General features: G+C 49.9%; 10 protein-coding genes and 1 long non-coding RNA gene across 43 annotated transcripts; 6 read left to right on the top strand and 5 right to left on the bottom strand.

The window, feature by feature from the left end:
* The first annotated feature begins 149,001 nt into the window (after positions 1 to 149,001).
* B3GAT1 (beta-1,3-glucuronyltransferase 1) lies at positions 149,002 to 182,690 on the top strand. Of its 6 annotated transcripts, none has more exons than XM_033081869.2 (7): positions 149,002 to 149,510; positions 167,464 to 167,598; positions 167,732 to 167,878; positions 170,528 to 171,000; positions 174,012 to 174,308; positions 180,384 to 180,491; positions 182,181 to 182,690. In XM_033081869.2, exons 3-6 carry the CDS (start codon positions 167,767 to 167,769, stop codon positions 180,468 to 180,470), a joined length of 969 nt encoding a protein of 322 aa, XP_032937760.1. In that variant the 5' UTR covers positions 149,002 to 149,510; positions 167,464 to 167,598; positions 167,732 to 167,766; the 3' UTR covers positions 180,471 to 180,491; positions 182,181 to 182,690. The 6 variants fall into 6 exon arrangements, with proteins under 6 accessions (XP_032937760.1, XP_032937759.1, XP_032937758.1 ...); XM_033081868.1 differs by having other exon boundaries at positions 149,003 to 149,510; positions 170,492 to 171,000; XM_033081867.1 differs by lacking the exon at positions 149,002 to 149,510 and having other exon boundaries at positions 167,496 to 167,581.
* A 2,259-nt stretch (positions 182,691 to 184,949) lies between these two features.
* Positions 184,950 to 209,603, bottom strand: LOC117008196 (beta-galactosidase-1-like protein 2). 4 transcript variants are annotated; one of them, XM_033081860.2, is made up of 20 exons: positions 209,505 to 209,603; positions 206,558 to 206,617; positions 205,215 to 205,412; positions 205,006 to 205,074; positions 204,635 to 204,730; positions 203,128 to 203,236; positions 202,786 to 202,878; positions 200,219 to 200,300; positions 197,217 to 197,281; positions 195,381 to 195,465; positions 194,764 to 194,901; positions 194,087 to 194,167; positions 193,802 to 193,908; positions 193,294 to 193,440; positions 191,953 to 192,024; positions 191,102 to 191,183; positions 189,894 to 189,981; positions 188,011 to 188,125; positions 187,026 to 187,142; positions 184,950 to 185,684 (listed from the first exon to the last, which is right to left on the bottom strand). In XM_033081860.2, the coding sequence occupies exons 1-20, from the start codon at positions 209,585 to 209,587 to the stop codon at positions 185,598 to 185,600; spliced, it is 1,974 nt and encodes a 657-aa protein (XP_032937751.1). In that variant the 5' UTR covers positions 209,588 to 209,603; the 3' UTR covers positions 184,950 to 185,597. The 4 variants fall into 4 exon arrangements, with proteins under 4 accessions (XP_032937751.1, XP_032937752.1, XP_032937753.1 ...); XM_033081861.2 differs by having other exon boundaries at positions 191,102 to 191,180; XM_033081862.2 differs by lacking the exon at positions 206,558 to 206,617.
* Positions 209,604 to 211,446: 1,843 nt separating this feature from the next.
* ACAD8 (acyl-CoA dehydrogenase family member 8) lies at positions 211,447 to 239,063 on the bottom strand. Of its 2 annotated transcripts, XM_033081810.1 has the most exons (13): positions 239,057 to 239,063; positions 228,987 to 228,992; positions 219,333 to 219,621; positions 217,596 to 217,696; positions 217,063 to 217,232; positions 216,332 to 216,441; positions 216,025 to 216,101; positions 215,623 to 215,760; positions 214,876 to 215,011; positions 214,677 to 214,774; positions 214,411 to 214,563; positions 213,277 to 213,379; positions 211,447 to 212,224 (listed from the first exon to the last, which is right to left on the bottom strand). In XM_033081810.1, exons 3-13 carry the CDS (start codon positions 219,409 to 219,411, stop codon positions 212,172 to 212,174), a joined length of 1,218 nt encoding a protein of 405 aa, XP_032937701.1. In that variant the 5' UTR covers positions 219,412 to 219,621; positions 228,987 to 228,992; positions 239,057 to 239,063; the 3' UTR covers positions 211,447 to 212,171. The 2 variants fall into 2 exon arrangements, with proteins under 2 accessions (XP_032937701.1, XP_032937700.1); XM_033081809.1 differs by lacking the exons at positions 228,987 to 228,992; positions 239,057 to 239,063 and having other exon boundaries at positions 219,333 to 219,689.
* Positions 213,355 to 225,356, top strand: THYN1 (thymocyte nuclear protein 1). Of its 2 annotated transcripts, none has more exons than XM_033081815.1 (8): positions 213,355 to 213,439; positions 221,238 to 221,321; positions 222,271 to 222,491; positions 222,918 to 222,986; positions 223,634 to 223,726; positions 224,306 to 224,401; positions 224,898 to 225,048; positions 225,128 to 225,356. In XM_033081815.1, the coding sequence occupies exons 2-8, from the start codon at positions 221,279 to 221,281 to the stop codon at positions 225,172 to 225,174; spliced, it is 720 nt and encodes a 239-aa protein (XP_032937706.1). In that variant the 5' UTR covers positions 213,355 to 213,439; positions 221,238 to 221,278; the 3' UTR covers positions 225,175 to 225,356. The 2 variants fall into 2 exon arrangements, with proteins under 2 accessions (XP_032937706.1, XP_032937705.1); XM_033081814.1 differs by lacking the exon at positions 213,355 to 213,439 and adding an exon at positions 219,604 to 219,690.
* On the bottom strand, positions 226,111 to 236,376 carry VPS26B (VPS26, retromer complex component B). Its single transcript, XM_033081812.2, has 6 exons — positions 236,033 to 236,376; positions 232,280 to 232,436; positions 231,033 to 231,197; positions 230,119 to 230,294; positions 229,364 to 229,506; positions 226,111 to 228,941 (listed from the first exon to the last, which is right to left on the bottom strand). The coding sequence occupies exons 1-6, from the start codon at positions 236,253 to 236,255 to the stop codon at positions 228,795 to 228,797; spliced, it is 1,011 nt and encodes a 336-aa protein (XP_032937703.1). The 5' UTR covers positions 236,256 to 236,376; the 3' UTR covers positions 226,111 to 228,794.
* On the top strand, positions 236,608 to 268,056 carry NCAPD3 (non-SMC condensin II complex subunit D3). Its single transcript, XM_033081816.2, has 35 exons — positions 236,608 to 236,668; positions 238,012 to 238,166; positions 238,916 to 239,078; positions 240,169 to 240,344; positions 240,432 to 240,605; positions 241,104 to 241,165; positions 241,407 to 241,494; positions 243,172 to 243,305; positions 243,961 to 244,033; positions 244,311 to 244,433; positions 244,584 to 244,839; positions 245,364 to 245,426; positions 245,601 to 245,675; positions 248,420 to 248,493; positions 249,407 to 249,541; positions 251,201 to 251,421; positions 252,803 to 252,994; positions 253,262 to 253,359; positions 253,446 to 253,561; positions 254,908 to 255,024; positions 255,537 to 255,651; positions 255,743 to 255,850; positions 258,192 to 258,430; positions 260,146 to 260,225; positions 261,439 to 261,576; positions 261,886 to 262,019; positions 262,143 to 262,315; positions 262,760 to 262,870; positions 263,257 to 263,415; positions 264,124 to 264,257; positions 264,699 to 264,832; positions 264,930 to 265,007; positions 267,431 to 267,505; positions 267,605 to 267,665; positions 267,758 to 268,056. Exons 1-35 carry the CDS (start codon positions 236,608 to 236,610, stop codon positions 267,864 to 267,866), a joined length of 4,404 nt encoding a protein of 1,467 aa, XP_032937707.1. The 3' UTR covers positions 267,867 to 268,056.
* A 1,959-nt stretch (positions 268,057 to 270,015) lies between these two features.
* JAM3 (junctional adhesion molecule 3) lies at positions 270,016 to 301,947 on the bottom strand. Its single transcript, XM_033081813.2, has 9 exons — positions 301,854 to 301,947; positions 277,479 to 277,544; positions 276,582 to 276,695; positions 275,676 to 275,828; positions 275,305 to 275,504; positions 274,937 to 275,036; positions 274,481 to 274,610; positions 273,143 to 273,197; positions 270,016 to 272,531 (listed from the first exon to the last, which is right to left on the bottom strand). The coding sequence occupies exons 1-9, from the start codon at positions 301,903 to 301,905 to the stop codon at positions 272,496 to 272,498; spliced, it is 906 nt and encodes a 301-aa protein (XP_032937704.1). The 5' UTR covers positions 301,906 to 301,947; the 3' UTR covers positions 270,016 to 272,495.
* Positions 301,948 to 337,150: 35,203 nt separating this feature from the next.
* Positions 337,151 to 379,767, top strand: IGSF9B (immunoglobulin superfamily member 9B). 14 transcript variants are annotated; one of them, XR_004420278.2, is made up of 22 exons: positions 339,282 to 339,507; positions 344,783 to 344,980; positions 346,490 to 346,636; positions 348,044 to 348,195; positions 349,264 to 349,381; positions 350,389 to 350,530; positions 350,660 to 350,805; positions 353,083 to 353,225; positions 353,987 to 354,127; positions 355,303 to 355,419; positions 357,034 to 357,126; positions 357,230 to 357,380; positions 357,869 to 357,992; positions 360,647 to 360,822; positions 361,393 to 361,619; positions 362,424 to 362,508; positions 363,767 to 363,928; positions 364,643 to 364,688; positions 365,995 to 367,626; positions 375,773 to 375,894; positions 376,297 to 376,590; positions 377,326 to 379,767. XR_004420278.2 is itself a non-coding variant. In XM_033081822.2 (21 exons), the coding sequence occupies exons 1-21, from the start codon at positions 337,211 to 337,213 to the stop codon at positions 376,518 to 376,520; spliced, it is 4,410 nt and encodes a 1,469-aa protein (XP_032937713.1). In that variant the 5' UTR covers positions 337,151 to 337,210; the 3' UTR covers positions 376,521 to 379,767. The 14 variants fall into 14 exon arrangements, 7 of the variants coding, with proteins under 7 accessions (XP_032937713.1, XP_032937715.1, XP_032937714.1 ...); XR_004420276.2 differs by having other exon boundaries at positions 377,044 to 379,767; XR_004420277.2 differs by having other exon boundaries at positions 376,297 to 377,155.
* A 79,327-nt stretch (positions 379,768 to 459,094) lies between these two features.
* On the top strand, positions 459,095 to 750,997 carry LOC117007990 (opioid-binding protein/cell adhesion molecule homolog). Of its 5 annotated transcripts, none has more exons than XM_033081488.1 (8): positions 459,095 to 459,418; positions 645,761 to 645,845; positions 728,122 to 728,354; positions 737,475 to 737,600; positions 737,864 to 738,010; positions 738,086 to 738,206; positions 738,552 to 738,703; positions 748,150 to 750,997. In XM_033081488.1, exons 1-8 carry the CDS (start codon positions 459,358 to 459,360, stop codon positions 748,248 to 748,250), a joined length of 1,026 nt encoding a protein of 341 aa, XP_032937379.1. In that variant the 5' UTR covers positions 459,095 to 459,357; the 3' UTR covers positions 748,251 to 750,997. The 5 variants fall into 5 exon arrangements, with proteins under 5 accessions (XP_032937379.1, XP_032937380.1, XP_032937378.1 ...); XM_033081489.2 differs by having other exon boundaries at positions 459,096 to 459,418; positions 737,876 to 738,010; XM_033081490.2 differs by lacking the exon at positions 459,095 to 459,418 and adding an exon at positions 645,405 to 645,576.
* Positions 750,998 to 751,279: 282 nt separating this feature from the next.
* Positions 751,280 to 752,511, top strand: LOC117007991. The gene is made up of 2 exons (XR_004420238.1): positions 751,280 to 751,904; positions 752,161 to 752,511. It is a non-coding gene; the product is annotated as an uncharacterized LOC117007991 (long non-coding RNA).
* A 1,508-nt stretch (positions 752,512 to 754,019) lies between these two features.
* Positions 754,020 to 1,104,635, bottom strand: LOC117007989 (protein CEPU-1). Of its 6 annotated transcripts, none has more exons than XM_033081482.2 (9): positions 1,104,428 to 1,104,635; positions 891,619 to 891,703; positions 802,848 to 803,080; positions 781,235 to 781,360; positions 762,425 to 762,559; positions 761,667 to 761,787; positions 759,964 to 760,115; positions 757,082 to 757,114; positions 754,020 to 755,541 (listed from the first exon to the last, which is right to left on the bottom strand). In XM_033081482.2, exons 1-9 carry the CDS (start codon positions 1,104,501 to 1,104,503, stop codon positions 755,441 to 755,443), a joined length of 1,062 nt encoding a protein of 353 aa, XP_032937373.1. In that variant the 5' UTR covers positions 1,104,504 to 1,104,635; the 3' UTR covers positions 754,020 to 755,440. The 6 variants fall into 6 exon arrangements, with proteins under 6 accessions (XP_032937373.1, XP_032937375.1, XP_032937376.1 ...); XM_033081484.1 differs by lacking the exon at positions 1,104,428 to 1,104,635 and adding an exon at positions 953,674 to 953,695; XM_033081485.2 differs by lacking the exon at positions 1,104,428 to 1,104,635 and adding an exon at positions 892,669 to 892,684.
* Between the last annotated feature and the right edge of the window lie 37,516 nt (positions 1,104,636 to 1,142,151).

The following is a 1,142,151-nucleotide window of genomic DNA, read 5'->3' as shown; positions in this document are numbered from 1 at the left end:
GCCTGAGAGCTTTTTTTACCTGGCTGAGCCTGGATTTCCATCAGATTTGACCCAAATTAATCATATTTACAGGTGACAAAGTCTTGAGGAAATTCATGAAAGTAGACTAAGGACTGACTCACAGACTGTGAGAACTGTGGAAAAAGCCAGAAGCTGTCAAAAGCAAAAAAAAAATTAAAAGTCTTACCAAAAATACTTTATCTCACCTCATATTTCTTCCTCCTTAGAAAAGATCATACCCCTCCCCTGTCAGTCAAGACTGAGAGTGAACTATAAATAAAAAGGCAACTTTTAGATCTATTATTTTAAGAATTATTAATGTTAATGGAATTTCTTTTTGTAGTTTTAGTATTAAAATATGGCAACGGGTTCACTCCCACTGCTGGATTTGGCCTGGATCACATCTGACCCTTCAGAAAAAAAAGGAAAATAGCCCCTGCTGAGGAGTGGCAGAATTTCTGCCCACCCAAAGGAACCCAAGGCAGTTTAAGAAAATTTCCAAAGCCAGAGGCACACAGAGAGGCATTAGCCTCGAGGTCTTGAGTATAATGAGGGCTGCTGTTATTGTGTCTGAATTAATTAATTGGCTCTTCCTTTCCATTGTACTGATATTCCAAAGGTGGGAGAGCAGGGTGAGTGTCCAAAAAACCTCTGCAGAAAATCCAGCAACACCTGGAAATTCTGTCCCTCTGGAGATGGCAAACAGAGCCAAGGGAAATCCCAAAGTGCCCATGGGAAATCCCAAATCCACATCCTGCTCCTGGAATATTCCCCTGCTTTATGCACTGTGTTATTCCAGGATCTCTCTGGTGCTCACTCCTTGGCCATAAACAGAAGCTGCCTTTTTAATTTGACTTTCCCCCCTGATAAAAAGCAGCCCAGAAGGAGCAGTGAAACACTCCCAGCTGTGAGATAAAGGAGGGGGCCAGAACAGCTGCTCCCAATGGGAAGGAACTAAAATTTCAGGGCATTGGTGCCCCAGGAGCTGGGGGAACTGATTTTGTGTGGCCCCTTGGTGTATTTAAGTTGAGTTTGAGGCCCAAAAGGGACCTGGGAGGTTTTTTCTTGTGGTTTCTTTTGTCCTAAGCTGGTAAGTGATTACTTTTACCCATGAGTTTGAACCCAGCTCTCTAGTTTTCATTTGCTGAATTATGGTGTTGGGAAAATGTGTAGATTATGGGATGCTGGAATTATTCTGTGTGGTTTTTTAGCTCACTTTGGGCACTTAAATAATAGTTTGTAGGTTTCCCTTTTAGTTTTACTTCAAATGATGAAACTGTCATTCAAAAACTGAGGTTCCTTCTAATGAAAAAAATGTTTAATTTTCCTTTAAGCGTTCAGAGGACAGCATAACATTATTTCTCTTAGAGTTTTTTGTCTTTTTATTAAAGGAAATACAAATATAAACACAGGAATTTGGAATACACCATCTGGCTGCTGGGAATTCTGGTTCTTGAGCTGAATGCTTAAGACAATGAGCTTGGGCTTCCACAATATTTTGATGATTAAGGGCCCAAATTTTAAATGGATGCCTTCATATGTTAATATTTCTAACAGCTCTTGTAAATATGATATTGGGGTAGAGGCTGAGGGGCTGTTCTGAAGCTGGAAAATGTAGTGCTCTAAAACATTTGGGCCTGGGTCCACAACATAATTAATGAATTATGCTGTGGGGTGGTGTTGATTAGCCCACAGACTGAAACTGCTTTTTCTGTCCCAGCCCTGATGGCTTCAATCAGAAGAAAATAATTTTCCCTGTGGGCAGCTCATGTTTGTTATCCTAATTAACGAGGAGTGTTTGCTTGGGTGGGTTAGTTGTTGTTTTGTGGGGTTGTGAATCTATTTTCCAGTTGCAAGTCTAAACTCGGTTTTCCCTTCAAATGGAAGGAGTTGCCCTTGAAGAAAAAACAAAAACAAAACAAAAAAAACCAGCTGCACCTGAGCTGTTACCTGACAGAGTTAACAGCAGCTGCTCCTGGTGCTGATTGCCACCCTGCTAATTCATAAACCTGCCTGGGTGACTGGGGGGAATCCTGGATGGAGTTCTGGGGTTTGAAATTCTCCTGCTGTTTGGCAGGTTGGTGCTTTCCTCCCTCCTGCCTCAGTGGCACCTGCCCAGGTGTGCTGGGAAAACATTTCCAGGTGTGGGAAGCTCAGTTTGGTCCTGGTGGAGGGAGAAAAGACCAGACCTAGGCTGTGCTTTGGGGCAGGATTTTGCCTCCATGTGGGAGCTAAGCCAACACACCTCTGTTTAATGGCAAGAAGGGCTGAAATGGTGTTTCCCTGCAGGTGCTGTGGTGGCAGCATGGGCAGCAGCCTCAGCCAGCTGCTGTGCTGGCTGCTGTGCCAGAGGTGCCGGGAGCAGCAGGCAGCAGACGCAGAGCCCAGCGAGACCAAGCCTGTCCTGCAGAGCCCTGGGGACACACAGAGCTTCCCTGACACACAGCCCCCCACCCCAGCCCTGAAAATCCCCAAGCAGGGCTCCAAGGACCTGAGCCAGGACCACCAGCCCTCTCCTGCTGCCCTGGAGGAGAGTGGAGAGCCCTGCCCTGCTGCAGAGGGGTGGGAGGCAGCCTGGAACCCCATGGACTTCTTTGTGGCCCCCACTGATGAGGAGGCTGAGGGAGAAGTTGAAGACTTAACCCAGCAGGAGCCAGTGGGTAAAGCAGAAGAGGAAATGAAAGCTGCTCCTGCTGATCCTGGCACAGCTGTGGGTGCTGAGCCCCTGGCACAGGAGGGGCAGCCTGGCACAGAGGGAGCTCCAGGGGCTGGGATGACCCTGCAGGAGGAAAACAGCCTCAGCCTCATCGAGCTGGGCAGTGAGGATGAACCAGAGCCTGCTGCAGGCACCAGGGGGGTTCTGGTGGGCTGGGACCTGTCCCTGTGTGACCTGTCCCTGTGTGCTGTGCAGCTGCCAGGGCAGCCAGAGTCCCCTCTGTGTGCCACTGACAGCACCAGAGCTGCTCAGATGAGCCCTCTGCCTTCCATCTCCTTCCTGGTGGAAGCAATGTCTCACCTGAGCCTGCAGAGCCCTACAGAGGTCACAGCAGGGGCAGGGGCTGAGCTCTGCTCCACCTCTGCCGTGTTCTGGAAGCCTCTGTGCCCGCAGTGGGGATCCCTGGAGCCACCACAGCAGCTGCTGCAGCTCTTGCAGCAGGGCAGCCTGGCACCTGCGCAGGGCCTGGGGAGTGCAGGGCTTGCAGGACTGAGTGAGACCTTGCAGCAGCTCCAGGATGGAGCCCTGGGTGAGCTGGGGCAGGAGGGGAGCAGGGGATGCACCCCAGCACCTGAGGCAGAGCGTGGGGTCATGCAGCCGGCAGTGGAGCTTCCAGAACCAGCAACTCCTGTTCCTGCACCTGTACAGCAAGAAGCTGAGCTCCCCTCGCTGCCTGGAGTGCTTGGGAGCAGTGGGGAGATAGAGGCTGAGAATGCTGAAGCCTGAGATGTTTGCCTGCCCTCAGGGAGGGATCAACCCCAGCTGCTGCACTCAGGATTTCACAGAATGTGTCCTGCACTTCAGAAACCCTTGCCAGACAGATCTGTGAAGGTTTTACAGAGCTTTCCAGATGTTCTCCTGAGTTCTTCTTCAGTCACAGATCTGTTTCTTGCTTTTCCCAGTAGCTGTTTTTCAGATCGTGCCTTGCTGGGAGGGAGCTGATTCAGTCCAGCCAGGATTTCACTGAGCTGATGTTGCTGCTGCACTCCCTCAGTGAGGTTTGGTGATGGGAGGTTTCCTCCCTTGGCCTGAGGAGTCTGGAAACAGAATAGAAAACTGCTCCTCTAATTGTGTGCAGTCAGATGTTTTCTGTGAGGCCAACAGCCACTTCTCCTGCTGCCTCAGGATAATGAAATATTTGAATTACCTCCCTGAATGGTTCTCTTGTACAATTGATGTTTCCTGCTTTTTTTGTCCATGTTAAAATGTTTTCACAGGAAGATGATAAAATCCTAATTCTGGCTTGTTCTTTGTATCTCTTGTAGTGTGAAGTGTTTGTGTAACCTGTGCAGTTTCTGCAGAAGTGAAAATGTAGTCTTGATCAGAATGCAGCAGTCAGTGTATTGCAGCTGAAATCTACTGACTTTTAATGTTCCTCACTTTGTGCTACCAATAAAATTCACTTTTAAAGATCATGGCAAAACCCCAAACTGAGTGTGTTTTAATTGCTGGGAATAAATGAGAGCAGAGAATATGGCTCAAACTGCTGAGTGCTTTTCTTTACACTTCAAAGGAGAAAGAGGGACTGACTCCTTTTTAAAGGAGCCTTTTGAGCAATGTCTGACCACACACAGTGCCCAGATCTGTACAGGGGGGAGGGAGAGTGATGGGTTGGAGATGTTTTAGGCAGAGTGCTTGAGGAATGGGATACTGATGGGAAAAGCACAAGACAAAACCTCCTGTAGGTTCCTCTTTGTCTTGCACAGAGATGAAGGCTGAGGAGGAAGAGCTGAGTGTGGCCAGTGATGTTTGGGCTTAATTTTAACTCTTTGGGAAAAGGATGGGCTTTTTAACACCCTGACTTCTGTCCTTCCACCTGACCTTAGGCTGCCAAAGCTCTAAGGGCTCCCTTAGTGTCCCAAAACCTCTGTTTTTATCTTGGTAAGAAATGTTGGGCTCTTCCCCCTGGCTGGAGCAACTCCCAATGGGATGCAGTAATTTTATCAGTCCCACAGTGGGACTCAATGGCCATGAGCAGAAAATGACTGGCTGGAGGAAGGATGGGTTGTGAAAAGATAAAGAACACTGCCCCAGCTGGTTTATAAACCATGGCCATGAACAGGAGATATCCCATGGAGATAAAGAACACTGCCCCAGCTGGTTTCAATGGATGCCCATTAGCAGAATATCTTCCACAGAGATCAGGATCACTGCCCCACCCTCAACAGATGGAATAGAAAACCTTTGCTCACAGCCTGTATTGTAACCCCAGACAGTTCCTTGAGGAGAAGATTTTTGTGATGGCAGCTCTGTGCTGAATGAGGCAGATCAGCCCTGGGTTTGATGCCACACCAAACATACAAGAGGCCATGTGGAAGGACGAGACAGCTCTATTAAGAGGAAACAGCTTGAAATCTGCAATAAAAACCCCAAACATGAAGAGTGATGCCCTGAGCTGCCTGCAGCCTGCTCCCTGGCAGCAATGCTGCCACAGCACAGCTCTGTGATGTGCACAGCATTCCATCCTGCAGCACAACCCTGGGCTGGCAGCTGAGCCCAGCTCTGCAGAGGAGCTGTGATTATTTCCTTTTATTTGTCAAAAAAAGAAGTGTATGTTTTTTTTAGAACAGCCCTTTTAAATATATCAAAGTAGCAGAGATTGGAAAAGGCTTTTGGAACAAAGACTGAGCCTGGTAAAGGAGGGAGAAGTGATTGCTCTGACAGGAGGATTTTCCTCTCTCCACTTTTGTTATGTTGCCATTTCCAGTGGTGTCTCACATGCAGGAGATCTTCTGGATGGTTTCAAATGGATCAAAGTTGGACTTTTTAAAGTAGAATATTTCATATATTTATTTCATATCTGTGTTTCATATGTTTCCATATTCCACCACGATTCAAGGTTAAGAAATTCAATTTGTCAAATTTAAATTTTTAAAATCTGTACTGTAAATCTCAGAAATATTCCAACTTCCTCATGATGAGCTGATGACTGAGCATCTTCACACTGCACAGAACACTGAAATAAATCCCTGCAACTTCTGCAGGATTTGGAAATCCACTTTCCAAGCTCCCTGTGCTGCAGTGCCTGACATTCCCCCACACAGGGGATTCACTTTCCTTCCAGTTGTGATGTTTTGCAAATCATCAACGTCCCCAAAGCCCCCCAAAGTTTCCAGCCACTGCCTGTGACACTCTGCACGTGCTTTGTCACATGTGAAAACCACAGATTAGTTCAGAGAAGTTTAAAATAGTCAAAGAAATCCTGACCTGCCTCTGAATTTCAGTTCCAAAGAAATCCTGACCTGCCTCTGAATTTCAGTTCCACTGAAGCCTAAAACGAAGCATTTAAAAAAAAAAAAAAAACAAAAAAAAAAAAACAAAACAAAAACAAACAAAAAAAAAGGTTTTGAAAAGCTGTAAAACCACAGACACAGAGTGAGGCCCCAGGCATGGCAATGACACTGCAGTGCCACCAGGACACAGAGCCCTGCCTGTTATCGTGCAGAGCAGATGCTGGAGCACATCAGAGGGCAGCAGGGGGACATTGTCCTGCTCTGCACACAGCATTTACCTCGCCAAATGCTCCTCCTTTGTGCTCTGCTCTCAGGGAGCCACTGCAGCTCGGCAAAGTTCAGGATGCTGAACCAGATCTGGCGTCCAAAATTGCAGATTTGAGGGGGTTTTATGTAAATAAAAGCAGCCTGGAATCCATCCATTTCGATTTTTTCTCACTCCACAGCGCTGGTGCTGCAGGCAGCGGATATTTAGGCTGTGCCTTCACGCTCCTGGCTGGGATTAGTTTGTTTTTAATGGATATTTGCTTTTGTGTTTTGCCCGTGTGGCCAATTCCACGTTGGAGCTCCCTCCCAGGCAGCAAGCACAGACAGGGCTGGGCAATGTCAGAGCCAGCAGAGGGTGATCAGCTGTGCCTGGGATCCTTCAAATCATCTGCAGCCACTGTAAAACTGCTAATTGCACCTCTCAGCCAGCACACAAGTGGGAAAGGGGGTAATTTTTCACCCCTAACTGCTCAATATGAAATAAAATGGGAGATTGCAGCGTCAGTATTGTCATTTGTGAGTTATACACAAACCCAGGCTGCCTTTTCTGCCACTTGGCATCAACACTTCCAAGCAGAGGTCGGTTTGTCTTGTCTACAGCTGCTCTGTGTAAATCTTGAGCTTGGTTTTAAACCTTCAATGGCAATTATCAAAATGAAGTTAATCACCCATCAGCTGCACACAGGAGCACATGTTCCCAATGGCTTGGAAATGCCTGAGAAAGCAGCAAATAGAATAAAGGAACTTCAGAACCTGGGGGAACTGAGGTTGGGAGTCAAGGGCAGAAGGGATTGAGTGTGACCCCCCCTTGCTATTTAACCCCAGGTGAGGTTTGTGCCTCCCAGGTGAGGGATCCTCAGTGGGGCTGAGGAGCTGTGCTGGTGAGCAGGGCTCTGGGACTCTCTTGCTGTTTGGTTTTTATGAGATGGGTTCCTTGCTTTAATTCATGCACATTTTTACAGTCTGGACCTCTGTGAGCACAAGTAATTTTGTTGGTTTTAGCTCATTTCAATGTTTAAGGCAGACCTTGCTTCTCAGTTCTTGGATTGTGCTGGGAGATGTTATTTTATCTCTTAGTTTGCTTGTGTCTCTTCCACTCCTCTCCTAATGTTATTATTCAGGGATAAACCTTGCTGTGTCCTGTGAATTTTAAATTTATCTGCATTTTTTTTTCCCTGCCTGCCTTGCTTCTCTTCCCTCCTGCCCCCATCTATTGCTGGAAGTCTAAACATTTCCTTGACTGGAGTGAAGAGTGGCTCCTGAGACCTGTCACTGTTTTCCAGAGTGCTCTGCTTTGACTGACAAATGCTTTCTTCTTTTCTCTCTCTTCAGACTCTTATTTCTTAGAAGGTCTCTGTATCTCTTTTTTTTTTCCTTCTTTTCATACTCTTATTTCTTAGAAGGTCTCTGTGTCTCCCCTGACCCCACCAGGTGCAATCCCACCTGTTCAGCTCATTCCTGTGACCCCTGAGCTACTGCTGGGTGAGAACTGGGTCATTAACTCACCCTAATGAGTGTGGGCTAATAAATCTCCATTTTTTTCAGGTGTGGAGCCCCTTCCTCTTCAAGAGCCAGAGCTCCCTGTTCATCCCTTGCAGAGAAGCTGTTGGAGTTTGTGTCCCCCCAGCCATGGGAGGTGTTTTTGGGAAGAGCAAGAGGCCCTGTCTGTTCCCCAGGGTTGTTTACAGGGGCAGGAGAGGTGCCCGGGGCTGTTGTGACGCTGCCACCTGGACTGGGGACAGCCTTTGTTCCTCTGCACGGATCGGGAGGGCTCCGAGGGGCTGCGAGTCCCCTGCACACACCATGGTGCTGGAAGCGTCTGGGAGCGAGCTCAGAGAGGAGGAAGGACACTCATCCCCCTGTCCAAGGGCACAGCACAGTGACACCTCCATCCCTGCAGGCACCCCAGGGGCTGAGCTGGCCCAGCCTGCAGCCAAACCTCACCCAGAGCAGCTCCCTGGAGAGCCACGGGCACCCCAAACCCCTGAGCACAGCAGAGAGCCTGGCGCTGTTCTGCACCCCCCTGGCAGCTCCTCGTCCCCTGAGCTCTGCTGTGGGGACCAGGGGGTGACACCTCTCACTCACATCACGGTGGAGGTCGATGTCCACGTGTCTGCAGGTGACCATGGGGAACCTGGCCAGGGCCTGGCTGCTGCAAAATCTGAGCTGTTGAGGGGGACAGAGCAGGAGGATGGTGACACTTGGGGGACAGAGCAGGAGGCTGGGGATGGGGATGGATGGGGAGCAGAGAAGGGGGCTGGGGATGGATGGAGGGCAGAGGAGGAGGAGGCTGGTGATACTTGGGGGGCAGAGCAAGGGGATGGGGATGGATGGGGGACTGGGGATGGCTGGGATGCAGAGAAGGGGGCTGGCGAATTCTGGGGGGCTGGGGATGTCTGGGATGCAGAGCAGGAGGCTGATGGTGCCTGGGGGGCAGAGGATGCCTGTGTTGGGAAGGCTCTTTGGGAAGTGCCCCTGCAGAAGGCAGGTGACACCACAGCTGCCTCGTGTCCCCTGGAGGAGCCAGAGCTGCCCCTGAAGGCTGCAGAGGCAGCAGAGAGCATCACAAACGGGCAGGGAGCTGCACCAGAGCACTGGGGAGAAGAAACTGAAGGCACAGCTGATGTCCAGCTGGGACAGACTGCTGCTCCTGAAGGTGTGGAGGGAGCTGCTGGTGGAACAGAGCAAGCTGAGCCCTGTGGTGATGAGCAGACATCAGAGGAGAGCCCAGCCTGCCTGCCAGAAAGCCAGGAGGAGAAAACCAAAGTCAGCAGAGAGGGAAAAGCAGAGGAGCACTGAGGGTTTGTCTGCAGCCAGAGCTGGATCTGCTGCCCCATCCTGCCAGGGAGGGAGCCCAAAAGCTGCTGGTGCCCTGAAGGACTCAGAAATCAGGGAGGTGGTGGCACAACCTGCCTTGAGAAACTCTGAGATGTTCAACTTAAAATTTGTGTGTTGCCTTTACAAGTGGCACTTCCCTCCTTCCCTCTCTGCTGGGAGAGGGAGTGTGGCCATGAGCTGAGTGTTCCTTGGTACAAAAACTGTATTTATGTATTTATTTATGTATTTATACCCTGGCTAGGGCTGTGCTCTTCATGGTTATCTCCCTGTGTGTGGCTGCACAGGGTTAAGGGATGTCTAATTTATTAATTACACTTGTCCTCACCCCACTGACTTGTCACCACTATTGGAAATGGATTTTGTGATGAGTGTTGCAATTGGAATCAATGGGTGCGTTTTTGCACTGACTGCTGTGAAATGTTGGGTTATTAACATTCTGATAATTAATTTTTGATATTTGAATTGACTCCAGTACCAGAATTGGTGTTTTTGCCCTTTTCAGCTTGTAAAGTGTTTGGTAAAATGCTGAATGTTGATATCAGTGGCCTCAGAATGAAAGCTGCTCCTCTCCTGGTGATTTCCTTGGAACACCAACTGGGCTCACTGTGCTCAGACCCTGATAAAATTAAAGATGAAAGGCTAAACTTCTAAATGTGACTCATCTAAGAGCATTTGCTTTATAGAACTGGGCTTTACAGAACTTGGCATTTGCTTTATGGTTTGTGCTGGCTGGGTGGAGGTCAAGGAGCTCAGACTGAAGGCCTGAAGGAGCTGAAAACAACAGAAAAAGCTTCTTGTGGTCATTTTGCTTCAAATAATCAATAAATTTCTGGCAACTGCATATCTGATGTTAATCTCTAATTACACAGTGCTAAGTAGGGAAGAGTTTTCCCATCAAACCTGACTGGTGGCACAGCTCTCACTGAATTTAGAAATGATGTGGTGCTGAAGGGAATCAGGAAAATAACACAGCTTCATTTCTGTCAAGCCAAAAGGGTTTTACACTTTTACATTTCTGCTAGAACTCATGGGGCTTTAAAAAGAAAATTAAAAGGGAAATAATTATTTGTATTAGCTGGAGAACTCCAGTGTGAAGGAGAACAAGATCCTCCCTGAGGAAAGCATTTCCAGCTCTGGTGTTTCTGTGTGCAGCCTCACTAACAGCATTCACAGGAGGCAAGAAATGATGGTTCAAGGCCAGACCAGGAGCTGAGGGGGGTGAGAGCAATGCTTCTATTTAAGGGATGATTGGTTTTACTGTCCTTAAGTGCTTATTCACATCAGGAGTTTGGTGTACCCTTAAAAACATGTTCCCCATTCCAAACCTCTCCACTTAAACCAGATTTGCTTTATTTTTATTTTTTATTTTCCTTATGGCCCAATCTGAGTGAGACCCTGCCTTAAATAACTCAGAGGATGTTCCTTGCTCCCCACAATCCCCAAGGCCCCTCCATCAGCTGATTCTGGGTTTGGCTGCCTCTGGCAAAGCTCTGCTGTTAAGCTGGAGATTATGTCCTGCTTGCAGAGAATTCAGATTTACAAACCACTGGGTTGGCAGCTCCTGCTTGCCAGGAGAGGGCTGAGGAAATCATGGGAAAAGATTCAGAGAGTAACAAAAACCTCTGAGCACTGCTGTGCCTCTCTCTCAGATGTTCTGATCAACCACTGTACCTGTGATTTAGTAAAAACATCTCAGAATTGATGGAATCCTGTTAAAATTGCACAGCAGCTCCTTCCCCCTGTGGCTGAAGGTGTGGGGTTAACCACAGTGACAATAAACACAGAATTACTGAAAGGGGTGACAGGAACCAATTCCCAGCCCAAGAGGAATCATGCAGAATAACTCTGCAGGCTGGAGTCTGATAAACATCAGCACAAAACACCTGCCAGGTGATCACCAACTTACAGGAACAAAAGTGCCACTGTGCAACTCTTCAAGTTTGCTGGAATTTTGGTGTTTAAATCCAATTAACAAAGATGCAGTCTGAATCAGGAACATTCTCTCATGCTTTGGAAAATGAGTGGTTTTTAAATTCCTTTCTCAGAAAAATCATAGAATAATCTTCCACCACATGCAATGCTGCAGGAATTTTGGGAAATAAATTTTTGCAGTGCCCTGACTTCAACTGCACCAATCTGAGTGTTTGCAATGTAAAAAGTTCCTTGGTAAATAAGGAAAAAGAATCAGCTGAAATTCCTCTTATAATATTCCAGTTCTGCTGGTTTTTTGTCATCACATTCACCTGTGGTTTTCAGATGTGCCCCAAGTTTTGTAAAGCCCAGGTTCTGTAAAGCTGAGCTTTACCCTCAATGTTTCCTTGTCTGACCTACCCAAAATTACACCAGGGTGAGGTTTGGCTTTGGCAATTTTAATGGCTTTAAATGCCTTTGTCAGAGGAGGCTCTGCCTCATTTCTGAATCTTGCATTGACTCCAGTGCCAGAAGTGATGGTTTTGCCCTTTTCAACCTTGTAAAGTGTTTGGTAAAATGCTGAGTATTGATACCAGAGGCCTCAGAATGAAAGCTGCTCCTCTCCTGGTGATTTCCTGGCAAATCTGGGAACACAAATGGGGCTTGCTGTGCTTAGCCCCTGATAAAATCAAAAATGAAATGCTAAACTTCCAAATGTGACTCAATTAGAGCAGAGCTTGGGTCTGAAATCACCTCAATGCTTTTAAACTCCAATTCCTGCCCTGAGAGCAGGGAAAGCCCATCCTGCAGCAGCAGAACTCCTGCACCATCCCTGACTCCTCCAAACTCTGATGAGTGAAGGCAAACTCCGCTTTTCACTGTCTCATCTTTTCAGCAAGCCCTAATGGGAGAGAGGATTTATTAACGATGCCGTGGTGTGGCTCCATCCCAGCGCTGTTCCCAGGCTCCAGGCTGCCCTCTTAAGATGATAAGCAGCAAATTCCTTGCTAAAATCCACGATGAATCCCTGCAAATGGGTCTGAAGCAGCTTTAGGAGCCACACCATTGCTTTGGAGTTCAAGCTAATTTTTTGGTGCTGTTGCTAAGAGTCCTTGTATTGAACTTTTATAATTAAACTCCCTGTCATTCAGCAGGAAATCTTAAAAAAAAAATTGGTTACACTTGAGGAACTAAAACCCCAGGAGTGTTTAGGAGCTGTTCAGAACTCCAATGTTTCTCTTCCTTTTGAAGCACCTTTATAAATAATCACCCTCCTCATCACAGTAAATCTCTTTCTCCTGAACTCTTACACAACTAAATAAAAAGTTCTAAAAGCAGCTGGTCAAAAACCAAGCACTTCCCTTACCCAGAGCAGCAACTGCTGGTCAATATTCTTGTTCAATACAAACCAATTTTGCATTGCTTTGGTTGTTGGATCCCTGCCTGGCTTTCAGGAGCACAATAATTCCCTTCTTTCCTCACACTCTCCTCTCTCCACAACATCCAAGGAGCCCAGATGAAAAAAATCACAAAATCTGCAGTGATCCAAGCATGATGTGAAAGTTAGAAAAGTTCTGAAACAAAAGCCACTCAAAACATCCTTCCTGAGAGAGAGAGAGAAAACATGATCACAGATCTCCCCCAGCTCTGCCTCCTCTGCTGCCAAGTGCCTGCAGCAGCTCACAGGAGATGAAAAGCACCCAGAGCTGTTCCTGGGGGTAGGGAGGATGTTCTGTGCCTGCAACACCTCAGCTTCTCTAAATTCCATCCTGTAGTCACAGAATCCCAGGGTGGTTTGGGCTGGAAAGGACCTTAAAAATCTCGTTAAAAATATCATCTCATTTCACCCCTTCCACTGCCCCAGGCTGCCCCAAGCCCTGTCCAAGCTGGCCTTGGACATTTCCAGGGATGGGGCAGCCACAGCTGCTCTGAGCCAGGGCCTCACCATCCTCACAGGGAAGGATTTCTTCCTAAACCCCCCTCTAAAGTCTTCTCTGTCAGTTTGGAGCCATCCCCCTTGTCCCCTTCTTGTCACAAGTCTCTCCAACCTGTCACTGTGCAGAGAGAGAAATCCCACAACAAATCCCTCCAATTCTGTGTAAATACCTAAAGAGAGACCCCACAAAAATTCCTTTCCATTTTGTGTAAATACCTAAAGAGAGACCTCACAACCATTCCCCCCAATTCTGTGTAAATATCTAAAGAGAGACCCCACAACATTTCAGTTGTCAATACTTCAGGCACAAAAAGGAAAATGATATTGAGATATCCAGAAGCCTCTGATGTGAAACTTCTATGATGTTTCATAAATGTGGATCAAGAACAGTTCCCAACCTTTCAGGCAGCTGTAAGGGGTCAGTAATTAATTAAAACATTAGGTTTGGGTGGAAGCAATTCAGAGTTGCTGCCCTGCCCTATTTAAGGTCCAGGTGCTCCGTCCCAAGCTGTGCTGGGAACTTCTTGGAGTCATTTCCTTTGCAGGTAAGTGTGGGCATTGTATGACACAAATTTGGGTTTTTTGAGGTAGGAGGGATTTTTGCACTTTGTTTTTGAAAGTTTTGTTTGAATTCTCTGTGAGGGAGCCTTGAGGGTTTCAGCAGAAATGTAATTATGTTTTCTTGTGTCTTGGACTTTGAACAAAATTCTGCTGGTGGCAAGGTGGGACTAAAAATGAAACTTTCACAGCATGAAGTGGCCAAATGAGGAAGGGAAATAATTTTCCTACATATAGAAAGTAACTGGCAACTTAAGGTAATAAATATCTATGTCACTGTAAAGAAGCCCTCTTTGGAGACAGCAGCAGTAGAATCTGTTTTTTTTGTCATATTTTGAGCTGTTTTTGCAGTGATGATAAATAGATAGAATTGTAACAGAAAATAAGTTGTTATTATTATTATTTCCCTTTCCTCTCCTGGTATTTTACTGCCCTACCAAAATGCCACAGAACATTTCCTGGCTACATTTATTCACAAAATCCTTGGTGCTGATGCAGCAATTGCTTACAAAACATTCATTTATTTGCTACCTGTTCTCTTTGCAGCTTTGATATCAAAGAACATTTCTCTCTCTTATTTTATTTTGTTTTTTTTCCCCCACTAGAAGTGGATGGGTTCATTTTTCTTGATTTTCCCTTTCTTGCAGCTCTGTAGTTTTAAGTGATTAAGTTCATGTAGTCATACAAGTGAGTGCCTAACCACCATGGAATCACACATTTTTACAGATTCTACCCATAAAAGCAGCTCAAACAGTGCAGCAAAACTGCTCTGGATCCATTAGCTCCACTTTAAAAGCCTGTAATTCCTAAATTATGGATCTGATTTTCTGCTGTTCCTCTCACTCTGTGCTCTCTGTGATCAGATCATGTTGTGTGGCATTTGTGTCCCACTTGAAATTGAAACGCTGATCTTAAAGAAATGAGGATTTCAGTTAGAAGGAACTGGGCTTGAGATAGTTACCTGGAACTTAAATAATTGATTCTTGTCAATTTATGTTTGCTGAGCTGTGCTTGCAATGGGAAAGGATGAAACTGGTAGGTAGGTCCAAAGAACACAAACAATTGCAACCAGAAACTCATTCTTTGCAAAACTGGAGCTGCCCCAAAAGCCATTTGTATTGTCATTGATAGAAAAGGTCAGGGCGAGGAAGACTCACCTTACTTCCTCCTTTTGAGACCCCTCCCCACAAAAACGAGCCCAGACTTAATTCAAGAAGCCAACCACGCTGCTTAATTGCCATTCCAGCTAATTACCATGGGAAGCAGGGATGGGAGGGGCTGGTGTTATGAATATGAATTTGTTTGAACCTTTTGTCAATAAACAGACTCTGTGACCACCTGGAATTTCACAGTGTGTATTGGGGGTTACCCCACACTGCTGCCCAGTGCTGAATAAACATTCACTTTGTAACTTTAAATTGTTAGAGAGTCTTTTGTCCTCACATCTGAGTATGGGTATTAGACCAATATTCATATCTTGGTAAATCAAAATATTTAGTGATAAAAAATGGCCCAGGATTTGGAGTGGAGCAGGCTGGGAGAGCTGAGCTTGTGGGACTGGTGGGGAATTGGTTGCAGCTGCTGGCTGCCTTGTTCTAGAGCAGAACTTCACCACCCTGAGCCGGGAGTAAAGGCTGAGGTGCTGCAAATAAATGCTTTAAGTCCTGTTTGCTTTGTGCTTTCCCTGCCAGAAGCAGGGCGTTTTTATCCTGTTTAATGATGAGTTTTTAACTTGTGTTTGCCTCTCTCTGGTGCTCTGCATGGCAGATTCCCGGGGGATTCGTGGGGCTCTGTGCTGGTCCCTCTTTCCCTGCAAATGCTGCTCTGTTTTCTGGCCATGCTGCAGTTGAAAAAAGCTTCTTTACCAACATAACCTGAGGGAAATGTTTCTCTGCATTCAGAATGAGCTGCCCCTTTTTAATGTTTGAGTTTCGAGCTGTGGTTTCTAAGAGTGAGTTAATGACTGGTAAAACAATGACCCAAGGGCCTGAAATCCCCAAGGTGTTTCTCACCTCTCCATGCAGAGATGTTTTTCTTTCCTTTCTCCTCCCTTCCATATCTTACCAGGCCTATGAATGGCATCTGTGGCTAAATGTGCACATTCTGTAGAATTAATGAATGGTTTAGGAAACAAGAGGAGACCAAAACAACGTTTACTTTGGGAATATAAACTAATAACTGAAGTGCAGTGTGGGCTGAGAGTCCTGGGGAAGGAGTGATTTCCTAAATGCTCTCAGACATCCAAATATTGTTCCTTTTGCTAAGACTTCAAAAACAAAACCTGCAACTCTGAAATGAAGTGGGAATTTGGTTTTGATTTTAGAGGGGGCACTTTCTGCTCTGACACAGGGCTAAGAAATTCAATGGGAGTGTGCTGTTTGTTTTAAAGGGGCATTTTCTGCTCTGACAGAGCTGAGTGGGCTCTGATGGGTTTTTCCTCTCTTGCAGGTGGCACAGCAGTGTTCTGGCAGCTCAAGGCTGGAGTGAGGATCTGTGCCCAGAGCCCCAGGATTCCCTGCAGAAGGCTTTGCTGAACAAATTTGAGCAGGATTTGCTCTGCACCCCTTGGCCATGGGCAATGAGATTAGCCACGGGAGGTGCAGGAGGTTTGAAAGGCTGCCAGCTGAGGAGAGAACAGATGTGCCTGATGTCCCTGCTGTCCCCAGGGCCCAGCCAGCCCAGGCTGGGGAGCTTTGGGACAGTGAGAGCCACCCTGAGAATGAGAGAGCCCCGAGTGATGCTGCAGGGATGGACAGCAAAGAGCAAGAGAGACAAAGGGAAATGGCCTCGTGTTCCCCACCCGGGCTCCTGGCAGTGGTGAGCAGCTCAGAGCTGCTTGGGGGAACAAATCCAGGTGGGAAAACCCAGGGAACAGCTGGAGGGGACACAGAGGTGCCAAGAAGGGACATCCCTGTGCAGCCTGCAGTGGAGATGGGAACTGGAGTGCTGCAGACCAAGCAGGGGATGGTGAAAAGCAGCTCAGGGCTGCACAGGAGAGCCAGCAGCAGGGTGTGCAGGGCCAGCCCTCTCTGCAGGTGGCTGAAGAAACTCAAAACCCCAGCAGAAAAACCTCAAGGCAAGCCTGGTGCAGGCAGCAGCCAAGAGTGAGGCTCCTGTGGACTGGAAAAATAAAATGAAGGGCCCACTGTGGTACCTGCAAAAAAGAGAAAAAGGACTGATAAAAGAAGTGTTCCTGGTGTACAAGAAGAGGTTATTTTTGTCATCATTTAAACTGCTTTTCTGGATGTTCCTGGCTGTCTTTCACCCTGTGTGGAGCACAGGAGGCATTCCCTGTGGAAGGGGGGATGCTCTGTTCCCTTTGCAAGCAGTGAGGATTGCTTGGCTCTGCTCTGGAAAAACTCCTTTTTGAAACCCTGCAGAGGTGCAGCTTTGTCTCTTCCTGGTGCTTCCCATCATTATTTGATCTCCTTTCCCCTGCTTGTAATAACTTGCTCTGCTTAATGGTCCAGGAGAAGCATGAGGAGCATCAGTATTATCAGCCTAAATTAATGGATTATAAAACCAGTGGATGCTTTCAAATGTGTGGTGATGGGTGCTGGGGGGGAGGCTTGGTGAACAAGGGGCTCCAGTTTTGCTGCTGGAAGTGTTTGCTATGTGTGTTTTTGGATCTGTAAGTCAATAAAAGCCACTTTCACTGCCTGCAGTGAGGCCTTGGCTGCTCAGTGGGATCAGGGAGGGAAGGAGGGGATGGGCTGGCACTGCCTGCCCACAGATGTGGGGACTGAGAGGGCTCCCTGTGCTGCCAAGGAGCCAGCAGTGCTGACCTGGGGCTGCTCCTGAGCACACTGGGGTCTGTAAGCTCAGGAGAAATCTTTAATTTGGTTGCTGTAGCTCTGTGCTGTCCATGTGGCTCCTCCAGGTGTCTCAGACTGACCTAAGCACACCCCAGGATGCTGAGCCTTGCTCTGCTGGAGATTCCAGCTGAGGCAGAAATCCCTCTGGGAGAGGGGAGAGGTGAACAGAGGAGCTGGCAGAGCCAAGGAGGGGCTGCAGGGCTGAGCTGGGGATGCCAGCCTGGAATGGAGGAGGGAAATGCCAAGGGATGGGAATGAGCAGCTCCTGCACCTCCCCAGGGTACCTGAGCAGCTCCTGCCCTGGCTGCTCCTCAGTCCCTGCTCTGGGGCACTGATGGCAGCTTGGATCCTATTCCTGCAAACTCCTCATTCTTGTCCTCCTTCAGCCCTTCTCAGAATCCCAGTTTAACTATTTCTTCCATGTTCCCTTTGTAGTGGTGCTTTAGGGTTTCAGCTTTTCTATTTTCCATCCATTTGTAACCCTGCAGTTCTTCAGTGTAGAACTCTAAACTCCAGATCCAGTGTCACTGCTGCTCTCCCATTTTGGGCACACACAACAATTCCTCTCCAGGCCTGGCAATCAAGGACACCTCACTGCCTCAGGCCTGAGAGATGGAAACAAAAGTGAGCTGGGGGAGCAAACTTGGGGTCAGTGACTTCATTAGCTGGAGCTGGAATTGGAAGATGAACCCCCAATGTGCAAATGGCCCAGACTTATCAAAGTGTGCAAACCTGTGACCCATTGTCCATTTTGGGGGCTTTGTCTGCCCTAAATGCACCTGAATAATTCAATAAATAGAACTGCTTTTTATTCTCTTTATTTTTCCTGCTCTCTGTTTTTAGGTAGCCCCTAAAGGCATCAGTAGGTGCCTCCCCAGCTCTCCTTAGAGAACATCTTGGATCTCTTCTTGAACAGAATTAGAACCAAAAAACCTTCAGCACCTCCCTTTCCACACCTCTACCTCAATCCAAAGCTCTTGGCTGTGCCAACCAAGAAATAAATAAGCAGGGGAGCAGCTGTTTTCCACCTTGTGCTCAGATGTTCCATCTGCTGTGCTGCCTCTTCCTGTGCAAAAAGAATTCCTTGGGTGCCAATGACCTCTGAGGATGACATTTGCCTTGTGTAATCTCAAATAAAAGTCACAGGAAGTTTTTAAAAGCAGAGATACACCCCCAAAAGACTGGAATGTTCACTTTTACAGGTAGCAAAACTTATTTTTGTTTTTCCTAAAGTCAGTGAAGTGTGGAAGTGCAGCCCTTTATTAACTCAGTCTTTTTTTTTTTTTTTTAAGGCAGAAATGTTGTTGTTTGTTTGAAATATTGATTATTTGGATTTATTTGTTTATGCTTTGTGTTTGGGTTTTCTTGTTTGTTTTGGTTTGTTTTATTTAGTTTTTTGTTTGTTTATGTTTTCAAAGCAGAGATGCTCTGTGGTGTGTTTATTTTAAACCATTTTTCATATTGTGATGGAGTGGAGGCCCTGAAGAATAGAGCTCTGAATCATCAGAAGTTTGAAAGTTGGGGAAATAAAGCAGCTCAGGCTCTATCAGGTTTCTTGAGTGTGGAAAAGGGATGGGCTGAGGTGCTGAGCATTCCTGAGCTGGATTCTCTGCTTGGAGATCAGCTCAGCTGATTCCTTTCATTCCTCTCATTTCCTTTTGTCCCCAGAGCAGTGACAACACTTTGTCCATCCATTACAGATCATTCAACATTCAGGATGAATCCTGCTTTTCATTGTGCAGCCTCCAAATTCACCACACACCTGAGAAAAAGTGATCACAGAGCTGTGATTTCCTCACTTCTCACGTAAGGAACTTGCTGCAAATTTGCTTTTTTATTGTTGTTGCTTGGGTTTGTTTTTGTGGGGGTTTTTGTTGTTGTTTTGATTTTTTTTAAAAATTTTTTTAGTTTTGTTTTTTGAGACAAAAACCTCAAGAGATTTTTGCTTTCCTGAAGTGTGGTGTTTTATTCCACTGTCACAATTTGCTCTGAATTGAGCAGGCAGGAGAAAATAAAATAAATAAAGCCACACTTGCAGTGGGACAGTGCTTGATCAGCCTGTGACATTTCCCTGCACTTTTGGAGACCTGAATTTTAACAGAAAGTTTAAAAACCCCACATTTTTTCCCCCAAAATTGCACAATTCCAGCTGTGAAAATATCCCCCCATGGTAACATCCCCCAGATTTTTTTCCCAGAAGTTATAAAGATTTTTACACACAATTTAGGTGGATCACCTTTCCCTGTTTGCTGCTAGAAAATGTTGTTGCTTTTTTCCTTTTCTTCCTCTGTTGAGCAGGGAATTTCCTGCAGTTATTTGTTCCTTGGTCAATTCCTCAAATAGAGGTTGATATTTTTATTTTTAAGGGAAGAGGGGTATTTGCTGCAGTGCTTCCTGCAGAGATCCATTGGAACTGTGGGTTTATGAATAGGGGCACTCTGCTTTACAGTGGCTGGAAATCATTTTTGTCAGTGCTGGGGATGGAATATCACAGCCACAGCTTCACTGCAGGGAAAAAAAAAAAACCAAACAAAAAAAAACAACAAAACTTTGAGTTGAGAACATCAGGGAAACCTAAAACTTGAGGTTTTGGTGATCTGGATTGAAATCTTTTATCTGGTACCTGGTTCAGGTGATGCAAAAATAATTTTATTGCTTCTTTCCTGGGAAAATCCCAGCAAATCAGCTGTGGTCAATTAATTAAGGGCTAACCTGGATCAAATTCAGGTCTGAGGTAAATGTTTCAGGGAAAATAATCTAACACAGATTTGTTCTGTGTGGTTTTACCCCTCAAGTGACCCGAGGTCAATGATGTGAATATTCTTAGATTTGAACCTTTTGCATTCACCCCATCTTCATGTGGACAACAAAAAAAAAACATTTAACACTCTTAGCTACAGTTCACATAAAATACACCCAAAATTACTGTTGTTTTTTTTTTAACTAGTGTTTATTTTCAGTGTTTAAAAACCAAAAGAACAGAAAATCTGGGGCACATTAATCCCACACCATTGGAAATTGAGCTGTTCCCTGGAGGGCTCACTCCTGTGAACAGGCACCACCCCTCACATTTATATTCATATTGATTTATTAATACATTATATTAATTAATAAATCATAAATTTCCAGCTATCTCAGGAGCTGCACACTTTTGTCCTGCCTACCTGCTGAAGCAAGATATTAAACTTTTTTTTAATCAAATTCTTTTGCCTAAGTGCATGAAAATATTCCAATAGAGGAAAAACCCAGCACGGTGCCTTTCTTCTGTGGGAGCTTTTAGCCCCAGATCCTCATCTTGTTGTTTTGTGAACACAATCCCTGAGGAAAAAAAATTATAAAAATATAAATTTTAAAAAAAACAATTATTGATGCTTCCTGCTTAAGCCAGGACTGATTTAGAAATGCAGAAATCAGTGTGGTGCTGACTGTGAAAAGCCAATGTATGTGGACATCTTACACCTCTTTAGCAGAGTTCTGCTGCAGTGCAGTTGCAAAGCTTTGGGTGATTTTATTTTTTCTCTCCCCTTTCAATTAACCAGCACATGGGAACACTTCAAGGAATAAGCACCAGGCTTTCCCTGGATTTCTTGCATCCCCTTTGGAGAGAGCCCCGGAGTGGGAGAAAATATCAACAAGGTGAGAGGAATTAATGCTGTGAGGAGCTGAAAGAGCCCCCAGACTGTGCTAGAGTTTTGGTTACAATACAGGCTGTGATCAAAGGTGTCTGTTCCATCACCATCTGCTGAGGGTGGGGCAGTGATCCTGATCTCTGTGGGAGATATTCTGCTAATGGGCATCCATTGAAACCAGCTGGGGCAGTGTTCTTTATCTCATGGGATATCTCCTGTTCATGGCCATGGTTTATAAACCAGCTGGGGCAGTGTTCTTTATCTCCATGGGATATCTCCTGTTCATGGCCATGGTTTATAAACCAGCTGGGGCAGTGTTCTTTATCTCCATGGGATATCTCCTGTTCATGGCCATGGTTTATAAACCAGCTGGGGCAGTGTTCTTTATCTCCATGGGATATCTCCTGTTCATGGCCATGGTTTATAAACCAGCTGGGGCAGTGTTCTTTATCTCCATGGGATATCTCCTGTTCATGGCCATGTTTTATAAACCTGCTGGGGCAGTGTTCTTTATCTTTTCACAACCCATCCTTCCTCCAGCCAGTCATTTTCTGCTCATGGCCATTGAGTCCCACTGTGGCACTGATAAAATTACTGCATCCCATTGGGAGTTGCTCCAGCCAGGGGGAAGAGCCCAACATTTCTTACCAAGATAAAAACAGAGGTTTTGGGACACTAAGGGAGCCCCTTTCTCCACTGGACTCCAGAGGAAAACCGGATTTCTCCACATCCCCACTGGAGCTCCGGAGGGAAACTGCACCTTGTACAGGAGCACTGCTCCAACTGAGCCACATCTGTCACTGCAGGAGGATGCAGCCACCATGGGATGGGACTGCTGCCAACACCCTGCCTGACTGATGGGTGTCAGGCTGTACTCTGACTGTGTCAGGGGTTGGGGTTTGTTCTTTGTAGTGCTGTATTTCTATTTTAATTTCCCTAGTAAAGAACTGTTATTCCTAATTCCCATATCTTTGCCTGAGAGCCCCTTGATTTCAAAATGATAATAATTTGGAGGGAGGAGGTTTACATTCTCCATTTCAAAGAGAGGCTCCTGCCTTTCTCAGCAGACACCTGTCCTCCAAACTAGGACAGCAGGGTAAAACAGGGAACAAACTGGAGAGGGCACAGCAGCAGGAATGTGAGGAGTGATGGGACAAAGAGGGGAAAAGCCGAGGAAATTCTGGAATTCTGGTGTGCTGAGCACAGCAGCAGCTGCCAGACAGGTTTGGCACAGGATGCTGCTCAAACCCAGAGTTCCAGGGCAAAGTCTCATCATTAAGCCTCCTAAAAGCCAGCTGCTAGGCAAAAGAGAGATTTTATCCCACAAAAAAGCAGAGGAGTTTATCCCAGAGCACAGCTAACGTGGAGTTTCTGAGGCACTGAGCACATTTCCAGCAGATTTCCACAGTTATCCCAGCCAGCTCCACACAGGACCTTGCTGTGTAGGGCTGTGAATTGGCAAGGAGAAAAACTGCAGGGAAATACAAAATGTCATTTATTTCTCCTGCCTTCCATCTCCTGGTCCAGCAGAGCCCTCTGCCACATTGTTCTGTGGCAATAAGTGGAGAGAACCTTCCATTGAGAGGGACAAGCAGCTTTTCCTTCTGAGGCTGGCTCAGCTTCCAGAATTAGTCTGTGGAAGGGAAGAAAGGGGTTTGAAGTCTCACATTCAGCCAGTAGCATAACTAAGGCAGCACCTGGGCGTTCTCAGCCCAACCTTTGGGCAGAAGAAGCAGAGAGGAGAAATAAAACAAAATGCAAGAATGAAACTTCTTTTAAGGCTGCTGGTTTGCTGTGTAAGAGCATCCCAAAAGCATCAGGTTGAGTATTTTAAATTGCTGCTCTGAGTGATTTCAGATGTTTTTTGAGGAAAATGTGCTTATTCTGTGATCATTTTGCACTGAGCTGGCTCTGTGCCCTCTCCCTGCTCACACCTCAAGGCCAGGGCTTTGCAAACCAGAAGAAGATGAAGAACCCACCCCAATTCTTTGCCTGCTCCCACTTACCAAGGAGTCAGAGCTGCTCATGCCCCAGAGCTGGCAGCAGCAGGAGCTCCAGGAGCTGTGCAGCACCCAGCACAAGCAGGCAGGGCAGCAGGAGCTGGGCTGAGCTCAGCTGTTGCTGCAGCAGCTCCCCATGGATCCAGGGTGAGCTGGAGATAAAAACCTGCTTGGCCTGGCTCAGATCCCCCCATTTATTGTGTGATCCCCCTGTCCTGGCCAGCCTGGCTGCCCTGGGAGCTGTGGCAGGGTGAGATAAGGCAGGCTGAGTGCTCCTGCTCTGTTCTGTGGCACTGACAGGTCCCCCTGTCTGCAGCAGCACTCCCTGCCCGTGTTCAGCAGCGTGCTGAAGGGGTTAGCAGTCATCCTGCATCCCTCTACATGTGTCCTCTAATTGCTTTTTGCCTCCAGCTCTGCATCAGGAGGTGCTGCAGGGACACCCAGGGGCATTTCGAGCAAGGCTTCCTCTAGATGAGACACCTGAGCAGCTCCAGGCTTCACTCTCCTCTCCCAAATTCCAGGAGAAAGGAGAGTTTCCCATAGAGGCATCTATTAAAATTTGTGGTTTACTTCTTTACTCTGCTTCTTCTGTCCTAAGGTTGGGCTGACAACACCCAGGGGAAAAGCAGAGCAGGTTCTGGAGGGCCACAGCACCTCAGGGACATCAGTGACTCCCTAAATTCCACAAAAAAGCAGGATTTCCCACAGAGGTATGGGGAATCAAGAAATCCTCCATGGCCTTTCCTTTAATTGAATAAAGTCTCCTTTTTGGACACAAACCTGTGCTGTTTGAGGATTGATTTTCCTGTCACCTGGTGCTCCTCAGACATTTCATGGCATCCTACTCCCATGCTGGGTTTCAGGGAGTGGGGAGGAACATTCTCCCACTGTCCTTTGCATCCTGGAGTCACCAGTTTCACCTTTCACAGCAGACAGGACACTGGACAAGTGAGGGAAGCAGTGTCTGGCACCTCAGTACAAAAATCTTCTGGCACTTACTCATCTCCATTACTCATTTCACTTTTCCTGCCTTAGTTATGCTGCTGGCTGAATGTGAGACTTCAAACTCCTTTCTTCCCTTCCCACAGACTAATTCTGGAAGCTGAGCCAGCCTCAGAAGGAAAAGCTGCTTGTCCCTCTCAATGGAAGGGTCTCTCCACTTATTGCCACAGAAGAATGTCTGCTGAAAAGTTTTGGGGAATGAAAAGGCAAAAATCTTGGTTTTGTGCACTCCTTCCTCCCCACTCCCTGCAATCCAGCACCTGTGGAGGATGCCATGAAATGTCTGAGGAGCACCAGGTCAGGAAAATTAATCCTCAAACAGCACAGGTTTGTGTCCAAAAAGGAGACAGAGCACCCCTGGGACTTTATTTGAATAAAAGGAGAGGCCATGGGGTGTTTCTCCTGGGGTATCTCAGGTTTTTAGAGGATGCAGCCTCCTTTTTATCCCATTTCCCTGCCACATTTCCCTCTCTCTGTCCCACTGGCTGAGATGCCCAAATCACACAATACAGACCCCTGCTAATGTGTACCTCCCCTTTTTCCTTTCCCTGTATCAATCAATGAAATTCCTCTGGAATTTCTGTTTTTCTCATTCTTTCTTTCACTTGTCAGTATCCAGTTTTATTTACCAGCAGACCCACAGTTTGTAAAGACAAATCTCTCATTCCATTCACCAATCAGTGGGATCCTTCCCATTGTTTCTTCCCCTTGTCAGTTTGTTTGGGAAGACAAATCCCTGTCATTGATTCCACAGGGGACCTTGTGGCTGCTGGAATCTCTGTGCCCAGGGGGAGCAGCTCTGTGCAGGGGCAGGGATTTCAGTCCCTGATTGCCCTGGGCTCCCTCCAGAACCTTCTCTGCTTCTCCTCTGCACAGCCCCTGGGTGTTCTCAGCCCAACCTTTGGGCAGAAAGGAGAAATAAAACACAAAATGCAGAATGAAACTTCTTTTAGGGCTGCTGGTTTGCTGTGTAAGCTGCTCCAGGGGTGTCCCAAAAGCATCAGGTTGAGTCTCTTAAATTGCTCCTAAAAGGTACCTTTAAGTGCTTTAATTTAATTTAAGTAATTTAAGATTTTTTTTTGAGGAAAATGTGCTTATTCTGTGATTAATTTGCACCGAGCTGGCTCTGTGCCCTCTCCCTGCTGCACCTGCTCACACCTCAAAGCCAGGACTTTGCAAGCCAAGCCCAAATCAGCACAGTTAAACTCCAAACAAATCCCAGGCTTTCTCCTGCCCAGCCCCCAGAAGCATTGCCAGGTGCTCAGCGCTCCCTTTCAAACCGTGCCACCCATTTTAAATGAAGCTTCTGTCTCCTGCAAGACACATGGCCCAGATTTCAGCTGCCTCTCTTTTCCTTCCCTGCCGTGATCTCTCCTCTAATGGCATTTAATGCTCCCAGCACCTCCCCAGCCCAGAATGCCACAGCTTCCCCTGACTAAACTAAAAATCTCTGACCGTATCAGAGAAGCCAACAAAGACATAAACAAAGGTCATAAACTGAATTTATATGACTTCTGATAAAACTCCTCCTGACAGGTTTGTGGGGGGATTTTTTAGCTGACAATTTTCTTTCCAGCGCTGCGAGTGCTGCAGGCTTGTTGCCTGTTTACTGTGCCTGTGGTGCACACCTCTTACAAATACATCACTTGCTGGCATCAGAACAGAAGGGTGAGCAGTAATTAACGATATCTTCCATAAATCCCACCCTTTTCTCCTCCTTTCTGCTGCTAAATATGCAGAAGATGACTGGAGATGTGCCCTGACAACACTAAGAGCAAAGAGGGTGCCCATTACTCACCCCAGTAAAAACCTTACCTCAGTAAAAAGGAACCTGGAAATGAAATCACTGTTTTCTGTCACCTCATAGGTTTAGTTTACTCTTCTCCCCACGGGGAAAAGTTTCCTGTTTTCTTCACATTAATCAAGTGCTTTGTGCTGCTGAGTTTGAGCTGATCCTTCTGCAGCCCAGTGAGTGCTGAAGGAACAAAACCATCTCACATTGCTCTCACTCCCAGCCCTTCCCTGCTCTGCCTTTGTTTTTAAAATTAACTTTCACGTTTTCTTGGAGCTGAGAAAGCCATTACAGAAAAGACCAAACCAATTTTTCTTTCCAGCATGTGTGATTGTTTTCTACTTCCCTAAAAGGTTAATGCTTAAAATGAATAATGGGTGGTGGGGAAGAGGAGAAAAAAGCTTTTTTTTTTTGTTTTTCCTGCTTGCCTTTCCTTCAGCTCACACAGCACAGAGGTGTTGCTGTCTCCTTGCACCAGGAATATTTTGGCAGCTTTCAGAGCTGTTTTCCCCTGGGTGATGACCTCCAAAACCTTCTCCAGGCCCTGCTGATGGGGCTGCTCCCAAAGGGAATCACTGTGTTCTGTTTTCTTCCCCAAATCCTCCTGCTGGGTCTGTTCCTAAAGGGAATAACTGTGTTCTGTTCTCCTTCCTGAACTCCTATTGATGGGTCTATTCCTAAAGGGAATCACTTTGCCCTCCTGTTTTCCTCCCCAAATCCTCCTGGTGGGTCTGTTCCCAAAGGGAATCACTGTGTTCTGTTTTCCTCCCCAAATCCTGGTGGTCTGCTCCCAAAGGGAATCACTGTGTCCTGTTCTCCTTCCTGAACTTCTATTGATGGGTCTGCTCCCAAAGGGAATCACTTTGCCCTCCTGTTTTCCTCCCTGAACTCCTATTGATGGGTCTGTTCCTAAAGGGAATCACTTTTCCTTCCTGTTTTCCTCCCCAAATCCTGGTGGTCTGCTCCCAAAGGGAATCACTTTGCCCTCCCATTTTCCTCCCCAAATCCTCCTGCTGGGCAGTTCTGTGCTGCTGCTCCTCCAAGGTTGCTCTTTCCTGCCAGCAGAGGATTTATCAACGCCCCCCCAGGCCAGCCCAGCCCCAGGAACCCACAGCAGCTTCACCCCTTAGAAATCTGGGGGAGATCCCTCCCTGTTCCCAGCTGATGGAATGAAGAGAATTAGAGCCACCTGCAAGAGCAGCTAACAGTGCCCCTGAGGGTGGAAAAGCTGGCACAGATTTCAGAAGAGCACCACAAAATCACCCCTCAGGTGACACTGTGCCAACAGCAGGAAGGGAATTCAGTTTTTGCTCCCCAAAACCCCTCTGAGCTGGCAAAAGCCCGAGCTCACAGTGAGCATCCCAGCCCCCTGGAAATGCTGTGCTCCCATTTGGAAAAGCTGCTGGATAATCCTGGAATAAATCCATGCTGGAAAAACGCTGTTACCCCTTATTAAATCAAAACCTGCTGGCTTGGAGGAACAAAATTAGTAATGCTGTGAACTCTCCCGTGGGTTGGAAATGTAAAGGAGCTTGGCATTACAGAGTTGCAGCAGAACATAATTCCTTGCAGGAGGGAAGAAAGTGAGGAGATCTATGAAGTCATTGACTAGTGCAGTTCAAAAATACACGGCTCAAAATCTCAATATAATTATCCCAGTGCCCGCAGTTCCTGTTGGAGATGTTATACTGCTGGGTCAGTTATTTTTTCTTTTTGAGCTAACACATACATCATGCTTCAGGATGCTGCTGAATGCACTGAATTTAATGTAACAGCTAAAGTTAGGCAGTCAGCTTGGGGTGATCCCTGAAGTTCATGCCAGAAGTGAGGATTTGGAAGCCAGCAGAGCTCCCAGGTGCCTGTGATGTCCCTCTGGGTTACCCAGCAAAGCCCCAGATTTCTGTTTGGTTGCAGGCTGTGCTGAAGCCCATCCTGGTTTTGCACAGCTCTGCCATCTCAGCACTGAACTTTGTGCCCCTCTCCCTTTCCCTCTGTGTGCCCTCCCCAGAGGGGTGCAGGAATTCCTGGGATGGGTGGCTTTGGGAATTAATTGCCATGCTGGCTGCTAATTGCAGGCAAACCTGTAAATAAAGATATTCAGGCTTCTGCAAATGACCCCTGTCAGAAATCTAAACTGGAAGAAAACATTTTCTTTGTAATCCAATCTTTTATTTCCCTCACCTATTCTGCTGTTAAACTTTTACTTCTCTGCACTCTCTCTTAATTTAATACAAAGAAAAACCTGGATAAATTATGATCTGTTGGTGGCAGAACACCCAGATAATAAAATATTTAGACTTAATTTTGTTAATCTATTTTTGTTGTGTATAATAACTTCATTTTTGCATTCTTGTTTAAATCCCCACCTCCTTGAGGCAAGGGCTGCCCTCCCTGTGTGTTTGATATTGTAAAAAGAACCCTGGATTAAGGAGAAGCACAGAGAGGTTTTCTGTAAAAAAAACTATAAATGACATCGGATGTCATGGAGGAAAGAATCCCTGACTGCACTCCATCCTGTGTCACCCAGGCTGTGACAAAGGTGACAAAGGGAGGGGACCCAAATCCAGAGCTGGTGTCACAGCCAGAGAGGGACAACACTGCCAAGGCTACATGGAACTTTTCTGCTCATGCATGATCCATGTGCCAGGCAGCAAAGCTGCCCTGGTGCTGATTTTCCAAAGGAATCAGTTAATGGCAGAGCAGCACGTGCTGGAACAAATCATTGCTGCGTTTTTTTTTTTCTTCTTTCTTTTTGTCTTTTTTTCCTGTTCTTCATTGGTTTATTAATACACAAAATCCCCGTGGCTCTGCACAATTCCATGCTCCACAGGGCATTTGGGGGGCAGATTGATGGAGATGCACTTTGCCCCTCATTTTCTTCAATCCCCTGAGACCTCAGATCCTCAGGAAAACCCCACAAATGATGCATGAGGCACAATTTTACAGGAGGCTGTGCTCCTTGAAAGGCCACAGGTGTCCAGGCACCACACTGGCTACCAGCAGAAAACAGCCTCAGAAACAGCCTGGCAGCACAGAAACCAGCTGATATTTCTGTCCTGCTCTTCTTTGAAGCACAACTCCAGCTGATTACACAGTTGGAATTTTAAGAACAAAAAAAAAAAAAAAAAAAAAAAAAAAAAAAAAAGATGGTTTAAGGTTTGTCCTGAATGGAGAATTAAGGCTGAGGAGAAAGGAATGGAAAATCTCAGAGAAATTCCAGATTTTTATCCTCTTCAGAGAAGAATCTTAGACAAGGCAGCTCTGCTCTGACACAATCTCAGTGGTTCATGTGACACCTGAGCAGCAGGAGAGGAAAAGAACCTCGAGAACTTCAGTCCCACACCAGCAGGGAAAAGGCATCACCTGCCTCTGCCTTTTCCTGAAAAACCCCCACACCTCAGCAAACTTTCCAGGCTCTGAGGGAAATTGCTTCTGCAGCAAATAAAGGAATGATTTATTACCTTCCCTACCCAAAATCTGCAGGTCTCAAAGATAATGGACACTAACATGCTCTGAGCATTTTTTTTCATCTGGAAGCAGGCATTTCTGAGGTTTGGAAAGCATGTTAAGCACTGAAATGGTCCCATGAGGGGATGGAAATGTCCTGGCAGAGGACAACAGGAGTGACAGAAAAGTGCTGTCACACAGTTCTTGTTCTCTTTTTGCCCAGTTACTGGCACAGTGCTAAATTTCCCTTAAATATTGCCATAAAAAGTAATAAAAACAGCAGAAAGAGCAATGGGGAGCTCCAGCTGAATTCCTGAGAATTATCCCAGGTTAGAACCCAGCAGGGAGAATTATCCCAGGTTGGAACCCAGCAGGATTCTGCTCCCCTGAGGATTATCCCAGGTTGGAACCCTGCAGGGAGAATTATCCCAGGTTAGAACTCAGCAGGATTCTGCTCCCCTGAGAATTATCCCAGGTTAGAACCCTGCAGGATTCTGCTCCCCTGAGAATTATCCCAGGTTAGAACCCTGCAGGATTCTGCTCCCCTGAGAATTATCCCAGGTTAGAACCCTGCAGGATTCTGCTCCCCTGAGAATTATCCCAGGTTAGAACTCAGCAGGATTCTGCTCCCCTGAGAATTATCCCAGGTTAGAACCCTGAGAATTATCCCAGGTTAGAGCCCTGCAGGATTCTGCTCCCCTGAGAATTATCCCAGGTTAGAGCCCTGCAGGATTCTGCTCCCCTGAGAATTATCCCAGGTTAGAACTCTGCAGGATTCTGCTCCCATGAGAATTATCCCAGGTTAGAACCCTGCAGGATTCTGCTCCCATGAGAATTATCCCAGGTTAGAACCCTGCAGGATTCTGCTCCCCTGAGAATTATCCCAGGTTGGAACCCTGCAGGATTCTGCTCCCCACCACCCAGCAGGAGCACCCTGTGATTTGTTCCAGGCTCTGTTCAGCCCAAAAAACTTTCCATACTCTTGCACTGGGAGTGCAGCACCCTGAATTTGGGTGATGCTGAACTCTCTGTGTGTTTCTGAACCTCAACCCTGATTTTGTGCTGGCTGTGGGATGAATTTCTGCTGGAAAAGATGAATTATTCTCACTGCAGGGTCTGGTTTATTCACCAACACCACTTTAGCCCTTACAGACCTTTCCCTGATTTTTTGTTATTCCACTTCCACAGCTCCCTGGGTCCTTTTATTAAATCCTGAGCTGGTTTATTTGGAGAATCCCCTTGCACAAAGGAGGGAGCACAAGGCAGGGGGCTGCTCCCTATCTCAGTGTCACACAAGCACCACGAGCTTTTGCAGAATTGAAACCCCACCAACAATGTCAGAACATAAAGAACAAACCCTGGGATTGCCTGTGCTTTACAGACACTTCCTGAAAGCAGCTTATCTCAGCCTCTACAATGTGTTGTTCCAGTAAACACCCTGTGCTGGTTTATTATTTAATGAAATGCAGCCCTAACAACCCATAAGATACAGAAGGACTGCTCAGGTTTCTTGCAGGGGCTGGGTAATTCAATGTGCTGTGGTTAACAGGAGAAAAATGGGGGGAAGATAAGATTATTAGTGTGAGAAAAGCAAACTGGAGGGAACTTCATGACCACAGGGAACTTTTTTATGACTTTCTGGCATTCAGGTCTCAATTATCAGAGCCATGGCTCAGATCATAAACAGAATTTATCTCTGGCAGAAGTAGGCTGCTTTATTACAGCTTTCAGAGCAGGGAATGTTTTGATAATGAAGTTAAAGGGAAAAAAAAGTTCCCAATTTGAGAGGAGCCTGTGCTGCTCACGACACTGGTGCTGGGTCAGGAATAAATCAATAATTCTGCCCTCAGGAAGGTTCTGTTCATGAAAAATCCCCCAAATTGATGCTGATGTGCCACTGACAAAGAATAATTTTATTTTTTTTTCAGGGGGCCTAAATCTCTGGAGATCTGGAGTGTTTGTATGGAAGTCAAGGAATATTTATCCACCCTCTGAATAAATAAGCACACTGGGGCTGATTTGATGGAATTTAAACCATTTAAATTAAATTTAAACCTGTAGAGGCAGGGGAGGCAGCCTGGATGGAAATATCTGATTCCTTAGGGGGCAGAACCCCACCCTGTGTGTGAGTGACCTGTGGGGAAAGCTCTGATCATGGTGCAGCTCCCACAGAACCTGAGCACAGATCTGCAGGAAGGGATTTCAGAAAATTCCCTACCTTAGAAGGGCAAATCCATCAGGCAGGTGTCAGGAAAACCAACCCTCAAACACCACAGGGTTATGTCCAAAAAGGAGACAGTCCTGTGAGTTTATTCAATTAAAGGAGAGGCCATGGGGTGTTTCTCCTGGGGGATCTCAGGTTTTTAGAGGACACAGCCTCCTTTTTATCCCATTTCCCTGCCACATTTCCCTCTTTCTGTCCCACTGGCTGAAGTACACAAATCACCCAATACAGACCCCTGCTAATGTGTACCCTCCTTTTTCTTTTCCTTGTGTCAATCAATGGAAATCCTCTGGAATTTCTGGTTCTTCCCATTGTTTTTTCATCTCTCAGTATCCAATTTTATTTACCAGCAGTCCCACAGTTTGTAAAGACAAATCTCTCATTCCATTCACCAATCAGTGGGATCCTTCCCATTGTTTCTTTTATCTCTCAGTGCTGGTTTTATCTACCAGCAAACCCACAGTTAAAGCCAAACCCCTCATTCCTTTCAGAGGGATGGAGAGCAGCTGGATCCCCATATCTGTTCTGCAGAGCTGGTCCAGCTTGTGTGCTGAAAGCTTTTTGGGGAGACAATTCCACTGGAGCAGCTGATTTATTCATGGCACAAAAGCTGAGGTAGCTCTGCTGGCTCCTGTGAGGCCAAGGAAATCAAGAATGCTCTAAGGACTCATTGAGAGATGTCCTTCAGTGGGGTCAAAATGTGTGTGCACATCTCTGGGAGGGTTTTTTGTTGCTGCTGATTCAGGGGCTGAAGGGGAATTCCAAACACCCAAGGCAAGGCCAGCAGCACTCAGCTCTCCCAGGCGTGCACTCCAAACTGCAAACAGCTGCCCTGTGCCTTTGAAATCCCTGTGATACTCAGGGACAAGCAGGGGATGGCAGCTCTGTCCCTGGGGGTGACACTGGCCACTCATCCTCATCCTCCCATTCCCTTCCTTGGGATCTGCATTGCAGCCACTTGCCTTTCCCAAAATGATTAATATATATATTTTTTAATCTGTTATTTTATAGGTGTTGCCTGGCATTTCTCATTCCCCAGTTTCAGCAGCTCCCTGAGGTGGCCACATTTTCATCTTTATTGCCCCAACCAAAGCAGGGACTTCAGAGGGGATGAGTTGTGTACTCTTGTGGTGCTCAGTTTTTGGAGCAGAAAATAAAACAGGTCCAGACTTCTCTCTCCCTGGCACGAGGAGATTTTCAGCTGCTGTTCAAGCCAGCAAGGCTCTTGTTTGAGAGCTTTACTGGGGTAGGAAATAAAGTTCCTAAATCAGGGTTTTTCTCCTCCAACAGCAGCCTGGGAATGTGTCCTGTGTGCTCCTGCTGCCTGGGGGGACAGAAGAAACATCCCAGTGAGTGAAACAAGAGCTGAACAAAGCTGGAGCAGCAGTGCTTTCCAAAACCATCCTGTGAATCACAGCCCTGTGCAGATATCCAGGATGTGTTCCAGGAGCAGCAGCACGAGTTAACACCCTGAACTATCAGCTTGCTCTGTTAGGTCTCTTCTAATAGCTCAGACTCAACAACCTCTTGCTTTTCATGCCTGGCTGCTTCCAAAATAGTCTATTTTTATTTTTTTTTCCCCCTGTATGTGCAGAATTAGAACATCAAAGCTTGGACTGACAGCCCTCTGAAAATGTGACTGTGGTTATTCTTGGCTAGGTCTGGGGAGAAGAAATGATTCCATTAGCCAGCCCTGTGATTAAACAGAGAATGAATCAGCCAGAGCACGGAGATGTTGAGGTCTCCTCTTTGTGGCCACAGGGATCTTTATTGGACCATCTCAATCCTCACACCCTCCAAGGATGGGATTTCAGGATAAATGGAGCCCTGTCCATTTATTTTGGGCATCTGGGGGGCACCCAGGGAGTTCTTTCCACAGCACAGCCTGAAGATGCCCAGAAATAGTTTTGCAGCAGGCTCTGAACACCACAGGGCACAGAAAAGGGAACATTCTGTCCAGAGATGAGGAGGAGGGGAAGGGAGGGCTGTTCAAAGAGGCATTGTGGAGGCTTGATCTCTTTTAAGGAATAAATGGAATAAATGGGGAAGACAAAGTGTTTGCTGCTGAAATTCCAGCAAGCAGCTGCAGATCCCAGTTTAAGGGAAGGGAATGACAATTTACCTGGGAAGGTGTCCCTGAGCCCATGGAACAGAGCAAATATTGTCACTTAATTACCAATTCCATTATCCTAATTACTATAGAGTCAGGCTAGAACTCTTTTTTTTTTTTTTTTCCCTGAAGTTGCATTAAAATAAAGTTTTAGAACAGGCAGTAAAAGTCTGTGTAAATGGACTCTTCTGCCTACAGCTTTATTGGAAATGTGCAGATTTTCAACCCAGATTTTCTTCATGAAAACAACTCAGGCTTTCACAGCGGTTTTATGTCTTAATCTCCATCTTCTGCTCTCCAAATAAATTCCAGACAACTTGCTCAAACATGACAGAGGGGCAGGAGACAAACATGACAAAATCCCCAGGGAATTCCCTTGAAAAGGTAAATTTAAGTCAAGACATGCAGCGAGTGTCCTGACAGAAGGATGACAGCTTTTCATTAGGAAATCAAAGCCACCAAAGCCTGGGGCTTTTCTGAGGACAAATTTCATCAGCTCTGTGATCTCTTGGGTGCTGAAGCCAATTAACCATGAGGATTAATCCAGAGAAGTCATGATTCAACTCTCCTGATGTTTTCTGTCTCAAAGGTCAAAGAAAGGGGCATGAAACCTGTCCAGGAACCTCGGGGGGGCAGTAAATAATTTTTAAAAATGGACTGAAAAGAGAAAAAAGTTCTGCTGGAACAACATTCATCACCGTGCAAGCACACTGTAATTACCCAACAATTACAGTACACAATGCATTTGTTTGAGCCTATTTGAAACCAGCACAATTTATGGAGCTGGAAATGCACCAAGCAAGTAGGAATAATTACACCATAAATATGATGTAGTTAAATATCTGGAGTTTAGAAGTGTTTCATTAAGAAAAATATCCAAGGCTGTTATGCTGTCATGAAATTAACCTTCTAGTCATAAGGATAAGTGGTATTTACGTTTTTGAAAACAAAATGGGATGTAATTCCACTGCCACTGCATGCAGGAAACTGGGGAGCTATGACAGCCTCTATTGTAAAAAGTGACTTTACACCCTGCTTTAATCATTCCCATCATCAAACCTGTGGGAGCTGAAAAGAAAAGAATTTTTACCTTCTTAGTTCCAGGGAGTTTTGCCATTTTTCAGTCAGCTCAAGTTTCCATTTCTCCTGGGATTTTCTACTTAAGGTTTCAACTGAGACCTCAATAATCTGAGAGAATTTCTGGAGCTTCCTTTGCATGTTCTGGGCACAGAGATTATCCAAAATAAACTTTTCCATGGGAAACATCTTGGTCCTTGCATCAAGCACAGCCCAAGAGTGAAATACTCAGGGATGCACTTCAGTGAAACACCACGAGCTACCAGGTAAAATAAATGCAACTCCAAAATTCCCAGGTTTTCATAGAAATTGAATTACACCTGCTGCTTCAGCAGAGCAAAATCCTTCAGCTGGTGCAGCTGGGGTGAACTCTGAGGTCTGGAAATCGACCCAAATTTATCCAAGTTCCAGTTAATTGCACTGACAAACAGAAATCACATTATTTCCTTCTATTTATGACAGGAGGAGACTCCTTTGTCAGATTAAGACAGCCAAACCCACCACATTTAAATTTTATCTGCCAAATTTTACCATTTTTAAGACAAAAAAGGCTATTTCAGTCCAACTCACTCTCCTAACACACACAAGTCTATCTGCACAGGATTGAAGTGTTCAGTTGCCACCTGTTTTTTCTGAGATGCTAAAGATTTTACCAATCAAATTTCCACTCCAGCTCCCCCAAATTCTCCAATTCTCCCTGCCCCTTTTGAAGGCAGAGCCACCAAGACATCACCTGGAGATAAGAAACTTGTCAAGGCACCAAAAAAAAAAAAAAAAAAAAAGAAAAGAAAAAAGATGGGGGGAAGTTGAGTTCAGAAAAATAGAGAGGCAGGACCTGATAATCACAACTTTGCTCTTTGGCTCGATACAAAGGTTGTAATTCAATTTCAGAGTTCTGCTCCAGTGCCTCTCTTAGGGTGTTTGCAGAGAATCCCTGAGCTGAGCTGAAGGATTGCATCAATCAGCAGGGCCTGTTTCATGGAGAGAGAGAAAGACACTTCCTCCATGGCACCGTGTTCCAATTTAATTACTCACCATTTTAAGGTAGTGGGATGTGAAACGCTAATTGAAAACTTTGGGTGCCTCCATCTCCAAGCTGGAGAAGAATTTGTGTGCCCATCTGGATAATGGGAAAGGGATTTTATTTTCTAGATCATTGATTTATCATCATTAAGGACTCAAATTCAGCTTCAGGAATGTGCTTCCTCCGTTATGTTTGTGCTGCCTCAAATTTCCTCTGGTGCTGGGGATGTTAAAATTGGCTGGGCTCAGTTTATGAGAGCTCCTTCTTCCTCTCTCAGGGTTATTTATCTCATTCAGCTCTTGCAATCCAAGTTTTTTTGGGGTTGGTTGAGAGGGTTTTTTGGTTTTGGGGTTTTTTTGGGGGGTTGGGGATTTGGGAGGGTTGTTTGATTTTGTTTTGTTTTGTTTTTTGGGGTAGGTTTTTGGTTTTTTGGGTTGGTTTTTTGTTTGGGTTTTTTATGTTTGGTTGGTTTGGGGTTTTTGTTGTTTTTTGTTATTTTGGTTTATATATCTATATATATATATATTTTAAAATTATTACTCCTCAATCCAATCCCCAAACCACACTGATTTTCTGATTTTGAATAGCAGCAAAGCCTTGATGGCCCCATTTATACAAACCCTCCCCTCCTGCCAAGCAGAACCTCAGCAATCACAAACTCTCCCATTGCTTCATTCCAAGTCCCATTTAGCAACTTGGAATTCCTTCTCCACCCACTGCAAGCTCCATGGGCTACTTCTGAAATGTGAATTAAGAACCAAATTTTCCACATTTGTATCAGCTTTACCTTCCATGCAGGCCTGGGACAGTTTGGAGAAGAGTGACTGCTGTGAAAGAGGAGGGACAGTGCTCTGGAGGATCAAAATTTAGAAAAAAAACCAGGAATAACATTATTGCTGATTTTTTTTTTTTTTTTTTTTTTTTTTTTTTTTTTTTTTTTTGTGCAGATGGAGGAATTCAAACTCTCATAGCAGCTCATTCCAAGATCTTATTTCCTCATTCATCCTTGCAAAGAAGACCTTGATGAGAGGAACTCTTTGGAGTTATCCCAGCAGATTCCAAAGCTGCTGCAGCTGGACCAACATCACCTGAAGTGGCCAAAGAATTCCAGTTCCATTTATTAATAACCAAAATACGGATGACATTGGAATACCAGGATATTTTAGCACATGATGAGGTTTTTTTTTTTCAGCTTTCAGTTCCACAAGAGCCAGCTGAGGATGTTCTTTTGGTGTTAATTGATATGTGAGAAAACAGGGAGCAGCAGAGGAGGGAAAACAACTGGGCTGAGTTACAGGCTGACACAAAAAGAGATGAATAATTCAACAATAACATCCACTATTGCCATAAAACCACAGAAAGAGCGTGGTCTTCTAGGGGAGCATCTGCCCCAGTCCCAGCACAGATGGGGAAAACGTTGTATTTTCATGTCAGAGTGCAAAAAGAGGCATCATGTTTAATTTTCCAGGGCCTTGAACCCACAGCTGCCACACACTGTGTGTGCTGCTTATTGCAACACATTGGTCAGTGAGAATTATGGGTGTGAATATATAATAATGGTGTTAGCAATGAGCAAATAATTATATAAATATATATAATATATATATTTATAAATGTAAAATAAATGGCTGTTTATCAAGTGAGAGGTGCTTATTGCAACACATTGGTCAGTGAGAATTATTCTATATAAATATATATGTGTGTATAGATATAATTATGATGTTAGAAATACAGAAATACATAACTATATATTTTATATAATTTATATATAATACATATTTTATATATAATACATATAATACAATATATATTTTATATATAATATATATTATATATTATATATTTGTAAATATAGAAATAAATGCCTATCAAGTGAGAGATGCTTATTGCAACACATTGGTCAGTGAGAATTATGGGTGTGAATATATAATAATGGTGTTGGCAACGATCAGAGAATTATACAAATATAGATATTATATATATATTTATAAATGTAAAAATAAATGGCTGCCTATCAAGTGAGAGGTGATTATTGCAACACATCAGACATCAAGAACTATTTTATATAAATATATATGTGTATATATTATAGTGGTGTTAGTAGTAGAGAAAAATACATATTTATACACTATATATAATAAATTTATTTTAATATATATTATATGTTTATAAATACAGAAATAAATGAGTGCCTATCAAGTGAGATGTGCTTATTGTAAAACATTGGTCAGTAAGAATTATTTTATATAAATATATATGTGTATATAGATAATAATGGTGTTACTAACAATCAGAGAAATATAGAAATACATGAAAAAATATACATATTTTATATAATATATATTTTATATACATTATCTATTATATATATTATATATTTATAAATATAGAAATAAATGACTGCCTATCAAGTGAGAGGAGCTTATTGCAACACATCAGTCAGTGAGAAGTATTTTATATCAATAAATATGTGTATAGATAATAATGGTGTTAGTAATAGAGAAATATATAAATATATATAATATATGGTAAATATTATATATTTATAAATATATAAGTAAATGCCTGTCAAGTGAGAGGAGCTTATTGCAACACATCCATTAAAATACTTCCTTTTTTTCCATTTATTTTCTTTTTCTTCTCTTTGTTTCCCTTGGCTGAACTCCCTTTACCTGATAAGAAGCTTTTGATGGAATTTTTTTTCAGGGTTGCAATCTCAGGATAAAGAGAATAAAGATTTGAAGTCAAAACATTCATTTGCACTAAAATGCAAGTCTCACCTGCTCCAAGCAGGCTTCTTTCTCCTCCTACAAGATACTGAGTTTTCCTTTCCTTTTATATGAGAGGATTTGGAGAAAATAATAATTCTGCTGGACCACTGGGCATCTTTCCCTTGAAAAATTAATCTCAGGTAAAAAGAACTGAGACTAAAAAGACCAACTGCAGAGATTACTTTTTAGTCTTGCACTAAGGATGCTTCCCTCAGGCGTGGCTTGGAAACTTCCACTTCAGCAGCTCTCCAAAATCAGCTGGCAGCCCTTGCACAGATCCATAATTAAATATTTTCCTGGGGCCATAGCAGGGCTGCTGGGAGAGAATTCCCTGCAGGTAGACTCAAAAAATCAGGATTTTCCTGGGAGTCAGCACGGGGTGGGAATTCCCTGTGCACAGCAATGGATGTGTTCTGCTCTTCCAAACCACCCCAAAAACCCAAGCTGGGATTTCCATCCTCCTGCCTACCCAAGACCCCTGTGGGTTTGATTTAAGTCCCTGAGGAAAATTACCATCCTTATATGAAGAATTACAAGTCACAAAAAAAATAAGTAGAGCATAAATTAGAATGTTGGAAGGTAGAAAAGTGAATTTATAAAATTGTTTATATTAAGGGTCTGAACACAAGATGGGGGAATTTGGGTGTGGTATGTCTTTCTTTCTCCTTCATGGCATCCATCTTTTTGGATTAGGATGGAATTTTAGGATTGGTTTGGGAGAAAGCTGGACAGTGCAATGTAGGTGTCATGGATTGGAAAGTAATTGTAAACATGATGTATGTAATTTATAGTTTAAAAGATAACTCCTGCCCCGAGGGTGGGCAGTGTGCCTCCAACTGACCTGCAGGACAGACCTCTGCAAATCAGAGAAATATTCCTTAGATAAGAAAGAATAAACAACCTTGGGAACCTCAGAAAACGGCTTCTGACCCTTTGGTGCTCAAGCTGGAAAATAAGAACTCTAAAGCACCACTAGTGTGTGGTGAGTGATCTCAGACTCAAAAAGAGACAGCACCATTCACACCCAGGCAGCAGAAATTCCCCTCTGGTTTGCACGGGGAGCTCAGAGCATTCTCCAGGCACCAACAGCAGCTTGTTCCTCCTGCCCTTCCTCATCTCTCATCTCCCTCCTCCAGGAGCAGCATCCTCACCTGCCCTTCAGCCCCCAGCAGCCCTGCAGGGGTGGGCTGCTTGATTTCTTCCAGCAGGAGCCCCTGAAAGCTCAGATTGGCTTCCTGGAGAGGGGAGAACACCAGTCTATAAACACCAGGCTGGTGGAAATCAAATTTTCTCTTATGGTTCTTAAAAGAGAGATTTTATTTTTTTCCTGTAGCATTAGCTCCTGTTCAGGTTTATCTTCCCAGCTGGGCTTGCAGCACTGGGATGTGATTGCTGCACACCTCCCAGTGAGCACAGATCAGAATTCAGACATTTCCAGGCCTCCAAACCAATCTGTGCAAAGGCAGGGACAAGATGCTCTCACATTTACAACCCAGCTATTAAATCCTGCTCCTTGCTGTCTGCAGCTCACATTCCTGCACTGCCAGGGCTACAAGGGAGAAAACAAGCTCAAAAATGAGGCTGGAATGTCCTTATTTATTTTTACTCCCCAGCTCTACAGCTCTACTCAAGGTTTCACAGGGGTTTCACGGTTATTCTGATATTTATTTGTAACTTCTGAAAATAATCGTGGTTGCAAACCACCCTGGAAAATGCTAGAATAAAAAAAAATGAAATAAAAGAAACAAACCCCAACAATCAGGTATCATAACATACAGAACAAAACATAACCAGCTCATGATCCTCCATCTGGAATCTCAGACCCTACACCCACCCCCCCAAAAAAAAATTGGTGCAAATGTTCACCTTCAAATCTCAGCCTGCTATTAAATCACTGAGCTCAGACTACAAGAAATTCTGTTCCTAGTTGTGCTCATGACCTCGAGCAAGTCATTTCATTTTCCTCTGCCTTAAAAAAAGGAGTAACAGCTGCTTTTAACAGGAGGGATTGTGAGGGGGAACAAAAGCCAAGCTAAATCAGTTGCTGCTTAGGCTGAGCTCAAATGTGCTGTTGGAATTGACAGTGGCACAACTGGATCCATCCCCAAATGCCTCAGGGGGAAAAATGCCACACATTTAAATCAGGAAATTCTCACCAGAGCACTTGTTGAACAGCACAGAAGTTCCTGCTTGCAGGAAACCACTTCAATTTTAATTATTTGCATGTATAGATAGTGAATACAGAGATATGGGTGGGGGGAGAATACCCAAACAATGAGAGAAGGACAATTCTCCCAAGAAATTTTCCAGCTTTAACTATAAAAATAGGAAATCCTCATAAGCATCACCCCAAAATTTCCAAGTTTTGCAGTCTCTGAGGCTGCTGCCCTGAGCCCTGTGGTGATGTGGAATGATAAAGCAATCACCAGGGCAGAGGCAGAGCTTGGTGATGATTGCACCTCTCTCCATCCAATTCCCTCTGATACCTCCTTTTCTTCCACTACAGAATTAGCTGTGCCTGGAGAGCTCCTTGACACGGCTCCAAATCCATCTGTACCGTGCTCACATCCCAGGATGGCAGGCTGGGAAAGGCTGCAGGGTGAGGATCTTTATTCAGGAAAGCTCCAGGCATTAATGAGAGAGGCTTGATTAAAAAACAAACAGTCCCCACCCAGCCAGCCCCTGGGAAGTGCTTGTGTGCTGGGTCAGGATGATTTTGGGTACAGATGATTTTGTGATTCCTTCAACACCACAAATGTGGTTTTAACTCAAAGCCTGGTATTAAATGCTAGAAATGCAAAATCCACAGGCTCAACTAGAGTTTGAAAACCGCACAGGAGTTTAAGAGAATAAATTCCCAATCCACATCTCATTCGTGCTCTATGTTGTCCCTAGGAGTGGGCAGGACATTCCCTATTCCTTCCCACTACAATTTGCATGCAGATTCTGGGAAATAAATACCCACTGTTGTATTTCCAGAGATGTTTTTAAAAGATGCCTGGAAAAATCTGGCTTTTGTAAAGGAGCCAGGTAACGGGTGGATAATACACAAACCCATTTGCTAAACACCACTTGAAAAATCACAGGCAGCATAATTGACTTTTACTGCTTGGATAATGTAGGTCACTGCATTAGTGCAACAAGAAAATGAATGTATGTTGGAGTGAAAGACAGAAGGGAAGTAATTACAAAATATAGATTAAATAACCATCAGATAACAGGCATAATAATAAGAACAACCAGGGTGAAGATAGAGGAGAAACAATTTGTTAAATGGATTGTAGCAGGGTTTTAAGGAGCTGCTGGGTTCACATGCAAAGCTTTTCTTTTTTTTCTATTGAGTTTGCAGTGAAGGAGAAAAGTGTTTGTCCCCCTTTTGGAGCTGATATCCTGCTCCTCGTGCTATCAGCTCACAGCTCGCTCAGCCCAGAGGGCTCTTTAGTCAGAACCTGATTATTTTAGCACACAGTTCTTAACTCTTGCAGGACCAGGAAGCTGTAAAGTCCCCAAGTAGGAGGGATCACAGTTCAGTCCTGCACAGCTCGGAATTCTGGCGAGGACTTACTCACAGCTTGACATTCTCAGTGCTTCTGCAGTTTACCACAAAGAAATTTAGAAGAAACAAAACCAAAAATCCTGCTCTCCCCCTAAATGAACCCAAAATGAAGTTAAAAAAATGGAAGGTGGGACTATACAAAGATGATTTTTTTTTCCCTTTACAATATCAGTTGTAGCCCAGCCTTGCTTGGTGGTGCTCTGAGCTCCCCAGTGAGAGCTCCCTGCTCAGTGAGCCCTAAAGAAGCATTTGCAGGTCTGTGTCTGGCAGCAGCTCAGGGCCATCACATCCCATCAGTGTCACAGGCAGCCCTCCCCTGGGCAGCCACCAGCCCAGGGCTGTGCTGGGACAGGGGCAGAGCAGTGAGTGACACCTGGGGTGATCCCTGCTGAAGGGGACAAGGCAGCAGGGATCCAACAGCTCTGCTGCTCCTTCTCCATCAGTGCCTCGTGTTGGGAGTGACACTGCCCTGCTGTCCAGCAGAAAAATGCTTTTGTTTATCCCAGCTGCTGCACATCCAACTCTGATGTGCAGCTGACACTCGTTGGCATTGGCATTGTAATAAGGACAAAATGAAAAGGTTGAGAGTGACCAAAAAATGCAAAATTTTCCTACTGAAAAGGAACAAAATGCATCAGCTCAGCATCCCTTGCCTGGCTCTGAACCTAACTTTGGAAAATCAAAGAAAGCTGCACCACAGCCACGTGTAAACCAAAAAGTGGGAATGTAGAATGAATTCCACACAGAGACCTGCAGAGCACAGCTCATCCTGACACGAGGAGCCAGCAGCTCCTCTTTGTCCCAGACCTGTGGAAAAAGGCAAAAGGAACACTAAAAGGACTCAGAGAAGAAACCTTGGGTGCTTTTGAAAAAGCTCCACCTTTCCCATTCATTGCTGCACTGCACAAGACACAGAATGTCCTTGGCCAGCCAGAATTGTGCATTTTCATTGTTTTTCCCTAAGAAAGGAGGATTTGCACTCCAGGGCTTGCTATCCCTCTCCCAAGGCATCGCTGCCTCATCAGCTGCTGCCTGTGGCTGCCCTGGCTCACCCCTGTCCTCTGCTGCTCTGCTCATTAATCAATGGCTCCTCTGAATGCCAATGAGTCCTGAAAGGAGCCAGGTGAAAGCAATGGCAATTTGCTCACAGCTTGATAATTACACATTCTTCAAAATAAATTAAAGCCAGAGCTAACAGCAGCACACTGTTTTCAGGAGTCCTGCTCATACAGAGGAATTAATTGGGATGGCCTTGATTGGATGGGGCTGCAGGATTCCAGCAGGGAATTTATTCCCCTATTGTTCCACAGCAGCTCTCTTCAGACAGAACCCCTCACCTCTGCTCAAACTGGAGGCAGAAATAACCTCTGCTCATCCCAAAGCATCTTTGGAGAGAGCTGCTTCCCAGAATTTGGGAGGGAAAGGGATCACAGGCTTTGATGGATCTTTGTTTTCTGGGCTGCCCAAAGCTCTGGGATCAATTAAAGGAGCAGTTCTACAATGGAGACATTTCAAAGGAGTTCTTTCATGTCCAGACACACAAAGCAGGGTTGAACAAGCACCATGTGCACAAATTCTCTGTCTTCTTTACATCTTCACAGAGAAATTGCAAACAAGCAGAGGAGAAACTCCAGAATCACAAACTCTTGGATATTTGCTGTAGAAAAGGATCTAAATTCCATCCAAACATTTTGGCACTTCCCACTCAACCTGAGGTGTGGACTGAGGGGATTTCAGACACCACAAGGACCCCAATTTACAGGAGAATCCTTTTTCCTCTACATGCCAAATGTCAGCAAGGTCAGGGAAGCCTTCCAAGCTCCCACACCAATAGATTACAGAAAGTGGTTGTTTTTTTTCATGCAATAAATTTGTGTTGTTGATTTGTTCTGTTGATTCTTCCCTTTGCACAGCCCTGCTTTGCCTCAGCAGCTCACACGTGCTGCAAAGGGCAGCCCTGCATAATAAATTGAGTTTGTGTAATGAAATATTTCAGGAGATGAGATTAGTTTTAATTTGTTGTTCTCACAATGCCTCCCCCACTCTTCACAAAATTGCACCCAGCACAGCAGGAGTTTATCTAAGCCAGGGCCTTGCAGATAAATTCTGGCTTGCTCAGGCAATTATTGCAAATAAGTTAAAGATGGAATCCACAAGAGAATTACACCTACTTGGATCCACTCCATAACAGTTGTTTCACTACACAAAAAAGAAGGTGGCAAGGAGGTAATTGCTGCTTTCTTCCTAAAAACCAGGCACTGGAGAGCTCAGAAAAAAACCCCAAGGAAATGCTCCCATTCCAGTTTGCTCAAATAGATCCATCCACAGCAATCCCCACTGCTGCCAGCAGCAGGAGCAGAGGTTTGTGGAGAACTGAACCCAAAATTAAACCCTGCTCTCGTTCTTATATTCACCCAAATTTGCTTTTCTGGAGCCTGGTTTGCCCCATGAGGAAGTGAGGGCTGTGAGCAGTTTCCATGGAGCCTGTGTGTGACTACACCTGAGCTTTGTGATTTATCCCCTTTATTTCTATCTTTAGATTCCATCTTTCCACACATCATCGCAGTGTCTGAGTATTTGCAAAAAACATATAAAAATCAGAGTAATAGCAGGCACCCTTCCCTTTCTTCTCTGCCAGGGAAAAATGGATTGTACACTGTTCCAGCTGAAATTGCTTCTCCTGGCTAAGCTGGGAGACATTTGTATGAATTATTCCTGAGCTCAGGAATCAGCTCTCATTCCTGACACTTTGTGATCCATGCTCAGAGACGAGGGGCCTGGATTGGCAAGAGAGGAGCAGCTGCAGCCCATTCTCATTGCTGGGGCAAGACATCTTCATCTAAAACTTCAAATAAAGCAAGCCCAGCCATCAGCCAGAAGGAAAAGCCACCTTCTGAAGCACCACCTGCATTAACTCTTCCTAGAATATGTTATTATAAAGCTTAAAATAAAACAAACCCAGCTATCAGCCAGAACAAAGAGCCACATCCTCAAGCATCACCTGGATTTACCCTTCATAGAATATCTTCATTTAAAACTCCAAATAAAACAAGCCAAATCATCAGGCAAAAGTAGAATCCAATCCTGGAGCACCACCTGGATTAACCCTTCCTAAAATATCTTCATATAAAATTCAAAATAAAACAAGCCCAGTCATCAAGCAAAAGTAGAACCCAATCCTGAAGCACCACCTGGATTAACCCTTCTTAAAAAAGTTTTCTATATTAATAAGAATGAGTTGTTTTTACACTGAAGTGTTTTACCCAGTGCTGTCAGGCCAGGCTGATTTTTTGGCCAGTTCTGCACCTTTTTTCTCAGCTGTGTGTTCTGCAGGGAACATGGCAGGAATAATAAAAGGGGGGTTCAGGGAGCTTTTGTGACCCCCACACTTCAGGAAAAGCACATTTATATCCACACACCTCACCCGTGTTTGTTATCACCACACACTCCACCCACATCAGTGATTGATGGCAAGGCTGAGCCCAGCTCAGGAGTCAGACACTGCTGAACCCCCTGTCACAGTGCTGATTAGTGCTGTGGAGCTGCAGCTCTGAGCTGCCTCCCTGCTGCACACAGCCCCTGAATTCCTGAATTCCTGACAGCCCCTGAATCCCTGAATTCCTGACAGCCCCTGAATCCCTGAATTCCTGACAGCACAGCCCCTGAATTCCTGACAGCCCCTGAATCCCTGAATTCCTGACAGCACAGTCCCTGAATCACTGAATTCCTGAATTCCTGACAGCCCCTGTATTCCTGATAGCACAGTCCCTGAATCACTGAATTCCTGGATTCCTGACAGCCCCTGAATTCTTGATAGCACAGTCCCTGAATTCCTGAATTTCTGGTAGCACAGTCCCTGAATTCCTGAATCCCTGAATCACTGATAGAACAGCCCCTGAATCCCTGATAGCACAGTCACTGAATTCCTGATAGCACAGCCCCTGAATCCCTGAATTCCTGATAGCCCCTGAATCCCTGATAGCACAGTCCCTGAATCCCTGAATCCCTGATAGCACAGTCCCTGAATTCCTGAATTCCTGACAGCACAGTCCCTGAATTCCTGACAGCACAGCCCCTGAATTCCTGACAGCACAGTCTCTGAATTCCTGAATCACTGATAGAACAGTCCCTGAATTTTTGAATCCCTGATAGCACAGTCCCTGAATCCCTGAATTCCTGACAGCCCCTGAATCCCTGACAGCACAGTCACTGAATTCCTGACAGCACAGCCCCTGAATCCCTGAATTCCTGACAGTATAATCACTGAATTCCTGAATTCCTGATTGCACACTCCCTGAATCCCTGATAGCACAGTCCCTGAATTTCTGATAGCACAGCCCCTGAATTCCTGGAAGAACAGTCCCTGAATTTCTGAATCCCTGACAGCACAATCCCTGAATTCCTGACAGCTTTTGTATCACTGAATTCCTGATAGCACAGCCCCTGAATTCCTGAATCCCTGAATTCCTGATAGCACAGCCCCTGAATCCCTGACAGCACAGTCACTGAATCCCTGAATCACTGATAGCACAGCCCCTGAATTCCTGAAAGCACAGACACTGAATCCCTGAAAGCACAGACACTGAATTCCTGGTAGAACAGTCCCTGAATCCATGAATTCCTGACAGCACAGCCCCTGAATCCCTGAATTCCTGACAGCACAGCCCCTGAATTTCTGATAGCACAGCCCCTGAATTCCTGACAGCCCCTGAATTCCTGATAGCACAGCCCTGAATCCCTGAATTCCTGATAACACAGTCCCTGAATTCCTGACAGCTCCTGAATTCCTGATAGCACAGCCCTGAATCCCTGATAGCACAGCCCTTGAATCCCTGAATTCCTGAATGCCCCTGAATCCTGATAGCACAGTCCCTGATTCCTGATAGCACAGCCCCTGAATCCCTGACAGCACAATCCCTGAATTCCTGACAGCCCCTGAATTCCTGAATCTCTGACAGCACAGCCCCTGGATTCCTGCACAACCCCTGAATTCCTGACAGCTTCTGTGTCCCTGAATTCCTGACAGCACAACCCCTGAATCCCTGACAGCCCCATAATTCCTGAATTCCTGCACAGATCCTGTATCCCTGAATTCCTGACATCTCCTGTATCCCTGAATCCCTGACAGCCCAGTGCCTCGTGGGCAGCAGGCTGTAAATCCCCTCCAGACCCCCAGCAGCAGTTCCCTGACACAGAGTCATTAATTCCTGATCAATTCACCAGTTCATCAATTCTGTGTTAGCAATAAAGCCTCTCCTCAGTGTCACAGCGCCCTGTACAGTGACAGCTCCAGGGGATCACAGCAATCCCACAGAAATTACATTTAAGGGGGATAATTCCAGAATTCAAGGGGGATAAAACCCAAACAAGAAACCTCCAGCACAGTGCAGGTTGCATTTTAGCAGGGAATAAATCAGCCTGCAGGACTTTCTGTCCATTCCTTACTTAACTAATTTCCATTGTGACATCTTGGGTTTTGCTGTTGAAATTCTGGGAAAGGCCAGGGTGTTTCAGAAGGGAAAGGCAGAAACCTTCCAAAAATACAAACACCTAAGTAGCACTTGCCTGTAACTTCAGGATATACTACCTTTTTATTTATGGGTCTGAGGCACAAGTCATATATCCAAAATATAGCTCCATTTTTGAAGCGGCTGAATCCTTTTCAAGGCAATTTATGAGATTTACACTTGCTATATTTAATAGGGCCATTAAATACCTGGACAGAGTGGACCTGGTGATTGGCAGGAGCAGACTTTTCTCCATCCCTCAGCCCTTTGGGTTCCCTGGAGTGGGTTGAAGTTATTCCCTTGGAGTTGGGCTGATCTGTGGTGATTTTGGAAATGGAAAAATGCAGAAATGCAGGCAGAGCATGGAGCAGCATCCATGGACAGTGTATCCATCTCTGCCTCAGTGGAACAGGCTAAAAAAAACCTCAAAACCCCCCCCCCCCACCACCACCCCCCTCCTGTGGCACTGCTCCTTTTGGAAATCATGGTGGGTTTATTTTTTAACACTTCCAGTGGGCATTGCTACCAACAGCTAATTAGTATTATTGTGGAAAGCTCCAGAATCCAGTGGTTTAACCCCTCCCCAGGAAGGGCCAGGCCCCTCTCCCAGAAGTAATGCCCGAGGTGATAATTATCTGCAATTACTCTTCCTAACTAAGCAATAGTTATTTACATTATTAATATCTGCCCCTACTCAAGGATTCACACCCACCCACACATTTAAATCTGTTTGTGAGGAATGGAACAGCCCCAGGGGAAGGGACCTGGGATCTACTAAAAAAGACAGAGGTGAAAGATATTTCCAGATACATAAATATATGTAAGAAATAGAGAACTGGAGGCAAGGGAGGAAGGATGATGTGCAAAGCAAATAAATCCTCAGTGCAGGTGTCAGCCAAAGGGATGGAAAGGCACCTTTGTTTTGGGAAGAGCTGCTCTGGGGTTCCCTTCAAAAATGGGAACAAAGGGATGGAGGTGACACCTGCACACCCCACAGAAAATGGGAACAGAGGGATGGAGGTGACACCTGCACATCCACAGAAAACAGGAACACAGGGATGGAGGTGACACCTGCACATCCCATGGAAAATGGGAATACAGGGATGGAGGTGACACCTGCACATCCCACAGAAAATGGGAGCACAGGGATGGAGGTGACACCTGCACACCTCATAGAAAATGGGAGCACAGGGATGGAGGTGACACCTGCACATCCACAGAAAATGGGAGCACAGGGATGGAGGTGACACCTGCACATCCCACAGAAACAGGAACACAGGGATGGAGGTGACACCTGCACATCCCACAGAAAATGGGAACAGAGGGATGGAGGTGACACCTGCACACCCCACAGAAAATGGGAGCACAGGGATGGAGGTGACACCTGCACATCCCACAGAAAATGGGAGCACAGGGATGGAGGTGACACCTGCACATCCCTCAGAAAATGGGAATGCAGGGATGGAGGTGACACCTGCACATTCCATAGAAAATGGGAGCACAGGGATGGAGGTGACACCTGCACATCCCACAGAAAATGGGAATGCAGGGATGGAGGTGACACCTGCACATCCCATGGAAAATGGGAATGCAGGGGTGGAGGTGACACCTGCACATCCACAGAAAATGGGAACACAGGGATGGAGGTGACACCTGCACATCCACAGAAAATGGGAGCACAGGGATGGAGGTGACACCTGCACACCTCATAGAAAATGGGAATACAGGGATGGAGGTGACACCTGCACATCCCACAGAATCAGGAACACAGGGATGGAGGTGACACTTGAACATCTCACAGAAAATGGGAATACAGGGATGGAGGTGACACCTGCACATCCCTCAGCTCCTGCTCCAGCTCCCTGCACTGCAGAGATGGGCAGACAGCAGAGATCCCTACCTGGGAAATTCATTTACCCAGCAAAGCTGGGTGGGACTGGGGAGGCAGCAGCCAATTAAGGAATCATCAAACTTCTCTTAAAAACCTCCCTCCACAAGACTCCCCCTTCCTGCCTCCAGCCAACGTGGTAATTGTGTCTAATTTCTAAATTTTCATGCCGTTGCTGCATGTGCCTCCTCTTAATGAGATGTAAATGTGTTGCCAGTTTGTGGATTTGTTTAATTGCAGGGTAGCTAAACTGTGATTGGCCAGGAGGTTCATTTTTAAATTTATTTATTTAGCACACATGCAAGGCATTTTAAAGATCCTTTTCTCCAGCTCAAAGAGGGAGGGGAGCATATTCTATTTTCCTGTTCTGTTCAGGGTTCTGTCACAAAGAAACCATCTGGTTTTCCATGTGTTTGCTACTGAACTTAAAAGACTTCTGCCTTATTCCAAGTGTTTGAAATAACTCTGAATGCCTCCTGTTTGATTCAGCTTCCTGAGCTGGACTCTGATGCTCAGGAATCTTTGGTTCTTAGTGGACACAAGAAACACCCTCCGAGTATTTTTAAATGGCTTTTCAACACAATAACCCCCATTCACTGAGCTTTTTCTCACTCACCTCCCACAAAGGCTTTTAAAAGAAAGGAAGAAAGATTTGAGCACTAAACTGGGTAAGAACAGAGCCATCATTACCTAGTCTACCTCCAAATAAAATCCACTAAAGCTTGAAGGAAATACTGACTGATTTTAGTGCCTTTAACTCACTGCCACTTCAGAGTTTGCTCAAATATTGGAGAGCAGTAAGGAGTCTCCTAAATCTCAGCAAAACCTTGCAAGTGCAGATAAAAGCCAATTTTGCCCTGCAGTACCTCTGCTACCAAGGATGATGACACAGAAAAGGCCTGGCTTGATTTGCAGATCTCGAGACATCTGGAAGGGAGAAAATCAAACAGAACCACGGGGCCATTTCCACAAGGGCACATTTCAACCCAGAGCCAGGCAGTAAAAGCAGAAAGTTCTGGTTGTGCAGAACCCAGAGATAAATTCTCCCCCTCTGCTCCTCCTTAACAACAATTAGCCTGTGGAGAAAGTGCAGCTCTTTCAGTGCTAAGACCACTGTATAAATAATACATTCATTTTCAGAATTTCCTTAACATCCTGGTTTCCATCAGTTTTATGGCACCTGACGCTGCTTTTACCGCCTGCCTCCGTGTAATGACTCACCCAGATAATTCATGGAGGCTGGCACTCATAAATCTCCCCCCAGCATCTCAGTGAGGATCTACAGCAGCAGCATTTACCTTGGCACCAGACAGATCCATCCAGCTGCTGGCACCACAGATTCCAGCCCCCAGCCCCAGCCTCAGGAAATCAAGGATACCTTTCCCATCCTGATGTCCTGGAGGAATATTTGAGGGTATTTCTTGCCCCCAAAAGACTCCTGTAGGAACAGCAGAACTGTATTTACACCTCAATGTGTCTCTTTGTGTTAGAAGGCCCAAATGATGAATCTGGACCACAAACAGCTCAGGCAAGGTTCATTTCCTGCTAAATTTATCTGGGAGACACCCCCAGCATCTGATTGCTGGTGAAAGCCAGCTCATGGGAGGAGAGAATCTCTGGCTGCACAAGTCACTTGTTTGCATCCCAAAAAAAAAAAAAAGAATGGAAGTTGATTTCAGCTCCAGCTGAATCCAGCTGTGCCTGTTGCTCCTCCACAAACAGAATCAGCATGTCCCAGGGCCAAGGGCATCCCTCCTCTCAGCCACTGTCAGAAACACGAGAGCAGAGTAAAGGGAAGTGACAGCAGGGAAATAATTCAGCCTTTAACTGACACGTTATCCTGTTAAAAGCCATTTACCTTCTGCTGCTCGCTGTGTCATTGCCCATTTGGGTTGGGAAGTGACATCTCCCCGAGTGCCATTAAGGTGCCAGTGGTGAGAGGGGATTTATGGGGGGTGCACCCTGGGGAGCTGCAGCCCTTGGTGGGCTCAGTTTGACCTCTCAGCTCCCACCCCACCCACCTCAGAGCATCCAGGAGGGATCAGGCAGCTCCACAATTGTCCCCTTTCCCTGCAGCACAGCCTGGCCTGATAATTCTGGTGCCTTTGGATTTTAGCTTTTCTATTTTCCATCCATTTGTAACCCTGCAGTTCTTCAGTGCAGAACTCTAAACTCCACATCCAGTGTCACTGCTGCTCTCCCATTTTGGGCACACACAACAATTCCTCTCCAGGCCTGGCAATCAAGGACACCTCACTGCCTCAGGCCTGAGAGATGGAAACAAAAGTGAGCTGGGGGAGCAAACTTGGGCTCAGTGACTTCATTAGCTGGAGCTGGAATTGGAAGATGAACCCCCAATGTGCAAATGGCCCAAACTTATCAAAGTGTGCAAACCTGTGACCCATTGTCCATTTTGGGGGCTTTGTCTGCCCTAAATGTACCTGAATAATTCAATAAATAGAATTGCTTTTTATTCTCTTGATTTTGTCTGACCTCTGATTTCAGCAGCAAATATTGTCTGGGAGGATCCCAGCATTGCACAGTACAATGCTTGAATTCTCCTTTCTGGCGGGAAAAAAAAAAAAAAAAAGGTTATTCTACAGCACTGGGAGAACCAGAACAACAACCTACCAGCAAATGGGGCAGTCCTGTACAAAGCAAAAAGAGTTATGGTGTAAATTGAGGGAGTTTTGTGCTATAATTATGTTTTTCCAGAACAGATTCCTGCATGTTGCATGTCCACATATCCAGACACAGTTTGTGACAGGAAGGGCTCAGCTCTCTGCTTCTTTCCTTATCTTAGATGTTGACCTGGAACTACTCTCTTCCCTTCTCATAATCCAAAATGGCCTTAAACAGCCCTGGATTTCAAATAACAGACAAACCACGATCTTAAAATGATGGAGTCGTGGTAAGGATAAAATACACTATTTACCATAAATCAAGGAGTCTTGGTAAAAGCCCAAGTTACCTTGGAAGCCAGAATTACTCATCCTGTCATCTTGACTCCTACAAGTTCAGATTTGATGGAAAAACAGGGAATTGTGCTTCCACTGCAGAAGATCAGGCAGGATTCAAACCAAGCTCCCATGGAAAGCTGCTCCCTAATTTACTGCTCCCATGGAAGGTGGGCAGGGGGCTGGAATCCCTTCCAACCCAAACCAGCGTGGGATAAGGAGGAGAGGGGCAAATTATAGAATTCAGAGCTGCCCTTTGCTGAGCTGTATCCCGATGACAGATGAATTTCCATGAGTTTAATGTGAATCACCAGGGATAATGGAAAACAATAGTTATGCTAATGAGGGAGCTGAGCGAAAGCTTTGCAAATGAGGTGCCATTCTCCCAGCAGCCGGGGTGCAGCTGATTAGAAACAGCCCTGATTGATGCCTCCATCCTCCCCAGCCCCTGTGGGGCTCCCCTGTGCTGAGCCAGGAGAGGGAATTCTGGGGAAAAACATGTGGAATTTGGGCTGAAAACAGGAAAGGGAGCGTGGGTGAGGAGGATGAGGGGAAATTGTTTGGGGTCTGCTGCTTGTCCAGAGGGGCAGCTCCAATCTTTGCTCGCTGTGAGCTGTGCCAGGGGAGGATCAGGCTGGATTTTAGGAGGTTTTTTTCTCCCAGAGGATGGTCAGACACCGACCAGGCTGGCCAGGAAATGGGCACAGCCCTGAGGTTGCCAAAACTCCAGGAATTTTGGGACACTGCTCCCAGGGATGCTCAGGGTGGGATTTGGGATGTGTGTGAATGATCCTGGTGGGTCCCAGAGCTCCAGGAATTTTGGGACACCGCTCCCAGGGATGATCAGGATAGAATTTGGGGTGTGTGGATGATCCTGGTGGGTCCCAGAGCTCCAGGAGCATTTGGACACCACACCCAGGGATGCTCAGGAAGGGATTGTTGGGGTGTCTGTGGATGATCCTGGTGGATCCCTCCCAGCTCAGGATAATCTGAGGCAAAATGTGGAGGAGGATTGTCTGCAGAGAAGAACTGCAGGGTGGGCAAGGTGAGCTTGTGTGTGGTGAGGACTGTCCTGCTGGGCAGGGGTCAGGGTGGGGGGTTTGAGGAGTATATGGTGGAAGGAAAGCCTTCAAAACCTTCCTTAGCTCATGGTGTTTAAGGACACTATAAGAAGGAAAGCCTCACAAATTCACCTGGATCCACCCCAAGAAAATCTTGGACAACACTGCTTGACATTCATTTTAATTTATTTTTTTAATGTTTTGTGCTAGAATAGACCTGACACCCCAAACCCATAGGGAGCCAGGAAAGAGGCACAGAGAGCAAGGTGAGAGGGAATGGGGCCACAAAGCCAGGCCAGGTGTGACTGCACCTGTGAGCAGGCAGAGCTCTGGGAGTGCCTCAGAGCCAGCAGATAAATCCAGAGGACGTGGGCAAAGCTTTGTGGAATAACCAGGCTGTGGCAGGAGGTGATTCAGAGCTGCACAGGGATTTACAACATTTCATTCTGCTGCACTAGAGCCGTGCTGAATTTCTGAGAGGAGCTGTGCCCGTGCACGAGCTCTGGCAATGTGTTGGCTCCTTCATTTTCACACCCACTAAGGAAGATTTAAACCACTTGTGGTTTTAGGAAAGGGGATAAGGAAGCAGGTTGATAATGGCTTGGCTGGCTGTACCCAGCACTGTGCTTTCATCATTTCTTGCAGTTATTACCTTTGGTTTTTAATATCATATTATATAAATATTTGTCAAATGCAGAAGCACGGCAACTCAGAACAATATAAAGCAGCATCTCCTGCAGGCCCAGAGGTAGGGTGCCACATTACTCAGGATTTTCTTGAATATTTCCATTAAATTCCTGGAATTTCTAAATAGCTCCAGACACAGTGTGCTACAGGAGCAGAGTCTGTTCCTCTGCTGGTTGTTTTTCCAGCAGGGCAAAGTCGTGGATAAATGAGCACTTGAGAAATGTCTGAATTAAGGAGAATTTCCCCACTGAGAGGTGCTGATCCAGGCTTTTCAGTGATGTAGCTGCACGTTTCTGAGGGCAGAGGGGAGGGTCAGCAAGGGAGGGAGATGCTGCTGGGAAGGTTTGTCCTTTCCTCTTTCCCTTTTTCCTTTTTTTTCCTTTTCCCCTTTTTCTCCTTTTTCCCCTTTTCCCCTTTCCTTTCCTCCTGTGATCCATCACACGGGGTCAGGCACATCAGGAACCTTCATGCCAGACACTGGAGCAGCTTTTCTGGCTCCTGCTTGGTGTGACACGTCCTGTGACAGCAGTGACCCCAGCAGGGTTGGGCACAGCTCCTGCTGCTGATGCTCTGTGGTTAAATCCCCCTCCCAGCAGTGTTTTGGCAGGGGCAGCAGTTTTAGGGGAGTGCAGTGGGGCTTGTGAGAGTGGCGTGGAGAAAAAGATGAGGACTTGCAAAGCCCCTTCTGATGCCCTGGAGTGGCTTTCCTCCAGACTAAGACACTGCTCCAGAGCCTCACTCCCAAGTTCCTTCCTGGAACATCCCCTCAACAGCTGGACCCTTTTACCCCTTCATCCTCCAAGGAAAAGTTACACCAGTATGGGATTTGCATTAATCTGAACAGGCAGTGCTGGGACTCTCCTGGCACCTTGCTCTCTGCTGAACCCGTTTTTATTCATCCATCAAAAAGTATTAATTCTCCTTTTTGCATTGCTCTCTGCCTGGGTTTTTCATTTTTTCATTATCTTTTAAAGCACTGAGGAACCCCATCCCCTTCTGCTCGAGCCACAAGATGATAAAGTTGTTTTTCCCTGCAGCTCTTTTCAATGCATCATTTAGCAGCCCTCCTCTAACATGTTCTGAAAAGCCTCTCTTATCCCAGGTGGAGGGCAGGGAAGGAGGATCTGGTGGGACTATGGAATTGAAATCCATCTAGGTTTAAATAGCTCAAGGTCAGTTCGGGATGGGAATACAACAGCAGATTTCTGGAGACTTCATTCACTGAATTGTTGATTGGAAAAGCTCTTTCAGATCCCCGTGGAGCAGAATCTGGAAGGAATGTGTTTTCCAAAAAGAGGACAGCGGGTTAGTTGTTAATGATTTCAATAAAGCAGGAGAAGGCACGTTAGGAGGTGGTCATGAGGGTAAAAAAGGAGGCTGGGGTATTGCTCATTAGTGGTTTGCCAAAATTAACTCCATTACTGTGTTTGCTTTCACTGCAAAGTTTCTGGTTAATTGTAATTAACTGAATGTCCTAGTTTGGAGGACAGGTGTCTGCTAAGAAATGCAGGAGCCTCACTTTGAAATGGAGAATGTAAACCCCCTCCCTCCAAATTATTATCATTTTGAAATCAAGGGGCTCTCAGGCAAAGATATGGGAATTAGGAATAACAGTTCTTTACTAGGGAAATTAAAATAGAAATACAGCACTACAAAGAACAAACCCCAAACCCTGACACAGTCAGAGTACAACCTGACACCCGTCAGGCAGGCAGGGTGTTGGCAGCAGTCCCATCCCATGGTGGCTGCATCCTCCTGCAGTGACAGATGTGGCTCAGCTGGAGCAGTGCTCCTGTACAAGGTGCAGTTTCCCTCCGGAGCTCCAGTGGTGATGTGGAGAAATCCGGTTTTCCTCTGGAGTCCAGTGGAGAAAGGGGCTCCCTTAGTGTCCCAAAACCTCTGTTTTTATCTTGGTAAGAAATGTTGGGCTCTTCCCCCTGGCTGGAGCAACTCCCAATGGGATGCAGTAATTTTATCAGTGCCACAGTGGGACTCAATGGCCATGAGCAGAAAATGACTGGCTGGAGGAAGGATGGGCTGTGAAAAGATAAAGAACACTGCCCCAGCTGGTTTATAAACCATGGCCATGAACAGGAGATATCCCATGGAGATAAAGAACACTGCCCCAGCTGGTTTCAATGGATGCCCATTAGCAGAATATCTCCCACAGAGATCAGGATCACTGCCCCACCCTCAGCAGATGGTGATAGAACAGATACCTTTGATCACAGCCTGTGTTGGAACCCAAGACACTGAACAGGGGAGAGGGGCCCTGCTCAGTCCTGTGAGGGTCAGGAGAGAACCAGGGCTGGCTTTGGGGCTGAGCTGAGCCTGCCGAGCCCAGCTTTGGGAGGAAATGTGGGGATTATCTCTCCAGAGGTATCCCGGGGATTATGACACAAGGATGGGCAGAAAATCAGAGCAGAACAGAGAAACTGATGCAGGAGGTGGAGAAATCACTGACAGTTGTGCTCTGACTTCCTCTCAGCCTTGGGTTGAGTCCAAACCCCTACAAACTCAGTTTCTCAGAGAGGTTTTTTTACCTTTTCCCCCTCTCTGTATTCTCCCATTTCCTTTGCTGTTCCTTTCCTCCTTCACAAGCTATTGATTCTCATCTTGTCCTTTATTTACTGCCAGCTCTCTCATTATGTCAGGAACGCTATCCTGAAATGCCATTCTGCTTTCTGCATCCCCAGCCTTTAAATCAAGGAGAGCTTTTGCAGCTCCCTGCCAAGGTGCCTGCCAGCTGCTGGCCACTGCTGGGGATTTTCCTGCAGGATGAAAAGAGGGAATGGCTGAAGTGCTCAGCTTTCATCACACACACATCCAGCCTGCTCAGAAATCAGTGACAGGGACGGTTTGGGCTGAAATCCCAAATATATCAGCATTTCAGGGGTTTACCCCTGGTGGGAAAGCAGGGGGAGGGAGAATCTCCTTGTCCTTAAGGTCTGAAATCCTCAAGGAATTCTGCTGCTCCTCTTGGCCCTGAGGAGGTAAATAGGGTCCTGGAAAGATAAATGGGGGTCTTGAGGAGGTAAATAGGGTCCTGGAAGGACAAATGGGGTCCTGAAGTGTAAATAGGGTTCTGGAAGGGTAAATGTGGCCACTGTTAGGGATCTTCCTGCAGGATGAAAAGAGGGAATGGCTGAAATGTTCAACTTTCATCACACACACATCCAGCCTGCTCAGAAATCGGTGACAGGGATGGTTGGGGCTGAAATCCCAAATTTATCAGCTTTTCAGGAGTCTACCCCTGGTGGGAAAGCAGGGGGAGGGAGACTCTCCCTGTTCTTAAGGACTTAAATCCCCAAGGAATTCTGCTGCTCCTCTTGGCCCTGAAGAGGTAAATAGGGTCCTGGAAGGGTAAATGGAGTGCTGGAAGGACAAATGGGGTCCTGAAGTCTAAATAGGGTTCTGGAAGGGTAAATGTAGCCACTGTTAGGAATCTTCCTGCAGAATGAAAAGAGGGAATGGCTGAAATGTTCAACTTTCATCACACACACATCCAGCCCGATCAGAAATCGGTGACAGGGATGGTTGGGGCTGAAATCCCAAATATATCAGCATTTCAGGAGTCTACCCCTGGTGGGAAAGCAGGGGGAGGGAGAATCTCCTTGTCCTTAAGGTCTGAAATCCTGAAGGAATTCTGCTGCTCCTCTTGGCCCTGAGGAAGTAAATAGAGTCCTGGAAGAATAAATGGGGTCCTGAAGTGTAAATAGGGTCCTGGAAGGGTAAATGTAGCCACTGCTGGGGATCTTCCTGCAGGATGAAAAGAGGGAATGGCTGAAATGTTCAACTTTCATCACACACACATCCAGCCCGCTCAGAAATCGGTGACAGGGACGGTTTGGGCTGAAATCCCAAATATATCAGGCACATCAGATGATTTCTGGGGTCTACCCCCAGTCTGAAGGCAAGGGGAGGGAGAATCTCCCTGTCCATAAGGACTGAAATCCCCAATGAATTCTGCTGCTCCTTTTGGCCCTGAGGAGGTAAATAGGGTCCTGGAAGGGTAGATGGGATCCTGAGGGGTAAATGTGGCCCCTAAAAGGGTAAATGGGGTCCCAAAATGGTAAATGGTGTCCTGATGGGTAAATGGGGCCATGAAATGTAAGTGAGTTCATGAAATGTAAATGGGGTGCTGGAGTAAGGGGGTTCAAGGAATAAATTGGGTCCTGGAAGGGTAAAGAGGCTTTTTGGGGAATATCAACAGTCTTGGAAAGGACAAATGTGGCCCTGAGGGGGTACATGGGGTCCTGGAAGAGAAAGAGGATCCTCAGGGAAGAGCTGAGATGTTGTGGGGTCACGGTGGGAAATCCTGCAGAGCCAGAACTGCCCCCAGCTCATCCTCTCTCACCAGGCAGAGGCAGGTGCAGGTCCCTGGGGAAAACATTTTGGGAAGGGGGGGGGGGGGGCAGGAAGAGAGGAGGTGAATGGAAGGAGAGGAAAGGACAAGAAGGTGAAAACATTTTGCAAACACTTTGATTCTGCTGCTCCTCTTGGCCCTGAGGAGGTAAGTAGGGTCCTGGAAGGGTAAATGGGGGTCCTGAGGAGGTAAATTGGGTCCTGGAAGGGTAAACTGAGACCTGGAAGGGTACATGGCGTCCTGAGGGGTAAATGGGGTATGATTTGGTAAATGGAAGAGTAAACAGGGTTCAAGGAATAAATGGTAAAGGGAGGCAGGAAGGGAGGAGGTGAATGGAAGGAGAGGAAAGGACAGGGAGGTGAAAACACTTGGATGGAGGCAGGTCAGGCTTTTTTAGCAGGGCCTGTCTCCCTGGGCTCAGCTTTAGCTCAGCCTGGGCTGGGGATGCACCCAGGGCTGCAGCAGATGCTCCCTGCAGGCAATAAAACCCTGAGTGCCTGCGAGCTGCACTAACTCACTCATCTGCTTTTTATTTCTGTGCTTTGGTCACTGACCCCACAACAGCACTGAAAAATGGGACTGGATTGTGTTCAGGCAGAAAATGGAGGGTGGCTGTCAAAAAATAAATAAAACAAAGTGGCTGAGGCTGTTTTAATTAAAGCTCAGGATGAAGTGGGTGGCTCATTCCTGTAGATGGTTCCTGGGCTCTGCTTCTCACTCCCATGCCTTTGTTTTGTGGGTCTGATGCAGATGAAGTTAATTCCTGGAAAGATTTGTGTGATCAGCAGGAGCTGTGCAGCCTCTCCCTGCAGGCAGTGCCCAGCTCTGGGGTGGGCATCAATACAACACAAAGTGGAATTTGGATTAAATTGGGATTACCTGGCTGCACAGGGGGGCACTCAGGGAGAGAGGAGAGCATGGGAAGAAATTTTCCAGAGCTCAGGAGAGGCACTGATCGATAGGTGAAGAAAAATTGAGGAATGAAGCAGAAGGGAAGGACCATAAGTGAGTCTCTGCTCAGGCAGAGGTGGAAAAATCAGAGTAAAATGCTGTTTTGGCTCAAACCTGCTCAAACCAAACACCAATTTTTGATGGTGGAAGCTCAGCTTAGGATGTACCCCAAAAATGCTGAGCATTTTCTCCTTTTGTCCTGCAAATGAGCGCCAAAACTCAATATTTTATTTGTTGTTGTTGAGGTTTTTTGGGGGTTTTGGGGTTTTTTGTTTGGTTTTTTTTGTGGGAGAGGCACAGGCAAGAATCTGCAGCTGCCACTACAGCCGAGCTCTGCAGCTCCTTCCCCACCACACAACAGGTCTTGCACTGATTTCCCTCGCAAAAATAAATAGAAGATGTAATAAATGGAGCTGTATGAATAACCAGCGTTTACAGGCAGCAACGTGCTGAAAAGCAGAAAGCACACTTTGGGGGTAAAGAAGCATTTTTTACCTTCCCAGGAGTGGAGGGAAAACAAAGGAGGAAATATGAGTTTCAGGTTGAATGAAACATTGATTTGTTTTGGAGGAGGCAGGGGAGAGGGTGATCCATTCTCTTACAATTTGGCATATTTAGAAAATAAAAGATCTCAGTGATGGAAAAGAGAAGGGATTAGCGTGAAAAAAAAAGAAAAATGTTGGGAATATGGGCCATTTTTTTTCTAATATGTTTTCTTTGGTTAGAAGAATTCAGAAATTTGTCGCATCTCCGAGTCCCTCTGCTCGTGTCTGTCAATAAAATCTTTTCTAGCACCGCCTCCCCTTGGCTATTAAGACCATTTTCTCCCAGGAGCAGCAGTTAATTCGTGCCAGAAGAGGTTATTTTGTTAATTCCTCTGTGCATGCACAGGAGAGAGGCTCAGGCTCAGGCAGAACCTGAAGATATCAACAATTTGTGTCCCCACCACGAGGATCCCTGGTGGCTGCAGGGGCTGGCAATGGATCATTGTTCATGCTCAGGGGGTCTCTGCTCTCTTGTCATGCAGCTCCAGGTACCACTTCATTTTTTGTGTTTTCTGCATGCTGCTCTTGAAGGACAAGCAGCTTTTGAAGCAGATCAAGGTTAGATCTGGTGATATTTACTGGTATTTTTTCTTTTCTTTTTTTTTTTTTAATTTTTTCTTCTCCTCCTTTATTAATTTCGTTTTTCTTTTTCACAATGAATGGAGGAAATTTCTGGATAATCAAAATGTTCCCACGTGTCAGGAGCATGAGATTGGCTGTGAGACATCATTGATTAGCTGAGACATTCAGAATTGTTTCCAGCAGCGCTCAGAGAGCAGGGGGAAAAAAATAAAAATCACACCCTGGGTTGAAGTGAGGATCCCTTGCAGATAATAAACCTCCAGGGAGCTGTGTCTGAGGCAGCTAAAGGAGCTCAGTGCTGGGGTCAGGGAGGTTTTAAAATCAGCTGCTGTGGGAACCCAGCACATCCCTCTGGGTGCCCTGGATGGTTCCAGACCCTGGCAGGGGCTCAAGAACATTGGCACAGTGCCAAAAACCCCTGTGCCTTTGATTTTAACCCCTGGGAAAAATGGGAAAAAAGAATTACAAGCCACAAAAAATAAGTAGAGTGTAAGTTAAGTTATTATAAGGTGAAAAAGTAAATTTTTAAGATTGTTTATAATGAGGGTCTGGGGTCAAGCTTGAGGAACCTGGGTGTGCTCTGTCCTTCTTTCTCCTTCTTCCTGCACCCATCTTTTGGGTGATGTTGGCACTTTTAGATTGGTTTAGAGCAGAACCAGACTGTACAATATAAGTGATAGGTAGGAAGATAATTGTAAATAATGTTTATGTAGTTTATAGTATAAAAAGATAATCCCACCCCAGGGTGGGCAGTGTGCCTGGGGCTGAGCTGCTGAACAGACCTGGGCAGGGAAAGAACTTTGAGATCAGATAAAATAAACAACTCTGGGAACTACAGAAGAGTCTCCTGACTCTTTCTCCAGTGCTGGGCTGGGACACAGAGACTCTAAAACACACCCAGGTGTCAGCTCAGGTCACAGAGACACCACTGACCCCAAACTGCATCGCTGTCATTGCCATGGTGGTGCTGGCAGCAGGATGGGTGCACACAGAGCAGGCTGGCACAAGGTCTGCTCACACTGGCACACAGGGAAATTCCAATTTTTGGCAAAACTGGAAGAGGAATCCCAGAATCCCAGCCTGGTTTGGGTTGGAAGGGGCTTTAAAGCTCATCTTGTTCCATGATCCAGGCAATGCTGGTGTTAAACTTTGGGCCAGCTGGGGGAAAGGAGTCAGGGCCAAATTTGTGATTTGGAGAGTGAATATATGACTGTGGTGTAAAAGGAGGGGTTGGACTCTTTAATGAGACCTGAATATCTGGGGCTGAGCCTGAATCCTTCAGGTCTGCAGCCAAAATAAAAGTTGCCCCAGATTGGAAGGAGTCAGGAGGTGGTGAAGATGAGTTTATTACTCAAAAATCACCCCAAAAGATGAGTTCTGCCAGCTGTGGTGCTTTCCAGGGTTAATTTATCCTGTCTCAGTCTGTGCCACTCTGTGACAGCAGCACTGGGTTGGGAAGGTTCTGAAAAGCCAGGAGATGTTCTGACAGGTCTTGGAATTAAAAAAAAAAAAAAAAAAAAAAAAAAAAATAAAGAAGGCTCTGAGAATGAATCCTGGCATTTCCCAATTTTAAATAAACTCATTGTGTGGGGGTGAGCCTATAGCCAGCAGGACAAAGGTGAGGAGGGAGGAGAGGACATCTGAGCAGAATTAACCCAACCCCTCTGGTCCCAAGCAGCTTTGATGTGCTCCTGGAACCAGGCAGGCATTGCTTCAGCCCTGCAAACTGCTGCTCCCTGCAGAAAATGAATGAGGAGGCCTCAGATTCCGCCCTGCATGTGACCTGAGCAGCTAAATAGGTTACACTGAGTTTTAAGGATCGCCCCAGTTTTCCCTCTAATAGGCAATTTTTCTGCTTAATTTGCAGAACAAGCAAAAAGCTATTATGTAAAATTTATCAGCAGCAATTGACTCTCATTAGAGACTGGGAGCAGGAGAATATTTTGGAAGGGGGGGAAGGAGCCTCCAAATTTTCATTTAGCAATGTTTGTGCTGACCCCTGCCCTGAGCAAATTCAGCCCCTGAGCCATCAACATTTCTCTGCTGTTGTCACAAGAGCAGCTCAGAGCCAGGCTGGGCAGTCCTTGAGCAGATTCCAGAATTCTGCTGGATGCTGACCTGGGCTGCAGGAAGTGCCTGCAAATCGCAGTGCTGTTATTGCAGTGCCTGAACACTGAATTCTGCCAGTTCAGAGAGCTCAGCTCCAGTGGAAATGTTGTGTTCAAGGGTGCTGGAGAGCAGCTTTGTGCTGGGAAAACGAGCTGGATTGTGCTCGTGGAATAGAGGCAAGTTTGGGCTTTGAAGGCCACAGGATAGAGGCAAATTTGGATTTTAAACCCCATGGGATCAAGGCAAATTTGGATTTTAAACACCGTGGAATAGAGGAAAGTTTGTTTTTTAAAGCCCATGGGACAGAAGAAAATTTTGGCTTTAAAGCCTGTGGGATAGAAGCAAATTTTGACTTTAAAGCCCATGGGTTAGAGGCAAATTTGGACTTTAAGCACCACAGGATAGAGGTAAATTTGGATTTTAAACCCCATGGGATCAAGGCAAATTTGGATTTTAAACCCCACGGGGATCAAGGCAAATTTGGATTTTAAACCCCATGGGATAGAGGCAAATTTGGTTTTTAAAGCCCATGGGACAGAGGAAAATTTTGGCTTTAAAGCCCATGGGATAGAGGAAAATTTGGACTTTAAACACCACAGGATAGAGGTAAATTTGGATTTTAAACCCCATGGCATCAAGGCAAATTTGGATTTTAAACCCCATGGGATAGAGACAAGTTTGTTTTTCAAAGCCCATGGGACAGAGGAAAATTTTGGCTTTAAAGCCTGTGGGATAGAAGCAAATTTTGACTTTAAAGTCCATGGGATAGAGGCAAATTTGGACTTTAAGCACCATAGGATAGAGGTAAATTTGGATTTTAAACCCCATGAGATTTAGACAAATTTGGATTTTTAACCCTATGAGATAGAAACAAATTTGAACTTTAAAGCCCCATGGGATCAAGGCAAATTTGGATTTTAAAGCCCACGGGACAGAAGCAAATTTGGTTTTTAAAGCCCATGGGACAGAGGAAAATTTGGACTTTAAACACCACAGGATAGAGGTAAATTTGGATTTTAAGCCCCATGAGATTGAGGCAAATTTGCATTTTTAACCTTATGGGATCAAAGCAAATTTGGACTTTAAAGCCCCATGGATGTCCCATGGCTCTGGACATCCCTACCTGAATTTAACCCCTTTAATCAGTACTGTGTTTATTTATTTATTTATTTGATACCCTCAAATCTGCCTCTTCTCACCACTCTCCTCTCCCAGCTCTGGCAAAGAGCTGCTGGCCATCACTCCATAACAGTGTGCTCATGTTTCCTCCCTGCTGCAGCATCCTTTGGCTCCAGCTGGAGCAGCTGTGCCTTGCCCTGCGTAGGGGGACAGGTAAACCATAATATTCCTTCCTGTGAGAGACACTAGGGATGTGGAAATTATTACTGAAATGCTCAGATGGGGATTTCTCCTTCCCTTTCCCCCTCACAATAAATGTTAATTATACATGAAGGTTCGCTGCAGCAGAAGGGATTATAATTAATTTATATTTGAACTATTATAGGTTTGACTACAAAATGCATTTCATTGCAACAAAGTGTATTATGAGTGGTGTTTGCTGCCAGCAATTCACAGAAACTGGCCAGAAAGCTTTGCATCCATTAATCCAGCACTAAGGACAGCAGCAGGCAGATAAAACTGGGGGGAAAAAATGTAAAATAAATCTCTTTAACTCGTGAGCAGAAACCTGGGACTTGTTGCAGAACTCAACCTAAGATGAGAAATGTAGAGAGGCCCACATGAATTGGGAGGGGAAAATTTGGATCCAAATCTGTCTGAACATGCCTGGAAATGAGGATTTATCTGTCTCTTCTGTCTCTGCTTTAAACTTCCAAAAAGTTAAAATCCTCCTGGAGGCAGGATAATTTTTTATTGTTCTTGGTGCCCAGAGCAGAATGAAGGCAGTGGTGACCACAGGGGCAGGCAGGAAGGTTTTATTCCTGACCTGAGGAAAATCCTTCCTTTCCTGAGCCCCTCTCCTTCTCCAGCATCACCCACACAGTTTTCTGGGACGAGAGGTTCTCCAGGACAGGAATTATGTTTATCTAGGTAGGCTGGGAACTCCCAAACTCCCTGTCACAGGAGAAGTGTCAAACCAGACACACCAGGCAGGATATTAAAAGCATAAATGGCAAGTTGATAATTTGAACTGGCATTTCCTAATTTCTACATGAACCTCTCACATCTTGCCATAAGTAGAGTATAAGTTAGATTATTACAAGGTGAAAAAGTAGGTTTTTAAGATTGTTTATAATAAGGGTCTGGGGTCAAGCTGGAGGAATCTGGGTGTGTTCTGTCCTTCTTTCTCCTTCTTCCTGCATCCATCTTCTGGGTGATGTTGGCACTTTTAGATTGGTTTAGAGCAGAACCAGACTGTGCAATGTAAGTGATAGGCATTGGAAGATAATTGTAAATAATGTTTATGCAGTTTATAGCATAAAAAGATAATGCCAGCCCAGGGTGGGCAGTGTGCCTGGGGCTGAGCTGCTGAATGGATCACAGCAGACAGGGAAAGAACTTTGAGATGAGATAAAATAAACAACTCTGGGAACTACAGAAGAGTCTCCTGACTCTCTCTCCAGTGCTGGGCTGGGACACAGAGACTCTAAAACACACACAGGTGTCAGCTCAGGCTCCAGAGACAGCACTGACCTCACCAAGGTGTGCCCAGGCAAAGCTGAGCTGCAGCAAAGCCAGGGACAAGCAACACCAGTGATGACAGCTTGCCCAAGGAAGGAGAGGATTTGGGTTTGGATTTGGTTTGGGGCTGTGTCTCTGAGCAATGCAAACCTTCCAGAGAAAGGATCCAGGTAACAGCCAGGTCACTGATTGTCACTTTGTTGTTTATTTGCACGACTGCCTTGGGATTCTTGGGGTTGTTAAAACCAGGATTCCCACTTTTTCCTGCTTCTTTTGGAGGCATCACAGAAGAGCTTTGCCTGGAGAGCGCAGGGCTTGTCCCATCCCCTTAGGCCAGGCCCTCCACCCTTTTTGGAAGGGCTGGAAATCAGGTTCCCACTGCAAGGCACTGCTGTGCCAGGCCTGAGCAGGGTGGGGGTGACTAAAACCAGTTCTTGGTCCATCCTGGGAGCCTGCCAGGAACCAGCAGCAGGCTCAGGAGATGGCAGCTCCCCTCACCTCGAGGGGCTCAGCTGACTGAGGGAGTTTGATGTCAGCACTTCCTCGCAGGGCTATTAAAAGCCGTGCTGATGCTGCAGCTGGGGCTGGCTGCGGCACATCTGGATGTACTCGAGCTATCTTTGTGCTGCAGAGCTGGGGCACCAAAAACCAGCAGAGCTGCAGCAGCACAGCCCTCAGAGCTGTCAGAGCCCCTGGAAAATGAGCTGCCAGCTCAGGTGTGCAGCCCTCAGCTCCTGTCCACTTCAGCCTGCCCAGATGAAGTGTCCCTGTCACCCTGTGGCAGTGCAGCAGTGATCTCTGCTGCAGCATTCCCTGCTCCATCTGCCTGTTCTTGGCTTCCTGGCTGTCTCAAGACCGTGCTGAAGGCACTCATGGCCACTTCAGTGAACCCTGGTTTGCTTCCAAGAGCTTTCTTGCACAGTTCATACTCACACTCGAGCTGTAAAATTAACAGACTGTTTTATGACACAGGCTGCATCACCCAGGAGGACCCATCCAAAGGATGGGACAGCTTTAATCCAAACAAAATGGCACCTTGGCAGTAAAACCCCTTTGCTAGGATGGTGCTGGAGGGGTTTATTGAGAAATAGAAGCCCTGAGCAGGCTGTCCCAGCTCTGCTTGACACGAGATGAGGGATGGGACACCCTGATTGGGAGCATCAACAACGAGGCCCCTTCCCAGGGGATGCTGTGGGAAATGGGGCTCTAGGGGCAGCACTGCAGTGCTGCTAAATTGAGGAGATGTCATTTAGGGAGTGTGGTGACACTGCATTGATTAGAGCCTGGCACTGCTTCCCCCCGCACGCCCCACGGTGTGACTCAGCTGTGACAAATACCCCCAGGAACCACTTTTGCTGTGCTGCCTGAGCCCCTGCATCCTCACAGAATGCCAGCTGGGAGGTGGGGGTCAGAATTGGCTCCCAGAAATCCCTCCTGTGAGCCAGAACCAAGAGCCCCCCAGGATCAGGCTGAGTGGGGGCGAGGCACCTGCCCCCTCTGACTCAGCTCGGAGATAAAAGACTTTTCCAGAAAGCACTGGGGTGAAAATATTTCAGTTTGCTGCAGCTTTGCCGTTGCCAGCCTCACTAATTTCTGCTCTGATGTCACCAGCAGTGGCCCCATTACTGTTATTTATAGTGTTTGTGCCGTGGGCTCTGGTTGTGCTCAAGGCTCTGTGCTGGTCTGAAGGAAGGGAAGAGCAGCTCCAGCATTCCCAGGGATCTGCAGAGTATTCCAGGTTCTTCACATCACACCTGGGCTGTCTGCATCTCCCCCACGCTCCTGTCTGTGCTCCAGCACGCTGAGCCTTCCTGAGGCTTATTTGGGTTATTTAGAACTTGGTCTAACAAAGGCAGTAAGTCATGAGACCAAGCAAATCCGATCAGGGCGCTGCGGGCGAGGCAGCCTGCAAAGCCAGATGCAAATGCAGCCAACCAGAAACCAAAAATATATTAGTACTGAGAGAGCAGGCAATTATTCTCCCATCAGAGTGGCAGAATTTTCAGTGTGTGCGACTTCAGTGCTGCTTCAGGACAGCCAGGCTCTGTTTTTGGGTGGAAATGAGGAGAGCCAAGGTTGTTTCAAAGCCCAAATCTTGCTCTTCATGGGCTGGAATTTAATGGATGCATTTAACAAGCACGTGGCCAAATGTGAGGACTTTGCATCTATGAACCTGAAGTGTTGAAAAATCGTGAGTCAGGCTTTTCATCTGATCAAATTCATGCTAAAATTAACCCAAAAAAAAAAAAGGTGATGAAGAGGCAGCCATGGTTTCAGTGTTCTCCTGCAGAGCTTTAAATCTCTGGAGGCTGTGTCTGCAAGCCCTGCTGCCTGAAAGGTGATCTAATGACTCTGGGAACGAGGGCTGTTTAGAAAAAGCACCAAATATCGCCAGAGACAGTACATCTGTAAGCACTGGGAACTGCAGCCCAAAATCTGTCCCAGAAGAGCCATTTCAGCACAGCCTGGAGCTGTCAGTGACAGGATTGAAGCTGGGGCAGGTAAGGTGTCTTCAAGGTGTCCCACAAAACACATGGCCTGGAATCAGTCCCTGGGTGAAATATTCTTTGCTGTGACCTTGTGCCCTGTTCCTTACACATTTTTCTGCAGTATTTCAGAAAAAATGAAGGCAGAAATGAAGCAGCCCCTCAATGTGTTAATGATCAGGAATAACCCTTCCTCTCCTTGCCATCGATGCCCTCTGTGAGTTTAAAGGCAGCATTTTCTCCCAAAGCAAGAAAATCCCGTTTCACCATTAAAAAATCCCATTTTGAGGGACCCTTTTGAGGGTTTGTTGTGACATCTGATTCATCTCTAGTTCTTCAAGAGACCAGCACTGCAGAAGCACAGCCCTGGGCTGGATCTGGGAATCTCAGACTGGAGTTTTGGTGAGTGGAGTGGACAGAGTGGCCCCCTGAGGCATTAATTAACATTGAACACAGGACCCTGGGCTGTTTCTGCAGCTCTATATCCAAGAGCTGAGTCCTTGGGCCACTGTTGTCTTCTCCCTGTGGCCCAAGGAGTCCCCCAGCTGAATAAAACATTTAATAATGCTGAAGTGCCTCTAAAGATGAGGTGGTTGATGAATGAGTTCTTACTGCTGATTTTTTTTCCCTTTTGAGATGTGTTTGGATGCCAACTGCAATTTTAGTGCAGAGTGGTATCGATCACCACCCTGCATGTGTAATACAGTCAGTTGTTATTCATTTCCTTATTGTTTCTCTCCTCTGAGATGATCCTTGTTGGGTACCTCGGGGGGCAGGTTAATAAAACTCTGCCTATTTATATTAAATACTGAGGGAAGCATTATCCTTGTACAGCCCCACTCCCTCTGGCACAGAGCTCTGAGGCACGGTTCCAGCGCTTCTCCTGATGTCAGCCTGGCATTCTGCAGTGAAATATGCTCCTTTTCTTTTTATTTCTGCTGAGTTTTGTGACCTGGCATTGCTACCTGTCACCGAGGCTGCTTTTTCCCTGAGTAATGTCAAAGCACTTATTTTTATGGGTGTGCTGGAGACAATGATCCCCCTTGGGAATGGCAGATAAGGCTGAGACAAAGACAGAGCTGCTGCCTTTTAAGTGACATGAGAGGCTGCAGATCCTCCTGTGATGAGCCCCCTCGGTGAGGACACAGACTGATAAGAGAAGGAGCAGCCTGGCAGCGCTGATAGGAGCAGTGAGCTCCTCAGAACGGAGAACATTGCAGGGGAAAGGCCCCAGACCCCCAGAGCAGTGCTGAACTCAGCATTTGAGCCTTGAAATACTTCTGTAGGGATGGGCAAAAATGCCTTCCTTAACTGGGATTAACATGAGAGAGACAGTGAAGTGCTAGAACAGCTTTGGCTGTGGCTGTGCTTCCCCCTTCCCCTGGATGATGCTTTAGGGTTTTAGTTTTTCTATTTTCCATCCATTTGTTACCCTGCAGTTCTTCAGTGTAGAACTCTAAACTCCAGATCCAGTGTCACTGCTGCTCTCCCATTTTGGGCACACACAACAATTCCTCTCCAGGCCTGGCAATCAAGGACACCTCACTGCCTCAGGCCTGAGAGATGGAAACAAAAGTGAGCTGGGGGAGCAAACTTGGGCTCAATGACTTCATTAGCTGGAGCTGGAATTGGAAGATGAACCCCCAATGTGCAAATGGCTCAAACTTATCAAAGTGTGCAAACCTGTGAGCCATTGTCCATTTTTGGGGGCTTTGTCTGCCCTAAATGTACCTGAATAATTCAATAAATAGAACTGCTTTATATTCTGTAAATTTTGCCTGCTCTCTGTTTTTAGGTAGTCCCAAAAGGCACCATGGAAATGCCATTTTCCATCATGGGCTGCACACATTGCCCCAGGGAAGGTCCCTGGACGTGCTGGGCTCCAGGGAGGTGTCCTGGGCAGATAAAACCATCCCAGCTGTGGCTGGGACAGCCAGCAGCAGCTCTGCAGCACAGGGATGCAGGTGGAGTGATAACAGGGCTGGAGTGTTTCAGTCACTGCTCAGCCCCACATGTGGAAAAAGGCTGAGCGCAGCAGGGAAACCAAAATTTATCCAGGGCAGTGCAGGAGAGTGGGCACAGGGGACACTGCCAAGTGCCCATGAAGCCCAGGGTGCTCAGAGGGACCATTCATACAGACTTTCAGAGAGGTTTTAGCCTCTTTCCTTTTGTTTCCAGAATTTCCTGGTTCTTTTTTGCTGTAAGAACAAAGTTGGCAGAGCCAGGAAACGCCTCCCCTGCTCACTGCCCCTCTGGGTAGGCTGTGCCTGAATTCTGGGGTGAAGAACCACCAGAAAAATTCCACCAGAACAATTCCACCAGAACAATTCCACCAAAATAATTCCACCAGAACAATTGCACTAGAACAATTCCACCAGAACAATTCCACCAGAATAATTCCATCAGAACAATTCCATCAGAACAATTCCACCAGAACAATTCCACCAGCCCTTCACCCAGCTTAGGCCATTTGATTTGGACTTGTTTTGTGACTTTGCTGTCCTTTCCCCTCACGAGAGGGAGAACAATTCTCATTTAATATTAATCTCCCCTCCGTGGATTCAGGCTGTTTCTGACAGTGTATCAATTATTTAAACTTATTTAAAAAAAAAATCCAGGATTAAAGAGATTACTTTCTTGTTGATTTTGGTAATTCCTCCTGCTTTGGCAGCTCTGAGGCTGAGTGAAATAAATCTTCTGAGGTGCTGTTTGCTCAGAGCTCACCCTGACCAGGGGCAGGACTAAAATTCTGTTTCCATTTCTAATTGCCAGGTTCCTGTCTGAGTTCAAACTGGGTGCTGGCAGAGCAATCAAATCCCTTTTAAGTGCCACTCTTGGGTGGGGAATCCCTTGTACCACTGCACAGGGAACCCTGATTGCATGGTCTGTGTGCAGAATTTCAGCTTATAAAAGTGTATTTCAAACAAATATTGATGCTTTGCATATGTGATGCTTTGCATTCCTCAGCTCCATAATTTCCCAGTCCCTCCCACACTTGAAGTGGCTTCAGGGACAGATCAGAGACCCTCAGGTGCTGCTGTCACTGATTTAAACCATGGCTAAAGCTGCCCTGGTGTCCCCTGGTGTCCCCTGGTGTCCCTGGTGACAGCTCACCTGCCCCACAACCCCACACCAGAGCTGCAGCTGACACTGAGGAACGTCCAGAAAAAGGATTAAAAAGAATAATCAAAGAGCTCTGAACATCAAAAGCAGCCAGGTCTATGCAATATGTATGAAAACACGCTGAAGCTCAGTCCCAGCATTTTGTGCCTCCCATCCAAGCACTAATTCCATTGTGCAGCCAGGGATGGAACTCCTCTCACAGGGTCTTGGGCTGGGTGTTCCCTGTGCTGAGGCTGCCTGAGAGTGCAGCTCATCCCTCCAGCAGCAGGGAATGCTTCTGAGCCACCCCATAAAGGCACCTTTGCCTTAATTAACTGCTCAGACATCCTTCCTTAACGAACACTTTATGGCATTCACACCTAAAATCAAGCTTCTATAATTACAAATTAATCAGGGAAAATCCTCTGCAAGCTTTTCTTACTAAATATTCGCTGCTGGAAGGAATCAGAGGGCCCATTATTCTCCTGCCCAGCTGTTTCATGCTGCATGAGAGACTTTATCCATCAGCCCCAGAAACCAATCTTCCCCCAGACCCCATCAATCACCAGCACCAGAAATGGTGCCAGAGCCTCATCACAGCCTTCCCTGTGCTGGGGAGAGCTGGGAATGCACATTCCAGGTTCTGAATGGGCACATTCCAGGCACTGAATGGGCACATTCCAGGTATTTGCCCTCCCCTGTGCAGGGAAAGGAAGGGTGGTGGGAGGGGAGGGCAGAGTGTGTGCTGAAATGTTTTATTTTTTTTGTCACAGTCTGGCTGGAAACTGAGAAGCTGCAGGAGCTGAGAGAGCCTGGCATCAAAGGAGGGTGGGAAGAAAACAGAATTGTACCTTGGTTTGGGTACCTTTATTTGATCACAGCACCCAGATCAAGCTTTGGGCTGCACGTCCTGTCCTGCTGTGAGCACCTCTGGAAAGGTCAGGATCATTATCCTCCTTTTCCAGATGGAAAACCTGAGCAAGGTTCAGCTCACACAAGCCCAGCAGAGCCAGGCAGAAGTGAGGAAAGAGCTCAGTTTTCTCCAAGATATAAAACTGCTCTGTGCCCCCCAGGCTGGGTTCTCTTCCTACAGGAGAGGGAGGATGTGGGGTCAGAGCCACCCTGGGCAGGAGCAGAACAAGGAACTCTGGAATAAAACAGATTTCCCACAGGCCCCAGCGTGTTTTCCATTTGCTGAGCTCTGTCTGTTGTTGTAGCTCCTGGGTTGTCTTGTGCTTTTCCATCTCAAAGCTTTAATTTGTGCTTTGTACACACAGACTCAACAAACGTGTGCCAGCTGCCCTTCATTGCAGAGGGAAGCACTGGGAACCCCAGGGAAGAGAGGTGCTTCTCCAAATGTATTTCCCTTCATAAGAGGAAGGGAGGAAGAAAGGAAAGAATACAGAAATGCTGATTTATTTTGTGTGTTTCACACTTCATTGATTTCACTTGAATTGTTCCTAACCTTCCCCTTCCAGAATTGAGGGAATTTATTCACTTGAGGTTTCTTTAAACATTTTTGTGGGTGGTGAGAGTTTAATCTCGAGTTCTGTGCATTAACTATGTGCAGAAATCAGGCTGAGGCTGCACAGGCAGCTGCTCCTTGCCAGGTTTGAGGAGGCTGAGACCTGTGGAACACCTTTCACCTTTCACCATCTGCACCCAGCTCTGCTCTGAGCCTGCCCCCGCCACCTGCTCGTTGTGCCCCTGGATCTTGTGCTGGGATTTGAGCTCTGCTTTGGGAACTTTCTGGAGAATGGAAGAAGCTGAGCAGCTGCTGGGATTTGCAGAGCATAAATGAGAGACATCTCAGGGCTTTGGATGGAGCTGTGGGCTTCTCTCTTTGTCCCTCTAAACTACCTTGGGTCAAAAGAAAAGGTTTACCTGTTTTAAACCGTGCCCATCTTGCATGGCTTGAGTGGGAAATCCACCCAAATCAGATCTGTCAGTCTGTTCCAAGCTTGTGCTTTGAGCAGGACTATGTCCATAGTAAAAGCAAGATATTTCATTAGGAAATCCTTATTTCATAAGGGTGAGATTTGCTCTGGTCAAATATTTGGCACTTCTTGTCCAGCTGTTTTTTACTGCTGATCTCAATTCCACAAAAGCACAGCAGAACCCACCTCTCCTGGCATCAGGATCCTTTAAACACAGAGAATGTATTTTGTCCAAAATCAGCTGGAATTAGTAGCTAAAGGCTCCCAGTCCCTGTGAATCTCATCCCATCCTGCATCATGTAAGCAGAATAAACTTTTGTGAGAACATTAGAGTGCCCAGGAAGGGGCTACAACAGTAATTAAGAGGCAAGGGAAGTTCTGTGGACCCCAATCACCTCACTCTTGCATCATTTCTTTCCCTTGCACACATAATCACCCTGGCTGCTGTTTTACCCTAATTGGCTCCTCACTCAGCCTGGCAAGGCAGAGATCAGCTGCTCCTTCCCTGCCTTTGTGTCCCTGCTCCCCGTCCTCACCCGGGCCACTCTTGTGTGAAATTGTTTTCTCTGCAGAGCCTCGGCTCCTGTAATTCCACTGGAATAACCCTGGGCTCTGTGCTGGGCAGCTCAGCCAGCGAGGGGAGAAAAGGCATCGGCACACAGAGACACAAATGTACAAACACACAGAAACACAGAAACACACACACACATACAAATACACACAGAAACACACAGAGAAACCACACAAACACAGAAACACACAGAGAAACCACACAAACATACAAACACACACAGAAACACAGAAACACAAACACACAGAAACATACAGCCGCACAAACATACAAATACATACAGAAACACACAAACACATATAGAAACACACACACAAACGTAGAAACACACACGAACACAGAAACACACAGAGAAACCACACAAACATACAAATACACACAGACACACACATATACAAATACACACAGAAACACACACAAACATACAAACGCACAGAAACACACAAACACACAGAAACACACAGAGAAACACACACAAACACAGAAACACACAGAGAAACCACACAAACATACAAATACACACAGAAACACACACACAAACATACAAACACACACAGAAACACACAAACACAGAAACATACAGCCACACAAACATACAAATACATACAGAAACACACGCACAAACATACAAACACACAAACATACAAACACACACAGAAACACACAAACACACAGAAACATACAGCCACACAAACATACAAATACATACAGAAACACACAAACAATATAGAAACACACACACACGAACATAGAAACACACAGAAACACACACACAAACATACAAATACACAGAGAAACACACACACACACAGAGAAACACACAAACATACAAATACACACACAAACACACATACAAATATACACACACAAACACAGAAACACACAGAAACACACACACACAGACAAATACACACAGAAACACACACACAGAGAAACACACACACAAACATACAAACACACACAAACACAGAAACAAACACACATACAGAAACACACACACAAACACACTCAAACACAGATACACACAGAAACACACACAAACATACAAATACAGAAACACACACAAACATACAAATAGACACACAAACATACAAATACATACAGAAACACACACACACAAACACACAAACACAGACAACACACACACACAAACACAAACACATACAGAAACATACACACAAACACACACACATACAAATGCACACAAACACATAAACACACAAAGACAAACACACAAATACACACACAGACACAGAAACACACACACAAACATACACAACAAATACACAAACACAAACACACAGAAACATGCATAAACACTCATAAACACACACACAGACACACACACACACACACTCCCCTCAGTGCTGGGGGAGCTCAGCCAGCTCACAAACACAGATTTGCAAGCCTGCCTTTCTTCCCTTCAGTGCTTGCTCTGTAAAGGCTCAGGGAGCAGCCAGCCAGGAACAGAGGGGCAGGGAAACACCTGGGAGCAGCTTGGTGTGCAGGCAGGGCACACAGAGACCTGCCACTGGGTCAGGGAAATACAGGAAATTAGGATAAAGTTTTTTATGGAAAGAGTGATAAAGCACTGGAATGGTCTGACAAAGGAGGTGATGGAGTCACCATCCCTGGATGTGTTTAATAAAAGATTGGATGTGGCACTCAGGGCCATGGTTTAGTTGAGGTGTTAGTGCATGGACTGGACTCAATCTTGAAGGTCTCTTCCAACCTGGTGATTCTGTGGTTCTGTGGTTCTGTGATTCCAGCTTTGTGATTCTGTGCTTCTGTCACCCTGTGATTCTGTGGTTCTGTGGCTCTGTGGCTCTGTGGTTCTGTGATTCTGTGATTCTGTGGTTCTATGATTCCAGCTTTGTGATTCTGTGGTTCTGTGGTTCTGTGGTTCTGTGGTTCTGTTGTTCTGATTCCAGTCTTGTGATTCTGTGGTTCTGTGGTTCTGGTTCCAGTCTTGTGGTTCTGTGGTTCAGAGCCTCAGCATGGAGCCCCCACTGAGGGAAATCAGCACCACAGACCTGTCCCATGTGTTGAAATATTAACCTGAGTCTGTGTCACTCTGTGCTGAGAGAGAAAGGTTTAATCCTAATTATTTCACTAAGTAAAGGATCCTCATCCATGGCCAGGATAAGCTTTGGCCTCGTGTTGACAGGGAAATGCAGAGGTGAGGCACAGCTCCTGGAGCAGATCTCATCTGAAACCACCCAGAGGAGCCCAGCTGAGCTCTGAGTGATCCCAAACTGTGGTGGAATCACATAAACAATTCCTTTCCCTTGCTGGATAAACGATACCAATAACAGAGATTAACAATTCCCAGTTCCACCTGGAGCGTCTCCTTCTGAGAGGTCACCAATTTCCAGATGTTATCACCAATTTCCGGATATTATCGCCAATTTCCAGATGTTATCACCAATTTCCAGATGTTATCACCAATTTCCGGATATTATCGCCAATTTCCAGATGTTATCACCAATTTCCGGATATTATCGCCAATTTCCAGATGTTATCACCAATTTCCAGATGTTATCACCACATCCCACAGCTCCAGAGCCCTGGAGCACAGTTCATGCTCCCAGGAGCTCCTTCCCCAGTTTATTGTCACCTTATCAGTGTTTGCCTCAGGTTATCAGCCTGACCCAAACGTGGGGGAGATGTTTATCCTCTGGTCTGATATTCAGTCATTTCCTGTGCTTTTTCTCCTGTGTTTTCCCTGTCTCCTGAGCAGTGCCACAGGAAGATGTGGGCTGGTAGCCGTGCTCCAGAGCGCCCAGTTCCTGACCTGGCTGTGACCTGGGATGTGCTGACCTCCAATGAAATCTGGAAATGTTCTGTGCCTGCAGCAGGCAGGGCAGATCTGAACCTGAAATCAATTTGCAGGCATTCCTTTGACACGGTTCCAGACAGGAGGGACCCGGGAGCAGGGAGAGAGCAATTGCTGTGTAATTATGGGCTCTGTCACTTAACATTTGTGTGTGATGGGTGTCCTAAAGCCGAGCTTTGCATCATGGATATGCTAATTTGTCATGCTGACAGACAACAGAGACCCGGCTCATACAGCCATGGGAGCTAATTGAACAGACAAACCAATCAACAGATGTGGCAGATGAGGAATTTTAATGGGAAGAATTAAATATATAGAGTGACCTTGCGGTGGTGCTTAGGATAATTTTATTTAATACTAGAGTCTGAGCAGGAAATTACTTAAAAAGCACATAAAGCATGACAAGTAATGACAATTTTGCTATGGTTCTATGGCAGATTTTTTTTTTTCCCAGAGCATTTCATCAGCTCTCTAGATTCACTCCAAGAAAATGGGAATGTAGTAAAATTTAACCAGGGTGCATGACCAGTCCTCTGCTTGGGTCAGTCCAGGCACTGAAAATTAACTCCTTCTTTGTCCATCTCTCTACTTGGTCTTGGTCTTGTTCATCAGAGTTGTGCTGGGATTAAAACAAGACAAGGAAATCTTTTGTACCGCCCTCAACTGTAATTTTTGGTTTACTGCTTTGCTTCCCCAAGGTGCATCTCCTGCTCAGCAATCAGAGCCCAACAGCACCAGGATTTACAAATCTCAGCTTTGTATCTTTAAATGTGGTGGCCTGGGCAATCCATCCCCTGTCCCTCTCCTTCCCAGAGCCATCTGGGCACATCAGCTGTGATGGATCATTTCAATATTGCGCCTTCTGTCCTGCCAGTGGAGCTTCCCCTCCCCTTTTTCAGATAAAAGCTGCTAATATTTGCCTTCCCATCCCAGTCGAGCAGGCCATCAGGCAGAATGCTGCCATGTGACATTGCTCCTTGCTTCACTGGCCCAGACAATAAATATTGTGGAGCCAGGGCAGGGGGATTTACAGCCCGTGGCATCATCTGGCTCCTGGGCTGGGTTCATCCCTGGGTTACTGCTCTGCAGTCCCCAGGAATTAGCCCAAGCAGTGAATCTGCTCCAATGGCAGGCAAGGCTGGAATTTCAGCTCTGTTTTAACTCACTCTTGTCCAAAATCCACCTGAAGTGGATTAGCACGGTGCTGGAGTGCTTGGGTGATCCGGAGGATGGGGGATTGTGAGGCAGGGATTGGGTCCTGAGGATGGAGGAATTGTGAGGCAGGGATTGGGTTTCAGCTCTGCTCCTGTTGAGCTGCTAAATCTTCTTCAGGTAACAGAGCATGGGAACATGGCCAAGGCTGACAGGAAAATCATTTACAGAGGGAAAGGCTGAGGGAAGCTCAGGAAAGGTCCCCAGCAAAGCTTGGCAAGTGGCAGGTTATTTTTTATGTTGAGAAATTCAAGGTAAGTTACTATAAAAAGTTACTCTGCTTGCAAAACTCTTTGAAATTTAACTTTTTAAACTCAGTCTGTTATTAGGTCACTCTACAGAATTCTCTTGGAGCAGTCAGGCAGCCAATATTCCCATTTCTTACGGCACAGAATAGGAATTGGTTTTGGCAATCCTGCAATTCATTGCATCCCTCAGCTCTGAACCTCTTCTGGCTGAGGAGTAATGAAGGGGTTAAATGTTCAAATTTCCAATCAGGGCAAATAGTTTGATGTGTGATTCACTCTCCTTTTGTTTCAGTCCTTAAAACCTTGTGTGCACATAAAAAAGCAGTGAGAGCACTGAAGAACTGTGAGTGTTTCTGTCCAGGATGGGAGGTGAGCTCCCAGTGGAGTCCCTGCATGGGATTCACCCATCAGGCTCCATTTGGAGGAGCCCCCATTCACAGGAAAATCACTGGAATTTTTCAGGCTGCCAGTTTTGCTTATTTAGAGGAAAATTAAGCCTTATTGTGTTTGCAGTGCCTGAAAATTTGGGCATTTGCTCCCTTTTAGCAGCAAGCACAGCTCTAAAATGAAAAAGCTCTAAAAATGAAAAATGACCTGAGATCAGAATTGCAGTTGCCAGTGGAGGTGTGTGGAGCAGGGAGTGAGCAGGGAGTGACAGCTCTCAGATCTGCCTGAACACCTCCGAGCACCTGAGCTTTTCCAAATCACCAATTCTGGCTGCACAACCTGCCCAGGGTGGAAGCATCACTTCAAATTTCTTCTTCCTATGGAGAGTTAAACAGAGAGGAGGGCAGGGAGAGAGGTGTGGAGAGGCTGAATAAATCAGAACCATTTACAAAAAGGGCTGAAAATTAAAAGAGAGGGAGGGGAAAGAGGCGAGTGCCAACAGTAAAACGAAAAATGAAGAAGTGCCATGATAAAAATGATGCAGTGTCCAGGCAGCTCAGTCCTCAGCCTTGAAAACCTCATGAGGAAAACATCACTCAGAGAAGATGAATTCCTTCAGTTAACCTTGTTCACAGCAACATCTTTGCAGGTCAGAAAATTATTACTGTCTCACTTTCCAGCTCTCCAGTGGGCTCCTGAATATCTTTGCATATGGATGGGTAGATTGGATTGGCTTAGGCTGAGCTGAATTGGCAGAGAGATTCCCTAAATCTGGGAATATTGCACAGCATCATTCTTTTTTGATAAGAATGTAACAAGGAAAAAATCCTCCCTGAAGCAAACCAAGGGCCCACAGTGTGCTGCCACCAGGCTGTTTTCAGCTGGTGACCAGGCTGCAATCTCTGCACTGCAGCACAAGTGTCTGGAAAAATTATCAGGATTTCAGCAAAACTGTGAAAGCCACAGGAGCAAAGTTGCTCGTGAGCTCCTGCTCCATTCCCATCTGTGAGGATCCAGGAACTTCAGGAGATTCTTTGAATCCCTTCCAGCTGCACACTGCAGCTGTGGAAATGTTCCTTCCCTTGGCCACTTTTCCTTGGCCATTGAGATATTTTAACTCTGAGGTTGATACTTTTGGGAAGGGTCCTCCAGGGCAGCTTTTGCACCCTAAAATTCAGAGATTTATTCCTTTTGCTGTCACTGATGTCACCAAAATCTGTCCTACACCCCCCATGAGCTGAGGCTGCTCCATCAGCAACCAAACCCAGCTGAGGGTCTGCAAGGACACTGCTCAAAGGACAGAACATTCCAGCTGCTTCCAGAGGGCCAAACAGCAAAATCCTGCCAATCCTCACATCTCCAGGCAGAGCAGATATGGGAGACAAAGTGTCCTGTCTGTCTGGTTGGTTTATTCCTGCTCACCAAGGCAATTCCATCAGCAAAATAGACAAAATTGATAAAGAGAGAGCAAACCAAGCCCTGCAGCTTGGTGTTTATTGATAAGCCTTGCCCACGGGATGCTTTTCATCCCAAGGCAAACATGAGAGCCAGAATATCCTCAGGCAATGCCTTTTAGGCAGATCCACAGCAATAGACTGGGGAAAAAAAGGATTCTTATCTGCTCTGAACTCTGAGCCTTCATTTGGGATCATAAATTCAAATTGCAGACCTTGCAGATCGCAGATCCTCACATTCCACTGAACTGGCTCTGAAAGGGAATCAGGTGTTCAGGTCCATGGGAATTTGGTGGTTCCTTGCCACAGGAAAACAAAAGAATACAAGTAAAAATCTGCTCTGCCACCAGCATCCAGGGCAAAAAATGACAAGCAAAGCCCGTGTGAAGGTGACAAAAAGCACAAGAAATTCTCTCTGATCCTTCCAGGATCAGATTTTGTGGCTGATGAACATGGTAATAGATTGCAGAACTGTATCAGACCTCTGAAAAAAAAAAAATAAAAGAAAGAAAGAAAGAAAAGCTAGATAGAGAAGCAGAAACATATGGTAATGAAAAAGGCAGCCTTGAGAAATGGAAAATAGAACTATTCTGGCTTTAATGATGTGTCAGCCTTTGTATGAACTGGCCCAGAGCCCAAAGAAATGGACTGTTGCTTCCATTTACAATAAGACCAGGTCTGGCCTTCTGATGGCTCTATAAATAAATGCTCCATTATCTCTTACAAGTGTATTTGTAATATGTTATCTGACCCTAGGTTTATTCATTCACAAATTTGGTCATCTTTCATAGCAGAAGCAAGTCTCTCCCTTTCATCCAGGAATTTCAAAGTCCTGCTCAGATCCCAGCGATTCCAGCTTGTTAAATGTTACTGAAAGGAAGCTGAGGCATGGGGGAAATGGAACAAATTTATCCAAATTCATGCCAGGAGGTGGGAACAGAGCCAGGAATAGGCTGGCAGTGAATACACCAGGAATGATGAAAGGTCAGGATAAAAGGCAGCACTCCCTGGTTGCTTGGAGGTGTTTCTTTCCAAGGTAACCCCTCAGCAGAGCGAGGATTCTCTGTGTGCATGAAGAAAAGCTGATCAAATGCACATTCTTGTGTAACTTACACTCTTCTTTGCTTACCTTTTCTTTATTCTTATATTGTATTATTATTTTTCTATATTCTATATTCTATATTCTATATTATTTATTCTGTATTCTATATTCTATATTATTTATTCTATATTCTATATTCTATATTCTATATTCTATATTCTATATTCTATATTCTATATTATTTATTCTGCATTCTATATTCTATATTCTATATTCTATATTCTGTATTCTATATTCTATATTCTATATTATTTATTCTATATTCTATATTCTATGTTCTATATTCTATATTCTGTATTCTATATTATTTATTTTATATTCTATATTCTATATTCTATATTCTATATTCTATATTCTGTATTCTGTATTATTTATTCTGTATTCTATATTCTATATTCTATATTATTTATTCTATATTCTATATTCTATGTTCTATATTCTATAGTCTGTATTCTATATTCTGTATTCTATATTATTTATTCTATATTCTATATTCTATATTCTATATTCTATATTCTATATTCTATATTATTTATTCTGCATTCTATATTCTATATTCTATATTCTATATTCTGTATTCTATATTCTATATTCTATATTATTTATTCTATATTCTATATTCTATGTTCTATATTCTATATTCTGTATTCTATATTATTTATTCTATATTCTATATTCTATATTCTATATTCTATATTCTGTATTCTGTATTATTTATTCTGTATTCTATATTCTATATTCTATATTATTTATTCTATATTCTATATTCTATGTTCTATATTCTATAGTCTGTATTCTATATTCTGTATTCTATATTATTTATTCTATATTCTGTATTCTATATTCTATATTCTATATTCCATATTTTATATTCTATATTCTATATCTTTCCCTGATTTCCTACTCTATGTTGTCTCTCTCCAGAAGAAGGTGTAGCCCTCACACCAAGAATTTCCCTGGTAGCTCTGAGACTCTGTGTGGATTTTCCCCTTCCCAGACCTGCCATGCAGTGAAGGATGGGGATGCCTCAGGTCCTTTTGGTTTTATTTTTCTTGCTGAGCTTTGTCTCATGGGGAAGCATCTCACATAAAAGACTCGCTGCTTGATGCAATTTGTGTTAGTTCATTAAGCACAAGATATGATTAACGTGAACACTTCTTTAATCAAGAAAGAACCAAAGAAGCTGCTGCAGACACTTGAAAGCTCCATCACTTTGAGCTCTTCTCTTCTCTCTGTTGCTGCTCTGCCCAGGTTTGTGGGAGGGCAAACAGTTCACAGCCTCTGCACAGAATAATTCTGAGCTGTTTCAGCACTGGATCAGAGAAACTGGAAAAGAATTTGCTTTTTTTTCCTGGATGTAATTCCCTAACTTTTGCACTTACAGCACAGCTGGGATGTTGTGCACCATGAAGGAATTATTCCATGAGCTGAGGAATGAAGAGGTCAGATTGGCAAAACCCCGTTTCACCCAGCAAACCTCTACAGAAATCAGATTAACCCAGTAAAACAACAATTTTCATCACAGAATCACAAACTGGATTATCATCTTCTTTCACGGCTCCTTCAGCTTTCAAGTCAGCTTGCACAACAGTTGCTGTCTCCATCATTAGTTCCAGAGATAAGAAAGATGTTCTTTTCTTGCATATTAATTCTATTTTAGTACCTGTCTTGTTATCTAAACAAAGAGTGGCCATCCATTCTCTGTTTCATTCTTATTTTCCTGGTCTTAAAGTGAGGGCAGCCTCATCCACCCCTGGCTGCAGTGGCTCTGGGAGATTTTTGGCTTCTCTGTGCCCATTTTGGTGACAAAAACAAAGAGTCCCAGCCCTGCTTGGGATTCACTCTGGCCGCTGTCTGCAGTCAGTGCCTCTCCCTCCCAGCCCTGCTCATTAGCAGTGCAGATAACAGGCTATCAGCAGCTCAGTAGCCTTATCCCAGAGAGATAAAACTAATCTGTGTGCTCAGATCGGCAGCCTTCCTCCTCCCTAATCTCACCTTGGAACGCTCAATAATTGCAGAAATTCCAGGAGGAGGGAGGTGAGGATCCAGGAGATAGATCCTTCTGAATCCTCCCTTATTTCATCCTGATTCCATCCTGATTCCACCCTGATTCCTTCTCTGATTCCATCGTGATTCCACCTTGATTCTACCCTGATTTCATCCTGATTCTTTCTCTGATTCCATCCTGATTCCTTCCCTGAATCCATCGTGATTCCATCCCCTGATTCCATCCCCTGATTCCACCCTGATTCCATCCCCTGATTCCATCATGATTCCACCCTGATTCCATCCCTTGTTTTCACCTTGATTCTACCCTGATTTCACCCTGTGATTCTGTCCTGATTCCTTCTCTGATTCCATTCTGATTCCACCCTGATTCCATCCCTTGATTTCACCTTGATTCTACCCTGATTCCATCCCCTGATTCCATCCCTTGATTCCATCCCTTGATTTCACCTTGATTCTTCCCTGATTCCACCCTGTGATTCCATCCCCTGATTCCATCCTCTAATTCCATCCTGATTCCATCCTGATTCCATCCTGATCCCACTCTAATCCCACCCTCTGTGCCCCTGGGCTCACTCTGCTTCCTGGCACATCTTTTCTGAGCCTTCTTCATTTAAATCAGAAGCAAATGGAGTTTTAGAGGAATTCCTTTGTTCAAACAAACCTGTCTTCACTGTGTCAAAAATAACCAGGCTGGGTGAAGGAGCCCCTTGTACTCACAGCTTCCCTTTCATATGGATTTGCTCTGCTTTCCATATTTTGGCTTTATTTTGTGTTTGTTTGGGGTGCTTTCCTCACAAAAGGAACATCCACCTGCTCTGAGGGCCTTGGTGCTGGTGATTCTCTTTTGACCCTGCTCTGGTGCAAAGAATAAAGCAATAAAAATAAAGTTGTTCAAGGTGGAGTTCAAGCAGGAGCAGCATCCTGCCCATGCCCCTTGAACCTTTCAAGGACACCCAGAATAAAGTTTTTAATCTTAATTTGAGCTTGATTTTGAAGAGAAATCCAACACAACCCCCAGATTTCCTTTTTGTAGTGGTTTGCTCATCCTTAAACCCAGTCCCAAAACTGTCTCTGCTTTTGGTGGGAATTTAGACCAAAGCTTTTGAGAGTTTTCTCCTTTCAGCCGTTTCAGAATGTGAGCTGAGACTGCAGATTTATAAATGGAGAAACAAAAAGGCATCCAGTTTGTAAAATCTATGAGTTAATATTGATTTTGGCCATCCCATGAATTGAAACAAGCCTCCTGTGCAGAAATCCCCCGAAGATGCCATGTTCTCCCCTGCTCCTGACACAACACTTTATCGATCCCCGTGTTTGTGCCACATGAATGATGGATTATCTCATATCAAACCTTGCAGTATTCATTTAATGCCTTTGAATAAAACATTTCTCACAGATTAACAGAGCAGTTTTAAGTGAACAACCATTTTCATCTGTTTTAAATTTTCATGGGTACTTTTCTGGAGAACAAGTACATTGTTAATAATTGAAGGGAATGAGACCTTGCTAATCTCTTTGTATTTTAATAAAGTCCTGTTGCACCCCATTCATTTATTTTTAAAATGCCAGCATTTATAAAAATTCGATACATTTGCTGCCCTCCCTTTGAAAGGAATAATCCTGAGATTACATGAAAAGGGATTATTTATGTAGCAGGGAACTGGAATTTCATCGTGTCCAGCGAGCTCCAAATGTGGTTTGTGATGGATGAGGGGAGGGAGGAACTGGAGGCAGAGAGGCACTGGGAGAGCAAGGTTAGAAAGAGGAGGGTGGAGAAAGGAAGAAGCAGGAGTTCAGAGGAGAAAGAACAGGGAAGTGGTTTGGTCACAGAGACAGATGGGGATAGAAAAGACAAAGTGTGGGTAGGTAAATATACAGATTTTTGCACATAGAGTGCAGGCAGCTCTGTAAATGTATAGATTTTGCACATAGATGAGTGCAGTCAACTCTGTAATATTTATTTTCTTTTGTTCTCTGCTTCCATCCCTCCACCTGCCTGGCTTTTCCACGAGTGCCTCTTTCTCCACTTCACCTTTTGTCTGCTGTCTCTCCCTGCCAATCCCTTTCCCTGCTGCAGACTCCAACCCAAATCTGCCCTTGCCCAGAGCTGCTCAAAGCTTGCTCTGACACGGTCCCATTTCTCTTTTTCAAACACAATTGCTCCTTTACACACAGCCCTGGGATTACATTTCAAAGCAGAACAGAAAACCCAATATGGACATGATTGCTTTTATCATTAGCAGGGCAGCCGCAGCCCCTAGAATTCTTGTCTCAAAAATGTTTTGTTCCAGTGAGTTTTCATTAAATTCTGTGGTCAGATAGACAGTGTTTGCTGCAGGGATCTGTCCTGGAGCTCCCACACCTCTGTACATTAGTCATACATGGTCAGAACAGCAAGGGAGTGAAGAGGCTTTGGCAGAATAGTGAAAAAAAAAACCAAACAAACCCAAATAAAAGCATTAGGTGCCCTCCTTGGAGGATGTTTGTGCACACAGAGACAGGGATTAGTTCTCTGTGTTTCCAACAGCATTTGAGCTATTCCACTTTCAGTTCTGCATCTGCTAATTATCTTTTTTTCTCTTTTGAAAGCTCAGTATTGCAATCAAATCCTTATAAACAGAGATCTCTGCCTCCTCCAAGGATCCCTTTGGAAACGCTGCTTCTAAATTGCTTGTTGATATTTGACCATGAGTCACCTCTGCATAAATCTTTGCCAGGTATTAAAATCATGGGAAAGATGCTGGAATGCTGAGATAAATTGATGTGTTAGTGGGAGGAACAGAAATTGGACTGGGCAGCACAGCTTGTGTTTGGATAGACAGCATTCTGTGCGAGCGATTTCAACCAACAAGTTGTGAAAACCTGTTGTGGGAAGGAGCTTAAAACAGCTCTGCACGAAATCTTTAGAGGAGAAAATCTCTTTTCACGTTTTTAATCAAGTTGCTGCTTAGCTGTTTACTGATGAGCTCGTGGCAGGGGATGGAGAGAGGCAAAATTGGTGCCTGAGAGAGATTTTTAATGGAGCTGCTGTTATCAGGCTGAGCAGGTGGAGTTTGATCTCAGCATTTAGGGCAGGACTTCTCACACCAAACACTTCTGTACTGCTGGGAAGGGGAACAGTGGATGAAGTGCCTCTGATCAGGAACTTGGAGCAAGGGGATGGTGACAGGGGTGGGGTCAGTCCCTGGTGGTGACAGGGTCAGTCCCAGACACAGGGGATGATGACACAGGGTCAGTCCCTGGCACAAGGGATGGTGACAGGGTCAGTCCCTGGCACAGGGGATGGTGACAGGGGCTGGGGTCAGTCCCTGGCATAGGGGGTGGTGACACAGGGTGGGATCAGTCCATGATACAGGGAATGGTCACAGGGTCAGTCCTTGGCACAGGGGATGGTGACAGGGTCAGTCCCTGGCACAGGGGATGGTCACACAGGGTCAGTCCCTGGCACAGAGAATGGTGACAGGGTCAGTGTCTGACACGGGGGATGGTCACAGGGGTGGGATCAGTCCCTGGCACAGGGGGATGTTGACAGGGTCAGTCCCTGGAATAGGGAATGGTGACAGGGTCAGTCCCTGGCACAGGAGATGGTCACACAGGGTGGGATCAGTCCATGATACAGGGAATGGTGACACAGGGTCAGTCCCTGGCACAGGGAATGATCACAGAGGCTCAGCCCCTGACACAGGAGATGGTGAAACAGAGTCAGCCCCTGATATAGGGGGATGGGATCAGTCCCAGGCACAGGGGATGGTGACAGGGTCAGTCCCTGACACAGAGGGATGGTGACAGGGTTGGGATCAGTCCCTGGCACAGGGGATGGTGACAGGGTTGGGATCAGTCCCTGGCACAGGAGATGGTCACACAGGGTCAGTCCCTGGCACAGGGGATGGTCACAGGGGTGGGATCAGTCCCAGACACAGGGAATGGTGACAGGGTCAGTCCCTGGCACAGGAGATGGTCACACAGGGTCAGTCCCTAGCACAGGGGATGGTCACAGGGGTGGGATCAGTCCCAGACACAGGGGATGGTGGCAGGGTCAGTCCCTGGCACAGGGGATGGTCACAGGGGTGGGATCAGTCCCAGACACAGGGGATGGTGGCAGGGTCAGTCCCTGGCACAGGGGATGGTCACAGGGGTGGGATCAGTCCCAGACGCAGGGAATGGTGACAGGGTCAGTCCCTGACACAGGGGATGGTCACACAGGGTCAGTCCCTGGCACAGGGGATGGTGACAGGGGTGGGATCAGTCCCAGACACAGGGGATGGTGGCAGGGTCAGTCCCTGACACAGGGGATGGTCACACAGGGTCTGTCCCTGACACAGAGGATGGTGAAACAGAGTCAGTCCCTGATATAGGGGGATGGGATCAGTCACTGGCACAGGGGATGGTGACACAGGATCAGTCCCTGGCACAGGAGATGATCACAGAGGGTGGGATCAGTCCATGATACAGGGAATGGTCACACAGGGTCAGTCCCAGGCACAGGGGATGCTCACACAGGGTCAGTCCCTGACACAGGGAATGGTCACACAGGGTCAGTCCCTGGCCCAGGGGATGGTGACAGGAGTTGAATCAGTCCCTGGCACTCCTCACTCAAAACTGGCTGTATGGGTCCCAGCCAGCCAGCAGAATTCCCCCTTGCAGGCTGATCTGTGCTCCCCGTGGGTTGCTGCAGTTCCAGCTCCTTTCATTCCCCTCTCAGCCCATGGAGCAGCATCCTTGGAGAGCTGTCACATTCCACCCAAGCTGGAATTCGCAGTGGTGAGTTCAGGGATTTCAGTTTTTGTGCAGCAGACAGAGATCACATGGAGGCTGGGCTCATCTCTGGGCCATCCCCCAGGAATTCCTGCTGCCTCTGTGGCACAGAGCTGTTGGAAAATGGATTATCCCTTTGGAGCTGGAGCAGGGGCATGTCCTTGAAATTCCTCCTGGAAGCATTGCTGACTCCTGGAATGCTGCTGGCTCATTCTCCTTTATTCCCAGTGGCACCAGTGACAATGGGGCTCCCACATCAGCTGCAATTTTGTCCTCACCCCTCAGATTAAATGCACAGGACCAGTTTTGTCTGGGGTGTGAAATTCTAACAGCCAGGGAAGGCGGACACAAGAGGAATTAATTAATGGGATGGTTCATGGTTCACACATGTTCCGTGTTCATCCAGTTCAGTTGCAGTAAAAATTTGTTCCAAACAGAGCCAGGCAGCTCTGGATGCTTGGGAAAATGCCACCTAATTGGCATTTATTATTCCTGCTGTAGCTCCAATTATGGTCTCTGGCTCAGGTCTCTGCAGCCAGTGAAGGATGTTCTCTCCTAGGGCAGTGAGTATCTGGCTGGATCTCTCCTTGGAAGTGAGATAGGGGCCAGTTCCCACCATCCCATTTAGCATTTTTTGGGGGAATTGCCGTTCTCCCAGCTCAGCCCTGCTCATCCCTGGCTGCCCACTGGAACCTTGGTTGGTGCTGGGTCTGAGGCACAGACACAGCACTCTGTGATCCCTGTGATGAAAGTGTTTTATCCTTGTAAACCCTCCTTCAATTGAGAGTTTGGGGTTCCCAGGCAAACACAGGTGATTAGTTGGGAGTTTGGATTGCTCAGCTCTCTGACTTCTGCAGCTTAGGATGGGACTCATTAGGTGAAATCCCTGTTTAGGTTTGAATCTATCCCATCATTATTCACCTAGGGGCCTGTTTATCAAACCAGGCTACTTGAGCTGAATCTTTTATTTATGGCTGAATTAATTGCCCAGGTATGAGCCAGCTTGTGCAGTGACAGCCCACCCACCTCTCAAAGGTGGCACTGCTCCCCAGCTGTGACCTGTGGCTCTGCTCACACCTTGGGAACTTTGTGCTGAACTCACTGGGAACGAGGATTGAGGCTTTTTAGCAAACAAGCAGCTTGTGTGGCAGTGGGCTGTGTCTCTGGAGTGCAGCACAGTCAGTGCTCACACAGCTGCTGCCCTCCCTGTGGCCACAGGCTGAGGGGATGTGAGTTCAGCTCCAGCCCTTGGTGCCCTGTGCCACAGGATGTTGGGGCTGCAGCTGAAGTGGTGTCAGGGCTCTGTCTCCTGAAGAGCCCATTTTTGAGTCTGCCTTGTCCCACACTGACCTCCTTTAGCTCCACAAATGCCCAGTCACACCTCAGCCTGCAGTCACACAATCCCAAACTCACACCAGCCACTTTGTTCTTTCTTGTCCTGTCTTGTTGCACTCACATTATTTTTTGCAACTTTACAAAATGAATTTTGCAGGTTAAATCTTTCCTTTCCTTTCCTTTCCTTTCCTTTCCTTTCCTTTCCTTTCCTTTCCTTTCCTTTCCTTTCCTTTCCTTTCCTTTCCTTTCCTTTCCTTTCCTTTCCTTTCCTTTCCTTTCCTTTCCTTTCCTTTCCTTTCCTTTCCTTTCCTTTCCTTTCCTTTCCTTTCCTTTCCTTTCCTTTCCTTTCCTTTCCTTTCCTTTCCTTTCCTTTCCTTTCCTTTCCTTTCCTTTCCTTTCCTTTCCTTTCCTTTCCTTTCCTTTCCTTTCCTTTCCTTTCCCCCCACAGATCCTCCAGATGTGATATTTCCACAATCAGCCTTGCACAAGCAGATTCCCTCAGAATCATCAAATTTGTGTGATTTTTAGTGTATAATTCACTCCAGACAGGTGAGATTACCCAGGCCATCCCCTCTGGTTCCCACACCCTCTGCCAGTGCAGAAATCACAAAAAACACATTTTTATTTTAAGTTAACTTGAGGTGCTCTAAATTAACGAGCTGAACTTCACTGCAGGATCAGCCAAGCTGCTGTGGGAATGTTTGGAAATGGTGTTACACTGAAGGTCTGTTATTTTTTAATATCCCCCTACCCCCAGGTGTATTTTCAAATATGATCTCTGGGTGAGAGCCGAGGCAGCTGTAACCCTGACAACAGTGACCCAGATGGCAATCAGCAAAATGGGCTAATTGAATAATGCTGAGCTGGAAGCAGTGCTCTGCACAGCTCTGCTACACCCGCCAGCAACTCCATTTCACTTCAAAATGCTGAATTTCACAGTGACCACCGTGATCCCACACCTGGAGATGCTGGAAGAGACTTGCATGGGGACAGAAAAAGAGAAACAGCTCAGTGTGGCACTGTGTGAATGGGGGATCTTCCTGGGATTAGAGGAATTGGATTTATTTATCCATATAAAACTCTTTGAGGGCCTTGATTAACTTAGGGACATGACTGTTCATTACCAGCCTCTCTCAGCAGAGTTGGAACACATGGCTGGGTATTTTTAGGGTTTTCCCTTTGGTTGTGAGGCTCCCTGAGCAGGGGCAGGTTTGTCCTGATGAAACCATCCTCCCTTGTCCTGTAGCACTCGTGTAAAAAGTCCCTGCCCACCTCTCCTGCCTTTCAGGGCACCTGGAGCATCCCTGCCCCCAGGGGCAGGACACCAGGATGGGATCCCCATGGAGCTGAGCTGGTCTGCACTGGGGGGACACCACACCTGACAGGACCAGCAGGACAGGTTTGAATGGGTCAGTACCTCCCTGACAGGACCCAGCAGGAGATATTTGAATGGACCAGTATACCTGACAGAACCCCAACATGAGAAGTTTGAATGGACCACCACATCCCTGACAGGACCCAGCAGGAGAGGTTTGAATGGGTCAGTACCTCCCTGACAGGACCCAGCAGGACAGGTTTGAATGGGTCAGTACCTCCCTGACAGGACCCAGCAGGAGATATTTGAATGGACCAGCACACACAGAGAAATTGGGCAATTACCTGAAGGGAGACAGGAATTAAAATTTTGTTAAAAAGGGGCTGAGGAGCCTTCCCAGCACCCAGAGCTCTGCTCCCAGTGCTGGCAGCTCAGGGTCTGGGCACTGGGGGAGGGTGGGATTCAGCCCCCACAAGGGCTGGGATTCCTGCAGGCTCTGACTCAGTTCAGCTGCAGCGAGGGGGAGCAGGAAAAAATCATCTGTGAATGGGAAGGGACATGGACATTCTGTCACCAACCTTCAAATCCCTCTTTGGCACCCCCAGCAAGGGCAGGAATAAGGAGCTCTGGCCAGGGGCTGTTCAGACACCCCCTCATCCTCCTGCTTTAGGGAGCAATTCAATAATTCAGCTGCTCCTGCAATCCTGGATTGACGCTTGCTCTCACCAGGGCAAGGAAATCACCAGGCCTGGAGCATCCAGCAGTTTATCCCCAGAAATTCCAGCAGACACAGCCCTGTCCCTGTTTGAGAGCAGGGACCAAGGGAACCTCGCAGCTGAGATTTTGTCCTGCACACAATTTCAGCTGTGGTGGATGTTTGTGTGCTGCTGATCCCTCAGGTGTAGCAGCTCCAGGAATGCTCTGGGTCTAATCATGGTGATGGTGACCATTACCCCTGGGAATTTCAGTGCCCCGTGTGGAAAATGTTTTGAGATTCCATTCCAAGGTCCATCAGTGGAAAGAGTTTTGGGGTGAAAAGTCAGGATGAGGATGAAGACACCCAGGTGGATGTGGGGTGAGGTTGATGATGTGATTTTGGCCAGGCACTCTGGGTGATGTGTGACATTTCAGAGAGCTGGAAAAAGGCAGGAAGCAAACAAGGCTCATTAATCCCAACAAAGGGCAATGTATACAGCTGCCAGCTCCTGCTCTTTCCTTCAGCTTATTGTCTGAGGGCTTCTGTACCATAAACAGCTCCACAAATTGCATAACAGATAGAGCTCTCAAATATTAAACAGCTGAACAGTGGGTAACAAAGTGTGGGAGCAAAGCTCTGTGACACAGACACTTCCATTCCTGCTCCTGGAGGTGCAGAGCTGTACCCAAGGCTGTGGCTAAGCTCAGCTCAAGCTAAGCCCAGCCCAGAGTAAAACCTGCCAGAGGAGCAGCTTGAGGAAGCAGCTGACATGGAAGAGCACGGGCAGCAGTGATGGGCAGGACTTGCAGAGGTGCCAAATCATCTCTCCAGGCTGTTTCAGTTCAGGCACTGGGGATCAAAACCAGGCTGGCTCACACAATCCTGGATATGGATGATAATTCATCCAGGGGAACTCTCCCTCTCTCTTCTCATGGCCAGGCTGTTGGCCCACACAGAATATTAAAATAAGAATATTCAGGCATGAATTTATTTTTAAAAGCAGAACAGTCTGTTCCTGTTTGTGGGAAGGTCCTTTTTTGAATGCCCTGAACAAAAAAGATCCAAAATCACCTGTGGATCCTGGAGACAGCTCTCCCACTCTGGTTCCTTTCTCACTGTGTAATCCAAACTGGGCAAACACTAATGATGCTCAGCCAAGGATGATTTAATATTTAACAAGCTTCTCAAAGTGAAGAGCAGCTGGGGAGCTCCCAGTTAATCTCCTGGCCCAGGCCTGTGGCTCGCTGTGCCTCCAGGTGTGGCTGGGATGCTGGATGCTCTTTGGGTGCTCCACACCCCTGGGGTCACAGTCCCTGCTGGGATGGTCAGGGGTGATGTGACAGCCTGACCTGGGCACAGAGGAAGGGTGGCAGCCCAGCTGCTCTGGTTTTGAGCTGATTCAGAGCAGGTCTGTGAATCAGGAGTGTGAGCACAGGAGCCCTGGTGCCTCCCCAGCAGCTCAGCAATGCTCCCCTGTGTGTGTGTGTGTGTGCCTGCTCATGTCCTGCCAGCACGGACACACTCCTGCTCTGCTCCAAGGAGCAGCCTCCAAACCATCCCCAACCTTCCTCAGGAGTTTCCTGCTACATGAGCCTGGAATTCATCCCCTGCTGGTGCTCAACAGCTCTACTGGCTCCAGCACCACCGGGATCTTCCCTGAGGCTGGAGAATCTCCATGGAGACCCCTGACACGCCTGTGCACCCCTGGCCCTGGCATTAATCCTGTTGCAATGTACCACAAAGTCAGCTTTAGCTGGGAGGAGAGATCAAATAAATATGAAAACTGCTCCCAGAGGAGGTAAATATTCGCTAGACAAGCAGAAAGAAAAGCAATAATATAGCGTGTAAGCTAGTGCCTTTTATTAGCTCAGCTCCCTTCTCTCCCCTTGTAAAGCAGGCTTGTGTTGTTATATTAATCTTTACTGTGAAGCAAATTAAAGCAGGGACAGTTGTCAGAGCATTATTAAGAACATCTGTTTAATTAGGGCTGCCTTTGCATCCATTTGAGGGGGAAGTGGAAGAGCCCTGCTCATCCCCTCCTGCCTCACTCCCCCTGCCCCAGCAGGGTGTGGGGGATCCAGGAGCACCTGGAGCCTTCATCACCTCCTCTTCCTCTGCTCACAGCTCTCCCGGCTCCTCCTGGGGAGGAAGGAGGAGCAGGCAGCAAGGTATGGCTGTCCTGGGGTTTTTTAGTGATCTCTGCCTTGAGAGCCTCCATGCCTACTTCCTTCCCCTCAGAAAATAATTTGAAATTCTGCAAAGAGACCATGAACAACTATTAATTATCATTAGCAATTTGCCATTCCAGGCCAGGCTTTCATCTGGGAATCTCAGAGCAGTTTTACAAATGCTAATTAATTGAGACTACTTCATGAAGAAGTCTGTTAAACTCATTTTCCTGGGGTAAATCAAGGCTGAGAGATAGGCAGCCACTTGCTGGAGTCGAGGGTGGTGCTGCCAGTGCAGCCAAGGCCGTCCCAGACACAAATTGTGTGTTTTAACCACATTGTCCCACTTCCCCTTCATCCCCTGACACTTGCACAAGGCCACACCAGGAGGTGACAAAAACAGCAGCCAAAGCTTTGGCCTTGCCCATCTCTTTGTGTTCACGAGGTCAGGCTCACTAACAATGATAAAACACAGGATTTAGCTGCACTCCCATTGCCAGGGTTGGAAGGGAGTTACAGGGCTGCTCTGAGCATCTTTTATTCTCTTTTAAACACTCACTGCTGGTCCCTGTCAGCACTTTTGCTCCATCAGAACAGCCCTGACAATCTCATGCCTCCTTTCTGCAGGTATCTCAGTGTTTCCCTGTCTCCCCAGACTGCAGAGTCTGATTGTCTTGTCGAGGCACCATTTCTCCTGTATTTATGTGCCCATTTACCCAGGCAGCCAGCAGTGAATTAATCATCATGTCTCCAGTCTCTGCTGGGAGAGGCATTGCCTCACATTCCAGAGCTTGTTTGTTACCTGATAAAAACCAAACTTCATTTGGGGCTGCCTGGGATGTCAGGGGTGCTTTAATGAATGAGCTCCAGGAGTGATGGAGGTCAGGGCTCAGCTCTGCTCCAGCACACAGGAAACAAATTTCCTGTTTGAGGCTGGGTTCTGTGCAGTTCTTACACAACCCCAGCCTGGTTTGGGGGGGGAGGGAGCCTAAAGATCAATTCCACAGGCAGGGATACCTTTCCATAGTCCAGGATGCTCAGAGCTCCATCCAACCCAGCCTTGACACTGCCAGGGCTGGGCATCCTGCAGGGAAGTGCCACAGCAAGAATAAATCCACAAGGGCTGAGAGAAACAGAAATTAATCCTCCCCAGCAACCATTTCTCTTCTCCATGCCCTGTCCCACATGTGCTGTTGAAAATTAGGAATTTCATTGGAGTCAAGCCTTGCTCTCCATTTAGCAGAGACCATTTTCCCCTGGGAGTTCATTCCCTGAAAGGTCTGCTGTTCAGTCACATAAATTATCCCCAGGCTCAGGCTATCTGGCGAGTTAATCAGGTTTAGAGCTATGTCAGGTCACTCAGGAGTTCAGAGCTGTCCAAGCCTACCTGTGAATCCAAATTCCAGTGAGCAGTGGGAGATGTTGTAGCAGAAGCTGTTTTACATGCTAGAAATATTTTTTTAAAAAGTCAAAAAATCATAAATCCTCAACTTACAAGTGCTTTGAAATGTAAGGAGTTCTGAGATAGCCTAAAAATCTGGACTCTGAATATTTGAGGCTTTCCCATCATTATGAGCATTAACCATATAATTAGGTATTATCTGAGAATTATCCATAAATGCTCATCACAACATGATATTTGCTAAGTAATAATTAGACCATGAAAGGAGCTCAAACAATACCTTTGTGTAGAAAATTAAAAGCCCTGCCTTGGGTCTATACAGCACCATGCTGAGGGGGTAATAGGGTTTAAAATTGCAGTAAATTGCAGTTAGACCAAATCTGAGCCCCTTCAAGTGTAAGGAAGCTACAGAGGGAGAGAGAATCAGGGATGTGTTCCTTAAAAAAGGCAGGACAGGAACACCAGGTCCATTCTCAGGAGCTGCTAAAACTCCTTCCACATTTTCCTTTCAATTGAAACACCCATTTCCCAAACTCAGGCTCTCCTCAAGGACAGGATTTTTCTAATTTGGGTTGGGTGGAATGAGAGGCTGGTACTGATTTCTGGGGGATAGAGTTAATTTTGCTTTGGTTTGCAGCGTTTCAGAACTCCCCTGATGAGCACAGCAGAATCTTCTGTATTAATTTATCATCATTAGAGATTTTTGGGCTGGCCCTAAGGAAGACAAACATGCAAATTGCTTTGAGTTCTTTATTTCTGTTAGTCCAGAATCACAGGGCACAAGGACATTTGGGACAAACTTTTGCTGCACAGGATTAAATACTGAGTGTCTCTAGCAGAAAACTCAAATTCTGGCATCCTGTCTAAAACCCAGGCTGTACTAAAAGCTTCCTGTGTCCTAGTGGCTGGCACTTTATGGCATTTTCGAAAATAAAAGCACATTTGACCTCTGGAAATAGAAAAGAACAAGAGTGTGCTGCTGATGGGAGGCTTCCTTACTTATCTCCTCACCTTTCAATATTTCCATTTTGCTTTTATTTCTATTTCCTCCTGTGCAGCCAAAGCATGATGCAGCAGCTGGGATGTCCTGGGAGCCTCCTGCAGAGCATTCCTGGTCACTGATTTGAGCTGTGATTTTCCATGGATGAGACCCAACTCTCATCTTGTTTGATGGTTCCTTCCCAGGGGGGAAGGAAAAGACATTTTCCAGCAGAGATGTCCATGGAAATCCAGGCTTTGTGAGCTTTAAATACTTCCATCAACACATCAGAGCTGATGAAAAGCAGTGGTGTGGCAGCTGAAACCTCTGCAGGAGGGGAACAAATGCTCACTCCACACCTTGGAGCACCAGGATGCCTCAAACTTCCCAGTCTGGGCTCTGCAGCTGAGAAATTGTTCCCATTTCCAGCAAAAACAATGGAGTGGAGTGGGAATTTCTGGCTTTAGAGACCTCTCTGTTCACACTGGGATTGATCCTCAGCAAACTCAGTTCATGGAATTGCCCCACTGCTACCAGCCAATGCCAATCTGGATTTATTCAGGGTTGGGAACTGTTTTTCTCCAGCTTGGAGAAGGTGACATTTGGGAGTCTGGCATCTGGGAGGCTGAGAAATTTCCATGCCATTAGGAAATAACAGAGCTGAGGGAAGAAGACAATTTGTCTGAAAGAAAAAAAAAAAAAAAAAGTGTTTGAGAGCATCAGTGGTGCTTAAATCTCTGCAGAAATTGCAATGTAAAGATCTCAAACAAATGTAAAAAATGTTTTTAATCAAGTTGCCCTCCCAGCCTCTTTATTGTAGGTTTTAAGTGCTAATGTGCAGAGAGGACAAAGGAGGTGACTTAAACCTGCCACTGCCTGGTGAACTCGGGGTTTTTATATCAGGAGTCCTCTGCCCAGAAGGGATTGTAAAGAAAATGTGTTTCTGTGCTGTGATCCATGAAGGATCTGTGCTGTGCTTGTTCACTTCACAGAGGTAAACATCTCCATGCTGAGGGCATGGGATTTAAGGACAGTGCCGTGCTGATATGGCATTAGGTTAAAAAACACTAAAATTGGGTTAAAAGTCTTGCTCTGAGAACACTCAGAAAGCCCAGTTCTTGTTCAGTCATGCAGCCAGACAGGCCCAGGCTGCTCAGATCTTCATCCTGCCCAAGATTTGGAGAGGAGACTGCCAGTGAAATCCTATTTAATAAAGGCAGCTGTGAGCTGTTCCCCAGATGTGTGATGCACAGCCCTTGCCCTGGTGGGCACTTGGTAGGTTTGAGTGCTCCAGCCCTGCAGCTGTGCCTGTCCCAGACTCGTGCCTGGGGGAGGAATGTCCCAATATCCCAATGTCCCAATGTCCCAATGTCCCAATGTCTCAGTATCTCAATGTCCCAATGTCCCAATGTCCCAATGTCTCACTGTCTCAATGTCCCAATGTCTCACTGTCTCACTGTCTCAATGTCCCAAAGTCTCAATGTCCCAATGTCTCACTGTCTCAATGTCCCAATGTCCTTGTCTCACTGTCTCAATGTCCCAATGTCCTTGTCTCACTGTCTCAATGTCCCAATTATCCCAATGTCCCAATGTCCCAAAGTCTCAATATCCCAATGTCTCACTGTCTCAATGTCCCAAAGTCTCAATGTCCCAATGTCCTTGTCTCAATGTCTCAATATCCCAATGTCCCAATGTCTCACTGTCTCACTGTCCCAATGTCTCAATGTCTCAATGTCTCAATGTCTCACTGTCCCAATGTCCCAAAGTCTCAATGTCCCAATGTCTCAATGTCCCAATGTCTCAATGTCCCAATGTCTCACTGTCCCACCATCCCAATATCTCAATGTCTCAATGTCCCAATGTCTCAATGTCCCAAAGTCTCAATATCCCAATATCCCAATGTCCCAAGTCTCACTGTCTCAATGTCCCAATGTCTCAATGTCCCAATGTCCCAACATCCCAATATCTCAATGTCCCAGTGTCCCAGTGTCCCACTGTCCCACTGTCTCACTGTCTCACTGTCTCACTGTCTCACTGTCCCAATGTCCCAATGTCCCAGTGTCCCACAGAGTGCTCTGGGCACAGCCAACACATGGTTTGTGCCATCTGAGCCAGGCTGGCCCATCAGGAGTGAAGAGCACCAGGGATTATCTGTCTGCTGAGAGCCACAGCAGGGCCAGGGCAGTGCTCTGAGGGACACTGAGCACCCTGAACCTGCCCAGCTGCTCTGCAGGAGGGTCCCCTCTGGAAAAGTCATTCTGGAGGGATGCCAGCCTGTCCATGCCAATCCCTCCCAGCCTGGCATCACTGTAAACCTCACAGTCACCTTTGCAGCTCTTGCTTTGTGTCTCACTGCCATCTCAGCCAGGTTTCTCCAGTGAATCCAGGTTTTTCCACTTGCTACCCAGAACCTTCCATGTCCCAGCCCTCCAGCCCCTAGGGAAGGGATTCCATGGCTCTGCAGGGGCACAGCACCCTCAGCCTCCAGCCTCCCTCCCTCTGCAGCTTCTCTCAGTCCCCGTGTTGGGATTTGGGGTGATGCTCTCAGCTGGGCCATCAGGCAGCTCTGAATGAGTGACTGCAGACAGAAATCCCACCCAGGAGCAATGGGGACCCCCTGTGCCTGTGGAATTCTCTGGAACTGGGAGAAATTTCCCCCCAGTGCCACCTGTGTGCTGTGTCCCCTCCCTGATATCTTGGTTTCCAAGTGGAAGACAGAGATGAAGGCATTCCTGCTCTGCCTGCCTTTCAAGAGCTCTAAATCTGCCAAGCAAGATTTGGGATGGTTTCACCTTGGTTCCTGATTTCCACTGGGCAAAAGTACAAGAATCCCCTCACAGGTCACACTGGGGTCAGTGAATAAAGCATGACCTTCACTCTTCACTCAGATCAAGCCCCATTATCACTTTCCATTTCTTGGAATCTCCACCCTCACCCTATCTCTGTTTTCTTTTTTTAAACTTTACAAAACCAGGCCGTGGCACTTTGGAGTCAGAGTCCTTGGTGGATTATTAACACCAATAACGGAGAGCACAACTCTGTGAGGACGAGGAGATTGCTAAACTCATTAATTTTATTCATAATAGGAAATTAATGTGCAGAAAGGCAATGCCAGCCCGGCAGTAATTGCTTTTTGGTTTTAAAACATTAAGTGGAAAAGTTAAAAGTCATTTCCAGCTGCTGCTTCCTTTCTCCTCTCCCTCTCTCCCCCCTTCCTCCTCACACTCTTCCTGTCTCTTATTTGTGTTTCACAAGAATTGAGCTTATTTTTTCTCCCACCTCTGCTTCATTACGAGTCATTATATTTCATCATTACAAGACTTTGGTCATATTTCATTGCTTTCCCATTATGTTTTCATCATTCTTCCTCCTGATATTGCTGTGCAGGGCAGAGCCAGGCAGAGGATTCAGGCAGCTCAGCTCTGCTGGGATAATGAGCAGCCACATCTCTGCCCACTTTGGTGCAATTTGTTGTCCCTGTTTCCTCTCACTGACCACACCACCTCTGTCAGGCAATGGGATGTTCCTTCCTTCCACCTCCATGCCCTGGGAAAACAGAAATGCCATCTCATGCCCTCTTTAGGGCTGAAATAGCTCCTTCTCTTGTAGGCTTTGGAATGTGGGAGGAGGAGAGGTTGTTGAATAAAATAATTGGAGTTCTGAGCAGCCTGAAGTGTGCTGGACATTGCCTGGCACTGAGAGCTCTGTGCTCCTGGGGGATATTCAATATTTACACTGCAAAGGGAGATCCTGCCACATCAGGCTTGTAAAACTCTGATCCTGGACTAACCCCAGACATTCCTGATCCTGGACCAACCCCAGATGTTCTTTTGGGGTCAGTAACGCTGTCACAAGTCCAGGACTGAGCCCAGCTGAAGGCCTTTGTGGCCTGACTCATTTAAGTTTTATGCAGAAGAATTGTGTGGGTTGGTTGTTAACGTTCCCCAGTCCCCAAATCAGTGCCACCAACTTCAGCTTGGCCTTGAGGGGAAAGGTGTGGGAAGCTCAAAAAGAGGAAAAAAGGAAAAGGGAAAGGGAAAGGGAAAGGGAAAGGAAAAGGAAAAGGAAAAGGAAAAGGAAAAGGAAAAGGAAAAGGAAAAGGAAAAGGAAAAGGAAAAGGAAAAGGAAAAGGGAAAGGGAAAGGGAAAGGAAAAGGGAAAGGGAAAGGGAAAGGGAAAGGGAAAGGGAAAGGGAAAGGGAAAGGGAGGGAGGGAGGGAGGGAGGGAGGGAGGAAGGAAGGAAGGAAGGAAGGAAGGAAGGAAGGAAGGAAGGAAGGAAGGAAGGAAGGAAGGAAGGAAGGAAGGAAGGAAGGAAGGAAGGAAGGAAGGAAGGAAGGAAGGAAGGAAGGAAGGAAGGAAGGAAGGAAGGAAGGAAGGAAGGAAGGAAGGAAGGAAGGAAGGAAGGAAGGAAGGAAGGAAGGAAGGAAGGGAGGAAGGAAGGAAGGAAGGAAGGAAGGAAGGAAGGAGTTCAGTCTTTAGTGCAGGCAGGTTGTGAACAACTCTGAAGTTCCTCACAGAACTGGGAGCAGGCAAGGCCTTTCTTCAGGGTCTGAGGAGTCTCTAAGGAGCCTCAGATTGGGCTCATTTTTAATTGTCTAGACCAGAACATTAAGTCTGAAAAACTCCTGTGACCCAGTTCCAGATGCAGACCTTGTGACTCATCTCAACTGCACCAAAGTATATAAAAAATCCATTATCATCCCTTTTTTTCCCCTTTCGCTCATCCCCTTTGTTATATTTTCAGTATGTGTACAGCTTAATTTTAGGTCTGATAAAAGCAAATGACATTTTAATTTTTATAGCATGATTTATTGTCATTTGGCTTTAATTTATGAAGAAATAATTGAAAAGAAAGAGAGATTTAACCCTGACCAGTATTCTTGATATCCATGAGCCATAGCTGTGAGACTGCAGCTATTTCAGGGCATATTTTATTCACCCAAGCAGGACAGGGATGTATCATTTTCTCTTACTGATTCTGTGCAAAGGTCTAATTATTTGCTTGCTGGCTGAAAAAAGATCTGAAAAGAAAAATAATCTGATGATCACAGCGGACAATTTTTTCTTACTGGTTTTCTGCAATCAAAATGAAATATCAGGGAACCGTGGCTGTTGTTTATTCTGCTCCTTTGCCCCAGAACTTTGTGTTGGTTTGTGCCATGACCGTTCTGTTGGATAACTGAGGGAATGGCTGGAGCTGTGTCAGGTTGGATATCAGGGAAAGGTTCTTCCCTGTGAAAATTTCAGATTTTACTCAGTTTTTTGTATATTTGTAGCTTTGTAGACTATTAACCCATGGTTATACAGCTCCTGGTATTTTCTCTACCCCTTCTCTTGGATTTTAGAGTAATAAACCAAGCTTCTAACACATTCCTGAAATACTGTTAGGTTTTAGAAGAACATTTTGTTTTCCAATCAGAATCTGAGAAGACACAACAAGAAACGGGGCAAAGAAGCCCTGGACCAACTCCAGTGGGGCAGTACCCAGGGGAAAAATTATCAAATTAACTGCTCTTCTAATTGGCCAAGGTTTGTTAGAGATGCTAATTTGTTAAACCTCTAAAACTTGCAGAAATCCAGTACCAGGGTGCCCAGAGCCCAGAACTATGGACACAGCTGGGAGCTTCTGCTGAAGAGTTGCCTTTTTGTCTGCCCATGTTCATGCTCTTGCAAGGACTTCTGACTTCTGATATCAGGGAATGAGCACAGCCCTGAGGCTGCCAGAGCTCCAGGATGGCTTGGACACCATTCCCAGTCTAGTTTAGAGGACAGGTGTCTGCTGAGAAAGGCAGGAGCCTCTCTTTGAAATGGAGAATGTAAACCCCCTCCCTCCAAATTATTATCATTTTGAAATCAAGGGGCTCTCAGGCAAAGATATGGGAATTAGGAATAACAGTTCTTTACTAGGGAAATTAAAATAGAAATACAGCACTACAAAGAACAAACCCCAAACCCTGACACAGTCAGAGTACAACCTGACACCCGTCAGGCAGGGTGTTGGCAGCAGTCCCATCCCATGGTGGCTGCATCCTCCTGCAGTGACAGATGTGGCTCAGTTGGAGCAGTGCTCCTGTACAAGGTGCAGTTTCCCTCCGGAGCTCCAGTGGGGATGTGGAGAAATCCGGTTTTCCTCTGGAGTCCAGTGGAGAAAGGGGCTCCCTTAGTGTCCCAAAACCTCTGTTTTTATCTTGGTAAGAAATGTTGGGCTCTTCCCCCTGGCTGGAGCAACTCCCAATGGGATGCAGTAATTTTATCAGTGCCACAGTGGGACTCAATGGCCATGAGCAGAAAATGACTGGCTGGAGGAAGGATGGGTTGTGAAAAGATAAAGAACACTGCCCCAGCTGGTTTATAAACCATGGCCATGAACAGGAGATATCCCATGGAGATAAAGAACACTGCCCCAGCTGGTTTCAATGGATGCCCATTAGCAGAATATCTCCCACAGAGATCAGGATCACTGCCCCCACCCTCAACAGATGGTGATAGAACAGAAACCTTTGATCACATCCTGTATTGTAACCCAAGACACCCAGGGAGGGATTTTGGGTCCCATTTGGGTGGGAGTTTTTGGTCTGTGCAGGGCCAGGAGCTGGATCAATGATCCTGATGGGTCCCTCCCAGCTCAGGACATTCCCTGATTCTTCTTCTCTGTGATCCTGGAGGGATCCAGCCCCACCCTGTGTGTCCCCAGCCCTCCTGCTCCCTGCTGCCCTGTGGTGGGAGGTGACACTGGCAGAGGTGACACAGGTTCAGGTGACACAGGCTGTGCCCCATGGCAGGGGCAGGAGGCTCTGGGCAGCCAGAGGAGCAGCAGGAGCTCTTGGACCCAGACCAGGTCCTAACTGGCACAACTGGTCTTTGAATGTGAACTGGGTTCCTCATTAGCACCTCCCAGGGGAAGGAGTGGACACAGGAGCAGCAGAAGGAGCAGTGCCCAAATCCATTGGAAGGGTCTCAGTCCTACCCAAATGTCTGGAAAGAAGGATCAGGGATCTTCCCTCTAATTCTCTAGCTTTGACAGTAGCTCTGGACCTCTGTTTTGCCTAGTAGTGAACCCTACAGTAAATGATGCATTTTTAAAAAAAGCAATTATTTACCTGTGTCCATCATAAACCTGTATCCATCATAAAGGTGCTGCTCTGTCCTCACTCCCTTCCCCCACTATTTTATTTTAGCACTGACAAGTTCTCACACCCTCACCGTGAGGTGCTGGTGCCAGCTGGGTGAGGAGGGGTCTCTTTGGAACTGTTGTGTTCAGTGAACACACACCCCAGAGAAAGATGAGCGTGCCCAGGGCTCCAGCTGCCTTTTGTCCTCCCAGCCAATGTGTCTCTGTGCACTTGGCCACGGGGGAATTTTGTATTTCTGTAAACATTTCCAAATGTGAAAAATGCAATACAAAAAGAGCCTGGCTCCTCTTTCATCTGCAGAGGGAGCTCCGAGGGCCAGGGAGATGCTGGCTGTGCCTTTTCTCCACAGTCCTGCAGGTCTGTCACATCTCACACCCTGCTCTGTTAGTCAGAGGCCTAAAACTATCTACAATAAAATTTAAAAAAAAATTAAAAATCCCACTAGAATAATTCCTAAGCAAGCTTTTCTGTGTTTTAAACATCTTCCAGTGACTGCTGCCAGCAGCCTTGCCTTTCCTCTTTCCTTTTTCCTTTTCCTTTTTTCTTTTTTCCTTTCCCTTTTCCTTTCTCCCCTCTGTCCCTGGGATCTGTGAGCAGGAGCAGCCAGCAGATGTTTGGATTTCCCACTCCCCTCTCTCCCTCCTCTGTCACTGATCAGAGCCCTGGGGGTTCTCAATGAACAATTTCTGCTCAGGCACAAAAATCATCCTGCCAACGCCAGGGGCAGCTGGTGCTGAGGGCAGGATGCTGAGGCATTTCTTGCTCAGGATAATTCTGAGCTCTTCCAGCCTTGTCTTTAGCAGAGGGAGAAATTCCAGGAGTGCTGGCCCAAGCTTTGCCACTTCTGCAGTGCTGAAGGACTGACAGTGGGAACCTCTCCTGGTTACCTGTGCTCTTCTTCTAACTGAGACACCAAAAGGAAGAAGCTTTTGGTGTCCTTCCTGAAATGCCCATGTCCTCCTGGACCAGGAATTAAAATCCTGCTCCTGATAGCATGACACCTGCTGTATGGAAATGAATTTATTTGTGCAGGGAGGGAGGGAAGGAAGTGAAATCCCAACCCACAGCAGCAGGAGGCTGCTAAAGTGCAGCTCCAGCAATACAATGCAACATTCCAGCAAGAGATAACATCACCCTACTTTGCATTTATTGGGCATATGGTGATAAGGCAGGCATTTAGATAGCCTGGAATTCTCAGTGGGTTAGGGCAGGAAATGCAGCTAAAATGGGATCTGGAAATGGAGTGCACGTTCCCAGCACACAGCACAGCCCTGGGATGATGCAGAACCACGCTTCCTTGTCAGTCTGGGCATGTGTCTCCTGCAGAAAGACTCTTCCCCTTTGGAAATATTTTCTCTGATTGTGATTCCTCTCAGCAGTTTCTCACTGACCTTTGAGTTTAGAAAGCCCTTAAGTACCACGGAGAAGGAAAGCAAAATATTTGTAGTGATAAATTTCCACCCTTGCTGGCAACTCAGTGTTAGTCCTATTTTTGTGGCATTTTCAGGCTCTAATGGATTAAAATTGACCTTGTTTCTGATACCTTTGACTCCCCTGTGCTTTGGAGAGCCTGGCTGCAGGTCTAGCTTGAGTGGCTGGTGGTGGAGAGAGAGATTGTCCCAACAGCTCCCAGTGAGGCAGCTGCACAAAGGGACAGGGGACAGCCAGGGGACAACCAGGGGACAGCGAGGGGACAGCCAGGGGACAGCCAGGGGACAGCCATAGGACAGCGAGGGGGACAGCCAGGGGACAGCCAGGGGACAACCAGGGGACAGCCAGGGACAACCAGGGGAAAGCCAGGGGACAGCCAAGGGACAATCAGGGACTCAGAACATCCTGGGCAGCCCCGTGGTTTTCCACAGGCAGTGCTGGATTCCTGGGGATTAAAGGCTGGGCTTGGACAGCCAGCACAGAGCCCAGCTGGGACAAGGCTCACCTGGGTGGTTGCTGTGCTCTGCCTGCTTCTTCCCCCCCATTTTAAACCATCCCCACAGTCCCTGCCAGATGTGCAATATTTTCCCCTGCTGGACTGGCAGAGTGCTGCTCTGGGGCCTGGCTGGATTGCAGTGACAGATGACATTTTCCCAGAGTGTGCAGGGTTTATAAGCAGCTTTATGAAAGCTTTCTCCTTGAGCAGAAGGGCATCCATTAGAGCAGGCACTGGCCACCGAGCTGGGATGCTTTGACACCATCCCAGTGATTGACAAAGAACGTTCCAGGTCCTGCTCCACAGAGCACAGCAGGAGCCAAGCCATGCAAAACATCTCTGCTTGCATCTTCAGCTCTGTCTCAGCCAGCACTTGGCCCAAATATTCTCCCTTTGCTGTCATTCAGAGCTGTTTCTGCCTCTGGTTAGCTCCTCTCTTGGCTTCCTTCTCTCTGCTCTTTAACAAACACACAAACCACCACAAAAATAGCCAGCTCCCTGCCTCCTGCTGGGAGCACCTTGCATGGGCGTTCGTTTTTGGCAGTAATTTTGCTGGTTTATCGATGAAGCACTTGTGTTTTGATTCCCTGAATCCTTCTATGTCTGCATGCTGGGGAGCAAAGGAGGAGTGGCACAGGGACACGTGCAGCACCTGGACTGTGAACATCCATTATTTTTGTATGCATGCACACATCTCTAGATGCTCCTCAATCTGTGCCAGGAGAATGATATGACAATACAATGATTTTCTGTTACATATTTGATGCTTTTCTGTGCAATGTTTTTTTTTCCTTCAGGTGAATTCCTGTGCCCAACCATCTCCCTTCCCTCCAGCCAGCTGATTGCTCTAAGCTCTGCCACTCCACACACCATGAAGGAGAGGTAAATAGGCAGCCAGAGAATCGAGGGAGGCAGCTGGGACATTATTAATGCTGCAAATATCAGCAAGCATCAGCCCTTTGATCACCAGGCGTGTTTACAAAGGGACCTTTCCTGGGCACGCACCCGCCGAGCTCGTTGGCATTCAGTGCATGCCACAGCAGCTGCTCCTGTCTCCTGCTCCTGCCTGTCCAGAGAGGCTGCAAAAGGAGTCAGCAGGTGGATAAATAAAGAGAGAAACCCAGGCTATTGTCACAGAGAAATGCAGGTTTATGGAGCTGTCTTGGGTTACAATACAGGCTGTGATCAAAGGTATCTGTTCTATCACCATCTGCTGAGGGTGGGGCAGTGATCCTGATCTCTGTGGGAGATATTCTGCTAATGGGCATCCATTGAAACCAGTTGGGGCAGTGTTCTTTATCTCCGTGGGATATCTCCTGTTCATGGCCATGTTTTATAAACCAGGCAGGGCAGTGTTCTTTATCTTTTCACAACCCATCCTTCCTCCAGCCAGTCATTTTCTGCTCATGGCCATTGAGTCCCACTGTGGCACTGATAAAATTACTGCATCCCATTGGGAGTTGCTCCAGCCAGGGGGAAGAGCCCAACATTTCTTACCAAGATAAAAACAGAGGTTTTGGGACACTAAGGGAGCCCTTTCTCCACTGGACTCCAGAGGAAAACCGGATTTCTCCACATCCCCACTGGAGCTCCGGAGGGAAACTGCACCTTGTACAGGAGCACTGCTCCAACTGAGCCACATCTGTCACTGCAGGAGGATGCAGCCACCATGGAATGGGACTGCTGCCAACACCCTGCCTGACGGGTGTCAGGTTGTACTCTGACTGTGTCAGGGTTTGGGGTTTGTTCTTTGTAGTATTGTATTTCTATTTTAATTTCCCTAGTAAAGAACTGTTATTCCTAATTCCCATATCTTTGCACTCTCTCAGTGGCATCCACGCTGACTCTGGGCTGCACCCTCACCTGGGTCCTCATCTGAACCCCTTTCCAAACAATTCTCCTTGGCACAGAGTTTCAGACAAAGATTGTCCCAATCTCATCACCCCCCGCCTGGCCTGAATTTATTGATATCATGTTTGGGTTTTACTTCTCCATTTTTTTTAAACCACTGTATGACTCTGACATTTTTTTCTCATTTTAAAGCAGGAAGCAACCTCACCCAGCAGAGCAGTGGCCCAGGGGAAGCTGTTCCCTGGCCGAGCCTGCTGGATGTTGATCCCAGAGTAAATAGTAATAATAATAATAATAATAATAATAATAATAATAATAATAATTAGTGATTCTGGCTGAGTGGCTGTGTGCAGCTCTGCCCAGGGCTGGCAGCAGTGCCAGGGCATGGCTCAGTGTTGCCCAAACAGCATTTGCAGCCTTTTGTTCTGCCTGAGTGCAGCTGTTGGGAGCAGCCCTGGGTGAGCCCCTCGGCTTCCTCTGAGCACTTCAGGAGGGACAAAAATCCACAAAATAAAAATTGTGGTCCACAAAATAAAAATTGCAGGAGCAGGAAGCAAGGAGAAGGAACAAGTCACCTGCCCCAGGAGCTGCAATCCTCTGACATGGTGGGGCTGTGTTTTTCTCTGTCCCTCTTTTATTTGCAGAAGGCATTTTTAAAGCTTTTATCCCCTTTTTCTTTGCCTTTTTTCTCACACACAGACGCAGTTTTATAGGTTTGGGGTCTCCATCTCATGCATGGGAACACCTGTGCACAGAAATGCACACACAAGCTGGTTTTGTGGATTTTTATCACTTCTCTGTGTGTCTGCCTTGAGGCTGAGAAGGCCCCTGTGGCTTTAATTATATTCATTGTTATATTGCATATATTGTTATTATTAAATATTGTATACTATATATGATTACATTGAATATAAAACATAATATAATATAGTATATTTAGTATAGTATATTTATTGTAGTATATTTTTATTGTATATTTTTATTGTATATTTTTATTGTATTTATTGTATTATTTTAATAGTCTCTCCCATACACGTTCATTCTTCTTTTTCTTCCATTCTGTCATTCAGAAGCAGATCCTGCTCATTTTGAAAAGTAAAAATGGTGGAGTTTTCCTACTAAAATCAAATTTAAATATCTCTTTCTTGTGTTTAGTCCTAGGGGATCGAAATTATTTAATTTAAATGAAATTGCTGGACTCAGCAGAGAGAAGTGGATGGATATCATGGTAAATGTAACATTTTTTATATACGAGGGATCACCTAAATGATCAGCTCCTACCTGCAAAGAAAGGTTTTGTTCTCTCTTGTAGTTTGCTTGTGGAAGAAATAAAATGTCAGAGCAACAGGAGAATTTGTGGTCATATCATTTGGTTTTTTGCTTTTCCAAAAGGCACTGGAAGCTGAAAATGTGAGTAAACACAAAGAAAAGCTCTTTTTTTTTTGTATATCAGATAACGTTTTGCTTTGCAGCAACTTTGTTTTCTTCAGGTTTTTCAATTTTATTTAGACCCAGACAAACAAAGCAATAAGAAAACAAATTCTAAAATTATTCAAAGGAAATTGGGGAAGGGAGGGAAACATTTTCCCCTTAAGATTTTGAAAAGAGTAATAACCACTTTTTTAAACCATGGAATCTTCATCCTATCCTACATTTTTTTTTCTTTTTTTTTTTTAACCCCTAGCACTCACCTGCTGTAGAATGAATGAAAAAAGTTTTTAATGTTAAACCTCACAAACAATTTCAGGGCATTCTTCATAAACCATCACCCAGAGAAAAGGAGCTTTTAGTGGGAGCTGCTTCCTTTGGGAAGGAGGAAAACTGCAGTGGAGAGGCTGGCCAGGAATTAACCACCATGCCCAGGGGTCAATGTTGCTCCAGCAGAATTTTTAGCCTGGGAGAGGACAGGGAGATGAACAAGTGGCAATACCCTGATGTCATTTCAAATGTTCTCAGGGCTCTCTCTTGAAGCCCTGGGTTGAAGTTTAAGGTTTGAGATGCAGCAGTTGCTGTTATCCCAAGATAAGACACAAAGAAATGCTGGCTGTAGCCAGCGAGGGTTATTTCTGTAAATCAAATTATTTCATGCTGCTAGGTTTCCAAATGGACTCTAATTAAATTAAACAGCTTTTTTTATTTTTTTTTTCATTATCACCAGAGGCAGATCGAGATTGTGTTGCAATTATGGGGGAAGATCTATATTTATAGCGTGGAAAGAATTTGTGCAGCAGCCACTGTTGCCTCTGTGTGCCTGACAGGACATTTCCATTCTGCTCTAATGTCCTGTGAGCTTGGGATAAGAGAAGCAGGCACAAATATGACCAGCACTGGCAAGACAAAGCTGCAGGTTTTCCTTCTTTTGTGCTTAAAACATCAGAGCAGATGCTGAACCCCTCTCTTGGGAATCTGTTGGTGGTTGGAGGTTGAAAGCTGAATTCCCACTCACTGACATGAAGGCAAGGAAGAAATATCAGAAATGCTGGGTGGCAGGAGAAAAATACACAAGAAATCCAATATCTGCTGAGGAATTCCAGTTCTGCTTTGGCTTTCATTTGCTATCTCCCAGGGCTGTGTCTGAGCAGCTGGAAATCCTTCATGTCCCTGTCCCCAGAACATCCCTTGAAAAATTGCCAGCTCCTCCCAGGAGCCATGAGGGACATTGGCAAAGGGAGTTCATCTCTTTTCCAACATCAGTCCCTCATCAATCCACAGCTGGCAAAGGTTACCCTGCAAAATTGGCTCCCCCAGCAGGAAAACAAAGCTTTGGAGGCATTTCAGTACTGCTGGGAGGAGCTGTGTGTCACAGGGAGCTGTGGAGCCCCAGCCTGGTGGAAAAGCCGGGCTCAGGTCTGGCTCTGGCACAGAATCACAGAATGACCAGGTTGGAAGAGACCTTCAAGATCATCGAGTCCAACCCATGCCCTAACACTTCAACTAAACCATGGCACCAAGTGCCACATCCAGTCTTTTCTTAAAAACATTTAGGGATGGTGATTCCACCATCTCCCCAGCCAGACCACTCTAGTGCTTTATCACTCTTTCTGTGAAAAACTTTTTCCTACTATCCCACCTGTATCTCCCTTGGTGCAGTTTGAGGCTGTGTCCTCTGGTTCTGTCAGTGCTGCCTGGAGCAGGAGACCAACCCCAGCTGAGCACAGGCACCTTTCAGGGGGTTACAGAGTGATCAGGTCACCCCTGAATCTCCTTTTCTCCAGGATAACAACCCCAGCTCCCTTAGCCCTTCCTCACAGGGCTTGTATTCCAGACCCTCACAGGGTTTCTGTCCCAGACCCCTCACAGATTTGTGTCCCAGCCCCTCCCCAGCCTTGTTCCTCCTCTGGACACACTCCAGCGTCTCCACGTCCTCCCTGAACTGAGGGCCCAGAACTGGACACAGCACTCAAGGTGTGACCTCACCAGTGCTGAGCCCAGGGGCACAATGACCTCCCTGCTCCTGCTGGCCACACTCTTCCTGATCCAGGCCAGGGGCCATTGGCTTTCTTGGCCACCAGGGCACACTGCTGGTCATGTCCAGCTGCTGTCCATCAGTGCCCCCAGGTCCCTTCATGCCTGGGCCCTGTCCAGCCACTCTGTCCCCAGCCTGTAACACTGCAGGGGGTTATTGTGGCCAAAATGCAAAACTCAGCACTTGGACTTATTAAACCTCATCTTATTGGACTCTGCCCATCCATCCAACCCTTCCAGAGCCCTCCTACCTTCCAGCAGATTGACACATGCTCCCAGCTTAGTGTCATCTGAAAATTTGCTAATGAAAGACTCAATACCCTCATCCATGTCATCAATGACAATATTGAACAAACAGGCCCCAGCACAGACCCCTGAGGGACCCCACTGGTGACTGATCCACAGCACAGACCCTGAGGACACTGGTGACTGATCCACAGCACAGACCCCAGGGGGACACCACAGGTGACAGATCCCAGCACAGACCCCAGGGGGACACCACAGGTGACAGATCCCCAGCACAGACCCTGAGAACACCACAGGTGACAGATCCCAGCACAGACCCCTGGGGGACAGCACTGGTGACAGATCCCAGCACAGACCCCTGGGGGACACCAATGGTGACAGATCCCAGCACAGACCCCAGGGGAACAGCACTGGTGACAGATCCCCAGCACAGACCCTGGGGACACCACTGGTGACAGATCCCCAGCACAGACCCTGGGGACACCACTGGTGACAGATCCCCAGCACAGACCCTGGGGACACCACTGGTGACAGATCCCCAGCACAGACCCTGAGGACACTGGTGACTTGTTCACAGCACAGACCCCTGGGGAACAGCACTGGTGACAATCCCCAGCTGGATGCAGCACCATTCACCACTCTCTGGTCTGTCCATCCAGCCAGTTCCTAACCCAGCAGAGAGCTCCTGTCCAAACCATGAGCAGCCAGCTTTTCCAGGAGTATTTTGGGAGGCAGTGTCAGAGGCACAGAGCTCCTCAGTGCCTGTCCTTGGGCAGAGCAGCTCTGCCTCTCCATCCACGTGTGAAAATGAAAATCTCAGCCTGCTCTGATTGAGGACCTCGTTAGTGCTCCAGATGTGCTGGGATGCTCAGTGCACAGTTCCTGATGCTGTAAATTCCAGCAGTGCTTTGCAGGCACCATTCAGACATTTCCCTGCTGTCCCTGGGCTTGTCACCTCGTCATTACCATAATCAATGCAGTTTTACACCCAAAATAATCAATGAGTAGCTATCAGGAGCACTGGGAGCTGTGCATCCAATCTTCTGCTCCAATTCTCACTTTTATCCTTCACTCCAGCTTGCATTGCTATAAAAATATCTACAAGTTGAGCATAATAAGATTAAAAAAGAAAAAAAAAGAAAAAAGATTCAAAGTTCAGGGTGTAGCATCATTTAAGGTTCTTAGAACAGCTCAGTTTATGCAGGCACTTGGAGTCAGCTTCTGTGTTGTTATTACAAAAATATTTTTAATACATTTTTAATAGCTAAAAAAAAAAAAGATTCTTCTTGGCTTCCTGGTGCTAGGAATGAAGGAGATGTGGAAATTGGCCAGCAGATCAGTTGTACGAAATTATACCAAATTTAAATGTGCCCTTTTTCCACATTGTTGGTTTTCCTTTACCAAGCAGTGGCGATTTTGCCCTTTGCCAAGGCTCCATCACCCCAATCAACTCTGCAAGCCTTCATCCTGTTCTCTGGCTGGATTCAGGGAGCATTTTGCAGGAAAAAAAAAATAAAAAAATAAAAAAAAATATCAAAAAAGCAGCAGCTGGGGGTGGCTGCTGTGATTTGCTCCTCTAAACAAACACAGGAGGGGAGGCTGTGGCTCACCAGGACACTTCGTTTACCTGACACCTGAGGGACCATTTGGGAGCAGGGACATCAGGAGCAGGCTTTGTGCCCAGAAGGTTTTTTGTGCCCAGAACATTCTCTGTCTGTGATCTGTGGCTGCATTTACAGGTGCAGCAGCGCTGCCTCGGGGGGAACAGATTCCTTTGAAGAAGGAAAGAGCTGAGTTTAAAATCATGTTCTTCCTGGCCCACGAACAGGCACAGCTGATCCTCAGGCAACTGCTCTGGGGGAGCCCTGGTTTAGCGGCCCAAATTCTCACAGAGACTTAAATTCTGCCCTGGGAGCAGGAGCCCTGTCCTTGGCAGATGCTGTAGAGCTGGGAAAAAATCAGGATTTTATCCCAGGTTCTGCCCAGACACAGGCTGGGGGAGAAGCTGGAGGCACTGGCTCTCCTTTTCCCAAGGAAACTTCCAGATGGCTGTAGGAGCTTTCCAACCAAAGATCCACAGCCACGATCCAGGGAATATTTGCAGCCAGAGAGGTCTGGGCCATCTTTCAAACGCTGCCTAGATAAGCAGTAAATTAAAAACCAATTAAGAGGGAGAAGACAGAGGGAGAGGATGCCAGGTGTGGGAGCAGTGGCCCAGGCTCTGTTTAAACTTGCTGCTCTCCCTGTCACACTTGGTGGCACTGCCAGCTGTCACAGCAGGCTGCCTGTGCCCAGGGCCTCGAGGTGACAGCACTGGTGCATGTCTGAAGCAAGTGGGCATCTTCTGCAAAAGCATCTCTGCTGCCTCATGCCATCCATCCCAGAGCCAGCTCTGTCCTCCTCTTCAGCATCCCCCAGGAGCTCTGCTGGCTCAGGGCTCCCTAAACTAGCCAAGCATTACAAATCCAGTCTCAGGATGATTATTCAATCATTTTGATCATTGAGAAGCCACTCCCAAGTTCCTGGATTTGTTCTGAATACCCAGCAACTAAGAGCACCATTTAAAAAAAACCAAAAACCCCCAAAGGTTACAGGTAACCCAGATGAAGCAGGTGCCCACTGCAGCATTTCCCATCCTGTAATTCACTCTGACTTCTCATGTCCAACCCCATTGAAATCAGCAGCAAATCTGACAAGGATTCCATCCCTCATGGCCTGAGTGTCACCTGGGGCAGGTAATGACACTCAGGGCTCACCTTCATTCAGAAAGGCTGAATTTATTTAAGTATGGGTTTATTTATTTGAGGTTTTGCTAATGAAAAGAGATTCCTGACTCCTCTGCCATGAATCCACGCTGCAGATTTTGCTAAGCAGAATTTACCAAGCTTTTGGAATAAAAATTCCTTAAGATGTCCAAGAGCCTGTGCTGCTGAAATGCCTCATATGATCTGTGTTTCAGGGCTGGATTATAATTCCAAACACGGCGCTACTTATTCCACTCTGTGGAGTCTAATTAACTGTCAGAAATGCATTGTTGAAGGGATGATGGATTATACCAAGGAAAACATTAATGAAGCTCATTGCAGACAGCCCATGTGAAGACCAGAGCTGATGTCACTGGCTGCATGGGAAGTCCATTCCTTTTGGTTTCCAAAGCCTGGAGCAGGATCTGAGTGCCAATCTCACTTAATTAAGAGCTCATTAGCTGCACCCTTTTCTCTCACTGTCGTGATCAAGGTGATTTTTGCCTTTGTGAGTAGCAGAGACTGTGGAAGTGAGCACTGACTGGGGGAGTTCCTCACTCTGAGCTGTCAGTGCTCCCTGAGAGCAGAGCCAGGGTGAGGGAATTACTCTGCCTGGCCATCCCCACGTCCTGGAGACTCGGGATCTGCCTCCTCCTGTGGAGCTGGGAGCAGATAAAAGCTCTATAGAAGTGTAGAGCATCCATCCTTTCCCACTGCCATCACACCCTGCCAGCTCAGGTGGCATCCAGCTCTGGAATTGTCCTGCTCAGCTCCTGAGCTTCGTGGGCACAGCCTGGAGGGTGACACTGATCCCTTTTTATGTGCAAAAATCCTGCAGGATCAGCTTTTCCCCCTCCCTTCCTGTGCACCATCCCCAGCAGAAACAGCCCAGCCAAGGCTGTGCTTCCCCACACAAACTGGGGAGCTTTTTGGCTTTATGCCTTTTTGGGCTACCTAAAAACAGAGGCCAGACAAAATTAACACAATAAAAATCATTTCTATTTATTGAATTATTCAGGTACATTTAGGGCAGACAAAGCCCCCCAAAATGGACAATGGGTCACAGGTTTGCACACTTTGATAAGTTTGGGCCATTTGCACATTGGGGGTTCATCTTCCAATTCCAGCTCCAGCTAATGAAGTCATTGAGCCCAAGTTTGCTCCCCCAGCTCACTTTTGTTTCCATCTCTCAGGCCTGAGGCAGTGAGGTGTCCTTGATTGCCAGGCCTGGAGAGGAATTGTTGTGTGTGCCCAAAAAACAATGAGAGAACAGTAGCTAACACTTTATATGGAGTTGGAGTTACAGACTAAAGAACTGCAGGATTACAAATAGATAAAAAACACACAAGCTGAAATTCTGAGGCACCAAACTCAGGGGAAGAGCCTCGGCTCAGTCACCCTCAAGGCCCTGCCCCACAGACCTGCGGCTGCACCCAAAATGGACAATGGGTCACAAGATTTTACACTTTGATAAGTTTGGGCCATTTGCACATTGGGGTTCATCTTCCAATTCCAGCTCCAGCTAATGAAGTCATTGAGCCCAAGTTTGCTCCCCCAGCTCACTTTTGTTTCCATCTCTCAGGCCTGAGGCAGTGAGGTGTCCTTGATTGCCAGGCCTGGAGAGGAATTGTTGTGTGTGCCCAAAATGGGAGAGCAGCAGTGACACTGGATATGGAGTTTAGAGTTCTACACTGAAGAACTGCAGGGTTACAAATGGATGGAAAATAGAAAAGCTGAAATCCTAAGGCATCAGTTTGGACATCCACTTTCCCAGTGGTGACAGGAGCAGGAGCTGCTGGGATCAGGGCAGGGATCATCCCTTCAGCACTTGCCACCCCTGGGCTCCTGCTGGCCATGGCCAGGCCATCTGCTGAGGGCAGCAGAGCCTCTCTCAGCCTCTCTGCAGCCTCTGGTCCTGCTCTGAGGCAGCAGCAGCCAAGGTGACAGTGTGACATTAACTGGGATGGATCCCCACCTGAACCCAGCAGACAGGGCTGAACATAAAAGCCTGGCAGAATTTTTCTCACCAGATGGCACCGGATTTGTCCTCTCTCCATTTTGTTTTTAACCTTTTTAAATAATGAAGCAGCAACCTGGCTGAAATGGCCCCATGTGGATCATATAAACCTAATCTTCCTCGGAGGTTAAGTGCAGGTTATGTCACCAGGAGCTGAGGTGACAGCGTGGGCAGTGGCACACAAACAGGGACTTCATTTCCACCCTGGTAAAGCTGGCAGAGGGAATGATCCCTTCTGACTGCAGACCTCAACCAGAATCCTAAATTAGTGGATATTCCACTGCTGCATTTTTTCCCCCATTAGCTCCCCACCCCACTCATTTAAAATGCAACAGGTTGGAAGAACAAGCAGAGCCTTGCTCTAAATTCAGCTGAAATCCCGACCCTGGAGCTGCCCTGAGGCTTGTCAGGGGTCAGGGCAGGGTGTAGGTTGTGCTCTATCCTCTGTTTCTACTCCAATTTCTCAGCCAACTATTTCATTTAATGTAGCCCTGGGGATTAAATCCAAAGACTTGACTTGAATTCCCTCCTTCCAGAATCTGCAGGAAAAGTCTGTCAGAGGTTGTGAGCAGCAGGATAGGAAAGGGTTTAAGGGTGACACAGAAAAATCTGGAAAAAAACAAAACAAACTAGCGGGATTAAATAAAGCACTGAGAGTTTGACAAAATCAGGAATTATATCCTATTAGACTACAGGATAATCCCAAGAGAGGTGGCAGAATGCAGCAGGCAGTTTAAACCAAATTGCTTATACCAGCCTGTGAACACTGAAAGATAAAAGGCAGCAGATAAATTAATTAAAAATCCATAGTTCAGACAGGCCTTGCTTTGCCTCTCAGTGTCCCTGGAATTCATGAGGAGATTGAGAACACCACAAAGCCAATGGCAGGAGGGCAGGGCTGAGCCTGGCATCCGATTATGTCAGTTAATTTAAGGCAAAGACGCTGCAACAACAAAAAAAAATACATTCCAACAAACAAAAGTCGTGTCCCAACGAGCCATTTTTCACTTTTTTTATGACTGCATTTAAAAGGCAATCTCTGAAACAAAGTTCACCCTGCTTACATCTCATCACGAAGACCTGGTGGCTGCTGCAATGAAAGCAATTAATTGAGGTCTTTTACATCACTTTCTCTCATGCATCATTGAGTTAATTATTTAATGACATATAAATCCTAAGGGTTCAAAAGGTCTGGGGCTGTGCTGCAGCTACACTGCAAAGCTGTCTTTCATCTCCCTCTTCTCACACACGAGCAGCTTCCCTTCCCTGTGAAGAAGGAGCTCTCTCTTTGAGATATTGTTGTGGCAGCCATCAAAAGGTGTGATATGCAATGTTTATTCACACACAGATAGCAGATATTAAATGAAATGAGACATATGTGGTTGCCTGTTTGTTTGGTGCTCCCCTGCTACACCCTCGAGATGCTTCCCTGTCACTCTCCCTGCTTGGATTGGCTGTGGGATGGGGAATGTCTGCTTGATCTGGTGCTTCCACTTCCATTAGACAGTGCTTGCCATCAAGGAGACACCACCAATTAATTAATTTGTTAAAAAGACTGAGCGTTTTCTCAACAATGCCTCGCGTTTGTTTGGAGCCTCTTATGCAAGGCTCTTGGAAAGCTCTGCAGAACTGAATTAATTAGTGGTGAGGTGGCATTTTCTGTCGTGAGTGTGAGCTTGGTGCTTTTGGGGCTCCAGCTTTTTGTTTGTGCTCTAAATGGTGATTTTGGGCCGAGCCTGGCAGTGCCTCCATCCCTGGGTGATGCAGGGACACTCTGCCCCTCTCCCAGCCTGGGGCACGTTTCCATCCCAGGGAATTGTGCTGACCCTCGTCTGGCAGAATCCTTCTAGAGGCGCTTTCTGAGCCAATTTTCTGTTTTTTTCACCGCCTGTAAATGTTTTATTTTAGTGAGCAGCCAGCCCAGGGAGGGGATGGCTGCTGCTGACATCCCTCCTGCTCAGGTGAGGGAGTGGAGTGGGAGGAGTTGGAGTCTGCTCCAAAATAACAAAAAAAGTGCTCAGAACTGCCACATCCCCTCTGTGGCAGCACTTTCCCCTTCTGTCCTGGCTAGGGGAGGATTTTGGGAAGCACTTTGGGCTGAACACTCAGCCTGGTTTGTGTTTGAGCTCTGCAGACAGCAGCCTGGGGTTAGGGCTGGGGCTGGGGTTAGGTCTGGCTTTGCAGGAGATGCTCTGAGCTGAGTTTGGAACAGCTGGGGCTGCACATCTGGCTCTGTTCTGCCGGGCTTTGCTGAGCCTGGGAGCAAGATCTGCACACAAACCGAGCCTACAGCATTAGGCTTGACTTTGATTCCAGTGGTAGGGAGATGCTCCAAGCAGTGTCTCATATCCTGCTACCAAAAACAACAAACAAAATAAGTGGAAAAACACACATGGCCAGTCTGAATTTCCTCCCCTAGATTATTTTCTTTCGGCTCATGTTGCCTTCTTCTTGTTTGTAGCCATTTTGTGAATGGCTTTGAACGCCTGAGCTCCACAAAAAAGAAATGGCTGTTTTTCAAATCCTTCCTTATCAGCCTGAAAAAACAATCATTCTTCATTGTAACCCAATCTTTATAACGTGTGAATTATCTCGTGTCCATCACAATCAGCTAAAAACCTGGCATGGCTGCATCCTCTGTGGCTGGGGGCATTCAAACACATTTGCAAACATCCCTTGTGTGCAGAGGGAACAATGGGCTGGGCACAGCTGCCTGGAAACTGCTCAGCACCAGCTGCAGCCTGGGCCTGCTGCTCTGGGAGGTGACAGCTGGGGAGGGACAGGGATGGGCAGGGAAAGGACAGGGATGGACAGTTTGTCAGGTGATGGACAGGTGTCAGGAAAATGAATCCACAAACACCAGAGTTTTATGTCCAAAAAGGAGACAGAGGAGTCCCTTTTGCTTTATTCCAATAAAGGGAGAGGCCATGGGGCATCCCCTGGGGTCTCTCAGATTTTTGGAGGACTCAGCCTCCTTTTTATCCCAATTTCCCTCTCTCTGTCCCCATTGCTGAGGTACTTGAGAGGCTCAGACTTCCCAAACACTGATACCTGAGATTCCCCTCTGATGTAGAACCCTCCCTTTTAATTTTTAATTCTTACAGAATTCATAGTTTTTTCCCAATTGTTTCTTTCATCTTCCAATACCCAATTTCATTTATCAGCAAACCTACAGCTTGTTTGTAAAGGCAGATATCTTTTTTCCATTCATCAATGAGTGGAATCCATCCCATTGTTTCTTTTATCTCTCACTGCTGCTTTTATCTACCAGCAGACCCACAGCTGGTTTGTAAAGACAAATCCAACATTCCCCTCACAGGGATGGACAGTTTAGGACAGGGATGGACAGTTTAGGACAGGGATGGGCACTTAGTGACAGGAGACCACCCTGAACTCTGACACGACAGTGGGACACCTTGGAGAGACCTCCACCAAAGAGCTAAATGTGTTTTGTTGGGGTCAAACCGTTGTGATCTCGCCTTGGAGGTGCAGAAGGGCTTCCATGCACAGGTGGTGTGCAGTGGGAATTGCAGGTGAGGTGGGATTTGGCAAAATTTAATAAGAGAAGGACACAGAGTTTCAGATGCCCACCAGAGCAGGGGATTTTCAAGAGCTAAAATAATGAGCCAAGCACAGGTCACTCAGTGCTGTGGTGTGGGGAAGGAGGTGGTCAGGATCACCTTGGAGGTGTATTCCAGCCTGAATGGGAATGGGGAATGGGAATGGGAATGGGGAATGGGAATGGGGAATGGGAATGGGAATGGGAATGAGGAATGGGAATGGAAATGGGGAATGGGGAATGGGAATGGGGAATGGGAATGGGGAATGGGGAGTGGGGAATGGGAATGGGAATGGGAATGGGGAATGGGGAATGGGAATGGGGAATGGGAATGGGAATGGGAATGGGGAATGGGAATGGGGAATGGGAATGGGGAATGGGAATGGGGAATGAGGAGTGAGAATGGGGAATGGGAATGGGAATGGGGAATGGGGAGTGAGAATGGGGAATGGGGAATGGGAATGGGAATGGGGAATGGGGAATGGGGAATGGGAATGGGAATGGGAATGGGGATGGGGAATGGGAATGGGGAGTGGGGAATGGGAATGGGAATGGGGAATGGGGAATGGGGAATGGGAATGGGAATGGGGAATGGGGAATGGGAATGGGGAGTGGGGAATGGGAATGGGAAATGGGAATGGGGAATGGGAATGGGGAATGGGAATGGGAATGGGGAATGGGAATGGGGAGTGGGGAATGGGAATGGGGAATGGGAATGGGGAATGGGAATGGGGAATGGGGAGTGAGAATGGGGAATGGGAATGGGGAATGGGAATGGGGATGGGGAATGGGAATGGGGAATGGGGAATGGGAATGGGAATGGGGAGTGAGAATGGGGAATGGGGAATGGGAATGGGAATGGGGAATGGGGAATGGGGAATGGGGAATGGGAATGGGAATGGGGAATGGGAATGGGGAATGGGGAATGGGAATAGGAATGGGAAATGGGAATGGGGAATGGGAATGGGGAATGGGGAATGGGAATGGGGAATGAGGAGTGAGAATGGGGAATGGGAATGGGGAGTGGGGAATGGGAATGGGAATGGGGAATGGGGAATGGGGAATGGGGAATGGGGAATGGGAATGGGAATGGGGAATGGAAGAGGCTGATTGCCCTCAGCCCAGCTCCAGCCCCTTGCTGTGGCATCTGTGCAGTGCAGGGACCCCTCAGTTCAGCACCATTTTTTTTAGGAAAAAGCTGTTTCAGCCCAGAGGGGAGCTCTGTAAATCTTCTATTTCAGGACTGAGCTGCAGCCACGTCAGCTGGAATTTCTGTTCCCTGGGCTAACCCTGCTCCATGGAGAAAGAGGAGCTGTGGGGCTTCAGTGCTCATCATTTCTGCTACATCTGCTCCTCCCCAGATGGAAGGAGGGGTTTCCACAGCAGTGGGAATCACTAAATTCTGGAGAATGGTCTGAGTGTCTCACTCAGGTCAGAAGGTGGAAGAGACAGTGAGAATCAGGAAGAAATGTGATTTTTCTATGTGAGAATGAGAAATCACAGAGTGATGCTTGTACAAATTAATATGGGGAAAAAAGGGAAAATCCATTGTGGCTTGAGAAATACAAAGAGGCCACAGGTGAGTGGAGGAATCTCTGAAATGCCCGTGCCTGGAGGCTGTGGAATCACGTTGGGAGAGGAATCCTTTCCCCTCTGATTGTACTTTCCCCTCCATGTTTGGTTTTACTTTGAAATCTCTGGCAGGGTGGGTGAGTTTTGAGTGGGATTTGTTGAGATTCTCCAGACAAACCAAACCCTTCTCCCTCCTCCACTGAAAAGTCTCAAATCCTCACTGAAAATTCCAGCAAATCTCTCCTGCTCTGCAGCATTCTTGAACCCTCACTCAGCAAATTGCCACACCAGGACTGGTTTTGCAACAGAACATTTTCCAGGGCATGTTTTTTAATAAAAACACATTCCCAAGGACCCCTGCTAATAAAGAGATCAAAGGCAAAGCCTGGCTGTACAAAGGCAGCTGTACTAAAATTGTCCAAATGAATATGAACAGAGATGAGCAAGGAGAGCGAGGATTACTCTGAAAATAATTTGTTTGATAGAACAAGAGCTGTGCAGTGTCAGTAATTACTCCTACAGCACTTTTTGGGAAATACCCTCTTGCTTTTCTGCTTGTTCCAGCCTCAGCTCCCAGGTTCTGTTTCCTCAGGGAAGGGGCTGTAATTGAGAGCATGAGGAGGGTGAATTAAAAAAAACCACTTGGAAAGTGAATTGCAGCTTCTCAGGTTGCCCAAACCCAGGCAGACAAGCTGCCCTTGAGATAAAGCTCCTGCATCAGTGGGAGGGAAACAACTGGCCAGGAGAAGCATTTGCAATGCGTTTCAGCAACACTTTCTAAATTAAGTGCCTTAAAGATTCCATTTAGATTCTGTCAGGGAGTTTCTGGGTGTTAATTAAATGCTGACTGATTATGGAAAACTTATTTATGGGAATCCTAGACCTGCTGATGCCTCTAGGAGCATTTTATAACACATCTTACTTAGAAATAATTTTTTGTATTGGTTTTTCTACTTTTTTTTTTTCACTTATTTTGAAGAATGTTATCAGGAAAAGAAAGAGATTTCTTTCATAAAAGCTTTCCTGCCATAATTCTAAATTCTCTGGTTCTTACTGGATGAGTAGGAGACTGCAGGTGATAAATTAGAACTATTTAGACTGTGGAAATGCAGCCACTGGAATTAAAAATGAGACATAGAATCCTTTTATTCTCTTTATTTGGGGGCACCCATTTTTACTGTGAACAACCCATTCTGATTGTGTCAGCACCAGGTTAACCATGACAACCATAGTTAAAACCTGACAGAATTAGAATTTCAGGGGCTCAAAATACTCACAAAAGCAGGAAAAACTTCATGTAAATGCAACAAGTGGGTGTGGAACTCTGGAAATTTGTTTTAGGAACAGAACTGCTGGGATTTGTAGTGGTTTTAGTTTGTAAATTTGAAATTTTTTTTGTTGTGAGGATTAGGAGGAAGGTAAAGCAGGTTTAACTTTAAATGGCACAAAGAAAAGTTTATTACTAGAAATTATAAGAAAAAAATAATAAAATCAGAATACAACTTTTGTAATACTTTTTCTCTCTTCACAAACTTCTTTTTTTTTTTAATGTGACAATGTACAAAAAAATAATCAGTCAGTTTATTCTAAAATGTTGAGAAAAGACTGCCCAAGTGTCAGCAAGTAAAAATTTCAAAAATGGCCATGTAACCTTTTGCTTTATTGTTTGTCTCTTATTGTCTTTTACTAAACCTTTTAAAATTTACCAGAAAGTGAACCTTGTTTTTCACAAACACAGCCCTTCCAGGCTGGCCCTGAGAGCCAGAGGAGCATCCTGAGTTTGCAAAAAGCACCAGAGGTTGTGAGACCCGGGTTTAATGCTGCACCCAGGGAAGTGGGAGCTGTTCCCTGATCCAGGAGCTGTTCCCTGATCCAGGAGCTGTTCCCTGATCCAGGAGCTGCTCCCTGATCCAGGACTATTCCCTGAGCTGTTCCCTGATCCAGGAGCTGTTCCCTGATCCAGGAGCTGTTCTCTGATCCAGAAGCTGTTCCCTGATCCAGGAGCTGTTCCCTGATCCAGGAGCGGATCCCTAATCCAGGAGCTGGTCCCTGATCCAGGACTATTCCCTGTTCCAGGAGCTGTTCCCTGATCCAGGAGCTGTTCCCTGACCCAGGAGCTGTTCCCTGATCCAGGAGCTGTTCCCTGATCCAGGAGCTGTTCCCTGATCCAGGAGCTGTTCCCTGACCCAGGAGCTGTTCCCTGATCCAGGAGCTGTTCCCTGATCCAGGAGCTGTTCCCTGATCCAGGAGCTGTTCCCTGAGCTGTTCCCTGATCCAGGAGCTGTTCCCTGACCCAGGAGCTGTTCCCTCATCCAGGAGCTGTTCCCTGACCCAGGAGCTGTTCTCTGATCCAGGACTGTTCCCTGACCCAGGAGCTGTTCCCTGATTGAGGAGCTGTTCCCTGAGCTGTTCCCTGATCCAGGAGCTGTTCCCTGATCCAGGACTATTCCCTGATCCAGGAGCTGTTCCCTGATCCGGGATCTCCCGAGGCTCAGGCTGGACCCAGATGAGCAATGCCCTGCCTGAGTCACACACACAGCCTGATCCATCATCATTGCCTTTTATTTAATGCACAATAACCCTGCCTCTAAGCCTAAATTAATTGCACGGGCGTACATATGAGTCACTTAATTGTAATTGTTATTACCTTAATTTCTACAATTCCAGGGGGTAAACAACAGGGCTGCATTCCCCAAGGCTCACGTTTGGAGCACGTTTGCTTCCTCTAGAAAACATCATGTACATCCTCCCAAGCAGGCAAATATTTGAAAATATTCTCGTGGCAATAAGTTCTTGTGGTAATCAGAACTTCTCCTGCAGCTCTGGGTGGGTCCTGGTGGCTGAGTGACACAACCTGCCCTGCAAAGGGACAACTTCATCCAGAGCTTGCACTTCTTGCCTCCCTTCTGTGGCTGCACCCCACAGAATGGTTTGTAAATCCAGATTTACAGATTTTACAGATTTTACAGACACTGACCTTTTCTTAATTTGAATTTTAGGTAAATATTTTGTAGCTCTAACCCTGTTGCAGTGGCTGGTTGGTGTCTCCTGCTGATGGAATGGGGCAGTGCCTTTCCAGCTCCAAAGGCCACACATCTAAAAGAGCAGAGTTCACCAATAACTTTAATTCCTTTTCTCTCCCTTCAAGCTACAACCCCTTTAATTACAGGCCTGTAACATTTTTCAGTCGTTCCCACTTCCCAGCAAATAGTTTGGCTAATAGTGGTTGTATTGATGGACCCATCCAGCAGAGCAGAGAAAGAACCAAAGCTCCTGGATTTAAAATGAATGGAGTGTTTACCTGTACATCATTTTAATGGATGGTGAAATTCATTCTCATGATAGACCCATAAATGTCACTTTCTGTCTGCCACAGCAAAATACTCGTGTAACAAATGGCATGCTGCATTAATACCCAACAAGAGGATGTTCAAAGCAGCTTGACTTGCATTACACACGCTAATAAAGGCTCAACCTGGGATTTTTATTCATTCTGTTGGCTCAGGGAGCAGCAGAAACACATGGGTGGAGGTACAGCAAGAGGGAAGATGAATGATATGAAATTAAATACAAACTAGTCTGGTTCCCAGAAATGAGATCCCTTTGTTGAGCTTGGGTTTATTCCAGGTGCTCTGGTAGAAACTATTTTTATTTGTTTGTTTGTTTTTTTACCACAATCCTCTGTGAGTTTGCTCAGCTTTGAGAAAACCTGGGGACTGACATCAGCTTCTTCCATCCCCCAGTGGAAATGCAATCACATCCCTGAAATCCCAGTGTCCAGGGAGATGAAAGCCCTCCAGGAGTGCACAAAAGAACAATCAGGGCCCTTTTTCACATCCTGCTCTGCCCCACTCTTCCAGGACAGCAGCAGGCAAAGAGGAATCAGCAAAACATCTCCAGCCTTTTGTTTCCCATTTTCTCTGCAGGAAAACCTTTTCTCAGGATGCTTTTCCTGAATTCTCCTGGGTTGGGAAGCACAGATATCATCCTCTCCTGGGCCCAGGGATGGAGTGGAGCAAAGAGCAGGGAACAAACCCAGCACTGTGCCAGGACCCAGCTCTGTGCCTTCCCCTCTGCCTTTAAAGAGCTGCTGCCTCACAAATCCATCCTGGGGGATTTCAGAGGGGTGAAACCAAAGGAGATTTTAGAATTAAAAAATTATTCAGCAAAAAGTCAAACCCTCTGTATTCCTACAGAAAATCAAGAACTTTCTTCACCTCTAATTCACCCCCTAGGCTTTAACAGAGAATAATGTCTCACATAAAAGATGGTAAAAATAGGTACAAAATATAGAGACAAGGAGGATTTCTCTCTTTCCCTTAAGTTCTCCATAAGCAGCTTTGATGCTGGTATTTGGGATGTTCTTATCTCCCCATGGGTGTTTCAGGAGCTGCAAACAGTCTCACCAGCACTTGGGGGCTCTGGGGACACAAATCCTGTGGGAGCTTTCCTGGATCTGCCCTTTGTCCCCCCTGACTAAAGCTGCCTGTCCTGTGAGCCACCCCACCTTTCCCTGCTGATAAACTGGGGATGGGGCTGGATGAGAAACCCCTAATTGTGTGTGCTCAAACAAAGGTCAGGGGTTTTTCTGTTCCTCAGCAGAGGATTAGAGCCTGGGGGAAGTTTAGCAAGGCCCAAATTGAATAATTTAATTCACAGAAAACTCCCCCCTCCCATCCACTGCCAATTTTCTGCTACACCTTTGGTTTCATCTTTATTCCCTTTGGTTTAGCTCCAGCTCCCCTGTCCCTAAACTCTCAGAGTGGAGCCCTCCTGCTTTTTGTAAAAAATGCTGCAGCTCAGTTTCCAAGCCCTGCTCAGCTCTGTCAGATCATTTAAATATTTAACTGGGCCTGGATGGACTATTTGTTAATTAGAGCTTTCTGTGTTAGAGAAATGCTCCTTAATTTGCATCTCCCAATATAAATATCCCCTGGATGCCAGAGCTTAAAGCTGCAAACCCCTCCCCAGGAACAGGCTGTCAGGGACAAAGCAGAATGGGATTCCCCAATTCCCAGGATCAGTGTTCCTCAGCCTGGGTCAGACTGGAAACACCCCAAAAGGAGAGCTTGGATGGAGCTCAGTGTTTGGATTATCTCAGGTCAGCGTGCCAGATGTGCTGAGCTTCCAGATGTGCTGAGTTCTCAGATGTGCTGAGCTCCCAGATGTGCTGAACTCCCATGTGTGCTGGGCTCCCAGATGTGCTGGGCTCCCAGATGTGCTGAGCTCCCAGATGTGCTGGGCTCCCAGATGTGCTGAACTCCCAGGTGTGCTGGGCTCCCAAATGTGCTGAGCTCCCAGATGTGCTGGGCTCCCAGATGTGCTGAGCTCCTACATGTGCTGAGCTCCCATGTGTGCTGAGCTCCCAGATGTACTGAACTCCCAGATGTGCTGAGCTCCCAGATATGCTGAGAGCTCCCAGATGTGCTGAGCTCCCAGAAGTGCAGAACTCCCAGATGTGCTGAGCTTCCAGATGTGCTGAGCTCTCAGATGTGCTGAACTCCCAGGTGTGCTGAACTCCCAGATGTGCTGAGTTCCCAGATGTGCTGAGCTCCCAGATGTGCTGAACTCCCAGATGTGCTGAGCTCCCAGATGTGCTGAGCTCCCAGATGTGCTGAGCTCCCAGGTGTGCTGAGCTCCCAGATGTGCTGAGCCCCCAGATGTGTTGAGCTCTCAGATGTGCTGAACTCCTAGATGTGCTGAGCTCCCAGGTGTGCTGAGCTCCCAGATGTGCTGGGCTCCCAGATGTGCTGAGAGCTCCCAGGTGTGCTGAGCTCCCAGGTGTGCTGAGAGCTCTCAGATGTGCTGAGCTCCCAGGTGTGCTGAGCTCCCAGATGTGCTGAGCTCCCAGATGTGCTGAGCTCCCAGGTGTGCTGAGCTCCCAGATGTGCTGAGCCCCCAGAAGTGCAGAACTCCCAGATGTGCTGAGCCCCCAGATGTGCTGAGCTCTCAGATGTGCTGGGCTCCCAGATGTGCTGAGCCCCCAGATGTGTTGAGCTCTCAGATGTGCTGAACTCCTAGATGTGCTGAGCTCCCAGGTGTGCTGAGCTCCCAGATGTGCTGGGCTCCCAGATGTGCTGAGAGCTCCCAGGTGTGCTGAGCTCCCAGATGTGCTGAGAGCTCCCAGGTGTGCTGAGCTCCCAGATGTGCTGAACTCCTAGATATGCTGGGCTCCCAGATGTGCTGAGCTCCCAGGTGTGCTGAGCTCCCAGATGTGCTGAGCTCCCAGATGTGCTGAGCTCCCACATGTGCTGAGCTCCCAGATGTGCTGAGCTCCCAGGTGTGCTGAGCTCCCAGGTGTGCTGAGCTCTCAGATGTGCTGAGTTCCCAGATGTGCTGAGCTCCCAGATGTGCTGAGCTCCCAGGTGTGCTGAGCTCCCAGATGTGCTGGGGCTGCCCCTGCACCAGGCCCTGCTGAGATGGGATCTGAGGTGCTCCCCTGCTCCTGTTCTCCCTCTCTGAGCTGTTGTAGGAACATATTTGAGGTTTGCTCTGCTCTGATGGCCTCTGCAGCTCTCTGTGCGAGGAGAGTGGTAATTCCACGGTGATATTTCAAGAAATATCGCTGGCTCTCTGTATTTAAGGGCTTTGAATCGTGAAGAGAAAGGGGAAGTGTAATCTTCTTACATTATCATTAAAGGCATCAACTAATCCTGCTGCAGAAGGTGTGATTTGCTGATGGAAAGGGGAGCATTGCTGCTGCCTGGGAATGCATCTTGCCAGCTAATGAACACTTCTCCCCCAGTTCCTCAAAAGCTTATCTGTGCCTGATAAATCCCACATCCCTGCCTCGTTAAAGCACAATCCCCACCTGGCCCTTTCTATAAATATTTGCTTTTCCACTGCTAGTAAAAACAACAAAGGGCTGGTGCTGGCATGTGCTGCAGATCAGGCAGGAGGTGGCACAGTCAGGTGGGCAATCATCAAACCAGCCAGGGTCACACTCAGGTTTTTCATTTTGATCTGCAGCCTCAGGCAAAGCACTTCACTGCTTTCTGCTTCCAGTTCCACCCACCGGGAAAATAAATATCAGTACATCCAGCTTTGTCCCAGCACTTTGGAAAACAAAGGAGCTGGGATCTGGGAAGAAGCATTCAGGCATTTAGGTGTGTGGCAGAGATCTGCCTCTCCTCCAGGCAGGATGAAGGAAAATTTAACTCTTCCTTCTTCTGTTTGCAGATGTGGGACTGCTGTGCCAACCTCACAGAGGGGAAGAGGAAGGCGAGCAAGGTTTGGGAACCTCTGGGCACAGGGATTTATGCAGGAGAAAGGAGCAAGTTTGCTGACAGAATATTTTTTTCCTCCCTTGATAAGTTTTTTACCACTGCAAGTGCAAATTGGTCAGATTTACCTTGCTCCTGTGTGTTCCCAGTGTTCCATCTACAGCCACACAGCTGAAAACTTCCCTTTCCTTGTGTCCCTGCTCACATCCACCATTCTCTCCAACACTCAGTGGCTTCCAAAAAGTGGTCCCTGGCTTGGAGACACTTGGCACGAGGCAAAAATCCAGGCCAGAATGCTGAGGGATGGCTAAAATGGTGTTAATTAAAACTGGTTTGGGGTTTGGTGCAGGGTGAGAATCCTGTAGAGCTGAGCTGGGGACAACAACAGGGTTTGGTTCCAGGGAACGGAGGTTTCACAGGTAGGTTTGTGCAAGATGAACCCAAAGAGGGTGTTTTACACCAGCAGGGAGGAGCTGAAGCATCTGAAACATGATAAGAAATGTCAGAAGAAAGCCCAGGCTGATGGGGAGCTGCAGCTGTGACAAGAGCAAGGATTGTCCTGGGGCACGTGGCTTCCCCAAAACCAAAAACAACCCCAGCACCAGGAGCTCTGCAGCCAGCTGGCAGCAGAGGGGAACTCTCTTATTTCCACATTTATTTAGTGCCAGAGTTTCTCAGTACATCTGACTGCAGCACTATTGGAAAACCAACACAATTATTTTGGATTTCCCATTTCTTATCTCTATTTTTAATTTTTTTTTTTTTCTCCTTAATGACTTGCTTTTAGTTAATGAAAGCTCCTGCTGCTTAGGAAAGGAAAGGATATCCATGATTTCCAGCCAAATGTGTGTGTGTGTGCCAGTGCCTGTCAGCACAACACCCTGCTCAAATTTGGGTGCAGGAGGTTGATTGCAGGAGCAGGGCACGAAATTCCACTTGCCTGGCTTTTTCTGTGTGATCTGGTGTGGATGATCCAATTCCTCTAAAGCCATCTTCCCCTGGAACTTGCTATAATAGATAAGGTTTCCTAGATACCAAGGCTGAGCCAAATTCCTTAAGAATTTGGTCACTCTCTAACACCTTGGAAGACAATTGGTTAGAAATTAGTTTGTGTAATTGGTCAGTTCACCTTTAGAACTTCTCACTTAGATTGGATGCTGTTCTTTGTATAAACTTTTATTGGCTGTAGTTTGAATCCTCCCTGAACCCATAAATGTGACTGTCTGCCCTTTGTTCTGAGAGAATCCTGCTTGACCACCTGTGGCTTTCCTTTTTGGTCCCTGGTGGTATTTACCAGGACCAGAGAGTGCTAATATCATTTAGCTATCTCTCACAAAGCTCATATTTAGCCAGCAAAGACCAGAGACCTTGCTTGTGTTCCACAAGAATCTTTATTTCATGGGAAGGGTGGTCAGGCAGGATTCTCTCAGAATCATATTTATAGGTTCAAGGGGGATTCAAACTACAGCCAATAAAAGTTTATACAAAGAACAGCATCCAATCTAAGTGAGAAGTTCTAAAGATGAACTGACCAATTACACAGACTAATTTCTAACCAATTATCTTCCAAAGTGTTAGGAGAGTGACCAAATTCTTAAGGAATTTGGCTCAACTTTGGTATCTGGGGTACCTTATCTATTATTGCAAGTTCCAGGGGACAGGGGAAGATGGCTTTGGAGGAATTGTATCATCCACAACCACCCTTCCCATGAAATAAAGATTCCTGTGGAACACAAACAAGGCTCAGGTCTTTCTCTGCTGGCTGATGTGAGCTCCTGAGAGATGGCTGATCCATATTAGCACTCTCAGCTCCTGGTAAAACAACTACCAGGGACAAAAAAAGAAAGCTTACAATCTAGAATTCAGATTTAGGATTCACTGTGGATTTTAGACCTGCAAGTGCCCATTGCCATCACTGATTTGGGTGGGCACACCAGGAACTGCACTCTGGGGAGGAAATCAAACTTCCCGAGCTTGGACTCCACCTGTTGGGCTGGACACTGAGGGTTTGTAGAATCCTGCTTGAAAAATGGGCAACAGTTGTGATTAAAAAGGAAAACCCTTTGTCAGCTTTCTTAGAAGCTATTTTATCCCCCATGTGGGGAGAAAAAGGGGAAGGATGTTTTTGAATAGCTCCTGTGCCTTGGAAACATTTTTAATATCCCTTTAAGTATAAGCTCCAGCATATTTCTAGCTGATATGAATTGCTCTTATATTAAAAATGTAGCAGTGGTGTTTTATGAAGGAGAAACATTGTTAATGCCAAAATAGTGCTATTTTAAAATGAGTTGCTTTTATGAAATGGATGAGGTGGTTTTATTTAAAAAAGACCATTTGGGAGGGAAAACTGTGGCTGTATTTCTGTCTCACAGTATAAGACAAAGCTGTATTTTTCCCCCCACCTCTTTTTTGAAAAGAAGGGGCTAGACTTCAATTTTTTGAGGTTTCCATGGAGTCTGTTTAGGCTCTGCCTGCACATGAAAATTCAGTTTTGCATGAAGGGTGTGGTGTTAGAAATACTCAAAGGTGTTTCTTTGGCCCAAATACAAAGTGACCTTGTGGAAAACCACTTTGGATTAAAATTTGCATTTATAATTATAAATAATAATTATAAATCCATTTCCTCTGGCTGTGTAGAGATTGCTGTGATAGCAAATACAGAGTTTTAACCACAGCCTCATCCTTCCTGCCAAAGGTGTGCCTGAGGAGAGGGCAGCACCAGCCTTGATTTGCCTCCAGTTTTGGGCACCTCCAGGAGAGGACTGGCAACCCAAATTAATAATAATAATAATAATAATAATAATAATAATAATAATAATAATAATAATAATAATAATAATAATAATACCTGGATAATTTACTTAAGAGGGAAGGGAAGGGAAGGGAAGGGAAGGGAAGGGAAGGGAAGGGAAGGGAAGGGAAGGGAAGGGAAGGGAAGGGAAGGGAAGGGAAGGGAAGGGAAGGGAAGGGAAGGGAAGGGAAGGGAAGGGAAGGGAAGGGAAGGGAAGGGAAGGGAAGGGAAGGGAAGGGAAGGGAAGGGAAGGGAAGGGAAGGGAAGGGAAGGGAAGGGAAGGGAAGGGAAGGGAAGGGAAGGGAAGGGAAGGGAAGGGAAGGGAAGGGAAGCTCGTCAAAACAGCTCTGAATAACAAATCCCAAACCCAACAAACACCCTGAAAACAATAAATCACAGCAGCTTTTTTCACAGGAGCATCCAGGGCCAATTCTCCCTGGAGAGCAGGGATGTTTGTTCAGGGATATTTCTCAAGGGATGTTTCTCCAGGGGTGCTGCAGCTCTCCCAGCACAGCTCCCACCGAGTTTCCAGGACTGTGTGGGAGGTTGTGTCTGCACAATCAAAGTGGTGCAGGATCCTCCCCTTTGTTTCCTCATTAAAAGCTCTGGTTCTGGTCCATCACCCTGGTTTATCCCCTTTGTTTCCTCATTAAAAGCTCTGGTTCTGGTCCATCATCCTGGTTTATCCCCTTTGTTTCCTCATTAAAAGCTCTAGTTCCTGGAATTACGTTGTTTTCATTCTCTGATTCATCTCTCACTTCTTCGTGCTTGTGGGCAGAGGGAAAAGCCTTGGGAATGCACCTTCCAAGGGTTAATAAATAAATAAATAAATTAATTAAAAAAGAGTTAAAAGCCAGGAAAACACTTCTTTTGAGTGTGCTTGTTTGCACAAATCTGAGAGTGGCCATGGCTGCTGTGAGGAAGATGAGGCTGAGCTGTGCTCACACAGAATGATTTTGAGAACAGACTGTGGGTGGCACAGGACCAAAGGCAAATTCAAACACTTCAGAGGTGAAATTCCCCCTTTCCTAAATGACTGTCTTGGCTCACTTCAGAGTCTGAGTGGCTTGGTGTGTGTGCTGGACAGAGGCTGCCAGAGTGCTGTAATGCCTTGGCAGCCCTGACTGACCTCAGGTGCTGCTTCCAGGGCTCTGCCACTCCTCCCAGGAAATCTTGGGATGCTCTTGAGTGGAGGGAGAACTCATGGGTGCTGTCCCCCAGCACCCCATTCCATGCAGGAACCTGTCCCTGGCCATGGGGGCTGGAAATGAGGAGCTCACACAGCCCTGCAGATGCACTGGGTGCACACAGAGAGGGCTCAGGTTAAATTTCTGTAATTGCTGGTGCTGAAAGGCAAAGGGGGGAGAACTCAGCACTGTTTGTTTTGTCTTTAATCATTCCTGTACAAAGGCAGGTCTCTGGCTCCCTGGGGTCTGGCTGGGTGGTTTTGCATATCTGAGAGATGCAGTGCTGGCTTCCCCCTTCCCTCTCCATTATTTATCTATTCCTTTGTGTCTGGTCCAGCTGAAGTTGTGAGCGTTCTCTGGGCTGTGGTGATAATTATATTTATTCCTCTGAGATGGTTTTCCTTGGGTTTTCAAACAGGACAGGGGCCTTTAAGATCTCCTTGGCTCTCTGATAGCTTTTGAACCATTTGTGATTTTCCAACAGATTTCTGCAGCGTGTGTCAGTCTCACAGAGAACCTGGTGAGGATGTTATTTTTATTACCCAAAGGGACTGCTAAAATCCTGTATTTCTATAAGTTTCATAAGCACAGGTGGGAGAGAAAGGGCTGTTAATTCTCTATTTCCACAGGCTTTGTAAACCCAGGTGGGAGAGAACAGGGTGTGAATCCCTCTGCTGGGAGCTGAGGGTCAGGTCACCCTTCCAGAAACCCAGGACCCATGTGGGAGACATCCCAAATATCCCAGGAACAGGAAAAGCTGCTTCATGCCTAAACTCCCATCCATTTCCACAGGAAATTCAGGATTTTGTGGTTCCACCACCCACAGAGCGACCTGAGCGTTAAGCCTTATATATTTAGAATTTATTTTGTCATGCTGCTCCTTCGGCTGTTCCAGCAATCTGGCTGACATCTAGCTCAGCATTTGCTCACCCCTTCCCTGAGGAAGGAGCGTGTGAGGGATGGAGCAGAATGAGGAATCCGTGTTTGGGATGGGGAAGGTGAGGTGTGAGGAGCACACACCTCGTGTCTGGCATTTGGGGAAGCGCAGAACGCCCCGATCCCTTCCCTTGCTGCACACAGAGACGCTCTTTGGGTGCATGACTCAAGTGAACTCGGTGATTTTGTCTCCCTGCCATCCTCAGGGGCTGGCACAGATGACCTCATGTCTGGGAGAGCACAGGGCACCCTGTCCTCTGCTTCCTGCACCTGCAAATCCACTCCCTGCGTGTTCTGAGACCTGATTTTCAGTGCTGCTCCCCACTGAGCTTCTCCATTAAAGAAAAAAGTGTGCACAGCCTTCTATGCCCAGTTTTCAAGGGAAATCCTGCATGAAAAAGGTATATTCTGGGTATAGAATGATTACATTTAAATACTTTATTCGTTTTTAAAAGAACAGATTGTTCCTTTCCTCCCTTAAAAGCTCCTTGAGTGATCTATCTCCTCCGCCAGCCATCAGTAAATTCTGAGGGACAAAAAAGCTCTGGTGTGAGCTGGGAGGGGACCTGCAGCCTTCCTGCCTTGTGACACAAGGACAGCCATTGCTCTTCTCTGTCAAAAGCTCTAATTCCTAATTTAGGAGGCAATTCTAGTGCAAATTAGTGCGCCTTGCAGATAGAATTAGAGTCTGTGTGATGATTTGGAAAATACAATCAATTTACTCCAATTGTTTGTACATGTCAGATCTCTCTCCAATAATGAAGAATTTACTCCTCGTGCATGAATACAAACAATGAGCCATTAGCCACGGAGTGGGAGACAGAAACAGCAATTTTGGGGGTGTGATGGGCTCCTTTGGAACCTCAGGGAGGATATTTCCAGGTCAGGGAGGGTGTTCCCAGGTTGAAATCCCAAACCCTGCCCTATGGAAGGCTGCAGGTGGAGGAGGTGACTGCTCCTAGTCCCTCCCCTGTCCAAAATTGTGTGGGAGGAGGATGAGGGACAGCCAGTGCTGCTGCAGCCCACCCAGAGCTGGGGTGGCTCTGTCCCTGCAGGGGACACCAGGTCCTTGTCCTGTCCCCAAGCTCAGCTCTCCAGGCTGGCTGGAGGGGCCCTGCTCCCAGCCAGGAGCTTTTCCACCATTCCTGGGCTCCCCAAAGACCTGCTCAGCCTCTGGAGCTCCTAAAAAGTGCATTTATTGAGACATCCCACTGGGGACTCTGCTGTGACCATCACTAACAGTGCAGGTGGGATTTCTGTGCTGCAGTCATTCATCCTTTGGGACTGTGCCCTGTGAGGAAGCCAGGCTGGACCTACAGCTGGTTCCCAGAGCTCTGGACCATTTCTCACCAGCAGCAGAGTGTGTCCAGAGCATCCCTTGCAGCTCCTCCAGACTATCCCTTTGTTCCACATCCACCAGAGCTCATTAGAGGCTACTTGGGGAGTGATTGTTGCTCTAATTCTCAATTTCTGGTCTTTTCACGGCCTGATCTAAACAGCTTTTTAGAAAGCAAACAATATGCATATTTCATGAAATTCAGCTCAATATCTGTTTAATTGTGAACGCCCTCGGTGAGTTTCCAGGAGCTGCTTCAGTAAATCACTTGAGCTGACAAACAGGGAAACTGGGAATGAATTTCTGAGGAGCAAGCCTTCATCAGCCTCCTGCTCCTCTCCGTCTTCCCTCAGAAATCAGCTCCTTTCCCTCTGTCTGCCAGCCTGATTTTTTTTCCCAGCAAAGTTTCACGTCTGGTTGTCTTGGGTTACAATACAGGATGTGATCAAAGGTGTCTGTTCTATCACCATCTGTTGAGGGTGGGACAGTGATCCTGATCTCCCTGGGAGATATTCTGCTAATGGGCCATCCATTGAAACCAGCTGGGGCAGTGTTCTTTATCTCCATGGGATATCTCCTGTTCATGACCATGTTTTATAAACCAGGCAGGGCATTGTTCTTTATCTTTTCACAACCCATCCTTCCTCCAGCCAGTCATTTTCTGCTCATGGCCATTGAGTCCCACTGTGGCACTGATAAAATTACTGCATCCCATTGGGAGTTGCTCCAGCCAGGGGGAAGAGCTCAACATTTCTTACCAAGATAAAAACAGAGGTTTTGGGACACTAAGGGAGCCCCTTTCTCCACTGGACTCCAGAGGGAAACCGATTTCTCCACATCACCACTGGAGCTCCGGAGGGAAACTGCACCTTGTACAGGAGCACTGCTCCAGCTGAGCCACATCTGTCACTGCAGGAGGATGCAGCCACCATGGGATGGGACTGCTGCCAACACCCTGCCTGACGGGTGTCAGGCTGTACTCTGACTGTGTCAGGGTTTGGGGTTTGTTCTTTGTAGTGCTGTATTTCTATTTTAATTTCCCTAGTAAAGAACTGTTATTCCTAATTCCCATATCTTTGCCTGAAAGCCCCTTGACTTCAAAATTATAATAATTTGGAGGGAGGGGGTTTACATTCTCCACTTCAAAGAGAAGCTCCTGCCTTTCTCAGCAGACACCTGTCCTCCAAACTAGGACACTGGTTTTGGACTTAGAGCAGGTCCTAGGGAAAGGCCATTCCCAGGAAAAGTTCCCTTTAATCCCCAGGATGGCTGGAAAAGGCTGCTTCATCAGGGGCCTGCTGGGGCTGGAGCCAGGATGGCTTGTACTGGATCCAGGTAGGAGAATCCTGTGGCTGTAAATTCCTGGGGCATGCAGATGTTCCAGCATATGTATCCTATCTCTGGGGCCAGCCTTAATGCTGGGGGAAAAGCACGAGATGGTAAAACCTACATTATCTGGGATTTAGGATGTTTGCTTGGCAGAACAAGGGATTAGAGAATAGAAAGCTGAAATGACCATCTGTCTGCAGAAAAAGGATCCTGTGAATTCAAATTTCCACGCTCGTTTTCCCTAATCTGCTTGACTTCATTTGATATCTTCTATCAGAGCTGATGTCCTCGTGCCCCAAACACTGACAGAGTTCATTTCCCATTTCCTCTTTCTACAAACCACTCTAGAAACCACTCTTGAGTTTCTCAGTGTTTGCAGCCCATAATTTTAAGGCTTCCAGCACCTTCCATCCCCAAAGAATAGACAGCTGGGTTTGTATTTTTTCTACATTTCATCTACATTCCCCCTGGGGTGGGATGACTCACACTGTTGGACCCTCTCACTGCTCAAGAGTTTAGTCACCAATTCCAGCTCTTTATACACCAGTGCTGTCAATTTTTGCCACGTGCTTGTGAATCTGATGGTATTTGATGTTTCCCTGTAGAGCCCCTGCTCCTGGAAATGTGGGAACCTTCAAGTTTCAAGCTTAAAAAAGCTTCAAGGCCTTGTGGCTGTTGAGGAGAGATCTGGAAGTGTGTTAATCTGTGGATTCACAACCCAGAGAGCTTAAAGCCTCAGGTTTATTAATTTTAAATCTCATTATCTTTAAGAGCAAATTATATTTGCCTTAAAATAGCAGAGACATAACACCTGCAAAGAGGCAGCAGATCCTTGGTTCTGTGCACTGGGAGGTGCAGAAGCCTCTCCAAACTGATGAGACACTCAGAGCCTGAAGGAAATAAAGTTGTTTGCTAGCTGTTTCTAAACCTTGCCTGGTTCCCATTCTTTAGGATTTAGTTCTGAAGGCAGAGAGCCTGCCTGGGAGACCTTGATTGGGGTATCTTCAGCAAGACAAAGAGGTTGCTGGGCACTAATCAGCTCTGCTGGAATGGTTTGTAGCTGTGCTGGCATTAGCTGTGCTCCCCAGGGGCTCCCAAGTGCCTTTGGAGTGAAACTCCAAATAGATTGGGGTCCTCACCCCTGTGCAGGCTGCCTTGAAGCATAGAAGCCTGAGATTTATTTTATTTTTTCCTGTACTCTGCGTTCTGCCTTTGCTGCTTTCCTTCTCTTTTAGCATTTCCTTGTTTACAGCAAGGTGAGTGGTATTTACAGCGCCGGGGAATTTGTCAGGAGCTGCATTCTGCTCCTCATCTGTTCCTTGCCCATTTCAGAAAGCAATTAGCAGGCGGAGCATGTGAATAACAAACTGTGCTGGAAGGGGCTGCTCACCCAAGTGTGCTGAGCAGAACTGCTCCTGTCAGAGCTGGGAGCTGCCAGCTCCAGCACCGGCCACAGCCAGGGCCAGCAGGCTGAGCTGCAGGGGGAGGACACAGATCCACAGCCCTGGGGACACTGGGGACACTGCTTTGGGGTGGGAGAGGACAGGGATCCACAGCCGTGGGGACACTGGGGACACTGCTTTGGGGTGGGAGAGGACACAGATCCACAGCCATGGGGACACTGGGGACATTGCTTTGGGATGGGAAAGGACACAGATCCACAGCCATGGGGACACTGGGGACATTGCTTTGGGGTGGGAGAGGACACAGATCCACAGCCCTGGGGACACTGGGGACACTGCCTTGGGGTGGGAGAGGACAGAGATCCACAGCCTTGGGGACACTGGGGACATTGCTTTGGGATGGGAGAGGACACAGATCCACAGCCCTGGGGACACTGGGGACACTGCCTTGGGGTGGGAGAGGACAGAGATCCACAGCCCTGGGGACACTGGGGACACTGCTTTGGGGTGGGAGAGGACAGAGATCCACAGCCCTGGGGACACTGGGGACACTGGGGACACTGATTTGGGGTGGGAGAGGACAGAGATCCACAGCTTTGGGGACACTGGGGACACTGCCTTGGGCTGGGAGGGAACAGAGATCCACAGCCTTGGGGACACTGGGGACATTGCTTTGGGATGGGAGAGGACAGGGATCCACAGCCGTGGGCACACTGGGGACACTGCTTTGGGGTGGGAGAGGACACAGATCCACAGCTTTGGGGTTTTGGGGTCCTTGGGGACACTGCTTTGGGGTGGAAGAGGACAGAGAGCCACAGCTTTGGGGTTTTGGGGTCATAGCTTTGGTGTCCTTGGGGACACTGCCTTGGTGTCCTTGGATACATGGCTTTGTGAGAGATTGGGCAGAGATCCATAGCTTTAGGGTTTGGGGGTCCACTGCTTTGGGGTGGGAGAGGAAATTAGGGGCAGGTATCAGCTGTAGGGAGAGGACAAAAATCCACAGCTTTGGGGTCCCTGGGGACACTGATTTGGAGTGGAACAGGACAGAAATCCACAGCTTTGGGGTTTTGGGGTCCTTGGGGACACTGCTTTGTGAGGGAGAGGACAGAGAGCCAGAGCTTTGGGGTTTTGGGGACATTGCCTTGGTGTGGGAGAGGACAGAGATGCACAGCTTTGGGGTCCTTGGGGACATTGTCTTGGGGTGGAAGAGGACACAGACCCACAGCCTTGGGGTTTTGGGGACACTGCCTTGGGGCAGGGAGTGGTAATTAGGGGCAGGTATCACTTACTTGGTCTTTTCTTTCTCAGTGGAAGATGATGAAGTTGTGCATCCAACTCTGAGCTGTTTTAGTCTTAGAATCAAAGAAATAAAACTTCTGTGCTCAGTTCTGCTGCTTGAGACGCAGCCTGGGCTCAGATGGAGTGTGTGACTGGGGGTTTGGCCAGGGGACAGCTAAAAGATGTGTGGGCAGTATTCAGAGTATTTTATAGACACTTTAAAAAGCCATCTACAAACATTAGTTAATATTTCACTTTGTTTGCATGGGGTGTTTCCCTGCCCTCAGTGCTGCCCTGAGTTTGGATGCTGGGGACAATCAGGAAAGGCTGAAGCAGAGGGATCTGAGCCTGCTTCAAGTGCAAATGTCTGTGCAAACTCAAACGTGGAGCTGCTACAGACTTTTCCATTATTCATCTATTGGGTGCCTTGCTCTAAGGATGAAATTGGAATCTCCAAACTCAGCCTTGCCTTCACCCCTGCTCTGAACCAGAAGATGTTTTCTGACCCCATGGTGAGGGACCAGGAGATGAGGAAACACCTTCCTCTATCCCAAGCTTCTGGATACTTCCCAGCATTTCCCTTCCCTCCAAGAGAGCAGTTTGCCTGAAAAGCAGCCCCACTTCACCCAGCCTGCCCTCCAGCTGCCTTCCCATGAAATAATAATGCCAGCATTTAGGAAATGAAGCCCTGAGTGCTGCCCGAGGGCAGGCAGGCCCTGCAAAGGGAGAGAGGAGGGAGGATGGAGGGTGTTTGTTGGAGCTGGGAAGCAGCAGCAGGATGGAGCTGAGGGCAGGATGAGCAGGAGAAGCCCCTGAGGCTGAGGTTCCTGATGGGCTCTGGCTGTTCTCTCCATCAGCTGTGCCCGAGGGAATCCATGGGCTGGGCACAGAGCAGCCCCTGTGCGTGGGGATGCAGAGCTGGGGCTCAGGGAGGATTCCCAGCAGTGGCTGTGGGCACACAGCCCCAGATGAGTTTCTGGAAGAGGTTTGCCAGGTGGGAATGATGCTGTGCTTCACACAAATGAGAAATGATTTCTTTTCAGGGCTGTTCTTTGCACTTGGTCCTTTTCATTGTCCTGCTTCTTTGTTCCTCAGCTGCTGGCAGGGGATGCTGGTGTGTATCACAGCTAATCAGGGCAATATTTAATTTACCTGAACAGACACAAGCTGCTGGACTGTCACAAAACCAGATCCGTGTCCTGGTGCTGCAGTCGGAGCCTGAAGGGAAGCACCGAGCCCAGCCAGGCTCTGGGTGATTTGATGATTTGATTCCCTGAGCAGCTGCATTTCTTGGAGCAGAGAGGGGAGGAGAAACTGCGTCAGCATCCAACACCACGTTAAACTGGGCGTTTGCAAGTTTATTTAGCACACTTTGGGCCAGTTTGAGAATGTCCCTGTGGCCCAATCAAGAGCTCAGCCCTGTTTCTATAAAGAGGGCTTAGACACCCAGCAGCAAAGGGGGAATTCAGGAGTTTGTGTTTTTATAACAGTGTGGTGCTTTGAAATGCTGGGCTGGGCTCCCTGGGAGTGCCCCCAACCCTCAGGTCCCGGCACAGAAATGTTCTGTGAGCTCAGGGCTGTCCTGCAGGGACACTGTGTCACCTTGGCGTGTCCCTGGCCAAGCACTGAGCCCTTCCCTGCCTGTCCCTGTGCTGATCCCTTAGGGTTTCAGCTTTTCTATTTCCCATCCATTTGTAACCCTGCAGTTCTTCAGTGTAGAACTCTAAACTCCATATCCAGTGTCACTGCTGCTCTCCCATTTTGGGCACACACAACAATTCCTCTCCAGGCCTGGCAATCAAGGACACCTCGCTGCCTCAGGCCTGAGAGATGGAAACAAAAGTGAGCTGGGGGAGCAAACTTGGGCTCAATGACTTCATTAGCTGGAGCTGGAATTGGAAGATGAACCCCCAATGTGCAAATGGCCCAAACTTATCAAAGTGTGAAACCTGTGACCCATTGTCCATTTTTGGGAGCTTTGTCTGCCCTGAATGTACCTGAATAATTCAATAAATAGAACTGCTTTTTATTCTCTTAATTTTGTCTGGCCTGTGTTTTTAGGTAGCCCCAAAAGGCATCAGTGCCATCAGTGAGGATGGGGATGAGTTTGCTGTCCCTGTTCTTGCAGCCAGGCTTTGGGTTTTTCTTCCTGCAAGGACCTGGGCAGTCCCTCCCCTGGAGTGTGCTCTGTTCTCAGAGGGAGCATGACATTATCTCACTTTTGGCTGGAGGTTTGTCTCTCTCTTTCTAGACAGGAAGAAAGAGGAAAGTTTTGCCCATAATTAGAAATTCAGCCAATTATAGAATGGTTGGGGTTGGAAGGCACCTTACAGATCATCTGGTTGTACTCCCTGCCATGGCCAGGGACACCTTCCACTATTCCAGATTTCTGGAACACTTCCAGGGATGGGGCAGCCACAACAGCCTAACAAATGTTACATTTCTGTTTATGAAAAGGCTCTTTGGTGAGCTGGTAGCCATTTAAACAGCTCCCTTAATATAGTGCAGTCTGTCAGAAAGGCCAGCAGTGGATTTGCAGCACCTGAGATGGATGAGATGGCTCCTCTGCTTTCACCAGGATCCATTTATTTACAGGGTGAGGCTGTCAGCCCTGCCTGAGCGCTGCCAAAGCTGGCAGCTCTGCAGGATGAGCTTTTGTTGGGTTCATATCTCCAGTTTCTTCGGCCAAAGCAGCCCTGCTTGGGCCATGGCTTTGTTCTGAGAAGAATGAGGTGGTCAAAAGCCAGTCCCTGCTCCCTCTGCAGCTCCTGCTGCCTGGTGCCTCTGTGTTTGGCACTGTGCTGGGTGGGATGGCTCAGAGCAGAAATGAGAACTGCAAAGGTGTTGTTGCTCGTACCTGCATGGAGAATCAAAGCCTGATTTTTCTCTTTAGCTGGGAATTAGCTGGGGGAGTGACTCACTCTGCTGCTGAAGCAGCTAATGCTGCCTGCAGAATTATCCTGGCCACTGCAGCTCGGGCTCCCTGCTCACTCTGTTCCAGTTGCTCTTGGCCATATTTAAGATTTGTAATTCTGGTTGCTTTTGCTTTGCTGCTTGCTAAGCTGAGGAGAGGATCAACAAGAGAGGTGGGAGGAACTGTTGGGAAAAATCAGGGATTTCATGGCATTGCCAGCATGCCAGAGCTCAACCTGGCGTAGCCAGGAGAGATCAAACACCACGAGCTTTGGTTCTGCTGTCTGTAGCAGATTAATGTTTCTGTTCTGCTGGAGCCTATGGCTCAGAAATAATGACCTGGTGAGAGGCACATCAAAATAGTCCATAGAAAGGTCATGATAACAATTACAGGAGTGTAATAAAAGCAATTAAGTATTCACAGCACCTTATTCCTTGGTAAGGGTGGAGATATCCCATTTTGGAGAGGGGCAGAGGTCAGGCAGCAGAAAGGTGAGGAGCATATTTGATGTGGCAGGTAATGAATTCCCTGACTTGAGCAGGGTGAGTGTCCTTCTCATCTGTGCTCAGGGCTGGGCAGGAGCAGGGATCAGCACAGATTAAGGAGAATCCTTCTTTCACACCTGCTCTGAAGGCTGTGAGGCAAAAATCTGCAGGACTTCAGCTGGAGAGGCAGCGAGAATGGTGCCAGTCCTTGGGGACAGGGAGCAGCAGCAGGATGCTGGACACTCCTGCAAGGAGGGGAAGGTGCAGAGCCCACATGGCTTCAGCATCTCATTGCTGGGTGGAGGGATTGGGATGGGATGGGATGGGATGGGATGGGATGGGATGGGATGGGATGGGATGGGATGGGATGGGATGGGATGGGATGGGATGGGATGGGAGCACTCCTGGGCTGAGTGGAACAGGATGAGAGCACTCCTGGACCAGATGGATTGGGATGGGAGCATTTCTGGGCTGAAGGGAGAAGGATGGGAGCACTCCTGGGATGAATGGAGCAGGATGGGAGCATTCCTGGGCTGGATGGATTGGGATGGGAGCATTCCTGGGCTGGATGGATTGGGATGGGAGCATTCCTGGGCTGGATGGATTGGGATAAAAGCATTCCTGGGCTGGATGGATTGGGATGGGACCACTCCTGGGCTGGATGGATTGGGATGGGACCACTCCTGGGCTGGATGGATTGGGATGGGAGCACTCCTGGGCTGATTGAAGCAGGATGGGAGCATTCCTGGCTGAGGGGATTGGGATGGGAGCACTCCTGGCTGAGGGGATTGGGATGGGAGCACTCCTGGCTGAATGGAGCAGCATGAGAGCATTCCTCACACCACAGGCTTTCTCTGCTGCACAGCAAGCCTGTTCCTTTAGCTCTGCCAAAGGGTTTGTGGCCTGCATCCTCTGCTGTGCAAAGGTACCATTTTGCTGCCAAGGTGATGGTGTAACTGAGATTGAAGGCCTGTGTGTGTGCAAAACCCTGCAGTGTTTGAAATGGAAGTAGGAGCAGTCGTCCTCAATCTGCTCCTTTTTTGTTGCTGTATGGTTCACAAGGGGGGATTGAGAAGAAAATGCCAAGGTTTCCCGTGCCAAAGGTGAGTGTTGTGACACTTCTGGGGGCAGGGATGTGTTTGCAGGGCAGGATTGGGCCCTCAGGGCTGGGTGAATGGGTGTGTGCACAGCTCTTCAATGCCAAGGCTGAGGGGCTGAGGGAGCAGGCTCGGATTTAAGTGCCTGGGGTTTGGATTTGCAGCAGATAGGAAATAGGACCCCGAGCCTGGGTGCTCAATCTTTGCAAATCACAGAGCCGAGGTGAACAAAGCCTGTCTCCAATCTTCTGGTGGTGCCCAGGGCTGGCAGGCACAGCTTGGGGTGGAGATGGGGAAGGAGAGGAGTCAGGGCTGTCTGGGGCTGGTGAATCTCCTGCTGCTGCTCTGGGATGTTGTAGGATGGTGTGGGATGTTCTGAGATGCTGTGAGATGCCATGGGATGCTGTGGGATGCTCTGGGAAGCTCTGGGATGCTGTGGGGTGCTGTGGGATGCTCTGGGATGCTGTGAGATGCTGTGGGAAGCCCTGGGTAGCTCTGGGGTGCTCTGGGATGCTCTGGGATGCTGTGGGACACTGTGGGATGTTCTGGGATGCTCTGGGATGGTGTGAGATCCTCTGGGATGTTGTGGGACACTGTGGGATGTTCTGGGACGCTCTGGGATGCTGTGGGATGCTGTGGGAAGCTGTGGGATGCTGTGGGAAGCTCTGGGAAGTTCTGGGGAGCTCTGGGATGCTCTGGGAAGCTCTGGGATGGTGTGAGATCCTCTGGGATGTTGTGGGATACTGTGGGTTGCTGTGGGATGCTGTGGGTTGCTGTGGGATGCTGTGGGAAGCTCTGGGAAGTTCTGGGGAGCTCTGGGATGCTCTGGGAAGCTCTGGGAAGCTCTGGGAAGCTCTGGGAAGCTCTGGGATGCTGTGGGATGCTGTGGGATGCTGTGGAAGCTCTGGGAAGCTGTGGGATGCTGTGGGATGCTGTGGGATGCTCTGGAAGCTCTGGGATGCTCTAGGAAGCTCTGGGAAGCTCTGGGATGCTCTGGGATGCTCTGGGATGCTGCAGGAAGCTCTGGGATGCTGTGGGAAGCTCTGGAAAGCTCTGAGATGCTCTGGGAAGCTCTGGGATGCTCTGGAAGCTCTGGGAAGCTCTGGGAAGCTCTGGGATCCTGTAGGAAGCTCTGGGATGCTCTGGGAAGCTCTGGGAAGCTCTGGGATGCTGCAGGAAGCTTTGGGAAGCTCTGGGATGCTCTGGGAAGCTCTGGGATGCCGGAGCTGGAGGGACTGGAGTTACACTCCCTGCTATTAACCCCGGCTGCTCCTCTCCTCAAGCACCCTGCTGGCTCCCTGCTCGTGCTCACTGCTGCTGGGAGTTCTGTCGAGCAGCAATTTCACCTTTGTTGCCGAGCCTGGAGCGGGGCTGGGCGAGAGGCAGTGTAATTAAAGTTTGTTCAGACAAAGGCGCTCGGTGACGAGATGCTGTGTTGCTGAATCCACAAGGGGCACAATTAACTGATAAGAGTAAACTAATTGTTATTCATATTAAATTAGGGCACAGGTGATTTGGAAAATCTATAGACACTCCCATATGCTTTGCAATTTTGCATTGCAGATTATGGTTTTATAAGGCCCTTCTGGGATTCGGATTAGAGAGGCAAAATGTGGAGCTGTATCTAAACTGAACATACTCCTTCCTGATTAACTACATGACAAAAACATAAATGCGACCATCAGAGGATTTATCACTGTTTGCATACTAATTTCTCTTTTCCAGGCATGAACACAACAGGTTTTTTTTTAATATATCCCAGTGATTTTCTTTAGTGGCAGCTTGGTAAACCCAGACAGGGTGACGTGATTCCCGTGCTGTCACACAATAGTTTGGGGTTAATAGCAGGGAATGTGCTGTGCCCTCGTGGTCTGTGGATATTTGCAGGGCTGTTCTCACCCTGACAGGATGAGGGGAGGCTGCAAAGAGCTGTAGTCTCTCCACACTGCCTGGGAACGCCAGGCTGGAGCTTTTGGAGCAATTCTGTATCAGGCTCTGTTGGTTTAAGACATCTCTGAAATGAATATTTATAAACGGGACACGAAAAAAGAATCTAAATTGCTTGTGTGATCTTGGGACGTGAGATATTATGATTATTTATGCGCTTCTATGTCTCGCTTTATCAGTTCATTGTGTTGCAATCCCAGAGTGTCACAAGCTGCTCTTGAAGAAGGTTCTCTCTCAGTAAGAGCCAAAACTGCCTGGAGAAGCAGTGCTGGGAAATGTGGGGACAGCAGAGCAGGGAATGGGGCAGAGCTGGAGTGTTGAGGAAGAGAGAAATGCAGGCTTGGACTGGCTGCTGAGCTTCCTGACCCCTAAAAACAAAGGATCTGTGACTTTTGTCATCCTGAAGTCCCCATGTGGAGCTGTCTCAGCACACCCAGAGACCCAGCAATAATTCCAGCAGTGTTGGCTTCCTCCCCTCCCTTCTCAAGCTGTGCCATCCAGCAAAGACAAGAGTTCCTGACCCGTGTGAGGGGTGTGAGGAGGGTTTGGAATTGGAGCTTAATCACAGAGCAGCGTGGAGAGAGCTGCTGGTGTTTGTTTGCTCGGAGGGGGCTTCCCAATAAATTAAAACCCCTCAGAGAACACTTTGGTGGATGATTTAGCACCGCCTGTGCCATTCTGGTCCCTGAGCAATCTCTGCCCTGGATCCCGGCCAGGATAATGATCAGGGAAAGGCTGGAGCTGGACAAGGAATCTGGGGGTTACTGAAGCACTCCTGGCAGCTCCCAGCAGTGTGTTAAAGCATTTCCTCTTGGATGTTCCCCTGAGCTCAGCTCACCTGTGGTGGGTCTTCAGCCCACCAAGAGTTTCCCCAGAGGTTAAGGAGCTCCACCCATGGAGGGCTCCTTGCAGAGCTCTCCTCTCCCGGGCTCTGAGCTGCTGCAGGCTCAGTCTCAGCAGGGCAGAGAAGGGAAGGCTTGTGCTAGGCTGAGGTGTCTTTGCTGGAGGAAATCCCGGTGGAAAAACGCCAGGCTGGGGTTTAATTGAAGGGGAGAGCACCACCTGCTGATCCAGCACCAGGGCTCCTCTGGTCTCCTCTGACCTGCTCCTGAACGTGCTGTGCACTGGCTGAGAGGCATCCTGAGAGCTGCACCCACACACCAGGGGATGGAATCCTCCTCCATCCACTGCCTGAGCCTTGAAGGGGTGGAGAGCTCCTCCCTGCTGCCAGCGAACAAAGGACTCCCTGTGTTCCAGCAGGGAAGGAAAACCTGTTTGTCTCTGGCCCCTGGTGACAGCCAGGACAGCAGGGGCTTGTTGGAGGATTTTTTTTTGCCCAGTGTGCAAATGACAACCGAAGCAGGAGCAAGGATCTGTTCAGAGAGTGGGAGGGACTGGGGTGGCTGAAGGGAGCACCATCAGCAGTGGGCTGGGGTTTGGTTGGATGGAGGATGAACACAATTTGTTAATTTGGTTTCTGGGTATGAGCAGCTGTGGGAAGAAGGGGAATGGTGTTAGTTTGACAAAGTGACCAGACTTTGGCACTTTTTTCCTCCACAGCCTCTCCCACAACCTCTGGTCCCTCCCACCTGCGTGCCAAGGTGAGTGGGACCATCAAGTGACACAGACACACACTGAGGCATTGCTCCATGGCTCTGGATGAGAGCTGAGTGTGATGCACCCAGAGCTGCTTTTGGTGAGCACAGCAGCAGAACAGCCATGCATAGACACTGCCCTGACATTTCCAAGGTGTCCCTTTGAGCCTTCAGGGTTCAGCCCTGAACCAAGGCCAGGGTTGGGTCTAAGGAGCTCAGGTCTGGCATTTCAGGATCTGGCCCATCCCTGCCTCTGTTGGCAGTCCTGTCTCCAGTCTGGCAGCACAAGGTGATGATAACCTGGGGAAACTCTCTGAGGGGAGGTAACTCCTTTGTTGAAGCAGGAAAAGGAGGCAATGCTGCTGGAGGTGGGGGCTGACAGGTTATTCACAAACAGGGATCCCTCCAGCTGCTCCCAGCACCCAGCACTGTGTCTGTGTGCCCTGCTGAAACACACCCTGCTATTCACTGAGGATTTGCCCTCCCTGTGCCCCTCCCAGCCTGGGCTAGCAGCTGGGTGCTCACCCTGAGAGGCACCGCTGGTGTTGGTGCCTGGCTGCGGATGCTCCCGGCACTGCCAGATGGCAAACACGGGGGACAGGACAAAAGGAGCTGCAGCTCACTGGAAAAAAGCCTGGTGGGAGCATGCCTGCCCCAGCTCTGCTGCTGCCTGGCTGTGAGTTGGGAAGGGCAAGACAGAGCAGGGTCAAGGACGGAGCCCCAGGGTGTCTGGGGCAGCACAGTGTGGGGCTGGGAGCATCTCCTGTGGGTTGCCTCCAGCCCTGTGGTAACAAACCTTACATAAACCTAGCCGGGAGCAGAGCATTAATATTTAAAAAATGACATTTAAGGTATTGTATCTATGCTGTATTCTCCAGCTGAGTGTCTCTGTGCTTGCGTGCGCGCGCTCACGCTCCGGGCTTTGTTTTCCTTTTCTAGTGGGTTGTTGTGTGTATGTGTTTTACTCGGGGTGTTTTGTGCTATAATAAGAAGGGGGAGGGAGCAGGGAAATGCTGCTCTGTTTATACACACTGCTGTCAACAGCGATGCTGCCTCTTCCAGACTCACATGCTCTGTGAGGCTCCCTGGATCCAGGCACAGAGCACATTTCACCTTTATCCCAGGCCTGGCTCAGCCTCTCCTCCCAGTCTCCTCTTGGAATTTGGCCCTGGGGAACGTGGCACAGCCCCATCCAGACAAGTGGATATGTGAAGGTTCAAGGGACAACCTTGGGAAATGTCAGGGCAGTGTCTTTGCACGGTTGTTCTGCTGCTCTGATCACCAAAAGCAGATCTGGGGGCATCACGCTGTAATTTTTGTCCACAGGGATGAAGCAATGCCTCTCTATGTCCCTCCTGAGCTCCCCTGAAACTTTCCCAATGCTTTCCACCTTTGTGAGTCATCTGAGGCACTGGTGCAGGGCTCAGCCTGAACTGTTACTGCTCACCCACAATTTTTATAAATCTCAGGTGCAGCACATCCCCTTCCCCTCCCCCCTGAATTTTTATGTGTTTAGGTTTTGTGGCAGGAGCATTTTTATGCCTCTTCTCATTTTTTTTGTCCCTGAAATATTCAGTGAATGTGCCCTTTTCTCATTCTCATATGGGCCTCAAGGGACAAATCCTTCCTATCCATCTCCAGCATGCCATAACAGCCTGGGACACGCTGGAACAGCACTGGGTCTGAATCCACCCTTTTGATATAAGTGGACATTATGCATTTTTAATAGACATGGAGCTCAGTGAAACCCTTAGTACTAGCTGAGCTGGCACAAAATTCCCAGGCAAGGAGTCTTTGGAGCTGATCTCTCCCTTGGTACCTTGCAGAAAATGAGACCAAGGACAAAAAAAGGCCAGGTTCCCTTTGATTGCAGGAGGTGCTGTGGTTTGCAGAGGAGCTGGCTGAGCAGGAGCTGCCTGGCTGTGCATGAAGGGCTCTGGGCTGGCAGTCCTTGCTCATCCTGCTCTTCCACAGAGGAGGTGCAGCTTGCAGGGAGAGGCTGTTTAAAGCTCCTTCCTTCCAGCATCACCCTGGACAGTGTTTTAGCATGGCCTGGAGGCATCACCTCCCTGCTTTGTCCAGCACAGCCTCAGCAAAGCTCATTTCTACCTGAGGCAGTGGTGTGGAGTCCTCCAGCTCGCTGCACTTCAGGAATAAGGAGTATGGGAACCCCTGTGCCTCTGATGATTTGGGATTTGTCAGTGGGCCCTGATGGCTGATCATTTCTGGGTAATGCTTGGATTTCCAAGCTTCTCAGCAGAAATCTCTGCATCCCCTGGAGATGGACAGGTTAAAACTGGAGTCTGAATGCTGTAGGTTCAAAACCAAAAAGTCCAGTGAAAATGGTGGGAATCCCTGGTGGAGATCACTGAGGTTGCTCCATGCTGTGGATCTCAGATCCCTGTGTACTCCAGCTTTACCCAGAGTGTTGATTTTTTCACTTTGTTCTTCCTTTTTTGGTAAAGCAGAAGTAAATCTGTCTATACCTACAGGTTTCCATGGCACTGTAACCTCATGGAGAGGGAAGAGCAGGGGAGTATCTGTGGCTCTCTCTTGGAGAGAGGATTGATGTGGTTGGAAGCAGCTCAGGACAGGTGAAAGGTGCCCCAAGCTCAGCAGTGACTTTTGGCTCAGGTTAAACTGCCCAGCTGTGGCATTTGGAGACACAGTCACTGTGGTGTTCAGCCAGCTGGGAGAGATGTGCTGCTGAGCGTGAGTCAGCCCTGCTGGCAGCTCCTGAAGGGCAGGAGCACAGATAAGACCTTTGCTCTCCTGCCCCCTCAAGCCCTGGCTCCTCCTAAGGAGGAAGGAAGCATCCCTCTGGTTCTGTGCATGGATGGAGGTCACACACAGCTCCTGTGTGCCTGCTGGCCTGGGTGCAGATGTCACAGCTTAGGGGCAGCCCCAGTCACATCCAGAGCCTCCTTCCCATGGGAAATCCTCTCAGCAGAGGCTGAGAGGAGCCAAGCGTGCTCCTCTGAAGGGCTGGAAGTGGAGCCAAGCCTCGAACCCAGCAAACAGTCACCTTCTGAGCTTCCTCCGAGCAATGCTGAGCCCCGTCCCCAGCCCCATCCCATCCCATCCCTGTATCCCATCCCATCCCATCCCATCAATTCCCATCCCATCCCCATCTCATCTCCACCCCAATCTCATCCCATCTCAACCTCGCACCAGTATCAGTCCTCATTCCTACCTGTCCTCATCCCCATCCCATCACAGTCCCTACTACATCCCTCTTCCTATCCCATCCCATCCCCATTTCCCATCCCATCCCCATTTCCCATCCCATCCCCATTTCCCATCCCATCCCCATTTCCCATCCCATCCCATCCCATCCCATCCCATCCCATCCCATCCCATCCCATCCCATCCCATCCCATCCCCATTTCCCATCCCATCCCATCCCATCCCATCCCATCCCCATTTCCCATCCCATCCCATCCCATCCCATCCCATCCCATCCCATCCCATCCCATCCCATCCCATCCCATCCCATCTCATCCCATCCCATCCCATCCCCATTTCCCATCCCATCCCATCCCATCCCATCCCATCCCATCCCATCCCATCCCATCCCATCCCATCCCTCCCGTGAGCTGGGTTAGCGGCTCCCCAAGCCCTGGGTGGTTGATGAGAGTGAGGAGAGCAGGAACCAATTCCCCCAGGATCTGGGAGCCTTCCCTGGCTTTTCCCCTGCGTGTGGCAGGAGCGGTGCCCCCGGCGGAGCGGGATAAATCGGCACAGACCATCAGCAGCGCAGGTCCTCCCGTGGCAGGGAGAGGCTGTCGGCGCTGCTCTGGATACAAAGCAGCCACGCTCTGCCTCCTTCCTCCTGCATCCCGCTGGCCTCCTCCTCCTCTTCCTCCTCCTCCTCCTCCTCCTCCCTCTCGCTCCCTCCCTCCTTTCTCTCCCAGCGCCACGCTGCAGAAGGCAGAGCCGGAGCCGGGGCTCGGAGGCACAGCAGGAGCCAGCAGCTCTCCCCGGCTGTTTCTTGCCGAGTGAAACACAGGCAGGGATGCGATGAAGCAGCGTCGCGGTTGCTGCCTGGATTGAGAAACAAAGCATTAAAATAATAATAATAAAAAATTTAAAAAGAGAACAAAACCGCAACAAACGAGGAGAAAAGGGAGGAGAGAAGGAGGCGGAGGTTGCCGGGGGAGCCCGCTCGGATGGGCGAAGAGCCGCTTTGAACCGTGCTGTGTTCCCGGGGATTAAAGCATGAATGGGAGCAGCTTCCCGGCCACGATGGACACGGAGGGCGGCTCGGGCTGTGGCCATCAGGTAACTCTGCCCGCTGTGGCTGCATGGCTGAGCCCGGCAGGACACGGCTGCTCCGTGCCGGGTGTGTGGATGCGTGCATGCAGGCAATGGCAGGAGCTGGAGCGGTTTTTCCCTACCCCTCCCAGCGCTCTGAAAGGACGCAGAGCAGGTCCTGGGGGCTGCAGTGTGCAGATCACTTTGCCCCCCCTTTGCCTGAGCTGCTTTCTCTGGGAATTCTGCCTGGATTAGGGGAGATGCTCCCAGCATCGCCCTCCCAGCCCTGCTCCTACCCCGGGCTCCCCTCGGGTCCTGCACCCTCCTGTGCACCCCGCAGGATTCGGGGAGGGAGGTGAGAGGCCACCCCCCCTTCCCTTGGTCATCCTCTGCCTTTCCCTCACACCACAAGGGGATGGGATGCAGGAGGAGGGGGAGCTGAAATCGCTTTCATTCGTGCCAGCAGTGCCGAGAGCCAACTTTGAGGCTGCTTAAAGGGAAAAGCTTCCCAAGTGTTGTCTTTTGGGGGTACAGGAGATGGCTGAGCGAGGCTTTGCCGTCTGAGGAGGGATCTGTGTTTGTTATGGAGTGGGAGGGGAGGAACAACAGTGGTTGTGAGGGAGAAAGTCAGCGCTGATCAATGAAGCTGCCCACAAATGATGCTCTCCTCTCCCTGCTGGGCCTCTCTCTCACTCAGTCCCTGGGTCTCTGACCATGAAACTCCCAATTTCTCCTGGTCAGAGCAGAAAGCACAACTTCAACCAGTGCTGGGAGGTGTCTTAGCCCAGATGTTTGGGAGAACCAGAGGAGAGCCAGATGTTTGCAGCTGTGAGCCCTGCCCGGTTATTCAGCGAGCAGAGCTCTTGCCTGGCCATCCCTCAGCACCTTGGGCAGGATCTGCTGCTGGAACATCCATTTGCTCCGAGCTCTCTGCCACATCCCCTCCTCCCCCTGCCTTCGGGGGCCTCCTGATGGCTCTTGGCATGGGGCTAGGAAGCGTTTGCTTTGATTGCTGAAATAATGACGTGTCCCAGGAGTCCCCACCGGTGCAAACACATCCTGCACCTCGGAGTGCCATCAGTCACTGTAAGAGCCTGTAGGAACATTTAGGGAGTTTGTGGCCCAACGTGAGGCACTGGCAGAGACTCTGGAGTCTCTTGCACTGGTCTGCACACACTTGGATTGTTGAACATCCACCCCAGTGAATGGATTCACCAGGATTTAGCTGGGATTTCTTGGCTTACCTGGCAGAGATGGGACTGAAAGGGTGTGGAAAGGAAAATGGAGGCACTGGGGGAAAAATGAGGAAAATATCTTCTTTCTGTGTGAAACTCCAAACTCTGCTTTCTGTGCCAGCCTTGAGGAATGTAGAAGATGTTCTGGTGAAGTAATTCAACAATTAGGAAAAACATTTCTCCCAGGAAGGTTAATTCTGTGGTAGTGGCTTTGGAAATGGCCAGAGCCAGCAGGACAGTGGGTGTTGCTATAATGGGAAGGCAGCTGATCAATAATTTTATTTTCCTGTTAGAATATTTATGGGTGTGGGGAAGGCAGAGGAAGGAGCATGCAATCAGTGCTGTTGGCTCTGAGCATGTTCCCACTCCAGCTGGATTACAAATCCCTTCCTGCACCTTTCCATAGGCATTCCTAGAGAAATGCTGTGGGATTCCCAGCACTGACAGCTTCAGTGGGAGCTGGCTGACCCAGCAGGGACCCCAGCCTCAGGGTTTGGTTCTCTGGGACAGAAAAGCCAGAGGGTCTCATAAGGGTCTCCCTCAGTGTCCACAAGAGAAGGGGAGAGCTTTCCCACCAGCTTCCTAAAGTTTCCTGACCCATTGGGGTGGCTCAGAGAGAACACAAAGTGCCCCAACCCTGGCAGGAGCTGTCACCCTGTCTGTGTCACAGCTGGCACAGTGCCACCAGGGCCAGCCACTCTTTGCCTTTGTCCTCATCAGGGCACAGTGCCTCCAGAGCCAGCCAAGCCCAGGGATGCTGGATTTCCTCTTCCCTCCCTGTTGTTGTGCATCTCTCTGGGGTTTCTCAGTGCAGGGCTGGTTGGGTTTCAGCATCCCCAGCCCTGCTGCATCCTCCTGGCAACCCCCTGGGAGATCTGGCCTGAGCGCACCAAGAAACCTTCCAGGACCCAAGTGTGAGCACACGCTCTCCCCTTGGCCACAGCTGGCTGATCTCTGCCAAAATGATGTTTTCTAAACCCAAAACAGGGCATTGCCCTTTCAGTCTCCTCCAGCCCCTCCTGTGGCCACAGTAGAAACCTTGGGAAATGACAAGAACTGTCTCAAAAGGGACACCGGGGAAAATGTTGCATTTCATTTTCCAGTGGTTTTTGCAGATTTGCCTTTTGACATGATTTTGCTCTCTTTTGCCCTTGTTCTATTTCTACTAGCTCAAAAAAAAAAGTTGTGCAAAAAAAGCAGTTTTTAGTTCATCCAACAAAACCCAGTGGGCAGATCTGAATCCAGAGGACAGGACGTGGTCCTTTCTTGCATTCCTGTGCATTTTCTCTGGCAGGGATGAGCAGTGCCAGAGGCTGCTCAGATTCCAGGACTGCTTTTCAGCAAGATCCCTGACTTCTGGGGATGCAGCAAGCCTTGGTCAGCACCTTCCTCTGTGGCCATGCCCTCCTCACCCTCCACTTTTCCTGCAGGCCTTCATTTCCTGCCGTGAAAAGTTGAGTGGGCTGCAGCTGGAAGTTGTGCTCAGCTGGAGGAGCATCTGGTGTAGCTTCAAGGCAAAGCTTCTTCTGGAATCAATGTCCTTGGAAGGTGCCTCTGCAGTGGCTGCTCTGTGGGTCCTTTTCCTCTGTGATGTGTTTCTGCTCATGTTTTGCCTGTGGAGATCCTGGATCAGTCACCTGCCCGTGTTTTGCTGCTGTGGTGGCAGGAGAAGTGACCCAGCACGAGGATGAGCCCTCCCTTTCCCTCCTGCATTCTTGACTTTTTTGTGTTTGGGTTGGCAAGTTGAGATCAGGGCTGGATGAGGGATATGCTGAGCAGAGATCATGGGGTGGGGCCCATAATTAATTAATTAATTAGTCCCCATCTCCTGATGGAGACACAAGGACCACCCCCAAGTCACTACAGAATACATCCTGCTCCACCTGGAATGGGAACTCCACATCCCCAGGGAATGAGAGAGTGGGCAAAGGTTTCACAGTGTTGGGGAGCAGATCCTGCTCTCTCAGAGCTCTGTCCCAAAAATTAAACCCTTCTCCTACCCTTATCCCACTCCCTCTATGGGTTTTTTGGTTGTATCAAAGGACACTTCCCAAAGGACATTGTCCACAGGCTCAGAAAATGATTTCTGGGCAGTCAAACAGCTTGGAGCACATTTCCACACTCAATTTTTTCCATCCTGGAAGTGAATTCCTTCCCTCTGCACAGTTCTGGGCAGTCAAACAGCTTGGAGCACATTTCCACACCCATTTTTTCCCATCCTGGAAGTGAGTTCCTTTCCCCTGCACATCCCTGAGCAGTTCTCACTCAGCTCCTGCCCTGCCTGGGTACCACAGAGCCTTGAAGCAATTTCCCAGCTGCTGTGGTGCCTCTGAAATCCCTCCAGCTCTGCTCTCCCTGTGAGCCATGGGCAACACAACACAATATGCCTGGCTGTGACAGCAGAATAAATAGGAAATGCTCGAGATCCCCCTCCTGCCTGGATCTGAGCTGTTTTCCTAAAGCCAGGACAAGAGCTAAGCTTCTGTATAGGGATTTTTGTGCTGTTCTTGAAGAGCAGTGGAGAGGGAATTGAAAGCTGTGGCTCAGAGGGAGAAGCCTGCTCACCCCCAAAAGGTGGGGAACCCTTTGGTTTAATGTTCTGAAGATTGGGGTGTTCAGCTGTAAAGAAAAACACAAATTTCCAGGGTGAAGCTCATCTGATCTAAAGGAATTCCCCTAAAACAGACCAAATGAATTCTCCCTGTTGTTTGGAAGAAGAATAAAGACAGCCAGCTCTGCTGAGGGGACCTCCCTGTTCCTATGGCCCTGCAGGGAGCAGGAGAATGAGACACACTTCACTCTCTGCCTGCAGAAAGAGCCATGGGATTTGTCTCAGTTACCTTGCTGGACATAATTCCTAAATGTCCTAAATGCCCTGCAGGCTCTTCTGCAGAAAGAAAAAAAAAAATAAACAACAAAAAGAAAGAAAGAAAGAAAGGCTATTCCAGGAGAAATACCCCGAGCCTGCCTCACCTTCCATTCAGCTGGAAAGAACCCTGGAGCAGAAGGATGGATGCTGAGGCTCTGCTCTGGATTTCATGAATGGATGAATGTAGAGACGCAAGAGGGGATTTGGAGGGGATTTGGAAGCCTGCTCCAGGATTTGTCTGGCACACAGAGCATTTATAATACTTCCAGCATTATCATAACATAATGCCAGCGTGATTTGGGGCCCACTTGGGCTCTCAGTGAATAAAAAGCAGCACTCCTGTCACCATCAGGGGGACAGGGACCTCACTTGGGATAAGTTGGAGTTTGCATAGTCCAGACTCTTGTCAGCAAGGGCTGAGATGCTCCTGTGACAGTGGGGTGGGTGCCTGGGTCACATCTCGGACCTGGCTATAAAATTCCACCTTGGAGTTCTTGGATTTCACCCTTTGTGTTTTCCATCTGCTCAGCAGCTCCTACAGCTGCAGGAGAAATGTGTCCCAAGGGATTTCTGTTCCCAGAGGTGGCTCTGTGAGGCCAGCACTGATCTCACTGGGAAATGTCCTTGGGGCAGCCCTGCTTTTTGGGGAAAAGCAGAGGCTGGGGTTGGCACTGCCCTGCCCCTCTCATGGCTCTTCCATCTGAATTCCAGAGACTGAAGAGAAAGTGGGGCTGTGCTGGGGCCAGTGTATTCCAGTGAGCTTTTTCCAGCTTCAGCTCCTGTCATGCTCATCCATCCATTAAAAAAACCAAACAAACAAACAGGCAAAAGCCACCCTACAGTCTTTTGGTAGGAATTAGTCCTGTTTAATCATTTCCCCAAGGCTTTCCTTGCTGCAGCATTTCTGAGTGCTCCAGTGCAGGATTTAGGGAGTTTTTGTGGTCTGCACTGGAGAGTTTTGCTCTTTTTAGGAGGGCTGGGAGTGCTCACAGTGCATGGAGCTTGCATGTTCCATCCTGCACCAGCAGCACTCCTGGAGGATTCCCTGTGGGTGTGCATGAGGAGCTGTGCTGAGAGAAATCACCCCAGTGTTTCAGTGGGTGCAGGAGCTGTGCAGGGATGAGCTGGGTTAAACCCTCAGCAGCACATCTGGATCAGGCTGGAGGGAAGGAGGGAGGCAGGAGCTGTAGAGCTGTGGCTGGATGTGCTCCTGGTGTGGGATTGCAGTCCCTGCCCTGGCAGCCCCTGTCCCCCTGCCCAAGGGAAGGCTGTGGGGTGTGCAGGAGGTGAGGGGCTTGGGCTGTGCCCATCAGTGAGGGGCATGAGGGAGAGGCAGGGCTGCTCCTCCTGTCCCTCACAGCAAACAGAAATCCCTGGGGAGGATCCAAGCCAGAGCAGATCCGCTCTCCCCTCCCTGAGTTCAGGCTGGGAACGGAGCCACGAACAGAAGGGATTTTGTCAGGCTGGGTGCAGTACCTGGAGCCTATTTTGGCTCATGAATAACTTGATATTTCTCCTGAATAATAGATGCACGTGATGGCTGCTGAGAGGCAGAGCTGTGAGGGGGCTGGGTGTCTGAAGGAGGGAGGGAGGCACAGCGAGTGAGAGCAACTGGGAGCTGGCTGGGGGCTGGAAAATCAGCAGAGGTGATGTCTGGGTGGAAATGTGTGTGGCTGAGGCAGAGAGGGGGCCTGGCTGATCCTTTTGTGTCTCCATGGTCAGCAGGAGTATATAAATATATGTATCTATAAATGAACATAAACATAAATTAAATATAAATATAAATATAAATATAAATATAAATATAAATATAAATATAAATATAAATATATATATATATATATATAAATATATATATAAATATAAATATATGATTTTTTTAAAATTAGTGCAATACAGCACCATCATCCAGCTTGGGCTCTAGGGCTGGGGAAGGTGAATATTTGTAATGATGCCATTTCCCTGCCTCCAAGAGGGGCTTCCTGTGGCTGTGCCCATGGCAGGAGAACCATGTTTAAATTCCAGGTGCTGTGAACAAACCCCAGCCCAGTTTATGCTGTGGGTCAGCAAGCCAGGGCAGGTTTGGGACAGCGCAGAGGCTGGACCTGAGAGCTGTGGGGATTTTTGGGAGGCACTGGCTGTGCTCAGAGCTTTGAGAGGCAGCTTCTCCCTTCCTTGAGAGACAGCTTTCACCTGACTTTCTAGTGGCACGTTCTGCTTCTAATTTGGGAGAGAGAGGAGGATAATCTGGCACAAGCCTGCCACCTTGGAAAGGCTGCCAGCCAGTTTGTGGCACTGTGTCTGCCTGCTCCCCACAGCCTTGGGGATGCAGGAACATTCCCTGTGCCACCCCTGGCTCCCAGGGAGGCTGCAGGGATGCAGGAGAGGCTGCTGTGCCTGTGTGATGTGGGCTTGTAGGGACAGCCAAGGTGGGCTCTGATCCACCTGGAGAGCAGCAGCTGCTTGTGGAGATGGAGCCACAGCAGTCACTGCTGATGAATAATTCTTCCAGCATCTTTCTTATAATAGTGTCACATTCACCAGGCATGACTCGGACATATTCATCTTCCCAGAGCGTGCAGCTCCTGGAATGACCTTCTGCAAGGCTTTGGAAGTGTTTCCTTCTCTGTGTCAGGTCAAGGAGCATCGTTCCTGACATGATTTTTAGCAGGGACAAAAAAAATCTGCAAGTGCTAAAGGGGGAGTATAGAAAAGATGGGATGGAATCTGAGACTGGGAAGCAGCGTGGTGAGAGCTCAGCTCACTCTTGGCCCAGTTTGAAGCCTCATCTCCCTTGAGTTAGTTACTCTGAGTTATCAGTTCCTTTAACTCTGCAATTCTCCCAAGAGTTCAGAGAGGAGCGCTGAGAAGGGGCCTGGCAGGCACAACTGAATAAATCCACTCTGAGGTGAATCCCTGGCTGCATCCTGCAGGTGTGGATTCTGTCTCTGCCTCCAGCCTGGCAGGCTGGCCTCAGGAAAGAGGAAAAATTGCAATAAAAGGTGCTTTTCTATAAATAAAGCCCAAAGGAGGGGAGGAGGGAGAGCTGCCAATTTGTGCCCTTCATGGAGGAGCGAGTGGCTGTGGCATTGGGAGGCTGCAGGAATTCCTGAGCTGGGCTCAGGGCAGGGCTGCACACATCCATCTGCTGCTGCTGAACGTTCTGGGGCTCTGCACTGGCAGGACACGTGTGGAAGGGGAGCAGGGGGACCTGAGCTCTGTCCCTGCCACCATCCCTTGGCTTTGGGCAGTCTGACAGCTGTGAAGCTGCTGGTGGCAGAGGATTTGTGGCAGTCCCCTGAAGCTGTCACCCCACACATATACCTCCTTCCTTCCACCTGTTTGTCTTCTGAAAATGCAGCCAGCACTGTTCCTGCCCTGCCTGGCAGCCCTTTCTGTCTCATTCCACAAGGCTCAGGGTTAATAACTCACCTGGAGTTTGGTACAGAGCAGAGTGGGAGCTCTGCAGGGCTGGGGAGGAAAGAATCCACATTTGGGGTGGGACCAGCACCTGCCCCCCTGCTGCTCATGCTGTGGGGCACTCTCAGCTTGTAAAGCTTGGGATGCTTCCCAAAGCTGTGCTCACTGGGTGGGAATGGGAAAAGAGGATCAAGGAGTCCAGGGAGGCAGAGGGAAGCATTGGCTTCACTCTGTGCTGAGAACCAGCACACTCAGAGAGGCTGAGACAGAAAATCCTCTTTTTTGTCAGCATGACAGCAGCTGGGAGGACCAGGAGTGCCCAGATGTCCTCACTGATGCCACATCCCTGTTTCCATAGCCTGCATCTGGCATTTCCCAGGAAGCCCCATCCCTGAAGCTGCAGAGTGGTCCCATGCAGCACCTCCAGAGCCCATGCAGCTCTGGTTCCTCCCTCTCTGTCTCAACCATCATTTCTGCTCTGGCTCGTTATCAACTGAGTCCATGAGTTTAGTAACTCATGTTTTTAAAGATTAGTCATCTATAAGGATGACATTTGAAAGACTGACAGTTCCAATCAAATCACAAGGGCTGCTCTTGTGCTTGAAGATAGTTGTTTAAATTATATTAAAAAAAAAAAAAAAAAGGTAAAATCAACCTGACTAATTAAGTGTGGTGCCTTGAGATGCAGCTGAGGGAAATACAGATGTGGTCCAAGGAAGGAAGAAGCTGCCAGGCTGGTGGGGTGTGGGTGGGCAGGGCTGAAGGGAGTGTGGTGGAGCTGTGTGGATGTTCCTGGGGCAGGGCAGGGCTGCTCTGTGCCAGGCACGGCGGTGACAGCCGCAATAACAGCGCTGTGATTTGCCTGCCTGATTTGAGATGCACCATAATTACTGCGTGATTACAATATTCTTAGAGCAGCCCTTACAAACCCCTCCAGCTCCTCAGAGCTCCCCAAGGGCTCAGCTGGCACCTCACCTTGCAAGTTAAACCTGCAGGGGAGTCTGGGTGTCCCTCAGGCACGTCTGCAGCTCTGGCTGTGTCACAGGGGTAGATCAGAGTTCCCTGTTGCTGGGACACTCTGTGGACCACAGGGACAATCTGATGGCAGGATGGGGCTTGGCCAAGCAGGACAAGCTTTTCCAAGGATGCTCCTGGGGTGGGGCAGGGGCTGGGGAGTGATGCTGGCAGGGGCACAGCACTTGGGGATGCCTTTGTTCTTGTGCTCACTGAGTTGGGAGTTGTGGAGCTGTCAGCATCATCCTGTCTCCAGCTTCTGTTTTGATGCCTTTTTGGGACTACCTAAAAACAGAGGCCAGACAAAATTTACAGAATAAAAAGCAGTTCTATTTATTGAATTATTCGGGTACATTTAGGGCAGACAAAGCCCCCCAAATGGACAATGGGTCACAGGTTTGCACACTTTGATAAGTTTGGGCCATTTGCACATTGGGGGTTCATCTTCCAATTCCAGCTCCAGCTAATGAAGTCATTGAGCCCAAGTTTGCTCCCCCAGCTCACTTTTGTTTCCATCTCTCAGGCCTGAGGCAGTGAGGTGTCCTTGATTGCCAGGCCTGGAGAGGAATTGTTGTGTGTGCCCAAAATGGGAGAGCAGCAGTGACACTGGATATGGAGTTTAGAGTTCTACACTGAAGAACTGCAGGGTTACAAATGGATGGAAAATAGAAAAGCTGAAATCCTAAGGCACCAGTTTGGCTCCTCCATTTCTCATTCATATCTGGATGGGCTTGGAGCTTAAGTGATCCTGAAATTAGGAGAAATGACCTTCTCCTGGCCATGGGGTTGGTGAGAGCTGGGCTCTGCCAGCACCTCAGGTGTCGGTGCCATCGCTGTGTTCAGCTCCCTGAGCCCTGTGATCCCTGGCCAAAAACAGGCAGCTATTTCCATCTCACCTCCAGAGCAGGCTGAGGTGAGCTGAGCCAAAATAACTCAGCCACAGGAAGGCAGAGTCAGGAGCAGGCTGGGGTTGGAAGCTGGACAAAGCAGAACATTCATCCTGTGCCTTCCCCTCCGAGAGCCAAATCCCATTTCCTCAGGCAGTGCTGGAAGAGCTCCGGGTTTATTGGATTGGCAGGCCAGGTTTTGTGCTGGTGGAAGGAAAGGAATGGTTCCCTGCCAAATACCTCTCTGCTGAAAAATGGGCCAGGTTAGCCTGACATGGCAAAGGTTCCCAGGCAGGCAGAAGTTCATGTTCCCTGGGAGGAAAGGGTGAGGAGAGCACCTCTGTGTGCTCCTTTGAGCAAACCCAGCAGGGCCAGAATTTGGGCAGGGAGCAGAAATGCACAAGGGGGACAATTTAAAAATGCCCTTCCAAGCTGGGTGTGTAGGTTTGTGGCTGTACTAATGCACTGCAGGGCTGTGAGCACCAATTGACTCTGCTGCAAGCTGCTGAATTATAGTTGGGCAGCTGCTAAATCATGGCAAATTCCTCCCCCCTTCATCCCTTTCCACGCTATGGCATCAAAGAATCAATGCTAATTCCTCAGTCCCATTAGTGACTCCTGCAGGGGTCACAGGCTGGCTCTGTGCCCTGTTTGGGCACCCAGCCCTGAGCAGGGATCAGGATTTGAGCCTCATCCCTTTAAAGGAGCCATCTAACAGGATGGGAGCTGGGAATTTTCTCTCTAGGCTGATGTAGTGGCTGATTTCTTGTCCAGCTGCTAAGCAGGGAGCTCTGAGTGCCAGGCTGAGCTTTGCTGGAGCTGTCCTGAAAGGTCCCAGCAGTGGAAACCTGCTGGGAATACAATGTTGATGCATTATCAGAGCTACTAAAACACAGGCCAGACAAAATTAAGAGAATAAAAAGTAGTTTTATTTATTGAATTATTCAGGTACATTTAGGGCAGACAAATCCCCCAAAATGGACAATGGGTCACAGGTTTGCACACTTTGATAAGTTTGGGCCATTTGCACATTGGGGGTTCATCTTCCAATTCCAGCTCCAGCTAATGAAGTCATTGAGCCCGGGTTTGCTCCCCACAACTCACTTTTGTTTGCATTTGGTGTTTGCTCTTGAAAAGAGAATAATAATGCTTTTAAAAACTAAATCCCTTTTGAAGGTGTTTAGAGAGCCCAGTGGTGGCTTTCTGCAGTGGGAGAGGGTGAACTTGCTCACAGCTCTGTGAACTTCTTTCCCCCCTTTTCTTTTATACATTAGAAACAGGTTATTAATAACTCTTTTAAAATAGAGCAGGATTTATTTTCTTCCAGGGATAGGGAAGAACTCTTTAATTAAAAGTGAGTGCTGATGGCTGTGGGGCTGCTGAGCTGCTGCCAGGTGATGCCAAAGGTGTGTCCCACCCTCTGTGGGAGGAGAGCACTCTCATTGCAGCTCTGCAGTCGAGAACTTTGGGAACTGGGAGATAAAAAAAGGTTTTGTGGCTCACACCTGGGCACAGCTCTCCCTGTGTGAGGGGAACTTTCCCAGTGTGAGGGGAGCAGCTCCCATCGTGTCCCACCAGCTCCAGGTGCACCCACAGAACCCTCCACCCTTAATTCACACAGGGTATAAAAGCCTGGGGCTTCTCTCAGCCACCACCAGGATGGAATCCTTGCTCCAGCACCAGTCTGTCTCCTTTTATTGCTCTGTTGTCTTGTACTGGTTTGGCTCATTGCTTCCTTGGGTAGAGGGAGAAAGGAAAGTCCAGAGGAAGCCTTGACACATTTGGCTCAATGATTCAGCCTCGCACATCCTGGAAAAAGGCAGTTTGCTGGCCTGCAGGTTGGAAAGGTGAGGCTTTTCCTCTGAAAGGTGAGGTTTGCTCATTCTGACCTCCCACCTGTCCCCACGAGGTGCCACATGGCAGCTCCAACCCTTGGACAAAGCACATGCAAAGCTGTGGAATTGAGCCCCATCACGTTGAAATTGGGTCATCCTTTACTAATGTCCCTTTTTCAGATCCATGGGAGTCAGCAGTGCACAACATACTCAGTGCAGTGCAGCCCACAGAGGTGGAAATAGAGAGGCTGGGAGTGTGTCTGGTGCTGCTGTGCCTGAGCTGAGCAGAGGGGACAGCTCCAGGTGTGTCGTGTCACCAGGTGAGGAGATGTGGCTGGAGAAACCCTTGAATGAGATAATTCACCCACAAGCAGCCTTGAGGAAAATCCACCAAAGAAAAAACAGCTCCCAGTTTTCTTTCTGTTTTGGAGGTGGGCTGTAAGTCAAGCAGCTTTTCATCTGGGAGAGATGCTTTTTAAAAACTGTGTGTGGCGTGCAGAATTTATCAGGGGGAATTGGGTGCTGGAGAGGTTTCCTCACCCCAGACCCGAGTCAAGCCTCAGCTTTCCTGGCTGGAGAGAGAGTTGCCAGCCCTGGCAGAGCAGAGCATCCTCTGGAAGCAGAAAGAGTCCCTAAAATTGGTGCCTTTCCCTGGTGAGGCTGTCCCAGCACCCAGGTCCCTCAGCAGCCTCACTGCTGCTGGTGCCAGTGTGTGACACGTTTTGGTTTGGTTTTTTTTTTTTTTTTTTTCTCCTGCTTTGCTTATCTCAAGAAGGTTGCAGAACCTGGGTTCAGCCCTTTCCAAAATATCACTTAAAAAAAGGATTCCTGCCTTTCCTAGCCTTGGAAAAGATCCCTTTGAAGCATCAAGGAGAGGAAGTGCAGTGCCTGCAGTCAGGGAGAAATCTGGACAGCACTTGGGCACTGTAGTGATGACAGCAGTGAGAGCCCATACAGGAAAACAAACACATTTAGGACAATAAATCCAATATTTTCAAGCTTTCCCAGGAGATGGGCCTTGCTGTTGGAAGCAGTGGAACCTTGGGACTGTGTCACAGTGTAAGGGTCACCACACCCCTGTCCTGATTCTACCATGGAGGGAGGATTAATGTGGAGAAGAGAAAGTTTCTGATGCTTGTTAAAATTTGGCTGAAGCTCTGAAACTGAAGGGGTTTTATGTTTTCCAAACTGGGTGGGTGGTTCATTCTAATTCTGGATATGCAGTTTATTCACATACACAACTAATCCTGTTTTGAATCCTGTTAAGTTCTTGTTCTTCTCAGTATCCTGTGGCAATAAGTTCCAGCAGCTAATTGTGCTTGTGTTGAGCTCCCTTGATCCACTTTACTCATGCTTGCTTTAAAATTTAAGTGTTGTTCTCAGAAGCTTGGTGATTTTTTTTTTTTTTTTTTCCTGGGAGATAATCTGTGTCCTTGATCCCATTTGTGGTAAGCTGGAAGGGAAGGGTGGGTTGGGTTGCAAGGTCAGGGAGATTTTGTGCCTCAGTTTCTGTGGCAACTTGGAAAACACAAAGAATGGCTCTGCAGTGACAAGTGCAGTGACTGTGGTTTGTAGGTGAGGCTGGAGAAAACATTGAGTGAAAAAACAGCCTCTAGAAAATGAATTATTTCTGTATTTCTGGCCACAGGAATTATTTTAATTTTTAAAAGAAGGAAACAAATGCTGGGTGAAGAGATGATGCAAACCCTCACCCTCCAAAATTTGGATTCTCATGGACGAACCCAGGTCTCCTCCAGCTGGGAGGATTCTCCTGGAGACCTGAAACATTCCTGATCATTCTCCCTCTCTTTGTTGACTTGCAGCCCAGGGTTTGTGCTGCACAGCTCAGCTCAGGGATGGCCATTCCCAATCACAGCTGTCTGGGAGGGCTGGCCTGAAAATCCTCTGTCCTTTTGTCCCCTGCATCGGGAGAATCTGAGCTTGAAAACACCTCCCCTGATTAAATCCTCCAAGAAGCAGCAATTCTGTCTGCTCATTACTCAGTTCTGGCTATGTTCTGCTTAATAACTAAACACTAATTAGCTGCACAGTTTTGCTACTATACTTATAATAGCCCCCATTAAAGTTATGGGGTTTTTAGGCAGTAATGGCTTACAGAGTAATTAACGAGCAAGAGGCTTTTATTACTACCTTTATTTTTAGCTGTGCTTTACAAGCCTGCTCTGCCAAATACCAAAAAAATCTTAGACAGAGGCTGGGAGTGTCCATCCCCTGCCAAGCAGAGTGGAAAGGAGCAGGGATGATTGTGGAGCACCTGGGGCTCAGAACTGCTCCAGAATCCCAAAATTCCAGACGGGTTTGGGTTGAAGGGAACTTAAATCTCGTGCATTCCAGCCCCTTCCATGGACAGAGACAAATCCCACAATCCCAGGTTGTTCCCAACCCATCCAGCCTTGTCCCTAGGGTCTGCTGTGCTGTGACCCCTCTGTGCCTCAGTTTCCCTCTCTGGGAAGTGGGCAGGACATCCCCACTCCCATCCCTGGGCTGATTTCTGTGCCTGATGCCTGCCTGAATTCTGGCTGTGAATTCAGAAGGGTTTTTGGGGTCACAGGGGTTGTGTTTTGAGGTGGGCAGAGCAGAGGGATCTCCAGAATAATTTTTCAGCAGGGATCAGACCCAGCTGCTGCTGCAAAAGTGAGAGGAGCTCTGTGTGTTTAGATTTTGGGAGGGAAAAGCTTTTGGTGAGAATATCCTGAAGTGTGAGTGTTTATTTATTTATTTTTTTGCAAAGCTTTTGTTGCAGGTTTTGGCAGCGTTTGTTTGTTATTTCCTGGCTTGTTTGGAGCACAACAAAGTGTTTGCTATGCTTGTTTGGGGATTTTTTTTGGGTGTGTTTTTTTCACATCTAGACAATGTTTTTACTCCAGTAAGATGTATAGGTACAAATTCAAATCAAGCCATTCTTTAGTTTAATATTTTCTGAATCACTTCTCTTCAGTGTGGGCAAACCAAGGATTAATGACACTGGGGCTGAGCAGCCCCAGAGGAGGAATGAAGGTAAAACTGACTATAAAGGTTGCAGATCAAATCACTCCTTCCTATGGCAAGTGTCAGAGCTGATGCCAATTAACTTGATTTAAAAAAAGAACCTTCAGTGTTTAATAATCCAGCATGTTACTAGCACGTGGCTCCAGGATTTATTAAAGCTTTTTTATTAGATCAGTGCCCTTTCCATATTGTCATTCCTCGACACCATTGCCCTCTGCCGGAGGATGGGGATCTCTTTCATCATGTGGCACCTGATTCTTCCCCAAACCGTGCAAAACTCCTTTGTTTTGGGAGTATTTAACCCCAAAACTGCTTGCATTTGAGCCAGTGATTTGTGGCTTTCACCTCACTTTTCAAAAGAAAAAAAAGAAAAAAGTTCAGGATACTTTCTGTAGTGGAAAAGAGAGTTTGATTGTTTTAATTGATCTTTAAATTTGTTCCTCCTCCTTCATTTCCCTGGGGAAGAGGAGATAGGAGAAGTTTAAAAGTGACAATCTGAACAAAGCAGGTTTTGTTTCTAACCTTGGGAAAGGGAGAGTGGTGTTATGATGGGGAAGGGCTACAGTGAATGCCTTGAAGAGGAACATCATTTTTCCCAGGCTGATTTTTGTCTCGTGCCACCAACTGCAACAAAAATCAACAAGGGAATTTTGGGATGTAGGACAAGCCCTCTGCGAAGCTGTGACTCCTCTCACCAGCAGTGTAAAATCACAGGCTGCCATGTAATTCCTGATGCTGATGTTGTTCACAGGAGGAAATGGATTTCACCTTTGGCAGTGCTGAGAGGGGAGCGTGGCTCTGTGACACTGAGAGCTGGAATCACCCTGCACCGAGCCCTTGGTGGCATCAGGATGTTGAGAGGGAAGCTTGGAAAGCTCTGGGTGGAGATTTCTTACCATGTTTTTCATCCAGGATCATCAATAAAAGCAAATCCCTTCAGGAATTAGCAGTGAGGAGATGCTGCAGGGCAGAGCCCATGGTGCTCCCTGGATGCTGCTGGGCAGTTTGGGGTGCAGAGCGTGGCCAGAACTGGGGTCAGGCTCTGGCTCTGTGTCCCTGCCAGCCCCCCATCTCCATCTGGGAGCCACCCTGGGCTGGGGTCCCTCTGGGGACATTCACTGCAGCCAGGAGCGCTGATGGTGCAAAGGGAGCTCTGGGGGCACAGGGAAGGGAGCACTGGAACATTCCCTGAGCCTGGCAGCTCTCCCTGCTGAGCTGTGCTGGCCCTGGGCAGCTGGAACTGCACAGTGACAGCTGAGGGACCAGGGAGCTGCTGGATGCTTTGGGGCAAAGGGAAGGGAATGGGTGCTGGGGACAGAGTAAGGCACAAACCCTGGAGCCTGCCCCTGCTCCTCAGTTTGTCACCATGGCAAGCTCAGCCTGTGCCATGGGACGAGCTGGGTTGAGCCTGGGTGGGCAGCAGCCAGGAAAAGGCAGATTTAAGGTGGGGGCACTGTGTGTGGAGGAAGCTGCCCATGACAAACAGCATTTGGTGATGCCAGCCCACTGTGGCAGCGTGCCAGGGGCTGTGAATGGGCTCTGAGTGGCTTTTTTAGCTGTTGTTTCCTCCCACCCTGTCTCCAGCAGCAGAGTCCTTTCCTTGGTGCATTTCTGGGGAAGGCACTTCGTGGGTAAGGGGTTCAGCCTTTCCAGCTGCCCTGCAGGGAAGCTCAAGGGACCTGTTCCAGCTTTATCAGAGGATTCTGAGGATGCCAACACTCCTTGTCCTCTGTTCAGGCAGCCACAGAACAGCAGGATGAGGCCAGGTGCTCTTTCCTCAGGGCACTGTGCTTTGGCAGATCAAGGCCAGTGGGAATTCTCTGCTCCAAGAGCTGGACAGGGATGCAGCAGTAGGCTGATGCTTGCTGGAATAATTCCTCCTCTTCCTCCCTGGTTTATTTTGTCTGAATGAGGCTGCTTTCACCAATTCTGAAAGCAGATGAGAGAGCTCTGACTGGGGAACTGGCTGTTTGCTAGAGTTGGCTGGAAATTTTTCTATGAGTTTGGCTTTTGTATGCATGGAAAAAAAATATATTCACTAAAATTTTAGTTGAGGAACATTTACATGACACTTTTAAGGACAATCTATGACCTCCTTCCCTCTTGTTTTCCCTGGTAAATTAGTACCTTTGTTATTGAAGTGCTAATTTGGAAGAATTGGGTTCTATCCAGCCACTTGAATATTGCTTGATTCCTTTAGAGGAAAAACCTGTCAGTTCTTGGAGCCATTTCACTCCAAGTGGGCTCAGTGCTGGGGGCTGGCTCTACAGCCCAGTGGCCAAGGCAAACTCAGATCAATCCAATTTGGGCTAATCAAGGATCTCAACCTGGATTTCTCCACAGCCCCATGCAACCAAGACAAAGCCAACTCTGGGAAAATATTTGCACAAATAGCACGACACCAAGAGCCCATCCAGGAGGGGATGTGATAACTCCCAAATCACTGTCAGTGCAGAGCAGTGCTTTTCCCAGAGCATCCTGCTCCCTCTGCAGCATCCCTGGGCTCTGCCTGCCTGCACTGCAGCCCTTTTAGCAGCCTCTAATGCGTTGTCCCACCTGGGAGCAGCAGCACTAAACTCTCCCCGTGTTTGCAAACTGCGCGCCGTGCGTGGCAGCCGCGCTAAGTGCTGCGCTCACCACGGCGCCGGGATAAAATACAGCCTGCTTAAATCTTGTATGTGCATCAAACTAAGCCATGGTGGCATTTTAATATACTCCAGGCACGGCACCTCAGAGAGGGAATCAGCCTGAGCAGGCTGCTGGAAGCCTGAGCTAAAATTGGCTGTGTTGGAGCTGCCCACAGGATGGGCTGAGCTGAGGGAGCACTGATGGCAATGATGCCTTTTTCTGGGACTGCCTATAAACAGAGGCCAGACAAAAATTACAGAAGAAAAAGCAGTTCTATTTATTGAATTATTCAGGTACATTTAGGGCAGACAAAGCCCCCCAAGGGCTGCACCCAAAATGGACAATGGGTCACAGGTTTGCACACTTTGATAAGTTTGGGCCATTTGCACATTGGGGGTTCATCTTCCAATTCCAGCTCCAGCTAATGAAGTCATTGAGCCCAAGTTTGCTCCCCCAACTCACTTTTGTTTCCATCTCTCAGGCCTGAGGCAGTGAGGTGTCCTTGATTGCCAGGCCTGGAGAGGAATTGTTGTGTGTGCCCAGAATGGGAGAGCAGCAGTGACACTGGGTGTGGAGTTTAGAGTTCTACACTAAAGAACTGAAGGGTTACAAATGGATGGAAAATAGAAAAGCTGAAACCCTAAGGCATCAATCAGGAAAAATATGGGATCACATTTCCCAGGAGCAGAGGTTCAGCCACCCCAAGAGCTCTGCCTGGCCAAGGGGGAGGATCTGGGGGGTCCCAGAATGTGCAGATGTGTCAGACAGGGCTGTGGCTGTGGCAGGGCAGGGATGTGGTTGTGATTGTGGCAGGGCTGTGGCTGTGGCAGTCTCTGCTCCTTCCTTGGCTGCTTGAGGGGAAGGTTCTGTTCCCTGGGATGGCTCTGACACTGAGCAGCTTACACTCAGCTGACAAGAGGGACTGGCTTGACAAGGGCATGCCAAGGGACAGCAAGGCCCTGGGTGCCCAGGAGGGATCTCCCTGGAGGGGTGGCACTCTGCTCTCTGCCTCCCTGGGGCTTGTTCTTTGCCAGGAGAGCTCTGCTGCCTTCTCTGCCTACTGGCCTTTGCTCTGTGTTGCAGGTTTGCTTCCACGTGAGTCCCTGAGGTTCCTGCTGGCAGCTCCAGCAGTGCTCTGCAGAAGTGCCCTCCTGCTCCTGGGCTCAGCACCAAGGCCCCTCCAAACCTGCTTCTGCAATGGGTGGGTTGTAAGCACTGGTAAGACCCACGAGTCGTGTCGCCTTGGCTGCTCTTCCCTCTCGCGTTCTCTCTCTGTCCTTGCTCCTTCCTGCCCATTTATTTCTGTTCTCCATGTGCTCTGCTGTTCTGTCTCTGGGGTTTTCACTGTCAGGTAATGAGGAGCTGTGGGCCCAGTCAGTCTTGGAGATGCCGAAGAGACGAGACATCCTGGCTATCGTGCTGATAGTTCTGCCCTGGACTCTCCTAATCACCGTCTGGCACCAGAGCACCATTGCTCCACTGCTTGCAGTGCACAAGGGTGAGAGAAACCAAACCAAACCAAACCAGCCCATGCCAAGCCCGTGCATCCCCCCTTCATCTCCTCTCTCATTTCACCCCTCCATGGCAGCCATGCTCATCTCAGCTCCCAGCCCATGCCCATGCAGCAGCCAACCCACCTCTGCTGTAGGAACAGCCCAGTGCTCCCAGGGGTTCTTCAGAGGCATCCAGCTCCACGCCATGGGAAGTGCTTGCTGCACCTGGAGAGCTCTAAATCCAGAGTGCTGCTCCTCTTTGTTCCCCGAGAGAGGATTCCCTCCCTGCTGGCCTTTGCACACAGAGTTATTCCAGCGGGAAGGCTGCAAAAGAGAGAGCACAGGAAACAAAGCTGCCACTCGAGGCAGCTGCTCTGCGAGACGGGAGGCTGAGAGCACTTTTTAAGGAAAGCAGAAAAGCAGTGCTCTCGCACTTGAAGGAGAAGGCAAGAGCCAGATCTCACCTGCCTGGGGGAGTTAAAGTGCTCTGAGAAGTTGAGTCCACACTGCCTGTCACACTCTGCAGTAAATACAGCCCTGGCACAAACCAGGGGGCTCCAGGACCCTTCTGGCCAGAAGCATCCCGGGTTGGCCCTGTTCTTGGCACAGCAGCAATATCTAAGGGGCTCTTAGAGGTTGGAAGAAGCCACACTGCCTTCTGCCACCTTCCTTCTTGGTTCTGCCCTTCTGCTGTGGGCAGGCTGCTCTGGGGGAAGAAGGCCAGATCATTTTCAGCACCTCTTCATCCTCTCTGGTCCCTATCTCTGAGGGATTCTCTCTCCTCTCAGTGTTTGACCCCATCCTCCATAGCTGCTTATCTTTTTGCTGGATATTTTGATGTGCAGTTTGAGTTGCAGGAAGTTCAGTCTGTCCTGAGCAGTTTTCCCTTTCTCCTGACAGCCACCTCTGAGTTTTGGGCAGGGAAAAATGACTCTGATCCCGTCTGGAAGGTGGGCAATGTTTCAGAGGATGAGGGGTCTATTGGGCTGTAAAAGAGGACTTTAGAGATGACTGAAAACACTCTGCCTGTCTGTACAGCAGTTTGATCACTGCCCTAAAAGCTGTTTTCTGTCAATGGCCTCTGCAGTTACAGCACAGAGACTGCTCCAATGGCTGGCTCAAGAACTCACCAATGACCCTGATGAGACCCTTCTGTGCTTCTCAGAGCCCCCAGTGGAGAGTGAGTGGTGGTAGAGACCGACCTGAAAGCTCTTGAGAGGAATCATTTCGTTCCTGTGAAGCGTTTCTGAGATGCTCTGCTCACAGGTGCTGAGAGAGATGTGCACCTGGAGATGCCCAGAACAGCAGCACTCCCCCTGCCAGGGCTCACAGCTGAGGCTCTGACCTGCAGGCTTTGCAAACTGTCCTGGCTAATTACATTTCTGTCTGTGTCCAATGCATTTTGCAGGTTTATTTCTGAATTGATTCCAGCGTTCCCTGCTCTCAGAGAGCTCTGCTGTGTGATGCTGAGGTGCTCTGCAGCACATAGGGCCTGATAGCAACATGTACCCTGTTCCCTCCCCCAAAATCCACTCCCCCTCTGTCAATACCATGGAGTACAAAGCCTTCATTTGGTTCAGGTATCAAAGTCTGTGCTGCTGGAAGAATAGCATGCTATGAAAAAGCCATGGGTGGTCCCCTGCTGGGTCAGATCTAATGGCTCTCTGTTCCTGTTCTTTCTCATCTCAAGTTCCTGGCAGTTACCTAATTCTGAACAATCTGTGGCTCAGAGTGTTCTGTGCCCACTGGAGAGTCAGCCTTACATCCTGAGTGGGGGTCCCCTTCATGTGTGCAGAGCGTGGCATTCCTGCTGCTCTGCAATGCAAAACGTGGAAGCTGCACCCTGGAAAAGCGGCAGGAGCGTCAACACTGGTTTTCCTTGAGCAGATTGTGAACAATTTGCAGGGATTTTATATGTTTGGATCAGAGTACCCGATCTTTAGGCTGTTCATTGCTCACATCTGCACCCCTGAGGGGGCTGTTCTGTTCAGAGGCTGGAGGGGCTTTTTTGAGGCAGGGTAGTTAGAGGCAGGGGAAAGTCTCTGCAGGAAAAAACCTACAATTACAGGCTTTACTTTCCACTCTCCATTTCTGGATTTGAAGTGTCTTTTCCCACTTCTGTGTGCCTGTCAGAGAGCAGTGGGGCACTGCAGTGTCCTGCCCTGACCGTGCTGCTGGGGATCTTCACTGCCCTGGTGTTTTCCACCCAGTTTTTCCCTGCCTCCCAGCCCAGGTGCTCCAGCTGTGAGTCTTGCCCCAGTGGAGCTCTTCAGGGATGATGGATCATCAGTCCACGTGGCTATTTTCCTTATCTAGATCTACTTGCTCTACAATCCTGTCTCTTCTGGGTGCTTTGCGAAGCTGCTTGTTGTGACCACTCAGCCCAGTTGCTCTCAGACCTTTTTTTTTTTTTTTTTATGGTGCTGATTTTCTAGCAGCAGAATCTTCTTTTCTCACGTGTGTTTGTCCCTGATTCCTTGATTTCTCTATGAAAGAGATAAGCCTGTTTGCTCTCCTGGCACCCACCAGGGTGACCCGCTGGTGGCCACAGCTGGCTCAGCCGGGGGGTGCCGGACACCCGAGTCCATGTGGCTCTCTCTTCTCTCCACGATGCCCAGATGATGGTGGTGACTCCCAGCGTGATCTCGCTGCAGGCTTGGACTCCAAGGAATACTGCCTGTCGGACCGGGACATAGTGGAGGTGGTGAGGACAGAGTACGTTTACACGCGCCCACCCCCGTGGTCAGACACGCTGCCCACCATCCACGTGGTCACCCCCACCTACAGCCGGCCGGTGCAGAAGGCAGAGCTGACCAGGCTGGCCAACACGCTGCTGCACGTGCCCAACCTGCACTGGATCCTGGTGGAGGACTCGCAGCGCCGCACGCCGCTCATCACGCGCCTGCTGCGCGACACCGGCCTCAACTACACGCACCTCAACGTGGAGACCCCGCGCAACTACAAACTGCGCGGGGACATGAGGGACCCCCGCATCCCCCGTGGCACCATGCAGAGGAACCTGGCCCTCAGGTGGCTCAGAGAGACCTTCAACAAGAACAACAGCCAGCCTGGGATTGTTTATTTTGCTGATGATGATAATACCTACAGCCTGGAGCTCTTCGAGGAGGTAAGGGTGTTGTGGGGGTTTTGGTTCTGTGATGTGAGATGGGATTGGGAGGAAGGCGAAACAGGCTGAATTTAAATGGTCCAAACCTTTGCAAGCCACCACATTGGGCTTGCTGGGGGGATGATGAGCCTGGGGAGGAGTGAGAGATGCTGGGCATGTCCTCTCCTGAGTTCTGGATTAGTCCTGGCTGTACTCACTCTGGTTTTCTCTGGAGCTCCGTTACCCTGTGTGTGTTCCCAGAGTCAAAGCATCCCGTGGGAAGCAATGGGAATCCCGGTTTGTCTGTGGTGTGTGATCAGCAGGCAGCTTCCATGCAAGGGGAGCTAATGAGGAGCTGCCTTCCCTGTGGGGAGCCTTGTTAGGGCTGGAACATCCCCTGCTGTCCGACATGCAAAGAAACCTCAGCCATCCTCCTTCCTCGCTCATCCCAGACTTCCAGCTGATCTGATGCTATCCACCTTCCTCCTCCACCACCTGGCTGTCTGTTAATTCCTGTCTGCTGTTATTTGAGGGATGCCTTTTGTTCCCTGCAGCTTGCCTTTGCCTGCTCCCATGCCAGGGTTAAATTCCGTGGCTGCCCCGAGCCCAGCTGAGGCAGCAGAGCCCTGTCAGAGCCACCTCTGAGCTGTGTCAGCACAGCCACAGCCCTGCCAGGACATCTCGTTCAGAGATGTTCTCTGTGTGTGTCTCTGCCTTGCTGCACACACAGGAGCAGGAGTTTGTCAGAGATTTTGCTTTCCCTCCTGGAAAAGCAGAGCCCTCCGTGCACTGCCTGGGTGAGGGATGTCTCTGTGCCAGGAGACATGTGCAGCTTTTCCCCTGGAGCAATTCCTATTCCAGCACTCAGCATGGGTGTCCCCCAGGCTGCTATCAGCAGGCAGAGGGGCTGAGATCTCCCCCTGGAAGTTTGCAGCTCCAGGGTTGAATTTCAGCATGTCCTGACAATCTGGTTGGGCTTGAGCAGGGGAAGCTTTCCCACCTTTGCTCTTTGTTCCAGTCCAGCTGGGGCTCTAAATGAGCAGGTTTAAATGGTCTTACAGTGCCAGGTACCTCACCTGGCTTCCAGCTCAGAAATCACTTGTTCCCTCACTCTCTTGAGGCCAAACTCTTGCAGCAAGGGACAAGAAAGGAGGATTGCTTCCTTCCCCACCAGCTGCCAGTTTTCATACCAGGCATCTCCTATTTATTTCCTCATACATGCCTCTTTCCCTTCCCCAATGGCTCTCACTTTAGCTTGCACAGCCACAGGAATACACTCGCTTTGAAAGCTGAAAGTGAATTCAGACTGAATTTCTTTCTTCCCCCGTCCCCTTTGAGGCTGGCTCTGGCAGCATCTTGAGAGAGACTCCTCACATGAATAAAGCAGAAAGGGTTCCTTCATTCACTCGTGTGCTGTGCTCGTAGAGGCTTCTCCTCTCAGATATGTCTGTGCAGTTAAGGTCACTGAGCCAAGGAAATGTGCTGTGAAATGCAGGAGACACACATTATTGTTCCCTGTGGACAGGGGCTGCCGTTCGCAGCTGTATAATGCAGAAGGGCAAGTGCCAGAGCTCTTCTGCTCTCGTTTGCAGTAATTAGCAGTGATGAGATTAGCTCTGGGAGATCCCTGATCTAAGAGAGCGAGCTGAGCACGGAGCAGGAGGCTGAGCCTGCCAGGGAGCAGGGCAGGGTGCTGGGGGTGAGCGGCACTCAAAGCATCCCTGGTGCCCGGGGGCCTCAGTGTGTCCCTGTGCTCAGAGGGGCTCAGGGGGCTCAGAGTGTCCCTGTGCCCTGGGTGTCCCTGTGCCCTGGGGGTGCTCAGCGTGTCCCTGTGCCCCGGGATGCTTAGGGGGTCTCAGCGTGTCCCTGTGCCCCGGGTGTCCCTGTGTGCAGGGGGGCTCAGAGGGGCTCAGTGTGTCCCTGTGCCCCAGGGGTCTCAGCGTGTCCCTGTGCCCTGGGGTGCTCAGGAGCCTGTCCCTGTACCCTGGGTGTCCCTGTGCCCCGGGATCTCACCGTGTCCCTGTGCCCTGGGTGTCATTGTACCCCGGGTTCTCACCGTGTCCCTGGGGTCTCAGCCTGTCCCTGTACCCTGGGTGTCCCTGTGCCCGGGGTCTCACTGTGTCCCTGTGCCCCAGGGGTCTCAGCCTGTCCCTGTGCCCCAGGTTCTCACCGTGTCCCTGTGCCCGGGGTCTCACCGTGTCCCTGTGCCCTGGGTGTCATTGTACCCCGGGTTCTCACCGTGTCCCTGTGCCCCAGGGGTCTCAGCCTGTCCTTGTGCCCCGGGGGGCTCAGGGGGGTTCAGCCTGTCCCTGTGCCCCAGGGTCTCACCGTGTCCCTGTGCCCCAGGGTCTCACCGTGTCCCTGTGCCCCAGGGTCTCACCGTGTCCCTGTGCCCCACGGTCTCACAGTGTCCCTGTGCCCCAGGATCTCACCATGTCCCTGTGCCCGAGGGTCTCAGCCTGTCCCTGTACCCCAGGGATCTCAGTGTGTCCCTGTGCCCGGGGTCTCACCGTGTCCCTGTGCCCTGGGTGTCATTGTGCCCCAGGGTCTCACCATGTCCCTGTGCCCCAGGGTCTCACCATGTCCCTGTGCCCAGGGTCTCACCATGTCCATGTGCCCTGGGTGTCATTGTACCCCAGGATCTCACCATGTCCCTGTGCCCGAGGGTCTCACTGTGTCCCTGTGCCCTGGGTGTCATTGTACCCCAGGTTCTCACCATGCCCCTGTGCTCCAGGATCTCACCGTGTCCCTGTGCCCGAGGGTCTCACCGTGTCCCTGTGCCCTGGGTGTCATTGTACCCCGGGTTCTCACCGTGTCCCTGTGCCCCAGGTTCTCACCGTGTCCCTGTGCCCCAGGGGTCTCAGCCTGTCCCTGTGCCCCGGGGGGCTCAGGGGGGTTCAGCCTGTCCCTGTGCCCCAGGTTCTCACCGTGTCCCTGTGCCCTGGGTGTCATTGTACCCCGGGGTCTCACCGTGTCCCTGTGCCCTGGGTGTCATTGTACCCCAGGTTCTCACCGTGTCCCTGTCCCCCCAGATGCGCAGCACCAGGAAGGTGTCGGTGTGGCCCGTGGCCTTCGTGGGCGGCCTGCGCTACGAGTCTCCCAAGGTGAACGCGGCGGGGAAGGTGTACGGCTGGAAAACCGTGTTCGACCCGCACCGGCCCTTCGCCATCGACATGGCCGGCTTCGCCGTCAACCTGCGCCTCATCCTGCAGCGCTCCCAGGCCTACTTCAAACTGCGCGGCGTCAAGGGCGGCTACCAGGAGAGCAGCCTGCTCCGCGAGCTCGTCACCCTCAGCGACCTCGAGCCCAAGGCCGCCAACTGCACCAAGGTACGCGCCCGTCCGGCTGGGTGTGCTCAGGGGGCAGAGGGGCAGGAAAGTCTGGTGTTCCCCATCGTTCTGTCACCTCACAGAGCCACAGAATGTCCTGAGTGAAAAGGGACCCACGAGGATCATCCAGGTCCTGCCCCAACAATCCCAAACCGAGCAACCCTGGGAGCAGTGTCCAACCCCTCCTGGAGCTCTGAGACCCACAAGGATCATCCAGTCCAACTCCTGCCCCAACAATCCCACACTGAGTATCCCTGGGAGCAGTGTCCAACCCCTCCTGGAGCTCTGGGATCCACAAGGATCATCCACAGACACCTCAAATCCCACCCTGAACATCCCTGGGAGCGGTGTCCAACCCCTCCTGGAGCTCTGGGATCCACAAGGATCACCCAGTCCAACTCCTGGCCCAACACTCCCACACTGGGTGTCCCTGGCAATGCTGTCCAAACACTCCTGGAGCTCTGGGACCCACAAGAATCATCCAGTCCAACTCCTGCCCCTACAATTCCACCCTGAGCATCCCTGGGAGCGGTGTCCAACCCTTCCTGGAGCTCTGGGATCCACAAGGATCATCCAGTCCAACTCCTGCTCCTACAATTCCACCCTGAGCATCTCTGGGAGCGGTGTCCAACCCTTCCTGGAGCTCTGGGATCCACAAGGATCATCCAGTCCAACTCCTGGCCCAACAATCCCACCCTGTGCGTCCCTGGCAATGCTGTCCAAGCAATCCTGGAGCTCTGGGATCCACAAGGATCATCCAGCTCCTGCCCCAACAATCCCAAACTGAGCAACCCTGGGAGCAGTGTCCAACCCCTCCTGGAGCTCTGGGACCCACAAGGATCATCCAGTCCAACTCCTGGCCCAACAATCCCACCCTGACTATCCTTGGGAGTGGTGTCTAACCCCTCCTGGAGCTCTGGGATCCACAGGGATCATCCAGCTCCTGCCCCAACAATCCCACCCTGGGCATCCCTGGCAATGCTGTCCAACCCCTCTTGGAGCTGTGGCAGCCTCAGGGCTGTGCCCATTCCCTGGGCAGCCTGGGCAGTGCCCAGCACCCTCTGGGGGAAGAACCTTTCCCTGATACCCAACCTGACCCTGCCCTGACACAGCTCCAGCCATTCCCTGGGTTCTCAACAGAAAGAAGAGGGATCAGTGCCTGTCCATCCACTGCCCCTCATGAAGAAATTGCAGATTGCTCTGAGCCTCCCCTCAGCCTCCTCCAGGCTGCTCCTCTGTGTTTGGAGGGAGCACATCCCCATTTCATTGGAGCTGGGAATGGGGGATTATGCACTAAAATGTGTTGGGGCCACCTCATCTCTTGGTTGCAGGCTGGTGCTTGCATAAGCCTTGAAGTACATTCTTCCCTCCCCTGAAATGGTTCTTTCTTACATTACCCCTAAAAACTATTACTTTCAAGGTGGGTTTTGCTGTGGCCTTGCTGGACCAGGGAATTGCATGGGTGAAATGTCAATTATTGAATGTGAATTCCCAGGTGGGGGTTTGAGTGCTGTGCCACGCTGGGGTTTGGCTCTGTGTGAGCTGGAATCCAGGAGGAACAGCCACAGCCTGTCCTGGCTGCAGGCAAGGGCTGCTCACACATTCTCTGCCTTGCTGCCAAGCTGTCTTCTCCCTCCTGACATCTGTGCAGTATCTGTGCTGTAGGTGCCCACAAAAACCTGGATCAGAGATAATCCAGAGATGTTTTAGTGCCTGGGATATTGCTCTGAGCTCCAGGAGGCTTCCAGGGAGCTCCATTTGGGAGGGATTTTCCTGCTGTCAGCTGGCTGATCAATGCTGCCTGTACACATTGCTGGGTCAGGGGGCAGGACCCCGTGTGCTAAAAGAGCACAGAAACCACTGATGGTTCTTCTGCTGAAGACTTCCCAGCCTGAGAGGAGAGATGAATCTGTCTGGGCTGACAGGGAGCGTGGGAGACACCATGAGACAAAGCTGGTTAGAGTGACAGGCATCAATCACAGCCCATCAGCCACAGAGGTGCTGTCAAGGGCTTTGAAGCTTTCTGAGAGGATTCCCTAAATACTGGAGGTGTGCTGGGGTCTCTCTGAGATCAGAGACCACTGTGTGGCTCTCTCACACCTTTGTTATAAACATCAGCCAGTCTGATTTACAGAGTCTTTATTGCTTAATTACCCCAACAGAATTGTTCTTTTATTGCAAAGTTGTTATTGCCAACAGCCCCAGTGTTGGATCCAGGTCTCCATCCTTTTCAGGATAGGAAAGAAAATGTGACTGCTACCCTTTGCCTGATTTCCATGTGCACTGCTCTAAAGCCATGGAAAAAACCCAGGAATGTGAATGTTCAGCAGTGCTCTCACAAGGAATCCAGGAATAAGGAGGAGGAGCCAAGGGGAAGGAGCAAGTCTGGTTTTTATCTGATACCTGCTGTGCCTTTCTGAATCCACATTTCTGTGCTTACAGCTATTGCTGGACAAATAATCCAACCAGCCTCCCAAGACTGGGAAGGGAGATTGGATTAAAATGAGATCCTTGTTCCTGGGCAGTGTGTGGAAATAAATGTGTTTCCAACAGGCAGGAGAGATGGACAGGATGCTTTTACACTGTGTACAGAGGATTAGGGGTGTTTACTCCATGGCCAGTTATTCAGTCTTTGGTCCATTGTCCCTGCTGTAAATAAATACCTGTTGGAAAGCTGTGCTGAAGGGCTGGGGTGGGAAATGACAGCCCTGGAGGAAGGAGAGGAAGGAAAATGTTGTTTCCAGGCAGGAGGAAACAGGCAGGGCTGTGACACAGGCCAGGGAAGGGGGGAAGCAGGGATTGCTGCCCAGCATCAGAAGCAGACTGAGTTCCTTTTCTTGGCTGGGCTGGGGAGAGCTCACAAGGGTCCTTGTTGTGAGCTGAATGCTGCCTGCTCCTGGCAGGCTCTGAGTGCAGCTTTGCAGGTTGGGCTCTGCCTTTCTGCTTCAGCCAGCACCAGCAGCCTCCATTTCCCTGGAAATCTCCATTTCTGTTTTTTACTCACCCATTTCACCAGGAGAAGAGTCTGGGCCAGCAGCAGAGAAGACCAAAGCCAGCTGTGGTCTGGGGTCCTGTGACCCTGAGATCAAAGCACAGGCTCCTCTCTCCCCTGTGCTCCCAGCACTTGTCATGCTTTGCTTCTGTTAAACATAACCACACACCTGCTTTGCAGGGAGATTTACATTAAAAATTATGATGTGCTTAGACAGAGTCATTAAGGAGGGATCAGAGGAATGTGTAAGATAAGCACAGACATCTGTTCTCCAAAAATGCTGCCTTCCCTGTGAGCACTGCTGGTAATATTGATCAGGATTCAGCCCACAAACACACACTCCTGCAAAAAGCTGAAGTTTAGGCCAAAGATCACATATCCTGCTTGTTTTCTTGGATTTGGGAACTGCCCAAAATGAAGGAGAAAGTAAAGAAAGTTGGTATTAGCTGCTGAAGGGAAAGTTATCCCTCCTTATGAGGAGGGAAGGGTTGGTTTATCCTGGAGCTGTAATGAGACAGGGCTTTACCAGGGTTCCATTCCCTGTATTTGGAATTCTGCTGTTTGTGCATTTCCCCACATCCCCAAACCAAACCATCCTCTCTCCAATCCCTTGGCACAGGAGGGAGCTCTGAGATTTGGCATTCCTGTGATGGAAGGGGGGATATTCTGCTCCCCATTTTCTATGAGCACCCAGGGGAACAATCTGCACTGATCTCTGTCAGGGAGGAGTAAAGCAGAGACATTAATGTCACAGCTGGGGGAACATTTTATTGTCAGAACAGGGAGCAGAGCTGCCCTTTCAGCCTGGTGTCTCTTCTTTTCCCATTCCAAACAATTCCTGAATCCCTCCTGGGAGGTTCTGTGTGCTGGAAACCTGGTGATTCCCTCCCACTGTGGGTCAATCTCTTCTGTTTGCTTTTTAAATCTCCTGTTGGGAGACAGTGAATTGTTCTGCTGTGGGGATGAAGCCTTGTGATCTCCTAGATCTGTTTTGAGTCCTGTGACTCCAAGTGGCAGGCTGTAAATGAGTGGAAGGGTTTTGCAGTGGTATTTTTAAAGGGGAGTCCCTCGGGTGATCTGTATGAAACCACTGCTTAGGAAAAGTCAGATATTTGGTCTCCTTCACTGTTTGGTCTCTTGTGAGAGAGCCAAAGCTTCTCTGAGGCATAAAACACGCTGCTTGTTGAAAAAAACAAGCACTGGCTGAAAGAAAAAGCAAATGTTTCTGTACTAAATGGTGATCTACCTCCCACGTTAAAGAGCACAGCATGAAAAATGGAAAAAGCTGCTGTATCGAGCTGCAAACTCTGCAAATGGGTCCATTTTAGCTCGTTTAATCTGCCTTTTTTGGCACTTGGCTTTAACAGGGCAGAAGTGGCACCCAGTTGAGGGAGAGCACTGCTGATGTGGAGTTGTGGGGTTGGGGTGTGGGGTTGGAGCTGTTCAGTGTGAGCGAGTCCCTGGGCACCAGCAGGGCTGGGTGTGCAGTGCCAGGAGCGCAAAGGGCTCTCCCTGAAGAGGAGAACTGGCTGCAGGATTTCTCCAGCACCTGGTTTATCCTCTCCCCATCCTTGCAGAGCCCTGAGAGCCGCTCCTGAGCCCTGCTGGGTTTTGCCTTTTCCCAGGCAAGCGGCGCAGTAATTGCAGCCGTGGGGAGAGCAGGGCTGGAATCGAGGGTGACTTTGATGAGCAGGCTCTGAAGTGCTTCTGGGGGATGATGAAATGGAATTCTGGACCCACTCCAGCCAGCAGTTGGTCTCTACTGGTTCAGAATTAGCAGAGATTTAAGCTCCATGCAGGGGGTGACTGCTCACATCAGAGATGGATTTGGTCAAACAAGCTCCTTGGGAAGGTGGGGGAAGGTGCTCTGCTTGAACCAGGAGGGTTTGAAAGGTGCTTTGTTCATCCCTTAGAAGCAGAACGTGGCCTGGTTTTTCAGGAAGGCAGGATTTGGTGTGCAGGGGATTGTCATGGCAACCAGAGGGAAACCCCACGAGGTGGCAAACAGCCAGGCACAGGTGAGGGGGAGCAGAAACCTGCTTGGAGAGGATAAAGCTACAGCAACCCCATTCTGGGGGGAAGCAGTGAGTGTAATTGAGTCTTTTAAGCAGCTTCCAGAACTGTCTGAGCACAGCAAGCAGAAACAATTTCCTAGAACAGCCCCCCTGAAATACTCAAGCACCTCAGATTTTGCCAGCTCTCCTCCACAGATGTTGATCTCTGTGCAGCTTCGCTGCCAACACCAGGGGAAGCTTTTGGGAGAAGCTTTTGGGAGAAGCTCCAGCTCTGTTTCAAGCAGAATGAAGAGGGGTTTCAATACCTGGGACAGAACAGGGGGTGGCTCTATGGGGCCAGCATTCCAAAGGGATTGGGGAGGGGGTTCTGGGGGATCCCCAGGGTAATGCTGGGCTCTGAGAGGGTGTGTGCAGCCCAGAGCTCATGGGAAGAAGGGAGGATTCTGGAAGCAGCTCTGAGGCAGCAACAGCACTGCAGCAGCAGTGAGTCCTTCCCGGCTCAGTGACACTCTCGTGGTTTTCAGGGTCTGGAAAGGATTTAAAAGTGAAAAGAGAAGTGATGCCTGCTCCCCAGTAATGGATTTTCAGGGCTGTGCTGAAGAATTCAGGTTTTCTTTCCCCCAGCCAAAGGCTGGGATGGTGATGGGAAGAGCTGGTGGTGCCCTAAATGTCAGGAATTTGCATTTCCCCTCTGAGTGACTCCACAGGCTGAGGTGGAAGGTGCTAAGCAAGAAGCAGAGTGAGGAATGTGATTCCTGGCTGGGAGGGAGCTGCCTTAGCCCATTGGAAGGCTGATGAGCCTTTGGAGGGAGCCGCTCGATAACTACATGGAAGGAGCAGGTTAATGTCCCACGACAGCACACTGTAAAATGGGTAATTTCTGTGCACTGTGCATTCTGCAGAGCAGCAGCTCTGCCTAAATGAAGGTTTATGCAAAGCCCCTCTCAGCGGTGGATGCACCATTAGGCTCCAGGGTGGCTGGTTAAATTGCACTATTGATTTAATGTGCAGGAATATTTGTTAGTGCACTGGAGAGGTGCAGCTAATGACTTCTGCTGGCTTCTTCAGATTTTAGTCTGGCACACAAGGACAGAGAAGCCTGTGCTGGTGAATGAGGGCAAGAAAGGATTCACAGATCCCAATGTGGAAATCTGACTGTGCAGAGACCAACTCCAGGTAAGAGCACGTGTTTCTAACAGCACTGAGAAGCTACACAAGGGCAGGAGAAAGATAAAAACTTCTAAATGTGCTGTTTCATTTCCATTTTTCACAACCCTGACCTTCCCTTAATGCTAAATTTCTCAAGACCATTCATTAATCTCCCTTTTTTAAGACAAAAATATCTGCTGAGAGGTTGAGGGGAAGAAAAATGCAAGGAGAAAAGAAGTTGCACCATTAAGAAAAATCCTTGTCTAAATCAGGTTGCCTTATTAACTTTTATATAGGTAAAGCACAGGTGTGGATTCATCCACCTGCAAACACCTGAGGAAAGCTAAAGCAGTACCAGCAAAAATATTTTTGGTCAGGCAGAAGCTTTCCTGAGGGAAATATTTAATTTAGACCCACACTGAAGCCACAGAGAGTGTGGGAAGGTGTGGATGAAACCCCAGCTGAGGTGTTTGTTCACCTGAGGAGAGCATGGGGCATCTTTTCCAGTGGAAAGAAGGAAAGGACACACACACTGATGGCTGGTCTGTATTTGTTCATGCCCTGGCTGTTTCTGCAGTTGGCTTGCAGCAAGGACGAGCTATTCACATGGATCTGCACCCAGCCTGTGGAGCTGTCCTTCATTATTATGGGAAATATAAATGCACAACTCCCTTTCAGTGGAATGCAGAACCAGGCCTGGAGGGAGAGGAGGCTGCTGAGAAGCAGGAGCAGGAAGGGGGAAGGTTTGCTCAGCAGTGATGAACTTTCACCTGCACTGAGCTCCCTTCTGTCCCCTTCCCTGGGGGAGGCAGGGTGGAGCCCTTGGCAGGGCAGCAGGAGAGCCTGCAGCAGGTTCTGTGTGCCAGGGAGAGGCTTTGCAGAGGGGCTGTGATGCCTGGAAAGGCTGAGCTGGAACAGAGGCTAGGCAGAGCAAAAGGAATGAAATAGATATTTATTGAAAGGATCCACCTTGGGCAGTGCAAGAGCCTGGCTGGGGCTACACCCAAATCAAATCCAAGATGGATCCTGGTCTTGAGTCTTTACACTTTTATAAGTTTTGGTTCATCTACATCTTGGGGTCAATTATCCAAGCACAGCCCCAGGCTATGAAGTCTCAGCCCCCTTTCCCTCGCTGGTGTTTCTGATTTTTGGGTACCAGTTGTCCTTGACTCTCTGGCTAGAAGGGAATTGTTTTGTCACTACCCTGAGAAGAGAACTTACTGACACCTCACATGAAGTTTCAGTTAGACAGTAAGCAACAGAGATTGTGGAAAAATATAAAAGCTAAACCCAAGGCATCAACTGGAGCTCTGCAGCACTGCTCCCCCAGCCTCATTTCCCAGGCAGGACAACTCTGGGATCTGCAGTGGGGCAGGGCTGTGGGATGGCTCTGCAGTGACACAGGGCTGTGCGATGGCATCTGCAGTGGGGCAGGGCTGTGGGATGCTCTGCAGTGGGGACAGGGCTTTGGGATGGCTCTGCAGTGGGACAGGGCTTTGGGATGGCATCTGCAGTGACACAGGGCTTTGGGATGCTCTGCAGTGGGATTGCTCTGCAGTGGGATGCTCTGCAGTGGGACAGGGCATTGGGATGCTCTGCAGTGGGATTCTCTGCAGTGGGACAGGGCTTTGGGATGCTCTGCAGTGGGACAGGGCTGTAGGATTGCTCTGCAGTGGGGCACAGGGGTGATACCCACGCTGCTCGTGTCTCTTGCAGAAGATTTCTTCATGCACAGCCTGGACGTTCCTCACATCCAGCCAGGCGGGAGCCAGGACCTCTGCCAGCTCCCACGAGTTTTTAGCCTTCTGAAAAACCAAGCAACTCTGCATACACGAACTGCCCGGCCCCCCTGCCCTTCCTCCCGGACTCGGAGCACGAGCAGACGCTCCGGAGGTGGAGAATAAAGCACAGCAAGCCAGGACTGCCAGCTCCCGGCGCCGGGCTCCGAGTGGGATGTGGCTGCACCGAGCAGGGGCTGTGTGCCAGCCCTGGGAGAGGCTGAGAGCCACGGGGGACTGGTTTTGCTGAGAAACACGGACCTTGTGGCCATGTGTGTGACAGCCTGAGCAGCTCTCTGGCCGTGGAGGGGACGGCTGCCTTCCGAGATGGCACCTTAGCCCTTAATTTTAAACCTACTTTAATCAGTGTTTGTTACGCTGCACAAGACAGGAAGGGTTTGGAGAGGGGGAAAAGCAAGGCAGGTTAGAACAAACCCTTTAAGCATCACTGTTGTCTGATTTCCCTCTCCTTTTCCTTCCTCAGTTTGGGGGGCACCCTGACATTCCTCTGGGGTGGAAGGGACTTTAAAGTCCTCTGGTCCAACCCCTGCCAGGGGCAGGGACACCTTCAGCTGGCCTGGAACATTCCCAGGGATGGAGTATCCCCCACCTCTCTGGGCAACCTGTGCCAGTGTGACACCACCCTCCTTGGAAAAAAAAAAGTCTTTATATCTCATATATCCTCTTTGAGTTTAAAACCATCAACCCTTGTCCTAGCCCTGCTAAAAGGTTTGTGCCCATCTTTCTTTTAAGGGCCCAGAGTGGGATGGAGGGACAGGAGCAGCTCACCTCTGATCCTGGATGGGCATATGGTTCTCTAAAAATGCTAAAATATTTGGAACCGGGGTTTAATGAGATTGCTGGGGCCAAACACCATAACAGGCATCCAGATCTTGGGCCTGTTTAGCCCTAATTTGGTTCCTGTGAGCATTAGATGTAAAATTCTCTAAAGGGTGCTCCTATATAAAGGCAAATTTCCACTCTCAAAAAATAAAACTGCTTCAAACTAGGGAGTGGATGCTAAGAGGTGATTTTAGTGCATTTCCCATTTGACTGGAGTGTATCCTTCAGCCCCAGCCCTTTTCTGCTACTGCAGAGCTGGTGTGAAAAGCCACCCTGGAGCAGTTCCCAGTCCCCTTCAATGGAGAGAGCAGCACCCTTGGGAACAGGATCTGGGCTCAGGGCTCTGTTTATTCAAATTATTATTTATTATTTGGTGGTGCTGCCACCGTGGGTGACTCTGTTTGAGACTGCCAAACTTGCTGAGATAAAAACTGAGGTACAACAGGCCCCTTCTCCCCAGCCAAAACCCCTAAATTCCCTCCCCCTTCATAACTGTTGTCAAATCTTTGAACACCACCCCCCACCACTGTCCCAATTCCTTCAAAAATTTTGAAGCACAATTTTACCTTTGAACTGAGGGGAAAAATATAATCCTGCAATAGACTTGGTTATTTTTAGCCCTAACACACAGAACTATTAAAATGCTCTGGGTTTGATTGTTGGCTTCACGGTGCAGAAGTCTCCCCTTGGACTAATGACATTGTGTATTTCCTGATATTTCAAAGGAAAATATTTTTTGTAAGTTATTTTCTCCCACTGTACATCAGAACCATTGGGGAAAAGTCACATTCTTGAGTTCCCAGCCACAGAAGCCTTTACAAAAATGTTCCTTTTAGATGCAATGGCTGAAGCACTACTTGGAAAGGAAGTGTTGGATGCTGCTGGCTGCTCTATGGGAACAGGTATTGTTACCTTGGATTAAAACTCTGCACTCAACTAGATTTATTCTGTTACTGTACTGGCCTTCCAAGTTCCCTTCAGTCTGCAAACCCTACAGTGGAAAGAGACATTTTTCAAGGACTACCAAGTTTTCTTAGCACTGAAATAGTTTCCAACTGATGTCCTCTCCGAGCTGCATGTTTTGGTTCACTAATCTGAATTCCAGCCCCTGCTGGGTTCCAACCTTCCCTCCTTGGAAGGAAATAACTTTTAGAAAAATGCAAAGGATGGAATCCTGAACACAGCCCTGCACATTTGCTCTGGCCACAGGAGCCTGGGCACTTTCAGCTGTCCCAGAGCTGCCGTGGCCCTGGGGAGCAGAGATAGGTGTGACCAGACCTGGCCAGGATGGAGTGTGCTCCAGCTGCACTGTCTGTTCTCAGTTTTAAACAAACTGTATTTAAATTTGTTAAATAAAACGATGGTTTCTAAGAGCCAGAATAGCCTGCACCTCCGTTACAGACACAGTCTGGTGTTTCTCCCACAGTCTGAATCCTGCTGGTGGCACAGAAAGCAGCGACTCCTTGGAGGTTCTGAAGGATTCACAGCTCAGGTTTGATCTCTCCCTCTCCCTAAGGAGGCTGCAGCTCCTCTGTGCCTGGAGCTGGTGAGTTAAAAGAACGTTGTGTTTACCTAAATCCCGAGATTCTCTTTAGAGGGACAAAAAGAAAAAGGAAACCAGGCCCCAAGATCCCAGAGCAGCTTTAAGGAGAAAGCAGGGATGGGTTTTTCCACTTGCAGTCCTTTTGCTTCTACCCCAGACAAAATCTGATCCCTGCTCACTTTCCAAGGGGGAATTTCATCTTTAGGTGCTTCACTGGTGGAGAGGGAACTGCAGGACTCACTTGTTCTTTTCTCCTCCTTGGAAATCCTCATTTCTGCCTGGCCCAAAACATGATACATTTGATAGAATACAAAACACATCTCACTTTTTAAATTCTTTTTTTTTTTCCTTTTGAGAGAGAGATGACCTCCACAGTAAAACTTAGTGGGGAAAAAAAAAAAGCTGAAATTAAAAATCATTTGGACAACCACCTTGCCTTCCAACAAGGGAACACATAATGGCCTTTTTGCAGAGACTTGCTAAAATCTGCCTCAAAGCACACCAAAATGGTTTTCCACACCTGATTACTCACATGTTCACCAACTGTTTTCTCCCTACCTAATTATAAAATCAAGGAGGCCAGCAATAGCACATTGTGAAAGTCCCTGGAAAGCTGAGCTCAGCTTTCAGTTCAGATGGCTTCAGTTCTTCCTCTCTCTCCCTCTCACCTGCCTCCAGCACCTTTTTACTCCCCCACATCCACCAGATGGTCCAGAGCATGCGCAGCCACCCGGGCTGGGGGCTCCTAGTCCAGGGAGAGGAGCTGCTGCATCCATCCATCCATCCATCCATCCATCCATGGAACAAGGGCCCTGCTCCTCTGGCTGTCCTCTCCTCTGAACTCGCTGCCAGAGGGCAAATCCTTCCCCTGGCTCTAGTGGAGATTAGCATGCCCAAGTGCTGAGCCCTCAGGTCCCCAGACATGCAAGCAGGAATGCTCAGGATGAGCCAACCATGGGAGAGCAGCTCTCAATCCACGTACTGGGTCCGTCCTAAGTAAGGGATGTCCACGGACTGGATGATGCGGCCGGCCGTGCGCTCCTCAAAGATGACAATCTGCACAGGGACAGAGAAAAGCCCTTCTTACAAAGCCTGGGGGGGCTCAAAGTATTTTATGAGGAGGGGAAGGAAGCACCATGTAAAGAGATCAGTGTGGGTACGAACACAGCACGTGGTGCAGGGATGAAGCAGCAGCGCATCAGGTTTGTCTTGGTTCCTAACTGAGGCAGAGCTGTGAGGTTCAGCTGCCATCCTTGGCACCATCCTTGGTGCCATCCTTGGCATCCCTCCATGGCTGTCAGAGCCAGAGCCAGCTTTAGAGCAGCACCTTCCCTAATTTTCACAGATCTTAGGAGATAGCACTGGCTTTCAGCTAAAGGATACAGTAATTTCATGATTACAAGCCGCACCTGATTATAAGCCACATGTTACAATACAGGCTGTGATCAAAGGTATCTATGCTATCACCATCTGTTGAGGGTGGGGCAGTGATCCTGATCTCTGTGGGAGATATTCTGCTAATGGGCATCCATTGAAACCAGCTGGGGCAGTGTTCTTTATCTCATGGGATATCTCCTGTTCATGGCCATGGTTTATAAACCAGGCAGGGCATAGTTCTTTATCTTTTCACAGCCCATCCTTCCTCCAGCCAGTCATTTTCTGCTCATGGCCATTGAGTCCCACTGTGGCACTGATAAAATTACTGCATCCCATTGGGAGTTGCTCCAGCCAGGGGGAAGAGCCCAACATTTCTTACCAAGATAAAAACAGAGGTTTTGGGACACTAAGGGAGCCCCTTTCTCCACTGGACTCCAGAGGAAAACCGGATTTCTCCACATCACCACTGGAGCTCCGGAGGGAAACTGCACCTTGTACAGGAGCACTGCTCCAGCTGAGCCACATCTGTCACTGCAGGAGGATGCAGCCACCATGGAATGGGACTGCTGCCAACACCCTGCCTGACGGGTGTCAGGTTGTACTCTGACTGTGTCAGGGTTTGGGGTTTGTTCTTTGTAGTGCTGTATTTCTATTTTAATTTCCCTAGTAAAGAACTGTTATTCCTAATTCCCATACCTTTGCCTGAGAGCCCCTTGATTTCAAAATGATAATAATTTGGAGGGAGGGGGTTTCCATTCTCCATTTCAAAGAGAGGCTCCTGCCTTTCTCAGCAGACACCTGTCCTCGAAACTAGAACAGCAACTTTTCGTTCTTTGTCCATATATAAGCCGCACCTGATTATAAGCCGCACTTCGGGTTTGGACCAAAACGTCAGTCAAAATGGTGTGGCTTATAATCATGAAATTACTGTAATAGATATCCTGAGCATGCCTGGCTCTTTGGGACAAGGATCTTGAACAACCCCAACAGGCAAAGAGCAATCCCAGCAGAGCCTCTCACCTCGTTGCCCCCTCTCCTCAGCCAGGGCCCAGGAAGGTAAAGTGTTTCCTGAGGTCCAATTTTCCAGTATCTTCCCAGGTTCTGCCCATTGACAAACACCACTCCTTTCTCCCAGCCCTGGAATCAAGGCAGAACACAGAATCACTGATGAGCTCTGCTGCCTCATTAGCATCCCCACAAGAAACCAAATCTGCTTTCACACTTGCATCCTTTCCAGCCACTTTCTGCAGGTTTTCTGCTTGTTTTCCCTGTGCAAATCCCTGCAGCCAGGAACATTTAAACAAGCCCTGTTGAACAGGAGTTATCCTTAATGTGCTCATTAAAAGGATAAAACCTGAAAAAATGTGCAATTTGTGATTTGTGCTTGGACAGGAGATTTCTTCCCTTTGAACAGACAGGCCTTTATTCCTTCTCAAGTATGGAATATCTGCCCTCACCTCTTCCCAAGTGACAGAAAAACTGAATTGCTGCTGGCTGACCTGATTTACAACAAATATAATTTTCCCAATGAATGGGAAAGTGAGCAGGACTGTAAGGCAGGGCACAAGGTTGGCTGTAAAGGAGGGAAATCAGAGGAGGAAGTTTAATAATATTTAAAATCTCATCTGAAGTTCTATGCAGTCTCCCACAGAAGGATGACAGGAATGCTACAGCCACAAAGAAGTGACTCTTTCCATGTCACACTGACGAGGCAGGAATAAAACAAGGCCCTCCTTTATTTTCTGTGCCCATTACTCCTCTGCAACTAGAAGACAGCATTTGTATGCCAATAAAAAAAGACTGAAGTGAGCACTGGTAGCTCTGCAGGGTCAGTTTTCTCACAGGACCTCTCCAGGTTGAACAGAATTACCTGGAGGAGACTGTCAGACCCTCAGAATCATTCTCTAAGAGAGAGGGGGAGGCTACAGACACAGAAATCAGCCAGACCTGTTGCACAATTCTCTCTAACTAGCTTTTTAAACCTTGATTAAGAACCAGGACTTGCCTGCAGCTTCAGGAAGGTGTCCTGTGGCTGCTGCTCTATCCACAGCCTCCCGCGGAAAAACGCCGGCCCCACGAAATAATCCGGGACCGTGCTCCAGCCAGACACGTGCTGCAAGCTGCAAGAGAGGGACACAGGGACACTCACACAGGGCACAGGGGCCACCTGCCTCTGTCCCCACCACCCACAGCCCTGGCAGGCCAAGCTGGGCTACAAGAAGAGGGTACCTGGGGCTGTCACCTCAATGGGAAATGGTTTTCACAAGAGTGTGTGGTGACAGGACAAGGGGAAAAGGATTCAGACTGGAACAGAGCAAGTTTAGATTGGATATTAGGAAAAGATTATTTCCTGTGAGGGTGGTGAGGCTTTAGCAGAGGGTATCCAGAGAAGCTGTGGCTGCCCCATCCCTGGAAGTGCCCAAGGCCAGGTTGGAGTAACCTGGGATAGTGGAAGGTGTCCCTGCCCATGGAGGGGTGGGATGAGAGGATCTTTAAGGTTCCTTCCACCCAAATCATTCTGGGACAAAAGCTCTGCTTCATGTTGGTTGCTGAGGATCCTGCAGATCTGCCAGGGTGCTTTAAATGTCTGTAGCTTGATAAAGGAGACTGCAGAACTGACAGGACTCAAAGCAAACATCCCTGCCACAGCTGCTGTCGAGGAACACAAACACACCCTCCAAGTGTGCAGTAATTAGGGGAAATCTGCCATTATTTCTTACCTGTGGCAGCAATTTGGGAGCAGGGCACAAGCAGAGGAGGAAATAAGGAGAGCAGAATCGCACAGAAGCCTTGAGCTTCTGTCAGAACATGTTCCCTCCAGCCCTTACAAACTGCATCTCTTGGACTCAGGGAAGTTATTGATCCAGTGCAGCCTGGCTGCTACTGAATTATTCAACTAAAAGCCTGTGACAGCTCCTTTCACAACACTCCTCTCCCTCCTCCCCGAGGGGACTGTGAGCTGATTGTGTTTCAGTGCTGCTGGTCAGCAGCCAGGAGCTCAGCCTGGTGGTGACTAATCTTGCTTTTGTTTGGCCATGGCAGCTCACTTGCTTTAATGCTCCTCACTGGAAATATTCCTCTAACACCCTGCAGTCCAAAAGGCTGTGAGTTACCCCATCAATAAGAATCCTTCAGGTAGCCCCTCAGCACGTGGTAAAACTGTCCTCAGGCATTTCAGAATGTGGACTTTTTTCCTTTTAAAAGCCATTTTGGTTTAATGTGGCCTCTCTCTCTCTCTCCCCTACACAAAATGGGGCAGCTGTGATATCATGGGGGATGCACATAAGTTGCTTTCTGGTATTAAAAACATCACTGAAAAGAGTGTCTCTGGATTGTGGCCAGAGTCCATAGGGCATCTGCCGCCTGAAACATTTGCTGAGGTTTTCTGTATGTGCTGACAGAGGCTCTTCAACATCCCCCTGCTAAATTTCCTTCCTTGAATTTAAGCAAAACAACATAAAAGAGAGGGAGCCATCTGGATTGTTAATGCACTATCAGTAGCTTTCTAGAATTAATCCATCCCTTGCCAGGCTGAATTACTAAATATATCAGCCAGATTGGTAATTTCCAGAAAGACCCAAAATTTCCACCATGTGGGTGTGAGGGGATCCTTGCCTTTGGGTAAGCCTGGCTTTACCCTACCTGATCCAACCCTGCTGCAAGGAAACCTCTAAATCCTGCACAGTGGGATTAGATTTCTCCCTAGATGATGGTATGGATCAGCTGGCACCAGTTCCTGCACTATTTCAGGCAAAATATCAGCAAGGAACTTATCAGTGCAAAAATCCACCTCCCCACTGTTACCTCAGGTTGCCTCATTTAGCTGCTCCCTCTTAGACCCTGAACTGCTGAAAAACAGGTGGTCTCAAAAGTCAAAATCCCACAAACCTCTTCATGAAGGCAGGTTTCATCTCCAAACTGTAAATCTTGAAGTTCCTCAAGGGGGTTTTATTCAAGAAGACATCACCAATTAAGCCTGCAAGAGCAATGGGGGCAATGAAGAGCTGAGGAACAGCTAAAGCTGATGGATTTTGCTATTTGAATCTGAGGAGCAGCAGGAGATGGAAAGCAGCCACGTTCTGCAATGGAATTAAGAGTCCATATGGTCCCACTGTTCATGCAGATTGAGTGAGGAGCAGCACTCAACTCTGGCCTCTCCTTTCCCTCAGCTCACCCTCCCAGCAGAACACACTGGGATGTGCTGGCACAGCCAGCACCTGGGGCTGCTGGGGTTTAGGGAGCTGACCATGCACAGATTTTTTTGAAGCAGTCAATCCCTTCCCCACCAGCACAACATAACTGAGCCAGCATCAATGCCCAGGGCTGCTCCAGGGTTTTCATCCCAGGATTTTAAGGCACTTCAGTAAGTCATTCACCTTTAGCACCCTTTGGTTCACGTTGCTCTCCCTGAAGCAGGTAAAGCCTGGGTGCTAATTCAGCCTCCTAATCACAGAACTGCGGCTGCCTAGGCAGCACTGAGCTTTATGCAACTTTTCTGCACTAAATAAAATCAATACAGTCACATGCCTAACTCCATTAATCTATTTTATAGAGCTTTTGCACATAGTTCCCCACTAAAATAGAATCAACCCCTTCCAGCTCCACCACTGTGTGTGACAGGCTTGAGCATTTCAGTCAATTCTGCTCAAGGGGATGCAGTTCCCTCCTCCTGACACTGTGTGAGCTTTTAAATGCTGTGATCCTCCAATATCAACCCCTCAAGGGAAAAACACAGATTAAAAAAGGTATTTTCCTTCCCTCCCTGTGAGGTAATATGCTCACAGAGCAAGAGAAAGGGAGCTGAGCATCACCTAGGAAACCTAGAGCAGAGCAAGATTCATTGATAGCCCTGGGTTTAGCTAAAATAAACCTTGGTGCAGGGCACTGAGCAGCCACTGCACTTCCTCTCAGCACTCCACACAGGGGCTGAGGATGTTTTTAACACATTCCCTCCCTCACCCATTCCCCACCAACTCCCAGTGCTGAGAGCTGTGCAGTGCCCTCAGCTGGTTCTGTCCAAAGCACACAGGCAGTTGTGCAGCATTTGCACTCTGAGAAGTCTCTGGGAGAGTTTGGGAGCTCAGAACCAAACCCACCTTTCCTCTGCTCGTTCAGTGCCAGCCCGTAATTCACTCGCCCACGGTTCTCTACCAGGAGCCTCAGCTGCCTGAAGCCCTGCTAAAAACAAACCAGGAGAAGCATCAGCTGCACCAGCAGAGGTGCTCAAGGGGGGAAGTGGCACTGCAACCTCTGGCAGCTGCAATTTATAAATTTCCTTTCGAGTTGTCTACTGCAAACAGTGAGGAACTCGCAGTCTTTGCACAGATTTTTTTGTTGATTTTTTTTTCACTCTTGAATTTTTAATTCCCATTTTGTTAGCAACCACAGAGCCAGAAATGGGAGTTTGACACAGGACAGGCTTGTGCCATAAACTCCCAAAAGCCTTAAGAACAACCAGTGCATCCAGCCCTGACCTGCTCCTACAGCCACCACAGCTCTGCTGAAATGTGCTCAATCAATACTGGGTGTTCTTAGTGCCAGCTCTGCCAGGGTAAAACTGCTCTCAGACCTAAAGAGAGACATTCCCCCTCATTTAATTTGAGACCCAAAAGCCTCCAAAGCCCCTTAACACCTGCTTTGTGCTAAGGAAGGTGAAGCCTGCATGGATTTATTCTGCAATAACAGGGTGCAGGTACTCAGTGTTGTGGCTGTGGTAACAAGGCTGGAAAGTTTTGTGCAGCAAGGGCTACAATAACTTGAATTTTCTCCATGGGAAAGAATTCAGGCCCCACTTTTCAATCACAAATGGTAATTTGGTAGTGAAATCCCACTATTTGTGTCTGATTAGGGTACCAAGCTGGCCTGGGTTAGGAGGAGGTGCCTTTCTGAGACTTCTCCCTCTTTGGTGATCTTGTTATCCACACCCTGAGCAATCCCCTGGAGTTACCTGTCCCTCAGGAATGGAGAGCTCCACTGTGTTGTAGTCCAGCTCCCCCACATACATGGTGTTAACAAACACCTGCAGAACAGAGCACAGGAGACCAGAGCAACTGCTCATCAATTGTCATAATCACATCACTCCAGCTGGATTTGGGGAGGAAACTCCACTTGAACCTACAACTCAAGTGTCCATAACTGTGCCACTGTCAGCACAGGTGGGAATAAAATAATCAAAATATTCTCAGAACATTCAACATTCTGATGTTTAAAGATGCTGTAAGTTTTAGCAGACTGGAACCGGAGATTTACAGTAATTTTACAATTATAAGCCACACATTACAATACAGGATGTGATCAAAGGTATCTGTTCTATCACCATCTGTTGAGGGTGGGGACAGTGATCCTGATCTCTGTGGGAGATATTCTGCTAATGGGCATCCATTGAAACCAGGTGGGGCAGTGTTCTTTATCTCCATGGGATATCTCCTGTTCATGGCCATGTTTTATAAACCAGGCAGGGCATTGTTCTTTATCTTTTCACAACCCATCCTTCCTCCAGCCAGTCATTTTCTGCTCATGGCCATTGAGTCCCACTGTGGGACTGATAAAATTACTGCATCCCATTGGGAGTTGCTCCAGCCAGGGGGAAGAGCCCAACATTTCTTACCAGGATAAAAACAGAGGTTTTGGGACACTAAGGGAGCCCCTTTCTCCACTGGACTCCAGAGGAAAACCGGATTTCTCCACATCCCCACTGGAGCTCCGGAGGGAAACTGCACCTTGTACAGGAGCACTGCTCCAGCTGAGCCACATCTGTCACTGCAGGAGGATGCAGCCACCATGGAATGGGACTGCTGCCAACACCCTGCCTGACGGGTGTCAGGTTGTACTCTGACTGTGTCAGGGTTTGGGGTTTGTTCTTTGTAGTGCTGTATTTCTATTTTAATTTCCCTAGTAAAGAACTGTTATTCCTAATTCCCATATCTTTGTCTGAGAGCCCCTTGATTTCAAAATGATAATAATTTGGAGGGAGGGGGTTTACATTCTCCATTTCAAAGAGAAGCTCCTGCCTTTCTCAGCAGACACCTGTCCTCCAAACTAAAACAGCTACTTTTCATTCTTTGTCCATATATAAGCCGCACCTGACTATAAGCCGCACTTCGGGTTTGGACCAAAATTTTAGTCAAAATGATGCGGCTTATAATCGTGAAATTACTGTAATTAGAAGTGATAAGGGTTTGGGGCTTAGCTGAGAAGTGGAAAGATCTAAAATTTCATGATTCCCTCCCCTTTCCCTGCCTCTCTGCCCAGACCAAAGCATTTCCAGGGAAGCTGAGTGAGCCCCTACCTGTGCCCGGTCCCGGACGTGGTCCCTGGTGTGCAGGTGGCCCCCCCCAAAAATGACAGTCTCATAGAGCACATATCCATAGGGCTGCCCAATGCTGTCGTTCAGCTGCAGATTCTCCATGTTCACAGGCAGCTCTGACTTTATGGGCTGCAGGGGAGAAGCAAAGGGAACATCAGCAGTGGTGTCTCACACTGACACACCCTGTAGAGGCAGCTCAAGGCAGGTGTTCCAGGCTGCCACAGGTGAGAGCCCCTCAAGCTCTGGTCCAACCCAAAATCCCTCCAAAAAAGTACCAAAACTGGAGCCAAGGACTTGCAAAAGTGCAATTCCAAGAGAACAGAAGTAGCAGTGAAAAAGGTGAGATAAAAGATTTTCTGCTTTGCATATCCTTGGCAAAAAAATCCCCAATCTCATCCTTGTGGGATGACAAGGCAGAGCACAAATTGCCTTCTGCATGTAAAAGTTGATGTCTTTTAGGTCTGGGATGCATTAGAAGAGGTGTCACTACCTGTAAAAGTGCTGGCAACACATCCCAGAGAGAGATGTACTGGTGCAGCAGGATGGCACCATAGGAGGCCTTGCTTTCAATCATGGGGGGCAGAGGAAGGGGCTGGCCTGGGATGCAAAAAAAAAAAAGATGGATCAATTATTTCAGACAACACAAATTCAAGATCCCTCCAGATCTCCTTTGGTCCTCCCATCCTTAATTCCCAATCAAGCAGAGCCCCAGGGCTGCAGCAGAAGGGTCAGTTTAAATAATTCCCTAATTCCACAGTGCTGGGTTTGGAATTACCAATGACCATGCTGAAGAGTTGTCTCAGCTTGAAGAATTTGGATGTGTAGTCCCCAGCCTCTGTCAGCACAGCATCATAATCTGGAAAAGCAGAAAAGCAGCATGTGTTTTAAAACATAAAGCAGCTCTGGGATGGCTTTGTGCAAGAAATAAAAGCTCCAGGCACAATTTTCATGGCATTGTCTATAGTATGGAAATCTCTACACTTTAATCTGAGTGAACATCACTAAACAGCTACAAAATTCCTTAATTTAGAGAAGAGCCATTCACACTTTCAGAGATCTAATTTGCACATATCCAGAATTTCACACAGGATAAAGTCAACAATTAACCATTTTAACCACGGGCTATTGGGATGAAAAGAGATTTATGGTACAATTTGACTTGGTAAAATTAAAAAATGGTGTTGTGGATCACCACCTCTCCCTGGAAAAAAGAAATATCAATTCATCATCTGTAACACCTCTATTTACAATTCAGAATAAGGGAATCCCCCACTTCCTGGAATGGGTTGGGAATTGGAAATTTTCTTAGGCAGGAATTTACTTGTGAGCTTTGTCCTACCTCATCTCTCCAGGACAATGTGGTTGTGCTGATCACTCCTCAGTGCTGCTGGTGACTGCCACCAGCCCAGGGCAGTCACAGCTGCACAGGCAAGGCAGTGACAATAAACTCACCATAACTGGTGACATCTGACTTGTACTCATCAGCTTCCAGAGCCCCGTTCATGAAGCCAAAGTTGGTGCCTCCATGGAACATGTAGAGGTTGATGGATGCTCCTGTTTTGAGGATGCTTGCTACAGTATTCACCATCTCTGCAAAAAAAGGGCAGTGCCAGGGAGGCCACAGAGCACAAATCTGGGCCAGGAATTCCAGTCAGACGTGTTCTCTCATTCCTGTGCAATCACAGTGATTTGTGCTGTGATTTGCATCAGGAAGAGGCAGCGCTGATATCACAGTGATGCATTAACACATTCAAATAATCCTCTCCTCCAGGTGAAAAAGGGTAAAGCTCATGGCCTCCAGCAGGAATTTTGCTTTTAAGAAGAAGAGTTGCAAGGAGTCCTCAGTCAGACTCCTAAAGGAACACACTAATGACCCAATTACAAAGACAATTGCAGGAGGATGAGAGTCGTTAAAACAGTCTCATACAGCTCTGTTTTCACTGCTCTGTAGGTGCCCTGGGGGTTTGTTATTTTAGTGGTAGCCTTCCAAATGAGCTTTTAAACCAGGGAGAAGGTGCTGCACTCCAAAAGGGCTGAGATTCACCACAAGAACAGAGTTTGGTGCTCACCATCTGCATCAAAGACATAGTGAGGGCCTCCCCAGTTATCAAACCACCCAGTCCAGTACTCCATCACCATCTTTGGCTGGTCTTTCTGTCAAGAAAAAACAGAGTTAAAAATGGATTCAGGGCAGTCCTGCAGTCACCCCTTTTTTCTAGAGAATTGTGGTGAGTGGCTTTACAGGAGTGTTTTCTTTTCTAGGCACAGACAAAAAGGCACCTAAGGAGCTCTGGGCATGTGAGGAACAAGAAACTGTGGGCCAGCAATGCCCAGAACAGGCAAGCAAAGCTTTGTGCCTCTGCTAGTAACAAAGCACAAACCACAGAGCACACAATCAGGTGCCATCAAACATTTCAGGATGCTGCTGTTTGGGAGAGCTGTAGCAGAGGGCCAAACCAACTGTCAGTGTTTAGTTCCTGCTAGAAACACACATTTATAAATGTCTGCTTATCTGCCACGCCACTGCCAGCTGAGAGCTTGCAGGTGCAGGGCAGCCAGTGCTTGCCAAGGTACAGCAGCAGACCTGAGCTGCTTTAATGCCTTTTTAATGCTGCATATGGTGCTGGCAGGGAAGATTTTGCAGGAATTAGGTCTTCATTAAAGGCTCTGCAATTGCTTCCCATTTGTCAGTGCCTGCCAGCTCCCTGAGCTCCTGCAGGATCCCTCCTGTCCCCATGGAATGGGCAGGGCAGTGTGTGTGCTCAGCCTGGCTGCCCCTCCAGCCTCCTGGGATTTATTTCCAGGCAGTTTTGCCCTTTGTGTGACAGGGGTTTTGTCTGATGCCACAGGAATTGGCTGAGGTAAGTGGCATTAAAGAAAATCGTGTTTCATTAGAAAAAAAACAACTGCCTGCAATCATCTCAACATTCCAGCCCTTGCAAACACATTTAATCAATCTATCCCCAGTGAACTGGTCACAGAAGGGATTTTATCACCTCCTGGAACAAAACCCCACAATAAGGAAAAGATAAAACAGCTTTATAACCCCTACAAACACTTCCTGTCTCAAAATGAGAGTGGCAAAGGAGGAGCTGCTGCTTTGGAGGGAAGGTGCCACCTTCTGTTCATTTGCAGGGTTAGGGGAATTTTGGAAGACATAAAGGAGGTGAAAGCACTTCCAGCAGAGCCTCTTTTGCCAGTAGAGGAAAAGAAAACAAACGAAAGCTGGAGGATTGAACATCCAGCATGCCAGCAGGGCTTCCCTCCACAGCCAAGGGAAGAGGTGAGGAGAGAATTGATCAGGGCTGGGGCAGATCCAAGCAGAGCACAGGAAAAGAGGACACAGGGTGTAAAGAGACAGATAACCTGGCATTAACCCCAAACTTGCCATGCCCTCATCACAATCAGGACACTGTTCACACCAAGTGTTCATTAAGCCTTAATTAATTAATTAATTCCCTCCCTGATGCACACCTCTGGCACACAAAGGGGTTAAAAATGCTCAAGTGACACACTAAAACTTCAGCAATCTAGCCTGAATCTACCATCACAGACACACCATCAGCAGTTTGCAAAGGGCATCCACAGCACCAGGGTGAGAGAGTTTGGGAAAAAGAGGATGGAACTTGAAGAGAGAGGTCTGACAGTTGTGCACTGGGATGCTCTGGGCACCAACACTCAAAGAAGTCTAACTCCTATCAGCTAAACACAGGGCACAGCTGGATTAAAAGGCTTTCAGAAGGTGCTGGATAACAGGATACTTAAATCCTCCTTCCCTGATTCCAGAAGGATTTGGCCTAGTGAGAAGGAAAGCCCCAAACCAACACACAAATCCCAAACAGAAAATCAGTGCTTCACTTCTAGTGCTGGAAAATATGAATGAACAAAGTGTTTCTGCACTTTACCTGTACTGTGTCCAGGTATTTCAGCAGCCCAGGCTCCAGTTTCTGGAAGTTAACAGTGGCCAGTGCTAGTGGGAAAAGAAAAATTTGTTAATTTGGGCTCATCCAAAACGTCTTGGGGAGCTGCAACACCTTCTGAACCCCCAAAATAACCTCCCCAGAAATTCCCCATCAAAACGTTCACTTGGTATGCAGAATCCAAGTGAACCACAGCACACAGTGGAATCCTCCCAGGCCATCTTTCAGCTCTAATGTGCAGAGATATTAGAGACAGAGAGCATCAGAGCAGCTCCTGGGGTGTCACCAGCTCTAATTAGAGCCTGTAAAGCACTTGGAGATCCTCACTTAAAAGGCACCACATAAAGGCAATCTTATTAGAAAGTCCTGTCTGGATGGCACACTGCTCTCCCAGGCTTCAGCTGCAGGAATTCCTTCCCAGGCAATATCCTAGAGCTTGTCAGGTCTGTGGGGGTGAGCAAGAGCAACCACAGGACAGGAGAACCACAGAGAACTGCAATTGGAAAAGCTCTTTATGCCCATCTTCATGCTCTGCAATGGGAACACCTGCCTGCAGGACAGCAGACACTCATCTAGGATCAGTGTCCCAGCCCCTGGCATGCATTTCAATAATTTCTGTATCTCCCAGCTGATATTTCTCTCTGCAAACACAGCAGCGATGATGTGATTCGGAATTAAAATTTGACTTCCAACAAGAGAGCTGGTATCAAACCCAGCCCCAGTTGTGTCAGGCAGAGCACTTCAAACAGAATATTTACAGAAGAAAAAGTTCATTTCTCACTATTTATACCTTGATTTTAATAGGCTGACCTATGTAGTGCGCTGAGCTGAAGAATTCAGCTCAGAAAACACAAAAGGAGAACAAAACAAAAGGTGGATTTAGCACTGATGGAACACCTTAGCTGGCAATTCTGAAGGAGGAGATGCCCAGCTCTGCTTTTCATGCAGATTAACAGCACACCATGGAAAGAGAACCAGTCCCCAGAGCCTTATTTCTCCTTCTCATGGATGTTCTTCTCACACACACACAAACACACACACAAAGCATCCCACCATGGTCCTTCAGCCCAGCCTGGAGGGACAGCAGCTTTGTCAACCAGAAGGGCTTCAGCAGATCAGCCTGGGATTCTTGGAATCAGATTGGTTTGGTGTGGATGATACAATTCCTCCAAAGCCATCTTCCCCTGGCCCCTGGAACTTGCTATAATAGATAAGGTCTCCTAGATACCAAGGCTGAGCCAAATTCCTTCAGAATTTGGTCACTCTCCTAGCACTTCGGAAGATAATTGGTTAGAAATTAGTTTGTGTAATTGGTCAGTTCATCTTTAGAACTTCTCACTTAGATTGGATGCTGTTCTTTGTATAAACTTTTATTGATTGTAGTTTGAATCCTCCCTGAACCTATAAATATGATTCTGAGAGAATCCTGCCTGACCACCCTTCACATGAAATAAAGATTCTTGTGGAAATCATCAAGTAAGGCCTCTGGTCTTTCTCTGCTGGCTAAATCTGAGCTTTCTGAGAGATAGCTACATGTTAGCACTCTCTGGTCCTGGCAAATACCACCAGGGACCGAAAAAGAAAACCACAGTTTGGGATGGAAGGGACTTTCAAGCTCATCCCATCCCACCCCCTGGAAGGGTAGGGACACTTTCCACCATGCCAGGCTGACCCAAACCCTGTCCATGGACACTGCCAGGGATGGGGAGGGGTTCCTGCCTCTCCTTTAGCCCCTTCCTCTGCTCTCCCACTTGGAGCCCTGGTTACCCCACACATCACATCAGTGACAAACAGATTGTTGTGACATCCAAGAGGCAAACTGGGATCCAAGAGCTCCCAGCAGAACATGCTGGAAAAGATGACTCTGAACAAAAAGGAGCTCAGAGGCTGCAAACATTCCCTGAGGAGATGAGGGATTTCCACACCAGTCCTTCTGCTGGCAGCTCTGTGGCAGGCAGAGAGTGACTCTGTGTGGTCACAACTGAAAACTGCTGCACACCCAAAAAAAAAAAAAAAAAATCCAAAATACAAGATCACCGTGCTGGTGAAAGTCTGTGACTTCAGTTCATGAATTTATCCCTCTCATACTGACATGGAAAAGCTAAAGGAGGGAAAAGTCTTGCCCTTTAATCATCTCCATGCCTGAGACTGGAAATTTAACATTATTTGTGACTGAGTGATAACAGGAGCACTCAAAGACTGTACCCTGTAAACACTTAAAATTTGGAGGAGCAGTTACACCTCAGGCAATGGGCAGGGACAGGGGACAGAGCAGAGGCCAAGGACAGAGTAAATCCCAGCTGAAATGACTGAAATTCTGAGAATCAGTGCCCTAAACAGTCAGATTTAGGGCTCAGTGAAACTCAAGCAGCTGCACCTCCATTTCTTCACAGGAAAAAATGAGGAGGGTGCTAAGCAGCATTTTAAAAACTTATTAGAATCATACTTTATAAAAGAGAAATTAATATCCTTCATCTGACACCCTCCTTTACCCACCTCAGGTTTTACACCCCAAAATAAACTTGCTGAGAAGATAATGCTGCTCCACAAACTATTGCTAAATTTACTGCTTAAATGTAAAATTCAAAATCAAGGTTTTAATGGTCCTTTTTTCTTCTCTTTTTAATTACAAAGCATCCACCTTAGGAATGAGTTATTACTGTTAGTAATTGCTGAGGAACTTGTTTAATAGATCCTGAAATGAAGCAATAAATAGCATTTTCAGCCTTGTAGTCTGGTGGAACATTTAGAAATGCTGGCTGCTGCCATCTCTTGACTCAGGGGGAAGTACAGATGCCCAACCCTTCACACAGTGTTACACTTTATGTGAAAAATAAACCACTCTAAACCTTTCTGGGTTTGTCCTGGCTGCACCATCCAGCCAAGGGGTCCCTCCTAGCACAAACAGAACCCTTAGAGGGTGAATTAAAGTCCTGTTTTCCTTCCAAAGCCACATCCCCAGAGCCCACAGCCCTCCAAGCACTCACCTCCCTCCACCAAGCCAAAGGACAGCCCATTCTTATTGTCTGAGGTCATCAGCAGCTCCACAATCCCTCTGTTTAACAGGGCCTAGGTTAAAAACAGCAAAAACCACTCTGTGTTAACAGGGTTTAGCATTTCCCAGGATATTAAAGCACTAAAGCATAAAGTAACATCTTCTGTGGGGACAGCCTGCAACTGGCAGTGCCTGGTAATGAGAAATTGTCCTTGTGACACCTCCCATTCCTCCTCTCTGCCTGCTCTTCCTAGCTTAAAGACAACTGGAAAATCTTATTTTGTTTTAGAAAGCTGGATTGGTTTCTTACTGATGCATCCAACTTCAGGATTTTAGCTTCTGAGATCAATGTAGTAAATAGCTTCATTGCTTTCATCAAAAGAGGGATTCAGGTGGAAGGAGGAAAGGAAAAGCACTGAGTGCCTGACAGTGGAAGCTGAAAAGAGGAAAGAGCTGATTTTCCAAGGAATGCCATCACAGCACAGCTAAGGTATGAATGTTATTCAATAATCAATGATTTTAGTGATTCCTCAATATCACAGCAGTACAGGAAACAGCACTCCAAGGTTTCAAAATCCACCTGCACACACAAGGTTCCTCCCAGCAGGATTGTTCTCTTGCAGCTGGTTCTTAACAGAACAGTGGCTGACGTTTGGAGGAGACATCAGGAAACCTCAGTTGGTAATTACCCACTCATTTCACTGTACCTGCACTGGAAGTCACTCCTGCAGCTCCCAGGAGCTCTGAGAGCAGGGTTCAATCCCTTCATCTAAATTACTAACTGTGAAATGTGATAAAGCCCTTTGCTGATTGTCCCTGCCTGCACAAAGAGCACACCTGGCCATGGCACAGTGTCAGCAACACAGAGCCAACAGACAAACCCAACCCAGAGCCAGGACAAACTGGTGACTTTCTCAACCCATCACCACCAAATTTATACCTGAGCACATGCTGGATTCAGATAAAATTCAGCTGCTGAGGGAACTGGAATTTCTAACCAATTTTATTAAGCTAATTCTTTGAGCTTTGCATTAATGCTAAGTTTTTTCCCCTCTTTTTGAGTGTAAATGCAGAATGGAAGAATAGCAGAGCTGGCACACATTAAATGCCTCCCAGAGTGCAGCAGAGGAGCAGGAATAGAAGCTCAGTTCTGTGTGGGAAGGGTCATGTCAATACATCCTTCCACTTTTAGAAAGGCACCCAAGAAGTGAGGGAAGAACAGGGATTTGAGGTTCTGTGTGAGTTGTGGGTGTTTCTTAAGGAGTTTATTAATTCCAGGAAGATGCAGCTTGGTCACAGATGCTAGATGTGAATGAATCACCTTGTCACAAAGCAGAACAAAGACTCAGAGCCCCACCTCACACCAGATCCCACTCCAAACAAACCCTGCTTTCCCACATTGTCACTATTCTATACTGCCTCAGATGCAAACTGCACACAACCCCAGAATATGATGAAACAGCACTGTAAAAATACACCCACAGGCCTGGCAGGGGAATCTGTCCTGACAAGTCTGCAACAGCACAAGTTTTTTCCTCACTGAGCCATGAAAAGCCAGGCCAAGCTGCAGGCTGCTCAGACCCCAGAGTCCCTGTGTCCCCTTCATTTAGGGCTCTGAAAAGCACTTGCTTGGCATTATTCTGATTTGTTTGTATACACACTTCATATTTAACCTTGTAAGCAGAGTTCAATCACAGCATGAGATGGAGCTGGTGCAGGAGCTGGCACAGCCCTAAGGAGATTAACACTCCTGCCATGGGTTTATTTGTTTGTAGAGCCTCTGGACACCTTGAGTAATGGGACAACCTGAGTTTCAGGGTGCAGCTGGGGTACCCAAAAGATTTCAGAAGGATCCCATAATCCTGTAGCAGAACAGCAAGACTGGACAGGTGACTGCCCTGACATGCAGCAATACCTTTAAGCACTCTGAAAAGAAATCAAACAACAAACCCTGTGAGACACACTGCAGATCTCATTATCTGCCTGCCCTGCACTAGTGCTGGGGGCAAACAAACAGGTCAGACTGTTGTGAGATCCAGCAGGATAATCCAGCCTCCCTGGGCACAGGCCAGCTCCTCATCCCTGACTCAGGGCAGCCAGGGCACAGTTTAATCTCTTTTTGACAGGGGTAAAGGAGGCATTAGGCAAATTAACCTGCCAGGTGCTGAGCCCCAGATTACACAAGTTGAGTATTGTGCTGGTGATTTGTTCACATCAACTGTTCCCCAGCAAAGTCAACAAAGGGAAACCTTTATCAAATATCATCTAGATAAGGCAAAACAGGAGCCCCAGGTGAGAGCTCCTTCAATACAGGGCAGCTCTGCAATACAGACATTCCCCAGCTCCCTGTCACCCTCTTCCCTGGAAGACACAAGAACACAGATTTATCAACACTGAGAGGGGCATTGCCAACTCTTCCACACCTCGAGGGAACATCCAAGGAAACATCAAGAGTCTCTCAAACCACACTCAAAAGTAACACAGAAAAAAGAAAACACTGCAGGGAAGGTGATTTATGGGAGAAGTTGACACAGGAACAAGTAAAAGTGCCACCATTACCATTTTGACATAGGCCATGTAGTTTGGGTCTTTGGCATAGGAACCATATTCATTCTCCACCTGCACTGCAATGATGGGACCTCCTTTCTTGTACTGTGGGGGACAAAAAGGGACAAAGAAGGTGTTCACCATGATTTCCAACTAGCTGGCAGGAAGGATCCAGCATCAGATGGACTCAGCACCACCCTCCCATGCTCCCAAATTTACAGAAAACTACAGCCTGTGCTGATTCCTGGAGCAGAACTGGTACATTTGGTAGTCTCACCCTGCTGCTGTCACACACAGCCCACACTGCCTGGGCAGCCAGTGCCACCCCTGGGGAGGGACAAGGATGGTGCTTGCCTGGAGAGGGACAACAATGCTCATCAGGCGATCAAAATAAGCGTCCACAGCTTCTGTGAAGCCCTTGTAGGTTGTCCTCAGCTGCATCTCAGGGTCCTGCAGCAGCCAGCTGGGAGAAAGCAGGACAGGGAATGTGTTAGAGACTCCTGGCCAGTCAAGCAGAGGTGTTTCACCCACTGGCATCAAGTCCCACCTGGGCAGGGAGCACTGGTGTCACCCAGCAGAGCTCCCAGCACAGCTGTGACACCCTGAGTTGTGAAGGACACCACGTGTCCATCACTCACTCGTAAATAAATCCAGGCTCCAATTCCCAATCTCTTCTTTTTGTTCTGCATTTCAGGCCTAAATTCATTTCATCACCTCTACCAATAATATTTCAAGGATTAATCTTAGCACTCTGAAGTGAATTCCCTGCATTCCCAAGGGCACTCTATAACCAAGTGCTCCTTCAAAAAAATCCCAATCCTTTCTCAAAACAAAGATTTCTGTAATTGTTCCCATTGTTTCTGCTGCTGATTTACAAGGGTGGGTTCTGTCTGGAGTTAACAGAAAAAAGGGCAATTTGCTGAAGAGCAGAACAATATAATGCTGCAACCATTTAAGGGGAATGAGCCTGTATCTTCCTTTTCTCTGCAAAATGAGGCCTTAACTAATACCCTGAAAGACTCAACTCTTTGCTAAATGTAGCTCCGTGGACTTTAAAAAAAAAAATCATCTCCTCTTTAGAAGAAAAATGAGAATAGTACTGTTGCTCTTTATTAGAATTTTTTATCTGTCTGATAATAAAACCTCACATGGGTGATGTGACAACAGCTGACAACAGATGCACTTCTCATAATCTAATGTAGAGGTGGCTTCTGCCTCTGGTCATGAGGAGCTCTGCTCTCAGGAGTGAGTCCCTGACACCTCAACTCTGATGCCAAAGGCAAGAGAAAAGTTAAAAACAAATCCCCAAGTATCTCCAGTGAGGTTTGTGCTCTGTGCAGGTGAGGAAAACAAGTGGTAACCTGGCACTGGCTGCACTGGGGAGCCAGGCAAGTCCCAGTGCTCCCAGAGCCTCCTCCAGCTGTGTTCTTCAGGGGAAAACACAACAGGAGGCTGGAAAAGTGGTGGGGTTTCATTACTGCCAGCTGTATAATGCAGATTTCCAGTAGGACTTTTAAAATGGAGCTGAGATGAAGCCAATTCTTACATCAAGCTGCAAATTCTGTTCATGTTATGCAGAGTCAAGGTGCAACAGCAAGATGGGCTCCCCCAATTCTATTTTTTTTGCTGTAACCATTACACCATAAAAAAATTGTTTTAAACACTCAAAGACAAAAACAATAGAAGTCTTCCATAAGATAATGAGTATTCACCTGCTTTGGGGACACATAAAATAAATATCCCCATCAAGCAGCCAGACAATGCAAAGCAATGCCTTTGAAGGAGCCTTGGCTGTGTGATCAGGAGCTGGGGATTTGTTTGTCCCTAATGCTTGCCTGAACAGAACAATTTGCACACTCACCTGGGCAGACCCCCGAGGTCCCACTCTGAGCAGATGTAAGGTCCAGGGCGCAGAATCACCCACAGTCCATTTTTAGCTGCCAGGGAAAGGAAGGCCCTGGGGATCCAGACAGAAGAATGATTGCCTGCAGAACCCCCACTCCTAACACCCCAATCACCACTGAGTTTAGGTACCAAAGTAGAAGGCAATTGCTTGATGAAGCACTATAAGGGATTGATTAAGTTCAATCAATCAAGCAGAAGGCAGGGGAAGGAACGAGACCCCACTGCCTGACCAAGGCACATCTAGAAATAACATCTTCACTCAAACAGCACACACCCCCTCCCCTCCAAACAGGAGTATTTCATAACAGAGCTGGCTGTGCCACACACCTTAGATCCAGGTTTTTACTGAAGTCAAACTTGCCCCTCTCCTTTTCGTGCAGGTTCCACGGCACGTACCTGAAAGGCAGAGCGAGGGCAGTGGGGTGAAGGAGGAGGTCAGAGAAAACCTGTGTCTTTTCCCACAATAAGAAGGATGGAAACACACTGTCATGGCCCACTGGAATGAATGGCAGAGTGTCTCTGGTGAGCACACTTACGTGGTGAGGGTGTTGAGGCCACAGGCTCTCATTTTCAGCATGCGATCCTCCCAGTACTCGCGGGGCACTCGGAAGTAGTGCATGGAACCCCCGAAGATACGGAAGGGCATCCCCTCCAGCAGGAACTGGGACTTCTCTGTCTGCAAGCCCAGGGTCCTCCCCCACAGCCCCAGAGGGGTCAGCTCGCTCCAGTTAAACCTGGAAGGGAAAAGGAGATGTGTGAGCAGCCAGTCCTGGGGAAGGAATGTGTTCTCTTCGTTGTGCCTCACCCAGCAGGGCCAGCCACAAGCCACACTCCTGGCCATACAGAGCACAGAGATTGTTCACAAGGCTCTGAGCCATTGGGAAATCTTCCCAAATGTAGATTTAAATCCATTTCACTGGCTGTTTCCCCTCTGAACCCCCAAGCCACTGTGCCACACTCTACAACTGACACTGCTCAGGCACAGAGCATGAAACCCCCTTGCTGGAATCATGGATGGGCAAGTTTTCACTCACAATACTCACAAACACTTCCCTAACTTACAGCATTCAACATCTCCCTGCCTTGCATAGGATTTCCATGCTGATATTTTTGCACGGCTGATTTCCAGATCCATGTTCCAAAAGCAGCTGCATCTCAACATTGCCACCCCAAATCTCTTGGGGACTCTGGTATCTTCCAGCTCAAAGCATGGAGAAAGTAAAAGCCCCTCACTTGTTCCCTTCTCCTCAATTTAATGATCCCCCTGGATTATATTCATCACCCAGGAGAGGCTAAATCACCTGTCACCACAAACTTACCTCTGCCCACATCTCTGTTTATATTAATCCTGAAAATGTTATTTGCCAAAAGAGCCAGAGCCACAGGGCCAGCAGCTCCTCAGCTCTTACCAGGGTGAGCACTCCTGCTGCCACAGCTCCTCTTGGCTCAGCTCCTGCACTGCTCATGGCCCTGCAAGCTCCCAGCTCACTTTGGCTGAACCAAAACCCAACAAGACACAGAGCAGTGTCACTGCCTGCCTCAGCCCACCCCAGTGACACAGCTCTGAACACACACACAGTCAGACAATGGCAGCTTGTTCCAGATGTGAGCAATGAATTCCCAGCTCCAGAAAGCAAGAAGGACCCACACATTTGGGAGGAATGTCACAGTGAGAGGAGAGAGGAACCTAAGCCTGCAGCTGCTGCCTAGGCTATGGGTGAAGCAGTTGTTAGCAGAGGGTGAGGATGCTCAGAGCTTGTGGTTTACAGGGATCACTAACCAGCAGCCTGCCCGTCCTCTGACAGGACAGGGGGATAAAAGGAGCTAAATCTAAGCTTGCAGGGTACTGCACGGGCTGGCTGACAAGCTCAGAGGGTACCTGAGTAGCACAGCATTCTCACAGGGCTCTGAAACAACCGGCAGCAGGCAGGGGTAATACCTGGAAAAGGAAGCCAGATTAGATATTCACTGCCTCACACTGATTGTCCAGCCAGTCACAGAAACAGAGCTGAGCAGGGAGATTGGTGTATCAGAAGGTGGGGAGATAACAACAGTCCATGATAGTGCAGCTCAGGTAGGAGCAATGAGTACAGAACACCAGTCTGCCACATGTAAAGCATGAGTAAGAACAGGACTGAAAATGCTCATCTGCAGAGAAACACAGCCAGAGAATGATGACATGAGGCTGGGAAATGGCAGCACTGCTCCCAAGGAACTGTTACAAATTTCAGCAGCAGAGGAAAGAGTTCTCAGACCTCAAACAGAACATTCCATGGCCTCTATGCTGCTAAATTACAGATTGTAACTTTGGCAAAACAAACCAGCAGTTACAGCTACTTCTATTTTAGGTGGAAAGCTCAATGGGTCTGGAGATGCAGAACTCCAGTTTTTGAAGATTAGGTTGGAAAAGAGTTTCCAAGTTGTTTCTGAGCTGGGTAGAGCCCTAAGTTACCCCTGCACACAGAAGTGCTGCTGACTGGTGCCAGAATGAAGGCTGTGCTCAGGAAGCACACACAGCCAGATAAAAATAAACTAATCACTTAAGATCATCTTCTTAATCCTGGGCATAACTCACCTGGCACATTCCATCAAGTTTCCTACTTTAAAACTCCTCAGCTCCAGTGTTTTTTCTCCCCAAGAAGGGCTGGTAAAGCTCCCAGGCTCCCAATATTTTCAACACATTATCCTAAATACCCTGAAATCTACACTTCTCATTAGGATCTGTTTAAGTAACTTCAGGAAGAAACATTTCTGTGACTCAGCAGAGTTCATCCTGTTATCCTGAGCTGGATTGCCAGAGTTTAAAGTGCACTTGGGCTCTGTACTTCCTCCTGAGAGCAATTTATAGCTCCCAGGAGATTTTTTTTTCTCACGTCTTTAATGACAGAACAGGTTGCAAATAATGTAATATTTTTTTACTTTGTTAAAGGTTCTTTGTCAACCTCAGTGGCCATCCCTGGGAGTGTTCCAAGTCAGGCTGGATGGGGCTTGGAGCAGCCTGGAATAGTGGAAGATGTCTCTAGCCATGGTGGGTGGGACTGGGTCATCTTTAATATCCTTTCCAACCCAAATTCTAGGATTCTGTGATTCTGTGATTTCATCTCTGCTTCAGGGAAGTCTCTTTTGAAAAAAAACAAAAAAACAACCAAAACAACTATTCCATTACCAACTAACCCCAGAGCAGAGGCTATGAAGTTGGATTGGGTGAGTTAGTCCAATAAAATGGAATAAGCCTTTGTAAGATGGAATTTGAAGTGCAAAATACAACACATGGAAAGTCTGAATTAACTTCTGAACCAACCAGCCACGCTGTTCATGCCTGTGAAACACAAATGTGGCTCAAGTCCTCTCTGCAAGAGAGATTTACCTTTGGTGTTCAATCAGCCCATATCCAGCCCAGCTGGGAGAAAAAGCTGGTGGAAAAGAAAACAGCCAAAGCAGGGGGAAAAGCCATTAAGTTCTTTGCTGATGCTGGAGGATGTGCTTCAGAGGACAAGAGACTTTGCTGTTAATCCCTAAGCTCCACTGAGACCTCCAAGGGCTTTGCTGTTTATTCTGGGCCTCCTCTGGCCAGGGAAAAGTGAAAGCTCTGAGCTGCCCCAGCTCGCTGCCCTGCACAGCCCCCGTGCTCACAGACTGCGGCTGAGGAAACGCTGCAACTTTGTAGAACAGTTTATACAGGGAGTTATTCTGCATACAGAACAGGGCGTTGTGGATACATACTTACAGGAGACAGATTCTGTGCCTCCATCAGATATCAGTTTGCAATAATCCAAAGAACTCAGGTGGCACAAACCCAAGGCCAGCTGTGCAAGAATTTTGCTTCTAATTATGCAAAGATTTATTAAAGCTTTTTTTCCATAGCTCTGAGGATCAGATTTGCTTCCGGCTATGATTTTAAGAGCCTGCTATAAAACATCCAGCTGGCAAAAAATAACTATTACATCTCCATACATATCCATGTGTATTCCTGTGTATTCTCCAGCATGTCATGGGAAAGAGCATCTCCCCCAAAATGAACGTGATCTAAACCACGTGGGATTCAACCTAGAAGCTTAAAAACTTCTTGCTGCTGCTGGTGGGCTACAGAGGAGCAGCTGCTGGTCTGGAGTGTGAAACAGGACCGGCAGAAGGAAAAGAGGGAGAGGTGGGCACGGGCCATGGGTACCACACTGCTCCGGGGACACAGAACAGGGAGAGCCAGCCCCAGACCAGGCTGGGAGAGGGAACTGGGAGCCCGGAGCTGGGTTCCATCTGCCGGGGCGATTGATCGCCAAGCGCATCACCCATCAGCGCCGGATGATGTAAAGCCTCCGCGAGCCAAGGTCGGCAGGAGAGCGTGAGCCGAAGGCAGAGCCTGATTTATGGCTGGCAGGGGGCTCTGCATATCGGGTGCCACGTTTATTTAAAGCCCCGGACGATGCGGGCACGGCGCTGCGTTACCCCGCGCTCCTTCCCACGCTCCCGTTCCGCTGCAGGAATGATGGGAGCGGAGATCTCCGATGGGAAAGGACGGGATTTACCGAGCCTGCTCGCCCGTTCACTCCCCGGCAGCGCGCGGGAGGCACGGCATTAATAATTACATTAATAATTTCACTAATAATTACATTAATAATTACATTCATTCCGTTAATAAACCTTTCTCCCCTCCACCGGCGCCGCCGATTCCATCCATGCGCAGTTCTCCCGCAGCCAGCCCCGCTCCCCCGGCGGGGCCTGCGCCCGGTGGGGCAGCGACCCGCGACCCCCGCCCCACGCCCACCCCCGCCCGGCCCCGCAGCCCCGGGACGCGACCCCCGCGCCCCCCGCCTCGAGCCGGGTCTCACCTGCGCAGCAGCAGCCACAGCACGACGAGGAGCAGCGCCACGGCGCCGAGGCGGCGCTGCCGCCGCCCCCCGCACGGCCACATGGCGGAGGGACCGCGGCCCCCCGAGCCCCCCGAGACCCCCGGGCCCCCCGGGCCCCGAGCCCCCGACCCGCCCGGCGCGCCCCCAGCGCGCGCCCGCCCCGCCCCGGCCCCGCCCGCGCGCCATTGGCCGCGCCCCGCCCCGCGGTCACGCCCACCCTGATGCCCCGCCCACCCTGAGGCCCCGCCCACCCCGCCTCCCATTGGCTGCCGGAGGGGCGCGCGCGCCCGCGGGGGCGGGAACGGCCCTGGGAGGGTCCGGAGCGACGGGGTGAGGGGATGGACAGAGGGAATGGACAGAGGGAATGGACAGACAGCATGGACAGAGGGAATGGACAGAGGGAATGGACAGACAGCATGGACAGAGGGCATGGACAGAGGGAATGGACAGGGGGCATGGACAGAGAGCATGGACAGGGGGCATGGACAGAGTGCATGGACTGGGGGAATGGACAGAGGGCATGGACAGAGAGCATGGACAGAGGGCATGGACAGAGGGCATGGACAGAGGGAATGGACAGACAGCATGGACAGAGGGCATGGACAGACAGCATGGACAGACAGCATGGACTGGGGGCATGGACAGAGAGCATGGACAGAGAGCATGGACTGGGGGCATGGACAGAGGGCATGGACAGAGGGAATGGACAGACGGCATGGACAGGGAGCATGGACAGGGGGCATGGACAGGGGGAATGGACAGAGGGCATGGACAGAGGGCATGGACAGACAGCATGGACTGGGGGCATGGACAGAGGGCATGGACTGGGAGAGAGCCCGGACAGAGGGCATGGACAGAGGGCATGGACAGAGGGCATGGACAGGGAGAGAGCATGGACAGAGGGCATGGACAGGGAGAGAGCATGGACAGAGGGCATGGACAGAGGGCATGGACAGGGAGAGAGCATGGACAGAGGGCATGGACAGGGGGAATGGACAGAGGGCATGGACAGACAGCATGGACTGGGGGCATGGACAGAGAGCATGGACCGGGAGAGAGCCCGGACACAGGGCACGGACAGAGAGCATGGACAGAGGGCATGGACACAGAACATGGGCAGAGGGCATGGACACAGACCATGGACAGGGGGCATGGACTGGGAGAGAGCCCCGGGAAGGAGCTCGAACAGGAGCACCGGGAGAGGGCCAGAGGGAGCACGGACAGGGAGCACGGACAGAGAGCTTGGATTGAGACCCACGGGACAGAGTTCGGACAAAGAGAGCCCAGGCTGAGACCCCAGAGAGAGAACCCCAACAGAGAAACCCTAGGAAAGGATCCCACGAGAGAGCCCCCCAGAAGAGAACCTGCACTGAGACCCCAGGCAGGGACCCGCGATAGAGACCCCGGGGAGAGACCCCAGACAGAGACCTCGGGCCAGAAACTCCCAGAGAGATCCTGGAGAGAGACCTTGGACAGAGAGCCTGGCTAGAGACCCCTCCCTGCCAGCCAGAGACCCTTCCCCCTGCCCAGAGACCCCTTCCCACTGCCCAGAGACCCTTCCCAGCCCCAGCACATCCCCTAGGCTCTCTCTTTGAGGTGTTTATCTTGCCCTCACTGCCCTGTGGGGGAAGTTCAATGTTCAATAAAGCAATGGAGGGGATGTTCAGGGCCTGCTAGCAACAGTAAAAACTGAGATCAAACACGTGGAAGGTGTGGAATGAGGTGGGTTTAAGTCCCTCCCAACCTAACCCATTCCATGACTCTGCTGCTAAGAGCAGCTGGCTGATCTGAAGGGGTTAACAAAAGACATTACCTAAAAAGCCCTCAAGCAGAACTATTTTGCAACACCTACTTCAAAAATTCCCTGTTACTTCTGTTTAAACACCTGAAATACCATAGAAGGAAATAATTTCCACTCCAGTAACATTTCCATCATTTCTTTATTGATTCCAAACCCAAGAGAAAAAAATAGTTTAATTTACGAATATTTCTACTCCCCTTACATTTTTCACATCCGTGATTTCACTGATTAGAGGCCACAGAGTTCAGTTATTTCTGTACATAACCTTAGTTTTTCATTTGCACTTTTGTGCTGCAAAGGCTTCTTTGAGATCAAGCACCAAGATGTGGTGGGAATACAGAAAACAAGCAGTGGCTGGGACATCAGGAAAAGTTTGCTGGGAAAAGAGGGAGTGGTTCTAGCTAAAGGAGAGGCATCCTGGGATAAAAACACTCTGGTGAACATCTGTTCCTAGGGGTGCTGTGAGAAGTTAATTCCTTCAACATAAAGATTTCAGTGATCCCATGGGCTCAGGCCACACCTCTGCCAGAGGTTCCCATTTCAGTCCTGATTTAACAGAGGTGAGCAGCAGCTCTGGTGTTTCTTTTTCCAAGGCAAGCAGGCCAGGAGAGGGATTTGGAGACAGAGTTTGCATTCACAGCTGTGATTTGTGGCTGCACAATGCCAGCCTGGTGACAGCAGCTCTGCCAGGCACGGTGTGCAGCTGTGCCACCCAGCTGTGCATAAGGCAGGAAGGCTGATTCCACTGGGGATCCCCCTCTCCAGTCCCAGGGAGAAAGCTGGCCAGCAGGGCAGGGAAACAGGCCCAGCTGTAACAGATGGAGGGATTTTTAAGGCTCCTGGCTTCAGCCCTGTAGCAGATTCCTGGCCACAATCATCCTCATGACCTCGTTGGTACCTGCACCAGGATGGGGATGCAAAGGAGACACAGTTCAGGCATGGTCCAATGTGATAACTGAGACTGACAGCACTAGATTTAATCAGCATATACAGTTTGATAACCAAGGTGCCTTGGCAAGAGCAAACAGAGCTTTGGAGATTACAAGATTGGACCAAGTCTGGCTGACAGGAAAGAAGACTGAACTAAGTAGAAATGTAAAGTTTGTCTGTGTGATGTTTAACTAAATGAATGTAGTAAAAAATTACCAGCCTTCCTGAAAATGGTGTATAAACATATGTAGCTCACAGTAAAATTCAGATTCTGATCACAAATGAGTACTCCCTGTCTCTCTCAATTGTCCATAATCCAATATTTTCCCCCTCAAAAGGCCAAGAGAACTCTTCCCTGGTGTGCAGTCACAGCACAGAGAAGCTCTTCCCACCAGCTGAAGTGGCATTTAGGAGGGGCTGGGCTGAAATCCAACTGCCAAGTGCCAGCATTCTGCTTGGGAGAGCTGGTGCTGCTTTTTATCTGGGTGCTGGGAGAATGCAGGACCAGGCATTGAGCAGAACTGGACTTACACCAACATCTGAGCTCTCTGCTTCACATCTAACACACACACAACACAGCCTGCAAACCCATAAGAAAGAGCATGTCCTTACCAGGTACCCTGGGTGCAGGTGAGAGGATTTCAAAGCAGGGAAAACAAAATATTTAGGAGGCCAAACCGAGATTAGAAAAGGCCAGACAGTGTTAGAGACACAATGTCAAGGGGTGCAAACAGACCAGAGTCACAGGAAAGGAATTGTTGGGGATAATCATCACATGATCAGGAGTAATGGGATGAAACTGGACAGAGGCACTGCTAACATGACAACTAAATATCTTCCTCTGCTGTAAGACTCTTAAAATAGCCCAAACTGCTGCCATGCTCGGAGCTCCCAGCCAGGGCACTCACACTCAGAGCACAGCAGGGCTCTGAAACACAACAATCAGCATGTGGGAAGGTGGGGAGGAGTTTTTCTCCTAACCCCACTGCCACCTTCACGTGTAATAGGAGTGTTTTTTACCTTCCAGGATCTGGTGGACTCTGATGTCCCGCACGAACTGCTGCACCGCGTAATCCTTCAGGTAGCCGTAACCGCCGTGCATCTGCAGAGCCTGGTTACAGATCTAAGGGGATAACACTGCTGTGAGGTGACTTGTGGAGGACACGTCAGTGGCAGAAGCTCGGTAAGGACCCAGGAACCTGGGGTCTTTTTTTTTTTAATTTTTTTTTTTTTCTTGGTCACCTAATCGAATTTCTTAAAAACATGGTGTGACCTCTCAAGTAACGTGCTATCACATTACCTGTTTCACATGGACGGTGTTTTTATGTGAACAGCAATGCAGAAATACCCGGGAATGCAGACAGAGATACCCAGGGATGGGAGTTTTTAGGGAATAAATCGATTTTTGCTGCTTTTCTGAGGTTTCTGATGCAAACCCGAACCGCCCGATCGCCACCTGGTGGCCACTCAGGGGAGGGGCTGGCAAGCCGCTGGTTTCCATGGAAACACGACTCTGTGTGTCCTATCCCTCAGTTTGGGATAGAAAACATAAAAACAGCAAAAGTGCAGAGTGCTGAGCACATAAAATAGCTTCTAAACGGCATTGGGCTAGGAAGTGTCAAGTTTTCTTTTTCCCTCTTCTTGCTTTCTCTTTATGGAGACATTTTGATAAGGTAACAAAGTAAGATATTTTTCAAAATGGCAACATCCTTTTCAAAGCAATAATGTAATTTTTCTGCTGTCTATGAAAAACCACTTGCTACCTAGGAACGATCACCCCGAAAAATGCAAATTTACATTAGAAAATAAAAACACTCTGCTCCCTGTGTTGTCTCCCTTTTGCCCCCAACTAGGAAGTGGTTTAGGAAGAACCGCGGAAAGATGTTTTAATTCTCACAGATTAATCCTGCATCCTCCATGTTGTCTTGTAAAACATCCTGTCCTCAAATGAGGCTCATGTTGTGTTATAAAACAGCCTGTCCTCAAATGAGGCTCATGTTGTGTTATAAAACATCCTGTCCTCAAACGATGCTCCTGGCTCTGGGCTTGCCTTTGGGTCGCCACAGCATGAAACTTCTCCCTGATTTCCTGAGCATTAAGGGGGGGGTCTCCAAGCCTCTAATTAGGATGCCAAGTGTTGTTTGAGTGACCTACCCCAAAGCACTCGTCGGTGGCAAAGAGCTTGGCCATGGAGCAGAGCACGGGCGCGTCCTCCCGGCCGTCCTGCAGTGCCTGCGCCGCGTTGCGCACCATGAGCCGCGCTGCCACCAGCCGCGTGGCCATCTCTGCCAGCCGGAACTGCAGGTACTGCCAGAGCCAAGCAAGGGCTGGTCAGCACCCTCACAGGGCTCTCAGCCTGCAGGTAGGGCTCAGGCTGACACTCGGGAAAAGTGTGGGGGCAGAGCTGCTGCAGGGGTTACCTGGTTGTTGGCGAGGGGTTCCCCAAACTGTTTGCGGACACTGAGGTGCTCCTGAGCCAGGAGAACTGAGGCATGAGCGGCTCCTAACGAGCACGAAGCTGGTGGGAGAAGCCAAGGACACAGAATGAATGTGAAGCTGCTTCAGACAGGCAACCAGAAGATCCTGCCCTCCTCCCCTGGCTCTGTTTGCCTTTCTCACCAATGTTTATCCTGCCTCCGTTGAGCCCCTGCATGGCGATGCTGAATCCCTGCCCTTCAGCTCCCAGCCGGTTCCCAACAGGAACAACGCAGTCCTCAAAGATCACAGCCCGAGTTGGCTGGGAATTCCAGCCTACCTGGGAAAAAACAGAGCTCCTTCCAGGGCAGCACAACTCCAACACAGAACCACCAGCCTGCTCCCAGTCCCTTGGTCTCACTGCCACGCTGCCACAAAGCACCTGGGGTCTGCATGGTTTGGCCTCAGTGTGCAAACTGGAATGGGTGTTTTTGAGAAGAGGCACAAATCCCAGGATCTTGATGTTCTTGAGACTAAAATCCTTCACTTACCAAAGGCATGGGTCTTGGGCAAACTTCACCATGCCAGGCTGGGACTCCAATCCCATCCATGAGGAGAGCCCTAATACTTTGCACAGACAAGCTCACTGGGACCACAGGACACAGCCTCAAGCTGTGCAGGGCAGGCTCAGGTTGGACATCAGGAAGAATTTCTCCATGGAAAAGGCTGTCAGACATTGGAATGGGCTGTGCAGGGAGGTATTTGTGTCACCACCCCTGCAGGTGCTGAAGGAATGCCTGGATGTGGCACTCAGTGCTCTGGCTGACAAGTCAGGATCATTCATAGGTTGGACTCAATGGTCTTGGAGATCTTTCCAATCTTAATGATTCTGTGGTTCTGTGATTCTGCACTTCACTCAAGCACACAGGAAGCACAAACCAAGCCTCTTACCTTCTTCTCCTTCTTGCCAAAGCTGAGCCCTGGCATTCCCTTCTCCAGCACGAGGCAGGAGATGCCCTTGGGGCCTGGGCCCCCGGTGCGACACATGACCACGTACACGTCGGTGTCACCTCCCCCGCTGATGAAGGCCTGCAGGAGGGCACAGAGAGAAAAGTGGGGCTTTGGGGTGGTTTTACAAACTAACCCTGAGCCCACAGCAGCAGCTGGCAGGGTACAGAAATGGAGAGGCAAAGACCCCACAGCTGGAAGCGTTTAGGGACCCAGCTGGTGAAAGCTCTGCAGGGCATGTCCTGCCTTGGGAGAATGCACAGAGGTGAGGAGACAGCAGGGATGGGAAGGACAGTGAGACCCAGGCCCCAGTGTGCAGCAGCTTTAGGAGGAGCAAAGAAGTACCTTGGAGCCATTCAGGACGTAGTTGTCCCCTTTCCTCTGAGCTGAGGTCAGCAGGGAAGCTGCATCACTGCCACTCCCTGTTTGAGAGGTATGGAAGCAGCCAGTGAAGCAGAAGATCCAGAGCCTACAAATTCTCCCTGGGATCATACCCTGAGTTTGTACCATGAAATCTCAGCAATCATCATCTGCCCCTCCCCAAATCCACAAACGAATATGGAAAGAAACTTTTCACCTCCAGAGCTTTACAATGTTCATGTCCAGTTAAAGAGAAAGGAGAAGATGTCCTGGTTGAGTTGAGGATGCTCACCTGGCTCAGTCAGGCAGTAAGAGGCAAACTTTTCCATGCTGCAGAGGGAGGGGCAGAACCTGCGCCGCTGCTCCTCGTTGCCAAAGGTGTCGATCATCCAAACACACATGCTGGGGTGGGGGAGAAGGAGCAGCATTCAGGATTGAACACAGGTTGTACAAGAACATCCCTGGCTGAACAGAGGAAAGCTCCAGGGAGCTGAGGCCTGAAAATGTATTGTTACACCTTCCATTCACCACAGACTCACTGCCCTGTGGAACAGCAGGCTCCTGTTTAAGAGCATCAGTCTCCCCTCCATGCTCAGCCCTGCTCCCTCTCCAGAAAACTGCACCTGAGGACAGAGGCAGCATCATTACAGCTCTCTGTGCCCAATGACCTGTCACTGGACATGTCTGTACAAGCAGGACAGCCCTGGGGTCAGGTGGTGCCTCTGGGCTCTGTCACAGCACAGCTGAGGCACAAAGGCTTTTTCCAGGCAGGTTACTATCTATGGACAGCTTAAGTGGCAGAGCAGGGAACAAAATCCAGAACTTAATCCCATCTTGCATACCACAAAGCTAAAATTACTTCTTGGTGGCATCTCAGTATTTGTTTACTGCCATCCAGGGATCCTCCCAGGGATGTGTGTACTCGAGGTCACAATTTAAATATTTAAATAATGAGCAGCAGCGAGGGAGCTGCCTCCAGCTGGATTTAGATGACACCATCCACCCCTGCCCAGACACACTCACTTGTGGATGCTCATGTAAGCTGTGGTGCTGGTACATCCTGTTGACAGAGCTTCAAAGATTATGGAGGTGTCAAGTCGTGACAATCCAGAGCCACCAACGTCTGGTTTCACATAGATGCCACCAAACCCTAGCTGGGCTGCCTTCCTCATCGTTTCCACAGGGAATATTTCCTATTGGGGCAGGCAGAGATATCCCAATGAATATTCAGGGTCAGTTCAATCTCTTTTGGTATCCCTGGGCTACCAGTTCCAGTCTCACCACCCTGCAGAGTTGAAGTCAACTGGGTGGATCAAAGAGGTGGTACCTACACAGACACACTCCATCTTCAGCAGTGAGTACAAGACTCAGGTGACTGCAATAACCTGGCTAGGAAAGCTTCAAGGTATTTCTGATCATTTCCCCCTCCTTCCTACAGCAGCAGCTTCAACAACAACCTCCAGAGCTATTGCAGGAACCCCACAGTGAGACCTAGGGGTGATAACATCCTAAGGGAGGAAAAAGGGAGCAGCACAAGCCTTGTGAGGCTGTCCTACCTTCTCATCCCACTCAGCCATGTAAGGAGCCATCTCCTTGGCAGCAAAATCAAGGGCAACTTTTTGGAATTCCTTCTGGTCCTCAGTCAGTCCAGTGGATGCTAGAAAAGCAGGAAGAGATCAGAACAAGTCTGTTGAGGGAAAGCAGCACAACCAGCTCGTCTACACCCCAAACAATTTCAAGGTGCCCCTTAGCTCACACAAACAGTTCAGGGTCTCTGCTGCAGAGACCATTTCTCTGTTCCTTGGGAATATATTGAACTGTGCTGAGAGTAGGGGCTTTGGGAGGGGCTTCCTTGGGACAAAACAAATCCAAGATCCCAGCTGTCTCTGTCTGCTCCATGGAAAGCCAGGACAGGGGAGCACAGTCCATGGCAGCTGTCACTCCATCTCACTAAGTGTGCTAAAGAAATGTGAGGGAGCAGTGCTGGGACTTCAAAGAAAGGAGGCTTGAAAGCAAATAAAGAATAAAGCAGCCCTTTGGAAACAGCATCTAAAGCTTTAGTTAGACTCTGCATTTGAAACCTGCTGCTTCACCAGCACATCGATCCAAGATTGTTTTGTTTGTTCCTCTCCTGAGATTCACAGGTTTGCTGCTGCCTCAATTTTAAATGTTGTTACATTTAGACATGGAAGCAATTAATCTACAAAGTGTTCTGGAACCACAATGGTTTGGGTTGGAAGGAACCCTAAAGACCATCTTGTTCCAACCACCTGACACCTTCTACAAGACCAAACCTTGTCCAGCTTGGCCTGGAGCACTGCCAGGGATGGGGCATCCACAAATTCTGGGCAACCTGTGCCAGCTGTCAGAGGAATTTCTTCCTAATATCTAACCTAAATCTCTCCTCTTTTAGTTTAAATCCATTCCCCCTTGCCCTGTCAGTCTCTCTATGTAAAAAGCTTTCCTTCATTTTTATAATCCCTGTTCTTTGAGAGATATTCTCTGATTCACTAGCAAATCTGAAAAACCGTGAAACCCTAACAAAGGTAAGGGAGAGACAGGGAGAGGGAGAGGGAAGGACCTTTTTTTGTAGGCTCTGTCCCAGTGCTGAGCAGAGTCTCACAAAGGCAAAGGAGGGACAGGGAAAGACCTTTATTTGTGGACTCTTTAAAGGTGAAAGAGGGACAGGAAGAGGGAAAGAGCTTTTTTGCGGGCTCTGTCCCACTGCTGAGCAGAGTCTTAAAATGCTAAAAGGAGGGACAGGGAGAAGGAAAGACCTTTCTTGTGGGCTTTTCCCATGGCTGAGCACGGTGCAACGAGGAAAAGGGAGGACAGGGAGAGGGAAGGACCTTTTTTGTGGGCTCTTTGCCATGGCTGAGCACGGTGCAACGAGGAAAAAGGGAAGAACAGGGAGAGGGAAGGACCTTTCTTGTGGATTCTTTAAAGGTAAAAGAGGGACAGGAAGAGGGAAAGAGCTTTTTTGCGGGCTTTTCCCATGGCTGAGCACGGTGCAATGAGGAAAAAGGAGGGACAGGGAGACAGAATGACCTTTTTTTGCGGGTTCTGTCCCACTGCCAGCACCCACCCACCGCCGTGACCGGGAGCAGGGCACAGAGAGGAGGGACAGGGGGAGCAGTGACACGGGGGGCAGCGACACGGGGAGCAGCGACACGGGGGGCAGCGACATCAGCTGCTGCGACAGCCAGCTGGGGACATCCCTGCGGGCGGGGACAGGAGGTTGGGAGCCACCGTGTCGCTGTGGGTGTCCGCAGCCCGCCTCCCCGGCCCCTTACGGTCGATGCAGGAGGCGATCCCCCGGCGCCCCAGCAGCAGCCGCGCCGCCCGCGGGGCCGCTCTCCAGGCCATGGCCATGGCCGTGCGGGGCCGCTCCGCTCCCGGCCCGATCCCGGCTCCCGGCTCCGGCTCCGGCGGGGCAGCCTGGGAGCTGTAGTCCTGCCCCCGGCACCGCCCGCCTCCCCCGGGCTGGGAGGGAGCGAGGGGAGCCGGCCCTGCCCCGGCCTTTGCATAGCGGGCACCGCTTCCGAGCGCCGCTTCCTCCTCCTCCTCCTCCTCCTGCTGCTGCTGGTCCCCGCCCGGCACCGCCAGCATCCCCAGCGCCCCGAGCAGCACAGGCGGCAGCGGCCCGGGCCGGTGAGCGGAGCTCGGAGGGCTGGGAAGGAGGGAGGGAGGAAGGGAAAGCTTGGCACGCAAGGTGGAAAAGTTGATGCCAGCCGGCCCTGGCAGGAGGCGGCCGGCTGGGGGCCGTGCAAGAGGGGCAGGGATGGATGGGCCGGCCTGCCCGCGGAGCCGCGGGGGCCGTGGGGCTGGGAGGGGGCTTGGGGAGCGGCCGGCACAGTCCCCCGGCCGGCACAGCCCCCCGGGCCGGCACAGCCCCTCAGCCGTGCACAGCCCCCCGGCCCGGCACAGCCCCTCAGCCGTGCACAGCCCCCCGGCCCGGCACAGCCCCTCAGCCGGGCACAGCCCCCCGGCCCGGCACAGCCCCCCCGGCCCGGCACAGCCCCTCAGCCGGGCACAGCCCCCCGGGCCGGCACAGCCCCCCCGGCCGGCACAGCCCCCCGGCCGGAACAGCCCCTCAGCCGGGCACAGCCCCCCCGGCCGGGCACAGCCCCCCGGCCGGCACAGCCCCCCGGGCCGGCACAGCCCCCCGGCCGGAACAGCCCCCCGGCCGGGCACAGCCCCCCGGCCGGCACAGCCCTCGGCCGGCACAGCCCCCTCAGCCGGGCACGGGCACGGGCACCTGCGGGAGCGCGCCCGGGGGGGCTCGGGCTGGGCGGAGAAGGGGCCGGTCCCGAGGGGCCGTGATGGGCACAGACAGGGACAGAACCGGGGACAGGCAGAGACAGAGCCGGGCTGGGCACAGGCAGAGTCAGAGCCGGGACCAGGCTGGGCACAGGCAGAGACAGAACCAGGACCGGGGACAGGCAGAGACAGAACCGGGACCAGGGTGGGCACAGGCAGGGACAGAACTGGGACCGGGGACAGGCAGGGACAGAACCGGGCTGAGCACAGGCAGAGACAGAGCTGGAACCAGGGTGGGCACAGGCAGGGACAGAACCGGGCTGGGCACAGGCAGAGACAGAACCGGGACCAGGGTGGGCACAGGCAGGGACAGAACCGGGACTGGGCTGGGCACAGGCAGGGACAGAACCGGGACCGGGGACAGGCACAGACAGAACTAGAGCCAGGCTGGGCACAGGACAGCCAGAATGGGGACCAGGCACAGGCAGATCCAGAGCCAGGACCAGGCTGGGCACAGGTAGAACCGGGGCCAGGCTGGGCACAACCAGAGCCAGAATCAGGCTGGGCACAGGCAGAGCCAGAACCAGAATCAGGCTGGGCACAGACAGAGCCAGACCCAGGCCCGGGCTGAGCTCTGGACACAAGCTCAGCTCCCCCTGGCACGCAGAGGGGCTGCTCTCAGCCCACACTCCTCAGGACAGCTCGCAGCCGCTGCCCCGCCAGGCCAGCCCTGCTGCTCGTGTCCATCAGGGCTCCAGGGTGCGGTCCCCAAGCCCTGCCAGTATTCACACTGATAGAGGAAGTGGCTGAGCTCAAGGAAAGATTTATTTGCTCTCCACTCGCCCTACAGTGCTTGCAGCTCTCTGCCTCAGCCATCTCTAGTTTCTTTTTCAGCTGCCTGAAGGAGCAGTAATTCCTCCTCTTCTCTCGTCCATCAGGTGCTTCTCAGTGAGGAGAAGATAATTCAGAGAGACCAGAGATGCCTTGGCCGAGCAGAAAGAGAGACAAAGGAGCAGTAGCAGGTCTGTGCTGACATCCTGACTGATTTAGCATCTCTCATTTGGGGTTGCAGGCTATAGTGAAACTACAGACAGCCGTATTAACCGTCTGTCTGTCACAGGCCGTGTCTTACAGACAGCATTTCCTGTGCCAAATGGGCTGAGCAGCCAAGCGTGACTGAGACAAGCCTGCTAGGTGTGTGATAAGGACAGTGATGGATTCCCAGCACAAGGTGGTTAGGAAATGGATTTCAGGCCCATTTATGCAGAGCTTTCAGGTCCTGCACAGCAGAGTCGGTCAGTCAGAGTACACCCAGTGCAGTGCCAGGAAGCTGATGTGGTACCAGCTGCAAAAATAAAAAGCAAGAACATTGCATTGGAGACATCATGATGAGGTGTTTAAAGTGCAAGATGAAAAAAATGCATACTTGGCTCATCTGTGCCACTTATCTGCTTGATCCATTCTAGCAAACAACCATCCTTTTACCATTTAATCACTTCTTAATAATTAGGGTTTTTTTTGTCTGTGTCCTGAAGAAACAACCGATATGGATTCCTTCTGGACAGGTAACTCAATAGAGGCTGAGATTTCCAGCTCCTGCAGGAATTGAAATAGTTTGGTTTGCTTGGTGAATGTTCCTCTTACTCACCAGATTCACCTTCATCTGCTTTGTTGCCTGCAGCTGATTTCTCAGCAATTAGTTTAAAAAATTCAACTACACTTCATGTGGGCAAACATGGTCTATCCTGAGGTTATTTAATTACTAACTGGGAGTATTAAACTGCATTTTTGCACACACAGAAATGTCCTTATTTCAGATGCAAATTAGAAACACTCGGAATCAGTGGTGCATAATGCTGTTACCTTATCCTGAGCACCTGGGTGCCCCAAACTCCTGCTGCAGTCAAATGTATGAAACCAGCTTGGACAACTAAAAATATTTTTTGAAAAAAAATGTGTATGTCTTTTAAGATAAAAAAGAGCCTGGTGCTAAAATTGCCAAAACTGAGGAGACTTCAGATAAGGAGGAAGAAGAGAAGTCTTCAAAACCTCCAGCTGGGAGCTCCAAGTCAGGATGGAAGAACTGGAAGAAAAAAGAATCTGAGTCTGGGGAAGAAAGCAAGATCACATATTGTCACTGGCTGCTGAAATCAGAGCCTGAGAGCAGGCTGGAGAAGGGGGTGGATGTGAAGGTAAGCACTGGCACCCCCTCACTCAGCAAAGGGACAGCAGCAGGGTCACTCCTGCCCAGCTTTAGGGACAGCAGCTCAGATTGGTTTTTCTTCTCAAAACCCATCTGTCTTCCTGGAAATAGCAAAACAAAATGTTCTTGTCCAAGGTGACAACCTTGGGGTTTCATACATGTAGTACAAGAGGAAATCAGCTCCTCAGGATGCTTGGCTGTTGGTCACAGGAGCAGCATCTAATTTCAGACTCTGCCTTTACACTGCTGCTTTGTAAAGGTTCTCTGTAGGCCCTGTGGGAGACAAAACTGTGTCAAGTTTGTGCTATAATTGAAGGAGCTGCTAGCAACAAATGCTTAGGCTCAGTGCAGACAATGAGACTGTAAAGATCAGAAACCTCCTGAATGAAATCTTCATTTTCATTTCATTTGGCAGTTCAGTGTTGACGACTTGAAAGCTCAGCCTAATCAGACAACCTGCTGGGATGGAGTAAGGAACTACCAGGTAGGAGCACATGGGGGCACTGAAATAGCAGCAGGAGGAAGGTGGCTCTGCCCACAGCTTGTTCCTGTGCCTGAAGCATTTCCTTTTGGGGCACTCTCCCTGTTCATACAGGTTCATTTTGGCAGGGATCTGAAGTTAACTCCTGCTTAGTGGCCTCTAGGTTGGAGGTAGATTCAAGCTGGGGAATATTCTAGTAAATCATCCAGTTTTTCTTTCACTTAGACCAACCTTTGACACCTTACAGCAACTCTGTACTTCCCCTAATCCTGCCAGTTTCACTTTCTGTTCCAAAACAATTCCATCTTTGTTTCCCTGCTGTGTATGATCCCTGTACTATATAGGATTCCCTATTCCCCTACACATGTTCTACTCTGAGTTGTTTGCTGACAACTCTCCTGGGCAAGGGTGGCTGAGCTCCTGAATTCCCACACACTTTCCTGACCAACTGCATCTTGCTCTTTAGCCTTGTTTTTGCTTAATTTCATTCCAACACAAAAACATCTCTATGACAACTGTAGGAAACATTATCTGAGTAATTCTGAAACTCATCTACCTCTCCTCTTGCTGATTCCTATTCTTGGCTGCTTATAATAAAGCCCTGAGAGCTTGATGGAAAGAGCTGAAAGTCTCTTGTTTACTCCTGCCAGGCAAGGAATTTCCTGAGATCCATGAAACTCGGGCAGCAGGCCTTCTTCTACCACAGTAACTGCAAAGAGCCTGGCATTGTGGCCCTTGTCAAGGTGAGTGTTTTGGGCAGAGAAGTGATAAAGAATGGGCTATCAAACAGCTCATTGCTTGTGTCTCAGCACCAAAGAGTGCAGGAGTTGTCCAGTGAGAGCAGGGAATGAGGCCAGGACACCTCAGCTCAGCACTACAGGGCTGACTCAGCCATGTGTCCCCAGAGATGGAACCAAGCTGTGCTGTTTTCCTGCTGACATTTCAGGGCACTCCCAGCCAAGCTAAGTGCTGTTCCACACTGATTCCAACCTGACTCACTCCATTCTAGTCAGCAGAGCCCACAAGGCAGTGGAATAAACCCAGGGCACAGAACAGCTTCTTCTTTAAGAGGAGAACTCATCACAAAGACCATCATCAGCTCCCCAGTTTTCCTCTGTTCCATGTCCTTCCACACTGATCTCCAGCAGGTGATGCTGCACTGACTGTTCTGCACTTCTTCCACCCAAGAAATGTAAAGGAAGCTGTCAGAATGGAGTTCAGGGAAAGCAAGGCTGAATTTTGCCCCAGGATTATTCCTAGTCACACCTTTGCTGACAGGTGTTTTGAACTGGTGGAAACTTTCTTCTCCTTTTGTGCTTCAGATCGTCAAGGAGGCATACCCTGATCACACACAGTTTGATCAGAAGGATCCTCACTATGACTCCACCAGCAGAAAAGAGAACCCCAAATGGTCCATGGTAATGTACTGTATTAAATATAACTGTTCAAGCTCTGTGTGCAGGCCAAGAGAGGGGAGAAGGCTCTTTGCATCATACTGAAAATCTTAAGCTTCTGTCCTGGCTTAGCTGTCTTTTCCTCTCTCTCAAGAGAAAATTCAATCCTGTTTTCTCTGCTTTTTTCCCCTACCCCTTCCAGAAGGCTGCCAAAATGTATCTCCCCAATTTTCAGATCTTGGCTGCAGAGCTGGCCACACATGGCAGAGCCCTGAGTTAGGAAAATGCAATCAAATCTGTAGTTTTGAGGCACATTAAATTGTAAGGAAGGGAGTGTTCATGGGCTGGCTACATCCCACATCTGAATTCTGTATTGTCTGTGACATGAATGCACCTTGCTGGTGCACAGTGCCAACAAATCACCTGCCAGAAATACTGGGAAGTTTCAAATCTTTACCCCTCCAAGATTTTATGGGATGTCTGGAGGCTGTTGTCCCACGTGCTGCCCCTCCCTTGCCAGGTGGATGTGCAGTTTGTGAGGATGACCAAGCGCTTCATCCCCCTGTCTGAGATCAAGGCTCACCACCTGGCACACAAAGCAGATGGGGGCCCCCTCAAGGACATGATGCTCTTCAGCAGGCAACGTCTGTCCATCCAGCCCCTGACACAAGGTGAGAACTTCAGGGACTCTTTGATTCCCTGTCAGACAAGCTGGAAGTTTCACTTACAATTTTTCCTTCCTTACTGCAGAGGAATTTGATTTTGTCTTGAGCCTGGAAGAGGAAAAGCCACATTAAAGCAGCCCAGCTCCCACCCAGCCTGCTGATGCCTCCTCCTCCACCAGCACAACTCTCAAGTTCACCTGCTCAAGCACAGCACCACAAACGTGCCCACACAAGACCTGCAGCCACACGTCCCTTCCCCTGACACACTGTTATTTTTGCTTATTTTTTCAATAAATAAAGCCTTTTGGAATCAACTGTGGCTACTTGAGTTTTAATAGTGGAAAAATCTGTAATTTATCTCTTGAGGAAGGAACAGGTCCATCCTCTTAGTTTAGGTTGGGGTCTAGTGCAGCTCTGTGTACTGCAGAGGGACATTTTTCTGCAGGAGGGAATTCCTGAGTTCTGTCTAGAACCAGAAAATTAAGAATCATTGAATAGCCTGGGTTGGAAGAGACCTTAAAATCATCTCATCCCACCTCCTGCCATGGGCAGGGACACCTTCCACTATCCCAGCTTGCTCCAAGCCCTGTCCAACTTGGCTTTGGACACTTCCAGGGATGGGGCAACCACAGCTGTGCCAGGGCCTTACCACTCTCAGGGAAGAATTTCTTCCCAAAATCCCATCTAAACTGTGTCAGTGTGAAGCTGTCCCCCCTCATCCTGTCACTGCATGCTGTTGTGAACAGTCTCTCTGGAGACAGATACACAAAGCAGATCACAGCCAACTTCCTGCAGGTACAAAAGTTCCCACCTTATTTTAGTTCTGACATCAGGGAAATGGAAGAAAATAAAGCCAGCCTGCTAATTTTTAAGCCACATGGGTCTTCCACCAGCACAGCTGCCAAGCAGTGACACAGCTTAAAGAAAGAGCAAGGATTTATAAAGATAACAAAGGACAAATTCCTCCAGCGTGTTTGGAGAGCTGCACACTGGAACTTTCAAAGAAAAATCTCTTCATACCACAGGAAAAAACCCAACCCAATATAAAACATCACACAAACTCATGCACAGCATTTGACAGCCAGGGCTGGCTCTTTTTAATTGGAGAGACAAAAAAACCCAAGTTTTAAAATACAGCCATTGAAAAGACGACGAATTAAGAAACATGTAAACACAGCAGAGGCTTAATTACAAGTTGTACTGCTTGGTTTGGTACTTGCCCACTCCCCTCTGCCTGGGAGAGAGGGAATGACCCAAGTACAGCACAGAACCACCAGCTCAGGGGGACACGACTGCTCGAGCAGCATCTGCCCCTTCACATGCTCACAAAACACTGTTCTAGAGTACCTTGGCCTGGAGTGACCCCAGCTTCTCTCTAAGGATGCTCAGCACATCTGCTCCACCCCAGACAAACAGAGTGGCTAATGAATGGTCCATCAGGTTCAGTAAAAATGGGAATCATTTCTGAATTCTGGTTCCACACCCAGGGACACGTAGGAAAAATCCCCCAATCAATGTACACACTCATGCACCTTTTCCAGGGGAACCCTCCAGGAATGATGAACAGATGTTGAACAGCCATCCCCTTACAGCCAGGCAATGATCTCACATCCAGTCAGGCAGGAAAGAAAACACTCCTGGAATGCAGAGACATCTCCATCCAGGGGGTTTCTTTCCCACCACATGGCCCACAATCCAGGGGAATAAAGGGAAAAAAGGAATAAAGGCAAGGAGGGAGCTGAAGAAAAGCTTAAGAAGATTCTAAGGGCGCTGCTGTGCTCAGCTCAGCCACAGAAGGATAATTTGTTATCCCCAAGGCTCCCAAAGGAGCTTCACTTGTCCCTAAAGGATTGTGCCTGGCTGCAGCACAGCCAGCTCCCCTGAGGGAGAGAGGGAGGAGTGTCCAAAGTGACATCCAGGGTTCTTTGCCATGGCAGAGGTCCCCAGCCCTGGCACAGCAAGGGGATTGCTGTCTGTAGTGAACTTTTGAGCCTTGGGAAGACACAGCCCCAGCCCATGGCACAGACTCCCCCTGGGGGACAAGCCAGGTCCTCAGGGGTGCACAGCAGAACCATGGGGTGACACAGGCATTCAGCAGAGATGAGAGCATTAGTGTCCTCTACAGAGCCAGACTGGCCAGCTCTACTAAAAACCACAACCTTACACGTGGTCAGGAAAAGATAACTTACTTTGGCAAGCAGAAACACACATTTATCACTGAAATACAGTAGCTGTCATTACATAAAAAGCTCCCCTTCCCACCCCAGCCCCACTCCCTCCACTGAACAAAGCAGAAACTTCCATCTCCCAGCTGCAAGACACCTGCTCTACATTCAGCTGTAGGACAGAGGAACTTGATTCCAGAGCCAGAAAGAAGCTGGACAAATTAGAGAGCCACAAACTCAGGGAAATCCAGACAAACCCTACTAGACAGAGCTCATGTCCCAGCACTTAGTGCAGGCTTTTCTCTCCCTTGGGTAGGAGGTGTCAGCACCTGCTTGTTGGAGGGCAGCTGAACAGCATGGACATTCTCCAAACTCAGTCCATCAAGCCTACAAAGCCACATCTGGTTTTTAATGGAGGAGTGACTTCCTTCTGGGAATGTGCTCATGAGTCTACTTAGCTGAAGGCTAAAAGCAGCTTATTTAAAAAAAAAAGAAAACCCACATTCAGGTTCTCAGTTCATTGCATGCTCTCAGACCTCGCTGGTGACTTCAGCTCAGGCCTCAGGAATGTGTGTCTGGAATCAGAGCTCTGCCACCCTCCCAGGTGCTGCTTGGCTCCTTCCAGCAGCCCACACAGGCCTGTTTGAGCCTCCCACAACAACTGCACCAACGTTCTGTCCCCACTAATGCTCGTCCTGCAGGCAGAGGCAGCAAACCAGACCCCACACACGTGTCCCCACGCTGCTGTCCGTCCCAAGGACACAGACACGGGCAGGGCAGCACAAACCCACCCACAGGAGAGTCCCAGGAACTCCAGAACTGCTCTCTGAAGCAGCACCTGGGAGCTGCACAACAGCAGCTTGGGAGAACTCAGCTGCCAGGACAGGACTAGGAAGGCACAGCTCATGGCCAGGAGCCTTCCTGCCCCCTCTTGTTGCCCACCCAGCAGCACTGGGACCGTCACCGCTCTGCCCACACATCTCAGTCCCTCCTACCAGCCACAGCTCCTGCTGGGACACAGCCCGTGCTCCCCGTGCTGGGTGGCAGTCCCAGGGCTGAGCCACCTCCACCATCCAACTGCTTGTGGCAAGGAATCCAACGCCAGCACGAAGAGGAAGAAGGGGAAGCAGCGAGGGGACGACACCACAAGATTTCCAGCAGGCCACGCCAGTCTCTGATCCCTCCTCCAGCATCCAGCTAATCACGGGCAGCTCTCCCCAGGGAAGATTTCGGAAAGGCAAGAAAAAACATCCATCCTACAGAGCCCCAAAGCAGCCTCCCCATGGGGGGAGAAGCACAGGCTGGGCCTCCAGGTGCTCTGTCCTTCCCTGCTGCCAGGCCGAGGCTCTGGGGGCACAGGGGAGATGGGGCAGCTCCGGACACGGCCTCGGAGCAGCTCCAGCCCGGCTCCAGAGGAGCGCACGGATTGGGAAGCGCCGCCAGCGCTCCAGCTCGCCGAGCCCTCCCGCCCCATCCCGCCCCGGCCGTCCTTCGCAGAAAGGAATGAAGTCAAATCGGGAATTGGTTTCTGTGCAGTCTCTGGGCGTTTCCCCCGCGGTGCCGCAGTGCTGGGGCTGTGCCCTGGGCTCACTGGCGCCCGTTGTTCTCCGCGGGCTGCGCGGGCGCCTTGGCCTCGCCGTGCGAGGACGAGCCCTCGAAGCGCTGCGACGCGATGGCAGCCTGGTGGGACATGCTCTTCCTCACGATGTCCCCTTTCCTCCACAGCACCACCTCCTGCAGGGACACGGCCAAGCCTTGTCAGGGCTCTGCTGCTGGGACCTGCTGCTGCCCCACCCAGCCCCGCAGGCTGAACCAGGCTCGCTGCTCCACCCTCAGCAGGACACACCTGGCAGTGCAGCTGCCCAAAATCTGGGTAGAGAGCTCCTGCCTGGGGTCAGGGCACACAGGGGACATCCACAGCAACTCTGTCCTAGTGCCACTGATAAGGTGAAGCACAGAAGCTCCACCACTGAGCAAAGAAGAAATCCCAGACAGGCACATTCCAGACTCCTCCCCACCACCACACACATCTGACCTGCATGGACATTCTTCTACATCACCCTTCCACCTGATGAATCCCAAATTCCCAGTAAGTCCTTGTAAAAGCATCCCAATCACCCACTCACAGGCCCAAGAACAGCAGCTCTGTTTCTCACCTGCTGTTTGAAGTAGCGTCTCTCCTCCTCATCAATCAGCACCAGATTGAGGTAATAACGCACAGAGAACTTCTTGTTGATGTCCCTCATTGTTGGAGTCAGCTCATAGCCAGCCAGGAAGAGCCTGATGGGAATGGACTCCCCTGGAAAGGGCACAGAGCTGTCAGCACAGACAGGATGCAGACAGAAACCAGGAGAGCAGCAGTGAAACACAAACTCACACGGCCACAACCTTTGTCATCACTTCCACAAGTGGACTAACATGAGCTAGAAGACCTCAACTCCCTTCAGAGAGCAGCAGGTCCACAGCCAGATCCTGCCCTTGCTGACAGCTATCCCAGCTCCACTCTAACAGCACAGGACTCTTTTGGGACCTGCATCAACACAGCACTGGAGGAAAAAATGAGTAAGGTGACATTTTCTCTGGCAGGTGACTCTGCTGGGCAGAGGAACAGTGGCACAGGAGATGGGCACAGAGCAAGAACTCCCTCTCTGCTCTGAGCTGCAGCAATGCCAGCTGGTGGCCCATGCCAACTGTGAATTTACAGCTGGTTCTGCCACTGCTTCATCAAAAGAATCAAGTCATTGCTACTCATTCTGCCTCAGTTTCCCCTTCAAGAAAGGGGATCAGATCAATGCCCTGCTCTGATCCCACCAGAACAGGATGCTGAGCACAAAGAAGATTCTGCAAGAGTCATTTTCCCACCCCAAAAGCCTCCAGAAGAGGAACCCTGGGGGCTCCTGTTCCCTCTCACCTCTCACAGGTGCCCCATCCATGATCTCGTACTTGGCTATGGTGTCGTTCTCGTGGTACACGTTGGGCCCTGTCCCCGTCGTCTCCCTCTTGATGATGTCTATCTCCATGTGCTTGATCTTGATCCTCACCAGCAGGAAGTAGATCTTCCCCACAATCACATCTTTTAAGTGGTACCTGACATGAGAGGGGAGAAAACACCAGGATCAAACCCTGTGCAGCAGAGCTGACGTGCAGGAACTTGCTGGGCAGGCACTTTGCTCTCATCCACAGCAGATGGCAAATCAACCACCCCCACCAGCAACCAGCCCTTCATTCCCATCCTCTGCTCTTTTGGAAACCCACAAGAACATTTAGCATGAGCAGATAAATTAAAAACATCACTTCAGGCTGAATATCGGCAAGAAACCCCTGTAAGAGCAAAGGCTACAAACTCAATATTCTAGATCAATTAAAACCCACCCAAATCACAGAATCATTTAGGTTGGAAAAGACCTCTGAGATCATTGAGTCCAACCTTTGGCCAACCACCACTTGCAGGGAGATCTGCCAGCACCAGCTGGGAAAGATGCTCTAAGAGTAGTTTAAAGAGTTCTTCCCAACTTCTTTGCTGGAGTTAACTCCTACTTCAGCTGTATTGCCTGGTAAGGAGCAAACACTGAATTCTGGAGACACCTGGAGGTACTGAGGATACAGGGAGTGGGAAGTTACAGCACGAATTTCATGCTGTGCTCCAGGCTCAGTGAACCACAGCCATTGCTTCCCACCTTGATCCAGACATAGGGGAAGGAGAGGAGCCTATGGATCAGGGAGGATCTGAGCTCTCTCCCAGCCTCTCTCCAGCACATGATGAAATTCCTCTGAGGAAACCTCTAGCAGGTCCCCACAGCCCCCAGCTGCTCCTGAGACACTCACTTGGACTTGTTGTACTCGAACTCGATGTGCAGGCAGTCCTCAATGCCCACCTCCATCTTGATGGAGGAGTTGAGCTCGGGGTAGGTGCTCAGGGTGTGCACCACGATGTCCATCTCCTTGACCACGTCGTTCAGCCTGCGGCTCACGGTGGCACGGAGGAAATACCTGCAGGGACAGTGCCCTCCCATCAGGGTCACACAGGGGGCAGCAGGGACAGCCTGGCTTGGGCTGCACTGTCCAAGCAGCCTTACTACACAGATCCATGTAAAGAGCTGAAAGGTGTTTGGTTGCAAATCTAAATAAAACATGATCAACTCAACAGATCCACTGAGAAAGTTCCTTTTTCCCAGTGAAGTTTGGAAACTTCTCCTTGGCAAAGATGAGCTGCTCAGTTCAGCTCATGCACAGCTGAGACAAGGCTAAGAGGATTTCAAGAGCAGGGGAATGTCCAAAGGGACAAAATAAACAGGAAACCAAAGAATTGCCACAGGCAAGCAGAACAGCAAGGAAGCTCCTCTTCCCATGTCATTTACTTTCTTTTAGTCCAGGTCTGAACAAAATAAACCCAGAGCAAAAGAGCCCCCAGCTCTTTACATGTACCTGCCCCCGGAGCTGCCAGCACCCCACACTGGAAAAGACAGAAGGGAATTTCCAGATGGAAAAGCAGGCTCCTCTCAGCTTCCACACATTTGTGAGCCCAAGTTACCTAAGCCCCATTTTGAGGATCTGAGGAACAGCCTGCACATGTTAAAACCACTGCCCTTTTGCAAGATTACATCAGGCTGCACAGCCACACCTCCCAGTGAAGATCTCAGACCTTTCCAATCCCCACTTTGAAGCCAGTGAAAGCATTTTGAGTCAATTGAGAGGCTCAATATGAAATATCATTTTTAACATATGAACAAGGCACAAGCGAAGCATCTGTTTGCATACAGAGCACAATTAAAGTTGACAAGACTGATTACAGCAAATAAAAATCCCCACTGGAGACTAAACCAAACAGTTTATTTTGATTTTTTGAATTATCAAATAAATTAGCAAGTATTAGATTCAGAAGGGGCTGATTTCTCTTGTCACTCAAAAGGGGAAAAACAAACTCCATAAAGAGCCTGATGCACGCTTGTAAAATAAAGTCTTCAAAGCAGCCTTTTACAATTCAGCCCCAAAATTAATTTGGAGTTCTGCATCATCAGATGTATCAGCACTCAGAGAGAGCAGAACTGGGGCCAGCCAGGGCAGGGACTCACCGTAGCTTCACGTTCTGCCCCGTGTAGGACTCGTAAGGTTTCTCCACGTGCGTGAACTCAAAGTCAAATGTCTGTGACTGGGTGAATTCCCCAGGCCGGGCCAGGTCCTTCACCAGGGACACGAACTCGTGGTGGTTCCCTCGGTCATAGTAGAGCTCTAGGGAAATGGAAATCCAGGTTAAGCTTAACCCCATGTGACACAGGAGATTTTCAGCAATTGTCCAGGTCACTCCTTCCCTGAATACCATTCACAGAACCAGGGAAGCCTCTCCATCAGAGCCACGTGCAGGCCACAACTTTTCTGCCTTAATCAGGAAGGAAAAGGTCCACACACCATCCTTTACTACAATAAATGAAGAACTTCTTTGGGGAGACATGGTAGCCTATAATCAATATTAAATACGGTTTGCAGCTCGTATAAACCCTCTCAATAATTTTCTGCGCTGTATTCCAGGCCAAAGGCATTGCCACTGTGAGGAAAAACCATCACTGCTTGTGTGGAACAGAGTGACAGAGCAAAACCAAAGGGACAGGAGGATTCCAACTGCTCTTGCAACAGCAAAGAGCTTGAGTGGCCTTGAGCAGCAGCAGGGAATAAATGACAACGCTGATCCTGCTGCACAGCCACCCTGAGTGTGGGGAGGCAGCTGAATCCACAGCTCCTCCAGCCCATGGACAACACATCAGTGGCCATGTGAGCACGGTGAGGGAAGAGCTCTCACTCCTGGGAGCACTGCTCAAACCAGCTCAAGTGACCAGCATTGCCTCATTCTTCCCCACAACCTTCCCACAGCAGCAGGAAACTGAAGGTTTCCTCATTTAATGAAAGCAATCCTCCACACCTCCACCGAGTTTTCTGCCTCAAGACAAAGCAGCGTAACCCTTAAAACTCTGCAATTTGCATGAACAGCTTGGGATTACCCAAAACCATCAATGAAACCTGCCCTTCCCAGCCCTGTGTGTGAGCCTGTGCCTACAGGACACCCACACAGCCCTTCTGCAGAGGCAAACCCTTTCTGCTTAGATGAGGCAACAAAAACCTAAGTCATCACACAATCACACACACACAAGCTCAGTGTCAGCACTAAACAGTGCAGAGGAGGCTTCTGAGAGGTATTAGAGGTGCTCAGGAGCTGCAGTTCTGCCCTCCTTGAGATGCACGATGAGATTTCAGCTTTTAAGTGATGCCTGTTTGTCACAGCCCTTTGCTCACCTTATCTCTCTAATGGAAATTTTGGCACTGGAGCTTTCCTCACTTACGCACAACAGCAAATGTCACCAAGCCCTTTAGGCTGGGCAGGTGACATAAATAACCAAGCCTCTCTCTGTGCACTGGATTTGTGTGTCCACTGAGAGGAAAGTGCTGGCTGATGTGACAGGGAGAAGCCACGTGCCTGCAGAAAAAGAGGAATCAGCCCAGACCATCGTGACACAAGATACAGAAGGCACAAATCAAACTTAAAGCAAAGGGGAGGAAAATGGCAGTGCACTGAGTTCTCTGCTACCTCAGAAGGTCATGCTTGGCACCCTGCAGCCTTAAGCAGAGTGATGTTTCCCACACTCCAGCCTGTCAAACAGGTATAAGCTGTAATTTCAGCTTTTCAGAGCTATAAGGTTTCCAGACTGAGAAAATAACCTGCCAACATTTTGATGGCTTGCTCAGGCCACAGCCACCAGAGGTGAAACCATCTGGAATGGGTTCTGTGCTCACCTGAGAGCAGGCAGGACCCAGCACTCACAGTCTGGCCTCTGGCACCTGCTCTGGAGCAGCCTCCCTGTAAAACATCCCTTCTTCACATCCCAGCCCTCTCTGTAAACTGTCTCACCTCCACGCTGACCTTGTGGCAGCAAGAAGTCAGAATACAAGAGATAGAAAGCACTGAGAAGTGCAATTAGTGGTACAAACTTCACTGATTTATCTAAGAGGCCTGAGGGGAATAATGACAAATGTGCAGCCACAGCAGCTCTAACACACCCTGCTTGGGCAATAACGTGCATACAAAGCAGTTATTCCACACAGGCATGGCTCAGAAATCTTCCAAAAAGGGGAATGAGGAGCAAGCAGAGACAGCAGAGCAGGAAACAAAGTTCATGCTTAATTTTTGCTGGCAAGCATATCAATAAGAGCTCATAACCTGGCTCCTGGTGAACAGCCTCATGGACACTCCATCATTTACACACTCCCTTCCTTTCCAAAAACCAGAACCAGGCACAAGCAAACCGAACAAAACTCCCAAACAGCAGCATCAGGGTTGGGTGGGAACCCTCCTGCTCACCACACGATTTGCAATGCAAAGGCTGCAGGCCCCTGGCTCCAGCAGTGATTTTGGGGTTCAGAGCCAAGCACAGAGAGCCGCAGATGCGAGGCCTCGCACGCAGCCACATCACTGGGAAGGAACATCCTGAACTTATTTTGGCTTGTGGGACTCGAGGCATGTCCGTGGAGCACGGACAGCTCCGCTCCGATGGACGAGTGGGCGTGGCAGCTGCCGTTCCTCCACGAAAGCAGGAAATATTAAACCTGAATTGGTTACACGCACAGATAACCACAAGTTTTGAACAACTTGAAGTCAACCGTGCAGGGATGCGTGGAGCTGAAGGTGCGATCAGCCAGGCTGAGCCTGCGGGCCTGAGGAAAGGGGATGCACCCAGGTAAAAGGGACATAAGGATGAAAAGCAGCCCATCAGCACCCTCAGCATCCCCAGGAGGATGGAGCAGGGAGCAGGCAGCCTGGGGAGCAGGGCTGGCAGCAGGACGGAACCAAAGCGTGCCCGGCTCGGAGCCGAAATCCGCGACCGAGCAGAAGCGAGAAACTAGGACAGGAGAACAATGACCTGGAAAAGGACTGGAATGCCCTTCCTTCTGCCAGGGCTCAAGCCTGGAGAACAGGCCAGGCTGCCCAGCTCGGAGGGCAGAATAATGTGAGGCAGCCGTGGGAACGCAGCGTGCAGCCGAGCATTGCTTGGGAGCGAGAGGAACCAGCTCAGCACCAGTGGGATCCCAGTGCCATGGGGCACAGCAATGCCACCAAATCCCCAGTATCAGTGGGATCCCAGTGCCATGGGACACAGCAATGCCACCAAACCCCAGTGGGATCCCAGTGCTATGGGGCACAGCAATGCCACCAAACCCCCAGTACCAGCGGGATCCCAGCGCCATGGGACACAGCAATGCCGCCAGAGCCCCAGTACCAGTGGGATCCCAGTGCCACGGGGCACAGCAATGTCACCAAACCCCCAGTACCAGTGGGATCCCAGTGCCATGGGACACACCAATGCCACCAAACCCCCAGTATACCAGTGGGATCCCAGTGCCATGGGACACAGCAATGCCACCAAACCCCCAGTACCAGTGGGATCCCAGTGCCATGGGACACAGCAATGCCACCAGACCAACAGTACCAGTGGGATCCCAGTGCCATGGGACACAGCAATGCCACCAAATCCCCAGGACCAGTGGGGTCCCAGCACTGTAGGGCACAGCAATGCCCCCAGAGCCCCAGTACCAGGGGGGTTACCATGGGCTGCAGTGATGCTCCCTGGCCTCTCAACCCCAGCAATGCTCTCTGAACCCCTGGCACCCATGGATCTCAGCACCATGGGGTCCAGCAGTGCTCCCCAGACCCTCGGCCCCCGTGGGTACCCCGATGCTGTGGGATGCAGTGATGCTCCCTGGACCCCCGGCCCCAGCGATGCTCCCGGCACCCACGAGGGGCACCAGGGCCAGCCGGGCCCGCAGGCCGCCCCGCTCACCGATCTGCCCGATGAACTCCACTTTGATGCCCTGGTGCTCCAGCCGCTTGTTGGGGTTCTTGAGGGTGAGGACCACCCGCCCCGACACGGTCTCGCCGTCGTAGAAGAGGAAGTATTTCTCCTTCTTGCCCTCCTCCGTCTTGTGCTCCACCCGCCGCCGGCTCTCGGCGTCGCTCAGCACCAGCTCCAGCTCCGGGCTCTGCCCGAACCCGAAGAAGCTCATGGCCCCGCGATGCGGGCGGACCCCGCGGCCCCGCTGGCGGATCGCAGCCGGGGCGGGGCTGCGCGGGGCGGCGGCGGCGACGCCGGGGAAGGGACCGGGAAAGGGACCGGGGAAGGCACCGGGGCGGCGGCGGCAGCGCGGGGGGGCCGCAATGCGGCAGCGCTGCCGGGGCGGCGGCGGCCGGACCCGCGCACCGCGCACCGCGCACCGCGCACCGCGCACCGCGCACCGCGCACCGCGCACCGCGCACCGGCAGCCCCGCCCGGCCCGGCCCGGCCCGCCCCGCTCCTTCCGGGGCAGCGGCGATTGGCCCGGCCCGGCCATTGGCGCGTTCGAAGCGGGCGCTGGCGGGATGGCTGCGAAGCGGCTGCGGAGCGCGCTCGGCGAGTGGCGGCTGCCGGACGTGGATACAGGTGCGAGCTGGGGTCGGGATGGGGGTCAGGGTCGGGATTGGGATAAGGACCGGTGTCCCGAGCTCTGTCCCGGTCCTGGTCTCGGTTCTGGTCTCTGTTTTGGTCCCCGTCTGGGTCTCTGTTCCGGTCCCGCTCTCTGTCATGGTCTGTGTTCCGGTGTCTCTGTCTCTTTCCCGTTCTCTTTCTCTCTGTCCTGGTGTCGGTTCCGGTCCTGGTCCAGGTCTCTGATAAAGTCCCGCTTTCTGTCTCTGTCCCGGCCTTGGTGTCAGTCTGTGTCCCGGTCTCTCTCTCTCTGTCCCGGTATTGGTGTCAGTCCCGCTCCTGGTGTCGGTTCCGGTCCTGGTCCGGGTTTCTGTCCCGGTCCCAGCCTTAGTGTCAGTCTATGTCCTGGTCTCTGTCCCTCTCCTGTACTCTCTCTTTGTCCCGGTATCGGTTTCCGTCCTGCTCCCGATCTCGGTTCCGGTCCTGGTCCGGGTTTCTGTCCCGGTCCCAGCCTTGGTATCAGTCTATGGCCCGGTCTCTGTCCCGGTATCGGTGTCAGTCCCGGTTCCTCTGTCTCGGTTCCGGTCCCAGCCTTGGTGTCAGTCTGTATCCTGGTCTCTGTCCCTCTCCCGTGCTCTCTCTCTGTCCCGGTAACGGTGTCAATCCCGGTCCCTGTGTCTCTGTCCCGGTCCCGGGGCTGGCTCCTGGCACTGACAGCGGCTGCCCTTGGTGTGCCCGTGTCCCGCTGGATTTGGGTATTCCATGTTCCGTATTTGGGATGAAATGTTTTGGAGAAATCTCGCCCCTGGTGCTTATAAACCGTAGAAGGGTTACCTGCACCGCTAATCAGTGGCTTGTCTTTATTTTCTTCTCTCTTCACTCAGAGTCAGGATTAAAAACACGAAAGAGACAAAATTTCTCGTGTTTGGACTTGGTTGTTTATTAAGTCTTACCTAAAGCGTAGAGAGTTCTGCAACACTTCTAGTTACCAGCTAAAAGTGAGCAAAAAGAGGACCTGAATCTAGCTCGTTACAAGATCTTTTACAGTTAAACAGTCCAATAAATAACTAACATCTTGATTATTTATACTTTTGACCCAATAACCAAACTCCTGTAACTCGTAATTTACCTATTACTATATTCTAAAACCTTCAAATTCCAAACCCTTCACCATGTGAAATCACACACTTCTATTTAACTGCATACCCATGATTTTAACTCCATCACTCGAATTTGGAAGCCTTCTCCAAGGCCTGAGGACAAAAGCAGTGTTCTCCTGGGGGTCAGTGCCAGAAAGCTCAAAACTCCCAGGTTTCTGGGTTCCAGCAATAAACACTCTTTTTTTTTTTTTTTCCTCTCAGTATGGGTGGACGCAGTGTGGGATCTGGATTTCATGGACACCGAGCCTCTGGATGCCCGGATAGCAGAGGAGATCCCAGCCAATGGGCTCAGCACCTTCACCTGCCTGTACCAAGCTCTGGAGCCCTTTGCTGCTGGGGACCAGGACAGCAGAGAGGTGACATTACCTGAACACAGTGCCAGCCACTCTCACTTTCTCTTTGTCACATCTGCCTTGCCTTTAAATTCACAAAATATTAAAAAACCATTTGAGCAATTCTTGCTCTGTGTGCTGGAATGCTTCAGAAGGAAGCTATTCCCAAATTTTAATGATATAACTTACCATAATATTAAGTATCTATATTGTTATGTATTACAATTGTTAAAACACTTTTTAAAGCATAGAATACATGTGGAGTTGGCCATGGTGGTGTTGCCTGGAAAGGCTGACCTGGAACAGAAACTAGACAGAGCAAAAGGAATAAAATAGATATTTATTGAATGGATTCACCTTGGGCTGTGCAAGAGCCTTGCTGGGGTTACACCCAAATCAAATCCCAGATGGATCCTGGTCTTGAGTCTACACTTTTATAAGTTTTGGTTCATCTGCATCTTGGGGTCAATTATCCAAGCACAGCCCCAGGCTATGAAGTCTCAGCCCCCTTTCCCTCGCTGGTGTTTCTGATTTTTGGGTACCAGTTGTCCTTGATTCTCTACCTGGAAAGGAATTTTTTGTCACTCCCCTGTGAAGAGAATTCACTGAGACCTCACATGAAGTTTCAGAGTTACACACTAAGCAACAGAGATTCTGAAAAATATAAAAGCTAAACCCCAAGGCATCAATGGCACGTGTTAAAATCTGAATTCTGGCTAGTTTTGGACATCCATGCTATTATGGGATTCCTCACTGTTCCTCTTTTGTCTCAGAATGTCTGGACCTTGTTTGCTGAGAACAACCTGTCCCACCAGGCCCTGGTGGCTGTGCTGCATCACTTTGTGCACGTGGGCCAGCAAAAAAGAGCGAGTGCACAGCAGAGGGTGTTTGGTGTGCACTCAGCTGGGCTGTACCTGCTGCTGCTGGAGATCCCAGGTGAGCCTCAGGACGTGCCTCTTCCTGCCTGGGCACAGCACAGGTCGGGCAGGATGGGCTTTGCAGCAGTTCCAGGTGGAACAAGTGTTGTGTTGATGTCCCTGAAATCCTCAGGGCTGAGTGGTGTGAGTGCTGAGCAGTGCTGGGGGCAGCCTGGCCTCCTGTCCCAGAGGGGTTTAGTGGCCTCAGTGCAGGTCTGTGTCCTGTGACAAGGTGACAGAATGTGCACAGTGCACACAGCTGGAGCCACACAGCTGCTCTGCTCTGACAGGCAGGGCAGGAGCTCATTGCTGGTCCTGCTCTGTGAGCAGGGAGCTTTTCACTGTGCAGCACACTTGGATGGGTTTGTTTGTGAAAACAAAAATGTCAGTCTAAAATAACCAGCAGCTGAGTGTTTCCAGCAGGTTAGTTCACAGCAGGGTCCCTTTATATTCCAGCACACCCTGAAGTTTTGCTGATCTCTGTGGTGCAGCTGGAAGGGGTCTGTCAGCCTGTGATCCTGCTGGAATGTGTCACTGCTGATGATGCACCAGCCTGGTGCAGTTCAAGCAGCTCTTTATTCTTCTCTTCAACTTTCTTAGGCTCTGGGACACCTGTGGAGAGCTCACAAACTGATTTGGATTGGGAGGGACCTAAGGCTCATCTCATTCCAAGGGCAGGGACACTTTCTACTAGAATGTTGCCTGGAAAGGCTGAGCTGGAACAGAGACTAGGCAGGGCAGAAGGGATAAAATAGATATTTATTGAAAGGATCCACCTTGGGCAGTGCAAGAGCCTGGCTGGGGCTACACCCAAGTCAAATCCAAGCTGGATCCAAATTGCCTTGCTGTTGTTTGTGCTTTCTGGGTACCAGTTCTCCTTGATTCTCTAGCTAGGGAGGGATTGTGAAGAGAACTTACTGACACCTAATATGAAGTTTCAGGGTTACACACCAAGCAGCAGAGATTCTGAAAAATATTAAAGCTAAAACCCAAGGCTTCAGACCAGGTAGCTCCAGCCTGGCCTTGAACACCTCCAGGGTTGAGACATGATGGTTTGATGTTCTCTATATTTTGTTTGGGAGAGGACTGATGTTGTCTTTTCTGGGCAGGCAGCATAGCCAACCAGCTGTTCCACCAGGTGATGTTTGACAAGTGTCTTTACACCATGACAAAGTGCTTGCCTCGAGAGCTGAGGAAGAGGAAGAAGGCCCATGCTCAAAGCTCTCAGCCCAGTGCCAGAAGGACCAGAAAGAAAGGGAAATCCTGCAGGAATGACAAGTCCAGTGTAAGATGTTTGTGCACTCTCTTCAGATACAAATCCCTATTAATAAGCAAATAGTTGGCAAGCTGTTTCTCTTTTCTGCCAATATAGATGGAAGAGATTTTGGAAGAGGAGGAGGAAGAGGATGGTGAGGATGTTTACCTGTCAAAAGAAGATCTTCTCCAAATCCGCAACGCCGTCTTCCTTCTTTTGAAAAACTTCCTAAGGCTTCTGCCCAAGTTCTCCCTAAAAGAAAAGCCTCAGTGCATGCAGAGCTGCCTGCAGGTAAGAAACATCCAGCTTGAGGAGCTTTATGTCCCCTAACAATCCTTTTGAGGATGCTGAGCATGCCACTGGGAGGGGTGGCAGCCCTGCCTTGCACCAGCTGGCCCCTGATGGGAATTGATGGAGCTGTGGGAGCAGGATGTCTGCTCTGTGTCTGCCTCCCATGCTGAGCACTTGCATGTGTTTTGTTCATGGAATCAGAAGGGTTTGGGTTGGAAGGGACCTTAAATATCATCTCCACACCCCCTACCATGGGCAGGGACACCTTCCACTGTCCTAGGTTGCTCCAAGCCCTGTCCAGCCTGGCCTTGGGCACTTCCAGGGAGATCCAGGGGCAGCCACCACTTTTTCCTAGGGAGAGCTTCTGGGTTTGGCCTTTTCTTCTGCCTCAAGAGAAGTGTTTGAAAGTTCAAGCCAATGGTGTGGCCCCAGGCACCCCAGAGCCCTGCACACCCCCCCTCAGGGGACTGAGCTCAGCTTGGCTCTCTTCTCTTGCAGGTCTTTGTGGAGATGACCAGCGTTGAGCCAGTGGTCCACGAGTTCAAGTTTTCAGCAGCAATGTGAGCAAATAATTCTTAATGTTTATATGATGCTTTGAATAATTAAAGCCCTCTGTGCTTGTGTTGTCCTTTTTATATAAAAATGGAAGTTACAAATTCTCTTATAAAGATAATTGGAATATGTTCCATGTGCTGACAGCAAACAGCATCTTGTGAATATTGAATGTTTCACAATCAGTGAGCTCTTTTAATAGTCATAGTTATTCTGATGTGAAGACACCTCTTTGCCTTCTTTTCTTAGGGATGTCAACAAAGCCAAGTCCATTCCTGAGCTGGCCTACTATGGACTTTACTTACTGTGTTCCCCTCTCCATGGCACAGAAGATAAGGTACAAGTTAAACAGAATTTTCAACACCCTCACAGCAGCATGGCAAAGGAGTGGTTGCTTCTTTCCTTCTCTGCATGTCATTTTTGCATGTGTGGTTTTTATTTTCCAGTTTCTCTCTCTGCTGGGTCAGAGCAAAGATGTTTTTTTCCACCCCAGTCCTTATTCCCTTTTGTTGTAGTTATGTCAAGACAGACTGGACTGGCATCACCACCAGTCCTTTCTCAGAAAACTCTTCATGCCTTCTTTCAGTGACTTCTTTCTGACTCCTTTGCTTATAGACAGCTCCACACAGCACTGACTCCTTCTCTAAACCCCAGCCTGTCCCTTTCCCTGCTGCCTAACCCTGTCTGTCCCTCACAGAGCATCTTCTTACCTTGTCTGTCCTGTGCACAACCACATCTCCCTTACCTGCCCACAGCACAGCCAACTCCATCCCAGACTGCAGCAAATTCTCAAGCTCTGAATCAAACTGCAACTAGTAGCCAGCTAGCCCACTTTTTTATAACACCCAACCTCTTTGGGCAGGCAAGGCTATTTCCACTCCTCTTTAATCAGTCCAGCTGTAATTCCTTGGGAAATATTCCCTCCTTACAAACTATCATCCCACAGCCTTTGGCTTTTTTGCTGCTGCACTTGTGTGCAGTGAATTCCTTGCTCTGCTGGCTCGTATTGCAAATGAATTGAAAACAAAGGAGAGCTGCAGTGGCATTTGGCTCTCTGAATTTCAAAGTAGAGGATTGCAGGTGGCTGGCTTTGCCTGGAATGTTGTGATTCCCTGCTAGATGGAGCTGCAGCACTTCCTGGCAGTGTGTGAGGACCTGGGCTCTGTGCACCCAGTGAGGCTGAGCAGGGCTGGTTCTTGTTCAGAGAACACTCTGTGATCATGGAGCAGCCAGTTCTGCCAGAAACTTTGCATCTTTATTTGTTTAAATTGGCCAGCAGAGCAGAGCATTTCCCACTTACCTGGGTGCTGCTGAAGGCTGGGTGTGCCTGAGATGTGTCTGTGAGTCTGTGACCCCCCCAGGCTGGTTCTGAGCCTGCAGGCTGGGAATCAGCAGCTGTCTGGCCAGGAAAGCCTGGAGCACACATAACCTGGTTATTCCTGAGTGCCAGCCCAGCCCCAGCAGCCCTAGCCCTGTGTGATTCTGCCTCCTTGGTTTCTCAGTGCAGCATGAGCTTTTTGGAGCTGGTGACATTTGTGCTGACAGCAAGGTGCAATCACCCTTCCCAGACCTGCCTCACCTTCCCTGGCTCTCCTGCTTGCTCAGGGAATGTCAGGATCATGAGGCAAAGCGTGGCAAGGGAGGCAACTCCAAAAGTTCAAGTGCACATGGTACAAAACACGTTTAGCTTAAGACATCTCCTGTGCAAAACCCAGTGAGTTTCCTCAAATTCCAGATGTTTCTGGTAAAAAAAAAAAAAAAAAGTCCACAGGGGACTTTAGAGGGAGGGCTTTGCCCTCTTTGGTTGATGCTTTCAGAAATCTCTTCTGAGACCTTGCTGAACTGGCATGAGAACGCCAGGGACAGTTGATGTGTGCATTTAGAAAGTGTCCTCTTGGAATGTCTCTGCTAGGAGCCTGGCTTTAACATGTGCTGTTGTTTGAGTCAGAATTATTTCATGACCCTGGACTGCCTGTCCATGGAAAAGATCCTGCCAATAACCTGTTGTTTGCAGACCCTTCGGTGTATGTTCCAGCAGCTCCTCAGCGTCGTTCTGATGGTGCAGAGCACTGGGGGCTCCAGGCACGAGGCCCTTCCCATCACATCAGCTGTGACCAGTGCCAGGGACCAGGCTGTGCAATTCATCAGGTGACATTCAGAGCTCTGAGCATGGCTGCTCCTTTCTTCTGGCATGCCTTTGCTTTGCTGTTGAGGTGATAAAGGGATGAGACAAACTGGCACTGGCTTTGAAGTTGTTTGTGCAAATGAGGCTTAATTAAAATGTCTGGAATGGGAATTTACTGAGCTTGCTGGCAGAGGGGGAAGAAGGTGCTGTGGAAGGGACCCATTTTCTGTATTTTGTTCTGTGTCAGTTTTTCAGGTCTTGTGTTTTACTGCAGAGAATTGTGAAGGAAATGGAAGATTAACTTGGAGCTCATTCCTCCATAGTTCTTTGCTCTCTTCTGCTTAATGATGTGTTTTCCTTTGTTTACTCCCCCTGTTGGGGATCCATGTTGTTGGAAATGTAGTTTGTGCAGAGATCCCCAGACAACGTATAAAAGCTTTTTGTGTTACCCTTCTACTTGTTTAAAAGTATGGGGAGGAATTGTTTTGTGCCTGCAAAGCCAGTTTAATGTGGAAAGTTGGGATAGTTCTCTGAGCATATCCTGCTGCACTCATGATTCCAGAATCATGGCCACTTTTCCTGACTCTTCAAATGCATTCCAAAAGGAATACCCTTGATTTTTCCTTTGTTATAAGCCAGCTTTTTTAAAATGTGCTTCTCTCTCCCTCTCCTGTGCAGTTCTCTGGTAGATGAGCTGAAAGAAGCTGTTTATCCTGTCCTGAGAATATTGCTCCAACATATCTGTGCCAAGGTATGCCAAGCTCTGCTGCTTCTGGAGCTGGAGAACTCGTGTGGCTACACTGGAGTATCATTAATAATTTAGGAAATCTGTTTTCACAATCTTTTTGTAAGAAATGAAAACATGTGATGACAAAGTAGTGACTGAGGAAGCTGTGATGATTCTCCCAGCTATTGTTGGATGTGAACATATCAGCTTATTAAATAAATAAAAAAAAAAAAACTTAAGGCCTGAAATGCCTTTCTAGCATCCAGAAGTATGACAGGGTGCCCTTGCCCTTGTCTTTCAGGTGCCAGACAAGGCTGAGTATCGCAGCTCTGCTGCCCAGGCCCTGGTGACCCTGCTGGACAAATTCCCCTGTGCAGAGTTCGCTGACTTCATCGCCTGGCTTTATAAATTCTCACTCAACCTAGTAAGTGCATTTCCTTGATGTTCTGGAGATGAAGGGCTCAATCTCAGCACTGAATAACTGTGTCACTGCTGGTACCCAGAGGCAAGAAAACTGAGCATATCCTGCTGTTCACTTCCATTAACAGAGCACCTCGTGTGCTTTTTCTTCCAGCAAGTTTCCTACAGAGTGTTTGCTCTTGATGTAGCCTTGGCTTTGTTGGAGCTACCAGAGAGGAGCCCAGACACCTCCTTGTCCCAGGACCGTCAGAAGTTCCTAAAGCACAAGTTTTTAGTGCAGGTCATGGTGTTTGGCCGCTGCTCAGACGTAGCTCCCGTGGTTCGGACCAAAGCTCTCAGCAGCTTTGTCCATTGTCTGGAAATGAAAGCTGCTGCTACCTTGGAGAGCATTCAGGACTTACTACAGAGCTGTGAGTATTATGGGCACATGAGGTAATGAAAGTCATTCTTGAACTTTCAAGGGAATAATTGCTGGGAGGTAGGAGTTGTCAGGAACTTAAAAACTGGCACACAGAGTCCTGACGTAGTGTGTCATAATGAGCAGTAATTCATGAGCCTTGCTGCTTATGAAGCCTTATATTTGGAAGGGATTTATTCTTGTGTATCAGTTCTAAAGAGATTCCTCCGTGAGGTCCCTTTGAAGGATGTTTACAGACAACCAAAATTGCTCACTGGGAGGAAAAAAAAAAAAGCAGTTCATTCTTGCCTGACAGCTGATTAAATCTTGAGTTGCCTTTTGCTTCTGCTAAGTTGTTCTGTTCGTGACTGGCATTCCGAGCTCCCTCAGGTGTGCTGAAGGCCAGATGGCACAACTCAGAGCCTGCACACAGCACCCCGTGGTTAGATTGCTTGCCTGAAAAAAGCTTGGAATGACAGAATATCCAGAATTAAAATACTTCATGTGACTTCCTTTTTTGTTTCTCTTTTTTGGCAGCCTCTGTCCGCACGGTGTTGGAAGCAAACACAAACACTGTGAGCACGACAGGCACTGCAGAAGGTACAGAATCATTCTTCTCCAGTAAGTCTCAGGCTTTTCTTGGCATGCATCCTTAAAATACACATATCTGTGCAACCTAGGGCATGCATGAGGCTCTCTGTTTAGCACTGAAGCATTTTCTTGCTGGCTGAATATATTCCTTTATTATTCTGCAGCTTTTATCTTCTCTTTCAGCTGTGTCCAACCAACCACTGAAGACCTTCCAAACTGTCGAGCTGACAGACAGCAGTGACACTGCTGGGCCTGATGGTATGTCAGAATTAAAGCAGCTTTTTCAGATAACCATTCAAAGCCTTAATTGAAATCAGACTTTCTGAGGTGTAGTCATTGTCCATTTCTCAAAGGAAGTGGAGAAAGCTGTTACAAAACACTTAGGGGTGATGAAGGGGGTGGAATTGCCAGCCATAAAGAAATACTATTTCCACTCAAGTCTGAAAAATGCATTTAATCCTGAAATGCTGATGTCTGTTGGTACTAATGTGGGGCAACACTTGTTGAAAAGCAGGTAATTCATTCTTTCCAAAAAAGGATGGTAATTGATGTGGGATATAACACTTGTAGCTCCATGAATTCCAGGGTAATTAAATCTCTTGCTCCAGTGCACAAAAAACTGATCTATTTTGCTATGTAAAGCAGAGAACCTTTGAGTAGCACTGTTTGGAGGCAAGGATCTGTTTCTCTGCAGCATCAGGCTGAAAGCTGAAAGCAGAGTGTGACATGAAATGTCCTGATGCAGCATGGCAAGCTGCCTCTAATTTGTTGATAGCATGAAATCACCATGCAAGTTGGCTTTTGTGGCTGAGATGTTGTTTAAACCTCTCCCTTTTTTTTATCTCTTGTGTGGAAAAAGCTTTTCTTCCTAACCTTTCCTGGCCCCCACTCTCAGTTGTTGCTGTTCACCTCCCTTGAACTGCTGACAGTCCAATTCTCTGCTTGCTTCACATCCTGCAGTGGTGCCTTTGTTCCAGGCTGCTCCTCACAGGGAATCTCCCTCCCTATCTCCAGGAGCCAGGCTCCAATCTCCCCCCAGTGAGAGCTCCCTTTTGCAAACACACTCTGCTGATAAATTCCCCTAATCTGCTCCCTCAGATAGAAAAGTCCTCCAGGCCACTCGAGGTATTGTGTATTCCTTGTTTAGTTGCAGGCTCCTGTGCCAGAGGATGCCTGGGTTTGTCTCTGATACCCAGCTGAGCACACACTTGGCACTTGGCAAAACAAATTAAGAAAAGGCTGGAATGAGGAAAGACTGTCTGGAGCTCCAGAGGATGCTGGAATCCAGGGCTCTCCAAGGCAGTCAAGGTGCATTAGCAAAGCTGTCTGGCACATGCCTATGCTTGGCTTATGCCTGTGCTAATTTTGCACTCCTCTGAAGACAAAACAGCTCTTTTTTTGTTTTTAGGAAAGGAATAAATCTCGGCCAGGGATAGTCAGAACATGCTCAGCGCTCAAGGGCAGAGATAAGAGGGGTGGGGATGATCTGCAGGGTGAGGTGTGCACTGCAGAATTCCCTCTGCCCACCAGCATCAAACATTCCCTTCCCCTGGCACTTCTCAGCCCTTTGGAACTTGGGATTTTTGGTTGTTTCTCTGTTTGGTTTCTCCCCCCACCCTCTTTTCTACATCAGAAAAATCAATGTCAAAGTGTGATAATTGATCACCTTCACAAGACTGGGCTATTTTAGTGGCAAAATCTTGCAGTGGAAAGGTTCTGTGCTTTTCCTGGGCAGCTGCTCTTGGGAGGAGGATGGGACTGCACTTAGCTGCCCATTAAGAAAGCCCAGATCAAAGTCCCTTTGCTTCCTTTTGGTAAAAATGTATTTTTAAGCTAGTTTTGCTTAGTTCCCTGTGACTAATCCTATTTTTTAATGGCAACAGGATGGATGTCCATGTGAATCTCTAAGTAACAGATCTCCAAATTTGGCATATCTTTGGGAAATCTGACTTAATGCTGGGAGAAATCTAACAAACAGCAATAAATAGAAACCTTAAAAGCCATGGTAAAATGTTTGAGGTCCTTATGGCCAGTTAATAGCCCAGTGATTCAAAATGTGAGAAATAATTGATCTGTGTATTCAGTTGTGTGTCATTTAATAACTTATGCCTTGATGATGTATTTTTTTCCTGTCAGCATGCAGAAATAAGTATGAATATGGCTGTGCAGAGTAAAATTTGAGCCCTAACTTGACACCCAAGGAAGAGAGATGTGTTCTGGTTTCCTTGTACTCTGAAGTGTTCTTTGTTTGCAGCTGCCATTCTGCAGCCTCCAGGAATTAACAAATGGAGTCATTTCCCCTCTGTACCTCACAGCAGTTCATACATTAATGCTTGATGCTGTGTGCAGCTCTGAGGCAAAACTCCCAGGAGCTTGTGGGTGGTGTGAGCTCTGCAGAGCCTCCCCTGGCTCTGTCTTGGCTCCATTTGTCTGAGCCCTGCCCACAGGTGCCAGGGTTACCTGAGCCACAGGTTTTTGTTCTGCTGTGCCTGATTGATCTGATGAGCTCTGACATCTTTTGTGGAGACAAACAAAGAATTCTGAAATTACAGATTCACCTTTTTTTTTTTTTTTTTTTCTCTGTGTGTCTCAAGTAATTTGTTCCATCATTTCTTTTGGTGGTATATTAAGATGTGTTTTCAAATGAAAGAAGTGGGGAAACTGTTTGGGTTTGTTTTTCCTTGTGGCTTATACCTCATTCTGGGTGATTTTAATTGTGCTGTGTTCAGTCCTTCTGAAAGTTTGGGGAGCTGTTTGAGTTTGTTTGTGCTGCCAGAGCAGCTGTGATGCCCCTGGATCCCTGGAAATGTCCCAGGCCAGGCTGGATGGAGCTGTGAGCTCCCTGGGACAGGGGAAGGTGTCCCTGCCATGGCTGGGTTGGCACTGGATGGGCTTTAAGGTCCCTTCCACCCAAACCATGCTGGGATTGTGTGATTGTAGCTGGTGCTGTGGACAATTCCTTCTTTGTGGGGGTAATTCCTTTTTATCCTCATTTTGGATAGGAGAAGAAGTCATGGCCATGCTAAGAGTGAGAGCTGGAGATCAGAAAACCAGCGTGAGGAAATCTGCTCTGCAGGTAGGGTGGGGTTTGCATCCTTCCCTGCTCTCAGTGATTACCCAAATTGTTAAATAATTAATTAGGCCACGGCTTTGCTGCAAACTCTGTCACTTTGCCCACTTGTAGCTTCCTGCTCACCCTGCAGAGTGCCTTCAAGGCATTAAAGATCTTGTTTACTAGCTGCTGATAAGTAAATAATGCAGGCATAATGATGGAAATTTCTCTAGTACCCTTGCTGGCTGTTATTCCGTCATTTGCAAGGAGAGGCTCTTGTCAAATGTCAATAGGCATTTCAATTAAGAGACTTCCTCATAAACTGAAGCATATTAGCTGCTTAGTTTGTTTTGACCTTGTTAGCAAAGGGATTAGGTTATATCCAGCCTCTTTTTGAGCTCTGTGTTGCTTTCCTTGCTGCTCATTTCTTTAATGAAGTCATTAGCTTTTAAAGAGAGATGCTTCAATGGAAATTTCCTTGTTTTAAAAAAGAGGTGTCTGCTGCTGACTGCCTTCCTCTGTTAGTCCTGTTCACCCCAGCTCTTCCCCCTCAATTCACACTGATTTGAGCTTCCCAGTTAGGGCTTTGCAATTCATGTTTTAATGCTTTCTGATTAAGAATAAAAATAAATCCCTCTCCCTTATTGCCGAGTAGAAGCTGTGGCTCATACAGGAGGCACGTTACTTTCAAGGGGAAATTGTGACATTCTCCCTCTCCAGCTGCAATTCCAGAGCAGGAATGGTTGGGATGATGTTTTCTGTTTCATTTTACACCTCTGGTTGTACCCAGCCCTCGTGAATCGTTAATGTACATTAACGTAATATCGCTCTGGCTGTGATAAATCTGGATTTTTGGATAAATTTGGGTTTTTTGCTTTGCCACCCAGTGCTCCTGGCGTGGATTCCTGACAGAGCTGTGCTGCTGTTTGCCTGGCAGGTGTTTGAGAGCATCCTGAAGCTGGGGCTGATGGCGTGCACGGAGCAGGACGTGGGCGTGCTGCGGGATCGCTGCCGGGACCCTGCGGTGTCGGTGCAGAAACAGGCGCTGCACTCCATCACTGAGCTGCTCCTGGTGAGGCACAGGGCTCTCCAGGGCACAGGCTGGACAAGGTTAAGGGAATGAAAGTGGGGGTTGTCCTAGTTTAGGGCAAATTTAGGGAAAACCTCCAGGAGGAGTCCCCAGAAAAGACTCCTCCCCCACCACCGGGTTTGGGAAGAATTTCCTCAGAGGAAAAGTGGAAAAAACCTGTTTATTAATCAAACACAACACAAGAGAAGAAAATGAACAACCCCAGATGACAAAATAATAACTCTTTCACCGGTGTGAGAGGGTGACAAACTCAGAAGATCTCTCCTGTGGGTGGTGTCAGTCTCTGGTGCTGGGAATGACTGCAGGGCTCAAATTGCAGAGTCCGGTGTTCCAGGTCCGGTCCAAAACGGGTTCAGATGGTATACAGAAAGGGAAAGAAGGAAAAAACCAGTCCAGGGAAGGAGATTGGACTGCCTAACTAAACTAATAAGCAAAAGCCAGCAAAATTAAAGCTAGCAAGCCAAACAAAGCAAGCAGCAAGAGCCAGCCAGAGTGAGCAAACCTGGCCTCCCAAGCACAGACTATGGGGAAGGGAGACAACTGATAAGTAGACAAAACAAACCTTCACTTGAACAGAACACACAGCTGGGGATACAAACCACCATAACATCACCCCAGGACAGGGATTTATTAAAGGTACACCTTGAGCAGTCAGAACCTCCCTGAGGTTATGCCCAGTGTGGACGGCGCTCACGAGTTTTCACACAATTATGAGTTTGGTCACTTTACATGTCAGGGGTTAATCCTCCAGTTACAGCTTCAGGTAATGAAGTCATTTACCACCAGTTTGCTCCCCCCACAACTCACTTTTGTTTGTACTTTTTGGGGCCTGAGGCAGTGAGGTGTCAGGCCTGGAGAGGAATTGTTTTGTCTGAATAAAACGGGAGAGCAGCAGCTGACACTATGGAATTTTAGAGTTCTATACTAAAGCAGTAAAAACACAAAACCTAAAGTCCTCAGGCATCAAAGGGAATGGGAATTCTGCCCCACCACAGAGGGGAGAGCAGGAGGGACCTCACCAATCCGTTATTCACTCTGGGATTTGCATTCTGTGACTCTGCTCTAATTCTTTTCACTCCCGTTTGACTCGGAAGTCATGACTCACTCTGATACCTACTTGTGATTTATGCAGAGTGCTTCCAACTGTTGGGAGCACTGATTTTTCTGGCTGTTGATTTATGTGTCATGAAGAAAATGTTTATGTTGCTGGCCTTCTCAAGTTAAAAAAAACCCTGAATCACTTTCAGATGTAATGTGTGGATGATAGCAATGCTATATTTTTCTTTCTTTTCTATTTATTCACAAAGGGTTTGTAACTCAGGCTTGGAGCACAGGGTTTATATTAAGCAAAGCTCTTTTTTTTAGTGCTAAATCATCTGCTGTACAGCCTTATTGCAAACCTGTTATAATTCTTCATAGAGTCTCAAAACAAAGTGTTGCAGTACTTTAGCAGAAACACCAGGTATTTATCATAGAGATGATTAAAGACCTTGTGATGCTGAGTTTCCCTTTCCCACCTGCTGCCACTCTGCTGGGCTTGATTAAAATTCAACTTTCCAAGTTCATAACTGAACCTGAGGCCTTTGCTGGTCTTACCCATGCATTTGGGATTCTCTAATGATTGAAAAATGTGTTTCTCAGTCTCAGCAGAGCAATGTGCTGGTGCAGAAGGCCTGGTTGAACGGAGTGGTGCCCGTGGTGATGGATGCAGAGAGCTCTGTCCAAGAAAAGGCCCTGGATTGCCTTGATCAGCTCTTGCTGCAGCACATAAAATGTTACAATAAATCCAGGGGTGAGGATGGGAGGCAGAAGCTGGCATGGGATCTGCTCTCCCTGTTGTCTTCAGAGTGCCAGGAGCTGAGGTAAATGCCTTTTTCCCTTCCCTGCGCATGTCAACATTCAGGAATAAAACCCAGAGGCTTTTTTTTTTTTTTCCACTTTTAATCCCATTAGAATACACAACTTTTCCTTTACAGAAGGAAATTACCTATTGACTGGAGGACTAAGATAAGAGTCTGAGTTTGTGTTGTCATTCTCTGTGTGGCCACAGACTGTGAGGTACCTCAGCTCACACACACACCCTGTTAAAATGCACCTGCTGTCTGCTGTGCAGAGACAAGAAACCAAATTTTTTCTCAGGGATTTCTTTAAAGCTGCTTAAATTCCCTCAGTATAATCCTGGGAGATGGAAACCACCACACAGAGGTGCTTGTGTTGCCCTGGCAGCTCCCAGGACAGGGCTGTTGAGCATGGACAAGAAGAGTTCAGCTTTGCTTTGTGCCAGGTGTTTTCACCTGCTGCTCCTGTTGCCTCTCTCCCTGGACTGAAATGCTCATTGTTCCAGTGCTGGATGCACTGTTAGCACATGAATATTTAAGTCAAATGGAGGTGTTCCTCTGACAGAAGTGAGAGAGGATATATAAAGCAAGAACATCACCTTGTATTAATTCTTGTGTACAATATGTTACTTGTCTTGTGACAAATCGAATTACCCTGCCTGCCGCAGAACGCCGTGGGAAGGAGAGGGAGAAATGGGATGACACACAGCATGACAAGGACACAACATTGATTAAAGACAGCTGTATGTTTATTAGTCAACAGGGCATAATGGCTCAGAAATAGCAGATGAGGCACTGGTGGTGCTGCCGTGCCAGGGTGGGGAGCTGTCACTGTTCTAATTTGGCTCATTTTGGAACAGGGTTTGCACATTCCTGGCACCTTCTTCCTCCTGACCCTGCAGGACCTTGCAGCTTGACAAATCTCACAGCTCTACCAACGTGGAGGAGATAATTAGGGTTGTGCAGGAGAATGAGCAGGCTGTGATGCCTGACAGGACTCTGCTGTCCCTTTATCCCTGGGAGGCCTCAGGGCCAGGCTGGATGGGGCTCTGAGCACCCTGGTTTAGTGGAAGGTGTCCTCACCCATGGCAGGGGATGGAATGAGATGATCTTCAAGGTCCCTTCCAATTTTGGCCACTCTGTGACTCTGGGTATTAAATAATAACTGCTAGAAAGAAATTACAATTTCCTGGTGTGTCATGGGAGCAGTTGGACCTTCTGTCTTAGTGCCATCCATGGAGGGATGCCAGGTCTGCAGTGAAAATGTGTGGAAATGTGGAAATTTTCAGTGTGAATTGTGGGAATGCCAGGCAACAGCAGCTTTGTGTTGCCTAGTGAATGTTGGGTTTTCCTGCATTTTACTGCTTTGTTTATTCCTCCCTAAACTTTCCTTTCCTCCCTGCAGCCGTTACCTGAGTAAAGCCTTCCTTGTGCTGTCCAAGCAGAACAAGTTCACCTCCACTTTTATCAGAAATGTCATGTCTCATGTGGAGACAGAGCATTCCAGTGCAGCTTGGATGCTGCTTGCCAAGGTGGCTCGTTCTGCCCCCAAGCTGGATTTTTCCAAGATCATTGAATCCTGGGACAGTGTCAGCAGGTCAGTGTGTGTGCTTTGAGCCCTTAGTGCCCTTCCACAGATTACCTTTTAGCTGCTTAAATCCCAGTTTTTCCTTCAAACTGCGAGCTCTGCAGCTGGAAAATCCAGCAAAGACCTCGAGATCCGTGCGGCAACCACCTCTTTCCTCGAGCACTCTGAGATTTCATTGGCTTTGACAGCTCTGCCTTAATAATGCATGTCCCAGATGAGAGGGCTGCTCAGCTGGGATTTGGAGGAGTGCCTCAGAGCTCCCTGTTGGTTTTGCAGGCAGCAGGACACGAGCAGTGGCACCGTGGGACACATCCTGTGTGTCATCGGGCACGTGGCAAAGCACCTCCCCAAGAGCACCTGTGAGAGGCTGAAGGGTGAGTGGCCCTGGCCACTTCTGTGCCCCCACCAACCCTTGAAAAGCTTTGAAAAATGTTGGTTTTGTGTGTGGTGTTGTCTGCAGAGAGCATCAGGAGCTGGCTGAAGGAGTTCCAGTGTCCCCTGGATGTGATCAGCCCAGCTGTGGAGGCTCTGCAGAGGCTCTGCCACGCCTCTGTGCCTGGACCAAAGAACACACAGGTGGGACACCTCTTAAAATACACCTTTTAAAATAGCCTGTTCCCCACTCAGGGGGTGTCTGTGGGATGATGAGTTCTAAAAAAAGGGGCTCTGACTCCAGCAGCTCGAGCCTGCTCTGCTCAGCTCTTGAGCTGGAGAACATCCTGTGGCTGAGGCTGGGCTTGGAAGAAATCTTCTGCCTTCAAATGTATTCCCCCACACACCTCTGAAATACTTTGCATTTGCCTTCTGTCCAAATTTACAGAATTCCTAAAGGAAATTTCCTAAAGGAAACCTGTTGCTGTGCCTGGTCCAGTTTGAAGCCCCAGATTTATGCTGTAATCAGTGACTGTTCTCCATCAGAGCTGCTGGAAATAACACAAATTTCCTAGCCCTCTTCCTGGAGACCAAACAGGGAGTTAATAACTTGCTCATAACTTTTTTCTGCCTCCATTTGTTTTATGCCATAGCTCTGTTCTGCTCCCATTGTGGGAATTTAGGCCATATTTTGTTGGCAAAATAAAGATTTCAGCCTGGACACAGTTGCAGAGAAGCTAAAATTGATGCAGGTCTCTGTCCCCAACGATTTCTCTTTGTGCCTGGTTTATATTTCTCATTCAGCATAGATGATAGCTATTTTATAATAAGCATCCCAATCAAGTTTAGTAAATAATGGGCAAAACTGAACCCTCTGTGCCTCAGAAGCCAGGGTGGGGTGATGGTTTCTGGGTTTTTAAACTGACAATCAGAAAATTCTCCCCTGTAGGTACAGCCAGCACAGGGTGTTGTCTTAAAATGAAATGCAGATTTTCCTGTGGTTGGTCACTTCATCAAACCTAACAGCTATCATTTATATCTGTATTTGGTTATTAAAATTACCACTTTTAGATGGTGGAAAACCAGAAATGATGCTTTATATTCACCACAGTGTGGTAGATAATCAGTTTTTCCTGTGTTTCCCCTTCACTCTTTGGAATTCACATCATGTTGTCTTTGTTAATGGAGCTGCTTTTTTCAAGCAACATCTAAAAATTCCCACAGACACCTCCAATGTGTTGGGTGCACATGAAACAGTCGCCTAAATCCTTTTTGTTTAAGTCTGTGTGATTTCTATAATGAAGTAAACTCGGGCCTGTGGATCATTAAAAGCCAAATTTTCCAAGGTGTTTTGACACTTGCTCACATCCTTTGATGTGCAGGGAGAATTTTAAAGCTCTGAGGCACTGTCAGATTGATTTTAATGGGATCCAGATTATTAAAAGCACATAAAGACTTTGATATTAGGAATTCATGTGTGGACAGATATTACAGCTACCTTTTGTTTAATTAATAAAGTGTTGAATTAATTTTGTTTAATTATGAAACAGGAGCTCCTCAACCAGCAAAACCAGGTGTTTGGAGTTTTGGTATCCACCTGTGAGAGCTACATCTCCAATATAGTCCTCAAAGAGCATGGAGCAGAGCAGCTGCAGGAAGATCTCTTGGTAAATTTTGGAATTATTATTTTAAACAATCCCCTTCAAGGATTCTTTAAAGGGTGTGCTTGGAGCTGGTGTTCCTCAAAATCCTGGGGAAACAGCAATGTGTGTGGCCTGTGTGTGGGATGAACTCTTGTATTTCAGAGCCCACAGCAGTTTTGCACACCAGGAGTTGCTCTGAGGATATGGCGCCCCATGTATTTTTAATATATGACGTGGTTTTTTTTTCCTTGCTTTTCCACTCAAACTTCTCAGATGAGCTGTTTGGAAGGGAGGTCTGTAAAAGGCATGGAATGCTTTGAGGAGTATTTCAGTCTCATTAGATGTGGGGGGTGTTGGAGCATATTAAACACACCCACCCAGGATTTCTGTTCCAAAGCCTCCCCTTCTGTTCTCCAGCCACTGCCTTGGAAGGACTGAGGGAATTTTGAGTTGTTTTGAAGAAGAACTGACTCCTGCTGGTTTATTTTGCAGCTCAGCCACTGCCTTTTGACTGCAGTGCTGCTTTCTCTCTGCAGGTGAGACACCTCTTCCTGCTGGGTGAGGCTGCCCAGATGTGCCCAGGCATGGTGGATGAAAACATCTTCCTTCTGGTTCAGTCCATCCTGGCCTCTTCTGGCAGCAAGGACCAATGTGAGCCATTCTCCTTCTGCCTTTAGCTTTGCATGAGCAGGCACCACTGTGTGCCAGGCTGTGTTTCCATCTCTGACCTGTTCTTTTCCAGCCTCTGTTTCTACAGACAGTGAGGAAATCCCCAGTTTCCAGCTGCTGTCCCAGTTCAGAGCCCCAGCCATGCCTACCGTGGTCAGGGCTCATGCTCTCATCACTTTAGGTAAGTGCTTCCCTGCCCTAAAAATGGGCTTTTGTGTGTCTCAGCCTTTCTGGTGAAGTTCTGCCCAGAATCCTGGAGAAAAGGAGGCTCAGGGGGACCTTGTCACTCTGCAACTCCCTGACAGGAGGGAGGAACCAGGTAAAAGGGACAGGACAAGAGGAAACAGGCTCCAGCTGTGCCAGGGGAGGGTCAGGTTGGACATGAGGAAGAATTTTTGCATGGAAAGGGTTGTTAAACATGGGCAGGGACTGCTCAGGGAGGCTTGGAGTCCCCATCCCTGGATGTGGGGATCCCAGGTTGGACTCCATGATCCCAGAGGTCTTTTCCAACCTAAATAATGCCATGTAAAGCTCTGGCAGTTGTGGCAGAGAGCCCCAGTGCTCTGTTTGCCTTAGCCCAGCTCAGAGCTTTTAGCAATGCAGATATCCATGGAAACCATGAAAAAGTTGGGCAAACCATCAGAACCCTGCCAGCTCTGCTTCTCCAGGTGGCTAATGCATTAATAGTGATCAGTAATTAGCACTGTCCCCCAGAGCTGTGCTGTTCTTGTGCTCAGAGTTGGGTGCTCAAGGATCATCTCACTTGCAGTAAGATGCTCCACAGAGAGTGAAGAAAACTTGCTGCTTTTGATGTAGCTTAGAGCAGAATGACTGCACTCAAATACTTGTTCTCCTCAATTAAGGAGAAGCCTGGCCAGCTGCATTCCCAGGATTCTGAGGAATACCAAGTGAAAGTTCTGGGTTTTGATGCTTCCATGGTTAGGAACAAGTTTCCTTTGCAGATAGGCAGCATTGTTCTTCCCTTAATTGCTTTGGAAAGTTTAATACTTTTGTGCAGAGCTTGGGAACAGGGAGAAATGATGTTAGAACTATTGCAGGCTATTTTATTTTAGGTTGGTTCAGTGATGCTCTCAGAGGTGGGTGTCTCCCTGCTATGCCTATGACAGCTGGGGCTGTTCTTTTTAGCTGCTTTGAATAATACCCTGTATACAGAAATAGTTTGCTGTGAAGGAGGGAATTTGGCATAGAGACCCACTCTATAGGTCTAAGGGGAGTTTGGAAGAACTTGAAGTACCATCTCCCTGAGAGATCGTGCAGATTGCTCATCAAGTTCCAGCATGAGCTGCTTGTTTGTTCCCTTGTTTACTTCCTGATTCCTTCCCTGGCTCCTCTTGGAGGCAGTGAGCTGGGCTGGGCTGGTGGGGAAGGAGAATTTACTCCCAGCTCTGCAACTCTGGTGATGCCTTGGAGTGACCACCTGGAACAGTGGCTAGGCAGAGTTCAGAGAATAAAGGGGGGATTTATTAAAGGCCTTGAACAGATCCACCTTGGGCAGTCAAAGGCCTTGCAGGGTCTACACCCAAGATGGACTGTGCTCATGAGTTTTTCAGACAATTATAAGTTTAGTCTGTTTAGTGGTATCAGGGGTTAATTGTCCAATTATAGCTTCAGGTAATGCAGCCATATTCCCCCTGTTTGCTCCCCCACAATCCACTTCTTTATACTTTTCAGGGCCTGAGGCTGTGGTTCACAGGCCTAGAGGGATTGTTTTGTCTGACCAAGATGTGAAGAGTTAACTACACTTTACCTGGAGCTTAGAGTTGAACTAACTACACTTTACATGGAGCTTAGAGTTCAACTAACTATACTTTATATGGAGCTTAGAGTTTAACTAACTGCTCTTTATATGGAGCTGAGAGTTGAACTAACTATGCTTTATATGGAGCTTAGAGTTCAACCACACTTTATATGGAGCTTAGAGTTCAACTAACTATACGTTATATGGAGCTCAGAGTTTAGCCAACTACACTTTACATGGAGCTTAGGGTTTAACTAACCACACTTTATATAGAGCTTAGAGTTCAACCACACTTTATATGGAGCTTAGAGTTGAACTAACTACGCTTTACATGGAACTTGGAGTTTACCTACGCTTTATATGGAGCTTAGAGTTCAACCACACTTTATATGGAGCTTGGAGTTGAACTAACTATGCTTTATATGGAGCTTAGAGTTTACCCAACTACACTTTATATGGAGCTTAGAGTTTAACTAACCCCACTTTATATAGAGCTTAGAGTTCAACTAACTACACTTTATATGGAGCTTAGAGTTCAACTAACTATACTTTATATGGAGCTTAGAGTTTCACTAACTACACTTTATATGGAGCTGAGAGTTGAACTAACTGCAGTTTATATGGAGCTTAGAGTTTAACTAACTACACTTTACATGGAGCTGAGAGTTTACCTACACTTCATACAGACCTTAGAGCTATGCACTAGAGCAGTACAGGATTTGAAAACCACAAAAGCTGGGATCTCAAGGCGCTGTTCCCGCAGGGAAGCTGTGCCTGCAGCACGAGGAGCTGGCCAGGAGCTGCATCGCCGCGGTGGTGCGGGAGATGGAGGAGTCTCCGGACATGCCCCTGCGCAACAACGCGGTGATCGTGCTGCGGGACCTGTGCGTGCGCTACACCTCGCTGGGGGAGCCCTACGTGCCCAACATGTCCCTGTGCCTGCGGGACCCGCACCCCTTCATCCGCAAGCAGACCCTGGTCATGCTCACCAACCTCCTGCAGGTGATGCTGCTGCCTCCGTGCTGAATCTGGCCCGGTGTGGAAGGGAAAGCAGGGAAATGGAGAATGTAAATCCTTCCTTCTGGATTAGTGTAGTTTTGAAATTAAGGGGATGTCATGGTTTGAAAGAAAAAACAGTGAGAGACTCCAAGTCAGAAATACAATTTAATAGGAAAAAAGAGAAAAATAAAATACCTGTAATAGTACAAAAGAAAAAAAAGCACTGAGAAGCAGAATGCAACCTGATGCCCCCTGGTTAGGGTGGTGGGAGCAGTCCAGATGAAGTGCTGTTGTTGAAGTAGTCATCCTGTAGAAAGGTCTGGTAGCTCTTGTCCTCTAGAAACCAGTGGGTAAAGGCTGCTTTAGTGTTCCACATATCAGTTTTTATCTAGGTAGGAAATGTTTGCTTCCCCCTCTGGCTGGAGCATCTCCCAATGGGATGATGTAATTTTATCAGTCATGCACTGGGGCTCAATGGCCATTAACAGAAGATATCTCCCTGGAGGAAGGATGGGTCAAAAGATAAAGAACACTGCCCCACCTGGTTTAACAGCTGGCCCATTAGCAGGAGATATCACAACAGAGATAAGGATCACTGCCCCACCTGGTTTTTAACACATGGTCCATTAACAGAGGATATCCCCCACAGAGATAAGGATCACTGCCCCACCTGTTTCCAGCAGATGGTGATAGAATACATACCCCTGGGCATATCTTTACATTGCAACCTAGGACAGGGGCTCTCAGGCAAACATATGGGGATAGGAATAACAGTTCTTTACTGATCTATATAACAGTTATGGAATTAACAGTGAACAGAACAGGAACCAGTAACAGTTCTGTTGGTTGTGGGCACTTTCCCTGTGGTGCAGTTACCATCACCACTGAGCTCTGGCAGGTTCCTGGTGGGCAGGGGCAGATGTGATGATCCCATGTGGCTGCAGGAGCTCTGGAGGTGATGATGACTGTGTCCAGATGGGAAGGATGGAGGAGAGGCTCTGCTCACAAATTTGGAGACATCAAACTGAAGCAGGAGAGCATCCTAGCAGGGGTGTGGGGTCCAGCACCAGAAGAGGCAGCTCCTGGTGTTGGGATGGCCAGGAAAGGTTTTCCAGTGCCATCCTTCTCAGAGCCCAGCCCTGCCCGTGATTCAGAGCATAATTAATGCTAACTGAAGGGTATTTAAATCTGTGTTTAGTTACTGCAGGCACATCAACAGCTTGGATAATGAGGTTATTTTTAGTCAATGGTTGCCCCTTTTCTCATCTTGGTTTCTTTGAACTCCCTCCTTTTTCACTCCTCTATCAATGGCTGCAACAAGCACCACAACACCTTTATTTTCTCCTGCTGTCTCTGCTGATTGTTCTGAAGGTGTGAATGTTGGGAGGCTCAAGATGTTTACCCTCCCAATGTTCATATGAGGACAGGTTTGGAGTGCATTTGGCTCTGAAAACATTGTTGAAGAGCACATCTGCTATGGGGTAGGAGAAGAGATTTTTCATTTTTCTACTTTATTCTTCATACCTGGGGTAAACCTTGATGTGCTGCTGTGGCATTTATGCTGCTTAGAGCATCCCTCAAAATACTTGGGGTTGTTTTGAGGTTTATTTTATGTGCCTCAGGCTGAGGTTTTACAGCTTGTTTGTTTACCTGATTACAATTTGGAGGTTCCCACTGATTTTTCCTGTTTCAAGCTGTGAATTTCTGCTGATTTACAGGAGGAGTATGTGAAATGGAAGGGATGTCTCTTCTTTCGGTTCGTCAGCGTCTTGGTGGATCCCGACCCAGAGATTGCCAGGTAAAAATCTCAGCTGGGAAATGATGGAGGAGTTGAAGGTCAGAGATGTCTCAAAACCTGTCTCAGTCTTGGCACCTTCACATTGTGAAGAGAAATTCCACTGATAAAGCAGATTATCCCAACAACCTCTGTACTTCTTTAGGGTCTGCAGTGGTGGCCAAGAGGTGATGAACCTCTCCAGGTGATTTGGAAATCCCAAAGTGTGTCCTTGGCAGTCCTCAAAATGTGCAGCTCTGCTCTATTTAGGACTCAATTATTGAGATAAAATGAAATTTTTGAGACAGACCCTTATGAAATCTTCCTTGTGGTTTTCTGACAGGCTCTGTCTCAAGTGCTGGGTTTGTTTTAGGACTGGAATTAAATATTTTGTTGGAATTTCCTTTTTCTTATATTGCATGCCTCGCCTTTTCAGCCTGCTGCCACATCTTGTAATTATCAGAGGAATGACCTGTCAAGTGATGTGTCAGAGGAATTACACACTCTCATTTTAAGTGCATGCTCATGAAGTTTTTGGAGGTTTCAAGGTCTCCAGCTGCTCTGTTATGTGAGAAATGAGTGGGGCAGGTTTCTCTCAGACTGGGAGGTCATGTAGAAATTCAGGATACAAAGGAGGATTGGACACCTTGCTGCTTGTTTCTGCCTGGAACAGTCAATCTGAGATGGATATTTCCAGAACCATCAACCTTTTATCAATTACCATTCACATTTCCTTTTCTCTTCAGTGTGTTTTTAATACCTAAAAATGTCTTTCCAGTAGATGGTGACATTGCAGCATTGTGTTCCTCCCATTTCTTTGGGAGCCTTTTCCTTTGCATCTGCATTTAGAGATTGCATCCAGATAAAACCACTTTCTTCAGTCCTGGGGTTGCCTTGCAGCTCTTGCAGGACCTTTGGTGATTAACTTGTTGCTGAGTGCTGTCTCTCAGCCACAGTGGAGCTCAGGTTATTTAAATAATTAAAATGCTGTGCCTGGATTCAAGTTCAGATTCATTTCTGACTCAGTTTGCTCTAATGGCCATAAAAATAAGTAGTGCTGTGGAGCTGGAAATGTCTGTCCCCCTGAGAAAAGGATGGAAGTCAGTGAGCTGGGCAAAAATTAAATGTGGTATTGAGGGAGACTTGGCAGAGGGAAACCATCCTCCTGCCTTGAGAGCTTCAGGGGTGGCTTTTGGAGATTTTGCAGTGATAATTTCTTTCTCCTCCTCCTCCCCAGGTTTGCAGAGTACTGTGTGGTGCATGTCTTGCTGAAGAGGAACCCTGCAATGTTCTCCCAGCACTTCATCGAGTGCATCTTCCATTTCAACAGCTACGAGAAGCATCAGAAGTACAACAGGTTCCCCCAGAGCCTGCGGTCAGTTGAGCACATTCCTGTCTCATTTTTGCTGAATTATGGGCTGTCTGACCATGCAGCTCTCAGTGACAGCACAGCATTTGTGTCACTTGATAATTATCCATGCAGCAGAGGGGAAGCAGTGCTGAGTTGTGTCCTGCCCTCCCTGTGACACTGCTGTGTGTAATTTGCAGGACTGTGTGCTGTCCTAACAGGTTTATGGGTCTTAAAAGTGGCATGCAGATATCCCTGGCTGATTTAAGGTCTCATTATTCCTGGGAGCTGCATAATGTGATTTGGGCCTCTGTAAAATGTCGTGCTCTGCCACAGGGCGAAGCAGCTCTTCTCTCTGAAGGGGAAGGATAAGAAGGAGAAGAGGATGAGGATCTACACCTTCCTGCTGGAGCATTTCACAAATCAGCAGAGGTTCAACATCACCACTGGGATCAGCCACAACATCCTAGGTAAGGGTCTGCCTTGAAAAATCTGGCAAACAAACAACTGGTGTCTGTATAAAAGCTGATGGTCCAGGTGTTTTATCTTCCTGCTTCTGGGAAAATAAATTATTTCTTGCCTGTGTATTCCAGCTTGCTTTGTGGATGAGATCCTTCCTTTGGACCTGGAAGGCAGTGAGCTGCTCTCAGATGCATTTGCAGTCCTCAGCTGCAAAGAAATCAAGCTCACAGGTATGAGGTCCAGGGCAGAGGAAGACAATCAGCCTGATGAAAATGAGCTGTCCATGAAAAACTTAATCTCGCAGGTGAGGGGCACTTGGTCTGCTGTGGGAGGAGGGCTGGGCATCTCTGTGTCTTGTAAAAGCAAAATATGAAGGCAGAATTTGTGGAGGATGCTTGTTCTGGAGCTGGAGGGATCAGCAGTGCATTTCCCCAGGAGCCAGGGGAGCTGTGCTGGGCTGGATTTGTTCCCCACCCCTCTCCTTGGTGAAGCATTTGAGCGGAACAATGATTTTCCTGCACCTCTGGGCAATTTGCCTTCACTGTGAGAACTGAGTGACTTAGTGATGCATCTGAAAAAGCTCCACTTAGGTTAAAAGCCTCTGTGCATGTGTGTGGTGTAAGAGCAGCCTTAATTACAGTGATTCCCTGGCTGTGGAGGGATAACTCCTCTCACTCGGGTGTCCCTGGAGCAGAGCAGCTTCTCCTTCACTGCCTCGCATAACTGTTCATGCCTTGTTCACAAAAAGGTTCAGAAGAAGTATTTCATCGAACACATCATCCCAATAATCACATCACTCAAGTCCATGATGGAGCAGAAGAGGCTCCCAGCTGTCAAGGACCTGATGAACTGCCTGAGGGTAAGGGGAAGTGTTTTTGCTGGTCCTGCCTGGAGTTAATGTGCTGGGTGTGCAAGCACTGCCAGAACCAAGAGCCTTCTTAGGAGGGAAGCATTCAGAAGATTGGGTGTTGTGACACTGCCAGTGTGTTAAATAACGTGGGAGGTGGAGGGATTGGAGATGAGGCTGTGGTGTGGAACGTGGGCAGAGGGAAGCTCAAACGCTGGAAAGCTTTTCTGTGTTCTGCAGAAAAAAATGGGAGTCGAAACTCTTCAGTCTGTTAAAAACACCTCTGCTCTACCAACTGGTGTTTCCTTTTGCTCCCAAGCAGCTGTGATCTGAATGGGGATGTGAATCAGTAGCTGGGGGAGATTTCTGAAAGGTCCAAACATTCCTTGTTGCTGCAGGAAATGATGCAAGATTACCGAAACGAAATCAAAGACGTGTTTGCTGCGGACAAGCAGCTGGCAGCCGAGCTGGAGTATGACATGAGGAAATATGAAGAGCAGCTGGCCAGGGAGAAGGAGTCAGAGCAAGAGCAGCTCTCAGCAGCCCACGAGGAGGTGGTTGGTGCCATTAATTCTGTGCATGTATCCTCTGCTGTAATTTGTGTGCTCACAGCACCCAGGCCCTGCCCAGGGACCCTGTACTTGGAGCAGGGTGGTGATGAGGGGTTTTTCTACCTCTTTGTACTTCCTGAGAGAAGCTTTCAGAGTACTTTAATAGGTTAGAACATCAACAAACAAAGCCAAGAGGAGCAGCAAATGATTAATGGAGAAAGAATGCAATTTAAAGGAAAACCAAAGTCTAATTTGGCATTGGCTGGGCTTAAATGTTGTCTTTTCTCTGTTCCCAGAGTGATAAACTGGTAACAAAGAGAAGAGTTCACTTTGTGTGACTTCAGGTGTCTACAAAGTGACGATTCAAACTCGTCCTCTCATGCAGATACTCTTTTAAATTCATTGTAAAGAAATAAATATGGGCCTGAGTCAATTGTCCTGAACTCTTTTAGATCCCTACCTTAAGATGAGATGACTTCCAGCCTGGAAGTTCATTTCTCTGCAGACTTTAGAAGAGCACTTTATATATAGACCTCTAAACTAGGACATTTGTGTCCCTGTTCACTTCTTGGTAAAATTCTGGCCATTAAATTGTTTCTCCCCAGCCCCCTTTACATCCATCACCCTTCTTAAACACTCAGGTCCAAGCACCTTGCAGGGTTTTCTACTCGTGTATCCATTGTCAGACATGACCTTTTCTCCTGTTTTCCACAGCAACCTCCATCTCTGGAGAGAGCTGCAACTCCTGGTGGCCAAAATAACAACAATGCAGTGCCCACACCTGGGTGCATCACTGCCTCTAGCCCTTCTGCTGCTGATGCCCTGAGGCAGCCAGCAGAGCATCGCAGGTATGGGCTCCTTTTGTTACCTGGTGTTTTATAGATATATTTTAAATGTATTTTTTTATAGTAATTTATGTTTTTTTCCTCATCCATTCTTTTGGGAGTGGTTTGAAAGTCAGGGGTGTTGCAGCAGAATTTTTTTATTTGGTGTTTGGGATGATGGGGGACTGAGAGGGGACAGATCTTCCCTTGTTCATCTCATCAGGGCTTCTCTTTGTTACCTGGTATTTTATATATTTTTTTTTTAATGTATTTATTTATATTAGTTTATATTTCTTTGCTGATCCATTCTTTTGGGAGTGGTTTGAAAGTCATGGGTGTTTCAGCAGAATTTTTTTATTTGGTGTTTGGGATGATGAAGGACTGAGAGGAGACAGATCTTCCCTAGTGCATCTCACCAGGGCTTTCAGAGGGAGATCCCAGTTGCTGTTGTGTTTCTGGCCCTAGGGCAGCATCCCTGACCACGCTGGCCATCCTGAACTCTGCCAAGAAGGCTCTGGAAGGCATGAGCAAGCGCGGCACCAAGAGTGTGGGGGGTTCAGCTTCCTTTGAGGCACCGAGCTCAGCTGGCAGCCAGCAAGGTGGGAACTGCTGCACCTGCTCTGGCTCTGCTTTCCACACATCCAGCCAGAGCCTGGAGTGCATTTCAGATCCTAACTGCTGCCTTGTTGTTTCCAGTGTCCTTCCAAAGCTTGAACCGGCAGTCCAGTGGGGAAAACGTGGCTGTGGCAGGACGAGCAATCAGCACCCCAGAGCGTGAGTAGGAGCTGAGAGCTGGGGATTGTTCCTTTATCTAAGTGTTTGGAGTGAAGAACCCTCCTGAAACCATGGGAAAGCACAGTGCATTGTCTCCCTGTGCATCTCACAGGGTCAGATTTTGGGATGCTGAGTGCCCTTGACCCTGGGGTGCTGCAGAGGAAGGTTGTTGTGGTTCCTTACCAGCCTGCCCTGCCCAAAGGTGCAAGGCTGAGCATTCCTTGGCTCTGCAAGCACAGCTGAGCAGTGTTAGACTGCCCTGCAGAACCCTGCTGCACGGGAAACCCTCAGGGTCAGATCCTTGGTGCTCAGAGTTGTCCAAACAGGGTCTGGGGTGAGCTACCCTGGGCTGTGACAGCTGCAGGAGAGCACAGGGATGTGCTCAGAGGGATTAACAAGCTGCACAGTCACTGAGTCAGTGTGCTCCACACTCAGAAAGAACTGAACTCAGCTCTGGAGAAGGAATGATGTGCTTTGGTTGCTGCTGTGGGAATGCACAGGGAGGAATCTCCAGTGCTCAAACTGGGGCTCTCTGTGCTCGTGCCCACTGCAGCTGAGCAGTTCAGGGGCAGGTTTTGTTGGAATGCTCTCTGACAGCCCTGCAAGCAGGACAGGCAGCTGCAGTAGAACCCAAATGGAGCTGAGTTCCAGCAGGAGATCCTCTTCCTTCCCATCCATTTGCTGCTGAACTCCTTTAGATCTCTGTTGTGCTGTGTTTGGTGAGGTGCAGAGAATTGTCTGAGAGCTCCAGGTGTGAGTGTGTGGCAGCTCAGCTCTCCTTGGGTTTGGGGGCTGCTTTGGGAAGGGAAGGTGTCCCCAGAGAGCTGTGGGAGTGCCCCTCACAGCCCTGCCCTGCTCACACACAGCAAATCCCTGACAGCCCTGAGCAGGCCCTGGTGTGCAGCCTCTGGAAAATCTGATCCTGCCCTTCCCTGTGTGCTGGGCTGCACTTGTCTGCCCCAATGTTTCTCCTTGCCTGAGCAACAAGCAAAAAAAAAGTGGGGTTTCGTGCAAGAAGTGTTTTTAGAGAGCAGGATTCTTTGAAACTTGCACGGCTGTTGCTCTTGAAGCACCATATGGTGAAAAAGGAGGGAAAATGTTAATCTGCAGTGGTACTAGAGCTGAATTCCTGCTTTGCTTCGAGGCAGCATGTGTCCTTCAGCAGGGAGACAAACTGTACAGAGCAGGATCATCACTTCAGTCAGCGTGTGTTGAGCCATCTGTATGGTGGCACAGGCTGATAGACAACCAGAATAAAACATTTTATTCCTCTGGTATATCACTCTGAGACTACTGGAGATGCAATTCTTTGTAAACAGGTTTGTACTTGAGAAGTTGGGAGCAGCTGTCCCCTCTTCCTGCCTTGTTCAGCTGTTCTGGCTGTGTTCTCTCTTCCCTTCTGTCTCTGGGGCTCCTCAGCTCCTGCATGGTGCTTTGGGAACAGCTTCAGTGGATCTGGGTGAGTGGGGATTGCAATAAACACATGTTGGGAGATACCTCCTTCCCATACTGGCTGGGATGCCCTACTTCCCCACTTTTCCCCTATTTCTTTTCCATTTCATCTTTGCCATATCTTCACCATTTCTTTCCCCTTTCTTTTTCCCTTCCTTCCCCATAAATGTCTCCTTACCAAGGTAAATTCTTCAGCACACACTGCACAGTCAGTGGCACAGGTCAGTCCTGAGAGATGCAGGGCAGAGCTGAGGCAGATGGATCAAATTTGATTTCTGCTCTAAGCTTCAGTGATTCCCTTCCAGGACAGGGCAGAAGTTAAAGAGCAAACCCAGTTCAGCTGTGAAGAGAAGTCCTTTTAGCTGAGTTTCCAACTCACCTTGCCTTAATTCCTTGTGAAAGGTTCTGGGAAACATGAGCATAAAACAGAGCGTTGAGTTAAGTAAAATCTGAATATTGTGACATCTCTCCTGAGATAAATGACAGGAAAGAGACAGCTGACAACCAGGGCCTATTCAGGCAAGCTAAATTCTACCTAGCTCCCCTGTCAAGTGATTCCTCTTGTCTGGCTGCAGGCAGCTCCTCACAGAGCAGCTCTTCAGGGTCTGTGGAAGTTTTCAGGAGCCCCAAATTCTGCCTTGAGCAGGCAGCACAACTGCTCTGGGTGGAATGAGAGAGAGCAGAGCTTCAGTGGAAGGGTGGCTGGACAGGGGGCACAGGACAAGGTCCCACAGTGATTCCTGCAGCCAGGGAAGCTGTGAGGCTGGGATTTGGAGGTGATGTGGCCCATCAGACTCAGCACAGGGGATGGGAGACACTGAGGTCTGGGGAAAAGAGACAGATGTGTGTGTTTGCAATTACTGGGTTTACTTGCTCTGTGACACTTGAGTATTGCACAGCAGCATGCCTTGCCCCTCTGGCTGTGTCACAGGCTGCTAATATGTGATTTTTATTTTTTATTTTATTTCCAGAGACCATTAATAACTTGACTTTTAGTGCTGGGGTCAGTTACATCAGCATGAGACACACACCCGACTCAGCTCCAGGCAAGTGATTCTTACTTGAGGGGAGGGAGAAATAAACAACCCCAAATGACCAAATCGATGGCACTTTGTAAAATATGAAAATATATGTGTTGTTTGCAGTGGAGGAAGATGCTGAGGACAAGCCAAGGGATATCATCTGTTTGACACTGCCAGAGATGCCGTAAGTTCAGCAGGGGCTGGGACAGCCACTGCCAGGGGCAAAGGCTGCCCAAGGGTTTGGAAATGCAGGGTTGTTCTCCTTCCTTCCTGCAGCCCACCCCCTCCTCGGGAGTGGAATGTGGAATCCCCAGCCAGGAGGAGCAGCCAGAGAGTGTCACAGCGAAGGGCAAAGCACAGAACCCCCCTGCAGGCAGCCAACTGAGCTTGGGGAGCTGCACAGAACCCCCCAAAAACAGCCAAGAGCCTGGAGAGCTGCACAGAACCCCCCTGAAGGCAGCCAACTGAGCTTGGAGAGCTGCACAGAACCCCCAAAAACAGCCAAGTGAGCATGGAGAGCTGCACAGAACCCCCAGAAACAGCCAAGTGAGCATGGAGAGCTGCACAGAACCACCACAGAACCCCCAAAAACAGCCAGGTGAGCCTGGAGAGCTGCACAGAACCCCCCAAAAACAGCCAGGTGAACCTGGAATGCTTCACAGAACCACCCTGCAAGCCAAGTGAGCATGGAGAGCTGCACAGAACCCCCCCCAAAAACAGCCATGTGAGCCTGAGAGCTGCACAGAACCCCCAAAAACAGCCAAGAGCCTGGAGAGCTGCACAGAACCCCCCAAAAACAGCCAGGTGAGCCTGGAGTGCTGCACAGAACCCCCCAAAAACAGCCAAGAGCCTGGAGTGCTGCACAGAACCACCCCCAGAACCCCACTGCAAGCCAAGTGAGCCTGGAGTGCTTCACAGAACTCTTCCAGAACCCCCCAAAAAGCAGCCAAGGTGAGCCTGGAGAGCTGCACAGAACCACCACAGAACCCTCCAAAAACAGCCAAGTGAGCCTGGAGTGCTGCACAGAACCACCAGGCTGCCTGGAACTGTCCCTGCCCTCTGGAATTCCTCATGGTGTGCATGCACACCCCTCCTTATCTGTTCTGAGCTCTTGTTTCCCCAGAATCGTTCTGGAGGTGAGCAAAGCCTGCATTAGCACAAGGATGGGTGACAAGAGCTGTTCTTCACACAGCTCACTGGAGGGCTCAGAGCTGCAGCAGAAAAGGAGGGTGGCTTTTCACTCTCAGGATGTGTAATTTGTCCATTTGGAAAAGTGAGGGCATAAGGTTGCCACAAGTTCGGCAATAAATGCAGTTTATCACAGTTTGCAGGGCAGTGAGTGGCTGGGTTTATTCACCCAGTCCTTCATTGTCCCTCTTGTTTGTATAATAGTTGCTTTAATTTGTACAAAGGTAAAACAGCTTGTCACTGCCACACCCCTAAATCTGGTAATTGCACGCTACATCACCTCTTATTTGTTGTGCAAACTCCTGTGTGTGTGAACAGCCTTAATGTTTCTTTTTATATGGAATACTTCCATTCTTGAACTGTGTTATTTCCAACCGTTAGCATTTGATGAAAATAAATGGTTGCAGAATTAATTCCACCCACGGCGTCTCCCCTTTTCTTGAGCTGACAGAAAAATGATTTTTTTTTTTTCCCCTGTAGATTTTTACGGCCTCTCAGTCTCTTCTAGCACATCACTGGTATCTTGGGCTTTCATTTCAATTAATGTTGGGCACAGCAGCTTTTAAATAGAGACTTTGACTCGAGTGCAAGCAGGGTATGACTCAGACAAGGTGGGTAAGTGCTCTGGGCAGGTACCTTGTTGATCATAAATATTCTGGGTAAATCTGACCCATCTCCCTGATGGCCACGTGTACCTCACTGAAGTTTCTCTGTTGTTTCTTTTATCTCAGAGCTCATGGCCTAGATTTCATTGAAACTTGGAGCTGGGATCTGTTCTACTCCTGCTGGTTTGTCCAGCTCAGACATGAGCCCCAGGCACAGAACAGGATTTGCTGCAGGAGTGGAAACAGGCACTTGCCTCCTGCACTGGAATCCCATCATTTGCCTCCCCTTTCCTTAATCTCTTTTGAAGATCAGAGAACCCTTCAAGTGAGGTTAAACTTTATTCCCAAAATCAAAGTCGGAGAACAGAGGATGTATGGAATGGCCTTTGCTTCAGAGATGGTCAGCTATGGCCAAACCATTTATTTTTGTGCCTTCTCTCTTGCCCTAAAATATTATTTAACCACTCTGAATGGGATAGCTTATTTCCTACTTTTTGTTCTGTCCTTGAGCAGTATCTGAGATGAGCCCTGTGAGTTTTAACCTGTCTTCTCTAGAGAAGAACAGGAACAAATGTCCAAGAATAAACTGACAGAACAGCCCTAGAACTTTTCACCTTCATCCACTGTGAGTGCTCTGACAGGAGAGACTTCCCCTTATCTCACTGAATTGAAAACAGGGGCTTCCCATAATTTGGCTGTTTGGAAACCACCACCAAGCCCAAACAAAAACCCCTACAAGAATGCTTTAGAGCTTGGTATTTATGTAAAACATTCTTGGCAAAGTTAAACGTAATACATTAGTACAAACCTGAATATTATTCACAATGATACAATGAACTCCATCCCTCAGCTCTCACGAGCTGGGTGGGGGGGGGATCATCTCCCCTTTCTCGTTAGAGATGCCACTGTGCATTTTAGAACTAAAAAAAAAAAAAAAAAAAAAAAAAAAAAGTTTGGATTCTTAGCTCTGCTGGTTTGTCTCACGAAGGGGGACTGCAGATTGTGCTCCCAGTGCCCAGAGCTGGTTCCACCCTTTCCTCTCTCTCCTTTACTGCAGGAACCCTGAAAGCAGCACAGGGGAGGAGCAGGGGGTGCCCAGAGGGTGCAGAGGAATGTCAGAGCAATTAGAGGCAGCAGTCAGCACTGGGTGGCTGGGATGAAGAGCTGGAATTACACAGGTAACCAGGGAGAAGCTGCAGAACAGCAGTGTGAGGTGTGAGTTACACAGAGAACACCTGGTGGGGCTGCCCCAGCCTTTCTTCACCTCCCCTGGCACAGGGACAAGTGGCAATGCTTTGTTGGGGCAAAACAAATGCAGCAATGGCATGTCCAGCGAGGGCTCTAGGAAACAAAGCAGAATAAAGCAGAACACGAAAAAATAACACTGACAGTCCAAATCGTCAAGTATCCAAAATACTGTATACAGGAAAAGTTAAGACAACTCAATTTATATTGGAAATACAAGAACACTAAATTCTGCTACATTAAAAAACTTCCTAAACCACAGCACAGTCCTAGTGTTGCATCCACATCTCGCAGCCTGGTCTCACCCAATGCTGTTCAACACTATTAACAGGGTATCTTGGGAAACATGTGTTCCCCATCATTCTCTCTAAAGCCAAGAGAACCAAATTTGGTTGGTTTTGCTTTTTTTTTTTCCTTTTTTTTTTTCCTTTTTCCTTTACCATCTAGAGAAAAATTTCAGCTGACACTATAAAAGTGCTTTTGTGTTGAGCTTTTGCTTTCCCAACCCCAGAAACAGTGGCCTTGGCCATGTGGTTTAAACCTGCCAAGCTGCTGTAGCTGTCACACTGTGTTAGTGCTTTAGGGAACTTGCAGAGGGGCAGCAAACACTGAAGTCACTCTGTCACCTCTTTGGAACCGAGTCCAAAAGCCATCCCTGGGTATTTCTTGCAACGACAAAAACAAAGTGTTGGTCAGCGGCAAGAAGAGTTGGTTGGTTTTTTTTTATATATATAAAAAAAGTTGATAGCTCCTGCCATAAATTTACAAAAACTATCCCTGAGTGACTCTGTTCTGTGTCTGGTAAGACCTCTTGTGACAAGGAAATGGCTGAAGCTGGCTGAAGAGGAAAGAGATGCTGTTCCACCTGCAGCTTTTTGTTACACTTTGCACTAATACTGATATGCTCTGACAGTGCCACACTATAGCAACGTGTGAGCTCCTCTCTTGTAGCTTCAACAGTAAAAAAATAGCTCCGTTACTCAAACACCGCTGGCATCACGTATTTACACTTTTAAATAGAAATGTTACCTTTTTCTGAAGTAATCAAAATAGATCTTTGCAAAAAATTTAGAAGGTGGGGGTTTTACAAAATAAACGGAGAAGGTAAAAAAAGCTGGAGGATCTCTCAGTACCTTTTATGGCAATCTTAGCCCAGGAAATTATTTGGCTTTAATTTTCCTGAAAGGGATGTCTTAGCACTGGTTCTCTGCCTCCCCTCTAAGCCTCTTTCCCCACGGAAAGACGCAGGAGCCAAGCCTGCTTTGTGCAGATTAGAACCAGGGGTTACCTGCGTGCAGTGAGTCCTGCCAAGCAGGGAGCAGGGGCAGCGCCCTGCCCTGGGGGTCGTGTTAAATCACATTTAACAGCATTTGGGGACGGTTACAGAAGGGCTGGGGGCATTAGTGGTGGGGTCACTGTCACTGGGCACCTGAGCAGCCAGAGCCAGCATGAGACAATCACAGATGTGGAAAAGTCACCAGCCAGGCCTGGGCCATGAGCTGCTGGGAGGAAATCCCCCAAATCTCACTCTTTGAAGTCCATCTACTGCTCTATCAGCACCTTTTTTTGTCTGCTAGTTACACATTACTGGTGACATCTACTACACGTTTACTAATGCTGTGCCCCTGCTTGGTTTGCACATTGTGGCCGTGTCCCTGCAGCACAAAGAGAAGGCAATTCCACAAACTTCCAGAGCCCAGTCTCTTGGGAAGGATTAAAACCTTTCCTTGGTCCAAGGAGAGGTTTGGGTGATCCTGTTGGTATCTCCAGAGGCAGGGGAGACACGAGTTGGGCAGTGAGGAGTTACTTTAAACTTTGGCAAAGAAAAAAAAGATATACAGATAGCTAGCTATCGAGTTCTTGTGTGTTCCAAACTCTTCCAAGCGCACTTAATTAATCTTTTGCTCTTGCTTTGAGTTCCTGGAGGAGGTATTTTCACACTTGCTTCTGCTGGTTTGCAATTTCCTTTTGGCGTCTTAGATGACAAATGAAGACTTGTGTCTGAAGTCACCCTGCAACGAAACAGTTTGGGATGTAGGAAGGATCCAGCAGCTTTCCAGACAGCTCTCTGTTCCTGCTGACCCCAAAGGTGGATCCAGGCTGTGTAGCCAGGAGGATCCTGCCCAGGCAGCTCCCATTTCCCACTGGGAAGGAGAGGGAAGCACCAGTAGTGCCCAGGGTCCTCATCCCATCCTCCTCACACCAAGGCGGGGTGGGGACTTTCTCATTCCCTCCCCAGGATCTCTGCTAATGGGAGAGGCTTTTTCTGGCCTTAAGCTCAGTGATCTACTCAAATCCCAAAATACAAATTCTCTTGTAAAAGCATCATGTCCTGCCCACTTAATCCAATGAAACTCATCCTAAGGGGGTCAGGCCACGAGATAACTCGGAGCAGAGCTGCCTCTGATAGCTCCTGGCATCAGTCACTTCAGGCAACTTCAACTGCTCATCATCCCCAAGGAAATGACTCAGCCTTCACCCTTCTGTTTTCCCTCTGTTCCCCAGCCTTGCTTCAGAGTGGAGCCCACTCTCACAAAGTCTGTGTGCCCCAGAAGTGCCTCGTCCCCTGCCCACCCTCTTCCTCTCCTGACAGAGATGGTAAATGCAAATCATTTGTGGTTACCTCATCATCTGTCCGGATATAGTTAACGCCATCAGGCTTTGCTGGAGTCTTGTAGCTGAAAGAAAAGGAAAATCTCATTTCTGGGACAGGAAGACTGCAGGATTTTTGGAGGGGAGGTGCTGGGAAAGATGGAAATGAGGAGGAGGAGCTGAGTGAGAAGCAAGCAGAGAGAAACCCAGTTTGTTTCTCAAATGAGAGGTCTGTGTTTATTCCATCATTTACCACGACTGGGATTTTGTCTGAATTCCCCTGCTGCACAGGGTGAAAAGATTGCTGTGTGTTTTCCTAAGACTCTGCAAAGAGATAAACTGATTCCTTCCTGGGCTGTCCTGCTCTGGTGCCTGTCACTGCCTTTCTGTGTCTCCTGCTCTGTTTCCTGTGGCAATTATAAAGTTCATTTTAATCCTTCACTGCCAGAAGCCTCCAGCATTTTTCTTAGTTATAAGGAAGCACCACTTGTTTGCAATCCCACAGGAACTCAGGATTTATACACAACTGTCAAGTCCAGTGTATGCCAACCCTCAGCTGCATTTAAATGGGATATTTAGAGCTTTTTCTGAAGAACAAATGAAACCAAAGAGAAAAACAAGACAGAACTTGTGCTGAAAAGCAACATTTAGCACAGAACAAATCTATCTGGTGAGAATCTTGGCTTTGCATATATTATCTCCTCCCCAGACTCTGTGAGGACATCGAGGCTTGTCTCTGATGCTAATGCTGTTGTTTTTAACATTTCCATGTGCGCTCTAGAACGGCTGTTTTTCATCCCAAATTTAGGTCCTCACAACTACTGAGACTTCCTGTTGAGAGCCTGCTCTGCTGCATCCATTCCCTATGCATGTCCTGATGCTGCAGAGTAACTGTGCAGAGAGCTGGGATCATTAAACCATGGCCCTCATTAGACCAACAGGAGCTATTGGACAAACACCTGCAGGCATTTAATAGTGCTGGGCCCCTTTTCCATGCCAAGGATGAGGATTTCAGAGCACAGCTCTCACCCACACCACAATTCCCCCTCAGGAAAAGGCCACCCATTCCTGGAAGTGCCCAGGGTCAGGTTGGATGGAGCTCTGAGCAGCCTGGTCTAGTGACAAATGTCCCTGTCCATGGCAGGGATTGGGGCTGGAACATCTTTAAGGTCCCAATTCACTCTGAGATTCTATGATGATTTCTGGATGCTGCAGGGTTTTACAGCAGAGCCTCAAGGACTGGCTTGGCCTGTGGACTTTGGTGGGGAATTAGGCATTGAAATTCCTTTTAGCCACTAATTTTTGGCATCCTTCAGACTCCTCCACGCTACCTGAGGGTGCAGGCACGTGTCCAAACAGCCCAGCTTACCTTTCCCCACTCTCTTTGCCATTTGCAAAGTATCCCCTTCTGTAGGCACAGCAGATCCCAAGAGTGATGAGCACCAGGACTGCAAGGACCACCAGGACTCCCCCGATTATGCCACCGATATTGAGGTCATCTGGCAAAGAGACACACCAGCACCCAGGGTTTCTTTAGGGCAGCAGCAACATCCCAGCTTCACACACACTAAAATGCCATCTCTCAAGTATTTTAAGCAATAGTTCATAGGGAGCTAGTGAGTCCCTGACATCAAGATTAAATCTGTTCATGATCTGACGTTTGCCCGCATTTTCAGATTATTTTTATCTCCTTATCTTTGGGGCTATGAGAAAGCAGGAAAGACTTAACTGCAGGATGTCCCCCCTCATTCCTGATGGTGATGGCAATTTATTTCTGGTGATAAATCAACCAGCACTGATGAAAACTGTACAGAGAGGCACTCACAGACTTCCATCTCCTGCTCCTCACACTTGGCAAAGCCAGCATCGTTTGTTGCTATGCAGGAGTAACGACCTGTGTCCCCTTTGTGCACTGCATGGAAAACCTGGGGAGGGAAAAGGGACACAGGGAAGGGATGTGACATGAGAAACAAGGCACTGTGAGGGGATAAAAATGTGCATAAAAATGCATCTCTGCTAAGATCTTCTTCCATCAATCTTCCCTCTCCCAGCTCACCCAGACCCTGGCACATCTCACCCTCTTCAAATTATTCCTTCCTTGAAAGCCAGGCAATGTTTTCCTGAATTTACAAGCAACCTTAAAGATAACCTGAGCAGGCAAACAAGTCTTGATCAGCTGTGTCAGGGCATTACCAGAGTGCCTGTGGCAGGGTTCAGGGTGTAGGAGGAGTTGTGGGATTTGCTGGATTTGCTGTCGGGTGGCAGAGGTTCGCTGTTGCGGTACCAGCTGTAGGTGGACTTGGGGAAACCCTCGTTCTCGTGGCAGTGAAGAGAGGCTGACTTGCCAACAGGGACAGCTTTAGGCACAGAGCATCTGGGAGTCATGGGTTTCACTGTGGGAAGACACAAACCAGGTGAGTGCCACCAAATAATTTCTGAATTCTCCGCTTTCTCAGGCAAAACCATCCCAACTTTCCACTATTCCCAGCTGGTTTTAAACCTCCCAGAGTGTTACTGTTTGGACTCTGCAAAGCACAGCCGCTCCTGTTCCTGCTGTTTGGTACCTTGGACAGTGAGCTGGATGTTTATCTCGTCGATGGTTTTGGTGTCCGAGGGCGCGGCCACCTCGCAGCGGTACGTGGCCGTGTCCATCCTCGTGGTGTTCTTGATCACCAGGGATGTCCTGCTCAGGATCTCTGCCCGAGTTGCAAAGTCTCCTGACACGCAGGAAAGAGAGAGGAAAAAAGCATGGCAATGAAGGCTGATGGCTCAAGGCTCGTTTTGGGGGTATAAATTAAGTGGTTGATCTCAGGAAACTCAAAGGAACTCGATGCTTGAAAGCCCCAAGGGAAACCAAAGCTGCCAACCATGGCAGAGGATGAACTGGAAAGCATCACTCCAAACCTCAAAAACTGTGGCAAAATCGAACTTCCAGGACAGCCTGAGGCCTTGCCTCCTTTGGAAGTGGCTCTTGGTGCCATCTGAAGTGCTGGAGTAATTCCAGATGGAGTCAAGCCCTACTGGCACTGGAGTTTTCCTATCAAGACAGAGAGGCTGCTTCTAATGCTCCCAGGATGCTGCAAATGCCTGTGCTGCCTCAGCAGAGAGCACTGGACACACAGATCCCTGCTGAGGTGCAGCTGGAGCCCTCAGATGTTCTATGGAAGGACAGGAGGGGTCAGTGCCTGGTCCTGAGAGCTCAGACACCACTGACCATGCTGGGACCCACACAAGGAAAGCTGCATCATTCCTTTCTTACCCAAAAAAAAATCTCCTGGCCAGGATCTCACTCCAGCTCCCTGTGGCTCCCTACTGTGACCTGTCAATAATGAGGCAGGGAGGAAAAAAACATCCTGCTCCTTTTCCATCCTGCACTTCAACTGCTGAGCTCCGTTTGTTCCCCATTGTCCTGTTTCTTAAATCTGTTTGGAGAACTGTTTTGGAAACCTGAGAACAAGGAATCTTCATACCCTGCATTTTGTTGCCAAAAAAAACGTAAGAGGTTTCTCCATTTCGGATTTTCTTCCACTCAATTCTGGGATCTGGCGTCACCGTGGATTTAATGATGCAGGACAGCTCAACACCTAGCAGGAGAAATGGAGGCAACCCAGATTAATAGGAAGCAGCTGTGTTTTTGCTCTGCTTTGAGCACTCTCCCTCAGTGTTTTATTAGGAGATGCTGCCCACAAAGCAGAGCCTTCTCTTTCATCTGCCTCACAAACAGAAACGCTGCTGGGTTCCAGGAGCTATTGGGAGATGGATTTTGGCCAGCAACAACAATAGCCCAGCAGATATCAGCTATGGAGAGGAATGAACACCCTGTTCTCTGCAGGCTGGGGCTTATGGCAAACAAAACCTTTAGTCAGGGTGAGGCACAGGCCTGTCCTGCTGCTGAGCAGAGCCACACCGTGAGTCAGGGATCAGCATCCCCTGGGGATGGGCTGGGACAGGGACTCCTGGGGACAAACCCACCCAACCCTGTCCCCTTGGCAGCTGGCACTGGATCCATCTCCCCTGCAGAAGCAGGCACCCAGCAGGGCTGAGAGGAGCCTTGCCAGTGTCCCAGGGCACATCTGAGGGCCAAGAGAAAAGATCCATTTCTCTCTGTGTGTATTAATTGCAAAGCAATGCTTTTCCTTCTTTTGGGACCCAGTTCAAAAAAGCACTTAGGCAGAGACTTTGCAATGCCAATGGCTTGCAGAGGATCTTAACAAACATTTAAAACAAGGAGACACAGATATATTTAAACAGGGAGATACAGCCATATTCTTAGGCACTTCTCTAAGTCCCAGGCTCTAAGGAACCAGTGACCAATAAGCCAAATTTTCCTCTCTTGTTTGGCCTGATGCAGCACAGGCAGCACTCACTTTGGAATTCCTGCACCACAGGCTTGGTGTTGCTGGATGTCAGTTCCACAGCCAAGAGTCTGCAGCCTGGAAAAACAAACAGAAGGTAATAAGAAATATCACAGCTCATAAGTCACCCAGCTAGGAACAGGCTGCCTGCTGAGGAATCATCCTGGCCAGCTCCAAGGACTGACTTCCCCAGACAAAACCTCTTCCTGCCTACCAGCAGCACTGAGTTTATTTAGGAGTTGTGGTGTAAATACAGGAAAATATAATTGTTAGAAGTAGCAATTAAAGAGGAGGATTAACATAATGGCACAAAGGCAGTGCCAGCACGAGCCATTTCCTTGTGCCTTGTGCTTATTTAGGTGGGAAAGGAACTGTGCTAATGCAGGAGGGAAAGTTTTGTTTTGGAAAATAACTTGATGGTCAGGAGAAGGCAGGAAGCAGACCAAGCTCCAGAGATCCAGCCAGTTCCTGGGAGATGGAATGGGCCTCTAACAAATGCTGATTACACTGGCAAGTCCTGCAAGTGTGGTAGTGTGAATTGTGAGGCAGTAAATCACAAAAGGACAAAACAGGAGTTCAGATCTGTGGGTAGAGCTCCAGCCAGACCCACACTGGGGACAAAGCTCAGCAACACAAACTTGCTTGTTCCCTTCCTGCTCTGTCACCAAAATGTTCCCAATTAATCCAGTCATCTTCCTTCTTTTGCGCATTACTTTACTTTGAAAAATCTGCCTTCCATGTCCCTTCTGCTTGCACTCCACCAGGGCAGGTATCAACAGCACTCAGGCTCTGCTGGATGCACAATTCACCAACAACTCTGCAGAGGGACAGGGAAACAAGCAGGGAGTTCCAAGCAGACAGGGGTATTCTGAACTGGGTGTTCTGGTTCTCCTCCTCTCATGGTGCTGCCAAACCAGGCTGCTCCATGCTGCAATCAGTGCCAAAACAATCAGCTGCCATGGCCACACGAGCAGCTCTGCTGTGACAAATCCCACCAGAAGTTTGTGGAAATCTAAGGGAGATCCCCACTGAGCTTGCTGGGCATTGATCAAACAGCAGGTTAAAAATTATGGAAAATGTTACCTCAGGGACATGAGATGTAGCTAAAGGTTAGGAGTAAAAAGCACAACAAACATGGATAGAAAGCAGAAAAGGCAGCTGGAGGGAGATGGAGAAAGGAATGCTCTCCAGCATCACGACACAGCTGGAGATTCCTGTGCTGGCTTTCAGAGGGGAAAGCTTTTGGGCAGAGATTGGCAGTGCAGGGACAACATCCCTCTGGGGAGTGGCAAGGCAGCAGCCTGAGAAACACCCAAGAGCTGCAAAGTCACTCCCACTGAGAGCCTGAGGGCCTCCAACACCCCAAACCCTTCCAGCAATGCTGAAATGTTCCCTGCTGGTTCCTATTCCTCGTGGTTTGTTAAATGCTGACACTTTCCTGGTGCTGGCACCCCAAAGACCACATGGGAGAGCTGGAGTTTGGCAAGGTTTAGAAAGCTGCCTTTGTGTCCAAAATCATTGTTTCTCACACAAAAGCCACCACTGATTCTAACTAGGAGCTGGCCCAGCCAAAACTGCTCCTAGCAGGAACTTTTCCACCCTTCCCCCTGCAGCACTGGAGTCATGCAGCATTTGGGAGAAATCCAGTATTGAACTGAGCTGACAGAGCTCTGAACTTTGGTTCTCTCCAGCCAGGAGCTGGTCTAAGCAGTAATTTCTGCACGTTTGTTTGAAAGCAGAGTCCATTTTCATAAGAGTTGCTGCTTCCAGACCTACCCCCTGAAAGCAGGGAATTGTGCCAATGCTTTCCTTTCCCTCTGCTCATCACAGAACCATGGAATGGTTTGGGTTGGAAGGGACCTTCAGGATCCTCCAGTGCCATCATATCCCATGGCAGGGACATCTCTCACTGTCCCAGGTTGTTCCAGCCTGGCCTTGGACACTTCCAGGGATCCAGGGGCAGCCACAGCTGCTCTGGGCACCCTGTGCCAGCCCTGCCCACCCTCACAGGGGGGAATTTGTTCTAATATCCAATCCACTCCTATTCTCTGGCAGTTGGAATCCATTCCCCCTTGTCCTGTCACTTTTTTTGTAAAAAGTCCCTTGATCCTCCAGGTGTTGTGTCTGGAGCTCTGATCCTGGGGAGCATGAACAGATTCCACTGACCCCAGCAAACCCCCAGAGCACAGGAAGCTGCTCATCCCCACAAGACAAGGCACAATTTTGGGAAAATCCTTTTGAAATCTTCAGACATGATTCCAACAGCAGTGAAACAGTGTTTGACTGTCTATGCTGTGAGATTGCTGCTTCTGGAACCAAGAATTTCACTGGGCACTCAGCTGATCTGAGGGGATGCTGGCTGGCCTCCTGCTCTGGACCAGTTTTAGTTTTGTTACAGGTTCTTGCTTGCACAGTATCTTTTTCTGAAAAAATGCTGTCCCATCAAATAGTCATGGCAATAGTCCCACATCTGCTGTAGTTAGAGTATCAGCTCAGCTGAAGGTGGGACAGTAAAACCACAGAGTTGTGTGGCTCTGAGGGAGTTATGGCTCTAGAAATATTCACTCCAGGACAGTGGGACTCTGCCAGACTCCAGCCCCATCTCATTTCTCAGAAACTGCTCACAGCAGGCTTTTTCTCACCCACTAAACACAGGAGATTCAGGTCTATCCCTCAGGCACAAAGCAGGATGACAACAAATTTTAGACAGAAGCTGAGTCCTTGGAGACTGTGTGAGAGGTTCTGACATTATTACGTGTATTGACCGTGGGCAGAGATCAATGTGGCTGCTTAAATCACTGCTGAGGCTGATTTATTCCTGTCTGTGTGGCAGAATACTGCAAGTGGCATGTTCTAAATTAAAAGAAGGTGACAGCAAAGCAAAACAAAAACCTGAACTGACCATACAGACTGTACAGCAAGAGAGGAATGCCTTTCTGGAACCTTGCTCTGCTGGCAAGGGTTGTCTCTTTGTTTTGTTTTGTGTTAAATCATCATTAGTGCTTAGCCACCTTCTAAAAGGTGTTCCTTTAGGCTCCTTCCAACCCAGCACAAATAAGCAGCAAAGGGTTTGTGTTATGTAAATCTCACTTCAAAGGCCTCAGCACCCAGGGTTTGGAGAACAGCTGGAATTGCTTTCCCTCTCCAGAGCAGCATGTGTGCCACAGCACACGCACCCACCACAGCCGTATGTTCCACATCCCTGAATTCCCACCAGATCCTTATGTGCTGCATCTCCCAGTTCCTACCAGGTCTCTATAGGCTGTAAAATCCCAAATTCAACCAGATCTGTATGTTCTACCCCCTTGAATACCTACCAGCTCTGCAGACTCAGCCAGACATATGGCTGAATCCCAAATGTCATCAGTTCTCCAAAATAGAATCCAGGACAAGGCATTGAAGTCTATAGCATATTCTTATGGCACTTTTTAATTTTTTTTTTCAGCTAAAGAGATCCAGCCCATGCTTGTTACTGTGACTCATGGTATCTGAATCATTTTAAAATGCTATACTGAAGAAAAAAAAGCAGCTTTATAGGCGACTCCGTGCATTAAATCTCCTTTTTACTGTTCAAAGCCAAGCCTGACCTTCCATCTCCTTCCCTCCCAATGCCTGTTTGAAAGCTCTAGGCAGAAATCTGAAGAGGAGGTGAGCTATTGTGTTATAGGGAAAGTGAGAGGATGACCAGGAGAGTTTGGGAGAAGTTGCTGGCAGCATCCTGTGCTGCAGCCTCGCTCGATGCCGCGCTCGCAGTTATCTGATACAGTAATTTTAGTTAATGCACTGTCAGGCACAGGCAGTACAAAACCACGCAGCTGTATTTAAACACCTGCCCACCAGAGCAACAAAAATATGCTCGAGGTGTCCATCATCACTAAGCCCTTGTTCAATTTGCAATTCAAAGCATGCCTGAGCCATGTGGCAATGTTGTGATAAACCACAAGTCTTGTTAAGCACCTCTGCTTTCTGGTGCTTACTTGGTACAGCAGGAATGAGTGATTTGTTGTGGGGTGTTAGAACATGTCAGATGAACCCTCTACATGTCAGCACCCTTAGGATTGCCTGTCTGGAGGTGCCCTGGAGCATCCATGCCTCCATCATCCATCCATCCATCCATCCATCCATCCATCCATCCATCCATCCATCCATCCATCCTCCATCATCCATCATCCATCATCCATCCATCCATCCATCCATCTATCCATCCATCCATCCATCATCCATCCATCCATCCATCCATCCATTCATCATCCATCCATCCATCCATCATCCATCATCCATCCATCATCCATCCATCCATCCATCCATCCATCCATCCATCCATCATCCATCCATCATCCATCCATCCATCATCCATCCATCATCCATCATTCATCCATCCATCATCCATCCATTAATCATCCATCATCCATCCATCCATCATCCATCCATCCATCCATCCATCCATCCATCCATCATTCATCCATCCATCCATCATCCATCATCCATCCATCCATCCATCCATCCATCCATCCATCCATCCATCCATCCATCATTCATCCATCCATCCATCCATCCATCCATCATTCATCCATCATCCATCCATCCATCATCCATCCATCCATCATTCATCCATCATCCATCCATCCATCATCCATCCATCCATCCATCCATCCATCCATCCATCCATCCATCATTCATCCATCATCCATCCATCCATCATCCATCCATCCATCCATCCATCCATCCATCCATCCATCCATCCATCATCCATCCATCCATCCATCCATCCATCCATCCATCCATCCACCCATCCATCCATCCATCCATCCATCCATCATCCATCCATCATCCATCATCCATCCATCATCCATCCATCCATCCATCATCCATCCATCCATCCATCATCCATCCATCCATCCATCCATCCCTCCATCCTCGCTGCCAGGAGCAGCAGTGACAAGGCCAGCACAGCCCAGGCACAGAGCAGCACAGGGGAGCTGGGAAGGGCAGCCAGGCTGTCCCCAGGGCTGGCCCTGCCTCTCTAGCAGGGTGTGTGCAGCAGGAGGAAGCTGACTGTGAAATGTGTGGGAAACTTCCAGAGGAAGAGCAGAGGAGGCCATGCAGAGCTGGACTAGGTAAGACAAGGAGAGGGGAGGCTGTGCTCCTGCCCTCAGCTTATTTTGAGGAAATCACCATAAGCCCTTTCAGGAACATCTGACCATCTGCCTGGAAATACCCATCCTTTTGTCTCCCAGGGCTGCAGGTTCTTTATCCCCCTCATCTCTATTCCCAGCACATCTCATTACAATTCCACAATCAGACTCGTGCCAGGTGGTGCAGGACAGACAACACAGCATGGCACAGGAAGGAGAGACCAGAGTGTCTCAGGCACTGTTTGGTCAAGTTTTTTGGGCTTTCTTTGCCCAACCATCTCTGTGTGGAACTTCAGGAACAGCAAACGTACTTGTGACAGATAAGGACTGGAGTTAAAAAGGGTGAATAAATGTTTTGTAGCACTCAGTCTTAACTTGCACTCCTCTCCTCCAGCCCAGGGAGCTGGTGGTGCTCCCTCTGGCCCCTAAGTGTCAGGTTGAAAGCCCTTGGAGCATGATCCCAGCAAGCCACATGCCTTTTTTATTCCATTTTTCCATAGCACCTCCCTGATCTCAGCCTTGACTCCGGGGTGGGCTGCCCTGCTGGAGGAACAATGTAGACGTGCAGCGAGAGATTAGTGAACAAAAGCTTAGGAGTGTCTCCGTTCAAATTAAGTAACAGATGGACCTGGTCTGTGTGGGAGCTGATAACAGTTATAAAAAGGCCATCACCAGACTGTGGCCAGCCCACCCTGGAAAAAACCCACTCAGTCGTAAATCCTCTGTGCTGTTATAGCTGCTTGTGCAAGGAAGGCTTTATTTTTACCAGCTATCATAGACCAGCATGACTTATTTTAAGATACAAGGCTTGTCCTGCTCCTCTAACAGGGTGCCAGCTCTCTGACAGCCACCTCCCAACAGAGATGTGCCCGCCTGGGCAGGGAGCATGAGGCAGAATTAACCCAGAGAAGGCACAGCAGCCTCACAGAGCAGTGTTTGGCATCCACTCAGCTCTGGGCTTTGCTTTCCTCCTCTCCTAGGGAGCTCACTCCTGGCTCTCTCTCGTGAAATGCTGACCATGAGGGGGTCTCTGGTGGTCCCAGCAGGAGCAGGACCCCACAGGATGAAGCTGTGTGAACACTCCCGGGTATTCTCATTCACCTCAAGGTGTAAGAACTTGGGATTTTGCCTTTAATTCACTCTCTTCCTGCTCACCAGTACAGAAAGTGAGGAGATGCCTGACTTCAAACAGGGTACGTGCAGTTCTGGAACAAAATCTTAACCTGTTTAAATCTCCTGATTTAAATCCTCTGACTTAAACTGGGACCTTAAAGACCTGACTGCATTTGCTGCAGAGAGGGCTCATTAGTACCCAGGCCATGCACACAGGCTTTTTCTTTTCTTTTTCTTTTCTAGTTTTTTCTTTCCTCCCCCTTCTTTTCTTCTTTGTTTTTTGTTTTTTTTCCCCTCCCTTTTGGACAGGAGGATTTACTGTTCTAGCACCTAACCAGACAGCAAAGCACACCCACCCTGAGGAGTGGAACAGGTTGCTCTCAAGGAGATATGGAACCCTCTCAGGTCAAAAGCAGCTCCTTCTGCAGCCAAACATCCCTGCTGTCTCCCAGGCAGGCAGGGGAGCGTAGGTGTTGCCTGGGAAGACCACACAGAGCTTTCTGATGGTTTCCCCAAGCCTGGTTTCATCATGCTGGGGTGCAGCTGCAGACAGACTGTCTCAAATCACCATCTGATCAGGGCTTCTGCAGCTCAGAGTTTCACAACCTTTGTCTGCTGTGGCATTGCAGCGTGGGTACAGATGAGATGTTCAGGTCCTGCAGATCTGCACCTTCACAGAAATGACTCCATTTTATTAAAATGGGGTTTCCTCTGTCCCAACAGAGGTGGCTGGAGGTACCAGCCCCACAAAGGGACCCTCACTGCCAGCAAGGAGAAGAATTAATACTTTTATACATTTATACTACATTTAATACCCTGCAGATGTGGCTGTACAAGCCTTGCCCAACATCTTAATCTGAGCCTGATCTGAGCCCAGCTCTCCTGTTTTCCCAAGCTCATCCCCTGGGCTCTGGCTCTGCTCCTGGAGAGGACTGACTGTACGTGCGAGTCGGGAAGGAAGCAATATTTGTGTGCATGACTAATACCCAATACTTAAAAGAGATTAGGATGGAAGCAGCAAGGGCTCCAGAGTTTCCAGCATGTCAGATTGCATCTCTTTCTGGAATATACTTCAGGCCAACTTCAGCTCAGAGAGAAGATGGAAAGAGTTGGAAATTGCCCCTCAAAATCAGGGATGGAGGGTAGTGGAGGGGAACAGAAAGGAAATATGAAGAGGAAAGCTGTTATTACCATTCCCTGCATTCCTGAACTGCTTCTTCCTTCCCAACAAACCTGAGGCTGAACTGGAAGCCTTATTTCTCTTGTGTGAGCAACAGGGAATAGGGCATGGAGCTTCTGCCAGGGGATTAAATCCTGCCCAGACCACTTCTTTGCCTTGCTGCTGGCCTCTGAGGTCAAGCCCCTCACACTGATGCTTTGGGCTTCCACTGTTAGGCTGAGTCTCCAGGAGGGAAAAACAGGGGCAGGTGGCCTTGCTGTGTGGCTCTGAGGCAGGAGAGCTTCTCCTTGGAGCTGTACCAAGGTTTTGGCAAAAAAAAACCTGGAGAAATCCAGATCACTTGGCCAGGAATGCATCAAACCAGCCAGGATGTGCTCAGTGCTGGTCTTGCCATTTTCATTAACAAATGGGCAGCCTAATTACACCTTCAAACTGGGCTGGCTCACAGCCAACACCAGGGAAATCAGTGCAAAAAATGGGTCATGAGGGGATCCCAGGAGAGCAGCTCATCCCCACCTCTGCTTTAGGGTGTGAAAAGCCCAGGGATGCAGCTGGCCTGGCCCCTGAACCCTGAGGAAGATGAGGGTCCCCCGTGCAGTGTTTCCCCCCCATCATTTCCATCTGCCCAGGTGCTGCACCCTTCTCAGCTGAGCCTCAGCCCCTCCACATTCAGCATCCCCTGTAACTCAGCAAGGATGTACAGTTCCAGTTCACTGGAGGAAAAAAACGAGGAATGGAAATCACAGCGAGAGCAAAGGCCCACGCTGTCTCAGGTAGCAGGGGATATGCCACTCTGTGACCTGTTTGCCAGATGAGAATGCCTTGCAGCAGCAAACCAAACCCCAGAACAAAGATGGAGAGCACTGGGGATCAGTGGCAACTTCCACACAGGGCAGATTTGAAACCAACCCTTCCTGCCTATTCCCACTTGCCTTCCATTGTTTCCTCAGCCTAGGAACTGCCATGCAGGCACATCCTACGTTATATCTCACTTCAGCACGTCCCCTTCCTCCCCAAAGTGGCAGATGCTGGTACCAAATTAGTGCAAAGTGGGAGGGAACCAGCAGATAACTATCACAAGAGCCAGGGCAATGGTGTTCCTGCTGTCCTCTCCCTTCCTCCCTGCAGGGCTCTCCTGGCAGCAGGCAGGTGCTGGGGGATGAAATCCAGGACAGAGCGAGGTCAGGAGGAGTGACAGGGATCTATGGCCAGTGTCAGGGAGAGGGAATGAACTGCAGTGGGAAAGGGGGCAAGTTCCTTTATTTTTGGCTCATGTGGGAATTTGACTCAGGGATTGCTGAGAATCTCAGAAGGCACGGTGACGTTTTCCAGGCTGAGCGCCAGCCGAGGCACAGACTTGATCTCAGCAGGTATTTGACTTCCCTGGGAGCTGGGATGCTCGGTACCTGCCTGACCCTGGCTTTTGATGAGGACACACTCATCTCAGAAGCTGCCTGCAATGCAAAGACAGGAAATAAGCGGATATGCTATCAGCACCAGGCTTTGCAGTGCTCCTTAGTGTCTGGCTGTGTCCCAACCATCAATACAGAGACTTGCAGGGGTTTAGCCTATAATCCTCTATTCCTCTGTCTGTGACTCTAATCTCCTGATCCTCCCTTCTCCTCCAGCCTAGAGCTTGACCAGCAAAACAGGGATCCAAGGTTCTGCTTATTGAAGACCAACCATGTCATCTTCCTGTGGAAAATGGGAGTTGGGAAGAGAGCAGCAGTCATCAGAGCCAAGAGCCGGGAGTAGGCTGGAGAAGGGAACAGGAGAGGGCGTGAGCAAGCACACAGAGAAATCATTTATGACAAGACTGAAAGCAGCTCTCGTTTTAAGAACATTTCCTCCAATTTTACAGTGTAATTTTTGCCTTTTTCCTCCGCGTGCGTGTAATTCTAGCCCCGGGTACAAACCGCAATTGTCTCGCTAACGCGCCGCACAGAACACGAACAAATGAACGCTGCAGGAGCCCGGCTGCAGGCACCCAGGGAACATCCCCAGCTGCCTGAGAGCAGACCAAGAGCTCACAGTGATCCCACTGCCGTCATTCCAGCCAGGAGAGGTGGGGCTGGCCTCCGCCAGGCAGCTTTGAAGCTTTGCAGCGGATCCGTCAGAACAAAGAACGCAGCCCCACAACGGGGGAAAGGCACTCAGCGAGACATGTGCAGGCCCAGAGATGGGATTTTAGCCCTGGATCACAGCAGCAGATCTGAAAAGACTTCCCTTGTTAACATCAGCCCCAGCAAGCACAGGCTGCCAACCTGGGTTGGGTTCAGGGGAGATTATTTTCTTAGGAAGCACACCGGGGAATTAAAGGGAGCCCGAGTGAAGTCACAGACAGATAAAGATGAAAAGCATGACACACACAGCTATTAGGAAGATGCCAGTGTAAATGAGCAGGGGGAGAGGGAAGGGAGAAATGCTGTGTCAGAGTAAAGAGGACAAAACCCATGCTGGCTCAGCCCAGCCTGGATTCCTGACCGGGGCAAGTCTGTTTAATAGAGCAGAAACAAGCCTTGGCACGGAGGGGTTAAAAGATTACTTGTCCTGAGGGAGCTGAATTAGCCACATATCTGGGAACAAACTTCTCCCAGACCCTGACTTGTTTTTCTCCTTAAACATCATCTGCTGCTATTTTTAGCAGAGAATTTTCTCAGCCGAGTGCTCCCAGTTGAGTGCTGGTCTGAGGCCCTTTTCCCAGGGAGACATGGCCCAGCAGCACGTGCTGGTCCCTGGATCAGCCCAGCTCTGTGACCCTGTCCTGCCATCTCTGGGCTTCCACTGCCAGCCCTCTCCTGGGGCATGGGGACAGTCCCCAGACCAGCCTGGGGCAGGAAAATTAAATGCCCTCAAAAAGCCAGGGGGGGGATACAAAGTCAGAAGCAGCTAAAAGGGGTAGACTGGACTTGGTATCTTGCCTGGAAGCTTTAGCAGCATGAATGGCAAAAAAGGTGGGAAGGAGATCGAAAGAAATGATTAGGCTGACATAAATACCAGGATCTGCTTCTCAAGACTAAAATCTATTTGGATTCATTCCAGTTCCTCCGAGGGAAACCATGGAAGCCTTTATTGTTCATAAAAGTTGCGACTAAATTCGGACTGCAGAAAGCTTAAGGAAATACCTCTCAGAGGACAACCCTGCTGGAAACAAATGAGGTAACTCCCTTCCTCCTCTCTGCTTTTCTTGGGGCCTTCATTCTTCCTTGGCCAAAACCCCAAGCTGTCCATCAGCCCATCAGTGCCTGGCTCCTGGCTGCTCAGCCTCCAGCACTGCTATCTGCCTGCAATTAGCAATGTGTCACTGGATGTTTCTCAGGGAGGCAACGCCTGGAACTCCTTTTATCTCCAGCTTGATTTAATACCTGCTTGCCAGAGATCAGCATGGAAATCAAAAGGCCAGATCAGGGCACATGGATGGACAAATTGAGCAAACCCCTGCCTTGTCTGTGCTGATGTGCAGCTCAGGCTGGGGGACCCAGGACTGAGCTCTGGATGCTGGGGATGAAGCACAGCACAGCCACAGTCAGGCAGGTCCCTGTAACAATGGCCCCTTCTTGGTCAGTGTATCTGTTCCCTGTGTGTCTTGGAGTCATGTCAGTGAAGCAAACAGATTGGGAGCATATTTGCACTCCCCACAGCAGCACAGAAGCCAGCCCTGACACAGAGGAGCAAGCTGGGCTCTTGGCTGCTCTGTGCCAAGTTTCCAGCTCTGCTCAAAACCTGCGGCCGAGCCTGGCTCTGGCACGGGGAGAGGAGAGGCAGGGTCAGGAAATGCTCAGCTCACAGAACCTGGCAGCTGCCTGCAGGAGAGGGGAGCCAGGCTGAGCTCACCTGTGCTCCTTCCCAGGTGACCCCAAAGCTGGCACAGTGTGGCTCTGCCCTCCTCATAGCCAGGCTGACACAACTGGGGCCAGGGCAGCAGCACAGATGCTGCACAAGGCCTCGTCCCTGTGGCAAGAGCTGCCTGTAAAAAGCTTCCCCCAGCCCTGCAGGAATCCCAGGAGTCCTGGATTTCTCTCCTGACCTTGGCGAATGCATTCCAGCACATGGCACTTAACCTTTGAGGCTCCTTTGAAAATCCCAGCGCCAGCGTTTCACGGATGAGTGTGCTTCCCCTCGCATCTGCCCCTGGATCAGATGCTGCCAGCACCTCTCTCTCTCTCCTGGCTCTGCTCCCAGCTGAAGGACAGACAATAGGCATTTGAATGCAGTCTCCACTTCCCCTCCCAAACAGCCTGGGGAGATGGCATATCAGAGGCAGCGCTCAGAGCAGCGCTTGCCAGCCAGCCACAAGTCCCTCCAGATCCCAGCCTGCCCTCCCCATCCCTCCCACAAGCACAGACCCACTGCTGCAGTGCTCACTGGGCACCCAGGCCAGCTCTGCTGGGCAAGTCCTGCCACACACCAGTTAGCCAGGCCAGGGAAGCCTTCTCTCAGCACTCTGCTGCTGCCAAAATCATCCTGGCTTCCCAACCCCCTGGCCACAGCACTGACCAATGGACCCTCTGCTGTGCCAGCTCACTGGAAACATGCTGGCCACCTCCTGGACCTCTCTTGCTCACTCTTAGCAGCATCTTCCTGTAATTAAGTGATCCAGGTTCCACCTGCAAGAAGTTCAGCCAGGGTTCTGGCAAGAGTTGTTCTGGATTCTCCTGAAGAGCCATCTTCTATCTTTCTAGAAATAGCTCTGCTTGTGGAACCATTCAGCCTGTTTGGCACTATTCCTGCTGCTTCAGAGATAACAACAGAGAGTGAGAAAAACCTGTCTAGACACCATTTACCTTCCATGGACTCACTGCCACATCAAAGCACCTCTTCAAACAAAACTGCAAACTGGCCAGGTAATGCTTCCCAGCCCTTCTGTGCCTGCTCCAGCCAGAGGCAAGGACCCATCCCATCATGCTCCAGCATTTATCTTTAATCCAGGCCCTTCTGACAACAGGAAGAGAGGTAGGATGAAAAATCTCATTACAGGCACATCAACAGAAGTCACCTGGCTTCCCACTACCATGTGGGGGCTGCATCCCTTCTGATCAACACTCAGATACAAGCTGAGCTCTCACCTGTCTCTGGGTAGGCTGCAACCCCCCAGCCCCTCTCAGAAGCTGCCACACACTTGTCACACTTGTCCCCTCTGCTCAGCTGCTGGACCCCTTGCCTTCCCAAAGCCATTTGTGTGAATGCTGGGCAAGCTTGGCTATGAGCTGGGGGTCACAGAATCCCTTCCTGTGACACCCAAGGAAAGGCAGGTCAGCACCCAGCTCGCTCACCAAGCCACTGCCACAGCAGGACAAAGGCACAGGAGCTCAGGTAGATGCTCAGGATACCCTGAAACCAAGGAGAGAATTTCAGGTTTCTTGAGCACAAGTTAGTTGAAGTCCCTGCTGTGGGGAAGCACCTGGCACTCGCATCAAGCACTGACCCCATGCAGCCACCACGAGAGCAACATCTATCTCATTATTTTAATCAGGGTCCTTTGAAATACCTTCTGTGTGAGAGACAGCTACGAAAATCCCGTCTGGCTTTATTCTGTCTCAGGCAGAAACAGCCTTTATTTAGCAAACTGCTGCTAACAGCTCTGTCTCATTAGTCAGTGTTTAGGGAACCAGGCTGCAATTGTTCTGAAGTCTGGCATTGCAGAAAGAGCCTTGATAATGAGGTCTACAGGAGACGATTCCTCCTGACAGCCCCACAATGACCTAGAAATCCTACTTAATTCCCTGTCAGGGAAAAGTGCTGAGTAACAGCGAGGTGCAGAGGCTCTGGGGGCTGATCCCAGAGAGAGCTGCAGCCCCTGCTCACACTTGGGGCTGGGATGCAAGCTCAGGGTGGCAGAGCCAGCCCTGCCCAGCTGCAGCAGCTCCCCAGAGAGAGCCAGAGGGGCACAGACTCAGGCAAGGTTTGCAGCCTCATCTGTCAGAGACTTGGCAGCACACAGAAGTCCCTGATAACACAGCAGGAGGAGGAGGCTTTGGAAAACCAACAGCAGCACCTGGATCTGGGCTTCTCAGGGCACTGCCTCCTCTGGATCGTGCTCGCCTGCAAACTGTGCCAAAACCCTGCCAAGGAACTCCCTGGCTCACACAGCTCCACTTCTGCCTTGTTCCTAGGGAGCTCCCCAGCTCCCAGCAGAGCCTGTGCAGTGTCCTGCAGTGCAGCAGCCCCTGGAGCTGCACAGGTGCCATCCCCAGGCGTGGGATGCAGTGTGTGTGTGCCCTGAGGTGCTGCTCAGGCTCTGCCCCAGCTGCTTTCCCCCATTCCCTCGGAGGAGCAGGCAGCAGGCTGGGGCAGGCCTGGCCCACAGACACCCCACTTTCAAGTGGTTTGTTTTGCACAAGCAGCGCGTGGACGTGGCCACAAAGCTCTGGGGCCAGAAGGTGAGGCAGGGGGATGCAGCAGGAATGTGGGCTGGCTACAGCTGACCCCAAAGACCACCCCCAGCACAGACCCTCACAGGCATGTGCTCGCCACCTGTTCCAGGCAGCAGACGAGGGGCTGAGGCAGGAATTCTGGAGCTGAATGCAGAGTCTGTTCAGGAGGGTGTGCAGACTCCCACCCACACGGTGTGAGGCTCAGGGTGCTGTCTCCAGCCCCTGGCACAGGAATGCACCCAGCCCATCACGTGCAGGGCTGCGAGCGCCGCGCTGTTTAAAGCACAGCTCAGACGTGCAAAGGACTGCTGAAAAAAAAATATTAAAAAAAAGGAGAAATGTGCAAATGAAATCACCAGCCGAAACAGTGTCTAGAGCCAACCCCAGCCAAGTCCCTCGAATGTCAGCAGCAGAAGGAGGGCTCAGGAATGGAGAACCCAGCTCAGTCTGTGCTGGCTCTGCTGGCACACACGGAGGATCTGCCTCAGACACATGAGGCAAAGACATATGCTGAGGAGGGAAGGCCCAGCTTTATTTTACCAGCCTCTGTTCCCACCCGAGATGTGCATTAAAACTGCCTTGCAAAGTAGGAATTAAATCCAAAGGTGCCTATGCATCTTCCTTGCTGTCATCCCCTTATCAGTTATCTCCAGCCTGCTCTGAGCCAAAGATGAAAGGATCCTAACACCACTTATCTTCCCACTTAAGAACATGTTTAAAAGTTTGCTCTTAAAGAGCAGGACTCTCAAGCCTGGGGAAACAGCTGTAAATTCTGCAAATGGGCTTCCTTGCATTTCTTTGAAGGAGCTACTGCTTCTCAATGAGGGACAGAGACACCAAGAGGAAACTCTGGAGGGAGGAAAGAGGGAAGCCTTTATAGCCAAGAGTCTTTGCCTCATGTCCAGGACGTGGAGCTGAGTGACAGATGTGAGACTTACAGCACGTGTGCCTCAGAAGTGACTGAGGACAAGCCAGGAATTGGAAAGCTCTTGGGAAATCTGGAAGCAGCCAGAATTATGCCATATTTGTCACTCCAAAACCACACCGTCCTCGGGACAGCCAGCAAAGGTTAGGGATGTCCTCACACACTGCAGGAGCTGCTGCATCCAACCCTGCTCCAGGACTAAGCCTCGAGGCCAGGACCTCTCCCACACAGCCCCATGTCTGAATTTGACCCTCAGCTCCCCTCTTTGTAGAGCTGCTTGTAACCACGGTGAACCTGGGTCCAGCTTGCCTTTGTCATTTAATAGCTGAGTCAAACTGTCGAAACAGCCAAATAGGATCTGTTCCAAATATTTGCAGAAAGAGGAGGATCAAGGAGGCTGCAGCAGAACACCAGGAGCCTGCCCAGGCAAGGAGAACAATCCCTATTGTGGACCAGCAGCGGGATGCTGGTGGGTGATGATCACGCCCTGGGACGTGGGGAAAGAGCCCTCAAATCCTCCTAGGCTCAGGAATAAACTGGAATCTGGAGTCCCCTCTGCCCCCTGGCAAAGCCCCAGCCCTGCAGGGCCATCAGCCTGATCACAGCTCAGCTGTTGGCTTGGAGAGCCCGAGCAGCAGTTGGCAGAGGGAGAGGGGGGTACCGGGGTGCTGCTGCCAGCCCCAGCACACACTTCAAAGGGCTCATCTCGCCCTGCTGTGTGTGACAGGACAGCTGTGTGTGACAGGACAGCTGTGTGTGACAGCCAGCCCCCCCAGAGCATTGCTGATGGCAGCAGAGAGGGGCTGGTACCTGGGTGAGCTCCCCTCCAGCACTCGCAGGCAGAGCTCTGCACTGCCCTGAGATGGGTGGGATGCTGAAAACTGGCCAGAACGAAGGGAAGACACCAGCTCCAGGAGATGTTTACCAACTCCAACAGCCAGTTCTGCTTGAGGGAGAGCCCACGAGGCTCAGTAGGCGATTACAAGGCACTCTGCCAGTTCAAAGGCAACTCCATCAGCTCTGAAGGAGATAAGGCATCGCCTCCCTGGGAAACCAGCCCCATGCACACACACACTGCATGCAACCTCAGCAGAGCAGCTGAAAGCAAAGAGGGAGGGAAACCAGCACCTCCTGTGCTGTAGGAGCCTCTAGATCAACAAGGAGATCCGTGGTGGGTGAAGCCAACCTGTTCCACGGCTCATGTCTCCAATCCCAACAGCAAAGCGTGGAGCAGTCACACTAACAGGGGTGCAGCACTTTGCTGGTACCTCAACACCCCAACATCCTTCTCCCAAGGGTCCCACAGGCTGGGGAAGCCAGAGATCCAGAGCTCAGAGCTGGGACTTCCCTTTCCAAGATGCTCAGGACCTCCCTAGCACAGAGCGGATGTTTTCCAGGCTCTAAAAATAACCAGCTCCAAACAACGTGGTGCTCATGAAGAAATATTTACCTTCAAGCTTTTGCTGAAGATCAATACGGAAGAGAAAGATTAAAGCAGAGATTCAAGCGTGTATTAAAAATAGCTGTTGGTAAGTTCCCTTTGAGGGGATAAAAGCGATTTTACAGAAGCAGCAAGAGCTGCAGGACTTTGCAACACCTTCCCTGCCGAGTGAGCTGCCGGAAATCATTCAGGAGAGTGTCAGCAGCCAGAGCCTCGGGAGGAAGTCCATTAGCAGGCAGCAATCTCCTTAATGGACCCTGGGGTACATGGAAAAGCTGCTGTGGACACAGGAGCCACGGTTCACACAGCCTCTTATCATCCCACACTCCCAGGAATGCTCCTCACCTTTAGGTAGCCTGATAGCACCATGAATTCATCTTTTGGGGAGCTTCCAGTCAGCAAGACACAAATTGGGAACACGAGTGTTTGCTCTTTCTTTCTGGTTTTTTTTTATTTGTTTTTTTTTTATCAGCCCCCAGTGTGAAAAACACGTTTCACTGTCCTGGTAAAATTTAAAAGAGAATAGGAGACACACATAAAGCAAAGGGTTAAAACAGCCAGGTGTTTTGGGAATGCCCCATTAAATACATTTTACAATACATCAACCTGTTGCATTTTCATAGTCCTTCATGTATAGTCTAACTTTTTTTGAGAACTATTTAGCATGGCCAATTCTTGGGTCTGCCTTTTTAGAGCGTGTGTTTCCTTGGCTTTTAATCCTCTTCTTATCACATTTTAACTTGGGTGGTGGTCCTGGCCTTTAGCAGCCAGTGTTGATAATTGTTGTGTCAGCTGCAGGGCCCCCATCACACATTCACAGGATGTTATTTTAACTAAGTGGGTAGTTTAAGCAGACTATCTCTAAAAATCTTATGTCTAACTTTCACTATTAGAAGGAAAAAAGTCTATATTGATACAGAAAAGCTATTTTAACATTACACATATAGCATTTATCCCAATATTTGCAAAAAGCCAACAATATGCCATGCACTTATAACCCAGCAAACAGCCGTGGGCAGAAGCTGTTCTGTAACACAGGTAACAGCAGCAACATCCATCAAACCTCTGTTTTCCAAGGATAACATCCTGGCAAAACAAAAAAACGCTGTCTCCACAGGTGATTTTGGGGCTGAAAGATCCTGTACATTTACCCACAGACAAAATCATTAAGTTCTCTGCTGTGCAGCCACCTCCACTCGAGGTCTGAGAGAACACACAGCCACCCCAGAGGGATGAAAAGTGGCAGGAACCTTTGTGCTGGGAATAAAAAGCAGGACTGCTGTGCAGAGCTGTGTTTCTCTGCTAAAAGGTAAGCCTGGCTCTCAAAAGAGCTCTCCTCCATGACCTTGCTTGCTTATTCCCCATGTCACTAATGAAACACAACTCCTGATATGTGGGATTTTCATGGGCTCCTCCAGCAACTGAAGGAGTTCATGGCTGTACATCTTGAGATGCACTGAGTGTCAAAAATGGCAATTTAATTAGATGTCTCAAGGGGAGAGAGCAGGGAAGTCAGGTGCTTCCAACAGACCTGAAATTTCAGAAGTATTTTACTGCCACCCTTCAAAACACAGCCTAAAACCATCCTGATTTACATCCTCTCTGCAAAATACTGGCCACTTATATAAGAAATTGCCCAAAGTTTATTAAGGCAGGGATTTTCAGAGGAGGTCATGGGCATTAGAAACCCAGCCTAGTAATAGGAATAAATCCCCTTAGATTTCAGTGGATTTCTCCAGCTCAGCAGAAAATCTTACCTAGGCCACCATAAAAATATATTTTTAATAGCATGATTAAAAATCTCGAAATACTGCTAACATTGTCCACTGCTGCCTTTTAGCCACATGCCAAAGACAGAGTAAGTCCCTGGTATGCTGCAGTTTTAAAGCTCATGCTCTTCAAATGAGCCAGCTGTGCCCAAATGAATTAAAAGGACTCTTAAAAAACCCACTGATCTGACATTTGTGTTGTAAATAATCAGGTACATTGAATGGAGCAGGTCTGAGCGTGTTCTGGCTTTAACTCTGAAATCCCTGGGATTTATGACTTAAAAAAAAAAAAACAACAAATAACAACCTTAAGCATTATCTGAACACAATTTAATTTCATCTACTTCATCTATTGGTGCTCTGAAAAACCTTCATTTCCCCTTGTAACTGAGTCTTAAGCCCTGTGCTGCAGCCCATGAGGGGCACCACAGAGCCCAATACCTGGGATTATTTATACTGACAAGCAATTCTTGCATGACAGAACAATTCCCATTAATTTTTCGAGCTTATCTGAAGGACCTGTGGGCTGTCAGGTTACAACACGTGTGTGGCTTAGTTCTGTTTGATTAGCCAGTGACTGGGCTCTCATCTGACAGTCTCAGCATTTTACAGGTGAGCTCATGGGAATCTGACCCAACTGTGTTCTCAGGAGCTGGAGAAATTTCTGAAATATTTGTTGGTTTTTTGGGTTTTTTTTTGTTTTTGTTTTGTTGGGGGATTTTTTTGTCAACTTGTATTTATAAATGCTCCTTCCTCTGCTGCTCTTTTCCCTGCCTGTTTTCTGGTTTGGAAAATGCACCTAAAGCAATTTCCTCCAATCCCCTACACAGCAGAGAAGCACCTTTGACAAGACACTGAGGAACTGCAGAGGAACCTCCTCTCCAAACCACACTTCTTACATATTATTTTTTTTTTTCTAAGACATTTGAAGGCCTGGCTGAGGATGCTGCTCTGAAGAACAGGACTGCAGCTTTTTGTGCAGCTGTCCTGGTGCTGCCCTCCCTGTGCTGGACAGCTGAACTGCCCAGGAGTCACACAAAGCTTCCTTAGAGTGGCACCAAAGTGAGAGCAGGACCTCAGCTGGCTGTCCCTGAGCAGAAAACATCTTTAAAATACACCTCTCTCAACATTTATCCCCAAGGAAGCTGCCTGATCTCTGAAATGAGAAGCAGGAGTTTGGAGGAGTTGATTATCCCTGAGTCCAGCGTTCTGGTGAAGCCCAAGGAATGGACTCCATGAACTCCTGATTTATTTTGGTAAGTCCTCACAAGAAAGAATTTAAACTCTCTGAACAACACCTCTCCCCTCAGGTTATTCCTGTTGGTGCTCTGAAGGGTCACAAGCAAACAAAGACCTGAGCTTTCCAGCCAAAAAAAAGTCCAGTTTTTCTGTTATTATTTATTCTTCTGAAAAGTGAAACCTCTGGTTTCCAGCAGGGAGTTGGAAATACCAGCAGGTATTTCCTCTGCCCCAAGCACAGCTATTGCCAGAACTGCACCCAGACAGCAATCCAGGCCCCTTGGGGGAAATGTCCAGAACATTCATTAGTGCAATTAAAGCCATTAGCTGGCTCTGAGGCCATGTCCTGACTCAGCCAGGGACTGGGGTTTGCTGCACACGCCCTGAACTCCTCCACTCACAGAGGTGATGCTCGGTGCTTAGCTGGGTTTTGATCCTGTCTCACAAAAACACGATACTCCCCGGGGGCTCTGAGGGAAGGAACAGCCCTTATCCATCAGGAGAAGATGCTGCAGCTCAAATTCCCATCGATAGAGAAGCCAGATTGAGAATGTAATTATCCTAATTAATTTTATATCTGGAACTCATCTCTTTTCACACAAACAGCAGTTTCCAAGCAGGCCACCAGCTTTTTTCTTGCACAGAGCAGTGGTTTTATCTTGTTGAGGGGCATGTTGGCAGCACAAGCTCTTGCTGTGCAGACAAGGACTCTTGAGGACTCAGGATCCTGTTGGCCTGTGGAAATCTTTGCTAACTCCCTCCCACCACTTCAGGCTGGCTCCTAAGGAGTTCACGAACCTTCTCCGGATCATCAGGGCTTGAAGCAATCAACTGTGAAGCATTAGCTCTAAATATACAACTGGGAGGCCTCGACACACAAACACTCATGGCACAGGAGGAGCGAGCAGCCAGCCCAATTTGCAAGAGAAACTTTAATAATCCAAGCAAGCTGCAAGGAAAGCAGGAGCAAACAGGGCTGCTCATTGCTTTGCCCTTTGGAGATGGCTAAAGTTAGGGGCAAACTGGCAGGAGGCCACCCACAGCTTTTGTCCTTGTTCATGGAGCTAAGTGCAGCAGCTCATTCTGCTTTATTTACTTGTTTAGGTGATTTTTTGGCAACTCCAAACGCGTCCCTGGTGCAAATCCTCCGTGTGCGGACAGATAATTGGAAAACAACTGCAGCAGGCCAAGAGACCCAGAATTCAACTTGAACAGGGAAAATAAACACTGAAAGAACCCAAGCTCACAAAGCACAACAACATCTCAGTCCACAGGCTAAAGCAAACACATTTTACTCTTTGGATCTCCTCGTGTTTCAGCAACCCAGAAATTCTCGGAAGTTTTTGGGGCAAGAGGGAATGTGCTGGTGTCACGTTCTTGGTCAACAGCTGTAAAGGAGATGTGCATCCAGCCACTCTTTGGTGGCAATGCCAGACCCTGCTTACCCAAAAAGGAACACCAAGCCCTTCCTAGGAATTTTTTGGAAGATGTTATTAAGCGTCTGATTTTGGCAGGGCTTTCAAAGCCGTTTGTCCCGGTTTTTTACTGCCTGTTGAAAAGAAAGTGATACTACAAATACTTCCCATCAGAAAATACCAACAAGCAACTTATCATCACTGCAAGAGAGCTAACAACATTTCTACTGAGTGGTTTTTGGCACTGACAGCTGACTCAGAACAGTTGTTGGTGGCTGGGACAGATGGACTTCATATATTTAAAAAAAAAAAATAGAAAGGAAATGAGAACTTCTACTCCATAGATTTTAAAAAGCCTTTTGCGAAATCCAACCTATTACCAAGCCCTCAGAATTAAATCAAAAGGAGATTTGAATATAATGAGCTTTAAAACTGAAATGTGCCTGGGACTTGCCTCTATCTCCCCATCAAAGACTACAAGATATCAGCATGTTCTATTTTCAACAGGAAATACTTGAGAGTTTTGGGAGGTTCTCAACAGCTCTGCCCTCAGCCCAGCACGTGAAATCCTCTAAAACCCAAATATTTGTTTCCACAGGGAAGCTGGCAAGGAAAGACCTCGAGGTAGAGCTGATGTAAGCCCCACTCTGGATCAGCACAGCCGAGAGCTTCCGCTGCTTTAATTCTGACCATGGCATTTCCCTGATGTGCAGAATCTTTAGAGGCTTTCAGTGCCTGGAGCTGGGAATGCACTGAACGCTCCATGCTTCACTGGCTCCCGTTCCATGGCACTGCTTTAAGGCCATGATGAAGAACAGGAGTTGTTCTGGCAGTAGCACACAGGAGGAGGCAACCCCAGCTTGGAGCACCTCAGAGCCCAGAGAGGGTCAGGTTTGGGATCTCAGCATCTCGTGAGCTTTGTCTCCTTTTCATGCCTTGTCTTTTTTTCTCCCCCAAGTAATGAGTTGGCACAAACACATCCTTCCAGTCACACTCCCATCCCACTATCCAGCACCAGCCCTGCAGGCTCAGTACATGTCTAATTTTATGTACTGCTGACAGCATAACCCTATTTCAGTGGGGTGCCCCCAGTAACTGAAGTCAGGCATGGTGGAATAAACTTTTTATTCTCAACCTCACTCTGCCCAACCTTTTTGGGCTTCTGACCCCAAATGTAAACATTACTGCAAACCAACACAGGATGAGGCACTTTGAATTTAAAGCAAAGCAAAGCCTGGTACCACTGGTTTCACTCACCAGGTAAATGTTCTCAGGCAGAGGTGTGAAACCAGAGGGGCTTGGCTGCTTTTAGCACCTATTGCCTGTCTGAAGAAACACAGAAAATACCTGAAATTTGTTTCCATTTTTGTTATCTTTTAGGCCATATTCAGCAGGACACTTGGGCTCTGCTCACGTAACAGGAAGGAAATGGGGCACCCTTCTACCCTGCAGCCCCACTGAGGGGGAAAGTCTTGTTAAGTCTGTGGTTTTTCCATTCAAAGAAAGTGTGAAAAATGTATGTGTGATTCGTGTTACAAAAGAAAAGCCATGCAAATGTTGTGTGATAAGTGGAATAAGTGCTTGGGATGATTACAAAAATCAGTTCTAAGAAAGTCAAATAAGGCATGGAACAAAATCATTAAAATGCTTGCTTAAAGAAATGCTTGCTTACGAGAATTTGTGGTTTACTCATGATTTTGTCTGCTTGAATAAAAATAAGGAACTTGTGGCTATAAGTTGCTTGCATAAGAACACAAATAAGCAAATTGTGAACACCATATTAAGCAAATATCTACAGTTACATAAATTGCTGATAACTACACATGCAGAAGGAAAAGGTCAGCAAAGAGACACTGAGGAAGACGATGAGCCTTCATCCAAAAGACTTCCTAGCAATACCCAATGCCTGTGCAGAAGGTAACCATTGATTTGAAATCAAGGAATTCATAAAAAGTGGGGGATAGCAGGAAAACAAAAGTCAGGCTGAATAAAAAGGTGGAACCAATGCTGAGCAGCGTGTGTTGTTGATGGAGTGGTGACTCCCTGGTGCACCCAGTGCTGCTTTTTTCTATTAATAAATAATCATTGGAGAGATCATCATCTTTTGTGAATTTGTAACAGGAGCAGCTGAATCCAGAGCTAGCACCAGGCAGACCGTGTGATGCTCTGGGATCAGGCACTCCTGATTCCTCCCTGTTGCTGAAGCTGCCTCTGCTCCAAACCACAGCAAAGCAGCGAAGAGCAGAGCGTGGAGCGCGTGACAACCCTCTGCTTGTTGGGGATGAGTGTCAGAGTCATCTTCGCACCCCTCCTCTGACTGATTGGGTAAAAAGTGCCCAAATCTCACTTTATTTGAGACCCAAAGCGACTCTGCAAGTCCTCTGCAGTCACTGGATTGTTTTTTGTCCTTAGATAAACTATTTGAAATATTACCATTCACTTGAGCCTTGAGCTGACCCAAAACAGTGGCTGGTGAGTGTGTACACACTCAGCCCCGTGTATTTTGGTACTCAGCTGTAGGCTGGTTGTCAGCCTAACCCCACTCCACCCCATCTTCTCCTGCTGCCATCTGGGCAGAGGGGGGAGGACAAGGCGAGCCCACCGGCTGCTGTCCCCCTCCTCATCCCCCCACCTATTAATAGCCAGACAACAAATGAGCCCAAATTCATTCCTGAGCGGAATTAGCAAATGTTTTTGCAATTAAAACTGCAAACATTCATGCGGGGCCCCCCGAACAATAGGCGCCTGTGCCTGGTCTTGAATAGGCACTAGTGTCCGCCCTGCCTGCCTGCCGAGCCTGCACATTCCTGGCACCCTCAGCCCTGGACCCGCTCCTTGCTGAGCTGGGTTTTGGGATGTTCCGCCCTGTCCTGTGCGTGTCTGTGTGTCCCACACTCCCTGCAGCATCCGCCGGGTCCTTGTCGCCGGTCCTCCATCCCGCCGGCTCCCGGGACAGCGCATCCCTGCCGGGCCAGGGGCTGGGACAGGGGCAGGGACAGGGACAGTTCATCCCTGCCGGGGCAGGGGCTGGGACAGGGACAGGGGGAACTCATCCCTGCCGGGACAGGGGCATCGCATCCCTGCCCTTCCCCGGGATCGCAACCGGGGCAGCGCATCCCCTCCTCCTTCCCTCACTCCAGGATGGGGACGGGGATAGCGCATCCCTCCTCCGTCCCTGCCCCAGGATCCTGACCGGTCAGCGCATCTCTCCCTCTGGGATCGCAACCGGGGCGGCGCATCCCTCCTCTTCCTCTCTCTCCGGGATGGGGACGGGGCAGCGCATCCTTCCTCCCCCCTGACTCCGGGATGGGGACACCGCATCCTTCCGCCCCCCTGACTCCGGGATCAGGACAGGGACACCGCATCCCTCTTCCCCTCCTGACTCCCGGATCGGGACGGAAGCAGCGCATCCCTCCCTCCCTCCCTGACTCTGGGATGGGAACGGGAGCAGCGCATCCCTCCTCCCCGCTGACTCCCGGATCGGGATGGGGACACCGCATCCCTCCTCCCTCCCAGGCTCCCGGATCGGGATGGGGACACCGCATCCCTCCTCCCTCCCAGGCTCCTGGATCGGGATGGGGACGGGAGCAGCGCATCCCTCCTCCCCCTGACTCCCGGATCGGGATGGGGACACTGCATCCCTCCTCCCCCTGACTCCCGGATCGGGATGGGGACACCGCATCCCTCGTCCCCGCTCACTCCCGGATCGGGATGGGGCAGCGCACCCCGCTCCCCGCTCCCCGGGCCCGGCGCTGCGCGGTGCGGGGCGGTGCGGGCGCTGCCGGCCGGTACTCACCGAGCAGGGGCAGGAGCAGGAGCCGGAGCAGCTCCGGCCGCCGCAGCGCCATGATGGGGTGTGCGGAGCCGAGCCGAGCCTGCGCACTGCCCGGGCGGCGCCGGCCCGGGGGCGGGGGTGCTGCCGAGCCCGGTCCCGGCTCCGCGGGGGCACCGGCCGGGGGGCGGGCCCGGCACGGCTCGGCACGGGAGGGGAGGGGAGGGGGCGCGCACCGCACCCACGGGCAGGGCGCGCCCCGGCACCGCCTCGTGGGAGAGGGGGTGGTCCGGGCACTGGGACCCCCGTGAATGGGGAGAGGGGATGATCCCAGCACTGGGGTGCCCACGGGTGGAGAGGGAGGATGATCCCACCAGTGGGATGCTCATGGGTGGGAAAGGGGATGGTCCCGGCAGTGGGACCCCCATGAGTGGGAAGAGGGGATGATCCCGTGAATGGGGAGAGGGGATGATATCAGCAGTGAGACCCTCGTGAATGGGGAAAGGGTATGATCACGGCAGTGGGACCCCCGTGAATGGGGAGAAGGGGTGGTCCCGGCAATGGGATGCCCACGGGTGGGGAGGGAGGATGATCCCAGCAGTGGGATGCTCGTGATTGGGGATGATTTTGGCAGTGGGACCCTCGTGAATGGGGAGAGGGGATGATACCTGCAGGGGGATGCTCGTGGGTGGGAAAGGGGATGGTCCCGGCAGTGAGATGCTCGTGAGTAGGAAGAGAGGATGACCCCGTGAATGGGGAGAGGTAATGATACCAGCAGTGAGACCCTCGTGAATGGGAGAGGGAATGATACCCGCAGGGGGATGCTCATGGGTGGGAAAGGGGATGGTTCTGGCAGTGGGACCCCCATGAATGGGGAGAGGGGATGATATCGGCGCTGAGGTGCCCACGGGTGGGGAGGGGGAATGATCCCAGCAGTGGGATGCTCGTGGGTGGGAAGACAGAATGATCCGGTGAATGGGGAGAGGGCATGATACGAGCAGTGAGACCCCCGTGAATGGGGAGAGGGGATGATCCCGGCAGTGAGACACTCATGAATGGGGAAAGGGGATGGTCCCGGCAGTGAGACCCGGGTGGGGAGAAGGGTTGGCCCCGGGGAGGATCTGGTTCCACCCGTGGTGCAGAGAGGGGCTCGTCCCAAGCGCTGGTTAAGCTCTGTGGAGAGAAGGAAACTCACCCCGAGTAAGGCACTGGGAGGATTTTTTGAGCCAGGATATAAGTGACATTTTGGTTATAAACCTATCCAAGTTTTGCTCCAAAGTAGGTGTTTCTCCCTTGTATTTAACAAGGAAGAGATTTCTCTGAGAATTTGCTCTGAAAAGCCAATTCTCATCCGTCTGTGAATTTCACTATAAACTTTCAACAACTTAAAGTAAGCAAGAAACATAAACAAGCAGCTGTGCAGAGAATGCAGCTCTTGAGGAACTTCCTGAGTCATAGAATCAGACTGGTTTGGGTTGGGAGAGACCTTGAAGATCATTTAATTCCAACCCCCATGGGCAGGGACACTTTCCCCCAGCTCATGCTGGACCAAATCCTTTCTGACACATCCAAATGTTTGATTTAGTGATCTTGCCCTGAAAAATGGCTTTGCACAGACAGCATCCCGAGCTGCTGTGTGGTCCTCAAAAGTGCCCCAGGACCGTTTTTCTTTGATTAACAGAAAGCAATAAAGATTATCAGCATGGGACAGTGGCCCTGAATGGAGTGAGTTCTGTGTTAATGCTGGCTCTTGCGTCACTGCCAGCAGAGTCTGATGAGGATGTAATTAAGAAGCTGTTGAAGATCAAGCAGCTGGAATGAAAGCCAGAGCTCTCCTCTGCTCCATAAACCAGCTCGGCAGAGCTAGCAGAAGTTAAGGGATGTAAAAATGTATTTAACCTGATAATGTAGCAGATCTAACTCAGATGCTAATGAGTAGATTTAAAGGGCTGATCTCAGCCTGGTGAAATTAATGCGGGGAGTCTCATCAATTCTAATGGCCAGATGGAGCATTTCCCTGAGGATGAAGGGGAAGGAATCACCTAATAAGGCTGCATGGCTTAAAACCTGACTCTGGCAATCTTTGGGCTGGGTCCCTGTCGAGTAAGGAATCATTTTAACACAGTCCATTTGGGCTGCTCTGACAGGAGAAGTAAAATGTGATGACAGCGAGTATAATCAGCGATAAAGTGTAATCACTGAAGTGTCAGGATCATCTTTAGCTTCCAGCAGCAGCTTGATCAGGGCAGAGAGGAGATGAGACAGAAGAGACAAAGAAGGATGGGAGGTCTCAAGTTGAACTGCAGGGGAAAAAAAGGAAATTATTTCAGTTTGGATGGTGCTTGGAGCAACCTGGTCTGGTGTAAGGTGTGGAGCTGGATGACTTTTGAGCTCCCTTCCTACCCAAACCATTCTGTGCTGCTCTGACTGGGGATGAGCCGTGCTGGGACAGCCACAGGAGGACTGTGCCGAGGTGTGTTGGCTCCCCCAGGCCATCTGGGCCACTCGAGGGGGAGCTGCCTCTGCTCTGAGGAGCTCTCCTAAGCCTCGATTTCCCTCTCCAGGCTGCTGGAGCTCAGCCTAGGCATGCCCTGGGAGTTTGTGGATAATCAGTGCAGGCAGAGGCCAGGTTTGGAGTGAACTGGCAGAGCAGATCTCACCTTCATGGATAGCACCAGGGTGTGAAACCTTGGGCACCATCTCAGATATCCATCCTGAGGCATGTGCCAATTGCTTGTCTCAGGCTGGTACAACTGGTGCCAGCTCCTCTCTTTGTGCTGCCTCTGTGGCTTCACTGCAGCCAGGTCCTGCCTTTTCAGCTGCCATGCCTCTGAGGAGGGAGCCCTTTGAAATGTGAAACTCAACAAGCTCAAGGAGTCACAATAAATGTTATACAGGAATTGTAGTGCCCATCAGCCTGGGATGGCAAAGCACTGCTGTGTAAAACATTGATTTTCACACACAGATGGAGGTCCCTTTTCTCATTTAATGTTGAAACAAGTGACTAGAATAAAATTCGTGCTGAGGGCAGCCCTGCGTGGCACAGGGATGTATTCAGGAATGAGGAGGGACCTCTTGCTATGATTTCCTTGTTCTCTGCAGGGTTTTCCAATCCAGGCTCCAAACAAGAAGAGAAATCTGCAGGATGATAGGAAGGGAGCACAGACCCTGCCAGGGAGCCTTCCCGAGCTCCAGGACACCCTGTGTGGGGAGTGATGGACAACAAAACATGGGATAAGGTGGTGGAGCCTCACTCCTGGTGCTTGTAAGAACAGAGGGAGGGTGACCAAGGACTAAACTGAAAAAAAAAAAAAAAAACAAAACCAAAAACCCTTAGGGATTTCTGAAGGTTGTACAGAGCGTGTTGTACATCAGGTGTTTGGGATCTGAGGGCGACTCAAAGAAAATGGATCCTTTTGATGCTTGCAGTGCCTGGAGGCCCAAACTGAGTTTCAAGCCCTGCTGGGAAGAAGCTGCTCAAACCTGTAATAACAGGCTGTGCCTGTCACGATGGCTTTTCAATAGCAGTCCACATGGCAGGCAGGAATGTGATTATCTGAGGCACCAGGGCTCTGCCAGTGAGCTGTGCCATACCTTGTGTGAGGAGGAGCAGCCTGTCTGAGCCCTCAGGGCTGTCCATCTGCACCCTTCCCAGCAGCAGATTCACTCCAGACCTCTTTAGCTTTGATGCTGTCATTGTGGCAGGACACTGCTGGTCTGGGAGGAGGGAGGTGCTGGCAGCCAGCCCCAGCAGAGAGAGGGTTTGGCTGCTCTCAGAGGTGGGAGCTGGCTGTGCTGTCCAGGTGGGAGCAGAATCTGTTCTGTTAAAGAAAAAGCTTTACACAAAAGAGGAAGGTTCTGGGCCACTGTGTTTTCTCAGGAGGAAAATACCAGCAGATGTGATTTTGTTGGATGATCTGAAGTGTCTCTAGAGCCACCTTTGCATGTGAAAAGGTCACAGGTGATGTGTGTAACTGGTGACAGAATGGCCACCAGAGAGGAAAAGTCTCCCCAGAGCTGCACTGGAGTGAGCAGGGGCTGTGTCCCCCCTTGGCTGAACAGGCTGGTTCCCCTTGGTGGGACAGGACCTCTCAGCCTGACGGGGTAGGATGTGTGGGAACAAAGTCCTGCCTTGTCCTGGGGGCTTTCTCGGGTCAGTTTAGGCTCTGCAGGTGTGTGTTTATGCACACCACTCCTGATCTCAGGAGCCATTTACCCCAGATCGTTCTCAGCAGCTCTGGGAAGAGATGCAGGTGCCTGGCCCGTGTCCATCCCTCTTTCACACCCCTCCTGCTGCTCGGGCAGCTTTTTACGGACAGCCTCGTGCTACAGTGCCTCTCACTCCTAGCTGAAGACAGCATCTCTTTTTTTGCCTGCTGAAGTCTAGACAAGCTGTTGATTCCCTGGTGTCACAGACCATGACCCCACTCCTACACCAGTCCCATCATTTCCCCCTAGTTCATTGCTCAGGCATATGCTCATCTATTTTGAATCATTTGTATGTGTGAGGCTGAGTGCCTCCTAATCTTGTCTCCCTCCCAGGGCGTCAGTCACACTGGCATGTGCCTTTTCCCTGTCTGCCTCCCTGTCTTTATGGACTGTGGGTATTTTTAACTCTACCCTCTAATTAGAGGCAGTATTCTCGGGATATTTTGTGCACAAGAGCTCTCACGTCTGTGGTCAGCAGGGCAGGCAGTGAGCACTGGGGACTGGCCATGCTTGGAAACCTTCCTGCTGAATAAACACGGTCCAGCAGAGCCCAGGATGTGGGCAGTGCCTGCCTTCCTGGGGTGACAGCTACACAGAGGAGCCATCACCCCCTGAGACAGAGCCACAGCTGCCTGCTCGTCCTGCAGCACAGAGCAGTGCCTGCTCAGAGCTCCCTGCAGCTGCACACTCATCTCTCCTGACCTGGAGCAACCACATCGCTGGGGACTCCCCTGAGCTGAGCTCCCTCACCCTGTGCTGGTCCAGGCATGGAGGAGACAGTGATACTAGTTAGAACCAGGTGTCCCCATCCACGACCTTGTCTTGTCCTTCCAGTGCTGCCTGCCTGGTTTCAGCACCCTCTGGAGCCTCAGCCTTTTGGAAGATGAGGTTCCCCAGCGCAGAGGCATGAGGCAGCCGTGGTGTGTAGATGGTGTGAGCAGCACTTTCCTCTCCCTGCTGAGCAAACAGCATCTGGCTGGCCCAGGGCAGCCCCCGGGCAGCCTGTGGTGTGCTGCACATCTCCTGTTCACAGCCAAGTCCTCACTGCCCTGCCACAGCCCCCAGCAGAGCCAGGCCAGCTGGTCACTGCACGTCACACTGGCTGTGCCCTTGCCAAGGCCAGCTCGGGGGTGGCAGGGTGGATGCTCGGGCTGGTGGCCCAGCTCAGGTCTGGACACATCACTGGTGGCAGCAAGCGCTGCTCCCCAGGCTGGGGCTGCCTGGAGAAGGGGGGTACAGCTCCCTTTCCTCTGCTGGGGTGTGCAGCAAGGCTGCACTGTGTCCTGATCCCATGCAGACTGTGGTGCACAGACACACTAATGAGATAAGGCTCTGTCGAACTTATCTCTGTTCTTGAAAGACAATGAGGAACACAGAGGGAAAAACATTTGCTCCAGGAGAGTGAGGATGTTCTGCAAAGCTCAGGGCTCTCGCAGTCCTGATCTCAGGCTGCTCACGCCCTGGGGCAGAAGGAGCTGCTCTGCTTCCTCAGCACCATGGCAGGAGGGCAGTGGGGTCTGCAAACCCAGCCTGTGCAGGAGAGAGCAGCCTCCTTTCACAGTGCCCTCCCTGCCCCCCATCTATCTCCCTGTGATCCCCCGTGCTCCTTCCCTTCCTGAGTCACTGTTTGCTCTGGCTCTGAGGGCTCCTGCTGCTGTGGTGGAGCAGCCTTGTCTGCGAGCTGCATTTTCCAAGCCCTCCAAGGTTGTTTTGACATGCCTGACTAGCAGTCCAGTGTCAGCCAAGGGTCTCCCACCACCCAAGCAGCACCTTGCTCGCCAAACAACACACGCCCTGGGGCAGGCAGCTGGCCATGCAAACACCCCCCACGCACGCACACACCTCTTGCACTGCTTTATTGTTTAATAAGTGCCTTGGATTTCGCCATCCCAGCTCTTCTCCATGTCAATCCCTGGCTAAAGCTGGTTTTCATGGTTCCTGATGGAAATCAGTTGGGTTCTGCATTGGCAATGTGCTCAAGTGCACCAGTTGCCTGGAAAGGAGTCAAGGATGTAATTCCTGTTGGTCTCTTGAGTCCCTGTTAGTGCTTATTTCCCTGTCCCATCTACCTGATGGCTTATTCAGGTGATGGCATTCCACACCTTTGGATCTGAAGCAGTCACAGGGGAGGGCTTGTCTCATGAAGAGAGTGCTCAGGCTCCCTTGGAGGAATGGGGATTTCTTGCTTTAGGACTTTGGTTTTCTGGAGGTCTGTGAGGCTGGGGGGAACTGCTTTGTGTCCCTGAGAGCCACCCTTGGCCCCCTCCCTGGGCAGCCTGGTGGAAGCAGCGTCCTGCTGCCTTGCAGTGGAGTGCAGTGCTGGGTTTGGAGGAGGAGCAGGGCCTTAATCTCTGCCAGTCGAGTGGTGCTTGCAAAGACGATTAGACATATGCCAGCTAATTCATAGTAAACAGGATGGAGGGAGAATTTGCCACTTATAAATGGCAGATGAGCAAGCCCATCGTTGCTGTCACTCCTGGGTAATATGTGCTGACATAAGCCCAGTTTAGCTGCAAGTTTATCATTGCTAATCCTGCTGGTCCATGCCTCTCTTTTTCATCTTCCTGGCATCTTTCTTCCCCTTTCTATGTTTTGCCTTTTTCTCCCTTGCTCCTGGTATTCCATCTTGAGGGCAGACAAATTCCTCAGCATTCCCCACCCTCTTCTCAGTACATTTGTCTGCCAAGGACTGTTTTCATTTCTCCTGAAAGTGTCCCTGTGCAGATTGAAGCTATGGGGAGATCTCGTTACCCCGAGGTTTTGGATAGACTTCCCAACCCCACTGCACCTCTCATCACCTTCATCTGCCTCTCTGACCCCTCAGTGCTGCTTCTTCACATGATGCAGCATTGCCCAGGTGTGCTTGTCTCCAATGTCATCACCCACGTGTGGGGTTGGGGCTCAGACCCCCCCATGGGTTCTGCTCAGTGCTGGATCCCACCCAGCCTGGAGTTTATCCAATACTTTTCCCCAAACAGACACTCCTGTGGGCTCTGTGTGAGCAGCACCACAGGAAATTTTATCTTGGAACCACCCTGTTGTTTGGAGAGCCACATGGCCAAGTCAAACACCATCCTCTGCTGCTGGGGGGGTTGGAGCCTTCGAGGAGGTGGAGGGGAAGGTGAATGTCCGTGTGGGAGAGCAGTGGCTGCAAAGCCTGGCTGTGGGAATGCAAAGCTGGATGGCACCAGCCAAATGTGGAAACAGTGCTCAGTCTTATCTGTGCCCCACTGAAGGACCCTGGGCTCACTCCAGACCGTGGCAAGTCCAACTGGGATGTAAATCCTGCTCCCTCTGTACCCATGTGCTACAGGACAGCAATGGGAGCCAGACCAGTAACATTATTCCTGGAAGTCCTGTTGGCTTTCCTTCCCAGTGATGACACAAGTGTCCAGGCTGTCCTTGCTTGACCGAGCCACCCACGCAGAATATGTGGCTTTTTTTGTGGTACTCGCAGAAATGTTGCCCTACTGCGCTCTTCATCCAGTTAAACTCCCTCTCCTTTTGTGTGTCGTGTGTCCTGCCTGGCCTTCATCCCTTGGAGTGCATCAGCTGGAGAAAGGAGGTCAGAGACAGGAATACCGTGAGCACAACCCCTCCCCTGGGGCAGGATGACGGGAGCTGCCTGCAGGTGGTTTGGGACAAGCGCAGGGGTCCGAGCCCCTTGTGCTGAGCGGGGACAGAGCATCCTTCCCTGGGGAAAAGCCCTCCTGGGACGGCTGAGGGTGCAGAGCCGTGCAGCACCTCTGGGATGAATTTCTCCAGCCCAGGAGTTCCCCCTTGTGGCAGGAGGCTCGGGCTGGTGCGGGATGTGCCGGAGAAGGCTCTGGATGCGCTGGATGATGTCGGTGGGTGTGCGGTTATCCCCGCCAGGCTGCCGAGAGCCGTTCCTGTGGCCACAGGGGTGCCTGGATGGGCTCAGCAGAGCTCCGAGCTCTGCATCTCCCCCATTTCTCCCCTCACCTCGCAGGGGGTGCTGCTCCAGGATACCCAGCGCTGTGTCTCTGCTCCCCGTCCGTGCGAGCATCCCTCCATCACTGTGTCGGCACAGGGTGTGAGTGAGGAGAGCCCGTTCGTGGTGGGTAACCCTGAACTCACAGCTGTGTGTGTGACACAGCCAGGACCCCTCTGTCCCCATCTCCGAGCTGGGGCACAGCCAGGGCTCCCCTCTCACCCAGGGAGGAGGCAGCGAGACGCTTTACTGCCTGCTGACATTTGTGGCTGCTGCTGCAGCAGCCAGGCTGGAAGGGGAGGCCTCCACAGGCTCCAGATGAGGCTCTGAGCATCCTCTGTGAGCCCCGTGGCCGCCCGGGGAGCCGAGGGGAGCTGCTTCCCGTGATGAATCAGCACCTCTCTGGATGCTGAGCCGGGCTCCTCCGGCGCGGAGGCGACAGCGCCCGGGCGGCATCGATGTTTATTAATGACTGCATTGGGGATGCTGTTTAGTCACTGCTCCCACGGAGCCCGAGAGGCAGCCGCAGGGGGGGAAGCGGCTCCTCTGTCCTCGGGGGACATCTGAGGCACCCAGGCAGCGTTTAGCTCGCTGATAGCCGGGTCCCACGGGACAGCTCCGCGGTGTCACCGCCGCTCTGCCGCTCCGGCTGCACAGGGCTCGCTGCCTCCCCTCCTGGATAGCCACAGAGTGAGCTATGGATGGCACAGGGCTCGCTGCATCCCCTCCTGCATTGCCACAGAGTGAGCTCTGACTGCACAGGGCTCGCTGCTTCCCTTCCTGGATAACCACAGAGCGAGCTCTGACTGCACAGGGCTCGCTGCATCTCCTCCTGGATAGCCACAGAGTGAGCTCTGACTGGCACAAGGCTATCTACCTCCCCTCCTGCACAGCCACAGAGTGAGCTCTGACCGGCACAGGGCTCGCTGCTTCCCTTCCTGGATAACCACAGAGCGAGCTCTGACTGCACAGGGCTCGCTGCATCCCCTCCTGGATAGCCACAGAGTGAGCTCTGACTGGCACAGGGCTCGCTGCCTCCCCTCCTGGATAGCCACAGAGCTCACTCTGGATGGCACAGGGCTCGCTGCATCCCCTCCTGCACAGCCACACAGTGAGCTCTGCTCGGGGGCTGGGGAAACTGAGGCACGGCGATAGCGAGGGGTGACAGCAGGACACTGATCTGCTGATGGGCAGCGGGCTCCTGCCTGCATCTGGCACATCCAGGGGGATTTATTCGTGTGAGAGATTTAACTGGCGACAATGTGAGCAAAGCTATTAGAGGATGAGGGGGGATGGTCCTTAAAATGCCGGGCAGCGTGGGGAGTGCTCTGGGTGCACAGTGGGGACGTTTTGGCACAGCGAGGATCCAGTTTGAGGGCTGGGTGCTGTTATTAAACTCTGTGACGGGCGTTTTCCCACTCCGCCATCTGCAGTGCCATGAAACTTGCATGAGATTTGAGATGAAAAGTCTTTTTCTTTGAATGAAGTTTTAATAAGATCAAATTGGAAAAAGAAAATAGTGCCTCTTCCCCCTCCCCTCCTGTTCCCCTTCCCTGATTGCTGGATTTAGTCTGGTGGAGGCAAAACCCCCAAAACTGGTGGGGGTCTGGACTGGGAGCTGGGTGTGCAGGGGGTCTCTGCAGGGGATGGGGGTGAATTTGAGGGCTGTAAAATTGGGGTTGCAATGGAGGGAGCTCTCTTGGTGCTCAGAGTGGTGGGGGATTCACAGCCCATATCAGGGGCACACACTGAATGAGTTGCAGGGACTAAATGACCTTTAAAGGTCCTTCCCAAGCCAAAAAGGGGGGGCAGCCCCTCCTGATTGGTGTGCCAGATCCCTCGGGATGCTGGGAAGGGCTCAGGTGCGAACCCCTTCATTAACCCTCTCTTTGAAATATAATTTGAATGGGATTAAGCTGAGTCTCGGCTGGGTGAAGATGAGCTGGGGGGAGGGGGATGCTGCCGGGGGGTGTTCTCATCTTGTGCTCGGGGGGACCCGGGGATGCTGCTGGTGTGGGATGCTGTCGGTGCGGGATGCAGCTGATGGGAATGCCGCTGATGGGAATGCTATTGATGGGAATGCCGCTGATGGGAATGCTATTGATGGGAATGCCGCTGATGGAAATACCGTGGATGGGAGATGCCATCCCTGCCCGTCTCCGGGCGGGGCGGGGCCGCCAGGGGGAGCCTGCAGCCGCGGCGGGAGCTTCATCCCTCGGTGAGCATCATCATCATCATCATCGTCATCATCAGCACCATCCTCCGGGGCTGGGACGCGCTCCCGCGGGGTCCCGGAGCTCGGCACGGTGCGAGTCCCACCCTGCCCCAGCCCCCCGAGTGCCCGTGTCCCCACGGCTTTTCCAACGGGGCAGGTCCAGCCCCGGGGCCCCGAGGGATGCAGCTTCAGCCAAGTCGGATGGCGAGGGGAGCTGCGTGGCCCGGTTCGTTCTCCGAGAAGCTCGAGGCTCAGCTGGCATCTCCTCATTTCCTGGGGAATGGCTCACGGCACAGGGCTGTGGCCCAGGTGCTGCCAGCGCCGGGATGGAGCCCAGAGCCGCAGGAGCCTGCTCTGCTCCTTCTGTGATCAGCAATTCCCAGGACTGGCAGGTGGGACAGGCTCCAGGGAGAGGGAGGGCAATGCCCGACAGCAAGGGGAAACTGAGGCACAGCCCGGCAGGAAGGAGAGCAGGTTGCAGCCCAGCATGGCTCACCTGGAGGTGGCAGCCCCGCTGTGCTGTGAGCCCTGAGCTGGGCTCAGCCCCGTGCCAGCCAGGCAGGACAGGAGGCTCTGGTGTTTTGCAGTAGCCCCCAGGCACAAAAGCCCCCTCCCCTGCAGATCTTGGAGGCCACACGTGCCAGGAGCCAGCGTGTCCCTCACATGCCACTGCCCTGCTGCAGCCTCACCACTGTTCAATAAACCATCTCTCTGGTCTTCCTGCCTCTGCCAGCTTCTGTTCCAATGCCAGAGGGCTGGCACTGCCCCAGGTGGGAGAGGAGCACACAGGTACCTCCAGCTTCACCTTTTCCAGCAGCTGAGAGGGCTGAGGGAGAGTTGAGAAGGTACCTGGAGCTCAGAGAGCATGTTAAGTTGAGTGGCATTCCTGGAAAAGCAGGCACAGATTTAATTCACTCGGCAGCGTGGGCTGGATCCTGCTGCTGGATCCTCCACCATGGATCCTGAGTGCCTGAAGTGTCCCTGGAGGTGGTGCTGCATCCAGTGCCAGCTATTTTGGGCAGGTGTCAGTGCCCTGCTCCTCATCCCCCACCACTCCACATGCCCTGGCTGCTCCGTGGCATCATCCCTAAGCAGTGGGTGGCTGGGGACTGGTGCAGTCCCAAGGAGCAGGCTGAGGGTGCCAAGCAGTGGGATGAAAGGCTGGGAGGGACTGGGAAGTGCCCCAGGACTAGCCAAAGGACAGAGCAGGGTGAATGACTAGTCAGTGGCTGTGTGCTGGGCATGGCTGGCCCTGCCTGTCCCTGCCCACTGGGGTGGCCCCGCTGGGTTCCCCCTTTCCATATGGCTGTGGATGTCTGGAGATGCATTTGACACCCTTGGATGGGTAATAAATAGAATCAGGCCCGTTGCCTTTTGTTTTGATTGATTCCATTTGTTCTGCATAAGCAGCTCCTTCCCCTTGCCAAGGCTCAGCTCCTGAGGAAGGAAGATGCTGAGAGATGGAGGGGCCCAGTCTGGCTCTGCTGGGAAGGTCCCCAAGGCTGAACTCTGACACCCAGCAGAGCCAGGTCTGCCTCTGCAGCAGGTTTTGGTTAAGAAGGGAAACTGAGGCTGGCAAAGGCGATGTGCTGTGCCCTGGGGATGCACTGCAAGTCAGGAATGCCTCTCAGGTCTAGAAGCTCCTTCTCTGTTGCTGGGTGGGGATGAAGCTGCCCAGACTGGCAAGCAAAGGGTGATCCAGAGACACTGGCCAACCCGAGGGTGATTGGCACTGCTCTGCACCTTCTGCATGAAGGGAAGATGACTTTATAAATGAGCTTGGGATGAAAATGAGCACAGGAGCCGGGAATCCTGGCTTCCCTCACCGGCTTGGTTGGAAGCGGCAGCCTCGGGCGAGTCTGGTGCCTCCCTGCCTCAGTTTCCCCAAGCAGAAGAGGCTGTTTGTCTGTCAGGAGCTGGGGAACCAGCAGTTTTGGGAGCAGATGGGATGAAGGGTTGGAAGCTCAAAGCCGGGGGGGCTGCTCCATGGGCTCCCTGTGGGGCAGCACAGCAGCGAAATCCCGAGCCGTGGGTGATGGGTGGGGGGCTGGGGGGACCCCAGAGCCATCATCCTGGTGGTTCCCAATGTGCAGCCCCACTTCCCTCTCACCTACTTGCCTGGACAGCCCCATTCCCGGCAGAAGGAGGGATGGGGTTAAAACCATCGCCCCAGCCCGGTGCTGCCGTGCCCCGCGGCTGAGTCAGAGGGCCGGGGGTGCGTGTTCCTGCACCGCAGCTGAGGTGCCACGTCAGGGGGAGCGGGTGTAGGCCCGAAGGACACAGCTGCCTCCTCTCCGCGTCCTCTCACTGCTCCTCTCCTCCTTCTGATCTGCCTCATTATCTCCTGAGTCATCATCGCTCCCACCTCCGCTGCAGCCACCGCCGCCCGCAGCCGGCACCGCGCGGGGCTGGGGCTGCCGGAGGGGAGAGGGGAGCTGCGGGCTCCTGGGTGTCACCTCTGCCTCCCCAAAGGTGTCCCGGTGATTCGGGACGGGAGCATCTCCCCTGCACATCCCGCTGGACGCTCAGATGGACACAGGGCAGTGTGGCTGCTCCTGCCCGGCTCGAAGTGATCCCTGTGCACGGTGCTGGTCTTGCAGAGATTTTGGGGCTGGCAGTCAGGCTCCGGTGTGCCGGGCAAGGCTGCAAGCTGCTTCCCAAGCCTTGCACGTACCAGCAGCCAGGAATAGAGCCGGTCTGCTCGCTGCTGCCCAAATAGCTCCCGGTCCAGCTGCGGGCGTAGCTGAACACACGCTGGCGTGTTGCAGATCCTGGGTTTGGTTTGGCATGAGCAGGCTGTGGTGGATCCAGGACAATGCTGTGCTCCCCAGAGAGCCCGAGGGATGCTCGGAGATTGTGCCTCCGAAGGTGCTGTGATAAAGCAAGGCCAGGGCTGGCTCCATTTTGCTGCTGGGATGAGAGGCACAGCTCCGAGCTGAGCGGAAATCCGAGGAAGTGCCTCTCTCTCCCCGTGGCACTTGGCAGCCTCTTCGCAGCATTAATTCCTCTTGCTGCTACCAATTTGTGGCTTATTAATTCTCGTTGGAGCTCTGCTGGTTTTCTCTCGCAGCCGCCGCTCTGCTGCTGCTGCTGCCTCTCCCCGGCAGCCCCGAGTGCCCACAGTGAAGTGCTCTGGGGGGAATGGCAGCCCCCATGTCTCCTCCTGGCTGCGTGGGTGCAGCAGTTTAGGTCTCTTGTCAGGAGGTGTCTTTTCCCAGATCTGGGAATGTCTCCGTGGCTCGTCACCACTCGATGTGACCGACGGCAGGCTGAGCTGTGGTGGCTCCCAGCCAGGCTCTGTCTCGCAGACTGTTCTGGAAGTGCCCCGGGTTAACCTGTCCATCACCTACAGATTTCTGCAGATCTCAGCCTGGGCTCTTCCCCCATCCTTCTCTGCTTTGTGCTTTGCCTCCATGGCTAATAACTAGGTCAGGAGTCCTGGAGGCCAGGGAGCAGCAGCCAGGTGGGTGAGTGGTCATGGGTGAGTGGTCATCCCCCATCTGCTTCCACTCCCATTCTTCCTTTTCCTCCTGCCTTCTTGGCAGGGAGATGCTCCAGCCCCCTCCTCTTTCTTGGGGCTGCAGAAGGATGAGAGCTGCCATGTCCACGGGCTGATGAAGACCTTTTTTCTGAACAGGAAGGTATTTTCAGGCAGTAACTGGATTAGAGTCCCACAGCCAGGCTGTCAGCTGTAGCCAAAAGCTGTGGAGAGCCTGTCCTGGTGGGAGCACCCTTTGGGCACAGACATCCCTGGAGAGGGCTCCCCATCCTCAGCACTGGTGCTGGGGGATCTGCTGGGGCACCTCTGGGGTGGCAGTGGCCATGGTAAGTGGGGAGGGGCTGGAGCAGCGTGGGAGCCCCTGAGCCGCTGCAGAAGGTAACAAACAGCTGAGTGACAGCTACGAGAGCCCCCCGGAGGGTCGGGAAATCAAAGGCTTGGAACGCTGATGTCTACAGGCTCCGAGGAGAAAGGCTCGGCCGGGGAAGATGCAAAGGCCACCTGCCCCCTGTGCCAGCGAGGACCTGGGTGACATTGAAACAGCTCTGTCCCTTGCAGCACTCGGCTCCTAATGCTTCCTCAGCTTCCCTCCGAGGGGGCAGAACTGCAGCCCCCAGGGGTTGTGGGGGTCCCGCGGCATCATCCCGTGCTGGCCACGCCTGGGACGGCGCCGGCATCCCTGCGGAGCTCGGGCGCCTCCGAACAGAACAGGCGGCCCTTGTGCGGGCGGCTGTGACCCCCCGAGGGGAGCGGGGAACAAGGGCGGCTGTGTGCGCCCATGGCACTGCCTGGCCCTCTGCCCTGACACGCATTCCCGACACGGGCAGCGCTTTCCGGGCTGCCGGCGCTGGGATGCGCAGGGAGGGGTGCTGCCTACTATAAGGGGCTTGTTCTGGGGTTGATTTTTTTTTCCTCCTTTTTCCTTTTTTTTTATTTTATTAGCAGCCTTTGGGTGTCTTTTTGGGCAATTAATCTGGGTCATGACATTCACTGAGCAGATCGGAGAGCCCGGGGCTCATTAGCACCCGGCCGAACGTCGCTGGAGAGATGCTCTCGGCAGCTCCGCGGCTCCGCCTGCTTGTTATTCCGGGCGAGTCGGGGGCTGCGGCAGCTCCGAGTCCCGTCAGCAGAGACCCCACCGCACTGCTGTGGGCAGGGGGGCACAGGGGGGATGCTCGGGGTCCCCCTCCTGCCGTGGCGGTGTGGCCGGAGCAGCCGGTGATGCTGTGCTGGCGCTGGGGTCCCCGGTAATCAGCAGGGCTCAAGGACTTTTGAGGGTCTCAGCCTCCCTGCTTCGGGTTTGGACTGACTTCATTCCCTGTCTTTCAGCTGCTGGAGTCCTCAGAAGTGACCTGCAGCTGCTGCTGCATCGGCACCAGGAGCGGTGTTTGCTCCTGCCAGCCCTTTGTAGGAGCTGGTGCTGCTCCACTCCCCTCTCCTGCCTGGGGAAACTGAGGCAGGAGAACTCACCTGGCCCAAATCCGGCTACCCACACTGCCTGTCCCTGCCAGCAAGGGAGGAACAATTCTCCTTGGTCAAATCCAGGCCAGCTGTCATAGGAATAGGTCTGTGATTCCCCAGCTGGAGTCACCTCCATCTCATGGATCTCTGTGGCTTTGGCCCGATTTTGCTTTGGGTTTCCACAATGCCCCGTGGCCATGAGCTGCACCCAAGCTGCAAGCCCTGGCCTTAGACCTTTCTGGGGTTTTCATCCAAGCCTCAAGCCTTCACCCCATCCTGCTGCTGACCTCCTGCACAGCCCAGCCCCGTTCACAGGCCTGGAGAGCAGGAATGGCAAGGAAGCTCCCTGTGCCTGGCTGGCTGCAGCACAGCATATGTGCTGGGATCTGCTCCCTGCCTGCTGTTTATCCGCTTCCTTCGAGTTAACTTATGTTTCCATCGCTGCCCATCTGTCTCCTTCTCTTCCTCTCTTCTTTCCACTCCTTCCGTGCTGGCAGGCGCCAGCGGAGCGCGGGGTCCCCATCCCCAGCAGCTCTGGGTGACCCTGGGCTGTGCCAGGCATTCTGCTTCCCTCCACTGCTCCTGTATCCCCGCGGGGCAGTTTTTGGGGGATCCCGGTTTGGATGCACCCGAGGCTGAGCTCTGGCAGTCTCCTCCATCCATCATTAGATTCAGTAGGAATTCCGTCTGGAGGATCCCCTTCATCCATTAAACCTGAAGCCGCTGGGGCTGTGTCGGTGCCAGCAGCTCCCTTGCAGCCTTCCATTCCCTCCCTTCCTCCCTCTTCCTCGGCTCTCTTCACTCCCCAGGCTCAGCAACGTCGCTCCCATCCATCCTGTGCAGAATTTGCTCTTCAGATGTCTGTGCCTTCCCAGCTCGCGGGAGGGAAGCCCGGCCCCGCTCCCACCCGAGCCCGGTTATTAGGGATACCCGGGCTTCTTCGGGAATCACAAAGGCATCCAGAGTCGGAGCAAACATGCACCTGCTTTTCTTGCTGCTTCAGAAAGCCCTTGTGGCTGCTGCCTCCCACTTCTCCAGCTTTTATTTATAGTCTGTCTTGCTCGCGCTGGGGATTTTTGCTTTCTTTCTTTCTTTCCCTCTCCCCGGCGCAGCTGAGCTGCTGAACTCGCAGCGCTGTGGAGAGAGGCTTCTCCCTCGGCTCGGCTGCACGGCCGTGGAGAAGGGACTGGCAGAGAAATTGGGTCCCTACAGGAGCATCCCAGAGCCTCATCACCGAGCTCTGTCCATGCTGGTCACCCCTGTGGGTGGCCAGGGGGGCTGTGCACGAGGAGGTCACTGCTGGTGGCCGTGACCCAAATTTGAGGCTTTGCTGGGTGCTGAGGGCATGAGTGGCATCATCCTCGCTGTGGCACCAGGCTCTCAGGGCCCCTGCAAAGGACAGAGCAGGCCCTGAGGAGGGACATCCCTCTGGCTGTCCGTGCTGCTTGTCACATCAGTTTGGTGACACCAGTCTCTTGCCTGCTGGGAGCTGGGCTGAGACACAGCAAACTCGTGCTGCCCACGGCCCTTCAGGGAGATGCTGGGCAGAGATGGGGCTGGTGTTTTTCTCTTGCTGGCATTGTCCCCTCTCCAGGGCATGGCAGGATGTCCCTGTGCCCAGGGATGTGCAGAGGAGCCCTCAGCCAGGGGACACCAGCAAAACTCATCCTGTGATGGGTGTCAGTGGTGTGAGAAGCTTGAAGACTAGCTGGCACCGGTGCCTCAGCCACTGCTGTTCCATGTGGGACACTGCCAGCCTGCCATGTCCCACGGGGAAGCCACCAAGGACTGTAGAGGGTGACTAAAAACTGGGCTCCGTTCCTTTGAGCAAAAACACAATGCTCACCACGTCCGCCCTCTCCGCTTCTCCTGGGGAGGAGGTGGCCAGGGGACACAGCAGGAAGAAGGGAGGGAGAGGGGGCTGAGGACCAAAATAACAGCCAAAAATTACAAAATAAAATCCAATCACAAGGCGAGAGGCTCGCCATCTGCCGTGTGGGTGCCGGAGCAGGAGCCACCCGCCAGCCCGGGTACCGCTGGTGCCAAGTGACTCAGCACCCGGAGGGAAGGATGCTCTGGGGACCCTCGGGATTTGACCCCTGCACCCCAAAATGTGCCCTGGGGGGAAAGCCAGGGGGGAAACCCCTCACCCCAGGGACAGCTGCTGGCAGGAGATTTGGGCAGCCCATGGCTGCTGGGGTCAAACCCTTCACACCTTGGTGTTTCCTCGGGAAGGAGGAAAATCCAGATGGAAGCAGAGACTCCTTTGTTTTACGGGAGCCACGTTTCCATGGCATCCAGTGGGAATGTGCTTCTCCATGGACCTGATGCCTTGTGGGGTCCAGCAGCACGGTGAGGGGAGCCTGGGCTGCCCCTCCACTGTGGCCATGGCAAACCAGGGCAACCAACAGCGGTGCACGGGCAGAGGGTGCTGCCCAGGTATCCCCAGATGGGCACAGACACCCTGGGCAGAGGTGGCATGGCTTGATACATAAACTGCGAGTGCCACCTCCGAGGTGTGACCCCAGGGATGCCGCCAGGGTGACAGGAACTCCGTGTTCATGGTTAACACCACATGCCTGGTTAACACACCCCACATTCCCACTAACACCATGTTCCCACTAACACCGTGCTCCTGGCTAACACATTATTCCTGGCTAACACAATATTCCTGGCTAATGCTGTGCTCCTGGTTAAACACCATGTTCGTGATTAACACAGTTTTCCTGGCTAACCCCATGTTCCCAGCTAACCCTGTGTTCCTGGCTAACACAATATTCCCAGCTAACCCTGTGTTCCCAGCTAACACCGTATTCCTGGCTAATGCCACGTTCCCAGCTAACACCATGTTGTCAGTTAACACAGTTTTCTTGGCTAACACCGTATTCCTGGTTAAAACCATATTCCTGGCTAATGCCATATTCCCAGCTAACACTGTATTCCCACTAACCCTGTGTTCCTGACTAACACCCTATTCCCAGCTAACACCATGTTCTGGCTAACACTGTGTTCCCACCAACGTGTTCCCAGCTAACACCATGTTCTGGCTAACACCATATTCCCAGCTAAAAACCTATTCCTGGCTAATCCCTGGTTCCTGGCTAACACCATATTCCCAGCTAAAAACCTATTCCTGGCTAACCCTGTGTTCCTGACTAACACCCTATTCCCAGCTAACACCATGTTCTGGCTAACACTGTGTTCCCACTAACGTGTTCCCAGCTAACACCATGTTCTGGCTAACCTCGTGTTCCTGGCTAACACCACATTCCCAGCTAAAAACATATTCCTGGCTAACCCTGTGTTCCTGGCTAACACCATATTCCCAGCTAAAAACGTATTCCTGGCTAATCCCGTGTTCCTGGCTAACACCGTGTTCCCAGCTAACACCGTGTTCTGGCTAAAACCCTGTTCCCGGCTAACACCGTGTTCTGGCTAAAACCCTGTTCCCGGCTAACACCGTGTTCCCGGCTAATGTGGTGCCGGCGCAGGAGACAAAAGCGGCATTACTCACTGCCGGGGAGGAGCGGCTCAGAGCATTACTCAGCCCCGCCAGCAACTGGGTCTATTCTTTGTGCATCAGCCTGGGGGACCGGGGAGGAGGAGGAGGGTAGGGGATGGGGGACTCATTTTTCCTACGGAGCAATGACCGCCCACTCCTCTGCAGCCCCCTCCTTCTCCCGGTGTCATTGGAGGGACGTCAGCCGGGGGGGATGCTCGGGCGGGGGCTGTGCCGATGCTGGTGCCTCCGGTTCTCCATGTGCCGCTTTCGGGGCTAATTGGAGATGATCGATCCAAGGGGAAGGTGGAGGAGGCTCATGTGCCTGTGGGTCGTGACCTCTTGCACTCCTCTGCTCCAGGTAACTCCAGGTGGCTCGCAAAAAATGACCCCAAGCCCCCCAGATGTGGAGCACAGCCGGGGCTGGGGGTTTCACTGGAGTCTGGTGGATCCAGGCACAGCTCTGGGCACGAAGGCACCTCCATCATGCTGGAATTTTCTGGTGTGGAATTTTCTGCACACATTGCCCCACTGCTGGGGAGGGCAGCAAACACATTGCCCAACTGCTGGGGGTGTTTACTCCTGGCTTAGAAGATTTTTTAGGGAGCTCTTGGTGAGGTTGATGCTGGGATGGATGGATGGATGGATGGATGGATGGATGGATGGATGGATGGATGGATGGATGGATGGATGGATGGATGGATGGAGGCACTAATGGAAGAACCCTGCAGAGGGGAGGCAGGGGTGAGGGATGAGCCGCTGGCAGATTTGTAGCCACGGATGCTGCTTCTTAATGGAGGAAAATAATCAATGTGGGCTGAAGGGGGGAAGAGGATTTTAAGTGGGGGAGGACATCAGTGCTCTGGGTTGGGAGCATAGGCATTCCCACGGATGAGGGCAATGAAAGGGGACAGTGCTCCCAAAGGCATGGCCACGAGCAGGAGCAGAATGTGGGGTGGGGAATGATGCAGGGGCAACAACTGCCCTGGTAGGAAACACCTGGAGGCTCCCAAGCCTGGGGGAACCCCAGATGCAGAGCCTGAATCTTTAAATAGGGGAGGGAAAGCCCTTCCAGCATTCCAGCTTTTCTGCTCTTGTTCCTGCCCGTTTTAGTGATCTTATGGCTCTACTGGCACCATGACTGGGCTGTGTGGTGGGGGGTTCTGGTTGCAAGAGGGAAACCATCAGGATAGGGTCCTACCCTCAGTAGCACCTGGATTTCTGGTAGGGATTCTGCTTTGAGCTCCAGGGAATGCAGCTTGGAGTGGCTGCTCCTGTCTTCAGAGGAGTCCTGCTCCTCCATGGCTTTGTTATGGGCAGGAAAAGGTGCTGGTGCTGCTCAGTACGCAGGGAAATTGTTTTTTGCTCAGTTCCCCGACACAAAAGGTAATTTTGGGCCGGGCCGGATCTTTTCCGGCTCGTTCAGCGTTGCAGCTCCTGTGTCTGTCCGCAGGGTCCGTGCAGAGCCCTGGCAGCCGTGTGTGTCTCCACGTGGCTTTGCAGGCACTAATGAACATCCCCCGTGCTGTGCTCCCCGCTCCCAGGGAGGAAAACCTCGTTATCCAGGGAGATGGATGCGGTGGCGTGTTCCCAGATACCCCGTGGCACAGCCAGGCTCCAGGTCTGGATGCCTGGGTTACAGAGGTTCCTGGGGAGATGCTTTTGTTCCAAAATCGGCGGTGAATTTAGGGGATTCGAGTTCCACCACCCTGCTGCAGCACCCCTGGGGGTCTCCTTATTCTCTGCATCCCTCATGTTGCTCCTGTAAATGCACCCTCAAGCCTCCACAAAGCAATTAAAACTGCAGCTACCCATAAAAATTAATTGTGCCGTGTAATGCTGCGCTCTGGCCAATGAGCTTGTCCCCACCTGACCCTGGCGGGGGGACCCCACCCCTATTGGAGCCCCTCCGAGGGGGGGACCGGGTACCTCTGCATGTGGTTGCCCCAGCAACTGTCAGTCTGAGGCAGCATCCATCACACCCAACATTCCAGAGCCTTTATCGCGCCTCGGGAGCAGCGCTGATGGAGCGCTGCTGCGGGATAAGCGTCACCCTCCTCACCTCGCTCTTTATCTCGCATTGGTCATAAATATCCCCCTGCTCTAATCCCCTCCCGGTGCTGCTCACGGGAAGAGGTGCCCGAGCAGAGAGAGACCTGTGTCCGTAGGAGACTGGGCAGAAAAGCAATTAGGAGTTTCCGAAGCGCGGTGCTGTTAATTGCCTCTATCCTTGCAAATTAATAAAGCGTCGAGGCCATTGTTTGACTCTGCCTGTGCGTGCGTGGCCTCAGGTGCGGTTTGGGAATGTTGGAGGGAGTCTGAGGGATGGGAAGAGTTGTGGGGTGATGGGGAGAGGGGAGCTGTGGATTGTGGAACCAGGAGAACACCTCTTCTCTTCCTGCTCCTTGCCCAGACTGTCTAATGGGGAAGAAAACCGTCCCAGATCTTTCCTCTTTTCTCCCCTGCCTTTTCCTGCTTTCCCTGTTCTCCAGCATCTAACCTGGCTCACGCTGGGGGATTCCTGCTCCTTTTGTGAGTCTGCACCATCCTTGATCTGTTGCTTTGCATCATTTAAGGACTTAATTTTAAAGGCAAAAATATGCTGTTAAAATAGAGTTGACTTTTTTAGTGCTGCCTAAAACTAAGCAGGTTCTAAGGGTCGGAGCAGCAACTGAGGGGAGCTGCAGGTGTCTGGGGCTGGGCTGGTTTATCCCAGGAATGCTTGGTTCTCCTTAATTAATTCCTAAGGCCTTCTCTCATGTTTTTACACAAGGCACCACGGTTTTGGCTCACAGCATCCCTCCCGAAGGGAAGCCCAGCGTGGGGCTGTGGAAGACACCCGCCCAGCTTGGAGTGCTGTCCTCATCCAAGGTTTTGCAGGGGAAGCCTGGAATAAGCGTGAATCAGCCATTCTCAGAGCATAAAGCAGAGTGAGCACCAGCATCCCCCCCGGGGGCTGCCTGGGATGGCTCCCTGCCTGCTGCAGGCAGCTTTCCTGCAGGGAATGCATAATTTCCTTGGACCCCCTCAGGCAACCAGGCGGGAATCTCCAGATTCCCCGGTTTCGATGACAGTGTGGGGAATTTGGGAGCAGTCTCGCTGCTCTGGTGATAAAAGGCGAGTGACAGTCGTGGATGTTTTGGGGGAGGAAAGCATGTAGGGCAGTGCTGCTGCAGGGAGGGGATTGCTCTGTCTTTTCTGTTCCCAAAGGATGCTCTCCCAGCTGACCAAGGATATGTTGGTCCTTTCCCCTTCATGGCTTGGGTCAGTGGGACTGGCCCCAGGGATCAGGTGTGTCCCTGCAGGTGTTTTCCTGCATCCTCGCCTTTAGGTTGCAGGGCTGTGCCTGGAGCTGCATTTCCTTGCCAGTGCCTCAAAGGATGCTCATATATTCAAATGCTTCGAGGAGCTGGGGCTCTGCACTTGTTCCCAGGAAAATAAATAAATAAAATTCATCTGCTGGGATTTTCTCGCTCCCGTTTCGCTGGTGAGGAGTCAGGCCCGGGTGGGAGAGGGGAAAGCGGGTGGCGGTGGGGGCAGGAGGGTGTGGGGATGGGGTGATCAGAGGAGCGCTCCTGCCGTCCGAGCATCTCCGGTGAGATCGCAGCGCACGGAGCGATGCCCGGGGGCCGGGGCGATGCCCCTGCAGAGGCTGTGCTGCCTCTCAAAGCCTCCTGCAAGGCCACCGTGTCCTTGTCAGCGGGGGTGACGCAGGTACGTGTGCCTGCTGTCCCCGTGCTCCGAGCTCCGTGTCACCTTCCCCGCAGAGCGGTGACCGGAGCGGTGCCGGCGGAGCCGCAGCACAGCAGGGAACCGGCATTTATTTCTGCGACAGCTTTGCAACAGATTCCTTGGCGGAGCTGACTGCAAACTGCAATCCTAAACTGTCGGACGGCTCCTTTTTCCAGCCTGGGAGTGTGAGAAACAAATTTGTTTGGGTTATAAAAACATATTAAAAAGCAACACATTTTGTTTTGCAATATACATAGTTCTTCATGCCAATTTTTTTTTTTTTTAATGACTGCCATTCTAATCCCTTCCAGACAAAGACGTTTCTTAATAACTTTTTGTGGAGGTAATTGCTGGGGAGCCGTTTCAAAGTGGCAGGCAGGGAGCTGTGGGTTGCACAGCTGCAAGGGATGGCTGTGCATTGCTCAGGTACAGAGGGAGGATCATAAAAACCTCTTGGGTGACTCCAGCTTTGAAAAGGTTCCGTACCTGGTGATGTCTGGAGCAACACGGGAAAGCGGGTTCTGCTCATCACATGTGCCCAGATGTTTGGCATCTTGATGTGAATGTGCTCTGGCTGCTTGGCTCTTCTCAGATGCTGGGTTTGGAGTGTCTGGCTCTGAGGAGCATCTTATCAGCACCAGCATCTTCCTCTCCCCCTGGACCAGGGGACAGCAACCTCCTGGCATCCAGATAACACTCAGGAGCTCCAGCAGTGGGTTTCCCACAATGTGTTAGAGATCCCTGGGAGATGCACGTGGGTTTGGATCCCAAACAGCTTGGGGTCCATCAGCTCATCATCCTTGGGCTGATGATTGTGGAGCATCCTGGGGCATCTCCAAATGTCCTTTGCAAACGAGGGGGTCCAGACTTGTTTTTCCAAGTCGGTGTCAGCTGCTCTTCAAATCAAGGCAAATGCCTGTGGGTTATTTTTTTTTAGAAATGGCACTGTTTGATGTGTAATTAAAATGCTCCATTTAATTAGACAAATACCAAAAAACCTTCAGAAACATGACTATTTTCTATATTTACTCCTCTTGTGTTTTTCTTAGTGACTGTAGTTCCAATTAAAACAACCTCCCCTATTAAACAGTTGGCTCTTAAACCCAGGAACTAAAAATACAGCAAGACCATGAAGCTGCCCTCCCTACCCCCACATCTTTACCTTGGACTGCTGCCTCTGCATTGCTTTACTCCCTGAGAGCTTCTCGAGGCACTTGCTGGAGCTGGTGGTACTTGACTTTGGCTTTGCTCCATCATTTCTCCTACCTTGTGCTAAAATCTTGCTGCCTTTGGGCAGAAATATGCCCAGAGCAGCCCGATTCGGATGGAGGGGTGGGTTACTATGGGGATGGGAAGGCATTTGCAGCAGGTTTTCTCCCACCCCATTAATTTGGGGAGCCTTTGGAGGTGGTTTCATCCCGAAAAGCCCTGCTTGGTGTGCCTCCAGCTGGGAGCTGACGCTTGCTGTGGCGGGGCTGGGGGGAACAGCTTGCATCCACTCCAAACATGTCTGTGCCATCCATGCGTTCGCAGTATAGGAACAATAGCCGGCCTGCCAAGCTAAACACGAGCTGTTCCCCATGTTATTGGCATTTTGCTTTTTGCCAAGGGTCTGGAGAGGAGGCGGATAAGCAGCCATCAGCTCTGAGCTGCAGCTCGGAGCCGGGAGAGGGGTTGTGAAGGAAAACCTTTCTGATCATCCAGGCTGAGGCAGCATCAGCAGCTGTGGCTTTGTGGGAAACTGAGGCACAGCCCCTCGGTTTGTGTTCACTGGGCACCCCCAGGGACACCTCCCTGCCCTGCTTTGCCCCAGCTGCTGAGCTCAGCCCCCGGGCGCTGCGCCTGCTCTGCCTCTGTTTAACGGGGAGGTAATTTCCCAGAGGTGCCTGAAGTTGCCTTAATGCGAGCTGTCAAAATGATGTACAGCCGTGCCGGGCTGCCTCGCTCCCCCTGCCTCTCCGGTGACAATTTTGTCAAAGATCCTTTCTGAGATGCTGTTTTGACGGGGTGCTAATGGTTCCTTCCTCATCAGGCACTCGCCACGTCCCCGAACGTGCCGAATGGAAGCTGCTGGTTTCTGCGATAATTAAGAAAAATGATAATAACAGGTTTAAAGGAGAGCAGCTGGGGGTCAGTGCCGCTGGGTTGTTGGCAGCTCAGTGATGCTCACAGCCTGCAAAGGCCAGAGGTAGCATCTCCTCCGTGGGCTGGGATAAACCGGGTTTTTGGGAGCCTTTGGCATCACAGGATGCACCTCTGAGGGTTTGCTGGGATGGGGCAGTCCCCAGGAATAAGGAGCTGGTTCAGCTCCTCTTAGTAACAGGAGAGGTTAAAAATAAAAATCAATAAATACCAGATAATCGAGATGGGATTAATATCAATTTTAAACACCCCCCAACATCAATAAGGACCCAGCATAGTCCAACTAATGAGATTGGGAGCCTCAGCAATCAAGGCAGAGGATTAGAGATGATCAGAATAAATCCCAAATGATGAGGGACGTTGCCAAAGTCTATCCTTGGAAGACCCCACTGCCATGGACCTGATCCTGGGGGATGCTTGGGGCTGACTTTGCTCGACCCCAGGGCTGGGTGGTCTGACCTGGATGTGGATTTGGGCACAGGCTGCAGCCCTTGGTGCCTGCTTGGTGTTGGAGCCCAAAACACTGTGCCACCTCACTTTAGCACACCATGGTCAAATCCCACCTGGCAGCATCCTATGGCTTCCCACCTCCACCACTGATGCCTCAGACTCCAAGCCTAGATCAGGACACTGGGACACTTGGACATTGCCTGAAAACAGTTTTGCCCACAGCCCTTGGATAGCCCCAACCACCTTCTCCCACAGCCACCCATGTTCTCCAGCTGTGCTCCCTTCCCAGTTCCCAGTTAATCCCCATGCGTGTTTTTAATGCCTCTGCATGTCTCTAAGCTCCTCTATACCCAGAAGCCAAATGCTCCTTGTAGGATTCAGATGTCTCCCCTGTGGATTAGATGGGATGGCTGCAAATTCCTTGTAATTTGCTCACACGGGGTCTATTATCTGCTCCTGGGAGGCACGGGAGGAGGGGGCTCAGGGGTGGCCCCCCTCTGTTTCCCATCTGTGTAACGCTGGGCCAGGAGGGATTTTAGCCAGTGATCCCTTGTCCGGGCTGTGATTCAATTATTCCCCACTGCAGCCTTGATGATGGCTACTGGGCAGCACTGGAATTTGTTCCTTGTGTGGTGTGATGGAGGATGGTCCATCCCTGTGCCAGGCAGGGCTGGGTCATGTCATCCCTGTTCTGTGCAGGGCTGGACCAGAGCATCCCCATCCAGGGCTGGACCAGAGCATCCCCATCCAGGGCTGAACCAGAGCATCCCCATCCAGGGCTGGACCAGAGCATCCTCGTTCAGGGCTGGACCAGAGCATCCCCATCCCATTCAGGGTCAGACCAGAGCATCCCCAATCCACACAGGTCCATGGCATCCCCGTCCCATGTAGGGCTGCTCCAATGACTCTCCCCTTTCTCAGGTTAGCTGGTTCATCAGCTGCCTATGCTATTAAATATCACTGCTGCTTAATTCAGGTGACTGGGATGCAGGCTGGACTTGCTGAATCAGCAGGTTAAGGGAAAATCCTTTCTTTTGTTGAAAGAGAGTGGAAGCTGGGCAGAAGCAGGGGAGGTTTAGGGAGGGAAGTCCTTTCCTGCCAGGGATTTCTGGCTGATCAGGGCTGTGTGCTTCAGGAGTTTGATCCCTGCTGTCGGTTGTCTGGTGTCCAGCAGCTGGGGAAGAGCTGAATTGCTGCTCTCAGGTGCTCGGAGGTGTTTGTCCTCTCCTTATGGGCGTGGGCATGGAGAGCAGCAAGCGAGGGCATCCCTGTGCCTCCCGCATCTCGCCACGCGTGGTGGCATCCCCCACCCCGGGGCTGCCGCCGCCTTCGCGGGGCGGGGAGCCCGGATTTGTCTTTCTAATGCCTCAGTCAATGGCATCGATTGGGCTGGAGCAAAAGATCGATGGTAATTTGGTCGGAGGGCCCCGGCGCCGGGTGCGAGAGGAGTAATTAGAGCAGCAGAGGCGGCGCGGTCGGGACGGAGCCCATCGCCTGGGGAGGGACAGAGGGACGGACAGGCAGCAGGGAGGGCCAGGGGCTCCAGCCCTTCCAGCAGCCGGGATGCCCTTCCTGGCACCCAGACCCCCACCCCAGGCTGGCACGAGCAGGGGGTTTGCAGTACCAAGGGGTGGATGCTGAAGATGGGCGTTTCCAAAGGTGCATTCCCTCTCCACTGGAAAGGACAGCAATTTTTCCCAAATTGGGCAGAGGTTGGGTGCTGGAGATGCCTGCAAGGGAGGGAACTCGCTGCACTACACAAGGAAGGAGCGATGGGAGATCCTGGTAGGAGCTGGCAAAAACGGGAGAAATTTCCCTGCAGCCCAAGGGAACGGCAGCAGAGCCCTGAGCAGGGCTGCAATGCAAATTTCCCTGCTCTACCTTGGCCTTCCAGCCTGCATCTCGCTGGCAGATCCCACGCACACGGCTGGAGCCTGCTGCTTTCCCCAGCCCTGCCTTCGCAGGGGGCTGCGGTGGAACAGACTTTCTCCTCTTCCCCAGCAAGAATTATGGACCATCTGGATTTCAAAGGCAGCTGCTTTAATTGGAAGCTGTTCCTTGCAGTGGGAAAAGAGGGGGCTCGTTCCTGACAGACACCCCCAGCTTTGTCCTCCCGTGCTGTCCATGGCCACATCCCAGGCGGACCCTGGGGGATTCTGCACACAGCTGGGCTTGGGAGCATCCCGGGGGTGGTTCTCAGAGTTGGGTGGGTGGAAGGGAAGGGAGAGGAGGACGTAAACTTGGGGAAAAGGTCAGGCATGCTATAAATAAGTGGCATCCGGAGAAAGAAATGTCAGTGTGCGGCAGCAGCGGCACACCAGTGCCCGAGATGGGGAGGGAAATCTTTCTGTCTGGGGGATCGAATCCATGGAAATTGGGGCTGGGATGACAGGGGAGGGGGCTTTTCCTGAATCTGGTGGGACAAAGCGTGGCTGTGGTGCTGCCCAGGTTGGACTGGGGCACACATCAGTCACAAATCTCCCAGGCTCTCAGCACTTGGAAAGTTGTCCTGCTGCTGTCAGACAGGGAAAACAGGCTGGGGCTGAGGCTTTCCAGCTGCTCTGCTCCCAGAACCATCTTCAGGGAAGGCAGATAGATGGGGCAGAGCTTTCCACGGTCCTCCTGCCCGAGCTGGGAGCTTGTGTGTCGGGAGGATGTTGCAGGAGTGGGCGAGCACCCTGGAGAGGGAGTTTATTTTTGGGACGGGGGAGCATCAGCAAAGCGAGATGCTGTGCTAGCCATCCCCACAGCCTCTCAGGGCATTCCCTGGAGCTCTGCCGGCCTTCCAGGGGGGTGAGGCGTGCTCCTGGGGACTGATTGCACGTTTGTCCCCAAAGTGGTCTGACTCGCTGCCGAGTCATCTTCCCGCAGCCCTGTGAATGCAGGGCTGATTGCTGCCTGGCAGGGAGGGAGCCTGGGGAGGGGGAAGCTGACTGGGAGCCAAGCCCAGCTGCGGGAAGCAATGCCGACAGCCGCTGCTCCCGGGCCGGGCTGGCTCGCCGGGCTGGTTTCAGCGGCAGCTGAGCACTGGCCAACTCGTCTCGCTGGTTTGTGCCCGTCTCGATTGAAGGGATGGTGTGGGGAGCTGTGTGTCCCGGTGGTGCAGGACCCCCACGTCCCCGAGGGAACCCTGGGGGCTGTCACCTCTCCCTGTGTCTCCCGGGAGTCAGGGGTGACCTGGGGACCCCTGGACCCGCAGGTTGGTGCCACTGTGTGATTTCTGGTTTGGGATTCCCTCCCCATGGCTGCAGTGTCACTGCTCATTGCACCCTCATCCCCAAGTCTCTCCTGATCCTGTGGTGATGCCCTGAGCTTGGGGGCACAGGGTGCTGAGCTGGGAGCGCCCAGATCCACCTGTCCTGGGCACACACCTGTCTCCTTCAGCCCTTCATCTGGGCCTGGAGGGGACACACGGAAGGGTCAGAGCCTCTTTTCACTGTGCCTGGCCTCCTGTGCAGGAGCAGACAGCTTGGAGGGCTGTGGCCTCGGGCAATCCTGTTACAGCTTGTCAGGCTGTTGTTTGCGGGAGTAGAGGATTTGTCCACCTGCTGCGGGGCAGGGAGCAGGACAGGGACTGGGGCTGGGAGGACACAGCGGGGTGGGTTCCCTGAGAGGTTGGACTCTTCCCCCATCCATGATGTATCCCGGTTTTGGGGTATCCTGGTATGGCTGTGGGAAAAGTGATCCAGTAAGGAATGGGCTCTGGCTGTTGGGTCCTCGGGGGCCACCCTGGACCCCCCACCTAAGATGAGTACTTTGAGGGGGGAGAAAACAGTAACTGGCTCAGCCTGGGCAGGGAGCTGCGAGGCTGCAGACCCTGCAGCCATCATCTTCTCCCCTTGAACAAAGGCGGCTCTGAGGCTCCCCTGCCTCTTGGCACAGCACAACAGATCCCTTCTCTCCGGCAGCAAAAGCCTTTTCCAAGCCCGGCCCCCCTCCTCGGGAGGGCTGCGATGCTCTTCTCTGCCCCTGGCCAGTCCAGCCTGACACCTGCCTGCCTGTCCCCTTCCTGGGGCGCCACGGAGGGGACCCCGACAGGCTTGTCCCGTCCTGCTGCATGGCCAGCACATGTTGGTGGGATTTTGGGGGGGCAAGGCTTGGATTGCAGAGGGTCCCGCATCCCCGTGCTCCCAGCCTGGCACCAGCAAAGCTCCTGGGGGAGCAGGACTAGGGGAGAGGACCAGCCCCCCCAGTTAGGGTGGGACTGGGCTGGGGCGGGCTCTGGACATCGGGGAGCCCCGCACGGCAGCTGCAGAGAGCAGGGGAAGGAGGAGAGCTCCTGCGCCGGTAATTCCGGACGAGGTTGATGCCGCACGATGCGGGGACGTCAGCAGCGTGTCACAGCTGATGACACGCTGCATGTGCAGGGGCTGGAAAGGATGAAAGGATGCCAGGGCGAGAGGTTGGAGCACTGGGACCCGGCGTGTGCCCCGCAGTGCTGAGCCAGACCTTCACTGAGTCACCTCTCCTCCCCAGCCTGCCAGGACACCTCCGGGGGGCCCAGCCCTGTCCCTCTCCCCCCGGGAGCTCAGCAGTGCTGCACGGCAGGACCCCCGTGCCTCAGTTTCCCCCGGAGCAGGGAGCTGAGCAGCTGCCGTGGCTCTGTGCCTCCCGCAGCAAGGAGAGCGGCACGCTCCCGGCTTTTCGGGGATGTTCTCGGGGAAGCCAAGGCAGAGTGTGGTTACTCATGGCGATGACAGTGCCGATGACAAGTGCCGCAGCCCCCAGGAGCACGTGCTGTGCCTGTGCTCCCTCGCAGGGAGGTGTGTTCCCGGTGCCAGAGAGCCCCAGTGAGTAATGGGGTGGGCGGCAGTGCTGGGCGGTTCTGCCGGGCTGGGTACACTCTGTACCCTTCCAGGATGGAGGGGAGACCTCCAGCAGCCTCAAAATTGGTGTGTCACCCCACAGGATGGTGGGGGGGCTACAACACCACTGTGGGGACAGCTTGGTTTGTGTGAAGGGTGAAGAGGGTCCCCGGGGGGACCAGCAGTGCCCTGCTGCCCCTTGCTGGGGGGAGCAAACCCCAGGTCACGGTGGCTGCATCTGCCCCAGGCAGGATCCCACGACCAGGCTTCCCCTGGCTGCTGTTGGGACAGGGATGCTCCAAGCCGTGGAAAGACATATTTAGGCTGGAGAAGCAGGTGATGAGATAAGGATGGGGTATCGCGTTACCACAGCCGGATCTTTCTTTGAGGTTAACAAGACAAGACAGACAATCGCTGCTGCTTGATCCAGGGAGTGCTGTGTGAGTGAGTCTATTAGTGGGCTGATGAGTAATTAGCTCTGTTGGAGACCTGCTAACGGGAGGAGAAAGTTGTTACCGTGACTCAACTGACCCCTCTTCGCACAAGTTTAGAGCGTCTTTTCTGAAATACCGCAGGTGGATCATTCCACGACTTGGATGTGCAGCCAGGAAGGCATGGCAGGATATTCCTTGTTTGCCATCTGGAGTCACGCTCGGTGATGAGCCACCGGCGAGGGGAGAGGGGACGAGCAGGGAATGAGCCTAACCCCAGCTGGGTGCGAGCCGAGCCCATCTGCCTGCTCGTGCTATGAGGGGGCTTGTTTTGGTCTTTCCAAAGAGCAGGCTGGCTGTGCGCGCAGCGACGCTGCTGCTCAGCACTTCCAGGCTCAGCTCCGAGTTTTCAGAGCTCCTGCGGGCCCCTGCCCTGCTGCTCTCCCTCGCTGAGGTGGCAGGGATGGGGTGGGCTCTCCTGGTCCCCGCACGGAGAGGGGAGGAGGTGACAGCTGGGCCATGTGGGATGCTGTGAGACACCAAGTCCCACTTTCGGAATGTGGGCCGTTCCCTCCGAAGTGCAGGAGGCAGCTCTCCCGGGAGATCAGGTGTTGTGAGACTCGTGACTCCACCATGCAAATGCTGGAGGCTGTGAATAATCATGTACTTGTGCAGGGAGACTCAGCCCCGTGTGGGTTGGAGCATCCCTCGGCCAGGTGGGAGCCAGCTGGGTCCAGATTCCTGCTTTCCCGGACTGGTCACCAGCAGTGAGGAATTAGAGAGAGAAAAGCAGTAATCCATACCCTGGCAAGTCCCATTTTCAAGTCAGCCCCTCTCCAGTGTTGAGAATTTTTCTGCCCCACATGAAGTCTGATCCAGAACCTTGCTGCTCCAACTGCTGGAATTCCCCGGGTTTCCAGCCTGAGCTGTAGCTCATTCCCACTTTTCTTGTACCACTTCCCAACCCACAATCTCTGTCCCTGATGCTGAGAGCCGAATTCCACGGAGGTGGCAGCAGGGCTCAGCCAGGGCTGTGTCTCTCCCAGATGAATGTGTGTGATGGGGAGAGCTGCATCCCCCAGGTCTCTGGTGTTAATCCGAGAACTCCTGCCTCATCTGTCAGAGCTGCTTTCTTTGAAAAAGCAACAACATTTTTCTCCCTCTTGTTAGGCAGAGCAGTGAATTTATCACTGGGCAGTTTTCAGGTGACTCAGCTGGACATGGTGGGCTCTGCTGGCAGTGGCTGTGAGGAGGGCAAGGGCATCCCTGGGTCAGTAGCACAGCACACAGGTCAGCAAAGCACTGCTGCAAGAGCAGCTCCAGCTGGGAATGTGGGGCAGGAAGGTGCCAGCTCCAGGGTGACCTGCATCCCATGGGAACTGCAGTGCTGTGCCCTGCAGAGATGGGGACAAGACATTTGTGTGGGTCTGGGGGCTGTGCAGCTGATTTGGTTCCAGCTCATCCCCTTGGCTTGGAAGGTTGCTTTCCTGCCTCCCACGTGCTAGGCAGGAGGTGGCCATTCCAGGGGCTGGGGAGCCATGGCCAGGGGCTGGGGAGCCATGCCAGGGGCTGGGTGCTCCTTGCTGTGCCACTGATTCCTTCACCCGCTCCCAGCTCTGCCACCACAGACTGACGTGCGAGTACAAGGAGTGCCCTGCTCATGTAAATAAACCCAGCTATAAATAGAGAGGGAGAGAAGTGTGAAAACAGTGGGGAATGGATTTCATGAAACCAGCAAATTAGTCTGGAGAAACAAGGGTGTGAACTGACAGCCATGCTCCAAACCAAGCCCATATTTCCAGTTTCTTGAGGGATGTTGGTGGGGCTCCTGTGCTGGGCTCAGCTTGGGGATGTGCACACACACTGGAGCAGGGCTGGCTCTCCCCATCCACCATGGGCTCCTGATGCCTCCTGGGTTGGGCTGTGTTACCATAGGTGCCATCAATGCCCTTAATTATTTTTTCCTCCTCTTTGAAATTGTGGCAAAACCCAGGTGAAGACATGGAGATGATCTGACTGGTGACACGGACTCCAGCTAGACCAGAACAAATCGTCTCTGTCTGGTTGAGCGAGGGCAGATGGAGCTCTGCCAGCCTTGGGCTGGCTGCTTTATAGGTGTGAGTGATGGCTGGGATTTTTTGGGTGCTTTGAAGGTGGCAGGACTGGCGTGGGAAGGGTGCTGGCCAAAGGGTTTTGCCCTCCCAAGCCATTCCAAACCAGACTTTCAGGAAATAGGAGATCAGCTTGGAGAGCAGAACTGCCCCAGCACAAGGGTCAGCCTTGGCTGTGCCAACCCCCTGTGCAGATCTGCAAGCTTTCACTTCAGGCCTCAGCACTAGAAGCTGAGTCAGGCTTTTATGAGATCTTGGAATTTGCTGGGGAAGCAAAGTGCCCGGGAGCTCGCGTGAGCTGGGGCTGGGCTGGGGGATGCTCTTCCCTCCTGCCCAGAGCTGTGCCAACATTGATCCTCTGGGAATGTAATTCCAGCCAGAAGCTGTGGGATGTTTCTCCAACTCCCACATCCTCTGCAAGAGTTGGGGTTTTTATTTTTTGCCTCTTTCCTGAACGTGCATGGGAAGCGGTGGGAAGACCAGCAGCTGCTCAGACCTCTTCCCAGATACTCTGGCAATGGGCAAGGGGAAGAGAGTGAGTGTTGGGGACAAAATGACGTGTCCCCCTGTGTGTGAGCCTGTCCCCTCCCGGGCTGGCTGTCATCTAGGGGAAGTTCAGTGGCCCGTTTTCCATGGCTGGCACGTTCCTGGGGGAGCCAGCCCGGCTGTTTGCCCATCTGGCATCGCCAGGTCCTTGCAGGGAGGATGGATGGGCTGCGATGGGGGAGCACAGGGACACCTCCTGTTTTCTGCCGATTTTCCATTGAAATGAACTCCAATTCTCTCTCGTCAAGTGGGCTGTGCCCAGCAGGGGACAAAGGGGATAAGGTGACAAGGAGCTGTCACAGCGGGCAAAGGGTGTGGAGCAGGAGCAGGGGAAGAAGTGGCACAGGTGATGCAATGACAGGAGGAGGGGGTACAGCTGGTGCTAGAGGTGACAGTGACACTGAGTCGGTGCCAGGTGACTGTGACACCAAGCTGTGGTGGTGGCATTGAGGTGACTGAGCAGTGCAGGGTCCTGGCAGAGGTGACAGCAAGCTGGTGCAGGGGGCAGGTGACATGTCTGCCCCAGGCTGGTGGGGCAATGACCCTGGACCTCTGCCAGGGCACAGATGGTGGCAGCTGTGTCACCCTGAGCTGATGTGTGGTACAAGGCTGCAGTGGCACCAGGCAGCTGGCAGGGAGGTGACCCTGAGGCGGTGCAGGGTGGCAGGGACAGATGGCACAGCTGATGTGGAGCGGGTGCAGGGGGCAGGTGGCTCCGTCTGTGGTAGGGAGGTGACCCTGCCTAGTCACAAACTGTCATTGGCGTGTCAGGGAAGCGGTGTAGGGCAGCAGGGGCGGGTGGCAGCTGGGACCATGGAGGTGACACATCTGGGGACAGGGAGGTGATGCTGAGCTGGTGTAGGGGACACACACAGAGAGAGGGAGGTGACACTAAGGCTAGGCAGGGGCACAGCTGGCAACAGGAAAATAATGCTGTGCTGGCATAGAGAATGTATCAGGGGACAGGGAGTGACACTGAGCTGCAAAGTGATGCTGAGCAGGAGCAGGGGACGCATCTGGAGACAGGAGGGTGATGTTGTACCAAGGCAGGGACACATCTGGAGACAAGGAGGGAACAGTGAGTAGGTTCAGTGACATTTGGGGATAGGGAGGTGATAATGAGTTGGTGGAGGGACACATCTGTGGATAGGGAGGTGGCACTGAGCCAGTGCGGTGACACATCTGGGGATGGGGAGGTGCCACTGAGCTGGTACAGGGGCACATCTGGACTCAGGCAGGTGACATGGTACCAATATAGGGGCTGATCTGGGGATGGGGAGGTGACACTGATCTGGTGTGGTGACACATCTGGGGACAGGGAGGTGGCACTCAAACAATGTGGTGACACATTTGGAGGTGGCACTGAGCTGGTGCAGGGGCACATCTATGGACGAGGAGGTGGCACTGGTGTGGTGCAGTGATGCATTTGGGGACAGGGAGGTGACACTGAGTAGGTGTGGTGACACATCTGGACAGTGGGAGGTGGCACCGAGTCAGTGCAGGGATACACCTGGACTGAGGGAAGTAACACTGTACCGGTGCAGGGGCACATCTAGAGACAGGGAGGTGACACCGATCCGGCTCAGTGGCACATCTCGGAACGGGGAGGTGACACCGAGGTGGTGCGGTGACACATCCGGACAGGGAGAGGTGGCACCGAGCCTGTGCAGGGTAACACCTGGACGGAGGGAGGTGACACTGTACCGATACAGTACATATCTGGGGACAAGGAGGTGACACTGTACCGGCACAGGGCACATCTGGGAACAGGGAGGTGACACCATACCGGTACAGGGGCACACCTAGACACAGGGAAGTGACACCGATCCGGTTCGGCGGCACAGCTGGACACGGGGAGGCGGCAGCGAGGCGGCGCGGGGGCCCAGGCGGGCGCGGGTCCCGGTGGGTGTCCGTGCGGGGAGGTGACCGTCCGGCGGAGGTGACCGCGCCGCTCCCGGCAGTGCGCATGATACTGCGGCGCAGGGGCCCCGTGCGCGCCAACCCACCTTGAACCGGCCCGGGCCGCGGCGGCGGCCAATCACCGCCCACTCCGCCGGGGCGCGGCCAATGGGCGGCGGGCGGGGGCGGTGCCGAGCCGCTAAAGGGCGCAGGCTAGGCTGCACCGCGCGGCGGAGCGCAGGTGCGGCGCGGCGCGGCGATGGGCGCGGGCATGGGCGCAGCGGCGGGCGGCCGGCTCTGAGCCGCCCCTCCGGCCCCGCCAGCCCCGCCGAGCCCTGCCCGGCCACGGCCAGCCCGGCCCGGCCCCGCCCCGCCCCGGCCGGGCCGCCCGGCGGGCGGAAGATGCTGCGCACCGGGGGCCGGTAGTACTATGATTTGGTATGTGGCCGCTTTGGTAGCAAGTGTGCTCGGCGCCCGCGGGCTGCCCGTCCAAGGTGAGTGCGGCCGCGGGGTGTTCTCGGCCGGGATGAGCCCGGGAGGGGCGCGCCGGGGTCTGCGGGGCGGCGGCAGGGCCGCCTCTGCGTGTCCCCCCCCCGCTCTCCCGGTGTACCGGATGCGGCGGAGGGGATGCGCATGGACCGGGAGGGATGCGCGCACCGGGCGGGGGGGCATCGCGTCCCGGGGAGAGGGTACCGAGAAGAGGCAGGGAGGGAGGGTAGGAGGGGGAACTGCGGCTGCCAAGGGGATTCGCGTCTTCCCCGCTGCCGGTGCGGGGACCGAGCGCTTCCCGCTGCGGCGGGGCGCTGGCGATTCCTTCATCCCCCGCTGCCGGGGGGAGCCGGGGGCGCCCGGCGCATCCTCCCTCCGCAGACGCTCGGCGGGGTTGGCCGTGACCTCCCCGAGGGCAGCGGCTGCAGCTGGGGAAGTTCGGGAAGCCGCGCCGCCGGTGCGGCGGAGCCTCTGCCCAGGGGTTGGAAATTCCCTTTGGGAGAAGGGAAGCGGGTGCGCGGCGGGGAGCACGGCTGGCTGAGTGTCCCCCTTGATCAGGGATGGGCAAGCTTTTCCCCGCATTCGGATTTCTCCTCTCATCCTGGGGAAGCGCCTGCGGCAGCTCCGGGGGGTGCGGGCAGCGTTTGCCCTTCCCTGCAAGGGTAGCCCGGCTGGGCAAGGAGAAATGCAGGAGGGATTCGTCGCCTTCCCCTGCAGCGCCCCGGCTGCGGGTTTGGGGGTGACTTTGCTCCCACCCTCCTGCCCGGGAGAGGCTGCCCTCCTTCTCCCCCACTGCAGGCTGGCTGCTGTGCTGTGGTAAACTGAGGCACAGGGTTGTCCAAGGTCAGGACGGAGACGGCAGCAAGGAATAACCCTGATTTTCCTGCTCTGGCTTCTTTCCCTTCAGCTGCCAGCCCCCTCCCACCCCTCCGAACCATCCCTGCAGGTAGAGGGGAGCTGCCTGTCGCTGGTGCAGCACCGTCCCCCATCTCTGCCGCTGATTCCTCACTGGGCTCGTGGTTATCCCTGCGTCCCGGCGGTCCTTACCCGGGATGAGCGCCTGGAGCCGTGCCCTGGGTGTCACCCACCCTGCCCATGGGGATGCGGTGGCTGCCGGCAGCAAGCCATGCCGGGCTGGCAGCCACCACCACTCCCCTCCCCGTGGCGTGGGGGATGCTCGGGGGGCTCGGGTGGGCTGGGAGGGGGCACATGCCGGGGTGCTGCAGCCCCCGCAATTTACAGCGCTCCTCGAGCCCGCTGGGTCCCATCTGTGCCATGCCCCAGTCCCTTGTCCTCCTCGCCTGGCAGGCGGCTCCTGGAGGCAGGGGGGTGTGTGTCCGGACGGGGGGTCAGGATGGGGCTGCCCTCTTTGGGGGTTTGTAGCCCCTCTTACTGAGCCGTGGCCGGCTGCTGCCTGCCTGAACTGCGTGCTGCAGTGTGCTGAGGCAGTGTTTGCAGCAGCGGCTTCTACAGGGATGCTCTGCCGGGGAGAGGAGCAGAACAGCTCGTTCGGCACCTGGGAACTTGGAAATACCCTGGAGCTGCTCGGATGGAGCTCCGGAACTGGTGCCGGGGTGGGTGGGTGCCGGGAAGCCCCGGCACGGGGGTGCTGTGCGTGTGGAGCAGCGTGTACGTGATGAATGAGCGTGCCGTGAGTAATGCGTGGGTGGGTGCCGGGGGAGGGGGTGCCTCGGGCCGGCGTGGCCCCCGCAGGGGCAGGGAACCCAAGGAACTCGCCCCAGCTGCTGCAGCCCTTTGGTCCCAGCACTGTCCCGTCCTCATGGGGAGTTGTCACCCTGCATTGCCTGGGGACAGGGCTTTGGAGGAGAGCTGGGCTCACCGTGTGCCGGTGCCCTCACTGAGGCTTTTCCTCTTGCCATGGCTTTCCTCCCACACCACTTCCTCCTTGCTGAGCTGAGAAGCAGCGGCGCTGGCCCTGAGCAGCCTTTTTGCCTGGCTCTCCAAGGGCTTTCCAGGCATTAATCGGCTCAGAGAGGGAAGGAGGGTGCGTTATCCCCTCTTATGGCATGGGGGAGGAGAGCCAGGACGTGACCGCGCCAGGAGTGGGTGTCAGAGGAGGGATCCGGCCTCCTGGCATTCCCAGCAGTGCCGTCACACCGAGGGGCTTTTCCTCCCTCTCCCACGGGTGTGACGCTGTGGCACCGTGCAGTGAGTGGGGATGCTCGTGGAGTCGGCAGGAGGGTTTGCAGAGGGAGGATTCGGCTGCACCAGCCCTGGGTAAAGGCTCTATTGAAGAGATTCCCTGGACACGGCGGCGGGCAATGCTGTGGCACTGACCTTGGCCGGTTGGAGTGGCTCGGTGTGGCAGTGCCAGCGCTGCATCCCCTGCTCGCTCCCGGCGCAGAGCTCTTGGGTTTTGCCTCTTTGGCCGTGGAGGAGTCTGGACCGGGAGCTGCTGGATTTGACACGTGTGGCTTTGGCCCCGCTCTCTTCTGGCAAGGGAATGGTTTGGCACCAGCAGCAGCCAAGGGCGTTGGCCAGGCTCCCATTTCCATCATTCCCTGGAGGTTTTCTGCTCCTCTGGACCTGTTGGATGGGAGCGCGCGGGGCAGGGAGGGACGTGAGTGTCTCGGTCCATGACTTGGCTTGCCGGAGGGTCCTTGCCATGATGCTTTGCCAGCTCAGTTGACTTGGAAGACACAGCTTTGCTGGTGGCGGGTGAGCCTTGCAAGTTCCTCTCCAGAGCTGTGGCAGGGTGGCACAGCTCCCATTCACCTCTGATCCTGTCTTGAAGGTCGTGCCTTCATGCTGGACGAGAAGCTCTGCAGATGGGCAAGCAGTGGGTCCAACCCCGTGCCGTGCCGATGGAGGAGCCCTTCCCTCTCCCTTTCCCTGCGGTAGGAATCTCCCAAGCTGGGAGCCCTGAGCGACCAGCTGGCCTTTGGAAAAACAACTCCCTTCCTCCCGCTCCTCCACAGAGAGGCTGGCGTTGGTGGGAGGGCTGCCTGAGCCAGGAACAGCGTGATTCAGGAGCTGCTGGCGGACAGCTCGGAGCGCTGCCTGCATCCCAGTTTCCTGTTGGAGGGCTGTGAAGGCATTAGGATGGTCCCTACTGCTCTGCAGGGAGGGTAATGCCAGCCTGCACTGCTGTGATGTGGGGCTGGGCTAGGGGCACAGCACCCTGACAGCACTCTCCAGCTGCAGGAGGGCTCCTCTGGGATGGTTTTGGTGCTCCAGCTCCCATCACAGCTGCTGGTTCAGCTCTGTGGTGTGTGGAGGGAGCTCAGGGGAGTGCACAGGTAGCTGCTGGTCGTTGCTGGGAGATGATGCCTCCCACGAGGCAGCTGCCAACACCGGATGCTCAACACCGAGCTGCTGGCGATTAGAGAGAGGGAGCACAAGGGACCTCCAGGTAGGAGTAAGGTGATATCAGGGAATAATTTTCTTTTCTGCTCCATCTCCGTGCCTCTCAGAGCACCAACCTGTGCTCTCATGTGCTTGCTGAGCCACTGCCTGGCCAGGCACGTTCCCACCTGTGCTATTCCAGGGAGCAAGGACTCGCTGTGGGGCAGCATCCATGCATGCATTCTCCTTGGGATGCCAAGACAGCTGTCTGCCTGCCTGGGGAGTGGGATGGTGATCCCACAGGACACCCCAGGAATGGGGTTCTGAGTCCCCATCTTGCTGTGAACGGGGCACAAGCCACCCCTCAGAGCTGCTAATCCTTCTCCTCCCTGGCCCCGCATGACCTTGAGGCATGTCACTTGACCTGCGCGTCGCCCTCCATCCATCTGGAAAATCGGGTTTAAAACGCAGGAATCGCACTGAAAGCCCAGATGCTGCTTTCCAGCTGGGGGAGGGGGTGAGGGCTGCGCTCCCAGCCCCAGGGCTTCTCCCCACCAGGGGACAGGCAGATGCTTTTGGGGGGCTCTGGATACCCCAGGATAGGCAAAGAGATTGGATTTGTAATGGGGATGCAACCCCCACTGAGATATTTAGGGGGCTGCAGAGATGGGGGACAGGCAATCTCCCGGCACCCACACCCTGCCCTGGCAGCTGGAGTCCCTGCAGCACGTTGTTCCTGTCCCCCACCCTGGGCTGCAGTCACCCCCCTCTTCATTTTGTGGTGATGGCTGCCTGCTCTCCTTCCCTGCTGGCCTCCATATGCCATGCTGGTGGCCTTGTCCTCAGAGATCCCTGCCATATCCCGCCTCCACCGATGGGAGCAGGATGTGTCAGAGCACATCTCGTCTCTGCTCACCAGGGAGGAGAGGTCCACAGGCTCTGGGCTTTGTGCCTTCTCCCTCAGCCATCCCCAAGGGGACGTGTGGCAGGGGATGAGTGCCAGGGGTGTGAGGCAGCATTGGAAATGCATAGTGGTGCCTCTGTCAGCAGGCTGCAAGGCAGTGGTGGGTCAGGACAGGATGCCCTCTCTGCTTCAGGGCATGGGTGTCCATTGTGCCAGGCAGGGAAGCCTTCCAGGCATTAATTCCTTGGGAAACCACACTGCCATGGCCACCTCACAAAGCACCTGCGGGAAGGGTCCTGCTTCAGCGAGTGCAGTGGAGATGCTGGATGCCTTCAGCTTCACCGAGTCCTGTGGCACCTTCTGCCTCTGCCCTGAGCAGCTGGATGCCCAGATGCAGGTGAGGGTCTCCCCATGCTTGGCATCGCCATCCTGGGGAGCCCCGCGGTGGCACCGTCTCAGTGGCGGCAGCCTTCCCTCCTCTCCCTTTGGGATTCTGTTCAACTCCACCTCCGCATCTTGTATTCTTGCCTCCTGGCACGCGGCATGCTTTTATTTTTCCTGGATCTGCTTGGATGACGAAGCCTGTTGATTACTTGTTTTTCTTTACGAGGCATCCCCCAGCTTCACGTGAGCTCCTGCACCGAGGCGGATTTGGGGTTCGCATCCCTGCTGCCGCTCCCTGATGTTGACCCTGTTTCCAAACCGCAGAATCAGCCTTGAAACCTCTCTGAACTTGGCTGGGAAAATCAAGTGGGTTTAAAAATACCCCGTCTATTTGTGCTCTGTTTCTTCTGGCGTCTGCGGGTTGTTTTCAAGCGTTTCCCTACAAATGTGGGGGTGAGAAAACACTTTGAATCGAGAGCTGCAGTCTCCATTGCTCGCTTTCTTCATGGTCTGGACTTGGAAGGAAAACTTGGTCAGGGTTGGGACCGCAGGGTTGGTGGGTTGGGAAGCTGAGGAGACCCAAAGAGAGTTTGTGATGCATCTCCCCATTGCCTTCCCGGCGCTCTGGAAGTGGGGACAGGAGGGCAAGGGGCCGGTAGCGGGGCGGGTGGCAGCTGGGGAGAGCCGGGGGCCGGTTCTCCGCCGTGGCTGCCAGTCGGCCGTGCGCTGGGGAGGTGATGCTCAGCCGTGCGTGCAATTCCCCACCGGCCTTGCGATCAGACACCGGCGCTGCGAGCTGCCGGGGATGACCTATTTTCCTGCGTCCGGGCAGCCCTGGCCAGGCGTGGGTCCGGCGGAGCGGCTGGCTCGTCCCTCCCCGGGGACGTCACCCACGGCTCTGTCAGGGAGCCAGTCAGGGCATCCTGGCGTAGTGTGACTCCCTGGCGCCCATCCCCAGGGTGTCTGAGTGGCCTCTTGCTCCAGCTCGACAAACATTGGCATTCCAGGCTCCAGTTGGTGGAGAGGTGCTGGAAACCAAGATTCTGTCTTGGTAGCCCAGGAGCTGGGACAGGTGCAGGGCTTGGGAAAGGGGTTTGGGTGCTGCCGCTTCCTTCTTCTCCTGCTGGTGGGTAGAGGGTGTCACTTTGAAGGCGACGAGGTGCTGGGGACCTGCTGGCTCGGCAGGGCCGGGGACGCGCGTCCTTGGATGCTCTTGAGCAGCACGTGCCGGCTCTGTCCCCGATCAGCGCAGGACCAGGGGCACGCAGGGGGGTTCCAGCCCCGCAGCACAGCGGGGATGGGCACAGCGGGGTCAGGACGGGTTCTCACAGCTCAGTGCCGGGGTGGCAGGGGAGGGCTGACACCGTCCCTGCTGACAGGGTGCGAACGGGAGCTCATCGGCGATGCAGCGCTAACGAGGGATGGAAAGGTGCAAGAGTGTTGTCGAGGCGGTGCAAAGCGTGTGCGGGGGTGTGCGTGCACACCGCACGTGTGTGCTCAGCGGTTCCCCCGATCCTCCGTGCGGATCCGGGGCCGGGCAGGACCCCCGGAGCGGGGCCGTGCCTGCAGTGGATGTGCAATGCAGCAGCTGCTCCTTGCAGATGGCTCTCAGCTCTGCACCCCGCCATCACCCACCCTCTGCCACCAGACAGCCCTCCCAGTTCAAGAGCCACCCGTGCCCGGTTTGCTGGTGGCCTGGACTCTCGGGTGACCATCAGGCTGTGACCCTCTGCAGGGACAACGCCTTGTGCGTGCCCTGTGGAGCCGCGGCCAGCTCTGCCCGCTGCCCTTCCCGCGGGGACACTGGGCTGGTGGCCCTGTGGGGTGGCACATCACGGGCCTCTCGCCGGTACGCGCTTGTGCCAGAGCCAAAAATAGCCGGTGATGCTCGGTGATGCTCGGCTCCCGCGGCGGGGAAGCGGTGATGTCACTCGCCGCCAATCACCGGCGGCCCCGAGGAGCAGCGCGGAGGAGTGGGAACGTGCTTCCCCGAGCATCCCTCCCCGAGCATCCCCCCCAGAACAGCCAGCGGCCGCGCGCCCCAGGAAAAGGGGGGCCCTTCCTTGATGGGAAGGGCGATGTAGGTCTAAATGTAGTTTTGGGGACCCCCTGTTTGGCTTCCCCCCAGCCCTGGGTTTCCCTCTCTGAACGCCGTGCTGAGGATGCAGCTTTGCAGCTGCTGGCAGAGCGGGATGACGCCAGGCTGCAGCGAGCAGGGCGGCACAGCCGGGGTGGAGCAGCCTCGGAGCTGAGACCAAAGTCCCCTGTAATTACCCAGCTGGGAGGAGCAGGGTGACAGACCCGACGCGCAGGTCGCAGACGGGTTTCAGGTTTGGGGCTCTCGGGGATGCCCGAGGACATGCGGGCTTGGCTGGAGGATGGCGGCTCCGGTGCCCAGCCCAGCCTGGCACCGCAGGGAGAGCTGGCTCCGTGGGCTGGCACAGCACAGCTGGGGACAGGGGTCCCTGCCTGCTCAGTCCTGCTCGCTGGAGGATACAGGGGCACACGCTAAAAGCAGCCTTTTCCCTGCCACAAAGGTACAGGGTAGCCCAGATGGTGCTGCTACGTGGGGAGCAGTGCTAGGCGTGCTCTGTGCCCCTCTACTGAGAGCACAGGTCCCCAAAACCCCTGTGGGGTCACTGGGCATCACCCTTGCCCTGGTGCACAGGTTGGGAAGCTGTCCTAGAGCATTGTGGTGCTGATGGCCGCTGTCCTGACTGCTGTGGCAGCCCAGGGTTGCCTTGGAGCTGTGTGTAAGGGCTTGGGACCCCCTGTTGTTTTTCGGGTGACCCACAGGCTGCCCTTGCTGGACACAGGTGGCTGGGGATGGGCATTGCTGTTGCTCTTTTGGCCATCCTGGTTCGGTGCTGGGGATCAGCAGTGAGATCAGCCACAGATTCTTCCTTCGCCCCCTCGCAGGTGCCCTCGGCTCGAGGGAGGAGCCCGAGTTCGTGACCGCTCGCGCTGGCGAGAGCGTGATCCTGCCATGCGACGTGATCCACCCGCTCACGGGACAGCCCCCTCCCTATGTCGTGGAGTGGTTCAAGTTCGGCGTCCCCATCCCCATCTTCATCAAGTTTGGGTTTTACCCTCCCCATGTGGACCCAGAGTATGCCGGTGAGTCCCGGGGGCGCAGGGGCACGAGGGGAGGGTGCCGGGTCCCGGCTGCGGCACGGCCCGGGATGCGCAGCCCCGCTCCGTCCCTTCCTCCGTCGGAAACCGCGCGGGCTCTGCCTCTCGTTGCTCGCTTTCCACCCAGTTGGTTTTAATTAAGCAGCAGCGTTAGGAAGCCAGCTGGGCTGCGTGGGACGGGAGCAAGCGAGGCAGAGAAACCCAGGGTGACGCGTGGTGGCGGTGGCTGCTGCTGCTGTGCCCCAGAGCAGCTGTGAGCCCAGGGAGGGATGCTGGGGGGACAGTGGGGATGGAGCCAGGGCCACGTGCTGAGTGGAGGTGACAGGTTGGAGCTGCAGAACTCATCTGGCTGCTGGCCAATGTGCTGCCTGTGACACGTGGCTGGTGTTCCTCTGGTGGGATGTGTGAGCTGGAAACCAGCCCTGAGAAGGTTGGTGTGGCAGGACAGACCCATTGTGGTCTCCCTTTCCCTGTGGAATGCTGTCCTGGGAATCTTCCCTGCATCTTATGGGATTCTCTGCCCAAACTGCTCTCTAAGAAATGCTGCAGCAGAGAAGATGCACCAGCTGAGCCCAGCCAAACTCAGCTCAGCAATGATTGATGCCACAGCCCAGTGGCCACTGCACCAGAGTGGAGGTTTAGGCTGCTTTGCTCCTGACCCAGTTTTTGGGGCTGTGCACAAGGGTCAGCTCAGGGCTGCCCTGCTTTCCAGGAGTCTCCAAGGTGGAGAAAAGCTTTTGTGGCACGCCTGTGTGCCGGCTGTGCCGCCGCCAGCCCCTGGCTGGGAGCAGAAGGCCGGTGTCGCTGGGGGCAGACACCGCTCGAGGCACCTTGCCTGGCCCTGGCAGCTTGGCTCTGCCATCCCCAGATGGGCGAGTGTGTCACCGGCCTGGCACCACCGGCTGGAACCACACCATGCAACTTGCCTGCCCCAAACTGGGATAGTGCCCACACAGGGACGGGGTGTCCCTGCAGTGATACTTTGGGGGCTACTCCAGTTTGGGATGGGGCACCCCCTGCATTGATGCTCTGGGGCTGCTCTGGTGTGGGGATGAGGTTTCCCTTGCAGTGATGCTCTGGGAGCTGCTCTAGTTTGGGGTAGGGTGTCCCCTGCAGTGATACTTTGGGGGCTGCTCCAGTTTGGGGTGGGGTGTCCCATGCAGTGGTCTCCAAGAGGCTGCTCAAGCTTGGGATGGGGTGTCCCCTTCAGTGATACTTTGGGGGCTGTTCCAGTTTAGGATGGCGCATCCCCTGCAGTGATGCTCTGGGAGCTGCTCCAGTTTGGGGTGGGGTGTCCCCTTCAGTTATACTTTGAGGGCTGCTCCAGTTTGGGGTGGGGTGTCCCATGCAGTGATATTTTTGGGGCTGCTCTGGTGTGGGGATGGGGTTTCCCTTCAGTGATATTTTTGGGGCTGCTCTGGTGTGGGGATGGGGTGTCCCTGCAGTGATGCTGTGGTGTCAGGGACGTGGTGCCATCGCTGTGCTCTCCCACAGGCCGGGCCAGCCTGCACGACAAAGCCTCCCTGCGCATTGAGCAGGTGCGCTCCGAGGACCAGGGCTGGTACGAGTGCAAAGTGCTCATGCTGGACCAGCAGTACGACACCTTCCACAACGGCAGCTGGGTCCACCTCACGGTCAATGGTGAGCGGGGTGGGGGCTGCAGCACCTGTGTGGTGCCAGAATGGGATTTCTGGTGGATGCTGGGCCTTAATGGCATCTATACCTGGCAGACACGCCAGCCTGAAGCCATCCAAGCTGGCTGCTCCAGCCAGGGTGTGACTTCAAAAGGGACAAAGTTTTATTAGGGATTCCTCAGTTTAATTACGTGGAGCTTGTTTAAAGGAGAGACATCAAGAGCTGGGCCTGGGAATGAATCTCCTCTCAACAAACAGATCAGAAAATCAAATCTTTGTTTTCTTGAAATTCAGATTTACTCAAATTACTTTTTCATTTTATTAAGGCTGTATATTAAACTAATTAGCAAATTGTCATTCTCTGCGTCAGGAAAGAGATCTTTATTTTTAGCCCAGCATCAGGGCTGTGCCTCTCCTGCTGCAGTGGGGTGCAGAGATGTGGCCACTGGCAGCTCCTCGCTGGTCTTGCCTTGACCTTGTGCAATTAATTTAACCTTTGGGGGGATGGCTGTGCTGTGGCATGGAGCAGAGCCACCTAATTGAGCCCAATTAGTGAGTGGGAGCTTTGCAGGCCACCAGCCCCATCCCTGCCTGCTGCCCTGCCTGCTGCTTCCTGCCTTCTCCCAGCCTGCTAATGAGCTCCGAGGGCTTGGGAAGGAGGGCAAGAGGAGGAAGAAGGAGGAGGAGGATGGTGGTGCCTGGCTCACCTCTGCCATGTGCACAGATCCTGCAAACCACCAGCTGGAGGGACTGGGAAATGGCCCCAGATGCCCTGTCCCTCCCTTTGGCAAAATGAGCCAGTTTTGGGGCTTTTTGCAGCACGGGGTGTGCAGGGTCTTAATAACAATATAATAACCATAATCCTCCCAGCCCGAGGAATTGCTTTCAGGGTGAGGGCTGTGGCTTTCCCCCAGCGCATTACAACGCTTAATTTTCTTAGGGGGAAAATAAAAATCATTTGGGGAGAAACAAAATATAATTCCTTTTTTTTTTTTTCTTCCCCAAGCAGATTAAATTGCCAACCTGTCTTCCTCTAAAGTGGGCTTTAACAACCGTGGGTAATTAGGGGCGGGCTGTAATCCTGCCAGCCTCTTTCATCAGGAAGGAGCCTTTCGATCTGCACTGCGGTGTTTTCCCATGTTTTGACAATAGCGAGTTAATGTGCAGCGGGGTGGGGGCATGGTGCTGATGGGGAGGAGAGGGGACAGGGCTGGGGTGCGGTGTGGCACCTCTTGGTCGGTGTCCCCAGGGACACCCCTGTCCCTGCAGCCCCGTCTGCCTTTGGATGGTCCCAGCCCCACCGTGGGGATGTGCAGAGTGTCCCCTGTGTGCAGGCAGCAGCTTCCCCTCTGTCCCCGTGTGCCCCCAGACCCAGAGTGGCCCTGGGGGTCACGGTGGTCTCCTGTGCCCCCAGCTCCCCCCACGTTCACGGAGACCCCGCCGCAGTACGTAGAGGCGAAGGAGGGCAGCAGCGTCACCCTGACCTGCATGGCGTTCGGGAACCCCAAGCCCATCGTCACCTGGCTCAGAGAGGGAGACCTTTTGGGTGCCAATGGCAAGTACCAGGTAGGTGGGGGAGGGCTGGGAGCCCTGGGGACTCCTGGGCTGGGAGCTGGCAGGGACAGCATTGACAGGAGCACGGTGCCTGGAGCCAGCTGTGCTTTCTCAGCACTTCTCCTTGGTGAGGTGCCCATTCCCCCCACCCAGTCCCTGCTGAGCAGCAGCCTGGAACGCTGCCAGCCCTTGGGTGCCGGCTGGAGACCCCCCAGGTGCTTGGGACAGCCCTGCTGCTGCACCTGACCTGGCTCCTGTGGACTCAGCCCAGGGGCCAAGACCCTGGATGGGGTGGGGGCTGCAGCCTGGGGTGGTGTCCCCCCTAGCAGGGACGGATACAGCAGGGCTGAGACAGGAGAGGGTTGAGCAGGGAGGATTTCCCCTCCTCCCCTCCCCTTCAGGACCCTTTTTGCATCCCAGAGGCTCCCAGGCAGAGATTCCCCCCTGAGCTGTAATTGGTAAATCAGGCATTGGAATCAGCGCAGGCACTAATGAGAGTAATTAGGAATCATTTGTTACTAATTGAAATAGAAGGATGAGGCAGAATGAGGTGGGGGGGGAAGGCTGGCTGGGAGGCCTCCCTGTGCATGGGGGTGCTGCTGCCCCAAAGGTGACAGTCCCTTGTCCATCCCTGGGGGAATCCATCCACTCCTCTTCCAGCTGAGAGGTGGCCCCACAGGGAGGACAGTGGCCAAGCTGGGGTCTCCCCCTCATCCCCCAGCGATGGAGAGGTCCTTGGGGGGCAGGGAATGCTGCAGCAAGGCTCCTTGTGAAGCTCCAACAGTGCTGGGGTGCTTGGCAGGAGTGGTTTGGAGCCTGCTGCCTGCCAGTCACTTCTGGGAAATGAATGTGCTGGGATGGTTATTTATTTATTCCATGATTTTTTTTTTCCTTCCCCTTGGCGTCGAGCAGAAACGCGTGTGTTGGGTTATTAATATCCCAAGTCTTGCAGAGCGGGGAAACCCATCTCTCATCCGGCCCTAAAAGCAGCGACAGCTCTGTGCTGTGGGAAGCAGGGAGGGTCTTCCCCATCCCCCTGGGGGTCCCTGCCCACGCTCCAGGGTCTTCCCTTGTTGCCAGGTGAGCGACGGGAGCCTCACGGTGCTCTCGGTCAGCCGGGAGGACAGAGGTGCCTACACCTGCCGGGCCTACAGCATCCAGGGCGAGGCTGTGCACACCACGCGCCTGCTCGTCCAAGGTGAGACTTTCCAGCTCCTCAGCATCCCCTGGCAAGCCGGGATGGGGGGATCTCGTGGGCCACAGGGCTGTGGTGTCACCCTGGAGCAACCCCCAAGGCTTCTGTGCCTGGCATGGTGCTGGCTGCCCTGTGGCTCTGCATCCGGTTTGTAGGATGGAGGAATCCGCTTAATTGGGACACGGTGGTGGCTGTGCTGATGAGCAGCCAGGCCCTGATGGCAGCTCCGTTTTGTTTGGGAAGCGGGGAAAAGATTGAGGCTGTCATGAAGCGCCTCGTCAGACAGCCGTGATGCATGACAGGCCTCCTGCTCCTTGCTCCCTCTCTTATTAAATAAATCTTTAATTAGGTCAGCAGCTACCGGCAGAGAGAGGAGCACGGGGTGTCCTCTGCTCTGCTTTTGTGGCAGTGGTGAGCTGCTGGCCCCTGGCAGTCTGTTCCCCCTGGGTTTTTCCTGTGGGTGATACTGTCCTCGAGAAGTGCTGGGATGAAGGGAGGTGTGTCCTTGTGTGCCCTGGGAGAAGCACCATGGGCATGGATCCCCTCCTGGAAGCTGTAGAGATTAGAGAGAGGGCTGGGAATAACAGGGTCACTGTGGTTCTCAGTGAGCCCAGAGATCAGGGAAAGGGCTGGGAATAACAGGGTCACTGTGGTTCTCAGCCCAGAGATTAGGGAATGGGCTGGGAATAACAGGGTCACTGTGGTTCTCAGTGAGCCCAGAGATTAGGGAAAGGGTTGGGAATAACAGGGTCACTGTGGTTCTCAGTGAGCCCAGAGATTAGGGAAAGGGCTGGGAATAACAGGGTCACTGTGGTTCTCAGTGAGCCCAGAGATTAGGGAAAGGGCTGGGAATAACAGGGTCACTGTGGTTCTCAGAGGATCGGGGCCAGCCCTGCCCCAGAGCCCTCCAGCAGCTCCCAGCCAAAACGCTGGGATGGAGCTGAACCTGAGCAACCTCTGTGGGGACAGCTGTAGTGGTGGGAGTGACCCTTTCTTTTTCCCCTCTCCAGGACCTCCCTTTATCGTTTCCCCTCCGGAGAACATCACAGTGAACATCTCCCAGGATGCGCTGTTCACCTGCCAGGCCGAGGCGTACCCCGGGAACCTCACCTACCTGTGGTACTGGGAGGAGGAGAATGTCTACTTCAAGAAGTGAGTTTATTGCTGCTGGGGCAGCGTGTTCTCCTCCTGCTGCTGCTCCTGGATTGTGCTGGGAGCTGGGATTGTGTTGGGCTTTGCCCCTGGCTCTCCTTGTGATCCTCCTCTCCTCTCCTTTCGCAGCGACTTGAAGCTGAGGGTGCGGATCCTGATCGATGGGACGCTGATTATTTTCCGTGTCAAACCAGAGGATGCTGGAAAATACACCTGTATCCCCAGCAACAGCCTGGGCCGCTCGCCATCAGCCTCTGCCTACCTGACAGTGCAGTGTGAGTGCGGGGATGGGGCTGGCATTGATAACACCTGGCTCCCAGGCAGCCCCAGAGGCTCTCTTGTCCTGGTATGACACTGGGAGAATGTGACAGCAGCCTTTGGATGAACATGGAATCATCCTCAGCAAAAAAGCTTGAGAGCATCCCACGTGGGCGTGGCAGACAAGAAAGCAAATGGTCTGAGCAGCCTGAGTGACGCTGCTCAGCTGGGACTGGTGTCCACCTTTGCTACAAGTGTGTTTTGATGAGGTGAGCATCATCCCATGGCTGCTCCCTCACTGTGCTCACCCTGCTGGGAAGCACAGAGCTCTGAGTGCCAAAGTGTATATTTTGCTGTTCATTCTGGGGGCTCATTCCCGTGGTGTGGCCGTTCCCGAGCTGCAGAGCTCGGTGTGTCACATTTTTCAGTGATCTAAACAAGCAGAGGAGAAAGGGCTGGAGCAGGAGCGCTGCTTCCCACGCTCGTTCTCCCGGAATCCCCAGGCAGGAATGGGTAGTGTGCCACCGGCATCCTGTGGCATTCCACAGTAATGGCCTCAATTGCCGCCGCTCCAATTGCAATATTGCTCTGCTCGGAAAGATTGCAGCGCTTTTATTTCATAATGAAAGACAGGCCTGAGCAAAGTGGGCTCTCAGCGTGGGTTTTCCAAGGCTGCCTTAGAGCTGCTGCTGCCTTTAGACTTGGTGCTGGTTAGTGAGAGAAGGGCTGGCAGGTCCCTGTGGGGATGGGTGAAGCAGCAGAGTGGGCAGGGGATGGTGTGAGTGGTGCTGTGCCCAGTCACAGGCGTACTTTGGGGTTGGATGTGCCCAGCTGGGTGGCTCTTGGGAAAGCCTGTGGCCTCAGGCCATTAAATCTGCCCTGCCGCTAATCCAGGGCTGCTTGTCAGGGCTGATAGCTGTTAAAAATAGCTCTGATGGCAGGGAGAGCAGGCTCGGACAATCTGCCGCTCAGCCGGGCTTCGGTGCAAGGAAGGGTGCTTGGCTTTTGGTGCCACAATCCCTTTTCCCCCTGAGCAAACCCCATCCACAGCGGGGCTGATACCTCCGGAGGGAGCTCCCCATCCTCCGCAGCAGATGGGGACACAGCTCTGGGTCATTAGCGGGGTGGGTTGGCCCCTGGCCAGTGACCTAGTAGTGAAAGGCTCGATCCCATTACCCTCTCCCGCACCGCTGGAGCCCTTGATTACATTTCCTAAGAGGTGGAGTTAAGCAGAGGGGGGTAAAGCCTGCTCCATATGTGGTGCTGGGCAATCTGGGTTACGGTGCCACTGCCCGGGGCACGTGAATTTGAGGTGATGTGCTGGGAGCAGAGCTCCCAAACTCTGCTGGTTTTGCCCCAAGAAAGCAATAAGTAGAGGACACATCTTCCATCCCTTCCTATTAAGAACCTTATATGTTTACCCCCCACTTTGCATCAGCAGTGCAGGGATGCTGCACCCCAAAACCCCCACATTTATCCCTTAATGCAGCATAAACCCCATCAGGATTTTCCCATAACCTCGTGCTACTGGTGTCTAGACGAGATTGTAGAAATACTCACTCTTCTTATTAAAAATAACATTTTTTAAAAAAGCTTCTTATTAAAGAAAGTCTAGATTCTCTTCAACCCACTCGCACTTAATTAAAAAGCTCTTAGAAGTGCTGTTAATGACACATTCTAGACTGGAGGATTGTGAGACACCTCTCTGCGTGGGTGGTGCAGCATGGAGGGGGGGTTAGATTTGTATTTTAAGGTTTTTGCATCTTGGAAAGGGTGAGGTGGCTGCTGTTCAATATGACCCAGCCTCAATGAAGCACGAGTAAAAGCAGATACGGGAGGTCAGGGACTCGTGGCAACCTGGACATGGATCCCTTTTCCCATCTGGGTGTGTTTTAAGGCTTGGCAGGTGAAATGGCTTTGATTGCTGGTATGTAGAACCAGGCTGGGCTGGGTGTTCATCACACCTGGCACGTGTGGTGCTATCATGGAGCAGCACAGGCTTCAGCACGATGCAAGCTGGTGTGGAGCTGGCAGCAGGCATCTCTCACATTTCTTCTTAAATGCAATCTTTAATGAGCCCCAGGTAGGACCACCCTGGACATGAACAAAGCCTCCCACAAATACCAGGTATTCCAGTGGATTTGTGTGCAGCAAGCCTGGCTTAACAGCCTGTGGGAGCCAGGGTGGTGCTGGGTTTGGAATTCATTACAGAAGTGAGGTAGATCCTCTGACACCAGGCTGGGAGGAGGGATGGGCTCTCTCCCCATGCTAACGTGGTGCTGCTGCCCTGGCAGATCCTGCCCGTGTGGTGAACATGCCCCCCATCATCTACGTTCCCATCGGGATCCACGGGTACATCCGCTGCCCGGTCGAGGCGGAGCCCCCGGTCACGCTGGTCAAGTGGAACAAGGACGGGCGTCCCCTGCGAATCGAGAAGGTAACAAAGCCCCAAGGGAGGGGATGTGGGGCCACAGAGGGGTTTGGACCCTCATGTCCTCGGCAAACACCAGTGAGCACCACCAGGGACCCTGTGGGACCCTTTCTGTTGGGAGAGAAGGATCTCATGGATGGGATGATGCTGCTTTTCCTTATCAGCTGTGGGCAGAGTGAATTCCAGTTCTTGTATGGACTATGGACATTCTGTGTCTCCCACACCTGACGCCTTCTTACCCCTAAAGAGGCTTCCTGATGGCTCTGGTTTATTTTCCCAATGGCAACTGGTGGTTAAAAGACCCTTATAACAAATCCACATCTTCCCCTAATCATGGTTTGCTAGTCTGAGCAAGGATATTAGCCATTAAATATTTAAAGAAAGCACTCAATATTTTAAATTTTTTGCTTAAATATTAACGATTTGAAGTTTAAATTCCACTTAAAGCTGTTGCTGCTGTGGCTTCTTGGTTCTTGGTGCCCTCAGCCCTCCAGGTGGAGATGTCTTGCTGACTCCAGAACAAGTTTTATTTAGTGTTAGATTTTGATCTTAAATCTTTTGGTCCACATGAAGGAGCCTGGCTGTGTTTGGATGGGGTGATGTTGACAAATTTCCTCTCTCTACTGTTGAGGAAATGCTTTGGATGTTGTGAGTGGGATTGGGCATCTCCAGGAGATGTGACAGACAGGGGGCTTGGCTGAAGGGGAAATAAGGAGCTGTGGTGGGTGTTGTTGGCTGAGTGAGCTCCCTGCTTCTCCCTGCTGCAGTATTCTGGCTGGAACCTGCTGGAAGACGGGTCGATCCGGATCGAGGAGGCCACTGAAGATGCTCTCGGCACTTACACCTGTGTGCCTTATAACGCCCTGGGTACGATGGGCCAGTCTCCCCCTGCCCGACTGGTACTGAAGGTAACTCTGCCAAAATCCCATGGGTTTGCTGGGGGCAGTGTCCTCCTGTGCCAGGAGCAGCTCCTGGGGCTGTGTGGGGAAGAGCAGAGGCTCCAGGGTGAGGCTGTGTCTGTGCTGTGGTTGGAGATGTGCTTCCCACCAGCCCAGGCAAAGCCCCAGGGCACCCTGTCTGGTGCAGCTGGAAATATCCTGCCAGAGCAGCAGCACGGGTTTTGACACTAGATTGGGGTAATTTGAGGAAACATCTCCCTGGAATGTCCCCTTTGCCAACAAAACACTTAGCCCTGCTGGCCCGGGCTTGGGTTCAGGAGGATTTTAATAAATGGATGAATTGAGCTCCACGTGCTCCGGCTGCGTGCGGCGCCTGGGGTGCTCCCAGTGCAGCTCCCAGTGCAGCTGGGGTGGGAGCTGCTGCCTCTTCCCTCCCTGAACATGGAGTCCTGTGCCTGGGAGGGAGCTGTGGTGATTCATGGTGTCTTGCCGAGGTTCAGATGATAAAGCTCTGTGTACCAGACACACACATCCGCCGGGGCGGCTGCCGGGGCGAGGAAATCAGGTTGATGGTTGATGTGATGTGGGTGGGTTTCTTCCTGTTTCGAGGAGGTAAAAAGCAAGATGCTGCTCAGCCTGGAAAAGAGAATTGTGTGGAGTTGTCACTGCAGCCTTCCTGTGTCTGAGGGGGCCTGCAAGGAGGCTGGAGAGGGATTCTTTGTCAGGAACTGTAGGGATGGGATCAAACTGAAAGAGGCAAAATTTAGGTTAGAAATTAAGAGAAAGCTCTTCTGTGTGAGGGTGCTGAGGCCCTGACACAGGTTGCCCAGAGAAGCTGTGGCTGCCCCATCTATGGAAGTGTCCAAGGCCAGGTAGGAGCAATCTGTGATGGTGGAATGTATCCCTGCCCATGGCAGGGATGTGTTTTAAAGTATTTCCCAACCCAAACCATTCTGGGATTCCATGATTCTATGCTCCAGTGCAATGGCTCTTTGGACAGAATCTCCCTCCAGGTGTGTGCTTTGGTGTGCCATCAAGGCTCCTTAGCACACGTTCTCCACGGAATTTTCCTTGCAATGTGTCAAACTTACCCAGAATGGGGGCTGGGTTGGTTTGGAAAAGGCTTGTTTTTGGTGATGGGAATTTGATCAGGCTGACACTCCTTGTTTTTCCCCTTGGTGCAGGACCCCCCCTATTTCACGGTGCTACCAGGCTGGGAGTACAGACAGGAGGCAGGGAGGGAGCTGTTGATTCCTTGCGCTGCTGCCGGAGACCCCTTTCCCATCATCGCCTGGAGAAAGGTACCCGGCCTGCCAGACAAATCTGCAGTGCCTTTGGCTTTTGGTGAATATTGCAGACAGAGAAGCCACACTCTGTCCCGGTAAGAACAAACTGCAGGTACAGCTGCTTCGCTTTGGGCTGAGCCACTGCCGTCCTGTCCCGCAGGTGGGTGGGGGAAGCCCGGCTTGTGGCCACCGAGTAATCCCGGGAAACCGACACGGCAGCATCTGCAAAGCTGAAACACTGCCCCCGCCCCGGCCCCTCCTCTGCCTCGCCAGCACTGCCCACCGGACACCCTCCTCCTTGCCTGGCTCCCAGGTGTCACCAGCAGGACGTCGCAGTCGTGGCAATGCCGTTCTCGCAGCACACACCTCCTGTGCAGGGAGAGGATGTGTCACCACAGCACATCCAGGGCTCTTGTGGCTCTGGACCAGTCAGCAGCTGCTTTACTGCTCTGTGACTTCAGATATCCTGAGAAGAAGCTGCTTTTGTGATCCTGAACTGGATATAAAGATTTCAAGATGTCCCTTTTCATAGAGCAGGGTGTGGTGGCACAGCCTGGGAGCGGCGAGGGCTTTCCAGTCCTCCTGCAGCCTCCTCCTTGCTTCCCATCTTTACTGCTCCCATAGGAAAGCCACTGCACAGGAAACCTCTCAAACTCTTTGTCCTGCTGTCAGGAACTTCCCTGCAAGCCTTCCATGCCCTTCCTGGGGCTCTTGAGAGTGAGCTGGGTCCCTCTGTCACCCAGTGGGACCATCCCCAATCCTTGTGTCTTGAGCTGCTGGATCTCTGGGTCCCTTTTAGCAGCATGAGGAGGAGCATGACTTGCACACATTGCAAGTGACCTGCCTAAAGCTTGTTGGCTGTTCAGTCTTTTTCTCCATCCTATTTTTCTTTCCATGCCCTCACCAGTCTCAGTTAGGTTTCTTTCCAATCCCACTTATGTCTTGTGGTGGTCCTCCTCATTTTGTCGCTCTGGGCTTATCTCCTCCAGCTCCGGTCAGGGCTGGCTTGGGCTGGGCTCAGTTTGCCAGTGGCAGAAGCCAGCTCCCTCCCTCCCCATCAGCCCACCAGTGCTGACCAGTCTCTTGAAGGACTCCTGGGCTTGCACTGGTAACCCCACATGTCCGTGGGCTCCTCTGCTCCTTCTTCTTTGCATCAACCTGTGGGTCCTGGTGTTCATCAGCAGACCCACATGAAGAATAGCTGAAGAGGACTCAGGACAACGTGGGATTTGCACAACTTTGCAATGAGCATAGATGAGTTGCTACAAGATCCATCTTTCTGCTTGGCTTGAGAGACTCCAGGCACCTCCACGCACGCCATCTTCCCACATCCCCAAGGGGCCCTTTCTGCCCAGACCTCTGATGTGAATGGTCCTGCCTCTCATCTGCTGCTGACTGGGGCTGAGAGGCAGTTTGGGCACCTCCTGGGGCAGCCTGTGCCTTCCCCATCCCGGGAGGGGGTTTGCTGGGATGGCCGGAGCCCCTTCCCACAGCAGTTTCAGCTTTGGATGCTGGAGGTTGAGCCCTGGCGCGGGGCTCGGTGTCCGTGCCAGTGCCGTGGGGTTTCCCGCTTGTGTGTGAGTGCTGAGCAGCAGCCTCCTGACCCTTGCCTCTCGCGTTGCCCCCCAGGTCCTCTCGGAAACGGGGGAACCGTCTGCCTTTCCACGACTGGAGAGACCAGATCCCCTGCCGGTGGCCGGCGGTGTCCCCTGGGCCGCGCAGGTAGCTTAGTGACCCCGCCGCCGCCTCGCCCTGCCCCACAACCCGCTGCTGAGTCGTGTCTTCTCTCTCTCTGCCCTGCTCCCCACCCCGCTCCTTGCCCAAGGTAGGGAAGCCCAGCAGGAGCAAGCACAACACGCTGCCCGGCGGGACCCTGCAGATCCGCTCCCTCGGCAAGGACGACCACGGCGAGTGGGAGTGCGTCGCCACCAACATCGTCGCAAGCATTACTGCCAGCACCCACCTGACTGTCGTAGGTATGGGCAGGGGGAAAGGGACCTGGGGACAGCCCAGGAGATGGGGGTGTGCCCCACAAAGAGAACTGTGGGGCTTTAAACGGAGAGACAGAAGGTTTAGATGGGGTATTGGGAAGGAATTTCTCCGTTTGAGGGTGGTGAGGCACAGAAGCTGTGGTTGCCCCACCTCTGGAAGTGTTCAGGGTCATGTTGGACAGGGCTTGGAACAACCTGCTCTAGTGGAAGGTGTCCCTGCCCATGTCAGGAGGGTTTGAGTAGATGTGCCCTCAAGTTCCTTCCAACCCAAACCACTTTATGATTCTAAAAGCAATGTCTCTTTTAAATGTTATTTCCTGGCGCTGTGCTGTTATTTTGGCCACCTGCTGCCATTTCCAGCAGAAATTGGCCATTGGCTCGGTGCAAGAGGAGTCCCCTCAGACCATGGCTTGGGAGAAGACCCCTTGCAGCCCTGGTGCTGCTCCCCTCTGAGCTGTCCCCTCTCTCTGCAGGGACAAGCCCTCACGCCCCGACCAGCGTGCACGTCGTGGCCGCCATGACCTCAGCCAACGTGTCCTGGGAGCCCGGCTACGACGGTGGATACGAGCAGACTTTCTCAGTTTGGTACGGCCCTCTGTGAGTCATCCTGGCATGCTTTGCTCTCTGCTTCTTTTCCTTCCTAGCCGACCCGAGCTTCGAGCAGCGGGGGGGAGGAGGGTGGGAGGGTGGTGTGCCCAGCTCTGTGCCTGTGGGCCTTACAGGCTGAGCTCCCTCGGGGTTCCTTGGAGAGATGGGTGGTGGTGGGATCATGTAGTTCCCGTATTTCCTCTCCCTTCTGTGCAGCCTCCGTCTGCCCCAACAGGTTTTACTCTGCTTGTGCTACACAGGAGATGCTTTGCCTTCATGTAGCTGTGCCTCTGGCATCTAATTTCAAGATAAACTGTTTATGAGGCTTAACAGCCAGGGAGAGGATGGAAAATGCAACCTTTAGAGAGTGTGTCCTGGAAGAGCTGTGACTAAGCAGAAATGTTGTCTCCTTGCTCTGTGGCTCCCTGGAGGTGGTTAAATCCCAGCTGAGATCATGAGCAGCCACTGTGAGATCCTGGCACTGGGGCTTTTGCTCCCCAGCACTCAAAGCCAGGCTGCCTCCCACCTTCCTGCAGCAGGGCCAGGCTCAGCCCTGTGCTTTTCCCCTGGGGCAGGCCAGGGAGAAATGGAAATGTAGCTGCAGTGAGGCTGGGGTTTACTTTGGGCTCTGCCATTGTCATCTTCTTCTAAAGAATCACCCTTGGAAATGTGGAGGGGGTGATGCCTTCCCTTTTCAGGCTCAGGCTGGCATTCTTCAGCCTTTCCTCTTGCTCTCTCATTCTTTCCTTGCCTTAATTTGCCCTGATGGAGGCTGCTGATAGAGAGGAGAGAGGGAGACGCTGCCTGTAATGATTTCTGCTCTGCTCCAGCCTGGGGCTGGGCTGTCTGTCTGGAGATGGAAAGAAGGAATAGATTGAACAGAGGGGGGAAAATGAGGGAGCAAGCTGAGCAGCACAGACCTTGCTTTGATGAAAATGTCCTTGGGAAGGAGTGGTTAAACTCTGTGCTCTGGCAATGTGGCTGCATCAGCAGCTGCTGCTGCTGCTCTTGCTCTGCAACCTGCTCTCGGATTCCTGCCTCCTCGTGGCTCTTCCAGACTCCACAGGGAGAGAGCAGCCAGCAGGGAAGGGTGTTTGCACCAAGCTTGCATTAGGGAATTCACAGGGACCTGTGGGGACTTTGGATAGGGAGGCAGTGGCCTGACCCTGGGGTGTGATTCCTGTGAGATGTGCTGTTCCCTGGGAGCAGGGATCTGGGACACAGCTGGCTCATGCAGTGCCATCCATGTGCTTTCCTCCCTGCTGTGCCTGTGGGATGCTCAAGCAAAACATGGCTCCATTTTCTCTGGATTTGTGCTCTCTCCCATGCCAGCCCTTGTTGAAATGCCCTCCAGGGGTGGCCAGGGCTCCCACAGCATTCCAGTCCTCCCTCAGCAAGAGGGTTCTCCCAGTCCAGTGCTGCATTTCCCTCTGCTTTTCCCACCCTCAGCCCCTTTCTTATGTGTCCCTGCCTGCAGCAGTGCCAGGAAGGAGGGATGTGAGAGCAGTGGGATTAAACACTGCAGGGAAACCTGCCCAGGAGAGGGGCAGCCCTGCTGCCCTCCTGCCTCTGCCATAGGGGGGTGGATCCTGGGATCTGCAGTCCCAGCTGGAGCTGCCGTGATCCAGAGGCTTTCCCTGGGTTTGGTGGAGGCACAGGGCTCGTGCATGGCTCTCCACCAACCTGCTCCTTTCCATGGCTTGCTGCTGCTTCTCTGCCTCACCTTCTGCTCCCTGGACAGCAGCATTATTTCTCTTTGCTCCATCTTTTCCTGCTGGGAGGATTCACCTGGCTGTGTGCTGGTGGCTGCAAATGTGCCCCTTACCTGTGCAGGACAGACCATCTGCACCAGTCCTTCCCAAATTCTCCGTGAACATCACCAAAACCTGCAGCTGAGGGCTCAGACTCCTTAAAGCATCTTTCTAACAGGAGCACCTATACTTGCAGTATGGAGTAGTGCAGTGGTGCTGCTTTGGGATGTGGGATCCTGGTGGGGTTAATGGCTTGTGGAGGTGGCTGCATGCTGCTGGGTGACACTGGGATGGCTCTGGGAGCATTTTTCACCCTGGGTTTGTGGTTAGACCCCAGCAGAAAGGTTCTGTCCTGCACTCCCTGCCAGTGCCTTTGCTGCTCTGCCAAACCCTGAGTGGTGCCCCAGGCTGTGCTGGCAGCCCCCGACTTGTGCAAATGTGGCAGAGATGGGGATTTAGTTAAATGTCTCTCGTGGGATGACATGTACAGGGCTACAGCTGAGGGAAAACTTGGCTCTGGCTCAGGAGATGTCGAGGTATAAATGGGAACAGGGCCTGTCTCCTGCGTCAGCCGTTCCCTTTGCAGCTCTCACCAAAATGCTCCAGCTCCCACTTCTGCTCATGGGAATCTGGTGGAGATCACGTCAGCAGCACTGCTGTTATCCCTGACCCAGCTCAGGGCAGAGGGGAGAGCTGGTGGCAGTGCCCCTGAGAGCTGGTGGGACACGAGGGGACAGTGTCCTATGCCAGCTCGTGGGTGGCAAGGGGCTGCCCCACGTCCATCCACATCACTGCTGTCAAACCAAACCATCGCTCGGGAAAGCTCCATTTTTGCATAAGAAGTTAATGCTGCCTCTTTGTCCTCCCTGTCAAAGACAACTTCCCTGAGGATGCTCCCTTTTCTCTTGGCAGGATGAAGAGAGCCCAGTTTGGACCCCATGACTGGCTGTCTCTCCCTGTGCCAGCTGGTTCCAGTTGGCTACTGGTGGATACCTTGGAACCAGAGACTGCTTACCAGTTCAGTGTCTTGGCTCAAAACAAGCTGGGCACCAGCTCCTTCAGTGAGGTGGTCACTGTGAACACTCTAGGTAGGTCCTCCTTGGGAACAAGGGGAGGGCCGGGGAGGAATCTGGTCTGTGAGGAGAAGAGGCCCTTTGCCTTGCTCCTTGTGTCCTGTCTGCTATGAACATCATCAGCAAGTTTCCAGCCGTGTAGGAGATAGTTTGTGGAGGCTTCTGGGTGAAGCTTGCAGACTTGGCTGGGTGCATTAGGCTCTGGAAGGCTTGTCCTGAGATGCAGATGGGAGAGCTGTACTGTGCCAGTCACCTTTCAGATCTTCCTTAAGTTCAGCTGGGATCAGGAGGTATTAATAGAGCACGGGATCACTTGTTGCAGCTCAGAGCCTTTGGGCTCTCAGGTGGAGGTGACAGGAAGCAGGAAGACCTGGAGTCATGGCCTCATTAGTCCAGTGCCTTTTGAAAATCCACTTTTCTATTTCTGTGATAAGAGACCAGACTCCCAAGATGTGCCCTAAACTCCTGGAATGTGGGAACAGCCACAGTGGTCCTGCTGCTGCTGGGGGCACGTGTGGAAGAGGATCTCTTGTGCTTGCCCTGCCCCATCTCAGAGTGTCCCTGTCCATTCTGCTCTGTCCCCAGCATTCCCTGTAACAACTCCAGAGCCTCTGGTGTTGGTTACCCCACCGAGGTGCCTAACAGCCAACCGGACACAGCAAGGCGTCCTCCTGTCGTGGCTCCCTCCCGCCAACCACAGCTTCCCCATCGACCGCTACATCATGGAATTCCGCGTGGCAGAGAAGTGGGAGATCCTGGACGATGGCATCCCGGGCTCTGAGAGCGAGTTCTTTGCCAAGGACTTGTCCCAGGTGAGCAGGGGCTGCCCACACCACAGCCAACTCAATGATCTTTTCCAGCCTTCGTGGTTCTGTGATAATATTGCACCATTCTCTGCAGCTTCGGGGAAGTTTGGGAGTGGCTTGATCTCTGTGCTCAATCCCTTGATTGATTGGAAAAGACAGAACATTTTAATAATTTTAGTTAATAGTGTTAAGTAATCATAAGCAAATACATATAAACAGTGTGTTACTCATCAATTACTCTTAGCCAGCATTTGACAAAATTGTTATAAACTACTTTTGTACGAACACAGCTTGACTGAAACTTCATGTTTTGATATGCTCCAATGAACAAAGCCTGGGAGAAAAGGATGTATTGTTGAAATTGGAATGTAGGATTTATGGACCACGAGGACATTTTGCAGAAACTAGAAGCTAAAGAGACTAACAAAGTCTCAGTATACATTAGAAAGTCCCTACAGGAGGAAAAAGATACTAAAAATATGAACTAATTAGCATAAGAAGCGAGAAATCAATAACCAATAGAGAATAGAATACTAATTAATGAAAGAGAATTGTGTCATTTAGAACCAATGAACAATAATTTTTGTCTGATGAAAACGTAGAAATAGATGGAAAAGTTTTGTGTCTGTGTTTGGGTGGAGGCCAGGATTTTACTGGCCACACACACCCTGGGCAAGGATGAAAGCCTGACTTGCTAACATGAAAAAGGTGATGTTAGAGGGTTTTATTTATCCTGGGGATGTTGGAGGGTCTGGTAAGATGAGGCTGGAGGCTGTGTGGGGGCCCTGACGGGTGTGTTTGGCGTTCCAGGACACCTGGTACGAGTTCCGTGTGCTGGCGGTCATGCAGGATCTCATCAGCGAACCCAGCAACGTCGCTGGTGTGTCCAGTACAGGTGAGCAGGGCTGGCTGCTGTTCTCCCCTTGGCTGTGGGGCTGTGAGCTGGGCTGAGGGCGTGCAGGGCTGGGGCTGTGAGCTGGGCTGAGGGCGTGCAGGGCTGTCATGGGTGTGCTGAACACCGCGCTGACCCCAGGCTGCCTCCTGATGGGAGCAGGCGAGGACAAATCCCCGGAGCAGCGCAGAGCCCAGCACGCCCCAGCTCTGCGGTGAGCCTGGAGAACAAAGCTCCGAGCGGGAATGAAAGGTGGAGAGAGGGAAACGTAGCACTGCAGTGCAGAGTCCACAGGGAAAAGAGCTTTGCAAGCAGGAGACTGCAGCATGCTGCAGCTGGAGCGTGTTCCCTGCTCGTGCAGCTCGGAGAATGCTCTGGAGCAGAGGGGCAGGTGGAGGAGGGCTGGGATGGCTCTGGGGAGGGCGAGGGCAGCAGGAAGGGATGGGGATGCAGTGAGCCCGGGTTTTGTGGCTCTCGTGGAACAGCCACAGCTCGGCTGTGCTGCGATGCAGCAGTCTCCCTCTGCCCCCAAGTGGTGCCGGTGTGGTGCGGAGAGCTCGCTGCAGCCTCCCTGCTCGCTGCCTTTGCTCCTCACGCCCAGCTTTTCTGATGGGCTTTGGCAGGTGCCCGGCCCCAGGCAGATGCTCTCCCAGGCTGAAAGCTCCGTGGGGGAATGTGCTGTTCCTGGATATGGCACGCGGCAGGAGCACCGAGGTGTGCAGGGTGCCCATCTGCACGTGCCCACAGCTGAGGTCTGCTGGGGCTTCACATGTGCTCCTCTTTAGCAAAGGGGTGTCATAAGGGTTTGGAGGCCAGTTTTCATTGGAACACTGAAATGAAGCACTGGTGGAGGTTGAGATACCTTGTGCTGCTGCAGTGGGTTATTCAGGAGGAGACTACAGTTATGTGTGTTTGGACATAAGTATGTATTTATTTGGTGTGGAGGTTTCTTCCCTGGGTGTCCACCAGCTAACACAGAAAGGTTTATCAGGTTGCTTTGGGAAATCTGGTCTAATTGAAGATGTCCCTGCTTATTGCAGGGGAGTTGGACAAGATGGCCTTAAACAACCCAACCCATATGATTCCGTGACCTGGTTTGAGATCATCAAATCCCTTGGTGGATCACCCAGCCGTGGGTGGGCTGGCTCAAAGCAGGGTCTTTACAGAGATTTTCATTCCTGGAGATTATCACTGCCTCCACACCGTGGCAGCTCCCTGGGGAAGGCAGCAGGTGTAACCCTGAATTGTGTTTTTTCCCCAGACGTTTTCCCTCAGCCTGACCTGACGGACGAGGGCCTAGCCCGCCCGGTGCTGGCTGGCATCGTTGCCACCATCTGCTTCCTGGCTGCTGCCATCCTCTTCAGCACACTCGCCGCCTGCTTCGTCAACAAGCAACGCAAACGCAAGCTCAAGCGCAAGAAAGGTGAGTCCATTCCCGGTGTGCTTCCTCCCTCCTTCCTGTCTCCTCCTCGTTTCTCCCCTCCTGGTTGTGTTGTGGTCGTAACCTTCTTCCCTGTCTGTCTCTTCTTCGTCCGTGCGCGTCCTCAGGTGAAGCCCTGACTTCCTCCCTCGGCTGTGCCTGACAGCGCCCGCGGTCGGGAGCGGGAGAGGCAGGGTGGGTGAAGAGGCGCCAGAGAAACTAGCCTGGGAATTCCGAGGGAGCTCTCCCACGTGGTGATAACTCCTAGAGCCGGGGGTTTAGGGCTGGGATGCAGACGTGGGGCACCGCTCACCTCCTCCAGGTCCCCCCGGAGCTGGGCTCTCCAGCTGCTCCCAGCCTGGAGCGGGCAGTGCTGGGCTAGAGAAGACCCCAAAGGAGACCCTGCTGCTCTGCTTCCCGAAAGCTGGGACTGCAGCCTCCGTGCAGGAGCAGCTGGTAGGGAAAGGGGCGGCTGGGGAGCTGGAGAGGGCAGGGAAGTGGCTCCGTCTCCTCCAGCCTGCGGGGCTGCGGCAGCAGGACGGGCAGGACCCTGTGACGGGAGCTGTTTGTTGTCAGCAACCATTAAAGCACTGGAGCAATGAAACCTTGGCCTCTTGTTGAGTGTCTTTTGTTGTCTTGATGTTGAGTCTGTCTTGTCTCTGTCGTGTTGCGCCTCCTCAGCGTTCTCTCTTCTTTCCCCTTTTTATTCTCTTCCAGACCCTCCTCTCTCGATAACCCACTGCAGGAAGAGTTTGGAGTCCCCGTAAGTATCTGTCTTAGCTGCAGCACCAGGCTGTGAGGTCTTCAAGGTGCCTCCCTCCTACAGTCATTGCAAAGCTCAAATGGAAATGGCTCATCCTTACTTGGTTGCTCCTGATGAGTTGTTTGTCGGTGTTCCCTGAACTTTTGGGAACACAGCAGTTCACAAGAGACAAATGGGCTTTGGAGCAGAAAGTAGCAGGGACAAATGCAAAGTGAGCTAAGAGATGACCCCGCTGGATCTATGAACATCTTCCAAAGCTGGAATTGGCTGATAGACCTCAATTCCACACCAGTTGGAAGGGACTCCTTAGGACAAGGACTGTCCTGCTGCATATGGAGTCCTTCTGCCAGCTCAGTTCGTTTTTGAGTAATTCTCTGTTTTTTTCCTGGAAATCCATCTTTTCTTCTGAAGAGTGCCCTGCTGAAGCTTCTTTCCACATGTTCCCAAAGGTGGTGGATCATGCTGCTGCAGAAGCCACAGCTCCTTGCAAAGCCCATCAAAACCATGTATAGCTGTAAATCAGCAGGAGCATCTTCCCGGTGGGAGTGCAAGAGTCTGGGATGTGGATACCTCATTCTTTGGCTCCTGGACTATTGCAAAATGTCCTGGTGATGGTGGATTTGAATCTTGTTTTCAGTTCATTCACTGCACTGAAATAACCTGCACAATCTCTGTTGGATCTGCTGTATTTTGCCTCTCAATCCTGTGTGTGCAAGGCTTTCTGGATAGGGATGAGGGAACTATCCTGGTGCTCTCTGCCTTTTGAGGCACTCAGCCTAAAGTCTGAGTGTTGAGAATGGGAGAAAGAGTTGGTGTGAAATGATCTGTCAGCATCTCCAAGTGAGATGCTGAGTTCTGTGGGAGGGAACATTTACCTGATGTCCCTCTTCTCAGGGCCTTTCCTGAGCATGGATATCTCAGGTGGACATAAGAAACCTCAGAAGGAGTTGGAAGCGAGATTTGGATGTGTCTTTTATCCCTGTGGGGTAGTGGAGCTTGTTGCAAGGTGTTGGTGGAGCTTGTTGTGAGGTGTTGGGGTGTTGGTGGAGCTTATTGCAAGGTGTTGGTGTGATCTTTCTGCCCCGAGTGTTCCGAGCTGCCCTCCCAAGGAGCAGGGATGTTGTGCACCGCTGCTGGCGAGACTCTGCCATCCTGGTTAGCCCTGGCCAGTTTCTCCCAGAGGTTCCTCTTTTGGGAGCTGGTAGCACTTTGTTTTCCGGATCCAGAGTTGTTCTTCTGGGCGAGAAGGCCTCCTTTCCACTCCGGGTGACCGTCCCCTCTCTCGGTTTTTCTCCCCTTGGTCCAGGTTGTCTTCCGGCAAGGTGAGTCCCGAGAGCATCCGCACGCTCCGTCCCCCCTCGGAGTCCTCTGACGACCAGGGCCCGCAAGCCAAGCGGATGCTGAGCCCCACCAAGGAGAAGGAGCTCTCCCTTTACAAGAAGACCAAACGAGCCATCAGCAGCAAGAAGTACAGCGTCTCCAAGGCGGAGGCCGAAGCCGAGGCCACCACTCCCATCGAGCTCATCAGCCGCGGGCCGGACGGCCGCTTCGTCATGGACCCAGCGGAGATGGAGCCCTCCCTGAAGACACGGCGGATCGAGGGCTTCCCCTTCGTGGAGGAGACGGACATGTACCCCGAGTTCAGGCAGTCGGACGAGGAGAACGACGACCCTGTCGTGCCCACCTCCGTGGCCGCCCTGAAAGCCCAGCTCACCCCTCTGTCCTCCAGCCAGGAGTCCTACCTTCAGCCACCAGCATACAGCCCCCGGTTCCACCGGGCGCTGGAGGGTCCCGGCACCCTGCAGGCCACTGGCCAGGCCCGCCCGCCGGCCCCCCGGGCTTTCCACCACCAGTTTTACGGTTACCTCAGCAGCAGCAGCCCCGGGGAGGTGGACCCGCCGCCCTTCTACATGCCAGAAGTCAGCCCGCTGAGCTCGGTCATGTCCTCCCCACCGCTGCCCCCCGAGGGGCCCTTCGGACACCCCACCATCCCCGAGGAGAACGGGGAGAACGCCTCCAACAGCACGCTGCCCCTGGCCCAGACCCCCACGGGGGGCCGGTCCCCCGAGCCCTGGGGCAGGGCCGAGTTCCCCTTCGGCAGCCTGGAGCTGGCCCCCGCGCCGTTCCCCCACCAGCTCCAGCCCTGCGAGGCGGCCGAGGGCTCCCAGCCCACGGGTTGCCTTCCTCGGGGGCCGCCCCCCTCCTCCCTCCAGGTGGTCCCCGCATCCTACTCGGGCATCCTGCCCCTGGAGGCACCAAAGAGCTGGACCGGCAAGTCACCGGGCAGGGGTCAATCTTCCGTGCCCACTACCACCAAGTGGCAGGACAAACCTATGCAACCCATGGGATGTCAAGGGCAGCTAAGACATACCAGCCAAGGTATGGGCATACCCGTGTTGCCTTACCACGAACCGTCCGAGCCCGTCGGCCCCAGCGGCACAAGCACATTCAGCCTGGACACCAGGTGGTACGAGCCCCAACCCCGACCTCGGCCCAGCCCTCGGCAGGTCAGGAGGGCTGAGCCCAGTTTACATCAGGTGGTGCTACAACCTTCAAGGCTTTCTCCTCTGACCCAAAGTCCCCTGAGCTCCCGCAACAGCTCCCCGGAGCTGACCGCCCGCGCCCGGCCCCGCCCGGGGCTCATCCAGCAGGCGGAGGTGTCGGAGATCACGCTGCAGCCGCCCGCGGCCGTCAGCTTCTCCCGCAAGTCCACGCCATCCTCCACGGGATCTCCGGCGCCCAGCAGCCGCGGGGACAGCCCCAGCTTCCGACCGACCACCGCCTTCACCCCCGTGGGCACCGGCTTCTCCAACTCCCAGGGCTCCTCCCTGCCCGTGGACACCATGGATGTTTTCGGAGACATCCCTTCTCCAAGGAGGGCTGGCGAGGAGATTCTCCAACCGGAGCCGACATCCACCACCACAGTAGCCGCCACAGGGTAAGTGCGTGAGCCCCATGGTGACCCCCCCAGCCCCTTCCTGGCTTCCCCCACCCTGCCTTACCCACTCCCTCTGATTCCCTCCCTGCCATCACCATCCCAACTGGTAGGGTCTCTCTGGGCACGCTGCAGCATCCCTTTTGGAGACGGCGTCCCGCGGGCTTTGCTAGGCAGAGGCTGGTGCCATGGGCACGGGTTGCATGGCCACCGCCCGAGAGCGCTGGGTTTTAGGCAGGCGACCTTCCCGGTCCCTTGGGAATCTGGGAGCGCCGTGACTCGGGCTACGGGCCGTCTACCAGGTGTACAAAGACCTGGCTCGCTTAGGTAAGTGTCCTGGTGTCACTGGAGGTTGTTTCCTCTTCTAGCTGCTGGCTCTTGGCTTTCTTCGAACGTTAGGGCCGCCGCCGCCGCGCCTCTGTCTTCCTCCTCTTCCTTCCCGCGGAGTCTAGAGAGCTTTAATGCATGACAGAAACAGCTATCACGGTCACCGCCCCACCTGCAAAAGGGATGCTGCAGCCCCAGGACGCGGGCAGGGAGAGATCAAGGACTTAGCCACACCAGCAGCATGTCAGGAGAGGAGGAAAAATAAAAATAAACTAAGCCCAGCGGAGATCGGGAGGCTGCCGGCACGCTCAGATCCTGCCCTAAAGAGGGATGTGGCTGCACTAGACAGTAGCGGCTGGTTTTCCAGGTACCAGGGTTGCTCCAGGCAAAAGCGTCTCTCTCTCTCTCTCTCTTCCTCTCTATTTCTCCTCTTTCCTTCCGTCTTTCACAGCACCTTAGACCCCGTAGCCGTGCTTTCGTCCCATCCTTTCGTCTCGCTTCATTCTGGCTTCTTGTCTGGTGGGGTCGAGCCCCCTCCTCCGGCTTGTGGCGGAGGGGAGTCGGGGGCCGGGGCTCCCAGCCCCGCGGAGCCGGTGCGGTCGGAGGCGTTCGGAGAAGAGGCTGTGTTCTGGGGAGGGGGGAGGCAGCGTTTCACCCCGCAGTGCCCTCCGCATTTCACTCCCGCCCTCTGGTACCTGGAAGCGTTATGGCCTTAGCAAATCCCTCCAGTACTGAACGGAAGGAAGGAGGGCTCATGGGAGAGAGGATGGGGAGGGAGAGCAGCTGGACGAGCCTGAAATGACTTCTGTGTGCCTCTGGAAAACCCAGCTACGGAGCGATGCAGTCAGGGATGTAGCCACAGGTCCACGTCTCTAGCAGGGCATGCCAAGGAGAGCCAGCTCCAGGACAGAGCCGTGTTAGAGCAAGCACTGTTGTCCGTGCTTTTATGCAGTGTATCCATTCGCTTTGTTGATTATCGTTTTTGTTTCTTCTTTTCCTTTCTCTTCTGTTTCTTTCCCCCTTTCTTCTCCAGCCTCGTTTCGTTTGTGTTTCAGTTTGGTTTCTTTCCCTCCTTTTTCCTTTGGAGTTGTTGACGTGCTGATGTGTTGCGGAGCTCGGCTCCTTGCGGGTGTTGATAACTGCTTTGTTTTTGATTAATCTCAGCTATCTGGGCAGTGTTGTCGAGACAAGCTTCTCCTCAGCTCAATAGGTAAGGGTGATCCATGTCCGAAAGGATGGTGTGGGTGCTGTGGAGGGTGGCCGGGAGCGGGGCATGACAGGGGACACGGAAGGGGCTTTTCCAATACCATCTCTTCCTTTAAAGGGGAATAAGGAATGTGAAAACACTAGGAAACACCTCTGGACGCACAGTCTCTGTGGCTTTTGGGTTTCCCCTCCCAGCAGCACACGCTGCTCCCCTGCCTTTGGGGCTGGGGTTTGGGATGAGCCGAGCTGCTGTCTCCCTGGGCCACCCTTCCCTTCTTGGAGGATGGTGACACACCACAGCATGGTGGCACTTTTGGCCCTGGCAGGGTGCACGAGGGTCGTGTGCTGTTAGGGAGGTGTGTGTTGAGGTGGGGTTGTCCCAGATGCTCCAAACCAGGAGAAGCCCACAGCCACTCCCTGAAGCCAGGAAAAACAGCCACCTCTGGAGCTGCCAGCTGCAGACAACATGCTCAGAGTGGGCTCCAAAAATCAGTCTCCAGCTGCAGTCCAGCACATGGAGAGTTTTGTTCCAGCAGTATCTGGATCTGTTTTCTTTTACCCAAATCTCCTCAATCACAGAAAATGGGAGAAGTCTTGTTCCCGAGATGGATTATGTGCTTGGCAGCAGAACTATGGTCCCAGGCTGCCAAAAAGGTGTTTTTTCCTTCCCCATCACAAGTGTAGTTATGGGAAAATCCCTCCATCCCTGAAATTCTCCTTGGAGAAATCTTGGACTTCTGACCCAGCTGTAATTAAACATACCTAAGCAGATCTTGACTCTTCCAAGAAAATTCCTCCTGGGCTACCTTCATGGGGCTGGTTTCCTAGATAGCCATAGGCATTTCTGGAACTGGGATGGAGTAATTTGGAGATGGTTTTCAGACCTTAGAAGCAGAAGAGTATCATTAAAGCGGCCAAATCCAGATGGGATAATAGTAATTTGTGACCCAGAGGATTGGCAACACTGACCTATTTGGCCATCAGCCAGGCTGGTTATGAAAGCAGAGATGGGATTGTAGATGGGCCTGTTTCTATTGGGCCATACCCAAACTTCCTTAGGACTGGTCTTCCAAGTGGTTAAGCTTTGCTGCCTTGATTGGGAAGCATCAAGGTCCTGGCTGATCCTCTCCAACAGCCTGAGGAGCCTTGTTGGGCTGGGAAAGAGCCTCATGAGAGAGATGGGGTGCCTAGAGAAATCAGGGAGGTGTTTCCAGGAGAGGGGAGTTCCTCCAGCTGACCTGGAGGGTTGTCCTGAGGTGGGGAGAGCAGGATTGGTGAGGAGGGGGTGTGGATGTGTGTGCTCCATGGAGGAGCCATCCTCTTGGCATGATAAAACCAATCCTGTTTGAGCCTCCAAATCTCTGGAGCACTTGGCTGCCTTCTCCTTCTGTTTTTCCTTGCTGATCCCAGAGCAGAGCATCCCGTGAGGAGCAAAGCTGGCACCAAGCCCTGGTGAGATCTGGGCTGTGCCAGGCTTTTTGGGAAATGGGGAAGCCCTCAGAGAGGATGTGGCTGTATGTTCTTGCTCTGTGGCACTTCCCTGCTCTGGCAGCATTAGGGACATTAAGAGCAGACATGGCTTTAGCACAGAGAGGTGAGTCCAGGCTCATGTCTGAGAATGGTGTGGCTCTACTCAGATCCTGCCTGGCTTCAGTGCTGGCTGCCATGGGCTGATGGATTTTGAGGAGCAGGGTCACACTGCCCAGCAGAATGGGAGCAGCTGTGTGTCCTACTCCAGGATGCTGCTGGGAGCTGCAGTCACAGGAGCAACTCCAGAGTCATTATCCCCAAAAAGGAGAAGCCAGAAGAATAAATCTTACCTCAATAAGTAGAAAGCCCAGTCAAGTAATTTCTTGGTGATTTGGGGTCATAAAATTGTCAGTGCATGCCGATCACAGGGATTTTATACCAGACCAGCCAGATTTCTCTATTGCAGCATTAAAAGTTGAGAGGAGAAGGAGAGGCAGCATGTGAGCTCTGTGCTGCAGCATGGTGGCTTTTGCTAGGTGAAGCTCAGGTAGTTTTTATGGATGGGCAGGGATAAATGATGCTGTTACTGAGCCAGCATGAGGAGTTCTCCCATCTTCTCTTAGGATGCAGCACGCATCTCGGAACAGGGAAAAGGGGGCTGTCGTCTCCCTGCAGAGGGAAACCCAAAAACCACAGACAAGGCACCAAGCTCCCCTGCCCCTCGGCACGGCAGCCTGCCCTGGGTGGCCTCCCCAGGCCCCCCTTGCCAGGGCAGCACTGCTGGTGCTGGGAGCTGGGGCGCTCGGTCGTGGCGTAGTGTTGAGTGACGAAGGGACGTCGGCGCCAGGCGTGCGGGAGGAGCAGCAGCACTCGCTCCCCACTTGAAAGAAACAGGTTCCCCTTTAAAGACTGTCCATGTGCTGATCCTCTGCATGTGTTCCATGCCTCCTTCCGCTTGGAGAAGTTGTGAGTCCGCTTGTCTGAGTGCGTTTTTCTTTTCTTTCTTAATTATTATTATTATTACTATTATTTTATTTTTCTTTTCAGTCTCTTTGATTTCCTTATATATTTTCTCACTCCTGTTTTTCATTTATCTTCCTCTCTCCCCTCCCCTTCCCTGTGACTGTATCCCCCTCTTCCTGTCCAGCCCAGCCCCGTTTCCCTCGCCTTCTCTCCTCTCCGTCAGCATGGTGGTGAAGTCCGTTGTGTAGATGAGTTGTGGTGTCTGCAGACCTGTAGAAGGGCACTCCTTCTCTGGTGTGCTCCCTGCTGTGACCAGCCCCTTCCTCCTTCCCTCCTGGCCGTGCCTTGGCAGCAGCAGCAGCCCTGGCCTGGGGCTGTCACCGCGGTGTTTCTCTGGCACCTCTTGTGCTGAAGGATCCCAAGCGTTCCGGGATGGAAGCTCGGAGCAGAATGGGAATTCTGACTTGCAGGAACCTCGTGTAGGAAAATTGAGCTCTTCATGTGAGGAGGATGAAGGGTTGAAGGACACAGTGGGCTCCTTTCAAGTGGATACTCTGCTTTATCCCAGTGGATGCTCTGACTTGCCCAAACTATTCCTGGATGTCAATGTCTTGGCTCAAGGAGAGGAGGAGACAGGGGGTGTGTGTTGAGACCTCCATGAGGTTAAATATATATAAATACATCCTTCAATCTCCTGGACCTTTCTTTCATATGGGCTCCCCTTCTGAGTGGAAGGAGGTCAGTGATGATTTCAGGGTCTTCTCCCTTATATCTTTGCTTTGTACATGGAAGGACATTTGAAGAAGAGCATCTCAGATATGTTTTGGGCTGGATACTTCTTCTCCTTTTCTTCCTTTTCCTGTCCTGTGACTCTTGAAGGTCCTTCAGTATCTTTGTGGCCTCTCCAGTACCTCCCAGTCCATGCAGTCCAGACACTTGCTCATGCAGAAGGGTTTTCCTTTGAAGACTGAGGAAAACTGCTGCTCCAGGTGTTGGTGGTGCCTCGCAGAAGATTGGTGCCAGGAGTTCACATGGGCTTCTCAGAACTCCTTTGCTTGGCTCTGCACTGAAGTTTCCAGAAGTTCTGTTGCCTCCCTGAACATCTCATCTGTTGGTATTCAAGATCTCCCTCGTGCGTGGGCAGCTGCCCAAAATGTGAACTCTGGGGGCAGGAAGAGGCTTCTAGCTGAGCTTAAAATGAAAATTAAATTGGAAGAATCAGCACCCTTTGCAGAGATAAAGGGTGGGTAGAGCAGATAAAATTTGGCTGCTGAGTAGCATTGTTCTGTCCTCTGTATCTCTTCCTTGCCAGAGGTCAGACAGTATTTATGGTGGCACATGGGTTCAGTGCACTCACTGTTTATGTTTGTGTGTATAAATACGAGTTCAATTACGGGGAACTAGTGGAAATGAGCTTCAGGCAATTTCCTCGTAATCCCTCATGTAAATCTGTTTAATTTTGTCAACATGCCACAACAGCTTCTTCTTAGAAAGAAAAAAGAATGGAAAGAGCAAGAGATTTTTACAGGCTGAGCTTTAATGATAGTGGCAAAGCTGTCTGGGTGGTGGGAAGAGGTGGGAGAAGGCAGGGGCTGGTGGGCAGGATGGTGGCAGGATCATCAAACTCGGTGGTGTCCAGGGCTTGGCACATGTGAGCTCCATGGGTGATGGAGCTGGAGCAGCTGAAGTCGCCACTAGCCAAGAACCTGCAGGAATGGAACTCATGTGCACCCCACAGAATGGTGGCTCTAAGTGGGAAAAGCCTGTCCTTGGCCATTCAAGCAGGAATTGCTGCAGGGAATGCCATGCTGTGACCTGTGGGTCACTGTGGTCCTGCCTTCAGCCAGCCTGCGTGTGGCTGCCTGTGTTGGTTCAGCTCAGAGAGCTCAGAGGGCAGAGCTGCTGCTGGCAGCATCGCTCACAAGGGGCTGATTGCACTTGGGAAGGTGTTTGAGCTCTGCAAATGTAAACGTCGTTTTCGTGATGAGGAAAAGCTTGGATCCAGCCAGCGGGACTCCCGGCATGTCTAACGAGCTGCTTCATCTTTGGCTGATGTGATGCTCTGCTGGGAGCTGGAACAGAGACTCTGCTGGGAGCTGGAACAGAGGCTCTCCGGGAGCTCTCCGCACCTTGACGTCTCTGTTGCATTGGAAAACGTGAAAAGGAGCTTTTCTGTGCCCAGTGTTTGGGTTTCTCTTGCGTCTGCTGTGCCTCTACTGTGCCTCTGCTGCTTCTTCACCTCATGCTGCACTTCCCTGGGTGCTCTCTAGTGCTGCCAGCACAACTGAGAAGCAATCACACTCATCTTCAAAAAAAAAAAACCCAAAAATCCTTCTGCTCCCCAAGGGGAAAAATCTCCTGGGAGCTCCTTGCCTGTGTGTGCTCCAGCTGAAATTTCAATGCTCTGGAGACGCTTGGGATGTTGGATGGGAAGTGCTGCTGTTGCACTGTGCTCTGCAGTGGTGGCACACGTGGGGACCTGTGGGGGAAAGCCTCCAGAGTGTCTTCGGTGCCAGCCAGGCTCTCTCTGGACCTCAGGGAAGATGAGCAGCTCCAAACTCTGTGGATGGGTGTACTGTGGTACCACAGCCCAGGAGTGTGGGGTCTGTGCTCCAGCCCATGTCCTCACCCCTTCCCTGCTGCTCCTGCCAGCAGCCACGGTGTTTTTACAGTGCTGGATGGGGCACACCTTGCTGACAGACAGGGGACATCATCCTCAGTGGTTCTGTGCCCAAGCAGGAGTCTGAAGGCACTGATGTTGCCTCTTGCAGCCAGTTGAGGTGGCTCCTCCTGCCCTGCTGCTGCCCATGGCTTGTGGGGTTTGCTGATCCCTGCCCCGTCACAGATGGATGCAGGAGCTGCCATCAGCACTGTCCTCTTTGTGGCTGCTGTGACAAGGTTTGGCTACTGACCTCTGGTGACCACTTTGTGAGAGCAGAAGAATCTCCTCCTCTCGAGGGTGGCAGCAGGCTGGTTTAAATCTGCTTTCCTCATTGGAGCCTGGCTTAAAGTGTTGGCTTTATCACAGTGAAAGGTGCTTTGTGGAGGCTTCCTGTCTTCTCTGGACACCTTGTCTGCAAGTGGCTTGGGTTTATCCCAGATAAACTTCTGACTTCTTCTGTGGCATTAGGAGTTGGTGACTCTTGGAGGGTTGTGGAAGGAAAATGGAGAGGGGGAAGGAGATGAGAAAGCAGCAAGAAGGGGGGATGCTGTGATGTGTTATAGATAAGAGCTGGACTGCCTGCTCTCCTAAGGAAAAGGTTTTCCTCTAATGCTCTGCTCTCTACAGCAGTCGTACTTTCCAGGCCTTGGATGGGAAAAACAGGTACAGTGAAGAAAATAAAAAATCTCTTTGCAAAGGGGAGGATACTGCACCTTGAGCTGGTTCCTGTAGAAGAGTTCCTCGGGGGGTACAGCTGATAAACTGTCCCTTGCACCTGCTGGCTCTCCTGCAGGAAGCACCCCTTTGCAAATGCCCTCCTTGTCCTCTCAGTAAAACCTTGTCAGTGTTTCCATTTCCAGCTGCCAGCCTCTCGCTGTTCCAGGAGCAGATGCTCCTGTGGTGTGGCGTTTCTGTTGTCGCTTCTCCCAGGGACCTGGGAACGAGGTGCCTCTCCCAGCTCTGTTGGTGTGTGCCCTTGGTGTCCCTGTCTGTCGTGTGGCCCCTGGTTTTTCTGGCTGTGGGAGCAGGGCCAGCAGGATCCTGCCTCCCTGCTGTTTGTGGCGCCGGTGTTGTCCGCCCTGGGTGGCTCGTGGTGCCCGTCTCGATGCTGCCGTGCCGCTTCTGCCTATCTCTTTCTCTTCTCTCTTCATCCCAAGGGGTTTCCTACCACTTCCTAGAAATGCCTTATCGGACATAGGATCTGCCCCGTCCTGTTTTGTTTAGCAGTGTTGGCATGGCAGGCAGGTGAGCTGGGGGTGCCCATGCTGGACGTGGCCGGTGGCACCGGCCGGGTCGCGGTGCCGCTTGAAAACCTGGAGGAGACGTAGGGAGACAGCCTCACTTCCTCCATCCCGCGCTCTGGCACGCCTGGCTGGCCCTGCTCCCTCAGCCCCGGGTTTCTCACCTCTTCCTTTTCCACGGCAGAGCCGGCTGGGATCGGCCGATCCCCCTGCGGGGACGCCCAGAGGCCCGAGCGTGGCCGGGAGCCGCTGATGGCGCGTGTCTGCTTTTCCTTCCTAGAAAACGTCCATCTCCGCCCGGGGACGCTGCTGCACCTGAGAGGCTCGAAGCTCTGAAATACCAGCGGATAAAGAAGCCCAAAAAGTCATCCAAGGGCTCCTCGAAATCCAGAAAACAACCCAGTGAGTGCGAGGACCCCACGGTGCCCAACAGCATTCCCTGTGTCCTGCTGTGAGCAGAGCTCGGGCAGATCCCTGCCGATCTCCTGGGGGTCTCCAAGCCCGTTCCTGGATGCTGCCCTTGTTCCTTGTTCCCAAAGGGATGCTTCCCCCGGCTGCTTGCCTGCAGGTTGTCCCTCCTTTGCTCCTCCAAACCGAGTCCTTTCCATGCATCTCCCATATTTAGTCATTTGTTTGGATTTTGAATGTTAATCTCATTTTCCCTGATGCCCAGCGTTCTCCCTTCTTACCACGCTGTGGGTTCAGGGCCAGGCTTGCTGTCACCTCCCTTTTTCAGCAAGCAAAGAGCTCTGCTCTGCCTGCTGCTGGCTCCGGTCCCATCTGCCTTCTCTCCCCCCTCCCCAGACGGCTCTGCCTCCCAGGTTCAGCACCCTCCCAGCTCTCAGGTACTGTCACCTGACGAAGCTGTCTGCCTCCGCAAGAAGAAGAGACACCCTCGTCAGGACCCCTTCGCCCGGCTCTCAGCGCTGAAGGACGACCTCTGCCACCGGCAGCTCCCTGAAGACCAGACAGCCATTCTCAACAGCGTAGACCACGACGACACCAGCGGACACGCCACCCTGCTCTAGCCTAGCGCCGTCCCAGGAGGTTGAACAGGAGCAGTGGAGGGAGCTGGTGTCACACCACAGGGGGATGGAGGTGATGGGAAAGAGGGGGGGACACCCCTGTGCTGTCACCTCTCTGAGAGGTTCGGTGGGGACGAGCTGGGGGGACCCGGGGGATGCTTTGGGGAGGATGCTTTGGGCTGGGTGTTCCTCAAATCCACTTCTCCCCCACCCCAAACAGTTTGGGTGGGATGGGAAGGGGGGGGTGTTGCACCTCGGTTTTGGAAAAGATCTCTAGGCTTCAAAGGCATGGATGGAGCTTTTGACATCTGCGTCCGCAGCGCGCGTTTAGGGGGGAAAGTGTGGGATTGAGCAGCTGGCCCTCAATCGCCGGAAGAATTGAATGACACAGGGTGTAATTAAGTGACATGAACCTAACAACCCAGGCGGGAACTGGTAATCCCATGAATCTGATTATGATAAAAACATAACCAAATAATCCCAGGAAAGCTGTAATTGTGAAATCTCCCTGCCTCCCCCTTCCCAGCCTCCTTTGACGTGAAGGTAACAGCAGCAAAACCATCCGTGACATCTTTCCTTACCTATCTCTGAAAGGGAAAAAGCCAGAAAGACCCTGAGCCTTCGAATCGGTGTGAGATGTGAGAAATCACCATTTGTCTGAGCCTCGGTAACGTGCGCTCGGTGCCGTGCGAGCGCGCGGGTGCGGGGCTGATGTGATCTGAGGGTGCTTCCCCCTCCAGGTGCGGCGTGTGCCAGCTTTGATGAGGGTGGGTTTGATTAATTCTGCCCGACACTCTGTGTATCTCAGGCAAATGTTCTTCAGTGCCGTGCGGTGATGTGATTTCTGACTGTGTGATGTTTAATCCCTACCGATAACTGCGAACGGGGAGAGCGAGCGGGGTTTGGCTGCGTGGTCCCCACAGCCTCCTTCGGCAGGTGCTGAGCCCCGGGGAGAGCATCTGGAAGTGCCCAGCTCTGTGGATGGACGTGGATGGCTCCATGCAAAGCTAAGCCCAGCGTTTCGCGCCAGCTTAAAATGTGTTGCTGCTGGTTTCACCGTTTCTCCCTTTTTCCTCCTGCTCCAGCCCGGATGTGTCGGCTGTGACACCCTCCGGGGTTGTATCCCTCCCTTTTCCCCCTGTTCCCCTTGGTAATGCTGTTCTAACTCTTCACCAGAATGTATTTCCTCTTCAGAATAGGGTAGGTTTGGTGGCTGGTGGTTTTCTGGATTGCATAGGCCTTTTTTTCGGTTTGTTTTTAGCAGGCAAGGTGTAACCCAAGAACAGCCGGGCTCACTTTCCTGCTCTGCCTCCACTCTCTGACTGCGTGGCCTTGGGCAAGTCACTTGACCTCTCTGTGCCTCAGTTCTCCCATCTGTAAAATGGGGATAAGTCATATTTGAGCACTTTGGACAAGCACTTGGTGGCCTACAGACTGCAAGTGCTATGTAAATGCTTAGTGCTAATACCAAGCAATCCCTACCTTTAAAATATTTTAGAGTTGGTTCTTTTTCTTTTTTTTTTTCTTAGTTTGAAGTGGTAAAATCAACCACTGCATCCAGGTTTGCACAGTTCTTCCTCTGCGGTAAAGTGCTAAACCCTCCAGCCTGCCTGGGAATAAAACACCAAGTGTTTCATGTAGATATTCTTGCTTTGAGTGGATTCAGGCTGTAGAAAAAGTGTCAGGAGAGCTGGAGAGCCTGCAGGCATGTTTTTAGCCCCAGGCTCTCTATTTGCATATGAAACTTTTGTTTATTCCCAGGTAGAATTGCCAAGAGATTCTCTGCAATCTCGCCTTTAATTCTGCTTTGCCTTGGTTTTTGCTCTTGCTGCTGGTTGAACCTCCAAGGGCTGAGATGTTTGGAGAAAGACGTGAGCTCTCGGTCGTGATCCGGCTCTCTGACCACGCCACACTTTTAGGTCGGAGCCTGTCGATTGCTCTGCCTCAACACACCTGGTTTTAGAGGTTGTGCTTCCTCTCCCAGCAGAATGCTCGGGAACCTGTGACCACCAAAAGCAGAGCACCGTGTCTTTTCCAATCTCCAGGCCCTAAGTAAGGTTTGAACCACTGGACAATGAATCCTCTAAATCGATAACCAGATATTTTCTGAGCTTTAACAACTTTGTGTAGGTGGTCTCAAACCATCAGCAGGTTTGTCTCGGGAAGGAGGGAGGGTCTGTCAGAAATACCCCTCTCTTTCCAGCCTGCACCAGGGCTTTTCATTGACGTGACGAGTGACCTGATGTAAGAACCTCAACTCTCAGAGTGAGAACTCAACCTTGCTAACAGTATGACTGCGAATTTCTTTTCTTTGGGTGTGTTTTTAGGGTTTTTCCCTAGAACCTGCTCGAATCTGAATTGATTTAATGCCATTCTCCCGCTCGGCAGCGGGGAAAACTCTGCCTGGCTTGGCCAACTCCAGCTCGCCGTTCACTCCAGCCGGGCTGCTCCTGACGGACAGGTGACCCTCGGGGCCGGGGGAGGCGTGGAGGCTCTGTGCTGCCTGTGCCATGGCCAACTTGCTCTTCCTTTTGCTCTCATTGCCTCAGCCTCTCGAACAGAGGGTTGCTTTTCCATTTGAGTGCTTTCCAAACGATTTACGACATCTGTTCGGATGGGCCAGGCGCTGTCTTCAGACTCTTGGGGTTCTACCTCAGGACTATGCCCCATCCCATCTTAAGGAGCTCTAGAGGACTTGGAGTGCCGGGCAGGTTGACGGAGCATGCTGGCTTGCTGGGTCAGTCTTTTGAGAGTTGTTTTCCTTTTGCAGGTGTTTTGAGCCACTGGGCTTTTCATGGTCTTCGACCTTTAGAGGCTGGAGCTGCAGCCCTCTCTCTTTCAGCCGTGTACCTGCCACGCTGCTGGAGTGGGAAATCCCGCCCGGGCGCCTCGTGGAAGCAGCTCCTCCCTAAAACCATCCTTAACTCCTTTCCCTGCTAGACCGAGTCACCTTCCGATAGACTCGGGCCGTGCTTTGGCTGACTGGCTCGCCTCTTGCTTTGGCAACCTCCTCGCTTCTCCCAGCCCTCTGGTTTCCATGCCCTTCAGGGTTGCTCCTCTCTCCTTCTGTGGACCTGGAAACATCGAAGCCGTGTCAGACGATGCCAAACACTTCCCCCATTTCACCCCCGTTTGAACTCCGTGTCGCTTTGGTGGTTTGCAAACACAGCTGCTGCTGCTGCTGCTGCTTCTTCATTTTCTTTTTTTTTTTTCCTTTCATGCTGCAAAATATATCTGGATTTTTATCTTCCTGGGCCAAACTCTGTTATTTTCTAAGCTGGTCTGAGGTAGACGGCTCTTTCTATATCAGTGACCATACAATTCCTCCTTTCACCTTCTGAACATGATGTTCCATGAGGTCCCTTGGCAAATCCTGGCCCATGGTGAAAAAATGCCTCTGAATCACAAGGATATTTGTCCCTGGGCTCTGCTGAGGTGTCAGTGCAAGGGTGCTAGCCCAGTTTTAGGGGGTCCTTGCTGGTGCATCTCCCTGTGAGGTGGGGATGCTCCAGCACTGGTTTCATGCTGCTGTGGGGTTTGCAGGATTGGGGCACCCTGAGCTGGGGGAGGTGACCTGGAGAGGTGGGTACAGGATGCCACTGAGATCCTGTGGAAAAAGAGCAGGGAAAGAGCTTTGCCTGCTTTTGCAGCAGGACTTGCTGAGCTCTCATCCACGTGTTTCTAAGGTGACTTTGCCATGCAGCCCCAGCAGTTTTGGTTCTGCGGTGCTGACGTGAAGGAAAATGCAAGTTAGTGTGAGGGGGGCAGAGGGAGCGTTCAGGGCTCATTTGTGGGGCCCTGTTTCTGTGCCTGTCACTAACAGCACCCACAGGCACAGGGAGTGATGGGTTTGTGGGATGGGGGAGCTGGAAGGTCCCAGGGTCTCTTCCCAGTCTGAACCTCGGCATGGTTTGCACTCTGCCCCCTGAGCTGAGAGGTCTCCGTGAGCCCCCAGCGTGTCTGTGTGACCAGGGATGCTTTTCCTGGCAGGATTCTCATTCCTGCTGCCCTGTGCCAGTCACCTGTGACTTGGAGGCTGCTTTGGGGCACTGGTGGACTCCAGGATGTTCATCTGGTGTTTGTCACCTTGTCAGCTGGCTTAGTGCCACCTGCTTTGGAGGAAGGCTGGAGGTGATGCTGTTTGGATATATAAATGTAGAGGGAATATAAAGGCAATAACAACTTGCTGTACCTGCCTCTGGGAGTGTTGAGGACACTGGAATTGGGCTCAGCAGCCCAGGCACGGTCCTGGCAGGGCTTAGTCATGTCTGGTGGCATCTGGACATGACACATATTCCAGACTCATTGCTGCTCCCACCTTGCTGTCTTCATTAGGACAAAATCCGCCTGGCATTTTGGTTTCTCTTCCTGCTTCAGGCAGTGACGTAGATTTGGGAGTTGTTGGAGTTTTGGGTTGGTTTCAGCTGTAGCTCTTGTCTGGAGGTATTTTTCCATAAGGCTGGACCTTCAGGGATTTCCACACGTCCCACATGGGCTCGCTGCAGCCCCAGACTGAAGCCAGGGCTTTTTTGGAAGGAAATCTCAAGGAATCAGAGTAAAACCCACTGTACATATGAGATATAAATAGATAGAGAAGTGTAGGACAAAGGTAGATAGGTTTGCAGAATTCAGTAGATTTGCATGTTGGGGTATGTGTGTCGCTAGGGGAGAGTTTAGAGCCGTGCTGGAGCGGGGGATCAGGATGGGCAAAGCAGGGAAGGGGCTGGGAGCAGCTGCAGCCTGAGCAGAATTTGGGGATGGAGAGGCACCGGCGTGACCTGTGCTGCCACCCACTGCACCCAACAGATCGCTCTGTTTCATTATTTCATCCCAGTTTTTAGCTTGGTTCATGGTCTGTGAGTCACCCCTGGGCTGTGGCATGGAGGAGCAGGAGGGACAGGTGCTGTGCTCTGCGTGTCCGAGGCACACGGGGCGTGACACGGGACACGACACGCGAGGGGGATGTCACGTTGCCTCATCTCTGGTGCCATCGCTTAAAGAAAAAGCTGCACCGTGCAAAAACCCTTCCCTCAAGTCCCTCTAGATGCTGCTCTCTGGTTACTCATGTGAAAGCATTTTGCTTTTCGTCTGTTCTTCCCAGAAAAGCGTGAGTCAGAAGGGATGACAGAGGGATACAGCTAAATTTGTCCCCTGAGCTGAGGAATGCAGCACCGGCTGTGCCAGCCGGCCCCAGCAGTGCCTCCAGGGAGGGACAAGATGTTCTTGACAGTGTCTTTTTATTTTAAACCTCATTAGCAGGACTTTGAGGATCTGAGGCAGAGAGGGGATGTGGTCACCAGTGATGCCAGAGCTGGTACTGACCCCAGGCATGGGGGCAGCTGGATTCAGGCTGGATTCCCACTGCTCTCCCAGAGCCATCCCTGTGCTGTCTGGGCATGGGACAGCCCTTACAAAAAGCAGGATATTTACCCCTGTTTCCCCCCTTCAGCTTAATTTTATTGTGTTGTTTTTCTTCCATTTCTGAGTGTCTTGACTCCTCTCTGCCTGTGTTTGTGGGAAGAGCAGTTGTTCCTAATAGAGGTCTGTTTAGGGAATTAGGGAGTGCTTGATCCAGGAACTGAGGGCTGGGAAGCAGCGACCAGATTGGGCAACACTGGTGCCAGCAAAAGAAGAAACTTCACATTGCACTTAATTCCCGTCAGCTAGCACATCCCCAAGCAGGGAGGACCAGGGTTGTGGGAAGGGACTGGAGATGGGAGCCTGTCCCCCTGCCTGGGTGGCTGGCAGGAGAGGGAGCCATTTGCCCATTTTCCCCATTTTTAGGTGTTTTGCCACAGCTGGCTGAGCTCTTTTCCTCGGCATTGCGTGGCAGCAGGACGAGCATCCCCAATCCTGGGGCTGTGGGTGACTTTTGATACGTGCATGGATGGAGGAAGGACCTGGGGAGGGGGTGGGCACAGAAAGGGAGGGCAGAGGGGCTGGTCCAGGCTCGGGGGTGTTGGATGAAGCAAGCATGCATTGTAGGGATAGCTAAAGATTTTTATACTGGTTGCAGTGGGGTGGGAAATGCAGGATGGAGGGGCTGGCATCCCCCATGGAGGACAGTTTGCCCAGATTTTGGTTATACCATCAAAATGACACTTTCTCTCCCAGGAGGGCTTTAATTCTTGTTCTCCTGAGGTTTTGCAGGGCTGCAAAAGAGGGTGCCCATCTTCCCGGGTCTGAAAGCTCCTCAGATTTCCACCCACTCCCCCCCAGCACTTAGATTAAAATAAAACACACAAAAAGAAAAAAGACTTGAGAAATGAGCCCCAGTATCTCTATCTAAAGAAATGATATTGGTGTATCAAAACCGCATTGTATATAAAATTAAACAAATATATATTTACTCTCTATTTTAGAAGGGGGGGAGAATAAATATTTAAAATAATTCCTTAGTATTAGGTGTCAGAAACTTCTGTGCAGCATGAGAGAAGCTGTCAGAGGTGGGGAGAGTCTCAACAGCGGGAGCAGAGCGAGTATTTTTACATTATATTGCGCTTCAGCTTCTCTGCTTCTCCATCCACCTATAAATAGACAAAAATATATATACAAATATATATATATATATATAAATTATATATATCTAAGTCACATAGCTGTTTTATTTTTGTATCCATGCCTAGTGCTGTTTGAGCAATATGGTGGTGAGGGAGAGGAGGGCTGGGCCAGGCTGGGGGGCTTGTGGTGCTCCAGGGGCTCTGCCTGCTCCGGGCCCAGCATCACTGCTGTTGTTTCAATAGGGAAAAGCTCTAAAAAGGGAAAAATTCCCGGGATGGGGAAGCCTGGGCTTGCTGCCAGCTTGCCCAGGGCCGTGGTGAGGTGCTGTTTCCGCTGAGGGCTGCCTTGGGCTTTTTTTTTTTTTTTGCAGAGAAAAAAAAAGACAAATTTCAGCTCTGAGGGCGCTTGGGGAGGATTAGGGAGTGCAGCCTGGAGGGTGGCACAGGATGGGGACACGCTGTGGGGACAGGGTCCCCATACTGCTCTTCCTAGGTGCTGCTGGTCACCTGTCCTCACAAATCTCGAGGGTTTCTGAAACCCTCCTGCAGTTGGTGGAGCCCCTCAGAGCCACCCAGGTGGCCACAGTGGGATTCTCCAGGTCCCTGGAGCAGGGAACCTTCTCTGTAGGGAATGTCAGAACCTCTCCAGGAGTGTCCCTGCCCAGCAGGGCTTCCTGGTGCCCTGGGAGCTGCTGGTGTCCACTGGGGCAGGATCTGGGGCTCTCCCTGCCTGGGTGGGTGGGATTTGTAGTTCTCCCTGTTTGGATGGGATGTGTGGGGCTCTCTCTGCCTGGATGGATGGGATGTCAGGCTCTCCCTGTCCCTGTGGATGGGATGTGAGGCTCTCCCTGTCCCTGTGGATGGGATGTGAGGCTCTCCCTGTCCCTGTGGATGGGATGTGAGGCTCTCCCTGTCCCTGTGGATGGGATGTGAGGCTCTCCCTGTCCCTGTGGATGGGATGTGGGGCTCTCCCTGTCCCTATGAGTGAGGTGGCATCGAGCCCTGGCACGATGGAGAATGTGCTGGGGATATTTGGGGCTTTTCCTGCAGGGCAGTACAGACCCACCAGATCCCTGCCCCCTTCCCCGTGGGCTGTGGGGGACAAGGAGCCAGTTTGGGACTGAGCAATGCCCCCTCCAGCTGCAAACCACCCCTCTGCCTTCGCTGGGGCACGATTTGGGGATTGTCTTAGGGCAGTGGTGACTCCCCTCGGTCTGTGTCCCACAATCCTGGGCTCTGGGGCATCCAGGTGCTGTTGTTTGGGCTCAGATGTCCCTGAGGGGATGGTGGCACATGGCACAGAGGCAGGCAGAGGTCCCTCAGCGTGGCCATGCCCTGTCCCCTGGCTGAGGCACGAATGTACTCCCGGGAGCTGGCCCCTCGCAGCAGCACCATGCCCTCCCTAGGTGTCACCTGTATTTTCCATATTTCTCTCTTCTTTGTCGGGTCGGGGGGGCTGGGGTGGGGGATGTTTCTAATATCCAGCCGAGATTTGTTCAGCACCAATTCTTGATATCGAAGCAAAGCATGTTTGATGGGACTAACTTGCATTTATTAGCGGTAAATACATAAGTGAGTATTTTATATGTTAAAAACAAACAAACAAAAGAAAAAAAAAAAAAAAAAAGGATGTCAGGAGAAAGAGAAGGGATGAGATTTCTCAGCACTTGGTGTCCGGGCTGGGGGGCTGCCTTGTCCCCCCCCGGTGGGGCTTTGGGTATTGCTGGGGGTGGGCAGGGGGGCGGGCAGCTTTCTCCTTTCCCCATCTCCCCTGGAATCACTTACAGAAAAAAAACAGGCGAAGGAAAGCTGGAAATGTTTACAAAGCACACTTCCCACAGTACCGTTAACCCTCTGGATGCCAAACAGACACATCAGGAGCTGCTCCCTCCCCGTGCTCCGGGGGGCTCAGGGGTGGTGGCTCCGACAGCATCATCCTGCTTCCCCTGGTTTCTTTGGTTTGGTTTTTTTTTTGGACACCATCCCTGCTGCCTCCATCCGTGCACACTGCCCAGAGCTTGCTTTCCAGGGGGGTTTGCTTCCTGCCCCCTCCCAGGCTCTTCCTGCTCGGCTGGGAGCTGTGGGAAGCGCCTGTCTCTGCTCGGGGAGGTTCTGGCTCGGTGGGAGATGCTGGCACTCACTCCTTGCCCTCCCAGATGCACTTTAAGGCCAAACTTCCCTTTTTTTCCTTCTCTGGGGCTGGCAGAGGGCAGGCAGGGGATGCTCCCGTGGCCCCAGGGGGTGCAGGACTTTTCACAGACTCCGGTCCCTTGGCACTTCCCATGTGGGAAAGCCCTTTGGAAATCCTGGAAATGCCCACGTTGCCCTAAGGTTCATCCTTTGGGTATTTGGGGATCACACCTGCACTCCAGCTCCTCGGAGAGCAGCCCTGGATCCCCCTGGGAGCATCTCCAGCTCTCCCATGGGAGCATCCCTGGCTCTCTGGGGGAGCCCAGACTTTTTAATTCCCTTTTAATAGGTTTGTAGACTCTCTGAACCCTCGTAGACCTCCATAGGTAGCTCTTGATTTAATCCCCTCCTAACCCCATAGTGTTTTCCCCTAAGGCAGGATTTTCTTCCAGACCCAACGCGTCTCTGGTTGCGTGGGACAACTTTTTCCTCTTTTTAAGAATTTCTTGCCTCTGGATATAAAGACTAGACCATCCAACCTCGTTTCCATCTCTTGAATGTCGAGTATTACGATGTATAACACACGTTAGGGTGCTCTTTGGTGCTGTTTCAATGGTAACCAGTGGAACTGACTTTTTAAAATAACAATAACAATAAAAGAAACTTTAGGGCCGCTGGTTCCATAACGTTCGTTGTCGTGACTTTTTTTTTTTATTTTATTTTAAGTTTTGTTAGGGTTTTGGTTTGTTTTGTTTTTTTTTAATTCTTTTTTAAGTTTTACTAAACAGTGAGTAGCGATCAGCTGCCGGGTTTCTGTGGTGTTGATTTTAGTGACTGGTGGCTGCTGTGAGCATCACAACTTAGTGGGATTTGGGATCGAGTCTCTTCCTTTTGGAATTGCACACAGCAGAACGAGTGTTTGATGGGAGCCCAGATGGCAACTAGAGGGTTAATTTTTGAACTTTCAGGTATGTTCCTCAGAAGAAAAATAATAATTAAAAAAAAAAAGAATAAAAAAAAAAATAAGAGAAACAAAACACTATTTTTTCAGTAAGCTTTTTTTTTCTGTAAACGATTTACAAATAAATCTGACATGATGGTGCTGTACCAAAGCCTTATACGAAACTTATTCCGCTCTCTCTATAATCTCTCTGTATCTGTATTGTTGCTCTCGGCCTCCGCCAAGGCCAGGAAATGCCAGCAGGAGGGACCGATGGCCACGCTCGGCATCGGCATCCCTGGAATTCCCCGCCATGGGAATGGGCATTCCCCGGAATTCCCGGCCCGCGGGGAGGGAAAGCCAAATTTCAGCATCACTCCCCAGTACCATGAGGGGCACAAGTGGGGGGTCCCTCACCCCAAACTCTCCTTCCCACTGGGTGCTACCCTGCCCTGCGCAGGGATCCGAGACCTCTCCGGGAGCGCTGCCCGCTGCTCCCGGCACCCCCGGCGGGGATCCCGAGCCAGCGAACCCCCTGCTCCGGGGATTCTGCATCTTCCAGCTCAGCCCGACCTCTGCAGCGCTCAGCCAAGGCACACCCTGGCTCTTGCCCTGCGAGCCCTCTCCCAGCCCATCCCCTGGGGCCGGCCGGGAGCTGGGGCTGCTTTGATAGCTCTAAGCAATAATCCCACTCTGCCAAGAAAGTTGGGTCCTTTTGGCTCTTGGACTGTTGTCAGTTAATGAGTAAATGCTAATAAGCCAACAAAACTTGGAAGAAACGAGAGTTTGAAGCCCTGCCTTACTGGGAGTAGCTGGTCCCTCGGTCTCTGCCTGTTGGGATTTTTTAGGCCTGCTGAGTACTTAATTTATCGCCGGTAACATTGCATGTTCATAGATTGACTTCTTGAGTTGATTTTTCTTATTTTAATGTACCCACTATAAGAAATTCTGGCAGTGTTGCAATGTTACGTACAACTAGCCATGCTGTAGGAGAATGATGGGTTTTGGAATTGATTAACTTGCTCCTCATGTAACATTACCCTGCTTCAGAAATGTTTTGTATTTTGATATAAATAAACATTTGCTAAAAAAAAAATATATCTATAAAAAGGCTTGGTTGCTGTCGTTGATTTTGTCAGAGGGGCTGTGGGGAGGGGCTGAGCTGCTCCAGAGGTTTTTGTGGGGGATGCTGGGCTGTTCTTTGCCCTTAGGATCCCAAGCTGTGTTGTCCCCCTGGGGTTTGCAGCATGTCCCAGCTGGTGCTCCAGGCTGACTGGGATGGACACTGATGCTCAGGTCCTGGTTTTGGGCAAGGAGTGGGAGAGGAGACAGCCCCAACCCCATCTGATAGTGAGCCCTGTCCCTTGCTGTCCCCTCCCACAGCTTCCCTTCCTCACCCTCCTCCTCCAGCCAGGCTAACCTGCACTCCCCCCACCTTTCCCTGCTGCCTTTGCAGGTTTTTGCCATTTTTTTGCACTGATCCATCCCGCAGGAGACAGCCCCAACCCCATCTGACAGGGTGATGCTGGACAGTGAGCCTGTCCCTTGCTGTCCCCTCCCACAGCTTTCCTTCCTCACCCCTCTCCTCCAGCCAGGCTAACCCCCACCTTTCCCTGCTGCCTTTGGAGGTTTTTGCCATTTTTTTTGCACTGATCATCCCGCAGGAGCCCCCCCGATGATGAAGTCTCAGCGCAGGCATGGAGCGTGTGCGATGTCCCCGTGTCCCCAGGCTGGCTGGTGGCCGTGCCACGAGGTGGCAGTGCCGGCTCGGCAGCGCTGGTGCTGGGGATGCTCCGGGAGGGAGGAGAGGCTGCCTCGACCACCTCCAGCACCGCTGTCCTCTGTGTGTGTCCCCCACAGGGCCGGGATGGAGGGCATGCCTCTGTCTGTCTGTCTGTCTGTCTGTCTGTCCTGCTTGCCCTTAAGCTATCCCCCAGCGCTGGGGTCCGCACGAAGTTTCCCCCCCAGCCTCTCTCCAAGGTGTTTAGGGGCTGGAATTTGTGCTGCCCTCCCACCCCTCAGCATGCTGGGGGTGGCTCAGCCTTGCAGCATCCTTGGGGTCCATCCAGGGTTAACCCAGCTCCCAGCTGAGCCCCCTCCGTGGGCAGGGGTGCAGCTCAGGGCACCACAGCATCTTCTGGGGCTTCCCAGTTAAATCCCTCTCCAGGGGGCAGCAGGGATGCAGAGAAAGGCTGATCCAACATCCGTCATCAGCTGCTCCCCAAAAATGGGGGCTGAGGCAGCCCTGGATGCTACACACCTCTGCTCTGTGGGTGCAGGGATCAGGGACTGTCCTGCCGTGGGTGGGAAGATGCTGGGGAGCTGTTCAGGTGTTGCCCTGCAGCTTTGTGCCAGGCTTGGGGAAACCCTGCGGGAAGAAGGAGGAATTCTCCCAGCTGGATCTACAGGAGAACTGATTCTGCTGCTGTGGAGGGGAAATGCAGGGTGGTTGGGCTGAGCTGGGCTACCTAAAAACACAGGCCAGACACAATTAAGGGGATAAAAGCAGTTCTATTTATTGAATTATTCAGGTACATTTAGGGCAGACAAAGCCCCCCAAAATGGACAATGGGTCACAGGTTTGCACACTTTGATAAGTTTGGGCCATTTGTATATTGAGGGTTCATCTTCCAATTCCAGCTCCAGCTAATGAAGTCACTGACCCCAAGTTTGCTCCCCCAGCTCACTTTTGTTTCCATCTCTCAGGCCTGAGGCAGTGAGGTGTCCTTGATTGCCAGGCCTGGAGAGGAATTGTTGTGTGTGCCCAAAATGGGAGAGCAGCAGTGACACTGGATATGGAGTTTAGAGTTCTACACTAAAGAACTGCAGGGTTACAAATGGATGGAAAATACAAAAGCTGAAACCCTAAGGGATCAGGATGAGGCTGCTGGAGCCCATCCAGGCTGTGTGGGTCACAGGGATGCTCCCTGGCTGGGGGAGGATGGCATGGTGTGCATGGCACTGTGAGCCCCCAGTATCCCCAGTCCACCCAGTGCAGGTGGCACCCAGCTGTGCTGATGGCCTGGGACACAGTCCCCTGGCAGTGCTTTGAGCCTCACAAGGATGGCTGACATTTCCTGAGGGTGGTTTGGACTCTCCAAGAGTGCAGGGGATGAGGAGAACCCTTGAGCTGCAATCCCCGTGCCGAGATGTTCCCAGCATTTTGAACACCTGTCCCCAGGTCACGAATTTATTTCACCTCCCGGATGCAGGCAGCATTTCCCTCTTGTGGAGCCCTAGATCTGCTCCTGGCTCTCTCCCAGCCCCACTGGGGGCCAGAGCTCTGCTGCCAGCACAGGTGGCACTGGCAGGAGGTGGCAGGGAGGCCAGGGGATGCACCCCCTGCTCCAGGGCAGGCTCCACAGGTAGGTCTGGCTGGAGGCACAGCTTCTGCTACCAGTGAATTATTGATTGGATTTACCGCCACGGCTCTGACAACACCATTACTGGCTTTGACTTCATGTTTAAATCATCACTCCAATAGCTCTGAAAGATGCGATCTTTTATTTAAAGCGCACTCAGCGGCTCTTTTTGATCCCCTGGCAGAGGAGGGGGAGCACAGTCCCTGCACGAGGGGATCTGGGGACACTCAAGGTCACTCTGCGAGGGTGGAAGGGAAGAAACTTTCACCTCATGCTCCAGATGAAAGGCTGCAGGTAAGGGGAGAGCCAAGAGTAGCGGGGGCTGTGCCTTCAGCCCCATCCCTGCTGCATCCACACGAATCTCTGCAAGCAGGGAGCTCCTCCAGGGCTCTGTGCCCCCAGCTCACCCTGCTGTGAGCATCCCCCAGCCACTGCTGTGTCCTGCTCCCCTTCCCCAGTGCTTCCCCAGCTCCCAGGCTGAACCCCAGACGCTGTGCCGGTGTCTCCACAGCTTCTTCCCACCGTGAGCTGGCTCTGGGCTGTGCAGGGCAGCTCTGCTGCTCTGGGGCTGCAGGTTTTGGGGCACAGCAATGGGTGTCGAGGCCCATGAGGCCAAGATTCCCCCATGGCCAGCTGTGGGGCTGCAGGGACGCTCTGTGCCATCCTTCTGGGGAGCTGCACTGCTCATTCCAGCACGATGGCAGGGCTGCCTGCATCCCTGCTCGTCTTTTTATCAGCTTTGCCATCCAATATTCCCAGGCTGCTTTGTCTTTGCTTTACATTTATCAATATTACCCGCTGATCCCACAGTCCCCCTCTGTGGGTTTATTAATATTGCCCTCTGATCTGTGGGAAGCAGCCACGCTTTATATTCCTGCCCCATCCCCAGCTCCTCCTAGCCCCCACGCCATGTTTAATTAGATTTTCTCCTTGGCTCAGGCAAACACAAATTGAGCTCCTGGTATCTCTGTGCTGTGCTGGAGCTGGTGCCTGGCTGAGGTGGACAGCATCTCCACCACATTAATATTCTAGTGCTGGTGCACAATTCAGGATGGTGCAGGCTGGGGGGTTGCCTGGAAAAGGGATTATTTCTAACCCCCACCCTGTTTTCCATGGACAGCAATTAACTTGGCAGGGAAATACCTTTTCTTCTAGGGCAGGGTGGCCAGGTTGAGGGTTGATGGTTAGGAAGGAGCACAGGATCCCTGGATCAGAAATCAGAACTACTGCTTCCCCCTCTCCCATTGCATTTCCCCCATCCTGCTGCTCTGGGCCATTAATGTCATTTTTCAAGGAATCCTTCTGGGCTTGGCTTTCCACAAGTCAGTGGGGACTAGCATTGGCCTCTCCCACTGCTCCATGGCAGTTTTTCCACATCAGAAGGAAAGAAAATTGTTTATGCAAAGTTTGTCAGTCCCTCCAGGCACGAAGGGAATCGCTGATTGTTCTCCAGCTATCTCAAATCTTTTGCCAGTTTCCAAAATTAAAATTTTTCCCTGTGTCTTGCAGACATATTTGGTGTTCGTGCTTGGATTTCCAGACTTCCTGTCCAGCAGATGCCTTATTATTATTATTATTACTATTATTATTACTATTATTATTACTATTATTATTATTGTTATTATTATTACTATTCCTACATTTCATTTATTTTATTTTATTTCATTTTCTTTCATTTCATTTTATTACACACACCCCCCTCCACCAAAAAAAATACATGATTTTATTTATTGGATTTCTCCTCCTGCTATGATCTCACTGTTTGTGTGTTCCTCTTCTCCCAAGGAATACAGGATGGAATTTACTCCAGGGATTTGCTCTTGGGGCTGGATCTGCCTTTCTCAGCTGTGATTCCATGGGGCAAAGATGCAGGATGTGCTCCCCGGGATGCTGCCTCTCCTTTCCCAGCGCTGCCAGAGGAATGTTGAGTCAATAGGAAGCTAATTAAGCCATTTATCTGGGAAAAGCAGCCACTCCTGAGCTCTGCTTGTGGGATGCAGGAGGAAGGAGCAGGGGAAGGCTGTGGGCAGCCCCTGGAAAGGGAGAATCTCAGCAAGGAGGGTCCCATCCACAGCATTCCCTGCCAACCCTTAGGTCAGATCCTGCTCTTCCATGTGCTGCCTGAAACAAGTCCCTGATGATTCTGCAGTGCTAAAACCACCAATAAACTGCTTTTCTAGCTGAGAAGTTGGTGCTGAGCTCTGTAACACCCATCACTCCCACCCACAGTGCTGAACAGTGTTTATTCCAGCTGCCCCTCAGCTCTGTGCTATCCACGCAGGGGACCCAAATTCCATTTTTTCCCCCCAAACTCCCCTCTCACGGCTCTGCACTGAAGCAGGCTGCACTCTAACTTTAAATTGACTTTTTTAGTGGAGCCCTGGGAGGTTTTTCTGAGGAGTGCAGCCTATTCTTCAGGGCTTTTATAAGCCTTTAGTAGCTTAAAACACAACTAAGTTAGCTCTAATCCCTCATAAAAGCACGTAGGTTTTCTTGCCCTTCTGCTGCATCAAGGTCTTAGCCTGGCTCTTTCCTTCTCTGTTGTGTTTGTGTGAAGGATGGGAATGAAATGCCAATGAAATTTTCATTTATAAAGACCTGGATCCTCAGATCAAGCCCAGCCAGGGGGCTGTGGGCAGGAGATGGATTCCATGGGACAGGGGGAATGTCTCATCCCTGATGTGGTGGCACAAATCCTTTTGGTTCCAAGAACACGGGGAAATCTTTGGCTGGATCATCCCCACAGTGATCCAGAGTGAGAGGGACGGTGCAAAAACACAAGAAAAAAGGATTCTTCCAGCAAAACAGCAGTAACCCTGCAGTGAGAGGGGCTGTGCAGCTCTGACCCTGAGACGATGCCCAGCCATGGGTGAGTTGGCTGATGTAGAATTAAACACATGCAGAGGGTTTTACCCTTTGTTTTGGAGAAGTTTCTTGGGCTCTGGCTGGGGTTTACTCTCAGAGACATGGCTTTAGTGAGGATAGATGAAGTGCTGCTTTGAAAGTTTGGAAATGGGTGGATGCAGAGCTGGAGGGATCTGTGCTTGGCCAGAGCTGGGCAGGAATTTACTCCCCAAGAGAATTCTCTTGGCACTTGCAGGCTGAGCTGGGCCTCCTTCTCCAGCCTTCTGCAGAGCTGGGGCTGCCCTGGGGTCACTCTGTGGTGGGGTGTGTGAGTGCCCCAGACCCCAAAAGGAGGATTCCTGCAGCCAGGGGGATGAACCCTGTGCTGGATGTTATCCCTGCATTGTGGCAGGGAGCAAAGCACCTTTGAAAACCCCAACCCCCCAAGGGATGGACACTGGGGGTCACAGCAGGGACAGGCTGAATGCAAACAGGGGGAGGGAACATTTTCTCACCCCACAGCCCAGAATGATGTGAGCTGCAGGGAGGGATGGATCATGCTGAACATGAACACACAACTCTGCACCCCAAAACCACACACAATGGGGGCTTGTCTGCCAGTGGGGGAAAATCCAGGTCCCTGTGGGCCAGCCTGGCAGGAGCTGCCCCATTTGCATATTAGGGGTGAGTTTATGAATTATGCAGCCACCACAGCACGTCCAGAGGAATCGGCTGCAACATGGAAAGCATATTTATCTTCGTGTCTTATTGATTTATTTTTCCTCTCCTGTTTTTTCAAGCTTGAGCAGCTGCAGGGAGGAAGGGAAAGCAGCACAGGCACGGGGGGCTGCTGGGGGACAGTGTCCCCTCCCTGCAGCCATCAGTCCCATGGGGTTTCTCCTCAAAGCTGGGAGCTGTTTTCATAGAGACCAACATGCTCTGAGCACTCTGAATCTTGTTTTGGTGGAGCAGGAGTCTGGGAATATTTCAGAGAGTGAGTGGAATCATGTTTGGTGACAGCAAAGGTGCTGCTGTCATGGGCCATGGGGTGATGAGAGGGACAGTGACCAAGAACTGACCTCTGGGCACCATCACAGGTCCTAGACAGGAGCCAGGCTGTGAGGACACGTTAGAACATTCGTCCTCATCTGGGTAGAAGTGCAACCATCCATTATCACATTGTCTCCATTGTCTCTTTGTCCATCCATCTACCCTTTCCACTCATTAACTCCACCATCTGCTCCTTCATTTATCTCCCATCCTGGCCAGTAAATCATCCCTGTCTTGCCTTTCCATCCATGCATGAGAGAAGAACCTCTTGGTCCCCTCATCATCCCAGACCATGACGCTGGTTTGAGCTTGGAATTCAATTCCCATCCAGGAGGGAAGCTCCCAAATCCCTTGGGGCTTTATTTTATCTCCTGGATGCCTCCAAAACTCTCAGAGACTGCAGAAGGGAACAGGACCTGCTCCATCCCAGGAGCTGGACTGCAGGTACCACTCCCATCCACACTCCACCTGCCTTCTCCTGCATCCATGGAAGCATCCCCAGCTCTCAGCCCTCCGGGCTGTGCCCCTTTCCCCCCAGCAGCAAAGGTTAGCTGAGATCACAGAGCCAGCCGGCTGCCCAGATTCCCGCTCCCTGGGGCTAATTATGGAACAACATTAGATAAAAGTCAACATATGTTGTAAAAGGCACTATGTATCAGCGCCTGACAGCTCCTAACAATGTGCTCATGTAACAGCTGTCAGGCTGCAATGCTTGGAAATGAGGAATATGTTGATTTATGGATATCAGATCTGCCCTCACGTTCGCCGACGGAGCAGCGGCAGCGCCGGGACGGGCTGGTCCCCACGCCTTGGCCTCCTGCTCTTCCAGGGATGGTTCACTTCCAGATGGGCCCATGTTTGTGTCACTGCTCCCACAGAGGAGGAAAAACCCCAAATCCTGGTGTTTCTGAGGTGGGAGGGACTGGCCCCTCTCCATGGGCTCATCCAGCTCAGGGAGGAGCTGGAGCTGCTGGAGAGCCCAGAGGAGGCACCAGGATGGTCAGAGGATGGAGCAGCTCTGCTGGGAGAAAAGGCTGGGAGAGTTGGGGTTGTTCACCTGGAGAAGGAGAGCTGAAGGGTGATGGAATTTCAGCCTCCCTGTACCCGAAAGAGAAAAAGATGGGGAGAGATGAGCCTGGAGCAACAGGAAAAGGGGGAATGGCTTCATCCTGACAGAGCAGGATTAGATCAGATACTGGGAGGGATTTGTTCCCTGTGAGAGTGGTCAGGTCCTGGCTGCCCATCCCTGGGATGGTCCAAGGCCAGGCTAGACAGGGCTTGGAGTAACCTGGGATAGGGGAAGGTGTCCCTGCCCATGGCAGGGAGTGGAACAGGATGATCTTTAAACTGCCTTCCAGTCCAGGCCATTCTCTGATTCTGTGATTCATTTCTGTACAGGACTGAAGTTCATTTCTATGCTAATTGTAATATTTTATTTAAAATGCAATCAATAAATATGTGTTTCTTCCCACCTCATCTCTATCCCTGTTTTGAGGCTCTGGGTGCTCAGACCTCTTTGCTTTGGTTGAACCAAGCACTGTGTGGTTTCAAAGTCTTGGGGTCACAGGGCAGCTTTAGACAGCAGCTCACAGCCCCAAATCCCCCCTGGGAGATGTGATGCTGGGGTGGCCTGGCTGGATGCACCCAGTGCTCCCTACTCTTTGGAGCTGGGAGCAGAGGCTGCACTGGGATCATTTCCAGTTATTGACTCCCTTTCTTCACCTCCTGCTTCTCTGTCCCTTTATGAACCCCCTGGGCAATACCCCAGACCACGTCCCTTCACTTTCTGTGGCCCCTAGGGCTCTGTATTTTGGGGTGAACCAAAATGGGATTGGGGCTTGGGCAGATTTTGGAATGTGGGAGCAAATCCCCAAATCCTTTACCCTGCTCTCCTCCAACTTTTGGGGTAAAACTCGGATTTTTAACTGTCCTATCCCCAACTAGGATCTGTGGGGGCCTGAATCACGACAGCAAAAAGCAGAGGGGCCATCCAGCTGCTGGCAGAGTTCATTAGTGGCTCCCACTAATCAGCTTTGATGGGAACAGGGAAGGAAATTCCTCCTTTTTTTTAGGCATGGCTGGATGCTCCCAGGTACAGCTGTGCTGGAGGGGACCCTGCTCCTGGCTGCAGTGATTCTGTGGGGCTTGGGCTCCTGTTTGGCAAGGAAAGAGCTTTTGGGAAGTGTTTTTTTTGGCAGAGCATAACTCAGGTGGGGTTGTTGGAGAGGCAGGAGGGGATAAACCAGCCCCAAATTCATGTAATTTAAAATACAGGAGTGCACTCCCTTTCCCTCCTTGATTCCAGCAGCCCTTGAGGCTTCAGGAGTTGGGTAGTGGAGATAATTCTCCCTGGAAATGGGGTGGGACAGGTTTGCTCCCCCATGGGAGGTGGCAGCCTGGACAAGGATTCCTTTTGGGAAGGCAGTGCATCCAAAATTAATTTGAGGTGGGGATGTTTTTTCAGCTCTTAATGTCAAGAGATATCATTTTTCGTTTCCTTTTCCAAATGCTGATCCCTAGCAGGATTTGCATTGCTCCTTAATTTATTCCAGCCATGTTTTCCTGTATGTGCTGGCTTCCCAACATCTTGTGGGGATGTTTTTCTGATTTTTTGGATAAATATGAATAAAGATGTGATCTGCTATCGCTCTAACTCTTATGTTTTTGGGTGCTGGGGTCTCATCCCCTGTAACAACCCTGCCAAGCTTCCCCTGCTGCAGGGGGAATGTGTAAATCCCACTAAAAGTGCTCCTTCCATTGAAATTTGAAAATACAATAAAGCTGGTTATATCACTTTATAAAATGCAATAAAAAAGAAGGTTAATGTCCTTCCTCAACTTGCAGCCCGTGTGTTTTAATCTGCAAAACAATAATGGAAAACTCCATTTATGGAGCTGCAGAGTGGGTTGGACTGAGCCTTTACAAAACCTCACATAAGCCTAAATAAACTCCGGCTCCATTGCAATTTGCTCTTTATAGGCTGATATTTACCAGCCTAGCAACTCCTCTACTTCCTAACTTGAATATATTTCATTTTTTTTAATACATATTCATTATTTACAAACTTGTTTCCACTCTCCAATTTCTGCTGCTTTGTGTGATTACTCGTGGGAATTCTTTTAATATGCAGATTTCATAGGAAATATTTTTATATATAGGTATTTTGGCTATGTAATTATCTCAGGTCTATTGTGTTTAATTCCAAATATAACTTTGCAATTCCCCAAAGGATGATTCTATTTTGGGTTTTCCCCTCCTGGAGGAGTTTTTGTTAACCAGAGGTGTGTGTGAGTTTTGGGGGACAAGGAGGATGGGGGAATTATCCCAAATTCCACATGCAGGGCAAATCTATGAGGGTAAAGCAGCTTCAGGATGTTTTATTTTGTCCTAATGGTAGGAAATAAATTCTGGGCATCTTTGCCTTTTCCCTCTTTGATGCTGAAATAGAAAACAGGAACTGGGGGCTACTGAAGCTCCCACAAACCATATCAAAAGCAAGTGCACATTAATGGGCTTTTTCTTTTTTTTTTTTTTTTTTAATGGGGTTTGGACTCTGAGCCTGGGATTCATCCAGACTGGACCAAGAGCCCTGTGGCATTTGGAATGCAAATCACCCAGCCATGCCTTAATCATTACCACCGGGAGACAATTAGGGTTAAAATATAGATTTTTCCACAACAAGGCCAAACTGTAGAGACATAAAAAGAAGAAAGTCTGGCTATGATTCATTTATATCAGCCTGTTGCTTTGAGGAGGTTGTTAGAGGCTGGGAAAGAGCCTAAATCCAGAGATCTGCCCCAAAATAGGGGAGAAAAGTGGGGTTTAGGTATGTTCCCCCTTTGTGCAATTCAGGGCTGGCTGATCCCACAGAATTCCCCCGCTGGCATGAGAACCCAGCAGCAAAAAGGGCTGGAAACAGGGAAATGAGTCAGCTGTGCTGGAGTCTGATCGAAAGTGCAAAGCAGAGGATGAGGGAGGTGAGCAGAAAGGGCCTTTTTTGCATTTTCATAATCTTGTGGGGTTTATGAGCGAGGAAAAGTTAATAACGTGGGACAAGAGCCTTGCTGGGCACTGCCGGGGATTATGCAGGGAGGGGGTGAGGAAAGGGCTGGGAGAGCACATGGGAGGAACTGGGGGGCACTGGGAGGGCACTGGGGGGACACTGGGGGCACTGGGGGGATACTGGGGGCACCCCCAGGAGCTGGGGGTGAGCAACTGGTGCCAAACTTTGCCCCCTTGGCTTTTCTCCAGGCATTTACCCAACACTGATCCCACTGACTGCAGGAAACGTGTTTTCATGATTTCTGGCCTTGGAAGGAGGAGGAGGAGGGGGAAAAAAAATTAAAAAGTTTTGATTTTACAGGTTATTCCAATCCCAGCTCCCTGTGGTGTCTCCTTGCCCACCTGTCCTGCCTCAGCATCCCCACTGGGGTCAGTGGTTGGAGCCAGGCTCCCCATGGACCCACACAACAATTTTCCCTGCCTTTCTCCTTCCTCCCTCTCTCTGCTGTCCCAAAATCACCACCGAGGGTGAGGAATGGGAAGCAGCACATCCTGCCCCTCCTCTGCACCTTGGAATGCCCTTTCCAAACCCAAACCCCGTGGCTGCAGCCAGCACACAGCTTTGGATAATCCTTGCCCAGATTGTGGTAGTGTCCCTGTGGGGAAACCCAACAACAACCGCGTGCTAATCTTTAATTAGAGAGTTAATTACCCTTGGAGCCTTGTGGGGGGGGGGCTGGACATGGAGGGAAGCTGATTTGTGTCAGAGGGGGTTTGGGTTTGGGTGCTGGTGGCTCCTGCTTTTAGCTGGGTGAGGGGTGGGCACCTGTCCTGTCCCACTGTCCCCTCTCCTGTCCTGTCCCAGGGATGGATCCCAGCCTAAGCCCAGCTCTCCACTCCCTGATGGTGTGGGGGTCTGGGCAGGGGGCTCCAGCAGGTGGCACGCTGCTGAGGAGCTGTGGTGGCCCATGGGGACATGGGCTCTTGGTGGCCTCTCTGTCACCTGCTCGGTCTCTAATGCTGAAAGCCAAAAGCAGGAACACACATGGTGTGAGAGAGCCCAGTGCTGTACAGGGCACATGGGACATGGGACAGGGGACAGGGAATGTGGCACAGGGCACATGGTTCAAGGTACACAGGACAGGGCACACAGCCCGGGGTATATTGCACATGGCATGTGTCACACAGCATGTGACACAGAACCCATGTCACACAGCCCAGTGGCACACTGTACATGACACATGGCACACAGGCCATGTCACAAAGCCCATGGCACACAGCCAGTGGCACATTGCCCAGGTCACACAGCTCATGGCATACAACCCATGGCAGAAAGCCCATGTCACACAGCCCTGTGGCACGTGTCACACTGCCCATGACACATTGCCCATGTCACACAGCCCGTGTCACACAGCCCATGGCATACAATGCATGGCACATAGCCCATGTCACACAGCCCATAACACATCATACATGTTGCAGAGCCCGTGTCACACAGCCCACGGCACACAGCACATGGCACACAGTCTGTGTCACCTAGCCTGTGTCACCCAGCCTATGGCACTTGTCACCCAGCCTGTGTCACCCAGATCATGTCACCCAGCTCCTGTCACCCAGCACATGTCACATTGTGCGTGTCACCCAGACCATGTCACCCAGCACATGTCACATAGCCTATGTCACACATCCCGTGGCACATGTCACTTAGCCCATGGCACACAGCACATGTCACCCAGCCCGTGTCACATAGCCCATGTCACACACCCCATGGCACTTGTCACCTAGCCCAAGGCACCCAGCCCATGTCACTGAGCCCGTGTCACCCAGCCCATGTCACCCAGCCCATGCCACATTGTGCGTGTCACCCAGCCCATGCAACCTAGCACGTCACATAGCCTACATCACACATCCCATGGCACATGTCACTTAGCCCATGGCACACAGCACATGTCACCCAGCCCATGTCACATAGTCCACGGCACACAGCACATGGCACTTGTCACCGAGTTCATGTCACCCAGCCTGTGTCACACAGCACATGGCACATGTCACCCAGCCTGTATCACCCAGATCATGTCACCCAGCCCATGTCATGCAACCCATGGCACACAGCCCATGGCACTTGTCACTTAGCCCGTGTCACACAGCCCGTGTCACCCAGCACATGTCACATAGCCTATGTCACACATCCCATGGCACTTGTCACTTAGCCCACATCACCCAGCCCGTGTCACACAGCCTATGTCACACATCCCATGGCACATGTCACCCAGCCCGTGTCCCGCAGCCCGTGCCACCCCTGTCACACCCGCTGTCCCCAGCAGGATGTCCCCGCAGGGCTGTCACAGCGGCAGTGACCAGGGGAGGGCGCTCCTGGCTCAGAATTGCCCCACCCAGCCCTGCCCCGCCCCACCTGCGGACCCCCCCATCCCCCAAAACCTGCCCCATCGCAGGGGCAGAACAGCCTCCCCCTGTCCCTCCCCCCTGCTCCTGACTCCCCCCAGCTTGGGAGGTTCCACCATGGGAAGGGGGGTTCACCCCAGTGCACCCCCAGGGTGGCTCAGTGTCCCCCTGGGGCGTTGGGGACACCCCAGTTATGGGGCCCAGCCCAGGGAAAAGACAAAACCAGCAAAGGGAAGGGTGCCAGGGAAGGGGAGTGAGTGTAATGATGGGAAAAAAAGGGAAAGTAGGAAATCAGCACAACAAAGTTGACTAAAGCAAATATTTCCATCCCTGCAGGAGGGAGCCGGGCTGACTGGAATGCTAAAAACGCCCCTATTTGCATCTTTTTAAATAGGAGCCGATAAAAGCAAATACTCCACCGCCAATAATTATAATATTTTAATTGCGTTTCTTCAGGGCTTTTGTTTTTCAGTGAGACACAAAAGCTGTGTGTAAACTGCCAGAAATAAATATCCCTGTTGCTGTGGGTTTGGGTGAGATTTCAGGGTTCTGCATGTGCTCCTCAGGACCTGCAGCACCCCTGGGGCTCAGCTGTGACCTGGGGGGTTGCACATCCCCATCCCTGGGGGGATCAGGGGCTGAATTTTGCTCCCCTCTCCCTCCCAAATTCCCGGTTGCAGGGTTCCCCCATGTCCTTGTGCTGCTGCTGGGATTTTAGAGCACTTTTAAAACAATTTTGGATTTGGGACCCTGCTCCCAGCACCCCAAACCCTCAGATTTGGGCAGGATGGGGGACTCAGAGGCTGGGATCAATGACCTAAGAGATCTTTCCAACAAAAATGATTCCAGAAAACCCCTCCCCAGTTTCATTACGGTATGAAAAATGGAACATTTCATTAATAAGTACGTGATTTGGGGTTTGGGGGTGATACATTTGTGCTTTTTCCCCATGTTTTTAATTCACAACACATTTCTCACTTGCTAACAAGGGCCCCATCCAGAGGCTCTCTTGCTTTGGGCAATTTGGGATGGTTCCCCCATCCCAGCACATCTGGATGGGTTCTGTGGGTGTGCTGGGAGCTCCCAGCACCCCTGAGCCCCTGGAGGAGGAGGAGGAGTTCATCCTGCAGGGTGGGAGAGCTGGAGGATGTGGAGGAGGCTCAGGGTGAGTCGTGGATGTCTTTATTTTTGTGTTTAATTCCTTAGCTACAATAGAAAGGTTGGAGTTGTTAATGTGTGAATGGAGCTGTTGCTGTGTGCAGCTGCCTGCTCTCAGCTCTGCTGCTTCAGGAAAAGGAATTTTCGTGTTTTTTCTCCCACGTTGTGCAAACCACCCCTAAACTCTGCTGTGGGGTATCCAAGAGCTGCAGTGAAACAAACTCCACTCATCCACTCTTGATACCCCATGGAAAAATGATTTACAAAATCCCCTCCCTGCAAGTTTAGGGCTGGTGTTTAGTGTCACCAAATGTCCCTGAGTGTGCCCAGGTATCACCCAGCTCCCCAGAGTGCTCTCCACGTGGCTCAGCCTGGGGCAGAACAAATCAATATTGAATTTCCTGGATGAATTAAAGTCTTTCCAGGTTAGGTTCTAAGCAGGACTTGGTTTGGTGGGTTCCACCCCATGCTGGTGGCCCTGGAGCTGCTCCAGCACAGGAGGGTCCTGTTGTCCTTTGGGGTCCCCCCATCCCCTGGGCACCCCCAAACTGCCAGGGAAGGAGGGAGAATGAAGCTGAACTCTCAATTTGGGGTGCACTGAGGTGAAACCTCATTTTTCCAGAGGGGTGGTGGGGCTGGATTTGCTGTTTGCTGCCCAGGAAGGATTTTTCTCCTGGTTTTTGGCTGCTTTGCTGATACTGAGGTTTTGTAGGGTGAAAGGGGGGCTGGATTGATGGGCAGGGGCCCTGGGGAGGATGGGCTTGTGAAAAATGCGTTTTATTGTTTTGGTAAAATGTAAAAGGTTTAATAAAAAGACAATAGGAGCTACACATAAAGTAAAGGGTTAAAATGGTTGAGTGTTTGGTAAGCTGCTAGCAGCAGCACTTGTTGCATATTTATAGTTTTTTATGTATAGTAAAAAAATTTTGGGAGTTGTTCAGCATGGCTACTTTTGGGTTTGTTTTTTTAGAGTGTGCATGTTTTTTGGCTTGTGGTTTTAATTTTTTTATTTTTATTTTTTATTTTGAGTGGTGGTTTTGGTTTTTTTGCAGTTGGTGAGTGTTGATAGTTGTTGTGTTAGTTGTAGGGTTTCATTGCATGTTTACAGGTTGTTATTTTAATTAGGTGGGTAGTTTAAGCACATTATTTAAAAAAAAACCCTTACATTTAACTTTTGCTATTAGAAGAAAAGAAAAAAAAAAAGCTATATTCATATAGAAAAGCTGTTTCAGTATTATACATATAGCATTTATCCTAATAGTTGTGAAAAGCCAATGTTACACATTTATAACAGGCTGATAGGGAGGAGTAGGAACCAGGTCACCCCTGTGGGGTGCAGGGTCTCAGGCTGGGGTTGGGATGGAAGGAGCTGGGCCCAGAGGGAAAAAAGGGAGTGAAGTGGAACAGGAGCAGCGAGGTTTGTCCCAGGTTTACCCTCCTGCGCTGTTGCAGGATTTCACTGGGATTGGGGGATCCCAAGAGAGCAGCTCTTGAGCCCCTCTTTGGGGGAAACTCCCCCAGCCCCAGCTCCACAGGCTGTTCACTCTGAGTCATTCAAGCTCCAGGCACAAATCCCGAGGGAAGCAGGGTTCATTGGCTCTGGTGCTCCTGGGATCACTTGTTTTATTTAGATTTTCATTCCTGGAAAGAGAATGAGACCTTTCCCTGCTCTTTTTAGTCTTTCACTTTGATATAATACAGAATTTTTGCTGTTTTCTCTGTGCCTGGCCCCGAAGCAGTGAGGATGGAACAGGAAGGGATTTTTCTTTCTCTTTTCCCAGCAGCATCCCCTGGCATCACCCAGAGCTGTTGAAGCCTCTCCTGGCTCTTCCCCATCCCATTTCCAGCCTGTCCACAGAACCAAGGGGTGCTGAACAAACAAACCTCTGTGCTGGGGGGCATCACCTGAGCTTGTTTCTTTGGAGTTCAAATTAATTTACCTCCCCCTGTGTCCAGGGCTGTGCTCACAAGTGCAAATAAACCCCGGGCACGTCTCGCTTGTGTGCCCCAGGATCCACGTGCAACAAGATATTTGCAGGGTCAGGGACTAATAATTTAAACTGCTGAGCAAAATAAATAAGTGTAAAGCAAAACTCAAACCCAGAGCACCACAGGAGCAGGCAATATTGTTTGCTTTTCAAATAGACACACAAAAAATACAAACAGTAGCAGGAGGGATACAGAGATTAAAATTTTTATAAAAACAAAATAGCAGCAATCCCACCAGGAAGCGGTGTTTCCATTTTGTATGTGCATAAGATTAGCAACACTTTGCTGCCTGCTACGAGCATCCCTCTTCCCCTCCTCCTGGGAAACTTTGACCAAAAAGAAATATCTTTTTGGACCAAAAGGAAAAAAACAAACAAACAAAAAAAGGAAGATAATTGAGATTTCCTGCAGAAAATATTGACTTTTTAAATTGGACATTGCCCCTGCTCTGGCCTGGGGGCAACCAGGAAACATCCCCTTTTCACTTTTCTCACATAAACCCTGAACATTTAGAATTAGATGCCTTCCTTGCAGCTCTTGATGTGTCATAAACCTGAAATCCATGTGGAAGGAGGACAGGGACGTGCTGGCTCTGTGGAAGGGAATTTTGAGCCAGAGGAGAGTGAGGTGTGGACACTGCAGCCACAGCTGATGTTCCTGCTGGGCTTTGAGCCTTGCTGCTGTAAATTGTGATTCCTGGAGTGTCACCACAGGGATTTTCAGTGACAAATCCCCAGGTAGCTGTGCCTGAGCACCACAGGGAGCCCTGCCCTGAGCCCACTGCCATCCCTGCAGCTGCTTTCCTTTGCTAAGGGAATGATTTCTGCCCGATATATTTTAAGGATCTCCGAGTGTTTGACTTTTGCAGTTTCAAAATTGAAAAGAAAAGGCTGAAGTCAATGGTTTGGTCAATAAAATCTCCAATCTATTCCCTTTCCAACTTCACTTTTGCCATTTAATGCTTGGACTGGCCCTCAGTGCTCTGGTTTAGTTGACAGGGCAGTGATGGGTTAAACAGACTCCATGATCCTGGGGGTGCCTTCCAACTCAAATGATTCTGTGATTTGGTCCAGTAACACTTTGTCCCGAGTCCCCAGAGCTCCCCTCTTGTGCTGTCATGTACCCAAAGTGAGTTTGGAGCTGGAATTTGGAGTTTTTTGGACCCAGCATGGCTGGTACTGACCACAACTCCCCACAGCCCCCCAGCTTTGCTCCCCTTTACACCCCATTCTGCTGGGATCAAACCTGACTGTGGGGTGGGAACTCCAGGGAGCTGCAGGGGTGGCTTTGACAAGCAGGTCCCACCACATCCTCACCTTCCCCATGAGATTTGTCAGCGTCAGCGGCTGCGGGGGGCCGGCAGCGCCCGTGCCCACCCCTCTGCAGAAGGCTGGAGCCAACATTTGAATAATGAATTCTGCTTAAGACTGAAAGCTCCGAGATCCATCTGTAACAAGACTCGAAATAATTACAGCTGATGATTGCCTGGTACCTCAGCCAGAAAAAACAGAACAGATTTTGGCCGCCAGCAATTACAAGCAGCACCCGCGTGAGCGCAGGGAGAACTTTCTGAGCGAATTCATGAATACATTTGTGCGGATTGGGAGCGCTGGGGATGGGGTTTGGGGTGCAGGAGTGTGGGGAGGAGGTGTCTGTGTTCACATGGATCCCTGAGAACTTGTCTGGGAGAGCAGTGGGTGTTCCCTTGGGTGTGTGTCTGTCTGCAGCATCGTTTGGGGTTGGGAGGAGCAGGGGATCCATACCCAGAGCAGTGCTTGGGGTTGTTACCCACACCAGTGGGTGGGGAGATGGGAGAAAAACAGGGAAAAGTGTGGCCACAATGAGACCCTTCCCAGGAGCAGAGGGGCACATGGAGATGGTGATGAATTTTGGACTCTGCCAAACATCTTCTCCCTGTTCCTCTGGCAGAGGCTGAGCAGAGCAGGGTTGTTTCTCCATCCAACACAACAGCGCTGCCCTTTGGGGCTGCCAAACCCACCCGTGCTGTCCCTGCTCAGATTTGCCTTCTGCATAATGGGGATAATTCATCAAATAGTGAATAATACGCTTCCCTTCTTCCATGTCTCCTCCACGTATCATTTCAACTGACTGAAAATTGTCAAATTAGACTATTTTCCTTGACTGTTCCATTTAGGAGCTGGGGGAGCTGAAGGCTCCGATAATTGCGCTGCGTGCTCCGCCAACGTCTTGTAAAATAACAGCGAATAAAACTGTTACTGCCCGAGCTCCAGGAATGCCCTCCTCGGTGAAGCGTGGGCTTCTCTGCTGAAACTGGATGCTGATGATCCTTAAAAGTCTGTTTTCTTTGCTCCCAGAGCATGGCTGGCTGAGGCTGACTCGGGGAAACCTCTGCTCAGGGACTGTAAGGACGCGGCGCTATCGCGTTTTCCCATCCGCCAAAATTGCGTGTGCTCAGAATCGTCCCGGTGTAATGTGCCTGTATTAATCATTGCTCCCTTATCTTGTTCGCCTCCAATCTACAAGGATCTGCTTGGTTCTCCTCTGCACCTTAAATTCTCTTTTATCTCAACTGGTGTCACCGCCGAGCCCGCAGACAGCTGGAGCAGCTTTCCGCCTGCAGCTGGAAAATGCGGGTGGGACTCCCTGCTCTGTCCCCATCCCTGGATTTTCTGTGGGATGTGGGACTGTTGTACAGACTGGCTTGAGCATTTTGGAGGATGTGAGGGGTGTCTCTGCTCTGCAGATGTCCTGTGTGTGATCCTGGTGGGAGGGATGATCCTGCTGGAGGGGTGATCCTGGGGAGAGGGGTGATCCTGGGGAGAGGGGTGATGTTGGGGAGAGGGATGATCCTGGGGAGAGGGATGATTCTGGAGAGAGAGATGATCCTGGTGGGAGGGATGATTCTGGTAGAGTGATGATCCTGGTGGCTGTGTGATCCTGGTGGGAGGGATGATCCTGGTGGGAGGGATGATCCAGGGGAGAGGGATGATCCTGGTGGCTGTGTGATCCTGGTGGCCATGTGATCCTGCTGGAGGGATGATCCAGGGGAGAGGGATGCTCCTGCTGGAGGGGTGATCCTGGGGAGAGGGATGCTCCCAGCCTTAGGAGTGGTGATTCAAGAGCTCCAAAGAAATTTTGTGATGGGAGAACCATGTGCTCTGTCATTTCCTTCCCCCCTGGCCAGAATGATCTCACTGACCCTTCCATTTCTGGTGATGAGTCCATCTGGAAAAACAAAGCTGGGAGGGAGACCTCATGCATCCCTGGGTATTTCCACAGTACAGCAAAGATCTAGGGGGGCTTTTCCTCAGGGAATCCCTTGCACTTTATTTCCTACCCAAGCTGAGGTGGATGCCAAACCAGAAGCACTTTATTTTATGCCAAAGCAACCTGCCAGCCCAGAGCAGATCTGCAGGGAAGGTTTGCTGGTCCTTCCCTATGCCCTGAGCTTATCTTATGTTGCCAGTGGGCTTTTTGTAGGCTCTGTATTTCTGTTGGTATTGGGATATTGGGATTTCTTCTTCAGTGATTCAAGTTATTTTCTCCCTTTCCATCTTTATCACTGGAGCTGGTTAAATAAAACAGGAGCTACAAAATGCCTACTGAGCCCAGGTGCCCAATTTGAATTACGATGATTCTGTTGCAGAGTCCCTGAGTCTTTAAGGCTGGAAAAGACCTTTAAGATCACCGGGCCCAGCCACCACCGTGCTCACCATTAAACCATGTCCTCAAGTGCCACATCCACATGTTTTTTGAAAACTTTCCAGGATGGTGATTCCACCACTTCCCTGAGTAATCTTTTCAAACGTTTCACAACATTTGCCATGAAAAAAACCCCTTTTTCCTGATATCTAAGCTGGTGAAACTTGAGGCCATTTCCTCTCATCCTGTCCCTCTGCACCACCCTGCTTTGGGATGAAATGAGGTGCAGAGTCTGCCATCCCAAACTTCCTACAGCCTCTCCTGAAAATCCCCATTTAAACCCAGAATATAGGAGCTGCTTGGGCAATATAGACCGTGCAGTGTGGCTTAATGGGGCCCCAAATAAAGGGAACAGCTGGGTAATCAGTTCGAGTGGCTGGGAACCAGTTTACCGTGCATTAAGTATTCTTTGATTCCGTTTAATTGGGACATTGCAGAGACCCTGACGTCCAGTAATAAGGACAGTGGGAAGCTGATCAGACAGCTCGTTAACACTCAATTAATGTCGCTCCGTACGGCACAGCAGTAACTTTTAAAAAATGTATGTGCTCAGCCGAGGTGGAATGGGATTGCCAAGGCAATTTCCAGAGGGGCTGAGCCCAGGCTGCCGGGAGGGAGCGGCGCTGCCGCCGTGCCCGCGTGCAATTGAAGTGGAATTAAAAGTTGAAGTGCGATTTTTTTAGGTGAATGCAGTCACTTTACACAGTGCAGAATCAGTTCATTTTTAATTTATAGGCGCAATTAAAGCGCGCTAAGAATAAAATTATTAAATCTTTAGCTAACTGACCGTGATTCTTCTGAAAACTCTTTTTGTTCCTCCTGATGTGGGTGATAGGGGCTCCTGGCGTGCCTGGAATTATATTAACAGCCAGCTCTTCCCCTTCAGCCTTTCCTTGTCAATCCTGCAGGCTTTATTAATCTTCCCTGGATGTGCCCTGGCCATGCTGGGGTGTTTGGCCATGCAAAGCCCCAGCAGCAGATTTGATGCTGGCTTTGGCTGAGGGAGCTGAGCCAGGAGGGTGAATTCCTGCCTGTGGGATTTGTTGGGATGCAGAGATGGAGCAGGGGATGCCAGATGCCATCCTTCACCTTGCTCCAGGGATCTGTCCCCTCTGCTAGGCCTGTGCACCACCTGGGAGGCAGAGGGACAAAGGGACATGGCCCTGGGCAGCTCGGGGCAGGCAGTGGTGGCTGCAGCACTGGGAGCACTGGAAAGGACTTGGATGGAGAAATACAACCTGGCAAAGGAGGGAAGGAGCTCTCAGAAGAGGCATCTCAGTCTGCAATAGCTCTGCAGGGTTTTCCTGAGGCATGCATGGAGGAAGCTCTCAGTGGTCTGGGTTCAGCTTTTCTCTCTCCCAGTTGCTTTCCCATCATTTTCCCTCCGGCCAGACAGAGTCCACGCTTGGCATAGCATGGCTGGAGGGGTAATTGCCAGCTCTGCATTTCCCTAATGAGCTCTGGGTCTGCTAATGAGCCTATTGCTCCTCACAGAGGAGGTCTGACAGAGGGGGGCACAGCTTTGATCAGGGGATGTCTCTTGCCCCCTGCGTGCTCAGAGTGGGACAATTCCCTGCTGGCCTCTACCAACCATTCCTTGCCATCAATCATAGATTTATTTAAGAGCCTGGTTTCCTCCTCCTTTCTTTTCTTTTCTTCTCCTTTTTTTTTAATTTTTTTTTTTTTTTTATTACATCTGCACACTCAGTCATGCACAAAATTACACGATTTCAGCGCTTTGGCTGACTCCGGTCTCGGAGCACGGGGGCTGCTTAGCGCTGCCATCACCATTCAATTAGCCCTGTGCACAAAAGGGACACGTGGAATGGCACAGCTTTGGGCTGAAAGGGGCTCTGTCCCATGCAGAGCACTCTGTGGGGAATGCTGGAGCTTTCCCAGTTGGTCCTCAGCTCCTCCTCTGCTCTCATCCACTGGGATAACATTTCAGGTTTCCAGAGGCTGAATCGAGCCTGAACGTGCCAGGAGATGCAACAGGTGGGGATGGAGGTGTTTAGTGCTGCTGATTCCCTAACAGCTGCTGTGGTGTTGCCTCCTGTGCTGGTTGTGTGTCTGCTGCAAAACTCAGGGTGGATGGAGCTGCTTTGAGCATCTTCCTCCTCCCAGGGGACAGATCAGCCTCCCTGCAGCAGCAATCCCAGTGTGTTGGCCTGCACAATTCCCTCAGCTCTTCAGATGTGCCCTGGAGGATGCTGAGCCGTGGGGAGGGCCCCCAGCCCTGCTGTGGATTCACTCCCCAGCCCAGAGCTGCAGTTTTGTCCTGCCTGTGTCGCATTTGCAGGTGGGCTGCAGAGATGGGGTGAGATTAAGCACATGGCTGGAGCCAGCTCAGGGAGGCGGTGTGAGCTTCTCCTTGCAGTTTATAGACTACAAAAACCCGCCTTTCCAACACTTCCCCTCCTTCTCTGTGGAAAGCCTCAATTCTGCTGCTAAAACTTGGTTTGCAGGAGAAGCAGGGGAGCACACGTGTCACTCCCAGGACTTCTCTGGCCATCCCTTCCCCAGGGAGATGAAACACCACGTCACCTCTGTCATTCATGATCAAAACCTCTGTATTTTTAGGCTGAAGATAAATCTGTCGCTTTGAAAAGAGGGGCAGAAGGTAAAAGAAAAGTTATTCCTTTCTTTCCACCTCTGCCCTTGAGTAGGAGCTGATATAATCCAAAAACTCTGCCAGGAGATCAGACTCCACTCTGGCTTTGCCCAGGAACCATGTGGATGAAATATTAAGCACTGGGGCTGGAGCAGGTAGAGCAGGAATAATCAGATGAGTAGTTAAAGGTCTGGTATCCTGTGGGGACAAATGTGATTGATCAGCCTTGCAAAAATAAATAACCTGGCCCTTTAGATCCATGTAGCAATTTTAAATTTTTAATAAATCTCTGTGTATGGTGAAGGATAAGTCGCCACCCTGCGCTCTGTGCCTCTGATTTTCTGGATGAATTTATCATGCTCTCCCTTTTGGAAGCTTCACATCCTGCTGATAAACAGTTTAAAACTCCTGTCCCGTCTTTATCTCGTCGAGTTGTGACAGAGCCTGGCTGGGGATGCTCCATCTCTGAACAGGGGAAGGGAGAGCCCAAAGCTGCTGCCTCTGGCTTTGCCAGCCCGTGGTGCCTCCAGGTTTGCTGCAGGAGGAGGGAGAGGACCAGGAGGGCAGGGGAGGGGGATGGAACCCTCCAAAGAGGAGGAGGATGCTTGTGGAGCAGCTGTGGTGGCAGCAGAGATAACACAGCAGCCTTCCAGACGTTGGAAATGATGGCACGAGGTGAACAGCACCAGCAAACCTATCCTGGCAGGCTCTCCAGAGCAGGGTCTGGGCTCTCCACCAGCCTGCTTGGAGGTGAGGCATTTGGGAATGATGGAGCCTGGCAGAGCTGATGTGTTTCTGCTGGAGAGAGCAACCAGGGGCCTGAGAAAAGAGTTTGCTCCTCTGGGAGCATGGAGTTGGAGGCAGAAGGATCCAGGTGCAGCTGAACTGCACATTTGAGAAGCACAGGACATGTTTGAAGGCAAATTGTGCCTTTCCTTTGGCTTGGTGTAGGGCTCCTGGGAGGGGCTGTGGGTGGCAGCACTCTCCTGGCATTACCAGAGCTTTGCAAAAGTCTTTTTGTCACTTCTGTGCCATTTTTGTGCTGTGCAGCTGTTCAGTCACATCCCTCTGTGTCCCACCTGAGCTGTGGAGTGAAAGCTGCTGCCATCCCACCCCTAAACACGCAGGGCTCTGCCATCCTCTCCTACACCTGGATGAGGTTTCCCAGGTCCCTGATCCCTGCCAGCCCAGGGAACACACTCTGCAATGCCAGGGCTCTGTCCTTGCCCTGGCTGTCCCCTGGGATGTCCCTGTTCCCCCTGGAAGAGCTGCTGCTCAGGATCACATCCCAGCTTGGCAATACAAGCTCCACGCTTAGCAGGGAGGCAAATCCAAGCTCGGAATACTTTTGGATTTTATTTTTACCATTGCTGTGGGAAAGCCTGTGAGATCTGCAGAGCCATGGCAACGTGGATGCTGTCGCTCCCCCACGCTCGGTGGGAATGACACGTCTGCGTGTGTCACCTGCGCGGGGCCCGTGCTCCTGCTGGAACCTCCTGGTGGCTGCAATTAATTTCTACTTAAGCCCAGATGATTACAGATTTTGGTGAGGTTTTTTTTTGTACTGTGTGTCTAACAGCTGTCAGTATTTTTAAAACTTGAGCTGCCAGCAGATTTGAGTCGTGGTAGAACCTCTGGAGGAGGTGCTGGTGCCTCGCTGATGCTCTCAGTGACTGCTGTCAAGGAGAAGGCAGGAAAAACTGAGGGAAAAGCTTCCCCTGCTCCCCTAATAGCTCTGGGCATGGGTTGTGGATTTGAAACCTCCAGGAGGAGGTACTGGTGATGCCTGGGGGTCTGGTGTGGCCACTGATTGTCACTGACAGCACCGAGTGTCCCCCAGCTGTGGGGACAGTGGACAGCGAGCACAGTGCGGTGACAGGCAGAGGGAGCCCCAGGCTAGAGAGCCAAGGGATGAGCAGGGAGAGGTGCCCAAGCCGTGCAGGGGATGTGCACAGCCCTGCCACAGCCGTGGCAGCTGGAGCTGGGTGGTCCCAGGCTGGTAGAGCTGTGGTATCCATCCCTTTCAAGCACCGCTGCTCTGCTCTTTAGGAAAACTTATTAAAAGCAAACATCTCCTGGCTCTGCAGTAATTGAGAGCTATCACTGGAGCACCAGGATGCTCTTTAAAGCCTTATGGGGGAGGAGAGAAGGTAAAAGCCCGGGGATGAAGGCCAGTCAGGAAGGATGAAATAGCATTTAACAGTGAGCAGGTTTGCCTTGGGCATCCTGGCAGGCATGGCAGCTCCAGGTGGGAGGCTGCTGGCACCCAGGTGTCATTTACTTTGATTTCCTGATGGTATTTTTAACCTTTCAAGGGCCAGGAAAGCCAGCTCTGCTGTCAGCACAGATGAGGATGGCTGTGGGGGCTTTGGTACCTTTGATGATCTACAGTAATTTGTTTTCCCTCTTCATCTGAAGCAAACCCTGGTACCATCCTCCGTGCCTCTTCCTCTGCCACAGCCAAATGGGGAGCCAAGGACCTTTTTTTTGTGGGGTGAATTTGGCCCTGTGAGCATTGCAAGCCTTCCCACTGGTTTTTAAACACTCTCATCAGCACAGCCCAGATCTGGCAGCCAGATTCCTCGCTCAGGTTTAAACGAGGGATTGCATCCCTCCTGTGCTCTGTTTGTTGTCTCAATTTCTCTGATCACTAGCAAAGATGGTTTTTTTAGACATTCTGCTTCTTGCAGATAATATTCCTCCTTGAGCAGACCTGCTTGGACTTAAATAGGCAAAGTGTTGGGGGCTGTGTGTGCAGATTTTGCTGAGCTGCTCGGTGGTGAAGGTGTGGGGGCCAAAATGCTGCTCCTGGGAGAAAAAAGGGATTTGCAGGGACAGTGGGTAGAGGTGAGGAGGTGCAGCAGAGCTGCCAGGGAAGATGATGGCTGGGAGAGCACTGAGGAGGAAGGCAGTGCCTTCCTGAGGTGGTAACATCAGCCCGGCCCCATGCAGGAGAAAAGTGATTCCCAGGCATTCCCAGCGTGTTCTCACAGCTTTTTAGGATGCCACAGTGCTTTTGGGCATGGATTTGCTCTGCTGCAGCCCTTGAAAGCTGTTGTCCGACATGTCTCACTCCTGTATCCTGAAATAATTGTGTGAGTTGCATCCAATGCTCTCTTCACTCCTTTTTGCATCCTCCCTCTTGCGAATAAAAGCCACTTTCATCTCCTGCCTCCTTTAGCATTTTCCATCCCATTCTTTCCCCCCACCTTTTTTCCCCCCACAAAAAGCAAAATTTTTGAAAATGAAATGAGAGAGAAAGAGAGAAAAAGAAAGCTCAGATGCAAGTTTTCTTTTTTTTTTGGCTCATGAAAAGGAAAGCGTGGAATACAACAAATTAAATAGCCACCCGGTGAGAAAAAAGGGAGTGGAGTGAAAAATGGGCAGGGGGGGATAAAACCCAGATGAAAAAGGCAGGCTGGTGCTGGAAGATGCCAGACAGGTCTGGGAATAGAGGCATAGCATGGCGGTAAAATAATTGTACCCCTTCGGCTGAAGTCCAGCGCTGCTTTCTGCCTCGCTACCCCAAGCCTGCCATCCTCTGTTAGCTCCTGCAATATTTTATCCGCCAGCTCCGGCTCTGTTTCACCAGCAATGGAGAGGACTAGATTAATTAGGAGAGATCTCTCTCCCACAGCCAGCCCGGCTCTGCGGGGGGAAGGCTGGGAACTATTTAAAGGGATGAAGATGTACTGCAGCAGCTGCCATCTCTCTGGCTGGTAATGTGCTCGCTCACCTCGCTGAAAATTCATCTCCTTTTGCCCTCTGCCAGTAATTCCCAGCAAATAAAAGCTGGTGAGCCCCAGGTTGAGCTCCAAGGCCAGCTGGGCTGGGCTGGGGGTTTGGGGAGTGAGATGTGTGTGGATGGAGCTTGGGGCACTGCAGAACGTTCAGAACCTCTCGTTTATGACAGCACTGCCCATCATGGAATGGGCTGCAGCAACCCCAGGTACCCACACAGCCGGGACAGACCCTGCCCAGCACTGCTCCCCCATTCCCCAGCTCATTAAGGCCCAGCCTTGCCTTGGAGTGACACAGGTAATGAATCCTCTGCAGGGTGCCTGCTGGCTTTAATAAGCTGGAATGAACTGAGGATGAGAATTAACCTGGCAGGATTAGCTCTCTGCAGCGGGATGCTGGGGATGTCTCCTCGCGGGCCGTGACGGGAATTTTAACACCTCTGCTGCTCTTTGTAGAGCATCCAGCAGCTCAAAGCCCCTGCGAGGCCGAGGGGAGCAGGCAGGGGAGCAGCACTTGGCTTGGATGGTGCCCTGTTTTACCAGGGGACAGGAGCCATCCCGAATTGTGCAGCTGCCAGATGTGCAGCATCCCTGCGCTGCCGCTGCCTCCTGCCCCAGCCTCCCTCCTCCAGAGCAGCGGGAGGGCTGGAGGAGCTCTGTGTGCTTTGGGGAGCTGTTTCAGGCAGCTCATGAGGTGGGTTTTGGTGAGAACTCCCGGAGCCTGGCTATTCACAGCCAGGAGAGCCTCACGCCTGAAAACCCTGCAATTACTCTGCGTTTGCTTGGGGCTTTTTATTTTCAGTAAATGGCTTTGTAATGCAGCCCCCCTGCAGGGCACACTCCATGGGACACAATACATGCTTCATGCCCTGAAAGCCACGGGGATGGCAGTGTGGGGACATCCAGGGGTTCCTGCACCACACCCAGGGCCCTCCCTCACCCTGCTTCAAGGATCCTGACAGGATCCAGGAAAGGGGGCTCTGTGTTCTAGCTTAGCAGGGATGAGGGAGTTTCTTTGCTGCCCTGCTTTCAGCTGGGGTAGAGTTAATTTTCTTCCCAGTCCCTGCTGGTTTAGGATGGACACATCTCCCTGCTGCCCTCCTTTTAGCTGGGGTATGGTTAATTTTCTTCCTAGTCCCTGCTGGTTTGGATTTAGGATGAAGACATCTCCCTGCTGCCTGTCACCCTCCCCTCCACGCTGCAGGTCCCTGGGCAAAGCTCATCCTGGCAGCTGGGTGAGCCCTGGTAGTGCCCAGCTGCATGAAAGAGCCCTCAGGTGTGGAGGAAATTTGGGGAATGGCTAACTGGGACACGCCTGGCTCCATGGGCACAGGGATGAGGTGAGGAGGGATGGCACCACTGCCTGCCAGCCTGGTAGAGCCAACATCCAGGGAGCCCTGCTCCTCACCAGGCAGGGCTGGCAGTGCTGGGAGCCCTCTGTGGGCATGGCACACACATATTAATGTGCTTTTCCTGCCTTACAGGAGCCTCTAAGAACAGACTCACAGGTTGAGAAACTCTTGATGGCACTGCTTGTAATTAGAATGTAATTGGAGTAATGGGGAGCCCAGGGGCTGATTTGTGTGGTTTTGGTTGTATTGAGGCTTGTGGGGTTATCCACCTGCCCAGACCTGGTTTGTGGGGGTTTAGTGATGCTGCTTTGTCTTGGTTTGGCCCATGGGGAGCAGGAGGAGAGGAGGGGGACAAGATTGCAGGCAGGGAGCAAACATCCCCTTGTGACACCACAGCCTGGCTTGCAGGGCCACCAGGGCCATCCCTCATTGATAACAGCCAGGCTGTGACGAGCTCCCAGTTCAGGCTAGGAAATCATTTGGAAGCTGATCTGGATTGCCATGGAATGTCCTTGTCTGCTGAAGGGTTTCTGGCTTTTTCAGCTCCTATTCAGAGTGTGAATGTTTTTATCTCTGCATGGATGGTATAGCAAGCAGAGGGTGAACACCACATGCCCAGGTGTATTGTCCCTGAGATGCTGAGGTAGGGACAATGCTCCTGTCCCTTGGCATGAGGACAAATCTGGTGGCAGCCACCAGCTCCAACACTGGGGCTGCTGGTGGCTTTGCAGGAACAAAGCCCAGGTGTGGAGCTGGAAGTGGATGGAGCCTGGATAACCCAAAGTGTTTTGAAGAAGACAACTAATGATGAGAGGAGATGGCTTTCAACCACTTGGATTTTCCAAGTTAAACCTGGATATCATGAGGGTATATCCCAAATTCCATGCAAGGTTGGCCAAGGTGGCTGTGCCTGCCCACCTTTAGCCTTAAATACAAAGTGCAGCCCTTGATGAGAAAGCAGGCAGGGAGATTTTTATTCCAATGCTGGATTTCAGGGACTCGCAGGAAGGTGTCTGTTTTTCTCTCCCAATCCAGTTTGTGGAAGAAGAAAAACAATCAAAAAAGCAGGGAGGGTGATGTTTGTAAATCCACCGGGGCTTTAGGAGGATATTGTTTGTGCTTCTTGAATAATGGCTTTTGATATGTAATAATATTGTGCAGGTTTTGTTGTTTTATTTTTTTTTTTTGATGGCCAATATTACATTTATTTTAAATGATATAATCAGCCCTCGGCGTCTCAGCTGATTTAGTCAATTAAGTTTTTAACCTCATGTCTTCAATCTCATCTGTGAGTAATTTAAATGTGGTGATTTTAATGAAAGTACATCTACCTGTTCATTTATCCACACACACTGGTGCCCTTTGGATCTGTGGTGAGAGATGCCTTTTCTCTTCTGCATGGAGATGTTCAGCAGGGCTGAGGAGACAATGCAGTGATTGGCATTAGGGAGCTAAAGGATTTTTTTTTTTTTCCTAGAGCAATCCAAATATATCAGAAGCAGCAATTTCCAAAGTGACCATACATTAAGGCTTTCAGAAAGGACAGTGGGACTGGCTCAGTTTTGCCCCAGGAGATGACAGTAATGCACCATCCAAAGCTAGGGATGCACAACATCTCAGATGCTCGTGCAAATGTCGTGGTTTGTGAATTACAGCAGCTTCAGGGATCAGGCACTGCTGGGGCTGAGATTCAGGGATTTGACACCAAACCCCTCTGTGCTGTTTGGGAAGCTCATGACAGTGATGTCCCCAGGGAGATGGCACTGGAGATCCCCTCCTGGCAGGATGGTGATTCCTGGGCACTGCAGCCCCTGGGGTTTTTTGCCTCCTGCTGAATTCAAGCCCAATAAATGCAGCTGATGTTTTTCAGCCTTCACCAGCACTGCAAAGAGAAATCAAGATAAATGACCTGGGGCTGCTCAGAGCCCAGCTCAGTGTGCTCTGGACATGCTCTCTCCTCCCCACAGTGTTTTGTGGCTCAAAAGTGCAGCACCAGCACAGCCCAGGCTGGGGTGGGGGATTGGGATCCTTGGGCACAGACCTGGAGAGGTGGCTGCTCCAAAGGGGATGTCTGAGGCCAAGCTCTGTGAAACCAAGCCCATAAACAGAAGTAACAGCTTTTTGTTCTTATTTCATAGGCTGACATGCCTAATTTTCTCTTTTTTATTTGTTTTTGAAGTAAAAATATTCCAAAGGGGCATTATATGTGGTTTTCTCACAGAAGGCAACCTGCCTCCCCCTGAAAACACTTGTTTCAAAATTTTCAGTGGAAAATGTGAACAGTTTTTTTGATAAAAGCATTTCTATTCATGAGCAGTAGCTCAGAGAGATTTGCAAGAAATAAATAGGTTTTGGCAGCATAAAAGTCTCTGTTGAACAAGGGGATGGGGAAGGTGTGAAACTTGATTTGGTATCGTTTGCCCATGGAATTTCAGCAAAAGTTCTTCAGCAGAAGTGTCAGGGGATATTTTCCCATCAAGCCCCTGTCCAAATCTCCTGGTGCTGGTGAGAGCTACAACAGTCCTGTGTTAATAATCATCTTCTTGGCTGTTGCAGTGCTCTGCTCCTTGGAGATTTGTCTCCATCTCGCCCTGGGCCATGTTTGCTGCTTGCTGGGTGTGTTGGAGAGCTGGCCTTGAGCTCCCTCCACATTTCAGACAGTGAAGATCACTGTGCTGTGTCTCAGGAAAGCTGATCTCTCCTGCACTTCCAATAAACATTCTGCCTTATTAGTGCAGGTTTTTAACAAACTCTGTGCACATCATAAAGCAGGGAAGGCAGGGACAGGGCCTGTGTTTGAAACAAAAGTGAGGTTTTTATTTTGCAGCCTTCTTGCTGATCTCCATCTCCTGCTGACCTGGGATGAAGGTGCCTGGGGCAGGGCAGCTTGGCATTCTCTTGTCTGGTAGAAATGGTCAATAATTCAATAATAATGGTCAATTAATGGTAAATGAGTGATTAACCTGTCAGGAATTCACCAGGATCCAGTTTCCAGCATGCCCTCTGCTTCCATCAAATTCTTTGCTGCTGTGGGAGCATCTCATCGAGACAAACCTTGTTTGGGTGTTCTCATATCATTTATTTGGGCTCTGTCCTGCCCTGACTCTCCCAGCTGAAGTTTGGCTCTCCTCTCCTTGCTCATCTGCTCTTTCCCTCCTTCCTGCCATGGATGATATTTGGGACTGTGAGCTGGCCCTGCACATCCCCACTGCCTCCCCTCTTTATTGCTTCAGAGCTGCATACGAGGAAGAAAGCTCAATTTTCTTGAAAGATGCCTGAACAAAAAGGGTATTTCCATGTCTGGCAAGGAAGCAGGAGGATGCAGGGATGCTTGGAGCTGCCTCTTTAGCTCCAACTCTTCCCCCACATCCGTGTGGATGCAGCTCTGCTCCCCTGTGTGAAAGGGAGAGAGGAGGAGAGGCGCCTGCACTGCTTCCCTTTAAGCAGAGATTTGGCTGTGGCTCTGAAAGCAGAATTAGAGGTAGGGTTTAATCATACAAGCTCTGAAATATGGGAGATTAAATCTTTTTAAGGAGGGCAGCTAAGCACTTTATTTTCCATGCAGGAATCTTCAGGGGGTCGGAGACCAGAGAACTGGATTTAAAGCTTTTAAATTACTTTTTTCTTCTCCTCTTTTTTTTTAACAAGTTTTTTTTTCCCCTCCTACAATACATGGTTGGACAGGAAAGACTTTAAAGTGATGGTTGAAAAAAAAAAAGAGAGAGAGAAAAGATGGGTGGAATTGAGGTGCTTGTTGAAAATAGACATTAATAACATTATGTTGAGTTGTCCAGGCACATTTAATCCTTAAAGTGCACATCTACTCTGAGAGGTGATTTTTGTGGAAGGAGTGAAATCTTTCAGGTGTTCCTTGTCATTTCTTGCTGCATTTGATGACAGATTTACTCCATGGCAAAGGGATTTGCAGCCCCTCTCCTGCTGCAGCCCCCAAAAGCCCTGGAGGTGCTGGTGTGCACCGGGTGCTGTGGGCCCCCCTTCCTGGGGCTCCAGTGGGGATGTTTAAGCTGAGATTGGCGTTCTGGCTGCAATTGGGTTTTGTTTTTCCCAGCCAGGCACTGCCCCAGCCTCGCTCGGGGGAATTGGAGCTGTTTGGTCGCCTCTCACAGAGCCTGCTCGGGGACGTTCACTTGTGTTTGTCTTGCGTTTTTCTTAATTTCACGGAGCTGAAGAGATCGATGGCAAGGTAGACCTGGGATTTAAGGCTGCCTATAGCACAACTCTGTGACTGATGACCCCAGCTCTGCTGCTGCTCTCCAGGCTGGGAGTTTGCAGGGCTGTAGTGCCAGGGCCAGCTGATGGGGACACGCACATGAGGAATGTTGTGTCCTTCCCATGTGAGGGATACCCAGTGACCAAGGTGCTGTGGCCATCCTGGGAAATGAGTGCAAAGTTGGGTTTGGAGCCTCTCAAAGGCTGAGCTCTGCTCTGGGGGTCCTGTCTGGACCCAGTGAAACACTAATCTTGAAGAAATTAGGATTTTAGTTAAAAGTTAGAAGAAACTAGGCTTGAGATAGTTATCTGAAACTTAAATAATTGATTGCCTGTCAATTTGTTTGCTTAGCTGTGCTTGCAATGGGAAAGGACGAAACTGGTAGTTAGGTCCAAAGAACACAAACAATTGCAACCAGAAACTCATTCTTTGCAAAACTGGAGTTGCCCCAAAAGCCATTTGTATTGTCATTGATAGAAAAGGTCAGGGTGAGGAAGACTCACCTTACTTCCTCCTTTTGAGACCCCTCCCCACAAAAACGAGCCCAGACTTAATTCAAGAAGCCAACCATGCTGCTTAATTGCCATTCCAGCTAATTACCATGGGAAGCAGGGATGGGAGGGGCTGGTATTATGAATATGAATTTGTTTGAACCTTTTATCAATAAACAGACTCTGTGACCACCTGTGATTTCACAGTGTGTATTGGGGGTTACCCCACACTGCTGCCCAGTGCTGAATAAACATTCACTTTGTAACTTTAAATTGTTAGAGAGTCTTTTGTCCTCACAGTTGAGTATGGGTATTAGACCAATACTCATTTCTTGGTAAATCACCCGGTGGGACCTTGCCCGGGGTGTCAGCAGAACGGCGCCGGGATCTCGGTGCCGCCGGCTGTATCGGATGCTTGTTGCTATAGAAACACCCTGTGGCACCGTGCTGGCCTGGAATGAGGTGGCACCGGCGCGTTGGCAGGACACGCTGCACTTTTCCCACCTGCAGCGAGTGCCTTTGGCCGCTGGAAGTTGTGCGTGTGGGAGAAAGGAGCGCTGGCTTGGGTGGCTGTGCTGGAAGGGCTCCAGCAGCCAGCGCTGAGCACGCTGAAGGCGATGGGAGAACCCTTGGTGCTGCTCCTTGTCCTCAGCGGTGCAGGCAGCACCCGCTTTCCCTGCTCCAAAGGCTGCTCCACACCGATGAGATGGTTTGTGCGGCCCCAGATGCCATCTCGCTGCATCCCTCCAACAGCTCTGCAGCCCCGGATGACATCCCGCTGCATCCCTCCTGCAGCTCTGCAGCCCCCGATGCCATCCCGCTGCATCCCTCCTGCAGCAGCAGTTCTGCAGCCCCCGATGCCATCCCGCTGCATCCCTGCAGCAGCAGCAGCTCTGCAGCCCCCGATGCCATCCCGCTGCATCCCTCCAGCAGCAGCAGCTCTGCAGCCCCCGATGCCATCCCGCTGCATCCCTCCAGCAGCAGCTCTGCAGCCCCGGATGCCATCCCACCGCATCCCTGCAGCAGCAGCAGCAGTTCTGCAGCCCCCGATGCCATCCCGCTGCATCCCTCCAGCAGTCCTGCAGCCTCGGATGCCATCCCGCTGCATCCCTGCAGCAGTTCTGCAGCCCCCGATGCCATCCCGCTGCATCCCTCCAGCAGCAGCAGCTCTGCAGCCCACCCTTCCTTCAATGGCCCAATTCCACCGAGCAAATGAGGCAGCGCCTCCGATCCCTCCCCTCGGTCTGCCAGCTAATTAGCACTCCATTAACTTAACGAGGCTCTGCCGGCCACCCTGGACATGGACACTGGTGCAGGGCTGCCAGGAGAGGGGGATGAGCCGGGCTTGGCTGAGCCGGGCTTGGCTGGAGCCGGGCTTGGCTGGACCTGGGGGCTGCGGCACAGCCTCGGTGCCTGAGCAGGGAGGGTTTGCTCTGGGGTCTCGGGGTTTTTTCCGTGCCTTTGGGTCCGTGGTGGGAATGGCCACGCCAGGGAGGGGTGATGGGAATGGCTGGCACTGCTGGAAGCTCTGGGAATGAGCTGTGATGCTGTGTAGGCTGTGATGCTGCAGCATCCCCGTCTGTGCCACTGCCCCACGGCCAGGGGGCTGAAGGAGGTGCAGAGGAAATTCCCTCCTTGCTGGAAAGGCTCGGACAGCGGCAGCTCCCTGCTGAAGCTTTGTTTGTTGACAGAGTTAAATTTGCAATTTCATGGTTTGGTTACAATGAGTTTAGTTTATAAAATTCATGAGCTGTTAGGAAGTGTGGAGAGGAGGGGTGAAAAACACGCCTGGGAGTCAGCGAGGACGGCGCTGCTGGCACATCCAGCAGGGCCCTGCTTTGGGGACAGTGTGGGGCTCGGAGATGGGATGTGAGAGCCTGATGTGGGACACAGGGATGGTCCCCACAGGAGGAGAGATGCTGGCTTCTCCTGGTGACAACCACTGTGGCTTTATCTGCACACTGTGCTTTCCTTGGGTGGCCTTCAGAGAGCCACTGGAGAACAGGAATCCTTTCAGGGAGGGAGCCCGGGTTCTGTGGTGACAGGAGCTTGGAAACAGCAGGGCTCAGCCTGCTCAGGGAGCCTGCTGCTGGTTTGGAGTTTGAATCTGTGGAGCTCACAAAATGAACTCCATTCCCTGGAATTCAGGACTGGGACAGAGACAGGCAGTTCCCTGGAGTGTCACTGCATGGGCAGCCTGCTCACAGAATTCACAGAACTCACAGAATGACTGGGTTGGAAGAGACCTTCAAGATCATCAAGTCCAACCCAGCCCTAACATCTCAACTAGACCATGGCACCAAACGCTCCAGTCCATCTCTTGTGAAGTGAGCTCACATTTCAAACCCTCACATCTGACTTTTCCAAGAGATTTCCTTGCAGCCTGTCCTGTGTGTTTGGAAGCAGAGCAGCCCCCAGTCCCACCTCCTCCCTGGCTGGAGCTGTGTCCTCCATCCCCCCAGCGATGGAGATGCTCCTCCAGGAGCCTGGAGCTGCTGATGTGCTGCAGAGGGAATCAAAAGGCAGTGTCAGGAAGGATCTAAACAAATATTAGTTAATTTTCATGAGGTGCTGGGGAGCCCAGGGAGAGGAGGAAGGAGAGGAATCACCTGAGGATACAAAGCCATGAGGTACCTGTCCAGCATGGCAATATCTGTGAGCAGGAGCCAGCAGCCTGCATGTGCTGCCATGGCTGGGGCTGATGTTATTGTGACATCTGCAGGAGGCTGGTGCTCTCCCAGATTCCATACAGATCATAAAACACCACTGGATTCCACTGGAAAGGCTAAGCTGTGGATTTTTAGGGTTTTCAAAGGAAACCTGGTGTTAGTCACTGTTGGGTCTGTCACTCTGTGGGGTTGTTCATAGACACAGGCCATAAATAGACACCAAAACTCCCTTTTCCTCCAGTGTCTGTTGGGTTGTTAACTCCCCAGGATCAGTGATCTGTAAGGTTTGGCAGAATCTGTGCTGAACAAACGGATGTGCTAAGCAAGGCCCAGAAGTCCTTGGTGGAAATGGAACTGAAGTTCAAGGACGGTCACTGGATCCGACCAGGGCATCCAAAAACCGAAGGGAAGGTGATTCAAGCTGACTCCTGGACCTCATTTTGGTGACCTCTCCAGCAGCATTGTCCATGAGGAAGCCTTTCAGTTGCTGCCTGTGCTCATTAACAGCCTTTGGGCTGTAATTAGTACATCCTTGGCTTACAGAACATCTCCATTTGCAGCCATTCACCTGCAAATGTGTGAATGTTTCCCTGCGGAGCTGCTGCCTTTTCAGGGAATGCTCATGGCTCAGTTGAGGGTTTCTCTTTCTCAGCAAGCCCCAGCACATGGGTTATGTTTATACACAAGATGCAAGACTCAGCTGGGGTTCATGGTCCCTGGATTTGTACATGGGGTCTGCCTGGAAGGAAATCGCCCTCTTCCTCTGCTTTTGGGGCACCTCTTTTCCATCCAAAGTATTTAATCACCTAATTTGTGTTAAGGAGCATCAGCTTTTCATTTCCAGCTGTGCCAGCACAGAAGATGCTTCCTTGTTAATGAATCCTGGACTTGAAACATCTCCTGTGTGTGTGGGGACATGAAAGCCCAGGGAGGGGACAAGACTTGAGGGTGCACAAGGAAATTGGGAGCAAGGGCAGGACGGAGCACAGCGAAGAGACCACCCACAGATCCGCTGCATTGTGCTCAATCCAGTATCCAAATTTCAGTCTTTTAAGAGGATTATCAGGTGTCTGTTTGAATTACTCTGACATGAACAGTCACTCAGAAAATGTACATTCATTTGAAAGGTCAAGCACATCTGATTTCTGCCTTTGGTATGCGGGGGCTTATCCTTTCAACTCTCCCTTCCTTAATGAGATTCTTGTTTCAAAGAGCCGCGCTGTGCCCAGGATTTGACAGAGTCAAGTGTGCTGGCGATAGTTTTTGTTATCATGTTTACCCTTTTATCTGCTGTCCTTTGAAAGCTCCCCGGCACACAATGAGGATGCAGCAGGACGGCCACTCGGGGCGACTCTGCCAGCAAAATCAGCTTTTTAGGGGCGGAGAGATGGAGATGTGCTAGCGGGGAGCTGCAGCACCAGGAATTTTGATTTCTGCGTGGCAGAGCATCCAAATGGAGAGAAGGCCTTTGAGAAGACCCCCGGTCACAGGGGGGGCTGGGCAGGTATCAGGGTGTCATCAGCTCCCACGGAAAGCTCGGAGGAAATAAAGCCAAGTTGGGCTTGGCATGGCAGAGTTGTGTTTCTTGATTAAATTAATGTGTATTGATATTTCTCCTGTTGTTTTGACTTCACAGGCTGTTTAAATTCAGGCTTGTCACAACAAAATACAAAGGAGGTTGCTCGGAGATTGATTTTTTTTTTTTTTCCCTTTAATCCTGTCTCTGAAGAAGAAGAGTATTTTAAAATTTTATTTTTTTTTCTCCCCACTACTTCCAGGTTGACAGCCAGGGAAAGCTGCAAACATTAAAACGTTGCACAAATAATTATGTTAAAATGCCGAGCATACATTATGGAGGAGGGCGCTCCTTGATTGTAACGTACGAATCAATTTTCTGCGTCACAAAATTACTGACACCGGAGTTGGCTTTGGTGATTTATTCCCTAGAATGACGATCCTGTGACTGCCTTTCCCTGGAGAGGTTTCTTTTTATTTTTTTCCCTGTTGGGTGAAGCTTTGGTCTCCTCTTTGCTGTCACTGCTGTCTCCTCCCTGTCTCGGTGACGGTCCCCATCGCTGCTTAAAAATAGCGGCTTTTATGCAAACTACGTCCCAAAACGCTCCGCCAAGTTAAATAATGTAGTCACAAAGCCAAATATTGAATAATGACTGAGGCAAGGATTAAGGGAGACAGGCAAGGAACAAAAGAGAGATTCTCAAGTGTTTTGAACACAAAATTGAGAAGACACAGATGCGCAGGAGGCTTTTTCTCTCTGCAGCCAGAGGACACAGATTAAAGGAGTCCTCCAGGACTCTGCACCCCCAGCCAGCTTAAGCTGCCTAAAGACCTCTTTAAACCCAACCTTTTCAACAAGCCCAGCTGGCTGGAGGAATTTCTGCTGGGATTAAATTCAGAGAATCATGGAATGGTTTGGTTTGGAAGGGACCTTGGAGGCCGTCTCGTTCCAAACCTCTGCAGGGACGCTTTCCACTAGAGAACCTCCCACTGGACCTTTTTAAATGGATTTCTGGGGAACATGTCTTGTTTTTTTTTCTAGTGGAATGTTCCCATGGGAGATTTTCTGTGCTCATTTCTGGAAAAAAAACCCAGTTTCTCTTTTTTTTCCCCTTGAAAGGCGGCAGCCCAGGCAGCGCCATCAACCCCAATTTTTTACACAACTCTGGTTTTGCGGGAAGATTTAAATAAAAAATGCCAGGGGCGGGGAGAAAAAAAATCACAGGCATGTAATTTCTCATGCAGCTCGTGGGATTTTTCAAATCCACCTCAAAGTTGTTGAGTTGCAGTAACTCAGTGGGTAGCTGTTGGCTACTCATATGGTGAGAGAGGAGCAGGCTGAAGGAATGTTGCTCAAAAACTTATGCAAATATCTTCTGTACAGCTCAGAGAAAGTCTAGGACTCCTTTAAATCTAAGAGTTAGAAATTCAGCTGGGAAGCCATAAATTCAGTAGGTGTCTCTTCCTCAATAAATTCAGAATATTGGCCAGGGAAGAAGCATCCATGTTTCACAGAAAGAGTTACTGGACATTCTGAAGATTTCTTTTTTTTTTTTTTTTTTCCCTGGTCCAGAAACAGTTGAAATGTAGCTCAGGATAAATTGCAAGGTGATGATTTACATGACAGGTGACACTGGCAAGCACATTATTCTCAGAGGAAGCATGAGATGGGATGTATTTACTGCCTGTCGGGGCAAATTATCCACTCTCAGATGTCTGGCATGTGCTTGTGTAGGAAATGTGTGTGTCCAAAATAGCTGATAAAGGGGATGTGGGGAGCAACAGTAAATAAATGCAACCCCCCATGGCTGTTGCTGCATCCCTCCTGCTGAACTCTGACTCCCTGTTTGAAGACACAGATCTGGAGATGCTCTGGGGCTGGGTTGGGGTGAGGGAGGGCAGAGAGGAATTTCCTTGCTGCTGCAGAGGTGAGACTGTCACAGATTTGCTGAGGAAAGGAGAAGGATCTGTGAGATGGGCACGGCTTTACTGAGGAAAGGAGAAGCATTTGTGTTTGAGACAGGCATGATTTCAGTGAGGAAAGGAGAAGGATCTCTGATACAGGCATGGCTTTGGTGACAAAAGGAGAAGGATCTGTGTTTGAGACAGGGATGGTTTCAGTGAGGAAAGGAGAAGGATCTCTGATACAGGCATGGTTTCAGTGATGAAAGAAGAAGGATCTGTGTTTGAGACAGGCATGATTTCAGTGAGGAAGGAGGAGGATCTCTGATACAAGCATGGCTTTGGTGAGGAAAGGAGAAGGCTCTCTGTTTGAGACAGGCATGGTTTCAGTGAGGAAGGAAAAGGATGTGTGTTAGAGGGGATATCCATCTCAGAGCCCAGTGTGTTTTGATTTTGGAGCTGCAGGAGCCAACTCCTTGTCTCCTGTCCCTTCCTGAGGTTATAACATCCCTTCCACCAGGGAAACTCCTCATTTGAGATCAAGCAAATGACCCTGCTCTGGCTGCTGCTATTGCTTGGTCTTGTCAGGCTGGCTGTGATTTACTCTTAATATTTATCCCTCTTCACTTTATCTTTCCTGCTGATGAGTAAAGCAGAATAATGAAGTGGTGATGTTAAACCCTAAGCTCGTGCTATCCAGGGGGACTGCAGCTCACAGGCAGGGATGGATTGGGAATTTCAGTGCAGTTTTGGGGCCCTTATGTTCCCCAGGGTAGCTACTCAAGACCCTCCATGTGGAGAATGCTTTAGGCTATATCTATTATGGATTATTGCATTTCCAGAAGGCTTTTTTCTCCCCCACCCTGGGGAGGAGGGCAGGTTGCAGGATTATTGCCTTTTATTTGTGTGTGTGTGCCCACAGAAAGCTTGGGATCTCATCTGGCTTTTACGGATCTGCTTCTGTTACCTAGCAGGTATTGTAGGTGGATGTGTAAATGAGGATCCTTCTGTTTACAAAGAAATTGATATATAGTATAAAAACAATTTACTTGTAAAAGACTCATCCTGCCTCCAGAATATGTTTGAATCTTAACACAAGACAAAGTAATTTAATCCCTCCCAAACCCATATGTTGTTTGCTTCTCATTTTTTCCAGCAAATTTTACCTTCATCAAAAGATAAATCAATTTGTAGCAGCTATCGGCAGCTCTTTAAGCTGCCGAATTGAACAGCTTAATTAGGGAAAATATATTAAAAGATCTGAGAGATGCTAACCCGTTCAGTGCCTCCTCTTGGTACATCTGCATGGTGTTGCACATGTGTGGGGCTCCAGATCCCCTCCAGTTTGTATTTGCTGCTGCTTTTATGTGATGCTTTGTGCTGTGATGATGGCACCAGAGATTTTACTGCCCTCTAAAACCTGGCAGGGCTTTTCCACACCTCTCCAGTTGGAGGATTTAAAAGTTTATTGTCTTACAATTTTGCTTTTAAATCAAAGCAATAATAATTAAAAACTATTATTATTATTATTATTGTTATTGTTATTGTTACTGTTATTATTATTATTATTGTTTGAAGGCTCTGCCCAGTGTCTCTGAGCCCCCCGTGCTGACCCCTGCCTGCACCATGAGTTGGAGTCGTGGTCTCAGAGTTCTCATACCCAAATAAATAGAATAGAAATGGTTTGGAGCACCATTCCCAAAGATCCACTCTCGTTCAGAGCTGTTCCTGTTCGTTGTTTGCACTTCAGAGGGGGGATGGAAAAAGGCACCCAATAAAAGTACAAACTGTGTGAGTCAGCCTGAATCTGCTGTTGTGCCTCGTTCTTCCCATTAGCAAATGCCACGGATGAGTGTGTGGGGAGGAGGGTATCCCCTCCTTCCTAAATGACAGCTTGTCTCAGGGCTAAACTCATTAGTGATGCTGCTCTGGTGAACATTCCCAGCCCTCCAGCCTGTTCAGCCAATGCTGAGCACATCCCTGCCTCTCCCAGATATCCTGGACAGGGGAGTGGCTGCTATTGCTCTTTCCATTGCTGAGATGAGGACAGACCTCTGCTGGACCTGTGTTTGTGGGACAAAGCTGCTGTGATCTCAGTCCCAGCCTTCAAAATTCTGCTAGGAAGTGGATTTTGGAAAGGAGTTTCCTGCTGCTTGTGTTGGAGAGGATGAGCATCAACTGAGGATTTTAGAGCTGTGCTTGGCAGCAAAGTTTCCAAACCTCACCTGTCTTAGGGCTCTTCCCTTGGGTGATGTTTGGGTCCAGGATTCCTAGAGATGAGCAGGCTCTGGACTGGCTTCAGCAAATAAGAGAAATTTCTTGCGAAGGCTGAGAATTCACAGGTCTGAACTCCCCTACAACAAAAAAAAACAATGTTTGGTTAATTTAAGCTTCAACTTGAGGTGCTGTGATAAAACAGAGCTGATACCAGGGTAGTCTTGTTTCAAAAGCAGAGTATTGTCAGCGCAGAGCGAAGTGTTCTCCATCTGTTCCCGTGGCTGTTGGGAGCCAATATTAGATAGCTCTGCTGCAGGCTGGGAATCTGCGAGCGAGGGCTCGTGGCAAAAGCTTCATGTGGGAAGTTTTCCCCTCCTTTGCCGTGCCTTGGGTTAACTCACACCCGAACCAGTCAGGCTTTGCAAGACTGAGTGTTCCTGGTGATGTCTAGAACTCGTTTAACATCCTCCACTTCGCCCTGGAAGGACAGGAACAGAAAGGAAGATGAAACATCAACGGAAGGATCTCCTTGTCACCATCCTGAAAATCTCCGAATGACCCAAGGAGTGGTTTCCTTGCTCTTGGAGCTTGTAGCACATGACAGCCCTTGAGGTTTTTCTTCTCCCACCTCATTTTTCTTTTTTTTTTTTTGTGCTCTGCAGCAACAGAGATGAAGTTTGGCTGCTGAGGGAAATGATGAAACTTAGAAAACGAGAGGTCTTGTGACAGGCTAACACCTCAGCTTGCTTTGATCTCAATAGTGAAATATATAGACACGATTTTCATTGCAGGTGGCTTTTTCCATGGTGGCATGTGGGTATCTGTGCCCAGCCCCACACGTGTGTGTACATGCACAGTTATTCTTGCCTCAGCACAACGATTTCCTAACGATCTCTTACCCATCCAAGACAGATTGCTTTTCATGGTTCAGTGGCCACAGCTCAGGCATCCATTTTAATCAATAAAACAGTCAAAAGAGAGAATAGATTTACTTGTTTCTGGTTTTTTACATTTAATTGAAAATTTTCGAGTGATTACAAACATAGCTATTGTATAGATTGTGGAGTTTAGAAGACAATAAGTGCCAAAAGAAAAATGTCCCCAGAGCCCAACCTCTTCCCCTTGTGCTGCGCAATAGATGTTGGTGGTTTGTGCCTGGCCTTGTCCTTTCTTCTCCTTCCTCAGGGTTTGTAAAAAGTAGGATGGATTTAATGGGGTTTTACTCAGACATCACAGGGATGTCTGTGATGAGCAGCGTTAAATCCTCTTGTTTGTCATGAGGGAGAATCTGCCTTCACACAGAACGTGGGAGCACCGTGGGAAACCTGGAGATGCATCATCCTGTGAGCCACTTGGTCACCAAACAAGGGCCATAAAGTCTCTCCAGATCCAACAAAAAGGGGTTAATTTTAATGACAGCTGATTGAAAAGCAGTTTCAGCAAAAAAAGAGCTTTTGGTCATCAACAGGGGGAAAAATGTATCATTTGTGTCATGCTTTCATGTCAACACCAAGGCCCTTCTTCAGAAGGAAACCACGGGGATAAATAATTGAGAACAGGAGTATTTGGGTATTTCCCAGTGCCCAAAGGTGCTGCTGGGGTATTTATCCCTTATTAGCAGGTAGGTTAACCTTCCCCACTGGAGATTGCATTTGATGATTTACAGTAATTTCACAATCATCAGCCGCACCATTTTGACTAAAATTTTGGACTGAACCTGGAAGTGCGGCTTATAATCAGGTGCGGCTTATGTATGGACAAAGAACGAAAAGGGGCTCCCTTAGTGTCCCAAACCTCTGTTTTTATCTTGGTAAGAAATGTTGGGCTCTTCCCCCTGGCTGGAGCAACTCCCAATGGGATGCAGTAATTTTATCAGTCCCACAGTGGGACTCAATGGCCATGAGCAGAAAATGACTGGCTGGAGGAAGGATGGGTTGTGAAAAGATAAAGAACAATGCCCTGCCTGGTTTATAAAACATGGCCATTAACAGGAGATATCCCATGGAGATAAAGAACAATGCCCTGCCTGGTTTCAATGGATGGCCCATTAGCAGAATATCTCCCACAGAGATCAGGATCACTGCCCCACCCTCAACAGATGGTGATGGAACAGATACCTTTTATCACAGCCTGTATTGTAACCCAAGACAGTTGCTGACACCCAGGCATGTGGCTTATAATCAGGTGCATCTTACAATCGTGAAATTACTGTAATCTGTTCACTGTCGTGAGTGCCCAAAGGTGGGTGTGTTTGTGGGGGTACCACATGTATGATAATCCTTGTGAGAGTTGAATAATTGTGTGCATGGGGCAGTGATTTGTTGTGTGGTGTCAGGAAAGGGGTCTCCTAGACACCCATGGTTTCTGAGCTTGCAGCTTGCATTGATGCCTGACAAACCTTGCCCTGCTTCTGGGGATTCTTTGGGAAAAAATAACAAGCCATGCTGTCTCTCTGGCTGTAAATTTAATAAAACTGGAAGCAGCACAGCAGCTGAACATATCAAAGCCATAGACTGTTAACTCCAGTGCAGGAAAACTTTAAAAACAGTCCTCGAGACCCCTGAGCTCTCTGCAAAATGAGATCTGAGTCCTCTTTAAGTTGTTTTTAATAGCTGGAATTACTGAAGATTGGTGTTTACCAGGGAACAGGTTTGTGAGGGAGCTGCCTGGTGGGTGCCCATGGTGATATCATTTCTGTGGTGTTCCTGGGATAACCTCCTGAGCACACAGGTCTTCTCACAAATTAACGCTGAACCCTGTGTGCTGCCTGGGCTCCAGCTCCCAGACGATTTCCTCGATACTTTTATTGTCAGCTCTGATTTTCTCACCTTCGTTGCCTGCTGGAAACAGATTTCAGCTGATTTTCGATTTCATGTTCCAGCATGGGCCAGGATGTGGCTCTGGAGGAGTGGTTGTCACCCTCCATCTGTCAGCTCACAGAGAGCCTGGCCTTGTCCCCAACAGCCCAAACCTGGGAGCAGCACTCAGGAATTTGGAGATTCCTGGTTTGGAGATTCCATTGGAGCAAAAAATGGCTCAAGGGGTGGGTTTGTCCACAAAATAAAGCGTTTTTGTCCTTTTTATCCCTGATATGATATTGCAGGCTGGACAGCCCCAATGTAAATGTTGGATTGTGTGCCAACACACCCTGAACAATTTGCAGCAAAACTGATTTTGCTGCCATTAAAAAAGTTTATAGATTATGTCTATTCCTTTCTTGGCAGCATTTTAACTCTTCCTTCCCATCAAATTTTACAGATTTTGTGGGATTTTTCTCCCTTATGTATCCCTCACCAGAAGGAAACTGCTGTTTTGAGGAAGAACAGATCTTTTTCATGATTTTCTTTTCAAATGCAAAATCAAATTCTCCATTAGGAAAGGCTTCAAATGGAAAACTCTGACCAACCCAAATTAAGGGGGACCCAATTTACTCTGGCAGAATACTTTGAGAGCTGCAGATGAAAACTGCAATTTAAGTGCCTAATATTATAATTATACACCGATGTGTTTTATTAATGGGATTGAATGCTGGTAGCTTTGTAGTAATGAGCTTTTTTGAAGATCCGTGTAATAGAGTTTTCTGATGGTGAGGACCCTGCCACGCTGCTCTCTCTAAAAAACACCTTGAAACTCACTGAGTAGCCAGGGACAGGGTTAATTCGTTGACTTGAGCAGTAATTAGTTGCCTTTCTCCTGGAGGAGCCCATCCTGGAGGGGAAAAGGAACCCAAATCTCCTGCTTGTGGCGCCGTGTGGATGATCCGGAATTTTCTTGTGGTGGGGTGAGAGATTCTCGAGCAAATGCAATGTTTGGGGAGCCTTGGAGATGAAAGGTTTTGTCTTGACAAATTAGCACTTAGCAGATTGCTGGTATTAAAGAGCTGTGGGTTTGAGCTATGTGTACAGTTGGGCCTTTTTAACACAGGAAGAATCATTTTCCCATTCTGTAACAGCATTTCAATGCACTCCTGGTAATAAATAGGGAGGAAAAAAATGAAAACCTTGAGTCTTTTCCTGGACCAGGGCACCCCCTCCCAGCAGGGTTAAGCTGGGTCAGTTAAAAAGATTCATATTTATGGCTTGCATATTCCCTGTGGAAAAACCTGGAACAATCCTAAACTGGGCTCTGAAATAAAGTCTTTAAGACAAATTTCAGTTTTAAACAAAATGTTGATATGGGATATCCTGATAGTTTAAATAATTTTTCTTATTGTGAATTTATCACAACTCACTTCCCTAGGAATGAACTTTGGATAAATCAACAGCTTGTATTAATTATATTAATAACCACATTAATTATGTAACAGTGCATAAGAATCCAAGGCCTTCTAAGACTGAATAGGGAGAGCAATAAAAATAAAGTGGCAAATTGTAGAGCTGTTATATGTGAACTCAATGTTTTTTATTTGGTGTCTTTTGACAGGGAAAAGTAACTTTTCAAAACCCACTACAATGTTCTTTACAAATCCTGCTTTTCTCTAAATGCTTCCCTTCTATGCTAGAGCATAATTAGCTTTTGTCAACTTTTCTATGGGCAGTTTTCATTTTGCACTTTCTTTGAATGCTGTGGCTGCTTTTCTAGAATAGCTGAAGTTTTATTTTTTCCCCTGGAATCTTTAGTCACCAATTTTCGTGGAGAGAAAACCTCATGTTTGGCCTCCCCTCACTAGTTAGGTGTCCTTGATGCATTTATTTAGGAAATGCAAAGCCAGGCAAATGTTGCCCCTTCTCCCTTTGTTAATTAACCCAATGTGTACAATCACATTTTATTTGGCAGCTTGACTGGAGGGCCCAGCTGCTGGGAGATGAGCCATGAGAGGGGAAACAGGAGCTTTGTGCTGAGTTAATACGAGGATTTTTAGAGCTTGTTGATGTTCCCTGGAACATCTGCTCCTTGGCACTTGTCTGTCCAGCTCAACCTGGATCCTTCCAGGAATGGTGGAACAGGAGAGGTGGGGAAATGGGAAAATGGGGGTGCAAATGGGAAAATGGGTTGGAAAGTGAGAGACTTCCCCTTCCACTGATGGATGCTGGTGTCTGCAGAATCTCGGGGACTTCCTCAGGGCAGAACCTCCCTCCCAAGGCCAAGGAACCATGTCTGGCTTTCAGCATCACCCCCAGTGAGTTGTGGCATGCTGAGTTTCGTGTGGAGGGATGCAGGAGATGGGAAGATCTTGTCCTGTGTGCTCTCCATCCTGTCCTACATCCCTCCTGCCCTTCTCACTCATGGTCACTGTCAGTAACAAGGTGGGAAGGCTGGGCAAGGAGACAGCTCCAGTACCACCCTGTCCACCCCCACATTATCCTGCCTTATTACATTGTAATAAATTGAACCATTCCACTTCATTATTTCATATTTGAGGAGATTTATAGATTGTCCTGGTGGCTGAAGAGGCAGTGATTAAAGGAGCAGTGTGCTAATGAATGAGCCTCAGCACAAAGCCTTTTTAATTAATGCACAGCCCAGGGGCTGTAAACGCCTTGCTGATAACAAGCCTGGCCCATTCAGGACATGAACTGACAACTTTGCAGAGAATGAAGGCTTATGTGGAGACATGGGTATGGTATTGAAATGGCAATTAAGGCTAATAAAATGATTCCTCTGCCCATCCATCGCCCTCCTTCCCTGTGCCCAGCCCTGTCTCTGCCTCGCAAGTAATGGCAGGTGGAGATTTCATTTGGCTCCTCCAACCTTTCTTGGTGATTTAATTTACAGGCTGCATCTGTTCCTTCACAAGGCTCTTTCAGTCACATTAGAGATGGATTTTCACTCCAGGCTATTTTGAACTCACTGGAAATTTCCCTGAGTCAGATTATTTTGCCCAGTGTTTACGGCTGCTTTTTCTTTTTATTTCTTAAAAACTTTCCTAATGGAGTGTCTTGCTGGGAGGGGAGGCAGTGAACTTGTTGGCAGTGCTGTCCATCCATCCATCCACCCATTCAGCATTGACTCTGGGCTGGTCAGAGCTCTGGGATAAACAGAGTGGACCCACACAATTCTGGGAAAGAGGAACTGCCAGGATGAATTATCAGCTTCTTTCAGGATGGCCTCAAACCTATCCCTGATTTTTGATGAGTTTCACATCCTCTTCCTGCACATCCTGTGCTGATACATTTCCATATTTGAAAAAGTGCATTAGGGAAAAAATCAGTGCTTGAATAGACAGTGGAGGTACTTGTTGTCCTTGGGAAGTTATGGGGCAGATGAACAGCATGGACAGATCATTGCTGCTCCACTGAGTTCTGAGCAGAATTCTGCCCTGGTTTGTCGTGGTGCTTAAATGCTGAGCCCTGGGTCAGCCTTGTGGCAAAACAGCCTTGGTGTGTCCAGGATCAAACCAGGAATCACTGATGCCTGGCAGCTCTGGAGTATTTGGGAATGCTCTGCATCCTCTGTGGTTTGGGAGTGAGGACCTCAAAGCCTGGCACTATCCCTCCTTCTCAGGGTTCAGCCTCTGCATTTTGCCTCACTGAATTCCTGGCAGGTGGAAGCACTATTTTTCAAAAGGGATGTGGGAAGAGGACATGGCAAACTTTGAAACAAAGTTAAAAAAAAAAAAGAAAAAAAGACAAAAATATAAATGATGCTGCTTGTGGCCTGCAGATTTAATGATATTTGCCCATTTGATTGATGAAGATGATGAACGAGGCTTCGTGGCCTGTTGAGGGTGAAAAGTCTAAGTGCCAGGATGGAGAGTGAATCAATCACCAGCCTCTCCCGTGCCAGATGGGATCATCAGTTACCTGCAGGGCTGTACATTACCCCTGCCTGAGGGATGGCCATGGCTGCTGCCTCTTCTCCACTGAGCTCCATAATCCATGGCCAGGGGAAGCAGCAGCACCAACACGAAACTGCTACAATTCCTCACCAACTTTATTCTTGCGTCAGATTTTATTGCTGAGACACATTCCAGCAAAATGTCTCACAGGAGCTGGGGACATTGGGCTCTTCAAGGCAAGGGAGTGATACCCTAAGATTTTAGCCTTTAATATTTTTCAAATCCTGTGCAGCATTAGTGCATAACTCTAAACTCCATATAAAGTGTGGTTAACTCTTCACATTTTGGTCATACAATACAATCCCTCTAGGCCTGAGATCCAAGGATGCCCTACAGCCTCAGGCCCTGAAAAGTATAAACAAAAATGAATTTGAGAGGGGAGAAAACTGGGGGAATGTGACTTCATTACCTGGAGCTGTAATTGGAGGATTAACTCCTGATATGCAAATAGACCAAACTTACATCTGTCCAAAAAACTCGTGAGCACTGTCCACATTGGGTATAACCTCTGGGAGGTTTCTGAGTGCCCAAAGTGAATCTGCTAAAGGCCTTTAATAAATCCTCACTTTGTTCTCTTAATCTTATCAAGCCTCTGTTCTAGGGAGCCACTCCAAGGCATCAGTAGGACACAGGAGATGGAGCACACAGGGAAAAGTGCTGGTAGTGAAAGAATAATCTTCTCCGAGTGCTTGCAGTGCACATGCTCTTTTTGTTTGGTTGGTTTTGGTTTTGTTTTTTTTCCTTTTTTTGTATGTGTGTATAATTTTTCATGGCCTTTATTTAGTATTTGAGCACTTCCTCATCATTTCCATGCTGAAACCCACAGTGTGGGGGTAAAAAATGGTTCTGTCCCTGCTTTGGGCGGAGGGATTTGGGGTGCAGGGCTGCATCTCGATGCTGGACTCCTAGAGCAGTCAAAGATACCATTCCTTGGGCATTATGAACCATGTTCTCCATGTGCCATCCCCATGTTACACCTGCTTTGGGACACCCCTGTAACCTTATTATTTTGAGTAGTATTTGCCTTACACTTGGCAGAAGCCCATGAATTATTTGAGGGTGTGTTGGTAAACAGGCTTTGACAAACAGTGGCTCAGAACCGTGTAACAAGCTCAGGACTTGGGATGTTCATCAAAAGTTTTGGGGTTTTATATTTCCTGAGTTCCACCACCTTGTGAGCAGAGCCAATGTGATTTATGGCTTTGTGTTATGCTCTTGTGAAACTTGCAGGATTTTGATATAAAATTCTCCCAGCTTTAACTATCAGGTTTCACCTGAGCCCTGTTTGGGAGGCCGTTAATTCTTTATGTTGTCATTTCTGAAGACCCTTTTACAGCAGGAGCTTGGCATTATATAGCACTCAATAATGGGCATGTTACACTCCAGAGTAAAGAACATTCTGCTGTGTTCAAACCTCTTACAGTGATCACTGCAGCTGCTGATGGCCAGGACAAATGTGCCCAGTGTTTTGCAGTGTATTTGTGTAGGGAAGTATCATTCTGCTCAGGTAGTTTTTGGGTTGTGATTTATGCTCAGAGGTGCTGGAAGACTTTCACACTCTCTGAGTTTTGTTGTCTAATGAAGTCCTAAATTGTGTCAGTGGAGAAGGAGAGCTGCCCTTGGGAAGAGTCCATCCCTCTTGTTGACTTGGTCCATTGACCTCCCCAGTCTATTATCAGGACTCATTGGAGAGCTGGCCTTAATTACCTGGCCTTACTATTGTGAGTTTAATATCCTGCTCAGACAGAGAAGCTGCCACATGCAGAGGTCCTCACCAACCATGAAGAACGTGGGGGGAAGCATGGGAAGGAGGATGCTGTGGTGATGCAGGGAAGGAGGAGCTGAGATCCTTGTAATGTGCATCTCCTGAGTTTGGAGAGCCTAAGAAGGGAGATGTGGTGGGCCAGCCTTGGTCCTGTCACAGCAGATGCAGAGCCAGCACGTTAAACTTACAGCCACAGGTGATGTGAAAGCAGGAGGGTGTGGTGAATTTTGGACAGAGATGGCTCAGTATCATTTTTTCCCCTGGATGTGCTGCAGATTCCTTCAGTGACCTTGAGGATGTTTTCAAATCTTTTTTTTCTCCTTCTATCTGGGCTTTCTAGGGCAGGCACCATCTCTTACAATGTCTACTAAATCAAGGTTTGCCTCTTGTTTGAAGTCTCTGGGCACTGCTTTTGATATCAATAACAATCATGATAGTGAGAGACCAAAGACAAAGCAACAATTCCCAGGAAAAATGGAGCAGTGGTTCTCTCCTGTGTTGGTAATTCAGGGGTAAGGAATATAGATGAGTTTTGACAAGAAATAAGAAGTACTGGGGAGCTCAGACTGCGCTTCTAGTGTGGACTGAAATCTGGTGTACAATGAACAAACTTTCCAGACCTCCCTGTGCTCTTTTACGTGGCTGGGAGGGTAGGAAGGGAAACAGAAATGTTTCCTAAGAGGATCTGTTTGAATTCACAGTGCCTGGAGCACTGTGGGTTGTGAGATGAGCCCTGAATCACCGGCAGGAGCAGAGGATTTGGGGAGAACAGTCTCCCCTGATAATTCCACACAGCACCTTTAGCAAATATGTGAAGTAGAGTTTTTCAAGTTGGAATTGCTGGCTAAATCCAGGACTTCTATCCAGCCCACTGCAGTCATTAGAGAGGGCCTTAAACTCATTCTCTCCTTTTCATTAGCATTGACCATTAGCTCTGGAGAGCCGTGTTATTGATATAAATGTCTTTGAAACCTCCCGAGCTCCAGGCTTTGACGGATTTCATAGGCTGGTTAGGGAAAGTGTTTCTTTTCATCAGTTTTGAATTTGTCACTATTTCAGTGGAATCAAATGGGACTTCTTGTGTTGCAAGGCAGGGAGGGTAGAAATACCAGATGTACTTTGTCTCCCTCACTCATTAATTCATATACATTTATCATAAGACTCCCTATTTGTCTCCTTTTTAAGATAAATAATCTCAGCCCTTCCAATCCCTTGTCATATGCAGACAAGAATGATTTAAGGAGCTGGAAAAGTTCCATATGACAGGGGATACAGAGATTCAAGTGTTGAGTCTGATCCTTTCATTCCTGGAGGACAGAGAAGAAGATGGAGATGGCTGGGCTGAATATCCTGGTTTTTCTGCAGATGTCCTGTGGCTAACACAGGGACAAGAGCATGGAAACACATCTGTCCACCCCACTTTGATGCTGATAACACATTCTGGGCTGTGATAAGTTTGAATTTTGTACAGAACGAGCTAAATTCGATAGGAGCTGTCTGTATGGCCTCTTCGTCCTGAACTCAGAAGTGGATGCTGAACGTGTTTGAATCATTCCCTCCACAGGAAAGTTTTATAACTTGGTTGAGGTTATAGCTGTGGTATTTGCTTAAGATCTGATCTAGAGCTCCTGTAATTGCAAGGTGTGTTCTGGAGGATTTGGAAGAGCTAGGCTGCCTTATTCCCTTCCCCCTAATTTGAAGGTTATGCATCACTGTTTTCCCCCAGAATACAACAATCTTTCCTGGGATGCTCGGGAGGATCAGAGGAGGAATTGCAGCAGCTCTGTTTTAGGGTACTAATCCTCTTGTAAATCCCAGCATTTGTATATCTCTAATAATAATTCCTGGCACTTGAATGCCGGTTTAAACACACCCATAAAGAAATAAACACAGCACTAATCCTCTCAGTGCCCGGGGAGCAGCAGGGTGAGCAAGTACAGTAATTTCACGATTATAAGCCGCACTGAGTATAAGCCGCACTTCCGGGTGCCAGCAACTTTTCATTCTTTGTCCATACATAAGCCACACCTGATTATAAACCGCACATTACAATACAGAGTGTGATAAAAGGTATCTGTTCTATCACCATCTGTTGAGGGTGGGGGCAGTGATCCTGATCTCTGTGGGAGATATTCTGCTAATGGGCATCCATTGAAACCAGCTGGGGCAGTGTTCTTTATCTCATGGGATATCTCCTGTTCATGGCCATGTTTTATAAACCAGCTGGGGCACTGTTCTTTATCCCCATGGGATATCTCCTGTTCATGGCCATGTTTTATAAACCTGCTGGGGCAGTGTTCTTTATCTTTTCACAACCCATCCTTCCTCCAGCCAGTCATTTTCTGCTCATGGCCACTGAGTCCCACTGTGGCACTGATAAAATTACTGCATCCCATTGGGAGTTGCTCCAGCCAGGGGGAAGAGCCCAACATTTCTTACCAAGATAAAAACAGAGGTTTTGGGACACTAAGGGAGCCCCTTTCTCCACTGGACTCCAGAGGAAAACCGGATTTCTCCACATCACCACTGGAGCTCCGGAGGGAAACTGCACCTTGTACAGGAGCACTGCTCCAGCTGAGCCACATCTGTCACTGCAGGAGGATGCAGCCACCATGGAATGGGACTGCTGCCAACACCCTGCCTGACGGGTGTCAGGCTGTACTCTGACTGTGTCAGGGTTTGGGGTTTGTTCTTTGTAGTGCTGTATTTCTATTTTAATTTCCCTAGTAAAGAACTGTTATTCCTAATTCCCATATCTTTGCCTGAGAGCCCCTTGATTTCAAAATTATAATAATTTGGAGGGAGGGGGTTTACATTCTCCATTTCAAAGAGAAGCTCCTGCCTTTCTCAGCAGAAACCTGTCCTCCAAACTGAAAGAGCAACTTTTTGTTCTTTGTCCATATATAAGCCACACCTGATTATAAGCCGCACTTCGGACCAAAATTTTAGTCAAAATGGTGCAGCTTATAATCATGAAATTACTGTAGTTAATATTTGTGGGGAGGGTGGGGGCTGCTCTCACTTCCCTGAGCAGGAGAGGACCCTGGGAGCAGCTGATGCCAGGAGAGGTGTGGGGACAGGAGGCACAGCCTGGGATGTCTCTGCAGCATCCTCACCTTACCCCTCGCCTAGCAGCTGCCTGTGAGCTCACACAGAACCAAGTGCTTGAGAAATCTCTCCCTGCAGCCCAACCTCATTTGTGCTGTCAATCCCCCGCCCGCCTTCCCGCGCTCGTATTTAGCACCATTGATTTATTGGATTGCAGGAATATTAAGAACCTCCAACTATTAGTCCTGATTATAACTTCTTGGCGGCTTCATCACTCCATGTGTCTTGCCATGCTCTGAAGGAGACTGGGCCCTTCGCCTGCTCCCAGCAGCTCTGAGCCTCAATTCACCACTCTCCTCCTCTCTGCCTTTCCCTGCCCTCCCAAACACACCCAAACATGCTTTTCTTACAGCTACAGGTTTTTTTGGGAGGGCATGGAGGGATGGAATAACTTTCCCAAGCTGAGATGAGCTCATCCATAGCAGAGGCAGGGAGCTGAGGTTGTTTTTGCCCTTGCTCCCAATATTCCCAATGCATTGGAGCTTCCCTAATTTCTCCTCTGCTGTTTGCCATCCCTTTTTCCCTTCAGAGCAGTAACCCTCCCTTTTCTTTCCTACCTTCAATGTCCTCTTTGAAAATCTCAACATCTTTGGACTCAGAGCAGCCTGTCTTCCCTTCTCATCCCTCTTCCAAATCCTGGGTGCTTCCAAAACGAAACGGGGTCATCCTGAGTATGGATGGGAATGCATTGAGAGAAGTAAACACCACTTGCAAAGAGATGCTGCAGTGGCCCTGGTTTTGAAGCTGGCCTGGATCAAGAGAAAAACAGCCTCTGGCAGTGAGGGAGGGGGAGAGCAGGGAATTTGGGGCGAGAAAAGTGCTGAAAGGAACAGTCTGTGCTCCACGCTGTGCCCAGGGGGTGTGGTGTGTGCAGATGGACCAGGTCCCCCAGCTCCAGCTGGGGTGTGAGTGCAGGGACAGAGCTTGGAGGGGCTGTGTGAGCTCCCTGTGTCACCCCCAGGATTTTGGGGGTGTGAGGGGGCTGCAGCCCCCACCCCACACTGCAGTTGGGCTGTGGCGGGTGCAGCAGAGTTTGTGTTTGTTGGCTTTGCAAATGTGCTGTCTTTCTGCTTGGCTTTTCCCTCTGGTGGGAAGGTGTGGGATCATAAAGGAGTCCCCTGGGCCTTCAGGCTAGGCTCACTGGGGTTTACTGCTCAGTGGTACAGGCTGCTGGCATCAAAGCTGTGCTTTGCAACAGGGGTCAGGACTTCATGGGGGAAATGGCCTAAGAGGAGTTCATTTGTGGGGGAAGAAAATAAAGAGAAATGGCTTTAGCTGAATCAGAGTTCCACATTATTAAGATCAGAGCTGCTCTTACCACTCTAAATTATTCTGGTGCTGCCAAGGTCTCCCAAAATCTGGATGGCTGGGAGCTCCCTGCCTGGGGTGATGCTTTGGAGAGGGTGTCATGTCCCAGGGTGACTGTACCAGGTGGGGGGAGAGGCAGCAGGATCCCACCACCCCCACCCTCCTCATCTGCATCCAGAAGAGAGCTGGGAGAGCATCCAAGCTGCTGGGAGTGGTGCCCCCACTCCTGAGCCTCCTTTCCTGCCCTGCAGAGGCTCTGTGGTGAGAACAGAGCTCAGTCTGCAGCCCTGTCCATCTTCCATCGCTCAGGGCCTCAGGAATATTTCAGAGGAAGGGTTTCCACTCTGCTGGCTCGAGGCTGGATAACGTGGGCGAGCTGCTGCTGACTGATGGCTGGGGTGTGCTCCACAAGGACCCAGCCCTTTCCCAGGAAAGGTTTTCCATCACTGCTTCCCAGCCCTGTGGCCACGCACTGCTCTGGCCTAATTACAGCAGGGCTGCTTAATGAACTTCAGCGCTTCAGCCGTGGTTTTACTGCCCAAGGAGCACCAGTCCTGCCAGTGTGGGTGGAACCAGAGAGGGCTCAGAGAATCACAGAGAATCCTCAGCTGGAAGGGACCACCAGGATCATCCAGCCCAGCTCCTGGCCCTGCACAGAATCCCCCAACAATCCCACTCTGCCTCTGGGAGCGCTGCCCAAAAGCTCCTGGAGCTCTGGCAGCCTCTGTGCCCATTCCCTGGGGAGCCTGGGCAGTGCCCAGCACCCTCTGGGGGAAAACCTTTTCCCAATCATCCTAAAATCCACACTAACAGGATGGATCCTGTTTCCTCACCCATTACTTCCAGGGTAGGACAGCAGCATCACTTGCAGCTGGAATTTTAGGGGCTGCCCTCACCTTCAGCAAAAGAAGGAAAGGACATTCCATGGAGGCTTAAATTAGTACTGAGCAACATCTCCACCTGCTTCCAGCCCTCTTATTTTCCCTTCTCCAGCCTGGCTCCCTGCTCCTGGTGCCTGGGAGCACAGCAAACACGTTACTCACGGAGCAGCCAGCCTGCTTAAGGACCTAAATTTATTTCATTTTCTAAACTGCAGCTGGGAAAAAATAAGAAGCCATTAGGCTGTCAGTTGTCAGAGCTTTACAGGAGCATCAACACATCATGTTTTTCTTTACTGAGACATTAAATGTGTCAAGACCCAGTGATGGACTGTGTGGATCAGACTCAGAGGGCAGAAGGGATGGTGAGTGAGGGCAGGATGGTTTTCTCTGCTCTCCCAGTGCTGCTGGGCTCCAGAGTGTTGGGAATGCTGTGCTTTCCCAAGTGTCAGAGTCCTTCAGCAGCTTCACCTTCATGGAAACCATCACAGGTGTCTGCAGGGGTGTCAGCAGGGAATGCCAAGCTCGGGTGTCACTGGATGAAGCAGCACCACAGGTCTCTGGTGCAGCCCTCGTGGGGAGGATTTGGATGCTGCTAGCAGCCAGGAGCGTTTCTCCCCATTTTCTCCCCATCAGGAAGTTAATGACTGCCTGACCACGGCAAAGTGCCAGGGCAGGCAACTGACAGGCAGAGCAATGTGGAAATCGTGACTTAAGCTAAGGAGAATTCAATGTGAATGGAGGTTTTGTTATTTCCCAAAGTACAGCTGGACCTGGGATTTTTATTTTGTTTCTCCTGAGTTTGTCAGACGCCCAGAAACGTCCCAAAGCCTTCAACATCCCAAGGCTCTCCCAAATGCAGTGTTTGGTCTGCATGTACACGAGATGTGTGGCAAATATTTTATTTCAGATGCTGGCATATTTGCACTGGCACTGACTGCATTCCATGTGAGTGATGAAAGGCCCTGTATAAATACGGTGTTTCCATTGGTATTGATTGCATTATGATTGCAATTACACTTGCAATGGAGCTGCTTGCATTATGTGTGTTATTAGATTGGCACTCATCATTAGTGCCTGCCTGAGACCACTTTCTTTTTCCTTGAGTTTTGTCTGACACAGCAGGAATGGAGCTGTGGAGGCAGAGCCAAGCCTGGGGTTGGCATGTTGGCTTTTCCTGCAGCACTGACCTGTCCAGGGTGGTTCTGGACCTGAGCAGCTCTTCCCTCTCATGCAGGGGAGTGGCTGATGCTCTCCTGGTTGTCACTGCTCAGCCCCTTCAGCTGGATGTCCCCTCCCTCACAGGGTGGCCAGGCAGCTCAGCTCTCCTGGCAGCTCCTGCTGGTGTGTTGAGATCCCTAAAATTCCAGCATGCCATTTAAAATTCCTTCTTGCTCTCTGTGCTGACGTCCTCATTACAGAGCCAAATTTCCTCAGATATTCTGTGTAGTAAAATGTCTCTTCTTCTTTGATTAAACCTCTGTTGTTTTGGGGTTTTTTTCTGCTTGTTTTTTGTTTTGTGAGACGAGGGTGCTGCAGGCTCAGAGGCAGTTTTGATATTTTCCAAGTCAATATCTCTTCCTGCTAGGAAGGAGATGTAATCTGTGTGTGTGCCTTCACAGGCTCACACAGAGCAGCATCAGGCTCCTGGAGCAGGAAGAAAGGGATGTGCATTCCCCAAATGCAGCAGGGAGCTCTGACATTGCCTCTCCCTGGCCTCTGAAGCTGGTGAGAGGATTGCCCTTTGCTCCCCTGCCCTGGAAATGTCAGCCTGGGTGGAGAGGGAGTTCTGTGCCCGAGGCTGAGGCAGCTGCGTGGCAAATTGATGAGGAGCAGATGCTTTGAGCACAGGAAGGGTTTTCCCTGCCTGGGCAGGTGTTAATGGGAAAGGTTACAGGTATGATGGGGAGTGAGGAGCAGAGTGGGAAGGGGCAGATGGATAAGGCAGGAGGGAGAATGATGGGGGAAGGAGAGAGAAGCAGGGTGTCTGTGCAGGGCTTTCTTCATCCTCTCACTTAATTAGAGAGGAGACCTCAACCTGGCCACTCCTGAGCCTTTGAGGAGTGGTGGGGGTTTGCTCTGGGCTCTGCCTCTGGCCTCAGCCACTGCCCCAGGGAATCTGCCAAGCACTTGAAGAAGGCCAAAATAATTTTCAAAAATCCATGAAGGGGTAAAAATGGGGAGGGGGAGGTGGGCATGAGGAAGGGACACAAAATACTCTCCCTCTCTGACAATCCACATGAGTTTGAAGTCAAAACATTCTGTGCATGTCTGTTTTTTCCTTCCCTCACCACCTGGTAGCTATTATCAGATGACAATTTATTCCAGGCATCCTCTTGGGAAGAGATTTCACAAGCATCAAGATTTTAAATCCAGGAAGGGCCATGCTTGGCATGGTGTGTGCCTAAGTCAGGGTGCTTGGCTCCCCCTCCCATCCTGGGCTGTGCCCCTCGCTGGGGTTTTGTGTGTGTTCCACTGGCAAAACCTCAGGATTTGGTTCTGAAATCCAGGAGCCTCCACTGGCCCTTGAACCACCCCTACAGGAGGAATCTCCAGCCACAGCTGGAGGAGGGAAGGACTTGGAATGTGGCTGGGAGAAGGTGGCAGAGTTGTGCCAGGGCTCTGGGATGTGCTAAAACTGGAATTTTATCTTGTGTACCCTCGGGAAGTGTGGATGCAGGTGGAGATGGCTGCAGAGGAGCAGGTACATGGAAGAAGCACCTGTGTTTCTCTGGAAGGAGAGGAGTCCCTCAGCAAACCTCAATCAATGGGTTGTGTCTGATTCAGGAGTTTATCACCAGGATAAATTGGTGCATCAAGCAGAGCCTTTTGTCTTTGCTTTTCCATTGCCTTGGAGACTTATTAGTCAAATTGGTAACTATTAGAATATTACTTTACTGCTAATGACTTAGTAATAGCTTGCACTGGGATGTTGCAACTCCAAAACCTGTTGTATTTTATTGGAGAGGATGGCTTTTCCCTGTGCATTACAGCTTCCTGAGCTTTCTACCATTAGAGAATTCTTCCCCTGCTGTAAAATCCCATCCCAGCTCCTCTTGCAGTCACCCTCTGGACACCCTGCTTTCCATATTCCCTGAAAGAGCCTTTCCTGGTGCTGCAGCCAGGCGTGACACACGGGGCTGTGAGCACCTCGGTGCCTTGCCAACGGTGAAAATAGACTTGTCATGTTTCGTTTGGTTTGGTTTCCAGCAGATGTATTCACAAATAACTTCATTTGATGGCAATGATGGGGAAAGAAAAGAAAATCATCCCCATGATTTTCTGAATGTTATCCAATGATCTATAAAGCTAGGCAGAAATTTAAAAAATAAAAAGGGAAAGAGAAAGGAGGAATTGTGAAGAGTTTGACAAGTGTGTCAGTGTTTCTTGAACACATTACAACACATAATTCAATTGGCTTGGGTTCCTAAAGCACTTCAGTGCTGGCTCCTGAGTGCTGAACTGGGCTCTGCTGCCTGTGCTCCCAACACATGAGGGACACAGCATGCAACAAAATGCAGGAAAAATCAGGGAGCCTTTAATACCACTGCTGGAGCTGGAGTAAGGATGTTGAGGAGGCAGGGCTGTGATCAGATCACTTTGGTTGTCCCTTCTGCTGCCAGAGCCACAAACCCCAGGGTTTACAGGGCTCAGCATGGGGGGATCTGCAAAATCCAGGGAGTCTCTGTGTGGATTTGCTTCTGGTCTGCTCCCACTGCAAACACAAATTTCCCAAGTGTGCTGAACCCAGCAGGTGTGATGCAGGAGGAGTGCCAGCGAGCATCCCAGAGCCCTGGAGCTGTGCTGGAGCTCCCCTCCCTGCACTGCAGCTGCATTAGAAACTGCTCAGGTGCTGCTGGCCACCTTGGATGTGCAGATCCAGGGTTCTGGGCCAAGCCATCCCTGCCTGCACAGTGCCACTGCACTGTGCTGCTGGTGGTTTGTAACCTGTAAAATCAGAGGTGCGTGGTCACTTCAGCCAAGCAGCTGCTGTTCAGCACCCCCATCACACTGGATTTTGGTTTGCTCTTATTTAAAAGGTGGATTTGTTTTGTTGGCAGGTGGTGGGTGAGGGAGCAGTGCCCAAGCAGAGTCACTGCAATTCTCCATAAGGCAGCATGAAGCAAGGAGGGGGAAATGCAAGCAAATAATAATAATAATACAAGCAGAGTAATAAATAATGCCATAGGAAGATGTAATGCAAATTCCCTTCCTGTCCTGGCTGTGTCTGGTGACCAGTTCTGTGACACTGGGTTTGGTCACCAGGATTGAGGCTCTGAGATGGGACAAGGGAGCTGGAGCTGGGCTGCTGGAGCACTCCAAGGAGCCTGGTGCCCCATCTGAGGGCTCGTCTCCAGGTGCCTGGAGGCATAGTGTGAGGCTTTGTCTCTTGTTTAGAGAGCCTTGGCTTTTATAAGTTCAAAAATGAGATGGCAAATTGAATTTATTCATGAGCAAGGAGGCTCTCTGGGGTTTCCTCTTTAATTCAGTAGACTTGCTTTAAGGGACTCTGTTTTAGCAGAGAAAGGATGGAGTTGGTGCTTTCATCTTTCAAGCTCCCTTTACTGGTGTTCCCCCCTTGTTCCCCACTCCTGCAGAGTCTGTCCCAGAGCAGAGATGTCCCTTTCTGTGCTTCCCATCCCTCTGTGTGCAGGATGCTGTGCCGGGATTTTGGGACGAGGCTCCACTCGAGGGGCTGCAGCAAAGCCCACCCAGGACCCTCCAAGGTTCCTTCTCCTCCCTCCCCATCCCCTTTGGAGCAGGATCTGTCCGGGTGGGTGATGCCTGCACACCTGGCTGGCAGCTGGCTGCTGTCACTGCCATCCCAGGATCAGGATAAGGGGTGCCATACAGAAGGAACACCGAGCCTTTCTCTGCCTCCCACCCCCCTCCCTGCTCCCAGAGAGCCCCGAGGGGGTTCCAAGCACTGACAGGAGCAGTCACAGGCACAGGGACCTGTTAGCTGCTCTTTCATGGTTCACCAAGCTCCCTCCCTTTCCACCTGGTGCTCTCTGGGGAGTCCCAGTGAGCTGGGAAAAGAGGGTGTTTTGGGGATGTGGGGCATCTCTGTGCGTTGGATTTGGGGGTTAAATATCCCCTCCCCAGGTTTTTGGAGATGCTCATTTCCCTCCCTTTTTCATTGGCATTGCTGCTAAAAAAGTGAAGGTGGGTTCAGGGGAGGAGGGGAGACAGAGGCTCCTTCAGCCTGTGGGGTGGAGGTGCTTTTGTCTCTTGTTTAACCCAACAAAGCCCCGTGGGCTGATAACCTCACAGGTCGGCACAGCAGCTCTTGTATAAACCATGGAAATGAGCAGAATTTTGCTGCGGTTGAAGTTTGTTGTGAGCTGAATGTCAGCCTGGGTTTGTGCTCCTCTGGGAACATCAGGAGCCGGCAGGGGAAGGTGCAGCACTAAAATTCATTGCCTGCTGAGCTGGCTGCTGGCATGTGCACACACCTCGTGCTCCCAGCCTGTCTCTGGGGCTGTAAAACCCTGTGCAAGGAGGTGATAAACCCCCTGAGACTGGCAGAGCTGCACCTCCACATCTGCTCCGGGGTAATGGGTCCTCCTGATGCACAGAAAGGTCTTTACTGGGAAGGTGCCACGGAAGGACAAAGTCTGATGATGTTTGGATCTTAATGTTTTACAGCTCCCCTGCCGTCGAACAATGCCTAAAAATACTAGTGTATGCAAATTATAAACTAATTTAGATGATGGAGCATGGGAATATTGCTCATACTCCCCAAGCATGGCATTTCCAATCATATCTTCGTTTCATTTTTAAGCAAAGAAATCATAATCTTGACATGTTTATCATTCAGTGCCTGCACCAATTATCTCTTTGGGTTCATTCTATAGTTCATAGAACTGATAGATTATGATCATGTTGTTAGGAGAATTGTGCAGTCATTATTCCTCCAGCTGGAGGAGAAGTTGAAAAACAATTATAAAGAATGATTCTCCTTTGGATTGCTTTTGGAGTTCATGGAATAGGCAAGTTCCCATTACCAGGGGCCAGGAGCTGCAAGGTTCCTGCCACCAGTGGCTTTGAACTCTTGTGATCCAAACCCCACGTCTTGCAACGCTCATTTCCTCCAGCCAGCTCCAGTTGTAGTTATTATTTTTTTATGGGTTGGTATCAGAGAGATGAATGCCATTGGCTGCACGAGGGCTGCGACTCAGAATGATAATTTCCAGTTTAATTACAGCACAGGGCGCTGGGGATGCACCAGTGGGTACCTTTTGGGTTAGAAATTGAGACTTGAGGCTTTGCATCCAAATAACCCAGTGTGGAATTTGGACTCGAAATCGGGTGAAGTGTGGCTCCCTCAAATTAAGTATTGTGTTCTTTCAAGGTCCTTAATGAGACTCATGGGATTGTGACCCTCCCAAAGAAAATATTTGCAGGAGATGCTGCTAAAGGAGTCCTCTGGGAATCTGGGAGTTGAAGGCAGCACGCTCCTGGGGGAGAGCTTTTCTTTGATCCCCAGAAGGAGCTCTCTAATCTCTTCCATAAACACACTTGGGCAGCTCCAGGGTGCTTTGGCAGCTGGATGGATCATCCCCAGAGGACCATGCTGCCTCCCCGCTCCTCCCCTGCCCCAGTTCTCCACTCACACTATTGAATTTTCAACTTACTTGACCAGAAGGCAGCAGAACCAGAAAAACAAATGTCTTGTCAAGACATCATTCCCATACAAGGATTTTGCCTCCTTGTCTCTGCAGGGCTTTTTTTCCCTCCTCATGTCCCAGCTGGTGTCAGGACACGAGCAAAGAGCCGTCCCCAGTGCCTTGGCTGTGTCTGTGCTTATCCACTTTGGGACTGGATGAAACCCCCTCTCCCCCAGGCCTTTTTGATTTGCCTTCTCCAAGTGGTCAATATCGACTGCTGGAGCAGAGCTATTTATTTAAGAATGCACCTTGTCAATATTTATGTAGCCTGCAGCTGGCTGAGTGTTCCAGAGCAGCGTGGGGAGTGATGGAGGGGCAGGGGGAGCGCTCCAGCTCGAAGGGTTTGTGCTGGGGAAGGAGGGAGCAGCCTTTGAGGAGCTCTGGTGATTTTCCTGTGCCTTGGGGCAGCAGTTTCCTCCCTGTGCTGGTCACACTTCCTTCCTCCTTCTCTGAAATTCTTCCTTTCCCTCTTCATCCCCACTGTGGAGGGCTCAGATTTTCCTTTGGGGAAGGGAGAGGACAATCACAACCCTCAGCTCCTTTTGGGAGCAGAACTTGCCTCTGCTGTTCATTACCTGTTTAAATTACGTGGCCTGTAACAGAGAGCCCTCAATTAGGTTATTCAGGTGTTGCACACCCAGGCAAAAAGGGTGAATGTCCTTAATCCAAGCTCATGTTTTAATATTAAACCTGTTTTTATATGCTGGCTAGAGGTGCCAAGAGTCCTTAAACTTCAGAGGAAAGATGGAGAAACTGGCATAATTATTTATTATTTTCCAACACCTCCTACCCTGAGCTCCCGGAGTTAACAGGCTCCCTGTAGCTTTCCACTGGCTGGGATTTGGTAGATGGATAAACACATTTTATTTCTTTAGAAAGGGGAAAGGTTGTTTACAAGTTTTAAACAGAATGGAAATGTTGTTTTCTGTCAGGACCGTTTCATGAACAATAACAAAATAACATTTAAAAAGCCTTTGAAGTGTCCCTTTCAAAAGCAAAACTGAAGTGCTGGGGGGAATATTAAATGCCACAAACACAAGGTATTAACGCTTATTAATGAGCTAAGAGAAGAATAAAATGCAACTGAAAGCAGAAATTCATGCCTGACACCAAAACCTTTGTGAAGCCTCTGCCACATCTCCACAGGAGAGGGTCATAGCTTTATCTAAAAACAAATAAAGCCACAAAATGTGTCTTTGGGGGAAAATCAGCCATGGGGCTTCCAGATTTACATTGATGTTGTATTAATGGTGGTCAGGGGAAGATCCTTCTGGGTAGGAAACACTCAAGCATTTGTCTCTGAGTTCCTTAAGCAATGTGACATGGATGTGCTGCTAATTCTGCTTGACAGTGCTTTTCTCAAAGTGTGCTTGACTTTTTTAATATTAGGGTATTATTTTTGGTCAATTCTCCTTTTCCTTTTAATTGTTGTAGCAAGGATACAAAAAGCTTTTAAAATCAGGTCCTCTGATGAGTCAGAGCAAGATTTGGTGTCCTGAAGAGCAGCTCCAAGGAGAACACAGGACATATTTCCAATTATTTGATGGCCAAACCCATTACAAAATAAAAATATTTCCAAGTGCCAGAGGAGGGAGCCAGCAAAACACAGGAAATCAGAACATTTCTGCCTTTTTTAATGTCTCTTTTCCTAATGAAATCAGAAGAAATTGAGTGGAGCAGCACTAAACTTTGCTGTCAGTTGAGAAAGAGTTGATAAAGTGGTGTCAGTGTGTGATGGATGAGTTGGGAGCACTCACTTTAAAAATCAAAAGTTTGTGTCTCTGGGAGGACAGAGCTTTCTCCTTTCTGCTCTGCCCACCTGCTCCAGTCTATTCTTTGCAATAACCTCAGGGATTATTCTCAGGGATTATTTTTGGCCTTTGCCTGCTCTTGCAGCACAGAGCTATCCATGGGGATAGCTTGGGAATTTATGCCTGTCCAGGCTTGTCAGTGCTCTCCCCACAAAGCAGAGATGGTTTTTGCTGATGGGCTCTGGGATGGGCCACGATAATTCATGGCCTCACAGAATGGTTTGGGTTGGAAAAGACCTTAAATCTCTCATTCCAACCCCCAGCCTTCCACTAGCTCAGGTTGCTTTAAATCCCATCCAACCTGGCCTTGGGCATTTTCAGAGGTCAGCATGCATTCTGCTTGCAAAAATGGAATTATCTACCTGGAGAGGTGGTGGAGTCACCATCCCTGCATGTGTTAAAAAAAAGACTGGATATGGCACTCAGTGCCATGGTCTAGTTGAGGTGTTGGGCTGGGTTGATCTTGAAGGTCTCTTCCAACCTGGTGGTTCTGTGAATTCTGTGAATTCTTTGAATTTTGTGAAAAGGAAAAATGTCAGGGGTAGTCCCAGTTCCTGGTGATCACATGGGAGACGTGCTGGAGTGCGGCTCATCGCTTCCATGGGGAATGTGGGGACCGTGGCTGCCTGGAAAAGCTGGGGGAGGCAGGGAAAAGGACATCTGTGAGATGCTGGAGGCGTCTCCACCCCACAGCGAGGTGTCAGAGGCAGGGAGGAAAAGGAGAGAGCTGTGCTCTGCCCTGGGCAATGCAGGCGAGCTGGGTGACCCCAAACATCCCTGTGCAACCACAAAACTCCTCTCCAGCACCTGGGAGCTGCCAGTGGTGCTCAGTTTTGGGCCTTGCCTTTTGGTTTGCGTGCGCTCCGTCACTCCACAAATTCCCATTCCCCGCCGCCTTGCAAAATGCCTGCGCCGCATATGAAATGGAGGAGATAAAATTACAGAGAATTGGCCAGGCTCTGTGCAATATATAACATACCAGATGGTCCTACAGGATGCCTCTGAAATATCTGTGCAATAGCATTTTAAGAAACTGATATAACTGATCAGGCAGCATATGGAAAAGGCTTTCTGTGCAGTGTGAGGGTGCGGTGCCCCCTCTCCCGGCACCTGCTCTGCCTCCCCAAATTAGGGGTGCCACGCAACAATGAGCATCTCCTGTCTCTAATGGGAGGTGTTCCCATCACACAGCTGGGACAGGGCCCTGCAGCTGGGACAGCAACATTCCAGTGTGGTTTTTCTGAAGAAAAAAGAGATAAAGTTGTTGTCATTAAAGGGCAGGGTGAGAACACGGCGGTTTGGTGGCTTCTTCACAACAACAACCTCCAGGATGGCTTTTTCCTGGGAGCATCCTAAGGATGGGGCTGTTTGCACGGAGTTTGTGACCTCCCAGCCTCCCTCCTGCTGCTCTGCTGTAAATGGGGTTTTGGCCACGTATTTCCCACCTTCCTGTGCCTTAAGCAGAGGACGCTGGGTTTGTGGGAGCAGACAGACCCCCAAAATGCTCCTGCTGGAAGGGAAGGAGCATCTCCCTCATCCCTAGGCAGCAGCACAAGCCCTGGGTCTCCAGCTGGAGTTTTACCCCTGCTCTCCATCCTTTGAGCCCTCCCAGTCCATCCAATTTCGGATGCACCTCGTGTGTGCCCGTGGCACATCCAAAGCCTCTCCTGCCTGTTTGCTATTCCCTGCTGCCCGTCTGCCTGGCCTCACACGTGGGCTGACCCTTCTGTCAAACAGAGAGGACAATATTTCCTCTCCACAAGGCTGGCCTCATATTCTTTGAGGTACTTCGGGGTCATGGGATGAAAGGCTCCTTGCTGCTCCTGCAATGAGTCCAAGCAGAGCTAAGAATAGATCTATAAACAAGGCAGCAGGGAAGGCTTCCCTGGGGAACCTCTCGGGACTCTTGGAGAATGTCATTGCTGCAGTCACTGTCACAGGAGATGTGGACCCTGCTGAGCTCTTGCTCTGGGGGGTTCCTGCCTTTCCTGTGTGGGGGGTGGCTCTGAGCAAATCCTCTCCCACGCTGCAGATTGCTTGTGGTGCCAGGAGAAGCGCTGGGGTTGGACACCCCAAAGCTGGGGCAGGAGAGGGAACATTGCACCCTGTGGCTGCAGGAGCTGTGGTGGGTGACACAGCTGGTGGGGTCTTGTTGGGATCTGCAGTGATGGAATAAATTTTCCTCCCCAACCTGTCTCCCTGGGTGCCCTGGAAGAGGGGTGAGGGCTGGGATGAGCTGCAGGGCTGTTTTTTGCTGGCACGTGAGATGCTCTGGCAGGAGCACGCTTGGTTTCTACCCACGCTCGTGCAGAGAGGTATTTTGAGCTGTCAGTCTGGCATGCTGTCTGTCTGTCCACCCACCCAGGCATCTATAAAAATCCAGGCTGGATTAAATGTCTGTCAGAGCCCTGCTGCTGAGGCCAGGGCTCCTGATGCTGGAACCCCAGGTCGACGTGGAGAGGGTCAGGATTGGAGTGTGAGATGTGCAGCTTGATCCCTGTTTCTGGAGTAATCTGCATAAAAGCTAGGAGTGGGAATCTTGCAGAAAGCAGACTTCCCTCCTTTGTCTTTCCTGACTCTGTCCTCTGTTGTCTTGATGGTTTCTGCTCGGCTGCTGTGTCGCTCTTTAATCTGGAGCCCTCTGTTCTTACCTGAGCTACAGAGGCTTGACGAGGAAAGCCACTGAACTCAGAGAAAAATGAAAAGGAGCAAAGCTTAAAAAAATGTTTTCTTTCTCTCTCATTCCTTAAAAAAAAAAAAAAAGAAGAGGAGAAAACCCAACCCCCAGAATCGCACAGCCAGTGAGCGATGCCTGAATTCATCCTTGAACCGTCGTCTCCTGCTTATGGATCAGGGATGCATCATTTCTGCCCTGTTTTCTTTCTTTTCCTCCCTGCTCTTTTCCTGACATTCAGTCATTTTGATCAAAGCCAGGCAAACAAAACCCTCTGCTTTCAACCCATTGACTGGGAGAAGGGGATCCTGCCCCAGTCCTGAGGACAGCATCTTTGGAGAGGGTGGGATGGGGAGCCTGGAGCGGTGGGGCGTGAGGGGATGGGGGGTGGCACAGGAGGAACTTGATGCCTGTGTGGAGATAATGTTTTGTACATGACAACAGTGGATAATTACTGTGATCAAAGACCTGTGTGAGAGTATCTTGTGTTTCATCACTCCTGGTGCTGGCCCATCCTCCTGACGGCTGAGGAGGGGAGAAAACTCCCTCTGTCTTTCCCCCCATCCTCCTTCCCATGAGGATTCCTTCAGGAGACAGGGTGGTGCAGAGGCTGGTGGTGTTTTGGGACGTGGCTGGGAGCACCTAGGGGTGCACAGGGGCCAGGCTCTTCTCAGGAGTGCCCAGAGAGGGCAACGAGCACAATCAAAGTGCAAGAAATTCTCTTTAAATGTAAGAAAAGCTGTTCCAGGGAAGTGGTGCTCCAGCACTGGAATGGGTTGTCCAGGGACATTGTTGAGTCCTGACCTCATGGTGCTGCCACGTTTTCCATTGCTCACAGCACATCTTTGGAGGTGCCTCATCCAGCATGCCATGGGTAATGATTCTTGACAGGAATTAGGACCCTGTCCATCTGGCCCCGTTCTGCCATCTAACAAGAGGAGATAAGTGCACTTAACAACACACCAGCTCTTGTTCAGGCCCCTTCTTCCCAAGCCAGAATCAATAGCAGGTCTCTACAGCTTTTAGAGACTTAGATCCCATCTTTTCATCTCTCTCTCACTCATTTTTCCCAAGCAGCATGCTCATGATTTCCCTTTTTTTTTTCACGCTGCGGAAATTTTCTCATTCCACCTTTCATCCGCACCCGCGTGGTGCCGGCCCAGCCAGGGCTGCAGCTTGCACTCCAGATAAGAAACCACACCATACCTGGGTTCCCTGATCCCCATCTCCCCCTCTCTCCCGGTTAGGAGCTCTCCCACAGTCTCATTTATCTTCAAAGTGCTTTACAAACACTAATTAATCCCCCCAGCCACCCGCTGGGGGAGGTGATGCATCGCTGCTTGCCCTCAGCCACTGATGGCAGCACCCTCATTGCTCCCCCTCCCCTGCCTGCTGGGTGTGCTTGCCCTGGTTTGGAGCAGGGGAACACTGTCCCCATGGAAGGGTAGCAGGGCAGTTGGTGTCTGTGTCACAATGGTTGGGGACCTGCGAGGAAGGAGCCTGAGTGATGGCAGTGCACGCCAGGACCTTCAAGAGGTGAGCAGTGCTGCTTGCTCCATCTCCTCCCGAGCCCCAGCCTGCTTCTCCCTTGCCTTTTCTTGCTCATTTATTTGCTTTGTGTCCAGCTTAATTGTTTTGTTTGCCTTCCCCCCGGGGCTGGGTGGATGCTGCTGGCCCAGCCTCGGGTAACTCGGAGTGTTTGCCCTTGGATGAAGAAGTGCTTGGGGAGGATGGTCAGGTGCGTCCTTGTGCTCTCCCTGCAGAGCTTGGGGTGTTTGGTGCTCAATTCATAGAATCACGGGATGGTTTGGGTTGGTATCTCATTCCAACCCCCTGCTATGGGCAGGGACACTTCCCACTAGACCAGGTTGCTCCAAGCCCCATCCAGGTTGTTTATTCCTGCAGGAGCTCTGAGTTCAGAGAGCCTTTTTAAAAAAAAAAAAAAAAAAAAAAGAAAAAGAAAAAAACTACCTTTTTTTTTTTTTTTTTTTTTTTCTCCTTGCACGAAATGCAAATCAATAGCTGTTGTATTCACATTCTAACAAGATGTCAAGGAGAAAAGGGTAGCCTTTCATTCAGCAGAGCACACACACACACACCCCGAGGGAGGGGACAGGAAGGAGCGAGTGCGGCGGGAGGAGGCTGGGGGGGGCTGCCTGGGGCGGGCACTGCCGAGAGGGCACGGGGTGAAACCACAGGCTCGGCTGCTTTGGGAGATCTCTGCTTCCTTGGAGCCCTCTGCTCCCCTTCCTGCCCATCCTGGAGCTCCTGCTTCCCATCCCATCCCATCGCCTCCCATCCCATCCCAGAGCTCCTGCTCCCCATCCTGCCCATCCCGGAGCTCCTGCTCCCCTTCCTGCTCATCCCATCCCATCCCATCCCATCCCATCCCATCCCATCCCATCCCATCCCATCCCATCCCATCCCGGAGCTCCTGCTCCCCTTCCTGCCCATCCCAGAGCTCCTGCTCCCCATCCTGCCCATCCCATCCCAGAGCTCCTGCTCCCCTTCCTGCCCATCCCATCCCATCCCATCCCATCCCATCCCATCCCATCCCAGAGCTCCTGCTCCCCATCCTGCCCATCCCAGAGCTCCTGCTTCCCATCCCATCCCATCCCATCCCATCCCATCCCATCCCATCCCATCCCATCCCATCCCATCCCATCCCATCCCATCCCATCCCAGAGCTCCTGCTCCCCATCCTGCTCATCCCAGACCTCCTGCTCCCCATCCTGCACATCTCCAAGCTCCTGCTCCCCATCCTGCCCATCTCAGCATCCCTCTCATCCAAACCCTTCTGCTCCCCTTACTGTCCATGCCAACCCTTCTGCACCCCATCCTGCCCATCCAGACCCCCCTGCTCCCCCTCCTGCCCATCCCAGCACTCCCACTTTACTCCCCTACACCTCCCAGTGTGAGCAGACACCTGCAAGGCACCACCTGGGCTCCTTGCAAAGTCCCAGCCCTGCAGAGAGGTGCAGAGGTCCCAGGACCTCTGGGTCTGGGTGGGATGGTCCTTTGGGGTGTGTGCACAGCTGGTGGGATGGAACATGAACCAGGGCAAGGATGGTCCTCAGGACCTGGAGGAGCAGGGAGACAGCTCTCTGTGGATGTGTGATGTGTGGATGTGTGATCTGTGGCATGAGGTGATGCAGGACTCTGTAGGGATCACCTCTGGCAGGTGGGATCAGCCCAGGTGATGGAGCATCTGTGGTGGGAGCAGGGATGCTCCTCACCCTGCTCTCCTGCTCTGCCCCCTCTCCCTGGCTGTGCTTCACTGAAAACGTGTTATTTTCCCCAGAGACTACTCTGGTCCCAGATGTGAATATGCATTGAGACAGCTGGGGAAAAAAACCTCTGGAAATACACACAAAAATCATGTCTAAATGTGCCCAGCGGAGCAGAATGTCTCCTCTCCAATCGGGGCTGCCTGTCAAATTTAAATATGCATTTTAGATTCTCTGCTTGATATCGGAAAGCAAACAACCCCAAATATCCCAGAAAAGCTCCACCAGCTAAATACATATTTATACACCTTTTTATTATGTGTCTTGGAAATCAAACAAATGAAACAGGCCAGTGGCTGCTCGGTCCTGCAGAGCTGGTGAGCAGTGAGGGATTTGTTTGGCTGATCAAAGCACATTTGTTCCCATTTTGCAGATGGGAAGGTAAAGGCAGCGAGGCACCAAAGGTCTGCTCCAGGGTCACCCTCAGAGCTGTGTTTGGCAATTCGGGTGCCAGCCTAATTGGCCAAAATATATGCTAAGAGAACAGCTCAGTGTGTGCTGGATTTGGGTAATAATCACTGCCAGGTGGAAAACAAAAAACAAAAAAACCCTCAAAAAACCAAAAAAAGCAAATGGGAAAACTGTGGTAGGAGAAAAAAAAAGTAAGAATGTGTTGTTTTGAAACTTACCCAAATATAGCTTTTCAACTCAGGGTTTGAAAGCAGAGCAACATGTTTGTTCTGAGTCCATCAAACATTTCTGTTAATTAGAAATGATTTCTTTGTTCATTTCCTTTAGTTCTTCCAGGATAACTTTATTTCTTTTTGCCTTGGGCAGATTCAGAGCTCGCTGTGTGGATTTGGAGAATGAGCTGCAGGGTTCAGCTGAGCCCCTGGGGACAGATGTCCCTGTCCTGGGCTGGCCAGGAAGGATGCAGCCACATGCCTGGCAGCCCTGGGAAATCCCAAATGTCTCTTTGCAGCTGTTTTCCCAAAATACTTGTGAAGCAAAGGATAAATTTGTTTGGTGTCATCTGTTGGGGTGTCATTTAGAGAGAAATTCAGGACAGAAATATCCCTGTCCTCATCCCAGGCTGAGGGAGACTCTGCCCACTGATTTTTTCTCTGTGTGATGATTTAGCTCTTTCAGAGGTTAAACAACATAACTTTAATATAACATAACTTTAATTAAGGGAATGAATTCTTTAGTTGTGTTTTCTTTGGTGCTTTCCTGAGGATGCAGGAGATGGGATGCCTTCAGCAGATAATGTGGGAATATGGTTGAATTAAAAGCTTTTAAAACTTGTGGTTTATTCATGCAGAGCAGAAAATGAAGAAGGATTAATGGCTAAAAGCCAGAGGAAGTTTGTCCTGGCAGTGTGTGCTTGGCTCCCATCCCTCTCTGGTGAGGATACCCCTTCCAGAGTACAGGAAATATGACTTTGTGCACCAAATCCACTATTCCTGCTCCTCCCAGTGCTGCTGTGGATGGAAATAATGCCAGCTAAGAGGGATGTGCATGGATGGGGATGTGGTGGTATCGAGTTGTAACAGGTGGGTGAGAGAAACAGGAAAAAAAAACAGGAGGGGAGGGAATGATCAGGGGTTTGTGGCTGGATTTGGTGCCAGGAGAGCTCTGCCCCAGCTCTGTGGCAGGTTTTGGGAATTGGGGTTTGTGGATCCATCATTCTGCCAGGATTCCTGCACCCCAGTGCAGAGGGTCTCTTAGCCAGCTGCTCCCTGAGATGATGGCTAAATGCAAAAAGGAGTCTCAAGGGAAAATAATCAAGGAAAATGGGGATCCAGGAATGGTGAGAACAAGCCCAGGTAGATGAGAACAGGGAGGAGCAGGTGAAACCCTGGGATGTGGGATGTGGAGGAGTGGGTGGCCACTGGTGACAGAAAGCTGTGTTGAGTCAGCTGGAAATCCAAAGTTTTGGGATGAAAGTTCTCTTGGGCTGGCCTGGAACTCAAATGGAGACCTTTAACCCTGAGTTAGTGGGAAAGAGATTGTTTTGAGAAAAACTGAAGGTTTAAATTTGTCCTGAAGCATTAAAAACAAAACAAAAAGCTTACAGTGTCATTTTAACAAAGCTGCAATTAATGAGAAATAAGAAATATCTTTTTGTTCAGAAAATGTCAGAAATAAGTACTATTTGGTTTGGAAACTAACCTTTGCTACATTTTTTTTTTCTTTCCTTTTATTTTTTTAATTTTTTTTTTGGCAATGCAGCAAACTCAAGCCCTGACTGGTGAATGCCTTGGTCTGGAGGTGGTTGTGGGAGGGTGACATGGCAGGGGCTGCTGTCCAAGCTGCACTGGGGACACTCAGGGCTCAGCAGAGGTGTGGGAACATGCCAGAGAAGGGGGTCTGGGGGTAAGGAGGGAAATTGTGGCATCCTGGATGAAAGGAGAGCCCAAGGAAAACTCCTTGGTATGGGAAAGTGTAGGGTAGGGGGTCTGCAGGAGCAGGTACCCTGAGCTCAGGGTCTTTTTGGGGCTCTGTGAGCTGCTGAAGGGAAATAAAAAAACATGTCTCCATTTGGGATGCACAGGGAAGATTGCTGCTTGGTTTCAGAGATGTTGTGTGAAAAACACCCACTCATGCTAAAAAGCTTGGATTGCTCCCTGGTTTGCCTGAGCAGGAGGAAGAGCTGCTGCTGCCTGCCTGGCAGGGGGAGCAGAGGGCACGGTGAGCCAAGGGGCTGAAGCCCAGGGCTGCCCCCCCAGCCAGCTCCAGTCTGGGGAAGAAAAAATTCCCCTTTGCAGGCAGCTGCTGCACGAGGAGCTGACGTGAGGAACTATGCCCGTGTCTCTGCAGGGCGGCTTCCTGCATCCCAGGGATGTTCCCTGCACCCCAGAGCTGCTTCCTGCATCCCAGAGCTGTTCCCTGCATCCCAGAGCTCTCCCTCCATCCCAGAGCTGTTCCCTGCATCTCAGAGCTGCTCTCTGCATCCCAGAGCTGTTCCCTGCATCTCAGAGCTGCTCCCTCCATCCCAGAGCTGTTCCCTCCAGCCCAGAGCTGTTCCCTCCAGCCCAGAGCTGTTCCCTGCATCCCAGAGCTGTTCCCTGCATCCCAGAGCTGTTCCCTGCATCCCAGAGCTGTTCCCTCCAGCCCAGAGCTGTTCCCTGCATCCCAGAGCTGCTCTCTGCATCCCAGAGCTGTTCCCTGCATCCCAGAGCTGTTCCCTGCATCCCAGAGCTGCTCCCTCCATCCCAGAGCAGTTCCCTCCATTCCAGAGCAGTTCCCTGCATCCCAGAGCTGTTTCTCCATCCCAGAGCTGCTCTCTCCATCCCCGAGCTCTTCTCTCCATCCCCGAGCTCTTCTCTCCATCCCAGAGCTGCTCTCTCCATCCTGGAGCTGCTCCCTCCATCCCAGAGCTGCTCCCTCCATCCCGGAGCTGCTCCCTGCATCCCGGAGCTGCTCCGTGCATCCCGGGCACCAGCTGGTGCCGGGAGGGATGCTCGGGGGGTCGATGCCTGCATTTAACTCCCTGGTTGCGGAGTGAAACCCGCAGGAGAGCGGGTGTGCGTGTGTCACTCAGCATCCTGAGCCAATGGGTGCCCGGTAGGAGGTCTGCGCTCCCGGTGCACGCACGGAGCCTGGTGCTCCTTCTGCCAGTTGTGTGCGAGTGTGTGCGTGTGCAAGGGGAGATCAGACACGCTGACTGCCTGCTCCCGTCTCTCCCCCTCTCTCCAGCTCGCTAACTCCGTCTCCCTCCCTCTGCAAACATTGGATTTAAACCTGCTCAGAATTCAGCGCAGACGAAAAGCAGCGGCGGCAGCAGCAAGCAGCAAGCAAAGCAGCCGCTCGCCTACCGCAGCTCCAAGATGTACCATCCTGCCTGCTGGATCATCTTCACGGCCACCACTGCCCTGCTCTTCATCCCAGGTAGCTGAGGAAGCTTTTTCTCCAGCGGATGGGAGGGCAGGGGCTGGCGGGGAGGGAGAGCCGAGCGCGGTGTGCGCGCAGGGGACCCGGGCTCCGCGCACATTGCGCACGAACGCGCACATGCAGGCAAGCAGCGAGTTGCTCTGCAGCGGGGGATTGCCCAGTGCTCCCAGTCAGGGGTTCCCGAGCCGTGCTGGACCTCCGGGTGGGCACCGAGCCGCCGGTACCTGAGCGGTGCCGGACCTGCAGTGGGGCTGGCCGGGATCGCGGAGCAGCCCCCGAGCCGGGCAGGGTCTGACCCTCGGGCAACCCGTGATGGGCTCATGCAGTTTTTCCCGTTCAGAGTTGGGCAGCGGCTGTGCCCTGCTCTTCTGAGAGCTGTCATACTGTCCCCTGTGCTCCTTCCATCCGTGCTTCCTTGATCCCTGCCAGGCAAACTCGGTGCCTTCCCCTCGCTCCCTTTTGCCAAGTGGAAATGAGAGCCCCCCGCCTCAATCCAGGCACGGGGGAGCCCGTGCTGGTGCCGCAACCCCCTGAACCGAGCGGTGGCTCCCGAAACGTGGCTTGGCCTCGTCCCCACGGCTTGCCGGGGGAGATGCCGGCTTTGGACCAGCGCTGGTTCCGTGCTGGTGCTGGCGGGGCAGCGAGCGCTGCATCCAGCGAGGGTGATGGGGATGAGCAGCAGGGCTGAGCGCTGGGGGAGGAAGGCACCGGCGTATTTCTGATGGTGATGTGCACTTTTAGCAGCTGGGAAGATTATCATCCCCGTGCAAGGTGTCGAGGCTCGGATCCGATCTCATCCCAACCTGCGTTTTTCATGACTGCCGGGGAGAATTCTGCTGGACTCGGGAGGGCAGGGAGAGGCACGGCTGAGATTTCAGCACTGCCTGTGGTTCAGTTCCAGCGCTTTGCTGTGCAGGGGTGGTGTGTGTGGCAGGAGGGTGAGGCTGGCAGGGGAGAGGTTACTCGTGTCACAGCTGGAGAACAGCTCCGTTCAGCACTGCTGAGCACGACGGTTCTTGGGTTAAAACTTGCCTGTGGAGGCTTGTGCCATGGGACCAGCCACGTCCTGGGCTCCTGTGGAGCTGTCACAGTGCAAACTGAGCAGATCAGTGGGTACACCATCCCCTGGAATGTGCTGGGTACCCTTGGGATGGCAGAGAGCTGGGATGTGCATCAGCACTGTGGTCAGCACTGTCCCCTGGGCTGAGCTCTGGCTGTTGGGGAGCAGTGATGGAAAACCCTTGAGAGCAGAGCCTCAAGTTCCTCAGCAGCACCAGAAACCAAAATGGTGAATCTGTAGCTCAGCACGTGAGCATGAGGGAGCTGTGGCTGTGTCAGCTGCCTGACTTTGTGCATGTAAAGGGCTTTTTTTGAAAATAGGTTTTCAGCTGGACAGGGTGGGTGTGCCTGGTGTGGGGGCAGGCGTGCCTCAGCAAGGCTGAGAAGAGCATTGGCTCTTTCACCCTCTTCTGCTGGATGAGGTTCTGTGGGCTGGAATTGCAGAGAAATGGATGGAAGCAGCTGTGTGGGCCAAATGGGAGGACGAGTGACACTCAATGGGCTGCCATCGAGATGTCCTTAAGCTGCAGGAGCTGGCAGAAACCTGACAGGGCACAATTGCTGTTTGCCAGTGCCCTGCTGCAGTTTCCTCAGGATGTGGCTGCTTGGGCCAAGGCCAAGCCAAGGCCTGGGCTGGCTCTGGCCTCTGTGTGTGCCAGGGAAGGAAAACACCCCTGCATTTAAGCCCCTGGAAACTTGGGAGAGGCTTCTTGATCTGCACTTACACGGTTGTAGCTTTTCCTTCTTATTTCTATTAAGCAGCAATATCTGCTTTGGCTTTGGGTGTCCCCTGAGCTAAACCAGCCCAGGACTTTGCCTGGCTGGGCTCAGCCTTTAATCCATCAAGCCAAACCCTTCTGCATCAGAGGAAGGGAAATATTCTGGGCTGCTCGGTGCTTTGCCTTCCTGCCCTGGATTTAAACATCTCCAATCCTTTTTATTTGTGCCTGGCTCGCAGAGGTTGGATGTTTTCCCTCCCTGCCCAACCTGTCCCAGCAGTGATTTCAGTCATGGTTTCACTGCTGTGGGCTGGAACACGAGTCATGTTGGCAAAGTCACGGATGGCAGAGGGAAGGTGAATGGTCCCTGCTGTCCTTTGGAGCCTGCACCTTCCCAAAGTGGTTTTGTTTTTTTTTTTTTTGGCTGTTTATTATTTGCAGGCATAATCCCAAGGGTTTTATGCAGGTGATGCTCCCCTGGGATATGCAGAGGCTGTTTCTGAAGTGCAAACTCTTTCCCTTTCCGTTTTTATCCAAATCCTGCGGGAGTTTCACACGGGGTGGTTAAAGTGAGAAGGGAACCTGCTTTTAGAAGGTGTAATTAGAGTGAAGGGAAACATCACAACTTGAAAGCTCCTGCAGAAAATAGCATCTCAAAGTTATTATTAGCTGTAATAGCTTATTTGCCAGTTTTTCCTCTTTCTCCTGCTCCCACCTCTATCCTTTCCCCCTCCTCTTATTTTTGTTAGGAAAGATGCATTTTTCCCATTGGGTCTCGTGTCACCTCATTGCCAATTTACTCTCGTGGAATCTAAAGACACGAAAGGTTAATGCAATAATGAAACCCTGACCCCTCTGGTCATGGAGAGCTTCTTACTCTGCAGCTTTTTATTTCTTGGTAAGACAAGTTTCTAGCTAAAATAATTTTGAAGGCTTAATGCTGTTGTCATCTGGAGCCTTGGGGGAGGTGTGTTCCTGGACATGGGTTGCTCTCTGAGGTGGGAAGGATGCTGAGGGTTTTTAATGAGTCCAGCACTGCAGGATAGGGAGGAGAGTGGGTAATTTAATTGTCAAGCTGTTGGCAAATGCTTTGAACTGCTGGGCATTGTGGGTGCTGCTGTTTTGAGATGAGGGGTGGGCTGTGATGGAGAATGAATTTGGGGCAGGGGGGAGTCTATTTGTCTGAGCTGCAGTTACAGGGTGACATCATGGCTCTACAGGTGGCAAAAATCAATGCTCATCAGCCTCTTCAGGCATTTATATCGCTGCCTTTGCAGGCTGGGGGAAATTACTTGTCATGGCAGTGGTCAGAAAATCTGGCAGTGCAGACGGAGATGGACAATCCTGCTTTTCACTTCTCCAGGGCACCGTGATCGAACTTGGGGTGTCCCCCAGTGCTCCACTGTCACCCTGGCACCCAGGACCTGCTTTCTGCATCCTCCCAGAGACTCTGTAGGATTTCATCCTTGCTGGGGCAGCCTGGCTTCAGTGGTGGTTTTAAAACTCATCTAAATTTACAAAATAGAGGCATTGCAGGTGTTCAAAACACCTTCCCATCTCTTCCTAAAGGGGTCCCTGCTGCAGGAACATGCTTTTCCTGCTGTCTGTGACATGACTGTCATCTCTGTCTGGTGGGGGATGCTGGGCTGGTGGAGGGCTGCTGATCCCTGCGACTAAGCCTGAGAATAAGTACCTGGAGCACATTAGTTCTGCTTTAGTGTCATTTCAATATGAGCAAGAGGGGCTTAAAGGGATTTTCTGTGCTCTCCCAAAGGCTGGGGAGAGGTATGGATAAGGCAGCATCAGTCTTCCAGGAGTCAGGGAAGGTGGGGAGGATGTCCCAGCAGGATGGGGTGTGAGCCCAAAAACATTGTCTGGTCTTCCTCTGCCTCTCCCTGAGTTTCCCTGTCAGAGGGTGATTTCTCCATCTCCTGGCTCCCAGTGCAGGGACAAGGTTGGTGTTGGCCTCTTAGAGGATGTTTTAATTCTGCTGGGGAGGAGCAGCACTCGCTGTCATTCCCAAACGATGTGGGGAGGGAGCGTGACAGGAAAAGAGGCACACACAGCTCTTGCTCTGTGCAAATCCCCCCACTGCAGCTCCCCGAGCAGTTTGCCCTGGGGGCTGTGGGTTCTGGGGCCGGTGGCTCTGGCAGCTGCCTTTCAGGGTGCCCCAAAGTGCTGAACCTTGCTTTGCGTTTTCCAGCAGCTTCTCTTTGACAGCGACTCCTTTGTGCATTCCGTGGCTGCAGACGGCCGGGTGGAGGAGCTTTTGCTGGTGCGAATCCCTGTGAAAAACTGAAAAGGGAGAGATGTTTCAAAGGCACCGATGGGAGCTCTGTGCCTTAACTGGTGCCTTTGAAAATCTTCTCCAAAGGCTTGAATATTTGGTTATGGTGAATTTTGAGCTGCATAAACAGCTGTGTTCATATTTTCCACTTGAATAGGAAATTTGGAGTTTGTGCTTTGCTTGGGAAGAAACCAAAGTCACTGAGTGGGGCTGTCAGGGTGCTGTGATGAGCCCCAAAAGGTCTGGGGGAGAACAGGGTACCCTTCTGCTGCAGTAAGGTGGGGATAGAGGAAAACTTGTTGGTTTTTATCTGTAATCTCCTTCATGACCCTGGGGTCACCCTCAGCTTTGCAGCCCTGCCTTTCCCCTCCCCACTCAGGCAAAGCTGGGCACTGATCCTGAGCCCTTCTTACCTTCTGAGCATCCCCTGAGATGCTCTCAGCTGCTGGCATGTGCAGGGTGGGGAGTGATTTCAGCTGTCACACTCCTCCTTTTTGTTTAAACTTAAAAATAATAACAGCTTTGCTGCAAATCTCCTTGCCTCCCAGTCATCTTCCCCTAATGAAGGCACGGTACTTATAATTACCAATGCGGCAACAGCACATAACAGAGGTGGCTTTGACACTTGCTGCTCCGTGGGTGGGTTTTTCCAGGGAGCTCCTCTTCGTTTCATGCTTAGAGGGAAGGAACACTTTCCTGCCTGCTTCTCCAAAGCTCTGGGATTGTGTTTCCACCCTCTGTGGATGAGCAGGCTAGGGGGTTTGTCCGGTGGGAGTGGCAGGGGAGGTGTCCCCTTTGTGAAAGGATGGACAGAGAGCCCAGGTGTGGGCTCTGGCTGGGTGGGAGCTGGGGGATTCTCAGGTTTGGGACACTCAGGTACTGCAGGATCCCACCAGTGTGGAGAGCCACTCCCTTGGGAGGAGCTGCTTTTGGGAAGTTGAACCTGTTGCCTGTGCAGCAGAGTCATGTGTGCCAGGGACACGTGTGAGATGAGGCAAGGAATGGGGAAAAAGAGGAGATATTTTTAGGTTTACTTTTCTGTGAATTCAGCGCTCGTGAAAAGTGCTGGATTGACTGCTCTGGAGACTGAAGCAGGATGCAAAGTGCAGGCAAGGGCTAGCCCAGGAAAGCTTCCCTGCTCTTCAGGATGGGATGCTGAGACTGGACCTCATCAGCTCAGAGTGCCTGGACAGCAAAGCTGTGGGGGATGTCCGCAGTGGTGAGCAGAGCTGGTGCCCTTGTGGGGTTTTCCAGTGGATATGGGACTCCCAGGAGGCCAGCTGGGGTTACCTGTGCTTTGTCCTATGCGATTCACCCCATGGGTTGCTCCTCCTGGCTCCTCAGCCACACAAGGACCAGCTGGCCCTGCAGCAGGAGGGTTTGGGCTTCCTTCTGGCGCTGCCTTTTCCACTAACCAAGCTTCCCAGGAATGTGTATTCCCATGCTTCTGGCAGAGGATGGAAGAAGAGGTCTTCACAAGGGGTCTTGGCCCTCAGAGCAGCTCCAAACTGGTGAGACTGGGCTGATCCAGGCTGTGTTTTCTGAGCAGTGCCCCCCTGCTGTCCCCCTGCCAGCCCTTAGCCTCCTCTCTCCCAACTGTTTACTTCTGGCTTTTGTTTCCTGGACTTGTTGCTATGCATGCAGCATGTGGAAGGAGCTCCAGCGAATATAGGCCACACTTTGATTGTTCAGCAAGCTGGAAAATGATGATTATAATTTTTGACAGAAGGGAAGGAGGGGGAAGGAGATCTCTGGGCTTTCAAATCTGCTCTGTCATAAGCAAGATCTCGCAAGGGCCTTCTGATGACTTCTCCCGCCCCAAAGGAAATGGCGTTTGCATAGCAAGAGGGGTTAGAGGAAAAATTCCTCTCTCTACAAGGACAAAGTGGCACTTCTTTCACCAAGCCTTCCACCTCGTGTGGCGGTCCTGTCACAAAGCATCAGCCAAATGTGGTTGGTGTTGGCCAGTAATTGACTGGGACGTATCTGAGAAAAACCTGGATGCTGCTAAAAAAATCCTCCTTCCTGTTAGAGCAGCACACAGGGGCATCCCTTGGGATACAGAGGTGCTGGCACAGCAGTGCCTGCAGTGCCAGCCCCAGGGGACTTGGGCATTGAGGTCCTTAAAGACAACCTGGAACTGTCTGGAAGCTCCATAGATTTGGACCCCATAGACTTAGGCCCCATAGACTTCTCCCAACGGGACAGCTCCATTTGGGGCCACACCAGCAGTGGATTTGTCTCATCGCAGTCCAGGTGGCAGCAGAGCCCGTGGAGATGTTGGCTGCTCCCGCTCTGCCCCTTCCCTTCACTGCTCTGTTGGCATTGGCTGCACAGTCCTCAAAGGATCTCCCCATTTATTTGTTTTATTTAATGGCATTGGCTAATTTCCACTTTTTTTTTTTTTTCCTCTTGGTTGTTTATTTTAATGCGATCACTTCTAATGAGGCTAATGACATTTAGTCTCTGTGGCGGTGCATTTTAATTTGGTCACCGAAATGTCAGCGCACGGCAGCCTCCTCCTATCTCCCTGTGACAAAAGGCACCTCACACAAAGGGGCTCTGTCCCCGGCCATCCCTCGCCCTCCTTATCTCCTTCCTCCCAGGGACGGGCCAGGACTTTTGGCAAAACCACCTCCTGCCATCCCCTCCTCTGCTGGCACCAGGGGAGGGTTTGGCCACTGAGGGCTGCGAGGAGGAAAAGCGAGAGCTGACGGAAATTCGGGATTTTCAGGCGAGCCAGCGCCACGTAATTAATCAGATGTCAAAAGCTCTCAGCAAAGTTAGCTTTGATCGACAGGGAAATCTGTCAAATAGGTCGTTCTGCTGCCCCAGGTGCTTTTCTGTCTTGCTCTGCCCATAAGTCTACCTTGGCACTTCTGCTTTCCATGGCAGAGGTGGGGACTTCCTAAGCAAGGTAGGACCTTCCTGCCTGGAAAGCTGGACCAGCTTCTGCCTGCACCCATGGTGCATTGCAGGGCTGGAAGTGGGAAAGGGGACAGGGCTGGCGTAGCAGTCATGGATGTTTGGAGAGGTTGAGGTGCTCAGATGTTGTGTGTGAATTTGGAGGGGCTCTGGTCCAAGCTGAGGGGTCAGGAGCAGCCTAAACCCCAGGGGAGATGGCACTGGGGTCACAAGTGGCTGCAGTGGAGAAGTGGAAACTTCTCTGCCTTGTGTTGCACTCAAGTCTCTCAAGGTGCTGAACCTCAGAAGCCCGAGCCATTTTGTTTAAGAATGAGTCCTTTTTTCTGCAATCTGGGTCCAAATGCAGCTGAATTTGATCTGTTCTCCTTTGATCTGTTCCTCCCTCGCTATTCTATGTACCAGGAATGGATGAAGATTAAAGTTTGCAGTGTCTGAGCAAACTAGGTTACTCATCACTGCACGATACCCAATTACCTGCTGATACCTCAGGAGTGAGAAGGTATTGATCTTGCTTGGATTTGAACTTGTTGAACCAAACACTCTGGATATTTCAAATCCATTGCTGGGGACATGCCGTTTCCTCCAGGAATCAAAGAGGGATGCAAGCTGTGTTTCTGCACCACATGGACTCTGAGAGGTGGGTCTCTCCTCTCTGCCACAAGGGCGATGACCAATATGTGATAAATAATATTATCTGTACTCTCCACAGTACAGGAGGGATGTAAACCTAATTACTTCTGTGATGTGCTTGGGAATATCTAATTTTACAAGGAAGAAAACCTCAGAAGCTGATTTTTACCCCACATGGGTGGGTTTTTGTGACCTCTCTGCTCACCACTTCTTTGTGAGCCCTGCAGGCTGCAGAAATGCCTTTTTTATGGCATCCCCTGTGTCTGCCTTCCTCCTGTCTGTCGTGCTCCCAACCAGAAATAGCCCATCAATTCAAAATAAACCTGAAAATTCTTCCAAAATTACCTGGTGAGACAAGGCCGGGGGGCCTGGATCAAAACGTTTATTACTGAAACTCGGTGATATCAGGTCTCACTCTTACACAGTGATTGTTTCCAGTAGATCTTAAAATACTTCACGGAGAAGAGAAATTTCATTGTACCTGTTTTTGTAGACAGGGGAGCCAAGGAATAAAGAGGGAAAATGACTTGCCCAAGGCATGTGCAGAGACATGTGTTAAGAGACGTGTCCTTGCTGTAGCTCCACATCTGAAGTGCGTTTTTCCTTGTGAAACAGTGGAGTTCAGCTTCCTGCTTTGAGAAACACAGGAGAAAAGGTGCAGGATCAATACACTGGGTGCTAAAATCCCTGTGCTGGGCTGGCAGGGAGCTGGAGCATCACCAGGCCCTTGGACCTGCACCTGCATGCCCCAGTTTGTGTCCTGGCAGGAGAGTCTGCACCACAGTTCAGACAGTGATGTGTGGAAGTAGGAAAATGTGAATTCATGACTTTGTGAGTTGAGAGGCACCCTCTGCTCCTCTCCAGGTTGGCAGGAGGGCAGCACATGATTGATCCCCCTGCCCTTTCACGTTGCATCTTTGCCTGTCTTTCCCCCGAGGCTGAGAGTAATGATCCCGGAGCTGAAAGGAGGAGATGAACAGAGGAGAAATTCTCAAGCACACTCTTCATTCAGCTCTTGGTCTCCAGGTGGAAATGCTCTTTGGAATTTCACGGAGAGCTCACATTTGTGCTGTCCATGCCTGCCCTGCCTCGGCTGCAGCATCCGCCGGCCGCTCCGAGGCCGGGAGCCGCTGCCTTTGCCAGCCTCTCCGTATCCTCGGGACACTTCATCTTTATAAAGTCACACTAAGTGGACAGTATAATATATTTCACTTTTAATAAGGTGTTGCCAGTTGCACACACTCCGCAGAGCAATTAGTGTCAAAGGCAGCTAAGCAATGGCGGGGCGCCGTAATTCCGCTGTTTACCGGGCTGCAGGATTTATGGGCAGTGCTGGAGGAGCCGCGGTCACAACTTGGCTGGAGGCACAGGAGGTGCCGTGCACTGGCTTGGAAGCCACACTCTGAGCTGCTCTGAGCTCTTGGGACAGAGGAAGGAGCCACTGCTTTTATTTGGTGGCCCGCCAAGTTCTGGGATTCTGAAAGGATGTGCCAGCCACATGGGCACTTGCTCAAAATTCAGACTGAGAGAACCCCCTTGGTCTTTGTGTGCTGGCCTGGGAGGCAGAGCTTTACCATGAGGGGTTTTCCTGTCGAGGAAGGGATCATTGAATCACAGAATGGATTGGGTTGGAAGGGACCTTAAAGATCATCTCATCCCACATCCTTACCATGGGCAGGAACATCTTTCACTAGGTCAGGTTGCCTGGCTTTGAACATCTCCAGGGATGGGGAGAAGTCTGGAGAAGACTCCAGTGTCTGGATTAAAAGGAGCCTCTGGGCTTGGCTGGCACAGGGCATTGTGCTGATTGTCTCACCAGTTGGGTGGAGACAGGACAGGAGAGGGGAATTTTCAGGTTTGGGGTAGGCGTTTTTGCATCCTTGCAAAGGTACCTGGAAGTATCCAGAGATGATGAGGGACCCTACTTAGTGGTTCTGCTTCCCATAAGAGTAACCCCATTTTCTCTCCTGGGCATCTAGGACTTCTTTCTTCAGCTTTTTAGATTTTTTTTTAGCATCAGGACATGTTGGGCAAAGAGCTTCAGTGAGCTCAGCTCAGGGAAGTGCTTATCCTTGCCTTCTTCCCATGGACTGAACATTCCTGCTTTTGTCTGGGAACTCTCTGATCATCACAGGCTGTACTGTGCAGTTTTTATAAAGTCAGTCCATGTGCTGATCTTGCTGCTGAGGCTGTCAGGCAGCTCCACCATCCTGCCAGAGCCCTCCTACCCAGATCTGACCAGGCTCATGCTGCCACTCGTGTTTCCAGAGGCCTGACCTACAGTCCTTGGCTTTGTGGGAGGACAGAAAGTGGTGTCACAGTGAGAGTGGTGTGGAGGGAGGTGCTGCTGTGCCTAAGGCTGGATTGGGCTGCAGATGCTGCAGAGTGAATCCAGCCAGGATCTGCTGCAGGGAAGCACACTCGGTTTGTGTCAGATGTGTCGGATGTGATTGTGAGTGTCTGGGATCAGCCCGGTGGGGAATGCACGCACACGCAGCCGCTGACAGGGGAGGGCAGAGCTGGCTTCCACATCCCTCAGCTCCAGGTGCCATGGGCTCTGCACACCTCAACCTGCACCTTCCTGGCACTTGCCACCCCAGCCCCTGGGGATGCCTTCACTCCTGCAAGGATCAGCCCCAGAGTCTGGTTTTTAGAGAGTGACATTGCTGAGCCCATGCCCCTGCCTGCTCCCCCTTCCCCACTCCCTGATTCTCAGTTCAATAAAGTCCCAGTTTCTTGGGTTTGTTCTCCGAATTGAAAGCCTTCCATTTTCACACCTCTGTAATTGGTGCTATCTGTTGAGAGAAACTCTGCAACTCCAGCCAGCCAGGGTCAGGAGGAGCTGAATTGAATTAAAAGGAGCAGAAATTGGTTCGAGGTGGGCAGAGGGCCACAGGGAGAACTATGCAATTTCTCTCCTCAGGGCTCCTGATGAGCAGAGCGAGCGGCAGCTTCCCATCTCTGCCCATGGGGGGCTGACACTGGCCCACCCACACCTTAATCTGCACACTGAGGTGGGCACCTCTCAATTGAAAACAAGGAAATGAAACCCAGCATCCCCTCCTTTTATCTGGCCAGCAGGCCAGGGCTCTGCTCCTCTGGCTCCTTGGCCAGGATGGTGACAACTGTCACTGAAATGACCTTGCTGTGATTAAATACAGCAAGAAGTGATGTTTTTAATAAAAAACGAAAGCTGTGATACAAGCTGATGGCTGGGAGATTGGAGGTGCTGTGTGTTAATCCTACCTGTATCTCAAGTCCAGGCTGAAAACTCTTTGTGCTGTTGGACCGAGTTAAGGGCGAGCATCCCAGCCTCTGGATCGTGACTCCCCAGCTCAGTCTCTGCTGGCTTAGGCTGGTGTAAAACCACAGCAGCTTCAGCCAAAGCCAGTGGATTTATAGCCCTGTGGTAAAGCTATGGATAGAGAGTGTGCTGGGAAGTGCATGTGTGGAGTTGTCTTAGGGGAATAGATGTGATGCTTATAGCTCTTACGGAGCCACTTGGAAATTTTCCCACTTTTTTTCCCCATGAAAAATGTTTTTTTGTTATCTTCACTCACAGAGTGTAGGAGCACTCTTTGCTTGGCTCTGGGAAGCTTGCTTGTCTTGAGGATGCTGTTTCTAGGAGCAGGAGACCCATCTGAGGAAGGGAGTGCTGTGACCTCTGATTCCCATGCTGCCCTTTTCCCTCAGCCCACATAGAATTCTTCTTCCCCAGACCAGGCTGGGCTGGCTTTCTCCTTTGTAGCTCTTCTAGTGGGTGTATAATTAGTTTTTATAAGCAGTTTGGCCCCAGGTCTTCCCCAGCCCAGCTAAATGTCCTTGGCTTTTCAGAACCAGAGCTGCTCTCGCTTTGGTGCTGGCTTGGTGAGCACTCAGAGTAGAGTGGCTCCAACAGGACAGCACAGGAAGGGGGAGATATTTCAAATGGTGAAATTTCAGGCAACAAGGGAGCAATTTTCCACCCACTTCTGAGCTGGAGCAAAGCCCTTCCAGTCTCCCTTTCTGCCGCTCCCCAGCTGGGCTGGCACCAGGGATGTGCCATTTATTAGAGGCAGCAAGAAGGCACGTGGCCAAGGTAGCCTTGGAGGATGCCAAGCGCGGTGCCCTGCCTGCCCAGCTGTTTGGAGGATATCCCCAGCCCCATTTTCCCCCCCAGGGGACTCGGTGCTCGTGGCCTCGCTGTCCCCTGCTCGTGTCCCTGGGCAGGAGAGGGGACAGTGGCGCGGCTGGAGCTGGCAGAGCGCCCTGTGCGCACCCTGGGCCCCTGCTCTGCCTCTCCCGTAATTTATACAAGCGCAAGCCGATGTTCCCTTTTAAATTGACAAAGGCAGAGACTGGAGCCCGGGAAGCCCTCTGACCTCAGAGCCCTGGTCCATGAAAATTACAGGCACTGTACAGCGCGTTTCCTCTTGATGTACTTGCAGTGGGGAGATGCTGGTTAATTTGCCAGGACTCAGAGGTGACCCGGGTTTAATAAAGAGGATTAATGGATTTGAGCTAAAGGTCTCGGCTGTTTGGAGCTGATAGCCTTCTCCTTCGAAGACGCTCTGGCAAGGCACGGCTCAGCCTCCTGCCGGGAGAGAGGGGCAGCTCTGTCGGAGGAGCACTGCTGTGTGGGCAGGGCATTGCCTCGGGGTTAATTAGCAAACCCTGGTACCCCGGCCCATCTCCCCGGGCTGGGCAGTGCTGCTGTGAGGCTGCCAGCCTGCCCTGTGTCCTGTCTGCCATTCCTGCAGCAGAGCAAGGAGTCTGGTGCTGCCCTGGGATGTCCCCTTCCCACCTGCTGGACACGTGTGCCAGCCCTTAGATGGGACAGGACTGGGTGAAGGGCATGACAGCTGGGACACAGAGCTTGTGCAATGCCTTCTGCTCCAGATTCGGGATTTGATGCTGAATTCGGGCTCAGACCCCTCGTTTCAGCAGCTTTTTCTGTGGCTGGTTCAGGATGGCAGTGCCCTCCAGCCAGGGGATCCCAACGGCAGTGCTGATCTTACTGAGAGGAGTTTGTGCTTTGTACTGAGAGGAGTTTGTGCTTTGTACTGAGAGGAGTTTGTGCTTTGTACCAAGTGCAGGGATTCACACTCTTCCCTGGGAAGACAGGCAGGGCATTAGGGATGGGCAGGGTCACACCAGCAGACCCTACAGCTGGGGAGCAGCACAGGAGATGGTTTGGCTCAGGGCTGGACCCCTGGGCAGTGTCACAGCTGGGTGTAGGGATCGAGGGAGGATGGGGGAGGGAGTTTTGTGCCTGAAGGATGCGCATGTGAGGTGTGAGTGGTGACAGGAGCAGCCTGAGGGCAGTTTGAGCACATCCATGCTCCTCCTGTTCTCACAAGGGTTAACAGAGCCCTGTGGGATCCTTCCCACAAAACCTGTGGCAGGAGTGATTGGCTGCCAGGGGCTGTGATGGGGAAGAGGCTGAGCTGAACCGCTGCCATACCCCCTGCTCTGCCTTCCCACTTAATGTTCCCAGCACGCAGGGAGCGATGAATTCCCCGTAGCGTCCCGCTCCCTGGCCCTGGAGTCTCTGGCGATATTCCCGTAATAAGTAAGTGGAGTACTTTGGACAGGAGCAGCCAGGGACTGGGCCAGTTTCCCTGCCGGGAAAATGCATGCACGATCAATGCAATCAACTTACCCTTCAGGTCCTTTTTGGGTTGGATGGAAGAGATGCTCTGACTGAAACCCATTTATTGAGTAGAGAAGGTGCAATGGAATTACAAGCTGTAGCTTTTATCAGCTCCTGGCTTCTGCCTTGTCTTTTCCTTATCCAACAGAATGCCAAGTGTTATGAAGCATTATTCTCTTAAAACCCCATTTCTCCTCATTTCAGAGGGGTAGGTAAGCACTCAGTGATTCATCCTTTGCCAACTACAGGTGGAAGTGTTCTACAGGAGGTCCTGGCGTGGAGCTGGAGTATTATTTATCCCTCTAGGGCTGGGCACTGACCTCTCTTAGCTCTCTTGCTCCTCAGGGAATTCCAAGCAAGCAATTCCCTTGCAGAGCTGAGTGTCAAGTCAGAGCCAAAACTATTTATGTTCCTCCCAGTGCATCCTACAGCTCTTTAGGACAGGAAGGGAAGATATTAATTGTATCATGCAAAATTAAGTCTAGGATATGGAATGGATGATCCAGCAAATGCATTTACGGGTGATGCCCTGCTATAATGGATCCTGATGTGCTGCTGGATCCCAGGTGGAAACCCTGGAGGGAGTTTGTAGGGATACCCATGGCTGCAAACTCTGAATATCATTAGGAATGAGGTCAAATTTTGTCCATCTGTGTATGTGTTTTGGTCACTTCGGGCTGGACAGTGTATGACTTGTGGGGAACTTCTCCCTCTATGAACAAGCCTATTTTTGAGTGGCTGCTCAAATAGAAAAAAAAGGAAAAAAACAAAAAAACAAACCCACAGAAATAGTGAGATTGCTCTCATTTAATCTCTTTAGACCAACCACCACAGAGGTCAGGGCAAGAACCTGTCTGGAAAATAATCTTTAATGCTCACAGGCGGCCAGGACTTGGGGTTTGTTTCACTCCTGCTTCCTCCAGCATGAGGCATCACCCGTGTGCCATCCTCTTCCTCGGGAGCTGTGTGAGCCAACTCCTGGCACGCTGTGTCCCTGCTGCTGCGGTGAACAGCTCCTGATGTGACACGAGCGATGTGGCTCATGGCCCTGCGCTGCCTCCCTGCATCCGGGGGGCTGGGCACCAAATTTAGCTGAGCAGTAGCTGGGCAAAGTCTCTATTTTGGTCAGTGCTGAGGACTGTGGGGAGAACAGCGCTCCGGTGCCCAGGCTGCATCCCAGCAATGGAAGAGCCGCTCTGCACTCAGGTCAGGCTCTTTCCTTGCTGCTCCAGGACCTGGGGGTGCCGCAACAGGGACCCCCGAGTGCAGCGGGGTCTCACAAATGAGCAGCGGTGCTGCTGCCTTCATGCATTCTGGCTTTGTCTTGGAACCCATCCCTGCCATCGCCATGGATTATTTACAGTAATCTCTAGACTATAAGGCGCACTGGATTATAAGGCGCACTTGCGGGTGTTGGCAAATTTCCGAACTTTTGCCCATATATAAAGCGCACCGGACTATAAGGCGCACTTTTTTTTTGCAGTGAGGATCCTCCTCCAGCACCCCCCGCACTGTTGCTGGCCAAGCCCCACCTCCACCCCGTTGCCGTGGCCCCGTGGGCCCCCGGGCTCGCCTGCACCCGGCAGCCGCAGCACTGCGGGGCCACTCCCTCCTCACAGCCCAGCGCAGCCCCCTCACAGCTCACACTTCCGGGTTGGCAAATTTCCAAACTTTGTCCTTATATAAGGCACACCGGACTATAAGGCGCACTTCTGGATTCAGGCCAAAATTTTCGTCAAAAGGACGCGCCTTATAATCGTGAAATTACTGTACATGGAGATGCTGTTTTTGGCAAGGAGCCGGCCAGAGCATCCCCAGCTCCGGGTGTTGCCTGGCAAGCGAGCTGAGCATCTCCATGGCCCGACCCTCCCGCCCTGTGCTGCCGCCGTGGCTTTTCCCGGGAGAGCTCTCATCCCGGGCAGCAGACCTAGCGCGAAATTGCTGTTCACCCCTGCAGCAGGAGATTTAATTATCATTAGCTGAGCTTGCACAGCTCCACGTGCTGTCGTGCAGCTGCAAGTTTAGCTGGGCTTTTTAAAAATCCAGCTGCAATGTATTTATTTTTTTGTTCCCCCTTCTTTTCCCCCCTGTGTTTTTATTCTTTGCCTCACACAAAAGCTTTGCTTTTATGTTTTGGGTCAATTTGGCAGCCTCTGAGCACAGTGCATGCTCAGAAAGGGTGGAAAATGAGTATTTCAAGGCTTGCAGCCAGAAAGACCAACCTGTGGACATGTTTAAAAAATGCAAGTCCCATTCCCAGGGATTGGGCAGTTTTTGCAGGATTTTTTTTTTATTTTATACCTTATCAATTTACACTGGGAAAAAAAAAAACAGTGCTAAAAATTCCCCTTTTTCTTGAGAAGAGGAGTTAGAGAATGATGGGTTTGGGAGGAAGGAGAGAGTTCCCCAGGGCATTTCCTCCTGTGGGCTAGAAAAGTCAAACTCCTTGTATTGCCCAAGACTTCAGGTTTTTTTTGTTTTCAAGACTCTGGCTACCTGTGCAATGAGCTGACGAAACCCAACCCAGTCTTCCACAAAACTGCTGCTTTTAGGAGAACTTTGTTTCCATCAGCATTTCCTGCAAAACTCTTTTTTAATGCCAAATCAGTTCTTTTTCAACAGAAGTCCTCCTTTTCTGGGAAGCCCTGAGCAAATCCCCATTCTGTGGGCCAAATTCCTGGCGTGATGACCTTTCCCCATGACTTTTTCCCATTCCTGCCATACCCAGCCCTGAAAACCACTTTCCCCCCACCACTGCCAATAAAGGCAAACAAAAATTAAATCTATAATTATCATTACTAATTCCACTTAATTAGTCACAAGCCAGCAGCCAAATTGGCTTTCTCATAATTATCAGATAAGCAGTAAGCACATCTCATAGATTATAATTAACACTGCTTAATTAAAATCTAATATACATACACCCTTTCCTCAACATATGCCTAATTGGGTTCACAAACAGAGGGGGTGTGAAGCCCCCGTCCCTGTTGCTCCCCCAAAGATTTGTTGGATGCCACTTTTGTGTTAAGTTGGTGGCACGTGGGATGTTCTTCCTGTGCTTTCCAACGCCGTGGCTCCAAAAAAAGTGAGTCCCTGCTGCACAGTGAACTCACACAAGATGCTCTCCCGACTTCACTATTTTTTCTTATTATTGTTATTGCTCCAGCTGTGACCTCTCCATAATCCCCCGTCGATGCTGGGCTCTGCAATAATAAAGCAGCTTGAATAAATTACGCTTTCAAAGGCGAAGGCCGGATTTTGGCGCAGAGCTCTGGAAATTGATGTCTCTCTTACTCCTTCTTTTCCTGAGCAGGGTCAGGAGATGCTCTGAGGCTGCAGTGAGGCTTTTTGTATGGAGGGAAACTCTCAGATTTGTTTGCTTCCTCGCTGCTCATTGATATCTCAGTGAAATCTCATTGTTACCTCACTGGAAACTCATTGATATCTCAGTGAAATCTCATTGATATCTCAATGAAATATCATTGATATCTCAGTGAAATCTCATTGTTACCTCACTGAAATCTCATTGTTACCTCACTGGAAACTCATTGATATCTCACTGAAATCTCATTGATATCTCAGTGAAATGTCATTGATATCTCAGTGAAATCTCATTGTTACCTCACTGGAAACTCATTGATATCTCACTGAAATCTCATTGATATGTCACTGAAGTCTCAATGATACTCATTGATATCTCACTGAAATCTCATTGATATCTGACTGAAATCTCATTGTTTCCTCACTGAAATGTCATTGTTACCTCACTGAAGTGCTCTGGGTGTCACAGCAGGGATGGCAGGGAGCCCCTTGGTCCTCTCCAGGACTTGGTTGAGGGGTTGATGCTCACAGGTGAGAGCCCACGCTATGGTTTATGTGCTAGGGGGGCTTTGAGCTCTTCTTCCCCTGGATTCCCCTGGAGGGGCCATTCATGTGGATGAGGAACCCAGGTCTGAACCAGCACAGGCATTGTAAGGGGCTACCAAAGCTTTAATGTCCCCTTTTCAGGTGGCCAGACTTGTGAGCCAGCACGGCTGGCGCTGTCTGACCTTGGGGCAATAATGACATTGTGTTCCAGGTAGCTGTGCTCCCATTCCCAGATAAATTCTCGTCTGTTTGGCTGCCTGAGAGAAGCAGAAACTCCTGATAGTGCTGATTATTAATGAGATCATTTGCCTGCCAGTTTTTGCTGAGCTCATATCTGACTGGGGAGTTGATTCACTGTGGGAGATTTACAAAATGTGATTTCCATCTCAGAGCTGCTGAGCTGAGCTCCTTTAGCCAGGATGGAGGGGGCTCCTTCTCTGGGATTTAGTCTTGGCAAGGACTCCTGGCTGCAGTGCCAGGGCTGGAGACCCTCCCTCTAGGCAGGGCAGGGATGGGGCATTTTGAACCCCAATCCTTGGGGATCAGAGGCTTCCATGTGTGGAGAATCGTGGCTGTGGGTGATGCCAGGGCATCCCGAAATTCCGTGATGTCAGCTTGTCTCCAAAGGCTTTTAATGCCGCGGCCGTGGAAAGGAAAGGCTTGGCACGTGTTCCAGCGTCGGGGGAGGATTTGCGGATTAGAGATGTGTAATTGTATGTAGTGCATGACAAAACAAAATAAGTGGCAAAAAGAACTCAGCCTCGTATTAGGAATTCAAAGCGAGCGTTAAGCTTTTCTACATTAAGGGAGGAAAAAAATAGTCAGGAAAATGCATGAGGCAAAATCCCCTTGGCTGGGCACTCCAGGCTGAGGCACAGCCTGGCTGCAGGAGCTGTGGGATGAGGGACACTCACCATCCATGGGCCAACCACTCCTGAAAACTTTTCCCTCCCAGCTGCCAGCCTTGGATGGATTTGCTGGCCGGGGAAGAGACGTGCATTTGGAAAATGAAGGCGAAACGCGGCTGGAGCTTCCTGGCTGGTTTTCCTGGTGATGTTGGAATGCCAAGCAAGAGCCAGGTGCTTTGGGCTGTGGTGGTGGCTGAGCCCCCTCTCCACACTGTCCCCATGCCCTGAATCGAGCATCTCCGCAGCCTCTGCCCGCGAGGTTCTCGCCCGCCCGTGCGAGGCAGCTGGAAGATTTTGTCCGTGGGGATTTCTCGCCATCATAAGATCTTCCCAGATTAAGTAAATAATTTCACATTAGCTTAATTAAGTCTAATAGACTCATTAGTTCACTCTTTGAGTGTGCTCCCGAGGGAGGATGGCCGGGAACCGTGAAGAGTTGCTGTGGAGAAATCCTGTGGCATCTCAGAGGCAGGAGCCAGCAGTGGGAGTGCTGCTGCTGGGTCAGGGTTGGCTCTGTGAGGTTCAGGAATTAAAGATTTACATCCTCGTGGTGGCCTGAATCATGAGCAGGTCTTTTCTGTCCAAAATGCTGCTGGTTTTTGGGCTGGCTGGTGGCTCCAGTCTGGCTGTGTCAGTGGGTGTGGTGTCCCAAGCAGGAACATGGCCCAGACCATCCCCTGGTGCCTCCATGTGCTTGGGAATATCTTGCCCTGCTTGGAACATGGTGGGTCCATCAGACCAGTCTGGCAGTGCCACTTTGGAATGAGCTTTTTTATGTTTTTGCAGCATTTTTGTTCCTTCTCCCACTACCAAGAGGTGTCTGAGCCCACCATGCTCAGAAGGGTGGAGAAGAACAGGAGCTCCTCATCCAGTGGCAGGGTTGGGACAATCCCTTTGGCTGCTGCATGGGATGGCAGGAGTGGCTCCTGGATGGTGACGTGGGACATGGAGAGACTGGTGGGGGACAGATGTTGAGCAGAGAAGCAGATGTGTGGGAAAAAAGGCTGTGGCTGCTGGCTACCCTGGGCAGAAGGTGATGGGGAAGGGAAGAGCTGATGGAAGCTGAAATCTGTGTTGTTCTCAGGTGCTGCCAGGGTGGGAATGTGTCTGTTTGCAGCAGGGGGAGATTTTGGCTTTTCTCTTACCTGCTGGTGCATGGCACTGAATTATACTGCGGTGTACAGGGCATTTTTATGATGCATTTTAAAGTTACATCAAGGGCATTGAGAGCACATGGGTAGGTGACCTCTTTTTTGCATTTGCATAAATCTAAATAAATAAAATAAAATTGAGAGCGGGAGGCAGGGACCTGCAGATCTCTTCATTCCAGTGGCGTGTTCCCATCTCCCGTACACAATGCTGAGGAGCAGAAAGCACAGAAGCCTGAGGTAGACATCTGGTTTCCCTTTCACAAGTGTTGCCTGTTCTTTATTTATAAAGAAATTATTGTATTTAAAGCCAATACTCATCTCTTGTACCAGCAGAGAGCAGAGATAGATGGATAGATTAGAGGGAAGTGGGTTGTGCATATAAATGGGGGTTAATTTGCTGACTCTTTGGAGAAGTGAAACCTGGCTGAGAGCTCCAGGGTTTGGAGATTCCTGGGTGTGTTTTTGATTTTAAAAGCAGCATGAGAGGAGCCAGTCCTGGCCAGGGGGATGCTGAATCAGAGCGTGCTGGGTACCATCCTCATTCCTGCATGGCAGAGGGGCAGCATGGAGGGAGAAGGGAGAGCTGACAGAATCCCCTGGGCATCCGAGGGGACAATGTCTCTTCTCCTTGTGGCTTTGGGATTTGTCCTCCACATCCCACCCACAGCATTTCCCTTTGCCTCACTCCATCTGGGCAGCAGGATCTGGTGCTGGCCGTGCAACAGCTCCAGCAGGGATGGGAATGGGAAGAGAATAGATTGAAACACTAAATATACCCAGCAGGAACCAGCTGGAGCCGGTGGAAACCTCAAACGTGCACACAGAGAGGAAGAACACAATGTTTCATTTGTTTTGTTTTATTTCACAAGAAAAATCTTCACAGCCCAAACTGTCACTTTGGAAGTAATTTGTGGCTGAGGATTTCAACACCCACTCCAATGATATTTTATTCTGACCCTAAACAAAATCAATAGCTTTTTTTTTCCCTCCTCCTTTTTCTTCTTCCTTGAGAAAACAGTATTTTTCAGCTCAGTGGAAGAAGAAAATAGATTCTGCCCAGTGTTGTTAAAAAGATATTATAACCACTGTCTCTGGAAGTGTAAAAAGTACATGATCTAATATGTCTGAAGCAATTTTGAAAGGCTGCTTTATTTAGGATAATGGAGAAGCAGCAGTAAACCTCATAATCTTCCTGGATAAGGAGTCCAGCAGGAGGGATCTGAGCTGCAGCATTGTGCCCTGGCTGCTTTTTTTATACCTGTCAGAGCCAGGGTTGAGCACTGGATGAAGCTTAGAGAGGTGGTGGAACCCAGCAGCAGCCAGGGAGGGTGGGGGGTCCTATTTTATGTCTGTAAAACCCCTGAGTAGGAGAGAAAGGCTCTGAGATGCAGGAGCATCACTAGGAGGGGTTAGCCCAGCAGGGGTGCTGGTCAGGAGTGTCTCTGGCTCTGCTGCTCTGTCTTTTCATGTTCCCAACCTCTGAAAGCAGAGAAGCCTTCAGCAATATTGTCCCCATTGGTTGCCCTCCTCGGGAATTACAGAAATCTTGTTTGTCAGAAGGGAGGTAAAAAGGGAAAAAAAAGGAAAAAAGAGGAGTCTGATGAATTTTAAAATAAATTATAAATTATTTTTTTAATAAATTATGAATACATTTTCTCTGTCAGGATTTGAGGCTCTCTGCTCTGATCAAAAAGTTTCCAAGTGTGTTCTCTCCCCACTTAGTCAAATGCAGATGTGTAGATGTGTACATTCCTGCTCCTGATTTTATTTTATTTTATTTTATTTTGATGAATTTTTTACTCCAACAACAACAAATACTTTGTTTGTTCTTGACGGGCATTGGGGGAGAAAACTTTTGAAACGCTGCTCAAACACTTCACTTGCAATCAGGGTGAGCGCTCTGAGGATGCTCTGTGCCTCCACAGCCCCTCCAGCACTTGGCCAGGGAGTGGGAGAGGCAGCAGGAGAAGGGTGTGGGTAATCAGGAGGGTGGATGGAGCTGAACAAGGTGGTTTTGGTGTGCACCAGCATCCCCAGTGTCCTAGTTTGGAGGACAGGTGTCTGCTGAGAAAGGCAGGAGCCTCTCTCTGAAATGGAGAATGTAAACCCCCTCCCTCCAAATTATTATAATTTTGAAATCAAGGGGCTCTCAGGCAAAGATATGGGAATTAGGAATAACAGTTCTTTACTAGGGAAATTAAAATAGAAATACAGTACTACAAAGAAACAAACCCCAAACCCTGACAAAGTCAGAGTACAACCTGACACCCGTCAGGCAGGGTGTTGGCAGCAGTCCCATTCCATGGTGGCTGCATCCTCCTGCAGTGACAGATGTGGCTCAGCTGGAGCAGTGCTCCTGTACAAGGTGCAGTTTCCCTCCGGAGCTCCAGTGGGGATGTGGAGAAATCCGGTTTTCCTCTGGAGTCCAGTGGAGAAAGGGGCTCCCTTAGTGTCCCACAACCTCTGTTTTTATCTTGGTAAGAAATGTTGGGCTCTTCCCCCTGGCTGGAGCAACTCCCAATGGGATGCAGTAATTTTATCAGTGCCACAGTGGGACTCAATGGCCATGAGCAGAAAATGACTGGCTGGAGGAAGGATGGGTTGTGAAAAGATAAAGAACACTGCCCAGCTGGTTTATAAACCATGGCCATGAACAGGAGATATCCCATGGAGATAAAGAACACTGCCCCAGCTGGTTTCAATGGATGCCCATTAGCAGAATATCTCCCACAGAGATCAGGATCACTGCCCCACCCTCAACAGATGGTGATAACATAGATACCTTTGATCACATCCTGTGTTGTAACCCCAGACACCCAGTGATGTGGAGGCTGCTTGTGGTGCTCTGAAGGGCTCTCCAAAAGTCCAAATCCTTTGAAGGAATGCAGTGCAGAGAGTGATGAACTTCCCTGCATGGTTTGCATCCTCCTGTCTCCACAGCCAAGCTTCCACTTGCTCAGGTTTGTGTCCACGCCAGGTTCTGGCTCTGCTCAGGTGCAGGTAAGGACCTGGCTCCTTACAGACTTGTGCTGCCCCCCAAAACTTCTGCCCAGCAGCACATCCTTGGGCCACCCACTGGATTGGATAAAAGACCTGTGATTAGCCTTCCCCTCAGAGCATGGCAGGGCAATCACTCTTGTAGATTTTAATTAAAATGTTTAATTACACACAGTTCCAGCAGGCAGAAAAGTTAACAGCAATCCTGGCTGGTCCCCAGATTTGGGGTTAGTGGGAGCAGAGGAGGGGAGGAGATGGGCATGGAGGAGATGGCTTGAGCTGCCTGTCAGTAACACCATGGACTCTTCAGTGCTCAGAAGGGCAGGAGGTGAACCTGGCTACAGGGACAGAGCGACTAAGTCACAGGAATAAAGTCATAGAGAACACATGTGTGCTGCTTACTCGTTTTTCCCTGGTCCAATTAGGGGGGAATGGCAGCTTCCTTGGAGGTTGGAGGCTGGTTCTTTGTTTTTTTTCATAGCAGTGGCTCACCTTCTTCATCCTGCACACAGCCCCCAGGTCCTTCTCAGCAGCTCATCCCCTCCCAGCCTGCTCCCCCAGTGAGTGGGATTATCCTGCTCCAGGTGCTCAGCTTGGCACTCTGCTTGATGTCATAGATACTCTTCAATATTTTGAAGAACACAGCTGCTCCTGTAAAAACAAATCCCTGAAGTCTGTTGAGGTGTTTAAAACTCATTTTCCATATGGAGGTCCCCAGGATAACAGTGCCTGAAGAGGCAGAAGAGCCAAAGCAATGGCTGGACTAATTGGCTCGTGTTAATTGCACTGGGATGAACGGATTAGCAAGGCAAGACCTATCTGTGCTGGGTTTGGAGCCCTTTTGTCCACTGCCTTGGAAGCACAGGTCTTCTGTGCAGATACGTCCCAAAAAGCATCAGAAATCAGTTCCTGAAATAGTCTCTGAGGAAGGAAGGAAGAAGTGGAAAAAATAAATTGGTGCAACGTACAGCCTTTCTCCAGGGAGCAATTACCAGCCTGAGAAAAACCTCCTGGTGCTGCACTCCCTGAAACACCTTTCCATCTGTGTGCATCCCCACAGCATCAGGGACAGCCTGGGAAGGGACCACCCAGCTCCTCCAGAACCCCCACCCCTGAGAGTGTGGAGCTCCTCCCTAAAGCCTCACCCTATTCTCTAAGGAGAGAATAGGCTAAGGCCTGAAGGAAAGCCAGGAGATCCCCAGGAATACAGGGAGCTGTTGGAAGTCTCCAGCCTTGGCTAGCTCTGCTTTTATCCCAGGATTCTGCTGAAGCTCTGCTGCTGCTCAGCCAGGGGGATTCCAGCCCCCTTCACTCCTTGTAGTGGTTTTCCTCCCACTGCAAAATTGCATTTGGTCTGAGCTGTGTGAGGCAGCAGAGACACCCCTGACTCCTGGCCCCTTTCTGTCCTGCTGCAGCTTGGGACTATCCTTACCTCATTGCTGAGCTATTTCCTCCAGGATGCACCACTCTTGTCTCACCATGCGTGTCCAGGATGCCACACATCTCTTAACTTCACTAATGCCCATTAGGATTCAAGCCATTTTCTTTATTTCTAAGTGTTTTCTGTAATAGACACTCTGTGTCCTGACATAGCATTGAAGGTGCTGTGTTAAAGCTCCATTTTCCCAAGATTTGGAGAAAGGATGCTCTGGGAGGGCTGGGCTTTAGTTCTCCTGGCAGTGGGGTACATTCTTTTTTGAGGGTGATTGTTGTCACTTCAGAGCTGGTGGTCAGGTTTATTGAGAAGCTGAGGAGCTTTTCAGCAATAGTAATAAAGTCCCAACCATGAGAAACTGAGATTGCAGGGGAGTAGCAGGACTGAGAGGACTGAGTTACCAGCTGGAGAGTGACATGGTCTTGTTATCCATTTAGCACCTCATGGAGCTGGGGAATGTTTAGCTCTGGTTAGCAGGAGCCCCGGGGTGAGCAGCCAAGGGTTTACAGCTCGTGGTTGGGTGTGAAGAGCCAGGGCTCACCCCAAGCTCAGCAGGCAAACCCCATCCCCAGTCCCTGGCGAGCCCCGGTGCCGAGGTCGCCCTTCTCCATCTCCAAGGCAGGCTCCTCTGCTTCCCCTCTCCGTGGCGATCGCTGACGTGTTTATTTCTCTGATTAATGAACTCTGCAAATTAACCTCCTCACTGCTCTGTAATTGCCATTAAGGCTTCAAAAATCACTTAAGCGTTTCCGGCGCTGGCGAGCCCATTCCGTTCAGCTGGCCAGCGCCGCGTGCTGATTGCAGGGAGATAGAGCCCGGCTCCTGACCTCCACGTTTACAATTAATTATTGCATTCAGCACCCAAATTACCCCCGCTCCCCACGTGCTCAGCTTTATCTCTCTGCACACACAGGCTTGGCTTTTAATTAAAGGTCCTTCAAATTAAATGAAAACAAATTCAATTATTGCCTCTCATTGGAACAGCTCACCGCAGACTCCTGACTATACTTCTTCTGTGGAGAACCTGGAGATTGCTGGTCTCCCATAATCCAGTCCAACTAAATTTGCCTGATCTGCTGTTTTCCTTATCATCACTTGAGCTGTTCTCTCACTGCCAGGTCAGACGTGGGCTTGACTTGCAGAGAAAGCAGAGTTTTAAATGGGCTTGTTCTCTCTTTGTGTTGCTGCCCTTCAAGGAGAAGATGCTCTTGTACGGTGTGGATGGGTGGGACCATCATCATTAGTCTTCATTTTGGCAGCTGTGGAAGGGAGAGGACCCCAAAAAGGAGGGTTTGGCCTCTCTGGTGCTGGATACCTGAGTGCCAGGTGGTGGGATGGGCTCTCACCCAAGGGCTCTGTGGTGTTTAGAGCTCTTTGTTCAAGCATGGAGCCCTCCAAGCCACAGATCTTCTCTAAAGGGGATATACCTTGTGTGAACAGGGGCAGATTTTTTCCAGAGGTGTGACTTGCATTATCATGGTTGTGCAAGCATCACAAATCGTGTTATTTTGAACAGCCTTTGGTTTGGCAAAACCCAAGTGGTTGAGAAGGTTTCACAGCAGGTGGACACCTGGGAAGAGCTTGGCTCAAATACCAGCTCTTGGCTGGAGATGAGTTTCATTTTGCCACTTCAAATGATGTCCTTTCCTGCCTCCAGGCAGGATTTCTTAGCCAGAAAAGCATCTCCCTGTCCCACACACACAGGTGGTCTCCTAAAAGGTCTCTGTTCATCTCCCATGTGAGGGAGAGAGAGGGAACATGGTTCTGGCACTGCTCTGCCAAGGGGTTTGGTCATGGTTATTATTTTCCCTCCCTTTGTGCAGTTTGTGCCATCATCTGTGCTGGCTCGAGCTGGCAGGAGGGACCAGCTCCAGCCTCGCTGATGCAGAGGGGGAAGCAGTCCAGCGTGTGGAGGAGGGGGAACCAAAGTCAGCAAGCGTGCCCAAACCCCAGAATGATAATGAATGTCTCGGGCAGGACTCTCAGGTGGTGTAAATTAGCAAAACACCCACAGCGTTTTGCCAAGCAACATCAGCCGACGATCGGCCTCATTACTTCACCTATGCAAGCCCTTCCTGGGCTCCGTGTGCCCGCAGAGGGCTCTGGGCAGCGGTGCCAGGGCGAGCCGGGGATGGATGCTCTGCCAGCACGGCTCAGAACGCACCAGCCTGCGCTTTCTGAGCAGCCAAACTCCTCATGAGTCCCCCGCTGTGCCGAGCTCTCTCCGTGCCGCTCTGTATGGTAATCACCCCAGATTATATTGCTCTTTAAAAGGCCGCAGCGATCGCTTTTATTTCGCTCGCAGCCAAGCGCGGCTGCCTGGCGGTGATTGAAGGTTAGGCTGCTGTGACCGCCCGCTCCCCCGGGCCCGGGCTCGCCTTTCCCTTCATCCCGTCCCTCCTGGGAGCTCTCCCTGTGTCCTCTGCTTACAGCCCGGCTCTCAGCTCGCTTGTGATGTGCTGATTTTGTGACATCTCTTTTCCCAGCGCTGCGCAGGGTGAGGATGGAGGGTGGCAGTGCATTGGGAAGCGGGATGGACGCTTCCCAGCACCCGGAGCAGGGAGCAGCACCTCCCTAGAGGCATTTCCCCCTTTGCTCAGCCTCCCCAGCCTGAGCAGCACAAGGACATGGTGGTGACACCAGCAGCAGGGCTGCATTTCCAGTCCGAGGTGGGCTCCGGCTGGTTTTGCTCGTTTGGAATTCTGATAGAGAGGGAGAAGCGCCTGCGAACAGCCACGATGCTGCGAACAGCCACGATGCTGCGAACAGCCACGATGCACACGCGGGCTCTGTCCCCCTGCGCCACCTCTGCAAGGGGACAGAGGAAGGCAGAGCCCCCGGGAAGGGCGAGATCGAAAAACCGGGAGGAAGAGGCGAAGGTGGCAGGGATGAGAGGAGAGGCGGTGTGGATGGATGAGAGGACAGCCGGTGTGGATGGATGGCAGGACAGCGGTGTGGATGGATGGCAGGACAGCGGTGTGGATGGATGAAAGGACAGCCGGTGTGGATGGATGCACGGGAGGATGCTCGCAGAGCAGCGAGCACCGGAGAGCCGGAGCGAGCTCATCTCTGCCCCGCAGGGTGCCCGGGCTGAGCGAGGCGGCTCTGCTGGCATTTAATTTATTGCTGGACACTCTGTCCCTCGGAGCCGCTGCCTCCGGGTCGGGGAGCAGGGCTCGTTTCAAAGCCAGGCATCGCTTTGTGGGTTGTTTTTTTCTGGCCACCACCCGGCGTTTGGGCAATTATTAGTCTAGAGCAGTCGTGAAGGATTTTCTGCTTCAGTTCACGAGTTCCCTCTTGCTGCACAAACACTCTGGTGGGGAACCGATTTTCTCTGTGATGTTCCTGCAGCCGCTGAGATGTCAGCTTGGTGTCTGGGGTATCGCAATGAATGTCTCTTCCCCATCAAAACCATCTGGAGTGCTTTAATAACACGGGGTGAGATCCCAGGGTAGCGCTCCTGTTGCAGCTGAGGATTAAGATAGGATGTCAGAGTTTGTGTCTGAGGGAATAGCATTTTTTCCCTTACCTGCAGCATCTTTCCGTCAGTGGATCTCAGGATGTGTTAATCCTGCAAGGCACAGCAGGGTCAGCATCCTCAGGATGAGGCTGGGGGAAATCAGGCACGAGGGGAGACGTCACAGCAGCCTACAACATCGTGATGATGGGCAGTGGATGGGCAGGCATGGATTTCTTCTCTCTGGTGGTCAGGGACAGGAGCCAGGGAGTGCCTGGAGCTGTGTCAGGGCAGGCTCAGGCTGGAGATCAGGGAAAGGTTCTTCCCCCAGAGTGCTGGGCACTGCCCAGGCTCCCCAGGGAATGGGCACAGCCCTGAGGCTGCCACAGCTCCAGGAGCGTTTGGACACTGCTCTCAGGTTGCAAAGGGTGGGATTTTTGTTGTGTCTGTGCAGGGCCAGGAGTTGGACTCGTTGATCCTTGGGGATATCCACTCAGGATATTCCATGGTTCTCTGAAATCACTGCTCTGAAGATGGGTCGGTTGAAGAGGAATCCTGACTCCCATCGCCTCTGTTGTGACCCTTTGCTTTTCCTTAAATAAATGCAGCATAGAAAAGAAAATTCTCTGTGCTGAGCATCAGAGGGCTGCACTGTGAGCTGGTGCAGCCCAGGAACACAGCTGAGGGTCTTACCAGGTTTGTTTTCTGGAAGTTTGAAGCATGTGGCAGAAACAGCAAGGTCAGAGTTCACGTTTGACTGCAGTCAGGTGGAACAAAAAAGTTATGAGGCGTTTAGAAAAGTGTTTGTTTTGGGCTTGCATTTGCCTTGTGAGGCCCATTACTGAGTGCAAGCCGTTCTCTGCAGCACGGTGATGGCAGAGTGTGGTTTATTGGCCTAATGGAGCAGATTTGTCACTGGAGCAAGGAGGTGTGACTTTACTCAAGTCTGCAAATTGCCCCCCTGTTTCTGCAGACTGCTGTTTTTTCTTTCCTTTCCCCCCTTTTCCTCGTCCATCCATCACCATTCCACGCTCGCCACAGTGATTTCCCCAAAGTCATCTATCCCCAGGCTGTGCCATTAACGCACAGGCTTCGGCGTGATGGCTTTGTTTGTTCTTGGAAAACTATAAATATTGCTGGAGTAATGGCTTAGAGGATGAAGCTGGGCCATTCTGGGGTGTCTGAGTTCCAGAGGGCTGAAATGTATTTAAAAAAAAGAAGAAAAAAAAAAAAGAAAAAAAGAAGAAAAATAGCTGATCTGTGAAAGGAGTGAAGGAATTGGGTGAGGTTTTGCTTTGGTCTCCATCAGACACTTTGTCCCTCCAGCTCCAACTGTTTGGCACTGCTGCAACATCCAATCCTATCCAGTACCCTCATCCTGACCCATGTCCTGAGCATCCCCTGCCCTCAACAAAACAGGGAAGGGCTAGAAGCATCCTAAGGAGGAGAATTTAGTATTTGTAATATATAATTTGGCTGCCATTTGGAATTTTACCAGAAGAGAGCCTCTTTTTCTGGTGGGTTGTTTGGCTTTGTTGTTTTTTCTCTTGTCTATGTGTATAAGTAGATCCATAAAAAGTGCTACTTGGGATGAGGGCATAGCTTGTTTTAAGTCAGCTCAGCTTCTGTGACTGCAGTGTAGCTGCAATTTTAGTAATTAGACTCGGTGCCTCTGTCTCCTGGCAGAGGGATGTTTATGTGGTGCAGTGTTCCAGCCGTGGTGTTTCAGCAGCTTTCTGGGCTTTACTGGTGATGGGTCAAAATATGAGATAGGGTTTTATATTAAAAATGAGGAATTACTGATCTGTGTGTGCTGGGGTTCCCACAGAGAAGCTGTGGATGCTGGAGGATAGGCTGGGTGTTCTTATCCCAGCAGTACCAAAACATTCTCTTTATATTTAAGATGTCCTTACAGGAATTAGAAACAAAGATCACTTGACTTACCAGCATTCCACTAGAGGTATTTCCTGGGATTTGATTGTGTGGGATGGTTTGGCTGAACTCAAAGGTAGGGCTGGATGATCTTGGAGATCCTAAACAATTCTATGACTCTGCCTGAAAGCTGATAATGGTTGTGTAAGAAATAGGAAATGAGGATTAGGTGATGACCTGTTTTCAAATGGAAAATAATCTGACTTCCCTGGATAGTTTTCAATTGTTTTGGGATGGTTTTGTTGCCTGGGGCGTGGGTTTTCCCAGCCATTGAGGTCAGGAGGAGATGAGTGTCAGCGTTCTTGTGAAATGCTGCTCTTCTCAACCTCCCTGAGACCTAACAGTTCTTTTTGCTGAGGGCGGAGCAGCTTGTGAGGGGTGAGAAACACGAGAACCCAGAGAATGGCACTGCCACTGCTGCTGGAAAAGGAGAACACAGGTGGAAAAAGCAGGATTTGGCTCCTCTCTGCTGATGGACTCTTCCCCAGTGGAGAGCAGAGGTTAATTGTGATTTGCAGCCATCCCCATCCTGCCTTCATTAGCACCACGGAGCAGGTGGACACAAGATGGATGGGGCTGTGCTGCTCCTTGGCCTCCTTGGGAGAGGCACAGCTCTGAAGGCATTTTTGCCATGAGAGATGGGGTTACATACAGGCAGTTTTGCTTGTCCCATCCTCCCAAGAAGTTCGAGAGCCCACAGCTGTGCAGTGAAGCAGGGAACAAAGGGAGATAAGATGGAAAGACAGTGGTGGCTGGGAATGAGATGTGTGATGGAACATTTTCCTTGAGAGAGGCTGTTACTGAAAATTGTTGGGCTGTTACAATGCACAGAGAGGAGGAACGAGGCAGTGGGGATGGAATGGTTTTGCATGGGGAAACATCATGGAGCAAGGTTTTTAAAAGGGGCTTCTCAGCATGGCTTTGTGTGAGATGCAAGGAGTTGGGTTTTGCCTGATCCTGGAAATTTTCCATGTGTACCTTGAGCCCTGGTGATGCCTGGGAGCGTGAGCCCTCATGGCAGGGATGCACACATAAGGATCTACATCACACTGAATGAAAACAAAGCCAGGAAAATCTTCCCACTGAGGCCAAACCGTTTTTCTGCCCAACCCGAATTCTGCCCAAAGCATGGCTAAGGTTAAATCTTTCCTTTTCATCCCTGTCTCTGTGAAGACTGGACGACTTCGCTAAGTGTGATTGGAGCAGTTTGTTTTTAAGCTCCACATAAGCACTATGCCGGATTTATAGCGTTTTCATTCTTTTGGAATCGACCCACTGGGAGCCATTAAACTTTTATTGCTCTCTGCAGTTGCCTGGCCGGAGCGGGATGGAGCAGCCCTGCTGCTGGAATCGCTCTGTCTTCAGCTGCCAGGCTGTGCTGGAGAGGAGGGACAGCAGGGAGAGGCCTCCCAGGGCCACCCAAGGATTTGCTCATCAACTGGAAGATGCTTTGGATGTGATGATGGTTGTCACAATCCTCTGCAAGGCAGAGGAAGATCTACAAATACATCCTCCCCTGGGCCTTGCTGTTTCCCACCTCTCTTGACTGACAATATCCCTGCTCATCCTTAAAAGCTGAGAGTGTAGGAGGCTTAAGCTCTTATTTTTGTTGCATCCTGGGACTATCCAGGTTTTTAAGTACCTGCTGTGCACCTTGCCTGTGCAGATGAGGACCTGGAAGTGTGTCCTCCAAAGGGTTTGGGTGGGAATGTTGTGTGGTGCTGTTTGTCCTGTTTCATCCTCAAGCTTCGTGCCTAAATATTAACAAAAGGATCCTGGCATTTTAGGGAGGGGAAAATGTATCATGTATGATAATGTGAAGACAGAACATGGATGTTGCAGCCTGAGCTGCCTGATTTGACACTCTCCTGGCACAGGAGAGAGAGGAGCTGCCTGCTGAGGGCATTTTTCATGGAATAGAATTTCAGGACAGGTGAGCTGAGCGCCTTGTCCAGGTCCCTCTCCAGCCATGCTGAGGCTGAAGCTGGGGGAGATGTTTCCTACCCAGGAGAGCAAATTTAGATCACACCCAGAAGATGGTCCCTGACCTGGGTCTGGTGTTGTGGTGGATGAACCTCGAATGCAGCAGCTGAAAGAATTTCTGGAGGGAAATTCCCTTGGGATTGCAACCTGTGGCTCCTACCCCACTCATCCCAGACCTTCACCACTGTGGGCTTTCCTTTCTTCAAGACAAAACATCCTTCATGGCTTTGTCTTTCTGGCTGAACTTTCTGCAACCCCTTCCTTGCATTCTCTCCTTCAGTCAGTGCTCAGCCACCCCCGAGGCTGCAATATTCAACCCAAAACATTGGGCAACTGGAATTCTGCAAACAAAAACTGAACATCCCAGCATGGCCACTTTTCCCTCCTGAAGGGAGGTTTGCATTATCTCCTTGTAGCTCCAGAAGGCCAGGCTGGGCTACTTCTGTCGGCATGTTTTCTAATTTAATTACTTATCCTTGTCTCAAATTGTTTATGGTACACTAGGCTATTAAATGTGCCATAAGCAAATGGCTCTTGAAAGAGGAAGAGGATTTATTTGTTTTAGCAACCACTCCAACAAAAGTCTATTTCCTCAGCTAATTAAGATTCCATTCGCTAATTTAAATGTTATGCTAATTAAAGCATAATTCTGAAACTGTAAAAAGGAACTTAAAAAAAAGGGGGGGACAGAAAAAAGAAGCAGCAAGTAAGAAAGAAAACTGGTTGGCCTTTAGAAATTACATTAAATTTATTGTGTTGTTGTAACAATGGTGAATGGAGTAATTATTTCATTTGCCTCTCATGTGCTATTCATGCTGTTGCTTTTATTCATTTCCCCCCCATTCTCACACTTCATCTCATTAACACCCCTTCTCTCCCCTCTAATGGGCATCATCTTGTGATGGTTTAAGATGAATTGTGAGCGTGATCCCTGTGCTTCCCAGAAAAAGGCCACACTGAGAGTATTTGAGCCTGTTTATCTTCCAGCCCGAGCTGAGACAACGCTCAGCGGCCAAACTCACGGAGTTACATTGTGCTCACTTTAATTAAAATATAAATAACCTACTTTTGGGGAGGAATAAAGGGAAAGAACAGAAGGAGCAAGGTCTGTTTTGGTTTGTGTTTTCTTGTTTAAATGTGGCTGTACATACAGGGGGCTGGTTCCTTTTCTCAGTTCACCCATCAGATTCTGGGCTTGTAACTTGGGACATGGAAATCACTGAGCACTTCAGATTAATCCACTGGAGACTTTTCTAAGATAAAGTCTGGTTCTTTCAAGGACAGGTGGAATGGAGCTCTGGTTTTGTGCCACCCATGGCAGGGGGTGGAACTAAATGTTTTTTAAGGTCCCTTCCAACCCATGCCATTCTGGGATCTGTGATTGTCGAGCTGAAACAAATATATCAGGGAAAAACTTCACCAGAAGTAGGGAAACTGAACTTGCTGTTGTAGTTTTGGCTCTCAGCTGAATGACAGGTCTGGGAGGTCCACTGCCCACCCTCCATCTGATCGATCCCACCAAGATTCATCACCCAGCAGAGCTGGCATGGCCTTGGGACAGCCTGGGAGGTGCCAGGCTGATGGGCATCACAACTCCAGCCTGAGCATCAGCTCCTTGCTTTGATGTTTGCTTTGCCTGGGCCAGGGTGAGACTTTGAGCTTTGCTGGAGCCTCTGGAGGCTGGGATGAAAGGGCAGAGGCATCCAAAACGTGGAGAGAAACCGAATTCTTGAGAGCAAGTGCCTGCACTGGAGAGGAAATAAAAGGAGAGCAGGAGATGAAAGGTGAGCATAAAGAGACCTGGCTGGCAGGAGCAAGACGTGAACCCCAGCAAAAAGGAGGTTGTAGCAGCCCTAATCTCATCCCCTAGGATGTTATCCCAGCAGTTAGGATCCTCTCCTTTCTCCAGGTCCCTCTTTGCCCCAAGGTGCCAGAGCCTTCCCCCACTCCTGGCTGCTCCATCTTGGGAGAGAGAATTTGGAGAAAGTTTCTTTGCAGTGTTGTCTTGCTGTGTTTATATTATTAATAATGAGAAACAGGCAGGAGTTTATTATATTGCTTTAATTTATGCATTTGGAGTTTTTTAAGAGAAAACCAATTAAGATTCTCTGATGAGCCCTCCAGCTCCCAGCGGCTTTGGGAAGCACTTGCCATGGGTGCATTCAATCTGCAGCCAATACCTTTGTGTGTGGTCCTGATAAACACTTTTGGGTGATGCTGAAAGAAATGCAATATCTCCTCCTGCCTCCTCTCCTGCCTTCCCAGCCTTAATCCTGCTCACTGCCATCACTTTGCCTGGCAGGCTGAGTCCCTGGGTGGTGGAGGTTCAAAGCAGAGTTTGTGGAAAAGCCAATGTGACATTCAAGGCAGGGCTAGCTGACTTTCTGTCCTGCTCACATTGTGGATTGTGAGTTTTTAGTTCTTTCAGAGCTGGGGAATGTTGTCTGCATCAGCTGCTCTGGATGTTCCAGTTGGATGAAGGAATTTTGGGGTGTTGTGCTGTATCTGTGGAGGGATAGGGACTGAGGGATGTATTCCTGGCTCAACTCCCTTCCCAAACCCAGGTCTCTCTATCCATCCCTACTGTCTCCCTGCAGCTGTGCTCCAGCTGTGGCTCATCCCCTCTCCATCCCAGCTCAGCCCCTCACTCTGGACCCACAAGCAGCACCTGCTTTGCCCGTCCTGGTCCACAGATATATTTAAACTTTGATCTTGATGGGAAGTGACTGGTGCTACATTAAAGCCATATGTTTTAGAGGGAACGGCGAGGACATGTAAGCTCAGTGATATTCACATCTAGAGAGAGCTGGGAACTTGTAGTGCCACCCACGCTTGGTATTTCTGCCGGCTCTGCGAGGCTTACACAGCTGGGGAAGGCAGAGTGGGAGCGAGATCTTCTGCTTAAGGGATTTTGTAGAGAGAGATGGATTAGATAGATTTGATGGAAACTGATAGTTTATGAAAATGAATTCACCTGCATCTCAATTTGGTTCTTGATGCCAGGAGACAGAGAAGAAAAGGAATAAAAAAAGATGAGAGGGGGAGAGGGAAAACAATCCCAAGTTAATTAAAGTGCAGTTTTGATGTGCTATGCTGGGCTGTTTTCTTTTTAACTGTTTGGCAAGTGGGATGGATCCTTTCGTGTCAGCTTCCCAGAGAGGAGTGAGCAGAGGGATGCTGCATCTTGGGATCCTCTTCATCTCCTTGACTGTCCAGTCTGTGGCCTAGGGGAACAAAGTGGAGCTGTGTCAGAAGAAGTGAGGAGAACCATGCTGGCCTTGGGTACTTGGCAGCATCAAAAAAGTGCTTATGGTGGTTGTGTTTATCTCAGAATTTATCAGAAGTATCCTGGCAGGAGTGGAATTAGCAGTGCTCATTCAGCACCCAGCTGGAGCCGGCTGTCATGACACTCCCTCATTTTTGTCCACTGGAAGCTTTGGGATGAGCCAGTTGTTGGGTGGGAATAAACAAAAACTTTCCAAATCCCTTTTTCGACATCCCTGCCACTAGGAAGGTGACAAACCATAGAGTGGTGTTTCTCCTGGAGGCAGGAGAGTCAGAGAGGACCTTTCCCTCCCAAGTGATGGAGTTATGAAAAGCTGGGGAGGAGAGAGGACTGTCCCTGTTTTTCAGAGTGCAGGAAGAGTCACAACCTGCTTTTCACAGGCTTTGGATATACAAAGCTGCCCCTGTCTTCAGTCAGACAGGGCACAGGCAAGAATTTGCAGAGAACCCAATTGGAGTGGGGCTTGAGTTGGATCTTGGACCTTGGTTTGGGTGTTTCCAGCTGACAGAGCTGCTGGGACAACTGGCTCTGGGTCCCGTGGGAAATGTGGCTTTTTCTTTGGTCTGGATCTTGAACGGAGCTTTTCCTTTCTTCCCTGTGCTGGAAAATTCTCTGAGCAGCCTCCCACCCTGAGGAGTTTGTGTTCCTCTGTGCTGCAATCCTGTTGTCAGGGCAGGGAAGGTCAGAGAGGTTCTTGGAGTACCATCAGAGCAGCAAGATGCAGGATCTGACCCGTGCTCCTCTTGCTGTCTGTTGATACTCTGATTGCTAAATAATTATTGGCATTGGTGAGCACAGGCAGCTCCTCTACTCCCTGTGGCCGTAGGCAAATCTCTTCATCTCCATGCTTTGATTTCTTCATCTAGACAACAGGGATAATAATCCTTATTTTCTCTCAGTTTGTGTCACTCTTTCAATGTAAATATCAACTCCTTTGGGCAAGAAGTGTCTCTGGGAACACATGAGGAATAACCAGTGTTTGGAGGTGGCATTACATGTACGAGCAGGATCTTTTTAACAGGGCTCTGTGCAGCTCCAAGGGAGCATTTTTCAAAAGAAGACAGGAAAAAAGCCAACACAGAAAGTTGAAAACAAAACACGTGGGTAAATTAAGGCATGGCTTTGGAGTGTGAGGGAAGCATCTCTGCCTGGTTAGTTTATCAAGGGGAGGTTAAGAGGTGATTTTATTGTGGTCTACATATTTCTCTGTGGGGGAGAAGCTGCTGAAAACGGACAGGTTTTTAATCTAGCAACAAAGAGTGTGTCAGGATCCAGTGCTGGAAGGTGAAGCTGGACTCATTTACAATAGAAGCAGTGTCCGATTTTTGAAGGGAGGGTAATTAATCATTGCAACAACTTATTCTGAGCCACAGCAGGGCTGCCATAACCTGTGAGTTCCGCACTTAAGGGAGACGTTTCTCAGGGGCTCTCAGCAGCCTCCAGGAAAGCTGGGAGCTTGTGCAGGACCCTGCCATCCATGGGATGGGGACAGTCACCTCCAGAAAGCTGGACAAGGGTGTTTTTATCCTGCTTTGGATGTCTGCACAGTGCTGGGGTGTCCCCAGGTGCAGGCAGCAAGCACGGACGAATTAAGCACTAATCACTGCCAGGCCTCCAGGGATCAGCACAGTCGTTGTGCCTTTTTTTTTTTTTCCTTTCAAAAGCATTTTTAAAAATCAATACAAATAAATAAAGAGGCCATAAATCTAGGGAGACACCTGCAGCTCCCTCTGAGGCCCTCTGTTTTGTGGGGATGGGTTGAAGGGTGACAGAGCATTGACCTGCCTGAGACAGATGGGAGGATGCTGGAGCCAATGTACCCTCTGAGGATGTAGGAGAGGGGACTGCAGGGGTGAAGGGTGCAGGATGCATGTTTTATGGTATAGGACATCCCCAGCTGGCCACTCACCAAGGGAAAAGCCTGGCTTTTTGTTGACTTTGAGGCAGAGGGCAGGGATTGCTTGAAAAACAAGACCAAACTGAGGCAGACCCAGAAGCAGCCCCTTGGCTCCCCTGACCTCATCTGGTCAGGCTTGATTTCCCTGTGCCTGTTTCAGCTCTGGGGGCAGGGGTCACTGTCAGCCTGTGTTATTTGTGCTGAGCAGCATCCCCTGCCTCTGGCACAGACAGGGGGAAGTGATGGGCTCATTTCTGCAGGGGAACCCATCTGAGCTCCCTCTCTTTTCATCTCAGCAGGAGAGCTGGTTATTTTGAGAATTTGGGAAACATTCTGTGTGAGTCTGGGAGTTTGGGGTGGATAGTGAAGCTCCTTGTCCTGCTGCTGAACGCTGACCAGGAAATCTAATGAATTGTGCAGTGGGTCATTTCCAGTGCTCATCCACACTCGGAGGTACAAACTGGTTAAAACCCTTCCCAAGGGACAATATATTCTTATAAAACATAAGATGCTGCATGTACCCCCTCCCATCCAGGCCAAACAAATTGTGGCTTGGGCAAACAGAGCACAGAAGGGTGACAAAGGCACTGTCCCTTACCTGAACACTGTTGTCATCCCTGTGGTGTGCAGCAGAGGAACAGCTCTGCCTTGGCAAGATCCTGCTGTGGGGGAGAATTTATGCATGGCACCTCCAAATTCGTATTCGTGGGTGCAAGGTGGGAGCAGCAGCAGCTCAGGGGATCCTTGCTGGGTCCCTGGGAGGAAAATTCATCTCTGTGTGCCTGGGTGATCTCTTCAGGTCCTGTGGCTCTCTGTCCCCCTTTCCCCCATTCCCCCTCGAGGGGGGCTGGCTGTTTCTGCCCTTTCCTCGGGCAGGTTGTGCAGGGATTGCAGTGCTCCTTGGTAATCATGGACTGTCAGCAGCCTGAGGAGGGAGTTCAGCTCAGCACCGGCACTGCAAGGAGAGATAATGGTAAATAACCAGCAGCTATTGGGGAAGGTTGAAGTAAAATAAATGGATCCAATTTTCAGTCTTTCTCCTGGGTTTTTTAATTTCATTTTTTTTCTTTTCCTTGCTCTATCCTTTCTTCTTGTTTGACTCTAGAGCAGCACAGGCTGGTGCAGCCCCAGCAGCGCTGGAGAGCCCTGTACCCAAAACTGAGGTGGGGGCTGTTTTTTTGCTTTGGTCTGCACCCAGGTCCCAAGTTTTTAGGTGTTGAGGGGGGAAGCAAAAAAGCAGTTTGACTTCTTGTCAAGAGATAAGCTGGGAAGGAAAACTCCTGGTCATGCTAAGTGGATGAGGAGTGAAAAAGGGGCTCAAAACCCCTCCCAAAGTCTTAAAGAAATCTTTTCCTAGTCTAGCTGCCCACACATAAACAAAATACATTTTCAACCTGTTCTTTCTCCATCCTTGACAGCACAGTGGCAGTTTTTGCCAGAAGTCCTCGTGGGCTTGGTGGAAATGTGGTGGTGGGAAGTGAAGGGTGCCCGTGCCCCGCGGGGGCTGCGGGAATCGCTCCACTCGCTGCTCGCTGACCCCTGCCTGAGGCTTTGAGATCCATGTGAGAAAACCATAATAGCTCCCCACCCTGCACATCCTCCTTGTCAAAACAGAAACATTTCTTGCAGGACCTCATCCAGGACTTAAATACTTCCAGAAATTCCTCTGTGGCAACTCGCTTTTCTGTCCTGCATCCAGGAGCTCTGCTGTCGAGCTGCTTTTCTTCCTTCTCAGCATCTCTTTCTCAACACTGCCTGCTGGCTTTGGGGACTGGGAGGATGCAATTCTAATTATCCTCGTGGTGTTTTCTGTTCCATTCTTGGGATTACAGGGAAGAGCAGGTGCAGTAACTGGCCCTGCTGTTGGCACAGAACAGGGGAACACTGGGCCCTCCTTTGCAAAGTATTTTTGGGGCCACACTGAGGTGCTGAAAAAAATTTGGGTGCTTGAGGTGGGTGCACCTTCTGGAGCCCTGGATGCCTGCAGGTCAAGCCAGCCCCTTCTGTCTCTGCTGAGTTTTCTGGGATTCAGGAATGACAAACATGCAAAGCACGGTGTGATTAAACACGCCGTGTGCTGGCTCATTAAGTGCTTGCTGGGAATAAAGTGAAAGCCTCGCTGACAGCCCAGCCTGGCAGGAGCAGGGGCCGTGGAGATGACTCAAGGCCAAGCACAGCTTGATGGCCAGCATGTTTCCAACCCTGTGCTGCGAGCTGCTGAGCTGGGATCCAGAGCATCCTCAGCCTCTCCCCGCCACACCCTGCTCAGCTGCCCGGTGCTGCAGATGAGAAATAAAATAAACAGCAATTTTCCAGCCGTGCAGGCTCTTTGAGCCCTGATTGCAAGCAGTGTGCTGTCTGCTTTTTTCAAGTTCTCCTGCAAAAGCATGTCAGGTTTCCTTGGAAACTTCTGAAACTTCCTGTCCTTGGCATGAATCCTCGGTGGTGTTGAGGACATCGCGTGCTGCAGAGTGGGTTGAGCTGTCGAGCCGTGGTGTTGCCCTCCCTGCACCTGGGTGTTGCTCAGGGGGAACTTTCAGGGATTTTTTTGGGATGCTGTGTGTGTGGTACTCCAGGGAGAGCAGCCTGTGAGGACATCATTCCCATTGCAGGAGCTTTACCTGGATTCACCTGCCAAGGCTGTGGGGTGGTGCCTGCTTTTGAACCCTCCAGAAAGACAAGGGGAATCAGTAAATCAAATATCATCGGGGAATCTTCTCAAACAGCAGGTCACCTCCGAAAACAGGGGAGATGGAGAGGCTCTTGGGCACCTTTTTACAGCTAAATTGTTCCTCAGCTCACAGCAGGCAGCCTTGCCGACCTTCCCACCCTCCAGCTGAGGGAAAAGCCCAGGTGGTTCTCACAGCTGCAGTGAGTGATGCCCCAACCCTTTTCTTCCCCCTCTTCTGAAATCTGAATTTTCCATAAAGCTAAGCCAGACCTATGGTAAAAGGTGTCTTCTGCTGCACAGTCATGGGAAGATGAGGAAAAAAAAAAGGGTCCTCTCCTTCTTTAAGGCTTTTTCTCTCGCCTTTTCATTTTCCTCAAGCCTTGGAGTGAAATTCCATAAGGGCTCTGTGAAAGAGCGCTGACACAAGACTCTAATTTCAGGTGTGAATATGGAGACGTTTTTCATTAGGAGGCATATGGTGTTAAGGTTAAAAAAAAAAAAAGAGATGAAGTTTGACAGCCAGGAACAAAGCAATGAAATAATAACTACAGGTGGGCAAAGCCTCCAGCAGCGTTTGCAAACAACAAAACCAAGCCAGGGGTGGTTCAGATCCAAGTGTTATTGTTACTTACTAGAGTTAGTGGAAAATTTTTCAGGGGAATCAGGGTTGTTTTTTGACAGAAACTTGGGTTTTCATCAAAAGTGAAATTTCCATGGGAAGTCTTCACCTTCAGAGGGCAATTTGGGTGTGTGGTAGGAGACAAAGAAAGAAAGAAAAAAGCAAAGAAAGATGTCAGAAAGCAGCTGAGGAGGTTTTATGCTGAGTGATGGATGAAGTGCCCCCCCTCCCCAGTGCCAGGCAAATACAGACTGGGAGGGTCCCTGCTGGGTGCATGGGTGTTGGTCACCTTCAGCTCAGGGGGTGCAGGCACCTGGCTCCATCCCTGCTATCAAACACTGGCCTCATCTTCCCATTAAAACAACCTCATAAATACACAGCAGCTTCCCCACCCATAAGAAAATGTTTCCTTGATTCTTTCCTTTGGGACTTTGTGGAAGTTTTCTGCCTCCTCATCTCCTGATTTATCCTTATCTCTTGGACGTGTTGCCTAATGGCTGGAGATCCAGATAGTGATGTGTGAAAGGCAACTGTCTCTAAAACATCTTTTATTTCTCTTTCTGCCCAGTAAAACAGGGTTAAAGGTATTAATACTCCTGGTGAAATGCTGGGGGAGATGCTGATTAAAAGCCTGGGATGGGAGCTGGATCTTTGCTGCCGGAGCGTTGAGTCCAGCCTCTCATCTCCCCTCAGGGCTTTGGGAGAAAGTTGAGCTCGGGAGCCAAATGTCATTGCTGAGGCTCTGCTTTCTTCTCCGCTCGTTGAATGCCAGGTCCCGAGTGGCCTCGCAATTTATGGTGAATATTTCATAGCTCTAAATGATGTTTTGTGGGACTCCGCCCATCTCGCCTGCTGTGCCTCCTCCTGTCGTGGAGGATGGAGCCTTTGTTCTATGTGCTAAGCTTGACGAGGCACCATTTTTCCAAATGGATAATTCTGCTGTTGAGGAAATTGTTTCCTTCCTGGAAAAGCTGATCTGTGGCCTAAACAAACCTCTGGCTGCCAGGGAGATGCCTGGGTAAAAGATGTAATGTGGCTGCAGGTGACCTTGAGATAAGGCATGGAGGGTGTTATATTTTTTTCCTGGTCCCATTTTGGAGCTTGTTTGTACTGGAAAAGCTTCAGTGTAGAGGAAAGTGGGGGTTACTGAATCCCCTCCTCACTGATCACATCCCATTACCAGGGCAGTGCAGAGAACGAGAGGTCTGAGGGGGGAACAGTTATCTCTACAAAAGAGAAAAAGGGCAATTAGAAAAACTGGGAAGTGGGGAGATAAATGGCATGAGAAACAAGGCACTGAAGAACCCAAGTCAGGAGATCAGATAGGGAATATGCTGCTCATTTTCTAGTTCCAGCCATCACCTTCTACTTTGAGCTGCCTCAGACGGGCTTGGTGCTGCGTGTCAGCCCAGGGATAACAGAGCCGGTCCCATTGTGCATCCCTGCAAATCAGGAGCAGGATGGAGCCTGGCCAGCCTCGCTGGCTGCCTTGGAAGCTGGAAGCTGGAGCACCACGCTCCACAAGTGGCTGCATCCCAATACCCCAGCAGACACGCTCCCACCACGTCTGCACAGGGCTGTGACTTCGGGGACCTGTGGGAGGAAAGGTGCCACAGAGCCACTGGTTTTATTAACGCCATGGAAAGTTGCCAGCCATAATTAAAGCCGTGAGAAGCTTGGCGGTCTCACTTCACAGAGCCTGGTACAAATATTTCTGTTGGGTTTGATCCATGCTGCTTCGGAGCCTCTTGGTTTCACCTCGCGCTGCCGAGCTGCGTGAGGTCTCTGCGAAGAACGCGGTGAGCCCTTGCTGAGGTGAAGCAAGGCAAGGCTGACGTGATGTGAACGCTGATGAGGCGACCAAGTTTCCTCTCAGCAGGCCACAGTTTGCCTGCAAAGTTTGGATAAATTGGATGGGAGTGAAGTAACTTGGAGAAGTCAGTTCAGTAGCGCCTTGTGTGGGATTCACCGGCATATTTCCCGCATCTTCTCTGTCTCGGGGAGGAGGAGTGTGGGGAAGGAGGTGGGGAAGAGCAGACTAAGAAGAGGAGGCAACCTTTCCTAACTGCGTAGAGATGTCTCTCCTCCTTCCCCACTCTTGCTGGAGCCATCTGCTGCAGCTCAGCAGGCTTGAGCCCAGTCAAACTGTTTTCTCCCCCTGCCTCATAAATTGCTTCTTGCAACTTCAGGCAAGTGTCAAAGTCTTGGTTGTAAATGCACCCTTTGGAGAACCTCTTGGCAAACATGGTTTCTCTGGGGACAGAGAGTTATTTCATGGCTCCTGCTGCTAGCTCCATAAAACTCCGGCTGTGGTGGGTGCCCACGTTTCTCCATGGTCACTAAGGAGATACGGGGCACCTAAGAGTTACAGCTCACTCTCTGCACCTCTCTGGGGTTGCTGGAGGAAACTTGGAGGATTTGCTTTGGCTGCCAACCTTTTAAAAGGCAAAGTGATGCTTGCTGTAGTTTTTGGAGAAGATTTTCCCATTTGAGCAAAATCTGAACAAAGGGACCAACTTAGAGCTCTCTTCAGGCTCTTACCCTTAAATTTTGAAGGTGACTTTAATGAGCTCCTGAAGGAATTGTCCCACCCTTGGCAAACTCAAGGGGATTGAGATGATGATTTAACCACCACACAACAGAAACATTTGGTACAGGACATAGTAACTATGATATCATCCTTGTGACAACAGATGACTCATCCCCAAGATGGTGAGAACCTCCCCTGAATTCCTAAAAGTCCTCTCTCATCCACACTATTGAGCCCAAGCTGTTGGATCCAGCCTACAGACACAGTCCTGCTCTGTGAATTAAACACACCCCAGAGCTCCACAACCACACTTTGAGGGTGGCTTTCTTGAAATCCTCAACAGCATCTCCCCAGCTGCGTGCAGCGGGGTTAAAAACAGAGAAAGGGATGAGGAACTCTTCCATCTGTTGCCCACCTCTCCCTGCAAAGCCAAGGGGAGGGCGGTGGCATTGCCTGCATTGCAGCAGCTCCGTGAGCCGAGGGCACAGCCGAGGAGCCGTGGGAGGTGGCACGGGGACGCGGCGGGCACGCGGGATATTTTTAACGCCGCTCCCCGAACGTGCAGTCGGCACCGGCAGAAAGTGCCAGATTGCCAGCCCAGCCAACAATTCCAGGCTTGAGAGCTGCTGGGGAGGGAGCTGAGGTGTGAATTCAGCATGCCATGCTTTTTTTCTTTCCCCAGAGGGTGCAGGGGAAGGCTGGAGCGTCGCTCCATGGATGGCTGCTCCTGCACCAAGCAGGGACATCCCTGTTCACCCCAGGTGTGGGCTTGGAGTCATCCCCTCCAAAATATCTCCTGCTCACCAATCCCCTCCTCATGGCCACACAGCAGGGTGGCCTCAGCCCTTCTCGGGTCCCTGAGGGTGTTTATGTGCTGATCTGGGGCCAGCCCAGCTCCTGTTTGTCCCCCAGAAGGGGACAGCTGACAGGCAGGAGCTGAAGCCAAGCTGGCTGATTCCTCTGCTGCAGCACAAACAGGTTTTGTGCTTGTTCCTGACCTAGAAATGGGGCCAGCCACCTCGAGGTGAAGAGCTCTGCATCCTCTTACCCGTCCCTGGAGCCTTTTAATCTTCTGAGCTGAGGATCTTTTGATCTGAGCAGCTCTGTAGTGCAGGCCAGGCTGGCCAGGAGGTGTTGAATGTTTAAAAACCCTGGGCTGCTCTCGCTACAGGGGAGCAATGCTGGCTTAAAAACAGGTCTGGTTCCAGCTGTGTCTGGTCAGGGGATGGGGGAGGACAAGGACACCTGGGTGCCAGGCAGCAGTGTAATATCCAAAGGTGTCACTCAGAGAAGTGCCTCAGGCTAGGGCAGCATCCCTGGGGCTTGGGCCTGCTCCTTGGGACAGGAGTCAGGACTGAACTCATCCCTGCTAAACCTCTGACTTCCTTAGGAAACCCCTGCCTGGTTCTCAAACTGGTCAGCAGTGCCTGAGTATCCCCAAGGGTGGGGATAAAAGCTTGGAAAGACCACCAAGGATCAGGAGCTGCTGTCCTTGAGGTGCTGGCAATGCACCCCCTGAATTGTGCTGCTTGGGGCAGAGTCTGGCAACTGATGCCACAGCCTTCCAGTCACCACACAGTGCTCCATTTCCAGCCTCCCAAGCTGCACATTGGAATAATCTCTTCAGCAGCCAGGAGGACTTTTTGGAGAGCTGTTATCCTCCTGCTCCTGGTGCACTGGATTTGAGCAGCCGAGATGTGTGTGCAATGCTTCTCCTTCAATAGACTCCTTTTCTTGGCAGTTCAGTGGTTTTAGGACATGCTGCTGTGGCTTGAGAAGGGAGCTGTGGTCTGGCAGGGCACAACCTTGGACTCTGACCTCACAGAGCCTTTGCACAGCATTTGCTGCCTAATGAGGCTTAGGCAGCAGCCTGAGAGCTGCGTGGCAGATCATTGCAGGGAGATCAGCTATTATTGGAGTTGGTGCAGATGATCTGAGCGATGATTTGCTTCTCTCTCAAAATACAATTAGTCACTTCCACCAGCTCAAAGGAGAGCAAGGGCCTGAACTATTTGTGGCTTTGTGCTGAGGGAGCAGAAGAGTGAGTGCTCCTGCTCTGGACAGCTCCAGATGAGCTTTGCATCGTGGTGGCTTTTGTTAGCGATGCTCAGATTGAACTCTGTGTTGTGTGTCTACATTTTTAGCACCCTCAGATTTGCAGCTGTGCCCTGGGTTTGGGATGAGGTGCTGGAGGCAGAGGCTGGGCATTTATGGAGTCAACTGAGTCCATCCACAACACGACAGCAGCGGGGAAGGGGGAGAAAAAACTGACTTGGCAGAATCCAGCACAGAGAGGTTGTTATTTTGTTCACTAGAGTGGGAGAAAGGCTGCACACAGCTGTATTTCTTCCCTTCTCCCTGGCTGGTGGGGATGTGATGGTTTGGGCTCTGCCCCAGGACTGCTTCTCTGCCCAGCAGGGGCTAAGGAGCAGGTTTGTCAGCTGGCAGGCTGCCTCCTGGCCTCACAGAGGTGTGCTGGCTGCAGCCTTGCTCCTTTGCAGGTGGCTCTGCCTCATCAGGAGCCAGCACCATGCCAAGAAGATGCTTGTGTGAGATTATTCCCAGTTTGGTACCCAACCCCAGGTGCCTTAAAGGAGATTTCTTCTCTCTGCAGTGCACTTTGCCTTTAAACACTCCTGGCTGGTAGTTGCTGCAAGTGTGAAAGCACTGAGGTCAACTGGTGTTTCTGAACACTTTAATTAAGTGCTTTTTGCTTCTATTGAGCCTCTGCCCTTAAAAACCAGCCTTGAAATTGCTACATATAACCAACACCTTAAGGTTGCTTTATCATCTTAACTTTCTGCTTACAGGTTCTTTCCTGCTGGCGCAATCCCTCCTGCCTGTTCTTCCCTGCCTGCTCGCCCTGCTCCTACTGGGATCTCCCTGGGTTTCCCCTGGAAGGGCTGCCCCACATCCCATCCCTGCTGAAACCTTTCTGCCCCTCTGTACAGATCAGAGAAGCATTTTGAGACTGATGGGGTGTGCTTTGGGCTCCTGGGGCTTTGGTGTGGGCAGCGCCTTTGGGCTGTGTTTGGTACCACAGTGAGATCTGGACGCAGGGAAGATTTGTCAGGTTCCTGCTTTTCCCTGCCGAGGGTTGGAGCCCAGGCAGTGCCATGATGTCCCCAGCTCTCCTGCTGTGTTCCCTCTCCCTTCCTCTCTGCTGATCAGAGCAGTTGCTGTGTTTTAGGCTGTAAGCACCGTGCATTGTGAATTTCCATAAAGGACGTGTTGTGGAAGGGAATTGTATTGTATATGCTGGCTGCATGCTTCCTTTTAAACTATACCCCTGTCACCAGGCAGCTTTCTACAGGTTGGTTGCAGAGTGAACAGCTGAGAACCTGTGGGAAGACCCAAATGGCACTTAAATTATATTTGCTCTTTGATTTCGAAGACATTTAGTACCATTTAATAGAATCAGAATGCAATTTAACTCTGCCAAGTGGGGGAGGCCGCCTCGGGAGAAGTGACACTGCCATAGCTGGGGAAACAAAAAAATTTAAGCGAGCAAAACAGCAGGGTCGCATTTACTATCCGGGTAATTATTATTAAATAAAGAGCAGAGTGGGACTGTGTCTATCAGCCTCCCTGAGCACTCCAAGTGGCATTAACCACTTCAGGGCCGTGGGATGCTCTGGGTTAGGAGCACTCCGGGGACACCCGAGGGGTGGCAGCTGAAGAGGCTGTTGATGCTCAGCCCGAATTAACCCGGCAGCGTTTAAGCAGAGCTGGTTTTAGTGCTAATGGTCCCGTCAGCCCGGCTGGGCTCCCTCCCCCGAGCCGGCAGCAGCACTTCAGTGCCAATATTGTTTTCTCCACCAGGAGCTGATTATTAAAAATACAATGCAGGGGAAGGGACAGGAGCTGTGCTGTGCTGAGCACATCTTGGAGACAGCTCCGCTGGGAGGTCTGGCTTTCCTGCCTCTCTGTCTGGCTAGAAGGATGATGAAGACTTCTGTTTGAGTTTAAGCATTTTAATTTATTTTTCTCCCCTTTATTTAATTTTCTACACTGTTTTCTGGTGTTGTTTGTTTATTTGGTTTGTTTGGGTTTTGCTGTTGGGGATTTTGCTTGCATTTTTGATTTTATTTTGAACTTTAAACTGTCCACTTCAGCCACCAGGATGCCTTAGGTTTGGCAGCACTAAGTTCTCTGCAGTGAGGAGCAGTTAAGCCCGGCCTGGCTGCCTGGCAGTGCCCTGCTTAATTTAAGTTTTTTGGGCAGGTCTCCAATGCAGAGAGACAACGCCGTGGGCGGCCGATTCCCAGCCGTTGTTCCCTGCCTGTTTAAAGCAGATAATAGCACTTCCCAGCCTCACCGGGGCTTTGCAGAGGACGAGTCTATTAAAGATTGCGAGGTGCTAAAGATGCTTTGCTGATTGGGGCTATACAAGGAGCTGAGGTATCTGGTTTAGGGAAAGCTTTGCAGTTGTGAAATCAGAAGATTGTCTTTCTTATTGCCTGGCCGCCTGGAAATCAGATTGAGTTGTTAGAATTTTATTTTTGCCTGAAAAAAAATTACAGTAAACTGGGGAGATAACTTATGTGCGGTGATGATACATCTCATTCCTCAAGCATGTTTTGGCTGAAGCTTCTTACACAGCAGGGAAAGGCTCCCAAATTGCAGATGTGGAAACTGACACACTGAGGATTGAGGTGATGGGGATCACCTTGACCAAAAGGATGTTGGAGATGTCCTGCCCTCATTATTGTGGAATTCATCTGGGGACCAGCAGGTCAGCAGATCCCAGGATGTGTTGGATGGTTGGGAGTCGTGGGGAGGAAAGGTCCCCACTAAAATGGTCAGCAGTCATTTCTGCTTCATCCAAGCCATCCAAAATCCCTGCTCACAGCAGCTCTGGGTGTCAGTGGGGATGTGCAGGCAGAGGCTGCTCAAAGATGAGTTTCCCCTGAAAAATCTGGAGCCCTTGTGCTGCTGTGACAGATGCAGGTCCTCGTCCCTCCACTAGTATTAGGTGTGAATTTATGTCTGCATCTCTCAAACAGCTTGATATATCCAATCCTCCTGGATAAAGGCAAAGGATTGAATTATTTCCAAAGGACAATATTTCATTTCCTATAAGTGCCTTAATCTCGTGAGTAAATATTACAGCTTTGTGCTATAATCCCTAAGCTGGTATATCTCTTCCCTTCCCAGTTACCTTTTGTGTTGATTTACATTTAATATGTTGCCATTAAATCTCTTTCTCTCCCTGAGGCCTATTATAAGTGCAGTATTTATTCTGTTGAGTCTTTTTTAGTCACATTTCTATTGTATTCTAATGTGCTCACACAAAAGACTGCCAGGCATATTCCTGGGATATTTGCATCTTTTTCTTCCCTAATTTTTTTCTGAAAACACATGCTGGTTTGGCCCTGCACCCAAGGATTCCTCATACAGATGACATTCCTTTAGGAAATTTTCTCTGCTAACTCCTGTGCTTTCCTGGTCTGCCAGTCCTGCTCCCAGGAGGAGCATCCTGATCTGTGGGAAAAAATCCCTGAATCAGCCAGGGAGATCTCCAACTCACCTCATCCTTGGGCTCAGGCTTTGCATGAACCACTTCACTCATTATGCTGCTCAAGGAGAGGTTTTCTGGAATTTACAGGCAGAAAGAAATGGTTTGAGAGCTGTCTGGGAGTGTTTAAGGGCAGGACAGAGCAGGGGGTGCAAAGACTTCAAAAGTTTTGGGAGAGAGTGGGGACTTTAATCTCCTTGATATAATGATGGGTCTTTCTAATCCTCTCCTGGGATACCTGAGGGTCTCTGCAGCCAACTGGCAGTTTGAGGGGAGGCTCACATAAGTCTTCCTGAGCTGGGGAACCTCCCCTGGGTGGTGTTTTGGGGGTGGGTGAGGGATGCTGTGGAGCTTGGGGTGCAGGAGGATGAGAGGCTGTGGGAGGTGGGGGAAAGGTACAACTCCAAGCCCTTCTAGGGGTGGGGAAACTGGGGAAGGTCACCCCCCTTTCTAATGGGAAAGGGAGAGTTCATCACCCCTGAGAGCACCGTTCTCAGGGGCACAGAGGAAAGCAGAGAGCTGATAAGGGAAACCTCTTCTGTCCCCCTGCTTTCAGCACCTGCCCTCTGTGGGCTCTGCTGACCTGCTCATTCCTTTATTCTACCTGATTTTGGGGGGCTGTGTCTGTGTTTTCCAGGCTTTGAAGGGAGGTGTGGGAGACTGGGGGTCTGTGCTGCCTGAGTTGCTGATTTTTGTGTGCAAATCCTCGTATTTTCCCGTGTCCCTGTTCTTTTCTCTGCTGTCCCCTCGATATAATAGCTTTGCTCCTCTCTAAAGTGCCTGGATCTCTACAGATTAAGGGTGCTCAGCAAAAGCTATTATTATTGTGATGCTTTTATTGCATAGAGAGACTGAGACATTAAAGGACTCCTTCAGCTGAAGCTTTTAGAGGTAGAGAAGATTGGCCAGAGCAGATTTGGGTGCAAACATCCACCCCAAGAGACAACCTGAAGCAGCAAAGAGCTGAGCTCATCTGCCTGGCTTGGAGGAGAGGCTCATGCTCAGACTGCAGATTTCCACCAGCACTCTGAATGTCAGCTCCCCTCTGGAGCATCCTTGCCCACAGAAAGCAGGGATAAGCTTCCCCCACTCCCTGCCTTTGCAGAAGGTGCTGTTGAAAATCAGGAGATCCCACAGGGCTGTAGGTAAAGCCTGTCCCTCTTGGCTGGGAAAAAATAATGCAATTATTGACTAATGGTCTTAACCAGGTTAAAAGTGTGCTCGAGCCTGGGTGTCTCCTCTCACCTCACCACCATCACCTCTGCTAAGGACAGGTCTTGTGGCAGAGCCACTGCCAGGTCCTTTCTGGGACCTTTAGCACATCCCAGAGAAGCCAGCCTTTCCCTACCAGACTCGAGTCTGGGATTAAGGTTCTGCAAGACGGAAAAGCAAAGGAGCACGTGCAAATATCCAGGGGTAGTGACAAAATGGCTGCATTTGAGCTGTGCCAATGAGGCGAACAACAAAGGGAGGAAAAACAAACGTTGGCTGTTGGGGGACACGGGGAAACTGTGCTTTTATCTCCTTTAAAATCACTCTGCTCTGTTTGGTTTTTAAATCTTCTTTCCGCACTTGAGTCATTCTGCTACTACGTGCAAAGCCACCAGGGGACTTTGGGGAAGAGGGAAAAAAAATTAATTGAATCCTTAGGTTTGAGTGATGGCTACTCTGAGAGCTTGTCAACCTGATGGTAAATCTTGGGGGTGTTAATTGCTTTGAAATCCCTTTCCTCTCGTCAGCAGTTCCCCACCTTCCCTGCAGTCCCGTCTCACTTGTTTGCAGCCCACAGTGAGCTGCCCGTGCACAGCTCTGAGCATCCAGAGGAGGCTTGGGGTGAGAGGGAGGGATACCTTCTCCTTATTCCCTTTCCAATGGCTCCTGTTTGCTGATAAGGTTAATTGATTTCTTTTGCTTTAATTAACGAAATTCAATTTCCGCTTAATGAGAAAGATTTTGGTGTGACACGTGTAAATGGCGAAGTGAGGAGTGCCAGGCGAGAGGGGAGGGGGGAGCAGCCTGTGTGTGGGCAGGCAGCTGAGGGAGGTGGGGTCCCTCATCCTGGGCATCCTCCTTGTGTGCCCAGAGTGGGGGGCAGCTCATTGCTGCATCCTCTGTGGTACCCAGGAACATCCCCACACATCCTCTGCAGTTTGGTGCAGCTTTGACCTGTTCAGGGAGAATTGACCCTGGGATAGAATCATGGAATGATTTGGGTTGGAAGACACCTTAAAATTCATGTCATTCCATGGGTGGGGACATCTTCCCATGTCCCAGGTGGCTCCAAGCCCTGTCCAGCCTGGCTTTGGACACTCCCAGGGATCCAGGGGCAGCCACAGCTGCTCTGGGGAGCTCCCCACCCTCACAGGGAGGAACTTCCACACACCCAACCCAGCCAGCAGCACAGGGGCTCCTCCTCGGGCCCTTGGCTCCCTTGTTTGTGCTGAAATTGGGCTCAACAGGAGAGGAGCGTGGGGGGAAGGAGGGCGGCAGGGAGAGAGTCACTTCTCATCAAGTTGATCAATCTTTCTGCTGTTGAAGCCTCTCAATGAGTTGAATGTGATTTTCTCTGCCTTACGCGCAAGGTGGAAGTCGATCGCTTTCAATTTTCAGCATGCAGAACTGGCACTCTGTCAAACTCCTGCCTTGCATAACCATGATTGCTGCTGGCGAGGGCTTCCAGCACGCCCAGAGCCCCTGCAGCACACCCAGAGCTCCTGCAGCACACCCAGAGCCCCTGGAGCACACCCAGAGCCCTTGCAGCACACCCAGAGCCTTTCCAGCACACCCAGAGCCTTTCCAGCGCACCCAGAGCCCCTGGAGCACACCCTGAGCCCTTCTAACACACCCAGAGCCTTTCCAGCACACCCAGAGCCCTTGCAGCACACCCAGAGCCCCTGCAGCACACCCAGAGCCCTTGCAGCACACCCAGAGCCTTTCCAGCACACCCACAGCCCTTGCAGCACACCCAGAGTCCTTTCAGCACACCCAGAGCTCCTGCAGCACACCCACAGCCCTTCCAGCACACCCAGAGCCCCTGCAGCACTCCCAGAGCCTTTCCAGCACACCCACAGCCCCTGCAGCACACCCACAGCCCTTGCAGCACTCCCAGAGCTCTTCCAGCACACCCAGAGCCCTCCCAGCACACCCAGAGCCCTTCTAACACACCCAGAGCCCTTCCAGCACACCCAGAGCCCTTCCAGCACACCCAGAGCCCTTCTAACACACCCAGAGCCTTTCCAGCACACCCAGAGCCCTTCTAACACACCCAGAGCCTTTCCAGCACATCCACAGCCCTTCCAGCACACCCAGAGCCCCTGGAGCACACCCAGAGCCCTTGCAGCACACCCAGAGCCTTTCCAGCACACCCAGAGCCCTCCCAGCACGCCCAGAGCCCCTGGAGCACACTCAGAGCCCTTCCAGCACTCCCAGAGCCGTGCTGGGAGCAGGGCTGGCTGTGGGCAGCAACTCTGGCCAGGCTGATCCCTCTGCTCACTGTGTGGGGCAGGCTGCTGGGAAGAGGAGGGTGAAATCTCTTCATGAGGCTGAAAAAATGCTGGGCTGGGCTGTGAGGGGACAGTTGTGACAGCACAATGGACCTGATCGCCCCAGGATTCCAAACCCAGAACCCTGAGAGCTCATTGCACATCAGCCAAGGGCTCTGCAGCTCCGTGGTCAGGGAGTGAGGCAGTGCTGCGTGGCATTAACCTGTCTGGGAATGTGGAGAAGCTCTTGCTGCCTGACAAATTCCCATTTCCCATGAATGAATCCCACAGGAGGATACAACAGGCGCTGGCAGGGAGTTTGGGACATTGTGTGGGGGCTGTTGTCAGCAGCTTGGGGTGTGAGCATGGCCCCAGAGCCTCCTGCCTGCCACAGGGGCCAGAGGCTGCAGATAAGAGAAAGTGATTTCTGGTTTTAATTAACTGAGCTTTCATTTCAGGATAAACAAAGGCCGTGTTTGTGTGCTGACAGCTGGCTGTCCTTCTGGGTCAGATAAGAAGGCAAGTTATTGCCTCCAAGCTCTGAGAGGGACCAGGAGAGAGTCCAAGGAGCAGCAAACTGAACAAATGCAGGGTGAACCTACACGGGCTGCAGGGATGGGCTATTGTGTGTGTTAAATAGAGATTCTTGTGCCTATTCATCCTCCTGCCCCTGGGTAGGAGCTGCTGTCCTGCTATTGTCCCAGCAAATCCCTAAACCAGCGGCAAGCGTGTTGTGGCGGGCGTCCAAGGCTTCCTCTGCAAAGCTGGAGTGTTCCCGAGGGCTTTGCTGGCTCTGGGAAGGATGGCTGCCCATCCCTGCATGAGCTGCATGATTTCTGACTCTTCTGGCACCCTGAGGATGGCACTGTCCCTGGGCTGAGCTCCAGGGAGAGGCGGGATTGCCCCGAGGCCAGGCACTGGTTTGCTTTGGCTGGAGCAGAGGCTCCTTGGGGAGGATCGGGCAGTGCCAGGATAAATGCCAGGCTCCCCAGCTCAGTGTGCCCTCCGAGCTGATTAAAGCTTTCACAGGCCTGAGAAACGCCAGCATTCACATGCCCTAAAGTGCACATTCCATTGGGAAATCACGGAATTCCACCGGTGCTCCCCAGCACCTGCTGCTGCAGGGAGGGAGGAGCACTTGAAGAGACGGAGGAGTGCAATGCCTGATGATGATTCAGAAATGGAGCCAACCTCTGTGGCACCTCTGCCCAGATGGGTAGGGAGAGGGTGTTCCCAGCATGTGCTGCTGTTCACTGCTGTGCTCTGATGGGGAGAGCCGGATTTTGGCGAGGATGGGCACAGGGATGCTCCCTGTAGGTGCCACACCCAGTGTAGGTGTCTGTGTGCACCTCTGGTGGATCCAAGCACCTCCAGGTCTCTGGAGCTCTGCAGAGCAGAAAGCAAACAGCTGGTTTGGCAGGGTCAGCAGATGTGCTGCACATCTGGGCAGGGGACAGGGAGCTGAGAGCCTCCTGAACTCCCTGAGAGCTCTGAAGGTGAGTTCAGCTCTTGTCTGAGATGCTGAAAAGAAGATGGTGCTGGATGTTTTCTCGTTTAGAACATTTGCAGGAGGTCTTTTGGTAGGTCAAAGTTTTCCATTACCTTTGTGAAAAATCCCAAAGCAAAAAACCTGAGGTTTTCAGGCTGTGACTCTTGCACATCATCCGTTCAAAACTAAAGTAGGAGTATGTTCATTTCTTAGCTAATTTTTTACTGAACTTTGTCCTTGTTCTTTTTCACTGGAGAGACAAAAGTAAAAAAAAAATACTTAAATGACTTTGTGGGATGTGGAGGGAAAAAGTTTGGTTTTCCTTTAATCTTCAGCAATACAAGTTGGCAGTTTGAGTCCAGTTCCAGTCTTGGCACATTTTCCCTTTGTGCCTAATTTGAGGTGACCGCTCTAAGATCTGCTCTGGTTTCACATTCCTTAGCCTTGTGTTTTTGCACTTCCAAGACTCTGTGATGGATCTTAAGGAATCTGCATTATACAGCCCTGTATCCATCTGTTGTCCTTACAAGTTAAACAGCCTGAAAAAAAAATGGATTAGAGCCTCAGCTCCTATAATGAAGCAGCAATTTGTCTCCAGATCCTGATCCAGGTGTAGCAGAGCTAACGAGCCGGCTGGCCTTGAGCATCAGAGAATGTTAAATACATTTTTTTGGCGGATAAAAAACTAGAGTGAGCAGGAGAAAGCAGCATTGGGAAGAAGGAGGGAGGGAAGGACAGCAAAGGTGGGAGAAATTGGGAAATGGGATGGGGTTATCCCTGCTGAGCACTGGTTGAGGAGCCAAGGCGGGTCTGTGGTCAGGGTGGATGTGCAGATTGTGCCTGGTGTCATCTCCAAGGTGTCTTTGAAGCAGTTGTTGACCCTCCAGTGGTGCCACAGGAAACCTGGAGGGGAGGGGAAAGTCCTGCTAAAGCCATCTGGCTGCTTTTCCTACCAGAGGATGCCAAGGTTTGTGTGGGCTGCGCTGCTCAGCATCTCTTGCAGGGTGTGGATTAATGGGAGGGTCCCCCATCCCTTCCTGCTGCTTTCCAGGGGAGCTGCAGCATTATTAAGGCAGGTAAAAAAATGCCAGTGAGAAAATGAGAGGAGAAGGTCTCATTCCATTATGTGGGAGAAAATACTTCCCAATTAAAGAGAATGAGCTGAAAGTGGGATGTGGAGGGGAGAGGGAAGGGGGAATCGTGCAGCTCCTGGCAGAAACAATCGCCTTCAGTGGGGCTGATTTCCTGGAGCAGCAAGAGGAGAGGATGAGGAGGATGGATGGATGGATGGTTGGGTAATTTTTTATTTTTTTTTAATGGTGAGGAAGGTTTGGTTCTGAAAGCGAGAAGAGAGGGAGGGGAGGCCAGGTTGATGGAGATCACGTTTCATTCAATTTGGAGAAAAGGAGAGGGAGAAAAGAAGATGAGCCTGAAATGAGGCTTAATTTTAATGAAGAAAAATTCTCTGCTAAGTAAGGAGTGTTGAAAGGGAGGGGAGAGGACGTTTTGAAAATGATAGGAGCCTGACACGCTATTGTGGTGGAGAGATTTCCTTTTCTTCCTTTTCCCTTTGGTTGGGAAAAAACAGATAATAAAGACAGTGAAAGGTGGAGGAGAAAAGAGAGGAGAGATGTAATAAATGAGTTGCAACACCTGAGAAGAGATGGCCCTGCTGCTGGGGGAGGTGGCTCAGGGGTCCTGCTCATCAGTCCATGGCTGCAGATGGCTTTTTTCCCTATTTTACACATCACAGCATGCCAGGCCTGCAGGGGCAGGGCAGGGCTCAGCCCAAGCCTTTTAATTGATTTTTACTCAGAACTGACTCCTTTAATGGGTACCAGAGGGGCTTGAAGCACCCCAGGGGTCACCTGGTGGATGGGGCCACAAAGAATGATGATCATGAGCCCTTTGCTGCTCTTTGGGTGTTCTGTCTCTCCTGGGGGAGGACTCAGGGACTCGCTGCCAGCACCACGGTGGGAAGGACAGATCCAAACCTGGGCACTCAGGTATTGTAGCTGGCACAGTAAATCAAATCCCTTCCTGGCACCGTGGATGGATTTCTGGGCCCTTGGGACTTCACTGCACGTCGGGTGTGCATCCCTGCTCATTCCCAGCTACTGATTTCCATCAGAAGAAGTTAAAAATACACAAATATTGTCGTTTGCATTTTTTTCTTTGCCTTCTAATTGCAGCACCTTGCACCCAACTGAGGCCCAGTGGCCACTGAGGGGAAGTTCAAGAGAGGGCTGATGCCAACTGCTGCCTCAGTGGGCTGGTTGGCAGTGCTGACCCAGTGAAATCCCATTTGCAGAGGAATTTTCTTGCTCTGAGTGTTGGTCTGAATGCACCAGGGATCTCTGTGGTGACACAAGCCCTTCAGATGCACTGGAAATATTTGGCTGAGCATTTCTTGCTGTTGTCATTCTGGCTGCCCTTGGTTTGGTGGGAATTACTGGGTATTTCATAGATTCTTTTTTCCATCTGTTTCCCGGATTTCTGCTCATTCCCCAGATCTCCTGCCTGGCTTGTAGCTGGTGGGTACACAGGCTGAGAGCACCCAGGGAAGCGCAGTTAAAAGCTCATCTCATCTTCTGCACGACTCACGCTGCAGAATTCGCTTGGTTTAAGGCTTATTAAAAGAACAACACATCCTCTGGGGACAAAGAAATCCATCTTGTTTCCAAATGCTTTTGTGGGGACAAATCCAAGTGCTTGGCAATAGCAGGCCCGGGTGAAGCTCACATTCACTCATTTATTTCTTGCTCAGGTGACTGGCTTCATGCAGACTTCTTGTTCTTGATGAATAACACTTAGTCTTAAAGTAGTATTTGTGTAAAGCTGCTGAAGAAATAGGAGGCAAATTGCCTGCAATTGCTGGATCCTAATCAACAAGGAAACAAGAGAATTGCTCCCTCCCTTGTCCAAGCTGTCACCCTTCCTCTCCAGGAAAGTGTTTGATGGTGCTCCCAACAGCAGTGAAATGGTGACAGTTCCATTTCCTGCACTCCATCATTTTTCCCCTTGCCAGGACAAAGCTGACTGGGGAGGCCCAGCCTGTTCTGGAGCAATTTCTGGAGGGATGTGGGGAGGCTGGGACACTCTGGAAATCTCTGGTTCTGTTCTGGGAAACTGTTCCCTTCCCTCTGATGGGGCCTGAAAAGGCATTAGGAGAGGAACTTATCTGTGACTTCCGGGAGGCAGCTCCGAAATGGGCTCTGTAATCTCAGACTTTGGACCTTTTTTCTCCATAATCCAAGGCTTAGATCCTTGATTTGGTGTGGATGAGTCCCTCCTGCTCCCCTCTTTCCCCCAAATCCCTTCCCTTTGAAATAACACCTGCTCATATCCTTGTGTCTGTCATGGGCAGGCAGAAGGATCTTCTCATCACAAGGAAACGTGGCTTGCTTCAATCCCCCCCACTGCCACACATCCTCTTCCAAAATACTGCATAATGTCAGACTAAATCCTTATCAGAAATTTTAATGAGCAAAATAAAACCTGAAATCTGTGTGATTAAAATCAAATCTTCCCTCTTCTGCTCTGCTGGAGCTGGCTGCCAAAACAGAGGCACAACGCTGACAATGGGAGGCCCCTCATATTTAATTACCTCCGGCTTCATCGGCGCTTTACAGACATCCTCTGGACCCTGCTGGGGCTCTGGAGAACCTCAAAGAACAAACAGAGGGTGGTTAAAGTGGTATCCACTAAAATGTGCCCAGAGAAGCTGTGGCTGCCCCATCCCTGGAATTGTTCCTTCTAGTGGAAGGTGTCCCTGCCCATGGCAGGGGCATTGGAACAAGATGATCTTTAAGGTCCCTCCCAGCCAAAACCATTCTGGGTTTCTATGTTTGACTACTCTGTGTTGTTGGAGATGACCCAGTTCTGGCTCCAGGGAGAGCCCAGTATCTCCAGAGATCTCAAGGACAAAAGTTGGCCAGTGTTGATCCCAGGTGTTGCTGTTTCCTTCTCCCAGTGATGGTCTTAATTCTGGTGGGGGACTTTTCCATGGGTGGTGGCTGCTCCTGGCTGCCCTGAGGACACTCCATCTGTCCACTCACCTCTCTGCCAAATTCTTTTTGACTTCCTCTGTCAGTCCTGCATCACCTGCGCTGCTCAGTGCCCAGCTGTCCTTTCCTACCTCCTAGAGATCCCTTTTTCCTGCTTTATCTGTCCTTGAAGTCACATCCCAGTCCTTTGTGGTTGCTGTTGGGCACCCTGTGCTGCCAATTCCAAGGGACCTCCCTTTAGAGCCAAGGTGGGGCTCACCAAAGGGAGGAGAAAAAGTGAATCCTGGTGGCTCTTACTCTTGCCCACCTCCTTAGTGCTCTTCCAGCTCCACATCCTCTCTCTGTACTTGAAAAATCACCTTTCAACCCCTTTTCTTAAAAATACAGAGTCTGTAGTGCCTTTCAGCCTCCCTGAGCACTCCTTGCACTGACTTGCAGTCAGAGGTCCATGCAGTGCTGCAGTGAATTAATTGACTTCCTTCTCTGTTTCTTTCATTCCTGGATTAATTCCTTGAGTACCTTTCAAAATCATCATCCGACTTTCCCAAAGTCTCTTGAATTATGTCTTCACCCGTATCCTCTGTCGTTTGTCTCCTTCCAAGAGGCTGTTTCATTTCATTTGTCCTTCGAAGGAAGCGGGAGCATATTTCATGAGCCGGAGAATTGAATCAAATAGAAGAGAGCAGGGAGCACTCACCTGAGCTCAGACCTTTCCCCGCCAGAAAGAGAAAGAGATAATTAAGAGATACTCAGGAGGTGCAGCCAGCCCGTGTTTCTGGCTGGAATCCTGACTGGGTATCTCTGTCTGCTTTGCCCAGAACGCAGGATGCTTAAATTATCATAATTTAATGGCAATAATATGAGTATCCAGATAGGAATAACTAGAACTAATTCTGGGAAGTGAACGGGAGAACTTTGGTTGCAATGACCTTGCTGTGTCCTAAAACCTGATAAGCCATGATGACTTGAGCTGGAGAGACAGTAATGAGGGGAATATATGCAGATGGCCAGTGTCCTCCTCAGTTGCTGTGACATTGTTCCCAAGCAGGTGGACAGCGCTGCTGTCGTGACTTGTCTCGTGGACAGCTGGCTCTGAAACGGCGGCGTGACAGTGGGACATCCACTCCTCTGCGCTCCTCCCCTTTCTCTTCCTTTTTTTGGTGTGGTTTGAGAGGCAGGAGTCATTATGCCAAGATTAGGGTGTTAATCATCATTTGCAAATGGGGGAGTTGTTCTGAGGAAGCAATAATGTGTTGAGGGAAAGTATGGATTGACTGACTTGGAGTCTGAGAGGAGCCATGCAACCGCCATCCCTCAAGCATACGTCTCCTTGACCTCGTGAATGTGCTGTGCGATGCTGGGTCAGAAATCTGTAAAACCCATTCGAGAAATCCTGTTTTGATTAATGTCAGCATGGCCAGACATTCCCCCCTCCTCCAGAACCAGCCATGCAGTTTGCTGAACGTGCTGGCAGAAAAACCCTCAGCTGCTGGTTTGTGGCACAGGTTGCTGTGTGCTGCACTTGATGTTCTCCAACATGTATCCTAGGGAAGCTGGGCTGGAATAAAGCAGTTCCTCTCAGAAAAGCATCATGAAACTCAGTAGGAGGGCACAGCTCCATGCCTGCAATCCCCTCGGTTTTGTGGGTTTTTGCAGGAAGCATTTTTTAATGAAAAAAGAGCAGAAAAGAGATGTCTTATTGACATTTATTGTCTATTTGCCCTCTTCAAGAAGTTAAAGCTCCCTGGGACTGGAAATAGAGATGCTCCCTGGAGGACCAGCATCTCCTTCCTCCTAATTTGATTTCACTTGACAATAATAAGCTATAAACCCACAATTAAATCCATATTAATAGATACAGCTCCACAAAGTCATGGGGGCTGTTGAATTAAGGTCCAGCCCTGCCTGGTCCTGAGTGCCTTTCCTTTCTGCTCAGCTGCAGTGAGGGCTCAAGAGTTTGCAGGCTCTCATATGGGATCCTCAGCATCTTGCAGAGTTGGGGCTTTTAATTTTGCAGATCATCAAAGGCAAACCAATCCATCAATTATCAACGCTCCAGCTTGCTGCTGAGTAAATGAGAGTATTATGGTGTATCAATTAGCAGCATCAGATGCCCTGAAATGATAACAGAGGAGCTTTCCAGACATGCCTGGCATCCCAGGCTGCAAAGTGAGAGAGCAGGTGCCAGGATGTGGCAAAATTTGGTGGGATTTTGGCTGTTGGAGGAGGGAGGATTCAGGAGCTGGACTTTATGTGGAAAAAAGAAAGTGATGATCCTGGGTTGGTCCAAATCCCATCTCCTGTTCAAGGGTGTAGCTCCTGTGTGTGGTAGGTGGTTGTAGTGGTTGACTGCTGAGAATCTAGTTGTGCTTGGAATGCGACAGATTTGGGTGCTTTTGAAGGTATTTACTTCAGTAATTCCAGATCAATAGAAAATCCAGCTAAAGGAGCAGCACTGCTGACTTATGCTCTGCAGTCTGTGCCCTCTTCCCCCTCTTTTCCTCCACATTCAGGGTGTGACATGAACAGGCTCATTGGAAATGTTCCTCTGGATTGCCCACAGCTGCAGGAGCCATCCCTAATTCCTCAGCATCCTTTGGGGAGTGTGTGTATGGCACAACAATGAGTCCTGGTCCCTACACAATTCTCAGCAGTGGTTTGTCCCGCATCCCTCAACTTCATCACCACCAGGCTCTCATTATCTCTTCAGATTGATGCACTTGTACTCCTTTTATTTATTTTTTATTCTTTATTCAGCACATTAAGTAGAACTTAGTGAATAACACATTTTTCTGTTCATATGTGGGATGACAAAATTCCTTTTTTTAAAAAAAAAGAGGAGGGATGGAAAGCTCAGCCCCACTCCCTGCAAACACCAATGCTTTGTTTAGATTTCATTTATTTAAATGTATTCCCAAAGGGCTTGAATAAAACAGAAGGAAACCCTGTGATGGGCCTTTGAACTGAATGCTCTGCATGGTTTTGTGTTTCAGCATCTTTTGAAGTTGTTAAATTCTTCCCCTTTCTGAAACAATCCAGTGGGTTCAACCCAAGAATTGTTTAGGGTCACCAAACTCTTGGTTTCTAGACAACAGTTTTTGATGGTTTAGGTTTCTCTTCCTCCTAGTTAAGGAAATCAGTCTTGCATCCTTTCATGATGCAGGGATGGAAGGATTTTGCCTTTTGAGGTTGGTGCTGCTGCTGCAAGAAAATGTGGAATGGAGCCAAAGTTAATAGGGAAGGGTCTGGAGATCCTATGAGGAGCAGAGGAGGGAACTGGGAGGGCTCAGCCTGGAGAAAAGAAGGCTCAAGGGGACTTTCTGGCTCTGTACAACTCCCTGACAGAGGGAACAGCCAGGGGAATTTGGGATTTCCAAGGGAACAGGGACAGGAGGACAGGGAACAGCCTCAGGCTGGGCCAGAGAAGGGTCAGGATGTTACACCAGGAGGAATTTCCCCATGGAAGGGGAGGTCAGGGATTGGCAGGGGCTGCCCAGGGAGGTTTGGAGTGCCCATCCCTGGAGGTGTCCAAGGAAGGGCTGGAGCTGACACTCAGTGCTCTGGGCTGGGGACCGGTGGGCATCAGGCACAGGTTGGACCTGGTGCCCTTGGAGGGCTTTTCCAATGATCCCAAGAGCGATGATGCAGATATTCATTTAGCAGCTGACCTCTTCATTCCTCAGATACATTTTGCAAACAATTCCCCTGTGAATTCCTCTCACCAGTGACTTTCAACCTCTCCATTTCCATGGAGAGTCACAGTGGTTGAGCTGCCCAGCCTCAGCCCATGACTTGCTGGGACAAGTTGCTTTGGTTTGCATCCAGCTGTTTGCAGCTGGCCAGATGTGTGTGAGGAGGGATGTGCTGAAGTCAGCCTGGGAGGATGTTTTGGGACATTTATGGTGACCTGTGCTAGGGTGGCAGGAACTGATGCTCCCTCCTGGCATGACCCAGACCTGCTGCCTTATGCCTAATATGTGGAATAGCCTTAAATATTCCTGGTGTGTGATATTTTTAAGGAGTATTCATATAGCACTTCTCTTAACAGCTACAGCAATGCACCTGAGGGATTAGAACTGATCCTTGTCACAAGTGTTTAGTGCTTGATACATATGTTTATTATATATTTCACCTAAATTGGAGTCAATAAACTCTCTGCATAAATATAATGTCTCTGAACAAAACACACATCCCCTCCCCAAATAGGCCATTTGCTATGCAGGAGCTCTAAAGGGTTGCAGGGATGTCTGATTCTTACTTCTGTTGTAATTGGCATTAAAATATAATACCCTTCCTTCAAAGACAGGCTCCCATACTGTGAAAATGCCTTTTCTGTCCAGGCAGGGGCCAAATAATAGCAAATTATAAGCATGGAAAATATTTAGGAAAAAGAAAAAAAAAAAAAAAAAAAGAAAAAGAAGAGGAAAGAGGACTGAATTATCAGAGCTGATCCATAGCTTGCAGTCTCGTACAATTTGTCTTTTGAATACACCATACGAGCCAGCTATGAATAAAATCAGTCAATTTAACCCAAAATCAATGTTCTTTTGTAGAAGTGCTTAAAATCTAAGTGGAAGGGAAAGCTTTGAAGCTGCCTATCCTTTGGTAAACGCCTCACTTACTCCCCATTTGATTTTAGCAGAAAATCCTTCCATCTCCCAGTGCCTGGAACAGCACCTTCATTAGAAAAATCTGATGAGTAATTAGCAAATGTGTGGAAAATGGCTAATTTTTAATTTTTTTTTTAGGAAGTAATATTTTTTTCTTGCACACATGGCTTCCTTGTTGCACTGAGGTTGTGCCACAGCTCCCTTGGAGTGGTGTGGCCCAACAGGGAATTGTTGGGGACACGTGTCCCCTGGCCAGGGCCACGCACGCCTTGTAGGAAGCACGAAGCTTCCTTTGTCTGCCTGGAGCCTCCAGGGAAAGCCCATTGCTTCTCCACCTTGGGAGAGCTGCCAAGGCTGGGAGCTGGCAGGGTTTGCTTCTCAGCAGGTTGGCAGGCTCGTGGCTCCACGAGGGATCCGGGCAAGCCAGGTTGGCTCCCGCTGCAGGATTAGCGGCTGTGGCGTGATAAAGACGTGCAAAGTGTTTCCCTCCTCTCCTCTGCGGAGGGAAGCCTGGTCCCTGGGACAAGGCTCCGTGGAGGGGCTGCCTGTGCTGCTGTGGCTCTCCTGGCTCCAGGCCATTGTCCCCTTGGCTTCACTCCTTGGCTCCTGCCAGTCTTATCCAAGCCAAATTTGCAGCCCGGGCTGGAGACAAGTCCCTGTGCAGTGCAGATGGTTGAAACCCCTCTGAATGAGATGTTTAGAAATGGATGGGATGTCACAGCCAAGGAATTGAGCCTGACACATCACCATGGAGGTGCCCAGTGACCCCAAATTCTCTCTTTTTGAATCCCAGTCAAGAGTGCTGTGATTCAGCAGCTGTGATCTGCTGCTTGGAGGATTAAAAGGCTGCTTGGGTCTCACTGAAAGGATTTTGCCCATTTTGCTGTCATATCTTGGCACCCAGACTTGCAAAAGTGCTTTCTTTCTCCTAAAAGAGGATGGGGATGGGACCAGGCAGCCTGGGTGATGTGGCAGCCTCCCTGGGAGGCTGTGGCAGAGCAGAGAGTGACCCCTCTTATCCAGAATCCCAGATCCTCTTTCTGTCAGTAACATCTCTGATCTTCCAACCTCTTCCAACTCCTTCTTACACTGAGGTCATCAGGGGTTTTGCATGATTGAATTACAGGGTCAAAGGTGGAGCTTGAGCAGATCCATGAGATTTTTTTTTATCCTTCTGTGGTGTTGGGTCTCCTGAAGGCCCACGTTTGCTGAGGTGCTTTAATGGAATGATGTCTTGGGGGTCAACTAAGCAATCTGCAGTCTTGTGGGGGAGGTGGTGGACCTGCTCTTGTCAGTCCTTAGGTATCAATTACTGAAGTGAAAGGTTTTGTTCTCCCTCTTTGTTTTGATCAATTGTTGATAAATAGCTCAGTGCTTGTGATGGATGTTGTGATCAGAAGTTTGAACTTGCCCCAGGCCTGTCAAATTTGATGTATCTCAGATGTCTGCACTAATTTATACAAATGCTTTGCAGTGCTAGAAGAAATCAAAATCTTGGAAGCACAAGAGTTTGCCCAAAAAAAAAGAGTGACTTTTCTTTCTTGTCCCCAAAGACCTTGTGTTATTTCAGGTAAATGTTAAGTTAATGCCTGGGGATCCCAGCCCCAGTCGGAGTCCTGCAGCCCAGCTGTCGTATCCAAGTCAGAGTCTTTCTTTCAGGAAGCTGATTTCAAAATAAACACAGCTCTTGAAGAGGGAAAAGGGAAATATCACAGTACCATGACTTGCAGAAGGATGTGCAGGTGGTTGATAGTGTGACCATGAGTGTAACCTGGTCACCTGCAGCTTTGTCTTCACTAATCTGCTGCTTTCATTTCCCAGGCTGGCATTTCAAGCAAGTTAAACACAGAAACCAAAAAATCAGCTCTTGCTAAATTCCCTAAATAAAAACATTTTGTGGCTTAGCCTATTTATAGCTGGCTGAGCGAAGGCAGCACTCAGTGAGAGGGACATCAGGAGGTTAATATGCGTGCAGCTGGTTTGGCCAATTGATTTTTGTGACCATTAAATTCCACTTCTGAGAGCCTTGCATACACATTTCAGTTGATCCATCTTGGATGGCGGAGTGCTCCAAAGAGCGCTTGAAGCTTTGTTTTGCCTGATTTACAGGAAATAAGAAGCTGCTGGTGTAAGGTGCTGCAGATAAACTCACGAGGGTTTGGTGTTTTGTTTCTTTTCCTCGCTGTTTTTATGTTTTAATTGGCTGGCAGCTCTCCCCATGTCTCCCCCCACCCAGTCCTTATTTAGTTCAGTGTGTAATTCCGCACACAATGCGCACACGCTGAGGTGTGGTTTCAAGGTCTTCGCGTGTTTAGCAAATATTTCAGCCGAAACGATCTGTTCAGCTGTTACATTGATTGCCAAGATTACAGCACGACAACAAACATTATTTGGGGGATCGGAGACGAAATTACAGCCCACTCTCGGCGGCGTGTGCAGCGAGGAGCAGATGCACCGTTAATTTGGTGCTGCAGCGGCGTTACCCGGCGCAGCGGTGCGCCATGCAGCAGCATCCAGCCAGCTGTGCCCGCCGGCGCTGCCACCGAGCTGCAAACCCTGCGAGGATCTGCGCCATGCCACGGCCCTTTCTGCCCACCGAGCACTCTGGGGGTGCAGGCCAAAGCAGAACAGGTGGCAGGGGTTGGCAGAGTTGTGTTGGACGGTTGGGATGCAGAAAGTGGCTGTTGAAACGGCGACAGATCCGCAGCCGGTCTGTGGAGCGCGCGTTGTGGTGCTGGCCACGGTGCAGGATGGGTTTTTTCATGGGAGCCTTGGACTGATGGAATGATGGTGTGACCATAAACCTGTTTGTTTTGGAAGGAGTAGTGATGGGAAAATGGGGTGTTTGCTGCATCAGCTGGCATAGGGTCCCCTTTGGACAGGATGGAGCACAGTTGTGTTAGTATGGGACTCAAACTTTTGCTGGAACCCAAATCCATTGGCTTGCAGATTGCCTGTAACTCAAGTTGGTGGAGGAATTGGGCTTTAGTTCATGAATTCCATCCCTGCAGGATGTGTGAGGGATGTTGGCACACTGACCTTGGGAGATGAGCTGGAAGCAGCACCAAAGGCAGCAGGAACCCATCTGCTGTGACCCAGCCTGCCTCAATTTCCCCATCTGTACAGCAGGGAGTGTGATGCAGGTGTGCAAGGGGAGCTCTATGGAATGTTAGCACATTGTGACACGTGGCATTAGGGCTTGGGGATGTGCTGGCACCCCCAGCACCAGGGAGGGACCATCTGTGAGGAGGAGGAGAAGGCAGCAGGGATCTGCCCCGTGTCCTCCTCCCTGTGAGCACTTCCCATGCAGCTGAGCAGGCTGTGGAGAAGGAGAATTCTTCCTTCATGGAAATAAAATGTGACTTCTGTGCCATCCTTCTCCATGGCTCTCACTGTGGTGCCTCCCCTCAACACACGCTTTTCACCTCACATCTGCAAAGAGTAAAATATCTGCTCTAACATGGGAAGCTGGTGCATGCAGAATGAGGTCACTGCGCTTGATCTCATCATGAACATTTTTTTTTATGGTTGAAAGGTGAATATCAACTGTGTAGTGGCCACTGAGGAGCTCAAAGGAAGGACGTGCAGCCTGATATTTGGCACTGCCTTGAAGTTTGGGGCTGGGGCCCTGCAGTCCCAAGGACAAGGCTGGTTGAGGACTCTCTGACCTTGAACGTGCTGCTCTGCCCTGCCTGATGCTCCCAGGAGATTTCTGGCGGGGGAAACAGCCCAGCCAGAAAAGTTGATTGAATGACATTTCTGTCCTGATGCTAGCTATGGGGTCACCCTTCTTATTAAAGTTAGGGTTATTGATAGCTCTTCAGGAGTCTGTATAGAGTTAATAAGTGGTTAGCAGATGTTAGAAGCATATTGCAGATATTAGTGGTAGATTGGGATAAATCCATCAGTGGATGATGCTGCTGGTGGCTACAGACATGAGCGGAGCACTGCCTCATCGGCTGAATATTCAGCAATCCATTACCTGCTAACTATTTGCCTTTATTAAGCCTTGTTTAACTCTCTGTTAACCAGCCAGAGTCCCTCTCTGGGAAATATGGCCTGAAATAGCACCAAGTACACAAAAATCTCTCAACATCTCAAAATCTTGACTAGGAAGTAATTTGTACATCTGATTTCTGCCTTTGCTTTGAATCCCTCTCGGAACAGCCTCCTCAGCCCATTTCTGCAATTTATTAAGCCACTTTATCCTTGGAGTGGTAGAGGCACAAAAAGGTGATCAAAGAGGAGGTGGAAGATCAAATATTAAATTTCTGAATGTTTTCTGCTAAGTGACAGCAAGGGAGCCAGGAATTGAGTGTCCAATATTGCCACTTTCAATGTCTTTCTCTTCCAAATGTCACCACGTGAAAATAAAACTGAAGGGAAAGGAAAAAGCCAAACAGCAAGAGGGACACATCACAGCTAAATGACACACACCCCGAATGCTGGAGTGGTTTCAGTGGCTTTTATGGGAGCTGCTCCCATCTCGGCAAAGTTAATGAGTAGCCAGTTTTCACTGCCTGCTGGGTAATGTCAGGTCTAAAATACAGCAAAGCCTGTCTGAGGCAGCCACTCAAGGGAGCAACAAATACAGGTTGCAGGCAGAGACGGCTCAGAATTGCTCTCCATGGCCCTGGTCCTCTGCAGTGACCAAGGAGCTTGTCTGCTGAAGGGGGAAAGATGACAAAAGTGATGTGGAGCTGTGTCCTTTGCTAGCCAGGGAGGTGTTCCTGCTTTTCTCTGGTTGCCTCTGGCTACTGGTGGGCCTGTCCCTCCATCCTAGTGGAGATCAGTGTGAGGGTGTCCCTCACTGGTTTTGTTCTGCATTGTCAAAATCTTCAGGCATTTGAACCCCTCAGTTAAGCCTTGATTTGGGATTTGCACAGGGTAGGAAACTAGGGAAAAAATTCAGCTGTAAAATTATTATCTGAAATTGTTATGCAATTATTATAGACCTGCTACTGACATTTCTGATTTTCTTTGTCTCCTACGAAGCTGGCCTGTGTGACCTGGTCTGCAGCTCAAATTTCTGCTCTATTGTCAGTCTTATCTCTGATTAAGCCAATCATGTGCAGATGAACCAGCGTGACCCACACAAGTCCCATCATTTCCCAGGGCGCTCCTGGATCTCGCTCTGTGGCTCAGTGCTAACCCTCCTGAATCACTGCTGGCTCTAATTACCTGTGGTGTGGCCAGTTGGGATGTATTTGGGAAATTGATAGCTTGGCACAATGATGAATAATTCTTGCAGCTTGGTGAAGGTGGGATGAGTTACAGGCCAGTCCCTCTCCCTGCTCGGGGAGGGCAGTGGAGGATGGGATGGGATTGGACTCGGCTTTCAGGAGAGGAACATCTTTGTTCCACAGCCCTTTTGGTAATCCTGCCTGGGGTTTTTAGCACCTCTGTGCAATGTGGGAGTCCTTTGTACCTCGGGGATGTGCTCCCCTGCACCTGCATGCAGGATTTGGGGTCCCAGCAGAGAAGAATATCTAGAGGAGAGCCCGCAGGTGGCATTTAGTGATGTGTCCTGGGAGATGGCACAGGCTGGGAAATGTTTCCAGGGGACAAAACCCAGACAGTGGCTGCTGACACCCTGGTGCTCTATAAAACAGAGTTGGGAGTAGAGGTTTGCTAAGTGTTGCCCATCCTTCAGCCAGGAGGAGGAGGTTTCCTCTGGGGCAGCTGCTGGTCCATCTGCATTTCTGCTGAATAACAGAGCTGGCATGGGGGAGCGTGGGTGGTGGAATGTCGCCCGTTTCCATGGCATCTAAGTGCTTCTGCAACGCTCCAGCTCAGGAAATGGGTCCATGCTATTATTCCCATTAGAGAGATGGGAAACAGAGGTGTGGGGAAGTCAGGAACCAAGTTGGGCTTAGCGATGCTGTCACTCTTTTGGGGACACACATCTCCAAATGAGGGACTTGGCGCTTTGCAGTGGGGGTCTGGAAAGACAGGGATGTGCTTTTCCCATTTGAAACAGGTACTGAAGTTCAGATAGGAACTTCCAGAAATGTTTTTAGGACTGCAGTTGTTTGTTATAACTGCACTGGCCTTCTCTGGCTTTTTAAGCCATGTTGTGTCTCTTGTGTTTGCTTTCATTTGTTTATTTATTATTTTAATAATCCCCACTTCAGAGAAGGGATCTGCAGTGAAGGAATTAGTGGCCTGTCAAGGCAATTTCTCACCCTCTTCACCCAGGACATCTGGTTAGTTTACATTAGGGATACTTCAAAAAATAATTGTTTAGAGCCCACAATTCATTTATTATTCACTTCAAAACATTTGTGTATGGCTTTTCCTCTTTTGAGTTCTCTCAAGTCTTAGGCAGTTGACATTTACTGGAATTATTTTGTCCCTAATTACCTCTATTTTTGATGAAAGAGAATTAAAAACATAATCAACATCCCCAAAGTATCTGAAGTCAGACAATTGCAGAGTGGGTTCATTACCACCAATCCTATATATCATAAAGACAGCTTTTTTTAATCTTCTTATTTCTTTATTGTTTATTTATAGAAAGCTCATTGTATATTTTACTTTAGCATTTTGTATACATATTTCATCTGTTTTTCTATCACATTCAGGATGGTTATATTGAATTTCATGCTCACTTATGCCCAAGCATAGTTTTTGCTTAACTGACTGACACAGCTTTAAGAACCATGGATGGTTACATATTGTGTTTCCAATTTCTCTTGGTTTTTTTATTATTATTTTGAGCCATTTCCAGTCATTGTAGCATGCCACCAGTGTATTGCACAGACACTATTTAAAATACCCGTGTCTTGTTACAAATAATAAAGGTTTAAAGTGTTATTCTTGCAGTATCTTTAGCTGGTAATGACCTTTCTATTGCTGAGAACTGAGGTAAAGGAAAGACACGGTGGTTCTTTATTACCAGAGGAGCCTAACTAAGCTGCAATTGCCAATGTCAAATTGCTTGCGAGCTGTTTGACCTCCTATTTACTTCTAATTTCTGCAAGCTGTTAGTAAGAGCTGCACTAAATCAACCTGTCATTTGATTTCGCCTTTTGCAACCATCACTGAAAGATTTTATACCTATGAGCATCACAGAGGAACTGCCTGAAACGGCTTAAGAGAGAGTGTTGGAGTTTACAATGAATGTGGGAATGTTTGAGGACATAAAGGGTAGAAATTACAGGGTAAGGCCTATGGGAGGGGAGAGGAGCTGCTGCTTCTTTCACAGGAGAGATGTGGGGAGCATCGAGGGAAAACAGGGACCTAAAGCAAGATGTCACCTGATGGGATTCCATATTTATTCCTACTCTGTGGTTCCCATTATGGATTTACACAGTTTGTTCTCTCCCCTAAGTGCTGGAGCTGCAAAATCAAGCTGCATTCACCCTGCTTCTTAGCTCATCACTAATAATAAAGATCCTTCACCGGGAGTGGAGTTGACAGTTGTGCTGAGGACAGTCATCGCGGGGGCCGCACCGCGAGCGAGGACATGTTATTGTTCGGCGTGAACCACTGTTCCCACATTGTACAGCTCCTTCAAAGGCTCTCAGAACGCTGCTCAGTTGTTCAGCTTCTCAATACCTCTGGTAGGGAGCTGGCGTTCAAGGTTTCCTGCAGCGGGGGAAACGGAGGCAAAGGGAGGATGAAAAGGGAGATGGGAAACAAAGAGGTGATCGTGATTCCTGTCTCCCAGTGGGGTGTTGGGACTTGCTCCATAGGAGACTTAGTCCTGAGCTCTGCTGTTCAAAGTGTCTTGATTCCCCTCTTTTGCAGCAGGAATGTGAGGCTGAGGAGTGCTCGTGTGTTCTGGTGTGTGGGTGCTGGGTAATGGCACCAGCAGCTTCTCCTGAGCAGCTTTTCCTGAGCATTTTTAAGAGCCTGATGCTGCACTGATGTATCTGCAGTTGCAAAATAGCAGCAAAAGGTGTCGTACAGAAAACTATTACAGTATTTACTGATCTATGTATGTATAAAAGCACTGCAGAAGGCAAAGCCATAACAACCCCCTTTAACAGGTATTTATGACCAGGTCCTGCTGTAGTGTTGTTCCCATTCCTCTTCCTGTCTCCCAGGAGTGTTTTGCAGACACAGTTCTCCTTGGAAAAACAACCCAGGGAGCAGTGTGCTTCATCTTGGCATGGTCACTTGGCTGGATTCTGGGTGCAGGGTTTGCCTGCTCCCACAGGAGGAGAATAAGTACTTTTGGGAAATCTCTGTGTGCAAGGTCTGCTTCTTTCACAGCATCCAAAGAAGAAGACCAACAAAAGGCAGAGCTGAATAGCAGATAAAGCTGGGAAGAATAGTTCCTGACCTGTTCCATTGTGAAGATAAGTGATGTATAAAACTGGGTCCATATTTAAGTCTGAGGGAGAATTGGTTTCCAGGGATAAGGCCGTGCTCTGGCCAGCACCTCCTGAAGTAAGACAGTAAATTGCTGTCTGCCCTAATTAGGCTGTTAAACCCTAGGGGAACAAAAACACAGTAATGACCTTCCTGGAAACAGAGCTGGAGAGAGGATGAAATTTGGGGAAACGTCTCAGCAATCCGTGCCGAGTGCTTAGCACCAGGTGCTTGGATGTGGGGAGGCTGAGGGTGAGATCTGTCTCCAAAGAGATGGCAGCATTGTGAAAACACACCAAAGTAAATCACTGCTCCCTAAGCAGAGCCAGCCCCCATAAATCAACAATAATATCTCAGCCCTCGCTGAGTGCACGTCTGAGACACTGCACTCAGCTCCAGTCACCGTGTTACGAAGGAGGAAATTACAGAATAAGAGAAGGTGAGAATTAGGGCAATAGGACCAGAGCACTGTGAATATCAGATATTTTTTTTGTAGTACTTCTGGACAATTGGGGTCAGATTGGTTTTGATTTTTTCTATAAAATCAAAGTAACACCCAAAATGAAGTATCAGACAGTAGGGGGAAAAAAACCCAAAATTGCTTGATAAAAAAATCTCGCCCTTCTCCAGGCATGCTTTTTATTTTTCCAGAAGTCAAAACCCATTCAGTGGGCTTGGCATAATTTCACTCAGCATTTCAGCAGTGCTAGGGTCAGACTTCTGGTGATGCCAGTTCTCCCTGGCTTGGACTCCAAAATACGCTGGAAAAAGGGCAATGGATGGAGGATCAGACAAACCTGAACCTTCTCCTCTGTGTAAGATGAAAGGGAGAGAACAGCTGCTGGATGCTGTGGCTGAGGACAGCAGGGCTGGCTGCTGCTTTGGTGGGAGTATCTTCCCAGGAAGAGCTGGCTTGGACTGGAGGGGGGTCATACAAAGCAAGGGAGAAGGAGAATATTAAAAGTTGATTTGATGCACGTAGCTGGTCATGACTTTCAGGTAAGGTACGAAGACATTAAGTAAGACAAGAAGTGCTGGACTTTGTCCAAAGAAAACAACAGAGCTGGGGAAAGGTCTGGAACACAAGTCCTGTGAAGAATGGCTGAGGGAGCTGGGAAGGCTCAGGGGAAACTTCCTCACTCTCAATAGCTACCCAAGGGAGGTTGGAGCCAGGTGGGGATTGAGCTGTTTTCCCAACTAACAAATGACAGAACAAGAGTAGATGGCCTTGAGAGGAGTTTTGGATTGGGTATTAGGGAAGATGTCTTCACCAGAAGGGCTGTCAAGCATTGAACAGTCTGCCCAGGGGGGTGGTGGAGTCCCATCCCTGGAAAGATCAGAGAGATGTGGGTATGGCACTTGGGGATGTGATTTAGAGGTGGCTTTGCAGTGCTGGGGTAACAACTGGACTCAGAACCATTTAGGTTGGAAAAGATCTCTGAGATTACTATGATGAACATTTCTTAGGAAGACAGACTTGCCCCAGGGGTTTTCCATGGGGCAGCTTGACATATTTAGTCTGGGTGAGTGGCAGCAAAACCCAAACCCTGCTGCTCTGGAGTGTGGGGCGCTGTGGCTTTTGCAGCAGCGAAGGTGGGAAAGGCTCTACCTCTGAGAGATCAGTTCATAATAAGGTTCTGTTATTAATGCTCAGTAATGACCTTGCTGGGGCACAGTTGAGTGCCTTGTCATCTGTCCTGATCTGATTAGAGGCGTCGGCGGGGTTCGGTGTGTGCCGGGCTCCTCTTTATCTCATTGCCATCACTGCGGTGTGCAGTCATGAGGGCCCTGTTCCCAAGGGCCTCCAATATGTCTAAAACCCTCTTCGTGACTTGCTATTTTAAGAGTCACATTTATAAGAAAAAAATAGACAGCTACAGTAGACCAACAATGTCTTTCCTATCACCAGCAGATATATCAGAGATAAAGTACCCCAGCTCCTTCTTTCTGCTGGTGCCACGGAAAGGGAAGAAATCCTGGTGATTCATGGGCTGGTGGTGGCTGTTGGCTCCAAGGCCTACTAATCACAGGTATTAATGGAGCCAGCTGGAGAAGTGGGTCAGTGCTCGGCCTGAGTTAGGAGCAGAGCGTGTCACCAGCAAGAAAAACGAGGGGAAAGCTCAGAGATGATGTTAGCAGAAGGATTTCTGCAGTCAGAGCTTTGCAGAGAGCTGAGAGGAGAAAAGACTCTGGTATCTCCAGGACAGATATGAGCAAACATCTTGTGCTGTTGTAAATGGGAGAGAGTGAATTGCTTGCTTGATTGTAAATTTAAAAAGATAGTGTGTTTCTATCAATAACCAGAGGCTTAAATAATAGACTTTGGTCTGACTACCAATCTCCTTTCCCCATTTAGGGAGGAAGTCTCTTAGAGCAGCGAGGAGAGCCTCCACGCAACATCTTGTAGCTCTATCTATCACCTGCCTTATCAGTGGGTGTACTACAACTCCTCGTTCCAAGTCAGCTTTTTCTTTGTCTCTTCAACCTCTTCTTGACTTCTATTTGTGGTTTTTAAAATGTTATTTCCAGGCAGGCAACAAGATTGGCTCAGCCCAAAGCATTGCTCAGATCCAGCCATTGCAAAGGAGCTGGAAACAATGCCGTGGGTGTTTGTGTGTGTGGTGAGCAGGATCCACACCTGTGTCCATCCCAGCATGGCTTTGGGAGGTTCTGTGGGTCTAACAAAGCTGAGTCTTTCTCCTTTTAGCCACTCCTTTGTCTAAAAGAGCTTGGTAGCACTCCCAGCATTTTACCTGCAGAATGTTTTGCGTCCCATCACCGGCTTTCTGCTGAATTTGTTGAAGTGATGGAAATCCATATGGTGGGGCCTTGCTGCACACTTGGAAAATGGGATTCCAACCAGGAGCCCTCCCGTTGCTGCCTCAGCCGAGCCATTTTGTGCCCTGCTGCCTCACTATTAAAATAAGCACGAATTGAGAATTAGTGCAGCACAGTGGAAGGGACAGGCAAAACAAGTCCGAAGCTCCAAACAACAAATTATTCTTGAATCAAACATCTCATTAATGGCTGCAGTGTCGCCACTCTGCTTTGCATAATTAAGTTTCATGGGGCGTTACAATTAACAGTTGTGCCGCAATGTAGGTAGGAACAATCTCCCGTTTATTTACCCTGGCTGTATCTGAAAGTGCTGTGTGGTGAATAAGACGCATTTACAAGTAGATTAGGGTGCATTCTGGGTCATAAATTGAGTAAGGCTGTAATTGCTTTCCAACAAAGGAGAGCTGCAAATAAGACAGGCCGCCTCTCTTTTTTTTTTCCCCCTCCTGAAACCCCTTTTTTCCTGTTGATGTGTCTGAAAATTCTCATCCCCAGCTAAATAACACAGTTATGGCATTGAAAACCTTGTAGAAGCTTTTTCAACTTGACAGCTCCTACTCTGTAATATTTCAAGGCATATTTTCCCCCTTCTTCTTCTCCCTTCCTCAGTCTCTGCTGCACACACTTGTTTTAAAACCACATATTCTGGCTTTGTGTATTATCAGTCAAATATCCGCATGTGCATCCACGATGGGGAGGGAGAGAGGGGAGATGCTTGGGTTTCAGGCACTTGGAATTAACTGGGAAAGAAGCCAAAATGTCATTAGAAGCACTCGGATACGGCAGAATGCGAAGCACCTCCAGTCTATATTCAGATACGAAGGCAGGCCCAGGAATTAAACATTTATCAAGGCTGGGGGATTAAAGCCTGACCACAAATACTCTTATTGGTGAAGGGCTTTCCCTGCGAGGAAGGAAGGATCCGGAGCGTTAGCAATGCCGATTGCAGGCTGTTGAGGAGCAGGGGAAGCTCTCGCCGCCTAGAAACTCTCTAGGCCAAATGAGCTTTTCTTGCTTCAAATATTTCTTAATCGTACTTTCTTATAGGATTATGAAGAGGCTGGTGGAGAATGTTTAAAAAAAAAAAAAAATTGGGTTTTTTTCCAGCCTCATGAGTATTTCTCGGGTGGTTGGTAAGACTTGGAGCCGGAATGGCTCCAAAAAGGGAGAGAAAGAGCTCCCAACCAGATCTGCTCGTCGTTATACACTTAAGGAAAAGCTGCCATTTCCTGCTAAAAGCCCATTTGTCTTGCAAATTTCTATAATGAGCAGATTTTGGAATAAATACCATGTAATCTGCAGTGACAGTTCTCTCATTTCTTTTTTATTAGTTCAATCTTCTCAGCATCTGAAACACGTAGCAGCGGAGTCTCAGAAGAGGTTTAGGCAGCTCTGTGGGAGTTTTTTTAACACCTTGGCACACAGCTCTGCCACTCTCTCTCCCATGGCATTGCTCCCTTCTCCGTTACCTTCCATTTATTTATTCAATTGTGTGTTTTAGCAGCATCTGTCCATAGCCCCAGGCACCCTTTAAGTCATTTAGAGTACACACAGCCGTGCATTAGCCAGGCATGCCCCATCCCATCATCCTCAATTCCTACAACAGCCTATAGAGCAACAGCTGGATGGGCACAGCCCCTCCTTGCTTGGTTCTCCATGCTTCCAGATGCCTGTGGAAAAAAGGGAAAGGCTTCTCATTTATCTCCAATTAATATTTATCGTCTCCATGAGGCAGATTTTTTGATTGGAGTTGACAAAGATGGAATTTCTTTGTCCTAGAAAAGGTCAAACTGGTCGTTCTGGAAGGAAAGGACGAATAGTTGTGTTTGTCTCATGTCTGTGATCTTGCCTGGTGGGCTGGAGATCAGGTAGGATATCCCCACCTGGAAGGATGAATTGCTGCAGCTAGAGCTGGGAAAGATGGAGTCATTTTTTTTCCCCATGGAGCATGGAAACAGGGCTGAGGTTGGAAATATTTCATGGCATTGCTCATTTGGGACTACAGAGATGGAAAGGTTTGTGTCAGACCTTGACCAAGGATGGGTAATTTTGCTGTTGGGAAAAAAAACTGTAAGAAAGAGCAGGAAACACCTCTCTGTAGGGTTTAAATTTTGGGATGGGAAGAGGCAACTCTTGCCTCTGGAACTGAGGCTTGTTCTGCAGGCTTGAGTAGGGGGTTGGAAAAAGCTGGGGCTGTGAGAAGCAAATAAGAAAAGAAACAGCTCATAGGATGGCCTTGTGGCCCTGTGCCATTCAAAATGACCTTTATAAAAGTGTATTTAAACCTGGAGTTTTCCCCTTTGTGTTTCCTCCAGCCTACAAGTGAATTACAAATTCCATCATTTTTTAAATGCGTCACGTTAAAATACTCGGTGAACTTTAACTTTTTCTTCTTTTTCCTCCTAGGTAAGTGGCATTTACTTAATGTTGAAGTACTTGAAGGTCCAGAGTGGGGATGTAAAACATCCTTGCCCAGTTGAAGGTGACTTGTCAGGTAAACCCAAATCTCTTCCTTCCTTTTTTTCACCCCATGTCCAACCCAAGCTGTTTCCTCTCTCTTTTGATGTTCCTGAGGCAGGCTGATAAGCAGGGGAAGGGCGTGAAGCTGTGTGAGCCTCATTTCCAGTTCACTGCTTTGAGGAGCTGAGCTGCAGTTTGGATTGGCAGCTCTGACTGTCTCCCTCAGGTCTGAGCATCGCAGTGCAGCAAGGTGTGAGGTTCAGAATCCCCCGGAAAGGTGATGCTGAGCCACGCCGTGCTCGATCCAGCCAAGTATTTCAGCAACGCTGGGAGCTGTCACAGAGCCTGTTGCCATCACACAGTTTTGGAAAGCTTCAGAGCCCGTGTTTCCAGGAAAATGATGCTTGTGCTTGCTCTCACCTCCCTCTGACCTTTCAAAGCATGGTGCCTGCCTCTGCAAAAAAATCTGTCACGTGCCTGACTTTGAAATATTTCTCTCGTACAGTGATTTTCACATTCAATAGCAATTCAGAGTGATTTTCTCCCTCAAACCCTTTCAGCCCCAAACCCTCTGCGAACTGGAATTTTCTTTGCTCAAAGCGTACCCCTTGTTCCCTACAGAGCCCCAAAAAGCCTGAGTGAGCCACAGCAAGAACCGCCTGGGGTTGGAAGCGATGTGCAGAGCCAGGTCTCATGGTGTCGCATAACTCCCGGCAGCTCATTCCCCGTGTGTCACTTTTCCTGAGGTCGCTGTATTATCTCACCCTGGCAGATGCAGCGAGGTAGAAATACAAGGCTATTTGCAATGCAGTTTATTAAGACATGTTTTAGAGGTGGTTTGAGGGAGCACTGGCTGGAAATGTTAATCATCATCTCTGACAATGTATTGACCTGCCTTCTGCCTTACCCCGCTGCCTCGGGGGGAGCGCGGGCTGGGATATCGGTGAGCTCCAGCCGTGCCTCCCTCCTTCCCCTCCTGCACCGCCTCTCCTGAGCCGAGCACGGAACATCACTGCTGGCACACGCAGGAGAAACTTTTTTGCCTGTTGAAATGCAGCTCGTGGGTGGGGAAGGCAAAGGAAAACAAGCTTTTTTTTTTTTTTTTTTTTTTGGACCTGGTAGTTTTCTTGCTGGGAAGAGGGAGTAATCTGGCTTCTGTGGAAACAAATGATATTGCATGACTGCCTTGCTGCCTTCTCCTGCTCCGCCAGAAAAAAAGGTGTCATTATTTTTCCCCTTTTGTTTTAGACTTCTGTGAACCAAAAGGGCTTGAGGATTTTAATGGTCTATCTCAAAGATTGAGAGGCCCTTTATATGTCAAGCCACAATCCCATCCTAGGCTGTACTGGCCTCTGTTTGATTTTATGAAGCTTATTTTGGATAGATGGTATTTTTATAGCTCCTGCCTTGCTTCACCGATGGCCATATTGATGTAGCGCTACAGGACAGGGCTAATAAATAGTTTATAAAACTGTAGGTTCATTCTCCCAAGTGATGTAGGGCTGTGTCTGAGCAGACTGCAAATCACCATCCCGGCCGTGCCGAGCCTCTGCACGGTGCAGCCCTGGGCACACCGTGGGGTGGGAGGGTTCAAAGCAAAGCACAGCTTACTCCAGCTGAAACTGCTCCAAACTTCCCCATGCAGTGATGCTCTGACCCAGCAGTGGATGGTGGAGCAGCCAGCTCGGTGTTGGGTTCAGCAGCTGGAGCATCCCTGCCTTCATCCTGCCTGTAGACCCTGTGAGGATGCCATCACTTTGGGAAAAATTTCGTTGGGGTCCTCAGAGCCAATAGCGTGATGTGACATTTCTATTAACAAAATTTGGCTGGCAGCACCTGTGGATGATACAATTCCTCCAAAGCCATCTTCCCCTGGCCCCTGGAACTTGCAATAATAGATAAGGTATCCTAGATACCAAGGTTGAGCAAATTCCTTAAGAATTTGGTCACTCTCCTAACACTTTGGAAGATAATTGGTTAGAAATTAGTTTGTGTAATTGGTCAGTTCACCTTTAGAACTTCTCACTTAGATTGGATGCTGTTCTTTGTATAAACTTTTATTGGCTGTAGTTTGAATCCCCCCTGAAATAAATATAGCTGTCTGCCCTTTGTTCTGAGAGAATCCTACCTGACTCCCTTCACATGAAATAAAAGTTCTTGTGGAACTCGTCAAGTAAGGTCTCTGGTCTTTCTCTGCTGACTGAATGTGAGCTTTCTGAGAGATAGCTTAATGATATTAGCTCTCTCTGGTCCTGGTAAATACCACCAGGGACCAAAAAGAAAACTCACAAGCACCTTCCCTCCTGTATGGACCCTCCCAAGTCTTTGGGTGAAACGCCCTGAGTGATGCCAGTCTGAAGTGCAAGGTCACATCAATGACCTGTGTGTGACCACGGTGTCAGCGAGGGCTGCACCCCTGGGCTTGGCAGGAGCTGGCTCAGACCCAAGTGGAGCCCTTGGGAAACTCCTACTCTGTTGTTTTACTCCTAAATGCTCATTTAAACAGTTGTCTTTGAGTTTCTTTTAAGTGCTGAAGTCTGGTGTCTGCTTGGCCTGTTCTTCCTTCTCCAGAGCTGTCTTTTCTCTTGTCCCTGGGAGCAATGTGTGTGTGAAAACCTTCAAAGGCTTTCTCCTGTTGCTTCCTTTTGTTATTAGAAATATGAGTCTCGCTCATTTCTCCCACTTTTCCAGTCTTACAATGCTTAGGATGAAAAGTCAATGAGGTTTACTCTGCATGAACGTTGGCATAGCTAGTAATGGGATCCTGAAAGGGACATGAGGCATCATTATTATCCCATGTGGAAGCTGAGTTTGGTTTCTAGAAACACAGGAATTGATTCAAAAAAGGGAAGGGAAGCAGTGAGGGTGCAAGATGTACCCACATACTTATATACTGATTTTTGCCACACTTCTCTTCATGGTCTGAGCTTGCTTTGGAGGGGTCTCTGGGCAGTAACGACCCAAAAGAGCTGGCCTGTCACCACTAAGGACTTTATTCACTTGCAGATAGCTCAGAAGAAGGAAAAAAGCAAACCCAACCCACAGCCTTCCCGCCAGCATTTGGCAAAGGAGAAAATATTAAAGCCATATTTTTTCCTGCTGTGCTCAGTTACCACGTTGTCCTTTTCTTTGGAAAGGAAATGCAGTTGGGAAGACATATGGAGGTGCTTGTTCTTCTTGTTGCCATGGGTATGTCTGTGGTGTCTTCAGACATGCAGCTCTGGGTGCCCAGTTTTGGCTTGGTCCCCTCAACTCCACCACTGCCAGATGCTTGTCAGGGGGTTTAGGTCCACTTTGCCAATTCCCTCCTTCTCTAAAATGCCTCCTGTACTATTTTAGGATAATTTTCCTTGTCAGCTCTATAATTTGAAGGTTAATTTGGATATTACTATTCTGTTACTACTGCTCTGAGGCTCCTGTGCGGGCTGCTATGATCACTCCAGTAACTTGTATGTCTTTAGGTGCCACAAGCCTGGCTTAGGGACACTCAAGCTGCTTTATCCAGGTTAATCTTAAAGCACTCATAATCTCCAAAAATGTGAGGGAATGGCTAGGCAAGAACCAGAGCAACTCCGCAGAGGTGATGCATCCAAAACTGACGTTTCCTGAAGAATCTCTTGGAGTGAGTTTTTGGGCTTCTGAGGAATAACTGGAGGAGTGGGTGATAGAGATACAGCCACATGCAAGGATGTATTGTGTTTGATGCCAGCTTGCACAAGGAAAGGTGGAAAAAGACCCATGGGGCTGTCGTGTCTTTTAATTTGTTCCTTGAACCAGTCTAGGACAAATTGTTGTGTTGGTGTAGGAAACCTTAGGCTGTCCCTGCTTGTTTTGTTCCTCATTATAAGTACCTTACAGTTAACTTTAAAAGACTTCATTCTCCAGATAGCTCAGCTGAATGGCTTTTTTTTTTTTTCTTTAGTACTGAGCATAAAAGAGAAGTGCAGCCCTTCAAGCTCCACAGTGGAGTTCAATGAAAGAGAGAGAGATTGGGAGTCGATGCATTTATTAGAACCATTAGGGCAGAGGAATGTGCACGGATACATCGCCAGCTCCACGCTTGGAACTCACATTTTTTCCCTGGATTTAGATTGTTCTCAGTTTTCCTGAGCTGATACAGTAAAGTCCCAACATGGGATGATGAGATCAAGTGTGCATTGGTAGCAAATGCAATTTGTAAAGCGTTGGTTGGATAAATGACATTGTGTATAAAAGAAATGTTGCAACACAGCCGTACTAATGCAGCCATGTGACACCAATTTAATGCATTTTCCCCATTAAGCTGCTTGTTCAAGACATCCTTTGACCATTTGGAGTGCAGCAGTGGTGTGTAAGGCCTCTATTTTCTGAGTATTACTCATTTTGCAGCTAACAGATGTCAGTGTCTATTTGTCCCTTATGGAAAAGTCCCTTTAAAGTTCAATAGGGATTAAATTTGTCAGGCTCTATAGAAACATAACAGGATTCTATGGAAATTACTCTGCAATCCTATAGAATGTAATAGATAATCTCCTCATCTCTGGAGGTATTTTAACTCTTGCATAATTGCAGACCAGAATAGAAAATCTCCATTAAATTCAACGAGATGGTTCACAAAAATCCTATAGGAAAATGATAATTTTCTATTAAAATCAGTAGGACTTTTTCATCAGCACGTTGGTATTCATAGGGAGGTTTTATTCATTTGCCAATCCTACTAAAAAGTGTTTTGTCAGGAGGCTGATACTTGCTTTGTTCTAGGGAACAGTGATTTGTGCATAAACGATGCTTATGTCCAATGCTTGTATAATTTATGGCGAGGCACTAAATTCCCTTTCAGAATAACTGGAGCAGGATGAGGCTTTAAGCCCTGCAGGGAGGGGAAAAAAAAGAGATGTTGCTGGGGATTTGGAGAAGGGATCTGCCTGTGAGGACCATCCTGCTATTGTGTTACACAGGTCGCCAGAGCCCACAGCGGAGCCAGGCAGGGTGTTGTGATCACGCACAGATGTGCCACAGTCACAAGCTTGTCCCTGTCATCTCCCTGGCTCCGACACTCCTTATCTAAAGTGTTCAGCCCAGGATGCTGCAAATTAATGTTGGATTGAAGCTCTGTCTCTGTGAAACTGCCCGTGGCTGGTTTGAATGGCTGTGCTGCCTCCCGCATCTGCAGGCTGGCTTTTCGTGGTGTGGCCTGGGTGGTGGGGAGCAGCAGCTCCGCCAAAATCCAGGGCTTTGCTCTTGGAGGTCACTGCCTCTGCCGTGCTGCTGGTGGAGCTCAGCCAAGACACGGCTGGAGCAGTTAATTATGGAGAGAAAGCTCTGCTTGGCTGCGGGGGGTGCGAAAAGCCACCCCTTGAAAGGATCAGCCTCCTTTTCTCCAGCCTTGGAAGGTGCTGCTGTGCATGTTGATGAAGGCAAAGCACCCAGGTCAGCAGCAAAACGCTGCCTGCAGATGGATCATCCCTTCTATCCGGGTGGAGACATGCACAGAGGGCAGCCCATGGGAGGGCACAGGGTGGGCGATGCTATGGGAGCAGGTGGTGCTGTGTTCATCGCCTCTCTCGGGCCCATGCAGGAGGAGAACAGGCTCTGCAGAGCTGACACTGCATCGTGATTGCTCTTCTTGCTGTCCCTTGTGTAGGAGGATGAGTCATCTTGGAGAAGGGAATTGTTAACTCCTTGGGGGGTATTTACAGAGGACAGTTTTTTTGAGGACAGTTGCTTTATTTTGGCCAGACGTGCTTAGAACTTTCTTAAAACTCCTCAGCTGAACATAGCTCCCTTGGTGGCATTGCAGGGGGGACAGTGTCCTGCCATGTGGTTTTGGTGGCCTCAGCAAAGCACAACTAGCCCTGGGCTAAGGGTTAGTGCAGGTCTGAGTTTCATTCTAAGGGCTTGCACCTAGCAAAACTTCGGGGCAGATCCCGAGGTTTTGCTCCACAGGTGAAACATGAATCAGATGCCTCCCTCCCTGCAGTGAGCAACAGCTCAGGGAGAAAGTCTGCATAGCAGAGATGGGATCAGCTGATAGAGCATGGCCAGGGGAGATTTAATGTCACAGGGTAGAGGTCAGGATGTGCCTCAGGATGGGACGATGCCAGGAGAAGCCAGGAGCCAGCTCCAACTTCCGTGCCTGAGTTCCTTCGCACTTCCCCGGTGCCAGCGCTCACAGCTCAGACTATAAAAATCAATTGACACAACATATGTAATGGTCTCATTTACTGGCGAATAGAAATGTGTGTAAATCTGGCATTAAACATGAGTTTACACTGCTTCCCTTCTTGGGAGAGCAGTGATTGACGGCGCTGTGTAAATGACAGGAATATGCCGGTAGAAGCTGGGAAACATTTACCCTTCGGAGAGCCATGTGTACATTGGAGGATTGCCTCGCCTCGCCGGGCGTTAAACACATCTGGAGGGATCACTTCTTGCACGGTTCCTTGCTGTTGCTTGCAGTTAATACCTTTTGTGGTAAGAAGCAGTGTGGGGAGAAGCAGCCCTGTCTTCCATAAATTATTCTGGGTGTTTTCACTCCTCCTGAGCCATGCTGTTCCCTCCTAGAAGGTGCTGGAGCAAAAGCTCCTGCAAACCCCTCGTGTAGCAGCAGGTATTCCAACTCCAGAGGCTGGGAGGCTGCCCGGGTGAGTAGGGGCTGGCTTCTCTTGCTGTGCCCGTCAGCCAGCTAGTCCGAGAGAAAATTCAATAACAGCCATTTGAGATTAAATTCTGAGCACTTGAGCAATCTAAAGCCAGCGAGGAGTCGGTGTCTCAGCAGTCAGTCAAATGGTCTGGGCTGTCATCTTATTAGAGGGAAAGAGAAACTTTGATTTAACCCCAGCCCCTTAATTTTCAATAATGTTTCCCGATTCCCACTAGCTGTTACCATTTCACAAAATCTTTGGATTCGAAAATTTGTGACTTGTCTTCAGGGTTTGGACTTCCCAGGCAATTTTCTTTGACAGGAGGATCCGTACAAATCAATTAATGGAGGTAGGGGTGGAGAGCAGTGGGTTGTGTGGGCGTTGGAAGGGGGTACTGGAGCAAACTCCCTGGCATGAAAAAAAGGAGCTGCCATTTACAGTGTCTGTGGATTATGGTGTAGAAAGAGAAAAAAAACCGACCTAAACCTCAGAACCTGATAAAAAACCTGACTAAAGTTCTTCCCAGCTCCGTGGGTCTTGCAGGTTTGAGTCCTGGTGTGGATTTAACTTCCTGGGTGTCCCTGTCCCTTCCTGCTCCTCCTGTGCTGTGTTCAACTGCTGCCATCTGATCACAGCCTTCCAAAACGCTTAGAAATTAATTGCAAGCTTAAATACTACCTTGGCCTTTAACTCTGCTCCACACTGAGTGAAGTAAAGGTTTTATCTCATCAGAAAGCCATCTTCCTGAAGAAGGGGAAGTTGTTCTTTTTCCGCTGGAATCCATTTTCCTTTTAATTGCGCAAAACCCCGGCCCCTTGCCAAAGATGAGAATTAGCCACGAGCCTTTTATTTATGTAACTATACATTTATTTATATTATTGCAACTTCCCACCTTCTGCCTGAGGATGGTTTACCCTTGGAGGCGAGCTTGAAAAGTAATCCTGGGTGCTGTTTCCACGTTTCTCTCGTGCTTGGGAGGCACACGGGCAGAGGTGTGAATTAGATTTCAGTGTCGCGGCGCAGGAGCTCTGGTTATGCCACCTTCCCCCCACAATGCAATCCTTCCCCAACTCCTCTCACCTCTTTCCCTGCTATTCTTCCTGCATTTATTGCCTTCATTTCCATAGCTTTTCCAGGGCTGCATTCTCCTAGCCTGCTCCCCTGTAATGTGTGACCCAGATAACGCTTTCTTTTCGGACAAAGCCATAAACAATGGCTTCCCTGACAATGTACTCAGCTGCTGCTCCACGCTGAGTGGGGCTTGGACTTAGCATTAGGGAAATACTCTCTCAAAACCAGATTATCTCAGGTACTGCGTGCCCCCTATTACTGTAGGATCTGAGCACCTTGCGGCTTTTGAAGATGCTTATTTTCCCGTTAACCCTGTGGCGTTATCCTTTTTTATAAAAGGCTCAAGGCTGAATCATCGGGAGTGTAAGGAAAGCTCTGGGCACAGGGCCTGGAATAGCTTTTTTTGGTAGGATTGCATTGATTTTTGGATACTTAAGCTGGGATGAATTACAGAAGCAGCTGGGCTGAGCAAGGTGCTGTGGAGTACTAACATCAGGACTGTTTCATGCTGTGCCCCTGCCATCATTTTCCCTTCACTAGGACAAGATGATATTCGCTCCCCAGCTGGTGGAAATCAATGGAGTCCAGCTCCATTGCCATCCACGCCATTGCCCCGTGTCTGTGAAAATCTGACACCTTTCAGATGCTCCAGAATCCCTTGAAACATGTTCTCCTCCCTGATGGGAAATGACCATCTCCTTGTGGTCCCATGCACTGGAAATGTGCTTCCCCCACCTTTGCAGGGACAATAATTTACAGCGCCATGCTGCTTCCTTTATCTCCATTTATACTCTCTTAATGTGGTTGGGAATCCACAAATTCCCTTTTACGCTGTTCTGAACGTAACCTACTAAACCTTAATCATGGTTTGGGGAGTAGTAATTCTTCCTTTTATATGGCTCCCTTTTATTTTCTCTTATATAATTTTTTCCTTTAAGAAAAGATCATTAATCCATGTTTCTGAGCCTTCCCATCAATCTATAATTGAATCATATAAAAAAGACTTGATTTTACATCCGTATAAGAAAGAATTCAATTCTCCCTAATGCCTGTAGATTTATAGGTCTAAATTTCCAGATTTCTTTTAATTTTATTTTACTTTTAATAACCCAGCTTGTCAGGACTTATCTAAATTATTAGTGAACCTGAATATGCTGTGATCTTGAGGAGATCAGTTATCTTTTGCACAGAGGAAGAGCCAAAAGCTGAACAGGCCCATCTCTTCAGGCAAACAAAACCACTTCTGAGAGCTGCCTAACCTTGGTGTGTCAGGAAACCCCTCTCACAGGTGCCTTCAAAAGGTGCTCGTCTAATTGTTGCATTTTTAACACCGTGTTGCCCTGCAGGGCTTTCCCATCCCGAGTCTCCTCTCTGCTGTCACCTCTCCCTTTAAAGCACAAAGGGAGCAGCACAAAGGGAACACGTCGTGCCTTGTTGGCTTGTGGGGCTGGGAGGAGAAACTTTGCCTTTCCAGCCCCATCTCTGCCACCAGAGTTCTTTTAAACCTCAGCTGAGTTATTGCTGTTGCCTCATTCAAGGCATCTGCTCTGTTTAATGCAGCCTTTGGCTTGCCTTGGATGGGTTACACCTGCTGGGGGTGGGCACCTGGTGCTGCTCCCAGTCCCGATTTTGGATGAATGCAGCTTTCAACAGAGTTTTAGCACACTCAGAGGGATTTATTTTGTGCCTGCACTGATGGGAAAGAGAGTCAACAGCTAACTTCATTTAAAGTCTTGGAGTTCTGTGCCAGACTGAGCTGCAAAATGCCACTGGGCTTTTTATTGTGATGTTGGAGTCCAGCTGGAGTGTCTGGGAGGCAATGACTTTTACTAATTTCATAATGCTCCTAAATAACATGGGGCTTGGATTGATGGAAACCTCCAGTGCTGTCGGGCTTGTACCCTGACAGCTCAGGTGGCCCTGCTGTTAGAGGTGAATGGTGTCAGCTAAAATGTGATGCACTTTGATCATCTTCCAACTCAGGATATTCTGTGATTCCAATGCAGCTTTTCCCTCACTGAGATCCCATCTTGGAGTTGCTCAGGCATCCTGCAGATCTGGCTGCTTCACCTTCTCCTTCCTCCTCCTCTCTGCAGCAGAGGAGAAGACAAAGGCAGGTAATTGTGCTGTCTCTGCACACAGCAAATTCCAGCTGGGGTGTCCATTTTAAGCACTGCTTGGAGCCTTGACAGTGACATGTGTGTGGGAAATTGCTCTGAATTCCTCCAGCCTCCACTGTGTTTAACTCCTGGAGAAGGTGTTTGGAAAAGCAGCACAGCTGATATTTGCTCTGAGATTCTTGTGCTGGGAAGAGGAGCAAACCCCAGGTTTTGCTGTCCATGCATTTACCAGCCTCCATCCCTGCCTTTCCTTGCAGGCTCCCAGTCCCATCTGTTCGAGCTTTCTTGCACTGATGTGCTTTTTCTCTATTTTCCTGCCATGCCTGTGCTGCAGATTCCCCCTCTTTAAATGAGACTTGGGATCTGTTTTCTGCTCTCCTGCTGTGTCTCCTCGCTGTCCATCTCTCCTCCCAGACATCCCTGCTCCCTTCCCTCCTCTGTGCATTCCCTCCCTTCCCTCCTTGGCCAGCAAGGCAGGGTTGGTGTTGAAAGAAGGGATTTTGGGGTGCTCACAAGATGGGAGAATCACAGGTCATTTTTGGGGTAGGTCAGCCCTCTGGAACCTCCTTCAAATAGAGCTCCAAAGTAGGATTAAAATTCTGGGCAAATTTCCACTCAGTCTGACCCCTCCTGGTGCTGGTGTGCAGGTTATGTGATTTCCAAAATATCATAAGGATCCCCTGGCTCCCAATATTGTGTTACTAGGAAATCTCCTGGGTCTGCTGGAGCACTTGGAATGGCTGCAAACAGATTTGTGCTCCTTTTCTTTTTATTCATTACTTTTCCTTCCTCCATTCTCCTCATTGCTTTCTGAGTTTCAGATGGATTATCCAGATTGCAGAGCCCAAACCTTGCCTGCCTGCCAGGTCCTTCTGTTCCCTTCCAGTTCATTTCTTACAGCCAGTGTTGCAACCCCTTCTCTTCCTGGGGGTTTGCAGGTGCAGGAACAGCTCTGTACAGCCAGGCTCAGGGCTGTGGTCACCTCCAGGATGCCAATTTGTCCCACCAAGGTCTCTGCTGGTGAGGAAGGATTTGTTTGGCTGCAGAAAGAGGCCAAGGCTTTGCAGGAGCCACTGGGGTGGTTTTAGGAGGGTTCTTGGGAGGTGTATCCCGTGCAGGGATGTCTGTGCTGCTTCCCCCAGCACGGTCTCAGGGTTTCTCTCTCCTGGTGGGAGGGATAACCCTGGAATGTTTCTGCCTGCAGTCATTCCTGAGGTGCTTTCCACATGCCCACGCTCTCTCTAGGAAACAAGGTGTGTGTAAAGGTAGAAAAGGAAGGGAATGAAGGGCTAAAACTATCCCAAAGTAACTTCATATCCTCTTGTCCATTCAGATGGCAAACTGCTCCTGCCAGAGGCTGTCAGGGCACCCCTGGACATGGGGGTCTCATCAGGGCTGAGGAGAGGCTCTCCCCACATGTAATTTCTCCTGGATGTCACTTTGAAAATTACAGGTTGGGAGACACTGAGTGATGTGGCAGTGAGAGGGAAAGAAAAAAAAAAAAAGTATTTTTTGTCCCTTCCATTTTGGAGGTAAGCTCAGGAGTCTGGGAAAGTGATTCCTCCCTTGAGGAGTTCACTCTCCAGTCTGTCCTTTGACTTAGCACACAGGGGATGTTTTCTTTCCTTGGAAGGGAACACACATAACCATTTTCTCTCTGTATTGATTAAAACTAACAAACATCCTTGAGTGATTTTGTACTTCCTTAGGTGGAGGAGAGAACAAAACCCAGGTCTTTGTTTGCTCTTCAGCATCATGAGGCTTTGCTCTGGCTGCCTACAGTGCTGGGAAACAAGAGCATTTCATCACTGCTGCCACTGGGGCAGCAAAAAGGACCAAAGAGGGTCTGCTCTGTGTTATAAAAAAAATAGAATTACTTTCCTGGCTGGGATCAGAGGGGTCAAAAAGGCAATGCCTGTGGCCAGTCTGGGGATACAAGATCAGGTTTTCAGTACCAGAGCACTGGGCAGGTCTCTTTGCTCTTGGCCTGCCTCAGTTTCCCCCTCAGCAAACCTTGGTGTGCTCATCCCAGCACTTAACCTTGTTCTGTGTGCAGTGCTTTGTACCTGGAGATGAATCTGCTTATAAAATGCACCCGAAATGCATAACAGGCAGATGGATGTGAATTAGAGAACAACAGCTTTTCATTCTGCATCTTCAACTCCAGGTGATGTCCCTGGGGACTTTACCATGGCTGTGAGCCAGTTTGGGCTCCCAGCCCACGAGATGAGATGCCCTTTGGGACCCCATGCAGATGAGCACAGGTGTTAAATAGTTCCTGTGATCCCACAACTCTGCCTCACTGGTGTTCCTGGGGATGATGGATGACTCCTGGACAGCTGAGATTCTTTGAAATGTTCTGCTGGCTGTCAAGCCCTGTCTCTTCTCCTGTCTATCCATCTCCTCAGGAAAACTGTGTTCTGCAGTTCTGAGCACACGTGTTCTGCTGCTCTGTGGGGAGGTCCTGGAGTGGGATAACTGCAGGACTGCTTGGATTAAGTTATTAAAAGTGGCGTTTGTGATGTTTTTTCCTCCTGAGAGTCTCAGAGCAATTTGCTCAGGTCTCTTTTACACATGGGGAAAGCAAGGCAGAGCCCAAAATTGTGTAGCGAGTCAGGAGCAATTTGGAAACGGAACCCAACCATTCTGCTGTCCAGGGTTGTGCTCCTTTCTAGGGCTCAGAAGAGCAAAATGTGCTTCAGAGTTCACAAAAAAGGCATGTGCTGGGCCCTGGGGGGAGGCTGGGAGCTGCAAGATGACAGAATCAGTCATCATGTCTAAGCACTGATTCTGGCTCCATCCTCCTCCTCTTACTGAGTTTCTCTCGTTTGTGCTACCCCTCTGGGAGTCCAGCTGAGGATGGAAGAAATTGCCTGGAAAAGCCATCAGCCCACGTCTAATTCCCTTCTGAATTGATGTTTCAGGCTCTGAGAGTTTGTATTAAGCCTGCAACTTTTGAATAACAATTTTGTTTTCCATCAGGAGTTGGTTCTCCCAGCTCAGAAGGCTCTTGTGGCACATCTAGGAACATATCCCAGGTTTGAGTGTGGTTTCCCTGCTCTGGTTTTCTGGAGAAATTTTTTTAGATATTGTGACGTGGGGTTGTCCTCTCCTGCCAGCTTCTACTTTCGTGGAACTTCCCAGAAGCAGCTCCTGGTGGGCAGCAGCTGTGTCTGCACACAAAGGACCAGTGCTCCTCATCTCTGCTCCACACAAGTCCCTCAACCTGCCCCAAAAATGTAAAAAATCAACTGGGAGTGTTAGTATTAAATACGATGAGGAAAGCACCAGCCTTGGTTTCACAAACCACTAGGTAGTTTTATTTTAATTATAGACTGAGTGCTTTGGTTTGTGTCTTATTTGGGCAACTTTGCGTGAACAAAGTTGGGCAAGAGAGTTTCTCTGTGCTGTGGTTTATTTGCCAAAAATCCTGAATATATGGAGGTTGTAGAAATCATCATTCTCCCTTTGAAATGCTGTTTTTGTTAATGGTTGGGAATAGCTGTGGTCACAGAGATGGGGATCTGCAGCATCCTCCATCACCTTTTCTTGCTCTTTCAACCGGAGGTGTTGAGCCTCCCCTTCCTCACTCGGGGTGACGTCTGCACTTTAATTAGCAACTGCCACTTCCCTTGCAGGAAAGTCCTGGAGAGTTTCATGGCAATGATACTAATGAACGTCTGTGGAAGTTGTTCCTGAAGCATATGGCAATGAATATTTCTGTTGGGTTTGTGTTGCTGTCCCACCGAATGCTGTGCCGGGGAGATGCTTCCCCGGTTCGCTTTGAAAGTCAAACACTTGTGCAGTCTGTAATGTCTGCAGGATTTTTCCATAAAGATGAAAGGTGTGAAGGAAAAGAAAAATTATTATGGGTGCTTAATTACTGTTTGGTTTTAATGACAGAAGTCTTGGGCACCAAAGAACAAAGTTTGTTCTTTCTTCTCCCTCCCTACTCCCTCATACAAGAATTCGGGGATCTCTCTCATTTTCAGAGCTCCCATGAGCCCCACAGATTATCCCAAACCCAGAGATAACCCAAACCAGTATGGGTTTGACCCTGTTGTGGTGCAACATTTGGGGTGAGTCATTCCCTGTGTCATCTGTTCTTCCCTTTCCCTGCAGAGCTCAGTGCAGAGCAAAAGCCCCAGAGGAGCAGGATTTTCCCAGTTGTGGTGGCACTGGAAGAGCTCTTTCCATGCAAAAATCCACCTCTCCTGACATGATGATGTGGTCTTTTGTCCAGGAGTTAAACTGCAGGGTTTTGCTGCACCATGGTCAGGGTCTGACCCAAACTTTGGGGACTCCAAGGGTCCTGCAGAGGCAGTGCCTGGGAGAGAGGGTGGGAGGGATCCCTGGGAGCCAGGACATGTCCCACAGATTTGCACTGTCCCAGGTCTCACTGTGGGTAGAGCCAAATCTCTGGAAATCTTGTGTTGCAAATCCAAAGGAAATGGATTTTCTGAACCTTTTTGGGCTGGTGAGCAGTGGAGAGCCTCATTTGGAAACACTGTGATGGGAAGCTTGTTCCAGAGGCTTGAGTTTCTCCTGAGCTCCTGTAAAACATTTGGGTCCCAGGAGCACAAGCATGAATATGTGTGACACTAACCAGGCTGCTGGCCTCTAAATCCCAAATATTTAACTTTTCAGCAGCCTCATAGCACTTTCCTGCAAGTCAAAAACTTCTTTAACCATTAAGGTCTGTCATCTGTTGGCTGATAAGCTCTGTGTGCATCACAGGATGCAGTGGGCATATTCAGACCCACAATTGCAGCCTCTTGTGGGATCCTCTCACTCCTCCTTTATCTGGGATCTCTCTGTGCTGACGTCCCCAGCCTGCATAAAAATTTAACAGGGAAAAAGCTGTTCCCTGTGCACCAAGCCCACTTCTGAAAGATGTTGTGTAAGCGACTTGGCGAGCAAGTAACTTTTGCATTTAGACTGTAATTGGCTTTAAATTCCAAAGGTCCATTGCTAATGATATTCAGAGCACTTTAATTAAAGGGACACTGTCAAGTACTTCCTTTATAGTTTTCCTTTCACGCGCGCTCTCGGTTGTAATACCAATTTTTATTTTTTTTCCTGTAAGCTCGAACGTAATAATTAAAGTAATTCTCTGCTGATTTTGTCCTTTTCTATTTGGCAAACTTTGATCCATTATTATTTTTCAATGGAGATGAGATTAACACGGCCACTTTTGTTTCGCGATCGTTGCGGTTCAATACGGCCCCGGATTGCGCTGGGATCTCGCCGCCCTCGTGCCGGTGGCATCGCTCGGTGCTGACATTGATGCTGCTTTGGGGAGGGCAGTGACATTGATGCAGCTTTGAGGGAGCTGCTGAGGCAGCTGCAGGAGCTCGTGCTCCACCTTAAAGAGTCTCTGAGCTGTCTGATCCACTGTCGGGAAGAACCCGAATCTCTGGTGAAAGGTGGGGTTTAGAACTGCTCAAAGCGAAATGAAGATAACCCTCTCCCTCACTAGGAAAGCCCATCTTTTGTATATGTAACAGTATTTTCTGATGGAAAAAATGTATTTGCAAGGTGTCGGCTCATAAAAGAAGCCATCTCATGATCTAAGTTACAAAGACGCTCAGCTCTAAGCTGTCTCTTCAGTTTTCAACTCCAGACTTAAATTGGGGATGAATAATTTGTCTAGGACTTCAAACTCCCTGGCTTGCCTGCTTGTTAAAGAGGAATAAACAGGGCTGAGGTTTGGCAGCTGCCTGGCCTGCAGTCAGGGGCTGCTGCAGCAGCTCCTCCTGCTCCGTGCTCTTCCCTCTCCACATCTCCTCTGTCACAGACTGGGGGATGCTCACCCTGACCATGACCTTTTCCACCAAAGTGCTGCCTTGAGCAAAGCTCTGCTTGTGGAATGAACATGAACCCACTCAGGGTGTGGGTGGGACGGAGCAGGAATGTTTTGCCTGTTCCTGGCAGTGATGTGCCTCTCATTAGCCTTGGGACCTCGTGAGATGGGTCAGGAGGAAAACACTGACCAACCAAAAATCCTCTGCATTCACCAGCCGCTCTTTAGTCTTCCCTGGAGCAGCCAAGTGTGGAAAGGGCTATTTAGATCTGAGAGGATAAGGCAATAACCATTTTAAGAAAGATATTCGCAGTGGGTCAAATTTTAAACAATGAGAGTGTTTCCACATGGCAGCCTCTGCCAATTATTGCTTGTAATTGCTTTCCCTCCGGTGCTGCCTTTGCCCTTTCTCTTTTACAGGAGCTGCCGTCCCCTGTCCACCCCACACAGCTTTCTCCCACCTCCTGCTGGGCTGGAGCACATTGCAAGTTTTTTTTCAGACACTGTAAAAGGCTCAGATGCATCTAGAGGGATAAAGGGTTCCTGCTTTCCCTGCATCCTTCGTTATTTTTCTGCTGGTTACTGCAGCAGCAGTGAATTCACCCAAGGTTTATGTTGAGGTGTAGCTGAGGTCTGTGTTGAGGGAACCAGCAGCGTGTTTTCTCCAGGCAGGGACTGAAGGTGCCAGGTGATGTGTCTGAGGGGTTCAGGACATTCTGGAGACTCCTGTGGCACCACAGATAGGGAAGAGTGCTGAGTGTGCTGGCATTGAGAGTGAACACACAGATCCTCACTGAGGAGTATTTATGACAGAAAACATGAACCTACACCAGGACAAGCCAGCTGGGCTTTGCACTGGGCTGTGAACACCCACAGCTCCCTCTCTGAATGCAGCACTGCGAGGTTTGGGAATGCTTCCCTTGGTGTGTGAAGTGACAACCTGCCTGTGTCCTCTGCTGAGCCACCAGCCCTCGAGGCCACGCTCCCATTTAGCCCATTAAAACTGGCTCTTGTTTTCCCTGCTGAATCAATTTCTAAGTCTTTAAATGGTACCTTCCTTGTGCTAATCATACAATAGGACTACTAATGAATGTCTCAATTATTTAATGTTTGAATCGAACAATTATTTTCTTGAGGTAGCAAATTGAAGATTTCAGGAGGAAAAATACCATCTCACCCCCCCTTTTTTTACTGCTACATAATTAAGTAATTGTATAGCCAGTGATTTAATAGCTACAAGATCAGGAGTGACATACTTTATTCATTTTAAGCAGGACTGCTTCTCATTTCTCCTCTTTCTGCCTAGGAGCAGCCCTTACCAGCCTCTGGGAAGGCTGGGGAAAAGCTGCAAAGCTTTACCCTTGCCTCTGCCATGTTTCTTTCTGCGTTTAAAGATTTTTCTCTGCTGTGCTGAGCTGTCTCTGCTGTTGGCTGCCAGCGGATGCTTTCCTGGGAGTCTGTGGAGGGTTGTTTTGGAGGATGGATTTGCTGCCTGTCACCACCATCAGCTTGTGTCCCACCCTCTCCATGTGCTCTGTCTGATGCACTTGGGTGCTCCCGTGTTTTTGGGGGCATATTTGGAGGGAGGAGAAGAGCTGAGGCACTGACTGTTGTTTCTCTGGGAGCTGTTGCTGCACCAGTGATGGCAGGAGGCCTCCAGGGAGTGCCCTGGTCAGGGGATTTATCTCCCTTTGGAGCAGACACCCAGCCCTGGCGCAGAGCGTTTGTCACACATCATCCCCGTCGTGCTGCCGGAGAGACACGCGGAGTGACAGTCGCGCTGGTGGAAACCTCTCTGCTTATTTTAAATAAATAAAGAAGTTAATCACTAGGGAATTACCGTGCTCAGATGTTGAGACATCCTGGGGATGAAAAGAAGTGTCTAAGGAACAAGAATATTTAGTGTCGACTGAGCGTCTACCTGAATTCCCCTGATTTGTCTGCGTGTCAGCTGCACAGGGGTATCTGTGCTGGAGAGCAGAAGGGATGGTTGTCTGGACAAATAATTCACCTTCCCTGCTTGTTTTTCCATCCACTGGTGGATAGACTGTGGTTCCTTCAGAGCCATTTGCTGTAGCTGGGTAATTTCTGCTAGTGGGACTCATCTGTAGCTTGTTTGTAGGTACCTGCTTGGGAGTAGAGACTTTTGTAGCTGTAAAATGCCCTGATAAAAAATGGATGATGTGCGATATCCTTGTTCTCCTGCCAGAGCCAGAATCAGGGGCAGGCTGTGATTGCTCCCTCCTTGGATGAAGGCAGCATTAAGCTGTGCTCCTGGCGTGAGCATTCACGACCACAAACTGAAATGGGCCTTCCTTGGCACCATCCCCCAGATTTCAGACAAGTTCCCAGCAGCACGGGTTGGTGAGAGCGCTGGCAGAGAGGGAGCACAAATGTGCTGTGAATAGGCATCGGCGGGAATTCATTAGCAGGACCTAATTAGCAAATTCTAAGTGGCAGCGCTGGGCTGAGAAGCGGGGCTGGACCGCTCCGGTCACGGTGAGCCCCATCACCGGGAGGGGGTGAGGTGGGGATGCACAGCCAGGAGCACATCTGGAAAAAGGCACGTTGGGAGGAATGAGGTGTGACCCGCAGCGACACATCCCGCGCCGCTGTCTCCAGTGACAGGTTAAACTCCTGTGACGGTGAGTGATTACTCGCCAGATGACAAACGAGCCGAGGGCTCCCGTGGCATTGCAAGTAGTTTTTCAAGGGCTCAGTCTTTTGTTAAAGAAATAGTGACTTGTAATTATTTAGGTAAAACTTTGTGTCAGGGCTGCTGCTTCTGCAGCATCATGTGTATCTCTTCAGCATCACCTTTCCCACTCTGTTTGAAGCCCCCTTAGATCGACCTTGTGGCCTCAGCACCAACCCCTGGAGCTGACACAGCTCTGAGAAGAGGTGGCCACCCTTAAACCCCAGCAGAAGTGGTGGTGATGTCTTCACAACCTCTCCCAGGTAGTTTAAATTGCTACTTTCTGGTGTCCTTATTTAACACGCACATTGTAATTAAGAAGAATTTCCTGTACTCCTCTGGGGCTCGCGAGAAATTTGAGAGCTGGAGGGTTTTGTGTGTTATGTTAACACGCTTGTTAAGAAGGAGAGGTCTCCTCAGTGGAGCTGAATGGAGCCCAGAAACCAGCTGGGACAGCTCTAGTGTTGGAGGGCCTTTGGGAAGCACAAATGTGGGATGGATTCCTGTGCGCAGGAGCGACTGCCAGTGGGAAAGGAGGGAAGGAGGTCAGGATCCTTCACTTTGGGCTTGATGAGTGAGCCACATCCATGTGGGTTGCCTTTACCCCATGTCATCCATCACCTTCATGGTTGGCACTGAATTTGGGGAGAGCTGGTGGATGCTGAATGTCCTGGCTCTCCATTCCTGGTTATCCTGGACCACATGCACAGCAAACCTTCCCATGAAAACGACTGAAATCATTCTGCAGCCTGGGTGTGGTTCTGTGTTCTCCTACTGAAGGAGTTTAGCTGGTCAGTTTGGTGGCTGTGGGCATGGTCACAGCACCACACTGATGTCTTTGCTTCCCAAAGCCTCCTGAGGGGTTTGTGGCTGGGGATTCAGCCCATCCAGGTGCTTCTTGTAGCTCACTGGGGACTCCTGAGCTGTGGAGTTTTGGAGCCTGGCCAGGAGGGTGCAAATGTCCTGCTGGGGCAGGCACTGTGCTGGTGGCCTGGGGCCTTGCTTTAGCTGGAAAATTTTAGAGTCAGTCACCACAGGCAGATGTGGAACCACAGAATTGTTCAGACTGGAACAGACTTTTAAAATCATCAAGTCCAACCACTACCAAGTTCACCATTAACCCAAGTCCTCAAGTGCCACATCCATATGTTTGTTTTTTTTAATACTTCCAGGGATGTTGACTCCACCAACTCCCTGGGCAACCTGCTCCAATTTTACAACCTGTCTGTGAAGAAGTTTCCCTAACACCCAATGCAAACTTCCCTTGATGCAACTTGAGGCGTTTCCTCTTGTCTGTCACTTGTTACCTGGAAGCAGAGCCTGACACCCACCTGGCTCCACCCTCCTTTCAGGAAGGTGTAGAGAGCAAAAAGTTCTCCCCTGATCCTCCTTTTCTCCAGGCTAAATTTCAGCTGAAATCTCAGCACAGTGCTGATGTTTGGGCAGAGAAAGGGGCTGTTTTTCCCTTAAGTACCAGCTTGCTTAGGTTTTATTTTTCCTTTCATTTTAGTTCAGCTTTCCACAGCAGTTATTGACAGTGTTAGGAGAGAGAACTATGGTGAGGCTTCACCTGGGACCAGTCTTCCCTTCCCCTCGTGGCTCTGCTGCTGCAGTTGTGTACAGCTGTGTGCAGCTGCACTTCTGCACCGCAGCCCCCAGACCCCGTTGTGCTCCCAGCAGGACTCCTCCCACAGCTGTGCTGTGACACTGACAAAGCCTGGATTTATGTGTTGTGGCTTCCCCTGACCTCTTCTGCAACTGCTTCTTGCCTCTTGGCTATGAGTGACCCCGTCCCCGACACCTCCCTGAGCGCCTCCGCTGCTGCCAGCTCCGGGTGCATTCCGCAGTGTCCCCAGCCATAACATTACCAGATGTTTACACGTCTGGAGGTGCCAGGGCTCCATCTCTCTTGCCTCATTTCATAAGCAGCAGTCCTGTTTTGCAGAGTTCACTCCCCTCCCTGCATCTCTCTGTGGCCTCACTGAGCTGTGAGCTCGGATATTCCAGCAGCTGCTTCCTGCAGTGGGGCACTGGGATATCAGCTGGGAGCATCCAGCTGTGCTGGGAGCGTCCAGCTGTGCTCATCAGCTCTGTGTTGGGTGTCTGAGTGATGGTTTAGTGCTGGGACTGTCAGAGGGAGGCTGTTAAAACCCTCATCCCCTGCAGTGACTTTTCCCCCAGCTGAGCTCCACATCTGTGGTACAGCACTGGGCACAAGGGCAGTGTCTGGGTGGGCAGAGTGACCTGTTGGCAGGGAAAGGACAGCCTGGAAATCCACTCTGGTGCCAAAGGAAGGAGCAACACGTGTTTTTAAACATTCCCCACATGCAAGGCTTTTGCTTGCCTGTGTCGCAGTGATCCCAATTTAAACCCTCAGTAGATGTGAGTTAAATAACTTCTTGGAGTTGTCATTAAAGGCTCCTTCCCGGGTTTGTTTCTGTTTCTCCCTGAAGGTGAAAACTGCAGGAGTCCCCAGTTGTCTTAATTTCACCTTGAGTGTTTTTGGCTGCAAACTTGTGGTGTTTGGCTTCTCAGGGATGATAAAATCTAAGATTTCACTTGTGAAGGCTTCACTCTGCTGAAAATCCCTGTTGAATGAGGAGTGTGGGATCAGACCCCTCATTTAGATCAATGGCTCAGGAAGGAAAAAAAAAGAGAGATGAACTTGGAGCCTGTGAAGAAAACCTGGCTGGGGGAGAAGGGAGGAGGGGGAGAGCTGAGTTAATGGAAGAGAGATATCTCCAGCCTGGAAATGGATGAAGGGAAAGGGAACGTATCTCTCTTCGTCCTCCTGGGATTAATTTTGAATATCAAACGCTTGATCTCGAGCCGTTCCTCAGGCAGCCGGTCATGTTTCTGTGAAAGCTGTATTCTGAAAAGAATTTTTCTGATGCTTTAAAACAGAGGAAAGCAAAGCAAATGACCTTATCCTGCTTTGCATTATGTCACACTCGATGATATTCTTTTGCAGTACTTGCAGATAGCTTGACACATCGAGGCAGACAGCCCCTTATTATTAAATCTGTTTGCAAATGTGCTCAGATTGCCCTTCACATCCACCCCTGGTTATGAGCGGTGGCAGCCCATGGCTGCAAATCCCAGGTCCCCACAAGCACCCACCTTCTCCCCGCCTCCCCAGCCAGCTTTAGGAATTAATAAAGTGTCCTAGGAGAAAAGGAAAAAGCTTTCTGCCCCGCCTGGCAGGGATGAAGGGTAATGCCTCCTTCCTGTGGGTTCTTCTCCTCTGGGTTCCTCACTGAGCTGCTGAGGATGCTCCTGTGAGTGGCACGGAGGGACCCAGGGGCTGTTCAGCTGTGTCACGTCTCCCCCCGGGTCACATCAGGCCAGCTGCTCTCTGTGCTGGTGAAAGCTGAATCAATAGTGCCTCACGCTGCTGAGCCGGGCTATTGCTGCAGCCCATCCTCTCTGCATGCTGCCAGGATCCTGCTCCTGCTCTGCTTTCCAGCCTTTCCCTGCAAATCCTCTGTGCAAAGCACCCCCGTTGGCAGCATCACCTGCTTTGCCTCCAGCAGCAGCCGTGGATACAGGGATGCCTGACAAGGGGAAAAGTTCTCCCAAGAGAAACCTGAGGGAAAATTTTCTTCTCTGAGTAAAAGCCATTGGTAATTGGCCTCACACCTCTGTAAGGACCTGTCATTAAATAAATACCAGGCTGGCCAAAGCCACAAGTGGGTCAGACTCCCAGAGGTTTTTATTTAGCCTCCATTCAGATCCTAATGGATTTTTATCCTACAAAGAGGTCTCTGGGATTCGACATTTGTGTTCACATCTGATGCTATTGCAGCACACCTGATAATCCCTGGGAGCTGTGGAATTGCTCCCTGCCCCTCTGGGAGGCTCCCAGTGCAGTTTGGGCATTTCTGCTGAGGCACTCACTGCCTGTCTCTTCCAGATTTCTTTGCTTTCAGTGTCAATGAATTTGTGATTTTCCTTACAGAAGCACGAATAAAAGGCACCACATAAGATTTTTTGTTTTGAAATGTTTTTCTCCTTTCTCATCCTGCTGTTGAATGATCCACCCACAAGTTTTTCATTAGGTATGGAAATGTGTTAAGGACCGTATTTTTTCATTGTTACTTTCCTATTCTCGTTACATACCTCTGCCAATGCTGGAGGTGATATTACAAATTTAGAATCTTGTTTTCTTCCATGAAAGCGCCACAATATTTTTATTTATTGTTCTCTCTCCCTTTCTCTCCATGCCTTGCTTTCTTGGCCACCACTGGCTGTTGATCAGATGTTTTTGTTAAGTTGCCCAGAGTGATGTGTGGTTTTTTTCCTTCCCCTGAGTGGTTGCAATTAAGTTAGAATCCATCAATGTGTATGAGTTGTTGGCAATGTTGCTTTTGATAGGCATTACCTTGTACTTGTCTGTATTAAATTTCAGCTGTCATTGTTTTCTTAATTGCCTGCGTTAGATAATGTTGAATTTCCCACAGTCCTCTCCTCCTGACTAAAATGAATAGCATTTGTATCACAAATGCTTCAAACTTGACACCTTTTTTCCCCCATGCCATTTAAAACTTCACCTTGGCTTGGCTGATTTAATTTGCTATCAATTTCTCATATTTTGAGGCATTCCTTTCTTTCTTTTCCCTCTCTCTGTCCCTCTGCTGCCCTGTCAGCTTTGAGGGGGTTTCCTCCATGGCAGGAGGTGAAAATTTTGGATTTAGCCAGGATGGGGAAGGAAAGCTGGAAGGGTAAAGATGTAGCACATGGGGTATAAACCCTCCAGGAGCTCTGGGATATGGGTTTGGCTTGTTAAACCAGGATTTTCTCAGCCCTGGTGACTCAAATCCAGCTAATCCATGTGTGGTCTCGTGTCCTCCTGGTCATATCAATGTCATTTTTGGGATCTGCCTGATACAGGAGTGGAAGAGCCACAGTTCAGGAGATCTGACTTATTTTTTTCACTCTCACACATCCCTACTTTGTATGGATCTTGACAAGCTGCTGTTCTTCTCCAGCTGCTGCTCAGTTTGTGTACTTTCCTTGTTCAAATGACATCCCTTCACAAGGCATCTGCAGGAAGATGGTTTTTATCTTCGGAGCCTGCTGCTTCTTCAGGGGTACTGGTTATTATTAATTAAGACGTTTTTGAAGGCCTAATAAATAATAACAGCTTTTCTTGAAAGTATTGTTGCCTCCCTCAAAGGACTCTGATGCATTTGAGAGAGGATACTTTATTTTCTAAAAGCCACACTGTGCCACATCACGTTCATCCAGAGAGTTTATTATAACTTTCAAACCTCTAATTTAATAAGTTTACTTACTGCTGAAGTAAGCCTTTGAAGTCTGGAATTATCTGTTGACTTCGAAAGCATGGAATGATCATTTCCATGCCAGCAAAAAAATTACTGAGTGAAACTGGGTGATAATTTTAGTCTGAATTTGGTTTCCAATCTCTGAAAGTTTCTCGATATTTTTAAATGATGTGAAAGGATCTCCTCTATTCAGTGTTGCCCAAAATAGTCTACTGCAGCAAATTAAAGCATTTGGTAACTTGGCCTTTATGAGAACTCTGTATGGCTTTTTCTCCCTTTGTAACACCTCTTTGAGGAAGAACTGGATGCCACATTAACAGGTTGGCAGACCAGACCTTCAGAAGGGGCTGGAGGACCATAAAGAGGTGGAGAGACCTCTGGCATCACTCCTGAGGCAGATGAAGGGCACAGGGAGAGTTTATGAACCCATCTGCAGGAGGAAGGTAGCAAACTTGCCAGTTCAGCTCAGTTGAATCCTTCCCAGTCGGGGTAGATCCAGAGTTAATCGCTCAGAGGTCTGTTGGTATTTTTATCCCTGCATTTATATTTTATGGAACCATCTGGTCCCATTAAAGCTTTCAAAGTCAGCTCAGATTGAATTGAGTTTCCCGGGAACTGAGAAGAGGAGGAGTGAGAGTAGGTGAGGTGTGGGGATGAAGGAGGTCTCATGCAAAGCCAGCCCTGGCAAACAGACGGTCAGGGGGAGAGGGATGAGAGCAATTTGGCATTTAAACCCTGAGTAGGGCTCCTTGCTGTGCCTGCCCTGGGGGTACCTGGTTTTCCAGCTGGACCCTTCCAGTGACACACCATCAGCATCTTTTCCCCTGGGGTTACTCAGGGAGAAGGAGACTTGTAACTCTTTGTGAGAGCAGTGCTGACAACTTGAGAAATGGCTTCACCAGCAGTGAGTGCCCTCCCTGGGCAGGAGCTGTGGAGAATTGCTCCAGGACATTAAAATCTCCAGCTGGGTCCTATCGACTGCCCCAGCCTGGTGCTGTGCACAAAGTGATCCAGGGCCTCATTCCCACATTTCCATCCCTCTCTCAACAGCTTTGCAGAGGTGGGGAGTAAGCTGCCCTCAGGAGAGGAGCTGCAGCCCTGGCAGGGACTGCTCCCTGCTCCAGCAGTGCCAATCCCAACAGCACAGCAGCTGCTGAGCCATCCAGACTTGGAGCTTTCCCCTCCTCGTTTTGGTGCTGGCTCGCTTGGAGCCTGCCAGTCCCTGCCCCATCCTGCACGTGGCCTCTCCAGCACTATGGTCTGGAAAAACAGGAGCAGAGGGGCGTGCATGGAATCATTTGCCTTCTGTTCAACAGCATGGTGCTGTCCCAGCTCACACCGAGCCTCGGTGGCACCCCTGGAGGGTTTGGCTGGGACTCAGTTCTGCTGTGCCCACTGGGATGTGAATGGTTACCGTGCACATCATCTGCTTTTCAGTGTGTTCCCAACCTGTTTGGAGATGGGAAAGGAATTTGTGGTTGTTCTGGTTTTTAGGAGCACCTCATGTGTCACAGCAATTTGGGAATAGAAACCCTTTCCTTTCAGCTGCAAACAAAACTGGCTCTTGTTAGACAAGGCCAGTCGTTCTCTACATATCTGAAAGGCACGAGCAACCAATTTTATTGATTTCTTGCAGAAAATAACTTGCATCTGCTCTGTAAACACTCCTGCAACCCCTTGTGATTTTTTTCAAACACCCCTAACCTGGATCCATCACTTGCTGCTGCCCGAGGATCTCACACCATTGTTCTCCAAAGGATTGCAATGATGTCTGAACAGCCCCTTGAGGTGCAGAAGAAGGTGCTTGCAAAGGAGCTGCTGTTTCTTGGGCAGAGGGAGATTTTTGCAAAGCCAGGGCACCTCCTGTTTGCAGTAAGGGATATTTCATGGTGATAACTTGGCCCAGATTGACGTGGTCACAATTTTTCCTCCTGCCCCCAAGCACCTCAGAGCTGCTGATAATGCTGTGGCTTTGGGACAGCTGCTCTTGAGCGTGTTAGATTTGAGTGAAAAATTCATGGAAGCAATTTATTCATTGAATTCACCAGTCTGAGGCTTGGGATATGTCAGCTAGGCAAGTTGCTATTTCCTTCAATTTATTAGTTGTGGAGTAATATGCCAATATACATTGAGGCTTCTGTGTCAGAAAACATTTGTAATTCAGAAATCAGGGCTGGCTGGTGAGCTCAGAGGGGCAGATGAGGGATGAAGTCCTCCCCTAGGAGACTGCCCTGAGTTTTTTAGGGAAAACATCCTTCAGAAAACTCTTTGCTGATCCACCCTGCTGTCACAGCCCTGCTCTGCTGGTGTGAGGAGCTCTGGGTTTGGGAGGAAGAGGGGCTGAAGCTGTTAATAGCCTTAAACCAGGATGTCCACAGGGCTTTTCATTCACCCTCTGCTCCTCAAGGGCTGGGGGAATTGGAGCTCCTGTTATTATTTAAGTGGCTCTCCAGCTGCTCCTTCTCCTCCTGTTTTCTCCCTGCCTGTCTTTGATTAATGACTGGACATCCATTCCAGTGCTTCCCTCTCTCCTTCACTTAATTCCCTATTTTTCCCCTCCTTTCCCCTCCATTTCTATTTTTTTCCTCACACAAACTGCTGATCTAAATGTTCAAAATAAATTATGCTGAATAATGGATGAAGGCAGCTGCATAATTTATGGTGCCACAGGGCGAGGCAAAGCCCTGAGTGCTCTTCCTCTGCTTCTTGCCCCCTGTGCCATCCCCTGCCCTTTCTCTGAGCAAACTGAGCAGGTGATGGCACCAGGTTTGCTGGTGGCTGCTCTTCAGATCCCACTTTCAATCAGAGAAGGGATTTAATATCTCAGGATTATGCACCCAGGGGTGTTGTGACCATGGGAGATGAGAGGTGCTGACGTTCAGCCCATCAGAGGTTGTCCCTGCCTGCTGGGGCAGAGATAATGGGTTTAATTAGTTACTCCATGATGTTCCCCTCCTGCCTTTCTGCAGCAGAATGGTGCTGCTGGAAAAGACTTTACAATCCGGTGGAAAGTGAGTTTCTTCCTTTTGGGGTCTTGCTTTGCCCCAAGTGTAAGTATATGAGAAAGTCTGCTGTTGGTTGGCGTGATTCATTCTGGCAGGCTGAGGCAATTTCTTCTGACTTTTATATTATATTCAGAATTTCTCTCCATAAGGATATCAGATATAATTATAATATGTTGAAATGAAGTACTTCAACCTTATCAAAAATAACATTTTGATAATTTTTCGCTGAAAATGTCAACACAATCAATAGGTTCTTGCAAATGTTTTCATTTCATTAAACTCAGCAGATTGTTCTGCTGGCATGTTTTAACCCACACTAAATATCCTTTTTTCCATATTGGGATGAACTTAGATAATAAGGTTACCTTTACAAAGCCACATGGTGATGATGTAGAGCTTTTTAGCAGCAGCCCTCCATGTTCCTTTTGAAAGGATGAAAGAGTGGCAGAGATGACTGAGACAGTGAGGGAAAGAAAAAAGGAGAGATGGAGAGATGTAATTTTTCCCTCTTCAGGTTTATTATCCCATCTGTTTGCCTCTGTCTTTCTCTGATGTCTTGTCCATCAGCTGCTAAAACCTAATTCTGTAGGAAATAAATACAACTTGAGTAAATTAAGTGAAAAGGCTGCACAGAACCCAATTACTCTCTGTCCCCTGGACGCTCAGGAACAGAGTTCATTTCCCTGTAATGAACAATGTGCTCAGTGACAGCCTGGCAAAATGAGCTGTACTTTCATCCAGGGGCAAATGTGGGGATATGGAGTAGTTAGGGGAGGCTCTGTCCATGCAGGGGGAGATGTGGGGATGCAGGAGCCTTCCCCTGGGAGACTCCAACTCCTCTGTCTGGCTTGCCAAGAGAGATCACCTTTATGGAAACCATTTGTTGTTAAAACTGGGAGCAGCAGAAGTGGTTAAAGGCACCCCAGAGTTTCCTTTCAGTGTCTCCCAGTTTCATTTGCTTGAAGATCTCAGTGTTGAGCAGGCAGAGCCATTCTCTGCCAGGAGAGAAGTTCAGCAGGACCACAGCAGAGCACTGCCCTGCAGCCTCTGGAAGGAGTTCAAAAAGAGGCAAACCCAAATGGATGTGGGGTCTGTAAAGTGGCGAGGCTGAGGAATTAACCTGGGACTCAGGACTCAGCCCTGACTGTGTGACCTTCAGCAAATGGCTTTGCAGTCTGCCTCTCTTCCCCAGCAGCACATCATTTTGTTCACTCCTCTCGTCTGATTGCAGGCAGCTTTGGTAAAAGATTTTGTTCCTCTGTGTGTGTATTGAACTTGGCACAAAAGCTGCTCATTCCAGCTGCTGCTGTAATAGGTGTGGGGAGCTTTGTGAGGAGTGCTGGTGTAGGGCAGGAGGGACCTGGGCTGCAACCTCAGTTTGGTTTTTCTTCTGTGCTTGTAGGACTAAACCCAAAGCTGAAGTCAAGCAGAGGTGAGAGTGTGTGCTGGTATTAAGATTTTATAGGGTAGTGGACGGGGTGCCAGTCTCATGTAACACAGGGATCAGTGTGATTGCTGTGACACTGCTGATGCAGAGTTGACAGTGTCTGTTGTTGCCATAAATGAGAATGAGCGAATTTTGCCTGTTCCCTTTGCCTCTTTGCATGCATAGACCCTTCCTGAATGTTCCAGTGGCTCCACAGGGATTACCCAGGATACTGGGCTGGCAGGGCTCTTGCTGAGGGCTGGTTTTAAGCTGGAGCTGCCTGGGGCGAGGCTGAGCCAGCACAGCTCGTTGTGGTGCAGTTGCAGTGCTTTATTATGCGGAATATCCAGGCGGTGACAGACAGCTGCTGCTGCTCTGTGCAGTGTCATACCCCCATAATCAATACTGGGGAGGAGGAACGGCTGGGCAACCTGTTCCCTATTATGGGCACTTAAGCAATGCTTGGGTTGACAAAGAACCTTGTACCAACTTCAGGCAGCACATGTTCAACATGCTCCTCATATATCAGGGAGCGATCCAGCCAAAAGCCCAGATGCTCTTGACAGCTAACTTCGGAGAGGAGCTGGTGACAAAGCAGCCTTTCAACCACAGGAACCTCCTTTTCCTCTGGATATTGGGGATCAGCTTTGCCTGAGCCTCGAAACCCAGAGCAGGGACACTGATGGTGGTGTGCAATTAAGCCCCTCAATATCCCCCAAGCAGCAGCTGGAGCGCTGAGATCTGATGTCAGGTGTGAAGGACCTGGAGCCAGGACTGCTGGGCTGTTTCTCTGGCGCTGCCACTGATTCATTTTGACTTTGAGCAAGTCATTTAATCGCTCAGTAATTAATGCTATTCATACAGCTAAATTGAGTACTGCTAGGTACGTGAGCTCTCGCTGCAGGCACACTGTGGCCATTCAAAAAAATCACAGCAACACCTAGAATAGAAGAGAAGGTGTTTGATTTCAAAGCGTCCTGGGCTGCCACTTGAATCCTTCTCATCATGTACCTAAAAAGGGCCCTGTGGCAGATCTCTGAAAGGCTCCACTTCCTTACTGCAGGAAGGAGTGATACCCAGGGGCCAGAGCTGGGAAATCCATCACCTACCTCAGCAAATAAGTGTTAATGAAGTTCACAGGGAGTCTGGGAGGGATGGCAGTAGGAAACAGCAGGTGATTCCTGCTGTTTTAGCGCTGCTCTCCCCTCTGACCCGTGGGTTTGAAGCTGGCCCAGCAGCCCCATGACCTCACCCATGCTGAGCTGATCTCCTGCTCTCCTGGTCCGTGCCCGTTTAACTGAGGAGCTGTCGGAGTCAATCAGAGCCAAGTGTTGGCAAGCAGGGCCAGAGCCTGGTGCTGAGTGTTTTTATTAGCTCAGTACAAACTGCAGCAGAGCACTTATTGATTCCCCTGATCCACTGCCCTCAGTAACATCATTTGTAAACTTTTGGGGAAGCAGGAGTGGTACAAAGGCTGCTGCACGATCTCAGTCACTGGGGCACTCAAATTGCCTTTACTGAGTGGAGCATTTGCTGTCTAGGACTCGACTCCAGATTTGGCTGGTGGGTCAGGAGGGGCTTGGAAAGCAGTGAGTGAGTACAAAGAGCTGCAAACTCTGTCTCTGCCCACAGCCCAAGAACCGTGGCTTTGCCCAGGGGCTGGAGGCCATGTGCATGCTGCTTAACCTCTGTGTTACAAGGCAAAATGAGAGACCTCTTGTGTTTTTTATCTGCCCTGCCTTGAACTAACACTGCCTGGAGAGGCTTTCTTGTGCTCACGATAAGTAAAATGAAAGATCTTTGGACCTCTAGCTGCAGGGCTTTGCTCAAATTCCCCTGTACTTATTCCTGCTCCTGGCAGACCCCTGTAATTGCACTGCATCTCTCTGTATTTATGCAGATATATATCAATCTGCTACCAAGTTCATCAATTTCTTGACTACACCTGCTGTTTGGGAGTCCATTAAGGATGTTTGTTGACCAGATGTGGCCCCAAAAGGGAAGAATTCCCCCTTTTCAGCTGTTGTGGGTGTGAGTGAGGGATGTGTGTGAGCAGGGATGGAAATATCTGCAGTTCTGCATGCACACAAAATGACTTCTGGGAAGCTGGGATAAGCATCTTGTTCCTTCAGCTTTTGAAAATGACAGATCTCTATCACTCAGAGGAGTTTTTCACCTAAATAGTGGCAGTAGATCCACGGGGTCCTCTGGGGGAGCGATGGACTTACTGCAAAGTCAGGACAGTTTAACTGGAATTTACAAACCCACCCGGGATTTCGGGTCTGTGCTTCGTTTGAATGGGAATTTAATATCCCACATTCCCCAGATGGCTTAGAAATTTTTGCTGCGTATTTTCCAAAAGGAGGCTTTACAAAAACGTGCAAAACCACCAGTAAAATGTGTTTAGCTACAAAAAAAAAAAAAAAGAATTTTGGATGTCTGGCTTTTAACTTATTAGCAGCTATGGGATGTTGTGGCCCAACAGAGGAAATAAAGCTCCAGTTATCCCCTTCAGTGCAACTTTTACCTTCTACAGAGATGTCAAATTGTCCAGGACAATTTAAAAACACATTGATCTATGTGTGTATTTTTTTTTTTTCCTTGCTACATCTGTAGTAAAACTGTTCAGATGGTGGGACAATATGTACTTTTAGAGATGCTAAATTGCGTTTAGAGGGAGGAGTTAGGAAAAGGAAGAAGGGGAAAGGTGGTAGCAGAGATAGAGCCTGTCAATTAGCCAGGCTGGAGGGAATGATCTGGGCTACTGATCCATCCTTATTACCCAGAAATCAACTTTCTGTCCCCAAGGCCACACTGCCAGGCCATAGTGTCTTCTTCAAATATACCTTCCTGTGCCTCCAATCTCTCCCCTGGCTGGAGGTGTTGATGTCTGGAGGAGTAATTGCTCTGGGGATAATGCTGGACTCTGAGATGGACTGGGAGCCACCTGACACTATCTTGCCTCTGGTCCTGCCCTCCATGGGGAAATTTTAAGTGTGTTGGACTGATGGCTTTGCACAAATTCCCAGCTGACAGGATGCATGTTTGGGCTGCCTGGCTGGTCGGGAATTCATTAGGAACTTTTGTGTTTGCAGCTGTCTCTTGGATTATATCTTTATTGATCCTGCCTGCCCATGGCCAATGGGAAATATGTGGAAATGATGAAGCTCTTCTGAAGGGGAGTTCATAATCTTGCTCAAACAAAGCCAGGCCCCCAGAGAGAGGGATGAATGGCCTGTGTGTAGCCTATTTTGAGATGATATGGCTATCACATCTTGTTCCCCTTGTTTTACTGGGATAACATTCAATTACCCCTGCCAACAGCAGCTTCCCATAAGAGTTGTTGAGACAGCTAATTGCTTGCCCCACTTACTCCAGATTAGAAATACAAGGCGGCTCTGAGGCTGTGTAGGGGCAAGAGGATCACTGGGAATGGCAGCAGTGACTCACAGGTCCCTACAGACCTGGTGTCCTGAGGAGGTTGTGCAGCTGGAGGTCAGCCTTGAGCCCAGATCTGCCATGGCTTTGCTGCTTGACCACAGGAAGTTTGCTTCCCTTTGTGGCAGGGTCAGAGAGAAAGGCCATGGATGCTGTCTGGGAGATCAGGGAGATGCCAAGTTAAGCTGGAGTTTGTGCTGCCTAAGCCAGCAATGGGTGGCCCTCCCTGGGCCTTGCTTTGGGGACACACAGGAGGTGAGATGGTGGCTCTGTGGAGTGCAGAGGGTTATTTAGGCTCTGCTGCACTCCCTGCAGTGCCAGTGTCAGCATCCTCAGCAGGGAAGCCCCTCCACAGCCCACGTTGTTCTGAGCCAGCCTGGGCAGAGCTGTCAGCAGGTAACAGCTTTCACTCCTGCTTTGTGCAGCACCCCAGAGAGGCAGAGCCCGAGCAGCCCTGTATCAGTGCCTGACAGCACCTTCCTGCTTGTACCCAGAGCAAGGAGACAACTTGTGAGACAACTGCACTTAGCCCCTGCCAAAGCCAAGTGCTGGAGAAGTCCCTGATGTATTCAGAGAAACACACTGTCTTGCTGTGTCTGCTTTGGAGAAACCTTGCTAATCCTTTCTGAAAAGCCCAAAGGGGGATCCAAAGCAGCTTTTCATTAGCCAGACAAGCCCTACAACTTCCCCAGCAAAATACATACAAGGGAGAGATGTGGAGTGACAGAGGGGAGGGGAGGAATGTGCTGGGCTGGGAGAGGGATGTGAGTTCCAGCATCACATGGGAAAAGGACTGGGAGCTTTGGAAGAGGCTTGGAGGCTTTAGGAAGGATGGAGAGCTTTGCATTGGAGGGAGGAGTGAGCAAAAGTGGGATTGCAGCATCTTTTGGGTATCCCCTGGGGCTGCAAACCTTGGCCAGAGGAGCCTTTCCACTGGAGGAAGGCTCATTCCAAGACTCCTAATAATGGATAGCCCTCTCTGCTTCCTGCAGCCAGGGCTGCCTGGCATGTTTCTCTATGCATGTGCAAACAAGCTATCCCTGACACAGCGCCTTTATGGCAGAATAACTCCATCCCTCGGCTCGGGCTGTGCTGTTTCTTGCTGAGCCAGTACAGCTCGTACAGGAACTGCCTGTAAACAAGCCCAGAATGTGTGGAAAGCACTTACTAAGACTTCCTGCTGCATTAGAGAAGGAATGGGAGTTCATTTCTCAGTGGGGCTGGCTGATCCAGCAGGGATGAGGGTCTATAGTCAGGACCCGGGATGAGTGCAAACTGCAAGGTCATTAACGCTGCTGTGCACATGTAAATATTCTGCTGCTGCTTCGCCTCCTTCCTGCTGAGCATCCATCCCCGAGCTGCTGTCTCTGCCTTTCCCTGTGTCTCCCAGCCAGCAGAGCCCCGAGCTGCAGCGGGTTGGATCCCACCCGGGCTCAGGCTAATTCGTGGTGCTAACAGGTTGTCAGCTCCGGGGCTGTACGAGGACGCGTTTCCCAGGCTGTGGGAGCTAAATCCGGGAGGACGTGACTTGCATGTCCACAGTTCCCCTCTTGAGTTGCAAGACTTGCAGGAGCTGAGAGTGCTCTGGTGATATCTGCAGGCATGGCAGAAAATCGTTTGCGGTGGTGGAAAGTGACTTTGCTGTGTGGATAAAATCTTGTGAAATTACTCTGGGCTAAGAACAATTTGTTTCAGTCTGCATCTCCCAGGATACTGATGTTGGGAATGTCCAGATTTGCCAGACCTTCTGTCTGTACACCATTTTGAATGCTGGGTTTTGATGTTTTTCTGGTTTTTTTTGCTTGGGCATGCTTGTAGCCTCAGGGACAGCAGTTCCACTAAAGCAGATAAAGGACTTTAAATAATAAACACCTGCTAGGTGTCAGGAGAATACCTGGGTGAAATTAAACCCCTTCTGAAGAACTGAGTGCATGAGTATATGGATGAGAGCATATAGATATATAGGTGTCATTTTGGTGACAGGGTGCAAGTGTTCAGACCTGCCCTCATATGCAGAGGGGCTGGCTGAGAGTCCCCAGTGACACAGGCAGAGGAACTCAGGAGCAATATTAATTTAGATGGCTCTCCTTCCCATTCCAGGCCTGTTGTTATGGTGCTGTTGGTGTGTAATAAAAGACCTTTCAGTGCTGGGGGAAATCAAATAATCCTACGCAAATGTGAAGGCATTTGGACGGTGATTGTCCTAATGAAATTGGTGATTCAGCTCCAGCTCTGGGTCCCGCCTTGCCTCCTCTTAAGGTGCTTTTTGCCAGTCTGTGGATTGATAGATTGATGCCTGAGTGCCTTTGTTATCAGGAACTTGTCATTAAGGGTTTGTGCATTGCTTAGAATTGAGACTAACTTGGGCTTTTTTGGCTGGGGGATATTTTGGGAAAGATTTATGAATTTTATGAGATGGACTTAAGCAGTAGATAGTGGAGGCTTTGGGATGGCAAAAGAGTATTTATCTTGAAAAATAGGAAAATATTATGAACCTTGACATCTCTTTCACTCCAGAGGCAGCCTGTGAACTCTTAGAGCTGGAAAATTACTTGCAGAATGTGCCACAGGGCAGTGTTTTCTATACTCTGTCGTGCCTCCTTCTGTCTTACACCCTCTCCTGGCTTGACAGGGCATAAAAGACTTTGAAGGAGAGCAAAATGAATTTTCTGGGCTAAGGGAGTTCCAGCTCTCATTCCTCCCTTCCCACCAGCCCTGCCTGTGGCAGTGTCCTCGGCCTGGGCAGTGGCAGTGGGGATGCTCTGGCAGCCCTGGGCACTGGGATGCAGCTCCTGCCAGCTGGACCTGGTGGTTCTTGGTCCCACATACTTGGAAGACAGGTGCCCAGGACCTGGGATGATCTCTTGCCCAGGAAGGGTTTTGTCTGCACATCTCAGTCAGTCAGTGACTGACTCGTGCCAAAGCAGAAGGTTTTAGTGCCCTGCTGTGTTTTGATCTCTCCTGATATAACGAGGAGGTTCCTCATGGCTCTCCTCCATCTCTGATTTCTGTGAAGCCCCATTTCAGCTCCTCCATCATCGCACAGCTCAAACCAGCCTTGTCAGAGGCAAGGGGGATAAAAAGCCACCGACCTCTCTTGTTAGAGACATGCTTCCCTGGCTTTCCTGAGGGCTCAGGGACTGCATTACCAACACTCTCCAAGAAGCAAATGCACTTTGTACAAACCATTTAACCTCTCCGTGCCTCTGTTTACCCTTTTAAAAAGGTGTAATACACACAGAGATGCCGTGAGGATCAATTACTGTTTCTGTATTCTGAGATCCCTGGATAAAAGGGTAGAGAATTATCCTTGCCAGTCTGCCTCAAATATTGTTTTCATTAAGATTAACACTCTTCAGTAAACAGAACCGTTAAAGCCGTATTAGGTGTTTAATAAGTAATATGGAGTTGTTATCCATCACCGTGTCGTTTCGGAGGGAGCTGCTGGGGAATGCACAGTAACAGGGCTGTGCAAGCGAAGCATCCTGCTCTAATTGCTCGTTTGATTAGCAGCACTTAGGGTTACGTGAGCATGATTGGCTGGACCTCATCAAAATTCCTCATCTCAAGGGCACAGAAGCAACAGGAGACACAGAAATGACATCAGCAAGTCTGGGATTGTTGAGACTAAGATATAGAAACTCTACTTGAAGGCAGACTCCAAAATCGGGGGAGAGGCAGCTCAGGGCAGATGGGGGTGGATGATGGACAGATGGCTGCAAATCTTGGTAAATCTTGCCAAATATAAAAATAAAAGTAATTAATTAATCAGGTGGCGTGGTTGCCCATTGCCTATAGTCAGTACATCCTTGGCTTGTGGTTATGGAATCAGGGTTGCTTTATGTGGAGCACTTGGGCTTCACCAGAAATGGGGAGTCTGGGGGAGCTGCACTCCCATTCCCCATCCCTGAACTCTGTGGGGATGGCAGAGTTCACAAGAGGAAGATTTCCTGACCTGATGTATCAACTACTCTTTAAATTCTCCTCTTTAGCTGTTTGACGAGCTCCCAGACCCTTCCAGGCTAGGATCTCTCAAACCTCCTCACTTTAGGTCACTGTCCTTGCAGCCCTGACCATGGAAACAGTTTTCTGTTCCCCATATTTTTGGCTTTTATTTTTTAGTCCAGATGTGGCTAGCAGGAGCTTGAGAGCTGAAGAAAAATAGAGTTTTAAAAGCCAACAGCCAGAACTGGGTCCTCAGCTGGGTCAAGTGCTGTGTTGATTTACACTGGCTGAGGTTCTGGCTCATAATCTTTTGTGCTCTGTCATAAATATTACGTTGATTTAGAATGAACAGATCTGTCTCAAACTTGGCTGAGCCTTCAGTGTAAATAATGCAACCTTTGGAATTTCACTTCCATGTTGTCCTTGCTGCCTGTGAGGACATAACTCTGTCTTAATGCTTTGGAAACAGAAGGGATTTTCCTTGCCTGCAATTTTGCTTAAATTTGGAGGAATTTCTTTCCAGTGGGCTGGACTGAGAGGCCAGCAGACCTTTTCTTATTCCCTCAGCTCTGGAAAAAGCAGTGCTGGAGCTTCATGCTTGGGCTGGGGCATGTTCACAGCTGTTAACAGCAATTGTTGGGTGCTGATTTTGTTGTGTGCAATCCTGGAAGTGGTGGGGACATCACAACGTTGATTCCCAGAATGCACAGAGTTATCTGCCCTGGAAACTCAGACGGCTTTTAGCCAAAACTGACATGTGAATAATGCATATGAAAACCAGTTGAGTTTGTGAGGAATTACCTTAGTCTGCAAGCATGCCCTGACCCAGTTTGGGTGCAGCAGGCCTGTCTGTGGCTTGAATAGGGGATGGCATTCCCAATCCATTCAGAGCCATCTCTGCTGTGCTCCAAGGCTGGCATGAAATGACAGTGCCTGTAAGCCCTTGGCTTCACGTCTCTTCCCCGGGGAGCTCGCTCTGAGTTATCAGTGCTGCTCCCTGCTAAGTCCCGAGGAAATCCCATTCTGCCCACCAGCCAGAAAAGGAGTCTGCAGGATTTCTACCAGCCTGGAAATAATGGGAGAGTAACACCAATTAAAAGGACAGGCTCAGTCCGTCTCCTGCTGTTCCACGGAGGAGATCAAGGCAGGTTTGTCGCTGTTTGAAGAGTGGCCTTTGAGGAGATTGTCAGTGAGGATGTTCTGAAAGCACTCCAAACGCTGTAAGTTGCTGTGCTCGGATACATAGCGGGAGAGTGGAGTCTCCTGTGAAGAGGAGCTGGTGGGGAGTCTGGGGAAGGGCGGCAGAGCCAGATCCCCGTGGGAGCCCAGTGGGAACCGACTCCCGGGATGAGAGGGTCAAAGCTGGTGGGAAAAGAGGGGAAGAAGGAAGAGGTTGAAGCAATGGGACCAGAGCAGGATGAGCAAGGCTGCTCTTTGCCTCGAGCTGGGGGTGAAAAGAGAAGAGCAGCATTTCCCCTGGGATTGTCTCCTTCCTGACAACCCCCATCTTCCAGAGTGGGGTGAAGGATGGGGAAGGACAATGGGATGGTACAGGTACTCAGACAGATTTACCCCAGGCTGGTAATCCAGGACAAAGCCAGAATTTATCTGGGGTATGGCATGAAAACTCTCTGGGAAGAGAGGAGAGGTGTAAGAACATTTCCATCACACCGATGTTTCTTCAGTGAGGGTCCCTGAGCAGTTTTGGCTTTTGGGCTGACAGCAGCCTGGCACAGTGTCCTTAGCTGGGCCTCTCCAGCGCTGTGCTGAGGGATGGAGCATGTGAGTGAAACCACAGGGTTCTGTCCTTGACACAGAGACCCAGCAGGCACAGCTGTCCCTGGGCCACCAAGCCATCCTCCCACCTTCTCCATCACCCAAGCTGTGAGGTTCCAGCAAGGAGCTGCTTGGGCAGAGTGTCAACCTGCAGCCCCTGTGGTTTGCAACCTTCTGGCTTGGATGGGACTGCCCAGAGCTCCTCGGGTTCAGCAGATTTTTGACAGTCTGTTTTCTGCCTCTGCAGTGCCAGAGCAGCTTGATCTTCCAATGCTCCAGCAAACTCCTGCCAGGCCCTGGGGAGCAAACAGCCCGAGTCCTCCAACCCAGGAGCTGGCACTGATCCCCACCAGGATTTGGCTGCTCTGAACAAAGCCTTGCATCTCACAGGCAGCTTTATTTGAGCGCCCTTTGATGCTAACCAGGCTGCACTAGGTTAAGCTGTAGAACTGCCTGTGTCAACTCCTGGCCCTGGGATCTGGCAGAGGGAATGCTCCTGGAGGGCAAGACCAATGGCCATTGCTTGTGGTCCCTGTGCATCAGTGTCTGGTGTCTCTGCACCTCTGACCCAGTGATTTATTTAAACCCTTGTTACGGAGGAGGCCAAGCCCAAAATACGGCTCCAGCCCTCTGTAGGACTGCATTAAACATGTGCCATTGCTTCTTATAGGCTCTTGCTAATTTTTGTGCAGGGAGGGAGGAGGGAGAACTCAAACAGATGGCCCAAGTATCACTCTCGCTGTCTCCTACCTCCTTCCTAAATAAATGAGTGTTTCAGAGAGAAGTTTGGAGAGTGTAATGTGCTTTCAGGGAGGACACTTTCCAGGCAAGGCTGAGGCTGAGGCTGCTGGGGTCAGTGTGGATGTCGCTCTTACACCCTCTTGTCTTGAGACACCAGTTAATTTATGCAGCACTTGATCAGACTCTCATTACTGGAGATTCAGCAGGGACAGCTAGCATGGGTATTATTTTATTTCCTTGCTCCATGTTCATTTAGTTCAGTAATTTCTTTCCCCCAGGAAAGTGTGGCTCAGATGAAGCATCTGGATTTTCAATAAGGTCCATCTTAATTTTAAGGTGGCACCAGACATTTGGTTTTCCTGTGAAAAACAACCCATCACCCCCCATTTTAAAGGACAGGGGTTTTTTTAATACAGTGATACTGGATTATGTTGCTGAGAGCAATATGTGGGGAAAAACCAGGATCAGAGGGAGTCTCTGCCATGTTGGGAAGGTGTTCAAAAGTGTCTTTCATCAAACAGGTCCGTGACCCAAGAACATCAGTGGCCCTGCCCTGGGGTGCCAGATGAGTGTAACCACCATCCAGGGGTTTGGGCAGAGGACAGGAGGTCAGGATTGGTCAAATCTCTTTGGATGGGGCCTGGCTGTGTCCCCTCCTGGCCATCCCTCCTGCCTGGAGCCCGCTGGATTGTCCAGAGGAGAGCAGAGGCAGAGGCGATGCAGGGAGGGACAGCAGCCGCTGGTGGAAGAAAAAATGCTGACATAAATTAATCAAACAAGGCATCTCACAAGATTGAATTAGATCCTGATTTATGACTGCAGTGCTGCTGCTTCTGCAGTTCTGATGCTCCATGCTTATCCCTCACCCCCTGATTTATGGGGAGGCTCCTGCTGGAAGGGGGCCCCTGTGGAAGGAATGGATGGATGGATGGATGGATGGATGGATGGATGGATGGATGGATGGATGGATGGATGGACGGATGGTGTTACCAGCTGGGCTAACACCAGCCATCACATCCTGCTGCTCTTCAGGACTTCACCTATTCAACTGCTGTATCAGCTCATTTTTGGGGTGTTTAGGATGCATCACATGGCTGTTGAAAGGACGATGCCTGGAACAGAAGGGAGCCTCTGATCCTGCATCTTGATCATCCTCAGCACACCAAGAAAACTCTACCTGCATCTTCCTGTGACCTGGAAGATCTTTCCAACACCTTCAGGTTGGGTTCACTTGTGAGTGAGGCTGGTTTATCTTGTGAGAGATGCTTCTGCTGCCTGGGATGCCAATCCCTTCATTTCTGTTCCGCTCAGAGAGCTCCTGTAGCTCCTGGCTCCCTTGTCGAGCCTGTTGAGGGGAGCCTGATTTGTCTGGACAGGTCCAATACGTTCCCACACTGTACAAGCAGCAGGTTGGCAGAGCATGAAGTGACTGAGCACAAGTGACTCCTCAGCCTTTGCAGAGGAGACAGAGTAGCTGTGAGGGAACCTGGTGCCAAGGTGGAGATTTCTGGGGACCTCATCCCCAGTGTGGAGGGAGCAGGAGAAGACAAAGGGAATAGGTGAAACTTGGGGGTGTTGAGTTGGGGTGAGATCACTGAGGAGCAGGCAAGGCGAATCCCATGGATAGCATGGAAAATAAGAATGTGTAGGTTGTGTGGGATGAGTTAGAGGAGGAGTCTGAGGAGGGATGTGAAGAGTCTGTGAAGTAGGGGGGATTTGGAGAGAAATCAATACAGTCCTCCCTTCCTTAGGGCTGTCTTTTATTGCCTACCACCCATAACCACTCATTCAGCTTCATCCATGTAGGGAAAGCATTTTCCAAAGAGCCAACCCCTCCCCTGGCAGTGAGTGTGTCCCTCTCTGTGATGTCTGGGGTGGGGAATCAGAGTTCTTGGCTTGAGCAGGAGGGCAGTAGCCCCCAGCCTTGTTTGCAGTGATGTTCCCTGGGTACCCAGCCTCAGAGATGAAGACTCGAAACAGATCTTCTGTCTTCCTGCAGCGTATTGATTTTTGCTCCCTGCTCTGGCCTTTTGCTCATCCTTTTCAGCAGCTGGCGGTGAAATGAAATATAAGGTTTGAAAAACTAAAAATACAGAATGTGACAGCTTCATTGCTCCGAGTGATGGTATTTGAGGGGACTCGTGACCTGCAAAAATGGAGACGATGCCGTCCCTGCCTCCTCCACTCACGTGGTGAGGAAGAGAGCGGTGAAAAGGAAGGATTTGGGGCTTGGGTGTGCACTTATGTCACTGCTGTGTTTGGGAGAGACCCTGCCCCTTCTATGGGGGCTTCTGTGGAGGCTTGCTATGGTGGTTTGGGAATGGGAAGGGATGTCTGCAGTCCCAGGACATGGGATGTGCCATTTTTGTCCCTGCCACACACGATCCTGCTCTACCCCGTCCATCTGAGCAGTGAAGGTGGGACCCTGAGATGATGGGAGCAGGGATAAACCTGGGAGCAGCGATAAACCTGGGAGCAGGGATAAACCTACCAGCCCATGGCTGTCGGTACTGGGAGCGTGTTTTAGGGCTATTTACAGGCTTTTGAGTGGTTACTAATTAGCGAGTGCCGCAGCTCACTGCGACAGGCAGTTGCCTTCGTCGGAGAGTGCCCAGCAGGGTTTAAATTACTTGTCATTTGCCTTGTTTTGCTTGGCCATTTGAATGCTTGACTCTCTCCTAATTGGCATCGTAACTGCTGGGGTGACACTCTCAGAGGCTCTTGATTGGATTCCTTATTTTTTTTGGAGGGGGGGAAGCCTGGCAGATGCCGCAGAAATTAAGCAAAAGCATTTAATTCCCCTGTGTTGTTCGAGAGGCACACGATGCAGAAGGGAGAAATCCCCTGGGTTTGCCATGTTAGGCTGAATTCAGCCCAGGATTTGGATGGTGCAGGTAGAGTTTGAGAGTTAAGAAAGGGTGAACTCTTTCCCTTCTCCCTCGGTGCTGTGGGCTCCTGGGCTTTGGGAAGGTTCTGCAGAGGTGGAGGGCTGCAGATTGGGTCATACCAGCAGAGATAGATAATTCTGGAAGGTGTTCCAGGGTGGTGGATGGGTTAATCTGTGTGTGCCTACAGGGAATTACACAGCCCAAAACCCAGGGTGAGCTAAAAAACTGCCCCAGTACCACACTGGGCTGTGGGGTTGGAAGTACAGTGTAAAATCCCAGACTGGTTTGGGTTGGAAGGGACCTTAAAGACCATCTGACCATGATCTTTAAGGTCCCTTCCAAGCCATTCTGTGACTTTTGGGGATGGCTGGGTGAGCCCCTAGTGCCCATCTCCTACGTCTGGCTTTGCTGTGAGCTCACAAACCCCAGGGGTTTGGGATCCCCATGCTCCTGGGCAGTTTCTGCAGAGCAGAGCTCGGCAGTGAGCTGTTGTGGTTATTAAATCCCATAGCGATGAATGGGACATGACACCTGTGTATATGATTCAAATCGAGTCATCCCATTACACGGTGTAAATCAATAAACAAAATGTAGCCACTGACAGCATTTACAGTTCCCCCTATTACTGCCAACCAGCCCATTTTCTGTGCATGAAAGAGGCATTTACACCCCATTTAACTGTGCTTTGATGCGGGATCCTGTTCCCGGGAAGAGGGGAGGCTTTGACAGGTGGCATTAGGAGAAGGGGAGATCTACAGCGCTCATTTGCAGAGACCTGAGCCGAGGGTTGTGAAACACATCTTCACCTGTTTGTGCTGTCCATCACCCTAATTAATGATGTGCAGTGTTGGCAAATAGAGCTTGGACAGGGGAGAGGTGATGCTGCTGGTGTTGGAATGCTGTGCTGGCCTTTCCCGATGGATCAGGAGAGAGGAAATGTTGTTCTCCCTCCTGTCCTAGCTGGGGAATGGTCTTTTTCTTCAGCTGAGTGTCAGGGAGAGAAAGGATGAGGGAGAAGCAGAGACACGCTCCGAGGGACGTCGCTCTTGGAACACCTCAACTGTCCGACTTGATTTTATTTAATGGGCTTTGCAATCTGGTGATTAATCTGGTAATCAGAGCAAATGTTACAGTCACAGGCTGGCAATAAAAATATAACCTAAAGTAGATAAAATTCCACTTTTTCTTCTCTTTTCCTTTTTTTTCCCCACTAAGAAATTGTCAGATGACATCTCTCCCCTTTATGAGAGACGGCAGGAGGGAAAGGGAGATGCATGTGATGGGAAAATCTGATCCCTGCTGCATCTCTGCAGGGCTCAGAAAACTTCCAGCTCCTTGCTGGTGCAGAGAGGCTCAGCAATTCCCCCACTCTGAATTTAGGCAAAGTGATTTTTGGGGGAGGCATGGGCAGGGATCAGACTGGCTGCCCTTGGAAATGCAAATTGACAGTTTTGTCTCGTTTCCTGGAACTCCCCCAAATCACTGGATTACTCCAAAAAGCACAAGAAAGGCCTGTCTTTCCCTCTGCCTGCCTTTGTTGTTGCTTGATTTTGTTGGTGTTTTGCCACTGCAATTGGCTACGTGGATGAAGAGGGCAGTTTTGTGACCAAAAGGCAGAGATGTGGTTAAAAAAACAACAAATGGGAGCAGGGATTTTACAAAATGTACTGCTTGAGCATCCTTTCGTCAGCACAGAGACATAAATCCAGGCACATTTTTCACATTCCTCATCACGTTTTCCTGCAGATTTCTACAAAAATGTCCCTTAAGCCCCAAAACGCAGCTTGGCAGGAGACAGAGCTGGTGTTGATTCTGGAGGAACAGCATTCCCATATGCTTTGCTTAGTCCAGATCTGCTTCCAGTAAATATCCTCAGCAGCCAGGATTGAAGTTCGATTCTCTGCCAGTCATCCTCATCTAAGACTTGCATTTATTCATCCTTTATCTTTCCCTTGGCCAGTGTCCGGCGTGACTCCAGCCCTTTCTTTCCCCAGCTCCTCGAGCTTTTATCCTAACTCCCATGGGAATGGTGAGGTGAGGAGCCTTGTCCCCTGGTGATGAGGGATGCAGGGGATGGGGATGGCATTTCCAGACTGACTGGATGCCAGACCTTCAGGCTGGAACCTGTGGAGATGACAGGGAGAGGGCTGGAGGATTGGGAACAGCGCTGGAGCTCCTGGGAAAAATGGGAAAGGGATCTTTCAATGCAACTTCTCATTAGGAAAGGTTAAATATATCAACCCAGGATGTTCCTTCCTATCAAAAGGATTGGGTTTGATGCTTCCTTTCTAATTAGGAACAAGTCAAGAAAGATTTTGAAGCCTTTTGTGTGATTGTGTTTGAGCTGTTTCCCCGTGGACTCGGGAGCAGTTGGTGTTGGTGTGGAAGGGTCCTGGGGCTCTGGGTGGGAGCAGTGCCATGTCCTGTCCTGGGGAGGCCAACAAGAAAGAAATAGCCTTGGACTTGATGAGTTTTAAGCCAGAAAAGCTTCATGTGGGCCAGCCAGCACCTCCAGACTCATTAAAGCTCAGGGAAGGTGACCTGGCTCTCCTGCAGGTGTGTTTGCCGGCAGGCACAGGGAGTTTTGCACCCTCTGGCACTGAGCTGCATCGTTAGTGTTGCCTGAATTCCCTCTGCCACCTTGGGAAAACTGGTTTTTAATGCCTCGGTGTCCTGTGTGCCCTCCTGTGCCCTTCCCCGGGCTGCTGAGCACCGTCTTTTAACTTTGAAGGAATTGTCACCCTTCTTACGCATCTTCCCCATCTTTCCTTGGCTGTCTGTCACCTTTTGCTGCCAAATTTTCTGGACTGTGAAATGAAGCTTTTATTATCTTCTGAGAAGGGGGGGCAGAAATTAAATTAGTGAAATTAAAAAGATGATGATGATGACGACTGTAACCTGACTTCAACCCTTTTCATTCCGCCTCACATAGCGAGGCAGCCGGCTCTGTTCTGGGGCTTCTGCTTGGATTGCTGGAAAGAACCGAACTTTTACTTTCAAATTAACCTGTCAAATCATATATTTATAAGGGAATTGAAGGCAGGAGAATGAGGGTCCCGGATATTCCCACGCATCAATTAGGGGGAAAATTAATTACAATTTACTGGCATTACCACATTAGAGATCCCTTGATTAGACAGCAACTTGCTCTGCGCTCTGGAAAAAGTTAAATTAAGGATTTTTGGAGGGAGGGGGTCCTGGGCTGGTTCTATGGGCAGATACTTGGGTTTGGTATCTCCTCAGAAAAGCTGATTTGGGATGTGAGTGCATTGACACTCCAAAAATTGTTTGTTTGACCTTGACTTGGTTTGGGGCTGGGTGATGTCCAGCTGAGGCAGAGAAAAGCTGATTCTCTTTGTCCTTGTCAGCACATCTCACCCCATCCTGGTGCTGTGTCCTTGGGCTGCTGAGATCCCTGCTTGGTTCCCTTGCCAGGGAGTTCCAGAGAGTCCATCAGATCTTCTGTGGGGTTATTCTGGGGTTTATTGAATATTTCATGGCTCTAAATTAGCGCTGGAAGGAGCCCCTGGGCTGTGGTTCCCCCAGTGTCCCTTGTGTGGCTGCTAAATGCAGAAATAGGACCTGGGGGGATGGCTGCAAAGCTGCTTTTCCATGGGAAAGCCAAACTCATTCCTGCTCCAAACAGCCAGGCCATTAACAGTTTGCTGCTGCAATAAAAGCTGGTGGCCACAGGGTGAGGTGAGGCACAGCCCCAGCCCTTCCATGGGAATTCACTCCCATCCCACTTTTTTCTGCACCCCAGGGCAGCTTTGTGCCATGGAGGCAGCAGCTGTGCAGGGGGAAGGTCAGAGAAGGCTTTGGAGGGGTCTGGGGAGGAGGAGAAGCAGATTGTGTGCTGCAGGGAGAGGGAGGGATTTCACAAAACTTTGAGGAGTTTGGGAACAGATGAACCTGGCACACAGCCACCTTCCAAAGCCTGTTGTGGGTTGTAGATTTTTTTTTTAATATTCCTGGCATCACCCATCAGCAGAGATGAAGTTCATAGGCTCAGAAAACCCATATTTGGAGGTCGAATCTCAGGCAGTGATGTGTCAAATTCAGAGTGGGAATGGAATTGTGGTACTGAAATTTACCCTGACAGAGTTAGCATCCCTGAGAGCTGGGAGCAGTGTGCCTGCAGGGCTTTGTCCTTTGGGAGTGCCTCTTTCCAGGCACCTGGAACAGGGATATTCAGTATGGGCCCTGGGAAGGTGAGATTGTGTGCTTGGAGCAATGGTCCAGCTACTGGGACCAGTCCCAGGCTCCTTGTTTGTCAATCCCTTGCAGAACAAGGCTGGTTTATGGCCAGGGTGTGCCACCCCTTATCAAGGACACTGCAGCTGTGGCACGAGGTGCCAGGGATCCTGTTGGGAAGGAGGGGGAGCCCAGGGCTGTGCTCTCATTCCCTGTGTGCCCCTGCCAGGCAGAGCAGGATGCAGCCTTGGAGCTGCTGCTGTGCCTGGGGCTGTGCAGGCTGGGGAGGCTTGGAATAGATGCACTGTGCCCTCCCCGTGGGCTCTCTTGGCCAAACCAGGTGTTTCTGGGGCTGTCCCCTCTGTGGATCTGTCCCCACATTGGTGACCAGCACTTGCTGCTGCCAGTGAAACCAGCCCTGAGCCTGCCTGAGCTGTCAGAGAGCTCTCAGCAGCAGCTCCAGGTGGGTTTACACCAGGAAAGGATCCAGCCCTCCTTGGGAGCTGAGGGTGGGAGGGACTCTGGGGTTAGGGACCCCGAAAGCACAAACATCTCTGTGACAAGCTGTTTGAAGCTGAGCTGATCAGAGAAGGTGACAGCCCTGCCACATCTGGGAGCAGTTTCTGTGTCCTCCTTGCTGACAGGAGGAGTTTGATTCCTTTAATATTTGATGTGTTCTGTCTTTTGCAATGTTTGTTTTTGGTGTTGTGGGTTTTGGCTTGTTTTATTTTTTTATTTCTTTAAACTATGCTGCTCCTCAGAACCAGCTGTCCATTTGCCACGGGGATGGGAGCTCTGCAGGAGCCAGGGGAAGGGCAGGCACTGTGACAGCAAATGTGACACCTGGGGGCCTGGAAACTCTGCCTGACCTGGGAGATTCCCTCTGCTTCTCCCCATCCACCTTTGCAGCTGGAGTTAGGGGTTGCATTTTCCTATGTGCAAGAAGAGCCAAAGGACACTGATACAGCTTTTCATCCTCCTGCTGCTCCCCATGTCACTCTGCCCAAAGCTGGGGCTGGCAGCAGGCAAGTGACCTCCGGGGAAACTCTTGCACCATCTTCCCTCAGACCCCTTCTCCCCACCCTGGTCCTCTGCTTGGTGCCACTGCTGCTGCAGATGGGCAAAGCTCCCACCTGGAGAGCAAAGTTCCTGCAGCTGGGATAACTTTTGCTCTCCTGATGGCTTTTTCCCCCTCGTGGAACATCCCTGGAGAGGAAAACCTTCACATCTTGAGATGCTGAGCTGGGGGTCTGGGAGGAGAGGGTAAGAAGTGTGTGCTGAAGTCACCTGGGGGGATTTTAGGAGCCTCTGCCATAGAAACAATCGTGGAGGGTCTGGAGATGCCCTTCAGGTTGGGCAGGGGGGCTGTGCACTGTGGATGGGCTCCTGGAGCGGGGCTGAAATGGGGAACGTGTTCCCCTCACAGGGAGCTTTGCTTGGTGACATGCTGCCCACATTCCTGGTGGGAAGGCAGGATCAAGACCCCAGAGAGGACAAGCAGAGGCTGTGCCAGGCTGGGTGCTGGCAGGGTGAGCTCTCTGCCATGCAAAGGCTTCCCCTGTTGACATAAATATAAGTGGGTGCCACAATTACCACAGGCTCTGACATCTGGAGGGAGCAGAGCCCCCCTTGCTGTAATTCACTGCCACTCTGATTGCAGGGCAGAGCAGGGAAAAGTCAAATTATGCAACAAAGCAAAAAGAGAAGGCAGGAAAGCCGTGCCTCACTGATGGAGGTCAGGGTGGTGTGGGGCAGGACGAGAGGCAGAGCTGCTCTTCTGCCCTTGCCATGCCCAGGCAATGTTGTCCAAGCTCCAGTCTGAAGGTCTTGCCTTGGGCATGGTGGGATTGGGAGGTTCCTCTCCACAGGATTTGAGGTGTGGGTGCTGCTGTGAGCTGGGCCAGAGCAGAACAAATCCAGGACATTTGCTCGTGGGCATTTGCTCAGGCACATTTTGTCTGAGTGGTTTGTGGAGGAGTGGGGCTGACATGGGAGTTAGCTGGCTGGGTGGAGATTACTGCTGCTTGGCTTGGGGTCAGGCAGACAAATCCTGCTTTCTGGCTGCTTGCTGAAAGCCCAGCATGACGTGCCTGACAGCAGAGCTCTGGCTTGAGCTTCCTAAGCTGAGGAGCATGAATTTCCCCATTTCCCACTCCAAGTGTCTGCCCGAGGGTGCTGGACAGCCTAACTCCAGCTCCAACTCGCTATCAGTGCTTCAGAGACTCTCTGTCTGCATTTCCATGGCGATTTTGCTCCTGCCCAACAGCTAGGAGGAGGAGGAAAGCACTGCCACACATTTGACTGCTCCTTTGCAGCCCCTGCATCTCCCCAAATCCTCCCCTGAGTGTTTGGGGACAGACCCAGGGTAGGCATTGCTCCTCTCCTGCTTTTCCCTCCCTCCTCCTTTTCCTCCTTTCAAGGTGCATTTCTACATCTGTCGGATGCAGCGCCGTGCCAGCTCGGTTAATTACAGTCTGCTTACCTGAATTCCCCCGTGGAATTCCAGCTGGATAATGGTATCCTTCACTGGTGAGCCTTAAAGAATCACAGGCAGCCTTTGGCTGTCGGTGTGGGTTTATGATGCTCAGAGCTCTCCCAGGACAGCAGCAGGGCCCTCGTGGTGGTTACCTGTGGATGATACAATTCCTCCAAAGCCATCTTCCCCTGGCCCTTGGAACTTGCTATAATAGATAAGGTATCCTAGATACCAAGGTTGAGCCAAATTCCTTAAGAATTTGGTCACTCTCCTAACACTTCGGATGATAATTGGATAGAAATTAGTTTGTGTAATTGGTCAGTTCACCTTTAGAACTTCTCACTTAGATTGGATGCTGTTCTTTGTATAAACTTTTATTGGTTGTAGTTTGAAGCCTCCCTGAACCTATAAATATAGGTGCCTGCCCTTTGTTCTGAGAGAATCCCTGCTTGACCACCCTTCACATGAAATAAAGATTCTTGTGAAAATCGTCAAGTAGGTCTCCGATCTTTCTCTGTTGGCTAAATGTGAGTTTTCTGAGAGATAGCTACATGTTAGCACTCTCTGGTCCTGGCAAATACCATCAGGGACCGAAAAAGAAAAACCACAGTTACCCCTAAAAGCTTGTGAGCTGGTGCCTGGCCTGATGGCTCTGGGATGGGGCTGGCATCTGTGTGTCCAGGAGAGCAGCCAGCAGGGGAGGTGGGAAATACGGCCCATGGGAGCAGAGCTGGAAGGCACGAGGCTCGCAGGAGGTGGATGAAAACACTTGGAGCTGCTCTAATGCTTAAGTGGACAAGATAATGGGATACTTTTTTTTCCCTTATTGGCCCACCAGATAAGTCGTTAATGCAGGCAATTTCCAGCGGCGCCTGTGATTTGCATGGATACAAAAGAGCGAGATTTTCATTATTTGGTGGGGCGCTGCTCGATCAAGGGCTGCAGAGAGGAACTCGGGGCTGATTTGGTGCACTGTTTATGGTCCTTCATTAGCAGCCAGCCGGGAGCTTTGTCCCGCCTCAGCTCCGTGTGTCTCCAGCGTATCGTTAGCTCAAGAGAAGCATTTCATGTGAGTCGTGTTGGATGATAAAGTTATCAGCATTCACAGTTACTTTGCTGCAGTTGTGGGCCCCGGATCTGATGTTTTTGGAGGCAGTAAGTGTGATTTTTGTTTATAAAAGAGCTCATCTACCACAAGATGATGAGAGGTGAGGTTGATGTCTGGAGGAGAGCTGCTGGGCATGGGAGTTCCTCTCTCCATCACTCCTGGCTCCATCTCTGGCTCATTCCAGGCCAGCCAGGCAGAGGAAGGACACCCTGAACCCCAAAAATCTCTATCTCATTCCATGCTGGCCTCCAGCTCAGAGATCCCTGGGGAAGCAGCATGCTCCTGCCAGACCCTGCTTAGCTCATACTCTAAAGCAGCTTTTCTTTGCTCTGACTGATTTTTCTGCACTCTCTCTGGGGAAGACGATGTAATCTCTTTCCTTATTGACACTCTTGGCAGATCCTTGTGGAGAATACAGTCTGGGGGTGATGCTGCAGCTCAGGAGCTGGGTGCTCAGGTCACTGAAACCCTTTTATTTGGGATTGCAATTCCTGCCTCCTCAGATGGGTGAGAGCAGTGTCCTGGGACCACAGCGGGTGTCCTTGGTAATGCAGATTACTCAGGAAGGGTTTCCCATCCTCTGGCATCCCAGATCTATAAACAGCAGAGGCTTTGGTGAGCTTCTGTTAGGGGAATCTGTCCTTTCCAGCCCACTCACCAGAGCTTTGGGGCTCAGGGCTGCTTGCAAGAGGGAGGATTTGCTATTCAAGGCACAGGGGGAGGAAAGCATAGCCTGAAAGGTGTCAGTGCAATCTCACTGGCCTTTGTGCCTTTATTTATCTCAAATCCCACAGAGCTGTCCTTCACTGTGGCTTGGATCAAAATTCATCTGATTGTGGTTTGGGTTTTTCAAGGTGGTTTTTCTTTTTTTTTTTTCCCCTTAAAGCCCCAGTTCCTGTGACAGTGCAGGAATCTCTGTCTGCCTTCTTCTAACGAGAAAGAATTGGGAGGTGAAACAGAGCCTTCCTAGGGAAGGGAAGCTGTGCTTCCAGGTAGGGGTTTATTGCCCATAAGCAGCTGGCTTTCTCCTGTGCCACTGAGCTTGTCCATGAGCTGCTCTGAGCCAAACCCAGCCCTGGTTATTGTGCAGTGTAACCATAGAAGTGTCTCATTTAAACTAGGAGTGAGCTGAGTCCAAGAAATAACTCTCCAAAGAATCAGCCTCAACTTCTCCACCAGCCTCTCCTTACCCCACAATGTGTCTTGGAAAGCTCGAGGGAGTGCAGTCACTTCTCCTTCAACCCACGGCAGGCAGGACCTGCTGAGCAAAGGGTGCAGGCTGGAGGCTGCCCAGGAGCCCCAACCTCCTTCTGCCCACTTTGCCTTGGGCAGAGAGGGACAAGGTGGGCTCTGGAAAGGCCTGCAAGCAGGCTGGGGTCTGGGCAGGGCCGAGCCAAGGAGGGATGGAGGGAGGAGGGAGGGTCGTGGACAGCTCTCGGGGCCGGCCGGCCCTTCGGCATATGGAGCCGTCGTGCTTGGGTGCTTCATTTTAAAGAATTTTCAAAGAGCCCGTCCATCTGGACCCCCTCGGCAGGGCGCCGAGCAGATGGTTTGCAAACAAAACAGCTTCGGCTCAGGAGGGGAAGGAGACCTGTCCAAAGTGGCTGGAGCTCAGCCCCGGCACGGCGAGCAGGGCTCTGGCAGCAGCATCGCCCTGGGATCAGCAGGTGTGGGCAGGCAGGCTCTGCGCTTCTTGGGGGTGTTGGTGTCCCCACAAACCCCCTGGTGTGCACTGTGATGGCTTTGAGCCCAAATCCTGCCCTGGAGAGCTGGCTGGGAGCTGCTTGTCCCCTCTGCCTCGCATCCCTGTCCTCACACACAAACTCTCCTGGATGCGGGATCGCTTTGCAGAGGTCGGCGCTGAGCAGTTTAGGGAATGGCTGATCTGCTGCTCGCATTACCTGAGCTTTCCTTGAAAATCCTTCAGCCATCCAGCCGCTGACCCTGAGATGTGACAAGCTCACAGCTCTTGCCAATAAAGCAGCGACTCGGTTTGAATAATATCTGACAATTACGTGCTGAGCCCCAGCATTATGCAATATTTATGCATGTGTCTGGACTGTAAAACAGTGATTATCTAAAAGGAGTAATTGTTTGCAGTCTTACACTGAATTTCTTTTCTTCTTTGGCCCTGGAGAACCACACTGTTAATCAGCAGCACACACGCCACTCGTTAAACACTTCCACTAAAACCAGCCCCACCATTAGCCCAGCAGGGCTCTGAGCAGTGTCTTGGTGCAGCAGCACCAGGTTCTGTGCACAGAGCTTTATTTTAGTGCCCCAGGCTGGGGGACTGCCCATCCATGGGCAGCCTGAGGGGTGAAGAGAGTCCAGCACCCACCCCTGCTGGCTGAGCTTGCTTGGGGAGATGGGTTTTGATGTGCTGAACAGAGAGATGCCCGGGCAGAAGGGCTGAGCCCCAGAACCCAGCCAGGCTTTTCACACCCTCCCTCTCCCTCCTGGACACTCAACCACGCTCCCATGCCCTTGGAGCGGAGCAGCGATTGAAATCTCTTTGTTCCTCACTCCCTCCACCACAGCAGCTGCCCTTTAGGGTTTTTTTTTTATCCTCTTCTCTTCTTTTTCCAAGTGTTGTTGGCTGTCAACCTGGGCCGGGGAGGGAGTCAAAGCTGAAGAGACAAATGCGGGCTGTCACATCGCAGCGGTGAGGTGGGATGGAGAGGGCAGCTCTGCCTCCTGCCCCATGGTCAGGGGAGGAGGGATGCCTGGCACACGGGAGCCCCCAGCACGCTGGGGCCATGGGGTGATGCTTGTTTCTGCAGCACAGAAGAAAAGCCTTTATTTTGAGAGAAAAAAAAAGCTTTTCCATCCTTCTGGTGCTCTGCAGAGGCGACAGCGGGGCAGCAAAATGTTTTCCAACTTGCACTCCAGTGACAGCGTGGTCACAGCGTTTGGCACGGGGTGTATCCCAGTGTAATTCCTGCAGGAGGCTGGGATTGGAGGTGGAGAAAGGCTCAGGGGACCAGGCAGTGGAGACAAACAATGTGCCTGGTCAGCAGAACAGGCAGTGGAGCTGGAGAGGCCAGGATTACTGCTGCCACAGCTTGTTAACATAAACTAATACAGGCTGCTGCGTTGGACGCAGGGAGATAGGAGGGAGAAAAATGGGAAGCGTGTGCAGGAATAAGGGCCCAGATAATGAACCTGGCAATGAGAATGCAAAGCAAAACAAAACAGGAAGAAATGCTGTTGTTGCAGAGTCCAGGCTCTATCTGCTCCAGCTTCTTGCTGCTTCTCAAAGACTTTATTGGTGCCTGGGATGGTGCTTTCCACAATGCTGGAGTCACTGCTTCACCCCCAGAGCTGTGGGAAGAGAGGATTAATGTCCTGTTTAAGGCCTCAATGGCACTAGCATTGACTCAGCCAGGGTGTCCCACTACCACAGAGGGGTGTGAGCAGGGTGATGCTTCCCAGCACCTCCTGGCACAGGGTCTTACCCATTAAGAGACATTATCCATGACTAGGATGGTAGTGTGCCCTTCCCAGCCCATGCAGGAGTAGTTCCCTGCTGAAGACGAAGAGCCAGCAGTGAAATGGCTTTTGTCAGTGGCTTTTTGGGCTCCTGCAGCAAAAAGCAGAGCAAGGGCTGTAGTTATTCCTGAGAAATTTGGGATGAGAGGCTCCTTGCAAATCCTGGCAAGGGAAGGATAAAACCATATGAGATGCAGGTGTCACCCTGGATGTTCTGTGGCAGAGATCACCATGCTGAGCTGTTGGGTTGCAAGAGGGCAGGGGATCTCCATCTCTCTTTTTTGGGTGTGAAAAGCGTGGAGAGGAGTTTGCTGAAGCGTGTGGGACCAGACACCCATCCTGGCATCATTGGGCCAGCTCTGCTGAAAGGCAGAACTGGTTTTATGAACTGTGCTACCTTCTTGCCTAGAGGGTCCTGCCTTCTCACAGGTCCCTGAGCCATGGACAATTCATCTGGTTTTACGGTGATGACGGAAGAATCCAATCTGCAGCCTGTAGCTGGAAAGTTCAGAGCCACGCAAGACTGGCTGGGGAGGAGAGCAGGTTTTATTGATGGCCTGGCCTCCTGGATGTTGTGTGGGAGGAATCTTGTTAATGGGTCCCTTGGGCCATTGCCTCCTGACTCTGCCATATCTCCTTATTCACCTGCCTCTGCTCCAATGGTGGCTTTTTAAAATTTTTTTTTTTTTTTTTTTTCCTGCCGTCTTTTGCTGCTGCAAGGCTTTTAAAAATGCTGCAGGAAGGGAGGATGTGGGGCTGACCAAGGCACCTGCCAATCCTTCCCCATCCCTCGTGGTGTGTCCTTCAGCATCACAGATTGCCACAAAAGATGTCCTGGGCTTCGTGATGTGGCTCTGACAACACAGAGCGATGGCCTTGGCTCCAAGGTGACCAGGAAGCTGCTGATGGGCTGCAGCCCCATCAGTCTCTTGTGTCGGTGAAAGGGGTGAAAGGATGATCACTCACTACTCACCTTCCTGAAATCATCGCGTGGCTGCGCTCCGCAGCCGGGATTGTGCATCCTCACAGGAGCCGCGGCGCCGCTGGAGCCTCCCGATTCCTGTCACAGGGAGCGCGGATCAGGCTCCACTTGCTGGCCCAGTTTTGATAATTAATTGATAGTTGAAAATGTTTGACAAACAAAGAGCAAACAGGAATCAAACCCGCTCACGTGCGCATTAACATTTCATGGCGCCTTTCTTGTTTGTTTGCTTTTAAATCACAAAACGCTGTGATACATTTTTAATCGAAAGCACTATTGGCTGTTGCCATCACTGTTCCAATAACTTCCGTGATGAAAAAGAAGTTCAATGCAGAAATGTAATGGGATCTTTTAGGAGGTGGGCGATGGGTTAGTGACAACCGTTTTCACTTCTACAAAGAGCATTTTTGTCAGGGAGAAATATATTTAAAAACATTCTTATTTGAAGAAACTCTCAGCGCTCTCTGGATGCTCTTTGATGACTCTCAGCATGGCAGAGCAGCACATGATGTGTGGTGGGAAGGTGGGGAGTGATGATTGATTGTGTTTAGTGTTCCCAGGGCAGGGTCCTCAGCCCCTCGAGGGGTTGTTTCCTTGCAATCATGTTTTTAAACCCTCCTTAAGGTGCTCTCAGAAGAAAATCCTCCCTCCTGGCTAAACCCAGTGACTTGCAGACAACAGCCTTATCTTGAAAGCTTAACTAAGGTTTTCCCCCCTCCTATGAAGGCAGGAGATGAAAGGCATTTGTTTGTGTGCGTCTGTGTGGGAATGCAGCACAGTAAATAGTGGGTAGGGAATATTAATACAGGTCTAAACCCATCCCTGGCATGAATCACAGGGAGGACATATGTTGTGACAACTTTCCTAAGGGGGTTCTGGCCAAGGTAGATACTGAGTATTCCCCAGAGGGAAGGAGGAGGGAATGACAGCTCTTTTCTTTCTAAGACTGATGTAATTAAAGAGTTATAATGTCCTTTAACTTCACTGCCCTTGGCACTCTTGTGCACTGGCGTGTATATTTATTTTTTTTTTAGCACTGGTGAGTGACTAATAGGGTTTATGTGAATAGGCAGGAGGCCCTGAAATACAGTTCAGCATTGTGTAGAGAGAATGTGGTTTTATTTCTTTGGGATTGAGCATCCATCCATCCATCCATCCATCCATCCATCCATCCATCCATCCATCCCTCCATCCATCTTCCCTGAGCGTGAGGTTAAATCCTCTGTCCTTCCCACTGTTGCTTAACACACCGAACTTTGTTGAGAGAAGCTTATTTTAATTTAATAGAAAAATACATTATACATAATGCTCCCCATAATTTTCCCTCTGATCTGAAGGAGAATCTGCTGGTCTGCCCAGCCCAGCCCAATACCTGCAGATCTGTCGCTGCATGGTTTAAATAATAACAATAACAATACCAGTAGCAATAATATCCTTTGCTGCTGTCCTTGAGTGACAAAGATGATGGAAAATGAAGTTGTAGATAGCTGAAGATGACAATGTGAGTATGCTCTACCCATCTTCCAGGTTATTAGCAGGTGTCAGTCACTGGAAGGAATCTAATCATTTCCAGACACAGTGGTGTCTCCAAACGTCAGCCGTGCTGCCGTGGCTGCAGAAAGCAAATGGGTTTATGGGCTCAATTCCCATTTCTGCTCGGTCTTGTTGTTAGAGAGGCTGTAATGGCGCAGTGTCTGTGGCCACGTGGCATTGTGCACTGCAGCAGGGTCCTGACATGCCACTCGTGAGTGTCACCATGTCACACGGACAGCACCCGCCCCTGCTGCTGCTGTGGAGTCACACCACCCAACCTTCCCCACCTCGCCCTGCTAATGGCCCTCACCCAGTTATCCATCCTGGGTTCATCTGGGGAGGGTGGTGATGGTGAGGCTGTCACTGCTGAGAAATGGGGAGCCCAAGAGGTCTGTTCGCCCCTCTCCCCATCCCCATGATGTGTTGTGCATTCCCTGAGCTCTTGTGGAGCAAGCCATGAAGGGACAAATTGCTCCCTTGGAATCAGCATCCTGATGAGAGTGGTTTAAACACGCACTAATAATCCCTTTCTGAGTGAACACAACACGCACCATGGGTGTCAAGGCTCGCTGCCCTGGGGAGGGCTGCTCCCACGTGCCTTTCCTGGAAGGTCCAGCCAGTAGGGAGGAACCAGGGAGCCACAGGAGTTCATTGTTTCCCAAGCAGGTGGTGCTTTGCGAGCTTGAAGTGAGCACCAGATGGGCAGAGATGATGAAAGAGGCATCGGCGTGAAAGGCTTCCCTCTAGGGTGTTAAATATTACATTCCCCGAGCCCGCTGAACTGTTGAAACCAATAGAACTAATTAGGGAGCCGGTGCCGGGGAAGGACGCGCTGTGGCTGGCACTGGAAGCGGTGCCAGATCCCACAAAACCTCCCTTTGTCTGTGCCAGCACCTGGCGTGACTGTGGCAGAGAGGGCACACTGTCCTTTGGGGGACAGTGCTGTCCCCTGTCCCAGGGCCACTTCTAGCTGGGAAGCAGAGGGGACAGCTGACTCCTGGGCTGCAGGGTTGCTTTTCCCCCGTTTTCATCTGCTGAGCAGGCTGAGAAGATCTCAGGGGTGTTGGCACAGCTTTGAGAGCTGTCCTGTGGTCATGGTGAGCTCTGCCAGGAGTTTCCAGGGGAAGAGAGTAGAGCAGGGCTGGGTGGGTTATAGGAGCTCTGGAGGGAGTGTTAAAGTCACTGTCACTGCGTGTCTGTTCCTCTTTTCTGGTGGCAAGCCAAGCACCCTGGTGACCCCATCAGCACAGGCTGACCACCAGGGTTTGGCTGGATGTGACACCTTGATCCCTGACTATCCATGCTGCTCCCCAGCACTGCCCTCCCCTCAACAGGGAGCCAGCAGTGCCCCTCAGCTCCCCAAAATCCATCTTTCTGTCTCTGCTGGGTGAGCTCCTGGGCTGGTATGCAGGAGAGCCATGAGTGAGGGTAAATCCATCCCTGTGCCCTTGTCAGAATGGGGTCCTGTTCTCTAAATGGGTTTGTTCAGCCCATATGCCAGCAGCTGCCCTGGAAGAGGGCAGGATTATCCAAGCCAGCCCGTGCCATCTGTGCCCTCAGCCAGAGCTGCTTCATCTCTGTGCTGCATGTGCCCCTCTGCTTCTCCCTCCCTGGAAATAATAATAATAATAATAATAATAAAAATAATAATTATTATAATAGCAATAATAACAACAATAAAAGAAAAGGAATTAAGAGAAGCAAACATAAAGATGAGTTGTTGCATGGCTCCTGTACCGATTCTGATCTCAATGTCAAGGGAGCATCATTCCAGCCTAATGGCATCTTCCCGTGGAAGTGCTTTGTAGCAGTCATAAATAAACATGCCGGGTGAAAGGCATGATAACAAAAAAATGGAAACTGAGGCGCCTGGGATCTTTATTATTGAGCGGACAAAGCGTCTGTGATTAGCAGGAGCAGGGGAGAGGAGAGGGTAAAAATAAAAGGCGGCCGATTGTGTTGCTGCCTTGTCCGTGTCAAGAGAGGATCTGGCTGTGGTAGGTTGACAGGTTGTCTGGATAAATAGTTTGGGGGCAGAACACACATTTCTGATGGAACTTTCTTTTTTACAGCCGAGATCAGGAGCTCCAGAGGTACTGTCAAGGACGGACGAAGCTCTATAAATCAGGACAGGCTTTTTTGTCTGTCTGAAAAGTCTTATCTCGGAGTTCGTCCAGGCAATTTTTTGAGGTCTCTCTGGCTTCCTCCCTTCTCCTTATCAGAGCGCCACAGCTTTAAATGCAGATAGATACCCTCTAATGGAAGCACAAGCCAGAGCCCTCACTCCTTGTAAGTGCCAGCTCATAATTTAGTTGTGTGCCCTTTGGCACCGGCGCATCCATCACGGGCAGCGGAGGCAGCGTCACCCCCGGTGCTGCCCAGGGACCCCAGCTCCTGCCCTCCCTGCTCAGTGTGGGACGAGCCACCTGCAAAATGGGCTGAGACCAGCGGGTTTTTTCACTCTGTGGTGGTGTTGAGGGGATTAAGGAACGATAAAGAAATTCTGCCTGGTGTCTGAGGTGGCAGGGTGGAGGGTGGTCATTCCTGATTTTTTTTTAGTTTTTCTCTTGCCGTATTTCTCCTTCACACACTTTGTATTTAAACCAAATGAGTTGGGAAGGGAGGGTTGATGTTTGGCTGGCCGTGATCCAGAGGGATGTCACCCGGAATCAGAGCTCAGCGGGATGAAAACCGACGTGGGGTTTGATGGGGAAAGCTGTCAAGCCACCCCTGGGCTGTGGAGCCCTACCCAAACCTCCTCGAACCTTTTGAAAATCACTTGTCACCTTCTCTAACAAACAGTGCACAGCTAATGGCGACACTTCACCATTCCCGACAGCTCCAGATTGTTAATTCCCCCTGTTTTTCCCCCTGAATGGCGTTTTGCCTTCTGGCTAAAGCAGCGTGGCTGCATCATTCCGTGAGCTCCTCACCTGTGGACATGTGAAGGGGCTGTAATGGGTTTCTTCTCTTTGCCCCACTGGGCTGTGACCAGGAGGGGACACAGAGCTGCCTGAGTCACTAATTGCTTTGGCCCTGCAACTCCCGAATGATGGGAAAGATTAAGAGGGAAGGAAAACAGCCATTCTATCTCTTCCTTGAAAAAACTTGCAGCATGAAAGGCTCATTAACATCATTAATGTTTCATTAACCTCTAGCCAGACAAATAAGCTGGAGGTAATTTAACAGTACGGGGGAAAAGAAAGAAAATTAAAAATTACCCAGGTGTAGGTGACATTCTCCCGTTTACCTTGGCTGTGCATTTTGGAGAGGTGTGGGCTCCTCTGCCTCCCCGCCCGGCGCTTGGAGCTCTGCCAGCCGGCTCCGGAGGGCTGCAGGTAATAACGAGCGGGGAAAGGCATTGATTGTGACAAAATGGGATTCATTTGAACACAGCAACATCTGAAATCTTGCAAAGGAACAGTGCTCCGCACAATGCCGTCCTTAAGAAGAAAAAAAAAAAAAATAAAAAAGAAAAAGAAGGGGGGAAAATCGGTGGCTGCAAAATGACTTTCTTTGTTTGAGTAAAAGGCTTTCTCCCCTTGTTAATTTTGGTTGGGTTTTATTTGATTTTTATCTCTGCCCAAGTTTACATGCTTCACCTCCACCCTGCTCGTCCCAAGTCCATGAGGGTGTGCACACACCGGCGGTGATGTATTCATACACATGCAAACACTGGTGCTTTGTGAGCCCACTTGCAACTCACTGCTTCCCTCTCAATTCCCTTCCCTTCCCTTCCCTCGAGCAAGATCTCTGGTAGGAAAGAATCCTTGTTAGTTCCTCCCCGAAGTCTGAAGCTGGGTTCAGACTATTAAAAAAAAAAAAAAGCAAAAAGCAGTATTTTTTTGACTCTTTGCTGTGTCTGGGAGCTTTCAGAATTGTCTAATTAATCTGAGTCATCCTTGAGCAAGTGATAAGAGAGAGTTTCTGCCTGTAAGAGAGCAGACAATAAGGAAAATCAGCCAAAGGGAGAGGTTTGTCTGCATTCCCAGTTCAGAGGGATGAAGGGTTCTGGTTTAAGGTGATTCCAAGGAGATCCTGTTGGAACAGAGTTGAACGTGCTCCTCATGGATCGCTATCCCCTGATTGCCATTTGTTCTCCTGTCCCACAAACCAGACCCTGCACAACTTTGCAAGGTTTGCCGGTTCCTGGGTGGTTTTTGCTTGGTGGAGTTTGGACCAGCCACTTTCCTGCTGTGATCTGTGGGGTGGGAGGAGGAGAACTTTGCTGCTCTGTTCACTCTAATTCTGGATCTTCTATTTGTTCTGCTGGGGCTTTGGATAAGGTGCCTGATTTCCATGGCTCTGTTTTCCTTAGCCACAAGATGTGAATAACTCTCCCAGATTTCAAATTAGTCCTCATAAAGAGCTTTAAGTGAGAAGTACAACATTAACGTAAATTTTCCTGTCTTTGCCCACTCCTGTCCTGGGACAGGAGGTCTCAGCCAGGTCGGTGGATATTTCCTGAGCTCAGGATGGGATCAGGCTGCTGTCCAGCACCAGGAAGGGATGGGAGGTGCTCAGTAACATTGAACCACCTGCTCTAGCTGCTCACACTTGCTTTCAGCTGCCCCTGCACTGCTCAGGGACTTCAAAAAGCTGCAGTTTTTAGCGTTACAGAATTTTCTGTCTGGTGCCAGCCCTCGGTATTTCACAGGTTCCCCAAGCAGCCCGCAGGCACAAATAACCTTTACGTGCTGCTCTCCACTGTTTATGTAAACTTGGCTTCTGCTTGTTCCTGTCACACCGTGCCTGTGCTCTTATTCCTCTGGGGATGGAGGGGAGATAGAGCAGGGAAAAATTCCTGTGTGAACATTTCCTGGTGAAAAAGGATTTTGCTTATGTGGGCTTGAAGGGAAAGCAGCAGTGCAGGTACAGGAACTGAAGGCTGGATGTTTCTGTGCCTTCTGCCAGGTTACAGTTTTGTGTCTGTGATGACAACAGGGTCCTTGCAGGCAGAAGGTCCTGGGGGTGATGGTTGGTGTTCTGCTGGGAAAGGTGCTTCCCTTTGGATGCACCTCCAACCTTGGCTCAACACCTGCTGCAGGACAGTGCCTGGGGCTGATCAGCACAGCTGCACCTACAGATGTGGACCTCACCCAACCAGATGTGCAGGCACTGGGTCTGATTCTCTCTTTAGGCAGGGCAAGCAAGCTGAAGAATGTTTTTAAGTCTCTCCAAATTAGCCTGTGTGGTAGAAAACTCTGCCAGATTTCCTGGGTGACCTTCCCTGGGTAACCCTGTCTCAAGGAGTTAAACTGAGACTTCCCCTCAGAGGTGATGATTTGGGAGGCCTGTCTGTGTATGAGCAGACATGAAGGGCTTTCTGAAAATGTGGGACCCTTTTTTGTGCTAGATGAGCCCTTTAAACAAGGAAACATTAAAAAATCACTTGGAGAAATCTTGGACTAGTTTTGCCACAGTGAAACAGCATAAACTGAACCACTATAAAGATCTTTTTTATTGCCATCTATCAGTGTTTGTATCTGTGTCTCCATCCCATCCTTTTGACAAGACTATATGAGCAGCCAGGATTTATCCTTCCCAGCTAAATCTCTTTCAACCCATGCAAGAAGCCCAGGAAATGATTTCACAAAAATATATAGTTCACCAAAATTATTCAACCCTGAAGCATTCAGGTTTAGGTCAGTGTAAATTTAGAATAAGTATTTGTTCTGGTTCTTATCTTAGCCAAGCTGATTTACCCAGGAGCAGCTGATAACTCCTTTTAAATTCACTACAGAATCATTTTCTTCCAAATGCTCACTCCCCACTTCTCCCCCCATGTCCCTGCCTGGGTTTGTTATCCTGGGGTTGCACACATGGGTACTGGGTTGCTGATGAGCTCTTTTTTTTTTTTCCCAAAAGGAAAAACATGCATGGCATGTACCTTGTATAGTAGAATTTTCATCAAAAAATTAGGAACAGCTTCCCCAACTTTTCTTTAGAAGTCCAAGTTGGCAACAAATATTTGACTTGCACAGGGAAAAAAAACAAAAAGTGTTTATATGGTTTATGATGTCTTTTCACTTGTTCAACTTTTAAGCAGACTTTTTTTTCTCTCTGAACCTCAGCATTTCCTTCTTCGACAGCAAATCTCTTGAGGTGGAGAGTGCTTTGGAATGGAGTTATTTACCCATCTCTCTCTCTTTCTATGAACAGACTTTAAATGAGCTGAAAACCAGGAGCTGCAGGAACTTGTACTCGCTCTGCCAGCTCTTCCCATCTGCATTTCCCTCATCTGCTCCTTGCTGGGTGTGGTGCAATGAGAGAAGTCTTGGAGCATCCCTGCTCCAGCCACCCTCACCCCTGCTCTCATCCCTGCATTCCTGCTGTCCTGCATTCCTGCTGGCCTGCATTCCTGCCCATGCACCTGGATGCTCTGTATCCCTGTGCCACGAGCTGCATCCCTGCCCTGCATCCCTGCCCTGCATCCCTGCCTGAGCAAAAGAATTTCTGCCCGGGCAGCCAAGTCCCTGCTCTGGACCCTCTCATTCCTGCCCCAGCTTCCCTGCATTCCTGTTGTCCTGCATTCCTGCCCATGCAACCAGATCTTTGCCCTTCTGTTCTGTATCTCTGTGCCAGTGACCTCATCCTTGCCTGGGCACCTGCATCCCTGCCCTGCATCCCTGCCCTGCATTCCTGCTGCCCTGCATCCCTGCCCTGCATCCCTGCCCTGCATTTCTGCCCTGTGTCCCTGCCCTGCATCCCTGTCCTGCATCCCTGCCCTGCATTCCTGCTGCTCTGCATCCCTGCCCTGCATCCCTGTTCTGCATCCCTGCCTTGCATCTCTGCCCTGCATCCTGCATCTTGCCCAGTCACCTGCATCCCTGTCCTGCATCCCTGCCTGGTCACCTGCATCCCTGCTCGCCGGCCGCATCCCCGTCCCAAATCCCTGCCCCGACATCCCCGTCCCAAATCCCTGCCCGACATCCGCATCCCTCTCCCATCCCGGCCCCGCATCCCGGCCCCGCATCCCGGCCCGTGCCTGGGCAAGCAGCTCCATCTCGCGTCGCTCTGGAGCCGGCACAGCCGAGCCCTGCGCGACCGCAGCTCCCGGAGAACGCGGGGAAATGCCGGCACTCCCCATCCCAACTGCCTTATCCCGCCCTCTCAGAACTTTCCTCCTTCTGCTAACCGAGGGGATGTTGAGTGTTTCAAACGTGCATAATTTCTTTTTCCTAATCTTTAAGGACATGCAGAAGTGCCAAGGTTTATTTGCTGCTGCTCAGACTCCATTTATACCCCCCTATTTATACCAGTCTGAAATAATAGCAGAATAGGATTTATTAAGGGGCGCTGTTCCTTTGAGGTGTGGTTTTCAGGGGTACGTAGGACCCAGACTTCAGAGCAAGGAGTTGCTGCATCTTCTGAAGTAGTTTTACCCCCCTCTAAGGCTACTGACACCCAGAGATGGTGAGTTTAAAGGGTTTCTGATGAAAATAGGACTGGGGACAGCGTCAGACCAAAAAAAGCTCTTTCTGAGAGCTCTATTTCTAGCACTGGGATGCTGAAAGGCAAAGCTGGTGCGTCACCGCTCCTGCTGGTCAGGAATTGTCTGTGTCGAGGTGGGGAGAGGCTGCAGAGAGCAGGACTTGCAGCCCAAGGCCTGGAGATGGCAGATCTGAGACTTAGCTGGGTAACTCCTTTCTTTTTAGAGCATAAGGAATTTCCTGTGTTGGAAACAACCGAGTTCAATCCAACATTGAGATGCTGCAATCTAGAAATGATCAGCTCAGTCCCTGCTTGGGAATCATTTAATTTTAGGGGAAATTGAGGCACATTTAAAACAGCTGGAATAGCAGCTCTATCCTTTGTGAAGCAAAGTGTGTTTGGTGTCCCCAGAAATTCTTGAGGCAGAAAGATTGGATCATGCAAGGTAAGGGAGGCTGCCTGCAGCACTGGGGACTGGAGACAGTGAGATTTTCCAGGCAAGCCTTTCTGCTGAAAAGCTGGGGGAAAAAACAAACAAAGAAAACACTTGGAGAAAGAAAATAGTGCAGCCTCCTTCCATCAGCAAGAGAGTTTTCTTTGGCTTGTTCAAATTGAGACATTTGCATTTGAAACACACCTATATATATATATATATTTATAGATAGAGCCCTAGAAGGTGAAACTTGTAGTTTCAGCAAAAAGACTAAAACAGCCTCATGTTTTTGCCTTTATTTTTCCATTCTGGTTAGTAAAGAGTCTGTGATTGGCATAAGGCTACTTGGAAAATGCCAGGCTGGATCAGTATCATCCTTCTGGCAGCCAGCTTGGGTCGATGGAGAATAAATATAATTCCCTGTGTGAACACCTCCTTTTCTTCATCATGGCATTGCTGGAGAGCCATGGGATGGGGGTGCTTTAAAGGGGATTTTGGGAGCTCTTTGTAACTATCCAGCAGCAGCTCTACTGAGGCAGCAGGGAGAGGAACTCTTCATGGGGTGCAGAACTCTTTGTACAATGAGGTTTTCTGGCCAAAACCCCTCCCTAGGAGCTCTCCTGTGCCTCCCATGCCTATGGGATGGGGCAGAACCTCCCTGGATCCCAGCAGGCACCAGTACCAGAGATGTGGCAGTGGTGACAAGGGTTTCACTGCCAGAGGGCCCAAGGGCAGGAACCAAATTGGGGCTGGATATTGACATTGAAAGTTGGCTTTTTGAAAGGCACAACAGCCTTTGCTTGCTGCAGAGCTAATTATTATGCAAATTCATGCTAATAAACCCTGCCTTGCATGTTGTGGAGAAGCTGCCTTTCCCGGTTAACATACCAGTAATGAGAGGTAGATTTGTAATTCAGATGCTGGTGGTAATATCCTAAATTACTCCGCTCTGTAATGGACTTTATTTCTTTCTCCCCTCGGCTCTCCCCCCAGTCCAAATGTCAATGCAAATCAGTTACAACTTTGCATATTTATTGCAGATGTATTTATTGTTGATACAGGGGTGAGACCCCCAGTTAACAGCTCCTGCTGGCACTGCCACGCTGCCGGGGGGCTCGAGGTGTGGTTCTACCTGTCATGGTGCTTGGAGGAGCTCCTTCCATCTCCTTTTTTTTTTTTTTTTTCTCCTAAGGAACAACCTCACAGTGGGGAAAACATATGTTTATTTTGTTATTCATTAATTCTTTAGCATCTTTCCGTGTATGGTTTTACATGACTGCTTATTCTCCGAGTTGGTGGAGATAAGCAAGAAAGCACAGATCATTTGCAGACTAAGCTTGGATTTAGGCCTAAAGCTACTGAAGCAAGGCTTAGATTAGATGGCATCAGGCCTCTGTAATCGGTCTCTGTAAGATTTTGGCCCAGTTTTGTCATCTTAATCAATGGAAAATCATGCAAGTCAGCTGTGCTTGACATTTCAGCTGCTGTTGGGCCACTGCTGAGCCAGAAATGCCCTTCTGTTGCTCAGGGTCCCATGGCACACAAATATAAAGCAGGTTTCTTTCTGCAGTCATGAACCCGTGCTCAGAAAATCCTGACTTGAGACCATCTGACAGGAAAGGAAAAGCAAAACCATTCCCACATGGTTCCTAGGCTGCCATAGGAACAGGGAGTGTTTCAGGGTATCACTGGCTGGAGAGAGGGAATGGGGAGTTACATCCTGGTGGGTTTAAGCCTGGTGTGGGCTTTGATCATCCTGGTATACTCTTTTTTCTTGCTCTGAGGCATGTTTTCATTTTCTTTGCCTTCCTACAGAAGAGAGAGCCCCAAAGCTCGGGAGTATCCGTGGCTCTCCAAATCTTTTGCATCAGTATGGACAAATTGACAGATTTAAAATTGGCTTTTGGGGGGAATAAACTCTCTCCTGGCTCTGGGGGTGATGATTTGGGGAAGGCTCAGTGCTGTGAGCTTGAGCTCACTGAGCCATTGCAGACAGGCTGTGTGTGCACAAGGTTGTGCCTCCCTCAGAGGCTGTGGATTTCCTTCCCTGGGTTCTCTCCAGCCTGCCACTCAGACCATGTGCCCATGTTCAAACAGCTCAAGGGACCGGGGAAGCTGCTCTGGCTGAGACCTGGAGCAAGTGTGTGAGTGGAGAGAGAAGCAGGAGCGCCTCTGGGCCTGCCCAAATCTAACACAGAGGTTTTTGAAGCCTTTGAACATTTTTACTTTGCTTCCATGTGCATTTGGGCTTCTGCACAAAGAGAAACCACCTGGGCTGAGAGGAGAGACTGAAAGGGACTGGGGAATGCTCTGCAGCCCTGCTTCCCCTCTTCTCCATGGACTCCCTGCGTGGAGCAGCCACTGGACACCCGGAGTTTGCTCTGAATCACTGTTTGCCATTTACTCCAGAGCCAGGCTAAAAATTGTCAGAACCATCTCTTCCAGCCTCAAAATATCGATGAGTCACAGAGGAGCAAAGGGCTGCAGAGCCAGAACACAGCCTGTGGTGGGTAATTTTAGACCGAGAGTAGCCCTGAGGTCTGTTCAGCTTTCCCAGCCTCTGTTCTGTGTGCCCCCCTCTGATGCGCCCTGGCCTCACCCCTGCGCCCTGCGACAGCTGAGCATCCTCCTGACATTGTGAGCCATCCCCTGGGAGGCCAGGCCTTGTGCTGCAGGGGGCAGGTGTGTCACAGCAGGACCTTATCCCTATGGAGGTTTGGGTGTGAGTGATCCGTGCCGATCCGTGCCAATCCGTCCCGATCCGTGCCGATCCGTGCCGATCCGTGCCAATCCGTCCCGATCCGTGCCGATCCGTGCGATGCGCTGCGCCGTGCGGAGCTGCGAGCATCGTGCAGTGCTGCAGCTCTTCCACACGGTGCTGACAAAACTCCACACAAGACACACAAGGCTCTGGATCCTCGCTCCATAGGCCACGTTGTGTCCGTAGTGCTTGTGGCTTTCCCCATCCCACAAGTGGTGAAAGGCTGGCAGTGCCCACCCTGAGAGCCCTGGCGGAATCAGCAGACTCCAGGGATGCAGAGAAGAGAAGGAGATGCTCAGTTGGATGTTTAGGATGTGTCTCTCAACTCCCTGATTGTGGGGGGGTCTGGAGAGCCTGGATGATGCCCTGCTCCTCTTGCTGCAGCTGCTCTCCGAGCTGTGGGCTCAGGATGGCCAAGGTGTGATTCCTCCCATTTTCAGGCCAGCAGCTGAGACTGGAAGGGCACATCCATGCTCGGAGGAGCAGGACAAAGCCTGAAGCATTGCTGATGTGCTGCAGGCTTTGGGTGGGCTCAGAGACAGTTGCAGGCTTTGTGGGGTGGCAGAAGCAGGGCTGCAATCTCCTCTCATCACTGTGTATGCTGCACTTCACTCAAGAGCAGCCAACCTCCCACCGAGTGTCTGCAGCAGTTTCTTAATTGCTTTCTTAACTTCGTTACTCCTCTTCTGTTGGCAGTGCCCTGAAGCAAGAAGTCCCCCAGGTGCACTTGCTCTTGCATGCCAAAATTAGCTTCTTTTATTTAATTTTAAATAAACGTAGCATCCTTTGAGTGCTGCCAGCATGTGCGGTGAAGGGGCAGAGGGAGCAGTTAATTTTGCATGTGCTGCTCCTCAAAGCCCTGCCTGTTACTCTGCCTTTGCAAAGTTTTTCATGTTTCTTGCAGCTGTCCTTGGTGACCCTGAGCGAGTCTGGCTCTGTGGCTACAAAACGAGGAGATGAATTCTTCATCTCTCCGACATGTGTCTGTCTGCACTGCTTAAAGCCAACACTTCTCAGCGAGGCCATCAGGGTTCTGGTGGATGCCACTGTCACACAGAGCTCTGAGCAGGATTTCGAGGTGTTAGGCTGAGCCCTAGGCCAGGTTTTACATGGGCAGAAGTGTAAGTTAGGACATGAAGGTGCCTGGAGAGCCCTTTATGCCATGCTGTCCCTGGTTGACCTTGGGCATGTCACCTGTCTCTCATCCTCCCCTGTTTGGGATCATGACAGAAGGAGATTAGGGTGGTAACTGGAGTAGTCCAGCATGGAGAGGGCAAGGAAGGCTCTCAGAAGAGTGTGAACCAGCAGGGAGAAGGGCTGGAGGTCTCCTCACAAAGTTTGCTGAGCTGAGGGCAGCATGCACGTGCCTGTTTTACATAGGGCGCTGAAATAATTTATGGGGAGCTTCTCCCTTTAAGCAGAGGAGGTGGTCAAGACGAGCGAATAAATCTTTAAAAGAATAATGTTTTCAAAATCAGGCTCCTTGTCCTCGAACCCTTTGATGTATGAGAGCAATAGTAGGTAGGACACATAGTGAAATAAACATGAGATCTCCGTGGAAGAGAATAGCAGAGTGGAGAAAATATTAGTGTTTACATCAAAACTCAATTGGAGCACTCGTTTCAAGATGATAGTTTATTATATTGAATCCAATTTAGTCCCACAAGGATGTTTCTTCTGCGGGTGACACTCAGCCTCACTCTGTGTCTCCTCCTCCTCCTCACCATACCTGGGCACTGCCTTCCCCCCTGGGTGATTCATCCTCTCCCTCTCACTGCCATCTCAGGATGGTTGGAAAAGCAAAGGGAGGAATTAATCAGCTTTTCATCAATTTGCTGTTTCTTTCTGGGGTCTTGACCGCAGGCTGGGAGAGATGTGCTGGGAGATGAGGAGATGCAGAAGGAAGGAACCTGTGGTGATGTGGAGAGAGGGTGTTCAGGTCATCAGTCCCTCCTCTCTGTCCTGGAGTGCTCAAAATCAAGCCATGATTAATACACAGGAGAGGTTTGCTCCTGCTCCCACACTTTTAGGAGCTTTGCACCTCTTTGCTGAGCCTGGAGCAGGTCACCCATGGATTGTGTTTGCCAGTCCCCAGGTCGCTGATATTGCACCATGTGAGGGTTGGGAGAAGAAAAACTTGAAGGGCTGGGCTTGGCATCATTCCAGAGCCCTGATGCAATGGGAATGGGAAGGTGACACAGAGTCCCTTCTGCTCCAGCTGCAGCAGATGTGAAGGCCTGCAGTCCTTCCAGGTGTATTTAATGTGATTTGATTAGCACTGGGTGCACAATGGGGCTTTTAGTGGCTCCATGACCTGGACCCAGTGAAGGGTATTTTAGGGAAGATGATCCCAGAGGGCTTACCTGAATTTTTCCTCCACAGCAGGCAGCTGAGGCTTTGTGGGATGCCTCTCATCACCCCACAACTGCATGGGAAGCCCTGAGCATCCACAGCAGCACAGCTGGGCCAGGAGTCACTTCCTGTCCGGCTTATTCAGACTAATAAATGGAGAATATTTTAGTGCCTTCAGGGCAAGTGGTGCAGAGAAGTCTATGAGTTTGTTTACTCTCCTTTTTCTTGGTGCATTTTCCTCCCGGCTATGAAGAGCTGGGTCAGAACTCCCTCCTGCCAAGTGCATTTTTCACCGGTCTATTCACTGGCCGGGCAGTGTTTGGGATATCATTTGCTCTTGAATAATATTGGCTGTAATCCATGCACATTGCCTGGGTTTGGTTGATGTGATTCCCCAGGGCTGGAGCTGTGGGGGCTTGCAGGTGTGATTTGCTTTGCAGGCAGAGGATGGATGCCCTGAGCAGAGTTACTGGCCCTGTGGATGTCAGTAGGAGGGGCTGTCCCTGGGATAGGTGCCCATTCAAACCTGGATGCACTCAGATTGCAGGAGATCTGAGCTCTCATCTCTCCTCCCCTCCCTTGTTTCCTAATGTGCAATTAGTTATATGTGTGTAAATTACAGAGCAAGCAGTATCAAAGGGAGATGAGTAAAGAGAGATTAAAAAAAAAACTAAAAACAACCCAATAATTTATTCTGGTGTTGTTTTTGTGACCCTGGTTCCCTTGGCAGTGCTGAGGTGGAAGGAAGGAGGTGGCTGAGTAGGTACTGGGCAGCAAATGGGGAGTGAGGCTGAGGTTTTCAAAGTCACTTGGGGATTGGGATACTCAGTTCCCATTAATTTTAATAAGAAGAGGACATCTGTCTCATAGCTCACTTTGAAAATATCAGCCCAAACTTTGTCTAACCCTTGGTTCTTTCTCCACCTGTTGCTCTCTTGTAACAATGCTTTGATGGCATTTAGCAGCAGAAGCAGCTCTTAAACACGTAGGTGCTTTCTAACCAGCTGCTAGGATGGATTTACAGAAACCTTGTTAGAGGCAGGACTCAGCTTTTTCATGGTTCAGACCTGCTGAAGGCAGCAGAGAGAAAACCTCTTGCTTGTCGTGATGATCAACCAGCATCTCACTAATAAAGGGTCAAGAATATTTCAGGCAGATATTTAATTCATTCTAAAATTTCCAAGAAGAGGATAAGTCACATTCTCCCAGTTCAACTCATTCCTGCTAGGGATGTGGTTTTCCTTGGGAACTGGTATCCCAAACTGGGCTCTGCTGCTCCTCTCAGCCCTGCTCATGTTTAGCTGGTGATTGAGTGTCTATTTGCACACCCTGCACCACAGCACTGCTGTCTACTTGGCCTTTAATTTCTTCATCCTTGCTGTATTACTCTGCAGTTGTCTTCATTGAATTTCATCTCACTGATTTTTTTTTTTTAATGTTTGTCTAATTTATCACCAATATTTTGAATTCTGATCCTCATTTCTGGAGCATTCCAGGCTCCTCTCTGCGAAGTCTCAGACTCTTTATTCTTTATTATCCCCAGCACTGCTGAAATATAAAGCAAAGAGACTTGTCTTGTGGCAGACAAGCGGAATTCATTTGGAATGCCCTCCTCAGTGATGGGAAATGCTTGGCAGCTGCTCCCTGTGTCAGTTCAGCCGGTGACATTTCCACCCCTGGTGCTGCCTGAGCTTTCTTCCCAACTTCCCTCATAGGGATGTCACGTGGGACCATGTCAAGCACTTTAATGAAGTCAAGGTATATCACATCTGCTGCCTCCTCCCCTCCGATCCAGGAGACCAATTACATCGTCAAAAAAGGAAATTAAGTTGGTTTGACATGATTTGCTATTGACAAATCCGCAGTGGCTGTTCCTTATCACTCCATTATCTCCTCAGTGCTCCCAAAATTGATTGCTGTGTAATTGGGCCACACGTCTCAGGGAGTATAGGGCAAAATGTGCTCAACCCCTCGGGCAGCCAGGAAAGAGGAAGCAAAAAGCGCTTTTTCTCCTCAGATTTCATGTTCCCACATCCATGTGTGCTGCCTTGGACATGCTGCCAGTGCTGGGGAGGCTGTGAGGACACCAGGATGGTTCCTGCCCTCATTCTTTGGCCACCTTTGGCAGGCATCTCACTCGTTCCCATGTTGGTGGTGTCCAAAAAGGGCTGTGCACCTGGTTATTTAGAGATTTGTGGGTTCTCAGGGGAAGCTCAGCATCGATCCAATTTATCCCGTGGACTCCCAAATCCCTGGAGCCCTTAAGCAGAATGGAGGCAGCTGCTTCTGCAGCTCTGCCCTCACTGCGGTCTCCCTCCACCAACTCCTGTGTTTACTCTTCTTATGAGCACCACAATTTAGTTTTATGACCCAGCGATCAATTCTCCATCAGGAGCTCTGGAAAAGCTACTGATGTGTTTCCAATAAATGGTACGTCAAGGAAAATATATATGATCCTGTCCTGTCCCTGTCTCGTTTCCTTCTGCGTCGCATGCAACCTTTACAAACATTTTGAGGAGGCAGAAGAAGGGGGCTCATTGTTTGCTCGAGGCATTAGGAATGAGGGGATATCGATTCCCTGGGGATGGGGGGATTGGTGGACAGGGAAATTCATACAGCATTCACCAGACAGGGAGCGTGTGCCGTGGGTCTGCAAAGAGCAATTGCTCTGGAGGCAGAAATGAAACAAGTGTCAGGGAGAATAACTGGAGGCTGATGTTAATAATTAAGCTTTCTAATGAGAGCATTCGTTTTTCTCCAGTAGATGGATTCAGCCTTTCCCATCCTGGTGTTGTTGTGTACAAGCCCAGCTCATTTTTCCACCTGCTCAGGACAAAACACAGCACGGGCAGAGATTTCTCCTCGTGCCTTCTGGGATGGACAGATGAGGATGGGGACTGTTCTGTGGGAATGGGAACTGAGGGAGGCTTCATGGCCATCTGGAGCTTCCTCTCGGTGGGGAGCAGAGGGACAGCACTGATCTCACCTCTCTGGTGACCCATGACAGGGGGGAATGGCTGGAGCTGTGCCAGAGCAGGGTTAGGTTGGATTTTAGGAGAAGGTTCTTCCCCCAGAGGTGCTGGGCACTGCCCAGGCTCTCCAGAGAATGGGCACAGCCCTGAGGCTGCCAGAGCTCCAGGAGTGTTTGGAAAACACAGCAGTAGATGGGATTGTTGGGGTGTCTGTGCAGGGCCAGGAGCTGGCATTAAATGATCCTTGTGGGACCCTTCAAACTCGATGTATGATGCTAAATGTTTAATGTACTCCTGCTCCATGGGAACTTAGTCCCACCTCTGCAACCTTCCAGTTTCCTCAACTGGAAAAGGAACTTTAGGAATCCTGAGGCTGGGTGAATTTTAATGAAAAAGAATATTTCTATAAAGAAACTGAGTTTTGCTGAGATCCACATCTGTGGTGATAGGAATGAGCTGGAAACAGGAGTATCTATTATGCCGCAGGTTTTTTTATTTCCTGGAGAAAATTCAAACTAAGACATTTTTTGTTTGAAACTGGTACATCAAAACATTGCAAATGCAGTTTGGTACAATGCCCCTGTTTGATGAAACAAAGAAAAAAGTCCCCATTTCTGAATTTCAGCGTTGTGGAACTGATGATTCCAGAAAACCTTTCAACTTCTCACCCTATCTCAAGATGAAAACAAATGTTGAACTACAGAGATTTCCCAGAGGAAGGAAATTCTGCTTTCCTAACACCTCTAACACTTACTTTTTGTTGTAAATCATTTTGAGCTCTACAGATGAAAAGCTCTTGGTAGATGCAAAATATTGCTGCTTTTTATTTTATTTATTATTCATCATGATAGTTCATGCCCAAAGAGGAATTCATATTCTTTCTTTCTTAGCTACTGGGTCCCATGAAAATTGCCTGGTTACAGAGCTTGGCTGCCTGCACTTGTAGAAGACATGGGAAATTCATTAAAATTTCATCATTTCTGGCTTAAATTGTTTACTTTCTTGACCAGCTCTGCTGGGAGATGTCATCTGGCTCCCCAGGACCTGGTGGGCTTTGCTTTGCCAGCGTGGGCCACTTTGGCAGGAGGGAGCGTGGGAAAAGGGGGCATCCTGTGGGAGCTGGGTTGGGAAAGGAGGAGGCCACTGATGAGCTTTGCTAATTGCCAAGGCTTGCAGATGGCTGGACCACATCTCCCCAACACTATGCTGGCTGGATTTGCTCTGGCACGAGGCAGACACAGCACCTGCTCCCCACCAGCCCCGGGGGCACAGGTAGCTGGGAAGGGGATATTAAAAGGACATCTGGCAAAGTGCCCGTGTGGCACAGGAGGGGAGGGAGCCTCCAATGAAGTTTCCCCAAATACGCAATTAATTTTGACTTAATAAGACATTTATTGTATAATAAACAACAACTGATTCTATGAAAAAATATTTATTGAGGATTTACGGCTGAGTAATGAATTTGTAGCTCAGTTTGCCTCGACGAGATTTATTTACATAGCAGTTAAACCCCAATCAATAATATGCTTTTAATAATCACTGTATTTAAGTAGTATTTCAACAATACACTGTAATTAGGCCATGAATTCTTCTGTAATTCTTTAGATTTAGTATACTTTGGGGTTCCAAGTCTCTCCTGGATCGTGATGTGAGTGCTCCATTAGCGTTAATTAAGTGCGTGCCAATCAAGCAGAGCATAAACCTCGCTGTGTGTGAGTGAATAGCAATGGGGTGGTGGGAGGGAAGCAGTTCAGGTTTCCTGAGGTAGACAGACACAGTTTCACTTCAGCATCCTTCACTTTGGACCAGAATCAGCTCCTGGGAGAGCAAGGAGGGCAGAGACCAACGATCTGGATGGGACCATTCCCATCCCTTGTGCCACACTGTCCTCTGATCTGTGCCAAAGAGCTCCCAAACAAGGCTGTATCTGCCTTTGAGATTAAATTGCTGGTTTATAGATCTGTAGCTGTGAGTCTGTGGAGCTCCTGGAGTCTCCAGGAGCTGTGTTTGCTGGGCACATTTTCTCTGTCTCTGGGAAAACAGCTCCTGGGCCAGCTGGTGCAGAGGGTGCAGGATGGGGATGCTCATCCTGGTGCTGATGGTTTGTACTGCTGGGTGCAGGGAATGGATCCTGCTTTTGTAAAAAGTGAGTGGCCACAAGGAAGTCTGGCACTTTGCTTCCCTCCACCCGTGGGAGTTTAAATTTGGATTTTTGGCAGTTTAATATTCCCCTGGGTGCGTTGACAAAAGTGAGAGTGGAGTGGGTGCACTTCAGAGCAGGATGCTGCAAAGTTTTACTCTACTCACAAGGCACTTGGAAGTCTTTCTAGATCAATCACCCTTTAAATGCACATTTTTCTCTGCTCTTGGTCTGTCTAATCTCTCTTTGTCTCAGCAATTGTACCTCCTGTCTCTGTCTGCAGCCGATGATATCGCTCCTGAGAAAGATACGGGTGTGTATATTTAGAAAATGTCTCCTGCATTCTTCTCCCACAAGGGACACTTGAAATGGCTTTAGGGGAAAAAAAAGAAAAGCCAAAATATGGCCCTTCACTGTCTTGCTTCTTTCTGCCTTGTCAGAACAGGACCTGAGGCAGGAGAGTCACCACAGAGCCACGTGTGGAGCACGGCTGGCAGCACAGGAGGGGATGCACTGAGGAATATTTACTGCACCAGAGAAGAGATTTGGTTCTAAAGATTTATTTTCTTTTTAATTTGGTTAATCATCCCGTGCTGTGGTTCAAGTGTGGCTGGCAGAGGGGTGAGGGAGGCAGGGAGAGAAGTGAGGGGTGGCAGCTGCAGATGGGGGAGATGGTGAAAGAACCTCCTTGGCGGGTTAAAACCTCCACGTGAGCTTTCCCAGGAAAGGCACCGAGTTGGGAAATTAAGCAAGACAGCAGGCAGGGAAGAAGGATGTGCCATGTTATGGTAATCGCTCTTCTTAATTGCTTTGACTCCGATGACCACTCATTTCTTATCCTAACAAAGACATGAGAGCCATCCGCCCCGGACTGCAAAAGCAAATCCCGAGTGCAGCTCCTCCTGTGCTCTGTCAGGGACCCAAACTGCTTTGTGACTGCCAGCCCCAAGGTGTTGGGACATCGTGATGGCCAGTTTGGTGCTCATGGTCCCACAGGAGGCTGAGCCCAACGAGCCCAGGGATTATTTTTGCAGCAAAGGGTCGTGCCAGGCATGAGTCCAGCACCTCCACACCTGCTCAGCTGAGGTACAGAAAACCAGGCAGAGCTGCTGCCATCAGTGTTTTACCAGCCCTCTTTGAGCTGAATAGAATCCTGTCGCTCAGCTGTACAATTTGCACTGATTCCTCTGTAAATTCACGGTCTAAACTCACGAGGAGCAGGCAGAAAGGTGCCTGCTGCTTTTCGCCTGGGCTTGATCCAGCGCAGAATAATTGCGTTGACTGTTTCACTCTGTGCTCGGCAGTTCAGGGCTTAGAAATCCCCCACAAAAGAGCCCAGTGCACAGAAACTTGACTCAGAGTCTAAAGCAAATCTGCAACTGGCAGAGGTGCAGATCTTTAGGCTCAATCAGATGCATAAAGACAGGCAGGCCAAGCTGAGATGGGAATATGTTGCTTCAGCTGTGCACTGAAAGCTGCTGAAATTTTCCATATCAGAGGCTTGCTTTACAAAAAGGGATAGTCTGGCCTGGGGTTTGCAGGGAGGAAAACAGCACTGGTGACGACAGCAGCAGGAAAAAGCTCTCCCTGCTTTGCACACTGGTGGGAATTGCTTGTCTGTGCTCTTCCAGTGACTTTCCAAACCAGTTTTCTCAGTGTATGAATCAAAAGCATCAACCTGTTTGCCCTTGGTGTGTCCCAGGCTCCAGCAGCCCTGCACCAGTGTCACCAGTCACAGTGGAGCTGTGTGCCCATCCTGGTTGTATTGCTGGTGTCAGAGCTGGGCTGGGCTGTGTTCAGGCTCAGAGAGGCTGGAGAGTAGCTGTGTTGAGAAGGGCTAGTTCAAGCTGTTGTGGGTACTCATTTAATTTTTTTTTTTAATGTGCAATGGTGTTTTTTGCATTTTAGTAGAATCCTAGACTGGTTTGGGTTGGAGGGGACCTTAAAGCTCATCTCATTCCACCCTCTGCCATGGGCAGGATCACTTTTCACTATCCCAGGTTGCTCCAAGCTCCAACCACCCTGGCCTTGAACATTTCCAGGGCAACACTCTGGGGAACCTGTGCCAGGACCTCCCCACCCTCACAGGGAGGAATTTTTCCTCATTCCCTTCAAATGCCTCTTGGTGATTAAACGAGCAGCTCAGCTACAGGGGAAAGATATTGCCCATGCTCTGAGTTGTTCTGGAGTTCTTAAAAATGAGTCTGAAGAGGAGAAAAATGCCCACTAGTGCTCTGCAGGAGATTTTTAACCAGTCTGAGATACTCATCCTGAGTGAGAGCAGTCATGTTTTTGGGAGGGGAAACTTTGCTGAGAGCAGCAACATTTTTTACTTCAGTAAGGAATAACTGGCCTGGCTTGGGAATGCAGCTGGACAACCCAGCTGGCCCAGGGGTGGCCACAAGAGGACTTTGGCCTCCCTGCTGCATTTCAATTCCCCCAGCACTGCGGCAGCGATGGACACTCGGACACCGGTTGCATTAAACATAGGGTCAGTCATTTCCCTGCCTTCATTCTTTCTCTGTAATTCTGCATCTAATGGCAGCAATTAGTCACTGTCCAAGAAGGGATGAGCCAGCTCCTGGCTCATCCCTGCTCTCTGACGGATCTGCTCCTCCAGAGGGATGGAAAGGTCATTAGCAGAGGGTTAGTTATTGATCGGCTTGGGGGAGAGAGAGGGTCCAGAGGTGAAGCTCAGCACCAGGCTTAAATGATGGGCCAGAGAAAGGAAAGAAAAATAGGCTGGCAGCAGCCCCAGGGAGCCCCCAGCCACTGTGCCACAGATGCAAAGGACAAATTCTTATTGATTGGAGAGGTGTTTTTGGAGGTAGGTTATTTCTTTTCCCTCCCTAAAGCGGGGACCAATTATGGCCGTTGACTGGCAGAGACAAATGCCACGAGTACCAACCCTGGATTTCCTAAGGGCATCCTGCTTCTCCTTATGGTGGGGTTGTAAAATCCCAGTGTGCTAAAAAGAGCACCCTTGGACTGGCTGAGAGAGAACTATGTCCCAAAGAGGGGAACTGGGCTGGTTTTTGCATACACTTCTCTGCCAGGTGGGCAGGAACAGCTCTGCAAATGGCACAGAAGGAAATGAGCAGGGAATAGGTGGCTCTTGTGTAGGAAATACTGAGTGCAGAGTGGAAAAGTAATGGGGTGCTTTGGGCAGTGGCTGGGATGGAGGGAGGACAGAAGGATCTGGGACAGATTCAATGATTTGTTCAACTCATTTTGAGCACTGACTATAATTAAGTTGTTCAGCAGATAAATTAAGGTCGTTGCCAAGTTCTAGGAGGGAAGGACCTTTACAGTGGATGAGGGCCAGGCTGTCCTCAGGGCGGAGCTGGGGGGAGCCTGGCTCTTCCCGACCATCAGTCACACCCCAGTCACACCCTCCGACCTCCTCTTCCATCACAGCCGTGTCAAAAAGAGGGATGAGGTTATTGCCTGTGTCAAGAGGGCTGATAAATCACAGCCTCCAAGCCTGGTGGTGCAGGATACCCTCAGTCTGCTTGGGTTGGGCTTCATCCTCTGCCCAGCTCTGAGTGTCCCTCCGTGGATGTGGGGCTGGTGTTGCTGAAGAGACATCAGCAGTGATGCTTCCTGCTGCCAGAGCTCTTCCTTGGGGTCACAGAAATGTGTCATCTATTGCCTTACTCCTCCTCTCCTCTTGCCTGGCTAGCTGTGTTTCCCAGGTGGAAACTGGCTCTATTCCCTGAACTGTCTCACTCCTGGAGGCTCCTTTCTCTGGAAAAGAGGTGTGAAACCATTTCTGCTCCTCCTGGCCAAGGGCTTCACATCAAGACAGGGGTGCAGTGAAAATCTGACAAACCCACCCAGCCCTTGCAGGCAGCACTGCCAAGAACCTCTTGATGCTCCCACAGGCCGAGAGCCAAGCTCAGCCTGGGTGGAAGCAGGGCTGGATTCACCTGCAGAGCAGCAAGGTGGGGTACCTGCACCCTTGCCATGCTCATCCTGCCTCCACCCTGCCAGTGATGGAGTGTAACCCTCTTCTCTGTAGTGATTATCCTGTTCTTGGAGGCTCCCTTGACCTTCAGCAGCAGATGGATAATGCTGCGGGCAGGCAGGAGGAAGGCTGGGGAGCGTTGCCTTCAATACGGCTTCGCCCTCCTGATTTATACGGGGGAGCGAGCGGTGCTGATGCTCGCTGCTGCTCATAGATTATCTTCATTCCAGCAGCACTCAGGCAGACAGCAGAGGTAACAGAGAGCCATCCGCCACCCTATCCGTCACCTTCCCTCCGGCGCTGGCGGTGGCTGCTGCAGAGCTGTCTCTTCCGAGGGAAACTTTCCCTCTCCATCAAACACCGCAACAAAAAGTCATATTCTGCAAACAGGTCCATGCATCTCTGGGGAGCTTGTCATGGCTGTGAGTCTCCCAAGCCTCTCTGGAAGACAGGGAAGCAGGGATGGAATAATGCTGGAGAGGAGGCGATGGGCTCGGAGGAGCAGGAGGGTTGAGGTCTCTGTTCAGCCCAGGGTGCTGCTGGGATTCATGGCTGTGTTTCAAGGTCTGGGCATCTCAGTTCAATCAGTGGAAGGTAAATCGAAGGCACTGGGGACCCACTGTGATTTCTTGCATTTCTTTTATTTTGTTTTCCCTCTCTGCACCTCTCAGGCCTTCATTTCCCGAACTGGGATTAATCTTAATCTTACTTACCGTCCTCCTAGGGGAGCAGGGAGGCTTGTTCTGTTCATGTCTGGAAAATGCTCTGAAATCCTCCAATGAAAGGTGCTGACAGAGCACTGGGGACTTCCAGGATTCATGGTTTTAGATAAATGGAGAGGTGGAAAGCACAAGGGACTGAGGAGCTGGTGGTGGGGCTCAGTGTGCTGGGGGGAGCTGACAGTGGGATCCCTGGGAGATGCCACCTACAAAGGACACAGAATCACATTTTTTGAGCTAAAAGTAAAAAGCCTTGGCAGCCGTACCAGCCAGGAGCATCTTGGGAGGAGGGGTGGGAAGCCTGAAGGCAAGTTATACCTTTCTTCTCTCACTGCCTCTGAGAACACATGAATTATCCAGCCTTCCTTTGCTGCTTGGAGACCAGGATCAAACCCAGATATGCAGAGTGCTGGTGTTTGTGCTGAGGCTGGCCAGGCAGGGTGTGCAGCAGGCAAGGTGTGGGGCCTGCAGTGCTCCCTCTTGGAGAGCATCGTGTACTTTGGCTCTGAATTGAATTTTAATTCACCGTCTTTTTTTTGGTATTGTAAAATTGTCAGGCTTTAGATCTCTGTGCTTCTCTTTTTTTTTTATTATCAGCTGTATGTAAAATGTGCCCAGTAGCCCAAACATAATGAGTGTACTCAGCGAGGAGCCAGAGGAGTGTTATGTGCAGGGAGTGCAAAGCCTGGCTCTGCAGGTTCCCAGTGCTGCACCTCCTCCTTGGGCAGCTCCAAACTAAGTCCTTCCACTGAAACCTCTGCAGGCTTCAGGGCAGGTGGGAGACTGCACATCCCAATCCTCCTTTTGCTTGGGAGAACCCTGCTTCTAACACCAATTTGATCAGCATCCCATGGCTGAGCAACCTGGGCTCGGTGCATTCAAAATTGCCCTGCAGCATAAGATGAACAAAATCTGAATGCCTGGTGAGCAGCAGTCCATCGAGCAGGAGGATATATTGCTCCAAATGGAAATAATTTCTATTGCTAGGGAAGAGAGTGGCCTGTTCTGAGCTATTGCACTGGGCTGCTCAGTAATTTGTGCAGTGCAGATGGGAGTGCGGAGCCTTTACTGCTGGAGAAAGCTCGAGTCAAGTTGTTAAGGAAGAAATATAATCAGAAAGAGCCAGGAAACATAAAGATCAAAGTTGAGAATAATTTACATTTCATCAAGAACTTGTGGAAAAAGGACAAGGAAAAAAAGCAAGCCCTGTCGGTTATGCGAGGTTTTCAGCAGAAGGAGTAGGATTCAGGAGCAAAACACAGAGAAATTGACTTTTCCCTGTATTTTCAAAGTGAGAATTGACTGCCGAGCCACAAGTGTTACTTGAAGTGACATTTGTGGGTGCGCTGTGAAAATCCTCAGACAGCACAAAGCCTTGTTCAGCAGCAGCCATGTGTCACTTTGAACCCCGTGAAGCTCTCGCGGGCGCTCTGACAGCAGGGACACGCGATCCAGGAGCTTGGAGGAGATGGTGTTGGGGTTATCCATAAAGTTTGTGGTTTTCTCCCAGCCTTTTTCACCTTCATTTTTTGGGGAGGACCATCGTGCAGAGGGAGAAGTGGGCACACTGATGGGATGCAATCTGTCCTCTTGCCCAACTCCTTGGACTGTTCATCGTTCCTCTATCTGTAACATTTTATAAAACATTTCCTAACGACAGAAAGATAATTTGGCTAATGCAGCTCTGCACAATTAGGTTCCTCAGTTAACATCATGTTCCTGCATCAGATGCCCTTTCCTCTCACAGCCTATTTTTCATACCCTGAGTAAATATGTTTAATAATCAATTGGCATGTTATTAACGCACAATAACGATCTCACTAAATCGAAGCTCAGCCTTTATTTGAGACACTTACAGTAAATATTGACTGTTCTGCAGAATTATGGCAGAGCCCTGAGCAGTCTGTTCCAATGGGAACTGGATCCATTTTTTAATACCAGTTATTGATTTTCAGCAAGCAAAATGCCTTGAGATATTTGTGGTTTTCCTCCTTCTCCCTGTGAGCTGCTGGGAGGTGATGGACACATACCAGGGAGAGGATTTCTCTTTGCTCCATCAGTAGTGCCATGGCTGGAGGTGGGCAGAGCTGGTGGGCATTTCTCCCTCTCCTCTCTCTCTCCTTCTCCTTTGGAAGGTTTCCCAAGGCCAAGGTTGCTCCCATCTGGCAGTGGGGACAGGTCCCTGCCACCCTCCAGGGTGACAACTGCTTGTTGTGAAGGTTCTGGTTTAATCTTCTGCCCTTAATTGCTAAGGAAAAAAAACAAACCCATAAAATAGGCCTGTTTGGACATTTGATGAAGATTCCTGCCAGCTCCCATTTTCCTGCTGTCCTGTGACCTGTCCACTTAAAGGCTGATGAGAATCGACACTCGCTACTCCCAGCACATCCCTGGGTGACGTGCCCCTGGCACCTCCACATGGATGAGCTGGCTGAAGTGCTAAAATCCACTCTCTTGTCCTCTGTGCTCCTTGTGTCTCACCATTACATCCTTTTAATTAGGGCCACCCTTTAGGAGGAGTTTTATCTGTGCTAATTCATGTCCCTGTCAGGGAGGTCAGTCATCCTGCTCATGCTGGCATTTGATGATGCCCCACCAGCCTGATGTGTCAGGCTGCTCTTCCCAGAGGAATGAGGCTGGCTTCCCCCAGTGCTTACAAAAGCCATGGGAATAGCAGATATCTCCATTTTTCATTCATGTGGGAGAGGAGGGAGATGGAAATGAGTCACATCCCATGCAAGGTTTATTAGTGAACACCTCAGAGGGAGCAGGTAGGGTGGGTTTTCCCTGCTATTATCTTGTAGGAGCCCTGTTTTCTTCTATGGAGAAAAGTGTGAAGGGCAGGATGGCTCTCAGGGCTGAGTTACTTTGTGTGATGTACAACACATGCAATCCCTCAGGAGTGACTTTGCAGATCATTCTCCTGGTGGGCAATTTCATTTGTTGGAGATAGAGAGGGACGAGGAACATGTCTGTGCTGGGTGTGTGTGCAGGGATGCAGGGACAGCTGTGCACGCTCTGAAGCCACAGGAGCTTCCAGATGTGCACAAGCTCTTATAAATGGCTGTGATGCCCTGTTAAGGCAGGAGCTGCTTCCCGAGCTGGGAGCTGGGGAAAGGGCTGTGCCTTGGCCATAGCTCATGGAGATTTGAAGTCCATTGGCGTGGCTGACTGTCTGTGTATATTTATGTAGAAGACTTTGCGTCCCTGGAAGGTGCTGCTGCTTGTTATTTTGACTGATTACAGGAGAGTGACTGTACTACAATAGCAGGAGCCACTCATTAGCTTTGGCATAGCACAGAGAAATCGGCAACTTGTTCCAGCCACATCTGCCCCTGGAGGTGAATATTAAACAGGAATTGATCCCGGGTAATGAGAACACAGCCCGGGCTGCTGTGATTAGCGCCGGTTGAATTTTAAATAGTTAATTATTTCAACAGGCAAAAGGAGCTGTTTGGGGGTGGCAGAGTGCGTTGTGTTTGGGTGGTGGCTGTGTGTGAAGGGGTGGGTGTTGGGGTGGTGGTGGGGAGTGTTTGGGGGTGTAGGTGGCTCAGATTTGGAAGGTTTATGTGTATTTGGTGTATGTATGAGCAGGGTACACCTGGAATGCTGCCTGGGGAGTACTTGGGAGGGGGTTTATCCAGGTGAGAAGGTATGTGGGTGGCCCCATGACTTCTGGAAGTGCATATCTTGGAGCAAAAAAGTTTTGGGCAGAATTCAAAGAGCTGTGGAGATGTGGGTCTGAGGGCACATGTGCTGCCCCAGCTGAGTGTGCAGGGTCCATTTCCAGGCTCTCCAGCCTCAGGACTGGAAAAACCTGGGGAAGCAGGTCTAGAAAGTTGTGATGGGAATGCATTGAATCCCATTTTTCTTGCATTCCACTGTCTCTGCTCCGTTCTTCTGGAGCTCTGCAGGAACAAAGGGAAGGTGAGAGAAGCTGGCAGGTGCCAGGGGAAGGCGTGCTGTCTGCCTGGAGACGGGGGAATTATCCAGTTTCAATAAATACCTTTCAAAAAGAGAGGAGAGAAAGAGAATTTCGCCCTTCTCCTCACCCCACGCCTCCCAAAATACCAAATCACCATGATTAAAAATTGACTCAAATGGACAAGCAGGCCCGGTAATTGATTGTGGCCTTTCATTCTTGCAGCCACACTTAATTAACCTTTAGACTCAAATACCAAGCACTGGTTAGACAGAAAGGTGCAGGCAGGGAGGAAGACGACAGTGCCTGTTGGGAGGATCCTGGGCTCTGAGAAGTCCTTTGGGGTGAAGACTCCTGGATGATGCTCTGAGGAAGAGAAGCTGTGGAATTACACAAGGCTTGGATTTGGAGGTTTAGTTCCCTTTACCAGTCTGTAGAAGGAAGAATAACCCCTTCCCAGGTTATTTCCCTCCAGTGTGCTCCAGCTCAGCTCCCTTTCATGTGCTGTTGCTGATATTTATTGTTTAGAACCACTGACAGGAGCTGACACCAACTTGTGTTCAGCTGTAGGAAACCACCAGGCTGAAAACTGCACAGATGGGTTTGTATTTGTGTGTTGGGTGTTACCTTGTAGTGGTGAGGGGGAAAAATGCAAAATGTGTGGCAAGGAGTGCTGTAAATGGATTCTCAGGTAGTAAAAAAATCTTAGTTGAAGGCTGCTTTTTTTCCTGGTTTTTTCTTGTTAAATCAGTCTCCAGAACTAAAACAAAAACGTGGTAAGCAGGAATTCCTGTGGCCTTTCCATTAGGAAAGGGTTCAAAGTCCATTGTTTGGATGAGGATCTGAGACAGTCAAGGATAAATATCCTGTCCCAGGGACTGTGTGGGGCTTGGTCCTCCCACAGTGTTATCTCCTTGTTGGACCTTCCCTGAGGACCTGTGGAACACCATGTCTGGGTGCAAAATGGGTATTTTTGCGTTTGAAGAGCTGCCTGTCTCCCACACATCCCCGTTTCCTTTCAGCCATGTGGCTTTATGCTCGGGAGCATTAATTCAGCCTCCTCTGGCCTCCTTACAGCCTGAGTTGTCTCTGCTCTGTGCAGTGCAAACGTGCTTTGACCTGGAAAGGTGCTGCCAGCAGCAGATGGAGCAGACCTGCAGGCCCAGCTGCTCCCTGCCCTGCCAGGTGCTGGGGATGCTTTGTTTTTTTAAACACTTTGGTTGAAAGAAGCTTCAAGTCTGCTCTCAAATTGGGGCTGTATCAGAGGAAACTTGGGGTGAGGCATCAAAAGTGTGCTCTAAATGAGGTGGCTCATTTCAGAGGAGATAAGGATGAATGAAGAGGAGGCTCTGAGTGGTGGATCTAACAAAGGTGATGTGACTTTGATGGTGTAGCATCAGTTCTGTTTTTTACATCAAACCCTGGTTCAGCATAAAAACAAGAGGGCTGATTTGGAGAGCACAGCTGAAAGCCAAAAGCGTGAATACAAAATACACAGCATGATAAACAGGGAGGGCTCCTACAGGAACAATAGCAGCTCTTGAATGTCCATGGGAAATCGTTTGCTTCCAGATATGTAAATGTCTGAGCTTGTCCAGGAAGCTTGGTCCCAAATTTTTGGACAGAGGAATGATGGCTGAGCTTGGCTTGTACTCCAGGCTGTGTGGCAGGACTTGGGCTGGGTCCTACCCACAGCTCTTTCTGTATTCATCTCCCTTCGACCAGGGGCCTCAGGAGGCTTGGAGACAAATTGCATTTGCGCTTATCAGATGGAGACTTTGGGGGTTTGAGCAGGAATTCTCTGCCTTTTGTCTTTTATCATTAGGAGTCAGGGATGGAGGTGACAACAGAGTCATGTATGAATGCAGAGTAAACAAAGCTGCGTGTGGGTGTGATGACATGTTTCTTTTGTCCTTAATGTATTCATCCTCTGAGTGCTCCAGGTTATGCATTTAATTTGTTGTGCAATTGGCAGCGTTAGAAGTACTTAACCATCCAGCTATCCTTGCCTAAAAATAACTGGAAAGCAACTGGGGTTGTTTGTTTGGTTGTTTTTTGGGGTTTTTTGTTTGGTTTTTTGTTTTTTTTTGTTCAGGAGGAGGTGGGCCAAGGAGACAAATGTATTCTGCAAGGCAGGAATGCAGCCCAATCCTGACAGCCCTCCATGGTTTTCTGGTTACTTGGGTCTTTTCTTCATCCCTTCCCCAGTTTGAAGTGGCTCTGGCCACAAGCAGCTCTGAGGGAGGAAGTGTAGGCTGGTGGTTACAGCACCAGCTCAGGATTTAGGTGATTTAGGCTGAACCTCTCATTTTGCTGCTGTCTTTCCGTGTCATCTTAGTCTCTCTGCAGTTGTAATATCACCATTTCTGCACAGGGGGGTTGCTAGAGTAAATATATTAAAGATTGGGAGGCATTAAGGTGCTGTGGGAAGGCTCCTGCAGAGCAAGAGAGCGTGCACCTGCAAATCTCAGCGACTCAGAGGGTCGACAAAAGCAGCCTCAAATATACTATTTTTAATATCTCATTATTTCTGAGTCAGCTGGAAGATTTTGAACCGCCCTTGGCAGGGAAGGATATCTTGTCAGGTCACAGAATCACAGAATTTAGGTTGGAAAAGACCTCCAAGATCACAGAATCCAACTGGTGACTGATCCCCACCTTGCCATCCAGATCAGAGCACTGTGTGCCACGTCCTGTCATTTCCTGAAGACCTCCAGGGATGGTGACTCCAAATCTCCCTGGACAGCCCATTCCAATGCCTGACAATCCTTTCAGTGAAAAAATTCTTCCTGATGTCCAGAGCAGTGGCTTTGATTTCCTTTCCTTTGTGATGTTGGGTCCTGGCGCTGTCTTTCATTAGCAACAGGTCCAAGGAACAGGACCCTGTCCCCCCGTGCTGGCAGTGCAGGCTCTCTGTGGCACTCTTGACTGCGAAATTGTGGATTTTGAGTTAGTCTGGGTGCTTGGCACTCCTCAAAGTGGGGCTCAAGGCGCTGGTGCCCAGCATCATCTCCAGGTTGGTTCAGCTCAGCCCTGGGGTGGGTTCTGCTGCAGAACAGACTCAGCAGCAAGCCAAGCCTTGGTGCTCGCTGTCAGAGCTGCTCAGGAGCCGGTTTTGAACCCTCGTGGATGTGTTTGGCAGCTGATAACGGGGCTGAACTTTTTGTTTCAGATCCTACAGAAGTTTGGAGCTGAAAAACCTTGTGAGCCCGGGGTCTGAACCCCTATGAAGATTAAAATTCCCTACCCCTACTTCCAAAGGCGCTGAGAGTCTGTCTGGCAAGACAGGTTCATTAACAAATTAATAGAATAATCAGCGGGGCTTTGTGTGCGTTTTGCAGATAAAAAACTGGTAACAGCGTTCTTTGGCTCTTTAATGGCTGATAACAGCCAACTATCTGCTCCATGGCGGGGCTAATCACAGAGATAACAGAGGTTAAATCAACTGCGGGGCTCTGGCAGAGGCAGGGATGGATGGATGGAGGTGGGAGCTCAGGGGCTTTAAACATGATGAAAGGGAATAGCAGCAGAGTGAGGGAAGGGAGGAATCCAGCAGCCAGCTCCGTGGATATTTTTAGGAGCACTGTGCTAAGACAGTGAGGGCTGAGCTGCTGGGAGGTTGATGCAGACAGGAGGTGGCTGGGTGGGGTTCAGGGAGCTCTGTCTGTTCTCAGGTCTTTCCATGGGGGTTTGGACAAGGAGCAGGTTGCTCAGAGGAGATGTGTCCATCCCATCGCTGAAAGTGTCCAAGGCCAGGTTGGGTGGGGCTTGGAGCAGCTGCTCTGATAGGAGGGGGGTGGAAGGAGATGATCTCTAATGTTCCTCCCAACCCAAACCATCCCATCACTGCACAATTCTATGAGACTGGTTACTCTCTAAGACAAGCTGGGGACAGTGGAGGATGTGTTTTTATGGAATCCAGTGGGAAAAAGCACTGTATGCAGGTTCCCAGGCTGGCACAGAAAGCCAAGGCACTTCATGGCCAAGGGTCCCACAACCAAAAGTCAGTGCAGAGCCAGGTGTGAGCCTCTCTAGGAGGATTTCAAGCTCCACCTTAACACCCAACCACCCCTGGCCATGCTCAGCAGCTCTCCTGCCTGGCATTCCCGCCCAGCATCCTCCTCTCTGCACCCTGGGAGCCAAACACAGCAGGAATGAGTGGCAGGTGGAGGAGAGCAGGCTGGATAGCGCTTCCAGTGCCTTTCAAATCCGGGAGTCTCCTGTTTTTTCTGAACAAAGCCCACAGCCTATCTCCTCTCTGCAGGCCTGCTGCACCTGTGACTTGCAGTGAGTGGGAGCAGCCCTCGGGTTTGCGGGCGGCAGAGCTGCGAACACGCGGTGGCTCTCGCAGAAGCGTCGCTTTACCTTCATAAATTACAAACGTGTGCGCTGAAATATTGATGGGGACACAAGAGGGACCCTTGGGCTTGCCTCAGGAATGCAGCAGCTGAGAGCAATCAGGATTCAGGGTGTGTTTTGCTTTCTGCAGCCTGATCCATGGAGGTTTTGAGGTGTACCTGGCATCCAGGGACCTCTGCTCGTGTGTCCTCGTGTCACCTCCCCAGGAGCAGGCTGTGGAAAGTGGCCGTGGGGCCTGCCATGGGAAGTGCTTGTCTCTGTCTTTCCCTGAAGGACTATTAATTTATACAATATTTGCTTTGTTAAAGGAAGGACGTTGTCAGGCAGCTTTCAAGTGATGTGTGAAAGTGACTCTAATAAGATGTTCTGGGGAAGCCTGCAGGCAGCCCCGCCTCTCCGCCAAACTTCTCCAGGCCTTCTTTGAAAGGAGCTGCAGCAACCTTGATCTTCCTCTCCTCCTCCTCCTCCTCCTCCCCACTAGCAGAGGCAGCTGCTGCAGACTCCTCTGGTGCAGCACAGGGAGCCAGGCGGGAGGGCCGGGGGATTGCTGGGGAAGAGAAGCGAGGAGGGGATGGATGGCACAGAGGAGTGGGAGTTTTCTTTGGAGAAGAGCTGCAGCTCTGGGCTGGTGCTTGGCTAATCAGTGCAGTGTGGAAGAGACTGTAAATGAGATCTGGGTCTTCCTCTCCAAAGGGGATGTGCTCTCAGTGTACCATCACCACCAGCTGGTCCAACTCATGCTCTGGTTCATTGAGGGATTTGGGTCTCCCTGAGGTTTCCCTGCTGTCCGTGGTGCAGTGTGCAGTTACACAGAGGTAACTACAGCTGTGCCCCACCTTTCTCCATGTGGCAGCACTCTGTGTCTGGCTCTCCCCTTCCGTATCCACAGTACTGCCTGCCACGTGTTCTTCATCTTCTCCAAGGCCAGGATGAAGTGTTGGGATTATTTAGGGTCCTTCTTGCTGGGACATCCTCATTTGTTATAGGAGAACGCAAAAAAAAAAAAAAACCCTCTCAAATGAAAAGCAGCTTCTGGGAAATGAAGTGTCAGGAAGAGCATGGGCAGCCCTGGGGTGTAAATCTGGGTGTGTAAAGCTTCCCGGGTAAATTGTGTTTTCAGGGATTTTTTATTGTTTTTGCAAATATTGGAGGAGTTAGGTCTTGATTAACTCATTAATCCTGTGCACTTCTAGCCTACCTTTCATCCCAGAAGCTCCAATTCCATTACAGATATTAATGAAGCACAATCACAGGGGGATTTGCATGGTGAAGGGGTAAACTGAGGCACGGCTCCAAGCTCAGCTAAGCCAGGCTCACAGAGCTCTTCCTCCTTTTTCTCCTCTTTCTCCTCTTTCTCCTCTTTCTCCTCTTTTCCTCCTCCAGGCCCCAACTGCCTGGAGCAGAGTGGAGCTGTTCATAAAACATCCAGATCATTAGAACCAAACCAGAGAACAGAAATGGGAGATAAAAGGTGATCCCTTGCCTCGCCTCCCTCCATCCCCAGAGGGATCCCTGCACCGCTGGGGGGTGTGAACTTGTGGAAATGACTTTTAGGTAGTTCTGGCAAATGGAGGGTAAAAAAAAAAAGAAGTAAATAACTACAACTAAAAGGCAAAAAGAAGGTGAGAGAGGAGCCCAGCTCCTCTGCACAGGGCAGTGGTGTGAAGGTGCCATCTGGGGCCCAGAGCAATCTCTTAATTTGGGGTAAGGAGTCTTGACACAAACTCTGGCAGTGACAAAGTGCCTTTTTTTTCCCTTTTTTTTTTTTTTTTTTTAATTTATAAGGATTCTGGAGCTGTTGGGAGGCTTAATTAATTAGTTAAGATGTTTTCCACTGTTATTGTGCCTCCCCTCAAAGGCTTCTGACAGTAAATTCTCATCAAGTGGAAGATCTAATAAGTGCCAATTATTGAAGTTTGCTAATTGCCAGCTAATAATAATGCTGATTAATAATGCTTTTAACACCACTGTTGATTTCAAATGTGGGTACATGTGCTTCAGCACCATTGATTTAAATTGTCATTTCTTCAGCTTTGTGGCTAATTGGGGTAAAAATCAGGTCGGTGGCATTTTTTTTGTCCAAAGAGCACATTGTTCTAACCCTGGAAAAAACAACAAAGTTTTTAAGAGAGATATTTAAAAATAAAGGAATAAGCTCAGGAGGATAATGCATCGCAGAGAAGAGGTTCGTTCATTTCCTTGACAAGTGTAATTCAATTTTAATTATTTATGATTCTTCATAGCCCGCTAGAAAATGTTCTGTAGGATATTTTGTAAAACTAATGAAGTCTTAGTAATAGGAGACCTAACTCGAGCCCTGCGCGGAGCCGCGGGAAGATGCAGCTTGTCTCCTCCTTCTGATTAATCCCTATCTTACCAGGAGTGTTTTGCATGATTATCCTTTAGGAATCCCACCCAGGCACAGATGCTGCTGCTCCAGTTGCGTGGGAAGTGCATCCCAAAGCTTTATTCTGCTTTTGCTGGAAAACTTTTTTTTCCTTTTGGAGCTGGGACACTCCAGCGAGAGGGGAGTCCTCATTACAGCATCCCACGTCATGCCGTGGGATTTGTGATCCTACTGGATTGATTATAAAGTGGGTTTTCCCTTTTAATTTTTACTGCTTTGATTTCTGCCCCTAAATACCCCAGTGAGTGAGGAATCACAGCAAGGAGGGGAAGTGTCTTGGTTTGAAATTCCCCAAAGGAGAGCAATGTTTGTTCCTGCTGTGGCATCGCTCGGGGTTTGGGGTGGGCAGGGATGCTGGAATTCCCAACCCCAGCAGATAGACCAGGGCTTAGGATGGACAAGGATGCTGAAATTCCTGGTCCCTACAGATAGACCAGGGCTTAGGATGGACAAGGATTCCGGCAATCCTGGTCCCTTCAGACAGACCAGGGTTTAGGATGGGCAGGGATGCTGGAATTCCCAACCCTGGCAGATGGATCAGGGTTTAGGATGGACAAGGATCCCGGAATTCCCAACCCCAGCAGGTAGACCAGGGTTTAAGATGGACAAGGATGCTGGAATTCCCGACCCTGGTGGATGGATCCACTGGGCAGATGTGCCCACAACAGCAAGGGGCCTTGAGTGGAAACCTAAATTTAAATGTTAAAAAGCTTTTGTTCATTACTGGTGGCATTTCCTCCCCCTCCCCATTTGTCACTTGGAGCGGAGCTGTGACTCTTTTAATATCAAACAAATAATAAGCTCCCTCTAAAGTGATTTTTCTGACAAGGAGCTCAATATATTAAACTTTATCTATATTTTAATAGCCAATTTCACACCAAACTGCCTTCTTAATAATGTATTTACCACCTGGGGATATTATTCCAACCCATCTGGAAAGAATTGGAAATTAACTGTCCCTAAACTGAGTCTGTGTGTGCTTTAGATGCAGTGGAGATAACAGCGGTGTCATTCCTAGGGGAAGTGGGGGAGGAAGCTCATTGTGCACCGAGCAAAATGTCAGCAGCAAAGGCAATAGCTGGCAGGGAAATGAGTGCTCTCCTTCCTGCACCTGAGAGCCCAGCCCCAGCCCACCTCTGAAATATTCAGTCTCTCCCAGGAAGAGCTGAGAGCACCTCAAGAGCCTCTTCTGGGTTGTAGGAGAGGAGAGTTCTGGTTTCCAAGGATGCAGCATGATGCAGGGCTCTGGGGAATGGCAGCATTGTGCCCAAGCTGCCACTGGTCACCTGCCATGCCAGTGGGCACCCAAAGGAAGGAGGAAAGTTGTATTTTCTAAGCTGGTGCTTCTAATGGCAGTTTTCTGGTCAGGCAGGGTTTAACTTGCTCTCTGGGTTGCTCTGATCCCATCTGAATCAACACTGCAGCCTGGGCAGATTGCAGCCTCCCCCTCTCTGTGTTGTAGATGTGTATTTTGAAAACATCCCTTTGTTTAGTCTAAGATGGATTTGTAATTATTGCTACTATTCGTTTCCTTCCCATTGTTTCAAGGAGTTGGACAATTCAACTCTCCTGGCACTGGGTTTTGTGTGAAAAAAAAACATGGGATGATCTAAGACCCATCAACATAACCTTGAACAGGGATGGGGCAGTCATAGCTTCTCTGGGCACCCTGTGCCGGGGCCTAACCACCCTCACAGGGAAGAATTCCTTCCCAATACCCCAACACAAACCTGCTCTCTGTCAGTTTGATCCATTTCCCTTGTCCTGGCACTATCCTCTTCAACTTCCTTGGATACTCCCTCCAGATAAAGGAAGGAATTTTGACTGCATTTCTTATCAAATTAAAGCCTATCAAGATCAGTGCAGGTGATGTTACTCATTCCTGGCTGTACAGAGCATCTCTTGCAGTGAGGGGACATCAAGGATAGCATTGCTGGGACATCCAATCCAAGACAGAACTGAGCTTTCCTTTTTACCCTCAGCAGAATTTCCTTCCTGAACTTCCTGGGTGTGTTTTCTGGAAAGACTGGCTGTGAGGTCAGGGCTGTTGGTTTTTATGCCACTCCTGATAGTCCATCACTGATAAAAGGCTCACAGAGCACAGATATTGCTTCCAGCATCCCCCTGGATGCATAGACCCCCCTCACACCACTTTCCTAGGCAGAAAAATCCTGAATAATTCCATTGTTTTGAAGTTTTCCTCGAATGTGTTTGGAGGTTTGTTTTCATTATTCATAAATTTCTACAAGACATCACCCGCACCAAAGCAGATTAATCCTTTCAGTGTTTCCTTTTCTTTTTAAAATAATTAAGGGCAGCTGCTACTTAAAGTCAGCTAAAACATCCTAGTTTTAGATAAAAGTGCCTCGTGTTTGTTGTTGTAATGAAGTAGTTTGACACGGAGATGAAAGTCTCTGCTGTTTGTGTTGTAAAAACTGGCTTTGACGCCATTTTTGAACAATGTCAAACTGTTTCCTTACATTTTGAACAAGACACGCTTTGATCTAGGAAAAAAAAAAACCACAACCCCAAGATGTTTCAATCAGAATGGAAAAGCAGCAGCCCTTAATGATTTTAAAATAGGATCAAATGTTTCAATCATCATGTTATGTCACATAATGACACCCTCATAGCTGTGCTGTGTGATGCTCAGTGTTGCATTTAGCATCGGGAAATGTTGTAGAAATAATTCAAAATAATCTAAAATGCTGAAATGAAATAGCGAAACTGCAAAGTGGCTCCTTAAAGCGTCAAAGGAAAATTCTGGTTTCTGGCAGTTTCGGAGTTGCTGAGCTCATCGGAAGAAAGTGTGTGGCTGCTTTTGGGTTTTTCATTCCAAATCCGAGCGAAAACAAAGCGTGGAGGAGTTGAAAGCACCTTGTGAAATGGAAATTGTGCAAATCGACCCATTTTAGCTGTGATCCCCTATCTGTGGCACGAGGGGAAGAACTGGGGAGAAGGAGGAGGAGAAGGAACAGGACTCTCCAGTCTGCAGCAGTGCCCAGCCCTGTGGATCGGGGCTGGAATGGTTTTGGGAGGGGTTGGGATGCAGAGAGGTGTTTGTGCATCCCTGTGGGGATTTGGGTGGTGTGAGTGTGTTTGGGCCCCTTTGCTTTTGCATTTTGCATTTCCCAGCAGAGGCTCCAGGAGTGAGGGATGAGATGGATGGGATGGGATGGGATGGGATGGGATGGGATGGGATGGGATGGGATGGGATGGGATGGGATGGGATGGGATGGGATGGGATGGGATGGGATAGAAGCAACAAGGTGAAGGTTCCTTTGTGCGTGGTGCAAAGGGCTTGATCCTGTGCAACCTGGATCTTTGGGTGTTGGTGACAGTCACCTCTGCAACCCCCAAAGCATCAGCTGGGCGTGGTGACAGCCGGGTCAAGGAGGAGAGGGACACAAAAGCTGCTGAGATCCTGCCAGGGGAGGAGATGAGTGCTGACAGTTACCTGGGAACCCCGAGATACCAGAATCCCTAACTTAATCAGACAGATAACAGGAGCACTAGACATGAGGCAGGAGCAGGAACCACCGAACAATAGGAGCCAGCCCCCCCGGGCCCTCGTGCTGCGACTGAGATAATAAACTATATAAAAATCTGTCACTGTGCGATAAGTGATGAATTAGAATCAATTATATGTTTAAAATAATAGACCTCCCCACGGTGTTACTCTCCAGAATGGTGATGGCTCCTGCCTGGGCTTGGCAGTGCTGGTGGCACTTGCTGGCACTGTCACCACCGGGGCTGGGACACCTCGTGCAGGCGGCGCCTGGTGGCAGCCAGAATCAAAAGTGACAGCTGAGATTTTGGTGTTTAATTTTGCATCTCCTCCTGGTTCCAGCAGAGCCACGTGTGGTGTGTGGATGCAGCCAGCGGATGCCATGCCTGGTGCAGAGATCTCCACCGTGCTCCTCATTATTTGGGGTTTTTAGAGATTTACCGTTTTTCCTGCTCTGCGCGTGGCCTCGCTGCTGCTCCCTGCCTGGAGCAGCGATTTCCGAGCAGCTGAGCACTTTGTGCTACATAACACTGCTTGAGTGTGGTTTTCCTCTCCCTCAAACGCTGGGAGGACAGACAAAGGTGTGAAAATGCAAGATTAACCCCGTGAATCAGCCATAAGTGATGTGTGTGGTTGTGAGGCAGGAGGCAGAGGATCCCAGCTGGATTGCCCTGGTAATGCATGGTGAACGTGAAGGTTGGCAAATATCCCTAACAAAGCTCTTGTGGGATGGTGGGATGGCTGTGCCTGTCCGCCCACTACTCAATTTGGGTTGAAAGTAGAGCCATTGTCTCTGGAAGTGTTCTAGGCCAGGTTGGACGGGGTTTGGAGAAACCTGGGATAGTGGAAAATGTCCCTGCCTGTGAGAGGGGATGGCATGAGCTTTAAGGTCCCTTCCACCCAAACCAATCTGGAATTCTGTGGTATTTGGTTTTCTGACCCTGCTGCTTCCCAAGGGGCTCAGAAGGAGGTGTGGGACTGGGAGGAATGTCCCCCCTGGAGGTGGTGGGGGTGTCTGTGAGCTGGTCTGGTTGGGAGATGGACTAGGTGACCTTGGAATATCGCTTCCAACTTAAGGCCACACATCATGATGTTGGATGTCTTTTCCAACCTTAATGATCCTGTGACTCTAAACCATAATCCTGTGGTCATTTTGGTGAGGACCAGAGCTGAGTCCTTGCTTTTCCTGCAGGAATTGCAGTGCTGTGATGTGTCACAGATGTGCTGCAAAGGGTTTTAAGTCTAGACTTAGTCTGTGCCCTCCTTCCTCAGCACATTTCCAAACCCAGTCTTTCCAAACAAACCCAGAACTCTGCTCAGGTGTTCTCAGGGGTTTGCAAAGTTCTATATTGCTCTAATTTCTAATTAATTTGAGGTTTTTTCCACCGAGGGCACAGGTTTTTTGTTGCCCTCCCCCATCCACATTCTGTTCCTTCTGCAAGCTGGGGGAGTTTCCCAATTCCCTGCACTGGCAGGAGGGAAAATATTCTTTGTCCATCAGAAACTGGATTGGAAACCTAAGCCTGGGCTGGTTTGCTTTATTATTTTGTTAAATAGCACAACTTGCAACCATAAAGCCCTGGAAGGCTGTGCTAAGCAGGGGCGCTGGGACCAGTGCTAATGGATTGAAGCGAGCGGCTCACCAGCCACAGGGGTGCCCTGGGATTTCCCTTTTGAATCTTATTTACATTCGGACTAACTATAGCTCCCAAGCTTGGCTATAAATAATTTCTGGGAAAGAGTTGTCTAATTAAACGTACAGCAGCGAAGAAAATACTTTCAACCACAACACTGGTGTCCTAATGAACGTAATCACTGGATGGGGACAGCTTAGGAAACAGAACTTGACATCTCCCGGTGGAGGCAGAGAGATGGAGGGGGAAACCTACTTGGGGAGAATTCCCAATCAATATTTAATTGTGGAGCATGTAATCTGCCTTAATATTTTTTTAAAATAAAATTAGAGCCCCATAGAAACTGGAGAACCTTTAAAGCAGATTTGAGAAGGGGGAGTCTTTCAGCTTTTTACAGCTGCCTGGGGAGGGACCAGCATCTAATTCCCCCCACAGACATGCAAATTGTTCTGTGCTTGGCAAAATGGCCTGGATTCAGGCTTTGACCAGGGATTTACAGCCTTGCCTCATCCATCAGAATCTTCCTGCCTTTCTGAGGCCTCAGTTTTGTTGTCTGTAAACAGGAACACAGGACTTCCCCCAAACCTCACAGCTGTCCAGCTGTAACTTGCATCTGGAATGCATTTTGAGAATGAGAAGTCATCAAAATAATGGGTATCCATAAAATTCACAAGGACATGGAATGACAGGACAAGGGGGAATGGCTTTAAGATGACAGAGGTCAGGTTTAGATTGGGAAGAAAACCTTTACAGTGAGGGTGGTGAGGCCCTGGCACAGGTTTCCCACAGGAGCTGTGGCTGTTCCCTCCCTGGAAGTGTCCAAGGCCAAGGTTGGACATGGTTTAGAGCAGCCATAGGTTGGACTGGATGATTTTAAGTCCTTTCCAGCCCAAACCATTCCAGGGTCTGTCTTAGCCCTGTGCCATGGTGCTGTGGGGGTAAAACACAGGAAGAGCTGGAGTGTTGTGATGGGCAGAGCTCTGTGCTGTGGGAGGATGGACAGGAAAATCCAGGTGGAACCTGAGGCAGCAGAGAGGCTCCTGGGCAGGGCCTGATGCTCAGCTGGGAGGTTTTGGCTCATGTGGGGGTAGGAAAGGTGGAAATGCCTAATGAGAGGCTGCTCAATGGCTGGATGGATCTGTGCTCAGCAAGATGTGTTCCCTTCTCCAAGGAATGCCACAGCAGGTGCTGGTGAGCCACTGGGAAAAATCCAGTGTTAATGGCTGGGCTTGACTGTCTTAGGGGGCTTTTCCAACATGAACGATCCAGGGCAGCAGGGCAGCTCTGCTACACCCTGCAGCGTTTGTGCTGCTCACAAGGCTGGGATACAGAATTAGGGGCTCACCAGCACAAATTTACACACCTCCAGCTGGAGCAGCGAGGCTGATTTGTGCAGCTGGGCTCACAGAACCCTCCAACGTGCAGGGACATTTGGGAATAGCAGCCTGGGATGCCCGTCCCGCTGGGCTGGGCAGGATGCTGCTGTTCTCTGCTCCTGCAGCACCGCCAGCCCTCGCTCCATCCCCCGGGAATTCACTCCGGCTTCGCTGCGATTAATCTCATCGGCCACTGGATGTCAATGTTGCCTCATTCAATTACAAGTGGGAAAGTCGTGGATCTTCGGAAAGGGGAGAAAATGCTGCTGTCAGAGTATCGCAGGCTGGATGTTGTTTTCTTCGGCGAAGTTGGTTATTAAACACTGTAGAGCCACCTACCAAGGGGGGGGATCAGTCACTGCTCTTGTTTGGCTCAGCCAGGGTGGGATTTGATCCCATCTGCATGAAGACTAAATTTGGGATGGAAAACCTCGACAGAATGGAAAGCTGGATAAAAAACATATCCCGTTCCTTGAGGCACAGCTGGGGTGTTGGTGACTGGCGCTGCACCCTTAGGTGGGGTTCAGCAGGACAGGGATGTGTTCCCAAAACACCTTGGAGGATGTGTATTCAGAAAATCCAGTTCTGGAAGAGGAGGATTCTCAGGAAGCAGATCTGGATTTAAACACTGCAGCTTGGCCTCCTCCCCGTTATCCATCTTCCAGCCAGTCGTGGGGAAGCAGCCGTATCCTGCCAAGATTCATGATCAAGAACGCCTCTCCCCCACCTCCTTCCTGCTTTCCACAAATATTTTAAAGCCAAGCCCTGGGCTGGGAAACAGGTGCCTGTCTGCACACCCAGATGGGACATCTGTGGTGAGAGCGAGATTCCTTGGGAAGTGGAAGCCCTGAGTTGGAATGGGGATCTGTAGGAGTGGCCTGGTGGGTCGAGATGCACCTCAGTGCTCTCCTGTGGTGTGAAACCACTCAATATGGAGATGCAGAAGCTCTGGGTGTATCCTTTGCTTAGATAGAACATCCCTGGCAGCAGGATCTGCAGAGAGCTCCCTGCCCTCCCTCACACCCCTGCAGCAATTCAAGTCAGGGCACTGCTCCCCAGAGCTGCCAGCCTGCTGCCTTTCTTTCCCAGCTCCAAAATAGAAAGAAAATGGATTTGTGTTTTCCATCCCTTTGGAATTATCACATTCCCCCCGCCTTTCACGTTGAGTTCATTTGAGCACGTTAATATCTCAAGTTTAATGATAAGTCTAACGGAATTCATTTATAAGATAAATAAGATGTTATTAGTACATTAGTAGCAAAAAATGTGCAAGGACACTGCTAATCTAAGGTGAAAATGCCTTCCTGCGTGAAATTTAATTAGCAGATTGTGTTCTATTAGTGACTTTTATGGAGATTTCATGAAAATGAATACAAATACGATCTGAGCAGCCTCTCCTGTGAAATGAGAGCCTCACTAACCTACCCTCCCTCTCCCCACCAGGAAAACTTGGATGTGTGTTCTATTCCTTTTCCAAAGGGAACTTTGTGGAGGCACAAAGGCAGCCTGTGGCCACCTTGCAGTGTGGTGACATGGTTGAAGAGTGTCACAGAAGCTGAGTGTGCTCACAGTGAGTGAAACAGGCTGGGGGACTCAGAACTATCCCAGCTTTTCCCTCTGCCTGAGCAAGCAGCTGGTCAGAGCTGCTTTTCCATGAAAAAAACCCCAACAAAACAGCGATGGTTATGGAGCTCTCCTTCGTGCTCAGAATTTTCTCCCTAGCCAGATGTCCTGCAGCAGGCAGCAGTGGTGGCAGAGGATGCCAGGTCCTGCCCAGGGTCCATTGTGGGGACGTGGTGTCACAGTGCCATGTGCTGGCATCCCTGCACATCCCGCAGGCCTGCTGGTGTGGGGGAGCTGCAGGCAATGGAGCCCATCCAAGAACATCATACATATTTTAAAGACTTATGGTCCCCCAGCAAGCCCGAGGGGGTTGAGCAGCTGTCACTGCCAGGCTGGGCTGGAGTCACAAGCTGCAGAGATGTGCTGGTGTCCCTTTCCTTGAGGCTCATCTTGCAAAGCCAGCACAGCAGGGACTCTGTGAAGGAGCCGTGGAGGTGACACTGATGCATCTTCCTTGGTTTTGTGCTGAACACCAGCACTTGGGGTGTATCTGGAGGTGGAAAATGTTCCCATGCTGTGGTTTCAGGAGCTTATAGATGACTTGGAAAGGAAAAGCATCTTGGCACAGCAACAAGAAAAGAAATAAATGAAAGGCTTTTCTGTTCTCAATCTTTCCTGGAAAGACTGTCTTGCATACCCTGCTTTGGGAAGAGTTGTCATTGGCATCACCTCCTCCCCCTGATCTGGGACCTTCTGGTTCCAGTCCCTGTGTGTGGGAGATACCACGGAATTCCAGGATGGTTTGGGTTGGAAGGGACCTTAAAGTTGATAAGGTGATGTTAGGTCATAGGTTGGAGTTGATGATCTCAAAGGTCTTTTCCAACATAGCTAATTCTGTGATTTGATATTTCTGTAAAAACCATCCCATTCCACCCCTTGCCATGGGCAGGGACACCTTCCACTAGACCAGGTTGCTCCAAACCCTGTCCAGCCTGGCCTTGGACACTTCCAGGGATGGAGCAGTCATGGTAATTCCTCAGTGATGTTGTGCTGGCTCCTTGCTCTTGGGGAAAAACCCAGGCTGAGGTTCTACCTCATCCAGAATCTTGGCAAAACCACCATTGGCTCTGGAGTGGGCAGGAAGGTCAGAGAGTGAGTATGGGCTGTCCATGTGATCTGTGTTTGAAAGGACTTGGGAAAGTGTTGGAGCTCCAGAGGAGCAGACAGAGCCCTTGTGCCTTGACAAGCAGCAGGAGAGTCACATCCCCTTAGGAGACCTCTTGACTCTGTCCCACTCCAGAATGACTCTGGTGGCCCAGCCAGGATTTGGAAGCTGGGGAGAGGCTGTGAGTTACTGTAGGAGGCATCTGGTAGTGGTTCTAAAGCTCCTTCCCTGCCATCTGTGGGTGCAGGATCCAGCTCTTGCTGATTCCTTTGCTGAACAGTGAAGCAAATGCATCGGGAATCATTATTCATGCAGATGATCCTCACAATTCAATAGAGGTAATTAGGAGAATGATGGAGGAAATTAGCTCTTTCTGTGGGTTTATTAATATTAATAAAATGATTCCACGGTTAAAAATAATAATAATAATATTCATGAAATAAATACATAACTGCAGAAGAGCTCTGCCCAGCTGCTAAACACTAGGCTGCTCCAGGCAGGAATCAATAAGCAGCTGGAATCAGTCTGCTGGTTTTTTGCCCTTTCTAAACATGGAATCATAGAAGTCAGAATCAATTGAGGCATATTTGGGGTCATTTCTTGTTTCTCACATTTATCTTTCACATTAGGGAGAGTTGCTGAAGCTCAGCAAACCCTTAATGTTTTGAGAAGTTGAGGGACTTGTCTTTAGTGTGCCAATGGTCTTGAAAATAGGAAGTTTTATGAGAACTACTGATGGGACAAGGGTGAGAGCTTCAACCTGACAAAGGGAAGGGTTTGATAGGAGATTGAGAAGAAATTCCTCCCCCTGGCACAGCTTTCCCAGAGAAGCTGTGGCTACCCCTGGGTGTCCAAGGCCAGGCTGGACAGGGCTTGGACAACCTGGGATAGTGGAAAATGTTCCTGCCATATCAGGGGTGGGACAGGGGTGGGTTGTAAGGTCCCTCCTAACCCAAACCATTCTGTGGTGATCCTGTAATTCTGTGACTGAGACATATTTGGGGACACTGCTTGTTTCCCAATTTTATCTTCCACATTAGGGAGAAGAGCTGAAGCTCAGAAGATCTTCAAGGCTTTGGAAAATCGAGTGGCTTGTCTTTAAAGTGCCAATGCTCTTAAATACAGGATGTTTTCTGAGAGCTGCCTCTGATTCCTTTTGTCTTCTTGCTGTGTACCTGTCCTAGCAGGAAAAACATTCTCCCATCTCCACTTGCCATAGAGTTGGTGTAACGAGGCTGTGGGTACCCATTTCCAGATTGCTCCCTCTGTTGTGTTTCCCCTTCCCATTCATGTTGATCCCAGCAGAAGACCATGGATCTCTGCCCCCCATGAGCTGTGCACCCTCAGGAATGTGTCCCAGCCCCCTGTGCTGCTGCTGTGCCAGATGTGCCGCAGGATTTGAAGGAGGTTATTTGCACAGGGTGAGGAGATTAACAAATTAAAGACAGCACAGAATGCTATTAATGAAAATACATGATGAATGTATTTAAACATGTAAAAATTTAATTAGAATTTTTATTATTAAAGTCTTGCTACAAGTGCTTTCTGAAACCCTCTTCTTTCTGTGGAGATCAAGACTGCTTCATTTTCTTGCATGCTGAAGGAGGATTTGGGGTAAAGAAGGGAATAATTGTACCAAATGTCTTTTGAAGAAAGCAACAGAACTTTTCCTTTGGATGCTGGGTGTGGGATGAGGCCTGGCTGGACCCATGGGAGTGCCTGTCTAGGCTTGATTCTTTTAGAAAGGCATTAATGGGGTTTTGCAGGATCAAAACACTTCATGGGCTGGGAGGGACATCTGGTGAGCTTCAGTGTCAATCTGAGGATGTTACTGAACTCTGAGGACAGCAGCAGGCTGTTGGGAAGAGCAGGAAAAATCCCAGCTGGGCGGATGGACTTGTGGCTCCTCCAACCCAAAGAACTTCCAGGGGGAGCAAAGAGAAGGAGCTCAGAGCCCCATGGAGCCCCCAGGCTGTGTGCTCCCTGCCCTTTCCTCCTCAGAGCCCCTCTGATCTCCCTGCTCAGAGCACTGGGGAGCAGCTCTGCCTGTTTTCACTCCCCAGGGAGCTGGGAACGAGCCAGGAACAGCTCTCCTGGCTGACCTGACTGCGCTGGCACTCCTGAGCTAGGGATGCCAGTCTGGTGGGTGGTGCCAATTCCCAGAGCCTTCTCCTGCTGTCTTTATTAAATGGGAAAAGATCAGAGCGGTTGAACCTTTTGCTTTAATGAGAGATTGCATTATATTAAACGGTAATTGCAGAAAAATCAGTTTCTATAATTAAAAGGAGACCTCACAAGCAGGCATGGAGGCTTTCTGCAGCTCCAAAGATCTCCATCTTCAGCACCTTAATGCAGGGGATCCTGATGTTCTCCGAGTTTATGCTGGGGATCTTCATGTTCTCTGAGTTTGTGGGTTGCTTATGGTCAGCAGGAGCCAGGATGGGGACTGGGATGGGATTCCCTGTCCCACCCACTCAGGAGCCATGCCCAAGGCTGTATATCCTGCACTCCAATGGCAGAGCTGGTGAGGGGAGGCAATTATTTCCATTCCAGAGGAATTTGCAGGGCTGGCAGTTTTAAGGACAGGGGGGTGAAAGCAACCCTATCTCCCAACTTGTAAATTAAGCAGATCTGGTTGGAAACTGTCACCGCAGGAGAAGAAATATGAAACCTCTGGGGTCATGTATGCAGAGTAATTTTTCTGACTGTAACTCTACTTAAAAGTAAGGATATGATGGAAATGCTTAGAGCATTTTAAATGGACCCAGCAGAGATCTGCTTCATCTCCAGTGAAGTCTGTGCAGACTTTATTGGGTGTTGGCTTTCTCTAAACTTGCTAACACCAGAGTTTAGTGTGTGACTGAGAAATAAATTGGTTCCTTCTCCTCATTAACTGAAAATATTCTCAGATGGAGAAAGAACAGTTTTATTTGAACATTTTGGTGGGATTTAAGGCATGAGAGCAAGGAGGTTGGTAATGCTGAGGTGAGGCACTGGGGTGTTTGCTCCCCACCTTGGGAAAGGGTTTTCCATGGAGGACTCAGGATGGATCAGGTCTCCAAGGGATGGAAGCCTCCCTGAAAAGCACCAAGGATGTCTGTGTGTTTGTCAGGCTCACTGGCCATGTGAGGAAATGCACAACAAGGCTCGTTTTAAGGAGTGTAAAAAAAATCCCTCCACAAAATCTCAAAATGTGAGCCAACCTGAGCCCCCTTGGGAGTCAGTGAAGGCACTTCCAGTCCCAGTTCTGCTCCCAAGGTTTCCCCTCTCTCTGAAGTGGCTGAGCAAGGCCAGCCTGGTGAACCCTGTCAGAGGAGCCCTTTGAAAGGAGCTGTGACCCTGAAACTGTCCATGGATTGTGGGACATGGTCTATCCAGGGAGTTCATTTAGGGGAAAAAGCAGGAGAGCTGCATCAATACCTGTCTCTGGCATGCAAGCCTGGGGAAAGGCAGGGTTTTCCTCCCAATTCTGAATTTGAATTCCCAATTCCAAAGACCTCACTTGTCTCTGCTCTGCTCCAGCCCCATCAGTGAGACATTTGAAGGCTGCTGCATGCTGGTTTCTGGCAGGTGGAAAAATGAGTGTGCCAAAGCAGAGGCAGGAGGATCCCAAGGGGATGGTGAGCAGAGTGATGGGTGCTTTGCTCCTTGGTACACCCTTTGTGAAGTTTATGGAGCCATTTGGGACACAAGAGTGTCCCAAAGTGTGTTGTGGGAAGGTGCAAACAGAGGGAGAAGGAAGGATCTGGGGCTCACCTCAGAGCAGTGAGCTCCCTCTGTGTGGGGGTGCTCCCTCCTGCCTTGGCCATTCTGGGGGCAGGATGGCTGAACCAGACACACCAGCCCTGGCAGCAAAAGCAGTTCCTTGGGTTTGACTGGAAGGATGCAGACAGGGCAGGGTGTGCTCCATGGTGAAGTGGTCAGTGGAGAGCCAGACTGGCCAGGCAGCCTCGGGACATCCTCCTCCTGCTCTGGGGTCAGGCACCCCATTCCAGGGAAGGCTTTTTAAACATCCAGATTGCAGTAGGGAGATACAGGGGATCTGCTGCTTTTCTGCTTACTTAGAAGCATAAGGAATGCTCCAGATTATCACTCCATAAGGAATTACTAAAGCTGGGTTTGCTGGCTGATTGAGGATTGGGAGCTGTGAGTGCATTCCTGTAGGTCTCTGTGGAATGTAGCCTATAGATGTCCAGGACTGAGGTGTGACAATGAAATCTGGATGGAGAGGAGACTGACAGCCAGCCCAGCTTTTCCTTTTCCTTCTCCTCCCCCATCTCCCTTCCTGCCTCCCCTGGATTTCTGTGGTGTGAGATTTTTCACCCCGTGCATTGGAAACAATATCTTGGAGCAGCTTTGGGGCCATTTGTTTTCCTTTTAATTGGCTAGTGGGGAGAAAATAACGAAGGGAAGTCATGCAGGGGAAGTTCTCATCGGTGCCATTTTTGGCAACAGAGTCACAACATCCTAAATTTATTTATTTAATTGCATTATTAAAAGTATAAATAAAAATAAATCCAGGAGAGCAGCCGGATCTATGCTTTGCATCTCTAAAATAGAACCATAAATGCCACAGAGCACTGGGGGAATGATTTATTAGCCTGTTATCATGAGTGACTGGGATGCTTTCGATGGAGTCCTTGCTAATTTCTAACAGCTGCATTAAATCACAGATGCTATCAGCTATTATAAAATAATCACCCAGCGCTCTGCGAACCAGCACGAGCCCAGGGTCAGTGCTGGAGCCCTGGATTTGTTTCACATCTCAGCCCCTCCATTTCCTGCGAGGGTGGGAAATAAATAGGGCTTGTAGTGGCCTCATTTTATCATCCAGGAGTTGACAATAAATAAAAACCTCTATAAAACTTTTTTTTCTAAAAGGAGTTTCGACCAGAATTTGCAATGAGAGGAAACCTGATTTTGTGCTGTGTGATGTCAGGACTCCTGGGTCCTATTTCTAGTTCAGAAAGGGAGCTGAGCTCGCTGATTTATGGGGCAGAGGGAGGATTTCAGGGGTTTGGCTGCAGACAGGGCTGGAAGGAAGGGAGCAGGTCCTGTAGCAGTAAGAAACGTCTGTCAGCCCCTCCGCCTTCGCTCCTCGCTGCTCTTCCAGACAAGTCACTTAAATTTCCCTGCAGCTCGACTGCCTTCCTCTCGTTTGACAAATAACGTGTGTGTTTATGTGCCTGGGCTCCGGAGGGGGTTAATACTTGGCCTGGAAATCTCTTTAGAAGTGCCAATTTGTAGCGACAGAGAAACAACAATGAATAGAAGAGCCTGCGAGGACCAGGAGAAGCGAGCGAGCGGCTGCTTATCAGGATGGTGGCTCACACAGCCAGCTGCAATAGCAGGGGTAGTTGTAAAGGGTGAAGGAGATGGGAAGAAAGAAAGAAAGAAAGAAAAAAAAAAAAACCCACAGAAATAAATAAAAATAAAGCAGTTAGGAAGAAAATGCCGCCCATCTGCAACACTCACATTTTTCTTGATGGTTTTGCTTTATGTTAGAACAGCTGCTTAACATGACAAACGCCAACTTTAATAACGAGGAGCGGGAGGAGATGCAGGGATGGAGCTCTCCGGTTCATCCTGCTCTCCCAAGCTCTTCCCTGGGGGTGAACAGCCCAGGCAGGGTCGCCCTGGTGTCCTGCACCACCTTGCCCAGCTTGGGAAGATCAATTTGGACCCAATGTCTGCTGTTTTGGGAACAGCTGTGATTTTGAAGCGCTGTGTCCTTGTTTGATTGGTGAGGTTAAAGGAGTTTTAAAGGAAGGAGCCTCAGGGTTGGTTGTTTGTGGGGCAGCAGCTCCTGGTGACACCCTAGGCTGTTCCATGTGTCCATGTGGCTTCCAGGACAGCTGTGGGCAGCTCTTTATTTTCCCAGAGGTATTTGGGTTCCTTTGTCTTTTCCTACCTTGTCATTCTCTGCGAAATGGGATAGTGGCTTTGCAGCTTGCAGGTTGTTTCCTTCCTGCGGTATCGGGGCTTGTCGGGTTGTCAGCAGCCTGGAGATAGCAGGGATTGCTGACAGCCAGCAGAACTCAGTCAGAGCCGTGCACAGAAACCTTGCTCAGCCTTTGAAACCGCAGTCAAACCCTCCCCCAAGGTTACTCTTCCTCATAAAGCATGCTTAGTTTTGTTTGCTGCAAACCTAGATTTTAATCCCAGCATCCAGGCAGAGCTGGGTTTTGAAGAGAATTGGGTTGGAGGCAGAAGTGAATGGCTGAGGCCAGGCTGACTGAAACAGATGAATTAAAGCTGACCTAGGAAGATGGAGATGTTCCCATCCACACCCCGGCTGTGCCACTTGCATATTTATCTCATTGTGTTGGATACCACTGGGAATAAATCAGCAGTGAGACATGCAGGGAGCAGCTCTGCTGCCTCTGAGAGCAGAGACCTGCACCAGCATTTACCCACAGCTCCCACCAAACTCCAAGGGAAGTTTTCCAAAGCCTGCAGGAATCAAGAGCCTTCCCTCACCTAATAGTTTTCTCCCCCTCACTTCAGCCCTTAGAAATAGGAATTTCAAAGGTGAAAAAACATCACCTGCACTGGCCACAGAGGGGAAGACTGAAAACACGGAGAATTTTTATTTCTCCTGAGACCTGCAGCACAAGCAGCCTGGGTAGTTCAGACAGGCTGAGAACAAGTGTTCAAACCTTTACCTGCATAACAGAACTGAAAACCTGCCCGGCAGCGCTGGAGATGGGGAGAGAATGGAGGGGTGAGGAGTGGGAGCAAGGCAATTTCATCCCCAGTTCTGCAGAGATCCCACCCAGCTCCCTGCAGCTCCCAGCCCTCCTGCTCTGCCCCTTCCAGCAGCAGCACAGGCTCTGGGAGCTGGGTCACAGGATCTGAGAGCTCCCAGGAGCTGCCCCAGCAGGGAGATGCTCTGGAGGCTGGTTTGTGTCGGTTGGTTTGTGTGTAGCTGTGAAAATCCCAGAATGGTTTGGGTCAAAGGGACTCCCAAGATAATACAGTCCCACTCCCTTTCATTATCCCAGGCTGCTCCAAGCCCCACCAGCCTGGCCTGGAGCATTTCCTGGGATGGGCAGCCACACTTTTATAGGCAGCATTAAACATGAGTGGCAGGGCAGGGCTGCCCTGCGTGGTGGTGAGAGCCATGGAGACATTTGGGAGTGTCTTGCCCAAGCTGAGAGGAATAAGGGTATGTGATGGGCAGAGGAACACAAGGGCTGCACTTCAGTGCTGCAGGGCACAAGCCATTCCTTCAGAGAATGCAAGATTTCAAGGCACATTTATCTCTCTGGAATCAGTCAGGCATGTTTTTCTCTTCCCTCTCTCTTTTTCTTGAAATCTTGCTGGTTTGGCTGCTCTGCTGATATAAAAGGTTTGATTTGGGTAGGCAAATCCTGCTGCCCTGAGTCTGAGCAGGGCTCCAGGGTGTTCAGTCCCTCACCTGTGCATCACTCAGGGATGGATTTGCTGGAGGGACACCTGGTCCTGCTCACCCCAACCACAGGAGTTGGTGATGCCAGCCCAGCCAGCTCCATGAGCAGAGAGGCTCTGGTGCCATCCAGGTGTGAAAAAGATGGGAAGATAGGATTTTCCTTTCCCTCACCTGTGCTGGGGATGCCTTTTGGAGCCTCCCAGGACAGCCCAGAGCGTGATGTTTCCCTCTTCAGCATGGAGTGTAGGTGGCACAGCTGCTCTCTGATCATTCCTACATCTCTGCATTTTGTAAATAAGCCCCGAGGCTACGCGATGGCTTCATGTTTAGAAACAGGATAAACAGGGAGATGTGATATCTATTTATTTGTTCTTTTATTAGTTCAGAGCAGAGCTCACAAAACACTTTGTGAGCGTCTATGAAATGAGTCTTGTAATGTTCCCAGGGGAGGGGAGAAGCATTCCTGCTCCACTTGGCAGCTGGGGGAGGTGGATGCTCCAAACCCCTCCCTGTGTATCCATGGCCAGGGTGAGACCCTGGAGGAGACAGGGGTGGATCCAGCTCCTGCTTTCCATTTCCAGTCTATAATGGCTCTTACATAGGGTTCAAATGCATATTTCATGCCCAGGCTCAGCACCTGTGCTCCAGATCCTTTTTTCTGGTGTTTCTCCTACTCCTGGACTAATTTGGGAATGAGATTGTGCCTCCACACTTTGTCCCAGGGAGAAGTCATCAGGGACTGATGATGGAAATCCTGTCAAACTGCCTCAAGAAGCTCTGGCTGCCCCTGGATCCCTGCAGTGTCCAAGGCCAGGCTGGATGGGGTTTGGAGCACCCTGGGGTAGGGGAAGGTGTCCCTGCACTTAGCAGGGGTGGGACTGGATGTCTTTAAGGTCCCTTATGAAGATGGGGCACCCACATCTTCTCTGGAAACAAAAGTGCCTCTCACCCTCGCAGAAAGGAATTTCATTCAAACATCCCATTTAAACCTGCCCTTTGTCAGGTCAAAGTCATTCCCCTTGTCCTGTCACTGCTTCCAGGGATGTGGGAAATATGGGACAGGCCCCTTGGAAGCATCTCTTTGGCAGAGACTGTGCACTGTGATGGGGTTTTTGTTGTGCTGTTTGGTTCGGTTTTGTGGTTTTTTTTCAAGACAACGTCCTTGGTGAAGCAGCCTGAACTTTGGCTGTTTTGATATGGAAATGTTTTGGCAATGAAGCAAAATGTCACATGCCTGTAATGGTCCCCCCAATCCCTTCCCTCTAGAGTTGGGTTTTCAGGGAAAGGGACTGCACAGGAGCTGAAAATTTGCCCAAATGCACTAAATACCATCAGAAATGGCAACAAAAAAAATCTTGGCATTGCAGAGAAAATCTTAACATTTTGCTTTCATTAGAAAAAAAACCTAAAAACCCAAACTATCTTGGATGCTTGTCAGAAATGCAGCAGGAAAATTAAATCCATGTTTTTCAGGCTTTTAGGGTGATGTTGTGACTGTTCTGCTGCCCCTGGGTGTCCCAGCTCCTCTGAGCTTTGCTTGAGTGTTCTCAGTGCTGGTGTTTTTTATTCCCTTCCTATTTGGTGTAAGGAGGAGGCTGCTTTCACTCCTCCAGGTGGGTGTCTGTGGAGCTGCCTCCGTTTTGGATTTCACTTGTCAGGTTTACACACGCTTTAAAAGTGCCATATGCCGGGGTTCAGCCGGGGATTGCAGCTGAGCATTAAGTGTAGAGTAATCCCAATAAAATCCCCAGGGATCCCCGTGCTGTGGGTCCTGCTCAACCACAACCCGCCTTCCCACGCTGTCATCCTGACTCCAGGCTGGGTTTTTGTGGCCCTGGGGGGATTTGATGGAAGAGGGAAGTAAATCCTGATTTGTGTGTGAATTTAGGGCACGAGGATGGTGTTGGGGAGGCTACGTGGGCACTGCCAAACCAGCCCTGAGCCAGGTGTAAGTGAGGAGCTTGAGCCTCCAGTCTGGATTTTCTGCCCTTGGAGCTCAAGCACCACGATCAATGTGAAGAACAAGTCACATTTTTTTCCCACAATTACCTCAGCATGTTGGATTTTTTTTTTTTTTTTCCTTTTGCTAAATTCGTGCAATAAAACGCATTAAATGTAACAGCACGGAAAATAAAAGTTCCGTTTGCAGAGAGAGCCTGATTTAGTGTGATGATAAAACAAGATAAAACAACTGGAAAATTAAGTGGGATAAATAAATCCTGCTGGGAAGAGGCCGAGTTGAGAGAGGGGGAGGTGTGTGTGTGTGGCCTGGCAGTGGTCAGTGCAGCTGTGAATCCCATTCCTGAGGTTTTCCACTTGGGAAAGGAGAGATGTTTTGCTTTTTACCCCCTCCCACAAACTGATGGATGCTCAGTTTTGTCCCAGGACAGTGAGATGTGATTCTCCCTGCATGGGGAGGGGGTATATTCCTCCTGCCTGTGTTTGTTCCATCTCTTTTGGGTGAAGAAATGAGAATATTCGGCAGCAAATGGGAAAAGCACGAAGCAGGGCGGTGGGTGTGGGGGAAGAGGTGTTGGGATGGATTGCCAAATATGCCAGGGAAAAATTAGCAGCTGCAAGTGTGCAAGAGAAAGGTGGAGAAGAAAAGACATAGGGACAGATGGAGAGAAGGAGGGAGAGAAAGAGGAGGTGGGAGAAAAGGGAGGAGGGGATAATAGTGTGGAAAGAAATTAGTTAAAAAATTTTATAGCCCTAAGCCCAGACACCATCTGGATGGTGCAGGGTACCCAGACACAGCTCCACATTCACCATGGAGGTGTCACAGATGTCTTGGCCAGGTAGGGTGGCCGAGATGCTCAGGATTAGAAATTCCTCATGCCCCAGGAGGGAGATGCCTTAAAAGAACCCAGTGTTGGGAAAAAGTGCCAGTGGCTGGCTGCCAGCTGAGGACCAGAGAGGAGCTGTTGTTGTCAAAAAAAGCTTGTCTGGGGTTTCCAGAGGGAGATCTGGAGAACTTCCACTTCCACCAGTGCTGGAGGGTGAATCCCTGGGAGCAGAGATTGCTCTTTGATTAAACAAGCACAGGGCCTCCAAGGACTGCTCTTCCCAACAGCTCTGCCGGGTTTTTGCTTTCCTGGGTGCAGCATTAACTCCTTCTGTTTTGGACAAGCCTGAAAGGCTGAGAGACAGCAAAGCTCATCTCAGAGAAAGGGAAAAAATAGAAAAAAATATTCTTTCCCATTATCTTTGCCTTAAGATTTGGTTTTCTTTGCCTGCTGAGGAGTGTGACAAGCACATGGTTTGTTGTGCCCACTGAGGGAAAAGCTGCTGTCCTAGGGTGAAACCCATCTCAGTGGTGCAGCTGTGTCCATGTTTCCTAGCATTCCCCTACCCAGGCAGGTTTAAAATGGTCCTTGGATCTCTCTTGGAAGAGGCAGTGTCCCCAAGGGGTGGCACTTGCTGGCCAAGTGTGCAGTTCCCAGCGGTGCTGCAGTCACTCCATCCCTCACTGCACTGATCCCGAGGGAGCTGCACTCACTCCCTGCTGCACAGTGAGCATTTCAGCGTGCCCTGAGCTGTGTGGAGAAAGGGGAAATAATCTGGAAGCAGGAATGAGGCTGGGGAATGATACCCAGGGTGGCCATCCATGGGTCCCAGTGGTTGCAGGCTGCTTCCCAGTATGATGCTGTGGCTGAGCTGCCTCACAGCCCCCAGGCTCTGGTCCCTCACTAATTACTTCCAGGCCTATACTCCTGACATTTGCAAGCTCCTGATTAGAGCAACGAGGGAGAAATCTCGGAGGGAGAGGGAGGCCAAACTGCACCACTAATAAAAGCTGAGATTGACAATCAGCTGGGAGGAGAGAGCCGGGGAGGGGCAGGGACTCGTCCTTGCCGGCTCAGTTTCTTTCTGAGCCTCTGGGATGATGAGAGAAGGTCAGGGCTTGTTAACGTCACCGTGAGGAGCGGGATCCGCCACTGCCATATGCCTGGTGCCCCCAGGGCCTGTGCCAGCCTTGAGTCCCTCTCAGTGAGCCGATATTTTTAGTCACGGACCTGAACTGAAGCCACCCTGTTCAACCTCAGGTCTGCAACTGTCTCGGTGCAAGAGTGCCTCTGCCTGTGTCTGCTGACTTTGTGCTTCATGCAAATTTTGCAGCCTCCTGGATTTCAAGGTGTTTTTTCCCCTTGCCCTTTTCTCTCCCACATCCCATCTCAGTCCCTTCAGTTGATGGCAGTGCAGTCACTGTGGAGGTACCGGTAACCCCAGCAGTGGGACTGGGACGTATCTGTGATGGGTGGCCCAGAATCCCAAACCAGGAGAGGCTGCTCTGGCTGCCTGCAGCACTGTTGGGTGCCCAGAGTGGCCTCTGGGATGAGCTTGGTTGAGCCATGTCTCCTGCAGTCTCCTGCACAGCCATTCCAGGCTGTTGGGTCCCTACCCAGTCACAGAAATATGAATCACATTAATTTTCCAGCCCTCTCTCTCTCCCCCCTCCCTGATGCCCCATATCCTCTTACCTGTCTGTAGCAGCCAGTTTAGTTCTCTGTCTGTCCATTTATTCCCTGCCTTTCATTCCTTCATGGATCCATGGCTCTCCAGCCTCTTCAGAGTCTCTTTGTGTGGCAAACAGGCTTTTTTCCCCTATAAATCTTCCCTCTCCTGGATTGCTCTGGCTCTGGCAGGCTTTGTGCTACACACACTCTATGTCTACAGCTTCTATCCCACGGGGTAAACACCATTTTACCCAGCAGAGCTTGAGGTCCCTGCAGCATCCTTGTCCCCTGGAGCTAATCCTGCTGCTGGGTGAGGCTGAGCAGCGCCTGTGGTCTCACTGCTGGGGCTGCCATGGGTTTGTGCTGGCTCCTGCTGCTCCCTCCCTCCCAGCAGACACAGCTCCTCCGTGCCAGAGTGGAGCAGTTCAGGAAGGAGACGAGTGTCCCTCCTCTCCCATCCTCCCCCCCAAAAGAATCCCTGGCATGGAAGCAGCCAACATGTACGTTCAGGGTTAAGCTAACTTTTCAGCAGCTGAAGAGCTTTCTGGTGGAAAACTCAGCCCGGTTTTTCTCCGTGCTTCCCTGGGCTCCCAAGCTGTCCTAATTATCCAAGCTGCAGCATCTCTCTGTTCTGGAGCTGGTGCTGGGTACCAACACACATCTCTGCAGTGCTAGCCCGTGGCTAGTGGGTGTTTAGGGTCACTGAGTCCCAGTGCCACGTACAAAGGACCAGCTCTGCTGAAAACTGGGCTTGGGATCACTGAAAACCCCTTGCAAAACCCCTTTATCAGTTTTCACAGCTGTGTTTGGATCTCTGGATGAGGTCGGGGTCCTGAATTAGCTAACACTCCTTTTTTGGTGGTTATTTTCCCCCTGGAAAAGACAGGTTCCCTGAAATACATCAGTAGAGGAGGCAGATGTCCTCTGGAGAAAGGGACCCCGCCAAGGTCCAGCCAGTTCTGGGGGTGAGGAGCTGTGTGAGGAACACTGGCAGCACGGGGTTAGTTTTCTTCTGTAGGCACTCACAGGTGTGTCTGGATGGTCACCAAGGTCTTGGTGCCTTCAGTTGCTCTTTGAGGAGATAAATGGTGGTCTGTGGGTGCCTCCACAGGAGTAAGTTTGTTGAAATTTATTGTTGATGTGGCAGGGTGGAAAGCCCTTGGTCTTCCTAATTCAGAGATCTCAGTGTCCGAGAGCAGGGACAGGACAGGAGATGCTCTGGAGCTGTCTTACACCATCCCATGGGGCAAGGATGTGGGGACAGGACCCTGATTCTCACAGGGAGAGAGAAGTGGAGCCAGTCCCCCACAGGGATACGCATCAACAGGTGGAGGCAGCAAAAGATGTTGAAATGGGCGAGGGTTTGGGCAACCTACTGCTCTTGAGGGCAAGCTCGGGGGTGCGTGGTGTGAGAAAAGCCCCTTCTGCAGCGGGGCTGAAGCGGGTGAAGGGCTGGGGTGGTGTCAGCCCCGGTGCCTGTGCGGGAGCGCGGCGCGGCGGGGGTTAATGTGCGTGTCCTCCTGCGCATCCCGCCCCGCTGCCGCCCGCCCGTGTGCGGGGCTCGGGCCGTGCGGGAGCCGAGGCGCCGGGCAGCGCTGGAGCCGCTGCCATGACAACCCCGGGGATGCTGCCGGCCGGGGCCGGGGTGCTGCCGCCGCCCCCCCGCGATCCCCCCGCCCCGCTGCTCGCCTGAGCCGCAGCCGGAGCAGCACCGGCCCCGCGGGGGCTCCGGGACTCGCTGGGCACAGCCGAGGAGCATCGGGGACATCGCCTGCAGCTCCGCGGGGAAGTTTCGATCTTGCGACAGAACCGGGATTTTGGGGAGCTTTATTGGGTTTTTTAAATTTTTTTGTATTTTTTTTTAAATTCTCCTTTCCCTCTGTGATTTAAACAAAAGCGCAAGAGCCGGAGAACAGCCCAGCCCCGGCCCGCTGTGTCCCCCCCGCTGCCGATGCCGCCCTCCCTTTCCTTTCACAGACACTCACGTTTCCTCCGTGGGTTATAAACTTTTGATGCCAGATCTCCGCAGCGCCTGCCCAGCTGCAGCCGAAAGTAGCGTCTCCAGCAGCCACACATCTGTGACCTTCATCTCGTGCTCCGCACCTTCTCTCCTCCTCTTCCTCCTCCTCCCCCCGGCCCTCCCGTCCTCCTCCCTCGCCCGAGGACAGCGGGACTCCCTCCGATGCCGCTCGGCAGGCTCAGCGCTCGCAGCCAGCCTTGCCGGGGGCTCTCCTGATCTCCGTGGAGCTCCGCAGCGCTCGCCCCGGTGGTTTTGCTCCCCCCCATCCCTCCTCTCCACCCACCCCTTCCCCCTTTTCGCCTTGGCGGGTGTGTTTTTTGCCTGTTGGAAAAGTCCCCGCTGCCCAGGATGGGGGTCGGTGGGTGCTTGGTCCTGCCCTGGAGGTGCCTGGTCGTCCTCTGTCTCAGGCTGCTCTTCCTTGTGCCCGCAGGAGTGCCCGTGCGCAGCGGAGATGCCACCTTCCCCAAAGCCATGGACAACGTGACAGTGCGGCAAGGGGAGAGCGCCACGCTCAGGTAGGAGCAGCTGGGGCTTGGGGGGGTCGGGGGGTCCTGCCCGCGGCTTTTGGGGGATGCTCTGTGCCCGGCAGGGCTGCCGGAGGGTCCTGGGACCAACTGGAGACTTTACACGTGTCCCAGGGGCTTGTCCCCATCGTGGCAGGGGACACTGGATGGCAGCTTGTCCCCGCGGTGGTGGGGTCGCCCCGTTGGGGCGGTTTTGGAGGGCTGGATGGTCCGGTGCTTTTCGGGCTGCAGCGCGGGGCTGGCGACCTCCTGGGGGGGCTGCGGGTGCCAGACGAGGAGACGACACAGGGGTTTAGGTGGCAGACGGTGAGTTAGTGCTGCCTGACACTCCCGAAGTTGTGCCTGCGTGGGAGGGGAGAAGAGAGGTCCGTGCTCCTGGCACCGCTGCCAGCCTGCACTGCCAGCGGCTTTCCAGGGCTGCGATGCCTCCGAGGTGTCAGTGTTTGCCTCGATCGCTTTATAGTCTCCGCACGAATCCGTTAATATCAAATCAATCTTTTACTCCAGGGGTGCATCTTATGAATTCTGATGGATGCTTTCTCTTACGTTGTTTGCTGTAGGAGAAACACAGGCGGCTGATGTGCGGATGGGTCACTCGCGTGCCGCACAGCACAGCCGAGCATCCCTTTCATTCCCCGAGCGAGTTACAGGTGTACGCGGTGCATTGCCCAGGTAGCACAGCAGCGCTCCACGGGCATTGCAGCAGCGGGGCCAGACGAGCAGGGAGCAGCCCAGCCTTTTGTTGGAGGGCAGTGGGGAGGCAGCGCTTGGCTGGGCTTTGGGTCGTGCTGTGCGTGCTTCAGGCAGCCCCGGGAGGACCTGAACCGCTTAATCCGGGAGCTGTGGGACTTGGGGAAGGAGCTCGGGGACGGTGGGACGTGAGCGTGGAGCAAGAGAGCCCGGAGGAGTTTGTCTGCTCTCCCTGCACCAGCGAGCAGCGTGTGCCCCTCAGCCTGGCTGCTCTGTGGCTCAGACCCGGAGGAGCAGGGCTGCAGCAGAGAGCAGCTGCTCTTCCCCAAGCCAGGCACGGGGATGGCACAGGCAGAGCCTGCCCCGCTGTCCGTGAGCTGAGGAGCTGCTGCTGCTCTGAGCAGAGCGTGCTGCGCTCACCTGGGCGCCGGGCAGGTCTCCGTGCCTGAGCCGGGCTTTGTACGGGAAGGGTTTGGTGGTTCTGGGTATCAGGCTCTGGCTGGAGGCTCTGTGGGTTCTGTGCTGCCGAGGAAGGTGTTGGTTGTCTCTCTGCCCTCTGACTTTGGGATGTTGTCCCTTTTCCCTGTCATCACCTGTGTGCCTGGGGGCTGTGGCACAGCAGGAGAGCAGAGGGCTCTGTCTCCTAATTGAACTGCAATGATGATTAACCTGAGCTGTGTGAGCAAGGCACTTAAAAGAAGGACAAACCCCCAGAGAGATGTCTCTGGCCCTGGTGCTCTTTTCCTCGTGTCGAAATTTGTTGGAATTTGTTGGAATGTGTCTCTGTAGTGAAGTGTGGGCTTTGGGGCTCTCGGAGGCGATGCTGGTGGTGCTCAGAGCAGGATGGGTGCCTGTGCCTGCTCTCTGGAGTGCCCCTGCAAGTCCAGCTGAGCCTGCTGCCAGCAGAGGGCTGACTTGGATCTCCTTTTTTCTTTTTTTTTTCTTTTAATTTTTCGCTTTTATTTATTTCCAAGCTTCTGTCCCCTTTTCTGAGCTGTTTGCAGGAGGGGATGTTTATGAAGCAGCCCTGGAATGGTGGGAGATTTTAGCCTTCCCATATGAAACTCTGCATCCCCCAAGTGCTGACACTTAAGGGAAGCCCCTGCCCCAAAAGTACCTGTTTTTTTCCACTTCCCCAACCTTGCCATCTGCTCCTGCCCAGGCTCTCCAGTGCATTTTTGCATGCTCTTACCCCCTCCCTTCTCCTCCTTTCCCCTGCTGCAGGCAGGTTTCTGCTCCCATTTACTCCCAGTCTACTCCATCTTTTCTCGCACTGCTGTTTCCCAGTGGTCCTTCTCTTCCCTCCTCTCCCTGTTTCCCTGCTGCTGCCCCTCTGCAGCACCTGGGTGACAAGCAGTTTTCCCTCTTCCCTTGGAGTCTGGAGATGGGCAGGGAATTGCACACAGCAAGACAAAAGAGGTGGCATCAGTGGAGGGTTGAAGGCAGAAGAACAAAGATGGAGCATCTTGAGGATGGGGCTGGTGTTTATTTGCAAACTGTGCTTTCCTTCGAAGAGCCAGGCAGGGAAAAGTGCCCTGGGAAGTCTTTCCCAGTGAGTGGTGTTATTGCTAAATGTTTTTTTTTCTTGTGAACCCACAGAGGAGGTGGTGGTCTCCCTGCAAATGGCACTTTTCTTGGGGCTAGAACCAAGAAGTTGGGCTTGGAAAAACTCAGCTGTCATTCCAGTGTGTAGCTCTTGCAGAACTAGCCCCTGTCCTGCTAGGTCTGGATGGCCAGGTCCTCTCCCTCATCCTGGTCCTGAGATGGGCTGAGCCTGCACATCTCCTTGGCTCCTGCAGGGCTGGTGGAAGCTCTTTGCTTTCCAAGATCAGCCCTTTAACCACCCCTTGCATTACAGAAAGGAGCTGGGAGAGTGAGCAGACCTGTGTGAAAGTGGTGGAGGAAACCTGGAGGCTTTTCAGGATGCTTGTGGGTTTCCTGTATTGGATTTTGGGCGCTTCCATTTCCAGCTCTCCACCCTTTTTCCGAGGGAGGCTCAGCATAATCCTTGCAGAAACTCAGGCTCCATCTACAGGCAACTTGCAGGTCATCTTAGATCAGCAACAAATAATTTCTGTTTTAAGCAGAGATTGTTGGTAATTCACTTCTTTTTATTGTAAGAACAAACAATTCCTATAATAGTCAGACACCTTTCCTCTCCTGGGAACTAAAGGCACTGTGGAAATTCTCTGTGTACTGTTAGAAATAAAACCAAACTGCCTCTTCCCTGACTCAGGAATACAAAACTCAGGTGTTAAGATGGCAGGAGTAACCCATCAGTTTGGGACATGAAACAGAACAAGGAGCACACTGGGAACCACCAGGAATGTTGGAGATGGTCACTTTTTAATTTCCCAGCTGAGATTTGATGTGGAAACAAGGATTAAGTTCCTGTTTTTGGGAAGAATGCCATTGAGTCTTGGCTTTCTCCACATGCTGCTTGTTGGATCCGTGTCCTAATTGCTGTGGGGGCATCACTGGCAGGCCATGGTTGGCCAATCCCAATGGGTTGATCCTGCCTGGACACTTTGGTTGGGTTTTTATCCCAGCTGCATCACAGTGGTGGCAAAATTGGGGAAACCGTGGCAAACATTCCCACGGTGTTAAAATGGGGATGGAAACGGGATCGTCCCGCTGTGCCGCCGGCAAACCGACCTTTACAGCAGCCATCAGTACAGTTCATAAAGACATAAACCACCAGCTGCTCCAAATTTCAAGGCTTTATAGTTTTATCTGTATTTAAGAAATATTGTTGGTTTTTTTTTTTAAGGGAAAGAGAGTGTGTTGTAGAGGTTGGAGGGATTAGCTGGGAGATGGGGTGTGCTGAGTTTTCTCTGTGGCTCTCACTGTAGGGACACCAGGACTTAAGGAGACCTCTCTGTTGCTCTCATCCTCAGTTTCCCCATCTCTAAAATCACCCAAGAGCAGCAGTTTATCAGACAGAGGAATGGGTACTCATAGGTGATGCTAAGGCAGATATAACTAGGCTTTTTTCCAAACTAAATAATGCAGAGCTGCTTTATCTCTGTATATAAGGACAAATTTTCAAGTTGAATCCCCTGGGCTTGTCTGCTTCTGATGAACCCATGGCCTCTCCCACTGCCTGTCCATGAAGGAGACCAAGAAGTCAGGATAGCTTTGCTCATTCACATCCACGACTCCGTGCCTGGCTGTATTCTGCCAATTAGCGAGTGTGAGAACAATTCCAATTAAAAATAAAAAGCCTGAATAAAACATCATGAGATGCTGTTCTTCCATTTATTTTTGCAATTATGGTTTTAATTATTTCTGACAATGCTGCTTTGATTCCTCTTTTTTTTTTCTTTTGGTGTAATAACCTACCGCAGTCTGTTTTCCAGCAGACGACGAGACCTCAGTGAAATACAACCAGCAGGAGCAGGCTGCAGGACCACAGTCTTCAGGCATAGGTCTGGGAAGTCAGGAAACCACTTTTTTTTTTTTTTTTTTGCCTCTTTTTCAGTCAAACCGCTGATATTGCGTGTACCTACCTGTTAATGGGGGTTGTGACACTCACCTGCCACCCTGCAACAGCAGCCACGGACCTGGCAGAGAAAAGAAGCGCTAATGCAGCCACGTCTCTGCTGTTAAATCCTTGCTGGGGAGCGGGAGGAGAGTCAGCGCTCTTTGTGTGCAAATGCTAAAAGCGTGGGGATTAGCGCAGAGCAGATTAGTGAGGACTTGCTCCATTGCTGCCCCTTCCTCCCCCCTCCCCCTCCTACCCAAAAAGTTTTCTGGAGCAGCTAAATATATACCTGCCGTTTCCAAGGTAGAGCTCGCTGCGTGGCGGAGCTGTAATTGGCGACTCAGGGAAATTGCAGCCACGGATTCTGGCATTTGGATCCTCCTGGCTGGCATAATAATTTCTCCCTAGGTAGCTGGTATTTAACTTGTCTTATCTGCTCCTGATAGTTGTAATTACAGTGCCCGCTAATTTCACTGTAATATTGCAGCCGCTGGAAGGGTGGTTGGAGAAAGGTCAGGGGGTTGTAGGAAGGCTCGTTCCTCTCCAGCCTGCTGCAACAATGCTGCTGCCAAAATGCAGATCCTGGTGGAACTGGTACCAGTGTCCCTGGATGTGCCCCTTCCCGCCTTGGTGGGGCTGGAGTAGCCTCACAGTCCCTGCCTCGCTGTTGTCCTTGTTGGCATCAGGGAGGAACGTGCTGGAGGGAGGTTTAAATCCTGGTGTCCTTTGCTGTGGGGTCAGTGTTGGTCTCCAGATCATGTCAGGGCTGGCTGATTTGTGTGAGGTCACTTCTTGGGTCGTGCAGTGAGAGGCTGGTTGTCACTGATGTTGGTGTTCCTTGTGGTTCATTCATTGTCCCTAAGGTTGGTTGTTCCTGTGTTGGTTGACTCTGAGACTGGTGTTCCCTGCAGTTTGTCCCTGTGGCTGATTGTCCCTGTGATTAATTGTTCCAGGGTAATTGTCTCTGAGGTTGGTGTTTCTTGTGGTTCATTGTCTCTGAGACTGGTTGTCCCTGAGGTTGGTGTTCCCTGCAGCTCATTGTCCCCAACACTGGTTGTCCCTGCTCCAAGAGCACAGTCCTGCTCTGCAAGGGGAAGATTCAAGTCTGGCTTTGAGGAGATTCAGGGCTGGCTTTGGGGAATTCACCTTCAGCCAGCAAGGCTTGGGCTGCTGCCTGTGCCAGCCCTTCTCCTGCTGAGCCAGCACCCAGCAGGTCTTGTGTGGGTGTAGGGCTGGACTCAGTGTCAGAGAGCTGGGGAGTCCTGCTGACACAGCCTGGCACCACAACATGGGGGTTTGCTGCAGAAAATTCTGGTTTTGAGAGCACACTGAGCTGGTGGGCTCTGCACAGGGAGGAGGAGACCCTCACTGTCACACCTCCCAGGGCCAGGATTCAAGCCCTGGGAAGGTCCTCTTGTCTAGCAAAAGAACCCAAAAGACAGTCCCCTCACAGTCAGTTTTGAAGCTCCACTAGGCAGAAATAGTTCCAAGCAGTGGTATTTACCTCCCGGGGATGAGACTGAACTGTTGGTAATCCTCACGCTATAGGGTACAGAGATCTTTTTGCAAGGATAATAAACTCCCTGGTAATAGCTGTCCTTCCCCTGGATCACGCACACTCCTCCAGGAGCTCAGGGCTTTGTTTCTGGAACAGGATTAGGTGTTAACGCTGCAAAACCAAATGGGGGCACAGTGGCTGTCTTTCACAGTCCCGATTTCCAAAGAGTTTCTCTGTTCCCTTGACTGTTCTCACAGTTTGCCTCCTCCTTGCATTCCTCAGCCCTAAACCACGGATGCTTTTTACAACAGCTGGACATATTGTTTTAAGTGATAATCTTTAGATACTGCAGCCTAGCAGACAGTTCATAAGAAATATCTGATTCGGTGACTATCACTTCTTCCTCTGTCCTTGTGAGCAGCCTTTGAGGGTTAGGATGTGCTGTTTTTTTCTTTTTCTTCTTCCTCTTTTTTTTCTTTTTCTTTTTTTCTTTTTTTTTTTTTTTTAATGAGAAAAATAATTTCCCCACAGCCCCTGTCAACAATTTTTAGCCTGTAATGGGTTGTTTACTGCAGGTTGGATTTGATATGTAGGTCTTGTCTTCCCTGACAGAACCCTTCAAGGTCAGCTCTTCAGTGCAAAACGTTCACATTTCATATTTCTGTTTTCCTATGAATATTTCCCAAGATTTACTTAAAATGAGTTGTTTCCATGACTATGCTCACTTGACGGACTTGTTCCTCGAGATACAAATGGGTCTCCAAGTCTGTTTCTCTGTGGAGGGGGAGGATAATGAGAACAACATCTGTTGTGGTGTAAGCCGTAAATTTAAGATATTTTTTTTTCTCATCCTGTAAAAGATCAGCAAATTGTGCTGATGCTGATGAGGTACTTTGTGCCATCTCCAGTGCTGGTGGGTTCAGAGTGGGGACACTTGAGGACATGTCACACATTTTGCATTTTCTTCTCTTGATGTGCCAAGGATTGTGTGTGGTGTCACCTCCAAGCTGGAGCTAGAGAGAAGAGGAATGAGAGTCCAGAAGGGAAGGAAATAAAGAAAAGTTGGGAAGGGGGAAAGAAAAATGTCAGGTGGAAGAAGGGAGTGGGTAAAGGTAAAACCAGGGCGTTGCAAAGGGTGCACCAAAGAAAAATCCGTAACTGGTAACTCTCAGTGTGAGAAGTTCAGCATTGAGGGGTGGGGTCCTAAATTAAAACCCAGCAGCCAGCACAGAAATGTGGAGGGTTTGACTTCAGCCATTTGATACCTGAGTTCCAATGGGATAGAGCATCCCCTCACTGGGTTTTTTATATTTTCTCTATGTGTGTGCATGTGTGTATGTGTGTATATATATATTTATATAAAAATCTAACAAATTTCTAACCCATATAAATCCAATTACCCATGTTTTGCCTGCAGGGAGCGAGGGAGATTAATGTTTGGTATTTTGGCAGGAATGTAAAAAGAAATAGGTGGTAATAACAATGAAGGCTCATAAAAAGGAACCGATAGTCGTGTCTGCGCCCGGAACCCGGCCGTAATTCTCCTGGGGATTTGTCAGCAGAGTGCCCTGCTCCCATGGAGGGGCAGGAAAGAGCCAGGAGTGCTTCCTGGGCACTTGAGCATCCATCCTGCCAGTGAAGCTTCCATTAATGTGATAATAATGGAGGCTGATAAAGAGAAATGGTTTATGCTCCCAGGGCACCTTCTTGTGACAGATCCTGCTCTGTGTTGGGGCTCATAGGAGCCACAGGAATGTGCTTCTGTTTATCCCTGTTTCACTGAGGGGCGAGTCCCAGGAAAGGAGGATGAATGTGGAAGGAGAGGAGGGAGCTGAGCTCTTCTCCACCCTCTGTGTAAGTCCATGGTGGTGCTGGTCCCTGCTGGTCTGGCTTGGAGTGCCGTGGCCTGGAGAGTTTCAGGCAGGAATTGGGAGTGCCAGAGTTGTGCTCTCATCAGTTTTTCACCACTCAATCTCTTCCCTTTCATAAACCCAGGATGAAACCCATCTCATAAACCCGAGATGCCTTTTCCTGCAGCTCTCACTCATGGGACAGTAGCTTTGTTGGAGGGTCAGGAGTCACTGCAAGGCTGTTCCCATCTCATCAGGTCCCCTCGTGCCCATGGCCTGTCCCGTGTGTGCCTGCAGTCAGAGAGGCTGTTGTGGCAGAATGCTGTTGAGTCACAGCTTTCTCTGCATGCTGCGTGTTGTGGTTGCTCTGGGGGCATTGATGGCAGGTCATGGTTGGCCATCCCAGTGGGATGATCCTGCCTGGAAACCTTGGACCTTGGTTGGGTTTTATCCCAGCTGCATCGCAGTGGTGGAAGCATCTCCAGTGACAGGCTGCAGGTGCTTGAGCCAAAGGTGCCTGCCAGGCTCCTCCACTCCCTCAGCTTCAACACTCGGGAGGCAGTCACTCATCACCCTCCCTGCTGTGTCTGGGTGACTTCCCCTTGCTGTTGTTGTCCCCTGTGTCATGGGTGGCACCTGTGCTGCTCCTGAGCTGTCACCTGTGGTCATGTATTAACCATGGTTCAGATACTGTGTCCCTACAGCAGGTTCTGCCTTCTCTGCAGGCTTTGCATCAAACTCCTTGCTCTCCGTTTATTACCACCACAGGTTTTACAACCCATTTTATCAGATGACTTTTTTTTTTTTTCCTTTCTTAAAGAGCATAACCCATGAGCAACTCATCATTTCTGAGAGAGGGAGAGTGCCGAGAGCGGGAGAGCAAGGGCTCCGTGCTCGTACCTGAGACGAGGAGCCTGCTTCACCGTGGTGTTGCATTTAATTCAATCAAGGCAGTTAAAGCCGAGATTTAAAGTCCTTTGTGAGATCACAGGAGTTGCTCTGATGCAGCAGCAGGTAGAAGGAAAGATTGAGCCCTTTTCTGAGGAGACTCGGAGTAACTGTTGGAAGCAGCCAGGCCTGGGGCTGACTGCGGCAGCGGCCACGGTGGGAAGCTCTTAGCATTCACAGCGCGTCCCATCTCTGTCTGTGTCACCCTCCCTGCTCCTTCTCCTCATCCCCATATATTCCTTTAAGTAGAATTGATTAGTTTGCCTTTTTTTTTTCTTTCCTGACTGGGGGGAGGGTTGTTTTTAATTAATATTCTTAACTGTATGATAATTGCACTGACTGGTCCCATCGCTGTCTGAGTCACCCTCTCCTCCCTTGTTCTTGTGGGAAGGCTCTTTGGACTTAATTAAAGTTAGGGATCCAGGGCTAGTGGGAACAGCAGGAGTCCTGCAGGGTTTTTGATGAAATGATTGCTGTGGGGGAAGCGGCTATTTCCTACCCAGAGCCATAGATTGTGTTGCTGAGACAGTGTTACAACCGTCTGCTTTGGTCACCTGCTTTACACAGGCTGCTGCATCTCATCCTGCATTTCCTACCCTGTGCCCACAGATCCCTCCTGGTCACCCCAGCCCTTGTTTTTGGGGTGAGAGGAGCCCAATTTCTCAGTGTTGCCCTCCTTGAGGGAGCGTGTCTTAGAGCAACACATCTGAGCTCCCCATGCCCAGCAGCAGTGGGGTATTGCAGGTCGTGGTGGGGAATTTTGAAGGGATAATGGAAAAGCTGCATGGACTCAGCAGATCTTTTTCATCTCTGGTTTCAGCGCTGGTGCTCGCAGACAGCGCTGCCACCAGAGCTCAAATGCAACCCAAGCAAGAGCTTAACAAGCTGCGAGAGCTGTCCAGAAAGTTATCCTGACACCAAGTGACAGACTCTCAATTGATATCCTCTGGAGACTTTAAACTCACTTCTGCAAGGTTTCCAGAGCTGGTTTTGTCTCATACCTGAAGAATCCTTTATCTGCTATGACGCCTCCCCTGCCTTGTCTCATTGCTCCTGACGTTTCTTTGTTGCCTGCTGCAGCTCGGGTAAACTCCACTGCAAACTGTTTAAGAGGGGTTTCTCTCAGCCTTTGCTTGGCTCTCTTGCTGGAGTTCTGGTATAATTTGCCTGGGCTGATGTTCCTGCTTGGCTCTGCAGGGAAGTGATGTCAGGACCAGTGCTGCTCATCCCAAAGGACAGGGAATGCTCCAGACACGTGGGGAAGGGCAAATATAGTGGTGGTGTGGAAAAGGGAGAGAAACCACTGTAGGAGATTGCTCACCTTCCATCCTGGCAAATCTCTGGAGCAAACAAGCAAAATTATTTGTGATCAGCTAGAGACGAACAAGAAGCTGTGCCACAGCCAGCAGAGATTTGTCAAGGAGAAATTGTGTCAGACAAATCGAATTTTGTCTGTACCATGGAGTAAGGAGCCTGGTGGGCAGGGGGAAAGCAGGAGGTGCCTCAGTGACCCAGGCAGGGCTGGAGCTGCTGCCCTGTGAGTGAGTGGGAAGCCTGAGATGGGAATCTCTGTCTGGGACAGCTGTAAGGAAGCAGGCTGGGAGTTCTGAGGTACTTCCCTGCTTCTGAGACCCAGCCCAGCCTAAAATCTTTTCCCAAATGGTAGGGAAAGCCACCTTTGCAGTAGTTTCAGGCTGCAGCTGGCTGGTAACATCCTGCTGGATGGTACAGAGAGCTTGGGGAACTGGCTTGATGTCCTGAACCTTCCTGTGCAGGAGTGTGCTGTTCACAGCATCATTGTGCTGCAGGACTGGCATTTTGGGATGCCACCAAGAGCTCTGGAGGTTTCTGAAGTAGAGATGTGCAGTTGCTGATGTCTCATTCTAGACCCCACCCTGTGGTGCCCTGAGTGGAAGGTCCATGATAGAGTGTATTGACTTTCCTTCCATGCAATGGGGTTTTCCAGCTCGCTGCAGGATGGGTGCAAGGCTCATCCTGCTGCTTCCTTCTGCCATTTTCTGTGATGTTCCCTTTTCCTCCTGTCCTTGCACCCATCACAGAGCCAGCCATCTCTGGACCCCTTCCCCAGTGACGTCAGACCCATTGTGTACAAGACAAAACTTTTAAGAGGCAGCTGGGGCCTGCCCAGGCTCTATAACTGAGGTTGGACACTCTCAGGGGTGCAATTGAGGCGTTTTCCTTGATTTTGCTTTTATTGCCTGGTAAATCAGCGATGGCCAGCCCATGTGCAGGAAACAGCTCTGTGCACTGAAAGGTGTTTTCCCTGCTCCATCTCTCTCCTAGCCCACCTCCTCAAGCTGGGAACCATCCAGGGTGGCCAAAAAACAGATGCTCCTGGGCCTTGGGCTCTCTCTGGGAAGAAGCTCTGACATCTGCTCGGCCTCACTCGCTGAATTCTGTGCTTTATCCTACATTTGCTGAGCTTGCAGTGGTTTTCAAGACTGATGCTGCACTTAGCAGGGTGCTGCCAAACCCATGGAGTCCAGCAGGTTATTTCCCTTCAGAAGCCATTTATCTTTTCCCTTTCAGATGCCAGGCTTCTGTCTCTCGTCTCTGGTTTTAGCTCTCTCTGGGAAGGAGCTCAGTCTTCCCAACCCTCCCAAATCACTGGTGCTGGGCATGGGGTCAGACCCCATCCTGGGGAGGAGAGACAGCTCTGGGTGCAAGTACCGTGAGAGATGGGGTGGCAGGGCTCTACTGATTTATTTCCTATTATTATTTGGGGAAAGAAATTATTATTTGCTCCAAACTTCAGCTTCTTGTGCATGTCTTCCAGTTAGATGAGGCTGCTCTGTGCGGGGTGGTGGGATTCCAGAAGGTTCTGGGGTGGGGTTTGAAAGTTTTGTTCCAGCAAGGAATTGACAACTTGTGTTTCTTTTTGGGTGGAGGTTGTATGGATTGAGGGGAAAGTTGAGATGCAGAATGTCAGGAGGTTTAGGAGTGCCTTGGGCTCTGCCACCACCTCTTGCTTGACCTCACTTCACCTGAGGCTCCAAATTTCCTGACTTTTTGTTCCTTTGAGAGACTCTGAACCTTTCATGCTGCCAAACATTTTGGACACTCCCATCCAAAAATTTCCTACAGTAACAACACTCTTTCTCATTAAACACTTACTTAATAGAACAGGAGAATGCTGTTTGATGGATATTAAACTTTAACAACTGTGTGTATCTATTACCTTGCTGCTAAATCTTTATATGCCTTAAATAATCAATTGATATTTAATTAGCATACAGTACTATTACTGCCTTCCTAAATCTATAATGATAAACCAAGTTACAAGTTATTGGACGTTAATTACTATCTGATGATTAGAAACAGCAAGACATTTACCAGCCTCATCCCAGATATAATCCAGCGTGTCCATGCACACTGCTGAGCCGAGCCACGCTCCCTGTCTCTTAATAATCAATGGCTGTTCAACATGCAATATTTGTCTAATTAGCACTAAATTAAATCCTCATTGACAACACTTCAGGGTAAGAGATCTGCATCGAATATGATGGATTAGACACGGAAGGGCTGTTATTGTAAGCAGGGGATGTGTGTGTCACTTGCTTTGCTTGTCATGGCTGGCACATGGCTCCCAGTAACTGTCAGCCCGCTCCTGGGGGGACGGTGATGGAGTGCTGCCTGCATGCTGGATTGACAGTCCTGGAGACCCTGGTCTCTCTTTAATCGAGCTGTAGACATGAGCAGCTCTTCCCAGCACCCTCTTCTGCTTCCAAGCTGCTCTCACCCATGGATGTACAAGTTCCTCCACCAGCAGGGTGGGTTTGGGTGGAAACAGGAATTTCTGTGCCAGCGCTTTCTCTGCTGGCAGAGAGCAGATGTTTCTTCTGTATTTTGTGCTTCCAGGAAACTTTTTTGGGAGTCTGTGTAACCTCTGTTTGGGCGATGAGGGGCAGGGAGATCAGAGAATTCCAGAATGGTTAAGGTTGGAAGGGACTTAAAGCTCATTTCACATCCCATGGACAGGGACATCTTCCACCATCCCAGTTTGTTCCAGCCTGGCCTTGGACACTCGCAGGGATGGGACAAGATGTTTGCAGCCACAAGTCTGAGCTCACAGCAGGGACACTGGGGGAATTTGGAGGGGTGTGGGGTGAGAACAAGCCCGAGTGCTGGCGTGGCAGGGAGGAGCTCCCTCGGGAGCTGCCGTCTCGCGCGCGGTTTGTCAGCATCCATGGGAGCTGTTTTGCGAGAGCAGCGGGAAGGATTGCACAGCCGCCGGCTCCTTGCGAGACTCAGCCTGTCCTTCACACTCAGCGTGGATGTAATTAACTGTGCTGATGGGATGTTATGCCAACAGCAAAGCAGAAAACACCAGAATATGAGTCAGGAGCGATAGCGGGGCTGTTCAGCGTGGAGAGGAGGGAAGTGGCAGCCAGGCGTGCGGCTCAGCTCGTGTCCTGCCACACAGCAGGACTGGGAAATCCTCCTGCAGCCTCCCTGCCTCCGACTGAGGGCAGGGTCTGGCTCTGAGAGGAACAGTGGAGCACAGAGAGCCTTCCTCAGCATCTGCTGTGGCTTTGCTGTGGCATTCAGGGGAGATGCCAGTGCCTGGGGGGTGTGATGGATGTGTAACTTCAGCTCTCAGTTCCCTCCTTTCAATCCTTCACAAGGAACCACCCTCCTTGCTGTGGCAGGGATGTTTCTCAGCACTGGTTTTCCTGTCTTTTCAGGGTTTTACAGGTGGTAAAACCTCCTGAAGCCTGAGCAGCTCCTTGACTCCTCACAGGTCTATCTCTGCCCCCCAAAAGTGCAGAACCTCACTGGCTGGGAGACCCCCTGAACTTGGCAGGAGCAGGGATGAGAAAGAGGAAAAATTAAAAAAAAAAAATAATTAAAGACTGTCAATTAGCAATTGAAATTGTTCTTAAAAGAATTTGCCTATTCTGCAAGGAATGTTTAGTAATTGATAGCAATTTCTAGCAATTAAATACAAATTAATTTGTGCTACCGAGAAGCAGTTTATTTATGGCTCTGTATTTATGGGCACTCCTTCTCCTTAAAACTATCATCGTTGCTTTTGATAAGTAATTAGAGTTTACTGAATAATTTCCCAATGTAGGTATGAATTTTAAATAATTTTTAATACCATGAAAGTGTTTCATTGTATTGCTGAGTGAGGGATTATCATTATTTATATTGTAGTAGGGCCTGGAGGCTGGGACAGGCACTGTGTGAGTGCATAGCACAGAGACAGTCCCTGCCCAGAACATTTTGCAGGGAATTTTATGTCTGCAGCAGGATTGTGAAAATGCTTTTCCAAGAAATATAAGTTATTTGGAGTTGTTTGCACCTGTGTAGCACAGGCTGCAAATGTGTTTCTTCTTCCTCTTGATTAGGACGAAATAGTAATTCCCTACTAGTGATAGTAATGGCTAATCACTCTGAAGAGGAGGGGCAAAGTCCAGACTATGAGGGGATGAACAAAACCCACTTATTTTGATTAGTTAAGTTATAGATTTTTTTCAGTAACTTGGGATAGTGGAAGGTACCCTGCCCCTGGCAGGGCTTGGAACAAGATGACCTTTAAGGTTCCTTCCCAACCCAAATAATTCTGGGATTCTGTGTTTTGAAGTGCATTTTATTTGCTTTGTGGCTTTTCTAACCTGACCTCAGATCGTGGTTGCAAACTTTTAGCCGTGTTCCTACAGCTCCACACATGCACTTCAGCTCTGTACAAGGTGAGATCTTTGTGCAATCCCATTTCCAGAACTGGCAGATCTGAGCAGAGAGGGAAAAGCAGCAAGTGTTGCCAGTGTGACACCAGAGCTGGCCAGAGGGGCTGGTTTTAGGAAAGCTGTGTGTCCCAAGCACCTTCCATCAGGTGTGTGAGTCCTCTCAAAGCATCCCATGGATGCTCAGCAGGGCAGAACTCATGTCAGGGCTACTGTGGGAGGGAGAGATGTCTTCTGATGCCTGATTTACAGATGGGGAAGTCATCTTACAAATGCTGGAAGCAGGAGTTGGCCAGGCTGGAGGGAAGTGCTAATTAAAGCACATGGTGACAGCATCCATGCGGGGAGGATCCTGGAGAGAGGGAGGAAGCCAAGCCTGGAGAGCAGGCACCACGTTCAGAAGGGAGCCTGGGAGCTGGCAGCAGCATCTGGGCTTGCAGTGCCAGGCAGGAGTACACTCCAAAGCACAGACTTTGTGCCCTAAATATCTTTTAGGGTTCCTGAGGTGAGTGTAGCTTTTATGGAGGGTTAAACTCGAGCTTGGGAACTTTGGAAAATTAAATATCCCACAGTGTTAATGTGTGAGGACAGCTTTGGGATTTACCACATGCACTTGTGTTACAGCTGACATGCCCATGGGCTGTTTGGAGGTTTGAGGCTGCTTGGATCCTTTGGAACACCACAGAGGTGCCTGACCCCATTGCTGCTCCCGTCCCCTTTGTCACCTGCGGGTAGCAGGGTCGGCCCCCACCTCTGATTCAAAGCCTGTGCTGATCCTGCCTGTGGCAGCACAGCCTGTTCTGGCTCATTTCTGCCTTCATTACTGAGCTTGATTAAACGGTACTTGTACAGCCAAGGGTTGGGAAAACACACAAAGGGACTTTTCTACTCATCTGAGGCACTTGGATACCGTGGAGACAGATGCTGAAGGGAGAGGGAGACGTGGTCTGACATTGCGGTCGCTGTAATGAGATGGAACCCATTAAGGCAGTGTCCTTCTGGGATCCAGGTGCCTCCAAGGGAGGGAGAGGGTTCAGACACAGCCCCAGGACCTGGAAAAGGCTCCCTCTGAAGAAGGAAAGAGTGATCTGAGGAGTTGTCCTGTCTGAGAGACAGGATTCTCTGGCTCTTGCAGAGGACGTGTTTGGGGAAAAAATGATGGTGAGACTGTTTTGGCCTCAGGTTCTCATGTCTGTATCTTGTTTTATAGAGTCTGTGTGTGCAGCCAGCGATATCATTGGCACTGTTAGGGCACACAGAGCTGCATTTAGCCAGCACCTCCTGGGCTGTGATGCTGTAGCATCACGGGACATGAGCAGAGCATGGGGTGATGCTGAAAGGAGATGACTCCTGTCATTCCTCTGTGCTTCCTAAAGCAAGATGTGGGCTCCCAGATCAGGTCTGGGAAAAGCTATAGCAGAAGGTGGCAGCTCTTACTTCAGAGCAGCAATGTGTGAGTTTGGCCAGCCCTGAGGATGCCAGGTCTGGGACTGTCTGTAGGATCCACCCTGAGTGCTGCTGTGAGGCACATGGCTCAGCAAAGACAGGGAGTGACTTCTGAAGATGAGGAAAAACTTTAAACCAGCAGGCTCATGGTCTTGAACTCTCCTGCTCAGGGCACTCTTCCCTTAGATTTTTCAGCCCAATTATTTTTGTGCAGTCCTTCCCATGTTGGAGGAGTGCAGAGCTTTCCTCCCTGCCCATCTGCAAACCTCATCTTGTGCTTCATTTAAACGTTTTCCTTTTACCCGTTCCCTGCTGCTGCGAGGGTCTGGGGCACGATGGTGGCTTTCATCCCTCCTTCCCTGTGATGATTCAGAGCTGGTGGCTTTTGGCCTCTGCACTACGGGTCTCTGGTTTGTTATCAGCTGTTGGGAGGTGGTTCGTGGTGCTCTGGTACGCAGAGGAGAGATGCTGGGGACTCTGCTGAGTTAATGAACTGCCAGATTGCAGGGGATGACACTCAGTGACACCCCGGGTCTCTTTGGGAGGTGTGTGTGTCACCCCCTGCTCTCACCCTGTGATCTGAGTGTGCTGGCACTGGGCTCATGTGTGGACTCAGGGATCTTAGGAGATGGTTGAGGCTTTTAACTGTGGGCTCTGATGGCCCTGCTCTCCCTTCCAACAGCTCCAAGAACTCCTCTAATTAACTGCACGTCCCCAAAGTCACTGCCTCTCTGAGGCTTCAGGACTGCTCCAGTGCCCTGTGAGTCTCCAGACAGGGGTCAGCTCCTGCCAGAGGAGCTCAAAGGCTGGGGCTGGAGAGGCAGGAGCACATCCCCACCCTTGGATTGAGGACTGGAGCACCCACGGGCTCCAAGGGGTGTAAATAGTGTTTGGGCTCTCAGCAGCCTCAGCTCAGCAGGGCAGGGCTGTGGTGGGTGCCAAGGTCACCGTGTGATGAGAGAAATGACAGGGATGGCTTTGCTGAGGATGTGGTGGGGACAATGCCCCTGTGGGAGGTGGGTGCAAGGAAGGAGCTGAGCCATCCTAATCCCTTCTGGAATGATCAGAGTTAAACTCCAGCAGCAGATTGCTCACCAGTGATTCATCAGCCTGAGCATTAGGGCGGTTCTCCCTTGCTGTCTGCAGAAATAACACCGGGGGACGGGGGAGGGGGACACGTGTCACCCCTCTGGAGTGTCACCACATGGATACCCACCAAAGCTGGGGGGGTCAGAGAGGGAGGTGTGCAGGCTGGAAGCAGGGATGCTGCTGGCACGGGGGATCTCTGACCCTGTGTGGACAAGGGATGCTCCAGCTGTGCGTGGACACTCAGCTTTGGGGTGCAGAGTGCCTGTGCCTAAATTTTGCATTTTAGAGCAGAGAGCTTCAACCTTCTCCTGTTGCTTGACCACAAGCAGCACCTGAACCATACAAATCCCAGACAGAGTGAGTTTGGCAGGTCAAAGCCTCCCCGCCTTTATTGCCTCTTCCTGACAGCAGCCCGACCCTCCATCACATAAAAATTCCACGCACGGAGCCGGTTAAAAACATCAATTAGCTCTAAAACAATTATTATTTTTTTGAAATGCCATTTTATATATGCAATAACACAACACAATAATCCTGGGTTATTTAACAGAGCATTTACCATGAAAACAGTCATTACTCTTTAAACGCTGCTGACTGTACAAGCCTCTTAACATTAAATGGCAAGTGAGGCAGAAGTCTTGCCATCAGAAATGCCACATTCTCCTGAATATATTAAAAACACTGGTACTGAGAAGCTTGCTGCCTGACTGAAGGGCTTTTCCCGTGCTGGGAAAGCTCTTGAGATTCTGGGGCAGCCCATGGGAGTAATGTCTAAATTTTGATTTGTTTGAGTGGAGGTGTTTTTTGGAGGAGATTAATGGGTTCAACCCAACTTCACTGCCTTCCCTGTGCCCCCTTTCCTCTCTTTTCAGCCTCAGTTGTGCCAGAGGAGGTTCAGATTGGACATCAGAAGGATTTTTTTTCACAGAAAGGGTTGTCAGGCATTGGAATGGGCTGCTCAGGGAGGTTTGGAGTCTCCATCCCTGGGGGTGTTCAGAGGAGGACTGGAGGTGGCACTCAGTGCCCTGGGCTGGGTGACAAGGTGGGCATCAGTCACAGCTTGGACTCAGTCTGAGAAGTCCTTTCCAGCCCAAGTGGTTCTGTGTTCCTGCACCATCCTGATCTCCAGGGGTAGCAGCATTATCCAGCCTAAACCCAGTGGATTTAGCAGGTTTAATAGTCTCAATAGGGCCTATCATAATGCACTGATAAAGATGTGTCTGGCAGCTAAGTCAATAATGAATTTAGTAGTAAATTCTGCATTTTCCCCCTTTGAGGTTCAAGGGAATTGTGCTGGATGTATATTATTTGCTTATTTATTAGACCTCTTCTAGCTACCTGGCACGAGCCCGAGGGAGCAGATGGAAATACCATTCTCAGGCTACCAAAAGCCTTTGGTTTAAGCAAAATAGTTGTGTTTAAAGATTAATTTAAGATGCTTTAAAAATTGAGCAGGCCATTCATTTTTAATATTGATTGATATTATTATAAAAGATTCAGCTGCAACTCTTCTCACCAGGACCTCTCTTGGCGCGCAGACAGCGCGTTTGTCTGTGAGGGACGTGGCTTAGTTATTTTTAATCTTTGATACTTGTTCTTGTGAAATTTATGGGAAGCATCGTCTCGTATCTGGCACATCAGAGCATCCCAGGCAGGAGCTGGGAGGGCCTGGGGAGGAGGTGAAGTTGGATGAATGGCTGGTGGGGGTTGGAGCCTGTGTCTGTGCTGGATGAAGGAAACAGCTTGGTACATCTTATTCCAGCAGCATCGTAGGACTGGGAGCAAAGCTTCCATTAAACTGGAAGGAGCTGTGGTACAGGAAATGCTGGGGACCTGAATAGGCAGAAAATAAAATCTGCCCAGACAGGAAGTTTGATTGTGCTTCTTGCAAACCTGCTATAGTTGTTTTTTTAATTAAACATTTTGAAGTGGAAGTGGAAATTAAATACTGGCAGAGCGCCCAAGCCTGGGCACCTCCTTTGCATTGGCATCCTGTGATAGTGTTTTGCTGGCAAACTGGTGACACAAGGCAGGAACCCCAGCCCTGGAGGAGCTGAGTTGGATGCTAAGGAATAATTCTCCAAATTGCATTTATTTCACAGGCATGAAAGGTCATGAAGTGAAGGAAAATAAGAACTGTATTCAATTAGACAATTTGATCAAAATAAATCTGTCAAGATGGCATTCCTGCTGAGGAATCAATTGACTTAGAAAATGAAGGCAGCTGCTGCTGCTGCTGCTGACATTATTGTTGTTATTATTATTATTATTTTAAATTAGCTGCAGTACCTGCCATGAGTACCTGAGCTGGAGTGCCCGAGTGGCTCAGATCATCTATCACTCTTATTAGATATTAATACATCCTCCTCTGCCTTGCATTTAGTGCCCTGTTAATGGTCAAGTGGCCCCAGAGTGCTTCCTGGGAGGCTGATAGGAATGCTTAGTAATGAGAAGGGATGGCGAGGTGCTTTTTTAAATTATTTTTTTTCAGCTAGAAGGTTCAATGAAAAACCTGGTGACATGGAGAAGAACCAAGGACACACACAGCTGGTGTGCTTGGTCACACACGGCTCTCGATGGCTCTAAATCAACCTCAGTAATATTCCTGCATGTTCCTTTTTGTTCCAGCAGAGAACCACCTGAATAATTGAATTTATGGCTGGGGATTGGTAGGAAAGGGGTTTTTTTCTTGCCATGTTGGTGCTGCTCCTGCTTCTCTGGGTGTACTGGTAGCACTGGGGTTGTCCCCATGCTTTGATGGGCAAAGGAGTTTGCCAAGAGACACTACAGGAGGATGGGGTAGAGGGACATGATCCATTAGATTGGAAGCTGAGGAGAGGCTGCAGTGGGCAAAAGCCAGCATGAGATGTTCCCTTAGGGAATAAATTATTTTGCAGAGGAAGAAATCCTCCTGTTGGAGAGAACTTGAAGCCTCCACGGTCCTCTCCATCATCTGAACTATTTAAAACCTGGCTTGATAGAGCACTGAAGAATTACAGCAAAGCAACAGGCCTGCCCCAGCTGGATGAGAGCCTGGAGAACTCTGACAGATCCTCCCCAGCTTTGGCACTTCCCTTTCTGTTGCCGTCAGTCCTTGGCGGCTGATCCGGCGTCGCCTCCTGGGGATGTCCCATCTTTGAACGTGTGGCTCAGGGAAATCAGATGTGACGGTTCCCAGGGCTGGCAGGTAGCAGAAGTGTCTCAGAGTGTCTGGGCTGCCTGTGATGGGAAAGGTGATGAGAGAAGTTTCCTTCATTTTCTACCAGATGGGGTGTTTTCCTTTGTATCAGGCAGCATTAAAAAACCCACAGAAAAGAGAGAAAAGGCACCAAGCACCTTTAAAGACAGATTTTATCACAGCAATAGCTTGCTCTGTTTGCCAACTGCCTTCAGCTTGGTGCAGCTCATCAAAGAGCCTCTTCCCATGCCTTGGGCAGCTCTGGATACAGATACCTGCCTGGATACAGCTTGTGACCAGGAGGCTTTGCCCCAGATGGGTCACCTGGGTTGGCACCAGATCCTCCTCTCACTATCTCAGAGATAAATGTTCACAGTAGGTGGCAGAGAGGAACAGAGTCATCCTGGACATCTGATAGGTACCAGCACTTGGGTTTGGTGCTGACACCGTGCCCCAGATGGGTTTTGTGGGTGTGACTCCATCATTCTCCCTTAAATTACAGAATCATTGCTGTTGGAAAAGCCCTCTAAAATCAAGTTCAGACATTCCCCAGCATTGCCAAACCCACCACTAACCTATGTCCCCAAGGGCCACATCTGCACATCTTTTAAATCCCACCCTGCCCTGGGCAGCCTGTGCCTGAAAACCCTTTGCTTGAAGAACTCTTTCCTAATATCCAACCTACACCTCCCCTGCTAGAATGTGAGGCTGTTTCCTCTTGCCCTGCTCCTGTGTGGCCATCAGCCCCCTGCTCTGGGCACTGAATGGCTGTAACTGAGACTCTGGGAGACGGGATCTGCATTCAGAGCCAGGCTGAGGATGGGTGCCTTGCACACCTGAGTGTGCAGGTGATCCAGCTGGGATCACACAGGGACAGAGTGTGATCTGGAGAGGGACCTCAGTGATTGCCTCCTCCTCCCATTGCTTGAATTTTTATTGACTGGTGATGACAAACTGGTTTATGGACAGATCTTTTATACCCGCTAGGACTCGGCAGTTATTTTTGAGATGATGCTTTGCCTCAGAATCTTCCTTCCTTCATCCTTCATAAATCTTGAGCGAGGCTGCTGCATTCAGACCAAGCTTAATATTCTTCTTGCAGATCTCTGCACCAAAATGGCTGTATCCAAGCAGGGAGGAGTTGGCAGATTCCCCTCCACCCCTTTGCTCTGCTCTAAGGCCACCTCAGTGTTAGGGTCTGTAAAAGGGTGTGGGGTCCTTGGAGGGGGGAGGACAGTGCTGCCTTGGGGGTTTTTGTGTCAGGGTCCAGGATATGAACCTCTTTTCCCATCAGGGTGTGGCTTATGAGGAACAGGTTGGAGTATGGAGGTGGTGGTACCACCTAGGGAAGAGCAATGAGGGCAGTAATGGGAATAAACGAATAAGGAAGGGATATAAAGAGAGACTTATTTTGCAGCTGTGTTGCTGTTGTTGGCTTTTTTTGAGTGAAAAGCAGAGGAGAAGGAGTCCAACTCCCTCATTTCACCTCTCATTCACTAATGCAAAGGACAGATCCCATTCACATGGCCTTTCTCCTCTCCTCATTAACTCCCATGACCTTGAGGCTGTGGCAGGAGCAAAGCGTTTATCCCAACAAAAGGATTATCAAAATAAATAACCAGAGTTTTCAGAAAGGTCATGTCCCTTGCAAGCCAGGCTGAGACAAAACCTCTGTGCTGAGGTTTGGCCTGGCTTTTCCTCCCAATGTATTGGGTGATAAATCCCACTTGTGTCACCTCACCCATGAGCACTGTCCTTCTCACAGCAGAGCAGGAGAATATTTTCCTGGGAGCTGCAGGAGTGGAGCATCCCTGTCCTCCAGGGATATCTGATAAACCCTGTGGGACCCTGGTGTAGAGCTGCCATTGTTGCTGTTCTTCCCAGAGCACTCCAAGGATCTCCCAGTGGGATGTGACTTCACATTCCCTGTTAGCAGGTCACTGGAGAAATCCTCCTTCAGACAGGCTCCTCCAGATGAAGTGGAGCTGAGGAGTTCAAAACCTGAGGAGGGCAAAAGGTGCTGATTATTAACAGGATGTTGGATATAGAGAAATTAAGGACACAGTATGATATGGAAACAAAGTGCAGGTGTCTCTGGAAGTAGTTCCTACAAATACACCTGTGTGTAGGTGTATGCATGCCTAGGTGGTTCCCAGATAAGCCCTAAAAGTTGGTACTCCTAATCTTGGAGTTAAAAATAATAATATTCCCTCTACTCCCACATCCTTTGGGATTTCCCTGTGTAATGCACTGCTCTGGTTTAGTTCAGGCTGGGCTCAGGGGACAGAGCTTGCTCTCAGCTTATCAGGCAGCACTTCTCTAGCAGGTGGATTTTTTTTTCCACGTTTCCTGCAGCAAACTTGTTTCTGACCATCTTCCACTTTCAGTCTATCTGCGAAAAAGTTAAGTTCATGTTTGGTGATGCAAATGAGCACAGCTGCCTGCAGGGAATCCTTGGGAGGCGGTCAGGAGCAGGCAGGCATCGCGCACCCAAGCCTGGAGAGGCACGAGCTGAGCTGCTGGGAGTGCAATACCTGTGTGCAGGAAGAGCAGAGCTGCCTCGCTGCGGGAGGTTCTCACACCCAGGGTGAGATCCTGCCTGGGATCTGAGCTGGCTCGGCTGCTCCGCGCTTCCCTTCTGCTCCTCTTGCTTCACGCAGCTGGGGAATAAAAAGCACCTGCCTTTGCTGCCGCTGTCTGAGTGAAGTGTTATCAGGTTTTATTCTCCCGCCTGTCTCCCTTTTTCACACCTGTGTATCACAAAAACGTCTCCTATCATCACATGCCCCGCGAAACTCTCCTGGAGCGTTTATCTATTCGAGAGCAACCGCAGAGGATGTGATTCTGAGGCTGGCGTCCTCCCTCTGCCTTTCATCCCTTCTCTTTGACATGATAGAGCATCTCCGAAGTTGTAAAGAGCATCTCTCTTTGTGTGGGTGCACCTGCTCCGCGCGCGCCGTGGGCGGGGGTGCTGTTAGCAGGGGGAGATCGGTGAATAATTTACCACGCTACCAAAAGGACCCGTAAAGCTTTAAATTATTAACACTGAGTTCAGTTCAGAGGAGAGATGCTGGAGCTGTTTGCTTTGGCTGTGGGCTCTGCCTCTGAGTTGGGGTGGCAGGAGTGGGAGTGGCTCTGGAAGGATTCTGATGCTGGGCCATGTTCAGGCTGGAAGAGCGTGAGCCAGGGAAAAGAAATAATTTAAAAGATCCAGATAGGTATAAGGACAATCCCAACAGCTTTAATTATGTAAGCTGGTGATGCCCTTCCCTGGGAAAGAGATAAAAAAATAATGACCTTTTGTTTCATTGACAGAGAAATGGCATTTTCTTTCATTGCCTCCCTTAATTCTTCAGGAGGCAGAGGAGCAGGTGGTTCCTCTCGCCTTCCAGGAAGCTGGCATGGGGCAGCTCCTTCCCAGCCCAATCCAGAGACATTCCCACAACACAGTTAACCTGCTGATTCTTTGCCTGCATCTTTGCACTGCTGCATGATTCCTCTTGAATTAGGTACCACAAGCCCAGCCAGCAGCTGCACCTGGAGCTTAGGCTGGGATGCTCACCTAAACCACCAAAATTCCAGCTGTTTCTGGCAGGTGAGGCTGCTGCCCAGCAGCTCAGATGCTGTTCCCCATCCAGGCAGCGTTTGGTGGGATAAGAGCTGAGTGTGAACCAGTGCTGAACCCGAATCAAGAGCTGCTGTTGAAGGGACTTTGCCTGCTTCTCTCCCTTTTTTTTTTTTATCCAAGCACACCAAGAGCTGGGAGTTAATTCTGGAATCGTCACTTGCACAAGGATGTTTCTGGCAGTCTCTGGGTTGCTAAGTGTAGTTAAGTGCCTCGAGCATCCCCAACTCCTCGGCTCCTTGTTGTTTTTTTTTCTCCGTGAAGAGAAACTTTCTGAAGAGGGAAGCGAGTGCAATCAGCCGTGCTAAATAATCCCGTAGGGTGCTGCAGGAGGTGCCATCAGCACTGATGTGTGGGCTGCCTGGGCTGGCTCCTTCCCCAGTTTCACCCATCCACCTCTCATCTCCTCTGGATCCTTTTGCTGGCATCTGTGGAGCAGGGAAGTGCTTGGAGCTGGGTGCTCAGGAAGATGAACTTGGTGCCTATGAGATGCTTCTGGACTCAGAATCTTGCTCCTGATCACACCAGTGCACAGATGGGTTGGACTGGGATGTGCCAGGATGGAGAGCTCCAGATATCTGTGGCACCAAACAAACTTAAACCCACTCATGCTGTGCAATTCCCATGTGCTCTGGGACACTGGGATTGCATTGAGGCAGCAGTGGGGTGTGTTCTGCCCTGTCCCTTCTCTGGAATGAGGTGGTTGGTACCACCGAGGGCTCTGGAGGAAAAAACTAATTTCTGGAGTGATGTGATTTGCCTCTGGTGTTTTCATTGAGTATTTTTGTAACTGTTTAAACCTGGTAAATTGCTAATTACTTAACAGCATGTTTCTGAGAGGAGCATAAAGAGAAGGCTCCAAAGCTTCTAAGTGTTTTTTAACAAATACAAATTTCATTTTCTATTAGGATCTTGGAATTGGTTTCTGAGGTGGTTAATGCTGCTTTTTGTAGTTGTTTTGAGTCCTATTTCTGGAAGTGTAGGAGCCAGCCCTATGTAATACAGGTTGAGCCCCAGAGCTGATTAACTCTGGTGGCTGCTCTCACTCCTGACTCCTGGTGGGGCTCCAGTTAGACCTGAGTTGGGCTGAAAAGTCTTGCTGGTGAAGGATCATTCCTGTCCTAAAGCTGCACTCATTTTCAACTAATTCAGCACAGCAAATTCTCTCTTTTTCCTCTCTTTTTTCCACCCTCTCATCCTGTTTCCAAGGGTGCAAGAGGGAGTGAAAGACCTGAATCTACTTCTCCTTGTCTGCCTCTCATGCTGCAAAAATTAATACCAAGATTCAGCTCCTGAGTCTGTGCTCCCAGAAGTTTATTTATACCTGTGCTTAGTGTTGATTCAGCTGCCTCACATGCATCACTCAAATTCACAAGAGCTCTCATAGAAAGGAGAGATGAAAACCACCCTATCCTGCTTCTTCCTCTTTCTTTTCTATTTTCTCTCTCCTGCATGCTCCAAAGTTTTGAGCACCAGGAAAAAGAAATCACCAAATGTGTTTCAGAGCCCCTGTGTGAGCTGCTGACCTCTCTCCTGCTTAGGCCTGGCTTTGCAAAGCGAGGAGCTGCGCTTAGCAGAGCCCTGCAGCTCGGAGAGCCCGCTGCCCACACCAGAGGAGAGGAGCAAAGGCCCAACAGGTGCCTCCTCAGCCCTTCCAAATCTCCCACCGTCGGCACATTTGTGTTAGATATTGATTTCTGTTTAATAGAATAAGCCAGGAGAAATCACACTCTTTGTTGGCGTTCAAAGGATAAACCATAAAAGCCATTAAGAAGTACTGTAAGCGGCGGGATGATTAATGAGACTTTAGGTGCATTCCACTGACTGCTCCCAGATAATGTCTTTGAAAGATCCCGTTGCTTCTGGCTGCAATTCAGAGCTATTTATTTGCAAGGTGAAGCTCTGAGGAGCGGCTCTTCCAGCCCTGCCTGATGCTGTTACAGAGACAAACTGGATGCCCCCGATTTCCCATCTCCAGAGGGATCTTTTTGCATTGTGGTTTTGCTTGTCAGCCTCGTTGAGATACTGGGGAGGACAAGTGAAAGATGCAGTGTCTGCCCTCAAATCGCTGCTCTGTGCCTGTGGTGAGAGGCTGCCTTAGGGAGATAGAGCCATGGGCTGAAAGATCTTAGGAAGGAAGCTGTTTTTGGGACAGACTGATCCTGTTTGGGTTGTTTTTCCTGGTGCTTTCATGTTGTCCTGTGGATCCATGTGTGCAGGGGAGCTCTCTGGCAGTGATCCTGGCAGTGCTTGTACCCCATAAACACCTCTTTGGTTTGGTTGGAGTCTGGGCAGAGCTCACAGCAGTGTGCTCCTGCCTTCAGGGCTGAAATCCCCCCAAACCTCTCTGCTGGGTCTCTGTGTGGGTCAGCATCCCACAGTGAGCCCCAAAGTGTGTGCATCAGCATGCCACTGCCACCCCAAATCTGTGAGGTCAGCACCCCTCTGTGAGCCCCAGCAGACCTGGGAATGAATATTTCTGTCAGTCCCTTTCATGACATTTCCATGGACTTTTGCTTCATGGGGTTCCTAAACTGGGTTTTTCAGGACCCCCATTTTTCAGCAGAGGAAGTTTCTCTTGCTGGATAAAACCAGAGGGGCAAAGGGGGTCTCAGACCCAAGGTCTAATCCATTCTTTCTGCTTTGATTTTCCAGCTGCACTGCTTGCAGACTTGAGGGTGTGATGTGCAGAGTGTGGGGTGGCTGGAGGTGCAGAGCTGCTCTCCAGACTGGGGCAGTGCAGCCCCACATCCCAGCCTCCCTACCTGCTCTGCCAGCTTTCTCTTCTCCCAGGGGAGGTGGAAGTTATTGTTGTCACAGCCAATGCAGTTTGTTTCTAAACCAAGCCCATCTGCAGTGAAGTAACAAACAGAACACAAGGAAAGAGATAAGCTGAGTTAAAAAAAAAACAAAAAAACAAACACAAAAAAAACCCCAACAAAAAAACCTTGCACTTGAAATGTTGGGGTTTTTTTGTTTTTGTTTTGCTTTGGGTTTTTTTTTTTGTTTTTTTTTTTTTTTTAATCTCTGGAAAAAAGAAAAAAACAAACCTCTTCACTGTGGTAGGGCAGGATACAGGAGGCAGGAATTTTCTGTCGAGGGAGCCAGAGCTGCCAGAGTTCATCATCAAGAATAATAACAACCAAATTATGATTGGCAAACTGTCGTTGAGGGGGCAATGAGGATATAATCCAGTGCAGCAGAGGAGCAGGGAAGGGGGGCAGGCAGTATCCTGTCTTTAATGAACAGCAGCGCTGCTGGTAGGAGGGGAAGGACCCATTTCTGCTCTTCCTTTCCTCAGTGGTCATGCCGCAGCAACAGCCAGAGACAGAACCCACCTTCCGTGCAGTGGATTGGTTTCTCCCGTTAAAGTTGAAGATAAAAGTCGGCTGCTAAATTGCTGTCACTGTTTTAATTCTCCCTGTCTCGCCACCTCCCCTCTTCCCCCGCTGCTTCCTCCTCCTGCCTTTCTCCTTTATTTTTGCCTCCTTCTTTCTTCTTTCTGTGCCTCTCCTCCATCTTTGTTTTGTTCTGTCAATCTTTTCCTTTATTCTAAAGCTCCTTCCCCTTCCTCCGCTCTCCTATCTCCTTTATTCCCTTTAAATTCATTGCTGCTTCTCTCTCCCAAGCCCTCCTCCTCTCTCAGCATCCTCTCCATCGCCGCCAGGCTTTGCAGCCTCTCCTGAGGGCCCTCTGCTCCTCCATCGCTTCCCACAACTGATTTATTGGCTCACTTGGAGAAAATTTGGGCTGGTATTTGCACCTCCAAGATGGTGCCAGCAGCTGGGAGGGCACTAAAAGGGCACTGGGTTTGTTTTCAGGATCACAGTCAGGTGCTGTGGTTTGGGCAGGGTGAGCTGCCCTGCAGGTTGTGTTTTTGGAGAGGTTTGAAGGTATTTTGGCTTGCAGCATCATTTCCCTTTCATACCTGCCCTGCAGACATGAGCTCTCAAGCAAGGTGCTCCCCAGGCTTTGCTTCTTGCATAAAGTCAGTACTTAATAAGCAAAAGTTTGTAGTAGAAAGAGTGAGTGGAGTGATGTGGGGAGTTGGGAGCCCTGGGGTGGGGGATTTATAATGTTTATGAGCTCCGGGTTTGCCTCTGCCACTGACTGCTGCCGGAGATTTAGCAAATCCTTTAATCTCTCTCCTTCCTCAGTTTCTCCAGTCGGTTAAGTGAGGATAATGAGCCATAACTAACTTGCAAGCTGTCGTGGGAACGATTTAATTAGCAGCTGATCTTGCTAGGTGCTGTGGGGCTTCGCTTCCATGGTACAGGAGTGTGGATTCAGGCACGAGAAGGCTCCAAGGGGCTCGGGACCTGCAAGATATTTGCCTGCCTAAATACTTCGGGTGATCCAAGCCCCAGCTCATATGGCAGCTCCTACAGAGCTGTGTCCTGGGGAAGGTGCTGTCCCCAGTCCCCAGCCCAGCTGTGGCCCATGGCAGCAAGCAGGGGATGCAGGGACATCAGCTCTGCTGTCCTTTGCCATGTGCTCTGCAGGCAGTCCCTCTCCATCCCTCCCTGCTTGCACAGGGGTTAATTGCCTCGTGCATCTGCCAGCCGCAGGGCTTCCCAGCCAGCACTGCTCTTCCAGGAATAGAGGCTCTTGGTTTGCAGCTCTCTGTCATAAATCCAAAAAAGAGGAGAGAAAAAGAAGGGAGGAAATCTATTCCTTCCAGCTGTCTCTGGCTTACGTGGCCAGTAAGATGCGCTGGTTTCATTTGGAGTGGGCGGGAGGAGAAGCAAAGGTGGTGAAGGGAGAGGTAAATACTGGTACAGAAACATTCCTTGGTTCAGCTGTGCATCCTCACATGAGTATCTTCCACCCTTCCTGCTCATTACCCGGTGAAAAATTCCTGTTTTCCTTATTGTGACGCTTGTTGCTTTGTTTGGATGCTCTGCCTTTCTATCCCAGGGTGCAGAAAACACTGCACTTGTGAGATCTGATCTGACTTGCTCAGGGAGTGTGTGTGTCCTATTATGCCAGTGGTTTTTGGTTGTAACCACATGCCAAAAAAACATGATGGGGATTTGTTCCTGCCCCCTTCTCCATGCTGAGGCAGCACATGCTCCATTCCAGAGGATTAGCTGACAGTGAAGCAAAGCACATCCACTGTCTTCCTTCTGTCTGTCTGCTGTAGTCCCTTAACAAATGCAGTTATATTTGTCTTACATCATCTTTTTTCTCGAGATGAGCCCATGCTGATCCGTGTTTACAATCCCATTCTTTCTTCCCTGACCAGAAAAGCAGGGGAATGGTGTTCACATAAAAGCCTTTGAGAAGCGAAGAAGTTTGTGAAATCTCACCTTAGAGTGACCTTTTTACCCCTTCCCTTGAGCAGGCAAAGGGCATTGTGTAACCCATCCACTGAATCCTGCAAATCGTTTCTACAGACATGTAAAATATTGGTGAAAAATACTTCATCCCTTTAAAGAGAAAAATAAACAGCTTCTCTCATCATTATACAGTTTCTAGGAAGAAAAACACAGTTGGTATTGACAAAGCTTAAAAAGGAGGGGGGGGAGATGGGAGAAAAAAGAAAACCCAAACTCAGGATGCTGAACTCTCACAAAACAACCTGCCTTTGATATTTACAGATGTGTAATTTGCTCCTTGTCGGATTTGGTGTGAACTTGTCAGCGGAGCTGCGTGTGGGCCCAGGAAGGCAAAGTCCTCCTGTTTGTTGGCTGAAGTTGTAGTGGGAGCTGTTTAATGTCTTGGTGGACATTGGGTCTGTCAAGAGACCAGTAAAAAGCTGCTTAAAGGGTGTTTATTTACAGAATCACAGAATTAAGGTTGGAAAAGACTTAAAAGATTGTTGAGTCCAACCTGTGATCCCCACCAGAGCTCTGAGTGCCAAATCCAGGCGTTCCTTGGACACCTCCAAGGATGGTGACTCTACCACCTCCCTGTGAAGTCCCTTCCAATGTTTAAAAACCTTTTCAGTGAAGGAATTCCTCCAGATTTCCAACCTGACCTTCCCCTGGCACAGCTTGAGGCCACATCCTCTTAAACTGTCCCTAAAGGGTGCTTTAAATGTGCTCCCAGCCCAAACCTGTGCTGGATAACGATGAGACTTGATGAGCTTAGAAGTCTTTTCCAACCACCACAGTTCTCTGATTGGGGTTGGCCATCATTCTTTGAACAGCTTTGAAGGTGAACCTGCACAAGGTATGCAACTTCCAGATTGCTGTATTCAGCTGAGCTCAGTGCTACCCTGAGTGCTCAATGCAAGGTGCTCACCTGGAGTTTGCACCACCAGTAGTCTTTTATTGCTCCAAAATTCCCTTTCCATCAGCTGGGCTTGATTTCAAGGTGTGAACTTGACTTCTCTTGTGACCTACAGTTGGCTGTGTGCTCTGTTACGTTTCAAAGTACTCTGAGAGCTGTAGAAATGTGAAGCCTTGTCTTTTGCCATTGAAATATTTTTATTCTTTCCCCTTCCTGGATTTATTGCCGTTGAATTACGCAGGTCCCTTTGAAGTAGGGATGAATTTTAGCCATGGAGTTTCATCTCGAGGTGTAGATCCATGCTCAAAGGAAGGAAGCATTCACTACATCCTCTTTTCCCATTCACCCTATTACAGAGCTGGAATCAAGCTGTGAAATTCAAATGTAAATTCCTCGTAAACCACCACCAGACATGGTTTGATTGCCCAGCTTTTTAAACTGGTGAGCCTTGATTGTCAAGATGGAAACTTGGAAATGGCTTCTTTGGGGATAGGAGTGACCACTGATGGTCATCCTTCTGCATCCAGAATGCAAGCTGGGAGTGGGGTTGGTAGAAAGCCACATTTTTTCTATGTTCAGCTTCTGAAAGCTAGGCTGTTGGTATGTTTGCCTCCAAAACGTGTCTGTGATGGAAAAGAAATAAAGATTAGAAAATTATGGGACCCAACTGGAATTCTGATGGGGGGAAAAAAATCCATATGATGCTGCTCTACCCTTCTGAAAGCATCTGAGGTGCTTTGTGTCCATGGCATCCCTTCATTGTCTTTAGGATTTCCTTGTAGCCTTGCCTCGGTGTCTAATTGGCCGTAGTCACAGCTCCCGGCTCACTCCATTTATATCCACAAATGGGGATTACTGGGAGCCAACCAACTCCAATGCCAGCTGCAGAGGAACAGAGGGGGAGAGGGGAGAGCAGGAAATGAGCCGTGCAGATGTTGGAGAGTGAATTAGCCTTTCAGAGTGTTTTCCATGGCAAGGCAGCCGAGGTAAGGGGGAGCAGGATGCTGACAGCATCCCTCCAGCAATCCTTCATATTTACTGAGGGATTGAGATGAGTTTGTTCTCTTCTAGCAGACTGAAGGCTATGGAGACCTCAGAGCCTCCTAAGGGTGCATGGCAGGGCTTAATAATAAAGAATGAGTCAGGTCTTCAATATTTTACATGAAGATACCAGGCTTAAATAATAAATGAAGTAAAATTAATCAAGGTGTATCCAAAGGGGGAGGAATGGATGTTCTAATGCAGGGAGTTCGGGAGCAGCTCGGCAACTGTCAACACAGAACAGAAATTAAGTTGTACCTAAAAACCAGCCAGAGAGGAGTCTCTAGCTGATGTTCCTCTTCCTTTAAACACTGTGATTTGTTCTGGGATTTTGTGCTAAAGGATTCACTGCTGCCCAGAAAGAGCTGTCCATGACCAAAAAAGGGACTTCTCATGGAAAAGTTGTGGTGCTTCAGTTCTGATCTTGGGTGGTGGGTGGAAAAGGTGAGGAAAGGCAGAAATAAAAATGGAATGGAGTTGAACATCTCTAGTGATGCTGGGTGGATGCAAATTCAAACTGGGCTCTGGAAAAGGGCAGCTGTCTGAGGCACAGAGCTTCCTTTCTCTGCCCCTATTTTTCATCCCTTTCCTTCCCATCAGTGCTGGAGTTCCTCCTGCTGATCCCTGCCAGCCTTGCATCATGTGGAGGGCAGGATAGACCCATCACATCTCCCTCTGCCTTTGGTACTTCTTTGGAGCAGACAAGCCCAGGCATGAAAGCACCTGGACTTATTTCCATTTAGATGGTTCAGAAGAGCCTTGTGTGCTTAGATGTTCATCATCCTTTGACTTTCAGTGGGCTTTGGCTCTCAGATTCCTTTGCAGATCTGGGCTTTGAGCCTTGAGGCTTTCCTCTCTGACGGAGCCCCGTTTAACCTTTCCTCTTGTCTGAGGGAAGCACATCACATTAGCCCATGCACGCAGATGGGAAATTGAAGAGCACCTTTGCCCTTTTCCTTCTTCAAACGTAACAACTCAGGGATCCCCCGTAAAGGCTGGATTTCCCTTGTGAAACTGTTGTTGGCAAAAGACCTACGAGGTAATTGGAAAAGTAGCCAGGTTTGAGATTAAGGTTGTTCCATCAGCTGAGACATTTGTCAAAAGCTTCCCCTCTGGCTGATTTACATAATGCTCCGAACCATTTCGGGAGGAGTGTTGGGAATCCCATAATGCAAATAACCCCTGAGTCTCTATAATCAAACGCCTTCACCTGATCCAAGATGAGCCCAGAAAGAAATTTGCCACATGTTTTACCCAGCTCAGCAATGTCTCCTCTGCAGACGGAATTGTTAACAATATTCCGACCTGTTGGAGCACAACATTGAAACGTATAGAAACAAGACCTGCAGCCACGTTCTGCAATTCAATCGTGTCTTTATTGCGGTGGTGGAGGTGTGCTGCATATTAGCGAGGAGTTTTTTCCCCTGACTAACCTTGGCCAGGTTTCATTACCTGCTCCTGGCTCTGCTGGGCTGTCTGTCTGTCTGTCTGTGTGGGTCCCAGTCCTGTTGATGATGGGAAGGTGACTGGCTTCCCATCCTGCTGGGGATGGGGTGGTGAGCATCAGCCTCTGTATGCTTTGTCTTGTTAATTTATTGAATCATTTAGGTTTGAAAAAGAACTCTAAAGTCATTGAGAAAGGCTGAGAGTGGTGGGATTATTCATCCTGGAAAAGGAAAGCCTTCAGGGTGACATAATTGTGGCCTTCTGCACCTGAAGGGAACTGGTAAGAAAGATGGAGAGATACTCTTTACAAGGGTCTGGAGTGACAGGATGAGGGGCAATTACTTCACACCAACAGTAGGTTTAGACTGGATATTGGAAAGAAATCTTGGCTGTGAGGGTGGTGAGGCCCTGGCACAAGTTGCCCAGAGAAGCTTTGGCTGACCCTGGATCCCTGGAAGTGCCCAAGGCCAGGCTGAATGGAGCTCTGGTCATCCTGGTCAAGTGGAAAGTGTCCCTGCCCATGGCAGGAGGTTGGAACTATATTCTCTTCAAGGTCCTTCCAACCCAAACCATTCCACAATTTTGTGATTCATTAAACAAAATGCCCAGCTTGAATTCCCACCAATGGCCAGATGGAGTCAGGGATGATGGGAGAGGATGTGCTCTTAACTTCTCTGGATTATGGTGATGCTGAATCAACTTCTGTATCTCCACACAGAATTCTCCCTGCTGAGGATCCGTGCTCTAATCCTCTCTTCTTTTTTTCCCCACTTTTATCTTCTGGAGAAGAACATTATATCTCTTACCCGCTTGGTAGTTTCTGTTCCTCAATTGAATTATACAGAGGGTGCACTCGAGTGATTTTTAAATCTAAATGAAAATGTAAAGAACTCTTTGCTGGAGTGAGAATCCTGCAATAAGGCAAATTGTTTGACTTCTTCACACCCCCATCTGGCCCTAATTGATTCTTGTAACCCAACTGTGATTTCTAACATGTTCGAGGCAGAGAAATCTACCGGCACTAATTCAACACGGTGAGCACTGGTTTGGTGTTTAATGCGATGATGAGATCAATGTCCCCTCCGAGGGAGGCGGCGAGTGCGCGTCACCCGCCCAGCCACGGCCGAGCAGCAGCTCCAGGACAGGCTTTTGCCCAAAATACTCTTTTCAAAGTCGGGAAAAGAGTTTTTTTTCATCCCTCTCTTATTCCCCTATCCCTTGAACACCTGCAGCTCTTTCTTTTCCCATAGAAATCCCACGGGAGGAAGCTGCTCTTTCGGGAGCAAAGATTAAAAGCATTTTAGATGAGCCCGTGTTCACTGTACCCCTGCTTGTGAACCCCGGGATGTTTTGGCATTTGGATTCAGCCTGTGGCTTGGGCAGAGGTTGAATCCTGTTTCTCAGCAGCAGCTTTCCAGAGCCTCTTCCCTGCTGTGCACAGCAGGGATCCAGGGGCTGTCGTCCAAGGATGCCTTCACTCAGAATTACAACTTGGATCCTCCGGAGCCGTGCTATGAATAGAAGGGTGCTTTTGCTTTTATTATTACGTTTTTTTTTGGACTATGCTAAAAATATTGGCTTTCTGGTTATCCTTGGCTTCTTAATAAATGAGCTGAGAGCATGGACCTCTGGGTCTCGTCCAGCTCTTGTGTTGATCTCTGCTGGGAATAGCAGGATGCCCCAGAAGGAGTTCAGCCAGGTCTTTGGAGGCACAGAGGAGCCAGCCGTAATTTCTCTATCTCTACAGCTTTCTGGAAGTGTTAACGTTTATCTCTTTGCTCTGGGCTTTCAATGTCAGAGAATTGGAAGCCATTTACCCTGATCATCATATTTTAAATGAGGAGTGAGGGCTGTGTTGGTGGCAATATACAACCACAAGGCTTTTCCACTGGAGTAGGATGAGTCATAGGAGAAACCCTTTTGGAAAGGGGTTTTCATGGAGAGGAGGTGGATGTCTCTGTTGCCTCCTAATGCTTTGTGGTATGGTGATGGTTGTGGGACAACACTCCCCCACCTTAGGCTGGGCATTGTCTTGATCCCTCATTGCTCTATTTTCCCCTTCCCACCTCCTCCCCGAGGCATTTCTGGCTGCCAGCACTCGGTTAGAACAATGTGGCATTCTAGGGCTGAATGTGATGAGACTGGCAGGCGACAGGCAGCTGGATGGCAGTGAGTGACGGGAAGCTGGGCTCCCAGCTGGGGATGACAGGTCCAGCTGACACCTCGCCATGCGTGTGGGCTGCTCCTCAGCTGTGCTGGGGGGAACAAACAGCTTTGGAAAGGGTTTCTTACTTGTGCAGCAGTTGTTGTCTCTCCTGTGTTGCTACACTTGCATCTCCAGATGCCAAGAGATCAGTCTTCCCTGGCAGGGTGATGGTTGGAAGCTCCTTGTTGGCCACAGTGAAATGGATGAGCTGACACCAGGAAGGCAGCGTGGGCCATGGCTCATCGTGTTGGCCACAGACAGCACTTGATTTGTCCAGGCAAAACCCAGGCTCACCTTCCCAAAAATTGGGCTCACAGGGATTTATTTGTGTGCTGGTAGCTGTGTGTGATGGTGGGTATGGCATGGATGAGGGACATGCTCATCCTCTCCCAAAAAAACCTTGTAGCTCCAGCTCTGGAGTTGTTTGCTATAGTTTCTCTTATGTAGCTAGGCTGAGATTTAAAAAAAAAATAGGAAAAACAGATGTTGGAATCAGTGAGATAAGATTTACATATATAGAAGGGCTAAAAAGCTTCATTTTTTGTTTGGTTTTGTTCCTCTTTGTTTGCTTTCTTACTTTTCAGAGTGTTTTCACATTAAAAATTCAAGATATGTCTGTCTTCTATTTTCTGGGAGGCTCAGAGGACATCTGGAGAACTTGTTAGGATGTTGTTTGTGACATGATTTCTTTGGAGGCTGAGGGGTAGCTCTGGCTGTTTGAAACCCCACTTTTGGTGGTGGATCGTGTTACCACCTCCTTTTGGAATGCTTATTTTGGAGAAAAACTCATGAGAGAGATGTCCTTGTTAAACCCTGCACCGTGAAATAATGGCTCAGAAAACTTCCAGTTTGGGGAAACCTCTAATGAGCCACCCCAGGAGGCACAGCTCTGTATTCTTGTTTTGTCTGAGGTAATGGGGAAAAAGGAGAGGCAAGTCAAGTAGTGAAAACATTTTTTCAGTTCAAAAAATGAGAGAACGGGCAACCTCAGACCCCGCCTGTCTGTATGCACTGCTTGTAAGTCGGGGAAAAAAAAGGCAGCACCCTGCTTTTTTCCATTAAGCTTCTTCTATAATGTATTAATAGAGAATTATATCCTCGCTATAGGATTATTAAAAAAGAAGGGAGATAAAAATGATAGAAATGAATCCGTGTGCTATTATGTGGATGACAATAGATACACTTAAGCCTTCCAGCCCTGACCTTGGCACATGTTTCATCTCAACTTGCAGAGAGGCTGAAATTGATACACTGACACTTATCATTAATATGAAGAGCCATCATCTTCCCCCAAGAGCATGAGGGGATGGGAAGCATTTTGCCAATGCTCTGAGACGCAGAGAAAGGCCTCTTCTTGTCCCAGTGCAAATCCTTATGTCCCACTCCCTGATTTTTCTTTATCTTTTTAAAATTAAACCTGCTACCGAAGTTTGTGTGCGAGGTGTTCAACCATGTGCCATCCTCCTGTCCCTGCCCTGTGCTCCCCATTTGGTCATGGACTGGTTTGACAGGGAAAAGCCCATTCAAAGCTGTCCCAAATGCCACCTCAGCAATGTGAGGGGACCTTCAGATTCCTTCAGTCACAAGACTGTGTCAGAATGAATGAGACCAAAACTGAGTTGATTTCTTACCCCAAATATTTAGCAATTTGAGTCTCCCCACATCTGGAGACAGCTGTGAGCTTTCCCCCCAGTGCTGTGCATCCCTTGCAGAAGCACAGCAGTGGCAATATCCCCAGTCCCCCGTCCTGTCCTGCATCATCTCTTCCCATGACTACTGGGAGCTTGGATAGGGAAATTTGTTTTCCAGGAGCTTCCTCTGTCTCTGCAGTTGGAAGGAGGGCAGACTGCTGCTGTGGATTTTTGCCCACCAGGAGCAGATTTTCATCCTGGCTGGTGCCCCTGCCTCCCAAACAACCCAACCCAGGATTCTTTCCCCAGACTCAAACTGCCAGACATTGCTGCCATCTCCCACAGCCCACTCCATGTGGTGGAGGCAGAAGATTTCCACTCTGCCTTCCTTCCTCAAATTAAGTTTGTTTAGCCCTTAAGCTCCTGTGAATATTGAGAGGGAGAAAGAGCTGTGTAATGTAGTGACAGTTGTGCTGTGCTCCTGCTAATGCAGATATCATTTGATCAGCGTGATCCTCCACAACCTCTTCCGAGGATTAATAATGAAGAACGTTTCACTGGAATGAAACCTGAGGAGCAGCAGATTTGGTTATCCGAGCGCTCCAGGTGGGAGCCAGCTGTGAGCAGAACTTCAGGGAGAGGGGCTGGAGGTGGGTGTCTCCAAGGGAGCTGTGCTCCTGAGCTGCTGCTGAGGAGGGGGAGGATGCAGCAAAGGGACACAATGGGAGGGAGGACAAGGCTGGCAGCTTTCCTTCTACTTGAGCACAGAGCCTCCCCATCACCTGAAAAAACAGGCGACTGTCCATGGCACCTCCCCATCCCTGCACTTTCAGCATCACCATGGGATGCTCTTGTGCTGCTGGTCGTGGCCGTAGTGCTGAGTGACCAACTGGGGATACAGCATCCAATTTGGCCACAAAGGAACAAAGCAGGACAGCTGGGAGGACACACAGGAGGAATTCTCTCCAAAGCCCTCAGTGTGGCAGCTCCGCTGCCTCTAAACACGGCGTGTGCCTCTTCCTTTCTTTCTTTATCTCGCTTTATTTATAACTCTGGTAGGATTTTTTTAATTATTACTATGATTGCTCCTGCTGAGCTGTAAAGGCAGTGAGGAATAAAGGGAAAAAAAAAATACTAGGGCAACCATATCAGGCAAATTGAACTGGTTTGTTATAATCAACGGCTGCTGCTGCATCCTGGGCTTTCTCTGGCTCTCTCTCCATAGTCCCCATGTACATATAGATGCTCTCCCTCCTCTCAATTTCAGTGTCAAGAACTTTATTGGCATGACAAGATATAGTGTGTTTCTGGAGTTAATACAGTCTCAAGTGTGTATGTCTGAGAGAGGTTTTCACAGTAGTAATTGGGTTTTATACAGTGTGTCCAGTTCTATATTCGGCGGCTGAGGCGCAGCTATATCAGGAAGCCATTTCTGCCACCTCTGCTTGAATTATGCAGAGGATTTTTTCCCTCACTTTTAAGAGTGAAATAGAGGTGGCTGTGCAGCCAGTTTGCTGCTTGCCCCCACTCCTGTATCTGCTGTATGGCTGGAGGGGATCCCTTGGCTCAGCTTTGTAGGATGAGGCTCTTCTGGCATTGCTGTCGTGCTTGTTTCTGTTCCATTCTCCCCATGGAATCAAATCAAGGGCAATCAGTGGGGCTGCACCTCCAGAGTGGACTGAAAGTATATTTATCTTCTGTGCTCAGATGTGGCTTGGTCCAGATGCTGGCTGGGTGCTGCTCTGAGAGAAGAGATTCTCATTGATCATGAAATTCCAGAGTGGTTTGGCTTGGAAAGAGCCTTAAAATTCATCTTGTTCCAACCCCCCTGCTGTAAGCAGGGACACCTGGCACTAGACCAAGTTGCTCCAGGTTCCATCCAGCCTGGCCTTGGACATCCATATGGCCAGAGCTTGCTCTCTTCTTCCCTGGCTGTGTCCTCTCTTGCCCCTCCCCTGCCTTCTCCATACCTCCCTTCCCATCCTCTTCTTTTCCCTCACTTTGCTCCCTACTTATTTCAAGGTTTCCCTTGTCCCCCCATGTCCCTACTTTGCCCCGTGGGGATGTATCCTGGCCCCACATCTAGAAACACCCCAGCAGAAAGCAGGGTGGAGCTGGGCTGTTTACAGATCTAAGGGACAAATGGGACAGAGAGCAGCCAGTCCGTGCGACAAGGAACCTTTGCTCCAAGAGGCGATGAAAGGCAGTAGAATTGGAAATTATTTTATTTCAATTAGATTTTAATTAGCTGCTGTCTCCCAGCCTCTGGATCAGTCAGCAAATAATTGAAAAGCAACAATATTTGCATGTGGTGCCTGGAAGAAAAGCTGCGTCTGATCTGTGGCAGAGAGGCTTTGGGGAGATAATTCCCAAGGTCAGCTGCTCCTCAGTGGTAGTTCAGCGTGGACAAATTTCTTGAAAATAACCCACTGTAGCCTCACACTAATTTTACAGTAAATTAATGCCAAGCCGGCATTTGTATGGATTTAATTAGCAGGCAACACAAACTTTTATAAACCTTTTGCAGTGGCAATTTAAACCTGATTGCAAAGTTATTAAAGGCAGCCATGGCAGGCTGGTTCCAGGAGTCTGCAGGGACTTAAGGCAGGGGGGCTACACGCTGTGTTGGTGCTGCTGGAGCTTTTCATGCCATGGAAAAAACAGAAGGAACCCTGCTGACTCACTGGTGATGTGCAAGGCTCAACCAGGTGAGTGCTGGTGTGCACCACCTACCTGGTGTTTGCTCTGTGGTCAGAGCAAAACCTTGCTGCTCATTCCTCCTGCATTCCCCAGCAGGTTGAATTCTTCTAGGAGACCTGCTGGCTCCCAAATCTCCCCCAGGTTGCTGTTCTGCCCTTTTCCAGCCGGTTGCTGCATGGTTTTTACAGTAGCTACAAATAAAAAAGCCATTGCTGTCCCCTCAGCACAGGCAGAGCTGTTTCAGAGCAGGGCTGTGGCCGTAATGTGTGGCGTGGTCCCTGAAGAGAGCTGCTGGAAATCACAAGATCATGAGTTTCACAGTACATATCTAGAGCTGGAGTCACAGATAATTAAAATAAGCGGGTTAGGAGCCTCGCTTGGGCGCGTGGATTACAGCTCCTGTATTTCAGAGTGGGCATGGATGGCTTGAAGCATGGAAGAAATAGCCCTGCAGCAGTTGGACAGTCTGGATGGCTGTGCTAAGGATATAAAAAATATTTATACAGTCTGGAATGATGGGAGTTCTTTAGAAAGGCCTGCAGAATGAGGTCATTTCTTATTTTGCAAATAACTGCATTTAAAATGTACCTATATCTCTATATGTATGTGTGTGTATATATAAGGGAAGAGACAATTCTTGGCAGAGCAGGTTTAATTGCCAGCCTGCCTTAATAAGAAATGGGCAATAGCAGCTTTTAATTACAGCTGTGGCAAGTGCAGGACACCTCAGCAATCAGGCCCATCCTGTCCTCCATGCTTCCCTCCTCACATGTTGGAGGACAATGGCAAGTCATTAACGAGCTATAATGGGAAAAGCCGTATCTAATGATTACATTCTCTTAGCGAGGCCGGGCGGGTGAACAACCACCAGGGTACTTTTTCTTCCCTTTTCTCCTCTCTAATAGCCTTGCTGGAGCCACTGAAGCCTGGCCCAGCTGCCGGGCCACTGACTGCTCTGCTTGGCTCCCGGTGCCGGTGATTGAGTGCCCAGCCCTGTTCTGCTGTCTGTTGCACTGTGTAGATCTGGAGTCGCTCCACGGGCTTGCATTTGTCTGACATAAATGGGAGCAGAGCCTGGCCTGCTTCAGCTCCCTTCCCTGGTAGCTGGAGGAGAGCTCTGATTAATGATTGATTGCCGGTATTAATTTGCTGCGTGTAAGAGGTGTCCAAGGACAAGGCTGGAATGGCTCTTGCATATCCAGGGGGAGTCGGGAAGAGCTGAAGGCTTCAAGGGGAGCTGTGTGCTGGCTGACACCCTTCCTAGAGTGGCTGAGAAACAGGAACCCTTTTGGGAAGGTGTTGAAGTGGCTGGTTAGTCGCTGTGAAGTTATTCTCTCCTTAGCTGTTCTGTGCCTGTACTCACCACAGATCCCTGGAGACACAGCCTGGTTTACAGAGGTGCTGCACTGCTATTTTTCCATACAGGTAGAATCTACTGGGTGTCCAGCATCTTTAATGTGGGGATGAGATGTTCAAGGGAAGCTCTGAAAGTCCAGGAATGCTGGCATGCATCCTGTGGGTCATGCATAGATGTAGATGGAATGCTGACATTGCTGGAGAAGCAGTTTTTGAGGTCTTGGTCAGAAAGGGCCCAGCTTTAAGGTCCTCTGGTCTTATAAAAAGTGGCTGCAGAGACCCAGACCCTTCCCATTCCAGATTTCCTGGTTCCTACTACAAACTTGGATCAGGACAAGGTGGGAAAGAGAAGAGGGAAGTGCTAAAAAAAAGTCATGAACACAAAAGTAGATGATCTGAGAGATATTTCTAGATGGACGTGGGTAGCAAAATGAGAGGAGAATGCTATTTGCATCTTGCTATTAAAATAAATCTGAACAGGAGAGGGGATGGCAGTGCTGAGTCTGTTGATGTGTCTGATGAAGCAGAGCTGATTCACCTGGAAGCTGGCACAGCTGTGCCGCACACAGCAGCTCCTGCCTGCCTGTGAGTCAGCCCTGGCGGTGCCCAGCCTCACCTGGGAGCTGGAAAAGCTTCTGGCTCCTTTGTTTGGCTGGAGATGGCTCCTTGCTGGGCTCCCACGCACGCACCCAGCTCTGGCTGCCAGGCAAGGGAGCAGCACCCACCGGGGTGAGACTCAATTAAATGTGTGAGCATTTCAGTTGCCACTCATTACTTTGTTTGGTGGGACTGGGGCATGTGCGCAGAGAAGCAGGAGAAAGGAAGGATGGGGATGTGACTTTTTGAGTGTAATTGCAGTGATTTACCCATTTGCAGTTGGGAGCACAAGTGAGTTAGCAGGTAGGGGTCGAATGCTGGGGAGCAACAGCGGTGCTGCCATTTGGGATCAAAAGGGGGAATGAAAACCCTCAACCCTGGGAGCAGAGAATTCTCCCGCATCCCCCGCCTGCTCTAAAAATACCCAGTGGTAATCAAGCTCCTGCCGCTTGCCTTTGTGTCTCCCTTGTTGCTGGTGCTTATCAGGCCCTCAGGTATAAATAGCAGAGCTCTTGACAATGCCACTCTGTGTTGTTTTGATGTCCCAAATGCTGTGGTGGTGCTCGGTGTGGTCACACAGCCAGGGAGCCAGCTCTGCTGCAGACCCTCCTGCGAGGGTGGTGCTTGGGCACCGCTCATGGGGCACTCCACGGGAGAAATGCAGCGCTGGAAGGAGATGCAGCTGTGTGTGCATGCAGGGAGACAGGCTTCATGCTGCTTTTTTGGAGTTTTTCTATTGCCCAAGGCAGAAATGACTGCTTCGTCTGTTGGATATTACAGAATAACAGAATGGTTTGTGTTGGATGGGACTCTGTGGATCATTTCCTTTGCATGGGCAGGGCAACTTCCACTATCCCAGCTTGCTCCAAGCTCCATCTAACCTGGCTTTGAACACTTCCAGGGATAGGGAAACCTGTGTCAGAGCCTCACCACCCTCTCAGAGAAAAATTTCTTCTTATCTAAACCCTCTTTCCATTTAAAGCCATTAGTTCCTGTATCCTTCCCACCCCGTATCCTTCAGGCTCGGGAGCTTGAACCCCTCGTGTAACTCTCAGAGAAGCAGGAGAGGGAAGGGGCAGATCTGCAGATCAGCTCCTGTCCCTGTGCACCAGGGCTGGCTCTTGGTGGAGCCAAGCAGAGCTCCTGGAAAACCTCCCAGTGCCGCCTGTGGGACCCGAAGGAAGGGAGGGAGATGCGATCGCGTTTTTTCCAATGTGTCAGAAGTTGTTACAGAAAAGAGACCGATCGATTGCTCTCCATGTCCGCTGCTAGACAGAACAGGAAGGAATCAGATTAATTTGCAGTAGGGAAGATCAAGGTTAGATATTTGGGAACAGCAGTCTGGTGCAAGCACTGGAAGGCGCTGGGAGGGGATGGGGAGATGGATGTGCCTCATGACTGGGGGCTCTAAGAGCAAATTTGGGATGGGATGGGATGGGATGGGATGGGATGGGATGGGATGGGATGGGATGGGATGGGATGGGATGGGATGGGATGGGATGGGATGGGATGGGATGGGGACAGCTGGTGCTACTCCGTGGTGGAGTCTGGGGCAATCTGTGAGTGGTGGCTTCCCAGTGTGATGTTGTCCCTCCCTGCCAGATGTGGGCACACTGATGGAGGCTGCAGGGATACAGTGCTTATTAAGCAATTACTGGGGGAAGCAGAGAGGTGTCTCCAAAGCTGCTCTGCAGCTTTCCTGTGCAAACTGTCTCACTGAAACCCAAATGTCATCCGTCATCAGCAGCTGAACAGCCTCTCTGAAACCTCCGAGTGGGACGTATGCACTGGTTCATTACAGCTGTCATCCTGCTGGTGCTTGGGTTTATTTGTGGTGGTGGTGTTGTTCACAGAGAGCCTCTGCTGTGCATTTTGGACATGAATGCTAGCTCTGAGGGCTGGGAGCTGCAAGAACTTCATCTGTTTGCTCTGAAGGCAAAGGCTGTGTCAGCACCCACCACAGTTCCCTGAAACCAGGTGGGGATGGAGTCAGAGCATCGATTTAGGTTGGAAATAACCTTTCAAGGCCATTGAGTCCAACTGTTAGCACAGGACTGCTAAGCACACAACTAGCCCCTGTCACATCTCTGCATCTTTTAAGTCCTTCTGGGGATGGTGATTCCACCCCAGTGGAGTGCCCTGGGCAGCCTGTGCCAGAGCTTGACATGCCTTTTGGTGAAAAAATCTTTCCTAATATCTAATCTAACCCCTCTGGTGTTGCCCTGGCCCCTTCCTGGAAGCAAAGGCAGCAGCCTTCATTGCATCCTCCCTGTTCATTTTTTTGTGAGGACTTGGAGAAATGGGACCTTGGCAGAAGGATTTGAAGGGGATGGGATGAGGAACAGGGTGGGTTTCCAAAGCTGAAGTCCTTATGGGAGATGTGGCTTGACATTCTCCTATGCCCAGTGGTGGTTTGGAAAACAGTGGCACCCCAGCTGTGTCCCCTGGGGTAGGTGTCCAGCTTACAGCTTCCTCCACTCAACCAGAAACTCTTTTGTTTCCAGGAGGGAATTTCTTGAGCCTGTCCTGGGGAGCACAGAGTGCATAATTCCCCTGTCACAAGAAACTTGCCCCAAATGTTCCCCATGGTCTGTTGCAGGGTTAAAACATATTCCCCAGTGCAGTCATCGAGGGGATCAAATGCGGAGCCAGGAAAGAGGAAGCCTAATGGGTAGGTAATTAAAGAACATGCCAGAGATAGATGGATGAATGGAGTGGAGGGAGGATGTGGAGGGGCTATAGAAACACATTAATACATGTATGAGGAAGGGAGAGATGGATGACAAGATTAATTTACGATCATTCCTGTCTATTATTATTCTGAGTCAGACACTCAGATCACACTTGGAAAGTCTCCAAACCTGCCCCCCTGTCATAAGGTTAATACAAGGCCAATGGCTCTGTGAGCTCCCCTGGGCTTGGAGCCGGATTAGACAAACACCAACTGAAACCTAAGGTGGGCAGATAGGGGACAAAGAGATAAGAGGGTGAGCAGAGGGGTTAGAGGGCTTTGTGGCTGGGATTAGTGAGTGATGATATGGGCTGGCACCACCTCAGGGTCACCAGAGGAGCATTATCATCTGGGATGGCAGCAGCACTGAAGCCCAGATTTATTTCAGGAGGGAGAAAGTTGTGCCTTGTTGTTTGTGTGATGGGATGGGGTGAGCTTGTAGTTGGTTGTATTCCCTTTTTCCTGGGCTGGTTGGACTTGACCACTGCATCTCAAATCCCTCTCTATCCCAGAGGCGCTTCAGCAGCTGGGGCCAAGCAGGGGTTTTGGAAATCTGTGCTGCCCAGGGGCTGCTGACCTCCTGCTTGGAGATTTTATAGGTCTTGGCTAATTCTCGGGAGGTGGGGAGCAGTGAAGGACTTTGTAGGGTGTGGAATCCTGAGTTCAGATCCCTGGGAGAGGTAGTTTTGCTGTTTGCTGTAGCTCAGGGGCAGAAGCTGCAGTGGTGCCCCAGCAGCAATAAAGCACATTCCCAGCTCCCCATGTGCAGGTTCTGTGCCATGGAGTGGCCCTTTCTCCTTGTCAGGGTTAAACAAGTGGCTCACTGCAGCTTCTTGCCTTGCCCATGTGTCTTGGAGGGGGTCTGGAGCCCTGCAATCCACAGAAGGAGTTCAGCAGCTCAGCAAAGAGGAGCAGTACTTCACAACAAGGGGTGAGCCAGGAGACTTGCTGGAAACTGCAATCGTTAGATGTGCTCCTCCTTGGAAACCTTCTGAGTGTTTTCCTTCCCCCTGCTCCTCGTCTGAAGTACAGCTCTTTGCTTCAGCTCCACTGGCTGGGTGGGCTGAGGTGGATTTCCCTTTCAAATCATACAGACAGGGCAAAGACAACCCCAACCAGAGGGACTGAGGGTGTGCAGGCAGGGAAGGGAGTTGAGAGGGATGAGGGAGCATCACCTTTTGTTTATTCCTCGCTTTAATAATTGGCTGATTAAGTTGCATTTTTATTTGGTTTCAGTGGCAATCAGATTGAGAGCTGTAATATCCACTCACACCTCATAATTGCCATTAATTTCTCTCTCCTCTTGCAAGGCAGGGCTGGGGTTGGCAGAGGCAGCCAGGAGAGGGGTGAGTGGGATCCCAGCACTTGGCATATTGATGAGCCGAGGTGGTGCCCGCTCCTTGGCCAGGGGCCGAGACAGAGAAATTGGAGAGGAGGGAGAGGGGTGAGGAACGGGGAAAATCCACCTTAAATCCCAGACAAAGGCAAACCCGGCAAAGTGTCGGAGTCAGCACAACAGGCTGTGTGAGTCTAATTACCATAACGATGTGAAAGAGCCCAATCAGCAATCTGGGGCTAATCTTTCATGTATTACAGGTCTCTCTTTTTGGAGCGCTCCGCAGCTAAATGCATTTTTAATGAAGATATTCCTAGACTTGCAGATAATTTCCCACTCTTTACAAGGAGGGTATCAGAGCTCATTAAGTGGGTTGTTCTTCTTTATATATATATATATGTATCTCTGTGTGTGTGTATATATATCCCAGTTGTTCAGAAGGCCAGTGTCAGTGTGGTGGGAAAAGGAAGAAATTCCCTTTTTCAGGGAGGGAGAGATGTGGTAGGAGGACCGGCTCTCACCAGCAAAGTTTACTGTCTTCATCTCCCATGGTTTTACATGCTTTTCCCCCTCTCTGGTGCAGCCAGATAATAAAATAGAATAAAAAAAAAATAGTGGGAGTGAGGATTGGGGTGGTTGGAGCAGGATGGTTTGAGGTGAGGCCAAAGCCTCTGCAGTTATTGCAGCCTCAGCTATGGCTGTTGAGGGACTATAATCATATTATTGCTCCGATGGTGATTTCTCCTATCGCTTCCTAAAGTGCTGTCAGATGAAATCTGGCTGCAAATTAAGGGAGAAGCCGTGGCTGCAGAGGATGAGATATTTTGGGAGGGAGAGGGGCTGTCTCCTCCCGCTCCCCAGGATCTCAGCAGACGCTTTCATGGGGAGCAGGGAAAGGAAAACAGGGAGATTGCCTTTAAAGCCTCAGACAGCTGGCTCCTGACAGGAGGAGAACGCAGAGGGTGTGTTTCCAATTATCTCTGTAGATGGGGCCAAATCCCTGGAGGGGACGAGGAACCGTAAGTCAAAATGAGATCGAGGAATTGCCGGAGAGAAACTGGAGCGATGATGGGTCTCGTCCGAGAGCGGCCGTGTGGGGAACGTCACGGTGCTCAATTATAACCTGCCTGAAGGGAAAAGACTTTGAACTCGAGGGAAGAAGTGCTTGCTGTGAGCCTGCAAGCAGGAGGGTGTCTGAAATGTCTCTGATGCCGTTGGATCGTTGGGTTTTCTCCTGGGCTGTGCATTGCCAAGTCTTTATTTGAGCCTCGTCGGTAATGCTGGGGGCTCCTTCCCGCTTGGGATTTAGCTTGTAAACCTGAAAACTGAAAGGCCTCTGGAGCATAGAAGTCTTTGAATGCACTCTGGATTTGGGCTGGAACAGTGATGTGTTAGGTCTGATCCCTCTCTTTCGGGTATGAGCCTTGCAGGAGCTAACTCTGTGGCTGAGCCAGACTTGCCTCTTAGGTCTGGATGTTTGCTTTTGGTGGCCAAATTTCCTGCTCCTCTGGCACCTCCCTCCAGCTTGCAGGGAAGTTTACTTTCTGCTTGGACTAATTTCTGGCCTTGTTCCTTCTTGTTACTGGGATTACAACTCTGTTGAGGAGGCTGGGGGAGATGAGGGATGAAAGGCTTAATTTAAAGGCAGAGATTTCTGGAGAAAATGCTGTGCTGAGGGTTCTGGGAGCAGCTGCTGGTACATCCTGAGGGAATTGCTTCCTTCCTCAGCCTGTCCCAAGGGCATCCAGCAGGAGACTGTGGGTGGCAAGGGGTTAAGAGGCAGAGGAGCGAGAGGAGGACAGAAGAACTTTGCAGGGATGATGAACACCACCGAGGATGATTTTCTCTCCACAGAACAGGACATTGATCTGTGATTAGAGGAGCTGAAGCTTTTAGAGTCCATCAGGTAGGAAATCACATCATTGTGGGTTCAGAGGTCAGAGAAATTGGGGAGAGTGTGAGGAGACAGAAGAGCTGACAGAGCCTCTTGAGGGCCTTAGAAAGGCAAGGAGGATGTGTGGATGCAAAGCCTTGAGGGTCCTCAGGACAGCCAAGGGTCTTCATTTTGGTTTGGCTGCCCAGGCTGGAACAATTGAGACTTTCCTGACTTGGGCACTGAGTACTGGTCTGGTGATTTTTGTCCTGTGGGCAGCTTGGGATGGCCAGACCAGGTCTGAAGTCACATCTCAGAATAGTTTCTCCTGTTGGTCCTAGAGATGTTGGTGCTGGACTGGGTATTAAAAAATGTGAAATCTTGATTTTTGTCCCAGGAACAGCTGCATGAAAACATCACCCCAGTCCTCTTGCTGATGGGGCTGTGCTCTCTGGACCCAGAAACAGCCGCTTCAAGCAATCCTTCTGAGTTCATTCCTTCACTTGGAGATGCTCCTCGAACTGGAGTCCTTCAAGCACTTAAATTTCACTGGGGCTGGACTAAAAATAGCTTGTGGAGCTGGTGCTCGTAATGCTGTGCTTTGATACCGCACTGAGGAGTGAATAGATTATGTGTGAGCCTTGGTGCCTGCTGTAAATAACCGACTGCAGGAGCCAGGTGGGTATTATGGATTAATTCAGTAATTGGTCCATCTGGAGCATCTACTTACAATATCAATTTTTCCATGTACCTCTTAATATCTTGAAAGGAGCTTTAGGAGTGTGCACACTCGTAACGAGGGAAGGAAAAGTAGGAAGAGCTCGTTTAGCAAGAGGATGGAGGGGAGGTCAGGAGATGAGCCATCAGGTAGGCTGGTAAAGGGTTACTCTCAAGCAGATCGATCACGTGTAATTTGGCCTTGCTCTGAGAGAAAAGGGAATAACAAAGGCAGGACAGATTAAATAGAAGACAAAGGGAGATCGTGTGATTACAGCCTCTCCTGTCCTGCTTTTCCCCAGCCCTGTGACGACAGCTGTACCACTCATTTTCTGCCTGTTATTTTGCCTCTGGCCTCAGCCCTGTGGCTTCTCAGCGGGGTGTTTTAAAAATATGATATGATTCCTTTGCCTTCTGTGTTTGGAGACCCATAGCAGGCACTGACCTTTCAAGTCTCTTTGTGATTAAAGCTCTTATTAATTTCCTGTGGGGCTGCAGACACTCTGAGGAAGTAAAGTGTTGGGAGTTCATTAACATGTGGGGCTTTAATTAGTCGGCAAGAAATCCCTCTCTGTCCCGATTTGACCAAGGAAAAAAGAGGAGGGATGGTTTAAAAAAAAAAAAAATAGAGAAAACGATGTTGAAGTAAAAATAGTTGCAGCAAACATCTTCACAGTAGGAACAGATTTAAAGGCTCATGATCTATTTATCAGGCTCTTTAGACCTGTGTGCATGTTCCCCATACAAACCATCAGCCATGGCTCTTTACAGACAGACGTGGGGACAATCGTCCCACTGGCACCCAGAGCAGTAAATAATAGTGGCAGGAAGGGAATGAGCAGAAGGGTTTGAAAAACAAGCCAAGTGAGCTTGAGCTTCTGCACAGCCTGATGCTGCCATGGACAGCACTGCCTGTTCCACTCTCCCAAATTTCGCTGGAGGTACATGAGGATTGCTGGAAAACCAGGTGCAATGAGCTTTGGTGTGATGGGGCTCGATTTTTCTACCTTCTGATATTTCAGTAGTGGCACTGTGTGGGCAGCACCCCTGTTAGAGGAGATGTAGGTGGAGAAGAGCCCAGAGTCAGGCACAGCAGCAGCCCAGAGGTGCTCCAGCCGTGGGAATGCACCATCAACACGTGGTCCTGGTATTTATTTAAACCTTGGGTGGAATGATGTATGTTTGATTGCCCAGTTGATCTATTTGTGACAAGTGTTAAAACACATGTGCATTGATTTTCTTTGAGGAGCGTATTTCTAAGGGTAATTTAATAGTGGTGTTGAGCATAGCTCTTACTGGCCAGGGAAGAGGCGGAGGGAGGGAAGGGGGGATTAGATGAAGAAGAGAGAGACGCTAATGGCGTTTTCACAATGCAATTGCTTAGGTCAGTGAAAAGCTGTCACAGTTTAATGCACTTGCTTGTTGAGGATGTTATCATATACAGGATTAAGCCATTCCAAAACATGAAAACAAGAGCAGCTTGTTAGCGAGGGAAGCTGTTAAAGAGCTGCTGTTGCAAAGTTATGATCTCTGTGTGGAGGGAGTTATGCTGTGCCTCTGCTGCTGCCAAGACTGCAGGGATGCTCTTGTCTTCTGGGACCAGCTGCTCTTCATCTCCCCTTTTCCTGGAGGAGCTGCCTCTTGGCATTTGATCCTGGATCCTGAGAGTTCATTAAGGGATAGGCACAGGAAGGCTGGAGCCTGGGTGAGGGTAAATCCATGTGCATCTCTTGGCTGCAGACTGAGATGTTTGCATGTTCCATGGTGTTGTGATCAACAGCAGCATTTCAGTCTGGGGCTCTCTGGGAGTGTTCCCTGTCTGCCAGGGACAGTGAGTCCAATATCCACGTGCCATCTTCTCGGAGCCTTAGTAGATTTACTTCTTGACTCCTAATGAGGAGTAAAAGATTTTCTACTGGCTCAGGCTGGGATCTGAAAGTCAAGCTGGGCTTTTCCAGGTGAAATACTCTCCTTGTTCATATCTGTGCCGCCTCCTTGTCTCTTGTGGGGTTGCAGAACCAGTACTTGGATGGCAATAACACCGCTCATCACACTGCAGTCAGGGGAGGCTCTGCTCCCTCCTTCCCTGACTGCACGGCTGCCAGGAACAGAAAGCATTACAAACCTGTCTGTGTCACCCAAAATCAGCAGCTCCAGCTCTGGATGTGCGTGGGGAGCTGCTTTGTGGAACAGGATGGAAAGGCTGTGCCATCTCCCCATTGCCACTTTTCACAGCAGGTTGTATTTTAGTCTCTCGCCGTGCTAGCGTGTAAGCTGCTCTCTACCATATGTAATATTTAGTTCTCCATCCAATCTACTTTCAAATGTTGAAAACAATGGAGCATCTCCTCCTTCCTCCTGGGAGATGGTTGCACTGCCCTGTAGATCTTGGCATCGAGAACTTTTTCATATAGGCACTTGACCTAAATTCTCTCTCTCTCTCAAATAGCCTCAGTTTTTGCCCTCTGGCAATATCCCCTCTTCCAATATCCCTCTTCTTTAGAGTGTTCACACTTGAAATACTTATGTTTGCAATAATACAGGTACCTTTATATGTATTTTAACCAGGCTATAAATTCTGCTGGTTGACAAGGTTATTGTTATCTGGCTTCTGCCATGACCCACTGTTAAAATACATGACATAAATTACACAGAACGTATCATACAAGCCATTTTTCCTTGTATGAAGCCTGATAAATATTAATGGCCCATTGCTGTAGCTTTGTACTGTAGTAGGATTGGAGTCAATGAGGTTGATCCGAGGCATGATAATTGCTGGTGGACATGGACCTCAGGCAGTGCTGAATTAGCTGACTCTCCAAGCACTATGCACTTCTGGAGCTCTGAATTGTGTCTCCAAGGGGTTAATTTTGGCCTCTGCTTTCTCAAATTCTGTATTATACAGAATGAGGGAAGATTCAGCTTGGATGAGACAAGTCTACCCAAAACCCTTTCTGCGCTGATTTGTCCTCACTTGGGTCATCTATAATATTAAATACTTGAATTTGGTTTTGCCACAGATGGCAAGGCAGCAGTGTGGATGTCACCTCTGTCCCCAGGCCCATGTCACTGCTCATCCCTCATGCCCTTGGGACCCATTGCCCGCACGTCCCCTTATCTCCCCAATCTGAATTTTCAGTGCCTGCCAACTGTAAATGGCATTTTATCCGCTGGAAATGTGAATCTGGTCAGTGGCATCGGCTCCGTCATGCTTATCAGAAATGCATTATCAGGTGGGGATTAGACAGAACCTCGTGCTCCTGTTGCTATCCATGCCAGGCAAATAATGAATAATGAAAATTCCCAGGACCAGAGACAAACACACTTGACAGGCAGGGAAGCGCCTGCACTGCCTTTCACTCACTTTAATGTGACAAACGTGGCTCCTTCAGAAATCTTTCCACTCCATTCACCATAGCTTTTTTTTTTTTTTCCCTCATTTTTTTCCCCTCCTCCTGCTGCCTCCCTGCTCTCCCAGCCCCTTAGCCCCTGTGCCATGGAGGAGGATTCAGAAGGTCGCTCCCATCTGGATTTCCACCCAGCCTCATGGAGATTGCTTTGTGTTCACTCATGGATGCTGTGTGGTTTGGGCCCTCACCTGCTCTGAACTTGGCTGTTGCAGCATCTCTCTCCTGTTGTCAGTGAAGCTTTCACAGGAGGGCAGAGCGTGGCAGAGGCATTGCTCTGCTCACACAACCCTCATTTCATGGCTGCAATGAGTTTGGTGGGGGTGAGAGTGAAGGGACTGAGCCTCCCAGGACATCAGTCCTGCATCCTTCAGTGCTGACCTTCCCCAGCCCTTGTGGTTTTGCTCCCTGTTCCTCTCCCAGGCACTCCAGATCTGTCCAAGCCTCATCCTGCACTGCAGATACTCTGGTTAACTTGAGTCCTTGCCCTTTTCTCAGGGTCAGTGGATGTTTGGTTTTATTCTGTCTCATTCCTACCCTTCCTGAGCTCTGAGAGAACATGCACTTCCCTGGGGCTTTTGAAGTGGAACGCAGGAGGACTGAATTCCTTGTCAGAGTCAGTGTAGGAACAGGAACAGCAGCTCCTACTGCAGCATTCCTGGGTTCAGAGAGAGCTTTCCTGCCATGGCTGTGCTCCCTGTGCCTCCTGTCTGCCTGTTCTGCACATTTCCCACACAGGGGCAGGAGGATGTGGGCTCCACAGGGATGCACAAACAGGTGGCTGTGGGTGAGCTCCAGTTCTCCCAAGTCCCTGGAGCTTTCTCCAGGATGCTGTGGCTGCCCTGTGGAGTGGGGCACTGCTCAGAGAGGGTGTGTCACTGTCAGGCTAGGAAGTGGTGAAAGGATACAGCAACACAGGCTTCATTCCAAAAGCAGAAGAAGCAATTTATTGCAGAAGTAGACACATTTTTATAGACTGGTTCACAGAACCAAGGGTAGAATTAAGCTCATTGGTCCAAGGAAGGCAACACCTCTTGTAAACTTGCTTGTACCAAAACACCACGTTCCTCAACACTCCTCCTGTCCACAATACCAGGGCAAAGGACTTTGTTATCAATTCTCTCCCTTCTGTTTTTCTTTGAGTAGCTTGGGAAAACTCAAACTGCTTTTTTATCTAACTCTCACCAGCATCCACAAAGGTGGGGCCAAGGAGAAAGTGTTTGTTGCTGACCAGGTATGGGATTTTTCCCAGATTCAGGTCTTGCCTGCCTCTTGTCTCGTGTAAATTAGCCCTGGCAATGCCATCTGTAAAGGCTGTCTACACGAGACACGACTGCAGCCTGGGTTTTTGTTTTTTTTCCCTGCAGTTGTCATCTAGAAGCAGGCAATAAATTTTATGGACCAGGGTTTATTGAGCACAGAGGATGAGGAATTGAGCTGCCTGGCTTGAATCTGAAGCTGATGTTCTGGAGGGAACAAGTGCTTTCAGATGAATGCTTCGATCACTCACTGCCCACTTTCTGGAGGAAGTCAAATGTCCGTGTCCCATGTCAGCATTTCCTGGGGAGCAGAGCCCTGGTGCCAGCCATCCCCTGCCTATCAGAGGTGACATCTGTCTCTTTCCCAGCCTGCCTCTTTAAAAAGCATCCAGGCTGCTGCTGGGAGGATGTCTTGGCTTGGCACTGGTGGTGACAGTCCCTCTTGACGCAGTCTTCTTGGATGTGTGACACCAGCTCCGTGACTCCAGCTCCTCCTCCCATCCACCCGGCAGGGAGGGAAGGAGCTGTGAGCCCGCATCACATCTGCTGCGCAGTGTGAGCCTTTGCCAGCGAGACTCCTGCTCATTAGTGTCAAACTTATTTTAGCAAATAATGCACATTATCTCGTCCTGGGGAAGGGGCTGGTGCCAGCAGTGATCGCGGCAGCTCCGGAGGAGATGCAGCTCCAGAGCACTGGGATTTGGGCTTGGGCTGGGAATGTGCTGGGGAGTGAGGGCACAAAAATGCTTCTGGAGTTTGTGGAGTTTTCTTGGCCAAAAACAGAGTCACACAAACATAGCATGGTCTGGGTTGGAAAGAATATTAAAGATCAAATTCCACCCCCCTGCAATGGACAGGGACATCTTCCATCCCATGTTGCTGCAAGCTGTGTCTAGCCTGGCCTTGAACATTTCCAGGGGTGGCACATCCATAACTTGTCTGGGCAACCTGTGCCAGAGCCTCACTGCCTTCACAGGGGAGATTTTTTTCCCTAGATCTAATCTAACCCTACTCTCTGTCACTGTGAAGCTGTTTGCCTTTGTCCTGTCACTCCATACTCTTGTAATTTCTTCAGACTCCCTTCAGTCCTGGCCATGCTTCCACATTTGTGAAGCCAGTTTGTGCCACTGGCTCAAGCAAGAACAGATGGGAGTCTTGAAGGCCCCACATACACACAGGTTGTACTTCTTTGGCCTTTTTCTGCAGCAAGAGGTTTATTTGCTTTCCTCTTCAAGCACATGGTTCTCTTCACATAGAGGATCTGGAGGAAGAGGCAGAGCGAACCTCAGTCCTCTCCTCTCTCAGCCAGAGCTGCAATATTCAGTAGCTGATGCTTGTGGGGGAATTTCCCAAAGCACACCTTGTCGACCGCTGCCCTGGTTCCCTGACTATCCCAGAACAGAGATGAGCTGGTGATTTATTGTTCATGCTAGGAAAAGAGAACTCCATCTCTGGTGATGTTCACAGGGTCGCCTCTGTTAGCTGAGACAGCTCATCTGTTTTAGCAGAGCCAGTATTTCAAAGATTGCCACTGTTAGCTGGCCATTATCACCCCCATTTTTCATAAAAGTCAATTGAGGCATGGTGAGAAAACAAGAACTGTGGATAACAAGGAGCCAAAAAATAGCCAGAGGTCCTGGCACCAAGCCCTGGATTGAACTGTTTTGACTGCAGTGCCTCTTTGAAGGCATCTGAGGGGACTCCTTTCTCTTTGTGCCTTCACTGCAGTCTAGATGTGGTTGTATCCATCAGGTTTTCGGTGAGTTCCTCCTGTAATTCTAACATCACATTATAGAGTAGAATGGTTTGGGTTGGAAGGGACTTGACAGCACATCTGCCAGGGGCAGGGACACCTTCCACTAGCCCAGGTTGGTGCCAGCCCCATCCAACATGGACTTGAACACTTCCACTACTGCTTCTCTGGGCACCCTGTGCTCATCACCCTCACTGCAAAGATTTTTTTTCATCTATCAAACCTAAATGTCTGTAGCATCTTTAATTAAATACCTTTAACTCTGGACTCTTTTTCCCTCATGGGACAGTTGCAGTTGACATAAATGAAAATTATTTATTCCCATTAATGGCAGTTTCTATTATTGTACTATTTTTGTATAAACTATCCTAAAGGTCATGAGCAAGGTTGAGTGACTGCTCCAGGCAGTCCAGTGTGCTGAGATAACCCAGAGGACATACTTAGTCTTGTGCTCTAGCTGGAACCACAGGAAGAGTCCTGGGAAACCTGAAAAAAAATTGAGAGCAGAGCTTGGAGGAAAATTTCCTTGGGAGTATCTTTTTCCCACCAGAAAAAGACTGCCTTTGTCAAGAGAGACACTGACGTGGGAAACATCTGTTCTGTGCTAAAAAAAGGGGGAAAGGCGGATAGAGGGAAAAACTCGAGAATATGATTTCCCCCTCCCCTTTGCTTGTTAAGCAGCAAAATGGAAACAAGAATAATTGTGAGCATATGGGGTGAAAAAATAATAAACAGACGAATAAAGTAAAATGATGTTCTGGCTGGGCAGCTGATTTTTTTGGGTTTTGTTTCATTTGTGGATGTTGGAATTGGTATTGTGGGGGAATATGTTGTGAGTAAAACAGGCAAACAGAGATCAGTCAGATGAAATTAATTGTGAGGCTGAACACACAGGAGGCTGAGCATGGAAATAGCATTGCTTTCATGGGAGCTCTGAGCCTGGGCTGAGAAGAGGGGTGGGACTCGTGACCTGCTGGCTTGGAGGTTGTCCATGCACCCCAAAATCATCCTGTTGGTGTTAATGGACATTAAAGTAACTGCATGGGGAGGAGGGGGCGATCAGGGAGCAGCCTGTGGTTGGAGGCTCATGTGAGAGATGAGCACTAGACTGGAGTACTCTCAGCAGATGCCAGCGCTGAACTTTGTGCCTCACTCGAAGCGAGCCGTGTTATTTCTCCGCAGCCGTACAGGAGGGGCTGAGCGAAGGCAGAGCTGCGATCCCGCGTCAGCCATAGCGCGTCAGGCAGAAACGAAATGCTGCTACCACTTCTCCCAGCCTGGTGCCTGAGCAGTGCCTGGGGATCGTCTCCCCCTCACTTTTCTGAGCTTGTCCTTCCTTAGGGTTGATGTGTGTACCCAGCCAGGGACAGGAGTGGTGGTGGCAGTGAGGACAAAGTGTGGTGTTTGATCTGGGGTTTGGTGGGAGCTGCTTCGTGTCACGGTCCCTTCTGCTGTGTTTCAACCTGTCTTCACAGCTAGAGAGGACAGAGGGAAAGGGAAACAGCTTAAATCCTGCAGGAAGCAGGTATAACATGATAGGCCTCCTGAATTCCAGCATGACAGTGACAGCCAGTGACAGTCTTTGCCAGCCAGGAGCTGAAGCTTTGTCACCTCTAACCCATGTGCCAATCCTGCAATCCATCTGCCTTGTCACAGGGTGTGCTCGTGCCTGGTGATGGCCATTCCTCAGGTCTCCTTGGAGGAGCAGAAGGCACCAGGGGCATTAGAAGGCCCAGGACACTGTGCCTGTGAGAAGGATGGTCATGGCCATATTGCCCAAGGGCACAGGGGCACTGTGGTGGCCAGGACCATGTGCCCTTCAGGGTGCAGGTGTAGCTACTCTTCAGATCCCATGAGGGCAGAGCACAGGGCACTGCTCAGCCCCTTGACTCTTTGGTCCAGGTCTCCAAGAACCAAGGAACAAGATCAGTTTCCCCTCATGCCTTGCCATACTGCAGGAGAGCTCTCCTCCCCAAACCTCCACACTCAAATTCCCAGCTCCAGTCCTGGCTTTGCAAAGCTTCTTGTTGGGATCATGGTTGGGATTCTCTCCCTTCCCAAGGGCTGGAAACTTGCCTCTGGCCACCTGGTGCGCTTGCCTTTGGATTTGCAGCTTCTCCTGCTCATTAGCTCATAAATAATATGGACCAGCAGTGTTCAGTGCTAATTAATTTTGTGAACTGAACCAGGGTGAATGGGGTAATTGCCCGTGGCGTGTGCGGGCCACCAGGTGAGCCCTCCTGCTTTTGCCCTCCTTGTTTACCAGCTCCTCTCTGTTTATTTTAAGAAGCAGTTGGTCCCTGCTCCATGTGCAGAAGAAAAGCCATGTGATCCAGCCCAGAGAGAGCGCAGCAGGCGCTGCATATTAAATTAAAGCACATCTTCGCTTATACACAAAAAAACCCCAAGCTGGAAAGGTTAAGAGCTAACAGAGATCCTCAGAACAGTCTCGGTCTGTTTGGAATGAATTAATCAGACCATTAAACAAATCTTTTAATCTAAAGTATTCCTTTCATTTCAGTACTCTGTAAAACAAAGTGTCTGGAGTATTGAGGGAAGAGTTTGCCATCACTGTGCTTTATTTGTACTAGGGAGGCGTTTGGTGCGATAGTTTTTTTTTTCCCTCCCTGTCTTCCTCTTTTAGAAACAAAAGCAGGGTTAAAAAGAGCACATGAGCTGGGACTCAATGGGCATGGAAAAGGCTGAATTCCAATGGTTCACGAGGTGTTACATCATGAGCAGAGAGTGGTTTATTTTGTCTTGGGAGGCAGAGCAAGCACGGGAAGAGGCAGCATCTCAACTGGAAATGAACAATATGTGGGAAGTACGGGGTGTTGAAGTCTTGGGATGGCAAGGCTGGAGCAGGGAAGGCAGAGAGCATTACTGAGGTCTTGGAGCTCAGAACAAACAGGAAAGTTGCTTCTGCAAAGGCTTAGTGGAGTTTATCAGAGATGGGACTGGGGAGCCACAGAAGTGCTGGTAGATGCTCAGAGATCTCAGCTAACTGCCACAGGCTTTCCTCAGCCCCAGCACCCTCTGTCCAGGGAAGGGTCTGGGAGGATTGTGTGTGTGGCAAAGAGCTCAGAAACTCTGCTACTACCTTGGACAGCTCATGTTTGCAAGGCAGGCACTTTCTGCAGTGCTGAGCAGTGCTGGAGCCTCTTGAGTTGAGTTTTTAAGGGCATTTGTGAAGTTGGTGGTGCTTTAAGCTTCCTATTCCTCTTGGCTCAACTGGGAACCACTGCCTTAACATCCAGCTGTTTGGGGTGGCTCTAAAAACAGCTCAGAACTCTGTGAGAATGCACTCTTCCCTTATTCTTTACCCTTCAAACAGTGTTTCATAGCATTTTTAAAGCTATTCCTGGTTGTTTTGTTTTTTTGTTGGTTTTTTTTTTTTTTTTCCCAGCTGGATATGTGCAGGAAAACCTAACCTAGGAAAGAACCCTCTGACCTGGGCACAACTCGTGTGTGTGTTCTCCTCACCACCCCATTTTTTGATTGCACCCAAATATTTGAGAAAATGCTATTATCACCCTCACATGTGCAGAAAGGGGAGAGGCAGAGAGAAAGGGAAAGATAAACCCAGCTAAAATCAGACAATCCTGTAGCAAAATCAAATGTATCTTTTTTTTTCCCCCTTATTATTTTTTTCTCCCTTTTTAATACACTCTTCAAAGCTTGCTAAGATTAAGTGCGCGATTTATCTTCGCCAAGTTTGAATTTTAAAAGGAACAGCCAACTGTGTGATCGTATTATTAATATTTATACCTCGTCACAGAATGTTGACAGATTAATTATGCAATATGGTATAAAAATCAGCAGGCAGCGTGGGAGGGCGGTGGCAAAGTTCATGTATTAATAACACAGCGGGGTGGCTCGCACGCTCCCCGTGTGGCTCCCTGCTATCAGCACCTCATCCTGCGCCTGGCACAGGCACCTCCATCCCTCTGAAGGGATGAGGATGCTGACAGCGAGAAGGGAAATTAAAATGGAAAAGGCAGAGGAATCCCAGCTCTTTTGTGCTGCTCCAGGAGCCTTTGTTGGGTCAGGGAGCGGGGGTGAGGAGCTTCACAAACCTTCTTGGCCTGAGGAACACCAAGAGGTGGCTTTGTCAGTGGAGATGGTGGATCAGGAGTTGGGGATTTGTGCCAAAGTTGTCTCTTTCATCCTGTCTCATCCCTCCACCCCACCAATTAATCCTTCTCTCAATGAGTGGTGTCAGCCTGTCTTGTCAAAATTGCTTCTCTCTACCTGTCCACGGTGGCTGATGCTGTGCCTCTTCTGAGGTCCAGACCAGCACCAGGCACGCTGGAGAAAGGTTTAAATCATCTTTAGTGGACACATAGGAGATGGATGGTTGTACAGGGAGAGGCTTTTCCTTCCCCAAGAAGTCAGCTGGGGTCATTGGGCACAGCATCTGAGAGATTTATATAGGGAAAAGTAGGAAATGGAAATTGTGTGAGCCCCAGGGATGGGAGCAGTCATCTGAGAGCACCCTGGTGTTGTTTGCTGCCCAGCCCTGACTGGAAAATTGAAGTCTGTAGATGTTGTGAGAAGCATTTGTGGAGTGTTACCTCTCAGGATCTTCTCCACTGGGTTTCTCCTAGAGATGTGCATGCTGTGAGCTGATCCTGCCCTGGGGCCTCTGTCCACTGGCATCCACTCCAGTGAGATGGATGGATGGGTGCTAAATTAAGGTCGGGTGTGTGGATGATTCATGCCACCCAGCCTGGCTGGACAGCAGAAGCCTGTGGCTGGGAATAAATCCTTCAGTGTGGAGCTGGTAACATTTACCATGGGCAGAGCTGCCCGTGTCACTGCTCAGCTGTCCCCTCTGGTCACCCTTGGTGTGAAGGAAAGCTTGCCCTCCCAAAGCCCTTAGGGGTTTCTATTTCCATCCCAGCCTCTCTCTGCCTAAGTGCTGCTCGTTTGGATTTTTTTATTAATTAATCTTTTTCCTCAGTGTTTCTCAGGGGGATGTTTGATATGAAACGATTTGCCTGATCCTTCTCAAATAATCTCAAGCAGTGTCTGGGTCTGGCTTTGGGGATGTACTTGGGCTGTTAGAGGGTTCTTTGTCAGAGAAACCCTGGATTTTAGAAAGACAGCACAGTACATCTCTGCCTCCTGCTCTTCTCTTGCATCCTGCTCCTGTTTGGCCCTGGCACAAGCTCTTTCCTAAAAAAACCCATCCATGTGCAGCCAGGCTATGGAGAGCAGCCTTTGGGGAGATGTGCAGAGGCATTTCAAGACAGATATCCCAGTTCCAATGAGGAGTTTAACCTGCCAGACAACAAAGAAAGTCGTTTAAGGTGGCTTTTGAAAGCCTTTCCAAGGATTTGGCTTCTCAATTTCCATTCAAATGAACTTTCCCTGTTCCCTTGTGTGTGGCTTCCTGATGCCTCTTTTTACAGCCTCGGCCTTTCAATCTTAATTAAAAAAATGGAAAGAACAAAGGCACAGTTGAGCGAAGCACTTCAACAAATGGTTGAAGTAACAGATTTTCCTGGCTTTCAGTGCAGGCTTAGAGGTGTTTAGGGACTTTGCTCCATGAAATTGGGGTCCTAAGGCTGCTGGTGCAAATCCCTCCAGCTTTTTCACCCCAGAATCAAGTCCACATTGATGGGAAAGGTTTTGATGCACCTGTAGCAGGTTCTCATCACAGCAAGTTGAGTTATAAAGGTTTTTTTTCCCCCATTTTTTGTGGGTTTGTTTTCTAATTTAGATGGAAACAAAGGCAGTTGTTTAGACTTTTTTTTTTTTTCTGCTAATGGCAAAGTTGTTTAGAATTTTTTTTTCTCCTTAAAAACCCTCTGAGTTGTTTAGAAAATGTTTTTTTTTTTGTTTTTTTTTTTCTGCTGATGGCAAAGTTGATCTTCTGGATGGCCAGGCCAGATTTGTCAGCATTATCTGTCACTGGTCCTTAAGTAGATGTGAATCTGGAAATGCAAAGGACTGGCTGCTGGCGAATGGAGATGGGGAGCACAGGGTGAGGGGAATGGCAAGGAAAGTCCAAAACGCCAGAGGATAGAGCCGTCCCCTGCAGCTTCCCAACCGGAGCTGGAGCTTCCTCCGAGCCCCCTCCTGCCTTTCCAGATGATAAACGTTGGATAATTGATTTATTCCGGCCGTGCCCCTCCTGGCTGCCGGCTGCCCCGTTTCCCCCGAGTGCCTGCAGCCGCTTTCCTGCCCCGCTCGGCCGCTCTCCCACCTCAGGAGGACACGGTGCCTTGGCAGGGAGCAGATGGACAGCCCATCTTGTAGGCAGCACGAGCAGGAGGCTCAGTGCTGAGCTCTTTGGAGGCTGGCTGCTCCCAAGACCCCGGAATGTTGTGAGGAGCAGTCGGGACAGGGCTGTTTGTCAGTGGGAAGGCGACTTTTGCTGGCTGAAGGTCCTTTTCCAAGTAGCCCTCAAGGTTAAAGTTGGATGCTCCTTCCAGATGGTCTCCATCTGATGCATCTCATTATGGGCTTGAGCTGCCTCGCGTTCCTGGCCTCCCAGTGCCAAGAATAACAAGGAATGGAAGCCAGCAACAGCGATGGCTGCTGTTAGAAGGGCATAAGATGATTTAAGGGTCAAGACAAGACCATATGGCCCATCAAGGTCCCGTCGTAACAACCCGGAGGAATATAAAACACCTTGTGTTAATTCACCCTTCCTGCTTCCTCTCAAGGCTGCTTGCCTTTGTAACCTTTGTGAGAGCAGTTCCTCAGCTTTACCCTGCTCCGATTCATGCCCTGAGCTGCTTTCTAGAGCCCTGTGTCCTCCCTGGTGGGCAGGCAGGAGGAGCAGAGACGTCCTGGTGTCTGTGGCTCTAGGCTCAGTCTTCTGTCACCCTGCCTGGTTTAGGAAAAGCCAGGAGAGCCTGTGTGTGCAGCTGTGAAACTGGGTGTCATCTGTGATCCCTTTTGGCACCCAGGGGTGTGCTGGAGCATTTACTGCTCCTACTAGCATTTCTCATCCCTGGATCAGTGTGAAGTGGCCTCTTGGTGTCATTGATGGCTCACCCCTCCACTGCCTCCATCCCCCTTGGCCCTCAGCCAGCCTGGCTGCTAAACTGGATAAGCCACATCTGGTTGGTCTTTCCTTGAGATTTAGATCCATCTGGAGCATGCACAGCTTGTTTTCTTCTCAAATAGTCTGGGGCTTTTCCTTGTTCCCCTGTGGATTCACAGCCCTCCTTTACCAAATCCTGCTAAAATAACACTCGTTTCCATGGAGGGAGCACTCTCAGAGCAGGACCCATCACTTTAATTCCAAGGTGAACTGCAGCATCTTGGCACAACCAATCCAAGTACTGTGGCTGCACAGATAAATCTGCATTTCTGAGAGGGAGTCGATGCTTCCTTGGAGTGTCAGTGCAGGGCTTGGCAGGCAGTGATGCTCCTGTTCCCAAGGCTTTTCCCAAAACGGCAATGTGCGTGGGTGTCTGGGAGCGTGTGGGCAGCCATACCTCGGGGCCGTGGCTGCTCACCCTGGTGCAGTGTCTCTGCCCCACTTTGGTGACAGGACAGCCACCATTCCCTGCTGTCTTGTCCCACAGTCCATTTCCCGAAGGAACACTTACAGCGCTGACCTTAAAGAGCAATTTCGGGCAAGCACGGAACAACTCAATTGTTCATAAACCTGACATTTATGTCTCGGAGATTCTTCCTCTGCAGGATGCACTGCTCTTTATGATTTTATCAAATAAAATGCCCCTTTGCCCCCAACCAAGCTCTTTCTCCTTCCCTGATGTTTTTGTAGGGCAATCATTGTGAACAGAGAGCTTGGAGGCATCTGCTTGTCCTTAATGCCGTGGCATGGCGAGGGTTAGGGAAACGCTTGTGCAGGCATTAGTGAGCACAGATGGGTAGGACTGAGCTCTGGTCCTCTAATGTTGGTAATTACTGAGCAGGGATTAGGGACTTGCACGTAGAGAAACTGAGTATTAAATGCAAACAGATCAAACCACCTGACGGACCTGCAAAGTTTATTCCTGTGATTTTCACTGCTCTGCTGAATCTGCCGGGATTTCAGATCGTTTCCCTGCTCATCATGGGGGTGGCATGGGGGGTTTGGAAGCAGCAGTGTGGTGTAATCCCAAAACAGCTGCTTATTGGGGGTAGGATAACTAGCCAGGACACAGGAGTGCATCTTCAGCTTCAGACTTCCCATAAAAAGCTGGAGCAAAGGCAGCAGCTGTGGCCAGCAGTACTTGTGTGAGAGCAGCCCTTGGTCCTATCCCAACACCTTGGGGACAGCAGTGACCTGAGACAAGGTTCTCAGCTGCTCTGTGTCATCAGGTTGCCCAGAGAAGTTGTGGCTGCCCCATCCCCAGAACTGTTCAAGGCTGGATTGCCTTGAGCTCTGAGCAACCTGGTCTAGTGAAACCCACATCAGTGAGGTTGGAAGGAGATGAGCTTTAAGGTTATTTCCAACTCAAACCATTCTGGGATTCTGTGATTTCTGTGTTTTCTGGGATTCTGTGATCTCCCCTTCCTTAGTGCTGGTCCTGTCTCCCAGCTCCTTCTCAGTCACCACACAAGGAAACCCACTGGATGAACAAGCACTGCTTACTCTGACCAGGGTATCTTCTATCCAGTCTATTAATACCAGCTCCACATGGAGGGCTTGCTACCCTGGAAGTGTTAATTAGCTTCCCCCATCCTCCCTCCCATTATTTTTCTGCCTCTCTCTTTAGAAGGTCTCTGAACCAGGAGATCAATGCCTCCTGCTAATCCGCTCTTCAGCAGCTTAGAGAGGCACCGCAGAATACTCCGCTTAATTCTCCTCTAACACCTTTGCTAATCATCCTTTCCAGCCCCAGAGCCCCAGGCAGGCAGGGAGGGGAGAGTCCGGGTGGGAAGCACAGCAGGTGCTCATTTACACCTGGCACTGCACAGAGGGAAGAGCAGGGGAGCAGGGGGAAAAAGCAGTGGGAGAGAAAGGAGGGAAGATCCCTTGGGATGGGAATGGAGCATCAGTGTGCAAACTATTTGAATGCTCTTGGGCTGTAGAATCATTTAGGTTGGAAAAGACCTCCCAGTGGTTTGCTTCTCATCTTGTCCTCTCTCTGTGATGTAGATCCAGGTTGTGTTGTGAACCTGTGCAGATAATAAGAATAACTGCTCCTCTTGGCCTCTCTCCAGTGCCCTGGAGTCTGTAAGGGCTTGTCAGGGTGGGTCAAACCCCTGAAGCCTGGGGTCTGGACTGAGCTGTCTCTCTGAGCAGTGTTCCTGGTCAGCAGGGACGTGTGGGAGGTCCCAGAAGTGAGCAGTCACATCCTGCATGCTGCCATGGTCCTCTGCAGCAGGACATGGAATCATGGAGTCATTACGGTTGTAAAAGACCTCTAAGACCAAGTGCAACCATCCTCAGGCTTTTTGGCTGGCTTGAGCTGGGGGCTGTGGGCACTGGGAGCTCTGTCACTGCCTCTCCAGCTGCTCAGCTCACTCTGCTTGGCCATCCTCCCCTCTGTAGGAGCAGGACTTCTCTGGGGTCACCTTGGCTTTCACAACAGGACTGCATAAATAGCCTGGGGTCACTCTGAGAGTCAGGCAGAGTGACCCATGGGTCACAGTTCTTGTGCTTTGCCTCCTTGGCTCTTGCTGCACAAGTTTACCAGAGGCTGTGTCTCCTCTGTGGAGAAGACAGTGACCTGGATTTAACTGTGAGGACCTTGCTAAGCATTTGCACCTCCAACTGCTGTGATGCAGCTAGATGGCTGCGAGCAAAAACCCACGTGGAAGTGCGAGTACATGCTAATGAGTCATGTTGCCAAAGCCAGAAGGAACCAACTCTACAGGGATTTGGTACATTTTTTTTTTCCCTGCTACCCAAGTTCAATAGCAGCGAATTGCATATTTCTCTGAGGCTTCTCAACAAACAATTTACACTGTAAATATATTTGTTGGCATGCAAATCACTCTGCATTATGAGTCTTGATTAATATTATAATGTGTTGATGAAAGCCTCTAAGTGGTTCTTGGAACTAAGGTTCCTGACAAAGATCAGCTGTTTGGGTGCCCAGTGTTTGCAAAACATTAGATTAGGGTGATTTTTCTCTTTGTTTTGGTTTCTTTCCCCCATGTGTGTTGTTTAATGGGTTGTTTCTTTCCCCCCTCCCTCTGTTTAAGATGCTGAGTGCAAAGTGGTAGTGGCTCTTCAAACCAGGCAATTAATTAACACAATCAAGCTCTTCCCCATGCTGCTGCCACCCCTTTCTGCTCCTTGTCCCCCATGTGAGAGGGATGCTGCTGTGAGGGTGGTCCTCAGCCCTGCTCCTGGAGATGCTGGGGAGGGACAGGATAAAGGGTACAGGGCTATCAGCAGTTCCTGTGTGTGCCAGTAGCCAGGCTGGGACATGGAGCAGCAAATCCATGTGTGGATGGAGCTGTTCACTGAGCAGCAGAGTAATGAGGTTTGATTGCCTATGGAGCCATCCCAGGGGCTGTGTTCCCCTGGAGCCTCTCTGGTCTGGAGGAAAATTCATGGTCAGCCCTGGAAATGTAGCGCCATGAGGCTCCTTCCCTAGAGATTCCCAGCACTTTCCAGGATGGAACAGCTTTGATGTGGTACCTTCAGTGCCATGAGGAACCACAGGGCTCATCAGAGGGTGCTGAGTGACCCCCATTTCACCTTCACTGCTCTTTCACCGACTGCTTTCCCAGCTCCATCCTTTGTGACAGCTCCTGAAGCATCTGGAAAACCTTTCCCTCTTCCACCCATTCTCCTCAGCCAGGGCAGCTGCTCTGGGTGCTGGGTTGTCCCTGGGGAAGAGGATATGTTTCCAGCCCCTCTCTGACATTTCCTTGTGGAGACAGGAGAGAGTGGCAGTGACAGGCTTTGAGCACCATCCTCCCTACTCCAGTTTCTGTGATGGCTGCTCTCATTGCTATTTTCCTTCTATTCTTTGGATCTGAGTTCCCAAAGGTGTCAGGACAAATGCCATACTCATCAACGTGGCTCTGCCCAGGCAGGCAGGAGCAGGGAGAAAAGGCAAGGAAGGAAAAATAACCCTGTTTAGCAGGCAGCAGAGCAGAGTTTAGTGACAGCCTCAAGTCTTGATCTTTGTTAAACTGCTGTTTTGCTCAGAGACTGACAGGGAGCACCATGAAATACGGAGTGTTCAGTGTTCAGCACAGGAGAGCTGTGCAGGTTGTGTGTGGCTCTGCTGTGATGTGCCTGGCAGGGAGACATCTGAGGGGGGCACACTGAGCTCCCCTGCCCCAGGAACAGACTGCTTTGGGACAGCATCTCCCCTTCCAGCAGCTTCCCATGGTGAGCCCACTCCTGGGTTTGCTCCCCTCCATTTCTCTGCAGTCCCAAGTGTTTTTCTGCAATGCTTCACGGTTCATTTGGTCATCCCCAGGGAGAGCAGGATGGCAGAGCCATCCCCACCCTGCTTGTTGCCCTCTGAGCGTGGCAGCTCGTGCTGAGGTCTTGGAGTTAGAGCCGAGCTGGGCAGGGAAAATACAGACACTTAAAGGAGAGACAGAGAGAGAGGGGGGAAAGAGTGACGAGCACACGTGCTTTAAAAGAACACACTGCCTTTTTTTCCCTCTTCCTTTTCTTTTTTTCTGAAAGCAGCTGTGCCTTTTTCCAGCACTTTTAACTGGTTGCCAGGGAAACAGAGCAAGGGAGAGTGGAAAGGTTAGATGGATATTGGACGAGGCTAATGCACTTGTTTCAACCAAGAATTGACAGGTGCTTAGGACAACGAAGGTCCTGATAACTCCTCATTTGTACAGCTCCTTTGCAGAGCCTCGAGTACCTCCCTACCACCGTTAATTGTGTTTTAATCATTTGCAAATTATAATCCATCTCCATCAGGGGATCTCTAATGGTGGCTTTATGGAGCGCGTCCGCATGTTCTCAGCCCTTCTGGGATACTGGGCATGAAATATTGGGCACCTTGGGCCTCGTTGGTGTGGGTGGTCTGGCTTGAAGGGACTTTGACTCCAGCAGAAGTCCTGATGGAAAAGGTGGGAATTGCAGCTGGGTGATCCAAACATGCTGGGAAAAGCCCTGGAGGGAAGCCATGTGTTTGTGGCTGTCTGGTTTTCCCAGAAAAAGGGCTAGCATGGGAGAGGTGATGGTGCACAAGTCCAGTGAGTGAATCCCCTTGTCCACAGGGTCATCCCCAATCCTGGTCCCAGTGTTGGCAGATTTTTTGGATCTCCCTGCTTGTGAGCAGCTCCCATCCAGCCCCACAGGGCTGCTGGGGTACAGGTCCTGGCGTGTTTGCAGCTCCACTTGGCTTTTTCACCTTCCTTCGGGTTAAAAACCAAAGACAAATGCCTCACTATGGGTTTTTGTCACCACTGTAATGCTCAGAGGGCTTTTTCCCTCTGCTTCTGCTTTATGTTTTGTTTTTGTTTTGTGTCTGTCTTGTCTAAAATAGCAGCTCCATCTAAGGAATAACCAAGGGGCCTGAAATTCGGCTGTTCAGGATGAGCATCACATCTGGTCTGTGCAAAGCTCAGTGAGTGAGAAATGGCTACAGAGTCGTGAAGCTCAGGCTCTGGAGAGGCAGGGGTGGCTGCTGAGGCTCTCACTGCATTTGGGACTTACAGCATTTTCCTGGGGAGGGCAGAAGGGCAGTGATAAAAAAGCCCAAGTAAACCCCAGTGGTGTGTGTGGGTGGGAAGGTGGAAGGAGTGATGGGGTGATGCTGAGGGCTGGGGGACCCCAGCTCTGCTTCTGGTACCCTGAGCCTCATCCTGCAGCTCTGGGTGTGTGGAGTACTGATGGATAATAGAGCTCCCTCCTCCCTGGAGTGACCTCAGGGGACTCTGCCTTATCCTGCCCACCCCTCCAAAATGCCTGGCTGCGTCCTCCCAGGCCAGCTCAGAGCCATGGACGATGGCAATCCACCTTTTTCTGAGGGAGGGAATGCAATGTAGTCCTTGCCCAGGGCAGCAAACAGAACTGCTCACTGCTCCTTCTTGTCAGCAGCTTCCCAGCCTGCTGCCTCTCCATCACTCCTGAGTGATGGGTACCAGGCCAGCACAGAGATGCACAGCACTCATATCCTTATTATGACACTGTCAGTGTCACAGCTGAGCGTGAGGGACTCGGAAAATGTCACTTCAGGTATTAGAAAATTACTGTGCTTTTGCCACACTGTACTTCCTGATCCAAAGTGCTTTTCCTCCCTTCAGTTCCAGCTGGAGGGGCCTCTGCCTTTGACTAAGGTATCTCTGCTCTGAGGTTTTTAGTGAAAAGTGTGGTTTTAGTCGTGGTGCAAGGAGCCAGGCAGACAGCCCTGGGCCATGCAGCCACTCCAGCTAGGGCACAAATGCTGAATGAATTCCACATCTCCTCCATGCAGGGCTTTCCTCTCCCCAGTTTTCCTTGTCTCCCTCTTTTCCAGACCATTGGTGGCACACTGCCCAGCCAGGTCCTTCACCAGCATCTCCACTGCTCTGGAGAGGACTTGTGCTAGTGACAAGAGAGGAGCTCAGTCCTAATCACCAGCTCCATCAGGGGTGATGTTTAAACATCCAAGACATAAATGTGACAGCTGTTCCCATCCCTTCCCAGCCGTACATGGAATTGTGACCACTACAGCTGCTGTGGGGCTGCCTTGTACCCAGGTGGGCTCCAGAACTGGTGTGTAGAGACCTGAGCAGCTCGAGTGGCTCCAGTCTGTCCCTGTCATGTGGTTTTATCCCCTTGGCAGCAGGAATGGCTCCAGGGCTCTCGGCAGCGCCCACGGTGCCAGGGCAATGGGCTCCCCAGCAAATTGGCATTGTACTCCTGAAAGAGAGATCAGGAATAGGAAAGGGAGTGGAAGAAGAGGAATGATTTATGAGGCTTCGCTTGGCCAAGCAGGGCATTCTCAGCATATTCCAAAATAATTTAGCGTCATCTATTGTGCCTGCAGCGGGAGCTTGTTGCGGAAAACGAAAGAGAGCAAAAAAATCCGCCACATAAAGAAGGCAGAAAGCCCCTTGATGGGATGGTTAGAGCTTGAAGTTTCTTTTTTCCTGAGGGCTGCTGTCTCCTCTCCCCAGTTCTCTCTGTAAATCAAACTGCCAGTGTCGGATCGGCGGCTCCGTCTTTCCTGCAGCCGCTTCCCCGAGGCCTCCCCGCGCGCCGAGGGGACGTAATCACCACCTAGAACAGCTTGAAGGACACAAGCGCGGGAGCCGAGAGGACGATTTGTAGTGAATAATTTAGTGGATGAATTTAAAGCTTTTGTTCTCGTCGCAAATTACCTGCGAACTGTACGGGAAGGTTTTGATCATACAAATTCATTTTACATCGCCTCTCTCTGCCAACAGACCCACCCCCCGCTCGGCTGGGGTTTGAACCAATGCATTTCTGCCTGCACATCGGTGTGTTTTGGGGGTGGGTTGGACCTTTAATTAACCCATCATTTGGTGCCTGTGGTTTTAATTACCAGCATAGAATTGCCTGTCTGAGTTGTGTTGGAGGTTGAAGAGTGATGTTTGTAAATAGGAATCATTTGTGAAGTTTGTTTGTGTACTGAGGGGTGTTTGCACAGCCTTCAAAGGGTTTTGCTTTTAGGGGGAAGGAGATGAGGTGGGCACAGGGCTGGGATGCCCAGGCAGGGATGAGTGCCAGTGTCAGGATCCTGGGATGCACTGCCTGGACACTGTGCAGCTGGGGATGCACCCCTTGTTGGAGAGGGGGTTTTTATAAGGGTATTGTAGTGATAGAACGAAGGGGGATGGCTTTAACCTGACAGAGGACAGGATTAGATGGGATAATGGGGAGGAATTCCTCCCTGTGAGCTGGAGAGGCCCTGGCACAGGTTGTCCAGGGAAGCTGTGGCTGCCTCTGGATCCCTGGAGGTGTCCAAAGCCAGGTTGGACAGGGCTTGGAGCAACCTGGGACAGTGGAAGGTGTCCCTGCCCATGGCAGGGGGTGGAATGAGACAATCTTCAAATCCCTTCCAACACAAACTGTTCTATGAACCCTTCTCTTCACCCCAGCATCTCTTTCACACCTTTGAGAGGCTTTTTCCTGTCTTTGTGCTTGGTATGGACGGTTGGATCCAATGCTCTCAACTTCCCCTCTGCTCACATCCGAGTTTGTTTGGGGCTAGGGAATTCAGCAAAGTGCATATGAAGGAGGCTGCAGCCTGCCCAGAGACAGCCATGTGAAATGAAGTTGTATCACTCTCCGAGATCAAATTATCCTTCTCAGCTTTCGGGGAGAGGACTCCGGCAGCCCCATGCGAGAGCTCACTGCTTCCTCCTCAGCTCAGTTTATATCCTGGTCCCCAGCAGACTGCAAATGCTCCCTCATCAGGGCCTGCTCTCTGTGCTAATGGCCCTCTATAAATAAGCCCCAGGAACAGCGATACAGAACAATCATAAAAGGCAGGCGCATAAATTAAAGCCGATGTTATAATAAACTAGACAAGCCCTTCATCGAGCATTTTATGTTTCTCCTTGAGTCGGCAGCTTCGCCAGCAGAAAATGATTTCCGTGTGCCTTGGCCCAGTCCTCTGTCTCTCTGCTCTGTAGGTGCACATTAGTGGGTGGCAGAAATAGCTGGCATCACCATGCCCCTTTTTTGGCATTCCGAGTATTAAAGCTGCAGGGATTTCTCAGAACAGCTCTCAGCATGTTCTCAGAGTGGCAACAACACCGTGGATGTACTGGTGGTGGCTCTGGCCATTCCTTGTGGCTACAAATGAAAAGCAGTGACTCTGGGTGGCTGGAATTCTGAAGAGCTCAGCCCTTCACCTTTGGAGAAAGGTAGAAGTTGTTGCACTCGCCCCAGTGAGCTGCAGTCAAACCTCCTGGAGGGAGATGTTGGTGCATAAAACAGCAGCTTCTTGGAATGTGTGGTGCCTCTGAAAGGCTGCTTCTTCCCCTTTGCCCTGGAGCATCTCCCCGGCTGGAGAAGCACGCACTGGTGGCTGGCACGCAGGCTCCGTGCGCGGCTCCGGAGCGCCTCGGGACTGCTGGATACACTGCACTGGAACTCCTGCCTCTCCTGCCGAGTTCAGAGCTGTCTCTCCAAATCACATCCTGGATGACTGAAACTTGGCAGGGCGAGTGGGAGCGGCAGGCAGAGCTGCCTGCTCACAAAGTACAACTTCCCTGTACTGGAGTCATGCAGGAGACGCAGCAAGTTGTGCCCTGGGCATGGAGTGGGTCAGGAAGGAGTCCACCTCCAGTCCTGTGACACACTGTGATGCTACACAGGGGTCTTTGGCAAAGTTCATGTCTTGGTCACCACCTCAGCTTGCTCCAAAGTCTTTTTGGACACTTTTGATCTAAGCTGAGGATCCTGCAAGTGAAGTACAAACTGTTGCTCCAGGCTCTGAGCATTGCTTTCATCCTGTCCACCAATCCTTTATGGTCTGTGCAGTGAAATCCAGAGGCAGACTGATGTGTGTTGACAAGGAGTTGTCACCCTGTGCCTCTTCTAGGAGACTGTGTGGACAAGGAGGAGAATTCCAGACATCCATCTCCTCATTTGAGGTTCAGAACAATTTGCAGGCACATTCTCAGCTCTGATTTGATGCATGCCGAGCTCCATGCAAGGGGTTCCCCCCATGCTGTGCAGTTCCATCCATCTGGGGCAGCTCAGACACATCCCCAGGTGCTCGACCAGCTTCTTCCTCTGGAAGTTTGAGGAGCTGCAGCACATCTCGAGGGTGATGGCCAGGCAGATGTACAAGGTGCAGTGGGACAGACAGATGGAGAAGGAGAGGAGGCAGGAAAGGAGGAATGGAGAGAGAGGGTGAGCTGTAGGCTCTGCTTTCTGCTCTGAGCTCCCCTGCACGCTCTGGCCTGAGCTCCCCCTCGTGTTCAGCTGCACATATTTCTCCATTGCTCTCCTGACTCTCCTCTCCCAGTTATTGCAGGGATGTTCCGTCTTTCCAGCCACGTTTGCGTTGGAGAAGCTGGAGCCCCACTGGGCAGTCCACTGGCTGTTGGCTTAATTTCCCCACAACCAAGGCATCCCTCTTCTCCCCAGCATGACTGCAGCACCTCCAGCCTTTCTGAATATTCAGCCCTGAGCCAGACGCTCAGACAAGCTGCGTCAAGAGCCAGAGATCCGGAGCTTTGTGCGAGGAGAGACGTGTGCCACAGACGGGCCCTGGAGTGTCTCACTGGGTTCCCTCGAGGGAGAGGGGAGCCGTGCTGTGCCAGTGCAGCATCAGTTCCCTCCAGAGGCTGCCAGGCACTCCCTGCCACTGCTGCCGCTCATCAGCCCCTTGCTGGTCTCGCACTGGGTCGTTTTCTGCTCCATTTCCTCCCCCAGCCTTCGGATTCCCCCTCTAAGCTCTCCGTTTTCTTTTTCATCATCCCAGCTGGGATAGAATATGACTGCAGCCACAAAGAGCTGAGATCGCAGCTGCCCTCGGGGCTTGTTTGCCCACATCACCTGTCGGATCAGGAGCCTGCGTGTCCTTGGAAAAATATGTATTTCAGGCCGCCGGGGTGCTAATTTGCAAGGCCCATTACTCAAACGAAACATTAAAATGGCCGTCCATAAAGCAGAGCTTTTATCCGTGCCTCCCCCTCGGTCTGTGCTCCCCGCACCAGGTATAGGCTTCCTGTCAAGCCCAAGAGCCAAAAGCAAAGATTTATCGGAAGGTTCCATGACTCCGACCTGCATTTTAATTATGTCGCCGCCAGCCTGTGCCGAGAATAAACTCGGTGGCTATTGTGTTACCCTCGCTTCTCGTCTCCGCATGAATGCACCGGGAGAGACGCGGGTTTGTGGTGTCCCCAGTGGGGACTCTCTTGTATTCCCACGTCCTTTCCTCCCCTCTGGCCTGCACGGATCAGCAGAGTGGCTGCCTGGTGCTGAAACACTGATTGCACGCGAGGTGGGGAGGGAAGGATGCAGGGAATGAGTGCTGTGCATCGCCGTGCCTCAGTTTCCCTTCGTGTGGGAGCTCTGTCCAGCCTCCCCCATCCCGCTGTGTGTTCAGGGAGGGTGAGAGCTGGTCCTGCCACAGCCACCTCGGTGCTGCTGGGGCAGGAGGCACCCAACAGGGCTGGGAGCAGTGCCGGAGCCCAAATTGCTTTTTGGAGAGCTCAATTTCACGCCGAGAGTGGAGCGGGGAATTGAGGAGCCACGCTTGTCAGGGAGGAGATGCGCTGAACTTCAGAGCTGGCTTGTTTATTTTGCCTGTGTATTTATGAGCGGGGGTGTGTATAAATATTGCTCGTCCGTGCCAGACGATGCTGGTGTCATGCTTCGTGAGGGTGCAAAGCTTGACCTGGCACTTCCCGGTGGGAATGATGCATATTTATTAGCGAGGCAATGGGTGGGAACTGCTCCCTCGCTCACTCGCTGGCCTGGCAGACATTGGCTCAGCAGAACAGGGTTTGTAATTATTATTATTATTATTATTATTATAAAAATAATAATAGTAATAATATTAACATAAATAAAAGCAAAAGCAGCTTGGCCACCACCTCGTCTCCCTTGCTGATTTCATGAAGGATCCACTTCTCCTAGGGTAGGAGAGGGTCTTATGAGGGGATGCTCTTGGGAAGCTCCTGGCGGCACAGGGATTAACTCTGCAAACTCCAGAGCACATCCCCTGCCTCAGTTTCCCTATTGATAGCAGTGACATATTGAAGTCTCAGCCTGGCAGGGTAGTGTGAAATCCTCCCTTCATTAATAAGCACAAAGTGCTTTGATATTTTTAGATGGAAGTGCCACGTATTGATATAATATTACTGTACCTCGTTTGACTTCTTTTTCGATTGCAAGCCCCCTCTTGATCCCGTTACCTGCAGTAACAGTTATCTGGCTATATTTTATCATCTGAATATTTCAATTAAATTACTTTAAGGGGAAAAAAAACCGCTGAAGTTGGAAATGATCACTGTATCACTCCAACTTCCCTCCATTCCCAGAAGGTTAATTGAAAGGCAGCCATCTTGGTGACGTTTAGACAAATGAGGATAATTATGTGTTCTCCAGCTCTTTGAGAGGTTAATTGCTTAGATGTACGAAGACTTGAAGAACAAAGAAGGAATAAATCAGAAGCAGGACTATGATCTGATAATGCAATTTGGGATATTCACGTGCAACTCAAACAAATAAACCTCCTAATTGCATGCAGTTGTTCGGCCCCTGGGGTTACCAAGATCAGGCTCCTGGTTCTCAGGGATGCTCAGAGAGGGGATACCAGCAGGAGAGGTCTTCATCTGGCTGGTGCCCAGGAGTGTCTGTTGTCATCTCACACTGATGACAGCTTCTTTATCTGACACTGGAGATGACTTCTTCATCTTCATGGAGCTGTCACCTCGCTCCTTAATGCCTGAAGCATCCAACCCTCATCCCGGCAGAGCAGTGGTGGGAGGAAATCAAATGGGTCAGGGAGGCGTGGGAGCAGCGAGCAAAGGATTTCCTCTGGTGGGTTATTTTATTTTGCCTAATTGCTGGTGAAATTCCTGCAAATTGGCAATTATATTTCTGAGCTGATGGCTCACCCAGGTCGTTTACAGATCTCGAGTTTGGCAGGAGAGCTTTATGGTGTTCGCTATGAAATACAGCTTCACTCTCCAGCGGCAGAATTTCCCTCTTTTTAGAGGTTATTAATTCCATCTGCAAGGATTTCACACCTAAATCTTGTGGCAGCACAATCCTGAAGATAACTGATTTTTTCCCTTTTAATTCATGCTGGTGGACCAGTCTGGGAGTTGCTTTGTACATCTGTCAGCCCCTTCATCCTCTTGGGCTGGGATACAAAAGGCACTGGGAGTGACTTCCAGGTGGGAGGGTGTGCTGATTTTGCATTGAAGCCAACCCACAGAAGTGATTTTTCTGAGGGGGGTGTGGATGGAGTGAGCTGATTTGCCCCTTGGCATTCCCTGCCCGCTGGCATCGCAGTGAATGGCGCAGTGTGGAGCCAAGACCTTGGAATGCTGGAGCTTTTATGGAAGTCTCAGGGTTGTGTGGAACATCAGGCTGCCCAGCTTGGATCAAATACTGCTTCATTTTCCAGCCACGAGGGTCAGGAAAACAGTGCTTTTTTTCATCACTGAAAGCTTGAGGGTAAAACATCTTCATCCGGCATCTCTTTCCCCCTCCGTTCTGTCTCTGGGGAAGTTGGAATTGATTTCAAATGAGCAAATGCCTCCCCACCCCTAACATGTGAGGAGCCCTGAGCCTCGGCCTCTGAAACACCAGCGAGAGGTTTTTCCATCAATCTGTCTGGAATTGCAGTTTAATTCCCTGCGTTTGCTCCCGTATTGTGCATTAAGATACAGCGAGTTTATCCAGCAGTCCAGCTGTTTTGAAGATAATTACTACAGAACTCAACCTGATGTAAAATAATCCTCCCGGGCAAGCAGCCAAGAGCTTGAGACTTATCCTCCAAAGACTGAAACCTCTCCATTACCCTTAAGAGCCACAGAGATAGCGGTGGGCATCTCATGACAAATATATTTTTGGTGGTAATCAGCGGCAGGATGTGAGAAGAAGTTTGGGGAGGGTGTGGCGACATAGACCAACCAAAAGTGTGAAGCCCACATAGATGGCTTTCCTGTTAAAGGGCCCTGCATGCTTTTGTTTCCTCCAGGAACCCCTTTTGTGGTGACAGTGCCACCCCCTTGCTGCATGTCCACCTTGTCCTGCACTAGGCTGGCTTCAGACCAATTTCCTCTCCTTGCAATGCAGGAACAAGTGTCCGATGGTTTTGCTCCAGCTTGTTTTGCTCCGGCTCCTCTCGTGGATGTGCCTTAGTCCACATTTTAATCAGCCTGGCAGCATCCTTTCTTCTTTTGCAACTGTGGGATGCTGTCAGAGCCATGGCCACATCCTCCTGGGTTGAAAGTGTCCCCCTTATCCAGCTGAGATGGAGACAGCCACCAGTCCCATCAGGATGGCTGAATCAGAGCGGTCAGAGCTCTTGTTGCCACACGCTAATTACCGCCACTTAACTGCATGTCCAGCTGTGACAGCCAAAGTTATTCCTCTCTCTCCCTGCCTGGTTAGATGAATGAAAAAACCTGACAAAAAAAAAAGCAATAGCAAGAAAAAAATCCAACCCTACAACCCCAGAGCAGGCATGGAGGACTTGAGGTTCTCAACTGCTCAGCTCTGCTAGCGATGAACTCAGTGTTTTCTTTGCTTCTTTTGATTGAAGAACACTGGAAATCAGGCAGTTGCAGGTGCTGCATTGTGTGAGATTAGCACTGATTTAGACGGGGTGCAGGCGCTGATTGAGCAGGGGGCTCTGCCAATGCTGGCAGAGAGCAGGGGAATCTCCAGGATGTGTCCCTTAATCAGCACCCTTGAATGATAGCATTGGTGGTGGCTCTCACTGGGTTTTTCCCTTTCCAGGATGTAGGGCAGGGCTTGGTGTAGGGACAGGGGAATTTGGCTTTCCTGGTGAGAAAACAGCTGTCTGCCTGTTTCCTAGGACAGGTACTGATGCCTTGATGGTAAATGCTGCTGGATGGTGACTGTCTTTTTGGAGAGGAGCTGGGAAGGTGTCCCAGCCTTCTTCAAATCACAGGACAGCCAAGTGACCATGGAGAAGTTTGAAATCCGTGCCTTTGTTAGGGAAAAGGTGTAATCACTCAGGTACATTTTAGGAAGGATGCTTCTCTGTACTTGCAGTGTCTGTGGTTTTCCTGGCCTGGCTGCCCCTGCTTGGTGCCTTCATTTTCATGTCTGTCTCTGGGAGATGAGGTGTGGCCGCCAGCATCGACTGACTCTGATGGAAGCATTTATGTGCCACCTGCTCTATAAACATTCCCATTGATTTGCTCTATCCAAAGGCCTTCCGCTTTATTTCTTTTGCTGCCACCTCATATTTCCTTATGAAGATTTCTCCTGAGCTAATAACAGCTGTCAGCTGTTGGGGCTTTGGCTAATGCCTTCTGACCTTCCCTAATCACATGGAGGGGAGCATCCTGGCACATGGACACAGATATTGATGCACTGTTGTGTCAGAAACAAGAGAAAGTCAGGTAGGAGCTGGGAGAAGTGTACCTGAGCACCTGGCCTCGTCCAGCCCCCCTTCCCCTCGTCATTGATGTGTCAGGGTGAGGTGTGTCCCCAGAAGCTGGAAGTAAAAGCAATGAGGAGTGAAAGAAGGGCTTTAGGAACTGCAGGGAAAGCCTGGCTTGCTTAAATAGAGCTGGCTCTGTCTGGATTTGCTCGATTTGGAGTATTAATTCAGAAAATCCCGTGAATGACTTTGGGGAGACGAAGTGATCCATCAGTGGGGGCACCGTGCAGCAGCTCACCTCACTGGGCATCCCTTCTCTCTTCAAACTACCCTTGCTTTATAAACCACCTGCAGCACAGCTCTGCCTGTGTCAGCTTTAGCATCACTCTGTGCCACCTGCAGCGGTACCCAGGTCCACCCCTGACTCCAGGGGGCTCAGACTCCCCTCCCTGAATTAATGTCAGCTCAAGTGTGGCATCGACCTGGCTCCAGCCTTTGCATGCCCTGTGTGTCACAGAGGCACCTAAAGCCCTGCAAATGCTGGGTGCAGAGCAGCCAGTGTCTTGTGTGACACAGACCCTCCAGGACTGCGTGGTGAGCATTGTCTTGACTTCTGCTGCCTCGCACAGACAGCTCCCGCCCCCCTCATCATCTTGTTATCATTCTAATGTCTGGGAGCTGCAGTCATGGACCAAAACACCATTAAACTATCTGAAATAGAGCAACTCGACAGCCTCTGCCCTCACAGCCTTATTATCTTTGCAGATGGATATTTTATATTTAGCAGTCGCTAATGTATCAATTTGGGCTTTGATTTTTCATGGGGAGCAGCTTCTATTCTGGTGTCTGCTGGTGGGCAAACTGCCACAGCAGGGGAACCGCCAGGGACAAACCCTCCCTTGGCAAGCCTTGAGCCTCTGGAGAGTGCAGAAGGGTCCCACAGCCCTTGGAGGGCTTCGGGTAGGGGGTTGTTGGCAGGGAACAGGTTTTCCAGTGGCCTGGAGTGTGTTTGAACAGCACTGGGAGTGCTTAGGGAATCAGAGCGGCAGCAGTGGGGCCAGGCAATTAATTAAACTTGCAGAGTGAGAGCCAGTTGTGTGTGGCTTTGTGGGAGGAGGGGCTGAGCGGTGTACGGTGGGGAAGGAGTGTTATAAAGAAAAGGAGAACTGTTTGGGCTGGCCAAGCTCTTGTACATCCCATGCCCCTTGTTTGCCCACAGGGGTATGGGTGTGGTGATGGATTGGGAGTTGCTAAGTGTTTGCTGATGGCTGGATGGGAGGTGGTAGTGCTGGGTGATAACATATGGTGCATCCTGAGTGCCCTCTGTCCTTGGGGTGCTGGAATAGTGTGGGAATGGCATGGAGCTGTGCCCTCTGTCCTTGGGGTGCTGGAATAGTTTGGGGATGTCACGGAGCTGTGCCCTCTGTCCTTGGGGTGCTGGAATAGTTTGGGGATGGCATGGAGCTGTGCCCTCTGTCCTTGGGGTGCTGGAATAGTTTGGGGATGGCATGGAGCTGTGCCCTCTGTCCTTGGGGTGTTGGGATGGTGTAGGGATGTCACAGAGCTGTGCCCTCTGTACTCACGGGGCTGGGGTGGCATTGAGGTGACATGGAGCTGTGCACTCCACATCCAGCCACCAGGATGGATAGGAGAGAGGGGAGAAGGGACACTGCAGATGCCTCAGAGAGGAGACAGAGTGCCAGTGGACAGGACCATGATGAAAGACAAAGCACCTCGTGCTCTCCACCCCCAGAATAAACAGCATGGAAGGCAGTAGAGGAAGCTCAGGTGTCACAGTCCTGCCCTCAGGGGCTGCCGTGTGAATCCCACCCTCACACAGCACAGATGCCACTGTCCCTGCAGATAATGTGGCGAGTTGCATTGTAGGGAGAGGATTAGAGGAGCCGCTATGTTTTGATGGTCTGCTTCTCATTTGCATCTTGAACGAAGTGGGAGCACAGCCAGGTTCTGTTCTTTTGTGTTTACTTCTGAGGAAATGTGTTTATTTCCGATGATTACAAATAAATCTCTTCTGCCTCTGCTCCAGCCGCCCAGAATAAAAAGCATCCACCCTTAACTGTGTAGCCGGGGCGAATATTGAAAGTACAGGAGAAATCCCATTAGGAGTCTCTGGCAAATGTAATTAACAATTTCTTCTCAAAGACAAAGGTGTTTGTTCTGCCCCTGTGACAGGTATTTTTGGTTGGAGGCTTCCCTGGGCGAAGCATCACCCGGTTGCTGTCGAGGGGCTTCACTCCCGATCTGGGTGAGCTATTTTAGCCGCTGAAAACTGGGTCAGCCAGCAAGTTTGCAACTGGTTTTGGCATCTCCATTTGTCATCCTGACGAGACATGTTACCTACAGGAGAGAGAAGCAGTTTGGGGTTGAAGGGCCATAGAGAAGTTTAAAAGTAGAGCACTGTTGGTTTGAACAAGAAACAGTAGAGGTTTGAATCCTAGAATCATCAAATATCTTTGTCTGGAAGCGACACACAGGAATCATCAAGTCCATATTCTGTCTCTGCACTGGGCAGCCCCAAAAATCCCACCACGTGTCCAAACAGGTTTGGACAACAAATTTGGGTTGATCCATCTCCCCAGGCTCTTGGCACAGACAGGGACCAGTGGTCTTGGCTCTTCAGATACAAACATGTCCCCTGGGTTTCTTAGGATGTGCATCAATGTTTTTTTGGGGCTCCACACATCCCATTCCTCAGAATATTTTGCACCCATGGAGAGGGTTTTGGAAGATTTCCTGTATGCTTCCAATGCTGTGTGCTGTTTATCCCTCCAAATTATTGCCAGAAAACTTGTGCTGACCCTGGACACAGTATTTCCCTCACCATGGTGGAGGTGTTGAGGGCAGCCCCAGGTTTCTCCCTCATGCTCAACCGAGTCAGCAGTGCAGGAAAGGTCTGTGACGTGGCCAGAGAAGGCAGGGGATGAAGGTGGAGGGTGTTACAGCTCAACCCACAGCAGGAAAGGCAGTGTCAGTGTCATTGATGGGGCTGGGAAGGAGCCTGCTGTGGGAGCTGTGAGGGGTCTCTCCTAATAGGTGCAGGAGGAGAGAGACAGGCACTGTGTGCCACTGAACATAAAGAGCATGTCAGTGGAGCTATCTGTATTGTTGACAGTAAGTGAAATAATTCCACGGCAAACTTCAAAATTAGCATTTAAAAATGAGGAATGGGGGCAATTAGAGGGGAAGCAGCACAGCGCCGGTGCCCCCAGCTCCCACCCTCATGCATCTTCTCACACTGCTGCGTTCAGGTTCATCGCCCTCGTCTCTGGTGGAGCTCTGGGATCCCTGCAGCAGCTCTCGTCCTCCTGCAGAGTCACGGGATCGGTATGGGTCTCAGGAGATGAAGCCTTGGAGAGCCCACATGTATCATTGTGAACACTGTGGGGCATGGAGCTCCAGCAAAGCCTAGCATGCAAAGCCTGGCATGCAAAGCTCCCCAGCCACTCTGCAGGACAGCAGCAGTGATTGGAGGCAGCTGAAGGGTTACAGATGGTGGAAAGTCTCTGCTCAAAGGCAAGGAGGGTGTAAGTGGGATGTAGAGATAGAGGAGTGGATGGGACAGGTCACGTTGCACAAAGAAGGGATGCGTGGGGGAGCTGGGATGCAGTGTATGCTGTGGGCTGCTGATATCATTCCCGAGTTATTCCCTCTGCTTTGCTGATGGGATTTCTCCAGGTGAACTGCAGAGCCAGGATAAGTTTGTTTCCCTCCCATGTGACAGGCGCTTTATTGTCTTTTGTCCCTTCTGGACTCGTAAGGCAGTTTCTGGAGATGGATACGGTGCCTTCAGGAAACTGTTAATGGGGGTTTGTCTTTGGTTTTAATTAGATCCCTTCAAGGGAAACCTCCTGGCCTGCTTTATTATCCAGCTTTGTCAGAGCTTGTCTGCTTTATCTAAACACTTTGCAGAAGTCTCTTTACCTGTTTGCTTACTGGAGACATTATCATAATCCTGGTCAATTGGAAATGGGGAGCAAAGACGGCTCAGCAGACAAGCGAGTGCCGTCAGCTTAGCACTAATGGAGATCACTTTCCCAGACAGGTAAAGAAGCTGATGAGGTGCTCCTTGTGCCAGGGTATCTGTTGGCATTCTCTTTGTAGTGCCAATTGCCTGGCATGAAAACTGGTGGTGGGAGGTGAGGTTAGCTAAGAAGGTGCCCCCAGGAATGCTGTGTGCTCTGTGCCAGCTGATGGACGGGGCTTTTCTGCTGGTGGTGCTTCTGACACATTCCCAGGTGGTGCAGGAGGGCTGGTTTTTTGAAGGAGGGTGGTTTGTCTGGTTGTCTGTAGCGGCAGGGGACAGTCTGGACTCCTGTGGAGAGGAGCATGACGCTGCACAAAGCCGAAGGGACTTGGTCCTAAATCAGCTATTGAGTGGCAGTGACTGAAGAGTGGGCTGGAGGGATGGAAAGGAGGAGCCTTTGCCTCCTTGCTGTTGACATGGGTTTGCTACAGAGCTCTCCAAGTTGCTGCTTCCTGCTCATTCCAAGTGGTTTTGAGGGCAGTACCAGTCACCACCACAGACAAGGGAGGGTGATACTGTCCTTGCCCTCCCTCCTGTATCCTCCTGGGACATCCCTGGGTGCTTGTGTGGGTGCGGCTCTGAGATGTAAACGTGAGCTGTAAATGCAGAATGAGCCACCCCAGTTTTCAGGTGTCCTGGACTGGCCCCAGATCTCCTCAGGAAACACATCCCATACGCACCAGCCAAGGCTGGGCAGCAACAGTCGAACGTACTCAGCGCCAGCACGAGCGTCTCATCCCTGTCACTTCAAACCCGAGTCCTTGTGCTTCACCCCTAATGAGGGGACCCGAGAGTACCTCGCAGGGCTGTAGTCTGGATATTTATATGAGTGCAGACATGCAAGTTGTCTGTTTTACATATTGCTGCCCTGATTTTTCAGTGCACGCAATGAATAATTTACAGAAGCCGTGTGTAAGTATCTCTTTATTATTCATTATAATGAAGTGAGACAGCAGTAATAGTCCACTAGACTGGAATCCCCCAGGGCCGAACTTAACTCGGCTGTGCTTAGCTCTCCCCCAGTTAATTTGAAGGAAGAGAGGGCTCGGTTTCCTGACAAGGACAATGCCGTCTGCTGGCACGAGGCTGCCTTGGTCCGGCAGAGCCGAGCTGGCGCCGGGGCATGTCTGACACCAGGCAGGCTCCCCTCGTGCCGGCGGTGCCGTGGCAGGCGTGGAGGACCATCCGTCTTTCCCAGCGTCCGTACGTGATGTGGCTGGCAGAGACGTACAGCTCCTGCAAGGGGAAAATTACTTGTTTGCTGCAGAATATATGGCTCGTTCCTCTGAACTGAGCACCCGGGGGGACCCTCAAACATGCCAAGTATCGCCCCTTCCCTGCGCCCGATTAATAATCTCGATCGAGGTGACGCTCTGCAATCTCAGCAAGGGAGGCATATAACAGCCCTGGAGCCTGGGCAGGAGAGGCACTGCAGTGGGGACGAGGACGGGAACAGCCTCCCAGCCCCTCTCTGAATTTACAGGCGTGTGGAGAGAGACTCGCACGAGTTTCTTGATTGACTGTAGGTGCCTTTTCCTATGATCTTGGCTGCACAAAGCTGCGGCAGGTCTAGCCAGCACTAGCTCACGTCTAACTTGATTTTCCTGTTGTTTTTGCATACCAAGAGAAAGCTTCCCTAGCCTGGTCCTCAGGTGGCCAAGGTGAAGCTCCCAAGAGATGCTGGGCTCTTAATTTAACCAAACACTCAGAGCTTTTGCTGCAGATACCATGGCAGCAGCTCAGATGGCCAGAAGTAAATAGATGGAGAAGAATCTATCGAAGAGCATGAAAAAGCCATGTTTTCCAGGAACATTTTAATTCCCTTCCCCCCCATCTCATTCTTTGCCAAGTGTAACTCAGCTCCGTGGACCGGAGCTGCTGAGCTCCTGCACGTCTCAGAGCGGGGAGGGTGGGAGCCAGGCAGGAAATAAATAATGGAAACGACCGCGTTGTGTTTTCAAGGCACTTGTAGGATTTACAGCTGCTTATCCAAATGTTCCCTTCCCTTCCCTGTGTGCTGGCTTGGCTGTCTCCGACTGTTTCTCTTCTTCCCCTCTCCCTGTGCATGTGCTGTGGCCCCTGTCCCCAGCAGTGGGGGTGTTTATCACCCCGGGGATGGCTCGAGGGCCATGCCGACAAGCTGAACTGTCAGCACATTTTACAGCTTCATCTGGAATTCTCAGTGCACAGCGAAGGCAAGGGGGGCTGTAGAGGTGGGAGAGAACGGGGATAGAAATGGTTTGCTGACTTGCAGAGGTCAAACAATGGGAATTTTGTCTGTGGTTCCCCAGCTGTGCGTAAAAGAAAAAGGGAGGTTTTATTTCTGGCGAACCCACAGTTTATGTGAAATCTCATGTGATGAGGGGATGTGGAAACAGGGAGCACAGCCACAGCATGCAGCATCTCCCTGCTGGCAGAGCTGGGGGAGCCACACTCCCATCCTGCTCCCATCCCTTTTTGGGGCCTGGGGAGCTCTGTGTGTGTCCCGTTGCAGCTGTGTGACGCTCTGTGTGTCCCCTCCAGGTGTACTGTGGATGACCGGGTCACGCGGGTAGCGTGGCTGAACCGCAGCACCATCCTGTATGCCGGCAATGACAAGTGGTCTATAGACAACCGTGTGGTCATCCTGTCCAACACCAAGACCCAGTACAGCATCAAGATACACAACGTGGACATATACGATGAGGGCCCCTACACCTGCTCTGTGCAGACAGACAATCACCCCAAGACTTCACGTGTCCATCTCATCGTGCAAGGTAGGTCTGAACGTGCCTCTTGCTGTTGCTGGATGGTTTGATCTGGAAAGCTGCCTGGACATGGGAAGGGTTTGGAGGTCCTCTTGGTAGTGGAGTTGGAGCCTGTGTTTGCTGCTTCAGAGATTGCAAGGCATGGGAGCAGTGGTGTGGACAAGTGCCCACCGTGCCAGGGGGGAGATGAACGTGCACTGTCTCAGCCTTGCTGTGTTGTGCAGTTGTCACATAGGGCAGAGGACACCTGAGAACTGGCAATGGGCCTGCTGAGCTCTTTATGCCCCCTTTGCCTGTCCCCTGCTGGGAATTTGACCTGTCTCCACTGCTTGAAACCATGTTGCTCAGCTTGCTCCATCAGGGATTCGTTAGTAAAGTGCTCAAGCACACATTCAAAGATGCTTCAGGAGAGCCAAGAGCCATGTGCTGCAAGGTACAGAGGAGGAGCAGATCCCAACAGCACAAGGCTCCATGGGTTTGGGAGAGAGGTCAAAGTCACCGTGGGGCCATGAAGGACTCTTGGCACAGAGCTTCATAGGGAAGTGTATTAATGTGGCAGATGCTGTTGGGCTGCTAAGCAGTGTCCTGAGGCTGTTCTGACGGGGGATCCAACTGCTGACAGATCAGAGGGGCCAGTAACACTCCGATGGATGCTGCCTCTGGATTCTTGTGGCTTTGCACCAGCTACTGGCTTTTGTCCGGTCTCTAGATTAATTTTTCAGAGTTAGTGTTAGTTCAGGTTAGATAAAGATAATGAAAGTTTCCTAATCCTCTTAAAGAAGATTTATTTGGCTGAGTAGAAAGCTCTCGGAATACAATAAAGCGTGTATAAAACCAGGACCTAATCTTTCCTTTAATTTCAAACAGCTGATGGGTATTGATTTTGCAATGAGCAAATCTGAAAACTTTTTCAACCTCAACACGTCTCTGAGAAGCCCCCAACAGAGTTATGTATGTATTTATGTACCCTTCTCATTGGCTAGAGGCAGGGGCTGATTGTGGTCACCTATCCAACAGGTTTCCCTGCCTGGTGGTTGTGGGACTGTGTTGGGAAGCCCCAGACTGTGTGCACCAGGCTGTGGTGAAGAAGGGGAGTGCTCACCTCAGGAAGCAGGGAGCAGAAATCTGCTGGAAGCATCCCTCCATCCCCTTGTTCAGAGCTCTCTCTCTCTTCTGTTTTGAGTTGTGTGCGAGCTGTCCATCTGTGAGGTTTAATCTGTTTATCCAGTCTGCTCTCTAATCGTGCTAATCCATCCAGTCAACACCGGTGAAGTATCCGAGTGCTTTGCACCTAATGAAATCAGGGGAACTGGCGGCGATGCTCAGCACCCGCTGCCCTCACCCCTTCTTCAGGGTGATGCAGGCACTTCCCAGGCATGGGCAGGTGGAGGTGACAGAGAGTTTGTGTCCAGAGTGATGGTCTGGTGGTGAGGCATTCCTATCTGTGCTGGGGAAAGCTTTTTTTCCTTGTGTGAGCAAGCCCTGTTGAATTGCTCCCACCGCAGCGATGACTGTGGTTCTCAGCAGTGTCACTTCTGCACTGCTGGAGGGAAGCGTGAGAGGAGCTGGGGGTGCAGGCACAGGTCAAGTGGTCCATGCTGAGCAGTGTCTGTACTTCCCTTTCAATGTGCTAAGCTCAAACCACACGATCTGCCCAGCTGAGAAAATCCATCTGTAGGTGCCTTTGATGGTGGTGATGAGAGAGGCAAATCCTCCTGTGCTGTGCTCCTGGTTCAGCCTGGGGAAAGGAAGTTTGTATGGAGATGCCATAGCAGCCATCCAGTATCTGAAGGAACCTACAAGGAAAACTGAGAGGCACTCTTCACCAGGAACTGTAGTTAAGAGGAAAAATGGGTTCAAATTGAAAGAGAAAATTTAGGTTTGATGTAAAGAAGAAATTCCTTCCTATGAGGGTGGTGAGGCCTTGGCACAGGTTTCCCAGAGAAGCTGTGGCTGCCCCTGGATCCATGGAAGTATCCAAGGTCAGGCTGGACAGGGCTTGGAGTAACCTGGAATAATGGAAGGTGTCCCTGCCCATGGCAGGGAGGTGGAATGAGATGATCTTTAAGGTCACTTCTAAACCAAGCCATTCTATCATACAGCTCCACTGCAGTTCCTTGGTGGCTAAATTGTGCTTTCTGTGAGGGTGAACAATGCACAGTCCTTCGCTCAGCACTGAGAGGAAAGCAGTGATTTTCCAAAGATGGATTTGGTCCTGTCTTTTACTATAAGCAGAGCACACACTTCACAGGGATGGGAGCAAAGCCCTGTTTCTGGCCTCAAAACTGAGGTTTAGGTCTGTCCTCTGTTTGTTGCCCTCACTGTGCCAGCAGGATGGCAAACAAGCAGTAATGACCAGTTAGCAACTCTATTCAGGTCAATTAATTTCTATTTGTATTTTGCAAAACTCTAAGTTGGCCGGAGAGAGTATTGATTCTTTGTGCCCATGTTGAATTGGGTTTTAATTGTGCTACTGAGGGGCCCAGCCTTCCCTCCCAGCAACCCAGCGATAAATCTGCCAGGGAATCGCCGTCAACAGTAAATGTGTCTCTTAGTAGCACTATTAATATGTCTCTTGCATTGGTTCATTGCAACAGCCGTTAACAGGGTTTATAAGAGCGTAGATGGCAGGAAGCCAGAGCGTTTTTTTTTTGTCTCCCTTTTCCTCTTTTTGTCAGGAGCTGCCTCGTGATGAAGGGATGGATGCTTTCAGAGACATACGTGGTGCTTATGGCACGCTGGTGTGTTTGGGGAGAGTTTGGGATGCAGAGAGAACAGACATTTAAACTCATATATAAGTAGGAGATGAGCCACCACGTCCTCCTCTTGTCATAAAGGCTGGAGTGGAGCTGAAGTGGGGTGGACCTTGGTGAGCCCTCCTGCCTCTGGGGTGAGCATGTGAAGGCCACCTCTCAAAAAGGGGAAAAGGGATAGCTCCTGGGAGGTGCAGGCTTGTGAGGAGGGGCCAGGAGACCTTAATGGCAGCATGCTGCAGGATGTTTTTGGTAGGAGGAGTGTGATATTCCATAGGCAGGACACAGCTCTGCCTTCTTGGTTTGGACTGCTTCAGGGTGTACCTCAGTCCAAAATGTGGAGCTCAGGGTCAGTGTTTTGGTGGAGGCTGTGAGCTTGGGATCCCTTCTGGTGGAGATTTTGGTGGTGAACGTTGATATTTGCCATCCCTACCTAATAGTGGTCATGGTATTTCTCAGATGTCCTCTGGTTCATTTAGAGAACCCTTCCCTGTACTGCCTTAATCCTACTCACCATACTGAAACCTCTCCCAGCTGTTGGAATTGTTTCTCTTGTTTCTGGTTGGCACAATTCATTTCCCATCTTGGTGTTTTCTGCTTTCCTCACCCTGGGAACCAGGACAGGTTTTGAAGGACTATGTCCTGCATTTACAGGGTGTGGTTGTGTATTGTGTTATCTAAATGCACCTAGGGGTGCTGTCCTGGTCCTGTGTCTCACTTGCTACCTCTCAAAGCAGCACCTGTGCAGATGTAGTTTCTCTGTGAGTGTTTCAAAACCAAACTGAGTTTTTATTTTTCTCTTGTGGTAACAACTGGCTCCTTAAGGCTCTCAGAAGGCTACCTACCTCCACTCCCCACAACCAAGCCACCCCCATTGAGATATTTTGTTCCAAAGGGAAAGGTTGGATGGAAAGTTGCAGCCAGACCCCTATCTCAGCCTTCCTTCCTCCCTGAAGAAGCAGAGGATGGGCAGGAGAGTGTAAACAGCCAAGTGAAGGTGATGCAGGAGCACTGTGGCAGTGAATTCAAAGACAATGCAGCCCAGAGAAAATCTGGAAGGAATAGCAAAGCTTGGAGAAGGAAGCAACTAGAGGGGGGGAGAAATAAAGTTAAAAAACAAAGGATGAGAAGAAAAGCCCAGAAACACTAGAACAAAGGAAAGAGAGAAGGAAATGTGCGCACACAGAAAAGCATCAGAGCATCAAAAAGGCAAGAGGCAGCAAAGGGGAGAAATGAAAGAGTAATGGAAGAGTGAGGGCAGGGAGAGGGGGAAGGTCTGGAAGGAGAAGAGTCAGAAAACAGCACACACTGCCCAGGCAGGAACAGCACTGTCCCTAAAGTGCCTGCCACAAAATCCAGATTGTAGAATGGGAAAGGGACAGGATGGGGTTCATCCTTGGGCTCCCAGTCTAAAGCTGCCTGAAACTGGTGTAAAGGAGCCATCAGGATGTGCCACAGGGAGCAGCAGCAACAGATGATTAATTACAGCAAAAAAACAAAACTGGGGAAGAGGAGGGAGAACTGGTGAAGTTGTTTCCCCATTATATTTCCGAACAGAAAGAACGTTTTAGCTCGCACACAAATAGCTCCCTGGGAAGCACTCTCACTTCCTAATTGTTCATAAATTTACTGACAGGTGGTTACACAGTAGGTATAACACTGTGAGTTTCAGTTTTATTGCTTTCCCTGTCTCAACATGAAAACTTGGAGAAAAAGGATGCACTGCGAGCAGTCAGGTGACTCCGCCTGGCAAAGGGTGCTCGGTGCCTGTATTTCATTTCTGCCATGTTCCTTCCTGTAAAAGGATCCCACAGAGAGTGTTTTGCTTGGGGAAGGCTATGAAAAGAGGGTGTTGAAGGCCTCAAGCAAAGGGAAAAGGAAGATGTTACCAAAATGGAGTGCCTGTAGAAAAAATGAGGCCATGACACGCAGCTTGCTTAGCAGGGAAATTCGAACAACAAAAATCATTTTGTTGACCAAACTGGAGCTTTTAGAAGTGCTTAATCCATTATCTCAATAAAATCAGCTCAGATGAGCCTCTCAGACTGGGCTGTCACCAGAAGAGTTCGATCAGAGATGATCATAATTGCTGCCGAGAAGCAACATGTTGTTAAAACTCTCGGTGTCACCTCCCCGCCCCAGTCACTTCCCCCATGGGAACATTGAGGTGCATTTGCAGAGGGTTACTCTGTGTGTCCCTGCAGGTATCTCCTGCACCCCAAAAGCAATGAGTTGGAGAGAGAAAACATCAATTTCCATCTGCCATCCAGGAGCTGGCTCTCAGGTGCCCCATTTAAGGGCCTCAGCCCCAAACAGGAGCTGTTCCAGGGAAGGTCTCGTATTGCTGGTGCCTTCATCAGAAACACAGGGACTGGAGGAGGCCCCTGTGCCACCCTGCTGTGCTTCTCATCAGTGGAGGAGATGGAAAGCACAGGCAAAATGTGAGCTTTCAGCATATTTGCCTCCTTTGTGCTGACTTTCTGTACGCTAATGAGACCTTGCACAGTGACACCTCTGACAGCCCCATCCTGCCTGTGCCGGGGAGGCTTGTGCAGAGCTGGAGATGCCTGGGGCTATAGGCAGCTGGGGTGCTGGGAAGGGAGGCAGTGTCATCTCCTGCAGGCATCCAACCCCTGCTAGGGTGACAGCATCACCTGTCACAGGGCACAGCTGGACACTGCAGCTGGAGAGGTGAGGGAGCTGCATGAACGCTCCCCAAAACAGGAGATGTGTGAGAGGGGATGGAAAGTGAGGTGCCAGTGTGCTCTAAGTGTGACGGTGTCCATGGAGGCTTCAGAGCTCCAAAGGTGAGATGTCCCTCTCTGCTGTCCCTGTGGGGACCTCTCCCCCAGGTAGAGGTGGACAAGTGGCTGTTGCCTGGTGGTTTGAAGAGCCCATAGTTATCCATCTGTCATCTCCCCTTATCAGCAGTGTAGGAAGAGATCTCTTTTAATGGATTAGGAGCTAATGATGTGGAGGAGGGACATCAGTTGCATGTGTCAGCCACTGTGCTCATGCAGACTCTCCGCTCCGAGGCGTGCAGCAGTAATGATCTGGCAGCTAAAAATAATCCAGGGCCACGGCGGCGAGTGGCTCCGGTAGGGACCGGCGCTCCGGAGCGGCCGGGGATGAGTCAGCCTGCACACGGTGTGTGCGTCAGCGTCATGTGCAGTCACTGATCCTGCAGCCATTCCCGAGGTGCTGATTTTCCCCCACGGTTTAGAAGGGAAGAGGCGTCCCTGGCAGCAGTGACCACCCCTCCTCACGCCTCGGTGTCTCGTACCACAGCCGAGCTTTGCCGTTGCTTTTGCCCCCAGATGGGTCCACAAGTGCAAAGCCATCATGGGTGGCCAGAGCAGATGGTGGGATGGAACATACTGGGGAGAGTCCCACAGATATCCCGAGTATTGCACAGAGCATCACAGGGCATGGCAGCCTCACCAAGGTGTGATCCCATGGCCAGCCCCCCAGGGCCCAGGCTGGGAGGTGAGGGGAGGGATCGCACCTCACAGTCCCCATGGATGGTGGCAGGCACTAGCACACACCCCACAGAGAACGTGGATCGGCACATCAGGCAGTGCAGGTCTCAAGTGGTAAAGGAAGGAGATAAATCACGAGCTTATTGTTATTGAATTTAGTGGCATCGCTTTCACATCCAATTTCTCTCACCGGCTTTGCGAACAAACAAGAAATTACAGTGCAAATGTATTTTTTGGCTTACCAAACCTTATGCATTAACTTCCCTGTGATTAATATTACGTAGGGCTGACGAAACCCTCTGAGCGCTGCTCGTCGCTCCGGTGAGACCATGCTGCTCGTTGCTTCCTCAGGATTTATTCTTTATTCAATTTGCTTGTAGTTGTAGACTTCTGCAAGGGAGGACTGTGGATAAAAGGGGATAGAGATGGTATTCTACTTTATTTTTCTCACTGCAGCTGTGTAGGGCAGAGGGAGGGAAATGTAGAGAAGCAAAGGTAATTCAGGGAAAGGATGCTGTCAGCAGGTAAAACTAGAAACAGCACCTACCATCATGAGGGAGGACTGCAAGGCATTTTCAGGGCTACCTGATCTGGGAGGGGACCAAGAGGGATCTATGGGGCATGGGAGAGCCTTTGGACTCCACTCCCAGCACAGATCCCAAACTGTCACTGCCCTGAACAAGGCAGCTATAGTGAGATGTGCTTGTCAGGCCAGCCATCCCCATCTCATGGTATTGACAGGGTGTGACTGCAGGTTGGTTTTATCCACACAGTCATGTTTGCCACCAGACTTCCCCTGCCTGCATCCCTAAGTGGTCCCAGTTTCCACCCACTCCTCCCATAGGATTAAATCTTCCCATGGCAAACCAGTGTGTCCTTGAGACACTATCCTTGAGAGCCCAGTCAGTGGGATCTATAAAAATGTAATCAAGGTCCTTTGATGTCCTTCTCCAAGTCCTGGTAACTTCATAGGCAACGATCGCAGTTGTGGGTATTGAACTGCCCTGTGTGGTCCCCGTGCTGTCCAAGGGTGTCCCTCCACAGCATGTCCCTGCCAGCTCACAGGGGCATTCCTGATTGCATTAGGGCAGTGGAAGCATGGCCGTGCTTCCCTGGTGTCTGGATGTTCAGGAAATGCAGTTCCCCACTGTGAGACCTGCTGGCATGTCTGTGTCAGCATCCTTTGCTAAGGGAAGGGCTTTCAGGCTGATGTGTGTGGGTTTGTGTGGCTTGGGGTTTTCCAAATGGGAGCACTGGGACTGTAGTGGTTAAGGGTAGTGGTAATTTTTTCCACAGGAATGAAAGTATTTCTGTGCCCAAGAGGGGGACAGGCTCACATCTATGCCCAGAGCACCAGTTTCTGCGTCTCATTTTGTACTTGTGGTTTGAAACTCAAAGGACAGGAAAAGCATCTCAGCCTTGAACTGGAGGTGGCTGGGAGGGCGAGGATAGAACAATAACTGTGATTTTGCTGATGCTATGCATCACACACCATCGCTCTAGTCCAGCATCTGCAGGCAAAAGCACACAAAGAAGAGACGGGCTGCCATCTGGAGCAGGGGTGGCACCCCAAGGTCTCAGCATCCACTAACGATGGTGATGTCATCTCGGACCAAAATTGCTCATGAGGAGGGCTGGTGTGCAGGCTCAGGAGCAGATAAAAAATGCCCAGTTGTGGGAAGCCTTGTCCTGAATGTTCTTGTAGTTTTCACATGTCCCTGGTACCAGTTTGAGGTGCTGTTACCGGAGGGGAGAGGTGCAAGGATGCTGGTAATATGGATTAGTGTCATCTTGTCAGAGTGAGGAAGGGCCATTTGCAGCCTTCCTGGAGCTCATTGTGGCCGCGCTGTCGGAGTTGCCGGTTCTGCTCCGAGCGTTAACTACGTTTTCCAGCAGTTGCCGGCACACACTTTTCATTTTTGGATTGCTGCTTTCCCCTGAAGGACTCAGACAATCTCCCTCTGCTATAACAGACTGTACTTCTATATTAATGTGTCAAGTTGCTGGGAAATTTACTGCCTTGCAGAACCCATAGGGCTGCAGAGCCCGCGCCGCATCTTTGCCATGGCTCATCCTGCAGTGCTGCCTCTCCTGCACCAGGAGAGAGGAGAACCTTCCTGGGAGTGTGAGGAGAGCTTCCCTGGGGTGCAAGGAGAGCTAGACAGCCCCACTTTCCCTTGCAGGCAGTGCTGGTGTTGGCCACAGTTGTTTTCAGGTGATTATCCTGGAATCCCAGTGCTCCAGGGAGAGCCCTGGGTGCAAAGGTTTGGCATCTGATGCCACTTCACCTGGTTTCTCACCATGTTGTGTGCTTGGGGAGGGGGCACAAAGCATCCTTTCTGGCATTGTAGGTATGGTGTTCCATTTGGGGAGGGTTGTTAAATATGGCCTCATACTCCCTGGGGTGCAGAGCCTTTAGGGGGTTGTGTCCGACAGCCCAGAGCACCAGGAAGCAGCATCGGCAACGAGCTTTAATTGCTTTTTGCCACGGCCAGGGATATTTATGGGTACGGAGATTGCCAAGTTATTTATTAGATGGAGTATCTGGGGATAGAGTAATATAAATCACCCCGGCCAGTATTGAAGGAGCAGACGCTCAGTAATTTAAACAGCTTTAATAAATATGCTAAAATATGAGCCTTGTCGCAGGCCATAACGAGAGCTGGTTATCGGGGTCTCGACCATGGAGTGGGGGGGCTGGCACAGCGAGTGGACACCTCCACACCCCAGATCCGTGCTTGGCTCCAGTCCAGGAAAGTGGTTTGGAGAGGAGGAATTGCAGACTGGACAGGGCGATGAGTGGACACCAGCATCTCATGATGGGACAGGTCTGTCAGGGGATGTGCCTGGCAAGCTGGTGTGCTGATGGTGTCTTTGGTGGCCTTTATGTCTTGCAGTGCCCCCCCAGATTGTCAACATCTCGTCGGACATCACCGTGAACGAGGGCAGCAGCGTGACCCTGATGTGCCTGGCCTTTGGGAGACCGGAGCCCACCGTCACATGGCGGCACCTCTCCGGGAAAGGTGAGCCCTTGCTTGGTGGGTGAACTGCCTGGCTCTGAGGAGGGGCCATCATGGCCTGTGTGGGATGCATGGCTGTCCCTTTAGAGGTGTCAGGGTGGCATTAAGGTGACTCACAGTCAGAGGTGGTGACATTTTGGTGTGGCCTGGGATGGGGCTAAGGGTGCTTGTCAGGTGCTTCCTGGGTGAAGGGGAGAGGGTGTTGGGGCAGGGGCACAGGGGAGTTCCTGCTGTTAGTTCCATGAGTGATGGTGCCACACGTTCAGTAAATCCCCCAGGGCAGACCTTTGTGAGTGAGGACGAGTACCTGGAGATCACAGGCATCACACGGGACCAGTCTGGGGAGTACGAATGCAGCGCCGTCAACGACGTGGCCGCCCCAGACGTGCGGAAAGTCAAAGTCACCGTCAACTGTGAGTGTAGGCACATGGGAATGGTGGGGAGTGGGGGCATGTGGGCCAGTGTGACACAGCACCATGCCTCCACAGACCCGCCGTACATCTCCAACGCCAAGAACACGGGCGCCTCGGTGGGCCAGAAGGGCATCCTGCAGTGTGAGGCTTCGGCCGTCCCCGTGGCGGAGTTTCAGTGGTTCAAGGAGGACACCAGGTGAGGGGCTGCAGGTGGAGGATGGGGAGGACAGCCACAGCCTTGGGGATGACAAGGTGAGAAGGTAGAGAGGGGTGACAGTGCTTGGAAAAAGGTTGGGATCAACTCATTTGGGTGGGTGCTCAACTAAGGGCTGAGGAAATCCCAGAGTTGTTTCTCCCAGAGATGGTGGCAGTAGGATGGAGAGTTCATCTTCAAAACTGTGATGTGCAAATCCAGTGGGGGAACATGTTGGTGTATGTGATGTTGGCTGGTGGGAAGCAAAGGGGTGCCCAGGGAGGGGCGAGATCCATCGCGGAGCTGCAGCCCCGTTCTCCCAACAGCGCTGTCTGCGTTTCTGTGCAGGTTAGCGAACGGGCTGGAGGGAGTGCGGATCGAGAGCAAGGGCCGCCTGTCCACGCTGACCTTCTTCAACGTCTCGGAGAAGGACTACGGCAACTACACGTGTGTGGCCACGAACAAGCTGGGCAACACCAACGCCAGCATCATCCTCTATGGTAGGTGCTGTTTTTTTGCAGTAAGGTGAGGTGACAAGGAGGAATAAGAAAAGGAGAGTGAAGAGGAGGCATTTGGAGAGGAGGAGGATGAAGAAGAGGAGAGGAGGAGGAGGATGAAGAGGAGTTTGAACAGCACGATGAGGAGGATGAAGAGGAGGAGGCTGGCAGATGACCAGTGGTGGAACGATGGAACAGAGCTGGCTGTATTTGGTGTTCCTGGTCCATCGAGGTGCCAAACAGCACAAACCCCAAGCAGCGAGGTTCTGCCAGAGGATGCTCAGAGGATGAGATCTGTATCAGCCCGTTGACAGCACAGTTGGCCAACAGTTGGCTGAGCCCTGGAGCTGGAGCACAGGGGTGAGGAGGGAGCCTGGGACAGGTGAGAACGCGCTCCGGGTGCGTGGTGCGGGGCTTCTCCCTTGTTTGCTACTGGCAGGACTGCCAGCACTGATCATTGTACTGGCAATAGCAGCATGGGTGACATCAGCCTGGGTGATTCAGGTGGCCAGGGCAGGAAGGTGTCTGAGGAATGGTGTCATTGAGGAAGGCGGTGTGTACCTGTGGCATGTCCCTTTGGCATTGTGACAAGCCGAGAGGGCTGTCACGATCCAAGGGTGGACAGCAGGAACCTGCCTTTACCCAGCAGTCTCCAGGAGGACAGGGAGGATGGAGGTCAGGTAGCAGGCTCAAGGAGACATTGGGAGGGAGAAGAGTTTCCACACCAGCTTGGACTTTGGCAGCATCGGGGTGGACAGTGGGAGCAAAGCTTTGTACTGAGGTGGGGGCCTGAGGGTGCTTGGTGATTTGGGGTGGTGGGAGTGGCACATCTTTGCCTTTGGTTGTGGGGCTGGCTGACCCATCCAGGTGTTTTCTGCTCCCCTCTGTTCTGTTGTGTTCTGTAGGGTTGTGTTTGGGTCTGTTAGGTGCCAATCTGTGCTGTTTGGGTAGGGGTTGGTCCAGGCCTTTCTATTCTAACCAGTTCTGCTCTGCCTGATTTCTTCTCTTTGGGTCAAAACTCTGGGTTCTGTTCCTTCTCTACTGTTCTGGTCTGTTCTCTTGTGTTTTGCCCTTTTGGTGAAGAAATTTTTCCCAATATCCAGTACAATGCAGTATAGTATAATAGCCTATATACAATGTAATAGAATTCAAATGTACTATAGATTAATAATAATAATATATCAATAATACAAAGATATTACATAGATTTGAAAACTAGTATTATTCATATATTATATTTAATAAGTGTCTTGACATATATTATTATATATAAGCATATTGCTCTTTATTATATATTATGTATTATACTCATAGTATATAAATTATAGAATATCTAGTGTACATTATTAGTTTTTATATAGTACAATATATAATTTACAATGTACATGAGGCATTTTATACATATAAGATTTAGGGGTTTAGGAGTTTCAGTGGCAATGCTGAATTAATGGTTGGATTTGATGCTCTTAAAGATCTCTTCCAACCTGGATAATTCTATGACTCTATATAGTAAATATTGTATTTATGATATTTAGTACATAAATAAGTACATTGAGTTTCCAATCCAGTTTTCCCAATATCCATTTTTTTCCTGTTTCCCTGTCTTGCTGGCACTCTTACACTTTCTCTGATGTGAGACAAAATAACATCACCTAAGTCGTTTTTTTCCATGGCTTGAAACCAGACTAAAGAAAAAGTTGCATTGCAACTAACTCAGAAGAGGACTGGATTAGGGGTTTTTGGTTTTGTTCCAAGCTATCTTCTGGCTATCTTTTATTTGACAGCATCTGTTTTCAGGCATTTTTCCTTCTCTCAGCAGTTAATGTTGCTCTTTATACACTTCTCCTGTGACAACACAGCAATCTTCTCACACTGGTTATTAACTGATGCCAACATGCAGAGAAAACAAAATTTCACCTTGTTTTAATAAATTAATCTCCCAAACACGTCCAGCAGGCTGAAGTGAAGTACATTAGAAGTGATTCCATAGATGGCAAAACAGGGATATTAAAAATCATCCATAAAAAGTGAGAGGTAGGAGCCCAATCCTGTGGCTGAGTTAAACTTCCCCTGCCTTGTAGCAGCTCCTGTTAGTGATGGTCTGTTCAGTGGAATGCTAATATTCCTCTAATCCTTGTTTTATATAAAGATTAGGAAAATATTTACTAGTGAGACTGCAAGAAAAAGCCTTAGGAAGGAAAAGTTGAAACTTTAAATGTTCCATTTGTTTTCATGTGGGTATTTACCTGCACCAACACTGAAGCTTAAATTTGTCTGTGAAAGGATATTGGCACATCCTTTGGATATTGCTATGAACTCCCAGGATACCTAAAGCTATTTTAATTTTGTAACTTTTAATGGATAAAAAGGCAAACATTCACATTCTGTCTTCCCCCCATCTTTCAAGTGTGTATTGAGTGAAACACTCTGGAGCAGAGAGGAGCAGGCCATGGAGTGAGCTCAAAAAGGAATTTAAGCAGGTGGGATTCCATCCCTCCTCAAGGATTGCGCTTTTTTTCATTTTGCAAACATGTTGTGAAATTCAACAGCTTGTCAGTCAAAACTGCAGCTTCTTGGAAACACAGGGAGGAGTGGAAAAGATGAGAGAGCTTCTATTTGTGTATGTGTGTGGTTTTTCTTGGACAGTCTCTACCAACCTTTGGCAAAGGGGAGGGGAGCACAAGTGGTTGGAAATCTGCTAATGCTTTTATTTAAAAATATCATGTCTGAGCTCACTTTTTGATGAGCACGTTGCATTTTGTACTTGCTATTTCTATATGGAGATAGGGGGGAAAAAATCACCCAGACCTGGATCTTTACATCTCTTTCAAGTGCAGTGTGTCCCTCAGTCAGAGTTCCCCCAAGCCCCCATTCCAAACTGGGAGCTCTGGGACCTTGTATTGTCCCTTTCCATTGAAGATTTATTGGAATAAAGAGAGATGTAGGTGTTTTATAAAAGATGCCATCTGCATTTTTCCGATGTTCAGGGTCTCATTTCCAGTATGTAATCTCCGTGATTGATGATTGGATGAGTTAACTGAATATAAGCTAAAATACCAAGTGTTAGATGTGATTTAAACCAATTATTCTATGGAGAGATAAAATCTTTTCATGCTTTATTGTGCACTCTCTTAAGAATCAGCAGCTTCAGACTAAATACATAAAAGCAAGGGAAAGCAATTATGTCTTTAAGAATAAGAGCTCTGATTCAATATTTAAAGACTGCTTGACTTAAAACACTTAAAACAAGTAGTAGAATCACAGAATGATTTGGGCTGGAAAGGACCTTAAAGCTCATCCAGTTCCACCCCCTGCTGTGGGAAGGGACAGCCCAGCTTGTTCCAAACCCCATCCAACCTGCCCTTGGACACTTCCAGGGATGCAGGGGCAGCCACAGCTTCTCTGGGCACCTGTGCCAGAGCCTCACTACAAATATTTGAGTTTTACAAAAAGAGAATAAATGCAAAACATATGCAAAGAAAAAAAAAGTAAGAAATAGCATCTTTGCCATGTTTACCTATTGCTGTGGAGTGTCTGTGATTGCAGTGATTTTCTGTGTTTATTTGTGCACACAAACCAGTAATCTGACAAACCTAAGCAATATTAAGAGTGGAAATTAGTAAGGAGAGGAGAAGGAGGCAGTGCTGTATTCAGGGAGTATAAATCTGAAGCAGGTCCTTTGTACAGAAGAAAAAGTAATTACCCCACATCTATTTTTGTGCATTACAGGAACTTCGAAGGGCAGGTGAATCTATCCAAATGCTCTTTTGTGTCTGCCACCAGCACTGTTTTTCAGGTCAAGGGAGCAGCTCACACCTCATTTCATCATTCTTCAAGTTATCACCTGCCATTATTAATACCCCACAAAAAGTCTGAGATGTGTAAGCTCCAAAATTGCTGCCAAAGAGTCTGGGGAGCTGCAATCCCCAGTTTTATTTTGCTTCAGGAACTGGTGGGCACACATTGCTGTGCCATGGTGCCACAGCCAGCCCAGCTGGAAGCAGTGGAGGGGACAGAACACTGTTGGGTGGGGAATTACAAAGGCTTCCATTCTTTCTGGTCAAAAATAAAATTATTTTTTCCTGTTAATTGAGTGGATTATGCTGTGTGGATGTTCTGGGTGGGATCAGGGCAGGTGGCTGGTGCTGGAGGCTGGCTGTGCTGCTGCTTGGAGCCTTGTGACTCTGGGCTGAGCCATCCCTCCCCTCAGCATCTTCTGCTCCAAACACCCCTCAGGAAATGGCAATTCTCCTCTGGAGCCAGGTTGGGAGAGCTGGGAGTGTTCACCTGGAGGGGAGAAGGCTCTGGGGAAACCTTAGAGTCCCTTCCAGTGCCTGAAGGGGCTCCAAGAGAGCTGGAAAGGGCTAACTCTTGGGGTTAATTGGGGTTATTTGGTCAACTAATTAGCATTTGGGGCTACCTGGGAGAAACTCACTTTCTGTAGAGTACTTTATGGTTACTTTGGATCATTGGTTACTTGGGCTCGATCAATTAACATTTGGGGTTACTGTAGGTCATTTGGGTTAGTAGAGGTCAAACTTCTTCTGGGCAGAGTGCTTTGAGGTTATGTGAGGTCAACAGTTAATATTTGGGGTTACTACAGGTCGTTAGGGGGTTACTTGAAGTCAACCAGGTCATATTTGGGGTTACTAGAGGTCATTGAGGTTACTATAGGTCATTTGGGTTACTAGAGGTCAAACTTGTTCTGGGCAGAGCACTTTGAGGTTACTTGAGATCATTATTTGAGGGCAACCAGTTCATATTTGGGGTTACTATAGGCCATTGGGGTTACTAGAGGTCAAACCCACTCTCTACAGAGCACTTTGAGGTTACTTTAGGTCATTGGGGGTTATTTGAGGTCAGCCAATTAACATGGGATCATTTGAGGTCACATTCCATCTCTGGGGACCATTCTGAGCTTCCCTGAGTTCTCTTCTTTCAGTATTTGAGGTCACCAACTCCAGCAGCGACACCAGAGCTTGAACCTGAGTTTGTGTCCCTGTCCTGACTCCTTCTGTTCCATCCCACACCCAGGAACCCCTGTGTACCAGTGCTGTGTCAGTCCCACCCTCACCCTAGCCAGCCTGGTGACTTTGAGTTCCCTTGTCACCACGAGTTGCTCATGACAGGCTCTCTGTCCCCTGGCCCTGGCTGTGCCTCTAAATCACATTGTGCCCTGTCCTGTGAGCACCTGCACCTCTTGGCTGTCTGCACAGTATTGTTGGGAGAGGATGCAGATCCCAAGCACCTGGAGCAGAGTGAAGCTCTCCAGCTCCATCTCTTCTGGCTGGACCTCTGTGTCCCCCAACCTTACTTCTGCAGCTGAGATCTGGTGAGATGTTTCAAAGACACCAACACAGCTTGAAACCTTAAGCCAGGCTTTATTAGACAATCATTAACATGACACATCACCCAGGCTTAGGCTTTAATCATCATCAACACACAAGTAAATAATTAGTCTTTAATAAACTTGGCCTGAATTTGCTGTGAATCTCAAAGGGGAGCACTTTTATGGGGAGGCAGAGGTTGTGCCACAGAACTGTGGTTGGGGCAGCTTTGGAGGTGAGGGGGAAGAGCTTCCTTCATGTCTTGTTGAATGAAGTCAGACCTGAAGTGGGATGTCTTCTTTTTCCTCAGTATTTATCAATGTTCTCTTCTTCTTCCTGTGTAGGGATAAGGGACAACTCCCTCTTCTTGTTTTTGTTTTGTAGGGTTTTTCCCAGCACGTTCCCTGTTATCCTGTGGGGTTACTTTGCCTTCACCTATTATCTTCTCTACCAAATACATGTTTTTGTTTTTTTTTTTCTCTTCCACACTTTTATTTCCACTTGGTCCCTATATTTCACATGTGCAGTTGTTTTCCTGTGTTTGTTACTTACTTTGTGTTTCCTCTTAACTATTTCATGAAATGCCAATTGCTGACTTTGCCATTAGATGCTATAAATAATCCATATATTGCACTATGCTATAAAATGCTTACCTATAAGCACTGCTCACATTACCACAGTGTTCCAGGGTCAGTGTTTGTGGCAAGCCTTAGATCTTGCTCAACTTGTGTCTCCTATTTGTGTGCAAGAAGCCACCACTACTTCTTCCTTGCTCTGCACTCGGTGGCTGTTCAGTCACAAGGGTGAACATCCCTGTTGGATCTTCTTAGAATCATCATTTGAGTTGGAAGGGACCTTTTAAAGGTCATTTAGTCCAACCCCCTTCGATGAGCAGGGACAGGCTTGAAGGACCATGCAGTTACCTGAGGGGAAATATCAGGAAAAATCTCATCCTGGGGAGGTTGCCAAGACTTACTCTAAGCTGCCTTTGCTCTCAGACATGAGTCACTGGTCAGGCTTCCCCCCAGCAGGTCCCCCAGACTTCCTTCAGTTATTTCTGTCCTCAGACATGAAGAACTGGACAGACTTTCCCCCATTAGCTGCTTTTGCAGACCACGAGAAGCAGAGAGGAACTGCTGTCCTTTCCTGAGCCCTCTAGGAAAGAGAGGCTCCAGCAGTGCCCTGACCATGAGCATGTTCCCTTCCTGTTTCCCCTGAGTCCTGAAAATGAAAAGCAGCAAGAGACACATCCTAAATTCTTCATCTCCACGTGTCTATATCTCACCTGGACAAGGGTGAATGTTGCAAAAAATTGGGAGTGGAGAGGAAGGCATGGGACTTCTGTTCTGGACAGAAAGAAGGCAGGAAAAGAAAGGAAAAGCTATTTTTTTTTGTGCATGTGAAGGGATTCATTAGCTCTGTAGACATTTGTGTTATTCCCATGGCTCACAGTGGAGTTGAGAGTGCCTCCAACACAGGCTAAGAAAATCAATTCACCATAGACCCACTGATTCCTTCTGACCTTTGTATTCAAGATATTAGGAGAGAAACCAAACCCCAACCTTGCCATCTGTACTCAAATCAAGGTCTCAAAAAATCTAAGGTTGCCTCATGGAGAAGGAAGGAAATAGTTAGGAAAGGGAGAAAATAACCAGAAAAGTGGAGACAAAATAAATCAAGAGGAAGAAAACTAAAAGCAAGCAATAATTAATAACTGCAGTAATAAATAAGCTGAGTAGGGGCAGCCAGAGTCCAAGTGCACTCACACCTCAATGCCCAGGCACTGGGGTTTGAGCAAAGCAAAGCCAAAATATTTGCTGGGATGACAGGGCTAGGGAGCCTCAGTTGAGCTCTCTCTGTCCTGGTGGGACCTGTCCTTTTCCTGTAGAGAGTGACAGTTCAGAGAACACACAGGAGTCACAGGCAGCCTGTGATGAAAAGAGCCATCTGCCCTGATTTTGTGATTGTATCTAATTACTACTTTATTTTGTGCCTGTATCTTTATTCTTGTCTCTTCTGTAGAGTATCTTTACAATCTTTACAAGGCCAAGCTGTCTGATACCAGAATACATTCTTCCACAGAAAAGAACAAAGAATAAATTTAAGAGAAAATATCTTTTTCTAGTAATGACCCAGCATTTTTAGTTTTATTTCCTCTCTGTATTAGGTGACTTATCTATCTGGGAACTCTCCAACTCAACCACAATGCAATTGCTTTAGGATAGATTATGAAATTTCTAAAAGTGTCATTAAATCAAAGCCAATAACCAGTGCAGAACTGTGAACTAGAAAATAGTGATAAGAATTAGTCACACATTAAATTCCACATCTATAGAGATGCTAGAGAAAGGCACCGATTCAGCAGTGGTTGGGCAGATGTAAATACATAAAAGTTTAAGGCTAATCAGCATTTAGTATTATAAATCTGTAGAACTTTTCACTGTTTTTATGAGTTTGGAAGATGTGCTGAGCTGCTGCCATTGGCTTGAGGGGTCAAAACCAAAGAAGAGGGAGCAGTGACAGGTCTGAGGGAAACCAAGCTAAGAAGCCCTTTCCACTTCTACCTGCAAAGGCCCTACCTGCCCCTAACAAATGTGGGATTCCACCTTTCATATCACAAGGTCTATTCAGCAAGGAAATGTCTGATTAGGGCATAGCAGTTCTACCCCTCTTGGATGATCATGTGCTCTTACAATCAATTTTGTTTGAGCATGGGCACGACACAGCTTCTTGCTCATCACTCAATCTTCCCATCATTTCCTTCACCTTCGGGCAGTGCTTGGATTTAACATCTCAGACTCTCCTTTGCCTCTTCCTGAATTAAGATAAATGTTCACAAAAAATCAGTAGATAAAAAGACAAGCAATAACACCATTATTGTAACTGGATATGATTTAATGGAATCACAGAATGATTTGGGTCAGAAGGGGCTACAGGAGAGCTGGGGAAGCGTTTTTGATAAGGGCATGGACAAGGGGGAATGGTTTTAAACTGAAAGAGGATAAGTTTAGATTAGATACTGCAAAAAAAAAAATTCACTTTGAGAGTGGTGGGGCCCTGGCACAGGTTGCCCAGAGAAGCTGAGGCTGCTCCATCCCTGGAAGTGTCCAAGGATAGGTTGGATGGGGCTTGAAGCAACCTGGGATAATGGAAGGTGTCCCAACCCATGGCAGTGGATAGAACAAGATTGTTTTTAAGATCCCTTCCAACCCAATCCATCTGGGATTCTGTGATGAACCCATTCCAGGTGGCTGCAGGTCTGAGAGCATATTCACAAATGCATAAGAATCCCATTAACTTCACACTTCATCCATGCCCTGAGTTTTAATGCTATGACAGCTGAGCACTTGTTTCTCTATTTCTTCCCTTTCAGAATGCCAGTACTGGGACTCAGACCTGTGACTTCCCCAAATGCCTCTCCATTCCACAGGGAATGTGGACAGACCTATGGCCCTGTGGCAGTGTGTGGTGGCTGCTTCTGCTTCCCTCACTCTACCCAGCTGCTCATCCCATCCTGTCTGCCCCCCTGTGTGCCCTGCAGCCCAAATAACAACCCTAACACAAAAAAAAAAAAAAAAAAGCAACAAATCTCCACTCCAGTGGTGTACCCAGATGACCAGCCTCCTCCCTGCCTGACCTGCTAGCCAAGAACCCCACAGTGACCCCAAAATGCTCCTGGATACCTGAGAATCCACATCTGGACAATGCCATCTCCTGAGCTGATGATCCTTCGTTACCAGTCACGAGCTGTGCCGCTCAGGAGCACCAAAGTCTCTGGTCCCAGTGGCTCTCATATGGTTGTTTGCATCAGGACTCTCCAAGGAGGGCAATTCCAGGCATGGTGGGGCTGGGCTGACACCTGCCCAAGGTATCCTCCTCCTCCTCAGACAAGGACTGTGCCTGCCCTAAGTGCTCCTCAAGCTCTTTGCAAACCTCCTCACCTCCTCCTCAACATGGACAATGCTCTCCAAATGATGGACAAATCCACCACTCCTGCAAGGGGGAACAGAGCACCCTGGTCAGCTTAGGATGGGATGAGAAGAGGAACTGCAGGGACAACGGGAGGGTGGGTTCTCTCCGTGGCCCTAACGCTGTCCTTGTCTTTCTGTTCTCTCCGTACAGGGCCCGGAGCGGTGCACGACGGCGGCAATGCCGCGTCCCGGGTGGCTGCTGGCATCTGCCTCTGGGCCACCCTCCTCGCTCGCCTCCTCCTCGACTTTTGATAAGGGAGCGGAGGGTCCCGGGAGGCCTCGCCGCACCTCTCCCCCGCCGCGGGCTCGGCCGCCGCGCCGCCCGGGGACTCCTCTCCATCGGACGGGCGATGCACCGGAGGACGGGCGGCGGTGCCGAGCGTCCGAGGATGGCCCCGTCTCCCACGTGCCGGGATCGTTCTCGCCGCCGGTTACGCTGTACAGACCCCACCACGTGCCACCAGACTGCCACCCGCCACCATCGCCCCGGGGATGTGGGCTGGCACGGACGGTGCTCCCTGTGGCTGCCTCATCTCCAGCGCTGGGGGCACGGAGCCGTGGGGGCGGGTGCCGCCCAGAGCCTTCACCGGGATGTCCGTCTCGTCGTCTCACTAAGCCGCCTATGCCCAAAAAGACCCCAAGGTTGAAGCCTCCTGGCTCTGCCTTCAGCCCGCTTGGTCCTGAATGTCAGTTCTCATCGCCAAAGCTCCTCCCTAAGCACCCCAATGTGGCCAGCCCCCCATCCCCTGCCTCTGCTCCTGACAGGATGCTCTCTGGCCCTTTGGGAGAGGGTCACCCAACACAACCAGTTGTCCTTCCAGGGTCATGCACTTCCCACTACTCTTTATTCAGCTGACATCGTACCCCTGTGCTTCCCACTAAAACCCCCTCACTTTCCTGAGGACACGAGGCTGCTCACAGGAATGTGAGCCCTGGGGACTGCCACCAGCCCTCCTAGAGACTAGAACCTTCTTGCTGCATTGGACAGCCAGGCCTTCACTCCTTGCTCCAGATCCCTGCCCACTCTGCTGCTGCCCCCCTGACCGCAGGGGCTGCCCCATGGCTCTCACCTTGATGCTCTGCCAGCACTTTTTGGGGAGGTTTCTCTGGGTTTGTTTTCCAAGCACTTTCCAACCTGCACATCAAAAGCACAGCATCACCAGCGTGGGGCAGAGGCTCTGAACGACAGATCAAAACACCAGCTGACATTGGCTTTTGCTACGGCTCTGACACTCATGACCGTCTGTATCTCTGCCCCTCTGAGGGCCCTGAGCTGCAACGTCCTCACTCTGCCTTGTCTCCTGCCCACCACGTGCCCCTGCCTGAGGAAAGTCTGACCCTGTGGAGGAGGCCTGGGCTCTGCCAATTTGCTGTGCTGGCACAGCAGGGACAAGGATGTCTCCAATGCTCCCTGCTGCAACTTGCCTGTGACACCAAAACAGACACACCCAGACTCTGCCCTCTCTGCTTCTTCCAGACACCCTGGGAGCTGCCACCCACGGTGGTGGTAGCCACGTCACCTCCCTGCATATGGAATTGTGCTCCTGATAGCCTTGTGCACCATGGACCCCCTTGCCTGGTACATTGTGGCAGCCCTGAGCCTTCTTGTCACTCCGTGGTCACCCAGGAATGCTTTAGGGCCACAGTCTGGGGATGGACACTCCCATCCTGCTCCTGAAAAGCCACACGTGGCACCAGAAGACCCTATTGCTGGGACAGGGAGACTCAACTACAGCGAGGCACTGAGCAAGCACACAGAGTGTCCCCTGTCCTGTCCAGCACCTCCCCGTGCCTTGTCCCTTCCTTCTCCCTCCATCAGTGAGATGACTTAAGAACAACGGCCACGCACATGCTGTCTTCCCCATGCGAACTCTGCTGCTGCCCAAACCTGCTTTCTGTGGCTGCAAGGAAGCTGGGGTGCCAGGCCTCAGCACACAAGATGGAAAAAACACCCTGAGCCAGAGGCCATGACGGGCCACCACCCTGTCCTCTACGCAGCCGTGCCCCTCCTCATCCCTGTTCTCAGTGGGCTGCCCAGGACTTGCTCCAAAATCTCAGTGGGTGCTCCTGCCCCCCGATCCTAGATGTTCAACATGTACCATGGCGGATTGACAAAAAGCACCTGGCCCCAGGCAGGGGCTGCCCCGGTGCTGGCTTACCTGGTGGATCCAGCACTGACTGGGTGAGTCCGCGTCCTGCGGTCCCTGCGGTGCTGCTCTGCTTCTCCACTGGCATCCAAGAAAGGCGGCGCTGTCAGCGGTCTGGGTCCTGTCCCATGGCCCTGGGCATGTTTATCGCGTGGGGATGGCACTGTCTTCAGCCAGAACGGCAACACGCACATCCTTCCCCACCTGCCCACTCCAAAAGTACCGTGGGGTGCAGGAGGCACCTTGCCCTGATGCCTTTACTGGTCTGCACTGCCCCACAACAGTCCCCTGCTGTCACCCCGTGCCCTTTCCTTGGTCAGCCCCAAAACTTCTCTGTCCCCACAGCAGAAATGCTGCAGTCACAAGGCCAGGGGCCGTGGCAAATCAGAGAGTGGCGGCGACGAGATGCCACGACGCACACTGAGGCTGGCGGGCCTGGTGCCAGGGCTGCCCCCATCCCATCCTTGTCCCCGGGGCGGGTGGGCTCCCCTGTACCCTGCCGGGACGGCATTCGACTTTCTCGTGCCATGTAACGTGCCATTGTGAGGAACGTGTTGGCTGTCTGAGGCCGGCCCTGCCGGGTGGCAGACCCATTTGTGACCACTGCTCTCCATGTTTGGATGCCCGGGGGGTGGCCGGGTGCCCGGGGTGGGGCAGTGTGGCTCTCGGGTCTCTCCTGCTGACGGCCGTGATGGCTGGTCTTGAGTTTCTGTCGATCATTGTATTCCAAGGGTGGCTATACTACCTGAGATTTGTGCATGTTACATTGTAGTTGTAACCTTTTCTAATTCGGCAAGAATAAGAGATGGTTGTGATTGTGCAGTGTATCAATAAAGTTTGACGAACTTTGTACCTTCGGGGCTTTGCTTCACGGGTCCCGCACACCCCAGGGAAGGGATGAGGTGCTGGGCACCTGCTGAGCTGAGCTGGGAGGGCTCCCAAGCGCCTGGGACCTCTGCCACACCTGGGGTGTCACCCAGCACTCGGCTGGACCCTCTTTGGATCGTCCAAGCCCCACAGCTGGGGGCCTGCTGCTGTTTGGGCCATCCTTCACCCCATCCATGCATCTCCCCTGGGAATCCACCAGTGAGTCCCAGGTCCTGCCCACCTCTGAGCAATGAGCACACACCTGCAGGGTAAGGACTGTCTTGGCTCTCATCACTCACCTGTGTTCAGTGGAAGCAGTGTGATTGGGGGCCTCTTTTCCACGACTGAGCCATTCCCAGCATCTCCTCCATCATCTTGCAACAATGCTCACTCTGACAACTAAACCTGCCCCCATGAAGGGATGCCTCTGCAGATAATGCACTCCCAAGGTTTGCTCCTGTCATGATCTGGCAGTGCATGACACAGACCAAATGTCTTCGTCAAAGACAAAAGCCTTGAGGACCAGGAGCAGAAGAGTCATGACTCTCAGTGTCTCCCTGACATGGCTGTAATCTCACAGCAGGCTGTGCCCTCCACTCCCAGGGGATGCCTCACCTTTCCACACCATCAACAAGGAGAAAACATTCAACAAGCTCCTCTAATGTGAGACTTGCTGTCAGGAGAGTGGGACTGTGACAGATCCATCAGAGTCTTGCTCACTTTGAGACCTCCCTTCATCTTCCCCAATGCGGGAATGAAAAGCCCAGTCCCAAGAGTCTTTCCCTGAACCCCACAACAAGCAAACAGCTCCATCCCAGCACTGCTATGAGCTGCTGTGACCATGCAAGTCAGGGACACCTCTGCTATCCCCCTTGAGTGACCCAGCAGAAAGGTAAGTGCTTCCCAAAACCCAACAACCTCCTGAGGGAAGGGATCTGGGAGGGATGTGTCACCTCGCCCACTTTCCTCAATGTCACCTGCAGTGAATCAAGCATTGATGTCCTCCATGGGAGACTCTGCTTTGAATCTCTTCCAAACACCCCAACCCATCAGGCAGCCAGGGCTGATTTGATGTAACTACAGGTGCCACAAAGCAACACTCACCCCTTGCACATGGCCCCTGGGAATCCCACCACAACCCAAGACAGTTCTTCTGGATACCCAGAGCTGGACCTGCCTCCACTGGAGTAGATAACTACAGATGCCCAAACGCTCCTGCTCATGGCACACCCTGATGCCTCGTCTGCATGGTCCCTGTCACAGAGCACAGGGAGGCGATGCAGCTCCTTTCTGGCCATGGGATACCCTCCATCTCCCTTTCCTGGCTTGAGAGGGATGTTTCTCCATGGCCCTCAGCAACACCCAACGTGTGCCTAAGGACAAGGACCTCAGCTGCTACATCCAGGGGGAGGGAGGACATATTTCAGACCATGACCTCCATCCCTCCCCAGCACCAAGACACACCTTTACCTATGTCAATAAATTATTACATAAAAGCATCCATTGAGCTGCCTCTCTTTAACTTCCTCTTTGTCTGCTACTTTGGCACTGGACACTCCTTGATCTCTCACCTAGAACACCAAAAAAGTTACAATTACAGAGAGGAGGTGAGGGAGAGAGTCCTGTTACCTCCCTACCTATCCCTCAATCCCTCCCATTACCCCCAGGCATCTGGACATTGTCCCTCGTACCAGGTTTGCTCTACTGTGGCAGGCTGCTCCAGCCTGGGAGTTGCAACATCTGCATAAAGACCAACACCATTGCCTCTGCCATCCTGACCCTGCTACCTATGCCCAGCTGTGCTGTCCCCACACCCTCAGTACCCTGTCCCTTACTTGGGATGTGCCGTGGACCCTGAGCATGGTTCTTCCTTTACTCCACGTTGGTATCAGTTGGACACTGCATGTCACACCTCAAAGCAAAATGTTCCTATGCCTCTTCTCCATGTTCAATTCTTGGGTTACATCATAGGGTCAAGAAATAAAAAACACAAAATTGTCACTCCATCAATAGCAACCAATTTCTGATCCTGCAAATGTCTCAGGTGATCTGAAGAAACTGGCACCCTAGAGGCTACAGTTGAGGCTGAGGACCAAACTCACTAAACAACCTTCCAGCATCACCAAAAAACAAGACACCGACCAAGACAAGGCTCCATGAACAGCAAAATGCATGCACCTACACCCAAACAATCTCGCTGTGCTTCTCCTGTATGCAGCATTGCATGGGGTACCCTGTTCCCTGTACCCACCTCACATCACTCTGTCCCTCCTTCCCACCCAGGATTGGGTTCTGCTGCAACCCTGCATCCCCTGCAATGCTGTGCAGCTGGGCTGGAGAGCCAGACAGTGAGTCTAGGGGCACTAAGTGGGGTTCTGAGCAGGGAAATAAGGCACAGCTGTACCTCACACTGTCTCCATCTACTCACCAAAGCCTTACCTGTGACAGCATTCCTGCTGGGCTCACTGGTGAGGTCCAGGGACCATCTTTCCAATGCTCTCCTGGCCCATTGTGATGACTTGGTGCTCCCATCTGCCACCCACCCTCCAGCATCCCTCCCCACATCCCTCCCCACTCCTGATGGCGCAAGGGGAGAACGCGGGGTGGCCCTGGCCCCCGCGGCAATGAGCACCACAAGCAGACGGAGCGGCCACATGGAACAATCGTTTTAATGGATAGGCAGAGAGAGCCCCCTCGCCGCCCGCCTGCCCGCGCCCGGGCCCCCCGCGTGCCCCCCGCCGCAGGGAAGGAAAGGAAATTGAAGGAGGAAAACCAATTGCAGGAGAAACCCCCGCTGAAATGGACGGCGAGGCAACAGGTCCTGCGCCTCAGCAGGGGCCAGTTGCTTCGTCTTCTTTTTCTTATTTCTTTTGTGGTTTTGTTTGGGTTTTTATATATATATATATATATATATATACACACACACGCACACGCACGCACACACATATACATACACATATATATATATATATATAAAAATATAAAACTGAGCTATATAGATCTCCCCCTATCCCTCAGCTCGCTTTATTCCACCGCAAAAAGGCCAGGGCCACGCGGCAAAAAGCGACGGAGAGGGGCCCCGGTCCCCCGTTATCCTTTGTCCCCGGTGACCCGAGGGTGGAAAGGCGAGGGGGTTCAGGGATGTGTGGACCGAGACACTTGTCTCATTGAGAACTGATACACACCTAACTCCATATACAGCATGCAGTAATGGCAGCGGAAGGACCCTGCTGGGAACTGTGGCTAGAACTCTAACAAAAAAAAATTATATATATATATATATGTATATTTATATATACTGTATATATATATCCCATAAAAAGATTCAGTATCTCCCTCCACCTCAATGCACGGCGAGTGTTGTCTGTGCCCTCGGCAGGAACTGTCCAGACGACCGCTTTTGGGCCGGTTTTGGGGGGGTTTCAGCACAGGACTCCTCCTCCTCCTCCTCCTTCTCCTCCTCCTCCTCCTCACCGGGCTCACAAACCTCCTTGGCTGGTCGCCTCCTCGGCAAACAAACTTCTCTCCGCTTGCTCCCCCTCTCCAGGATTGGTTTGGTTTTTTTTCCTCTTTTTTCTTTTCTTTTTTTCCCCTCTTTTTTTTTTTTTTTTTTTTTGCATTTCTGTTTTTTAGGAACTAAGAGTTCTAGGCTTGTATCAGAAAATACAATTAATAAAATTAACCATGACTCAGAATCCCTTATCATTCACGATGTCCGCGGATGGTACGATGAAAGCGTGGCTCGACGCCGGTCTCCTTCCTCTCTTTCCTTTCTTGGTGGTGTGGTAGCTGTTGAAGATCTATATATACCTATACATATATATATATGTATACATGGAGATATATATATACACATATATATATATATATATATTCTGAAACACAAATGGCAGCACAGTCCATGAGAAGATGGGGAAATCTTGACAAAGGAGAAAACCGGTGTGTCTGGATGGAGGGTCCCACAGGAGGGAGCAGGCGGGCGGGGGCGGTGAAGAGGACAGGGCATGGGACAAATGCCACACTCTGATGGCCCCGTCCATCCTCCACGCTGGCCCCTGGCAGAGAACGGCGAAAATAGGGGGAAAAAGTGGCAGGGGACAAAAAATAAAACAGGTTGAAAAGAAAAAGACTCAGTCACATTGCATCTTCAGCAGGAAGCCTTGGATTATTAATTTTTTCCCTTTTCTCTCCATTCCAAATTCCCGTTGTGGTTTTTTTGTTTTTGTTTTTTTTTTTTGCATGTTTTTCCTCTCTCCCCCTCCCCCAGGTGGCCTGGCCGGATACTCTCTCAATTCTTATGATTATTTTCGGAAACGGTGAACACTTTCTTCTTCTTCTTCTTCTTCTTCTTGTTTTCTTCCTCTCCTTTCTGCTTGCGCTCGCTGGCCGTGGTCGTCGCCGCCGCTACTCCGCGGGCCGGCTCTGGTGTCAAAACTGGCGGGCGAGGTGGGCGAGCGGGAGGAGCAGCAGCCACGCGGAGCCGCTTCGCCGCCACGCGCCGTTGTTCCCGTCGTGCACTGCTCCAGGGCCTGTGGGAAGGGACAGGAACGCCCACGTGGTTGGTCACAAAGTCAACAAATAGCAGAAGACATGAAATAAAGACTAAAAAAAGCAAACAAAATAAATCACGCTATTTGGGGCCCCGCTGCTGTTGCACATGGTGGGGGTGCTCTGAGAGCTCTCCTGGTGTCCCCCTCCATCCGTGCTGTCTCAAGATTGTGAGAACAGCCATCCCTGTCCCAATAAATGCTGATTTTTGGGATAGATCCTCTGCAGTCCCTATTCAGCCAGAAGTTCCCATCCCAAGCCTGCTCCCTGTGCATCACCACTATCCGACCTCCCTTCACCCTCCTCCAGATTGGTCCCAATTTTCCATCCACACTCGTAGGGGAGATGACAGTTTTTGCCCAGCACATTCTGCCCACCCCAGGGTGACCACCCTGTTGCCCACTAGTGTCCCTTGGGAGGGACGGTAACACCTGCCCACCCTGTTGAGACATAACCAGCAGCCCTACATTGAGCACTTGGTGTTTTGCATCTCTTCAGAGTCTCTGTGGGGCTCAGCATGGACCCAAACCACCTCAAGGAGATGGGATGAGGAAGGTGGTAAAGAAGAGCCAAGCCCACCCATCTTTGGGGACCACTGGGGATGAGGAGTTCAAAGCTCACTATGGGAAAGGATGTGAAGAGTATCTTAGCCAATGGTTTCCACCAAAACACCCATTTTTTCACCAAATAGTTGGACCAGGAGAAGACTAAGGTGCAAAAAACCTCAGGAAGGCATCCACACTGGTGTCCTGTGGAAGCAGGGCTGACCACAAGGTCTGATTCACAACTGCTTTTGAAACCCCAGGATATGTCCCCTCACTTCAAACTTGACTGGGGCACTGAACATCAGTAACTATCTGGTTTCCCACCAGTAACACTCTCCAGCACACTCAGACACCTCACAAATCCAGGCACCAAATCCAGGTCTCACACACTACCTCCACAGACATCTACAAGGCATTCCAAGGACTGACCACTCGACTCATCATCACAAATGAAGCCACCTCAAAATCAAGACAACACCAAGCCAGTTGGCTGGGCACTAAGATTGCACAGCAGAGAGCTGGCTGTCCTGGCTGGGAATACCACCAGGAAGGAACAAAATGCTTGTCCACCCCTATCTCATCCCATAAAAAGGCACTAGAAGCATCCCAGAGAAGGAAGGACCTGCTACAAGACCCACTCACACAGTAGCACTGGGAAAGCAGCCCAAAGACATCCCTGCTTGGCCCTGGCAGTGGGGAGGCAGCGGGACACCATGGGATGGGGACAGACATGCAGAAGGCACAGACCACCACCAGACAGGCACAGTAGGCTGGCAGGGAGGGGGCAGGATGGGAGGGCAGCTAAGAAAGCCCTAATTCATCCCTACACCAGGGAAAGCAGTGGGGCTGTGGGGCAGGAGATCCAGGTGGTGGGTGCTGTGGTTCTCACTGAGATTAGTTGTGGTGGGAGTCAGAGGGGCCCAAGGGGAACATCAGGGGAAGAACTGGCATTGTCAGGGACCCCCAAATTACTGACCTTTCCAGGGTGTCAGAGCGGTAGTTGTCTCTTCTAAAAATTAAAGAACAAGCGAAAGTTAAGGCAAAAGGGCAATGGAAAGCGCAGGCTCGAGACACCTCCCTCAGCCTGCCCTCGACCTGGAGTGGGAAATCCAGTGGCTGGGGTAGAAATGGGATCTGTTGCCCAAATCACACCCCACTGCTGTGGGGCCATGGTCCCCTCATCTCTGAGATGAGCTGAGGTCCTGGCAAAGCCTGTAGTTGCACCCTGTGCAAAAGGCAAAGCACAGGGGCTGGGATATGGGGATGCAGGGGGTTCACCTCTGCCCCATGAGTTCAGGGCCCACCCTTCTTGCTAATCCTGCAAGATCCCAAAAAGATTTATGGCCTGACAGCCGCCTCTGGGAGCAACATGGACTGTGTGATGGGTGAGAAGCAGAGAGTTGGTTTTTCCCCAACTCCACAGAATGATGTGGTTTTCCTGAGCACTCTATCACATCCCAGACAGCACCAAATGAGCCGCTGAATGAGGCGGCAGGTCTGGAATAACGAGTGCTACATGTTAAATAAAGCACTGGTTGACCTCCATGAAAAATTAGATTAAAAAAAGGATTAAAAGATGAACGCTACATTAGCCTCTCGCACAACCCCAAAACGGCTCACGTCACAGTACCTGCACAGATTAAATCTCCAGCTGGGGGGAAAAACTCAACAACACTCAGTTTCAGGGAAAAGGGGCCACTCACAGAATTGTCCCCCAAAACCTCACAGAAGAGACATTTCTCATGCACAGGTAGCGCAGCCACCGCATCCACCTCCCTCTTATCTTGCATTAAATAAATAAATATGTCAATAAATAAAGACACATTAATCCCCAGGCTGAAGACACCGGTTGCTTAGGGACGGGTGCGCTCGGTCCTGTGACGCCTGGGGCCATCACATCGCTGGTAATTAGGGAGGGGTTGTTCCTGGGGGTGCTGGGGAGCCCTGCAGCAGGAGATGGGGGACCCCACAGATGTCACAGTGTCCTCAGGGAACTGTCACCCCCTGGGGACTCAATTATTAAAGACCAAAAGGATCATTCAATCAATGCAGCCTTTCTGGAAATTATGGGTAGTCAAAGGACTCTGATTTCTCTCCCTGATGGGATTCACAGTCAGACCACAAAGCCATAGGGGGACCATAAAATAAGCTTTAACTTTACTGGGATGCTTCCCTGCCTCCCACCTGACAGTGCCATAACAGCACAAGTGCCACAGATGGGTTAGAACCCAAGGAACCAAGAGCTCGTCAGCAGGGAGCTGTCATCTTTACTTTTAGGCTGCTCATTGAGCCTGGATCTGCAGATGCCAACCTGAAGGCCCCCACTATTTAAGATTTTAACCACATAAACACATTGGAAGGCTGCAACATCACAGCTAAGGATGTGGCTCAGGCTATGTTGGGCACTTGACATGGCCACCCTATGTCTGCAGCATGGGTGGAACCAGGCCTGGTGGTTTTGCAGTGGCAGGGGTGTTGGTATCCCTAAAACATGGGGTTATTGGATTACCAGGAAGGCTGGTGGGGAAGAGAACTGAGATAGTTCCTCAGCACAAGTGAATCTTTATCACATATGGCTTGGACTTTACTGGGGGAGCAAATGGGTCTGAGCATCCAAGATGGGATGAACCCCTCTGTCACAGCTCAGGGGAACCTGGCACAGCTGCCAATACCAGCAGCAGGAGAGGATAAGCCTGTGCTGTGATTGCACCCTGACCCCACGGCTGTGGTGTGGCCCCTGGCAAAGCCCAACATCCCCTACTGTCCCTAAACAAACTGCTCCCTTGGAATCCATCCAGCCCCTCCCAGAGACAAGGACAGCTCTTCCCAGGGTCTCCACATGCCTCCCACTGCCCTGGCACACTTCAGAACCCAGCACACACTGTGGGACTGCTCCCTATCCCAAGACAGGCTGCCCTGAGCCATCCCTGAGGGACCTGGGGATGAGGAAGGTTCATCTGTCCCTCTGCTCTGCTCCCTCTGACCGTACAATAACAAGAGACAAGGACATGGTCAGGACAACAAGCAGGTTGCAAGGGGGAGGACAGTGATGGGGAGAGGCTAGAGGTCCCCAGTCCCCACTTCTCCTGTATGGTTCAGCTGAAAGAACCACACACCCCAAAACCCAGCAGGGAAATAACTCCAAGCAATGACCAGGGTTGAGATCTGTCATCCATTTCTGGTTCCTGGAGAGAACAGCCCCTGCTCTGGTTTTGTTGCCACCTAAAGAGGCTTGGCAAATATGCCAATCAATCACAGCCCTTCCCATCCATCAGCAGTGTCAGAGGCATCCATTCTCTCATCCCAGCTCCAGCATGCTGGAAAACAGTCCTGGGACAAGGGTACAAACCTTTTCCTCCTCCCTGCCCTCCACACCTTCCCATCTCCCAGTAAGGATCTATCTGCTTGGCAGGAGCAGAAAACACGACCTGGAAGGTGATGGAGCAGGGAAACTTTGTTCTCACGTGGGAATGGGGCAGCAGTGACACTGAGCAGCATCTCTCCTCCCACACAGCAACACAGGGGGATGCCTTCACATTCTCCTAGGTACTCATCAGAGCAAGAGGATGGAAACCTGCAGCCAGCTAGTAACTTTGCATTCATGGCAGATTCCAAACAGTGCCAAACACCTGTGAGCACCTCAGACACTGAACCTGAATCAGGAGGCAGCTTTGGAGGCTCTCCCCTTTCCCTGGACTCACCACAACCTCCAGCCCACATGCCAAGGGCAGAAAGGATCAGCAGCAAATACACATCTCCCCAAAAAAGACATGGGAGACCCTTCCCATGTCTCTCCCATTGGTGGTGTCACAGTGAAACCATTCCCCCTTCCTGGCTGATTCCCTGAGCCCTGCTCACCGTAGAGGATCATGCTGGCGTTGGTGTTCCCTAGCTGGTTGGAGGCTACGCAGGTGTAGTTGCCGTAGTCCTGCTCGGAAACGTTGAAGAAAGTCAGTCTGGAGAAGAAGGCTTTGTTCTCCACTTTCAGCCCTTTCTGTCCTTCAGCCAGTCTGGGAGAAAAAGAAGAATGGGAGGTCATGGGGATTCCTATTTTCCATGCCCAGTTATCCTCTGGTTGTGCCTGTGAGTGGGGACATAGATCTTGGGAGAAGAGAAGGTGTTGGGAAAGAAGGGAGATAGATGCTGCTCTGCTGGGTCTCCAGCTGCCAGCCCATGCCATCTCTATGCTGACCAAAGTCATGTTGCAGAGTCATGGGATGGTGCTGGGATTTGCCAGATGCTGTGCAGAGAGAGAGATGTCCCCATGCCTGGGGAGGGAATGTGTGAAAGGCTCATTCTCACCCTACAGAAGAGCCTGGTTTCCCTCTCATGCCCTCAGTCCTCTCTGTTCTGCAGAACGCCTCCTGTGACCTTCCTCTTCTCTCACCCCTGCTGTCCCCCATAAGTGATGCAATAGGCGCCCACCACAGCAGGGAGGCTTTCCAGCCAGCACAAATGCTGAAGCATTGAGCAAATGCTTGGACTTCCCTGTACTGGTGCCCTCACCCTGCTTAGCTCCTGCAGCTCTTACTTGCTAATTGCTCACGGGAAGTGCCAGATTCCCATTATGATCCATGCTGGGTGCTGATCAGGCGGGCTGAGCCTGCTCCTGCTGCTGCTCCGCAGGCCCTCGTGATCTGACCTAATTCTGAGTTCTTTCATCTGCCACGCAAACATCCGCAGCTTTGTACACTCTGCTGCTCCTTTCCTCTCAAACCGGGTGAGGCAGGCAGACCCAGACTGCCCTCCAGCTTCTGGAGCATCTTTTTTGGTCAAAGCATCCCTCCTTACGGACCAGTGTGGCTTGTCCTGATTTTGGCCACACCATGGCCCCTCTGGGCTTTCCAGGGATAATCAACACAAAAATTGGTTAAAACCACTTTGCCTAAGGTCAGAGAGAGTTAATTTCTCCAGAGTGGGAAATACCCTGGGCAGTGCTGCTCTGCTCCTCGAATGAGGAGCCATGTCCCTGTGCTGTTGCTTTGGCAGGACACAGAAGTTGCTGGCTGACCTAAAAAGTCCTTTTTTCACCCCAAAGCAGGGCAGGCTGTCTCTGGGGCATAACAAACCCCATCCCTTGTCTGACACCACTTTTCTTTTGCTTTTCCAAGAGCTGCCTTCTGGCTAAGGCATTTAAAAAGATGACAGAGGCATCATCCACTCTTAAGTGCCTGGATTTGTGCTGCCAATATCCATTTTGGACATTATGCTTCACCCAAGCAGGGATTTACCACTACACCTTCAAACAGAGGCACGGGCAGCAATGATCCTGCCCCAATGGGGGCTGAAAGAGGTTCCTTGGAAAATCCCCCTGCACAAATTTGATGAGTCAAATATAAAGCCTTTAATAGGTGTGTGGTGGCAATTCCAGCTGTGGATGCTGGCTGCCTGATGGAATGCCTGGATTTGCCCCACACAAGCACAACCTGCAGCTGGCAGGGGGACCTGCCTCAGTACCCAAACCAGACTTGTGGCAAGGGTTATGAACCAAAGCTGCTGGCACTGGGTGCAGCCCACATGGGGGTGTCTCTCCCCTCCAGTTGTGCCCCCCAGGCTCTTACCTCTTGTCATCTTTGTACCACTGGAAGTCGGCGGAGGGGACAGCGGAGGCTTCGCACAGCAGGATGCCCTTCTGCCCCACCGGCACCCCGGTGCTCTTGGCATCCGAGATGTACGGCGGGTCTGCGGGAAGAGGGGAACCCTGGGGTGAGCACTCAGAGGCCTTTGGGACCCCTAGCCCTTCCCCTTGCTCCTCAAGATCCTCTTTTCTCTCCCTGCATGTGGGTTGGAGCCAAAATCATCTCTGATTTTGTGGCTTCTGCCACTTTGTTGCTGGTGTCCAGAGGTTTTTAGGTTCATGGGGGTTCTCTTCCAAAGAGAGACCCCTCCAACCCATGGTTGTTACATGTCCAGCAAATGGAGTGATCAGAGAGGGGTTTAGGGTATTTCTAAACATGAAATATGCTGCTTTCTTCCTCTTTCTCATTTTTTTCTAACAGACAAAAAAAAAAAAAAAAAGATAAATTCTATTTACTGCTCACTTCTCTCCTCTCCTCAGAGGTTATCAGCACAGCATCTCCATGGGCAGAAAACCCAGGTTGATGTAGACAGCTGAGGAGGAGGTGGTGGGAAAAAATGGAGCTTGAAAAGAAGGGGAAAATAGGGCAAAACACCACCTGCTCAGAAAAACTGCCGCCGCCTGTCTCGCTCTGGGGCCTTTGTGTGCGTCACTTCCAAGTGCCACTCCCTTGTGGGGCAGCACGGTGACCCTCTCCAGCTCCAGCCCCACCCCTGTCCCCCGATGGCCCCAGGGACTCACAGTTGACGGTGACTTTGACTCGCTGGACGACGGGCGCTGAGACATCGTTGGAGGCGCTGCACTCGTACTCCCCCGACTGCTCCCGCGTGATCCCCGTGATCTCCAGGTACTCGTCCTCGCTGATGAAACCCACGGCTGCAGAGGCAGAGACAGAGGGCTCTGAGTGATGGGAGGCAAAACAAATCTGTGCCTGGTCACCATCTGTGAGCATGTCACTCTGCACCAGGACACCCAGCCTGCAGAGTGGCCTTGTGACTGTGCCCCTCCGTTCCAAGAAAATTACTGCCAGAAAGGTTTCTGGAAAGGTTTCTCCAGCAGATCTGGCCTCACTGAGTGCATCCCTTGCTGGAGATAATGTACCTGAGGTGCTCAGGATGGGCAAAGTGGGCAAACCTGAGCTCACCTCTGAGCTCACCTCTGCACATCCCCCCTGCTGGGAGGTACCTCCAGGTTCACCCAGCTCACACAAACACCCTTCTCTAATTTTTCAGCTTCAATTAGTTCACAGCAGGTCTGTTCCATTAGTGGTGGTGCCAACACCTGGCTTTAGCTGAAACCACTCACCCCTGTGCCACCCCAGGCTCATTTCTGGGAGGGGGCTGCACTTGTCCCCCTCTTCCCCACCCAGGTTGCAATGCAGCTTCTTGTTTTGCTCAAAGCCAGAAAGATGCAATCAGTGGCATTTCATTTATTCTAGCATCTTTCAGCCCCCATTCCTTGCAGGAACTCTTTACTTTGACACACTCCTGGAAACACACAGTGCTTAGCTGGCTGGGAGCAGGTTGGGGCAAAAGACTCACCAGGTTCTTCCCCCAAACAAGCAGCAAAAATTACTTTTTGCAGCCCCCAAAATAGGGACAACTTCTCCTTCTCCTGTTGTTTACATCTCCCCACTGGATCTCCTGCAGCCAGGATGCTGTAATTACTGCACGGAGCATCTCCGAGCCCTGTGTCACACTTAATATTCCTATAAATTTTAAACGGTAGTCCTTGGTACATATGTGTGGCAATTGGTGTCATATTTTAATTAGGCTTGCCCTACACCATCTGAAATTAATAATAGCTCGAATTACCAGTGTAATTTATAAATTAACATTGCTGCAGCATTAGGAAATAAATTAGCTCTGGACAGCTGTTTCTGGGAGTGAGTGCCAATGGCAGAGAGGCCAAGCACAGGTCCCTGGTCCCCAGGGGGATGCTGTGAGCTCGGCCAGCCCTCGCTTCCCACCCGGACACCGCTGTGTGTGCTGGCCTGACCTGATGGGCCACACCTCGCTGCGCTTGGCCGGTCATCCGTGTGCATCCTGCTCCTTACAAATGCATGCAAAATCCACACGTGGGAGGCTCCCAGCGGGGCACACACTGCCTCCATCCCACCAGCTGATGCTTTTATGGCATCTCTTCCCATACTGCAGGAATAGTGTGGTCAGACTCTACCACCCACCACAGAAAGACCCGAGCCGTGTCTCTGTAATGCTCTGGAACATCTCGACACAGTGAGCACCCCAGGTATCTGCCAGGATTCTGCTGCTGCAATCCCAGGTGCCACTATTGTCAACTCAAACTAGTGCAAATATGCTCAGCCATGATAAAATCCCACCTTGGCTCTCTCCCTGCACCGGACCTTGCAGCTGCCACCCCCACAGAGCATCCCCAGGACTTTGCATGTCCACTGCTCCCTGAAGTGAGGACCCCATGCATCCCACCTTCCCAGGCTGACCTAACTGGGAAGGCAGCCCTGAGAGCTTTGCAAAGGAGTGAAGTGAGTTTTTCTGTTGATGAATTGCTGACATCCACCAGTGTCCTCAGCCGTGTGCTGAAATTCCCACCCGAGTGGCTCGTGGTGCAAACCGCTGAGCTCATCAGTACTTAGTGCAACTGAAGGGTGAGATATGAAGGCGTTACCCCAAAATCAATATCCTTTAGAGACACACAAATTACAGTGTTACATCCAGCAGCCCTGCAGCACTGCAAAAAAAAAAAAAAGGAGAGGAAAGGGGGGAAAAAATTCCTTTTTGTGGCTGACCTAGAATCGGCTTCTCTGTAGCACAGCGCTGCCTGCTGATAAAGTAACGACACAGCCGGTGGCCCTCAGATGCTCGGCACACAAATCTGACTCTGGGTTGTGCAAAGGCTCAGATAACACTGCTTCCCAACTCACCAAAGGCCCTTTCCCAAGTTCCAGAGTCGGCTCACACACGGCAAGAATTAGCTCTTGCCATAGTCAAGTCATAATTTGTGTGTCTGGTTTGATCAGGGAGCAAAGCAGCTCAGTGCATTTTGTTCCTCAGCAAAAGACTTCTTTAAAGTAACTGTGAGGGTCAGATTTCCACCTGCAAAAGCTTGGGAAATTGGGGGATGAAGGTTTCCTCCATGCCTGAATCACACTGAAGTCTGAGATATGTGCATGGCAATCAGCTGATGGAGGGGCAGAGCTCGAAGTTCAGGGACTCAGGGTCTGGCATCCTGGGAATTTGTCTCCAGCCAAACAGAGCCTGCCCAGGCTGAGACAGGGTGCTCTGAGCTGGAGCTGACTCCTGTTTCTGTCCAGTGCACAACCTGATATAAGTAATGTTCAGGTGACAATAGCATTAGGAATACCATCCCTGCAAGAGGCTCTGGCCCAGGGAAGTTTCCTTAGTGTCAGCTACAGCAGCTCAAATATTTAGGTGATGTAAAGGGTCCCTGCCCACTGGTAAAGCAGGAAACACCAGGTGACTAAGACAACATCCCCCCATCCTCTTCTATACAAGTGACTTTGCAGGAAAACCTGGTCTGTGAAGCTGCTTCACTCTGTGGGATCACATCCTGGAAGCACCTGGAACTTGGGGATGCAGAGAGTAAGGCTTGACCAGAGCCCTGCAGCTCCAGGAGCTCTGCCAGACAGACCAGTCCTTCTCTGCCTGAACTGATGGTGGGAACTTTCAAGGCTGTCTCTGCTTGAGCACAATTAGGAGCTGAAATATTGCAGGAATTAATGAAGAGCTCTCTCATCTCCTCAGGAGCTAGAAAACCAGCACAGCCAGCACCCATCATTATTATTATTAATACTAATAATATAGTACAGGCCAGAAATGGAATGGCCACGGACGACACACAAGCGTAATCCTTGCTCATCAGCCAAGGATGATGAACTAACCCAGTGCGAGCTGGGGAGATGGAAAAGCAGAGCCTGAATCCTTGTGCTCAGTGAGCAGGAGGCTGCAAACAGACCACCACACACTACTGAGGGCTTGCTCTGCAGATCTCTGTTAAAAGCCTCAAGGAAGGGGAAGTTTGACCATCAGGGCAATGGAAAAGCCATGGAGGTGAGGTCCTGGTGTGGCCCAGAGCACGAAGGCAAACCCAACAGGTGGCCAAGCTTTGCTTGGGATCCCACATAGCACAGATGCAATGAGGTGTGGGGCCTCCATATTCCTCCTTCCATCTTTCTCCTTCCCTTGGTTCTCCTCGTTTTCCCATCCCAACTCATCTCCCTTCTGACTCCTCCTCCCCATTTGCTTCCATTGAGCCTCTGACAAGATAATAACTCACCAGAAAGTGAACACATGTTCCCAAATTAATTACATACCACTGTCCCCTGGCTCACTGTTGCAGCCATGTTCAGGTCTCTAGGACACTGCTCACAGCTTTCCCTGGCTGAAGCCTGCCCGTGATGCCACTGAAGAAGCTTCCTTGGAGCTTTTTCCTGTGTCCATACCAACTCCCTGCACCTCCAGATCAAGCTGAGCCAGCCCAGACACACAGGGCTGCAAGATTTTCACCTCTGAAGCCCAAAGGCACAACCTCAACATTGATCCCACAACAGGTTTGTTCTCATGGTGCTCAAAGTCCCACCAGTGATCCCGAAGCACTGCCCTGCCCTCTACACTGTGCTGCTGCATTTTCCAGGCACTGATCCCACTGGCCAGGATCAGCCAAAGAAAGAGAATATTTTATGGAGATAATTTTATTAAAATGTTTACAACAATGCAGATATTGACATCTCACTTCAATCAATAGCACAATTTATTGTCCTTCAAGGTGAACATTAAGCCAAGCTGCCCATTAGTCAATATTTACCTCCAAGGTCTATAAATCTTTATACGGGCTTCAGCGGATGTTGACAGCAGCTGATTCCAGATAAGTAAAAGTAAGAGCGTGAAACATTGCTCCTTTTGGAGGTGAAATAGTAACTAGTTAATTACAGTCCCTACAGCAATTCTCAACTATCAATTTATGGCTACTTCTGGCAATAAAAATTAACATCGCGCACACTCCCGGCTCCGAGTGACGCACTAAACCCGAGAGCCATATATTTCAAACGTCACCCCGATGCTGCGGTGCTGATGGCCATCCTATAACAGTTTATGGTAAATAAATAAAACACACAAAGGTAATAAGAGAATTGTTGGCACCTGAGACCCACTTCACCTCTCCTTCATGCAGCAGTGAGAGGAAAAATGAAGGATGGGAGATTTAGTAGAATCAGAGCAGATGGGGAAGCATGTGGGGAAAGGAACCACCCCAAATCACCCCAAATCTCTCTCAAAGGAGGCATAACACAGCTCCAGGTAGGTGGGTAAACAAGGCCTAAGGCTGCCTCCAGTACATGCCCCAGCCAAACTGGGAGATGCACCTGCTTCACCTCTTATTAACTACTATTACCCTCTCCTGATGGCTCAATTAACACATAAGGAACAAAGTTCAGGCATTTTTGAAATTCCCTTGCCCATTTTTGTTTGTTCAGGTGAATGACCCCAGCTAGGGCAGCTTCTCCTCTGTGCACCCCCTATTTTCAGCCCCCCTGTGCCAGCCTGAAGCTGCCATGCTCCAGTGGACAAAGATTAGGGGTAATTAACTTGCTGGAAACCATCCAGAGCAATCTTTCAAAAAATGATTTTTTTTAAGATTACCCTATCGACCCAGACATCTTCTCTCCTCCTCTTGTGAATATTGCATCCCTGAACCACAGGCTGCAGCACATTTCAATCTGTGACCCTCCCTTAGCTGAGCAATCCCTTCAGGAAGCACACCTACATAAGGTACAGGGTACAAACCTCCTGCTCTTCATGTTCACAAGCCTTCAGAAGCGGGACTGTCACCCCAGAAACGGGCACACAGCATATCAGAGTCTGTGTTGTGCTTACACGGGGCCAAGCCACTCTGTTTTTGAAGTTTCCTGATGACAAGGGAGGAAATCTCTCCTCTGACATGCTTTTCCGTGTTAATTAGCATGTTTGCATGGCCTGATGTTGTGCAGAGCCCCAGGGGACGCTGCACTCACTGCTTGGCACCGTGCAGCACTCAGGGATGTGGGAGCTTGGCAGGAGTTCCCTCCACTGCTGCAGTCTGAGGTCCCTCCTCACCCTCACGCCCCAGGGGTGGTGACCATCACCAGCTGTGCCTGGTGCCACCAAACAGAGGGAAAACATCATGTTTTCCTTACTTGGACCTTTTATTACACTGGATTTGGGGAACTCTCACAGCCAATTCTGCTCCTTTGTGCACAGCAGCAAAGGTTGTGAGGGAGAGGAGTGGCCATAAAGTCCTTGACATTAAGTCCTTCTCCTGCACTGGTACCACTGTCCCCTCCTCCCTGGGGCTGTGGAACCTCTCCTTGCATGTGGCCATGCTGTGCTGTGCCTTCTCTTCCCCTTCCAACTTTTTGGGGCATAGGTGAGCCGATGGTGCCTTGAATTTTGCCTCAAGGTACGATGGAGGACCCGCCCAGGTGTGATTTTGTGCTAGCATGAGCACAGGTGATTGCTTCTGAAGGTCTCATCTCTGGCTGCCCACAACCACAGGGTCAGGACATGGGGATTTTGACAGGTACATTCCAACATGAGCAGTCACAAAGGCAGGACAGACACATTCTTCAACTTCTTGTTCAGTGCAGAGCTAGAACTGAGACAAGACCCACATTTGTGGCTCTGTTTGCTCAGTGCATCCCTGAGACCACCCTTGGGGCACATATCTCATACAACAACTCTGATATTGAACTATTATGGGGGCACATGCCACACATCTCACTAGTTACTGGGACAGGTGACCTGCAGAGAAATTCCTGATGCCACCACATCTCCTGGTCACTCAGCCTGCGGTCACATATAGTCAATATATTGCCATTAACTCCAGAGACAGTGAAAACAAGGCACTGGAGCCCTGAGCAAACTGGTCTAATGGAAGGTGACCCTGTCCATGGCAGGGCATTGGAAAGAGATGATCTTCAAGGTCCCTTCCAACCCAAACCAGCCTGTGAGTCCCTGCTGTGTCCTTCCCCACGGTGTTCTGGGGACACCTGCCCACTCAGCTCGCCCCACCGATGCTGCACAGCACAGCCAAGTCGCCTGAGCCATCCATTATAGCACCATTGTGAAGAGTTTTTAGCTTAAAAGTCCTTGAAAGTTTCCCACTGTGACTCGTTAAACAAGATCTTTTTCACTTTCCCTCTATTCTCCGCTAACAATATTTATACTCATTTCTTTTATTGAAATCTATCTGCCGCCTGTTCTATTAAAGCCACCTGAGTGGCAGCTCCTATTCTCCGGGAGCCTGCAGCCCATCTATTCTCCAGACAATGAGGTACAAGCAGTCTATCTTCTATTGTGCTTCCCGGCCTTCGGCTCTCAAATCTTCCATCTCAAAAAGGCATGTCAGAGACGCCTCCATGCAAAAGATTGGAATCCCGGTTTGTGGGGCTTCCTGGTGTTGGCCAAGCTTGCTGCCCCTCCCTCTCCTGGCGAGCATCTCCAGGGAGATGCAGCTGTGGCACCTGTGATCCCTCAGGAACGCATCTCCCCCGTCCCTGCAAATCCTTAGCACGGTTTGTGGCGTCAGCCAGCACACAGCTCGCTGCTGCCGGGATGTTTGCACGTCTCAGACAACTTATTTGTTACCGGGAATAAAAGAGGAGCATTAAACCTTTTGTTTGCAAGAAGTAGTTCCTTGGGAAATAAATGGATTATGGAAATTAATATTTAAAGAAACAAAACAAAACAACTCGGGGACCAACCACCCTTGAACGAGGCTCTAACTCAGGAGTAAATGAGTCGAATAAAGAATGAGCCCTTTTATTTCAGTGAGAGAGAGAGAGCTCAGAGGCAGCTCAAGGCTCAGCAAAGTGGCAGCCACTGTCTTCAGCCTCTCTCAGCCCCTGCCTCCTCCTGGGCTGCTGGTAAGGACACTGGACCCCAGGAAAAGGTCCAGAGGGCATGTGTCAGCCTGTTAGAGCAAATTAGCCGTGGTTACACTTCACAAAAGCTAAAGTGGTGTCAGATCTGCAGCAAAGCTGGGTGCAGGGCTCACTGGAGGGCTGCCTTCTTAATGATACCCACCCATTATCACCAGCATGAGCTGGATTCCTTTTTCCTTGGCCCTGGAAAGGCAAGGGTGACCCTTGTGGTGACACTGGGAGGGACTGATGCTCAGCAGAGGCAGTGACTGGCATGGAGCCATTTCCCACAGAGCTTTTCTGCCTCCTTGCAGAAATAAATGCAAAAGGTACATGAAAATCAATGTCGAGGCTCCCACAGAGCCAAACCCTCTCCAGAGAGCTCCTGAGGAGACAACATCTCCCAGCAGCTCCGTGCTCCTGCCCAAGCCCCAACACTGCTCCTGGCACAATTCTTCCTCCCATGCTCTCTCTCAGAGCCCAGAGCATCCACCCAGGTGCCCAACACAAAGTCCTCTCTCCTTCCATTCCTCACTCCTCCTTCCTCCCTGTGTTTTTTTTTCCCCCGTAGCTGCTTCCAAGGTGAGAGAGGACAGCGTTGCCGGAATGAAAGATTCTCCTGCGTGCCCTCTCCCAGCAGCGGCCCTAATTCATTTTTCATGGCCCCTTGCAGTGACAAAAGCCGCTGCTTCTCTCTTGTAAGCGTGCGCCATGCAATAAGTCAAAGCTGATGTGCATTTTCCCCCTGGGTGCCGAAGCTGTGCTTTTGATTTAATTTGTCCTGTTGTTTGGCGCTCAGCCTTTGCTGGTGAGTTCCTCTGGAAAGGTGGGAAGTAGGGCCCCATCCATGTGGAGGGGCTGCCTAACAGATGGGGTACAGTGGGTAGTGGTTAAATAATTTGTTGCAATGGTACCAAGATGTTGGAGAGTGACAGATGCTGCTGGAGAAAATCGCTCAAACACGCATCCTGTTTGTGGGAACGCTGCTCCTCCATTAAATCCTGTCACAACTTGGCTCCTCTGGAGCTCATCCCATTTCTGGCAGCTTCCTTGCTGGCTCCAGGAAAAGCTGTGTTGTGCAGGGCTTGAACAAGAACCAAGGTTGCTCCTGCCTGTTATCTGCAGGTACTTTGCAGAGAACATGAAAAAATTCCACAGGAGATCCACCACATTCCTTCCCAACCACTCCATGCGACCGCATTGCTGTGCAGGAGAAAGCATTCCCAACCCCTGCCAAACTCGAGGTACTCTGCTTTCCTCCGGATTTGTGTGAAAAAGTGCTGCTGGCAGCCAGGACCAAAGGGTCCCTCGGGCTGAAAATTTAAACCCCAAGGCTTTCTCCGCAGGACAAGCTCTTAAGAAGCAATTGCAATGCAAAGCGTTAAATGGCTGTAACCTCGGTTAAGCCGTATTTCAGCCGCATTAGGGAAATATCCCTCAGATGGGAAGCAAGTGGCATAATGGCATTAGAGTAAAAAAATAAGCATCAAGTGCTGGCTAAATCCATCCTCAGTGCTGGCAAGAAGTCATGGGGATCTGGGAAACTTTCCCTTCTCCACGCATGTCCCTGCAGGCAGCTCATGGCAAGCCCAGACTCTGTTGCTGCCTCTGTTGACTTTCTGCAAATGGGGAATATTTTCCATCCCTCTTTTTCCCCTGGGACCCCCTGACCACTCTTCACCCCCAGAGCCATCTGAATCATGGCAGGGTGAGACTCGCTGTCGCCTCTCCATCATCTTTATCCCGTCTTTATTTTTTCAGACACGCTATTTTCCAGCCCAGTGGCCTTGCTCTGTCCCTCATGTTTTATGGCACTGATGTCTCCATTTCTGCAGGATCACTTGCAATATTGTGGCTTATTGAGAGAAGCCAGGGAAATGCAGGGGTGATGAGTTGGATGGGTTTGGGGCTCTGGGGGGATGGTGAGGATGCCCTGGGGCTGGGGAGGAAGGATGGGGTGGTTGTGACAGGAATTTCAGGGATGTGTGATACTGGGTAGCTGAGACTGGGGGACTGGAAATTGGGCAGAACCCCTTCCTTGGAGCCCATCTTCCCCTCCTCAGGCCTCTGTGTAGGTATTGGCCCTGCTACAGGAGCTGGGAGGGCAGTGAGAGGCATTGCTCTGCAAGGGAAAAGCCATTTTAAATAACAGCAGTGTGTCACAGGATGGGGAAAAACCCACGGGCTACAGCCTTGCTCTGGCTTTAAATTATACCGTAGGAGAATAAAAATAAAAGAGAGGAAGACAGAGAGAGAGGCCAGGAGGAAAAAGAATTGCCATTGTTTTACCAAGCAGATGGGAAAGTTCAGGGGATCAGAAAAAGACTATTATTATCTTGACTCAACCGAGAGAAGATGGGAAAGGAAGAGGCATTTTTTTTCCCTGCAGTGAGGAATGCTGTGGCTGAAGTAATTTCAGCAGAGAGTCAGAAGGAAACGGTGCCATCGTCTCGGGGCAGTGCCCAAGTTATCCCCACAGCCTGGGCATGCCACCATGATTTGCCTTTTTATCCCTTTCCCAGCAGTGACACCACATCCCCTGCTGCTGTTGCAAGGCCAGGGAGGAGTAACCAGGGCACACATCCCTCACCACCTCCAGCTGCAGCAATGTGCCAGATGTGCTGCCAGATGTTCCCACTGCCGGTGGCGCTGCAGCTGTGGGTACCCCTCCATGTCACTGTTGGTCCCACCACCTTCTCAGCCTCGGGGCATGACCACCTGCCCCAACTACCCAAATTTCTGCTTCCTTGTCCCAGAAACCCATTGCTTGGCTACAAGCCATTAAATGCCCTAAATACACCACAAATTTCCTGCTGGCTGTTTAATCATAAGCAAAGTATGATTTTTTTTCTCCCCAGATTCATGTGAGAAGCCCTTTTTCTGTGTCTGTGATGGTGCTACAGCTCTGTGGCTGCTCACTGCTGTTCTCCAGCTCAGTATGGGGCAGCTGAGCCACTCTGGCTCGCCAGCACGTTCCAGCTCCTTGCCCTTACAAGCAGAGCAGCGTTTCTCAGCCTCACCAGAGACAAGAAAATTCTTTTTCTACTCATATTCAGGCCAGGGGAAGGACACAGCCCTGAGGCCCATGGCAGTGACCAAGCACAGACATCAACAACTGATTTACAAACTGGGGCAAACACTGGTGCAACATCTTCCCTGACAAGTGTCAAGGTCATGGGACAGGGAAATGAGGAGGTGAGTGTAGGTCAGTTCTGTCTAAGCATTCTTCACCCACCACATCCTGCCCTGAAACCTCATTGCCACTTAATTTCCTCTCTTTTCCTCTATCCTCACTTTCTCTCCTCCTCTTTTCCCTCTTCCTCCCCCTGCCACATGCTCCTTCCCTCAGTCCCTCCACTTTTGCCTCATCACCTTTCCTTTTCTATCCCCACTTTTCTCCCTCACCCCTGGATGCAGAGAGGGTCTGGTAACCTGCCCTGCCTAATCCCTGGGCCACCAACTCCTTGGGCACTTAATATTCACGACAGAGAGAAACATTTCACGGCGAATTGGATGCACGTTCAACTGGAAATGGAAATTTTATGACTCTTCTCACTCTGCGCAGCAGATTACACCAGCTGAGAAAACATGGAAGCAAATGAACAACCTGTGAACTGTAAAGTATATTAATAATGAAATCACAGCCCAGGAAATGAAGGCTTTATTCTGTTTATATTCTGCTCCATTAATGGAGAGTGCTTGCAGTAGCTCTACCCCATTAGTTGGCAATCTGTGCCCCAGGAAGAGCATAGGGATGGTGGGGGAATGGAGGCAAAAAACTCCTTCCCATAGGAAAGTTTGGCTCAAATCATTTCCTTGTGCTACCTCTATCTATGGACAGTGGGGGTGGGTGAACATTGGGGTTATCTTTGGTGCCCTACCCCATGCAAGCTTGGGAACAAGGTTATAAGGCAAGGAATGGAGCAAATGGTGATGCCAGGAAAAAGAAAGAACAAATTTGGGTGGAAATCACCTCCAACACCACGAGGAGCCACCCAACAAGGAACTGACACTGGAAAAACAATCATGTGCTTTGTCCTTGTGCTGCTCATTCCCATCTCCTGCCTGCTGTGCTTGAGCATCCTTCCCACCCCTCATCACCACATCCCACTTCTCCAGGGATGGAAGCGCTTGTGCACCCACAGTCCCAAAGACACGTTGATGGCCACAAACTGAGCCAGGCCGTCAGGGCTTGTGCAGATAAATATTTCAGTGCTACTACCCAGCCCACAGCCCTGTCCTTGGCTCAGCAGACCTTGGGCACATGTGACACAGCCCAGCCAGGCTCTCTCCTTCCTCAAAACAACAGCAGCAGCTTATGCAAAGCACATCACGGGAGCTAAAAGGAGCCAGAGCAGAGTTTTCTATAGTTGGAGCGACCTGGTGTTGACAGAATGGGGACGCATTTCCACAGCTCAGATTTTTATAATAATACCTCAGGGGAGTCGCTGGCAAAGTTTGGTCCAAATATAATTAGTTTGCACAGCTATTAGGAGCTGATAAAAGGTTTTAATTTGCGTGGAGATCTCTGGAATCTCAGACACTCCTGTCCCTTGTTCTTCCCCAGGCCAGCTGAATGAAAGGAGAGTCCCAGGCAGGGACTGACACAAAACCACGCATTTATCAGGGAAATAGGGAGTCGTGTTCAGCAGTAAAAAAAGAGATGGAAAATCCAACAAGTTGACATTGCTGGTGTGTTGGGTTTTGTCTGTTTTGTCCCATCACCCCATTAACATATTTGGTTGTTCCTGCAGGGAGATGCAATGCAGAGCACGGATCAGGGAATGTGCAGCTCCTCAGTGGGTCTCACAAAGGTGGTCAGGAACCAAGGGGACAAAACACAGGATAAAATTTGGGGGTGCAGGCGATCTTCCTGGTTTTGCCACCTATTAGGGCAGCTGCTTCCCCAAACTGCGATGAGGAGCAGATCACTCTCTGCCTCTGGCAAACTGGGAAAGTGTGACATTGCATTTAGGGAATATCTTGAAACCAAGAGTGTTTTTTCCCTTTTTTCTTAAGGGAAAGACATTGCCTCATTTGTAGCTGGAAGGGGTCTTTTTATTTTTGTACCAAGATGAATATTTTAGAGGTAGTTATGCCAAATATGCAAAATCAGCTCCAAGAGTTCATTTCCACCATGCAGAGAACCAAAAATATTACATTTATACACATAAAAGTACATAATCTTCCATTCCTTTAAAAGCAGGAGGAACTAGAGTGCATCAGCAAGGGAAATGCTAAAAGAAGCTCCCCACATCACACACTAACCAAGTTTTAGTCATTCCTTGGAGAAAGAACAACCTGGAGCCCATGACGTGATTCCACCAGATTCTGTCTGCTGCTGGGCCAGATCCCATTCCCATGGGAGCTGATGGGGAAGCTGCTGGCACTCAAAAGGCTAAATATTCCCCCTGATCCTTGTCAGGATCTCACTGTCAGTGCCCTCACTGTTCTCAAGCAATTCATGGCAATGCCAGCTTCCTCCTTCACCACAACCACACAAAAAAAGTGCCCATCCCAAAGTCCTGCTTCTCCACGGCCACTTCACCCTATTTACTTCTCCTGTTTGTATATCCTACATAATACAAGCAGAGCTGGACCACCACTGACCCTTTGCCTGGCTGCTCCATCCAGCACACATTGATTAAACGAGTATCAAAAGTGGTGGCAGATTTACAGGTTAACAATGATTTAGTGGAGAGCACCGCAGCCAAATTAATGCCAGCTATAATGTAGTTTACCTCATTAAACAATGCACACCAAGATCCTGTCTGTTGTAAAACAATTGGTCTCTGAAGCCTAGTGTTCATCTTCCAGGGTTGCTGGGAGATAATAAATGGGTAATATTCCGGCGATAATGGTAATGGAGTCACGGCTCAGAGCTAATATTATGGCAAAGCAGTAATTATTTCAACAGTAAACAAGGGGACGGTTGAGCTGCCGACAGGATTGGAGCCAGTTGAAGTGCTCCAGTTAATACAGGGGAGTCCAGACCTGCAACTGCCTCTTGGAAGGAGGACAAGGTGCTTGGCCATCAAGTGGGTCAGTTGAACCTCTGTTGAGTCACCCAGCCACCAAAAGACAGGAGGGACACAAGTAATAAATTGAGGTGAGAGCAGGTATCGCATGGTGGCCATCCCAACCCAACCCATCCAAACTCTACCCATCCAAATCCAACCCATCCAAACTCTACCCATCCCATTCCAACCCAACTCATCCTAACCCAACCCATCCCAGCTCAACCCATCCAAATCCAACCCATCCAAACTCTACCCATCCCATTCCAACCCAACTCATCCTAACCCAACCCATCCCAACTCAACCCATCCAAATCCAACCCATCCAAACTCTACCCAATCCAACCCATCCAAACCCAATCAGAGCTGGCAGCTCAGGCTGGGCTTTGTGCTCCGACACACAGCAGGATCACTCTCTTTCCTTCTTTGAGACACCACTCATTTGGCTCAAAGCAAATCTCCCAAGCAGACAAGAGGCAGAGCAGAGACACAAGACCCAACATGAGCACAGAAGGAGCCTTACATGAACCATCTGCTCCCTCTGAGAGGTATTTCCCTGCTAAAAAGGCCAGGAGAGGACACGGCTCTCTGGTCTTCCATTAATGAGGAGTTGTGAGGCTGGGCTAACACGGGCAATCTCACAGCACGTGCAGCTGATCAAGGGAGAACAAGGCAGCACAGGAGCAGGCAGAGATTGTCCCACCCAGATGGACTCCCCTTCTCCCTGTGCTTCCCAGCTGGGCTCCAGATCCAATGTTCAACCTATAAATATGCTCTGCCTCCTCTCCAGGGAGGATAAAGATGGCAGGCAATGTGCTTAATGGACAAACCTCTGAGATGGGAGGATGTGTCCCCTTCCCAGGGACAAGCACCTCTTCAAGCTGGATATTTTTTGCAGATGTTTGTCCTCTTGTTTTAAGCCTTGCCAAGAGCCAGGGAGAATCAATATATCCAAATATCCAGACTTCTCCCCGAGTCCCTTTGCTGGTTTGCTGCTGATGTATAGACAGATGATCTCATGAGACCTCTGCCACATCAGGCCACCGTGTCTCATCTATCTTAAGTGCGTATACGAGCTGTGATTACTGCTGTGTCTGAGTGCCTCACGTCTGGAATGTGTTTATCCTCCCGCAGTTCTGTGAGACGAGGCACTGCGACTGTACCTCTTCCAGGGAGGCCACAGAGGTTAAACAGGCTGATCAGGGGGGATATCCTGGATGTGGCCACGTCAGGATCCTCCAAGTATCTCCCCAGCCTCTGCCTTGTAGCACTGAGGCATCACCAGCCCCACAAATGACAGCTCAGCCTCAGCTCAGGACTCTGGCTCCGCGTGGGATGCAGCTTTCAGCACCCAGCTTAATCCTGAGATTAATGAGGGATTCCCGCCACAGAGACCTCTCGATCAAGCCTCTTACAAGTAAATACACCATCAGCCAAACCATAATGTTTTCCTACCCTGGCAGCTACTGTCTTAAGCCTCACACCAGAATCCATCATACTACAGCAATAATCAAAAAGCAATTAGATAAAACCATGGCAGAAAAGTCCATCAGGGGTCATTAAGGATGACGACTTGGATGCAGCCTCTGGCTCAGGATGTCTATGTGTGGCACAGCAGTGCTGGATGAGCCAGTGGAGGGATCCACATTTCACATCCTTTCCTTGTGCCTCTGGCCCTGTTATGGCACAATAACCCCACTTGTCTGCCCACAGAGCCCTTCTCATCATTGCTGCTAAACTGTGCCTGCTCCTCCTGGGACAGAGGCTGCTGAGCCTTCATCCCTCTTGGAAGATCCCTCACTTCAATTCCTTGGCACATTTCCCGAGCTTAACGGGAGGCATGACTAGTTTTGTGTCTGCAGCACAGAAAAATGTCCCCTGGGTAGCTCAGCATGGTGCCACGCTCTCTGCCAGCGCCTTGGCGTCACCCTGAGCCCGGTGGCCCGGGATGCTGAGCATCTTCCCAGCCAAGAAATCCCAGCACTCATCCACCGAGAGATGAAAACTGGTCTGACAATATGACAATCGCCATGACAACATCAGTTACCCCCCAAAAAAAAATAAAAAGCCCAGTAACTATGGAAACACCTGAGTGACCAAAACCAGGCTATTAACTAGAAGACCCTGCTGCAGTTTACAGTGTCAGCACCGTGAGGCTGGGGACTGTAATCCAGCCAAAGCCTTGGAAGCACAGACATGCTCAGCACCTAAGGGTGCAAAATGGATGTTTATGGGCACACACAGTGCTGCCTTTCAGACCTCTGAGTCCAAGTCGGTGCAACTTCCACCTCCTCTGGACACATGCTGCTGCCTTCATGCTGGGTGTTATATCCAGGCCAGTGTAATCTACAGCATTCTCTCCCTCTTTGCCTCTTTTGCTCTTTTGCTGCCCCATCCCATGCCAGACCCTGGCATCTCACAGTAGTTTCAGAGAGCTGAGTTTTGAAGCCCCAGTGCCTGGCAGCTCCACTGGGTACTTGTGATGCCAGCTGGAGCATCCAAGCCCAGGACAGAGCCTCAAAGCTGTTAAGCCTCTTCTGCTGAGGCAGAAGAAACTGTGACTCCAACAGATTCATTTTTTTTTCCACCTCGATCTGTTCAGCTGTATTAATAGGAGTTGCTGTGAGTTAATACAGCATTACTGGGAGGAGAAATAAAGTAAGACAGAGAGGAGTGAGGCAGAGGGACGAAGATAGGCTGTATCACACCTTATTTGGACTGACCACAGACTCACAAAACACCTCTCCAGAGCCAGCAGCCTGCTTTTGTTCATGCAGGAGGATGGGCACAGGTAGGACCAAGGTCTGAGAATTAATGGAGGCACCAACAGGGCCAGCATGCCTGTGTTTCACAAAATCAGAAGCAGAAAACTCTCTCCCCCGGTTTTTTGCGCTCTTGAGTTATACGATGAACACGTTCTCTTCATCCCAGCTGCAGAAACTCCTCCAGTCCCCAAACCAAACAGAGCTTCCAAAATGGGCTTAACAGCTCCTAGAGCATGGCAACAGCTGCACACAGGAAAATTCAGCAGAGTTTACCTGAATGCAAATTCATTGGAGCAGAGGCAGAACAGCCAAGCAGTCAGAGGAGCCTGGAGTGGCTGGCAAAGGGTCTCGAGTGAGATCAGTCAGCGGGGAGTAGGGCTGCTCTCTGTGTATATCCACTGCCCATGCACTCCCTGGTGAGCAAACGCTCTTATTTGCTCCATTTCCCACCAAGAGGTGCACCGTGTGCTCGCAGGTGCCAAGGAAATCATGAAACGTGTGAAGTGCCTTTGCAGAGAGCGGCACACACCAGTGTCAGCACAGGGACTGCTCCTTCAGCTCCCGGTGCAGCCGTGCCTGGCACACACAGAGCTGGCACAGCCTGTCCCAAGCAGCATCGCTGAGAGCCACTTCCCCACCCGCTGTGTAAACCCTTAAATTATGCACCAGCATTCTCTCAAACAAATCTCCCTCATCCCTTTTCTCCACCACTTCAAGCGAGATGGAGGAGGATGGTGAGAAGGAACAGGAGGCAGCTTGCTCAAGCCTTCCCATGGGATGAGTAGCAGAACAATAACCAAGAGGGGCCAGCACAAGCTTTGAGTTTTGCTTGCCCCTGGCACTCCAAATTAGAATGTATCCTACTAGGAACAGAGATACCATCCCAGCATCTGTTGCAGCACCTCTATGCATTTTCTCTGGCTCTCATTTCAGTCCTCACACTTCCCATCTTCATCTTTGCTGTGTGTGGTGAATGTAAAATGGAGAAGCAGAGGTTCCCCTTGGTGGCTTGGCAGACCTAGAAACAGAGAAGCTGCCCACGGAGATGGGCAACCATGGAAGTTGTCCTGGGCCACCTCTGGGCTCATCACCCTCCATCAGCAGGAGACCAGGCTCTGGTAAATCTCTATGATCACTTGTTCCCTTTGAGTTTTGAAAGCAGAATGCCTAATCATGGCCAAAATCAGGAAAGAGCTGCTGCTGCAAATTACACAGCGCCACAGGTAATTTCTGATTAGCTCACTCTTCCTCTCCTGGTGCATCCTCAGTTTCCATAGCAGCTAAGTCCTAAGTAAAATGGAAACATCTGGTTCAAGCGCATGTAAAGATTCCCTGGGGAAAAAAACCTGCTGGATGGCAGCAAACACAGAAAATAGCCCTTGTGAAAGACAGAGGCATCAGGAGCTGGGAGCCTGGTTAGGAGAGGATGGATGGCATGTGGGAGAAGGCAGCAAGGGGCACATGAGTGGGAGACGAGGGTTCTGGGGAGCAGGAGGGGATGTAGGAAGAAGAGTGGGGCTGTGGGAAAACAAGAAGCTTGTAAGAAACAGGTGCTGAGGAGGCTGAGCAAAACAAAAACATGTTGTCAGGGTAGACAAGGGGAAGAGTAGGAAGAAAAGGCTTCAAGGTGGGAACACATGGACTGCCTAGACCATAAATGCTGCCTGATGGTGACACACAGTGACAGCAACTTTGATTCCATAGAGAGACGTTCAGGGATGGGGAGGAGCATGTGCATCCATTCACAGACCCTGATCAAAGCCACCAGCTCGGAAGCAAGACCACCTACAGTGGCTAAGCCAACACGTGCTCTGGGGGAATGGTTTGTACAGGTTCCTGACAAGGGAAGGGGCTGAGATGCCGCCGACTCAGCTTGCTCTGCCTGGGCTTTGCAGAGTGATGGATCTGGACCAGCCGTGCGCTCCAGCACAGACAAATAGCAAAAAATCAATGTGGCTGCAGCGAGACAGTGCAGCTCTCGTCAGGAGCTGGGCAGGGAGAGCAGCCACGGCGCCATCCGTCACTGCCGCCCCTGCGCCGGCTCCTTCGGCCGCCGGACAGCCTGGCCGGGCCTCCCCGAGGAGGGCTTGAGGCTGCTGTCTGCAACAACAGCCCACGCTGCTAAAACCTCCGGGGAAACACGACTCTGAGGTGGAACTGAAGCGCTTAGACAGGATCAGAGGATCAGAGCCAGCATTGCCGCTTGGCCGCACGGCTCATCCCACCCAGAGCCGCCGGATCTCACCCCCGGCTCACCCGCCAGAGCCTCGCAGCCGCCTGGGAATAACAGGGCAGCAAAATGCAAAGCTAATGCCAAAAAGCAGCTGGGAAAGGGGGTTGAAATTACACGGTCCTGCACGGTGGGGAATTTGCTTCCCAGCAGTCACACCCACACAGTTCTGCTGAGGGTTTGCTTTCCAATTAACAAGGCCACCAATTAATGCTTCATGTGTTTTCCTGCTCATTTGCACTATTTACAATTCTCTTTTGAAGCAACCTGTAAGAATTGCCTGAAAAAGTTTCAAAACACGGCCAGACAAGCACATTCAATGTGCAAGGCAAGTGCCCCATGCAGGAACTCCATGACCCTTGTCTGTCCCTTCCAATGGAGAGTATTCCCTGATTCTACAAATCTCTAAGCATGACAACTGCAACCTACAGCCAGGCCTCCACAGGACCAAAACCATCAGCTCCTCTTCCAGACCACCAGGATGGATGTTCCTCCACCAAACTCACCAAGCCCTGTATTGAGTCACATCTTTTTGTTGCATTTCACCTTCTTCTGACAACAAAACAAGCCACCAACCCTTCCCCAGACACTCACAAAGAGTGCCCTGCCCTTCCCAAAATATTTCTGGTAACGTTTGGTTCTTACCTTTGGGTGAGATGTGTCTCCAGGTAATTGTTGGGTCTGGCCTGCCTGTGGCTATGCAGGTGAGGCTGACGTTGCCACCCTCGTTGATGGAGATGTCAGGAGAGATATCGATGATTTTTGGAGACACTGCAACGATGCAAACAGAAGAAGGAAAATGAAACTGGTTCTGCTTCAACTCAAATCTTAAACTGTGGGTGAGGAGGCTTAATTTCCATCCTCCCTCCACTTTGACAATCTATGCAGCAGCCCATCAGTCTCATCTGACTTGGCAGGAGCAAACAGGGAAAAGAGGGAGCAGAGTGGGAAGAAACTGTAGCCAGAGGGGATTCAGTCATTTTAGGGAAGCTTGAGAAACTCCTCCGTGGTGTGAGACAGTACTTCTTCCTACTCCACTTCCAGCATTCCTTGGGTCCTCTTAGCCATGACAAACCCTTCCCAGCAGAGCTGCATCTTCCCTAAAAAACATGAGCCACCTCCTTCAAACTGCAGCGTTTCCTGCAGCTGTGCAGGCTCTGTCACCCAGAGCACTCAGGAGTGAGTCAGATACAGGGGGTCCAGGTCCCAGGAGTGACACAGGTACAGGATGGGCTGAGGATGGGCTGGGAAGGGATGAGGAGCAAGCAGGGAGCACTCAGCTCCTGCTGCTGCATGAGCAGAGAACACGATGTGGTTGCAGGGGAGGGCTGGGGTTTCTGGGAGATCTATGGTGGAGATGTATGAGGGAAAACCATTGGCTGCTGTTATCAGCCTGCACCTGCAGAGTATAATAAAGACTGTCACCTTCCTGGGTTTATTTCCAGGCTTTCCCTGGAGCCTAGCAGGGACTGGCACCCCGCTGCAGCGCTTTGCAGGAGAGTCACAAATCACCTGCACCTTCCACCCCTGCTGGAGAGCCCCATTCATCAGGCCACTTGGGGCTGCAGCCCAACACCCCAAATCCTGACTTGGACCCCACTCCTGAGCCTCCCTTCCCTGCCTCTCCCCACCTCCCACACCTTCCTGGGCTGCGCCAAGCCGGAATGACTGCAATGGCCTTGCACGCAATGCCTCTGCTGTGCAGGTAAGTAATTTATTGATCCGTAAAGCACTCCAAGACGCTCTGGAAGGGATTATGTCATGCCAGTGCTGAGCAATAAAATAAAAAATGATGGATTTTTTGTGAACATGATGGTGATTTAGGGTTTGTAGTTGGAAGTGTAGTTAAAGTACATTTTAAGTGGAAATCAAGGTGGGTAATGAATTATTCTCTGTTTTCTGGGAGTTCATTTTTTGCTGCTCTGGGCACGATGGCTAATCTGCTAATCATGCACTGGAGAACAACTCTGGATCAGCTGCTCCCAAACAGAGGGGGCTCTGGGGCAGGACAGTGGAGGGCACAAAGACAACACCTAAAGAAATATTAATATGCTTCAGTGTCACTAAGGGGACAGCACATTTCTCGTGGGACCACTCAGAGCTGGGAGTGCTCTGCCCATGGCCAGCTCCGTTGAGGAGATGCAATTAATTACAACGTCGTTATGATTGCCCTGCTGTGTTCCTGGTGAGGCTGGGACTGCCAGTCAGGAAATCCATGTGTGCTCTAAAAACACAGAGCATATCATCTGGACAACAAAAATAGGCCAAGGGGGTATTACCATTGTCATTTTGGAGAGGTGGGAAGAGCCAAGCGGAGGCGCAGTGATGGCCCACCTTTGCCTGGGAAGCAGCAAGAGCTTCCAGCTCTAAGTCCCAAGAAAACTAAAGCAGAATCCATCATCTTTAATGTGTTGTTTGCTGCATCACAGAGGAACCTTTCTGATGTTTTTAACTGCTGAATCCACATCGACCCAATTCAGCTTGTTTTGCAGAGGCTTTAAAATGAACAAGGCAGACTTTACACTGCTACTCTGGGACTGCTCAGACTGCTCACACCCACCCAGGTGAGAGACAAAAATCAACTGACCAGGTTATAAAACATAATTAAAACAACTTAAACTTGGCTTTGATTGATAGGACAAAGGGGAATGCCTTTAACCTGAGGAGGATTGATTTAAAACAGGTATAAGAAGTTTTTTTGCAATGAGGGTGGTGAGGCTCTGGCACAGAGAATCTGTGGCTGCCCCATTCCTGGAACTGTTCAATGTCAGGTTGGATAGGGCTTGGAGCAGCCTGGGATAGTGGATAGTCCCTGCCCACAACAGGGGATGGAACTAGAGGGTCTTTAAGGTCCCTTTCAACGCATACCTTTCCATAATTCTATAAAAAGCAGCTTGAGCTGCTCATGCAACAGGGAAAAAGTTCACCATACTCTGGCAAGCTCAGGACACTTTGAGGGAAATTCAATTTACTGTGCCCCATCTGGAATGAGAGGAGGCAAGAACATCTGGGAAGCAAACCAGAGAAAAGTCAGTGAAGCTGTTAACTAAGTCTGGAATTGTCTATGCAATGGTAGGATTTACCACGGTGGTTATTGTATGCTAATTAAATATTTGAATATTTCACCACACAAACTATTCCAAATGCCTTTCTAGAGACACAACAGGTGTGTTGTAAGGCTTCTACCAGACTGAGGAGGGAAATCTTAATAAATAAAAGATCCAAGTACGTATTTAATATTATTTAACAGTCACCAACACTCCCATTCCCTCTGCATTAAAGAACTTTCACCAGCACTTGCCATTTCCACAGCAGTGGGGCAGAGGACACATTTCCTCTGCCAAAAGCAGGATGCAGATGGAGCTGTGCCCCTTTGGGAATGAATAAATAAATAAAACTAAGTAAATGCAGGCTTCCCAGGTGGGAACCCTCTCCTTGCGGGCAGTCCTTTTGTGTTCAGCATCTCTCTTGCTCAGAAGTGATTAAACATGGCACTGTTGGCCAAGCTGCTCCAGTGACACTGCACAGATTTCCCCACAGGCAGGCTGGTGCTTTATTGATCCAGCTCCCTCTTTTCCCCCCTCCATCCTTGCCACGGTTTTGGGGAAGGTCTCTGGGTGCTCTCAGCCCCCCACAGGTCCAAGGGCATGCCCCCAGCTTGTCCCAACGCGGTGCCTGCTCGCACACAAGGAGTCCCCAGGACAGAAAGCAGCTTGCTTAAATATTTAACCAAAGCATATGGTGAGCTCCACGTTGGAGGGTGCTCAGGCAGGTGATAGATGTCTTTGTGGATTCAAGCATATGTGCCTGCCGACACACATCTATTCCCTGGCGCACAGACGCCCTCCTGCCACTGGCACAGACGATATCCCTGCTCTGCTTTCACCTCCAAACACCCGCTCCCGAGCCAGCACAGGTGTGCAGCTCACAGATCCCATGCCTGAGTGCCATGGCAGTGCTGCACACAGATCTTCACATCCTGGGAACATGGTGGGACTCCCCTGGCACTTCTGTTACCTCCTCTGCTGCCTGTCCCATGGCACCTGCTGCAGGGCTGAGCCTTCCCTGATTATTCCTCCAGCTGCCTTTCATAGCTCATCCCAAACTGCATAAACATCACCAGCTTTGCCTCCTTGCTTAGGCCCTCCACTTCCATCTCCATCATCATCACCTCACCACCCACCTTCCTGGCATGTACTGACTGTGCTGCTTGCCTGGGCTCTCCTCTCCCTGACCCCGTGTCCCACCCCTGTCTCCTGACACCCCAGCACCCCAAATTTCAGCCATGCATCAGGCTGAGTGGAGGGTGCATCTGGAACAACCTCTCCACCTCACACTGGCAAGGGGGCTTCAAATGAGCCTCACCAAGTTGCCTATTCCTTCTTCAAGGAGCAATTGTATTTCTTTGCCTTAACCATCCCCTTTCTACCCACTTTTGGGAGCCAAGTAAGAAGTGCAGAATTATAGTTGTGACCTTTCTAGATCAGCAAACCCCATCTGGTGTGGGAGTGAGGCAGAGCAGGTGCTTTCCCCAGCCAAGGGGTCTCAGCCCGTGGCACAGCCTGGCAGAAAGTGACAGTCCTGGTATGCCCAGCCCTGCTTCCCCTTCATAAAACATGCAAACTTCCATCTTCCAGCACGAGCAACATCTGCTCCAGATCAAAGGAAACAACAAAGAACAACTATAAAAGTGTCTGGAAGAAAGAAAAAGAGGGAGAGTCAGACTTGCGTTCTGCAGGCGATCTGTGATGTGCACTGGCAGCTTCCTGAGCATCAGCCTGACACTGCTCCTGCTTTCTGTAACAGCTTCTTACTGCTGGCACACTCAGACTTCCCTGTGTTTTACAGAGTTTGCTGCCGTGGGTCCTGCTGCTGGGATTTGGTCAGGGGGAGTCCTGGGTTCCTTACCCCTGCCCACAGCAATGCTGAATCAAACAGAGCCCACCCTCTGGCAACTGAGGCTCTGCCAAAGCCAGCCAGGGTCTGCCAAAGGCAGGGAACCCCAACATCCAGCTCCAGGACTCCTCCAGGTTGTAACCAGAGCACTTTGGAGCTGCCAGGTCAGGAGAAGATGCAGTGCTGGCTGCCACAGTGCCAGGCACCTCCACGATGCCTCCTCCTTCCTTTGTGTTCCAAAGCTTTTTGCCTTTAGGGAGCAAATTGAGAGCCCTGCGCCTTCAATTACAGGTGTATTATAATGGGCTTTTAAATCAGTTTGTGCTGCTCTAACACAATTATAGTTAAGAGAAAAGCAGAGAGGGCATTGTCTTTCTGTCATATCATCCTTCCTTCATATAATCTTTCCTTCATATCATCCTTCCATCATATCAGGAGCTGTTTGAGCCTGTCCAAAGGTGTGACGAAGGACAAACACAGCCTCAGAGCCTGCTCAGTCACAAAGGTTTTACACAAACCCCTTGTGGGTGCCTGTGTTGCTCCCCAGGGCTGCCTGGACCCTGGGTTGGCACCACCACCCCCTTCCCAGATTCAGCACAGCTTTGCTGAGGGATTGATCCCCCTCTTCACAAACCTGGCAGCAGTCAAAGCCATGAAGAAAGAAGACTGGAAACAAAGAGGACATACATAACGACCTTAATAAGCAATTAATAAATAACTAAAGACAATGGCTCGTTGTAAAGCGAGGCGTAATGAGATGTGTCATACGGCACCGAAATGTGTCTAAATGATTTCCCAGATAGGTAACGGCTCCTGTTGCAGGGAAGCTTGGAGGACACGAGATTTTTTACACCCGTCTCTGCAGCAGGTTATACAGCACAGCATCATAATAACTCAGAGGAGGAGGGGGAAACAAGACGTTCCCAATCATTCATTAGTAAAGTATTTGTGAACACGGGTATAATTCACCGCATAAACAGCAGGGTTTCTGCAGACAAACTTTACAGCTAAGTGCCAAAAGGGAGCCCAATCTGATTCCACTTACGACAGCATAAATCAGCACTACTGCTGCAGTCAACAAGGGATACACCACAACAAACACGGCACAATAGGAGAGTCGGGGCTCCAGCACAAGGATTTCTCCCTGATTTCTGGATGGGTCCAGGTCATGAGCCTGGACCAAGAGCAGCTCCCTAAGGAGTCAGGGTGCACCCTACTAGATTCACTCCCCTGCTTTCAAGATTCTAAAGGGATCTGTATCATTTTTATTAGCAAAAAAATGAAGAAAAAACCTCACATCAAGCCCCACACCTATGGGGAATCAAATCAGAGTTTCTTTGTATGACTATTAATAACCAGCCTTAAGAGGAGGCAGAATCCCTCCCTCAGGTTTGGGAGAGTTCTATATTCATATTACAATGCCTAAAAGAAGATGTGGCACTGCTCTGGACTTCACTTAGTCCTTTAAAATGAGTCTAATGATGTTGAGTGAAAAGAAAAAACAAGAAGGAAGATATAAAAGTGAAGTTTTTCCATTATTATCCATGAAGAAATGCAGCCAAACAAGGAGTGTTTGGTAGTTCAGCTCCCTGTCTAGACAGATCTCATTTTCAACTCCACACACGCTGCACGGATCTAGTTTCCAGTTTTTGCACCCTGAGCCACCTGGGATTCCCCCTGCAAGCCAAGCAACGCCTCACGAAAGGCAGAAAATTGAAGGATCTCGAATCCTTAAGACACCTGCATCATTTTTCCAGCATTATTGACACCACTCCTCAAGGCACGACAGCCTCTCTCACAACTGCCTCCACGGTGACCATCAAAGTGACAGTGACTGTGTCACACCCTGCTCAGGGGACACAGAGTCCCCAGCTCCTCTCATTCCTCTGGGTACCAGTGAAGCCTCCATCAGACCCTTGGGAAAATCCCTGTGTGAGGACGAGCCAGAGAGTGCCGACAGCACCCCAGAAAGTTTGAACACGACTTGTGGTTAATACAAAGCTTGTCAAACCCATCACCTCCAAATGCTGGATGTCTTTATTAGATTCCTTTATCTCCCCCCAGGATCGGAGGGACACGACGAGATGATTCTCGGCGGAGATGTCATCATCCAGAAACTAATTAAAGGCTGCGCGGGAAGTCGGGCCACGCACACTCTGGAGAACAAAACGCATTAGCAACCCGAGTCGGGGAAAATATTACAAGTGAACTTCAGATCAGAAAGGGCAAGCGAGGGATTTCACAGCAGCTCTCCTCTCCCCATCTTTCCTCACACTCATCCCTACACTGCCTCATCCTCAACAGGTGACCCCAGTTTGGGGCTGGTTAGGACCAGCCTGGGACCTGGGGGATGCTGCCAACAGGGGATCCTTTCCTCCACCGTGGGAGAAAACCATGATTTGTGGAATTTCCTTTATTTTTAACGATAGAAAAGCCTCCTTGCTGCGGGTCAGTAAGTGCAGAGAAGGATGGATGGATGCTGGCTCTGCCAGAGTGCTCCTGGCAAAACCCTCAGTCTCCTTGGGTCTCATTTCTCCATCAACGTAATGACAAGAATGTCTCATCCCTGCAGGCTCATTAAAAAGACAACAACATACGAAATTATAAGATACCCAGAGCCTATGGCAACAAGAACAGGATGTGGGGGTATTTCTCCATGGGAACAGATGCACAGATCTAGTTTGGGATTTGTGTCCAGTGGATGTACCTTCAAACACCCCATCCTGGACTCTCCTGTTCCAACAGACAGCAAATATCCATGATATTGCTCATCTGATCCATCAACACATGCTGTCCCACTAAATTCTGCACAACCCCCCAGCTCCCCTCCCCACAACAAGCCAGACAGGCTGTGCCCCACCCTCCACCCCCACAGGGGTGCTCTCCCTGTCCCCTCCAGCTCTCTGTCCATGCAGAGCGGGCATCACGCCAAGGGCTGAGTTGTCGAACCACCCCTCTGCCACTTTACTCCTCAAAAGGGACCTGACAGGAACAAAGGAGCTCAAACATCCTTTCCAAAGATAAATCAGATGCTCTAATGCAGCCTGCATCTCCAATGAATATAGGGCAGGTGTCTCTGAAGTGAAGTATTAGTTAAAATGATGCTCTTTAAATTACATTTCGGCTATTTCAGGCAGACAGGTTGTGTGTGGGTTGGGCTGGGTTTTTTTATGATCTATCTAGAGGCTTAAAAAGACACAGAGAGAAATAAATCTCCCTTCCATTAAAAACACACTATGCTCTTGCATATTTGTTCTTATCTCGGCACTCTCGCGCTCCCTCTCCCTGGGCTGGAGCAGTAAGTGTTTGTGATTACACTTCCACAGTGACACTCAGCTAATTCAAGGAGCCCCAGCTCGTGCCCAGGCAGAGAGTGCAGCTCTCCACCCTCGCAGGAGAACGAGCTGTGCTTCTCCAAATGCCTCACTGGACACGGTGCCTTTACCTCAAAAATCATTGAGATTCATGGCTTTAATGTGAAATCCCCATGTTGTGATTGAGTTTATTTCGATCTTCTGAGTCTATCCATCCTCTTTTTGCCTCATTTATCTATTTACATCCCTCCATTGCCAGCACTGCTTTCCTCCCATGCTTCCTGAGCTCCAGTTCTTCCAGGTGCTCCCTGTGCTCCAGACAGGGCTTTTACTTCTTCTTGGGCTTCTTCCCATCTTTGCCTTTGACTCCAGTAAAAAATTAATGGATCAGGCAGGGAACACAGCCCTGTTATTGTCTGATTAGGTGGTCTGGAGGCTGCTACTTATGCCCAGACTCTGTCTGGGAGAAAAGAGTGGGAGAACAAAGCTTGTGAAGTGGGAGGTCAGCAAGGTCCAGCACTTCAAAATGACCCACAGGTGAGGTGATCCATTCCTCCATGTGCTGCCACTCCTCCTATCCCCACGGGAACACATCTCTTATGACTCATCCATCACTCCAACAGAGCCAGCTCTACCTTCCCAAAGATGCCCTGATCCATTCCTTACTCCTCTTACACATTTCTTTACATCCTTGCTTTTTCAGGCTCTCCTTGGGCTCCAAGAGCCCTCCAGCCTCCCTCACCCCTCCCATGGAATATTTCTGGTCCCTCACCCTATCCCATTTCTAGGTACCTTTCTAGGCCAACTCAGAGCTGCCCCAAGGCCAGGGGACCAACCCAAAGCTTGGCCAAAGGTGCTAGGAACAAGCAGGACTGCAAATGCCAGCGGTCCAGAGTGTGTGGGATGATGCTCACTGTCCTTCCCAAGCCTTCAAATGTGGTTTATCCCTATCGTAAAACGCCCTGGGAGATAAGGGAGCATTATCATTCCCACTTCACGGATGGAGAAATGAGACCCAAAGATGAAATGGGCCAGAGGTGCCTGTCCGGATCAACGCTCTGCAGCACCTGCCTCTCAGGCTCTGTGGAGCTTGGAAAACCATGTCAAAAAGGCACAGGGAGAAGGAGGGTGGCTGCCAGGGCAGGTATTTCCATTGGAACGAGAGTTCCATGGTTAAAAATCAGCCATCAGGCCACCGAGACAGAGCTGTATATCCCTGTACACAGAGGGGCAATTAAAACTCCAATCCCCAATTTCAGCCCAACCAAAAAACATTTGAGAGAGCTGAAAGCAAAGGAGAAGGAGGGAGCGACGGTCCCACAAGGGAAGGATATGGATGCGCCTGGAGAACGCGGGGGCTGTTCTCCTTTCCCATTAGGACTGCTCCTTCATTTCCTGTCTCTCCTCAACAAAGCCCTCGAGCCTTCTTCTCGGCCACACTCCTGCCTCCGAGAATGCCAGAAAAGCCACAGGGAATTATCCCCGCCAGAGCATCCTTAATTTCCCTATTTGTCTTCCTAATGCCCAGCCTCATCACCAGCACCGTCTATTCCCCATGTGCTCCTGCTTTACATGGAAGGACTATTTTTACCCCATTCTTCCCATGCCTCTTTTTCCTCCCATTTAATCATTTTGGAGGCTTTTTATCCACACTTTCCTTTCTTTCCTTTTTCCCTTTCATTTTTAATACCTGTGGTTCTCCGATTCAAAATCATTACTGTTTTTAACTTGACTCGAGCCTCTTAATTAAGTTACTTTCCATTATTTTTTATCTAGTCCATTTGTCTACATCCCCCGCACCCTCCCTAATTCTCCCTTTCCTCCCCAAGGCAGGCTGGGTATGAAATCTTACATTTCCATTTGGCTAACAATCACTTTGAATTTTTAAATGCTATTAAATTGGATCACACCAGTCACTGGACTGGAGTTGTCGAGCTGTGATATTTACTCGCGCCAGTCAAAGGGAAATGAAATTGTGGCGGCGCGGGGGGGAGGCGATGGGGGAGCCCAGATTTATTCTGCCCGCGGTCCTCGCAACCAGGCACAATCCCCTCGGATTTCTGAGCGAGTTCAAAGGAAACTCTGACGCTCAACCATGAATGTATTGTAATGTCTTTAATAAATCAATTACTTGTTGGCAGGGAAGTGTCACTGCATCTCCAATCCTTGTAATCACCTCAGCCTTGCTGTGTTTTAAGTGCGGAAAGCCCACGGAGGTAGACGGGGAGCCAGGAGTGTTGCTGGCGTAGGGCAAAGCACAGAAAGCACCACTTTGTCTTGCCAGGAAAGGTCAAAATGTGCAGAAAGGATTTGCATCATGTAAAAACACACACAGAGTGACCCCCAGTTCCAGGATAAGGACACCACAGTGCTGGAAGGATCCTGCCTGTCCTTCCCAGGGCAGCTCCTGGGATGCAGAAGCTGGGAAGGGATGACCACAGCAGGGAAGGGTGGTGTGGTAATAAATGCCTATCCCAGGGAATCAGCCTGTGGTGGTGGGAGCAGCCCCTGCTCATTCCTGCCCAGTCCTGAGCAGGGGTATATTGCAAAGCAGCATTTCCCCACTGCCCCAAGAGCCAGACAACCATTTGCTACACTAATTCAGACCCTGAGTTTTGTGTTTCTGCTTCAGAAGGGTGCCATATTTCAATTTTACTAAAAAGAAGCCTTTTCCACCTGAAAATTTGCTAAAGGGAGAGGGATTTGATTACAAAGCGGCCCAGGCCAAATCCAACCCCTCCTCTTCTCTCTGCCGACAACATTCTCACCTCCACAACAACAATCATCTGAGCACAAACAGACAACAGAGCTTTTCAGAAAGTAATGAACTCTGGTTGGAGCCAAGGCAGGAAGGGTTTAATGCTCAGCACAGAAAGCCTGGCGAGGCCATCAATTATATAGCCCTGCTGCTGAAGGAGCAAAAAAAAAGAGAATATTTCAGACAGACTCGGCCAAAAAGAAAAGATAGGGAAGGAAATCACTGTGAGAGAGATTTAATTTCACAAGCAGAGAGAAGTGTTTGCAAAAGAGGAGGAGGATCAAAGGCTGAAGCTCTCGGGCTGGCTGCGAGGAGGAGGGATTACAAGGAGGGCAAACCATGGAGGAGACATCTCTGTTGATGCCTTGTGTCAGTGCTGGGGCAGGCAAGGGGAGCCCTGGGCACAAACTGGGGAGTCTGTCGGCTGTGGGGACTCAGTGGGCAGGAGACTTGGGCAGAGAGGAGGGTGGATTGATGACTATTCATCTCATACAGGACAGTAAACCAGCACAGGGTCTGTGGCCTCTCCTGTCCCATCCCAGATCCTACCCAGGAAGTTACACAAGATGCCACCAAAAAGGAGAGCTGAAATCTTTTGGGCCTCTCTACTAATGGGACCAGTAAGCCAGAAATTAAAAATCACAGAATCCCAGAATGGTTTGGGTTGAAAGGGATCTTAAAGATCATCTCAGTCCCCATAGGCAGGAATACCTTTCACTATCCCAGGCTGCTCCAAGCCCTGTCCAGCCTGGTCTTGGATACTTCCAGGAGTGGGGCAGTCACAGCTTCTCTGGGAACCTGTGCCAGGGCCTTCCCACCCTCCCAGGGAGGAATTCCTTCTGTATGAGGGTATGGACCCACCTAAAACAAGAAGACCTCCCCACCCTGCCCCTTGCACGCAGTGGGGCCGTGCTGATCCCCTCCAGGGATCCAGTCACAGACTAAGGAACAAATTCTCCTCCTTTCTGAGGGACAGGACAAAGAGGTTTCACTGCTGTGGTACAGTAGTCATGGAAAACCCAAACCAGAAATATTTCAAGACCATATTTCAATATCTTGTTCGAAAATTCACATTTCCACATGTTTTACAAAGATCCTTGCCTTTTTGTTTTCCACTTTCTGCTTCTCCTTGTCTTTCTAAATCACTTTCTTCTCCAATGCATCACCAGAACAGAAAGGAGAACAAAATCACAACTCTCCCCATGTTTCAGTGCAGCTCCTTCTTCCCAGCTTCCCCCTCTCCTTCAAAACCCAAACAAGAACAGTGTGAAAAAAACAACACTTTTTCCACCCATTTTCCCCCTTTATTCTCCCAGTGACCTCCTCCCAGCCTCAAGCCTGGGGATATTTGCTGGAGGTTCTCCAGCCCTCGGAGGCAGCAGGGCTGGGCAGCTTTTCGGCAGCTGTTCCCTTGGCCTCTCCTTTATCTCCAGCATTGTGTTCACATCTGTTTCCCCTCTGCCTCTTTCCCTGCTGCTGGAAGTCTGCTTTTAAATCACTGCTCAGCACAGCAGCTGCCAGGCACAGGTTCCATGCCCCGTTTCAATGGGGGATCCAAAAGCTGTTTGCAAACCTCCCTCTGCCTTTTTTCTTCTCTAATTTTCTTAATTTTTTTTTAATCCTCCTGAACCTGCCGGTGCTGCCACACTGCTTTCCCCTCCTCCCTTTTGGCTGTGGAGCTCTCTTGGCTCTGGAAGCATGTTCAGACACCTGGTTGCTGGCAGCATGGGGTTTGGCAGCAGCTGGCAGCGTGCAGCTCCCCGATAGGGAATGGGAGGAGAGCAGGGACCCTGGTGGGGGTCAGAGCTACCCACCGTGGCTAGCAAGGATGTGCTGGTGGCCACTTGCACCTCTCCTGGCTTGTTGGTGGTTTTCCATCACCCACATTCCTCTGGCTTTGCCTGCAGCTCTGGCCAAGGCCATTTGTGGTTTTGTTGAGGATTTGTAGGGTAGAAAAGCACAGATCTGTGCAGCATCACTCAGGAGCTGGGAACACATTTAGGACAAGGCACTGCCATCTGTGGCTCCCTTCCTCAGCAGAGTCCTGCTCCCAAGCAGGGCAATTTTGGCAGAGCAAGGCAGCAAACTCTAGGGAGCAGAGCCAGGCACGTGGAGGGCTGGATGCCTCACTGCCACACTGCCCACGCAGTGGCTCCAGGCTAAATTCCCTTTCCAGATTGAAATCTCTCTCTGCTTTCACAAAAGAGAGGGTTATATCCTTCCGGCAGCCAGTAACGTACAAAATTCCCTGAAAAAACTTGACTGATTCATCCTCAACCTCCTTTCACTCAAGGTCTGTGCAGGATTGCAGGCCAGGATCCCTATGGATGCCACCTTCATGGCAAAGACTACATCAAACAGACAAAAATCCCTTGGGAAGAGCCCTTTGCTTCATCCTCTGACTCCTCAAGCCTCTGCAACAGGTTTTTGCTTCTGGACTCTCCTCTGGAGAGACTGGCCAGAAAAATCAGTTCTAAAGGCCAAAAAGAAGAGCCAGATTAAAGTATCAACTCTGAATTTATGCTCAGGACTTAAGGTTTAATAATGCAACAGAAAATCAATATTTAATAAAGCAAATGATGGAGAAAAACAGTGAATGGGAGATGAGCTGCTGCTCGTGTTTTCAAACATGTAACCCCCAGAGGAGTGGGGTTGGCAGGATGGATGTGGAACCAGATTGCCACAAAGAGCTGGCACAGAGGACGCCCCAGGTCCCAGCGACTCCAGCTCCGGTGTCAAGGGGAGCTCACGGGTCTTTTATTAAAGGACAAACAAGGAATTACTGCGGTGGTCAGAATCCAAATACTCATGGAGAGAGATCAAATGCTGAGGCTCGAGGGGAGTTGAGCAGCTGCTGCACTGAGCAAATCCAGACTGGGGCTGGGCTGGAGGAACACGGGTGGGCAGCAACACCCTCAGATTCAGGTGCCAAAGAGCTGTCTGGAGATGGAGATCTGAGAAGCTGGGAGGGAGCACAAGGGCTCAAAGCAGAAGGAAAATTCCTGCCAGCTGAGCAGGAGAGGAGGTGGTGTGGGTAGTTGAGGTGGGCAAGGGTGCAATTGGGGCACTAAGCATGGCTGGCAGGTGTGGTGGCACAGCAAACCTGCATCCCTGGGCATGGCAGAAGTGCATCTCTGGGAATGGCAAACCTACATCCCCGGGCACAAACCACACATCCCTGGGCTAAGCAAACCTGCAACCCTGGGCATGGTAGAAGTGCATCTCTGGGAATGGTAAACCTGCATCCCCGGGCACAAACCACACACCCCTGGGCTAAGCAAACCTGCATCCCTGAGCATAGCAGGAGTACATCTCTGGGAATGGCAAACCTGCATCCCTGGGAACAGCAAGAGTGCATCCCTGGGCACAAGAAGCCTGCATCTCTTGCCACAAAGTGCACATCCCAGAGCATGGCAAGAGCTCATGGCAAGTGTGCATCCCCAGGCGCGCTGGGCCTGGGCAGGATGAGGGAAGCTCTGCGATGCTCGGGACAGAGCAGCAGCTCTGCCTCCCTCCCCTGGAGGCTGGAGAAAACTGCAGCAAGCCCCTGCGTGGCACAGAGATGCCACCTGCACCTTGTCACCTGCCTTTCCAGCCCTGATACAATGCTGCCATCCAGAAAAGGAGGAATCCTGCCCATACCCATGCCTGCGATGGCAGGTGCTTCTTGGGGTACATGGTTTAGGGTGAACAAAGATCTGTGCCCGACCTTACAAAGTCTGGGGACTGTGGATAAATCCTCTAGGCAAAGGAGACTCTCACTTGCACAGGAATCAGTGCCCTTGGATGAAACCCCTCCCCTGGCACGCTGTGTGTGCTGGGTTGTCTGCCTGGCCCTGCAGCACGGCAGTAATTTGTAGCTTGTGCCGGGATCCTTCACATTGAAAGATGACATATAAATATAAAACGTTATCACTCCATAACAGCCACATGCTATAAAACGCCAGGCAGAAGGATCTGGAACTAGATGGAGGCAGTGCTTTAAATCCTTCCCTGCAGAGTTACTGCCGCTAAAACAACAGACCTGCTCCAAAGAGCTCCAGCAACGGAGGGAGAAGAGGACAGACCCCGATAAAAACACCACAATTGAGGAATTGGATGAATAAGTGATGGGATGACAGCATGACCTCCCCGTGCTGACAGCCCCAGGGTAGCAGTAGCACCGGCACACCGGTGAGTCTCCTCCCATTCATCCCCTGCTGTGATTTTCGGCGGATGCTCCGTGCTCCTGTAGTAACAACAAAGCGCCGGTGCCGATGTCACACTACAGCGGGCTGACTCCGCTCCCGCGGTTACGATAACAATGCTGTTACTGTAGTAACATTACAGAGCCGAGGTCTCACTGTTCTACCCTTAATTTTATTGTCGTGAGATTAAATTGCAATAATGTTATTGAGCTGCCATTAGTGTTGCCATGGCAACAATAACATTAAGGTACCGATATCACATTACAGTGGTCCAACCGTTCCACCACAAATATTTTAATGTAGTAAAACAAAAGAGATTACTGCAGTAACATTAAACTGCAGTGACCTCATTAAACCCCCACTGGCTTTATCACAGCGCTCCTCTGGAAACCGCACGCGGCAGTGGGAGATGCCCGACGCACATCCCGGGTGCTGCTGTGCCACCCCTTTGGCTGGTAAATCCACGGGGAAGAAAAAGGACTTGCTGCACATGTGGAGAGCCACACACAACTCCAGTCCTCCCTGGCTGGAGAGCTGCTGGCACAGCGAGCCATTGGCCTCCCGGATTCACCCGCTCCACAGCAGGGATTAGTGGAGTCACTCCTGAATGGCTCTGGGTGACGAGGGTGACCTCTCCCTCAAAGCCTTTGGAGAGCTTGGGTGAACGGGGCTGCCGGGAGCTGGCGTGCTCAGAAAGGCTCAAAGAGGAGCAGACTCTTGTTCTCCAAGAGGGGTGATCCGAGGGTGACCTCTGCAGCTCTGAGGGAGTAGCAGAGAGAGTTCCACGGAGCTCTCCTTAGTGCCACTAAAGTGCACACAGCTGAGCCAGGGAGGATGGAAATAGTGGAGCCATGGGGATGTCAGAGATGGGAATGCCCCCAGCACTGAGGCACGAGACATCTGGAGGGAACCACAAAGAACTCTGTCAGCACTGCCTGAAGGAGCCCAGTGACACACAGGACTACAGCACTAGCACTTCACTGGGGAGACAAACAGGAATTAGCCACAGACTGGGTGTATGTGAGAAAGAAAAACAGGAAGGAAATGAAACTGGTCTGTGTGTCCTGTGAATCACTGGATCTTCCCTCTCCTCTGCTCCAGTCTCCTGCCAATTATTTCTCCTTGGGAACAGGATACATCCTCCCATGACTCTGGCAGTGCCTGGCCTGCTTCATTGCTGGGGTGCCAGGCAAGCCCAGAGGATGCCTTGAGGGAATGGTTTAAAATTGAAAAAGGTTGATGCAGAGCAGGTATAAGGAAGATATTTTTTACAATAAGGGTTGTGGGATCCTGGCACAGGTTGCTCAGAGAAGCTGTGACTGCCCCTGGATCCCTGGAAGTGTCCAAGGCCAAGCTGGATGGGGCTTGGAGCAACCTAGGCTAGTGGAAGGTGTCCCTGCCCATGGCAGGGAATGGAACTACGGCGTCTTTAAAGTCCCCTCCTACCCAAAACCACTCTGGGATTCTACACCTTCCCTTCATCCCAACATCCCTATTACCTCATTCTAACAATGCTAACTCACCCAAGCACTGTCCACCTCCCCATCTCTCCCACTCTTTACACCACAGGCTCCTCCACAAGCTCCAGGAGGGAGCAGCATGCTGGGACACACCCGCAGTGGGATGCAGTGCCTGGCTCCCTCCAGCAGCAGCACGGACATGAAACTGGGGCAGCCTAAAGCTGCAGCAAGGGCAGAATGTGAGCCCAGAGCAAACTCTATCACAGCACAGACTCTGGAGTCTCTCTCCCTGCTCCCACCCCACGATATAATTGCTAATTAATAATAACGTTTAGCTCTCAGATAGCGCGTTCCATCTTCAAAGACCTCTGTCGACATTAATGAATTAATCCTCATCAACCCCCCTGTGAAGTAGGTGACAATTATTATCTCTGCCTCACAGATGTTAAACTGATTTGCAAAGAGGTCAAGTGACTTTGGGGAGGCTGGAGGGAGCCTGGCCGGGTAGGAGGCCACTCCACAGGGGAGCATGGACAAGCACATCCCAGAGAAGCAAGGGCTGGGAGCCGAGTGTGGGGAGATGGAGAGATCCAGGGGCAGTAATGGATGTGGGACCTGCAGAGATGCTCCCCGAGGGCAGAGCAAAATGAGGATAAAGAGCCAAAAAACTAGGCCAGTGCGTGAGAGCGTGTGGGAGACCTTCAGTCCTCCACAACAGCCCTGGTACAAAAGGCAAGGATGCTTTGACAGAGGGACGGTGATTAGCAACAAAAGAGAGACGAGGAGCACATCAGTCAAAGGAGCCGAGAGTGCAGGCGAGCAGGGGAGGGAGGATTTCCATTTCGTGCCGCTGCTTTCCTCCCCTCCACCGCTTTGGGGAGGCTCTCCCAGCTCCCCCGTGCCTTTTAGGAGTTATTATCTAAACCTGCTTTTGCTTCTGGAAGGAAGAGCTGCTCCCACGGGGGGAAATGCGTGGACACACCGGTAAATCCATACCAGAAGCAGGGGGAGCATCTTGCCCAGTGTGAAACTCCAGCCCATGGCTTCAAACGTGACCAGTGTCTGCCCATCCTCTGCCACCAAATCCCTTTTCCCTCCTTGCTCCCGGAACTGGTGGCACTGGTGGCACAGGCTCAGCCCCACAGGTGAGGTGATGATGACTACAGGGACTGAGCCTTCCTCCCAGCAAAGGCATTTCCCAGGCACTCAGGCAACAAAATAGTGACAAAACCTTCTCCTTGTTGTCCCACGAGTGAAAGGGGCTTGTGGCATCAAAGGAAAATTAATTGGGCACGGTTTGGAGGATGAAACAAAGCCGGCAGCCCCACTGGTGCCTTTATCTCGCCGGCACAGACCTTGGCAGTGCTGCTCCCCGTGCGGGGACAGGTGCCACCAGCACTGCCACCTCTGCCCCCTGCCACCCCTGCCACCTGCGCCCACAGCCCCCCGGCGCCGCCGAGCAGGTAATTAACTCCCAGACAAAGGCAGGGGTTTGAAGATTAACCTGGGGCTCCGGAAGGAGTGGGGAAAACTCATTTACACCAAACAAAAGGGGAGGGGTGATTAGTTGCTTCAGTGACAACAGCAAGAGCCAGATAGGGCCAGGGAAACTGATAAAGAAGCGGGGAAAGCGCTAATATCCCCCAGTTGCCTGCTTTTGCCTTTTATTTTTTTCCCTTTCTTTCTTTCTTTTTAAGCACTAAAATTCCACCATTTTCTATCATGCAAATTCGTGTGCCTAAGTGAGATTAAACTCTGGCAGGCTCCGTGCCTCCTTCCCCAAGTCCATTTCCCACACTGAGATAAGGCCAACTTCCCTTAATGCATCTTACAAGGCAGGGGGAGTGTTTTGCAGGCACGCATTGGAGACGGCTTATTATCAATACAAATAACAGCTTTTCAGATATCGTCCTTCTCCTCCTACCTCCCCTCTCTCCTTTAAACCCAGGAACCTGGAGAATGGCTTAAATAGCTGAAATGTCCTGCAGGGAGCAGGGAGGAGGGGGAGGCAGTGCCTGAGATGATGCTGCAAGAAGTGGGACTTGCTAAGGAAAGCAGAGTGGGATACAGGAGAGGAGAGGAAGGAAAAGCATTGCTCCTCAGAGGTCAGTAAATCCAGTCGCCCCCTGGGTTTCTGCCCCACTCCAAGTTCACAGCTTGCGTATTGCACGTGGGGCTTCCTTGGGTTTTGTCTCTTTGGGATTTACTCCCAAAAACATCTCACTCTCCCCAAGGTCCAAGGCAGATTTCTGCAAACACAGGCAGTGCTGCTCTTTAGTGCTTTGGTCTTATGGCAACTCCTCCTAAGAAGGAATGAGTACTGAAGGAGTGGGAGCACCTTCCAGACCCTGCAGACGACAGGGATGCTCCCTGAGCTGCTCATTTTAGCGCTATCTGTAATCTAGGTGCGTTTTTCCAGGAGAGATCCAGGTACTAAGAACCTCCTTGTCCCTTTGGCAGCTCTGTTGTTGGCTGACATCAGCTTGGCACCACTGGCCTGACCCCATTTAGAGCAGTCCCCAAAATAGCAGGTCTGAACTTTGGTGTATTGGGTGCCAAGGGTCTGTTGCTCGTTCCTGAGCTCATTTGTCCCACATTAGCACAGAGGCACAGACCTGCTATTCCTGGATCAGCAGCAATCACCTTTTCCCTTTTGTACCAGGATTTCAAGACTGACAAGTGTTTCTGAAAGCCTGGCCAATGAGGAAAGCTGGGAAAAGCAGAGCTTGGATGGTTTCAGAAAGAAGGCGGCTAAGGGGCACCAGGATAACAACCTTCCCGAAAGCAAAAGGTTATTACAGAGGACACTGATCAATTGTTCCCCACATCCACTGGGAATAGGCTGAGAAAAGCTCCACTTCATTTGCAACAAAGAAGGTTTAAGTTAGATATTAGCTATACATTTTCTAATTAAAAAGGTAGCAAAGCAGTAGAATAGATTGTCTGGGGAGACTGAAGAACCTGCTTTGTTAAAGATTTTCAAGAATAGCTTTCACATGTGCTTGGCAGCGAGGTCTCTGCCTGGTTGCAGGGGGACAGGATAAATTAGCTCTTGAGGTGCCTTCTCCCCACCTATTTTGGGATCTCAGCCATCCAATAGAGCCAACCTAGAAATAAATGTGCAGCTCACCCTTGCTGCAGTGTGGGAATCCTCAGTTCTGGGTGTTTCTACCTGATTCTGTCCTTGGGGATGATACCTGACCCTTGTACCCCGAAAGAATATCCTTCCCCCACCCCTCTCCCTCTCCTTTTTTCTGCTCTCCCCTGCTCCCATAGCTCTGCAGCCCTTGGCCAAAACCACAGATGCTCTGCATCCATGGCTGTTTCCCAGCGATATTCCCCAAACCTGGGGAGGAGGAGGGATCAGGCAAGGGCTCAGAGTGCCTGGGCCTGGCTGATATGCACCCATCCTGCTTGCCTGGGGGAGCAGCAGGCTGCTGCAATCCTGGATGGAAGGGGAAGAGCTCCTTGCCCCCCCAGCAGCCAGTCCCTTTGGAGAGCACTGCCTGCCCCAGGGTATGATTTAATTGCATCCTGAGAGGCTGGAGTGCTCCTTCCTCCAGAGCTGTGCCCCCAGGCCCTTTCCTGGTGCAGCAAGGGGAAACTCAGGACCCTCTTAGAGCAACCTGCACACCTCCCCTTTCCTGGCTAAACCTGTTAAAAATGAGACACCTCCTTTCCCACTTCCTCACATCCCCTCTCCTTTATTTACTGCCAGGCTGCAGGAAGGGGTGAAATGTCCCAGGGCTGTGTGCTGAACTTGGCACATTCCTGAAATCTAGTGCTGAGCCACCCTGCTTTCCTAGGAGGGGGAATAAGCACCACTTCCCACAGGCTGAATGTCGTTTTGAACAGGATTATTCCAGAATACATATTTATAGGGCCTATTTTCCAAGGCAGGAGAGTTAATCCTGGTACCCCAGTCCAATTTTCATCGAGGTCATTAAGGCAGGTTTTCCTTTAATTGGACATGATAATTCACTTTCATGTCCTGCTCTGAGAAAGGGCTGGGTGAGCCAAAGAACAGCTCTTCAAATTAGGGGGCTCGCTCTCCAGAGCTGGAATTTCTGCCGGCAGCACGAGGATCTTGAGCCCATTACAGGTCTGGGCCCATCACTGAATCATCCTGTACTTAACTGCTGCAAGGAGTTAAGCTCTGACCTTTTCCTGCAGTACCCAAATATCTCTTCCTAATGATACAGCAAGACATGGGAGGGATGGGCCTGGATGTGTGGTGATACAGGAAATTCAGGTCAGGAAACAGGAATCAGAAGAGAACAGATAGAAATTGTCCTGCATCGCCCCAGCATCTGATAGCGACTGCAGAACTTGCTGGTGATCGACTTTGGCTTAAGAAACTCAGGCAGGTAATAAGAGATTGTAAGATAAACAGCCAGGACCAGGGCTGGCAATGCATCCACTTCCCCTCCGTGCTTAATGGAGATGGAGAAAGTCCGGCTCTGCTTAGGCAGCTTGATTGCTTGAAGAGGAAAAGGAAAATGAAAAGGGAGGGAAGAGGAAGAATAAAGGCCCCGAGTCTGGGTTTTTTCCCCACTTCTATTCATTAGGCTGTCGATAGTGCTCAGGCCTGGAATATCGACGGCGGATTAGCTCAACCCGACTTTGTGTACAAGACCAATGCCTTTTTAACCCAGCTTGTTTCCAAATCAATACACCCATCAGCATTCGAAAATTAGCCCGAGACGAGATTCCAATACTCAAGCTGGTGTGTCATGTTAAGAGGGCTCCTGGACAAATCACAGAAGAAGCAGCAGGAAAAAAACAACGGTTGCTAGCAAGGGATTAGAAGTTTTCCATTAATCTTCCCCCAGGCTAAGAGCTCATCAGGCTCTGTTTGTCCCTCCAAGAGGCTCCCCCTTGTCCTGTTCTTGTGCTGCCACATGGACACAGGATCTATCTTCCATGTCCATCACATGTGGCCACACCTATCTGTCCCCTCTTGAGAAGTCGTGTGTGCTCACACACTTGCTGAAGAGCACATGTAGGCACCCACTTAGCCACCAAAAATGCTTCAGCACCTTGTGCTGGTCTTTCTCCTCCTCTTCCTTCTCCAAAAGTATGGAATTTCAACACACAAACACATATTGTTGCTAGGCACACACACACCCCCACAAAGCACACAAATCTGCCAGCTCTCTCTTTTCCCCCAACACAAGTTTTACTTCAAGCACTGCCTCCAGCTTGGAAAACAAAAAAACATCAAAAAACAACAACAAACAGCACTGCGGGTTTGCCAGTGACTGTGTTGGAAGGCAGAGCTCCCTGTATAAGAGCCCTGGGATTATGTCAGCAAAGCTGGATAAAATCAAGCCTGAGAGAGTTCAAGAAGCATTTGGAGAATACCCTGGGACACATGGGGTGACTCCTGGGGATGCTGCTGTGCAGGGCCAGGAGTTGGACTCTGTGATCCTTGTGGGTCACTCCCAACTCAGCAAGTTCTCTCATTCTGTGAAAATCATTACCCAGCTTGGGACAATCCAAGCTTGTGGATCAGCCTCTACTCCTGCACCAAACTGTGTCACATGCTCAACATAGGAGCAATGGGAGGAGAAGATAGCAGGGCAAAAGGAACAGAAAGCAAAGTCACAAGTCCAACCCCTTCACCCACTCCCTTCTTCTTACCTTGCACGATGAGATGGACACGCGATGTCTTGGGGTGATTGTCTGTCTGCACGGAGCAGGTGTAGGGGCCCTCATCATACACATCCACATCCTGGATCTGGATGCTGTACTGGGTTTTGGTGTTGGCCAGGAGCACCACCCGAGGGTCCAAGCACCACTTGTCGTTGCCAGCATAGAGGATGCTGCTGCGGTTCAGCCAGGCCACTCGGGTCACCCGGTTGTCCACGGCGCACCTGGGGAGAGGCAGAGAGGTGACCCATCAGGGAGCTGCTCCTGAGCGCTCTCCCTCCCTCCCTTCCAGCCCTCCTGGTCCTCCTGGCACTATTTTTAGCTTTGCTGTCAGCAGCACTTTCAGAGACCAAGTGCTTTCAGTGTCCAAAGAGGACAAGGTCAGCACTTCCCTGCGGTGCTCAGGGCACCAATATCCATCTAAACCCACGGCTCCAGAGATCTGACCAACAGCTTCACAAAGTTTTCAGATGCAGGGAGGTCAGAGCCACCCAGTGCCAGCCTTTCACTCCTCCATTCCAATTTATTCTTTTGCAAACTTCCAGACAAACAGCAGAGCCCAAACATCCATCCCAAGTCCACGCTTTTTTTGGGAGGTGCAGGTTGTTACTTCCTGCCTAAAACCATCACTTGTCATTCTCTCCACAGACCTTCACATCCCTGCAGCCACACAAAGAAATGCAAAGTGGTGCTGGGAAAGTTTGTGCTGCTTCACCAAGGAGCAAGGGAAATTTATTTTTGGAGAAAGCCAGCTCTGACACACACCTCTAAAGAGAAACCTTGAGCATCCAACCATTTGTCCCCTCTGTCAACTTTTCCTTCCGTACCCATCACCTGCACTGCTGCACCTCCCTCACTTGTGCACCTCAACCCAGCTGAATATTTCACTTATCCAGAGATGCTTTGAAGGTAGAAATCCTCTATACTCAGCTTCAATAAGCACCTGAGTTCCCCCTGGAGACGACACAGTGCAAACCTAGAAATTATTTTGATCCTGAAGGAGATTATTTTCCTGTCAACATTAGCTGGGATCAGTCTTGCACCTCGCAAAAGTTTCTGCCAGCCCTGTAAACCCCCATCCCCATGTCCCTAAGCCAGGTTTGGATCCTCCCATTGCCACAAATCATCTCCAGACAAGCATCAAGACCTTCTCCAAATAGCAGAAACCTGCAGCCCCCACAGCCAACTAAACCCCTGCTTGTCTCTGAGAAATTTTGGGATTACAAAGCCATCAGGATTTAGCCACGCTTTGCAGGATGCTGGCTCCAGAGTATAATGTCCCTGCATAAAACCACTCAGCCTAAAATCCACTGTTTACATTCTTCCCCAAACTACTTCATTACTTGTGCAGTGGCTGGGATGCAAATTAACTCAGAGGCAGTGGGAGGGAGCCCAGCAGCTTCTGGGACACTCACTCGGGGTGACTTCAAGGAGTGTTATGGACTTAATGGGCTCCACGTGCCAGACTGCCCTAACAGGGGAGGTAAAGGCAAGGATGGGTACATCTGTGACATGTGGACACTTTGGGGAGTGTGTCCTTTCTCTGGGTGAGCTGTCTCCTTACTGGGGGTCCTTATAGCCTGCTTTGCCTGGGGATTCACCTTTTCTCCAAGGTAACAAGTGATAGGACAAGAGGAAGGGGCCTCAAGTTGCACCAGGGAAGGTTTAGACTGAATATTAGGGAATATTTTTTCACTGAAAGGGTGGTCACACCCTGCCACAGGCTGCACAGGGCAGTGCTGGAGTCACTGGAGGGATCTAAAAGCCACATAGATGTGGCACTTGGGGACATGGGTTAGTGGAGGACCTGGCAGCACAGGGGAATGGTTGGACTGATCCTAGAGGCTTTTTCTTAATGATTCTGTCATGGGAGACTTTTGTTCCTGTGTCCATTACTGATGCCAGGGAAGACACAGTTACCCACCTGGGGACAAGCTGTCTCATCTCATTCAGCCTCTTTTTGGAACCTCTTTGATCCCAACAATTATGGGAGAAGCCAAAATAATCCACCCAGCCTCAACACCAACTTCTGGAGGTTAGGGGTGACAGAGGAGACGTGCCCAAGGTGAGATGTGTTGTCTGCAGCACAGGGCACCCCTGATTTGCCAGTACCCAACTCCTGCTCCATCCTCCCTCTCTGGTGTGAAAAACAGCCAATAAATTAAACAATTTTACTACTGTTCCATAATGATATTACGATAATAATAAATTAAATGTGAGCAGATTTTTATGATCTGCATTAAAAAAAGCAATAGATTCAGTCTGGGCTGAACACCAAGAACTTGGCTCTTGCTCTCAGCTGCATTACAACTTGAGTAAAAGGCCTGAGAGTTTAGTTGCACAAGTTGAATTAAACTGGAGATTTCTTCCCAGAGGATGGGTTTAGTCTATTGAACTCCAAATCTCAGCTCTGCTGGTAGCTCAGACCTATGGGGCACGAATAAAATGAAGTGGTTATTTGGTGTTTGGCTCTGGTACCATGAAATAGGCTCCTGTGGTGGTGGTTCTGCACAAACACAGGGGTGTCCAGGGCTGGGTGATGAGAAACCAGACGTGACTTGAATTTCTCAACCAGACGTTACCTTGAGGAGCTGTAAGCAGGCTGAACTAAAAATATGTATTTCCTCTCTCCTCCTCCACGCCAGTTTTCTTTATGAAATGCATCAGCTTGGAGATCCTTGGATAATAATGGAGCCAGACAGTGTGCAATCCAAGCATTCCCTCTATCATATGGGCATTTAAGTGCTTTTGAAAAGCAGCGGGGCTCAGGTAACGCATGAGGCAGCAGTGAAATAAGTGCTTTCGCCCTTCACAGCACCCGGGCACAATCTCTCCTTATCACCCAGACACGCTTCCCTGTCCCTGGGATCAGCAAGCTTCAAGCTGTTACTTTATATTCCTCCCTGCCTCTTAAAGCTTATGAACCTATGTGTGTATATATATATATAAATATATATACACACAGTAATTTCACGATTATAAATGGCACCTGATTATAAACCGCACATCAGGATGTCAGCAACTGTTGGGTTGCAGTACAAGATATGATCAAAGGTATCTATTCTATCACCATCTGTTGAGGGTGGGGCAGTGATCCTGATCTCTGTGGGAGATATTCTGCTAATGGGCCATCCATTGAAACCAGGGAGGGCATTGTTCTTTATCTTTTCAAAACCCATCCTTCCTCCAGCCAGTCATTTTCTGCTCATGGCCATTGAGTCCCACTGTGGGACTGATAAAATTACTGCATCCCATTGGGAGTTGCTCCAGCCAGGGGGAAGAGCCCAACATTTCTCACCAAGATAAAAACAGAGGTTTTGGGACACTAAGGGAGCCCCTTTCTCCACTGGACTCCAGAGGAAAACCGGATTTCTCCACATCCCCACTGGAGCTTGGGAGGGAAACTGCACCTTGTACAGGAGCACTGCTCCAACTGAGCCACATCTGTCACTGCAGGAGGATGCAGCCACCATGGGATGGGACTGCTGCCAACACCCTGCCTGACGGGTGTCAGGTTGTACTCTGACTGTGTCAGGGTTTGGGGTTTGTTCCTTTGTAGTGCTGTATTTCTATTTTAATTTCCCTGGATAAGAACTGTTATTCCTAATTCCCATATCTTTGCCTGAAAGCCCCTTGATTTCAAAATTATAATAATTTGGTGGGAGGAGGTTTACATTCTCCATTTCAAAGAGAAGTTCCTGCCTTTCTCAGCAGACACCTGTCCTCCAAACTAAAAGAGCAACTTTTCGTTCTTTGTCCATATATAAGCCGCACCTGATTATAAGCCGCACTTCGGGTTCGGACCAAAATTTTAGTCAAAATGGTGCGGCTTATAATCGTGACATTACTGTGTATATATATATATATATATATATATATATATATAATAAAGCACAGCAGCAGCTCCTGGGAAAGAGGTGCTTTGACCTCTGGATGTGCTGGGCTATTTAGGGATTGGCAATTGTGCTCCTTCCTGAGCTGCTTCCAAGCACTGTGCTCCTCCTGCTCCTCCTGCTCCTCCTGCTCCTCCTCACACAAGTGCCAGTTGGGGTCCCCGTGGCCGAGGTTCATCACAGCGACCTGATGCTCTTCCAGCCCCTCCATCTGCTCCTCCTTCCCTCCTCCAGCAGCTCCTCTCTCCACAGCCCAGCACAGGGATGGGAAGCTTGTCTCCCACACACGGGCAGCCGAGCGGAAAGCCTTTGGCTTTGGCCAGGAAGCCACGCTCCAGGCACAGGTGGAGAGCAAAGCCACCACTGAGCCCAAAGCCTCCCCTCTTCCCACCCTGCTCCTGGCAAAATGCAAAGCCCTGGGATGCCTCCTCCACCTCGCTGGAAGCTCTCACTTTCCCTCTCACCCCGTGCTGTGCCAGGGAAGGAGGGGAGGGAGAGGTCCTTGGGGTGCCGGAAAGCAGTGCTTGCCTCCAAAAAGATGATCTAAAAACAATTAAGCACAGATGAGGTAATTTTCTCTCTGAAGATCTTTAATCCTTATTCCACTCCTGCTCAGACAGCAAGGACTTCTTCTCCAGGAAGATGAAAAACTGCTGTGTGCCAGCACAAGGTGGAGAGGATACTGCTCTGGATACTGCTGCCCCTCTCCACTCATTCTTTCCCAATAAACCCAGAGTCCCAAGCCTCAGGGTTTCTCCTCTGGGAGATGGGAACACTGCTGAACTCATCCTGGGGCAGGCAGGGATGGTTTTAGGGAGATGCAGCTCCTCACGCTGCACCAGACCCTCTGCTCCCTGCAGCCTCCAAGGGCACCTCAAAATGACCACGAATTTGGGCATTTTTAGACAGTTACACACACTGAGCAAAGGTGAGAGCCGCACATCTCCACCCTCCCCACTGTCCCAACCCACCTGCTCATCCCTTGCCCTGCACTCCCCATCTATGAGGTGTGGTGGGTGCAAAGGGATACAGGCTGGTGCTGCCCCTTCTGCATCTGTTAACATCCCCCACAGCCAAAACTTCTGGGCTCTGTTATCCACCCTCTTCTATCAAGTTGGTCCATTAGGGACTGGCCAGTCTCCCCCAAACTGGTGTTCCCAAACATTCCCACAGCCTGAGGGCTGAGCTCATGCAGCTAAAGGGCCCCACAGCTGCAGCCAACAGCCCAGCTGGCTGCAGGGACAGCGCTCAAAGACAAACTGGAAGAGGGAAAGCAACACCACAAGGATTCTGCCAGAGAGCACAAAGATGAACCAGGCTGAAAATGCCAACAAAGCCATCAGTGGGGACAAAACAGCCTCACAAGCAAGCACCAGGAATAAACAAGCAGCAGGGTGCTGACACCAAGTTCCCCGACCACTGATCCCACCCGAGCCACATCCAGCCCCCAGCACCTCCCTGTGACTCCAGAGCAGACACAGATGGCACACACCAGCAGTGACGTGCCCTCCTGAATTTCTCTCCTTGCTTTCTCAAGTTTGCACACAAAAAAATGACAGGAGAGGAGGTGGGCAGGCAGTGGGGGGAAGGAGGTTTTTAATTACTGAAGTGTAGTAATTGGCACACAACACTTTTTTGTTGCCTCTCATGCAGATTGCTGGTGTTCCAGAGGGCTGGGATAGAGAGCACAGATTGTCTCAACCCAGCAGGACACACAAGAAATGAATAATGTTAATTAGAACTGAAAAGAGCTCAGCAAAATTACCAACCTGATTGCTGCTTTCATTGCAATTATCAAGGTACAAGCTCCATCATGGGGAGGCAGGGATGGGGCTGAGCCTGGCTCACCCCAGCAAATGTGGAGCCCCAGCCTGGGCTGTGACCAAACTGACCCTCCCCAGGCTCATTTTGCCTTCCACTACCCCCTAATTTTCATGGCATACCCACCCTAGAGAAACCTTCCTAAATCCTGCCACTTGATGGAATTTCACAATGGCATTGACCTGAATTCTTCAGGTTGGAAACAGCCTTGAAGACCATTGAGTCCCAGCATTAATCCAACACTGCCAAGCCCACCCCTAAACCATGTCCCCAAGTGCCACACCCACCATCAAGCATCCCCAGATGTCTTTCCATTTTCTTCCCAGTCTAACTCAGCCATTCCCACACACTTCCAGATTTTTAATCAATCCCACACCAGCAATGTTTTGTCTCTGCTATGAGCTAAATCAAGCTGGAGATCAGGAATAAGTTCTGAATTTATCTTTAAATTGGGTGCAAATCTCCCACTGAGGCTGGGTAAGATGACAAGATGCTCTGGCCCTGCCTTGTCCCCAGCTTCTCATGTCCCAGACATTACCTTCCAGCCTCTGCACTGTCAGCCAAGCTATGAATGATCAACTAAAGCAGCCCAGTGCCGGAGGCAGAGCTCCACATCTCAGATTTATTTCTGTGATTATCACATTTTATTGTTATTTATTAGGATTAATTAAAGGCCAGGCTGTGAACAACTCAATCCCAGTCAGGCACAGTCTCACAGACTTTCCTATGATGTTTAGAAGAGAATTTTGGCCATCAATTCCTGAACAAAGAGAAAGCTGAGGCCAGATTGTGCCATGCTCCTTGGGACAGGCACTGCCCACGATCCTGTAAGGGTGGGATGCCCATGCCATGGACAGTCTGAGGTGTGGCTATCACACAGAACATGGTCTGAAAGCTCTTTAAGTAATAAATATTGAGTTAAACCTCTCATTGTTACAACCAGTCTGGTTTCTTTGCTGCATTGGGTTAAGTCATGCACCAGCAATTTCTCCCAGTCCAGCCCTTCTCCAGCAGGATTTGCAGCATCTGCTCCCTTTCTGTGCACACCCAGCCTGTGTTTGCTCACACACCCTCCCTGCAGCATCATCTGCTCACATCCACAGGGCTGGCCAGTGCTGCCCTGCACACCAGCCCCACACAGCACACACTGAGAGCACGCGTGTGCACCCACACATGTGGGGAACAGCCCATAATAACCTCATTCTGCTGGAGCAGGGACACCCAGCACTGGTCATGGAGCTTGGATGGCAAGGTTGGATGTGCTGGTCACAGGCTCCTTGCAGGAGACATTCACAGTGGAAGCTGGACTGTTGGATTAAGAAGTCCAAATGTAGGTTTGGCACTGCTGACAGCCTGCAGTGCTCAGTCAGGGGCTCTGATGGGGGCTGGAGCCTCAGCCCTGCTGGGTGAGTGGCTGTGATCAGGTTCTTGGCATTCCCATCCTCACCTGCTCCCCAGGACCAGCCCAGTCATCCTTGCCCTCACTGTGAGTTTGGCTGGAGGGCATCCCTGGAGCTCCCACTGATGTGACACCACCAAAGACACAGCCTGAGGAGGTTTTCACAGCACAGAGTGGCTCACAGGACCAAGAAACCTCTTCCCTGCATGGGGAGCCTGGTTCCTGACAGGCAGGAGCTGACCCAATGATTAACTCAGCAGCAGGGCCCAGCAGGAAAGGGGGGTTCCTGCTGGGGCTGGCATCTTCCTCCCACCCTCCCTGCAGCAGCCAGAGCATCTCCAAAGGCTCTGAGGTGAGGAAGCACCCTTGGGTCAGCTGCCACCCCAGTGCCTCTTCAAAATAACACTGAGCTGGTCAAAAGGAGCGCTCAGAAGTGAAAAATAAAACCCTGTTGTACTTCCCCCTCTCTTCCCTGCCCAGACAGTTCCATATTGGTTGTTGTAGATGGAGTCAGGGCCCAGGACTGGGAGGTCCTGCCTTTCCCACTGGCTCATGCAAGTTCCTGCCCTTCATTCCTGCCCTCTGCAAGGCTTGAAAGATATCTGGCACCTCCTTGCCAGGGAGTGCGAGTTAACTCATGTTTATAAAGTACCTGATCTCCTCAATTGAAAGTTTATACATGCAAATGATTCACACTAATTACATTAATAATAATACTGGGCTCAAAAAGATCCGCCTTGGTTCACTGCCCGGGATTCACAGAGCTGCAAACAACTCCCAGTGTGCTGCCTTAGACACGGTTATTGGCAAATGCCAAGGAAACAGGAGGAAACCGGACTAGGAAGGGAGGAAGAGCTGCAAAAAGAGCTGGAGCTCCTGCTGGCTGAGCATCAGGCAGGGTAGGGAGCAGGCACGGATTCCATGGACACCTCTGTGCATGCTGACAGTCCTGGGAGAGCCCGAGGGCTGGTGCAGGGTGGGCAGATCGCGATGCAGCCGGCAGGGATGGCTGTCTGGAAAGGTCTGATCTCCCTGCAATGCAGCAGTGCACCAGCACCTTCCCAAGTCCCGTGCTCGCCTCATCCAGCCTTTCTATTTATCCTCCTATTGTCTCTGCTAACAACAGGGCTCTGCACATCTATAGCATCTTCCATCTCTGCATCCCAGAGCGTGCCACACAGCATCAATGAGGGCAGAGGCTCTGCAGGAAGCGTGTCCCTAACCCAGCGGAGCCTGCTCCTGGCCCAGCTGCTTGGGTGCCCTCCAGAAGTGCTAATGGCACTGGGGACAGGGTGACACCAGCCCCAGAATGCCTGTGGGCAGCTGTGTGGGGACACAGTCGGTGTACAAACGGCGTGGATGCCGCCAGGGAACTCTCGGTGGGATGCTGTGCTGAGCTGTGGGACGGTTATTCCGCAGGGTTTTCTCCTTTTTCGCACTCCCAAAGCCCAGGTAATGAACAGGAGGCTCCTGGATGCCAGCAAACAGCCCTCACTGACAGCCAGTCTTCCAGGGCTGCCTACAGAAGGATTCTCACTCCTGCAGGGAGAGCATCAGCCCAGTCCAGGACCAGGCTCTGGCAGCTTCAAAAAGAGGTGTGGAAAACGCCACAAGAAGAAAATAATAACTCCCTGATGATCTCATGCTCTCCCCTGAAGCGTTACGGAGCAGTGCAAACCCTGGCAAACAAGGTCTGCTCACCTGAGGAGGTGCGGAGAAGTCATTTTCTCTCTCTGCCTCCCAAAGAACAGGGATGTCTCTCCTTGCTCTGCACTTCTCTCTAGAAAAAAAGCTCCTTTGCCACCAACCAGTCCTGGGCTGAGCCACTCGAGTCCCCCCAATTCCCCATCCTCCAGCCCCAGCACTCGCTCTGCTCCTGCCGGCTGCGCTCGCAGCAGTCAGTGCCGATCCCGGCGCTGAACTCGCTCAATTACGAGCTGTACCCCGGAATAAATCCTGGTTCTGCTTTGCCAAGTGACACTAATGGCCCTGGAATAAAGCGATGCCATCCACCCCAACGGGCTGCAAAGGAGCGCGTTTAACTACGCACACAGGCAAGGGGACTGCTGAGCTTAACTGCACTGAAAATGTATTCCAAAGGAAGCGATGCACTTAACTTATCACAAGTGGGAAATTATCACTGAAGTGGCTTTTCCTTAGAAGTTGAGGCACAAAACAGGAACGGTGAGGGGTGAACGCTTTCTGCCAGGACTGCAGAGAGAGGAGGAGGGAATTGGGGGCTGCTGAAGGATGCTGTGAGTCCTGGTGCTCTGTCAGGAGGAGCAGGGGGTGAGAGGGAGGGAGGGGTGCTGCAGGGCACTGATGGGGACAACACAGGGAAAGCAGCCCAGGGAAGGGCACAGGATCAGGAATCAGACTGGCAGAGCTGCCCAGACACTGAGGAGCTGGGGGAGATCACTGTCACTGCTTTCTGCTGTCCAGTTGGGTCTACACGGGATCATGGTTTGGGTTGGACGTGACTTTAAGGATCATGCTGTTCTATCCCCTGCCATGAGCTGGGACACCTTCCACTTGAGCCCTGTCCAGCCTGGCCTTGGACACTTCCAGAGATGGGGCAGCCACGATTTATGTAGCAAAAATATGCTGCTATAATAAATATATATACCATACCTATATATATCCATCTATCTATTCTCTATCCATATATTCTCTATCTATATATACTGTATCTATATATACCATGCTATCTCTATAGTTCTAGCCTGGGAATAATTGCAGGTTACCACACCACCTTCCTACACCAGCTCTCCCTCACACTCCTAATTGCACCTTCACCACGACACCCGAGCTCATCGTGCTTCTGCCACATGGGGAGAGATGGGGAGAGACAGAACAAGGACAAGCAGCAAATCCTTAAAATTAAAACAGAGAGGTGGTCCTGGCAACTCAAGGCTGAGTAGGAGGAGTGGGGCATCCCAAGCCTTTGGAGATGAATCCTGGAGCCTTGCAGTGCTGTTCTGCATCACAGGGTGATTATTCTTTGGCAGAAGAGCACAAGTAGCTGAGAGAAGCTAAATTGTGCCTCTTGCTCTGGCATCTCTCTCCTCAGAGAGCCCCTAACAAGAACCTGCACAGCTTCTCACAGACACACAAACCCCACCACACAGCCAGATCTTCTCCCACCACCCAACCAGAAGGTGGTTTGCTACATAAACAAAGTTCAAGTGTCCATCTCACCACTCCTATGTGACTCATCACAATTGAATGGAGATTTGTGCCTGATAGAAGAGGCTGGAGAGACAAGGACAGAGCAAGGCAAGTGGAAAACCAGAGGAAGTGGAAGGGAGGGACAGGAGGGATGTCAAGGAAGGAAATGTGATGGAGCCAAAGCAATGGAACCTTCTTCAGCCATGCCATGGCACCAAAACCCTTTCCTCATTTACAAAATAGCACTAACTAGTGCTAATAGACCAGAAACAAAAGAGGGAGTGAGGGAAAGGACCCTTCCCAGTAAAGACCCCCCCCCAGTCCTTCCCTCTCCCCTTGAGGACATCATCCTTAAAATATATTTCATTTCACAGCTGCATTATGGTACCACAAAATCCTGCGAATCCAATTTAAGAACAGATTACCTCCTCACTTACTTCATTTGAAGCAATTACATGTTAATTTTCATTGAGACCAGCCTAATGCATACCAATCTGATGCTGCAATCTCATTTGAATACTTGAGGGAAAGCTAGTTGGGCTCTGGGCTCTGGAGGCTCATATTTAAAGGGCCACTTCACATTTCCTTTCCCTTTTCCCCTGGTTATTTACATTCTCATCACACTTGTGGTGCTCCCTCCCTCCCTTCCGGGTGTTCCCAACAGCTGCTGCCACTCCTGAGACAAAACAAAAATGCCCAGTAAGTTTTGCAGGAATGCTGCTGTGTCCACCACCAGTCCAACCCTCATGGCACGACCTTCCCCAGGCCAGCATTCAAAACCAAGCTCATTTTTCTCGATCAGTAACATCCCAGCGTCAAAATCACCGGGAAACACGTGCTGGTCTCTGCAGAGAGACTCCTCCTCCTCCTCCTCCCAGGCCAGCAGCAGCCTCCACCACGTTTGTGGCTGATGTTATCTCCAGCTGCTTCACACTCACTCAGTCTCCTATCTCTGCAGAGCCCTGGTATCGATCGGTGTCTCGGACACCAAGCTTTGAGTAATTAATAATGCCAGGAGAGTGTGGATCCTGCTCGGGGTTGAGGCGGGGAGGCAGCTGCCCTGGCTGGCTGCACGCATCCCAGTGATAAGCATTCATGTTGGAGGCTGCACCTTAATTAGATTTTTCAGATTGCAGAAGCCCTGAGACACTTGTGCAGACACCATATAAATGTATATTGCATTGTACTGTAATTAATCCAAGGTGATGGAGCAGGAGCCAGGGATTCACAGTGAGACAATCAGCCTCAAAACTTCAGCACATCATGAGGCTGCAAAGCAAGAAATCGCCCTCTCCTCTCCACCAGAGACACATTGGACAACAGGAACATCCCAGAAGCCAAAGGTTTCCTGGTGCCTCTTCCCCAGACAAGGCTCCCACCATTAGGTGGACATCTTTCCTTCCCCACCAGCAGTTTAACAGCCAGCACAACAACAAAAAGCACTAAAGACAAGCAGAGATTAATTGCAGCTCCTCCTCCCCAAAAGAAATAATCGATTGCATCAGGCAGGTGTCTGTGCTGCTGCTGAAAGCACGTGGATGTCACAGCCATGGGCTCCAGACGTTTGGATTCCACGTTAGACAGCCAGGATGCCCCATGAGCACTGAGGGATGTGATGGGGTGAGAGAGTTTTGTTGGAGAAAATCTTTGGAAAAGGAATTTACACTGAGGCTAACGCAGGGAAGGTGCAGCAGGAGATGAAGTGACAAATGAAAAATTGCTGTCTGAAACATCACTCAACCTCCTAAAGCCTCCTGTGCCTGTGCAAGTCACCTGCCTGGAGCAGGGGGGAGCTTTTGCTTGCTAGGAGCTGTGGGACTTTTTTTCTGGCTGTTATGAGCTTCCCTAGAAAACAGAGATTCACAGTCCAGGCTCGGATAGCACAGGGCTGGTCCCTGTGCCACAGATATTTACCTGCAGCAGAGATGCTCTGCTGCCCTTGAATACACCCAAACCTGGAGCTGAGCTGGGTTTGCACCCAGCTGCCTCACCCTGACCCTGCTCCCTCCATCCTGGGGCAGCCAAGGGGTTTCATAGACATTTGGAAACTCCTTTAATTTCTATTAATGCAATCAAACTGCTGCTGCTTGAGTCCTGCAGGAAACAACCACCAGCACCGTTTATGTAGGACCACTGGGCTGGATGAGACCCCTGGGGAATGTCCTGGCTGCTCCAAGCCCCACAGTGGCTCGTTCAGAGGGCCCCAGGACACCATGGCTCAGCCTCCACTGTGCCCACAGGCTGAAAACTCCTTTGGGGAGGAGGGAGCTGAGCTGGGAACCTGCTCTGCCATGGCACCAGTGGGTTTGGGAAGGATGGAATGAGCAGCAGGGCCCCACAGCGTATGGTGAGAAACCAAATAATCAGGATTCAGGGGAGGAAAGGCAGTTACCTGGGCAACAGTGAGCTGCTAATCCATCTGCCACCCCGCAGCACTGCCCAGCCGCTCCTCCAGTGCCAGGGGGAGCCCCCAGAGCAGGCTCCATGGCACCACGGGGCTTTTCCCAACCTGATTCCAGGCTGGGTGGGAAGCCAGAGGGGACCCCACACTCAGCCCCTGTCCAGAGGGGAGCAGAGTCTCTCTCAGCAGAGTCAGCAGCTCTTGTGCCCATCTCCACAGCCTGAATGATGGTGGTCATCACCAAGACACAGAAGTTGATGTCCCACAGCTCTGTCCTGCCCTGGATAATGTCCTGTCCCAAGGGACTGGCCAGGCTTTTTTCCTGCTCCATCTCCCATCACACCCAAAAGCTCCTGTGCAGTGAGCAAGGACGGAGATGCCTCTGCTGGATGCAGGTGCCAAGGTGACCCAAGGACACAGTGGATTCAGGGGATGCCAGCACCCAAACACGATGGCACTCCCTTGTCATAAGCACACCCTCACCCCTCTGTGGTGATATGGGCCTGCAGCAGCCTCTGCTCCCCATCCAGCTGCTCTCCCCACCCACAGCACCATCTCTCCCCATCCAGAACACCAGCTCTCCAGCTAAAACAACAGTTTTGGTAGCTTAGGGATAGGATTTCAAAGCACCCAGAGAGACTTTGCCTGTTTCCTACTGATCCAACTCAGTCCCTGTTCAAGCCTTTGAAAACATGTCCTTTATAGTTTTCCATTTTGATGTCACATCTGTAAGAATATATGGTGGGGTACTTTTTTCCTTCTTCTTCCCCTCTTCTTCTTAAGAGGAGATATCACACTTTGAACTCTAATTTTTATTTATTTTCATTTCCTAGAAAAGGACTGATTCCCCACTGAGCAGAGATGGAGGAAGAGAAAAGGGGGTGGGAAGGAAGCCTTCAAAAAGTGCCCAGATTTAATTTTTTATCAGAGGAGCAGAAAGAGAAATTTGTTGATGATCAAACAGATTCAAGTACCTTAAAAGAAAGCAACCGCCGGTAAATGGAAACTAGTTAAGGAATTACATGAAAGGCATGCGGGATGCTCGAGAAGCAGAAGAAATGCTGTAACCAAGTGGAAAACCAAACCCATCAGTCCCAAACCACTGGAGCAGCGAGGAGCAGGAGGTGAAGTGTTTGCTCTGCAGCAGCAGCAGCAGATGATGGGAGAGCTGGAGGCTTGCAGAGGTGCTGAGCCGACTCCGTGCAGAGGGAGCCCAGCACCTTGTCTGGCTTTTAACTGCTTGAATCCCTGCACAGCTAAAAGTGGAGGCAGGCAAATAAAGGGCTGCATCAGTGAAAAACAGCACCCCGGGGGCTCTGTGTTTTCCTTTTCCTCCCCAGCACATTCCAGCTTGAGTGTGCTCGGTTTATAAATTCCAAGGGGGTGGGATTGTTTGGGTTGGGTTTTTTTTTTCTTCCCTTTGCTTTGGTTTTAATCCAATGGCAGCACTTTAACAATCAGGCTGGGAGCTGAAAAGCCCAGCAGAGCTGGGCAGTGGGATGTGGACAGAGTGATTTAGGGAAGGGAGGGACAAGCAGAGGAGGAGGAGGAGGAGGGGGTGAGACCATGGAAGCACCAAACTCCCTGCAGGAGTCAGAGGAAGACAGGGCTTGAGAGATGGACTCAACCCTGACCAGCCTTCCCAAACCCCTCCTTGCCAAAGCCCTGAAGAGGCCAGATCCTATTGCTTCCTGAACTGTGACCCGCCCGGCTTAGCTCGGAAATCTTTTAAATAGGAAAACAGAGGCGGCATTTGCTTTCATGCAGAGTCAGTGGTGAGCAAAGCCCAAGGGTTGCATTAGATTAGCAGCCGGCTCCTCCGAAGGCATGGAAACTTTGATCATTTAATATGTATGCACCGTGTCGGAGCACACAGGTCTCCAAACCCCAGTAAATGTTTTATTAGGGCAGCTCTGGCTTTTATGCCCAAGTCCTGCTCCTTCTGGACTCTGGGGATCTTGTTGTGATCGGAAAGACACTGCTCATCATCTCTCCCAGGAAGGGCTGCGCAGCTCCTGCCTTGCTTTTCCCTCAGATCTCACTTAAATGCATTGGAGTCCAGGAGCCTGGAGGGTGGCAGGAGTATCCCAAAATGACCCCTTGCCTCCCTCAAAGATTCTTCTTGCACCTTGCAGCAAACCCCAAGGCATGAACTGTGATGTCAGTGCTGATCATAGTGGGAGCAAAGGCTCTGCTCTTCTTCCTCCATCACACCTCAGGGACTCAGGGACATGGTTTAGTGCTGGCCTAATCCTCAGATACAATGACCTTAGAGGTCTTTTCCAACCTTTCTGGTTCCGTGAAAGTGGCACCAGGCCTGCCCAGAGCTCCCAACCCCACCAGGACATGGCAGAGTCAGTCACCCTCTCTGGGACCCACCAGGCAGGAGCCTCTCTGGAGAGGAGATTTCTGACTGAAGCATTGCAGAACCAGCCCCAAGCTCCCCTGAGTGCAGAACATCTCAGTGTTACCAGAAGTGCTCTTTGATTTTATCCTTTTAATTTGCAAATGCCTCGTAGTTGCCAAAATCTGGAAACGATTCATTGCCAAAGTGATTATTTGTTGTTGAAAATGTCATTTTTGTTGGAAACTTAGAAGAAAATCCCCACTAAACAGCATAATTTGCCCTCCACGCTGCCACACTCAGATATAACCCTGCTCATACTGGATTTCCATCTTCCCAAGAGCTGGGATTCAGATTAGGAACCAGTGCATGAAGAGAGAACGAGGCAGATACAATCTGGGTGTACAGGGACTCTGCTTCAAAGGACTCTGGGCCAGGACCATAAATCTGAGTGCACAGCTCTACAAGAGGCATTCTAGGGGGAAATTACACTGCTTGTAGAATTAAAGCAGCCCCCCCTTTTTTTTTTCCCTGATTGTAAAAAATATTTACATCCAAAATTGACAAGAAAAGCCTAGTGCCAAGAAAATAGGGGATTTTTATAGATCCTGTTTCTGCAAGAAATTACCAAGACAACAAGTCACTAAGTTCTGAGAAAGGATTTGACATTTTCCTGAATAAAAATAGCACCTGAAGTGGTATCATTTAGGATTACACCTTATGGGCAAGTGCTGCTGAAGCAGCCAGAGAATAAAACCCTTCCCATGGGTGGAAAAACTCACCCGTGGGATGCCACCAGGGATGCTTCATTGTCTCCACTTTTCTATAGGATTTCACACTAATTTCCACAAAATCCTCTTGGTTTTGTCACTATTAAGTTTGACTGGACTATTTTATTTTTTTGCCATAAAGGAATTACAAGGAGCAGGAATTGTCTTGCTTTAAAGCATCATCAGCTCAGAATGACCCCAACCCCATGGTGCCATCAGTGTTTTAGGGGATTTCTGGATTAAGCAGAAAGCAAGGCTTTTTCTCCTAGGTGCAGTCACTTGTGCTGTGTATGTTCCAAAATTCCAACCCACTGGGCTATTGCTGCCAAAAGCAAGAGCAAGAGGGATGGGGGTGGACAGGTACCTGGTGGGAAGGGAGCACCTGGTCCAGGCAAGGATGCATCTCCCAAAAACACATTTTCCCTTTCACTTTTTCTCTTAAAAACACAAAAAAACACCCACGTGCACATGGCAGCACACCATGACAAAAGGAGACTGGAGGCCAAGAAATACAGGGGAGAGCTTGGACATGGAATGACTGAATGAGGACACTGGGATTTTGGATAAGTGTTATGACCATGACAGCTTTCTGAATTTTGTACCTCCAGCAACAGAAAGCCCTGAGGTGACTGGGGAAGGGAAGGGAAGGGAAGGGAAGGGAAGGGAAGGGAAGGGAAGGGAAGGGAAGGGAAGGGAAGGGAAGGGAAGGGAAGGGAAGGGAAGGGAAGGGAAGGGAAGGGAAGGGAAGGGAAGGGAAGGGAAGGGAAGGGAAGGGAAGGGAAGGGAAGGGAAGGGAAGGGAAGGGAAGGGAAGGGAAGGGAAGGGAAGGGAAGGGAAGGGAAGGGAAGGGAAGGGAAGGGAAGGGAAGGGAAGGGAAGGGAAGGGAAGGGAAGGGAAGGGTTGAACCTTCTGCCAGAGGCTCTGGGCATTGCTCTGTGCTCTCCACAGCTCCTCTGGTGAGGCTGAGCTGTCCTGCTGCACCAGCTGCCTCATCCCTGCCAAAGCTGAGCTTGACCCTCTTTATCCAGATGGCCCAAATCTTCCAAGCACTGAGGCTCCTGCAGTTTTCCAGCAAAATGCCCAGTGGTCTCATTATTTCCAAACCCTCCTCCACCACCAAGCCCAGCTAATTCACTCCTTTCTCACTGCCTATGTGAAAATCAGGGAAAGGAGGGACCAGGAGGGAAAGGTAGGGGATTTCATCTATCCAGGGGCTTGATTTCTTCAAGTTTTGAAACCTGGAATATGAATGTGTTTATTTTTAAATTGAAATTCAAACTAATTATTAGCAGGAGGCTTTCAAGTCAAATGTAGGTCATGCAATGTGATGGGGGATAATAGCAATTGTTTCAGCTTCAGGAAGCACAGAAGTAATGGATACTCAGGAGTTGTCCAGTTTGGTTAAACACTTTTAACACAAAATTGGGCACCTTTCTGACATCAGCCTGGCCATCCTCTTCTCTGGCACCCCAGGAGTGCTGGACTGCAGTCATGGGGTGCCCACTCCATCACCCAGCAAGGGTTTTACAGAAGCCTCAGTGCAGAGGGTTGAAACACAGCCCACAGCACACCCAACTCACCTCCAATTATGAGCTGGACCTGATAATTGCAATATTTAAAGATAATAATTAAAATTATTTAAATGGGAATGTCAAAACCAGGAGTTTGGGAAGTACATTTTATGCTAGTGCTTCAAACAGAGGTGGGGGGACAGTGAGACCTCCCCCTTCCTGCACCTCATCCATCAGAACTGACTTAACCCACTGCACAAGTGAACCAATTTTTTCACCCATTTCTGCTCTAAGAAAAGCCTTGAAAATAAGAAAATCTTGGGATGTCAAGAGCTGTGAATCCTCAGCAGCTTTTCCCCAGCACCAGGTGCTTGTGGGCAGCAAATATCAAAGCCAAAGCCTGGGGAAGCAAAATGTGGTGTTTACACATAAGAAAATGTTTGGCAGCAAGAAAATCTTTGTGCTACACCCAGTTGGAAGGAGCAGGATCAGGAGGGAACTTCTCCACACCAGCCCAAGGTGCCTGAGACAGCTCAGAGCAAATGTAACCTACTTGCAGTCAACCAGCATCAAGGGCAAACAGAAAAGCTGCCAATTAAAAACACAGAATGATTTCAAACAACAAAGAAATCCGTGGACATTGTTTGATCACACATATTCTGCACGAGAAGAAAGAAAAACCAAAAAAATAGAGGCTAAAAATAGGCTGGGTGCTGTGAGCCAGATCCCCAGCCCAGCAAAGGCACCGGCTCCACGGAGTTATGCGGCTTTACCCATGCAGCTGTCATTGTTGCTAAGTTCTGAGCTCTATTCAAACTTGCAAAACGTTTTCTTTTCCTGCAAAAATACAAGAATCTCCCCCCTCCCTCCCCATCTTGGAGCTCATCTCTCCTAAAGCAGCTCACATGATGATGATCAAAAATAAGCCCTCCAAGCCTAAGCTCACTAACATTCATTTCTCTCCTGCTAATGCTGGACTTCTTACTGTTAATCCTTAAATATATCCTTAAATAAGAATGACAGTACCTGAAGCACCTAACAACCCTGTATCATAAACAGAGACAGCCTCTGCATTCCTAATTTAGCTTGCCACAGAAGAGCTGACACTAATCCCAGATCCTGAGTCCCGGATATCTCCAACGTAAATGCCAGCGCCTTGCTCACCTTGACATTACAGTGCAGCCTGAACTTTCCTTGTCCTGCTCAACTTTCAGCTGCTTGTTTGTGCTTTTTTCCCCTTGTTTTGTACAAAAGCTGACCCATGTCAAGCTCAACCTCTGGGGCTGGGGATTAAGGGGAAATGTCACCTTCACCCTTTGTGGCTCGTTGCTGCAGGGACAAGAACCACGAGTGACACCAGGAGTAGGAGACTGCAGATGGAATCTGCATCAGGCAACAACCTGCAGTGAAAGTGCCCAAATCTCCTGTTGAGGGCTCACAGGGACAGAAAAGAGAGCAGTGAGTAAAGGTAGGGGACTGGAGATGACCATGCTGGCTCATCTCGGCCACTGCACCAAAAATCACCAGGTTTTGCAATTTCTATGTCTAAGGCTCCAGTTTTCAAAGTGTTACAGACCATCAGGCATGGAATCACAGAAACCCAAAACGGTTTGGGTTGGAAGGGACTTGAAAATTCATCTCATTTCAATCCACTCAACACTAGTCTGGGCTGCTCCAAGCCCCGTCCAGCCTGGCCTTGAGCAGTTCCAGGGCTGGTGCAGCCACAGCTCCTCTGGACAACCTCTGCCAGCGCCTCCTACACAGCCTGTGAGGAAATGGGATTGCTCCCAAAATACCAAGGACCTGGGTAAATGTGTGCACTTAGGAGGCAGGAAAAGAGCATTTGACATTTTGCAGGGACTCCAGAAAGAAAGGAGAGCGAGGCTTTACAAAGCAGAGCTCGCCCATCATCCCTCAGTGGATTTTCGCTTCTCTCCAAAAAGGCAATCTGAAAACAAAAGGCTACGAGGGACTGCAGCTGGCTCCCACAGAGCAGGCACCAAACCCAGCCACTCCATGTGATCTTTGACAGGAAAAACGCAGAGGAGGGAGGATTTTAGCAAACTGCAGCAAGGAATTAACTCTACATCAATTTGGGGGTTTGTAGAGTAATTTCCCCCCTCAGCATGACGGCAAGCACGCTGCAGCTGCAAACCAGCCATGAGCCAGGGACAAGAAATATCACCAGAGCAGTGGGAAGAAGCATCAAGTGCCAACAATAAGCCAGGCACAAGCCCTAAAGTTTATTGCAACCCCCCGTGGACACAGGAGGGCACCGTGGGCCAGCTCCAAGCTGGGGATGGGAAGGTGCCAAAGCCCATCATCCTGTCAGAGCTGTCAGCTGCCAGGACTGCTGTGGCATGCCGGGGCTGGTGGCCTCATGCCACGACCAGGGGACAGGCAGTGTCCCTCTGCAAAGCATCTGCTGTGGTCAGAATAATGAGTCAGAGCAAGGGCTTTGCTGCTGCTGTCTGCAGATTTGCATTGCATGAGCTCTGGGCATCCCAGAGCTGGGTGGAGGGACGGGGCTTTGCAGCCCAAATTGGCTCCACTGTGCTTCAGTGCACTGCCCCACGCTGCTGGGAGCACCTGGGGGCTGGCTGGCTGCCAGGGGCTGGGCAGGCACTGAACAGGGACATGGTCACAGCCCCAAGCCTGACAGAGCTCAGGAAGTGTTTGGACAACACTCTCAGGCACAGGGTGTGACTCCTGAGCAGGGACACGAGTTGGACTCAGTCATCCTCGTGGGACCCTTCCAGCTGAGAAGATTTTATGATTCTGTGATCCTACATGCTCACTGCTGAGTGCTGGGGAGCATCCTGGATCCATCCTGCCTCAAAGCTCTCCCCACCAGCTCCTCACATAGTGGGGATAACACACAGCACATCTTGAACAACAAAACAGGGCTTGGCACTGCTTTGCCTCAAAGCCTTGCTTTGATTTTCACGCCATGGCAAAGCCTGCCTTGCTCCCAGGTAACTGGAGGGACTGGGGGTTACACAGTGCTCACTGCAGAGCATGAAGCCTTCCAGCCCAGATGCTCAGGTTTAGAGACAGACGGATGCCCCCGAGGCTTACACAGCTCTGTGGGACAGGACAAGCATGCTCCAAAGGGCAGCTGCAGCCACAGAGCACAGACACAGGTTTCCAGGTTTGATTCCTATCACTGAGATAAGCAGCAGCTGCAGGCTGGGAGCAGGTTCAGCTTTCAGGCTTTTGTTCAGAGCTGGGATTTTGCTTTGGGCCCATCCTCAGCCAAGAGTGAAGTGGAACAAAATCACTACAAGAAAGCATTTGGCATCCCTGCTTCTCTGGACAAGGTCTGGTTCCCCCCCTCGCACACTCGGGTGGCTTTGGAAAATAAAATCCTGCTCCCTCTGTGTGCCAGATCCCACATGAAAATGGGAACTGGCAAACGGCTCCAGCTCTCACCAGGAATTTCTGCTGGAGGAAGGAGACCCAGATCTTAACGTGTTTGTGCTGTAGACAATTTGCATCCCACTTAAAGGCTCTGAGGAGGGAACTGGGGGACTGGACTGTGTTTGGCTTGTGCTGGACCTGCCTTCATCCTTGAATGGAGCTTTGTTCTATGCAATAACACATGAGGATATTTCCTGGTGCTGCCAAACTTTACAATATGACCAAGTATTCCATAACCTTTCTTATTTTCCTTTTAAGCCCCAGATCTCACTCTTATATCATTATATAAGAAACCCTTGGCGCTCCTCACTCTTCCCATTCAAAAATATATAAATCCACAGGAAAAAAAATCCGTAATCAAACAAAAACGACCCAACAAAGCAACAATGAAATGCTTCAGAAACCACCTCCACTTGTCAGGCACACAGTTTGAAAAGCAAGACTCCGGATTTGGATCCTTAAGCTCTGCCATGCTTACTCTGCACTGCACAGGAGCCCCTAAGAACAACTCTCTGGCTCCTTCCTGTCTTTAATCTGCCTCAGCAGGCACAATAAACAACTACAAATGGAATAACAATATCGGAAAAGGGGGCTGGGAGGACAGGAGAGGAGCTGCTGTAATGTAGAGGAGGCCTGAGAATACCGGCGAAGGCTTTTAAGAGCCATACATGCTAATTATGGTGTTAAAAACCTGTCAGTCGAAGGGCTGGATATCAAATGGAATTGGCTTGAGATGACAGGGCTGAACTGGATTTTTAAAAATTATTTATTAAAAAGCTCTGGATACAAATTAATGTTCTTAGTTCAAAATGTATTATTGTCTCTCTGGCTTTGATCTGCAGAGCACTTTGAGCGATGAATGGGAGAGGTTGTCAAATCTCCCTCTGCACTGCTCTCTAAGTGACTCCACAGCCCTGGCTGAGAGGCTGCTTTACAATTTCCTCCAGCAATATCTTTCCTTACATCCTCAGGAAGATCTGCACCAGCAAGGCCATGCCCCTTGTTCTGGGATGAACTGTTTGGGAGAAAGCACCAGCACCTGGAGCTGGCCAATGTGTGGGATGGATGGAACTCTTGCTGCTGACAAACTTGGGATCTAAGAGCCAGGAATGAGATTTGCCCAAAAAAAAGTGTCTTTGGGAAGGACTCAGCTCTCCCCTCCCTTTGACTGCAAGTGGCCACTTGGTCTATGCACTCCAGCCTGCTGGAAAATAACTGCCCTATTTAGTCATTTGGGATCTATTTGTCCTTGTAGATAGGGTGAAGGGGAAATGGCTTAAACTTGAAAGAGAATAGGTTTAGACTGGGTATTACAAAGGAATTCTTCCCTGTGAGATTGGTGAGGCTGCAGCACAGGGTGCCCAGAGCAGCTGTGGCTGCCCCTGGATCCCTGGCAGTGTCCAAGGCCAGGTTGAACAGGACTGGAGCAACCTGGAATAGTGGAACGTGTCCTTGTTCATGGCAGGGGGTGGAAAGAGATGATCTTTATGATCCCTCCCAACTCAAACCATTCTGTGATTCTATGATTAGGAAATCAGAGGCTGAGGGGTGTGGCCCATCCCCAAATCCATGGGGTGGAGAGCCCAGGAGCAGCAGCACTGATCCTTCCAGCAGCCTGGAGGGGGTGGGAACCCCGTGCTGGTGTTCAGGGCTCCTGGGAGGCTCCAGCTCCAGCTGTGCACAGCAATCCCTTCCTAATGACAAACCCAGGCCTGCATTTTGGGCAAGTCCATCCTACACCATGCCTGAGAACCACATTCCTTATGGCCAGGGAATCGCTGTCCCCTCTCCAGCTCATCCATCACATGCAAATTCACCATCGCCTCCAGCAGCCACCACTGGCCACGTGCTTTGGCTTCCTACAGAGTTCATCCACTTGGCTCCCAGGTCACCTCCTTCCTTCCACTTTATCTCTCCTTAGGTTTTATTTTCTAATATTATTTTCTTTTTGTTAACAACGTCTGTACAATTCCGCTCTCGATAACACGCGAGTTAATTAAGCCGTGATCTCCTGGAGACAGGTTGCTACAAGGAGATAAGCAGCGGCTTCTGTTCGCCATAAACAGCTGTGCTCCTCTCCAGCTTCTGGGGATTTGCTGCTTTTGTACAGGAGACAAAACAATCATTGCCAATTAAACCTGGACATCGGATTTTGCCCATCATCGGTGAGGCTCCTGACGTCACCTTACCCCGTGATCCTCGCAGAGGAGTGAGGGGGCAGCACTGCAAAGGGAGACTGAGGGGAAATGAATACCTGAAGTTGTAATGGGCCAGATAACAACGTGAATTCAACACAGGGCACAGCTTGAAGGACAAAAGCCACTGCAGAGCAGCAGAGTTGTGCTGATGTGGTCGTGGTGGGTGAGTGACACCGAGCTGATGGGTGTGGAGGGACAGGTCTGGAATTTAAAAGGTGTCAACATCCTTTATGATGTGGTCTCATGTGAAAAAGAGGAAATTCAGTGAATGAGATTGTGAAGCAGGATGATGAAGAAAGGAAAAGTCTAAGCAAATTAAAGCAAGACCAAACAATTTTGCTCTGCTCAGTGTGGGAGATTCTTGCTCAGCTCTTCACCTTGCCCACTGCAGAACCAGTGATTTTTACCACTTTGCAGTGATTTTGGCAATTGGACAACACCAAAACTCTGGTATGGACCCAGAACCATAAAATGGGGACAACCACTCTGACACCACTCTGCACCCAAGGCTGGAGCACAGAGATGCAGAAAAGGAGGGACCTGGAGATGCACAGAGCTGGACTCCTGGCTCCCACTGCTGAGGCAGGGCTGGATGCCAGACCAGAAAAATCATCAAAATGGCACAACCTGAGACTTTTTTACTTCTGGATGGTCAGTGACCCCCTCTAGGTCTGCTTGTTGTCACTGATGTGCTGCCCCCAGACTTATCTTGGAGCCTGATTTCATTCCTTTACCCCTTCAAATCTGCCTTCAAGCTCTGCTGACTGCTGCACAGAGATCCTTTGAGGCAGGGGTACCCCACTGTGGAGACCAAAAAATGCCAAATTCTGCCCATGACACCAGGCTCACAGCCAGGTATTGATCTGCTGGCTCTTTCCATTTCTTCCCTCAGCATTCCCTCTAAGCTCTGCTTGTGCTCCTGATTCCTTAACCAGTCATCCCAAGGCCACAAAGTCTCTCTTGATTGCCCTTGGACTTCTTGCTGCAACTTCATTGCTGCCTATTACGAGTGACATGCCAGGACTTGCTCATTAAACACAGTCACTCAGTCTTGGGGGGAAAGGAGGTGGGGGGGTTCCTTTTTTATTCCCCTTGAATGTGGCTCTAATGATTTTAAATCCCTTCAACCCAATTACAGCTCTGTATCCTGATTAGGGACTGAGCTATTGTGCACTGGAGCCATTATCTGGCGGCCCATAGAAAAATTAGTACCTGGAGAGGCTGCACTGGGAAATAAATCTTTTCCTGACATTTTAGGACCAATTCTTGGCCAATTAGAGCACACTTTGCCATGTAGGTAATGTGTATCCAAACTGCTCTCCCTGCTGAAAAGGGCAAGCAGAGAACAAGTGTAATCCATGCAAAAGAGGAGGAAAAATCACCCGCTGCCAACGAACTCTCCAGTGCTTCCTGACAAGTTGTGTGCCCTCTGCAGAACTCCATCTGACCCCAAAGCCATGGGGCACGGGGCAAAAAAAGCTGCTCCTCTTTGTACCACCACCCCATCCCACTCCTCTCCTGCTGCCTGTCCCATCTCAGAGCCCTGGGTTGAGCTGCAGACCCTGAGCTGCAGATGTGGGTGGGTACAGAAAGATGGATGCAGAGCCAAAGAAGGACACCTGGTTTGGGATGGATGTGTCCCAGCGTGGCCCCAAGGCACTTTGCTCTGCAATGGTTGAGGTTCTAACTGAGGATGGCTCCAGGACATCCCAGAGGGGACAGGAAAGACCTCAGGTGGGCTTGAGGAGGTTTATGTCCAACCTAGGGTGCCATGGAGCAGAAACCTGCTCCACCAGCCCCAGCCCTGCAGCAAGAAATGCAGCCCTCATTTCCCACAGGACTTGGACAAGGTGGGCAGACAAGGAGGACATTGAGGGAAATAAAACTTCCCAGGAGAAAGCTCCTTCTAAGCCATCTCTCCTTTGCCAGCACTTGTTCAGTTGGTTTTGCACCTTTCTGTCCTCTCCTCCTCCACCCCTTGGCTGGAGCTGTCCCAACAGAGATTCCCTAATTGCTAAAAACTGCGAAGAGCTGCTCACTCATGTGTCCCAGTCCATAACCAGTGCTGTGTACAACTCTCCCACTTGTCCCTGGCACAGCATGAGATGCTGCCCCTGTCCCCTGTGCACTGGAAGCACCAGGTCACCTGGCTCTCCCTTCTCCCATCCCTCTCCTCTGCACTGTTTCCAGGGCAACAGGGAAAAGAAGGATTTAAACAAAACTGAACCCAAAAAAGCAGAAGATGTCAAGCCTACCCCCTCCCAGGTGAACAGAGGGATGTGCTCAAATCAAACACCTGCCAAGGGAGCTCAGAGCAGTGCCAGAGGACAGGTGAGCACCAGGCACAGCACTGCAGGATGCTTTGAGGATGGATCTTTGCTTCTGGAGTCAGCAATCCCAACCACATGGTGCCTCCTGCTCTGGGAAGGTCTCATGTCACAAGATTCCCAGAGCAGGTCTGGGAACATCTCAGCCACGAGTTGGATGCACCCTCTGAGGCAGATCCTTGGTGTCTTTGCAAGGTGGGAAAGAACAGGCTCTACCTTACAGATGAATTTGGAAATAACCATTATTCCTGACCAGCCCTCCAGAAGAAAAGAACAGAACAAAGAGCTGAGAGCACAGCAGAAATCTGCTGCCACCTCACTGGGACCATTCCCACCTCCCCAAACCCCCAAAGTTCCAACCACAAGACAGAGCCTCGAGCTCCAAAAGGCAGCTGAGCATTTATGATGTATTTGCTCTTGGTTCTACGGCGAGATCCCAGCGGGCAGCCCTGGCTGCCACCAGCACAGCAGTCCAGCTGTGCAGGCACTAATGGCACAGCTGGACTGAGCCAGTCACTTGGCAAATTAAACTGGAGTTGCCTTTTAACACCTTCCCCGCTCTCCCTCCTGGGGAGGCAGAGGGAGAAGGGATGGAGGGTCTCAGGATGCACCCAGGGAATGAGAACATCCAGGATGGATCACACCATCCCCGCCGTGGGGTCGAGTTAATGGCGCGTGGGCCTCTCGCTGCAACTTTTTGTCTATAAAAATACTAATGGTGAGCAGTTAAATTCATCCCTGGTGAGAAGATGATCATAGTTAATGGAATTAATGCTAGGTTTTAATTTGCCTCTCGCTGCTCGGTCCTAGCAGCTCCCCAGCCTCCAGCACAAGCGCCAAGAAGATGATGTTTGATCTTCCCTCCCCTGGTACTCGTGTACTTCTCATCCTATTCACCATCTGGAGGTGGGAAAACCCATCAGGCCTCCCTGCTCTGCCATGGGACTGATAATCAGGAGGCCTGGTGCTGCAAACCCAGCTCAATCTCACCTCCAGAGGGGCAGCAGCCAAGGCTCAATTTGTGGACCTCAACACATGGTCCAGCAGCTTCTGGGAAAGGACTGGGATAAGGAAAAGTCGGCAATGAAGGGCTCCCATGAGCACAGCAGTTACCAGCACCACCCCATTGTGCAGGAGCACCCATGGGTGCCACCAGCCCTTGTGGAGAAATAGATCAACACAGTCCAAATTTTGGGGTGCAAACGCAAACACAGAAGAGTTTGGGACTGCTGGGATGGGACACTAGGGAGCACACATAGCATGGCAAAAAAAAATCATGGAAAAGCTGCAAAACCAAGTAAAGAACCAGCCAGGAACAGATCCAAATAGATTGGAACAGCAGAGATGGGGGGAAAGGAAAACAGTATTAAAAAAAGCAGCGGTGTGTTGCTGAAATGAGATTAGAACAGTAACAGGTTCCCTCCCGTGCCAGCTAAATCCCCATTAAATCAGATTAATGCAGATGGTCTTTATGTAACTGACCAAGACGATAGATCAATATTGTTGTTTCAGTCGGGGAAGGAAAAAATTTGTCCTGTCTGACAAAAACACATCATTACCTACATACAGCAGCCTGCACCTTGCTCAGGACTGCTGGGTCAGTCTGGAGAGGACAAACCATCATAGATGGCTCATCCCTGGGGGGAAAAGCCCTAAGTGAGGTTCTTCCACTCTTGGAGGGAGAAAATTTGGGGTTTCCTCCTTGCCAGGGCTGTGAAGCTCCATGTCCCTCAGCAGGACCTCGTTGGGAAGTCTCCCAGTAGCCACAACTGCAATCCATCCAGAAATTTTCCTGTGTCAGCAACACTGAAGAGCTGCATCCCACCCAAGTGCCATCTGCAGACATTTTCTATTATTTCCCACTCCTACTAAACCTGCTCCCACTTTTGCTGTGGACAGAATTCCCTCTCCCTGCAGGGCAGGGATGCAATAATTCACTCCTCTCAGCTCTCAGACCCACCAAGTGAATAAAAAGGAAAAAAAAAGTGGCTGGAGAGCAGGGGAGCCTGGGATTATTTTCTCCCGGAGCCATTATCCAGGGGCCTTAGCACAATTAGCACCTGGAGAGGCTGCACAGAGATATAAATCTCTGTGACATTTCAGGACCGATTCCCCGCCAATTAGAGCACCCTGGCTTTTGCCGTCAGCAGCCTCGCCACCACAAAGGCCAAGCCCAGAGGATGGAAAAATCCATCTGGAGAGAAGGCAGAGCAGTGCAGGGGGGCTGGAGCAGGGCCTCTCCCCTGCCATGGTTTTCCATGAACCCATGGTTTTTCTCCTGGATCACACCAGGGGTGGGAATCATTCCCCCTGGTTGCCCAGAGCTCAAAAACCCATCCAAAATCCCAGCCCAAACTCTTCCCACAGTTTGGAGGAGCACCCAGGAGCTCTGGTTCCCTCCCTCCATCTCATCATCAGGGATGGATGAGATGCTCTGCAGGAAATGCTATTTTTGTTACTCAGTCCAGGTTTGCAAAGGGATAAGCACCATGGACACGCCAATTCACCCACATTTTGTTCTGGATTTTAGCTCCAAACTCTTCTGTTTGAAACAGTCTTTCCCTGCAACCTTTCCTTTACATTTGCTTTATATCAGCCACAAATCTGAAAGCTCAAAAGCAAACACCAGACTACTTGGGTTTTGCTGAGGCAGAAGAGTAAAATCCAGTCAGAATATTTTCCCAGATTTTAAATCCACTGACATTTTGTTTCCTTTGTGAGCTGAGCCCGAATTTTTTTTTTTTCTTATACCATCAATCCAAGCACCACTTCCAACCTCAGCTGCCTTTTCCAAGCTATTTGCTCTGTCCTCTACAAGAGTAACACTCGTCTATCCCTCCTCCTGCTCTGAATTTCTGCCTCCAAGTGCTCTCTCAGGGAGATCTCTTTTGGATCATGGCTGCTTAGACTTGAATCCCAGAATATCTGGGGTTGGAAAGGACCTTGAAGTTCATCTCATTCCACTCTGCCATGGGCAGGGACATTTTCCACGTGGCTACAAGCCCCATCCATCCTGGTCTTGGGCATTTCCAGGCATGGGGCAGCCACAATTTCTCTGTGCCAGTGCCTGAGGAGGTGGAGCTGTAAGGATTTCCTAATTTAATAGCAGTAATCTTGCTTTCTTAGCTTTGACATCCTCCCACCAAACCCACAGCACCAGGGATGGGATGGGAGAGGTTCAGGCATGCAGAGCTCAGCCTCGCTGCGGAATCCCCTTCGGTGCTCACAAAGCTAAAAATAATCATAAATTTCTTCCCCAGGTGGTGTTCTCCCATCCCTGGGGGAAATCAATCACAGCATCAAAGGGAAGGCAGCTCCAAAGGGCTCTGGCAGAGCTGCACACACTCAGAGAGGCACCAGGGGGTGGATAACAGCAAACCCTGTAGTCAGCAACCCCTCCCCACCTGGTTGTTTTTCTCTTTTTTTGGTTTAACTTTTAATTATGTTTAAAGGTTGTTTGGGTTTTTTTTCAGACGTGCTCAGGATTGAGTGGCAGAAATCTCAAATTTAATTTAATTAGCACCTCCTCCCTGCCTGGAAATGGCTTTTCTTCAAGTCTGACAGTTCCACCCTTTGACTGCCATCACCTCCTTCCCTCTGTGTTTCCAAGGGACCTGGAAAAATTCTTGTTCCCTGCTTTATTTGTGCTCCAGCCCCAGCAAAGACACGTTGAAAGCTGCTGGGGTGGAGATGGGATGCAGCAAGCCCAGCAAGACTAGCACACACATTGTTCTTTCCCTCTCTCTATCCTAAGGAGAGGCTGATTTAATTGTATTTATTCCTTGGCAATTGGTGGCAGACGTGGAAGTGACGGTGACATTAGATGGAAGGCAGATAATAAATACCAGCATTAAAAACAAACCCATGTGTGGGTGCAAGCACTGTAAATTGGAATCTGTGCGGGACAAGAGCCGCATCGAACAACATCCCATGGCAAAGCTCTCCATGTGCAGTGCTAATAGAGCAGGAAAGGCACATAAAATCCAAAGATTCCCACTGCTTTTACAAGCCCTGTGTGATGAGGGCACAGGTAAAGCTCCCAGGGCAGCAGTTCAATGTGCAATCCACTTGAATGAGCACAAAAGGAATAACCTCCCTGCTCAGGTGTCCTTTTTCCCAGGAAAAGGCATCCATGCAACCCCCTGCTTCCACCAAGGAGCAGAATTGGCCCTGAATACATCCCTCCTGCACGCCAGGAATTTGTTATTCTAAATATGCACTAATTACACATCACTGGAGAGAGCAAGACCCTGCACGGCTGTGTGAATGCCCTGATTGGCATGGCAGCTCTGTGTCCTAACGAGTGTGCTGTGTTTGCTGCTGGGGAGCTGGGCTGGCTTTGGGGGGAGCACCAGGCTCAGGATTAAAGTGCCTTGAGGCTCCCTGGGAAATCAGCACCACGGACATCACCTGCAATCAGGGACACCGAGGTTACGCTCGTGATTAGCTCGGAAAAAACATCGGCGTGGGGAGGGGAGCACTGGCAGCTGCCTGTGTGCCTGGTCTTCATGGAGTTATGCAAAGTGATTTTGGAAGCAAGACTTGACTTCTCGCTGAGAAATGGACCTCTCTTCAATCCTTCTGCCTCGGTTTTGAACTGGTTAGGGGAGCTTGATGTGCTGGGGAGGAGGGCTTGCAGTATCTGATAATAAACCCACATTTCTAGGGGGAAATTGGATATTTAAAATTGTCTGCTTTCAGCGGGAAGGGAAAAGAAAAGCCAATCCCAGCTGGCCATGCCCTTGGCCTCAGCAGGTGCTGTTTAGCCCCTCTGCCACCCAGAGTGCTTTACTCTGGGGTAGCAGAGTCCCTTATAAGTGTTATGTTACTAATAAGTGCTATAATCACATATCACAGTGACTTTCATGCTGCTAACCACTAAGCTGCGACTGGATCTGTACTGGGAAGCAGGACAACACCCAGATCAGGGACTGAACCGCATCACAGCACGATGGAGGGAAGGGACAGAACCTGCAACTCTTCATTTCCAGGCAGTCTCCTCCACCAGACACTCTGTGCCTCCCAACCAGCACCAAACACTTAGAGAGTGACTGGTGACACCTTCATGGGCACAACAAGGAGCTAAGGCTGATGGAAACCTGTAATATGGAAATGAACTTCCTTACTCTGCAGGTGACCACACACTGGAACAGGCTGCCCAGAGAGGAGTGGAGTCTCCATCACTGGAGATATCCCAGAACCATCCTCAGTGCTGTGCCCTGTGCTCTGGGATGACCCTGGCAGGTTGGAGCAGGTGACCTGTGGATGATACAATTCCTCCAAAGCCATCTTCCCCTGGCCCCTGGAACTTGCTATAATAGATAAGGTCTCCTAGATACCAAGGCTGAGCCAAATTCCTTAAGAATTTGGTCACTCTCTAACACTTTGGAAGATAATTGGTTAGAAATTAGTTTGTGTAATTGGTCAGTTCACCTTTAGAACTTCTGACTTAGATTGGATACTATTCTTTGTATAAACTTTTTATTGGCTGTAGTTTGAATCCCCCTTGAACCTATAAATATGACTGTCTGCCCTTTGTTCTGAGACAATCCTGCTTGACCACCCTTCACATGAAATAAAGATTCTTGTGGAACACAAGCAAGGCCTCCAGTCTTTCTCTGCTGGCTAATGGAAGCTCCTGAGAGATGACTGATCGATATCAGCACTCTCAGGTCCTGGTAATACAACTACCAGAGACAAAAGGAAAGCTGACAGTGACCCACTGTGATTCCTCCCACCCTGACCAGTCCTGGGACATTCACAGCAGGTGCAAAGAGGACACAACCATGTGTCACATCTCTTCCTCGAGCAATATGGAAATGTGGTACCCTCACTTGTCTGCCTCTCCCTCTGCTCTCCAACACCTCACCAAGTCCTGACCCTGCTCTTTTCCTGGTGCTGACCCTCCCATGTCCTGTTGTTCGAGCACACACAGAGCATTGTCCTTTTTAAACAGAATCTACTACCCTGCAATTACGGAGCGTGGAGAGGAGGACGGGAGTTGTATTGACTTACAAAGCCCACACGGTTGGAATGCAGCCCAAACAAATCAATGGCAAATTCAGCCAAATAAACTGCTCTAGCAAGCTGAAGACTCCAGACCTCCACTGGTCTGGAGGATATTTTACTGGAATGCCTGGTGGTTTGCAGGTGGAGCAGTTTTAAAAGCATGAAGCGAATCAATGTAGTGACAGACAAGGGGGAATGGTTTGGTGTTCGAAGAGAGGAGGTTTAGATTTGATATAGGGAAAAATTCTTCCCTGTGAGGGAGGTAAGACCCTGGCACAGGCTGCCCAGAGAAGCTGGGTGCCCCATCCTTGGAAATGTCCAAGGCCAGGTTGGACAGGGCTTGGAGCAATCTGGGATAGTGGAAGGAGTCCCTGCCTATGGCCCATCCATCCAGGGGTGGATGAGATGAGCTTTAAGGTCCCTTCCAGCCCAAACCATTCTGGGATTCTGTGATAATGTCCTGTGAATGGGATTTCCACATCAGCATAAGGTTCAACCAGGTCCTAGAAGTTTCATCAGACTTAAATTATTACATGAATCTGTCCATGTTGGCAAACACCCACAGTTATTTCGTCTTTTCCGTGAAAATCTGATCATGAGAGAGGATGGGCGACACTGATCTGGGGTCACAGCTCTTGGATAAGCACAGATGGGAAACCAAGAGTGTTGAAGAGAAGCTACCAGGGAAGAGAGATATGAAAGGAGAAGTGGAAACACGAGTAGGTGTAGCTCCACTCCTCCAGAAAAGCCAACTCCCTTTGAAATAGCAAACCCAGCCACTTTTACACCCCATGGCTCTCACATTCAATCTTTAACAGCTGGAGCAGATGCTGGACTGTTTGCATCCCAAACCTGGCACCCTGCCACAGAAAGTCAATCCCAGCACCCAGAGTTGTACAGCAGTCCCCGAATGAGGCCAGGTTGCAATAATCACTGTACAAGCACTAAACAGGTCCTTGAGCAGACTAGATCTGCTCTTCCCATAGCTTTGTGCCCAGGGAGCAAAAATTTTCCCACACAGAAGCCACAAATCAAATAAGCAGAGTATCTGAGGTCATCTTCTCCAAACCTTTGAAAAATGTATATATTATTAAACAGACACATGTCAACAGGGAACATAATTTGGACAGAAAGACCTGAAATGTTTGTTTAGCAAAGTGCTTTTGGAAATGGACATTTTCCAGGTTTTTTTTAATTTTTCCTTTTCTTTCACTCTTGGCTGAAACTCTTCACCACGTTTGGCAGGGCTTCACAGATGGCGCTAGCCGACCCACAACTGAATTTTTCAGCGAATAAGCTATTTGTCCAAAAGAAGAAAACATGCCCAGATTTTCTGGGTTCCAACCCTCTCCCACGCTGCTCTTCCTGCCTCTGTTGCCATCAGAGGCTGCACAGAGGGAGGCTCCTCAGGAAGGTGAGGAGAGATTCCCTCCTCAGGACAGGGATGCAGAATCCTGGCCAGGAGCATCCCCTGCAAGGCCCATCCCTCACAATGAGCAGAGGATGACACAACAGCACCCTGTGGGAATGAGGAGGGATATTTGCACCCAGTGGGGCTGTTTCCTTCTGAGCAAGTTCTCTTGTCTGTGCTGCTCACAGACAGGATGCAAAGCATGGCCTGGGTGTAAGGGAATGGTCGTGATTTGCAAGTAAACAAATGTGCTGGGTAAGATTTGCTCTATCGCCGGGCAAATCCTCTTTGAGTCTGAGCTGCTGGAAGCGGAGCCAGTGGAGGAGATTAATCCTGAGAGCCCCAGTTCAGCAAGCTCAGCACTGAGTCAGCCTGAGGGGGGATGCCCAGGAGATGTGGGTGTTCGTCCATCAGGATACACCCCACTAGAATTCCCTGATCTCTGAGCACCTCCAGGAGGGCTGGGAGAGGATTTTTAAGGATGCTTAGAAACCTCCTTGCAGCTCCCAGCAGGAAAAGGGAGACAAAGCACTGACACTCAGCTCACGTGCAGGCAGGAAGGGACCAACATCCCCTGATCTGCGATGGATTCCAGCTCCCTTTCCTGCTGCAATCCCAAAGGCAGTCCACCTCCCTCCTCACCCTGCAACCCACCAAAAGCTGTGATGTCACAGCCTCAAAAGGACAGTGGGGATGGCTGGGAGCAGAGGGACAGTGCCCTGCCCTCCAATCTCCTCAGCTCCAAGACTCTCTGATGGACAAAACAGCCCCCAAACCTGATCCCAATCTCTTCACTGAGATAAAACTCAGCCCCTGATTCCCAGCTAAGGAACAAGGAGTGTTTATCCATGCTGGTGATGGGAAATCTGGGTCCTACACACACAACGAAATCCCTGCTTAACCCAAACTCCCTGTGGCTCGAGGGGCAAGACCAAGAAAGGAGACAGATTTAAGACCTTGGAAAATCAGACAGGATTTTCAAAACCATGGGAGTCAGAGGAGAGGGTGAAGTCTTTCTGGAGCTGACCCTCATCTCCACCAGCACCCCACAAACACACCCCTGCCTCGATCAGTCCCAGCATCATCGGGAGCAACACGTTGCTGGCTGACACACAGCGAGGAGCAGGGATTGCCGGAGCTGGGGGGACGTCGCCACATGGCCGTGTCTGCAGCAGCTGAGGAGCGAGCTGTCGGTGTTTGCTCACAAACAATATGCTCGTCAGGATCTGGCCTCGTCTCTCAACTAGAAGATTTCCTTATGGAAGTTTCTCCGCAGGGAGCAACGCTACAGAACACGCACGGCGGGATCGGTCTGGCATCCAGAGCTCCCAGGGAAAAGGCATGGTCAGGGTTCTAAACACCTCCTGTCCATCAGATCTGTCTTCCATTAACTAAATATTGCTTAATAGCATTAAAATATCCTTCCCTCCTTGCCTGCAGTGCCCTGGTGCTGTTACCCTGCTGATTTCGTTTTAGCAAAGATCCAAAAAGTTTTCTTTCTTTTCTTTCTTCACACTTCTGCTAATAAAAAAAAAAAAAAAGAAAAATAAACTAAAAATCTATTTCTGGTTATTTGTGGCTCTTCTTCCTGACAGGTTCACACCTCTGCTGTCCCTTCAGAGGATGCATCAAACACTTGAGATGTGCCAAGTGACCTGGAAGAGGCCCCAGCTGGAGCTGTGACATGATAGCCAGTGCTGGAGAAGCAGATGCTGCCTCATTTTCCCAGGGAGCCCAACAGAGCCTCAGTCACCTGGAGAGGAGAGCTCCCTGTGATTTCATAACTGCCATGACACAAAGCCTGAGGAAGCAGGACGGTCATGGCAAGGACCAAATCAAATTCATTTATTTTTTAAACCTAAAGGACAACTTGGCTGTGGAGTGTGAGCACAGCCAGGAACTCAGCATGGAGCTGAGCACTCCTGAGCCCCCTAACCCTACCTGCAAAGTCAATTTACTGCTTGGGTCTATTTGTTGGGGAGGAAATTCCCCACCCATGGAGGCATGTAGGGAGAAGGGTCATAAATCTGCCAAGCTGCTGCTCCCAAAGCTTCTCTGGGGAAGAGGGGTTGGAGCTGCCGAGGAGCTGCTCGCTGCTCCTCGAGGGTCTGATCAACTGTGCAGAGTTTGCACAGCTTGGGAGGAAATGAGCTCTTCCAACTCATCCCTGCCATTGCCAGCTCTTCCTTTTAGCCCCCTGCCTGTGCTCCTTGGAAGACCTTTGCCCCAAAAGGCAGTGGAGCAGTTATTGTGATATCCAGGGATCCCAAATGTTGCCATTTCCAGTAATGTCAATAAGAAAAGGGCAAAAAAGACTCCTGTGGGTGCTGCAAAATTCACTCCTTGGGGCTGCCCACAATTAATCTGAAGTTCCCAACTCTCCAACAACCTCCAATCCAGCCTGTGGCTTGTTCAGCTTGCAGTTTAAAAGAGGAATGGTGATACCCCTCAAGCAGCAGCACCTCTGCTGTGAGCCACAACAATCCTCACAGGATGGGTTTTCCTCCAAGATATGGGCTGGGAACCAAGGGGGCCTGGGGAGCCCAAGGCCATGTGATGATTCCCCTGCTGCTGTTGTTCAGCATCCCATAATGTCATGTCCATTTGCAGATTGCACTTTATTGCTTTTTATTTGGCAGCCTTGCTTGACTCTGCCCTTTAATTTATCCATTATACATCCTGATTAATTGGCCGATAAAGCTCCGTCCAGTTTTTTAAAACAAATTCCCAGTCCATTTGCTTTTAGTGGAACTGCGAACAAGCAGTTTAACTCATTACATTATAGCTCTCGTGCCTGGGGTTCGCTCTGCAAGCAGAGATTTCAGGATCATACATATGGAACACAGCTCTGATCTGCATTAACAGTCCCTGCGAGGCTGGGGCTGGTGGAGGAGAGATCCCACAGCTCTCCTGGAGTGCTGCACAGGGACAGGCCCCTCCCTGCTGGTGGTTCTTTCCCCAGGAGAGTGGAAGCCTTTCTCTCCATGCATTGATGCCAAGTTGATGATTAGTTCCCACAAAACCAATTTTTGCACTTCTTTTATCTCCTGTTTTATAAGGAGCCATCTCCAGACTCCCTTTCTTCCCATATACACTTGTTTAAGAGATGGAAAAACATCTCCCTAACCCAAAACATCTCCAAAGCCATTGCTGGAGCTTCTTTCCATCCCTGTTCCATGGCACAGCCCTCCATCAGCAGATTCCTGGCTGCAATCCCTCATTCCCATGTACCCAGCACAAACACCTCCACCTGAGCAGCACTTGTGGAGCAGGATTCACATCACCCATGGCAGATTCCTCCTTGGGCACTCCTTGCTCCCACACCACTCCTTACCTTGCCTGAAAACCCCCAAATCCCTCTTTTCTCAGCACCCAAAGTAAATCTACCAGAGCCTGTTCCAGGTGCAAATGAGGGATGACAAAGGCAGAGCTGGAAGAAGGGACTGGAAGAAGGGAATTAATTCTGCTGGGTTGACTCTCTAAAATCCATGCAAGGAAGGATGAAAACTAAGGGGAGAGCAAACTCCATTCTCCTGAATATGAAACCAGGAGTGAATAAGCAATGGACTTCCTTAATTCCTGTCCGTCAGCCTGGCTGCCTTTTCTCCCCTCCAAATGTTATTATCTCTCACTCTCCTGGCGTGAACAGGACTGGGTGCATCTCTCCGTCTCACCAGCTCAGCTGATAAGCTTGACAGACCTGGCCACTGGTGACAGCAGTCACATTTCCAGTGGATAAAGTGCCATTTACATGAGGCAAGTGCTGGTGATTTTCCATCAGCCAGGACAGAATGAGGATGGGAACAGCTTGTAAGCTTCCCTTTTTTTTTTTTTTTTTTTTTTTTTTTTTTTTTTTTTCCCTTTCCCTGTTTGCTTTTTTTGTTGTTGTTGTTTTCTTGGTAGGTTTTTTTTAAGGGCAAAATCTGGACTTTCTCCTCCACTCACATTTATAAACATCACCATGAACAAGGCCCTGGGCCTGATTAAAATTCCCCACATGCCAGAGTTTGTAAAAATCTCCGGCCCAAAGCAAAACAAGCTCAGGGAAAAGTCTGGCAACTCATTATATCTGGCTGTTGTCGAGGGAATTAGAGGGGAATTTGGCATGTTCTCCTTTCCCTTCCTTCGGACTCATGCCTTATATTTTTCAGGGACCCTTCTTGAGCCCACACTGCTTTCTTCTGGAAGAGCAAGGGGGTTTTTAATGTTTCCTTTTGTCTTCCCATCACTGCTGTTTTCTTTGCCTTTGCAATCATTGCTTTTAGGCAGAAAAAACAGGGGCCAAGTTCCCATAAGGAAAACTGGGGTTGGGGAAAATACAATTCCTTTGCAATCAGTCTCTCCCACCAAGGCCTCCCCTCCTCATTCCTTAGGGGGGACACTGGTCCAGCTGACCTCATCCTGTCCCCTTCCACCAGGGATGAGGGCAAGAGGCTCTGCCAGACATGGAGCTGCCCCCAGGGGTTGCCTGGGGGATTCAGGGGAATGCAGCTGCAGCTCCAAGCTGTGTGAAAGAGCTCCAAACCTCATTCCAAATTCCCTGTGCTTTGTCCCCTCTCAGGCAGGGCACATCCCAGCAGTCACACCACCAACACAAGGAAAACTCCATCCCTGGTCAGCAGGATGGAAGCAATAAAGATCTCTGACAGCACTGAGAACAGCAAGGTCACCAGCTAAGGCCATGCTCTCCTCTGACAACCCAGGCTTTATTGACTTAATTAAAAAAATAAAATATCTTTTTTTTTTTTAAATTTATCCACAAACTTCCTGCCAGCCTGTTTCAGAAGCAACTCCAAAGGCAGGAAGGTGAATCCCCATCCAACAACTCTGGGAGTTAATCACTGTCATGTTCAGAGGACACCATAGCCATGGATGGGGCTCCATGGGCTGAGCTCAACAGCACCAGCCTTGGAAGTTCATGCATGGAAATTCTGGAGATAAGGGTGGTGTAAGGACAAAAAAAACCTGGCAAATGTACATTATGATTGATGAAAATATGGGAAATCCTCTTAGAATCTTCTCTTTATATTGTATTTGCAGGAAGACTCTACTTTTAGGAGTTTTAATAGCAGAATTCGAAATCTACCTATTGCTCCACATCTTCATCTGCATTCCTGATAGGAAAAAATGTCCAGATAAGGGGAAAACCACACATCTCACCATTGATGTGTTCTTCTGAACTGTCCAGAAGCAGCAACCAAGCATTTGCATGAAGGACAACAGGACACAGCCATGCCATAGGTGATGAATTGTGGAAATGGAATACAACCTCGGGATCAGGAGAGGGAGTAACAACAGGGAAAGGGAAAATAGGAGAGATTTCACCTTGTTTCTACCCCATTTTATTTAGGGGCCAGCCCACCCCTGCTGCAAAGTCATCTGCTTGGACACCTGCCCAGAGCTGGGGACAGCTTGGAAGCTCCAAGACATTTTCCAGGGCATCCACCCCCAGCTCCAGCCTTTGCCCTGTCAGCATCTGCAGGGACTGCCCTGATTTCACACCTAAATCCCTGCTGGAAAGGGCAACACCTAATTCCCATTTATCCCTGGGGTTTCCAAGGATATGATAAGCCCAGGTCTGTTATCCAAGCAGAGGCTGCCCTCCCCAGGGTGGGCACAGCTTGGGTGGGAGGCTGCTGCCCACAGGAGCTGAGCAGCAGCTGTGGTGTCTCTTTGTCCCTGTCATTAATCATAAGGACACAGGGAAGGGTTACAGCTCCTCCAAGCAGGCAATGAGCCAGGCATGGAGGAGGAGGAGGGAAGTATGAGACCCCTTTTGCCTTCAGAGGCAATCCTAGAAATGCCAGAAGCAAGGAGAAGTCTTTGACTCCATCCCAAGCTCCATCCCCTCCCTTGAACTGCTCCAACAAAGCCCAGGAATTGCAGCTGCTAAACCAAAAATGGGAGAAATCTTCCTCCTTCCTTCATCCCTGCAAATCTGCTCTCAGCCTGGCAGGAGCTGCAGGGGAGGAGCCCATGTTCCTTCACATCCTCCCCTCCTAAAACCTTCCTGGGCCAGCCCCTCAACATCTGCCGTGCTGCTCCTCCTGCCCCTCACCTGCTGTTCACTCTGACATTCCCACCCAGCTGTGCTGCATTTTCCAGCTCCTCCTGCTCCTCCTCCATCCCCATGTCCTCCTGCTGCTGGACACTGGAGCACTGCAACAACCCCAACCCCCTTATCCAGCTGGAAACTCAGGATTGGGGATTCAGGATGCTCAAGTTTCTATTAATTCATCCTGAGATCTGCACAAAACCTCTGCCCAGCAGAGGGATGGTGCCCTAATATCCCAGATCCTGGGAGAAAAAGCTCATTTACTACTATTTATATTAATTCATACAACCTGCTCCTCAAATCCTAGCCTATGGAAAGGATACCCTGGGAATTCACAAACCTTTAGGGGTACAAATACTGCACAGAGCACGACAGCCTCACAAACTGTACATGATAGGTAAGAAAATCAACTTTCAGCCTCATCAGAAAAGACTCCAGAGCCCAAGTCAGCTCAAAAGCTCCAGTTTTCCTTGGTTGCACTGCAAAAAAAACCTCCCCAGAGTTCAAATTCACAGCTATGCCCCCAACTATCTCCCCAGCCATTCCCTCACAAAGTCTTTCTTGCCACCCTGGTGCTAAGGAGGGTTATTACTCCTTCCTCCCAGCATGCGACAGAAATGTTTGTGCAGAGAAAAAAAATCCCCCAAGTCAGTACATTAATGTCCTGCAATGAAAAATAGATCTGTCTAAATATGCTCAAGGTAATTCAGAATACATTTGAGGTGATTTCAGGCTCTAAAGTCTGCCTGTAACAGCATTTCAGGCTGTGTTTATCAGTGCTTTCCCCCTGCACTTGCATTTTTTTTCTCCCTAGTTATTTTTAAAACATTTGCACAACAACAGAACCTAATGATCATGGCTAAGGGTAGGAATCAGCCTCCCAGCAGCCTCTCCCAGCTCTGGAAATTTTACCTTCCCATTTCCCCAACCCAAAGCCTTGCCTGCTGCAGGCTGGGGTTGATCTTAGGTCAAGGCAGAGTCCAATCCCCATCCTACAGCAAGAGTTCTGAATTCTCAGATTTCAGCCTGGGCAGTGTGCAGTGATTCAGAGTGACAGAAAAGGTTGGGTGGGGACTTGGTCTTTACAGCTCTGGCACAACCAGAGGGAGAGGGAACACCTCTCCTAACAGCTAAAGCTGAGGATGCTCCCTGAGTTTCTCCAGGACCAAACCCTTCTCTGGTTTCAACCTCTCAGCTTCACACATGCTGAAGGATAAACTTTCCCAGGGTTAGGATGATCCCTGATATTTGCTGCTGGGAAACAGCATCCCATGGGATGCTCTGGAAACTCCTCCCAGCCTTCCCTGCTGATTCCCCACAAGGAGGCAGGAGCTGGACAGGTCACCCAGGGTGACCAACCATCCATCCTAGATGTGACCCATCAAACCACAGTGCCCAGGAGCACATCCCACTGCAAAATCCCATTTCTCCTGTAAGAGTTTTGGGAAGCCCCCCAGGCTGCTGAATCTCATTATTTGTGGAGAGGGGCAGAATTTGGCTGCAGGGCAAGGAAACCCAAGCAGAAGCAGGTATGGAGACAGATGTGGGGGGATTGTCCCTGCAAGAAAAAGAGAAATGGGGAGCCTTGGAGCCAGTTCAGATTTTTTACCTGGGGCAAACCCACCCAGTGCAGAACACTGTGGCAGAGGAGAGCACGGTGTGCTGGCACACTCCAACACTGCTCTGAAGTACCAGCTTGGAAAAGAAACAAAGAGAGATGGCTTTGGGCTCAAGAGGATCCATCTGTTTTCGAGAAGTATTTATTTATTTATCAATTAATGCATCTATTTTACCTTGTGCTTTTGCGCCATCTTGAAAACAAGGAGTCATAATATCCCTGAAGCAATTCTGCCCCTTATCCATCTGGTAAACAGCCATTCTCTTTTATTTCCCTGGCTTTTTTAAAAGCTTTTCAGTTTCTAACAGAGCTGGAATCCACAATCCCGTGACAAGGACATCACCATTAATGATGATAGCAGGAATAATGACACTGCACTCGTCTCGTGCCTCCGCTGGCAGATTCCAACCCGTGTCAGAGTCACCTGCAGGCGCCCATCTGAGGAGCCAACCATGGGGCTAATTTTAGGAGTAAAAACTCAGAGAGAAGCTGAACTCTTCTTCCAGTCCCAAGACAAGCCTTTAGCAGGGTTATAAATAGGAGGCAGGGTTGCCAGCACCTTTTCTCCCGATAAATACAGGATGTCACATGTGTATACACGCGGTGACATTTTCCCAAGCATCTCGCAATTAAACCCTTTCTGTGGCTCAGCTCTGGCTGGGTGCAATCACTGAGAGCTTTTCCAGGACCAGTCTGGCATTTGCCAGCAGAGGGAACCTTCCTATTGCTGCCTGGGAGATGGAGGGACCCTTCAGAGCTTCTCTGCAGCAGCCAACATTGCTCTGCTTCGCCCAGCTTTGGGATCACAGCACACCCCAAATGGGATCATTTGTGACCTTCTCAGACACCCCAATGCATTTCGAGGGGGGGCAGAGTGTCTGCCCCACTGCACATATTTCATTTCTGGGGTGTGCCCTGGTGTCAAACCCACCCCCCATGCCCAAATCTCACCACTGCAAAAATTCATTTGTATCTCCCTGGGACACATCCATGCAGATCCCACCTATTGCTCAACAGGAACTGGCACCAAGACCCCCCAGAAGACCCCAAAATCAAATTCAGCCTCTCCCCTGGATCAAGGAGAAACTCACACCCCATGGACAGGGGGATCTGTGTTGAGCTGCTGCTCAACCCCAAATGGATGCATCCCCAAAGCACATCCCAAATCCATTATTCACGCTGCTCACCCCAGGCTATAAAACATTCCTCCTGAAAAGTTTTCAAATAAAATAGAACCTCTAACCAAATGACACACGGGGTTAAATTAGATCTATTTCCCAGCAAAAAAACCTCATTAAATTATAACATATCTCTATTCCCCCCTGCATGATGGAGCTGGTGCTGCAGCTGGAGGCAGGGCCTGTGCTGGAGACACACAGATTTATAACCACAAACCTCCAACAGTTGTTCACAGCATCAGCTCCCTGCACATTAGAAACACTTCCCATTCCCAGCCCCTGCATGGATTGTACTTTGCAGTTATGAAGTTGTTTCCACTTTCTCCTCCCCCCTGCTCCCTCCTTCCCTACTATAATATTTAGTCTGCAGCTCTGCTTATTTACATACTTAATTTCAGTTCTGTTTGCAAACACAAATTAGTTTTGTGCAATTACTTTGTGCATGGACATGGAGTTTATCCGCTTCAGCAGTTTAACAACACGGGAAGTGACTGCACAGGACCATATGGCTCCCGATATATAATCACAATATTACCTGCAGATTAGTTACATAAAGGCTGCCAGAGCAGCAGTGCAGGGCAAGGAGTTCAAAGAGAAAAAAAAAGGGGGGAAAGGGACAAAAGGGGGTGGGAAATAGGGGGAAAGGGGGGGAGAGGGGAAAAGAGGGGGAAGGGAGAAAGGGGGATGGGAAAAGGAATGGAGAGAAGGAGAGGAGGAAAGTGAGAGAGGAGGAGATAGAGAAGGGGGGAAAGGGAAAGAGAAAAAGGGGGAAGGAAAGGGGGGGAAAGGAAGAGAAAGGGGGAGAAGGGGGGAAAAAGAGAGGTGAAAAGGGAAGAAAGGGCAGAAGGGTAAGAAAAGGTAAAGAAGGGGGAAAGAAAGGGGGGAAGAAATGAAGAAGGGAAGGGAAAGAAAGGGAGGAAGGGGAAGAAAGAAAAAAGGAAGGAAGGAAGGAAGGAAGGGAGGGAGGAAGGGAGGAAGGAAGGAAGGAAGGAAGGAAGGAAGGAAGGAAGGAAGGAAGGAAGGAAGGAAGGAAGGAAGGAAGGAAGGAAGGAAGGAAGGAAGGAAGGAAGGAAGGAAGGGAGGAAGGGAGGGAGGGAGGGAGGGAGGAAGGAAGGAAGGAAGGAAGGAAGGAAGGAAGGAAGGAAGGAAGGAAGGAAGGAAGGAAGGAAGGAAGGAAGGAAGGAAGGAAGGAAGGAAGGAAGGAAGGAAGGAAGGAAGGAAGGAAGGAAGGAAGGAAGGAAGGAAGGAAGGAAGGAAGGAAGGAAGGAAGGAAGGAAGGAAGGAAGGAAGGAAGGAAGGAAGGAAGGAAGGAAGGAAGGAAGGAAGGAAGGAAGGAAGGAAGGGAAAGACAGGGAGAGAAAAAGGGAGGGGAGGGAAAGAAGGGAAAGGAAAAGGGGGAAAGAGGGGAAGGGAAAGAAAGGGAGAGATGTGTGAAAAAATGGGGGAAAGGAAAGAAAAAGAGGGAAAAGGGAAGAAGGAGGAAGGGAAAGAGGATGAGAAGGAGAAGGGGGGCAAAGGAAAGAGTGGGGAGAAAGGGGAAGGGAAAAAAGAGAGGAGAGGGAAAGAAGGAGGGAAAGGGACAGAGGGAGGAAGGGTAAAAGGGGTGAAGAGAGAAAGGAGAGAAAGAGAAAGAAAGGAAAAGGGTAAAAGTGGATGAAAGGAAAGGGAGGGAAGAGGAAAGGCAGAGAACTGGAAAGACAAGAGAAAAGGGGAAGAAAGGGGGGAAAAGGATAAAAGAGGGAGGGAAGAGGAAAGAAAGGGGAAGGAAAGAAAGAGAAAGGGAAGGACAGGGAAGGGAAAGAAAAAGTGGAAAAAGAAAGCAAGAGGATAAGGAAAGACGGGGGGGAAGAAAGAAGGGGAAGGAAAAAAGAGGGGAAGAGAAGGAGAAAGGGCAGGGAAAGGGAAGAAGGGGAGAAGGAAAAGGGGGAGGAGGAAAAGATGAGAAAGGGAAAATGGGGCAAGAGGAAAGAAAAGGGGAATGAAGGAGGAAAAGTGGGGAAGGGGAAGGAAAGAGGGAAAGGGAAAGAAAGGGAGAAAGGGAAAGAAAGGGGGAAGGGCGAAAAAAGGAAGGGCAAGGAAAAGAAGGGGGGAAAATCAGGAAAAAAGGAGAAGAGAAAACTTCAAACAAAAAGGAAAAATAGAACAGGGGGGAGGGGAAGAGAAGAAAAGCAAGAAGGGGAGGGAGAGGAGAAAATAATAGAAAGAAAGGAAAGAAAAAGATTCCCTGACTCCACAGTGCTGGCAGCGTGGGAGAACAGAGCTATGCAGGAAATTGATTTTATGACAAAAGTGAAAAATCAGGTGAAAAATTGTTTGAGTCAAATTAAATATTTTGTTCAACCAGAAAATAAAGGTTTTGTTTCATTGTCAGGTGTTCTCTGGTTTAGGTAGCAGGTTTCTCTGACCTTCACAACCACAGTTTGTTACATTTAGCAAAAAAACACAAACCCAAAACAGTAATTGAAACAAAAATCCAAATATTTTTTCTGGAAAATGAAACAAGTTTTCTGGATGTTTTTTTCCTTTCCCTGACCCAAAATTGGTGGTTTGAGCTCTGTTCAGTAATAATTCCAGTCAAGCCAGACCTCCCTTTTCCAAGGAAATTATTATAACCATGAAACCCTGTGATAGGATGCAGCAAAAGGAATTTTTTAAGCACAACTGTGAGACATGCAGGATATTAGGGAGGGGTTTGCAATTTTTTTTTCCCCAGGTTTTTTTTTATGGGTTTCTTTTAAATTATGAATAAGCAGAGTTTGGCGGGAAGGATTTAAACCACCTGGAGACATTGGTGACCCCAAATGCCTCCCAAAAGGGATCAGTCAATCCAGGCTGGACAGAGCTTGGAGCAACCTGGTCCAGTGGGAGGTTCCCATGGCAGAGGATGGAACGAGGTGGGCTTTGAATCCATCCCAACCCAAACCATTCTGGGGTTCTGATGCAAAAAAAACCTCCCAGGGCAGGTGACCCCACAAAGGGCAGTGGGATTTTTTCCCTCATCCTCACTCCTGGGGACAATTCCCACAGACCTTTTGGGGCTGAATCCCTTCCCAGCTTCACCTTTTCCCATGATCATGGCAGAAACCTGGTTTTTATTTAATTCCCCTCTTCCCCTGCTGCTTGCAAGGCGGTCTTTATTTATATAATACATCTCACATCCAAGACATCGCTGAGAGCTCTACACAAATATTAATTACCAAGCCCTAGGTGGTAAATTATAAATATCCGTTCTCCCCAGATTAAAAAAAAAAAAAAAAAAAGAATAACAACGTTTAATAATAATAATAATAAAAGACTGCACTGTGGCACATAAAGTGCTACATGAAGGAGTACTCCTTTGCTCCAGGGCTACAATAAAACACACTAGAGCCAAGGAAAGTTGGAATAGGGGATATCTGAGGGTCAGGCCACCAAGCTGGTGAAGCACAGGCAGTTGGGAATTTGCAGCCTTGGAAACACAGCCAGAGGATGCAGGGAATTCAGTGCTAATAATGATGGGGGGGAACAACCACTGGCAAACATCTGGCAGAGGGGGCTCAGAGCCCCTGAGCATCTCTCCTCTGCCTGGCCTTTCTGCAGCAGCTGGAAAACGCTGCCTGGTGCCATCTCTGCTGCTCCATCTCATAGGCAGAGCAGGGCAGCATCCCCTGCTTGTCTAACACGGGTTGTACCCAGCAGGATTTCTGTGCTACACCGAGTGTCACAGTCCGACAAGGCGATGATGGACTCACCAGGTACAGGGCCAGGTGTAATAAGGCAGCAGCTGCTTCTGGACTCTGCTCTGGGATCTCTTGTCCTTGCAGAGCACATTTTTGGGGTGTATTTGACATTCCTGCCTCATGCAGAAGCTGCCACAGCTGACAGCAGTGAGCAGGTAGGGCAGAGAGAAGGGCCTGGTATGATAAGAGACCTGGGGCTGGTTGTGCTTGGCCACAGAATGAGGCAGTCCCTGCTCCAAACAGAATCACAGAATTGGAGCTGGAAGGACCCACAGGGATCAGCACCTCCAGCTCCTGGCCCTGCACCTGGCACCCCAACAATCCCACCCTGTGCCTGAGAGCAGTGTCCAACCCCTCCTGGAGCTGTGGCAGCCTCGGGGCTGTGCCCATTCCCTGGGGAGCCTGAGCAGTGCCAGCACCCTCTGGGGGAAGAACCTTCCCCTGATCTCCAACCTAAACACCCTTGGACAATGCAAAACCACAACCAAAAAAATGCCATGCACATCCAAACTCCAAACCCTTCTGGCTGCCCTGCTGTGATGGAGCAGGACTGTGGGAAGCAGCTGAGGTCCAAGGTACAGACCCACCTTCCACAAGATGAGGAGGAAGAGGTCAAGCTTCCTCTCTCAGTCTTTTAGCTCCTAGAAACACATCAGACCGTGCTGATGCTGCCAAATCCCCAACATCTCCCAGCTCCTGGGGCATTTGCAAGACTCACCAGATCCCTCCCAGCAACTTAAACAAATCCTCCAGGCACAGTTCACCTCCCAAATCCCAGAACAGGAGCAGTTTGCTGCAATTCTTGCCCTTTGCGTCCTTCCCAACCCTGCTCAGCTTCAGATCAAGCACTCAAATACTTCACTTCCAAGCTGAGAATGGCACAAACAGGGCAGATCATTCAGGGCTTGGAAATATTTATTTATGAATACATTTTCCTCTTTAATTTTAATTTTCTTCCTTGCTGCCTGCTGGCCTCCCGTCTTTTTGGTTTTTTGATTTTTTTTTGGGGGGGGGGGGTTTGGTTGGGTTTTTTTGGGGTTTCTTTTTTGTGTGTATTGTGTAGATCAAAGCAATCACAGAAAAGGACAAAACCCAGCTTCCCAGAGTGGGAGAGGCAGCAATCAGAGGCAGTGGAGAGGACACGCCGGGAAGTCAATGAAGATGGGAAATAACATTTACCAACGCAGGGCTCAGCAGGCTCAGGGTACTTTGCCTGGCTCTTTGAACAGTGTGTGCTCCTCTTTCCCTTTGAGTGCAGCTGCTCCCTGAGGAAGGGAACCTGAGGATAATAACACTGGGATGATCCCTGCAGCAGCCTCACGGTGCTGTGATTTCTGCTTGCACGGCTGGCAAAGTCCAACTTTAAACACAGGGGGTGTTTAATGACTTTCTCTGGCCATTGCCTCCCTCCACACCAAACCTCAGTGATGTTTTAAACCTCAGGAGCAGCTCCCTGGCCCTGGCCACAGTGCAAGGGGCAGGCAGGAGGCTGGACACAGCACTCTCCTCTGCTGCCCTCATCTTGCACAAAATATCAAGCAGAAAGAGACAGTGGCTCAGTTTGCCACCTAATTTCAAAGGCTGGTGCCTCCAGCTGCCTCTTCAAACCACCCTCGAAGAGGAAGGTAGCTTCATTTGGCATTTGTTTAGCAAGAAAAAGCACAAGTCCTACAAAAAGCCATGAGCAGGATGTCATAACTATTTACTGCTCACCCACACTGGACTGCTGCTGCAGCTTTATCCTGCCCAGCACATGTCCCATTCCCAAGGAATCAGTGAAGCACAACACAGCTCCAGAGGAATGAAATGGAGAGACACAAAGAGGACAGGGGGAAATAACATTTCCAGCTTAGGAGACTGATTTTAAAAGACATCTCTCATCTGCGCACACGATGGGTAACCATTAATTCTCCAACATATTGGAGGTTGGACATGGGAAAACCTCACTCTGTGCTCCTCTTTCTGCCTCATCTCAAAGCTTTGGAGGAAAGATTTTGTTCATTCTGGTTACCACCACCATGGTAGAGGAGATGGAGCACACAAAGGGCCACCTCTCCCTGTACTGATCCAGAGTCCAGGACCAGGACAGCTCTGTGACTCCCAGGGAGCACAGTGGGATGTTCTAGAGACACCATGGTACATCAGGACATGCAGGGAGCAACAAGATCACCTACAGCCATAATGGTTTTCTCCCAGTCCTGATTCCCTCCTCCTCCAGCCCCAGCTGTGATCAGTGGGTCCAATTTCACAGCTGCTCAGCTCCAAATTGGACTCGTGCTTCCCAGCTGTCCTCCCACTCCTGCATTTGTTTGCTATCAGCTTCAGTTAGGAGAGGTTTCACTGCCTGACACATCCAAGGCTCTGCTCCAGCCCCTCCAAGGCTCTTCCTCACCCTCTCCATGCTGAGGAGCTCAAAGCCTTGCAGCCACTGCCTTGGATCCCTCTCCTTGTGCCCTGCCCTGCCAGCCAGGAATCAGTGTGGAGTGAAGGGACACAAACCCCCATGAGCACCTCGGCCAGGTCTCTCCTGCCTGCTCCTACCGAGCTCTGATGCAGAACTGAGCTGGAGAAATCAAAGCTGATTCCAATCTTATTATCCAACACGGCCCTATCAGCTGAGACAGCGACATTTATCACATTAATAGGAATGATAGAAGAAAACTGGGATCCTGTCCAACAAGAGCACTTTATCACATGTTGCACTGTCTTACAAATCCAATTATCACCAGCCAAAGGTCTTAACGGCCCTCCAAGAGTGGCTCTGGAAATCTTAAAAGACTATAAAAGCACTTGTCCAGAGCCTTCAGCATCACCTCTGCCAGGCCTTGGGGAGAAGCATCACGTCCTTTTCAGGAGACTGCAGCAGCCTCATCCCAGGAGAGGGAGACAGGACATTGCCAGCATGGCTGGGGAGAAGGAAGGAGAAAGCCAGCCCAGCTACATGACTCAGGGAAGAGAATTCCACCACCAACGGAGTAGGGATGAAAGCAGTGCCTGCCAAACCCCATCCCAGGGGAGGGGGATGCCTCAGGATGCTGCCAAAACCTGGGGGAGTTATCCATGCAAAGCCTGAGGTGCCATCCAGAGCAGAGGCAGTAAGAGTTTGCTCCTCTCTTCTCTCTGGTTTTCCAGACCAAGGCCAGCAGCAGGAACAGCCCTCTCCAGGCACAATCCCAAAGGGTTCTGCTGCTCCCTTGGCCTTCTGGCCTGTCTCACTATGAAAAGACTTCAGCAAAGCTTTTTTCCACTCTCACTGAATGAAGAACAGTCAACCCAACATCAATTCCCTTATTTCCCTTCAGCCGTCAGTTACTAAGGTTGAATTCCAGTTTGATCCCAAATGATTTTTCTCCCCATTTTCAATACTGCAAGCAAAGCAAAAGGCAATAAAATTTACTTTTTCCTCTCTCCAGTCACTCTAATGATCGTATCTTAAATAATTTATCCACTCCTCTTCCCCACTCATGCCCTTCCCTCCCCTTTTCCCAAGCATGCTTCAGCATTCCTCCTCCTGCCTCACTCCAGCAGGTCAGGAATGATGACCAGGGGCAGTTGTCACAGTGGGACAGGTTTTTTATGTCATTCTACTCCACTGAGCAGCCAGAAACAGCTTCTTGTTGCCATCTCCTGCCCTGTGCAGCCATTCCACAACTCCCCAGGGCACAGAGACACCTCCAAAGTTAAACACCTGAGCACCTCCCTGTGCTCCAAAGGCTCCTGTGAATCGCAGCAGGATGCTGAGACCAAGCGAGCCTGATGACAGGAGAGGGACAGACGAGGTGCAGGGCAGTGGAAAATCCCAGAGCTGGCTTCAGCCATGTGGGGAGCAGCAGAGAGGAACAGATTCTGCTCTTGTTTGTGCTGGTGTGGGCACAACAGGGAGTGTTTGATTCCTTTTGGACTGCCTCCTGTGAGGGGTGCAGGCACCTCATCCCTGGTGGGATGGCAGCCAAGCCACCCTGGGTGAGAAGGAACAGACACATGGTGCTTGAACCTTGGAGGGGTCTTGAGAGCTCTGCCAAAATCTGCCTCTCATTCTGCTGCCACCAGTATGGGCAGATCTGTGGGGTGAAGGCAGAATAGCAGAAAAAGGCAGAGACCAATTTTGTTGGAGCAGAGGCAGCACAGACTCGAGGAGACAGAGCTAAAGCACCCCTTGGATCCTGCCAGAGGAGCTGGTCCAACAGAAGGTGGGCACTATGGAAGTGACACTTTCTGTATCTCTGTGTCTCTTACATCTTTATATGTCTAGACAGATGCAGCACAGCCCCTGATCAAACACCAAGTTTATGGGCACAGAGGCTTTCCTGGCTGCCTGTTCACCACTTTCCATAAGCACAGCAGGTCCCTCTAATCTGGATTATTTCTGCCTGCAGGAATCAAGCTACCACAAAACGAGCTTTACCCAGGAAGGCAGAGCAGCTGCCGCCTCACATAATCCCTGCCATGAACTGATGCCCCCCCGACCCCCGGGGCCGACGTGGGAATGTCTCTCCTGATTCCATTTCCAGGCATTTTTACAGCTAAATAAAGCAACAACCAGGCAAATTACCCCTGGTTCTCCACAGGGTCCCCCCTTTTGTGGCCGTGGCACAAGAGAGCAACGTGCTTATCCACACCTGACTGGCATTACCAGTGCTGGGAAACAAGGGTCTCCATCGTGCTGCTCGTACATATTTAAAGTGATTTAATGGTTGTCATTCATTATTAACCACGGTTATTAGAAGGATGCCTAGGAACACATGGAGAACGGGATCTTTGCCTGGCTAGACACTGCACAAACACTGAGCAGAATAAAAAGATCTCTTCTAGGAAAAGCCCCGCTCTGATAAAACAGCAGCACTTGCAGGAAATATTTGGATTTTGGGGGCAGGGTAAAAAAAGAAAGAGACACATATATTTCATAAAAGCTTTTCCAGTTTTTAATCCTGGTGCATTTCATGGCTGCATTGTCCCAGCAGGACTTGCTGTCCTCTACTTACTCACGCTGAGGTGGCCTGGGAGCCCCTGAGTTCACTTCAGCTTCACTGAACAAGATGAGATAAAAAAGATTCTCCCTCCCCCCCACGCATCACCCTCCAAAAGACTCCTGGCAGGGATAAATCCAGTCAATTCACAAGGCAGTGGGGAAAAAACCACACATTTGCAAAGCGCTGTCGATGTTCCGGGCATTAAAGAGACATTTTAATAAGCACCATAATGGAAATTTATGTCAGGGTCCACAAAATAATACAGATGGCGGTTTATGCAGCCCTTGTATTTAAAACAAAGTAAATTATATGATCCTAAAACAATAGAAGAAATTGTAAAGCACACAAAGAAATGGAACACATCCAGTTCCTTCTCCTGCAGGACCCAGCATCCCAGAGCCGGATGCTGCCCCTTACAAACCCCTTAGCTGGCTTCACTCATTCCTAATCAAAATAAAATGAAGCTCCCAAGGCTTGGATAACAGAAAGGACCTTCTCCATGTGTGTGGAGTGAAGAGATGGATGACAGCAAGGAGCAGTGGATGAATGGGGGGGATGAAGGGGAGAGAAAATCTGAAGGGAGGTGGGGGACAGAAGCAAAGAAACTCCCAAAAAATAGGATTTTTGAAAGTGCAGCTTTAATCTTTTCAGAAATGATGGGGATTTGGTAAAGCTGAGATGCTCACATCTTGGAGGCACAGCTGGAATTGAACACAGGTGCCTTGTCCTGGCACAGCATCTGTGCACCAGGGGCTCTGGAAGGGCTGAGGGATGTGGGGATGGACTGAGGAACAAACCCCAGTGCATGACTTTGCATTTCCCCACCATCTGATTTCCTCTTGGTAAAACATCTCCCACATCCTTCATTTTCCACAACTGTGGAGGAAAATAGAAGGAAAATCCCAGAGCTCAGCCCCTGCTCATTTTTGAGCCCCTCACGGTTTTGCTTGGCTTTGGGAATTGCAGAAGTTGCCTGGGCTGGGTGTTCAGTGCAGTTTGTTTTCAGCCCATAGAAGCATTTACCAGGTGGATTTTCTTCCATTTCCACACACTGAGGCTGAAAGCTCTGCTAAGAGGAGCTGTCAGGGCACATTTTCCAGAGGGGCTGATGCCTCTGGAGAAAGGAAAGTTGAAACTATGAGTGAGAATGAGGAGAAGTGTCCAAGGGATGAGATGTGCATTAGAAAGAAGAAGGACACTACCAAGGAGGACACAATCAAGGATTTTAAAATCCATTTGCTGCTTAGTTTCTGATGGACTGAGAGCTCCCAGACTGCTCCTTTAGCAGATAGGTGCTGAGCTTTTCACCTCTCCTGCAGCCACCAGCCAGGGGCATCCATTGCCTCCTGAATTTGTCTTTCCAGTGGGATTCTCAGCCTAAGGTTGCCCTATAGCACAAGTTCTCCTAATTCTCTTGAGTATCAGGCACAGGCTGGGATAAATTCCTCTTGGAGATTCTCTCTGCTGATCCCTGATGGGGTTGAGGATCTCTGTACACACCACTTACAGCTCCACGTTTTGGTCAAATTAATTTGAATAAATTGAAATTTGATCCAAGTGGTAGCACAACATTCTTCAAAACTCCAAGCCAGGTTGGACATGCCCTGAGCAACCTGATCCAGGGTGGATCCCTACCCAGGGCAGGGGGTTGGAGCTAAAAGATCCACAAGGTCCTTTCTAATCCAAAGCATTTTAGGATTCTGTGAAAATTCCAAGTGCATCCTGCTGACTGCATCACTCCATCAGAAAAGCAACAAAACCAGAGCTGTTGCTGCACCTTGTGTGCTGTATAGAACATCCCCAGCTACCTGCCCTGACACCACATTCCAACACCCCAAACAAGAATGTGGGGACACCAACCTGGCCACCACAAAAGAGGGTGATTGTCACAGCCACTGCCACCCAGGCAGGGCACAGTGAGAAGTACCAAACTGCCACTTTTGGGGACATTTGTTCCAAACCCCCATGGCTGAAAAACCAGCCTGTGGCAATAAACAGATTTCAGAGCCCCTTTGCATTTGTTTTTTCTAATTTTTATGAGCTTAATGTAATCACAGAGAGTCTCATTCCCTATGTTAAGTGCCCAGTCCCTGCAGACTGAGGGAAGGTATGAGACAGAAGCAGCCAGGAGGGAGCATGGCAGCTTGTCAGGGAAGAAAAGAGTTAGCAGAGCACCTGGCTGGGGGAGGAGGAGGAGGAGGGCAGCAGAGGTGGCTCCAGGGCTCAGCTCAGTCCTGCAAGCCACTGTGTCCTCCCCCTGAGGCCACTGTCATCCCTCAGGTTGTTTCACACCAGTGCAGGGATCACAGCAGTTGAAGTTTAGGTTTTTAATGCCTGCAGCCTCAGCTTCCCCCTGGCAGAGTTCAGAGGAGCTCTGAAAACCTTCTCAAAAGGCACTGAAGGGGTCCCTAACTGCAGAAGGAACACAGAGAGGCTCGGGGCAGGTGTAGGAAACTGGTTTGAGCACCAAATTATGAGCATGGCAGGACTAAGCCCTGTGCTGGCTAATTAACTGCTGTAATTAATAGGGGTGGTAGTTTAATGAGGTTACCCCAAAAAACACAAGCAGGACACAAATGCCAAGACTGGTAAGTGAGCAAAGCAATCATCCTTAGCAAAGCTGTGGCTGCCCCATCCCTGCAAGTGCCCAGGGCCAGGCTGGATGGGGCTTGGGGCAGGTTGGGCAGTGCAAGGTGTCCATGGCACCTCAAAGTCCCTCCTAACACAAACCATTCTGAGATTCTATGAATTACCACCCAAAGCAGCCATCCACACTCTGCTTCTCCATCCAGTCCTGCCTCCCTCATTCCCTCCCTGCATCCATCCACGTCTCAGGACTCCCCCAGAGGCAGCAAGAACTGGAAAATCTCTTTGACAAGAAGTGAGGAGATGTTATTGGCATTACCGAGTGGTCGGAATGACTGGGCTGCCTTTGCTATAATCCATTTATTTTCCTACTTTTAGAGCTTTTGATCCCTTCGACCTATTGGATGCATATGGATCAACCTGAGCAGGCACAGACCTCGGAGGGAAACCACACACCAAGATGAATTTCTACACCATGCTGCAAACGAGGGGGGAGACAAACAGCTCTGAGGAGCTTGATTTGGGGAGATAATAAATTAGAGCTCGCAGGCAAGGCAGTATTGAAACCTCAGGGTCTAAAGACCGTTGATGGTGATGATCCAACAAAGGAGTATTCATCTCCTCCGTGCTGGAGCTGGCTGAGCATCCTTCACAGCAAAATCCCCCAGACCTGAGTAGCAGGGACAGCATTACCCTGACAATGTAAACACATTAAGAAAGCAAAGAGTTACAAGCTCGGATGCTGAGTGGCGCAATCACGTCCGAGCTATTTAGCAAATAACGTGGAAAGAAGACATGATGGATAAAGACGAAATTAATGACTGAACTGGTGCTCAGTGATTATCAAGAAACTAGTGATGAGGACCTGATTACATTCACAATGGATAATAAAGGCTTGCCCCAATCAGTAATATATATACTCAGGGCTTCAAAAGGACTCATTTCCAACGCGGGGGAAAATTATGGGAGAAATTGGCTGGAAGGAAAAATGTCAACAGAGAAATGTGGGCTCGTAACACAAAACTTATTAGAGAGCCAAAAAGTCAGGACTCCACAATCCAAAAAAGACAATTTTGGCTAAAAGCCCTATTCTTATTGCTAAAGCAGCAATCAAGCATAACACAAAAATAAAAGAGGAATAGACAGCAATCAATGTACATTAGGAGTTATGAAGTGCATTGATAAGGAGAGCTAAAAACACCATGGGGGAGGCAATTTCTGCCTGCCTGAAGCACAGAGGGGATTGAACACTACCACAGCCCAGCCCAGCCCAAGGCAGCTGGGGTGGCTCAGTTGGTTAGAGCATGGTGCTAATGTCACCGAGGTTCTCACAGCCAGAAGGCATCAGCAGGAATAAATCCCCTTTGAGGCTGCTGGAGACCCTCTGCAAACCCAACCATGCCATTCTCCCCTCTGCAAACCCAACCACGCCATTCTCCCCTCTGCAAACCCAACCACACCATTGTCCCCTCTGCAAACCCAACCATGCCATTCTCCCCTCTGCAAACCCAACCAGGCCATTCTCCCCTCTGCAAACCCAACCATGCCATTCTCCCCTCTGCAAACCCAACCACGCCATTCTCCCCTCTGCAAACCCAACCATGCTGTTCTCCCCTCTGCAAACCCAACCAGGCCATTGTCCCCTCTGCAAACCCAACCACGCCATTGTCCCCTCTGCAAACCCAACCACACCATTCTCCCCTCTGCAAACCCAACCATGCTGTTCTCCCCTCTGCAAACCCAACCATGCCGTTCTCCCCTCTGCAAACCCAACCATGCCATTCTCCCCTCTGCAAACCCAACCAGGCCATTCTCCCCTCTGCAAACCCAACCACGCCGTTCTCCCCTCTGCAGCTCTGTTCCCAGCTGGGAATGGCTGTCAGGACAGCTCCTGTCCCCTTGCTGTGACCTTTGTGCAAAGCCACCCACCCCTTTGTCAGCAGGGACAGAGCCAGACCCCCACCCCACCAACAAACTCCCAACCAGCCCCAGCAGCCTGGAGACAAATCCCCCCACTTTGACCCCTATTTTGACCAAGAGTTCTTCCCCTCTTATCAATTCAGGCCTTTCCTTGCGCAAGGAGTGAATTTGTCACTAACCAGCACCAGGGCACAAATCATTTTGGCTGATGTCGATACCACAGCACTGATAATGAAGAAGGAACAGCTTCCCAGGACATTTTGTCTTAGGAACTCCAATCCCAGCTAAGTTTTAGCCCAGGTAATTACATCTAATCTCCCCAGTTGCTCAAGCAGAGGAAAATACCCTCCTCCTACCCATCCCCGAGCGGCTGAGCTGGAAAAGCTGCACACTGACAAACAGATGTGCCAAGCCTGGATATTATTGTAATGTCTTTCAAACAATTTGTATCCCCAGAACGGTGGTAAAGAGATATTGTATGGCAAATAAATTAAAGCATTTGGCCATAAAGCCAATAACAGAGAGAAAGAGAAAGAAGTATAGACACTGGAGGAGAGGGAGGTTTTAAATGAGATTAAAGAAAGAAGGAAAGTCAACAAGAAAAAAAGGAATCCTAAAAAAAAATAATATTAAGGCAGCAGCAAGGATGCGCTTTCTGGGATTTGTGGATATGGCTCGGACAAAAGGTCAGCCCATTCGTGCCAGTCTCATGAAAAACTCTGAGATGAGAGGTTAAACCCTCACAAACACCTGAAGAAACAATAATGGTGGAAAATAGAAAACCAGGAGAGGTGAGGAGCAAGGGGAGCTGCTCTGGGCACTCTCTTGCCTGGTTGAACCCCCTCACTCCCTGCTCCCATCTCTGCCCAGGTAGATTGAGCTGCTGCTCCAGAGTGCCTGGGATGGCTTAAAAAACATTTTTATTAAGCCAGATGGAGAGAGGGGGAAGGGGAAAGGGAGGAGGGGAGGGAGACACATCTATGTGCCAGGTGCCAACAAGGGGGAAGCAAGAGAAAAAGAGAAATCAAGCGTGGAAAATATGAGAAAATGTAGTCAGAGATATAAAGGCTGTCAAATTGGCTGCAAACAGTAACAAAAGCAAAGGAGAGATAGTTTTCTCTTTAACAAATGCTTTGATCAGCTGTAGTTGATATAATTACTATATAAAGCTACAGCAAGACAGAAATAAGACACATTTATCTTCACAGAGCAAAGAGAACCTTTCTGATCGCTTCCTTTCTTCCCTAAGCTGTGACAAGCAGATTCCAGGCTGGAAGGTCACACAGCTGAGATTTGGCCAGTCCCTTTCTGAGGGGCCATGGGACCTAAGCCTGGTCCCTTGGGCTTGGCTTTGCTTGTCTGAGCCCTGGGAGCTGGCACAGCTGCCCCAGCTCACACCAAGCAGTGGCCTCACACCATGGGCAGTGCCCTGGGCACAGAGCCAGGGAAAAGGGGGCACAGTGATGGAGGGGAACACTGGTGGGGAGTTTTCCTCCCTGCAGTGAGGACTGGCTCAGGGGAAGGCTAGAAATATCCCAGAGGAAAAGTAGATGTTGGGGAGAGCATAGGGAGAGCAGCACAGTGCACACCCAACCACCAAAACCTGCCCTCACCATCCCCAGCTCCTTCAGGACAACAGCCAAGGAAATTTCCACTGCAAACCCAGACATCCCACTGGCTGCTGCAACCATTCCACATCTGCTCTGCCTCCTTCCTCCCACGGCACTGACCTTCAGCACATCCCTCTCCCCATCCCAACAGCTGCCCAGGTGATACTGCCAGAACCAAGAAACATTCCCCTGCCCCTGGAATCCCCATTTTCAGGTCACACCCAGAGGTCTGATTCTGTAGTTTCCAAGCATCACATTTGAATTTCAACCACTCTTATTTATTTCAGTCTAGCTAGGTAATGTTAAAAATAAACACCACAACAAGCTATTTCCATGAAATATTTCCCTCTTGACAAACTGACATTGCTCACTAGAAATATAATGTAGCCCAAAAACGCTGCCAAACCCCTCCAGTCACACACTGCCATGCACAGGGGGCTGTCCTTGCCTCGGTGACAGCCAGCTGAGCATCTGCTTGTGCACAAAAAGCAGAGGCAGCCCTCACTGGGGGTTGAGTTTGGGCCATGAATCACCATGGGATGATAGGATAGTTTGGGTTGGAAGGGTTATGGGGTTTGGTGGGAGCACAGCTGGCGTGTGCACAGTGCAGGGTGAGTGATGCAGCAGAACAGAGCCCAGGGGAGGCCAGCACAGCACAGGGCTCAGCAGGAACACCCTGGGGACAGCAGAGCACACAGGTCACCAGAGCTGTGTCCACAGGGCCAGCAGGACCAAACCCCCATGGAGCACACGCATGTCCATGCACAGGAATGGGGCTCCTCGCCCATATTCCACACAAACCCCTGATTTATTTAGACTGGAACAATTTGTTGTCGGCTGTAATTTTAACTAGCTCCGTGCTGAGGAGCCAATCAGGGCTTGTGCTCATCGAGGCTTTTATGAGTTCCCATAAAAGCAGCAAAATGAAAACTCAGGGGCCCTTAAAATATACTCCGCGGGTTTGTGCAGTGCAATTGGAGGCTTTTATGACTCCTGTCAGGGCTTTTATGACCCTGTAAAACTGTGCAGCAACCCAGCCTGCGATGAAAAGTGACCTCAGATGTCTTAAAAGCCTAAATGGTGCTGTACATTTACAGGATCCGCCGGCTGAACCCAGGGAAGCCCTGGGGGACGTCACCCTGGCTCAGCCCTGCTGCTGGGGAGGACACGGCGCGAGGGGCAGCACCAGAGCCTCATCATCATCCTTAAAAACACAAACCCCATGCTTTTCCTAAAATATAGGGGGGAAATAAGCAGATTCCCTCCTGTCAGGACAGGGCACAGCCATGGGAGTTGCTGTGCCAAGCTGTGAGCTCCCTGGCTCCACGTAACGTGATTTGCAAGCAGCCAGGATGCAATCCTAGCGGAGCTCTGGAATAAGTGAGTTTGATGGCATCACACTCTCTCATTTCCCAACACAAACACCACTTGATTTAGCAGAAGCAGCAGGGTTTTGATTCCCCCCCTTAAATGAAGCCAAGACTGAAAGATTAGGGATGTGGCAGGGAGGCAGAAAGAAAACCCATCAGGTAGGCAGTGACAAAGAAGCATTAATAAACTGCACAAGGTACCAAATGCCACACAGAAAAGGGGGAAGGAAGGGCAAAATGACAATACGAGATCCAAGAATGTGGCCAGAGCTTGCAGGATGCTCAGGATTGGTGCTGGGAGCCAGGGCAGAAGCACATTGGGTCACTAAACCACAGAATGACAGTAAATGATGCAAATAAAACCAGTAGCACATTGCAGAGGGCATTAACAAAACACATGCCTGATCCCATAAAAAAATAAGCCATCTCCCCATGCTCTCCTGAGCAGGAAAATACACCACAGTCTCTTAAAACAAGAAGAGTTGCTTCATGCATGAGAAAAATGTGAGTATATCAGCACAGGAAAACACCCAGTCTCCTCCAGGCCACATCCAAACATCTGTTTTATTGCACTGAGAAGGTGAGTGAAGAATCACCCAGCTGGGTCACACATTCAGCCCTGTCCAACCTGGCCTTGGACACTTCCAGGGATGGGGCAGCCTCAGTTTCTCTGGACAACTGTGCCAGGGCCTGCCCACCCTCCCAGGGAAGATTTTGTTCCTAAAATCCCATCTAACCCTGCCCTCTGTCAGTTTGAAGCCATTCCCCCTCATCCTGTCCCTCCAGACCCTTCTCAATAGTCTGTATCAGATTCCCCTCTGGGTGATGGTGGGACAGCTGAATTAACCATTTTTCTCCCAAAACTCTCATTTTTTAATATAACCCAAGTTCAGATGGCAGAAAGCAGGTCCTGATTAATATCAACTATCCAACCAACCCAACTTTTGACGGATATTTTACATTGTCTCAATCTCCCCCATCCCTTCAGCAGCCTTACAGCTTCAGCACGGTGCAGGAAGATGTAGCAAGATATTAATTCCACAAAATAAGGGTCAAAACGAAAATGCCAACAGATTGGTAACATGCCAGACTTGCCAAAATTCTGCAACACGTCTGGAAGTGCTCCTAAGCAACTTTGCACACCCAGCAAAACACAAATCCCACGAGAAAGCTGGTGTTGAGCAGGTTATTGGCAATTAACATTCAGGGCAAACACATGCAAAATCAGGGCAAGGTAAAAAAAGAGAAACTGTCTTTATTTTCCTTTCCATCTCCCCTCTTCCCCCTCCCTATTTTTTTTTTTAGGAACAGAGCATGGATGTGGAAAATAGCCTATTGAGCCCACTTCCCCGCCTCAGAGGAGCTGCAAATGTGATCCTTTGCTAGCTCAGACAAAATCTGCCATGCTACATTAGGCTTGATAGCAAATTTGCTACTTGCAAGCTTTTATCAAAACTGTATATCTTAAAAATCTTAATAACAGCGAGCTTTTGGTTGGCCTGCCCGGCTGCCTCCTTCCACCCCTCCGCATCCTCTCCCCGCCGGGCGCGCGCGGCTCTGCTCGGAACCAATTCCCAATTTGGAGCTCAGCATTTTCAGCCAAGAAAGGAAAAAAAAAGAAAAAAGCAGAGAGTGCTGGGGTGAGGGGAAGAAATCAGCCAGATCTCCACGGCTGGAATTTATTCTGGTGTGGAGACGCCCGAGCGAGGCCGGAACGCTCCCTCCATCCCGCTCGTGACCTATTTTGAGGACTTACAAGTTCATTTCTGAATGAACAACCATCCACAGGCAGCGGAACAAATGTAACACGGCCTTCAAGGGCTCTCCAGCCACGTTCCCCCGCAGCTCTGAAGGTGTAAGGGCTGGTCAAAGGTGGCTTTTTCCTCCCTGAAATTGCTTGTGTAGAAAAGTTTTTCTCTTCTGCTGCTGTCTGCTGTCTAACAAAGGCGCTGCATATGCTGGAGCCCCAGTCTCATGGGGCTGCTGTAATAGCTGGGCTCCTTTACCCAGCCACCTCTTTTAATGAAATTTACAGAAATTTAATATCTCTGAGACCTCTTTCCTTCTGTCAAATTGGGTAGAAATTGGCCAGGAATTGGCCAAAGGGCTCAGAAACTACAGAGGGGTAGGAGTGGGAAAGGCAGACAGACAGGGACCGATGATTGCACAGACTCCTCTGGAAGGATCCAAACTAAAAATCAATATCTTTTTCTTTTGTTCCTATGGGTTTGTATTTCTTTTTTGGTTTTGCTGTTCAGAGGGTAGTTTTTTATGCAGTAAAATTCCACACAGAATGTTTCTATGGCAAACACAGGAAGGGAAGCGTTCAGCCAGCATCTCTGGGAGCTGCAGGACACCCTTTGGAAAAGGGATGGTCCCCCCTCCTCAACACACAGTACCTGGAGTTTTCTCCAAATCCCATTCCCATGATGTCTAAACCCACAAGAAAGACAATGGAAAAGCAGATTTTGTGCCTAAGAGAGGCACAGAGCCCCTACACATTTATCCAGTTAGAGGATCAGCTCCACAAACTGGAAAAAGACACTACCTCCCTGAATCTCTCCACAAAACACCAGTGCCCTCAGTGAACAGGCTCATTCAGCCTCAGAATTGAGAGAAAATGAGAAAAACTTCAGTGGAACAGTTTAACCCCCTCTTCCAGAGTCATCTCCAACTGCAGGTGCTCCACTTGCAGCCACATTGACCAGGTTTTTTGTTTCTGGAGTGAATTCTATCACCCAGCAACTGCCAGAGCCAGCTGGGAGCTGAGGGGTTTCCTTGAATTATATTAGAGGGATAATCTCCTCACCCTGGCTCGGGAGGGGGGGTCTTAACTCCATTACTGAAGTCAACAGAGCAGATGGGCCCAAAGCTTTCTAGGAAAATGGATACCCTGCAGAATTCCATGAGCTAAGCAGGGCAAACACGAAGGAAGCCATCCCAGACTGCTGAAATGCAGAGGACTCTGCCTAATTCCTAATGGAAGTTTGTTCAGGCTTTAGCAAAGGGCAAAGCCTTGCCCCCTGCAAGGGGAAAGGCATTCTTGCCAAGTACAACAATATCTGGGTTTTGTAGCTCGCCCAGCTCCAGCTGGTCAAATCCACAAATAATATTTAAAGATATTCCCTGAGGCTGGTCTAGACATGGAGTGCTGCTGGGGGAGCTCTCCAACACTTCCTACCCGAGGAGTGATGGAACTTTGGCAGGCTCACCTGAAATTAAGCTTCCAAAGGGTGGCTAATGAGATTCCTTCCTCTCCTTTCAGCCCCTTCAGAAATGCCTGATTTAGGGGGAGACCTCATGGACTGGAGGATTTTTTTGGTTCTCCTTATAATTCTAAGGAGGAAAAGGGTGCAGAGGATCTCCTTATTCTGTCACAGGGTTTATTTCAGGCATTCAAATGCCCAAATCCACCCACCCTGATGTTCTCAGCACAGACACACAGAGCTGCCAGTGTCTCCTTCCACTGCTCAGATTGATAACCGAGCATGAAGCTGTCGAGTCTCTCCCAGACAAGGCACTGAGAGGAGTATTTTTCCTGCATTAACCATCTCACTCCTCCGCTTGACTGATTAGTTACTACGCAGGATCCTCTGGATTTCCATTAGGAAGGGAAAATGATGACAGAAGCCTGTACTTCTGGTGAATTTTGCAATTGTCACTTTTCTTACGAAGCAAACAAAGGAACCACCTGCAAGCACACCGCACCACCCTGGGAAAGACAAAGGTAGCTACACTAGGTGATTCCCAAATTCCACACGGAAAGGGGCTCACCCCAAACTCCATTTCCTGGCACCATCCCTCTTGGCTCTGCAGCACAGCTGTCACCCCACGCTGCTGGGGTCTCTCAGTGCCTCCCAGCCCTGCTCTGCCCTCCATCCCCCAGCTCTGCACGCTGCATTCCCAACGAGCCCTGGCCACAGCCACGCTCCTCCGGCTGCAGCGATTCCCTCAAGCACAGTGACCAGATAAGACCTTTATCAGTCAATTCTATTCCACAACAGGAAGAACACGGGGTGAAATTCAAAGAGGTTGGAGTCAGACTTCATAAAAAGGGCTGATTACCCACTTCACGAACCGGAGCAGCAGCTCCCTGTGCCTCTCTGGATTCTCTGTGCTGGCTCAGAGAAGGGATGCTCGCCCTGTTTCCTTCTCCCTGTTTCCCAGCCAAGTGACATCTCTATCAGAGCTCTGGAGGCTCCCCAAACCTGTTGCTTGCTGCCTGGAGAGCCTCAGTACAAGGTGTGGAGAGGTGAAATGCAGCATCTCTGTATTCCAACTGCTACCACAACTCCAGCAGGGAAGGAAAATCCTTGAGGAGTTGAGATCCCCTTGAGTACCTCCCATGGGAGCTATTTCCTTGCCTGGCTGCACTGCTGTGCACGTGTCACAGGGAGCTGAGGACGTGGCGTGGCACAGACCTGCATGTCAGCTCCGAGTCTGCCTTAGAAATGAATGGTTTCTGCTATTTCCCCGAGGAGAGAGGAGCGAGGCTCCCCGCACACACACAAAATCAATAAGTCGTTGGGTCTCAGGGAACAGCTCTTTTAATTACAGCTCTCCCCTGAGCTGGGCGCAGGCTGTGCAGGTTGGCAGCGTGGTGGAAAACAGGGAAGGAGAGTCCCTGGGGGTGTGCAGGCACCACTGGTGATGCTGGAGGTGAAGAGGGGGAATGAACCATTTCTCCCAGTACATTCCAGTCCCACCTTGGCACTGCCCACATCCAGCCCAGCCTCACCTCACCCCGCTGTCAAACTCCAGCCAGACAGACACACGCTGCTATTTATCATACAGGGACTTAATCCAAAGAACCTTTTGCTGCTGGCTTTATCCATCGCATTTATCTGCTGATCTCTCCCATCTCATCTCGCATTCCGTGCAGCCTCCCCGGAGCTGCAGCTGGTTTGTGAGCAGCAGCATAAAGCCTGATTTAATACCTCGGAATGGGGAGCAGTGCCCTTTTCTAGAGAGCAGCAGCCAGGGCGATCCCTTTGCGAGGGGCATCGGGATGCTGCCAGTCCTGGCATGGTTCTCCAAGAAAACAGGCACTTGATCCCAAAAAACACTGCCAGGAAAAAGGTGAGACCTTCGCCCTAAGTCTCCCTTGGCTTCAGCGAGCTCCCCCATCCCTCCTCCCTCTCCCTGCTCCTTCTTTAACTCCGTTTCCAAGTGCTGAGTTACTATCAAGGAAGGTTTAATAGGATCCTGGATTTTAAAGCCACTGGCAACACAGTCTGGGCCTTTTATGGTTAGTAATGAATAAAAGAACTCAAATCACCTTTTTTTTTCCTCTCTCTTAACAGTCTCTGCCTACAAATTAAAGTCATTGTGCTTCTCGCTCCGTCTCACTCCTTTTGTCTTCCTCCAGCACCACCTGAGCCCAGGCAGGACTAGTCCAAGATGTGCCCTGCTTCTCTCTCCCGCTTTTATTTATTTTGCAATATTTATCCCTTCCAAATCTCCCCATTACTTACTCTCACTTCCATTCCATCTTTTTGTCTTCCTATCCTTTCCTCTATTTTTCATTACCCCCCATTATCACGGGAGCAATGACATTTCGGAACCCCACTGCAGAATGAAGCCATCGACTCCCTTCCCTAGAGTTGGCAACCAGCCCTTCACGGTAGAAAAAGCCAAAATTGCTACTATCTTGTCACCAATTCTGGTTATTTTTAGCACTCTCTCCCTTAAAGCGCCAGCTCCCCGAATCATGTGATTACGACATGAATCTTATCTCTGATCTAAATAAGTTTCATGCCCTCACAGCTGCCAGAGAAGTGCTGGGAAAGATGAGTCAGACTTTCAAAAGCAGGCAAAAAGACTGGGCTTAACTGCATCTTGCTGAAACCGTAACTCAGGGAGCACCTAACCCCACTTATTAAATGTTCCTAATTTTTAGTGCAGTGCTGGAGAGAATTAGCCATTCAAGCACTGCTGGGTGGCTTCAGAAGTCTCCCCGTTACCTCACTTAATTAAGACAGCACACAAGATCTTCATATCCTTTGGGTGAAGCGCTGGCTCTGTTGGACATTTTTTCATTAGCGTCACCATAAATAAGATTTCAAGCCTTGGCATTTACCACGGGAGCGGGATGAAGAAATCAACGCGAAGACAAAGCCTTTTGGTAACCGCGAGTGGATTTCAAGGCAAGCCCGGCTCCCTTATCTTGGCGTTTATCTTTATCCCGCTGATACGGCGCTATCGATGGCGCAGCTGTCTCGTGGCACACTAACAGCTCTGTTTGCACTCACACAGCGATAGCCCCGTGCCCTCCCCGTCACCAGCAGATTTTGTGTGACAGGAGCCTTACCCAACCTTTCCTTCCATTTTTTCACCCGGCCTGGATTCATCCTGCATGCAGAAATTAACAGCAAGCCCTAAAGAGCCTGGGTAAATGGGATTGGGATCATTATAATATGTAAGCCAACAAAAAACCCCAAAAAAACCAAGAAGACGAAAAAGCTCCTCATCTCCACCTTATCTCCCTCCCAGCTCCTGCCTCCCTGTCTCTCATTTACCCTTCTCACACGTGCTTACAATTTTCCCTTGTTCTGCGCAGAGAGATGCACTGAATGACACAGGATATTTAAGTAAACATTTTACCACCCTGCTGTTATTTATTATTAACAATATACTGCTAACTCTGCCCTTGCAGGCACCTCTAGGAGGGAAATAGTATTTGCAAGTGTCCATATGGATAGCCGTGCTCCCTCCCCGTGCCATCAACAGGAGCACATCACAGTTTGTTTTCTCTGCACTTTGGGACTTTCTCCATCTTTTTTTTCCACAGAGGATATAAACTGGATAAATGCCTTCCTCACCCCCACACAAAAGAAAAATCAATCTCCTCGCACAAGCCCCAAAATATATTTTCCCACCTTGTGACTGAACTTGAACCTCCTCCACTTCACACGCCTTCCAAAATAACCCCGAGTCAACCAGTCCAAATTAAAGTGACAAGAGCTGAGTGTTTGCCCCCCTCCATTTCAAATGACGCACTTGAAAATAAAGAGCCATTTTTGGCTTATTTTTCCATGCTTTCCCTTTCCCCCGGACAACTTGAGAGCTCTTGTATGAATGGGGAAATCATTTCAGATGGCTAAAAAGGCATTATTATTTCTACAGGAAAAATGCATGTGGAATTTGGTGTGGCTGCCATTGGAAAAGCGGTCCCATGTCTGACTGACTGTAAAGGCAGATCCATGGAGGATAAACACTCCAGAGCAGCACAGGGGCTTCCTCCAAGCTCCATCTGACTCATGGGGACATCACCAGCTCTTGGTGCAGGGGACAATTCAAGTCTTTGTTTTGGACCAAAAACTTTCCACACAAAGTCTCCAGGATTCTGGATCTGGGCTCCACAAATATTCCCATTCCAGCATAAGAATTTGCTGAAAGCAGAATATGGTTGTACACAAGGACAGCTGATGTCTGACATTTATCTTCATGACTGAAGACGGCAGACCACAGAACATGAGAGGCAGAGTTAGTTATCTTCTCCTTAGCCATGACTGACAGTAAATGTCAGCAAAGATTAGTTATTCTGTATCATATCCATGCCACGCATGTTTTTAATTCTCCTACTGCTCCACTACAGTTTCCACTTCCAGTTTTAATAAATCAAATGTACTTGTTCTGCATGAAGAAGAGTTTCTGCAGCTGGAGAAGACCTGTTGGTCACCCCCTGTACCCACTTTACATGTCCTCAGCCCTGAGTTCCCTGCTCTGTATCTCTGATCACAATGGTTTAATTTTGGTTTAAATTGTAATTAAATGCATTTGCTATTTGTGCATTGCCTTCCCTCGTGATGGATCCAGCAACAAAAGGTAATTAATGAGTTGTTTTAGCTGGCAGTGAAACACAGCCACGTCTGGGGTGAAAGTCTGAGTGTAACAACCTGATGCCACCTGAGAGGCAATTCCAGACAGGCACAGAAAGCCACTAAGGAAGAATTTGGAAAGAATGGTCAAGTCTGGAGGACACTAAAGTGCTGCCTTTGCCAGCAGAAATCAACCCCAGCTCTCTGGAACACAGTCAGCATTCCAATGCTTTGGGTTCAGCTCATTGCAGTAGGGTGTGACCTGTCATGAGGACAAGAAACCCACTGTGCTCTGGGGAGAACACACATTAATGCCCAGTTTAAATCCCAGCTTCAGAGAGACAGGGCAGCAGGGCTGGAAGGCACCCAGCCTCAAACTCCCTGGGCATCAGAGTGAGCCTTTCCTTGCACCCAAGCCACCCTCAGACCCAGGGTACAAGGGGCTGGAAGGATTCCATCCCTCCTACCCATCCATACCCGAGCTCCTCCTCACTGTGCATCACATCCCCACCCTTGGACATCGAGTCCCACCTCTATTCAAGGTGCAATGAACACAAGTGACAGCACATCTGGGCCTTCTGCACCTTGCTGACTGATCTCTTTGTTTCACCCCACCTTGCACCTTTGCTGTTCTCCTTTTGGGCTCCACCTCATTGCACCCAGCCAATGATTCCAACCCAAACACAACTCCAGCTTTATTCCAAGGTGGTTTTCATCTGTTCTTCACCTTATTCTCTGATTCAGTGCTGGGGTTTGCAGCCAGTTCTGCAAGCCACCAACATCTCCTGAGGGCACCAGGTCCTTTCCTAATGGCTTTCATGTCTTCCTGTACCTTTAAATAATTGAAATCTCTTTGTTGCTAAGTACATCCAAGCAAGAGGGCACTAAAAGTTTTAAACCCCTCTGGGGACAGCAGGACCAGGAAATCTACACAATTCACAAGATGTCCTGCCACCAAAGTACCTTGTCTCCTGAAATGAGACTGACTGTGCTGCTCCTCAGAGCCACTCCTGTAGTGGTTGCTCCCTCAGAGTGCTTGTCACTACTACAGGAAAGGCATCCTCCCTGACTCCTAACAGCATTCTCAAATCTGCTCTAAAAAATCACTTCAGTGTAGAGCATGATGCCTGCAGAGTGCTGCTCCAGAGAGAAGTGGCAGCAGGGTGGCACAAGGCTCCTGTCAGCCCTACAAAAGCACAGCATGCAGCTACATACGCGTGGCTGGCCCTTGTAGACACCAGGTTATGTTCCTAAAGCGTGAGGAACATGGAGAGGTAAGTCAGAGCTGTCTGCCCCATGAATTCCCCGAGGGAAGGAAGACCTAAAAAGCATTTTTTTGTCCCATAAGAGGAAGGCAGCTCTACAACTGCAAGAGGTGAGGACCCTGCAAGCAGAAGTAAGGCACAGGTCAGCTCAGCAATGGGGCAGCTCTGGGTGCTGATGGAGCTGCTCACCATCAGCCCACCCTGAAGTGATGAGCAGCAGGAGGCCAGCAAGGCATCACTCAGAAATCACCCTCAAAGTCCAGGTGCCTTCAGAGATGTGCCTAATTAAATAATCTTTCCATTTCATTTGAAGACAGCAGAGTACTCCTACAGACCCTGACAGCTTGCTGATGATCCTGAGGAGGTGGGCACGCAGTCCCTGGGTTGCAGAGGGAGAGGATCAACACCAGACAGGTGCCTGGGCACAGCAGGATCTTGGACAAATGACCCCAGGCAACTGCCCTGTGCTTCAATCACCACTTGCCCCTTCCGATCACTAAATCCCTGTGCATCACTCCTGATGTAAATAACCATCCATTTATAACTCCTTGTAATTACCTGCCTATTTCTGTGGCCGCCTTCACAAGGTAGTCTCTCTGCAATTATAGTAAATTGCCTTGATTGCTGCTGCATATTTGAAGAAAGTTCAGAAACAAATGTATGAGACAGGGTAGTTTAACAAAGAGCCATATGGGGACCAGGACAGAAAGGGTTAACATTTGAAGCTTCTGATTTATTTCTCATTCCTGTCAAAATAAACCCTGAGGATGTGAAAGCCCTCTCACCAACACAAGTCTTGACCATTTCTGTAATAACTTGTGAAACTCTCTTTGAACACAAGTCCCAAGCTGCAGGTGGAGCAGCCCCTGCCAGCCCTGTCCAGGTGTTCTCAGCATCACAGGGATGATGCACATTTATGTCCCATTACCTCCAGCAACTGCAAATATCCTTTAACCCATAATCATGGGACTCATCTATGCCCAGCTCTAAATTTCTCAGGGCTCTGAGCTCCATCATTTAGCAAATTAGGCAAACTCCAGGGAGAATCTCACCCCTCCAAATCTGAACAACCACTCCCCATGCCAGAATGTTCCCTGCTCTGCCATGGGACTTGAGCTCAGGCTTCCACAGGGGACCAAACATCCACCACAAGCCCTCAGTGCCCTCAGTTCATTCTCTGCTCTCTCTGTGCCTCAGAGATCCTGGTCAGTGCCCCACACCCAGCCCCTGGAGCTGCACCATCGCTGTTACAATCCTCAGCCAACGGGAAGGTCAAGCAGAGCAGAAATTCCCACTGAGCCACAAATCCTCTGCTCACCTTCCTTCTGAAGGGACATCAATTACTCGGGGCTGTCAGGATGATAAGGGAGCCCAGCCTCCACAATAAGGAGGATATTCTGGCTAATAACTTCCCATTAAGCTCCTCAGAGCTGGATGTTTTCCATGCTTTTCCACAGGGCTGCTGCCAGGGCTTGTTTGCTCTCCTTACCCAGCTAACTCTTGAACGGATATGGCTTGAGGCACTGTTGTAAAATCTCTACCACCAGTCCGGCTGGAAATCCCTGGCAGAGCTGGGCAGAGAAACCACAGCCTCTGAGTTTTTGCTCTGATCCCAGCTTGGCCTTTCTCTTCCAAAAGATGACAGCATTCAACACAGAAGATGTAAAGTTGTTTTTTTTTTTAAAAAAGAAATGGAAGAATTCTCTTATCCATCACTTCTGACCAGTTTATTGCCTGCAAGCACATCCCTAGCATGCTGAAGAGATACCAGGAGAGGATGGTTGAGATTTATATTTCACTTTTTCTGCCCTTGATGTTCACCAACCTTCAAATGTCCTTCCCCACAAACTAAGAGATGAATCTCAAGTTCAGGGTTAGTGTATGATGCTGACCTGAAGATCCGCTTTTGCATCCCTTCACTTTTTCAACACAACCTGAACCTCCTCTTCATCCTTCTCAGCAGCTTGTCCTTCCAGATTTAACAACCCCATCACCACACACAGCAGGATGAGAATGGACCCTTCCTTCCCTTCCTAATCCTAGCTGGGAAGTACATCAGGGATGCTCTGTGAACTACCCCAAAGCACTTCTTGTCCTGCAGCTCTCAAGAGTGCAGAACTGGGCTGGTTTTGTGGGGGTTGCCTTCACCTCAGGAAATTTGCTTGAGGAAAAAGAAATCTCTGTTCTATTAATGCTTCATAAAAATTTTACAAGGTTCTGCTAAAGGAAGGAAAACAAACAGAGATGGTGTCGGCACCCAGGCACTCTTAAAATCAAACATTCTTTCTCTAATGCATTTTTTTAAAGAGTACCAATCAGGAAAGCAATCAAGCACGAAGCCCACAGCTCCCAGTGCTTCCATCTCCAGCACACGAATTATTTCAAGCTCAGGACATTCACTCCAGTTCTTCCACACAACCACATGTCCCACCAAGTCTCTAGAGCAGCTGGTGACATGAACACTAAAAAAACACCCAGAAACCAAGGACAGCACATCCTTGAAGGATCCTGATTTTGCTGGAATTCATTAATTTTACTCTATCAGCATCCAGGACTGAATGGGATTGACATGCAGGGGTACTGTGAGCGTTTTCCAAGCACATGGGGATGGCTGAGGGAGGAAGCTCCTGTCTTGCCCTAATAAAGCAGGAACCTTTCCATGCACCACAGCATTAACAACTCCTTCATTAAAATCCAGAGCCTGGCTGTTTTTCCAGCAGGGAATGGTGCAGCACAGCCAGGATAGTAACGAGAGCTTTGCCATTAAATCTGCAGCTGAGGTCTGGTCCAGGCAGAGACATTTGGAAAGCGTGTACCTGAGTCAGCTCAAGACCTGTCTAATCAGTCTGGGAAAATGTCAAAGGTATTTCTGCAGTGTTCACTGGCCAAAAAGACCCAATAATCTCTTTTTTCCCCTTGTTCCTTTGTTTTTCCGAGACCTTCCCTTTCTCTGCAGAAACATTCTGCTGTAAACATACATGGGTCCCAAAAATCAGCCTTCATAAGCTGTATATTAAAAACCAACCCCCCAAAGAAAACTCTGCAACTGAATACAAAACACGGTTATTGGAGAGCTGCACAGTGACAGTGATGAGGAACAAACCCATCCAAAGTAAGGGGAAATGAAGTAAATAAGGAAAAAAAACCTGCTGAGAGCTCAGGAGGCATTACTTGTGTAAGATCAAATGTATATGGATAAAATATACATAAGGATCATAAATCTACATCATATAGACAGACTCAATGCTAAATACATATTAGTTATTTCGCAAAACTTGAAATTGAAAGCTCTATTTCCATCCATAAATGGCTTTTTCCCTCTTCACCTGACACAGGTTCTGTGAAAGGAAAACATCTTTTCCCCTGAACAACTGCACAGTGATTTGGGATAACCCCAGGAGAGGGGAAGGATGCAGATGATGAAGCCACCAGCATCCCACCTCTGCAGCCAGATCCTTGCCTTCAAGCTCTCACCTCCAGCCTCTATTAAGTAAATGTTCATTCCAAGCAGAGGAATGAAACCCTTTAGGTTGGAGCTGCCTTTGAAGGAGGAGAATCCCATTTCCCAGAGTCTGCTAACACCCCAAGAATCCACACTGCACCCCACTATTCTCAGCCTGGCTGTGCTCCATTCCCAAGGGATCAAAAAGCATCTGAGCTGCCAATTAAAGCCAGAGGAGATGGTTTCTCCCATCCATCTCCCCCCTGGAAATTTCACAGAGCTCTCTGTGGATGTCTAAGCCGGGCAAATACATGGGGGCATCTTCCAAAATACATTGGGATAAGTCAGATCCCAAACACACTGGAGATAAATCAGATCCCAAAACACACTGGGGGATAAGTCAGATCCCAAAACACACTGGGGGGATAAGTCAGATCCCAAAACACACTGGAGATAAATCAGATCCCAAAACACACTGGGGTAAGTCAGATCCCAAAACACACTGGGGGAAGTCAGATCCCAAAACACACTGGAGATAAATCAGATCCCAAACACACTGGGGGGATAAGTCAGATCCCAAAACACACTGGGGGTAAGTCAGATCCTAAAACACACTGGGGTAAGTCAGATCCCAAAACACATTGGGGTAAGTCAGATCCCAAAACACACTGGAGATAAATCAGATCCCAAAACACACTGGGGTAAGTCAGATCCCAAAACACACTGGGGTAAGTCAGATCCCAAAACACACTGGGGCAAGTCAGATCCCAAAACACACTGGAGATAAGTGAGATCAGGGATGCTGCATTTTCACCTCATTTTTCTCAAACCCTTCTGCATCCCCCAGGCTGCAGCCAGAGCCTCTGAGCATTAGCAAGGAGCAATAGGAGAGAAACCCACAACCTAAGACAAAAGAAAAGAAAAATTGCAATAAAGGCTTTGCTGCCTCCATGGCTGGCTCAGGAGAGGCTGGGAGGCTGGTTAATGGATGTCAGTTCTGTTTCCATTGAAGAAAAGAAAAATCAATGAAGCCTCTTAGTCAGGCAGGGCACAGTCACGGCCCTCGTGCTGCTGTGCCTTCTCCTCACCCACAAGCAGAGCCTGGATCCACATTTTCCAGCCCAGGAAGCAGAGCCAAGCAGCCCTATGGGTTCTCAGAGAGCCAGGAGAAACAGGAACATCTGTAACCTAACCCTCCACACTGCATCTTTACCTGCAGATGTTCACTCCTGTGGGTTTCTGTTGGCAGAGACCCCACTGCAGATGCAATTTTAAAGCTAAAATTCTTTTTCCAACTACTTTTGGGGTTGGATTTTTTATTGTACTCCCATGGTTTTGCCACACTGACACGAGCAGAGCTTTGCTGGCAGAAGGGACCTGCTCTGGGTGGTCTCTGTAGAGCTGGAGTCGGATTTTTCCCTTTACTGCCTCTGTTTTAGCCTCTCATGCAGAAAAGATGCAGCTCAGACATTTCATTAGCACTAAAAAGAATACTAATGAACTTGCAGGTTGCTGGGTGAGGCACCTAATGACAAGCCACATGCAGAATTGCTTAGCTGAGTCTCCTGGAAGTTGCAGGGATGAGATTTAAATGGACTCAGGATGCACAAACTCACCAAAAAAGCCATTTCTGCTTAGTGCAGTACCAGGTGTTTTCTTGCTGCTCCACACCCTCAGGAGGCTCTAATACACCTGATCAATGTTGCATATTTTCTATTCTGATCCTGTGACTTCTCTAAATGCTGGGGTTGGGATTTATCACCTCACCAGCCAAGTTCAGGCATTTGGACCCCATTTCATAGCAAATGGAGAGAAAGAGGCACTGCTAGGACACAATCTGTCCGACCTATTTTTGACACCTGCCTTAGAGTGGGATGAATTGAACCCTAAAAAGGCCCACTGCTCCCCAGTGAGTGCAAAGGGGGACTGGAGAAACACGCTCAGACACAGCCATCCATCATCTCAGACACCTGCAGGTACAGGAGCAGGTATCCCAGACTGCTCCTGCTTTTTGGGTTCCTATGGAAATGCTCATGGATCAAGCTTTTTTACAGAATTTTTGCCAGTTCCTTTGCTTTTTCTCTCTTCCCCCTTAGCCCACAACCTCTTACAGACAACAAAAGACAGGACTCTGGGAGTTGGGCTGGTCTCTGTCTTCCCAAGACCTGGTTGGATCAGATACCTAATTTCTGGATGCCAAAATTTCTGGATGGAGCACAGAATAATGACATCCACTGCAGAATTGAAGCATCCTGGTTTAAGACATGAATGAAGCAGTCTCTGACAGGAGCACACTGCTCTCCCAAAGTTAATGTCTTACTCAGGCTGAGAGAGCCCTCCCAGTTCGTGGTGGAGGAGCTCTTCAGCAAACAGCTGTCTGAAAATACAGCTGCAGCATCTTGAGGTAAAGATCAGGGCTTTGGAAAAGCATGGATGGGGCTCATTTTGGACAGGAAGCCATGTGCTACCAGAAATAAAAGATAAAGCACCACATCCCACTGAAGGCAAAGTCCATCTCCACCGAGGAGCTTTCTACAGCACCAAAAAATAGACTCAAATCTCATATCTCTTGTGCTGGGGAAAGGTTGGACATGGATCCCATTTTCCAAGCTGCCTTGTCTCCAAATAACATACCCTGAAACATTTTTAGCCTTGAGCCCTACTGGGATGAGCTTATTCAATCATGCTTTTCACCTGCACACCTCTGCCTAGCAATCTTCCCCAATAATTCGTGAAGCCTTTGGCCAATTTTAACTAAATTTGACAGAGGAACAGATGGCTCAAAGACATTAAGTACCTGCAAGTCTAGTGCAGATAGGCAGCCAGGTACAGGAGAGGGACTCTGTGAGTGCCCCACAAAGGGAAAGGCCACAGGAAAATGAGATTCATCCTCATCTGAACCTCAGAGAATCCACTCAGCACAAAGCCTTTCCAAACGTCCTCACCACAGGCAGCAAATCATTGACTCCTACCTGGACTAAAATGAAGTAAACTTATACAAACCTCGGCTTTGTCGGCCTCTGTGCCAGTCAGAGGATGGATTTTGCATATCAAATCAGAGCCTGTGTGACAACTCAGACAAAGGAGGAAAACCAACACAGAAGGAAAGTCAGGTTGCTGCTGGCACCAAGGAACTTCAGGAAATCTTGCACCAAACCTTCCCACCTCCCCCCAAGGGCCTTGGATGCTGCAGGCGGGGTGAGGGGATGACTGATGCAGCAAATTTTGGGTGGTTCCTGCACCAAATTTTTCTTGGCTCCATTCAAGATATTTCTTGCATCAAGGGAGGGCACAAAACACACAATCTCAGCGTCCCTGGGCTCACTCAGCACGCCAGACGCCAGTAATAGAGCCGCTCATCTATTTCCCATCAATGTATCTTCTTAATGAAGGAAGATAGCTTTTTAATAAATAAAAGCTTTCACCAAAAATAGCTGCACGGTCATCTATAATCCCCTGAAAACTTCTAAAGGTCTAAAGTTGAGACACAAAGCACAGAGCAAGAGTTGGTGGGGGGTGGTGAGGAAATAGGGCAGCCACTCCCAGCCCTTTGCAGGTTTGGGAGAAAGAAAGAAATGCAGAACACCTCTTCTGCACACACCTGCCTCGCCCTCCCGGCGCTAAAGCCGCGTCAAAAGCATTTTGCAAACTAATATTCCCAAATTCCCAGAGCTTAGCAAGTACTTTTGTTTCTATTTCAGCACAGGGGGGGGAAAATGGCAAAGAGCAGCAAAATGACTTCAGCGGGAAGGGCGAGCTGGTGGCACAGAGAGAACGGAGGAGGCAGCAGCCCCCGAGCCAAAAGCGGGGAGGGATCAGGCACTGAGCCTAGTGGCCACCTCCCTTTTGTGTCTGTCAGCACCATCTCCCCTTTCCTCCAAGTACAGCAGATTTGTCCACAAAATCAGCTCCGGGTGGCGCAGCCTGGCCCAGCAGGTACAGATGGACTCGCTGAACAAGATGAATCATTTGGCACGTCCCGATGACCCGGGCGCAACCGCAGAACGGGCTCCCAGCTCAGGGCCCTCTCCAGGGCCTGGGCATCGGGGACAAAAACCAGGGGAGCCTCCAAAACAGGCAGGGCCCCCACATCTGGCCCCTCCAGCCCATCTCCCCCCTCCCCACCAAGGTCTGGCTTGTTTTTCTCAGAGAAGCCCCCTCCCCGCTCTCACACAAGGTTAATAGGGTAGAGAGAGAGCATCTGTTTATGAGAAGGTTATCAAGTGAAAGGCAGTAACACAGCCTCCAAACCAGCTTTTCATAGCCTCTTACTTATTATTTAATTTGGCTCCAGTACGTGAAATTAGGCTAATGGCTGTTAAGTGGTTAAGGCACGCACATTGTCCATCTGCCGAGAAGGCTCCAGGCCGTTGTTCTGTTTCAAAGGCTAAGGAGGAAAAATAATATGAGAGTTGCATGCTGTTAGTTTGAGAGCTCATAAATGCATTTTTTCTCCTCTTTCCCTCGCTTTTATATTTCTTTTATCTCTGGTGCTTTGCCTGTTGCAGCATTAGGAACTTCTGGAAAGCGAGTTACTTGCTTTATTATTTTTTTGTCAGTGCTCTTGTGCCTTTTTTTTGCCTTTATTTTTTTTTTCTAAGCAGAGGGAAGGGTGAGCCAGCCCGTTCCAGCAATGCCACAGCCACCAGCTGTTGCAGTCTTCCCATTCAGCCGAGCTCAGTGCAGCATCCCCTATTTGAGAGCAGGAGAATTAAGCACAAAGCCCTGAGCTTTTGTCTCTTCTCCTTGACACCAGGACTGGCAGCTTCTCTCCACCAACACAACATCAGCTCTGCAGTTTTCCTTACGCACAATCTGGAGTGCTCAACCCCTCCCCACCTGCACTCCTTGCTGTATTTAATGAGCAGTTCCACACATTGCATGGAAGATGTGTGGTTTTCTACACATTTTAAACCTTAAATGATGCAGTCTCAGGCTGGAGCTCCCTCTTCCCTTGAGCTCTGCACATAACCAGCACCCACAGGGATTCTGGGGCATCTCATGCAAGAGTTGAGCTGGTCCTGTCATTACTTCAGAGGAATAATGAGATCTCTCAAGTTTTACTGTTTTCATGTAGGAATGTAATGTCCCTGTAAAACCTGACCAAAACCAGCTGATTCACAAAAGCCAGCAGGAATGGTGAAAGGGAAAAGGGACACCTGGACCTTTCTTCCATCAATCCACAAAGAAGGTGTGAATGACTTTCAGGCAGATGAGCTACAGACATAGCAATACTAAACTGCATGTAAACCCTAGGCAAAAATCCTTGGAACCACAGGATCACAGAATGGTTTGGGTTGGAAGTTTAAAGGTCATCCAGTCCCATTCCCTGCCATGGGCAGGGACACCTTCTACTATCCCAGGTTATTCCAGGTCCTGTCCAACCTGGCCTGGAACACTTTCAGGGATGGGACAGTCACAGCTTCTCTGGGCAACCCATGCCAGGGCCTCAGCATCCTCACAGGGAAGAATTTCTCCCAATTTCCCCTCTAGCCCTGCCCTCTGGCAGTGGAAAGCCATTCCCCTTTGTTCCATCAGGCACGGGAAACTGCTTTACCTGACAGCAGCCCCGGGAAGGAGCAGCCTCTGAGGAAGGGAACTGGAGGCAGGAAAGGGAAGGAACCCTCCAGCCACTGAAAAAAAAAAAAAGAGCCCAAAGCCATGTCTGTCCCCTGAGCCATCTCTGAGCGAGGAGGGTTATTTATGGGGACACGAGGAAGGAGAAGGCAGGTGACAAGCAGATCTCATTTCCCTCCATGACTGCAACAACCTCACTTGAAATCCAACTTTATTTCTTCCTTTCCTAACCAGGAAAAAAATGAATAACTGAATGCCACCAACAAAGTCAGCCTTCCATCCTTGTTATCCCCTGATTTTGCCAGAGGTGAGCGGGGTGGTTTCAGGCTCGCAGCAGGGGAAACAAGCAGCAGTTGGCAGCACCAGGAGAAAAGATTGGAGCATTTACCAACAGGCTTGTCCCCTCACCTCTCCCAAAAGGAGCCCTCAGTGCTGCTTTTCCACAGAAACACTTTTCCAGGGTATAGCTATGGCATCCAGGCTTGCCATCTGCTCCATCTTCCCTGGCTTTATCCCTGTGTCCTGCCTCTCTCACCAGGTATCTGCATGAATTACTCCTCCCCACTTGTACCTTTGTTCACAGGGTATATAAATATAAATACATATTTATCTTTAAAAAACGGTGTATATTTTACATTTTTTGCACATAAATGTAGGTATTCATTTACATATTGGGGATTGGCACTAGATTATCTTGAAGCCCCCTTCCAGCCCGAGCATTTCTACAATCCCATGATAAATACACACAAATTTGGTCTCTGCGTGTGCCTGTGGCTGACACGTGCAGAACGAATTGTGCTCAGGGGGTGCTTTGTTATAACACTCAACCCCTAAATTCCCAGCCCTACACTCATTTTGACACTGCTCTCCTGCTGAACCCGACCCAAAATGCACCATCCAGACCGTGTTTTTTGGGGAAAGATATGAGACAAACAGGAAATTAAGCTGCTGGTGCTGTCTGACGGGAGGATAAAGCGGCTGTGTGCTGGAATAACCACCAAAGCGAGATGCTCAGCCCATGTCCTGCAGCTCTGCACCTGCTTGTGCTGACAAATAACTGCCCTGCGTGCAGAGCTGTCTGGGATTATGGAAGGGAGCAGGATGCACAGAACGCTGCCCAGATTTGGTCAACCAGCGCAGGAAACTCGCGCTGGTGCAGCAATTTCCATGGAAGGGGGGGGGGAGTGAGCTCGTGCAATATTTTTGTTTGACACTGGCAGAAGCCCTGCTCTGACACATTTCTCCCTGTTCTGCTGCCAGTGCTGTTTAATTCCCGTGGCAGGCTGGCGGGAGCGGCGAAGCGATCCTAGCAGAAGTCTGACACCAGGAGAGCTCTGTGTGAATAGCATATCCCGCAAATCTGCAGGATAGAGAACATCTGAAAACCAGGTTAAGGGATAAATTCTGACGAGCCCTGACTGGAGAACAGAGTGTTCATTCAAACACCTGCATGAACTGGGGGATTGGTACGGTTTTCCCTCTAAATGCTGCTGAACAAGGTGTTGGAGCCACATGGAAAACCAGAAGGAGGAGGAGGAAATTCAGAATTTCCAACCTGCCCCTGGAGCATGGAGGGGTTTCCATCTGAATTTGGGGGAAGCTGGCAGGGCAGGGATTGCAGGAAGCATCATTCAAAGAGTCCTTCCCATTCCTACACTGCCAGAGAGTCTGTGCAAGGAAGAGAAGGATTACAGCACTTTGCTTCTGATCATCCCTGTTTTGAAGCGTTTGTTTGGCCTTAGTCGCCAGCAATTTTGGCAAGAGGTTTCCCAAGCACGGAGCTGGCAGTTATGGGGAAAAGGGTGGCTTTATCCAAGACATAAAGATCCAGGGAGATGGCTTTGAACTAAAGCTGATGCAGGAGAAAGACAAAAAGGAAATATCCTTGTGGGCACAGCAGCTGCTTCAGAGACAGCAGGGAAAATTTGTGGAGAGGAGGCTGAGCTCAGAGAAGAGTTTTTTTCCCAGACTGCAGGATCCCAGTATGGAAGGAGGAGACCTGAGGAGGATAAGCTCCATATTTTTCCTCTGATTCCTTTTAGAAAGAGAAGCTTTGACCCCCTCCTCTCGTCTCAGGGGAACAGGGAAAGAGGACACGCTGCTCACAGCCTGCAGCCTCGCTGGTGGGATGGGAAATTGCTCTGCTCCTGCTGGGATCTGCAGCCCTGGCTGCTATGGGGAGTGATGGATGAAAGGGAGGGAGAGGAGGAGGAAGCTGTGTCTTAAGGCTCTGCAGCAGCAAATGGCCTCAGCGATTAGAACTGAGTGGGCAGCTGTGTATCACTCTGGATTTTCTGCCTGTTTCATCACTAGCAGTGACTCAGGAATATTCTTCATCGCCCTCAAGCGAGGATATGATCATTTTCTGCCACTTGAGATGAAGCTAATTTTACAGCAGCTTAGAGGGAGAGAGATGTCATGTGCTGATTTCTGTGCTGATTTCTGCGCTGTCTGTGCTATGGCCAGCGCTGCAGCACAGCCAGGCCATAGGTGTTGACAGCTGGAAGTTAAACCACCCTGCACCAGGAGAGAAAATCCAGGGAAAGGGGGTTTGGGGGTGCAGGTCCCAGAAAGATGAGAGGAGAAAAGCAGCACAGAATCAAGAATTCCCAGCGAGGAGAAGCCTAACAGCATCCCTTCTTGTTCATAGAATCCCAAAGTGGTTTGGGATGGATGGGGCCTTAAAGATCATCTTATTCCACCTCCTGCCCTGGGCAGGGACACCTTCCACTATCCCAGGCTGCTCCAAGCCCCATCAAACCTGCCTTGGACACTGCTGGGGCAGTCACAACTCTTCTGGGCAATGTGTGCCAGTCCTGTTCATTAGGAGGAGAAGCTTCCTGAAGGTGTAGAGTCTGCTCCTGGTAGGACAAGTGTGCTGAGCAAGACCAGTGGGCAGAAGGCAGATCACACCACTCAAATCCAACCAGAGACTCCAAATTTACCAAAACCAGATCCTGATGACTGAGTAACCCACTTTTCATAGAATCCCAGAGTGGTTTGGGTTGGAAGCAACTCTAAAGCTCATCTCAATCCAATTCCCTGCCATGGGCAGGGACACCTTCCACTAGACCAGGCAGCTCAAAGAGAAAAGTGTTCACAGTGCTGGTGCCAAATGGCACATCAAATCCTGGGTCTGGCTGAGCTCCCCCTCTCACCCTTCCAGTGCTCCCCACGGAGCTGGGATGAGCTGGCAGCAGAACCAAGTGGCACCACCAGCCCTGCAGCTGGACTGCCCGGGCCCCTGGTTGGGAACCAGCCCTACAGCCACATTCTGATGGGTTTTCTTGCTCACTGCTCAGGCCATTGATTTATTTTTGATATGCAAAAGCTGCCTTCACACCAGGCCCTGGCAGTGCCTCTCCAGGTTCACTGTGCGAAGTCGAGGTGTCCCAGCCACCGCCCGCCATGTGATTCCTTGACAGCCCTGGCTTTGGGAGCTAACTGCCAGTGGTGGCTGCATTTGCAGGGGAAACGGAGCAGCACTGCCAGCTTTTAGTGACAAAGGGAGTGTTTATAACAGGCGCGGTGACAGCTGTCCGAATGCCACATTTATTTACAAAACGTTAGTTAAATTACTGACAGTTGGCGCTGCGGAGGGAAGCTGAGAGGAAGAGCTGACACGTCCCCAGCGTGCTCATTCAGCAGCCCCACGGTGCCTCTCAGCAGCCTCCCTTTCCAGCCTGGGTGGCACAGCTCAGGGCATCCCTTCCCTTCCCTTCCCTTCCCTTCCCTTCCCTTCCCTTCCCTTCCCTTCCCTTCCCTTCCCTTCCCTTCCCTTCCCTTCCCTTCCCTTCCCTTCCCTTCCCTTCCCTTCCCTTCCCTTCCCTTCCCTTCCCTTCCCTTCCCTTCCCTTCCCTTCCCTTCCCTTCCCTTCCCTTCCCTTCCCTTCCCTTCCCTTCCCTTCCCTTCCCTTCCCTTCCCTTCCCTTCCCTCCAATCCTGCAACTCCCAGAGGGTCAGACCCAGCAAGGTGGGTGAGTTCCTCCAAACAATGCACAGCAGTTTTTTTCTAGAAGGACCAAGAGGATGCTGACCACCCCTGATCCCTTCAGCAGTTCAGATTTTTTCAGTCAATGCCACTTGAACGAATGGAGGTCACAGAGAGCACCTCTGGATGGCCAAAAATGTCTGTGATGCTTTCAGACTCACAGAGGTGCCCGAGGTGAAGGCCCTGTGTCTGCTGAGCAATGTCAACAGTCTGCAAGCTGCTGGCTTGGAACCAGCAAGGAAATTGCAGCTGCCACCCTCCAGGAGACAAGGACAACTGGAGAAATTTAGGAGCCCAGCTGACATGCACCAGTGAAAGCATCTCCCCTTCCAAACACCTCCATGACGAAGCAATAACAACCCCAGATGGGATTTTGACTTTCCAACTGCAGAATTGCTCAGACCTCTAAGAACATCAACTCCAACTGTTCCCCCAGGCCACCACTCACCCGTGTCCCCAAGTGCCACATGCATGCAGGGTGTGGGCAGCCCATTCCATGCTTTTGGTACAGAAATATTCCCTAATATCCAGACTAAACCTCCTCTTGTCCTATCACTCATTACTTTTGAGAAGAGACCAACCCCCACATCCTGCCCTGCCACAGAATGCAAGAGAGGGAGGAGATCTTTAATTCCACCAGTCAAGGACAACAAAACACCTTTGGCTCCTCATGTTTGTAGAGGACTAAATCACATCACTTGCACACACACCATGAGGAACCTCCAAACTGCTCCCTCCAACTCTGCCCTGACCCCCACACTGTGCAAGTTTGCAGAGCAAACAGGGTCCTGACGTGCCTTGGCCAGCCGGAAATTTGGCCTTGGAAAATGTAAATCAAAAGAAACTCTGATTCAAAACAGAACAGTTCTTCCAAACGGTAGTAAGTAATGCAGAGATTAAGTTGGATGGAAAAATTGATGTAAAACAGTTTAGAGGTGAGTCAGGAAAGATTTGTTTTCAGCTAAAAGGGAACTCTGTGAGTGCAGAAATCCTTCCCTTCTGAGCCTGAATGAAATCAGAATCTCACTATTTCCTACAAAACACGTTTAAACCCCAAATCTTGCTTTAGCTTCGTCAGAGAACTTCCTGTAACATTTGAGATGATGCTTCACTGAACTCACAAACTCAGACAAAAGGAAAGAAATAATGTTTTTCCAAGCAAACCAAACCTGCCCTCTCCCCCACAAGGGAATTCTAAGTCAAATCCTTTCCAGTCAAGGTACACAAGAAAGAAACGGATTGTTTAATAAAAACATCTGGGCTTGAATTAAAAAAAGAAAAAGTGTTTTCTTATTTAACAAATTATAAAAGTCTGAAATTTTTGAATGAAAGAAGCTGGTGCTCTCCCAGTTCCTGCTGAATAGTAAAGGAATAAAAAGGACCTGGAAAATACTTCTTGAATTTTCACCTCAGTCACCCTTCCTTTGAGCTTTCTACTGGACTGTAAGAGAGGAAAAAGGGATGCAAGATAATTTAAAATTATCTTTATGGTTTTCAAGGTTATTTAAGGAATATAATGGACTAAATTTGGAAGACTGAAGGAAAAGAACCCAAATATGATTTCAAATATTAGTGCTGTGCCTATCTGTAGATCCAAAGTATCTTGAGATTTGGAAGTGTCTCTGAGCCTGGAGCTGCCCTGCTCTCCTTTCATACCTTTGAGAATTTGCTTTTCTCAACAGCTTCCTCTCATGCTTCTTATTAGAGATGTGTAAAAACCATGAGGCTGAAAAACACGCTGGTTTTGCTGAACTGAGGATGTGAAGCTGCGAAAATAATGATCCCACCATGACAGAAAAAAAAAGGGAAAAAGAGACTCAAAAATCCCAAGTAATGAATGTTTGGATCATGGCCGGGGCTCTGCATGTGTTTGATAAAACAGACACAGGTGTCAGAGCCATTTATGGTTGCAGGCACAGAGCCGGTCAAAATCTCCCATCTCTGGGAAAAAAATCCTGTGATATTTCACCAGCTGCTCATGTTGGAAGGTGGTTTTATCCCTTATTTACTCTGTCCTCATTGACATGCAGAGCTGGACTCACTCATCTCCTGTTTGACCCTTGGTGTCCTTTCCTATTCAGCACCATCCCCAAAGGTGTCCCCACCTTCAGACCAGGCTCAGCTCTCCAGACCTTATCTCAATTCTCTCCCTGGCTTTTCCAGGGGACAATCCAGCTGCAAAGTCAAGTTTGCCTGCAGATTTTCCATACCCACCCATCTGCCTCCTCACTCTGCACATAAACTAAGGATGCTTCCCAGCATGACTGTGGTGGTGACAGCCAACACCGCTCCCCGGCAGCTGAAGAATCCTTATTTAAACCAGGATTTTTAATATCCTCATGATGGAGATGCTGGTGGTGGTTCAGCAGACGCTGCAGCAACCAGACAGCCAAGCCTGAGCCTCAGACTTGGCTCCTTTACAGCCTTGCACCTCCAAGAGCTGAACCCAAGGAAAGCAGAAGGTGTTTCCCACTTGCTTTGCAAAGGTGCCGCATGCAACAACGAGCAAACCCCGAGGAGAAGGAATTCCACATTGCTATTCCACACACAACACATTAGCAGTCTGCATATTATAGCAAGACTGAAATGCTGTCTTCCAAGCCGATCCCCAGTCCATTAGAGTTGGGATAAAGACTCATGGTGACATTAATGAGCACTGGATCAGCCCCTTTGCTGGCATAAATCTCTCTGTCGCATCGGTGGGATTGCATTTTCCCCATTTGCCTGTTTGTTTGGCTCTGGATTCTCATTACAATTTCTATTAGCCCAGGTTCCCACTGATGTGGTTGTAGATTAGTTCCTTCCTGATTTTTTTTCCTCTGAAGGAAAATAAGGGTGTCTGAGTTCAAAGTGGCAGGTTTTGGCAGGTCTGGAGGGAAGAAAACAACTCAGTCTGATCAAGAGGAGGATTTTTCCAATGACATAAATTGAAGTAACTCCGGTGAAGCCAACAGAAGAGACAAAGACTTGGGCAAGTTGAAGATGACCCACATTCCCATCCCACCTCTGGTAACACACACCTGGAGCTGCCAGTTCAGGGCTGCAGTGCCAGGAGTGTGGCCCAAAGGGCTCTGCCATCGTGGCACTGGGACAGCACGCCAGGACAGCCAAAGGCTAGATCTGAGGCCAGCTGCCATCCCTTGGATTGGCACCCACAAGCGCTTGGGTTCAAGGTATAGATCAGCTCATGGCTCTGCTGAGGCAGCTCCAGAGCAGACTTTGGGGCTGTGAGCAGCCCCACAGAGGCATTGCTTTCCCAGGTCCCAATATCCCTGATTTTACTTCAGCTCCCACCATCCCAACATCCACCTCCCAGCAGCTCTGCAGTACCCCAGGCACACACCAGGTACCCCCAAAATGACAATTCCCTGGCATATGCAACCAAATAAAACTCCCAGTCCCCTCTTCAAACCTCAAGCAAGGGCAGGACATGGGTGGACACCTCTGGTGCCCTCCAGTAGGGCACTTTTAGCATTTCCCTTACAGAGGGATGGATCCTGCCACAAAGAGACTGCAACGCCAGCAGATGACTCATGGAGCAGAGAAAGGAAGCTTTGCAATCGCTGTGCACGAATCAAGACATTTATAGGACCTGGGAGGGCACCTAACGTCACACGAGGAGCTGAGGGCAGGGCTGACAACGGCAAATCCATTCCCTAAGCCTGCCTTAGCCATTCAAAACACCCCCAGCACCCCTCACTGGCCACTGTGGGGCTGCTCTGCTCTCCCTTCCCCACCCCAAGGTGAAGTCTGTTTGGCTTCAGCCTTTCTCAGATGTGAGATGCTTAAGCCAGGATGGAGATGACAGCTCCACAAAAGCCACTTGTCCCCTAGGAGACCCCAGCTCCAGTGAACCAGAGGCAGCAGCTCTACCAGGAAAGCTATAAAGGGAAACCCTCCTCTGGCACAGCAATCAGGAGCTTGTCTCATCTCAGATGGAAATTGCACTCAGGGAAAAAAAAAAAAAAAAAAAAAGAATAATCCATGCATATGACAATTTTTTTTCACCACTTTAAGCTGATTCCATCTCCGAGATGGGAGAGAGGTGGCAGAGATTTGCTGACATGTCACTTTAGTAATAAACTCCTCTTTCAGAAACGTGCCATCGCCAGCAAAGCGAGCGGCTCGTGAGCTACAAACCCTGCACATGGGGCTCCTGCAGCCTCCCCCACAGGGCATCCCCAGGAGTGTGGGCACAAAACCCTGAGCAGAAAGGAGCACCCAGCAATAATGGGAAGAGGAGAGAGGCAGGGGTGAAGTGGTACCATGAGGGATGCAGGAGAACACGCTCTGCTCCTTCCTCACCGTAATACAAGAGGGGTATTAATTCACAGCCCTGAATTTATTCCCTAAGTCTCAGGATGAAAAGGAGAGAGGTTTGAAGAAGGGCAAAGGTGGTGGATACTGGAGAATTGGGGGAATTAACTTGGGTCAAGACATGAGTGTGCAGCTTAGCTCCATCCTCACCCCATTCCCACAGGTCTGCTGGAAGCTGCTCCCAGCCCAGCCCAGGTGCTCAGAACTCCTTTACTGCTCAGGAACTGAAAAAACAAAGGTGTGACACCTTGGTCTCTGCAATCCCCAGCTATATCCCCCACTTTGGGCTTGGGGAGCAGGCATGCAAGCAGTCAGGAGTCTGAAATAAATAACTGCAGCAGGATGGAGACTATCAGATACTGGGCATGGAGACCATTGGAATGGGATGACTTTTCCACAGGGCTGAGCCCTGGAGGGGCAGATGAGCACTGATCTGGAAATAAGGAATGTGGTGGTTGTGCAGGGAAGGGGGGAGTTGGCTGGGCAGGGCAGCAGATGGGAATACCTGACTTGGGATGTTCTCAGCTGGTGGGACAGGGTGGACAAGCAGCACTCCCTCAGTGGGGTTATTGCAGCTCACAGTGGGAGTGGGAGCCTGGAGCAAAATGGACACAGAGCTGGGCAGCCACCAGAGGAGGTTTAGCAATCAGGGCAGGTCCCTTTCATCATCATCCTCTGCCCACTCTGGCTTTTGTTACTCACAGCAGGAGCTCAGCCCGGTGCTGGGCACTGCTCTTTGAGCCCCCCTGAACCCCCCATGACTCAGCCAAGGCTTTCCCAGGCACAGACAGCCTGGAATGGGCTCCCTGCCCTCCTCCCTCCATGGGATTTCTGCACTCATTGACTGCAAACCACAAAGGCAGCTGCTCAAAACCTCAAACCCTGGCAGGAGACACAGATGCTCCCCCAGGACCTGGGTGCTTGAACACACCACATTTACCCACTGGAGACTGTTCTATTTTTCTATTTTTCACAATAAAAACACAGCATGGCAAATTCCTGTGAGTAAAGGGGGAAAGATGGGGCAGCAAAAAGTCACAGAAAACAGACCTATCTCTGAAAAATTGTCTTTTCTGCTTAGCAAACAAGCACTTTCTGTTTGCACCCATCAAACAAGCATGCTTGATTTTGTTTTGTTTCACAGCCAAGTCATCATTTCCCCAAAATTATTTCAAGAGCACAACAGGGGCCAAATAAATTTGCAAAACAGGCTTAGGTAAAGAATGACAGAGCTCAGTGGCAAAGCTCACAGCCCTTTTCAAAGCCTGAGTGGAAACCATGGGAAACATCAGGGTTAAAAAAAGCTTTGCCTCATGTTTGACTCAGATTTGAGTTTTAGTGCTGGAATCAAAGAGGGGAACAAATGAAGGCATTGCACCACCCTGCCAAGGAAACCAGAGGAGATGGAGAGAGGAGCACAGGCGGGTTCGGGGGACACCATGCAGGCGCCTGTGCTGTGGTGGGAACGTCAGAGCCTCGCCATGGGAAGGGCTGACTGATGCCAATTAAAGTGAAATCATAATCAAGCCATTTGTTTTGGGGCAGAGAGAGCTGCTCCAAAGGTCTCAGCAATGCCTGGACTCGGTTCAAGCACTGCATGGAATTGAGGATGGAAGTTCAGGATGGAAGTTCAGTTCCTCTCCAGCATGAACCGCTCGCTGCTGGTGAGGGCAGAGCTGTCTGGACATGGTGGGAGGGGATGAAGAACAGCCTCATCCTCACTATCTGTGCTTGGGGACACAAGGAAGGACAGAAATCTCTGACCTTCACCTGCACACAATTCCTCATGGCAACCCCAAAGGCAGGACCAGCACATCCATCAGTAAAAGCACTGTGCTGTTGGACACAACACCCTCAAACCCTTTCTTTATTTCCTTTGCTGCATCCAGGAGTAAATCCTACCCCTGCCATCCCAGGCAGCAGCTCTAACCCAACATCTAAAGCTTGATTTAAATTTAATACAGTGATTTAAAGTGCTGGTACCCACAACATGCCTGTACCCTCCAGCAGAAACATCACAAGACAGAAGGAAATATCTGAACATCACCAATGTCTCTGCTTCTAAACTGCTTCCTTGCAGTTGATTGTACAGAGCAAACTCTTTACAACAGAGAAGTCTCCTTGCAGCTTTCAATCCAGCTTTTTTCCCAGCACTGAATTCACTCTGCTTGGAGGGACAGAGCTGAAAAAAGCCTCTTGGCAGAGCACTGCTGCTCAGCAGTGGCTTGGGCTCCTCAGCACCTGCCACCCCAATAAAATAACCTATTTCCAACAGCCAAAACCTCTCCCTTGGGAAGCGGGGGGACAGAACTTTCCAAGTGCTCCAGAGAAACAGCAACTTCTGCTGTTTTCAGCTTGCTCTTCTCTTTTGGCATCTGTGAAACACCAAGAAGAGACCTCTAGAAACATCTCTCCTTCCAAATCCTTGGCTGCAGCTCCCTGTCCTCCCACCTTGCATGGAAATGAGTGGGATTGGATTAGACCTGGTTTTTTTATTTTTTCCCTTTCCCTCACTGCCACCCATGCAGGGCTGGGCAGGAGGTGGCCAGGAGCATGGCTGGGGTCTGGCAGAGCCTTTGTAGCAACATTGCTATTCTGCACAAGTTAACTCCTCCACAACAGATCGATGGGCACGCCGGGCTGGGAGGGGAGCAGGCAGGAAGATTCATGTTTCCTTGAATTCCTCTGGTTTTCACATCTCTGCTCCTCCCGGCTCCTGCCACAGCACAGCACACTGGGACTGACCAGGGGATGCAGCAATGTCCCACTGCCTGCTGGGCCAGCTGCTCCCACCTCAAAGCAGCAGGAAGACACCTCCAAATGCCCAGCAAAACCACGCTCCTGCACCTCTCTGTCACCACAGCAGAGCACCAGGCCTTTAATTTCCTTTAAGCCTTTAATTTCCAGGAGCAATCCCTGCTCCAGAACAGCAGGAATGTCAGTGGGAACAGCATCAGCACAGGTTCCACATCCCAAAGCCCTCGTGCCCCTCTCCTGGGGCACACCTGTATTGATGAGGCATCTATCAAGGGACACGGACATCCCTTGCCACCAGACTGGCCCCCAGATCTGCTGGGATGCACCTATGGCAGCTCTGGGATGATGACACGCTGCTGTCCTCCTCCCTCCCTCCCCAGAGCCACCTCATAGGGTTTGTCCCCCTTCCCATGAAGCCTCCCTGACTGAAGAATCCCTCCTGCTGACTCACCCAAGCTTCCCTTTGTTCTCCTCCAGCACCAGCGAGCACCCAGTGCCAGGGCAGAGCACCTCGGTCCGTGGTGTGGATCAAGATCCCTGCTCTGTGCCCGGCACCCTGTGCAGGCCCTCACCAGAGCCTCTTCCCACAAGTTTGCAGAGCTGCTGCCACCCCTTTGTTTCACTTCAGACCCCCAGTAACCCAAACCCCTCCCGCTTTGGTAGCAGCATCTGGAGGAATTTTGGCACTTGGGAGAACACAGCGATTCAGGAAAGAATAGGAGCTACTACTTTTTTAAGCCAAGCTCAAATTCCTAAGCAAGACACTCTGTCCTCCACCCTCTGCCACCCTTTTCCAGCCTCGTTGCCCAGCCGTGCCATGACACAAGACAAATCCAGAGGAACGGCCACAACACAAACACTCAGGGGCTGTGGGGGGGACACAAAATTTGGCAGAAAAAAATTGAGTGGCAGGAAAATTCCTGCTGAAATTCCTCACGGGGCTTTTTATTCCTGCCCTGGCTTGGCCTCTCTCTGCTGGCTGGCGTAAAGCAGCAGTGTGGTGTCACTGCACACACCCAGCTGGCCCCGCAGATGTTGGTGTCACCTATGCAATGCTCCGGAGGAGCAAAGTCGCTCCCGAGCATGCCGGAGTTGCAAGCGCCGCTTCCCAGCGCTGCAATTAAAACCTGGCTTTTGGTTTTTAATGTCCCTATCAAACATCCTCGGGGATGACTGCGCCCATCTGCCGTGAGGACAGGGATTAGTGTCTGGGCATAAGATGTCCCAGAAATTATGCTGAGTAAAATCACGGATTCCTTGGTAGCCCCTGAACCCCTCGGATCGCTGCTGCAGGAGGCAGGACCCTGGTGCAACGCCCAGCCCCCATCTCTCCCCTTCCCAGGGAGGGAACGATGCCAGGGAGCAGCAACCCCTTGCCTCTGGAGCAAGGGGATTTTTAAGGAGCGGAGCATCCACCTGCCCGGAGCCAGCTCCATCCCGTATATCCCTATTCCAGCAGGTCTGGACCTGAGAAAAAGGCACAAAGCCACACCAGGGGGTCCATAACTCCCCCTTTCCCCAGGCTGGGCGGTCTGACACGGATGAACACCCCGGGCACTGCACTCCAGGAGCACGGCAGGATTTATCTGCACCGAGCGCAGCCGAAGTGCCCGAGCCGTGGAACCGACAGCAGCAATTGAGCCCCTGCCTCGTACAGCTGTGGGGCAGGGTGCCAAAAGGGAATCACATTCCCTTATTTTTCATCCCCCAGTAACTTTCCCGAAGACAGCTGGGAGGGCTGAGCCCAAGCCCAGTCCCCTGGCACTCCAATCTCAGCTCGCTGCCCGGTACCGCCAGCCGGCACGGCGCATCCCCCGCGGGGAAACTGAGTCACGTCCCCAAAGTCACCAGGCCAGCGGGACCCCCCGACCCCCCCCAAGGCCCAGCTGCTCCTACCTGAGCGTGGCGCTCTCCCCTTGCCGCACTGTCACGTTGTCCATGGCTTTGGGGAAGGTGGCATCTCCGCTGCGCACGGGCACTCCTGCGGGCACAAGGAAGAGCAGCCTGAGACAGAGGACGACCAGGCACCTCCAGGGCAGGACCAAGCACCCACCGACCCCCATCCTGGGCAGCGGGGACTTTTCCAACAGGCAAAAAACACACCCGCCAAGGCGAAAAGGGGGAAGGGGTGGGTGGAGAGGAGGGATGGGGGGGAGCAAAACCACCGGGGCGAGCGCTGCGGAGCTCCACGGAGATCAGGAGAGCCCCCGGCAAGGCTGGCTGCGAGCGCTGAGCCTGCCGAGCGGCATCGGAGGGAGTCCCGCTGTCCTCGGGCGAGGGAGGAGGACGGGAGGGCCGGGGGGAGGAGGAGGAAGAGGAGGAGGAGAAGTGGCAAAGGTGCTGGGCGAGCCGGTTCTTCGGGCAGCAGTCCGAGGCTCACTTGGGCGAGGATGCGCCGGGGGGGCCCGGCTGTACCCCAGTCCCGCACGTTTGTCCCGAGGCGGGGGCAGTCCAAAAACCAGTAAAAACCCCAAAAAACACCCCCGAGGCGAGCTAGCAAAGGTGTCCAGGCGCAAGAAGGCACAGCGGGCAAAAGCCTTCGGGATGCCCTGCAGCTCCTCTCCTCCCGCCCCGCTGCCGGGGGGCCGATCCAGGCGGGATGCAGGATGCCGGGATGCAGGATGGGGATGAGAGGACGGCGGGATGCAGAATGCGGGGATGTCAGGGCTGCCGGAGCCCCTGGCTGGCCTCAGCGGCGGGCGGGGGGGGCGCGGGGGGGCGGCGGCAGCACCCCGGCCCCGGCCGGCAGCATCCCCGGGGTTGTCATGGCAGCGGCTCCAGCGCTGCCCGGCGCCTCGGCTTCCGCACGGCCCGAGCCCCGCACACGGGCGGGCGGCAGCGGGGCGGGATGCGCAGGAGGACACGCACATTAACCCCCGCCGCGCCGCGCTCTTCGGGGGGATGGCGAGACCCCCCTTCTTTGTCCTCTCTCTCCCCTGAGCTTACCTGCGTCCCGCAGCCAGCACCGCACAACTCCCCCCTCTGCCCTCCTCTAGCTCCGCACCTTCCCCATCCCAGGCGGCAAAGTCACTGTGCAGGAGGGGAAACTGAGGCACGGGTAATATCCCCCCTTTCCCCCCCGGCCAGGTGATGATGGGGAGAGGCAGGAGCGTGTCCTCCTGGTCCCCTGCACCTCACACACACAGCGTGAGCTTAAGTGGCAAATTCTTCCCCAGCCGCAAGCACGGTCCCCGCGTACTTTTTATCAGCTCATAATTTAACAAATATCACATTTGCTTATGCCGAGTAATTCCTCCTTCCCTCCGCTAGTGGCTAAACACATTAATATTTCCAGGCACAGTTCCATGCTGGTAAAAAGGTGCTGGGGAGCATCCTCAGAGCAGAGTCCTGGAGGCAGCAGTCACAGCAGAGCTTTCAGGGTGCTGCACCCCTCAAACCCCTCAGCTAGCCTTAGGGATAACCAGGCCTCCCCCCTTGCTGTGCCCAGTGACTTCCCTGTTTGCCTTATCCAAAAACCCTCCCTCCATTCCCCCACCGTGTGCTCAGCAGGTTTTGCACAGCACCAACGTGGGGTGGGTTTTTTTGTTGTTGTTTTTGAGTTCGCTGCTGGCAACCTGAGCTGGATTCAAACTGGTGACCTAAATGTGAAAGGATCCATAGCCCGTTACTAATCCCTGGAGTCTCCGAATCCCCTGTAAACTACTGCTTAATTCACTAACTGTGCTATTTAATCTCTAAAACATTATGAGCTGTGCCGGGCAGAGGAAACACTCCATCAAATAAAGCTTTATTATTATTGTGCGTGCTGACTGGTCATATGAGAAGGGGATTGCTCTGCAAGTCTCTCTACTTTTTCCTTGTCTGAAGGTTCTCTGCTCCTTGAATTTAGCGCTGGTGGGACGTGCTGCCTCGAGCCCTGTTTTCCCAGAGGAAACAGCAGCTTTCCCCAGCTCTTGGCAGAAGGACTTGGATCCCTGCAGTGAACTCGGCTGTCAGAACTGGCAGAGGAGGGGGGAACGCTGCATTCAGTCGATCCTTTGGGGCCACAAATTACATGGGAGGGGTCTCTGAAACCTCACTGCATAAAGAGAGGCCGTCAGAGGCAGGGAAAAAGATTCTGTCCGGGGTTGTGTACAAGACAGCAAAGAATAAAACACACCGGTCCTGCTGATTGCTGCGGCATCCAGGCACGCCCGGCAGGATGGGGACCCCGCTGGGATACCTGCAGGACCTTCACACAAGAGCTTGCTCTTTGTGGGGCCGCTCCTCTGAATAGGCAGAGACCAACTCCTGTGTCAGCAAAACCAGAGGGATTCCAATAACCACAGCCAGTTAACCTTCTAACACGGAATTCAGCCTCGGATCGCCAGGAGCATCTTAAATTACGAGCAAAAAACCACCTCTCTGCACTGAAAGCACGCGAGGCTGGGGCAGATGTGACCTGCAGAGCTGTTTCAGCCCTTGCCAGGGCTGAATTTGGCCCACTGCTAGGAGATCATCAGCAGCATTGTTTGAAAATCCCAAGGAATTTACATCCAATATGCTCCTGCATACTAAAGCTCGGCAGAATCCCTGGTCTCCCTCCCTCTCTCGCATACATACAATGTACATATAAATCAGCCTGTCACAGCTCGTCTCTTTTCTGACAGCTGTAATTGCTTCGGACTATAAAAATATCTATAGACAATAAACACAACGCGGGAAAACAGCAAAGAGAAAACCAAATCAAGGTTCCTTTAAATAATTCAGTTGCTCCAGCAGCAGTGGAGCCAGCAACTGAGTCCAGCTGTGAAGGTTCAGCAGCGAGAGAAAGAGAGCTTTGTAGCCTCCTCTGGGGATGAGAGAGTCTTTTTTCCTTCATTGGGTTCTGACCACAGCAGCAGCAGAGTTTGCTGCGCACGGGCTGAGCCCGTCTGAGCACCAAACAGCCTCTCGCTTTCAGCTTCTTCCCTTTCTTCCTACTTAGGTGAAAGTCTTGTGGGGTTTTTTTTCGTCATTGCGAGCAACAGGCAGGAGGCAAACAGAACGAGCCAAGCACGGCACACTCGAGGTGTATCTTTATCTCTGCATCCGTCTCACTGCTCGCCTTTCCAGCAAGGCTAAAGGCCCCCTCTCCTGGCAGAGACCACAAACAGGGCAGCAGAAGCAGCAAGGGCTGGACCGGGTGGGAAGTGATGCAGCGGCAAGGATGGAGCCAGGGGAAGGATTTTCCCCGGGGGAGATGGCAGCTGGAGGGGAGGATGCTGAAAGCCTGGATGGAGAAGGGTTAGAAGGAGCAAGACCCCGTAGGTTTGCTTCCCAAAGGAGCATCTCTATGGATAGCTGGGAAGAAGGAGGTTCAGAAGCAGAGCAGGGAGCAAATCAATCCCAAAAATGTCCCACAGGGAAGAATGATGGCATTTGGATCGCTGCAAGGGACCCCGACTCCTTCTGCAAGGACCCTCCCAGCAAGCACTGCCCCGGTCTCAGGCTTTTATGCAAAATCAAGCTTTAAGCAGCTAATCTGCAGATCTGAGTGCTCCCAAAGGCCGACCAACAGATGCAAATTTACAGTTCAAGTTCCTCTATCAAAGGAAACAACATTGCTGCATTTTTCCCTGCTTCCTCCCAAGTATCCAGCACGACTCTGTTTTATCGTAGCTGCTTGCAGGTCCAAGTTAAAGATCCTACAGACCTGCCTGCAAACCTATATCCATACAATCCTACACCTCCCCACACCAATGGATTTAATTCCTGAAGAACAAAAAACTACTTTCAATAAGTAGGTCATAGCAAGGCAATTCGTACAGCCAGATTTTCCTTTTAATTCCTTTTTTTTCCCCTTTCAGGGAGTTGATAGATGGCAATCTATAGCCCCAAAGTGGAAATTTATTTTTAATCTGAAATGGCCAAATATGATCAGAAACATAATTTATGCTCGAGACAATCTCGATTTTAAAACGCCAGCCGTGCTATCGCATACCACATTATTCTCCAATAAGCTCCGAGTTGCACAAAAAGTACTTAATTTCCTTGGCATTAGTCAGGTGAATGACACACGAGTCCGGAGGAGCTTTTCCTGAATAACTGCTGAGCCTCCCGTGTCCACAGCCATTCACCGAAGCCACAAAGGCTCCGGCTCCGTCACTGCCTCATTTATGCCCTCGTTAACGGTGGCCCCAATTAAAGAACAATGATTGGGAGCCTTGCTTGGCCGGAGCCGTTTTGAGCCCTTCTCGCCCCAAAGGCATTCCCGAGCTGGAGAAATCGCCTGTTCAGGGCTGTTTCTAGGGCAGAATTTGGAATGCAAGCAGCATCCTCATGGGCGCTCAGTCCAGCACCCTCTTCACGGTGTTTAAAAGCAACGCAGGAGACCCCATTAATCCCTGCTAGAGATGCTGTTAATATTTAACTGCAGTTTAGATAAACTTACAGTAACCATCCTATTAAATTTAAATAAAATGTGCTTTTGGGAGCCTTCCCCTAAAGCCACGCTGCCCTGCTCCGCCTGCACTTTGCACCAAACGCCTCGCAGTAAAAAAAAGAACATTTTGTTTGCCCTTTAAAACGCTGCTGGGCTCGGGTTTGTCGCTCTCATCGTGCTCAGGGACTTTGGAATTTTCAAGCATGAATTAACTCCTTCCAGGGCACCCCTGGCTGAGCTGCAAAGCCTCAGCCAAGGGGCTGGAGGAGCAGGTGCCCTGGAAAAGGCAAATCTGTCCCAAACCCAGCACTGGAGTGATCTCCCTGCACCATCTCCCCAGGTAACCTTAAGCATGTCCCTGGAGGAAAAGGAAATCCAAAACATCCCACAGGCTGGACAGGGCTTTGAGCAGCCAGGGCTGCTGGAAGCTGTCCCTACCCATGGCAGGGGTGAGATGGATGAGCTGTAGGGTCCCTTCCAGCCCAAACCATCCTGGGATCCTTTGTGCATTCCAGAGGGGGCAGGCAGTGCTGCAGCTGGCACACAAAAGCAGGGGGATGTAAAGCAGCCCTCAAGGCCTCATTTTTCCTTCTGGATTAGTCCTTTCTCCCTCAGCCTTCCCCAGCAGCCCAGCCAGGCACACACATTCATGAAGTGACACTTCCACAGACTCCATATTAAATATCTATGCAGATAGTCAGAAAACTGATCAAAGAACTACCAAGGCATGCTGGCAGAGTGAGAATTATGAACTGGGATTGAGCCTTGGCACAAATCAATATTGATTTTACATAAATCTGTTTCTCAGGGCTTCCCTGTGAGGTTGTGGTGCTGTATGAACACCCCAAAAAACTTCTTTGATACAGACTCTGCATCCCAGCAGTGTGTGATTAGCATGGTTCAGGTGCCAGGGACAGTGATGATGGGGGATAAAGCTTTGTCATTAGCCATCTAATGGCATTTGATGAGTGTGTGACATTAACCCAGAGCTCTACAACTCAATCCCTGCAGCCAGTGAAAAAGGGGAAAAAGCTGAATAAGCTGAAAAGCAAAGCCAGACACTCCTCAGGTCTCTCCATGGATATGTGGGAGCTCCAGCACAGTTCCCTTAAATGTGAAAACACAAGGTTCTACCCCCTCTGCCCACAGTCTGGGGGCTCTGTGCTGGATAACTGTTTGGAAAAACAGCTCCAGGAGTTGCTGTGCCTTCTCCTGGGATGGGCCCAAGGCAAACACACTGAGCCAAGCCATTCCCAGCCCATCTGGATATCACACACATCCACTGCAGGGAGCAGCAAAAAGCCTGGCTGGTTCATTCCCTCCAGCTCAGTTTCCCCTCAAACCCTGCTCAGGGGAAGCAGACAACAGGGGAGGAGCACATACCTCAGTTTAGACAACCACATGCAACAAAAAGCAAATACTAAAAGCAGAGCATCCTTGGAATCTGCCTCTCCTGGAGCCATTGATCTCCCAGCAGCCTGCACCTGCCTCCAGACTGGGATCAGTCACCTCCAAACCGAGCTTGCCTTTCTGAGTCCCCACCAGCCACTGCTCAAAATGGGCTTTTTCCCATTTCCACCTCCAACCAGCACCTTTGCAGCACACATCTTTTACCAGCCTGCTTCCCTGAAGTTGCCAAACTGCTCGAGTACATTCCTTGGGAAAAAAGTCCAGGCTCGTTGCTGTCTGCCTGTACCAATTTGAGTTTTGCCACTGGTCCTCTGACCCTCACGGCTCTCTGCATCCAAGAATAATATTAATAATAGTCATGCCATTAAGCAAGATGCTTGGTTTGAATCTGAAGATTTTGAGAAATGATCTCATAAATTTAATTCCCGGGGTACCATCTTTGAGCGTTAACAGGCACAGTCGCCTCTGAATTCTGGGAAATGAGCATAATTACATGGAGATCGACAAGGCACAAATGCCAAGAATTCTGTTAACCTTTAATACTGCAAAAAAACTCTCCCCTTGTAATTATCTCTTTCCTTTGTCTTAAATGTTACTGATGAATATTTAGTGGGATAAGCAAATAAAAGGAGGCTGAGGGGTGCAAGGAGGTGCAGTTCCCTGTGGGATAAGTCTGAAAACCTCACAGAATCACTGTGGGTCAGGGTAGGACGGGAGCCCAGGTCACAAAACTCCTTCACGGGACAATGACACCCCCGTGGTGCCACACAGCCATGACAGCCAGCAGAGGGGAATGTGAGTTACACCAAAATCAGATTAATTCCCAGCACTGCTGCAAATGCACCTTCACCCAGGTCCGTGAAGAGTGATGTCACAGCCCCCAGTGGGATGGGTTCTTTCTCCAAACAGAACTTTGGGAATAAAACTTCCCGGGTAAAAAACACATCACCTTTCAAACACATCCTCCCTAGGGCTGCAAATGGCACTGCCCTCTTGCTGCACATGGAGCCTGATGGAAAGAAGATTTTCTCCCGGTGCGAACTGCATTAATATCTGTCAGAGCTCTGGCATTTCTGTCTATAATGATGAAAAATATGTGCTGAGAATGCGGGGTGCTCTCAGCATCGCCTCCCTCCCCATGAAGTGAAATTAGAAGCAGCTGCTCCTGCTCCCATCCCCTTTACAGCCCTACAACATTATCTCTGGAAGCTGATTATTTGGGAGATGGCGTGGGGATAAGGGAGCCCTGTGACCTATCCGTATTCCAGCAGTGCTGTGCTGCAGACAGGGCTCAGCTCTCCCTCCCTGAGCTGGAGACCAGTGGAAAGGTCACACTCCTCTCTTAATGTCATGACAGAGCCACTGCTGAGGGAACAAGGGAAAGAAAAAGGCACATCTCCCCCACTGGATGGAGAAAATGCAGCTCTGTCCTGGGAGGAGTGTGCCAGCAGGAGGTTGGGCTGTAACCACCTGCAACACCAAATGCTTTTGGAGCAGTGTCCAGGAGCTCTGGGAGAGGTGGAAGGAGCTTCCTTCTGAATTCCTTCTGCTCTCAACCACATCCCAGCCAGCAGCTGCTGATTTGGATGGGCAAGGAGGCAGCAAACCCTGTGCTGTGGAGGAGAGGGATTGCAGCACAGCCCTGTGCCTGTCCCAAAATGCTGAAGGCATCGGGGCACAGAGGATATCCCACCCATGAGTGCCAGATCCCAAACGAACCAACACTTTCTGGGACACTGAGGTTGGGAGCTGGTCCAACCCAGAAGGCCCAGAGTGCCACCACAGAGGCTGGGTGTCACAGGAGAGCCTGGAGCAGTCACAGAGCAAACTCTGCCTTCAGCCTCAGGGCCAGACCTTTACACATTCCCTCCTCCCTCATTCCTGGAGGAAAAAAAGCCAAAGCAGGATTTATTCACAAAAGACTGGGGAGAAGAATGCAAGGAAAGAGGTTCATTAAGTCCAACACCTTCACCTCCCAGGATGGCTCTGCCCTTGTGGAGGGGAGGAACACTGCCCCAGCCCAGGGCCAGGGCTGCACACCTCCCTGAGAGAGGTGACACCACCACCACCTCACACCTGAGGTGTCAGCAGCTCCAGCCAGCCCCTCCAGCTACTCCTGACCTCAGAATGTGGCAGATGTTTGCTCTCCTCCTTCCCTTTTCCCTTTCCCTGCCTTCCACTGGCACGAGGTTTCTGGTCTCCAAGCTGCTTTTATGCCCCTTTTAAAGGTTATAAAAGCTGTCTTTATATTCCAATAAAGGGATATAAAAACAACCTTTTTCACAGTTCAATAAACGTTAACTTTTCTCCCCATTAACACTTTTTTGCCTCATGCCATGTGCACGTGTGGGCTGCTCCAGGACATGGAGGAGGACGGGGCTTTGGGCATCACATCCCAAGGCAGAGCATCCAAAGGGAGAAGGACTGAGAGCTTGTGCTGGGGGCACCAGACAGGTCTGATGCCAAACAAAGATGGGCATCATAATCTGAGCTGCTGCCCAAAAAGGAGAGAAATGAGGATATGACCTCACTGGATATGTCCTGGTGCGTTTACTCCAAAGAAAACAGCTCAGTGTGAGCTCAGGGAAGGGTTGTGCTGTGGCATGAAAAAAATTAATGGGATTAACTATAAATCAGGGGTAAAGAGTTGCCCAGCAGGGTTTTCCTTCTCCTGGTAAAGGCCAGTAGTTGTGAGGGATGATGAACTACAGCCACCCTGGTCCCCATCCCTGCACAAATCAGCACCCAGGGCTGTGCCACCTCTGTCCCGGTGACAAGGGACAGGTCACTTCATCCCTGCCAACCTCCTGCTCTTGGCAGCATCATTTGGGCCTTACAGGCTGTGGGTCAGGGATTGTCCTGTCCAGAGCAAGAGTGTCACACGAAGCCTGACAGGTCCCTGCTCCCGGTGCAGCCTCCAGACACAGCTCTAATTATTATTTACCGTTTGTGCAGCCATCCCGTGGCTCGCAATCCGTCTTTCTCAAAAGCGTCCTTTTCCTTGGAAGAGGATCTAAACCTGTCCTGCTGCTCGTCCAACAGCCTCTCCAGGCATTAAAACAAGGAGGTTTATTATTTTTGGTGACAGCCTGTTCTGCAAGGTGAGCACAACTCGTATGAATCAAACCCACCCGGATTTCATACATCATCCCCCAGCAGCACCAACGTGAAGGGCAGGAGGGGTTTGGCTGCTGAATGCAGAGCAGAGCAGGGAGTTTATTGGTGCTGATCTATCAGTGATGGGGAGCCTGTGGGGTGCTGGAGGGGGAAGAGTGGGGGAGATGTGAGTGCATAAATAAGGCAAGCTGGAGAGAGCAGCTACCAGGAGCTGGAGTTCAGCACCAAGGCACTGAGAACCTTTCCAACTGTGTTCCCAATCTCTGACCTCATTTCTCCCCTTCCTGGCCCTGCACAGGTACTGTGGGATGGAGTCCAAACTCTGACCAGGGCAGATGATCTTATCATAGAATCCCAGAATGGTTTGGGTTGGAAGGGACCTCCCACCATGAGCACCTTCCCTATCCCAGGTTGCTCCAAGCCCCATCCAGCCTGGCCTTGGGCACTTCCAGGGAAGGGGCAGCCACAGCTTCTCTGGGAAACCTGTGTGAAGACCTCACCACACTGACAGTTTCTTGCTAATATCCAATCTAACCCTGCCCTTGGAAAGGAGGCTCCTTGTCCCCACCACACACCCTGTCCCAGCTCTCTCCATCCCACCCAGGCTGAGCCCTCCCTGCCACCTCCAGCTGATTAACCCAGCTAATTCCCTTTGCCAGGTTCCTTTCTAAGGCAGCAAGAGAATGATGAGGGTGAAGGGAGAGGGTGAGCATCCAGGGCTCCCTGGGGAGTTCAGAAGCATTTGCAGTCCCTGGCACAAGAAAATCCATACTCATCTTGGCTCTGGGAGGCAGGGCTGCTCTCCCACACTCCTATTAGCAATTCCCAATCATCTTTTATTAGGCCCACATTGATTTGCTGCTCATTTCGGTGGGAATGAAGAACTAAGAGCCCCAGCTCAGGAATCCAGGCACGAAGCTGATGGAGCCAGAGGAGATGTTGGGGGATGCTGACCTGGGTTCAGCTGTGCCATTACACAGCAGAAGCAGAGCTGTCCTTTCAGAACAGCCTGTCACATCCCACAAAGCTGGGAAGCACGTGAGGAGAGGGATCAAGGAAGGAGGGGCTGAAGCTCCTCTTGGTCTGTATTTAGGGTGCTCCTTTCAGACTGGGGAGGGGAATATTGTCTTGGAATATTCCTGGGAAAATTCATATGGATCCTACACTCCAAGCAGCAAGCCTGCAGAGCAGCTCGGGCCAGTTATTACCCCCTGGGAGAAACAGTCTCCTAACACTACTCCAGTTTCCAAGCCAACATTTCCATGTAGCTTGTGAAACACAAATTCTGTTAGGAATCATCTGAATATTTTGTTCTAATAATGCCATAACACCAGCGTACCCATTAGTGCATACACGGAAAGGAGTATTTGAATATCAAAACAAAGCGAATTTACAGTCGTTTTTTTCTCCTCCTGGCAAAGGCATCACTGCTAGTTATCAGTTTCCAACTGTTTGCACCACAGCTTTTCCATGTGTGTCCCTGCTGTCATCAAACCTGCTGCTCCCTGCACCTCGTGTCCTGAGATAACCTGAGATGTGCAGCCACGGCTCCAAAAGGGCCTCACAGCCCTGGGGAGGAGAAGGGCTGGGAATGACAGGGTGGCAGAGGAGATGGTGGGAGGTGCAAATCTCCGGCTGTGTGAGCCACAGATAAATCCCTCTGCACCCAGCAGCTCCACCTCATCCCATCATAACACAGCACAACAACATCTACCTCATCCCATCACAGCACCCACCTCATCCCATTATTGCTCTCACCTCATCCAATCATAGCACACCACAACAACATCTACCTCACCCCATCACAGCACCCACCTCATCCCATCACAGCACCCACCTCACCCCATTATTGCTCCCACCTCATCTCATCCCAATGCCCACCTCATCCCATCACAGCACCCATCTCATCCCATCACAGCACCCATCTCATCCCATCACAGCACCCACCTCACCCCACTATTGTTCTCACCTCATCCCATCACAACACCCACCTCATCCCATCACAACACCCACCTCTTTCCATCACAGAACCGACCCCATCCCAGCACATCCCAGCAGACTCAGGTGGGGGGGGTGCACTAAAGCCACAGTTTTGTTGCATTTAGAGTTAATTATATGTATTTTTTTGTACAATTCCCCTGTATTTAGAAAGCCAGAGCCTCTGTCTAAAACACCCCAGGAAATGTGAAGCCAGGAGAGCGGATTCAGAGGAGAGCAGCTCACAGTGCCTGCGGTGAGGCAGATGAAAGCCAAGGGCTGCATCCTTGGATGTGCCTCACTTCAGACAGAGAGGGAGGAAATTCAGACACTCTTAAAATTCTGCCCCAGATTTGCCAGCACAGAAACTTTCCCTCTGCTTTGAACCAGGCAGCTGAATTCTCTCCCTGGGACGCGGCCGCCTCTGGGCAGTGTGCGGGAGGCGATGGAAGAGGACATTGGATATCAGCAGGGCCCAGAGCTGCCCAGGGAGTGGCTGAGGTGATGCTGCAGGGGTGACTGTCACCCACACAGGCCGTGCTGGGGCTGTGGTACCCAGGATCCTGAGTAAACCAGGTGGAAACTTTGCTACCAGGAAACACGGGTTTGCTTCTACGCACACAATGCCGAGTTACAAGCATGTAAAGAGCAAATTGGGTCTGATCCAGAGGGTCTGAGAGCAGCAGCTCTTCAGTGTGGAGTCAGACCTCAATTACTTAAGGATCCACTGCCCATTTTGTCCCCCTTCTTGTTCTTTTTCCTGCCTGTCTACCTCCAGGCATACAGGGAACAAGGCAGGGAGATGAAATCTGGAACCCCATGAGACGTGAAGCCCTGTAAGGAATGCACTGTTGGATTCCCCTCTCCCTGCCATGGGTGGATGTCACACAGCAGACAGAGGTGCAGGAATTTGTCCCACACTGAAATGGGGCTGTCCCAGCCCTTGTTGGCACCAGCCATGCCTTTTGCCTGGCATCAGCACACAGCTCACAACCAGAGCGGGCCAAATTCCTCCCTGGGTAACTTAATTAAAGTCAATGATGGTACACCAGGGATGAACCTGGCCCACTGGCCTGAGCTGGAGTCCACAACAAGTCCAGCTGGCAACTCAGAGGCAACAGGAAGGATCCCTGGCACGGGAACAGCGCCGGGAGCTGTGTCGGCATTTGTGAGTGGGAGACAGACTCAATAAACCCAGGGCTAAGTAAACCAGATCTGTAATAAATAACAACCAGTGTTCCACCTCTTCCAAGTGCTGTGGAGATCTGCCCAAATTGTCCTCCCAAGCCCCATGAGCGGTGGGGACATTTCATTAGCCCTGTTACACTGACAGGGAAACAGGCACTGGGAGCCTAATAATAATAAAAATCCATTATGTCACAGTGCTTGTTGTCAGTGTGTCCCAACTAGCAGCTCCAAAAGGCAGGGAAATGGCTGGGCTGGTTTTACTGGAGTCAGGGGGATGGAATTGTGCAAGGAGGGTGGTAATTAGCTCTGGGTCACTCATCAAGATGAAGTTTGCTGAGTGGTGCCACCCGGCCACATCCAGGCTGGGCTGAGGTGCTCGAGGCTGTGAGCAGGATGGAGCAGGGAAAATGCTGTTTCACAGCTGCTAACTGAAGGAGAATCAGGAAATTCAGAGAATCCCAGAATGAATAAGGTTGGAAAAGCCCCCTGTGACTGATCCCCACCTTGTCACCCAGCACAGAGCACTGAGTGCCACGTCCAGGTGTTCCTTGGACACCTCCAGGGATGGGGACTCCAACACCTCCCTGGGCAGCCCCTTCCAGTCTCCAACAACCCTTTCCATTAAGAATTTCCACCTGATGTCCAACCTGAACCTCTCTGGCACAGCTTGAGGCCATGTCCTCTTGTCATATCCCTTGTTCCCTGGGAGAAGAGGCTGGCCCCCAGCAGGCTGCACCCTCCTGTCAGGGATTTGTGGAGATGAAAAGTCCAAGCTGTCTGCACCTGGACAGAGACATCTGCAGCAGCTCAGATCCCTCTGCCCATCTAAATCCCTGCCAACAGACCCTAGGGAGGTCCCACCAAAACTTCAATGTGGCTTTATGCTGAGCTTGAGGGGTGTGATTGCCCAGCAATTGTGGTGTGATTACACCACAGCTTTGCTTCCCACACCTGCAATTTTCACTCTGTTCCTACAACTCCAAGGCTCCATGGCCGCAAATTAATTAAAGTGTAAATGCAAAATCAGTAGTGCCACTGAATGTAAAAAATACCCTTCCATGGTGACCAGGAAGCCAAAGCCACAATTTTAGAGATGGAGGTAATGTTAAGAGCTGAAAGGTAGCGAAATTCCAGTTATAGGGACAAGTGGGAGGTGGTGAGGTTTCTCCAAGAGCTTTACCACGGTGTAATTACACTGCATTCGTCAGGTAATTACAGCCCTGCTATTATATACTACAACTCTCCATTCCATGCTTAATCCCATGAGGTAGATTCAGAGGGATAAAAGCCAGCAGCAACAGACACCTGACTGCTGCAAGAAGGAATGATGGACGTGGACTGACAGGGATAGGAGAAGGAGAGGAGGTAGGAATGGAAATGCTCCAGGAATCCAGAGCAATCGCTCACACCCAGAGCAGCCCCACGCACATTCCCACCTTGGATACTCCAGGGATTCACACCACACAACGGGCAAGAGCCAGGCTCGGCTGCTTGGGATCTCTTGAGGAGGTAAAAGCATCTATCAAAAGCCAATCTGCTTTTGGAAAGCAGAGAAAGAGGTTACTCTGGATTAATTTTTCACTTCCAAAGCTTTATGGGGAGTTCTGAAAGTATCAGGTCGTGATGCTTTCATATTTTCTGAATGAGAAGCTCGAGCGCTGGTTCCAAACTCCTCTGTTTGGATTGTCAGGTAATTTGTACCCAAACATTTCAATTAAAAAATTTTGTTGGCTCATCTGTTTGCGTTTTTCCTCTGGGGAGAGAGATGAAGAAGGACTTGGAGGTTTTGCTTATTTCCCAATTTCTGTCATTTTGATGCTTCCTAAGTTACTTCAGGGTTGATCAGGGAGGGGAAAACTAAGAGCCCATTGCAGAGAGAGCACTCAGCCCTGGCTGAGGGGTGGGTTCACCCTGCCCTGTGGCACATCTGAGCATCTCAGGGTCCCCAGGGCTTTTTTTTTGCTGGTAGTAGGGCACTGCTGGAATCCCATCCCCGGAGGAATTTAAAAGCTGTGTAAAGCTGGTTAAGTGGTGGGTGTGGCAGTGCTGGGGAAATGGGAGGACTCCGTGATATTACAGGGCTTTTCCAACCTAAATAATTCCATTGTATTGTATTGTATTGTATTGTATTGTATTGTATTGTATTCTATTCTATTCTATTCTATTCTATTCTATTCTATTCTATTCCATTCCATTCCATTCCATTGTTTCTTCTATTCCAATCTTATTTGATTCTATTTTCAATTTTACTTCTCTTCTCTTCTCTTCTCTTCTCTTCTCTTCTCTTCTCTTCTCTTCTCTTCTCTTCTCTTCTCTTCTCTTCTCTTCTCTTCTCTTCTCTTCTCTTCTCTTCTCTTCTCTTCTCTTCTCTTCTCTCTTTAATTTCATCCTATTCCATGATTTCCAGGGCTTGCCTCCACCCAGACCAGCACAGGGCTCCTGTTCCACAAGGCTGGGAAACATTCAATGGAATAAATCCCCCCCTGCTCCATGGGGTCCATTTGGAGCTCCAGTGCTCCATGACCTCATTTAATACTACCCCATTCCCAAGGCAGCCCAGCCCAGCCCTGATGTTCCTCACAGGTCTCCTGCTACTCCCTCCTTCCACCTGATCCTGTTTTCCTGGTGCTGTTTGCACTCATATTTCCCCAGCAGGTGGGCACAGGAGGGAATATAAGGAACCATACCCATGGTGGAATTCAGCAAGGCCTGGAATAACCCCAACCCTTCCTGTTGCACAGCACAGCACAGAAAATGAAGACAATTCCCCTTTGATGCTCCCTAAACATTTATGCAGAGCAGATGTAGGCATGGAAATACAATCAGATGGGACAAAAATTATGTTTTTACTGCGTTTTTTTGTTGTTTGGGTTTGTTTTTTTCCTTCTTTTTCTTTGTTTTAAGTCAATCTGGACCAAATTCTTTATCATCTGCTCCTGCAGAAGCCACTCAGGATTTGTGGAGCCACAACCACAGAGGAGCAGCAAATCCCTGTGGGGTTCCAGAATGTATCCCAAGGGAGCAACTCACGGAGTTGCATCCACGTGGAGTGGCTCTAATCCCTCTGGGTGCAGTTTCATCCACTGAAATCCATCCTTTGCAAGGTGCCAGCACAGCTGCCATGGGAAATAAGGGCCGAGCCATTGCTGGAATGATCTTACAGGAATGATCCCCATCTCCATTAGGGGCTCAGCTAAGCCATGAAGCCTGAAAGTTGATTATACATTTCGTTAGGAATGACTGAATGATGTTTTAAAGCTGGAAAATGAACTCACAGCTAAGAGGAAACACTTTCTTGGCGAGGCCGTAGAGTTGGTTCCCCGCGGAATAGATGCAGCTGTGAGAGTCAAAATTAAATTGATATTAGAAAATTTCCTGAGGGGGGAAAAAAGTCATCTGGTGCCTGCAGAAATGGCATCGTGCAGAGAGCAGACTAGGAAATGGAAAGCTGCTGGAACTCAAATATATATGTGTCTATATATATGTATATATATGTTTAAATAAAAAAGAAAATATCCTCTAACTTCCCCGTCTCAGCAGAAATTTCCAAAAAGTAAAAATTTCATGGAATAGATTATTTTTACCCCCCATTTACCTAATGCAAGGACATTCCAGCAAGCTCTCAGCCCCTGGAAGAGTCATCTGTGTCCTGTAGATGGGACACTATATAGTAAGTTACTTTCCAGTGGGTTTTAGGGTTTGGGGTTTTAGGGTTTGGTGCTTCCCATTGCATCCCATCAGGTCTCCCTGGTCAGCAGGGACAAGTCCTGGCTTAGCCATCAGACAGCCAAACCACTGAGCTCTTTCCAGGCAATCACCTAGATTTAAATTTGCCCAATGGAAAATCAATTTCTCAGGACAAAAACTTAAAGTTACAAATTTTGCAATAAAAGCACTTTCTGTGCAGAAATGCACATTGATGGAAGACCAATGGGCTCTGACCAATCTGGTCTAGTTGAAGATGTCTCTGATCACTGCAGGAGATTGGATTAGGTGAGCTTTAAGGTCCCTTCCAGCACAAACCATGCCAGGATTCACAGCCAGAATTCCAAAGGTGGTTCTGTCCATCCCTCCTCACCGTGCCCTGATGTGAGTTTGGGAATGGGCAAACGGAGCAAAGCAAAAACATCCAGATGCAAAAGCAGGAAGCCTGGGTGGAAGCAGGAAAATCCCTCCTGCATCGTCCTCCCTTGTCTCCCTCCATTCTCCATCCAGATAGAGGCACCAGAAGCCTGCACATTTCCATTTGCACTCGCAGGGAGAGCAGGGATCGCTGCAGCCTCATCCACAGCAGGAACCTTCGGATCAGATTAACAAAAAGCCGCTGATGGCGACAGTTCCTCTGCTGCTCCCGTCGCCTGCTCACACTTTAACAGCTCCCAGAAAGGGACACACATTCCTTCAACCTTTATCCAAGGAGAGGTGGAGGATCCATGGGGAGCTCAGCCTGGGGGCAGCTGGAAGGAGCTGCCAGCACCCACTCGCCCCATCCTGCGGCATCGCTCCCGGACACGCTGCTCAGGGACACATCCACAGCCTTGCTCTGCCTCAAACACCATCTCTCCCTCACTTCCTTAAACGCTTCCAGTATGGCCAGCTCCCTCCAGGAATGAGTGGAAGCTCCCTGCAGCACAAGGCCACCCCTCCATCACCACAACCCAGCACTGGGCTCCTTCAAAATTCCCCCTGGGAGCACCTCCACACCTCCACTGCTGCAAATTAGATACCCTCAACCTTCATTTTGACCTCTAAAATAAAATCAGCCATAATTAAGATGAGCTGGGCTTATTAGTTGGCAGATTCCAGATATATTTCCATAGTTTTTTATGCAACCCCAGCATCTCAAAGCTGCTGCTCACCCAAAGCCCAGATTCCTCTGCAATTGCACGGTGCCAGTAACATTAAAGAAAACATCAACTTTGATGAGACCAATGAGACCTGCAATAAAAACAGGAGGGCTGGTTGCACCACACACATCTGCCAGCACTCTCCTCCTCACCTGACTCCTTTCTCCAGGCTGGAATCCAAAGGAGTCACAACACTCTTGGGGAGCCCCTCACCACCCACCCATCTCTGACTGAATAGAACCATTGCCAAATCAGAACTCAGAGGATGGAAACTCCAAACACACGCTCCCAAAGGCAGCTTGTGAGAATCTGTGAGAAGCAGCGGGGATGGAGCGAGGTCAGAAAGGGAAAAATCAGTGGCAAAGAGGAGGCAGGACCTCGAGTCCAGGCTCTGAGAGGGAAGATAATAAAAAGGCATCATCCCTTCACAGTGAGTGAATTGTTGCTTAAGCCCAAGGATCACAGACAGCCCTCTCGTCTGAACGGAGCAGTCAAGTGAAGACATTTCCCAGCCATTAAGTCGAGCGATAAAGTGCCTGCAGTAAAGTCAGGGAAGTGGAATTTATCATGGCACCACACAGATTGTAGGGCTAGGAGAGAGCTGGCTCAGGTCAGCAGGTTGACCTCTTGTGCTGTCTAAAGATCCTTCCCTTCATCACCTCCATTAACATCCATCTCTGCGCTGTGGCCGGCGCCAGCGCTCCCTCCCTGGGGGCTCTCCCCTTCCCTCCCAACTGGGGGGCACTTTATTAATAGCCATGCAAAAAAAATGTCCCTTCCTTAGCTCCAAGCCACTCCTCCTTGTCCTACCACCTTTGGAGACCAGGAATAATTCCTAGTCTTCTTTTCCAACACTGCCTGGAAAATCTTTAGAGATTGTGATCCCATCCCATCTCCTCAAAAGGCTTCTTCTCCTTTGCTAGACTAGAATTTAGGGCTAGAATGGGGTAGCCAAGCCTTGTGATGTGCCTGCTCTGAGAAGTCACCTCCACCTTCCAGGGAAGGAGTTTTATCCTGCCAATGACTTTTTTTTTTTTTTCTTTTTTCCTTAAATCTGCACAGGGATCATCCCGTTCCTCCCAGCCAGCGCTGCAGCTTTGAATTCTCTGTTGCCCACAGAAGCTGTGGCTGCCTCATCCCTGGAATTGTTCAAGGCCAGGCTGGACGAGGCTTGGAGCAATCTGGCCCAATGGAAGTTATCCCTGCCCGTGGCAGGGGCTGGAATGAGATGAGCTTTAAGATCCTTTCCCACCCAAACCATTCTGTGAGTCTTTGATTCTACAAAATCCTCTTTCAATAAGGAAATAAATAAAGTCTGAACAATGACATGCAGCCAGTAAAGGCAATTTGGGGCAGTAAAGGACAGCAGAAGTTCCTCCAAACCCCTGTGATCTGAGATCTCAGCCATTCAACTCACATCAGGCAGGTTTTTGTTTGGGATCGATGAACTTGTTTAGACCAAAACCATCCAAGCCCAGCAACCTGCAGAACAGAGGATGTTTTCTTGCTCTTGGTTGGCTGAAGTTATTCTCATTTCTGCCTTTTGCTATTTCCTAGCAGAGACAGTGGAATAACCATTGGGAAGACAATTCCCAGGATGATTCCTGCCTTGTATCAGAGGAGCCAAGCACGCAGATGAAAACTCTGCAAATGTTTTGCAAGGGAGCAGGAGCCTTTTTGAAGATGGCTGATTTCCCAGCACAAACATTTCATCCAGCCCTGAGAGTTCTTTGCAAAACAGTTTGAGCCCCACAAAAAAGCAACCAACAAGAAAACCCAAAAAACTGTCAAAACATTGTGAGGGAGACTGAATTTTTCTGTTCATTTCAAAAGGAACCATCAGCACCCAGGACCAACAAACTGGTGGGTGCATAACAGTACATGGAATTCAGGTATTTGGTTTTTCTGTCTTGTCAAGTGGTGACTTCTGTCAAGTGGTTGAAATGCTCCTGTTGGATGAACAGTACAGGGTCACCTCACCAAAGCTCCAAAATCAAACAACCAACCTCTCTGTACCCAAAAAACACCAACCAAAAAAGGCTGAACTCCAAATATCATAGAAATCCAGAATGGTTTGGGATGGGAAGGACTTTAAAGATCATCCCATTCCAACCCCTGCCCAGGGCAGAGACACTTTCCACTATCCCAGGTTGCTCCAAACCCTGTTCAACCCGGCCTTGGACACTTCCAGGGAACCACAGCTGCTCTGGGCACCCTGTGCCAGGGCCTGTTCACCCTCCCAGGCAACAATTCCTGCCCAATATCCCATCCATCCCTGCCCCCTGGCAGCGTGAAGCCATTCCCTGTGTCCTGTCCCTCCATCCCCTGTCCCCAGTCCCTCTCCAGCTCTCCTGGAGCCCCTTTAGGCTCTGGCAGGGGCTCTGAGCTCTCCCTGGAGCCTTCTCCTCTCCAGGTGAGCACCCCCAGCCTGGCTCCAGAGGAGAGAGGCTCCAGCCCCTTGGAGCATCTCTGTGGCCCCCTCTGGACTCTGTCCAACAGCTCCACATCCTTCTGCTGTTGGGTGCCAAAAAAAAAAAAAAAAATTTGATGCTATTCTGCTTTTTCCTCCCTGCCTGGCTACTTCCCACCCTCTACCCTTTCCTTTTGCAGCCTCTCCTGCTGCCCCCAGGTCCTGCTGATCCCCACAGCCCCTCCTGGCCAGCCTGGGCTCCTCAGGCTGTGCCCATCGGTGCGGATGGCTGCGGCAGCACGGCCGAGGCTGTGCTGGTGGCTCAGCCCATTCCCTGCTCTCCAGCTGGCTGCTTGGCCAGCTCTGCCAGGCAGTGACTGCCAGCTCAGCCAGCCCTGCACAGACCTCCCTACAAGCTCCTGGGGTGCCTGCCAGCCCCAGTCCTTTGTGCTCCCAGCTATTCCTGCCACCCCATCCCCTCACTCGGCTTGCTGGAGCACCTGCCTGGTGCTGGGGCATCATCCTTCCTGAGGAGCAACAAAACCAAACCACCAGACCATACTCAGCAAGTCAAAAAAAACAGGCTAAAACCAGGCTGATGTGGCCCCAAGCCTGCAGTCCCTCCTAGGACTCAGCCTAGACATGAGCAGCCCCCGTGTTGGCATGGATTTACATCCAGAACAGGCTGCAGGCGCCTCAGGAACCACATGAACCCCTCTTGCATCCAAACCTCAAGAGACCTCCATCCCAAGCTGTTGCCCATCCCTTTTTCTCTGCATTCCAGCTCTGGTTATAAAAGCCAGCTGGGAGGGAGGGATGCAGGGAGCTGCTGCTTTCCAGCCAAGCCAGAACACAGCTCTGATGCTTATGAGCATCCCCTCCCCGTGGGAGGATCGGTACCCTGGGTGCAGCAGGCTGGGGGATGATGGGATGCAGCAGCTAATTTGCACTAATGGTCCCAGAAAAGCAGGGAGAGCTCTCCAGAGGAGAACACACTTGAGCAATAACCTAAATAGCTCCACGTTTCCCAGCAAAAAGTCCTTGAGGAGGGAAGAGAGGCCCTACAGTTGAATGTCTCTCCCCACCTGCACTGAAACTTGGCTGGGGATGATGGAAAAGAGCTGCCCAGGCAGGGAAAAACATCAGATCTGCAATGTGAGCAGCTCTTGGAAATAGCTGGACTGTGGTTGGATGTCCGTGCCCGCTTGGACAGACTGAGGCAGTCCTGGGAAGAGCCCAGCCTGGAGCACACTTGGCTCTGCCACCAGCCCAAGGCAAAAAAGTCAGCCCATCTGTGCTGAGACAGGTTGATATAGAGGGTGAAATGCCTAAGTAAAATTCCACAACAGGGCATTAAAAAGATGTAATAAAATATACACGAGTTATTAAATATTGTCATCAAGATGAATCATAAATCAGGGATTTTATGGTTTCTGATTATAAATTCCATTTATTCTGTAAGCGTTTAAAGAAAGAAAAATGGAGATTCAGTAAAGATTTAAGCCCAGCCATGATGCTGCTGATATTTCACTGTTGCTTGTGGATGACATGGCTGGGGGAGCCCAATGTTGGGTGCACAGAATTGTCTGGAAGGATCATCTCATGCCATGAAAAATTCCAATATCCTTATGGACACCACTACAGACTTCCTGTACTGCAAATTCTCCTCCTCACCTCCCTCCTCACCCTGTTTATGGGTTGTGAGATGCAGCTGACTTTCAAGAGAGAAATCATCAGTATTTCAGGGAAGGGAAGGCTAAAAGCAGCGAGTGTATGTGGGAAATACCTTTTCCCTTCTTCAAATGCCAAGAGAAATATCAAAGAAATTGCTTTCTTGGAAAGACTCAAGGGTTCAAATAAATTGTCAAGTGCCGGGTGCCAGCACTTCCCTCCTCCTGTCACAAGGAGCGTGAGGCTTCTCCTGTGGAGATGCCATGACAAAGAAGTGGCAGGAGATATAAGCCTTGAACAGATTTCCACAGAAAACAAGCAAAGGGATATCCTGTGCCATCCCATTCTGAGGAGCCCAAGCCAGCCTGGAGCTACGAAAACCCTGCTCTGCCCTGGTATTCTACAGGCACAACCCAGGCATGTAGACAGCCCTGGTGCCCTCTCAGAAATGAGCATTTCCTATATTTAATGCCCATTCCCATTTTTCAGCATCACAAAACAGCACTAGATTGTTCCTTGTCCAACCCTAAAAGAGGTTGACTCACTCCCCAGGCTGCATTTTTCAGCACAGACAATGCACACACCTGATGTACAGCTTTGCACGGGCTGTTTCCGTTCACCTTAATCCATTCACCATCTATTGCAGTTCATTTCCAGGGGAACCAAAGCCCACGGACACAGATCCATAACCTCAGCCATTAAATCCCATCTCTCAGATAGGCTGGGTGGAAGCTAGACCACAGGGCAGATCCTGTTTAATTAGGGCTCATAAAACCAGCTCAGTGCTGCACCAGGGAGTGGGGCTGATTTGCAGCTGCCTTTAAAACGGAGCAGGGTTACTGCTTCAGCAGTTTTCCCAGCCAGTTTTATGGATGCAACAATAAAGCCCAAAAAAAAAAAGAAGTTTGTGTGCCAGGATTTTTAGTGTCGAAACATCTGATAATGTCATGGCAGCTTGTTGTGGGATGGAGGAAGGAGAACACCGGGATGGGAGTGGAGATGGGGATGAGCTGCAGGAGGGAGGCAAACCCAGCCTTGCTAAGCCACAACAGCTCCTCAGCGGGGAGATAAGACACGTTTAAAATGAGTTGTGCCGCATTTCCACACAGCCTGAGTGAAGGTTTGTGTCTGGCCAGATGAAGCAGCGGTGGGCTGCCAGGCTGGGGGTTATGAGGTGCAACAGGGAGGGGATGCCATGAGCCTGGATGGGGGGAAACACTGGGATGTACAGAGACCCCACGATGGCTTGGGATGGGAGGGGTTCTCAAGCTCATCCCATTCTACTCCTTGCCATGGGCAAGGGCACCTTCCATTGTCCCAGGCTGCTCCAAGCCTCACCCAGCCTGGCCTGGGACACTTCCAGGGATGGGGCTGGGATTGGACACCTCTGGGCACCTGTGCCAGGGCCTCCCCACCCTCCCAGGGAGGAATTTCTTCCCAATATCCCATCTAAAGCTACTCTTTTTCATCAAAATAAATTAAATAAAGCTTCTTTAATTTTTTTCTTTTTTCATTTTCTGGGTAGAAATTCTGTCATCCCCCTCACGGGTAACTCCGTTGAGCTTGTGAGCTTCTCAGGCTGCACTTGAATTGCTGTGCTGGGGTTTTACAGCCTGGTGCACATCTCTGGACAAGCTCTCCCAGCTGTTTGCACATGGAACTCACCACACAAGGAGCAGGGATGTGAGACAGGAGCAGACATGAGCTTATTCCAACATTCAGCCTGGCCCTGCACAAGGTGAGTTGGTTGTTCTTGCTAACCCCCATGACAGCCCCAGGCACAGGCATGACAATCCAGGTGGACATTTGGAAAGATGAACTGGCAGATCAGGGGAAAAAGAAGGGCAAAAAGGAGCACACAAGGTTTCTGGGATAGGAAAATCAGAGGATGAAAGCTTCCCTCAATGCCAGCCAGGGCAAATCAGCGCTTCCCTTCCTGTCTCAATGGCTGCAGCTTTGGGTAAAAATGTGATGAAGCAGCTTTATGCATTAAAGAGGCCAATTTAAAAGGGAAAAAAAAAACAGGGCAAGTGTAAGGAAAAAGAAGAACAGAGCGAGACTGATGGGGTCAGGGCGCTGTTAAGGATGTCAATACCCATCACTCACCAGTAACCTTTCTGTAACTCCCGACCCCGCCGCGCCTGTCGCGCAACCGCAGCAAAATTAAAACAGAAATGAAGCAGCATCGGGTCCCGGCGAGAGGAGGCAGCACCTGACAGGGAGGTAAGAGCCTGACGTGGGGACAAGGAGGGGGCACGGGCTGGCCAAGGGAGAAAAGTGAGAGGGATGCAGGATGAGGAGCGAGGGGAGCGCTGCCGGCACAGCGGGTCACACTCGGCTGACAGCGAGCTGCAGGATGTGAGGATCACCCCAGGGAGAGAGGAAGGATGAGGCTGATGGACCCCAAAAGCTGAGGATGTAGGGGGACAGTGGATCGCTACAGCTGGTGGGGTTACAACATCACTACTCTGTGCTTTGGGGGATTTTTGCTAGTAAAAGGCGATTTCCTCAGGTTGCAGGTGGGTTTTCACGCAGTTCTGCATCCCATCCATCCATAAAAGCAGTGAAACAAGCAGCAAATCTCCCTCTGAGAGGGCAGGAGCTGCAGCAGCACGATGCTCCCATCTCCTCCTGCCCCCGGCTCTCTGTGCAAATTTAAAGCATGTTCCAGATATGGGCTGACCTTTCCAGAACACATGAAAAGGCAAAAGGACAGGTGGAAATGCACAGAAGGGAAAATGTGCCTTGCAATGGAAAACAGACCATGCATATCCCACTAGCAAAATGGGGAAAATGGTGAGGAAGGGGGTCTGGCCTGGGATCAGTCCCAGCCACAGCCAGGTCTTCTCAATGCTGTCCCAACCACAAAGGGTAGGTCTCAAGGCAGACCCTGAGCAGATTTAGCCCAAAAGCACATGGGACCAGCTTTTCTGGTGAGCAAAAGTGGGGTTGCCCTTGCTGGGAAGCATAAGGCTCATCCACAGTGATCTCCCAGTTATTTAACCACAGATTTTGAGAGACATAAGATCCTCATGGTGCAGGCAGTGGCCAGCACACCATGGCAAAGTCTCTCCAGCGCTTTCACCCACCTCATGCAGCTCACTGAGCATCCCTCTCTCTCCCCATCACACAGACACCTGCCTTTCTCTTTTGCCAGCCTCTCCCTCAGCCTGCTGTTGTGAGAAAAGGAGGACAAGCTGATCTGCACCACACCAGACCCAGCCCTGGCCAAGAACAGGCGCACAGAGGGAAGGCAATCAGGAGAACCACGGGAGATGCTGTCACACACAAACTGCTCTGAGCCTGCTGGGAGCCCGTGGATGTGTGTGGATGGCAAGGACACAGATTCCTGGGGTGCTGCCTTCCCCGTCACGGCTCTTTCAGCTTTAAGCTGGGCCAAGGTGAGGGTTCCTGTGCTTGTGGGTATGACCCTCCCTCTGCCTCCCAGCCCGGCACAGCGTGCAGGATCAGCTCAGGCTCCTCTCTGCAAGACATCCAGAAGCTGAGACAGAGCTGATCCATCTTCCCCGCTGAAAGAGTGTAAACAACTCAGCTGCAGGCTTGGAGTGCAAGAGAGGACACGCAGTTGGAAATTTTAAGGGCCAATTTACTAGGTAATTTACTAAACACGCTAATAATTGACATTGCAAGCACCATCCCGCTGTCCCCAGCTCCTGCCTAATATCCGTAGCAAGAGGGAGAAAACAGCTTTCCCTGTCCTCGTGGCTCTGCAAAGCCTCCTCTGCCAGCCAGATCCTGGATGCCATCTGGGCAGCTTCGCTCTGCTCAATCCCAACCAACACAACAGCAACCCTGGCAAAACCCAGGCTCCTGATTAGTATGCATATTTCTGAGCGCTGATTCCACCTGAGGATCTGTGCAAGGGAAAGGTGTGTTGTAATTACCACCTCTTCCCTAGCTGTAATTAAAGACAAACTGAAGGGAGTTATGCCCAGGCTTTCAGTTCCCCTGAAGCTTCTCCCAGTGCCAAAAAAACAGCTCTGCAAGAAAATTCCCAGAAGCTTCTTGGAAAAAGGCAGCAGCTCAGCCTGGGATTGCAGCCTGGTTTGGATTATGGTACTTAGACTGGGCTTTTCATCCAGACACGAGGAGAGGGTTGGAATACAGGCATCCCACATCCTTTAGCCACCTGCTGCAGAAGGGGATGAACTGCCCTCTCTGTGAGGAACACAGGTTATGGAAGGGCTTGTGATGGAAGGGACCTCAAAGATCATCTCTGCCACCCCTGCCATGGGCAGAGACACCTTCCACTGTCCCAGGTTGCTCCAAGCCCTGTCCAGCCTGGCCTTGGACACTTCCAGGGATCCAGGGGCAGCCACAGCTTCTCTGGGCACCCTATGTCAGGGCCTCACAGCTAAGCATTTCTTCCCAATATCCCATCTAATCCTGCCCTCTGGCAGTGGGAATACATTCTTGCTTGTTCTGTCACTCCAGGCCCTTTTCCAAAGTCCCTCTCCAGCTCCCTCAAAGCCTCCTTAGGTGCTGGAAGGTCTTCCCTGGCTGGCAGTTCACCAAGTTAAAGCTATGATTTAAGTGACTAAGCCTGGGTGTGGTGAAGCCCAGCACACCCAGTGCTGGCATCCCTGCACCAGTGGAAGTTACACGTTCAGTCCTGCTCAGCAAACCATCCCAGGCCATTGGATCCCTGCACAACTGGGAGGGATTTGGGCTGTTTGTTTGGTCAGAAATGCTGTTTTGTTGAAATTTAAGCCTTCCCATGGGAACATGCTGATTTTGACAAAGTCACATTTGTGCTTTTATTGCCTTGATTTGCTTCATTTTAATTCCAAGCACCTCTGCTGGTTCTTAATGGTTTGTATTCCTACCTAGCAAATCTTTAGGAGAGATGCTCTGCTTTCCCCACTTCTCCCCACTTGCAGGGCAAGAAATGAAATTCTAAATTCCAAATCCAGTTCATATTTAGCAAAAGCTCTGCATTATTGACAGCGATTCCAAATCAACCCAATCCTGGGCACAGTGGGGAGCACCCGCAGCCGGGTGCCCAAAGGACCAGTGAATATCTTTGAATTTATTTCTGTCCTACACCTGGCTGGATCTACACATCAGAAATGAGGATGAAAATCTGATGAGCAGCGAATAACTCTGTGCCCTCAAAGGCACTGGGGTTTTAAGAGGCCTCTCATCACTCTCTCAAGAAAAAAAAAAAAAAAAAAAAAAAACAAACCAAAAAACACTCTCAGGGTCCACAAAGGCTTTTCACATCGAGCATCTTCAGCCTGAAAAGCCCTTCAAAGTTGTCACTCTCAGCAAGCCGGGTCACAGTTTGCAATTAATCACTCACTTGATTAATTTTGCCTCCTTTAGCCTGCGAGTCCCCGCAGGCACAAAACACTGCCGGGGTGAGGAGCTGTGGGTGGGCTGTGAGTGCTCCGAGTCAGAGCCAGCGTGGATGTGCCTTGGGAGCACGAAGCCAAGCCACCCACGGCACCCTGCAAGAGGGGCCAGGCATGGACACAAGGTCAAAGCTCTTGCCTAAATGCCTGGGCAAGCAAATTCCTTAAAAAAATTCTTCTTGTGGGTGTAATGACCTCGCTGAGACATCGCATCACACAGCCCTCCTCCTCCTCTTGGCCTTACACTCAGCCTTATTCTACTCTCTCCAGTGGACCAGCAAAATATTCCTTTCAAATTGCTGTGAGGTTCTTTTTTTTTGGTGTTGGTTTTCTTTCTTTTCATTCCATTAGGAGACATGTTCATTAGGAAAATATCAGAAACCTCTGGGGCAGCTTGTGCTTCTAACTCATTTTCCAAACGTATAATGAGCCAGGAGTAAATTTTTTAGGGTGAATTTAATTGACCTTTACAGTGGCATTAGGCAGATTGGCTTAAAATCTATTAGAGCATAATGTAACCTGGTGAGATTTTAGGGAAGAGTATTGGAAAAGCCAATGGAGTTGGACCGCTCTCCTCCCTTCCTCCCCGAGCTTTCCTCACAGAGGAAAAGAAGGATGGCTCAAGAATACAGAGGGATGAACAGAAGGGGAGAGAGATGAACAGACGGGGAGAGAATTAAAAGGGAGAAGTGAGGAGAAGAGTGGGAGGCAGAGAGAGGGGAGCGGCTCCAACTGGCCCTCGGCTGCTGCAGGTTTGGCTGCTCAGGGCCGGGCAGCGGCAGCCACAGACAGACCAGCTGGGCCATTTGCTGGGTGACACGGTGCCAGCTTCCAGCAGCTGAGGATCAGGCCCCCGGCGATGGAAAACATCCCAGCTTTGCAGGGATGGCTCGCGAGCCGCCGGTCTCGCAGGGAGACGCGGATGCTCCGCGGTTGGGGCTGGCAGATGCTGGGCTTGGGGCTGCTCCGGGTGCCACGGCCAGGGACGCACAGCCAGGACCTGCACCTGCTCAGGGACACCCCTAGGGTCACGTTAAGCTGTCCCTGAGCAGGCTGGGGGAGGCTCCACATCCCGGCTCGTATCCAGGAGGAGATGTCAGACCTCCAGTCGTGCTAACAGGGGCTCTCCAGGGGCTGCTGAGAAGCAACAAATGGTGAAAACTGGAATTTCACTCCAGTGCAGAGAAACAGCACAGCAAGAAGCCTCCAACCTACAAAGCCATGTCCTGCACACACCTGTAACTCCAGTCTTGGGTTCTCAGGGCACTCAAATGCACTGTGGTGTCACCCCGTATGGCACATGAAGGCTCCAAGCACCTCGACACATATAAAAAATATATATATAAAAAATGAGAGTCATGGACTCCAGAATGGTTTGGGTTGTAAGGGACCTTAAAGTTCATCTTGTTCCACCCCTTGCACCCAACTAGAGCAGGTTGCTCCAGCCTGGCCTGGAACACTTCCAGGGTGAGGAGTCAACAACCTCTCTGGGTATATATATACACATACACATATACATACACATATACATACACATATACATATACATATACATATACATATACATATACATATACATATACATATACATATACATATATGTATATATATACATACACACACACACACATATATAAATATAAATATGTATGCATGTATGTGTGTATGTATGTATGTAGATATATATGCATGTATGTATGTATGTATGTATGAGAGGAGTTAAAAATGACCCAGGCCTTACACCAGGAACAATTTTCCATCCCCAGACTGCAATTCCTGCCTCCCTCTGGCAGCTGTGGAGGGGAGGTCTCTGCTCAGGGTCAGCATCCCCAGCCCAAGCCTCACCTGCAGCAGCACCGGAGCACCAGGGAGTGGAGCATCCCCTCTGCCCTGGGCACTGCCACACCTCTCGGAGTTACATGAACACAATTACAGCAATCAAAGGCCTCGGGGCCAAGCTGGGTGCCAGGAAGCACGGCACTGCTGATCCCACCCTTCCCTGTTTCACAATGCCCGCACCCCATCCCAGGATGTGTTTACAGGCACCCTCCTGCTTTGCAGCCGCCCCTTGGAGCCCTGCCGGACCCATTCCAATTATCCGAGCCCTGACCTCAGGGATGCCGCGGGGGCTCCCCAGGAACACTCATCTCTAACCTGTCAGCACTAAAGAACTGCTTTTCCTTTGGTGTTTTTGTGCCTATAAAGGAGGGCTGGCAAATCAGCCTGGGAAAATCTCGTGGCTGTGTTTTGAAACATCACCTATTTTGCGTTTTTTCTCCCCCACCCATACCTGATAATCTCAGGCACTCCCTGTCCGTGCAGGGGTGGGGTATGAAATTCCAGGCTCATTCCAACCCACACCGTTCCCACTCGGCGTGGAGCAATCCTCCCTGAACTCATTCCCGAATCTGATAAGGAAATGGGGCGCAATCCCTAGGGATGGGTGAGACACCGAGAGCCCCGGGCTGAACCCGGCTGCGCCCGGGCTCGGGGTGCCCTGATGTCGAAACCATCCTCCCTCCTCTCTACAGCCAAAACAGCCCCGCCGGGATGCCAGAGAGGCAGCTCTCACTTGCTATCCCTCTACTGCGCCACAAATGAGATTCCAGCATCCCAATTTCCAGTTACAAATCCTCCACCGTGCGCTGACCGGCGCTAAATGTGCTGATGCACAAACTGGGATGTGGAAAACCTCTGGCTGCCCTCCCTGCACCAAACCGGCCACCAAAGGGTTACCGACCTGCTCTCCTTTCCAAACTTTGCTGCTTCATCCCCCGAGAGGCTGCAGCGAGGGAGAAGAGGGTTTCAAAAGCGAGCCGGAAGATGAGAGAAAAGGGGAAGGTTTCAGCTGGATGCAGTGAAATGGAAGGCTTTGTGTTTTCGGAAATTAAGGGTGTAAGGGGTCTCTTTGTGCTAAATGCTCTGGATGGGATGAAAGTAAATAGAGCTCAGCTGGGCAGGGGAGTTCGGGCGGCATTGAGAACAATTTTTAGCCCCGTTAGATATTAATTTCCCATACATCATCCCCCTGTCCTCTGCCCGTTTGAAGTGCTCAAGGTTTCAGGCTTCAAAGCACGCCACACCACCCGCACACAGCTCAGGATCTGCGGGGAGCCACATCAGCAGGTCCCAGCAGGACCCCTGCCCACACTGACACCCCCTGGGCCAGCCCTGGGATGGGGGCTGTGACATCCTCGGTGACATCCTCGGTGACATCCCCGGCTCTGTGCTGCAGGACGGAGCTGGGAGGGGGGCAAGGCAGAGCAGATGAAAGCGCTGACCCACTTTGTGCCCAAAGTGCTCATTAAAACCCAACCACATGGCCGTGGGCGCCTGGAAAAGCCTGGTGGGGTCACAAACCCCATGGCAGCCTCGCTGTCACTGATGAAGCACCTTCCAAAATCAATGGTGCTTTGTTGGGTTGCGTCAGCTAACGAGGAAAAGGCCATTTATTGTTTCAGCGGGAAAAGGCCGACGCACCACAAAAAGGGCCCTTTGCCTGACTCAGAGCAAATATCTGTGGCTTTTCCAGGGTGATTTGCCTTTGACAAGAGGCTTCTGTCCTCCAGCAAGACGCCTGGGCTGCTGGTGGTCCCTGCTGGGAGAAGCAGCGATGCTTCCCTGGATCCCCAGTGGGGGATCTGCATCCAGCATCACTGATGTCGGGGTCTGCAGTTTCTGTGGATGCACGGCACAAGCACAGAGCGAGGCAGGCTGAGCCATTCCAAATTTTCTCCTGGGCAAAGCGAGGCACGGCTGACCGAAGAGCAGGAGGCAGAGCCCAAGCTGAGCCAGAGCCAGGCCAGGCAAAGCCCAACCATCTGCCTGCTGCAAAGCCAAACGAGCTGAGGTTACTTGATTGAAACAGCAAGTGCATAAATATCCAATAAAATAAACAACAGCCATAATTAATAATAAAATAAAAATAGCCTTTCCTTTCTGCTGCTGCACTTTGCAGCCACAGAGCTCAGGGCACATCACACGCCAGAGTAACAACTAATTATAAGCACCAATTACGATGATAATGAAATAATCTACCTTCCAAACCTGCCTGCCATTAATTTTCCCTGGCTGTAAAGAAGGTTGAGAGCTCACACTGGACAGAGCGAGGTGGAGCCTGCTCTGTGCCACAAACCAGCCTGACAGCAGGAGTGGGGACACATCCTCACACCCTGGCACCTTCCTGCAGCAGTGACTGACTTCCCCAGGTCATTGCCCAGAGAAACTGTGGTGGCCTTAATCCCTGGAAGTGTCCAAGCCAGGTTGGACAGGGCTTGGAGCACCCTGGGGTAATGGAAGGTGTCCCTCCCCATGGCAGGGCGTGGAATGGGAAGAGCTTTAAGATCCCTTCCAGCACAAAGCATTCTATGATTCTATGAAAGCCACACACTCTTTGGAGTAAAACAGAAGCAAAGCAGCACAGCAAAGATTTGATTTATCTCCTCTTTCAATAAATTGAAGCTTTTCTTTCACAATACCATCAGCAGACAAAAATAAAGGGGCTGAAGGAGGACGATTTGGATGAGACGCTGAGAAGCAGCGTTTATCCCTTTCTAGACAGTGACTCAGGGAATCATGTGGGCATGGACTGATTTGTAAGGCAGCAGTTAAGTAAGAGCCTGAGTGATGAAGTACTCCAGGTTTGCACTTCATTGCTCTCCTGAGTCAGAGTCAGCACCTTGCTCACAATCCTGGCTCAGCCCATGCCAGGCTCTGGGTATCAATGCCCACCCTGTGTGTCCAATCCCAGCCCAGCCCATGTCAGTTCTGGGTGTCATTGCCTGCCCCATATCTCCAATCCTGGTTTATCCCATGCCAGCCTCTCAGTGCCATTGCCTGCCCCATATCTCCAATCTGATTTATCCCATGTCAGGCTCTGGGTGTCATTGCCTGCCCCACATCTCCAATCTGGTTTATCCCATGTCAGGCTCTGGGTGTCATTGTCTCCCTCATGTCTCCCTCATGTCTCCCTCATGTCTCCCCCAACCCCAGGGCAGACAGACACTCGTGATGCTAACACAGAGCTCTGCTCCTGTGTGATAAGGACCTCGGATCTTACCTGACCTGGCAATGTGTGCTTTCAGCCCAGAAAGCCAAGCCTTGTCCTGGGCTGCATTCCCAGCAACATCAGCACCAGGTCCAGGGAGGGGATTGTCCCTCTCTGCTCCACTCTGGTGAGACTCTCCTGGAGCACTGTGTCCAACTCTGGGACCCCAACACCAGCAGGACATGGAGCTGCTGGACAGAACCCAAAGGAAGCCACAGAGATTATACAAAGGCTGGAGCACCTTTGCTATGGAGACAGACTGGGAGAGCTGAGGATGTTCCTTGTAGAGGAAAAGGCTCTGGGGAGAGCTCAGAGCCCTTTCCAGGGCCTAAAGGGGCCCCAGAAGAGCTGGAGAGGGATTTTGCACTAGGGCCTGATGTGCCAGGACAAGAAGAATGGGTTCACACTGCCAGAGGGCAGGGTTAGATGGAATATTGGGGGAAAATTCCTCCCTGTGAGGGTGGGGAGGCCCTGGCACAGGTTCCCCAAAGAAGCTGTGGCTGCCCCTGTATCCCTGGAAATGTCCAAGCCAGGCTGGACAGGGCTTGGAGCACTCTAGGATAGTGGAAGGTCTCCTTGCCCTTGACATGGACTTGAAACAAGATGATCCTTAAGGTCTCTCCCAACCCAAACCATTCTGGGATTCTCTGATCTAGTTTTTCATCACAGAGGAGCCTGGTTGGTGCATTTCATCAGCAAGGATGGCCACCAGGCCCCAAAATGTTCCTCTGCAGCCTTGCAGAGAGCCACCAAAGCACAGCATTTGATCCAAAATGGAAAATTCCTGGGCTGCAAAGCAGGAAAAGCAAAAAGTTTTTGTGTCAGAGAGGTCAGAAGACCCTCATGTCCCAGCCCCAGTGGTTCTGAGCAACACGATGTGCTGCAAAGCCCAGGGCTGGCTCTGGCACCAAGGGTGAGCACAGCCTGTAAGATTGATTTCTTTTTGTTTTCGATTGACGGCGTGTTTGCTAGAAAATGTCATTTTCAGGAACCAAAACTATCTGCGGATTCAAGTCAGGTTTAGTGAACAGTTTTCGCAGAAAATAAATAGAACGGGGAGAAGAGGGAGCTGCAGAGAAGTCAAAACATCTCATGGATGATGTTTCTTGTGTGTTACATTTCAATCTCTCACTTGAAATGTCATTGTCATTCTAAAAAATTGACATTTATCTAAAAGGTTAAAAAAAGGCTACGCTGAGTGAAGCATATGGGTCGGTTTCCACGTTTGCATAAACTGTTTCATTAGGATTTGACAGAAACACTGGGTTGACGTCACTGGAAGAAACACAGCTCCCCACTTTTCTCTGAGATGACCTCAAGGCAATGCTGTTTCTTTGCCCTGGCCACCAACTAAGCTGTGGAAATTAATTTTAAAAGCCATTATTTATCCGACATCAGGGGTTGGGAGAGTGCATGGAGCCATTCCCACCAAAAGGAATCTTCCAGACTGGTGCACAAATCCCTTTGGGAAGTTATCACAGGTTTTGGTAGCTCTGACAGAGCTGAACCAGCATGAGTCCATATTGAACTAATAGAGGATCCTAAAATCCAGGAACGTGGAGAAAGCAGGACTGAAAAATGACACAACCAGTACATCCAGGGAATATAAATTGTCCCATTCATGCTGAACTTGACCCCAGATCCCAGGAAGTCCAGGGAAGTGTAACAACCAGGCATCACCAATTTAATCCTTCAGTTTAATCCCATGATAATCATAATGCCACACTTCCAGGCTGGAACAAACAACTCCTCCCCGAGGCAGAAAAGGCCTTTTCAATTGCCCTCTGAAAGAACTGGTCAAAGTCCTGAATTTCTGAATTTCCCCCTATACTGATGTAATGCAAATACAAATTGTACAGCCTGGAGGGGGGAATGACTGACTGGAAAACAGAGGGCAAACATCTCTGGGAAATGGTCAGTCAATGGGAGTTCTGTGATGGAGCAATCTGAGATTTCCAGTGGGGGGACCACGAGGGGAATTGTTCAGCCCAATTTTGGGAAGAATCTTGCTCCCCCCTGTGTCTCTCAGGATTGGGAATGTGGATCCCCCCAGGGGAAGGACTGAGATGCCCAACCTCATTCCTGGATGGATCTCAAATTGTCCCAAAAGCACAACTGAAGGGGGGGCACATCCTGCCCCCTCAGCTCCCTCCTGCCATGGCATCTGAGAGGGATTTATTTTTACACACTAATTCAAACGAGCTCTGCTTATAAATTAATAGGTTTAACAACTGGAGATCTTCCCAACAGCAGCCAAAAATTTGTAGAATTCCAGAATAGATTGGAGGGAAGAGAATCATGGAGTAGTCCAGGCTGGAAGGAACCTTAAAGATCGTCTTGTCCCACCCCTGCCATGGGCAGGGACACCTTCCACTAACCCAGGCTGCTCCAAGCCCTGTCCAGCCTGGCCTTGGACACTTCAGGGATCCAGGGGCAGCCACAGCTTCTCTGGACACTTGTGCCAGGGCCTCAGCACCCTCACAGGGAAGAATTTTTGCCCAATATCCCATCCAAACCTGCTCTCTGTCAGTTTGAAATAAACCCAGAGCAAAGGTTTTAGCAGTCAGGTTGCTGGCAAAACTTGTGATCGAGATGTCAACTTTGTAGCAGCTCCTTTTCCTTTTTAATTATTCAGTTGTTTTTATTTTTAATATTTATTCATTCCTTTTTAAAAAAGCTCCAAGCTCCTTAGAAAAAGGCCGAATGTTTTTCTAGTCTGTGCTTGGATGACTCTCAGCCCCCTGACAGAGAATCTATAGGTGCTAACAAAATACAAACGGATAATTAATCACCATAATTGGGGATTGGGTGGCTTTTATTCACTTCCATCTCCTCTGTGGTGTTCCTTCAAAAGAAAAGAGAGGGGAAAAAAATCTAGTAGAGAAGGGAAGAAAAGAAATCCCGTAAGTCTAAATGGGCTGCACAGATTTATAGAGAATTAGTTTAGTCCTTGGGACCTTGTGACATGAGAGTCCAACCAAACTCCATTCTTGGCTTGATGTTTTCAAGCCCCCTCAATGCAATTATTTCCTTGTCTCCCTACAGCCCATCCATTATTCTCTATAATAATATGTTTTCTGAAACTCCTTTCCATAAACAACGAGAGCAGGCAGCGAGAAACCTCATTGTTATTGATATCATGTCACATCACCAGTAAAACGGCTCCTGCAAAATGGGCTGAGAATGGAGATGGCTCCAATTGAAAACATCCCCACCTTTTACATCCTTCCAAGATAAATGAAGCCAAGGCACTGTGACATCACTCAGGGAAATTTAACCCCCACAGTTGTTTTAGGGACAGGGTTGAGACAATTAAAGAAATTGCTGGTAGGAAAGGGGTCCCTGGCTGAGTTTGTTTGCTACTTCCACTGGATCTGGCCCCACCCTATTGCTTACCAGACACAAAACTTTTAAAAGCAAAAATTCGATGCTTATTTTCCCCTTGAACCCAAAATTATGCAAGGAAATAAATAAAATGTTGTTTTCCCCCAACATACGATGCTCAAAAGCACAACCACCACCAAGCTGTTGTTAAAACAGCAACAATCCTCAGCCCCCAAATCATCATCCTGGAGAGTTCAAGCCCACAATTCCCATTGCAACTGATAAAATCACAGCAACTGCAAAGTATAAATGGCAGTTTTGTGGCAATGTCACAAACAAAGGTTTGAGATGAGCTTAAATAGCTGTAAGTGATGTTTGTAGCAGTGATTATCCAATGTAGGGCTAGATTCTGGATTTGTAAGGCAAGGATGGAAAGAGCTCAAGCCACACCTCGCTGTTTTAGCACCCATTCAATTAATTAAAATAGTCCAGTTATGATCCTGACAACATCAAACAAGGATTAATAGACTTTCTACATTTTCTAGCTGGACCCAAGTGATGTCTGACTCCCCACATGCCCCAAAGCTCATCCATGTCTCTAAAAATTTCAGGTATATCCTGAATCCCCCTAAACCTTAAAAATGAGTCCATAGGGTGAGGATGATGGGATCAGCCTATTAAAAGATTTAAGAACAAAAATTTCATATTAAAAAATCAAAAGGGAAAAATCACTCATTTACCACAAAGAGAAAAATAAGAGCAAGAGCACAGCTGGAAGCAGCCCCGTGGGGTGAGATAACTGATCCCTGCATCCTTCCTCATCCTCCTGCTTATTTTGACATTTCAGCAATAGGAGCATCCAGGCAGTGCATTTTCTCAGGGCCCAGATTTTTATCATCCTAATCATGGTCCGAGACCAATACACGGAAGCATTTACTGGTCCAGAAAGCATTTGTACTGTTCCAGTAACTAAGCACTTTTGAAAGACTCTTTTCCACCTGATTGTAGGAGCTGATAGCTCAGGAGCCGCTAGCGAGAGATTGATGCTTCATATGTTTGAAAGCTCAAACTCCAAGCAGAGAATATTGCACTGGTTTCTGGCTCTAGTGGTTTTCATAACACCCAGCAGCAATATCATGTCAGAACAGCAGCTGCCAAATCTGGTCTTCAATTATTGCCAACTTCAAGTTCAAGGAGAGCTAAATCCAGGGGTTTGGTGCAACCTGATGTAAAATGCAGCTCTAACAGGATTCCCTCTGTTTTTTCCCCTCTCCCTTACATATTTCAGAGTTGCCAGGTATCAGCACTGAATTAGACACTGTGGAGTTCAAAGGTGTGGATGGCTGGAGGCAGCCTGGCCCTGCACTGCTGAATAGGTGGGGTAAATGGTTTGGACAAACAAAACCTTAATGCTTTGAACCTCAGTCTAAGGGGAATCTCAACCCTTCTCCTCACCCTTTTCCAGCCTGCACAGTGTAACAGTGGAAAATGGGAGGTTGGGACTTGCTTTTCTTCCTGAACTCATTTAGCCCAGAAAAAAACAAAGAAGATTTGTGATGTCTTTTGGGGAGGGCAAACTTGTTGTCCAGAAAAGCTGTGGCTTCCCCTGGATCCCTGGAAGTGTCCAAGGCCAGGCTGGACAATACTTGGAGCAACCTGGGATAGTGGAAGGTGTCCCATGGCAGGGGGTGGAACTATATTATCTTTAAGGATCCTTCCAGCCCAAACCATTCCATGATTTTGTGACCTCATGGCTTTAATTTGCATGTACAACAGCACTGGAAATTACAGAGCAGGATTCTGTGACTGTGGAGAGATAGGTCTGTGCTAACCCTGCTGCCCCCTCACTTTAGAACCTTCTATTCCAGGCTCTTCTACCATTCCCAACAAGATTTTGGCAGACAAAATCCACCAGATTACACACATCCCTGCAGCAGGGAGAAATTCCAAGAGCAGGGCTGCAGAGCCTTCCCTGCAATGACATGTGCAAATGTGTTCTGAGCAATTTTGGGAATTCAATGATATCCCACATGGATTGAGCAAAATCTCCCAGCAAAGAGTTTCATTTTGTGTCACACGAGCAACCTGTGAGGAGCATGAAAGCAGGAGGTGGAGATATGCTAATATCCCTAATGCTATCACTTCTGCAAACAAAATTAATGATTTTTCAAGCCCTGGAGCCATCAGATTCCACTTCCACAGGGACTTGTGTTGGGTGAGTACCAAGTTCTCTCAAGCACATGGGAATTTGGTACTCCAGCGATATAAAAGATGAAGGTTACGCACAAGGGGAAGCTACGTGAGGACACAAAAGAAAGGCCATGATGAGTTTCCATCAATCCACAACGTCTAAGGCCAGAAGAGACAATCAAAGCTGAGAGCCTGGAGAGGCCAAGCCACACAATTTCACCCTGCAGGCCCTGGAGCAAACCCAGGGATTATTCCCTTGCGCTCTGGCAAACACCAGCAAACCCCATCACTTCTTGCTGATGCGCTGGCTGGGTTTTAGCAGAGCAATCAGTCTTGCTTAAAAGACTTCAAGTGATGATGAATTCACCATTTCCCCCACATAATCAAGGGATAGCTTGGTTTGCATCTGGCTCCTGTTTTAGCGGAGTTCCAAAGATGTATTACACAAACTGGCCTGGATTTAGGTCATGTATCACTGACATCTCCATCCAAAGGGAAAGGCTTTGCCAGCATCTACAAGAAAAACTCCTTTTCCTCCAAACTGGCTCCTCAGCGCCTGGGACAGAAGCCATCCCAGCTTAGAGTTGGGAAGGTGACATGTCCCCATGCTGCCTGAGAAGCCATAGAGAACCTCCACATGCTTCTTGACACCTCCACCCCAGCAAGAAATCCCAGAATCCCTGAATGGTTTGGGTTGGGAGAGACATTAAGGATCATCCATTTCCAATCCCCCTTCCATGGGCAGGGAACATCCTGCCAGACTGGAAATGAGGGAAAAGACCCCAAAACCTGCTGAAATGGTCAAATTGGACCTAAAGCATCCTCTGGGTCTGATCTGGGGGAGGGAATAAACCATGGGCAAAATAAATAAATAAAAAAGCAATCTCCATTTGGAGGTACTAAATCCCCACTCCTTTCCAGATGGCTGGGAGATTTCTCCCAGGTGGTAAATATATTATTAAGAACTCATTTCACCGTGAAATTGACTATTCAAAACACAGACAGAAGTTAATATATTAGGACAACCTGTCTGAAAAGCTCATGTTAGAGGGAATTTATTTTTGTTTAATATAGAACGTGGCACTACACACATGGCCGTCCTCGAGCTGCTCCTCAGCAGAAACATGCATTCAGACATTGGGGAGGTCTCCTACAACAGGACAAATGGCACTGGAAAAAGTCATTGTCACCTTTGGGGCAGCCCAGCCATCAAGGACGTGGCCACTGGGAAGTGGAACCTGTGCCATGGCTGGGAGGCTTCTCCAGCTCTCACTAATGAGCTCAGTGTCGTTATTCTGGCACTCCTTAGGAGTGCAGTGCTTAGAGAAATCCAGAGCAAGGTAATCATGAAGATTTACTGCTCAGGGACATCCTTCCGCTGACTCCGAAGGGAAATCCAAGCAACATGACAAGGACATGAAGAACATCTTTTACAGGGAGCCATCAGGCCAGCCAAGCCCTCCAGACACCCCCACTCAAAACAGGAGAAGGTTTCAACCTGAAATTGAGCCTAAATTTCCTCCAGGTTTAGATGAAACCTACATCTTGAAACTATTTTCATTTACAGACCAAATCCAAATCTTTAGGAAGGCTGGAACCTCCCATTACTAAAGGCACACCTAAAGCATTATTTCTTATTAACTACTAATAACAAGATGCCTGAAGTAACAGGTTTCCTAGTTGAGTCAATTGTTTTGATTGTGTAATTATTTAAAAGTATCCCAGATATTTTTTTTTAGCGAGGAGGAGCAGCATAATTTTGCAAATCAGTAATGAAGAAGCCTCAGAGGATTGACAAACAGTTTGTATGGTTTAATTTGCTTCCCAGCCTTTCTGTCAAGGAGCTTCAGCTGTGCTTTGACATAAGATCTGCCTGGGGGAGGTCAGGGAAGGTGACCTTCTTCTTCCCACTCAATAGCAGAGGATGAGAGCCTGAACTGCTGGACACACTCAGACTTCAGAGCTTGCCTTCATTAGAGGCCACACGACACCTCTGAAGTCTCAGCCCTTCTGGAAAAGCATGAATGGGAGAAACTTCTGCAAGCTGTGGGTCTATTAGACTATAACTTATTTCACTTTAATTCAGCTGCTAATTAACTCACTTTAAGCTAAATGCCTATGTCCTGATAAAGTGACCTCCAGGACACACATGATGGCTCCACAGCCAAACACTGAGCTGTTCAAAGAGATGTCCCAGGACCTCTGCACTGAACAGTTCCTCCTGTGCAGCATTCCTTGGGAAGTGGGTGATGACAGCCTGGACAACATCCAGGCTGGACAACTTGTCCTTTGAGAAGAGAAACTGGTGGGAGGTATCTGAGGAAGAACAGAGCATAGAGGTGCAATAGAAAACATGTGAAGGGAAAGAGTTATCCCATCCTGGAAAAAGGTGGACATTTCAGAGCCATCACCTTTTCCTAGACTTTGGAAAATTTCCACCTAGAAAATACAGCCCTCTACCACTCCCCAGACCAACCCAATTTATTGGGAGCAATCTTTAAAATCCAGCCTAATCCTTCCTGCTCAGACCTAGAGCAGCAAAGCCACTTGAACCCTAAAAAAGTCACTTATCTGCAGGGATAAAATTCATAGCCTCCCTTGGCAGCCAAACACCCCAGCCATGAGGCTGCAGACTTGGCCTCTGGCTCTTTGTCTCAGTCTCTCTCAGCCATTCTGCTGCAGATAAATAATTAACCACATGTTGGAACAGGGACCTGAGCACACGTCTCCTCCATCCCGGCTGAGTGCCCGAGCTGATGGGCTATAAAATCCCTGCTGGCCCAACAAATATTTATTCATGCAAAATGGAGCAGCTTCTATGAAAGAGAGATGGAGTCGTGCTCTCTCCTTGTGCTCTTCAGAGAATTCACCCCAGAGCAAACACTGAGGAGGTGGAGATGTGGCTTTGTTGGCCAAACTCAGAATGTTTTCATCTCTTGGCTGAACTCCTCATCCTTCCAAACTCCACCATACAAGGAAAAATAGCTGTAATCATTCAAGAGCAATCTTTATTAATAAAATGGGTTGAGCAATGCTATTATTAATAAATATTCATTAAACTTGGACAAGGAAAGCATCCTCATCTGAAGTCCTCAGACTTGGCTGTATGGAGAGCTGAGTCAGAGCACTCAGTGGGATTCCTGGGCTCTCCTGTGCAGGGCCAGGAGCTGCTCTTGGATAATCCTTGTTGGTGCCTTTCAACTCAGGATATTCTATGATTCTGTAAGTATTTAACATGAACAGCCTCCTCCAATGCTCATCAGGGCCACCAATTAATTGCCAACTCCACCAGTCCTTGAGGATGCCACGAGACACTTGGTCTTTAGGAATTCCTCTAATCAAAGCCATCTTTCCTTGATTTTCTATTTCATGTCAGCAAATTAAATTCTGAGACAGAATTCCTCTTTCTTTGGCTTTTTGATTTTTATTCTCTTCCATCTCTCTTCTCCAGTGGAATAAGGGATCATTAATCCCATCCAAAGAAATTAGATTTTTGCACATATAGAGGAACACACCTGAAGTTCCTTCAAGAAGTCACACCTTGGTACCTGACATCATGAGAAACAGTCCTGGAAAAGGTCTTGCTTTTCTTTTTTTATCAGTAATTCATTCAAGGCACCAAACCCAGCTGTTAGAAGAGGCTGGTGTTCACTTTACAAAGAAAGCAAGGCTAAAATAAACTAAAAAGAAAACCCTTTTTCTGTCCATGCATTGCTTCTACAAATCTGAGTGCTAATAGTATTTGACATGTTGGTAATCTGCGTTTTTTTACCATAATTCATTTAGAGTGGTTCTGCTTGATTATTGTACATTTTACAGCATGATGCACAGAAAATGTTGTTGCTTTTTTTGCCTCCTTAACTGGTTTTATTCCTTCTAGAAATCACTCATTCATACTACCCACATTTGAGGCTAGAGAGGGAGGGAAGAAACAAAGCAAAAATCAAAGAGAAAATAGGCAGCAAGAGAATAGGAAATAAATGAAGAGAAACGAAAGGAGAAAAAACAATAAGAAGGGAAAACAAGGCGAGAAATTATGCAAATAGACAAAAACAAAGCCAAGAGCCAGAAGGGCAGAGAGAGAAGCCAGTTCCCTGTGTTTTGGGAGAGCACATCCTATTTCTGCCCAGAGATTGGGGCAAAGGACAACATAACAAGTGAGGACTCAATTGTATTTATTTTCCATGGAGTTGAGTCCTCTTTAACAACCCAATGTCTCCGTGCTCAGAGTGCTTGTGTGGCATTAGACATGATGTTCTTATGGAAATCTCTGCAGTTGGGAAGAAAATAACTGTTCCTGCTCTATAAAAATTTCGCCCTTTTCCCATGGAGGGAAGGAGGGGGGAAGAAGCCATTAACCAAAATTCTCAAATTACTCAAAAACTGGGAAGTTGGGCCAAAGTCAACACGACCTTTAAATTTCACATGTTTTTGCTTATTAATTATAAGAAAAATTCAGCTACACTTCAATCTTATATTTTGAGCCAGAAAATCACTTGTTTTCTTCAAGGGAAAAAAATTTACATTTTTAAATCTTGCTAAATGTTTTAATTTTCCTTGTATTTTTAAATTCTGCTCAAACACTCCTTTGAAACCAGCCTGTTTTCCTGGAAAGCTGCTTTTCCTAAATTTACATATCCCAGTTTAAGAAGAACTAGTCACCTTTCATCAACTCATTTAAGGCCATTCTGCCTTGCAGAAAAAGGGGGAATGGCCTTAAGGTGAAGGAGGACAGGTTTAGATGGGATATTAGGGGAAAATTCTTCCCTGTGGGTGGTGGAGACTTGGTACAGGTTCCCAGAGAAGCTGTGGCTGCCCCTGGATCCCTGGAAGTGTCCAAGGCCAGGATGGCCAGGGCTTGGTCAGCCTGGGACAGTGGCCCATGGCCTACATGAGGATGGAGACTTAATCTTCTTCTTAACCCAAATAATTTCATGATTGTCTCTTCTCTTCTCTTCTCTTCTCTTCTCTTCTCTTCTCTTCTCTTCTCTTCTCTTCTCTTCTCTTCTCTTCTCTTCTCTTCTCTTCTCTTCTCTTCTCTTCTCTTCTCTTCTCTTCTCTTCTCTTCTCTTCTCTTCTCTTCTCTTCTCTTCTCTTCTCTCCTCTCCTCTCCTCTCCTCTCCTCTCCTCTCCTCTCCTCTCCTCTCCTCTCCTCTCCTCTCCAGCCATGGCAGAAGGGAATTCCATGCCAGTGCCATGACCTTTAGCTCACTCTCAACCCCTCACATGCAGAACAAGGAAGGATTTTCTCCCTCAGCTCCCAGCACCCTGGGATCCATGGATGGGCAGGAGACAGTAAGAGTGCAGTTAGGTTCATGGCCAACAATGCAGACCTGGATAATCCACCCAGCAGCAGGAAGGAGCTGCTTTGCTCCCAATCCATCACTGAGGTTATTACGTCTCTCTGAGGGCTTCAAGCTGCCTGGAATCCCCAGTTAGTTAATAAAGAAAATGAGAGACCCAACAATTGTTTGTGCTTGGGCTGCCATGTAAAGGCTTCGTCTCTCAGCAATGAAACAAAAGGGGACTAATAACACCCCGTGCTGCAAAAGCAAGTGCCAAGGAAAAGACAGAAATCAATTATCTGGGTGAAATTCAGAGGGAGAGGAAGGGGTGAGCACGTCCACATCAGCAAACAGCACACATAATCCCATTAACACGGACGCCGTCTCCCTCGCGGGAGCGCCGAGCCACGGAGAAGGATGATAATTAAAATAAACAAACAAAAAGTAGCCTCAGCTTCCCACATTAGGGATGGTGGGATGGATGGATGGATGCCATTGGGACATGGCAGAGGGCAAAAGGAGAGCTGAGGGGAAACTGAGGGGATCAGGATTCTCAATGCTTGGGAAAGCCACCTGTGCCTGTCACCAGATGTTGTGCAGGGCAGCTGCACCCAAGGGATGGTTAAACCATCACATCTTTAGTGCCACCTGCAAAATGCAGCCTCCCAAGGCTGCACAAATCCCAAGGAGGGATGAGGATGCCCTGAGGATGCACTGCTGTTCCCCATGTCAGGGAGAACCCTCCTCACCCCACTGCAGGAACAGGGATGCTGGGCTGGTGCCCTGGAACTCTCAAAGTCAGAATTCAGCTGTGCCAGCTTCCCAAAAATGTCTCTCCTCTCTTGGTTGACTCACCAAAAACCTTCCAACTCTCCATCTCTCACTGTTTTCTGTCATCCCTGGAAGTGTTCAAGGCCAGGTTGGACAGGGATTGAGGGAACCTTGTGGAAAATATTCCTGCCTGTGGCAGGGGGTGGAACAAGATGAGGTCTAAGGTCCTTTCTGACCCAAACCATTCAGGCATTCCATGATAAATCCAGGCAGCCTTACTGGGTTGCACAAAATCATCATTTTAATCCCTTCAGTATCTTTTTTTAAACAAAGGCTGCTCTGGCAGAAAATGTGGCACAAGTCAAGGGGAAACCCAGCCCTTCCTGGGAGAGCTTTGTGGAAAAACTGAGACACCTGGGGTCCCTGAGTGCCATAAGCTGTCCTGCAGAGAGGCCCACGTGGCTCTCAGGGACACAGCTCTGTGCTCCAGTGACACAAACTGGGCAGCTGTCACTATGAATCTGTGTTTCCCACGTGGGGCAATTAGAGCCAAAGTGATTTTGGCGCACATGGACCCTATAAAAATGAGCAAATCGATGCTGTAGTACCAGTGTATCTACTGGGATTAGGGGAACCCCAAGTGATCTGAGTTTTGTGCTGCATGGATCTCCAGAGGGGGCACAGGAGAGGTGAGGGGATGGCTATAATGCTCCTGCAAGGAAACATGTGTGAAACTCTCCCTTGCAACCCCAAACCCATAAAAACACTGATTTTTATAGAAATGGTGCTCTGTGAGGCACTTCCAGCCATTCTCCCAATGTTGTTGCCCTGGGGATGGATTCAGGGAGATGCAGAGATAAACTGCAAGAAAATAAACCAGCACCAACCCTTCTCTATTTTATTGTCATTTCCTAAAGCTTGGGGCTACACAGAACCACAGAATACCTTTGAATCCTGATAAAACCATCCCAAAATGGGTCTGCAACTTCTTGGATGCCTGCACCCTTTCCAGGTTTTCCATTTGCCCCCTTGCTTCTCCTCATGGCTTCCCCTTCCACCCTTCTCTATTCTCTTGTCATTTCTTAATGCTCAGGGAACACAGATGACCCTTCCAGTTCTCCCACATCCAAGAACATTTCAAATCCTTGTGTCCCTCTGTTTTATCTCAGGAACCCATCTGGGCAAGGACAGGTTAAGCATAATTATTTGTGCAGCCCCCAGCCAACTTCCCAGATGAAATTTATTGCTCCAACATAACTCTCTCATACTTTTTTCCCCTGAGCATCTGCTGCTGGCAGCTTTTGGAGATAGGACACTGCACTGATCTGGCATTGCAATCCCAATTTCTGCTCAGAAAAAAGCTGTCTGAAGTCTCTGAGAGTTAATGGGAAATGGAACACACAACATCTTCCAAGGATTTGGGATCAGAACCAAAATGAACTCAGGAAGTTAAAAAAAGTGTAAAAAAGTCTAAATCCTTTTCCCCTTGTCCTCACAGTTGCTCTTCCTGACAGCCCCTTTGCCTCCAACTCTGGCTCAGATATATGGCTGCTCTATAATTTATAATTGTCTCCAAAGACCATAGAGCAGTTCATAAATTTAAGGGGGAAAAAAGTCCTTTTCAAGGATAATTTTTATATTTTTTTCATTTAGGGAAAGAGCAACTCAAATTAATTCCTGGAAATACTGTCTTCTGCCTGCTCCACTTGGTCCATCTGCAGCCAGGGACAGGGATGGAGGCAGACCCAGAATACATCCCCACAGTGAATTAAAATACAAGATTAAAATACAGTCACTTAATCCCCTGCAAAGCCTCTTAAGTGTTTCTATCAGGGTCAGCTCACTTGGTTCTTAGTCAACCCACCTCTGAAAATACCATACCCCAGTTTTGGTCCTTCCATGCCAGTCCAGATGGGATCAACAGGGACCAAATAGATGGAGGTAAATACCATATAAATAACCCTCATTAGGGAGAAAGGGACTGGGAAAGCCTCATCCTTCACATCCATCCCCTCCTTGAGCTGCTCCTGCATCCTTCCCCAGGTCAGCTTTTCCCTTCCCTTGCTTATCCCTCACAGATTCTCCATGACATAACAAGGATGAATTATCCTGGGGTGAGCCCAGCAGCTTCACTGGAGGCATTTGTCCCCAGGATGGCTTTAGCTGGAGTGGGTGATGGACAGTTAAATCCTGATAAAACCATCCCAAACCTCTTGGATGCCTGCATCCCTTCCAGGCTTTCCTTTTGCCCCCTTGCTTCTCCTCATGACCTTCCCCAAGCTCCCATCAGCAGCTCACCAGTGTTGTTATCCTGGACAAATTTAGTTCCTGGAGAGCTCTCCAGGAGGATGATGTTACAGAGCACTGACAGGAATTGGAAGGGCTCGTAGCAGTAATGAAAACAAAACTTCCCTGGACAGTTTATTTAGTCCAGGCTCTCTTCCCTGCCACGATCACTTTGTACCATCACACAGCCCCACATTTCCTTTCTTTTCTTCCCCTCTTCACTTAACCAAAATTAGAAGGGAGATGCTGAGCTACAAAGGCAACTCCTGACTAAGTCCTGCTCCTGACAAGTCCAGGTGACAACAGGAATGTGCATTAATGGAGCACTGAAGCTGGAAAATCAGCCTTGTGCCATGGGACACGCTGAGCCCCGGGCACCCAGCCTGCGCTTTCTGGAGAAAGCCCTTCCCAGCCCTGCTGCCAGGACCGGTCCAGCTTCCTCTGCTCTGCAACACTGCCTCGAAATCACTGGGACCAAGGCTCCTCCAAAGCTGGGAAATAACTGGATTCATGTCCCTGAGAGTGTAGAAGCAGCACAGACTCTCCTTTCCTGAGCCAGGGCTGGTAACACCACCTGGAGCTGTTCTGCCTCACCAAGGTCCCTGTGCACACAATTATAACCACAAACACCCATGTATTTATGTGTTCAAACACACACCCAGACACACAGTCACTTTGCAAAGTCCAGATGATCCTACAGCTGTATTTTAATATTTCAATATCAGGGTCAGAGTGAATCTCACTGTCTCCCTCTTATCTTCCCTCTGCATACCAGAGCTGTCAATGCCATCGGCAATTTTACATGTAAATGAGCCCATCCATCACTCCCTGCTCTGCAGCTCCTCACTTCCAAGACTACCATGGAGTTACACCATTAAATCTCCCGGCTTTACAATATACATCATGACATATTTGACATCAATCAGCTGTGTCAGTCCGCTCACTGTAAACCATAAACTTGCTCTGCATTCCAGCTCCGTGCACAGTGATTAAAACCTTCTCAGCCTGGTTTCCTGATTATGGTGACAAATGACAGTGCCTTCCCTTCTGACTCAACACTCACCCAGCCTCGCCTGAGCATCCCTGCCCTGGCCAGCTCTCATCCTGAGTTATCCATGGGCACTGCTCACCCCTCTGTCCAGCTCTCTGGTCTTTCCCATCTGGGCCACCCCATCCATCCATCCATCATCCATCCATCCATCATCCATCCATCATCCATCCATCCACCATCCATCCATCATCCATCCATCCATCCATCCATCATCCATCCATCCATCCATCATCCATCCATCCATCCATCCATCCATCCATCCATCCATCCATCCATCCAATCATCCATCCATCCATCCCTCCATCAGCACATGTGTTTCTCCTACAGCTCCACCTGCCCCCATGTCCTCCAAATGGCTGCTGGTACAGCTTTGACCACCTCTAGAATTAGGTGAAGCATCAGAAGAGATATTTTCGGGCACAACTGTGACCTCAGAAACCTGATTTAGAGGGTGGCATCCCTGTCTATGGCAGAGAGTTGGAACGAGATGATCTTTTAAGTCCCTTCCAATCCAGTCCATTTTATAATTCTGTGACCTGAAGAGGTGTAGGTGGGTCAAGACAGTTACCCAAAATCATCCTTCATTTGCTCAGCCAACACCTGCCAGCCTTACACAGGCTGTCTTTGTGCACATTCAATGCATCGAGTGACTTCAGGCAGGCATTCCATAATCCTGCTTCACACAGCATTGTGCTTTGAGGCACCTGAAAAAAAACCCTGTTCCAATTGTCAGGACGACTGATCCTTCCCTAATCCCATTTGCTTCCTGAAGAATGAGCAGCTCTACATGATTCCTGAGGCTGTTAAGTATCAGGTCTATCAAGTCAGGAGCCAGACTTCACACACAAATGCAAGTTCGAGGGGTTGGCTTCAGGCCACTGAAATTGTGCCTTCTACTTCATTTTCGTCTTTCTCTGCTGGGAAACTCAGGAAGAAGAATTGAGTTGGGCAAGTCTAGACTTTAGTGTGTGTTCTGAGGACATGTTTTTTATCAATCTGCCTAAAATTGAAGTAACTCAATATTTCAACATCATGTGGAGAGAGTCTTTACAAGAGCATGTAGTGACAGGACAAGGAGAATGGCTTCAAACTGACAGAGATAAGGTTTAGATTGGATATTGGGAAGAAATTTTTCCCTGTGAGGGTGGGCAGGCCCTGGCACAGGGTGCCCAGAGAAGCTGTGGCTGCCCCTGGATCCCTGGAAGTGTCCAAGGCCAGGCTGGATGGGTTTGGAGTAGCCTGGGATAGTGGAAGGTGTCCCTGCTTATAGCAGGGGGTTGGTTTAGGATGTGCTTTAAGGTTCCCTCCATCCCAAACCAGTCTGGGATTCTGTGATTTTTTTAATCACAGACACACTTTTCTTCTGGACATGCTCAGGCCCAAGACTGCAACCACTATGGAAGGTGTGATCACATCATTAAAAACAAGACTTGAGCAAAATCCCATCACCACCAAAGACAACACTTTCTGATTGGGTTCCTCCTAGATCAGGAAATTGAGGCATTTGTGAAACAAACCCCAAGTGACTGTAAGAAGTCACACACAAGGAAATTGTTTCAGCTTCCAGCCAACTTATCTTGCTAGAATTTATTCCAGAATCTAATCATTGCTGTTCCTTGCACCAGAGAAGCCACACAACTTTTGCCATTGCTCCCTTCCTCTGTACATCCCAGAGTCAGGGGTAGAAGCCTCATCAGGACTCTCAGGATCTAAAACACTGTTATGTCTTATGCTATCCCATGGGGCTTTTCCAGGTGGTTTTTCTGCCACCACATCACCTTCTGAGCACCTGAAACAAGAAACAATAGAATGTCTTCAGTTGGAAAGTCCTACAAAGTTCACTGCCCTGCACTGGACAACCTGAAGAATCCCACCTGAAGGCAGAAGAAGCATGAGGAGTAACTCAGAACTGATATTGTTCCCATCTAGAGCTTTGTAAATGACCTGAGAAGATGCATGGAAATCATGGAAGAAACCAGACAGGCAAAAGAGGGAAGAAGTTAACAACTCGCTTTCATTCTTGGGACATCCACAGAGAAATGATCCCTCCTTCACTGGAAGATGAATGGGCAGCTGTACAGGTTATGAGGGAGGTTTTATTGCAGATCAATAAATCTGTGTCACAAACCCCATCTGGAGGGAGTTTTAATTTAAAGAAAAGAGTGATGAACGCTGAAAGACAATAAATCAAAAAGTTGTGAAACCCCATCGGTATTAACCTTCTGTCAATGTAAGCACAGACTCTGGACAGGGCTGGGGACAAGAGTTTTCTGCCCCCATGGACCTGGGATTAAGGAGCATCAACAGGGATCAAGCAGGCAAGAGAAACCCAGGATTTATGACTGTGCTGCTATCAGAGCTCAGCAGGTGTCAGGAGGAGATGCTTCTCAGATCCAAATCGGAGAGAAAACCAGAAAGAATAAACCAGGGAGAGTTCACAGCAACAAACTTGAGACGGGTCTGACAGAAGAGGGGAAGAGCAACGATTATCTCAGACCTCTGCTCAAAACACACAGAAAAGAACTTCCTCCCACAGCCCTCCTCTCCATCATGTGGCTTTCTCCATCTGCCACGTGCTGGCTCAGCTTGGAAGGAGAACCCAAACTAACCCAGATCTGGTCAAAGACCATGACAAGGGAGGTTCTAATAAAGTCAAAATCCTTCAGGAGGAGATTCTGGAAGAATCCCCAGGTCTCCAGGTGGGGATTCCAAGCTGCTCCTCATTACCAACCTCTCTTGGAGGCCACACCTGGACAACTTGGCTTTGTTCATCAGAGAGGCTCTGGTTCCTCCCACAGTGGCTGAGGATGAAAGCAGGTTCCTGCAGCACACCTGAGCCCCCAGCCCTTCCCTGAGCCCCCCTGCCAGTCACAACACCTCTGCTTCATGGAATGACACAGTCATGGAACACTTTGGGTTGGAAATCTCCCCTACTGGGAGGTTTCCAAACATCTCAAACACCAGTTGCTTTTAAATTTTGGAAACCTGCACTTTTTCTAAATTCCCAAGCCATGCTATTAATCTTATCTTCCATTAGGCAAACGAGAGCTTTTTAAAAAATCCAATTTACTTTTCCCCGTATACACTTCAGGTTAACTTTATTTTTCGCGTTACTCAGCTTGAACTAAGCAATAATCATTTCCAGATTAATGATGATAATTTCAAACACTTTTCAGAGCAGGCATCTTAATATCCTCTCTGACCAGCGGAGAATTTCCTGTTCTACAACAGGATTACATTTAGGAAGATTAAACACTTTTCTGTTTTGCTGGAGGCGGTGGGGATGGGGACTTGGTGAAAGCCTCTCAATGGAAATCTCCATCCAGGACAAGTTCAGGAATGCAAAGAACATGGGGTTTTTAAAAAATTTGTTTTTTTTTTTCCTTCCCTAAAATAAATGCAAGTATTTCTAAAAGGTACAATCCTGTAGCAGGTCCTGGAAACAGCCATTCCAGAGGAAAACTCACAGAATTTTGGAATGGTTTGGGTTGGAAGGGACATTGAAGCTCGTTTTGTTCCAGCTCCCTGCCATGGCAGGGACACCTTCCACTGTCCCAGGCTGCTCCAAGCCCTGTCCAGCCTGGCCTTGGACACTGCCAGGGATGGGGACCATCCTTGCTGAGTAGCTTGTCCCGACTATATTCTGAGAGTGGATTCAAATGCCACTTTTTATCCCTAAATCCATTCATTTAACCCAAAAAAAGAAGCGTTGCCCCTCTAAAATGGTTGTTGGTTCTGCAGGACATTGGGGCAAGGGGAAAACCCACCTGGAAAGTGCCCTCAGCTCCACCCTGCAAAGGGGAAACTGAGGTTTAACTGAGGATTAAATTGAAAACACAAATTAAATCCCAGAGGATCCAGCCAAATCAACTGAAAGGGGTTCGTCCCAGGGGGCTGATGTTGGCAAGATTAGAAAAATCCCGCTACTGTATTCAGTCCTGCTTCTAATGGATTCAGCTTGCTTTAAAAAGACAAATACTATAATATGAGAGGATATTTCACATTGTTCTCAAGGGCTTTGAGCCACGAAAACAAGAGGGAGAGCACAGCAGGCACTTCAGCAGCAAAGGCAGGCTGATGAGGTGATGGAAAACACGGAGCAGTTTGGCTGCACAGTTGATGCTCCTGCAATTCAGGAGCTGATGAGAGAAGGAAACCCGAGGGCTAAGTGGAAAAACAGCAAAAATGTGATCAGAAACACACGATGGAGCTCCCTGAACTAAAGTTACCCTGGGTTATTTCTGCTTTTCCCCTGCTCCCCAGCTCGGGCCAGCCTCAAAACACCCACAACCAAAACCCTGTTGCTCCCATGCTCTGTCCCAGTCTCATCTTCCTCTGAGCAGGTGAAACCACAGCAGACATTTCTGCACTCCAGCACAACCTGCTCTCAGGTGTGGAGGAGGAAAAGCAGTCAGGAATTCAGGAATTCAGCAACCCTCACTAATGACTTGTACATTCACTGAGCTGATAACGCTCCCGTCCCTGAGCCTGAGGTTTCAAGGCAGTGATGTTTCCCTGAGCTACAGCTCAAAATGCCTGCAGCTATTCAGAACAGGATGGCCTGAAAAATAAGCAAAAGAAATTTTTAAAAGCCCAACAAATCCTTGAGTCAGATGTGCATGAGAATGATTAAGGCAGGAGCAGTCCATGAGTACAAGCCCATCATCATCATCAGTGCCACCTGATTAATGGAGGTTCCTTTGGGACCCCCACTTCTCCCACAGCCCAACCCAAGAGGGTGAGACAGGAGCTGTTTTTTTTTTTCCTGTTCCAACCCAAGAGGGTGAGAAAGGAATTGGTTATTTCCTCCTCCCAAAGGTTTTACAATGAGGCACAAAGGAGACTGAGAGTGAATATTAGCACATCGGCTTTTTGGGTCACCATTAGAAAGGATCATGTGAAAGGAGGTCAGATAAATATTTAACATGGTTATTAATATCTGCTCCTAATTTCATTCCTCCTCCTCCTGCTCCCAGCTCCTCCCTTCACTCTTCATCTCTTCATTTGACGTGGCTGATCCCTTTTAAGGAGGTCAGTGGGGATCATAGGACGGTGCTGGCTGGCAGAGGGGGCAGAAGGGGACAGTGGCACCTTTCCCCCTGGGAGCACAGCTGGAATTAGGCTGGGGCTGGCACTGCCTGCTGAGGCATCCGTGACACCCTTGGCTGTCTCCTCCCAAGAGCACAGCACTGCTCAGCACAGCTTCAGCATTGGGGGAGTGATGGAAAAACAGAGCTGGAGCCCAGAGCATGAGGATACAGAGCTGCTGGAGCCAGTCTAGGGGAGACCACGGAGAAACTCCAAGGGCTGGAGCACCTTTACTCTGAAACCAGACTGGGGCAGCTGGCTGGGAAAAGAAAAGCCTCCAGACAGAGCTCAGAGCCCCTTCCAGAGCCTGAAGGGACTCCAGGAGAGCTGGACAGGGACTGGGGACAAGGGATGGAGGGACAGGACACAGGGAATGGCTCCCACTGCCACAGGGCAGGGATGGATGGGATATTGGGGAGGAATTGTTCCCTGTCAGGGTGGGCAGGCCCTGGCACAGGTGCCCAGAGCAGCTGTGGCTGCCCCTGGATCCCTGGCAGTGCAAAAGGCCAGGCTGGACATTGGGGTTGGAGCAGCCTGGGACAGTGGGAGGAACAAGATGGACTTTAAAGTCACTTCCAAACCAAACCATTCCATGATCCTAAACCAGTGGCTAACACCCTTAGAGATGCACACACACATGCACACACACACACACACGTGGAATGAAGAGCTTGTCCAGAATTCCTGGCAGAGGCCCCAGAGCAAAGAGGGGAACATTATTCCAGCAGAAAGGGGGGTCTGTGAGCCCTCAAAAGGCCTCACCAACACTCACACCATCAGAAAACTAAACATGAGCCCAAAACACATAAGGCAGATCCTCCCCACAGCTGCCAGCTCTGTTGATGCACTGCTGAACTCACAGCTGTGGGTTTTTCCTTTTTTTCCAAGGGGAAAACCAGGATCAGGTTCCACTTTCTACCTTCCTGAGCCACTGCCACTGGGACCTGCTGGTGCTGGCAGGCAGCCCTTGGCAGTGTACTGCCTGCCTTTACCAATTTGGGATCTTCACAGCTGCATATGATGGGTTTTTTAATTTTAAAACCTTATTTACAGATTTCTCAACACGCACCTGTGTGCGCTCCTTTGCATTTTCCTGTCCTACACTGCCATCCTGCCATCATTTCTTAAGACAACATTCCCCCAGGAAGAAAAGTGAATCACCTTATCCAATTTTCCTACACAAACAGCCACAAAAATGCTTCAGGGTCTTTGGGTTGTAACCCCTGCACCTATTTCCTCTTTGAAAGAGGATGCCAAGAGCTTCATATCCCCAAAAACTCATTTCTCCCAATGTCCTCACCCTGTTCACTGGCTGCCAGGCTGCCATGGGGAATTTACAGCTCTGTCAAAGGAGCTCTGCATGACTTAGGGCCAGGTCTGGTTGGAAATAAAAGGATCCTAACTTGAGCAGAGATAAGTCATCCTGCACCACACCGAGCTCAGGAAAAAAACAACAGTGAAAAAAATAATTTTAAAGGTGGTGAAAAAAACTCCCTTCTCTTGTCTGAGTTTTGGATAGACTCTGTTACAGACAGAGGCACCCAAGGGAAAAGCCAGTATCCCTCCACCACTGTGCTGAGAGATGTGGGATCCCTCATCCTCCAGCATTGCTGGTGTTGAGCTCTCAAAGGCAGCCTGTGCCCAGAAATTTCAGCTCAACATTCTGCTCTGAATTGTGGAAAAAGCCCAGGACATGCTAAGAAACCAGCAGAGGGTCAAGGAGTCAAGTGCTGTAGTACCAGGTCAGGCACTGATTGCAGCTCTTGGCACATCCCCACCCCAAGCAGCCTTTGGAGCACCTCAGTGCTCCAGTGCCTCCAGGTCTGATTTATTTAACCTGTTCCAACCTATTCCAAAGATAAAATTATTCACGTCCTCCTCAGCATTTTCAGGTGCTTCCCACACCAGTGTTAAATGCTCTGGAAACCTCCTCACATCCATCTTTGCAGCCCTCACTATTCTCACTGTTTTACAACCCCTCAGTCTCCCCAGGTAACCTTTGCCATCAGGAGAGGAGGAAAGAAAAGCACCAAACTCCATGGAGCATCCAGGGGATGGGGATGACCTTCAGTCAGGGATGAATAAACAGCTCAGACCCACAGCACCCAAACTGTGGGGTGGGATATACACACACTTGTATTCCAGCATCTAATTTAAGGAGCTGGTGTCCCCTGGCAAAGCTGAGTGTGACAGAGCTGCTTTTCCAGGAGATTCCTGCCTGCAGCTATGCTAGGAGAAGCCACTCCTGATGTTCTGCAGGATGGCTGTGAGGAACTTGGAGGGAATGGCACCCTGAGGACCCCAGTGCTCCATCCCAGCATTCAGACATCTCCTGGGATACCCCTCAGTTCTCCCAGCTTGGTTAGACCAGAAAGGCACAGCAGTCCCAACATCCACACACCAACAGTCCCCTTCATGAAACCAGCCCTTCAGATCTCATTCCCAGCCTTTTCTCCCTCCCAGCCATCCTTTTGTCCCTCCAGACCTCCCTTCTCCCTCTCTTTTCCACTACACAAAGGTCTGCTGCTAAGCAGGGGTTGCCATGAAAACAAGACAAGGGTTTGGGTGGGGAGAAGCGCCCACGTACCATCCTCTTCTCCCAATATAAATAAATAAAGGAGGGAAAAAAGATAGATGTTTAGTGTCACTTGAGAGGAGCATGGAGCAGAAATTATGGCAATTTCCTGTAACTGGAATCAAATGCCCAACTTGCCAGCTCGCAGCAGGGCACTGCCATTAATTCCAACACTTGTGAGAGAGCCGAGTTCCCATTAAAGGGGCCAATTTTGAGTCCATTTCCCTGATCAACAGACAGCTCCGAAATTGGGACTTGATAGATTTGATCAGGGCAGAGTTTGCACAGGTTGTGATTTTGGCGAGGAAAACTGCAAGGACAAATTGTGCTCAAAATCCTGCAGTGCTGGTGAGGGGGTGGGAGATGCCCCCATCCCGGCACCATCCCAATTATCCCAGGCAGATATCACTGAGCAGCAACGTGCTAAGGGAGCTGGATGGATTACCCACTGTAAAAACAAAAATGTTATTTAATCAAGGCATGAAAAAATCCACAGGGATTGGCAGAGCTTCCTGCAGCCCTAGCTCGGGACAGTTAAGCTGCAAAGGAACTCTGCTGTCCAGGATTCCTGCAGTTTTCTCCTCAGTGTTTCCAGATAAAGGATCAGTCTGCACAGCAAACACCCCAGGATGTTTGGGGGTGTGTGAAGGTGCTACACCAGGCTGGTGGATGATTGCCAGCAGCAGCATGGAATGATCTTCCTGGAGACTGAAAGCTCCAGACTGGAAAGGAGGGAGTACATGGAGAAGGTGGCATCACTTTTGCTGCCCTGTCCCAACCTAAGCCAGCATCTCACCAGCCCTGCCTGAAAATCAGGACTCCAGTTTGCCTCATTACAGCTCTGGGGCAGGGATATTTGGGAACAGAGAGCCCCTCCTCTGCTCCCCATCCCACAGCAAGCCATACCCATGCCATCCCTCCTGGAAAGGGCTGTAATCCCCCCTGAGATGGGAAGCAGGATCATAACTCCCACCACAAAGGATGAATATTCATTTCAGCACTAAGTCTCCTATCAGGACTCCCAGGCAGGTGGTATTACCACTGCATCCCCAGAGAGTTTTGTCTCATTCTCTGGAAGCAGAGCCCTGACTTGGAGGCACAATAACTCACTTAAGGAGAGCTGATTCTCTCTGCCAGGGAATTGGAAGTGCAGCAGGAAGGCGACACTCAAATGACAGCCTGGCAGTGCCACTTGTGTCTCTCCTTGTCCACACTCCAATGCTGGCAGGGCACAGCCACAAATCCCTGCATCAGCTACAGGTTTGGAGGTGGGATATAAAGAAGAACAAAGTATTCCTTGCTGTTCCTTTGGGGTCAGGACACCCAAGCAAGAAACAAAGCCCCTTTGCAGGCTTGTGCCAGGCTCCCCAGTGCTGGTACCTAATGAAAACATTTGCAATTGCAATGATAATATTATGATTTTAAAAGGAATTCGATTCTGCTGACCTAAATATTAACCATGCAGAGAGTCAGGGCTATGTGGACTTCTACAAAGAACATTGCACAGTTCCTTTCCAAGAATTTACAGGAGCAGGGGATAGGAGGGGGAGCAATGCCACAGGAACCCACACCACCCCCAGGTCTGCCTGTGCAATGTGCTGCCTCAGTTTCCTCACCTTTAAAGAAAGGATGAATGGAAAATAAACACTGAGAGAATGAAATATTTTTTCCCTTTCGAAAAAAAGAAGTGACAATCATCAGCAAAAGATGTTTCCCTCATCTAACATTGCAGAGAATTAAAGTGCTGAGCAGTTGTGACAGGTGCTGTAACAGCAGCATTCATTATCAGGTTGGTTCTGTTCAGTGCTCCTCACTCACGTGCTCCTCCCTGGAGACTGCATTGCTCCTGCTTTACTCCAGCTTTACTCCAGTTTTACCCCTGCTTTACTCCTCCTCAGACATGGCACTGACTATGATGCCTCAAACCCAATGATTGATGTCACAGCATCACCACAGGAGTGGAGTTGAATGTCCCATCCTGCCAGGCCCTGGCAGCTGCTGTGTCACAGAACTGTCACAGAGTCCCAGCATGGTTTGGGTGGGAAGCAACCGTGGACTCCATCCCATTCCAACCACTCTGCCATGGGCAGGGACACCTTCCACTGTCCCAAATTTCTCCAAGCCCCATCCAACCTGGCCTTGAACATTTCCAGGGATCCAGGGGCAGCCACAGCTACTCTGGGCACCCTGTGTCAGGGCTGCCCACCCTCCCAGGGAACAATTCCTGACCAATATCCCATCCAGCCCTGCCCTGTGGCAGTGGGAGCCATTCCCTGTGTCCTGTCCCTCCATCCCTTGTCCCCAGTCCCTCTCCAGCTCTCCTGGAGTCCCTTTAGGCTCTGAAAGGGGCTCTGAGCTCTCCCTGAGCCTTCTCTCCAGGTGAGAGGGGCTCCAGCCCTTGGAGCTTCTCCATGGCCTCCTCTGGACTCGCTCTGATAAGTTCACACTCCTTCTCTCCTCCAGACACACCCAGGACCACCTTCCCTCTCCACAACCCACCTTCCTCAAGAGGCTTGTGTTACCTGAACACACTGAATCCATCAGTGCCACTGCAGGAGACCCAGCTGCCATGGACCAGCTGTACCTGTGACCTGTTCTCCCATCGCACACCTGGTGGAACAGCATCCACCCAGGGCATCTGGATGGCACAGAAAATGGTCTGTGCCCCTTTGTCTTCAATGTTTGACTAAAACAACAGCTGAAGATCTCTGGGATGGAGATGGAAATGTCAGGAGAGTTATTTCCCATCCATCTCTGGAGGAGAGCAGATCTCCTCACCAGTGGGCTGGCATTTTTCATGGATGAAGGGAGGCATAAACCACCCGAGCTCCAACCTGCACACGGATACAAATGAGCACGAGGTCTGCTGGTGCTCCCTGCATCCCAGGACCTGGGTGCTGAACACCACAGCCTCTATCTATCCACAGATATGAAGCTTTTCCTGCTCAAGACACTGCTTCCCACACTGGGCAGCTCGTGGGGGATTGAGGAGCAGCTCAGACTCCCTCGGGGAGGAGGTTAATTATAGCTACATCATCCCACCGTGGACACGCTGCAGCCGGGGACTGATGAGAAACCTCTTCCTTTCCCTTTGGATTGTAAAGATGAACATATTTAATCCCTCCTGTGCTATTCACAGAGCCCTGCTAGCCCGAGAAGATTCATGGCTGGTTTTTCACAGTGCTGCTCTTCCTGCTAACGATGCCCTTCCCGCTAATATATGCCGGATGGGATTCGCATTAGTCAGGAAGGGGCACCATAAAAAGGCACACACAGAAGAGGAGAGGAGCTTGCAGGCAATAAAACACCTGGGAGAAGCACTGCCATCAGAGAAGCAAGCCTTGGTCCCCCCAAAAAGGCTCTGCCCTCTGTGCTGAGCCACCCCACCGCCAGCAGAAACTCTTCCTCTCAGCCTACCAGGAATTTTATATCCCCTTTCCAGAGGCTGCAGCAGGTATGGGATGATGATACAGGTGGGAAATCCAGATCCATCCCCATCCCTGGGGAGGTCAGCATCACCCTGGGAGTCCTCCTTCTCTGTCCCTGCCCAGCTTTCCTGAGCAAAAGCTGAGGTTGGAATAAAACATCACTTTCCTCCTTTGAAATATGTATCCCAAGCCAGCAGAGGGGGAAAAGCCAACAGGAACAGGCAGAGGGTTGTAGGCACAGCCAGTGTGGATGCTGAAGGTGCAGGTTGTGACACAAGACTGTCCCCAACACTGCAGGGAATAATCCAACACCTGTGAGAGGACAGAAATTCCCTTTCTGTGGCCAGATGGCAACAGCAACAAAAAAATGTTCCCTCCCACAAGAATGGGGAAAAAAAAGAGCAAGAAGAACCAGGAGCAACCTTTAAAAAGGTGCGCTGTTTCTTTCCGCTTTTTAAATGGCATCATATCAAAACAGCCCATAAAAAATGAATCTGAGTGTGTTTTGTAAATTATAGATTAGCCAGGAGCAATGCTCCACTACAAAGCTCGGTGCCAAGTTGCAATTCCAGCAGCGTTTCTGCCGAGCCCACTGGGCAGGAGGTCACAGCAGTCGTAGCAGTGTGCTCTCTCTGTATTATTATTATTCTGATGCAGAAATAAGACTGGTGCTCTACACAAGGCCAGCGAGTAGGGGAAGAGAAGGTGGGTAGTGGTGGATGGAAAGGAGCAAGGATGGGGCTAAAATTGTTCTTTATTCCCTTTATCTTGCCCTGACTAACTGAAGGTACGTGTCATACACAGCAGGGTGGAAAAGAAATCTTTCCTCTGCCTTCCCCCTTTGAGTCCATCTCTGTATAATCTCAGATATTCTTGCAAAATCAAGGCCTTATGACTGAGTGGGAGGGAAACTACTGCTCTAAATACATAGTTTTGGGCTGTGAAGCTGAACAAATGCCTGTATCTCTGGCTTGTGAGCAATCCTGGGGATGGAGTACACGATGTGGTACCCGAGTGGAGATCACTGACGTGATCTGCTGCGTTTGGGGTTTTATTTCACTCTTCTCTGCAGGTATCAGACTGAAGAGGTTAATATTAAAGGCACCTCATGCCTTTAGAAAGAAGGTCTGAAAAATAGGTAGATTTGGGATTTCTGCTAATTTCTAGGGAGCTTTGATTTCTCCTCCTTTGTTTGGCAATTCTTTCTGAACACCGGTAGCAAAATTGGCCAATTACCATAATTGGGTCACCCCTAAAGACTGTGATAGACACCTAGGGCAACCTACCAGAGAGAATCTGACTTATGGCTCATTATTAGCAAGAACTTGACAGGTTATTTCAGTAACAGGCAGCAAAGGCAGCAGAGCAAAGGCACTGGGGAGAAGCTGGGGGCCGTGCAGCCGGCGGGGCTGGAGAGTTGGCTCAGCCACTGCCAGTCCCACAGTGTCACCATGGGCACTGCCCTGGGGCTCAGGATGGGGGCACAGGGTTCTCTGTGCAAGGCTGAAAATGCAGAAAATCCCATTTATCCAAAGGTTGGGTAAAATGCTTTGGGTTTTAGCTTTTATATTTTTCAGAATCTCTGCTGCTTAGTGCGTAACTCTGAAACTTCATGTGAGATGTTAGTTCTCTTCACAGAGGAGTGACAAAATAATTATTTTCTAGCTAGAGAATGAAAGACAACTGGTACCCCAACAGAATCAACAGTGAGGGAAAGGGGGTGAGCCAGGGACTGAGACTTCATAGCCTGGGGCTGTGCTTGGATAATTGACCCCAAGATGTAGATGAACCAAAACTCATAGAAGTATAAAACTCGTGACCAGGATCCATCTGGGATTTGATTTGGGTGTAGCCCGAGCCAGGCTCTTGCACTGCCCAAGGTGGATCCTTTCAATAAATATCTATTTTATTCCTTTTGTTCTGTCTAGTCTCTGATCCAGCTCAGCCTTTCCAGGCAGCAGGTGCTGCACATTCAGCTTGGCAGAGTGGTGACTTGTAGGTGACACCAGGATCCCAAACAACAGAGAGCTCTGCTTCATCCAGATCTGTGCTTTATCTGTTTTTGGAATTCTTTTAGTATTACAAGGCTGGCTGCTGGGTTTTGTGGTGAGGAGACTGACTACCAGATCCTTGCCCATCTTTGGCCTCAGTGCTCTTGAATCAAAAATGTCATAGAAACACAGAATATCCTGAGTTGGAAGGGACCCACAGGGGTCACTGAATCCAACTGCTGGCCCTGCACAGGGCAGTCACAAGGATCCCACCATAGCAATCAAGTAATCAAGTGTTTGTCACTACCTATGTGGGGATGAGTGAACACACTCCCTTTGTAACCACAGCTCATAGGAGGAAAGAAGTGAATATTGATTTCTGACTGCACTCCTACAAGACTCCTTCAAAAATCCCAACTCCCGACTTCCTGCTGCCATGCCGCAGCATTTTGCCCCAGCAGTATCAATCCTGGATGAATTTCCTTGCTGGGATCCCTTCCAAGGAAGGATCCTGCTCCCCCTTCCTGCACCACCACTATTAGCACTCAGCAAATGCATCTTTATCCAAGGCATGCACAGGCAGACAGCTCTACTGAGGAACATCTCCCTCTCCCCAGGCTGCTGAAGGACTGTGGAATCAGGATGGAGCAGATGTTTTAAGGACTCCATAAATCCGTGAAGATAAAAAAACCACCCACCCAGCACTTTCTAACAACCCCCCGTGCTGCCGGGCTGGCGCATCAGAAATAAATACAGCCACCCACAGAAAGCTGGATAAATCTCTGCATTACATTCCAGATATATTATATATATTTATATATATATGAGTCTGTGCATATATATATTTTTAATATATATATGTGTGCGTACACATACAAGAATACTCGTGTTTTTTAAAGACTAAATTTGCTAAATTTAGACCATTATGACTAAAAAAAATCTTCTTTCCACTCCCCCATCTCTTCTTTTCTCCCATTAATCTGAGCAGCTCGTGTCCCTCTGTCCCCTCCCTCCCATGGCTGTCGTGACTCCCCAACTCCCCCCCACCACAATCATCTCCCCCACTAACTCCTCACCAAACTCCAATGAGTTTTTCTAATTAGAGTAATTAATTTTCTGCCCAAGTTAATAAGACTGTCTGCAGTTCAGAAATAATTGGGCTTCCCAAACAGCAATATTCCCTCCCTTTCCCCCCTCTCTCCTCAGTGAGTGACGAGAGGGCTCCTTAATAACTCAAACTCTGTTTTTCACCCGATGGTTTTGCGTTTCCAGCGTTATTTAGTTTTTCCATTAACGCTCCAACACCAGCCTTCCCCTGCCTGGGGGACACAGGAGGGAAGTGTGTGCTGAGGGATGCTCTAGCACACAGAGGATCCCTTCCAACAGGCAATAAATCCCTTTGGGAATCCACAAGCACCACTCCTCCCATGGTACCAACCAGCAGGTGGATTTCCCCACACCAAGCTTGGCTTTTCCCCTGCAGAGTATTCTGGAGTTGGGATTGATTTGGGTGCTTGGTGCTGTGAAAGGACATTCTGCCATGAGGAAACTCTCTATTATATCCCCCAGGTAAGGTTTTTCTAGAGATAAGACCCTACAACACATTCCATGAGGGCCTGAGGAGTTTTTCATTCCTCTGGGACAAATTTGCAGGCATCCCTTGGGGACAGAAGGGTGAACACAAACCCTGCAGCCCTCCGGTCCTCTAAAGCCTAAACTAGCCTGAATTTCCATGCAGGCACCACACTTCAGGATGCTAAACCTGGCTAAATGTATTTTGCTGGTGGGAAAGGATTCAATAGCATCACAGGTGCTGGAGCTCCCAGGTGGGGCTGGAGCACTGGGGGTCAGCATCTCCCATCCCTGAGCCTGAGCATCACACAGGCTGAAGTTGGGAGGTCAGACAGGACAAGCCTCCAGAGTTAGCAGCCAAAATTAAATACTAAAGCAGGTTCAGGAGAGAAAAAAATTGTGCAGAATTGTGACAGCACAGGAAAAAATATCTGTGTTTTAAAAGCATTAATGGAGCAGGCAATTCAACAACCTTCACCCGAAAGCACCCAAACACTTCGACTTTATAAAGGAAAATGGTTCAGTGACAATGAAGTTCAACATTTCAGTGAAAAAGGCCTGTCAGGTTTGGAGCAGAGTGAATCAGGCCATCAGAAGAGGCAAATTCACATCCACCCTGACTCAGTGCCGAGGCAGAGGAGAGCAGAAGCTTTGTGTGGCTTTTATCATACAAACCTAGACTGAGGGATCCCGGCTCGATGGGATGGCAGGGCTGGAGCGAGGATTTTGTGTCTGACACCCTCAGAGAATCTCCTCCAGCTGGAATTTTGGCTGGTGCCACCCAGAAAGTCGGAGTAGATTATAGCAATGAGCTGTCCTGGCCTTAATTCCCTGAAACGGGCGTCCTGCCTCTCACTCCCTCCGCTAATCAAATAAAAGAAAGAAGATAAAATGCCAACCACAAACGAGAGATTTGCAGCTGGGGGATCTAATTCCAGGAGTCTGCAGGCCATAAAAAGAAGGGATCCATTAGCATCCACTTACCTGCCATGATGAAGTGACCGCGATAAAGTGCACAGGATTAAATAAATTTAAGTGAATCCCCTGACGGCATTTTTATGGGATTGAAAGAGGTTTTATCCACTCGCAACCTCTATCCTCGGAGGGAACTGATTCAATAAAAACCAAACCCACTTCATCTAGCAGGAAGGAAAAAAAAAAAAGACACAAAAACTCCGCAACGTTTACAGAGTCACTAAAGCAGTCAGGGAAAAAAATTAAATATAGGGCAAATCCCTGAGTGGGAGAAATGCGCAGAACTGTGCTGCTACAGCTCAGCTCCATCATTTTAACTTCCAACTTTTAATGCTTTCACTCCCTGGGGCAGGAGCAGTCGGTCCCTGCTGCCAGGCACCTTGCAGCTCCCACAGCATTTGGAGTGGGGGGGAAAGAAAAGGATTTTATAGAGCACCCTTTGCTCTAGCTCCTGAGATTCCCTCCTCTGTCCCTCCAGCTCAGCACCTTAATTGCCCCTGGTATCCAACTCCAAAGCAGCCTGGATATCCAAACTCCCTTCACCCTCCTCTCCCACAGCCAGGCCAGAAATAGGTCTGGCTCCCATCTGCCCACGAGGATGGGAATTAGCTCCTTCCCTGCTCACTGTTTTGTGCTGAGCTGTGCAAAGGGACGCTGCTGCTGCTGCCTGCAGATAACATCCTGCTGCTCCCTGAGGATGGAGATGCCATTTGCCATCCAACAGCCTCCATCTGCTGCCACAGCCCCTGTGCATTCTGACATCCCAAATACTGATATCCTCAACACTGACATCCCAAACACTGACACCCCAAACACTGACATCCCAAATATTGACATCCCAAATACTGACACCCCAAACACTGACATCCCAAACACTGATATCCCAAATATTGATATCCCAAATATGGATATCCTGAACATTGACATCCCAAACACTGATATCCCAAATATTGATATCTCAAATATTGATATCTCAAATACTGACACCCCAAACACCCACATCCCATATACTGACATCCCAAACACTGACATCCCGAATATGGATATCCTCAACACTGACATCCCAAACACTGACACCTCAAACACTGATATCCCAAATACTGATATCCTGAACACTGACACCTCAAACACTGACACCCCAAACACTGACACCCCAAACACTGCTATCCCAAATACTGATATCCTGAACACTGACATCCCAAACACTGATATCCCAAATACTGAGCATCCTGAACACTGACATTCCAAACACTGACATCCCAACACTGACACCCCAAACACTGATATCCCAAATAATGAGCACCCCAAATACTGAGCATCCTGAACATTGACATACTAAACACTGACATACCAACACTGACATCCCAAACATTGATATCCCAAACACTGACATCTCAAACACCAACATCCCAAAAATTGGCATCCCAAATATTAAGAACCCCAAATACTGAGCATCCTGAACACCAAACATCCCGAACAATGAGCACCCTGAACACTGACATCCCAAACACTGACATCCCAAATACAGAGCATCTGGAACACCAAACATCCCAAATACTGAGCATCCCAAACACTGAGCATCCTGAACACAGAGCACCCCAAACATTGACACCCCAAACTTGAAACAAAAAAGCAAGCATCCTGAATACCAAGCATCCCAAACCCCAATCATCCCAATCACTGAGCATCCCACATGCTGAGTAACCCAAACACGGAGCATCCTGAATGCCAAACTCCCTGAAATGCCAAGCATCCTAGACACTGAGCATCCTGAACATCAAACACCCCAAACACTGAGCATCCCGAACTCCAATCATCCTAAACAGAGAGCATCCTGAATGCCAAGCATCCTGAATGTTGAGCATCCCAAATGCAAAGTATCCCAAGTTGTGAGCATCCCAAATACTGAGCAACTCCAACACAGAGCATCTGAACACAGTGCATCCCAAACATGGAGCATCCCAAACACTGAATATCCCAAACACCAGGCATCCCAACCCAAATCCCAATCCACAAGCAAAACAACACTGCCTGGAGCCCTGAGCCTTTTCTCCCACGTGTCACTGTGGCCTCAGTTTCCCCAGGTGGAAGCCAAGTTTGGCACAGAGGGCACTGTCTCTGCCATCTCAGCTCTGAAAGGGAATTTGTTTCCAGCAGCATGGCCTGGGATTCAGTTTGAGGCTGCCAACCCCTGGAAAACCCCACAGACTTCAACCAGACCAACCCTTTCCTGCAGAACAATGACACCATTCCAAGTCAATGCATTTCACAGTGAGATGCCTGTGAGCAGAAGGAGCAGGTCCCAGGGCAGGTGTTGGACACCTCTGCTGTCCCAAACAGGGACATTTGGGATCCTTTCCACTCCAAAGACGGAGCTGAAGGTCAGCAGAGCAGTGCTGTGCCCTGCCAGAGCCACACATCCTTCAAGCATCCCCGCACCCCTCTGCATCCTGCACCTCCAACCCTGCTGAGGACATTTGGGATTGCAATCAACCCCACTGCACCCATTTATCTGCCCCTGGATCTCCCTCTGGGATTTCCCTTCCAGAAGGGTTTGGTTCCTCCTACCCACATCCATCTCTCACCCACCCAGCACTCTCAAATTTATCTGCCCCAAATGCATAATTTAACTCCATCTTTTAGAGTCTCTCCACTCTCTCCTGAATGATCCAGGGGGTTCAGAGCGATGGGGCTGGGGAAGGAAAAGCTCCAGGAGTTCCAGCAACAGACTCCAAAAGTCCACAATGAAAAATAATCCATAAATCTGGACCCAAATAACCAGTGATAGAAATTCCTATCACAGGAAGGAAAATAAGGATTAGAAGCTCCTCGGAACAAAGGCATTTTCCTCGGATGTACATGAGAGTGGGGGAAAAGCCATTTTAATTACTGATCAAAAATAAATGACTTGCATTTGCCAGGGCTTTTTTATTATTATTATTATTTTCGAAATTACTTTTGTAGAATGACTTAAACTTATTAATATATTTATAAGGAAAGAAAACACCCATAAATGCTTGGAATACTGAGCCAAAGTATTAATTAATATCAAATTACTCATGGTTACTCCAGCTTGATACTAAATATTGCTCCCCTATTATGTGGAGGATGGACAAAAATCTTTTGCAGCTGTTAATTATTTCAATTATTAATTTTACTTAATAATTCATATCCCTTTCCCGACCCCCTGGAGTATGTTACAGTATCTACATTTCTTCCTCTCCTTCTCCATTTCCCCTTAACTCCACTTTCAGCAAGACAATCCATCACTCACAAGGTTACTGGCTTCAGGAGAGAGGGGTTTTTATTATTGTTATTATTATTATTATATTTTATTTTTTTATAATCGGCAGTCATTTCCTCTGAGAAATACCCCCAGTAAATACCTGCTCTAGAGAAATGATAATAAATCCTTAAAGGTGAACTTAGCTGCTTTTCCACTTGTGTGCTGCCTTTAAAGAATAAAAAAGTAATACGTCTTAAAAAAACCTAAACCCACCCTCTGAGAGCCCAAATCCTTCCTAGTACATACATGGAGAGTGAATTACGGATAAATCCACTTGAAAGTCAAGCAGGGAGGATTTTTTTAAGCACTTTTTAGGTCTGGATTAAGGTTCTCAGCATCGCCCAAGGCTGTGCTCAGCCCACGGATCCTTCCCAAGCCCAGGTGACAGCACAGAAAGGGAAACTGAGGCACAAGGAAATGAAATTTGTTTATGAATTTGTGTTGCCCAGAGCAGCTGTGGTGAAACACTTATCTTAAAGAAATCAGGATTTTAGTTAGAAGTTAGAAGAAACTGGGCTTGAGATTGTTACCTGAAACTTCAATAATTGATTGCCTGTCAATTTATGTTTGCTGAGCTGTGCTTGCAATGGAAAGGATGAAACTGGTAGGTAGGGCCAAAGAACACAAACAATTGCAACCAGAAACTCATTCTTTGCAAAACTGGAGTTGCCCCAAAAGCCATTTGTGTTGTCATTGATAGAAAAGGTCAGGGTGAGGAAGACTCACCTTACTGCCTCCTTTTGAGACCCCTCCCCACAAAAATGAGCCCAGACTTAATTCAAGAAGCCAACCACGCTGCTTAATTGCCATTCCAGCTAATTACCATGGGAAGCAGGGGTGGGAGGGGCTGGTGTTATGAATATGAATTTGTTTGAACCTTTTGTCAATAAACAGACCCTGTGACCACCTGGAATTTCACAGTGTGTATTGGGGGTTACCCCACACTGCTGCCCAGAGCTGAATAAACATTCACTTTGTAACTTTAAATTGTTAGAGAGTCTTTTGTCCTCACAGTTGAGTATTGGTGTTAGACCAATACTCATATTTTGGTAAATCACTGGATCCCTGGCAGTGTCCAAGCCAGGCTGGACAGGGCTTGGAGCAGCCTGGGACAGTGGGAGGTGTCCCTGCCATGACAGGGGGTGGAATGGGATAAGATTCCAACCCAAACCAGTCCAGGATTCTGGGATTCTGGGATTCCCACATCTTCCCATCACACAGAAGCTGCTGGGAGCTGTGGAACTGCTGGGGCAAGTCCAGGGGAGATCACAAAGGAGCTCCAGAGGCTGGAGCACCTTTCCTGCACAGACAGGCTGGGAGAAAGTGCTCAGCTGAAGAGCAGAAGGCTCAGGAATACTCAGAGCCACTTCCAGTGCCAAAAGGGGCTCCAAAAGACTTTGGGCAAGGGATGGAAGGACAGGACAATGGGAATGGCTTCCACTGCCAGAGGGAAGCGATAAATGGAATATTGGGAGGGAATTGCTCCTGTGAAAGCAGCAAGGTCCAGAGCAGCTGTGGCTGCCCCTGGATCCCTGGAAGGGTCCCAGGGATGCTTGCAGCTACCTGGGATAGTGGAAGGTGTCCCTGCCCAGGGCAGGGGGTGGGACTGGAGGGAACTTCAAGGTCCCTTCCAACTCAAACTATTCTGGAATTCTGTGATTCCCACATGTCTCACTGCTGTTTTGAAGGGATCCCTTTTCCATAGGCATTCCTCATTAGGTGAATGCAGCCTTTAAAATACAAAAGGTTTTTTTAAAAAAATTATGCAGTTGCAGCCTTTTTCTATATTTCCCTCTTTTCTCCCTGTTTTTAAGCGCTCAGCAGCTCCCTTTTGGAGCTTTTGTGTGTAACCACCCCGAACAGAGACTTACTTCAAAGCAAAAATGAAAATTGGGAGTACAGCAGGACTTCCTACCAGCTGGAGCATCAGGAAAAATGCCTTGGCTTTGGAAGCAGGTGAAAAAAATATTGCACGGACAAAGGTGTGAAGCTCCTGAAAAAAATCCCTGCCACCTTCAAAGGGAAAAGCTTGCAAAAAAATGGGGATGGAGGGGGGAATTGAAATTTTAAAACATACACATTCACATTCCTATACATCTATTTTTCCATGAAAGAGTTTAATCCTACAAAAACTTGTTGCATTTGGGGCCGCTGGGGTTCAGGGATGTCACAGAATTTGGGATTGATCCCCAGCTGGTGCCACCAAACCATTTCCTGCTCATGGATGCACACAGTCCTGCACACTCCCATGTGCCTGAGTTTGTCTGGAAATTATTTCCAGATCAAAAGGAACCTTTTTAATGACAGAATAGAAATGAGGGTTGGTGGAGGATGGAGAAAAGGATGAAAAACTTGGCAGCCTCAGGATATTTCTTGCTGTCAAGGGGATCCATAAATCTGATGTGGTTTTGGGGAGGAGAAAGGAGGAATTTGGTGTTAACTCTGGGGCAGAGTCCCGAATTTGATTCCAGACAGGAAATGTTTAGGGAGAAACAAGAGCTCCACACTCCAGCACACACAAAATAAAAGCCTCATCTATTAATCTTCTCCCTTGATCTAGAGGAGAGAACTAAAATGACACTTGATGCTCTTTGCTCAGCTCTGGAGGGCAAATCAAATCCCAAATGAGGGGAGTAGCAGCAAGATGAAAAATAAACAGGAGCATTGTTGGTTTGGAGTTGCTTCTGGGAAGGGGAGAGGGGACAGGTCGTTTTCAAAACATGGGTTATTTCTAATTCATCTCTTAAATATGGTGAGTAACAAAATCTGATTATTTTGGTGGGTGGCCTGGATTATTATCTGGGTGGCCTGGATGGCCTTTACATATTTTCCAATAGGACAACAACAGTTTAGAGCCTAAATCTGACAGCTGAGTGCCTGATCCTCTTACTGAGCCCCAAAAGTGCATTGCTTTTCTGGGGATGACTGAGTGCTTGGCAAGAACAACCCAAGCTTCTCTCCCAGCCCTGTCAGGCAGCAGGTAAAAAATCAGTGCCATTTTAAACAGCTGGGTAAACTGGGGCAACAAAAATGGGAAACAATTTGTCCATGCTGGCTCAATAATGTGCTTATAAAAGGAATCCAAGACCACTTTTCCCATCTATCCACTAAAGCTCCCTCCCTCCCTGAGCAGCTCTGAATAACTGTGTCACTTTTCCTGCAATTTGCAGAGGCCACACGCTGTTCCTCTCTTCCCCTCGCTCCCACTGATTGGCATTTCCATCTCCAGGACGTGGTGTTTTTCCATTCTCCCAGGGAAATGGGCTTCTGAAGGGGCTCTGCCTTGTTCTGCACACTGAAGGGGTTGGAAGGTGGAGGGCAAAGCCCAGCAGGCACAGAGGGAGCAGGGAGCAGGCACAGCCCCTGCTTGGACCCAAACCTAAAGGAAATCTGCATTTTCCTCCAGTTTCTCCCTTTTTTTTCCCTTTTTTCACACACACCTTGCAGTATTGCAGTGGGGATCCCATTCCTGCAGTGCTGCTCCCACCATACCCCCACCTTCCCACCACCCTGTTGATGCAAGGAACCAAATCCTGATCTTTTCTCCCTGCATTAAACCCCACAGCTTTACTTTTTCCTGCTGGGTACAACCTAACTGGATACAACCCTAAAATAAGAATTACCCCAGAGTTTTCTGCCTCTCCAGCACAGCCCCAAACCTGCTCCCTAAGAGGGGATAATGTGCACTGCACCAAGATCATCATCCAAACTGAGCTCTTCCAGCACACACACCAACAAACTGAGCCCACACACCTCCTCCAGAGCCACCTTCCTTTAAGGAAAGGGCTGGGTTTTGTTAGCTGGATCTTTTTTTAATTCCCCCTCTTTTTCCTCTTAGGCCTGAATGGTTTAATGAGCGTCCTTTTGACCTAGGAAACTTGGTTTTAATTTTCATCCCTTTATCCAGAGAACAATGTGTCCTGGGGGCATCTTTGAGCACAATGTACACTTTCATCATCAAAACAAATGCTAGAAATACCCATCTGCCACGGTATCAGAGCGTGTTGGCTCACTGAGCCGGACACCGCTTAGGGGACAAGGGAGGCTTTTACTCTTCTCAAAGTCATGAGTGCTCCCTCTAAGCTCTTTAGCATTAGAGATTCCTGTGGAGATGGGTATTAGAAGCTCCATTTCTTTTTTCCCTAGTCAGGAATGATGGGGGATGGAGCGCTCTTTGGAGATTTCTGCTCCTCTGGGGGAGAAAATAAGGGAGGATTCTCTGTCACTCATCCCAGCAGGTGCCTCGGAGGGTCTCAGGAGTGCATTGTTCCTGGGAGATGCTGCTCAGAGGGAGGCATGCAGCAGCAAGCTGGGTCCAAAGTCAAGGACTCAGCTCTGAGCTGGAGGTTACCCAGGGTGGGCGAGCATCCAGCAGGGCTCCAGCTCAGCTTTCTGTCCCCACAAGGGGGTGACAACTCTCTCTGATTTATTTTATCACAGAATCTCTGAATAGTTTGGGTTGGAAGGGACCTTAAAGATCATCTCATTCCCTCCACTGCTACAGGCAGGGACACCTTCCACTAGACCAGGGTGCTCCAAGCTCTGTCCAACCTGGCCTTGGACACTTCAGGGGCAGCCACAAATTTTTGGACCCCCTGTACCAGGACCTCTCCACCCTCTCCTGGGTCAGGATCTCCAGCTGATGTGCACCAGCTCCACTCAACACCATCCACTATCCAGACCTTCTCAGACCTTCCCAATTTCACCCCCAGCATCCCATTTCACACCATGACACTGAGTTTTTTAGGATTTTGCCCTTTCCCCAAACCCACCCTCAAAAGAGGTTTGTCAGCTACAGTTTCCTCTCTGTTCCAGACTGGAATAATTTGGAATAACTTATAATAATAGTAAACATAGTGCAAACAACAACAAATCAAACCTGCTTTGTTACTCCCCAGGCACACACATTTGTCTTCCAAGCGACAAAGTAATCACATTTTTGGTTCTAATTTATGACATGCATTTCAGTCAGTGCCTTGGGGCGTTATCACAAGTCACAGCCCCAGCACGAACAGGAGGAATCCAGGCTCTTAAATCCTCGCCTCCTTTAGCTTCTCCACCTGCCAACAATCCCAAAGACATCCTTTCCTCTGTTTGAGCTGATTGCAGCAGAGCCCAGGGATGGTGTCCCACCTCCACAGGGAAGAATTGAGCCAGCCCTGTGGAAAGGGGCATCACAAAACCTGCTGAAAGCCAGGCTTAAGCTGTGTTTAATTGCCTGAGGAATTTGCATGGAAAAGCCAATTTTTACCTGTAAGCTTTTATGTCCTCCTTTCAAACAGCTTCAGAACATAATGTCCATCATTACTGTTTATGGGACACCGACACACACACAGAGAAAATATTGGAATATGGAAAAATACAGAGAATTCTCCTCTCTGCCATGGGTTCTTCCCAGCAGCCACCAGTCACCCAGGCAGCAGCTGGAACAAGTAGTGAGGAGCAGCTGCAGAGAGGGATGAGCAGCTGGATCTTGGGGGAATTTGGGGCATGGCTCAGTACCTTTCTAGCTGAATTTGGAAGGATGGAATGGGAAGGTACAAGGCTCCTGGAGGGGTATTGTTGGACCTGCCCAGCCTCTCCATCCACACTGAGCAAGCATCAGAGCTTCCATGAGAGATCTCCATGCTCAGAGCACTTCCATGGGGGAAGACAATGGTTTCCCCTTGTTTTGACCAGGAACCCTTTAAGCTGCTGGGATTTTCACGTGGCAGGTGCCAGTTTGTGCATACCCCAGGGAAGCACAGTCACCTCTCCATCAGGCCAGAACAAGCACCAAGGCCTTGCTGGGAAAGGGGAAGGAAATGGATGGGGCTGAGATTTCCTCCCCCAAGATAGCACCAAGAGAAATCTCTGCTGCAAAGCAGAATAATCACATTTCTTGCCAAGGAGCACAAGGCTTTTGGCAGGTCGGGGATGGATCTCAGGAGCTGACACGTCTCTCTGCCGTCTACAGCTGATGAAGTGTCAAATGAGATGGAACAGAAAGTGAGATCCATCTGGGAAAGCTCCAACAAGCTGATTGATACCAGGAGGAGGAGGAGGAGGGTGAGATGGCTGCAGCACCACAGGGACCTGCTGCTGGTTGCTCCCACACTCAGCAAGGGGATGCTGAGGGACACTCTGGAGATGGCCAGCCCCGAGCATCTCTGTGACTCCTGAGCACCTCTGTGACTCCTCCTCCTCCTCCTCTCCTGCTGACCAGAGCAGGGAGAGAGCAGCCTTGGTAATTGCCAGAGCAGTCAGCAGTGACAGCAGTCATAGTCCTCAACACAAACAGCAATGATCATTAATTACTGTCCTTATTCATTAGTGTGAAGGGGGTCCCTGGGCAGGCTCCTCTGGAGCTGACAGGTGGCTCAGGGGTGAGCAGGCCCAGAGCTCTGCAGGAGAGCTGGCTTTAAAAACTCAGATTAACACTGGGTTTTCAGCAGTGCAAGAACAAGGGGAGGAGGGAAATCTGTGCCTCTCATCACTGGCACCTCAAATCTCTGCAGTTCCTGGGCCAGGGCTGCAATGGAAATGGGGTGGAGATGTGCTGGAAGAGCAGTAATTCACCTCAGGGGCACTGGGGGATGAAATGAAGCTACACCCCACAAGATATGGGACAGCTGGCAAAGGGGAGAGAACACATCCCCTGACCTTGCCCACAGCATCTGCATCCCATAGGGATTCATGCAATTAGGGAATTTCCAGCCTGACCCTTGAACTGTCACAGTTTCCTCCATTCCAACAGAGCACGAGGGTGACCTTCATGATGTAAAGGATGTCTTTTCCTAAAGGACCTTATGGAATTTAATCTGAATTACTGGGAATCTCCTTTCAGCCTAAGGACAGACCTATCTGAGGGTCTGGGAAGGCAGGCAGTGAGACAAGGCACAAGATCCAGCACACAACCCAAAAGCCCTGCTCCCTGAAAGCCAGACACACACAGCCTTGGGTGCTGTGTTCCACGATACCCCTTAACAGGATCAGCAAAACAGGGCCAGAATATAAAATACAGCTGCTTTGGAGATCACAAAAAATACTTAAATCTGCATTGGCTCCTCACCTCTAGGGGCCTGTGAACTGGTACACTCTATCTGCTTATTTAGCTGATCCTGTTAAAAAGCTATCAGAATAAAGCAGAGAGGGGGAAAGAAAGAGAAATCTTCCTTGTGTGAACTGAGCCAGAGAAAACTTTCCCTCTAGCAAGACTCTGGCAAAAATCCCAGTCCCACTGCACTGGTGCTTTGAAATACAAACACGAGGATCTGCTGGCCCTAAAAAGCAGTTTCCCACTGCCCCAGGGCTCACTGCCCACGAGAAGTCCTGGAGACATTCCTTGGAGAAGCAGGGATGATCTTTACAGCCTGCACAAGGAAAAGTTCAGAGATAAGGCGAGAGGGAGATGTGAGGAAGCAGGAGCATCCTGACTGCAGGGAAGTGTCCAGGTGAGTGCCTTGGAAGGAACAAAGCACCACAGATTTTGTATCTGACCTGGAAATGCAGCTCCCTATGCCCATCCCTCTGTCAGAGCTGGAGCAGAGCCCGAGGGCAGTGGCAGGAGGATTTTGTCACAGAAAAACATCGGGAGAGCTGGGATGGGGGAGCACTGCCACACTGGGGAGAGATGCTCAGCATCCTGAGAGACATCACCCAGGGACTGTGCATGAGGGACAGGCAGAAGCTGCCTCACACAGAGCTAAAACCAGCAGGAAAAGGCAAAAACAGAGAAAAACACAAAGGCAAGGTACAAAACAAGCTTTTGTCTGCTTTGAATAAATTATCCAGCTCTGGTGGGAGGCAGGAGGGGCAAATTCCTGCTCTGTAAGGGTCTGCTGCCCACCAGGTTTATTCCAGCTGCTGTCACCCAGCTCCTACCAACCTGCTGCTCCTGACTCTTTTATTCAGCATCCATAGTTTGGTCAGGTTTATGCATCAAAGGCAATAAAGCAAAGAGCTGAGTGAGGTGTGAGAGGCACAGCAGGGTGACAGGGCTGCCAGAGCCCTACACAGGCCTGGGATCATTTCATGGCAAAACAAAGCCACTTCTCCAGCATCTCCTGCTGCCCTGCCTGGAGCCCAGCAGCAAATTTCAGTGGAAATAAAAACAAAAGGCAAATCCCAAAGGGTACTTAAAGGATTCCCTAATTTCCTGTGGAGAGATGGGATCTGCTGGCTGAAGGACCAGCAAAATGTGAAGGGATAAATAAGAAGTCCATTCTGCATAATTCCTAAAAGAGGAGAGTTCCTTATCCCCTTGGACACATTGGACAATACCCAAACATGGCTTCAAGCCCCCCATATCACCCTGACAAAATCCTCACATTTCCCACTTAGATGGAGTCCAGAGCCTCAGGCCCAGATTCTGGACCTGTGTCAGCAGCTCCTGCTGCTCACAGGCAGTATTCCAGCAGATCATATTCCTGGGACACTTTGGAGAAATGGAGGGATCCACCCTGAAAGCACCAACACATCAGCAAATAAACTTCATTTTGTTTGAATCCTTAAAATCAGTAAGTCTGCCTTAAGGAGAAAGTTAATAGCAATATTTCAGGACAAGTGAGATTTTGGGGCACAGCTTGTTCAGTACGACCCTAAATCCCTGAAACAGAGTTGGAATTAGCTCTTAAATGTAACCACACTATTCCTGCAGGGAGACACACTGCAGAACACCCAGGCTGGCCAGGCAGTGACCAGGACTCATCCTGCCTGGTGACCAGGACTCATCCTGCCTGGTGCTGTCCCCATTCCTGGGATGGGATGGGATGGTGGGAGATGCTGCTGGCACTCAGAACCAACTCAGCCCCAGCTGGTCCCCCCAGATGGGAATAAAATGGAAAATCCTGCAGCCCTGGCACTCACCACACCCCACGTGGGAGCTGGAGATGGCAGCACTGCTGCCTCCAGCCCTGACCTTTATTTTCCATTAATGGACCCGGCTGAGTGTCGGCTGTGTTTGAAGCTGCATAAAATGAACTGAAAATAAGAGGGATAAACAGCAGCAGTTAAGGTTCTTTCTCCACTCCCACACTCCCCTCTTTTTTTATTATTTTTTTTTCCTGGAGCAATGCTGAACCAACAGTAGCAAAGTTACTGACACACAGCGAGGTGCTTGCAGGCACAGCTGACTTGTTGGGAACCAGCTCCCTGCTGCTGCCTAAGCAGGGAAGACAAACCCAGGGGAAAGTGGCTCTGCAGGGGGAGTTCTGTGAGTCCCCAGATGTCACAAAGCATCTGGTTCAAGTGTGAGCAGGACAGGGCCAGCCCACCCCTCTCCACAGCAAAATGGAATGAAAAATAAGTGAGGATCCCAAGGGCTGGAAAGGGAAGGCAAGGAATGGGAAAGCGATGCTGAGAGTTGATTAACTTTACACTGACATTCCGTGCCCTGAGCAGGTGTCATCCAAGCATGGATGCAATTTCCCACTCTAACTGAGGGATTTCACCCCCACTGCTCCTGTAGGGCACAGAGCATCACCTTTTTGGTGAAGCCTATACAGAAAAGAGGATCCTCTTTAGGAAGGAATTCCTCCCTAGGAGGGTGGTGAGGCCCTGGCACAGGCTGCACAGACCAGCTGTGGATGCCTTGAGCACTCCCAAGGATGCCTGGAAGTGTTCAAGGCCAGGTTGGACAGGAATTGGAGCATCCTGGTCTAGTGGAAGGTGTCCCTGGATGAGCCTTAGGATCCCTTACAACCCAAACCATTCCATAATTCAGTGATGATTCTCACATACGATGCCCATAAGCTCCACACCAAGAAGGAACAGGAGCTGGAGGGCCCCAGTGGGAAACACCACCACCAGAAAAACTCTCATTTGGGCTTTGCCACACCCAGATTGCCATCAGAGGGAAAGAAGCCAGCCCAAAACTTTTAAAAACATTAACCTTCGCTGGTATTTGCAGAGTAAACAGGGAACTCACACAAATTAAATGGCAATGTGTTGCTTCCTTCTGCTATTCCAGTTTTAGGAATGCAGGTTTAGGATTCCAGTGCATGCTGTGCTAGGCTGCTAACCCTTTAATTCTTTAAATCCAAGCTCATCTCTCAGCCAGGCCTTTAATTTAAATTTCTCTGGATAGTTGCCCCATGTTTAATAAATAACTATTGACTATTTAAAGAGCACCTGGGCTGAGGTTTCCCACCTCAGGCTGGGTACACACACACAAACACACAGTGCCTATTACTGCCTTATTAAACCTTAGTCCTAGGCAAGAGCTTAATAGCCACTTGCTATTTAATTAGCCAGGGAGTTCAGGGCTTATTGGGGGGAAAAAAGTAAATACCAGCAGGACTGTAGCTCTGACAGCTCTGGGAAATGGCTTTTCCTTTCCTTTTGCTATCCACAGAGGAAATGGCATCCATGGCCAGCATCAAGGATGGATCAGAGAGTCCCAGAATAGTTTGGGATGGAGGTAACCTTAAACCTCATCTCATTCCACTCCCTGCCAGGGGCAGGGACACCTTCCACTATCCCAGGTGGCTCCAAACCCCCTCCAGTCTGGCCTTGGACATTTCCTCTTTGGGTGACCTGTTCCAGTATCTCAGAGACGTGGGGAACACAGGATGGTGCCTCCCTCTGTCCCCTTTGATCCAGCACGGTGGGGGCTGATAAACCAGTGAAAAAAATGCAGGCCACCACCTGTGGGGCCACCACCATAACCAGGACAAGGGGATCACCCACAAAAGCAGACACTGAGCACCCATCTACACAAAAATCCATCCCAGGGCTGTGGGCTGTGTGTACACTCCTAAATCCCCAGGGGAGCACTTTAGCTCCTGTGCTTTGCAGCAGGTGACACGTGTGACTCCCCTTCCCCCAGACTCAGCATTCCCATAACTCACACTGCACGTCAGATATTCAAAGGTAAGCTTCCATCAGGATCCAGGAGGATTTATCTCCCTGGGCTCCCATTAAGGGTAATAGGATGAAGGCAATCAGCCCCATACATTCCACTTTGGCCAGTATAAATTCCTTCATTTCATTAGATCTCTGCTGCAGTCATGGCAAGGAATGAGCAGGGATGGGGGAAAGGAAAAGAAGGGGAAGAAGAGGAATGTAAAACACTCCAGGCTGCTTCTAGCTTTTCTTTTGTTGGGAAGGTGGTTGGGATTAGAATTGTAGAATCCCAGACTGGTTTGTGTTGGAGAGGATTTTAAATCTCATCCAGTTCCACCCCCTGTGCAGGGACAGCTCTCACTATCCCAGGCTGCCCCAAACCCCATCCAACCTGGCCTGGAACATTTCCAGCAATGGGGCAACCACACCTTCCCTGGGCACCTGTGCCAGGGCCTCACCAGCCTCACAGGAAGAATTCCTTCCTAATATCCCATCAAACCCTGCTCTCTGTCAATTTAAAACCATTTCTCCTTGTCTTGTCACCGCCTGGATTCGCGGATTCAGAGCTGGGAGGGTTCAAGGCAGCCTGCTACACCCTCTGGCATCATTCCCCTCTCCCAGTGGACACACATTCCAGGGGTTATTTTGGCCATTTCTTTGCAGGATTTCTGGCTGCTCGTTTGCTCCATCCCAGCGGACGTTGCCATCTGCCAGCGCGGCACCCGACAGGAGATTTTGTCAGCGCCACGGTCGGCGTCACTGTGAAGGTGACACTTTCCAGGGGGCTGGCTGAGGTTTGTGTCTGCTTTCAATTTATTCACAGAGCAAGTTAAAAATTAAAAAAAAAAAAAAAAAAATTCAAACACAACTAGAAGAGACTTTGTAAAAACAGCCATTACAAAACTCGAGGATTTCAGATGTTTTTATTGTTCCAGTGAGCCCCAGAGATAGCAGCTGAAATCAGGGCCCTGCTGTGCACTTCACAAACAGCAAAAACCGTGCCTCCCTTCAGGAAAGGGCTGTGTTTGCTCGGAGTTGCAGCAGACACAGGAGATTTGGTGCTAAGCTGAACGTCAGATGTCTTATCAGGCACTCACACCGAGAGATGTTAACTCTGAAACCCACTGATGGTGAGCTCAAAGTCACCGTGGTGTTTGAGTCTACTTGCTCAGCTACTCTCTGGTTGTGCCTCCCTCGGCCTTCTGCTTCCTCTCCAAGTGACAGGCCCTCAGCACCCCAAAACCAGCCCAAAGAGGGCGGTCAGACACCATCAATCCCATAAATTAACCTGCACAGAGCTGAGCGGGACACAATTAGCATGGTCCAACATCCTCTGCACCATCAGGTTCTCCTGCTCCTCCTCCTCCCTCTCTGGCTGGACACAGGCTCTGGACAATCTTTGCAAAGCTCCAGCAGCATTGAGCCAAGCCACCACTTTCCTGACACGACATTTGTTATCCCTACTTACCAACTTGGCTTCATTTTAAAGTCATTTGCACTGATTGCTCTGACTGCTGCCTTGGGTAGTCAATGACTTAGATTAACTAATCACAGCGCACAGAAAAATATTTTAAATGTATGTACATTCACCTAAATTCCTTTAATGTCCTGCTTTGCAGCATCTTGGTTTAAATGATGTCCACTTGTTCCTCTAATCTGACACGAGCTCAAAGAGCCTCGTGGCATCAATCCGCTCAATTCCCTTCAGCAATGTGTAAGCCCTCAATGAAGCCCCTTCTTAATCCCCTTTTTGCCAGTGATTACAGAGCTGGTGTCTCTAACTCAGCCTGGATCAGAGTCCCCATGTCCCCACCAAGCTGCCTTTGTTCTCCTGGCTGTGCAGTGTCGCTCCTGCAGCCCACAATAACCTCCCCTGGCGTGGTCTGGGACGGGGCTTTAATGCATTTACAAACTGCTCAGCCTTTGGGGAAGTTTGAACCCACGTATTTGAGAGTTTCAGGAAAAGCAGCAGACAAGAGAATTGTAATTTAAACACAAAAATAAGGGCAAATTGAAATTCTGAATTCAATTCCTGATTGTGGCAAATCCACAGTAGGAAATAAATTCTCTGAAGAAGAAGCTCAGCACCTCTCCCATCCCACTTCCACTCTCATTTTATCCCCCATTAAAATCATATTGCCATGCAGACACCCCTCTCCTTGCTCTGGAGGTGATGTCAGCTCTCCTGAGCTCACTCTGAAAAGTCATGGATACCTCTGGCTGCAGGGCTTGCACTGAGACTTAGCACAGAATTACAGCACCATGGAATGCCTTGGGTTGGAAAGGACCTTAAATATTCAACCTTTTGCCATGAGCAGGGACAAATTTCATTACACTGAGTGCCTGAGAGCACCATCCAACCTGGACTCATCCCCTCTCTTTCCATGTCCCTCATGTAGGTGGGAATATCAGGGCTATGGGCAGCAGGAAGGGGCTGTGGAGAAGGGAGGCTCTGAGGGCAGACAGACAAACAGCCAGGCACTCTGCTGGGATGGACTGTGGTGCTTTGGCATGCAACAGACTCCTTCCAGCCTTGGCACCGGGAGGAAAAGCAGCTGCAAGAGCCAGGGCCAGCTCTCCACGGGAAGAAACATGCCTTAGGCACAGGTCATAAACAAAAACAGGGAGAGGCTGCTCTGAGGAGCAGTGACTGCAGCTGGAGCAGTGACTGCAGCTCCAGTGACTGCAGCTGAAGCAGTGATTCCAGCTCCAGCAGTGATTCCAGCTCCAGCAGTGATTCCAGCTCCAGCAGTGATTCCAGCTCCAGCAGTGATTCCAGCTCCAGCAGTGACTGCAGCTCCAGCAGTGATTCCAGCTCCAGCAGTGATTCCAGCTCCAGCAGTGATTCCAGCTCCAGCAGTGACTGCAGTGGCAGCAGTGATTCCAGCTCCAGCAATGATTCCAGCTCCAGCAATGATTCCAGCTCCAGTAGTGACTTCAGCTGCAGCAGTGATTCCAGCTCAGCAGTGATTCCAGTTCAGCAGTGATTCCAGCTCCAGCAGTGATTCCAGCTCAGCAGTGATTCCAGCTCCAGCAGTGATTCCAGCTCCAGCAGTGATTCCAGCTCCAGCAGTGACTGCAGTGGCAGCAGTGATTCCAGCTCCAGCAATGATTCCAGCTCCAGCAATGATTCCAGCTCCAGCAGTGACTTCAGCTGCAGCAGTGATTCCAGCTCAGCAGTGATTCCAGTTCAGCAGTGATTCCAGCTCCAGCAATGATTCCAGCTCCAGCAGTGATTCCAGCTCCAGCAGTGATTCCAGCTCCAGCAGTGATTCCAGCTCCAGTGACTGCAGCTCCAGCAGTGATTCCAGCTCCAGTGACTGCAGCTCCAGCAGTGATTCCAGCTCAGCAGAGCCTGATGGCAGGAGAGCAAACAAAAGGCTGACCAGCAGGAGCCTGCTCTGCCCACGGTTTGTGCCAGCCAGGAAGGGCTGTGCCCAGCACTGCCAGGCAGCTGCTCCTCAAAAGGGAGGGGAGAGGGCCCAGGCATCCCAGGCATCAGGTGGAAGAGGAGGAGGAAGGACAGGAGGAGGAAGGAGAGGAGATGATGCTGTTTTGTTGTTTCTTCGAAGATGCTCTGTGTGTTTGCACAGGGGGAAGGGACAATGCAGAGCTGGCAGGAAAAGCAGCCCACACCTATAAGGAAAATTCCTGAGGGTGCAGCCTGGGGATACAGTGGAGGCACCCTGGGATGCCCATGAGAGGTGCAGTGATTTTCCACGCAGCAGAATCAATTCCAGTGATTCTCCATGCCTGGCAGCACTGGAGAACATCGTCTCACCCCTTCTCCAACCAGCCTTTCACCGTTCCCATTTCCAACCCCATCAGCACTTCCCAGTGCTGCAATGAGTTCTGTCCAGCCTCAGAGACTTGCAGGTGGGGTTGGAGAGGACTCAGTGTGAGCCACAGGTCTGAGGGGACCACAGAGCATGGGAGGGAGAAGAGCAGGAGGGCCAAGCTGAGCCACCTGCACAGCCACTGCATCCTGGACTGAGGATGCTCAAGGTTAGGGAAGAGTTGCAGCTGCAGAAATCATGTTCTTCCAAATTATCTCTTCTTTTTTCCCAAATCTTCAGAACAAACCCTGGGGTGAGGGTGAGGATGTGGCAGGTTGAGGGCAGAGAGGATGGCAGGGTGAGGGAGGGGAGGATGGTGGTGTGATGAAGGATGGTGGGGTGAGGGAGGGGAGGATGATGAGGTGAGGGAGGGGAAGATTATGAGGTGAGGGAGGGGAGGATGGCAGGGTGAGGACAACAGGCTTTTTCCACGGCTCGTTTTCGCCATCTAGTGCTCAGCTCCCTCTTCCATGGAAAAGCAGCCAAAACACGGATTATTTCACAAGTACAGAGCTGTGCAGAATAAAACCACTGCATTTCCAAGTCTGTTCAGATCTGGTCCCTGTGTACCTGAAGTCCCAGAGCACGACATGGTCATAAATTATCATATTTAGGTAACTTTGGAGTATTTTTTCGCAAGAGAACAAAACTGAGCCGTCCCAGATTGGCACAGAACAGGTCCGGAGAGAACAGAGTTTTCAGTCATGACACCTTGCTTTCTCCTCCTGCTTCCCATGCTTCTTTTCCTTGGCTTTGAGAAATGACTGTGTGTTCCTCAGTTTCCCCAAGCACAGGAAAATGTCTCTCTTTAACAACACAGGGAAAATTATCTCTTGTCATACCTCATCGGTATTCTGGGAATCACAAGGGAGGGAAGTTTGCCAATATCTTCTTGAAGGATAAACACCCGAATACAGAATGTTTTCCATGAGATCCGAAATGCAAATGAAAAGCAGATTTTTATGTACATAAAATCATGTACAGCATGGCCCACATCAACCTAGACATTTGCTAACTCAAAAATAATAAAATTGATAGGGAAAGCACAACGAGTAAAACACTGGAGCAGGATGTCCAGAGAGCTGGTGCACTCTTCATCCCTGGAAGTGTTCAAGGCCAGGCTGGATGAGGCTTGGACCAACCTGGCTTGCTGAATTAGAGACCTTTGAAGGTCCCTTCCAACCCAAACTATTTTACAATTCTACAATCCCCTCTGGGGAGGAGCACCAGGGATGCTCTGAGCTGAGCAGACAGAACAGTCCCAGCCCCACGAAGAGCTGCAGCAGGAACCACACGAGGCAGAAAGTGAAGAACCAGAGCTCAGCTCAGCACACTGAGCCCATTTCTCTCTCTGTGGGACTGCTCTGCTGCTGCAGGCAAGAGGAGGTGGGGAGATGTCCCCAAAGTGCCACCAGGCTGCTGTGCCGTGCCGCAGGAGGGCATTGCCATCTGCTGACAGGTTGCAGCCCTGCAGGCTCCTGCAGCATCCCTGCCTGCTCCTGCTCCCCTCCAGGCCCTGGGGATGGAGCCCAGCATCCCATGGAATCCCCCATTCCAGGCAGGATGATGCTCCTGGCCCAGCTCCATCCCGGCAGGCTGAAGGCAGCCTCATCCACCAGCAGTGGCTTCTGCTCACGAGTGAATAATCAGCTTATTACAGATTCGGATAGAAAATCATAATATTTGCTAATCACAATATTAATTTCTTGCTAATTGGCTGCCTGATGGCACAGGCAGAGCAAGGGGGCACCAGCTGGCTGCCGAGGCAGGGCCTTCCCTGGCTGCTGCACAGCGCCCGAGCTTTTGGCTTCCTCCAGCAAACTCGGGTGCACAAGTCAAGTCCCCAGCCCACAGGATGGGAACAATCTGCAGTTTTCTTCTCAGATGGATCCTCACCCTTCACTGAAACTGAGGGCAGGAGGAGGGGAAGGGGTTTGGACAGGGAAACTGAGGCATAAACCCAGCACCCGATAGGGAACAGGAGAGGAGCAAAGCAGAGCAGCCAGCAGCTCTGAGCAGCGTTTTGACTCTTGCACCCTGATTCTTTGCAGCACCCCATCATGAAGCCAGCACTGCAGTCCTTCATCCCACTCCAGAACTGTCCCCGTGTCCTCTCCCTCAGGGACAGGGGCTTGGGGAGAAGGGGGGAGCACTTCACAGGTAACCCCTCTGCACGGAGCCTGTGCGACATTATGCAGGTTGGATGCCAGGCAAGGCTGATCACAGAGTCATTGCTGCTGCTGCTGCTAATGAGGCCCTTAGGCTAATTAAAAAGACGAGTAGAACACAAAAACATAATGAGGAGCCAGTTTATCAGTCAATCGGAGGACATGAATACGCCAATAAAAGTTTGAACTGCCTCCTTGCTGCCAGCATCCCAGGGCTGCAGAGGGACTGCTCACCGAGATGGCTTTGTGCTTCCCAGCTCCTGGAGAGCACAAAACGGGGGATGAGAGGCTGGGAAGAGGTGTGCAACCTCCTCTCTGCCCACCTGGCTGTTTGCTTTTACTGCACAGAGGATAGAAAGCTTGGAGAGCAAATAACGAGAGGGGCTTGGGTAGCTCCTGGGATGGGGGGGACTCCCCAGCCCTGTCACCTCACACTGTGGCCAGCACACTTTGTACCCACTGGGGGACAGCACCGATGTTTCAAGGCTCTTCCCCACAGAATTGCTCAGATTCCTGCCTCAGATCCCTGCCTGGGCTTGCTCTGGATCCCTAAGGATGAAGGATGCTGTGGGAGGCTCCATCTAGCCAAGTCCCTCTGGGCTGTGGTCTCCTCCTCTGGCTTTCCTATTAGTCTCTAACCAGGCGGAACAAATGGGCAGGAGAGGCTGCAATCCCACTGCCAGAGCATTATTCTAGTTATTAATATTATCATTATTATTATTATTATTCTCCCTATGGCAGGCTCAGCCAGCGAGAGCTGCACAGGGCCAGCAACCTGGTCCAACTCTGAAAAGACCCAAAATCATGGAAAGGTCCTGCCTGGTGCCAGCTGGGGGGTCCCAGATCACCCACAGCCCCCACCCAGGCACCCAGCCCTGTTCCCTGTTCCCTCCAAGCCTAGGACACAGCCGGGTGCTGCTTTTGGGGCTGGTTTTGGGGATGTTTTTGCTGACAAACAGCTTCTGTGGTTTCCTCGCTCAGCTCTCTGGCCCAGCCTGCGGATGAGCCAGGAAATCTCAGGGGCGTCTTTGTGATAAACAAATGTAAACACTTAAACCTAAACAGCAGCAGCTGGAGCTGCCGTGCCTGGGCACCCCAGGGCACCCCGGCATGCTGCAGAGGATGGAGGGGAGGGGAGGAGCAGCGATGCTCTGCGCCTGGGAGTGGGGCTGGGAATGGGCAAAAGGATGTGGGGAAAGGAGGGAACGTCCAGAAGAAGAGGGATTTGGGAAATCACCCTTCCTCAAGCCGATCTTCAGACACTGCCTGCACGTTCAGGCACCTGAGCTCCCAAGCCAGCCCCTGATTCCTGCTGTGCCACACGTTCCCTTGCAGGAGAGATTCCAGATCTATCAGCAGAGCTGCAGGGCTCTGATTCCTTGCAGCCAGGCTGATGCTTTCTTTGCAAGACTCGGTCCCTGACCCCGGGGCTGGGCTGTCCCCCGAGCTGCTCCCCACCCTCAGACACCGACTTGGCAGCGGCCACCCAGGCAGGGGACAGCTGGCAGCACGGCACAGGCTGGCTCTGCCTGCGGGAGATGCTCCCTGCAGTGCCCTCCTTCAGACCAGATGCAAAGATTTCCTCTTATTCAGCGTATTTACAGCACTCTCCTTCCGTACGACCCTAGAAACTCCATGTAATTAATCCCACCAGTGCAGTCACTCCCTAAATGCACCCCTGGGTAGTCCAGAGCCTTCCTGCTGCATCCTCCTGTACTTAAAGTGGGATTAAAAAAGGAGGGAGGGTGACTTTTGACAAGGGCATGGAGTGAAGGGACATGGAGAGGCTGTTTTAAATTAAAAGAGAAGATATTTAGATTAGTTATTAAGAAGAAATTATTCCCTGTGAGGGTGCTGAGACCCTGGCACGGGCTCCCCACCCCGAAAATTTGTCCACATTGGATGGGGCTTGGAGCAACCTGGCATAGAGCAAGGTGTCCCTGCCCGTGGCAGAGTGTACAACGAGATGAGCTTTAGAGTTCCTTCCAACTCCAACCGTTCCATAATTCTAGGGGATTATAATTCTGAGAATTCTGTGATCCCCATCTTTCGGGGGGAGCCCTCTGTCTCCTTTCGAGCACCCTCTCTGCAGCCCCAGCCCCTCTCCCCAGGCTGCCAGGCAGGCTCCGAAATGGAGCTGCTAATTAAATTACACTGCCAGCCAAAACTGCTTCGTCAAGTAAATAAATAAATAAAAATTAGAAGGTCATCAAAGCTGTGTTTGGAGACCATCGCATTAGCATACATCTGCATAGTAATGAAGGGAAAAAAGGGCCATTTAAAGGGAGCTGGTAATTTACCCAGCCAAGTAAACTTCATTACCTTTAAGTAGCGCCCACGACAAGCACTAATTCACACCTTTAACGACCCTGGCACAGATGGCAGAGAGGACAGGGAAGGCAGGGGCAGCCCAGGTGCCCTGGGTCCCCCGGAGGCTCTGCTCAGTGCTGGGGTCACAGCAGCACCCCCAGCACCCGGGAAATGGGTTCAGGAGGGTGTCAGCACCAAAGCTTCGCCTTCTGGGGGTGCCACAGCTGGATCGTGGCAAACGGAGGGGCTGGGATCCCTCTGGAGCCCCCCAAGCACAGCAAACCAGCCCCAGTGCCACCAGTGCCACCCGTCTGCACCGCACCCGAGCCCCAGCGGCAGGATAGGGAGGGAAAGAAGGAGAACAGAGCTGTCCTTCTGCCTTGTGATACCCCGCACATCCTCGCAGTTTACTCCCCGGCGGAGCCCTGTAGTACCCGCCGGAGCCGTGCGAGGCCAGCACAGCCCCGCGCTCCATCCCTGCTCTCCAACAAACGCAGCATCCCATTCCTCCAGCCTGGGGTGTGTGTATTTATTTCCAATGAGGTCAGGAGTATCAAGGTTGTAAAATAACGTATTTCCCCTTGTTTTCTTCCCAGATCTCACACGAAACGCTTCCGAAGTCAATTATCTCCCTGTGGCTGAGCTCCCTGCTTGGCTCTGCCTTGGGGGCCAGAAACGGGGCTGGGGGATGAAGGGGAGATGGGAAGAAGGAAAACACAACGGTTTTGGGGGGATTTCAATCTCCAAAGTGACAATTCCTAGCAAAGGACAGCCGGCAGCACATCAGCACTTCGAGAGCCAGTGCTGGCATGGGAATTCCAGCTGGGAAAGCTGCAGGAGCCTTCCAGGTCCTGCTCCCACCACAGCTGAGCTCACATCCACCTGTGTGCAGAGGTGAAGGCGTCACCTTCTGCTAGGCAGGAGGGGGAAAGGGATGCAAGCATGCCCAGGGTGTGTGGCTGTGCCCTGAATTAGGACAGGGCTGTTTGCCCAGACAGTTCTTGCACAGATTCCCCCTTCCCCTTATGGCCTCCTTGAATTCAGCACAATTTATTAGGATAAGGGCTTTCCTTTCCCAATAGGCTCCATCCTCAACCCACAGAAATCAAGGATTGCTTTGCTGGACTCGCAGAGCTCCAGAGAGGGGCTCAAAGGGACAGAAAATCACGGTGGGAATCCTGGCAGGTCAGGACTTCTGTGAAATTTAGCTTCAAGCCCCTCTCAAAATCAAACCAAAACCTCAATGTTCCTTCAGACCACCTGTTCCCATCGTGCCACCCAAGGAACCAGCTGGCCATGAAGCCAGGACAACATCCTCATTTGTTCCTTCCTTTTTCCAGTACAACTTCCTTCCTCCCTTCCCTTCCCTTCCCTTCCCTTCCCTTCCCTTCCCTTCCCTTCCCTTCATTTTTCTAAAAAACATTTTTTTTTGCCATGTCTCATTTCATTCCTCATCAGATGCTCTCCCAGAGCATAATCCCGGCTTGTCAGGCAGCCCTTGCAGAAAGGAGTAAATCCTGTTTGATCCATTCCTGTGCACTTTGAACATGCAGAGAAGCACCTGAGGCAGAAACACAATTCCCGGGTGCGGGGGGTGTTGGGCTCCTTAATTACCCGGCCCCAGAGTCCTTTAGCTCCGGTGCAAAGCGCTTTAACACGGCTGTTCCTCAGCTTATTTCCAGCCTGTTTCTCTCTCCCTTTAACTCGAGCACCGGCATAACGAGCCAACAATTGCCGGAAAACAATAACAACGTTTTTAAAAGACAAGGTCGGGGTTATTTCTTTTCTCTCTCGCTTTCATGAGACAATAGCGAGGATGATGGTGGTGATTACTGGGAATTTCATGCTGTGATTGAGGGCCTACAATAAGCGGAGATCATTCATTGTCTGGGTTCACACTGAAGAAGGGGAAATTTAGGTTTGATGTACGAAAGAAATTCTTCCCTGTGAGGATGGCGAGACCTCGGCACAATTGCACAGGGAATTTGTGGCTGCCCCATCCCTGGCAGTGCCCAAGGCCAGGTTGGATGGGGTTTGGATCAGCCTGGGACAGTGGAAGGTGTCCTGCCCATGGCAGGGGTGGGACTGGATGAGCTTTAAAGTCCCTTCCAACCTAACCCAGCCTGGAAATCTCTGAAATGATTCTATTTTGACATAAGGAACTGGATGAGAGACAGGCTGATACTGCGTGCTTCTGCCTCTAGGAAAGGATGTTTATGGATTTGCTGCAGTGCTGGCCAGGCCGGCTGACCAGCATCACTGACAAACTCCTCAACTAGAGAGGAGAGGGGTTCCACCTCTCTTTCCACGGAATACTCCCCACCCACAAGAGAGGCAGTTTGGCCGTGAACCCCCGAGATGGGGACTACAAAGACATGATAAACTGGTGTGGCTGAGTCTGACACACCCAAAAATACCCTCTCTGTACAGCTACCCTCGGGCTATCGGGCTGTGTCGCGTTAACCAGACCTGTCTCAGGACAGCTGGAGCCACAGGAATGCGTTCGAATTGGAGACAGACCCTCGGAGGCAGCACAGAGATTGTCACGGAGCATTTGCATTGCCACAATGCACGGCTGGCTCCATCCCGGCCCTTTCTGAGCACCTCGTAATTACCGATGTATCCTGCAACCCTCTGCGAAGGCAATGTTCCACTACTGCTTCCCATTAACAGACGGCGATCTGCGATCCAGGGAGGCGAGGAAAAGGGTTTGCAAAATAACACTGAAATCATGCTGCAAGTGCTCAGCAGGGTTTGCAAAAGCATCTGTGTGAATACCTGACTTGTTCTGCTATTTGGATAAAATCCGCCCAGGGCATCAAAACTAAACCTGGTCACCCGTGGCACAGGCTTAAGGTCGTCCTAGAAGAGCACCAGAGGGAAGCAGAGTCCCAGAAGAACATCACATCCACCAGCTCCATCCCACCCACCCTGGCAGCTGCTTTGGGGGGTGACAAGCTGTCATTGGTAGCGCTGCTGTATTAAAATGTGACATGAACGCTGCTTCTCCTTCCATGCCTCCCCGGATTCCTCTTCCTTGCCTTCTCCTTCCATTCCTGTCTGGGTATCTCTTCCCTGCCTTCTTCCTCCATCTCTCCCTGGATTCCTCTCCCCTGCTTTCTCCTTCCATCCCTCTCCCTGCATTCCTCTTCCCTGCCTTCTCCTTCCATCCCTTTTCCAGGATTCCTTTCCCTGCTTTCTCCTCCCATCCCTCCCCTGGCTACCTCTCCCCTGCCTTCTCCTTCCATTCCTCCCCAAATTCCTCTCTCCTCTCTCCTTCCATCCCTCTCCCCGGGTATTTCTCCCCTGCCTTTTCCCTCCATCTCTCCCCCATCTACCTCTCCCCTGCCTTCTCCCTCCATCCCTCTCCCCGGATTCCTCTCCCCAAATTTCTCTCCCCTGCCTTCTCTTTCCATCTCTCTCCGGATTCCTCTCCCCTGCCTTCTCCTTACATTCCTCTCCAGCTACCTCTCCTTTGCCTTCCCTCTCCATCCCTCTCCCCGGATTCCTCTCCCTGGATTTCTCCCTCCATCCCTCTCCGTTGATTCCTCTCCCCTGCCTTCTTCCACCCCTCTCCCCCGATTTCTCTCCCCGGATTTCTCTCCTCTGCCTTCTCCCCAACCCCACCACATCCCCCAAATCCTTTCCCCGGCTGCTGCCACGAAAGGCACGGCACCAGACAAAGTTGTGTTGCAAAGTAATTGCACCTGGAAGGCAGAGCCACCACTGCGCCCAAACACCGGGCGCTGCCTCTTTGAAATCTGGGAGAAGAGCTCCGGAATACATTGGGAATAAAAACAACAAAGAAGAAAATTGGGACAAGCTGCACTAATACAGTAGAGGTGGGAGCAGCAGTGGTTGGAGAGTGGGGGTGGAATGATTCCCCTTATTCCCCCGTGAGATCTATAGACATACATATAATATCTATATAATTTTAATGTTTTTTTAAAAGCTGTTCCTGCTTTTTTTTCCCCTCATTAAAATCCAGCCTCATTTCAGCTGCCGAACCATTACCTCCAGAGAAATGCAAGCCATGGCTGTGGCTCACTGAGATGTCTCTGAGCCAGTTTTAAGACATCTCTTTCAGGAAGAAGCAGTGACCCAGCTATGGAGAGACTGAGCTGGTCAAAACTCACACAGCTCAAACCCTGCAATCCCATGTGCAAAGTGACAGAGATGAATAATCCAAATCTTCTTTCCTAATTTATTTTTTTTTAAATTACTATTATTTTTTTAAACCCTTTAGGGTGCAATTCTTTGGATTGACATTTCTTCTGGTGCTGAGCTCTGGGCTGGCAGGCACTCACAGGCAGCAGTGGGAGATGGATGATGAATACAAGCACACAGGGACACCCTGGAAATCTGTGCTGCCCCCTGGAAATCACCCTGCTGCTCACCTCGTGCATCACTCACAAAGGTGATCCTGCTTGGAGCCCAACATATTATCCCCATTTCTTTTTATAATCCCTTTTATTTTGTTTCTTAAAGCACCTCACTTCAGTAATAAGTTGGAGAGATGTCTTGGGATGCCAAATAACAAAATGCATTTCCGCAGCGGCTTCATAATTAATGTTTGCATCGTTTATCTTTCATGGAAAGATTATTCTGACTAACGAGGTTCTGGGCCACTAATTCATTACAGTGCCTTGTCACTTCCTGCTCCTTCTTATTACCCAGAAATAGACTCATTAGTCAGAGTGCAATGACAGGGAGAAATTGTGTTCGTTAATTTAATTCCTCTTCTCTCCCTTTCTGGGTCGGCGTTTGTCCGAAATCAGGGATTAGAGGGAGAGGGAGGAACCAGAACCTGTTGCAGTGCTCGGTGATTCCCCTGTGATTTCTGTCGTGCTGGGGGAGGAAGCTCAGTGCATCCCTTCTCTGCAGCAGCAGACACAAGCAGGGATCCCTCATCTGCCAGGCTTCAGCCTCAAAGCTTTCCCAAGGCCTGGGAATTGTTGGGTTGAAGTTGCATTTTCCCCATTGGCCACACTCAAGGGATGGAGGGAACAATTCACCCCTGACTTGGCTGGAGCTGAAGCAAAGCAAACCCTCTCCAGGTCCTGCTGAACCCACCCCCTTTTCCCTACAATAAACTCCCCTTTGGGGATTTCCCACCTCGCTGTGATGGAATTACAGCTCCATATTTCATCACTATCCATTTCTGTTTCTGTTATCGCTCACTGTCTTGCTCCCAGTGGCGTTTCCAGCTGGACATCCCCAAAAAGCCACAAGAATGGAATTTAGAGTTCAAAGGGACCAACAAGGATCACAGAGTCCAACTCCTGGCTGCTTAGGACACTCCAAGATTCCCACCCTGTGCCTGGGAGCATTAATTAAACATTCCTTGAACTGGGAGCCTTGAAGCCATGATCATTTCCCTTTGGATCATGTTCCAGTGCCCAAGGGAGCTTTCCTCCAAGCAGCAAATAAAGAGAAAAAATAAATAGTTGACCAAGGAGAGGAAAAATCCATCCCAAATGAGAAAGGATAAGAGTCACCAGTCAGGGCTGGAGAGGAACAGCTTCCAGCTCATCCTTCCTCATGCAAGGCAGAGGTCAAGGGACAAACAGTGGAAATTAGAGAAGGAGTAAAAGCTCTTTTATCCCTTCCTCCATGTCCTAAATCCTGAGCAATCTGTGCAACACCTGCAGTATTTAACACATTTAATACAGCAAAGCCAGCACCCAGCAGGGCACCATGGCCGGGACTGGCTCAGAGGCATCTGCTGCCAGGGCTGCCCAGCAGGGAAAAGGTTAAAACCCCTCGGATTTACTCACGTTTGGCAGCTCGTTCCTGGTTTTCCTTACAGGTAATTACAATAATTGTGAGGTGTAAACACTTTACAGAGATCAAAAACAGGGGTGTGAATGGGAGACGGATGAGGACAAGCAAGATCAAAGGAAAAATTATTAAAATCTATATAGTGCCGCTTCCTAATTCCTGTGAAGTCTGATAGCGGGGCTGGAAGGGTGAAGGAGCTGCGTTAATCTCCCAACCCATTAATTCCAAAACATTTTTTGTTGGATCATACACGGGAACCTCCATCCAGCACCACGCCAAACCCATCGCCACGGGGACACCTTTTATATCCCTGACACCAAACCACTGAGGGATGCACAAATCATCATTTTGGGGAAGAAATTGCTTCATTCCTTGCTTTTCCAAGCGGGATCCGAGAGAAGCTCTGGAGCTTGGGGCTGCTTTGACTTTGCGGTCCCCCCATCAGCGATGCTCTAATCTGCGCTCGGCAGGAGCATCCGCTTTTCCCTGCGGGATCGCCTATTAACAGTTGACGTTTAGTTTAAACAAAGCCTTGAGATTGTCCAAATATTTGCCTCAAACACGCTTGGTGTTTTGCCTCTCAGCTCGGCTTCCCTCGGGGTGTTCCGCTCTGTTTTTCCCCATCCATCCCGGCCGGGAGCGCACGGATGGATCGCGAGCATCACCCGATAAACCTCGAGTTTACGCACGGATTCCCTCCCTCTCCCTGAAACAAAACATCAAAGTGAAGGGAAAATTATCTTCTTGGAGCAAAGTGGGTTTTTAAGTCATTTACTTTTAATTTTTCCTTCTATTCGGCAAATGCGAGCACCGAAGTTCAACACGGAAATAAAAACGCTGACTTTGTTCAAACCCTCGTTTTCCTCTCAGCTCCCCACAAAAAGGTTCGATTTATATTTTTAATATAACTAATTATTTGTGGGAATGTGCTTCAGCTCCTGTATATTTTGTCTCCTCCCCGTGCCTGCTCCTCCTAAAACCCTCACACTGGAGCAGCAAAACACGCTTGGAAAAAGGTTTGACACTTCATTTTGATAAAGAAAATAAGCATCTGAAAACAAAGAACACGGCTTTAAAAAATATATTCTCCCCACAGCAAGCTGCTAATAAAGAACAGCAATCCCAGAGAGTCTCAGGGAGCTGCTCATCCATGCAAACCTGGAGTAGGATTTCATGGAAATAACAACTTCCTACAGAGCTGTGATCTCCACGGCCTGTATTTATTCTCTCCCAGCCTCTTTGCCCAGTTCTGCCTTCCATTTGAATCAAAAAATGTAGATTTCCACATGTTTCTCTAGCCCAGCTGGAGCTGAGCTCTGGGATAACCCTCGGAGTGGAATTCACTCAGCGGTCAACTCAGTTACCAGGAACAAAAATGGAGATGAAAAATAAAGAAAGAGCTGACAACAAAGGTTAGAACCTGCTGCTCTGCACTCCTCTGGGCACCAGAGGAATGCTGGGAGGAGAGATGTGCTGCTGTTTGCTTAGGTTGGGGTTTTTGCTGTTGTTTACAAGTAATTTTTGTCTCTCCCAGACTCCCAGCTCAGCCCTGCAGCCGCATTCCTGCTTGGCACAGCCCCGTCCTGCACACGTACATGTGGTTATAAAGTCATCTTGCAGCACAGCAAAATGGGGCAGGAAACAATAATTCTTCCCCAGCCATTCCTGGATGGTGCCCAGGGTATTTGCTGCTGTAATTCAGGTTTGTCTTGCCAGGCCAAATCTTCAGGAGAAGTCAGCACACTCGCAGCAGATCAGCCTGGAACGGCCCCCAAGAAATTACCTCATTCCTGCCATCAGCAAAACCAGCTCCCAGTAAATTATCCCAGATATTCACACCATGTGGTTTCCACAGGCAGCAGCTCAGGAAGACAAGAGGAGGGTTTGCCCCCATTGCTGGGAGTTTTTAGGGATGGCAGGGATGCACAAGGACATGTTCAGTGTCATGGCAATGAACATTCCAGAGTCTGTCATGCTTCCCCCACACCAAAGCACCAAAACATCATCCAGTGTCATCAATAAAAGGCTGTAAATGCACCAATGAGCCATCATATCCAAACCTGACCCTCAGCACATGCACTGCACCCAAATCCCACAGCAGCACCCAAACCCAGGCAGTGAGCCCCGTGCCCACAGTCCTGTCCACCAGCACAATCTTCTCTTCCCAACACTATCCACTCCTACTTCCCTACAGCTACTGGGAAGGCCCCTCCTGAGGATTTTCCATATGATTTTCTCAAAACTGGACACACCAGAGGATTTTGGGATGGCCAGATGTTCCCCAGGGCTGCACCCCTTCCCTGGCCTGGTGGCAGTCCCCACCTGGAGTCACCTACCTGGAGAGCTTTTGGATGCCTCTCTCCTGGTGCCACTGGCTGCTGTGCCTGTGTGGCTCCTTCCCTGCATGTCTTATCCCCCCTCTCTAAAAAAAAAATAATCCAACTTTGCCTCAAGGATAAGTAGAATAAAATGTCACTTACCTATTAGGGGGAAAAAAGAGAAGAAAGAGGGAAAGTATTACACACGTATTCTTTGAAATCAGGTCAGCTTAAAGCTTTGAAATGGCAAAAACTGAAAGATCTTTTCCTCCCACTTCTCTTCCTCTCTTTTTTTCCCAACTCTTTTAAAGGACTCTCTACTTCCAAAGGTTTCCTGGAGTCCAGTTTTCCCTCTGGTATGGTTGTTTTTTTTTTCTCTATTCTCAGCCAGTGCCCACCTCCTCCTGTCCCATGTGTATTCACATGGCTGCTTCCCCCCTGAGGAAAGAGCTGGAGAGAAGCAAAATAACAAATAAAGGAGGTGAAAGCAGAGACTCACAGCATGGTTTAGGATGGAAGGAACCTTAGAGATCTCCTGGTTCCACTAGACCAGGTCCAACCTGGCCTTGACTGCCAGGGATGAGGCATCCACAGCCTCCTGTTGCATGGAGGAATTCATCTTTGGTGGCCTCATCTTCACACATCTCAGCACATCCCATGCAAGGGATGGGAAATCCAAGCACAAGAGAAGCTCTGGAAATCTCCCTGCTCCTCCTGCAGCTCAGGACTCACACAAGGGCTTTCTCCAGCTCATTCCTGGGCAATTTAAGGCAAATTTTCCTTTCCAGTGCTATCTGCAGCCTAACAGGCCCTATCTCTAAGGAAAGCTGAGTGCCAAAAGGAGATATTTGTTATTAAAGAGCAGTTTTATCATCCCCATCCATCTGCCTGCCCACCTTTACAGCACATATATGAGCTACAGATAGAAAACCTCAAATGTAGGAATGTGATGTACTGCCACACTTGCTCCGTACAGGAAGGGGGAGAAATTTGGTCTCATCCCTCCTGATCCCTGTGCAGAGCATCTCCAGCCCCATGAGCTGCCTGGAGGGGAATGCTAGGGGTGTGTTTAAGATGTGGTGGTTATTCATTCAGGCTGAGCATCGTGCTGACAATTCCCACCAGGAGCAGAGGGAACAGCTGCAGGACCCCTGCATCCATCCATCTGGCTCTCCCATATGCAGGGCTGCAGCAGCAGTGCCAGGGGCTGTCACAGGGAGCACAGCACGTCCTGCTGCAGTGGGCTGCTCTGCAGGGCTCCATCCCCTGGCCCTGCTCCTTCCTGGGCACGCACAGAGCCCCTCCTGCTGCAGCCTGGCTCAGCCCTGGGGATGGGTTTGATTGTGGAGCACTGGGCTGACACAGCCCAGCAGCCCCTGTGCATCACCTGCAGCCACAATGTCACAGCCTGCTGCCAGTGCTTCATCCTCACCTCCCTCCTCCTCCTCCCCTTGAGGGATTCACAAATCCCTGCAGCCCTGCCTGCTCCCACACCGCTCTTCTGTGGGTACATGAGACAAAAATCCCTTTTCCTTCCCTGCAAAGACCTGAGGTCGAGACCTGCTTGGAGGATGCTCTAAGTGCTCTGCAGTCCCGGTCCAGAGCTGGCAAATGAACTCTGCTGTAATGAATTACTGTTTTCTCCTTCTAACACATACTGAAATCAGGAGTGGTGGCAGCCTGCCTGCTCCTCGTGCCCTTAAATTCTATGTTTTTTTTTCCTATCCCCATCCTAAAATCAGGAGTGCTGACAACCTGCCTGCTCCTCATCCCCCTAAACTCTCTGGGTTTTTTTCTATGTCCATCCTAAAATCAGGAGTGCTGACAGCCTGCCTGCTCCTCACCCCCTTGGCTCCGGAGTTTCCTCACTTTCAGCTTTAGGAGCACAAGTGGCTGTGATGGTTTTCCCCCTCTCTCCCTCCTGGAGCAGGGAGATGAAGGCAGAGGTCCGTGGCAGCAGAACCAAGGCAGCAGTGGCAGGCACAGCCATCGCTAGATGGGGACAGAGTCCCACGGACGCCTGAAGTGCCCAGCTCCCCCCAGCCGGGCTCTGGGATGCTCCAGCCATGCAGAGAGGGACCACAGCCCCCGGGCCCCCGTCACCAGAGCAAAGCTGGAGTGGGAATGTGAGAAAACCCTTCTGGGAAAAGCAGGGTGAGAGTCAAACCCTGCTCAGCAGTTTGTGTGTCCTCCTGCCGGGAACTGCAGCATCCCCTGCTGATCCCATTCCACTTCCCCAGCAAGAGCTTGGATTTATTAACAACTTCCTAAGGTCTCCCTTTGCAACAACTATTCCTTTGAGAGGAGCTCTTGCTCTCCCTTCTCCCTGCTTTTTAGCAAGTTTTCCTGTGTATTGAGGGGTTTTTGTTGCTTGGGATTTATTTATTTTTATTTTTCTTTTGCATGGAGCATATTTATTGATTTTTCACACTGGGCAATGCAACACATTCTGCACCTGTGGGGAGCTTCATTTGCAGGACCCACCCTCCCCTATGGAACAGGAGGGAGGGCTGAGGGGCAGAAAATGCATGACAGCTTTAAACTGTTATTCCTGTCACCCAGCAGGACACAGGTTCATGGCAAGCACACAAAAATCATTCATTTTTTTTTGTTTTATACTGGAAAAAAAAAGGGATGTGTTTTTCCAACTGACAGGATTTTCCTGGTTAAAATCCTTTTCAGCAGAAAACTACTGCAGGTGGCTCTGGGATGATGTGAAGGATCTGCTCAGATTGGCATCAAGGGCAGAGCCACTGAGCACCCTCCCCATGAATAACTGAATATCTGCATTTCTCCCAGTTCTCTGCTTAAAACACCCATTCCAGCCACAGCAAAGTGAATAGATCCTCCCCAAGCAGCAGCACAGAGGGATGCTGCATCCCTTATTGCTGATCTTCAAGCAATATCTTGATTTTCCCTTTTCCAATATCTGTAAATACATTCCAGGATCCCTTTCAAGCTCCCTTCAGGAGGGGTGTTCTGGCCCTTTTCCCCTTCCCAGGCTTGGGAATCTCCCACAGCCCTGCAATTCCAGCAGGATGGAGGGGAAGGCACAGCTCTCATGGCTCCTCAGAGCTTCCCTCCTGCACAGCAGGATTTGGAGGGGTTTGGGAGACACCAAGGGCATTTCACTAACCCAAAACTGCTCTCCCTCCTCCCAGCCCCTCTTACTCCCCAGTTTCACAGGTATCAACCCTTGTCCTTGTTGCATCTGGTTGCATTAATCCCTCAAGGCAGGGGAGAGGGAAAAAACCAATAATTATTTAAAAATCCATACAAAAAAGAAGAAAAAAGGAAGGAGGATTTAGTCAGAGAAAGAGGGATGTGTGAGTGCTGCTATTATCGATGCCAGAACCTTGATCCACCCCCTGCAGATTCTTCAAGGCTGAGAGTGGTAAATGGAAGGGGGATAACAAATTCGGGTAAGGAGGGCTCAGGCACTGGAGTAAGAGAGGTCCTGGTGTCCAGGGACCAGGAAAAGCCACGTCCATGGGACACAGAACCAGCCACAGCCCTGAGAAACTCCAAATTCCCTCCCTCTCACCGATACTTTGAATAACCAATTAATATTTAGTCAACAAGTAGCTGTGCTAAATCCGAGGAGATGGATGTCGCAGGAGGGCTATTTCCTGTTAAATGAGCACTGACTCATCAGCAGCATTTACTGGGGATTATGGATTAGCCTCGTGCCCAGTATCCATCACACAAATCCAGTGGGAAGGCAGCAGCTGGCAGGGGAGCACCTGGGGAAACACAGCCCCTCTGAGGGACCCTGCTCAGGCACAGCCCTAGCAGGGACATTCCAGAACGGGATGGGGACCCCAGCCCATGATTCCACACAGTTCCCCCTTAAATATGGCACAGCAAAGTGAGCAAAGTGGATAGGCAGCATAAGGGATGGATGGGAGCAGAGCCTAATCACCCTAATTACCAATCCCTGAAAAACAGGGCACACAACGTCCCAACCTACAAAAAAATTCTGCAGAGGGATCTCCCTCTCCAAGTGTGTTTTGCCAAGGCTGGACTGGTTGTGTAAAGGAGCAGAAAATACAAAGTGGGTACTTCCACCCCTGGAAGGTTGGACAGGGCTTGGAGCGAGCTGGTTGAGTGGAAGGTGCCCCTGGTTTAGAATCAGATTGTCTTTAAACCTCCTTCCAACTGAAACCAGCCTAGGATTTTAGGATACAGGAGCACTGGGCTGTGGCAGACAGCATGGGAAGCATCACTCTCTGATGAGAAGGGAAAACTCATCCTGCACAGTCCTGTCTGTGCAGAACAACAAAACCTGCTGCTGCTGCTGCTCCCTGTGCCCTCCTTCTCCAGCCAGGAGACCCCCAGGCAGCCCTGCCCTCCCACCAATCCACTCAGGCTCAGCTCAGGCTGGTTCTGTTCATGGGGACCCCTCCCCAAGGAAAGTTATTCCCTGCTGATCCAAATGCCCCTGGCCCCCTGCCCCCATCCCTTTGGGATCCCTCTCGGGGGCAGGGTGGGATCGGGCAGAGCCGGGCTCTGCTCTGCTCTTATCAGCGTTGCTGCTGCTGGAGGAGGTGATTAACTCCCTGACCTGCCAAGCTTTAACGCGACCTCCGAGAATAGATAGAATCTTGTTATCTTGTAATGAGTTTTATGGCTTATTTCAGTACATTTTGGCCATGTTTCTCCAGTGATTAGGGCAATTATCAGCCTGTGCGTTTCAGGATTATGAATTATGGAGCCTCTGAAAGGCTACAGAGATTTAATATCTCTCAGCGTCCCTCTGCCTCACTTCCAGCACTTAACTGGCTCTAGACTCTTTCTATTTGGAGCATGGGAATGAGGGCACAGCAAAGGAATTATGCATCAAAGCTTGTGAGCGGGATCCAGCTGTTGCAATTAATAACACAGAATATTTAACACTGTGTGAGCCAGGGGTGCAGGGCACAGCCACATCCCCAGCAGGGATGCAGGTGGTGCCTGTCAGGGGATGGGGAGCAGAACCTTGCAGGAATGAGTCACAAATTCCAGGCTTGGCCACAGGCTGGGATTTGGGGGATGTGATTTAATCCCAAACAGGCAGGGGAAGGCCAGTCCATCTGAGCTGACCTGTGGCTATTTTGGAGCACAGTGTTCTCACCTGGCTGGGGACACCCAGTCCTACTTGTGGCCCTCTCCCTGGAGTGCCCTGTCCCACCTGAAGCTGTTTTAGAAACCTAATGCCACTGAGCAGCTTAGGCCTGGACTGCGCACAGGGATTAGCAGGGAAGGGACATTTCCCATCACACCTAACTGGGCTTGGACCTGCTCAGAGCTGTCCTGGGCAACAGGCACAGCCAGGCCAGAGCCATTCACGTGGCACCTTGCTCTCCTAAGAGGTTTCAGAGCACCTGAAAAGGTATCAACATGCTTTTGTGGAAGGGGAAACTGAGGCTGATGTGCTGTCGGGAATGAAATCTACTTTCAGCCTGGAACTCGAGGATGGGGTTCCATGAACAAAACAACTTGAGCTGAGCCTGAACTGGATTTCTGGGAGGGCAGGACTGGCTGGGGGTGGATAAGGATAGAGAGAGAGCATCAGCAGCCATTCTGCTGTTCAGCAGCCCTGCCCTGGGTGTGAAACCAAAGGGCAACCCCTGCCCAAATCCAGCCCTCACACAGAGCTGGGCTGCACCAAACCCATGCCCAGCACCCTCCTGCTTGCACAGCCCACACACAAAGCACATTTGGAGGCTCTTGCAAGCCCCCTGATCCCACCTAAATGCAAAAACTCTCTGTTTGCCTGTCCCTGCTGCCATGGGGACAGCTGAGGCCAGGCAGGGCCGAGTCCCGCTGCCACCACCCGTCCTTAGCACCCTCCAGATGGAGCCTTTTAACGATCTTGATCCACGCTTGGTTTTATTTTTATTTTTTCCTCCCTGCAAATGATCACTAGAACTTGATGGCTGCTTGGGAAAACACAGACGACAGCAGAAACCTTTTGGTGCGAGGAGCTGTGCTGGCTCAGCTTCCTCCTCTCCCCCTTCCCGCGGATGCGGGTGCTTTTTCCAAGCTGAACAACGAAAAATATTAATTTTGCATAGAAATAAAATTAAGCTTTTGGAAACGAGCTTCAAGAAATAAAGCCATCGCTTGAGTTAATTAAGAAGTGATTATACTGAAAGGCTGTGATAAAAGCTTCCTGACACACCAATCTGTGCCACAGGCTGGGATGGGGAAAGACCTGGGCATCATCCTGGGGAGGTGATGGGGAAGAGCAGCACCTGGGCTGATCCCAGCCCTTGCTCTGCCCCCTTTGCTCTGCTCCATCTGCTCTCCATCCCTCACCTTGCTGCTCACCCGGAGCTTCTCCCAGCACTGGACTCAGCGAAGTCATTCCACAAAGCTGGATGCAAAAAATATGCAAACCCAGGCTTCCCCCAAGGGGTGCAAGTGCCTCTGCCCTCCACGAGATGACAGATAAAATCCCCTGTTACTGGAGGAAGGTAATTTGACATAACAGCTGTTCTGACATTCTCTCCCTATGGATATTGCCTGCAATAAGAATGCAAATCAGCACTCTTTGCACTTCTCCTGGAGAGCAACTTTCACCTGAGAGCACTTCCAAAACGTGAACTCATTACCTCCTGCCTCCTCCAGAGCTGCTCTGCCCAGCTGCCTCTGCCCTGGCCACAGCCACCCAGGAACAGAACCTGCACCCTGCTGACCAGAGCAGCAGGAAAAAACAGCAAACTTGTCTTGATCTTGACAGTAAAACCACTGTTCATCACCTTGCCTCAGTTTCCACATTGTAAAAGCCAGGATCAGGATGCCTGTGTGGTAAAAGAGCTGGAGATGAAGCAGAGACAAAGGCTGCAGGCAGCAAGAACTTGGGGTGACTTCTCAGAGAGATATTTCACTCATCAAGCACTCTCCAAGTCAAAAGGAAGCCACCCTACAGACCCCTCCCTGGGTGCTCCCATCTCTGGGATGTTGGGCTGTGCTGGTCCCAGACCTGTTCCAGGAGGAGGAACCTCCTCACCCTTCTCCCCCATGGCCCCATTGCCTGGGCAGAAGAGGCTCCAAACCTCAAGTGAAAATGGCTGGTGCCCTGCTGCTCTCTGTATGGCAGCTACTAATTATCCCTGGAATTTATGGGCTCCCGGGATGCACACAGATGGATACTTAACAGCAGCCTCGGATCATTTGCCATTCATTCCACAGCAATACCTGATTGGCAACCGACCTCTGTGGAATTAACAGCGTCCTGTGCCCACCCCACTGCAGGCTGGGCTTCCCAGATTTGCACCACAGATCAACAGGAGAAGGGAAAAGATCCAAATATCTCCACTCCAGATGGGAGCCATTCAGCTTTCCCCATCCCCAGGGACCCAAAGCCACGTCCGGCATCCTGCCAGCCACCCCCTCATCGAGCATTCAGGGGGGCTTGCTCCCTCCTGTTGATGATATTTTACTTTGTATAATTAAACCTTAATGAGAATAGGGACCAGAGCTTCCCCAGCGAGTCTCCTAACCCCTGAACGAGGGAGCCACTCGGATTCCTAATTAATAAACACCTATTGGTACACAAGGCAGAGAGCTCCGTGCAGGGGCCAGCCCAGCACCCCCATCTGCCAACATCCCAGTGAGCTGCAGGTTCAAATTCCCCAGGCAAAAAAAAAAGCAGGATTGATTCCCAGGCGGCTGCTCCAAGTCCTCAGCTACTGGATTAAAACACAGTTATCACCACTCCATTGCTTCCGTCAATCTACACCCGGCTTTTTTTTCCCCTCCTGCAGTTGAGCATTTTGATTAATTCAAATCACATCACTCCCAGACAAGTCACAGGGATTTACTATCCACTGGAAAACAGATGTACAGGTGGACTAAGGCTCCTCCACGTCCAAAGACTCAGGTTGGAGCTGCTCTGGCATATGGAAAACCACCTTAACCTTAAACTCAACACTGGGGAGCCAGGCTAAGCTGGAGCATTCCCATCCATCTCTTCAAACAAGCCCTGCAAAACAAATGTCACAACAAAAGGGATGTAGGACTGCAGCCCCTCCAGCCTGGAGGAGATGCTCCAAGGCATCCTGAAATGCAGAGTTTGATGGATGGAGGAGGGATGCTGGCAGCGCAGGGATGGGGTTTAAACTTCATGTTGGAAAAATGTCAATTTTTCCATCCTGCAACACAGAATATGGCTCTGGTTCAGCCTGACCAATTAAGTTAAACCTGTTAGCAACTCCTCTGTTATCATTTGCAGTTGAGTTGGTGGAGCAGCAGCTATTTTTTTCCTGGGCAGACACCCCCTAAGGTGCTTCTCACCACCAAGGCAACAGCGCTCCTACAAAACAGGAAAAATTTAAAATCCCCCATCCCACATAGGAAACCAAGCCCCAGAGAGGAGAATTTGACAACATCTATGGCAGAGCAAGAAAAGAAAATCAGGTTTCCCAAGCCCCACCCAGGACTGGGCCATCCTCACTCTCCAAACCAATGAAACCCCCGAAAATGGACACACTTAAACAGGCTTAACCCTCCATTAAATCAGTTCAGTCTCACTTGGTAATTTACTGTTGCAAGCAAAATCAATTTTAGCAAAGGTTAAACTAGTTCTGTCTGTATTAGGAGTTTGCACCATTTTAAATAAATTGATTTAAAATCAATTCACTTCATTTTGTGCAAATTTGTAATAAAAGCAAAGGCATTGCTAAACTCAGTTTGAGTTTCGGCCAGTTGCTTGCTTTATTTCCTTGCTGGTCCTTTCCCAAAAGATGTCAAATGCCAAATTTGGATGATAATTCTAAGAAATGATGAAATCTCCATAGTTAACCCAGCTTTAAATAGTGATTATTCTTTATAAAATCATGAAGGAAGCAGTACTGCCCCAAGTTTTCTGGGCAGCCCAGAAGATTCCAACCTGCTTTTCCCAAGCAACCAAAGGAGAATCAATGCACAAAAAAAAGTACTTTTCAATTTTTTGTTCACCATCCTGGGCTACTGCCCTGCCCTCTCCTCTTTGGTGGTCTAGGCTTAGATCATGAGTGGGTCCAGGTGTGGTTTCAAACATCTTTAGCAAGATGAGGACTTAATAATAACCCATCCCTTCAATTGCTCCAAAGGCCTCTCTGAAATGAGGCCATGAAAGCACCCTATTGACTGCCTGCCCCATCTCAGGGTGGAAAAAGGAATAAAAATAGCTCAAGATCAGTGCAAGAAAAAAAACCCCACCAAAGTCCCCTCCCTTTGTCAAGCAGAACTGACCTCTCATCCCACGAAGAAAAACCCCCAGCAGACTGCCAAAAGCTTGGAAGAAGCAGGGAACTATTTGATTCTCACCCCTGTGGGCTGCATAAAACGGGGAGGCAGGACCTTTTGTGTGCATCATCATCTCTGAGCCAAAAATTCCCAGAGTGTGAGGAGCCAGCTGGGGGGACACTGCAAGGCAAGGGCAGGAGGGGATGAGGATGAGGAGTCACCAAGAACTGGGGTAGGAGAGCTCTAGTCTCAAACTGAGTGCCCCAAGAGCTGGATTCCCCATTGTTCTCCCTTGGGAAATGCAGGAACCCCCTTGGCAGAGGTTTCTCCCCCACCCCATGCACAGGATGACGTGATTCCCTGGGACAGTTCATTCTTCCTGAAGTCTGCTAAACTCTCAGCTCTGTAATGCCTTGGGGCAGCAGGGGTCACAGGGCAATTGCATCCCTACTAAAATTTTATTGTGGATATAAAATTCCCCTGTATCAGCCTTAATTTTGTCAATTTTCAATTCTGTAGGATATTCCTTGGATGCTGAATTAAGTAGAGCCAGGAGAAAGTGCAGCTCAGCTTCCCTCAGTGCCAACCCTCCCATGAGAGAAGCTGTGCTGTCCAGGGAAATCTCATCCCTGGAAGTGTCCAAGGCCAGGCTGGATGGGGTTGGAGAATTCTGGGATAGTGGAAGATGTCCCCCACAGCAGGGGAATGAGATGAGCTTTAAGATCCACCCCAACCATTCTGGAATTTTATGAGTCTGTTCACACTGAAATACACTTCAGAGAAGAACTGAGCTGTTTGGTAAACAAGACCCTGATCCCAATGTCCTGGTCCTCTAAATCCTTCCACCTCTCCCATCCCCAGGCATTCCAAAAGGAACTATCTGCAAGTTGTATATTTTATGGCAGAGGATGCAGGGAGTGATGTGCAGAGATTGGTTTTTCTTTCCCAGCTCTAAAAAATGGAGAGGAAAAGGATCAGAGGGGAAGGGAGAGGATTTGTGGATTTGGAGGAGGGAGCTGAGGAGAGGACAAGGTTGGAAATTTCCTCCTGGCAGCCCTTTTCAAGAAGAGTATTAGAATTTATTTTCAATTATACACAAGAATAAGCTGTCTGCAGTATAGTTAACTTTCAATTTCAACCAATTTTCGACACATTCAATCACAGATGCCTCAGTGATTAAGAATCTATGTTGCAAAACAATTCCCACTTTGCAACAATGCAATCAAACAGATCTACAACTCATAACCCATTATCCAAGAGTTTTTCAGCTCATTGGGGAAGTGAAATGGGATTCACCAAGCATGCCCTTTTTTTACCCAGTGAGCCCCCAAGCTCATTTGCAAACAGAGCTGCTACTCCAAACAAACCACATGGGGATTTTTATTTTTTTTGTGGTTTGTGTTGCTTTTCCTCCCTCTCTGGAGATGCTGAAGCGCAGGGCTGGGATGTGGGATGTGTTGGAGCTCTGTGGGAAGGCAGTGGGGAGCTGCAGGGGGGCTCTCCATCACCCCTAAGGATGAAAGAGTGGGAAAGGCTGGAGAAGCTGCTTCATTTGCAACTGGCTGCTTTCCCCCCACCTTTTTTTATCTTAGAACAATGCTGTGACCAACAATGACACACAGCAGGTCCCAGCCTGGGCTTGGAGGTGCCCCCTGCCTACCCCCACCCTGGGAAGGAGAGGAGCTCCCCCAGATTTGCACAGTTTTGGTGGCTACAGGAAATCTCCTGTCCCTGCAGCCCCAGGAAGGACAGGATAAACTGAGAGCACACTGGTGCCTTTTAGGCGAAAAGCAGAGTTTTTAAGAGTTAAGAGAATAAAAAGCAGTTCTATTTATTGAATTATTCAGGTACATTTAGGGCAGACAAAGCCCCAAAAATGGACAATGGGTCACAGGTTTGCACACTTTGATAAGTTTGGGCCATTTGCACATTGGGGTTCATCTTCCAATTCCAGCTCCAGCTGATGAAGTCATTGAGCCCAAGTTTGCTCCCCCAGCTCACTTTTGTTTCCATCTCTCAGGCCTGAGGCAGTGAGGTGTCCTTGATTGCCAGGCCTGGAGAGGAATTGTTGTGTGTGCCCAAAATGGGAGAGCAGCAGTGACACTGGATATGGAGTTTAGAGTTCTACACTGAAGAACTGCAGGGTTACAAATGGACGGAAAATAGAAAAACTAAAACCCTAAGGCATCAATGCCACAGGGACTGTGACTTCAAACCCAAGATGTTTCCTCTCCAGAGGCTATTTTGAGCAGATAAATATGATTTGGAGCTGCACAGATCCCCCCTCCCACCCTCAGGAGCAGAGCAGCCAATTATTGCTGCTCCTAGAGGTGCCACTGTGCCCATTTGCTATTCCATGCACGGAGTGTGACTGTCCTGCCCCGCTCACAGGGACCTCTCCAAAGGCCATCAGGTCCCTCTGGGAAGGGACACATCACAGCTGAAGATGTTGGGAATGGAAAGGCTCAGGCTGATGGGAGAGGAGGAGGATTTTAAAGCTCGCTGAGCCTGGAGGAGAGGCAATAAAGCAGCTGAAGGAAATTACTTTCCTGGGTAAAGTGTCGTTTTGTCAGGACCAAAGTTCTCCCTGGGAATGAGTTGATTTTGAGTAAAAACCATCAGGAACAAAAAAAAAGAACTGTGAGGGACCAGGTGTTTGAATGACACACTTTGGAAAGGCGAAGTGGAAGTGCCACAAAACAGCTGCACAGACCTCAGATTGCCTCCCTGTGCTCTTACACTCTGTGGAAAGTGCACTGAGGATCTCAAATTCCCTGTTTCACCCTGATTTGGGGCAGCAGGCACTGAAGGGATGCATGGAAGCAGATGGCTGCACCCACTGAGGGATCCCCAAGGGACCCCACTGCACCCCCTGCACCGGCTCCTCTCTCCCTTTGATGCTGACAAATAACAATTTCAAACTGGGGAAGACACCTGGGAGAGCCGAGGCACTTGTGCTACAAGATAATTAGAGATTATTATAATCGAAATTTCATTGCCACATCAAACTGTGTCTTTTAGCATTAATTAATCTCCTCTCCCAGCCTCTGAGCACTCCCAGCTCCCGCGCTGTAGGACAGCAGCTTGTCAAACACACCAAAGACTTGCATCTCATTACCTTATCACAGGGGGTGAGTGGGGAGCAGGGGAGCAGCACTGACACATTCCCCAGCACAGCCAGGGACGTGAGGACGCCTGCAAAGCCGCTCCTTGCGTTGCAAACTTGTCAAACGAGGCACACGAGGGATCTTCATCCCCTCACCGCGCTCTCCTTCCTCTACCTCTCGCCCCTCCTCCATAAAAACAGGCCTGGCAATGATTCTGCTTTGTCCCACTGTGTGCTTGACCTTGAATAAACCATAAATGAGAATGGATAAGGTCCTTGCAGGGCATGGAGTGCTCATTCCTCGCTCTCCTTAGGCTCCTAGGAGTCATGCTGCTATCCCAGTTATGGTGTAAAAATTCCCCATTAAAATCCCATTCCCAGCCTGGTGCATGGGACTTCCCTCCTTCAGGAGGTTTGGGGAAGGTGTGAGGCTAAATCCACTTTTCTACATGAGGTTCACAGCAGCTGCTGGATGAGATCAGGCAGGACTGACCTTGAAGAACCAAAGGATGGAATCTGGACCCAGCTACGGGCAAATTCAGAACCCTTCCAAAAGCTCTCAGCACTTCTGGAAAAACTCTAACCAAACAAAAATCCACCTTCAAGGGGAGAAAACTCAGCACAGGAACACACCACATCCCTTTTAGCAGCAGTTGAAGGAATTGGGCACCCCCAGCCCCTCCCAAAACCTGGCCAGGACTGTGTATATATTGGTGCTATGCATGAGGTGCTGTATGTTCTAGCCATTGATTCTCCACTCCTTCCATAGCTCAGCTGAAAATAAATATCCTCTTCCCTTGTTTCCACCTCTCCACTCCCCCTTTCCCCATTATTGGCTTTCTGACGGAAGGCTTTAATTTATTCCCCCTGCCATATCTTTGTGCCGCTGTTTTCCAGCGCTTTACACCATATATTACCCACCGTCCTGTGTCATTTAACTCCACAAAGCACTCTGAGATACAGTTTGCTTGAAGGATGCTGGAGCCATTAATCCTGATCCCACAGCCCTGCGGAATGCCCGTGGCATTGTCACCGTGCACACACACAGCCCCTGCTGGCTGCTTTTACAGCCACATCTCCACTGAAACCCACCCCCAGCCCCAATTTCCCAGTAAATCAGTAAAATCCAGCCCTTCCTGACCGCTCCTCATTCCTACTGTCCAGGTAAAACCTTGTGAGTACAGTCCCAGCTCCAGGAGAGCATGGTGAGCAGCTGGACTAGCAAACAGAAACCAATATGGGGAGGGGAATACCAGTCTCCTTCATCCTGGAAAATGGGACAATGAGCTGATGAAAAACACATCAACCACAGCAGATCCTCTCCTCGGAGCCGCCTGCAAATTGCTCACCAGAGGGAGAGCTTTGATGAGAAATAGAAAGGGGGGGAAAAAATTGAATGGAATGAAGAAATGTCATTTATTTTATTTATTTATCGGAATATTTCTGAGTGGGGAGAGCAGGACGGGCATGATTATTCATCGGGTTGCGCACGGCAGGCTCCGCGGGGAAACGCTCGCATCCCTGCGCCGCCTGGCACGTCGTTAGAGTGTATTAATTGTGCCAGAGCGAGAGATGAGGGATGAGAGAGCCCCTGCCTCAAAGAGCTGCATCCTCCCACCTCTGCAAAGCCAGGAATGAGCAGCTCCAGTGCAGCAAGCAGTCACTGAATTGCACAGCTATCCCGGCTGGAAAAGGCAAACAAATCCCATCCCAAACCCTCGTGCTCCAGCCTATTGCACAGAACAAGCCCTAACTTGATTTAAAATTATCTCCATCCTCAGCATCACTGACACAACAGCAATCTGTGCCTTCTGTGGCATTTTCCATGTGCCCCCAGAATGATGGAATGGTTTGGATTGGAAGAGATCTGAGAACCCATCTCATTCCACCCCCTTCCACCTTCCACTGCAACAGGGGGAATTGATCTCAGCAGGAAGGATATTTTCCTGTTGTTATTTTGCTGATGAGGAAACTCAGGCACTCGGGCAGCAGAATGGTGTTCCCAGGCCATGAGATGCTGGAGCAGCAGAGCTGTGGCTCCTGCCTGCTCCTCCTCTCCCAGGCTGCTCTGGAGATGCTGCATTTCAGTAATTCCTGGATGTTCTCCTGCACTCACGGCAATTTTAACAGCCTTCCACTGGCAATGGTGACAAAGCTGCAAGGCTCATGGGGAGAGCTGATATCTTTCACTGGAGCAGTTGAGGCAGGTGGGAAAAGCCATTTTTATGCCCAAAACCCAGATCTGATTGAGCTCTGATGAAGAGATGCTGCATTTGTCCACCCCCCTCTGGCAAACTAATAAAAACTCACACCAACTTTTTTAAACAAGGGAGCAGCAAACAGCTGCCAGCCCACACCTCCTGCATTCAAACATCCACAAAACCCCTTGGGATATGAAAGTATCTCCATGATTTCCCAGAAACCTCACAAGCAAGAAACTATTGCAAGGCCCTGAACAACAGCATGACCTGAAATTCCTACTTGGATTCAAGCAAAACACTCACAAGTCGCTTTTTTTCAGAGCTAGTGGGGATCAGTTTTCTGAATTTGTGGGAGAAAAGGAGTTGTTTGGAAGCCACAAGCACTTTGTTGCTATTACTGAAGCCAAAATAATGGCCCACCTGGAGACACACTCCCCTGCACACAGCTCAGCATTCCTGGGATGAGGAAGGGAAGAAGTCTGAAGAGAGTTGGTTTTGCGGTTTAGTTGTTTGGGTTAAAAAAAAAAAAAAAAAAAAAAATCACTATAATTTAAAGGCCAAAGCTCTAACGAGTGCACAAGGGCAAGAGGCGACAAATGCCTCAGTGAAAAATACAAAATTACCATTTTAATGGATGAGTGTTGACTCCCTGGCTCTCCCCGGGGATGCCTGTTTGATTTCCTCAGCTTGTTAGCACAAGGATTTGACACAAGCGATTAATGCTGAGTTCATTAAGGGGGGGAGAGTGCTTTTTTGCTTTTCCACTGCATTCAGCATGGGGAAAAAGGCTGGGGGGAAAAGCAGGGAGCAGGGGTAGGGAGCTCCTGCCCCCGTGCAGAGGATGGGAGCAACTCATCCCACCAGTGCCCAACAGCATCAGCACCAGAAACGCTGCTCATGTCAGGGCTCAAACTTCAAATCTCTGCCCTCAGCATCCTCACATCCCAGGGATGGCAGGAATTGCCTTCCTTTGTGCCCTCCACCGTGACAACAGAGACCAGCCCTGATCCCAAAGCCTGCAAATAACCAATCACCATATTCCCTGGCAAGACCCCAGCTCTGCCAAGGGGAGAAACTGAGACAGTTCTGGGAGGGGCTGACCCTGCCCATGGGCACCTGGAGCAGAAACCACTGCTGGAGCAGAGTCACCAACCACAGGGACACACCTGGGCCTTGCCAGGAGGGCAAGGCAGGGACCAGGGCTCTGCCATCCCAAACTGCCCCTGCAGAGGGAGGGAGGCACAGGGAGGGATGGAGAGGGAGGGATACAGAGGCAGGGATGCACAGGGGTGGATGGGCTGCATCCAGCCCAGCTCTTCCCACAGGCACTCCCAGCACCAGATGCTGTCCCCAGCCATGTCCAAAGAGGAAAATCAGCATCAGGATGGCAGAGCAGTGCCATCCAGAGCCAGGGCTCATGCCAGGCCTGTGCCACAGCTCCATCTGACACTGCAAGGCCAGCTCCTGCCCCTTTCCCACCAGCCATGGCACCTCAGCTCCCAGGGGAAGCTCCCTCTGACTCAGCTGGGAGATTTCAGAGCCTTTGGAGAGAAAGAGCAAGCAGGGGTGAATCCCCTTTCCCAGGGGACCCTGGGAGAGCCAGGGCTGCCTGCCCAGAGCCAGCAGCTCTTGGCAGCCCAGCTGCCTGCTTCCCCCTTCTTTCTGATAAAGTCCCTGCTCAGCAAGAGCAGTTTGTTTGGGGTTTTTTTGTTGAGGAAGCACAAGCAGAGGTGGAAGGTTAAGTCCACTCTGGTGCTCTTTGCTAGCTCTCTGGCCGATCTGGCAGATGAATTCCTGCACAACAGGCAGCTTTGAGGAATGAATGCAGCTGGAGCTGGCTGGCTGTGCCCTGTCCTCTCCCCTGAGCTGAACACAAGGCTGGTCATCTGCAGAACCATGAGCTCCCCTTTCCTGCACCCCCAGAAGCCCCCCATCCATCACTGGTGCTCCCACAATTTAACCAAGGGAGGTAGATCCACTGTTTTCCAGCTCTGCAGCAGAGAGGAGCAGCAAGGCAGTCATGGGGAAGAAGTGAACTAAGGCAACTAAAAAGGACTTATTGTTCCTTTTTTTTTTTTTTTTTAAATAAAACCCTTCCTCCACTTCTCTGGCTCCTTCCCCTTAATTCTCTCTCCTCAGGGTTTTTGGCTAAGTGCTGCTCCCCGGGCATGGGGCTGTGATTTTATATCCCATCACTTGAGAAGATGTTTCCCAGTCACAGCTGTGCCCTGCCACATCAGCTCATGTCACCAGGCCACTGCTAAACTATCAGCAGCTTCCTGCAAAATTCCTCCCCCTGTATTCCCCAGATGCCCACAGATCTCTCAGGTCCTGGAAGGGAGCATGAAGACGTCACTGCCTGCAGCAATTCCTGGTTTCTCCCCTGGCTGGAGAGGCTTTTATTTTAGACAGGCAATTACTTTGTGCTGCACTCTGTATTTTGCAGCACTCTGCTGGCTTGGGCTGGGTGGAGTTTCTGGCTGGGGTTAAACCACAGCACGCAGGGGATGGACACACTCCCAGAGCTGGGATGTTCCAGGAACACCTCGGACTGCTCACTCCCCAACAGCAGCCCTGCTCTGGCACTTTACAATCCATTCCCACTGGGGAAAACTCCCCTCTGCAAGGATCCATGTCCTCCTGCCTCCCCACAAGGACGGCACAAGAATGCTGCTGAGATGGGCTGGCTTAAGGAGGGAGGAATCCAGCTGGACACAACACAGACCCCCAGGGAAAGCAGAGGAGGGAGGCTCTGACAGGGATTCCATGATCCTGTGACTAATGAGAAAAGCCAGGATGGGAAGGAACAAGGGCCCCCTCACACTGGGGATGCAGCTCAGCAGCCCCAGCACAAAGATCAGCTCTGCTAGGAGAGCACCAGGACCTGAGCTGGGACATCGACTGCACCAGGAGCCAGGCTGGGTAGAGCTGCACAAACCAATTTGGAGCAACCTGGTGCAGTGAGAGGTGTTCCTGCTCATGGCAGGGGATGGGACTGAGATGAGCTTTAAGGTCCCTTCCAACCCAGACCATTCTGGGGTTCTATGAAACACCCATTTCATCCTCAGCTCTGCCCCAAAACTCACAAACAAAGCCTATGCCCAAGCTCTCCTCAACCCACAGCTCCCCAGGAGCTGGGTTTGGGGCAAACTGGTACCCACAGCCAAGCCCAGAGGGGCATATCCAGGCTGGCACAGCAGGCTGGATGCAGGAAAGCCCTGGTGACAAATGGCATCAGCACCACGACACCAATTAGCTGCTCTGGGAGGTTAAGACAATGCGAGTCCTGTCCCTGCCAGACAGAAGATGCCAAGGGAACGTGTTCTGAAAGGTTTGGCCTCCTTAGCATCTCTCCAAAGTAATTCCACTTGTAACTCATAAAGCTTCCCCAGCTGACTGCACGGGGCTTGCCAGCTCCTGGATGAGACAGACATTTGTATGAGATATACAAAGCCATTTAGCTGTTCAAAAGCTATCAGCACTTACATGCAAGGTTGAAGCAGGACAGATTCTGCTGTATTCAGGGCATCAAAGGGGATTATCCAGGAAATGATAACAGATTTTAATTTAGATCCTCCAAGATGGGTATTGGGGCTGGGCAGGGAGAGGTAGAGAAAGAGAAAGGGGGAGGTTGTAAGGCAGGGAGGGGGAAGAAAAGAAAAATAAATAAGCAAGGGGAGATAGCTGATCAAAAAGTTGTGTCCACACATTTGCCATGCTGACCACGGAGCTGCCACTGCCACGTCGTCATCCCTGCACCCCCCCATGCTCCTCTTCCCCAATCCTTCACAATTCCAGGGTGAGCACTGAGCTGCAGCCCCTCCACACCCAATATTGCCATTTCCTAGGCACTGTGTGTATTCCTGCTCACAGCAATTTTTTTGCAGGCAGGAGAGGAGGAGGCTGCCCATCGGGCTGTGACTCCAGCTATCAGACAGTCTATCAGCAGCTTCTGGGTACATTAAGTTCTCCTTTGCACAGAGATCTTGATATTCCTGTCCTCCCAGCCTGATTTTCCATGCAGATTTAAAGAGCTTTACACAATGAACACCTCTGCATCTCAGGCACGCTTGTGTTTATGTATTTTATCTAATTTGAGGGGCAGGGTCTGAGGCTTTCCACACAAGGAATGGATGGATGGATGGATGGATGGATGGATGGATGGATGGATGGATGGATGGATGGATGGATGGAGGTATCTCCAGGGATGCTCTGTGAGTGGCTTTGTGGAGATGCTGGAGGCTCAGCTCGGTTTTGAGCACTCCCTCAAAATCTAAACACTTCATTAAAACCCTAAAAGCAGTAGCTTTGTCTTTTAAACTGTTTTAATTGAGGATATGTGGCAAATCCTTCCAGATTGAGGAATAGTTTAAGTCAATCCCAAGCCTTGTTTTCTTTTTATAAGCAGTTCCTTGCCTCATGTCCTCTCCTGCCACATGGCTTCTTTGCAGGTTTTGCCTTTCTATTTCCGACAGTCCCAGATGGGATCTATGAATAAAACTGAAGAGGAGCTGGAGATTGGCTCCGAGTCATTAACGCAGCAAATATAGACTCTGCTCAAGATCTAAGGCATGGAGGGGGGGTTAGAAAAGCTCCCACCTCTCTTCTCAGGGATGGATCCAGGCTAATGTGGAATGACGTATCCCTGCCGACATTACCGGAGCAGTTCTTGCCTTGTAATCCCCAGATCAATTCAGTGCATGCAGTTTATATACAAAATGCCTCTGGCTATTCATGACACAACTTTTCTGTCCAAAATGCCCATCTCCTGAGGCTGCTCTTGGAGAAAAAACCCAAAGATCCCAAAATAATCAGCTCAGTGACCCGTATCTTTTGCCTGTGGAAAGATGTTTTATACATAGAGTTCTGTAGGAACCGCATCCCACGGGTGCAACACAAATTCACCCTCTGTTTTGACCTGGTCTGCCCAGAGACCTGGCATCACAGCCATCCCCAAAAGAACTGCTGTCCCCATGCAGCAGGAATGTGGTTGGCTTGGAGAGGAGGTATTTATCCCAGAGGACAGGAGCATAAGTCGGAGTTATTTTTAGTCGCATTGATCAAAATCCTGGTATTTGGTCAAGAAAATTTCTTGGTGCAATTTCTCATCCTTCATTGAACAATTGGGCTGCCTAGATGGATCAGGGGAGGGATCAAGCCCAATAAACACACCCAACACCCCCTAAAAAACCCAAATCCTCCCATTCCAAAGCCAACATTCAGGACAGGTCTGTGAGCATGGCCTGTGCGTGCACTCAGGTTAATAAAATAACCCAAAACTGAGGGGTGAGCCCAATGGGACAACTTGGGTGTCACCAGCCCCACCAGCACAACCTGGAGGGAGGACAGTCCTTCTGCTTCCAGGTCATGGAGGTTGACTTGATCAGGTCAATATTACAAATTCATCAATGAAAACCACAGCAGAAACCCAGCCATCCTTCAGCCGTGCTGTCCATGGAGAAAATCCCTCATCCCTGCACCCCCACTGCCTGTCCTCACTTCTCCTTCTTGGCAATTAAAGCAATAAATAAAGGTGAAGGAATCTCATTCCATTTTTAAGGCAAAAGGGATGAAAACAGCGAGTGAAGGGCACTGCTGGGAGGGAAGGGGCTGTAATTAAGCCCTCCCCCTCTTTGTGTTTTTGCTGTTTTACTGAAGGCCTGACTAAAACGCCCTTAAAACCTCACTCCACAAAAGCGGGAGAAAGACCCCCCTTCCCCTCCCACCCCCCGCCACTAAATGGAATGAAATGGATTTTTCAAATGTCATGCTAGTATCCACTTAATAATACATTTTCCTATAGACAGGACAATAATATATATTTTAATCACTTTTCTACAGGCAAATAAACGGCATGGAAGCCTGGCCTTCACTGGCGCTTGGAAATTATGAATTTTTCAATAACCTTTTCTATTATTCATCCCGTGTTATTCCGTAACATTTCTATGTGAGAAATGTGCTTGCCAGACACTTTATGAATATCTTCTTTTATTTATTAAACAGCAAGGTGTCTCCCTGGAACCCCTCCTCCCTCCTCTGGAAAGATGTCAGCAGACCCTGAGCAAGGCTTAAGACATAGATAATTACACCTTGGGTCGTTAATAATTTCCCCTCCACAAGAGCAGCCACGTGAGCAGCTCCTGGATGGAGCTGGCTTAGCCTCAGGTGGGTTTGGGGGCAGATGCCAGGAATAAAATCCAAAGTTTAGGGAAGAGGACAGTGGGGTGGGTTCCAGGGATATGTCCCATAAATGCATCTTTAAACAGGGAGGGATTCACAGCCGGCACAGCTCAATTCCCTTGGCTCTGGTAAGGATGAGCCAGATTAGAAATCAAGGCTGTGTCTGTGGATTTAGGGTTTGGGAGAAGCCAACTCTGCATCCCTGGGCACCCTCATGAGGGTCTGAACTGTGTCCTGCTGGAGGCCAAAAAAAAATCCTTTTCCACAGCAAAACACCAATGCCTCACTGTCCCTCATCATTTACACAGTGAGCTGCTGCAGGAACAACCCCACAAACAAAACCAAAGTCCTTTTCAATGTGCGCCTCCACCTGCCCAGGGCAGCGGGAGCAGCACGTGCTGCGGCTTGGGCGCCGTGTAGGGCACAGGAGGGGATCAAACAGGGAGGCACCACCTCCAACACCTAATACCAGCTTAATTATGGGATGGTATCTGCGACTTGTGTCCCTGCACAACGCAGGGAGCTCAGCAGCTGACGGCAAAGATCCTCTGATGCGACCCAATTAGGAATCCAGATCCGACACTCGAGAGCCGAACGCATGGCAAAAAGGAAAAGCAAAGGAGGCGACAAGGAAGCAGACCTGGAATTAATCTGAGTGCTGTGCTCATGGGTACCCACGAGGTAATGGTTAAAAGGATTTCTAATTTGAAGGCAATGACCTCGTGGGGGAAGAGTGGGGGTGCTCTTCTTGCAGCAAGCGGGACCTTATTATTTTGCAAATGACATCTCCATCACGAGGCAGAGCCTCTCGCGCTGAAATACAGATGAATAAATGATACATGGAGGAGCTTTATGCAGATTCTTGGTGGAGATATGAAGAAAAGGGGGGAAAAAATAGAAAATTAAGGCATAGATTTCCCACAATGTTCCCATTCCCATCCCCAAAGTTCAGATGGCAGCGTCACTTGGGAATTAAAAAAAAAAAAAAATAAAAAAAGTAAAATAAAATGATGGAAAATACTGCCTGGAGCTCTGCACTAAGAAAGAAGAAGTAATTTTAAAATGGGATGCTGGATCTAAAAGCAGCTTTGGCAGTGCAGCTCAAAGCAGCCAGAGCACCCCTAGGCACAGTCCTGGTTCAGCCTCCAGGACTTTATCCCACACGTGGAGAGCTGGAGTTCATGGGACCGCCCAGACCCCGATCCAAGCCTTTTTTTCCGCAGCTTCTTTCATCAGCTGATGCCTCCTGCCTGCCACAAGGACAAGAGGAAGGACATCACCCCAGTCTGTGGCCAGGAGCCTGTTCCATACCTGTTCAAATACTGATAACTCCTGCTCCAGCTGCCTCAGGTGGCTGTGGCTGACACTTGGCAAAGGATTTCTCTGATAACTCCTTGTAATCAGGGTGGGAAAACAGCCCCACTGAACCCAACAAAAAAACAGATTGAAATTTAAAAAAAAAAAAAGCAACTGTGAGAAAAAGCTGGTGACAGGGACTGTAATGGATTTTCAGGGGCGGGAAATGCTTTTGGTTCAACTTTTTGTTGTTGCAGCAGGGGGCTGGAATTGGAGGAATTGATTGAAGGGCAGAGATGCAGCTCAACATGCTGAGGCCAGTGTCCCTGCTCCAGGGGCCTTGCTAGGCAGTCTCCAAGGAAAAAAAATCATTCCACTATTTTTACTGATACTGTGGTAATGTGGGGAATCCACGAGGCAGAGGCAGCGTCCTACCACAGGAAGGAGGAAATAAAATGAGGAAAAACTCTAGGAAATTCATTTTTTTCTATACCCTGAGGATGAGGAGGAGAAGCACAGAGAAACAGCAGCTAGATGCCATGCCCAGGATGCCAAAGGTCCTGTGTGAGGCACAAACCCTGCAGGTTTTATGCAGGTGTGAACCAGAGTGACCATGGGCAGTGCCATCATTAGCCAGATTTCCTATTTCATGCCCAGCACTGGTTATTCTTAAACCTGCACATCTCACATGAGCAGAAAGCCCAGAAGATGGGCAGCTCCAGCTAGAGAAGCAAGATCCATGGACAATGGCAGCATGGAGAGGTAAAGGAACAGGAGAGAAGGCTGGGACAGGATACTGGGAGAAAGGACAAGCACAACAATCCTGGGGTGAACACCAGAACTGTTCTGAGACTGCCAGGAATCTTGGAGACTCCCAGCAACTCTGAGGGCACTGAGGTGCTGCCACAGAGAAGCTGTGGGTGCCCCATCCCTGGAAGTGTTCAAGGCCAGGTTGGGTTAGATTAGGGTTAGGAGATGGATGGGGTTGGAGAAACTTGGTCCAGTGGAAGGTGGACCTGTCCATGGCAGGGAGTAGGGATGAGATGAGCTTTAAGATCCACTCCAACCCAAAAAATTCTGGGGTTCTGTGATTGTATGATCCATGATCAGCAAGGGTGGGAGGAGGGAACAATTGCTCAGGGGGGATTTCCAGGTGGAGAGAAGTGGTGGGTAAGAGAGGAGAAGGGATCACCACCCTCGTGCACTCCTGTGCAGCACCACCAGCAGGGAAGGCTGGCCTGACATTCCCAATCACACAGGAATTTCTGGATTTACTGACAGAGGTTCCCAACTGCACCCACCTCTGCAGCTCTGCCAGAAGCACCAAGGGCAACCCAAAATTGAGGTGGCCCATATCCCAGCCCATCACGTTCACTCCCTGTCTCTGTCCTTGGCATAAAGGTTCTGACAATCAGATCCAACCCCAGCTGGTGGGAAACGAGGCTTTTTGGACTTTGTGAGCCTCATGACCACCAGAATCTCCAGGAAAATGGAACAAAGGTACCAACATGTTGTGCTGGCCAACTTCTCCAGAAAGATCTGGTGGGTTTGGCTCAGTGCAGGCACCAAAAGTAGCAACCACATTTTCCAATGTCCTCAAGTTGGCTGTTGGGCCTCTGAAATGCAGGAATTTGTCCAGCAATCAAAGCTGAGCTCTTTGGGAAACACAGACTGAACTAACCACTTGAAAAACAGCTTCCAAGTCTCTCTGAAGCTTCCCCCTGAAATGACAGCTCCAACTTTTTAATGGCACCCAAAGTATTTTCAGCCTGGTTTCCTGAGGAAATGAGCCTTGCACACCGGCAGTGCCTGCCCGGCTGTTTCCTTTCCCCATCTCCAGTGATTTCTAAACCTTATAACCCATTTCAATAAAATCTGATGGAAGGACACATTTATCTCCAAGATACAAGTTCGGGGAAAATAGGGAACTAGTCAGATGAAAGATACTATTAAAGCTTTTACCCAGAGAAAGGCAGCACTGTGAATTCAACTTTTTTAAAGCATCAGAAAATCTAGCATGAGTTTGCTCTCGAGACACAGGCACAGGGATCCAGGAATAATTATTTCTGCTGCTCATGGAAGTAGCTGTGTGTGTTTTTTATATGTATGAAATCAACACTAGAATATTTGCCTGGATAAACTAATCGAAATTGCTTGTTGGATGAGTTCACCGGCTATAAAACCCTGCAGTTACAAGGTATAATTACAGCAGCTTTTATTTTCCTCAACAAAAAAAGTCTTCATTAAAACAGAGTTAAGGTTGTAAACAGATCATTAATTTACAACAACATTATCAGATGGGTTACAGTTATTAAAAGAGCACACACTGAAGAGCCAGGAAAGCGAGGAGTGAAGGTTAAAACCAGCTGAAATTTGGAAAGCTGAGTTTCACAAATATCCCAGCTCCAGCCTGATCGGTTGCAGGGATACTGCAGCAAGGACACCTGGAGAGATCTGCATTATGGATGGGCTGGTGGGAGGCCCAGCAATGCCACAGATGCTCCTGGAGCAGGCAGGGGAATGGAGCTTCCCAGGAGAGCTCAGAGATCCAGAGCAGCCGAGATCTGCCCTGGGGAAAGGTGCCCTGCTCGTGGCAGGGGGTTGGAACAAGATGGGCTTTAAGGTCCTTTCCAAGCCAAACCAGTCTGGGATTCTCTGATTTGCCCCCAGGAGGCTGAGCCCCACCCTGAATGACACTTTCTGAGACCTTTCTGAGCTGCAGCTCATCTCACATGGATCACAGCCCAGGGCACTGAACCAAGCAGGGTCTGCCCGAATATCCCAGCCTCACCTGGAACCCTCAGGGTGCCCAGGTGTGCCCCAGAGCAGTGACAGCCACAGGGACCACACCAGGGGATGCCCAGCAAAGCCACCCTTCTCATCTGAAGGAAAAGCTCATTTAAACTCTGCCTTCAGAGAGCAAAGACCACCAGTGCCATGGAATCATGGTGAGAGGGACCAGGATGGGATTTCACCCAGGATCTCGGGACCTGGCACGTCCCTGAGCTGCCCCATTCAGGCAAAGGTCTCCTCTGGGCAGCAGAGCTGAGCTAACAGCAAATGAGGGTGAGCTCACACAGAGGGGGAATCACAGAAATTCAGATAAATTTGGGGTTTTCAGCTGTTTGCTTTCCTTCTCAGCCTTTGGTTTGCATTCCATTTATCCCTTATTTTTATTGAAAGTACAGAGTATTAGCTGTCTCTCAGTAGCTCCTGAAGGAACCAAGAGCTGGAGTGATGAACCCAGCTGGGAAAGCACAAGCATCCCATGTGTCTCCAGCTCCAAGAAAATCTGTGATTTGGTGTCTTGCCATAAAGCAGGGCACAGGCACAACCAACTCCCTCCCAGCCATGGTTTGAGGCCTCCTTCTTCCCTTGAAACCTGCCCCAGGTTTGCTTTCAGCACATTGAGTGCAGAAAGAGAGAGAGAGAAATACAATTGTGGAAAACCTTTTAAAGCCTGCACAGCTCTCCCTTGATAGCACATTGTTAAAAGGGATGTTATTGCAAGGGGACACTGTGAATCCATACAGTCAATGCTCCAGAACTTTAGTGGCAAAACAACTCAATAGCCTCAATTGACTGCATGAAATTCTATCATTTTACCACTGGAAAGAAAGAAGGCAGGAGAAAAAAGAAATAAATAAGAGACTACATTTCATTTGTCTTTCGTTAACTCCCTGGGCAAGAGCGTCTCAATCCCTGTCCTTAGCACAATGTGAGCCAACTCCTAAGTGGCTCCAATAAAAAAACAAAATGCCAAATACATCCCAAATGCACTCCCACACTCCAGAGCTGCTCTCCTGACTAGCCCAAAAAGAACAGCCTTGGCAGCATAAAGACACAGCATCAGCCTCAGGCAGCTGCCTTGATTACCACCTTCCCCCTGATGAAGATGACGTGGGATATGATTAAAGATGCTCTGAAAAGACACACAAGTAATAGAGGAGAACTTTTTGCCTCCTTTCCCCAGCTAGGTCACTAGGTGTTCCTCCTCAGCAGCTGATTTCTTATTCCAAATTTGTCCAGACCCTGCTCTTCTTCATCAGCTGAAGAGCTCTGAGACCGCCGGCGCCTCGACTGCTCCTCTCCTGCTGATTGGGCTTTGTGGCTCTTGGGAAGCTCTGCCTGATGGCAGGAATCTGTCTGCACCCTCCACCAACTGGTGCTTAAACGGGCTCCAAGGCATTGTGGAGGGTTCAGAGCATCACAAAGAACCAGCAAGTATTACTTTTGTAAAGCCAAACCCCTGCTTAGCTTCTTTTCCCCCCTTTTTCTCATGCTCTACACTCAGGAATTCAGCTGCTTTCGCCACAGCCGCTCGGAGAGATGCCAATCACCCCGAGCTGCCCTCGGTCCATCCTCATGAGGGAGAGAAAAGATGCTTTTATTTTGGGTAGTGCAATCCAGTAGGCAGGTCAGGGGGCTGAGAGAGCAGGCAGGCTCCTGGCTGCCTCCCCACACTGCAGTGACTTTGGGAAGTCACCGCACTCCGCTGCGTCCCCTCCCATTTTCCTTCCCTGCTGCCCTTCTCTGCCATCTGACACACGGGCTGTTTCCTTGTCCCCTGTCCAAAATGTTAATGAGCAGTGCCACTGCAACCTGGGCGTGCAGGGCTGAACATCTGTGCTTCCACAGAAACCTCTGGATTCGGGTTGGAGGGATGGAACAGCACAGCCAGCAGGGTTTGCCTCAGTCCCAAACCATCCCCTGCACTTAGAGCTGCCATCCCCAAAATCCCCCCTCTGTACCAGCCCAAATTCCAGAGAGACAGAGCTCGGGATGAGCACGGGAGGGACTGAGCCGACTTGTGCAGCCTCCTCCGTGCGAGGCAGCACCTGCCGGGATGTCTCATCACAGCCAATTGATATTCTACTGAGCATCTTTGGAAAAATAATCTGCAAACAAGACGCTGCAGGCTATAAAATCACTCCCTCTCCTTCGCTTTAGTTCGCAGCTTAATAAAAGCATAACACAAGGTAGCCGAGGAAACCGCCGCACTTTGCCCAGCCACATCATCCCTTTGTGTATTATTAATCGGTTTCAAGTTGTACCACGGTTTCCTGGGGTGGGAAGGAGAAGGGCTCCGGGTGTGGAGGAGACTTGTCTTTCCCTTTCAAGATTTGCCACTAAAAGTCTCACTTAACAGAGCAGCGGAGAAAGAGAGTGGCACTTACACCTCTGGCTCCCCACCATGATCACAGCGAGGATCGATAGGAAAATCATTTGGGGTTTGTCTGTGCTGAAGGACACAGGAGCAGTGCTGAAATTGAGAAGTTTCAGCCAAATAGGGTGGAAAAAGCATTGTTGGGAAAATGGGGAAAACACACTCATTTCTGAGAGCAGAATGAGGCCCTAAGTGGCACCCTGGTATTTTACAGTACATGTCTCTCATCCAAAGCTTTCCAACTCTCCTTTGCTTCATAAAATCGTGGAATTCAGTTTGAAAAAGACCTCTAAGACCTTTCTGGGTTTGCAACAGCTCAGTGCAGGGGTCTCCTCCCTGATCACAACGCATCACACAGGAACATTAATTCTGAGGTCTGCAACCTGTTCCCAGACCTCCACATGGCTCTGGTTTCAGGCACAGGCAGAACCCTCTCCAAATGCTCCCAGGATGGAACAGCAGCTCCCTGGATGCTGCAGAGTGTATTGGAGAGCAGCTCTGAGAGCAGCTGAGTGCTCCCATCTGTGGATTTCTGTATCACCTGGATGAGGAAGGGTTTTATAGTGGGGAACAGAGGCACAGAGCATCCATCAGAGCCCCAGGAGCAGCACGGGCAGGAGACCAGCAGGCTGCTGCAGAGGCTTCTGATAATTTTTTCACTCCCACTAAGAAAGTACAATATATTGTCTGTTCGGGAGCAGTTTAAATTGGTTCATTTCACACAGTAAATTAACTCCATTTTTTAAATAGGAGATTTTTATTTGGTGTCGAGCCCCAACTGTTATCCCAAACCCTGTGCCCTGGGACTCCAGTTACTAAACCTTCTCCCTGGACACAGAGCTGGAAGCTCTGCTGGGGCAGCAGGTTTGGTGACAGTCAGAAATAAATGGCTCCATCATTTCTAAACATCCTGGCCATTTACTGCTGCCACCTGACCCAAGAGATTTCTTGAAACAAAGCTGCTTTTTTAAATTTCCCAAATGGAAACCCTCCTGGAGTGCAGACCTTTCCCAGGCTCCTGTGGGAATGCTGAGGGCAGCTGTGTGCATGGAAATTCACTGTAGGATGAGATATAACACTTAAACTCCCTGAATATCCTGGCCAGGGAGAAAATCAAGATTTTCTCTTCTGGATGGGCTCAGTCCTGACTTCCTTTCAAATGGCTGCTGCAGTTCAGATGGAAACTCAGCTCCTGTGCTGGAAATTGGCTCTCTCTTCACCAGGGAAGAACCCCAGGGTGTGGCCAGGCAAATCACAGCACAGATCCAGCAGCCCAATTGCTCCCCCGCTTCCCTTCGGTGGCTACTGGGGCTCCACAGCCTTTAACAGGACCAGAACCAGTGGCCAAGTCAGGAATCACCAGCCCTCACTCAGCCAGCAGAGAGGCACCATCTTTTGGAATTAAAAAATATCCTGAGATTTTGAATTTCTGAGAGGTGAAGGGCAGCCTTTTGGAAGCAAGGATAGAGCAATTTTTTTTAAATTTCCATGGAAAACCCCAGCTCAACTTGGCACCCACTGCACCGAGCAGAAACCTCCTGTAAGGCAGACCCCAGCCCCAAAGGCAAAATTCCCCCTCTCCAGTGAATCCAGTAAATCCAGCATCCCTTCTGCCCCTGTCCCTCCTCCTCAAAGCTTCCCAATCCCATCCTGGCAGCCGTCACCTCGGCATCCAACCGCTCTGCTCCGATCCACGCCTGGTTAACCAGGTGACAAATGCCCCCAGTTCATTTTTCTCCTCTCCCCTAGCTGGGGTGCAGCTGACATTTTGATATTTCCCGCTGAGATTATCCTTCACATAATGAATTTTCTCCCCAGCCCCTCCTTTCCTGGCGCCTTTTGGCTTTGCCGGTGCGCGCTCTCCCTCAACTCCGGGAGCGTGCCCGACACAAGATGAATCGCCCGGAGACTCCTGGTGCATCCTTCTTTACACTTCACATCTTCCCAGCGCCGATGAGAAATGGGTTTTTTCCTCATCCATCATAAGTCAGCGTGACAAGGCTGTCGTTCTCCGCCGTATCGCGCGCTCTCCGTCCCGCTCGGCTGAGCAGCCCGCTTCCCTGCCAGCATCTGGGACCTTTCCGAAGTGCTCTCGGTTGGATGGGGAATTTGGGCACTGACAAAAAGTTATTTCTGAACGTTTCCAGCTTCTAAATTGTTTCCTGCCTCTTGGGCTGTGCCCCAGTAAGATGCTGCATGGCTCAGGTTGTGTTAATCCTAAGGAGGACTCGTGTGGAAGGGGAAACTGAGGCACGGAGCAGCTTTGTGACTCCTGTGGGGTCTGACAGTGAGCCAGGAGCAGCCATCCACAAATCCTGCTTTTTTTGTCAATAGCCAAACTCTAAACCTGAGCAATGGCATCAAAACCAGAGGAATAAAAAAGGTAAAATTGTCAATTCTCATCTCTTCAATAAACTTCAAGTGTTTCACTTCAATTTTCCTCCTGAAGCATCAGTCAAAGAAAGCAGAGCATTCTGCCTCAGGTACAATTTGATGTGGATACTTCCCTCTTTTTCACATGGGAGGTTTTTACCAACAACTTCCACTTACTCAGAAATTCCTCTCAGGCCTGGGATGGAGGGAATTTGGAGTGGGCAAATCACCCTGCTATGAATTCAGCCAACACAAAACCCAGCAGAAAGCTGGAATCTCCTGCCAAGGCTAGGAACAACCCTCTGCTGTCATTTCCTGCTGAGCATCCATCCTTGGGAGCCAGTTTGTGAGTGTGGCAGCAGCACTGGGGGGCTTGGAGTGAGGATGTCAGGGAAAACAGGGGGAGTCAGAGGCAGGCAAGGGTCAGATGGTCTGTGCTGCCTGCTGCCCCCAGCCCTGCATCCAAGCTCGTTTCCATGACAATAGCAGGTAACTTCCCTCCAAGCCATCAAAAAGAAATGGGATGGAAAGCTGTCCAACACAGGCAGAGAAGTGACAGCTCAGCCATTGGGATCAGAGCCTCATGAGCAGGTTCCCTCTCAGCTCCACTGCCCATGCCCAGATAAATCCTGGCATTTTGGGGTTTTCCCTGCAAACAGCAGCAATGCCTTGATGGTGATGAGCCTGCAGCCCTTTCCATGCCAGATCCCTACAGCACTGCTCCCCCAGTAAAGCCTCGTGCAGTTTGGAGAGCCAGGAGCAGAGCAGGAGCATCCCTGACTCTAAAGGAGCAGAGAAGAGCTCCCAGCGTCTGCCCTCCTGTCATTCCAAGACAAGCAGCTCAGCTGGGAAAAGAAGATTTAGCTGTGTTTGCTTCAAAACCCCAAAATGAGTTCCCTCCCATCTGCCTGGAGAGATTGATCTCCTAAGTCAGCCGTAAATCGCCCGAAAACTCCCTTGGAGCATTTAGCAGGAGAGGGATGAGGCTGGGAATCGTGTGCTCTCCTGGGCTCACATCCTGAAAGGACACTGCCTGAGAGCAGGTAAATTATCCAGCTTGGGTATAACAATTCCAGCTAGTTAATAAATTTTCTAATTTCTTTTATCTGCAGGTAAATATCTTTCCACCCCAAAAGGAAAATCCCAGTTCCCCAATTCCTCATTCAGCTTCCTAAATAATGTTGACTGGGCATTAAGGTGAGGAGACCCCTCTGCCATCACTGAGATCACAGACACCCCCAGGACAAACTTTGCACCTACTTAATGTCACTTTTGGGCACTGGACAGCATCACAGGAGGACAGGAGCCTCATGCAACAACGCTGGAAGTACCAAAATGCAGAAAATTCAGAATAAATAGTGGACACCTAATATCATGTATGTTTGCAGCCCAGCCAAACCCAAGATATCCAACTGCCAGTACTTCAAAGGTACAAATGTGAGATATAGAGACACAGAGATATAGAGATATAGAGACATATATAATCTTTTTTTTAAAGTCTCAGGCTCATTAGTCCAGTTCAAGCTGTGTTGCTCCACTAGAAAGGCTCTGATGATGCCAGTTTTATTCCCTACTGGTACCTTAGTTTTTCTTTAAATTTTTGCAAGGAAAAGTTTTCAAAGAGAACTGTTTAAAAGTCCCTTTCTATAAATCCATATTAACTAATTCCATGCAAACCCATGGAAGGTGCTCTCAGTATTGTTGATCCCAAACCTTCAGCAGGAGTTTAGTCCTTAAAAATCAGATTGGAAAATACTGGGGTTGCTTTTTCAGCCTTTTAACCAAAACCTGCTTTTGGTCCATGTTTTTGAGTTGTTTCTTTCTTCAGTATTACAAAATCCAACAGGTGTTTGCAGAGTCTGGAGACTCAGACAGTGAGAGAAGAATCCAAGTTGTCTGAATTTTGCTGTAGCATTTCCTGTTGAATGCAAACTGCAAAATAATTGGGGACTCGAGATGCTCGTGGCTATTCGGAATGGCAGCATAAAAGAATAACTCTCTTCTGTGAACAATCACCAAACAAATCACTGCTGAGCATATGCTCAGACAAATTAGAAGGAAAACCAGAGAGGCCAGTCATGGTACACAAAAGGCAGGAATTCCCAGCTGAATGGGATGGATGCTGCACAGCCCTGCCGTGCCCAGCAGAGGGGCAGAGGGTAACTGGAGGCAGAGGGAATTTGGGGGAGCAGCTGTGGGGTGAGTCCTAAACATGGAAAGGACTTGGAGCTGCTGGACAGATTCCAAAGGAGACAACAAAGAACTCCAAGGGCTGGAGCCCCTCTGCTCTGGGGCAGGCTGGGAGAGCTGGGGGTGCTCACCTGAGGAGAGTGGGCTCCAGGCAGAGCTCAGAGCCCCTGCCAGGGACTCCAGGAGAGCTGGAGAGGGACTGGGGACACAGGCCTGGAGTGCCAGGATAAGGGGCCATGGCTTCCCACTGCCACAGGGAAGGCATGGATGGGATATTGGGAAGGAATTCTGGGCTCTGAGGGTGGGGAGGCCTGGGCACAGGGTGCTGCCTCACTCCTGGAATGTCCAAGGTGAGGTTGGACAGGACTTGGAGCACCCTGGGATAGGGGAAGGTGTCCCTGCCATGGCAGGGGTGGGATGGGATGAGCTTTAAGGTCTCTCCCCACCCAAGCCATCCCACGACTCTGATGATTCCCTGGCTCTGGCACACTCACATTCTGCAAACATTCCTGGGGTATTCCTGAACCACAGCCTGCTCTGCCTCTGCCTGGCCAGAGATGTTACAAAGCTGCATCAGCACCACAATCTGAATTTCATCTCCCTCAGGACAAATGCAATTCCTGGCACTGCAGAAGGTGCAGATGACCCAGATTTACATGTGGGACATTTGGAGTGAGGTGAGACATCCCTCTAACCCACATAATTCCCTCCCTGTCCTGGCAGGTGACACACACCTGGGATGGCAACAGCACTGCCACTGCAAGGGCAGGGTGGAGATTTAGGAATCCAAACCCTTCCACTTTCAGATAAAAATCCTAGTCCTTGAAAAGAAGCATCCCTATGGATCTCACAGCAGTTCCAAATCCTGCACCAGAAGACAGACACCAGTGACCTCATCTGTCTCAGCTGAGTCACCTGCCCACCACCTCCCACCACACTGCATCCTCATCTGGGGCAGGATGCAATTCTCAGGGCTTCCCGGTGCTCCCCACCTTATCTCCCACCACCAAGGCCTCTCAGGGCCAGCTGTGAGGGATAAACAGCTGGAGACAGATATGGGGAGGGAAAGAATCCATGAGGAAAGTGATGGAAGCTGCCACGTGTCACCGAGCTGCAGCACTAAGGCTAATTGAGCCTTCAGGCCCTGTTCCTCCCAGTGATGGGAGCGGCTGAGATTAATGAACAAAACCAGCATTTTTCCCTTTTTTTTTTATGGTTCTTTTTTTCCTAGCAGTGTCTGAGCACGGCAGCAGAACCAGGATCAATAGGTGGGAAATGCAGGAAATAAGTGGCCTTTAAGAATAGAGCTGGGACCTGCATGTCCTGCTCAGCTACAAATCGCAATCCTGCCCGACAGGCACAACTCTGGCACACTGATCCAAATCATGGGCCAGAGGCCAACAGCTGGAGCTGCTCTAAGGACTGAGGTCACCCTCAGTCCCCCCATAAGGAAGGAATCCAGGATCTGTTACATTGTGGGGGGCAGCAGGAGGGATGGCTGGAATGAGATCCCTAGAATATGGAAGGCTTTTTGTATATCCATCACTTTTGGGAGCAGCTCTGCCACACTACATCCACTCCTACCTCCCACTAGTCAGTTTAAGATAAAGATAATTAAAGTTTCCAAAGAAGCCCCTGGAACAGCTTGGGATTTTGAAGCACCCTTCATCTGCAGACTGGGAATGGTTGGAGAGGGACTTTGGAAAAGGCCAGGAACAGGTCAAAGGAGAATGGCTTTAAAGTGCCAGAGGGCAGGTGGGAAGTAGTGGCTCCCTGTGAGGGTGGTGAGGCCCTGGCACAGGGTGCCCAGAGAAGCTGTGGCTGCCCCTGGATCCCTGGAAGTGTCCAAGGTGAGGTTTGGAGCACCCTGGGATAGTGGAAGGTGTCCCTGTCCATGGTAGAAGTGGGATTGGGTGATCTTTAAGGTCCTTTCCAACCCAAACCACTCTGTGATGATTCCATGATGGGAGTGAGGGAGAACACATTGGGATGGACCTGACCTGTGAGCAGCATCACATCCAGCCAGAGCCAGCACCACCATGCCAGACAACAGAACTGCACGAGCTCCTGGGTGCCCTGAGCTCCTCAGATCCTCGGCTGGGAGGGCAGGAAAAGCAAAGCCCCTACTCTGGCTGCAGCTGGAGAGCAGCAGGAGGGCACAGGACAGAGCAGGCAGGTCAGGGCAGGGCAGCACGGCTGGGATGGCAAAGCCAGCTCCTGCACCTCAGCACTCCAGCTGAGCATGCAGGCAGTGCGGGCTGTGTGTGGCCCGGAGTGCTGGTTATTATGCGAGTCAGGCAGCGCTGGTGACAATTAGGCAGCGCTGGTGACAATTAGGCAGCGCTGGGAGCGGCGCAGGTGGCTGCCTGCACCTGGGGCTGCACTCCGGGAATCCAGGGCTGCTTTGGGAGAGCTTCTCCCTGTGCTGTACTTGTCCCATCGCTCTCCTGAGTCAGGGCCACAAATCACGTCAGGACCATGTGTGGCTTCTCGAGCCTCTTGTGCACAAAGCTCAGCCACGCTTCCCCAGAGAGCAGCCCCTCCAAGGAAGGCAGCAAAGCACTGCCCGTGCAGAGGGGATGGACTAACTCATCTCCTGGCCACCAACAGCATCCCAAATCCTGCCTAACGACCTTTCCCATCCTGTCGAGGCATTAATCAGCTTGGAGTGCTGATTTCACACAGCTTCTGGAGGCAGGCAGGCTCCCTGGCAGGAGCATGGCCGTGGACTCCTCCAGACCTCTTTCTCTCCTCATCAGAGTTACTGTTTTGGGTAATGATGAAGCAGGGGAATTGATTTGAAGCCTAATGAATAATCAGCCACCATCAATAATTGTAATCACTAATCTGGTGCAATTAGAAGCAATTATAGTAAATGCAATTTCCTCCCGAGCTGCTAACGAACTGCAAAAATATGAATTGACTTGAACTGGCTGCCTGTGATTTATGCAGCCGCAAGATCAAGGATCCCATTACACCACCAAAGGCTCTTAAAGCGACATGGAAGCTGCTTTGTCCCCCTTTTCCATCCCATCCTCCCAGCGAAGCCACCAAACTTGGGCAGGAATCCCAAGGTAGCACCACAAAAGAGATGAATCCGCTTTTCCCTCTTCTTTCCCTTCACATGAGACAATTCCACATCAATTCCTGCAAAGGGAGGGTAACACGTGCGAGGAGAGGTGCCACACGCCACGTCCATGTGCGTGGAGACATTGCCACCTATTGGCACATCCATGGGGAGGATGGAGGAGGCAGCACCACCTCCAGATCCACCAGGAGCAGCAGGTTCCTGTCGATTTGGAGATGAAGCAGCGATTTCTTGCTGCCTGTTATCCTCCCGACACCGTTAAAAGTGCTGTTTCAAAGCACCCTTTAATTTCAAGTGCCCGGGAGGACACGCACCAGCCTCAATTGGAAAAGGTGATAAGCACAAGAGTGGGATCTTAGGAGAGTTTTTGAGATGAAAAGAGAGCTCACGAGCACTTTTTTCCTCCCAAACTGCAACAGAAACTGAAAGATCTCCAAGAAAAGCACAAACCACTTCCCGAAACAAAGGAGCTGAATTCAGTGCCAAGAATCGAATTCAAAAGCACCAAAAGGAGAAATTTCTGGGATTTGGGGCAGGTCCCAACTTCTCTATCAGTTTGGGAACTCTACAAAACTGGATTTTGTGTAGAAAACACTCAATCTTGACAAAGGTGGCTCTGAAGAAACCTGGTTGTCTTGGGTTACAATACAGGATGTGATCAAAGGTATCTGTTCTATCACCATCTGTTGAGGGTGGGGCAGTGATCCTGATCTCCATGGGAGATATTCTGCTAATGGGCATCCATTGAAACCAGGCAGGGCATTGTTCTTTATCTTTTCACAACCCATCCTTCCTCCAGCCAGTCATTTTCTGCTCATGGCCATTGAGTCCCACTGTGGCACTGATAAAATTACTGCATCCCATTGGGAGTTGCTCCAGCCAGGGGAAAGAGCCCAACATTTCTTACCAAGATAAAAACAGAGGTTTTGGGACACTAAGGGAGCCCCTTTCTCCACTGGACTCCAGAGGAAAACCGGATTTCTCCACATCACCACTGGAGCTCCGGAGGGAAACTGCACCTTGTACAGGAGCACTGCTCCAACTGAGCCACATCTGTCACTGCAGGAGGATGCAGCCACCATGGGATGGGACTGCTGCCAACACCCTGCCTGACGGGTGTCAGGTTGTACTCTGACTGTGTCAGGGTTTGGGGTTTGTTTCTTTGTAGTGCTGTATTTCTATTTTAATTTCCCTAGTAAAGAACTGTTATTCCTAATTCCCATATCTTTGCCTGAGAGCGCCTTGATTTCAAAATTATAATAATTTGGAGGGAGGGGGTTTACATTCTCCATTTCAAAGAGAAGTTCCTGCCTTTCTCAGCAGACACCTGTCCTCTAAACTAGGACACTGGTCTAGTGGAAGCTGTCCCTGCCTGTGGCAGGGGTTGGAAGGGGATGATCCACGAGGTCTCTCCCAACCCAAACCAGTCTGGAATTCCACAATAATGTGGAAATTCATTTCCATTCTCAAAGCCCATTTGATGACCAGACATGAGGAAACAGCTCTCACCAGGCAGGTACACACACCAAAGGGCACTGCATTTCCATAGTCTGTCATTCCAAGGCTGCAGAGACAGAAACCACTGGATCAGACATGGGAATTGAACCTGCCTCCATGAGCAAACCCCCAACTCGATTCCAGCTATTATTCTCCTCAGAGTCAATAGTTTCCACTCTCCTGTCCGTAAATCTTGATATTCACCTCCCCAGAAATCAATGGCTGCCTATTATTGGTCTGTAATTGTTACAAAAATTTAATCAAGGGTCAATAAAGGAAAGGAACAAGTCTATTGCAGCAGCAGAACTTCCAACACAAAGTATTTCACTGCCCAATTATCCTCTGCTCCTGACTTTTGCTAATATTATTTATTATTCAGGCAACTACAACGCCCAGAAGACTCAATCTGAGCTCTAAACGATGTTCCTGCACAAGGAACAAAACTCCCACTGTTGCCCAAACCACTTGCAAGGCAAAGCACCAACTATATTGTACAGAAAAAGATACAAACTGCTGGGGAAATGATCACTGCAATAAATCTGTGCCCAAAACTAAGCACCAAGTGAGCGTTGAGAAATTAAAAGACAAATGAGAGACTCGTTCCCAGAGGGAACACAAGTCAGCAGTAACTGGTGGAAGCTGGGGATGTTTTTTCGAGGTGTATTTTGGAAATGCAAATTGGGTTTCTGTGCAAAATTGCTACTTCTGTGGAGATTATTGGATCAAATTCACCTAAAAGTAAAAAAAAAAAAAAATTAAAAAATAAAATAAAAAAAAATACTAGGATAGAAAGGGATTTAAAAATCCTTTGTAATTTCCACCCAAATCAGTTCCAGGGGATTGTTACCTCGCCAGGCTTCATTTGTCTACGTCTTGCAGTCAAAAAGAAGGTGAGGAAAATAGCAGGGACATTAAAACAAATCCAAAACAAGAATAATTGTAATTTTTGACCTGTGCCAGTCCCACTGATAATTTCTGAGAGGTTTGAAGGGGTGAGAAACTTCCCCACAGCTGCCATGTCCCATATTACTACTTGGGAAAAAAATCTCATTTCCAGGTTTCCAATAGGTTTGAAGACACTCTAACCTGGTGATCTCTCCTGCCTCATTCTCCACTTGCCTTTTGGCCTTTAAAAATAAAATTTTAAAGCTTCCCATGAATCCAGCATGTTTATTCCATGCAAAACACAAGCATGTCACCGACCTTCTGCTCAGTCTGAAAAGCATTTATGAGGAACTTTGGGGATTTTCCTAAAGCAGTCAAGGGTCACTTTTGCTTCTCAGACTCCTCTTCCATTGATGTCTGCTCACTTCCCACCTTCCAAAATGTGTGGAACCTAAACAATTCCAAACCACACCTTCCCATAGGCATTTTCCCTCAAAACCAGGCAGACGTTGCATTTGTGCTTTAAGGTTTTATGCCCAAGCAAGAATCCAAATAAAGATATCATACAAACCCCCCCAAGAAAATATAAACATAAACATAGAAAAAAAACCACAACACCACCTTAAACAGATGAAATATAATTATCCAGCAACAACTGGTGCCAACACTCCAAAGAAGCAGGAGGAGCACAGGCAGCTCCAAATCCACTGAAATTTCCAATTGCAAAACACTTTCCCCCCCTGTGGTGCAACGCAAGTAATAAATATGGAAATCTGTAAAGAAAGGAAAACCAGGGACTCTGCTGTGTCTCAGCACCAAAGTACAACAGCTTGTAAGGAAATGAGGAGCTTTATTCCTTCTCTGGGCTTTGATGGGCTCTGTAGGGTTTGGGATCTGCTGGTCCATCACTGGCCTGGGGGATGGACACAGGGATTTATGGAAAGTAGGAGATGCAGCAAAGCATCCTCACCTCACAAACCCCATCCCAAATCTGGAGGTTTGGAGCTTCATTCCGCTCTCCCAATCAACTGTTCCCAGTTGGATTTTCCAGCAGTGACTTCCACAACCCAACTAAACCCTGCTTAAAATTTCATTGGATCACGTATTTCTCACTGTGTCATTTCCTCAAGAACTTTGTCATATCCTCCTGCCAGGCTGCAGATGGCCAAACCCCCCCAAAAAAGCTTTTTTAGAGCTGTTCCTCACTGCATATATCCAATCACAAAGCCTCCAAAACCAGGATTAAACCCTCAATTTGCTGCAAGTTGGTAAAAATTTGGCTTTATTTCAAATCAGACCCGAAGCTGAAGTTTTCTCCAAATGTTTTGCTGCTGGGCAAGTGGAGCATTTCATTTGCACACAACAATTTCTGTTTGCTGCAGTTTTCCCTGTTTCCCAATTCTATATTGCGAGATGCAATCAGAGGAGGGAAAATAAAGCAATTAAAGGAATCGCATGAGATTCCCAGACGGCCACTGATACCAATCAACTTCAAGAGGGTCTTGGCACCCAACCTGCAAAATATTTGATTTTCTGGAGTGGGTTTGGGTTTTTTTCCTTTGGTAAGTGGAGCTGGAGCTCGGATCCCCATTTGCATATAAAGAATGACAAGGATGCTCTAGAGAAGACCACAAGTGGCAACTGAGCCCCAGCTTTTTGTGATATTTTTCCTGTTGGTGCAACCTGGATTTATTCCCTAGAGGTTGAGGATCAGGTTTAGTCCTTCCTCAGACTCTTGCTCTTTCCTTGTTCATCCCTGCCTTTATCTCCTCCTCCCAGAGCTCCCGTTTACATCTCCATGTAAGCAGCACTGGTAATCACAAAGCAGCTTATTTTTAATTGTGCTGAAACCAAATTGTTATTTAAACTTCAGATCTTGCTTTTCTCCCCCAAGACCCCTTTAATTCCTCCCAGATGTTAATTATACTGAATCACAAAGCTGCAAAAATCTCAGGCTGGCTGAAGAAAGAGCCCCTCCAGCCTGATCCTGATGGGAAATCAATGCCACCACCAGAGCTGCATCATCTCCATCCATGCCAAGCTTTGGGAATGGGAACCATGTCCCTGTCTGCAGCACCACGAGGACAACACTTCCCAAAGGACCAAGGTGATTTCAGAGGTCCAATTCCCATTTTTCTGTGCAAGTCCCAATCCAAGCTCCATTAATTTTTAATGAAACCTTGTGGTTTTCCAAATCTCCTCTGGAATTTGGAGCAAAGCCTCTAATCCATCAAAGCTGTTGTATCCTGGGTGTCTGCACCTTTCCCCTTATGCTTGATCCCCAATATTTTTTCCCTTGGAAATGATGAGGAGGCAGGAGATGATCTGGAGGCAGCAAGGATTTTATCTGAGTGGGTTTGGAGTAATTTTCATATTTGGAAATACATATTTGCAATATACAATTTCTTATTTGGAACATACCATTTCATATTTGGAACCGAACAATTTAAATGGATTTTCAGGCTCCTTCCACCAGGATATATTCATTTAGGGGAAGGTGTCTTTGCCCATGGCAGGGAGTCGGAACAAGATGATTTTTAATGTTCCTTCCACCCCAAACCATTCTAGGACTCCATGATTCCAATACATTAGATAACACTTTTTTATTACAGCTAGACATGGGAAGCAGGATTTGCACCCAACTCCATCATTTCAGATGTGGTTTAGTGTTTCTGCTGCTGCATTACTTTGCTGTTGGGATTGATTTTATTTTAAATACCTGTCACGTTAAGTGGTGGCATTTTGGTGGCTGACTTGATAACCCTTAGGATATGAAAGGCAATGTGAAAAGTGCAGAGAAAAAACTGTTCTTCCTTCTCCTCCCCACCACGGTTCAGTAGCAGACATAACCCGTAACAAATTGATTTGCTAGAACAAGCAAGACAGCACATGGTATTAAGAAATTATGAATTATTAGGGAGCTTTAAAAGCCAAAATTTTGACACCTATAAACCATTGCTCTGAGCAGATGCCAAACCCTTTGGAACTCATAATGCACACAGCTACAGTGCAGGTCCTGCAATGCTGCATCCGGGCTAAAAATACCAGAGAACAGGGCCAAGCTCCATTTTTAAGCCCTTTTCCATGCCAAACCCTCAATAGGGATGCTCCAGCTCTGATTTCCCTCCTGCTCCTCACAGCTCTTCACAAATCAAAAGCATTCCCAATTTATTCCTCTCCTTTCCAAGCTCCGCTCTCCTCTCATCTGCTCAGCCTCGCAGAAAGCTCGTTAAACAATTCATTGCAAGCGCCTGGAATATAATGAGCAATGGGAGGGTTGGGAAGGCTGGTGCCAGCAGGCACACAGGGCTCTGCATTCCCAGGGTTCTGCACCCCCAGGATGCTTGGGATGGCCCCAAACCTCGCTTCTGGAGGTGGGATGCTGCTCCAGGTGCTATGGAGAGGCTCGTGTCCCTGGGCAGGTGAGTTTAGTGGTTCCTCTCCCTCCTGCTGGCAGGGGAGAAGGTGCTTGGAGAAAATAAGAATAAAAAGAAGGCTGAGGGATGCACAAGAGCAGGATGAGCTGGGGCACAGCTGAGAGAGAACAGCCTGACCTCCACTGAGAGCCTGAGCAAAGTGCAAATAAACCACAGGCACAGAGCTGTGTGCCCCCAGGATGCTCCTGCATCTCTCTGCTCTCCTCCAGCCCCCATCCCAAATCTCCTTATCCCTGGGGGAATCACCATCCCTAGAGGTGTCCAAGGAGCTGCTGGACATGCTCAGTGCTCTGCTGTAGTTCATCAGGCACAGGTTAGACTTGATCTGGGAGGTCTTTTCCAACTGTAAAAATTCTGGGATTCAGCAGGTCTAGAATGGGGGGTTCTCCTGGGGAAGGCTGCTCCTCTCCTGCCCCACCACGGGCACACAGCCTCTCCTGGTACCCAGCCAGGCATCCAGCACTGCCCCTCCCAGCCTTCCCGGGAGATTTGAACCCCCCCTATTCACACCACATTAACCCCAGCGCCGCAATCCCCGGGCGAGCCAGGACTTTAGCCTAATATGTATTTAAAAATTGAACGTATGTATCTATTTCCAAATATCCGCCGTGCAGACACACGGCTAATCCACTTCCAGACATTTTACCAATTATGCCAGGGTCTTCTGCACAGCCCATTACCCCGTAGATGTTACTAAGTGCTGCATAAACAATCCTCTGCTGCGTGGCTGACACTTAAGCGGACAAGTGGAAGCCAATTGCAGCAGGACAGCAAATGGAGCCAGAACAGCCGCAGCAGCAGCTCCCCCTCTGTGAAAGCCGTAATCATCAGCACATCTGGGCTGCCTTCCCTCACAGGAATCGCCTGCAAGAGCCACCTCAGCAGAGAATCCCCTCCTCCCCACTTGGTGATGTGCTGCCTGGTGGGGTCAAGAGAAATTTGGGGTTTGCTGGGGGCTCTGTGGAGCTCATCTGTGAGATGCCATGGATCCAGTGTGAGACAAGACCCCAAGCAAACCTCTGCTTCCCTGGCTGTCCCTGCAGGAAGCACTGTCCATACATCCCTACACGTGTGTGGGCTGGAGGGGAGCAGAGCGACAGCAGGGCCAGGAGGTGAGAGGAAAGCCTGGCAAAGGAATGGCATCCATTTTATTCCTTCCCTCCCAAACCCATGGTCCTGCTCCTCCCAGCAGCTGCAGGACACTGTGGGGGCAGGTGGGGTGGGACCATGCCCCTCTCTCCATCCACCTGTGGGTTTGCCCCAGTGGGGTGTGGTAGGAACAAGTTCCTAAGTTTCAGTTTTCATGTTAATTGTTAATGTTAAATTCCAAGCTTCACCCTGTTCTGATTCCTAATTAATGTTAAATTACTGGCCTCATTCTGTTTCAGTCCCCAATTGTCTCACCCATGTGTCCCTTCCATTGGGTAATGCTGCTGCTGCCCTGAAATGGCGCCTGTGAGGGGGTGACATCATTGATCTGTATGCAAATGAAGGGGTGCAAAGGACACTGGGACACTATTCAGAGTTGAAAACTCATTAAGACAATGAGCCCAAATGACATCTAGCACTGAGGATAGTGTCTCCAGGTTGGGAAAACAGTGCAGAACAAGAATTTATCATCCCGAGCTCCTTTTATTCCATTGCCATGACCTCAATAGCACCCTACCAACATGACCCCCCTGGACTATGAGCCCAAGTCTCCTTCCTTGGGATTCTTGTTGAGGACAGAAGCCCCAGCTCTGCCTGAGAAGACAAAGCTGCACTGCTCCTCCTCTGGATCGGCCATCGGGAGCCGTGGCGGCGTGCATGACCCTCGGGTTGTCCACCCAAACTGATTTTCTGATAAAGGCCTTACAAAGGAGCAAGTCTCCCAGCCCTTTTATTTCAGGGTGGGTGAGGGACGTGTCCCAGGACAGCTTGTCACCCTCCATCGCTCCCACAGCCTCAGCAGAGCCAGCACACCCAGTCCCCAGCTCAGGGACTTGGCACAGGACAGCCCAAATCCTCACAGGCTGCCAGCCCCACTCTCTGCCCCCTCTCCTGGAAGCAATTCCCCCTTTAAACTGGAACCAGAAGCAATTCCCCTTTTAAACTGGAACCAGTCCATCCTAACTCTGCAAGCTGAGCAGCACCTTGATCTTCCTGGAGAGCCCACAGGGCACCTGTCCATCCCCACGCCGCCAGCTCCAAATGTCACCACATGCTTTCCCCCTTCCTTTCCCTCCTCCTATTGTTTTTAAAAGCAGCCAGACTGTTAATTAAAAAGGCAGAAATCAATTGCCCTCATCTCCCCATCAGAAGCTCCTCTGCATGCCGGGATTAAAGCCAGCTTCTACTTTAAGTCAATTAGAGATAAGGGGAAGCTGACATTTCTACAACCCGCCTTATCAAACTGCTTGAAAACTGCTCAGATTAAAATGTAAAAAGATTATTTCCTCAGCTCTCTCTGCCTCTCTTGCCTTTCTTTTTTAATAATTATTCATAAGAAACCCGACAAACGGCTGCTGATAGTCTGAGATAGCCCTGCTCCTCCATCAGGCTATTCTCAGGATCGTCCTGGAGCATCCTGTGGGATTCTGAGATCCCCCAGCACCCCCAAAACAGGGGGAAGGAGGCAGAGAGTCCTCAGGACTGCAAAACTCAATCCCTGTGAGCCACATCCTGACTTCCCATCCGAGAGCTGCAGGGAAAGGGTCAAAGCCCTGGTCTGGATGCCATCCTAATGAGGCTCTGCTGTCCCTAATTAGCTGGAGGCAGGACGAGCCTGGGATTAGAGGTGGGATGCAAGCCAGGGACCACATCTGAACCCAGGACAGGGCTGGAATGATAAATACAGACAGGGACAGGAGCAGGGACACTGCTGGCACGGCCCAGGCTTTGTCAGCAGTGCCCAGGAGCTGTATCCACAGGGTGAGAATGCAATTCCTGCACCGGGATCTGGCTGCATCACTCAGCTCCCCCTGCCCTGGGCTTTCCTGGCACTGGGAGAAAATGGGGCTGGAGATGGAAAATAGCTCAGCACCGAGTCAGCTCTGCTGATGGGGAGTGACCTGAGGAGCTGAAACTGTGGCATCTCCCCTGTCTGTCCATCCATCATCTCCTCTGAGCAGAATACAGCAAGTGGGCTACTCCTCAAAATGCAGGTTTAGGGGAAAAAAAAAAAAAAAAAAGGAGAGAAAAAATATAAAAGTTTCATATCACAAATGCATGAGGATTTTTTCAGAAACACTCCAAATGTTAGAAGCAAACTGCAACTGCCACCGAGGGATTTCAGTGATGTTTTTCACATTGAAGAAAAAAAAAATCTCATTCCAGCCCCAGCTGCAGGAAGCAGAAAGCTCTTTATTCCTCCAGGCAGCAGTGCCACCCCCAAAGTCACCAGGCAGAAAATCTTTACGTCACAAACAACAAGAGAGATGTTCCCTGAGCTGATCCATGTCCCCAAAACCCCCTGTGCCCCCTGTGCAGGGAATCTGTGCCAGGGCTGGAGCTGCCCTTGCAGCAAAAATGCTCCAGGTGGATCCAAGGCCATGGGTTACTGCAGCAGCAGCAGCCTGGGAAAGCCAGGAGTGGGATTTTGGATTCACATCAGCAATATCCCCTGCAAAGGGAGTGGGAGGTGAGAGCACAAAAAAAAAAAAAAAAGAGTGGGGAAAAAAGGGAAAATAGAGTAAAAATAAAATCAAAGAAAAAAGGGAAAAGAAAAGAGAGAGAAGAAAGAGGAAAGAAAAATGAAACTTGTGGAGAAAGAAAAAGGAAAAGAGAAAAAAGAAAATTATAAAAGAGGAAAAAACTAGAGGGAGAAAAAGAAAATTGGAGAAAAAATAATGTTAAAAAAAGGAAAAAAGGTAAAAAAGAAAAAAGAATGGAAGGAGGAAAAGAGAAACACAGGGGAAAAGACAAAGAAGGCAAGAAAAAAAAATAGGAAAAGACTGATGGGAAGGAGGTGAGGGCAGAGGAGAGGGAGCAGAAGCTGTCCCAGCAGGACACTTGGTGCATCCTTTGCTCCCACCAACATTTGCAAAATCACATGAAAGGCAAAAAGCCCCAAATGCAAGGAGCTGCAAAGCACAGTGTTGTCTCATCACTGGGGAAATGCCATGAAGTGTCTGCACTGCCCTCATCCACAGGGACTCACATGTCCCATTCCCCCTCTCACATCCCTGTACCCAGCCTCAGTTTCCCTGATGGCAGAGGAGGTGGAATCCTTCCCACCAGCACAAGGATTTCATTAACTCAAACCCTTCAAGATTTATAAAGCACTTGTGAAAGCTCCCGCGTAGGAAATATTCCAGTATCACTGCAAACGTCAACTGTAACATATTAAATCTCTCTCTCTTAAAAAAATAATAATATGAGATTATGTCCCAGGAGGAAGTTTTCCCACCAGACTTCTCTATTCTTATAAAAACGTTCCGGCATCACTTAACGGCTCATAAATTCCATCTCCCATTAAGCAGATATTAAACACGTATTTATAAAGGTTTAAACAGATCAGTTCGCTTAATTTTTCAGTTCGCCTTTAGGCAAAAAATGGTGTTTGAATCAAGAGAATTCCTGCTGGGGCTGGTGGGGGAGGATCTCTGAGAGCAGGACAGACCTCTCCCAGCATCTGCAGCCCCTTCTGGCCCTCTGGGACAGCACTGATGGACAAATCCATCATGGAAAATATGGGATCCTGCACTTAGCAGGTCAGAGACTTAAAAATTAAGTACAGGGCATAATTCCCTCTATTTTAAAAACTGAGAAAAAACAGCTACATTCCCCAGGACCAGAGCTTTGACAGCAGCCCAGCCACTAACCTGAGTTCCATCAGTGTTGTTGATATTATTATATTATTCCTCATGATTTAATTACTTTTTATATACCCAGGTTTTTGGTCAGTCTGTTCTAACAGCCTATTCCACTACTGATTGACACATCTATATTGAATCCTGGCAGGAGATATTTGGAATATCAGTTTTCATAATGGGACAGGTGGTGACACTGAGAAGGTGACCTGCAGCCACAGGTTGTGGAGGAGCCTCAGACCCACTTATTCCAACCAAAATTTATCATTTTTTCTTTGAAAATAATGGCTGGGACCACCACCTAATCCATCCCAAAAAAAGCAAGGACAGAGAAAGCACTCATCCCTAAGGGGATTCAATGGGAAACCTCTATAAATACCATCTACTTGAAATACATAAAAACAGCCACATGGTCAAAGTAATCCTGGTCTCTCACAAGATTTAGAAAGATAATTTCAGTGCCTTTACTTAAAGCAGCCTAAAAATGGGGGGGTTCAGACCTGCTCCCTGGGTCAGGCTTTGGTTTTGTGTCCACAGTGTGAATTTTAGACACAAATACAGACACAAACTCTATAGTTCATGTGGAAAAGTTTTCCCTGTTTGTTTTAGGCACACAGAGACTTGATTTTTTGAGAGAATCGAGGGTTTAAAGCTCAGTAAATAGCAGAGAAGGACACTGTGACCCAGGAAAAAGAGCCAGGAGGTCTCCCCAGGGGGCAGCGAGTAAAGTCAGAGAAGAGAGAACAACCTCAGATCTTCCCATCTCACCCACAACCTCCCCACACCAGCTCCCAGGAGGAATCCCTGAGCATGGACAGCAGGAAGATTTCCAGCAGCACAGGTCTGCTGGGGAGCAATTAGAGAGTAAGGACATGGAGGAGAAATGAAATCAATTCCGTGGGCACCTTCCCCACAGCGGCGGCCCCGGACTCTGCTGCTGCATATTGAGGGGGAACGGCAGGATCAGAGAGGGAAAAAGAATTAAATGACAAGCTCTGGGACAGGGGGTGACATTGAGAGGGCAAACTCCTGCCACAGGGTGTGGTAGAGTCTCAGATTGCATATTCCAAGAAAAATTGATTACTTCTTCCTCGAAACCAAAGGAAGTGTTTGTATTCATTTTGTACCCATGAAAAAAGAGGTAAGGACAGCCCAAGCAGGCATCCCTACAAAACCCAGTGATTTGGCTGAGGTGTGATGAGCAAACCACCAGCCAGTTCTCCATCCCTAATCCTCTTATTGCTTCCAAGACATCCACAAAAGGCTTTTTAAAAAAGCAAACACAACTCCATTATTATCGTATAAGGCAATCTATGAACATAATATTCCTGCAATGCCCTGTGCCTTCAGTTGGAAATTTCTAGGTGTGACGAAGTTGGAGTGTTCCTGTCTTGATGAGTGGGATACAACAGGAGCAAAAGCAGACAGATTTATTTCCTGGGGAGGAAAAAAAGCCAAAAAATGCAAATTCTCTTTTATATGAGAAAGACTTTGAAATCTGAGGCAAAACCTGGGGCAAAAATCTGAAATTGTGAATTTCCTTCACATCACAGAATATTCCAGGAACAGAATATTCCCAGTGATCAGTGAGATCAGTGAGTGCTTTAATTTTGATTCCATTAGTTTTTATTATATAAAGTAAGACAAAAAGAGAATGCTGGAAGTGTCTTCCAGTGCCTCAAGGGGCTCCAAGAGAGCTGGAAAGTCACTCTGGAGGGACAGGACACAGGGAATGGCTTCAAACTGACAAAGGGCAGGGATAGATGGGATAATGAGAGGAAATTATTCCCTGTGTGGGTGCTGAGGTCCTGGCAGAGGTTACCAGAGAAGCGTGGCTGCCCCATCCCTGGAATAGTCCAAGGCCAGGTTGGATGGGACTTGGGGCAACCTGGGATAGGAGGAGGAGATGAGCTTTAGGGTCCCTTTGAACCCAAACCATTCCATAATTCTGTGATATTTCAACCTATGGAAATTTTATCCACTGGTGACACTGTGCAAAACGCCAGTGGAAAAGATCTTACCAGATATTCTGATTTCACTGTAACTGGTGGTGCAAAGCCTTTCACCACAAACCCAATGCCTGGTCCTTCCCAGCCCCCAAAGAGGAGAAACAGAGGAGCCTCTTGGTGAAATTCAACAGGCAGCTCCATGTAGAAGTAGGAGATGAGGCCCCTCTTTGCACAAGGCATGATTAACCTCTGACACTGGGTGTCATTACACAGAAGAGCTTAAAAGGGAACCATGAGGCTGAAGGACTTGTATGAGCAATGAGAACCTGCCCAGCTCCACAGCAGAATAGAACAAGCCCTTGTGCCTTCAGAGAAAGAAACTTCTCCAAGTGGGATGTGCTGACAGTGCTGGGCTAATGGCTGGACTCAGTGATCTTAGAGGTCTCTTCCAACCTCAGAGATTCTGTGATTCTCTGATTGTAACTCTGCAGCCACATTCTGAGAAGCTTCTTGGACCTTCCCCAGACTCCCATTTCTCAGAAAAGAGGACAGTGGATGAGCTGGCCCACTGATCCTGCAAGTCCCACGCTAGTCCAAAAGCCAGGAGTACTAAAAAATAAATGACAAAACCCTCGTGTTCCCATGACAGGGTCGCTGGAAGCGTGGCACTGACTTGTCCCTTTTAATGAGTGTTAATGCTCCCCTTTCATTTCTGCGGCCATGGGATGCCAACACATTTATCTGTTTTATGCGTCTCCGTTCAATTTCAAGAGACATTTCTTTGGACATGGAACATTGTAATTTGCACTGGCTCCCCATTGCGAACGGCTGAAGTTGGAAAAATCACCGAGTGAGTGATCAAACACATTATAAAAATAGTCAGGCAAATGCACCACTATCTTCTCAAGTGCCATTTATAGGGGCCAATCCTAAAGCCATTGAAGTCAATGGAAAGACTCCTGCAGAATTCAATGGGGTTTTGATCGAGTCCTTATTGTGCTATCCATAAGAAATAGGTCAGATATTTATATATAGTCTTGAAATGTTGTGTGCCACCACGCTGGCAGCTCGCCTTTTGAGGCACTGCCTCACTTCTTGCCGTACCTGCAGCAAAGCTGAGGACTTTGCAAGTCCAGCTTCTGAACCTTTCCCCCTTTGGCACCGCTGCCGTGTTGGCTTCCACCCTCAGCTGTCCCTTCTCCTGCATGAAACCCACAGCAGCACATTCCTCCTCTGACCTGGGGATGGTTTCATGCCCAGCCTGTGCTCCCTTTGCACATGGGTAACACAAACCTGAGGTGGAAAATTGCTCCTGGAATAACAGAGGGTGTGGAGCTGAGCAGGGCCTGCATCATTTAACAAGACCCTGTTATTAAACCAACCCACCTAAACGGGGGCAAACACCCGTGAGCACAAACTACTTCAGCTTGAAAAGGGCTTGTTCCAGCCTAATCTTAAATAATTTCCAGATCAATTTGAAGCAAATTGGAGCCCTTCATCCTCAAATGTTTTCCAGCTTAAATATATCAGGTTAAACTCACATAGGACCATACAAGCAGATGAGTCTTATGCTGTTGGCACAACTTTCATCACACACACCTTGAGAGCACAGCTGCAAATCAGCCACCTAATTCTGCATTCAGAGTGTGCTGCTTTGTGATGACTTGGGAAGGGGCTTGAAGCAGGTTCAGGGAATATTATTTCAACTGAACACAAAGGCTTCCAGTGAATTAATTGTTATTTGTTACCAAAGTGACTTCCTCCAGTCCCAGTTTTAGTTTAGATGAGGCTTTAGAACCAATATTTTCTGGGGAAACAAACCTCACCTTTCTTCATCTGACGCACCCAACCCGTTTTTGAGTGCTGTGAGATGAATAAAAGCAAACCTCAGCCCTTCAAACCATTATTCATAAGCTTAAATTTATACAAGTGAATCATCCCACTGAAAGTGGTAATATTTCTCATGTACTCTGAGTGAAATACATGGCTGTTTACCAATTAGTTGGACTGCAGTAGGTTTAGTCGCTGTAGTTCCACGTTAATTATTTATAACACTTTGCAGTACCACCAGTAAATGTACAGTAGCATCTTCTTTAAAAATAATGAGACCTTAGTCCTGTGCAAAGTCCCTGCAGCAGCTGTTATTAAAACTTCAGTGAAGCGAGAGAAGAAATGGATGTTTTTGCATCTACAGCATGAGCAGCAAACTTCTCCTGCGTTGGGTTTAGCCTTTGCATGGTTTGGTCCTTTCAGGAAAAATCAATGGGGAAAAATAGCAACATCTAGATTTTCACTGGCCCTTTTATTAAAAAAAAAAAAAAACAAACAAACAAAAAAAAACCAACAACAACAAAACCCTTGGGAATGTGTCACTTCAATGACTTGTCATTTTAAGCAGCCAAGGACCAGGAAATGGGCGAGCAGCTCTGAGGTGCCCTGACGGAGCTTAAGGTAGGAGTTCTTGTAGGATCAATTTGACTGCGGATAAGTCTTACTTCTTGGCATGGATTTGATGAATGCTGGGCATGGCTTAAAGATGAGATAATCTGCTCAATTTATTCTTATTATTTATTTGCTATCCTTGTGACAAAATGAATTATGGTTCTGCACGGAGCCAGAAGCGGGGATAAAGTTACCATTGGGGAAGAATATGTCACTGTAATGGGATCTTTGCTTTTTTCCTTCCCCTGAATGAAATCAGCACGCTGAAAAAAACGCTTCACACATAACCTAGAGGAATCATTTCCAGACAGCAGAGGGGTAAACTGAGCCTTTTTGCTTCACTGTACAAACACAATTACTACAACAGCAGCTTAATACAATTGTTTATACAGATGCCTCGTGTTTCCAACAGCCGGAAAAATCCTTGTCTTTCAAGGATGCGATGCAGGGCTTAGCAATCCTGCCATGAGGATGTGCTTGGGGATAATGGGGGGGATAATGGGGCTGTGATTTGGGGGATCTTGGTGATCTCCACTTCCCCCAGACCCTGCTCCTTCACTCCAGGTTGGCCTCCCAAGATGTAGCAGTTGAAACTCAGAGAATCATGGAATCACTTAGGCTGGAAAAGCCCTCAAGACCATTAACCATTAACCTAGCATTGCCAAGGCCACCATTAACACCCCATTTACATGACTTTTCAATCCCTCCTGGAATGGAGTCTCCAGTGCTGCCCTGGGCAGCCTGTGCCAGGGCTGGATAACCCTTTCCATGAAGAAATTTTCCCAATATTCAATCCAAACCTCTCTTGGCACAACGTGAGTCCATTTCCTCTCCTGCTGTCCTTGTTCCCTGGGAGCAGAACCCAACCCTCCACCTGTCAGGGAGTTGTGCAGAGCCACAAGGTCCCCCCTGAGCCTCCTTTTCTCCAGGTTGAGCCTCTTTCCCAGCTCCATCAGCCACACCAGACCCTTCCCCAGCTTTGTTGCCCTTCTCAGAACACATCATGGGAAAACCCATATGAACAAACACCTCCACCATCAGCAGATGGTACCTAAACCCCCTGGCCATGAAGCCAGGACAGACAGTTTGTGTGTGGTAGAATCATCAAATACCCTGAGCTGGAAGGGATCCATCAGGGTCATCAAGCCCAGCTCCTGGGTGGAATTCACATTTTGCTGTCTCCTTGCCATAATGAGATGCTTGGTATGGCTGGGCTGCCTCCACTCCCCACCCTCATCAGGAGGAGAACATTTCCCTTCCATACAACTCACCAGTGGATAAACCCAGCAGCAGCAACAGTCTGATGTTCTACATCCCACAGCCCATTAATTTACTATCAAAGGGGTGTTATGAGGATAACACCGTTAATGATCGAGCCTTGGATGTCTGATTGTTGGGCAGCCGAGGGTGCGGCAAGGAACGTGGCACACAAGTGCTTAAATTTGCTCCCTGCACACAGCACTGGGTATTAACCCTTCATCAAGGCTTTGTGTTTATTTTCCCTCACATAAAGGAAGGGCACCAGCCCTTTGAAGAGCTGAGCTGCAAGAAGAACACACAAGGTTAAAGCCCTGAAAAGTCCTGATCAAGGAGCCGACTGGATTACAGCCAAAGCTGCGGCAAATTTCTCTCTTTCTTCCCAGACAGGGATCTAAACACAAAAGAAATAGGTTTTTGGGGGGAATTCCGTCTAATTCCATCAAATCCTTTTTGTCATTTCCTCACCATCCTTTAAACATCTGACAAGGCCAATCGACCGCGCCAGGCACGGAGGGAATCGCAGCATCGGGGCTATAACTCTAAGTTCATTAAGCGTGAATTATTATTTGAGCCAGCCTCAATTTTCGCCAGCAGAATTAGACATTCCTAAAATAATGTCCCTGACACATGCAGAAAATGGGCTTTACGGCTCTCACCTTGAACTCCACCAGAACTCCCACCTCATCTGTTACCCTTCCACGGGCAGGAGACGGAGCGCGGCGCTGCGGCTTCACCTTTAATTATGCCAGGTATTTAAGGGCTAATGTTCATAGAAGAGGAGGATACGAGGCAATAAATGGCTTTTGCAGGTGATTAAATGCCCGAGCAGAACAGAGGCACTTGATAAGCGCAAAGGCCGTTTGCTCGATTATGTTCCCGGCGCTGTGAACTTTATTCCTGCTTCCCAATGAGGAAGGGGAATATTCAACGAGAGGAAGAAAAATATCAATGGACTGAGTTTTACATATTAAATATATATATTGCATTTGCATAATCCGTGTATTTTTTTTCTTCACTGTACACTGAGGTTTGCTCTGCCCAAGTGCAACAACTTCACAAGTTTAAATGACAGGTGAAATGTCACAAAGCACGTGGATCAAGGAGGATTTCATCCCAGATTCTTGCTGCAAGGAGTAGAAGTCACCCCTCCCCACAACTCCTTTCCATGGAGTGAACCCGTGGAGCAAGGAGAATTTAAAGAAGATTTGCAAGGTTTGCTGATGCTGTTGGTTCCCCCAGGAGCCAATGGGCAGTGTGTGAGGTGCCAAAGGCTCAGGAAAGCCCTGGGGACAATAGATGAGGCGTAAACCATAGGAGAACCAAGGCTGGACAAGTATTTGGAACCAAAAAATGTCCCAATGGGTCTGGCTGAGCCTCTGCTGGCTTCATACAGTGGTTGTGTGGAGAAAAAAGTCAGCTCTAAGTAAAAAATTTGATTCTTTTTAAGTACTTAGATTAATTGTGGAGCTCTTTATACAATGTTGCACTGCAAAAGTCTTTATTTTCATGTTTGTTTTCTTGGTAATGATGAGGAGTCTCCAGAAACATCTTTGTACCAGCAATTCTTTGCAGCTGCAGCCACAGCCCAGAAGCTGCAAAAGCAGCTCTAAATCCCACTCTGGCCATATGTCCAGCAGCACAAAAAATCTATAACTCTATTTCGCATCGGGTCACTTCCACCGGCGTGACTAAGGACAGCAGCCCCATGTGCTAGGAGATATCCATTCCTTCCTGCCAGTGCCTCACTGAGAGCTTTTCCTTGCCATAAAATCACACACAGCACCCTCCTCAGAGCTTTAATTTCCTCACATCTCTGCTGAGCCCAGAAACTTGCCTGGTTTTTGCCAGCGGTGCATTTTGGAGCTGCTCCTCTGCAATCCCTGGGAACCTGTGGAATCCCACCACTCCACAAACACAGCACTGCCCATCCCAGTGTCTGGAACAGATTCTCCACATACAGCAGATTTGGCCTGTTTTTCCCTTCCCCTCAGTTAATACTGATCGTTATGTCTCCAGGAGGACACTGCCATTGCCACACACAAGGCCACAATCTAATTTATCCAGTTCCTTCTCATAACTCCCAATGCTCAATTATTAGGGCAACTTTATATTTCTCTTGCAGTCAAAGGCCACAGCCCCAGTCACCCTGCGTTTCAGACCATTAAGAAATAAGTTAAACAACATTAGACCCCAGAGGAAATTTGAAGCCCACAACTGCTAAGCTTTTGATGCAATGAAAATTGATCTATTTGTCTTATTTTCCATTTCCCGTCAAGTAGAGAGTTTGCAGCTCCTAACAAGGATTGGCCGTGCATGGCTTTCACATCCATTGTATCCTTGGTAGGGTAAAGCTTCAGACTCCTCCAAGCTCCATTATTAGTAAAAAAAAAAAGAAAAAAAAAATAAAAATATTTAATAGAAAGTTATTGAATGAAAAATCATGCCAAGGTCCAACAAGAGCATAGGAAGATCAAGAGCAAATGGACTCAAGTCATACCAAGGGAGATTTAGGTTGGATATTGGAGAAAATTCCTACACTGAAAGGATTGGCACAGGGTGAATTTGCCATCCCTGGAAGGATTTAAAAGCCTGTAGATGTGACACTTGGGGACACAGACAATGGTAACCTTGGCAGTGCTGGGTTGGTTGGACTTGGTGACCTCAGAGGGCTTTTCCAACCTAAACCATTCTAAGATTTTGTTTTCCCTCTCCTCCTTGTTTCTCTTCCTCCTGTGAAATCCTTTCAACAAATAAAACCCAAAGATCATCACTACAACCTCATTTTTCTTCTGAATGGGAATGGAGAATCCTATTCTGGTAGGGACAGGAATAAAACACTTCTCTGAAAGCCAAATATTCATCTTCCTTCTGCCTTTTGCACTCACTGCTGAGCTCTTTGTTGTCAGTGTTTGTTTCCTACCTGCAGAAATTGATGTTTCCATTGAAATCCCATTGGTTTAGGATATGTTGCCAGCAGTGCCCAGAGCCAGATGCCTCAGGAGGTGGAAAACCCTTTCCAGAGTCCATCCTGGTTTGCAACACTGCACAGGAGATGCATTTTTTCCTCTCCAAAATCCAAGTCCTTGATCTCCTGACTGCTTGTCAAGCAAATGGATTTGGTCATAGCCAATTCTGGGAGTACAACAGGGAAGAATCTCATCTCCTTCTCCTTCCTCTCACCTTAGTGTGCAGTGAGTGCACCCTGGCAGGTTTGGGCAGGGGATGGAATTTCCTGGGGTTACATGGAGAGAGTAGGACCTACCAAAATATACCCACACACCACTGAAGGTTTGCAACACACAGCCACAATTCCAGATGATTTCCTACAAAGTGTCGTTCCAAAGGACTAAAAACCAAGATGACAAGACCAGATTAACTTGTACAAGAGACATATCTCCCCTGGCTTTGACAGGACCTGGCACTCAGTGCTCTGGTCTAGTTGAAAAGATGATGGTTGGTCAAAAATTGGACTCCATGATATTGGAGGTCTTTCCCAATCTCATTGGTTCCATGATTCTTTGATTTGGAGTTCCTTGGTCCAGGAGAGGACATTTCCCCCATTCCCACCAAAACACTGCATTGATTTAATCCCAGTTGCAGGACTTTGGGAGCACAGAGGGCTGCAGCCACCACTCCAAGCAGAGAAAAGCTTGAGATTTTCAGAATCTGAAATAATTTGGAGCAGCTTGAGTTAACACACCCCTGGGTAAGTTCAAGGGTTGCTGTCCCCAGCACCTGTCTCACCACCTCTCCTCGCCCAGATGTGTTGAGGGAGGATGGAACAGCATGGGAAGCAAGTCCTGAAGTGCAGCAGATGGTCCCAATTTTCATTAACTCTGCTGGAGCCAGTGGCAGCTCAGGAGCCCTTTTCCATATTCCCAGGTCCTGGCTGCAGAGGCACCTGTACATCCCTACCAGGGACACCCACTTCCTCCTCCTCCTCCTGCAGCTGAGACTCTGGAAAAGCCACTTTGCTGCTATTTTATTTTCCCCAAACATATCAGTCTCAGAGAAGATATTTTCTCCCGTCACAGATTTTCCCTCAATAAAATGTGACATTTTCCTGCCTTCACCCATTTATTGCACAACACGAGCTCATTCTCTGGTGCCGATTTACATGCAGAACTTTTCAAATTTGTTTTATTTTTTAATTGGGGAAGGAACTCTGCTGCTTTGGTTGCATCCTGGCAATTTAAAACCCTGGAGCGAGCTGTTTACAGACTGCCAGATTTCTGTTTAGCGCTCTCCACATCTCTCTTCAAACCTCAGTCTTCCTTTATAACCTTGGGAAAATCACAGGGGGATTATTCGAGGAGTTTTTATTAACTTGGACCACGCTTTTCCCCTTGGCTCAGCTGCCTGTAAAATGGGAATAGGAGAGCTGCTCTATTACCTATGGGGCAGCTCTGTCTCTCACAATCAACCTGTGCAGAGCTTGGCGTGAGGATTCCTGACGTCAGGGTGGGACTTTTGGGCAGCTGTAGGAATGTGATGACAAATAAGATTTGCCAGAGAGGTAGATGAGATCTTGTTAGCTCTCGGGCAGAGGTGATAATAGATAAGATAAAACCAACATGCCCACGATGCTGTAAAACAAGAAGGGTCGGGCCACTCTGCTGTACCAATTTGCAGCAGAGGACGATGAAACCCCTGAGAATGTCCCAGGGAAATAGGTGCTACTCTGAGCACAGCGTGGGGAGCTGCTTATTTACTGATGGCAAAAAGTGTGGAAGCAGCTGCAAGGAGCCATCAACCTGTGATTGCCCTGGAAAATAATCCCGTCTCCCTGGCTTCCCACGATTAAGGCTGGAGGAAAATCAATCCGGAGCTGAGATTGGATACAGTGATACAATATTTATGGCTTTGGCACTCGAGCCGGGCACTGCTGGCTGAGGAGGAGATGAAGTGCAGCTCCTGGTGTGTCCCATGGGTGCCAGAAGGATGTTCAAATGGAGTGGGACCTGTTTGCATCCACGGATTCTCTCTCTCAGCCAGCCCTGCTGTGGCCAAGGGATTTAGAGCAAGGCTATAAAAACATCACTCTTCTACAATCCCATCAACATTTCCATCTGCATGCACACAAGGCAAGGAATAGGCTTCCAAAGACATCACATTCCTGCTCTTCCAGGGAATTTCCCTGACCAGGGCAGGTGTTCTATGCATGGCCACCCTGCAGTGACCCTTGCCAATAAACCCCTGTCCTGCCATCCCACAGACCTGATGGTCCCAATTTCCCACTTTTTAACTGGGAAAGGCAGCTGGGATCTGACCTTCACACTGGAGCCTCCCAGCCACTGGCACAGAGGAGATATGAGCAGGGGGCAGCAATGGAGGGGAGGAACAAATGGATCCTGCTGGAACATTCCCAAGTTTGTCAGGGCTTTGCAATTCCTTTAAACCAACATGAACCCCCCTGAGCACCCAGCTCCTTGCTTTGCCTGCTGAGAGCATCAGAGAGATGCTCATCCTGGCACACACACTTCAGGGAAGGGAACAAGGAGGGCACAGAGGGAACAAGGAGGGTAAGTCCAAAATTCCAGACACAAACCCTAAAATCCTCCTAGAAACAGCCAAACCAGCCCTGCCCCACCAGCCCAGCAATTCCACCCAGTCAAGCCATGGTGATGCTCCAAGAGCATGGAAAACAGCAATGGGGCATCCAGCCAATCCTTCCCAGACATTATCAGCAAGGGCACGATTCCCCCTCCCAAGCCAGCAGCCCCCTCCATCTCCAGAATTTATAGGGCTGTCCTGGTGACACACCATCTCCGTAACTGCAGAATGGCAGTTGTAAAAAATCCCATTTGCCAGCGTATTAGAATCCTATTAGCGCTCCCGGTGGAGAAATAACACCGGCCCTCCTGGCGGGATTAAAGGGACTAGGACTCAGCCTCCACAGTTTTATGGCCCTCTCCCCCATTTGCTGATCAAACTGACAGATATAAAGCTGCAGGCAAGAAGTGTCCTTGGCCTGTAAGCCCCAAGATGAGAAAATGCCTTTGAAGAAGCATGAGTGCCAGTAAGGAGACTCCAATGCTGCCAGGAAAGGGAAAGAGGCCATTCCTTCCTCACAGCATCTTCCCCATCAACCCTAATTCTGGGCTGGAAAATGCACAGGGACAGGGTGGGAAGGACAAGTGGGGAGTGCCTCCCAGACACATCCCTGTGCAAGGCAGGGTCCTGTGGATATGGCCCAGCAAACCCTCCCTGTTTAAAGGACCTGTTTGCACAAACACAGGAGGTTGTATAATTACTGCAAGGATCACTCATAAATATCTATTGATTGTCTGGGAATCATGCAGGGGGAAATGGCTGTTTCATAAGATCAAGCCTCATCCCCAGAATTGTTCAAGGCCAGGCAGGATGGAGCTTGGAGCATCCTGTTCTAGTGGAAAGTGTCCCTGCCCATGGCAGGGGGTGGAACAAAATTACCTTTAAGGTCTCTTCCAATCCAAATCATTTTATGATCATTCCTTACACCCCAAACCAGCTGCAGATACATTTCACATGCAACAGGCTCCTCCAACACAAAAAATACTCTTCTACAATCTGATTCTCCTTCTTTTTGTGGCCCTGGGCACAAGAATGCTGAGGCAGAGCAGGGCTGAAAATACCTCAGCACAAGGAAGGGTTGGGTTTTATTCCTTCCAAAGACACACACAGCACACAGATGCTCCCAGGGCATGTGTGCTGCCTTTTGGGATCTTCAGGGAATTGCCTGCCCACTGGGAGCTCCATGCAGAGGAGACATCGTGGGGCTGGACTGGGAAGCCCTGGCAGCATTCCCAAACTCTCTGGGTTCACCAGTGCAGCGTCCTGGGGAGAATAAATAAATAATTGCAGACTGCTTGCTCAGCACTGCTGTAAATAGTTCATGAGTTCCAGGAGATTTATTTCCCTCTCCTCGCCTTAATGAGCCCACAGCCGCCATGGAGGGACGGGAAGGTTCACAGTCTCCAGCCACCATGCAGGGCTAACAGGGAGCCCTGTTATCCACAGCACTGGGGAGTGGGATTTTTGGGAACAGCACACACAGACCCACTGGCATCAGCTCATCCAGCATCTCCTGCTTGTGCCCATTCCCAAACCCAGGATTTATAAGTCCCCATGCCAATGAGCAAATTCTTTTTCCAGCCCTCGAGGATTTGTTACGAGGTCCTTGGCGACATCCCAAGTGCTGCCTGCCTTCCCCTTGAGATGGCTCTATCCACAGCCATTAGGAAGACACTTCCCAAGAGATTTACAGTGTGGTCTCACACAAACCCAGGAGACTCAGTCGGGCTCCCAGGGAAACAATCTGTCCCCAAGGGATTAGCGATGCCAAGAGGACACGGGAAGTATTAAGAGCTAATGAAGAGGTGTAAGTGTGACAGCCACCCTGGGGACAAACACAGCTGAGGACTGCACAAGGAGGCAACTATTCATCCAAGCTTTCATTTTGAGGTCCCTGCTTTATTTCCAAAGCAAACTTGGCCAGACAGTTGTTCCAGGAGAATTTCTCCCATGTCACCTCTCCCTTGGAGCCATCTAACAAAGGGTCCAGCAAAGTGTGTGAGCTCCAATGGGCACCCACCCCTCCTCACAGCAGCACTGGTGCTGTAAAGGCTTTATCAATCCCTGGAGCCATCCAGCCTCCCCTGCTAGGTCTCTTTATTATGTGCCTTGACATTTCCAAGGGTTATATTTCCGCCTGTGAGAACCATCAGTCCAGCAGCACACAGTAATATATGGAGTAATAGAGTCTCAGCACAGCAGGTTTAATCTCATATTGCTGAAGCCCCTGGTGTCCTAGCTGAAGTAAGTTTGTCATTAGGAATTCCTTTCTCCCGACCTTGTTTTGTTTGGGGTTATTATTTTGCCCCTAAAGAGAAGAGAAACTCTCGAGATTGATTTATGACTTTCCCATTTCTTCCCGTGCAATGCAAACTGGCAAGCTCCAGGCAGGAGGAGAGGAGTGGGAGAGAGCCCAGTGCCTGCTCCCCGTGGCAGCCAGCACAGCCACTGTGCCACCAGCTGGGTGACACCTCAGGGACCCTCCTGAGCCCTGAGCAGGGTCAGAGCCCTGTGCAGCAATGACTCCACAGCTTCACCCAGCAGATTTACCAGCACAGCTCAGAGCCAGGGAAGATTAATGATCAGCCCTGGTCCATCCACTAGTTTGATGAAAAAGGGACAAGGCAGGGGAGAGGAATATAATCAGGATATTTTCTACAGTGCCAACTCGGATTTGGAGGGACAAAGCAGCAAATAGGGCAGCAGAGACTAAAAATACAGAATTCCTCTGCGCCTTTTAGGGCTATCCAAGGGAAAGGGGTTGAGCCCAAAAAGCTGAAAGCATTCAGTGCAGATCAACCATATGCTGGAGGAAATGATCTGCCTGGACAAGAGTGGGGCCCAGCACTCCCATACCTATGGATCATGTTCCTGCACTCTTTGGAGCCTCAAATTTACCTCCCTACCCAAACACAACATTTGGGAGAAGATACCAGTATGAAATCAGTTCATATATCTGGGTTATCTGGGAAAGATCATAGAACAGAATCATGGAAGAGTTGTAGTGGGAAGGGACTTTGTAAATGTAATCCTCTGCATCCCAGCACCTCCCCACGGTTGCAACAGCCGTGGGAGTATCTCCACAGAAGCGCAGAACAAGACTCAAACACGTGTCTCTAAATCCCTAATGTGCTGTGCCCTGATGGCCCTGAGGATTTTCAGGCTGTTACACAAAAACCAGGATTAAATCAAGCCCAGTAATGGGGCTGGCAGCCTTCTGCAGCCATCTGAGGGCAAGAGGGCCCAGGGGACAGAGCAGCTTTGTGCTCTGCTACAGCATGGCCCCAAAAAGGGGGGATGAGGTGGAGGAGCTGGGACACGGACACACGTGGCAGTGCCAGGTACCAGCCTGACAGCCCCACCACATCCAGCTCCAGCTGAAACACCACCACAGCCTCCAGTTCCTCAGAGCCTTTCCCAGTCTCCTGGGATACATGAGTAATTCTGAAAGGCTTTATCTCAGACCCCCAAAGCCCAGGAAAATCAGGGAAGTGCCAAACACACCATTCCCAAACACAAGCACCAGCTGAATGAAAGGACTTGGGAAGCCTGTCCATACTCAGGGCCTTGGGAATAGGTTTTGCTCTGTTGTAGGAGCTTTACTCCTTGCTGCATTTGATTGCTGCTTCCCCCCGGAGCACAGTCATCCCTGAGATCACAGCTTCATGGAGGAATGAGATAAAAAGGTGCCAGGAGTGATGCCAAAACCCCTTAATCCATCCAAGGCTAGCTGACATTTCCCAGCTGAAATCTCTGGCTCTATCAGAGATGCTCTGGCAGGTGCCACATAGCAAATCTGAGGACATGGCCACAACGTGAGGCTGCACTCTGATGTCCTGGCCATGCCAAGGAGCTCAGCTGGCCTTTGCAATCTATAGATTTCCATTTGGAAAACTAATTGTGGAGGTTTAGGGGTGCTTTGGGGGTCACCCAGGTGCATCTAAGCAAGCAGGGGCCACGTGGACTTGCAGAAGTCCTTTGGGGCAACAAATGCTGCTGGAAAAACCCAGAGGGAGTTTTGAAGCAAACCCCCTGCAGCTCTGCCCTGGCTGTTAAAGTCTCCAGGAACCAGCAGGTACGAGCTGGAGGGGAATGAGGTTGAGCTGAGCCTGGCACCCTCCCGTTCCTGGGATGTGCCCCCGCTGTGTGCTGTGATGGCAGCTCATCCTCACTGCCCACGGCAGCGGAAGGACACCACTGCCTCATGAATATGCAGAGGCAGGGTCAGAATTAACATCTTTAATGAAATTAAACTCGGGCGAGAGGGTTCTTTGCCTGACCACGGTTTGGGAAGCATGGGAAAACGGTGTGCTGGAGAGAAGCAAGCCTGGAGACTGCCTGGCAAAAATATCCTTCCTTCCTTCTGGCATGTGCTCTCCTCTCCCAGCCCTCTCCCCATCAGGAGCCACAGAAAGATACTTGTGCCAAAGCCATGGGTATGGGAGCAGAGGCCACTGGGAGTATAAGGACCAGATGTTGAAGGCAGGTTGTATCTCCTAAACCATGGGGATCAGATCCAGTCACACTGGAGCAGCCTGGGAATACTAAAATAGCATGGCTGGGGTCCCCAGATGAGGCTGTGGACTCCTATGTTCCCCCAGGTATCAGCACAGCCTGTCCCTCAGGTGGGACAAAGGGATCCTCTCCCACCAGCAAACCAATCACTGCTGTATTGATTACATTTCAATTAGCAAAATTCCCATGGGATGGTGGGCTGGGCAGAACTGGAGAGACTGTGACATGGCTGGTGGGACTTGCACAGAGAAACATCCCAGCCCAGAGACATTTCTTGTGCCTCTTGCCATAGCAAGAATCCCCAGAAAAAATGGCCAGAAGACTCTGTGTTGTATGAGAAGAGCCCTATGCTATGAATCCCAGCCACACTGCCAGGTTCTGGTGCACGTTCCTATTTTCCTGGCTTCCTTCCCAATCCACTCATTTTTAAGCTAGTCAGGGTGGCAATCAGTCCTTCCCATGGGCACTGGGACCAAGGTTCAACCTCACAGCCCCAGCTAAAGCAAAAAGCGTTTTTTTTTCTGGTGCCTGTCTTTCCTTACCCTGTCTGCAGTGGCAAGGACAATGCATATCCCACTGCCAGCAATCCACTCTGTTTAATCTACACCAGCAGCCCTTTCACAGGCTCCAGCTCCATCAATAAGACTTTCCACAGGGAAGTAATTTCAGGATCGGTGACTTCTCTCACACAGAGCATCCTGACCCAGCCCCTGGATTTGCAGAATCACAGCAAAGCCTTTCCCACTAAAGTTTGGAGCTGGCAAGCCCAAACCCCAGCTCACTGTGGGGTTAGGGACCTTTATGGCACTGAAGGAGGCTGAAGTTTCTCCCTCTCTTTTGTCAGGTCAAATTTACTGCAACAGGAGAACGTTTCAGGAGAGATTTGTCATTGTTTGTGGCAGTTTGGAAAGCTCCTAAATATGCTCTGTGCAATCGCGAATGTAAATTGAATAGAAGGAAAAGCAATTTGCGAGGCATTAAAATCCCTCTGCAGGTTCCTTTGAAGTGATCGATGTCTCAAACCACGATGTTATCTCCACGTAACCGAGTTGGGCAACGCAATCCAATCCCTGAAGTCATTCCCTTCTCAGGTAACTTATCAGCCCATGCACCACATTCACTCCCGACCTCTGCAGGCATCCTGTGCCTGCAAGGAGCTCCCCTCCCTGCCTCCTAGGGCACCTTTATCGCAGAGGAAGAGAAGGCAGGGACCCGGCATGGCCAAATTTTGGGATGCACGCGCCTGGCCTGGCTGAGCTCCCTCTGAGCCCCTGCTGAAGAGGACCAGGGTGGTTTTTGCTGTCTTTTTTTGGCATGATGCATCAAAACCAGGTCGCACCGCTGGGTGTGAAGCTGCCAACTTTGAAGAAGTGCAGTTCTCAGCCCCTCGCTGATACTCAGCTCCTCCACCCCACATGGACAATTTGCAGCCAGACAGGAGTGATGACCACATCCCCACTGCCTGCAGGAGTGACTTTTTGGGAGGATTCTCATCCCACCGAGTGACTGGAGATTTCTGTTGTGCTGTGATCCAAGCCCCAAAGCAACACGTGGAACTGAGATTTGCACTCATCAAACTCCCAGACCGCTCCCACAGCCTGTGCATCTCCACCGTGAAAAGGTGTGTGTGTCCACTGCATTAAGGGTTATGGAGATTTAAGAGCTTTTATGAGTTTTCAGAAGATGGGAATTAGCAAAAAGCCCAGACAGCTCCAGCAGCAGCTGTGCCAAACTGCTGCTGGAATGGCCAATCTCTATGATGCTCTTTTTATAGAGATCCCTGGATCCTGGATCCCAGTTCCTGGGAGCATGCAAAGCACATGCATGAGAAGCTGTGTCCCATCCCTGGAAGTGCTCTAGGTCAAGTTGGACAAGACTGGGAACAGCCTGGACTCTTGCAGGAATGGAAAGGAGAAACCACATGGAAAAAGAGGAGCTTCAAGGTCCCTTCCAACCCAAACCACTCCACAATTCTGTGAGCTACAAGGCTGCTTCCCACCAATCCACCTGCAAGGAGCAAAGGGGCTGGGTGTTGTTGGAGGCACCAGGGGAAGCAGCTTTGATGAAGAGGATACAGAACTGGGACAGAACAGACAATGATGCACCAAGCTGAGGCTTCTCCCTCCCGCGGTGACCGCTGCTCCCGGCATCCCAGGGCACCCAGCTGCAGCAGGCAGATAGGCAAGAATTCCTCTGCAGGAAAAGTTTCTTCCTAATCATATTAGCTGGAGCTGGGCCCATGCCCTGCAGCAGCAGGTCAGTATCTATTTCAAAGCTTTCACTTATGAAAATAAATTTACTGTTAGCGCCGCGGACCTCTGGCGCATGTATAAGCAGGAGGTGTGGGGAGCGGGTTTGGAGTCCTCGGGCAAGGGGAGAAAGCAAAGGAGTGAGACAGCAAAGAGGGAGGTGTGAGAAAGGGTTAAAGCTCCCTCCTTCCCTCCCAGCCCAGGCAGAGGAGCTGCTCTCAATCAGTCTGTGATTGCAATCAGCGGGAAGGTGCCGTTTGCATTAAACAGAGCAGACAGGGGGAAAAAAAGACAAGACAGGCTGTGCAATCTGAAAAATTTATGTAAAAATCACAAACAACAATAAAAACCAGCTTCTTTTTTTTTTCTCTCCCTCTGCTTCTCCTTGTTATTATTTTCCCCAAGGGCAGAGAGCTGGGATGGAGCAGGGAGCCAGCACTTCCCGGTGCTCCTCGCTGTACCTAAATCCGCCCTACATCAAACCTTGCAATCAGGCTCCTTTACTACTAATTTTGCCTCATGTTTTTTAATTAAATTTGCCGCTTCCTTCGAACACCAGTCAATGAACCATCCAGATTTCCTCCAAATACCCTTGAAAATGTGGAATCAAACAACTAAGAGTAATGATACCCTAAGAAATGTCACTGAAGAGGCACTGCCCGGAGCGTGCATGGCCACAGCAGGAGCCAGGGAGGGGAACTGGGGTAAAACACGGGAAATTTGGCCACAGAGGATTTTCAGCGAGCTCAAACTGCAGTAGCAGCACCCAACCTGCTCGTTAGAACTTCAGGAAAAAAGGTAACGACAATCCTGAAGATGGCACTCCTGGGCTACCCTTCCCAAGCCAACCTCCCTTCCTGACCCTCCCCAAGCAGGGGTGCCCAGCACCCCGAGGTGGGATGATTCAGAGCTCCTCCAAACTCTCCAAGGTTCTCCAGGTCGGGTGGGAAATGTGTTCTTCCCTCTCACCCTTCCCCAGCTACTCTTTGCTTTCAAAGGCAGCTCCTGACAGGGGATTTGAGGCCGAAGACCGAGGAAAAGCAGGCTGAGAAACTTCAGGAGCAGCAGTGCGTTCTGTGAGACGGCAGAAGAAAGGGAGAACAAAGGTTTTCCTTTCATCGATTTGACAGTTGCTGCTTTCTGGTTTCTCTCAGCAGCATCTCCTGACTGTGCACCACGAGACAGGGGGGCCACCCGTTCCATTTATTCACCTGGATCCTCTGTGCCAGCCTGGGACCAATTTATTGCATCCGGACTCAATGGCAATCGGATGAACTACAAGAGTTTTACTCTGTGTTTCTCTTTGAGGGCTGAGGCTCGTTTGAACAAGCAGCTCAAAGGGAAGGGAAAGAGCCTTTGAAGCCCCCCATGGTGTGGGACTGCATGAAAAAGGCCCCTGAGCCGCCAGTGACTCGGTAACACCCTCACTCCCTTTGTGCCAGGGCTCACTCTCCTCCCTGGAGCATCACTGAGAGCTCAGGGCTGAGCCCACACAAGTGCTCCTTGTTCCGCCGGAGCCTCTTCCCACCCTGAGCTCTGTGTGCAGCACAGCACTAACCATGCCTCAGCCGTCACCCTGCCACCAACAAACCTTCCCAAGGCATCCCCCAGCAGGGGACAGGCTCAGGCCACCAGCAGCACGACCTGGAAAAGGGGAGGACCTCTGGGAGCTGCTGGAAGCAATCTGATCAATGATAGGGAGCAAGAGTGAATCCCAAGGGGCATTTTCTGCATCTCAAGCCTTGTGGGTGAAGACCCAACCTCAGCTACATCTGAACCTCCTCCACGTTCTCAGCTGCCTCAGATTTGGCATTCCAGCTCAGCACAGGGACATATTCTGCATTTAAATGGACAGGAATCTTATCCCCAGGACGAAGGGGGATGGTGGGAAGGCAGCGTTCCACCTTGGGGGGATAACCAGAGGATAATCAGGAACACTTTTCTCCTTGTCCTCACATCACCTTGAGCACGGTGACTTCCAGAAGCAGCAAACCCAGGACAGCACTCAGAACAGGGCATCCCGAAAGGATCAGGCAGGAATGTGGGAACCAGAGGCTTTATTTGGCCCGTTTATTTATTTATTTCTCCGAGCAGGAGGTGTTAGCCTAAGGTGAGTGAAGAAGCGCCGGCATGAAGACAGGGTAATACGTTATGGAGAAATCTTCTCCGTGTAGGCAGAGGGCTGGGCTGGCTGCTCCTGTGCTCTATGCATTATTTATGGCCCTGCTGAGCACCGCCAGCCCCTTTATCTGCCTTCCAAGGGGCTCGAGAAGAAAATGAATCTTTGACTCAGCAATTTTTATCCCAGCCGAATGAAAGAGAAATACACACACACACACACATATATATATATATATATATATAAACTGAACCCACTCTGGGGAGGTGACAAGGAGCTAATTCAGCCCCCTGAGAGGCTGCAGGTACTGGCTCTGGGCAGCTCAGAGTGAAGAGATTTAGCTCCTACATAAATTGTCTGCAGCTCTTCCCCTTCTGCTGACCTCCAGCAGCAGTCTGTCTGTCCTTAGGCTAAGCACAAACACAAAGCCTGGCCTTTGGGAGAGCTTAGGAAATGCCTAGCACACTCCAGGTGCTGCCATCAATTAAATAAATCTGCATGATGCATCACACAAATAAATAAATAAGTGGAGATGACTGAAGAGCTCCATTTTTTTCCCAACTGCACATATACACATGTGCACTTAAAGCCAATTTTTCAAACAATAAAACACTTGAATTTTTTTCTGCATGAAAAATTCATCCTGTCCCACAGCCATCTAAAAAGCAAATAAGCAAACAGACAAATAAATTCTTCGTGGTGGAAAACATCACCCAAATCATTCCTGATGATTTTCACCACACAGACACAATTCCCAACCAGTCATCGACGCCCTGGTTGCTCCCACTGTGGGATGGAAGAGCAGGTGCTACATCTATGAAAATAAAACAGTGATAATAAAATAGCAGGGCTTCTTGGAGACAGAGGCAAGGAGAAGGGAGCCAGTCGTTTCTAGATCCCAGCAGTGGTTTTTTCTGGCTGTGTGGATCTCCCTGTTAGCACAGGGACCCATCCCACCCCGTCCTGCAGCGCAGCCACTGCCACCAGCTAATTATCACCTCTTCCTCCCTACATCCAGGCTCTTTAAAAATAGTTCTTTTAATCAGGGCCGCTTCCCCCACCGGGAGCCTGTGTGCAATCCTGGCACCGGTTGCAAATGGGTGCCCCAGATCTATTTTGAGCTCCCCAGGGCTGTGCTCTGCCAGGTCCCCATCACAGGACCCAGCGAGAGGAGCTGGAGCTGCCTGAGCCACAGGGAGCACCAATTCTCCTTCCTCCAGGAAGGAAGCTGCAGTGCTGCTGGTTCCTGCAGGATCACATCCCTGTATCCAGGTTAAACCCTGGCTGGAGAGCTGCTGAGAGTGATGCTGAAGACATTTGCAGTATGTACCATGGAGATGAGCTGCTTCCAGACTCTGTGAGTGGGCAAAGAGCTCCTCCTTTCTGTCCTTTACAGCCCCCTTAGGAAATCTCACCTGGCACCTCCTCTCCATGATAAAAGGTGGGAGAAGGGCCAGGCTGGACGGGCTTTGAGCAATTTCATCCAGTGGAAAGTGTCCCTGGCCATGGCAGTGTTGGGACAAGATGAGCCTCAAGGTCCCTTCTAACACGAGCCATTCTATGATTCTGTGATAGGGTGGGTTCCTCATCCCAGCTCTCCACAAGACTTGTCCCATCTCAATGAGCCAAAACACCAAAATGGCTTTTCCAACACAGCCATGATGTAGCCAGAGATTAACCAATCATGGAATCCTATAGAGTAAAAAAATATTGTACACCACGCTTAAAACATCATGAAACACCATCCTTAAAAACAATCAAACCAACCCAAAAGTCTTCCCTGGGATTTTTCTTGGCGGGCAGACGGTGTTTCAGATGCTAATATTGAATCTTCTTCACCTGCCACCACCCTCCCGGGGTGACAGAGCTCCATACAGCCATGCCTTTGGCTCTGGGACAGCTCTCCTCTACCAGCTGGTAGGGGACAAAGGTCAACCCAAGTGACAGCCAGCACTGCTCACGGCTGAAATCCATCACGAGACAGGCGGAGCAGCCTGGGTTTTCTGGTTTGTTTTTAAGTTTTTGGGGTTTTTTTGAGATATTTTCTGCCCATCTAAGTCTCTCTTAGCACAGAAAACACACTCTCCGCCACCGACCCGGCACAGAGGGGGCTCACAGAGGAGACACGTTCGTTATCAAAGTTCAGAAAAGCCTTAAAATAATTGAAAAGGTAAATAAAAGAGAGGCGGTGAAGCAGAACGGTTGGCAGTGCCTCCTGCTCGTTAGGAAAGGGGGGCACTTAACACCACACAGACAGCAAATTAGCCTTTAATCATCGCCTGCCTTCGCTGGGTTTTATCTGGGAGTTTCAGCCCAGGCACCTCCCTGGTGCCGGCAGCCCTGGGGACTCCAGCTCGCCTCCTATTTATTCCCCAGCTGCTTTGTTGTCTCAGATCAGCAGAATAAGGGAGCCGTGTCGGCAGAAGATACTTCTGTGCAGCCAGCGAGAAGTTCACACAGAAAATTGATATTCGCCGCAAATTATTTTGGATGATTTACTGGAATGAATTAACTCACAGCGACGCGGAGAAAATTCCAACAGCACTGCTGCCTGCCTCCCAGCACCGACAGCACCCCTCGGATTCCAGCCTCAACTTTCTGTTCTGGGGATGAGGATGAGGACAGTGGGACCTTGGAGAGCGCCCTGAGCAGGGCTGGGGCTCAGGAAGATCCAGCATGGTTGGGTTGGCTGGGTGGATGTTTGCAGAACCTCCAGGTTTGGGCTGCAGCCTGGAAAACCAAACCAACCCATGCAGTCATCCCAAGTTACTCATCTTGCACCCAAAGCAGCGTGGGCAGCACGGGGAGGGAGGGAGGGATTCTGTCCCCAGGTGAGATCTCACCTGCAGAGCTGCCTCCAGTTTTGGGGCACCCAACAGCAGAAGGACCTGGAGCTGCTGGAGCCAGGCCAGAGAGGCCACAGAGATCCTCCAAGGGCTGGAGCTCCTCTGGAGCCAGGCTGGGAGAGCTGGGGGTGCTCACCTGGAGAGGAGAAGGCTCCAGGGAGAGCTCAGAGCCCCTTCCAAGAGCCTAAAGGGGCTCCAGGAGAGCTGGAGAGGGACTGGGGACAAGGGATGGAGGGACAGGACACAGGGAATGGCTCCCATTGCCAGAGGGCAGGGCTGGATGGGATACTGGTCAGGAATTGTTCCCTGTGAGGGTGGGCAGGCCCTGGCACAGGGTGCTCAGAGCAGCTGTGGCTACTCCTGGATCCCTGGCAGTGTCCAAGACCAGGCTGGATGGGACTTGGAGCAACCTCTGCTACTGGAAGGTGTCCCTGCCCAAGGCAGATGAGCTTTAAGGTCTTTTCCAACCCAAACCCTTCCAGGATTCTATAATTCTATCTTGGTTTTCTAATGGCAGCAGGAGGGGAAATGTCCCACGGATGGCACTTCTTGCAGACCCCAGTAGCTCATGTTGGCACCCTGGGGAGTTTTGAGAGGGATGGGAGCACCCAGGGAGGGCAGGGGCTTGTCTGACCCCAGCTCAGCTCTGCTACCTTCTGTTTGCAAGAAGCAGAGATAATGCCACTGATTGATCTTTTTCAGCGCTTTTGAAATCGCAGGATAAAAGACTCTGGCTTAACATTGGGAAAAAGGAGCACGTCCTGCTGGGACAGCTCTTCCCTTCATCCATGCCCTCGTGATGGTGACTTCTGCAGTGCTCCCTCGCCACCAAAGTGGCACCATGAGGGATCCTTGTGACTCACACAGGGCTTGGCGTCACTGGCAGCCAGCTCAGCAGAGGGTGACCCCGAGGCAATGGCATTTAGGGATTGCTCAAGCCAGGAATGCAGCTCTCCTCCTGCCGCCACTCTGCCGACTTTGACGGGTTTACAAGAGGGATGAACTCAATCCCTCAATCCTGGATTTCCCTCCCACCACCTCCCTGGCCCTAAATATAAGCAACAAGATTTTTTGGGAAGAGGGAGCCCTCCTGCACCAGGGGGTTCTTCCACCACCCACCTACAAATGGCAAAACCAAGACAAAAAGATCCCTGCACTCCTTTCCTTGGCTGAGGAGAGGAGGATGAGGCTGGCTGCAAGCTGCCTCCACATTTCCACCGTCCTGGGATTGCTCATAACCCTGCCTAATCCCTTGAGTAGCTTAAAGCATCTGCAGGGATCCACTGCTTTACAGGCTGAGCCCTGCAAAGCCAAGAACAGCGAAGGACACTTGTGACACCACGTCCCCCTTGTGACAACCCCGTCCCCATCCGGGCAGGAGCTCAGCATCCCATGAAGGAGGATTCCCAGAGGCAGCACTGCCCACCACCACCTCCCTTTCCAGGAGGAGAATATGGGCTCCCATCCCTCCTCCAGCACAGGACCCTGTCCCAAAAGCAACACTGATTGTCATCCTCTGTGATTTTCACCCCCAGTCATCCTGAGGTCCATCAGGCAGGAGTTATCCCATATTTACCTCCACCCCGCAGGGCACCCAGCCCTGCCAGGCTGTTTTCTCATGGTCAGTCCATGTAATAGCCTGTACATAACCACCTAAACGCTGCAAACTCTTTGAAATAAGCACGGAAATTGGTTTCCAGGCTCCAGCAGTTTCTAAATAATGGATGTTTAAGATAATAATAAAAAAAAAGAAAAAGCAAGTGACATACAAAGTGGTTTCTAGAGGGGGAAAGAAAAAAGGTGGAGCATGTTCTCAACAAAAAACCTCCAAGAAAACCTGAAACAGCACAGAGGGACCAAGAAGCTCTGGCTGCAGCTGCCAATTTAACCCTGTGCTCTCGCAGTGGAGAAAACCTCATTTCCCTGTGCTCCCCCAGTAACTCCTCCTCATTTTATATTCCGCCTCGCCGCAGATGTAATATATTCTGTCAATGCAGAATTTGGGCTGAAAAATGTGCTGGCCTTGGGGAGACGTTGGGATTGGAATGGATTGGATAGGAGAGAAGAGATGAGAAGGGTGTGTGCCGACAGCATTCAGGCAAAAGGGGTGGAAGGGAACTGGAAGGCATCAACCTTTGGCTTTCTCTGTTAGCCAAAAGACATCCCAGGCTTCTGCTCTAAGCAAAGGTCAACTGAACTGCTCATTCCTGTTGGCAACACCACCTGCATGGCTCTGTTTCAGCCACGTAAGACAGTGCTTGTTTAAATCCATAAAAATTCCTTAACACTAGGCCTGCAGCTGGAGTGTGCAAGATCTCCCAGAAATCATCACCAAGGAGGTCTCCATGATCACAAAAACGAGGATTTTGGAGGCTGGGAACAGCTGGCGACATGGGAAGGAAGCTGCAGTACCACTACAAGGAAAACCAGAAGGGAATGGAGGAACAGTGTTTCAAGAGGAGGGAATTTCCTTTTCCTCTTCAACAGACATCCACAGCTCCGTCACCCTTCAAAGGAAGGGACAGTTTAGGAGAGCTGAATAAGCTTCCCAGACCAGCAACAGGATCTGCCCACAGCAAGACCATCAAAGCAGCTCCTGGGCACCCCGAGGGCAGCAGCACGACAGGGATGGATGTTTGCTTTAATTACAGCCCGTGTTGTTACCTTTACACTCGCCCAAATCACCCACCCCCGTGGCATAATTCACTCAAAGCGGCTTTTTCACCTGAGTCAGCAAAATGAAGAGATTCAATTACAGCCTTTGACTGGGCCTGCTTATTGTTATTTATAATACAATACATCCCAGCTGCTGCGGAGAGAGATGTACAGGTCCTGAAATGTTGGCTGTCTTGGCAGTTAATTGAAACGCCGGCGCCTTGCTAGGATTGCTTGTCCCAGCCACCCTGACACCAAGCAGTGGCATCTACCTGCTGTACCCTAATAGAGAGGCACTGTCACCAAAGCACACCTGTGGCAGGAGCAGAACCTCTTAATAGCTGCCAACTCCTGCACTCCAAACCCAACGGCCGCCGAGCTACAATGGGGGTTCAAATGAATCCTGGAGGAGAACTTGGAGGAGAATGGCTCTATTTTTGAAGAATGACACGGGGGGGATCCACAGCCATTTCCTCTGAATGGCTGCAGACCCAGCTGCACTTTATAAGCAAAGTGATGGATATTTTTCCCCCCTCTAGCTGCTCTGTCTCACTCCTGTCTGTGATGAAGTCATGCTACCTGAGTCCCTTCTGTCCCTGCCTCATGATTAGGGAGAGGATGCTGAGGTGGGAAAGGAACTCATTAGCTGCTACCAGGGGCACAAAGTGGGAGGAGAAGTGGCTTTCCCTCCTGGAGCAGGGCGGGATTCTCTGGGCTTGTGGGAAGGGCTTGGCTCAGTGCCAAGGACTTCACAGCCTGCCTGGATCGAGGCACAGAGGGATAATTTCCCAGGCATGCAGCATCCAACACCACCAATGTGGGCAGCAAACACTCAGCAGCGCCTTCACAAATAGACACAAACCTGAACCAGCATTTTGTGGAATCATAGGATGGTTTGGGTTGAAAGAGACCCTAAAAATAATCTTGTTCCAACCCCCTGCCATGTACAGGAAAAACTTCCATAGACCATGTTGCTCAGAACTCCATCCCAACTGGTCCTGAACATTTCCAGGGATGGGGCAGCCACAATTTCTCTGGATATCCCTCTTATTTTGGTGGAGAACTCAGCCCTGCAGCACTCACAGCCACATGCTGGGGAGAAGAGCAGGAATGAGAAGTCTGGGATGTACCTTTGCTGGGCTGTCACCTGTTCCTGGCTGTTCCATGGAGAGGCTGGAGACTGGCACAGGAGTTTCTGCATGAGGATGTTCTGGCAGGCAAGGCAATTAATCAAAATTTGCTGTGCCTTAGAATCACAGAACCATTTAGTTTGGAAAAGCCTTCTACAATCATTAAGTCCAACCATTCCCCCAGCACTGCCAAGGCCACCATTAAATCACACCCCCAAGTGCCACATCTATGCCTTTGAAATTCCTCCTAAAACAGGGACTCCACCACTGACAGCCTATTCCAGTGCTTCATATCCCTTTGGATGAAGACATTTTTCCTCTTGCTGATAAAAGACAGGATGCCTTTGGCCTTCTTGGCCACCTGGGCACCTGCTGGCTCATATCCAGCCTCTACACAAGTGCTCTTGTGCTTCCCCCCAGGGTGTCACCACTGGAAGCAAACGGCTGTGAAGGAGCAGGGCTGGCTGTGTTGGAGGGTACATGGCACTCCTGGGACTGTCCTGGAGCCAGCCCCTCTCCTAACAGGGCAGGTGAGGCCTTAACTTAATCCATGAATGGGAATAATGCTCAGATGAGCCATGCCAAGAAGGTGGGAATGTAGATGCAGCCAGCCCAAGAGCCTTTCTTTGATGCTCCATCAGCTGCAAAACCTGGAGGAACTCAATGGGAAGCAAATATCAGGTGGAAACAGAGGCAGGGTCAGTCAGGAGGAGAGACTTTCTGTGCCAGCAGGATGGTGAGATGACAACTTTTGTACCAAGCTTTCATCCCTGACTGTAAACACTCAACTAACCTTATCATTATTATTTTTATGTGCCTATAACTTGCTTCAATGACCTGAAACAAAGCCGTGCTTTCCAATGGCAACCATCTGAGCGCCTCTGAAATTTTTTTTTCCTTTCCACTTTGCAAAGCATTCATGCTCCTTTTGGTGGTGTGGGCTGTGCTCCAGGCAGCCCTACCCATGGAATGCTGCCTGCCTGCTGCCTGCCTGTGTCCCTTCCAGCCAGCTCCTCGCTGCCTTTTGATTGATTGATCGGCGTGGCAGCCTAATAAGCGATAACAGCACATATGACAAACTAAACAACCATCTAATGAATTGATTGACATCCGAAGGATTTGACTTGATGCACAACCCCAGTCACAGATAAGGTTAATGAGGGAGAAATTAAAATGTAGCTCAATGGGTAATGAATACAGCATGTGCCTTGTTGGAACACATGCCAGATCCATCACTCTGAATCAAGTGGTGGTAGCAATTTCTAAATTATTTATTGCACCCCTCATCTTCCTGTCTCGAGGGAACAGGCACTCGGACTGGCCTTTGTATTATTTTTGTATATACATATATATATATATATAACTGTAGCTCTCTATCTGTGCATTGTGAGGATCCATAGCCAAAGAAAATCACTTTGAATTTTGCAATTTTCATGTTGTTTTTTCCCCCTTTTTGTAAACTCAATAGCAAAAAAATACAACAATCCAAAACCTGTCATGCCATTTGAATCATAATAGCTACAAATTCACTCCTCTGAATAAATGGAGAGGCTTATTTATCAAATATATACAAGATGTCTGTCTAGCTGTTAACACACAGAGGTATGAGTAGGCAGAGGAAATCGAGAAAGTTTACATATTCACTGCTGTCTCCAGGGACCTTCCTTTTCCTCCTACTTCTTATTCTCTCTCCCTTCCCCCAACCACATCTCCAACTTGCTTTGACTTGCTGTATTTTTCCTTTTTTTTCCCCTCTTTTTTTGCCTCAAATGCGTCTGGCTGACAAAACTTGGGCTGTCAGAAATGATCAAGAGATGAAGTTGCCAAGGAAGGGGAGAGAGATTTGCATGGAGATGCAGTTCCCCATGTCTCACTGTCTGCATGAGAGGGGATCTCCTCCAGGAGGAGAGCAGGGGACTCTCTGTCTGCTGGAAATATTTGATTATTGCGTGGATTTATTTCCACTTTAGGGAAGGAGAAGCCAGATTCACCAGAAATGGGTCTCTACTGGTTTCCAAAGGGACACACTGGTGGAAAAAGAGGACAACCATCATCATATGAGCTCTCCACATTATTTATTCCTGAACTCCAGGGTCCTTGGAGCAGTGACCAAGGGATGTATTGTCCAAAGGGGGATGAGGAGTAGGCACGGACTGAGCAGATGGCTTCACACTGGCACAGGGTGGGTTTAGACTGGATACTGGGGAGAAATCATTCCCAGTGAGTCTGGTGAGGCTCTGCACAGGGTGCCCAGAGATGCTGTGGCTGCCCCATCCCTGGGAGTGTCCAAGGCCAGGTTGGACAGGGCTTGGAGCAGCCTGGGACAGTGGAAGGTGTCCCTGCTTATGGGGAAGGATGAGATGGGCTTTAAGGTCCTCCAACCCAAACCATCCCATGATTCTACAAAATGCAGAGTCTGCATCCAGCCAGAAAACACCAGCTACAGCCTTTCCCTACAAAGTGTGGAGACTCCTGTGCTTCCAGGTCCTGAACAATGCACCAGGATGCCCTGGCTGCTGTGCTGAGTATCAGCAGAGGAAACCCCTTCAACCCCTTCTTGGGTGAACCTAAGAGCCAGGGAGAGCCTACTGGCCTTTCTCAACCTGAGACAGTGAAGCCAACAGGTCTGAACTGTGTTTTCCGCCAAATCCTTTAAAAATAGTGCCTGGTTGTTGTGGGAACAAATCCCCACAGCAGCACAGAGGGAAATCCTTTGCTCAGTCCAGGACTCCTGTCCCTCTTCAATGTCTCCGCAGCAGAAAGCGCAACAGGGACATCGAGAGATGGATACACAACATCTGCAGCTCCCAAAGGCTGAGGTCAAACCTCCGTGGGGGTGTTCAGAAAACACCTCGAGGACTCCCTGACCTTCCATCCCACATGTGGGACTGTGTGGAAAATCCTGCTGTGAAAGTGTCCATAAAGGAGACAGAGGAGTCCTGCAACTTTATTCGAATAAAAGGAGGGAGTTCACGGGAGCACACACCCACGGGGTTTTCTCTTTCGGGGTTTCAGAGGGCACAGCCTCCCTTTTATCCCAAATTCACGTTGCCCTCTTCCCTTCCCCATTGCTGAAGTACCAGGAAGGTTCAGCCTACCCCACATCCCCACTCAAACCTGGCATTTCCCCCCAGAGTTCAGAAGCTCAGGCTTGTACAGACCCTTCTCTATCTCAGCATCTCAACCTGTCTGAACAATAAACCTGCTGCTTGAGGTTGGTGGGGACATTCAGACACACTTCAAAGCTGTCCACACCCAAAACCTCGCCCATGGAATAGTTTGTGAAGACGCCTGTCAGGACCAAGGGGTCACTCCAGATGCCACCACAGAAGGTGTCTGTGCCACCGAACGCTTTCGTTTCCCACCAGCAGCAATGTTTGCAGATGAGCAAAAGCTTCCAGAAGGCTCAAGTGAAACATCCACATCTTTTAGGTGCTCGTCGGAACCCATTAGCACATCTTAATTGCTATCGGCACAGAGGAACGCCAGACTTGCCCGCGTCTGTGTGGCTGCTCGGGATGGGGAACAGCCCCGCCAGCCCCGCATCCCGCCGGCTGCGAGCCCGCTCCGCTCCGCGCACAATCTGTCCCCGGGGCTCCTCAGCTGTTCGCGGCAGGAAGCAGGAGAGGGAAAAGAGAGAAGAGCCAAGGCTCATCTCACAGCCCTGCTCTCGGTGAGCGCCGGGGTTCGCCAAAATAGGCTGAGCCCAGAGAGCCCTCATGGCCAAGGAGCAGCGCCGGGCACATCCCGCACACCCTGCATTATCCCGCTTATCCCGCACACCCCATCCCGCACACCCCGCACATCCTGCATATCCCGCACATCCCTCATATCCCGCTTATCCCGCACATCCCGCACACTCTGCACATCAGGCACATCCCGCACATCAGGCACATCCCATCCCGCACGCTCCTCACATCCCGCACACCCCGCACACCCTTCTCACCCCGCACACCCCATCTCGCACACCCCACACATCCTGCACACCCGCATACCCCTCACATCCCATCTCGCACATCTCTCTCACCCCGCACATCCCGCACACCCCGCACATCCCATCCCGCACACCCCGCACACCCCGCACACTCCTCACACCTCGCACATCCTGCACTCCTCACATCCCGCACACCCCTGACATCCCGGGATGAGTGCCCACAGCACATGGGGGGGTTCCCCGAGGACTGAGAGGTTTCCCCAGATCAGGGAGGAGGCAGGAGCCAAGGGACAGGCTCTCCCTGCAGAATCCCGGCCCAGACCCCGCCGCAGGTGCTGGGAAAAACTTGGAGCTGCTGCAGAGCATCAGTTAATTTGTCATCATGGAAACAGCCAGCCCGGGTCAGCGGCTCTTGGCGGAGGAGTCGGGAAGTGCTGCTGGTGGTGATCTCTCCTTTTTCTTTTTTTTCTTTTTCCTTTCTTTCTTTTAAGGAGATTTTTTTCTTAAAAAAAAGAAGCTGCCTTGATAAGGAATTTACCAGGGCAAAATGAGATTACACTGGAGCTCGGAGTAGCTAAAAGCAGCAGTTTACTGGGGACACAGAGACTGCTGCTTATACTATCTCTCTATCATCACATATATCCTTCTATCTAATCTATCTAGCACCATATATACCCTTTAGCCTGCCAGCTCCCACAATCCCTGCCCTCTATCCATCATCCACCTATTCATCAACACACATCCAGCTCTATCTACCTAGCCATCACTATAAATATCCCATCCATCCATCTCTCTCAATCTATCTCTCATCAGAGAGACCCTTTCCCTACCTACCTGCCCATATATCCACACACACATCCCCACACCCCCCTGTCTGTCCATCTGTCACCGGCAGAGCTCTCACCTCCTCTCCCCCATCCCTCACCGCACGTATCCTCCCATCCACCGGCCCATCCATCACAGCTTCTCGCTGCAAGGGGCTCGGTGCCTCTCTGCTCCATTTGCTACCCGAGGGCACCACATATTTCCCTGTGGATCACTGCATCCACAGCCCACCAAGCAGCAGGAACTCTTCTCCCACCCCTGGGAGAGGGGATGGAGCAGGTTAATGCTGGGAAAGGGGCTCTGAGCAGACGAGGAGACTCAGCAGTGCTCACACAGCTGAGCTGGGCTGCACCTGCACATCCACCGGCAGGAGGAAGGAGCAAGCTCTGCTCTGGGCAGGAGCAAACCACGGGAATGCACAGAAACCAGGCATGCACTTACAAGGAAGGTGCTGAGCACCTTCTGCAAGGATTTAAAGAAAACCCTGATCCCCACACTAGTGAAGAGCATCAGTGCTCTATATCCCCCCAGATCCTGCCTAGCCCCTCTGACAAGTGTAAGAGGAGAGGAATTTTACTTGCACGGGGCTCCAAAGATGCCATATTCCCTCCCCAAACCAGGCACTGACCAAATCCCACCGTACCCTGCCCCTCACCAGCTGCCAGGCTGGCACAGCGCCTCCAGGCTGAGCCAAAGGCAGCTCAGGCTCGGGATGGCGGGGGGAGGATGCTGCTGAGTGGCACCGAGCCACAAAATTTGCCAGAGAGAAGAAAACACCCAAGCAGTGCTTAAAAACTGAAAGCTGTTACTTTAATTACGGGCTTTCTGCTTTATCACCAATAGCGTTTCTCACACATTCATCAGCAAACCTGGTAATAAATCAATCGCGGGTAGCCAGGAGCTGCAGTCTGGCTCCTTCCCTTTCTCTTCCCTGCTCCCTGCGAGCTCTCACACCATTAGTATGCAGTCCGGCACTGCCAGTCTGTGCATTCCTCACCGGCTTTGGGCTGGAGCTGGTATCAAGCAAATGCCCCCAGCACAGATTTCACACAGCCAGCTCTGCCTGTGGGGAAGGCAGAGGACATGGTGGACGTGCCTGTGTCTCTCAGGGCACGTGCACAGTGCTGTGGGGATATTTCTGCATCCACGGGGAATTTCAGGGTGGGAGGAACGCAGGGATGGGGCAGGGTACTCGTGCCACACACCTGGGTACAGGCATCAGCTGCTGTGCATGTTCCCACTCCGTCTGCTCCTTGTTGTGTGCCCAGAAATCCCGATGGCAAGGCCAGGGTGGGGGCTGTGGGCACATTGGCTGAGCAGAGGGGTGACAAAATCTCAGCTACAAAATCTTTTCCAGTGGTTCTGCAGCACAGCCCACCTGGCAGGACACTCGAGGCTGGGGAGAGCCACACGAAGGTGTTTCCCTGTGCCTTTGCAATTGAGGCAGCCATGAAAAGACAGCCCTGCTCTCTGTCCCACACCCAAAAACGCCAGAAGTGCAGTTCAGCTGGGATGGTGCAACATCCAGTCGTGCTGCACTGGAGCTGCCAGTGTAATCCCTGACACACCAGTTCCTGGAGAGGATATTGCATGTCCCAGGACGGGCCAAATCCTCCTGTCTGGATCTTGCTGGAGCAAGATTCAGCAGTGGAAACTGAGGCCGAGGATGCTGACCCCTGCTGAGGTCTCTGTTCATGGGCTGTTTGACCTGCCTTCTCCTCACCCTCCTGCTGTCCACTGCAGCAAAACCAACAACAGCTCTGCTGCTGGAACACAAACAACTCCAACCCTTTCATTTCCCTATCACCTCTGCCAGCTTCCCAAATCTACTTTTTCCTCCTGTTTGAATGTTTCTGGGTCACTCCACTGTGGCAGAGGTGCTCCCCTCTCCACTCTCCCCATGCCAGCACCTGCTGCTTCCCATCAGCCGTGTAAGGGCTGCACAGATGTGCACACAGCAGTCCAGATGTGCACGGCACATTGCCAGGCTGCTGGGGTGATGATGGAGAGGGAGCAGCCTCCCACCTCCCAAAATGAGGAGATGGGCTCCCTCCAACTGCTGCTGGAGCGAGGGTGCAAATCCAATTGACCTTGAACACTAATTGGTCCTCTAATTAACACTCAGCAGAGAAGCAAAGGGCCAAGACTCTTTCCAAAGGAGTCGGCCAGGGAAGGAGAGCAGCCATCCCTCGGTGCTGTGTGTTCCTGTGTGGATGAAAGGACACATCTCCGTGTTTAACCAGGAAAATCCTTTCCCTGGGGCAGGAGCCAGCCGGGCACTGGGACCACAGTCCCAGGGAAACATCCCAGGGAGGGTCAGTGCACAGCCAGCACACCCTGCCATCCTCACACACCCCACACAGGACCACAGCATCCTCCTGGGGTCTGTCCCAGCCTGTTCCCTGCAGGATCAGCTCCAGGCCTCCCTGTCGGGGTTCACATTTCCATCGCACCCCATCACTCCCTCTATATCTCACCCTCCCACACCAGCACACACATTTCGCTCAGCTCATCCCCTCCTCTAGCCCGGCACCAGCAGCTCCAGGCTTGACATGTTCATCTGCAGGTTATTTACAGGAGGACACATCCGAGCAAGCGGTCACAGGTGATTTCTCCCGCTCGGCGCGGAGCCGCAGGGGCAGATTCCTCACTGCAGATATCATTAATTCTGCAAATCCCCAAATCCCACCCTCCTGCCACCCTCGTCCTGAGGAATGCGGAGCCACGACAGGCTGGAACTGGCAGCAGAGTCCTGCAGGAGCTCCCCCTGTTCTCCCTGCACAGCCCCAGGGCACAGGGGAGCCCCACGGGCTGGGTCCTGCCTGCCCCATGGGCAATTGGAGCAAACAAGGAGAGACTAAAACCATCCATGCCCAGGTGGGGAACTGCTGAAATCACACCTGCTATGGATTCAGCAATGGAGGGACTGAATTCTGGGCTGGTCCTGCTCTGAGGATGAAGAGCATCCCTTGCAAACCCAAACCCAGCCCTTAACACGCTTTCTTCCTAAAGATAACAAACTGATAGCGAGTGATTGCAGCCGCCAGAAACTGAGGGAGATTCATCTGCTACGACTCCTGCCAGGAGCTGCTGGTGAACTGGAAAATCATGTCACAGCCTCCTCTCTGAGCTGCTCCTGCACAAGGGACACCTTGAGCTCCCAGCTCAGGTGAGCTCCATCACTGTCTTGCATTTCTCAGTCAGAGAGGAGATGAAGTCGTGCCTGCAGCCCTGCCCTGAGTCCTGATGCCATTGTTAAATCCCCATCCAGCAGGGATGGTGTCCCAGAACTGAGGAGCTGTGCACCACCTCCACCCTCAGCAATGCTCAGAGTCCAGACCAGCACACAAACAAGGCCCCAGTAAAACCCAGTGCCCCTGGCTCACACTCACTGTGGGAATGGGATGGGAAGGTGCCATCCTGGGATCTCCCAGTTCCCAGCCTGGCAGCACATCCAGGAGCTCCCCAGCTGCTGCTTTCCTCACTCCCTGACCATAACTACTCCTTAATTATTTAATGTCTGCAAGACACCTCGAGACTTTGCATGGGGAGGGAGATGAACTGCACGACCTAAAATTGGTCTTTTCCATCTCGAACTCCTTGCATTTTATCGTGGGATGAAAAGAGCTCTATTAGGCAAAGTATCAGTATTATTAGATTTCCTTGGAGCCCTAACAAACGGATATTAGATTATTACTGCAGATGCATTTCTAAGGCACTCATCACCAGAGTATCTGAGCATCAATTACACAGATTTAGAGATAAAAAATACTTTCCCCTGGAGAACAGGGTACAAAACCCCTTCTCTTTTTGCCTCCCTTCTCCATCTTTTCCAAATACATTTACCTCCCTCCCACTGCCTTCTGCAGAGCTGGAGCTGCTTACGAGGAAAGCTCTCAGGCTGATGGGCAACCCTGCCATCTTTGAAACATCTAAAGCAGCAAAAGCTTTTTGTAAAGACTGGCAGGAGTCAGCTGAAGAGATTTCAATGTGCAAATGGACATAAAAAGATGCAAGAGGGGGAGTGAAACGTTAGATTTATTGTTCTAAGGACAAAGGATTTGCTATTAGATGAAATGACCCCATGGCCTGGCTCCAGCACCTACAGGTCACAGTGCACAGAAAACCCATCCTGCTTTTGGGGTGAAAGGGAAAAACGGAAAAAAGTTCAGGTTTGACTGTGCTGATAAGGTCTCTGATAATTCCCTGCCTTACTATTGCCATTATGCTAACCCCTAGCAACACCACAGGAACTGGGCTGGATATTGAACACACAAATCCACGGCTGGAAGTGCTTAAAGGCTGAAGAGAAAAGATCAAAGTTTGAGAAGGGAAAACACGGAGAAGGGGCTTGGCCAGGATCACAGGGCTGGGACCAAACTGCTCCTCATCCCCAGGTCCCAGCACACACAGGGACTGTGCCACATCACCCCTGCCTCACTCTGCCTTTCTTGCCCTTTCAGCTGATCTTGCTTCCAGAAAGACTAAATTTCACAATGAATTTAATTGCAATGCAAGTTCTTTAATTTCAGCTGCTGGATCCAGAGATTGTGATTTGGCCCAATTTCAGAGCAAAGCATCAAATCCATTCCTTCCACCAAGCCAAGGCCATTCCAGCCTGTAGGTAAATACTTCAGGACTACACCCAGGACGTGCATCCAGCCCCACAACAGCCCCCTCAACAAGCTGTCAGAGGGGGCAAAACACAAGCAAAATCCTTTAATTTTATTTCCAGACCACCATCCCATCCCCAGTGTGGGTTCATGCTGCCTTGTGAGCCCAGCCCAGCTGCTTGGCTCATCCCAAAGCCCCTCCTGCATGGCTGGTGGAGACAAAGCTGCTGCTCCAGCCAGCCCAGCTTTGTGTGTCAGCCAGAGAAGCCACTGGGCAGCAGGGAAAGCAGCCCTACTTCAGAGAAAAGCTTTCAGGAGCACCTTCTGCTTCCATCCATGGGCAGGACTCAGAGCCAGGATATGGGTCTCCTCCTGCCATCCTAGCTGTGCCTCACCAGGACCAGGAGCTCTATGTGTCAGTCCTGAAAGGCACCTTAAAGACCATCTTTTTCCACTCCCTGCCATGGGCAGGGACACCTTCCATGAGACCAGGTTGCTCCAAGCCCCATCCAGCCTTGCCTGGAAGACTTCCAGGGCTGGTATTTGTGTAGCCCTTCCAGTGGTCAAGTGCAACCTCCAAGCATCCAACTGACTGAACATCACTGGGATGGACCAGATGTCCCTGTGTGTGGAAGCTGCCAGCCCTGGGAGTGCAGTGTCCCGGGTTAAACACTTTGCAAGATACCTGGGAAGGCCCAGCTGATGCACAGGATGATTTGGATGCAGCCACAATCCTGACTCCTGCCCCACAGGAGAAACCTGCACAGGAGAGATGGAGAGGCAGGACCCAGTCCTAGGACACTTTAGGGCTTGGGATGAGCAGGACCTAATGCAGAGGCGATTTGGCTGTGGCAGAGCAGGGCATGGTGAGCAAAACAACCACAAGTCCAAGAACCAGAGCATTCCTCCCACCCCAGCAGTGCAGGATGCTCACAGAAGCATCCAGTCAAAGGGCTGGCACAGGGGGATGGGACCCTGCACTGACTGTGGATGTCAGCACAGCCAAAGCTCAAATACTAAAGAATAAAACCCATCACCCTCTTCAAATGATTTCACAAGTTACAAGGTCATGCAAGGTCCTCTCTCAGGCAGACACAGTTTGACCCTGTGCTGCTGCCCTAAGCACGGCTGTCAAGGAACTTTCCAGCCCCAGTAAGGGTCAGGCACTTCTGCTCATCTCCCAAATCCCAGCCAGAGCTCAGAACAGAGCTGGGGATCTCATTGCTAAACCCCCCAGGACTGCAGGTCTCCTCCCCATCAACCCCACACAATTCCATCACCATCCTCACTGTGCTGCACAGGAAAAGACATTCCAGCACAGCACATGCCCTGCACAGGTTTGTAAAGAAGAGGAAGGAGATTTCCCAAAGGTTCAAAGGCCCATCTGTTCCTCCTCTCCTGTAGCTTCCCCTCCATCTCAAGCATCTCTCCATGTTTCAGGAGCAGCCTCAGAAATCGATGCTCACTGAATCACAGTTAGACCCTTTGGTTTATTTATCATTTTCCCAGCTTGAACTCAAACCTTCTTCCGCATGGCGAGAGCAGGGGATGAACCATGCAGCGTTTCACAAGCACAAGCACTGTGGGAGGGATGAGACAACAGACCTCCCCTCCCAGCACATTGTTCCAGACACCACCAGGTGTCCAAAGCCCAGAATGGTTTGGATTGGAAGGGACCTTAAGCCCATCTCATTCCAACTCCCTGCCATGCAGGGACACCTTCTGCTATCCCAAATCCAGGCTGGGATTAGGACTGGGCACCCTGTGCCAGCAACAATGACCCAATGCAAGTCAGTGATCAGCTGATGGACGCAAGATCTGGGAGAAGGTGGTTGTTTGTGCATGCCTGCTGCTGAACAAGGGTTTTTCTGAGTATTCTTCAGGATTTTGCATCACCTGGGCTGTGCTCAACATGCCAGCCTTGCTGCAATTCTCCCGTGAAGGCTGGATGAAGGAAAAAGGCAGGCAGTTATCAAAAATCCCCAGCAGCAAGGACAGAGGGACACCAGGGCACGTGCCCTGCTCTGATATCTTCACCAGCAATGTCTCTCCATCGCCTTTCTGCTCATAATCTTCCACCTCTACCCCAGCCACGCATCCAACACTTCAGCTCAAGGTTGGATGTCAAGGATGTTGGATGTGAAGAAGGAGGCAGGACCAGCACATTCCCACCTTAGCTCTGCCTGCAACCACATTGGGCAGCTCACAGGAGTTCCCACAATGGGCACCAGCTCCTTACACCCCCATCAGAGGGATGCAGACCCATGGGGGCTTTCCCAAGCCTCTGTCCCCAGAGCAGAGCTCTGCCATAGCCCTGTGCTCGCCGCCTCCCAGCCGGGGCTCGCCCCAGCCAAGTTAATTGCAAAGACGGCAGCACCGGAGCAGAAAGCAACCAGCAGGGCTCCCTGGAAAAGCCAATTCCCAGAGCACTGAGCTGATGGGATTTCTGTGTGCCAGAGGGCAGAGAGGGGCAGGGGTGAGGGAGCTGAGCGTGTCCCAGACAATCGCTCCGCTGGCGCTAACAGATAAATAGCCAGTACCAACATCTGCTGAGAAATACCTTTCCCGCTCCACACTGAGAATTGCAGTCTAATAATATCCCAACTTCCCCCCCACCAAATCCTTCTCCATCCCTCCCCCACCCAATTACCGAGCCTGACATTATCCGTCATCTTCCCTTTGTGTCGGCGAGAATCCAAACGCAGACGCCGGGAAATTAATAATAATTGTTGTGTCAAAATGCGGGATGTAATCAGGATGCGGCGTGGAAGCTAATACAAACACAAACAAATGGTATTTATCCTCCTGAAAGATCCCTCCCCTCCCTTCCCTGAGGGCCGCTGATGATAATACTCATGGAGGAGATGAATCAGTGCTAATATAGGGATTAGGAATAGATCCCAAACCCCAGCCTGGGCTGCAATCAAAAGGAGCTCTCTTAATTGAAATTAGAGCTGGGATTTCGGTGCCTCTGCTGAGATGGGTTAAGCCCATCGGGGCTAAACAGAAGGGAAAATAAAAATAGCATCTTTATTCAATAATAAGAAGGTGGGAATGAGAAAAAAGATCCTCTCTGGCTTCGCCACACCTGGTTTGCTCAGCCTTGGCTTTGGAGCTGCGTTTTGTCCCAGCGCCGATTCCCGCAGGCAGGGCAGAGACGATGCTCCTGCTTCTCCCTCAGGAATCTCGCTGCCTTTTCAGCTTGAGACAGGTTCAGAAAGGATATTTCAAGATCAAACCACACCTCCCATGCTCTGAGGGAACCCAGGGCGAGCTGAACTCAGGGTCCTGTTCCTGACTCTTTCCTGAAAACTTTTTACACTCTGCAAGTGAAATGTGCTCCTTCCCCACGCTCACACCAGCAAAGACGAGCGTTCTCGCTTTCATTCCTTTTATCCAGAGGCACAAAAGGAGAGGAAAAGACCACCTGAAAAAAGGCACAGCTCCTGCTTTTATTGCTGCTTCATTGCCCACATCCCTTTGTGCCCCAGGGCCACCTGGACCGATATCCTCAGTGGCAGAAGCAGAATTTCATCACCCCACTAAGCCAATTTGAACCATTTATTCAGAGGGGCTGAATTCTTCCCAAATCCCAGTCTCAGGCAAGAGGGATGCTCAGGAACCAGCTGCTTAATGGCAGCATTTCACTTTCTACCTTTCCAAAGGTTTTGGTGATTAGTGACTCCTGTTCCTGACTCTCTCCCAGCCTTACACATCACCCTGAGTGATCCCTCTGCGTGGATGTTACTCAAAGGAGTCTAACACACATAAGAAGCAGAAAATAGGATCCAGGCACAGATTATTTCCACGAGCGTATTAGCAATTCCTGTGCTTTAATTTCAAATTAGATTTTACGTCTAAAAACAGGTTTCTAAATTCTTGGCTCGGGCACTGTGCCACAGTCTGTGCCTTGTGCCAGCACATACAAACCCAGACTGAAAACTGGCCCCAAAATGAATCACCCAGCTCCAAACCCTTATGCTGCCAAAGGCTGGGATTTGGCTCTGACCTTCACCATTCTCACTCCAGCCTCACACAGCCCAGTTGGGCAAAAAACTTTTCTGATTTTCTTTTTTTTTTTTCAGCCAGGAAAATCCCATTTCCAATGCTGAGAGGCAGAGAGAAAACCCTCTGTGAGCAGCACAGACTTAATTCATCTCCTCAGTGGCAGCAGGTCCTTGAGGGCAACCCAAGGGCTTGCAGGTCAGGAGAGACTCAGTGGAGTATGGCCAGTTAGAGATGACTTAGATGCATTCCCATTCCCTGTTTACATTTTCTGTGTCTCCACAGTGTCCTCCCCAGGAAAAGCTGGCCTGACAGCACACAAGTGTTCAAAACCATGAAGGAACAAATGGAGATGCTGTTCCTCGCTCCAGGATGATGCTGTGGGTTTTAGCAGCCTGCCTGCATCCCAGCCAGACTTGGATTTATACCCCGAGGCTGCTGACAGCTCTGAGGACCCTGAGCTCACTAGATGGTTGTAATGACCAGCATACCAGGCAGTGATTGGTTCTACAGACACCAGAGCTTTGAAGACCACCCAAAAATCCTCCAGCAGCTTTTGTTTGTGCCTTCAATTACAAGTGCCCCAGGATTAGCCATAGGAACAGACTCTGAGAGCAGCTCCCAGCTCTGAAAAGCCTGGCTCATCCCACACTGAGCCACTGTACAAGTCTTGAGCCCTGTCCAGAGATAAATTGATTTTAAACATAAGCATGGTGTAGAAACTCAGCATTCTGCAGCCAGGTGCCTTTGGAGCTGTTTTGCAGCTGGGCAGAGGTGCCCATCAGGACTTTGGGCATGCTCAGCTATGCTCGGAGAGCAGGAGCAGATCCATCCCATAAAACTTCTGCTCCCAAAAACTTGGTCATACCCCTTATCCTGTCACTCCAAACCTGCATCCAAAGTTCCTCTTCAGCTCTCCTGGAGCCTCTTTAGGGACTGGAAGGAGCAACATAGAATCCCAGAGTGGTTTGGGTTGGAAAGGACCTTAAAGCTCTTCCTATTCCATTCCATTCTCACCTGTCCAACCTGGCCTTGAGCACTGCCAGGGATCCAGGGGCAGCCACAGCTTCTTTGGGCACTCTGTGCCAGGGTCTCCCACCTCACAGGGAAGAATTTCTTCCCAGTATCCCATCTAGACCTATTCTACTTTGGTTTAAGCCCAGAAAAGCAAAGACCTGAGAAGCCCTTGTCCCTCCTGCCACCTCTGAACACGCACTTTATTCCCAAGCTGATTTTCCTGTCTGGAAAGCACATGTCCGCCCTGCCGGCATCCCGAGGCTGGCCATCATCCAGGCCCTCCTCCTGGCTCTACCAGCCCCTCACTGAGCTGGAGTTGTCCCTACATGATCCCTCTCAAGTCACAAATTACAGCAGCAGAAGAGGAGCTGGACGAGCCCCGGCGGCTCCGCGGCAAAGCCGGCAGGGCTGGAACCGCGGCTCGGTGCGAGCGCGGAAATTCATTCATATGAATTTGGAATATAATACCTGACACAAGATGTATCACTGCTGCCATGCTGCAATCCCAGATAAGGACACAGCAGTAACAGATGGAGGAACAAGGCACTTATCTTGTTAGCTGATGGATTTATCTCTCCTTCCCCCACCCGTCCCTACACATTCCATAGTGTGCAGAGAGCCGCGTTCCTCGCAGAGCAGCATATGGAGCACGAATTGATTTCTTCCTAACACCCCCTCCACACTTTAATTCAATAAGAGCTGGAGTGGCGGATAAACAGCTTGTTGTGCTAGGAAAATTTCAAAACAGTCAAGAAAATGTCAAACTGTCTTTTTTATGAGTGTCTTTATTTTTTTTTTTTTCCTTTTTTTTTTTCTTTTTTTTTTTTCTTTTCATTCCCCCTTCTCCTCGGATGTTCAGCGAGGAGCTCTGTGTCTGGAGTGAGCAGACACCTGTACATCTCCTGTCAGGCCAGTCCATGGCAAAGGGTGGCTTTGGTCCCATCCTTGGATGGGAGTTGGGAACAGTGACTCTGGGTAGAAGATTAGGCAGATGGTTTCATCTGGCAGCTCCCTTAATCTCATTACTGGAGCTGGTGGAAGTTTTTAATGTGATCTCTCTTTCCTTCTCTACCCTCACCCCATTCAAAATGCCTCTTCTCAAAAAAATCCAGTCATGTTTTTCTAGTGGTTTCTTTGTTAGGAACAGATAAAAAAAAATTCTTAAAAAAAACTATTCCATTTTTATTTTTGGTGTCCTCTCCCTCTCTATTATTTAGCACTGAAAAGCAGAAATTATTAGAGAAGAGGAAAAAGCACAATTGGATGTTTTCTGGCCCTTGCTCAGAAATATGGAGCCTTTGGAAATAGCAGGGATGTGTTTCTGAAGACCATAAGGCTCCTCATGTGCTCTTGCCCTGCAGCCTCCTTCCCCAGCAAACCCAAGCAAAGGCTGCAGCCATGGAGGTTTATTTAGGAATGTGGAAATCCAGCCCTGAGGGACATGTCCCACACTTGAGGGTCCTTGCTGGTCTCCAGACCTCTCTCAAATGCCTTGCTCCTGCTGTTCCTCACACAGCTGCCTGTTTCCAACCAGCCAAGAAACTGAACTCCCTTCCAAACACCCCAATCCATCGCTCCCCTCCTTCCCAGCTCTCTCCACACCTCCCTAGCTTGCTCTCCTGAGGGATTCTCATGAGATAAAACCCTTCAGGACTTCTCCTCCCCATCCATTCAGCAGCTCATTTTGCTCGAACTTCCCTGCAGAGCTGAGACCACCACGGTCCCAAAGCTCAGCCTGGCACCACACGTGGCCTCAGCCACCCCTGGCTCACAGCTCCCAGTGCTGGTGAAAAACATCTCCAGGTTGGTTTGGAGGAGGAGTTGGAGCAATGAAAACCACTCCAAGAGTCTGTTCTCATATTTTGAATAAATTGACATGAACACAAGGAAAGAAAAGGGGAATGTGCTCCCAAGCATGACCAAATGGAAACCAAGTGGATTCCCAACAGGAAGACCTCACTTAAGTGAAGGAATAAAAATGTGTTCCCTAAAAAATGTAGGAGCTGCTCTATTATCTTCCAAACTCCTCCTACAGAGTGTCAGCAGGGATTCAGGAGTGACTGTCACTCAGACATGCAGGGGACGTGCTGTGCACCCATGGATGGCCTCAGCACCCTGGTCAGAACTCAACCCCCACCTTAGCCCACATCACCAGCGACAGCTTTTGGAGGTCCAACAATGAACCAGCATCCACAAACCCCACCCTGGGACAGTGCCATCCACTGGGGAGCAGAAATACAGACAGACAAACCTTTGAGTCAGGCTGGGGCTGCACATCCCTGCAGGGTGAGCAGTTACACTCCAGCAGCACTCGAGCAGCAGCAGCACAGGCTGGGATGAGCTGGGATGGTTTGGGGTGAAAATGCACCCAGGAGGGTGTCCAGGGCAGCAGGGCTGTGTCCTGCAGTTTTCCACCTCTCACCATCTGCCTGCTGCTGTGCTGGAAGGTGAGAGCTGCCTCCCCACCCCCTCTGCAGCAGAGCAGTGCAGAACTGCAGGATCCTGCAGGGAGCCCGCGTGTTTAGCATGCAGGAGAGAGCGCGGAGCAAAGCCCTGTCTCGTGCCACGGAGCAGCGGCCGGGAGCAGCACATTGCTGCTGGAAGGAGCCAGTGCTCGGTGAATCTGCAGCTCCCCCTCCTCCCATTTAGCTCCTGGTTGCAAAGTAGGGATGGGGTTTAGTGCCTGATCTACCTCTGCCTCAGCTTCCCTCTGTGACAGAATCCCATCTTGCTACGGCCCCAAACTGTCGGGAAGGAGCAGCAAGGAGCTCATCCCTCTGCTCCAGAACCATCTCCTCTTTGCTCCATCCCTTCCTCCCTGCCAGCTTGCACCGGGCACCCACAACCCCAATGACAGTGGCAGCACCCAGGATAACCCCAGGGTTATCCAAAACAGCACCCAGGCACCCACAGCTGATGCCTCCAAACACCCAGGCACTCAAGGGTTATCCATAACAGCACCCTGGCACCAACAGGTGATCCATCCCAGCCCCCAGGCACTCAAGGGTTATCCATAATAGCACCCAAACACCCACATGTGATCCATCCCAGCACCCAGCCACCCATGGGTGATCCATGCCAGCATCCAGGCACGCCAGGGTTATCCATAACAGCACCCAAACACCCACAGGTGATCCATCCCAGCACCCAGGCACCCCAGGGTTATCCATAACAGCATCCAGGCACTCCAGGGTTATCCATAACAGCACCCAGGCACCCCAGGGTTATACCTAACAGCATCCAAGTACCCACAGGTGATCCATCCCAGCACCCAGGCACTCCAGGGTTATCCATGACAGCACCCAAACATCCAAGAGTGATCCATCCCAGCACCCAGGCACTCCAGGGTTATCCATAACAGCACCCAAACACCCACAGGTGATCCATCCCAGCACTCAGCACCCATGGGTGATGCTTCCCAGCCAGCACCCACCCCATGCCACAGCCCCACACTGAGCTCTCCTCCTCCCCTGCAGGCTGGGGCTCAGCCCCTCTAAGCCTTACCTGCCACCAGGGTCCCTCCTCGTCCCTTCCTCACCTCCCTCCGTGGCCACAGCAGGGAGGGGAGCAAGGCAGGTGACAGCACACCAGCACCAAGGGCAGCCAGTCCCTGTTTGATGCTGGTGTCTCTGGTCAGCTCTGACCCCCCTGCACCCAGCTCCCCCCGATAAGGACATGCAGAGCCCCTTCTCCCCCCACCCAGAACATTTCTAACCTGCCCCTTTCAAAAGAAGCTCTGGCCAAGCACCCAATTACAGCTCAGTGACTGAGGATGAAAAGCTGCTCTTGGAGCATCCTGTTTTCTCTTTATTTTTCCCCCTTTTCAAGGCTCCTTTTCCCTCCCTTCTCATGAGGTTAAAGAGCTAAAGACCAACTCAGAGCCAGATAATAGAGTGACAGTGCCTCATAAAAAGCAGCCGAAGCTTTGGAGAAAGCGGCATACGGTGCATTAGGGATTTCTGTCGCGGCAGCTGGGAGTAACAGTGACCCTCTGAACTCAATTTGCTCCACGGCTTGAAAACCAAGGAAAGCCTTTGGACTGTCAGACTCCTCCTTTGGCTTCCAAGGGTGGCTGTAGACTTTGAGAGAGCTTTTGGAGCCCCAGCGTGCTCCTCACCCTGCAGCTGCTGCCCTTGCTCCCTGGCTGGGGCTGGAGGTGCCATCCCAAGCCCTGCAGGGATGTGGGGTGTGCTGGAGAAAGGGGGACAGCACACGGGATGGGAGTGACACCGAGCTGTGGAGATGGATGTGCTGCAGAAGGGAGGACAGCACACGGGATGGGGGTGACACCGAGCTGTGGAGATGGATGTGCTGCAGAAGGGAGGACAGCACACGGGATGGGAGTGATCCCGAGCTGTGGAGATGTGGATTTGTGCATTCCAAGGACTGCACAGCCAGCCTGCCCCAGCCCAGCGAGAGCACAGGGACAAGGGCAGGACCTGTGAAAGGTCTGTGCTGCAGGGGAAGGGCTCAGTGCTGCTGCACAAACCCATCACTTTCCCCTCTGCCTTCCTCTTCTCCCCTTTTTTTTTTTTTTTAATGAGTAGAAAATTCTTCCCACTACGCATTAGCGCCCAACGTAATGGTGCAAAGCATTTTTCATTTATCATCATAATGCCAGTCAAACGAACCCCCTAATAACATAAATGCAAGAGGAAAGCTATTAGAGTTTATTTGTGCAGTGGCTTTGAACTCGTCCCTGCTGCTCCACCAGTGTGACTGGAGGGGCTGGATGGAGCTTGGATCTTTAGGACCTTTCATCCTCAGCGAGCCAGAGCCTTTCCTTACAGAGCACTGCAGCCCTGCACATGTTGCTGTGTTGCTGAATTATTAAAATACCTAAACACCCGAAATAATCCATTGCAAACAGCCATGGAAAGTTTTCCAAGACAGGCTGGCAGCACTTGGAGAAACATGGGAGGGTGGAAGGAGTCTGTGCCCATGGCTGGGGATGAAATGAGAGGGGCTCTGAGGACCCTCCCAGCCCAAACCTGTCTGGGATTCTCTGATCTTTTGTGACTTTCTGTAGCTATGATGTGCTCCAAGTCAAGGGAACACACCTGGCTGTTGATCACCTGCAGCTAAAGCTCTCCAGATCCTTTGCCTGTTATTCCTCCCATGCAGACCTGAAAGCAGGCATTTATTTTCCACAACATACAGTGCCTGGAGTCCCTATGCCAGCTCTGCACCTCTGCCAAGAACTATCAGAGCATCTCTGCTCTGCCCAGAGCTCCTCCTCTGCCACCCCCAGACTGTGCAGCTCAGTGCCATGAAACAGCTCTGATGTTGGTGAGGCTCATGAAAGAAAACTTCCCTATAAATGAAAATACTTGGAAAATTTAAGTCATTCCTTTATCCAGCTCTTTGCTCTCCTTTGCTGCAGCCATTCCCATCCTAGGGTTTCACCACAAGGACAAGAGAAAACAGGCTTAGGTGGCTCCAGAGGAGATTTAGGCTTGATTTTAGGAAGCTCTGGAACAGGCTGCCAGGGAAATGGTGGAGTCACCATCCTTGGAGGAGGGATTTGAGACATGTATGGATGTGGCACTTGAGGACACAGTGCTGGGGAAGTGGTTGGACTCCTTGGGTGATCTTAAACGTCTTTTCCAACCTGAACTATTCCATGATTCAGTGATGTTTCTCTGCTGCCTTGCAGTTCCATCCCCATCATTGCAAATCTCTCCCCTCAACATCCCCCATCCCCAAGATCTCCCAGCATCACTTGTCCCAACAGCCCTCATCCAACAGCAGCCCATCCTGGAGAGCCATGACAAAGCATTTAATTTTATACACAATAATTTCCTCATTAAGCCAAAATTAAATGCGTATTTCAAAACCTACGAGCGAGAGCAAACTGTTCGGTCTTATGCTTTATTAAACAAAAAAATCTTTGTGCAGAAAGAGGTTTGGTGCCAAATTACAGCCCTGCTGATGGGGCTGAGCTAAACAGTGGCACCAGCCTGAAAAATGAGTTTATTTGTTAACTTAAGAATCCTATTTCACTCAACTTCACCCAATTGTCACGTTTAGCAGTCAGGAAACTTCCAGGGAAGGGATATTGCAAGCCCCTGTGCAAGAGAGAATTTCTCAGGGGAGAATTCCTTTCCACTGGAAGAAGTGTTTTGTGGTGAGGGTGGTAATACACTGGCACAGGTTTCCCAGAGAGGTGGAAAATGCTTCATCCTTGCAAAGAGACAGGGTTAGGTTGGATGGGGCTTGAAGCTGCTCATCCCCACTGCTCCACCAGTGTGAGTGCATGGATGGAGTTTGGATCTTTAGGAATTTTCATCCAAAGTTATTCCTCAGCAAACCAGAGCCTTTCCTTACAGACCACTGCAACCCTGCACATGTTGCTGTGCTGCACAAATTACAGAATAAATACAAAAACACCTGAAATAAGCCATTGCAAGAGCCATGAGATGTGTGGGAGTGTCCAGGGCCAGGCTGGACAGCACTCAGAGCAACCTGGGATAGTGGGAGGTGTCCCTGCCCATGGCAGGGGCTGGAACAAGAGAAACTTTGAGATTCCTTCCAACCCAAACCATTTTATGATGGGAAATCAAGAAATCAAAGTGTATTCCAGGCTTGGATCTAGGGGTGGACAGCAAATCCACCCTGTGCTGTAGATGGGGACAAGGTACCATCAGTGAAGCACATCTGGAGGAGCATTCCTTTGCCAAATCCAGCAGTAACAGCAGGGATCAGGCTAGACCAGCCCATCCCCTGCCCACAGCCAGCAGCCATCTCCCCCTCTGCTCCCACAGCCCTAAAGCAATAAAAATAACCACTGATAAAATCTAGACGTGTTTCAAAAGCTGCACCTCTGCCTCTCAGTGTGCACTCGATGGGCTCTGGATCACAGACTCTGCAAAGGGCTTCCCTGGGTGCAGAGCTGCAGCAGCAGCCACAAGGGGTGGGAGGCAAAACTTGGGTGGAAAGGAGATGACATGAATGGAGAGAAAGGATCAGGGCAGAGTGGGGCTCGCAGGAAGGGAAGACAATAAAACCCAGCGAGGCAGACAAAGATTAATGAGTGCTTCCCAGATATGATAATTTCTGGACATCCATCAAATTTAATGTCCTCCTGGGCTAGGGAGAGGCACTGCAACTCTGTGACAGAGGGGAGGGGTCCTGGGGGCTCGCTGGGACCCAGCCCACCCCACAGCACCTCTGCTGAGCTCATTGCCTATCCAACCTGTGTGTTTGTGCCTCCCTGCAGCAGCACATCCAGCTGTCACAGCTGGCCACTGGTGACACATCCCTGGGGACACAACAGCCTGTTCTGGGAAGGCGTCTGTCAGCGAGCCCGTGTGCTCCCTGCCAAGGTGTCAGCACGTGGGGACATCGCTGTGGCACCCACAGCCCAGCTCCCTCCCTCCACCTCCACAGAAACGCCAATTTGCCTCCTGTGTGAGTGGCTGTCCAGCCTCCCATGCTCCAGAGAGCAGCTGGGGGGGGCTCAGCCCCCAAATCCCTGTGTTTAACACCAACTCAGCACATGAGCCAGCTGGGGTTTGACTTCACCTTGGCTGGTGCCAGCACAAGCAAAGCAACACACACTTGTGATTTCTCAGGCACAGCTGGAGGGGCAAATCCCTTATTCTCACTACACTCCAAGGAAATAGGATGGTTTGCCTGGGTTATTTCAGACTGGGCCTGTTGCTGCAGTCTCAGACTTCTGTGGGAGTCCCTTGATGCAATCCAGGCACTCTGCAATGTCTCCACGATTGCATCCAAGCCCTGCAGGAACCACGCCTGAGCTGCCACAGCCTGGCCTGGCTGCTTTAAGAAAGCTACCACAAATCCCATGGGAAAGGAGACTCCCACATGCTATCTCCACAGAAAACACTCACTCACTGAATGCCAGATTGGTTTGGGTTGGGAGAGACCTTACAGCTCATCTCATTCCACCCCCTGCCATGGGGGGACACCTCCCACTGTCCCAGGCTGCTCCAAGCCCTGTCCAGCCTGGCCTTAGACACTGCCAGGGATCCAGGAGCAGCCACAGCTTCTCTGGGCACTCTGTGCCAGAGCCTCCCCACCCTCACAGGGGAGAATTTCTTTCCAATATCCCATCCAAACCTCCTGTGTTTCACTGAAGCAGGTGGATCTGCTCCAGTGACCACCAGCACTCCCTGCTGAGACCCCTTGGCTGGGGACTGCAGCTCCTCTCCAGCTCTGCTCTCTGCTCCCAGACACACCCACAGCTCTAGAGCCAGAGAGCTCACCCTGCACTGCAGTCCCTGTCAGCTCCCCACCACGATTTGTGTGCTGTGCAGAATTCCTTATTGACATTTAAAGGTCTTGGACACCCAGCCCTACACATCTTTGTTAGGGAGGATGGGAATCACCCAAATGTGCTGCCCTAAAATTCAGAGTCAGATGTAAGATATTTTTGCCTGGTTCAGTGACAAGCACCAAGTCCAGGTCCTGTCCCTGCCTGTGGGGTCTGTCATGGCCACCAAACCCTTGTGTTCCTGGAGCACTGGGGCAGGAGGCTTGGAATAGGAAGCCAGTCCCTCCTACACAGACCTGGACACATATGTAACATGGTTTGGACTAGCAGTGAGATGACCAGGATGGCAACAAACCACCCAAAATCCTCATCTGGAGCAGGACACAACCAGGAGACACCTCCTGCCTGACCCAAAATGTGCAAACACAAAACATGGAGAGCATGGAGGGGCTGAAAGCCAAAGGAATGGGGTTCCATCCCAAGGACCAAGGGACAGACAGAGCAGTGTCTGGCAGGACACACAGCATCCCTGTCCAAGGGAGGCATTTGGGAAGGCACAGGGAGCTGCCTGAGGTTTCCTGCCTAGGAAACAGGGACTGCAGCCTTTAAGGAAGAAAGTAATTTTGTGTGAGAGTGGTGATGAAACGATCGAGTTCTCAACCCGATGAAAAGCTGTGGAATATGGATAATGGATTTCAAAAGCCAGGTTTCAAAAAATTCAGGAAGCTGGTAGATGGGTTCTCCTGGGAAAATAATCACAAAGAAGGGGAGAGCTGGCAGTTACTGAAAGAGACTTTATTACACACACAATAGCAGGCTACCCCCGTGCAAAGGGAAGGTAGGAAACCTGGGAAGAAGCTGCTATGGCTGAATTCAGAACCATTCAATGACCTGGGAATAAAAAAAGGAATCATGAAGCAAGTATGGAGACAAGGGCTAATAATTAGGGATGGGTATAACAGAGCCACAATGGCATAGAGGGATAAAGTCAGCAGCACTTACATGCAAAACAAGTTTTAATTAGCAAGAGATATGAGAGGAGAATGAAAAGGCTCTTGGATTTGTTCAAAGGAAAAGGAAAAGGAATGTTGGGTCTGTCACCAGGCAGCCAAGAAAGGCATGTGGCAGAGATCCTCGGAGCCATGTTTGGTTGCATCCATATCAAGGCAGGTGTATGGTCAGCACACAGCTCCAAAATTAATTTCAACAGGGAAATGGCTATCAGACTGGAGCAGGGAAGAAGAAGGGTTAAAAAAAAAAAGTAAAAAATTGCACTGGCAGAGATTGAGGAAAGTCTCAGGAGAGTGATGAAAAAGCGGGCAGAAATGTCGCTGAGCCATCAGCGCTGCTCTTTGGGAGCTTGTGGAGGCCAGCAGCAAGGGCAAGAAATCTTCATATCTTTAAGTAAAAAACCCAGGAGCTGTAGGCAATCAGCTCAGCTTCAATCACTGGGAAGATACTAAAACAAACGATGAAACTATCATAGCTTGTAAGGCCCGGGAATTTAATAAAGTGAGGAAAAAAAACCCCATCCACCACCAACACGAGTTTGTCAAGAACAGATCATGTCAAACCAACCTAATTTCCGCCTTGACAGGATAACTAGACTTGGTGGATAAGAGGGAAGCTGTAGACATGATATACCTTGACTTTAATAAGGCTCCTGATGCCAGTCCCACGCGGCACCTCCGAGGGAAGTTGAGGAAGCACGGAGTGGATGTAATCGCTGAGGCTGGGGGCAGAGGGGAGGAGGGATAACAGCCTGTTGACAAAGAGCTCTCAAAGAGTGCTTATCTATTATTTACAACCATGCCAGGAGGGCAACCTGCAGCGGGATCCCTCCGGGCTCTGTCCAGCCCTGCGCTCTCCAACATTTACATTTAACTGCTTGCGTTACGGAGCTGGGAGCGTGCTGATTAAAACTTGGAGATGATGCCCAGCCAGAAAGAGAGGGGCTGGAAGGGTTCCCAGGGTAGGACCAGAATCTCAGATCTCCTCTGGAAATGAGCAATAGGAAATCCAGGACAGAAAACTGTGATGTGATAAACTTAGAGAGAAAACATTGAACATGTGGATAAAAAAGACAGGAAAAACAGAAGGAATTGGGGTGTTAGAGCTGCCCACAAATTATGGAGGATTCAAGCAGGCTACAGAAAATGGCAAATCTTAACACAAGTGCTGTAAAAAGAACAGAGGAGAATGGTTTTGCTCCACTTGGTTCACTGCAAGGACTTCACCCTGACCTGCACACCGGGCTCTCAGAAAGGCAAAGGTCAGGTCACTGCAACTTAACACGGTGCCACCTCCCCACTGACCCGTGCTGACACTTCCTCTTCTTTCCCTGCACATCTGGCTGCCCTGAGCCTGCAGCTGGAGGTTCCCTTTCTTCTCAGATCAATCCAAAGTGCGTTAGCCACAGTGCAAGACACACATCTCTAATCGATGTGGAGCAATTGATTGCACGTCGCAGCCGGGACGCGCCGGGCGAATCCGCGGAATAGCAATGAAACAGGGAAGAGATGCAGACAGCTCCAGGGAAAGATGAAAGACACCCAGGCTTGCTTTGTCACTAAAAGAGAAGATAGAGTAAGAATTGACAACTCTCTTCCCTTACATAAATATCACACAAAGCAGGAGAATAATTATTTGTGCATCTCTTCAAAGAGACAGAAGAAGAAAACACTAATTTGTAGCAGGGATTTTGTTTGGGAACTCGGAATAACTCTGAGGCTTGTGAGGCCCTTGCAGAGGGGCTCTGTTACCAGAGGGTAGCTCAGTTGCCCATGGAGCAGGTCCCACGTGTGGAGGGTGAAATCAGCTGGGATCCACCCAGCCCGAATCCCACAAAGGTCATTCATCACCACACTGACATTGGGACCTCTCAGGGTCCACAAAACTGTTGCAGCAGCATAAAACCTGGAGCACAGACAGTGGTAAGTGCAAGTCCTCTCTGTGACATCCAGATCTGTCTGAGAGCTCCTGCTCACCAGTGGGAGCGAGAGCTCCACCGCCTCAGACAGTGTGACCCCACAAATCACAGCACGACACACTCAGCACTTTTATTCTTTATTGTTCCAGTTCAGACAGCTCCATTATTTATCCAGATTACTTATTCATGTTCCATTTCCAGGGACAACCTCTTCAGTGGATAGAGCCATCATCGCCTCTCCCCTCTGCTCTCCCCCAGCTCTTGTCCCACTTTATGTGGTGTTTGGACAGAGCACTGTTTGTGTAAGAGCACTGACTTTAACTAGAGAATCTTTCCATCCATCCCAGGTCCTCTCGTGCACTGCTCAAGGGTTCTGACAAGGGGAGGATTGAAAAAGCACAGCCCAAAATGACAGCTAAGCCTCAGACAGTGACTGACAGAAGCACTGAAGGTTTCCCAAGGCAACTCAATCAGAACAGCTTTTCTGACCATCGTTAGAACTAAACCAATTCAGACAAATATCACTCCTACCTGGAGGGACAGCAAGGGCTCATCATTAAGAGGAAGGTGGCAGCTGGCTGGGATTAAACAGAGCTATCCAATGTATTTCCATATATCGCCCTCATTTCAAGGCTGCACCTCAGAGGGCACATGGACCTTTATCCTTTTGCAAAGATGTGAAGGCTGAAAGGTTATTGTGATGTGCTGTCTCCGAGCTCAGATCGCACCCTTTGCTCTCAGGTCAGACCCCAAGCACAACTCTACCTCCCACACAAGTCCCCTTCATACAAACTGGGTGGGATTGGTGGCTCCACAGGCCATCCAGACCTGGGAATCACATCCTCCTTCTGTTGGGGGGCTCAATTTCCTTGTCTGAAGCACTGACATTAAAATTTCACCCTTGTGAGAAAGTATTTAGAGAGAAAAAAGCATTTCTAAGGGCAAAACATATTACTTCCAGAACTTGTGACTGCTCCTGTGCCAAACCCCAGGGGGACCCTGCACCTCCAGGTACCATCAGCACCAGCTCAAACCCACAGCTGCAACATCTGTGCTCTCCACCATGCCTCCCTGTGGCAGGCACAATTTCCCCAGGGAAAAAAAACTGAGGTGAAAGGAATTAAAAAACCCCTCAGAGCAACTGAGCAGAGTCCCTAACAAAATGCTTAACCCTTGTGAAATCGAGGGAGGGTTCTCCAAGGAGTGATTTCAGGCGGAGCAGCCACCTAAGGAGGCTGCAGAGAGCACTCCAGACACACACTGCTGACTGCCAGCAGGGTCTGCACCCACCAAAGGGGCTGAGCACCTCGGAGAGGCAGCAGAGAGGAGAGCACTGCCTGCTCCAGGAACCAACAGCACTGAACAGAATCAGAAAGGAGTCAGGGAATCACAGAGGGGTTTGAGGTGGAAGGAAGTTTAAAGCTCAGCTCATCTCATCTCACCCCCTGCAATGGCAGGAACACCTTCCACTGTCTCAGGCTACTCCAAGCCCTGTCCAACCTGGCCTTGGACACTGCCAGGGATCCAGGGACAGCCACAGCTCTGCCAGGGTCTCCTCACTCTCACAGCCTTCCCAATTCCTTCCCAATATCCCACCTAACTCTGCCTTTTGTCAGTGTGAAGATATTCCCTGTGTCCTGTCTCTCCATCCCTTGTCCCCAGTCCCTCTCCAGCTCTCCTGGAGCCCCTTTAGGCCCTGGCAGGGGCTCTGAGCTCTCCCTGGAGCCTTCTCCTCTCCAGGTGAGCACCCCCAGCTCTCCCATCCTGGCTCCAGAGCAGAGGGGCTCCAGCCCTTGGAGCATTTCCTTAGCTGAGCCAGAAGCACTCTCAGCCCAGATTACCAGGCACAGCAATTTTTAGTGATTTGCTCAGTATTTCACCCCCCTTACATATTTTCTTACTTATAAAAAACACAGGGCAAAAGCACAGACAGAGCCATCTATCAGAGATACAGATCAGACACATCCTCCCATGGCCATCACTGACCTCCCACCACCACTTCCAGTTCCTCACCCACCAGCACTGAACATTTCCAGGTCACTTGTAGAGAGCTACATGTGCAAAGTCCTAAGAAATCACATTCTGAGTGCATAAACACCCCCAGCTCCAACTTCCAGCCTCTTCTCTGAGCTGTCCTTTGAGGTGCAGAGCGGAGGCTGAGATGCTCTAATCAGTGCATCTCATTTCAAACGGTGTGAGGACCATGGTACGCCTTGGGATAAACAGGGAAGGCTGCCATTGAAGTAAAAGTGAGCTAAGGCACTTCAGAAGCTGGAGTTTGGTGTCAAAAATAAAAGAAGCCACTAAAACTCAACGGTTAAAGTGCATTTGAAAACATAATAAGGGAGATTAGCAATCAAACCGAGCGGCTCGCTGGGGGACTGATACGTGGGGAGGGTTCTAGAGGCACATATCACCAGTGAAAAAAGGCCAGAAAAGCCTTGTTTAGAGTAAAAATGACTTTTGATCCAAAAAACCAGCATGGAAATGCAGTTTTTCTCATGCATTTTCCATGAGGGAACAAGCCCAATCAGCCTTGTTTTAAGCAGAGATGCTGAAGCTCCCACCTGGAGTGTTCTGCACTGGGAGGGACAGGAAATTGCCTGGTGACTCAGTAGCACGATGTACATGACAACCTTGTGCCTCTCATGGATGTTCAAAGCACTTCTGACTCATTCAGGGAATCACTTGACCCAACCCCATCCCAACTCCCTGAAGTAGGCAGTGAAGGAGATGTGAGAGTCCTGCTCCTTCAGGAATCCTCCTGGAATGGGTCTTGGGGTTTATTTGCTCATTAAAACAGCCATGAAGGAGGCACCTTTATCCTAAAGCATGGAGTAGCCACTGGGAGGAGGCAGCTTTAGGAATGGGCTGGGGGAAGGTGTGAGGATGGCTGGGGAGGATGGGGAGAGCTCAGCCTTTTCCTTCAAAGATTTTCTCAGCAATTCTCGATGCAAAAACTGAGACAGCCACGTGTTGAGCTGCAGAGGCTGAAGCACTTGTTGCTGCAAATCCAAACCTCTCACTCCTTCAGACCAAGCAGGGTTTGGCACCCATCAACCTTCCATGTGCCTGGAGGCCAGCAAGGGATGAGCCAGGGATGAGACCTCCCTCTGTCTCAGCCTCCTGAGCTCTTGACTCTGCAGAAATCCTCCTGCCCAAGACTGCTCTGCTGAGCTTATTCCCAACCAGATTCAATGGCTGGATTTTGTCTGGAAAAGTTGGGAAATAGGAGGCATCTCTTCTTGGAAGCTTGTACAGTAACCATCTTACAAAGAAGGGGCAGGTAGTTCATGCTCAACCCAAATTCCACGTGTATTAGTCCAAAATGTGGTTCAGGTTTATTAAATCTCTAAAGTCTCTGTACAGCTCAAAGGACACCTCCCTCACAAACCCCTTTATGGTGCCCAAACCAGCACATGATCAGCATCAGAAGGTGCTCACAGTGCCAGGGCTGGAGCTCAGTGGTCCAGGGAAACAGGGTGGGACATCCTTATCCCATGGGACCATGCAGGGGAAAGGAGTAGATCCCTCCCTGTAGATCCTCCCCCAGCTCAGGATATTCTGTGATTCCATGATAACCACAATCAGGATCCCTGTCAAATCTTCCCAGCACGGGCTGGGTGGCTTTTCCAAGCTGATCTCCCATGTTCACAGGCTGCTCAGCTCCCTCAAAACATGGGGTGCTCAAGCCTTATCAGTTCAGCTGGGGTCAGGGAAACTGAAAACACAAGTGCATAATCCTTTCACGAGTTAATTAAAGCACCCATCCACCCTTCGCTCAAACCATTAGCCATGGCTGTTTACAATTAATTATTTGGAACCAAATCAAACAAACAAAGAGAAGACACAGGAAGAAGAGAGAAAGCCAAGCAGAGCCAGGGCATTGCTGCAGCAGGGCATTATCAGGGCTCAGCCCTGCTTCCCAAAGCGAGGCACAACCCCTTTTAGCCAGCACAAGGGTTGCTGGAGGTGGGGACCCTGCTCCAAGCTTGGATGTAACCTCGAGGTGCCTCTGTGACCTTGGGAAAACCTCTCTGTCTCCTCCTGCCTCACTGCCAGCCCCTCACACCATGACCCACCACTGTGCTCCCTGCACACCCTCCTTTGCCCTTGAAGTGTGAATAAACCACAAATAAACGATTTACACAGCACAAGAGCTCTCTGGTGAGGCACTTGGGTGGGCAGGAGCCACCTGCAAAACATCTGCAAGACCTCAGGTGAGCTGAGGACAGACCTTTCCACCTGCACAGCACGCCTGGGAAGGGCTCCTGAATATTGCAAGGAGGGCAAGCAGCTCTGGTCATACTCCAGTGCAGGCTGGAGCTCTCTGCCCCAGTTTATCTCCCCTTTTCCATGGTCACTCTCCTTGCTGGAAGTGCAGGTGTGCAAGGGGAGAAGGGGAGGTGGAGACCAGGGAACCATCCTTTCTTTTCTCTTCTTATTTCCTTTGCATTTCCTTCCCTCTCATTTGCTGCCACAGCTACACTCCATCTCTTATCCCCAGCCCCCATCTCCTCCATGCCCTCTCTGCTCCCCATCAAGACAGGGTTTAATGTCTTTCCATCTCTTCCCGGGTAAATTGCAGCGAGTCTGCCGGCTGCTGGGGTGGAACACACTGTTTTATATGCGCCATAAAGGGAGAGAACTCTGTAAACAATATTATTTTTAATAAAATCCAAGTCTTTGGCAGGCCAGCTGCTTTTGTGTCTGTCTTAATTTAATCAGACGATCAGCTCTCTCAAGCAGCAAGAGGGAATGAAAAGCATTAGCAAGGAATCAGGGAACTGGTGAGGAAGAGACATGATTTCCATCAAGGGCTTTCCAGCCCAGTGTGTTGCTATGAGAGCAGGACCAACTTTTTGGGAAACAGATTCCCAAAACAACTTTGTCAAGGTGCAGGAAGGACATGGGCACGTCTGGGCATAACACTCAGCCTGTAGTGCTTGAGAAAGAGCTGCTATGGGTGATGGAAAAACCCAGGATTAAAGATATTTCCAGTCAGAGCACACCACTGTGGCACTGGAAGGTGTCTGAGATAGCCCACACTCCCTAGGATGGGAATTCTGCCCAATTTGGGGAGCCCCCAGTGCTTGTACCCAGGTACAGCCACCCAAACCAGCATCCATCAACTCCCTCTTCACGGCCAAAACCCACACCAGCCCTGTCTGACAGGTCAAAATTCAAAATTAAATCAATACAAGGATAGTGCTAGGGATTAAATACTAAAATCTGCAAATATATCCCCAAAATCCAGTCAAAGAATGGATCCAAGCTGGAGCCAGGGTAAAAGCTGCCTCCAAAGAGGGGAGGAGAGGAGATGGTGCTGGCAGCTGGAGCCAGGGGAGAAGGAGAGCAGCCCTGAGCAACCCCTGAACACGCAGCATCGTGAGCAGCAGCTGAGTTTGAAAGGTGCCACTCACAGACAGCCAAAACCTGGCAGAAACAGCTGATTTTGTGACACTTCTGTTCTTCAAGACCAAGCACCAGCCAGCGAGCATCTGCTGTGGGCAGACAGCTCCTTTCCCTGCTCCAAAGCCTCTGAGCCAGCAGGCTCAACACTTGGCCGTGGTGTCCTCTGAGCCTAAACCATTCCAGATGTGATTCCTGCCTCCTTCTCCTAACTCTTTGGGGGATTTCTGGCACCAGAGCAGCCAGAGCAGAGGGCAGGACTCCCCTGGTGTGGGACTAATCAAGGGTTCCACTCCTCCACTCAAAGCCACAAATTCTCCAGAATAAGAATCCTCCAAAATCTGAAATAATAAAAACTAATTACAGACACAAAGTAAACAAATTAATTGATGTTTACTTGTTTACGCAGTCACCAAAAAATTCTTAATGACTTCACATGTATTTTTAAGATATCAAACCATGCTAAGGCACAGCCATAAATATCCCCAGTAAAGCAAACATGGTGCTCAGCACTGCAAAGGAACTAAAATTAGTATTTAATTACAAGAAATCGCTTGAAGTTCTTTTGCTACCATTAATCACTTTCAATTATGAATGTAATTATAAGTCATCTTTTCTCTTTGGGTGGTCGCTGCTGGGACCTGGAGCGGTGACCCCGCGCTCCAGAAGAGAGAACCCCACTTTGCTCACCAAATGTCAGCTCCTCACCAGCTGTGCCAAAGGATGGATCAATTAATGCCTCCCCCAAGCTCCTGAGGAGCCAAGGGCGTGCAGACAATGAGAGGGTGAGGGGGAAAACTGAGTTACTGCACTGATTTGTGCACTACCCACCCATGGCAGAATCAGAAATTGATGTGAAAAATAGTCCGTCCTCAAATCATTAAAGGATGAGATGATAATGTTATCTCTTGCCACGAGGCAAATCAAAGCCTGGAGAGTTCCTTCCCTGTGACAGGGATCCTTGCAGTGGCTGCTCACTCTGTGCAGGCAGTAGAGGGGAGTGGAGAGGAGGCCACAGCCAAAAATTCGTCCCCTCCATCTCCTGCCTCTGCCCTGCCCCTCCACCCGGGCTGCAGCACGGTCAGCATCACCTCCTGGCAGCTACAGATGGAGCATGCTCCCTGCAGAGGGGGTTTTCAGCTATGGATCAGTTCTCAGGGGAATCTACACCAGGAATCTGTGAAACATAATTAAGAAAAGCAAATTTATTTGCCATAAGCACTGATTTTTTAAATTTTTTTTTTTCTTTTCTGAAGGAGGTGGCACTTTTCTTCTGGGCAACTTGCAAATCAAAAATAAAAAGCTGGAAACTCCCTCTCTGCTCAGTGCTCAGCCTCCTTCATCAGCTCAGGCTTCGCTCAAAGAGTTTGGGATGTGGAATCCAAGCCCTCACTGCAGGCAGTCAGTGAAATAAATCCTTATGTGCTGCTGGCAGAGCATCTCCAGCCTGGGACAGCCCTGATAACCAGGACACCCCACCATGAACTGCTGCCTTGACTCCCCCAAATCCCTTCAGCCTCACTGCCTGCTCCTGGCACTGCACAGCACCAACGAGGACCAGAACACAGAAGACAACGTGGAAGATCAAATGGAAACGTTCCCTTTTGGTTCCCTTGATACTTCTTCGCAGGGAATGTGATTAGACTGTCCTTATCTTGGTGGGAACAGTTGTTAGCAATAATGAAATCATCCAGTCCTTTTCTTTTTGAAATCCAGCCACATCCTTTGGCTCCAGGAATCAGGGGCAGTGACATGTGCTGTTTTCATAAAAAGCCACAAGACAACATATTTCATCGCAGTAAATTCCCTTCCCTCAAGTGAGGAGCGAAGGAGAGAGGTTTCAAGGACAAGAAAAATTTCAGCCAAAAGAAGGGGCTGAGCTGAACTTCTGCCCATCTGACACTTCCCAACAAGTTGGCTCTTCACAAGTCTGGGTGACGACAGCCCTTGTTGCTTTTGTCTCCCTCCTTCTGCCTCAGCTCCTGCGAGGATAACAGGAATCATGTGCTGAAATTCCATGCACAGACTCCAGGAGTGACTCTAGGAGGGAAAGCCCAGCCTCTGGAGGATGGACACTCCACGTGTCGGCCAGGAGTCCAAGGAGGACTCAGCCAAAACCCCCACATGTTTCTCCCAACAACTACTCGTGACTTGCTTGGAGTCAGGACTGCTCTTGCCAGCTTGTAAATCAAGCCAAGCTCATCCTCACCTCATCCCCTTGGACTCTTCCCCAGCCCAAGACCCAAATTCCCTGCTGGGGCTCTCTCTCAGCCAGAGGTCAGCCCAGAGGATGACAGAGGACCATGGTGCCACCCGAGTGGACAGCACACCTGGGTGTTGTGAGTCAGCACCTGGATTTACCAGACTCCATCCTGTGCTGCCTCCTAATTAGCAGGCAGGATTCCAGCGTCCTCCGGTCCTTGGCTGAGTCCCCCCGTCCCTCTGCTCCTCACTTATTCTGTTCACTGAGCTAATTGCCAAGCGCCTGCACCCTGGGTGTCTGCTGCTGTTGGAGAAGATTAGTATTTTTACAGAGGGGGAAAAAAAAAGATTAAAAAAAAAGATTGTGTTTTTTAAAGCAGATGAAAGGAGAGCCCAAGGAGATGTGCATTTGACTCTCAAACATGCTCCTTCAAGTCTCCCTCAGCAGTACTTAAAGGCGTTTCCAAAGCAAGACTTTATGAATGCTAAATGAACCCGGTGCCTTGTTCCTCTGCCACAAGAAAAGAAAAAAAAAATTATCTTTTATATACAATATTTCCTTTATGGCTGACACTGCGTATCACGCGTTGCTAGCACTTCAGACGCCGACACTGACCTTCACAAAGTCACAGGGACACCACTGGCTCCCTGGGCTGGAGCAACACACAGCTGGGCAGGGTCAGGGAGCCTGGCTGGATCCAGGAGCCACCAGGGGATTCAGCTGCTGCTTTCCAGGAAGGGTGAGGTGTGACCACCACAGACAGGGAAATGTTCAAAGTCTTGCTTTCCAGCATGGTGATCTTGGATGACCCAGCCAAGCCAGGGATGCTGGTTGATGTATCACCCTCCATAAAGATTTCTGAGGATGCAGCTTGGTCAAGATGGGATGGGGAATGATGAACCAAGAGGGAAAGAGCAGCAGCCCAGCAAGGCAGGTAGACACAGGAGAAAACACCCTCTGACTGTCCAGCCCTGAAAGCCATCTGTACCAGCACCTCTGCTTCACCAAGGGGTGCTGGGGGGTTCTCACTTGGGTGTCCTGCACCCAAACTCTCCCCGATTCCAAAAAGGACAAGGAAAAGTATATCAATGCATCCAAACACCTTTGGCCATCTGGGTGATCCAGTCAAGGCCACCCAACACCTCCAACTGGAGCAAACAGCCCAACCCAGGAGTGACCCCACCACCCTCACTGTGTGATTTCCAGCAGCACCACCTTTCCCTACCTGTGAAATGGGGAGGCCATTTATCCTCTCACAAAGCACTCTGAGAAGCTGGTCCATCTCTAAGGAAATCACCCACCCAAAGGAAGTCTTGGGAGATTTAATTAGCTGCAGTCTGTGCTGTTTGAGCTTGTTAGGTGCTATATAATTGCTAAATATTATTATTATCTCTGCAGGTACAGCAGTTTGTTAGGATAATGATAGTGATTGACATTTCCCTGGCATCTTTCATCCCAACCAGATCCCATTTTACTCTATTATAAGACACTGTTCTGCCTTGACTCTCCATATGTCTCCAAACTGTCAACAGGATCATAACCAGCCCAGCACTGCCAAAAGAAATAAAGGCAAAGTGGCTCATGGAAGTTCATGAGATGTAGCACAAGCTGAGCAAGTTCAACTTCATGTTCAAGAACTCAAGTTGCACAGGTAGGTGTGGTGTAGACAGAGATCTGTGGGCTCTACTTCAACATCAACATGGAGCAAAGCTGCAAGAAGTGGTCCTGGAAGCCACCACAGCACCCAAAAACTTCCCTTGTCCATCCCCATCCCCTTTTCCTGGCAAGCAGCAGTGGGTACCATAACCCAACCACCAGCACGAAAAACACATGGCAGGGACAGCAAAGCAGAGGGGCCACCGAGTGATTAATGGGAGGCTATCAGTTTGGGATAGGTCTCTAAATTCTCATTAAGTCAGGTGCTGAGGCATCGCACATTAATCCAGAACATTTCCCCTTCGGCCCAAACAAATAAATAACTCGTGTATAATTCAGGGAGAACTGGGTGGGGCCATCTCTCCCTCTCTCTCCGTCTCTTTCCAACTAACCAGTGAATAAAACATCGCCCACAAATCTATTAGGCTAATTTTAAATCCTGACAATTTAGCAGCACTTCAGCAAGATAAGAGCCATTTATTAAAAGCCACAGTTCATTAAGCCAAATGCTGCTGGCGTATTTACTCAGAGAAACGGGGCTGGGCTCGGCTCTCACCCAGACCAGAAGTCTCCAAAGGAGCAGGAGCGATCCTATTTCACCCAAAAAGAGAGGCCAGCATGAATCTTTGCCCACCTCAAGGACATGTGGAGCTGTGCATGCTTCCGACAGAGGAACTGGGTGTCCGTGCTGCCGTCTCCCCTCTCGGATGAACACGGAGCAGAAACCATGGGAGGCTCTGCAGCTTTGTCACCCAGAGCCATGAGGAGTCCCCACAGCTCACATGGGGCCATGCTTTGCACCACCACACCGTGGGACTGTTCCAAAAGGATCAACACCCCAATCTGGATCAGGATTGCACTGCTTTGGAACCATTCCCACCGGTGGCAGGCACAGATTGATTTTGGAGAGAGGATTGCTTCCAACCACCAGCCAGGAGAGGGCTACTGAAGAGGAGCTGCTGCTTGCCAAAGGTACCAGATTGCACCCGAAGTTTTCCTCCCTCCAAGTTGCCTCTTGACATCTCTGCTGATGCCCTCTGCTGTGCCCATGACAGGGGTGCTATGGGACACACAAAAAGGGCTGGAGGCTCCCAGGACACTGCCAGCAGAGATGGAGTCACCAACAGGAGCAGCTCTGCTCTCTGGAACTGGGATTTTTGTTAACCTTCACAAGGGATGAGTTGGATGCTCCACCCAAACCAAGACACCATAACCCATAAAGCCAAGCTGTGCAGAAGCCCACCTCAGATCTAAAACATGTGTCTGAGCACAACCTGGCAGAGCAGACATGGCCTTGCCAAGCTCTGTGCCAGCATGGATAGGCTTATTCCACTTGGGAGCCAGGTGCCACATGGAACCAGAGGAGTTGTAAAGTCCCTTGCAACCCAAGCCTGTCCAGGATTCTCGGATCCTGTGGTGCCCAGCAGCACAGGAGGAGAATGGTGAGGGGCTCTGTGGTGCTGGGCTGGAGCCAGCAGGGAGGGAGCTGTGCCAGCATCGCGGAGGAGCGGCGGCAGAGGGCAGTGCAGAAATCCCATCTGGCAGAGTTTGTGAGTGTAATTCATTCCAGCGGGAGACATCCAAGAGACTTTATCAAGTGCAATTGTCCCACTGCGCCTTTCACCTGCACACACTTGCAAGACAGTCTGGAGTGACTACAGAGTATCCCTTTACAGTCAGAGCTGAAAGGAGCATTATAAAGGTGAATTAACATTTAAAAAGAACGTAAAAAACCCAGAACTGTTCTAATGATGATTAATGGGAAGCTATAAGGGAGGCCATGACCTCCTGGTGTCATTAAATGGATTGGCAGGTTTCTGAGCATTAATTATAAATAGCCACAGGAGTTTGAGTGCTTAGCAGAACGATGATAAATCCATGACACAGGCGCAGGGACAAGGAGCCAGGAGCGTGGGGGAACACGTGCCTGTGTGCACACAGCTCGGCATGCAAGGGAACATGGGTTTGCACGTGTGTCACACACAGGGAGCAGGCAGAAAGCCAAAAAATGGGGGAAATGAGTCCGTCTGAGGATCCTGCTGTGTTTGGGTGGATAGAGAAATGGGTAAATGATAAATTAGGCACTGCCAGTCAATCACATTTTCTAAATGTTTTATATCCCAAAAGCTATAAAAGCAATATTCCTTTCTGGCCTTATTGGAGCCATTTCTGGAAGGCAATCACATCTGTTTCCTCGGGGATTTGAGCTGAACTGTGCCTTGGCTTTTCTTTTCCTTGCCTTTTTTTTTCCCCCCCTCCCCTTTCTATTTACTCTCTAGCCTGTTACCAAAGCAGGGTCAGAGCATGCATACAAATAGGGAGGAGGAGTGAAAAACAAACAGCCCTGAACCAGTGATGAACAGACAAGAAGTGGCTGCAAACTTCCCATGGCAAAGCCACAGCTCCAGCAATCACAGGCCACACAGATTTTGGGTCGGGCATGTCCCACGTTAGTAATTCCTTTGCTTTAATGTGCATCATTCCACAATTGCATTGATAATCTGGAGATCTGCATCCTGGAGCACTGCTGAGCATCACCTTGGATGTGCTGAGCCACCCAGCCTGCCTGGGATTTGTGGCACTGCACAGTTCTCTTCCAAGGGCCCTTGGAGAGACGCTCATGGATTAAAGCCCAGATCCCTCTGTGCATCCCACAGGAGCCCAGAGCTGCAGCCACGAAGGTTCCTCTGCCCCCTAAAGCAGAAGGTGGGTTTGTGCAGGAGTTCCTTGGAAAGAAAGGATCAGCAAACCATCAGAGGCTGCAGATGGAGGTCGGAATAAACAGGGGATGAATGGGGCGAGGACCTCAGCTCGTTAATGAGCTCTGCCAGTGAACCACAGTGATGCACAGGGAAAGCTCCTCTGGCTGCCAACGACAGCAATAAAAGGCTCCGGGTGAGTGCCAAAGGGGCAGTCCCATCCCTGGGCATCCAGACACCCCCCTCAGCATTCAGGAGAGAGGCTGAGCTGGCACAGCTCTGCACCAGCAGCCACATCCCAGCACCAGCTGAGACAGCAGCCCCAGCACCCAACCATGGAGCATTCCCACTGGGACTGGGATCCCCATTTCCTCCAGCACCCAACCATGGAGCATTCCCACTGGGACTGGGATCCCCATTTCCTCCAGCACCCAACCATGGAGCACTTCCACTGGGATTGGGATCCCCATTTCCTCCAGCACCTCTCTGAACTGCTGTTTTATTTCTGCCCACTCTCTGGGGAAGCAAAAGCACAAGCCAAACCACCCCTCACCCCACCAGTAAAATTAAAAATATTCCTGTTTAGATTTAAGTCTCATTACCATGCTGGGCCCTCCTGTATTATTTCAACTGATTGGAATATGGTGGCAAAGGAATAAGTTCTCCTTACAATTTTCTTCTGATCCTATTAGTTGCAATACAATTACAGTGAATACATCAATTCTTCGTCCCAGCAGCTCCTGGAAAGAGCCACCTATTAAAGGCTGGCTTATTAATGGAATTGTACATCCAGGATTAATCGGGCCACGTTGGCCATTTCCATTTCTCACTCCACAAGTGCTTTTGTTTGCTTAATAGGCTGAAGTAACTTGAGAATGACACAACTTAGAGCTTCCCCATTTGCTCTGCATATCGCCAGCAAATTTAATATCACTTTCCTTGCCGGTGTCTCTCCAGGATAAAACCCGGCCTGTGCTGCCAAGGAAATCCACCCTGCAGGGTGGGGAAGGGTGGAAGGGGATTTCTGCCTTTGGCAGAGCCAACAAGGGGAAATTCCTCATGTGTCCAAGGCTTTAAACCCACAGGGAAATGGCAAAAAATTTGCCAAAACCTACTGGATGAGAGCTACTGGAATATCATCCCACGAGCAGTTCCCAAGCTTCCCAAAGCTCCTCAGGGCATCACCCCCTGCCCAGTTTGATGTGGGGAATCCCCTCTGGCCCTCCCTAGTCCCTGCCCAGCCAATCCCCACCACAGGAAGCCAGTCCCATTCCCCAGCATCCTCCCTGCACTAGGAAGCAAGGCACTGTTTCCCAGCGCAGATATTCCTGTGGCAGCAAAGTCACTGCATGTTGAAGCACAGTAATATAGTATGACTTTTCCCTTTAATGGAATTTTTCTAGCCCACTAGGAAAAAAAAGACTCCATTAGCCATACTACAAAGGCTCCTACTTATTAGTATTTTAGAACAGCGGCAAAAACATTTCTTGAATCTAATTATTGCTGACAAATATGAAAATTGAAATCAAAGTTAAATTTTCAGCTACAGTGCCTCATTCGGCCGCGGCTCGCCCGCTCCCAATGATTGCATCAACACATTTATTCTGCTGAGCAGGCTCCCAGATTGGGCCCCCCCCATTCCCTGCAGCCCACCCCTCCATCTTCAGAGGCATTAACTCTGACATATTCATCTCCACAGCCAGGCCACGGAACCAACTTCGTGTTTACCAGCTGTGCACGGCCGATGGATCAGAGTGAGGCTTCCAGGGGCTGCAGAGGAAGGGAACACAGCTTGCTGCTTGAAGAAAGAGATAGAACTTGCTGCTTTTCTTTTTCCACCTTTTGTAAAATTTATTGTTATTTATTTCCAACTTCGCTGTCTCCCATCCCCTCCCAAGCTGATCTCCAAAAGGGTGATTTTGAATTCCACAAGACAGAGGATGTGGAAGGGAGGGGAGAATGGAGAAAGGGGGGAAATAAGGAAAAAAAGAGCCTTGTCAACATATTTCCTTTCTCCCACCTCCCCCCAACATACTGTAAAAATCAATCCCCTTTGTCATTTTGCTCTGCTTGTGTGAATGTTTAATGGCTGTCGAGGGAGATAATGATTGCTGCTAGGAAATTCATTTCAGATTTGCTATTTATAAAGTACTTGGTGCTCAGGTGGGAAATTAACATAAGGAAGGGGGAAAGGGACCCAACCAGGGAAAAAAAGGAGCAGCAGGAGAGGAAGGATGAGATGCTGCAGGGCTGGTTGGAAGGGGATGGAGCCCAAAGAGAACCTGCATCTGGTCCCACCTCTCCTGGGACAGAGAAAAAGGGTTTGCATGGAGCAAAGATGGCACTGCCAGCCCCTTCCCACCCAGGGATGCAAGGACACAGGATTGGGATTATCCCATAAGTGCCTGGGGGCTCCATCCCCCAAAATCCAGACCACCAGCCCCAGCAGCACCAATGGTTTGTGCCCCAGCTCCCCCTGCAGCCTCTCACCCCTCTGGATTAACCCCAAACCTCCTCTGAGTCCCCTCTCCCCTAAAAGCCACCAACCTGTTGCCACATTTGGGATTTTTGATTCCTGAGGGAATTCCCATCTGTGGTAAAGCCAGATCCCACAGCACCAACGCTGCCATTGAGTTGCTAATTCCTTGTCTCAGAAGTTGCTTTTCACTTTCTGATTTTTCAATAATAGGCTTGCTATGAATCCCTTAAGCTTCTGAAATAAGCTGAAAAACGCTTTTCCAGCCATTTACATAAACACAAGTGGATCAGAAGGAATAATCATAGTTTATGCATTATTTGGGGGCTTTGGAGATGGTTTCTAATGTGGTGTCAGGTTTAGAAGCCCAGAGCATACAATGGGAAGCACTGACGTGCAGAAAAGCAGCACAGAAAGTAAACAATAAATAATACAGGTTTTTTTCATGTTGTCTTCGATGACAAGGCGGTTTTGGCTCCACCACCACCCCAGCCTCTAATGGATCACGGATGCTGCTCCTCGCCAGCTTTGTTCCAAAGAGAGCTTCATTAGGAGAGATGTCACTCATCCTAAATCCAAATTCACCTCGTGCCAGCCAGCCCTGCCACTCCTGGCCCGCTATCAAAAACCCCAGTGCTGGCTTTGGGAATACACTTTGGAAAAGTAAAAGTCTAACAGAGGCACCCTCTGATCTCTAAATACCATCTGTCCTGGAGAAAGGGAATAAAGGCTAAAAACACCCAAACTAACCCAGGAGCGGAGTGCTATTCACCAGATAACTCCTCTAAGAGGGGAAAAAAGCCTCAAACACTAAAAAAAGAAAGAGAATATTATGGTATTAATGAACCTTGCTTTGCTCTGAGGGCCTGTCATGCTTCCAGTGAGGCGGGTCAGGTTTGGCTTTCAAACCAGTTCTTTAAATCAAGAATTCTGTTTCTGGTAAAATGGAAACATTAGCAAAGGATCTGTTTTGAAGAAATAACAATACAAAATGGAACAAGGCTGGAGATTCCAGGCTCTTTGATACTGCTGGAACACGGCCTTCGGAGCTCTTTTTTTGTTTGAAATCACTTCACAAGTTTGTACATAAAGCTTCGGAGAGCTCTGAAGAAAGTGCTTCAAAAATCAATCCTTACTTTTCCCAGAATTTACTTTCACTGGGAATTTGTGATTGCTCTTTTTTTTTTTATTTCATTCTGGAATTAGAAAAACCTGAAACATTCTGCTTCATTTTTAATATTACACAATTTCCTGTGGCATTTCCCACTCCTTAACAGCTGCTTTCTCCCACTGTGAGTCACTGGAGGACACGAACAAGCCCTATGGACTGAGCATTTGTGGTTTTCCAAGCTCCTTTCCAACCTACATCAGGGTTTCCAGGATCAGCAATGGGCAAGGAAAATACAAAATACACCATGCCCTCAAGGCCAGGTTGGATGGGGGTTGGAGCACCTGGTCTGGTGGAAGGGGTGGAATGAGATGAGATTTAAGCTCCTTTCCAACCCAAACTGTTCTGGGATCTTTTTGTCTAATTTCCAAAGAAAATCCCTGATGACAACCACCCCCATCCTTCCTCCAAGCCAGCCCACACTGCTGCAGCAGTGAGCAGTCGGTGTGAGCACAGCTTTAAAGGGAATGCTCTGACCACCAGGAATTCAGGCACAGTGAATCCAGAATCCTGACTTCCCTGTGCAGTTCCTGTGAAGCATTCCAGAGCCGAGGCTCCTTTTTTTGACTGCCCTGATTAGTAAGCGAAGCATGTGGGAGGTGGAGGAAGGGAAAGTAGGGGAGGGGGGGGCAAGAATGCCAAGAACCAAACACTGTCTTTAGTGGGAACAGTCAACAGGACAAGGGGGCCAAAGGGTCAATTAATTTACAACAGCTTTCAGCATTAGACATATTAACTGTTCAGCGCATCAAAAATCTGTGCTCTCCCTCCTGGCGGCAGAGAACAGAGCCCAGCAAGGCAGCACCTCTGATTTATTATTAACCACGAGCAAGGTGCCTGCCTGGGAAGGAGGAGGGAGGGAGGGAGCTGGCTGCTCCTCCTGCTGCCAGCCACAGCTCCAGATGTGCTGGGAGCAGCAGGGAGGCAGCGCCTGCAGGATGGGCTGGAGGGATTGGGGTGCAGTGACAAAGAGATCACTCTTTGTGGTGCTGGTTTTTTATAGAATCCCAGAATGGTTTGGGTTGGGAAGGGACCTTAAAGATCCTCTTATTCCCTGCTATGGGCAGGGACACCTTCCACTGTCTCAGGTTCATCCAACCCCCTCCAGCCTGTCCTTCCAAACTTCCAGGGATGAGGCAGCCACAGCTGCTCTGGGCACCCTGTGCCAGGGCCTCAGCACCCTCACAGCCAAAAATTCCTTCCCAACATCCCATCTAACCCTGTCCTCTGGCAATGGGAAGCCATCCCTTTCCCTGTCCTCCATGCCTTGTCCCCAATCCCTCTCCAGCTCTCTCAGAGCTCCTTCAGGCACTGGAAGGGGCTCTAAGGTCTCCCTGGAGCCTTCTCCTCTCCAGGTGACCCATCCCAGCCCTCACAGATTGTTTTTTTCCCTATAAAAGCTTTTAAAGGCATGAAAAATCCACATGCCAAGGTGTGGGTGCTGGCTGGAAATGGAGACAGAAGCATGGCTTGGACTTCCACTATAAAATCCCCAAATCTGGCACCTGGCTCATTTTGGCTCCTGTTTGACACCAAGAACTCAGCTCCAAGTCCAAGTCACAGCTCCAAGGCTTTGCCATGAAATCAGAGATAGAGGAGGTTTGGGTCCTGTTGAGTTTGATGGGAGATTTGTCACTGCCCATCAAAGGAGAATGACCAATAATGCTTAAAAAATCCCACTTCCCCTCTTTAAAGCTCTTGTCCCTTCAACTGGAGAACGAACAAGGAAAGTTTTGCCCTTTCTTGCCACTACTGAAGTTTGGGAAGCAAAGACAAACACAAATGAAGGTCTTTTTCTCATCCTTATGGCCAAATATTTGTTCTCACATGGTGTTTCCCAGGCTGAGGAAAGCTGAAATCCAGCTTCACTTCTGACTGGAGCTTTCTGGGAAGAGCTCAGTTCCCCTGGTTTATCATAGCAAACAGCAAGCCCTGCTCTAACCTGACCTCCATCTGTCAACTGATCAATTCTCTCCCCATGGGGAAAAAATAAAATGGAGAGGGGCAATCACAATATGGGAATGTTTAAGTGAAAACTGCAAGAAAATACACAAAGCAGACACTTCTAATATCAAATGCACTTGTCTCAGGTATAAGTCAAAGGAAGATGGAAAAACCATGAGTCAGGGTTACTGTGCTGGTCAAAACTCCTGTGTGGAGAAAGCAAACACAAGGATATCCCAAAACTGGCTGCAGCCTCCAGAGCACCAGTCTGGTACAGAGGGATGGTTCAGAAGTTTAGTTTTACTAGAGGAGGTTTTTTCCAAGCTCCCACCTGATCCCTTCTGCTTATCAAACTGATATTTATCTCCTTTTGACCCATGAGGCTCATGCCAAATGTGGGAAAGGAAGAGCAGTCCCAAACCAACTTGGACTTCCACAGAATCCCCAAATCTGGCACCTTTGCTCATTTTGGCCCCAGTTTGAAACCAAGAGCTCAACTCCCAGCCCAAGCTGCAGCTCCAAACCTTTGCCAGAACATCTGAGATGGATGAATTTTTGCCCCCTCAGGAGCCCACAGGCACTTTGTTCACGTGTGTTTCGTGGCCAGTAAATAACTGCATGTCCTAAAATTTGTGTCAGCACTGACAGGACCTCACACATCTCCAGTCCACCAGGGGCACCTAAACCTGGTGTAGCTACAACACAAACCTACTCCAGCACCTGCTCCCATGCTCTAACTTATTACACACAATGGAGTTTCCATTTCATTTTGATTTTTGTCATTTTGATCTCCACCTGTTGTTGATGGAGATCTCTCCACCACAGCGTAGAACAACTACAACAACTTTACTCCTCCTAGTATCCTACCAATCCTCAGCTGTGCAACCAGCTCAGTGCAGAGATGCTCCCAGGGAAGCAGCACCAATCCACACATGGAAAACCCCACCTGCAACTCCACCACCCAACCCAAAATCCCAACCCCTTCCCAGCATTTTGGGTGCCATCCAGCGTTTTGTACAGTGCTTTCCAAAGGTCTGCTTGGGTTCCTGTTGGCTCTGCTGCATCTAAAAATGTGCCAATTAATCCCACGTGGTGGCCTGATTTCCAGAGGTGCTGGTACCTCCTCCCAGCCCCCTGAGGATCAGCAGGGATGACGGATGTTCAGCCACGCTCCAAACCCAGTGCATTCCCCTCCTTTTATGTACTGCGTGTAACTGGGTTATCTAATCATGTAGGTATTGATTATTACTGTTATTACCTATTAAATAGCTATTTTCTGCTGTTGGGGTGAATATCACATTTTATTGACCTCCACAATAACTATTAACCACATCTAATATTTTTCCCGAGGCCCAATAAATCCGAGCATTCACAAAAAGATGTCGATACACGTAATTTTTCTTATACACATTCATTAGTGCAATTACCTCCTGCACAAACTCCTGCCAGGAGCTTTCCCCTCACCCCTCCACCGAGAGGGACGCAAAATTCCAACCCAAATTCCAAATGCTGCCCTTCCTGAGGGGAACACCCAGCCTCTCCTCCCTGTGGATGTGTCTCTGGGTTGGATCCAGCCTTTCCATCACACACCAGCACAGCCTGTCTCACTTTGGGAATTATCTGCATCCCAGCCACATCGAACGAGCCAATAATTCTTTCGGATGAGGAACGCTCTGTGTAGGATGTTGACACATGCTATTATTTTACATACCTATTGCAGCTTGTATGCTTATTAGAATAAGGTCTTTATGCTAATTTGTAAATCAAATTCCCATAATTCTTGGCTTACTGATGCTAAAGGCCCAGCTAAATCTTCTATGACCTTTTAGCCTGGTTAATCCTTTTACGCGTGGCTGAGTGAAGAGTTTTCTTGTCTCTTCCACTCCCCAGAGCTGGGGTGAGATTTTTGCCTCTTCCTTAAGAAATCCAGGTGGGCTGTGAGGGGCACATGTGAGGACACCCTTTTACTTAGAGCCAGGGAAAAGGGGAAGAGAAAACTCTTCAGCCTGGTCGCTGTGTGAGGATATTTCGGGTTTTCATTGCTGCTATTTAAAAATCACACAGAAGACACAGAGCAAACACAATGAGAGCTGTGTTGCCAAATTGCCACTCACTTCCTGATGCCCAAGGCTATCCCAGCCCTCTGCAAACTCCCATCTCCTTTCCCAAATTGTGGCTGGACATTTTCTGGCTCCATCCTTCTTGTGAGTGGAAGCAATGGGTACCTCCAGCTCCTTCCCAAGGGGATGCAGCATCCAATAAATGTCCCAGCCTCTCTCTCCAGCACCAGCACCCAACAGCTCCCTTGGTGTCCTGGGTGGGCTCAGGAGGCTCCTTCCTGGCAGGCACAGCACTCAACCCCTCCCATTTTAGGGCCACAATTCCACAAATCCAACAAATCTACAGAATTTCTACAGAAGTCAATCTGCAAAACTCGGAGGACCCACAGATGTTTGTACAAATGCAGGTGGTCAAATGCTTCTGAATTATCCCACTTCACGCTCCACTTTCCTTTCAAGCACACTCACGAAGCACTCTTATTGTTTGTTTGGCTGGAAATAGGGAAATGACCTGGAGTATGGATGAACTGCTGCAGAGGGCAGCACACATCTCTGGAGATATTTGGAGATTTGTACAAAACACGGTTTTCCTGCATGACAATAATGTTCACGTTTTCAAACACAAGCCTGCTCCACTTCTGGACATCAAACGAGGGAGAAAACTTATGAATTCCAAAAACTACTGTGATTATCAGAAGAATTCATGAAGCAGAAGCACATTACTGCTGATTTTAAGCACTGTATATGAACTTAAATATTACCTTGGGGTCGAATGAACCCAAATTTCTCAAAACTCTCTTTAAAAGTTTGTGCTAAAATACAAAATTATTTGTAGGGTATGTTTGGGGTTTTTTTAATGAGTCTTAAATAAAACTATGCAAGAAAAAAAAAACTCCCAAAGGAACTCCTTCCCTCCTACAATGCAGCAACTCCCAGAACAAAAAGGCCCCAAGTTTTTGCTGCCAAAGGCTGCCCTGTGCAATATTCACCTGCTCCCCACAGCTCTGCCCTTGGTCCTCCCCAGACCATGGAGCAACGTGGTTCCCTGCTTTTCCTCATTCCAGGAGGGACTCGAGGACTCCTGGCACCCACATCAGATTCCCACATCAGGGAATTGGGGAATTTTGGGCTTAAGGAGGCAGCACACTCCTCCCCACTGCTCTGCTGCCCAGGAGAGTTATAAAAATAATAAATAAAGAAATAAAAAAAAAATCACTACTTTTTGATGTGGAAGCTTTGATAGGAGCAGGGAGAGGAAGCAGGAAGGATGACCAGAGGCATGGCATAAGACTGCAAGGAAGCCAAGTCAGGGAGCCCCAAAGCAAGCATTAAAAAATAATACAATAATGAAATAATAAAATCAATGAAGCGCAAATTCTGGGCAGGAAAAGCGAGGAGGGAAAGGCGCAGTTTCCTCCCTCTCCTGGGGAACCCCGACCCGTCAGAGCCCTCCCTGCAGAGGAAGGAAGCCCGGGGAGAGCAGCCCTGGGAAGGAGAGAGCTGGAGCAGGGAGAGCGGGAGGAAGGCGAAGAGGAGCGATGCTCGGCGTGTGATGTGCATGTTAAACAGCCCGTGCCGGTCGATACGGCTCGGGGGCTCTGCCCCCGCAGGAGCGGGGGGCCTGCCCAGCACACAGAAGTTTGTGGTGGGAGACACGCAGAAAGGATCTCTGCCCACAGCGCAGCCCCCAGCCCCACACCGGCCGGGCTGCGGAGCCCTGCGAGTCCCGCAGCAGCGCGCACGGCACACGAGGCTGCTGTGGGCATTGCCAGCCTTCGGTGGGCACCTCGAGCAGCGCAGGGGTGGCTGGATCCGGCTGTGGAGGAGGAGGTGCATTCACCCCCCTGGGTGCATCCATCCTCGGGAGAACCCACATCCCCGCCCCGAGGAGCGCCTGCATCCCCCGGCGTGCATCCGACTGGCCCCGGGGGTGCATCCATGCTCCGAGCAGCGCCTGCATCCCTTCTCTGGGTGCATCCATGCCCCAAAGAGCGCCTGCATCCCTTCTCTGGGTGCATCCATGCCCCAAAGAGCTCCTGCATCCCCTCCCGGGGTGCATCCATTCTCCAAAGAGCTCCTGCATCCCCTCGCGGGGTGCATCCATGCTCCGAACAGCGCCTGCATCCCCTCGCGGGGTGCATCCATCTCCCCGAGAAGTGCCCGCATCCCGGCCCGGAGCCCCGGTACCGCCGCCCCCGGCGCATCCCCCGGCGCATCCCGGGCTCCCGCGGCGGCCCGGGGCAGGATGCGGCTCCATCCTCTCCTCCCGTGGAGGAAACCCCGCTCCCACAGCCCCTCCAGATGGCTGCGAGGAGCCTAACGCGAGCTGACAGGCTCGGCGCTCCCGGCCAGATGGGGCTGGCTCCTGCCGCCTCTTCCCCCCTCCTTTCCCCATCGCTTTTTGCTCTTTTTTTTCCCTTGCACAGCCCCCGTCTCCCCTCCCAGCAGCACCCCCCGGGCGGGGGGAGGCAGCCGTGCTGATCCGGGACAGACTGGCTGAGCACTTCCCAACTCGCAGCCCGAGTTTTTCGGACGACCTTGCTGGAAAAGCAAAGGCGTGGGGGGAGCACAGGGAAACCCCGGCCCCTCCTGCCCCCCAGCCTGTTGGATCACTGATCCTGCCGGGATTGTGCTGGGATGGCAGAGTCCTTCCGCACCCGCAGAAATAATCAGGACGCCAGGGGAGAAGCGTCCCCCCCGCCGCCAGCCCGGTGCACCGGGAATTCCTGCGCCTTCCCGCATCCGCATCCCCCGCAACTTCACAGCGGGCTGGGGACCCTTCCGCAGCTCTGTCCCCGCTCCGGAGGGATGCTCATCGCCACTCTGGGGGGGATTCTCATCCCGCAGCCCCCTCGGAGGGTGCTGCTGTGGGAGCGCGCATCCTCCGCCCGCCCGGGCTGCGTCCCCCGCGGCGTTCCCTACCTTGGGAGAGGAGGAGCGCGGCCATCCCGGCGAAGATCGCCCAAAAGACGGGGTGGTGCATTTTGGCCTGGGCCATGTTTTCCTTCTCCTTCCCCACTCACTGCCGGGCGGGGAGAGGTTTAAAATCCAGCGTTTTCCCGGAGCAAAGCGCAGGAAGAGGGGCGGGGGGGGAAGGGGGGGGAAGGAAAAAGGAAGGGGGAAAAAAAAACCAAAAAAAGGGAAAAATCACCGAAGGGTGGGGGAGGGGGGAAAAAAACCCAAAAGAAAAAAAAAGGGGGGGGAAGGGGGTCGGAAGGGGTTGCAGGTGCGAGGACAGGCGCTGCGTGCCCGCCGCTCCGGCCCGCACACGCCGCCCGGCTGCAACACGCCGCCGGCCGCGCACGCAGCCGCCCCCGCGCAGCACTCATTGGCTGCGGGGCCCCCCCGCACCCTGCCGGCACCCGCACCCCCCAACTCCACCGGCACCTGCACCCTGAGCATCCCACGGGCACCCGCATCCCTAATCCCACGGACACCTGCATCCCTAAACCCACCCACCTGCACCCCGAGCATCCCACGGGCACCTGCACCCCGAGCATCCCGCCGGCACCTGCATCCCTAAACCCACCCACCTGCACCCTGAGCATCCCACGGGCACCTGCACCCCTAAACCCACGGACACCTGCACCCCTAAACCTGCCAGCACCCACACCCCTAAATCCACGGGCACCCGCACCCCGAGCATCCCTCCGGCACCTGTACCCCTAAACCCACCCATCTGCACCCCGAGCATCCCGCCGGCACCTGCATCCCTAAACCCGCCAGCACCTGCACCCCTAAACCCACCGGCATCTGCACCCCAGAACTCCACTGGCACCCCTAAACCCACCGGCATCTGCACCCCCATAACCCCACAGCATCTGCACCCCCATAACCCCACCAGCATCCCCCTAACTCCACCAGAATCTGCACCTCGAGAACCCCACCAGTACCCACACCCCTAATCCCACTGGCATCTGCACCCCCATAACTCCACCAGTGCTTGCACCCTGCCAGCACCTGCACCCCTAATCCCACTGGCATCTGCACCCCACAGCATGTGTACCCCCATAACCCCACAGCATCTGCACCCCATTGGTATCTGCAGCCCTGACATCTGCACCCCAATAACCCCACACCATGTGTACCCCCATAACCCCACAGCATCTGTACCCCCATAACCCCACAGCATCTGCACCCCAATGGCATCTGCAGCCCTGACATCGGCACCCCAATAACCCCACCAGCATCTGCACCCCTGGCACTGTCAGCACCTGCTGTCCCCAAGTTCCCCCCGGTATCCACACCCCCAAACTGCCCCCTCCCACCCCCAGTATCTGCAGCCCCCCAACCCCATCAGAATCCACACCCTCCCTGGCACCTGCACCCCACTGAACTCCCCATCCCTCAGCACCCATGTCCCCCTCACTGCTGGCAGCCACAGCTCCCAAACTTCCCCCTTCACTGCACCCCCTCCATCTGGATCTGCATCCCCCCAAATCTGGCGTACCACCAAACCCCCTGGCATCCAGCACCTGCATCCCCTGGGCATCCACATCCCCCTAAATTCCCCCAGCATGCACCCCCCACATTTCCCTTTCAGCATCCTGCTCCATCATCCTCACCCCACACAGCACCTGTTCAATCCCCCCAAAGCTCTTCCCTCTGGGAAAGGGGGTGAATCCCTCCTGCAGTAACTGCAGCAATGCTGGGACTCAGTTTCCCCGCCTGCACGATGGTGGGAGGGGTTCACACATAGACACCCCCCTGTCTCACCTTCCTGGCCCAAAAGGAAGAGTGGCACCTGTTCCTGGGGTGCTGATGTCTGCAGGACAGCCCCAACCAGCCCCTTGTACACCTAAACCCATGTGGAAATGGCTCTAAAAGCAAATTAATAAGGAAAAACTCTTCTGTTTGGAGCAGAAATCTCCTTTTACTCCAGATCAAGGGTTTTTTTTTCATTCTGTAACCATGCTCATCTGATTCCTCACACCAAGCCCACCTCCTGCTCTGAGCAGCATTTGGGTCCCCTTGGACCCAGCTTAGGATTGAACATGTTCCTGTTACTTCAGCTCCTTGCCCATGCCAACTGTCCCTAATTCACAACACTAGAAATAAATTAGACTTTTCTCCAATTCAGGATTCCCAAACCAAACACATCTGTTCATACCACAACCCAACATCAAGAGCATGACGCCCACATGCCCACACAGAAAAGGTCCTTGAAACAAAAACCTTAAATTATTTCCACCCTTTGTCCAATAAAAAGAATATCTGAGGCTCTGAACCCCCAGAGACCCCTTTAAAACAACCTAAATAAAAGCTATCACATTAAATATTATTTTCATAAGTGATAAGGATGTCTCATTTCATTGCTTGAGGTGACTCACGGCCCCTTCAAATAACATTATAGCCAGAAAAAATGACAAAGAGGAAAAAAAAAATTAAAGATATCCTGGCTTTTTGTATTTATGCCTCCTCAGAGGCTTCCAAAAATCTGAGCTGTTCGTTTTGCAATTCAGAAGAAGACTTGGCTACAAACTCTTGGAAATCCAGCTGTGTTTCTCTCTATCACCCAGAAAGATTCAAGTCAGACCCAGGCCAGCCGTTGTGCCTCAGGAAGGTGACAAAGCACAGATCTCTGCTCAAGTCCCATCCACAGACCTGACAACGACTCAAATGTCAGACATCTGAATTTGGGGGGGATTGGCAGCTGGGGCTGGATGTGCCCACCAGCCCTGTTTGATGCCTGCACGTCTCTGCCACCAGCCAGCCCCAGGGTCCCGCTGTCCCCATGCACAGACCAGACGCATTTCACCCATCCTTGGGTGCTCCCCAACACCTCCACTGCTGTGATCCATCCCCTTCCATGGGGGCTTGCCAAAAAGTGGCTGCAGACTGGCACACAGGGCTCTCAGCTCTCCTCCCTTTACCCCTCCCAAGGCTTGGTTCAGTCCCAATGGATCTCCAACGCAACTCCAATGGATCCAGGGCTCTCCACCACCACTGCCTGGTGATGCCTTGGGTTTTAGCTTTTATATTTTTCAGAATCTCTGTTGCTTAGTGTGTAACTGTGAAACTTCATGTTAAGTGTCAGTAAGTTCTCTTCACAGGGGAGGTTGACAAAACAATCTCTTCCTAGCTAGAGAATCAAGGTCAACTGACACCCAAAAATCAGAAACACCAGCGAGGGAAAGGGGGCTGAGACTTCATAGCCTGGGGCTGGGCTTGGATAATTGAGCCCAATCCTGGTACCAGCAGCACCCCACACTCTGCCATAGCCTCCACCACCTCCCAGCTCATCAGGAGGAGCTAACGAGCACTAGTGATCCGTGGTGCAGAATACTTCTCCAGCAGCAAATACAGGGTGTGCAGGATTTAATCTTGGCATGATGTCAGGGCTTGGAGTGTTCCTCTGCTCCAGAGCCGCCCAACAACCACCAGCTGATGGAGAAAGATTCCTAACCCCATCCCATCTCAACCTCTCCACTTCTTCCCCACCATCCCACCAGCATCAATTGCCTACAATAAGATGCCACACAGCAATTATCACCACCCTTGGAATGCTCCTTTGACCCCAGCTTGCCGAGCCAGTGGCTGCACTCGGAGCAGCTGGAAGTGGACGATTAGATTAGTCTGGTTTATTACCAACACATTATGCTTTAAAAAACACAACTTCCCTGCCTGTTTGCCTAAGCAGGGAGAGCAGTTTCTAAGTCAGCCCTACGCAGTCGCTGCTCTTCCTACAGATTTGCTCCATGCATTATTAATCCACACAGCGCTCGTTCTGAGCACGGATATTTACCCGGTGCACCAGAACAGCTCTTAAGGAGCCGTTGGCTTGTGGCTTTGTGGAACATCAACTTTTCATGTTGAGCAGCAGGTGATGTTCAACAGAATGCCTTGCAATAAATGCCTAATATCTCCATTACACTCCTCCATATCTATGTGCTGGGCTGATAGGAACATGCAGATAGCAGGGCTGCACTTCTGAGATAGGGATGGGGGGAACAAGTTATTCACTGGAAATCATATATAAATATATATTTATACCCGGTGTTAACTTGGACACCATCCCTCTGTGCATATCGAGATGCAGAAGGTTCCTTCCGGCAGAAATTCCTGCAAACTTTCTATGAAATTCAATTTTTTTCTGCCCCTAAATCTGAATAAAAGCCCAAAACACAACACCTTGGCTAAAAATCTGCAGGGGAAAAAAAAAAAAAAAGTGAAGTGCTGCTTTGCAAGGAAACCTCTAACTGGCTCTAAAAGGAGCACTGTGACCTTGCTGAACAGCACTGCATAATTTTTAATAGACATTTTTTGCTGGAACTGACATACTCCCAGGCGTGGTTTTATTCTGCTAACATTTTTTTCCAGAGGGAAATGCCATGTTTCACTGGATTTTTTTTTTTTAATCATCCCTCCATATACATCCCTATAATTACTGTATGCATTACAATAGCATTGGCATGCCTTTGATAAGATCCGGGTTCCATTATGCTCAACTCCGTGTGTACACCTGGTAAAAACAGTCCCTCCCTTGAGCTCTTCAAGTCAAAATAGAGAAAGCAGAGGAAGGTGTTGAGACAAGAGCAAATTACTTCTCATTTTAGGGCTGGAAAAATAAGACTTGGGGAGGCTAAGCCACCAACATGAGGCCAGGCAGGGAATTTCCAGCTGTGTCACCAACACAACCAAAATCTCCCAGATTTTAAGGCTTCTCCTTGCAGCGTTTCCCCATCCAAAATGAGTTCTGCTCGTGGCTCACCAGTGCAAGGCGAGAGTTAAGGCAACGCTTCCACCGCCCTGCCAAAAACACCAGCCATGAATTATGCGCAAAATGACAAAATGACCCTTTTTTCTTGATGGGAGTGGGGAGAATTTGTCAAGCTCCACACATAGCCCGGCCCACGTGTCCGCACAAAGGCATTCCAGCACCGTGGCCTGGCGTGCAGGGGACACACGGAGCCAGACAGACGCGTGCCCACGGGTGCTCCTTTAATTACACCTCCTACGGCTGAGAAAGATAAGCCCAAACGGAGCAGCTGCATGAAGGGAGGAAGCCTATAAGTTATTCATAAGTTCAGGCTCAAGCTCCTCTCTTGCTTTCACTCCATGACACCTTCAAAACATATTATTCATCTATTTTTTCCTCCTCTGGGAAGGGAGATGGTAATTGTAGTAAATATATCACTGCCAAGTCATCCTCGCAGCCTGCGAGGCTGCACGGCGCTGGGGTAGGGATCTGAGGCAGCACATTTGGGATGCCTGGCACCCGTGAAGGGCATCCTCAGGCTGCTGAGCACTGGGGGAAGAACTCCTTCCACCCCCATCACCTCCACCATCCCATCCTTTAGGATAAAACCCCACGATGCCCACTGAGCACCTGCAAGTTGTGCGTAAGATTTTCCACATCCGGCCCAGCAGGGCTCAGGCTGGGACACCAACTCTCTCAGGATGCTGCACCAGATTCTCATCCCACCCAGATTTGGTTGTTTCTGGCTCACAAATAAAATAATAAAAAAAAAAAAAGCCACTCTCACCAGCATCCCTGCCTGCAGAGAGCCTTTGGAAACGAGAGCCACAGCTCAGAGGTTTTGTTTGCCCTCTCAAGGCTGTTCCAGACAGAATAATTCTCCTGCCAACTGAAGCAGCTCTCCTTGAGCTCGAGAGGTTAGTTTTTCTGAATGCAGCCACACGGATCCTCGTCTCGGCCCCACAGCACAGAGGATTTGTTGTATTCCAGTGCAAAAATAACCCTGAAAGCAACATCTATGGCCCCACCAGGGAGGGGAGAGCCCCAGCATCGGCACAAGGCGCCTGGGAGGAGAGAGAGACACGGGGCATGGATTTTATTTGTCCTCGATTCCCAGGGAGGTCATTTACTGCAGTGCCCCTGGCACTTCCCCAGCCCTTTCTAGCACATTTGATTCTTGTGAGTTTTCTTAATCTCATCTCCTTCATTGGTTATTGCTCTTTCAGTGCTGAACTCAGCAAGATCGCCGGTGTTTAGAGAAAGATTAGCGCTGAGTACATTAAACACGGTAATGCCATGTACTGTAGGGCACTGGGTCACTGCCCTGGCTCCCAGAGCCCACAGCACTTCCCAAATCCCAGGCCTCTGCCTCAGGCTGCTTTCAGCAAAATCTGCAGCACCTCTGGCATCCCAGCACCTTGCAAGGAACCCTTGGGAGATAAAAATTCCAGCACTGAGCACACCTTGTTTCCCCTTCAAACTGAGCCTGGAGTTGGACTTGTTGGGATCACCCCACCCAAGCTGAGATGTTCTGTGGCTCTTTGATGGCAGAATAAGTTCTGAGGGACAATGTGGTTTTCACAGCAGAAGAAGTAGAAGGAAAGGGTGGATGGAGAATGTTTGGATCAGTCAGGCAAAGTTCCCACCTGGATGTGAGACAGCACCATGGAAGAGCCACCAGAGCCCCCCAGGCTGAATGTCCCCAGACATCTCAAATCTGCCAGCTCAGAGGGAGCAGTGACCCACATCCCTGCAGGAAGGCAATGCCCACAGTGTCCTGCCCTTACCCAGTGCACAAAGATGGGGCATCTCTATTACCTGGGGAAATGTTATTCTCTAGGAAATTCTATTTTCTACATAAAATTCCCAATTTCAAGCAACACAGAAGCAAACCAAGGTGGTAGGAGCCTCTGGAGAGGTGCTCAGAGGCTGTGCTCTGCTCGGTCCCACTATTCCCTTCATTCATTCCCTTCCCCCAAACAAACCATTGTTCTCTGTATTCCAAAGACATTGCAGGGATGCTTCCCAGCACCCACCAGCCATCAGTCCCCATCCCAACCGGACTCTTATCGTGGCTCACCACCTCCTCTCCCCGCTTTCCAGCTGATTAAAACTCTGTTTGCCTACGGATTACAAGGAGGCAACAAGTCCACGTGGGGAGAGGCATCGTTGCATGGGCAGAGACTCTGCAAACAGACAGCTCCAGGAGATAGAGGCTGTTTGCTGTGTGTGTGCTGCTGGCCTTGAGGGTGACACAGCCCTGGCACATCCCACCCTCCCTTCCCTTCTGTTCCCCTCCTCTGACTCGGGGAGTGAAGCAAAGACTCAGCCAGCTGCCCAAGTATGTCCTGGGAAATGTTGGAGGATAGACTCGCCCTCAAATTTTAGCATTTCTGACCATCTCTTCCAAAGTGATAATGGGATATTCAATTTTGGTGGGGGAAACTCTTGTACAGCTTTTTTCCAGCTCCTCTGAAGCCTGAGGTTACACTGAGGTGGCTCAGCAGTGACCCACCACTCCAGCTGGACTTGTGGCAATAAAGAAACCTTGATGTCTCAGACAATCCCACCTGGAGAGAGCTCTTTGGGAGCTGGGAACAGGCAGAAAGCCACCAGATGTTGCTGATGGATGGATATTCTCAGCTCTGAGAGGTGCAGCAGTGACAACACCTTTGCTGCAGTGCTTAAAGCCACCCAGCACCTGCTCTGTCCCCAAGAGCTGGGGCAGTGCCTCCAAATGCAGCATCTCCAAATGCAGCACCTCCAAATGCAGCACCTCCAAATGCAGCCCCTCCAAATGCAGCCCAGCCTCAGCAGAGGAGCCCTGGCAGGACTCAAACACCACATCCTTTGTACTCCAGATGAAGGGGAAAATAAACATGCACGTTACAAAACACTGGCTGTGATGAAAGCGCCATTGGAGACCCTGCAGACTGTCTAGGGAATTTTTTCCCATCTAATTCACATCTCCCACTCTCCATCTGCCAAAAGAGAAAGTCAGGTAAACCAGCCCTGGGAGGAACGGGATTCACATTCCCCAAATAACCCTCATTTGCAATTTTAGCTTCTCCTGCTCATCCTGCCACCCCAAACTAATTGCATTCCCCACATCCTCCTCCTCCTTCTCCCCACCCCAAGCTTTAAAAGCCCATGGTGTTATACAGCAGGCTCAAAGCACATTCAAGATTAGTCCTGCAACCTGCCTGGCAGAGTTAGGAAATTGAATGTGGTAGGGAAAAAAAGGAAAAAGTGGGGGGAAAAAAAAAAAGAAAAAAAAAACAGAAAAAAGAAAGAGTCAGCTCTTGTCAGGAGTGTGGTAGTACAAGGAAGTAATTTTTCTCTCCCCATTTCAGCTGGACGTTGCTGTTTATGTCTGCTGCATCCTTTCTTCTCTGCTGTGCAGCTGTAGCATTGGAAAATTGGAGAGGGGAGGCACGGTGGCGAAGGCAATAGCAATTGAAATTGGATCCTATTGAATTTTCAATAGGACACCAAAATATATACATATTTCAGCGTGAGATTGCATGGACGTGTAAGTCAACAGTGCAATCTGTGAATGGTCGTTTGGAATAATTACAGTGGGGGGAAATCATCAGAATAATGAGCAGTTGCTCCCAGAATATTCAGGGAAATGAAATGCCGACTGCTGTTTATTAAACAGGGCTTTATTTCCAGTTTAGGGTGTTTGGGATGGGATTAGATGGCAAACACACAGCATCACTGAATGGCTGGAAAAACCTGGGATCACTGATACTGCTCAAACCGCCTCATTCATTCCCTCCACTCCTCCCCTCTTTCTGCCTTTCCCCTGTGGTGTCCTTACCCTCCCATTCCCCCTGAACCACAGCAGCCTCTGCACAGGGCAGTCAGGCAGCTCTGATGCCACAGGAGGAAGAAAGATGGTCCCTGCCCTCCAATCCCCCCATGGACACCAAGGGATGCCAGTGCTGGACAGGAGCAGGAACACAAACCAGTGAGGTGGGATGGCACTGAGAAAACCAGGAACCAGAGGGTGACCCCTTAGCAGCTGAAATTTTCAAAAGCTTTGAAGTTTTAGGTTGTTGTTTTTTTCTTTCCCCCACCAAGATGCTGCACCCCATGCCTCCAACACTGCCTGGCACACGCTGAACTTATTGTTTTGTTTAACAAGACCATAAAAAACCCTCTGCAGCAAGGCAGAGAGCCCAAGCACAGTTACCAGGTCTGAAATATCCACTGGAAAAATTAGCAGGAAAAGCACACACTTATATGGAAACCAGGCAGATTCTGAAAAGTTACATTTGGGGAGAAATAATAACGTGTCACCAATTTTGTGACACAGGTCTCAGCTTTGTGAAATAGAAAATAAAGGATCAGAAAAGCCATGGAAGCTCAGAAATGCAGAACCCAGAGCACGCTGGGGGTTGTTGCTGCTGTCCCCACATCCCAGGGGGGATCTGAAGGAGGATGTTGTGTTTGGATCCCGATGGAGAAGCAAAAAGAGGAGCAGGAGGCCACAGGGGATGGGAGATGAGGAGCACTGAGTCCTTGTAATGCTGCCCCTCCTCCCAACTGTTCCCCAGCTGCTCATGCACCCTCCCAGCACCCAGATCGACTGAGGAAGGAGAGACTCAGTTTTAAGGAGATGGAAGTGTCTGTGTGTATATGCACATGATTTAGACATCTCAAAAGATTTCACACTGTATTTCACATAATTCACATTTCTAAGCTTCTCCCTTTGCAATGCAGGAGGTGAGCATAAATGAGACAGGTCAAAAGCCTTATAAGCTTTGAAACATCTCCAGGTTTTCAAAATCATATTTAAAATCTTCCCGTTCTGCATGGAACTACCTAATGCCAGCCAGATGAAACCAGGCTCCCAAAACTCCACTGTGCAGGGACTTTGCACCTCACAGCCACAGGATAAACCACCCTGAGAGCTTTGACAAGTGCTCTGTGCCCTGCAGGCACACACCATCTCACAAGCAGAAAACCTCAAACCTGAAGGAAACCAAAAGCAAAAATAAGGTACCTCAGAGGTGTCTTCTCCTCGAGTGATGCAGCATCCAGCACGGCCAGGAGAGCTGGAGGGGCTTCAAATCAGCCTGGTCCTGCCTGCAATGAGAAGAGGATGTTCATCCCACACCAAATGCAGAGAATTTTACTGTTTATTGCTATTTTAGTCACTGGAGGAACCAATAAAACTATTTTGAACATTTTTTTTGTAATGGGCATAACCAAGTGGCCTAAGTATTCACAGGAACCTTCCCTGTTGCACAGAATCTAGAGCTGGAAAATGCAGGAATTTTGGAGGCACAGCAATTTTGGGGGCTGTTTGATTTGGGGGTAACTCTGTCCTCAAGCACTGAGCACCCTCAGCTCACACCAGGATTTCTCCACAGGGACGCAGGAGATGTGCCTGGCTTAAAACATGAGCAGAGCAGGGAATCCTGGCTGTGGCCCAGGAAAAACAGGGCCCAAAACAATTAGATCCATTGGGAAAAAAAATACAGACAGATTATAAATGTATAGACTATAAAATAACAGCAGAGATCATTGGGAGCTCTGCCACATCCCTCCATCCTAACTCACAATATCTCTTCACACTTTGCAATTCACTGGCCTCTGTTTCTCTGCACCACCTCTGCTCTGCAGCAAAGCCAACTTCCAGCACCGAGAGAAAAAATAAAAAACCTAAAAAACCCACAACAAAGCAAGGATCCAACACCATAAAAATAAATTAAAACCCCTAGAGGACACTGAGGAGAGTTGTGGCTTCCTTTACTGCGTTTTCCAAGGTGCTGTTTAAACACAGACAGGGGAAGGTGCATAAATACATCAGCTCAGCCCTCTGGCCTGCAGAAGCGTTGGCAGAGCACAGAGAGCACCAGGGGCTGGGATAATTATATTTTTGTCTCCTTCCATCCAGCACAGTCACAGCCCTGCCTGGGATCTGCTCCCAGACAGCTCCTCCAGCCCCACAGAGCAGGATCTCAGCACTGACCTGCAGTGGGGGGATGAGAAATAACTGCACAAGATGGTATCAAATTGCCCACAGATCATCCACTCTGTGCAAAAAGGGTCAGAATCGAGTTATCCTGGCCCTCACTGCCCCAGGGCTGGGTTTGCATCCTGTTCCAAGGCTCTCCAGGGTAGGGACACACTGGAGAGGGACACCCTGGAGAGGGACACACTGGAGAGGGACACCTTGGAGAGGGACACACTGGAGAGGGACACCCTGGAGAGGGACACCCTGGAGAGGGACACACTGGAGAGGGACACACTGGAGAGGGACACTTGGAGAGGGACACTTGGAGAGGGACACCCTGGAGAGGGACACCCTGGAGAGGGACACCTTGAAAAGGGACACACTGGAGAGGGACACTGGAGAGGGACACCCTGGAGAGGGACACTTGGAGAGGGACACCCTGGAGAGGGACACATTGCAGAGGGACACACTGGAGAGGGACACACTGGAGAGGGACACCTTGGCTGCTCAGAGCCATGCCAGCCTTGAGCAGTTCCAGGGATGGGGCAGCCACAGCTGCTCAGCTCTGCCAGGGCTCCAGCACCCCCCCAGGGAAGAACTGTTTCCCAATATCCATCTAACCCTGCCCTCTGCAGTGGGAAGCCATTCCCCCTTCTCCTGTCACTCCACACCTGCATCCAAAGTTCCTCTTCAGCTCTCCTGGAGCACTGGAAGGTGCAACACAGAATCCCAGAATGGTTTGGGTTGGAAATGACCTTAAAGCTCATCCAGTCCCACTCCCTGCCATGGACAAGGACACTTCTCACTGTCCCAGGCTGCTCCAACCCCCTCCAGCCTGGCCTTGGGCACTGCCAGGGATCCAGGGGCAGCCACAGCTCCTCTGTGCCAGGGCCTCACCCCCTCACAGCTGAGAATTTTTTCCCAATATCCCATCTAATCCTGTCCCTGTCAGCCCAAGGCCATTCTCCTCTGTCCAGTCTCCCCATCTGGAATCAGCAGGAGGAGTTTGGCCAAAGCCTGCTCCTCTCCTCCAGTGGAAAGGGGAGCTTGGAAATTTCTGGCACACAGTGTGGCAGCACTGGGGGAGATAACCCAGGGCTGCCCTGATGCTGCCTGTGAGTGCAGCCTCCCTCCTCTCCTGACTCCTCCTAATGCCATAACACTCAGCACAATAAATATTGTTAAAAGCAAAAGTCTCTCTGGAGACTTGGGGTCTCAGGCGCAGGTGTTCAGGCTCTGGTAATTGGGTGAGTCATTCATTAAAGGAAATGCAATTTAAAATCTATTACATTCTTTAAAACACAAAGCTTTTGATTTGTCCCACCCATTCCTGGCCCAAGCCCAGCAGTATCCAGTGTTCTCCTGTGCTTATCAGGGCTATTTCTGCACTGGAGCAGCACGACACAGACCTCACCCTCTCCCATCCCCTGAAAACTGTTAGCCTGTAAAATCAGTTTTGCAAAGCCCTTTTAATTTCTAATTTTTATCAAATAACCTAAAGGGGGAAGTTGGAGAAACCTGGAAGGTAAAAGAGGATACATGACCCAATCTGTGAGGATAAATTGGATGATAAAACAGCTCAAGTGAAGGGAAACTCTTTGGTCTTGGTGGGGAGAGAAAGGAGTTTGGTCAAAGAAAATGCCAGGTGATTTCTCCCAGCAGGGAAAGACACTGCAATAACCAACAACCAAAAAGTTAAAGACAGACAAATTAAATACAGCACAAATGTTTAGCAGCAAAGGTGATTAACCTTTAAAAGCCACTACCAATGGCAGCCCTGGGTTCAGCATCTCCTGAGATCCTTAAATCAACCCTGAACACCTTTTCAGAAGATTTATGTTCGACAAACACCAAATCCAAGGCTCAGGGAAGAGATATCTAATGACTTTCCAGGGCCTGTTTATGTGATCTAAAAGTCCCTTCTGGCCCTGAATTCATTGCAGCACTGCAGCTGGTCCTCATCTGATCTTGGGAAGCAAAATCCTGCCTGGCCAACCCTGGAATCAACCCAAACTCGGTCATTGAAGTTACCAAAATTGCCTGAAATTCAAGTTAAACCAAACAGGAGAAAGGTTCAATCAAACCTTTTCCTTCTGCCATATTCTCCTGTGCAATTACTGGTGAATTCTGGGGAGAATAAAGCACAAAATGGTGACTGGAGAGATTATCCTTGAGAATAATTCAGAATATTGAATTTGAGAATATGAATATTGAGACTAGCCTTAAGAAGAAGAAGACTAGAACAAGCTTCTAGGTCCAATTTTTCGATCCAGACAAGAATTAAGTTGTCCCAAGCAGCTGCCCTGATTTGCAGGTACCCAAATACTGTTGACAATGAGTGGCTCAGTGCCATTGGTGAAGGTACCAGGACAGGTTGTCCTGCTCCTTGGGCAGAACAAGCAGTGACAGAAAAACCACTTTAGAGCAGCAGTGGAAGTTCTGTGTACACAGACCTACTGGCAGCAGGAAAAATCACACTTCAGCCAGCAATTTAGAGTGGCAAACATTCCCAGTGCCAAGCTCTGCTGTGGCTCCTTGTCTCTGCCTTTTCTTTCCAAGAGGATGCCCTTCACTTGCTCTTGCCCTGAGCTCAGCCATCCCCAGGAGTCACTGGAGCTTTCTGGAGCTCACCTGGTGCTTACTGAGACCTCCCAAACCTCCAGGGCTCCTGCACAGCCTAAGGAGGAGGGGGAGGGTGGTGCCCAAGACACTTCCATGGTCACAGCACTGTTCCAAACACCCCAATTCATGGGTCTCACCTGAGTGTTAAACCAGCACACACAGAGCCCAGCCCTGCTGGTTTGTGTCAGCAGCACAGACCTGGTCACAGCCCCATTCTCCCCCTCTGCTCCAACATCATGGAATGGTTTCAGCTTTAGGGAGAGACCCTAAACCCACCCTGTCCCAACACCTTCCACTGGACCAGGCTGCTCCAGGCTGGTTTGAGAGTCTCAAACCATTGTAGTAGAGAAGCAGCTGGACTCAGCACCCAGTGCCAGGACCTTTCTAGCCACATAGAGAAGAATTTCTTCCCAATATCCCATCTAACCCAGCCCTCTGGCAGTGGGCAGCCATTCCCCCTTGTCCTGGTACTCCACTCTCCTGTGAAAAGTCACTCTGTGTTTATTCTGGGATCACTTGTTTTTCCAGCAAAGCTCTCCCTGCAATACCAGTATTCCTGTCTTCTCCCAGGCTGGGCTTTCCCCAGGGAATTTCACCTCTGCCACTGCTGACCCAGACTGGGATGTGCACGAGCTCAGGGCGTGCAGCCAGTGGAAACATGGACATTTTATGGACATTTAATGGAGGGCCTGGCAGTGCTGGCTAATGGCTGCACTTGATCTTAGAGGTTTTCACAACCTTAATTATTGGATAATTACAGGATTTAGCCTTTGCCTGGCTGCCTGTGTGGCACAAGCAATCACCTGGAATCCAATGGCTCCTTCACCACACACCAGGGCTGAAACCCTAGTGGCAGCATCCTCCTCCTCCACCAGTCCCAATATTCCCAGCTGCTGAGTGCTTTTCTCTGCCTTGAGCACCCTTCTGCCTTCACTGTCCACACACACTCTCACCATTCCTGCAGGACATTTAGTAAGATCCCACCGCTCCAATTTCCAAGAGAAAAGCTCTCCTGACTTGTTCCTGGAGGCACTGGTGGAAATCAGTGATGTCTTCTCCACCACAGGGTGGGAGGGGGCTGCATTTACCCATGGAAAAGCTGGGCCTGGAGTCAGCAGCATGGCTCTGATCCAAGCACCGTCAGAAATGGTGATTTTGGAGAGTACCAAAGGACCTGACACTCCTCATCCCAAGCCCAACGCTGTTTATCCACAAAACCACACTGGTGCCTTCTCCTTGGTCTTAAAATTAAGGGATAAAGGCTTTGTACTTTGGTATTTAATAAGGATTTTTATGGTGCAACACCTCACCAAGTGGAATATGCCCAAAATGCACACACAGGGTGGATTGTGTGTACAACTTTATTGGCTTTGCAAATCAGCCTGTCTAACAAAGATGCTGCAGTGAGAGGCTTGAATGGATAGTGTGATATCTCTTATCCTGAAGTATTCTTCCCTAGATGGGCCTAATTTTAATTTACAGGTTGTATTCTAAAGGGGGCTTTGGTTTCTCAAGATAGCATAGAGCATTCCAGCTCCCAGTTGTGAGGCTTTCAGCACGTTTGATCTTTTGGCCTAACACAATGCCAGGGCTGTGCTAAGTTATCAGATTTAAGGAATTACAAGCATGCATGTTTACAAGCATTACACGTTTCTGACAATCAGCTTAATTTACTTCAATAATAAATGATAAAGGGAAGTTTTCCTTTTTAACAGAAATCAGGACTAAGTGCCATGGCACTTTTTGTGTGGATTTGTTTGTGTTTTTTTATTTTTAGGCAAACTATTCAACTCTTTCTCTTTTAATCTTTTGGCCTAACACAATACCAGGGCTGTGCTAAGTTATCAGATTTAAGGAATTACAAGCATGCATGTTAAGGGCACTGAGAATACATAAAAGAATTATAAAAGTAAAAGCAAAAAATCATCAAGAGGATGCCCAGGGAACGCTTTGGGGTGGTAGGAGCCTGTAACACACCCCTGGTACCCAGAGAGGCTCCAGCCCCAGCTGCACCCCTGGCTGCAATCCAGCCTTTGCCCAGGGATGCAGCCCTGCTTCCCATGGAAATCTGGAAGCAGCACCTGACTCTGGCCTGCTTGGAGCAGCTCCCAAGCAGTTTTCTGGCTCTGAAAAAAAAAACCAGCAAGGACTTGGCTGCTCCAGCACGCTGAGAGGGAGCAGGGAAGAACCCACATGTCTCCTTGTCCTCTTTTTCCTTGTCCAGCCCTAGGGCAAGGGGACAAGGTGCCCCTGTGAAGAAACAAAATCCCGGCATGGAAAATGCCCCAGGGAGCTTGGCAGGGCTTTCCCAGGGGAGGAGAGAGCCGAGAGCTGGAGCTGCTCATCAGCTGCTGCTGAACGTACCAAAGGGGTAAATTAAATTCATTCATCTCATCCCAACTCACAATGGCAGCGTTTTCACCCAACACACACGTTTCTGACAATCAGCTTAATTTACTTCAATAATAAATGAAAAAGGGAAGTTTTCCTTTATAACAGAAATCAGGACCAAGTGCCATGGCATTTTTTGTGTGGATTTTTTTGTGTTTTTTTTTTTTTTTTAAGCAAACTATTCAACTCGTTCTCTTTAAATAAAATGATTCCTTTATCTATTATTCATTTGAAATGCAGAAGGAGGACACAAGAGACTGGAAGCGCATGGTTTGTTTCTGACACCTCTGGAATAGTTTTTAGGAAGACAAAATGCACAGAGCTTAGGGGTTTGGTAGTTAGGAGCCCAAAACTTCCATTTCCTCTGGTTTATGACTTTATAATGTTGCCCATCACTCCGGTGTCTCCATGCAAAGCTTTGCTGGTCAAACCTTTGTTATTTGCTCGCTGCTCAAGACCAGCAGGTTTTGTCCTGTGCCCACACGTGTGAGATGCAGCTACACAGATTTGCACCAAACCATGCTGGAGGTGACTGTAACAGCCAAAAATCCTCCAGTTCCAGTCAGGATATTCCTTAGGGAAACACTGCAGGGGCTGCAGCTCCTGAAATGTTGGTTACCCCCTGTTTTAGGTGCAGCCTTCACCAGGTACCCAGAGCAGCTCCTTCCATCCCAACAGGCAGGATTCACCTTCATCCCTGTCCATATCCTTTTAATAGAAATATATAAGATGTACTCAGGGCTCTCTTTACCAATGGAGAGAGAGAGCAGCCCCTCCAGAGGGCAATCCATCCAGCCATGCTGTCTGGGAGCAGATGAATGGCCTCTGGATATGCCCATTTCTCTCCACTGGCTGGGAGGGAGCCCAAGGTGACAAACCCCAAACGTTGACATCCAACTTTTAGACAGTCAAATCAGAGCACATTAATCCAACCCATTACTGGAGCCTTTAATTTTTGCTGGCTTGATTTACAAGTGCTTGCTCAGCACGTTGAACCCCAGTGTCACACCAGGGAGGGCAGCCCAAGAGTTCTTTGTCCTCTTCCCACCTTGGATGTGACCATCTGTACCCTGCCACACACCTCACCGCATTAAATGCAGATAAAATAAGAATTATTCTCGCTGCAAACTTTCCCTTGGAACTGGAAAAAGTGAAAATGTTCAATTAAGGAGCATTGTTACCAGAGTTTGTAACACACTTGGAGACGACAAGCTCTTTCTAAAGGAAGAATGGATCATTAGCATCATCTTGTAGGTGGGAAATGGCTGAGTCATGAAAAAAACACAGCTCTGGAGCCATGTCTGTCCCTATGGAAGCCAAAGGCATCCTGGGCTTATCCCAGAGTGGGGAGAAGATTGAGGGAGGGGATTCTGCCCCTCTGCTCTGCTGAGACCCCACTGCAGAGCTGAGTCCAGCTCGGGGATCCCTGCACAGGAAGGAGCTGGAGCTGCTGGAGCCAGGCCAGAGGAGGCACCAGGAGATGCTCCAGGGCTGGAGCCAGGCTGGGAGAGCTGGGGGTGCTCACCTGGAGAGGAGAAGGCTCCAGGGAGAGCTCAGAGCCCCTGCCAGGGACTAAAGGGGCTCCAGGAGAGCTGGAGAGGGACTGGGGACAAGGGATGGAGGGACAGGACACAGGGAATGGCTCCCACTGCCACAGGGCAGGGCTGGATGGGATATTGGGCAGGAATTGCTCCCTGTGAGGGTGGTGAAGTCCTGACACAGGCTGGTCAGAGCAGCTGTGGCTGGTCCATCCCTGGCAGTGTCCAAGGCCAGGTTGGATGGGACTTGGAACAAGCTGGGATAGGGAAGGTGCCCCTGCCATGGCAGGGGTTGGAACAAGATGATTTTTAAGTTTCCTTCCAACTCAGACCCTGCTGGAATGATCTGATTCCAGCAGCAGCAGGATGGGGATGGCTTTGCAGAGGCTCTGGCACTGCCCATTGCCCTCTCTGCTGCCAGCAGGGTGACAGCATCCCAAGGACAGCTTCCAGCCCGTCCTCCCAGCAGCTCCCCACGCTCCTGTGTGGGACAGACTGCCTGGAGCCCACACCACATCCTTCTTGCATCCTAACCAGTGCCTCCCAGGGACTAATTAGGCTCCAGACCCTGATCAGTGCTTGTGGGTACATTTCAAACTGTCTCCCACTGCATCCATGAGATGAATGCAGCCCTTGGCTATTCAGATTTTATTAATTGCAGCTATTCCAGAGGCACAGTGGAGCATTTTTTGTTCCTGTAGCACTGTGTGCAAGCAGGTGGATCCCATTTCTGTCCCTGACAGCACCACATCCCTGCCCTCCCAACACCAGGGACCCCACAGGTGGGAGCCTCCAGCTGCAAGGAGGAGGTGGCTCCAGGAGTTGTTTTGGACACTTCCTGCTTACTACAGGGGGTCTTGCTGACACTCTGCCCGACCTGTTCACTGAGCTGGAAATTGCAGACTCACCCTTCTGCAGCTGGGAATGCACTTCCCTGCTCTCAGGGTAATGAAGTCCAGGTCCATAAAGCAACACACACAGAGCTGACCCTAAGTGTACCCTCAGATCACCTTCCCAGGGTTTTTGTCCATTTACCCACAGGCCACTTAATTAAAAGTTAATTTTTCCCTCAGCAGTCTTTGCTAAGCCAGGGCAGAGGGGAGACTGGAGCAGTGGCTCCTCCAGGGCAGCCTGGGGCAGGGTTTGCTTGTGGCCACGGCTCCCCTGGGCTGGATGCTTGAAGTGGCTCCTGGATGAAGCTGGGAGGGTTATTTGGGTTTTTTTTATGCAGTGTAGACCCATTATTGTGGAATAAATTTTTACCAGTTCCCAGGGATTTGTGCTCATTCCTACATCCACGAGAGCAGTGCAGCTGAAGGAAGGTGGCAACAGAAAATCCAGAGCCTGGAGAGGCAGGGATTTACCCCCAGGGAGGATGGAAGAGCAAAGGACAATGCACCAGAGAGCTGAACAAAGAAGAAGCAACAAAACTCCTCTCCCTCTCCCTCTCCCCTCCTCCTCTCCTCACCCCTGGAGTGGCTCCCTAGAGCAGAAGCCAGACAGAGTTCAGAGAATAAAGTGGGGATTTATTAAAGGCCTTTAACAGATCCACCTTGGGCACTCAAACCTCCCAGAGCCGCACCCAGCACGGACAGAGCTCACGAGTTTTTCACACAATTAAAAGTTTGGGGTTAATTGTCCAATTACAGCCCCAGGTAATGAAGTCATTTACCCCCAGTTTGCTCCTCCCCATTCACTTGTGTTGATATTTTTCAGGGCCTGAGGCTGCAGGGTGTCCTTGGGTTCCAGGCCCAGAGGAAATGTTTTGTCTGACCAAAGTGTCAGCAGCTGACACTTTATATGGAGTTCAGAGTTGTGCACTAATTCAGCAGGATTCAGGATTTGGAAAATAAAGGCTGAAATCTTTGCACTGGCAGCAGCTCCTCTGGGATGATGAATTTAAGGGAGCCCAAACCTCCCCTTGTACCTGGCAGATGTTTCACAGCTGGATACCAAAGGAACAGAGGAAGGGATTCAGTACCCAAGAGGAGCGTGGAGCTTCTGAAGCCAATGTTCCACATTTAATCAGGACTAAACAATCCCTGTCACTCTTGTGAGAGTGGCAGCAAACATCCCCAGCCTCACAGGTGAGCAGCAATCTCAATAAAGTCACGCTCCAGTACCTTCTCCTTAGCCCTGCTGAAGAAACATCCCTTATTACGGAGCTCACACACAGGATATCAGATCCCTCCCTCTCCTAAACCTCAATATTGCCCCAGAAATTAATATTTTCTACAGAGATTAAGCCCAGGTACTAACAAGAGCACTGAGTAGAGGACAACTACAGAACAACCCCCCAAAAATTTTGAGAACAGTTCTCCCACAAGGATGATAAAAAAAATAATAATCAATATTCCCACAGCAAGAAGCCAACAATTTTTGAGACCAATTTCTGAGACCTCATCCAGCAGCACCACTATGGATCAAGGTTGCATTTCCCAAGATCTAACAGCTCCTTGGAAAAGGAGCCACCGACCCAACCCAAGCTCTACCTCATATGAAGAAATTCAAACATTTGGCCTCATACAAGGTTGGCAGTTTTTAGGGAGGAGCAGATCTGAGACTCAAGAGCAGCCTCTAGTTTCAAAGGCCAGTACTGTGCTCTGCCCTGGACCCTCCCCAGCTCCACGAGGTTTGCTGACCTCCAAAGGTGCTGCTTTCATTCTCTTGGAAGCAAAGCTGCTTTTTGTAGCAGCCCTTCCATGTTAGTTTAGCAGCTGCTGTCTTGCAGGCTGCTGGAGTAAGAGATTAATGCTTTAATTATCCCATCTGAAAGCTGGGAGGCTGAGCCTGTGGATTGTATACAGCACTGACTCCTGGCACTTGTGGATCTAGAGGGACTACACACTAAAATCGAGCTGGAATCCAAGTGAGGAATAAAAGTGGAAAAAGAAGTAAGACAGCAATCAGAATAATGTACTTTTAATGCCCAATATCTCACAACCAGCTGGGGCTAGAAATTAAAGCTTCCTGCCTGTTGCAAGTGGGGGTTCCTGTCTTGCAATGACTTTATCTCTCCCTCCTCCATCCCTGGTGTTGCAGGAGGTGGCAGATGCTGAAGTTTCCTGCCTTTGTCCCATGCTCTGGAACACATCTGGAAGCACCTGATCATCCTCCTTGCTCACCCCCACAGCTCAGGGGTGCATCCAGCTGCTCCTGTATCCCATCACAGAGGTCTGCATGCATCCAGCAAGGACAAGGATCTAGGGGAGGACAGCCAAGCTGGCTTCCTTCATTTTCCAGCAGCAATGCCTCCATCTCCTGTGGTAGATCTGGGGCTGGCTGATGGCACAGCTGGAGCATCACCACTGCTGTTTCTGCATTTCTGCCACCTCTGCATTCCTGACATTTTCCTTTTCTCCTCTTCCACTCCTCATTTTTCTCCCTCTGCCTTCATTCTCTCACCACCTCAACCTATTTTTTCTCCTCTCCCTGCTCCCCACCATCCCTCTCTCTGCTCCCCCTCCCTCCTACTTAGGAGGAGATCAATAAACTGGGAATGCTGACTAGGGAATTAAACCCAGCCAGCCTGTCTCTTTGAGAGACCTCTCACTAATCAGCTTGGATGGATTCCTATTCCCCCCTCCACCCACGAGAGAACCTGCCATGAATTCCTCCATCCCTGCTTCTTGTCAGCCTGCACACGAGGAGGCAAATGTCTCTCTCATCTGCTCTGCACTCAGCTTTTCTTCTCCATGTCTGGATCAAGCAGGTTGGAGGCTGTAGCAGCACTACCTTGCCTGCTTCTATTTTCTGTCTGAGCTGTGATCCCGACTGGAGCGCTGTCCGTGAGTGAGTAATTCCATCCTCACAGCTGTGGGCTCCCTCTGTAGCACGTGGGGCTTCTGTGTGTTCTCAGAGCACAGGAGAATGAGAAGGAGAATGGTGCAAATCAGGCTTTTCATGGGCACATTTGTCATCCTCCATGTCTGTCAAATGAGGAGTTTTTCACAGGAATTGTGCTCAGGGATGTGCTGCCGTGCCTGCCTCGCTCGGGGCTGTCTGTGCCTCGCTCTGTTAGAGGGGATGTTCAGGCAGAGGCTCCCCAAAAACCAAGGGCAGGGCAGAGGGTGGAAACCAGGCAGCCCAGCTCACACAAAGCTCTCCAAAACCAGCCTCAGACTGTAAAGTCCTGCCATAATGGCTAAATCCTTCCTGGATTTGTCCCACAGTTATTTCTGCAGCTCTGAAATCTGCTTGGTTGACCCCAAACCACAGCTGGCACATCCCACTGCCTTTTCCAGATTTTTTTTTATCAGAGAGTTCTGAAAAGGTTCGGTTGGGAAATGTCAAAATGTTTCTTTTTGACATTTCTGCTTCCTGACATTCCTGAACTGCAATGTGTAATTTGGGCTTTTTGGGCTCAATCAAAGCATCAGGTTGGGATTTGGTTCCTGCAACACAGGAGAAACATGGATACATGACCAAGAGAGAAACCTGGCCCATGAGACCCATGATCCAAAATATGATCCCCTGGGCACAGCAGAGGGATTCACACATCAGTATTCAACTAAAGGAAAATTTTGGCTGGCTTTGATGAAAAAAAGATGTACCAATTTCAGCTGCCCAAAGCTGATCTCGCTGGAGCCCTCAGAGCAAAATAAAGTGGAAGGAGGGGGGAACACCGAGTCCTCATAAACATAATTAAAAACAAAAGTCAATTTGTAGCCTCCCCGTGTTCCTCAAACAGGCAGTCCCATGAGCAGCCCAGCTAATGAAGCCTGGCTGCCTATGGATCGGTGTCTCACGGCTCAATTCTCTGATGTCTAATGAGGTGCAAGCTCTGATCAAAGTTTTCCCCCACCGTTGGGGAATTTATAACAATGCACTCATGTGGGAGCACACTCATCCTCCGAGGCTCCACAGCCTGAGCTGCCTCTCCTCCCACAGCCGCTCTCGCTGGGCGCTCTCTCAGCCCCTCACCAAACCCACAACCTGGGGGTGCAGTCTGCTTGCAAAGACTGAACAACATCACAGGCACTCACACAGAGCCCCAGGGAACCTGCTTCCCCAAAACTCCAGCTCTGAAGTTAGCCAGAGAGCTCCCAACCTGTGATGCTGCAAGGTGGGCGCTTGGCCATTCGCAGGAGAAGGGAAAATGCAAATGGTGATGGGCAGATGGTGATGGAACAGGGGGCAGTGGTTTTAAAGTAAAAAAGGACAGGTTTGGATTAGCTATAAGGAGGGAATTCTTCCTTTTTCTGGGCACAGGTTGCCCAGAGCAGCTGTGGCTGCCTCATCCCTGGCAGTGTCCAAGGCCAGGTTGGATGAGGCTCCGAGCAGCTGGAACAGTGCAAGGTGTCCCTGCCCATGGCAGGGGGTAGAACTGAATGAGCTCTAAGGTCCCTTCCAATGCAAATCCTTCTGGGATTTTATGTTCCAGCACCAGTCAGAGCCTGGTGTGTCCCCAGCATGGATCCAGCATTTCCATCACCCCCTCTCTCCTGGAGCCACAGACAGCAGGGAAGCTGGAGAGACGGACACCAAAAAAGACGTGAGGTGTGTGGGTGGAGAAGAGAGGCTGTTTGGTCTGAGGGGAGGCAGGCAAGGAGCTGTAGGAGCTCACCAGCTGCTGGTCCTTTATTATAACAGAGGATCACGACTGATGCAGAAGTAATTTCCGTGCATGGCTGCCCACGCAGGATGCAAGTGAAGTGAACCAAACTCTGCGCTGACATGTGTATGACTACGCCTGTGCGCTTAAACATGCATGCAAACAAGCTCTGCTCCTCCAAACCCTCCCATAGGCTCATCTCTGCATCCAAATGAAGCAAAATCAGTGTTTACCAGCATTTCTAGAGCTCACTGACAGCCAAAATACAAGATTTCAGCTGTTGAGGCCCTCCAAGGATTACCGTGTTTGTAGTGCTGGGTTTTTCATCAGCCTTTTCAGGCGCTGGCAAAGATGGAGAGGCAAGAGGGACTGAGCAGGGCAGGACACACAGTGCCTTGATGTGTGCTCATATGCCCAGGACAGATGGGTTCAAACACACCAGCGGGGTCTGTGCAAGCCCCAAGAGCAGGAGAACCTTGGCAGAGCAGGGGAAGACAGGAAGGGAATGGGAACAGAGCTTTTTCCCATTCACAGCCCCAGGTCTGTGTCACCAGTGAGAAGATGCACAAGGCAGCAGGAAATGCAATTCCCTGCTTCAGCATTCCCTCCAAACCCAGCTCACAGGGACATTGCTCTGGGATCATTTAAAGAAACCCAGGATGGTTTGGGTTGGAAGGGACCTAAAGGATCATCTCCTTCTACCCACCTGTCATGGGCAGGGACACTTCCCTCTAGCCCAGCTTGCTCCAAGCCCTGTCCAACCTGGCCTTGAACACTTCCAGGCATGGGGCAGCCTCAAGGCAGCCAGTCTGGGACTGTTTGATGACAAAGCCCTGGTGAGATGCCTTGAGCAGTAGCTCAGGAGCTCAGGAGCTCACTGCTGCAGGGAGCTGGATGCCTTTGGCTCAGCACACAACAAACTGAACACCCCAACCTGTGGCATCAGGGCAGGCTGAGAGGTCGGGGGAAGCTGTCACAGCCAAGGTGCTGGTGTGGGATGAAGGGATGTGCCAGCCCTTCCCTCTCCAGCCAGGGCCACAGAGGCTGGCAGCTGCCAGAGCCCAGCCAGGGGGGCAGATTGCTCTGCCCTGAGAGGAGATGGCTGCACTCCTGCTCTTTGAGTTGGCAGCCTCTGCTCGTTTCCATCGCTGCAGCTCTGAGCCCCAGAGCCCAGCCAGCACTCAGTGCCCCCTTCACAGACCCCTCCTCGCAGCTGGGGCTGCTCCCCATGCCAAGGACTGTCTGCCAGGCTGGGACACCTCTGAACAGGCATCACACTTGACCCTCATCCTCCTCTCAATTACCAGCACGGGTATTAAATTGCAGACTTTTATTCATGGACAGGTGTGTGTCTTTGTCAGAGGTCCCTGCTTAAATCATCCACCTCGTCTCCAATAACAATGTTAATGATGCTCAGAGCCAGCGCTGGACTGTAAAACATATTTCCCTGATGTTTGGTCAATAATTCTCTGAGAATTAAAAACATCTATTACCGGCTGCAGGATGCTGAGAGGCCCCTGGAGCAGAGAGCAGGCTGTAACTCACTGGAGGGGCTCATCTGAGGCTGCAGATGCTGTTATCCCAGTCCCAGGCTCTGGCACCCCGGGGCATTTGACTCAGTACCAACGTGTGGGGACAGCAGCACAGCCACAGCACGGGATTGGAGGTTATCAGCCACATCCACATCCCTGATGGGCTCCAGGAGTGCTCATGGGACACATCTCCAGCTGCCCTTTATCACCCCACTACCATCACTGCACTGTTGCTATCCCAAAGCACTGGGGCCATATCAAGGCTTCATTTGCCAAAACATCCATAACCAATGTTCTTGCTCTGCATTGCTCACCAACTCAATGAAAAAAAAGGAGGGAGGAAAGCTGCTGAGGGAAGGAAAGCATGGAAGGAAGGAGGATGACACTGTGCCACTCGGTGGCACTGCAGGAAAGAAGCCCAGGTGTCCCCAGCCACATTACCACACTGCTAAAAATACCCATTCACCACCCAAACCTTCAGCCACAGAGTGTGTGAAAAAGCTGCCTCAACAGAGCCCATGCCACAGAATAGTCCCCATGCCTGTCATGACTTCTGGCAGCTCGGAAATGTTGTTTCTGGAAAAATATTTATCCTGTTAATGAAGCCGAGGCAGCAGCGGAGGCCCCAGAAGGTCAGAGCAGCACTCACTGCAATCAACTCCCTTCACAGTGCCTGCTGAATGGGGCTCTGATTGCAGATGCCAATCAGAGCACTCCATTTTCCCTGCCTATTTGGGAATTAAAACATAAAGGCCCTTTCCCAGACACTGCATTTAGGGGTGGTTTATATAACATAATCTTGTGGGCAGAAAGCCAGATGGATTCGGAGGGTGGGATACTGGAGTTGAGTGACTCCAAGAAGACAGAAAAACACATCTTAAGACATGCACTGCAGGGAGAGTTAGAGAAGGGGTTGGGTGCTGCTGTCCATGGAAATCCCCCCAGCACCACCTGGAAGCTCCAGGACAGAGTTTTCCTGCAGCTGCCTCAGGACCGAGCTGTTCCCAGTGGGCACCAGCCAAGCTGCCGGTTTGGTTCTGCTGCCTGTTATTTTTAATTATTATTGGTATTTCCAAGCATCTTTGCATCTCACCCAAACAATGAGACAGTTGGATGATCAGCAGGCAAGAGGAGAAATGAAAACAAACTAATGCAGTCCTGGAAAAAACGCTTCTGATCGTAAAATCCACGCCGCTCAAGGGCTGCGGAGCGCCGGGACTCGTCCCGCAGCAGGCGCTCACAATTTCCATTTAAATCATCGGAATTAAAGAGCAGTACGAGTCAGAGCATCTGTCTCAAGATTTCTGTGCCTTCCCATGCCCCCACCAGCACAGCTGTTTGGGTCAGAGATGGAGGAGGGAGCTACAAATTCACCAAAGGCTGATGGAAATTAGATGTGAGCTGGAAATTATCTGCCTGTGCTCTCTGAAGTGCAGCGGGGTGAGATGTCATCACACTGAGCTGTGTCCCAAGGGGAGACTTAGGTGACAGGGAAGTCACCTTTTGCCCAGGGAAGTGGCACAATCACCATCCTCAGAAGGAATGTGGATGTGGCACTTGGGCACATGGGTTGGCAGCACTGGAGGAATGGTTGGACTCTGGGATTTTCCAGCCCTGCTGATTCCAGGACAGCACACAGAGGACCAGACTTTCACCTGCCACCTTTCCCCTTTCTGTCCTTTAGCAGAATTCAAAGAACAGTCGAGCAGAAAGCATATCAGGTTGCTACTCACTCAGATGGGATTCAGGAGATGAAAGGGAGATGTTCCAGGGCTGGAAAGCCAAATTCAGCTGGACACTGGACTCACCCCCTCTGCATCCTGGTCTGGGATCCCAGGGCAATGCCAAGGCTGTCCCTGCTCCTTGCATGCTCAGAGGATGTATTGGTAAGCAGGCACTGATCAAACCACTTGGCTTGGTATGGAGTTTTTCCTCATTTTACTCTTAAATCAGCACACTCCTCCAGTCCTTGTGACCCTGGGCAAGCGAGGAGCTGAAGGCAAAGCTTTTCCAGAATGGGCAAAGCCACCCAGGGAGCCTGAGGCCATTCCTGGGTTGGCTCTGATGTGGGCAGTGGGATGATCTGAGAGCCAGTGCTCAGACAGGAGTTCACCTTGTTGGGAGGAGAAACAATGTGTGCTCCAGGCAGCTCTGGGTCTGGGGACAGTACGGGACTGTCTCAGCAAGCCCCACATCCCAGCTGGAACATGGCAATGTGTGTGTAACCCTCAGGGGCACACCCAACCCACCCATCATTTCCATCCTCTTCAGCACAGACAAAAGGAGGACAGAGAGGATGCAAGAAGGGAAAGAAAGAAATAAAGGAAATAATCCTGCTCCCTCCAGATTGCCCCTTCCCCCATAAAACCTCCCTGCTCAAGCTCCTGTCAGCACATGGGTTGTGCCCCTCAGAGCTGCTCTTTACAGCTCTGCTTTGGTGACAGCACAACACAGAGATTTCAACCCCCCCATGGACCCTCCTGATGTGTTTCTGCTCATTCCTTCCCTTCCCTCACAGCCCTCTGGAGAACACATCTGCTCCCTGATCTTGCCACCGCATGGAAACGCTGCTCTCAAGTGCCTCTACTCCAAAACAAGGCTGTAATTACAGGAGAAGAGAGCCCATCAGATCTCTTAATTTAGCCTCTCTTCTTATTAATTAAACCACAAGACATTTAAAGTAGAAAAGTGTTGGTGGGCAGCTGAAATCAGCCCCCCGGTGGTGTTTTGGGAAGGTAAAGGATCCCCACAGTCCTCGATTTCTGCCCCAGGGGTTGGAAAGAGCAAAGTTTTAGCTCCAGCTATTTTTGTGCAAATAAACATCACCAATACGTGGCTGCCAGTAGGGAGCAGCACGGCAGCTCTTTAAAATACTCCAGGGAGTATGAAACAGCACTGGAGAAGTGTCCCTCTGGAGCCTGGATCCCTCCTGGATCCCCAGGATATCCAGCACATCCTGCCCTAGAGCTGATCCTCCACACCAGGCAGGAGAGCTGCAGCTCACTGGAGCCCAGGGAGACACCTCACCCCAGAGCTCAGCACCCTTCTGGGGGTGGGATGGCTCTGAGGGTGCCGTGACAGCCACACACAATTCCCAGCCTGGCACGAGCCGCGTGGGACTCGGATCTCTGAGCCGCTATTTGTGTGTGGGTACAGGAGCGTTTCTATCAGTCCTGGCTGCTCATCCAGAGAGCAAATATCCCCTGCCTGAAGCAGCCTCTGTGTGTGCAGATACCAGCGAGACCCACCAGAAGAAGGACGGAAAAAAAATAAAAATTAAAAAAGCCAACGCGAAACCCAAAGCCTTCCTCCGGCATTCATCATTTTAATTAGTGGAGCTGTGCCTGGAATCTCAATGGGAGATTAGACCATAAAGAGAGCCAGGCAGAATAGCACAAGTGGCTCCTCTCACTTCAGAAATGAAGGGAGCTGCCTGTGAAATTATTAGGAATATTATGTGTCCCATTTCCAGACCGACACGCGCATCCTGGGGGCTCAGCCGCCGGCAGCCGGGGTGGTTTCAGCTGGATGACATTTCCAGCACTGGTGTCCTGACAAATCATTCACCCTCAGGGCTTGGTCCTTCACCTCCATCTTCCTCTTCACCCACCCAGCTCCCCTTACTGTGCCCCTGGCATGGAATATAAACATTGGGAAGCACAGTCAGCCCCATGGCACTGAGTTACCCACACATCACACACAGCAGGCACTGTCCATATGGATACACCAAGGAAATTAATAAATACACAGGCACCATCCTCTGTGCCCCAAATGCCCTCAGGTAGTCATAAAAACCAGTTTCATAATCATAAAAACCATGTGAATACATAAAAACTTGCTCCCTTTTCCTTGCAGTTGCCTTCTTCTCTCTTATAAGGGTTAAAATCTTCCTCTGTGGAGATTAAAGCCATGATTTCACATTAAATACGCCACGAGCTGGGAATGCACGGCCCTGACTGTATTTGTGCATCTGCTCCGAGCACAGGCAATCCTCAGGGACCACTTCTGCTGGCCATGAGGGAGAGATAACGGCATGGCAGCACAACCCCACATCCAGCATTCCCTGTAAATTGTTATGACCCATCCAATTGCCTGAATAAATAGGTAGTGAACAGGAAGCGAAAGAATCACCCCAATTTGTCTCCCCTAAAAGCCTGCTTGCTGTAATCTCATTTCTTTATTCAAGGCACCTTGGCTTGTTGTACAGACACTGCTCTGCCTCTGTGAGAGGCTCTGGAGCTCTTTCCCTGTCGTGGAGTGGAAGTTAGTGGAGTGAGGAGCATCCCAGGGACGCGGTGTTATCTCTCTGTGCTGAATCTGAGGCTACAAATGTGCTCACATCCACTCAGCCTTCCGAGGATGAAATAGAAACGAGGCAGCACCGGCTGCAAACTCAGCCAAAAGCCTCTTACTGAGGTTAAGGATTCCAAGGGCGGCACTGGAAGGAGTTAAAGCTGCTCTGTGAGTTTTCACACACTGCTCGTGCGAGGTTTTCGGGAGCTTGGCTGGCGCCTCCGACAGAAGCGCCAACGTGCCTCGAGGCAGCCTGGTGCTGCGGGAGCATCCCGGGGCTTCAGCAGCATCCCAGGGCTCCAGCAGCATCCCGGGGCTTCAGTAGCATCCCAGACAGTCTGGTGCTGCAGGAGCATCTCAGAACTCCCATTCTGGGCAGCAGGAGCATCCCGGGGCTTCAGCAGCATCCCAGGGCTCCAGCAGCATCCTGGGCAGCCTGGTGCTGCAGGAGCATCCCAGGGCTTCAGCAGCATCCCGGGGCTCCAGCAGCATCCCAGGGCTCCAGCAGCATCCCAGACAGCCTCGTGCTGCAGGAGCATCCTGGGGCTCCTATCCTGGGCAGTCTGGTGCTGCAGGAGCATCCCAGGGCTCCCATCCTGGGCAGCCTGGTGCCTCAGGAACATCCCAGAGCTCCCATCCTGGGCAGCCTGGTGCTGCAGGAGCATCCGAGGGTTCCTATCCTGGGCAGCCTGGTGCCTCAGGAACATCCCAGGGCTCCAGCAGCATCCTGGGCATCCTGGTTCCCCAGCAGCATCCCAGCCTGGTGTTCCAGTAATATCCCAGGGCTCCAGCAGCATCCCAGGGCTCCAGCAGCATCCCAGCCAGCCTGGTGCTGCAGGAGCATCCCAGGACTCCTATCCTGAGCAGCCTGGTGTCCCAGCAGCATCCTGAGCAGCCTGGTGTTCCAGCAGCATCCCGGGGCTCCAGCAGCATCCCACGCATCTCTGTGCCCCAGAAACATCCCAGAGCAGCTCCCACAGCACCCCTGGCAGGATCCCGGGCAGCCTGGAGTTCTGGCAGTGCCTCCACCCTCTTTGCAAAGCAATAGAGGAAGCCACCTACTCCCTAAAAAAGCTACAATCCTAATGGTGGAAATGCAAATCAGAGCTAGTTCTGCTTATTAAAGCAATTCCCTGGCAGAGGACATTCCAGGAAAAGCCCTTTCGGAGATGATGAGTGCAATTTGTAGATCGTTATCGCTCGAATAAAATCAGAGAACTTTAAAACAATTGGAAATGTTGAGTTTAGACCATCTCCCCTTGGGATATAACACATGCTTTAATGCTGCTGTGTGTGAGAAAGGCTGGAATTGCCAGCAGTGACACATTCCCACTGCGGAGAGCGGAGCGGGATCTGCGGCTGTGGGAACAAACCCTCCCCAGGCGAAGGAAAGGCATCATTAGCCAGCGGCAAAGGAGCTTTCATCCTCCCCTTGGGCGGAGAAAAGCCACCTCTGTCCCTGCAGCCACTCTTTGGCAGCACCTAAATGGCATTCCAAGAGTTTAAAAAACTCATGGGAGGAACCAGAGGTGGGGAAAGGCTCGGAGGCATCCCACAGGGAAGGCAGGGGCTAAGTAAGGCAAGAGTGGTGCTTTAGGATTTTAGCTTTTCTATTTTCCATCCATTTGTAACCCTGCAGTTCTTCAGTGTAGAACTCTAAACTCCATATCCAGTGTCACTGCTGCTCTCCCATTTTGGGCACACACAACAATTCCTCTCCAGGCCTGGCAATCAAGGACACCTCACTGCCTCAGGCCTGAGAGATGGAAACAAAAGTGAGCTGGGGGAGCAAACTTGGGCTCAATGACTTCATTAGCTGGAGCTGGAATTGGAAGATGAACCCCCAATGTGCAAATGAACCAAACTTATCAAAGTGTAAAATCTTGTGACCCACTGTCCATTCTGGGTGCAGCCGCAGGTCTGTGGGGCAGGGCCTTGAGGGTGACTGAGCCGAGGCTCTTCCCCTGAGTTTGGTGCCTCAGAATTTCAGCTTGTGTGTTTTTTATCTATTTGTAATCCTGCAGTTCTTTAGTCTGTAACTCTATCTCCATATACAGTGTTAGCTACTGTTCTCTCATTGTTTTTTGGTCACACACAACAATTCCTCTCCAGGCCTGGCAATCAAGGACACCTCACTGCCTCAGGCCTGAGAGATGGAAACAAAAGTGAGCTGGGGGAGCAAACTTGGGCTCAGTGACTTCATTAGCTGGAGCTGGACTTGGAAGATGAACCCCCAATGTGCAAATGGCCCAAACTTATCAAAGTGTGCAAACCTGTGACCCACTGTCCATTCTGGGGACTTTGTCTGCCCTAAATGTACCTGAATAATTCAATAAATAGAACTGCTTTTTATTCTCTTGATTTTGTCTGGCCTCTGTTTTTAGGTAATCCCAACAAGGCATCAAGATGAAGAGTCTGACCTTAAATTGAGAATTTATTCAGAGGCAGACAAAACTTCTCAGCACAAGACCTTGTCTCGCTCCAACTCTTCCCACTCAGCGCTTGCTGTGATCCTCCATCCCTGCACATCCACAAAAATCACATCTCTGGACTGAAGCCAGGCTGGAGCAGCTAGGAGAACTCAAACCCCACATCCCTGTGACTCCACACACGGTCCCTTGCCCCGAGTAAATCCATGATGCCCAATGTTCATCCGCTGAAAACGCAATCAGCGAGGGCAGGTCGAGGCTTGGCGAGCCTGCAGCTATTTAGGAATAATAAGGGGAATGCTGCCCACCTGCCTTTCCAAAAGCAGCCCATTAAACCGCGGGGAGAAGGGATGCTCACGGCCGGTGGCGGCTCTTGCATCGTCTCATGAATATTTAACGGAAAGCACTCTGGAAAGAGGAATGTTATTAAGGCTGGTGTCGTCTGTGGCTCCAAATGTGGCCATACATCAGATGTTGCCAGTCTGGTGTGTAAAACCCTCTCAGAGCAGCTGCTGGCAAAGCAGTTTCTTCAGGGTGGGGAAAAAAAAGAAAATTAGAAAAAAAGGGGGGGGGGAAAAATAAGGAAAATAAAGTAAAATCATGAGTTGTGGAGCCCTGGGAGTTGTGTGTGAATGTTTGAGAGGTACCCTATTGACAGATCAGACCTTCACAATCACCTACAGCCACACAGGCAGCTCCAAGAGGGGGGAAGGGGAAAAGGCAAATCCCAGTCAAACAGAAAGCATTGGCTGAAAAGCAATCCTTGGCAGCAGTTTGGAGCATAAACACATTGTTGGCTGTTATTTTTTCCCTCCTGCAATGGCAAATTAATACTTTTATTGCTGTTGAAGATGCTCTAATAACATTTATTCCAGCACTTTATGCTTTATTAAGATGCTTTTGATTTCTTTTGGGTTCTGGTTTTATTTTTCTTTGGATTATTGGTATAATTTCTCTCCTCACCGCCCTGATGACCCCAGAGGGATGGAAAAAGCCTTTTCCAGCTGTGAGCAAATCCATCTAAGGCCCTCTCCTGCAGGTTAAGAGCCAGATTGGGCTCCCACTCACGTTTTGGAGCATCCAGGAATCATGGAGCAAACCAAGCTCCTTCTTGTTGAAGCCAGTATTTGCAATATTGAGGATCAATCCCAAGGGCCCAGAGCAGTATCCTGCCTCAAAATATGAATTTGAGTTCATATCTTTGGAGCTCTCAAGCTTCTCCCTGTTTTCTGCTGGGTTCCCTGGTACCCATGTTGCCAGCAGGGACACAAGGATTAAAAACAAGTGATCCAAGGACACACGGCCTGGAGGAGCCCAGTTCTGTTTGAATCCTGATGCTAAAACATCAGCTCTTCCCCATAATATCCTTTGAACTACACAGATCTTGCCAGGTGTTCCTTTCCATTCCAAAACACCAGTAATTCCTTTTATTAGGCTTCCACAACCTGGTTCCTCACTCTCACTGCAAAATCAGGGCCAGTTACAGTGGCTGTTGCTCATTGACCATCTGAGCAATGACTTATGAAGTGGATTTGAATAGGAAATAGGACTATTAAGGCACTTGGCAATATGGCAGGAGCAAAAGCAGCTCATCAGTTCATCATTTGGTTTAAAAAAATATTGAGAATTATTTTCATTTCCTACTTACCATAATGAAAACCTGGGGAAGGGATGTGTGTGTGGAAAGGATGGAGCACTGCTAGGATGGACAGGGAAAGGGATTTGGAAGTTCTCCAAAAAAAGGTGGCGAGACAACCCCGAGTGCAAAGGCTGAGGGGATGGATCCTGCATCTTCCTACCCCAAACGCCTTCAGCACCTGCAGCAGGAAGCTGGGGAGTCCCTGTTTCATGTGGAAACCTCTGGAACATCCAGCAAATCCCAGGAAGCATCACTGAACCATGAGGATGGCATGGACCAGAGCTTGGCTCCCTCCTCACCCATTTTCCATGCTGGCACCCCAAAACATTGCTGCCCTCATGATCCCAAGCCAGGCTCAGGCAACCCCAGCTCTGCTTGTCAGCCCTGAGTTCATTTAATCCGTGCATGTGTTTAATTCCCTGCACTCTGGCATTTCCCTCCTCTGTCACTTTTCACAGCCTGTCAGTCCCGAAATCCTTTTCCGAGCAGCCACATGCCACAGCTACTTAGGAATGACGCCAGCTCCAGCAGTCATTAGGCACTTCCCATGTCCTACATGCAGCTGTGACATTCCCAGTGCTCAGACAGCGGCTCAGCCGCGAGCCGGGCGGGAAGGTGAGCGGGGATGGCACCCGCCACGCTCCTGCCTCCAGAGCTTTCAGGCTGTAAATGTTGTGGGGGTTTTATTAATGTTTCAGAAGTTTTCTCTGCTTGAGGAGTTGCAGCCCCCAAGCAGAGAGTTGTCATTGCTCATTTATCCCATCATACTCCTTACCCTGACCTTGCCTCCTGCTCCAGAGGAAATTCTCCTTCCAGCTTTCCCTGGGCAGTCAGAGGTGATGGCAGCTGCCCCCTGGGCTGGGCACACCCTGGCTCTGACTCCCTCTGCCAGGTCTGCCTGGAGATGTAGATCCAGTGCCTGGTGGCATTCCAAGCTGGAGAGGTGTGGAAACCCACAGGACATGAATGCACCACCTGCTCGAGTGCTGCCAGAACTCCTCCTGGTGCCTCCACATCCCCCAGTGCTACCTCATAGGTTTTATGTCTTTTGTTGCTAAGTCTGGGGCTACTCCTGTGTTCATGAGTCACCTGTTTGACTTTGGATGGTTCCACAAGAGAAAATCATCTTTCCTTCCTTTGGCCCAACATGTGTTGCCAGTAAATCTCTGCATTTTCTTTTGTTTTTGTTTTTGTTTTTTTTAAACAAGGAATCATAGAATCCCTGAATGGTTTGAGTTGGAAAGTGCCTCGATGTTCATCTTGCTCCTAGGGATACCTTGCACTAAACTGGTTTAATAGAGGGAAACTGAGGCATGCCAAGAAAACAGCACCTGTTCACCCATCACCCCACAGAGCCACATCCCTGGCTCGGAATGTAACCATGAAAATCCAACAGAGGGGTGGTGAGAAGATGTCCCTATGCTCCAGCAGAGCTGAGACCCTCACCTCCCCAACAAACCCAATCCCATGGCAATTCCCACCCTGACAAACTCTGACCCTCACCTCCCCAACAAACCCAATCCCATGGCAATTCCCACCCTGACAAACTCTGACCCTCACCTCCCAACAAACCCAATCCCATGGCAATTCCCATCCTGACAAATACTGACCCTCACCTTCCCAACAAACCCAATCCCATGGCAATTCCCATCCTGGTAAACACTGACCCTCACCTTCCCAACAAACCCAATCCCATGGCAATTCCCACCCTGACAAACTCTGTTTCCCCCTGTGGAGTCATTAGGAAAAGCCACGAGGGCAGCGAGGGGAAGTCAGCACTCGCCCTTCGCAAGGTCAACAAAAATCCCTCAAAATGTCATCGAGTTTTGCGAGTCCTAAATGAAGCAATTGCCTAATCTACCTGGGGGATTGCAGCTATTATATCCAGTGCCGTAAACAAGCCTCAGCTCCAGCTCCCAAGGATTGCACCGGCGAGAGGAGCGAGGCTAAATTGACAAGTTGTCTCCGCTGCCCTTGAAACTCAATTTGCCGTCGCTCACCTCATTTCAAATTAGCACAGAGAGAAACCTCGTCGGCCGAGCTGCTCTTTTGGGGCTCTTACACAAGATCCCTGCTCCACACAGGGTTTGGGGGCTTATCCTGCTGCAGCAGGAATTGGGAAAAATTGGAGATTAAATGCAGACCCTCGCACGTGGTCAAAGCTGCTTAAAGTGTTCAAGGCCAGGTTGGACAACATGGGATAGTGGAAGGTGCCACTGGGGGGTGGAATGGGGTGAGTTTAAGGTCCCTCTCAGCCCAAAATGTTCCACAATTCTATGAAATTAGGGAGAAATTCAGCCTTTTTACCAACAAACCTGCCAAAGGTGTGTGCATCCCTAAAATCCTTCCCTGAAGGTTTAAAAGGGATGAGCACAGGAGCAGAGCTCTGCACAGAGGTGGGATGCTTGCTGCTCCAAGCATCATCTGGGACTGTGCTGAATGCTCACAGCGGGTCAGGATGTCTCGAGGAAGAAGAGATCCTCCAGATTCGTGTGCAACTTTTTTGAAAAGGGCCCTGAATAGAAACAGGCTCGAACCACATTTGCAACAAACGTGTTCAGCATCCAGGGAATTCGCTTTGTATTTTCAAAAGAGGAGTTTTCAATAGCTGTGATTTCAGGTGAAAGTTTCATATCAGTGCTGGATGGATGGTATTAAAAAAAAAAATCAAAGGCAGTATTATCAACCTGGAGCCTGAAATGGTCTTGTTTTCATACCTCAACCTAGATCTGGTAGAAGCTGCTGCTTCCACTTGTACACTTGCACCAGAACTTAATGCAAACAGCCCCTGCCTTCAGAGGGATGGGGCTTGTTCATATTCTGGAACAGAGCTGGTGCTCTGGGGACACCCTCTGCAGCAGAGTTAACAGAGGGGCTGCAAATACCCCACCAATGCAGCCACAGCCACGTGTGACCTGCCCCAGCGCCTCTCCTGCTGCCACTCACATGGGCTGGCACTCATCCATCCACCCCCTTCCCTCAAGGAGGGGTTAAAGCCTTGCTGGGATCTCCCCTGTTGCTCTCAGGGGCAGCACCACCTTCTCTCCCTCCAGGATCTCCTGAGGTGCCCGAACCTCGCTCTGCAGCCCTCGGAAAGGGACACAGCCACAGACTGTCCTGAGCTGCAAAGGCAGCTCCTGAGCCTCAGGGACACTGAGTGGCCAAGCAAAGGAGGAAAAAGGCATTACTTGGGGAGATCTGGAGAGTGAGGATGCTGCTTCCTGCCCTTCCCAGCTTTGTTCAGCACCAAACACAACCAGGGCTGGGGCACTCAGTGTGACCAAACCCCTGCAGACCCCGCAGGCAGTGATGTGACAGAGCCACATCCCCTTTGGTCACCCACAGCCCACGGAGGGACAACGGGGCTGACGTGGCAGCCATCTGCCCTCGCTGCCTGCACAAAGAGCCCCTTGACAGCTGGGCTGGGCTAGCAATGGCCTTTGGCCCCAGCGCCACAGCCGCGCCACAGCCAGCGCCACCGTGGGCAGCACAAGAGGCCTTGTGTTCCCTGTGTCCCCTGTGTCCCTTGTGTTCCCTGGTGTCCCTTGTGTTCCCTGTGTTCCCTGTGTCCCTTGTGTCCCCTGTGTTCCTTGTGTTCCCCTGTGTCCCTGGTGTCCCCTGTGTTCCCTCTATCCCTTGTGTTCCCTGTATCCCTTGTGTTTCCTGGTGTCCCTTGTGTTCCCTTGTGTCCCCTGTGTTCCCCTGTGTCCCCTGTGTCCCTGTGTCCCTTGTGTTCCCTGGTGTCCCTTGTGTTCCTTGTGAACCTTGTATCCCCTGTGTCCCCTGTGTTCCTCTGTGTCCCTTGTGTTCCCTGTGTCCCTTGTATTCCCTGGTGTCCCCTGTGTCCCTTGTGTTCCCTGTGTCCCTTGTGTCCCTTGTGAACCTTGTGTTCCCCTGTGTCCCTTGTGTTCCCTGTGTCCCTTGTGTTCCCCTGTGTTCCCTTGTGTTCCCCTGTGTCCCCTGTGCTCTCCTGTGTCCCTTGTGCTCCCTGCTGTTCCTGGGCTGGGAGGGGGATAAAGAGCCACTGTTGGCTGTCACCAGCTGACCCTGCCCACCTGCCTTTCCCACCTCCAGATCTGTGACTGCCCTGACCCTCCAACACCCTGAGACAGCACACCAAGGACCACATGGATGCTGCAAGGAGGGAGGTACCAAGCTCAGGGTGTGATTCAGGCTCCCCAGGATACCAGGACAGCCGCACAAGCACTTCCCTCAAACATCACATTTTGGTGGCTGTGCTGACCTCAATACCTGCAATAGCTTGGAGGTCTAAGAGCAGCAGGTGTTAAAACAGCACATGTTAAGAAATTTCTGGTTGGTTTTGGTTTCTCAGCACCAAATCTTTCACAGAACTAGTGTTTGCTTTCCAAAGTAAACAGCAGAGCATGGAAAAAGAGGGAAAGCAAAAATGGATCTAAGAGCTCCCAGTAAATCCCAAGCAATTTGGAGGCAGGTACCGGCATCCGGAAGGGATTCAGTCTGGGGCAAGGCAGAAAATTGAGGCCAGTTGGTATCATCCTGTGTTTCACCCATCTTGAGTTAAACCAGAGCCTCTGTGCTGCTCTCACTCAAAGCCCTCTGTTCTTGCTCCAGCTCCCAATTTTCCGATGCATTGCATGAAGTGCTTCCCTCGGATGAGCTGTGACTGCAGCACAGCCCAGCTCTCTGGCATAAAAACTTTCCCCTCTGCTCCCCTCTAATTTATCCCCCGTGCCTGGCACACAGACCTGCCCTCACCCTGCAGCTTCTGCTGTGCCAGTGGCCTTTGCTCCCAGCCTGCAGGGTGTTATTGACACCAGTGACTGCAGGGGAAGGCAAAACTGTGCTGCTCTCATGGATGACACTCCTCAGCTTCTGCTGCTCTATCTAGTGACAAAATTCAAACCAAGTGAGCAGATGGAGAAGCGAGTGTGAAATTTTTCCCCCCACTTGCTCCCGTTTGAATCAGCCACAGGTGATTCCCATGCCCTGCCAGGCACAG

The sequence above is a fragment of the Catharus ustulatus genome, chromosome 28, assembly GCF_009819885.2.
Source record: "Catharus ustulatus isolate bCatUst1 chromosome 28, bCatUst1.pri.v2, whole genome shotgun sequence".
Classification (NCBI taxonomy): Eukaryota; Metazoa; Chordata; class Aves; order Passeriformes; family Turdidae; genus Catharus; species Catharus ustulatus.
This window is presented reverse-complemented; position numbering and strand designations above follow the sequence as displayed.

Coding starts and splice junctions, on each gene's coding strand:
- B3GAT1 (XM_033081866.1), top strand. Junction 171,001..174,011: donor GCCTGGAGCTCTTCGAGGAG/GTAAGGGTGTTG, acceptor CTGTCCCCCCAG/ATGCGCAGCACCAGGAAGGT. Junction 174,309..180,383: donor AGGCCGCCAACTGCACCAAG/GTACGCGCCCGT, acceptor TGGCTTCTTCAG/ATTTTAGTCTGGCACACAAG.
- JAM3 (XM_033081813.2), bottom strand. CDS start 301,905: ATGGCGCTGCGGCGGCCGGAGCTGCTCCGGCTCCTGCTCCTGCCCCTG. Junction 275,505..275,675: donor CATCCAGCTCACTGTCCAAG/GTACCAAACAGC, acceptor GTCTTCCCACAG/TGAAACCCATGACTCCCAGA. Junction 275,037..275,304: donor ACCCTGCCACAGGCACTCTG/GTAATGCCCTGA, acceptor TTCCCTCCCCAG/GTTTTCCATGCAGTGCACAA.
- THYN1 (XM_033081815.1), top strand. CDS start 221,279: ATGCCTTGGCCGAGCAGAAAGAGAGACAAAGGAGCAGTAGCAG. Junction 221,322..222,270: donor AGACAAAGGAGCAGTAGCAG/GTCTGTGCTGAC, acceptor ATGTCTTTTAAG/ATAAAAAAGAGCCTGGTGCT. Junction 222,987..223,633: donor ATGGAGTAAGGAACTACCAG/GTAGGAGCACAT, acceptor TACTCCTGCCAG/GCAAGGAATTTCCTGAGATC.
- VPS26B (XM_033081812.2), bottom strand. CDS start 236,255: ATGAGCTTCTTCGGGTTCGGGCAGAGCCCGGAGCTGGAGCTGGTGCTG. Junction 231,198..232,279: donor GGGCAGAACGTGAAGCTACG/GTGAGTCCCTGC, acceptor CTGTCCCTGCAG/GTATTTCCTCCGTGCCACCG. Junction 229,507..230,118: donor GGATGGGGCACCTGTGAGAG/GTGAGAGGGAAC, acceptor TGCCCTTTCCAG/GGGAGTCCATTCCCATCAGG.
- LOC117007989 (XM_033081480.2), bottom strand. CDS start 891,785: ATGGGGGTCGGTGGGTGCTTGGTCCTGCCCTGGAGGTGCCTGGTCGTC. Junction 757,115..759,963: donor CGCCAGCATGATCCTCTACG/GTGAGCAGGGCT, acceptor TTTAATTTTTAG/AAGAGACAACTACCGCTCTG. Junction 755,542..757,081: donor CGCTCTGACACCCTGGAAAG/GTCAGTAATTTG, acceptor CCCTTCCCACAG/GCCCTGGAGCAGTGCACGAC.
- LOC117008196 (XM_033081860.2), bottom strand. CDS start 209,587: ATGTGGCCGTGCGGGGGGCGGCGGCAGCGCCGCCTCGGCGCCGTGGCG. Junction 193,441..193,801: donor TGTTGCCAGCACTTTTACAG/GTAGTGACACCT, acceptor TCTCCCCTGCAG/CCCATAAAGTCAGAGCTGCC. Junction 187,143..188,010: donor ACACCTTCCTGAAGCTGCAG/GCAAGTCCTGGT, acceptor CCTTGATTCCAG/GGCTGGGAGAAAGGAGTGGT.
- LOC117007990 (XM_033081486.2), top strand. CDS start 645,679: ATGGGGGTCGGTGGGTGCTTGGTCCTGCCCTGGAGGTGCCTGGTCGTC. Junction 728,355..737,474: donor TGTCCATCTCATCGTGCAAG/GTAGGTCTGAAC, acceptor TATGTCTTGCAG/TGCCCCCCCAGATTGTCAAC. Junction 738,704..748,149: donor CGCCAGCATCATCCTCTATG/GTAGGTGCTGTT, acceptor CTCTCCGTACAG/GGCCCGGAGCGGTGCACGAC.
- IGSF9B (XM_033081818.2), top strand. CDS start 339,297: ATGGGGGAGGAGAGCCAGGACGTGACCGCGCCAGGAGTGGGTGTCAGA. Junction 361,620..362,423: donor TTGCCAAGGACTTGTCCCAG/GTGAGCAGGGGC, acceptor TTGGCGTTCCAG/GACACCTGGTACGAGTTCCG. Junction 375,895..376,296: donor GAAATCCAGAAAACAACCCA/GTGAGTGCGAGG, acceptor CCCCCTCCCCAG/ACGGCTCTGCCTCCCAGGTT.
- NCAPD3 (XM_033081816.2), top strand. CDS start 236,608: ATGGCTGCGAAGCGGCTGCGGAGCGCGCTCGGCGAGTGGCGGCTGCCG. Junction 255,025..255,536: donor AGCTGCAGGAAGATCTCTTG/GTAAATTTTGGA, acceptor TTCTCTCTGCAG/GTGAGACACCTCTTCCTGCT. Junction 263,416..264,123: donor CAGCAGCCCACGAGGAGGTG/GTTGGTGCCATT, acceptor TGTTTTCCACAG/CAACCTCCATCTCTGGAGAG.
- ACAD8 (XM_033081809.1), bottom strand. CDS start 219,648: ATGCTGGCGGTGCCGGGCGGGGACCAGCAGCAGCAGGAGGAGGAGGAG. Junction 215,012..215,622: donor TTGGCAAGAAGGAGAAGAAG/GTAAGAGGCTTG, acceptor GTTTTTTCCCAG/GTAGGCTGGAATTCCCAGCC. Junction 214,564..214,676: donor AACCCCTCGCCAACAACCAG/GTAACCCCTGCA, acceptor TGGCTCTGGCAG/TACCTGCAGTTCCGGCTGGC.